General features: G+C 51.7%; 41 protein-coding genes, 13 long non-coding RNA genes, 26 other non-coding genes and 6 pseudogenes across 349 annotated transcripts, besides 173 other annotated features; 46 read left to right on the top strand and 40 right to left on the bottom strand.

Annotated features, from left to right (window-relative positions):
* The first annotated feature begins 3,966 nt into the window (after positions 1–3,966).
* Positions 3,967–14,700, top strand: IZUMO2 (IZUMO family member 2). 5 transcript variants are annotated; one of them, NM_001321449.1, is made up of 8 exons: positions 3,967–4,285; positions 4,435–4,509; positions 7,668–7,754; positions 7,998–8,018; positions 8,900–8,980; positions 12,522–12,648; positions 13,442–13,571; positions 14,597–14,700. In NM_001321449.1, the coding sequence occupies exons 1-7, from the start codon at positions 4,054–4,056 to the stop codon at positions 13,557–13,559; spliced, it is 741 nt and encodes a 246-aa protein (NP_001308378.1). In that variant the 5' UTR covers positions 3,967–4,053; the 3' UTR covers positions 13,560–13,571; positions 14,597–14,700. The 5 variants fall into 5 exon arrangements, 4 of the variants coding, with proteins under 4 accessions (NP_001308378.1, XP_011524738.1, NP_689571.2 ...); XM_011526436.3 differs by lacking the exon at positions 13,442–13,571 and having other exon boundaries at positions 12,551–12,648; NM_152358.3 differs by lacking the exon at positions 13,442–13,571.
* A 4,310-nt stretch (positions 14,701–19,010) lies between these two features.
* LOC105372436 (uncharacterized) lies at positions 19,011–30,251 on the top strand. Its single transcript, XR_936021.4, has 3 exons — positions 19,011–19,115; positions 23,133–23,221; positions 29,660–30,251. It is a non-coding gene; the product is annotated as an uncharacterized LOC105372436 (long non-coding RNA).
* Positions 19,565–19,664: a silencer, noted in NCBI's record as "silent region_10950". NCBI's record gives its function as "represses an Ori minimal core promoter by ATAC-STARR-seq in GM12878 lymphoblastoid cells {active_cell/tissue: GM12878}" and the evidence as "EXISTENCE:reporter gene assay evidence [ECO:0000049][PMID:35858748]".
* SNAR-D (small NF90 (ILF3) associated RNA D) lies at positions 26,928–27,046 on the top strand. The gene has a single exon (NR_024243.1). It is a non-coding gene; the product is annotated as a small NF90 (ILF3) associated RNA D (small nuclear RNA).
* Positions 28,011–28,130, top strand: SNAR-B2 (small NF90 (ILF3) associated RNA B2). Its single transcript, NR_024230.1, has one exon. It is a non-coding gene; the product is annotated as a small NF90 (ILF3) associated RNA B2 (small nuclear RNA).
* Positions 30,252–33,383: 3,132 nt separating the features above from the next.
* On the top strand, positions 33,384–33,503 carry SNAR-B1 (small NF90 (ILF3) associated RNA B1). Its single transcript, NR_024231.1, has one exon. It is a non-coding gene; the product is annotated as a small NF90 (ILF3) associated RNA B1 (small nuclear RNA).
* Positions 33,504–38,725: 5,222 nt separating this feature from the next.
* On the top strand, positions 38,726–38,846 carry SNAR-A11 (small NF90 (ILF3) associated RNA A11). The gene has a single exon (NR_024225.1). It is a non-coding gene; the product is annotated as a small NF90 (ILF3) associated RNA A11 (small nuclear RNA).
* A 5,207-nt stretch (positions 38,847–44,053) lies between these two features.
* On the top strand, positions 44,054–44,174 carry SNAR-A10 (small NF90 (ILF3) associated RNA A10). Its single transcript, NR_024229.1, has one exon. It is a non-coding gene; the product is annotated as a small NF90 (ILF3) associated RNA A10 (small nuclear RNA).
* A 5,233-nt stretch (positions 44,175–49,407) lies between these two features.
* SNAR-A9 (small NF90 (ILF3) associated RNA A9) lies at positions 49,408–49,528 on the top strand. The gene has a single exon (NR_024226.1). It is a non-coding gene; the product is annotated as a small NF90 (ILF3) associated RNA A9 (small nuclear RNA).
* A 5,231-nt stretch (positions 49,529–54,759) lies between these two features.
* On the top strand, positions 54,760–54,880 carry SNAR-A8 (small NF90 (ILF3) associated RNA A8). Its single transcript, NR_024228.1, has one exon. It is a non-coding gene; the product is annotated as a small NF90 (ILF3) associated RNA A8 (small nuclear RNA).
* A 5,233-nt stretch (positions 54,881–60,113) lies between these two features.
* Positions 60,114–60,234, top strand: SNAR-A7 (small NF90 (ILF3) associated RNA A7). Its single transcript, NR_024224.1, has one exon. It is a non-coding gene; the product is annotated as a small NF90 (ILF3) associated RNA A7 (small nuclear RNA).
* A 2,938-nt stretch (positions 60,235–63,172) lies between these two features.
* On the top strand, positions 63,173–63,293 carry SNAR-A6 (small NF90 (ILF3) associated RNA A6). Its single transcript, NR_024227.1, has one exon. It is a non-coding gene; the product is annotated as a small NF90 (ILF3) associated RNA A6 (small nuclear RNA).
* A 2,943-nt stretch (positions 63,294–66,236) lies between these two features.
* On the top strand, positions 66,237–66,357 carry SNAR-A5 (small NF90 (ILF3) associated RNA A5). Its single transcript, NR_024223.1, has one exon. It is a non-coding gene; the product is annotated as a small NF90 (ILF3) associated RNA A5 (small nuclear RNA).
* A 2,944-nt stretch (positions 66,358–69,301) lies between these two features.
* Positions 69,302–69,422, top strand: SNAR-A14 (small NF90 (ILF3) associated RNA A14). Its single transcript, NR_024242.1, has one exon. It is a non-coding gene; the product is annotated as a small NF90 (ILF3) associated RNA A14 (small nuclear RNA).
* A 5,216-nt stretch (positions 69,423–74,638) lies between these two features.
* On the top strand, positions 74,639–74,759 carry SNAR-A4 (small NF90 (ILF3) associated RNA A4). Its single transcript, NR_024215.1, has one exon. It is a non-coding gene; the product is annotated as a small NF90 (ILF3) associated RNA A4 (small nuclear RNA).
* A 16,905-nt stretch (positions 74,760–91,664) lies between these two features.
* ZNF473CR (ZNF473 cis regulating lncRNA) lies at positions 91,665–116,659 on the bottom strand. 2 transcript variants are annotated; one of them, NR_138096.1, is made up of 5 exons: positions 116,054–116,659; positions 105,249–105,390; positions 99,448–99,557; positions 92,055–92,123; positions 91,665–91,849 (listed from the first exon to the last, which is right to left on the bottom strand). It is a non-coding gene; the product is annotated as a ZNF473 cis regulating lncRNA (long non-coding RNA). The 2 variants fall into 2 exon arrangements; NR_027257.2 differs by lacking the exons at positions 91,665–91,849; positions 92,055–92,123; positions 99,448–99,557 and adding an exon at positions 100,453–101,173 and having other exon boundaries at positions 105,249–105,448.
* Positions 107,792–108,308, top strand: LOC100287477 (zinc finger protein 420-like; annotated as a pseudogene).
* Positions 115,692–116,372: an enhancer, noted in NCBI's record as "H3K27ac-H3K4me1 hESC enhancer chr19:50554133-50554813 (GRCh37/hg19 assembly coordinates)". NCBI's record gives its function as "activates a minimal SCP1, AML or CMV promoter by ChIP-STARR-seq in primed H9 embryonic stem cells {active_cell/tissue: H9 hESC(primed)}" and the evidence as "EXISTENCE:reporter gene assay evidence [ECO:0000049][PMID:30033119]".
* Positions 116,404–116,613: an enhancer, noted in NCBI's record as "active region_14974". NCBI's record gives its function as "activates an Ori minimal core promoter by ATAC-STARR-seq in GM12878 lymphoblastoid cells {active_cell/tissue: GM12878}" and the evidence as "EXISTENCE:reporter gene assay evidence [ECO:0000049][PMID:35858748]".
* ZNF473 (zinc finger protein 473) lies at positions 118,472–141,243 on the bottom strand. 3 transcript variants are annotated; one of them, NM_015428.4, is made up of 5 exons: positions 141,126–141,243; positions 136,157–136,356; positions 127,961–128,087; positions 125,429–125,518; positions 118,472–122,578 (listed from the first exon to the last, which is right to left on the bottom strand). In NM_015428.4, the coding sequence occupies exons 2-5, from the start codon at positions 136,163–136,165 to the stop codon at positions 120,189–120,191; spliced, it is 2,616 nt and encodes an 871-aa protein (NP_056243.1). In that variant the 5' UTR covers positions 136,166–136,356; positions 141,126–141,243; the 3' UTR covers positions 118,472–120,188. The 3 variants fall into 3 exon arrangements, with proteins under 3 accessions (NP_056243.1, NP_001006657.1, NP_001295353.1); NM_001006656.4 differs by having other exon boundaries at positions 136,157–136,234; NM_001308424.3 differs by lacking the exon at positions 136,157–136,356.
* Positions 122,559–126,226, top strand: ZNF473-AS1 (ZNF473 antisense RNA 1). 2 transcript variants are annotated; one of them, XR_007067295.1, is made up of 2 exons: positions 122,559–122,616; positions 124,374–126,226. It is a non-coding gene; the product is annotated as a ZNF473 antisense RNA 1 (long non-coding RNA). The 2 variants fall into 2 exon arrangements; XR_007067294.1 differs by lacking the exon at positions 122,559–122,616 and adding an exon at positions 124,035–124,073.
* Positions 141,090–141,139: an enhancer, noted in NCBI's record as "active region_14973". NCBI's record gives its function as "activates an Ori minimal core promoter by ATAC-STARR-seq in GM12878 lymphoblastoid cells {active_cell/tissue: GM12878}" and the evidence as "EXISTENCE:reporter gene assay evidence [ECO:0000049][PMID:35858748]".
* Positions 141,550–141,599: an enhancer, noted in NCBI's record as "active region_14972". NCBI's record gives its function as "activates an Ori minimal core promoter by ATAC-STARR-seq in GM12878 lymphoblastoid cells {active_cell/tissue: GM12878}" and the evidence as "EXISTENCE:reporter gene assay evidence [ECO:0000049][PMID:35858748]".
* VRK3 (VRK serine/threonine kinase 3) lies at positions 141,876–190,780 on the top strand. Of its 18 annotated transcripts, none has more exons than XM_005258971.4 (15): positions 141,876–141,902; positions 146,601–146,663; positions 151,085–151,224; positions 157,863–158,012; positions 159,422–159,679; positions 166,394–166,458; positions 169,678–169,744; positions 171,973–172,057; positions 172,329–172,434; positions 174,296–174,388; positions 177,477–177,609; positions 178,756–178,876; positions 186,235–186,293; positions 188,006–188,165; positions 190,464–190,780. In XM_005258971.4, exons 3-14 carry the CDS (start codon positions 151,086–151,088, stop codon positions 188,152–188,154), a joined length of 1,425 nt encoding a protein of 474 aa, XP_005259028.1. In that variant the 5' UTR covers positions 141,876–141,902; positions 146,601–146,663; position 151,085; the 3' UTR covers positions 188,155–188,165; positions 190,464–190,780. The 18 variants fall into 18 exon arrangements, 13 of the variants coding, with proteins under 13 accessions (XP_005259028.1, NP_057524.3, XP_006723300.1 ...); NM_016440.4 differs by having other exon boundaries at positions 141,876–141,981; XM_006723237.4 differs by having other exon boundaries at positions 141,876–142,333.
* Positions 141,940–142,019: an enhancer, noted in NCBI's record as "active region_14971". NCBI's record gives its function as "activates an Ori minimal core promoter by ATAC-STARR-seq in GM12878 lymphoblastoid cells {active_cell/tissue: GM12878}" and the evidence as "EXISTENCE:reporter gene assay evidence [ECO:0000049][PMID:35858748]".
* Positions 142,069–142,570: an enhancer, noted in NCBI's record as "H3K27ac hESC enhancer chr19:50527935-50528436 (GRCh37/hg19 assembly coordinates)". NCBI's record gives its function as "activates a minimal SCP1, AML or CMV promoter by ChIP-STARR-seq in naive H9 embryonic stem cells {active_cell/tissue: H9 hESC(naive)}" and the evidence as "EXISTENCE:reporter gene assay evidence [ECO:0000049][PMID:30033119]".
* Positions 163,039–163,098: a silencer, noted in NCBI's record as "silent region_10949". NCBI's record gives its function as "represses an Ori minimal core promoter by ATAC-STARR-seq in GM12878 lymphoblastoid cells {active_cell/tissue: GM12878}" and the evidence as "EXISTENCE:reporter gene assay evidence [ECO:0000049][PMID:35858748]".
* Positions 171,983–172,482: an enhancer, noted in NCBI's record as "H3K4me1 hESC enhancer chr19:50498023-50498522 (GRCh37/hg19 assembly coordinates)". NCBI's record gives its function as "activates a minimal SCP1, AML or CMV promoter by ChIP-STARR-seq in primed H9 embryonic stem cells {active_cell/tissue: H9 hESC(primed)}" and the evidence as "EXISTENCE:reporter gene assay evidence [ECO:0000049][PMID:30033119]".
* Positions 172,483–172,984: an enhancer, noted in NCBI's record as "H3K4me1 hESC enhancer chr19:50497521-50498022 (GRCh37/hg19 assembly coordinates)". NCBI's record gives its function as "activates a minimal SCP1, AML or CMV promoter by ChIP-STARR-seq in primed H9 embryonic stem cells {active_cell/tissue: H9 hESC(primed)}" and the evidence as "EXISTENCE:reporter gene assay evidence [ECO:0000049][PMID:30033119]".
* Positions 179,859–180,026: a silencer, noted in NCBI's record as "fragment chr19:50490479-50490646 (GRCh37/hg19 assembly coordinates)". NCBI's record gives its function as "represses an EF-1alpha promoter that drives an FKBP-Casp9 reporter gene in an ReSE screen in HepG2 liver carcinoma cells {active_cell/tissue: HepG2}" and the evidence as "EXISTENCE:reporter gene assay evidence [ECO:0000049][PMID:32094911]".
* Positions 183,487–183,716: an enhancer, noted in NCBI's record as "active region_14970". NCBI's record gives its function as "activates an Ori minimal core promoter by ATAC-STARR-seq in GM12878 lymphoblastoid cells {active_cell/tissue: GM12878}" and the evidence as "EXISTENCE:reporter gene assay evidence [ECO:0000049][PMID:35858748]".
* A 653-nt stretch (positions 190,781–191,433) lies between the features above and the next one.
* Positions 191,434–197,584, bottom strand: SIGLEC16 (sialic acid binding Ig like lectin 16 (gene/pseudogene)). Of its 2 annotated transcripts, NM_001348364.2 has the most exon segments (10): positions 191,434–193,753; positions 194,126–194,205; positions 194,554–194,647; positions 195,147–195,404; positions 195,534–195,581; positions 195,864–196,127; positions 196,641–196,925; positions 197,057–197,067; positions 197,070–197,436; positions 197,507–197,584. In NM_001348364.2, coding segments are annotated over 9 exon segments (1,440 nt in total). In that variant the 5' UTR covers positions 197,547–197,584; the 3' UTR covers positions 191,434–193,753; positions 194,126–194,132.
* Positions 195,087–195,587: an enhancer, noted in NCBI's record as "H3K4me1 hESC enhancer chr19:50474918-50475418 (GRCh37/hg19 assembly coordinates)". NCBI's record gives its function as "activates a minimal SCP1, AML or CMV promoter by ChIP-STARR-seq in naive H9 embryonic stem cells {active_cell/tissue: H9 hESC(naive)}" and the evidence as "EXISTENCE:reporter gene assay evidence [ECO:0000049][PMID:30033119]".
* An 87-nt stretch (positions 197,585–197,671) lies between the features above and the next one.
* LOC124904745 (uncharacterized) lies at positions 197,672–202,578 on the top strand. Its single transcript, XR_007067297.1, has 2 exons — positions 197,672–197,830; positions 202,413–202,578. It is a non-coding gene; the product is annotated as an uncharacterized LOC124904745 (long non-coding RNA).
* On the top strand, positions 206,076–218,263 carry SIGLEC11 (sialic acid binding Ig like lectin 11). Of its 5 annotated transcripts, NM_052884.3 has the most exons (11): positions 206,076–206,242; positions 206,313–206,696; positions 206,827–207,111; positions 207,428–207,475; positions 207,625–207,888; positions 208,171–208,218; positions 208,348–208,605; positions 208,678–208,965; positions 214,854–214,950; positions 215,276–215,357; positions 217,012–218,263. In NM_052884.3, the coding sequence occupies exons 1-11, from the start codon at positions 206,167–206,169 to the stop codon at positions 217,276–217,278; spliced, it is 2,097 nt and encodes a 698-aa protein (NP_443116.2). In that variant the 5' UTR covers positions 206,076–206,166; the 3' UTR covers positions 217,279–218,263. The 5 variants fall into 5 exon arrangements, with proteins under 5 accessions (NP_443116.2, XP_005258533.3, NP_001128635.1 ...); XM_005258476.4 differs by lacking the exon at positions 207,428–207,475; NM_001135163.1 differs by lacking the exon at positions 208,678–208,965 and having other exon boundaries at positions 217,012–218,255.
* LOC124904802 (small nucleolar RNA U3) lies at positions 217,721–217,932 on the top strand. The gene has a single exon (XR_007067383.1). It is a non-coding gene; the product is annotated as a small nucleolar RNA U3 (small nucleolar RNA).
* Positions 233,313–238,342, bottom strand: ATF5 (activating transcription factor 5). Of its 4 annotated transcripts, NM_012068.6 has the most exons (4): positions 238,242–238,342; positions 237,848–238,005; positions 236,220–236,516; positions 233,313–234,826 (listed from the first exon to the last, which is right to left on the bottom strand). In NM_012068.6, the coding sequence occupies exons 3-4, from the start codon at positions 236,395–236,397 to the stop codon at positions 234,156–234,158; spliced, it is 849 nt and encodes a 282-aa protein (NP_036200.2). In that variant the 5' UTR covers positions 236,398–236,516; positions 237,848–238,005; positions 238,242–238,342; the 3' UTR covers positions 233,313–234,155. The 4 variants fall into 4 exon arrangements, with proteins under 4 accessions (NP_036200.2, XP_011524931.1, NP_001180575.1 ...); XM_011526629.4 differs by lacking the exon at positions 238,242–238,342 and having other exon boundaries at positions 237,383–238,043; NM_001193646.2 differs by lacking the exon at positions 238,242–238,342 and having other exon boundaries at positions 237,848–238,043.
* Positions 234,111–234,184, bottom strand: MIR4751 (microRNA 4751). The gene has a single exon (NR_039906.1). It is a non-coding gene; the product is annotated as a microRNA 4751 (primary transcript).
* Positions 237,254–237,303: a silencer, noted in NCBI's record as "silent region_10948". NCBI's record gives its function as "represses an Ori minimal core promoter by ATAC-STARR-seq in GM12878 lymphoblastoid cells {active_cell/tissue: GM12878}" and the evidence as "EXISTENCE:reporter gene assay evidence [ECO:0000049][PMID:35858748]".
* NUP62 (nucleoporin 62) lies at positions 237,744–260,423 on the top strand. Of its 5 annotated transcripts, none has more exons than NM_016553.5 (3): positions 237,744–237,922; positions 239,433–239,554; positions 257,364–260,423. In NM_016553.5, the coding sequence occupies exon 3, from the start codon at positions 257,441–257,443 to the stop codon at positions 259,007–259,009; it is 1,569 nt and encodes a 522-aa protein (NP_057637.2). In that variant the 5' UTR covers positions 237,744–237,922; positions 239,433–239,554; positions 257,364–257,440; the 3' UTR covers positions 259,010–260,423. The 5 variants fall into 5 exon arrangements, with proteins under 5 accessions (NP_057637.2, NP_714941.1, NP_001180286.1 ...); NM_153719.4 differs by having other exon boundaries at positions 239,400–239,554; NM_001193357.2 differs by lacking the exon at positions 239,433–239,554 and having other exon boundaries at positions 237,744–237,831.
* Positions 237,744–277,594, top strand: IL4I1 (interleukin 4 induced 1). 6 transcript variants are annotated; one of them, NR_047577.2, is made up of 11 exons: positions 237,744–237,922; positions 239,433–239,554; positions 262,927–263,049; positions 265,427–265,609; positions 271,066–271,100; positions 271,195–271,433; positions 272,068–272,180; positions 272,779–272,980; positions 275,775–275,843; positions 276,141–276,277; positions 276,648–277,594. NR_047577.2 is itself a non-coding variant. In NM_001258017.2 (10 exons), the coding sequence occupies exons 4-10, from the start codon at positions 265,531–265,533 to the stop codon at positions 277,576–277,578; spliced, it is 1,770 nt and encodes a 589-aa protein (NP_001244946.1). In that variant the 5' UTR covers positions 237,744–237,898; positions 239,433–239,554; positions 262,927–263,049; positions 265,427–265,530; the 3' UTR covers positions 277,579–277,594. The 6 variants fall into 6 exon arrangements, 5 of the variants coding, with proteins under 5 accessions (NP_001244946.1, NP_758962.1, NP_001244947.1 ...); NM_001258017.2 differs by lacking the exon at positions 271,066–271,100 and having other exon boundaries at positions 237,744–237,898; NM_172374.3 differs by lacking the exon at positions 271,066–271,100.
* Positions 238,154–238,213: a silencer, noted in NCBI's record as "silent region_10947". NCBI's record gives its function as "represses an Ori minimal core promoter by ATAC-STARR-seq in GM12878 lymphoblastoid cells {active_cell/tissue: GM12878}" and the evidence as "EXISTENCE:reporter gene assay evidence [ECO:0000049][PMID:35858748]".
* Positions 244,017–244,770: an enhancer, noted in NCBI's record as "H3K4me1 hESC enhancer chr19:50425735-50426488 (GRCh37/hg19 assembly coordinates)". NCBI's record gives its function as "activates a minimal SCP1, AML or CMV promoter by ChIP-STARR-seq in primed H9 embryonic stem cells {active_cell/tissue: H9 hESC(primed)}" and the evidence as "EXISTENCE:reporter gene assay evidence [ECO:0000049][PMID:30033119]".
* Positions 244,855–245,522: an enhancer, noted in NCBI's record as "H3K27ac-H3K4me1 hESC enhancer chr19:50424983-50425650 (GRCh37/hg19 assembly coordinates)". NCBI's record gives its function as "activates a minimal SCP1, AML or CMV promoter by ChIP-STARR-seq in primed H9 embryonic stem cells {active_cell/tissue: H9 hESC(primed)}" and the evidence as "EXISTENCE:reporter gene assay evidence [ECO:0000049][PMID:30033119]".
* Positions 253,977–254,828: an enhancer, noted in NCBI's record as "H3K4me1 hESC enhancer chr19:50415677-50416528 (GRCh37/hg19 assembly coordinates)". NCBI's record gives its function as "activates a minimal SCP1, AML or CMV promoter by ChIP-STARR-seq in primed H9 embryonic stem cells {active_cell/tissue: H9 hESC(primed)}" and the evidence as "EXISTENCE:reporter gene assay evidence [ECO:0000049][PMID:30033119]".
* Positions 255,477–255,786: an enhancer, noted in NCBI's record as "active region_14969". NCBI's record gives its function as "activates an Ori minimal core promoter by ATAC-STARR-seq in GM12878 lymphoblastoid cells {active_cell/tissue: GM12878}" and the evidence as "EXISTENCE:reporter gene assay evidence [ECO:0000049][PMID:35858748]".
* Positions 256,794–256,873: a silencer, noted in NCBI's record as "silent region_10946". NCBI's record gives its function as "represses an Ori minimal core promoter by ATAC-STARR-seq in GM12878 lymphoblastoid cells {active_cell/tissue: GM12878}" and the evidence as "EXISTENCE:reporter gene assay evidence [ECO:0000049][PMID:35858748]".
* Positions 258,611–259,332: an enhancer, noted in NCBI's record as "H3K4me1 hESC enhancer chr19:50411173-50411894 (GRCh37/hg19 assembly coordinates)". NCBI's record gives its function as "activates a minimal SCP1, AML or CMV promoter by ChIP-STARR-seq in naive H9 embryonic stem cells {active_cell/tissue: H9 hESC(naive)}" and the evidence as "EXISTENCE:reporter gene assay evidence [ECO:0000049][PMID:30033119]".
* Positions 259,974–260,093: an enhancer, noted in NCBI's record as "active region_14968". NCBI's record gives its function as "activates an Ori minimal core promoter by ATAC-STARR-seq in GM12878 lymphoblastoid cells {active_cell/tissue: GM12878}" and the evidence as "EXISTENCE:reporter gene assay evidence [ECO:0000049][PMID:35858748]".
* Positions 269,252–269,431: an enhancer, noted in NCBI's record as "active region_14967". NCBI's record gives its function as "activates an Ori minimal core promoter by ATAC-STARR-seq in GM12878 lymphoblastoid cells {active_cell/tissue: GM12878}" and the evidence as "EXISTENCE:reporter gene assay evidence [ECO:0000049][PMID:35858748]".
* Positions 271,826–271,875: an enhancer, noted in NCBI's record as "active region_14966". NCBI's record gives its function as "activates an Ori minimal core promoter by ATAC-STARR-seq in GM12878 lymphoblastoid cells {active_cell/tissue: GM12878}" and the evidence as "EXISTENCE:reporter gene assay evidence [ECO:0000049][PMID:35858748]".
* Positions 275,166–275,832: an enhancer, noted in NCBI's record as "H3K4me1 hESC enhancer chr19:50394673-50395339 (GRCh37/hg19 assembly coordinates)". NCBI's record gives its function as "activates a minimal SCP1, AML or CMV promoter by ChIP-STARR-seq in naive and primed H9 embryonic stem cells {active_cell/tissue: H9 hESC(naive and primed)}" and the evidence as "EXISTENCE:reporter gene assay evidence [ECO:0000049][PMID:30033119]".
* Positions 275,833–276,501: an enhancer, noted in NCBI's record as "H3K4me1 hESC enhancer chr19:50394004-50394672 (GRCh37/hg19 assembly coordinates)". NCBI's record gives its function as "activates a minimal SCP1, AML or CMV promoter by ChIP-STARR-seq in primed H9 embryonic stem cells {active_cell/tissue: H9 hESC(primed)}" and the evidence as "EXISTENCE:reporter gene assay evidence [ECO:0000049][PMID:30033119]".
* Positions 276,502–277,169: an enhancer, noted in NCBI's record as "H3K27ac-H3K4me1 hESC enhancer chr19:50393336-50394003 (GRCh37/hg19 assembly coordinates)". NCBI's record gives its function as "activates a minimal SCP1, AML or CMV promoter by ChIP-STARR-seq in naive H9 embryonic stem cells {active_cell/tissue: H9 hESC(naive)}" and the evidence as "EXISTENCE:reporter gene assay evidence [ECO:0000049][PMID:30033119]".
* Positions 276,537–276,726: a silencer, noted in NCBI's record as "silent region_10945". NCBI's record gives its function as "represses an Ori minimal core promoter by ATAC-STARR-seq in GM12878 lymphoblastoid cells {active_cell/tissue: GM12878}" and the evidence as "EXISTENCE:reporter gene assay evidence [ECO:0000049][PMID:35858748]".
* Positions 276,957–277,126: a silencer, noted in NCBI's record as "silent region_10944". NCBI's record gives its function as "represses an Ori minimal core promoter by ATAC-STARR-seq in GM12878 lymphoblastoid cells {active_cell/tissue: GM12878}" and the evidence as "EXISTENCE:reporter gene assay evidence [ECO:0000049][PMID:35858748]".
* Positions 278,498–289,546, bottom strand: TBC1D17 (TBC1 domain family member 17). 4 transcript variants are annotated; one of them, NM_024682.3, is made up of 17 exons: positions 289,504–289,546; positions 289,007–289,105; positions 288,676–288,750; positions 286,846–286,969; positions 285,773–285,980; positions 285,096–285,207; positions 284,848–285,006; positions 284,356–284,484; positions 284,172–284,275; positions 283,503–283,597; positions 282,879–282,995; positions 282,689–282,789; positions 282,490–282,589; positions 279,675–279,772; positions 279,414–279,530; positions 278,931–279,017; positions 278,498–278,824 (listed from the first exon to the last, which is right to left on the bottom strand). In NM_024682.3, exons 1-17 carry the CDS (start codon positions 289,522–289,524, stop codon positions 278,624–278,626), a joined length of 1,947 nt encoding a protein of 648 aa, NP_078958.2. In that variant the 5' UTR covers positions 289,525–289,546; the 3' UTR covers positions 278,498–278,623. The 4 variants fall into 4 exon arrangements, with proteins under 4 accessions (NP_078958.2, NP_001161694.1, XP_047295400.1 ...); NM_001168222.2 differs by lacking the exon at positions 289,007–289,105; XM_047439444.1 differs by lacking the exon at positions 278,498–278,824 and having other exon boundaries at positions 278,999–279,091.
* LOC124904743 (uncharacterized) lies at positions 278,805–285,158 on the top strand. Of its 3 annotated transcripts, XR_007067293.1 has the most exons (4): positions 279,772–280,054; positions 280,485–280,802; positions 282,362–283,679; positions 285,074–285,158. It is a non-coding gene; the product is annotated as an uncharacterized LOC124904743 (long non-coding RNA). The 3 variants fall into 3 exon arrangements; XR_007067292.1 differs by lacking the exons at positions 282,362–283,679; positions 285,074–285,158 and adding an exon at positions 278,805–278,866 and having other exon boundaries at positions 279,625–280,054; positions 280,485–281,042; XR_007067291.1 differs by lacking the exon at positions 285,074–285,158 and having other exon boundaries at positions 282,362–283,986.
* Positions 279,018–279,073, bottom strand: MIR4750 (microRNA 4750). The gene has a single exon (NR_039905.2). It is a non-coding gene; the product is annotated as a microRNA 4750 (primary transcript).
* Positions 288,393–289,352: an enhancer, noted in NCBI's record as "H3K27ac hESC enhancer chr19:50381153-50382112 (GRCh37/hg19 assembly coordinates)". NCBI's record gives its function as "activates a minimal SCP1, AML or CMV promoter by ChIP-STARR-seq in primed H9 embryonic stem cells {active_cell/tissue: H9 hESC(primed)}" and the evidence as "EXISTENCE:reporter gene assay evidence [ECO:0000049][PMID:30033119]".
* AKT1S1 (AKT1 substrate 1) lies at positions 288,892–298,215 on the top strand. Of its 5 annotated transcripts, none has more exons than NM_001278160.2 (5): positions 288,892–289,078; positions 293,946–294,331; positions 295,359–295,436; positions 295,532–295,701; positions 297,188–298,209. In NM_001278160.2, the coding sequence occupies exons 2-5, from the start codon at positions 293,953–293,955 to the stop codon at positions 297,329–297,331; spliced, it is 771 nt and encodes a 256-aa protein (NP_001265089.1). In that variant the 5' UTR covers positions 288,892–289,078; positions 293,946–293,952; the 3' UTR covers positions 297,332–298,209. The 5 variants fall into 5 exon arrangements, with proteins under 5 accessions (NP_001265089.1, NP_001092102.1, NP_115751.3 ...); NM_001098632.2 differs by lacking the exon at positions 288,892–289,078 and adding an exon at positions 289,861–290,223 and having other exon boundaries at positions 297,188–298,215; NM_032375.5 differs by lacking the exon at positions 288,892–289,078 and adding an exon at positions 289,861–290,645 and having other exon boundaries at positions 297,188–298,215.
* Positions 289,060–289,349: a silencer, noted in NCBI's record as "silent region_10943". NCBI's record gives its function as "represses an Ori minimal core promoter by ATAC-STARR-seq in GM12878 lymphoblastoid cells {active_cell/tissue: GM12878}" and the evidence as "EXISTENCE:reporter gene assay evidence [ECO:0000049][PMID:35858748]".
* Positions 289,570–289,909: an enhancer, noted in NCBI's record as "active region_14965". NCBI's record gives its function as "activates an Ori minimal core promoter by ATAC-STARR-seq in GM12878 lymphoblastoid cells {active_cell/tissue: GM12878}" and the evidence as "EXISTENCE:reporter gene assay evidence [ECO:0000049][PMID:35858748]".
* Positions 290,090–290,729: an enhancer, noted in NCBI's record as "active region_14964". NCBI's record gives its function as "activates an Ori minimal core promoter by ATAC-STARR-seq in GM12878 lymphoblastoid cells {active_cell/tissue: GM12878}" and the evidence as "EXISTENCE:reporter gene assay evidence [ECO:0000049][PMID:35858748]".
* Positions 290,090–291,272: a biological region, named in NCBI's record as "NANOG-H3K27ac-H3K4me1 hESC enhancer GRCh37_chr19:50379233-50380192".
* Positions 290,313–291,272: an enhancer, noted in NCBI's record as "NANOG-H3K27ac-H3K4me1 hESC enhancer chr19:50379233-50380192 (GRCh37/hg19 assembly coordinates)". NCBI's record gives its function as "activates a minimal SCP1, AML or CMV promoter by ChIP-STARR-seq in naive and primed H9 embryonic stem cells {active_cell/tissue: H9 hESC(naive and primed)}" and the evidence as "EXISTENCE:reporter gene assay evidence [ECO:0000049][PMID:30033119]".
* Positions 296,589–297,236: an enhancer, noted in NCBI's record as "NANOG-H3K27ac-H3K4me1 hESC enhancer chr19:50373269-50373916 (GRCh37/hg19 assembly coordinates)". NCBI's record gives its function as "activates a minimal SCP1, AML or CMV promoter by ChIP-STARR-seq in primed H9 embryonic stem cells {active_cell/tissue: H9 hESC(primed)}" and the evidence as "EXISTENCE:reporter gene assay evidence [ECO:0000049][PMID:30033119]".
* Positions 296,589–297,461: a biological region, named in NCBI's record as "NANOG-H3K27ac-H3K4me1 hESC enhancer GRCh37_chr19:50373269-50373916".
* Positions 297,152–297,461: a silencer, noted in NCBI's record as "silent region_10942". NCBI's record gives its function as "represses an Ori minimal core promoter by ATAC-STARR-seq in GM12878 lymphoblastoid cells {active_cell/tissue: GM12878}" and the evidence as "EXISTENCE:reporter gene assay evidence [ECO:0000049][PMID:35858748]".
* Positions 299,435–300,216: an enhancer, noted in NCBI's record as "NANOG-H3K27ac-H3K4me1 hESC enhancer chr19:50370289-50371070 (GRCh37/hg19 assembly coordinates)". NCBI's record gives its function as "activates a minimal SCP1, AML or CMV promoter by ChIP-STARR-seq in naive and primed H9 embryonic stem cells {active_cell/tissue: H9 hESC(naive and primed)}" and the evidence as "EXISTENCE:reporter gene assay evidence [ECO:0000049][PMID:30033119]".
* Positions 299,435–300,275: a biological region, named in NCBI's record as "NANOG-H3K27ac-H3K4me1 hESC enhancer GRCh37_chr19:50370289-50371070".
* Positions 299,536–299,835: a silencer, noted in NCBI's record as "silent region_10941". NCBI's record gives its function as "represses an Ori minimal core promoter by ATAC-STARR-seq in GM12878 lymphoblastoid cells {active_cell/tissue: GM12878}" and the evidence as "EXISTENCE:reporter gene assay evidence [ECO:0000049][PMID:35858748]".
* PNKP (polynucleotide kinase 3'-phosphatase) lies at positions 299,672–306,044 on the top strand. The gene is made up of 17 exons (NM_007254.4): positions 299,672–299,779; positions 300,031–300,194; positions 300,803–300,849; positions 301,822–302,121; positions 302,845–302,924; positions 303,012–303,069; positions 303,177–303,284; positions 303,488–303,559; positions 304,510–304,558; positions 304,640–304,710; positions 304,785–304,877; positions 304,967–305,063; positions 305,143–305,204; positions 305,367–305,476; positions 305,553–305,640; positions 305,738–305,799; positions 305,883–306,044. Exons 2-17 carry the CDS (start codon positions 300,044–300,046, stop codon positions 305,998–306,000), a joined length of 1,566 nt encoding a protein of 521 aa, NP_009185.2. The 5' UTR covers positions 299,672–299,779; positions 300,031–300,043; the 3' UTR covers positions 306,001–306,044.
* Positions 299,906–300,275: a silencer, noted in NCBI's record as "silent region_10940". NCBI's record gives its function as "represses an Ori minimal core promoter by ATAC-STARR-seq in GM12878 lymphoblastoid cells {active_cell/tissue: GM12878}" and the evidence as "EXISTENCE:reporter gene assay evidence [ECO:0000049][PMID:35858748]".
* Positions 300,217–300,999: an enhancer, noted in NCBI's record as "NANOG-H3K27ac-H3K4me1 hESC enhancer chr19:50369506-50370288 (GRCh37/hg19 assembly coordinates)". NCBI's record gives its function as "activates a minimal SCP1, AML or CMV promoter by ChIP-STARR-seq in naive H9 embryonic stem cells {active_cell/tissue: H9 hESC(naive)}" and the evidence as "EXISTENCE:reporter gene assay evidence [ECO:0000049][PMID:30033119]".
* Positions 301,000–301,782: an enhancer, noted in NCBI's record as "H3K4me1 hESC enhancer chr19:50368723-50369505 (GRCh37/hg19 assembly coordinates)". NCBI's record gives its function as "activates a minimal SCP1, AML or CMV promoter by ChIP-STARR-seq in naive H9 embryonic stem cells {active_cell/tissue: H9 hESC(naive)}" and the evidence as "EXISTENCE:reporter gene assay evidence [ECO:0000049][PMID:30033119]".
* Positions 306,506–316,543, bottom strand: PTOV1 (PTOV1 extended AT-hook containing adaptor protein). 11 transcript variants are annotated; one of them, NR_130963.2, is made up of 13 exons: positions 316,293–316,543; positions 312,705–312,842; positions 312,514–312,596; positions 312,360–312,417; positions 312,171–312,278; positions 310,118–310,273; positions 309,466–309,555; positions 309,271–309,339; positions 309,134–309,191; positions 308,595–308,699; positions 307,065–307,262; positions 306,912–306,980; positions 306,506–306,634 (listed from the first exon to the last, which is right to left on the bottom strand). NR_130963.2 is itself a non-coding variant. In NM_001364749.2 (13 exons), the coding sequence occupies exons 1-12, from the start codon at positions 316,365–316,367 to the stop codon at positions 306,969–306,971; spliced, it is 1,296 nt and encodes a 431-aa protein (NP_001351678.1). In that variant the 5' UTR covers positions 316,368–316,543; the 3' UTR covers positions 306,506–306,682; positions 306,912–306,968. The 11 variants fall into 11 exon arrangements, 10 of the variants coding, with proteins under 10 accessions (NP_001351678.1, NP_001351676.1, NP_001351674.1 ...); NM_001364749.2 differs by having other exon boundaries at positions 306,506–306,682; positions 309,271–309,344; positions 316,152–316,543; NM_001364747.2 differs by having other exon boundaries at positions 309,271–309,344; positions 316,152–316,543.
* PTOV1-AS2 (PTOV1 antisense RNA 2) lies at positions 307,959–310,783 on the top strand. Its single transcript, NR_110730.1, has 5 exons — positions 307,959–308,042; positions 308,151–308,405; positions 308,622–308,694; positions 308,821–308,901; positions 310,176–310,783. It is a non-coding gene; the product is annotated as a PTOV1 antisense RNA 2 (long non-coding RNA).
* Positions 310,926–310,975: an enhancer, noted in NCBI's record as "active region_14963". NCBI's record gives its function as "activates an Ori minimal core promoter by ATAC-STARR-seq in GM12878 lymphoblastoid cells {active_cell/tissue: GM12878}" and the evidence as "EXISTENCE:reporter gene assay evidence [ECO:0000049][PMID:35858748]".
* Positions 311,006–311,065: an enhancer, noted in NCBI's record as "active region_14962". NCBI's record gives its function as "activates an Ori minimal core promoter by ATAC-STARR-seq in GM12878 lymphoblastoid cells {active_cell/tissue: GM12878}" and the evidence as "EXISTENCE:reporter gene assay evidence [ECO:0000049][PMID:35858748]".
* Positions 312,597–312,657, bottom strand: MIR4749 (microRNA 4749). The gene has a single exon (NR_039904.2). It is a non-coding gene; the product is annotated as a microRNA 4749 (primary transcript).
* Positions 313,250–313,309: an enhancer, noted in NCBI's record as "active region_14961". NCBI's record gives its function as "activates an Ori minimal core promoter by ATAC-STARR-seq in GM12878 lymphoblastoid cells {active_cell/tissue: GM12878}" and the evidence as "EXISTENCE:reporter gene assay evidence [ECO:0000049][PMID:35858748]".
* PTOV1-AS1 (PTOV1 antisense RNA 1) lies at positions 315,572–328,603 on the top strand. The gene is made up of 4 exons (NR_040037.1): positions 315,572–315,680; positions 320,495–320,525; positions 322,356–322,932; positions 327,172–328,603. It is a non-coding gene; the product is annotated as a PTOV1 antisense RNA 1 (long non-coding RNA).
* Positions 315,891–316,180: a silencer, noted in NCBI's record as "silent region_10939". NCBI's record gives its function as "represses an Ori minimal core promoter by ATAC-STARR-seq in GM12878 lymphoblastoid cells {active_cell/tissue: GM12878}" and the evidence as "EXISTENCE:reporter gene assay evidence [ECO:0000049][PMID:35858748]".
* Positions 316,281–316,390: an enhancer, noted in NCBI's record as "active region_14960". NCBI's record gives its function as "activates an Ori minimal core promoter by ATAC-STARR-seq in GM12878 lymphoblastoid cells {active_cell/tissue: GM12878}" and the evidence as "EXISTENCE:reporter gene assay evidence [ECO:0000049][PMID:35858748]".
* Positions 316,621–316,700: a silencer, noted in NCBI's record as "silent region_10938". NCBI's record gives its function as "represses an Ori minimal core promoter by ATAC-STARR-seq in GM12878 lymphoblastoid cells {active_cell/tissue: GM12878}" and the evidence as "EXISTENCE:reporter gene assay evidence [ECO:0000049][PMID:35858748]".
* Positions 318,192–318,271: an enhancer, noted in NCBI's record as "active region_14959". NCBI's record gives its function as "activates an Ori minimal core promoter by ATAC-STARR-seq in GM12878 lymphoblastoid cells {active_cell/tissue: GM12878}" and the evidence as "EXISTENCE:reporter gene assay evidence [ECO:0000049][PMID:35858748]".
* On the bottom strand, positions 326,864–348,959 carry MED25 (mediator complex subunit 25). 2 transcript variants are annotated; one of them, NM_001378355.1, is made up of 18 exons: positions 348,773–348,959; positions 348,632–348,677; positions 347,952–348,076; positions 338,701–338,799; positions 338,158–338,278; positions 337,300–337,462; positions 337,030–337,160; positions 336,650–336,737; positions 336,361–336,554; positions 335,787–335,915; positions 335,227–335,312; positions 335,091–335,148; positions 334,833–334,940; positions 332,071–332,262; positions 331,643–331,714; positions 331,303–331,521; positions 330,842–331,022; positions 326,864–328,668 (listed from the first exon to the last, which is right to left on the bottom strand). In NM_001378355.1, exons 1-18 carry the CDS (start codon positions 348,904–348,906, stop codon positions 328,424–328,426), a joined length of 2,391 nt encoding a protein of 796 aa, NP_001365284.1. In that variant the 5' UTR covers positions 348,907–348,959; the 3' UTR covers positions 326,864–328,423. The 2 variants fall into 2 exon arrangements, with proteins under 2 accessions (NP_001365284.1, NP_112235.2); NM_030973.4 differs by lacking the exon at positions 326,864–328,668 and adding an exon at positions 330,269–330,401.
* Positions 331,688–332,188: an enhancer, noted in NCBI's record as "H3K4me1 hESC enhancer chr19:50338317-50338817 (GRCh37/hg19 assembly coordinates)". NCBI's record gives its function as "activates a minimal SCP1, AML or CMV promoter by ChIP-STARR-seq in primed H9 embryonic stem cells {active_cell/tissue: H9 hESC(primed)}" and the evidence as "EXISTENCE:reporter gene assay evidence [ECO:0000049][PMID:30033119]".
* Positions 332,189–332,689: an enhancer, noted in NCBI's record as "H3K4me1 hESC enhancer chr19:50337816-50338316 (GRCh37/hg19 assembly coordinates)". NCBI's record gives its function as "activates a minimal SCP1, AML or CMV promoter by ChIP-STARR-seq in primed H9 embryonic stem cells {active_cell/tissue: H9 hESC(primed)}" and the evidence as "EXISTENCE:reporter gene assay evidence [ECO:0000049][PMID:30033119]".
* Positions 335,149–335,230, bottom strand: MIR6800 (microRNA 6800). Its single transcript, NR_106858.1, has one exon. It is a non-coding gene; the product is annotated as a microRNA 6800 (primary transcript).
* Positions 348,751–348,910: a silencer, noted in NCBI's record as "silent region_10937". NCBI's record gives its function as "represses an Ori minimal core promoter by ATAC-STARR-seq in GM12878 lymphoblastoid cells {active_cell/tissue: GM12878}" and the evidence as "EXISTENCE:reporter gene assay evidence [ECO:0000049][PMID:35858748]".
* Positions 348,751–349,003: a biological region, named in NCBI's record as "ReSE screen-validated silencer GRCh37_chr19:50321502-50321668".
* Positions 348,837–349,003: a silencer, noted in NCBI's record as "fragment chr19:50321502-50321668 (GRCh37/hg19 assembly coordinates)". NCBI's record gives its function as "represses an EF-1alpha promoter that drives an FKBP-Casp9 reporter gene in an ReSE screen in K562 erythroleukemia cells {active_cell/tissue: K562}" and the evidence as "EXISTENCE:reporter gene assay evidence [ECO:0000049][PMID:32094911]".
* Positions 349,041–349,400: an enhancer, noted in NCBI's record as "active region_14958". NCBI's record gives its function as "activates an Ori minimal core promoter by ATAC-STARR-seq in GM12878 lymphoblastoid cells {active_cell/tissue: GM12878}" and the evidence as "EXISTENCE:reporter gene assay evidence [ECO:0000049][PMID:35858748]".
* Positions 353,279–354,085: an enhancer, noted in NCBI's record as "OCT4-NANOG-H3K27ac-H3K4me1 hESC enhancer chr19:50316420-50317226 (GRCh37/hg19 assembly coordinates)". NCBI's record gives its function as "activates a minimal SCP1, AML or CMV promoter by ChIP-STARR-seq in naive and primed H9 embryonic stem cells {active_cell/tissue: H9 hESC(naive and primed)}" and the evidence as "EXISTENCE:reporter gene assay evidence [ECO:0000049][PMID:30033119]".
* Positions 353,393–353,442: an enhancer, noted in NCBI's record as "active region_14957". NCBI's record gives its function as "activates an Ori minimal core promoter by ATAC-STARR-seq in GM12878 lymphoblastoid cells {active_cell/tissue: GM12878}" and the evidence as "EXISTENCE:reporter gene assay evidence [ECO:0000049][PMID:35858748]".
* Positions 353,653–353,892: an enhancer, noted in NCBI's record as "active region_14956". NCBI's record gives its function as "activates an Ori minimal core promoter by ATAC-STARR-seq in GM12878 lymphoblastoid cells {active_cell/tissue: GM12878}" and the evidence as "EXISTENCE:reporter gene assay evidence [ECO:0000049][PMID:35858748]".
* On the top strand, positions 353,695–360,382 carry FUZ (fuzzy planar cell polarity protein). 17 transcript variants are annotated; one of them, XR_007067015.1, is made up of 13 exons: positions 353,956–354,252; positions 354,512–354,633; positions 354,913–354,997; positions 355,549–355,617; positions 355,781–355,885; positions 357,673–357,870; positions 357,990–358,085; positions 358,425–358,531; positions 358,610–358,674; positions 358,757–358,834; positions 359,089–359,133; positions 359,538–359,678; positions 359,874–360,382. XR_007067015.1 is itself a non-coding variant. In XM_047439462.1 (12 exons), the coding sequence occupies exons 1-11, from the start codon at positions 354,142–354,144 to the stop codon at positions 359,112–359,114; spliced, it is 1,059 nt and encodes a 352-aa protein (XP_047295418.1). In that variant the 5' UTR covers positions 353,956–354,141; the 3' UTR covers positions 359,115–359,133; positions 359,853–360,382. The 17 variants fall into 17 exon arrangements, 13 of the variants coding, with proteins under 13 accessions (XP_011525643.1, XP_047295418.1, XP_011525645.1 ...); XM_047439462.1 differs by lacking the exon at positions 359,538–359,678 and having other exon boundaries at positions 358,760–358,834; positions 359,853–360,382; XM_011527343.2 differs by lacking the exon at positions 359,538–359,678.
* Positions 357,422–358,328, bottom strand: LOC105372435 (uncharacterized). The gene is made up of 2 exons (NR_187900.1): positions 358,222–358,328; positions 357,422–357,935 (listed from the first exon to the last, which is right to left on the bottom strand). It is a non-coding gene; the product is annotated as an uncharacterized LOC105372435 (long non-coding RNA).
* Positions 357,752–357,921: a silencer, noted in NCBI's record as "silent region_10936". NCBI's record gives its function as "represses an Ori minimal core promoter by ATAC-STARR-seq in GM12878 lymphoblastoid cells {active_cell/tissue: GM12878}" and the evidence as "EXISTENCE:reporter gene assay evidence [ECO:0000049][PMID:35858748]".
* Positions 358,102–358,201: an enhancer, noted in NCBI's record as "active region_14955". NCBI's record gives its function as "activates an Ori minimal core promoter by ATAC-STARR-seq in GM12878 lymphoblastoid cells {active_cell/tissue: GM12878}" and the evidence as "EXISTENCE:reporter gene assay evidence [ECO:0000049][PMID:35858748]".
* Positions 360,134–400,247, bottom strand: AP2A1 (adaptor related protein complex 2 subunit alpha 1). 4 transcript variants are annotated; one of them, NM_014203.3, is made up of 24 exons: positions 400,048–400,247; positions 385,423–385,491; positions 385,159–385,301; positions 384,524–384,717; positions 375,184–375,313; positions 374,156–374,257; positions 371,510–371,618; positions 368,296–368,446; positions 367,753–367,921; positions 367,482–367,619; positions 367,098–367,280; positions 366,190–366,287; positions 365,627–365,858; positions 365,359–365,526; positions 365,107–365,267; positions 364,649–364,714; positions 364,243–364,299; positions 364,059–364,141; positions 363,872–363,961; positions 361,672–361,795; positions 361,471–361,587; positions 361,307–361,376; positions 360,995–361,129; positions 360,134–360,567 (listed from the first exon to the last, which is right to left on the bottom strand). In NM_014203.3, exons 1-24 carry the CDS (start codon positions 400,112–400,114, stop codon positions 360,490–360,492), a joined length of 2,934 nt encoding a protein of 977 aa, NP_055018.2. In that variant the 5' UTR covers positions 400,115–400,247; the 3' UTR covers positions 360,134–360,489. The 4 variants fall into 4 exon arrangements, with proteins under 4 accessions (NP_055018.2, XP_011524858.1, NP_570603.2 ...); XM_011526556.3 differs by lacking the exon at positions 400,048–400,247 and adding an exon at positions 386,538–386,843; NM_130787.3 differs by lacking the exon at positions 364,649–364,714.
* Positions 363,661–364,174: an enhancer, noted in NCBI's record as "H3K4me1 hESC enhancer chr19:50306331-50306844 (GRCh37/hg19 assembly coordinates)". NCBI's record gives its function as "activates a minimal SCP1, AML or CMV promoter by ChIP-STARR-seq in naive and primed H9 embryonic stem cells {active_cell/tissue: H9 hESC(naive and primed)}" and the evidence as "EXISTENCE:reporter gene assay evidence [ECO:0000049][PMID:30033119]".
* Positions 364,175–364,690: an enhancer, noted in NCBI's record as "H3K4me1 hESC enhancer chr19:50305815-50306330 (GRCh37/hg19 assembly coordinates)". NCBI's record gives its function as "activates a minimal SCP1, AML or CMV promoter by ChIP-STARR-seq in naive and primed H9 embryonic stem cells {active_cell/tissue: H9 hESC(naive and primed)}" and the evidence as "EXISTENCE:reporter gene assay evidence [ECO:0000049][PMID:30033119]".
* Positions 366,524–367,024: an enhancer, noted in NCBI's record as "H3K4me1 hESC enhancer chr19:50303481-50303981 (GRCh37/hg19 assembly coordinates)". NCBI's record gives its function as "activates a minimal SCP1, AML or CMV promoter by ChIP-STARR-seq in naive H9 embryonic stem cells {active_cell/tissue: H9 hESC(naive)}" and the evidence as "EXISTENCE:reporter gene assay evidence [ECO:0000049][PMID:30033119]".
* On the top strand, positions 367,098–369,902 carry LOC124904742 (uncharacterized). Its single transcript, XR_007067290.1, has 2 exons — positions 367,098–367,643; positions 369,691–369,902. It is a non-coding gene; the product is annotated as an uncharacterized LOC124904742 (long non-coding RNA).
* Positions 375,314–375,382, bottom strand: MIR6799 (microRNA 6799). The gene has a single exon (NR_106857.1). It is a non-coding gene; the product is annotated as a microRNA 6799 (primary transcript).
* Positions 394,919–395,843: an enhancer, noted in NCBI's record as "H3K27ac-H3K4me1 hESC enhancer chr19:50274662-50275586 (GRCh37/hg19 assembly coordinates)". NCBI's record gives its function as "activates a minimal SCP1, AML or CMV promoter by ChIP-STARR-seq in naive H9 embryonic stem cells {active_cell/tissue: H9 hESC(naive)}" and the evidence as "EXISTENCE:reporter gene assay evidence [ECO:0000049][PMID:30033119]".
* Positions 399,783–400,551: an enhancer, noted in NCBI's record as "H3K27ac hESC enhancer chr19:50269954-50270722 (GRCh37/hg19 assembly coordinates)". NCBI's record gives its function as "activates a minimal SCP1, AML or CMV promoter by ChIP-STARR-seq in primed H9 embryonic stem cells {active_cell/tissue: H9 hESC(primed)}" and the evidence as "EXISTENCE:reporter gene assay evidence [ECO:0000049][PMID:30033119]".
* Positions 399,783–401,582: a biological region, named in NCBI's record as "hESC enhancers GRCh37_chr19:50268923-50269900 and GRCh37_chr19:50269954-50270722".
* Positions 400,113–400,692: a silencer, noted in NCBI's record as "silent region_10935". NCBI's record gives its function as "represses an Ori minimal core promoter by ATAC-STARR-seq in GM12878 lymphoblastoid cells {active_cell/tissue: GM12878}" and the evidence as "EXISTENCE:reporter gene assay evidence [ECO:0000049][PMID:35858748]".
* Positions 400,605–401,582: an enhancer, noted in NCBI's record as "H3K27ac-H3K4me1 hESC enhancer chr19:50268923-50269900 (GRCh37/hg19 assembly coordinates)". NCBI's record gives its function as "activates a minimal SCP1, AML or CMV promoter by ChIP-STARR-seq in primed H9 embryonic stem cells {active_cell/tissue: H9 hESC(primed)}" and the evidence as "EXISTENCE:reporter gene assay evidence [ECO:0000049][PMID:30033119]".
* On the top strand, positions 402,618–402,723 carry RNU6-841P (RNA, U6 small nuclear 841, pseudogene; annotated as a pseudogene).
* TSKS (testis specific serine kinase substrate) lies at positions 403,942–427,488 on the top strand. The gene is made up of 11 exons (NM_021733.2): positions 403,942–404,170; positions 405,016–405,244; positions 418,779–418,874; positions 419,080–419,163; positions 419,776–419,859; positions 420,450–420,778; positions 421,852–422,046; positions 422,844–423,017; positions 425,228–425,363; positions 427,065–427,189; positions 427,316–427,488. Exons 1-11 carry the CDS (start codon positions 404,001–404,003, stop codon positions 427,470–427,472), a joined length of 1,779 nt encoding a protein of 592 aa, NP_068379.1. The 5' UTR covers positions 403,942–404,000; the 3' UTR covers positions 427,473–427,488.
* Positions 405,189–405,781: an enhancer, noted in NCBI's record as "H3K27ac-H3K4me1 hESC enhancer chr19:50264724-50265316 (GRCh37/hg19 assembly coordinates)". NCBI's record gives its function as "activates a minimal SCP1, AML or CMV promoter by ChIP-STARR-seq in naive H9 embryonic stem cells {active_cell/tissue: H9 hESC(naive)}" and the evidence as "EXISTENCE:reporter gene assay evidence [ECO:0000049][PMID:30033119]".
* Positions 406,550–406,767: a silencer, noted in NCBI's record as "fragment chr19:50263738-50263955 (GRCh37/hg19 assembly coordinates)". NCBI's record gives its function as "represses an EF-1alpha promoter that drives an FKBP-Casp9 reporter gene in an ReSE screen in K562 erythroleukemia cells {active_cell/tissue: K562}" and the evidence as "EXISTENCE:reporter gene assay evidence [ECO:0000049][PMID:32094911]".
* LOC105372434 (uncharacterized) lies at positions 409,369–419,106 on the bottom strand. Its single transcript, XR_936019.3, has 3 exons — positions 418,758–419,106; positions 417,081–417,186; positions 409,369–410,093 (listed from the first exon to the last, which is right to left on the bottom strand). It is a non-coding gene; the product is annotated as an uncharacterized LOC105372434 (long non-coding RNA).
* Positions 420,041–420,560: an enhancer, noted in NCBI's record as "H3K27ac-H3K4me1 hESC enhancer chr19:50249945-50250464 (GRCh37/hg19 assembly coordinates)". NCBI's record gives its function as "activates a minimal SCP1, AML or CMV promoter by ChIP-STARR-seq in naive H9 embryonic stem cells {active_cell/tissue: H9 hESC(naive)}" and the evidence as "EXISTENCE:reporter gene assay evidence [ECO:0000049][PMID:30033119]".
* Positions 420,561–421,080: an enhancer, noted in NCBI's record as "H3K27ac-H3K4me1 hESC enhancer chr19:50249425-50249944 (GRCh37/hg19 assembly coordinates)". NCBI's record gives its function as "activates a minimal SCP1, AML or CMV promoter by ChIP-STARR-seq in naive H9 embryonic stem cells {active_cell/tissue: H9 hESC(naive)}" and the evidence as "EXISTENCE:reporter gene assay evidence [ECO:0000049][PMID:30033119]".
* Positions 425,682–425,976: an enhancer, noted in NCBI's record as "tiled region #2111; HepG2 Activating DNase matched - State 3:PromF". NCBI's record gives its function as "activates a minimal TATA promoter and a strong SV40 promoter by Sharpr-MPRA in HepG2 cells {active_cell/tissue: HepG2}" and the evidence as "EXISTENCE:reporter gene assay evidence [ECO:0000049][PMID:27701403]".
* Positions 433,294–433,469: a silencer, noted in NCBI's record as "fragment chr19:50237036-50237211 (GRCh37/hg19 assembly coordinates)". NCBI's record gives its function as "represses an EF-1alpha promoter that drives an FKBP-Casp9 reporter gene in an ReSE screen in phorbol 12-myristate 13-acetate-treated (for megakaryocytic differentiation) K562 erythroleukemia cells {active_cell/tissue: K562(+PMA)}" and the evidence as "EXISTENCE:reporter gene assay evidence [ECO:0000049][PMID:32094911]".
* Positions 439,182–439,682: an enhancer, noted in NCBI's record as "H3K4me1 hESC enhancer chr19:50230823-50231323 (GRCh37/hg19 assembly coordinates)". NCBI's record gives its function as "activates a minimal SCP1, AML or CMV promoter by ChIP-STARR-seq in primed H9 embryonic stem cells {active_cell/tissue: H9 hESC(primed)}" and the evidence as "EXISTENCE:reporter gene assay evidence [ECO:0000049][PMID:30033119]".
* Positions 439,683–440,183: an enhancer, noted in NCBI's record as "H3K4me1 hESC enhancer chr19:50230322-50230822 (GRCh37/hg19 assembly coordinates)". NCBI's record gives its function as "activates a minimal SCP1, AML or CMV promoter by ChIP-STARR-seq in primed H9 embryonic stem cells {active_cell/tissue: H9 hESC(primed)}" and the evidence as "EXISTENCE:reporter gene assay evidence [ECO:0000049][PMID:30033119]".
* Positions 445,388–445,888: an enhancer, noted in NCBI's record as "H3K4me1 hESC enhancer chr19:50224617-50225117 (GRCh37/hg19 assembly coordinates)". NCBI's record gives its function as "activates a minimal SCP1, AML or CMV promoter by ChIP-STARR-seq in primed H9 embryonic stem cells {active_cell/tissue: H9 hESC(primed)}" and the evidence as "EXISTENCE:reporter gene assay evidence [ECO:0000049][PMID:30033119]".
* On the top strand, positions 447,111–447,822 carry RPS9P4 (ribosomal protein S9 pseudogene 4; annotated as a pseudogene).
* Positions 449,295–449,830: a transcriptional cis regulatory region, noted in NCBI's record as "candidate enhancer chr19.5489 targeted for multiplex CRISPR interference". NCBI's record gives its function as "positively regulates TBC1D17 gene expression with high confidence in K562 cells {active_cell/tissue: K562}" and the evidence as "EXISTENCE:mutant phenotype evidence [ECO:0000015][PMID:30612741]".
* CPT1C (carnitine palmitoyltransferase 1C) lies at positions 453,517–476,586 on the bottom strand. 24 transcript variants are annotated; one of them, NR_108072.2, is made up of 21 exons: positions 475,908–476,132; positions 475,478–475,587; positions 474,855–475,009; positions 470,646–470,766; positions 469,783–469,922; positions 466,393–466,564; positions 465,830–465,931; positions 465,614–465,751; positions 462,461–462,538; positions 462,134–462,241; positions 461,950–462,034; positions 461,144–461,339; positions 460,835–461,017; positions 459,625–459,730; positions 458,409–458,525; positions 456,764–456,928; positions 456,391–456,525; positions 455,287–455,439; positions 454,399–454,512; positions 454,184–454,276; positions 453,517–453,828 (listed from the first exon to the last, which is right to left on the bottom strand). NR_108072.2 is itself a non-coding variant. In XM_047438159.1 (20 exons), exons 3-20 carry the CDS (start codon positions 474,993–474,995, stop codon positions 453,643–453,645), a joined length of 2,379 nt encoding a protein of 792 aa, XP_047294115.1. In that variant the 5' UTR covers positions 474,996–475,009; positions 475,359–475,427; positions 476,251–476,407; the 3' UTR covers positions 453,517–453,642. The 24 variants fall into 24 exon arrangements, 23 of the variants coding, with proteins under 23 accessions (XP_047294115.1, XP_047294113.1, XP_047294112.1 ...); XM_047438159.1 differs by lacking the exons at positions 470,646–470,766; positions 475,478–475,587; positions 475,908–476,132 and adding exons at positions 475,359–475,427; positions 476,251–476,407 and having other exon boundaries at positions 462,134–462,208; XM_047438157.1 differs by lacking the exons at positions 470,646–470,766; positions 475,478–475,587; positions 475,908–476,132 and adding exons at positions 475,359–475,427; positions 476,251–476,392.
* On the bottom strand, positions 476,673–477,654 carry ADM5 (adrenomedullin 5 (putative)). The gene is made up of 2 exons (NM_001101340.2): positions 477,337–477,654; positions 476,673–477,142 (listed from the first exon to the last, which is right to left on the bottom strand). Exons 1-2 carry the CDS (start codon positions 477,408–477,410, stop codon positions 476,755–476,757), a joined length of 462 nt encoding a protein of 153 aa, NP_001094810.1. The 5' UTR covers positions 477,411–477,654; the 3' UTR covers positions 476,673–476,754.
* Positions 477,195–477,264: a silencer, noted in NCBI's record as "silent region_10934". NCBI's record gives its function as "represses an Ori minimal core promoter by ATAC-STARR-seq in GM12878 lymphoblastoid cells {active_cell/tissue: GM12878}" and the evidence as "EXISTENCE:reporter gene assay evidence [ECO:0000049][PMID:35858748]".
* Positions 478,573–479,313: an enhancer, noted in NCBI's record as "H3K4me1 hESC enhancer chr19:50191192-50191932 (GRCh37/hg19 assembly coordinates)". NCBI's record gives its function as "activates a minimal SCP1, AML or CMV promoter by ChIP-STARR-seq in primed H9 embryonic stem cells {active_cell/tissue: H9 hESC(primed)}" and the evidence as "EXISTENCE:reporter gene assay evidence [ECO:0000049][PMID:30033119]".
* On the bottom strand, positions 478,801–491,095 carry PRMT1 (protein arginine methyltransferase 1). 8 transcript variants are annotated; one of them, NR_033397.5, is made up of 12 exons: positions 489,932–489,977; positions 487,319–487,376; positions 486,995–487,108; positions 486,660–486,761; positions 485,183–485,338; positions 484,989–485,052; positions 483,179–483,321; positions 482,407–482,494; positions 482,211–482,326; positions 481,005–481,155; positions 480,522–480,643; positions 478,801–479,086 (listed from the first exon to the last, which is right to left on the bottom strand). NR_033397.5 is itself a non-coding variant. In XM_047438743.1 (12 exons), the coding sequence occupies exons 3-12, from the start codon at positions 487,347–487,349 to the stop codon at positions 479,003–479,005; spliced, it is 1,053 nt and encodes a 350-aa protein (XP_047294699.1). In that variant the 5' UTR covers positions 487,350–487,376; positions 490,809–490,902; positions 490,988–491,095; the 3' UTR covers positions 478,801–479,002. The 8 variants fall into 8 exon arrangements, 7 of the variants coding, with proteins under 7 accessions (XP_047294699.1, XP_047294698.1, NP_001527.3 ...); XM_047438743.1 differs by lacking the exons at positions 486,995–487,108; positions 489,932–489,977 and adding exons at positions 490,809–490,902; positions 490,988–491,095 and having other exon boundaries at positions 487,323–487,376; XM_047438742.1 differs by lacking the exons at positions 486,995–487,108; positions 489,932–489,977 and adding an exon at positions 490,809–491,095 and having other exon boundaries at positions 487,323–487,376.
* Positions 479,314–480,055: an enhancer, noted in NCBI's record as "H3K4me1 hESC enhancer chr19:50190450-50191191 (GRCh37/hg19 assembly coordinates)". NCBI's record gives its function as "activates a minimal SCP1, AML or CMV promoter by ChIP-STARR-seq in primed H9 embryonic stem cells {active_cell/tissue: H9 hESC(primed)}" and the evidence as "EXISTENCE:reporter gene assay evidence [ECO:0000049][PMID:30033119]".
* Positions 482,468–482,547: a silencer, noted in NCBI's record as "silent region_10933". NCBI's record gives its function as "represses an Ori minimal core promoter by ATAC-STARR-seq in GM12878 lymphoblastoid cells {active_cell/tissue: GM12878}" and the evidence as "EXISTENCE:reporter gene assay evidence [ECO:0000049][PMID:35858748]".
* Positions 482,578–482,637: a silencer, noted in NCBI's record as "silent region_10932". NCBI's record gives its function as "represses an Ori minimal core promoter by ATAC-STARR-seq in GM12878 lymphoblastoid cells {active_cell/tissue: GM12878}" and the evidence as "EXISTENCE:reporter gene assay evidence [ECO:0000049][PMID:35858748]".
* On the bottom strand, positions 485,053–485,131 carry MIR5088 (microRNA 5088). The gene has a single exon (NR_049811.2). It is a non-coding gene; the product is annotated as a microRNA 5088 (primary transcript).
* Positions 486,322–486,486: a silencer, noted in NCBI's record as "fragment chr19:50184019-50184183 (GRCh37/hg19 assembly coordinates)". NCBI's record gives its function as "represses an EF-1alpha promoter that drives an FKBP-Casp9 reporter gene in an ReSE screen in K562 erythroleukemia cells {active_cell/tissue: K562}" and the evidence as "EXISTENCE:reporter gene assay evidence [ECO:0000049][PMID:32094911]".
* Positions 486,322–486,702: a biological region, named in NCBI's record as "ReSE screen-validated silencer GRCh37_chr19:50184019-50184183".
* Positions 486,333–486,702: a silencer, noted in NCBI's record as "silent region_10931". NCBI's record gives its function as "represses an Ori minimal core promoter by ATAC-STARR-seq in GM12878 lymphoblastoid cells {active_cell/tissue: GM12878}" and the evidence as "EXISTENCE:reporter gene assay evidence [ECO:0000049][PMID:35858748]".
* Positions 489,483–489,762: a silencer, noted in NCBI's record as "silent region_10930". NCBI's record gives its function as "represses an Ori minimal core promoter by ATAC-STARR-seq in GM12878 lymphoblastoid cells {active_cell/tissue: GM12878}" and the evidence as "EXISTENCE:reporter gene assay evidence [ECO:0000049][PMID:35858748]".
* Positions 489,483–490,338: a biological region, named in NCBI's record as "H3K27ac hESC enhancer GRCh37_chr19:50180167-50180898".
* Positions 489,607–490,338: an enhancer, noted in NCBI's record as "H3K27ac hESC enhancer chr19:50180167-50180898 (GRCh37/hg19 assembly coordinates)". NCBI's record gives its function as "activates a minimal SCP1, AML or CMV promoter by ChIP-STARR-seq in naive and primed H9 embryonic stem cells {active_cell/tissue: H9 hESC(naive and primed)}" and the evidence as "EXISTENCE:reporter gene assay evidence [ECO:0000049][PMID:30033119]".
* Positions 490,343–490,492: an enhancer, noted in NCBI's record as "active region_14954". NCBI's record gives its function as "activates an Ori minimal core promoter by ATAC-STARR-seq in GM12878 lymphoblastoid cells {active_cell/tissue: GM12878}" and the evidence as "EXISTENCE:reporter gene assay evidence [ECO:0000049][PMID:35858748]".
* Positions 493,332–502,106, bottom strand: BCL2L12 (BCL2 like 12). Of its 14 annotated transcripts, none has more exons than NR_104201.1 (7): positions 501,181–502,106; positions 500,449–500,563; positions 500,087–500,229; positions 498,311–498,397; positions 498,084–498,224; positions 496,760–497,032; positions 493,332–493,550 (listed from the first exon to the last, which is right to left on the bottom strand). NR_104201.1 is itself a non-coding variant. In NM_138639.2 (7 exons), exons 2-7 carry the CDS (start codon positions 500,553–500,555, stop codon positions 493,500–493,502), a joined length of 753 nt encoding a protein of 250 aa, NP_619580.2. In that variant the 5' UTR covers positions 500,556–500,563; positions 501,181–501,315; the 3' UTR covers positions 493,332–493,499. The 14 variants fall into 14 exon arrangements, 8 of the variants coding, with proteins under 8 accessions (NP_619580.2, NP_001035758.2, NP_001269448.2 ...); NM_138639.2 differs by having other exon boundaries at positions 498,133–498,224; positions 501,181–501,315; NM_001040668.2 differs by having other exon boundaries at positions 498,133–498,224; positions 500,087–500,226; positions 501,181–501,315.
* Positions 494,586–495,144: an enhancer, noted in NCBI's record as "H3K27ac-H3K4me1 hESC enhancer chr19:50175361-50175919 (GRCh37/hg19 assembly coordinates)". NCBI's record gives its function as "activates a minimal SCP1, AML or CMV promoter by ChIP-STARR-seq in naive H9 embryonic stem cells {active_cell/tissue: H9 hESC(naive)}" and the evidence as "EXISTENCE:reporter gene assay evidence [ECO:0000049][PMID:30033119]".
* Positions 494,903–495,092: an enhancer, noted in NCBI's record as "active region_14953". NCBI's record gives its function as "activates an Ori minimal core promoter by ATAC-STARR-seq in GM12878 lymphoblastoid cells {active_cell/tissue: GM12878}" and the evidence as "EXISTENCE:reporter gene assay evidence [ECO:0000049][PMID:35858748]".
* Positions 501,143–501,222: a silencer, noted in NCBI's record as "silent region_10929". NCBI's record gives its function as "represses an Ori minimal core promoter by ATAC-STARR-seq in GM12878 lymphoblastoid cells {active_cell/tissue: GM12878}" and the evidence as "EXISTENCE:reporter gene assay evidence [ECO:0000049][PMID:35858748]".
* Positions 501,263–501,412: a silencer, noted in NCBI's record as "silent region_10928". NCBI's record gives its function as "represses an Ori minimal core promoter by ATAC-STARR-seq in GM12878 lymphoblastoid cells {active_cell/tissue: GM12878}" and the evidence as "EXISTENCE:reporter gene assay evidence [ECO:0000049][PMID:35858748]".
* Positions 501,391–507,676, top strand: IRF3 (interferon regulatory factor 3). Of its 23 annotated transcripts, none has more exons than NR_045568.2 (8): positions 501,391–501,764; positions 502,402–502,574; positions 503,734–503,905; positions 503,990–504,060; positions 504,631–504,823; positions 504,920–505,300; positions 506,420–506,535; positions 507,415–507,676. NR_045568.2 is itself a non-coding variant. In XM_047438784.1 (8 exons), the coding sequence occupies exons 5-8, from the start codon at positions 504,661–504,663 to the stop codon at positions 507,657–507,659; spliced, it is 921 nt and encodes a 306-aa protein (XP_047294740.1). In that variant the 5' UTR covers positions 501,391–501,576; positions 502,575–502,695; positions 503,734–503,905; positions 503,990–504,060; positions 504,631–504,660; the 3' UTR covers positions 507,660–507,676. The 23 variants fall into 23 exon arrangements, 20 of the variants coding, with proteins under 20 accessions (XP_047294740.1, XP_016882256.1, XP_006723261.1 ...); XM_047438784.1 differs by lacking the exon at positions 502,402–502,574 and adding an exon at positions 502,575–502,695 and having other exon boundaries at positions 501,391–501,576; positions 506,404–506,535; XM_017026767.2 differs by having other exon boundaries at positions 501,391–501,576.
* Positions 508,461–509,164: an enhancer, noted in NCBI's record as "H3K4me1 hESC enhancer chr19:50161341-50162044 (GRCh37/hg19 assembly coordinates)". NCBI's record gives its function as "activates a minimal SCP1, AML or CMV promoter by ChIP-STARR-seq in naive H9 embryonic stem cells {active_cell/tissue: H9 hESC(naive)}" and the evidence as "EXISTENCE:reporter gene assay evidence [ECO:0000049][PMID:30033119]".
* SCAF1 (SR-related CTD associated factor 1) lies at positions 508,606–526,783 on the bottom strand. 4 transcript variants are annotated; one of them, XM_011527194.4, is made up of 11 exons: positions 526,723–526,783; positions 522,114–522,227; positions 521,837–521,894; positions 521,046–521,140; positions 520,622–520,722; positions 520,418–520,533; positions 513,543–516,380; positions 512,817–512,899; positions 512,378–512,596; positions 509,359–509,487; positions 508,606–509,040 (listed from the first exon to the last, which is right to left on the bottom strand). In XM_011527194.4, exons 1-11 carry the CDS (start codon positions 526,723–526,725, stop codon positions 508,849–508,851), a joined length of 3,948 nt encoding a protein of 1,315 aa, XP_011525496.1. In that variant the 5' UTR covers positions 526,726–526,783; the 3' UTR covers positions 508,606–508,848. The 4 variants fall into 4 exon arrangements, with proteins under 4 accessions (XP_011525496.1, XP_005259179.1, NP_067051.2 ...); XM_005259122.6 differs by lacking the exon at positions 526,723–526,783 and adding an exon at positions 524,542–525,039; NM_021228.3 differs by lacking the exon at positions 526,723–526,783 and adding an exon at positions 525,006–525,039.
* Positions 510,785–511,560: an enhancer, noted in NCBI's record as "H3K4me1 hESC enhancer chr19:50158945-50159720 (GRCh37/hg19 assembly coordinates)". NCBI's record gives its function as "activates a minimal SCP1, AML or CMV promoter by ChIP-STARR-seq in naive H9 embryonic stem cells {active_cell/tissue: H9 hESC(naive)}" and the evidence as "EXISTENCE:reporter gene assay evidence [ECO:0000049][PMID:30033119]".
* Positions 524,829–525,118: a silencer, noted in NCBI's record as "silent region_10927". NCBI's record gives its function as "represses an Ori minimal core promoter by ATAC-STARR-seq in GM12878 lymphoblastoid cells {active_cell/tissue: GM12878}" and the evidence as "EXISTENCE:reporter gene assay evidence [ECO:0000049][PMID:35858748]".
* Positions 525,149–525,498: an enhancer, noted in NCBI's record as "active region_14952". NCBI's record gives its function as "activates an Ori minimal core promoter by ATAC-STARR-seq in GM12878 lymphoblastoid cells {active_cell/tissue: GM12878}" and the evidence as "EXISTENCE:reporter gene assay evidence [ECO:0000049][PMID:35858748]".
* Positions 525,149–525,918: a biological region, named in NCBI's record as "NANOG-H3K27ac-H3K4me1 hESC enhancer GRCh37_chr19:50144587-50145256".
* Positions 525,249–525,918: an enhancer, noted in NCBI's record as "NANOG-H3K27ac-H3K4me1 hESC enhancer chr19:50144587-50145256 (GRCh37/hg19 assembly coordinates)". NCBI's record gives its function as "activates a minimal SCP1, AML or CMV promoter by ChIP-STARR-seq in naive H9 embryonic stem cells {active_cell/tissue: H9 hESC(naive)}" and the evidence as "EXISTENCE:reporter gene assay evidence [ECO:0000049][PMID:30033119]".
* Positions 525,609–525,708: an enhancer, noted in NCBI's record as "active region_14951". NCBI's record gives its function as "activates an Ori minimal core promoter by ATAC-STARR-seq in GM12878 lymphoblastoid cells {active_cell/tissue: GM12878}" and the evidence as "EXISTENCE:reporter gene assay evidence [ECO:0000049][PMID:35858748]".
* Positions 525,919–526,588: an enhancer, noted in NCBI's record as "NANOG-H3K27ac-H3K4me1 hESC enhancer chr19:50143917-50144586 (GRCh37/hg19 assembly coordinates)". NCBI's record gives its function as "activates a minimal SCP1, AML or CMV promoter by ChIP-STARR-seq in naive H9 embryonic stem cells {active_cell/tissue: H9 hESC(naive)}" and the evidence as "EXISTENCE:reporter gene assay evidence [ECO:0000049][PMID:30033119]".
* Positions 526,589–527,258: an enhancer, noted in NCBI's record as "OCT4-NANOG-H3K27ac-H3K4me1 hESC enhancer chr19:50143247-50143916 (GRCh37/hg19 assembly coordinates)". NCBI's record gives its function as "activates a minimal SCP1, AML or CMV promoter by ChIP-STARR-seq in naive H9 embryonic stem cells {active_cell/tissue: H9 hESC(naive)}" and the evidence as "EXISTENCE:reporter gene assay evidence [ECO:0000049][PMID:30033119]".
* Positions 526,589–527,368: a biological region, named in NCBI's record as "OCT4-NANOG-H3K27ac-H3K4me1 hESC enhancer GRCh37_chr19:50143247-50143916".
* Positions 526,979–527,368: a silencer, noted in NCBI's record as "silent region_10926". NCBI's record gives its function as "represses an Ori minimal core promoter by ATAC-STARR-seq in GM12878 lymphoblastoid cells {active_cell/tissue: GM12878}" and the evidence as "EXISTENCE:reporter gene assay evidence [ECO:0000049][PMID:35858748]".
* RRAS (RAS related) lies at positions 527,105–531,956 on the top strand. Its single transcript, NM_006270.5, has 6 exons — positions 527,105–527,302; positions 530,118–530,205; positions 530,322–530,424; positions 530,521–530,629; positions 531,396–531,514; positions 531,588–531,956. The coding sequence occupies exons 1-6, from the start codon at positions 527,150–527,152 to the stop codon at positions 531,670–531,672; spliced, it is 657 nt and encodes a 218-aa protein (NP_006261.1). The 5' UTR covers positions 527,105–527,149; the 3' UTR covers positions 531,673–531,956.
* Positions 530,487–531,053: an enhancer, noted in NCBI's record as "H3K4me1 hESC enhancer chr19:50139452-50140018 (GRCh37/hg19 assembly coordinates)". NCBI's record gives its function as "activates a minimal SCP1, AML or CMV promoter by ChIP-STARR-seq in primed H9 embryonic stem cells {active_cell/tissue: H9 hESC(primed)}" and the evidence as "EXISTENCE:reporter gene assay evidence [ECO:0000049][PMID:30033119]".
* Positions 534,173–534,672: an enhancer, noted in NCBI's record as "H3K4me1 hESC enhancer chr19:50135833-50136332 (GRCh37/hg19 assembly coordinates)". NCBI's record gives its function as "activates a minimal SCP1, AML or CMV promoter by ChIP-STARR-seq in naive H9 embryonic stem cells {active_cell/tissue: H9 hESC(naive)}" and the evidence as "EXISTENCE:reporter gene assay evidence [ECO:0000049][PMID:30033119]".
* On the bottom strand, positions 540,809–576,066 carry PRR12 (proline rich 12). Its single transcript, NM_020719.3, has 14 exons — positions 575,508–576,066; positions 573,809–573,921; positions 572,633–572,794; positions 569,235–572,551; positions 567,310–567,976; positions 565,330–565,757; positions 552,599–552,715; positions 552,239–552,372; positions 551,029–551,501; positions 546,771–546,896; positions 545,626–545,723; positions 542,258–542,404; positions 542,048–542,143; positions 540,809–541,787 (listed from the first exon to the last, which is right to left on the bottom strand). The coding sequence occupies exons 1-14, from the start codon at positions 575,591–575,593 to the stop codon at positions 541,641–541,643; spliced, it is 6,111 nt and encodes a 2,036-aa protein (NP_065770.1). The 5' UTR covers positions 575,594–576,066; the 3' UTR covers positions 540,809–541,640.
* Positions 573,718–573,817: a silencer, noted in NCBI's record as "silent region_10925". NCBI's record gives its function as "represses an Ori minimal core promoter by ATAC-STARR-seq in GM12878 lymphoblastoid cells {active_cell/tissue: GM12878}" and the evidence as "EXISTENCE:reporter gene assay evidence [ECO:0000049][PMID:35858748]".
* Positions 574,328–574,407: an enhancer, noted in NCBI's record as "active region_14950". NCBI's record gives its function as "activates an Ori minimal core promoter by ATAC-STARR-seq in GM12878 lymphoblastoid cells {active_cell/tissue: GM12878}" and the evidence as "EXISTENCE:reporter gene assay evidence [ECO:0000049][PMID:35858748]".
* Positions 574,895–575,394: an enhancer, noted in NCBI's record as "H3K27ac hESC enhancer chr19:50095111-50095610 (GRCh37/hg19 assembly coordinates)". NCBI's record gives its function as "activates a minimal SCP1, AML or CMV promoter by ChIP-STARR-seq in naive H9 embryonic stem cells {active_cell/tissue: H9 hESC(naive)}" and the evidence as "EXISTENCE:reporter gene assay evidence [ECO:0000049][PMID:30033119]".
* Positions 575,378–575,627: a silencer, noted in NCBI's record as "silent region_10924". NCBI's record gives its function as "represses an Ori minimal core promoter by ATAC-STARR-seq in GM12878 lymphoblastoid cells {active_cell/tissue: GM12878}" and the evidence as "EXISTENCE:reporter gene assay evidence [ECO:0000049][PMID:35858748]".
* Positions 575,788–576,117: a silencer, noted in NCBI's record as "silent region_10923". NCBI's record gives its function as "represses an Ori minimal core promoter by ATAC-STARR-seq in GM12878 lymphoblastoid cells {active_cell/tissue: GM12878}" and the evidence as "EXISTENCE:reporter gene assay evidence [ECO:0000049][PMID:35858748]".
* PRRG2 (proline rich and Gla domain 2) lies at positions 576,244–586,631 on the bottom strand. Of its 4 annotated transcripts, XM_006723286.2 has the most exons (8): positions 586,543–586,631; positions 585,767–585,832; positions 583,944–584,041; positions 583,531–583,706; positions 583,296–583,335; positions 578,616–578,751; positions 577,196–577,348; positions 576,244–576,877 (listed from the first exon to the last, which is right to left on the bottom strand). In XM_006723286.2, the coding sequence occupies exons 3-8, from the start codon at positions 584,026–584,028 to the stop codon at positions 576,859–576,861; spliced, it is 609 nt and encodes a 202-aa protein (XP_006723349.1). In that variant the 5' UTR covers positions 584,029–584,041; positions 585,767–585,832; positions 586,543–586,631; the 3' UTR covers positions 576,244–576,858. The 4 variants fall into 4 exon arrangements, with proteins under 4 accessions (XP_006723349.1, NP_001303264.1, NP_000942.1 ...); NM_001316335.2 differs by lacking the exon at positions 586,543–586,631 and having other exon boundaries at positions 583,531–583,873; positions 585,767–585,932; NM_000951.3 differs by lacking the exon at positions 586,543–586,631 and having other exon boundaries at positions 585,767–585,932.
* Positions 576,978–577,137: a silencer, noted in NCBI's record as "silent region_10922". NCBI's record gives its function as "represses an Ori minimal core promoter by ATAC-STARR-seq in GM12878 lymphoblastoid cells {active_cell/tissue: GM12878}" and the evidence as "EXISTENCE:reporter gene assay evidence [ECO:0000049][PMID:35858748]".
* Positions 577,148–577,247: a silencer, noted in NCBI's record as "silent region_10921". NCBI's record gives its function as "represses an Ori minimal core promoter by ATAC-STARR-seq in GM12878 lymphoblastoid cells {active_cell/tissue: GM12878}" and the evidence as "EXISTENCE:reporter gene assay evidence [ECO:0000049][PMID:35858748]".
* Positions 578,462–578,521: an enhancer, noted in NCBI's record as "active region_14949". NCBI's record gives its function as "activates an Ori minimal core promoter by ATAC-STARR-seq in GM12878 lymphoblastoid cells {active_cell/tissue: GM12878}" and the evidence as "EXISTENCE:reporter gene assay evidence [ECO:0000049][PMID:35858748]".
* Positions 582,015–582,640: an enhancer, noted in NCBI's record as "H3K4me1 hESC enhancer chr19:50087865-50088490 (GRCh37/hg19 assembly coordinates)". NCBI's record gives its function as "activates a minimal SCP1, AML or CMV promoter by ChIP-STARR-seq in naive H9 embryonic stem cells {active_cell/tissue: H9 hESC(naive)}" and the evidence as "EXISTENCE:reporter gene assay evidence [ECO:0000049][PMID:30033119]".
* Positions 586,632–586,691: 60 nt separating the features above from the next.
* On the top strand, positions 586,692–611,780 carry NOSIP (nitric oxide synthase interacting protein). Of its 10 annotated transcripts, none has more exons than NM_015953.6 (10): positions 586,692–586,733; positions 590,371–590,489; positions 606,556–606,626; positions 607,209–607,314; positions 608,270–608,351; positions 609,999–610,158; positions 610,255–610,373; positions 610,512–610,699; positions 610,823–610,931; positions 611,426–611,537. In NM_015953.6, exons 3-10 carry the CDS (start codon positions 606,557–606,559, stop codon positions 611,495–611,497), a joined length of 906 nt encoding a protein of 301 aa, NP_057037.1. In that variant the 5' UTR covers positions 586,692–586,733; positions 590,371–590,489; position 606,556; the 3' UTR covers positions 611,498–611,537. The 10 variants fall into 10 exon arrangements, with proteins under 10 accessions (NP_057037.1, NP_001350578.1, NP_001257889.1 ...); NM_001363649.3 differs by having other exon boundaries at positions 609,999–610,167; NM_001270960.2 differs by lacking the exon at positions 590,371–590,489 and having other exon boundaries at positions 611,426–611,780.
* Positions 599,831–600,009: a silencer, noted in NCBI's record as "fragment chr19:50070496-50070674 (GRCh37/hg19 assembly coordinates)". NCBI's record gives its function as "represses an EF-1alpha promoter that drives an FKBP-Casp9 reporter gene in an ReSE screen in K562 erythroleukemia cells {active_cell/tissue: K562}" and the evidence as "EXISTENCE:reporter gene assay evidence [ECO:0000049][PMID:32094911]".
* Positions 606,600–606,649: an enhancer, noted in NCBI's record as "active region_14948". NCBI's record gives its function as "activates an Ori minimal core promoter by ATAC-STARR-seq in GM12878 lymphoblastoid cells {active_cell/tissue: GM12878}" and the evidence as "EXISTENCE:reporter gene assay evidence [ECO:0000049][PMID:35858748]".
* Positions 610,415–611,196: an enhancer, noted in NCBI's record as "H3K27ac-H3K4me1 hESC enhancer chr19:50059309-50060090 (GRCh37/hg19 assembly coordinates)". NCBI's record gives its function as "activates a minimal SCP1, AML or CMV promoter by ChIP-STARR-seq in naive H9 embryonic stem cells {active_cell/tissue: H9 hESC(naive)}" and the evidence as "EXISTENCE:reporter gene assay evidence [ECO:0000049][PMID:30033119]".
* An 11,834-nt stretch (positions 611,781–623,614) lies between the features above and the next one.
* RCN3 (reticulocalbin 3) lies at positions 623,615–639,245 on the bottom strand. 6 transcript variants are annotated; one of them, XM_047439115.1, is made up of 8 exons: positions 639,190–639,245; positions 638,867–639,016; positions 638,534–638,781; positions 632,853–633,055; positions 630,043–630,215; positions 628,069–628,240; positions 624,496–624,695; positions 623,615–624,142 (listed from the first exon to the last, which is right to left on the bottom strand). In XM_047439115.1, exons 3-8 carry the CDS (start codon positions 638,773–638,775, stop codon positions 624,035–624,037), a joined length of 1,098 nt encoding a protein of 365 aa, XP_047295071.1. In that variant the 5' UTR covers positions 638,776–638,781; positions 638,867–639,016; positions 639,190–639,245; the 3' UTR covers positions 623,615–624,034. The 6 variants fall into 6 exon arrangements, with proteins under 6 accessions (XP_047295071.1, XP_047295073.1, XP_047295072.1 ...); XM_047439117.1 differs by having other exon boundaries at positions 628,069–628,129; XM_047439116.1 differs by having other exon boundaries at positions 638,867–639,245.
* Positions 633,019–633,308: a silencer, noted in NCBI's record as "silent region_10920". NCBI's record gives its function as "represses an Ori minimal core promoter by ATAC-STARR-seq in GM12878 lymphoblastoid cells {active_cell/tissue: GM12878}" and the evidence as "EXISTENCE:reporter gene assay evidence [ECO:0000049][PMID:35858748]".
* Positions 638,751–639,329: an enhancer, noted in NCBI's record as "H3K4me1 hESC enhancer chr19:50031176-50031754 (GRCh37/hg19 assembly coordinates)". NCBI's record gives its function as "activates a minimal SCP1, AML or CMV promoter by ChIP-STARR-seq in primed H9 embryonic stem cells {active_cell/tissue: H9 hESC(primed)}" and the evidence as "EXISTENCE:reporter gene assay evidence [ECO:0000049][PMID:30033119]".
* Positions 639,168–639,287: a silencer, noted in NCBI's record as "silent region_10919". NCBI's record gives its function as "represses an Ori minimal core promoter by ATAC-STARR-seq in GM12878 lymphoblastoid cells {active_cell/tissue: GM12878}" and the evidence as "EXISTENCE:reporter gene assay evidence [ECO:0000049][PMID:35858748]".
* On the bottom strand, positions 640,820–654,587 carry FCGRT (Fc gamma receptor and transporter). Of its 7 annotated transcripts, none has more exons than NM_001136019.3 (7): positions 654,498–654,587; positions 653,775–653,861; positions 653,115–653,366; positions 652,762–653,037; positions 642,472–642,741; positions 641,675–641,791; positions 640,820–641,238 (listed from the first exon to the last, which is right to left on the bottom strand). In NM_001136019.3, exons 2-7 carry the CDS (start codon positions 653,845–653,847, stop codon positions 641,129–641,131), a joined length of 1,098 nt encoding a protein of 365 aa, NP_001129491.1. In that variant the 5' UTR covers positions 653,848–653,861; positions 654,498–654,587; the 3' UTR covers positions 640,820–641,128. The 7 variants fall into 7 exon arrangements, with proteins under 7 accessions (NP_001129491.1, XP_047294367.1, NP_004098.1 ...); XM_047438408.1 differs by lacking the exons at positions 640,820–641,238; positions 641,675–641,791 and adding exons at positions 645,435–645,553; positions 651,049–651,134; XM_047438411.1 differs by lacking the exon at positions 653,775–653,861.
* Positions 652,364–653,077: an enhancer, noted in NCBI's record as "H3K27ac-H3K4me1 hESC enhancer chr19:50017428-50018141 (GRCh37/hg19 assembly coordinates)". NCBI's record gives its function as "activates a minimal SCP1, AML or CMV promoter by ChIP-STARR-seq in naive H9 embryonic stem cells {active_cell/tissue: H9 hESC(naive)}" and the evidence as "EXISTENCE:reporter gene assay evidence [ECO:0000049][PMID:30033119]".
* Positions 655,005–655,567: an enhancer, noted in NCBI's record as "H3K27ac-H3K4me1 hESC enhancer chr19:50014938-50015500 (GRCh37/hg19 assembly coordinates)". NCBI's record gives its function as "activates a minimal SCP1, AML or CMV promoter by ChIP-STARR-seq in primed H9 embryonic stem cells {active_cell/tissue: H9 hESC(primed)}" and the evidence as "EXISTENCE:reporter gene assay evidence [ECO:0000049][PMID:30033119]".
* Positions 663,782–664,076: a silencer, noted in NCBI's record as "tiled region #15417; K562 Repressive DNase unmatched - State 8:EnhW". NCBI's record gives its function as "represses a minimal TATA promoter and a strong SV40 promoter by Sharpr-MPRA in K562 cells {active_cell/tissue: K562}" and the evidence as "EXISTENCE:reporter gene assay evidence [ECO:0000049][PMID:27701403]".
* Positions 664,609–664,816, top strand: COX6CP7 (cytochrome c oxidase subunit 6C pseudogene 7; annotated as a pseudogene).
* Positions 665,888–666,659: an enhancer, noted in NCBI's record as "H3K27ac-H3K4me1 hESC enhancer chr19:50003846-50004617 (GRCh37/hg19 assembly coordinates)". NCBI's record gives its function as "activates a minimal SCP1, AML or CMV promoter by ChIP-STARR-seq in naive H9 embryonic stem cells {active_cell/tissue: H9 hESC(naive)}" and the evidence as "EXISTENCE:reporter gene assay evidence [ECO:0000049][PMID:30033119]".
* Positions 666,242–666,536: a silencer, noted in NCBI's record as "tiled region #3785; HepG2 Repressive DNase matched - State 18:Pol2, and K562 Repressive non-DNase unmatched - State 14:Gen5'". NCBI's record gives its function as "represses a minimal TATA promoter and a strong SV40 promoter by Sharpr-MPRA in HepG2 and K562 cells {active_cell/tissue: HepG2 | K562}" and the evidence as "EXISTENCE:reporter gene assay evidence [ECO:0000049][PMID:27701403]".
* Positions 666,363–666,612: a silencer, noted in NCBI's record as "silent region_10918". NCBI's record gives its function as "represses an Ori minimal core promoter by ATAC-STARR-seq in GM12878 lymphoblastoid cells {active_cell/tissue: GM12878}" and the evidence as "EXISTENCE:reporter gene assay evidence [ECO:0000049][PMID:35858748]".
* Positions 666,380–666,463, top strand: MIR150 (microRNA 150). The gene has a single exon (NR_029703.1). It is a non-coding gene; the product is annotated as a microRNA 150 (primary transcript).
* Positions 666,660–667,432: an enhancer, noted in NCBI's record as "H3K27ac-H3K4me1 hESC enhancer chr19:50003073-50003845 (GRCh37/hg19 assembly coordinates)". NCBI's record gives its function as "activates a minimal SCP1, AML or CMV promoter by ChIP-STARR-seq in naive H9 embryonic stem cells {active_cell/tissue: H9 hESC(naive)}" and the evidence as "EXISTENCE:reporter gene assay evidence [ECO:0000049][PMID:30033119]".
* Positions 667,433–668,204: an enhancer, noted in NCBI's record as "H3K27ac-H3K4me1 hESC enhancer chr19:50002301-50003072 (GRCh37/hg19 assembly coordinates)". NCBI's record gives its function as "activates a minimal SCP1, AML or CMV promoter by ChIP-STARR-seq in naive H9 embryonic stem cells {active_cell/tissue: H9 hESC(naive)}" and the evidence as "EXISTENCE:reporter gene assay evidence [ECO:0000049][PMID:30033119]".
* On the bottom strand, positions 667,540–670,814 carry RPS11 (ribosomal protein S11). Its single transcript, NM_001015.5, has 5 exons — positions 670,777–670,814; positions 669,923–670,054; positions 669,653–669,728; positions 669,202–669,331; positions 667,540–667,736 (listed from the first exon to the last, which is right to left on the bottom strand). Exons 1-5 carry the CDS (start codon positions 670,789–670,791, stop codon positions 667,613–667,615), a joined length of 477 nt encoding a protein of 158 aa, NP_001006.1. The 5' UTR covers positions 670,792–670,814; the 3' UTR covers positions 667,540–667,612.
* SNORD35B (small nucleolar RNA, C/D box 35B) lies at positions 669,442–669,529 on the bottom strand. The gene has a single exon (NR_001285.1). It is a non-coding gene; the product is annotated as a small nucleolar RNA, C/D box 35B (small nucleolar RNA).
* Positions 669,859–670,078: an enhancer, noted in NCBI's record as "active region_14947". NCBI's record gives its function as "activates an Ori minimal core promoter by ATAC-STARR-seq in GM12878 lymphoblastoid cells {active_cell/tissue: GM12878}" and the evidence as "EXISTENCE:reporter gene assay evidence [ECO:0000049][PMID:35858748]".
* Positions 670,925–671,334: an enhancer, noted in NCBI's record as "active region_14946". NCBI's record gives its function as "activates an Ori minimal core promoter by ATAC-STARR-seq in GM12878 lymphoblastoid cells {active_cell/tissue: GM12878}" and the evidence as "EXISTENCE:reporter gene assay evidence [ECO:0000049][PMID:35858748]".
* Positions 671,297–672,069: an enhancer, noted in NCBI's record as "NANOG-H3K27ac-H3K4me1 hESC enhancer chr19:49998436-49999208 (GRCh37/hg19 assembly coordinates)". NCBI's record gives its function as "activates a minimal SCP1, AML or CMV promoter by ChIP-STARR-seq in naive and primed H9 embryonic stem cells {active_cell/tissue: H9 hESC(naive and primed)}" and the evidence as "EXISTENCE:reporter gene assay evidence [ECO:0000049][PMID:30033119]".
* Positions 674,633–674,872: an enhancer, noted in NCBI's record as "active region_14945". NCBI's record gives its function as "activates an Ori minimal core promoter by ATAC-STARR-seq in GM12878 lymphoblastoid cells {active_cell/tissue: GM12878}" and the evidence as "EXISTENCE:reporter gene assay evidence [ECO:0000049][PMID:35858748]".
* On the bottom strand, positions 674,940–679,640 carry RPL13A (ribosomal protein L13a). Of its 3 annotated transcripts, none has more exons than NR_073024.2 (8): positions 679,604–679,640; positions 677,336–677,398; positions 676,951–677,016; positions 676,672–676,773; positions 676,384–676,469; positions 676,149–676,208; positions 675,701–675,823; positions 674,940–675,519 (listed from the first exon to the last, which is right to left on the bottom strand). NR_073024.2 is itself a non-coding variant. In NM_012423.4 (8 exons), exons 1-8 carry the CDS (start codon positions 679,616–679,618, stop codon positions 675,433–675,435), a joined length of 612 nt encoding a protein of 203 aa, NP_036555.1. In that variant the 5' UTR covers positions 679,619–679,640; the 3' UTR covers positions 674,940–675,432. The 3 variants fall into 3 exon arrangements, 2 of the variants coding, with proteins under 2 accessions (NP_036555.1, NP_001257420.1); NM_012423.4 differs by having other exon boundaries at positions 677,326–677,398; NM_001270491.2 differs by lacking the exon at positions 676,951–677,016.
* Positions 675,988–676,073, bottom strand: SNORD35A (small nucleolar RNA, C/D box 35A). Its single transcript, NR_000018.1, has one exon. It is a non-coding gene; the product is annotated as a small nucleolar RNA, C/D box 35A (small nucleolar RNA).
* Positions 676,038–676,641: an enhancer, noted in NCBI's record as "H3K27ac-H3K4me1 hESC enhancer chr19:49993864-49994467 (GRCh37/hg19 assembly coordinates)". NCBI's record gives its function as "activates a minimal SCP1, AML or CMV promoter by ChIP-STARR-seq in naive and primed H9 embryonic stem cells {active_cell/tissue: H9 hESC(naive and primed)}" and the evidence as "EXISTENCE:reporter gene assay evidence [ECO:0000049][PMID:30033119]".
* Positions 676,276–676,341, bottom strand: SNORD34 (small nucleolar RNA, C/D box 34). The gene has a single exon (NR_000019.1). It is a non-coding gene; the product is annotated as a small nucleolar RNA, C/D box 34 (small nucleolar RNA).
* SNORD33 (small nucleolar RNA, C/D box 33) lies at positions 676,549–676,631 on the bottom strand. Its single transcript, NR_000020.1, has one exon. It is a non-coding gene; the product is annotated as a small nucleolar RNA, C/D box 33 (small nucleolar RNA).
* On the bottom strand, positions 677,201–677,282 carry SNORD32A (small nucleolar RNA, C/D box 32A). The gene has a single exon (NR_000021.1). It is a non-coding gene; the product is annotated as a small nucleolar RNA, C/D box 32A (small nucleolar RNA).
* Positions 679,060–679,664: an enhancer, noted in NCBI's record as "NANOG-H3K27ac-H3K4me1 hESC enhancer chr19:49990841-49991445 (GRCh37/hg19 assembly coordinates)". NCBI's record gives its function as "activates a minimal SCP1, AML or CMV promoter by ChIP-STARR-seq in naive and primed H9 embryonic stem cells {active_cell/tissue: H9 hESC(naive and primed)}" and the evidence as "EXISTENCE:reporter gene assay evidence [ECO:0000049][PMID:30033119]".
* Positions 679,060–679,692: a biological region, named in NCBI's record as "NANOG-H3K27ac-H3K4me1 hESC enhancer GRCh37_chr19:49990841-49991445".
* Positions 679,573–679,692: an enhancer, noted in NCBI's record as "active region_14944". NCBI's record gives its function as "activates an Ori minimal core promoter by ATAC-STARR-seq in GM12878 lymphoblastoid cells {active_cell/tissue: GM12878}" and the evidence as "EXISTENCE:reporter gene assay evidence [ECO:0000049][PMID:35858748]".
* Positions 679,753–680,252: an enhancer, noted in NCBI's record as "active region_14943". NCBI's record gives its function as "activates an Ori minimal core promoter by ATAC-STARR-seq in GM12878 lymphoblastoid cells {active_cell/tissue: GM12878}" and the evidence as "EXISTENCE:reporter gene assay evidence [ECO:0000049][PMID:35858748]".
* Positions 681,017–693,033, bottom strand: FLT3LG (fms related receptor tyrosine kinase 3 ligand). 16 transcript variants are annotated; one of them, NM_001278638.2, is made up of 9 exons: positions 692,967–693,033; positions 692,576–692,645; positions 691,447–691,574; positions 691,050–691,103; positions 690,682–690,825; positions 688,201–688,339; positions 686,772–686,950; positions 686,628–686,696; positions 681,017–681,233 (listed from the first exon to the last, which is right to left on the bottom strand). In NM_001278638.2, the coding sequence occupies exons 5-8, from the start codon at positions 690,775–690,777 to the stop codon at positions 686,649–686,651; spliced, it is 462 nt and encodes a 153-aa protein (NP_001265567.1). In that variant the 5' UTR covers positions 690,778–690,825; positions 691,050–691,103; positions 691,447–691,574; positions 692,576–692,645; positions 692,967–693,033; the 3' UTR covers positions 681,017–681,233; positions 686,628–686,648. The 16 variants fall into 16 exon arrangements, with proteins under 16 accessions (NP_001265567.1, NP_001265566.1, NP_001191431.1 ...); NM_001278637.2 differs by having other exon boundaries at positions 691,050–691,131; positions 691,447–691,557; NM_001204502.2 differs by having other exon boundaries at positions 681,017–681,284; positions 691,447–691,557.
* Positions 691,077–691,256: an enhancer, noted in NCBI's record as "active region_14942". NCBI's record gives its function as "activates an Ori minimal core promoter by ATAC-STARR-seq in GM12878 lymphoblastoid cells {active_cell/tissue: GM12878}" and the evidence as "EXISTENCE:reporter gene assay evidence [ECO:0000049][PMID:35858748]".
* Positions 692,575–692,654: a silencer, noted in NCBI's record as "silent region_10917". NCBI's record gives its function as "represses an Ori minimal core promoter by ATAC-STARR-seq in GM12878 lymphoblastoid cells {active_cell/tissue: GM12878}" and the evidence as "EXISTENCE:reporter gene assay evidence [ECO:0000049][PMID:35858748]".
* ALDH16A1 (aldehyde dehydrogenase 16 family member A1) lies at positions 696,198–714,023 on the bottom strand. Of its 4 annotated transcripts, XM_047438163.1 has the most exons (18): positions 713,827–714,023; positions 710,322–710,432; positions 708,660–708,762; positions 708,162–708,288; positions 707,400–707,578; positions 706,349–706,426; positions 705,448–705,629; positions 705,212–705,364; positions 704,493–704,678; positions 703,299–703,394; positions 702,985–703,121; positions 702,726–702,831; positions 702,486–702,616; positions 701,343–701,510; positions 700,965–701,166; positions 698,682–698,867; positions 698,262–698,384; positions 696,198–696,942 (listed from the first exon to the last, which is right to left on the bottom strand). In XM_047438163.1, exons 2-18 carry the CDS (start codon positions 710,322–710,324, stop codon positions 696,781–696,783), a joined length of 2,322 nt encoding a protein of 773 aa, XP_047294119.1. In that variant the 5' UTR covers positions 710,325–710,432; positions 713,827–714,023; the 3' UTR covers positions 696,198–696,780. The 4 variants fall into 4 exon arrangements, with proteins under 4 accessions (XP_047294119.1, NP_699160.2, XP_011524743.1 ...); NM_153329.4 differs by lacking the exon at positions 710,322–710,432; XM_011526441.1 differs by lacking the exons at positions 710,322–710,432; positions 713,827–714,023 and adding an exon at positions 712,311–712,334.
* Positions 697,745–697,794: a silencer, noted in NCBI's record as "silent region_10916". NCBI's record gives its function as "represses an Ori minimal core promoter by ATAC-STARR-seq in GM12878 lymphoblastoid cells {active_cell/tissue: GM12878}" and the evidence as "EXISTENCE:reporter gene assay evidence [ECO:0000049][PMID:35858748]".
* Positions 698,215–698,414: an enhancer, noted in NCBI's record as "active region_14941". NCBI's record gives its function as "activates an Ori minimal core promoter by ATAC-STARR-seq in GM12878 lymphoblastoid cells {active_cell/tissue: GM12878}" and the evidence as "EXISTENCE:reporter gene assay evidence [ECO:0000049][PMID:35858748]".
* Positions 712,471–713,430: an enhancer, noted in NCBI's record as "H3K27ac hESC enhancer chr19:49957075-49958034 (GRCh37/hg19 assembly coordinates)". NCBI's record gives its function as "activates a minimal SCP1, AML or CMV promoter by ChIP-STARR-seq in primed H9 embryonic stem cells {active_cell/tissue: H9 hESC(primed)}" and the evidence as "EXISTENCE:reporter gene assay evidence [ECO:0000049][PMID:30033119]".
* Positions 715,128–715,806: an enhancer, noted in NCBI's record as "H3K27ac-H3K4me1 hESC enhancer chr19:49954699-49955377 (GRCh37/hg19 assembly coordinates)". NCBI's record gives its function as "activates a minimal SCP1, AML or CMV promoter by ChIP-STARR-seq in naive H9 embryonic stem cells {active_cell/tissue: H9 hESC(naive)}" and the evidence as "EXISTENCE:reporter gene assay evidence [ECO:0000049][PMID:30033119]".
* Positions 715,164–715,213: an enhancer, noted in NCBI's record as "active region_14940". NCBI's record gives its function as "activates an Ori minimal core promoter by ATAC-STARR-seq in GM12878 lymphoblastoid cells {active_cell/tissue: GM12878}" and the evidence as "EXISTENCE:reporter gene assay evidence [ECO:0000049][PMID:35858748]".
* Positions 715,224–715,503: an enhancer, noted in NCBI's record as "active region_14939". NCBI's record gives its function as "activates an Ori minimal core promoter by ATAC-STARR-seq in GM12878 lymphoblastoid cells {active_cell/tissue: GM12878}" and the evidence as "EXISTENCE:reporter gene assay evidence [ECO:0000049][PMID:35858748]".
* PIH1D1 (PIH1 domain containing 1) lies at positions 715,434–720,950 on the top strand. 4 transcript variants are annotated; one of them, NM_017916.3, is made up of 9 exons: positions 715,434–715,763; positions 716,400–716,466; positions 717,594–717,773; positions 719,186–719,247; positions 719,340–719,421; positions 719,781–719,910; positions 720,149–720,224; positions 720,554–720,697; positions 720,825–720,950. In NM_017916.3, exons 1-9 carry the CDS (start codon positions 715,674–715,676, stop codon positions 720,864–720,866), a joined length of 873 nt encoding a protein of 290 aa, NP_060386.1. In that variant the 5' UTR covers positions 715,434–715,673; the 3' UTR covers positions 720,867–720,950. The 4 variants fall into 4 exon arrangements, with proteins under 4 accessions (NP_060386.1, XP_047294980.1, XP_047294981.1 ...); XM_047439024.1 differs by lacking the exon at positions 720,825–720,950 and having other exon boundaries at positions 720,454–720,592; XM_047439025.1 differs by lacking the exons at positions 720,149–720,224; positions 720,554–720,697; positions 720,825–720,950 and having other exon boundaries at positions 716,309–716,466; positions 719,781–719,818.
* Positions 719,541–719,630: a silencer, noted in NCBI's record as "silent region_10915". NCBI's record gives its function as "represses an Ori minimal core promoter by ATAC-STARR-seq in GM12878 lymphoblastoid cells {active_cell/tissue: GM12878}" and the evidence as "EXISTENCE:reporter gene assay evidence [ECO:0000049][PMID:35858748]".
* Positions 723,318–723,427: an enhancer, noted in NCBI's record as "active region_14938". NCBI's record gives its function as "activates an Ori minimal core promoter by ATAC-STARR-seq in GM12878 lymphoblastoid cells {active_cell/tissue: GM12878}" and the evidence as "EXISTENCE:reporter gene assay evidence [ECO:0000049][PMID:35858748]".
* Positions 725,721–737,847, top strand: SLC17A7 (solute carrier family 17 member 7). The gene is made up of 12 exons (NM_020309.4): positions 725,721–725,930; positions 730,447–730,699; positions 731,962–732,080; positions 732,366–732,480; positions 732,559–732,646; positions 733,202–733,288; positions 733,380–733,522; positions 734,288–734,437; positions 734,597–734,729; positions 735,800–735,910; positions 736,106–736,233; positions 736,436–737,847. The coding sequence occupies exons 1-12, from the start codon at positions 725,869–725,871 to the stop codon at positions 736,727–736,729; spliced, it is 1,683 nt and encodes a 560-aa protein (NP_064705.1). The 5' UTR covers positions 725,721–725,868; the 3' UTR covers positions 736,730–737,847.
* Positions 734,072–734,643: an enhancer, noted in NCBI's record as "H3K27ac-H3K4me1 hESC enhancer chr19:49935862-49936433 (GRCh37/hg19 assembly coordinates)". NCBI's record gives its function as "activates a minimal SCP1, AML or CMV promoter by ChIP-STARR-seq in naive H9 embryonic stem cells {active_cell/tissue: H9 hESC(naive)}" and the evidence as "EXISTENCE:reporter gene assay evidence [ECO:0000049][PMID:30033119]".
* Positions 734,644–735,216: an enhancer, noted in NCBI's record as "H3K27ac-H3K4me1 hESC enhancer chr19:49935289-49935861 (GRCh37/hg19 assembly coordinates)". NCBI's record gives its function as "activates a minimal SCP1, AML or CMV promoter by ChIP-STARR-seq in naive H9 embryonic stem cells {active_cell/tissue: H9 hESC(naive)}" and the evidence as "EXISTENCE:reporter gene assay evidence [ECO:0000049][PMID:30033119]".
* Positions 735,742–736,036: a silencer, noted in NCBI's record as "tiled region #4016; K562 Repressive DNase matched - State 1:Tss". NCBI's record gives its function as "represses a minimal TATA promoter and a strong SV40 promoter by Sharpr-MPRA in K562 cells {active_cell/tissue: K562}" and the evidence as "EXISTENCE:reporter gene assay evidence [ECO:0000049][PMID:27701403]".
* Positions 737,848–738,260: 413 nt separating the features above from the next.
* GFY (golgi associated olfactory signaling regulator) lies at positions 738,261–743,501 on the bottom strand. 2 transcript variants are annotated; one of them, NM_001385187.1, is made up of 5 exons: positions 743,234–743,501; positions 741,759–741,831; positions 739,635–740,838; positions 739,129–739,302; positions 738,261–738,629 (listed from the first exon to the last, which is right to left on the bottom strand). In NM_001385187.1, the coding sequence occupies exons 3-5, from the start codon at positions 740,815–740,817 to the stop codon at positions 738,430–738,432; spliced, it is 1,557 nt and encodes a 518-aa protein (NP_001372116.1). In that variant the 5' UTR covers positions 740,818–740,838; positions 741,759–741,831; positions 743,234–743,501; the 3' UTR covers positions 738,261–738,429. The 2 variants fall into 2 exon arrangements, with proteins under 2 accessions (NP_001372116.1, NP_001182185.1); NM_001195256.2 differs by lacking the exon at positions 743,234–743,501 and having other exon boundaries at positions 741,759–741,860.
* Positions 743,488–743,691: a silencer, noted in NCBI's record as "fragment chr19:49926814-49927017 (GRCh37/hg19 assembly coordinates)". NCBI's record gives its function as "represses an EF-1alpha promoter that drives an FKBP-Casp9 reporter gene in an ReSE screen in HepG2 liver carcinoma cells {active_cell/tissue: HepG2}" and the evidence as "EXISTENCE:reporter gene assay evidence [ECO:0000049][PMID:32094911]".
* PTH2 (parathyroid hormone 2) lies at positions 743,807–744,829 on the top strand. The gene is made up of 2 exons (NM_178449.4): positions 743,807–744,036; positions 744,606–744,829. The coding sequence occupies exons 1-2, from the start codon at positions 743,909–743,911 to the stop codon at positions 744,778–744,780; spliced, it is 303 nt and encodes a 100-aa protein (NP_848544.1). The 5' UTR covers positions 743,807–743,908; the 3' UTR covers positions 744,781–744,829.
* Positions 744,830–749,257: 4,428 nt separating this feature from the next.
* KASH5 (KASH domain containing 5) lies at positions 749,258–778,999 on the bottom strand. Of its 9 annotated transcripts, none has more exons than XM_011526495.3 (21): positions 778,921–778,999; positions 776,322–776,459; positions 773,829–773,902; positions 772,668–772,772; positions 771,956–772,142; positions 771,415–771,479; positions 769,531–769,597; positions 769,105–769,266; positions 768,106–768,223; positions 767,741–767,791; positions 760,285–760,362; positions 759,952–760,008; positions 759,577–759,636; positions 758,217–758,281; positions 757,965–758,052; positions 757,373–757,495; positions 754,222–754,280; positions 752,252–752,297; positions 750,169–750,233; positions 749,982–750,092; positions 749,258–749,879 (listed from the first exon to the last, which is right to left on the bottom strand). In XM_011526495.3, exons 4-21 carry the CDS (start codon positions 772,732–772,734, stop codon positions 749,738–749,740), a joined length of 1,611 nt encoding a protein of 536 aa, XP_011524797.1. In that variant the 5' UTR covers positions 772,735–772,772; positions 773,829–773,902; positions 776,322–776,459; positions 778,921–778,999; the 3' UTR covers positions 749,258–749,737. The 9 variants fall into 9 exon arrangements, with proteins under 9 accessions (XP_011524797.1, XP_011524796.1, XP_011524791.1 ...); XM_011526494.3 differs by having other exon boundaries at positions 773,848–773,902; XM_011526489.4 differs by lacking the exon at positions 773,829–773,902 and having other exon boundaries at positions 776,910–778,999.
* On the top strand, positions 751,090–754,296 carry LOC124904740 (uncharacterized). The gene is made up of 2 exons (XR_007067289.1): positions 751,090–751,574; positions 754,144–754,296. It is a non-coding gene; the product is annotated as an uncharacterized LOC124904740 (long non-coding RNA).
* Positions 751,314–751,867: an enhancer, noted in NCBI's record as "H3K27ac-H3K4me1 hESC enhancer chr19:49918638-49919191 (GRCh37/hg19 assembly coordinates)". NCBI's record gives its function as "activates a minimal SCP1, AML or CMV promoter by ChIP-STARR-seq in naive H9 embryonic stem cells {active_cell/tissue: H9 hESC(naive)}" and the evidence as "EXISTENCE:reporter gene assay evidence [ECO:0000049][PMID:30033119]".
* Positions 751,868–752,422: an enhancer, noted in NCBI's record as "H3K27ac-H3K4me1 hESC enhancer chr19:49918083-49918637 (GRCh37/hg19 assembly coordinates)". NCBI's record gives its function as "activates a minimal SCP1, AML or CMV promoter by ChIP-STARR-seq in naive H9 embryonic stem cells {active_cell/tissue: H9 hESC(naive)}" and the evidence as "EXISTENCE:reporter gene assay evidence [ECO:0000049][PMID:30033119]".
* Positions 758,227–758,276: an enhancer, noted in NCBI's record as "active region_14937". NCBI's record gives its function as "activates an Ori minimal core promoter by ATAC-STARR-seq in GM12878 lymphoblastoid cells {active_cell/tissue: GM12878}" and the evidence as "EXISTENCE:reporter gene assay evidence [ECO:0000049][PMID:35858748]".
* Positions 779,000–779,166: 167 nt separating the features above from the next.
* LOC101928295 (uncharacterized) lies at positions 779,167–798,543 on the top strand. Its single transcript, NR_110729.1, has 3 exons — positions 779,167–779,892; positions 784,300–784,397; positions 796,105–798,543. It is a non-coding gene; the product is annotated as an uncharacterized LOC101928295 (long non-coding RNA).
* DKKL1 (dickkopf like acrosomal protein 1) lies at positions 792,132–806,733 on the bottom strand. 11 transcript variants are annotated; one of them, XM_017026593.2, is made up of 5 exons: positions 806,647–806,733; positions 802,494–802,666; positions 801,599–801,739; positions 801,363–801,455; positions 792,132–792,531 (listed from the first exon to the last, which is right to left on the bottom strand). In XM_017026593.2, the coding sequence occupies exons 3-5, from the start codon at positions 801,695–801,697 to the stop codon at positions 792,220–792,222; spliced, it is 504 nt and encodes a 167-aa protein (XP_016882082.1). In that variant the 5' UTR covers positions 801,698–801,739; positions 802,494–802,666; positions 806,647–806,733; the 3' UTR covers positions 792,132–792,219. The 11 variants fall into 11 exon arrangements, with proteins under 11 accessions (XP_016882082.1, XP_011525027.1, XP_011525028.1 ...); XM_011526725.2 differs by having other exon boundaries at positions 806,685–806,733; XM_011526726.3 differs by lacking the exon at positions 806,647–806,733 and adding an exon at positions 805,342–805,458.
* Positions 804,832–826,653, top strand: TEAD2 (TEA domain transcription factor 2). Of its 42 annotated transcripts, none has more exons than XM_047439535.1 (13): positions 804,832–804,875; positions 807,167–807,404; positions 807,749–807,813; positions 809,934–809,996; positions 811,278–811,289; positions 811,829–811,936; positions 812,042–812,100; positions 815,883–815,947; positions 818,403–818,545; positions 819,885–820,058; positions 823,850–823,978; positions 824,658–824,810; positions 825,811–826,653. In XM_047439535.1, exons 2-13 carry the CDS (start codon positions 807,173–807,175, stop codon positions 825,922–825,924), a joined length of 1,317 nt encoding a protein of 438 aa, XP_047295491.1. In that variant the 5' UTR covers positions 804,832–804,875; positions 807,167–807,172; the 3' UTR covers positions 825,925–826,653. The 42 variants fall into 42 exon arrangements, with proteins under 42 accessions (XP_047295491.1, XP_047295479.1, XP_011525706.1 ...); XM_047439523.1 differs by having other exon boundaries at positions 823,850–824,017; XM_011527404.3 differs by having other exon boundaries at positions 811,829–811,945.
* Positions 805,039–805,747: an enhancer, noted in NCBI's record as "NANOG-H3K27ac-H3K4me1 hESC enhancer chr19:49864758-49865466 (GRCh37/hg19 assembly coordinates)". NCBI's record gives its function as "activates a minimal SCP1, AML or CMV promoter by ChIP-STARR-seq in primed H9 embryonic stem cells {active_cell/tissue: H9 hESC(primed)}" and the evidence as "EXISTENCE:reporter gene assay evidence [ECO:0000049][PMID:30033119]".
* Positions 805,748–806,457: an enhancer, noted in NCBI's record as "H3K27ac hESC enhancer chr19:49864048-49864757 (GRCh37/hg19 assembly coordinates)". NCBI's record gives its function as "activates a minimal SCP1, AML or CMV promoter by ChIP-STARR-seq in naive H9 embryonic stem cells {active_cell/tissue: H9 hESC(naive)}" and the evidence as "EXISTENCE:reporter gene assay evidence [ECO:0000049][PMID:30033119]".
* Positions 807,003–807,503: an enhancer, noted in NCBI's record as "H3K4me1 hESC enhancer chr19:49863002-49863502 (GRCh37/hg19 assembly coordinates)". NCBI's record gives its function as "activates a minimal SCP1, AML or CMV promoter by ChIP-STARR-seq in naive H9 embryonic stem cells {active_cell/tissue: H9 hESC(naive)}" and the evidence as "EXISTENCE:reporter gene assay evidence [ECO:0000049][PMID:30033119]".
* Positions 824,060–824,159: an enhancer, noted in NCBI's record as "active region_14936". NCBI's record gives its function as "activates an Ori minimal core promoter by ATAC-STARR-seq in GM12878 lymphoblastoid cells {active_cell/tissue: GM12878}" and the evidence as "EXISTENCE:reporter gene assay evidence [ECO:0000049][PMID:35858748]".
* On the bottom strand, positions 826,642–831,842 carry CD37 (CD37 molecule). 5 transcript variants are annotated; one of them, XM_005259435.4, is made up of 8 exons: positions 831,639–831,842; positions 831,462–831,534; positions 830,215–830,339; positions 830,027–830,101; positions 829,219–829,323; positions 828,312–828,548; positions 827,835–827,918; positions 826,642–827,590 (listed from the first exon to the last, which is right to left on the bottom strand). In XM_005259435.4, exons 1-8 carry the CDS (start codon positions 831,705–831,707, stop codon positions 827,261–827,263), a joined length of 1,098 nt encoding a protein of 365 aa, XP_005259492.1. In that variant the 5' UTR covers positions 831,708–831,842; the 3' UTR covers positions 826,642–827,260. The 5 variants fall into 5 exon arrangements, with proteins under 5 accessions (XP_005259492.1, NP_001765.1, XP_011525844.1 ...); NM_001774.3 differs by having other exon boundaries at positions 826,642–826,997; XM_011527542.4 differs by having other exon boundaries at positions 831,673–831,842.
* Positions 826,809–827,784: an enhancer, noted in NCBI's record as "H3K27ac-H3K4me1 hESC enhancer chr19:49842721-49843696 (GRCh37/hg19 assembly coordinates)". NCBI's record gives its function as "activates a minimal SCP1, AML or CMV promoter by ChIP-STARR-seq in naive H9 embryonic stem cells {active_cell/tissue: H9 hESC(naive)}" and the evidence as "EXISTENCE:reporter gene assay evidence [ECO:0000049][PMID:30033119]".
* SLC6A16 (solute carrier family 6 member 16) lies at positions 826,918–877,610 on the top strand. Of its 11 annotated transcripts, none has more exons than XM_047438702.1 (14): positions 826,918–827,017; positions 834,952–835,194; positions 835,416–835,631; positions 855,820–856,315; positions 856,738–856,895; positions 857,082–857,208; positions 857,422–857,597; positions 857,837–857,947; positions 858,131–858,372; positions 872,695–872,881; positions 873,220–873,421; positions 873,866–874,025; positions 876,481–876,643; positions 876,856–877,610. In XM_047438702.1, the coding sequence occupies exons 3-14, from the start codon at positions 835,536–835,538 to the stop codon at positions 877,123–877,125; spliced, it is 2,388 nt and encodes a 795-aa protein (XP_047294658.1). In that variant the 5' UTR covers positions 826,918–827,017; positions 834,952–835,194; positions 835,416–835,535; the 3' UTR covers positions 877,126–877,610. The 11 variants fall into 11 exon arrangements, with proteins under 11 accessions (XP_047294658.1, XP_011525162.1, XP_047294657.1 ...); XM_011526860.3 differs by having other exon boundaries at positions 834,928–835,194; positions 855,837–856,315; XM_047438701.1 differs by having other exon boundaries at positions 834,928–835,194.
* Positions 831,612–831,731: an enhancer, noted in NCBI's record as "active region_14935". NCBI's record gives its function as "activates an Ori minimal core promoter by ATAC-STARR-seq in GM12878 lymphoblastoid cells {active_cell/tissue: GM12878}" and the evidence as "EXISTENCE:reporter gene assay evidence [ECO:0000049][PMID:35858748]".
* Positions 832,222–832,291: an enhancer, noted in NCBI's record as "active region_14934". NCBI's record gives its function as "activates an Ori minimal core promoter by ATAC-STARR-seq in GM12878 lymphoblastoid cells {active_cell/tissue: GM12878}" and the evidence as "EXISTENCE:reporter gene assay evidence [ECO:0000049][PMID:35858748]".
* Positions 833,148–833,417: an enhancer, noted in NCBI's record as "active region_14933". NCBI's record gives its function as "activates an Ori minimal core promoter by ATAC-STARR-seq in GM12878 lymphoblastoid cells {active_cell/tissue: GM12878}" and the evidence as "EXISTENCE:reporter gene assay evidence [ECO:0000049][PMID:35858748]".
* Positions 833,688–833,767: an enhancer, noted in NCBI's record as "active region_14932". NCBI's record gives its function as "activates an Ori minimal core promoter by ATAC-STARR-seq in GM12878 lymphoblastoid cells {active_cell/tissue: GM12878}" and the evidence as "EXISTENCE:reporter gene assay evidence [ECO:0000049][PMID:35858748]".
* Positions 839,799–839,950: a silencer, noted in NCBI's record as "fragment chr19:49830555-49830706 (GRCh37/hg19 assembly coordinates)". NCBI's record gives its function as "represses an EF-1alpha promoter that drives an FKBP-Casp9 reporter gene in an ReSE screen in HepG2 liver carcinoma cells and K562 erythroleukemia cells {active_cell/tissue: HepG2 | K562}" and the evidence as "EXISTENCE:reporter gene assay evidence [ECO:0000049][PMID:32094911]".
* Positions 840,744–840,893: an enhancer, noted in NCBI's record as "active region_14931". NCBI's record gives its function as "activates an Ori minimal core promoter by ATAC-STARR-seq in GM12878 lymphoblastoid cells {active_cell/tissue: GM12878}" and the evidence as "EXISTENCE:reporter gene assay evidence [ECO:0000049][PMID:35858748]".
* Positions 853,435–853,657: a silencer, noted in NCBI's record as "fragment chr19:49816848-49817070 (GRCh37/hg19 assembly coordinates)". NCBI's record gives its function as "represses an EF-1alpha promoter that drives an FKBP-Casp9 reporter gene in an ReSE screen in K562 erythroleukemia cells {active_cell/tissue: K562}" and the evidence as "EXISTENCE:reporter gene assay evidence [ECO:0000049][PMID:32094911]".
* Positions 858,380–858,451, top strand: MIR4324 (microRNA 4324). The gene has a single exon (NR_036209.1). It is a non-coding gene; the product is annotated as a microRNA 4324 (primary transcript).
* Positions 865,615–865,694: an enhancer, noted in NCBI's record as "active region_14930". NCBI's record gives its function as "activates an Ori minimal core promoter by ATAC-STARR-seq in GM12878 lymphoblastoid cells {active_cell/tissue: GM12878}" and the evidence as "EXISTENCE:reporter gene assay evidence [ECO:0000049][PMID:35858748]".
* SUMO1P4 (SUMO1 pseudogene 4) lies at positions 890,749–892,222 on the bottom strand (annotated as a pseudogene).
* On the bottom strand, positions 897,752–945,404 carry LOC107985340 (uncharacterized). Its single transcript, XR_001753971.2, has 3 exons — positions 944,993–945,404; positions 930,608–930,661; positions 897,752–897,845 (listed from the first exon to the last, which is right to left on the bottom strand). It is a non-coding gene; the product is annotated as an uncharacterized LOC107985340 (long non-coding RNA).
* SLC6A21P (solute carrier family 6 member 21, pseudogene) lies at positions 910,908–914,915 on the top strand (annotated as a pseudogene).
* Positions 935,155–935,234: an enhancer, noted in NCBI's record as "active region_14929". NCBI's record gives its function as "activates an Ori minimal core promoter by ATAC-STARR-seq in GM12878 lymphoblastoid cells {active_cell/tissue: GM12878}" and the evidence as "EXISTENCE:reporter gene assay evidence [ECO:0000049][PMID:35858748]".
* Positions 941,120–941,169: an enhancer, noted in NCBI's record as "active region_14928". NCBI's record gives its function as "activates an Ori minimal core promoter by ATAC-STARR-seq in GM12878 lymphoblastoid cells {active_cell/tissue: GM12878}" and the evidence as "EXISTENCE:reporter gene assay evidence [ECO:0000049][PMID:35858748]".
* Positions 945,405–953,290: the final 7,886 nt, after the last annotated feature.

Genomic DNA, 953,290 nt, shown 5'->3' with positions numbered 1-953,290 from the left:
AGTCACAAACTCAGATGAGCATAAAACATATAGTCCTTTTCAGCTGGGCGTGGTGGCTCACGACTGTAATCCCAGCACTTTGGGAGGCAAGGTGGCAGATCACTTGAAGCCAGGAGTTTGAGAACAGCCTGGCCAACATGGTGAAACCCCGCCTCTACTAAAAATACAAGAATTGGCCTGGCGCAGTGGCTCACGCCTGTAATCCCAGCACTTTGGGAGGCCGGGGTGGGTGGATCACGAGGTCAGGAGTTCAAGAACAGCCTGGCCAACACAGTTAAACCCCATCTCCACTAAAAATACAAAAATTAGCTGTGTGTGGTGGCGCGCGCTTGTAGTCCCAGCTACTCAGGACGCTGAGGCAAGAGAATCGCTTGAACCCGGGAGGCAGAGGTTGCAGTGAGCTGAGACCATGTCGTTGCACTGCAGCCTGGGTGACAGAGTGAGACTCGGTCTCAAAAAAAAAAAAAATACAAAAGTTAGCCGGTGTGGTTGTGCACACCTGTAGTGCCAGCTACTCGGGAGGCTGAAGCAGGAGAATCGCTTGAACCCAGGAGGCAGAGATTACAGTGAGTCGAGATCGTGCCACTGCACTCCAGCCTGGGCGACAGAGAAAAACTCTGTCTCAAAATAAACAAACGAACAAACATATCATCCTTTTCTTTTCCTTTTTATTTCTTGAAACAGGGTCTTGCTCTCTGCCCCAGGCTGGAGTGCAGTCGCGAGATCATGGCTCGCTTCAGCCTCGATTTCCCAGGTTTAGGCGATCCTCCCACTTAAGTCTCCCAAGTAGCTAGGACTACAGGCGCATGCCACCATACCCGGGTATTTTTTTTCTATTCTGTGTGGGAGCCTGAGGCAGGACGATCACTTGAGCCCAGGAGGTTGAGGCTGCAATGAGCCGAGATCGTGCCACTGCACTCCAGCTTGAGCGACAGAGGGAGAACCTTGACTCCAGAAAAAAAAAAAAAAAAAAAAATTATGTCAATGGTATTGAGTTGTAGGTTTCACTGTGGGTTTTTTGTTTGTTTGCTTGCTTTGTTTTGCTCTTTGCTGTTTTCACTTGGATCCATTCATGGCATGGTGTGGACAGGCTCATCTGTTCTTCTAGCTGCTTGCAGGGTCCTGTACCACAGGCGACCCACCTCCCCAGTGAGGACACCCAGCTTGCCTTTGCCTCCCAGTGCCGTCAACAACACAGTGATGGACGTCTGTGCGCCTGGAGAGCGAGTGTGGGAACTTCCTCAGCCACTTTTGCTGGGGTGTGAAATCTGATGATAGTTCATCTAACTTATGTTTTACCAAATTAGCATGGCTGAACCCGATAAACAAAACCGGTTCTGCATCCCAAGCCTTCCTGCCTCACACCCAGGCCTGAGGGTTTGGGGCTTGAAGCTGAGGAATGAGTGGCCTTCCCATCCCATTCTGGCCACCCCTTCTTCAGTCAAACAACAGCCCCTTGACTCCCTGCCTGAAAGGCAGATGGTAATAGGGGATGAGGAAAAGGACGCACACGTTAATATCTCAGGTTGATTTCTCAAATTATGGCCAGCACGGCATTAGGTAGACAACTGGGTGATCCTAAGAAAGGTAGGCGTGGGTGGCAAGGCCTGACTCTCAGTCCGGGAGCAGAGAGAATTTCACTTGGGTGTGAGCACCTCCTTGTGGCCTGATCTCACACTTTGTAATCCCAGCACTTTTTGAGGCCGAGGGGGGTTGCGGATCACTTGAGGTCGGGAGTTTGAGACCAGCCTGGCCAACATGGCAAAACCCCATCTCTACTAAAAATTCAGAAATTAGCCGGGCGTGGTGGCACACGCCTGTAGTCCCAGCTACTCAGGAGGCTGAAGCAGGAGAATCGCTTGAACCTGGGAAGTGGAGGTTGCAGTGAGCTGAGATCGTGCCACTGCACTCCAGCCTGGGTGACAAGAGCAAGACCCCATCTCAAAAATTAAAAAATAAAAAAGGGAACCCAAAGAGTCCTCTCACCCTCTTTTTGCCATGTGAGGATACAAGAAGAGAGCTCCACCAGAACCTGACCTTGCTGGTGCTCTGCTCTTGGATTTCCAGCCTCCAGAGCTGGAAGAAATAAATTCTGTTGTTTATAAGCCACCCAGTCTATGGAGTTTTGTTGTAGAACCTAAACTATTAATAAGACAACTGCCCTCTCCTACTCTGCCTCTCTCTCCTCCTCTCTCCCTCAACGTAGTAATATTTAGTCTTAATTAATTTAATCTCTCTGAATTAATATTTAACTATATATTAATATATCATATTATTTTGACATTTGCTATATCTCTGTGTATACTATTATAATGTCTTTTAGTTGAATTTCTATGATTTAATTGATATTAAATTCATCTACATATATAGAGAGATACAGCGAATGCAAAATGTGAAGTCATATCTGAGTGTTTATTGGGTCATCCTTGCAACTGTTCTCCAGATTTTAAAACTTTCAAGATGAAAATTGCAGGGAAAAACAAAGTGCCCTTCCCTCAGTATACCCTCCCTTGTGGATTCATTGATTTGCTAAATATCTGTTGAACAACTAGTACACGCTAGGCGCTGGACAACAGCAGGGAACCAGACCCTACCTCCTGGCCTCAGGGAACTCTCTTAACTGTATCACACTGTGTATTTGCTTCCCAGCAGGTAATGCAGTTTGTCAGTATTTCAGTTACTCATCTGTGTACCAGGTTTTACGTTTCTCTTCCTGCCACTCCCTCCCATCCCTGCTAGCCTGAACTCTATGAGCAGAGATTGTGTTCGTCTTATGTCAGTCTATCTCTGGAGCCTGGCACATAGTAGGTGCTCAATAAATATTTGTTGAGTTAATTAATTTAAGTACTGCAAGCACAAGAACCTCTTGTTTTTCTCAGCTCTAGCTCTGGGGGCCTTGAACAGCACCTGGCACATAGTAGGTGTTCAATAAATAAATATGTGTTGCATGTAAGGTTGAACGCAGTGGCCTGTAATCCCAGCACTTTGGGAGGCTGAGGCGGGTGAATTACTTGAGGTCAGGAGTTCCAGACCAGCCTGAACAACAGGGTGAAAACCCGTTTCTACTAAAAATACACAAATCAGCTGGGTGTGGTGGTGCGTGCCTGTAATCCCAGCTACACAGGAGGCTGAGGTAGGAGAATCTCTTGAACCTGGGAGGCAAAGATTGCAGTGAGCTGAGATCGCACCACTGAGCTCCAGCCTGTGACACAGAGTGAGACTCCATCTCTCTCTCTCTCTCTCTCTCTCTCTCTCTCTCTCTCTCTCTCTCTCTCTATATATATATATATATATATATATATATATATATATATATAAATTATCTGGGTGTGGTGGCATGGTAACCCCAGCTACTCGGTTGGCTGAGGCACAAAAATAGGTTGAACCTGGGAGGTAGAGCTTGCCGTGACCCGGGATCGCCTCACTGCACTCCAGCCTGGGTGACAGAGCAAGACTCTGTCTCAAAAAAAAAAAAAAAAAAAAAAAAAAAAAACAATATGTGGGCCGGGCGTGGTGACTCACACCTATAATCCCAGCACTTTGGGAGGCCGAGGCGGGCAGATCACCTGAGGTCAGGAGTTTGAGACCAGCCTGGCCAACATGATGAAACCCCGTCTCTACTAAAAATAAAAAATTAGCCGGACGTGGTGGCGCACGCCTGTAGTCCCAGCTACTTGGGAGGCTGAGGCAGGAGAATCACTTGAACCCGGGAGGCGGAGGTTGCAGTTAACCGAGATCACACCACTGCACGCCAGCCTGGGTGACAGAGTTGAGACTCCATCTCGGGAAAAAATAAATAAATAAATAAAATAAAACAATATGTGTTGAATGAATAAATTTAAGAGGAATTAGTAAGTTCCAAGAGGGGTTGAGCAGAGGCTTTCTGTTTTTCTTGACTTTCTCTCTAGGTTCTAGAACCATGCCTGGCACATAGCAGGTGCTCAGCGAACACGTGCCTGTAACACCGTGATGCTCCCTGGGCCTCCTGACCGCGCCCTCGCCTGGGAGGCGGGGCGGGCCGGGTTCTCTCTGTGACGTCACAAAGGCCCCGCCATGCCTCTGGCTTTGACCCTTCTGCTGCTCTCGGGCTTGGGCGCCCCCGGAGGCTGGGGCTGCCTGCAGTGCGACCCCTTGGTGCTGGAGGCCCTGGGTCACCTGCGCTCCGCCCTCATCCCCAGTCGCTTCCAGTTGGAGCAGCTGCAGGCGCGCGCCGGGGCCGTGCTGATGGGCATGGAGGGGCCTTTCTTCCGGGACTACGCGCTGAACGTGTTTGTGGGGAAAGTGGGTGCGTGTTGGGAGAAATTGGGCAGCGGGGCTGGGCGAGGGATGCCGGAGACCACGCCCCCAAGAGGGGTCGGGGCCAGGCCTGGAGGGGGTGAGGTCACTTGGCTCTCTGGGGGGCTCACTGGAGTGTCCTCTCCCTTCTCCCCCCAGAGACAAATCAACTGGACCTTGTGGCGTCCTTTGTCAAGAACCAAACGCAGCACTTAATGGGTAACTCTCTGAAAGGTAGGAGAGACGAGGGAACGCCTTCTCCAGCACCCCTCTTCTTTCCGCCGGTCTGCCCCACCTCCCTTGAATATAAAAATAAGAGCAAACACGCATGCAATGTAGCCTTTTTTTTTTCTTTTTTAAGAGACAGAGCCTCACTGTCGCTCCGGCTGGAGTGCAGTAGCGCCATCACAGCTCACTGCAGCCTCGACCTCCAGGGCTCCAGCGATCCTGCCGCCTCAGCCTCCCAAGTAGCTGGGACCACAGGCATGTGCCACCACACCTGGCTAATTTTCTACTTTTTAATTTTTTGTAGAGACTGGGTCTCATTATATTGCCCAGGCTGGTCTCAAACTTCTGGCCTCAATAAATCCTTGTGTCTCAGCCTCCCAAAGTGCTGGGATTACAGGTGTGAGCCACTGCACCTGGTCATAAACCAAGATACTCTTTTATTTATTTATTTATTTTTATTTTTTGAGACGGTCTCGCCCTGTCACCCAGGCTCGAGTGCAGTGCCACAATCTCTGCTCACTGGAGCTTCCGCCTGCCGGGTTCAAGCGATTTTCCTGCCTCAGCCTCCCGAGTAGCTGGGATTACAGGCACCCACCACCATGCCCGGCTAATTTTTGTATTTTTAGTAGAGACGAGGTTTCACCATGTTGGCCAGGCTGTTCTCAAACTTCTGACCTCAAGTGATCTGCCCGCCTAGGCCTCCCAAAGTGCTGGGATTATAGGCGTAAGCCACCATGCCTGGCCAAACCAAGATACTCTTAACAGGCAGGATATTCCAAGGAAATAGAGGTTACCTTCTGTGAGCCAGGCAAGAGCCAAATTTTTTTGGGGGGGAGCGGGGGATGTGCAGGATTGGGACAACCCAGGCCTGCTCAGTTAATCCTTTATTGCCCGATAAAATATGTCAAATGGAGGGAGATGCTAAGGAGGAAAAAAATAAAGCAGGGACCACGGAATAGCAAGTGCTGTGAGTAGGGGTGGGGATTGCAGCTTAAAGTAGGGCATCCAAAAAAGATGTCCCTTAAAAAGGAGCATGTGAGAAAAGACCTGAAGGGGAGAGGGAAGCAGCCATGAGGGGGTCTAGGGGTAGAAGGGTGCAGGCAGAAAGAACAGCTGGTGGAATCCCTGAGATGGGACTATGTTTGGCATAGTCACAGAACATCCAAGAAGGCCAGAGTGGAGTGAGACGGCGACATTGTCTCTATGGAAGATGAGATCTTAGAGTTAAGGGGAGGGAATGGGTATTTTGAATATTGAACAAACAGGATTTGTTGCCAGTCATGCTGACGAATTGCACAGGGATATAAAAAAAAGAAAGGCGTCAGCCGGGCACAGTGGCTCACGCCTGTAATCCCAGCACTTTGGGAGGCTGAGGACGGTGGGTCACCTGAGGTTGGGAGTTCAAGACCAGCCTGACCAACATGGAGAAACCCTGTCTCTACTAAAAATACAAAATTAGCCAGCTATGGTGGCACTCCTGTAATCCCAGCTACTCAGGAGGCTGAGGCAGGAGAATTGCTTGAACCCAGGAGGCGGAGGTTGCGGTGAGCTGAGATTGCGCCATTGCACTCCAGCCTGGGCAACAAGAGCAAAACTACGTCTCAAAAAAAAAAAAAAAGAAAAAGGAAAAGAAAAAGGCGTCAAAGCACCAAGGATTTTGAATTGAGCAATTAGAATCATGACACATCTATTTACTAAGATGGAGTAGACTGGGAGGTTGGGAGTAGGTCTGGAGGAGAATAACGAGGGTTCAGTTTTGGACTTAGTGGGTTTGAGATGCCTCTTAGACATCCAATTGGATATCTTGACCAGATAGTTGGGTATATAAATCCCACCTTCAGTGAGCCCTCTGGGCTAGTAATATAAACGTGGGGGGCATCTGTGTATAGAACAGCACCATCCAATAGAAATAGAATGTCAGCCACAAATAGGAGTCACATATGCAATTTTAAATTTTCTAGTAGCAGCCGGGCACGGTGGCTCATGCCTGTAATCCCAGCACTTTGGGATGCCGAGACAGGTGGATCGCCTGAGGTCAGGAATTCAAGACTAGCCTGGCCAACATGGTAAAACCCCGTCTCTACTAAAAATACAAAAATTAGCCAGGTGTGGTGGCGGGCACCTGTAATCCCAGCTACTCAGGCTGAGGCAGGAGAATCACTTGAACCTAGGAGGCAGAGGTTGCAGTGAGCAAAGATCACGCCATTGCACTCCAGCCTGGGCGACAAGAGCAAAACTCCGTTTGAAAAAAAAAAAAAAAATTCTAGTAGTCACATTTTTAAAAAGGTAAATAGAAACAGGTGAAATTAATTTTAATAATATATTTTAGTTAACCCAATATATAAAATATCACCATTTCAGCATGCAATCCACATAGGAATTATCAATATATTTTACAGGTTTTTTGCACAATGTCTTTAAAATCCAGTGTACATTTTATACCTACAGCACATCTCAATTCAGACTAGCCTATTTCAAGTGTTCAGTAGCCATGTGTGGCTAGTGGCTACCACACTGGACAGTGCACGTCTAGGTAATATATAAAGCCATATGGATTGAAATCATGAAGGAGTGAGTGTAGACACAAAAAAGAAGAGGTCGGGTGCGGTGGCTCACGTCTGTAATCCCAGCACTTTGGGAGGCCGAGGTGGGAGGATCACCTGAGGTCAGGAGTTTGAAACCAGCCTGGCCAACATGGCGAAACCCTGTCTCTACTAAAAATACAAAAAATTAGCCAGGTGTGATGGCACGTGCCCGTAATCCCAGCTATTTGGGAGGCTGAGGCAGGAGAATCGCTTGAACTTGGGAGGCCGAGGTTGCAGTGAGCCGAGATCACACCACTGCACTCCAGCCTGGGCAACAGAGTGAGACTCCGTCTCAAAAAGAAAAAAAAAAGAAGAGGAGAAGAGAGATCAAATCCACTTGCCAGATGAGGAAAGTGAGGCCAAGGAAGGGTGGCTTTGCCTAGGCCCCACGGTGAATCAGAATATAGATGCAGGATCTCCCTGGCCATAGATTTGCCTGGGGGACCCTTAGTAATCCTGGTCTTGGTTACCCTTTATAAATGAAGAGGAGCTTCCTCATCTCTTCTCCTGGAAGCTTCAGGTAGTGGGGTGGGCTTTCTGGGTGCCTCCCACCCCACAGAGATCTCTTTCTCTCCTCAGATGAGCCTCTGCTGGAAGAGCTGGTGACCCTCAGGGCGAATGTGATCAAGGAATTCAAGAAAGTTTTAATTTCATATGAATTAAAAGGTGCAGCATATCTCTCCACCAATCCCCTCTCCTCTTCTCCCTTGACCTCTTGATCCCCTTTTACCACTTTTTCTCCCAAACTCCTTCTTCACCTCCCCTATAGCTCAGCCTTCTTCATCTCTCCCCAATCTTCCCTTCTCTCCTTTCCCAGCCTCACCCCTTACCTGCTCTCCTGATCCCTTTCCAATTAAATTATCAAGTTGCCATCCCAATTTAACTCACCTCAGCAATTTTCTCTTGCAGCCTGCAACCCCAAACTTTGCCGTGAGTTCTGGATCGTCTATCTCTCCCTTCTCTACCCTCCTAACCCCCTTCACCCTGTCTCCCCAAATCAAGCCTGGCTACCACTCCTTACTCCATTTGGCAGTTCCCTTACCCCAAAGCCATGGTACCTAGGGAGATTTGCTTTTTAAAGGTTTATGAAAATAATGACTATCTGCAAAACAACATTTTGAAGGTACGTAAGTCACAATAAAATAGGCTATGTTGTATTAACAAATAAACCCTCACATCTTGGTGGTTTAACACAACAAAGGTTTATTTTTCTTTCACCCAAATTTCATTGACAGTTGAGTGGCAGTCCAGGTGGTGACTCAGGGATCCAGGCTATACACACATGGCAGCTTCTAAGCATGCTTCAAAAGGAAAAGCAATAGCAATCACACTGAGTTGTATAGCCAAGCCTGGAAGGGACACACATGATCCTGCTCACTTTCCATTGGCCAGGACTAGGTCACATGGTCACAGTTTACTGAAAGGCACCCTGGGAAATGTAGCCCTCCTGTATGCACCAGTAGAGGAGGAGGCAGTGTGCCCAAAGAGGAGACATCTCACCAGTGTCTGCAAAAGAGGCTCCAAATTAGAAAAAGAAAAGTGCAAACTCAGAATTAACAAATGTTTAATTAAATGTCCACAAGCAGAATGCTGAATCTACTGGATGAATTTAGTTCTTCAATGATTATATAACAATTATTTTTTATGTGAATTGTCAGTGCATTTTGCTTAGTTCCTCTGCTGGGCAGTGGGACCTATGAAATTTAGGAGAAGCCAAGGGACCCCATCTCCTCTTTCTCCTTCTTCCTTTCCACCCTTGCCGGTCCTCTGATATCTGCCCTTGTCTTACTTCTCCCTTTCCCCTTGCCTAGGCTTGCTAAAAGAAGAGGTGTTGGACTGTTTACATTGCCAGAGGATCACTCCCAAGTGTATCCACAAAAAGTACTGCTTTGGTAAGCTTCTGGGGGTGGGGGAAGACATGGGACAGGCGTGCAAGAGATGAAGACAGCCATGACCCACTAGATATGGGTTTCGAGGCTCCCACATGCAGCCTCGAATCCTGCCCTAACCATTTGCTTAGAGTGTGGCCCAGAAGTTGCTCCTGTATTCTGAAATTCACTTTCCTCCATCTGTTAAATGGAAAGACTCCCTGGAACTTTAGAATGCCCCTAGCTCCAGAATGGCAGGTGCTAGAAAAAGATTTTATTCTTAGCCATTGCTATACCTGGGGAATTTGGAAGGATGTGCTGAATTCACTCATTCATTCATTCATAAATCTAAAAAACATACATTCTTTTTTTTTTTTTTTTATATGGATTCTCGCCCAGGCTGGAGTACAATGGCAGGATCTTGGCTCACTGCAACCTCTGCCTCCCAGGTTCAAGTGATTCTCCTGCCTCAGCCTCCCAAGTAGCTGGGACTACAAGTGTGCACCACCATACCCTGATAAGTTTTGTATTTTTAGTAGAGATGGGGTTTGACCATGTTGGCCAGGCTGGTCTCAAACTCTTGACCTCAGGTGATCCACTCGGCTCCCAAAGTGCTGGGATTACAGGCGTGAGCCACCATGCCCAGCCTAAAAAACGTATTCTCATAGCAGAAAGAATAGTACAACGAGACCGAACATGCAGTGGCTCACGCCTGTAATCCCAGCACTTTGGGAGTCCGAGGCAGGCAGATCACAAGGTCAGGAGTTTGAGACCAGCCTGGCCAACATAGTGAAACCCCGTCTCTACTAAAAATACAAAAAACTACCCTAGCGTGGTGGCAGGCACCTGTAATCCCAGCTACTCAGGAGGCTGGGGCAGGAGAATCGCTTGAATATAGGAGGTGGAGGCTGCAGTGAGCCAAGATCGCACCATTGCACTCCAGCTTGGGTGACAATGCGAGACTCCATCTCAAAAAAAAAAAAAAAAAAGTATAATGAATCCACATCTATCTATCCGGGTTGAATAGTCATGCTGGATCTTTTCACATGCTGTTCCCTCTCTCTGTCACACTGTTCCAATCACTCCTTCACTTCATTTGGGTCTCAAAGGTCACTTCCTCAGACAGGCCTCTCTGATCATAATCTCAAAAGTAGCACTTACTATCAAATTATGTTAACAATTAACATTCTTCCATATTTATTTCACCTACTTTATTCTTTGCCATAGTATCTTAAAAGAAACCACAGACACCATGCCCCATACATAGCATGTACCTCTAAAAATAATGACATTTTCCTAAGTAGCCACAATGTCGTTCCCACACCCTCCAAACCTAGCAATGATTCCTCAATGTCAAATAATTCCAGGTCCCACTGTCAACTTCCTTAATTGTCCCCAGAATATTTTTCACAGTTGATTTGTTCAAACCAGTGTTCAATGAAAGGACTTCTTATATCATTCAATTGTTAGGTTTTTCTCTTCTTTTTAAAATCTAGAACAGTTTTTGTTTTGTTTTGTTTTGTTTTGTTTTTTTAGACTGATTCTTGCCATGTTGGCCAGGCTGGTCTCGAACTCCTGGGCTCAAATGATTCGCCCACCTCAGCCTCCCAAAGTGCTGGGATTACAGGCATGAGTCACTGCACCCGGCCTAGAACAGTTTCTCTTATCAGTTTTTGGGTTTTTTTTTTTCCCTCCATGACATTGGCATTGAAAAAGAAGGGAGTGTGTCCTATAGAGTGTCCCACTTTTGGATTTGCCTGTTTGCTTCCTTTGGCTGGTATTTGGTGACAACAAATATTTTGAGCACCCTACGATGTCCCAAACTGAGGAACAGTGGAATGGGAGACAGATGTAGTTCCTGCCCTCATGGAGCCCACATTTTAATGGGGCCAGAGGTTAGACTAGGGTTTCTCAACCTCAGCACTGTTGAGATTTGGAGCTGGATCATTCTTTGTTAGGGAGGCTGTCCTGGTCATTGTAGGATGTTTAGCAACATCCCTAGCTTCGATCCACCAGATGCCAGTAGCATCTCCCTCCCCATTATGACAATCAGAAATGTCCCCAGACATTTCCAAATGTCCCTTGAGTGACAAAATTATCCCAGATTGAGAACCACTGGGTTAGATGGTAATTGCATGAACAAATAAACAGGCTTGATCCAGATGGCAATGGTGTTCTAATGAAAATAGAATGGTTTGGTAGATAGTGCCTGGGGGAGGCTGCTACTTTAGAAAATACGGATGTAGGGCACCTCTAAAGAGGTGACTTTTGAAAGCTGAAGGAAGTAAGTGAGTGATGGGAACAGTGTCAATGACAGAGGGAACAGCACATGCAAAGATCCAACATGATTAAGCAACAAGGAGGAGAAGGCCAGTGTGGCCAGAGCCGAGTGAATGAAAGAGAATAGTAGGGTGGCTAGAACAATGGCCGGGTCACGTGGGAACCAGATGGTGCAGGGCTTGCAAGAGCATGGTGAGAACTTGAGCTTTTATTCTGAGATGGGGGGCCATGGAGTAGCAGGAAGACACTGAGCAGAGGGAGCCGACTTAGGTTTTAACAGCGCCTCCCGGAGGCCATGTGAGGAACTGTGGGAGGAGGGGTCAAGGGAGCCTCCTAAGAGAAGCAGTGGGCTGGGGTTGGACCTGCTTGGTAGCCATGGAAGTGGATTGGATTCTGCCTACAGTTTGAAGGTCAAGCCAAGAGGCTTTGCTGATGGAAGGAAAGAGTTGGTGGTGGGAGGCAAGTGGAAGACGCAGAAAGCAACTCCCAAGGCCACCTTCAGGGCCAATAGCTAAGATGCAGCAACTAAGACTTTCATCTTGTGAAACTGTTCGCATTTTGCACCTCCCTCTCATGTGCATGGTGTCTCTGGTTTTTGTTTTGTTTTGTTTTCTGAGACAGGGTCTTGCTCCGTCCCCCAGGCTGGGGTGCAGTGGCACAGTCACGGCTCACGGCAGCCTCAACCTCCTGTGCTCAAGCAATCCTCCCACCTCAGCCTCCTGAGTTGCTAGGACTACAGGCTCGTGCCACCATACCTAGCTAATTTTTTCTTTTTTGTAGAGATAGGATCTCACAGCCCATGCTGACTTGAACTCCTGGGCTGAAGTGATCCCCCTGCCTCAGCTTCCCAAAGTACTGGGATTATAGGCGCAAGCTCACCATGCCTGACCATTGTATCGTATCTTTTGGTTTTGAGTCAAACTTCCCAAGTCCTCCTCACCCCACCCCATCCCATCAAATGAAATGCTTTTAGAACTAGCTCCTCACTGTAACTGTGATAACTGTGATATGCGGGGTGGACTGTCAACTCCATGAGTCCAGTTTGCCAGTTTGGTTCCCGGCTATATCCCAAATGCCTACAATGGCGCCTGAGACAGAGCACTAGAGGAATGGATAAATGGAGACTCAGACCCCAGGAGAGGGCAGGGAACAAGCAGGAAGAGAAGAAGAGAGAGCGCCCCACCCCCACCCCTGCCCCAGGCTGCTGAATGAACAGGTGGGGTGGGTATGGGGCTAAGGAGGGGTGGTGACGTGGAGGTCGGGGCTGTTTCCCCACCCGCCCCAGTCGACCGGCAACCCCGCGTGGCCCTGCAGTACCAGATGGACAGCAAATACCCGAGGAACCAGGCGCTGTTGGGCATCCTCATTTCTGTGTCTCTGGCTGTCTTTGTCTTCGTGGTCATCGTGGTCTCGTGAGTCATCCTTGCCCCCTCCTCAGTCCCCCGTGGAACCCACTGGGCCCCTCAAAAATGGCGACTCCCCTGGATGGGTCACTGTGTACTTTGGGAGTCTCCTCTTCAGTCACTTTAGTCTCTGTCTCTCTTTTTCTCTCTGTCTCTCTCCTCCCTCTTCTCCCTCCCGCCCCCTGCCCCGTACCTTTCTCTCATCTTATTTCTGTCTTTCTTCCTCATTTTCCTTTTTCTCCACCTCTGGGCCACATTACAACTTTCCCGGGTCCTCAGCACTTTTGCCTTTGTGGGCCTCTTCTTACATTAAAAAAAAAAAAAAAAAAAAAAAAAAAAAAAAACGCTAAAAGTTATATTTGGTGGATGCATTGGTAGAAAGACAAATATCATCCAAGTTGGCTTCATTATGTTCTATGCATCATCATAATTACTGTTGTTATATTCATTTATCTTCTTCTGGCTTTTAAAGATACTACAGTGAAAACATTTCCATGGACCCCAGGCCCTGTGCCTAGGGAGGAAGTGGCCCTCACCTTCCTCTCCCCCTCTAAGCTTATCTCGCTGCCTCTTTATGCTTGTGCCCTCCCCCTCCCCCCCAGCCCCTTCTCCGGCCCCTCTCTTCCCCTCTCCGTCTCAATTTCTCTCTCTCTCTCTCTGCCTCCTCCAAGTACCCAATTAATCTCCTTTCCCTAACGCCTCAGTTTCTTCATATGCAAAAAGGGAGTAATGCCATCACCTCCCACTGGCGGGGGTGGTGATAACTGAATCAGTGAACGCTCTTTTTTTTTTTTTTCTTGAGATGGAGTCTCGCTCTGTGGCCCAAGCTGGAGTGCAATGGCGCGATCTTGCGACCTTGGCTCACTGCAACCGCTGCCTCTCAGGTTCAAGCGATTCTTCTGCCTCAGCCTCCTGAGTAGCTGGGACTACAGGTGCCCACCACCAAGCCTGGCTAATTGTTATATTTTCATTAGAGACGGGGTTTCGCCATGTTGGCCAGGCTGGTCTCAAACTCCTGACTTCAGGTGATCCACCTGCCTCATCCTCCCAAAGTGCTGGGATTACAGTCATGAGTCACCGCGCCTGGCCAGTGAACGCTGTTAATAACACTTAGCGCATGGGGAGTGCTCCGTGCAGGCTACCTCTCACTGTGAACTTGCTCAGCCTCTCTTCCAACTCTCTCTCCTCATTTCTCTGTCTCCCTGTGTATTCATTTCCTATTGCTGCTGTAACATCACCACAAATTGGGTGACTTAAAGCAAAAGAAATGTATTCTCTGGGTTCTGAAAGCAGAAGTCTGAAATCAAGAGGTTGGCAAAGTTGGTTCCTTCCAGAGCCTCTGAGAGTGAATCCACCCCATGCCTGTGTCCTAGCTGCTGGTGGCTGCTGGCATTCCTTAGCTCCCTTCTAATCCCTTCCTCTGTCTTCACATGGTTTTGTTTTCTGTGTGTCCATCTCAAATCTCCCTCTCCTTTCTCTTCTAAGGACACCTGTCTTTAGATGTAGGGCCCATCCTAAATCTCATGTCACCTTAACTTAATTACATCTGCAAAGACCGTGTTTCCAATTAAGGTCACATTCCCAGGTCCTAGGAGTTGGGACTTGGATATATCTTTGGGGTGGGGGACACGCTGTAACCCACTATACCTGCTTCCACTATACCCTGTCTCTACCTTATCTCTCTCCATTTCTGCCTGTGTCTCCTCTTGTCTTTTTGGACTCTTTCTGTTCCCACATTTGACCATCACCCCTGGTCCCAGCTCTTCTCTCCTCTCTCCTCACCAACTCCGGTTGGCAGAGAACCCTGAAAATCTGCCCAGATGCCCATGACGTCACTGGATGAGCCAAATCAGGCCAAAGATTGTAGGAAAGTTATGGGGAGGGAAGTTATGGGTCTCTTGATCTGGAAAAGCTTGAAATTCTCATTCTAATCTACAGGCTTTTTCTCTCTGACCAGGGCTTGTACATACAGACAAAACCGAAAACTCCTGCTGCAGTAGGACGGTGGTTTGGGGGTAAGGAGAAAGGAAAATAAATTTAATAAAATTGGTGACAAATCCATCAATGTCTCTGTCCATTTCCTGGGGACCCTCCCCCTAGTTGGTGTCCAACTCTGTTTCTCTACCTGACTGGGTGCTCCTCAAAGGCTGGGACCAGATCCCACTCATCTGTAGACACCCATTATCCTAATTCAAGGTAGAAGTGACTTGGACCTTCAAAAAGGATGGACAGCATATTGTAAGGGTTTGAAGTGACAACCACTTATCCTCTGGGAAGGAAATGCATCCGAAAGGACATGACTCAGTGCAACCCTCGAGGATGGTTAAATAGAGGAAGAGCAGTGGTCAATGTGGAAGGTACAGGTTTTCTTCTCTATCTGAACTACAATTCTTCACCCTCTGTGCACCTGAATACTAGATTCGAATACATTTTCTTTCTTTTTCTTTTCTTTTTTTTTTTTTTTTTTGAGACAGAGTCCTGCTCTGCCACCCAGGTTGGAGTGCAGTGCCATGATCTCAGCTCACTGCTGCCTCCCGGTTTCAAGCGATTCTCCTGCCTCAGCCTCCTAAGTAGCTGGGATTACAGGTGTGCGCCACCATGCCCAGCTAATTTTTTTTTTTTTTTTTTTTTTTTTTGAGACGGAGTCTTGCTCTTTTGCCCAGGCCGGACTTGCAGTGACGCTATCTGGTCTCACTGCAAGCTCCGCCTCCCAGGTTCACGCCATTCTCCTGCCTCAGCCTCCCGAGTAGCTGGGACTACAGGTGCCCACCACCGCGCCCAGCTAATTTTTTGTACTTTTAGTAGAGACGGGTTTTCACTGTATTAGCCAGGATGGTCTTGATCTCCTGACCTTGTGATGCGTCTGCCTCGGCCTCCCAAAGTGCTGGGATTACGGGCGTAAGCCACCGCGCCCGGCTTAATTTTTGAATTTTTAGTAGAGACGGGGTTTCACTATGTTGGCCAGGCTGGTTTCGAACTCCTGACCTCAAGTGATCCGCCAGCCTCAGCCTCGCAAAGTGCTGGGATTACAGGCGTGAGCCACCGCGCCTGGCCAGGGTTTGTTTGTTTTAACGTCTTAATGCTGCAGGTCCAGACACTTCCTCAACTTCATGGAAATTTCCTGGGAGAAGTGCAGAATAAACAGATAATTAAGTCGTACATAAATTATAGTGTGATGAGACTGGAGCGAGAGAGACAGACAGTTACAAAGAATTACAACACAGCGGTTAGCACATAACCCTATAAGATACTGGGATGTTCCTGTGGGAACCCCACAGAGCGAATTGCCAGCTCCGGCTCAGCTCGGTGGAAATCGGAGAACGTTTACTGCAGGAGAGGCTGTAAGAACTTGTTCTTGCAAGAAAAGTAGGTGTTTTCTGAAAGCAGTAGTGGGGAAAAGGTAGAAGGAAGAGCAAATAGCAAGTCACAGTTGGGGCCAGGTGCAGTGGCTCACGCCTGTAATCCCAGCACTTTGGGAGGCCGAGGCGGGCGGATCACGAGGTCAAGAGATCGAGACCATCCTGGCCAACACAGTGAAACCCCGTCTCTACTAAAAATACAAAAATTAGCTGGGTGTGGTGGCGGGCGCCTGTAGTCTCAGCTACTTGGGAGGCTGAGGCAGGAAAATCGCTTGAACCCGGGAGGCAGAGGTTGCAGTGAGTCGAGATCATGCCACTGCACTCCAGCCTGGCAACAGAGTGAGACTCCGTCTCAAAAAATAAATAAATAAGGAAAAAATATAAGTCACCGGCGGGAACTATTAACACGTTTTTTATTTTTTGAGACAGAGTCTCACAGGCTGGAGTGCAGTGGTGCTATCTTGGCTCACCACAACCTCTGCCTCCCGGGTCAAGTGATTCTCCTGCCTCAGCCTCCCGAGTAGCTGAGATTACAAGCCCCAGCCACCACGTCCGGCTAATTTTTTTGTATTTTTAGTAGACACAGGGTTTCACCATATTGGCCAGGCTGGTTTTGAACTCCTGACCTCAAGTGATCCACCTGCCTTGGCCTCCCAAAGTGCTGGGATTATAGGCATGAGCCACCGCGCCTGGCCTAACGCGTTTTTTAATAATAGCAAACACTTATATGGTGTTTTCTATCTGTCACATACTGTTCTAATGGCTTTACTTCTATCTACCTATTCAAATCTCATAACCTGATAAAAAGGGTACTTATTATTGCCCCATGTACTTATTATCGCCCCATGTACAATGAGGAAACTGAGGCACAGAGAGGTTAATGACTTGCAAAGCTCTGATAATAACTTGTATTTAATATCAAATTTCAGCTTCCTCAAAACCTTTGAAGACAGTTGTATCAGCCAGGATAAGTAGTTATGCTTCAGTAACAAACACCCCCCCAACCTCCTTCATGGCTTGTAGCAATGAAGACTTACTCCTTGTTCACGTGTGTTCCATATAAGGACTTTATGCAAAATAACCCCCAAGTGTGGAAGGAGACAATAAACCAAAAAAGAGGGAGACAAACCCAGTTCATTGGTAAGGGGTGATTTATTTGGGGAACTTACAAAGGGAAGCATGGTCTTGGGTGGCAGCAAGACAGGTCTATCTCCACACAGTTACTCCCTAATCCTAAGGCTTATCTCACATAGGGAAGGGCAATACTTGCTTTAGCAAGACAATTAAGGGTTAAGACAATTAAGCCTACAGAACAGGCAATGTTCTGTATGCTGTGTCGTAGCCTATAATTTGTGTGATAACATCAAGGTTGACATGTTCTTACACTAGGGACAGTAAGTAAAGTAGAAATCAGAAGGAATTCCCAGGACTGGGATTAATCAGAAGTCAACATGGCGGATAACCATCCAAGATGGAGTCACCTTTGTCTCCAGTGTGACATGCCTATTATAGATTAGCTGAGGTTCTGCTCCATGCCACCCTGACTCTAGAGCCTCAGCTGACAGTACAACCTGTGCTTGGAGCATTTGGTTATCGGAACACAAGGAAAAAGGAGCAAACTTGGCAGCAGTAAAATTAAGTGGTTGCAAATATGGGCTGAACCTGGATTCAAGTCCTGCCTCTGTCCTCGACTAGCTCTGGGAGCTTGGGGGGATGACATAAATCCTCTATCTCAGTGTCCTTGTCTGTAAAATAGGGAGAGCAATGCCTTCTTCATAGGGTGGTGGTGTCAGCTCAGTCAACTAGTAAAGCTCACAACGTGTTGTCAATAAGTAACACCTATTATTATTTCATTCTGGCAATGAGCCATCTAGCTTTTTCTCATGAGGACATATACGGTTTACACTTTTTTTTTTTTTTGAGACAGAGTCTTGCTCTCTTGCCCAGGCTGGCACCATCACAGCTCACTGCAGCCTTGCCCTCCTGGGCTCAACTGATCCTCCTGCCTTAGCCTGCCGAGTAGCTGGGTCTACAGGTGCTCACCACTATGCTTGGCTAACTTTTATATTTTCTGTAGAGATGGGGGTCTAGCTATGTTGCCCAGGCTGGTCTCAAACTTCTGAGTGCAAGTGATCCTCCCTCTTTAGCTTCCCTCTTTGAAATCCCAAAGTGCTGGGATTTCAGGTGTGAACCACTGCACCCAGCCTGGCAATTCTTTTAGTGTTTTACGATTAAGCTTGATATGAGGTTTTGATTATATGGACATACATAAACACAATAAGAAGCCAGTAATTCTTTAACATTGTCGCTATTGTTGTTCAATATGAATATATGCTTAATTTATTAAGCTTATCTAGAAATGACTGGTTACAGAATTTTTTTGTAAGCTTTCTCAGCATCTAGGGTTACTGGATGTTATTAAAAGTCTTTTTAGTGTATCTATAGATATGCTTGCATATTGATATATTCAGAAAGGTCAAAAGATAAATTGCATAATGTCCTAATATCAAACCATCCTTACACTCCTGAACACACATCTCCCAGCTCCCAGAACAGGCTCCATTGCCTGTATCACACTGCCCTTTAAGAAGTGGTGGGTGAAACTGAGGCAAATAGGAAGGCAGATGCCTAGGGAAATTGAGTAACAGTGGTTCAATTCATTCACCATCAGTTTACACAGGGCCAAATTTTATCTGTCCTGAAGACTTCAGCCATGGTATGAGAAATTTGGATTAAATGGACAATGGCATCGCCTCTGCCTAAAACAGGGATATTCGCGTGCCAGTACAGTCAGGCATGTCCCAAATACCAGTTTTCCTCCAAAAGCTGTTGTGTATGTATCTAAATACAGTCTTACTCCTGCCCCGTATCCTGCTCCCAGACTCCATTTCCCAGCATTCCCTCGCAGTCAGAGCCCTTAGGCCGGGAGGAGCAAGAGCCTCAATGGTTTCTGGGAAATGTAGTCCAGCTGCGATGCCGCGTTTAAGGTACCGGGACTTACAGTTCCGAGACAGGGACTGCTCAGGCGCGTTCCGGGACCCGGCGGAGGAAGGGAAGGCCTGGCTGTCCAGCGGAATCCGCCTGGACGCACGGAACTCGCGGACCCGACCGGAGCAGGTGGGTGCAGGCCGGGCCAGACAGGCTAGCAGAAGCTCCGGGGGCGGGCCCAAGTTGGGTCTGGTTGGGAGTGGGGAGGGCGCTGTGGGTGACGCCCCGCCCCCTCTTGTCATTCCCTGAGTCCCACCTAGTATCAGTGCGGCTCAGACGACTCGGCGCGCAGGAATTGGGCGTCTGCTGTTTGCCAGGAGTCCGGCGGAGCGTGGGACTGCTGCGATCCCTAGGAAGGGGAACCTACCTTTCCTCACTTTGCAGTTGAAGAAACTGAGAGTCGGGGAGACTCCGCGATTTCTCTCAGGCTGGCAGAGCTGCAACCCAGATTCTGACCCCAGAACCCGAAAGCAGCACTGCACAGGCACAGACTCGGTCTCGGCTCCCCTTATCCTGAGCATCTGTTCTTCCCTCTCTGGGTCTCCCAGCTCTCTCTGATCTTCCCCTCACCCTCGCCGCCCCAGGTCCTGTCCCCCTCTCGCTGGGTCTCTGTACCCCCTCTCTCTGCGTCTCTCTCCCCCTCTCTGTGGGTCTCTGTCGCCCTCTCTCGGTCTCTGCGCCCTCCCACTCCCCAGTCCTTCTAGCGAATCTCTGTGTTTTCCAAAGACAAGGTCATTTTCTTACATAACCATAGCACCACGATCACAATGAGGAAATTAATATTGATGTAATACTAATAGCTAATCTATAGACTTTATTCAAATTTTTGATGATTCTTCCAATAATGTCTTTTTGTCTTTCTTTTTCTTTTTCTTTTTTTGGAGACAGAGTCTTGCTCTGTCACCCAGGCTGGAGTGCAGTGGCACAATCATAGCTCATGCAGCCTCGACCTCCTGGGCTCAAGAGATCCTCCCACTTCAGTCTTCTGAGTAGTCGGGATTACAAGCACACACCACCATGCCCGGCTAATTTTTTTAATTTTTTTTTGTAGAAACGGGGTCTCACTGTGTTGCCCGGGCTGGTCTCAAACTCTTGGGCTCAAGCGATCCTCCCACCTCAGCCTCCCAAAGTGCTGGGATTACAGCTGGCTCCAATAATGTCCTTAATGGCCAAAGGAAATCCTAGGTCACACATTGCTCGCTTTGTTGGGTCTCCTTCAGTCTGGAACCGGTTTTCAGTCTTCTTTTGGAAGTTCCGAAGATTACAGACCATGTACTTGCATGTCCCTCAGTTTGGGTTTGTCTGGTGCTTCTTCATAGTTAGATTTAGGTCACACGCTTTTGGCAGGGATGCCCTAGGAGTGATGCTGTCTCCTCATCAGACTGGGGACCCTGGGCTCGGCTTGTCCCACCACACACCACATCAGCCTCACTCACATGGGTAAGGTGGCATCTGCCAAGTTTCTCCTCTCTAGTTTCCCTGGTCTGGGCGCGGTGGCTCACACCTGTAATCCCAGCACTTTGGGAGGCCGAGGGGGGCGGATAACCCCAGGTCAGGAGTTCGAGACCAGCCTGGCCAACATGGTGAAACCCCATCTCTACTAAAAATACAAAAAAATTAGCCTGGTGTGGTGGCACACACCTGTAATCCCAGCTACTTGGGAGGCTGAGGCAGGAGAATCGCTTGAAGCTGGGAGGTGGAGGTTGCAGTGAGCCGAGATCACGCCACTGCACTCCAGCCTAGGTGGCAGAGCGAGACTCCATCTCAAATAATAATAATAATAATAATAATACAAAAATCAGCTGGGCGTGGTGGCGGGCTCCTGTAACCCCAGCTACTCAGGAAGCTGAGGCCTGAGAATCACTTGAAACCCGGGAGGTGGAAGTTTCAGTGAACCAAGATCGCCTCACTGCACTCCAGCCTGGGTGACAGAGCAAGACTCTGTCTCAAAAATAAAATAAGGCCAGGTGTGGTGGCTCACGCCTGTAATCCCAGCACTTTGGGAGGCTGAGGCGGGTGGATCACCTGAGGTCAGGAGTTCGAGACCAGTCTGGCCAACATGGTGAAACCCCATCTCTACTAAAAATACAAAAAATTAGCCAGGTGTCATGGTGGATACCTGTAATCCCAGCTATTCGGGAGGCTGAGGCAGGAGAATTGTGTGAACCCAGGAAGTGGAGGTTGCAGTGAGCTGAGATTGAGTCACTGCACTCCAGCCTGGGCAACAAGAGCGAAACCCTGTCTCCAAATTAATAAATTAATTATTTAAATAAGATAAAAAAGTTACCCTGTTCTTTTTGTAATTAACAAGTGATTCATGGGGATAAAGTTAAGACTCTCTTCCTCATTTTCTCATCAAAACCTCGTGCACTAGGCCAGGTGTGGTGGCTCACACCTGTAATCCCAGCAATTTGGGAGGCTGAAGCAGGTGAATCATGAGGTCAGGAGATTGAGACCATCCTGGCTAACATGGTGAAACCCTGTCTCTCCTAAAAAAAAAAAAAATTAGCCAGGAGTGATGGCAGGTTCCTGTAGTCCCAGCTACTCAGGAGGCTGAGGCAGGAGAATGGTGTGAACCTGGGAGGTGGAGCTTGCAGTAAGCCGAGATCACGCCATTGCACTCCAGCCTGGGCAACAGATAGAGACTCTGTCTCAAAAAAAAAAAACACCTCATGCACTAGTTTCAGCATTCAGGTGTGTGTGTTCTGTGTAGCCGGGGATGTGTATGGCTTCTCGCCTGGGAAATGTGTGTGAGGTGCTGCATCTTTTCATTCTGTGGACTGTATTAGTTTCCCATGGTGCTGTAACAAATTGCCACACACTTAAAATGACACAATTTTATTATATTACAATCCTGGAGGCCAGAAGTTGGAAGCGGGATTCAAAGGGATCAAGGGGTCAGCACGGCCATGCTCCCTCCAGAGGCTCCAGGGATGGATCTGTTTCGCTGCCTCGTTGCCAGTTTCCAGGGGCCTGCTTTCCTTGGCTTGTAGCCCTTTCCTCTGTCATCAAAGCCAGCAGTGTAGCGTCCTCTCTCTCAGCCTCTGCTGCTCTCTGCTTCTGGTGCATGGCCTTCTTCTGCCCTGTGTCAGACTCTCCTCTGCCCCCTCTTATAAGGACACTTGTGAAGGCATTTAGTGCCCGCCCAGATAATCCAGGATAATTCCCCCCATCTAAAGATCCTTCACTTAATCCCTTCCGCAAAGTCTCTTTTCCATATAAGATAAGATCTGTAGGTTCCAGGGATATCTCTGGGGGCTGTTATACAGCCTGTCTACCCCACCAGGCAGGAAGTCCCAGTTTATGGAATAAAGTTTTAAGAATCTTTGCCAAGGCTGGGTGTGGTGGCTCATGCCTGTAATCCCAGCACTTTGGGAGGCCGAGGTGGGAGGATTGCTTGAGCCCAGGAGTACGCGACCAGCCTGGGCAACATAGAGAGACCCTGTCTGTATTATTAAAAAATAATAAATTATATAAATAAATAAGAACCCCTGGCCCAGGCACAGTGGCTCAGGCCTAAAATCCCAGCAATTTTGGAGCCCGAGGTGGGTAGATCACCTGAGGTCAGGAGTTCGAGACCAGCCTTGCCAACATGGTGAAACCCCATCTCTACTAAAAATGTAAATATTAGCCAGGCATGGTGGCAGGTGCTTGTAATCCCAGCTATTCAGGAAGCTGAGGCAAGAGAATTGCTTGATCCTGGGAGGCGGAGGTTGCAGTGAGCCGAGATGGCGCCACTGCACTCCAGCCAGCCTGGGACACTGAGTGAGAATCCATCTAAAAAAAAAAAAAACAATATATATATATATATATATAAAAGATAGGGGTGGCCCTGTGGCTAGACTTCTCTGAAACTTTTTGTCTCCATGAACTTGAGCAAGTCTTGACCTCTTGTGCCTCAATGTCCTCATCTAGGGGTAACCATCGTTCCCACGTCCGAGAGCTGTTGTGTCGGGGAGGTGAGACAGCCTCATGGTTGCTGGCTGTTGTCACTGGTATGGAATGGGGGCCTCAGGTGGCCTGTCCTGGGACTTTGCTTTGACTCTTAGGGGACCATGGCCCCTTCCGTGACCAGGAGTCTTGGGGAAAGCATCTGTCTGTCAGGGTCACAAATGACCCTTTTTCTGCTGTGGTCTCCTCCTCCAGCTCTTCGGGCCCTGGCGTGAACCCTTCTCCCAGAGGCACATGCCCAGAACCCAGCAATGGCCAATGGGACCTTGATGGCCGAGGGCCAGGTGAGTCTGGGCTTCCTCTTCCCCAGGATAACTTTGTGGACTCCAGTGGGCCCTCTTCATCCCTGTGCATGATCTCAAGGTCTCCTGACTCTTCCAATACTGGGAAAGGGGGTATGAGGAGAGGGGAGCCGGGCAGTGCCCAGGGGCAGGAGGCAGAGGCAGAATGCTCTGAGCTGGGACCATGTCGCGCAGTCTAAACATTTTTCATCGAACACTGCAGCCTTTCAGTTACCAGGCAAAGTGGGCAATGGATGGTTTTGCTTCATCCCTGAGCCTCATCTCTGGAGTCAGGAATGGGGGTGAGGATCAGGGATGGGGTCTGGGATAGAATGGGACTTGCGAATATCTCCTGCACAAAACGGCTTGACGGATTTTTCTTTAAGTGTTTCTTAGGCTGAGCGCGGTGGCTCATGCCTGTAATCCCAGCACTTTGGGAGGCTGAGGCAGGCGGATCACGAGGTCAGATCGAGACCATCCTGGCTAATACGTTGAAACCCCGTCTCTACTAAAAATACAAAAAATTAGCCGGGCGTGGTGGCGGGCGCCTGTGGTCCCAGCTACTCGGGAGGCTGAGGCAGGAGAATGGCGTGAACCCGGGAGGTGGAGCTTGCAGTGAGCCGAGATTGCGCCACTGCACTCCAGCCTGGGGGATAGAGCGAGACTCCATCTCAAAAAAAAAGCATTTTTTAGGGCTGTCACTTAGAGCTGTGCAGGTTATGCACTGCACAAGTGTGCCTCATCCCAGGCAGGACTCCCACCTTATACCTCATACATTGGTGGCAGTTTGCAGGCAGTTTGATAAACTGTCATATACTAAATTAATTGGTATATTACAATGACTTCCCAACAGATGGCAGTAAAGAGTCATGTGAAAGGGCTCCTTGTTCTACTTTCTACCAAGGTGCCTATGGGCGAGTTTCTGCCTTAGATAGGTTCCCATAGGCCAGTTGGATTCAGGCATCCCAATTCTGCACAATCAGAATGTTCCAGCCCAGGGGGCTGTTGTGGGCTCTTGACCCCTGACACTTCTGCCCCCAAGTTCCAGAAGGACGTGCCACTCCACAGAATGAAACTGGCCCTTGCAGGAATCAGTGACCTTCAAGGATGTGGCGGTGGACTTCACCCTGGAGGAGTGGGGCTGGCTGGAGCCTGGCCAGAGGGAGCTGTATTCACCCAGTACCAAATGTAAATGTGTGCCCCAAATGCAGCAATCAAGATAAAAGAATATTTAATGCAATATTGGCCAGGCGCGGTGGTTCACGCCTGTAATCCCAGCACTTTGGGAGCCCAAGGTGGGTGGATCACTTGAGGTCGGAAGTTTGAGACCAGCCTGGCCAACATGGCGAAACCCTGTCTCTACAAAAAAAATAAAAATAAAAAATAAAATTAGGGTGAGGTGGCACACGCCTGTAGTTCCAGCTACTTGGGAGGCTGAAGCAGGAGAATCACTTGAACTCAGGGAGACTCTGCACTCCAGCCTGGGTGACAGAGTGACAATAATAACAATAACAATAATAATGCAACATTTTTTAAAAATCAAAATCAATGCAAAAAAAATCAATGATGAACAAAATATCAAATTTTTTAAAAAGGCCAGTCTCATGCCACATCAGACTGCTATTTCAAAGGAAATGTATGTGCCCCCATATACTTGCTTTTTTTTTTTTTAAGGAGAGGGGTTCTTGCTCCATTGCCCAGGCTGGAGTGTGGTGGTGAGATCATAGCTCACTGCAGTAACAAACTCCTGGGCTCAAGGGATCCTCCTGCCTCAGCCTCCTGAGTAGCTGGGACTACAAGCACACACTACCATGCCTAGCTAATTCCTAAATTATTTTTGTAGAGACAGGCTCTCCCCATGTTGCTCAGGCTAGTCTTAAACTCCCAGGCTCAAGTGATCCACCCACCTTGGCCTCCCAAAGGCCTGTGCTGGGATTACAGGCATGAGCCACTGTGCCCTGCGCAAGTTTTTATATATTTTTTCTAAATTTATTTTTCCTGGAATGCTAAACTAGTTGAAAAATACTGAAAAATGAAGTAAATGTGTTGAAATTCACAACATTATTTTACATTTAAATCTTTCATATATACCCTAGACAGAATTTGAATAATTTGACTTTCTTGGCTTTTAATGGAGGCAAATCTGTCATTAACACTTTCTTTTTTTTTTTTAATCATTCTTGGGTGTTTCTCGCAGAGGGGGATTTGGCAGGGTCATAGGACAATAGTGGAGGGAAGGTCAGCAGATAAACAAGTGAACAAAGGTCTCTGGTTTTCCTAGGCAGAGGACCCTGTGGCCTTCCGCAGTGTTTGTGTCCCTGGGAACTTGCGATTAGGGAGTGGTGATGACTCTTAAGGAGCATGCTGCCTTCAAGCATCTGTTTAACAAAGCACATCTTGCTCCGCCCTTAATCCATTTAACCCTGAGTGGACACAGCACATGTTTGAGAGAGCACACGGTTGGGGGTAAGGTCACAGATCAACAGGATCCCAAGGCAGAAGAATTTTTCTTAGTACAGAACAAAATGAAAAGTCTCCCATGTCTACTTCTTTCTACACAGACACGGCAACCATGCGATTTCTTAATCTTTTCCCCACCTTTCCCCCCTTTCTATTCCACAAAACCGCCATTGTCATCATGGCCCGTTCTCAATGAGCTGTTGGGTACACCTCCCAGACGGGGTGGTGGCCGGGCAGAGGGGCCCCTCACTTCCCAGTAGGGGCGGCCAGGCAGAGGCGCCCCTCACCTCCCGGACGGGGCGGCTGGACGGGCAGGGGGCTGACCCCCCCACCTCCCTCCCGGACGGGGCGGCTGGCCGGGCGGGGGGCTGACCACCCCCCCCCCACCTCCCTCCCGGACGGGGTGGCTGCCGGGCGGAGACGCTCCTCACTTCCCAGATGGGGTGGCTGCCGGGCGGAGGGGCTCCTCACTTCTCAGACGGGGCGGCTGCCGGGCAGAGGGGCTCCTCACTTCTCAGACGGGGCGGCTGGGCAGAGACGCTCCTCACCTCCCAGACAGGGTCGCGGCCGGGCAGAGGCGCTCCTCACTTCCTAGATGGGATGGCGGCCGGGCAGAGACGCTCCTCACTTTCCAGACTGGGCAGCCAGGCAGAGGGATTCCTCACATCCCAGACGATGGGCGGCCAGGCAGAGACGCTCCTCACTTCCCAGACGGGGTGGCGGCCGGGCAGAGGCTGCAATCTCGGCACTTTGGGAGGCCAAGGCAGGCGGCTGGGAGGTGGAGGTTGTAGCGAGCCGAGATCACGCCACTGCACTCCAGCCTGGGCACCATTGAGCACTGAGTGAACGAGACTCCATCTGCAATCCCCGCACCTGGGGAGGCCGAGGCTGGCGGATCACTCGCAGTTAGGAGCTGGAGACCAGCCCGGCCAACACAGCGAAACCCCGTCTCCACCAAAAAAATACGAAAACCAGTCAGGTGTGGCGGCGTGTGCCTGCAATGGCAGGCACTCGGCAGGCTGAGGCACGAGAATCAGGCAGGGAGGATGCAGTGAGATGGCAGCAGTACAGTGCAGCTTCGGCTGGGCATCAGACGGAGACCGTGGAAAGAGAGGGAGAGGGAGACCATGTGGAGAGGGAGACGGGAGACGGGAGACAGGAGAGGGAGAGGGAGAGGGAGACCGTGGGGAGAGGGAGACGGGAGACAGGAGACGAGAGGGAGAAAGGGAAGAAAGGACAGCCCCGACACCCGGAGCCACTGTGGCTCCGGCTGGATGCGCCTGCCCTCGGGCCCTCAGGGAGGCAGGGGTTCGAGGGTACGAGTTCAAGGCCAACCTGGTCCACATGGGTTGAAAAAAAAATTTTTTTATCGTTCCCAATATAACAACAAAACATAAAGGGAGGACGCCTTGATAGGAAGAAATGACATCTTCCTATGTGTTTTTAAATTACTTCAATGTATCTTTTTTTTTTTTTTGGGAGACCGAGGCTTGCTCTGTTTCTTGATTTCCAAGACGTCGTATGGTAAAAAATAACATAAAATCTTGCAAAAATGTTTATATTATGTTAAAATTATGATGTTTTAGGTATATTAGGTTAAATCAGCTATTTTATCAAAATGAATCTCACCTGTTTGTTTTTGCTTTTTTTTTTTTTTTTTTTTGAGATGGAGTCTCGCTCTGTCGCCCAGGCTAGAGTACAATGGTGTGGTCTCAGCTCACTGCATCACTGCAACCTCTACCTCCCAGGTTCAAGCCATTCTCCTACCTCACCCTCCCAAGTGGCTGGGATTACAGGAGTGTGCCACCACACCCAGCTAATTTTTGTATTTTTAGTAGAGACAGGGTTTCACCATGTTGGCCAGGCTGGTCTCGAACTGCTGACCTCGTGATCTGCCTGCCTCGGCCTCCCAAAGTGCTGGGATTACAGGTGTGGGCCACTGTGCCGGCCATGTTTCTCGACTTCTGCTGGCAAGCATGTTCCAGTATTTGCATGGCTCCTAGCCCTCATCTCCATTTCTCTGCACAGATGTTACCTTCCCCATGAGGTCTGCCTTATACATGAGGCCTGTATTATAAAGTGCAACTGCCAATTCGCCAACCCCGTTGTTTCTTCTCTCCAGAACACTAGGCACCATCTGATCTACTATGCCTTTTCCTTATTGTCAGATACTGAACTCTCAGCTACAGTTCCCCTTCCTCCCTCCAGGGGGCGCCATGGAACGCAGGGCCCTCACTGGCCCTGGGGACTGGGTGACGACAGGGGGGAGCCTCTGGTGATTGGCTCCCTCACCCTGCGTAAGATCAAAGGGCCTACAGGACAGCCCCGACACCCGGAGCCATTGTGGCTCCGGCCGGTTGCGCGGGCCCTCGGACCCTCAGGGTAGGCGAGGGTTCGAGGGCACGAGTTCGAGGCCAACCTGGTCCACATGGGTTGAAAAAAAAATTTTTTTATCGTTCCCAATATAACAACAAAACAGAAAGGGAGGACGCCTTGATAGGAAGAAATGACATCTTCCTAAGTGTTTTTAAATTACTTCAATGTATCTTTCTTTTTTTTTTTTTTTTGGGAGACCGAGGCTTGCTCTGTTGCCCAGGCTGGAGTGCAGTGGTGTGATCTTGGCTCACTGCAACCTCTGCCTCGTCGGTTCAAGGGAGTCTCCTATCTCAGCCTCCTGAGTAGCTGGGATTACAGTCGCCTGCCAAGAGATGGGGTTTCGCCATGTTGACCAGGCTGGTCTTGAACACCTGGCCTCAAATGATCCACTCGCCTTGGTCTCCCAAAGTGGTAGGATGACAGGCGTGAGCCACCGCGCCCAGCCTCTTCTATTCTTTTAGAGACAGGGTCTCACTCTGTTGCCCAGGCTGGAGTGCATTGATGTGATGTGTGATCATAGCTCATTGCAGCCCTGACCATCCGAGCTCAAGCAATCCTTCTGCCTCAGCCTCCTGAGTAGCTGGGGCCGCAGATGTGCACCACTGCACCTGGCTAATTTTTAACCTTTTTGTGGAGCCAGAGTCTGTATAAAATAAAGTGTAAATAGTACCATAAATAAAGAATACATAGTACCATTTTATAGTAGTATAAAACGGACATTAGAAACTCTGGACTTAAAGGTTAAAAAAATACACAAAAGTAGTTCTCAAGTTCTAGAGACTTGGAGAATCCAGGAATCAACAATGTCGTGGAACTCCTACAGCCTTTCATAAAGAATGGCCCTCGAGGAAAGTGGAATTGTCAGTGGGCATTGTGTTCGTGCCTCAGCTAAACACGGCAGGAATTTATTTATAACCTAGTGTAACATCCTCGAGGCACTGTTCAATTATTCAAGCAATTGTAAAATTCTCCCAGTCTTAGAAAAGATACAGGTGTGTGTCCCTCTGCTGTGGCTGTGCACTGACGCTTCAGTAAAAGTTGCCGTCTAAAACCACCGGCCTGCCCTTGAATTGTTTTTTTTTTTTTTTTTTCTTCTTTTGATTCTCAGCCTCACTCTATCACCCAGGCTGGAGTGCAGTGACACGATCTCTGCTCACTGCAACCTCCGCCTCCCGGGTTCAAGCGGTTCCCCTGCCTCAGCCTCCTGAATAGCTGGGATTACAGGCACCCGTCCCCATGCCCGGGTAATTTTTGTATATTTAGTAGAGATGGGGTTTCACCATGTTGGCCAGGCTGGTCTCGAACTCCTTACCTCAAGTGATCCATCCGCCTCAGCCTCCCAAAGTGCTGGGATTACAGGCGTGAGCCACTGCGCCCGGCTTCTTGAATTAGTTTCTAGGAGAAGCCAAGAACCCCCCCGGGCTAAGCCTCAATTTTGGGGCTCGCCTGTGCTGCATCAGCTTCACACGCAGAGAAGAGAGTGAAAGAGAAGGGAGAGCCGTCCTTTTGGGCTGCCTTGAAATAAAGGTTGACCCATGGGTTCATGTATTGTCATTCATTCTCATTTTCTCTTCCTCTCTTTCTCTCTCTCCCCTGCCCCTGAAGTTAGCTTTTCTAAACCCTACCTGGATAAGGATAAGAAATAGAAGGAGGGGACACTTTAGGATGCTACAAAATAAAATACAACAACAACAACAGCAACAAAAGGGGAAGAAACAAATCTGGCCACTGCACATTCCTCCTTGCCAACAAAAAGCCGTGGATGCAAAAAGCTGCCCTTCACTGCATAGACAGAACAGGGCGCGCTCGAGCTATGAATCTCGGAAATTACTCAAACCATCAGCCTCTGCAAGAAGCAAAGTGGACGGCCGGGCGCGGTGGCTCACTCCTGGAATCCCAGCACTTTGGGAGCCCGAGGTGGGCGGATCACGAGGTCAGGAGATCGAGACTGTTCTGGCTAAACCAGTGAAACCCCCTCTCTACTAAAAAAATAACAAAAGCGAAGTGGATCTCCCATAAACGAGGTACTGCAGGAAGAAAGCAGAAAATGAGACCCGAGTACACACATGCACGCGGGCGTGCGCACACACACACCAGAAGAAATGAACCAAGAGGAAAGGAAATATTTTCAAGTAAGCATTTGGAGATGGGAAAAACACCTTGAAACAGAAATTCATAAAGTACAGACATGTTTTTTTTTTTAAGTTAAAAGAGGAACAATAATAAACAGGCAGAAAATGAATAAAAAATAAAATGTCATATCAGAAGTGAAGATAAATTAAAAGTGATCAAAGGAGAAGAGATCTAAATGCAAACTTAAGAAGGGGCAATTTTTTTTTTTTTTTTTTTTTTTTGAGACGCAGCCTCACTCTGCCGCCCGGGCTCGCAGCCTCACTCTGTTGCCCGGGCTGGAGTGCAGTGGCGTGATCTTGGCTCACTGACACCTCTGCCTCCTGGAGTCAAGCGATTCTCCTGCCTCAGCCTCCCAAGTGGCTGGGATTACAGGCATGAGCCACCATGCCCGGCCTAGAGTCAACATGGAAATTAAACAACCTGCTTCCAAATGACTTTTGGGTAAAGACTGAAATTAAGGCAGAAATAAAAAAATTATTTGAAACTAATGAAAACAAACATACAACATCCCAGAATCTCTGGGACACAGCTAGAACAGTGCTCAAAGGAAGTTTATAGTGCTAAGTGGCTACATCAAGAAGCTAGAAAGATCTCAAATGAACAGCCTAACATCACACCTAGAGGAATTAGAAAAACAAGAGCAAATCAACCCCAAAGCTAGCAGAAGAAAAAAAAACACCAAAATCAGAGCTGAGCTGAATGAAATTGAGATGTAAAAAATCATAGAAAAGATCAATGAAACCCAAAGTTGATTTTTTAAAAAAATTATTTATTTATTATTTCTTCCATAAATTATGGGGTACAGGTGGTATTTGGTAACATAAGCTCTTTAGTGGTGATTTGTGATTTTGGTGCACCCATCACCTGAGCAGTATACACTACACCCTATTTGTTGTCTGTTATCCCTCGCCCCCGCCAACTCGTCCCCCTACGTCCCCAAAGTCCATTGTATCATTGTTACGCCTTTGCGTCCTCATAGCTTAGCTCCCACATATCAGTGAGAACATACGATGTTTGGCTTTCCATTCCTGAGTTACTTCACTTAGAATAATAGTCTCCGGTCTCATCCAGGTCACGGCAAATGCTGTTAATTCATACAAAGTTGATATTTTCGAAAGCACAAATAACATGGAAAGACCACTAGCTAGATTAATAAAGGAAAAAAGACAAGATCCAAATAAACACAATCAGAAATGACAGAGGTGACATTACCACTGACCCACAGACATACAAGAAACCCTGAGACTATTCCACATGCCTCTATGCACACAAACTAGAAAACTAGAAGAAATAGATAAATTCCTGGAAACATAAAACCTCTCAAGATTGAACCAGGAAGAAATGGAAACCCTGAACAAACCAACGATGAGTTCCAAAATTGAGTTAGTCATACAAGACCTACCAACCAGCACAAAAAACCTTAGACTAGACGGATTCACAGTCGAATTCTACCAGATGTGTAAAGAAAAGCCGGCACCAATCCTACTGAAATTATTCCACACAATTGAGGAGGAGCAACTGCTCTCTAACTCATTCTATGAAGTCAGAGTCATTCTGATACCGAAACCTGGCAGAGACACAACGAAAAAAGGAAAATAGGTAAAGTAATACATATGTTAATGATCTTGATTTAGCCATTCTACGGTATATACATATTTCAAAACAATATGTACATGATAAATATGTACAATTTGTCAATTAAAAATATATAAAAGGAAGAGGAAAAAATTCAACTGGCGCAGAATTTGAAAGGAGAAGATACAGAACAAACTCCAGTCTCTTCTTTATTCAACTATATATACACACATTCAATGGACCAGGAGCAGTGGCTCAAGCCTGTAATCACAGCACTTTGGGAGGTCAAGGCGGGCAGATCACCTGAGGTCGGGAGTTCGAGACCAGCCTGACCAACAGAGAGAAACCCCAGCTCTACTAAAAATACAAAATTAGCCGGGCATGGTGACGCATGCCTGTAATCCCAGCTACTCGGGAGGGTGAGGCAGGAGAATCGCTTGAACTCAAGAGGTGGAGGTTGTGGTGAGCCGAGATGGCACCATTGCACTCCAGCCTGGGAAACAAGAACGAAACTCAGTCTCAAAAAAAAAAAAAAAAAAAAAAAAGGATTTAATGAATGAATGATGAGACCGTTGGTGACATCTCCCACCTTCTCCCTCTCACTCCACTGCAGCCACACGGGGCTCCTCACTGTTCCCGTAGCAGCAGGCATGTGCCCCCACAGGGCCTCTGTACTGGCTGTTCCCACTGCCCGAACACCCTCATGCACCATCTGCACTGTCCAATACGGCCGCCTCTGGCCACACATGGCTACTGAGCAGTTGAACATGGCTGGTCCAAACCAAGATTTCCAAGACGTCGTATGGTAAAAAAATAACATAAAATCTTGCAAAAATGTTTCTATTGATTATGTTAAAATTATGATGTTTTAGGTATATTAGGTTAAATCAGCTATTTTATCAAAATGAATGTCACCTGTTTGTTTTTGCTTTTTTTTTTTTTTTTTTTTTTTTGAGATGGAGTCTCGCTCTGTCGCCCAGGCTAGAGTACAATGGCGTGGTCTCAGCTCACTGCATCACTGCAACCTCTACCTCCCAGGTTCAAGCGATTCTCCTACCTCACCCTCCCAAGTGACTGGGATTATAGGCGTGTGCCACCACACCCAGCTAATTTTTGTATTTTTGTAGAGACAGTGTTTCACCATGTTGGCCAGGCTGGTCTCGAACTGCTGACCTCGTGATCTACCTGCCTCGGCCTCCCAAAGTCCTGGGATTACAGGTGTGGGCCACTGTGCCGGCCATGTTTCTCGACTTCTGCTGGCAAGCATGTTCCAGTATTTGCATGGCTCCTAGCCCTCATCTCCATTTCTCTGCACAGATGTTACCTTCCCCATGAGGTCTGCCTTATACATGAGGCCTGTATTATAAAGTGCAACTGCCAATTCGCCAACCCCGTTGTTTCTTCTCTCCAGAACACTAGGCACCATCTGATCTACTATGCCTTTTCCTTATTGTCAGATACTGAACTCTCAGCTACAGTTCCCCTTCCTCCCTCCAGGGGGCGCCATGGAACGCAGGGCCCTCACTGGCCCTGGGGACTGGGTGACGTCAGGGGTGAGCCTCTGGTGATTGGCTCCCTCACCCTGCGTAAGATCAAAGGGCCTACAGGACAGCCCCGACACCCGGAGCCATTGTGGCTCCGGCCGGTTGCGCGGGCCCTCGGACCCTCAGGGTAGGCGAGGGTTCGAGGGCACGAGTTCGAGGCCAACCTGGTCCACATGGGTTGAAAAAAAAATTTTTTTATCGTTCCCAATATAACAACAAAACAGAAAGGGAGGACGCCTTGATAGGAAGAAATGACATCTTCCTAAGTGTTTTTAAATTACTTCAATGTATCTTTCTTTTTTTTTTTTGTTGGGAGACCGAGGCTTGCTCTGTTGCCCAGGCTGGAGTGCAGTGGTGTGATCTTGGCTCACTGCAACCTCCGCCTCGTCGGTTCAAGGGAGTCTCCTATCTCAGCCTCCTGAGTAGCTGGGATTACAGTCGCCTGCCAAGAGATGGGGTTTCGCCATGTTGACCAGGCTGGTCTTGAACACCTGGCCTCAAATGATCCACTCGCCTTGGTCTCCCAAAGTGGTAGGATGACAGGCGTGAGCCACCGCGCCCAGCCTCTTCTATTCTTTTAGAGACAGGGTCTCACTCTGTTGCCCAGGCTGGAGTGCATTGATGTGATGTGTGATCATAGCTCATTGCAGCCCTGACCATCCGAGCTCAAGCAATCCTTCTGCCTCAGCCTCCTGAGTAGCTGGGGCCGCAGATGTGCACCACTGCACCTGGCTAATTTTTAACCTTTTTGTGGAGCCAGAGTCTGTATAAAATAAAGTGTAAATAGTACCATAAATAAAGAATACATAGTACCATTTTATAGTAGTATAAAACGGACATTAGAAACTCTGGACTTAAAGGTTAAAAAAATACACAAAAGTAGTTCTCAAGTTCTAGAGACTTGGAGAATCCAGGAATCAACAATGTCGTGGAACTCCTACAGCCTTTCATAAAGAATGGCCCTCGAGGAAAGTGGAATTGTCAGTGGGCATTGTGTTCGTGCCTCAGCTAAACACGGCAGGAATTTATTTATAACCTAGTGTAACATCCTCGAGGCACTGTTCAATTATTCAAGCAATTGTAAAATTCTCCCAGTCTTAGAAAAGATACAGGTGTGTGTCCCTCTGCTGTGGCTGTGCACTGACGCTTCAGTAAAAGTTGCCGTCTAAAACCACCGGCCTGCCCTTGAATTGTTTTTTTTTTTTTTTTTTTCTTCTTTTGATTCTCAGCCTCACTCTATCACCCAGGCTGGAGTGCAGTGACACGATCTCTGCTCACTGCAACCTCCGCCTCCCGGGTTCAAGCGGTTCCCCTGCCTCAGCCTCCTGAATAGCTGGGATTACAGGCACCCGTCCCCATGCCCGGGTAATTTTTGTATATTTAGTAGAGATGGGGTTTCACCATGTTGGCCAGGCTGGTCTCGAACTCCTTACCTCAAGTGATCCATCCGCCTCAGCCTCCCAAAGTGCTGGGATTACAGGCGTGAGCCACTGCGCCCGGCTTCTTGAATTAGTTTCTAGGAGAAGCCAAGAACCCCCCCGGGCTAAGCCTCAATTTTGGGGCTCGCCTGTGCTGCATCAGCTTCACACGCAGAGAAGAGAGTGAAAGAGAAGGGAGAGCCGTCCTTTTGGGCTGCCTTGAAATAAAGGTTGACCCATGGGTTCATGTATTGTCATTCATTCTCATTTTCTCTTCCTCTCTTTCTCTCTCTCCCCTGCCCCTGAAGTTAGCTTTTCTAAACCCTACCTGGATAAGGATAAGAAATAGAAGGAGGGGACACTTTAGGATGCTACAAAATAAAATACAACAACAACAACAGCAACAAAAGGGGAAGAAACAAATCTGGCCACTGCACATTCCTCCTTGCCAACAAAAAGCCGTGGATGCAAAAAGCTGCCCTTCACTGCATAGACAGAACAGGGCGCGCTCGAGCTATGAATCTCGGAAATTACTCAAACCATCAGCCTCTGCAAGAAGCAAAGTGGACGGCCGGGCGCGGTGGCTCACTCCTGGAATCCCAGCACTTTGGGAGCCCGAGGTGGGCGGATCACGAGGTCAGGAGATCGAGACTGTTCTGGCTAAACCAGTGAAACCCCCTCTCTACTAAAAAAATAACAAAAGCGAAGTGCATCTCCCATAAACGAGGTACTGCAGGAAGAAAGCAGAAAATGAGACCCGAGTACACACATGCACGCGGGCGCGCGCACACACACACCAGAAGAAATGAACCAAGAGGAAAGGAAACATTTTCAAATAAGCATTTGGAGATGGGAAAAACACCTTGAAACAGAAATTCATAAAGTACAGAATTTTTTTTTAAGTTAAAAAAGGAACAATAATAGACAGAAAATGAATGAAAAATTAAATGTCATATCAGAAGTGAAGATAAATTAAAAGTGGTCAAAGGAGAAGAGATCTAAATGCAAACTTAAGAAGGGGCAATTTTTTTTTTTTTTTTTTTTTTTTTTGAGACGCAGCCTCACTCTGTCGCCCGGGCTGGAGTGCAGTGGCGTGATCTTGGCTCACTGAAACCTCTGCCTCCTGGATTCAAGCGATTCTCCTGCCTCAGCCTCCCAAGTGGCTGGGATTACAGGCATGAGCCACCATGCCCGGCCTAGAGTCATCATGGAAATTAAACAACCTGCTTCCAAATGACTTTTGGGTAAAGACTGAAATTAAGGCAGAAATAAAAAAATTATCTGAAACTAATGAAAACAAACATACAACATCCCAGAATCTCTGGGACACAGCTAGAACAGTGCTCAAAGGAAGTTTCTAGTGCTAAAGGGCTACACTAAGAAGCTAGAAAGATCTCAAATGAACCGCCTAACATCACACCTAGAGGAATTAGAAAAACAAGAGCAAATCAACCCCAAAGCTAGCAGAAGAAAAAAAAAAAACCAACATCGGAGCTGACCTGAATGAAATGGAGACGTAAAAAACCATACAAAAGATCAATGAAACCCAAAGTTGATTTTTTAAAAAAATTATTTATTTATTATTTATTCCATAAATTATTGGGGTACAGGTGGTGTGTGGTTACATAAGCTCTTTAGTGGTGATTTGTGATTTTGGTGCACCCATCACCTGAGCAGTATACACTACACCCTACTTGTTGTATTTTATCCCTCGCCCCCGCCAACTCGTCCCCCTAAGTCCCCAAAGTCCATTGTATCATTCTTACGCCTTTGCGTCCTCATAGCTTAGCTCCCACATATCAGTGAGAACATACGATGTTTGGTTTTCCATTCCTGAGTTACTTCACTTAGAATAACAGTCTCCGGTCTCATCCAGGTCACGGCAAATGCTGTTAATTCATACAAAGTTGATATTTTTGAAAGCATAAATAACATGGGAAGACCACTAGCTAGATTAATAAAGAAAAAAAGACAAGATCCAAATAAACACAATCAGAAATGACAAAGGTGACATTTCCACTGACCCAGAGATATACAAGAAACCCTGAGACTATTCCACATGCCTCTATGCACACAAACTAGAAAACTAGAAGAAATAGAGAAATTCCTGGAAACATAAAACCTCTCAAGATTGAACCAGGAAGAAATGGAAACCCTGAACAAACCAACGATGAGTTCCAAAATTGAGTTAGTCATACAAAACCTACCAACCAGCACAAAAAACCTTAGACTAGACGGATTCACAGTCGAATCCTACCAGATGTGTAAAGAAAAGGCGGCACCAATCCTACTGAAATTATTCCACACAATTGAGGAGGAGCAACTGCTCTCTAACTCATTCTATGAGGTCAGAGTCATTCTGATACCGAAACCTGGCAGAGACACAACGAAAAAAGGAAAATAGGTAAAGTAATACATATGTTAATGATCTTGATTTAGCCATTCTACGGTATATACATATTTCAAAACAATATGTACATGATAAATATGTACAATTTGTCAATTAAAAATATATAAAAGGAATAGGAAAAAATTCAAATGGCACAGAATTTGAAAGGAGAAGATACAGAACAAACTCCGGTGTCTTCTTTATTCAACTATATATACACACATTCAATGGACTGGGAGCAGTGGCTCAAGCCTGTAATCACAGCACTTTGGGAGGTCAAGGCGGGCAGATCACCTGAGGTCGGGAGTTCGAGACCAGCCTGACCAACAGGGAGAAACCCCAGCTCTACTAAAAATACAAAATTAGCCGGGCATGGTGGCGCATGCCTGTAATCCCAGCTACTCGGAAGGCTGAGGCAGGAGAATCGCTTGAACTCAAGAGGTGGAGGTTGTGGTGAGCCGAGATGGCACCATTGCACTCCAGCCTGGGCAACAAGAGCGAAACTCAGTCTCAAAAAAAGAAAAAAAAGGATTTAATGAATGAATGATGAGACTGTTGGTTACATCTCCCACCTTCTCCCTCTCACTCCACTGCAGCCACACGGGGCTCCTCACTGTTCCCGTAGCAGCAGGCATGTGCCCCCACAGGGCCTCTGTACTGGCTGTTCCCACTGCCCGAACACCCTCATGCACCATCTGCACTGTCCAATACGGCCGCCTCTGGCCACACATGGCTACTGAGCAGTTGAACATGGCTGGTCCAAACCAAGATTTCCAAGACGTCGTACGGTAAAAAATAACATAAAATCTTGCAAAAACGTTTCTATTGATTATGTTAAAATTATGATGTTTTAGGTATATTAGGTTAAATCAGCTATTTTATCAAAATGAATCTCACCTGTTTGTTTTTGCTTTTTTTTTTTTTTTTTTTTTTTTTTTTTTTTGAGATGGAGTCTCGCTCTGTCGCCCAGGCGAGAGTACAATGGCGTGGTCTCGGCTCACTGCATCACTGCAACCTCTACCTCCCAGGTTCAAGCGATTCTCCTACCTCACCCTCCCAAGTGGCTGGGATTACAGGCGTGTGCCACCACACCCAGCTAATTTTTGTATTTTTAGTAGAGACAGGGTTTCACCATGTTGGCCGGGCTGGTCTCGAACTGCTGACCTCGTGATCTACCTGCCTCGGCCTCCCAAAGTCCTGGGATTACAGGTGTGGGCCACTGCGCCGGCCATGTTTCTCGACTTCTGCTGGCAAGCATGTTCCAGTATTTGCATGGCTCCTAGCCCTCATCTCCATTTCTCTGCACAGATGTTACCTTCCCCATGAGGTCTGCCTTATACATGAGGCCTGTATTATAAACTGCAACTCCGCATTCCCCAACCCCGTTGTTTCTTCTCCCCAGAACACTAGGCACCATCTGATCTACTATGCCTTTTCCTTATTGTCAGATACTGAACTCTCAGATACAGTTCCCCTTCCTCCCTCCAGGGGGCGCCATGGAACGCAGGGCCCTCACTGGCCCTGGGGACTGGGTGACGACAGGGGGGAGCCTCTGGTGATTGGCTCCCTCACCCTGCGTAAGATCAAAGGGACTAAAGGACAGCCCCGACACCCGGAGCCATTGTGGCTCAGGCCGGTTGCGCCTGCCCTCGGGCCCTCACGGAGGCGGGGGTTCCAGGGCACGAGTTCGAGGCCAGCCTGGTCCACATGGGTCGGAAAAAAGGATTTTTTTTATCGTTCCCAATATAACGACAAAACATAAAGGGAGGACGCCTTGATAGGAAGAAATGACATCTTCCTAAGTGTTTTTAAATTACTTCCATGTGTCTTTTTTTTTTTTTTTTTTTTTTGGGGAGACCGAGCCTTGCTCTGTTGCCCAGGCTGGAGTGCAGTGGTGTGATCTTCGCTCACTGCAACCTCCGCCTCGTCGGTTCAAGGGAGTCTCCTATCTCAGCCTCCTGAGTAGCTGGGATTACAGTCGCCTGCCAAGAGATGGGGTTTCGCCATGTTGACCAGGCTGGTCTTGAACACCTGGCCTCAAATGATCCACTCGCCTTGGTCTCCCAAAGTGGTAGGATGACAGGCGTGAGCCACCGCGCCCAGCCTCTTCTATTCTTTTAGAGACAGGGTCTCACTCTGTTGCCCAGGCTGGAGTGCATTGATGTGATGTGTGATCATAGCTCATTGCAGCCCTGACCATCCGAGCTCAAGCAATCCTTCTGCCTCAGCCTCCTGAGTAGCTGGGGCCGCAGATGTGCACCACTGCACCTGGCTAATTTTTAACCTTTTTGTGGAGCCAGAGTCTGTATAAAATAAAGTGTAAATAGTACCATAAATAAAGAATACATAGTACCATTTTATAGTAGTATAAAACGGACATTAGAAACTCTGGACTTAAAGGTTAAAAAAATACACAAAAGTAGTTCTCAAGTTCTAGAGACTTGGAGAATCCAGGAATCAACAATGTCGTGGAACTCCTACAGCCTTTCATAAAGAATGGCCCTCGAGGAAAGTGGAATTGTCAGTGGGCATTGTGTTCGTGCCTCAGCTAAACACGGCAGGAATTTATTTATAACCTAGTGTAACATCCTCGAGGCACTGTTCAATTAGTCAAGCAATTGTAAAATTCTCCCAGTCTTAGAAAAGATACAGGTGTGTGTCCCTCTGCTGTGGCTGTGCACTGAGGCTTCGGTAAAGGTTGCCGTCTAAAACCACCGGCCGGCCCTTGAATTCTTTTTTTTTTTTTTTCAGACGGAGTCGCACTCTATCACCCAGGCTGGAGTGCAGTGACACGATCTCTGTTCACTGCAACCTCCGCCTCCCGGGTTCAAGCGATTCCCCTGCCTCAGCCTCCTGAACAGCTGGGATTACAGGCACCCGTCCCCATGCCCGGGTAATTTTTGTATATTTAGTAGAGATGGGGTTTCACCATGTTGGCCAGGCTGGTCTCGAACTCCTTACCTCAAGTGATCCATCCGCCTCAGCCTCCCAAAGTGCTGGGATTACAGGCGTGAGCCACTGCGCCCGGCTTCTTGAATTAGTTTCTAGGAGAAGCCAAGAACCCCCCCGGGCTAAGCCTCAATTTTGGGGCTCGCCTGTGCTGCATCAGCTTCACACGCAGAGAAGAGAGTGAAAGAGAAGGGAGAGCCGTCCTTTTGGGCTGCCTTGAAATAAAGGTTGACCCATGGGTTCATGTATTGTCATTCATTCTCATTTTCTCTTCCTCTCTTTCTCTCTCTCCCCTGCCCCTGAAGTTAGCTTTTCTAAACCCTACCTGGATAAGGATAAGAAATAGAAGGAGGGGACACTTTAGGATGCTACAAAATAAAATACAACAACAACAACAGCAACAAAAGGGGAAGAAACAAATCTGGCCACTGCACATTCCTCCTTGCCAACAAAAAGCCGTGGATGCAAAAAGCTGCCCTTCACTGCATAGACAGAACAGGGCGCGCTCGAGCTATGAATCTCGGAAATTACTCAAACCATCAGCCTCTGCAAGAAGCAAAGTGGACGGCCGGGCGCGGTGGCTCACTCCTGGAATCCCAGCACTTTGGGAGCCCGAGGTGGGCGGATCACGAGGTCAGGAGATCGAGACTGTTCTGGCTAAACCAGTGAAACCCCCTCTCTACTAAAAAAATAACAAAAGCGAAGTGCATCTCCCATAAACGAGGTACTGCAGGAAGAAAGCAGAAAATGAGACCCGAGTACACACATGCACGCGGGCGCGCGCACACACACACCAGAAGAAATGAACCAAGAGGAAAGGAAACATTTTCAAATAAGCATTTGGAGATGGGAAAAACACCTTGAAACAGAAATTCATAAAGTACAGAATTTTTTTTTAAGTTAAAAAAGGAACAATAATAGACAGAAAATGAATGAAAAATTAAATGTCATATCAGAAGTGAAGATAAATTAAAAGTGGTCAAAGGAGAAGAGATCTAAATGCAAACTTAAGAAGGGGCAATTTTTTTTTTTTTTTTTTTTTTTTTTGAGACGCAGCCTCACTCTGTCGCCCGGGCTGGAGTGCAGTGGCGTGATCTTGGCTCACTGAAACCTCTGCCTCCTGGATTCAAGCGATTCTCCTGCCTCAGCCTCCCAAGTGGCTGGGATTACAGGCATGAGCCACCATGCCCGGCCTAGAGTCATCATGGAAATTAAACAACCTGCTTCCAAATGACTTTTGGGTAAAGACTGAAATTAAGGCAGAAATAAAAAAATTATCTGAAACTAATGAAAACAAACATACAACATCCCAGAATCTCTGGGACACAGCTAGAACAGTGCTCAAAGGAAGTTTCTAGTGCTAAAGGGCTACACTAAGAAGCTAGAAAGATCTCAAATGAACCGCCTAACATCACACCTAGAGGAATTAGAAAAACAAGAGCAAATCAACCCCAAAGCTAGCAGAAGAAAAAAAAAAAACCAACATCGGAGCTGACCTGAATGAAATGGAGACGTAAAAAACCATACAAAAGATCAATGAAACCCAAAGTTGATTTTTTAAAAAAATTATTTATTTATTATTTATTCCATAAATTATTGGGGTACAGGTGGTGTGTGGTTACATAAGCTCTTTAGTGGTGATTTGTGATTTTGGTGCACCCATCACCTGAGCAGTATACACTACACCCTACTTGTTGTATTTTATCCCTCGCCCCCGCCAACTCGTCCCCCTAAGTCCCCAAAGTCCATTGTATCATTCTTACGCCTTTGCGTCCTCATAGCTTAGCTCCCACATATCAGTGAGAACATACGATGTTTGGTTTTCCATTCCTGAGTTACTTCACTTAGAATAACAGTCTCCGGTCTCATCCAGGTCACGGCAAATGCTGTTAATTCATACAAAGTTGATATTTTTGAAAGCATAAATAACATGGGAAGACCACTAGCTAGATTAATAAAGAAAAAAAGACAAGATCCAAATAAACACAATCAGAAATGACAAAGGTGACATTTCCACTGACCCAGAGATATACAAGAAACCCTGAGACTATTCCACATGCCTCTATGCACACAAACTAGAAAACTAGAAGAAATAGAGAAATTCCTGGAAACATAAAACCTCTCAAGATTGAACCAGGAAGAAATGGAAACCCTGAACAAACCAACGATGAGTTCCAAAATTGAGTTAGTCATACAAAACCTACCAACCAGCACAAAAAACCTTAGACTAGACGGATTCACAGTCGAATCCTACCAGATGTGTAAAGAAAAGGCGGCACCAATCCTACTGAAATTATTCCACACAATTGAGGAGGAGCAACTGCTCTCTAACTCATTCTATGAGGTCAGAGTCATTCTGATACCGAAACCTGGCAGAGACACAACGAAAAAAGGAAAATAGGTAAAGTAATACATATGTTAATGATCTTGATTTAGCCATTCTACGGTATATACATATTTCAAAACAATATGTACATGATAAATATGTACAATTTGTCAATTAAAAATATATAAAAGGAATAGGAAAAAATTCAAATGGCACAGAATTTGAAAGGAGAAGATACAGAACAAACTCCGGTGTCTTCTTTATTCAACTATATATACACACATTCAATGGACTGGGAGCAGTGGCTCAAGCCTGTAATCACAGCACTTTGGGAGGTCAAGGCGGGCAGATCACCTGAGGTCGGGAGTTCGAGACCAGCCTGACCAACAGGGAGAAACCCCAGCTCTACTAAAAATACAAAATTAGCCGGGCATGGTGGCGCATGCCTGTAATCCCAGCTACTCGGAAGGCTGAGGCAGGAGAATCGCTTGAACTCAAGAGGTGGAGGTTGTGGTGAGCCGAGATGGCACCATTGCACTCCAGCCTGGGCAACAAGAGCGAAACTCAGTCTCAAAAAAAGAAAAAAAAGGATTTAATGAATGAATGATGAGACTGTTGGTTACATCTCCCACCTTCTCCCTCTCACTCCACTGCAGCCACACGGGGCTCCTCACTGTTCCCGTAGCAGCAGGCATGTGCCCCCACAGGGCCTCTGTACTGGCTGTTCCCACTGCCCGAACACCCTCATGCACCATCTGCACTGTCCAATACGGCCGCCTCTGGCCACACATGGCTACTGAGCAGTTGAACATGGCTGGTCCAAACCAAGATTTCCAAGACGTCGTACGGTAAAAAATAACATAAAATCTTGCAAAAACGTTTCTATTGATTATGTTAAAATTATGATGTTTTAGGTATATTAGGTTAAATCAGCTATTTTATCAAAATGAATCTCACCTGTTTGTTTTTGCTTTTTTTTTTTGTTTGTTTGTTTTTGAGATGGAGTCTCGCTCTGTCGCCCAGGCGAGAGTACAATGGCGTGGTCTCGGCTCACTGCATCACTGCAACCTCTACCTCCCAGGTTCAAGCGATTCTCCTACCTCACCCTCCCAAGTGGCTGGGATTACAGGCGTGTGCCACCACACCCAGCTAATTTTTGTATTTTTAGTAGAGACAGGGTTTCACCATGTTGGCCGGGCTGGTCTCGAACTGCTGACCTCGTGATCTACCTGCCTCGGCCTCCCAAAGTCCTGGGATTACAGGTGTGGGCCACTGCGCCGGCCATGTTTCTCGACTTCTGCTGGCAAGCATGTTCCAGTATTTGCATGGCTCCTAGCCCTCATCTCCATTTCTCTGCACAGATGTTACCTTCCCCATGAGGTCTGCCTTATACATGAGGCCTGTATTATAAACTGCAACTCCGCATTCCCCAACCCCGTTGTTTCTTCTCCCCAGAACACTAGGCACCATCTGATCTACTATGCCTTTTCCTTATTGTCAGATACTGAACTCTCAGATACAGTTCCCCTTCCTCCCTCCAGGGGGCGCCATGGAACGCAGGGCCCTCACTGGCCCTGGGGACTGGGTGACGACAGGGGGGAGCCTCTGGTGATTGGCTCCCTCACCCTGCGTAAGATCAAAGGGACTAAAGGACAGCCCCGACACCCGGAGCCATTGTGGCTCAGGCCGGTTGCGCCTGCCCTCGGGCCCTCACGGAGGCGGGGGTTCCAGGGCACGAGTTCGAGGCCAGCCTGGTCCACATGGGTCGGAAAAAAGGATTTTTTTTATCGTTCCCAATATAACGACAAAACATAAAGGGAGGACGCCTTGATAGGAAGAAATGACATCTTCCTAAGTGTTTTTAAATTACTTCCATGTGTCTTTTTTTTTTTTTTTTTTTTTTGGGGAGACCGAGCCTTGCTCTGTTGCCCAGGCTGGAGTGCAGTGGTGTGATCTTCGCTCACTGCAACCTCCGCCTCGTCGGTTCAAGGGAGTCTCCTATCTCAGCCTCCTGAGTAGCTGGGATTACAGTCGCCTGCCAAGAGATGGGGTTTCGCCATGTTGACCAGGCTGGTCTTGAACACCTGGCCTCAAATGATCCACTCGCCTTGGTCTCCCAAAGTGGTAGGATGACAGGCGTGAGCCACCGCGCCCAGCCTCTTCTATTCTTTTAGAGACAGGGTCTCACTCTGTTGCCCAGGCTGGAGTGCATTGATGTGATGTGTGATCATAGCTCATTGCAGCCCTGACCATCCGAGCTCAAGCAATCCTTCTGCCTCAGCCTCCTGAGTAGCTGGGGCCGCAGATGTGCACCACTGCACCTGGCTAATTTTTAACCTTTTTGTGGAGCCAGAGTCTGTATAAAATAAAGTGTAAATAGTACCATAAATAAAGAATACATAGTACCATTTTATAGTAGTATAAAACGGACATTAGAAACTCTGGACTTAAAGGTTAAAAAAATACACAAAAGTAGTTCTCAAGTTCTAGAGACTTGGAGAATCCAGGAATCAACAATGTCGTGGAACTCCTACAGCCTTTCATAAAGAATGGCCCTCGAGGAAAGTGGAATTGTCAGTGGGCATTGTGTTCGTGCCTCAGCTAAACACGGCAGGAATTTATTTATAACCTAGTGTAACATCCTCGAGGCACTGTTCAATTATTCAAGCAATTGTAAAATTCTCCCAGTCTTAGAAAAGATACAGGTGTGTGTCCCTCTGCTGTGGCTGTGCACTGAGGCTTCGGTAAAGGTTGCCGTCTAAAACCACCGGCCGGCCCTTGAATTCTTTTTTTTTTTTTTCAGACGGAGTCGCACTCTATCACCCAGGCTGGAGTGCAGTGACACGATCTCTGTTCACTGCAACCTCCGCCTCCCGGGTTCAAGCGATTCCCCTGCCTCAGCCTCCTGAACAGCTGGGATTACAGGCACCCGTCCCCATGCCCGGGTAATTTTTGTATATTTAGTAGAGATGGGGTTTTCAGCATGTTGGCCAGGCTGGTCTCGAACTCCTTACCTCAAGTGATCCATCCGCCTCAGCCTCCCAAAGTGCTGGGATTACAGGCGTGAGCCACTGCGCCCGGCTTCTTGAATTAGTTTCTAGGAGAAGCCAAGAACCCCCCCGGGCTAAGCCTCAATTTTGGGGCTCGCCTGTGCTGCATCAGCTTCACACCTAGAGAAGAGAGTGAAAGAGAAGGGAGAGCCGTCCTTTTGGGCTGCCTTGAAATAAAGGTTGACCCATGGGTTCATGTATTGTCATTCATTCTCATTTTCTCTTCCTCTCTTTCTCTCTCTCCCCTGCCCCTGAAGTTAGCTTTTCTAAACCCTACCTGGATAAGGATAAGAAATAGAAGGAGGGGACACTTTAGGATGCTACAAAATAAAATACAACAACAACAACAATAACAGCAGCAGCAACAACAACAACAGCAACAAAAGGGGAAGAAACAAATCTGGCCACTGCACATTCCTCCTTGCCAACAAAAAGCCGTGGATGCAAAAAGCTGCCCTTCACTGCATAGACAGAACAGGGCGCGCTCGAGCTATGAATCTCGGAAATTACTCAAACCATCAGCCTCTGCAAGAAGCAAAGTGGACGGCCGGGCGCGGTGGCTCACTCCTGGAATCCCAGCACTTTGGGAGCCCGAGGTGGGCGGATCACGAGGTCAGGAGATCGAGACTGTTCTGGCTAAACCAGTGAAACCCCCTCTCTACTAAAAAAATAACAAAAGCGAAGTGCATCTCCCATAAACGAGGTACTGCAGGAAGAAAGCAGAAAATGAGACCCGAGTACACACATGCACGCGGGCGCGCGCACACACACACCAGAAGAAATGAACCAAGAGGAAAGGAAACATTTTCAAATAAGCATTTGGAGATGGGAAAAACACCTTGAAACAGAAATTCATAAAGTACATAATTTTTTTTTAAGTTAAAAAAGGAACAATAATAGACAGAAAATGAATGAAAAATTAAATGTCATATCAGAAGTGAAGATAAATTAAAAGTGGTCAAAGGAGAAGAGATCTAAATGCAAACTTAAGAAGGGGCAATTTTTTTTTTTTTTTTTTTTTTTTGAGACGCAGCCTCACTCTGTCGCCCGGGCTGGAGTGCAGTGGCGTGATCTTGGCTCACTGAAACCTCTGCCTCCTGGATTCAAGCGATTCTCCTGCCTCAGCCTCCCAAGTGGCTGGGATTACAGGCATGAGCCACCATGCCCGGCCTAGAGTCATCATGGAAATTAAACAACCTGCTTCCAAATGACTTTTGGGTAAAGACTGAAATTAAGGCAGAAATAAAAAAATTATCTGAAACTAATGAAAACAAACATACAACATCCCAGAATCTCTGGGACACAGCTAGAACAGTGCTCAAAGGAAGTTTCTAGTGCTAAAGGGCTACACTAAGAAGCTAGAAAGATCTCAAATGAACCGCCTAACATCACACCTAGAGGAATTAGAAAAACAAGAGCAAATCAACCCCAAAGCTAGCAGAAGAAAAAAAAAAACCAACATCGGAGCTGACCTGAATGAAATGGAGACGTAAAAAACCATACAAAAGATCAATGAAACCCAAAGTTGATTTTTTAAAAAAATTATTTATTTATTATTTATTCCATAAATTATTGGGGTACAGGTGGTGTGTGGTTACATAAGCTCTTTAGTGGTGATTTGTGATTTTGGTGCACCCATCACCTGAGCAGTATACACTACACCCTACTTGTTGTATTTTATCCCTCGCCCCCGCCAACTCGTCCCCCTAAGTCCCCAAAGTCCATTGTATCGTTCTTACGCCTTTGCGTCCTCATAGCTTAGCTCCCACATATCAGTGAGAACATACGATGTTTGGTTTTCCATTCCTGACTTACTTCACTTAGAATAACAGTCTCCGGTCTCATCCAGGTCACGGCAAATGCTGTTAATTCATACAAAGTTGATATTTTTGAAAGCATAAATAACATGGGAAGACCACTAGCTAGATTAATAAAGAAAAAAAGACAAGATCCAAATAAACACAATCAGAAATGACAAAGGTGACATTACCACTGACCCACAGATATACAAGAAACCCTGAGACTATTCCACATGCCTCTATGCACACAAACTAGAAAACTAGAAGAAATAGAGAAATTCCTGGAAACATAAAACCTCTCAAGATTGAACCAGGAAGAAATGGAAACCCTGAACAAACCAACGATGAGTTCCAAAATTGAGTTAGTCATACAAAACCTACCAACCAGCACAAAAAACCTTAGACTAGACGGATTCACAGTCGAATCCTACCAGACGTGTAAAGAAAAGGCGGCACCAATCCTACTGAAATTATTCCACACAATTGAGGAGGAGCAACTGCTCTCTAACTCATTCTATGAGGTCAGAGTCATTCTGATACCGAAACCTGGCAGAGACACAACGAAAAAAGGAAAATAGGTAAAGTAATACATATGTTAATGATCTTGATTTAGCCATTCTACGGTATATACATATTTCAAAACAATATGTACATGATAAATATGTACAATTTGTCAATTAAAAATATATAAAAGGAATAGGAAAAAATTCAAATGGCACAGAATTTGAAAGGAGAAGATACAGAACAAACTCCGGTGTCTTCTTTATTCAACTATATATACACACATTCAATGGACTGGGAGCAGTGGCTCAAGCCTGTAATCACAGCACTTTGGGAGGTCAAGGCGGGCAGATCACCTGAGGTCGGGAGTTCGAGACCAGCCTGACCAACAGGGAGAAACCCCAGCTCTACTAAAAATACAAAATTAGCCGGGCATGGTGGCGCATGCCTGTAATCCCAGCTACTCGGAAGGCTGAGGCAGGAGAATCGCTTGAACTCAAGAGGTGGAGGTTGTGGTGAGCCGAGATGGCACCATTGCACTCCAGCCTGGGCAACAAGAGCGAAACTCAGTCTCAAAAAAAGAAAAAAAAGGATTTAATGAATGAATGATGAGACTGTTGGTTACATCTCCCACCTTCTCCCTCTCACTCCACTGCAGCCACACGGGGCTCCTCACTGTTCCCGTAGCAGCAGGCATGTGCCCCCACAGGGCCTCTGTACTGGCTGTTCCCACTGCCCGAACACCCTCATGCACCATCTGCACTGTCCAATACGGCCGCCTCTGGCCACACATGGCTACTGAGCAGTTGAACATGGCTGGTCCAAACCAAGATTTCCAAGACGTCGTATGGTAAAAAATAACATAAAATCTTGCAAAAATGTTTCTATTGATTATGTTAAAATTATGATGTTTTAGGTATATTAGGTTAAATCAGCTATTTTATCAAAATGAATCTCACCTGTTTGTTTTTGCTTTTTTTTTTTTTTTTTTTTTTTTTTTGAGATGGAGTCTCGCTCTGTCGCCCAGGCGAGAGTACAATGGCGTGGTCTCGGCTCACTGCATCACTGCAACCTCTACCTCCCAGGTTCAAGCGATTCTCCTACCTCACCCTCCCAAGTGGCTGGGATTACAGGCGTGTGCCACCACACCCAGCTAATTTTTGTATTTTTAGTAGAGACAGGGTTTCACCATGTTGGCCGGGCTGGTCTCGAACTGCTGACCTCGTGATCTACCTGCCTCGGCCTCCCAAAGTCCTGGGATTACAGGTGTGGGCCACTGCGCCGGCCATGTTTCTCGACTTCTGCTGGCAAGCATGTTCCAGTATTTGCATGGCTCCTAGCCCTCATCTCCATTTCTCTGCACAGATGTTACCTTCCCCATGAGGTCTGCCTTATACATGAGGCCTGTATTATAAACTGCAACTCCGCATTCCCCAACCCCGTTGTTTCTTCTCCCCAGAACACTAGGCACCATCTGATCTACTATGCCTTTTCCTTATTGTCAGATACTGAACTCTCAGATACAGTTCCCCTTCCTCCCTCCAGGGGGCGCCATGGAACGCAGGGCCCTCACTGGCCCTGGGGACTGGGTGACGACAGGGGGGAGCCTCTGGTGATTGGCTCCCTCACCCTGCGTAAGATCAAAGGGACTAAAGGACAGCCCCGACACCCGGAGCCATTGTGGCTCAGGCCGGTTGCGCCTGCCCTCGGGCCCTCACGGAGGCGGGGGTTCCAGGGCACGAGTTCGAGGCCAGCCTGGTCCACATGGGTCGGAAAAAAGGATTTTTTTTATCGTTCCCAATATAACGACAAAACATAAAGGGAGGACGCCTTGATAGGAAGAAATGACATCTTCCTAAGTGTTTTTAAATTACTTCCATGTGTCTTTTTTTTTTTTTTTTTTTTGGGAGACCGAGCCTTGCTCTGTTGCCCAGGCTGGAGTGCAGTGGTGTGATCTTCGCTCACTGCAACCTCCGCCTCGTCGGTTCAAGGGAGTCTCCTATCTCAGCCTCCTGAGTAGCTGGGATTACAGTCGCCTGCCAAGAGATGGGGTTTCGCCATGTTGACCAGGCTGGTCTTGAACACCTGGCCTCAAATGATCCACTCGCCTTGGTCTCCCAAAGTGGTAGGATGACAGGCGTGAGCCACCGCGCCCAGCCTCTTCTATTCTTTTAGAGACAGGGTCTCACTCTGTTGCCCAGGCTGGAGTGCATTGATGTGATGTGTGATCATAGCTCATTGCAGCCCTGACCATCCGAGCTCAAGCAATCCTTCTGCCTCAGCCTCCTGAGTAGCTGGGGCCGCAGATGTGCACCACTGCACCTGGCTAATTTTTAACCTTTTTGTGGAGCCAGAGTCTGTATAAAATAAAGTGTAAATAGTACCATCAATAAAGAATACATAGTACCATTTTATAGTAGTATAAAACGGACATTAGAAACTCTGAACTTAAAGGTTAAAAAAATACACAAAAGTAGTTCTCAAGTTCTAGAGACTTGGAGAATCCAGGAATCAACAATGTCGTGGAACTCCTACAGCCTTTCATAAAGAATGGCCCTCGAGGAAAGTGGAATTGTCAGTGGGCATTGTGTTCGTGCCTCAGCTAAACACGGCAGGAATTTATTTATAACCTAGTGTAACATCCTCGAGGCACTGTTCAATTAGTCAAGCAATTGTAAAATTCTCCCAGTCTTAGAAAAGATACAGGTGTGTGTCCCTCTGCTGTGGCTGTGCACTGAGGCTTCGGTAAAGGTTGCCGTCTAAAACCACCGGCCGGCCCTTGAATTCTTTTTTTTTTTTTTTCAGACGGAGTCGCACTCTATCACCCAGGCTGGAGTGCAGTGACACGATCTCTGTTCACTGCAACCTCCGCCTCCCGGGTTCAAGCGATTCCCCTGCCTCAGCCTCCTGAACAGCTGGGATTACAGGCACCCGTCCCCATGCCCGGGTAATTTTTGTATATTTAGTAGAGATGGGGTTTTCAGCATGTTGGCCAGGCTGGTCTCGAACTCCTTACCTCAAGTGATCCATCCGCCTCAGCCTCCCAAAGTGCTGGGATTACAGGCGTGAGCCACTGCGCCCGGCTTCTTGAATTAGTTTCTAGGAGAAGCCAAGAACCCCCCCGGGCTAAGCCTCAATTTTGGGGCTCGCCTGTGCTGCATCAGCTTCACACCTAGAGAAGAGAGTGAAAGAGAAGGGAGAGCCGTCCTTTTGGGCTGCCTTGAAATAAAGGTTGACCCATGGGTTCATGTATTGTCATTCATTCTCATTTTCTCTTCCTCTCTTTCTCTCTCTCCCCTGCCCCTGAAGTTAGCTTTTCTAAACCCTACCTGGATAAGGATAAGAAATAGAAGGAGGGGACACTTTAGGATGCTACAAAATAAAATACAACAACAACAACAATAACAGCAGCAGCAACAACAACAACAGCAACAAAAGGGGAAGAAACAAATCTGGCCACTGCACATTCCTCCTTGCCAACAAAAAGCCGTGGATGCAAAAAGCTGCCCTTCACTGCATAGACAGAACAGGGCGCGCTCGAGCTATGAATCTCGGAAATTACTCAAACCATCAGCCTCTGCAAGAAGCAAAGTGGACGGCCGGGCGCGGTGGCTCACTCCTGGAATCCCAGCACTTTGGGAGCCCGAGGTGGGCGGATCACGAGGTCAGGAGATCGAGACTGTTCTGGCTAAACCAGTGAAACCCCCTCTCTACTAAAAAAATAACAAAAGCGAAGTGCATCTCCCATAAACGAGGTACTGCAGGAAGAAAGCAGAAAATGAGACCCGAGTACACACATGCACGCGGGCGCGTGCACACACACACCAGAAGAAATGAACCAAGAGGAAAGGAAACATTTTCAAATAAGCATTTGGAGATGGGAAAAACACCTTGAAACAGAAATTCATAAAGTACAGAATTTTTTTTAAGTTAAAAAAGGAACAATAATAGACAGAAAATGAATGAAAAATTAAATGTCATATCAGAAGTGAAGATAAATTAAAAGTGGTCAAAGGAGAAGAGATCTAAATGCAAACTTAAGAAGGGGCAATTTTTTTTTTTTTTTTTTTTTTTGAGACGCAGCCTCACTCTGTCGCCCGGGCTGGAGTGCAGTGGCGTGATCTTGGCTCACTGAAACCTCTGCCTCCTGGATTCAAGCGATTCTCCTGCCTCAGCCTCCCAAGTGGCTGGGATTACAGGCATGAGCCACCATGCCCGGCCTAGAGTCATCATGGAAATTAAACAACCTGCTTCCAAATGACTTTTGGGTAAAGACTGAAATTAAGGCAGAAATAAAAAAATTATCTGAAACTAATGAAAACAAACATACAACATCCCAGAATCTCTGGGACACAGCTAGAACAGTGCTCAAAGGAAGTTTCTAGTGCTAAAGGGCTACACTAAGAAGCTAGAAAGATCTCAAATGAACCGCCTAACATCACACCTAGAGGAATTAGAAAAACAAGAGCAAATCAACCCCAAAGCTAGCAGAAGAAAAAAAAAAACCAACATCGGAGCTGACCTGAATGAAATGGAGACGTAAAAAACCATACAAAAGATCAATGAAACCCAAAGTTGATTTTTTAAAAAAATTATTTATTTATTATTTATTCCATAAATTATTGGGGTACAGGTGGTGTGTGGTTACATAAGCTCTTTAGTGGTGATTTGTGATTTTGGTGCACCCATCACCTGAGCAGTATACACTACACCCTACTTGTTGTATTTTATCCCTCGCCCCCGCCAACTCGTCCCCCTAAGTCCCCAAAGTCCATTGTATCATTCTTACGCCTTTGCGTCCTCATAGCTTAGCTCCCACATATCAGTGAGAACATACGATGTTTGGTTTTCCATTCCTGACTTACTTCACTTAGAATAACAGTCTCCGGTCTCATCCAGGTCACGGCAAATGCTGTTAATTCATACAAAGTTGATATTTTTGAAAGCATAAATAACATGGGAAGACCACTAGCTAGATTAATAAAGAAAAAAAGACAAGATCCAAATAAACACAATCAGAAATGACAAAGGTGACATTACCACTGACCCACAGATATACAAGAAACCCTGAGACTATTCCACATGCCTCTATGCACACAAACTAGAAAACTAGAAGAAATAGAGAAATTCCTGGAAACATAAAACCTCTCAAGATTGAACCAGGAAGAAATGGAAACCCTGAACAAACCAACGATGAGTTCCAAAATTGAGTTAGTCATACAAAACCTACCAACCAGCACAAAAAACCTTAGACTAGACGGATTCACAGTCGAATCCTACCAGACGTGTAAAGAAAAGGCGGCACCAATCCTACTGAAATTATTCCACACAATTGAGGAGGAGCAACTGCTCTCTAACTCATTCTATGAGGTCAGAGTCATTCTGATACCGAAACCTGGCAGAGACACAACGAAAAAAGGAAAATAGGTAAAGTAATACATATGTTAATGATCTTGATTTAGCCATTCTACGGTATATACATATTTCAAAACAATATGTACATGATAAATATGTACAATTTGTCAATTAAAAATATATAAAAGGAATAGGAAAAAATTCAAATGGCACAGAATTTGAAAGGAGAAGATACAGAACAAACTCCGGTGTCTTCTTTATTCAACTATATATACACACATTCAATGGACTGGGAGCAGTGGCTCAAGCCTGTAATCACAGCACTTTGGGAGGTCAAGGCGGGCAGATCACCTGAGGTCGGGAGTTCGAGACCAGCCTGACCAACAGGGAGAAACCCCAGCTCTACTAAAAATACAAAATTAGCCGGGCATGGTGGCGCATGCCTGTAATCCCAGCTACTCGGAAGGCTGAGGCAGGAGAATCGCTTGAACTCAAGAGGTGGAGGTTGTGGTGAGCCGAGATGGCACCATTGCACTCCAGCCTGGGCAACAAGAGCGAAACTCAGTCTCAAAAAAAGAAAAAAAAGGATTTAATGAATGAATGATGAGACTGTTGGTTACATCTCCCACCTTCTCCCTCTCACTCCACTGCAGCCACACGGGGCTCCTCACTGTTCCCGTAGCAGCAGGCATGTGCCCCCACAGGGCCTCTGTACTGGCTGTTCCCACTGCCCGAACACCCTCATGCACCATCTGCACTGTCCAATACGGCCGCCTCTGGCCACACATGGCTACTGAGCAGTTGAACATGGCTGGTCCAAACCAAGATTTCCAAGACGTCGTATGGTAAAAAATAACATAAAATCTTGCAAAAATGTTTCTATTGATTATGTTAAAATTATGATGTTTTAGGTATATTAGGTTAAATCAGCTATTTTATCAAAATGAATCTCACCTGTTTGTTTTTGCTTTTTTTTTTTTTTTTTTTTTTTTTTTTTGAGATGGAGTCTCGCTCTGTCGCCCAGGCGAGAGTACAATGGCGTGGTCTCGGCTCACTGCATCACTGCAACCTCTACCTCCCAGGTTCAAGCGATTCTCCTACCTCACCCTCCCAAGTGGCTGGGATTACAGGCGTGTGCCACCACACCCAGCTAATTTTTGTATTTTTAGTAGAGACAGGGTTTCACCATGTTGGCCGGGCTGGTCTCGAACTGCTGACCTCGTGATCTACCTGCCTCGGCCTCCCAAAGTCCTGGGATTACAGGTGTGGGCCACTGCGCCGGCCATGTTTCTCGACTTCTGCTGGCAAGCATGTTCCAGTATTTGCATGGCTCCTAGCCCTCATCTCCATTTCTCTGCACAGATGTTACCTTCCCCATGAGGTCTGCCTTATACATGAGGCCTGTATTATAAACTGCAACTCCGCATTCCCCAACCCCGTTGTTTCTTCTCCCCAGAACACTAGGCACCATCTGATCTACTATGCCTTTTCCTTATTGTCAGATACTGAACTCTCAGATACAGTTCCCCTTCCTCCCTCCAGGGGGCGCCATGGAACGCAGGGCCCTCACTGGCCCTGGGGACTGGGTGACGACAGGGGGGAGCCTCTGGTGATTGGCTCCCTCACCCTGCGTAAGATCAAAGGGACTAAAGGACAGCCCCGACACCCGGAGCCATTGTGGCTCAGGCCGGTTGCGCCTGCCCTCGGGCCCTCACGGAGGCGGGGGTTCCAGGGCACGAGTTCGAGGCCAGCCTGGTCCACATGGGTCGGAAAAAAGGATTTTTTTTATCGTTCCCAATATAACGACAAAACATAAAGGGAGGACGCCTTGATAGGAAGAAATGACATCTTCCTAAGTGTTTTTAAATTACTTCCATGTGTCTTTTTTTTTTTTTTTTTTTTTGGGAGACCGAGCCTTGCTCTGTTGCCCAGGCTGGAGTGCAGTGGTGTGATCTTCGCTCACTGCAACCTCCGCCTCGTCGGTTCAAGGGAGTCTCCTATCTCAGCCTCCTGAGTAGCTGGGATTACAGTCGCCTGCCAAGAGATGGGGTTTCGCCATGTTGACCAGGCTGGTCTTGAACACCTGGCCTCAAATGATCCACTCGCCTTGGTCTCCCAAAGTGGTAGGATGACAGGCGTGAGCCACCGCGCCCAGCCTCTTCTATTCTTTTAGAGACAGGGTCTCACTCTGTTGCCCAGGCTGGAGTGCATTGATGTGATGTGTGATCATAGCTCATTGCAGCCCTGACCATCCGAGCTCAAGCAATCCTTCTGCCTCAGCCTCCTGAGTAGCTGGGGCCGCAGATGTGCACCACTGCACCTGGCTAATTTTTAACCTTTTTGTGGAGCCAGAGTCTGTATAAAATAAAGTGTAAATAGTACCATCAATAAAGAATACATAGTACCATTTTATAGTAGTATAAAACGGACATTAGAAACTCTGAACTTAAAGGTTAAAAAAATACACAAAAGTAGTTCTCAAGTTCTAGAGACTTGGAGAATCCAGGAATCAACAATGTCGTGGAACTCCTACAGCCTTTCATAAAGAATGGCCCTCGAGGAAAGTGGAATTGTCAGTGGGCATTGTGTTCGTGCCTCAGCTAAACACGGCAGGAATTTATTTATAACCTAGTGTAACATCCTCGAGGCACTGTTCAATTAGTCAAGCAATTGTAAAATTCTCCCAGTCTTAGAAAAGATACAGGTGTGTGTCCCTCTGCTGTGGCTGTGCACTGAGGCTTCGGTAAAGGTTGCCGTCTAAAACCACCGGCCGGCCCTTGAATTCTTTTTTTTTTTTTTTCAGACGGAGTCGCACTCTATCACCCAGGCTGGAGTGCAGTGACACGATCTCTGTTCACTGCAACCTCCGCCTCCCGGGTTCAAGCGATTCCCCTGCCTCAGCCTCCTGAACAGCTGGGATTACAGGCACCCGTCCCCATGCCCGGGTAATTTTTGTATATTTAGTAGAGATGGGGTTTTCAGCATGTTGGCCAGGCTGGTCTCGAACTCCTTACCTCAAGTGATCCATCCGCCTCAGCCTCCCAAAGTGCTGGGATTACAGGCGTGAGCCACTGCGCCCGGCTTCTTGAATTAGTTTCTAGGAGAAGCCAAGAACCCCCCCGGGCTAAGCCTCAATTTTGGGGCTCGCCTGTGCTGCATCAGCTTCACACCTAGAGAAGAGAGTGAAAGAGAAGGGAGAGCCGTCCTTTTGGGCTGCCTTGAAATAAAGGTTGACCCATGGGTTCATGTATTGTCATTCATTCTCATTTTCTCTTCCTCTCTTTCTCTCTCTCCCCTGCCCCTGAAGTTAGCTTTTCTAAACCCTACCTGGATAAGGATAAGAAATAGAAGGAGGGGACACTTTAGGATGCTACAAAATAAAATACAACAACAACAACAATAACAGCAGCAGCAACAACAACAACAGCAACAAAAGGGGAAGAAACAAATCTGGCCACTGCACATTCCTCCTTGCCAACAAAAAGCCGTGGATGCAAAAAGCTGCCCTTCACTGCATAGACAGAACAGGGCGCGCTCGAGCTATGAATCTCGGAAATTACTCAAACCATCAGCCTCTGCAAGAAGCAAAGTGGACGGCCGGGCGCGGTGGCTCACTCCTGGAATCCCAGCACTTTGGGAGCCCGAGGTGGGCGGATCACGAGGTCAGGAGATCGAGACTGTTCTGGCTAAACCAGTGAAACCCCCTCTCTACTAAAAAAATAACAAAAGCGAAGTGCATCTCCCATAAACGAGGTACTGCAGGAAGAAAGCAGAAAATGAGACCCGAGTACACACATGCACGCGGGCGCGCGCACACACACACCAGAAGAAATGAACCAAGAGGAAAGGAAACATTTTCAAATAAGCATTTGGAGATGGGAAAAACACCTTGAAACAGAAATTCATAAAGTACAGAATTTTTTTTAAGTTAAAAAAGGAACAATAATAGACAGAAAATGAATGAAAAATTAAATGTCATATCAGAAGTGAAGATAAATTAAAAGTGGTCAAAGGAGAAGAGATCTAAATGCAAACTTAAGAAGGGGCAATTTTTTTTTTTTTTTTTTTTTTTTGAGACGCAGCCTCACTCTGTCGCCCGGGCTGGAGTGCAGTGGCGTGATCTTGGCTCACTGAAACCTCTGCCTCCTGGATTCAAGCGATTCTCCTGCCTCAGCCTCCCAAGTGGCTGGGATTACAGGCATGAGCCACCATGCCCGGCCTAGAGTCATCATGGAAATTAAACAACCTGCTTCCAAATGACTTTTGGGTAAAGACTGAAATTAAGGCAGAAATAAAAAAATTATCTGAAACTAATGAAAACAAACATACAACATCCCAGAATCTCTGGGACACAGCTAGAACAGTGCTCAAAGGAAGTTTCTAGTGCTAAAGGGCTACACTAAGAAGCTAGAAAGATCTCAAATGAACCGCCTAACATCACACCTAGAGGAATTAGAAAAACAAGAGCAAATCAACCCCAAAGCTAGCAGAAGAAAAAAAAAAACCAACATCGGAGCTGACCTGAATGAAATGGAGACGTAAAAAACCATACAAAAGATCAATGAAACCCAAAGTTGATTTTTTAAAAAAATTATTTATTTATTATTTATTCCATAAATTATTGGGGTACAGGTGGTGTGTGGTTACATAAGCTCTTTAGTGGTGATTTGTGATTTTGGTGCACCCATCACCTGAGCAGTATACACTACACCCTACTTGTTGTATTTTATCCCTCGCCCCCGCCAACTCGTCCCCCTAAGTCCCCAAAGTCCATTGTATCATTCTTACGCCTTTGCGTCCTCATAGCTTAGCTCCCACATATCAGTGAGAACATACGATGTTTGGTTTTCCATTCCTGACTTACTTCACTTAGAATAACAGTCTCCGGTCTCATCCAGGTCACGGCAAATGCTGTTAATTCATACAAAGTTGATATTTTTGAAAGCATAAATAACATGGGAAGACCACTAGCTAGATTAATAAAGAAAAAAAGACAAGATCCAAATAAACACAATCAGAAATGACAAAGGTGACATTACCACTGACCCACAGATATACAAGAAACCCTGAGACTATTCCACATGCCTCTATGCACACAAACTAGAAAACTAGAAGAAATAGAGAAATTCCTGGAAACATAAAACCTCTCAAGATTGAACCAGGAAGAAATGGAAACCCTGAACAAACCAACGATGAGTTCCAAAATTGAGTTAGTCATACAAAACCTACCAACCAGCACAAAAAACCTTAGACTAGACGGATTCACAGTCGAATCCTACCAGACGTGTAAAGAAAAGGCGGCACTAATCCTACTGAAATTATTCCACACAATTGAGGAGGAGCAACTGCTCTCTAACTCATTCTATGAGGTCAGAGTCATTCTGATACCGAAACCTGGCAGAGACACAACGAAAAAAGGAAAATAGGTAAAGTAATACATATGTTAATGATCTTGATTTAGCCATTCTACGGTATATACATATTTCAAAACAATATGTACATGATAAATATGTACAATTTGTCAATTAAAAATATATAAAAGGAATAGGAAAAAATTCAAATGGCACAGAATTTGAAAGGAGAAGATACAGAACAAACTCCGGTGTCTTCTTTATTCAACTATATATACACACATTCAATGGACTGGGAGCAGTGGCTCAAGCCTGTAATCACAGCACTTTGGGAGGTCAAGGCGGGCAGATCACCTGAGGTCGGGAGTTCGAGACCAGCCTGACCAACAGGGAGAAACCCCAGCTCTACTAAAAATACAAAATTAGCCGGGCATGGTGGCGCATGCCTGTAATCCCAGCTACTCGGAAGGCTGAGGCAGGAGAATCGCTTGAACTCAAGAGGTGGAGGTTGTGGTGAGCCGAGATGGCACCATTGCACTCCAGCCTGGGCAACAAGAGCGAAACTCAGTCTCAAAAAAAGAAAAAAAAGGATTTAATGAATGAATGATGAGACTGTTGGTTACATCTCCCACCTTCTCCCTCTCACTCCACTGCAGCCACACGGGGCTCCTCACTGTTCCCGTAGCAGCAGGCATGTGCCCCCACAGGGCCTCTGTACTGGCTGTTCCCACTGCCCGAACACCCTCATGCACCATCTGCACTGTCCAATACGGCCGCCTCTGGCCACACATGGCTACTGAGCAGTTGAACATGGCTGGTCCAAACCAAGATTTCCAAGACGTCGTATGGTAAAAAATAACATAAAATCTTGCAAAAATGTTTCTATTGATTATGTTAAAATTATGATGTTTTAGGTATATTAGGTTAAATCAGCTATTTTATCAAAATGAATCTCACCTGTTTGTTTTTGCTTTTTTTTTTTTTTTTTTTTTTTTTTTTTGAGATGGAGTCTCGCTCTGTCGCCCAGGCGAGAGTACAATGGCGTGGTCTCGGCTCACTGCATCACTGCAACCTCTACCTCCCAGGTTCAAGCGATTCTCCTACCTCACCCTCCCAAGTGGCTGGGATTACAGGCGTGTGCCACCACACCCAGCTAATTTTTGTATTTTTAGTAGAGACAGGGTTTCACCATGTTGGCCGGGCTGGTCTCGAACTGCTGACCTCGTGATCTACCTGCCTCGGCCTCCCAAAGTCCTGGGATTACAGGTGTGGGCCACTGCGCCGGCCATGTTTCTCGACTTCTGCTGGCAAGCATGTTCCAGTATTTGCATGGCTCCTAGCCCTCATCTCCATTTCTCTGCACAGATGTTACCTTCCCCATGAGGTCTGCCTTATACATGAGGCCTGTATTATAAACTGCAACTCCGCATTCCCCAACCCCGTTGTTTCTTCTCCCCAGAACACTAGGCACCATCTGATCTACTATGCCTTTTCCTTATTGTCAGATACTGAACTCTCAGATACAGTTCCCCTTCCTCCCTCCAGGGGGCGCCATGGAACGCAGGGCCCTCACTGGCCCTGGGGACTGGGTGACGACAGGGGGGAGCCTCTGGTGATTGGCTCCCTCACCCTGCGTAAGATCAAAGGGACTAAAGGACAGCCCCGACACCCGGAGCCATTGTGGCTCAGGCCGGTTGCGCCTGCCCTCGGGCCCTCACGGAGGCGGGGGTTCCAGGGCACGAGTTCGAGGCCAGCCTGGTCCACATGGGTCGGAAAAAAGGATTTTTTTTATCGTTCCCAATATAACGACAAAACATAAAGGGAGGACGCCTTGATAGGAAGAAATGACATCTTCCTAAGTGTTTTTAAATTACTTCCATGTGTCTTTTTTTTTTTTTTTTTTTTTGGGAGACCGAGCCTTGCTCTGTTGCCCAGGCTGGAGTGCAGTGGTGTGATCTTCGCTCACTGCAACCTCCGCCTCGTCGGTTCAAGGGAGTCTCCTATCTCAGCCTCCTGAGTAGCTGGGATTACAGTCGCCTGCCAAGAGATGGGGTTTCGCCATGTTGACCAGGCTGGTCTTGAACACCTGGCCTCAAATGATCCACTCGCCTTGGTCTCCCAAAGTGGTAGGATGACAGGCGTGAGCCACCGCGCCCAGCCTCTTCTATTCTTTTAGAGACAGGGTCTCACTCTGTTGCCCAGGCTGGAGTGCATTGATGTGATGTGTGATCATAGCTCATTGCAGCCCTGACCATCCGAGCTCAAGCAATCCTTCTGCCTCAGCCTCCTGAGTAGCTGGGGCCGCAGATGTGCACCACTGCACCTGGCTAATTTTTAACCTTTTTGTGGAGCCAGAGTCTGTATAAAATAAAGTGTAAATAGTACCATCAATAAAGAATACATAGTACCATTTTATAGTAGTATAAAACGGACATTAGAAACTCTGAACTTAAAAAAATACACAAAAGTAGTTCTCAAGTTCTAGAGACTTGGAGAATCCAGGAATCAACAATGTCGTGGAACTCCTACAGCCTTTCATAAAGAATGGCCCTCGAGGAAAGTGGAATTGTCAGTGGGCATTGTGTTCGTGCCTCAGCTAAACACGGCAGGAATTTATTTATAACCTAGTGTAACATCCTCGAGGCACTGTTCAATTAGTCAAGCAATTGTAAAATTCTCCCAGTCTTAGAAAAGATACAGGTGTGTGTCCCTCTGCTGTGGCTGTGCACTGAGGCTTCGGTAAAGGTTGCCGTCTAAAACCACCGGCCTGCCCTTGAATTCTTTTTTTTTTTTTCAGACGGAGTCGCACTCTATCACCCAGGCTGGAGTGCAGTGACACGATCTCTGTTCACTGCAACCTCCGCCTCCCGGGTTCAAGCGATTCCCCTGCCTCAGCCTCCTGAACAGCTGGGATTACAGGCACCCGTCCCCATGCCCGGGTAATTTTTGTATATTTAGTAGAGATGGGGTTTCACCATGTTGGCCAGGCTGGTCTCGAACTCCTTACCTCAAGTGATCCATCCGCCTCAGCCTCCCAAAGTGCTGGGATTACAGGCGTGAGCCACTGCGCCCGGCTTCTTGAATTAGTTTCTAGGAGAAGCCAAGAACCCCCCCGGGCTAAGCCTCAATTTTGGGGCTCGCCTGTGCTGCATCAGCTTCACACCTAGAGAAGAGAGTGAAAGAGAAGGGAGAGCCGTCCTTTTGGGCTGCCTTGAAATAAAGGTTGACCCATGGGTTCATGTATTGTCATTCATTCTCATTTTCTCTTCCTCTCTTTCTCTCTCTCCCCTGCCCCTGAAGTTAGCTTTTCTAAACCCTACCTGGATAAGGATAAGAAATAGAAGGAGGGGACACTTTAGGATGCTACAAAATAAAATACAACAACAACAACAATAACAGCAGCAGCAACAACAACAACAGCAACAAAAGGGGAAGAAACAAATCTGGCCACTGCACATTCCTCCTTGCCAACAAAAAGCCGTGGATGCAAAAAGCTGCCCTTCACTGCATAGACAGAACAGGGCGCGCTCGAGCTATGAATCTCGGAAATTACTCAAACCATCAGCCTCTGCAAGAAGCAAAGTGGACGGCCGGGCGCGGTGGCTCACTCCTGGAATCCCAGCACTTTGGGAGCCCGAGGTGGGCGGATCACGAGGTCAGGAGATCGAGACTGTTCTGGCTAAACCAGTGAAACCCCCTCTCTACTAAAAAAATAAGAAAAGCGAAGTGCATCTCCCATAAACGAGGTACTGCAGGAAGAAAGCAGAAAATGAGACCCGAGTACACACATGCACGCGGGCGCGCGCACACACACACCAGAAGAAATGAACCAAGAGGAAAGGAAACATTTCCAAATAAGCATTTGGAGATGGGAAAAACACCTTGAAACAGAAATTCATAAAGTACAGAATTTTTTTTTAAGTTAAAAAACGAACAATAATAGACAGAAAATGAATGAAAAATTAAATGTCATATCAGAAGTGAAGATAAATTAAAAGTGGTCAAAGGAGAAGAGATCTAAATGCAAACTTAAGAAGGGGCAATTTTTTTTTTTTTTTTTTTTTTTTGAGACGCAGCCTCACTGTGTCGCCCGGGCTGGAGTGCAGTGGCGTGATCTTGGCTCACTGAAACCTCTGCCTCCTGGATTCAAGCGATTCTCCTGCCTCAGCCTCCCAAGTGGCTGGGATTACAGGCGTGTGCCACCACACCCAGCTAATTTTTGTATTTTTAGTAGAGACAGGGTTTCACCATGTTGGCCAGGCTGGTCTCGAACTGCTGACCTCGTGATCTACCTGCCTCGGCCTCCCAAAGTCCTGGGATTACAGGTGTGGGCCACTGCGCCAGCCTTGTTTCTCGACTTCTGCTGGCAAGCATGTTCCAGTATTTGCATGGCTCCTAGCCCTCATCTCCATTTCTCTGCACAGATGTTACCTTCCCCATGAGGTCTGCCTTATACATGAGGCCTGTATTATAAACTGCAACTCCGCATTCCCCAACCCCGTTGTTTCTTCTCCCCAGAACACTAGGCACCATCTGATCTACCATGCCTTTTCCTTATTGTCAGATACTGAACTCTCAGATACAGTTCCCCTTCCTCCCTCCAGGGGGCGCCATGGAACGCAGGGCCCTCACTGGCCCTGGGGACTGGGTGACGACAGGGGGGAGCCTCTGGTGATTGGCTCCCTCACCCTGCGTAAGATCAAAGGGACTAAAGGACAGCCCCGACACCCGGAGCCATTGTGGCTCAGGCCGGTTGCGCCTGCCCTCGGGCCCTCACGGAGGCGGGGGTTCCAGGGCACGAGTTCGAGGCCAGCCTGGTCCACATGGGTCGGAAAAAAGGATTTTTTTTATCGTTCCCAATATAACGACAAAACATAAAGGGAGGACGCCTTGATAGGAAGAAATGACATCTTCCTAAGTGTTTTTAAATTACTTCCATGTGTCTTTTTTTTTTTTTTTTTTGGGAGACCGAGCCTTGCTCTGTTGCCCAGGCTGGAGTGCAGTGGTGTGATCTTCGCTCACTGCAACCTCCGCCTCGTCGGTTCAAGGGAGTCTCCTATCTCAGCCTCCTGAGTAGCTGGGATTACAGTCGCCTGCCAAGAGATGGGGTTTCGCCATGTTGACCAGGCTGGTCTTGAACACCTGGCCTCAAATGATCCACTCGCCTTGGTCTCCCAAAGTGGTAGGATGACAGGCGTGAGCCACCGCGGCCAGCCTCTTCTATTCTTTTAGAGACAGGGTCTCACTCCGTTGCCCAGGCTGGAGTGCATTGATGTGATGTGTGATCATAGCTCATTGCAGCCCTGACCATCCGAGCTCAAGCAATCCTTCTGCCTCAGCCTCCTGAGTAGCTGGGGCCGCAGATGTGCACCACTGCACCTGGCTAATTTTTAACCTTTTTGTGGAGCCAGAGTCTGTATAAAATAAAGTGTAAATAGTACCATCAATAAAGAATACATAGTACCATTTTATAGTAGTATAAAACGGACATTAGAAACTCTGAACTTAAAGGTTAAAAAAATACACAAAAGTAGTTCTCAAGTTCTAGAGACTTGGAGAATCCAGGAATCAACAATGTCGTGGAACTCCTACAGCCTTTCATAAAGAATGGCCCTCGAGGAAAGTGGAATTGTCAGTGGGCATTGTGTTCGTGCCTCAGCTAAACACGGCAGGAATTTATTTATAACCTAGTGTAACATCCTCGAGGCACTGTTCAATTAGTCAAGCAATTGTAAAATTCTCCCAGTCTTAGAAAAGATACAGGTGTGTGTCCCTCTGCTGTGGCTGTGCACTGAGGCTTCGGTAAAGGTTGCCGTCTAAAACCACCGGCCTGCCCTTGAATTCTTTTTTTTTTTTTCAGACGGAGTCGCACTCTATCACCCAGGCTGGAGTGCAGTGACACGATCTCTGTTCACTGCAACCTCCGCCTCCCGGGTTCAAGCGATTCCCCTGCCTCAGCCTCCTGAACAGCTGGGATTACAGGCACCCGTCCCCATGCCCGGGTAATTTTTGTATATTTAGTAGAGATGGGGTTTCACCATGTTGGCCAGGCTGGTCTCGAACTCCTTACCTCAAGTGATCCATCCGCCTCAGCCTCCCAAAGTGCTGGGATTACAGGCGTGAGCCACTGCGCCCGGCTTCTTGAATTAGTTTCTAGGAGAAGCCAAGAACCCCCCCGGGCTAAGCCTCAATTTTGGGGCTCGCCTGTGCTGCATCAGCTTCACACCTAGAGAAGAGAGTGAAAGAGAAGGGAGAGCCGTCCTTTTGGGCTGCCTTGAAATAAAGGTTGACCCATGGGTTCATGTATTGTCATTCATTCTCATTTTCTCTTCCTCTCTTTCTCTCTCTCCCCTGCCCCTGAAGTTAGCTTTTCTAAACCCTACCTGGATAAGGATAAGAAATAGAAGGAGGGGACACTTTAGGATGCTACAAAATAAAATACAACAACAACAACAATAACAGCAGCAGCAACAACAACAACAGCAACAAAAGGGGAAGAAACAAATCTGGCCACTGCACATTCCTCCTTGCCAACAAAAAGCCGTGGATGCAAAAAGCTGCCCTTCACTGCATAGACAGAACAGGGCGCGCTCGAGCTATGAATCTCGGAAATTACTCAAACCATCAGCCTCTGCAAGAAGCAAAGTGGACGGCCGGGCGCGGTGGCTCACTCCTGGAATCCCAGCACTTTGGGAGCCCGAGGTGGGCGGATCACGAGGTCAGGAGATCGAGACTGTTCTGGCTAAACCAGTGAAACCCCCTCTCTACTAAAAAAATAAGAAAAGCGAAGTGCATCTCCCATAAACGAGGTACTGCAGGAAGAAAGCAGAAAATGAGACCCGAGTACACACATGCACGCGGGCGCGCGCACACACACACCAGAAGAAATGAACCAAGAGGAAAGGAAACATTTCCAAATAAGCATTTGGAGATGGGAAAAACACCTTGAAACAGAAATTCATAAAGTACAGAATTTTTTTTTAAGTTAAAAAACGAACAATAATAGACAGAAAATGAATGAAAAATTAAATGTCATATCAGAAGTGAAGATAAATTAAAAGTGGTCAAAGGAGAAGAGATCTAAATGCAAACTTAAGAAGGGGCAATTTTTTTTTTTTTTTTTTTTTTTTTGAGACGCAGCCTCACTGTGTCGCCCGGGCTGGAGTGCAGTGGCGTGATCTTGGCTCACTGAAACCTCTGCCTCCTGGATTCAAGCGATTCTCCTGCCTCAGCCTCCCAAGTGGCTGGGATTACAGGCGTGTGCCACCACACCCAGCTAATTTTTGTATTTTTAGTAGAGACAGGGTTTCACCATGTTGGCCAGGCTGGTCTCGAACTGCTGACCTCGTGATCTACCTGCCTCGGCCTCCCAAAGTCCTGGGATTACAGGTGTGGGCCACTGCGCCAGCCTTGTTTCTCGACTTCTGCTGGCAAGCATGTTCCAGTATTTGCATGGCTCCTAGCCCTCATCTCCATTTCTCTGCACAGATGTTACCTTCCCCATGAGGTCTGCCTTATACATGAGGCCTGTATTATAAACTGCAACTCCGCATTCCCCAACCCCGTTGTTTCTTCTCCCCAGAACACTAGGCACCATCTGATCTACCATGCCTTTTCCTTATTGTCAGATACTGAACTCTCAGATACAGTTCCCCTTCCTCCCTCCAGGGGGCGCCATGGAACGCAGGGCCCTCACTGGCCCTGGGGACTGGGTGACGACAGGGGGGAGCCTCTGGTGATTGGCTCCCTCACCCTGCGTAAGATCAAAGGGACTAAAGGACAGCCCCGACACCCGGAGCCATTGTGGCTCAGGCCGGTTGCGCCTGCCCTCGGGCCCTCACGGAGGCGGGGGTTCCAGGGCACGAGTTCGAGGCCAGCCTGGTCCACATGGGTCGGAAAAAAGGATTTTTTTTATCGTTCCCAATATAACGACAAAACATAAAGGGAGGACGCCTTGATAGGAAGAAATGACATCTTCCTAAGTGTTTTTAAATTACTTCCATGTGTCTTTTTTTTTTTTTTTTTTTGGGAGACCGAGCCTTGCTCTGTTGCCCAGGCTGGAGTGCAGTGGTGTGATCTTCGCTCACTGCAACCTCCGCCTCGTCGGTTCAAGGGAGTCTCCTATCTCAGCCTCCTGAGTAGCTGGGATTACAGTCGCCTGCCAAGAGATGGGGTTTCGCCATGTTGACCAGGCTGGTCTTGAACACCTGGCCTCAAATGATCCACTCGCCTTGGTCTCCCAAAGTGGTAGGATGACAGGCGTGAGCCACCGCGCCCAGCCTCTTCTATTCTTTTAGAGACAGGGTCTCACTCCGTTGCCCAGGCTGGAGTGCATTGATGTGATGTGTGATCATAGCTCATTGCAGCCCTGACCATCCGAGCTCAAGCAATCCTTCTGCCTCAGCCTCCTGAGTAGCTGGGGCCGCAGATGTGCACCACTGCACCTGGCTAATTTTTAACCTTTTTGTGGAGCCAGAGTCTGTATAAAATAAAGTGTAAATAGTACCATCAATAAAGAATACATAGTACCATTTTATAGTAGTATAAAACGGACATTAGAAACTCTGAACTTAAAGGTTAAAAAAATACACAAAAGTAGTTCTCAAGTTCTAGAGACTTGGAGAATCCAGGAATCAACAATGTCGTGGAACTCCTACAGCCTTTCATAAAGAATGGCCCTCGAGGAAAGTGGAATTGTCAGTGGGCATTGTGTTCGTGCCTCAGCTAAACACGGCAGGAATTTATTTATAACCTAGTGTAACATCCTCGAGGCACTGTTCAATTAGTCAAGCAATTGTAAAATTCTCCCAGTCTTAGAAAAGATACAGGTGTGTGTCCCTCTGCTGTGGCTGTGCACTGAGGCTTCGGTAAAGGTTGCCGTCTAAAACCACCGGCCTGCCCTTGAATTCTTTTTTTCTTTTTCAGACGGAGTCGCACTCTATCACCCAGGCTGGAGTGCAGTGACACGATCTCTGTTCACTGCAACCTCCGCCTCCCGGGTTCAAGCGATTCCCCTGCCTCAGCCTCCTGAACAGCTGGGATTACAGGCACCCGTCCCCATGCCCGGGTAATTTTTGTATATTTAGTAGAGATGGGGTTTCACCATGTTGGCCAGGCTGGTCTCGAACTCCTTACCTCAAGTGATCCATCCGCCTCAGCCTCCCAAAGTGCTGGGATTACAGGCGTGAGCCACTGCGCCCGGCTTCTTGAATTAGTTTCTAGGAGAAGCCAAGAACCCCCCCGGGCTAAGCCTCAATTTTGGGGCTCGCCTGTGCTGCATCAGCTTCACACCTAGAGAAGAGAGTGAAAGAGAAGGGAGAGCCGTCCTTTTGGGCTGCCTTGAAATAAAGGTTGACCCATGGGTTCATGTATTGTCATTCATTCTCATTTTCTCCTCCTCTCTTTCTCTCTCTCCCCTGCCCCTGAAGTTAGCTTTTCTAAACCCTACCTGGATAAGGATAAGAAATAGAAGGAGGGGACACTTTAGGATGCTACAAAATAAAATACAACAACAACAACAATAACAGCAGCAGCAACAACAACAACAGCAACAAAAGGGGAAGAAACAAATCTGGCCACTGCACATTCCTCCTTGCCAACAAAAAGCCGTGGATGCAAAAAGCTGCCCTTCACTGCATAGACAGAACAGGGCGCGCTCGAGCTATGAATCTCGGAAATTACTCAAACCATCAGCCTCTGCAAGAAGCAAAGTGGACGGCCGGGCACGGTGGCTCACTCCTGGAATCCCAGCACTTTGGGAGCCCGAGGTGGGCGGATCACAAGGTCAGGAGATCGAGACTGTTCTGGCTAAACCAGTGAAACCCCCTCTCTACTAAAAAAATAAGAAAAGCGAAGTGCATCTCCCATAAACGAGGTACTGCAGGAAGAAAGCAGAAAATGAGACCCGAGTACACACATGCACGCGGGCGCGCGCACACACACACCAGAAGAAATGAACCAAGAGGAAAGGAAACATTTCCAAATAAGCATTTGGAGATGGGAAAAACACCTTGAAACAGAAATTCATAAAGTACAGAATTTTTTTTTAAGTTAAAAAACGAACAATAATAGACAGAAAATGAATGAAAAATTAAATGTCATATCAGAAGTGAAGATAAATTAAAAGTGGTCAAAGGAGAAGAGATCTAAATGCAAACTTAAGAAGGGGCAATTTTTTTTTTTTTTTTTTTTTTTTTGAGACGCAGCCTCACTGTGTCGCCCGGGCTGGAGTGCAGTGGCGTGATCTTGGCTCACTGAAACCTCTGCCTCCTGGATTCAAGCGATTCTCCTGCCTCAGCCTCCCAAGTGGCTGGGATTACAGGCGTGTGCCACCACACCCAGCTAATTTTTGTATTTTTAGTAGAGACAGGGTTTCACCATGTTGGCCAGGCTGGTCTCGAACTGCTGACCTCGTGATCTACCTGCCTCGGCCTCCCAAAGTCCTGGGATTACAGGTGTGGGCCACTGCGCCAGCCTTGTTTCTCGACTTCTGCTGGCAAGCATGTTCCAGTATTTGCATGGCTCCTAGCCCTCATCTCCATTTCTCTGCACAGATGTTACCTTCCCCATGAGGTCTGCCTTATACATGAGGCCTGTATTATAAACTGCAACTCCGCATTCCCCAACCCCGTTGTTTCTTCTCCCCAGAACACTAGGCACCATCTGATCTACCATGCCTTTTCCTTATTGTCAGATACTGAACTCTCAGATACAGTTCCCCTTCCTCCCTCCAGGGGGCGCCATGGAACGCAGGGCCCTCACTGGCCCTGGGGACTGGGTGACGACAGGGGGGAGCCTCTGGTGATTGGCTCCCTCACCCTGCGTAAGATCAAAGGGACTAAAGGACAGCCCCGACACCCGGAGCCATTGTGGCTCAGGCCGGTTGCGCCTGCCCTCGGGCCCTCACGGAGGCGGGGGTTCCAGGGCACGAGTTCGAGGCCAGCCTGGTCCACATGGGTCGGAAAAAAGGATTTTTTTTATCGTTCCCAATATAACGACAAAACATAAAGGGAGGACGCCTTGATAGGAAGAAATGACATCTTCCTAAGTGTTTTTAAATTACTTCCATGTGTCTTTTTTTTTTTTTTTTTTTGGGAGACCGAGCCTTGCTCTGTTGCCCAGGCTGGAGTGCAGTGGTGTGATCTTCGCTCACTGCAACCTCCGCCTCGTCGGTTCAAGGGAGTCTCCTATCTCAGCCTCCTGAGTAGCTGGGATTACAGTCGCCTGCCAAGAGATGGGGTTTCGCCATGTTGACCAGGCTGGTCTTGAACACCTGGCCTCAAATGATCCACTCGCCTTGGTCTCCCAAAGTGGTAGGATGACAGGCGTGAGCCACCGCGCCCAGCCTCTTCTATTCTTTTAGAGACAGGGTCTCACTCTGTTGCCCAGGCTGGAGTGCATTGATGTGATGTGTGATCATAGCTCATTGCAGCCCTGACCATCCGAGCTCAAGCAATCCTTCTGCCTCAGCCTCCTGAGTAGCTGGGGCCGCAGATGTGCACCACTGCACCTGGCTAATTTTTAACCTTTTTGTGGAGCCAGAGTCTGTATAAAATAAAGTGTAAATAGTACCATCAATAAAGAATACATAGTACCATTTTATAGTAGTATAAAACGGACATTAGAAACTCTGAACTTAAAGGTTAAAAAAATACACAAAAGTAGTTCTCAAGTTCTAGAGACTTGGAGAATCCAGGAATCAACAATGTCGTGGAACTCCTACAGCCTTTCATAAAGAATGGCCCTCGAGGAAAGTGGAATTGTCAGTGGGCATTGTGTTCGTGCCTCAGCTAAACACGGCAGGAATTTATTTATAACCTAGTGTAACATCCTCGAGGCACTGTTCAATTAGTCAAGCAATTGTAAAATTCTCCCAGTCTTAGAAAAGATACAGGTGTGTGTCCCTCTGCTGTGGCTGTGCACTGAGGCTTCGGTAAAGGTTGCCGTCTAAAACCACCGGCCTGCCCTTGAATTATTTTTTTCTTTTTCAGACGGAGTCGCACTCTATCACCCAGGCTGGAGTGCAGTGACACGATCTCTGTTCACTGCAACCTCCGCCTCCCGGGTTCAAGCGATTCCCCTGCCTCAGCCTCCTGAACAGCTGGGATTACAGGCACCCGTCCCCATGCCCGGGTAATTTTTGTATATTTAGTAGAGATGGGGTTTCACCATGTTGGCCAGGCTGGTCTCGAACTCCTTACCTCAAGTGATCCATCCGCCTCAGCCTCCCAAAGTGCTGGGATTACAGGCGTGAGCCACTGCGCCCGGCTTCTTGAATTAGTTTCTAGGAGAAGCCAAGAACCCCCCCGGGCTAAGCCTCAATTTTGGGGCTCGCCTGTGCTGCATCAGCTTCACACCTAGAGAAGAGAGTGAAAGAGAAGGGAGAGCCGTCCTTTTGGGCTGCCTTGAAATAAAGGTTGACCCATGGGTTCATGTATTGTCATTCATTCTCATTTTCTCTTCCTCTCTTTCTCTCTCTCCCCTGCCCCTGAAGTTAGCTTTTCTAAACCCTACCTGGATAAGGATAAGAAATAGAAGGAGGGGACACTTTAGGATGCTACAAAATAAAATACAACAACAACAACAATAACAGCAGCAGCAACAACAACAACAGCAACAAAAGGGGAAGAAACAAATCTGGCCACTGCACATTCCTCCTTGCCAACAAAAAGCCGTGGATGCAAAAAGCTGCCCTTCACTGCATAGACAGAACAGGGCGCGCTCGAGCTATGAATCTCGGAAATTACTCAAACCATCAGCCTCTGCAAGAAGCAAAGTGGACGGCCGGGCGCGGTGGCTCACTCCTGGAATCCCAGCACTTTGGGAGCCCGAGGTGGGCGGATCACGAGGTCAGGAGATCGAGACTGTTCTGGCTAAACCAGTGAAACCCCCTCTCTACTAAAAAAATAAGAAAAGCGAAGTGCATCTCCCATAAACGAAGTACTGCAGGAAGAAAGCAGAAAATGAGACCCGAGTACACACATGCACGCGGGCGCGCGCACACACACACCAGAAGAAATGAACCAAGAGGAAAGGAAACATTTTCAAATAAGCATTTGGAGATGGGAAAAACACCTTGAAACAGAAATTCATAAAGTACAGAATTTTTTTTAAGTTAAAAAAGGAACAATAATAGACAGAAAATGAATGAAAAATTAAATGTCATATCAGAAGTGAAGATAAATTAAAAGTGGTCAAAGGAGAAGAGATCTAAATGCAAACTTAAGAAGGGGCAATTTTTTTTTTTTTTTTTTTTTTGAGACGCAGCCTCACTCTGTCGCCCGGGCTGGAGTGCAGTGGCGTGATCTTGGCTCACTGAAACCTCTGCCTCCTGGATTCAAGCGATTCTCCTGCCTCAGCCTCCCAAGTGGCTGGGATTACAGGCATGAGCCACCATGCCTGGCCTAGAGTCGGCATGGAAATTAAACAACCTGCTTCCAAATGACTTTTGGGTAAAGACTGAAATTAAGGCAGAAATAAAAAAATTATCTGAAACTAATGAAAACAAACATACAACATCCCAGAATCTCTGGGACACAGCTAGAACAGTGCTCAAAGGAAGTTTCTAGTGCTAAAGGGCTACACTAAGAAGCTAGAAAGATCTCAAATGAACCGCCTAACATCACACCTAGAGGAATTAGAAAAACAAGAGCAAATCAACCCCAAAGCTAGCAGAAGAAAAAAAAAAACCAACATCGGAGCTGACCTGAATGAAATGGAGACGTAAAAAACCATACAAAAGATCAATGAAACCCAAAGTTGATTTTTTAAAAAAATTATTTATTTATTATTTATTCCATAAATTATTGGGGTACAGGTGGTGTGTGGTTACATAAGCTCTTTAGTGGTGATTTGTGATTTTGGTGCACCCATCACCTGAGCAGTATACACTACACCCTACTTGTTGTATTTTATCCCTCGCCCCCGCCAACTCGTCCCCCTAAGTCCCCAAAGTCCATTGTATCATTCTTACGCCTTTGCGTCCTCATAGCTTAGCTCCCACATATCAGTGAGAACATACGATGTTTGGTTTTCCATTCCTGACTTACTTCACTTAGAATAACAGTCTCCGGTCTCATCCAGGTCACGGCAAATGCTGTTAATTCATACAAAGTTGATATTTTTGAAAGCATAAATAACATGGGAAGACCACTAGCTAGATTAATAAAGAAAAAAAGACAAGATCCAAATAAACACAATCAGAAATGACAAAGGTGACATTTCCACTGACCCAGAGATATACAAGAAACCCTGAGACTATTCCACATGCGTCTATGCACACAAACTAGAAAACTAGAAGAAATAGAGAAATTCCTGGAAACATAAAACCTCTCAAGATTGAACCAGGAAGAAATGGAAACCCTGAACAAACCAACGATGAGTTCCAAAATTGAGTTAGTCATACAAAACCTACCAACCAGCACAAAAAACCTTAGACTAGACGGATTCACAGTCGAATCCTACCAGATGTGTAAAGAAAAGCCGGCACCAATCCTACTGAAATTATTCCACACAATTGAGGAGGAGCAACTGCTCTCTAACTCATTCTATGAGGTCAGAGTCATTCTGATACCGAAACCTGGCAGAGACACAACGAAAAAAGGAAAATAGGTAAAGTAATACATATGTTAATGATCTTGATTTAGCCATTCTACGGTATATACATATTTCAAAACAATATGTACATGATAAATATGTACAATTTGTCAATTAAAAATATATAAAAGGAATAGGAAAAAATTCAAATGGCACAGAATTTGAAAGGAGAAGATACAGAACAAACTCCGGTGTCTTCTTTATTCAACTATATATACACACATTCAATGGACTGGGAGCAGTGGCTCAAGCCTGTAATCACAGCACTTTGGGAGGTCAAGGCGGGCAGATCACCTGAGGTCGGGAGTTCGAGACCAGCCTGACCAACAGGGAGAAACCCCAGCTCTACTAAAAATACAAAATTAGCCGGGCATGGTGGCGCATGCCTGTAATCCCAGCTACTCGGAAGGCTGAGGCAGGAGAATCGCTTGAACTCAAGAGGTGGAGGTTGTGGTGAGCCGAGATGGCACCATTGCACTCCAGCCTGGGCAACAAGAGCGAAACTCAGTCTCAAAAAAAGAAAAAAAAGGATTTAATGAATGAATGATGAGACTGTTGGTTACATCTCCCACCTTCTCCCTCTCACTCCACTGCAGCCACACGGGGCTCCTCACTGTTCCCGTAGCAGCAGGCATGTGCCCCCACAGGGCCTCTGTACTGGCTGTTCCCACTGCCCGAACACCCTCATGCACCATCTGCACTGTCCAATACGGCCGCCTCTGGCCACACATGGCTACTGAGCAGTTGAACATGGCTGGTCCAAACCAAGATTTCCAAGACGTCGTATGGTAAAAAATAACATAAAATCTTGCAAAAATGTTTCTATTGATTATGTTAAAATTATGATGTTTTAGGTATATTAGGTTAAATCAGCTATTTTATCAAAATGAATCTCACCTGTTTGTTTTTGCTTTTTTTTTTTTTTTTTTTGAGATGGAGTCTCGCTCTGTCGCCCAGGCGAGAGTACAATGGCGTGGTCTCGGCTCACTGCATCACTGCAACCTCTACCTCCCAGGTTCAAGCGATTCTCCTACCTCACCCTCCCAAGTGGCTGGGATTACAGGCGTGTGCCACCACACCCAGCTAATTTTTGTATTTTTAGTAGAGACAGGGTTTCACCATGTTGGCCGGGCTGGTCTCGAACTGCTGACCTCGTGATCTACCTGCCTCGGCCTCCCAAAGTCCTGGGATTACAGGTGTGGGCCACTGCGCCGGCCATGTTTCTCGACTTCTGCTGGCAAGCATGTTCCAGTATTTGCATGGCTCCTAGCCCTCATCTCCATTTCTCTGCACAGATGTTACCTTCCCCATGAGGTCTGCCTTATACATGAGGCCTGTATTATAAACTGCAACTCCGCATTCCCCAACCCCGTTGTTTCTTCTCCCCAGAACACTAGGCACCATCTGATCTACTATGCCTTTTCCTTATTGTCAGATACTGAACTCTCAGATACAGTTCCCCTTCCTCCCTCCAGGGGGCGCCATGGAACGCAGGGCCCTCACTGGCCCTGGGGACTGGGTGACGACAGGGGGGAGCCTCTGGTGATTGGCTCCCTCACCCTGCGTAAGATCAAAGGGACTAAAGGACAGCCCCGACACCCGGAGCCATTGTGGCTCAGGCCGGTTGCGCCTGCCCTCGGGCCCTCACGGAGGCGGGGGTTCCAGGGCACGAGTTCGAGGCCAGCCTGGTCCACATGGGTCGGAAAAAAGGATTTTTTTTATCGTTCCCAATATAACGACAAAACATAAAGGGAGGACGCCTTGATAGGAAGAAATGACATCTTCCTAAGTGTTTTTAAATTACTTCCATGTGTCTTTTTTTTTTTTTTTTTTTGGGAGACCGAGCCTTGCTCTGTTGCCCAGGCTGGAGTGCAGTGGTGTGATCTTCGCTCACTGCAACCTCCGCCTCGTCGGTTCAAGGGAGTCTCCTATCTCAGCCTCCTGAGTAGCTGGGATTACAGTCGCCTGCCAAGAGATGGGGTTTCGCCATGTTGACCAGGCTGGTCTTGAACACCTGGCCTCAAATGATCCACTCGCCTTGGTCTCCCAAAGTGGTAGGATGACAGGCGTGAGCCACCGCGCCCAGCCTCTTCTATTCTTTTAGAGACAGGGTCTCACTCCGTTGCCCAGGCTGGAGTGCATTGATGTGATGTGTGATCATAGCTCATTGCAGCCCTGACCATCCGAGCTCAAGCAATCCTTCTGCCTCAGCCTCCTGAGTAGCTGCGGCCGCAGATGTGCACCACTGCACCTGGCTAATTTTTAACCTTTTTGTGGAGCCAGAGTCTGTATAAAATAAAGTGTAAATAGTACCATCAATAAAGAATACATAGTACCATTTTATAGTAGTATAAAACGGACATTAGAAACTCTGAACTTAAAGGTTAAAAAAATACACAAAAGTAGTTCTCAAGTTCTAGAGACTTGGAGAATCCAGGAATCAACAATGTCGTGGAACTCCTACAGCCTTTCATAAAGAATGGCCCTCGAGGAAAGTGGAATTGTCAGTGGGCATTGTGTTCGTGCCTCAGCTAAACACGGCAGGAATTTATTTATAACCTAGTGTAACATCCTCGAGGCACTGTTCAATTAGTCAAGCAATTGTAAAATTCTCCCAGTCTTAGAAAAGATACAGGTGTGTGTCCCTCTGCTGTGGCTGTGCACTGAGGCTTCGGTAAAGGTTGCCGTCTAAAACCACCGGCCTGCCCTTGAATTCTTTTTTTTTTTTTTTCTTTTTCAGACGGAGTCGCACTCTATCACCCAGGCTGGAGTGCAGTGACACGATCTCTGTTCACTGCAACCTCCGCCTCCCGGGTTCAAGCGATTCCCCTGCCTCAGCCTCCTGAACAGCTGGGATTACAGGCACCCGTCCCCATGCCCGGGTAATTTTTGTATATTTAGTAGAGACAGGGTTTCACCATGTTGGCCAGGCTGGTCTCGAACTGCTGACCTCGTGATCTACCTGCCTCGGCCTCCCAAAGTCCTGGGATTACAGGTGTGGGCCACTGCGCCGGCCATGTTTCTCGACTTCTGCTGGCAAGCATGTTCCAGTATTTGCATGGCTCCTAGCCCTCATCTCCATTTCTCTGCACAGATGTTACCTTCCCCATGAGGTCTGCCTTATACATGAGGCCTGTATTATAAACTGCAACTCCGCATTCCCCAACCCCGTTGTTTCTTCTCTCCAGAACAGTAGGCACCATCTGATCTACTATGCCTTTTCCTTATTGTCAGATACTGAACTCTCAGATACAGTTCCCCTTCCTCCCTCCAGGGGGCGCCATGGAACGCAGGGCCCTCTCTGTCCCTGGGGACTGGGTGATGTCAGGGGTGAGCCTCTCGTGATTGGCTACATCGCTCCCCAGAAGGTCAAATGGAAAAATTGAGAGCACTTTTCCACCAGCTTCGGTGGCTCCGTCAGGTTGTCCTGGCGCACAAGCTGGCGATGCTATGTGTTTGAAGCTAACCTGGACAAAATTGAAAAAAATTGTTTTTTCATTGTTCCGTCATAAAGGGAGGTCTCGACAGGAAGAAATTGCGTTTCCAATAGAATTGTTTTTAAATTACTGCAATATATCTTTTGAGATGGAGTCTTGCTCTGTTGCCTAGGGTGGAGTGCAGTCTTATGATCTCGACCTCTGCCTTCTGGGTTGAAGAGAGTCTCCTCTCTCACCCTGAGGTTACAGGCGCACACTACCACACTTGGCTAATTTTTGTATTTTTGGCTTCTTTTTGAGATGGAGTCTTGCTCCGTCGCTGAGGCTCAAGGGCAGTGGTGCGATCTTGGCTGACTGCAACCTCTGCCTTCCGGGTTCAAGTGATTCATCTGCCTCAGCCTCCCGAGTAGCTGGGACTACAGGCACGTGCCACCACGCCTAGCTAATTCTTTGTATTTTTAGTAGAGAAAGGGTTTCACTGTGTTAGGATGGTCTCTATCTCCTGACCTTGTGATCTGCCCGCCTCAGCCTCCCAAAGTGGTGGGATTACAGGTGTGAGCCACCGCTACCTGGCCTTTTTTTAAATTTAATTATTTATTTATTTATTTATTTTTATTTTGAGGTGGAGTCTTACTCTGTTGCCCAGGCTGGAGTGCAGTGGCGCAATTTTGGCTCACTGCAACCCCCGCCTCCCAGGTTCAAGCAATTCCTTTGCCTCAGCGACCCAGTAGCTGGGATTACAGGCGCGTGCCACCATGTCTGGCAATTTTGTGTATTTTTAATAGAGACGAGGTTTCCCCATTTTGGCCAGGCTGGTCTTCAACTCCTGACCTCAGGTGATCCGCCCGCCTCCGCTTTCCAGACTGCTGGGCTTACAGGCGTGAACCACTGCGCCAGCCTCTTTATCCCTTCTATACTGCATACCCCAAGTTGCAAACTGTTATTAGAGTGAATACCTAGGGGCAACTTGGATCCTTATAATGGACACCTGATATTTTTGCCTGAGTGACATCTGTTATCTCTGATTTTCTTCTTCATTAATAATTTTTTTTGGAGCAGTCTTAGGTTTACAGGAAAAAATCGAATGAAAAGTACCGAGAGTTTCTACATCCCCTTTCATCCCTTCATTGCCCCTCATCTTCCCTGTTAACATCTTGTGTTACTGTGCTACGTTTGTTACAATTAATAAGCCAATATTGATACATTATTATTAGCTGAAATCTGCAGTTTACATTAAGGTCCACTCCTTGTGTGATACCTTGTACATTCTATTTTTTTTTTTAATAAAGCATTTTTTTGGTGTTGTTTTTTTTTTTTTTTTTTTGAGATGGAGTCTTCCTGTGTCACCCAGGCTGGAGTGCAGTGGCGTGATCTCAGCTCACCGCAAGCTCCACCTCCTGGGTTCACACCATTCTCCTGCCTCAGCCTCCTGAGTAGCTGGGACTACAGGTGCCCGCAATCACGCCCGGCTAATTGTTTGTATTTTTAGTAGAGACGGGGTTTCACCGTGTTATCCAAGATGGTCTCGATCTCCTGACCTCATGATCTGCCCACCTTGGCCTCCCAAAGTGCTGGAATTACAGGCATGAGCCACCGCGCCAGGCCTTTTTTTTTTTTTTTTTTTTTTTTTTTCAGTTTTAAAATCACAGCAAAATTGAGAGGAAAGTCCATAGTTTACATTCAGTTTCTCTCTTAGTGTTTTATTGTCTATGGGTTTGAACAAATTTATAATGACATGTGTCCACCATTATAGTATTATGCAGAGTAGTTTCACTGTCCTAAAACTCCTCTGGGCTCTGCTGATTCATCCTTCCCTCCTCCCAAACCCCTAAAAACCAATGATTTTTTTTAACTGTCTCTATAGTGTTTCCTTTTCCAGAATGTGGTATAGTTGGAATCATACCATATGTAGCGATTTCGTATTGGCTTCTTTCACTTAACAATATGCATTTTAGGTTCCTCCATATCTTTTCATGGCTTATTATAACTGAGTAATATTCCATTGTATGCATGTACTGCAGTTTGTTCATCTACTGAAGGACATCTTGGTTGCTTCCAAGTTTTGGCAATTATGTACAGAGCCGCTATGAATATTTGTCTTCAGGTTTTTGTGGGGATATAAGTTTTGAGCTCATTTGAGTAAATACCAAGGAACATGAGTGCTGCAATATATGGTAAGAGTGTTTAGTTTTGTAAGGAAGTGCCAAATTGTCTTCTAAAGTGGCTGCACCATTTTGCATTACTGCCAGAGATGAATAAGAGTTCCTGACGTTCCTCATCCTCATCAGCACTTGGTGTTATTCATGTTTTGGATTTTCACCATTCTAATAGGTGGTTGTCGTATGTCATCATTGCTTTAATTTGCAATTTCCTAATGACATTTGATGTTGAGCCCCCTTTTTTTTTGGAGACAGAGTCTTGCTCTGTCGCCGAGGCTGAAGTGCAATGGCATGATCTCGGCTCACTGCAACATCTGCCTCCCAGGTTCAAGTGATTCTCCTGTCTCAGCCTCCCAAGTAGCTGGGATTACAGGCATGCACCACCACGCCTGGCTAATTTTGTATTTTTAGTAGACATGGGGTTTCTCCATGTTGATCAGGCTGGTCTCGAATGCCTGACCTCAGGTGATCTGCCCACCTTGGCCTCCCAAAGTGCTGGGATTACAGGTGTGAGCCACCACGCCCGGCCCAAGTACCTTTTATTTATTTGTTTGTTTGTTTATTTATTTATTTTAAGAAACAGGGTCTCTGTTGCCCAGGCTGGAGTACAGCAGTGCAATCATAGCTCACTGCCGCCTCCAACTCTTAGATCCTCCTTCTCGGCCTCCCCAGTAGCTGGGACTACAGTTGTGTGCTGTCACACCTGGCTATTTTTTTATTTCTATTTTTATTATTTTATTTATTTATTTATTTAGAAACAGGGTCTCGCTCTGTCATCCAGGCTGGAATGCAGTGGCACGATCTCTGCTGACTGCAACCTCTGCCTCCTAGACTCAAGTGATCCTCCGACCTCACCCTTCCAAGTAGCTGAGACCACAGGTGTGCACCACCACATCTGGCTAATTTTTTGTATTTTTCGTAGAGATGGGGTTTCACCACGTTGCCTGGGCTGGTCTTGACCTCCTGAGCTCAAGGGAATTACCAGCTGTGGCCTCCCAAAGTGCTGGGATTGCAGGTGTGAGCCACAACATCTGACCTTTTTCTTTTTATTTTTTATAGAGATGGCGTCTCAATGTGTTGCCTAGGTTGGTCTGAAACTCTTGGCCTCAAATGATCCTCCTGCCCCAGCCTCCCAAAGTGTTGGGATTACAGGCAGGAGCCACCCCACCACACCTTTTTATTTACTTATTTGCCATCTGCATATCTTCTTTGTTGAAGTGTCTGTTCAGATCTGTTGCCTATTTTTAAATTGGGTTGTTTGTTTTCTTTTTTCTTTTTTTTTTTAATTGATCATTCTTGGGTGTTTCTCGCAGAGGGGGATTTGGCAGGGTCATAGGACAATAGTGGAGGGAAGGTCAGCAGATAAACAAGTGCACAAAGGTCTCTGGTTTTCTTAGGCAGAGGACCCTGCGGCCTTCCGCAGTGTTTGTGTCCCTGGGTACTTGAGATTAGGGAGTGGTGATGACTCTTAACGAGCATGCTGCCTTCAAGCATCTGTTTAACAAAGCACATCTTGCACTGCCCTTAATCCATTTAACCCTGAGTGGACACAGCACATGTTTCAGGGAGCACAGGGTTGGGGGTAAGGTCACAGATCAACAGGATCCCAAGGCAGAAGAATTTTTCTTAGTACAGAACAAAATGAAAAGTCTCCCATGTCTACTTCTTTCTACACAGACACGGCAACCATCCGATTTCTCAATCTTTTCCCCACTTTTCCCCCCTTTCTATTCCACAAAACCGCCATTGTCATCATGGCCTGTTCTCAATGAGCTGTTGGGTACAACTCCCAGACGGGGTGGTGGCCGGGCAGAGGGGCTCCTCACTTCCCAGTAGGGGCGGCCGGGCAGAGGGGCTCCTCACTTCCCAGTAAGGGCGGTCGGGCAGAGGTGCCCCTCACCTCCCAGACGGGGCGGCTGGCCGGGAGGGGGGCTGACCCCCCCACCTCCCTCCCGGACGGGGCTGCTGGCCTGGCGGGGGCTGACCCCCACCTCCCTCCCGGATGGGGTGGCTGCCGGGCGGAGACTCTCCTCACTTCCCAGACGGGGTGGCTACCGGGCGGAGGGGCTCCTCACTTCTCAGACGGGGCGGTTGCCAGGCGGAGGGTCTCCTCACTTCTCAGACGGGGCGGCCGGGCAGAGACGCTCCTCACCTCCCAGACGGGGTCGCGGCCGGGTAGAGGCGCTCCTCACATACCAGACGGGGCGGCGGGGCAGAGGCGCTCCCCACATCTCAGACGGTGGGCGGCCAGGCAGAGACGCTCCTCACTTCCTAGATGGGATGGCGGCCGGGAAGAGGTGCTCCTCACTTCCTAGATGGGATGGCAGCCGGGAAGAGGCGCTCCTCACTTTCCAGACTGGGCAGCCAGGCAGAGGGGCTCCTCACGTCCCAGACGATGGGCGGCCAGGCAGAGATGCTCCTCACTTCCCCGACGGGGTGGTGGCCGGGCAGAGGCTGCAATCTTGGCACTTTGGGAAGCCAAGGCAGGCGGCTGGGAGATGGAGGTTGTAGCGAGCCGAGATCACGCCACTGCACTCCAGCCTGGGCGCCATTGAGCACTGAGTGAACCAGACTCCGTCTGCAATCCCGGCACCTCGGGAGGCCGAGGCTGGCGGATCACTCGCGGTTAGGAGCTGGAGACCGGCCTGGCCAACACAGCGAAATCCCGTCTCCACCAAAAAAATACGAAAACCAGTCAGGCGTGGCGGCGTGTGCCTGCAATGGCAGGCACTTGGCAGGCTGAGGCAGGAGAATCAGGCAGGGAGGTTGCGTGAGCCGAGATGGCAGCAGTACAGTCCAGCTTCGGCTCGGCATCAGAGGGAGACCGTGGAAAGAGAGGGAGAGGGAGACTGTGGAAAGAGAGGGAGAGGGAGACCGTGGGGAGATGGGAGAGGGAGAGGGAGAGGGAGAGGGAGATGGAGAGGGAGCGGGTTGTTTGTTTTCTTATTGTTAAGTTTTAGTTCTTTGTATACCAGCTTTCTTTTCTCTTTTTCTTTTTCTTTCTTTCTTTTCTTTTTTTTCAGACAAGGTCTTGCTCTGTTGCCCAGGCTGGAGTGCAATGGCGCAATCTTAGCTCACTGCCACCTCCGCCTCCCAGGTTCAAGTGATTCTCTTGCTTCAGCCTCCCGAGTAGCTGGGATTACAGGCACCCACCACCATGCCAGGCTAATTTTTGTATTTTTAGTAGAGACAGGGTTTTGCCACGTTGGCCAGGCTGCTCTCAAACTCCTGACCTCAGGTGATCCGCCCACCTCAGCCTCTCAAAATGCTGGGATTACAGATGTGAGCCACCACACCTGGCCTGGATACCAGCTTTTTGTCTGATAGGTGTTTTGAAAAGATTTTCTCACAATCTATAGCTTCTCTTTTTATTCTCTTAAACATCTGATTTTCCTATCACTCCTCTCCATGCAAAATATACATTTTTTGACTGGATCTTGCCAGGGATCTCAGAGTGAGAACAAGAGTCAGACCTGGCCAACCTGAGTACTTCATGACCTTGGTTATGATGTGCAGTAGTTTGGATGTATGTCCCATCCAATTTTTTTTTTTTTTTTTTGAGACAGAGTTTTGCTTTGTCACCCAGGCTGGAGTGCAGTTGCACAATCTTGGCTCAGTGCAACCTCCACCTCCTGGGTTCAAGTGACCCTTCTGCCTCCGCCTCCTGAGTAGCTGGGATTATAGGCACATGCCACGCCCGGCTAATTTTTGTATTTTTAGGAGAGACGGGGTTTCCCCGTGTTGGCCAGGCTGCCTTCTAAATTTCGTTCTTGAAATTGGATCCCCAATGTTGGAGATGGGGTCCTAATGAGAGGTGTTTGGGTCACAGGGGTGGACCCCTCACAAATAGATTAATGCCCTCCCTGGGAGTGTGGGTGAGTGAGTTCTTCCTCCATTAGTTCCCATTAGAGTTGGTTGTTAAAGAGAGGCTGACACTTGCCTCTCTTGCTTCCTCTATTGTCACATGATCCCTGCTTTCTTTCTCCTTCCACCAAGAGTGGAAGTAGCTCTAGACTTTCTCTGTATGCCCAATCTTCCAGCCAGCAGAATCATAAGCCAAATACACCTTTTTCTCTTTATAAATTACCCAGCCTCGTGGATCACTTTAGGTCAGGAGTTCGAGACCAGCCTGGCTAACATGGTGAAACCCTGTCTCTACTAAAAATACAAAAAATTAGCCAGGTGTGGTGGCGGGCACCTGTCATACCAGCTACACTGGAGGCAGGAGAATCACTTGTACCTGGGAGGCGGACATTGTAGTGAGCCAAGATTGCGCCACTGCACTCCAGCCTAGGTGACAGAGCAAGATCCTGTCTCAAAAAAAAAATAATAAAATAAAATAAAAATTACCCAGCGTCAGGTTTTCCTTTATAGCAAGACAACATGGACTAAGACACATGGTTACTATAGAAATGGACATGTGACCCAAGTTGGGCCAATGAGAGCTAACCTTGAGACTTTGGTATCACCATTCAGGAAGGCAGTACCCCTTTTCTGCTAGGTTGTTAAAATGATAAGCTAGGTTGTTAAAATGATAGTATGGAAGCTTCGAGCTGCTGTGGGCCCTGTTTGTCACCGTGAGGGAAGAGATTCTGCCTGAGAGGGAAGTCAAGATACAGAAAAGTAAAGCCCAGATGGGAAATGAGCGGTATTGCTAAAGATTCATTTTAGTGCCTGGATCCAGTTATGCCTGAAGCTAGTTATATAGCTCGGTTCTATAAGTCAACAAATTCCCTTTGTCAAAAACAAAAAAAGCCAGAGTACTTTCCAGAGAGCAAGGCTTATTATAATAATAATTAAAGCAGCATACTCTTGCAAGGAAAAACAAATAGACCAAAAGAACAAGACGGAAAAATCAGGAAAAGTTCACACATATACGGTAACTTGGTTTATGACAAAAGCAACATTTCAGTGCAGTGAGAAGCAAAAGATGATCTTTTTGGATAAATAGGGCTGAGCCAGTTGATAACCATATGACCTCTACCTCACACCATACACAAAAATTGATTCCAGATGTGTTGTAGATCTAAATGTTAAAGCTTAAACAATAAAACTTCTAGAAGAAAATATCATAGAGTATCTTCAGAACCTTCAGGGTAAGAAAATATTTCTTTTATTTACTTGTTTGTGTTAATAGAGATAGGGTCTCGCTATGTTGCCCAGGCTGGTCTCGAACTCCTAGGCTCATATGATCCTCCCTCCTCAGCCTCCCAAAGTGCTGAGATTACAGGCATGAGCCAGTGTGCCTGGCCAGAAAATATTTCTTAAACCAGAAACAAAGGAGCCTTAACTATAAAGGAAAATGTTGATAAATTGGACTATATTAAAATAGAAACTGATCCTCATCAAAAAATACCATTAAGAGAATGAAAAGACAAGCCAGAGAGTGGGAGAAGAATATGTATTCTAACAAAAGACTCATAAGAAAAATAAAGAAATAACTCCTACTAACCTGTTTTTTAAAAAAGGCAGAAAAACCAGTCGAAAAATGGACGAATGGCGTGAATTGACATTTCACAAAGTAGCATGTTCATATGCCCAATAAATATTTGAAACAGTGTTAAATTTCTTTCTTATTTTTTTTTTGAGACGGAGTCTCGCTCTGTCTCCCAGGCTGGAGTGCAGTGGCGTGATCTTGGCTCACTGCAAGCTCCGCCTTCTGGGTTCACGCCATTCTCCTGCCTCAGCCTCCTGAGTAGCTGGGACTACAGGCACCCGCCACTGCGCCCAGCTAATTTTTTGTATTTTTAGTAGAGACGGGGTTTCACCGTGGTCTCGATCTCCTGACCTCGTGATCCACCCGCCTCGGCCTCCCAAAGTGCTGGGATTATAGGCATGAGCCACTGCGCCTGGCCCAAAACGGTGTTAAATTTCTTTAGGCATTGGGCTAAAGGTAAATTAAAACCATAATAAAACACGGCTACAGCCCCACCAGAATTGCTAAAATTGAAAGGACTAACAATACCAAATGTTGGCGAGCAGCTGAAATTCTCAGAGACTGCTGGCGGGTGTATAAATGGAGAAAATTAGTTTGAAAACCTGGTTGGCAGTGTCTATTAAGGATGAACATGAAGCTGGGAATGGTGACTCATGCCTGTAATTCCAACACTTTGGGAGGCGGCGGATCACTTGAGGTCACGACCAGCCTGGCCACTCCCATCTCAAAAAAAAAAAAAAAAAGAGGAACATGCCCACACCATGCATACACCCTGGGACCCAGCAATTACACTTCTAGGTATATACCCAACAGAAATACAGAAATGCCTACATATGTTCACCAAAATTCAATGTATATAGCAGTACTGTAAGTGATCATGCCAAATCAGAAGGCACCTAAATGTCAATCAACAGTAGAATGGATACATAGATTATTATGTATTCCCATAACACACTTTTTTTTTTGAGACAAGATTGTCCTCTGTCACCCAGGCTGTAGTGCAGTGGTGTGATCTCAGCTCACTGCAATTTCTGCCTCCCAAGCTCAAGCCATCCTCCCACCTCAGCTTCCCAAGTAGCTGAGATGATAGGCACGCACCACCACACCCCACTAATTTTTGTATTTTTTTTGTAGAGACGGGGTCTTGCTATGTTGCTCAGGCTGGTCTTGAACTCCTGTGCTCAAGATATCTGCTTGCCTCACCCTCCTAAAGTGCTAGGATTATAGGCATGAGCCACCGTGCCTGGCTCATAACACACTCTTATACAGCAATGATAATGAACAACCTCCAACAATCAGCAACTACATGGACAAATCTCATAGACGTATGATGAATAAAACAATTCAGGCCAGGTGCAATGGCTCACGCCTGTAATTCCAACACTTTGGGAGGCCGAGATGGGCAGATCACGAGGTCAAGAAATAGAAACCATCCTGGCCAACATGGTGAAACCCTGTCTCTACTAAAAATACAAAAAATTAGCTGGGTGTGGTAGTGCGCACCTGTAATCCCAGCTACTCAGGAGGCTGAGGCAGGAGAATCGTTTGAACCTGGGAGGCGAAGGTTGCAGTGAGCTGAGATCATGCCACTGCACTCCAGCCTGGTGACAGAGCGACTCTCCGTCTCAAAAAAAAAAAAAAAAAAAAAAAAGAATTCCAACACACAAGTCTCTATGCTTGTAGGATTCCAAGCAGATTAAGATCAAAAACAAGGCAAACTGACTTATGGTGTCAGAAATCAGGGTAGTAGTTACCTTTGAGGTGAAGAAGTGACTGACAAGGGGCCGGGCGCGGTGGCTCACGCCTGTAATCCCAGCACTTTGGGAGGCCGAGGTGGGCAGATCATGAGGTCAGGAGATCGAGACCATCCTGGCTAACACGGTGAAACCCCGTCTCTACTAAAAATACAAAAAAATTAGCCAGGCATAGTGGCAGGCGCCTGTAGTCCCGGCTACTCGGGAGGCCGAGGCAGGAGAATGGCGTGAACCCAGGAGGCGGAGCTTGCAGTGAGCCGAGATAGCGCCACTGCACTCCAGGCGAGACTCTGTCTCAAAAAAAAAAAAAAAACACAAAAAAGTGACTGACAAGGAGCATGAGGGGTTTGGAGAGCTGGTAATGTTCTAGTTCCTGACCCAGGGCTGGTTACCCATGGTTACATGGTGTGCTCAGTCTGTCATCTGATCCATACTTACTGGGTATTTGTGAGTTTCTTTGTGAGTATGTTGTACTTCAATAATTTTTTTTTTGAAACTGGGTCTCTGTCGTCCAGACTGGACTGCAGTGGCTCAACCATGGCTCACTGCAGCCTTGACCTCCTGGGCTCAAGCGATCCTCCCACCTTAGCCTCTTGAGTAGCTGGGACTACAGGTGCACACCATGGCACTTGGCTATATATATATATATATATATATATATTTTTTTTTTTTTTTTTTTAAAGAGATGGAGTCTTGCTATGTTGCCAAGGCTGGGTCTCGAACTCCTGGGCTCTAGTGATCCTCCAATCTTAGCCTCTCAAAGTGCTGGAATTACAGGCATGAGCCACCGAGCTTGGCAATAATTTTTTAAAAGGCCGGTTTTTTGTCTCTTGAAAGTGCAGGAGTCTTGGCAAGTCTAGCAAATGGCATATACTATTTTGTTTCTCTTCCCTCCCCTTTCAAGTGAGAATTGTGATTGTTTTCTTGTTTTTCCTCCACTGTTATACACAGGGGTGGGTTGCTGAGGGGGCTACAATTTCATTTAACATTAATTTTTTTTTTAGATGGAGTCTTGCTCTGTCACCAGGCTGGAGTGCAGTGGCACAATCTCCACTGACTGCAACCTCCGCCTCCCAGGTTCAAGTGATTCTTCTGCCTCGGCCTCCCGAGTAGCTGGGATTATAGGTGTGTGCCACCATGCCGGGCTAATTTTTGTACTTTTAGTAGAGACAGGGTTTCACCATGCTGGCCAGGCTGGTCTTGAACTCCTGACCTCAGGTGATCCACTTGCCTTGGCCTCCCAAAGTGCTGGGATTACAGGTGTGAGCTACCGTGCCCAGCCTTAACATTAATTTTCAGGATCAAGAGAGACTCCATGTGCCCTTGATGAAAGGAATAGCCAATATCCAGAAATCTTGGTCTGAGGATTGGATGTGGCTTTGGGATCCCTCCCTTTGCAGAAGGGGTGAAAGCTTCTGCAGTTGCACTAGAGATAGTTATGTTAGGTGGGAGTATTAGTTTTAGCCAACTTTATCAAAATATAATTTGTGTACAAGAAAATGGATCAATATTTCAAAAAGATATTTGCAACCCACTTTCATAGCAGCATTATTTACAATACCCAAAAGGTAAAGGAGGCAACCCAGCTGTTCATCAACAAATAAATGGTTCGACAAAATGTGGTATATACACATAATGGATTTTTTTTTTGAGATGGAGTCTCGCTCTGTCGCCCAGGCTAGAGTGCAGTGGTGCGATCTTGGCTCACTGCAACCTCCGCCTCCCAGGTTTAAGTGATTCCCCTGCCTCAGCCTCCCAAGTAGCTGGGACTACAGGCGCCTGCCACCACGCCCGGCTAATTTTTTGTAGTTTAGTAGAGATGGGGTTTCACCATGTTGACCAGGATGGTCTCGATTTCCTGACCTCGTGATCCGCCTGCCTCTTCCTCCCAAAGTGCTGGGATTACAGGTGTGAGCCACTGCACCAGGCCCATAATGGAAAATTATTTAACCTTAAAAAGGAAGGAAATGCTAACACATGCTACAACATGGGTGAAGCCTGAGGACATTCATGCTAAGTGAAACAATCCCATCACAAAAAGACAGATGCTGTATGATTCCACTTACATGAGGTACCTAGAGTAGTCAAATTCATAGGGAATTTCCCAGAGAGTAGAACGTGCTTCCCAGGGGCTGGGAAGGGAAGGCAGTGGGAGTTGCTTGATGGGAACAGTTTCAATTCTACAAGAGGAAAGAGTGGAGATGAGTAGGGGTGATGATTGCACAACAATGCAACTGTACACTTAAAATTGGCTAAGTCCTGGGAAAGTGGCTCATGCCTGTAATCTCAGCTACTCTGGAAGCTGAGGCAGGAGAATCGCTTGAACCGGGGAAGCAGAGGTTGCAGTGAGCCAAGACCATGCCATTGCACTCCAGCCTGGGCATTGCAGCGAGACTCCGTCTCAAAAAAAAAAAAAATTGGCTAAGATGGTAAAGTTTGTGTTATGTGTATTTTGCAACAATGTACAAGAATTTAAATGAACCAATTTTAAACGCAATGAATTTTGACAAATGTATTCGGTTGTGTGATCACTTCCATCATCCGGAAAGTTTTCCTGTGTCCACTAGTAATCAGTCTCTCCATAACCACTGCCACTGCCCCCAGTCAACCACTAATCCATTTTCTGCCCCTGCGTATTAGCCTTTTCTTTTCTCTTTTCTTCTCTTCTCTTCTTTTCTTTTCTTTTACTCTGTCACCCAGGCTGGAGTTCAGTGGTGTGATCTCAGCTCACTACAACCTCCGCCTCCCAGGTTCAAGCCATTCTCCTGCCTCAGCCTTCCAAGTAGCTGGGATTACAGGCACTCGCTACCACACCCGGTTAATTTTTGTATTTTTAGTAGAGATGGGGTTTTACCATGTTGGCCAGGCTGGTCTTGAACTCCTGACCTCGTGATCCACCTGCCTCGGCCTCCCAAAGTGCTGGGATTACAGGGTGAGCCACCGTGCCTGGCCTCTGGCCCCTTTCTTTCTTTCTTTCTTTCTTTCTTTCTTTCTTTCTTTCTTTCTTTCTTTCTTTCTTTCTTTGTGTCTCTCTCTCCTTCCTTCCTTCTCTCTCTCTCTCTCTCTTTCTTTCTTTCTCTCTTTCTTTTTTGAGTTGGAGTCTCACTCTGTTGCCCAGGCTGGAGTGCAGTGGCATGATCGGCCCACTGCAACCTCCGCCTCCCGATTCTCCTACTCAGCCTCCCAGGTAGCTGGGATTACAGGTGCCAGGCTGCTTTTGAACTCCTGATCTCAAGTAATCCGCCTGCCTCAGCCTCCCAAAGTGCTAGGATTACAGGCGTGAGCCACCATGCCCCGCCCATATTAGTGTTTTCTTTCTACAATTTCACAAAAGTGGAATCCTACAGCATATACCCTTGTATCTGGCTGTATCACACGGCATCATGTTTTTGAGATGCAGGGCAGCAGTGCCATCACAGCTCACTGCAGCCTCAAACTCCTGGGCTCAAGTGATCCTCCTGCCTCAGCCACCAGAGTAGCTGGGACTACAGGTGAGCACCATCATGCCTGGATAATTTTACTATTATTATTATTACTACTATTAGTTGTAGAGACAGGGTCTTGCTATGCTGCCCAGGCTGGTCTCGAACTCCTGAGCTCGAGCAATACTCCCACCTCGACCTCCAAAGTAGCTGGAACTACAAGTGAACATCACCATGCCCGGCCAATTTTTTTTTTTTTTTTTTAAGAGAATCTCACCATATTACCTGGTCTCAAACTCCTGGGCTTGAGCAATCCTCCTGCCTCAGCCTCCCAAAGTGCTGGGATTTACAGGCATGAGCCACTGTGCCTGGTGGTTACTACCACATTGACTTCAGACTTCTGGCCTCCAGAGCTGTGAGAGAATAAATTTCTGTTGTTTTCAGCTAGGTTATTGTAACCTGTTACATCAGTCCTAGCAAACTGACACAGTGATTGGACCAATTTTTGCAGTGGGAGTTTTTGAAATGTTGTGTCCCGGAATGTAGATGTGAATTAGTGTGAAGTAGCTGAGGGTAGAATGTAGTGGACACCTACTGCTTTGAGGGACTGTCCCTTGCCCATTGCCGTGTGATTCATTTGGAACTGTCAGTCAAGGGACCCCTACATATATGGCTTCCAGGAGATGAATTCATCCTTCCAGCAAAAAGGGATGAGGTCCAGAGGGGCTTTGGACCAATCCTGGGCAAGATGGGCAGGGGAGGAGGAGGAGGAGTCAGCAAAGGCAGGAGGCGGGCCCAAGAGTAGGCTCCAAACTGGACCCAATGATTGGCCCGGGGTGTCTCCAAGGTCTGCGCTGGACCAATCAGAATCCTGTTCCTGAATGACGCAGCAGCTGGGAGCCAGCTGATTCTCACATTGTTTCCTCTGAAGTTATCTGCTCTGAAGGCAATTACAAGTCCTGTTAATTTCTTGCAATGGCAGCAGATCCTGTTAATTTCCTACCCAACAATAGTTCCCCTCCCCGTGCTTCCTCTAGGCAAAGCTGCACCCCACCATGGGAACTGGAAATGACAGATGTTCACTACCCAGACCGCTTTGCAACTCGGGGTAGCCACACAGCCGGGTTCTGGCAAGAGAGAAATAAGGAGAATTATTCTGAGGAGGAAAAAAGGGGAACACAGAAGGGGAGGCCCCGGTCTACACTGCCTGATTTAGATGCCAGTGTGTGAGAACATGATGCTGCTATAGACAGTTTGTACTCAGGAGGGGAACGAACACCAGTCTCAGAGATGCCAACCAGAGCCTAATGTTGTTGAGCAGCTGAACCAACCCTGGGACTGTCTTTGAAAAATTTGATATGCAAACATGCAAAAAAATCTTTCTCTTTCAGTTGGGAAGGTTTTTTTTTTTTTTCAGCCGAAGGTATCATAACAGATACAGCATTATACACCTGGAGCTCCAAGTGACCATCTCATTGCCACTGCAAACACCTACCTGAGAGAGAAGCCAATAGCTAGGCGCGGTGGCTCATGCCTGTAAACCCAGCGCTTTGGGAGGCCAAGGCGGGCAGATCACAGGAGGTCAGGAGCTCGAGACCAGCCTGCCAACATGGTGAAACCCCGTCTCTACTAATACAAAAAGTTAGCCAGGTGTGGTGGCGAGCGGCTGTAATCCCAGCTACTCAGGAGGCTGAGGCAGGAGAATCGCTTGAAACCGGGAGGTTGCAGTGAGCTGAGATCACACCACTGCACTCCAGCCTGGGCAACAAGAGTGAAACTCCATTAAAAAAAAAAAAAAAGAGGAAAGCAGAAGTGAGAGTCCCTTGAACAGCTGGATCTAACCATGCCTGAAGTCCCTCTGTGTTCAATGTGTTCATAGGCTTTCCATGGACAGAGGTCTTTCAATTCTGTTTATGGCTTTGGGTTGAATTTTGTGTTCTGTACTCACAATGATCCTGACTAACACCATTTTTATAAACTGAGGCTCAGAGAGATCATTAAGTTGCCCAGTCATTGAAAGAAACACAAATTTGTCTGCTTGCAGAGCCAGCATGTTCCAATCCGGTTTCCCAGTCTCAGAGAGGACAGGAGGCCCAGTTGGAGTGAGACCCACGGAGTGTGTTTATTCTGGCGTTGATAGCAGCAGCAGTGGGGGGACCGGCCAGACGCAGGGTGTGGCGAACAGAAGGGGTGGACACAGGTGTGTGTGTGTCTGAAAGGACAGAGAGGATTGGCCCATTGACATTCACGGCGAGAACAAGGGTCGGGACACTGAGTCTTGGACAAACAGCAAAGAGACAGAGACAGACAGAGGGTTTTGGGGGGCAGGGGTCCCCCAGACATGCATGGCCCCTCGCCTCGAGGGGGAGCCCCAGGGAAGAAAAGACAGACACAGTGGAGGCTGAATGCCCCCCACCCTGAAAGAAGGAGCTGGGCCGGCCTCCTCTCATCCTCTCGCTTCCAGGGGTAGGAAGCCTAGGGCCAGGGCTGCCCCGCACCAGCAGCTCGGACGTTATGGCTTCAAGGAGATGAATTCACGGTCCGGGCAGGAAAGGATGGGGTCCTGAGGGAGCCTGGTCCGATCCCGGGCCTAGGCCAGACCTGCACGATGGAGCAGGAAAGGAGGGGTCAGCAATGGCAGAGAACTGCACCACGACCTCCTGTAGCTCCATCACCACCCAGAGACCCAGGAGTCCCAGGCCCAGCCCCTCCTCCCTCAGACCCAGGAGTCCAGGCCCCCAGCCCCTCCTCCCTCAGATGCAGGCATCTCCACCCCCAGCCCCTTCCCTGTGGCCAGGCTGCTTACCCCTCACTCGGAGTTCTCTTTCTCTGATAGTCCTTTGCTGCCTTTTGTGAAGCTGGTCACAGTCTTTTCCTAAAGGAGAAAGTGCAGAAGGTTCGGGAGTGAGAGACAGAGAGTTGAAACAGATGCTAATCATCAACAGGAGAAGACGTCAATCCTGTTTCATTATTTAGGATGCGCTTTCTCACTTGGCCCTGAAGTGACGGACAGATGGTATTACAATTCCATTCTACAGATGGGGAAATGGAGGCACAAAAAAGAGGAGTCTCTGCAAATGCGAGGAGAGATGAGGCTGTAGGGATGAGTGGGGCAAGTCCTGCATGGTATCAGAGGGGCTGAGACTCTGTCCTGGGGCCACTGGGGAGCCACGGGAGGGCTGTGAGCAAGGAAGGGGAGGGGAAGCTCTGGGTGTAGAAGGATCTTCTGGGGCCACAGGGAGCATGAGGGGCTGAAATTCATGGGCAGTGTCAGGACTCGGCCTAGACTCTGTGCCGCCAGCGTTGCCCAACATGGGCAGTGGCTCACCAGAAACTCCTGGGAAGGTTGGTGGGATGAATTAATGAATGGATAAATGAGTGAATGACAGGAGGAGGGAGTAGCCTCCATCCTATCCACCTTAGTAGAGTCCCCGTCTTTTCCAATCTCAAATCTGAGTTCTGTGCCCAGCTGTTGGGTCCCTCATGATCACTGGAAAAAAGCCCACAGCAGGGCCAGACTAAATCTGGTGATGTGGTGAAAGTTTGCTGGAGACGTGATGCTGGAGAACTACTGGAACCTTCTCTCCCTGGGTGAGGCCCCTCCCTCTGCCCTCCCCCGGGGGAGGCCTGATGCCCCCGGCACCCTCTCTGATGCCCCCAGCCCTCTCTCTGATGCCTCCTGGCACCCTCTTCTCATTCATGTCCATCCCCTGCCATCTGGGGGCCTCTGTGCTCCTCTCACTGGTCCCTCACGCCTGGCCTCTCCCTTCCTCTCTTTCTGGGGGCCTCTCCCTTCCTCTCTTTCTGCCTGGAGTCCCAGCAGCCAGGAGGGCCCAAGTCCCTTGGCCTGTCCTGTAAAATGTGAGTCCCGCAAACTCTTCAGCCTGTGTCCCCAGCTTCTTCTTCTTCTTCTTTTTTTTTTTTTTTTTTTTTTTTTGAGATGGAGTCTCACTCTGTCACCAGGCTGGAGGGCAGTGGCGTGATCTCAGCTGACTGCAATCTCCACCTCCTGGGTTCAAGCAATTCCTCTGTCTCAGCCTCCCGAGTTGCTGGAATTACAGGCACACACCACCATGCTGGCTAATTTTTGTATTTTTAGTAGAGACGGGTTCACTGTGTTGGCCAGGCTGGTCTGGAACTCCTGACCTCAGGTGATGTGCCCACCTTGGACTCCCAAAGTGCTGGGATTATAGGCGTCAGCCACCGTGCCTGGTCATCCAGCTTCTTCTAACGCTTTCCCTTCCACACATGGTGACCTCCCTGTCCCCGGACTTCAGGCTCCACACTGGAACGCCCAGTCCAGAATCTCAGGCTCCAAGCGCCTCCCGGACATGTTCCCAATCAACAGGTCCCAATCTGACCTCGGCATCTTCTCCCCAGAGCATATAAACGCTGTCCCCTAGTGTGTCTCCGAGATCCTGCACTTGCCCACCTTCCTGCCTCCAGGCATAGCCCTCCCCACCTCCCACCCCTCACATCCACCCCACGCCGAGCTCAGTTCACCCACCGTCCTGCTTCTCTTCCTCCAGGTCCCCACCTCTGGTTGGCCCCACATCCCCCCAGGTCTCCAGACCAGACCCCCGGGCACCATCCTCGGCCCTGACTTGCTTAGTTTGAGCTGCTCTAACAAAATGCTGTAAACTGGGTAGCTTCTAACAGCAGAAATGTATGTCAGAGTTGGCCGGGCACGGTGGCTCATGCCTGTAATCCCAGCACTTTGGGAGGCCAAGGCGGGCAGATCACGAGGTCAGGAGATCGAGACCATCCTGGCTAACACGGTGAAACCCCATCTCTACTAAAAATAAAAAAAATTAGCCGGGCATTGTGGTGGGTGCCTGTAGTCCCAGCTACTCGGGAGCTGAGGCAGAAGAATGGTGTGAACCCGGGAGGCGGAGCTTGCAGTGAGCCGAGATCGCGCCACTGCACTCCAGCCTGGGTGACAGAGTGAGACTCCGTTTCAAAAAAAAAAAAGAAAGAAAGAAAGAAAGAAATTTATGTCAGAGTTTTGGAGGCTGGGAAGTCGAAGATGAAGGCGACAGCAGACTTGGTGTCTGGTGAGGGCGCTTCCTGGTTCATAGACGGCGCCTTCTCTCTTTTTTTTTTTCTTTCTTTTTTTTAATTGAGTCAGAGTCTTACTCTGTCACCCAGGCTGGAGTGCAGTGGCGCAATCTTGGCTCACTGCAACTTCCACCTCCCGGGTTCAAGTGATTCTCCTGCCTCAGCCTCCCCAAATAGCTGGGATTACTGGTGCCCGCCACCACACCCAGCTAATTTTTTTGGTATTTTTAGTAGAGAGGGGGTTTCACCATGTTGGCCAGGCTGGTCTTGAACTCCTGACCTCAGTGATCCACCCACTTTGGCCTCCCAAAGGGCTGGGATTTACGGGCATGAGCCACCACATCCGGCCGACAGAGGCTGCTCTCTATAGCCTTACAGAGTGGAGGAGCAAGAGAGCTCTCTGGGGTGTCTTTTGTAAGGGCACTAACCCCTGCCACGAGAGCTCTACCCCCATGACCTAATCGCTTCCAAAAGGCCTCAGCTCCTAACACCATCACCTGGGGACTAGGTTTCAACTTATGCATTTTAGGGGGATGCCAGCAATTCTGCTCACAACATCCCCTACTTCCCCTTGTCCACAGGACCCCTCAGGCCACAGCCCTGCCCTCCTACACCCTCCTTACCATCCCCACGGCCCCAGCCCTGCCCAGGCCTCGTCTTGCCCCTGCACCTCAGCACAGCCCCCTTGCTGGTTTCACTTCCCACCTTCCTGGACCTGTCGTTCTCCGTCTTTATGTTCCCCTGTAAGTAGCTGTGGTGATGTGACGTCTCCATCCTCAGCCCTCCTCACTCACGCACTTTCTCTGGACAAACTCATCAAAAATGTGGCTTAGGCTGGACGCAGTAGCTCACATCTGTAATCCCAGCACTTTGAGAGGCCGAGGCGGCCAGATCATTTGAGGTCAGGAGTTTGAGACTAGCCTGGACAACACAGTGAAACCCCATCTCTACTAAAAATACAAACATTAGCTGGGCATGGTGGTGGGCACCTGTAATCCCAGCTACTCAGGAGGCTGAGGTGGGAGAATCACTTGAACTTGGGAGGCGGAGGTTGCAGTGAGCTGAGATCTCGCCATTGCACTCCAGCCTGGGCAACAGAGTGACTCTGTCTCAAAAAAAAAAAAATGTGGTCTCATTAAAAACGTGGCCCAAACTTCTCCATCAGGGTCGGTCCCCAAGACCACCACAGGTGACTGATTTGTTAGCGGGTGCCAGGGACTCAGCCCTTAGTTAAACGCTCAGTGATGGTTTATTACAGAGAAAGGAGACAGCACAGCTGGCAAAGGGGAAGGGCACCCGGGGCGCCATCCAGGAGAAACCAGGCCAAGCTTCCAGAACCTTCTCCCAGTGGAGCCACATAGGATGGTTTAATTCTCCCAGCAGCAAGAGGTGACAACACATGGGAAATGTTATCACCAGAGAAGCTCACCAGAGACTCAGGGCTCAGCATTTTTTTTTTTTAACAGGATCTCTCTATATTGCCCAGGCAAGTCTTGAACTCCTGGGCTCAAGCTATCCTCCAGCCTCTGTCTCCCTACGAGCTGGGATTACAAGCGTGAGCCATCGTGCCCGGCTGTGCTCAGGGTTTTTCCTGGGGGTTGCTCACACAGCCCCCTCTACTAAAATGTACCCAAATTTTAGACTCCTGGGAAAAAAGCAGGTGTTCAGCATAAACCATGGTGTTTGCACAAACAGTTTAGGGCTGGGCACAGTGGCTCACGCCTGTAATCCCAGCACTTTCGGAGGCCAAGAGAGGAGGATCACTTGAGCCCAGGATTACGAGTCCAGCCTGGGCAACATAGTGAGACCCCTATCTCTAAAAAAAATTAAAATTAAAATTAAAACCACAAGCAACTGAGGCTCTAGTGAGCCCCACATCAGTTAGGAAATTCTGGGAACCCTCCTAAAGTCCAGGTTGCTGGACCTCAGCCTAGGGTCTACCTGGCCATCAGGACTTTCCAAAGGGAGCATCTCAGGCCGGCTGTGTTCACCCTTTTCCACACATCCACAATGGTGTCCCTTCAATGTGTCCCATGAGTTTCAACCTTGTATAGCTTGTGGCCTCCACAATACCACCATGGGGAAGGCTCAGGACCCCACACTCCCTGTCTCCCCTGAGCGGGTCATGTCACCCCCAAACTCATTCCTCCTTCAGGTCTCCCATCTCAGAGACAGACCCCTGCCCACCCAGAGACCAGGCCAGGCCAGTCCAGGGCACTGACTTTTTTTGTTTTTTTGTTTTTGAGACGGAGTCTCGCTCTGTCTCCCAGGCTGGAGTATAGTAGCACGAGCTCTGCTCACTGCAACCTCCGCCTCCCAGGTTCAAGCGATTCTCCTGCCTCAGCCTTCTGAGTAGCTGGGATTACAGGCATGCACCACCACACCCAGCTAATTTTTGTATTTTTAGTAGAGATGGGGTTTCACCATGTTGGCCAGGCAGGTCTCGAACTCCTGACCTCAAGTGATCTGCCCACCTCAGCCTCCCAAAGTGCTGGCATTCCAGGTATGAGCCACCACACCCAGCCCAGGGCACTGTCTTTACCATCTCTTTCATACCCGTATGTGTCCTGGCCCTGACACTCTCCCCAGTGTCACCACTTTCTGTTCCCCCACTGCCTCACTCTGTGGTGATCACAGGAAGGTTGTCTTTTTTTTTTTTTTTTTTTTTTGAGATGAAGTTTTGCTCTTGTTGCCCAGGCTGGAATGCAATGGCGCGATCTCGGCTCACCACAACCTCCGCCTCCTGGGTTCAAGCGATTCTCCTGCCTCAGCCTCCCGAGTAGCTGGGATTACAGGCATGCACCACCACATCCGACTAATTTTGTATTTTTAGTAGAGACAGGGTTTCTCCATGTTGGTCAGGCTGGTCTCGAACTCCTAATCTCAGAGATCTGCCCACCTTGGCCTCCCAAAGTGCTGGGATTACAGGCATGAGCCACTGCGCCTGGCCTTGTCTTTTTTTCCTTTTTTTTTTTTTTTTTTTTTTTGAGACAGTCTCACTGTTGCCCAGGCTGGAGTGCAGTGGTGCGATCTCAGCTCACTGCAGCCTCCACTTCCCGGGTTCAAGTGACTCTCCTGCCTCAGCCTCCCGAGTAGCTGGGATTACAGGCGCATGCCACCACGCCTGGGTAATTTTTGTAATTTTTAGTAGAGACAGGGTTTCACCGTGTTGGTCAGGCTGGTCTCGAACTCCTGATCTCAAGTGATCCGCTGGCTTCGGCCTTGAAAAGCGCTGGGCTTACAGGTGTGAGCCACGGCACCTGGCCAGAAGGTTGTCTTTAAGATGGCATCTGTGACAGCACATGCGTCTGCTCACGGGCACGAGCAGTAGGGGCATGGGGGAGTGTATCCTGCTGCTGCCACAATGCACAACCACAAACGTGGTGGCTTATGACAACAGCCATCAGTTCTCTCATGATTCTGGACCAGAGTCTAAAACCAAGGTGACAGCTCGGCCACGCTGCCTCCAAAGGCTCCAGGGGAGGGTCCTTCCTCACCTCTTCCAACACCTGGTGCCTCCTGGCATTTCTTGGCTGGTACCCGCCTCCCTTCTTTCTCTGCGTCTGTGCCATGTGGCCTCTTCCCTCCGTGTCTGTGTATCCTCTTCTTCTTCTTCTTTTTTTTTTTGGAGATAGAGTCTTGCTCTGTTGCCCAGGCTGGAGTGCAGTGGCACGATCTTGTCTAGGGAGGCGGAGGTTGCAGTGAGCTGAGATCGTGCCACTGCACTCCAGCATGGGAACAGAGAGAGACTGTCTCCAAAAAAAAAAAAAAAAAAGACCTTAGTGGCAATGCCTTCTTGGGCACCAGCACCCAGGTCAGAGGCTGTTTGGCTCTAACCACAGCAGGGCTGTTACCTGGTGAGCTCAGTGCAGGCCAAGAGGGACAGGGCAGGTAGGGGTGCAGGCAGGGGAGTGGTTACAGGGATGGGTGGTAAATGCCAGGCTGGAGAGTGGAAGGTGAAATCATGGGAGGCAATACATGGTGAGGGGGCTGCAGTATCAGAAGATTAGCTGTCCTGGGTCCCTGCTCCTCTGTCCCCTGACTGTGGCAGTTAGAGGCAGACCTCATGGTTCACCCAGCCACCAAGCCAGGCTCTAGGGCACCCTCCTTGTCCATGGAAGGATAGCTGGAGTCAAGAACTGGAGAAAGGTCAGGCACGGTGGTTCATGCCTGTAATCCCAGCACATGGGGAGGCTGAGGTGGGAGGATTGCTTGAGGTCAGGAGTTCGAGACCAGCCTGGGCAACATAGCAAGACCTTGTCTCTACAAAAAACGTAAAAATTAGCGGGATGTGGTGGCATGCACCTGTAGTCCCAGCCACTCGGGAGGCTGAGGTGGGAAGATGGCTTGAGCCCAGGGAGATCAAGTCTGCAGTGGGTTGTGATTGTGCAACTTCACTCCAGCCTGGGCAACAGAGCAAGATCCTGTCTCAAAAAATAAAATTAAAATAATAAGATAAAGTATAGTGGAGAAAGTCCCCGGGAGGCTGGGAGGTGGGAGGGGGTGTCTGACACCAAGATGTGGAGATTTGTGTCATTATCAGAGATGAAGGCTGTGACCATAGGCCTGGGCACCTAAGACAGAGGGAGGACAGGATCCTTGTAGGAAAGGAGTCCCGGAGTCACCCTGGATTGTAACTGTGTCCAGGTCTGCCTCCCCCTTCAGCCTGAGACGCCCTCAAGCACAGGGGAGTGTCCAGATCATTTCTGTATCTCCAGCAGTGCCAGGGAGTGGCACAGGGAGACCGGGAGGCCTTTGGGCATGTTTTTTTGTTTGTTTGTTTGTTTGTTTGTTTTTTAGACAGAGTCTTGCTCTGTCACCCAGGCCAGAGTGCAGTGGCGCGATCTCGGCTCATTGCAACCTCCACCTCCCAGGTTCAAGCAATTCTCTGCCTCAGCTTCCTGAGTAGCTGGGATTACAGGTGCCCACCACCACGCCCGGGTAATTTTTGTATTTTTAGTAGAGACAGGGTTTCACCATTTTGGCCAGGCTGGTCTTGAACTCCTGGCCTCGTGATCCACCCGCCTTGGCCTCCTAAAGTGCTGGGATTACAGGCATGAGCCACCGTGCCTGGCCAGGCATGTTTGTTGAACCAAAATTCATCTCCTCCTCACCCCTAGTCTAGTCACCTCTTGGCTCACCTCCTCCAGGAAGTTTCCTTTGATTTCTGCACCCTCTGTGACTTCCTGCAGTGTTGCGTGTTTCTTCCATTCCTGCTCACACAACACTAGACTGTGCCTCGGTTTCCTGCCTGAAGGGTGAAAATGAGGTACTACATTTAACCAGCTTAGAAACATGCCTGGCATGTAATCTGCGCTTAATAGACATTCACTTTTTAGTATCACCCTAACTATTGTAATTACTTCATGTTTTAATCAGGGATGGTATGTTTGTCTACAGTGATTCAAGACAGTTTCATCAAAACGAAAATGTCTGGACTGGGTGCAGTGGCTCATGCCTGCAATCCCAGCACTTTGGGAGGCCAAGGCGGGCAGATCACCTGAGGTCAGGAGTTCGAGACCAGCCTGGCCAACATGGTGAAACCCGTTTCTACTAAAAATACAAAAAATTAGCCAAGCATGGTGGCAGGCACCTGTAATCCCAGCTACTTGGGAGGCTGAGGCAGGAGAATTGCTTCAACCCAGGAGACGGAGGTTGCAGTGAGCCGAGACCACACCATTGCACTCCAGCCTGGGCAACAAGAGTGAAACTCCATCTAAAAAAGAAAAAAGGAAATGTTCAGGGTGGGTGGATCACTTAAGCCCAGGAATTTGAGATCAGCCTGGGCAACATAGTGAGACCCCATCTCTATAAAAAATTTGAAAATTAGCCAGGTATGGTGGTGCATGCCTGTAGTCCCAGCTATTCAGGAGGCTGAGGTGGGAGGATCACTTGAGCCCAGGAGGTCGAGGCTGCAGTGAGCCATGATTGTGCCACTGCACTTCGGCCTGGGCAACAGAGCAAGAACCTGTCTCAAAAAAAAAAAGTGAATGTTTTAACTTATGTATTTAGAAGTCTTGAGATGGAAGCTTTGGACATCAATGAATCTAAACAGAGTTGTCCATCAGAAATAAGATGCAACCCACTTAGGTAATTTTACATTTTTTGGCGGTCACGTTAAAAAAAATAAGAAGAAACAAATGAAATTAATTTTAATAATACATTTTATTCACCTCAAGCTATCTAAAATCTTATCATCTTGACACACTGAAATAATAATCAATTAACAAATGATTGAGAGATTTTACTGTTTTTTTCTTTAGTAAGTCTTCGAAACACAGAAGACGATGTTTCTTATACTGTCACAGTGCAGTTAACTCGAACAGCACAGACGCGGAGCCTTAAACAGCTTTGTCAGAGCTCAGCCTCTCTGCAGTGTCCTAAGCACTCAACAAATAAGTTGGCTCAGCCTCTCTGCAGTGTGCTAAGCACACAACAAATAAGTCTTGGCGTTGGCCATTTGTACGTCCAATCATTAGGCGCTCAGTGCGTGCACCTTCCCTGTAGACCTCCCTGTGATTCTGGCACCCACAGCCAACTCTTGTATCTTTCCCCAGGGGCAGGGCTGCCTGGGTCCAAATCCGACGTGATCTCCCGTGTGGATCGAGGGGAAGAGCTGAGGCAGGAGAGAGAGGCCCGGCGAGTTACCTGCCCAGGTGGGTGAGGATATCCAGCAGGTGTGAGCCCTCTTCCTACCCCATCTCTCATGGTCAGTGAGGTTCACTCAGGGGTGAGGCAGTGGAACACACGGGTGATCATCGTGGGCTCGGGAGTCGGGTTGTGTGGGTTCAAATCCCAGCTGATTGCTTCCTGGCTGTGTGGCCTTGGGCAAGTCACTTAGCCTCTCTGTGCTTTGATTTTTTTCATCTGTGAAAAGGAGGTGACATGAGTGTCTAGGATTGGGAGGAATAAATGAATTAACAGATACAGAGCAGAGCCCAGAGCTTGGCACAGAGTCGGTAGTGGCTTCAATGGCTGTCATCGTTATAATTCTCACCCGACCCTCCCCTTGTCCCGTCACAGCCCATCAGTCCCCAGCCTTGTCCCTCCTGCCCCTGGCCAGGCCTCAGCTTCTCTCCCCTGGACCCTCACCCCAGCCTCCTGGCCCCCAGACTTACCCCTCCAGTTGACACCGCCCCAGGGGATCCTTCCATACTGAGAGCTAACCCCCTCCCTCCCCTGCTCACACCCTCCCCTGCTTCCCCAGTACCCCCAAGATGAAGTCCCAGCCCCTCAGCCTGGCACTCGGTGCCCTGTGTCACTCAGCCTGTGCTTTCTCTGGCCTCATCTTCACCATCCACCCCTGATTGTACACCATGCCCTGACCTCACTGAAGCACCTGTCCGTACCTCAACCTGAATGTGTGTTGCCACCTTTGGGCCTTCACACATGCTGTTCCCTCTGTCTGGAATACCCTTCCCTGCTTTTTCTGCCTGGCAAGCACCTTCATGTGTTTCACGATGAAGCTTACAGGTCACCTCCTCCAAGTGGCCTTCCGTGATAACTAGGCCACCGCTTCTCAGCGTTTTCACAGCTCCTAGCTCAAGGTGCTATTACTGCACTTGTGCATGTTGTACTTAAGAGTGTAGACTCTGAGTTCAAATCCCCTTTCTCCCACTGCGTGATTGTGGGCAAGTGACTTAATCTATTGGTGCCTCCATTTCCTTACCTTTTTTTTTTTTTTGAGATGGAGTCTTGCTCTGTCGCCCAGGCTAGAGTACAGTGGTGAACCTGGACTCACTGCAACCTCCGCCTCTCGAGTTCAAGTGATTCTCCTGTCTCAGCCTCCAGAGTAGCTGGGATTATAGGTGCCCCCCACCGTGCCTGGCTAATTTTTTGTATTTTTAGTAGAGACAGGGTTTCATCATGTTGGCCAGGCTGGTCTCGAACTCCTGACCTCATGATCCACCCGCCCCAGCCTCCCAAAGTGCTGGGATTACAGGCGTGAGCCACTGCGCCCGGCCGTCCTTACCTATTAAATAGGGAGAATAATAGTACCCACCTCAATGAAATGTTTGGATGATGAAATTACTTAATACACGGAACAAGCTCAGAACAGTATCTGGCAGGTAGTCAGCATTTAATGAATGTTCTCTATTGCAATAATAATAATTGTTATTATCTGATATATCAGGACTCCCACATGTAAAGAATCAAAATAGCTTAAGAAAAATTAGATTTTTTTTGACCCATATAACTAGGAAGTATTGCAGTGCAAGACTTTCGGCATACATGAATCTAAGGCCTTAAATGGTATTGTCAGGGCTTACTTGTTCTCTCTCTCTCTCTCTCTCCCCACAACCCCCACCTTCCCCCTCCTTCGCTTTCCACATGTGTTGATTCTGTCTGTTTCTAGCTTCGTTTTGTCTACAGACCTTTCCAAGTAGCAATCAACGTGGCTACCCACAGTCTCAAACTTATATTCTGCCTAATAACCCCATATACTCATCTCGGGGAAGACTCTGACTGGGTCCCTTTGGATGATGAACCAATTATTATGGCCCGAGGAACGGGGTATTATGATTGGCCAGTCGGAAGTCTGATGCCCATTGCTGAGGTGGGGGTTGGGGAGATATGTGACAGCCCCACCAAGACTATAGGAAAAGGGGAGCAGTGGTTGTTCAAAGACAGGGATGCTAAAGAGATAAGTAGGATATGTCCAAAATGTCTGAATATAAGCCTGCCTCTCCCCCCTCTCTGAGGACAAGAACCAGATATCTTGTTTAGCAAAAGGTCACCTACTCACAGCACCGTGGTTGGCACATATGTAATTAATGGACATTCCATGAACAAACCCACTAGCTCCAAAAAAAAATCCATTCCCTCCACAAATTCCAGATGGTTTTGCTTTCTGCTCATCATTTCTTTTTATTCATTTATTTTTATTTATTTTTTATTTTTTTATTTATTTTTTGAGACGGAGTCTCGCTCTGTCACCCAAGCTGGAGTGCAGTGGCACGATCTTGGCTCACTGCAGGCTCCGCCTCTCGGGTTCAAGTGATTCTCCTGCCTCAGCCTCCCAAGTAGCTGGGTATGGGCACCTGCCACCACACCTGGCTAATTTTTGTATTTTTAGTAGAGGCAGAATTTCACCATGGTGGCCAGGCTGGTCTCGAACTCCAGACCTCGTGATCCACCCCCCCACCCCCGCCCAGCCTCCCAAAGTGCTGGGATTACAGGCGTGAGCCACCACGCCCAGCCTAGCATAATATTTTTAAGAGTCATTCACATTGCAGTATGTATGAGAGCTTCATTCCTGTTTATGGCTGAATACTATTTTGTTGTATGAATGTACCACAGTTGGTTTATTCATCAGTTGGTGAACATTGAGTTATGTCTTCTTTTTGGCTATTATGAATCATACTGCTATGAACATTCATGCACAAGTTTTTGTGTGAATGTATGTTTTCATTTATTTCGGGTAGATACCTAGGAATGGAATTGTTGAATCATAGGGTAATTCTATGTTTAACCTTTTGAGAAACTGCCAGACTATTTTCCAAAGTGGCTGTACCATGTTACATTCCCACCAGCAGTGTGTGAGGGCTCTGATTTCTCCGCATCCTCACCAACGCTTGTTACTATCTGTCTTTTTTATTATATAACTAGTGAGTGTGAAGTGGAATCTCATGATTTTCATTTCATTTTCCTTGATGTCTAATGATGTTGAGTATCTTTTCATGTACTTATTGGCCATTTGTATATCTTTAAAGAAATGACTATTGAGAACTTTGCCCTTTTTTAATTGAGTTTTTAAAAATATTGAGTTGTGGCCAGGTGTGGTAGCTCACACCTGTAATCCCAGCACTTTGGGAGACTGAGGTGGGTGGATCATGAGGTCAAGAGATCGAGACCATCCTGGCCAACACGGTGAAACCCTGTCTCTACTAAATATAGAAAAATTAGCTGGGCCTGGTGGTGCGTGCCTGCAGTCCCAGCTACTTGGGAGGTTGAGGCAGGAGAATCACTTGAACCTGGGAGGCGGAGGTTGCAGTGACCCGGGATCGTGCCACTGCACTCCAGCCTGGGTGACAGAGCGAGACTCCGTCTCAAAAACCAAAATACTGAGTTGTAAGTATGCTTTATGTATTCTAGAAACAAGTTCTTTATCAGACATATGATTGGAAAAAATTTTCTCCCATTCTATTAGTTGTCTTTTTGCTTCTTACTAGTGTCTTTGAAGCACAAAGGTTTAAATTTTTAATTATTATTATTTTTGAGACAGGGTCTCACCCAGGCTGGAGTGCAGTGGCGCAATCATGGCTCACTGCAGCCTCAACTTCCGGGGCTTTGTTGATCCTCCCACCTCAGCCTTCCAAGTAGCTGGGACCACAGGCGTGTACCATCGCTACCTAATTCTTGTATGTTTGGTAGAGACAGGGTTCAGCCATGTTACCCAGGCTGTTCATGAACTCCTGAGCTCAAGTGATCCACCCACCTTGGCCTCCCAAAGTGCTGGGATTACAGGTGTGAGCCAATGTGCCTGGCCTAGGTTTTAATTTTGACAGTGTCCAATGTATCTATTTTGCTTGTGTTGCTTTGTGATTTTTGACATCATGTCTAAGATACCATTGCCTAATCCAATGACAAAAGGATAATTTCAGGAATCTCACATAGCATTTAGTTGTCATGTCTCTGTTTTGGGGGTCCCACAACCACCCACTGGTTTGGCGATTTTCCGGAAGGAGTCACATGACTTGGCGAGTTGTATTGACGGTTTACAGCAAAGTTTGTAACTCAGGAACAGTAGGAACTAACAAAGGCAAGAGAGGTCATACACAGGTTTCCAGCCCTCCCTTTCCCTGTGTGGGTCACATGGACGTGCATTTTTCCACTAATGCAAAACCACAGACACATGTATGAGGTGTCTCCACCCCAGGAAGCCCACTTGGAGTCTTATAGTCCAGAGTTCTTGAAGAGAGCTGGTCACGTATGCACATACCTGCTACATGAACAGAGTGAGAACTCCAATCCAGGTACCAGGTGCCCATCATGCATCTTCATATTTACAGTCAACAATGCTGACAGCCTAGTACATCTTGACCCGTGGTCTTGAGCATATGGAAGAACATCTTACCCAGCACCTGTGTAAACATCCCAGGAGTTTAGTTCCCAGAGACTGGCCAAGGGTCATTGCCATATCTGCAGAGATAAACAAAGACTGAGTGAGATGGGCTGGGCGCAGTGGCTCAAGTCTATAATCCCAGCACTTTGGGAGGCCAAGGCAGGCGGATGACTTGAGGTCAGGAGTTCGAGACCAGCCTGGCCAGCATGGTGAAACCCCAGCTCTACTAAAAATACAAAAAAAAAAAAAAATTAGCCAGGTGTGGTGGCGCATGCCTGTACTCCCAGCTACCTGGGAGGCTGAGGCAGGAGAATGGCTTGAACCCAGGAGATGGAGGTTGCAGTGAGCTGAGATCGTGCCATTGCACTCCAGCCTGGGCAACACAGCGAGACTCTATCTCAAAAACAAAAAACAAACAAACAAAAAAAACTGAGATGGACCTTCTGTTCACTCTTTCCTTGCACATTCCCACAAACATAGTGTGAGAAGGTCTGTGCCATGCTCCCTTGGCAACACTGGATATCTTTAATATTTTCCAATCTAAAATGGGTAAAATAGCATCCTAATGATTTGATTTTTTTAACTATTGCTGATGTTCAGCATCTATACATGTATTTATCAGCCTCTTATTTTTCTTCCGTGAATTGTCTACTCATATTCTCGCCTCTCTATTTTCTTAGATTTTTTTCTATCATTTTTCTTATTGATTTGTAAAAAAAATGTACTCTATAGCATAGCTACTCAACTCTGTGTACATAAACTGTTTAGAACTTGGTTGTCTTCATTTTTAGAGTGTATTGAGACTATCCTTCCATGTCAGAACATGAATCTATCTACGTACACCATGCCTTTCAAAATAGCAACATCGGCCAAGCACGGTGGCTCATGCCTGTAATCCCAGCACTTTGGGAGGCCGAGGTGGGTGGATCACGAGGTCAGGAGTTTGAGACCAGCTTGACCAATATGGTGAAACCCCATCTCTTCTAAAAATACAAAAAAATTAGCCAGGTGTGGTGGTGGGCGCCTGTGGTCCCAGCAACTCAGGGGGCTGAGGCAGGAGAATTGCTTGAATCCGGGAGGTGGAGATGGTGCCACTGCACTCCAGCCTAGGCAACAGAACAAGACTTTGTCTCAAAAAAAAAGAAAAAAGAAGAAAGAAACAAACAAAGTAGCAACATCGAGTTTGAAATTTTTTTTTTTTTTTTAGGTTTACACTGCCACTTCCAAGTAATCAGCTTGCTTTGTCCTGGGACAGGTGGTATTGGTATTTTCCATTTCTTTCAGACTCGGAGACAAGCTCTGTGACTATTCGAGAGACACCTCGAAAAAAGAGCATTTCTGAAGATTCAGCTTCCCCAGTAGAGGGACCTTTAAGGGCCATGCTTGGAGATGCCCAGGTGGGGAAACCCTTGGCATGTCACTATCGGTCGGAGGATGCAAGAAAGCAGGAGAGGCATTTGAGGTGTTTATTTGCTACTCCCAAGGGAGACACCTCGGGGGAGAGAGGCCTTGGGTGTAACGAGCTTGGGAGAAGCCTCCGGCAGGCCTCTGCCCTCATCAGGAAGCAACGAGTGCCCTTTGGAGACAGGCCCCGGAAGTGGGGCAGGCCCTGGAAGAGCTTGAAACGCCAAAGGACGTTCGTGGAGAAGAAACCATTTAACTGCACGGAATGTGGGAAAGCCTTCATTTACCATTCGGACTATATTCTCCATCAGCGAATTCACACCAGGGAGAAGCCCCACAGGTGCTGTGACTGCGGGAAGGCGTTCAGCAACAGCTCATATTTCATTCAGCACCACATCATCCAAACAGGCGAGAAGCCCTATGCCTGCCATGCATGTGGCAAGACCTTCACTCAGAGCTCTTCGCTTACCTAGCATCAGAGGATTCACACTGGAGAGAAGCCCTACAAAGGCAAGGACTGCGGGAAGGCCTTCACACAGAGCTCATCCCTCATCAAACACCAGCGGTGCCACACCGGGGAGAAGCCCTATAAATGCGGCCAGTGTGGGAAGTTCTACTCGCAGGTCTCCCACCTCACCCGCCACCAGAAAATCCACACGGGGGAGAAGCCCTACCAATGTGGAGAGTGCGGCAAGGCCTTCTGTCACACCTCCTCCCTGACCCAACACCAGACCACCCACACGGGGGAGAAACCCTACAAATGTAACAAGTGTGGGAAAACGTTCAGCCACAGCTCATCCCTGACTGAGCACCAGCGAGTCCACACTGGAGAAAAACCCTATGAGTGCACTGATTGTGGCAAAGCCTTCAGCCACAGCTCGTCCCTGACCCAGCATCAGCGAATTCACACTGGCGAGAAGCCCTACGCGTGTCACGAGTGCGGGAAGGCTTACACGCAGATTTCCCACCTCATGAGGCACCAGAGCACTCACGTGGGGGAAAAGCCCTATGTATGCAACGAATGTGGGAAGGCTTTCAGCCACACCTCATCCTTTACTCAGCACCAGACCATCCACACCGGTGAGAAGCCCTACAAATGTACAGAGTGTGGGAAAACCTTCAGCCAGAACTCCTCCCTCACACACCACCAGAGGATTCACACAGGGGAGAAACCCTATGAATGTAAAGTGTGTGGGAAAGCCTATACCCAGATCTCCCACCTCATTCAACACCAGAGGATTCACACTGGAGAGAGGCCCTACGAGGGCAGAGAGTGTGGGAAAGCCTTCAGCCAGAGCACGCACCTCATTGAGCACCAGAAGATCCACACTGGCGAGAAGCCCTATAAGTGTAAGGAATGTGGGAAAACCTTCAGTCACAACTCATCCCTCACTCAACATCAGAAGATTCACACCGGCGAGAAGCCCTACGCCTGCAAGGAATGTGGGAAGGCCTTCAACCAGAGCATCCACTTAATCCAACACCAAAGGATTCACACTGGAGAGAAGCCTTACAAGTGTAGTGACTGTGGGAGAACCTATACCCAGATCTCACACCTTCTCCAACATCAGAAGGTCCACACTGGCAGCAAACGCTACACATGTGAGGAGTGTGGAGAGGGTTTCAGCTGGAGTTCACACCTGACTGAACACCAGAGGCTTCATACTGGCCAGAATGCCTACATCTGTGATGATTTTGAGAAAGCCTTTGCTTGGGGCACACAGCTTGCTGATCATCAGAGAACCCATGCTGATTAGACAACCTGAGTGTGTGATGAGCTGGCTGTCCTGCTGTTAGGTTCCATCCCACCTTCATCAACACTAGGAACCCTAGGAAAAATTTTGCCTTCAGGAACAGATGGATCCAGGTGCATAAATGGCCTTTCAGCAATCTGCTCTTCATCAACACTAGGAACTCCCCAGAGAAGGATGCTGGCGCCATATGTTGAGATGGTTTGTTCCTTTGTTCCCTAGAGGGAAGGTGGCACAGTTTTTCACTAACTGCGACAGGTTCTGATCATTCTGGGGGCTTCCCTTGCATATTTCCTCCACCCTGCCATGTCCCTAGATCGTGGTATAGTTAGAGAGTGGTCCAAAAGGGATGCCATTTCATCTGGGACCTTCACCAAGAACAGCTCTCTCCAAGCTTCTTAAACTGATTCATCCTTCCTTATACTGGAGCCTGAGCTGGGCGCGGTGGCTCACACCTGTAATCCCAGCACTTTGGGAGGCCGAGGTGGGTGGATCACAAGGTCAGGAGATCGAGACCATCCTGGCTAACAAGGTGAAACCCCTTCTCTACTAAAAATACAAAAATTAGCCAGGCGTGGTGGTGGGCGCCTGTAGTCCCAGCTACTCAGGAGGCTGAGGCAGGAGAATGGCATGAACCCGGGAGGTGGAGCTTGCAGTGAACCGAGATTGCGCCACTGCACTCCAGCCTGGGCAACAGAGCGAGACTCCGTCTCAAAAAAAAAAGAAACTTAAACTGGAGCCTGAATATTCAATGGGGGAAGACAGCTATAAAGATTAACCCTTTAAAGTAACATTTTTAGTTTCCTTTGAAACTTTAAGCTACAAATATCAGAATCTGCAGTTGGCTTAAACAATAAATATGTTTCATATAAATATGGATATAAATATAAATGTTTCACATATTTATAGACATTTTTAATGTCCTATTGTTTCTGTTTATTATGTTTCCAGGATCTATGCTTTACAAAGCTATTGTTCTGTTCTTTTATTTATTTATTTATTTTTTTTTTTTTTTTTTTTTTTTTTTTTGAGACAGAATATTGCTGTGTTACCAGGCTGGAGTACAGTGGCATGATCTCAGCTCACTGCAGCCTCCACCTCCTGGGTTCAAGCGATTCTCCTACATTAGCCTCCCAAGAAGCTGGGATTACAGGCACCTGCCACCACTCCCAGCTAATTTTTGTTATTTTTAGTAGACGTGGGGTTACACCATGTTGGCCAGGCTGGTCTCAAACACCTGGCCTCATGTGATCCTCCTCCGTCAGCCTCCCAAAGTGTTGAGATTACAGGCGTGAGCTCCCGTGCCCGGCCTACAAAGTGATTGTTCTATTAAGCGTCATGTTGTTAAGCATCACTGTTTATTCACGCCCAAGGGGAGATTTTTTATTTTGTTATTATTTTTTTGAGACAGAGTCTCAATCTGTTGCCCAGGCTGGAGTGCAGTGGCGTGACCTTGGCTCACTGTAAGCCCCACCTCCCAAGGGGAGACTTTTAGTCATATTTTTAAAACATAGTATTATTTTTCATTTAATAATTATATATATATATTTTTTTTTTTTTGAGACAGAGTCTTGCTCTGTCACCCAGGCTGGAGTGCAATGGCAAGATCTCGGCTCACTGCAACCTCCGCCTCCCAGATTCAAGCAATTCTTCTGCCTCAGCCCCCCAAGTAGATGGGACTACAGGTGTGCACCACCATGCCCAGCTAATTTTTCTATTTTTAGTAGAGATGGGGTTTCACCATATTGGCCAAGCTGGTCTCGAACTCCTGACCTCGTGATCCACCCACCTCAGTCTCCCAAAGTGCTGGGATTTACAGGCATGAGCCACCGTGCCCGGCCATATATTTTTATAACAGAAAAAAATTTAGTGAAATACCATATGCTTATCATAAAGGATAATTTGGAAAGTGTAAAGAAGTATGAAATAAAAGACAAATTCCCTGTAATTCTGCAGCTCAGAGAGACTCACCAGTCATTCTTGGGTGTGTTTCTTTATGTTTTTTGAGACAAAGTCTCACTCTGTCGCCCAGGCTGAAGTGCAGTGGTGTGATCTCGGCTCACTGCAACCTCTGCCACCCAGGTTCAAGTGATTCTCCTGCCTCAGCCTCCCAAGTAGCTGGGATTATAGGCACCTGCCATCACACCTGGCTAATTTTTGTAGGTTTAGTAGAGATGGGGTTTCACCATCCTGGCCAGGCTGGTCTTGAACTCCTGTGTGATCCACCCGCCTTGGCCTCCCAAAATGTTGGGATTACAGGCGTGAGCCACCGCACCTGGCCTCTTTATGGTTTTTTAAATCTATATCCCATATCCATAGGTTTAGTTGTCAGAAATTTTGGGTTGAAAACATAAAAGCCATCGCTGACAATTTGGCCATCCTTAGAAGTCATATTGTTTTTATTTTTTATATTTCCTTTCAAATCTTTTAAACAAATATAAGTTTATTTCATTGTAATCACAATGCAGAGACCGTTTTTGCCGTCATTATGCCATGAGCATTGTCATTGTCCCCATACACTTTTATCATTATTAAGGATAATGATATGCCACTGAGAAGGTGTAATTTACAAATCCATTCTCCATTTAGATTCTTCTTTAAGCTTTTGACTGACATGGGTTTTTCACCAGTTATCCCAATTACAAATAATGTTATAATGAACATGTCCGTGCTCACTTCCTCTCTCCCTTTGGGGTGATTATTCCTCAAAGTAAAATTCCCACAGTGGCAATGATGGGAACCAAGGTTCCAGCCATTTTCCTGATTACTCACACAAGTTGCCATATTGCTTTCCAAAGGGCTGAACTTAACCTACCTGCCATGGCTGGGCATGCGGACCATGGATGCACTACATTTTTATAGCAATGAGTGTCAGCTATTTAACATATCATTAAGTCACCTTTAACAACCTGATATTTTGCAGTTTCACGTAGCTTATATATATTCAGCCAGCATATTATCCAGTCCCTTGTTGGACATTTTGGTTGTTTCTAGCTTTTGACTTTTTTTTTTTTTTTTTTTTTTTTTGAGAAGGAGTTTCACTGTCACCCAGGCTGGAGTGCAGTGGTGCAATCTCGGCTCACTGTAACCTCCGCCTCCCAGGTTCACGCCATTCTCCTGCCTCAGCCTCCTGAGTAGCTGGGACAACAGGCACCCACCACCACGCCCGGCTAATTTTTGTATTTTTAGTAGAGACGGGGTTTCACTGTGTTAACCAGGATAGTCTCGATCTCCTGACCTCGTGATCCACCCACCTCAGCCTCCCAAAGTGCTGGGATTACAGGCGTGAGCCACCACACCTGGCCGCTTTTGACTTTTATATATATATAGTATGGAACATCCCTTTTATGAAAGGGATGAGTGTCTAACTATTTCCCAGGTGAAATCCTGGCAGTGAGGTCATGGGGTCATAGGGAGAGGATTTCTGTGACCTCGAGTATGTTGCCAATGGGTTGCCAGAAGTTCTGTATCAGCTGGAACGTCTGTCAATATATGGGGCTATGTCTCACTAGCCTTCTTCTGTGCTATTATATTTTAAAGTTATCGCCCAGGTATTTCTCCTAATCTTTTGTGGCTTCTTTCATGATTGAAGTAATATTCATTGTGAATAACTCAGATGATACAAAAATGAAGAAATCTTTAGTGCCCTGTAAATCTTTGTTCCAGGCCGAGTGTGGTGGCTCATGCCTGTAATCCCAGCACTTTGGGAGGCCGAGGCATGTGGATCACCTGAGGTCAGGAGTTCGAGACCAGCCTGATTAACATGGTAAAACTCTGTCTCTACTAAAAATAAAAATAAAAAATTAGCTGGGTGTGGTGGCACATACCTGTAATCTCAGCTACTTGGGAGGCTGAGGTAGGAGAATCGCTTGAAGCTGGGAGACAGAGGTTGCAGTGAGCTGAGATTGTGCCATTGCACTCCAGCCTGGGCAACGAGAGCAAAATCCATCTCAAAAAAAAAACTTCATTCCAAAGATTTCATACTTTTTCTATAAATAAGAAATCTCCCTTTCTGTTTTTATGAAACTGACTTTATATGTATATATATTCACATATGTATGGTATATATGGCATAACCACATGCAAACATAATTTTAAGAAGTTACTTTTCTCACTTGATATAATGTGGATACTTTCCCATGATAATGCAAAATATATACATATTGTACATATTACACAAAAATATATACATGCATAGGTATCTTCATTTTTCACAGCTGTGTAATATTTCATGCTAGGGTTTCTTTAATTTGTTTAACCAATCCCTGTTAATGGATATTTAAGTTGCTTTCATTTTCTTTTCCATCATTGGATATTTATTATTTGACATATGTACAAAATGAATTCCTACAAGTATACTTGTGGGATCACAGAACACCTACATTTAAATTTTTCATAGTTATTTCTAAATAGTCCTCCAAAAGGGGTGAAACAATTTGCACAACTCCTGGAAGTGTATATGAGTGCCTATTTCTCTGTTCTTTACTTCCTTCCCAAATACTTGGTGTTAGTCATTTTTTAAAGCAATTTTAATCTGATAGGTAAAAATGTCCTCTTGGTTGTGAGATTATCTTTTTATGTATTTATTGATGTTTTCTATTCTGTGAATTGCCTATTTATGTATTTTGCCCATTTTTAATTGAGAAGCCTTTTTGTATTGATTTATAACGGCAAGTCCTTATATATTACGCATATTAACACTTTGGTATATAAGTGACTAATATTTTCTCCCAGTTTCTCTTCAATTTTGTTTATGTTTGTTATACAGAGTTTTTAAATTTTTAGGTATTTTAATCTATCTGTATTTTCCTTTATAGTTTTTGGATCTACTATCATGCTAACAAAGGCCTTCTTCACCCCGAAGATTATGAAAAAAAAGTTCTGCTATATTTTATTCTAGTACTTTTACGATTTTTTTCACAATTAAAACTTTGATCCATCAGGATTTTTTTTTTTTTTTGAGACGGAGTCTCGCTCTGTCACCCAGGCTGGAGTGCAGTGGCGCAATCTCGGCTCACTGCAAGCTCCACCTCCTGGGTTCACGCCATTCTCCTGCCTCAGCCCCCCAAGTAGCTGGGACTACAGGTGCCTGCCACCACGCCCGGCTAATTTTTTGTATTTTTAGTAGAGATGGGGTTTCACCGTGTTAGCCAGGATGGTCTCAATCTCCTGACCTCGTGATCTGCCTGCCTCGACCTCCCAAAGTGCTGGGATTACAGGCGTGAGCCACCGTGCCCGGCTGTTGATCCATCTGGATTTTTAAATAATTTCTGGTATAAGATAGAGATTCATTTCCAGCCAAGAGTATTCTGTTTGTTTAAGGAAGAAAGGGAATTTATTAGCCTATGTAATTGAACAGTTTTGCCTTCAGGAACAGATGGATCCAGGTGTTTAAGAGACATGTCAGTAATCTGGTCACTCCTCTTAGCTCAGCTTCCTTTTTGGTTAGTTTCATTTTCTGGCAGGTTCTCCCCCCATGGTGGCAAGGTGACCACGAGCAGCTCCAGGCTTATCTCCTATCACCTTAGAAACCTAAACAGAAAGAAGGCATGTTTTTCCTATCCCTCTCTCCCACTCAGTATCTCTCAACTCTCCCTTCAAATGTTGAACTTGACCACCTCTCACACAGTTCAAACAAGAATGATAATTTACTGGCTTGAGTAGCTAAAAGCATCAAAAGCAAGACACTCATCTTGTTTATGCTAGCACATCAGGATGCCTTCAGCTGTGACTAAAAGAAAACCCCAACTCAAATTGTCACAAACACCAGGAAGAAGAAATGTACATTTAGGGCAGATTCCAGCTGCAATTCATAGTATTCCTCTACATTTCTCTTGAGGTTGATATTATTTATATTATTTCACATTATGTTCTCAAAGAATTATGTTTCTTGATCCCACAGTCCCTCCTTCATTCCCATCTCAGCCCCTGCCTGTTTACTTCACAGCACTTTTTTTTTTTTTTTTTTTTTGAGACAGAGTCTCATTCTGTGGCCCAGGCTGGAGTGCGGTGGTGTGATCTCGGCTCACTACAACCTCTGCCTTCCAGGTTCAAGTGATTCCCCTGCCTCAGCCTCCTGAGTAACTGGGATTACAGGCGCCCGCCACCACGCCTGGCTAATTTTGTCTTTTTAGTAGAGACGGGGTTTCACCATGTTTCCCAGGCTGGTCTCGAACTCCTGGCCTTAAGTGATCCACTCGCCTTGGCCTCCCAAAGTGCTGGGATTGCAGGTGTGAGCCACCACACCCAGCCTACTTCACAGCACTTATAATTTCCAATCATGTCTCATGGTTACTGCCTGCCCTCTGTCTTTCCCCGCTGTATCCCTAGCGTCTGCCCAGTATACAGTAAGGTTCTCAGCAAACATCACCAACTGACTGACTGATTTACTTCCTCAAAGGCTGAAGACATTCCTCTCCCTACCAGCAGGGTAGGAGAACGGCAGTTTCCTCACACCCTCGTTGAGACTTTTAATTTTGGCCAGATCTATAGATATAGTATATTTTCCCTTCTCTTCCTGGCGACCTCCTGCTCATCCCTCAAAGCCTTTTTCAAAGGCCGCCTCATGGGACAGGAGCAGTGGCTCATGCCTATAATCCCAGCACTTGAGGGGGAGGCAGGTGGATCACCTGAGGTCAGGAGTTGGCGACCAGCCTTGGGCAGCATGGTGAAACCCCTACTGTTGGGAACGAGGTTTTTGGTGTCGCAAAAAAAAAAAAAAAAAAAAAAGAATTAATGCGGGAACAAATGATCTCTCAGCAAGGTGAGCTTTACTTCCTGCAGAAAGGGTGCTACTCAATAGCTGTCCAGCCACGAGACCCCGCCAAACTAAGGAGACAGAGTTATTATAACCTGATGTGTCTACCCTACTGCTGTGTCCAGTTTCCATTGGCTGGAATAGGACCTCACATTTTACACTTTACCCGATTGGCTATTAGTTTAAAACTTTTTTAACTGGGTAAGGGGAACAGAACAAAGAAAAGGAAGTTGCCCAGGGGATAGTTAAGGATGCTTCCTTAACTATGCACTATGTCCTGGGGCTTGTCTAGTTCTGTCCAGGCATGCCGGAGCAAGCTAGGACAGCTGATTTGGAATATATAATAGTGGATAGCAATCTTATACTAAGAAATTGTGACTTTTTATAATCTTTGAAGAATAACTTTCCCATTTTTCACACTACTAAAAATACAAAAGATTATCCAGGCATGGTGGCGGGCGCCTGTAATCCCAGCCACTCGGGAGGCTGAGGCAGGAGAATCGCTTGAACCCGGAAGGCGGAGGTTGCAGTGAGCCGAGATCGTGCCACTGTGCTCCAGCCTGGGCAACAGAGCGAGACCCCGTCTTGAAAAAATAAAAGTAAAAAACAAACAAACAATAAAAAAATAGTCTCCCTTTGAGAAATCTTCCCTCACATCAACTATTTCAGTCCCACCCAGCCCGGTTTTTCCTTCCTTGTGCTCTAATATTCGTTTTCCACCAAGTTTTACGACCCGATCACGCTGTTTGTCCAGCACCCATACTGCTTACGGGCTCCGGTAATGGGCAGCTCCAGCCTGCGGCGTAGACAGTTGCCATGGAGAAAGACAGGCGTTTCCAGAGTTGACGGTTGCCGTGGAGACAAAAGCCGCCCGCACGCAGTGGGGGCGGGGCTTACAGAACGTATTTTGCGATTGATCCACAGGAAATAGACGCAGCTGCGTGGATCGCCTTCTCCACCCCACATACTGAAGCCAGAATAAGCCACGACTTCGTGTGCTCCACGCGAGGGCCGCCTGACGCCAGAGTTTCTCCCGCATCTGCCATCAGAGGACCGTCGCCCTCAGGAGCCCGAGCTCCCGCGGTACTCTGGGAAGGGTAGTTCATCAGGGAGTCTGACAGGCGCGGAAGTATCCGTGGGGCCGGGGCAGCGTCGCCACCAACGTGGGGATGCTGGTGGGGAGCAAGCTTCGCGTGGGAGGCCGATCCGAGGTCCAAGCCCCCATTTGCCAGGTCCTTGAGGGCCCCACTGTCTAGTGACATTCATCACTTGCCCTCCCCATTTTGGGCCCATTTTGGCCTGAAAAGTGGCCCCGAGCAGTTGGGGATTTAGGCCACCGAGAGGAATAGGGGCTTGAGAATCTGACGGCAGCCTGTGAGGCTGCAGGGGTGGGGACGGGTTTAGAGGCAGCGGGGGTGGGGTTAGGGCGTGGCCAGGAGCCGAGTCAGCACAAGGATTGGCTGGAGTAGGCGGGGAAGGGAGGTGGTTATTAGAGAACTGAACCCAGGAGGCCGGCGTGGGCGGAACCTGCTGATGCTCGTTTTGAGAATCCTTACACTGAGTATCATTCTTGAGTCCACTGAAGAAACTGAGGCTCAGAGAGGGCAGTGGACCCTTAAGTTCAGTAATTCATTAGAAGGGCTCACAAAACTCAGCAAAGCTGTTATACTTGATTGCATTTACTACAGCTAAAGAATAGAGATTAAAACCAGCAATGGGAAAAGGTGCATAGGATGGAGTCTAGGAGAGACCAAGCGTGAGCTTCCAGGTGTCCTCTGCCAGTAAAGTCATATGGAAAGCATTTAACGCACTCAGCAATGATGTGTGACCGCACACAAAGTGTTGCCAGAGAAGCTCACCCACGCCGTGGTACCCAGGGTTATGGGGTTGGTTATGTTGACAGGGCTGATCACCCTGACTGACCTTAGTCTCCAGCCCTTCCAGAAGTCAAGCTGGAATTTAGCTGGGGTATCAGTTCCGACAAGGGGTCCCCATCTCTGAAATGTTGGGGGAGACCTTGGCCCTAGAGAAGACTTTGCTGCTGCTTTATACCTTGACCTCGTTTGAGCTTGTCTTTGCATCAGCCTCAGAGGTGTTGGGTTTTGCCATCTTAGCCTTGCTTGGTTTAGGCTCCTGTAGCTCATTTCTTTTTCCAATCACATCTTTTTCCTTTATTCAGAGACAGGGTCTTGTTCTGTCGCCCAAGCTGGAGTGCAGTGGCATGATCACAGCCTACTGTAGCCTCAACCTCCCAGGCTCACGATTCTCCCACTTCAGCCTCCCTAGTAGCTTGACTGCAGGCGTGTACCACCACACCCGGCTGTTTGTATTCTTTGTAGACACAGGATTTCACCATGCTGCCCAGGCTGGTCTCAAACTCCTGAGCTCAAGCAATCCACCCACCTCAGCCTCCCAAAGTGCTGGGATTACAGGCATGAGCCACCACACCCAGCCTACCACACAAACTTTAAAATGTTTTAAATTTATCTAAACTTAAACTTTTATCTAAATTTAAACTTTAAATGTTTTTAAATTGTAAAAATATACATAAAATTTGCCATTTTAATCATTTTTAAGTGATCAGTGGCCACTACCCAGCTAATTTGCATATTTCTTTCGTAGAGACAGGGTTTCATCACGTTGTTGAGGCTGGTCTCGAACTCCTGGGCTCAAGTCATCTTCCCACCTAGGCCTCCCAAAGTGCTGGGATTACAGGCATGAACCACCACACTCGGCCCTATCAGCTCAGTTTATAAAAAAAAAAAACTTTCTATTACTACCATGAGCAGGAACTAGTATCTCTTGTCACTTGTCACTAAAGGAAAAAGGTGGGGACAAAAATTAAAGTATAAACAAAGTTATATGTATTACTGGATGCTAATTAGAAACACTCCCCAAGCCTGGGGCCTGACATGTCTGTGAAGAGTGAACTGCAGGCTGCCTGTGCTCTCTCCTTGGTTACTTAGGCCCACACACAGACTGAAAAGTGTTGTTTGATGATGCATCTGAGGACCAGCTGAACTTGTGTGCCTCCTCAGTGGCGCATGCCCCGCCCAGACAGTGGGAAAACTGAGCTGCTCCCTCTTACTGATCGCCACCAGAAGCCCTCCCCAGCAAAGACGTGAGGCCTGGCAGGCAGGGACTGATGCGTGGCTGCATGGCAGCAGGCTGAGAGAAGGAACCAATGCTTTTAGACTCAAAACTTTAATCAGAGAACCAACAAATATGCACACACGGAGGGCGTTTCTACCTTGGCCTGCAGCAACACAGGTGACTGATTTACAGACTGCCCCCACACCCAATGGCTGCCAGTTTTCCATAGAGTCCCTATTGTGTCACAGCCCTGCAACACTTTGTACACTCTTTTGGTATACAACATGCCCATCTCCCCGACAAGACAGAGCTCCAGAGGACGGGAACCATGTGCGAGAAGTTAAATGTTGCAACCATTTGAAAAACAGTGTAAGGCCCCAATGGTTAGCCAACAGGTTCCCAGTTTCAACTAAGTTTAACAAACTTAACCAGCAGAACTCCAGGTGCAAGAGTTGAAAAGCCCAAGGGTGCAGAGCACTCACTCCCTCACCATTTTCAGCACCTAAAATATGAAAGGTATTCAAAGTATGTGTCCAGTGCTTTTCATAAGACTACTGTGTTTCAGCAAAGGTGTGACTGAGCCACTTAGTGGCAGGGAACAAACACCCAGAGCTGACAAGACACTGGTAGGGAACTGGTTGTGTGGTTCCATCTCACTGGACTCTCCAACAATCCTTGGTGATCCCAGAACTTCCTGTGACATGAGGGAATGTGGCATTTTCAAGATGTCACTTGTCAACTAACAGCAATCGTCGATGAAAATGGGTTCATTTCTGATTCCAGAAGCTTCAGAGCAGTAGTGCATAGTGTATGGATACTACCCGCCCCCGAGCCTAGCAAATTGCCTGGTGAGCGGCCATCCTGGATAAATGGTGAATGATGACATCCCAGTGGTCACTTCCACACACCACAGGTTTGACCCCTAAGTATGTCTTCCATATGGGTTGTTTCATATGCGGTTAACACCCTGATCAATGCAGCTTTCCTGATGGAATCCAGCTGTGTTTTGGTGTCAACTCCCATGAAAAATTGGGTGTCTTATTGCATAACCAACACTGTTAAATGGAGGAAGGTCATAGGAAGAGGGAGCATGTGTTTGTGGGATAGGGAGTCCTCTTTAAGTGAGAAGCTTGGGAGGTTAGGAGTGGAAGGTTGTAGCTAGTTGAGGTGAAGAGTTTACATGTTCTTTTTGGCTTTCTGGGGCTTAAGAAAAAAACCAGGAGAGATAAAGGGACAAAAAAGGCCAGGCACTTAAGAAGAGTAAAGTGCTGGAGAAAAACTGTAAAAAAGGAAAACTTAAATTAAAAGCGATACATTGTAAGAACATTAACTACAGTAAACACAGATTACTAATTCCTTTCTTGTAACACAAGTATATTTGTGCTATAGCTGATGTGTATTTGTGGCTTACACTTGGTGAGCCCTCATGTGCTGGCCATCAGTTCTAAGTGCTTCACATTTATTTATTTAATCCTCAGAAAAGCCCTCTGAGGTAGGTGATGCCCATTTTACAGATAAGGACACCGAGGCCCTGAGAGATTTTTCTGACCTTCCCAAGGTCACTTAGGTAGTAGATGGCAGAGGTGGGATTTAACTCAAGGTAGACTGGCTCCAGAGCCTACCTCTGAATCCTGACGTTGTACAGCTTCTCCACTTTTGTGTTTTCATTGTTATAATGAAAAACATGCGCACAAACTTTCTAATCAATCTTTAGATGCATTTATTTGGAGAGAAACTTGCAATGGGATAGTTTCCAACTTTCAACATCCGAGTAACGGTCTCATATTCTGGGACTCTGCTGCCACCCAATGGCTACAGGCAGTATTGCTGCTTGTTGTGTACACGCTGATGGCGGCTGAGGCTCGAGTGGCACCGAAAGGCTTTCTGGCAACGTTGACACTGATAAAGTGTCTCCTGGGTGTGAACTCTCAGGTGCTGGTTGAGATGGGCACTGAGGACAAAAGCTTTGCCACACACATTACAGGAGTAAGGCTTCTCCCCTGTGTGAATTCTCTGGTGCTGTGTTAGATTTGCTTTCTGGGCAAAGGCTTTCCCACATTCACCACATCTGTAGGGCTTCTCCCCAGTGTGAACTCTCCGGTGAATAGAAAGGCATGAGCTCTGGGTGAAGGCTTTCCCGCATTCCTGACAAACATAAGGCTTTTCTCCAGTGTGAATTCTCTGGTGGCGGACAAGCTCAGCACTCAGGCCGAAGGCCTTCCCGCAGTAATCACATACATAGGGCTTCTCACCTGAGTGAATTCTCTGATGCTTAGAAAGGCATGAGCTCTGACGGAACGTTTTCCCGCATTCGTTACACACCAACGGCTTCTTTCTGGCATGAGTTCGCTCATGCTGAACAAGGTAGTTTCTCTGGGTGAAGACTCTGTCACACTTACTACATTTAAAGGGATTCTCTCCAGCGTGAATTAACTGATGTTTTGAGAGGTGTGCACTGTGGCTGAAGGTCTTTCCGCATTCGTTACATTTAAAAGGGTGCTCCTTTGTGTGGAAGGACTGAAGTTTGATAAGGGAGGCACTGCTGATGGCTTTCCCTTGCTCACCCCATTTATACAGCCTCACTCTAGAGTGGATTCTTTGATGGTGAATGAGCCGAGTACTTTGGCCAAAGGCTTTCCCACACTGGTCACATTCAAAGGGCTTCACTCCCCTGGTGTGAATCCTCTCGTGCTGAGTTAGGTATTTGCTGCAGCTAAAGGTTTTCTCACATTTGTTACACTTAAAGCACTTCTCTTTCTGTTCTGGGTTCTGATCCAAGATCTTCCCACTCACAAAAAATCCTTGTTTTTCTCTGGCGTGAACACTCTCGTGGCACTTCAGGGTTGAGCCGCAAATGAAGCGTTCTCCGCACTCCTGACATTCATATGGGGTTTTGACAGTGTGCATTTTCTGGTGTTGCACAAGGCGATTGTTATCGCTGAAAGTCTCCTTGCATTCAGCACAGCTATAGGGCTTTTCTGCGGTGTGAATGGCCTGATGTCGCATCAGATGTGAGGGCCGGCTGAAACTCCTGACGCATTCCTGACATTTGTGGGGTCTGTAGCCTGTATGAATTCGCCGATGTTCATTAAGGTGAGTGTGCCGGTGGAAGGCCTTCCCACACTCACTGCATTTGTAAGGCTTCTCTCCACTGTGAACCCTCTGATGGATCTTTAGGGTAGAGTTATGCCTGAAGGATTTCCCACGTTCGTTACACTTATAAGGCTCCTCTCCAGCATGAAGAGCCTGGTGTTCAATGAGCAGCGAACTGTGCCTAAAAATCTTCCCACACTCCTGACACTCAGAGGTAGTTTTTGCAGCGTGAGTTTTCTGATGTTGGATGAGGTGTTTTCTCAAGTTGAAGGTCGCCTGGCACTTGGAACACTCATAGCGTTTCCGAGTGTGGATCTTCTGGTGCCGAGTAAGGTGGAAGATCCGGGTAAAAGCCTTGCCGCATTCGTTACAGTTGTAGGACTTACTATCTGTGTGAGTTTTCTGATGCTCACCAGGCTGTGTGTCATGACTGGGTGGGTGGTCACTATCTTGACTCTTACATGGTTTTTCTCCAGTGTGAGTTTTCTGATGCCACAGGTATGTACTCTGACTAAAAGTTGTCCCATATTCATTACACACATAGAATTTGTAGCCCGTGTGAGTTTTCGGATACACAGAAAGGGAAGCATTCCGGTCAAAACCTTGCTCACACTCTTGATGGACAGTGGGTTTCTCCCTAGTATGAGTGATCCAGTGCTGGGTAAGACGGTAACTCCCACTGAAGCTTTTCCCACATTCACTACATTGATATGGTTTCTCCCCTTCCTGAACAGAATCCTGCTGGCTGTGGTCGGAGTAGGAGAAAAACTCACCCCTATATTCCTTAGACTTAGCTGGTGTGAGGGTCTTTTCAGAAACATTATGCACCATGGAATCTTCTCCCGTGGAAACGGTGGACACAGGACTGAGTCCTCTCTTTAATTCATGACTCTTGCATTCCGTGGGACTTTCCCCGTTGGTGGCAATATCAGACCTCAGAAGACTTTCTGGATCGCCTAGCAAACTATCTAACCAGGTGTCCTCTATACAGGCTTCTCCGAAATTGGAGTTCCAGAAGCCATCCTTGGATAACATCTCTATAATCTCCTGGGAGAATCCTTCTTCGAAGAAATCCTCCATCAGAGGAGAGTTCTTGGTCTCAGTCACATCTGAAAGAGCAAGTGCAAATGTCTCCTGTTCACTAAGGGTGAGAACACAGACAAGAGCAAGTAGGGGTGATAGATCTTGAGTCCAGCCTATCCATCAAGGGACCCAAAGGGGTGACCCATGTGGAACTGGCATCACAGAAAACAGACAGAGCCCATTCCCAGGAGGGTCAAGAAGGGAGTTGGGAAACCATAGGGTTCAACGAGGAGGGAGATTCTACCATTACCTTCACACCTAAGTGACTGACCAAGTTCCCTAAAAAATCGCCTGGACTCACCTGCTTCTACTCTCCACTCTATCCTGTACTGTCACCAAAATCTTCCTCCTCATATCCTGCATCCTCTATCCCAGACAACACCCCGCTCTCCCCACACCACCATCCATCCAGTTCTCCATGCTAGAATCCTGGGAGTCAACCTCCTCCCTACCTCCCTCAACTTGGCACTATTTTCATTTGGTCTCTATCGAAATGTCTCAACTCCCTTCCTCTCCTCTCTTTATCACTGACTCAGCATCTGACCCCAGGCTGCTCATTGGTCTCCTGTTTGTCTGTCTCTCTCTCTCTCTAGTCTTCCACACTAGCCCTAAAGGGCTTTGTAGTTAATGGATCTGACTATATCACTCCTCTGATTAAACCCTTCCATGGCTTCCTGCCTGGAGAAAAGAAATGAGTGTATTAGCCCAGTGTTCTTTGTGCTGACCTCATAGAACTCTTGCGGTTCCCTAAATCCACCAGACTTTCTCCTCTGTGCCTTTAATGGTCCCTCATGCTGGATGGCACTTCCTGGACTAACTCCTCTAAGTCTTTTAATACCCAGCTTATCACCCTTCTCTGAAAGGCTTCCCTGACAACCCCATCCCCATTCTGCTTTAAGTCCCCTGCCCTGTATTCTCTGAAAACCAGCTGAGCACTGACCATCCTCTACCATAACAGGTTATGAAAGGGTCTGACCCCTGACCCTTACCAGAAGGTAAGTTCTTTAATGGGGACCTTCCACTGCTCATCCATCCACTGCCACAGAGGCGGCCACGAGAAAGATTCACAGGACAGAGTAATTCCCATTCATGGTATGCTTGTTCACAGGCAGGAGTGCCTCAGGCACTCTGTTACACTCGACAACCTCCTGTAAGGTAGGCACGTTTCTGCTTTCTTACAGGTAAGTGAGCAGAAGACTGAGGATTTGAACCCCTCTGACTATATATATATATATATATATATATATTTTTTTTTTTTTTTTTGGAGACTGAGTCTTGCCCTGTTGCCCAGGCTGAAGTGCTGCACGATCTCAGCTCAACGCAACCTCTGCCTCCTGGGTTCAAGTGATTCTCCTGCCTCAGCCTCCCGAGTAGCTGGGACTGCAGGTGCCCTCCACCACGCCCAGCTAATTTTTGTATTTTTAGTAGAGACAGAGTTTCAGCATGTTGGCCAGGCTGGTCTCGAACTCCTGACCTCAAGTGACCGGCCTGCCTCGCCCTCCCAAAGTGCTGGGATTACAGGTATGAGCCACCACGCCTGGCCCCCATATTCTTAACTACCAAGCTGTATGCTCTCTGGGATCCTTCACAAAACATGAATGTCACTGCTCTGCTGTATGCCTCCAGTCTCCCCATCTCTCCTCTCCTCCATCATCATACCTTTTCCAGCCTGTCCCTTGTGCAGTTCTTGGCTCACCATCTGAGTATCTATGAGACTGCTTAAAGTCTCTCTGCCTGGAATTAAAACTTGCAAATGAAAGCCTTCTGAAACCACATCTTGTTCTGAATTGTCACCTTTGCCTCTGCTCATCTCTCCCACAGATATCCAGCTCACTCTCCTCACCACACTTGTGCTCATGTTGTTCCCTCGGCCTCAAATGCACCAACAGACATGTAATAGGCACCCCTTATATGCCAAGCATGATGTCAGGAGCTGGGAATACAGGGTGAATCAGCTAAGCCCTGCTTCCAAGAGCGGCATGCTGTTAAAGGGGAAAGACGCTTATGTGGTAACTATGCAACTCAAGTGTCACTACTAGAGGATATGGAGGTATATTTGTTAGTAAAGGCATGGCTACCTATGTTTGGAAACAGCCAATATGCTGAGGTGACAGAAACAGAAAGCAGAAGTTGTGAGAGCCTGTGCATGAGTTAGTCACCTATGAGGAACACTGATGTGCTGAAGAGGAGGCTGCAGAGGCCTCATGTACACGAGCCTGAGCGTGGTGAGCCAAGAAGGGAGCTGCAGACTGACTGGATGGGGTACAGCCTGAGATTCCTGTGGTCTCTGGTTCAGGGCCCTGCTTCTCATGCTGGGGACGTCTCTACCATGGGTAATACCCCAGGAATCCTCACCACCTAACCTGATCCACCTGGAGGAACCCCGGCTTGGGAGATGGCAGGGCAGATGCTCTTGGCAGCATTCAGGCCTGGGCTTAAGTTACTCCCTGATGTGGCCATCTGCTATGCCCCAGGGATAGGAAGGAAAAATGGGCCTGAAGGAAAGGAGGTAAAAGAAGTAGAATGAGGGTCAACACACTCAGGGAGCACAAGGCAGGAAAGTAGAGAGACCAACTGAGAGAGTGGAGGGCGTACCCTTGTTGAGTCTGGAAGGAAAGAGGAGGAGCTGTGGAGAGGCACCAGGATAACCCTGTGCTGAAGGGCAAGGTAGAGAGACCCCAGAGTGAGGGTCTATAAAAATGTCCTGATCCCCCCAGCTCCCAGGACAAGGGGATGGAAGCCAGCGAGAAGCAGAGTGAAGTCCTGAAGCTGAGCGTTGTAATGTCTCGGTAGACCTGTGGGAAAGCTGGCTGCAGCCTCAGGATGGAGGTCTGGAAGACAGAAGGTACACAAGGGGCCCCTCTCCATCCACTCACCAGGGCTTGTTGCTTCTGGGCTTCCTCCTGCCAGAGGCTCCAGATCTTCACTGCCATCTGGGTGGGAGGTCAGGTTGGGTCTTGGGGGGTCTGCAGGGAGAGAAAAGCATTGTCACCCAACCAGGACATGGAGGACCATCCAGACACTCAGTGAGAACCTCCTGGCTCTCCTGACTTTTCTATGCTTTATCCTGCACGTGGCTCCTGTGTGTGGACGAGGTGCTGCACTGGGCGACTCTGGGGATGCCTGTCCTGTAGGGTTCCCAGTCCAGTGATGGAGAGGGAGCCAAACAATCACAATCCAGGGTGATCAAAGCTGTGACAGCTGGGGCTGGGGATACAAAGGACTTGTGACAGCTCTTTAATGGGCAGGATCTGCCAGGTGGAGAGGCACGTACTTCCTTAGCCATTCATGATTTATTCACTGACCCATGGGCCACACATTGCCTGAGGCCTCCATGGGCCAGGGACAGAAAATGTCAGGGTCCCAGAGCCCAAGCAGTCCTGAGCCATACCCTCCACAAGCTTCCCCAAGGAAGGGAACAGAGTCACCATCCAGGAGGGATACAGGCCACAGCGGAGAAAACGCCACTGCTGTCTTTGAAGACTGAGAAGCCATGAGTCAAGCAATACAGGTGACCTCCAGAAGCTGGCAACGGGCCAGGAAGGACTATCTACGTGCTGGAGCCTCCAGAAGGAACATGGTGGCCCTGCCAACACCTCGCCTCCAGCCCAGCCACATGCATTTGGAACTCCTGGCCTCCAGGACTGTAACATAATAAAAGTGTGCTGGTGGAAGCCACTGTGTTTGTGGTATGTGTAACAGCAGCAATAGGAAACGGATACACTACTCATACATTCACACAAATGGGTGAAGGGGCAGTCGAGGTAAACACACTTCTTACTGTGGGCTGTAGTTTAAAAATTCAAAAAGACACTGAGGTAGGACCTCCCACGAGATGCTTCTTAGCACACACTGGCCAGTCTGGAGAAAGTCTGCCCCAATGTGATGAGATTCTATCAAATGATAGTTTCCACCGTGTGTTATCTTTTACTTCTTTCATCTTTTGGAGTAAATTATTTTTCTGGTTCTTCAAAAAGAAAGAACTGAGGCAACAGAGAGGGAAAATGAGTTAATCAGGTGACACTGATGGGGAGCTGGGGTGATATGGCCTTGGAGCTGCACAGACCTTAGCTGGAGTCTGGGCCCTGCTGCTGTCTCACTGTGTGACACTGGTGTGCAGAAGAGGGCGACACAGCAGGCTGGCTGCTCTCCTGGGAAAAGCCTGCTGGCAAGGCTGGATTTCAGGGGGGTACCCCGTGTCTCCAGAACTGAAGAGACACGCTCCCTGGACCTAAACTGTGCAAACACGGTGGCTTACACCTGCTTTCCTTCTGGGGGGCTGGAATTTTGGAATGTGCCAGGCAGAGGAGCCCACATGACCAGCCCCCAGTAAAAACCCTGGCACTGAGTCTCTGATGAGCTTCCCTGGTGGACAGCATTTCACACGCGATATCACATTCTACAGTATTGCTGGGGGAATTAAGCATGTCCCATGTGACTCCCCTGAGAGAATTCTGGAAGCTTGTGCCTGGCTTCCTTGGACTTTGCCCCATGTACCTCCTCCCTTTGCTGACTGTGCTCTGAATCTTTTCACTGTAGTAAGTCATAGCCATGAGTCTGACTACAGGATGAGTCCTGGGAATCCTAGCCAATCACTGAATCTGTGGGTGCTCCTGGGGACACTGACACAGCTGGGAAGGTGACTGCCACTCTTTTAACCTCAGTTTCAGACCAATCGGCAAAAGAGGGACAACCCAGCTTCTTCATGGGGTGACTGGAGGATTGAACAAGCAAGTCCTAAGAGCTGCTACTCAATCATTCATTAGTTTAGAGCTGTCTGCTGGGCCCTAGAGCAGGTACTGTTCGTTCCAAACACTGGGGACACGCCCTGTCCTCACACAGCTCCCGCTCTGAATGATACAATGGTAGTTAGAACGTGAGGGAGCGACAGACAAGATGAGTAGGAGAGGAGGTATGGAGTTCTAACAGGGTCCCAGGTTAAACTTTAAAAATGTAAGCCCTGAGAGCCGCTTAGGCAGAGGGGAGGGCAACTGGAAGACTTTGAAGTATCAGCTTGAAGAATGACTGACTACAAGTAGGAAAGTGGTGAAGACAAGGCTGGGGAGGCAGATAGGGGCCAGAGCAGGGTTTCCCAGGCTTAGCACTACTGACACTGGCGTGGGCCAATCCTTGGTTGTGGGGCTGTGCTGTGCACTGTAGGATGTGTGGCAGCCTCCCTTGGTTCCACCAGCTAGATGCTAGCGGCACGCTGCGCTGGCCCAAGGAGTAACAATCAAAAATGTCTCCACACATTGCCAATGTCTCCTCGGCCAGCTGAGAACTGCTGGGCTAGGTCATGCTGATTCTGAGGAGCCCAGGAGCCAGGACTTCACCCTGTGGGTGGTAGAGAGCATGGGTGATCACCAAGCAGGGCAGTGAGTAGGCCCCTGGGGACAGGCAACACTCACCCAGCAGGAAGAGGTCCTGGCAATTGTCCAACGCTGTGTCCCAGAACGTGTCCCCCTGTTCCAGCCCGAGCTGCTCCCAGTCTCCCAAGGTGAAGTCCATGCCGACATCCTTGAGGGTCACAAATTCCTGAAACACAGTACACTATTGGTCACTCAGAGGCTGGGGTCAGGGAGGAGCCCAACAGCTCACTCAGGGCACTCCCAGCCCTCAATCTGCCAGGGCTTTGGCAAAAACCATCCCATCCTCAGCCTCACAAGAATCTTGAGATGTAAGAGACTGGAAACCCCTGTATTTTGTAGGCAAAGAAAAGGACCTTGACTTTGACCAGGGGACAGGATGTCAACCGAAGTTAACACAGGTGGGACTGAACCCAGGTCTGCCTGATCCTAAAAATCTATTTTACGCTTTTGCTTTAAGTGTTCATTCAAGACTTATTTTGTAAACTTTCAAACATACATACAAGTAGAGATGTATATAATTAACACCCATGAACTCATCACCCAGGGGTCATCTGATTTCACCTGTGAATACTTCAGTATGAACAGTAACTCCTTAATCACTGAACACCTAGACCACATTCAAAATCTGTATACAGATTAGTCTGACATCTCAGTGGTGTGTCTTTATAGCTAGCTCGTCTCAATCAGAATCCAGGGGGCCCATACCCTGTAACTGATGTGGTTCTGAGGTTTTGAAATCTACAGCTGTACCGCTGTGCCTTCTACATCCTCCATGCTCCTGATTTGAGGTCCCATGTTCTGAGTGTGGCAAGCTGCTTCCATGCAGTGTCACCTGGCTGCTCCCTGGCCACGCATTTCCTGTGAGCTGGTCAGGAGAGCAGAGGCCTGACTGGAGTCAATACAGCTTCTGGGGGAAAGACCCACTCACAGGTGGTACCAGGTCCGCTTTAGGTACCAGGTCCGCTTGGGTAACACATGGTTACCCAAGGCTCCTATCTGGTTGTCCAACTTTTAGTGATGCCATCTTTCATTTTAAGACTTTCCTAGTTAATAAGTGTTTATTATTATTTATGTGTGTGTGCATGTATATATTAAATTTTATTTTATATATAATTATATATATAATTTATAAATTTATAAATTTATAAAATTATAATTTATAATTTATATATGCACCTGTAGTCCCAGCTACTCAGGAGGCTGAGGTGAGAGTATCACAGGAGCCCAAGGAGGTCGAGGCTACAGTGAGCTGTGATCGCACCACTGCACTCCACCCTGGGGGACAGTGAGACCCTGTCTCAAAAAAAAAAAAAAAAATTTTCTACTATTTGGCTAGTCAGCGGTAGAGTTCGTATAGGACAGGTAGGGTAAATGCTTGACTCTCCTTTTATTTGCCAGTTTTCACTATAAGGAATTGGTTTCCTTCTGTCGTTTGTAAGTTATGGTAATTTATAAATCTGGTAATCCATAAATTATATATATTATATATACAGAGAGAGAGAGCGAGCGAGAGAGAGAGAGAGTGTCTCACTCTGTTGCCCAGGCTGGAGTGCAGTGCCACGATCATAGCCTCCACCTCCTGGGCTCAAGCAATCCTCCTGCCTCAGCTTCCAAGTAGCTAGGACTACAGGCTTGTGCCACCAGACCCAGCTAATTTTTTTTTTTTTTGGTAGAGTAGGAGTCTTGCCATGTTGCCCAGGCTGGTCTCGAACTCTTGGCCTCAAGTGATTCTCCTGCCCCTGCCTCCTGAAGTGTTGGGATTACAGGCATGAGCCACTGTACCTGGACAGTTAATGGATGTTTAGGATAAAAATTCAAATACTTGAGAAGTACCAACATTAAAACGTGAAAGCCTGCCCCCACACACCCCATCTCTAGGTGAAACCATGACTGATGTGTCTCTTCCAAATCTCCATCAGTGTGGGCACAGGCACATTTTAAGAAAGAATGAAAACCACCTCTCTTTAGTTTGGGTCTGAGGTATGGCCCTATTACCTTCCCTTTATGAGTGACTATTGGCAAGTAAGCTGCATGTCTCTTGTGACCCCAATTCCTGCTCCCCTAGTGAAATGGGACCAACGAGTCCCATCTCATCAGGGCTGCTACAAGAAGCAACTGAAATACTGCTGGGAGGTGACTGCATAGTACTTAGCACACAGGAAGAGCTCGACAAAGGGGCAATTCCACTCTGGCTTACACTGCCCATCCCAACCCTCCAGGCATCTGACTGCAAAAGCCCTTCTTTGGCCAACAGCTTTCTGCATGCCGGCAATGGTTCAATGCTTTAGGTGCAGTGAGTCACTGAACTGCCTGACTCCTCTTTGAGGCAGGATTATCCCCAACTTATAGAAAACAAAATCAAGGCCCAAATAGTCACTTTCTCCAAGTTACACAGTGTATTAGTCCATCTTCTGTTGCTATAACTGGGTAATTTATAAAGAAAAGAAATTTGTTTCCTATAGTTCTCGAGGCTGGGAAGTCCAAGGCCAACAGACTGCCTCTGGTGAGGGTCGTCCTGCTGGTGGAGACTCTACAGAGCCCTAAAATGGCACAACGCATAACATGGTGAGGGAACTGAAGCAATGTCAAGCTGGCTTTTACAACAGACCCACTCTCATGATAACCCATTATTCCATGAATAAATGAATTCACTCACACAGGCAGAGCCTTCATGACCTAATCATCTCTTAAAGGCCCCACCTTGGCCGGGCGCAGTGGCTCAAACCTGTAATCCCAGCACTTTGGGAGGCCAAGGCAGGCGGATCATGAGGTCAGGAGATCGACACCATCCTGGCTAACACAGTGAAACCCCGCCTCTACTAAAAATGCAAAAAAAAAAAAAAAAATTAGCTGGGCATGGTGGCGGGCACCTGTAGTCCCAGCTACTCGGGAGGCTGAGGCAGGAGAATGGCATGAACCTGGGAAGCAGAGCTTGCAGTGAGCCAGGATTGCGCCACTGCACTCCAGCCTGGGTGACAGAGTGAGACTCCATCTCAAAAAAAAAAAAAAAAAGGCCCCACCTCTTAATACAGCTACATTAGGGATTAAATTTCAAGGAGTTTCGATTGGTGGGGCATGGTGGCTCATGCCTGTAATTCCAGCACTTTGAGAGGCTGAGGCGGGCAGACTGCTTGAGCTCAGGAGTTTGAGATGAGCCTGGGCAACATGGTAAAACCCCCATCTCTACCAAAAACACAAAAAGATTAGCTGGGCGTGGTAGTGCACACCTGTAGTCCCAGCTACTCGGGAGGCTGAGGTAGGAGGATCACTTGAGCCCAGGAGATGGAGGTTCCACAAGCCAAGATCACACCACTGCACTCCAGCCTAGAAAACAGAGTCTCCCTCTCAAAAAAAAAAGAGTTTCAAAGGGGACAAACATTCCAACCACAGCACACGGTGAGTAGGTGGTGGGGTGGCACGAGCTCCCATCTGCTACACAATCCCCAGGAGGCTGACCTGTTAGAGGCTCAGCTTTAGAGTCAGACAGGTCCCAGTTCAAATTCTAGTTCTACTATCTATTAACTGTGGGACCTTGTTAGTCCACCTCTCTAATGCTCAGCCTGCCTCTTCTCTAAAATAAGGCTGCTATAGGATGAAGTGAGCTGATGCCTACACAGGGCTCAGCAGAGACCCAACTCACTAAGAAGCTGCTAAATAAGTGGTGCTTGTTGTCTACTTATCTGTCCAATGATGACCAAGCACCTACTACGAGCCAGCCCCTGTGCTAGGTACAGGAAAAAAGGGGGCAGCCAGTTCCTGTCCTTATGAGATTTAACCTGGGTGTGTTACATTGAATTACAATGAAAATGCTTTGTAAAACTCTTAAGAACAGCCAAACACACACACACACACACACACACACACACACACACACGTATGAAAGAACTGGTCACCTCTGAAGGATGACATGACAGAAGGAAACCAATTCCTTATAGTGAAAACTAGCAAATAAAAGGAGAGTCAAGCATTTACCCTACCTGTCCTATATGAACTCTACCGTCGACTAGACAAATAGTAGATAAATTTTTTTTTTTTTGAGATAGGGTCTCACTGTCACCCAGGCTGGAGTGCAGTGGTGCTATCACAGCTCACTGTAGCCTCAACCTTCTTGGGCTCCTGTGATACTCTCACCTCAGCCTCCTGAGTAGCTGGGACTACAGGTGCACACCACCACACCTGGCTAATTTTTAAATTTTTTGTAGAGATGGGGTTTCACCACGTTGCCCAGGCTGATCTTGAACTCCTGAGCTCAAGCAATTTGCCCACCTCAGCCTTCCAAAGTTCTGGGATTACAGGCATGAGCCACCATGCCCAGCCAAAGGATGTCTTGTAAAGTGTTCCAACTAATACATGAAAAGAAATGATAGCGCCATTTTGCAAGCCCTGATGAATGAACAGGTGATAAGGCAGAAAGCATCACTATCTGCCAGGACCACAAACAGGGGGCACAAGAGATTCTTGGTAAAAGGATTGACCATGAGTCTAATCAAGCCTCTGGACCTAGCTGCCAACTGGGAATAAACTCAACTGCACCACAAGGATGGAACCAGAGAAAACAGACTGAGGAATTCTACAGGTCGAACCATGCCAGTTCCTCAAAGGACCGAATAACTGTTCTCTAACTAACAGCTGAGAACAGAAGGGGATGGAGGAGGAACCCAAAGATTAAGAGACACAGAAGACATTAAAAAACAAGAAGGGGCAAGGGATTGTGCATTTGAGTAATAAAGCAAGTGGTAATCATAAAAATCAGGTTACTTATTGGGGATGCGAGAGGGCTATGACAGAGCCCACGAAGGACTTCTGGGGTGGATGGCAAAAAAAATTCTCACTCTTGATCTAGGTGGCGTTCGCCTTCATTAGGTCATGCATTTGATGTGTGTGCATTTCTGCACCTGTGATTTTACAATAAAAAAACTTTTTTAAATTAGGCATATACTAAACAGCATCCTCCTCTTGCTGCTTCGTGGGAAAAGACAGAAGGTGAGAAGGGCAGAAGCAGGGAGTCAAAGGAAAAAGGCCAGTTTGATAATCCAGGTGAGAAATGGTGGCAGCAATGGAGGGGGTGAGAAGTGGTGAGATTCCAGATATTCAGATAACGGTGCTGACAAGGTTTCCTGACGAATAACATGGAGGGTGTGAAAGACAGAAGACCCTGGGATGGCTCTACGTTTTTAGCCTGAACAGCTGGAAGGACAAAGTTGCCACTTACTGAGACATAGGAGAAGCAGCTTTCAGGACAGAGTCTGAGTTTGGTTTGGGACATGTAAAGTTTGAGATATCCTGTAGATTGTCATGGCCGAATAATGCCGCCACCCCACACAAAGATGTCCCTGTCTTAATTCCCAGAACCCATGAATATTATCTTACATGGCGAAAGGGACTTTGCAGCTGTGATTAAGAATCTGGAAATGGGGAGATTATCCTAGATTATCTGGGTTGGTCCTAAATGTCATCACAAGGATCCTAATAAGAGGGAGACAAGGAATCACAGGAGAAAAGAGGTGATGCCATGACAGAAGCAGAGATTAGAGTGATGCGGCCAGGAGCCAATGAATATAGGCAGCCTCCAGAAGCTGGGAGAGGCAAGGACTGAATTCTTCCCTAGGGCCTCCAGAAGGAACGCACCCTGCTGACACCTTGGTTTGAGCCCCGTGAGATCATTTTGGGATTCAGACCTGAAGAACTGTAAAAGAATAAATTTGTGTTGTTTTTAAGCCCACAAGTTTGTATTATTTGTTACAGCAGCAGTAAGACCCTGAAACAGTCGTCCCAGTGGTGATGCTAAGCAGGAATTGGGTGGACGAGCAAGGGGGATCCTGTTTCCGCTTACAACAAATCCTGTCCCTCCTCTGCTCCAAACCCTCCAACGGCCTCCGGATTCACCATATTTAAAGACAGAGACCATACAATGATCTCCAGGGCCCTAAAGATCTGGCCCCAGCTGCCACTCAGGGCTCACCTTCTCCCCCTTTCCTGCTCATCCACTCTGCTCCAGCCACACCAGCTTCCTTGCAGCTCCCTGAACACACCTGCCAGACCCCATCTTAGAGCCAAGATTGTGTCCCTCAGTTCTCTGCTGAAATGCCTCTTCTCCATGAAGCCTTCTCCCACCCCTCTGTATAAAACAGCAAATCTACCCTGGGCCTCCCTATCCCTTTCCTCCATAATCCTTAATACTGCCTGCATTCTATGGGATTTACTTAATGCATTTTACTGTGTGGTATGGGTTGAACTGTAACCCTCTAAAAAGATACAATGAAGTTCTAACCCCCAGTACCTCAGAATTTGCCCTTATTTGGAAATGGGGTCTTTACAGAGGTGATCAAGCTGAGATGAGGTCATCAGGGTGGGTCCTAATCCAAAACGACTGAAGTTGTTATAAAAAGGAGAAATGGGGACACAAAGACAAACACAGGCTGAGGGAAGACAATGTGAAGATACAGGGAGGACATCCTGTGAAGATGAAGGCAGAGATTGAGGTGATGCCTCTCCAGGCCGAGGAACACCAAAGCTGGCCACCATCTGCCAGAACACAGGGGAGAGGCCTGGCTCACAGCCTCAGAAGGATCCAGCCCTGCCAACACCCTGATCTTAGACTTCTGGCCTCCAAGACTGGGAGACCACCAATTTCTGTTGTTTTCAGCCACCCAGTGTGTGGTACTTTGTTACAGCAGCCCTAGCAAGCTCATACACTGTCACCCGCAATAAAGTAAGCTTCATGAGGGCAGGAACCACCTAAACCGTTTCCCTAGTCCAGACTTACAACAAAGCCCACTCATGACAGGCACAGAGTAAATACTTGTTGAATGAGGCAAAGCAGCACATGGTCCTGATAGCTGTTTTGGGACAAGGGAAGGAGCTCATGAAGGATGGAACCCATACTAAGTGAGGTTCAAGATGGGGACAATAAACTGAGTCCCAGTCACACCTGCAGATCATGACAGCCCTACCTCTGGACTTTTGGTTATATAATTAATAGTCTCCTGACTGCGTAAGTCAATTTCTGGTACTTATAACAGAAACTGTTGCTGTCTATATCCTGTCAAGAGTAGCAGCCAAGCAGGAGCCAGATCAAAGAGGACCTTTGAGGGGCTTCCTTTCCTCACACTCCCAGACTGCGCTGGACAAGGCCCCTGTCACAGTGATGAAGGAGGTGGGAAGACGGGGCAGACTAGATCCTTGAGGCACTGGGGAGCCACAGGAAAGTGACAAGGTCAGAGCACATATTTGGCAATCATTTACCCTGTGTGCTAGACCACATTGTGGGCACTGGGGACATGGACGTGTGTCAGACCTGTTTCCTGGCCTCATGGAGCTCATGGTCTGACGGAGAGACACGAGGGAGGTAGGACTGTGGCAAAGGGAGGTATCGGGGACTGTGTGGGCCAAGGGGGAGAGGGAGGCCATTGCCTTGAGGTCAGGGAAAGCTTCCTGGAGGGAAGGTCATTCAAGTTGGATCACTAAGGATGAACAGATATTTACCAGATAGAGAGATGGTTTCATGCATCATTCATTGATTCATTCATTCATTCAACTAACACCTCATGAGGCTTCCTGTGTTCCTGGCCTGTGCTGGGCCCTGGGGACCCAGAGATGAATCCCCATCAGTTCCTGTCCCCAAGGAGCATCTAGTCTGGTGGGGCTGACAGATATGGGCAGGAACATCCATATCTAGGTGGATCTGTGCTACAGTGGAGGCAGCAGGGGGTACTATGGAAGGCTAGAGCAGGAAAGTGCTGACTGCCTAGGGAAGGGTGGGGGAACTGAGCCGGGTCTTAAAGGCTGTGTGAGACACTACCACATGGAAAAGGGGCAGGGAATTCCAGCAGAGGGCCCAACCTGAGCAAAGGAAGCTGCTGGAAAGTACAGAATCAACTTTTACTACTAGGCCAAAGGGAGTATTTGTTATCTAGAGAAATGACAGAAGATGGTGCAAAGAGGGTAGAAGCCAGAACACACAGGAAGGCTGAAAAACCTGGAATTTATTCTATAAGCAATAGGGGTTCCCAGAAGAGTACAAACAGGAAAGAACAGCATGCGAGCTTTCCTTTAAAAAAGATCGCCTGGGAGCCACCATGGGACAGGGAGGCCAAAACAAAGGAAGGCCAGCTTTCCTGCCATGGGGGTGACCAATCAACACAGAGCGACCTTCAACTCGCCTCGGCCACAAAGGAAGGCCAATTTTTCTGCCTTTGGGTGTGACCGATTAGGACAGAGCGACCTTCAACTCACCTCAGCCATGGCCAACTGGGGTTCAGTAGCCTCTTTTAAGCTCCTCCTCCTTCCCCTCCGTGTTCCCGGCTGGCAGGGCTGTGGGAAGCACAAGGGAGCTGTGAGAAAGCCTCCCTTCCACCCATGGCTGACTCGCTGTCCATGCTGACGAGCCCCCAAAATGTCCAGGAGGAGGAGGACAAGTCCCAATGTGAGTCTCCCTGCAGGGGACAACAACAACTATATTTACTGAAGCCACCTCAGCCCCACATTTGCACTGTGCTTCAGAACCTACAGAACAGCTTCGCCACCAACAATGGTGGGTTAGCACCTAACAGTCAGTCAGCACATGTTTAGGAGATTTGGTGATGAAAGTCTATGGCCACAGTGGGAGCTTCTGTCTTGCTCACTGCTGTGTCTTAGCACCAGCATGGTGCCTAGTACGCAGTAGGTGCTTTAACAGTAGGTGTAAAAGTACCTACAGTTGTTGACAGAACGAAGGTGTCTAAAGAACCAATGGAACAATGCTTCTGGGATTTCTGATTATCATCTCTGGAATTTGAGTTCAGGTAAATTGGCCTCCGAAACTGTTACTCTTTTTTGGAGACACGGTCTTGCTCTGTTGCCAGGCTGGAGTACTACAGTGGCACAATCATGGGCCACTGCAGCTGTAATTTCCTGGGCTTAAGCAATCCTCCAACCTCAGCCTCTCAAGCAGCTGGGACTACAAGCATGTGCCACCACATCCAGCTAATCTTTTTCACTTTTTGTAGGGACAGGATCTCACTTGTTGCCCAAGTTGTTCTCAAACTCCTGACCTCAAGTAAGCCGCCCTCGTGGGCCACCCAAAGTGCTGGGATTACAGTTGTGAGCCACCGCACCTGGCCACTATCTCTACAACAGAAATATTTCAACTTTTGTTTTAACCGTGACCCACAGTAACACCACCAATATGTAGAATAGGCCAGGCACAGTAGCTCACGCCTGTAATCTCAGTACTTTGGGAGGCCGAGGTGGGCAGATTACTTGAGGTCAGGAGTTCAAGACCAGCCTGGCCAATATGCTGAAACCCCGTCTGTACTAAGAATACAAAAATTAGCTGGGCTTGGTGGGACGTGCCTGTGATCCCAGCTACTCGGAAGGCTGAGGCAAAGAATCACTTGAACCCGGGAGGCAGAGGCTGCAGTGAACCGAGATGGTGCCACCGCACTCCAGCCTGGGCAACACAGTGAGACTCCATCTCAAAAAAGAAAAAAAAAAAGTATCATGACTACTCAAACACACAGTGTAACTAAACAAAAGCTTCATGAAGCAATACTTACCCTGCAATGTAAGATGCACTGGGATGTTTTCTATTCTAGTCTCTTTTATTCTACTTCATTAAAAAATCATAGTCACTGCCCACCTAGTTATTTTCATGACCCATAATACGCAAAACTGTACCACAGACATTTTTACCCATTTGTATCCACTGCGTGGACCAAGTAGCACATATCTGCGGAGTGCTGAAAGCATTTCATATCACAAAGCAGCACGGATCACTTAACAATGACACAGGTCCACAAATTCTTCAAACTCCAAGGCCAGATGTGCTTTGAAATTCAACTTTTATTTTCAAAAGGTGATATGGCATATACATGGCATATTTCATTAAAATCCCAGTGCAGGGCTGGCCGCAGTGGCTCATGCCTGTAATCCCAGCACTTTGGGAGGCCAAGGCAGGCGGATCACGAGGTCAGGAGATCCAGACCATCCTGGCTAACGCGGTGAAACCCCGTCTCTACTAAAAATACAATAACAAAATTAGCCAGGCATGGTGGTGGGCGCCTGTAGTCCCAGTTACTCAGGAGGCTGAGGCGAGAGAATGGTGTGAACCCGGGAGGTGGAGCTTGCAGTGAGCCGAGATGGCGCCATGCACTCCAGCCTGGGCGACAGAGCGAGACTCCGTCTCAAAAACAAAAACAAAAACAAAACAAAACAAAGTCCCAGCGCAGTGTGGATCAGGCTGCATTTCATAATTGAACACTTTACCCTAGAGAAAAGTATCATCGTTCATTCTAGGTAGAATAATTTAAAGTTATATTTAAAAAATACCCTGTAGTAGTTCAGGTAAGGCACGGACACTAAATTTATGAAAAAAAATTTGTTGTTCTGAGTTGTCCAGATTTTTGAGACTACAAATATGGGAATATGGTAGACCTACAATAAATGCTAATTCTACTGAACAATGAGTTTTTCTACATGTCAGAGGTTAAGCCTCAACCTACGAGTATAACTCAGTTGACAGATATTTGGCCCATAATGTTTGTTGGCAGACAGAATGTTTTGAAAGAAAATTCAAGCATGGCTCACTAGTCTCAAACTTGAAAATTGGGAAATTTCACCTAAAAATTATGTTTCCAACTTCTGAAACATCCTAGGATTTGGCAACATTGGGTCTACATCCCACGAAGTTAGTTCACTGGTGCCCATTTAAAGCTCCCCCACCAGTGCTAGGCAAGTGGGGGATGCTTATAATCCCAGCACTTTGGGAGGCTGAAAGGTGTTCGAGACCAGCCTGGGCAACGTAACAAGACCTTGTTTCTAAAAAAAAAAAATTAAAAATGAGCAAGTTGTGGTGGCACGTGCCTGTAGTCCCAACTACTTGGGAGACTGAGGTAGGAGGATCGCTTGGGAGGCTGAGGTAGGAGGATCACTTGAGCCCAGGAGTTCAAGGCTGCAGTGAGCTATGATTGTGTCACTGTACTCCAGCCTGAATGACAGAGAAAGATCCTGCCTCCAAAAAAAAATTAAATTTGTTTTTTTTTTTTTTTTTGAGACGGAGTCTCGTTCTGTCGCCCAGGCTGGAGTGCAGTGGCGCGATCTCAGCTCGCTGCAAGCTCTGCCTCCCGGGCTCATGCCATTCTCCTGCCTCAGCCTCCTGAGTAGCTGGGACTACAAGCGCCTGCCACCACGCCCGGAGAATTTTTTGTATTTTTAGTAGAGACGGAGTTTCACCGTGTTAGCCAGGATGGTCTCGATCTCCTGACCTCGTGATCCACCCACCTCGGCCTTCCAAAGTGCTGGGATTACAGGCATGAGCCACCACACCCGGCCAAAAAAATTAAATTTAAGTTTAAAAAGCGGCTGGGTGCAGTGGCTCATGCCTGCCATCCCAGCACTTTGGGAGGCCAAGGCAGGCGGATCACCTGAAGTTTGGAGTCCAAGACCAGCCTGATCAACATGGTGAAACCCCCGTATCTACCAAAAATACAGAAATTAGCCAGGCATGGTGGTGCACGCCTGTAATTCCAGCTGCTTGGGAGGCTGAGGCAGGAGAATCGCTTCAACCGGGGAGGTGGAGGTTCCAGTGAGACCGAACTCCAGCCTGGGTGACAGAGCGAGACTCTGTCATCAAAAAAAAAACACAATTCTCCCCTTCAGATGAGGCAAGTGCTCCCCAAGGCCCCGCAGCCTCACCTGGACCAGTTCTCTTCTTTCCTGTATGTCATCTGCCTGGCCCTCACAGACAGCTGAGCTTGAGATCCCTGTCTGCAGTTACCAAATCACATTCTGCCCACATCTCATATACTCTCAGCTCTGGGAGGAAAGAAACGAGGGCCCAGAGGTGGAGCCCAAGGTCATCCAGCCCAGAGTGACTTAAGCCAAACAATTATCAGGCTGAGAGACCTTGGGCCCAAGAGTCTTGCCCTTCCTTCCAGACCATTTACCTTCTCTAAGCCTTAGTTTCCACATGTACCAAATGGAACAAATACAACAGATCTATGGTCCTTTAAATGCTCCAAAAACCAGAACTTGATTTATAAACTGACCGCAAAACTTCACCTGGATTGCCACAGGCCATGTAGGGTCTTAATGTTCTCATAAGTGTGAATATTCACACCTTGCCCCACAGAAACATTTTATGACCAAAAACTGGCCCAGATTCCTCGGGGTGTGGGGGGGTGCTGCCTAATTATAAAATATGCACCCTATTAGCTTTCTAAAATCTGAAAAATTCTGATTCCCGAGATTGCCTTGGTGCCAAGGGGACCTGCACTTATGTCTCAGTGCTGCTGCGGGGATCAGAAGAGGAAATGCAACTCCAGCAGGGCGCCTGGCACACAGAAAGCACTCAAATACTGTAAATGTTAAGTACTTCAACTTCCCGAAGAACTCCCATCCATCGTCCAGCAAGATTCTGCCTAAATTTGCCAACTTCAGGTAACTCATTCCCCTCCTTCCCCAACCAAAACCAAAATAAAACAGAACCACTCCTCTCAGGGCCATCAGGGAGGCCTGGAAACCCCTTTAGCAGTTTTCTTTTCTTTTCTTTTCTTTCTCAGCTCACTGCAACCTCTGCCTCCTGGGTTCAAGCAATCCTCCCACCTCGGCCTCCCAATTAGCTAGGAATACAGGGGCGCACCACCACGCCCGGCTAATTTTTCTATTTTTTTCTTCTTTTGTGGAGACAGGGCTTCACCATCTGGCCCAGGCTAGCCTCGAAATCCTGGGCTCAAGCGATCCGCCCACCTCAGCCTCCCAAGGTGGTTTTCTTCCTTTCTTTTTTTTTTTTTTTTTTTAAGATGTAGTCTCGCTCTGTCACCCAGGCTGGAGTGCAATGGCGCGATCTCGGCTCACTGCAACCTCCAGCTCCTGGGTTCAAGCGATTCTCCTGCCTCAGCCTCCTGAGTAGCTGGGATTACAGGCCCCCGCCACCACGCTCAACTAATTTTTGTATTTTTAGTAGAGACTGGGGGTTCGAGGAACTCCTGGCTGTAAGTGATCCCCCCCGCCAAGGCTTCCCAAAGTGCTGGGATTACAGGCGTGATCTACCGTGCCCAGACCTTGAGCGGTTTTCATAACAGACTGTGAAAGACGGTTCACACCTTCACCCTGACAACCGCCGCCCAAGGCGACGCACCCTTTGCCGAAGTCGCCCCCACTTGCATTCCGTCACCTCTCAGGAAGGACCGAGCCCGCAAGTCCCTCAGCCCCAGCGTCTCCGTACCTCGGGATTGTAGTCGGCCGCGTCAACAGACGCAACCCCAGCCTCAAGGGAGCGGGAGATTCAACTCCCCGCACACGCGCCTCCTCGCAGCGACTTCCTGTGCGCGAGAAGCTTCTCTGAGCGGCTGCACCCAGGATCCTCCGCGGCAGCGCCAGGACTCTATTTCCCAGAGGGCTGTGCGGGCGACTTCTTTCGCCTTCCCATCTCCTCCTGCTTCTTCAGCCTTAGCACTGTGGGAGTAGAGTAGAAAGAGAATCAGGACCAGGCGGCATCAGTTTGTAGTCCAGATTTTTACCTTGTTAAAGAATCATCTAATTAGCTTCTTGCCTTTACTAGAAGTCAGGGAGTGTTAACCTTTTCCGAAGAGCAAGCGGTAGGTTGCCATGGAAACGCGTTGTGACGGGTTTCTGAGAAAACAAGCGGAAGTAAGGGGCGGAGTTGAGGCAGAAGTTTAGGTAATGTGACCTCTGATTGGTGGAGAGGTACCTCACGGTGCATTCCGATTGGTCTGACACTGACACATGCGCAGTAGAACCAGAAGGCGTTCCAAAGCGGCTAGAACGGAGGGGAGGGGGATGAGCAATGAGGGAATAATCCCCATTCCGTCTGGAATCAGAGGGCGGGCCTGCCGCGGAGGCATCTGGGAAACGGAGTTCCCAGGCAGGCGAAGCCCAGGGGCCGTCAGGAAGTCAGCGGCGCCTGCGCGGGCGCCTCAGATTCAGGATGCGCGCGCAGCGCTCTCCGCCCAGCGGAAGTTTTCGCTGGGCAACTGAGAAGGTGAGTCCGGGTAACTGCGGAGGATCCGAGGGTCAGGCTGCAGAAGCCCAGAATCCCACCCCAGTCCCCAAGTACAGAGGTGAGGGGAAGCGAGGCGAACGAGGGGACGTCCCCCGACCCCCTAGCCGCAGCTCGGCCGGGGCGTCCGTGACGTCAGCACGACCGTTTGTGGGAGGCGGAGGCCCCTGCTGTCGGGGTTCGGAATGAGAGCGGCTCCGGGTCGCGGGGTTCACTGGCCTCCTCTTGAGCTTCCCAAGCCACCTTGGGCTCCGTGTTGGGCATGGCTAAGGCGGAGATGGGCGGAACTTGTGGGAAGTTCGACAGCTCCTCCGCTGTGAAACTTGGCGTCTAAGTCATCCCGTGGTTTCTATGGAGGTGCGGCCGAAGGGAGGCTCTGTCGTCGCCTAGGCAATCGCCCCACCTGCGCTGAGGTGGGGTCTGACTTTTAGCCTTTTTGCTGTGCTGTTTCCTGAACTTTCTAGGAGGAACACTATACAGTAGTTGACGCATAGCAGCTGTTCCCTAAACATTTGTTGAATAAGTCAAATAAATTAAGATAAAGACTGGCCTGAGGGTTGGAGTCTTAGGGTTTCAAGTCCTGACCTGGCCATTGCATAGGTGACTTCAGCACATCCAATTTTATTGAGCGTTTACTATATGGAAGGCTCCGTGCAACCGATATTACACTACTATAACCTGGGTTTGAACGGTGCTAGTCTAATAGGCACTGTTCAAGCCCAGGTTATTATAGCAGTGTCTAAAACAAAAATCCTGCCCAGCTAATTCACATTCTCAGGGTGGTTGGGGATGCCAGACACTAAAAAAGAAATGTTAAAGAATATTTACAGGTCTGCAGTCCCTTATCTATAACTTTAAAATCCAAAACGTTCTGAAAACTGAAAGGTCTTTTTCTCTGTTTTGCAACTTACTTGGCAGGCCAACCTCACCTGGCTTTGAACTTGTTTGCTGGCAATACCCACTCTGAACTGATGTGTGACTATTTAGAATTTTTAAAGATTTTGTTGTGCAAATCATATACTTATGGAGAGTTGCCCCTGGATCTCGCCGGTGTTGTAATATGTAATAGGTTCTAAAATCCAAAAAATTTGGCTGGGCACGGTGGCTCCCGCCTGTAGTCCCAGCACTTTAGGAGACCGAGGTGGGCGGATCACCTGGGTTCAGGAGTTCGAGACCAGCCTGGCCAACATGGTGAAACCCCATCTCTACTAAAAATAAAAAAATTAGCCGGGCATGGTGGCATGCGCCTGTAATCCCAGCTACTCGGGAGGTTGAGGCAGGGAGAATCGCTTGAACCCAGGAAGCGGAGGTTGCAAGTGAGCTGAGGTCGTGCCACTGCTCTCCAACCTGGGTGACATAGCAAAACTCTGTCCATCATGCAATACATGGCAGAAGCAAGATCCAAACCCAGGCAGATTATTTCCCAAGTTTATCCTCTTAACCCCTGTACTGATCTGCTTCTAAGTGGCACGTCTTTTTTAGGGACCATCCAGCTAGATAATTCCGGCCCTGAGCTTTGAGTCTCTGGCTGGATGTCTAGATTTGCCTGAGAGATGAATGTGTACTGACACAGCTGGGGACCCCCCCCACCCACCTTCTTGGCACATTTTCTTTTGCAAAGGAGACAATGATTTATTCACTCAGCAGACGTAGACCCAGCATTTGCTCTGTGCCAGGCCTGTTTGAGGCTCTGGGCACACTGTGGCAAACAAGGCAGGGAAAAGTCCCCGCCATCATGAAGCTTACATTCTAGTAAGTCAGAGTATGTCAGGTAGTGACAAGCACTGTGAAGAAAAATAAAGCAAGGTAAGGAGGATAAAACATGCTATTAGTAAAATGGTGTCCAGGGCCAGGCACGGTGGCTCGAGCCTGTAATCCCAGGACTTTGGGAGGCTGAGGGGGATCACCTGAGGTCAGGAGTTTAAGACCAGCCTGGCCAACATGGTGAAACCCCATCTCTACTAAAAATATAAAATTAGCCAGGCGTGGTGACACGCATCTGTAATCCCAACTACATGGGAGGCTGAGGCAGGAGAATCACTTGAACTCGGGAGGCAGAGTTTGCAGTAAGCCGAGATCGTGCCATTGCACTCCAGCCTGGGCGAAAAGAGCCAAACTCCATCTCAAAAAAAAGAAAAGAAAAAACACAGTAAAATCGTGTCCAAGAAGGTCTCTGAGAAGGTGACATTTGAACAGAGAGCTAAAGAATGTGATGAGGAAGTTAACTGTGTGCACTCTTAGGGGGACAGCGTTCCAGGCAGATGGGAGAGCAGGTGCAAAGGTCTTGGGGAAGAAACGTTCTTGTCACGATTGGGGAAAAGCACCGAAGCTGTTGTGGCTGACTCAGCGTGAGCAAGGGGAGAGGTGGGAGAGGTCAGAGAGGGAACAGGGAAGTGGCAGATCATACAGGGGGCTCCTGGGCCATGGTAGGAATTTCAGCATTTATTCTGTCTAAAATGAAATCCACCATACGGTTTTGAGTAGAGGAGGGACAGGGTCTGACTTACATTTTATTTATTTATTTGTTTATTTATGAGACTGAGTCTTGCTCTGTTGCCCAGGCTGGAGTGCAGCGGTGCAATCTTGGCTCATTGCAACCTCTGCCTCCCAGGTTCAAGCGACTCTTGCGCCTCAGCCTCCCAAGTAGCTGGGATTACGGGTGCCCACCACCACGCCCGGCTGATTTTTTTTTTTGTACTTTTTTAGTAGAGACGGGGTTTCACCATGTTGTCCAGGCTGGTCTGGAACTCCTAACCTCACGTGATCCGCCCACCTCGGCCTCCCAAAGTGCTGGGATCACAGGCGTGAGCCACCGTGTCCGACCCACCATATGGGCCAGGGCAGGGACACAGACAGGGTCTGACTTAGATTTTAAGTGGATCCGTCAAGCTACTGGGTTGAAAATAGATTGTAGGGACAAGCGTAGAAGCCGAAAGTCTAGTTAGGAGGCTGCTGCAGTAGCACAAGGGAGAGATGGTGGCCTAGACCAGGCTGGTGACGGTGTCAGAACCGGGGGTGGCACATGGTTAAAAGACTCTCTTGCCGTGGTTCCACACCCAACATCAGCTTCCAGATTTAAATCTACAAGAATGTTCTGACCTGCTGCCCCAAGAACCCAGTCCGGTTTTGCGTTTTCGTTGTATAAATTGGCACCAGGTGAAGAACATGGGCTTTTGGGTTCTGGATTTCAGCTGCGTCCCCACTGTTTTCTAGGTGAGTGGAGTCAGGTCTGGGGGAAGGAGAATTGTCACCCTTTGAGCATCATTTTGTAGGTTTCAAAGATGGGATAATCATCCCTACCTCATAGAGTGGAGGGAAAGATTAAACAAAATCATGTGTCTGGCTCGCCGCTTAAGAGGTTTGTGGCCCTGGGCAAGTCATTTGCTCTCTGAGCCTCTGCTTCTCATCTCCCCAAAGGGGAAATCATTCTTACCTTGAAAAGGGTGATTGGGAAGGTTCTGTAGATAATACCTGCCGAGAACTTAGCACAGTGGTCTGCACATACTGAACTGTCATGAAATGAGAACCGTCTTAAGTGAGTGACTTGACCTCTCTGTGCAGCAGGGACTCCCTGTCCCGGTTACTATGTCTAGAGAACAAATCGTCCCACAATTCACTGGTGTAGAACCACCATTTCTTGTGCCCATGGATCCTATGGGCCAGGAATTCAGAGTGAGCACAGTGAGGTGGCCTGTTTCTGCTCCCCAGTGCCTGTGCCTTAGCAGGAAGACTTGAAGGCTGGGGTTTAAGTGGTCTGAGGACTTGCCCACTCACCCAGCAGCTGATGGTGGCTGTTGGCCAGGGGCCTCAGTTCCTCTCCACCTGAGCCTCTCCATGTGGTTTCTCTGCCTGGGCTACTTTAGGCTGCCTCATGCCGTGGAAACTGGCTTCCATGGGTGAGCATCCTGAGCGAGCCAGCCAGGTGCAAGTTGTTTTTTATGACCCAGCCTGGGAAGTCTCATGGCCTTACTGCTGCCGGTCCTCTATTGGTAGGAGCAGTCACAGCTCTGCCGAGATCCAAAGGGGGAGGAACAGAGACCCTGACTCCTGGGAGGAGGGGTTACAAGGTTCCAAAGAGCACACAGGACCAGAAATAGTCATGTGACCTGCTTTGGAAAATACAAATGCCACACTCTCCTATGAAGTGGTGATAATTCTGGAACCTGCGTCCTGGGCTGTTGTATAGACTAAACAGGATAATGCATAGAAAGTTGTCTGCCTGAGGACTCCTTCCCAGATATTGACAGCTCGCTCCCTGGTTTCCTTTGGGTCTCTGCTCAGATGCCTCCCTCTGGGCGAGGCCCTCCTTGGCCACCCTGTGTGAATAGTGACCCACCAACCTCTGTGGCATCCTGTTTTCTTCTATGGTACTTTATTGTCCTCCATAGCCCTTTCTCCATCTGACCTGTTCAGCGGTTCCTTGCTCATTTGTTTGTTAGTGTCTCTTCCCCCACCAGAACGTGCGCATCCTGAAGACAGGGGCTGTGTTGTTTCCTTTGCTGCTGTTTCCCTAGTGGCTGGCATAAACAGGAAACTCGGTGAATAGTTATAGAGTAAATGAATAAACGAATGGATTTGGCACATGCTGGTGACATGGCCAGTGCTCAGTAAACATTAGCCATTATCTTTCATTTCTATGTGAAAGCATGAGTCAGCCTCTCCACTTTTGTTCACTTACAGGTCGCTGTCAAGATGGAGTTTCCAACCCAGTAAATCCAAGGGCCAGACCGTGACCTCATAAAGGTATTATCCCTTGGGCACAGCCTCTCAAGACCTTTTTCCTTTTTCCCACCAGCAGCTGGCTCCTGCTTGTCTCCTCTGGGTTGCTGCTGGCCAGCTTTACTCCCAGAAGGAACGTTGTCATAGGTATGGCAGGGCTCACCTGGTTAGGCACTTGCTGCATCCTGGAGGCATCTTTATTGGAGGGCAGTCAGCATCTGGGGAAATTCTATTTAACACGAAGCCGTGTAAAACCATCACAGATTTCTGCCAGGTGTGGAGGCTCACGCCTATAATTCCAGCACTTTGGGAGGCTGAGGCGGGTGGATCACTTGAGGTCAGGAGTTCGAGACCAGCCTGGCCAACATGGTGAAACCCCATCTCTACTAAAAATATAAAAATTAGCTAGGTATGGTGGCGCCTACCTGTAGTCCCAGCTACTCAGGATGCTGAGGCAGGAGAATTGCTTGAACCTGGGAGGCAGAGGTTGCAGTGAGCTGAGATTGCACCACTACACTCCAGCCTGGGCAACAAGAGCAAAAGTCCATCTCAAAAAAAAAAAAAATTAGCTGGGTGTGGTAGCGCATACCTGTAGTCCCAGCTACATGGGACACTGACAGGAAAATCGCTTGAACCTAGGAGACGGAGGTTGCAGTGAGCCAAGATCGTGCCACTGCACTGCAGCCTGGGTGACAGAGTGAAACTCTGTCTCAAAATAAATAAAACCATCACAGATTTCTAAACAAACGCTTTGTTCACATAAGAAGTCTAGACCAGGCATGGTGGCCCACACCTGTAATCCCAGCACTTTGGGAAGCCAAGGCAGGAAGATTGAGCTTGAGCTCAGCAGTTCGAGACCAGGGCAACATAGCAAGACCCCATCTCTACAAAAAGTAAAAAAAAAAAAAAAAAAAAAAAAAAAAAAAAAAAAAAAGGCCAGGCATGGTGGCACATGCCTGTAGTCCCAGATACTTGGGAGACTGAGGTGAGAGGATGGCTTGAGCCCAAGAGCTCGAGGCCGCAGTGAGCCATGATCATGCCATTGCACTCCAGCCTGAGTGACAGGGTGGGACCCTGTTGCTAAAAAATAAAAAAGAAGTGTACAGTCTGGCTAGGCTAGGCTTCAGCAACAAGCAACTTCTAAATCTTAGTAGTTTATCACAATCACACATTATTTCTCGCTAATACAACTTTCCAGGCACCAGCCTCTATACAGTTTAAAAATACATATATTTTTAATTAGCCAGGCATGGTGGCCCACGCCTGTAATCCTAGCTACTCGGGAGACTGAGGCAGGAGAATCGCTTGAACCCGAGAGGTGGAGGTTGCAGTGAGCCGAGATCGCGCGACTGCACTCCAGCCTGGGTGACAGAGCGAGACTCCGTCTCAGAAAAGAAAAAATTTTTGTTTAATTTTTTTTCTTTTTTTTTTTTTTTTTTTTTTAGAGACGGAGTCTCGCTCTTTCTCCCCGGCCGGACTGCAGTGGTGCTATCTCGGCTCACTGCAAGCTCCGCCTCCCGGGTTCATGCCATTCTCCTGCCTAAGCCTCCCGAGTAGCTGGGATTACAGGCGCCTGCCACCGCGCCCAGCTAATTTTTTGTATTTTTAGTAAAGATGGGGTTTCACCGTGTTAGCCAAGATGGTCTCGATCTCCTGACCTCGTGATCCGCCCGCCTCGGCCTCCCAAAGTGCTGGGATTACAGGCATGAGCCACCGCGCCCGGCCTTTTTTTTAATTTTTAATTTACCTGGGTACATAGTAGGTGTATATATTTATTGGGTACATCTAGGCAATTTGGTCTTGTGACACCAGTGTCAACACCCAGGTTTGCCTGGCAGAGAGGGAAGAGGCAGTGAGACCTCTAGCTTCACAAAAATGCTCACCAGTATTTGTGCCTTTGAGAAAGAGATGTTATTTTACATATTATTAGCAGGACAACAAATCACTAAGTTAGTCTGGCTAACTTAAGTTAGAATGACTGGCTTTCTAGAGAGTAAAAGATACTTGACCAACAGCCTTTGCAGTCCAGATGTCTTACATGACTCCTTTGTTTGAAAAAACAGAAGGGCAGATTTATGCCACAGAGTGTTTCTGCTCTTCTGCAGCCTGAGGAAAAGGAATCCAGGACCCCTTCTCTCCTCATGTGGCTGAGATTTCTTTCACCAGCTGATGGGGATGGCCTGTGGTTTTTAAGGACAAGCTCTATAATTTCAAAAGTCAGTACCTAGAGGAAATAGACAGGCCTGAGGAGCTCAGAACTTCCTATCAAAGAAGAAAGGGAAGAATAGAAATATTAATGACTGGAATATAGTAACTTGGGTACAAGGCATGATATGGTCACAGCAAGCACTAACATAAAAGGCTTTCTATGGGCCAGGCCCTGTTCTCAGCACCTCATATAAATGTATTCATTTAGACCTCATCGACCATTCTATCAGATAGGAGCTGGGAGAAGCCCCATTTTACAGTGGGGTAGACTGTGACACAGAGAGGTTAAGTAGCTTGCCCAGCATGTAGCAGATCTGGGATTGAAATCTGGCAGCCTGGGGCCAAACCTGTGATTTTAAGGACTCCACTGTTTGCATTTGCAACAGAAGCCAGCCTTTACAGTGAATAAAGGAAAAGGGTTTGATCAGAATGGTCTCTTGCAGCCAGGGTGGTAGCTCATGCCTACAATCCCAGCAGTTTGGGAGGCTGAGGCCGGAGGATTGCTGGAGGCCAGGAGTTCCAGACCAGCCTGGGCAACATAGTGAGACCCCGTCTCTAAAAAAAAAACTTAAAAAATTAGTCAGTTGTGGTGGCACATACCTATAGTTCCAGCTACCTGGGAAGATTGCTTGAGCCCAGGAGTTTGAGGCTGCAGTGAGCCATGATTATGCCACTGCATTCCTCCCTGGTGACAGAGTGAGACCCTATCTCTAAAAAAATTTAAAAATGAATATTCTCTTTCAAGGTGAAATTAAATCACAAGCCCATGTTTATATTAACTTCTATTTCAATAGTTTCACTTTTTTTTTTTTTTTTTTTTTTTTTTGAGGCAGAGTTTCACTCTTGTTACCCAGGCTGGAGTGTGATGGTGAGATCTCGGCTCACCACAACCTCTGCCTCCCGGGTTCAAGTGATTCTCCTGCCTCAGCCTCCCGAGTAGCTGGGATTACAGGCGTGCACCACCACGCCTGGCTAATTTTATATTTTTAGTAGAGACGGGGTTTCTCCATGTTGGTCAGGTTGGTCTTGGACTCCTGACCTCAGGTGATCCGCCCACCTCGACCTTCCAAAGTGCTGGGATTACAGGCACGAGCCACCGTGCCCGGCCAATAGTTTCACTTTTAATTGCTAATGTACAGTAAGCCTGAGACTATAAGAACAAATAAATGGCCTTTTTTTGTTGCTGCTGTTTGTTTTGTTTGTTTGAGACAGAGTTTTCACTCTTCTTGTCCAGGCTGGAGTGCAATGGCATGATCTTGGTTCACTGCAACCTCCACCTCCCGGGTTCAAGCAACTTTCCTGCCTCAGCCTCCTGAGTAGCTGGGATTACAGGTGCATGCCACCACACCTAGCTAATTTTTTTTTGTATTTTTAGTATAGACAGGGTTTCACCATGTTGGACAGACTGGTCTCAAACTCCTAACCTCAGGTGATCTGCCTGTGATGGCCTCCCAAAGCGCTGGGATTACAGGCTTGAGCCACCGCACCCGGCGTATTGCTCTTTGTTAGATGCTCGTTACAAATAGCACTGCCATAATGAAGGGCAATACAAACTGCCTGTTGTACTTCATCCTTGTTAATTTCCCTTCTTCACTTAACTGGCTTAAAACTCTTCTATATCCTCATTTGTCATAGTCTCAGTATGTAATTTGGACTTTTAAAAAGTATCAGGAATTAGCTCAGAGAGATGCAAAGCATAGAGAGTAATTTAGTGAACACTCATCATTCTACTAAATTAGTCAGGATAGAATAGGCTGTGCTGCCATGACAAATAAACCCTGAAATCTTGGTGGCTCAATACAGCAGAAGTGTATTTGTTGATCATGAGGTTCCAGTGTGGACCAGGCAGCCCTCCTTCATCTTGCTATGTCAGTTGGGAGCCATGGCCTCCAGGGCCATCCCTGCAGGTGGAGGGGGAGGCAGAGGAGGTATTCTGACTCCTAACTGCCTCGGCCATGAGATGACTCTACTCACACCCCATTGGCCAGAATTAGTCATGTGGCCTCTACCTTGCTGCAAGGGAACCTGGGAAGTATAGGGGAGCATATTGATATTTGGGGAACATTGACTGTCACTCCCATTCCCATTGCATGTTTTAAGAAGTGAACATCACAAACAGTTGAAGACCCTGGTTGTGCCTCCTGCCACTCACCCTGTGATTAAGAGCAGTTCAACAATACTTCCACTGACCTTCAGCTGGCCCGTTTCACTTTGTGTTTGTTCATTCTGTTTTGTAGCATGATCTCCTTCTGTCCAGACTGTGGCAAAAGTATCCAAGCGGCATTCAAATTCTGCCCCTACTGTGGAAATTCTTTGCCTGTAGAGGAGCATGTAGGGTCCCAGACCTTTGTCAATCCACATGTGTCATCCTTCCAAGGTAAGAACCAGAGCATTGAGCCTGTTTCTGCGGTGGGAATAAGGTGCATACACGTGTGTGTCTGCGGAGGGAGGATGCCTTTGCAGCCTGTCTGACCCTGTCCTGACACTGGAGAAGCCCAGGCCTCAGGACTGGACCCCTCTGTCTACCATCAGTCTCTTGGCCTCTTATTGGCCTCATGGCTTTGAACACTGTCTCCATGTTAACATCTCCTTCATTTCTATCTCCAGCCAGCCTGGACTCCCCTGCTTGGAGGAGATATATGTGCAGCCTGCCAGCTTGGCACCTGCAGGTTGAGTATCCCTTATCCGAAATGATGAGGACTGGAAGTATTCTGATTTTGGATTTTTTCAGATTTTGGGATATTTGCATTATACTTACTGGTTGAGCATCCTGATTCAAAAATCTGAAATCTGGCTGGGCACAGTGGCTCATGCCTGTAATCCTAGCACTTTGGGAGGCTGAGGCAGGCAGAGCACTTGAGGTCAGGAGTTCAAGACCAGCCTGGCCAACATCCTGAAATCTCATCTCTACTAAAAATACAAAAATTAGCTGGGCATAGTGGCGCATGCCTGTAATCCCACCTACTTGGGAGTCTGAGGCAGGAGAATTGCTTGAACCCAGGAGGCGGAGGTCGCAGTGAGCCGAGATTGCACCATTGCACTGCAGCTTGGGCAACAGAGTGAGACTCGATGTCAAAAAAAAAAAATCTGAAATCCACAGTAGTCCAGTGAAATTTCCCTTGAGCATCCTGTTGACACTCAAAGTTTCAGATTTTGGAGCATTTTGCATTTCAGATTTCCGGATTTGGGATGCTCAGCCTGTGTTGGATGTCCTGGTCACATCTTAGTCTGAACATGCCTTCACCTGAGCTCCTGGTGTTCCTGCCGCCTGCCCTAGACTTCCCCATTGCCATGAATAGCACTCCATTCATCCAGTTTCCCAGGCCGGACCCTGGGGATCATCCTTGAGTTCTCTTTGTCTCGCACCCCGTGACACACCCACCCCTTCAGCAAATCTTGTTGGCTCCCTCTTTACAATCAGTGCAGTATCAGCCCACTTCCTTCTCCGCACCTCCCACATCCCTGGTCCTCACCTCTCTTATGCAGAAGCCTTCTTGCCCTCTGCTCCCCTCTCTTGTCCCTGTAGTCGTCTTCACGCAGCCACCAGAGAGATCCTGTGAATACAGTCAGAGCCCATCATTCCTCTGCTCATACTTCCCCAAGTGAGGTGAAGGGACCAGGTCCCCATTTCCCCTCAGACCCCACCTCCCGACCCTCCTGCTATTCCAGCCACACTGGCCTCCTGGCTGCCCCTCCACACCTCAGCACGCCTGGGCCTCAGCCTGTGCGCTTGCCGCTCCCTCCTGGACGCCTCTTCCCTTATGGGCCTGCATGCCCCACTCTTTCACTGCCTTCAGGTTTTGTTTTTAGTTGTTTTTGTTTTTGAGACTGAGTCTTGCTCTTTCGCCCAGGCTGGGGTGCAGTGGCGCAATCTTGGCTCACTGCAACATCTCGGCTCACTGCAACCTCCGTCTCCCAGGTTCAAGCAATTCTCCTGCCTCAGCCTCCCAAATAGCTGGGATTACAGGCGCCTGCCACCAAGCCCAGTTGATTTTTTGTATTTTTAGTAGAGACAGGGTTTCACCATGTTGGCCGGCTGGTCTCAAATTCCTGACCTCAAATGATCCACCCGCCTCGGCCTCCCAAAGTACTGGCATTACAGACGTGAGCCACCATGCCCAGCTTTGTTTTTTTTTAAACAGTCTCGCTCTGTCACCCAGGCTGGAGTGCAGTGGCCCCAATCTCAGCTCACTGCAATCTCCGCCTCCCGAGTTCAAGTGATTCTTGTGCCTCAGTCTCCCGAGTAGTTGGGATTACAGGTATGTACCACCATGCCCGGCTGATTTTTATATTTTCAGTAGAGATGGGGTTTCACCACGTTGGCCAGGCTGGTCTTGAACTCCTGGCCTCAAGTGATCTACCTGCCTCAGCCCCCCAAAGTGTTGGGATTACAGTCATGAGCCACTGCGCCCAGCCATGCCTTCAGATATTTATTCAATTGTTACTTTCTCAGAGACACTTTCCCTACCACTACTAATTAAAGTTGCATCTTCCCTCTATGCAATGATCCTGTCCCCCTTCCTTGCTGTGTATTTCTTTTTGGTACTTGTCTCAACCCTATTAAATACATTATTTTGCTTGGATTGCTTCTTCTGTAAGCTCCATAAGGACAGAAACTTTTTGTGTTTCTGTAACCTGTGTTGATTGTGGTTTTGTAACCTGCTGTTTGCACAGCACCTGGGTCTGTGCCTGGCATGGTATTGGGTGCTGAGAAATCTTACTGACTGGTTGAATGAATTAATTAAATATCAGTAGTAGGTCTTGCTCACTGGAAGGCCCAAGCCCAGATACTATATTGGTAAATCAAAGAAGGTTTATCCATCGGACAGTTGTGCAGAAGGCAGTCAGCATACATGGCGGGGAGTCAAGTGACATTCATTTTATCATTTGGGAGTGTGTTTAGCTGCAGATAACAGAAAATGCTATGACAAGGGTTTAAACAAATGATTAGGTTTATTTCTTCTTTTCTTTCACTGGCAAGTATGTAGAGCAATATTTTTCTTACTAAAAGGGGACAGTGCGTATTGGGATGGTGTCCCCATGATGCCCTAAGGGACCCAGGCTCCTCTGTCTTTGCACTGAGCCATCCTTAGCATATGGCTTTTGTTCCCATGCTTACTGCCTTGAGGTCTCAAGTTGACTTCTTCATCTCCACAGTTCCAGGCAAATGTGAACAGCGTTTGCCTTGGCCCAACTTGAGAGTCAGAGTGTTTTTTTTGTTTTGTTTTGTTTTTGAGACGGAGTCTCGCTCTGTCGCCCAGGCTGGAGTGCAGTGACGCGATCTTGGCTCACTGCAAGCTCCACCTCCCGGGTTCTCTCCATCCTCCTGCCTTAGCCTCCCGAGTAGCTGGGACTACAGGCGCCCACCACCACGCCCAGCTATTTTTTTGTATTTTTAGTAGAGGCGGGGTTTCACCGTGTTAGCCAGGATGGTCTCGATCTCCTGACCTCATGATCCACCCGCCTCGGCCTCCCAAAGTGCTGGGATTATAGGTGTGAGCCACTGCGCCCGGCCTTTGTTTTTTTAAGACAGAGTCTTGCTCTGTCGCCCAGGCTAGAGTGCAGTGGCACGATCTCGGCTCACTGCAACCTCTGCCTCCCAGGTTCAAGCGATTTTCCTGCCTCAGCCTCCGTAGTAGCTGGTATTACAGCCGCGCACCACCACACCTGGCTAATTTTTGTATTTTTAGTAGAGACCGGCTTTCCCCATGTTGGCCAGGCTGGTCTTAAACTCCTGGCCTCCCAAAGTGTTGGGATTACAGGCATGAGCCACTGCACCCGGCCAGAGTCAGTTCTTAACCCAACCCCTGCCTTTCCTAATGCTAACCTAGAGCCCAGTTCATTATTCACTCCATCAGTCATCAGATGGCAAATATGTATGGGTAACCTGCCATGTGCTGAGGTGCTGTATTTGTCCCGAGGATTATAGTAAGAAATGAGACAGCCCTGGTTTCTGGTCTCTCAGTAAGACAACAGACATTGAATAAATGATTATCAGCAGGTTGCATGATAACAGAGGGGAACTGAATGGACCCTGGAACATATATAAGGGAACATGCTTTTCAGGGAATCAGGGAAGATCTCCCTAAGTGGGTAAAGTTTGAGCTGAGCTAGGGATGAAGAAGAATGGGCCAGGCACAGTGGCTCACGCATGTAATCCCAGCACTTTGGGAGGCTGAGGCAGCCTGATCACCTGAGGTCGGGAGTTTTGAGACCAGCCTAAACAACATGGAGAAACCCTGTCTCTGCTAAAAATACAAAATTAGCTGGGCGTGGTGGTGCATGCCTGTAATCCCAGCTACTCGGGAGGCTGAGGCAGGAGAATCGCTTGAACCCGGAAGGGAGAGGTTGCGGTGAGCCAAGATTGCGCCATTGCACTCCAGCCTGGGCAACAAGAGCAAAACTCCGTCTCAAAAAAAAAAAAAAAAAGAATGAGCAAGGTGGGAGTTGGCACATGTGTTCCAGCCACTGGGACATGGTATGGGGAGCAGAGGTGAGGCGAGGGGAGCCAGACACACTGGAGGAGTGAGGAACATTTCCACCTGGGGGAAGACAGGCAGGACCACGGGAGGGAGTTTGGTTTTAACTACACACTGGAGGAGTGAGGAACATTTCCGCCTGGGGGAAGACAGGCAGGACCACGGGAGGGAGTTTGGTTTTAACTACACACTGGAGGAGTGAGGAACATTTCCGCCTGGGGGAAGACAGGCAGGACCACGGGAGGGAGTTTGGTTTTAACTACACGCTGGAGGAGTGAGGAACATTTCTGCCTGGGGGAAGACAGGCAGGACCATGGGAGGGAGTTTGGTTTTAACTGTGGTGACGTGGAGAGCTGCGGAAGAGCTTCTACCAAGTAGGCAACACAATAGGCTTTGCATTTTGGAAAGATTTCTGTGGCTTCTCTGTGTGGAAAATGGATTCGAGGCATGGAAACCAGTTAGGAGGCCATTCCAGTAGCCCAGGGACCAACCATGCTGGCTGAGTTAGTCAGTGTCAACTAAAAAGAAAGGACATTTGTTTTTAGCAATATGGCAGACCAGATGATAATAAAAACTCCTTATTGTTCAGTGTGCCCAAATATGTGGAATAAAACATTAAAATGTCCTTTTAAAATATAGAGCTAAGTGGTAGGAAAGTAAGGGGAGTCCATGGAGATGAGAAACAACAGGAAAACAGAGACCACAGGGCTAAGCAAGTGTTACATAGGTGTTATTTGTCCTGGGGCTGTTTGCTGATGGCCTTGAGCCTGTGTTTTATTGGGGTGCAGGAGACAAAGCTTAGGGCCTTAGCAGTACAGGAGTTGCAATTGGAAATTTCCTCTCAAATCTGGGGCTCCTCAGTGGGTGAACTACAACAAAAGCAATTGTTCCACAGAAAATTGGTGGAGACATTTGTCGCCTTGGTGGTGGGTAAATAAAGGAGGAATGTCTTCTTTGAGAATTCCCTTTTTTGTTTTTGTTTTTTGTTTTTTGTTTTTGTTTTTGTTTTGAGACACAGTCTCACTCTGTCATCCAGGCTAGAGTGCAGTGGTGTAATCTTGGCTCACTGCAACCTCCACCTCCCGTGTTCAAGCGATTCTCCTGCCTCAGCTTCTCAAGTAGCTGGGTTTACAGGCACCTGCCACCACACCCAGCTAATTCTTATATTTTTAGTAGGGACGGGGTTTCACCATGTTGGACAGGCTGGCCTCAAACTCCTGACCTCAGGCGATCCACCCGCCCTGGCCTCCCAAAGTGCTGGGATTACAGGCATGAGCCACCACGCCCAGCCTTCTTGGAGAGTTCCTAACCAAGAATTCACGTTCTCACCAGTTTGGGGCCAGAATTCACACTGATCTGTGTGGTCCCCCAAAATGCAAGCTGAACATTTAACTTAAAGTGGTGAGATGTGGGTACCACTCCCTGCCTGATATAAACAAATCTTCTCTTGGAAAACATCCTTTAAAGACAAACATCAGGGAATTACCACAGGTCAACATCCAAGGATCATGAGTACCAGTCTCTGTTGATTTACAAAGACACCAGGAAATAAGCTAGCTGGAGAGTCAGCAGAAACAACAAACTGCAGAATCGGACCTGCCAAGACCACAGACTTTAGAATTAATAGATGAGAATGTTTACAAAGCATGCTTAATACATTTAAATAAATAAAATAACAAATTGAAAGTATAATGAAGGAATAGGTTAAAGTTGCACAGGCAAATAAGAGAAGGAACCAAATAAAAACTCTAATGATTGTATGTGTGTATATGTATATGTGTGTGTCTATATATGTATATATGTGTATGTGTGTATATATATACACACAATCATTGTATGTGTGTATATGTGTGTGTGTGTGTATATATATATAAAATAATTATTGTAATCAGAAACTCGGTGGGTGGTTTAAACAGCAGACTAGACATAGCTGGGAGAATTAGTTAACTGGAAGATAGATTTTAAGAAATTACATGGAAGAGGCCAGGCATGGTGGCTCATGCCTGTAATCCCAGCACTTTGGAAGGCTGAGGCTGGCCGATCACTTGAGGTCAGGAGTTCAAAACCAGTCTGGCCAACATGGTGAAACCCCATCTCTACTAAAACTATAAAAATTAGCAACATTACAGGCATGTTGGTGCATGCCTGTAATCCTAGCTACTTGGGAGGCTGAGGCAGGAGAATTGCTTGAACCCAGGAGGCAGAGGTTGCAGTGAGCCAAGATTGCACCACTGCACTCCAGCCTGGGCAACAGAGTGAGACTCCATCTCAAATATACATACATATAAAGACATTATGTGGAAAGGACACAGAGTGGCAAAGTGCTGGAAGATACAAGAGAGGCAAAGACCTAAGAAGGAGAGAACAACTAAAAGGAACAGTTTGCTCATATATTTACATAATAGAAGAAGCAAGAATTGGTGTTGAGGGCCAAAGAGAACAGCATAGCTGAGTATAACCTCAGGGCTCCCAGTCCAATGGTGCCTGCAGAGGGGCCTTTGTAACTCCAGTCTGCATTTTGTCTGCCTTTCTTTAGGCTCAAAGAGAGGGCTGAACTCCAGTTTTGAAACCTCTCCTAAGAAAGTGAAATGGTCCAGCACCGTCACCTCTCCCCGATTATCCCTCTTCTCAGATGGTGACAGTTCTGAGTCTGAAGATACTCTGAGTTCCTCTGAGAGATCCAAAGGTAAGAGTTAAGGTCTATCTGGCCTGACTCTTAAGTGGAGCAAAGTTAGGTCATCTGATGATCTTTGGGACAAAACTGCCACAGCCCCGGCTCAAACATCATCCATCCCTGCCTGGACTCTGACTCCAGCAGCTTCCCCAGCCTCCCATCTCCCCCTCCAGTCTGCCTCTATATGGCCCCAGATGGGTCTTTCAGCACCTAGAGCTGCCCCGGCCCCTCCCTGCACACAGACCCCTACTGTTCCTGGTGCCCTCAGACCAAGCTCTTCAGTCTGGTATCTGTGTGGCCTGGTTCCTGCTTTAGCCCTCAACACAGTCTTTGCCCAGAAAACACTTTTGGGGATTAACCTTGGTCTTTGCTAAGCCTGTTCCCTCAGCCCAGGGCACTCTCACCTTCGTTCTTGGCCTTGTGTACTGCCACTCAGCCGATACTGGTCTCTAGGAAGCTTCTCTTGAGTGCCATAGGCTCGCATCCAGACCTCCTCATCGTCCGCCAGAGCCTCTTTCCAGCCTCTTTGGCGCCCCCCCGTGCCTGCTGCAGCCTTCATTGGAGCGCATGTCAGTCTAGGCTCCACATCCCTTTCGGCCTCACTTTCTGGGCTGGGGGCCCTTTGCAGGTAGGGACCCAGCACAATTAGTGTATATACCCTCTGCCCAGCCAGTGCCCAGGACACGGGAGGCCTGAGGACTATGTTCCTTCTCCTGTTCACTGAGCCCCTGGATCTGAAGCCACAGCCACAGTGGCAGTGTGAGGCGTCCCCTTTGCTCCTCATTATCCTCTGGGCCCAGAGGCCTCTTGCCATTACTTGCCTTTAGGGGATGGTGGGTGGGAGGAACAGAGTAAGCGATGTCTTTTCCTGTGTCCAAGTCTGTCTCCCACCACACCCACCCCATTCTCTTGCCAGGCTAGGAGCCCTTCTAGGGCAGGGCTTTGGTCTAACAAATTTTTTGGCCCTTTTCTATCTCAGGACTGAGTCCTTTTTCAGGATGTTTTTGGGTAAATGTCTAGAATGTCCTTTATTCCCTGGCAAACTTCTCCTCATCCAACAAGATCCAACTCTAACATCCCTTCCTCCAGGAAGCCTACCCTGACTTCTCCAGGCAGGATCTCTTTCTCTTTTGGGCCCTAATATCTGTCTGTACTGCCCTGTCTCAGACCCGCATCTGACTAGCTGTGTCTAGAGCAGACTTGCCCACCAAACTGGGCACTCCTGAGGGAAGGATGCAGGTCCGACTCCTATCTGGTGCCCCAACATCATCACACAAAGGCCTGACTCATAGAAGGTCCCAGGAAATGTTTGTTGAATGAACGAATTTGTAAAGGAACAGTATTTTGCGTGCTGTTTCACTCCCCATCTAACTTTTCTCTCCTGGATGGTGCTTTTACTTTATTCTTACATCCTCCTGCAGGCTCCGGGAGCAGACCCCCAACCCCCAAAAGCAGCCCTCAGAAGACCAGGAAGAGCCCTCAGGTGACCAGGGGTAGCCCTCAGAAGACCAGCTGTAGCCCTCAGAAGACCAGGCAGAGCCCTCAGACGCTGAAGCGGAGCCGAGTGACCACCTCACTTGAAGCTTTGCCCACAGGGACAGTGCTGACAGACAAGAGTGGGCGACAGTGGAAGCTGAAGTCCTTCCAGACCAGGGACAACCAGGGCATTCTCTATGAAGGTACACTCTGTCCATGGGCGGCCAGGGACTGGGTCGTCTCAGCACCAGGACAGTGGGAGGGGACCCCGTTCTGAGAATGGGAATGGAAGCCACATCCCTAGCTGCAGACCTGTCGCTAGGCAACTTTCTCTTAGACCTTGGACTCTATACCTACCCACCTGCAGGGCCGGGCAATAGTGGGAATGAGTGCAGCAGGCTGGAGTAAGGCAGTTGGGAGTGGCGGGGACTGCGGCCAGTTGGCATGTGCCCTGTGTGAAGTGTGCCCCTCCTCACCCCACCTGCTACCTGCTATTGTCACGTGGGAGTGCAGGCCCAGGGGCTGCATGTTAAGGATGGTTGTTCTGGCCAGTGTGCAGAGAGAGGATGGATCCCCACGTAAAATTTGGTTCAAACATCGAGACTGATGATGTCACACACACACCAAGAGGATGTGAGAGGTTTATTGCTTACATAATAGGGGTCTCTGTGGAGAGCAGGCAGGCCTCCCACACAGATCTGAGATGCCTTGAGAGTGAGGAAAGGAGACTGGTCAGGTGTTTCATCGTGCTTGGGGGTGGGGCTGGGCTCAGGGTTTCTGCACAGGGGCCAACACCATGCATGGTTTGAGTCTCGTGGATGCACACCCCAAAGGAGGGAGCACCCAAGCTTGCTCATCCGCTCACCCAGGTGTGGGATGGAAGGGGAGGAGGGAGGCACAAGGCTGAAAAGCTCAGACTCTGTTACAATGAGGAAAATAATTATGGCAGTAGTATTAGTATTAACTGTAATAAATATTGAGTGCTTCTGCAAGGCCAGGCCTGTTCTAAGCACTTTACATGGGTTTTTCTTTTCCTTTCTTTTCTTTTTGGAACTTTTTAATTGAGATAAAACTCACATAAAAGTTATTCTTTTATTGGCCAGGCGCGGTGGCTCACGCCTGTAATCCCAGCACTTTGGGAGGCCGAGACAGGCGGATCACGAGGTCAGGAGATCGAGACCATCCTGGCTAACGCGGTGAAACCCTGTCTCTACTAAAAATACAAAAAATTAGCCGGGTGTGGTGGCTGGCACCTGTAGTCCCAGCTACTTGGGAGGCTGAGGCAGGAGAATGGCGTGAACCCGGGAGGCAGAGCTTGCAGTGAGCCGAGGTTGCACCACTGCACTCCATCCTGGGTGACAGAGCGAGACTCCGTCTCAAAAAAAAAAATTATTCAGTGAGACTCCATGTCAAACAAAAAGTTATTCTTTTATTATTATTATTTATTATTTTTTATTTTTTTGAGAGAGAGTCTTGCTCTGTCACCCAGGCTGGAGTGCAGTGGCACGATCTCGGCTTTTAACAACCTCCACCTCCTAGGTTCAAGCGATTCTCCTGCCTCAGCCTCTCAAGTAGCTGAGATTACAAGCGCATGCCACCACACCGGGCTAAATTTTTTTATTTTTTTATTTTTATTTTTTGTATTTTTAGTAGAGACAGGGTGTTACCATGTTGGCCAGGCTGGTCTCGAACAGCTGACCTCAAGTGATCCACCTACCTCAGCCTCCCAAAGTGCTGGGATTACAGGCATGAGCCACCACGAAAATTCATTCTTTTAAAGGGTGCAACTGAGTGGCCTTCAGGATATTCAGAGTGTTATGCAACCATCGTCACTATCTAATTCCAGGACGTTTCTGTCACCCCAAAAAGAAACCCAGTAGTTCTGAGCCATCACTCTGATTCTTCCCCCAGTCCACTGGCAGCCACTAACCGCCTTTCTCCCTCCGTGGATTTGCCCCTTCTGGGTGTTCACAGAAGTGGAGTCCTGCGCTGTGTGGCCTCTTGTGTCTGGCATCCCTCACCCAGCGGCGTGTGCTCAAGGTGCATCCATGCTGTGGCGCGTCACTGCCGCACTCCTTTTATGGCTGCGTGATATTCTGCTGTATGGGAACACCCCATGTGGCTTAGCCACTTAGCAGCTGATGGGCGTTTGGGTAGTTTCCGCTTTGGGCTGTTATGAGTAACGCTGCCATGAATATTTGCTTACAAGTTATTTGATGGGCAGAGGTTTGCTAAATTCTCACCGCAGCCTTAGGATGTCAGTACTATCCCTATCCCCATTTTATACATGAGGAACATGGATCCCAGAGATGTGAATTATTAGGCTCTGGGCTCCAGAATCTTCCAAGTTTTCCAGGAAAAGCTTGAAACCTAGATTTCAATAGGAAATCTTTGAATTGGAAGTGCCTGCTGGCCAGACAGGCACGTAGACAATTTTGAGCCTTCCGTTGGCCATCCCTGCCTTGAAGTCTGGGCAGGTGGGCAGGACAGCTGGTGTTTCAGACAGCCCCGAATCTGAGTCCTGACTTGGCTCCGACACACTGAGGGAGCCCCAGCAAACAGCCCAGGCACTCTGTGCCTTGATGTCCTCCACTGGAAAAGTGAGATGACGCCTTGTCCCCTGTCTCCTGGGGCTGTTGGCTCAAATGATGATAGGAGATGGAGGCCAAGCACTTGGAAAACTGTACAGGGTCCTTCCCAGGCAGAGGTAGGCAGTGTTAATAACAGAGGGACAGATAGGCAGGGCCAGGAAAGGTGAGGGAGAGGGGAAAGAGTGTGACCAAGACCAAGCAGGAGCAAGAGAAAGAGGGCCGTGGCTAACACCTAGGGAGCACTCACCTGTGCCAGCACTTTTATTTTTAAGAGATGGAGTCTCGCTCCATCACCCAGGCTGGAGTGCGGTTGTGCAATCACGGCTCACTGCAGCCTCAACCTCCCAGGCTCAAGTGATTCTCCCCCCTCAGCCTCCCGAGTAGCTTGGACTACAGGCAGGCGCCACCACGCCAGGCTAATTTTTTAATTTTTTTTAAATAGAGACAGTCTCACTGTGTTGCCCAGGCTGGTCCCAAACTCCTGGGCTCAAGCGATCCTCCCGCCTCAGCCTCCTAAAGTGCTGGGATTACAGGCAGGATCCCATGCCAGACACTTTGGGAACTCTCTGTGTCTTACCCATGTAATGCTGCCAGCCACACTGTGAGATAGGCACCCATATTACCCCATCCTGCAACTGGGGTACAGAGAGAGGAAGCTACTTGCCCAAGGGCACACAGCCTGGAAGTAGTAGAGCTGGGATTTGAACGCAGGCACTCTGGCTTCTCCCAAGAAAGGGAGAGAAAGGAGAAGGAGAGGGCAGGGAGAAAGAGCGAGAAGGGATCATGATGAGAAGGAATGAGGGGCCGAGGAGCACAGAGGGAGGAGAAAGGGAGAAGGATGAAAACCAACAGTAAGAAAGAGATTGAGGTGAGAGAGCAGGGTGGGGAGAGGGCAGGAGGGCGGGGAAGGAAGAGGGAGAAGGAGAGGAAAACACACAGAGCCAGGAGCTCCTGAGAGAAGAAACCACGCTTGACCTCCCCCAGAAACCCACAGTGGAAGCACAGGAGGAGCTACTCTGGGCCAATGTGGTTTTGGTTTTCCCTTATATGACTCAGGTTGTTTGATAAAAATAGCAAACCCCAGTGCCCAGCCTGTGTGAGTCATCCATTCCTTCAGCAGTCCCTTTATTTATTTATTTTTTAAAGTAGAGACGATCTCACTATGTTGGCCAGGCTGGTCTCAAACTCTTGGCCTCAAGCCATCCTCCTGCCTCTGCCTCCCAAAGTGTTGGGATTATAGGCGTGAGCACTGTGCCCGGTTGCTCAGTGGATCCTTAAGCAGCACCTACCATTTCATGTGTCTGGCCGCGGTGCCAGCACAGACAGTGCAGGGAGAGCGGGGCTGGTGAAGGCCCTGCTGATGCGGAGCTTGCATTTGGGGACACACCACCATTGGGTGACATCGCCCCAGAGCAAATCGCCCTTTTCTTCTGCCAGTTTGCACCAGTCAAGAAGAGATGGTGGAGTTGTATGTCCCGTAATTTAAAGCAATAACAGTAAAACAACAAGAACAAGCTGAATCGTTATGGTTATTCGAGCAGTGGACACTTTACCCCACTCTCTGCGCCATGCTCTAAGCATTTTATTAACTCTTGTGTCTCTGTCCAGTACTGAACTATAATGTCATATATCCCGGGCCTCGCTGAGCTATAGGGGAGAACCACCATCCGTCATCAGTCACATGAATCCGTGCGGCTGCTCACTGCGGTGCACTTGGGAGAGCTGCCCGTGAGCAGCAGCTCAGGGTCGGGCCCACGCTGCCCTCTGCAGCTTCTGCCTTTGCAGATGAAAGGTGGGGCTTGTGTTAGTTTCCTGTGGCCGCTGTAACAAGTTACCACAGTGAGTGGTTTAACACAGCACATGCTTATTCTCCTACAGCTCTGGAGGCCAGAAGTCCAAAATCACTGGGTACGAAGTTTAGGTGTTGGCTCTGCTGATTCCTTCTGGAGGCCGGAGGGGAGAAGTCAGTCAGGGTCCCCAGCAGGGCCTGGGGAGGTGGAAGGCATGGGGCACCCTGGAGCTCAGTGGTGGGCTGGGCTGCCTCTGCTTGCCGCTTGTCGCTTGACCTTTCGAATGACAGCATGACCCTGTGCCTCAGTTTCTTCATCTGCAGAGGGGAGATGGTAATGCTACTGCCCTCACAGGGCTGCAGTCAGGAGAGTGAAATGAGTAGAGTGATGCCGGGAAAACGGCCACTGCCGTATATGTGCTTTCTGGTGTTAGGGTCAGGATGGGTCCCAGAACAGTGCTCCTGCTCCAAGTTCAGGACCAGCTGACCTTTGGGAAGGGGAGGTGCTCACCTGCCTGCATGCCACGCCCTGGTCTTCATTTGGCACATGTAGAGACTTTCCATTTGTCAGGTTTCCGGCAAGCAGAAACCTGGATCTGCCACCCTAGATCACAGAGTCTAGAGCCCTGGGCTTGTGGCCTGTCTCTGCTGGGGCCCTTGGCCAAGCCCCTTTTCCCTTCTGGCCTCCCTTGGCTCCCTCTACAATGAAAATTGCCCAGCTAGCTTTCCAGGCTGTTGGCTGCAGGGCCAGTTAGAAAAGTGAAAGAGAAAAGCTTTTTATAATCTGCAAAGCAGATTATAAAATTGTATCAAATTGCCAGCTTTTCCTGCTTGCCTCTGAGTACCGGGCACGTACGCATTGTCATTAACCTCATGGTGCCTCTGAGAGACAGGCACTGTTACTATGCCTGGGTTCCAGAGCTGGGCGGATGCTTGGTCATGATGTCACAGCCTGCTCCAGCATGATCCCCCCAGTGCTCTCCCCACAGCTGGAAAGGATTTTTCTTTCCCCGAGATGCGGGTCCTGCATACGTCTCCCTCTCTTCCCCTGGGCTCAGAGCACCCTTGGCCTTGAACGTGTAGAGCTGGCTCCCAACCCTGTTCCAGCTGGAGCTTCTTGAGGGCAAGGATGGCTTCTGGGTGACTTTGTCACCCCCCATCCCTCAGCTCAGTGTCTTAGACGATACCAGCCTCGATGATGAAGGGAGAGTGGGAACGATGAGAACAGAGGAAGGAGGGACACCAGCGTGAGTCAGGTGTGCGGGCGACAAGAGCTCAACTCATGGGCTTTGGGATTAGCTAGACCCAGGTTGAGCCAGCTCTGCCACTCCCCGGCTGGGGAGCCCTGGTGTTATGGGGATATTTTAAGGCCACCACCTGTGGAGCAATCCTGATGTGCCAGGGTCCGTGCTGGGCTCTGGGCTGAGTGGGTTCACTGAGCAGTGTGCGTGAAGGGGGATGCAGACTCTTGCTGCACACATCGCTGGTGCTGCTCTTACTCCTGCCAGCCTGTTGAGTCCTTGCAGCCAGTCTCGGGGTAGGCCTTACTGCTCCCATCTTACAGACATGCAAATGGAGGCCCAAAGTCATACAGAGAGCAGATGGAGGAGCTGGGATTTGAACCCTGGGTCAGCCTGGCGTTTCTTGGCCTCTCTCCTCTTCTCATCTGTCAGATGGGACCATGCATGTGAAGCCCACACTTAGCACAGGGCCAGAGACGTGGTGAGGTCTGTAAATGAACAGTAAGGGCTACTGGAGCAGGCTCTGTCGGGGGACAAGCATGCAGGGTGCTTATGGGGAGCTGCCTCAGGGATCAGAACCCAAGGAGGGGGTAAGGAGCAGGAGGTGGGCTGCGATGCAGCCCAGTGATGGCCTCAGCCGACCCTGCAGGGCTCTGGAGCAAAAGTGGTCCTTCAGCGTGCGTCCGTGTTGGGCCAGGAGAGGCTGGGCCTTTATGTCCACCTCAATCAGTCACTGGACCTGGGTCACCCTGGGATGTGGCCTTGGATGAAGTCACTCTGCCTAGGACGCACCTAATTGCCCAGCCACAGGCTGTGACAGTACATGGGAACTGTCCACCAGGAAGTTCCTCAGAGGCTCAGTGCTCGGGGCTGTTATTGGGGAGTAGTCATGTGGCCCCCTCTGTCTGACATGTATCCGCATCCCAGGTTCCCCAGAGGAAAGCAGGTGTTGCACAGAAACCACAGTGATTGCACAAGCAGTTTAGGCTCAGCGAGCCCCACTCACTTAGGGGATTCTGGGAGCCCTCCCGGAATCCAGGGTCCCAGACCTTGCCAGGAGAGCCGTCTCAGGCCTGCTGCATTAGCCCTTCCTGCATGGCTGGATAGTGACAGAGAGAAAGAGGAAGAAGAAGCTTATTTAAAACTAGGAAGCAGCAAGTCGTGAGAGCCAAGAGTGCGCTTGACCTTGTTGGAACCAGGGCACCAGAGCCGCTTCTCATTGCTGGGAAGTTTGGGGATGATGACCCTGACCTTCCGCGTGGTTATAACCTCACTCCCTTGTTTGTTCCCCCACAGCTGCACCCACCTCCACCCTCACCTGTGACTCAGGACCACAGAAGCAAAAGTTCTCACTCAAACTGGTAAGTGACCCTGCAGGTGGGGGGCAGCTTGGAGGGGAGGGACTTTCACAAACACATCCTTGACTTCTGAGCCCGTCTGTCAGCTGGGAGAGCTCGGCCGGGGGCCAGGGTCCCCACCTGCAAGGAGTATTAAGACCGTGGGCGGGGCAGGCGCCCAGTTCTCCATCATCCCAGGGTGTTGGAAACCCACAGTTGGATCCACCCAAGTCTGGCTCTGATGCTTCCCTGCTGTGTGACCTGGGCAAGCCCATCCCCCTCAGAGCTCAGTTTCCTCATCTGTGAAATGGAGCCACTAATACCCACAGGGTGTGGCCCATCTGCCCCCTACCACCGGCCTCGCAGCGTGCTCGTATCGAGCACCTACTGTGTATCACCGTGCTGGGTGTGGGGTCCAAAAGAGAACCCAGCAGATGGGGTCCCTGTGCTGAGGATTCAGTGAAATCACACATCGGGTGCCGAGCATGAGTCTCAGCAGACAGGACATGTGCACTCGAGGTTGGGGCTAAAAGGAAACAAATAGAGAAAGGGAGAGTGGCCACGAGGGTGAATCACGCCTTCCACACAGAGGAGGTGCCTAACAGAAGGGCATCGTGGTGGTTCATAGCCCCGCCATCATCCCTGGGTGCTGGGATTACAGGTGACTCTTATTTTCTTTTTGTTTATCAGAATTGTCTCACACCCCAGAAAACCAGGGACAGCTGGGTCAGTTGCCCTCCCTCCGCCCTAGGTGGAGGCCATGAGAGTGGGTCAGAGCGTGGGCTGTGGAGCCGGGCTCACTAGTGGTGGGTAGCACCTGCTTTGAGAGCCTGGCATTGCCTGAGCCGGGCTGTGTTTCATAAGCACTGCTTCATTGAATCCTCCCAGTAGGGCAGCTACCGTGTCCCATTTAACACTTCTCTGCATGGTTCAGGTGTGTCTGGCACAGTAGGCACCCCATCAACCTGAGCTGTTCCTGTTATTACTACTGTAATTATGCTCATCATCCTAGAAATACAGCCTTGCTCTCTGTTCGTGCATCTGACCTCATCAACATTTCCTGAGGCTCAAAACTTGGTGATGATGAGTTGGCCCCAGGCCCAGCCCTGGAGAGGCTCCCAGTCTGGCGGGAGCCATGTCATGTCCCAGTCCCATCGGGAAGAGGGGTGGGCTGGGAGGGGAGCACAGGGCACTGGGCCAACCAGAAGACATTCACCCTCCCCATCCACTGGGAAGGCAGCTCTGTTCTGAAGCATTCGAAAGGTCAGGGGCTGAATGCCCAGTGGTGTTCATCCATCCATTTATTCATTTATTCACCAAGCCTTTCCTGCAACCTCCTGTGAACTGAGTGCTGGGGACATCTGCAGAGATGGGTCAGACCCAATTCCTGCCCTGAAGGAGCTGCCCCCTTGGGGGAGTGGGGCAGGCATGAATACCCCACATGAGATTGCTCAGGGCCTGCATGGCTGTGCCCACGTCGCTCGCGTCAGTCACTATGGGCTTCGCCAGCATCGTGGGGAGGACTCCAGGACGCAAAAAGAGAAAAGGACAAGAAGAGGAGAAGATGGGGCAGGGAGCCAGGCTCACTAATGACCAGTAGCAGCACCTGCTTATTGAGAACCTATTATGTGACAGTCCCTGGGCTGAGTGTCACAAGCATTATGTCATTTAATTCTTTTGGATTTTTGTTTGAGACAGGATCTCTCTCTGTCACCCAGGCTGGAGTGCAGCGGTGCAATCAAGGCTCACTGCAGCCACAGCCTCCTAGGTTCAAGTGATCCTTCCACTTTAGCCTCCCAAGTAGCTGGGACCACAGGCATGCACCACCACGTCCAGCTTTTTTTTTTTTTTTTTTTTTTTTTTTTCTGGTAGAGATGGGGTCTTCCTGTGTTGCCCAGGTTGGTCTGGAACTCCTGGGCTCCCACCTTCACCTCCTAAAGTGCTGGGATTATAGGCATGAGCCATCACACCCAGCCTTTTGGTTTTCTTTGGGGTTTTGTGTGTGCGTGTGTGTGTGTGTATGTGTGTTTACTATGTCATTGAATTATTTCAGCAAGCCTATGGGATGGCTTCCATGTTCCTATTTAACAGATGAGGAAATGGAGACTCAGTCACTTGCCCAGGTGCACCCAGCACGCAGGTTGCTTTGTTCACAGCTATATCCCCAATGCCCAGAATAATACTCAGCATATAATGGAGGCTTTGTAGGAAGAATGAATGAATGAATGGCAGAGCTGGGGTTTGAACCTAGATCTGTTTGACTCTATACTCTTAAGAACTCAGCTGCATGAGTTGTGTTTAATTAAAATATTTGGTGCTTTTTTTTTTTTTTTTGCTACAAAATCTCACTCTGTCACCCAGGCTGGAGGTGCAGTCTTGGCTCACTGCAACCTCCGCCTCCCAGGTTCAAGCAATTCTCCTGCCTCAGCCTCCCGAGTAGCTGGGATTACAGGCACGCACCACCATGCCTGGCTAATTTTCGTATTTTTAGTAGAGGCAGGGTTTCACCATGTTGGCGAGGCTAGTCTAGAACTCCTAACCTCAAGTGATCCACCTGCCTCAGCCTCCCAAAGTGCTGGGATTACAGGCCTAAGCCACCACACCTGGCCATTTAGTGTTATTTTAACAAATACCTAATATTAATGGTGGCTTAAGCAAGATGATGTTTTATTGCTTTTTCATTTAAAAGTCAGGGGCAGTTTTCCAGAGCTGATAGGATGGTTTTATAAACAAGGGGCCCTGTTTCCTTCTTTTTGCACCAACATTTTCAACGCATAACCTGCATCTCCTGGGCCGTAGTGGCTGCTTCAGCTTCCACCATCACATCTGCGTTGCAGCCAGCTGGAACAGAAGAGGAAAGGTAGAGCCTGTCCCAGCCCACTAAGGGCATAACCTGGAAGTTGCCCACATTTCTTCTGCTCACATCCTCATTGGCCAGAACTTGGTCATGTGGTCAGTCCTCACTGCAAAGGAAGCTGGGAAACGTAGTTTTTATGCTGAAGGCTACATTCTAGGGAACACTGTGGCTCTTACCATAAGAGAAAGAAAAGGAACCTGGGTACAGCAAGGTAGCTCGCAGTCTCTGATGTGTGTTTGTGTGCAGTACCTGAGGAATTTGGCTCCGATGTGGGGACTTGATGAGGAGCCTGGTCATTGAGGGAGTAACAAATTGCCAGTGGGGACTGGGGGCCCTTATCTGAGACTTCAGTGTGACAGCCTTCTGCCCCTCCTGTCCCCCACCAGGATGCCAAGGATGGGCGCTTGTTCAATGAGCAGAACTTCTTCCAGCGGGCCGCCAAGCCTCTGCAAGGTACCTGACAGGGAACTGGGCAAGGAGGGGAGAGTGAGGGGGGCGCCAACTTGGTCACAGCACTTGACTTCTACCTGCAGGCATGAGAAGGGTGGGCTTAGATTAAAGGCCCAGGTTTGCTCCCATCTGTGTCCATAACCTGACTCCTGTGACCCCTCAGGCCTCAGTGTGTGTTGTGACTGGCTCACACCAGCTCTTGGAAGCCAAGTATTAAATTTTCAGGCTGGGCGTGGGTTGACGCCTATACTCCCAGCACTTTGGGAGGCTGAGGTGGGCAGATCACTTGAGGCCAGGAGTTTGAGACCATCCTGGGCAATGTGGCAAAACCTTATCTCTACTGAAAATACAAAAATTAGCCGGGTGTAATGGCATGCACCTGTGATCCCAGCTACTCAAGAGGCTGAGCTGAGAGAATTGCTTGAGCCCGGGAGACAGAGATTGCAGTGAGCTGTGATTGTGCCACTGCACTCCAGCCTGAGCAACAGAGCCAGACCCTGTCTCCAAAAAAAATAAAAATAAAAATAAATTTTTAGGAAGATGGCAAGCTGGTTGTTACAGACAGCCAGTACTAGCAATTAAATTATATAGGCCAGGCGTGGTGGCTCATGCCTGTAGTCTTAGCACTTTGGCAGGCTGAGGTGGGTAGATCACCTGAGGTCAGGAGTTCAAGAGTAGCCTGGCCAACATGGTGAAACCCCATCTCTACTAAAAATACAAAAATTAGCCAGGCGTGGTGGCGTGTGCCTGTAATCTCAGCTACATGGGAGGCTGAGGTGGGAGAATCACTCGAACCTGGAAGGTGGAGGTTGCAGTGAGCCGAGATCATGCCACTGCACTCCAGTCTGGGCGATAGAGTGAGACTTAGTCTCAAAAAATATATAAAATAAGTTACATAATTTTACAAATAAATTATATTCAAAACAAAGGTAATGAACCCTCAGAAATTCATCACTTCCTAATTATTTCCTACATGTCCTGTGATCTCTGCCAGTGAGGTTGTGTGCACTATTGTCTCTGTGTGGTGAGAATGCTGCATGATGGCCTCCCCTGTATATCTCTCCCACCCCACCTCCAGTCATGTCATGTTGGTAGCTTGGAGTTGGCCATAGCAGGAGTATTTATTTACACTGCAGAAATTAGCAAATGCAGTCGGGCGCGGTGGCTCATGCCTGTAATTCCCACACTTTTGGAGGCGGAGGCCGGTGGATCACCTGAGGTCAGGAGTTCGAGACCAGCCTGGCCAACATGGCAAAACCCATCTCTATTGAAAATACAAAAAAAAAAGGCCGGGCGTGGTGGCTGATGCCTGTAATCTCAGCACTTTGGGAGGCCGAGGCGGGCGGATCATGAGGTCAGGAGATTGAGACCATCCTGGCCAACATGGTGAAACTCCATCTCTACTAAAAATACAAAAATTAGTTGGATGTGGTGGCACGTGCCTGTGATCCCAGCTACTCGGGAGGCTGAGGCAGGAGAATCACTTGAACCTGGGAGGTGGAGGTTGCAGTGAGCCGAGATCACGCCACTGCTCTCCAGCCTGGTGACAGACGAAGACTCCATCTCAAAAAAAATAAAAAATAAAAAAAAATTAGCTGGGCCTGGTGGCAGAAGCCTGCAATCCCAGCTACATGGAAGGCTGAGGCAGGAGAATTGCTTAAAATCAGGAAGCGGAGGTTGCAGTGAGCCAAGATCGCGCCATTGTATTCCATCCAGGGCGACAGAGCAAAACTTCGTCTCAAAAAAAAAGAAAAAAGAAATTAGCAAATGCTACCCATCAGGACTGCCTTCCCTGGATAGCCAGCTGTTAAACTAGCATCAGCTCGCCATTGGTTCTGGTCCACCCCACTGAGATCTGGAAGACAGGCAGAGGCACATTCCGGTGATGCCATGGCTAGGTTAGACACGTGTTGATCTTGTTAGCTCTATGTGTGAATTCGGAAGTAACCCTGTCATTATCCCATCTCTGCACTCCAGACTTGTATATGCTTCCTCCAGAGCCACCATGATCACCCCATCACCTGCAGACCTGGATCACAGACATTCATGGTCACCCATGCCTGCCCTGTCACCAGCCCCTTCCCACCATCACCCACCCACAATGTTGTCACCTCCAACAAGGAGACTTGGAGGCGGTCTGGGCACTCTGTGCTTCTTCTCTGAGAACTAGCTCTTACTGCCATGGGCTTGGGACTGGGTGGGTTCTAACCTCAAGCCCCTGCTTTCCGCAGTCAACAAGTGGAAGAAGCTGTACTCGACCCCACTGCTGGCCATCCCTACCTGCATGGGTTTCGGTGTTCACCAGGACAAATACAGGTGAGCTGCTCTGCTCACTGCTTGCCTCACCGGCCTCTTTCCTCTTCTTCCTGTTGTGACTCCAGGCATGGCTGGGACCCCGAAGCCGTGGGCCAGGTCTTTGCTTCCTGCCTTCTCGTAGTTTTGACCTAGTTTGCTGCCCAGCCAGTCAGAACCTTTGATCTCACCTGGGACCAGGACCTTGCAGCCCACGCAACAGTCCATCCTTGGCGGCCGGTACTCCTCTCTCCCCTGTTCATCTCCCACCTCCTGGGGTGCTTGTGTCTTCCAGGTTCTTGGTGTTACCCAGCCTGGGGAGGAGCCTTCAGTCGGCCCTGGATGTCAGCCCAAAGCATGTGCTGTCAGAGAGGTCTGTGCTGCAGGTGGCCTGCCGGCTGGTGCGTACCCAGAAGTTGCTCAGCTGCCGCGTCAGGGAGGGCACATCACATCCTAGTTTAGCAGGCACTTTAGTCATTGACACTTCCGGCCCCCACCCCCCTCCGCTGCACACTGGGGGCTGGCTCACTGACTGCCATGGCAGGCGGTTAGAGCCGAGATGATGGGTGGTCAGTCCTGTGGAGGGCCCTTGGGGGGCCATGAGCATTGGAGGAAGGAGCCCCGGCCTCAAACTGAAGGCTTAGATTAGGCTTCCTGGTGGAGGGTGTTTCTAAGCCAAGACTCTCAGGATGAGTGGAAATAGCAAAGTGCTGGGTGGAAGAGGAAGAGGATAGATGAGGAGAGGATGGTCCGGCCAAGGATACAGCTGGGGCAAGGCTTGTGTGGAAGGGAGAGCATATGGCATTTGTTCATTAGTTCATTCATTCATCCCCATTAAATATTCATCAGGCACTTGCTGGGTGCCAGACGCTGTCCCCGGGGCTGGGTGCAGAGCAGGGAGCAGCATAAACATGGTTTCTGTGTCTTAGAGCTCACAGTCTAGTGGGAGGGGCCAATAGTGAATCAAACAGTTGCACAAACTATGACAAGTGCTCTGAATAGAAGCGGCCCCTGCTGTGATTGAGAGTAAGAGGGCCCAGTTTGCATCGCTGGAGGGATGGACGTACCAAGGGAGCGACATGCTGAGTCCTAAGGTCTTTATGTTCAGTATCTGCAGTATGGCACTGCAGTGCGGAAGAGATGGAGTTGGTCTGGAGAGGTCAGCGGTGACCACATCACACGGGGCCTCGCACAGCAGGCTGAGGGGCTGGGATCTGTCTTGAGGGCACTGGAGAGCCACAAGAGTGCTGGGATTAGGGGAGGGCGGGGTCAGCTCTGGGTACAGAAAGGCCCTCAGGGGCCATATGGGGAGGGACTGGAATGGGGAGAAGAATCTGAGTGAGGGTCCATGTGGGAGAGGACAAGGCTGAGGAGGGTCCCGGGCCCCGGGGGTGGAGAGTCTATAGGAGGAGAACGAGCAGAATTTGGTGGACAGTAGAGCCCTGGGGTCAAAGAGGGTTGGGGATATGATCAGAATGTAGCTGACACTCAGGCAGCAGACACAATCAAAGAATTGGCCGGGCGCAGCAGCTCATGCCAGTAATCCCAGCACTTTGGGAGGACGAGGCAGGTGGATCACTTGAGCTCAGGAGTTCAAGACCAGCCTGGGCAACATGGCAAAATGCCCTCTCTAATAAAAATACAAAAAATTAGCCGGGTGTGGTGGCACCCACCTGTAGTCCCAGCTACTTGTGAGGCTGAGGTGGGAGGATCACCTGAGCTTGGGAAATCAAGGCTACAGTGAGCAGTGATTGTACCACTGCACTCCAGCCTGGGCAACAGGAGTAAGACCCTGTCTCAAAAATATATATATACACACAGCAAAAAAAGAGTCTGGAGCTCATAGGGACAGCTGGAGCTGGAGATCAAGATATAAATTGCTTAACAAGATTTATTTCTGCTCTCTAGGACAGGTGAGAAGAGCTCTTTGATATCCACAGGTGCTGAGTCATTTTTGCAGAGAGACATTAACCCCTTTTCCCTCTGCTGAGTTTGTCATCAGCTAAGAGAGAAATACAGGAGTAGATAGGAAGCCACGCTTTAGCTCAATTGATGAGCTTCCTGAGAGCCTGATTAGAGGCGTGCTCAATGTGCTGTCACAGCGGGCTCCTCATGCTACCCCGGATTTAGTCAGGTTTAACCCCCAGTCACAGTGTCGGACAACCCCAGGCCTTAATAGTGGGGCTCCCTCCTGGTCTGCACCATAGCCTCTCTGTGTTAGTCGTACTGCTCATGCAGACACTGACTTGCTTCTTCCCCCAGCTGGATGCCCTGGAGTTCCTCCATGAGAATGAGTATGTTCATGGAAATGTGACAGCTGAAAATATCTTTGTGGATCCAGAGGACCAGAGTCAGGTAAGAGCCAGCTCCTGCCCACTCTGGAAGATCTCTGGGCTCAGGTTCCCATCTGTCTCCAAATCTCTATTTATTTCATAGTGCTTATTACAGACAAAGGATTGCTGTCCATCATATATAAAGAGCTCCTTCAAATAAATAAGATAAGCAACTTAGTAGGAAAATGGACAAAGGATAAGAAAAGCAATTCTTAAAAAAAGAAATCCACAGGCTAGCTAAATAATATGAAAAGATATTCAACCTCCTTAGTAACTATAGAGATGTAACTTAAAACAAGATACTATTTTCACCCTTTGAACAAAATTAAGCATGATAATAATATTCATTGCTGATAAGGATATAAGGAAGTAGGAATTCTTCATATACTGTTGGAAGCATGAATTGGGAAACCCTTTTGGAAGGCAATAACAGTCACAGTTTTAAATGCACCTGTTTTTTGTCTTTGATTTTGTTTTGAGATGGAGTTTCACTCTTGTTGCCCAGGCTGGAGTGCAATGGCACGATCTCGGCTCATCACAACCTCCACCTCCTGGGTTCAAGCGATTCTCTGTCAGCCTCCTGAGTAGCTGGGATTACAGGCATGCGCCACTACGCCTAGCTAATTTTGTATTTTTAGTAGAGATGGGGTTTCTCCATGTTGGTCAGGCTGGCCTCGAACTCCTGACCTCAGGTGATCCGCCCGCCTTTGCCTCCCAAGGTGCTGGGATTACAGGCCTGAGCCACCGTGCCCGGCCAAAATGCACCTGTTTTTTGATCCACAAGTTCCTGTCTTAGGAAGGTGTCCTACCTATATATTCATAGGATTGTTCAAAGATAAGTGTACAAGATGTTCCTGGCAACACTGATTGTAATAGTGAAATGGGAAACACCTTAAGCGGGATACTGATTAAATAGTATTTTAAAGTAACTTCTAATTGCTCTTACAATTACAAATGACAGAAACCCAACTTTACATGCCTTAAGCCAAAAACCAAAAGGGACTGTGTGCAATGTATTAGTCCACAGAATGGAGCAATCCAGGACTGCACTGTCTCGGGCACGGCAGGATCCAGGAGCTCAAACCCTGTCATTGGGAAGCCGGCTCTCCCATCTCTGGACTCCTCATGCTTCTGCACTGCTCGTTGTCAGGCAGACTTATTCCTCATGGTGACAAAATTGCCACCAGCAAATTAGGCTTAAATCCCCAAAGCTTAGCAGCCCTGGCAGAAACAGACCTGAACTGCGTGGACTGAGAACTGGGGAAAAGCAATCCCAGATGAAAATCCTGGAACTAAGCATTAGGAATCTTCAGAGAAACAGAACTGGCAGGGTGTGTGTGTGTGTGCGTGTGTGTGTGTGTGTAGAGATTTATTATAAGGAATTGGCTTATTGATAATGGAAGCTAAGCAGTCCTGAGATTCTTCAGTTTGCAATCTGGAGACCTAGGAGAGCCAATGATGTAAGTTCCAATCCAAAGGCCAGCAGGCCTGAGACCCAAGAAGAGGGGTTGTTTCAGTTCAAGTCCAAAGGCAGGAAAAGACCAATGTTCTAGCTCAAGCAGTCAGGGAGGAGGAGCTTCTGGTTACTTAGCTTTTTATTCTATTCACATCTTGAGTTGATTGAATGAGACCCACCCACATTAAGGAGAATAATCTGCCTTGCTCAGTCTACAAACCCCAATGTTCATCTCATCCAGAACACCCTCATAGACACTCCCAGAATAGGGTTTGGCCAAATGTCTGGGCACCCCATGGCCCAGTCAAGTTGCCACATAAAAATGACCATCATGGCCAGGCCCAGTGGCTCACACCTGTAATTCCAGCAGTTTAGGAGGCCAAAGTGGAAGGATCGGATCGCTTGAGCCCAGGAGTTCGAGACCAGCCTGGGAAACATAGGGAACCTCATCTGTACAAAATAAAAAATAATAACCTATCCAGGTGTAGTGGCATACACATGTGGTTCCAGCTACTCAGGAGGCTGAGGTAGAAGGATCACCTGAGCCCAGGAGATGGAGACTGCAGTGAGCCATGATCATACCACTGCACTCCAACCTGCGTGACCCAGTGAGACCCTGTCTCAAAACTTAAAAAAAAAAAATTATTTTTTTAATGAACACCACAAACTGTAAACAGAAAAACAGGGAGCCGGGGAAGTGTATATAGGTCTTACATAGACAAAACCAACAGTTGTCCACTATCCATATGGTGGAATAAGATGCAGCCATTGAAAAGAAGACATGGACTGGGCACAGTGGCCAAGGCAGGAGGATCACTTGAACCCAGGGGTTCAAGACCAGCCTGGGCAACAGGGCAAAACCCCATCTTTACAAAAAATCGGCTGGGCATGGTGGTGCATGCCTGTAGTCCCAGCTACTCGGGAGGCTGAGGTGGGAGGATCACTGGAGCCTAGGAGGCTGCAGTGAGCCGTGATCGCGCCACTGCACTCCAGCCTGGGTGACAGAGTGAAACCCCATCTCAAAATAAATAAGTAGATATTTTTGAAAGAAGATTTGGTTAACTTTATGTATCAGGCAGAAAGCATTTAACTTTTGTTTTAAACTCAGTTAAGCCTTATAAGAACCCTTTGAGGTGGGGACTATTATTATCATCATTTTACAAATGGAGAAATCATAGCAGAGAGAACTGGTATAGCTTGCCCAAGGTTGTACCGCCACCAGCGGGCTGAGTTGGCATTTGAACCCAGGCCATCTGGCCCCAGAGTTAATGCCCAGAACCACTATTAAAGTGTAAAGTGCCGGTGCCCAACAGGAGGTCTGGTGTGAGGCCTCTGTGGAAAACAAGAGCCCCCTCCCCATCCACATATGTTTACCTGGTTATTTAAAAAAAAAAAAAAATTTTGGAATGATGCATACGAAACTGTTACTAGTGGTTATTTCTGGGCGATGGGTTTTAGGGGCTGGGAGGAAATATGGATGGCTGGTTTGGGTTCTTTTTACTTCACATCATTTTTACTATGAGCATGCCTTAGTTTTGTAAGTGAAAAATGCCATCTTTGGTAGAATGTTTGTTGTCACTTGCACCCACGATGGAAATCTCTGACTTCTACGCTCCTAACCTCCAATCTGTATGGCTTTTCCCTGTGTCCACAGGTGACTTTGGCAGGCTATGGCTTCGCCTTCCGCTATTGCCCAAGTGGCAAACACGTGGCCTACGTGGAAGGCAGCAGGAGCCCTCACGAGGGGGACCTTGAGTTCATTAGCATGGACCTGCACAAGGGATGCGGTACGAGGCCAGGGATGGGTTTGGGACCGCAGAGAGATGCTTCTTATACAAGGGCAGCTCTAGGAGTTCACAGCCAGAGACAGCAGGTGGCCAGACAGGAGAGGCACTAAGGGCGCCAGGACAGGGATTGGAACCACAGACAGCGTCCCGACCGCAAGGGAGGTGGGTGGGGTAGCGGTTCAGCACTAAGCATAGTGGGAGGCTGGGCACTGGGGAGCCTGAGTTCCAGAGGTTGGGGTTCAGGATCTGTTGTAGACTTGGAAGATGGGAGTTGCCTAGGAGTCATCCAGGAGGGGCTGTTGAGGAGGTGGTTGGCCACCACATCTGGAGTGTGGGAGGGAGATCTGGGCAGAGGCTCTGCAGTATCTCAGAAGTTATCAGCCGAAGCCCTGGGAGAGGATGGGATCATCCAGGGAAAGTGTACAGACTAGGAAGAGGGCCCAGGGCAGATTTCTTGAGCCCCTCTTTCTCACATCCCTTTATATCATGGCCGTCCACATGCCTGCCACATCCTCCCATCAGACTGAGCTCCCCCAGTACAGGGATGGCACCCCTGCCTCCAGCATCGGGTGGTGGAAGGCCAGCACGGACAAGTAGTGCTTGTCGAGTGCTTACACAAAGCGTTGTCTAAATTAAGCGTTGTCTTATGCTCAGGAAGCATAAGAAAAATAAACTGTCAGAGTCTCCCCCGCCCTCCCCCACTGAGGCTGGGTTTGGTACCCATCCTTCTGGGCTCCCGTGTGTTCTGTGTCCTTTGTCACTCAGGTAGTCGCACGCTATAGCTGTCTCCCCACTAGGCTGTCACGGGCTGGGACCCGACGAGATCCTGGTCTGGGTTTTCAGAAGTGAGCTGGGCCTGGCACACGGGTGCTGAGGCTTGATTGAATGAGTGCATGAATGAAAGAGGAGTGGATGAGGGTGACCTGGTAAAAGGGGCTGAGAGAATGGTTGAGTGAGAGAGAGAATGAGTCAGCTTCTGCCTACTCATGAAAGTGAATGAGCGGAGGAGACAGCCCATATGGCTGGAAGGCTGGGTGTATGAGTGTGTGGTTGAGTCAGTGAGAGAGAGGGGAAGGAAGGGGGGTGGACCCACCAGTGAGTGGAGCGTCCAGACTTGAGCTGCCACCTTTACTCCTCCTTCCCCAGGGCCCTCCCGCCGCAGCGACCTCCAGAGCCTGGGCTACTGCATGCTGAAGTGGCTCTACGGGTTTCTGCCATGGACAAATTGCCTTCCCAACACTGAGGACATCATGAAGCAAAAACAGAAGTGAGTCTAGGGGTCAGCAGAACCCCTGCAGGTGGTCAGCAGAACCCCTGCAGGTGGACAGAAGCCCAGAGCCCAACTGGGAGCAGGAGGGAAGGGGAGGTGGCATCCAGCAGAGCCCAAGTCCTCTGAGCCGCACAGGCATGTGCTGCAGTGTCCACACAGCAGGCGAGGCAGGTGTTCCGGAGCCACACTGCCTGGGCTCAGACTCTGGCACCACCACTGTGGGGTGTTAACGTCTGCGAGCCTCAGTGTCCTGCTCCATGAGATGGTCTCCTACTAGCTACTACCTTATGGGACTGCAAAGAGTTCAGGGAAGTCAGGTGCACACAGCACTTAGCACAGGGGCTGGCTCAGAGAAAATGCTCATTGTGGCCGGGCGCGGTGGCTCACGCCTGTAATCCCAGCACTTTGGGAGGCAGAGGCGGGCGGATCACGAGGTCAGGAGATCGAGACCATCCTGACTAACACAGTGAAACCCCGTCTCTACTAAAAATACAAAAAATTAGCCAGGCATGGTGGCGGGCGCCTGTAGTCCCAGCTACTTGGGAGGCTGAGGCAGGAGAATGGCGTGAACCTGGGAGTGGGAGCTTGCAGTGAGCCAAGATTGCACCACTGCACTCCAGCCTGGGCGACAGAGCGAGACTCCGTCTCAAAAAAAAAAAAAAAAAAAAGCTCATTGTGTGTGGGAAACTATGACTCATTCATCACAAACATGCAGGCAATCTGAGCAGGATAGGCCCAGGCCCTGCCTCAGCACTGGTAGCACCACCTATGCAGTGTCCACACTGCCAGATCAGTGCCTTCACCTCTGTGTAAACCACCAGGTCTTACCAGTGCTGGTTTAAACATTCAGCACCAAAGCCGGTGGACAGCGGAACATATGAGGAAGTTCTGGGGTGAGATTGAACACTAAGGGCATTGAGCAGCTGGACACAGAGGGAGCACTAGGGGTATGGGTTCAGCACTAGGGACAGCAGGCAGCTGGGCACAAAAGGGAGGCACTAAGGTGTGTGTTCAGCACCAAGAACAGCAGGCAGCGGGACACAAAAGGGAAGTGCTAGGGATGTGGGTTCAGCACCAGGGACAGCGGAGCACAAAAGGGAAGCGCTGTGGGTATGAGTTCAGCACCAAGGACAGTGGGCAGCTGATCCTAGCGGGCGTGCTAGGCATGCACTTCAGACATGAATATCAGTTGCCCAGGCCGGGCACGGTGGTTCACGCCTTAATCCCAGCACTTTGGGAGGCCAAGGCAGATGGATCTCGAGGTCAGCAGTTCGAGACCAGCCTGGCCAACATAGTGAAACTCTGTCTCTACTGAAAATAACAAAAATTAGCCGAAGCAGTGGTGGGCACCTGTAATCCCTGCTGAGGCAGGAAAATTGCTTGAACCCGGGAGGTGGAGGTTGCAGTGAGCCGAGCTCTCGCCACTGCATTCCAGCCTGGGTGACAAAGCAAGACTCCGTCTTGGACTTGTTGCCCAAGTCATCTGGGAGGCAGCTGGCCATCTACGTCTGAAGTGCAGGAGTGAAGTCTAAAGGGAGACTCAGACCCCGGGAATATCTCCGGAGCCATCAGCTGAAGCCCCAGGAGAGGATGAGATTATCTGGGAAGGCATATAGAGTGGGAAGAGGGTGAACCCTCCAGTAAATGGCGTTGAGTCCCTCATGTTTCCCTGTCCTTAGTGTGCCGTGAAGTCCTTCCCAGTCCTTCCCTCACATGAAGCCTTTCTCGTTTTATTTTACTCCCTTCGTGTCTCCCAACTTCCTTCTCTCAACCATGGACAGCTGCTCAAGCACACTTAACATGTGTTCTGATGTGTTCACTTAGATGTATTTGTACCCTCAAAATCGCATGCTGGCCGTGGTGCTGTGTGTGATTTGCGTAAGTGATGTTCCACTCTGCGTCTCATCTGTCTCTGGCTCTCTTCAGCTTTAACCCTATCCCTACATGTGGACCGAGTTCACTGCTTCTGACTCCGGCTTCTAAATCAATTTTCTATAGACATGTCTGTGTCCTTAAACTATATATGGTGGTACTGTGTGTTAATTTGTATAAATGGCACTATGCTCTAAACCTCATGCTGTTTCTTGCCTTCTTTCACTCAATGTTATGTTTTTAACTTTAACTATACACCTAGTTCACTACTTCTGAATACTCCTAAATGTGTTAGTTTAGATGCATCTGTGTCCTTAAAAACTCTATGATGTTCTTGGGTATGTGTTTAATTGGCATAAGTGGCACCATGCCCAGAATTTCATCCTCCTTCAGAGAAGGGGATGTGTGTCGTCATTTTGACTTCCTTCTACTGACTGTTCAAAGCTAACATTTATTATACACTTGTCTGTGCCAGGCACTGCCCCTGGTGCTTCCCCTGCATCCTCACAACTGCTCTGAGCTGCGTGCTCTCGTGATCTGTGGCACAGAGAGCTTAGGTAATCAGTCCAGGCCACACAGCTACTAAGCAGGGGCTCCTGGGCTCAAACCTGGGCCATTCAACTCCAGAGACAGCCCATGTCACCTACGTGCTGCTTCCCAAGTGGAGGAGGCTTATGAGGTGAACTGGTGGTTCCTGGACCCAGCCTACCTTCACTCAACAAATACTGAACCCTTGCCATGTGCTAGACTCTGTTCTAGGCCCTGGGGATACAGGAATGAGTAAGACAAAAATCCCTGCCCTCAGGGAGCTCACATCCTATTGCGGGAGACAGGAGCTAAAGGGTGAAACACATGGTGTGTCAGAGGTCAGACTGATGAGGGTCATGAGGCCAGGTCCTGGGTGTCCACTGGTGGGACTGTTGGTGGGGGTGTGCAGCACACTTGTAGGTCTAATGTCAGGGGCAGGTCTCGCAGCGATGGTAACAGGTAAAATGCCCCCTGAAGGACCATGAAGCTTTAAACAGTGGCAAGAAGGATGACACAGTTTGATGCTAATTTGCCCCAACATCCCTGCGGAAAGAGGAAGAGACAGGCCTTCAGCCCCCAGACTTCCGCAGGCAACCTCTGCATGGGAAGCCAGCCTCAGGACCTGCTAGAACACAAGTCCATTGCCCCATTTTCTTGGAGCTTATTTTTACACTTACTCTCTAGCTTTAACAGATGGTGCTGGGGTTTTCTGCTCACAGTGGTGAGACAGGTTTCTTTTGAAATGAAGCCAGGTGAAAACGAGTCACAGAATGAGTGGCCCGCTGGAGTCCCTGTGTAAGTGAAGGTAGTGAAATGCTCCCTCACACACTCTAATGGGTTAGTTCAGGACAAGACTGAGCTGTTCTCACAAGGAGACCCCAAAACACTGCAGCTTCCATGAGGGAGGGTTCACTCCTCTCACTAACAGTCCCAAGGCAGGAGACTGAGGGCAGTAGGGGGGCCTCAATTCCCTGTGACACACACACACATCCTTCTCTGGATACAACAGAGAGCACACATTGTGGGTGCCCAAGGAATAGCAGCAGATCTGGTGCGGTGGCTCACGCCTGTAATCTCAGCAGTTTGGAAGCTTAGGTGGGCAGATTGCTTGAGCCCAGGAGTTTGAGACCCGCCTGGGCAACGTGGTGAGACCCCATCTCTACAAAAAAAGTAGCCGGGTGTGGTGGCACGCGACTGTAGTCCCAGCTACTCAGGAGGCTGAGGTGGAAGGATCACTTGAGTCCAAGGAGGTGGAGGCTGCAGTGAGCTGTGATTGTCACTGCACTCCAGCCTGGGCAACATAGTGAGACCCTGTCTCAAAAAAAGAAAAAGGAAAGAAAAATCGTAGTGGAATGAAGAACAACTAAGGAGTGAATGCTGAGCCCGCCCAGGCTTCAGTGTGGACACAGAGGTCGGGCAGACGCAGCCCCAATGTCGGGAGTTCAGGGCTGGGAGGAGACACGGACAGGAAGCAGGAGCTGCAGGTGAGGGTGGAGGTAGCCCGGCACTGTGGGAGCAGAGGGGAGGCACAGGACCCCGCCACCGGCTCCTGGAAACCCTCACCTGGGAGATGCCTGACCTGGTCTCTAGAGAACACAAGAGCCTCCCAGGTGGGCAAGGGGGAGGCAAGATTCCTAGGCAGACAGGACAGCACAGCTCTGAACCCTCTCCACTTACGCATTCAGTGCCAGGTTCCTGAGGCCAGTGGCTGTGCTGGACACCCAGGTTAGAATCAGCCCATGGTGCCTCTGAACTCCAGTCTTGTCAGGGAAACTGGTCTCCAAGGCTCCCCTCGGTTGAGTCTTCTCCCCACTTCACTTCCTAACTCCTAAGAGCGGTCTTATCATGCTTTTCACATCCCCCCATCTAAAGAGACTTGTTGAATGTGACTGGTTCACAGAGAGGGTCTGCACTCGCCAACATGGTGCAGGGTGAGTTAAGACAGGTCATGGTAATCATCTCATATCAATGATAGCAGCATGGATAACAGTAATTCCACAGCCCCAGCTCCAGACCACAACCATAGAGGGCCAGGCGCACAAAAATGCTCTCTGGAGAGTAGCTGGCAATGTTGACACTGTCCCCCAGATGCACCTCCTCACCCCCAGCCCATAGTCTGTTAGCCCAGACAATAACCAAGGGGACCACAAGGGGGCGATGTTGCTACATGCTCGTTTCCTGGCACCCTAAGGTGCCCTGCGCTAGGACGGTTTACTGGTATACATGGCCTTTTTCCATTCATTCAACAGATACTCATTTTTTGCACATTGTAGTTCACGACAGACAAAATGAGTAAAAGAAGGAGGAGAGGCCGTTGAAGTCCCCGAGGCTTTCTGGCATTCAAGGCCCCTTGCTGGGCAAAGCACAAATGAGAGCCAGCTTTGGACCCGCTGTTAGGGCTGCCCACCTGGCCAGGGAGAGCCCATGGCAGGTGGTGGCAGTGGTGTTGCTGTGCAGTGTATAATGTCCTGTTGATGGCACAACCGGGCCTTCCTGCGCATGTATGTCAATGGCCGCCATGGGACATCTGTGGACCTACGCACAGGCCCAGGAGGGACAGAGTTCCTCCGCCTGGAGGGGTCTGGGGAAGACTTCTTGGGAGGCCAAGCCCTCGAGCTGTATCTCAAAGGGAGAACAGCCACCTGCCAGAGCTCAGGGTGGGGAAGACCACCCAGGCAGCGAGAGCGATATGTGCAGAGGCATACGTGCGTGGATGTGTGGCCTCGTGGGCCTAGGAGTCCTTTGGTGTGGCTGGGACATGCAATGGGAGGAAGGAGTGGGGAGATGGAGTCAGAGGGTGGCCAGTGTGTGCTGGGGAGCCATGGGAGGGAGGGTGGGCTGTGAGCAGGGAGGGTCAGGGACAGGTGTAAAGAGACCCTCTGGGTCCACATGGGGATACACAGGAGGCCAGCAAGGAGTTGAGGTCCAGGGAGAAAGGTTGAGGGCTGAGCTGGCCCCAGATCCATGGGGCAGAGGAGGACATGGGGCAGAGAGAGTTGAGAAACTGGAGGGTGGGGCTGGGGGATGGCGAAGGCAGGGTCAGAGACCAGTGACTGGGCAGGTGGTGGGAGCTGGCCCGATGGGCCAGGCAGAGAAGTGGAGGGGCTGGGCCTGGAGGATGGAGCAAAGGCAGTGGGCAAATCAGGATTTTTCCTGAACAAACGGTTGCACGTGCATGCATGTGTTTGTGTTATACATATATGTGTATGTGTGTGTATGTACATATACAGTCAGTCCTGATTATTCAGAGTCCATATGTGTGAATTCTCTTACTCACTAAAAGTAGTTGTAACCCCAAATCAATTCTTGCTGTTCTTTCATGGCCACTTACAGACACAGTGTGGAGAAAAATTTTAATCATCTGACACACATGTTCCCAGCCTAGGGTGGAACCAGACAGCATTCTGCCTCCCTATTTCAGCCTCCACACTATATACGCTGGTGTCCTTTTCACTGTTTAGTTAATGATACATTTTTTCCTGTTTTTATGCTTTTTGTCAGTGATTATGCCATTTAAAATGGCCTCAGCCAGGCGTGGTGGCTCACATCTGTAATCCCAGCACTTTGGGAGGCCGAGACAGGAGGATCAGACCAGCATGGGCAACATAGTGAGACCCCATCTCCACAAAAAATCAAACAGCCACCTAGCATAATGCTGAAGGGCTGTCTGATGTCCCAAAGCCTGAGATGGTTAATAATTCGTGTGTTTTATCAGCTTTGTTCAGGCATGAGCTACGGTGCTGTTGGTCATGAGTCTGTGGGGAATTCTTATCATTTCAGGTTGCCTTGGGATTCATTTTAATGTAAGCTGGACTTTGTCATGCCAGAAACAAGGCTCGGTCACCGTCAGCAGTTTGCAGTTTTCCACCTCCTCCCAGTTCCTCCGTGTGGTTGACCCAGATATCTCCGTTATGCAGCCGCCTCCGGGGGACCACCTCCCTCCCTTTGAGTCAGCCACAGACAGCCTACTTGACGGCCCCGCTGGCCCCCACATTCCACTGAACTGTGCGGATGCCACAGTGACCCCCTCTCAGGCACAGCATGACCTCCTGAAGTCGAGCCTGCTTGCTTTGAACCTACCAGTTAAAATCTCCTCAAAATGTTTGGATACCGCCCATTGGCCCCTCACAGCCACGAGCTCCCTGACCAGTGTGCGTGTGTGTGTGTGTGTGTGTCTGTGTGTGTGCTTGGGACGGGTGGGGAGGTCACCTTTGGGTGTGCGGTGTGCCCCCAGGACCTGTAAGTAATAAAATCTTTATTTCCATCTTGGATCTTTCCTCATCATCAAAGGGATCCTCTCCGTCTTAAGGATCACAGATTAAAAGAGTTCAATGCTAATGAATCAACAATACTTATTACATAAGATGTATTTCAACAGAAACATACATAAAACAAGGTGTATTGTTTTGTTTTGTTTTGTTTTTGAGACGGAGTCTCTCTCTGTCGCCCAGGCTGGAGTGCAGTGGCTCAATCTAGGCTCACTGCAAGCTCTGCCTCCCAGATTCATGCCATTCTCCTGCCTCAGCCTCCCGAGTAGCTGGGACCACAGGCACCCGCCACCACACCCGGCTAGTTTTTTATATTTTTAGTAGGGACAGTTTCACCGTGTTAGCCAGGATGATCTCGGATCTCCTGACCTCGTGATCCACCCCCCTCGGCCTCCCAAAGTGTTGGGATTACAGGCGTGAGCCACTGTGCCCGGCCAAAACAAGGTGTATTGATCGGGGAAAATCGTGTGGCCAGAGGCTTGCAGGAAGCAGTGCTGTTTCCCTTGGGAGCAATGGTAGTGGATTGGTTGATTCAGTGTTCACAGTGACTTTAAGAACATAACTTCCCTGGATGGCAGAGGGGACTGTGTATATATCTTAGGCTGTGTATATATCTTAGGCATTCTGTTTTAAAAGGTTGCTCTCCTTTCCCTAAGAGACCTTTCACATGTGTTTCTGTCCCTTCAGGTTTGTTGATAAGCCGGGGCCCTTCGTGGGACCCTGCGGTCACTGGATCAGGCCCTCAGGTACGTCCTGAAGGGAGCGGGAACAGGCGGGGACTCGGGCAGGACCTGGTGGCTCAGATCCATCTTGGGGTGGCTTCTCCTTACACCTCTTCATTTTTTTTAGTTTTCCAAATTGCATTTGTAATACGTACCCATTGTAGAAAGACAAAATCGTCAAAAGATTCACTAGTGCCTCTGAAAAACAAAACAAAAACACAACTTTTTTTTGAAGACAGGGTAATTTTTTTTTTTTATTTTTAAGACAGGGTCTAGCTCTGACATCCAGGCTAGAGTGCAATGGTACGATCTCAGCTTACTGCAGTCTCCGCCTCCCAGGTTCAAGCAATTCTCGTGCCTCAGCCTCCCAAGTAGCTGGGGTTATAGGCGTGCGTCACCATACCTGGCTAGTTTTTTGTATTTTTAGTAGAGACGGGGTTTCATCATGTTGCCCAGGCTGGTCTCGAACCCCTGGCCTCAACTGATCTACCTACCTCGGCCTCCCAAAGTGCTGGGATTACAGGCAAGAGCCACCATGCCCGGCCATTTTTATGAACAAAAAATAAGCTCACCCTACATACATCTCATTCTACCTCTTGCTTTTTTCACTTAACCCTGGGGCCATCCTTCATGCCCTTCCTTATAGATGCACCACAGCTTTTATCAACAGCTGCACAATGGTCATGGTTTGTCCGCACCGTAACTTATAAAGCCAATCCCTGTTACTGGGTATTTGCACTGTCTTGTTGGGGTGTCGGGGGTGTTTGTTTTTCCTGTTGTCTTTGTGCCCCTCCTGAAGAGCTTTGATGCTTTTCTCCAAGCTGGAGGCAGAAATGGACAGACAGAAACAGATAGCTTGTTCCCTCTGGCTCTCTAAGGCTCATTTTTTAATTATTTATTTTTTTAAAATTTATTTTATTATTTTTTTTGAGACGGAGTCTTGCTCTGTCGCCCAGGCTGGAGTGCGGTGGCGTGATCTTGGCTCACTGCAAGCTCTGCCTCCCGGGTTCAAGCCATTCTCCTGCCTCTGCCTCCCAAATAGCTGGGACTACAGGCACCCGCCACCATGTGTGGCTAATTTTTTGTATTTTTTTTTTTTAGTAGAGATGGGGTTTCACTGTGTTAGCCAGGATGGTCTCGATCTCCTGACTTCATGATCCACCCGCCTCTGCCTCCCAAAGTGCTGGGATTACAGGCGTGAGCCACCGCGCCCGGCTGAATTACTTTAAATCCCTGGGTTCAGATTATGGCTCAGCTGCCCAAGTGACACTCCCCTCCAGTTCTACCTCTGTGAACCTTGGGCCTCGAGGATTTTAAGCTGGTCAGCCAGAGGTTGGAGGTGGAGGTGAAGCAGGGCCCGCCCTCTTTAAAGATACATGCTAAATATTTATATGCAGGTAGACTGCATTGCTAGCTGGGATTTGCTTTAAAACACTGCAGGCCAGGGGAGGGGTCTTGATGAAACAAGATTGGCTGTGAGGTGATCCTTGTTGAAACTGAGTGATGGGTACTTGGGTGTTCATGCCCTTCTACTGGTGCCTGCGTATGACATTTTCCAAAACTGAAAAACAATTGAAGTCCTCTGGCAATGCCAGGCAACAAGAAAATGGGCACTTTTGCTGAGACCCTCATGCCCCTCAGTCCCCCACCCCTCCATCCTTGGGTGGAGACCCCCAGGATCGGGGTTGGGGGATGCCTCTCAGGCTCTCCCTTGCTGGGGGTTGTCTTGACCACAGAGACCCTGCAGAAGTACCTGAAGGTGGTGATGGCCCTCACGTATGAGGAGAAGCCGCCCTACGCCATGCTGAGGAACAACCTAGAAGCTTTGCTGCAGGATCTGCGTGTGTCTCCATATGACCCCATTGGCCTCCCGATGGTGCCCTAGGTGGAATCCAGGTGGGAAGAGCTTGTGAGGCTTAAGCCTCTCACCCCTTGCCCTCACCCGAGCCCTGCCCCAGGCTCCAGGAGACACTTCCCAGAGGCTGTTCCACGTTCATACCAGGGCCCAGCTTCCCAGGGAGACACTGGGTTTTTCCGCACGGTCCTTGAACTTCCCAGCCTCAAGGAATGGCAAGTAGCAGAAACCCGGCTCAACTTGGCTTTAAGAAAAGTGGGGATTGATTGGCTGTTGTAGCTAGAAAATTACAAGGGGGAGCTTCAGGCACAACGGGATTCAGGGCCTCAAAAATAGCATCAAGACGTTGTTTGTCTCTCGCCATCTTCTGTCCCTTCTTGCATCCATGCCTCCCTCTGTCCTTCCACCCGGCCACCTGTAGTCTCTACTTTCCTTTGGCCTGGCCCCCTTGGCGCCCCCATACACAAAAGGTAGCTGCTCCATGCCTTCGGGTCTCGTTCATAGTGCGCACTACCCCTTCCTGTGGATGACGGACACTCCTCACAGCCAGCAGCTGGGCGTTTGCTTAGTTTCCCAGATTTTTATTTTACCAACAGTGCTGCCTGTGTGCACAGCCCGGCTGCTGGCGCACGCTGTCTGTGGATGGAGGTATCAACTTGACAGTGCTGACTAGATGGCTTTACTTCCATCAGCACTTTGTGTAAACGTGCAGGAATTTTTACAAGGTCAAAGACAGACTACACAGTAAATTTTGGCAAGGGTGCAGAGATGTGTGCTGAAGAGGAGCTTCTCCAGGCTCCTTTTCTCTCCCCGGAGTAGTCATTTCTCTCATCGGAGTTGGCTGGAACCAAAGCTCAGTGCTTTGTCTGATTTGGCACCACCCTGGGGGCATTTGGCAGTGTCTGGAGACACTTGGTTGTCAGGATGCGGGACAGTGGAGGCCGGGATGCTGCCTGACATCCTGTGACATGCAGCACGGTGCCCACCTGTACCACCCCACAAAGAATCCCCCGGCCCCGTGGTCAGCAGCACCACGATTGTGAGATCCTAGTCGCAGGGCATCTTGAACAGCATCTCCTTTTGACGGCCTGTCTCCCGGCGCAGCGACGTTCTTCTTGGCGCTTGGATTACAAGTGCTTCTGCATTCCCACAACGTTTCCTTACATCTGAGGCTGAAACCTGAGCTGACACGTGTGTGTCAAGCGATTCGTGGAGCACCTGCGCACAGAGTGGGCCAGTGGTGAGGGGTGGGGACTCTTTTCTCCGTGGTGGAGTAGCAGGCTCTCTGCCTCAACCAGTGGTGCCGAGAGTAAAGTCATGACCTGTGCCAATCTCCCTCTTTCCCCCACCTCTCCAGCTCGATACACAGCTCCTCCGTGTACCCAGTTATCCAGGCCAGACAGCTCGGGGTCCTCCCCAACACCCTTGCTCCCCCAGCAGCCTCCTCCAAACCTTCGGTCCCGGGTGAGACTGACCACGGGGTCACTTGTCACAGTCTTCTGCTGGCAGCCAGCTCCTCCAGGGCAGGGTCGCGTCTGACTCTGTCATCTCTGCTTTTCTGGCATGGCACAGGGCAGAGGCTTCATCCTGTTTATCGATGGAGCGAGCCCAGGCTTCCCGTCGTCAGTGCCACTGTGTCTCACAGTGCCTTCCTCACCCAGGGCAAAGGGCATTTAGAACCTGACACCTGACAACCTCCCAGGGTCTCCACCGTCTCACACCCACGCGCTCCCTGGAGGCCACTCACTCAGCCCCTTGGTTGGGAACATAACGAGGAGATGGCATTTAAGGAGCCCAGTGATCTTCGAGCACCTTGAAGGTCATCTTGCCTGTGCTCCACAGCAGCTCCTTGCCTTGGCCCGAGGCCGAGCTCCCTTCCTCCCCCGTGCACGATGCACCAGCCACACCCCCGCCCCTCTGATTCTAGACCAGGCCAAGCTGGACCCCACCCCGGAACCTTTGCACCTGCCATCCCGAGTTCTGGAAAGCTCCCCTCATCCTGGCTTTATGTACCTGCTGCTTCTCAAGACCCGAGGCCTTCCCCATCCTCCATGAGGCATCCTCACTGCCTCCCCACCCACTTGCTCATCATGTCACCTGTTTTCCACACAGCCCTTGTTCCCATCTGGAGGGAAGCGTGTGTTTAGTGTGTAGTCTCCACCCGCCTCCTCCTCATCCTAAGCCCAGCAGGGGCTCCTCATCCCGTATGGTCATGATGACATCCCCAGTACCTAGAAGATGACATCCCCAGAACCTAGAAGGTGCTTGGCATGAAGTGAAGGCATAGAGGGTGTTCCTTGAATGAATGAGACACTAACAGCATTTTTATTGTCTTCCAGAACTTTCCATTTGCAGTGTGCAACAGAAAAAAAAAAATGAAGTAATGTGACTCAAGGCCTGCTGTTTAATCACAGATAAGCTTCTAGAACAAGCCCTGGAATGTGCATTCCTGCCACTGGTTTCAGGATACTCATCAGTCCTGATTAGCCTCCCGGAGGGCCCCAGTTTCCCTCCCGTGAATGTGAAGTTCCCCATCTTGGTGGCCTGCCCTTCAGCCAGTGTCCTAGCAAAGCTGGATGGGGTTGGGCCGGCCCACAGGGGGGACCCCTCCTACCCTTGACACCTCTGTGCTTTGGTAATAAATTGTTTTACCAGAGCTTGAGGAGTCAGTTATCTGTAAAAGTTCTTTTGGGGCCCAGGTGCTGTGGCTCATGCCTGTAACCCAGCACTTTGGGAGGCCAAAACTGGAGGATCACTTAAGCCCATGAGTTTGAGACCAGCCTGGGCAACAGGGTGAAACCCATCTCTACAAAAAATACAAAAATCAGCTAGGCCTGGTGGTGGACGCCTGTAGTCCCAGCTACTTGGGAGGCTGAAGCAGGAGGATTACTTGAGCCCAGCAGGTCGAGGCTGCAGCAAGCCATGATTGCACCACTGCACTCTAGCCTGGGCGACAGAGTAAGACCCTGTCTAAAGAAAAAAAAGGAAGAGAGAAGCTAAACCTGCCTCCCTGAATTTTGTCTTGAGTAACTCAGATCATGCATCATACTTTGGAGTGTGGAGAATCTGAGGCCAGGTAAGGAAGGAAGTGCTCTCAGATACCCTGACTCTCCTGTACTGATAAACCCTGCTCAGGAGAAGCAGGTGGGATCAGGGAACCGCTTACCATCTCCTGGCTGAAAGTGGGTGTTTGCACCCCTTTCCAGAAGGGGACATCTGCTAACAATAGGAAACCCCCCCGAACCTGTCCTGCTTAGACCCCTTGTTGCACATGAGTCTGTGAACCCCGAAAATTTGAGACGGGTCCAGTTAATTTAGAAAGTTTATTTTGCCAAGGTTGAGGACACAGGCCGTGACACAGCCTCAGGAGGTCCTGATGACATGGTCAGCGTGGTTGGGGCACAGCTTAGTTTTATACGTTTTAGGGAGACTTGAGACATGAGTCACTATATGTAAGAAGTACTTTGGTTCCATTTGGAAAGGCGGGAAAACTTGAAGCAAAGGCAGGAAGACTCGAAGTGGGGAGGGGGCTTCCAGGTCACAGATGGGTGAGAGATGAACAGATGCATTCTTTGGAGTTTCTGATTAGCCTTTCCCAACTGAGGTGATCAGACATGCATCTATCTCAGTGAGCAGAGGGGTGGCTTTGAATAGAATGGGAGGCAGGTTTGCCCTAAGCTGTTCCCAGCTTGACTTTTATTTATTTTCGTTTCACAAGTCTATAAAAGATTAGGGGGGTCAGCTGCCCTTCAGCACCCAAATCAGGTGAGCAGACGGGTCAGCATCACAATATCAACACCGGGTTCCATCCTCTGCCCCTTGGGGCAGTGCCCAGTCCAGTGCCTCAGGGTCCTGGCAACCGCTGTGTCCTCCTCCCTCATCTCTTGAACCAGCACAGCCAGCCCAGGCTGACCCTGCTCAGACAGTGGAAGGAGCCCAGGTCCAGGCCCAGGGAAAGCCTGGACAGTGGCCCCATGTCTCTGAGCCCAGTGTCTTCTGTCTCCAGAGCCCGGGTTTTGAACCTCCATGGGTTTTGGCAGCTCATCCCCCGAGCTCTGAGAGGAGGGCGTCATCATCAGGATTAGATGATGATCTCCCAGCACAGGAGACTGGGAATGGCTCAGGTGCTACCAGGACGTGCAGCTGATGGTGGCTGGAGCCCGTTCTCTGTCCACCACACCCACACCCTGCCCCTTGCCCCAAAATGGAACCGTGGCTTAGATTTAATCAGACATTGGTGGTGGTGGTGGTGTTTTTTTGTTTTAGTTTTTGAGACAGTCTTGCTCTGTCGCCCAGGCTGGAGTGCAGTGATGCGATCTCGGCTCACTGCAACCTCCACCTCCTGGTTCAAATGATTCTTCTGCCTCAGCCTCCCGAGTAGCTGGGACTACAGGCGCCCGCCACCACACCCGGCTAATTTTTGTATTTTTAGTAGAGACTGGGTTTCACCATATTGGCCAGGCTGGTCTCAAACTCCTGACCTTGTGATCTGCCTGCCTTGGCCTCCCAAAGTGCTGGGATTACAGGCATGAGCCACCACGCCTGGCCTATTATGCCATATTTTTACTAAAACTCTGTCTTTAACCTATCCATTGCGTTATAATTGCCTACAGCTTTCACTACAGGAACATGCCGTGCAGGTGTATAGTCTAGGAGCAATGGGCTATACCGTATAGCCTCGGCGTGTGGTAGGCTGTACCATTTATGACTGTGTAAGCACATTCAAGGATGCTCACACGACAGAATCACCTAACCGTGCATTTCTCAGGACATATCCCCACACATGTGGAGATGTGAGGCATGGAAAGCAAGTTCTGCATGAAAGATGCAGTAATGCGCCTCAGCAGATGAGACGTGCAGAGCCCAGAGCAGCGCGGTTAACGCCGTGGCCGGCCGTTCAGGGAACTGGCTCATCTTGCACGTGGTGCGTGTGGTTCCTCCCTAATGCACGTTCCATGGATGGAGGAGGAAGGAAGTTGGATGTGACCACCGCAAACACCATATTAGGATGTGGGTGGAACGCAGACTGCAGCTGCAAGGAATTTTGTAAGTAAATCCTGCAAAAAGAAGACACAGCTGGCTGGGCACGGTGGCTCACACATGTAACCCCACCACTTTGGGAGGCCGAGGCTGGCGGATCACCTGAAGTCGGGAGTTCAAGACCAGCCTGGCCGACATGGTGAAACCCTGTCTCTACCAAAAATACAAAAATGAGCCAGGCGTGGTGGCGGGCGCCTATAATCCCAGCTACTCAGGAGGCTGAGACATGAGAATCGCTTGAACCTGGGAGACAGAGGTTGCAGTGAGCCGAGATCGCGCCACTGCACTCCAGCCTGGGTGACAAAGTGAGACTGTGTCTCAAAAAAAAAAAAAAAAAGTGAACCTGAAGGAGGGTCCAGACGTGGTTTGGCAGGAGGGAAGGGTGTTTCAGGAGAAGAAACTACACGTGCAAAGTGTCAAGAGCCGCAGAGTCCTTGGCCCGGAGGGTTTGGGGAGATGTTGGGTGACAGGGAAAGGAGGGATCAGGAGAGTCCAGCAGGGGACAGACCATGCAAAGCCTGCAGAGGAAACACGGCCGCTCAGACTGTGGAGGAACTGGATGAGGAGGCATCTGGAAGCAGTCTGGAGTCTGTTGGGAGAGATGGAGGCAAGAGGTGAGGTGGGTTCAGCGACCAGGGAAGAGGTGAGGCCCAGGCATGACCGGGGCCAGGATGGAGAAAAGGGCTCCAAGGTGACCTGTACTTAGGAGGAGGGACAAGTGCTAGTGATTTTTGGGATCTGGAGGAGGGAGGGAGGTCAAGGTGGACACCCACACCCGGGTTCTGACGTTAGAGATGGGGCTACCATGTCATCAGAGGGATGGGGCTCTCAACAAGAGAAGTGGGCTTGGAAAGGGAGGTGATGAGTCAGTTATGGCCAAGTTGAGTGGAGCAGTCCTTGGGGCCATCGAGGGGGAGGTGTCCAGCGGGATGTTGGAGGGTAAGAGGCCCACGACACTCACCTGGAGATTAGTCCGTGACAGCGTCTGCAGCCTCCATGCCCAATGCTGCCCTTGCTGCCTTCCTCCTGCAAGACCTCACTCTGGGTGAAGAGACCAGGGCCTGTGAGTGTGGCTGGATGGGGGTGAAGAGGGCAGCAGACTCACCTCCCTGTGCCCTGCTAAGGGGTTGGAGGGGACTGAGGCAGAGAGAGCAGGCCTAGCCCCCAGGACCTCCCTGATACAAGCAGGAACCTCCCCAGCCTGGACATTGGTCCAGAGTTGGGGACTGACAACACTGGCCCGTGTGGAATCATCACGATCAACTCAGCCTCTGCCTGGCCACAGGCCTCTTTAACTGTCCAAGTACCCCCAGGATTGAGATTCTGGGATTCAGCGGTGTATCCTTTGCCCTCTCCGCCCCTCCCCTTGGTCCCTGGGGCAGGGCTCACCTGAGGAGGATGAGGCAGAGGCAGAGAAGCAGGATCTTCATAGCCACCTCCCCAACAGCCACCAGAACCACCCCCGTCATGGGCCCTGATTTGCCTGGAAAAGTGGGATAAGGCCCATTCACCTTCTAAACCACACTTCCGAATCCTTCCTCTCTTATTGCAACTTGGTTCTCCAGGCCCTTCCTACATCCCTGGATGCAGGACCTGGTGAGCCCAGGCCTCCCCACCCTATACCCTGACTGTCCGCCAGGAATCAGAGAGCTCTGGGCCCCATGGACGTTCTGGGCCTCAAAGGTGAGCCTGAGGTTGGAGCCAAGCCCCCCCTTGGAGGATCAGGGAGCTGTTGGCCCAGGGCCCGGCTGAGCTGGGGGTGACCTTGAAGTAGTCCTGGCTGCTGTTTCCCTCCGCAGCTCCCCACCAATCCACCAGGGCAGAGACGGGGCCGGGCTGCCTTGGGAGGAGCAGCTGCAGTGCAGACCCTCAGCCTCCCAGGAGCAGGAGGGTCCCAGCAGCTGGGGGGGCTCTGTGGGAGGGAGGACAGGACTCAGCAGGGGCCCCTTCCTGGGACCCAGGTGTCCCCTTTCCCCACTCACAGTGCACGGAGAAGCTGAGAGAGACGCGCTGGGAGCCCAGCGGGTGCCGAGCGTGGCAGGTGAACTCTCCTTCGTGCTCCATTTGAACCCGAGGCAGCTCCAGGACCCCAGGGTCTGAGGGCTGGGAGGGGCCCACGGTCTGTCCCCACCGGGTCCAGCTCAGCCTGGCTGGGGGGCTGCTGTGTGTGACACAGACCAGACGCAGGCTTTGGCCCTCCAGGACCCGGAGGGATGTGCCGTTCCTCAGGTTTTCCAGGACTAGGGAAGGAAGAGGCAGAATCGACGTGCAGCTCAGGGCTCAGGGACCCGCCTGCATGGGGACCCTCCAGACACCTGGGCCCCCAATTTGGCACTGAGAGGCCCTGGCTCCTCTGTCTCCTTTCCTACCTGTCCTGTTTGCTTGGGAAACCATCACTCTCAGGTTCTCTGGAGGATCTGAAATGGAGACAGGGGACCGGCTCTAGACGGACCAGGGACTTCCCTCTGGGCAAAGGGAAGCGTCCTGGAGACTGAGGTGGGGGAAGTGGGTGGGATAGAAGGGCAGGGCAGAATCACCCACTGAGTCCCAGACACAAACTGCATGAGGGTCTACACAGGTAAGAAGGTCAGTCCCCGAGGCCTGGGGTTCAAGACCCCCTCAGCTCTGGGACACTGAGCCCAGCCCCTGTATCCCTCTGCCCTCCCAATGGACTCCAGGCCCCTGCTAGGCACACTCACACTGCACAGAGAGGTCCAGGGCTCGCTGCTGGGAGCCAAGCCTGTTCTCCGCTCGGCAGGTGTAGCGCCCTGAATCCCCGGCCCTTACCCCACGCAGCTCCAGCCCCAGGGTTCTGGGGCCCCAGGGGTGGGACGAGGAGAGGACTCTGTCCTGCAGGACCCAGCTCAGCGTGGCAGGGGGCTGGCTGTCAGCAGCACAGAGGAGCCGCAGGAACTGGCCTTTCTGAACTTCCAGATATATGACGTTTCCCTGGAGTTCCAGGGCTGAAGACAGGGAAAGAGAGAGGGTGGGGGTGGAGAGAGAGAATGGGTGGGAGGGGGGGCTGCAAAGAGGACCACATCCCCTCACCCCCCTGAAGCCTTTTCATCCCTAAAGAGGACTGGCCCAGCCCCAGCCCGAAGGCCCTCAGTACCTGACGTGTTGTCATGTGAAATGCTGATAATAAGGTCTTTGGGGGCATCTGCAACAAGATTGTGAGCTGGCTTCAGGGAGGGACAATTTGTTCCTCACACCTGGAAAAAACTCCCTCAGGGAAAAGAAAGTGGGAACATCCCAGGATGGACAAGTGACAACCAGCTCCAGGGCTCACACATGTGGACAGAGGATCAGACGCCATTCCCATCCCCCTCCCAGGGCTGAGCCGGCATCCTGGGACCCCACAGCTTCCTCTCCCTGGATGCTCCTGAGCTGGGAGCCACTCACTGTCCTGCTGGGCTCCTCCACCTCCCCACCCACCGGGGCTGTCTGCACGCCCCACCCTCCCAGGCCACACTCACAGGCCACACGGAGTCGGACGGTCCTCTGTGCGCTCACACCCTTTCTGGAGAAGTCCACATGGCAGGTGAGGTCGGTGTCGTGGTCCTGGGGGCTGGGCGTGAAGCTGAGCACTGAGAAGTGGGAGGTGCTTGGTCTGGTTCTTCTAGGGGAGAGGGCAGCCCCCGTCCAGGAGAAAGAAGGGGCTGGACATTTCTTGAAAGCCCAGTTAAACACACAGATGACCGTCACCGGCTGCCCGGGCTCCAGGGTCTCGGGGATGTAGACATCAGGCTTCTGAGTCAGGGCTGGGGCAGAGACCGGGGTGGGGAATTCTTGTGCTGCAGGGGTCCCTGAAAGCCCTCTCTGCTCAGCCCATAGCCTGTCCCCAGGGTCCCTCCCCAGTGTGACAGGCAGGGGTTCCCACCCCATTCCATACCTGTTACTTTTAGAACAAATTGTTCACGAAACTATGTCTCACACGGCTTCCTCTCTCCACCCGAAAGAAGTACCATGCCTCATCCTCCCTCTGCGCGTCTCTGATCACCAAGGAGCAGCTCCCTTTGCCGGGATCCCCAGTGAGCTGGAATCGGTCCCGGGTGCTCATTTCCACCTCTCGACTCTGGTTGTTAGTGGCCACAGGAGCACCCGTCTTTGGGCTGGTCCATCCTTTGAACCAGTAGCCATAAGCAGCAGTAGACTCGTCCCAGCCATCCCGGGGGTAGGAGAGGTTGCAAGACACGATGACACACAGGCCCTCCGGCACCGGCACCTGCCTCTGCACTTGAAGACTGTAACTGGGATCCTTGTTCAGGGACCCTGGGGAGATGCAGAGGCTCAGCGGCAGCCCCAGCCCCTGCCTGGGACCCCCAGCCACCGACCCACTCACCCGCCCCCAGCACGGGCAGCAGCAGGGGCAGCAGCAGCATCTCTGGGCTCTGGGGCTGGGCCTGTCCCGGGACCATCTGGCTTCTGGGCCGGCCTGGCTGGGAAGGAAACTCCTCCAGCAGGAAGCCTGGTGGAGGGGCAGTGACCATCCACAGAGGAGGAGCCTCGGGAACCGCAATGTCCTGAAAGCTCGCCTCCCAACTTCTCCTTTCACAGGGGAAGCAGCAGGGCAGAGGGCATGAGGACCAGCCCCAAACCAGGAAGGAGCCACCCTGGCCAGCCTCGGAGGTGGGCAGTGCTAGGAGGGGACTGTCAGGGGACACAGGTGAGTCATGGCTGCAGGTGAAGTGATGGATGCAGAGTCCCATTCATTCATTCATTCATTCTCCAGGCAAAATCTACTCCATGCAGTGGGGGGAGGCAAAGAAGACATGACCATCCAATCCCTGCCCACAGGATCCTCACCTCCACTTATGTCAACTCAGGGTCCCCGGGCTCCCCAAAGGCACTGAGCTCCCCTGCCTGTTGCGGGGCCGTCTCTGCAGCTTACACCAGGCTCCCAGCTCCACAGGGAGAAGGGGGCAATTACATAAGACCCCAGTGAGCTCAGGGGGCCTCATGCTTGGGGTTTAGTGCTCTGAGGTTGCCCCCTGGACATTCTTAATAATTTATCTTTTGATCTGTGTTTTGTAAATGAGGTCTAATTGGTTCATGGAGCCCCCACTGGGGAACTTGGACCTTACATCACAGGGTCCCAGCTCTGTCACCTCCCCACCCTGATGCCCAGACTAGTTTGTGGCTCAGCCCAGCCCCAATTACCACCTGGGCATAGAGGGGGGTCTGGGTTGTGCAGACTCAAGGGCAGGGGCCCCAGCACCTCCCGATTCCCCAAGGCTGAGGATTTGGACATTAACTAGCAAATTTAAAACTCCATGAACAAAATGTGGTTTATTCATTTAATGGAGTATTATTCACCCCTAAAAAAGAATTACATTGTGACACCTGCCACAGCATAGATGGTCCTGACAACATTATACTAAGTGAAAGAAACCAGACAATATTGCATGATTCTGTTCATCTGATATGACCAGAAGAGGCAAATGTAGTGACAGGAAGTAGATTTGTCATTTTGGGGGCCTGGGGGGAGGGAAGAATGGGAAGTGACTGTTTAATGGGTACTTGGTTTCTTTTTTCAATGATGGAAAAGTTCTGCAACTAGATGGAGCTGATGGTTGCACAAGAATGTGAATGTACTTAGTGCCAATGAAATGTACACTTTTTTTTTTTTTTGAGTCTCACTTTGTCACCCAGGCTGAGTGCAGTGGCGCAATCTCGGCTCACTGCAACCTCTGCCTCCCAGTTTCAAGCAGTTCTCGTGCCTCAGCCTCCCGAGTAGCAGGGATTACAGGCATGCACCACCATGCCCAGCTAATTGTGCACTTTAAAATGATGAAAGTAGGCCAGATGCAGTGGCTCATGCCTGTAATCCCAGCACTTTGGGAGGCTGAGGCGGGTGGATCACCTGAGGTCAGGAGTTCGAGACCAGCCTAGCCAACATGGCGAAACCCCGTCTCTACTAAAAATACAAAAATTAGCAGGGCATGGTGGCGCTCACTTGTAGTCCCAGCCACTCAGGAGACTGAGACATGAGAATTGCTTAAATCCGGGAGGCAGAGGTTGCAGTGAGCCGAGATCCGTCACTGCACTCCAGCCTGAGCAAGAGAGTGAGACTCCATCTCAAAAAAAATAAATAAATAAAAAATAAAGTGGTTAAAGTAGTAGGTTTGTGTTATGGGTATTTTACTACAATTTATATTATTTTTAATTAGCAAATAATAATAATTATATATGTTTATGGATACAATTTGATGTTTTGCTAAATGGATTTACAAAAACATAACCCAACTTTATGCTACATATAAGAAAGTCACTCACTTGGAAAGACATATACACTGAAAACAAAGAGATTGAAAAAAATATTCCATGCAAACAGAAACCAAAAAAGACAAGCAGGAGTAGTTATACTTACTCCAGATAAAACAGACTTAAAAGGCCAGGTGCGGTGGCTCACGTCTATAATCCCAGCACTTTGGGAGGCCGAGGCGGGTGGATCACGAGGTCAGGAGATCAAGACCATCCTGGCTAACACGGTGAGATCCCATCTCTACTAAAAATACAAAAAATTAGCTGGGCGTGGTGGCAGGCACCTGTAGTCCCAGCTACTCAGGAGGCTGAGGCAGGAGGATGGCGTGAACCTGGGAGGCAGAACTTGCAGTGAGCCGAGATCGCGCCACTGCACTCCAGCCTGGGCAACAGAGCAAGACTCCGTCTCAAAAAAAAAAAAAAAAAGAGACTTAAAAAAAAAAAAACAGACTTTAAGTCATTGCGTAATGATAAAAGGGTCAATTCAGCAAGAAGATATAACTTTACGTAACTAAATTTATATGCACCTCACACTGGAGCACACATAAGGGGAGAGACAGACTCCAATACAATAGTAGTTGGAGACTTGAACACCACATTGAACACTCTCAGCATTAGACAGATCATCTGGACAGAAAATTAGCAAAGAAACTTTGGATTTAAACTGCATTTTAGACCCAAGGGACCTAAGAGATGTTTGCAGAACATCTTATCCCACAGCTGAAGAACGCAGTCTTCTCTTTGGCACATGAAACATTCTCCAGGATACACCATATGTGAGGCTATGAAAGAAATCTAACATATTTATAGAAATTGAAATCATATTAAACATCTTCTCAGACCACAATGGAAGTGAAACTAGAAATGATTAATAAGAGGAACTTTGGAAGATGTACAAATATATGGAAATTAAACAGCATGCTCCTGAATGACCACTGGGTCAAGGAAGAAATTAAAAAGAACATCAAGACGCTTCTTGCGGCCGGGAGCGGTGGCTCATGCCTGTAATCCCAGCACTTTGGGAGGCCAAGGTGGATCACCTGAGGTCAGGCATTGGAGACTAGCCTGACCAACATGGTGAAACCCTGTCTCTACTAAAAATACAAAAAAAAAAAAAAATTTGCCGGGCATGGTGGCATGTACCTGTAATCCCAGCTACTCAGGAGGCTGAGGCAGGAGAATCACTTTAACCTGGGAGGCGGAGGTTGCAGTGAGCTGAGATGGTGCCATTGCAATCTAGCCTGGATGACAAGAGTGAGACTCTGTCTTAAAAAAAAAAAAATTATTGAAATGAAGATGGAAATACAGCCTACCAAAACCTATGAGATACTGCAAAAGCTGTGCCAGGAGTGAAGTTTATAACAACAAATGCCTCTTTCAAAAAAAAAGATAGAAGAATTCAAATACACAACATAACAGTGGACCCCTGGCCGGGCGCAGTGGCTCACGCCTGTAATCCTGGCACTTTGGGAGGCCAAGGTGGGTGGATCACCTGAGGTCAGGGGTTCAAGACCAGCCTGGACAACATGGTGAAACCCCATCTCTACTAAACATACAAAAATTAGCTGGGTATGGTGGCACACCTGTAATCCCAGCTACTCAGGAGGCTGAAGCAGGAGAATCGCTTGAACCCAGGAGGTGGAGGTTGCAGTTAGCTGAAACTGTGCCACTGCACTCCAGCCTGGGCAACAGAGTGAAACTGCATCTCAGAAAAAAAAAAAAAAAAATGGACCCCAAGGAACCAGAAAAGCAAGAATAAACCAAAATTAGTACAAGGAAGGAAATGGCCAGGCATGGTGGCTTGCGGCTGTCATCTCAGCATTTTGAGAGGCCGAGGTTGGAGAATCGCTTGAGACCAGGAGTTAGAGACTAGCCTGGGCAACATAGGGAAACCCCAACTCTACAAAAATTAACAATGACCAGGCACGGTGTCATGTGCCTGTGGTCCCAGGTACCTGGGAGACTGAGGCAAGAGGAGCACTTGAGCCAGGGAGGTCAAGGCTGCAGCGATCTGTGATCACACCACTGTACTCCACCCTGGGTGATAGACTGAAATCCTGTCAAAAACAAAAAAGCAAAAGCAAACCTCAGCGCATGTTGCTAAGAGCTCCCCCAGCCACCTCTGTCAAGGCGGGGGCCTTGGCTCACCATTGGGTACTGCATTTACCCAGTGCTTTAGCCACAACTCTTTTCTTTTCTTTTGTTTTTTTTTTTTTTTTTTGAGACAGAGTCTCGCTCTGTCTCCCAGGCTGGAGTGCAGTGGCGTGATCTTGGCTCACTCCAAGTTCCGCCTCCCGGGTTCATGCCATTCTCCTGCCTCAGCCTCCCAAGTAGCTGGAACTACAGGCGCCCGCCACCACGCCTGGCTAGTTTTTTGTATTTTTAGTAGAGACAGGGTTTCACCGTGTTGGCCAGGATGGTCTTGACCTCCTGACTTCACGATCCACCCGCCTTGGCCTCCCAAAGTGCTGGAATTACAGGCGTGAGCCACCACACCCGGCCTCTTTTTTTTCTTTGTCTTTTTTTTGTTTTTTTTTTGAGACGGAGTCTTGCTCTGTCACTCAGGCTGGAGTGCAGTGGCACGATCTCGGCTCACTGCAAGCTCCGCCTCCTGGGTTCACGCCATTCTCCTGCCTCAGCCTCCCGAGTAGCTGGGATTACAGGTGCCCGCCGCCACGCCTGGCTAATTTTTTTGTATTTTTAGTAGAGACAGGGTTTCACTGTGTTAGCCAGGATGGTCTCGATCTCCTGACCTCGTGATCCACCCGCCTCAGCCTCCCAAAGTGCTGGGATTACAGGCGTGAGCCACCGCACCGGCCAGCCACAACTGTTTTCTACCCAGAGACACGTCCCCACTAACCTGAAGCCTTAATGATTCAACCCAGTGAATAAAATACTGGGGAAAAAAATAAATTAATTTAAAAGTGCACACCACAGTGGAACAAGGTAAGCTTCAAAAGACCTCTGCCATTCCAACCCCACAGGAGATGATGAACTTGATCACCATCTTACTGAGCACATTGCCACTGCAGCCAGCAACTGAGAAGCCAGCGCACAAGGACTCTCTACAACCAAGGAACTCATACAGAACCTTCATCCCTGAAAGCACCAAGACCTGAATTAAGCGCCAATAAACTATAAACATTAAAATCAGGCTGGATGTGGTGGCTCATGCCTGTAATCCCAGCACTTTGGGAGGTTGAGGTGGGCAGATTACTTGAGGTCAGGAGTCCGAGACCAGCCTGGCCAACATGGTAAAACCTCGTCTCTACTAAAAATACAAAAATTAGCCAGGCCTGGTGGCACACATCTGTCATCCCAGCTACCTGGGAGGCAGAGGTTGCAGTGAGCCAAGATCGTGCCACTGCACTCCAGCCTGGATGAAAGAGCGAGATGCAAGACTCTGTCTCAAAAAAAAAAAACATCAAAAATCAATCCTTGGCCAGGCGCAGTGGCTCATGCCTGTAATCCCAGCACCTTGGGAGGCCAGGGTAGGTGGATCACTTGAGGTAAGGAGTTCGAGACCAGCCTGGCCAACATGGTGAAAATCCATCTCTATTAAAAATACAAAAATTAGGCCAGGCGCAGTGGGTCACGACTGTAATCCCAACACTTTGGGAGGCCGGGGCGGGAGGATCACGAGGTCAGGAGTTCAAGACCAGCCTGACCAGCATGGTGAAACGTCATCTCTACTAAAAATACAAAAAACAAGCCAGGCATGGTGGCGGGCACCTGTAGTCCCAGCTACTCGGGAGGCTGAGGCAGGAGAATTGCTTGAACCTGGCAGGTGGAGGTTGCAGTGAGCCGAGGTCATGCTACTGCACTCCAGCCTGGGCGACAGAGTGAGACTCTGTCTCAAAAAAAAAAAAAAAAATTCAACTCAATATGGATCAAAGACTTAAATCTAAGTCCTGAAACCAAAAAATTCTAGAAGATAACCTAGGAAAAACTCTTCAGGACATTGGTCTAGGCAGCGGTATGTATACCATTGTCATGGAATATTACTCAGCCATAAAAAAAGAATGAAATAATATCTTTTGCAGCAACTCGGACAGAGCTGGAGGCCATATTTCTAAGTGAAATAACTCAGGAATGAAAAATCAAATGCCATTATGTTCTCACTTTTAAGTGGGAGCTAAGCTATGGATACATAAAGGCATACAGAGATCATGGACTATGATCTCATGGAGGCAGAGAGTAGAATAATAGTTATCGGAACCCTAGAAGGATGCATGGGTGAGTAGGTGGGGAATGAAGAGGTCTGTCTAACAAATATACGGTTATATAGAAGGAATAGTTCTTATGTTTAATAGCAGAGTAGGGTGACTATAGTTAACAGTAACATATTGTAGTGGTGGCTCATGCCTGTAATCCCAACAATTTGGGAGGCTGAGACAGGCAGATCGCTTGAGCCTAGGAGTTTGAGACCAGCCTGATCAACATGGTAAAACTCCATCTCTATCAAAAACAAAGTATAAAAATTAAGTGGTAGTGCACACCTGTAGTCCCAGCTGCTCGGGAGGCTGAAGTGGGAGGATTGCTTGAGCTTGGGGAGGTCAAAGCTGCAGTGAGCCGTGATCTCACCACTGCACTCCAGCCTGGGTGACAGACAGACCCTGTCTTTTTTTTCTTTTTTTTCTTTTTTTTTGAGATGGAGTCTCTCTCTGTTGCCCAGGCTGGAGTGCAGTGGTGCAATCTCAGCTCACTGCAAGCTCCACCTCCCGGGTTCACGCCATTCTCCCACCTCAGCCTCCTGAGTAGCTGGGACTGTAGGCACGTGCCACCATGCCCAGCTAATTTTTTGTATTTTTAATAGAGATGGGGTTTCACCGTGTTAGCCAGGATGGTCTTGATCTCCTGACCTTGTGATCCACCCGCCTTGGCCTCCCAAAGTGCTGGGATTACAGGCGTGAGCCACAGTGCCCAGCCTGAGTGACCCTGTCTTAAAAAATAATAATAACGTATTGTATTTTTCAAAATAACTAGAAAAGATGATTTGAAATGTTCCCAACAATAGAAATAATAAATGTTTGAGGTGACAGATATTCAAATACCCTGACTTGATTATACCATATTCTATGCATGGCACAAAATATCACATATACCCCATAAATATGTACAAATATCACATATTAATAAAAATACTTTTTAAAAATCAACAAGGCAGGGCTGGGCGCAGTGGCTCACGCCTGTAATCCCAGGATGTTGGGACTCCGAGGCAGGTGGATCACCTGAGGTCAGAAGTTCAAGATCAGCCTAGTCAACATGGTGAAACCCCATCTCTACTAAATATACAAAAAATTAGCTGGGCATGGTGGTGGGCACCAGTAATCCCAGCTACTCAGGGGGCTGAGGCAGGAGAATCGCTTGAACCTGAGAGGTGGAGGTTTTAGTGAGCCGAGATCATGCCATTGTGCTCCAGCCTGGGCAACAAGAGCAAAACTTCATCTAAAAAAAAAAAAATCAACAAGCCAGACACAGTGGCTCACGCCTACAATGCCAGCATTTTGGGAGGCTGAGGCAGGCAGATCACCTGAGGTCAGGAGTTCGAGACTAGGCTGCTCAACATGATGAAACCCCATCTCTACTAAAAATACAAAAAATTATCCGGGCATGGTGGTGGGTGGGTGCCTGTAGTCCCAGCTACTCGGGAGGCTGAGGCAGCAGAATCACTTGACCTTGGGAGGCGGAGGTTGCAGTGAGCCAAGATTGCACCACTGCCCTCCAGCCTGGGTGACAGAGTGAGACTGTCTCAAAAATAAAAATAAAATGGCCAGGCGCAGTGGCTTATGCCTGTAATCCCAGCACTTTGGGAGGCCAAGGTGGGCGGATCACAAGGTCAGGAGATCGAGACCATCCTGGCTAACACGCTAAAACCCTGTCTCTACTAAAAATACAAGAAAAAAATTAGCCGGGCGTTGGGGTGGACGCCTGTAGTCCCAGCTACTCAGGAGGCTGAGGCAGGAGAATGGTGTGAACCCGGGAGGTGGAGCTTGCAGTGAGCTGAGATCCCACCACTGCACTGTAGCCTGGGGAACAGAGCGAGACTCCATCTCAAAAAAATAATAATAATAAAATAAAAATAAATAAATAAAAATCAACAAAGGAGAAAGGTTCATAGGACAGGATCCAGAAGAGACCATATGTGGGATTCCAGTTGTCCTTTCCCAGTGAAGTCATACAGAAAGCGCTTAATGCTTGAAGCAAAGATGAGTGACAACATACAGCAAGTATTGCCACCCAGGGAAGCTCACCTGAGCCTCGGCATTCAGAGTTTTTACTGGGGGTTGGTCACGTAGATGCAGCTGACTGCCTGTGTGGCTGACCTAGTTTTTACCCTCTGTGGAGATACAGCAATAATACGTGGTGCAAAGCCCCCACCATAAATCACTGTGTTCTTGTAGACTCTTCCAGTGTCTCATGGCCCCCTGGAGAATGAATGAATGAATGAGACTCTGCATCCATCACCTCACCTGCAGCCGTGACTCACCTGTGTCCCCTGACAGTCCCCTCCTAGCACTGCCCACCTCCGAGGCTGGCCAGGGTGGCTCCTTCCTGGTTTGGGGCTGGTCCTCATGCCCTCTGCCCTGCTGCTTCCCCTGTGAAAGGAGAAGTTGGGAAGCGAGCTTTCAGGACATAGCGGTTCCCGAGGCTCCTCCTCTGTGGATGGTCACTGCCCCTCCACCAGGCTTCCTGCTGGAGGAGTTTCCTTCCCAGCCAGGCCGGCCCAGAAGCCAGATGGTCCCGGGACAGGCCCAGCCCCAGAGCCCAGAGATGCTGCTGCTGCCCCTGCTGCTGCCCGTGCTGGGGGCGGGTGAGTGGGTCGGTGGCTGGGGGTCCCAGGCAGGGGCTGGGGCTGCCGCTGAGCCTCTGCATCTCCCCAGGGTCCCTGAACAAGGATCCCAGTTACAGTCTTCAAGTGCAGAGGCAGGTGCCGGTGCCGGAGGGCCTGTGTGTCATCGTGTCTTGCAACCTCTCCTACCCCCGGGATGGCTGGGACGAGTCTACTGCTGCTTATGGCTACTGGTTCAAAGGACGGACCAGCCCAAAGACGGGTGCTCCTGTGGCCACTAACAACCAGAGTCGAGAGGTGGAAATGAGCACCCGGGACCGATTCCAGCTCACTGGGGATCCCGGCAAAGGGAGCTGCTCCTTGGTGATCAGAGACGCGCAGAGGGAGGATGAGGCATGGTACTTCTTTCGGGTGGAGAGAGGAAGCCGTGTGAGACATAGTTTCCTGAGCAATGCGTTCTTTCTAAAAGTAACAGGTATGGAATGGGGTGGGAACCCCTGCCTGTCACACTGGGGAGGGACCCTGGGGACAGGCTATGGGCTGAGCAGAGAGGGCTCTCAGGGACCCCTGCAGCACAAGAATCTCCCACCCGGTCTCTGTCCCAGCCCTGACTAAGAAGCCTGATGTCTACATCCCCGAGACCCTGGAGCCCGGGCAGCCGGTGACGGTCATCTGTGTGTTTAACTGGGCTTTCAAGAAATGTCCAGCCCCTTCTTTCTCCTGGACGGGGGCTGCCCTCTCCCCTAGAAGAACCAGACCAAGCACCTCCCACTTCTCAGTGCTCAGCTTCACGCCCAGCCCCCAGGACCACGACACCGACCTCACCTGCCATGTGGACTTCTCCAGAAAGGGTGTGAGCGCACAGAGGACCGTCCGACTCCGTGTGGCCTGTGAGTGTGGCCTGGGAGGGTGGGGCGTGCAGACAGCCCCGGTGGGTGGGGAGGTGGAGGAGCCCAGCGGGACAGTGAGTGGCTCCCAGCTCAGGAGCATCCAGGGAGAGGAAGCTGTGGGGTCCCAGGATGCCGGCTCAGCCCTGGGAGGGGGATGGGAATGGCGTCTGATCCTCTGTCCACATGTGTGAGCCCTGGAGCTGGTTGTCACTTGTCCATCCTGGGATGTTCCCACTTTCTTTTCCCTGAGGGAGTTTTTTCCAGGTGTGAGGAACAAATTGTCCCTCCCTGAAGCCAGCTCACAATCTTGTTGCAGATGCCCCCAAAGACCTTATTATCAGCATTTCACATGACAACACGTCAGGTACTGAGGGCCTTCGGGCTGGGGCTGGGCCAGTCCTCTTTAGGGATGAAAAGGCTTCAGGGGGGTGAGGGGATGTGGTCCTCTTTGCAGCCCCCCCTCCCACCCATTCTCTCTCTCCACCCCCACCCTCTCTCTTTCCCTGTCTTCAGCCCTGGAACTCCAGGGAAACGTCATATATCTGGAAGTTCAGAAAGGCCAGTTCCTGCGGCTCCTCTGTGCTGCTGACAGCCAGCCCCCTGCCACGCTGAGCTGGGTCCTGCAGGACAGAGTCCTCTCCTCGTCCCACCCCTGGGGCCCCAGAACCCTGGGGCTGGAGCTGCGTGGGGTAAGGGCCGGGGATTCAGGGCGCTACACCTGCCGAGCGGAGAACAGGCTTGGCTCCCAGCAGCAAGCCCTGGACCTCTCTGTGCAGTGTGAGTGTGCCTAGCAGGGGCCTGGAGTCCATTGGGAGGGCAGAGGGATACAGGGGCTGGGCTCAGGGTCCCAGAGCTGAGGGGGTCTTGAACCCCAGGCCTCGGGGACTGACCTTCTTACCTGTGTAGACCCTCATGCAGTTTGTGTCTGGGACTCAGTGGGTGATTCTGCCCTGCCCTTCTATCCCACCCACTTCCCCCACCTCAGTGTCCAGGATAGTTCCCTTTACCCAGAGGGAAGCCCCTGGTCTGTCTAGAGCCGGTCCCCTGTCTCCATTTCAGATCCTCCAGAGAACCTGAGAGTGATGGTTTCCCAAGCAAACAGGACAGGTAGGAAAGGAGACAGAGGAGCCAGGGCCTCTCAGTGCCAAACTGGGGGCCCAGGAGTCTGGAGGGTCCCCACACAGGAGGGTCCCTGAGCCCTGAGCTGCACGTCGATTCTGCCTCTTCCTTCCCTAGTCCTGGAAAACCTCGGGAACGGCACATCCCTCCCGGTCCTGGAGGGCCAAAGCCTGCGCCTGGTCTGTGTCACCCACAGCAGCCCCCCAGCCAGGCTGAGCTGGACCCGGTGGGGACAGACCGTGGGCCCCTCCCAGCCCTCAGACCCCGGGGTCCTGGAGCTGCCACCCATTCAAATGGAGCACGAAGGAGAGTTCACCTGCCACGCTCAGCACCCTCTGGGCTCCCAGCACGTCTCTCTCAGCCTCTCCGTGCACTGTGAGTGGGGGAAAGGGGACACCTGGGTCCCAGGAAGGGGCCCCTGCTGAGTCCTGTCCTCCCTCCCCACAGACCCTCCACAGCTGCTGGGCCCCTCCTGCTCCTGGGAGGCTGAGGGTCTGCACTGCAGCTGCTCCTCCCAGGCCAGCCCGGCCCCCTCTCTGCGCTGGTGGCTTGGGGAGGAGCTGCTGGAGGGGAACAGCAGTCAGGGCTCCTTCGAGGTCACCCCCAGCTCAGCCGGGCCCTGGGCCAACAGCTCCCTGAGCCTCCATGGAGGGCTCAGCTCCGGCCTCAGGCTCCGCTGTAAGGCCTGGAACGTCCACGGGGCCCAGAGTGGCTCTGTCTTCCAGCTGCTACCAGGTGAGGGGACTGTGGGGGGCTGAGGTTCAGGGAGAAAGGAGACAGGATCCTAGAAAGATGAAGGTTCAAGGTTGTGGGGAGAGGGTGTGGGCGTGGTGGGAAGGGATGGGGACAAAGTCCCTGCTCTGTGGCTGGTAGTTGTTGCGGGAAACTGAGGAACGGAGAGAGCAATATGGAGAACAGGAGGATTGTTTATTTAAGGTAAGTTCCAGCTTAGTGGATTTACATTTCAAAAGCTGAGCATTAAATAAAGACAAAGAAGGGGTTTTTTTTGTTTTTTGGTTTTTTTTTTGAGATGGAGTCTCGCTCTGTCAGCAAGGCTGGAGTGCAGTGGCTCGATCTCGGCTCACTGCAACCTCTGCCTCCCGGATTCAAGCAATTCTCCTGCCTCAGCCACCTGAGTAGCTGGGATTACAGGCATGCGCCACCACGCCCAGCTAATTTTTTTGTATTTTTAGTTTCACTATGTTGGCCAGGCTGGTCTCGAACTCCTGACCTTGTGATTCACGCACCTGGACCTCCCAAAGTGCTGGGATTACAGGCGTGTGCCACCGCGCCCGGCTAAAGCAGTGTGTTTATAAGCGGACTTACAAAAGTAAAACAAAAGCGGTTAATTATATAGTGCATAACTTGTGGCCTTGTAGCTGTGTCAAAAGAAAAACAAGAACTGGTTAAATACAGACATTTGTGAAACATAATTGTGCTTAAGAAGCCAGGGAAAGGAGTAACAGTAAAAGAATTTGTCTTTTTTTTTTTTTCTTTAACCTTGCTCTGGAAGGGGTGTGTCTGGAGCCCATTCCTTTGGCCTTGGCTTTTTAAACAGTGTTATTTTATACCTGTCCTTGAAGTGAGCTTGCTAGGCATAGAAAGACTTGGGTTTTTTTTGTTTTTTTTTTAACCCTTGCCTTGCCTGTTACTTTTTTGGGAGTGAATGAATGCATATTTATTTTTAAATTTTTGCCTCAGTTTCCCCCTTTTGATGTTTTTTATAAAAGAAGTTTAATAGAAGGCATTACTATTACTTAATTCTGCATGAAGAGACACTTTTTTTCTTTAGACAAAGGTTGATATTTATGCAGAGCCGTTAGCTGAGTGGTAGTTTGCCTAGCTGCTATTGCCTTTATAGTTGATTGAATGCTTCCAACAAGGAGAGCTAAGAGACAAGGGAGTATTCGGCAACTTCCTAGTATGGCCAGAACCACTTTTATTAAAGTCTTGAACCCTCTGCAAAATGAAAACCAGTCCTTAAAGAGAGAATCTGGAGACCACCCTTTCCAAGTTTGAACTGGAACATGGGCTAATTTTTTTATTTTTGCAGTTATTTTTATAATTGCCTTTTCATTGTCAGCGATTTTTAGGCAGCAGTTAGTTAGATTGAACTTTTTACATTTTTTTTTTTCTGGGCTAGGAGTAGTCCAAAGCTAACCTGTTCTGATAGATAACATTCTTCATTTTTGTGGGTTGCTGGGCCAGTAAATCTAATGCATTTGCTGTTTTATTAGTGATGATTTCAAGTACTGCCTGCAACCTTATGATGCGGTTAAGCATGTAAATAGGAGTGTGGTATCCCCATGACCCATTTTGTGCCCAGGTAGCTGGCCTATACTATTGAATTATTTTTTCAGGGGGTTAATTTGTGTCTTTTCAATTTTTTTAATTTTTATTTTTGTGTGTGTGTTTGCATTTTTTTTAACTTTATTATAGACAGGATACCTTAAAGTTTCTCCCTGTTGCAGTGGGAATAGGAAGAAAGACGGTCTAATTGTTTCAAGCACACAGGCCCCTGTCCATTTAGCTGGCAACTGTTGATATGCCCATGGCCTACAGATCCAACAAAGACTAGGAGGTGCTTGCCAAGTATTTGGAGCTTTCGGCTGATAGTAGGTGTGATTTAAAGAAGAGAAACAGGGAACGGATTTGGATGAGGTCATTTGCATTCATCTTTGCCCCGCCACAAAGTGTTTCTTAGTGTTTTATCGTCATATTGCTGTCCTAAGCAGTTTAGTTCTTTTACTGGGTTTGTAAAAACTTTTCCCCAGCGAGCAACACAGTATTTCCTGATAATAGAAGTTTTTAAGAGCCAGACGCTTGAACTTGTGGGCGTCGGTTCGGGAGAAGAGTCAGTTAAATTATTTTGTGGCATTAACTTTTTTGCTTTCCAAGGCCATTGGTCTTCCGTGTTAGTCCCTCCGCAAACATAGTATGAGGAAATGCCTAGGCTGCCGACAATGTTTTTAGGCAGCCGAGCAAACAGGTTTTCTGCTAAAGGAGTGGGCTCTGGTAACAGGATTACAGGTGTGAGCCACTGCGCCCGGCCATAAGTACAAGTTCTTTTTTTTTTTTTTTTTGAGACGGAGTCTCGCTCTGTTGCCCTGGCTGGAGTGCAGTGGCGCCATCTCTGCTCACTGCAAGCTCCAACTCCCAGGTTCACGCCATTCTCCTGCCTCAGCCTCCCGAGTAGCTGGGACTACAGGCGCCCGCCACCAAGCCCGGCTAATTTTTTTGTATTTTTACTAGAGACAGGGTTTCACAGTGTTAGCCAGGATGGTCTCAATCTCCTGACCCTGTGATCTGTCCACCTCGGCCTCCCAAAGTGCTGGGATTACAGGTGTGAGCCGCCATGCCCGGCCTGCTAATTTTTCTTTTTATGAGGGCTGCTGCCAACAGATTGGCCTTTTTTTTTAAGCCTATGTTCTGCTTCCTTTTTCCTTCCTGAGTTATCCTGCTCCTACAGCTGGCCAGTGGGACTGGGCTACGGCGTGGGCCCCGCCCCTGTGCACGCACGCACTGCCATCTATCTTTACTGTTTCTTTCTGATTTTTCTTTTTTCCTTTTTCACACTTACTTTTTTGGGCTAGGTAGGATCTGCACAGCCGTAGTCCACCCCTGGGCCGTTATAGGCCCAGAGGCTTGGTAGATGCCTGCCGCAAGTTGTAAGAATTATGCCTTTCTTTTTTTTTTTTTTTTTGGCTTTTTTTCTGGGGCCAGTCCCCGCCCCGCTCTTTTTCCAGATAGAGCCAGGCTGAGGAGAGGGACTAAACCCTTGGTGTGCCTAGCTGCTTGGTGCCTCGCTTGTTGCTTTCGCTCTTTCCCGTTTTGTTCTCTGGTCATGGTTCATGTACATCTTGGTGGTCACTTTTATAAGCTGGGTGGCATTCATGCCTGCAGCTGCCGCTTGACGTCACCCTGGGCTTGCCCTACAAATGCTGTGTTTACCATGCGCTGATTTTCAGCAGCCTCAGGGTCAAATAGGGTGTAAGGCCGGAATGCTTCACAAAGTTTTTTATAAAACTGACTTGGGCTCTCGTCAGCTCTCTGAAGCACTTTTGAAATTTTTCGTATATTAATTGCTTTCTTTCCACCAGCTTTTATCCCTTGCAGAAGTGTCTCTTGGTACCTTTGCAAATGCTGAAGCTGAGTTGCATCCTCTGGGTTCCAGTTGGGATCTTGGTATGAGAACTGACCTTGAGTGTATGCCTGAGCATTCACTGCATCTGCTGGTGCATGGGGTTTTAGCCAGGGGAGAGCTGCCTATGTTACTCTCCTGCGCTTTTTAGTGTTAAATAACGTTAGGAAAAGCTGCCTGCAATCTGGCCAGGTTGGACTGTGTGTCAGAAAGACGGATTGCGTCAGATCTATAAGAGCTTGAGGCTTCTCCATGTAGGAGGGAGTATGGTGTTTCCAGTTCAGTAGATCAGTAGCTCAGTAGTCAGAAAGGGCTGATAGATGAAGGTGCGTTGCCCCCCACCTCCGAACCTGGCCTTGGTTATTACAATAAGTGGGTCCTCACATCTCCCTGACAGGCATTTGCATAGCTCGAGCAGGCATTTGCATAGCTCAAGCACGGCCAGATCTGAGACAGCCTGCTTGACTATTTTGACTTCCTTCCCTGGCCTTTTGAGGCTCCAGTCCTTCCCTTCGGGGTCAGACTCAGGGCATGCTAGCTCCTGAATTTGGTTCCTGGAGGGCTGTTGGCCTCAGTAAAGGGGGGTAGGCTGGGACATATGGAGGAGGAATTTCTGTTTCCTCTGGCAGCTGTTGCAAAACTGGCTTCTCTTGCTCTTTCTGGGGTTTTTCTTTTAACTTCGTGTCAGTCGGTGAAGCTGCTCTTACTTTTATTTTTGGCTCGGGCTACAAGTGTTTTGCAATAAGCTGCTAAACAGGGCTTGATCCAGGTTAGTCTTGTCTGTGCTGTATTTAACCATGAATCAATATAAGGAAATTGATCGGGATACTCAGGCTGTCCTCAGACCCCTATCACCATCTTTAATACATGCCCAATTGTTTCCTAGTCTACAGTTTCTTCGGTCAGCCATCCAACATCAAAAGAAAGTCATTCTAATTCAAAGAGAGTTCTCAACCTTTGGGGGGTTAGCTTAACTTTATAATCCCCTGCAAAACCTTTCTTAAAGTTTTGTAACATGCACTTCAATGGAGTAAGTTTTGATGGACTTTCCTTCTATTCCTTCCTTTACGGCCCAGCACACTCACTCTTCCTCTAGTTTCGGCCAACTATACCATCTCCTATTACGGGAGTTTTCAGAAGCTACTTGGCTTTGGAGAGTTCCTTATTCCTGCTACAACTCTGAGCTGTAGGGCAGCTCCTATTAGCCATACGCAGATCACCACTAGTCTTAGTTGGCCCCACACTTTGCTCGGAGCACCCAGTCCACACTAAGAGAATTGTGACTTCCCATTTTGTGGCTGATCAGCCTAATAAGGCTTCTTCATTTACACACTGTTACACACTTCCCCACTCCCAGTTCCTAAGTTCCTAATTAGGGTGGTAAGCCACTCTCGCCACCTCCAGTTTCCTTTTCCTAATCGACTTAGCAAACCATTCTCACATCCTGTGATGGTTGGGGTGTGAGTTTCATCCAAATCGACGAGCCACTCTCGCTGCCCCCAACCCCTCTGGGTCGGACTGTTAGGCACCCCGCAAGAAGTGATCAGCCTCCCCTTCCATCCCTATGGGATGGGTCCTGCCTTGGTCCCCAAAAGGTTACTGTGGTTCCTGACGTACACTGTTTCTGAAATCATTCTGTAGCTCCTTTCAGGTTTTGTTGTGCTGCTGGGTAGGGGCGCCGGCTCAGGGGAGAGCTGATTTCTCCTCCAGGCTGAAGTTCACCCAGTGGCACCTGGGGTCACAGGTCTCCTGAGGCCCGGGGCTCCAGCCCCCAGAGGCAAAGGAGGCAGTAAACCTACCGTCTCTGGTCCCTTCGTGGTCGCCAAAAATGCTGCGGGAAACTGAGGACTGGTGAGACCGATACGGAGAACAGGAGGATTGTTTATTTTAGGTGCAAACCGGCTCAGTGGACTCGCATCTAAAAAGCTGAGCATGAAACAAAGACAGAGCGAGGTTTTTATGAGCAGACTTACAAAAGTAAAACAGAGGCAGTTAATTTTAGGATAGGTGACATAATTTATAGTATAGCATAACTTGTGGCCTTGCATAGCTGGTGGCCTTGTAGCTGTATCAAAAGGAAAAAAAAAGAACTGGCTAAATACAGACATTTGTAAAACATAGTTATGCTTAAGAAGCCAGGGAAAGGAGTAACAGTAAAGGAATTTGTTTTTCTTTCTTGTTTTCCTTCAACCTTGCTCTGGAAGGGGGTGTGTCTGGAGCCTATTCCTTTGGCCTTGGCTTTTTAAACAGTATTATCTTATAACTGTCCTTGAAGTGAGCCTTGCTAAGCAGAGGAAAAGTTGTTCTTTTTTTAACCCTTTCCTTGCCTGTTACTTTTCTTGGAGTGAATGAATGCATATTTATTTTTAAATTTCTGCCTCAGTTGGGGATGAAGAATCCGAGAGCTCTAGGTCTGTGGGAGGAAGGGGCAGGAGGGTCTCAGGGCCAGGAGGGCACCACCCCAAACCCTGCTCCCATGCAGGGAAGCTGGAGCATGGGGGAGGACTTGGCCTGGGGGCTGCCCTGGGAGCTGGCGTCGCTGCCCTGCTCGCTTTCTGTTCCTGCCTTGTCGTCTTCAGGTAAGCATCGGAGGGCAGGCAATGCAGGGTGTGGGAAGGGTGAGGGTTCTAGAATCCCAGACAGTCCCAGCTGCAGGAATCTAGATGGGGCAGTGGGTGTGAGAACTAGGCCTTGGGCAAGAGGATCAGAGCAGGGGTCTGCTCCAGAGCCCTGATCTGGGCCATCTATGAGGGTCCCCAGTTCTCACTATGGAAGTCACCCCGTGGATATGTCCCCACCCCACTGGGCTCTGCAGCCTTCCAGCCTCTGCTAAGCCATGTGGGTAGCAGTTTCCCCAGGCTCTGGACCAGCCTGGAGGCTGAAGGGCACTGCCTCCTCCCTCAGGGTGAAGATCTGCAGGAAGGAAGCTCGCAAGAGGGCAGCAGCTGAGCAGGACGTGCCCTCCACCCTGGGACCCATCTCCCAGGTGAGAGCCCAGCCTCTGTCTGCTGGGGCCCTGCCTGTTCCCCTTTCCTTGATGGCCATGGGTAGTCCTCTTGGTGACTTGCAGAATCATTGTGCCCCAAATAGGGTTTTGCTCCTGGGTCCCCATCAATGCAGTCCCAAGTCCCATGATCTGGGAGGCACCCTCCCCACTGCTCCCTACATCCCCTCCCAGAACCAAGGGCCCCCCAGGCCTGTCCATACTCTGCCTGTGCTCAGATCCAGTGGACCCTCCACCTCCCACTCCTCATTTCCTCCTGCATCCCCGACTCCTTTGCCCTCCCTCCTATCTCTCCTCCTCAACACAGGATGCCAGAGAGTCCTTTCCTCAGATGACTATTGTCTACTACAAAGCTAAGGGTCCCCATCCTCACTTCTGACACCAACCACAGTTGTGGGGTCCCCACGACCACTCTGAGGTTGGATAACCCCCTAGGACTCGCAGGACTCACTGAGAGCTGTGATCCTCGTGGTGATGGTTTATAGTGACCGATACAGATGAAAATCATGGACAGGAAGAGGTGCTCAGGGCAGGTCCAGGAGATACCAAACCCACAGCTTCCGGTGGCCTTTCCCAGGGGAGCCATGGGGACAGCACCCAATTCTCCCAGCAAGGAAGTGTGACAGATGCACGGAGCATCAGGGCACCGCTCACCTGGGAAGCTCCACCAAACCTGGGTCCAGGGTTCACTGGGGGTGGGTCACGCAGGCATGGGGGACTTGCCACTGACTTCAGTTCCTCAGCCCCTGCAGAGCCAAACTGATGCTACGTAGGCCCCGCCGTAAGTCCCAGTGCTGGCGTAAACTATGTGGCCTGGCTTGTGGTCCCAGGTCAACAGGGATGCTCCTACCAGCAGGATATTCCAAGGCCCTACATTAGAGGTTCCTTCCCAGCACCTGGGCACAAACGGTTGAAGCTTTCTCTGGGCAAGGGGAATCCTTTACTTCCAGTAACCTTTCTTTCTTGAGCTCCTAGCTCAGTTTCACAATTGTGTCCGAGTAGATCTTCCAAGGTCTTTGAGGTCAGTCCAGGTCCGAGCAAATCCCTGTCTTTCTCACACCTCCTCCTTCCTGGGCATCCACTTATAATTTGCAATTAGATAGTAACTTCATTGACTATAGCTTTAATGTGTCTACTTCTTCTTCCATACTGCAAGCTGCCTGAGATCAGGGGTGGTGTCTCCCTAGTTCCCCCGGGAATATCCAGGGGCTGGCACAGGGGAGCTGTTCCATAAGGCAGCGGGCACTGGAGTCAGAGAAACCTGGACGTGAATCCTGGCCTGACCGCTACTTAGATGTGCGGGTTTGGGGTATTTACTCAGCCTTCATTTCTCCATCTGATCATGGAGACAATAGTGTCTCCCCAGTGGATTGTGGTGAGGATTTTATGAGTCTGGATTGTGGTGAGGATTTTATGAGTCTGGCAGTGAATTACCAAGAGCTAGATGTTATTGTTCTCAAATATTTGCTGAATGAGTGAATGAATGAATGAGTGAATGAATGAGGGCCCAGCTGACCTTTGTGGAATGAGTAGGTGAAACAGGAAATACTCAATTTCCAGATCCTCTTGTGCATCCTCCTTGCTCTCGCTTAGCCCCCATGACCCTAATTTGACCCCCTTTCTCCCCTGCATTCAGGGTCACCAGCATGAATGCTCGGCAGGCAGCTCCCAAGACCACCCGCCCCCAGGTGCAGCCACCTACACCCCGGGGAAGGGGGAAGAGCAGGAGCTCCACTATGCCTCCCTCAGCTTCCAGGGCCTGAGGCTCTGGGAGCCTGCGGACCAGGAGGCCCCCAGCACCACCGAGTACTCGGAGATCAAGATCCACACAGGACAGCCCCTGAGGGGCCCAGGCTTTGGGCTTCAATTGGAGAGGGAGATGTCAGGGATGGTTCCAAAGTGAAGAGGTCTCCATGGCAACAGGACACCAGCAAGTGTGTGGGAGTCGCACTGGTGTGACGGCCAGAACTGGACTCAGATTTCAGCCCCATCCCCAATGAAGAGCTTGAGTTTGAAGATTATACTTTTTTTGAGACAGGGTCTGACTCTGTCCTCCAGGCCAGAGTCCAGTGGTGCAATCTCAGCTCACTGTAGCCTCAACCTGCCAGGTTGAAGTGAGCCTCCCATTTCAGCCTCCCAAGTAGCTGGGACTACAATTGTGAGCCACCATGCCAGGCTCATTGTTATATTTTTAGTAGAGACAGGGTTTTGCCATGTTTCCCTGGCTGGTCTCAGACTCCTGGGCTCAAGCAATCTGCCCGCCTCTGCCTCCCAAAGTGCTGGGATTACAGACGTGAGCCACCACAGCTGGCTGAAGATTATACTTTCAATTCAGAGCGAGTTTGAAGATGACACTTTGAGGCATCGTGTCTATGGTTCATTACTACAGAAGCTTCTCTGGATGTGTAAAGCACAGGAAACCAGGCAGAGGAGGCACAGGGTGCTCTCCAGAACGAGAAGCCAGCTCCTGGAGTTGTTTGCTGCAACTGCCATTCCCCGTTGATGACCATGCTCTTCCTTCAGAAGAGGGAGAGTGAGAGGACCAAGTCCAAGTGGTTCCCATTTGAACATTTAAAAAAAAAAAAAAGGCTGGGCATGGTGGCTCACGCCTGTAATCTCAACACTTTGGGAGGCTGAAGTGGGTGGATCACAAGTCAGGAGTTCAAGACCAGCCTGGGCAAGATGGTGAAACCCCATCTCTACTAAAAATACAAAAATTAGCCGGGCATGGTGGCGGGCGCCTAAAATCCCAGCTACTCGGGAGACTAGGCAGAGAATTGGTTGAACCCGGGAGGTGGAGGTTGCAGTGAGCCGAGATCGTCCCACTGCACTCCAGCCTGGGCAACAGAGTGAGACTCTGTTTCTAAATAAATAAATGAATAAATAAAGCCTGAGTTTGAGTAAGTCATCTTACTCCTCAGTAAAATAGACACAATAAGCCTAAATCACAGGGCTGTAGTGGGACAGAAAGGAAATCATTAAAATAAAGCATCCAGGCTGGGTGCAGTGGCTCACACCTGTAATCCCAGCACTTTGGGAGGCCAAGGCAGGCAGATCACATGAGGTCAGGAGTTCAAGACCAGCCTGGCCAACATGGTGAAACCCCATCTCTACCAAAAATACAAAAATTAGCCAGATGTAGTGGTGCACACCTGTAGACCCAGCTACTCAGGAGGCTGAGGCACGAGAATCACTTGAACTCAGGAGGCAGAGGTTGCAGCGAGCTGAGATTGCACCACTGCACCCCAGCCTGGGCAACAGAGTGAGGCTCTGTCTCAAAAATAAATAAATAAGGCCGGGCACAGTAGCTCACACCTGTAATCCCAGCACTTTGGGAGGCCAAGGCAGGTGGATCACGAGATCAGGAGATTGAGGCCATCTTGGCCAACATGGTGAAACCCCATCTCTACTAAAAATACAAGAAAATTAGCTGGGCATGGTGGTGCGCACCTGTAATCTGAGCTACTCAGGAGGCTGAGGCAGGAGAATCGCTTGAACCCAAGAGGCAGAGGTTGCAGTGAGCCGAGATTGCACCACTGCACTCCAGCCTGGGCAACAGAGTGAGGCTCTATCTCAAAAATAAATAAATAAAGTATCCCACAGAGGCGTGTGTGCAGCGAGTCCCTCGCCTGAGTCACACTTTTTCTTAGGGGAGCCCACTAGGTATAAAGTTCTGACCATCCTGACCCTGATGGTGGCCTCTGCAGGGCAGTTCCAGCCTCAGAAGTCTCTGAAGTCTCAGCTGACGCTGGGGTTGGTCTGTGTCTCAGCTCGTTTCTCCCTGTGCCCCACTTGCTTCCTTCTCCTCCACTCTAAAGGGTTTTTTTTTTCTTTTTCCAGATTTTTGAGGCATAACTGAAAGATAAAAATTGAGTATATTTACCATGAACATCATGATGTTTTGATATTTGTATACATTCTGAAATGAGCACTACCTGTTCCATCACCTTCATAGGTCTCTCTCCTTTTTTTTTTTTTTTTTTAAGACCAAGTCTCGCTCCGTCACCCAGGCTGGAGTGCAATGGCACGATCTCAGCTCACTGCAACCTCCACCTCCCGGGTTTCAAGCGATTCTCCTGCCTCAGCCTCTCGAGTAGCTGGGATTACAGTCGCGTGCCAGCATGCCTGGCTAATTTTTGTATTTCTAGTAGAGTCAGGATTTCACCATGTTGGCCAGGCTAATCTCGAACTCCTGACCTCAGGTGATCTGCCCCTTTCGGCCTCTCAAAGTGCTGGGATTACAGGCATGAGCCACCATGCCCAGCCACCTCCACAGTTCTCTTTGGGTGTGTGTGTGGCAGAAACACTTAAGATGTACTCTGTTAACAAATTTCAAGTATGCGATACAGTATTGTTAACTGTAGTCACCATGCTGTACAGTAGACTCCCAGAACTGATTGTTGGTTGGTTGGTTGTTGAGACAGGGTCTTGCTCTGCTACCCAGGCTGGAGTGCAGTGGCACTGCAGCTCACTGCAGCTCACTGCAGCCTCAATCTCCTGGGCTCAAGTGATCCTCCCACTAAAGCCTCCTAAGTAGCTAGAACCACAGGCACATGCCATCACACCCAGGTAATTATTTATTTATTTATTTATTTTGTAGAAACGGGATCTCACGGCAGGGTGCGGTGCCTCACGCCTGTAATCATGCCATCACTACTAAAAATACAAAAATTAGCAGGGCCTGGTAGTGGGTGCCTATAATCCCAGCTACTAGGGAGGCTGAGGCAGGAGAAATACTTAAACCCGGGGGGCCGAGGCTGCAGTGAGCTGAGATCGCGCCATTGCACTCCAGCCTGGACGCCAAAAGCAAAACTCTGTCTCAAAAAAAGAAAAGAAAAGAAAGAAACGAGATCTCACTATGTTGCCCAGGCTGGTCTCAAAGTCCTGGCCTCAAGCAGTCCTCCCGCCTCAGCCTCCAAAAGTGCTAAGATTACAGGTGTGAGCCACCATGCCGGGCTGACCCCATCTTGTAAATGCAAGTTTCTACCCTTTGACCGACATCTGTCTGTTTTTCTCCCCTCCTAGCCCCCAGCAACCACGGTTCTAATTCTACTTTGTTTCCATGAGTTTTGTGGCAGGAGAATAGGGGATTAGAGGAACAGGGGTTCAGCAGGTGCAGCCAGTTCCTACAGGCAGGAGAGCAGCAGGTGTGGCTTACAGGTCACGTCTTCCCTGGTGATAACAAGCCACATCAGCCTCTGATTGACTGCGGGCCGGGTCTCCACTACGGCCACTGATTGGTCCTGAGCCAATCCTTCATAGCATCTAACCAATTGGAAGCCTCTGAAGGGCGTCTAGGGGTGTTGCCGGGTTCCTTCTAGCTTATTACAAACCTTAATTGGGGAGGCTCTTGAGCTGCTGGCTCGATCCCGCTCCCACTCTGAATTGTCTTCAATAAATCTGTGCTTTTCTATTCACAATAGCAAAGACCTGGAATCAACCCAAATGCCCATCAATGATAGACTGGATAAAGAAAATGTGGTGGGCTGGGTGCAGTGGCTCACGCCTGTAATCCCAGAACTTTGGGAGGCCGAGGCAGGTGGATCACGAGGTCAAGAGATGGAGATTATCCTGGCCAACATGGTGAGACCCCGTCTCTACTAAAAATACAAAAAAGCAGGGTGTGGTGGCGGGTGCCTGTAGTCCCAGCTACTCGGGAGGCTGAGGCAGGAGAATCACTTGAACCCGGAAGGCAGACGTTGCAGTGGGCCAAGATTACGCCACTGCACTCCAGCCTGGGCAACAGAGTAAGACTCTGTCTCAAAAAAAAAAAAAAAAAAAAGAAAAAGAAAAAGAAAATGGTGCATATACACCATGGAATACTATGCAGCCAGAAAAAAGGATGATCATGTCCTTTGCAGGGACATGGATGGAGCCGGAAGCCATTATCCTCAGCAAACTAACACAGGAACAGAAAGCCAAACACCACATGTTCTCACTTATAAGTAGGAGCTGAACAATGAGAACACATGGACACAGGAAGGGGAAAAACCCACACTGGGGCCTGTCAAGGGGCCGGGGGAGGGACGGGATTAGGAAAAACAGCTAATGCATGCTGGGCTTAATACCTAGGTGATGGGTTGATAGGTGCAGCAAACCACCATGGCACACGTTTACCTATGTAACAAAGCTGCACGTCCTGCACATGTACCCCAGAACTTAAAAAAAATCTGTGCTTTTGTTACTCCATTCTTCTGCTGGTTTTTCCCTCCTTGCATTTTCTTTTGTTACTTGATTTGTGCATTTTGTTCAATTCTTTGTTCAACACGCCAAGAACCTGGACAACTCTCTAGTGACAGTTTGACTTCTGTGGATTCCACGCATCCGTGAGATAGCACGGTATTTGTCTACGTCTGATTTAGAGTTAACTCTGTTGTTGCAAATGGCAGGATTTCTTTATCTTATGGCTGAGTAGTATTCAACTGTATTATGCATGTTTTGTGTGTCTATGTGTGTGTACAGCTGACCTTTGAACAGCACAAGTTTACACTGGGTTATACACAGATTTTCTTCCTCTTCTGCCACCCCTGAGACAGCAAAATGAGTCTCTCCTCTTCCTCTTCCTCCTCAGCCTACTCAATGTGGAAACAATGAGGATAAAGATTTTTTTTTTTTTTTTTTGAGACAGAGTCTCGCTCTGTCGCCCAGGCTGGAGTGCAGTGGTGCGATCTCGGCTCACTGCAAGCTCCGCCTCCCGGGTTCACGCCATTCTCCTGCCTCAGCCTCCCTAGTAGCTGGGACTACAGGCGCCCGCCACCACGCCCGGCTAATTTTTTATATCTTTAGTAGAGACGGGGTTTCACCATGTTAGCCAGGATGGTCTCAATCTCCTGACCTCGTGATCCACCCGCCTGGGCCTCCCAAAGTGCTGGGATTACAGGCATGAGCCACCGCACCCAGCCTGAGAGGATTTTCTTATAAAAGAAATAGATAAATTGATAGACATTTAGGTTGATTCCGTATCTTTACTGTTATGAATAGTGGTGTAATCTACATGGAGGTGCAGGTATCCTTTTGATATATTGACTTCCTTTCTTTTGGATACATACCCAGTAGTGGGATTGCTGACTCATATGGTAGTTCTAGGTTTAGTTTTTGAAGAAATCGCCATACTCTTCTCATAATGACTACACTAATTTGCATTTCCACCAACAGTGTAGAAGAGTTCCCTTTTCTGGCTGGTCGCGGTGGCTCACGCCTGTAATCCCAGCCCTTTGGGAGGCTGAGGCAGGCAGATCACCTGAGGTCAGGAGTTTGAGACCAGCCTGACCAATATGGAGAAACCCTGTCTCTACTGAAAATACAAAATTAGCCGGGCGTGGTGGCGCATGCCTGTAATCCCAGCTACTCAGGAGGCTGAGGCAGGAGAAGCGCTTGAACCCGGGAGGCGAAGGTTGCGGTGAGCCAAGATGGTGCCATTGCACTCCAGCCTGGGCAACAAGAGTGAACTCTGTCTCAAAAAAAAAAAAAAAAAAGAAGAGTTCACTTTTCTGGGATGGAATCTTTCCAGGCATGTTATTTTTTGTCTTTTTTATAATAGCCATTCTAACCAGGGTAGGATGATATCTCACTGTGGTTTTTATTTGCATTTCTCCGATGATTAGGGATTAGAATATTTTTTCATATTCCTGTTGGCCATTTGTATGTCTTCTTTTTTTGTTTGTTTAAGATGGAGTCTCACTCTGTCACCCAGGCTGGAGTGCAATGGTGTGATCTCGGCACACTGCAACCTCCACCTCCCAGGTTCAAGCGAGTCTCCTGCCTTGACCCCCTGGGTAGCTAGGACTACAGGCATGCACCACCATGCCCAGCTAATTTTTTAATATATATTTTTAGTAGAGACAGGGTTTCACCATGTTGGCCAGGCTGGTCTCGAACTCCTGACCTCAGGTGATCCGCCTGCCTCGGCCTCCCAAAGTGCTGGGATTACAGGCATGAACCACCATGCCCGACCATTATGTTTTATTTTTAGAAATATCTATTCATGTCCTTTGCCTGCTTTTTAATGTGGTTGTTCTTTTGCTGTTGAGTTGTTTGCATTCCTTGTATATTCTGGATATTAGTCCTTGGTCAGATGAATAATTTGCAAGTATTGTCTCCCATTCAACATACTGTCTGTTCATTCCATTGGCTGTTTCCTTTTCTGCGAAGAAGCTTTTGGTTTAATGTAGTCCCATCTGTCTATTTTTGTTTTTGTTGCCTGTTCTTTTGAAGTCTTAACCATAAAATCTTTGCCTAGACCAATGTCTTGGATAATTTTTCCTATGTTTCATTTTAGTAGTTTTATACTTTCAGGTCTCACGCTTAAGTTTCTATTCCATTTTGAGTCGGTTTTTGTATATGGTGAGAGATGGGGGTCTAATTTCATTCTTCTGCATATGGATACCCAGTTTTCTCAGCACCATCTATTGAAGAGGATGTCTTTTTCCCAATGTAAGTTCTTGGCACCTTCGTTGAAAATCAGTTGGCTGTAAATATGTGGGTTTATTTCTGGGTTCTCTGTTCTGTTCCCCTGGTCTATGTGTCTGTTTTTATAGCAACACCATGCTGTTGTGGTTATTATAGCTTTATAATACATTCTGAAGTCAAGTAGTGTGGTGCCTCCAGCTTTGTTCTTTTTGCCCAGGATTGCTCTGGTTATTCAAGCTTTTTTGGTTCCATACGAATTTTAGGATTGCTTTTCCTAAATTGTCATTGGTTTCTTGCTAGGGATTGCATTCAATCCATAGGTTGCTCTGGGTAGTAATGTTATCTTAACAATATTCTTCCAATCCATGAGTACAAGATGCCTTTCCATTCGTTTGCATCTTCAGCTTCTTTCATCAGTGTTTTGTAGTTTTTCTTGTCAAAGTCTTTCATTTCCTTAGTTAAATTTATTCCTAAGTTTCTTCTTCTTTTTCTTTTTTTTTTTTTTGTAGCTATTGTAAATGGGATTGCTTTCTTGATTTCTTTTTCAGCCAGTTCATTATTGGTGTATAGGTTTGCTACTGATTTTTGTATGTTGATTTTGTATCCTGCCACAATTGGTTTATCAGACCTAAAAGTTTTCTGATGAAGTTTTTCTAAGTATAAGATCATGCAATCTGCAAATAAGGACTATTTGACTTCCTGTTTTCCAATTTGGATACCTTTTGTTTCATTATCTTGTCTGATTGTTCTGGCTAGGGCTTCTGGTACTATGTTTAATAGGAGTGGTAGAGGTAGACTTCCTTGTCTTATTCTAGTTCTTTGAGAAAAGGTTTTCAGCTTTTCCCCATTCAGTATAACGTTCGTTGTGAGTTTGTCATAGATGGCCTTTATTGTGTTGAGATATGTTCCTTCTATGCCTAGAGACTTGAAAGTTTTTCGGTTTTGGGTTTTTTTTTGTTTTGTTTTGTTTTTTGAGACAGTCTTGCTCCATCACCCAGGCTGGAGTGCAGTGGCACGATCTTGGCTCACTGCAAGCTCCGCCTCCCGGGTTCATGCCATTCTCCTGCCTCAGCCTCCTGAGTAGCTGGGACTACAGGTGCCCGCCAGCACGCCCAGCTAATTTTTTTGTATTTTTAGCCAGGATGGTCTCGACCTCCTGACCTCGTGATCCGCCCACCTCGGCCTCCCAAAGTGCTGGGATTACAGGCATGAGTCGCCACGCCCAGGCTGTTTGTTTGTTTTTTGAGACAGAGTCTCACTCTGTTACTCAGGCTGGAGAGCAGTGGCACAATCTCGGCTTACTGCAACCTCCGCCTCCTGGGTTCAAGTGATTCCCCTGCCTCAGCTTCCTAAGTAGCTGGGATTACTGGCGCCCACCACTATGCCCGGCTAAGTTTTGTATTTTTAGTAGAGACAGGGTTTCGCTATGTTAACCAGGCTGGTGTTGAACTCCTGACTTTAGATGATCCACCCGCCTCGGCCTCCCAAAGTGCTGGGATTACAGGCATGAGCCACCATGCCCAGACCTCACTGAAATTCTTTAATAGCAATATTTTGAATCCTTTTTCTGGCTGTAGGGACTAGCCCCACAGGGTCAGTGGGTTTTTCTCCCCGTGTGCGGAGACAAGAGATTGTAGAAATAAAGACACAAGACAAAGATTAAAAAAAAGACAGCTGGGCCCGGGGGACCACTACCACCAAGACGTGGAGACCCGTAGTGGCCCCGAATGTCTGGCTGTGCTGTTATTTATTGGATACAAAGCAAAAGGGGCAGGGTAAAGAGTGTGAGTCATCTCCAGTGATAGGTAAGGTCACATGGGTCACGTGTCCACTGGACAGGGGGCCCTTCCCTGCCTGGCAGCCAAGGCAGAGAGAGAGAGGAGAAAGAGAGAGAGACAGCTTATGCCATTATTTCTGCATATCAGACTTTTAGTACTTTCACTAATTTTGCTATTGCTATCTAGAAGGCAGAGCCAGGTGTACAGGATGGAACATGAAGGTGGACTAGGAGCTGAAGCACAGCATCACAGGGAGATGGTTAGGCCTCCGGATAACTGCAGGCGAGCCTGACTGATGTCAGGCCCTCCACAAGAGGTGGAGGAGTAGAGTCTTCTCTAAACTCCCCCGGGGAAAGAGAGACTCCCTTTCCTGGTCCGCTAAGTAGCGGGTGGTTTTCCTTGACACTGAGGCTACCACTAGACCACTGTCCGCTTAGCAACAGGCGTGTTCCCAGACGCTGGCGTTACCGCTAGACCAAGGAGGCCTCTAATGGCCCTGTCCGGGCATAACAGAAGGCTCGCACTCTTGTCTTCTGGTCACTTCACACTATGTCCCCTCAGCTCCTATCTCTGTATGGCCTGGTTTTTCCTAGGTTATGATTGTAGAGCGAGGATTATTATAATATTGGAATAAGGAGTAATTGCTACAAACTAATGATTAATGATATTCATATGTAATCATGTCTGTGATCTAGATCTAGTATAACTCTTGTTGTTTTATATATTTTACTATACTGGAACAGCTCGTGCCCTCGGTCTCTTGCCTCGGCACCTGGGTGGCTTGCCGCCCACACTGGCACTTTATAAATTTCTTTTCATTGGAATTTGTTGTGTGAGCATTATCACACTCCTTTGGAGGTTTCATATTTTCTTGCTTTTTCAAGTCTCTTATGTCCCTACATTGATTTTTGCGCGTCTGGTGTAACAGTCACTTCTTCCCATTTTTTGGATTGGCTTTCATAACGGAAGACTTTTTCATGAAGACATCGTATCTGTGGTGTTCACTGGGTAATGCTCTTCAGCTTTGATTCTAGCGTGCAGTCATGTAGTCTCTATGATTTTTTCAGCTACAAACAGCATTAGTAGTGTCTGACTTCCTCAGTGGCTTAGGATGTGGTTGTCACTGGAGGCTGTATTGAGACTTTGCTGGGGATGGGATGCCAGGTGGGTCAATCCTTGGCCTCCAGTGGTGACAGAGGCAGGCTGAGCATACCTATCCTTTGGCCTTTGGGGGTATACACAAGTACTGGTGTTAACAGGTCCAGATGGGCCAATTCATGAACCTCCACGTGGCTCACTTTGGTGCCAGCAGGGGCAGCAGTCAGCAAGGATGATGAGTGGGTCCTTGGGTCCCTGGGCTGCATGCATGGCATGATGGTGGCAGTGGCAATGGTGGGACAATCCTTAACTTCCCAGGCAGCAAACACTGGTGTTACCAGTGGCTGAGATGGGCTAGGTGGGTGATGCATGTCAGTGTGTGCCAGTGGTGATGGTGGCAGCAGGCTGGGTAGACCCATCCTCAGACCCCCAGGAGGAGTATATAGATACCAGTGGTGGCAGATGGGCAGGGCAATGCCAGGGCCCTAGGCAGCATGCTTGGGCATTGTGGGGAGCAGTGCCTGACTGGGTGGGCCCGTCCTCAGGCCCTGTGGTGGTGCACGTGGGTGCAGGTGGTGAACAGGCTGAGGCAATCCCTTGGCTGCTATGTGGCATGCTTGGGTGTTAGTGGTAGTGGCAGTTGTCGGCAAGGAGATCCTGTCCTCAGGGCATGTACAAATGTGCATGGCACTGCTGCTGGTGCAGGGGCAGGACTGCTGTCAATGGCAGCAGCCCCAGGCATGCAGCTCTCAGGCTCTGGGAAATACATGCTTTGGCCCCTGGTGAGGTGTCGGTAGTGGCCGTGGCCGTGGTGGCAGTCCTTTGTTTATTTTAGCCTATATTTTTTTTTTTTTTTTTTTGAGACAGAGTCTCACTCTGGCCCAGGCTGGAGTGCAGTGGTGCAATCTCGGCCCACTGCAAGCTCCGCCTCCCAGGTTCACACCATTCTCCTGCCTCCGCCTCTCGAGTAGCTAGGAGTACAGGCGCCTGCCCCCACACCCAGCTAACTTTTTTTTTTTTTTAATTTTAGTAGAGACACAGTTTCACCATGTTAGCAAGGATGGTCTCAATCTCCTGACCTCGTGATCCGCCCACCTCAGCCTCCCAAAGTGCTGGGATTACAGGCGTGAGCCACTGCGCCCAGCCTTAATTTTTTTTTTATTTTTTATTTTTGTTAAGACAGAGTCTTGCTCTGTCACCCAGGCTAGCATGCAATGGCACAATCTTGGTTCACTGCAACCTCTGCCCCCTGGGTTCAAGTGATTCTCCTACTTCAGCCTCCCAAGTAGCTGGGATTACAGGCATACACCACCACACCCAGCTAATTTTTGTATTGTTTGTAGAGACAGGGTTTCGCCATGTTGCCCAAGATGGTCTCGAAATCCTGGACTCAAGTGATCCTCCCACCTTGGCCTCCCAAAGTGCTGGGATTACAGGCGTGAGCCACCGCGCCCGGCCTCCTTCACTTGCTTTCACTTTACTCTGCTGGCTCACTCTTGAATTCTTTTCTGCACGAAGCCAACAACTCATGTGGCCTCCCAGGCTGAATCCCAATTTGGGGGTTCACCCTGTGACATTACAGTGACTTATTTATTTAATCTAGCTATTCTCCTGACCCAGGCAGAAACAGAGTTTCATTCGAGTCCCAGCACTGATGCCAACAGGGGGCCAATGTCCTCTGCGGGAGGATTTCACTCGGGGCTTGAGCAGCTATCCCAAGGGAGCTGGCTCCACTTCCACCCCAAGCAAGCAAGCACAAGGCCGAGGGAAGGCCATCTGGGCTGGGAGTCAGACCACTGGACTCAACTTGGAGATCTTCCTGCAGAAAAAAAAAAAAAAAATGTGGGCTTGGTGATTCACTACCCTGTTCTTGTCCTTGGTTTTCTCTTCTGTAAAATAAGAAATTTTTTTTGAGACAGGGTCTCACTCTGTCACCCAGGCTGGAGTGCAGTGGTGTGATCTCATCTCACTGCAACCTCCGCCTCCCGGGTTCAAGCGATTCTCCTGCCTCAGCCTCCTGAATAGCTGGGATTACAGGCGCATGCCACCACGCCTGGCTAATTTTTGTATTTTTAGTAGAGACGGGGTTTCACCATGTTGGCCAGGCTGGTCTCGAACTCCTGACCTTAGGTGATCCGCCCGCCTCGGCCTCCCGAAGTGCTGGGATTACAGGTGTGAGTGACTGCGCCCAGCCTAAAATGGGAATTTTTAACAACGGGTTCGACAAACATGCACCATCCCTTCTGAGCGCTTTGCATGTATTAACTTACGCAATGCCCGGAACCCTATGAAGTGGCTGCTGTTATCACTGCCATTTTATAGTGGAGGGAACCAAGGCACAGCGAGGCCAAGCACTATTCCCAAGGTCACACAGCCAGCAGGTGGCCGGGCGGGGCTCTATCCCGTGCTGTCAGGCACCAGAGAGACTCGGCTCTTCGGCCCCAGGCCGGAGCCTCCCTGCACTGACGGGATCGCGAATGGGGTTTGTGTGTGTCCTCCCCACTGGGATGCGAGCTCCGGGGGCGGGGACCCCTTCTGGCGCGGGAGGCATTTAATGAGCTCTCTGGAGAAAGAGAGTCTTAGGAGAGCCAATTCCCTTCTTAGCCGCCTAAAACCCCCTGCAGGGGTCTGCTTTGTGAACTGTATTCGAAGTCAGGGCTTCTAGTCCCCGTAAACCGACCAGAAGGAAATCACCGGCTTGGACGGTCTGAGTCTGGGATGGAGCAAAACCCACTCCCGGCGGGGTACGCGCGCCACCTGGCGGCAGACTCCTGCTAAGACAAACTCCGCCCAGAGGCCAGAAATGATTGGTTTTGGAAGCGTGGGGTCTGCAAACCGGCTATTGTCTGAAAATCAGTATGTCAAGCTGGGGGGAGCCTACCAGTGGCTTTCAAACTTTTCTGACCATGACTCACAGTAAGAAATCATTTCGCGCCCGGCGCGGTGGGTCACACCTATAGTCCCAGCAGTTTGGAAGGCTGAGGTGGGCGGATCACGTGAGGTCAGGAGTCGAGACCAGCCTGGCCAACATGGTGAAACCCCGTCTCTACTAAAAATACAAAAATTATCTGGACTTGGTGGTGTGCACCTGTGGTCCCAGCTACTCAGGAGGCTGAGGCCGGAGAATCGCTTGAACTCGGGAGACAGAGGTTGCAGTGAGCCAAGATCGCGCCACTACACTCCAGCCTGGGCCACAGAGTAAGACTCTGTCTGAAAAAAAAAAAAACAGACTTATACTCATTTCCCCACTTCATGGAATTGCAAGCATTCAATGAATACAAATACAAAACACATCAGAAGGCAGAAGTGGGAAGTAACTGCTTAACGGGGATGAGGTTTTCTTTTGGAGTGATAGAAGTGATTAGGAAAGAGAGGCAGTAGTTGCACAGAACCGCGAATGTACTAAATGCCACTGTTCTATGAAATGTTCCCTGTAAAATGGTTTTCTATTATATGAATTTCACCTCAATTAAAAAAATCATACTTGGTGAGGAGACTTTATTTAGAGACTCAGTCTGGCTATGTCACCCAGACGCAATCATGGCTCACTGCAGCCTTGAGGAAAGAAACTTTATTTGAAAGGATTTTTTTAAGGTGGGAAAGGGACTATTGCTATAAAGGTGAGGACATTGCAATAGGGAGAAGCAAAAGATTTGCAAGTGAGACAAGAATTGGGCAGGTTTTTTTCCTTTTTTTTTTTTTTTGAGACAGAATCTCACTCTGTCGCCAGGCTGCAGTGCAGTGGTGCAATCTCAGCTCACTGTCGTGCCATCATGCACGGCTAATTTGTAATTTTTTTGTAGAGATGGGGTCTTGCTATGTTGCCCAGGCTGCTCTGGAATTCCAGAACTCAAGGGATCCTCCTCAGCCTCCCAAAGTGCTGGCACCACAGGCGCAGGCCATGTGCACAGCCAAAGACTTTTTCTTTTATGGGGAGGAGTAAACAAGGTTAGAAAGAACCAGCTGTGGGAAAATAAGATGCAAGGGCTATTGTACAGGACAATCGACCAGGGAATGTTTTATTCTTCTCAGGAGAGGTGCTTAAGGAGGGGCTGTATTCTGGCTGAGGCTGTGGATGGACTGAAATTCAGAGGCCTGGCAGTGAGGAGAGTAAGTTAGGTTAAACAAGCATTTTGTTTCAATTGATCACTGGGGACAAAACAGTTCAGTTAATCATGTACGAGACAACGAAATGGGAATTTGGAGGGTCTATGTCTGCCCTTGTCTTAGACAAGGGGTTCATCCTCAAGTCTTATCTAAGTCATATACGGAAGGGTGGTTCTTCTCAGTAAGCCATCTCCTGGAATGCAAAAAAGCGGGAGGATTTCTTTTTTGTTGTTAGTTTTTTTTAACTTTTTGTAGAGACAGGGTCGTGCTATGTTGCCCAGGTTGTTCTCAAGCTCCTGGGCTCAAACGATCCTCCCACTTTGGCCTCCCAAAGTGTAGGGATTACAGGGGTCAGCCACTACACCTGGGCCGGAAAAGTGGGGGGATTTCTTCACTGTCGCTGTTGTCCACACACGCAAGGCTCCGGTAAAATTCCGCACTGTTGCAAAGAAAGATGCTTTGCTGCTGGGTGGAGAACTTTTTTTTTCTTTTTTCTTTTATTTATGTATTTATTTATTATTATTTTTTGAGACAGTCTTGCTCTGTTGCCCAGGCTGGAGTGCAGTGGCACGATCTCGGCTCAATGCAACCTCTGCCTCCTGAGTTCAAGCAATTCTCCTGCCTCAGCCTCCTGAGTAGCTGGGACCACAAGTGTGCACCACCATGCCCAGCTAATTTTTGTATTTTTCATAGAGACGGGGTTTCACCATGTTGGCCAGGATGGTCTCCATTGCTTGACCTCGTGATCCACCCACCTCAGCCTCCCAAAGTGCTGGGATTACAGGCATGAGCCACTGTGCCCAGTCTTTTTTTTTTTTTTTTTAACAGGTTCTTGCTTTGTCACCCAGGCTGGAGTGCAATGGCACAAACATGGCTCACTGCAGCCTCAACCTTTGGGTTCAAGCAATCCCCCCGCCTCAGCCTCCTGAGTACCTGGAACTACAGACTACAGGTTCATGCCACCACGCCCAGCTAATTTTCTTTCTTTTCTTTTTCTTTTCTTTTTTTTTTTTTTTTGAGACAGAGCCTTGCTCTGTTGCCCAGGCTGGAGTGTAATGGTGTGATCTCAGCTCACTGCAACCTCTGCCTCCTGGGTTCAAGCCATTCTCCTGCCTCAGCCTCCCAGGTAGCTGGGACTACAGGCATGCGCCACCATGCCTGGCTAATTTTTTTTGTATTTTTAGTAGATGAGGTTTCACCATGCTGGCCAGGCTGGTCTTGAACTCCTGACCTCAAATGATTCGCCCGCCTCGGCCTCCCAAAGTGCTGGGATTACAGACGTTGAGCCAAGGCGCCCGGCCCCACCTAATTTTTTTTTTGTAGAGACAGCATCTTGCTATGTTGCCAAGGCTGGTCCCCAACTTCTGGCCTCAAGCGATCCTCCTGCCTCAGCCTCCCAAGTATGTAGGACTACAGGTGCACACCACCTCACCCACTAATTTTTTTTCTTTTTTTTTTTTTGAGATGGAGTTCCACTCTTGTTGCTGAGGCTGGAATGCAATGGTGCGATCTCAGCTCACTGCAACCTCCGCCTCCCAGGTTTAGGGGATTCTCCTGCCTGAGCCTCCCAAGTAGCTGGGATTACAGGCGCCCACCACCATGCCTGGCTAATTTTGTATTTTTAGTAGAAACAGGGTTTCACCATGTTAGTCAGGCTGGTCTCGAACTCCTGACCTCAGGTGATCCACCCACCTTGGCCTCCCAAAGTGCTGGGATTACAAGCGTAAGCCACAGCACCCAGCCATTTTCTTAAAAATTATTTTTTGTAGAGATGAGGTCTCATTATGTTATCCAGGCTGATTTCCACCTTCTGGGCTCAAGCAATTCACCTGGCAAAGCCTCCCAAAGTGCTGGGATTGCAGGCGTGAGCCACTGCACCCACCCTGTTATCTTTATTACTGTCTTTTTCTTTTTTTTTTGAGATGGAGTATTGCTCTGTCGCCCAGGCTGGAGTGCAGTGGCGCAATCTAGGCTCACTGCAAGCTCTGCCTCCTAGGTTGAAGTGATTCTCCTGCCTCAGCCTCCCGAGTAGCTGGGACCACAGGCGCCCGCCACCACACCCGGCTAATTTTTCATATTTTTAGTAAAGACAGGGTTTCACCGTGTTAGCCAGGATGGTCTCAATCTCCTGACCTCGTGATCTGCCCACCTCAGCCTCCCAAAGTGCTGGGATTACAGGCGTGAGTCACCACGCCCGGCCCTCCCCACCTCCCCCCCCCTTTTTTTTTTTTTTTTTTTTTGAGATAGCGTTTCAATCTTGTTTCCCAGACTGGAGTGCAATAGAACAATCTTGGCTCACTGCAACCTCCGTCTCCTTGGCTCAAGCGAGTCTCCTGCCTCAGCCTCCCAAGTTGCCGGGATTACAGGCACACGCCACCACACCCAGCTAATTTTGTATTTTCAGTAGAGATGGGGTTTCACCTTGTTGGTCAGGCTGGTCCTGAACTCCTGACCTCAGGTGATCTGCCCGCCTCAGCCTCTCAAAGTGCTGAGATTACAAGGCCGCCTCTCCCCAGCTGCTTCTCTCAAAGACAAGATGCACAAGCCAGAGGAAATGTTTCGTTTTATTTTTGCTCATAACCTCCCAAAAAAATCAGTACCCCGCCATCCCTCACCCAGACACAGCCCCTCTCCAACACCTTCACGAAACACTGATTTTTTTTCTTAGAGCTAAAATGAACACCCAGTCACCAACTACAGCCCTGCCCTGCCCCTCCTCCCACTGGCCTGCTCATCTTCCCGCACTGCAAACCTGGCCGCCTTTAGCCTCCCTCCCTTAGCGTAGTGTCCCAAGGTCACCTAGCCTGCTTTTTGCCTGTAGGATATGGGTCCCCTTCTCAAAGCCCGCCCTGACTTACTTCCTCATTTGCATAGTCCTTCAGCTCTATCCTGTCGCCACTCCACCCACCCCAGACAACCACCTGTAAGAAACCAGGTTTGAAATTCAAGAGACCAGGTTTCCAAGCTCCCAGCTGCTTCCCTGTGGGCCTCGGTGCCTCGGCTGTTATGTGACGGGCATAGACATTGACTAAGGCCAAACATTTCATGATTTGGACGAGAAAGGAGGGAAGGAGATCCAGAAATACGCAAGAGAGGTGATAAGCAGAGACAGAGGATAAAAGGATAAGAGTAGAGAGGAGTTGGGTGGTTTGGTGGGGAAGAAGGGTTGATTTTTTTTTTTTAATAGAGACAGGGTCTTACTATGTTGCCCAGGCTGGTATTGACCTCCTGGCCTCAAACGATCCTCCTGCCTTGGCCTCCCAAAGTGCTGGGATTACAAGCATAAGCCACTGCACCCGGCCGAGAGGGGTTTGGAATGAAGGTAGAGGCAGGGGGATGAAGGCGCCAGAGCTGAAGACCAGCCCCCAGAAGCCACACCCCTGCCCTTCTAGCAGCTACGGGTCCTCTGGCTCCGGGCCTTGTAAACCTCGATGAGCAGGTCCTTGACGTACTGGATCTCGCGCTCCACGGACTCTGCCCGTTCCTTCAGCTCGCGATTCCGTGCCTCCAGCCCCTGGCACTCGCCCTCCAGGGCCTCACCCTCTGCCCGCTTCCGCTGGCGGTACCTCAGAGCCGCCGACTTGTTCTGGTCTCTCTTCTTTTGCTTGCGGTCCCCTCGGGTGGTGGCAGGATGTGGGTAGGGGGCCAGGCGAGAAGGTTGAGGTGGAGAAGGAGGAGGGGGCTGCTGTGGCGGGGGCAGAGGCGGCATCCCCACTTCCTCCTGCCCGGCCTCGTTGCGGCAGTAGATGGCCAGCAAGTCCAGAGTATCCAAGACAGGGGGCTGGGGGAGGTCAAAGGAGGGGAGGGACAGGGGGAGGGAGGGGGCTGGTGGTAGTGGTGGTGGTGGTAGTGGCGGCGGGGAGGGTGGTGGGAGGGGCGGGGCATCTAGGAAGAAGTCTTCCATCTGTTCCAGCTCCTTCTTGAGGAGGGAGGCCATAGCTTCCAGGTCAGGTGGGGTTGGGGAAGGTTGGGGGAGGGTGCCGGGGGGTAAGGGAGGCTCCAGAGGGAGGAGAGCTGTGAAATCAACTCGCTCAGTCATCCAGTCAGAGAAGCCATCACCTGGGATTAAAGTGGGGAGGGACACAAAATTCCCTGAGTTGCTGGTCTTCTGCGTAGTTGGGTGCTGACTCACGTCTCATTCAGGTGCATCTGTCCCATTCATTCAGTAAAACAACTAACCACTGAATCATCAAACCAGTCAATAAACCAACAAACCAGTGAAGAAACCAATAAACCAGTCAACGAACCAACCAACAATCAACCATCTAACCACCCAGTCAACCAACCAACCAACCAACCAACCAATGAACTAGTCGACCAATCAATCAGGGAATCGGTCAACCAACCAAATAAATCAGTCAACCAACCAATCAACCCATTAATCAACCAATGAACCAGTTAACCAAAACCCAACAAATTAGCCAATGAAAGAATCAGTCTTAACCCATAAGAGGGTCCAGGAGAAAAAAAAAATTAAAAAAGAAAAAAAGAACCAGCCAACCAACCAATGACTCAAGCAACAGTCAACCAAGCATTTCTTCAACCATTCCAACATCTCCTTTACCGAGTACTCTGTATCTGTGGTGTCTCTATTCTCTCTTTTTAAAAGGCAAACTAGATCACATTACACACACAGATACACACGCACATATGCCTTGTTTCATCTTTACTCATTAATTATTGAAAACCCACTATGTGCCAAGCATTTGGGATACAGTAATGAATGAAATGATTCCTGCCTCCTGAGGGCTTCTGCATATACAGTTCCCTCCAACTAAAATGCTCTTCCCTTGGGTGTTTTCCTCATTCCTTCCCTACTTTTTTTTTATTTTAAGGGATAGGGTTTCACTCTGTTGCCCAGGCTGCAGTGCAGTGGCATCATCTTGGCTCACTGCAGCCTAGACCTCCCAGGCTCAAGCGATCCTCCCACCTCAGCCTCCCAAGTAGCTGTGACTACAAGCGTGAGCCACCATGCCTGGCTAATTTTTTTTTTCCTATAGATATGAGGTCTCGCTATGTTGCCCACGTCCTGAACTCCTGGACTAAAGCAATTCTCCCCGCTTGGCCTCCCAAAGTGCTGGGATTACAGGCCATCATGCCTGGCTTCCTTCCCATCATTTATGCCTCAGTCAACATGTTACCTACTTGGAGAAGGTTTTCTGGCTACCCATTCTATATTAGGTCCCCTTTGTCATTTTGTAGCTCAGCTGCTAGGTGTTTTTGACTTATTCCAATACACTCTCATTTAATTTATCTCTGGTCTACTCCCCACAGTGTGAGCTGCTGGAAGGCACAGACCATGTTCTTCTTGTTCCCAGCCGTATCCTCAGCACCTAAAACAGTGCCTGGCACATTGTAGGCACTCAATATTTATTGAATACATGGATGAGTTCTTCCTCCCCCATCTTCCCCTGCCCTCCACTCCCCAGCTCCACCTTCCACCTGCCCTTACCTGCCAGGGGCTCTCCCCCCACTGGAAGCCCGCCCTCCAGGGCTCCCCCAAGGACCTCATAGGGAGCCAGGGGGGCAGGGGCCGGGGGGAGTTTCCCATAGTCTACGAGCCATCCCAGCCCACTAGCTGGGAGCAGGGCCCTGTCCAGCTCCAGCCCCAGGGTCGCCAGGAGTGACATGGCTGTAGCACAGGTGCTGGGCACTGATGGCAACAGGAGAGGCTGCACCAGCAGCTGGCACGAGGCTCTGGAGGATGCTCAGGTGGGCGAAGACAGGCACCAAGGCGAAAGTGGAAGACCTACACGCGTGAGACAAGAGTGGGTGTGGTCAGGACAGCGTCATCCACCGGCCAAAATCAAGGGGAAGCCAAGCCACACCCCCAGGCACGTCCATGAGGCTCCTCCCTCCCCCTTCCAACCACCGTTTAGAACACTAAGCCTCAGCCTCTCCGAATTCTAAATTTGCCCTTTCTTTACCCAAATCTCTGAGCCCCACCCACTCCCAAGGGAATTTCTTTAGGTCCTAAAGTAGGACCGATGCCCCACCCCTTCCCCCAATACAGAAAAAAAAAACCTAAAGGTCTCCCAGGGGAATTACCTTAGGCCCCTCCCATCCACCTCAGAATATTTCGCCTCAAGGAAAAACTCAATCCCAGGGACATTTTCTTCCAGCCACGCCCCTTCCTCTAAAATATTTCCTTTTGGCCCCACTGCCTTCCTAGCTTCCATCCCAAACCAGTTCCCAGGGGAACTGCCCCAGGCCGCAGCCCTTCAGCAATGTTATCCACTCAAATCCCACTCCTCGCTCTGCCGCTGCCCCTCCAAGCCCCGCCCCTCATTGTTTATTTAGCTCCGCCCCTCCCCCGATTCCCCAGAGGCCCCGCCTCTTTGTCACATCGAAACCCCACCCCTCAACTAACGGTTGGTTTAGCCCCGCCCCTTCTCACAATGTGCTTCCGAAATCCCACCCATCGTGACGACAGTGGTTCTATCCCCACCCACTTAGAGGGTTGCCTCTGGGTCCCGCCTTCTGCCCTGTCAATCTAAGCCAGTCCCCGCCTCAGCAGGTGCCTGGTTTAAAAGGAAGGAAGCTGGGCTGTGAGCCAGAGCAACGTGGGGCAGGGAGGGTGGAGGAGGGTAGAGGGGGCACGCGGAGAACGGCTACCCGAACGCCACCCGTCCACACGCGGCTCTGCGCCGAGGGCCAAGGCGCATGCTACGTCGCCCGAGCGGTCCAATTGCCTTTACACCTCCGCCCTCTTGGGGATCAATGCGCATGTGCGGCCATTCAGGGTCCGCAGCTCTTTCACTACGGGGCACTGGTGGGCTACTGCGCAGGAACAACCAAGCACGAAGAATCGTTTAGAAAAAAAAAAAACACACCCTCCCCTGGAGTGCTCAGGCCCAGCTGCACGCGGGCTGACAAACATCGAGTCTAGAACTCTCCCACCCGGCCCCGGGCCCAGTGCGCATGCGCAGCCGCGCGCCTTCGGCCCACCGTACTACTTCTGCGCCTGCGCGACCGTGATTCCCCGCTCGCGACTCCCCACCCCCCAGGGCTCCCTAAAGAGGGCCACGAGCTGCGAAAGGGCGGGAAAGGCAGTTGGAGAAGAGGTAAGCGGTTACTCACTCCATGGCTGCAGCAAGGAGAGGCGGCGGCGGCCTCGGCTGAAGAAAGAAGGTGGGAGCGGAGAGCGCAGGCGTGGTGAGCGCGGAGACGGGCCGGGGGCACAAAGGGGTCGAGGCTACAGAGCCATGGCCGGGGCTACGCAGGCAGAGGCGGCGACACTGTAGTGAGAAGAGACTGTGATCCGAGGACAGGGAATGAGGCGGCCCCGGGGACTGGGGACAGATATATACTGGGTGGCGGAGCACGGCCCTCCCGGATCCTTCCGCGCCCCGCCCTCGCGCGGCCCCAACCGGGAGGCAGCCGGGTCCCCTCCTCCTGGGGATCAGGGGATCCGAGCCTTTCCTTCCCACTCCTAGGGTCCGGGACCCTCCTCCCTCTCAGCTGGGGATCCGACCTCTTCCCTCTGAGCCGGGGATCCAGCCCTCTCCTTGTGGCTCCGGGGTCTGGTTTCCTCCTCCTGACTCTAAGCTCTGGTTTCTTTCTCTTTCTGCCTCTGAGGTCTGGGCCTGCTTCCTCCTGTGATTTTGAGGATCCAGCCTCATTCTCTTCCCGCAGACCTGCACCAGTTCATTTCTCTTTCCCTTTCCTTGCTTGCAGAATTTCCTGCCAGTCACTTTTCACTTCTTCATCCCCCAGCTGCTGACTCTGAGAAACCCTCGTGGGTTAGAGTCCAGCATGAGTCACAGCACTCTCCCAAATACAGACCTGCCAGGATGGCCTCGGGCAAATAACTTAAGTTCTCTTACTTCATTTCCCTATCTGTAAAATAAGAAAAATCAACTCGCCTGGTGGGTTTATGAGACTCAAATAAGACGATGTCTGGCAAGCCTTATGCACAGAGCTCAACTCATACATTCCTGTTCAACTGTTTTTTTTTTTTGAGACGGAGTCTCTCCGTCTCTGTCGCCCAGGCTGGAGTGCAGTGGCGCGATCTCGGCTCACTGCAAACTCCGCCTCCCAGGTTCACGCCATTCTCCTGCCTCAGCCTCCCGAGTAGCTGGGACTACAGGCGCCCGCCACCACGCCCGGCTAATTTTTTGTATTTTTAGTAGAGACGGGGTTTCACTGTGTTAGCCAGGATGGTCTCAATTTCCTGGCCTCGTGATCCGCCCGCCTCGGCCTCCCAAAGTGCTGGGATTACAGGCGTGAGCCATCGCTCCCGGCCTCAGCATATTTTATTAATAGGAACTCTGGGGCCCAGTCTCATTTCTTCCTTACCACTTGTAAGAGCCGCAGACGTTGGACTGTCCAACACCTGCTGTCATTCTTCTGTCTCCCTCATCCCTCTAAAGTGTCTGTTTCCAGCTATCCTCATCTTCCATTCCAAATGATGGGTGCCCAGGCCCCATCCCCTGGCAGGGATTCAGACATCGAGGCCCCAGCTGCGTCCTTTTCTCCATCCCTTGCCCTTGGCTTCCTTTCAAACCGTCCTTCAGCTTCCACTGGATAGGAACTATCTCCCAACCCTGCCAAAAATGGAAGATCTCCGTTTTCGTTTAGTCACAGGGTAGCCATCTTGCCCCTTCTCATGCACTGGGCCCTCCTCCACCAGCCGAGGTGGATGTCCGTCTTTTCTCTGTTGCAGAAACCCACCTTGTCCCATCCACATCAGGACATCCCAGCTGGAGTTCAACCTTCATCCCTTCTGTGGCAGTTAGGAGACTGAATCAAGGTCCAGAGAAGGTGGAGGAATCCTGATACTGAGCGGTACACACAAGCTTCTTTCTCCTTCCTTACCTGTTGCGGGCAGGAAGTCCTTCTTGGGATCTGACCACCTTCCCTTAGAGCACTTACTGTCCACTCTGCCAGTTTTTGAGCACTTGCCCTATATTTTCTTGGGCCTATAGGGGCTGTGTTATCACTGAGGCAGTATACAGAGTAGCAGCTAAGAGCATAGACTGAGCTTGTCCCACCCGTGGGCCTGCATGCGGCCTAGAACAGCTTTGAATGCAGCCTAACACAAATTTGTAAACCTTACCAAAACATGCGAATTTTTTGCGATTTTTTTTTAAGTTCATCAGCTATCAATAGTGTATGTTATGTGTGGCCTAAGACAATTCTTCAATGTGGCCCCAGGAAGCCAAATTTTATACATACCTGGCATAGACTCTGGAGCCAGATTATATGAGTTCAAAACTTGACTGCACCCCTCTTACTAGCTGTGTGACCCTGGCCATTTCCCTTCCCTGTGCCTCAGTTTCCCCTGTGGTACGAAGTGGCATTAAGAATACCTACCTCTGGACCAGGCACGGTGGCTCATGCCTGTAGTCCCACCACCCTGGGAGGCTGAGGTGGGCAGATTGCTTGATCTCAGGAATTCGAGACCAGCCTGGGCAACATGGTGAAACCCTGTCTCTACCAAAAATACAAAAAAATAGTCGGGTGTGGTGGTTTGCACCTGTGGTCCCAGCTACTCATGAGGCTAAGGCAGGAGGATCACTTGAACCCTGGGGTGGGGCGGAGGTTGCAGTAAGCCGAGATTGTGCCACCACACTGCAGCCTGGGTGACAGAGTGAGACCTCGTCTCAAAAAAAAAAAAAAAAAAGTACCTACTTCTTAGGGCTGTTACAAGGATTAAATGAGTTAATCCGTGTCGAGCAGTTAGACTAACGCCTGGGACACAGTAGGTGCTGCATAAAAGTGGTTATTGTTATTGCTGTAATTAAGGTGGATGTGTTCTCATTCCATTGCTGTATAGATTTTTGAACAAAAGCAGATGGAATTAAGGGTAGACTGTTGGGCAGACTGCCAGTGGTAAGGACGCACAGACGTGCCCTATCTCCCCCGCCCCGCCGGTAGAATCTTTTCCTACGAAGATCTTCTAGATTGTACATGGGGACTGGGTTTGGTTTGGTTTGGTTTGGTTTTTTTGAGACAGAGTCTTGCTGTGTCGCCCAGGCTGGAGTGCAGTGGCATGATCTTGGCTCACTTCAACCTCCACTTCCCAGATTCAAGCAATTCTCCTGCCTCAGCCTTCCAAGTAGCTGGGATTACAGGCGCCCACCACCACGCCTGGCTAATTTTTGTATTTTTAGTAGAGACGGGGTTTTGCCATGTTGGCCAGGCTGGTCTTGAACTCCTGACTTCAGGTGATCCACCCACCTCGGCCTCCCAAAATGCTGGGATTTACAGGCATGAGCCACCACACCCAGTCTTAAGCAAGACCTAGCTTTTTTTTTTTTTTTTTTTTTTGAGACAGAGTCTCGCTCTGTTGCCCAGGCTGGAGTGCAGTGGCACCGTCACAGCTCACTGCAACCACCGCCTCCCAGGTTCAAGCCATTCTCCTGCTTCAGGCTCCAGAGTAGCTGGGATTACAGACATGCACCATCATGCCTGGCTAATTTTTATATTTTTAGTAGATACAGGGTTTCACCATGTTGGTCAGGCTGGTCTCGAACTCATGACCTCGTGATCTGCCTGCCTCAGCCTCCCAAAGTGCTGGGATTACAGGTGTGAGCCACCGTACCCAAGGGGGTTATTTTTTAAATAAAATTTTTTATTTTGGAATAATTGTAGATTGACTCAACAGAAAAGTTGCAAAGATAATACGGAGAATTTCTGTATGCCCCTCACTTGGTTTTTTCCATTAACATTTTACATTACTTTGCCACATTTGTCACAACCAAGGCAACATCAGTATGTTACCATTGACCAAATGCCATTCTTGATTCTGACCACACTTGATGCTGATTTTGGTAGTTGTTACTTAATGCCCTTTCTGCTCCTTCCGGATGCCTTCAGGATGCCACGTTATATTTAGGCATCATGGCTCCGCAGCCTCCTCTGGCCTGTGACTGGTTTTAGACTTTCCTTGTCCTTCATGACCTTGACAGTTTGGAAAAATGCTGGTTGGGTATTTTATGGAATGTGCTTCCATTTGGTTTTGTCTCAGACTGGGATTGCGGGATATTGAGAGGATGGCCAGGTAGGATGCTATTTTTTTTTTTTTTTGGCTTTTTTTAGTAGAGATGGGGGGGAGGGTCTTACTATGTTGCCCAGGCTGGTCTTGAATTCCTGATTCCTGGGCTCAAACGATCCTCCTGCCTCACCCTCCCAAAGTGTTAGGATTACAAGCCTGAGCCACTGTGCCCGGCCTGGGTTTTTTGTTTTGTTTTGTTTTTTAATTTTTTTGGTTTTTTGAGACGGAGTTTCACTCTTGTTGCCCAGGCTGGAGTGCAATGGTGCCATCTCGGCTCACCGCAACCTCTGCCTCCTGGGTTCAAGAGATTCTCCTGCCTCAGCCTCCCGAGTAGCTAGGATTACAGGCATGTGTCACCACACATGGCTAATTTTGTATTTTTAGTAGAGACGGGGTTTCTCCATGTTGGTCAGGCTGGTCTCGAACTCCCGAACTCAGGCGATCCACCCGCCTCAGCCTCCCAAAGTGCTGGTATTACAGGCGTGAACCACCGCGCCTGGCCCGGTGTGGGTAATTTTTAATAGCTTGGTCAGTAGGAGAATTGCATTGCTGGCTATGTGCGGTTTATGCTGGCTGCAGAGGTGTCTGGGCAGGGACTCTGCTTCCCCTCCCCACCGTTTTGCCGCCTTTTCTCTCTAGCTATTGGGTCCCACCCACTTCAGCCCAGCCAGACTTAGCAGCTGGACTCAGGGTGAGTGGGTGCCAGTTGGCACCCTTAGCTCTCCAGCCCCTCCCAGCCTGTTCTAGTTCATAGCCGGTCATCAGTGGTTGCCTGCGACCCTTCTCCCCAGATCTTCGAACCCTGAGTCCCCTCGTGTGCACATTCCTGACCCAGGCCTGTGGCCCCTTCAGGACTCATGTCCTGGCCTCCCCCAGCCTCGAGCTCCCCTTCAACTCCTGAGCTGGGGCTTGAAGCAAGGGTGGGGCTACTGGGGACTCTTTTTCGGTGCGGAGGGGCCTGGCTTGGGGAGTGAGGCGGTGGTTGCAGGCAGGTTGCATCAGCCCTGGCTGTTTGACGGGGACGGGGAGTTCGGGGATTCTCTGGGGACCCCAGCACACCTGGCAACCGCTCCCGGTTAGCAGAGCCTTGGATAAGGGAGAACCCCCGCACAGCAAGAGTAGGGGTGGTGTGGAGAGGGAGGGAGATCAGCCACCCGTGCAGGACCCTGAGAATCTGAGGCTCGGTGCCAAGAAGGGGCCTCAGATCACAGAGGCTTGTTAGCAGGAGTCAAGACTGAGGTCCCGAGAGGTAAGGGGGGTTGTGAAAATCACAGTGCCAGTTAGATGGGACCTCAGCCTCCACCATGCTGCACAGCTTCCAGGGCCCCGAGGCCCATGGTGTAGTCTCTGGGAGGTCTCCAAGCCCTGACCCTCACCTCAGGCCTGCTGCTGCTCACAGTTGCCAGACGCTATCGATTCCTGCCTGCACCTGCACCGTGCCATCGCCCTGCTATTGCCGCAACTCCTCACTGCTTTCCCAATCACGGTGGCCTCCTGGCATGATGGAAAAGGCTCCGAGTTTTGCATCAGACAGACCGGGGTTCTGGTCCTGAGCCCAGCACTCAGTTGTAGACTGGAGTGCAGGCAGGGCCCTCATCTGCCGAGCCTCGGCTGCCTTCCGCAGCGTGGGTCAGAGCATGGGCCCTAGAGCCAGCCTGCTGGGTTCACACCCCAACTCCACCACTTCTGTGACCCTCAGCAAGTGGCATCCTCTTTCTATGACTCAGTTTCCCCTCCGTAAAATGGGGATGAGATGGTCCATTGCAGACGGTGGTTTTGAGGATTAAATGTGTAAATGTGCGTGAAATACCTAGAGTGGGGCCTGGCATAGGGAAATGCCCTGTGAGCAGTAGTTCCTGCTCTGGGGCCTGGTGTGGGAGCGCTGTGGAGATGGCATCAGTGAAGCCGGCGGCTGCCAGAGCCCGGGTCTGTGTGTGATTCTCTCTGTTCTCGCCACGCCTGCTTCTGCTTTCAGATCCGCCGTGTGCAGATGTCTGCCTACGTGACTGCTCCCCCGAACGCTTCGAGGGCAAAGTCAGGGCCCTCCTCATTCCCAGAAACGTTCCCCACAACCCCCCGCCCTGTGCTGCTATTTCCGTAGGCATCAATACATTTTCTAATGAGTTGCTCAGCACAGAGGCCAGCGAATGTGATACTGAGGTCCCTGAGAGGAGCCAGGGAGGGTAACTGGGTCACGCAGGCCAGGGGTGCCGGGGTTGAAGGTGGGAGTCCTGGCAAACAAGGGCAGGTAGGCCAAGGCCAGCTCAGTTGGGGAGAGGATGACGCGGGGGCTGGGAGACAGCACAGGCTGCCACGTGGCCCACAGTCCTCCAGAGCCCCTTCCCTCCCTTGTGCCTGCCCTTGTCCCTTCAGTAGAAGCAGTCACAGCTCTTATGCAAAAAAAAAGGGACACAGCAAACTGATAACAACTGACACCAGTGTCCTAGAGCCCAGGATGCCATCACTCACCGCTTAGTGGTCTGGGACAAGATACTGTACCCCCCGACCTGTGGTCACCTCATCAGTAAAATGGGCACAATCATAGAACTACCTTGGGGCAGTGTGGAGGGGCAGGGGGTTGACATGGGAAGAGGCCTGGACCGGTGAACTGCTGACCACCTTGGGCCCTGTGTCAGGCCCAGAGGGAGGGGTGGCTCCCAGAAGCACCTGGGCCCCTGAAAGGCACCGGGGCCGCAGCAACACTGGCAGCGCTGGTGGTGCAAAGCTGCTGGTTTCACGGGAGAAGCTGGAAATCCAGTTTTTTTTTTTTCTGTGAGATCCAAGTTTTAAAGGTAGGCAAGTAATTCAGAAAAACCTGGAAAACCCCAGCAAACCACCAGTGTGGACAGGACTCAGGCTGCTGGCCCTCTGTGACTTCCCCTCCCCACAGCTGTCATCCTCTCTGTCCACAGCAGAGAGCAAAAGGAACCCAGCCCTCATTCCAAGAGTCTCCGAGGATTGAGGCTGGTCCCCTCTGTGCTGGACTTTACAAGCAGTGAGACGGAGTAGGGCTTCATTCCGACACAGCCCGGTCCCATGTGAAGGAGGGGAGGACAGTGTTTCTGGGGAGCAGAGGAGGAGGCCTAAAGAATCCTTCCTGAGGTTCAGGATGCCTGCTGGAAGTGGGGCTGGTGTCTTATTACTCTCTTCCTAATCCCCATGCCCCCAGCCAGAGGCCACCAGGAGCACATTGCTCATTGCGGCAGGAAGACTGTCCCCCACAGGGACTCGCAGGGCACCTCAATAAGGAGGCGTTTGGGCTAACTTGAGGAGTTGGGCTGTGTCAGGGGCAAGCCCATGACTCGCATCTATTTGACCTAGAGCCTGAGAAGCAAAGGGAGCTAGTGCCGCCGGGGTTAGTTGAGAAACAGCCAGCAGCTCTGAGTCAGGAGGGGTGTTTGGTCGTTTCTGTGGTTTGGACATCATGTTGTCTGTGTTGAGGCGTGATTCAGGAGTGGGCTTGTTGTCTTGGTCCCTCGTGGTCGTGGTGGCCTGGCCTGGGGCCCTAGGGCCCTGCCGTCGGGGCTGCTTTCTCGCAGCAAATGCACTCATCCTGCCAAGATGGAAGGGAGGTGAGAGCCACCGCTGTGTCCAGAGGAGGCAGCTCCTGCATTCGTCTGGCCCAGGATATGTGGTTCCTACAGGGTTGCTTGGGCACGGAGGAAAGTACCCGGGCTTGAGCCCAGCCAGCACTCATAGGATGGATGGTCATGGTCGGAGCTGCGGGGAGAGGCAGAGGCGGGGAACCATGGTGGGAGGGCCTCACGGGACCCCTAGGCTCCCTAGGTGCCCCCTCAATGGGCAGAGGGGTACCCCCCATGGAGAGTTTTGAGGTCAGCGGCCATCAGAGCGCCAGGCCTTAGCCCAGTTTGATGCAGACTCCTTTGCCCTCTTCTTCCTGACCTACCACAGAGCAGGAACGTATGGGGGTTGGCGAGCAGCGGACGCCCCTCTCTTCCCTGCAGGCGTCTCAGGCCATCGTCTGCAGCTGGGGCGGGCGGATCATCCTGAATTGGATTTGAGAGTGAAGCCCAGGCTGGTCTGGAAGGTCATGGAGATGGCCCAGGAAGTCTCTGGAGAATGGGAAGGGGGACTGGATGAGGCAGGGGACGGTGATGGTGGTGGCAGTGGGGAGCAAAAAAAGACCATGTTTTGGAGAGGCTCGGTGCGGTTAGGAGCTCAGCTGTGGGGCCAGACACCTGGGCCAGCCCTTACTGGTTGTGGGACTTTACGCAGGTGACTGAAGTCCTCTCCCCTTTCTCAGTTTGCTCATTTATAAATGGGAGCCATGATAGTTTCGCTTCGTCACATTGCTGGGGGAAAGTTAAGTGAGTGAGAACAGGTGAAGCCCTGGAAACAGCCCAGCGCGTGAGAAATGCCATGAAATGTGGGTGTGGAGATGTCCGCCGAGGCAGGAAGGGGCTGTGTTTGCTTCCAGTTCTCATAATGAAAGCCACCCTGCCCCCATCTTCTGGCTGCCTTCACCTGGTTCCCAGAGAAACCTCCATAGCAACCGTCTCCACCACAGCCCGGCCTGGGCCCTTCCCTCCTTCCCCCACCAACATCACTGCCTCTCCCCGGGGAAGCTGATGTTGACAAGAAGAGGGGCTGCGGATGGGGCACAGGTGTGCGCCGTTCCTCCCCCGCCACACACGCCTGTCCGCTGCTCTCAGAGTCCCTCAGCCCTGATGCCTCAGTCCCTCTCCAGGCCTTGATGTCCTGTGCCTGCACCGCCAACCAGAGCGTTTCAGCTCTAGGCTCTTCCCCAGCCTGTTCTCAACCAGCATTACCGGCCACCCCAAGGAAGGCATGGGCCTGCCCTTAGAAACTCTGCCCGAGCCGTTGCCCTCGGGGTAAAGTCAGCTCTGAGCCTGACGCCTATCCGCCTCCACAGCCTCATGGAGGCCTCTCAACCCCTTCCCAGCACCCCCTGGTTGGTTGGTTGGTCGGTTGGTTGGTTGAGTGGCTTTATTGAGATACTGTATAATCCATATCCATTTATCAGTGTCCAACTTAGTGGCTTTAGTACGTTGACAGAGTTGTGCAGCCATCACCACAGTCAATTTTAGAACATTTTCATCACGCTAAAAAGAAACTCCTAGGCCGGGCATGGTGGCTCACGCCTGTAATCCCAGCACCTTGGGAGACCGAGGTGGGCGGATCTCAAGGTCGAGAGATTCATACCATCCTGGCCAACATGGCGAAACCCCGTCTCTACTAAAAATACAAAAGTTAGCTGGGTGTGGTGGCACGCGCCTGTAGTCCCAGCTACTTGGGAGGCTGAGGCAGGAGAATAGCTTGAACCCGGGAGGCAGAGGTTGCGATGAGCTGAGATCACGCCACTGCACTCCAGCCTGATGACAGAGTGAGACTCCGTCTCAAAAAAAAAAAATTAGCTGGTGTGGTGGCACACATGTGTAATCCCAGCTATTAGGGAGGCTGAGGTGGGAGGCCCACTGGAGCCCGGGAGGTTGAGGCTATGAGCGTGATTGCACCACTGCACTCCAGCCTGGGAGACAGAGTGAGACCTTGTCTTAGAAAAAAAAAAATTTTTTTTTAATGCAGTAGGTAGAGGGGAAAAAACTTTCAATACAAGAGTAAGAAATAAAAGTTATTGGCCAAAAAGGAAGAAGCCTTGGCACCAGAGTATTCCTCAAATCTCTTCCAGTCCTTTTATATTAAGAGCAAGCGGTGGTTCTAGAATCTTCCTTAAAATCTCTCTCTGGCTGTTTCCTAACTTTTCCATGGTTGTCTTAGCTGATTCGTTTTTCCTGTGGGGAAAATTGCTGTTGGTCCTGCGACCAGAGCTCCTTTGGTAGCTTCTGGGCCTGGGGAGTGGGAAGGAGAAAGTAGCTGCTAATTAGCCGTCAGGTGACTTCAGGGGAAAGCAGGAGAGAAGGTTGAAAATCAGTGAATCCACAAATCATTTAGCTACTGCCTTGAGGCCATCCTGTGTAGCAAGTGGCAGAGGCAGGATTTTGGTACCCTGGGCAAGTCGCCCCCTCTGAGGGCCTCGGTTTCCTCATCTACCCGGGTGAGGAGAATAAGCCTGCTTAAAACGATTTCTAAGATACATAAAGAACAGTAGAGAACAGTGCATGTAGCAGGCGGCCTTTTGTGTGCAGGTGGGGATAGTGCCAACCACGCTTTTGTTTAAACGCACAGCAAGTCTCTGCAAAGATGTGCAACAGCAGCCTGTCTCCAGGGAGCAGGGCTGGGAGGCTGTGGGACTCAGGGAAGACAGGCCACACTATTCCCTTTTGTACCTTTTGAGCTACAACAATGTGAACATACTACCTATTCACAAAATGAGTTAGTTTGTTTTTTTGAGACCGAGTTTCACTCTTGTTGCCCAGGCTGGAGTGCAGTGGTGTGATCTCGGCTCACTGCAACCTCCGCCTCCCAGGTTCAAGCAATTCTCCTGCCTCAGCCTCCCGAGTAGCTGGGATTACAGGCATGCACCACCATACCTGGCTAATTTTGTAATTTTTTTTTGTAGAGATGGGGTTTCTCCATGTTGGTCAGGCTGGTCTCAAACTCCCGACCTCAGGTGATCCGCCCCCCCACACCCCGCCCCCCCCCCCCCAGCCTCCCAAAGTGCTGGGATTGCAGGCGTGAGCCACTGCGCCCGGCCTAGCTTTTATGTCTTTAAATGCCCACCAATGTCACTGGGTTGTGGCAGGGTGGTGCGGCCTCCTGGGTAGTGAGCACACGGGAACATTTAGGCATTGAAACATCTGAACATGCAGTAAAAGTTCCAGTGACAGCCTGGGGAAGACAGCTTGATCCATCACAGCTTCTCCCCCGAGGAGCTGACAGACACACAGCCACACACACCCTGTTCCTTTGTCTCCACACAGGTCCTTAATGCAAGTCGGTTATGCCTGTAGGTTGAAAGGCATCAGGGAGGAAAATGGGACCAGAATGCCAGGTGACCTAAGGAGGAGAGAGAGAGGACAGTTGAAAACCCACAGGTATCCCTGTCCCTTCCTCCCTCCCTACTATTGGGGATACCTGGTTCTGTGGAGGAGAGGTGGCCTTTTGGTGGAGGTGAACATATAGGGGTGGGAGAGGGGAGCTCTTCCATGTCACAGATTTGGCTTAGAAAAGCAACCCTCGCTGGACGTGGTGGCTCGTGCCTGTAATCTTGGCACTTTGGGAGGCAGAGGTGGGAGGATGGCTTCAGCCCAGGAGTTGGAGACCAGCCTGGGCAACATAGTGAGACCCCATCTCTACAAAAAATCGAATATTAGCTGGGCATGGCGGCGTATGCCTGTAGTCCCAGCTAACGGGAGGCTAGGGCAGGAGAATCATTTGAGCCCAGAAAGTCGAGGCTGCAGTGAGCTGTGATTATACCACTGCACTGGATGACAGAGTGAGACTCTGTCTCAAAAAAAAAAAAAGAAAAAGGAAAGCAGACCCTCTCCATGGCTTTGGGTTTTTGTTTGTTTGTTTGTTTTGTGTGTCTGTTTGTTTTAGACAGAGTCTCGCTCTGTCACCCAGGCTGGAGTGCAGTAGTGCGATCTCGGCTCACTGCAACCTCCGCCTCAGCCTCTCGAGTAGCTGGGATTACAGGCACACACCACCACACCTGGCTAATTTTTATATTTTTAGTAGAGACGGGGGTTTCACCATGTTGGTCAGCTTGGTCTCGAACTCCTGACCTCAGGTAATCCACCCACCTCGGCCTGCCAGAGTACTGGGATTACAGGCGCGAGCCACCATCCCTGGCCCACTCTGTTTTCTACCAATGGGGTTGGCCATACCCCAGGCAGGGTAGTTATGTAAGAGAGCAGGACAGGAAAGCCCAGGCCACCGCCAGCTCCCGCCAGGCGACTGCAACAGTCTCCTCACTCCTCCCACACAGAGTCTCGGTGAGTCTTTCCCAACATAACCCAGACCCTGACCCACTCATGGTCTCATGCTCCCAAGGCACTCTGGTCTGGCCATTTGGCCTGGACCGCTTGAGCATCTGCCTTGGCTAAGGTCCACTTAGGAAGGTGTTGGTCAGTTGACTTCAGTTCTTGAAGGGCAGACTTGGAGCTGATCTGTTATTCAAGGTTTAGGGGGATTTTCTTTGACGCAAAGGAAAGAGGAACTGATTCAGGAGACGGTTAAGAAGCAGAGTAGTTAGACTTGTGGAGTTTGCAGACGGAGAATCCCAGCACTAGCACTCATGGAGATGGTCCTGGCCAGAGGTTCCCACGGGAGGGCAAGTGAGGGAAGGCAGTGTTGGAGGACGGCGTCTGAGCCTCAGCAGGAATCAAATTTCCCTGGGCTGAGCCCAGCCCATCTCTGATCTCCCCTTGTTTCTCTCCTCTCCACTCCCTCACTCTCTGCTCTTTTCTGCCCTGTTCTGGTCTCTCTGGTTCCACCGGTCATACTTCCCCCAAATCTGAAATAACGAATTCCATGGGGAAAGGGGAGGTCCCACGGAGACAGCTCCGCACCCTGTCCGTCTTGCATCTGGGCTCTGCGTTGTCAGCAGTGCCACCAGGTGGCTGTCAGCCGAATGCCATGGGCCTTTGTTCAAGTGCCTCCCAGAACTTTTTTATTTGTTTGAGACGGGGTCTCGCTCAGCCGCCCAGGCTGAAGTATGGTGGCATGATCACAGCTCACTGCAGCCTCAAACTCCTGGGCTCAAGTCATCCTCCCACCTCTATCTGGGATCACAGGCACACGCCACCATGCCAGGCTAATTTTTGTTTTTTTGTTTTTGAGACGGAGTCTCGCTCTGTCTCCCAGGCTGGAGTGCAGTGGTGTGATCTCGGCTTACTGCAAGCTCCGCCTCCCGGGTTGATGCCATTCTCCTGCCTCAGCCTCCCGAGTAGCTGGGACTACGGGCACCCACCACCACGCCTGGCTAATTTTTTTTTGTATTTTTAGTGCAGACGGGGTTTCACCATGGTCTGGATCTCCTGACCTAGTGATCCGCCCGCCTCGGCCTTCCAAAGTGCTGGGATTACAGGCGTGAGCCACCGCGCCTGGCCTAATTTTTGTATTTTTAGTAGAGATACAAAAATACAAAAGATACCGGGAGGCGGAGCTTGCAGTGAGCCAAGATCCCGCCACTGCACTCCAGCCTGGGCGACAGAGCGAGACTCCGTCTCAAAAAAAAAAAAAAAAATACAAAAGATACACCATGTTGGCCAGGCTAGTCTCGAACTCCTGACCTCAGGTGATCCACCCACCTCAGCCTCCCAAAGTGCTGAGATTACAGATGTGAGCCACCACACTTGGCCAACACTTAATTCTAACATCTTTTCCTCAATGAAACTCTCCCGTCCCAGGCAGAATGTCAAGACTTGGCCCTGGAAAGCTCTGGTTTCCCATCATGGGTCTGCTGTTTGCTGGGTGGCCTTGGGGAGTCTGCACTTGTTTCCCACCCAGGAAGGGCTCGGTGTGCTGCAGTGCAGTGCTCTGGCACGGTGCCGGTTACACAGTAGGTCCCTAGTAAATGGTTGTTACTGAGTCCCTACTGTGTACCAGGCACTGCTGCAGGTGCTGCGAATACAGCAGGGAACAAACGGAAATCTGGCCCAGTGGAGCCGACACCATCCCCACCGTTAGCCTTCCTCTGTGTTCGGAGGCAACCTTGTCCTTCCCTCCCATCATAGATGGCCTATCGTGGCTGGGTGTCAGTGGCAATCCACCCACACACATCCACAGTCCTGGCAGGGTTGCCCCAGCACCAGGGGATGTCTGGATTTTCAGAATCACACCTCACTTTCCTTTCTGTACCAGCCGCCTTGGTCTCCATGCACAAGGGCAGACCTGCCCCTGACCCCAGCCCCTTTCTCAACCCCAGCTCTGCTCTGTGTATTCCCATCCACCTATCTAGATTTCATTCTGTTCTTTCTCCATCGTCCCTCAACCTACCGCCATTGGTTTCTAGTGGCTGCTGTAACAAGTCATCACAAATGTAGTGGTTTAAAGCAACACGAATGTATTTTCACAGTGCTGGGGGTCCAGAGTCTAAATGGGTGCATGGTGTGTAGTTCCTCTGGGAAACTCTAGGGGAGAGGCTATGTCCTTCTTTAGCTCTAGAGGCCGAAGCCGCCTGTGTTCCTTGGCTTGTGGCCCCCTCATCTTCAAAGCCAGCAGCACAGTGTCTCTCAGTCCATTCTTCCATAGGCACATCTCCCTCTGACTCCTGCCTCCCTGAAGAACCCCTGTGGTCACCTGGGGCTCACGTGGATAAGCCAGGGTAACCTCTTTATCTTCATCACATCTGCAAAGTCCCTTTGCCATGTAAGGTCACATTGACAGGGTCCTGGATCAGAGTGTGGGCATGTTTGGGGGCCGTTTTTCTGTCTACCCCCCCACACACATAGCACACATCCTTCCTAATTCTTCCTTTCCTTTTGGTCCAAAGCTGAGGTCTCCTGTATTCTTTCCCAGGCACAGACTCCTGTCCCAGGCATCTAAGGAAAGGGGTTGGGGGCCGGGCACAGTGGCTCACTCCTGTAATCACAGCACTTTAGGAGGCCAAGGTGGGCAGATCACCTGAGGTCAGGAGTTCAAGACCAGCCCGGCTAACATGGTGAAACCCCGTCTCTACTAAAAATACAAAAATTAGCTGGGCATGGTGGTGCACGCCTGTAATCCCAGCTACTCGGGAGGCTGAGGTGGGAGAATTGCTTGAACCCGGGAGGCGGAGGTTGTAGTGAGCCAAGATCGCACCACCACACTCCAGCCTGGGTGGCAGAGCAAGACTCCATCTCAAAAAAAAAAAAAAAAAAAAAAAAAAAAAAACTGGGACTTGGAGTGGCACAAGAATCACAGATGGAGGTAAGGTAGTAGAGCTGACCGAAGGCTGGGGTGACAGCAAAGAACCCTGGTTCTCACAGATGGGGGTGGGATATGCCCACCTGAATTCAGATGATTCCGCATCTGAATCCCAAGCGGGTCTTCCTCCGGGTTCCCAGGGCTGTGAAGGCGGCCGTGTTGTTTGAAACTCAAGGGTAAATGTTGGGGCAGGCAGGCAGGAAGGGAAGGGACTGGCGGCTCTGCCAGCACTTTCCTTGGTGACCTCAAGGCAGCGCTTCTCTGGAGCTGTGTCCTGCCTGGGTGAACTACAGATGGTCACAGCCACCCAGCCCTGAGCACAGGCCCAGGCATACCCTCCTCCTTTCCCTGGAAATGCAACACTCCCTCAGTTTGGGTTCCTCCCTGCTTCCTCCACCGCCACCAGCACCATCAGCTTCTTTGGTAAGGAAACTCTCCCCTTTGGCAAATGTGGTAATTCCGGGATCAGAGCTCGTAATAGTTTGCATTTGTGAGAAACTTCCCAAGTTCTAGTATTTGTGGCTTTTTGTTTTTTGTTTTTTGCCTCAAACTCCTGGGCTTAAGCAATCCTCCTGCCTTGGCCTCCGAAAGTACTGGGATTACAGGTGTGAGCCATCATGCCTGGCCTGTCACTGTTAACCTGGACAGACCCTGTGGTTTTGGTGCAAATTTAACACTTTGCTCAAATTGTGATGCTGTCCTCTCTGAGTTCCAGTTCGGGCCTCAGGCTCTTGGCCTGGACCTTCTCCCAGTCTTCTCTAAGCCACCTGGCCTCCAGCCTCTACCCCTACGGTTCATCCCCCACACCCATAAAGTCCGCCTGTGGCTCCCTCAATATAACGCCCGAACCGTTAGCATGGTATGTATGGGTCTGCCAGATTCTCCCGCCTGTCACGTGGCCCACAGTCCCCAAGACCACCCTGCGGCTCAGTGATGAGCTAAGACTCACAGAGCTCAGCAAAGCTTTCTACTCACAGTCACGGTCACGGTTTATTATGGAGAAATGATACAGACTGAAAACAGCAAAGGGGAGAGATGCAAAAGCCCCAAGGGAGACCAGGCACGAGCTTCCAGCTCTCCTCTGCAGGTAGAGAGAGTCCCGCGGACAGTGCTCAGTTCTCCCTGCAACAGCGTGTGGTAACGCTTACGGAGCAGTGGCGGCCCGGGTTGTGGGGAGGACATGGCGCACCCGTGTGGCTGAACTGAGGTCTGCTGACTCCAGCCCCTCCAGAGGTCGTGCTGATACTGTATGACCCAAAGCCCCCACTCTAGGTCACAGCGTCAACATGGACTCTCTAGAGTGGCCTGGGGCCCCAGGTAAACAAAGGCGCTCTTATCTGGCAGCACATTTCAAGAACATAGAGATTCTCCTGGAGCTGGTCAAGGGCCATTTTCTCTCTTTGGAATGTGCAGATTTGAACAGCCCAGGCTTGCCAAGTCACTCCTTCACACATAAACATCTCCCTTCAGAAGCACCAGATCACTTAGCACCCAGAGGCATGTCTGCTGTGTGGGCCTCCCTGTCTTCACACAGGCCTTTCCTCCCGCGTGGACGGCGCCTCTCCCCCGCCATCCTTTCCCTGGCTGATGCTGCATCTGCAACGCTCAGCTTCTCCCTGGAACCTGCTCCCACAGCATGTGGCCCGGCCCTGTGCCTGCCCTGAGCCCTGGTTGTAGAGCTGACATTTGACTCTGGCTGCCTTGAGGGCAGGGACCGTGGCTTAACCAGCCACTCTGGGCTTCACTTTCCTCATTTGTCAAGTGGATCTGCCCCAAAGTTTGCTTTGAGGAAACGGTGAGTAATGGTAGGTCTCCTTTCTTTCTTTTTTAGATGGGGTCTCACTCTGTTGCCCAGGCTGGAGTGAGTGGCACAATCACAGCTCACTGCAGCCTCCACCTCCCTGGGCTCCAGTGATCCTCCCATCTCAGCCTCCCAGGTAGCTGCGACTACAGGCGCCTGCCACCACGGCCAACTCATTTTTGTGTTTTTTGTGTAGAGACAGCATCTCGCTATGTTGGCCAGGCTGTTCTCGAGTTCCTGGGCTCAAGCGATCCCCCCACCTCAGCCTCCCAAAGTGCTGGGATTACAGGCGTGAGCCACCTCACCTGGCCATATCTAAACTGCGTGGATCAGGGCTGGATCAGTATGGGTTCACCATTGTGAATAGATCCCTGGCACCTGAGTATTGGAAACCAATGTGGCACTTAATAAATGGTGAACTGTTGGCCGGGCGCAGTGGCTCATGCCTGTAATCCCAACACTTTGGGAGGCCGAGGCAAGCGGATCACCTGAGGTCAGGAGTTCAAGACCAGCCTGGCCAACATGGAGAAACCCCATCTCTACTAAAAATACAAAAATTAGCCGGGCGTGGTGGCATGCGCCTGTAATCCCAGCTACTTGGAAGCTGAGGCGAGAGAATCGCTTGAACCCGGGAAGCGGAGGTTGCAGTGAGCCGAGATCATGCCATTCCACTCCAGCCTGGGCAACAGAGCGAGACTCCCGTCTCAAAAAAAAAAAAAAAAAAAAGGTGAACTGTTAAGCCAGACAAGTCCCCATAGAAGATTGTTTTCCTTGTAGTTTTTTCATAGTTGCAAAGAGCTTTTTATAAATGCTCTTCTTGGAAATTTTAGCTACAACTTATTAATAGCAAAAGCTTTTTTAAGCTGAGTTCTTGAGAACTGAGATGTGTAGGTGTAGCTGCTCAGATGCCTTTAGCTGCCAGTAACAACACACCGGCTTGAGGTGGCTCAGCAGTGAGGACTTTTGTTCTGTCCCACAACGGGAGGAATGGATGTAGGCCGGGCCAGGCCCCAGCAGTCCTGGGGGCTCAGGCACTTGCCGTGGCCTCTTGAAGAGACCTTTCTCAGAATCCCCCAGGAAAGCTTTATGAAAATGCCAGGGCCACAGCATCCCAGCCCCGGAGAGACTGGCTTAGTGGAGCTAACAGCCTTGTGTATTTTGAATGCTCCCAGTCAGTAGTGATGGACGCCCATTGAGATCTACTGGCTTAGACAAGGCAGAGCGTGTGCAGCTGGCCCTGGGGTCATCTCCCCAGGCTTGCTTGGCTGTGTGGAGAAGGAGGAGCAGACGAAACAAAACTTAGGGGCCTGTGAGGAAGCAGAAGGGTGCAGTGGAAGGGGTGGGGGTAGTGAGATAGGTTGCCTCTTACTCAAGCTGGAAGGGGATTTCCTGAGGACAGACACCAAGCAATTTAAAAACTGGCCTGGAGAGAGGGAAGAGGAAACAGACCTCGTGGGTGTTTCTCTGGGTCAGGCACTTGGCTTCTCAGTCTTGACTTTGATTATTCTTTTGTTTTTTTGAGACAGGGCCTCCCTCTTTCCATTTCCAGCTTTTAGAGCTGCTTCTGCCTTCCTTGGCTCCTGGCTTTCTCACATCTTCAGATTCCAAAGCGCATCACTCCAGTCTGCTCGTGTCACCACAAGCTTTCTTCCCTTCTCCAGTCAGTCAAATCCGTCTTCTAAGGATACTGCTGATCATCTTTAGGGCTCACGCCTGTAGTCCTGGCACTTTGAGAGGACAAAGAGGGAGGATCGCTTGAGCCCAGGAGTTGAAGACCAGGGCAACAGAGTGAGATCCCATTTCCACAAAAAATAAAAAAGATTATCCACGCATGGTGGCATGCACCTGTAGTCCTAGCTACTCTGGGAGGCTGAGGTGGGAGGATCACTTGGGTCCAGGAGGTTGAGGCTGCAGTGAGTTGTGATCATGTCACTGCATTCCAGCTAGTATGACAGAAAAAAACCCTTTCCCAAAAGAAAAAGAAACCACCCCTATTCAGCACTCCCTCTCACCCTTTCCTCACCAGGTAACCTTTGACCTTCCTGCTGATAGATGGCACCACTGGGAGATTTTTCAGTTAGACATTACCAAAATCAAGTCAGTTTGAACTGAATGGAAATACTGTGGCCCATGGGTCTTCTGGGGTGCTCTTTATCCCTCCCCCACCCCCACCCCCACCCATCTCTGGTGGGGCTCATGGTCTCCCGTGATGTCCCAGTGTCTGCAGATGGTTGAGAAGGTGTCCAAGGGAGGCCCAGGTGCAATCCTCCACACCACACCTACAGGTGAAGGAGGCAGCTGCCTTCCAAGCCTGGAGAAAACCCCAGGGGAGGCTCCGATTGCCTGGCTCAGGTCTCAGTTTATCCTTGAGCCAATCACTGCAGCCAGGGGCATCTGTGCTCTGAGCACATGGGTTTCAGACCCTCCCCTGAGTTAGGAGGAGGAGTTCCAGTGTCCTCTCCTGCTCTTAGAGAGTGCAGGTGTGGGCCTGGGGGGCCTTCAGCAACCCAGACCCTGCCATCCAGCCTGGGTTCCCGGCCCCATCTCTCTCTCTGAGGTCCAGAGAGGCCCTCAGGGTGGCAAGAGCTGATCCGCTCACACCCTGCTAGAGTCAGCCAGGGAACCTCACTGGGTCCCACGCTGGGAGCAGGTCCTACAGCTGTTCTTGTGTGTCCTAGTCCCGCTTGTGGCAGTGCCTCAAATCTGATCTCCTCAGGCTGAGGTGGGTCCAAGGTCCTGTTCTCCCGCCTCGTCCTCCACAGAGTGGGAGCTTTCCACTGGGCTGAACATGGCCACGCACGTCCCTAGCACCCCGGCTCCTCGTACCTGACCCCTGGGGCGTGCTTTTGTGCTTCTGGATCCTTCTCGATGTAGCAGAGCCTAGTTTAGGTTACACAGCATGCATCATTATCCCATCCCACCACCCTCCAAACCGACTGTGCCCAGTCATGCCACTGAGCTTGCCTTTCCAAAACTGCCATCTGACAATGTCACTTCCTCTGCTTTAGAAATCTTCCCAAGGCTGCAGACACCGACGGATTTGCTTTGGGAGCCAGAGTAGCTGCCGCCACCAGAGTCCGGAGCCATGAGCGGGTTTAATTTTGGAGGCACTGGGGCCCCTACAGGCGGGTTCACGTTTGGCACTGCAAAGACGGCAACAACCACACCTGCTACAGGGTTTTCTTTCTCCACCTCTGGCACTGGAGGGTTTAATTTTGGGGCTCCCTTCCAACCAGCCACAAGTACCCCTTCCACCGGCCTGTTCTCACTTGCCACCCAGACTCCGGCCACACAGACGACAGGCTTCACTTTTGGAACAGCGACTCTTGCTTCGGGGGGAACTGGATTTTCTTTGGGGATCGGTGCTTCAAAGCTCAACTTGAGCAACACAGCTGCCACCCCAGCCATGGCAAACCCCAGCGGCTTTGGGCTGGGCAGCAGCAACCTCACTAATGCCATATCGAGCACCGTCACCTCCAGCCAGGGCACAGCACCCACCGGCTTTGTGTTTGGCCCCTCCACCACCTCTGTGGCTCCAGCTACCACATCTGGAGGCTTCTCATTCACTGGTGGAAGCACGGCCCAACCCTCCGGTTTCAACATTGGCTCAGCAGGGAATTCAGCCCAGCCCACGGCACCTGCCACGTTGCCCTTCACTCCGGCCACGCCAGCAGCCACCACAGCAGGTGCCACACAGCCAGCTGCTCCCACACCCACAGCCACCATCACCAGCACTGGGCCCAGCCTCTTTGCGTCAATAGCAACTGCTCCAACCTCATCTGCCACCACTGGACTCTCCCTCTGTACCCCTGTGACCACAGCGGGCGCCCCCACTGCTGGGACACAGGGCTTCAGCTTAAAGGCACCTGGAGCAGCTTCCGGCACCTCCACAACAACATCCACCGCTGCCACCGCCACCGCCACCACCACCAGCAGCAGCAGCACCACCGGCTTTGCCTTGAATTTAAAACCACTGGCGCCAGCCGGGATCCCCAGCAATACAGCAGCTGCCGTGACCGCTCCACCTGGCCCTGGCGCAGCTGCAGGGGCGGCTGCCAGCTCCGCCATGACCTACGCGCAGCTGGAGAGCCTGATCAACAAATGGAGCCTGGAGCTAGAGGACCAGGAGCGGCACTTCCTCCAGCAGGCCACCCAGGTCAACGCCTGGGACCGCACGCTGATCGAGAATGGAGAAAAGATCACCAGCCTGCACCGCGAGGTGGAGAAGGTGAAGCTGGACCAGAAGAGGCTGGACCAGGAGCTCGACTTCATCCTGTCCCAGCAGAAGGAGCTGGAAGACCTGCTGAGCCCACTGGAGGAGTTGGTCAAGGAGCAGAGCGGGACCATCTACCTGCAGCACGCGGATGAGGAGCGTGAGAAAACCTACAAGCTGGCTGAGAACATCGATGCACAGCTCAAGCGCATGGCCCAGGATCTCAAGGACATCATCGAGCACCTGAACACGTCCGGGGCCCCCGCCGACACCAGTGACCCACTGCAGCAGATCTGCAAGATCCTCAATGCGCACATGGACTCACTGCAGTGGATCGACCAGAACTCGGCCCTGCTGCAGAGGAAGGTGGAGGAGGTGACCAAGGTGTGCGAGGGCCGGCGCAAGGAGCAGGAGCGCAGCTTCCGGATCACCTTTGACTGAGCGACAGCAGCCCTGGGGCCCGCAGGTCCCTAGGGAGTTCATGAGGGGAATGCGCCCTGTTGTCTGTAGTTTGGGGTTGTGGCAAGATACTTGTTTGTTTGTTTCTTTCTTTCACATGACTGCCCTTGACATGATCGCTGTGTGCTTTGCGTTTTTCCATTTAGGAGGGTATTCTGGGCCTTCTGCCCAGGCAGCAGCCTCATGGGTGTGGCTTCTGTGGCTTTCATTTGAGTATCTTTGGCCCCTTTTCACCTACTGCGACCACCCACCTCATCCTGGCTCAGCCTGGTGATGGAGAAGTGCTGATGGTCTTGGTCCCAGCCAGGGTCGTGGGGGCAGCCACTCTCTCCAAAGCATAGTCATAGGTGTCATGAAAAAATACCAAATGTAAGAGAACCTCCAAGTCAGGGCGCAGTGGCTCACCCCTGTAATCTCAGCACTTTGGGTGGCCAAGGCGGGCAGATGACTTGAGGTCAGGAGTTCGAGACCAGCCTGGCCAACATGGTGAAACCCCGTCTCTACTAAAAATACAAAAATTAGTCAGGTGTGGTGGACGCCTGTGATCTCAATCTCAGCTACTCGGGAGGCTGAGGCAGGAGAATCACTTGAACCCAGGAGGTGTTGCAGTGAACCAAGATCACACCACTGCACTCCAGCCTAGGCAACAGAGACTCTGTCTCAAAAAAAAAAAAAAAAAAAAAGAAACTCCCAGGAGACAGCAGCCTAGTTTTCGAGTGTGAGCTTGTGCTTGTGAAAGCTAACCATGCTAACCACCAAGGCAAAGCAGCACAGTGTGAATAGAACAGAGCGGGATCAAGAATTTCACAGAAGACAGGTCAGCTGAGGGGCCTGCACACACAGGGTGTTGAGGAACCACAGATGGGCGCCGAGAGGCCTGCCTTTTGCCTGGCCCAGGCTCACCCCCACCTTGGGCCTCACCTCCTCCAGGAAGCCTTCCCAGCTACCCGAAGCTCAGGTGGCCTTCTTGCAGGTCCCCGTAGCACCCTGAGCCTGTACCTTGGGTGGCACTTGTTATGCTATCCTGTGCTAGCCGTTTGTGCCTCGTCTCGCTGTTAGATTGTGAGTTCCCATGGGCAGAGACCCACTGTCGTTCCCCGTGTGTCCCCAGCCCGGTCCCTGTCACATTTGTTAAATGAAAGAACAATGAAGCCCAGTGTAACGTCAGTCCACAGAAATAGCCACAGCTTCCAGTGGTGGCCGTAGACTTGGCTCGGAACTTAGTGGCACCAGAGTAACTCTAGTCAGTTACAGTAAAATCCACTGTGTGTGGAAGGCAGAAGCTAGCGGTTGTATCCCAAGCATCTTTTGTATTTGTCTTTATACTTTGCTGAATTCTCTGAAATACCTATTACTGTATGTTGCTTTTCTAAATAAATGTATTGTGAAACCAAAACAGCTGCTGTTAATATGGATAAATGTTAGGAGGAGAAAGCTGAGTAAAAAGAGCAGGTTCCAGGAGACTCTGCAGGGGTGCCATTCACATGAAACGCACAGGCAAGCAAATGAAGTAGTGCTTGCATAGACATAGGGGTATGCGATGAAGCAGCTTTTGTTTGATGAGACAGAGTAATAGACAAATGCAAATCGTGGTTTGCTCCAGGAAGGGGTGGTGCTAGTGGTAGAAGAGGAACACACGAGTGAAGCCGCCACGGGGAGTGGGCTCCAGGTGTTTTGTGACAGTTATGTCGTAGAATATACACAAATATGGCTGGGCGAGGTGGCTCACACCTGTAATCCCAGCACTTTGGGAGGCCAAGATGGGCAGATCACTTGAGGTCAGGGATTCAAGACCAGCCTGGGCAACATGGTGAAACCCCGTCTCTATAAAAACTACAAAAAAGTTTGGTTGTGCGTGGTGGCACGCAACTGTGGTCCCAGCTACCTGGGAGGCTGAGATGGAAGGATCATTTAAGCCCAGGCCTTTGAGGCTGCAGTGAGCCATGATCACACCACTGCACTCCAGCCTGGGCGACAGAGCAAGACTCTGTCTCAAAAAATATACACACATGTTAAGTCATCTAGTACCATCCCTAAGGCGCTATTCCAGTGGTTACAGATGTCATGGGCAGCATTCCTTCCTGTCACCTGGGGCTAAAGACACGGGCCCAATGCTCTTCCTCCACCCTCCAGCCTCGCTCTATGGACTGGAATGGTCCTAAGCACTCAGATCTCCTGGGCTGTGGGGAGTGGAGTGTACCCCTTTGGCCTCCTGCTGCCTGTTCCATCTCAGTCTGTGGGCAACACTTGGGAGATTCATGGCCCAGGTTCCAAAAGTCTCCCGAAGTCATGATCATGAGTCATTATTTCCTTGGACCGGCCAGGTGCGGTGGCTCACACCTGTAATCCCAGCACTTTGGGAGGCCAAGGCTGGCAGAACACCTGAGGTCAGGAGTTCGAGACCAGCATGGCCAACATGGAGAAATCCCATCTCTACCAAAAATACAAACATGAGCTGGTGGCTAGTTAAGTGGCGGGCGCCTGTAATCCCAGCTACTCGGGAGGCTGTGGCAGGAGAATCGCTTGAACCCGAGAGGTGGAGGTTGCAGTGAGCCGAGATCATGCCATTGCACTCCAGCCTAGGCAACAAAAGCGAAACTTCGTCTCAAATAAATAAATAAAATTTCCTTGCACCATCTTGGGCTCTGGAGGACAAGAGTTGTGTCTAAGTAGAAACCATGGGTGTGTGTGGTGGGAGCAGTAAACCAGAGGAAGACCCCACAACCCAGCTACTTCTCTCTGAAAGCTGTCACCTACAGCAGGGACCTTTTCCTGCAGTTCATAGGCCTTGACTCATATTGTCCCCTCTGCCGGAAGGGAGGCCTTGAGTCCCCTTAGGAGGTAGGAAGCAGTTTGCATTTTACCTACATTTGTGCGTTCAGCATCCATTTTTAGAGCTGATCCTGATCTGGTGCTGGAGGTACCAAAAAATGCCCACAAGGTCGTTGGCAGGGGCCACACAATCATGATGAGAAAATTTGAGCATGTATTTCCAAAGTGTACATGTATATTTTTCCTATTATTTTGCATATTATTTCCTATTTTGTATATTAACCATTAGCAAAGCTTAATTGCTTTCTTATAGTTATATTTTTAAAATAAATTCCAGCTTTGGGAGGCCGAGGCGGGTGGATCACCTGAGGTCAGGAGTTTGAGACCAGCCTGGCCAACATGGTGAAACCCCGTATCTTCTAAAAATACAAAAATTAGGGGCTGGGCACGGTGGCTCATGCCTGTAATCCCAGCCCTTTGGGAGGCCAAGGTGGGCGGATCACGAGGTTAGGAGATCGAGACCATCCTGGCTAACACGGTGAAACCCTGTCTCTACTAAAAATATAAAAAAATTAGCCGGGTGTGGTGGCAGGCGCCTATAGTCCCAGCTACTCGGGAGACTGAGGCAGGAGAATGGCATGAACCCGGGAGGCGGAGCTTACAGTGAGCAGAGATCAAGCCACTGCACTCCAGCCTGGGCAAAAGAGTGACTCCGTCTCAAATAAGTAAATAAATAATACAAAAATTAGCCCGGCGTGGTGGTGGGTGCCTGTAACTCCCAGGTACTCAGGAGAATCACTTGAACCTGGGAGGCGGAGGTTGCAGTGAGCCAAGATCGCGCCACTGCACTCCAGCCTGGGCAACAAAGTTAGACTTCATCTCAAAAAAAAAATTTTAAGTTCTGCATTTTCTTCCCATACCCCAAAGGATCTTGAGCACCCCACTCTGAATAACACAAGTGATTCCATTAAATCAGGAGGCTCTGTGCCCCAAAGCCATGTGAGAAATGGTCCCAACAGGCCTCCTGGGGGAGTCTAGGAGGGATCCCGAGATCGCAGCAGCATCAGCAACCGACTGGGTGCCACCGCGGGTGATGGCTCCATCGTAATTTCAGTTTCCCTTTCCAGGAAGAAAATACACAGATGTGCTTCCTTCCCAGTCCTGACAAATGGCCTTTCCTTAAGTTCCTCATTAATTCATATGAAGACAACACATTTGGTGACTAAATTTGGAATCAGAGGCTTTTAAAGGTGAATCTCAGCTCTTACTGCTTTGCTTTCCCCTGTTTAGGGATAAGAGTGGCAAATGGGGGCTGGGTGTGGTGGCTCATGCCTGTAATCCCGACATTTTGGGGAGGCCAAGGGGAGTAGATTACTTGGGGTCTGGAGTTTGAGACCAGCCTGGGCAACATGGCGAAACCTCGTCTCTACAAAAATACAAAAATTAGCCTGGCGTAGTGGCTCCTGCCTGTAGTTTCAGATACTTGGAGGCTGAGGTGGGAGGATCACATGAACCTGGGAGGCAGACATTGCAGTGAGCCGAGATCGTACCACTGCACTCCAGCCTGGGTAACAAAAGTGAGACCCTGTCTCAAAAAAAAAAAAAAAAAAAAAAAAAACCCAGCACATATAACAGTATAATATGTAGTCAAACCATGAGGGAATGATGACTTTTTATTCTTTTTTAGTAAAAACTAATCATCAATACAATTTATTTTTTAGTAATGAGTGGCTTGCAAAGCAAAAACTCCTGAAAATGTAAATCAGCTCTTATGACCTGGTATGACTCAGCTTCAGCACACCACTGCTCCCAAGTTTTCAGTAAACCCCAAAAATGTCAGGGTGCTTTAAAAATCTGCCCCTCAGACTCAGGGCAGCGGCTCTCCACAGAACCTCCCAGGGAGCAAAGCCCTCACGCTCGGAAGCGAGGTCTGCTTCTTGCACAGCAGCCAGCCCCCCAGCCAGGTTTCAGTGACCCCGGCTGTTCCCCTGCCTGTCCCACAGGACCACACCCTTGGCTTCTGCACACCAGGGCCCTGGTGACTTCAAACACAGTGACCCACATGGGCGCCCTTGTCCCGTCTCCCCTCCAGACACCATCAGGTTGAACCCTCTCAGACGCCAAAGGTTTCCCGAGGCAAGAAGCAGACCGGGTGCGCTGCCGTGATGGGGACTAGCCTGGTGCCCTGGGGTCACCTCAGATACCCTAGTTCCCTTGAATCCACAGAACTGATAGTGACACTTACTGACCAAGACAATGTCACTCAAATGCAATATGGACTGTGATTTGCATCTTGACAAACCAACCGTTTTTTGTTTTGTTGTTGTTTTTTTTTTCAGAGAGTCCTGCTCTGTTGCTCAGGCTGGCGTGCAGTGGTGTGATCTCGGCTCACTGCAATCTCTGCCTCCCGGGTTCAAGCGATTCTCCTGCCTCAGCCTCCTGAGTAGCTGGGACTACAGGCGTGCACTACCACACCCAGCTAATTTTCGTATTTTTAGTAGAGACAGGGTTTTACCATGTTGGCCAGGATGGTCTTGATCTCCTGACCTTGTGATCCACCTGTCTCGGCCTCCCAGAGTGCTGGGATTACAGGCATGAGCCACCACACCTGGCCTTTTTTTTTTGAGATGCAGTCCCGCTCTGTCGCCTAGGCTGGAGTGGCATGATCTCAACTCATAGCGACCTCTGCCTCCCAGGTTCAAGTGATTCTCCTGCCTCAGCCTCCTGAGTAGCTGGGATTACAGAGGTGCCCGCCACCACGCCTGGCTAATTTTTGTATTTTTAGTAGAGATGGGGTTTCACCATGTTGCCCAGGCTGGTCTTGAGCTCCTGACCTCAGGTGATCCGCTCACCTCGGCCTCCCAAAGTACTGTGATTGCAGGTGTCAGCCACCATGCCCGGCCTAAACTGTTTTTTTGTTTTGTTTTGTTTTGTTTTTCAGTGATGAGCTATTCCAGGAAACGTGAACATTGATTTAATGATATTAAGAAATGGCTGCCATCCGGAGCTTGCAGTGAGCCGAGATCGTGCCACTGCACTCCAGCCTGGGCAACTGAGCGAGACTCCATCTCAAAAAAAAAAAAAAAAAAGAAATGGCTGCCATCTTAAAATATGATAATGATATTGTAGTTTTTAAAAAGCAAAACATGGTCAGGTGCAGTGGCTCAGCCTTGTAATCCCAGCACTTTGGGAGGCCAAGATGGGAGGGATCACCCGAAGTCAGGAGTTCGAGACCAGCCCAGCCAACATGGTGAAACCCTGTCTCTACTAAAAATACGAAAATTAGCTGGGCATGGTGGCCTGTACCTGTAATCGCAGCTCCTCGGGAGGCTGAGGCAGGAGAACCACTTGAACCCAGGAGGTGGAGGTTGCAGTGAGCTGAGATTGTGCCACTGCACTCCGGCCTGGGTGACAGAACGAGACTCAGTCCCAAAAAATCAGAAGACAATATGGTGCCTGGGACTTGCTCTAAAATAAATCCAGTGAGAGGGCGGGGAGGGTGAGTGAGACAAGGGCTGTGTGAAGCCATGAATTCACCTGGGTTTATCCCCTGCTCACTCTGGTTTTAGATGTTTGAAAGTTTCCATAATAAAACACTTCTGAGAAAGGGGGACCTGCCTTTCACAGCCTCCCAGCTGCTCTGACCCCAATATCAGGAACTTGGCATCTCTGATCTAACAAGGGCACCACTAACAAGGACAAAGCCACCATCATTCACCTTGATTCCGCACATGCCCAACGATGACTTCTGTCCTGGGCTAACCATAAAGGCCATGGGTGCTGAGAGAGCCCCCCAGAGGCAGCCATGCAGTGAGTGCCCCCACCCGGGGCCCTGGGATGTTCTGGAAACAGGAAGGAGGGTTCCATGGGAAGGGGGACCCTGTCCTGGGGTCAGGCCAAAGATTGGGGGACTCACTAATTCTGTCCTCCGATCCCTGAGTCCCTTCCCCAATCTGGGCCTGGACCCCCTGACTCCCACCCAGGTCCCAGGTCATCCCCTGGGCAGGCCCTGCCCACCCAAGCCTTGGTGAAAGTTTTGTGTTTGTTTTGTTTTGTTTTGTTTTTGAGACAGAGTCTCGCTCTGTAGCCCAGGCTGGAGTGGAATGGCGCGGTCTCGGCTCACCGCAACCTCTGCCTCCCAGGCTCGAGCGATTCTCCCGCCTCAGGATCCTGAGTAGCTGGGATTACAGATGCCCGCCACCACGCCCGGCTAATTTTTTTGTATTTTTAGTAGAGACAGGGTTTCACCATGTTGGCCAGGCTGGTCTCGAACTCCTGATCTCGTGATCTGCCCGCCCACCTCGGCCTCCCAAAGTGCTGTGATGACAGGAGTGAGCCACCGCGTCTGGCCAATGAAACTTTTAATACTGACCACTTAGGGTCTTTGGACAGACTCAGAGAAGAGAATGCGTATATACGTAAGGCAGGGGCCCGGTCCCCAGCACATCTGTGCAGCCCTCATCAGCATCAGCTGCCCTGATGGGCCACGAGGCCCCCAGTGGGGCCAGGGCCAGGTGTCTGGCTGCTGTATAGACATGACCTAAACCTCATCGAAACCATCATTGTGGTTCTAGAAGTCAACCAAATAAGGTAGGATTTGCCCCACCAAAGACCATTATCTGGGAGGATTAACCTTATTTTCCAGAAACTCCATCAAAAAACCAGAATACCCCCAAACCAGCTGAAGTCAACAGATACTTGACTGGGCCTTTCCTCCCCTCCGCTCCCTCCACCTGCCCCTCCCCTCCCTCCTGTCTCCCACTCACCTATCCAAACTGCTTTTCCCTAATTCCACCCTCATCCCTAAACCTAATTTAACCTGAACACCAATCTCCTTAGTATTATCAGAAATGATTCTGGAGGCTGGGCATGGTGGCTCACACTTGTAATCCCAGCACTTTGGGAGGCCCAGGTGGGTGGATCACCTGAGGTCAGGACTTCAAGACCAGCCTGTCCAACATGGAGAAACCCCGTCTCTACTAAAAATATAAAAATTAGCTGAGCGTGGTGGTGCGCGCACCTGTAATCCCAGCTACTGGGGAGGCTGAGGCAGGAGAATCACTTGAACCCAGGAGGCAGAGGCCACAGTGAACTGAGATCACACCACTGTACTCCAGCCTGGGCGACAGAGCATTCTGGAAAGGCATCAATCCTGAACCAGCTGACTTGCGCCCTCTGCTCTTCACTGGGGGCACCTGGCCTGTCTGATGTATTGCTTCAAACTAACATTAATTGGGATTTTTTTTTCTTTAATTACAAAAGTAATACATGCTGAATGAAGATGATGTGAAATGCACAAAAAAGCTCAAAGGGGCCGGGCATAGTGGCTCATGCTTGTAATCCCAGCACTCTGGGAGGCCAAGGCAGGTAGATCACCTGAGCCCAGGAGTTTGAGACCAGGCTGGGCAACATAGCAAGGCCCCGTCGCTATGAAAAAGTACAAAAATTTAGCTGTGCATGGTGGTGTGCACCTGTGGTCCCAGCTACTCGAGAGACTGAGGCTGGAGGATCGCTTAAGCCCAGGAGTTCAAGACCAGCCTGGGCAGCATAACAAAATCCCATCTCTACAAACAGCACAGAAATTAGCCAGGTGTGGCCGGGCGAGGTGGCTCACGCCTGTAATCCCAGGACTTTGGGAGGCCGAGGCGGGCAGATCACAAAGTCAGGAGATTGAGACCATCCTGGCTAACACGGTGAAATCTCATCTCTACTAAAAATACAAAAATTAGCCGGACGTGGTGGCAGGTGCCTGTAGTCCCAGCTACTCTGGAGGCTGAGGCAGGAGAATGGCGTGAACCCAGGAGGTGGAGCTTGCAGTGAGCCAAGATAGCGCCACTACACTCCAGCCTGGGTGACAGAGTGAGACTCCGTCTCAATTAAAAAAAACAAAAAAAACAAAAAACAGGTGTGGTAGTGCACTCCTGTAGTCCCAGCTACTAGGGAGGCTGAGGTGGGAGGATTGCTTGAGCCCGGGAGGTTGAGGCTGCAGTGAGCCGAGATTGTGCCACTGTGCTCTAGCCTGAGTGACACAGCAAGACCCCATCTCTCAAAACAACAACAACAACCACCCAGAAGTCCCCCAAGGTGAGCTGCACATATGCCTGGGGCCAGAGGAGTTTTGTGCAACAACCCTCTGTGATAAGGACAAGGGGATTGGTGCAGGGCCCCACCCACTCTGGGGACCCAAAAACTCCTGGGACATGCCCTGGGAGCCAGTTGGCTGTGGGCCTCCACACCTTTCCATGGTTGTTTCCACTGTTATGCGGCTGTAGGACTGAACAAGCTATTGGGCAGGGGCCGGGGACCTGGGGCCCACCCGACCTGGTGAGGAATGCCAGCACTGCCATTCCCCACTGTGGGACCCAGGTCGAGGCACAGGCGAATAAGGCCCCAATCCCGCCGCGTTCATACTTGACATGTCGCTGTGAATGAAACTCTGAGACCTAGGCCAAGCCTTTTCCCCTCTCTGTGCCCCAGGGTCCTCCTGTCCCACCCTCTCGCCATCTCCAAGCCTCAGTTTCCTCAACTATCAAATGCAGGCATTGTTGTTGGTTTTTTGTTTGTTTGTTTGTTTGTTTTTGAGACGGAGTCTCACTCTGTCCCCCAGGCTGGAGTGCAGCGGTGCAATCTCGGCTCACTGCAACCTCTGCCTCCCGGGTTCAAGCGATTCTCCTGCCTCAGTGTCCCGAGTAGTTGGGATTACAGGTGTGCACCACCACGCCTGGCTAATTTTTTATATTTTTGGTAGAGACAGGGTTTCATCATTTTGGCCAGGTTGGTCTTGAACTCCTGACCTCAAGTGATCCGCCCACCTCAGCCTCCCAAAGTGCTGGGATTACAGGCGTAAGCCACTGTGCCTGGCCTCAAATGCAGGCATTGTGAGGCTTACGATGGGTGCAAAGCCCTGAGCACCAGGCGGCCTCCAAGGCAGGTGATCGCCATGGGAACATTTTTGTCACTATTTTTTTCTTTTTTAGAGAAAGGGTTTCGCCATCTTGGCCAGGCTGGTCTCGAGCCCCTGGGCTCAAGCAATCCTCCCACCTCGGCCTCCCAAAGTGCTAGGATTACAGCAGTGAGCCTCCGCACCCGGCCCTCATTACTATTTTTTATTTTTATTTTTTATTTTTTGAGATGGAGTCTGGCTCTGTCACCCAGGCTAGAGTGCAGTGGCACGATCTCAGCTCACTGCAACCTCCACCTCTTGGGTTCAAGCAATTCTCCTGTCCCAGCCTCCTGAGTAGTTGGGACTACAGGCGTATGCCACCATGCCCGGCTAATTTTTATATTTTTAGTAGAGACGAGGTTTTGCCATGTTGGCCAGGCTGGTCTTGAACTCCTGACATCAGGTGATCCGCCTGCCTCGACCTCCCAAAGTGCTGGGATTATAGGCGTGAGCCACCCCTGGCCCTCGTCACTATTTTTGCTGACCCAAGCTCTTTCGGTCCCTGAACTCTCCAGCTCTTTGATCATTTCCCTTTGCCACGGCCTCCCGCCCCTGCGTCACATGCCTTGTTACTCACATTCACCCCCCAGCCCCTCCCGGCCATAACCGCATCCCTCTTTGATTTACTGCGGGAGTTTCCCATCTTCCTTCTTGTTAATGCCCTCCAACCCCCACCCAACCCTTGCTGCAGAGAATCTGCCTCCCTCTGGTTTTCCTCCTCACGGAGCCCCTGGCTCCCTCTCCCCCACCCCAAGGAAAGTCCCTGCTATTGTTTCTCCACCCCCACCCACTCCAAGGTGCCGCCCCACTCCCTGCCCTGAGCACTGAGGTGGTTCTTAAAGCAGGGATGGGTGAAGCCTGGGCGCTTCCCTCTGCCGGGTGGTCACTCATAGAACCCCTGAGTGCCCCTGCGGCCACAGCAGCTGGCATTTCCAAAGGAGCAGCTTCCAGTACTACCCCAGGTTCCGGCCACAGAACTTAACCTGGATTCACTCACTTGATCCTAAAACACTGTGACGTCTGTAGACGTCATTTGACAGCTGTAGACGAGAGCCACAGAGGGGAGGGCGGGCTCAGAGCCCACGTCCTGACCCCGGGACCACGGCTGCCAGCCCCACTGCTACACCCATGTAACGGAGGGGGAGACTGAGGCTCTGGGTGGCAAGTGGAGAGGGAAGTGGAACCATGGGGGGCCCTGCAGGACATGGCGACACCTGACGGAGAGGGACTTGGAGGGGAAAGTTGGCCTGGCCCAGGGACCTGTAGCCCCTCTGTCCCCGTGGGAATCAAGGAGGCAGAGAGAGTGCAGGGGAGGATAGAAACAAGTGGCCTGGTGATCAGGGACGGGGGCAAACCGAAGGGGATTCCCCGTTGTTGGCACGGTTACCTGAGCATCTATTTCTGGCCTCCAAACCACCCCAGAACTATCTGGGGCAAAAGGAAGTGAATAGACTGATTAACTTCCTCCAACCCCCTTTCTCCAACCTCAACTAGACTCTGAGCATTGGACCAGAGCAGCTCCAGGAAACCAGTTTCATTTCCCTCGGCCAGTTTCCCAAAAGGAGGGGTGGGCGGGGCTCTGCCAGTTTAAGGGGAGAGAAAGGGCCACAGCAGAGACAGTGGAGGGCAGTGGAGAGGACCGCGCTGTCCTGCTGTCACCAAGAGCTGGAGGTAGTGACACGGCCAGTGGTGGGGGGACAGAGAGACAGGACCCACAGAAATAGGGACTGAGAAGCAGTCAGGAGCTGGGGAGATGAGGAAGAGGGAAAAGAGGCCGGGCGCGGGGGCTCATGCCTGGAATCCCAGCACTTTGGGAGGCCGAGGTGGGTGGATCACCTAAGGTCAGGAGTTCGAGACCAGCCTGGCCAACATGGCGAAACCCCGTCTCTACTAAAAATACAAAAATTAGCCAGGTTTGGTTATGGGTGTCTGTAATCCCAGTTACTTGGGAGGCTGAAGTGGGAGGATTCTTGAACCTGGGAGGCGGAGGTTGCAGTGAGCCAAGATCTTACCACTGCACTCCAGCCTGGATGGCAGAGAAAGACTGTTAAAAAAAAAAGAAAGAAAGGAAAGAAAGAGGGAAAAGAAGAGAAAGAGACAGGAACCCGAGAGAGCTGTGGCAGAGGTGGAGACCGGTGAGGAGGGAGGCAGGGACGGTCCAGGGGACTCTGAAGGAATGGGGTTAGGGGACACAGGTCCAGAGAGCAGGACAGTGACTGGGGGAGGGCCGGCTCTAGCAGCTGGGCAGCCCATGGGAGACAGAGTCAGGCTACAGTGGTCACAGGCCTCAGTCACAACAGCCCTCCCTTCTCCTCCACCCCAGACACCATCTCCCACCGAGAGTCATGGCCCCATTGGGTGAGTAAGCAGGGGAGGGGCTCTGGAACAAGTGAGTAGAACCCCTCTCCCCCGACCTGCCACAACCCCGTTGACCCTGTCCTCCTCCTCCCAGCCCTGCACCTCCTCGTCCTCGTCCCCATCCTCCTCAGCCTGGTGGCCTCCCAGGACTGGAAGGCTGAACGCAGCCAAGACCCCTTCGAGAAATGCATGCAGGATCCTGACTATGAGCAGCTGCTCAAGGTGGTGACCTGGGGGCTCAATCGGACCCTGAAGCCCCAGAGGGTGATTGTGGTTGGCGCTGGTGTGGCCGGGCTGGTGGCCGCCAAGGTGCTCAGCGATGCTGGACACAAGGTGGGAAGCACTGCTTGCAGTCTACCTGGAGTCCCTCCTGCTGCAGGCTGGAGTCCCTGGGCACAGGGACACGGCCGCGTTCCTCCTTGAGGGGGTGGAGGTGGGGATGTGGGGGGAGAGGCTATCTTTCCCTGTAGTCTGGGGGTGAGGCCCAAGCCCCCTGCTGTCACATGTCTCCACTGAGAGGCCCCAGACTTTCCTGTCCCACGTTTTTCATCCCAGAGGGAAGTCTCACTGGCTCAAAGCTCCTCTGTCCTGGGGTGGGGCGCCTGTTGGTGGAGAGGGAAACTCTACCAAGGGGATGTGTGCCCTGAGGTCTAACCACTGACCTACTCACTGCAATCCGAGAATGAGAATGGGCCAGCCCAGGGGCTTCTACGCATATGGGTCATCTCCGAACTCCCCGAGCTGGGAAGTCCCTTTGCAGTCTAGCTGGCAGCCTTCCTCCTGCAGTCTGGAACTGCTCACTCAGTTCTGTTCCCCCACCTCCATACAGAAGGGGACCCTCTCCTAGTCTGGGTCTGGGCCACTGTGGGGATGGAAGAAGGCAGGGGGCTGGCACGGGGTGGTAGAGGGCAGGGGATGGTCAGTGGGTGGAGCTGAAGGGCCCTCCTCGCCCCACGGACTCCCTCAGGTCACCATCCTGGAGGCAGATAACAGGATCGGGGGCCGCATCTTCACCTACCGGGACCAGAACACGGGCTGGATTGGGGAGCTGGGAGCCATGCGCATGCCCAGCTCTCACAGGTGACCTAGCAACCCACCCACCTGTGTGCCTAGACTCAACTAGCCCCCCAGCTCCATGCCCACACCAGAGTGGGCCCGAACTTCCACTCTGACTCCCAAACCCAGCCTCCAACCCCATCCTTCGCCTAATCCTCACCTCAGTCTTGCCTCCAGCGCCAGCCCTGGGCCTCTGGCAACACTCGGGCCACCTGGTCCAACCAGACCTCCAGCTGGCCCTGCCTGGTGCAAAAGCCAGCTCCTGTGCTGGCCCCTCCAGGCCTGCAGCTCCACCATCCCCACACCCTCAGGCACCCCAGCCCCAGGCCCCTTCTTCATCTCAAACCCCCGTCCAACCCAAACTCTGTCCCCCTTCCCAATTCTAATCTGGGCTCTATCCCACTCTTAACCCAATCCTAATCCTGGTACTGCCCTGAGGCCTCCAGCCTTGTCCCCATTTCATTCCCATCCCCCAGCATTGATTACCCCAAATCTAGCCCCACCCCCAGCCTCATGCTGGTCCCCAGCTACTCTCCCCTCCCACCCCTCTTCTCCAAGTCCCACTAGGGACCAGGCCACCCCCACTGGAGCCCGGCCCTCACTCACCCACTCCCCTGATCAGGATCCTCCACAAGCTCTGCCAGGGCCTGGGGCTCAACCTGACCAAGTTCACCCAGTACGACAAGAACACGTGGACGGAGGTGCACGAAGTGAAGCTGCGCAACTATGTGGTGGAGAAGGTGCCCGAGAAGCTGGGCTACGCCTTGCGTCCCCAGGAAAAGGGCCACTCGCCCGAAGACATCTACCAGATGGCTCTCAACCAGGTGGGTACCGCCTGCACCCTCCTCCCGCCCTGACTTCTCTGTCCTCCTCCTAAGCTCGCCCCGGCCCGGCTTTTCTTCTCTCTGGCATCCCTTCAGTCCCCTCCATGGGGTGGGGCGCCTGTTGGTGGAGATGGAAATTCTACCAAGGGGATGTGTGCCATGAGGTCTAACCACTGACCTACTCACTGAAATCCGAGAATGAGAATGGGCCAGCCCAGGGGCTTCTACACATATGGGTCATCTCTCAACTCCCTTCTTTTTTTTTTTTTTTTTTTTTTTTTTGAGATGGAGTCTTACTCTGTCACCCAGGCTGGAGTGCAATGGCGCCATTTCAGCTCACTGCAACCTCCGCCTCCCAGGTTCAAGCAATTCTCTGCCTCAGCCTCCCGAGTAGCTGGGATTACAGGCGCCCGCCACCACGCCCAGCTAATTTTTGTATTTTTAATAGAGACGGGGTTTCACCATCTTGGCCAGGCTGATCTTGAACTCCTGACCTCGTGATCCACCTGCCTCAGCCTCCCAAAGTGCTGGGATTACAGGCGTGAGCCACTGCCCCCGGCCCCAACTCCCTTCTTTAGCTTCCCCGTAAACACTGCTGACCCCAAAGCTGCATCAGCTTTTGGCCTCTTCCCCTTTCACCCACACACTGTCCTGGATAACCTCCCCAGTCTCCACCTCTGGCTTAAACATAGATCCATGGGCTGATGGAGACATCTGCCTCCCGAGACCCTGATCTGTGTCCCTCCCCAGGACACTGGGCTCAGAAGCTTCCCCTAAACCTGTTCCTCCTCCCGGTGCCCCCATCTCACGATGGCCCCACCATCCCGCAGTCACGGGCAGACCCCTAGGAGCCATCCTCCTCCTGACCTCCTCCTCGCCCACCTCCCCCACCATCAGTGCCCACCCCTGCCGCCTGACGCTTGTGCCCTGCTCCCCTCTGCCTGCCCCAGCTCAGGCCTCCTCCTCTGCCCTGGACCCTCCCCCAGCCTCCTCTCAAGCTGCCCAGGCTCTAGTCTCCCCAGCCTGGTACCAGAAACGTCTTCCCACACACCCAGAGTGATGCTGCTCACAGCCCCCAGTGGCTCCCCGCTGCCTCCAGGACAAAGTCTGATCTTTTCAGGCTCAGCTTTGAGCCCTGACTGGCCTTCCCTTCTGCACCCCTCCAGCCTCATGCTCTTTTCTCCTCTAAGAAATTTTTGTCCTCATGGTGGTCCACATGCCCCCAGCTCTGTGTTCCTCACACCCACTATACCTGTGTATCACCCTCCCTTTCCAGAATGCCTTTCCCTTCCCCACACAGGAACTCCTGCTCAGCCCTCAAGAACTAGCTCCAATGTCCCCTCCTCCAGGAAGCCTTCCCTGATACCTTTAGGGAGGAACTGGCCACACCCAACATCCCCTCCCCACCCAGGTCAGAGCCCACTTGCCCATCTCCCCTTCTAGACCAGGATGGGGGCCATGTCCAGGTCATTTCTATGCCTTGACACTGACTGGTTTGGGAGTCTGAGAGATGCGAGATGCATGAGTGAGTGAAGGGGCACTGCCTTCCCTCTGAGGTCCTGGCCAGAAGGGGGAAGCCAGGTGGACCAAGAAGAAGGCTGAAATTAGATGGGGGCAGCAAGGCTTCTGGGAGGGGGTGAGATTCGAACAAAGTGCTGAAGAACACGCACTCATGTGCCACGCAAAGACAGGCAGGGAAACAATAGGTGCCAGATGTGTAGGTGGGAGAGCCCTGAGGGCAGGTGGTCTGGGCACTGTACACTGTTCACAGAACCAGAGCTGCCATAAAAGACATGGACTGAGGTAAGTGGGGATCTTGGTTCTGCTGAGATTCAGGGCAAAGAGAGTGACCATGAGGCCTTCCCCAGAGAGTCAGAAGGCGGGTACCTGGCACGCAGTGGCTCACGCCTGTAATCCCAGCACTTTGGGAGGCCGAGGCAGGCAGATCACTTGAGGTCAGGAGTTCGAGACCAGCCTGACCAACATGATGAAACCCTGTCTCTACTAAAAATGCAAAAATGAGCCAGGTGTGGTGGCAGGCGCCTGTAATCCCAGCTACTTGGGAGGGTGAGGTGGGAGAATCACTTGAACCTGGGAGGCAGAGGTTTCAGTGAGCTGAGATGGCGCCACTGCACTCCAGCCTGGGCAACAGAGCGACACTCCATCTCAAAAAAAAAAAAAAAAAAAAAAGACATTGAGGGGCTAGCAGGGGCCTTGAACATGAGGCTGAGGGGCAAGAATTCTGTGGCTCCAGGCACTGGGGAGCTACAGGAGGGCTGTGGGCAGGGGACGGACGGTAGATAAACTTCTCAGCCATCATGCCCTGTCAGCACTGACCAGTGGCACAGGGGACCAGCTTCTGTCCGTGGCCACAGTGATTCAGGCAACAAATAATCACTGAGCCCCCGGGAGGACACAGCACGCCTGGGACCCTCTCCCAGTCTCCTCTCCAGCTGCCCACATCCCTGCCTCCATGGAGCTCACAGTCTGGCTGGCTGGCTGAAAAATAGGCAAAATAACACGCAACCGGGATGAGCTGTGACCAGCCGGGCCAGCCGAATGAGGGGGGATGGGCGGCGTTAACAGTTCGGTAATATCGGAGGAGCAGTGGCATCTGAGTTGCCGTGGAGGGCAAGGCGGAGGGCATGGTGTGGGCAAAAGCCCAGGGGCTTGAGAGTGGTGAATGGCCAGCCGTGGGCAGAACCACGAGGAGAAGCCGAGTGTGGGCTCCAGGCCCGGCCTCCACCCTGGCTGCCCGGGCAGCTCAGCACCATGTCTGCTTCTTCCACAACAGGCCCTCAAAGACCTCAAGGCACTGGGCTGCAGAAAGGCGATGAAGAAGTTTGAAAGGCACACGCTCTTGGTAAGTGGGGATCTTGGTTCTGCTGAGATGCAGGGCAAAGAGAGTGACCATGAGGCCTTCCCCAGAGAGTCAGAAGGCGGGTACCTGGCACCCTAGTCCTGCCACCGCCTTCCTGCCTGACCCGGGGGCTGGACACGCCCCCTGTCTGGACCTCCGTTTCCCTCATCTGTCAGAGAGTGGGGACAGGATCCTACGGTCCAAGGACATGTCATGGGACCAGGAGGCCCAGCTGCGGAGGGGCTCTCTCAGGGGTGCAGCCTGCCTGGGCCCTAACCTCGGCCTGTGCCCAACCTGCAGGAATATCTTCTCGGGGAGGGGAACCTGAGCCGGCCGGCCGTGCAGCTTCTGGGAGACGTGATGTCCGAGGATGGCTTCTTCTATCTCAGCTTCGCCGAGGCCCTCCGGGCCCACAGCTGCCTCAGCGACAGACTCCAGTAAGGGGCGGGGCTGGCGGGCAGGGGGGGGGGGCGGGGGGCAATCAGGGAAAGTAGCAGGGAGTGGGAGGAGCCTCTGGGTCTGGGGGCGGGGCTGTTGTGAAGGGCGTGGCCTAATTGATGGTCGCGGGGCTAAGGGTTCCCAGATAAAGGACACGGCCTAGGGGAGAAGTGGTGGGGTCCCTGGTGACACAATCCACTACTCCTGCGGCCTTTGGGATGTCAGGGACGGGCGGGGTCGGGAGAGGTGGATGACGGGGGAGCGGGCCGGTGCCCATAAGGGCCAGCTGCCGGGGTGGGTGGGGCAAGGCAGAGGGGCAGGGCCGCAGAGCCCAGGTCACGCCCCCACCCCGCCCCGCCCCGCCTGCAGGTACAGCCGCATCGTGGGTGGCTGGGACCTGCTGCCGCGCGCGCTGCTGAGCTCGCTGTCCGGGCTTGTGCTGTTGAACGCGCCCGTGGTGGCGATGACCCAGGGACCGCACGATGTGCACGTGCAGATCGAGACCTCTCCCCCGGCGCGGAATCTGAAGGTGCTGAAGGCCGACGTGGTGCTGCTGACGGCGAGCGGACCGGCGGTGAAGCGCATCACCTTCTCGCCGCCGCTGCCCCGCCACATGCAGGAGGCGCTGCGGAGGCTGCACTACGTGCCGGCCACCAAGGTGTTCCTAAGCTTCCGCAGGCCCTTCTGGCGCGAGGAGCACATTGAAGGCGGCCACTCAAACACCGATCGCCCGTCGCGCATGATTTTCTACCCGCCGCCGCGCGAGGGCGCGCTGCTGCTGGCCTCGTACACGTGGTCGGACGCGGCGGCAGCGTTCGCCGGCTTGAGCCGGGAAGAGGCGTTGCGCTTGGCGCTCGACGACGTGGCGGCATTGCACGGGCCTGTCGTGCGCCAGCTCTGGGACGGCACCGGCGTCGTCAAGCGTTGGGCGGAGGACCAGCACAGCCAGGGTGGCTTTGTGGTACAGCCGCCGGCGCTCTGGCAAACCGAAAAGGATGACTGGACGGTCCCTTATGGCCGCATCTACTTTGCCGGCGAGCACACCGCCTACCCGCACGGCTGGGTGGAGACGGCGGTCAAGTCGGCGCTGCGCGCCGCCATCAAGATCAACAGCCGGAAGGGGCCTGCATCGGACACGGCCAGCCCCGAGGGGCACGCATCTGACATGGAGGGGCAGGGGCATGTGCATGGGGTGGCCAGCAGCCCCTCGCATGACCTGGCAAAGGAAGAAGGCAGCCACCCTCCAGTCCAAGGCCAGTTATCTCTCCAAAACACGACCCACACGAGGACCTCGCATTAAAGTATTTTCGGAAAAAGCCGTGTGGTCCAGCCTCCCCCGTGGCTCAGTTACTTCCCCAGTTTGCCTGCATCGGAACCACTAGCCCTGCAGTTAGCAGGCGCCACGCCCATCCTGGAGCCCCCCCAAAAATCTGCCCCTCACTTCTTCCTGGACAGTGGGGCTCCAGAGGAGGGTGGGGGGTGGTGCGCACAGAGGGAACCGGAAGGACGCCCTGCACCACCGGGAAATGGCAATCACAGCGACCACCTCTGTCACGAGGCTGAAGTCCAGATGGGCCCTAATGCAAGTAACAGAAAGCCCAGCTGACAGTGGCTGAACAGGAGGTGATTTTTCTCACAAGCAGCAGCTGGGAGGGCAGGCTCCCCAGAGTGCATCTCTGCAGGCCCTTCCACCTTGGTTATGTCCGGGAAGTGTTCCCACACAGCTACCAGGTCGCCGCCACAGCCCAGAGCACCCTATCCTCTTCCAAAAACCCCAAATCAGGCCGGGCGCGGTGGCTCACGCCTGTAATACCAGCACTTTGGGAGGCCAAGGCAGGCAGATCACCTGAGGTCGGGAGTTCAAGACCAGCCTGGGCAACATGGTGGAACCCCATCTCTACCAAAATTACAAAAATCAGCCGGGTGTGGTGGCACACGCCTGTAGTCCCAGCTACTCAGGAGGCTGAGGCAGGGTAATTGCTTGAACCCGGGAGGCGGAGGCTGCAGTTAGCCGAGATCTGCCACTGCACTCCAGCCTGGGCGACAGAGCAAGACTCCATCTCATAAAACAAACAAACAAAAAAACAAATCAGGCAACTCAGGAAGCCCTGCCTCCACAAACCCCAATCATTCACCCTAGGCTCTGCCCAGCCACCATCCCCTCCTCAACCAGGTCAGAGCCCACTTGGCAGCCTTCCCCCCACCAACAAGAAGCCAACTGCACATGAGAAGTGTCAGTTTAATGAAGCCAGCTTATCAGCAGGGCGGCGGAGCACACCTGCCCCCTCGCAGGTGTGCCTGGCTCGGGCTAAAGTGCCTGTGCAGAACGAGGCTGCCTGGCGGGGTTAGGAGTCGGCGCCCTCGTCCTCCTCCTCGGGCAGGATCTCCAGGCTGCTGTCGGGCTGCGGGGCTGTGTCCGTGGAGGGCGGCGGGGTGGGCGGGGCCCGGGTGGGCGACAGAGGCAGCGGGGAGGCGGTGGGCGAGGGGCTGTGGGGCTCTGCGGGCGGGGCCAGCCCCAGGATCTCCTGCACGTTGTGGGGCAGCTCCTGGAGGCACGGGATGAGAGAAGCGAAAAGCGGAAGGTGAAGGTGAGAAGGGGGCGGGGGTCGGTCGGGGTTCGGGCGGGGCGCTGCGGGGCGGACGGGGACTCACGGGGCAGGCGGTTAGCTGGCGGTGCAGGGCCTCGGCGCGGGTCAGCACGTCCTCCACGCTCAGCTTCATAGTCAGCTCGTTGATGTGCTGCGGGAGGGGGTGGGTCAGGCGCCAGTCGGCACTCAACCACCTCCGCCCGAGCGCCCACTCTGTGCTTCGTGCTGGGAAACAATGAAGACACACCGGGCTGGCCCTCTGGGGGCTCAGAAGTGCGCTGGGCGAGACATGCTTCTCAGGCCTCCGGGAGCATTCTGAGCACGTACTCGGGGAGGGAAGGTCCCCACCCACCTGCCCGGAGGACCTTGCTGGGAGCAGGCATGGCATGGGGCAGAAGGGAAACCTACGCGGCCCCACCCCCACTGCGCTCCCAACTAACCAGGCTTTCAATAATCCCACACTAAACACCTGCTCCCCGGAGGTACTGCGGCCCTGGGCAGCGCCCAGCTCAGGGGGGACAGGGCGGGGGCGGGGCCGGAGCCTCACCTTGAGGATCTCATTGGAGCCGAAGCCGGACAGCATGAGGGTGTCCCTCTCCATGTCCAGGATGGCGCAGGCCACCAGCAGGTGCAGATTGGGGCCAGGGAGCCCTGTCCACAGCACCTGAGGGTGCGGGACAGAGGGAGGGAGGGAGGTCATAGCCCAGCCTGGGCCTGAGGTCCCACCAGGGTCTGTCCCTCTCCGCCCAACCTCCCAGGGCAGGTGAGCCCACCCCTTCAGGCCTCTCGCCCAAACTGGCTGGCCCACCTCCCACAGCCGAAGGACATCCGGGAAGGGGAATTCCCTCTTGAACCAGATGAGCAGCCACCGGAAACAGAAGCAGAGAGAGCCGGAGTCCTGGGAATCTGGGGGATGACATGGAGCCCACTCAGCCTTGCCCAGCGCTGGGACTGAGAGTTTGAGAAGTCATCCTGACTGGAAGACCTTCCCCAAGTCTAGGCAAGTGACTTATGCCTGGCTGGGGAACCTCGGAGGTGAGGCAGGAGCAGCCCTGAACGCGGGCCCTGCCCCTCCTTCCTCCCACTCTCCAGAGGAAGTGTGCTATTATACTTCCACATCTGCCATGGACATGGAAGGGAGGCAGGACGCCCAGCACGCCCGACGAAACAGACCTCTGCCCGCTGCTGGTGAGCGCTAAGGGAACTGACACTCCTAGATACGCTGTAGCAAAAATTTAAGCTGAAGGCCGGGTGCGATGGCGCACGCCTGTAACCCCAGCACTTTGGGAGGGTGAGGCGGGTGGATCACCTGAGGTCAGGAGTTCGAGACCAGCCAGGCCAACATGGTAAAACCCCATCTCTACTAAAAATACAGCCTGGCCAACGTGGTGAAACCCCATCTCTACTAAAAATACAAAAATTAGCTGGGATGGTGCCACACCCCTGTAATTCCAGCTCCTTGGGAGGCTGAGGCAGGAGAATCGCTTGAACCCGGGAGGTGGAGGTTGTAGTGAGCCGAGATCACACCACTGCACTCCAGCCTGGGTAACAGAGCGAGACTCCATCTCAAAAAGAAAAAAAAAATTAAGCTGGTGTTGAACCTTTTTTTCCCCCCAAGTTAACTCAAATGAAAGTGAGAGTCTGAGCATTCTAACCTTTGAGGAAAGTAACAACGGAGGACAAACTCTCCAAAGCTGTGTGAAAACAAGCACTGTCCTGAACAAAATTCCACTTCTTGGAAGTGAACCTAAAGAAGAAATTACCCAGACTATGCACCGTGATGAAAAACTGCAAAGGACCCGAATCTCCAGCAGGTCAAGTTACATCAAATCTACCACATCTTGCAGGTGGACACAATGCCGCGCAGTCAAGAAAAGTGATGTTTCAGAAGACTTTGAATGACCCAGAGGCAGCCTCTGTCCTTGTGCCCTAGGAGGTGATGCTTTTCTATGGCTTAGTTTCCTCATCAGTAAGGTGAGGACAGAGTATCTCAGCTCCCTCCCCCGGGGGTCCTAAAGCATCGAGGAAATGTTCATGAATAAGTTTAACTTATTATCATCACCATCTGCACTCAAGAAAAACAATGATATCAAACAGCAACTTTAACTTTCTTTTTTCTTTTTTTTTGAGACAAAGTCTCGCTCTGTCGCCCAGGCTGGAATGCAGTGGTGCAACCTTGGCTCAAGTGATTCTCCTGTCTCAGCCTCCTGAGTAGCTGGGATTACAGGTGCTCGCCACCACCCCCGGCTAATTTTTGTATTTTTAGTAGAGACGGGGTTTCACCATGTTGGCCAGGCTGGTCTCGAACTCCTGACCTCAGGTGATCTGCCTATCTTGGCCTCCCAAAGTGCTGGATTACAGGCGTGAGCCACCACACCCGACCTTTTTTTTTTTTTTTTTTTTTTTTGAGGCAAGGTCTCACTCTGTTGCCCAGGCTGGAGTGCAATGGCACAATCTCTGCTCACTGCTACCTCCCCCACTCCAGTTCGAGTGATTCTTGTGCCTCAGCCGATCCCAACAGCTGGGATTACAGGTGGGCGCCACCACGGCTGGCTAATTTTTTTGTATTTTTAGTAGAAACAGAGTTTTGCTATGTTGCCCAGCCTGGTCTGGAACTCCTGGCCTCAAGTGATCCACCTGCCTGGCCTCCCAAAGTGCTGGGATTACAGGCGTGATCCCAGGATGACATTGCGCCCAGGCTAATTTTTAAATCTTTTTGTAGTCTCCCAATTTTTTTTGGTCTCCCAGTGTTGCCCAGGCTGGTCTCAAACTCCTTGGCTCACGTGATCCTCCCACCTTGGCCTCCCAAAGCACTGGGATTACAACCATGAACCACCACACCCAGCCTTACTTTTTCTTCTTCATCTTAATTTCCTGCAGTTTTTACATTGACCAAGTAATAAAGAATATATTTTTTTTTTTTTTTTTTTTTGAGATGGAGTTTCTTTCGCTCTTGTTGCCCAGGCTGAAGTGCCATGGTGTGATCTTGGCTCACTGCAGCCTCCACCTCCCAGGTTCAAGCGATTCTCCTGCCTCAGCCTCCTGAGTAGCTGGGATCACAGGCGTGTGCCACCAGGCCCAGCTAATTTTGTATTTTTAGTAGAGACAGTTTCTCCATGTTGGTCAGGCTGGTCTTGAACTCCTGACCTCAAGTGATCCGCCCGCCTTGGCCTCCCAAAGTGCTGGGATTACAGGTGTGAGCCACTGTGCCTGGTCGAAGAATAAAAATGTTAAAGCTGGGATGCAGCACCCCCAGCCCCAGGGCCCAGAGAACCAGTCTCTGATTCCTGGTTCAAGGTGAGCCACAGCCAGGTGGGGATAAGAAGTGGCAGGAATGCCTAGGTCCTTATTTCTGAAAAATACCCTGCAGGTTAAGCCAAAGGCAAAGCCCAAACAGGATCTAGGTGAGCATGAGGACGGGGTGAGTCAGCATTCCTGCGTGTCTGCATTTGGTGAAGTTTTGCTTCAAACAGCAATTCTGCCTCTACATTCTAGGTTGTGTGGGGATGTTTCTCTTGTTTGGATCAGGACCCAATGTCCAGGATGCCACTGTGGCTGCTACCAGAGAATCTGGCAAGGTCTATGGCCCCATTGTCTCCTGCCCACCCTCCCGAGAGACATACCCAGGAAGTCGCAGAGCAGGGGGTCCAGCACCCTCAGGAGCAGCAGCAGTCGCCCGAGTTGCCGCTTCATGGTCTCCTGGCTCTCTTCAAAGTTCCCTTGCTGTGGGACGGAAGGAGGGGGGAAAGAGCAGACCCCGTGAGGTACCAGGACACCTGATCGCTCGATAGGCCTGTGTCCCACCCCTGACCCAAGCCTCACCACGAGCTCCATGAAGCCACAGAAACACCAGAAAGCATCCACCTCGTTCTGAATGACGTAGAGGATCGGGGAGAGAAGATCACTCATGCCCTGGACGTAGCCTGGGGGGACATGGGGTCAGGCTGCAGCCAAGCCCGCAGCGCTCCCCTGGACAGCCCCGGCCACGCCCGTCCCCAGGCCTGGCACCCACCGAGGTCGAAGTGATACATGCAGTAGGTGAGGAGGATATCGTTCAGCAGGCCCAGCCCCGGGTTCTCGGGACCCTCGTAGAACTTGTTGGTCCTGTCAGTGCGGCTCACATCCCTTTCTGCGGGGACCGGGCACAGGGTGCAAAGGTGAGAAAGGTAGGGGGGCCCATCCCTGCTGGCCACCAGTGCCAGCCCCCACTGCTCCTCCTGCTGGCAGCCCCCAGCCTCGGGGTTTGCTCTGGGGGAGAAGCAGAGCTGGTTCTAGAAACTATCACTGATGCTCCTGCTGTGAGGCGCCAGGCCTCCCACTCACCAGCTGGCTATATCCTCCCACAGTAGGGGAAACTGAGGCCCAGGGAGGCAAAATCACTTGCCAAGATCACCAGGCATTGACAGAACTGAGACTGGGCCTGAAGGGAGCTGGGCTCCCCTTCTTTCCCATCCTGTCCCTGGCCTTGCTCCCCCAGGGCCATTCCCCAACAGCCCATGCAGCTTTCCCCCAAGATGCCCTCTCACTGGTCTTGGGGAGGCAGGGGGCTCCCTCTATCTCCCACTCGCACTTATGCCTGAGGCCCTCCTGTGGTTCCCTGCTCCCATCCACCCTAAGTGCCACCCCTGACACTGACCGATGAGGCTGCGGTATCCATGCAGAAGTGAGTTTCTCCGCTCCTGCTCAGGGCTCACAGATTTCCACTGCAGCTTCATGCGGAAATACTCATCCCTGAGTGACAGAGGGAAACAAGATGTGAGGCCGCCACTGTCTGCAACACCCAGAGACCTCCAAGCCTGGCGCCACCTCCCAGGTCAGCCCTGCAGAGCCCCTCCCTGACCACACAGACCCAAGCAGGTCACCTCGTCATTCTTGCCACTATCCCTTACACTTCACCTTCCTGGCATCTCTCACTACATAGCCTTGTGGCCTTTTGATGAAAATTTGTCACCCCCCACTGGACAGGGCACCAGGGACAGGGAATCGTCCAGCACTGCTGCATCCTCAGTGCCTGGCAGGTATATAACCTACACCAGGAATGAGGAGAGACGGGCCCTCCTAGGTTATAAAACATGCTGCAAAACTGTGATCATTAAAACAGTATGGCACAGGAATGAAAACTGCAATGGAGACAGACCATACAGGGGTGAGGATGGGTCTGGCTTGATCATTGCCGTATTCCACAGGCGCAGGATGGTGCCCAGATACAGCAGGTTCACAACCAGCGTCCACAGAACTTGCCCATTGGTGCCCTAGGAGGTACCAGGTGTCATGCCTGGCAGGGCAGGGCCTCCTGAGAACTCACGTTTTCTTGCGTATGTGGGCCTTGTGCTCCTCAGCTGTGCCTTCCCAGCTGAGGTACCCTAGGAGGAACTTCCAGGCCTCGCGCCGCAGGCTGGGGCTCAGACCCTGGGGGTGCAGGAGGGCAGGCAGCTCAGTGGGGCCTTGTTCTGGCCCTGCCCCATTCTTCCACCTGTCCTGGCACTCACCCCCGAGAAGATCCGGTTCTTCAGCTCAGGGACCTGCTGCAGGCGACCTTCAGGGCCCACGTGGCGTGCCCACTCCTCCTCTGTAACTGGAGGGCCCCGCTCCACGGTTGGCCGAGGCCCCAGCTCCACCTGCAGGCAAAGAGCAAATGAGCCTGGGGCTCGGCGGGGTGGTGGGGGGACCCAACCCAGCCTCAGTCCACAAGCTCAGAGAGCTTATTAGCTTGACGGATGACTAACATTCAGGGGCAGGCAGCAGCCTCTTCCGGGGCTCAGCAGCCAAGTCATCCCCCAGTTAGGAGGGGTCCCCCAATAAGGGTGAGCAGGTGCTCACAGTGTCTGGCAGAGCCATGAGCGCTTTCCTCATGCACCCCCTGAGGGTGTCCCATTACCATCCCCGTTTTACCAAAGAGGAAACTGAGGCCCAGGGAAATGAAATCATGCGCCCAGGGAGACACGGCCAGAAATAACAGGGAGGGTCCACTCACTACTCACACAGGAAATGACCTCGAATCCAGGCTCGGGCTCATCGTCGGGTGGCGGGGGAAGGTCGGAGGCGGCTCCCTCAGGCTGTGGCTGCAGGGCACCCCGGAAGAAGTTGGTCACTCGGGAGAAGCTGCTGAAGGTGGTGGAGTAGGGATCCTGGAGGAAGCGCTGGGGACGAGGCCAAAGGGAGGTCACGGCCCGCCCCTTCTCGTCCCTCCCTGCCCACACCCGCCAGGCCTCCTGCTGGGGACACTCACTGACACCACATTGGAGCTGTCCTGGTCAAAGAGCTGCAGGTGGTGGAAGGAGTTGGAGAGAGCAGAGGAGTCGTGGGGGAAGACAAGGTAGAGGCGGGAGTCCTGCGGGGAGCTGGGAGGCGGGAGGTGACGCACAGGTGATGCACAGGTAGGGGCCCAGTGTCCCAGGCTGTCTGTGCTCGGCCGACATCGGTTCCAGCTGCAGCGTCCCAACCACCCCTGGGCAACCCCTCATTTCAGGGAATGCTGTTAAAGGAGGCCCACAGCTGGATCCCAGGGGTGGGCACATGACTCGGGGCTGGCCAATGAGGGCCTTTCACCTTCCGGTCCAGTGTGACTGACTCAGGGACGAGCCAATGAGAAGCAGCTCTGGGATCTTGTTGGAACGTGGGGAAAGAGGTGCCTTCTATCCAGCCGGGTTGTTAAGCCACGGATACTGGGGCCCCAGAGAATAACGAACTCAGAGGGAAAAAGGATAACTGTTTCTAACATTTTGGGACCTGGGTCCTGCCTGAAATCAATACTCCTTTTTGACTTTTTAGTTATATGTGCTGGTCAACTCTTTGCCTGCCTTTAAATCAGTGTGAGTTGTGTTTCTTTCACAGCCCCGAGGGGTCACGCTGCAGCCATGGTGGGACTGGGCCCGGTTTAAGGCCCAGCACTGGGAGAGAGCTCACCTGGCCAACAGCAGGTAGCGGCTGAGGACGCGGAGCAGGGCGCGGGTGCCCCCGCGGTGGAAGTGCAGTGCGGGCAGGGAACCTCCAGCCTGGGTCACCAGAACCAGGTAGGCCCAGCTGAGGCCTGGCTTGGAGCGGCGGATGGACTTTAGCTCCCCCAGACTCACTGAGAAGGCCCAGGAGCCCTGGGGGCAGCTGGGCTCTGCACCTAGGGAGACGGCACTGTGTTGGGGGAAGCGCGTGGGAAGCCAGAGTCAGCCTTATCAACCACAACCCAGGATGTTCCTTCGGCACAGGCATCTCCTGAGGGCCCCGCCACAAGCCACCCCTCTGCCCCTGGCCTCACATTCCTTGGAAGCACAAATGAGTAAGATGGGAAGGGGGCCCAGTGGACATGTACCTTTCCAGAACCTTCCTAGGCACCCCTCGACCTGCAGGGTAAGGGCCCTATTCCTCAACCTGGCACTCGAGGCCCCTCGGGTCTGTCCTTCGCCCCTGCCTATCTTACCTCCAACCTTTCTTCACTCAAAATCCCACACTTGAGCTACAATGAAAGGCCAGCGGCTCCCTAAACACACGGGGGCCGCCTGCCTCTGGCTTGCACGGGCTGCTCTCTCTGCCAGAAGAGAAAACTCCCAAGAGTCCCTCAGTGCCAAGCTCCAGCATCACCTCTTCCTGGAAGGAATCTCCATTCCCCAGAGGGGTCACGTGCCTTCTCTGGATGTCCCCTGCACCCTGTGTGACCCCAGGATGGTGCAAATCACCCTAACTGGCTGCATCTGTCACCCCACCAGCCTCGAACCTCAGGGGCAGGCCTGGTGTGGGAGCACCCACAGCCAATCCGGGAGCCCAGTAGGATGAGCAAGGCTGCAGTCTCAGAGACACTGGCCATGTTGACCTGGGCTGGGACAGTCCTGTCTTCCCATTCACTTCCATGCTCCTGGGACTGGAAGGTGGTGACTGGTGGCCTTCTTGATTGTGGGCAGCAAAGCCCTTGGGACCGTGACCACTGAGGGCAAGATGTGTCCTACCTGGCCCACACGTGCTTCTCAAGGGCCGCCACCTCAGCCTACCTCTCGTGGGCTCTGAGTGGCAGAGCTGTGGCCGCACAGTGCTGATGACAGCCCAGTCAGGTTCATAGCCGGGGTCAAAGGTTGGTTCCTCCTCAGAAGCACATGAGTCACCCCCACTGGAGTCCTTAGGAGAGGAAAGGAGCAGACAGTAAGGGGCCATGGATTCAGATCTTAGCCTCGAGGCTACCCTGGAAGATAGCCCCATTGAATAAAGAGGGAAACTGAGGCACAAAGAAGGTACAGCAGGCCGGGTGCGGTGGCTCACGCCTGTAATCCCAGCACTTTGGGAGGCTGAGGCGGGCGGATCACCTGAGGTCGGGAGTTCGAGACCAGCCTGACCAATATGGAGAAACCTCGTTTCTACTAAAAAAATACAAAAAAATTAGCCAGGCATGGTGGCGCATGCCTGTAATCCCAGCTACTCGGGAGGGTGAGAAAGGAAAATCGCTTGAACCTGGGAGGCGGAGGTTGCAGTGAGCTGAGATGGCGCCATTGCACTCCAGCCTGGGCAACAAGAGCAAATTCTGTCTCATTAAAAAAAAAAAAAAAAAAAGAAAAAAGAAAGTACAGCACTTGCTCAGGGTCACCCAATGCAGCCAGAGAGCGAGCCAGGACTTGACCCCATGTCTCCCACTGCATGGGGAGGTCCATGCTACACAGCAGGTGGCTCTGCAGTCAGGCTGCGGAGTGCTCAATGGACACTGTTGTACTCACCAGGTAAATACAAACCAAAACCACAATAAGATACCACTTTGCACTCTTTTGAGACAGTGAGACTGTCAAAAAAAAAAAAAAAAAACAATAACAACAACAAAAAAAACACACTACATTTCCCAGGTTTCTTTGCAGCTGGAATCCAGGACACAGGACAAATTCTACCAACCAGATGCAGGCCAACCTGGAAAGCGGAAGTGATGTAACGCAACTTCCTGGTGCCTTGGCTGTGTTTGGCTGTGGAGCAAGGTGGAGAGTCATCTTCATCTTCATCTTCATCCTCCTGCCCTGGGGCAGCGCAGGTGGTCAGCTCAGCCTTCCAGTGTCTCGTCACTAGCTCTGTGGGTGCCGACTGACTTCCGGCCCCTGGGTGGAACTCATCAGCTCCAATGGAGGTCTCATTCCCCACTAAAGAACCCCCCTACAGAGGCATCCAACTTCTCCGTGTGCCTTGAAGGTTGTTCTGCTGTCCCTGAAATACCTTCTTGTCCTTTCATATCCTGGGAGTCCCAGCTCAAATGTCTGCTCTCCCAGGAAGCGTTGGGGATCTGGAATCAGACTGTCTGGGTGCAAAAAGTTCCAACACTTCCTAGCGTTTTCGACCTCATCTATCAGTTTCTCAAAAAGTGAGTAAGGGTCAGGGCTTAGGTGGGTCTGGATCTGACTTATCTCTGGGTCTCAGAATTGCCCAGGACGGGGTCCAGCCATGGGAAGTCCCAGGAGACATAACGAAGGGAAAGCCGGGAGCAGTGACGAAGTGGGTGAGTAGGCTGTCAGGCCCTGTCCTCTGGCACCAGAGGAAATGCCATTTCCCTTCAAGCAACTCGAATCCACATCTTGCACCCTGGCAGGGATCTCCCAAGAAGCAAAGGGAGAGAGGGGTCAGCCGTCCCCACGACCGTGCGTCTTATGCTCCCTGCTCTTTTTCCTTGAATGGGCATCCTCTGCCCATTTCACAGAGAGGAGCAAAAGGAGAGGCAGAGTACCCAAGCCTAAACAGGGTCACACATGCCCCACGAGTAGGTCTGGGATTGTACGCAGGTCCCTCAAATGACTTACAACAGCACGGACCTAGAAAAAAAGCGAGTGGAGAAGGGCAAAGCGGGTGGAGCCTACCTTCTTGGAGAAGAGGATTTGGGTGGAATCTCCAGCCTCCTCTACAGGAGCCCAGTGCAGGAGGACGTCATTGTCCTAGGGTAAGGAGGGAGGCGGGGTTAGAGGCGCTCCCCAAACCACATTCCCAAAACTTTCCGTTGCAAATTTCCAAACTTTCCCAGTTTCTACCCTCAGCCTTTCAAAGTCCCGCCCCTCATTCCAGTTCCCACACCCAGCCTTCTTCAGGTCCCACTGCTGACCGCCAGACCAAACTCCTACAGCTGCCGCCTGCATCCCAGACCGCCTGCATCCCGCTCGGAGCGGGTCCGAGCCCTGCTCCCTCCCAGCGCACCTTTTCCACGACACGGATGACACCAGCGATGAGAGAGTCTCGGTCCTGATACTTCTTAGCGCTGGTGTGCAGGTACACTCCGCCCTTCTCAAACACCACCTGAGTTGGGGGGAACCAGCGAGGGCTGGGGCCCAAGCGAGGGGACCAGCCTGGGGAGCCAATAGGGACGGGCCCAGGGAGGAGCCACCCTCAGGGGGCGGGGCCGGGAGGGCCATTGCCCCGGGACCAAGGCGGGGAGAATGGTCCAGCCCGCGTTCGGATGCTGACGTGCGTTCCACAGGGGGCAGGGCTCAAGGAGTCGCCTGAGCCGGGGGGGCGGGGCCATGGGAGGTTCTTCCCTGGGGCGGTGGACGGGAGGGTGACGGCGCGTTTATAAGAGATCGGTGTTTGCCAAGGCCGTGCCGGATTCTCGAGAGCCAAGGCCTGAGAGAAGAGCTGATCACTAGACGGGGCGTTTCGCATACACTGAAGCGAGGGAATGCGTCCTCAGTGCTTACCCTGTAGCCGGCTCCTTCCATAGTCGCCGCCGAAGGCCCCACTGCCCCGCCTCCTCCTTTTCCTAGTCAGCGTGTTGTCACTTCCGGAGAAAACAGTTCCCCTCCGGGCCGGACAGTGGTAGCGGCCCGACCCGTTCTAGAGAAGGAGCGGGTGAAACCATTTTTCAGAAGGGGGTTATTCCACTGGAACCTCGAGGGTGGATCGGAGTCACGTGGCGCAGACGCTGAAGGTGGATCCGGCTACGGAGAGTGCGCAGGCGCAGTGTTCGCCCTCTCGCCACGAAGTAAACAAGTGGGAGGGTCTGAGAGCTGCACCACCTGGGGCAAGCACGCCTTGAAACGCCCACTTCCTTCTCCATATTGTATACTGGAATTGAAGCCAAGGAGGTACCATTTTGCTCGAGGGCATGGCCTAAGCCGGTCAGCTAAGGCCATGTTAATACGGGGCTGTCCCATCTCTCTGCGGGGCGCGACAGCTGGAAGAGCCGAACGGATAAGAGAAGAGGAGGTGAGAGGAGCTGTACACCACAAGAGGCACTGAGGGACTCAGGATAACGGGATGAAGCCGTCAGTGCCCCCAGAAACGAAGCGGCCCCGGACGAATTTCTGAGTCACCGTCGCGAGAAAGCGGGCTGAGCCGCCATTTTGAAGCCTGGCAAACCGAAGCAAGAAATGCTGCCGTGTTGGATCTTTGCCAGCCTTCGTGCCGAATGGGAGCAGGTTGGAGGGAGGGAGAGCCAATATACACTATGGGCTGATTAAGCCCGGTTGGCTGCCATGTTGTTAACGAGCACCGATTTCCTCTACTTTTGTCGAAGAAGTTTATTGTGGGTCAGGGACGTCAGGTCGCTTGCCTTCGTTTACTGTGGTCATGATTGAGCATATGAGGACGGCCATTATTGTTGGGGGCAAATGGAAATGCTCTAGGCGGGGCCATTTTTCTTAGGGGCAAGCTGTCGTCACCCTTGTCAACTGGTTCGGATGAAGCCCCTGTGGCCGCCATCTTGATCTCGGGCGGCCCCGATAAGGGAGGCGGAGTGTGCGGAGAGGAGGCGGGGCAACTGCGCGGACGTGACGCAAGGCGCCGCCATGTCTTTTGAGGGCGGTGACGGCGCCGGGCCGGCCATGCTGGCTACGGGCACGTGAGTGGAGGCGGCGTTGTTAACCGCGGTGTGGGGAGGATTTGGCCGTCCTGAGGCAGCGGGGCGCTGGGAGGGCGAGCGGCTCACGGGAGGGGTATGGCCTGCACAGATCAGAGGGCAGAGGTCTGCCAGCGATCCTTTGCTGAGCGCTGGAAGGGGGTCGCCCGTGGGAATCGTCCTGTCAGACCTGAGGCAAATCGTAGACAGTCTCACCTTGCGGTTCCAGAGCGCCTGGGATCTCTACCTGGGCCGTGGACCACGTCCACGGGGTCGGGGGATGGTTTGGGGGGCCTCGGGGCGCCCCTCACCCGTCCAAAGGCGGGACTTCCGGTCCTGGCCTCCGTCTGGGCGGGATTTCCTGTTTTCTTCCTAGACCAGTGGGTCCTCCCTGGACCCCGGGCGAGGTTGGGAGGTCTCGGGGCAGCTGAGCGTGGCCCCAGGCGCTCACCCCATGGCTACCGCGTTCATGCTCAGGTTCCTCACATCTTGGGGTGTGGGGTACTAAAATTTCGACAGGAGGGGTGGTTCCACCCCTCTCCTCCTTAGCTCTTTTCCCTCCTCCCTGCATCCAAAGAGGACAGCCACATCGTGCTCCCCCTCCTGTGGGGAACACGTCTCACTTTCCTCTAATCTCTCCCTGATCTTACACGAAACTCGTCTATCGGGGCGGGTTCTTCCTCCATCTCTCAGCTCCTTGGAGGAAACAGGACCTCCTCTAGAAGCTGAAGGGTAAGGAGGACCCCCAGGTCTTGGCTACTCTCCTGTTGGGTAGCATTACAGGGTGCCCCTGGACCTTGGCAAAGAGGTCTGTGGAAGTCGCCCTGTCCTTTTTGCTCATGTCTCCTGAGTTGGGGGAGCCCTCACAACTCACTCACCCTATTTCACTCTTTAATCCCGTGGCTACTCCAAGATTGAGTACACGGAGAGTTCATCCTGACGTTCTCTTCCGGGACCTCCTCTCCCCCTCTTCTCCGCATGTCATTAGGGGCTGGAGGCCCGTGGAAGTGAGAGCCCCAGGCCTAGCACGGCGAGGCAGTTGACTTTGGACCAGCCATTTCTTGCTTAGAGCCTCAGTTTCCTCCCTCATCAGCTGGGAAGGACATGGGTGTGTTTGAGACACCGGGTACCCCCCAGTTCAGTGGGGTTTTGGGGCTGGGCAGTCAGCAGTTTCAGCCCCACTTGTGCCCTGTGTAGCTGTGTGCTTTTTTGCCAGTGTCCTAAGCTCTCTGAGCCTCACAGTTTCAGCCCCACTTGTGCCCTGTGTAGCTGTGTGCTTTTTTGCCAGTGTCCTAAGCTCTCTGAGCCTCACTTTTCCATCTGGATTAGAATATCTGCCCTCCTAAAGGCAGGCAGGATGGCGGTCAGGATTTAGAACAGGCCCCGGATCTAGACTTTCTGAGTCCAGGTCCCAGCCCTGCCTCTTCCAGTTGTGGCCCTTCAAGATGCTGACTGCCCCTGGGCCTGAGTTTGCAACTGTAAAATGGGGTGAACTGTAACTAAAGCTCCTGTCTCATAGTGTAGGTGAAAGGGTGGGATGAGAAGGTTGATCCCATCTTGGGTCCTTGCGTGGCTTCTGGGAGGTGGTGGATAAACCTCTTCCTTCCCTTGGGGCTTTGAACTCCCTGAGTGAGTCAGATAGGTGAGATGCCAGGTGTGGAATCCCAGCACTGAATAGGTGCTCAGCAAACACCAACATCAATGATCGTGAGTCATAAAAGGCCTGCAAATTTCATTCAGACTCCAGACTCCCTGCTCCCTTCACCCTGGTGGGCTGGACCACAGCTGTGCCTGAATCCGTGCAGTGGCGGTGTGCTTACTGCCTCCCGGAAGAGCGTCTTCCGCAGCCCAGCAGCTCTGGCTCAACCACGCTGGTTAATGGGGAAGAAAATGAGGCACAGAGAGGGCCAGTGAGCCATCTAAGGTCACACAGCAGGTTTGAGACAGAGTCAGGGCAAGGACCCAGCCCCCCTGCCCTCGCTCTTCTCACCCAGTAAGGAGACGCACCCTGCATTGTCTGCTTAGGGCCGACCTGTCCTGCAAACACAAATCCCTGACCTTGGGGGAATTCACAGTCTGATGCAGGAGGCAGCCAGGTTACAGCTGTCACAAGCTCAGGTGACATGAATGCTCATGGAGGAAGCCCAGGGCATCGGATGGGCTCCTGAAGTCATCTGATGCACCCTGGGGGATCAGGGACAACAGAGGACCTGCCAGAACAGTCTTGTAGGAAAAGCCGTGTGGATTTCCCAGCACAGAGAGCAGCGCCAGCACCATTTCAGCCCCGACTCTCTGAGGCCTCAGTCATAGAACCAGCCAGTTCCCTCTGGAAGGAAGTGTGCTGGGAAGGTGGCCACTCAGACAGTGTGGGACCCCCTATGGAGCAGACTGGCTGGATCTATGGGCGAGGGAAAGTTTCTTCCACCCTAGGATGAGTGAAAGGTTGGTGGGGAATGGAGCACAAGTCATCAAGGTCAGGGACCACGTTTTCTGAAGGCCTCGGGCCTCAGAGGCTCTGGAAGGCCGTGGAGGCAGGATGGCCCAGGAGCTGGGGATGGCCAGAACACCTAGAGCCTCCAGGGCCTGCCCTGAGGACTATGGCGAGGAGTAGCATCAGCTCCGGGTGCTGAAGGAACCCCCTGGGCCTTGTGCAGGACACTCTTGACGGGATGGCTGGGCGACGGAGCAGGGTGGCATCATCCATCAAATTCAACACAAGCCCCACGTGGAATTCTAAATTTTCTAGACACCATGTTAAAAGAGTAAAAAAAGCAGATGAAATTCCTTTTTTTTTTTTTTTTTGCCCAGGCTGGCTTCGAACTCTTGGGCTCGGTGATCCGCCTGCCTCGGCCTCCCAAAGTGCTGGGGTTGCAGGCCTGAGCCACCACGCCCGGCTCGTTCGGCTTTATTGTACTCAGTCTTCAGAACCCAGTGCAGGTTTTATTGTTAGAGGCCTCTCTGCTAGGACTCTCTGCTAGGACTCCCTGCCTTTCCAGTACTCCCTGTTCACATGTGGCTGGCGGCTCCCACAGAGGCCAGGGCAGGGCCAAAGGGGAAGGAGTACAGTGACTTGGGGCAGGAGGAATGGGTTGGGGCAGAGGACGTCGCCAGGGTCTGGGCCTGCGAGGACTGGATGGTGAGAATCCTGGGGAGTAGCAGGTTTGGGGAGGACACACAGCACCGCTGGGACAAGGTGGGTGGAGGGTGGTGAGTGCCATCCAGGGGACGGGCGGGCACTCTGAGTGGGTGGCGATGATGTAGGCCGCCAAGCCTCAGCCCCCTCTGTCCTGCTCTGGCCCGCAGGGCGCGGATGGCGTCGGGGCGCCCCGAGGAGCTGTGGGAGGCCGTGGTGGGGGCCGCTGAGCGCTTCCGGGCCCGGACTGGCACGGAGCTGGTGCTGCTGACCGCGGCCCCGCCGCCACCACCCCGCCCGGGCCCCTGTGCCTATGCTGCCCATGGTCGAGGAGCCCTGGCGGAGGCAGCGCGCCGTTGCCTCCACGACATCGCACTGGCCCACAGGGCTGCCACTGCTGCTCGGCCTCCTGCGCCCCCACCAGCACCACAGCCACCCAGTCCCACACCCAGCCCACCCCGGCCTACCCTGGCCAGAGAGGACAACGAGGAGGACGAGGATGAGCCCACAGAGACAGAGACCTCCGGGGAGCAGCTGGGCATTAGTGATAATGGAGGTGAGAGGGTGGGGGCAGGGGCGGGTGCGGCCCAGCGCTTGAGGTGCCCGCAGGAGGCTTTGTCGGGGTGGGGGCCTGCTTAGCCCAGAGTACTTCTACAGAAGTGCAGTCTCAGGACCCCAGAGCCAGACAGGCTTGCCTGGGGCTTGCTGTGTGATCTAAAGCCAGTCCCTTCCCTGCTCTGAGCCTTACTGGTCCTGGGGCCAGCTCTGTGCTGGGAGTGGTGGGCACAAGGACACAGAGCAGGCTCGGGCTTTTTTCTCAAGGGGCTCCCGGTCTAGCCAAGGAACTGGAGTCCCGGTGGGGGTTGGGAGGCTCTGGGGCAGGTCATGGGTAGAACCAGAGTCGTTTCCACAACGCCTGGGAGGCCAAGCAGGAGTTAAAGAGTTGTCTGGGATGCAGCCAACATCTGAGGAAGCCAGGGAGGGAGCAGCCAGCTGTTTTGGGGGGAATTTGGGGGTCGGGCACTTCCCGGAGGCTGGACTGTAACGCTAGGGCTTTGCGGAGTTAGTAGGAGTTTGATCAGTCACTAGGAGGTCCTTGTTTGTTGTTATTACCAATGGCAGGCCTCCTCACCATTGCTGGAGAAAACCCGTGTAGGGTGAAGGGCAGGCATCCTGAGTTCAAATCCTGGTGGTGTCCCTTAGTAGCCATGGGACCTCGGGCAAGTGACTTAACTTCTCTGGGCCTCCAGGTCTCCATTTGTGAAACAGAGGTCATAGTCATTGCATGTTTCTCTAAGGCTGTGTTTTGAGTCACATTGTCCCGAACAGATCGTAGAGGTTTCATGTTAGCAGCCCGTTGTGTGCAGCTGAGAGGGTGGCAGATCCATAGAAACTGGGTTGGTTTTTGCCGATGACCAGGCAGGCTGCTAGAGGAAGTTGTTTTTGAGGTGAAGGAAATGGGTCTCAGAAGCTTCAGGGAGGTGGAGGTGGTGGCTGTGGCAGTGGCCGTGGCTGAGGAGGAGGACACATGGAGCATGGCTAGGTGCTGCCTGGCCTGGGCCTCTAACTCAGGTCATCCACAGGGCTCTTTGTGATGGATGAGGACGCCACCCTCCAGGACCTTCCCCCCTTCTGTGAGTCAGACCCCGAGAGTACAGATGGTGAGTGTCCCAGGCTGTTCCCCTCCCGACCTGAGGGCAGGCACACGGCCGACACAAAGGCAGGGACAGAAGCTGAAGTCCACCCTCTCTTTCAGATGGCAGCCTGAGCGAGGAGACCCCCGCCGGCCCCCCCACCTGCTCAGTGCCCCCAGCCTCAGCCCTACCCACACAGCAGTACGCCAAGTCCCTGCCTGTGTCTGTGCCCGTCTGGGGCTTCAAGGAGAAGAGGACAGAGGCGCGGTCATCAGATGAGGAGAATGGGCCGGTGAGGGGCAAATGTGGGGAGGTAGGGAGGGCAGCTGGAAGGGCTCTGAGCCGCCTCCTCCAGGAAGCCCTCCAGCATGGATGCTGCTTTCCACCCATAAGCTAACTGAATCCTCCCCTCAACCTCAAGAGGCGAGTTCTTGGACACGAGCCTTGCAGTTTTAACAATTGCAGCCTTACCATGTGTCCTAGTGCCTTATAGAGAAGGCCTCTCCTTTCCAGGAGCGTCTCTATTTATAGAACACCTGCTCTGGGCAAGGCACAGGTGTTTTGGCATGCCCTCCAGTGGAGAAACTGAGGCTTGGAGGGTTCAGATCACCTCCCATCCCCACCCTGCACATTCCTAGCCCTTTGCAGAATTTGTCCCACCCCCTGGTCCCCTGTTCACCCCTTGTAGCAACCCCTGTTTGAAGCTCCTGGGCTGGGCTCTGCTGGCCTAGGTGGGTCCTCCTCACCCTTCACTGAGCCTCCCTGAAGCAGAGGGGAAACTGAGGCACTGAGGGGACATGTGACTTCCCTGAGAGGCAGAGCTGGGACTGGAACCCAGGTGTGTTTCAGGAAGGAGCTGTGGGCTTTGAGGGAGGAGGCCTGGGTCCCCACAGTCCCCCCCTCAAGCCTCAGTGTCCTTATATGCAAACCAGCAGTCACAGTGGTGACCTTTTCTGTGCATCCTCCCTCAATGAAGCAGTGAGCACTGAAGACCAGGAACAGGGCCTGGTGCGGGCGGGGTCCACCTGCTGCTGCTCTCTGTGCTTGCGACTCATGGCAACACAGTTAATTGAATGCTCTGGCCTCTTGCGTGCTGTGCCCGGGGGCTGGTCTCCCACTGGGCTCAGGTCCAGTTCCTGATCTGGGTCTCCGGGTCCCATCCTGCGAGGGGACAGGCCCAGCTCCGGGTGACGGGGGCTGTAGTGGAGGCAGTACTAGGTGCCAGAACTGCAGGCTCCTTGGCGGGGGCTGACACAGCGAGGGATCTTTTCTGTAGCGCAGTGGCCACATGATAAGGCAGTAACAGCTGATTATCTCAGCCCTCACAGAGACCCTGTTATCCGCCCCATTTTTCAGAAGGGGAGACTGAGGCCTAGGGAAGCAAAACCTCTTGCTCATAGTTTGTCAGCGGCAGAGGTCTGATTGGAACATGACTGAAACCCCAGCCCAGATCCTCAGACATGAGACGGTGCACTCAGCCTTAATGGCTAGCAGGCAACAGCACTTCCACTGTGTAGGAAGCAATGTCCTAGGCCAAGAAGGGGAGAGGGAGAGGGGCAGGTAGGCTTCGTGGAGGAGGTGTCTGAACCGGGTAGAAGGGTTCCTACGTGGAGCAAGACGGGGAGGGGCACTGCTGGCAGTGGGCATCGCAGGGCACAGGTGGCAGGGCAGGGACGTGCTAGAAGTGGGCTTGGAGCCCGGGTGCACCCCTGGACCGCGTGTGGGTGCAGGGGGATTGCCCTGCCGGCGCTGACCTCGCCCCGTCGCCGTCCCCGCAGCCCTCTTCGCCCGACCTGGACCGCATCGCGGCGAGCATGCGCGCGCTGGTGCTGCGAGAGGCCGAGGACACCCAGGTCTTCGGGGACCTGCCACGGCCGCGGCTTAACACCAGCGACTTCCAGAAGCTGAAGCGGAAATATTGAAGTCCAGGGAGGGAGCGCCCCGGGCCGCGTCCGCCCCGTCCCACACTACGCCCCCGCCCCACTCCCGGGGCCTGCTAATCTGAGGCCGATCCGGGACCGGCCTCCTTGCGTCTCCCATTCCCAAGATTGTCCCGCCTCTGCCAATCCCCGCCGTCCTTCCAGCCCACGACCTGCCGCGCCGAGGAGCGGCATCTGTCCCGTTTCCCGATTGGGTCTGTCGTCTCTCTCCGCCTAGCGACAGATTCCTTCTATTAAGGGATTGGCTCGCTGAGTTCTAAGCTCTAAATGGGTCAACTCCTTTGTTTTCCGCCTAGCGACAAGGGATTTGCTCGCACGGCATTGGCTCCATCCCCTAGTCGCTGGACAGCTCTTTTTTTGATTGGCTCAAATCCTGTAAAGGGCTTGACCAGTCTCTACATAGTCACCGTCCGCTTTTCCTGAGTTCTCCCTCCCAATTGGCTCCAGCTTCCTGGGGGCGTGGCCAAGCCCTCCTCTTCCCAGAATTGGCCCGGGGCCTTCAATTTACGTTCTTTACACTACGGGGACTGGGGTCGTCTTTGCCCACGTCCCGACAACTTGTTCCCTGACCCCCTCAGGGATGGCCCCAAACTGTCCCTGCCTCTGGCACCCCCTTTCATTGGTTCCATCCATCCCCACAACAGCCTGCCAATCGAAGCCCGTCCCTGCATCCAGGATGGTACCAGCTCCCGCCCCTCGCCCCCCACCTCCACAGGTGCCTTAAAGGGCCCTCGTCCACCCAAGGTGGGGGGCAGGGGCCCTCACTCTCCGGCCCTGGTGTGGGGGAGAGAGTGAGGGGTTGGGGGATCGGCAGTTGGGAGGGGCGCTCTGAGATTAAAGAGTTTTACCTCTGAGATAAATGTGAAGTGTGTTGTGAGTGTTCATTCAACATTTTCTGAAACCGAATGGCAGCGTCTGATTATCAGTGAATAGCTGGGGGTTGGAATTACTGTGCCCATTTTATTTACTTTTTTGAGACAGGGTCCCACTCTCGCCCAGGTTCAAGCGATTCTCCTGCCTCAACCTCCCGAGTAGCTGGGATTACGCGCCACTGCCGCCCGGGTAATTTTTGTATTTTCAGTAGAAACAGGGTTTCATCATGTTGGTCAGGATGGTCTTGAACTCCTGACCTCAAATGATCCACCCGCCTTGGCCTCCCAAAGTGCTGGGATTACAGGCGTGAGCCACGGCGCCTGGCTTTGTGCCCATTTTATAGATATGAAGACACAGGTTCATGGGGTGGAGGAGAGCATCCCAGTCTTATGTGACCATGGAACCCAATCTTGAGGAGGTGAGTGTTGGAGACAGAGCCCACATATTCACCAGCAAAGCCAGGAACTCCAGCCGGGAGTCTTCTATTATAAAAGGACTGGAGCAACTGGGCTTGGTGCCTCACGCCTATAAGCCCAACACGCTGGGAGGCCAAGGCGGGAGGATCACATGACACCAGGAGGTCGAGATCAGCCTGGGCAGCACAGTGAGACCCCTTCTCCAAAGGGAAAAAAAAATGGCTGGAGGTTAGAAAGCAGGTGGAACCTCGTCCGAAATTAGGACTAGGTAAACGTAGTCCCACCAGACCACTACCGAAAGAATGCTAACACTAAATAAGACTTAAACGGATCTGAGCACTTTGGGAGGCCGAGGTGGGCGGATCACGAGATCAGGAGATCGAGACCGTCCTGGCTAACACGGTGAAACCCCGTCTCTACTCAAAATACAAAAAATTAGCTGGGCGTGGTGGCGGGCGCCTGTAGTCCCAGCTACTCGGGAGGCTGAGACAGGAGAATGGCGTCAACCCGGGAGGCGGAGCTTGCAGGTGAGCCGAGATCGCGCCACTGCACTCCAGCCTGGGCGACAGAGTGAGACTCCGTCTCAAAAAAAAAAAAAAAAAAAGACTTAAACAGGGCTCACTACCACCCATTTTTTAAAGCTTTTGTCACGTGTTAGCTCCTTTAATCGTCATGGTAACCCCACGAAGCGGAAACGATTATCCTTTTTATAGATGAGGAAACTAGAACATCGAGGGTGAAGCCAAAGAAGGACTTAGGGGCGCTGTCGGGGGCGGAGGTTTCCTCGACTGACAATGACCATCAGATGGGAAAAAAATCTTCCTCCCTGGGATGAAAATTAGAAGTCAAGGTGGAAAGAGGCAAATCTGCTAACGGAGGATCCAGTCCCCGCTACCGGCCTGAGCCTCGCGTTGCAGCAAGAGAGATGAAGGTCAGGGCTGCCGAGAGACCCTGGGGGCCGGGAGTCGGGGAAGGGGCGTGGCTGCTGTGGGAGGAGGCCAGGCCCCGCCCCCCACCCACGAGGGGACGAGTCATTTCCGTCCGCCGAGGAACCGACCGCCGCCGGCCGGGTTGCAGGCGGGGCACCTCGGGCAGGACCTCCCTGGTCGGAAGTGGCCGTGAGCCCAAGCCGCGGTCCCGGGTGAGTACGGGGCGGGGCGGAGGCATGTGCGAGGCTCTCTGCCTGTACGCTGGAAAGTGGGGATTGCAACTCGGGGAGGGATGGAGCACGCGTCGTCGCCTGGGAAACGGGTCGACCCGCGGAAGGCGAGCGGGTGGGACTTCCGGAGCAGTTAATGGTGGGGAAACTTTCTAGTGGATGTGGGAGGAGGCGGGACTTCCTGCAGCAAATTGGGGCTGTGCGCCGCTCAAGCCCGTTTACCTGCTCCCCAGGCCGGCACCCAGGATGGGCGAGGTGGAGGCCCCGGGCCGCTTGTGGCTCGAGAGCCCCCCTGGGGGAGCGCCCCCCATCTTCCTGCCCTCGGACGGGCAAGCCCTGGTCCTGGGCAGGGGACCCCTGACCCAGGTTACGGACCGGAAGTGCTCCAGAACTCAAGGTGAGCGGGGCCTGAGCTGGAGGGGGTGTGGCCTGCTGCAAAAGCGGGAACAATCCAGAGGGACGCTTGGCTGCTACGCGGGATTGCAGTGGTGCAGCCAGCCCCGAAGTCGGAAGGTGCTCTCTAGGGAGTACAGGAAGATAAAGTTTGTGCTTGATTTAGAATTAGCTAGATCCTTTGGGGGAGAGGGGATCGAGCCGATTTAGGGAGGATGTTCACTGCGCGGATGATGCTCAGGCCATCGGGAAATCCAGAAACAGGCGACGACCTTCGTCAAGAGAAAAATGATCCTGTGGAGAAAAGTAAATGTCGCTAGGTTGGGATGGATGGTAACAGGCCAAGCCCCGGACCTATATCTAGCCACATTTTTTGTCAAGGAGGAAACCAATTCTGTAGAGAAAAGTACCTCCCTGTCCCTTGCAAGGACCAGTGTCAGGCAATCCTAGTGCCACTATCTGGCTACTGCATGTCAAGGAGCCAATCCCATGTAGAAATAAACTGCCTCTTACTCCCTGGATGCTATAGCCTGAAGCAGGCCACACTCCCCAGAAATGAGGGACCCAATCACACAAGGATGCAAATCCTGACTCCACCCCTCCAATCCTCAGTGGAGCTGGTCGCAGATCCTGAGACCCGGACAGTGGCAGTGAAACAGGTATCAGTGCCTCTGCAAGGGCCAGCAAGGCCTGGGGATGGGATTTGGGGAGGAATTGCAAGCCGTCAGTGAAGGGGTACATTAGGAAAATCTGATTGGGGCCGGGCGTGGTGGCTCAAGCCTGTAATCCCAGCACTTTGGGAGGCCGAGGCGGGCGGATCGCTTGAACCCAGGAGTTCGAGACCAGCCTGAGCGACATGGTGAAACCTGTCTCTCTAAAAAATTAGCGGGAATGGTGGCGCGTCCTTGTAGTTCCTAATCGGGAGGCTGAAGCGGGAGGATCCCTTGAGCCCAGTAGGTCAAGGGTGTAGTGAGCAGTGATCACCACACTGTACTTCAGCCTGGGTGACAGAGCGAGAACCTGTCTCAAAAAAAGAAAAGAAAAAATATGGCTGGGAGAGAAGGGGATGTGTCCAGTAAAGAAAGAAGTGTTGCCTGTTTCAGTGGGGTGGGTACCTGTCCAAGACCTTAGAAATTGGACAAGGCGGCCAGGCGCGGTGGCTCACGCCTGTAATCCCAGCACTTTGGGAGGCTAGGCGGGCGGATCACCCGAGATCAGGAGTTTGTGACCAGCCTGGCCAACATGGCGAAACCCCATCTCTACTAAAAATACAAAAATTAGCGGGGCATGGTGGCGGGTGCCTGTAATCCCAGCTACTCGGGTAGCTGAGGCAGGAGAATCGTTTGAACCCAGGAGGCACAGGTTTCAATGAGCCAAGATTGCACCACTGCACTCCAGCCTGGGCGACAAAACAAGCCTATATCTCCAGGGGAAAAAAAAAAAAAAAAAAAAAAAAGATTCGGACAAGGCTGAAAACCTGTAACCGTTCCAAAGCCCGTTCCAAAGTGAAGAGGTGGGGCCTAAGGGTCTGATAGTGGTGGAGAAGGGCTGATTTTTCCGCTGGGTATTTGATTGGAGGAAGCTCCCGGTGGGGGCGGAGCCAGTCCCAGCTCCTCCCTCTCTTTCTGCAGCTGGGAGTTAACCCCTCAACTACCGGGACCCAGGAGTTGAAGCCGGGGTTGGAGGGCTCTCTGGGGGTGGGGGACACACTGTATTTGGTCAATGGCCTCCACCCACTGACCCTGCGCTGGGAAGAGACCCGCACACCAGAATCCCAGCCAGATACTCCGCCTGGCACCCCTCTGGTGTCCCAAGATGAGAAGAGAGATGCTGAGCTGCCGAAGAAGCGTATGCGGAAGTCAAACCCCGGCTGGGAGAACTTGGAGAAGTTGCTAGTGTTCACCGCAGCTGGGGTGAAACCCCAGGGCAAGGTGAGGGCCACGCCGAGGGCTGAGGGAGCCGCCACAGACTGGGACCCAATCCCACGTTTGTTGCGTGCTCTCAACTTTTTAGCCTCTACTTACTTTTCTGAGAAATGGGCCTAATGATAAATGCAGGGATCGTTGTAAGCAGTTAAGCAGTGGGGAGAATGATATATGTCAGCTCCTGCGTTACCCACAGTGACCACCCAGTAATCAGCAATGACCATGACTGTCTCAGTAGGAGCTATTACGATGAGGATTTTTTATGTCCAGAGAGACTTGAGTTCAAATGCTGTTACCACCACATTCTGAGTCCCATGTGTCTCATCTCTACGATGCTGAATCCATAAAAAAAGCACGTGGCATAGTTCCTGACATGCAGTTAGCACCCAAAGCTTTGCTCCTGCTTTTATTTTCACGGTTATTAGCCCACCGAGGTGGTGAAGGCCAGGGGAAGAAGGAGGCTGGGTAAGACATTAACCCCCATTTTAAAGACTGTAATCCTGGGGCTGGCGTCATAAGGAGTAACAGGAGACAGTAAGGTTAAGATGTCGGGCCCCACTCAGAGGCATCACGGATGCTTGAGATGGAGGTGCTCTGTGACTCGGTTTCCCCATCTGTGAGATGGCAGTGATAACACCCTGCCTGGCAGGGTTGGTGTGAGTCAGCCTGTGAGTGAGGAGGGTCAGAGGTATCACAGTGCTGCTGTTTGTCTTTCCTTGGTGACACCAGGTGGCTGGCTTTGATCTGGACGGGACGCTCATCACCACACGCTCTGGGAAGGTCTTTCCCACTGGCCCCAGTGACTGGAGGTGATAAGAGGCAAAACAAGGGAGTGAGTGAGGCCTGGAGTCCACCTCTGGCCCCGGGTCACCCCTGCCGCTTCATACCTGCCGTAGGATCTTGTACCCAGAGATTCCCCGTAAGCTCCGAGAGCTGGAAGCCGAGGGCTACAAGGTATGTGCAGCCGCCTGTCTGCATGGGCACGTGCACGTGGCGGTCCGACCGCAGTCAGACCAAGGCCCTGGTGAGCAGAGCGTCTGGTGACACCCTTTGCTCCCCAGCTGGTGATCTTCACCAACCAGATGAGCATCGGGCGCGGGAAGCTGCCAGCCGAGGAGTTCAAGGCCAAGGTGGAGGCTGTGGTGGAGAAGCTGGGGGTCCCCTTCCAGGTATGGCTGGAAGGGAGGCTGGGAGCTATGTGGGGGCACAGAGATCCAGAGCGAGGGCTTTAGACTCCAGGGTAAGCGGGGCGGAGGCCTCAGGCAGTGTGATGCTGATAGGAACCCATCATCAGCTACAAATTCTGGGCTGGGGTGGCATCCAGTAGGTGCTTGAGGGGGAGCTAAAGCTGGTGGCCCCCTCCCATCCACAGGTGCTGGTGGCCACGCACGCAGGCTTGTACCGGAAGCCGGTGACGGGCATGTGGGACCATCTGCAGGAGCAGGTGAGTCTTGCAGCCTGCCCGGCCCCCCTCCTTTTCCTCACTCCAGCCCCTCACTCCTGGGCTCCCCGGCCTCCGGTTGGGGCCTCCTTACTCCTCTGTCCTCTCTCGCTCCCTCCTTCTGTTTTTTGCTGTGACATCTTAGATGTTGGTTTACGAGACCAGTGCTTTCAGACTTTCTACATCAGAGTAGTAGGGAAGCTGTTCATTCCTTCGTTCATTCGTTTGTGTGTGCATTTGTTCTGAAGTTTAGCGCATTCTTGAGCTGAAGGTATCAGTGAGCGGGACGGCCTGCTCCAGCAGGGCCCTCACGGCGAGGGCGGTGACTCTAGGCGGATGGGCAGACTGGCGTGTAAAACAGCAGGAGGGAGGGAGCTGGAGAAAGCAGGCATCACCCGTGGTGGGCAGGGATGGCCTCTGAGGAGGTGACATCAGAGGAAAAGGCCTAAGGCAGGGAAAGGAGGGAGCCAGGTGGACACCTGGGGAAAGCGGTCCCCCCCCTTGTGGGAGTGACAGCAAGTGCAAAGGCCCTGAGGCAGTCCCTAGCCTGGGCTAGTTAGGGACAGCGAGGCCCATGCGGCTGGCTCTAAGCGAGGGAGGGGAGAGGGCAGGGCCACAGGGAGGGCCCCGCTTTTGCCCTGAGGGAGGGGGAACCTGGGAGGCGCCGGCACGCCGGAGGCTGGAGCTGTAGCAGGGTGGGTGCCCTCCGGTGGCCGCGTGGGGAACGGGAGGAGGTGAAGTCGGGAGACCTGGAGGGAGGGGGCTGTGTGGAGAGACCACGGAGGGGGGAGGGGGCCAGGAGCACGGTGCAAAGTGGCTGGAGAGTGAGGACATGAAAGGTCGGGGGATGATTCCTGATGTGGGGCACAGACCAGGCGAAGCAGCCCCAGGGACCCGCTACCGCTGCGGGGGGACATTTGTGGGAAGGGCCTCCTCACTACCGTCTCCCGTAGGCCAACGACGGCACGCCCATATCCATCGGGGACAGCATCTTTGTGGGAGGTAAGGGCCTGGAGGCTGCTGAGGGTGGGCTGGGACGCCTCCCTCCGAGCTGGTGGGAACGGGGTGTCCCGTGTGTTCCAGACGCAGCCGGACGCCCGGCCAACTGGGCCCCGGGGCGGAAGAAGAAAGACTTCTCCTGCGCCGATCGCCTGGTGAGGCCCCTGCCCCCTGCCCCGCGCCCGAGCCCGACCCTGGCCTGTGTCTGATGTTCGTCCTCAACCCCTAGTTTGCCCTCAACCTTGGCCTGCCCTTCGCCACGCCTGAGGAGTTCTTTCTCAAGTGGCCAGCAGCCGGCTTCGAGCTCCCAGCCTTTGATCCGGTGAGGCCCTGGGGCGGGGGTGGGGGTGGGGATGGGAGGGCTCCCGGGGATGGGGACGGCATCTCACGCGTGTCCCCCGCCCCTCGCAGAGGACTGTCTCCCGCTCAGGGCCTCTCTGCCTCCCCGAGTCCAGGGCCCTCCTGAGCGCCAGCCCGGAGGTGGTTGTCGCAGTGGGATTCCCTGGGGGTAAGTGTCCTGTTCCTGTGCGCGTGCCCTGAGCCCCGCCTGGGTCCTAGGCCACCCACCGACACTGCCCCCCACACAGCCGGGAAGTCCACCTTTCTCAAGAAGCACCTCGTGTCGGCCGGATATGTCCACGTGAACAGGGTATGACCAGGCTTTTGCCGCCCCAAATCTATTATAAAGTTCCCATCTCCACCTCTCAACTGGTTTGGGGCGGCTTTCCTCCATCATTGCCTCCCCGTCCCCGCTCGGGGTCTTCTCTCCCCCTGGGTCTGCCGATCTGTTTGTGACCTCTCGTGTCCCCAGGACACGCTAGGCTCCTGGCAGCGCTGTGTGACCACGTGTGAGACAGCCCTGAAGCAAGGGAAACGGGTCGCCATCGACAACACAAACCCAGACGCCGCGAGCCGCGCCAGGTAGCGTGACCGCGGGGCCGTAGGTGGCCTGCGGCGGGGTGGGCGGGGCCTGCACATCCAGCTCCTTCCCCCACAGGTACGTCCAGTGTGCCCGAGCCGCGGGCGTCCCCTGCCGCTGCTTCCTCTTCACCGCCACTCTGGAGCAGGCGCGCCACAACAACCGGGTGAGCCCGCTCAGCCCGGACACCCCCCGGGCTGCACCCCCTGACCCCCCTCCTCCCCTGACCCCTGGGCCTGCCGCCCCTCTGATGTTCCCCACAGTTTCGAGAGATGACGGACTCCTCTCATATCCCCGTGTCAGACATGGTCATGTATGGCTACAGGTACTGTTGGGGATAGCAGGGGGCAGGGGCACTGGCTGGGCCACATGATCCAGGCTGTCCCTCACTGTTCCCACCACTGCCAGGAAGCAGTTCGAGGCCCCAACGCTGGCTGAAGGCTTCTCTGCCATCCTGGAGATCCCGTTCCGGCTATGGGTGGAGCCGAGGCTGGGGCGGCTGTACTGCCAGTTCTCCGAGGGCTGAGCCCCGCCCAGCTCCCCTCCACAATAAACGCTGTTTCTCCTTGAGCTTGGCCGGCATTTTGCTGGAAGGAGGGTGGTCCCCACGGGGGAGGGGCTCCAGGCCTGCCAGTTTCTTACATGGAGGAGGCTTTAAGGACATTTTCAGGTAACAAAAGGTGGGGCCCTACCGAGGGGAGTCCAGCTGGGACCTGGCATGAGCACTTTAGACATTAGCCGGGGAACACACAGGGAGGGCGCTGTGTGGCCCCCCGAGAGCCAGCTGGTGAGCCCACGAGCCTCAACCGAGGGGCTGGCTCAAGGCCAGGTGTGACCCCTGAGGACAAAATCCAGCTCAGGTTCTGTGACACTGAACTTGAACCCAAGGCCTGCGGGTCTGGAGATTCGGGGGGGAAGAGGGTGTGGACAGCCGAGAGCCAGACCCAGTGAGTTCCCGGGCTGTCCAGCCTGCTGGGCCACCTTAGAGCTAGGGGGCTGCAAGGCATCGGGCAGTGAGCAGAGAAGGCAGGCAGGTTTTTAAAAGGCTTTATTGGGGAAACGTAGAGGGGTGGGGACCGTCCTTGGAGGCCTCAGGACACCATCCTCCATGTTGCTGGGCAGTTGAAGTCCCCAGGGGCCCCTGCTCAGAAGCGTGTCACCTGGGGGCAGGGGTGCAGTGGGGGCTGCTGGCCACAGGCTCCCAAGCACTGACCCCACATCCCTGTGAGCAGAGGCCTGGCCCCACCCAGGCCTGGATACCACCTCCCATGGCCCTGAGGCTGGGCTGCAGTTTCCCGACAGCCTAGGACCGCTGGGACTGCTGCCTCTCCCTCTGCTCTGCTCTCCCCAAGGCCAAGGTCGCCCTGCTTCTTTCCCAACCCCACCCCCCCCACATGCCCCAGGGTCCCTCCTGTACATGACAGGGTCACCACTCACCAGTCTCTGCGGGGGCCTCATCTGTGACTCCTGGAGGGGCCCAGCCCGGGGTAACCACTACCCCCCCATCTACGGCGAGAAATCAGAGGCCAGTGGTGAGCAGGCAGCGGGGGTGGAGGGAGACTGAGCAGCCCTGGAGGCCGGCCACCTCACCCCTCGTTGCTGTTGCTCCTGCTCCAGGTTCCGCTGCAGGACCTGCTGCTGGTTGGCAATGACACGCCGGATGCCGTTGACAAAGTTGCCCTGGTCATGGGGGATGAGGCCAATGAAGATTTTCTTCTCTGAAGAGTACAGGAGCATAAGCACGCGGATCTCACACGATGCTTTGTAGGAAAAGTGCACGCAGCCGGCCTGGCAGGCACAGGGCGTGGTGTCACCAGACAGCACCACAGGGACCAGCATCCCTCCAACCACGGCATCATGCCGTGGGCTCCATGAGCCAGGCACAGCCTAACTGCTCTGTCCTCACACCCCCCACCCACCCTGGAGGTGGGCCCCCTTATTGGGATGACACGGTGGCCAAGAGCAATGGGTGGGCCAAAGGCCAACAGGCTCTGTCGGGAAGGGCCCAAGAACCTGCATTTCAGAGCTCCTGGGCAGGCCAGGCTGTGTCTGGGGCCACCTCACCACAGCCACCTGAGCCAACCGGCCATGGCTTCAACTCAGGAGCCCGAGGGATCTGCAGCGGCCGGCCCAGCACAAGCAAGGGCTGAGGTACATGGAGCCTTTCTGGGTTTCCTTGAGGAAACTTTTTTTTTTTTTTTGAGACTGAGTTTCGCTCTTGTCGCCCAGGCTGGAGTACAATGGCATGATCTCAGCTCACTGCAACCTCTGCCTCCCGGGTTCAAGCCATTCTTGTGACTCAGCCTCCTGAGTGGCCATCATGCCTGGCTAATTTTTGTATTTTTAGTAGAGACGGGGTTTCACCATGTTGGCCAGGCTGGTCTCAAACTCCTGACCTCAGGTGATCCACCCGCCTCGGCCTCCCAAAGTGCTGGGATTGCAGGCGTGAGCCACCGCACCCGGCCCCTGAGGGAATGCTTGAAATTGCTTTCATGTAAAAGCACCTACACCCAGGCCCCCCCCACCCACGAACAGCTTCGTGGACAGTTTACTCAGACTGAGTCGAAGGTAATTTTAAGGTAGTTTCGGGATATTACCCAAGTATGGCCCAGCTGGAAGGTGGACATCGGGGGGAGGGCTCAGAAACACCAAAGTCCAACCTTCTCCACCTCACAGATGGAGAAACTGAGCCCGAGAGAGAGAAGAGGAGTCAGCTGAGCCTCCCCCAGATAAGACAATCGCCAAATATTCTGGGACCTTGCTGGGGGCAGACAGCCCTCCCTGCCCAGCAATGGGCCTTTGGGATGTGGCACAAGCTCCCGGGAAACCAGGAGTGACAAGGGCGCCTGTCCCTGAGGAGTGGAGAGCGCGGAGTTGGTGCTGAGTCAGCCCTGATGTGGCAGAGGAGGAGCAGGCCCCCGCAGAACCAGGGTCAGTGCCCCATCCAGTGCCGTGGGGACAGCACAGAGCCCCCAGAAGTCACGCCCACACTAGCCACCCTCTCTCCCCAGCTGGTCTGGGACATGGTGCTCTGTTCCTCTCCCATGTCCGCCCCCGTGAGCGGTCCGGGCTCGCTCTGCCCTGGCCGGCCCCTCCCCTGCGTCTGCTGGCACCACTCACGAAGCCATTGTCCATGATCCGGCACAGGCTCTTCAGTGTCTCCAGGTCCTTGGTGAAGTGGAACTGGACCAGGCGCGAGTTCCGGAACAGCGGCACTAGGGTGGTCTGCGGGGAAGCGAGGGGACCCCCAGCTCTGGCTTCTCCCACCACGGCCTCCCGGCTCCCAGCCCGCTGAGTCCCCCGGGCCCAGGACCAAACTGAGACTCCCCTGTCCTCCCTACCTCAGGAAACGTCATCTCCACCGCTCAACCAGCCCAACCCTGGAGTGCTGTGGAAGCCGCTCTCAGATCCCTTGGCAGCCCCCCAGGTGCAGGTCGTGGCTGCCCCTGCCCCGCTCAGTCCCTGCACAGCCACCAGCTGGCTGCCTGGGACCCCTTGAAGCCAAGCCTGAGGAGCTACCCACCACACCTGCTTCAGCACCCTCAGCTCCGCTCCCTCACAGCCAGCTCAGGCCACCTGGGGAGGCGCTCTTGCCCCCAGCCCCGCCCTCTGGAAGAGCTACTGCGTGCAGGCTCCAGCACCCGGCCCCAGCCCCTCACCAGCAGCTGCTGCGGGATGAGCTGCATGTACAGCTTCCTTGGCCACTGCTCGGTCCTCCTGTGGGGCACAAAGGGACGAGGGTCAGGAAGCCCCAGCTCCCCTGGATGCTGCCTCCACCCCCCAGCCCAGCACTCACAGGATCTCCCCCTGGTTCACGTAGACGTGGGATGGCAGCCACCTCTTGGACCGACTGTTGGGCTCAGGCCTGGGCTTTTGGGGGAGAGGCAAAGAGGAGCCCTCAGGGCTGGAGACCCCCAATGCCAGTGTCCCCTCCCAGCCACAGTCCGTGAGGATCTGGGGGTCCCAAGTCCCTGGGCTGCCGAGTGCTCACCTCCTGCCACTCCATGACACCACTCCATGCCAGAAACTTGTTGTTGACGATCTGGACTGGGCCTGAGTTGACACCACCAGGTCCCACTGCCTGTTGGAAGGGAACGGGGTGGGAAGAGGGGCCCAGGCTCCTGGGAAACCTGTCTGTCTGTCCTGGGGCCTGCCATCCCTCCCTCCGAGCCTTGGCCTGTTAGCCCCAGCTGGGTCCATTCTCTAGTCCCAGGGGAACAGGCCCTGCCCCTCATCTGCTCACAGCCCCCCATGGCTCCCCAGTGGCCTGAGACAGGTCCCGGCCCTCACCTGGTGCACAGGACCTGCAGAGTCTGCCTCAACTGGCAAGGCATGACCAGGACACGTGGTTACCAGGCAGGGCCTTCCAGCCGCAGGACGATCCCAACCCCTGCCCAGCTCCCCGCTCCGCTGGCTTCCCTGCCGCCGCGCCAAGACCCACCCTCCAGCCCTGCAGAGCCGCCCAGTGGCCGCTTTTCCATGGAGCCCTGGTGGGAACCCGCCCGGCATCCTCCGGGCTCCCCTGCAGCTCCTTGCTCCAGCCATCGCATCACACTCCGCCCACACCAAGTCTGGCTGCCCAACCAGGGCAGTGGGGTCTAATCCCCCTCTGTCCCCAGAGGGGCTGTGCTTGGCTGGCACACCTGCTTGCGGGTGGTGATGACCTGCCGGATGGCACTGACGAAGCCGCTCTGGTCGTAGGGGATGAGGCCCATGAAGATCTTCTTCTTGGACGAGTACAGGAGCATGAGCACGCGCACCTCACAGGGGGAGATGTGGGGGAACAGCATGCAGCCCGCCTGCGGGGGCCGCGGGTCAGGACCCTGTGGTCACTGCCCGGGGCCACTGTGCCCCCACCACCCTGGACCGCCCCACCTGTAGGGGATGAAGGGAGATCATCGGTGGACAGAGGCCCCCACAGTCAAGGCCATGGCCATAGGTGAGGGGCCTCTGAGAGCCCGTGCAGCGCCCATCGGCATCCCCCGACCCTGCCATGGCTGAGGTCAGAGTGGCACCCGGCACCCAGGCTGCGGTGAGAATGCCAAGAAGGCACTACCTCCCACCCACATCACCCCCTGCCGCCAGCCCTCCTGACTGCCTGATGGGGTGACTTGGCCTGGGGGTTAAGAGCACAGGCAGCGCCCCACCGTTCTGCTGCCTCCTAGCTGTGTGACCTAACACCAGCCACCTCCTGCTTCTGGGCCTCCATCATCTGTAAAACCGGGTAATAGTGCACACAGTTGGTGCCACATAAAGGCTCAACAGATAAAGTGCTGGTGCCTCTTGAGGATGGCGCATGGGAGAACTAAGCCTGACAGATGTGCCTGGCTGTGGTGTCTAGATGAAGTGGTGTGACCGTCCCAAAACCCCATGTCCCCTCCCCACACCGGGCCACCCCCACAGTGCTGTCCCCTCCACGCTGCCGGCCTAACTTCTCAACCTTGGTGTCCAGCCCAGGGATCACCCGCTCAGGGCCCTGTCCCTGGCCTCCCTGGAGCCATGCACAGTCAGCCTCCCAGGGCCATGCCTGGGGGGTGAGTATGGATGTCCACTTTCCCTACAGACTGGGTACTCGGGGCCCAGATATGGCAGGCCCTCAACAAACGGTGCTGGGTGAAGGGGGAACGGGTCACTTAAGAGACCTCATGCCAGGCACAAGCCCTGGTCTGCCCCTGGTCTCCTGAGGGAGAAGGGAGGCCCTAGCGGAACCCAGGGCGCTCAACGGCAGCTGGGACGGGTAGAGGCAGACTGTCCCAACAGGGAACAGGGACTGGGAATGTCCCAGAGCCAGGTCCTCTGGGCAGACAACTCGCTCCCACCCCACCCCTGCCTCCTCTCCAGCACCTGCCATCTTTCACAGCCCAAGCCCCCTTTCTGACCTGCCCTGCGCCAGAATCTCAGTCACCTGAACAGCCTCACCAGCTGGGTTCACCCAGCACTCACTAGGTACTAAAGTCACCATCTCAAGCGCTTTACACAAATTCCCTCCCTCCAGCCTCCCGGTGGCCCTAGGAAGCACGGCTCCCCTGTCCTCCCTACCTCAGAAAATGTCATCTCTACCCCTCAACCAGCCCAACCCTGGAGTGCTGCGGAAGCCGCTCTCAGATCCCTTGGCAGCCCCCCGGGTCCAGGTCATGGCCGCGCCTGCCCCACTCAGTCCCTGCACAGCCACTGGCTGGATACCTGGGTCCCCTTGGAGCCAGGCCTGAGGACCTACTCACCGCGCCTGCTTCAGCACCCTCAGCTCTGCTCCCTCACGGCCAGCTCAGGCCACTCGGGGAGGTTAGCCCATTTTACAGACCAGAATACCAAGCCCCAACGTGCCACTCCCTCCTGGCTGGCTCTTGTGCCTAGCACACCCATTTACCAGGTCCCTGCCATACGCTATGTGTCCCCGACAGGCTCCTGGGCCCCAACAGGGCTGGCCCCAGTCCCTCCCTGCACTCACGCCCCCAGGGCCACCTCGAAGCTGGGCACAGATGCAGAAACTGGAGGCCTCTCAGGCTGAGTTCCTTCACCCTGTGCTCTACGGAGGGTGCCTGGAGTCAGTCATTTCCAGATGGGGTCCGAGAGGCCACGAGGGCTACCCTCGGCCCCAGGGGAGACCCCCCGACCCCCGCCTGGACTGTGTGAGCAGAGCGCTGCCTCCAGCTGTACTTGTCACCACAGTGCTACAAGGGAGCCCGCCCCACTCACGAAGCCGTTGCCCATGATGCGGCAGAGCCCCTTGAGCGAGTCGCAGTCTCTGTTGGTGAAGTGGAACTGTGCCAACTGGGAGTTCCGGAACAGGGGGCCCAGGGTGGTCTGGGGGCGACAGGACAGACAGCTGGGTCAGCCAGGCATGGGGGTGCTCAGAGTGGATGGGGTGGGAGGGGCGGGTCTCACCAGCAGCTGCTGAGGGATCAGCTGCATGATCAGCTTCTGCGGCCACTGGTCGGTCTCCCTATGGGAAGGAGCTGGTCAGAAAGGGCTGCCCTGATCCCCACGGCCACAGCCACTGCCCCTGCCACCGCCCTGGCTGCCACGCCCCGGCACTCACAGGTTCTCGCCTTGGTTCACGTAGGCTTGGCAGGGCAGGGTCCGCTTCAGCTTTGCAGTGGAGTCAGAGTAGGGTCTGCGCTTCTGTGGGGGCAGGAGGGGCGTCACTGTGCACAGCCTAGATGCCCTGGCCTGTCCCCGCAGGGACAAGACAAGACCCTGGAGGCCAGCCGCAGCCCCACAGAGACTCACCTCCTGCCACTCGAGGACGCCGCTCCAAGCCAGCAGCTTGTTGCTGAGCCGGTGCTCGCTCACGGCCAGACCCCCGAGGGTGAGCCCAGGTGAGGAGGGACCGATGGGACCCAGTGCCCCGAAGACCCGAGCACCTTCCTGCAATGGAGTGGGGGATAGGTGGGAAAACTGAGGCCGGGGCCTGCAAGGACAGGCAGTCCCCACACACCCCAGAGGGGACGTCCCAATATTCAGCCCCAAATCCCCTGCTGGAAGCCCACGGGGCCATGTCCAAACCCTCTGCTCACCCCTCAGGACCCCCACACGCTGGTCCTCATGTCCTTTCCCGCTGCCCACCCTCAGGACCCTTCCTTCCCAGAGCCTGCTGTCACCTTGACACTGGCCCAGCAGAGTCCTGAAGCCTTCAGCCAGCCCCACCTCCAGCCTTTGCCCCAGCTGTGCGCCTGATCGATTCTTGAGACCCAAGTTAGAAGCCAGCTGTAGGGGGCTTTCCCCGTGCCCCAGGCTGGGCCCAGGGCTTCCTTGCAGCCTCCACAGGCACAAGCCGGCTTGCGCTGTGTCTGTCCCACACACCAGCTTGCCCTGTCTTTCCCAGGCTGAAACTCTCCTAAAGCTCCCTGTCATCCCAAAGTTCAATTCCTTCCTCTGGCTCAGGCCAGTGCCCACCTCTCTGGCCTTATAAGTCTGACCCCGGGGGGAGGCAGGAAGGAGATGACAAGAAACACAGAGGGGACTAAACCATCCAGGAGAAAGACAGCGAGGAAAAGGGGGAAACATTTGGAAGACAGCTGGGACACCACCCCCAGAGGGGTCTCACAGACCAAAACATGTAGAACACCAAGAGAAAGTTCTAGCAATAAAGCCAAGCAACGCCACAAATGCTACTCACAGGCACTCTCCCCACTATTTTTATTACTATTTTTTTTTTGAGACAGAGTTTCACTCATTTCCCAGACTGGAGTGCAGTGGTGCGATCTCAGCTCACTGCAACCTCGCTCACTGCAAGCCGCGCCATCATGCCCGGCTAATTTTTTTTTTTTTTTTTTTTTTAGTAGAGATGGGGTTTCACCATGTTGGCCAGACTGGTCTCGAACTCCTGACCTCAAGTGATCCGCCCGCCTCGGCCTCCCAAAGTGCTGGGATTACAGACGAGGGCCACCAAGCCTGACCTCACTTATTGTTTTTTAAAACCAAAAACATCTCAAAGCAAACAAGGGAAAGCTCCGCAAACAGCCTGGCAGCAGGAAACCCACGAGAGTTTCCCCGTAATAGGCGCCTCCAGGCGGGGGAAAACAAATTATAAGGGTGATTTATTTTTATCTTATTACAAACAGGTATTTTCCAAATTTTCTATGAAGCACAAGGAGATCTTTCCTTCCAGAATACTAGCAAACACAAAAAATTTTATTTTGTGAGTGCTTAAAAAGAGAAAAACCTGAACAAACTTGCTCTCCACCCACGCAGGTGATTCTCCACCCACGCAGGTGATTCTTCACCCACGCAGGTGATTCTGACTTTTGGGCAGTCGTCAGAAGATCAGATAGAAAACCTGAGTATCTTGGCGTTAGAATGAGTTGGACAGAGAGTGGATGTTGCCCCGGGGGCTTCAGGCACCATACCGGACATCCAGCATCTGAGATGAGTTAAAACGCACAGCTGGAGGTGACTTTCGAGATGAGGGTACACTTACAACATACAAGTTGTTTATGGCGCTGGGACCTGAGGTATCTAGTCCGCATATACAGTGACACGTATGCATTTACTGCCACAAAGATGGGTAAAAGTCAGGAGAACGCACTTAAGAGCCCAAGCGACATACTTAATGTCTGCTTGTCTAGGAGAGCAGGTTGACTCAGGACTTCAAATATGCTGGGATCTGGAGCCATAGTAAAGAACACATATGCTTGCCTAAAACCCAGGGATACCTTCCACAGCAGGAGCAGCACATCAAGATGGGACGATCATATTTAAAAACGACGGTTAAGGTGCAACCTAAAGTAAATCTCACATCTTGGCAATCGTGTGCAAAACTGCGCGCCTGACATCCCTATTGCACAGGGAAGCCCATCTAGTACTTGCACTGAGGTTTAAAACCTTGGGGTGCATGTCTGAGGACCCGGAAAGCACTTTTGAACAACTAGATGCGAATGCTGCAGGAAGGGGCGAAGGCAGTGGAGTGAAGGGGTACGTTTAAGTTGTGGGAGGTGATCTAAGTCTCGGTATCCATGTTTATGACCCCAGGAAGCCTGTTTAAGGTTTCAGTAGGGCTGCCACAGCTCTGTGCCATCCACACCGCTGAGGCAGTGTATTTAAGAAGCGGACCCGAGCGCGAACCCAGGGGAAATCTCACATCGGGGCAAGCGTGTGCACGGTGCAAAGTCGCGATGTGCGGTTTTACAGCCCCAGGTAAACCTTACGGTTTCTGAAAAGCATGTGCATCTTTTGGGTCCGGAGAAGCGTGTGCAGCCCAAAGTACCTGCGAAGCTGAATGTTTACGTTTAAGGTCTGGGCTCACGGCAGTCCATCAAAGCATCCCACATGTGGGCGCGGGCGCGTATTCTAGGTGCGCACTCCACGGGCACGGAGCGGCCGCCAGGGGAGAACGCCCACGGGTGCGACATCTGGGGGCGCTGGTACAAAGCGCGGGCCCCTCCCTCGCCGCTGTCCCCCAAAACCGCCCCCATTTCCAGGTTTCCTGCCCGGAGAGCGAGCAACTCTCCAATAGGAAAAACAAGCGAGCGTGCCGGCTGCCTGTCTGCCGCCCCCAGCCCGCGTTTAAATCGGGCCGCGGAGTCAGCAGTAATATGAGCCCGCCCCGCCCCCGTCCCCCAACCCCCCACCCCGGCCCGAACGCGCAACAAAGGGGAGAGCGCGGCGCGAACCACCGGGTGCTCCACGGGGGAACCCGGCCCCGGGCGGGACCACCCTTCGGGCCACAGGGGACACCCCGGAGCGGCGGGGGCTGCGGACAAAGGCGTGAGCCCGGGATAGGGGCTGGGGGGGCGGGGCCGTGGAAGGCTCTGGAAAAAGGGCGGGGGGCTCACCATGGGAGGGGCCGAGCGGGCCCGGATCCGCGGAGGCTGCGGGCCTCGGGGGCTGGCAGGCCAGGAGCGCGAGCGGACGGCGCGCACCACGAGGGGCCGCGGAGGGCGGCCGCGACCCCCGAGGGGGCCCCCGGCGCCGGAGCGGTACGGGGCACGGCGCGGACGGACCATGGCGGGCGCGGGCCGAGCGGGCGGGGAGCTGCCGCGGGCCACAAGGGGGGCTGCGGGCTCCACCGACTGAGGGGCGCGGGCGCGGGCGCGCGGCTTCGGGGGAGACGGGCTGAGCCGTACCAAGCTCGGGGGACGCGCCGCCGGAGTGGGGTCGCCGCGGCCGAACCACTGAGGCGAGCGGGGGAGCCCGGCGCGTACCAAGCGCGTCCGAGGGGGCGTGGCCGGAGCGTACCAAGGCGGCGCGGGGGAGCGGGGCCCGGGCGGGAGCGGAGTGTGGGCTCGGCGGTCCTGCGGGCCTCTCCGGCGCGGGGGAGTCCTGGGAAGACGCGCGAGCCACAACTTCAGGGGGCGTGGCGGGAACGGGAGCCCCTACCGAATGGGGTGGCAGAAGAACGAAGGCGACACCAAGCTGGCCCCTTGCGGGGGTCGGGACGGCGGGAGACCTCATCCGGAGCCCTGGGCCCGCAGAGCCAGGAGACCGCGCCAAAATACATCAGGGAAGAGGGGAGGACGGAATAATGGGCCTGGGGACAAAGGAACCCACTGAAAGGGAACCCACTGAGGGTACGGATTGCACCCGAGCCTGAGACAGCTGAAGGTTTGCAGTCGGTGACGTGGCGAGGTGGGCAAGGGACTCCAACTCCCAGCGGGCCCCGCGCGGCCTGGGCGGGGCCAGCTGTCCCTGGAGGCTCCGCCCATTAGCCCCGGCGCCCAGGCTCCGCCCGCCGTCCCTGGCGACTCCAAGCTTCTCGCCACTCACGTCGCTCCCCGGCCTTCCGTGGATTCGCTCATTCGCTCTGCTAAAATGGAATGACTACTTACTAGTAGTTGTATAAGATTTTTCCCTCGATTTTTGTTCCTTAAACGTGGGTAATACCTAACCCTAGAGTGGTTATGGGGATCGAGCCCGAGGGGCTGTGCTTGACTGCTTGGCGCAGTCACTACTCAAATGTTAGCTTTTCTTTAAAAACAACAACAAAAATCTGTTATGAGTACCCTGTCCAGTTCTGTGCTCGGCGACGACCGAATCAGACCACGTCCCTCACAGGCCCCACGGTCCACTGGGGAGAGACATAATCACAGGCTGTGCTAAGTGTTAACTAGCGCACATCCACAGGGCGATGGGATATGACCATAGCGAGGTAAAGTTAGCAAGCAAGGGAAGTCAAGAAAACGACCTGTGAGCAACCTGCCATTCCAGATGGCTGGAAAAGTGTGCAAAGAGGACAGAACAGCAAAGACAAATCCTGAAAGTAGAAGGAATAAAAGGGAGCCAGTGTGGGCGGAGTCGAGTGAAGGTAGAGAGGAGAAATAGACACAGCTGTAGGAGGTTAGAGACGGAGTCCCTACTTCTGTTTCGGATGTTGACTAAACAATGTAGATAGATATTGATGTCATAGCCTGGAGAGAGAAATTCGGGAGTCATCAGTGTTTGAATGGAGACTGGATGAGCTCACAAAGAGACTGGGACACTCATCCCTTTAGCAGTCACGACAATGAGAAGCAACCAGCAAAGGACACGGAGGAGTGGCCAGTGAAATGGCAGAAGAACCCGTAGGCCTGTCCATGTTTTCCTGCCCAGGGGCTCCCGAGGGCTGACTGGAGCCCAGCCTTAAACCCCAAATCCAACCTGCATTGTGGCCAAACGGAGTCAGTGCTCCCTGAACACAAACTGCAAGTTAGTTATCAACAGGTACCTCCAATGCCCTGTCAATCACCCATGTGAGGACAACCTGGCAGCAGGAAGGAGAAAAAACAGGAGCTGCTTTAATCTCCCGGAATCCTCACTTCTCCCCATTCTTGTTGGTCCAAACCATCAAGATCTCTTGCCTGGGTGACGTCTCCTAACTCTTGCTGCCTTCTCTGTCACTACAATAATCAAAACCATCCAATGGCTTCCCAGTGCCTTTAGAATTAAATCCAAACTTGGTACTGTGGCCCCTGCTGCCGCCCCCCAAAAAATCTCTCTCCCATCCTTCCTGTTCTCTACCTGTTAATGCCTTCCCATCCCTCAGAACCCATCAGGACACACGTGAGTTTGAATGCCCTGAATTGTATAAGCATGGAGAGCGGTATACCAGGGTGTACTCCAGAGTGAGCAAAATGGGAACTCATGTCAGAAAGTGAAATGAAAATGTAGGCTGAAATTCTATCAGTAATACTGCAACAAAACTCTCTGAAACCATCTCACTTAACTCGGTCCACCAACTTGAAAGACACTTTCCTTTTCATCTGTGAAGCCCACTGCTGGGGCTAGCAGGCTACTATTATGACTAAGCAATTCCACTTCCATCTCTCAAGCTGTTTACTTCCTGAAAGGTAGCTGTTTGATCCAAACCTGTTTATGCCAGAAGTTCTTGTTTAATTTACTATCAAACTAATGAAATTAATGCAAGACAGTTGTTTATACACAAACCAGATTGCTTGCTTTGGAAAGACTAAAAGGGAGTTGTTAAAAGAAAAACATGCCAGGCGTGGTGGCTCACACCTGTAATTCTGCACTTTGGGAAGCCGAGGTGGGCAGATCACTTCAGGTCAGGAGTTCAAGACCAGTCTGGCCAACATGGTGAAACACCGTCTCCACTAAAAATACAAAAGTTAACCGGGCATGGTGGTGTATGCCTGTAGTCCCAGCTACTCTGGAGGCTAAGGCAGGAGAATCGATTGAACCCAGGGGGTGGAGGTTGCAGTGAGCTGAGATCTCACCACTGCAACTCCAGCCTGAGCAACAAAGCAAGACTCCATCTCTTAAAAAAAAAAAAATGCTGCCAAGTTAGGTACAAGTAAAGCAACTGTAAATTATTTAATGAAAAAGCTTATAAAAACCTAGGAAGACTCAGCCCCCAGTTTGTTTCATAAATGTCTTTAGGTTCTCAAGCCACTTAAAAAAATGACTCATTGTGGTTTGTGGGTGGAGCTTATACAAGAATGTGATGTTCTACTGGGCGCAGTGGCTCATGCCCGTAATCCCAACACATTGGGAGGCTGAGGTGGGAAGATTGCTTGAGCCCAGGAGCTCGAGACCAGCCTGGGCAACACAGTGAGACTCCCACCTCTACAAAAACAACAATAATTTTCTAGGCATGGTGGCATGCACCTGTGGTCCCAGCTACTCAGGAGGCTGAGGTGGGAGGATCTCTTGAGTCCAGGAGATTGAGGCTGTAGTGAGCCGTGTTCACACCACTGCACTTCAGTCCAAGTGACAAAGTGAGACCCTGTCTCAAAAACAAGAATGTAATGTCGTGTGCTAACTAGGAGACCAATACTGAAAGAAAGGGTCTTGGTCCTACGTACAAGAGATGTCTGTTTAAATGTTCTTGGTTAAAATAAGATGTTTAAAGTGTTAAGATGGCCGTTAGTGCTATTTGCCATATATTTCTAGCTCCACACTTGGCCAGCATTTGACCCCATTTAGCTTGAGTGCGGCCATGTGATTAATTTTGGCCAGTAAGGTGTGAGGCCATGTGATTACATCTGGCCAATGAGATATGAGCAGAAGTGACACATGTGAATTCAGCAAGAGCACATAATTGCTAATGGAAGACCAGACCCCTCTGCCTTTACTATGTCCATTGGCAACCTTCATGATCTGTCCGCACGGGCTCCAAGCTGACACTCAATACAGCACGAGTGACAAAATCCACCTTGGCTGTTTCAAGCCACTGCAATCTGGGGGTAATCTGGCCTTTCCTGATATACACAATTTTTTTTTCCCAAATAATCCCAGTTTAACCAACATTTGTTAAACCAATCAACTACCAAGTCTGAGTTTCCTAGAAGAACAAACTGGCAGTACATATAGGTTGGATGACATAGGCTAGGACACAATGACAACATGGACAAAGTGTTTTATACTGGCCGGGCACGGTGGCTCATGCCTGTAATCCTAGCACTTTGGGAGGCTGAGGCAGGTGGATCACCTGTTGTCAGGAGACCAGCCTGGCCAACCTGGTGAAACCCCATCTCTACTAAAAATACAAAAATTAGCCAGACGTGGTGGCAGGCGCCTGCAATCCCAGCTACTCAGGAATACAAATACAGTCTCCTGATTGATCCTCCAATTCAAGCAGGAGAATTGCTTAAACCCGGGGAGGCGGAGGTTGCAGTGAGCTGCACTCCAATCTGGGCGACAGAGCGACATTCTGTCTCAAAAAATGCTAATAGGCTGGGTGCGGTGGCTCACACCTGTAATCCCAGCACTTTGGGAGGCTGAGGCGGGCAAATCATGAGGTCAGGAGTTCAAGACCAGCCTGGCCAACATGGTGAAACCATGTCTGTACTAAAAATACAAAAAATTAGCTGGGCATGGTAGTGGGTGCCTGTAATCCCAGCTACTTGGGAAGCTGAGGCAGGAGAATCACTTGAACCCAGGAGGCGGAGGTTGCATTGAGCTGAGATTGTGCCACTGCACTCCAGCCCAGGTAACAGTGTGAGACTCCGTCTCAAAACAAACAAATAAAAAAGATAATAAAATGCTTTATGCTAAGAAATGGGAGTAAGATCATCTCTGGCTTGGATTTTTCTTTTCTTTCTTTGCAATTACAAAATAGTTTATGGCTGATTTTTTTTTTAAAGGTCTGCCTGATACATGCTTTGCAAACTCTAGGTATTTCAACTTTGTCATCATCGTGTGTGTCCAGACGCAGAGGCTCACACCTGTAGTTTCAACACTTTGGGAGGCTGAGGTTGGAGCATTGCTTGAGCCCAGGAGTTTGAGACCAGCCTGGGCAACATAGCAAGACCCCATCTCTACAACTATAAAACTAGCCAGGCGTGGTGTTACATGTCTCTAGTCCCAGCTACTCTGGAGGCTGAGGTAGGAGAATTACTTGAGGCCAGGAGTTCGAGACCAGCCTGAGCAACAGAGTAAAACTCTGTCTCTACAAAAAATACAAAAATTAGCTGGGCATGGTGGTGCGTGTCTGTAGTCCCAGCTACTCGACAAGTGGAGGTGGGAAGACTGCTTGACCCCTCTAGGCAGAGGCTGCAGTGAACCAAGGTCATGCCACTGCACTCCAGGGTTGACAGAGTGAGACCCCTGGCAATAATAGTAGTTAATATTTCTCAAGAACTTCATGTCTGAACTCACTGAATTCTCACACAGCAGGCCATGAGTTCAACAATCTTTTAATCCCCACTCCACAGATGGGGAAACCAAGGATCTGGAAGCAAAAGCCTGACGTCACAGGCTGCGGAGACACGGGACAGGGACAGGGCCCAGGTTCTTAATCTCAGTAGGTGTTGGCCTCCACTTTGTGGAATAAACAAGGGGCCAAGCCCCTCGGGCTTGGGACCGTCTTACCCTCGTCACTGCCGCGCTTCTCAGCCTCTCTGCCACCATCTGCCCTCCAGCACAGACCATGCTGAGTGTTCCCAGATTGTAAAAGACATACATCTGCCCTATCCCCAAACCCAGCGTCCTGGGTTTGAGATTACAGGCAGGAGCCACTGTGCCCAGCCCCCTGGGCTATTTTTAAAAATAAATAAAATGAAGGCTTTTTGTCCAAACTTCAAGATATGTTGTTAGATTGAAAAACAAACAAAAAAATGATAGAATAAAGGAGATTGCCACTGGATAGAAAAGCCAGAAAATCAATCAGTTTCTCTATTTGCTTGTACCTGCTTATACGTCTCTCTGAAAAGACACTTAAGCAATTGGTAACTGATCTCTAGAGGGAGCTGAGAGAGACTGCATTGGTTGGTTTCTGGAGCCCCTCCAAGTGTGAACCATAGGAAGGTTTCTCGTATATGCGAAACATGAATACAACATTTTTTGGGTCATGTAAATAAAGTTGGCATACTTAGTTTTGAAATTCTGCTGCTGGGAATGCATCCCATAGGAATGCCTGCACAAGTGGGTTAAAAAAATACACATTCATCCTCTCCAGCATGTCTGATAATAGTGAAAAACTGGCCGGGCGTGGTGGCTCACGCCTGTAATCCCAGCACTTTGGGAGCCCGAGGTGGGTGGATCACTTGAGGTCAGGAGTTCGAGACCAACCTGGGCAACATGGCAAAATCCCATCTCTACTAAAAATACAAATATTAGCTGGGTGTGGTGGTATGTGCCTGTAATCCCAGCTACTCGGGAGGCGGAGGCTGCAGTGAGCTGAGATCACACCAGTGCACTCCAGCCTGGGCAATAGAGCGAGACTCCATCTCAAAAAAAAAAAGAAGAAATAAAAGAAAAACTGGACAGGCCCTCAACTGGCAGGGTGCAGTGTGGTGGGCACCCTGAAAGACAGCCCCCATGACCCTCACCTCCTGTCTGCACTGTCCTCTCAGCTTGAGTGTGGGCAGAACCTAGCAACTTGTTGTAATGTACAGAATATAGCAAGAGTGACAAGATATCACTTCCAAGATTGGGTTACAAAAGACTGCAGCTTCCACCTTGGGCGTCCTCTCTCATTTCTGTTTTTCTTTTTTTTTGAGACAGTTTCACTCTTGCAGCCCAGACTGGTGTGCAATGGTGTGTTCTTGGCTCACTGCAACCTCCACCTCCTGGGTTCAAGCGATTCTCCTGCCTCAGCATTCCGAGTAGCTGGGATTTCCCAGATGCCTGCCACCACGCCCAGCTAATATTTTGTATTTTTAGTAGAGACAGGGTTTCACCATGTTGGCCAGGCTGGTCTCAAACTCCTGACCTCAGGTGATCCACCCGCCTTGACCTCCCAAAAGTGCTGGGATTACAGGCATGAGCCACCGCACCCAGCCCTTCTCATATTTCTAGAGAAGCTGGATGCCACATTGCAACTGCAAGGTGCCCTGTGAAGAGGCCTGCAACGGCGAGAAAACAAGGGAGACCTCCAGCCAACAGCTAGGAACTGAGGCTCTCGGCCCCATCACCTGTGAGGAACTGAATCCTGCCAACAGGCATGTGAGTGGGCTGGAAGTGGGCCCTCCTCACGGAGCCTTCCGATGACTGCACAGCCCCAGCCACCAGCTCGACCGCAACCCCGAGAGCCTGGGAGCCAGCAGCTCAGCCAAGCCTGGATTCTTGACCCCCAGCAACGGTGAGGCAATAAATGCTTCTTGTTTTAAGCCACTCGGTGGTGGGGTTTGTTACACAACAGATAACTTATAGGCAGGATGGCTCGTGGAACTGAAATGCGTCCATTTAGTGCACTACCTGAGGCCACCATGAGAAGTGGGGACATAGAGGAACAGGTAATTAACAGTGCAGGCAGGCCAGGTCGGTGGCTCACACCTGTAATCCCAGCATTTTGGGAGGCTGAGGTGGGCAGATCACCTGAGGTCAGGAGTTTGAAACCAGCCTGGCCAACATGGTGAAACCCCATCTCTACTAAAAATACAAAAATCAGCTGGGCATGGTGGTGGGCGCCTGTAATCCCAGCTACTCGGAAGGGTGACGCAGGAGAATCGCTTGAACCTGGGAAGTGGAGGTTGCAGTGAGTCGAGACTGCGCCACTGCATTCCAGCCTGGGCAACAGAGTGAGACTCCGTCTCAAAAAAAAAAAAAAAAAAAAAACCCGAAAAATTAGCCAGGCATGGTGGCTCCTGCCTGTAATCCCAGCTACTTGGGAGGCTGAGAATAGCTTGAACCTGGGAGGCAGAGGTTGCAGCGAGCTGAGATCACGCCACTGCACTCCAGCCTGGGCAACGGAGTGAGACTCTGTCTATAAATAAATAAATAAATAATGGCCATTACTTTGGTTGGAAGAAAAAAAAAAGCAAGCTAAAGAACAAAGAAATTGACTCACTTATACAAAAAAATTAAACTATAAATATATCCACAACCGCATGCATGTAAACCCAAATGCAGAACTGGTACATCAGCCTCTAGGGAGGTAAGTGGTTTGCTCAGGGTGTGTGTTTGGGCAGGAGAGGCGAGAGTGAGGTGTGATAGGGTAGTTCCACTTTTTGTTGTTGTTTTTGAGACAGAGTCTTGGTCTGTCTCCCAGGCTGGAGTCAGTGGCACAATCTCTGCTCACTGCAGCCTCTGCCTCCTGGGTTCTAGTGATTCTCGTGCCTCAGCCTTCTGGGTAGCTGGGATCACAGGCACATGCCACCATGCTGGCTAATTTTTGTATTTTTAGTAGAGATGGGGTTTCACCCTGTTGGCCAGGCTGGTCTCGAACTCCTGACCTCAGGTGATCTGCCCGCCTTGGCCTTCCAAAGTGCTGGGATTACAGGCGTGAGCCACCATGCCTGGTGGTACTTCCACTTTTTATTCCACACATTTCAGCGCCCTTTCATTTTGGGAAACTGTTGTAGTGTGTGTAACTCAATATATTTTAAAAGTTAATTTTTTTTAAATGCCAAGATGGTAAGAAAATACATGTTAGTGTTTTGTGTACCTTGAAACAAATATATTCTTAACACCCCTTTTGAGAAGGTGTCCTTTTTCTCATAATCCTTTGGAGGTGGGTGGGCATTTTCTTTCACCCCGAACAGGTTTCCAACTATTAATATGTTGGTGTTTTAGCATTTTTGCCTCAACAATCACTTTTTTCCAATTACGTCCTACCACCTGCTCCTTTGCAAGAATTTTCATGAATCCCCAGTCTTGCCTCCAGTCATGATGCATGATTCAAAAGCAAACTGGTCAAAAAGAAAATGTTTCCAACAAGTCACTCACTCAATTATAACCTTTCTGGACACAAGTGATTTTTGTAAGTTAGGATGCTTTTTTTTTTTGAGACAGAGTCTTGCTCTGTCACCCAGACTAGAGTGCGGTGGCACGATCTTGGCTCACTGCAACTTCCACCTCCGGGGTTCAAGCGATTCTTATGCCTCAGCCTCCCAAGTAACTGGGATTACAGGTGTGCGTAACCACAACTAAGTTTTGTATTTTTACTAGAGACAGGCTTTCACCGTGTTGGCCAGGCTAATCTCAAACTCCCAGCCTCAAGTGATCTGCCCGCCTCGGCCTCGCAAAGTGCTGGGATTACAGGCGTGAGCCACCACGCCCAGTCAGGATGCATTTTTTAAATAGAGATGGGGTCTCACCTTATTGGCCAGGCTGGTCCTGAAACCCTGGCCTCAAAGCGATTCTCCTACCTCGGCTTCCCAAAGTGCTGGGATCACAGGCGTGAGGTCCAGCTTGGCATGCATTTCTAGAAGCAGTTTTGCCCACCTTTTACCTTCTTAGAGTGCATTTCAGCCAAAAGATGACAACAGTGGCTACCAGCAGCTCTCCTGTGTCCAGGACTGAGCTGGGCCAGATCTTGTATTCCTTATGAGAATCCTCTGGGGTAGTCACTATTTGACATATGGAGAAAGTGAGGCTCAGAGACATGCAGGGACCTGCCCGAGGTCACAGAGCTAATCAGCGCAGAATCTTGGGATTAAACCCTGCTGTTCTAGGGTTTTCACTATTTCTTGCCTTAGGAGAACCTTGTATTCAGGGAAAAACTTTCCCAAAAGATTTGCTCTGTTGGTGTTGGCTGGTTCTAAGGGGCATGTGAAGTTCTTAGGCCTTATCGTCACCTGACCTATGAAATGGGGAGGTGAGTCCCATGTGCCTAGATCTGGCCTCATTCCTTGGGCCTCCTTTTTGGTTTTTTTTTTGTGGGTTTTTTTTTTTTTGAGATGGAGGTTTGCTCTTATTGCCCAGGATGGAGTGTAATGGCGCAATCTCGGCTCACTGCAACCTTTGCCTCCCGAGTTCAAGTGATTCTCCTGCCTCAGCCTCCCAAGTAGCTGGGATTACAGGCATGTGCCACCATGGCCAGCTAATTTTGTATTTTTAGTAAAGACAGAGTTTCACCATATTGGTCAGGCTAGTCTCCAACTCCCAACCTCAGGTGATCCGCCCGCCTCAGCCTCCCAAAGTGCTGGGATTACAGGCGTGAGCCACCGCGCCCAGCCTGGGCCTCCTTTTTATTCCACACATTTCAGTGGCCTTTCATTTTAGGAAACTGTTCTAGTGTGTGTAACTTAATACATTTTAAAAGTTAATTTTTTTTTAAATGCCAAGATGGTGAGAAAATATGTTAGTGTTTTGCGTACCTTGAAACAAATACATTCTTAACACCCCTTTTGAGGTGTCCTTTTTCTCCTAATTCCTCTTTGGAGCTGGTGGGTGGGCATTTTCTTTCACCCCTAACAGGTCTGCTACTATTAATAAGCAAGCCCCGGTTCACTCCTGTAAACCGTGTGATTAGGCCACGACAGTCCCTCTGGTTCCTCTAATTTGAGTGTTAAGGTCAAGAGGGCGCCACTGGCATGAGATGGCCAAACTGGCGACTGGAAACCTTTCCTTTTAACCAATTTGTTTCTGATCCAAACCTGCGTTTCCCTTGCCGGGGGACATGGCCACCCTGGTGGAAACACTGAAGGCTGCTTCCTGCTCCTCTCAGCGGCTTCTGACAGAGTCGATTGCTCCCTCCTCAAACACTCAGCTTCCAGAACGCCACACTTGCCTGGTTCTCCTGTCTTCTGGCTCCCTGCCCAACCCTTACGCGTGGCTCTTTCTCAGGGTTCTGTCCTTGTTCTCGAGTCTTCTCCTTCTTCCAGTCGCAAAATGGCGGCCTGGCGGCCTCATTAGACCCACAGGCAGATTTTGTTTGGTCCTCACAGTGTTTTTGTTTTCAATTTGAATGCCATTAGGCGGGGCAAGCACTCTCCAAGTTCGCCACAGTCCCCATCATTCCCTGTTGTCTTACACCCGTCCGCTTCACACATTTTCATCACCTGCCTGGTCCCTGAAGCCATCTGAGTTTTCAAAAACCCCTGCTACACAGGCTGCCTGGGAAATCACCCACTTGCACTTCTTCGCTGTCACCAGTGCCTCCTGCTCCACACTCACATTCCTGAGGATCGCCTAGAGAGCTTGCTCACACGACTCCCAGACCCCCGCCCTCCCCCCACTGGATCCAACAGTTCCAGGGCAGGGATCGGAAACTCACATGCCTACAGGGGCCAGGCGGGTCACATAAATGAGTGAACTAGCCAGGTATAAGAAAAGTCGACGGCCAGAAATATCATCAAATCGGATCTTTACTCAACTATGGTGAATGCATGGAACATAATACAAACATGGATGTTACTGGAGTTTATATTTTTAAATTCAAAATTGAAAAAATACAAATTGAAAAATAGAAATATTTAATTATTAAAATTTTCTCTTTCATAATTCTTTTTGCGCCTTTGAGTTGAAGCCAAAAGGCTGGCGTCTTCCCTTCCACACCGAGATGTCAGTGTCAGGCCTCGGGTGGCACGGTGGGGACGGGCAGTTTAGAATTCAGCCTTGAATCCTTCAACTGGGAACGATGTTTAATTTGATTCAGGTTCGTAACGGAAAACAGCTGTTCACAAGCGTGGGTACTCCCAAACACAGATATTCAGGACAACTACTGGAGATAGTTGTAGAATCTCACCATCTTCACACAGACTTGTATTTAGGAACCAGCGCCGTATTGCACTGTAGTTCAATTACTATTTATGGTCTGCATTCACACAAGAAACATCTGCCAACAAAGGCAAACTGGACAATGTCTGTTCCTTCTCATGAGTCTGGATTCCGAGAGCCTTTGGGGGAATTTGGTCTTCAACCCCAGGACGTAGGTGAATACAGTCCGGGCCACCTCTTTCATTTCTGAAAGCCGACTGCAGCACAGGAAAGAGTAAAGGTTTTTTTTCCTTGCCGGTGGATTCCCCAGGACCAAGCATACACCATCATACATTCAAGTAGCTGTTTGTGGACATCCTTGCGGAGAAATATTCAGTGTTCAGAACGGTCATAACCTTGACCAGAAGTCTTTGACTAACCTTCTCAGGGGAACCCACTGTGGCTTTTGCCTGATTTAAAATGAACCAAGTTGGTTAACTTGAACAGTTCAGATTTCTTCCACAACCAAGTCACAGAGCTTCTGTGAAATCTCTCAGGTCAAGTCACCATCAACTCACTCGTGACTGAAGTCCAGGAGCGGAAGTGTCGAGAGCATCGCGGTGTGTTCTGTTCAGTTGCTCAGAACAAGTCAACTCCTGATGATGGATGCAACGACCCAACTTCCGTGTCCTTGCCAAATGCTGTCGCCTTGGATCAAGGTGTCCTGCCAAGTCCCCCTGTCATGACGCTGTCTGTAGTTGTGCTTCGGAACTCTGGCCAGTCTATGTGAAACTTTTCTCTCAATATACAAAAAAAATTAGTCCTTTCCCAGTGTTGGGCCTGCCTTGGCACCATGCCACAGACTTCTTCGGTCACATCAAGATTCTTAACACCACAAATAAATAAAGCTAACTGGGTGGTAATAGTTTATGAGCAGCGAAAGAAAAGGCCACAATCAATTTGACTCTTTCAAGCAACTGGACTTGTAAATCCCCCGAGTTATCTCCAACTCACTGTGCAACGCAAATGCCCGTTAGACTTAAATAACGGTCTCAACAGTCATGTGTTTCTGTGCAGGACACGTCACTCTGCTCCTTTATAAACTTGCCATCTGCTGTAGCTCTGAATGCCCAGGTCATTCTTCTCACGTGATTCCGGAACGGCGTACCACTGCCGCGCCACTTCTGTTAATTCGCTTTTCAAAACAAACCCTATTGACATTTGAGTCCCTTTTTCAGTTCGTTGAGGATGGCATCTCGAGTCTGTTCTGTGTACTGGTCGTAGCTCTTACTATGCTTTGATTCATAGTGGCGTTTCAGGTTGTATTCTTTCAACACAGACACGATTTGTTTGCATATTAAACACATAGGCATGCTCTTCACTTCCACAAAGAAATAGGCTCGCTCCCATTTTTCTCGAAACACACGGCCCTCTCCTTCTCTCTTTCGTTTTGCCGCTTGTGATAGAGACATGGGTACAAGAAAGATTTCACTTTCCTCTGAATGCTACCACAGAACAACCACAGTGCAAACCCCGTGACAAAGGCAGTGACTCTCTGCCTCACAGGGAAGCCAAGAGGGAGTGGTGGGGACTGTGGCGAACCAGAAAGCACACGCCCCATGGAGAGGGGCAGCTCCAGCCCATTGTTGCCAGGCAGAAGGGCGGGCCCAGGGGTGCCAATTCTTCTGACTTGTCAAAAGAAGCCAAGACTGCAGATTTTGTGTGTGTGCGTGTGTGTGTGTGAATTAACCTGATTTTTACAACTAACTCGTAAGAAAAAAATGCCACATATGCTAACACAGGGAAGGCCAAACAAAACTCATCCGCACGATGGCCCATAGGCCACCAGATTGCAATCTCTCTCCTGGGGTGGGGCCCGTGAATCTGTACGTTAACCAGCATGCAAAATGATGTGGATGCTGGTGGTCCAGGCATGGACCGCGCTCTCAGCAACACTGGTCCAGAGTCCAACAACAGACAACTCACTCACCACCTCCAGGAGAGACCACCCTGCGCTCCAAGCCTGTCTGGATCCCCCTGCCCTCGGGACGTCTCTGAGGACATCCTTCAGGTCCCTCACCTTGCCACGTCCCAAACCTGTTCCCTGCTGGGTATTCTATCCTGGGGACAGACCCACCGTCTTCCCCATCCACAGCCCTGGAAGGTCAGTCTCTGACATGGACCCAGGGACTGCCCTCTCTCCATGTGCGATCTTGTCTGCTTCTGTGGCTTGAACTGCCAAACATACACTGTCCCCTAAGGACACGTCCTGAGCTCCCAACATGGCACCTGTCACCTGGATGTCCCTTGGACCACCTGCACTTACTACCAGCTCCTTCTCCCAGGAGCCCCACCACCTACCATCACGTAGGCCTGGCCCCCGGGAGCGAACCTCTACCCCAGCCCCCGACACCGCCACCACCCAGCCTCACCTTTCCTGGCCTCCTGTCTGGCCTCATCACGCTCTACAGCTGAGAGGGGTCTTTCTGACATCCAGAGCTGGCCTAGGCCCGCCCCACTGCTCAAAGCCTCCTGGTTCTCCTGTGTCCCCAGGACAAACCATGGGCTGCTCAGTTTGGAATCCGAGCTCCTCAAACTCTGCACCTGCCCATCTCTCTAGCTCCCTACATGCTCATGCTCCAAAAGCATCCATCAACTTGCTCCTCTCAATGTCTCAGGCTTCCTCCTGCCTTTGAGTATTCAAAGTTTCTGTTGTCCTCTGCACCCAGATCACCCCTCACCTCCTTCCCTCCCAGCCTGACGGCTGATTCTCTTTCAAGACTCTGAGGAGCTGGGGCTGGGTCAGATGCCTCTTCCAGGCTCCCATGGTGCCCCTGCCACCTCCATGAGAGCTTGAGTCCTGAGCGCTGCCTGCCTGTCCCTGCATCTCCCACGAATCAGGTTGCACCAGACTGCCTGTGACTCACCACGGAGGCCCCAGCGTCATTCACCCAGGGCCCCAGGGATGTCTGCTGAAGTGAGAACAAGGACAGAGATGCCCCCTGGGGTTTCCTCCTGCCCAGTCCTGAGGGATGTCAGTGACGGGAGCCGGGGCGTGTGTTAAAAAGGAACTTTATTGGGTGTTGGGGATTCAGATGAGATCCATGAGGATGTCGTCCTCCATGACGCTGGGCTGCAGGCCCGGCTGGGGGACCGGGCCCCGGGGACCCCCGCTCAGCAGCATCTGACCTGAGGGGCAGTGGGGAAGGGACTGCATCTCCCAGTAGGCCCTTGGGCCCAGGAGGGCCCAGAGGCACTAAGTTTTCTAGGCAGCCCTTGGGGGACCCAACAGAAGCACCTTCTGGCCCCATCTAGTTACAAATATGCTGTTTCCCATGAGCCTTTGGGGGCCCTTCTCCAAAACTACTTCTCTGGCCCTAAGACCACATTTCCCAGCAATCCCAGGAGCACACACAGGAGGATCATGGGAAACGCTCTTAACCCACTAGGTCCTTGGACCCATGGGCTGTACTTTCCCGGAGCCCTCAGAGCTCCGCAAAGGCCATGGGGGAACCCTCATTCTTGGATCCTATGTCTTTACTTCCCAGGAGCACTCGGTCTTGGTGCTCTAGCCCAGGAGCTGCTGGGACACTCAGTCCAGACCTCTGCCCTCCCCCGGGTCCCCTTACCTGGCAGTGGAGCCCGAGGGGGAAGTTGTGCGGGCCAGGACTGGGCAGGTGGTGGATGCAGGAGTGGGGGCCCCAACTGGGGCTGCCCCAGGCCCTGGTGCGGCGGAGGCAGCAGCGCAGGAGCCCCTGGTGGCTGGAGGTGGTGGAGGGAGGCCTGGGGTGGGGGCACCCCAGTCTGCGGCTGGGAGAACACAGAGAGTGGCTCAGAGGCTCCTGGTAGAGACTCCCCACCTCTCAACACAGACACTGCTCAGAGATGGAATCAGCTAGTGGTGAGGGGAAGTTTTTCTTCAAAGGTGGGGGATGGACGGAGAGGAGGCGGTCTGCCTTCTGCCTAAAGCCCTGGGCGGGTCCCCATTCACACCCACTGACCACAGTCAACCTCCCTCCTCCCAGACAACAGGACCAGAACCACCAGGGCCAGGATCTGGAACTCTCGCTACCCCACCCCAACATCTCACCGGTGGTGGGTTGAGGAGGAGGCTTCGCAGCTGAGGGTTGGCCCCAGGGTTCTGGGGCCGAAGGATGGGTCCAGGAGGGGGTGGGCCAGAAGCTGCTCCAGGAGGGCCTTGAGGGGCACCTGGCGGGGGCTGGGCAGTACCTTGGGGCTGGGGCTGCCCCGTGGCCCCAGAGGCCCCTACGGTACCCTGAGGCTGGGGCTGCGGTGGGCGGAGCTGGAGCTGGTGGGAAGAGACACAGGGGTGAGGGAGATGGGCAGGGCCTCACGCCCCTTCTGCAGGCACAGAGCGCAGCCTTGGGGCCTCCCCAACCCAGCCCCGACCCCGCCAGCCCTGTCCTCACCAGATTCTGTGAGGGCCTGGCTTGGTCCTCCAGAATGGGCCCCAGCCCTGGGGGTGCCTGCTGTCCCCCCATCTGCACGGGGAGAGAGGGGCAGGTCAGTAACTGAGGGTGGTGGCATCCTGAATCTGAGGCGGGAGGGCCTGTGCCCTGAGGGGAACTAGTAAGGAGATGGGGACATTCTCTTTGGGGGTGAGTGGTCTGGGAGGGATGCCGTACACTCCAAGGTCTCCAGGAGGAAGCTGTGTCAGGGCTTTGATGTGGATGCTGAAAAAGGAGAGAGACTGCAAGAAAATCTGAGTGGGACTTAGCTTGGAGGCACCACATATTGGGAGAAGGGTGGGCATCTTGGTCCTGGAGACCCCAGGGGGCCATGTGGGGCCCGGGCAGGAGGGGGTCGGAGTGCTGGTTTGGGGACTGTCAACACTCACTCCTCGCTGCTGCTGCTCCAGCTTCTGCTGCTGGACCTGCTTGTGGTTGGTGATGACCTGCCGGATGCCGTTGACGAAGCCGCTCTGGTCGTAGGGGATGAGGCCCATGAAGATCTTCTTCTTGGACGAGTACAGGAGCATGAGCACGCGCACCTCACAGGGCGCCGTGTGGGGGAAGTGCACGCAGCCCGCCTGGGTGGACAACAGCTCTTCAGAACCATTCAGGCCCTGAAAGAGGCAGCCCTGACCCCCTCCCCATTCCAGAAGGCTCTAGAGGCCCCACAGGCAAGGTGAGGTGAGGTTTCTGCTATAGAAGGTTAAGGAGAACAGGTGTGCTATGGGTTGCTCTGGAGACAGAAACTGAGGCGCTCAGGGCAAGCTAGGGTTCCAGCTGCCCACTGAGAGGGAAAGCGGAGAGAAAGTGCTGGAGCCCAGCTCTTCAACCTTCAGCCACCACCTGCTCCTCATGGACCCAGTTTCTTGGGCATAAAATGCCACGGCGGCCTCCTCAGAGGGCGGCTGAGGGTCACGGCCGGGAGAGCGGCCTAGATGCACAGCGTGGTACCCACAGGCCTGTGATCAACGGTGGGTCGGACCCCGGGTATCCAAGAGATCCTCCAGCCCTCAGCACCGGCCAGTGTACACCACGGGGAGTGCTCCCACATCACAGGGTCGCTGTGACTATGCGATGTCTGATCCACAGCAAGAGCCCTGCCTGAGGCTCAGCCCACAGGAAGCACCCAGGAAACATCACTGGTCATCAGGGGGGTAACACATGGAGCATTCAGGGCAGGGGCTCCTGAGGGAGGCGAGGCTGACCTTGGCCAAGTGAATTGACTTCTCTGAGCCTCGGTTTCCTGCCTGAGACAGACCCTGCTAGCTGCCTATTCCATATCCAAGTGTCCTCCTCCCCTGCATTCCCAATGCTGTCTGGGGCTGTAACATGTCCCAGCCCCAGACAGTCACGGATACCTGCTCCCAGCAGCCTCCCATCAACTAGGGGCTGCCCAGTGGCCTAGGTCCGGGATAGGAGGTGAAAGGAATGCCTGCTCTGGAATCTGAGAAAGTTTCTGCTGTCTTGAAGAAAGGGAAACACACAGCCCCCTTCCCCTCCTTCATGAAAGCACACAGGATGCGTGGAGCCATGAGAGCTACCTTGTGACTATAAAGGAGAGGCCAAGAGAACCACAGGGCCCTGTCCCTGATGTCACAGACCTATGAAACCAATCCCAATAGCTGGCCCCCTCTAGATGTCCTGTCCTGTGCAAAATATAAATGCCTGCTCCTACAACGCCTGCCCTCTCAGAACCCAGCTGCCACAGTGTGGCCACGTGGACAGGCCATGTGCAGACACTGGGATGGCCGGTCCTAGCCAAGCCCCAGCCAACAGCCAGGGCTGTGTGAGGAGCTGTTTTGAACATCCAGCCCAGTAAAGGTTTCAGATGACCAGAGTCTCAGCTGCCATCTGATGGCAACCCCGTGAGAGTCGCCAAGCGAGATGGCCCACTGAGCCCAGGTGACCCACAGAATCATAAGAGAACATTTTTTCCGAGTGCCCCCAATTATCTATGTGTTTGGGAAACTACGTGATTTGCAGCCGGAAGTACTAACTCTCAGGAATGCCTTCTTCACAAGGTTCTGTGAGGGTCTCGTGAGGTGATCCCCCTAAGGTTCTCTTTCCTGCAGGAGTGCCTGGTGCACGGAAGTAACTGATCTGCTCCTTCCCCGAGTTACAAAGTGTGAACTGTGACTCCCAGAAAGCTATGCTGAGGCTGGGCGCGGTGGCTCACACCGGTAATCCTAGCACTTTGGGAGGCCGAGGCAGGCAGATCACTTGAGGTCAGAAGTTCGAGACCAACCTGGCCAACATGGTGAAACCCTGTCTCTACTAAAAAATACAGAAATTAGCTGGGCATAGTGGCACATGCCTGTAATCCCAGCTACTTGGGAGGCTGAGGCAGGAGAATCGCTTGAACCCAGGAGACGGAAGTTGCTGTGAGCCAAGATTGCACCACTGCACTCCAGCCTGGCTGACAACAGTGAAACTCTGTCTCAAAAAACAAAACCAGAAAGCTAAGCTGAGGTTCCAGTCCCCAGCACCTGTGAAGGTGACTCTATCTGGAAAGAGGGTCTTTGCAATTGTAGTAAGATGAGGTCAGGAAAATGGGGCCTAATCCAAAATTACTGATGTCCTTATAAGCACAGACACAAAGATACAGAGAGAATGCCATGTGGAGACACACACAGAGGGAAGACAGCTGCGGGATGGAGGAAGACCCTGGAGCGATGCCACCTGAAGCCTGGGGTTACCGGCCGGAAGAGGCAACGAAGAGGCCTTCCCTCCAGCCTCTAGAGAGAGCGTGGCCCTGCTGACACCCTGACCTTGGGCTTCTGGCCTCCAGAACTGGGATAGAACACGTTTCTGTTGTTTTAAGCCCCTCTGCTTGTGGTAATGTGTTACCACAGCCACAGGAAATGAACACATCCCATAAAGCCATGCCAGAATCAACAGCTTCCTCCTAACTGATCCTGTCACATCCAGCTCACATTTTTAATGTGGAATATCCCTCAAATCTGGTGCATACGATGATTATAATAAAAGTCACGGCTCTAGAAGAAAGGCGAGGAACCTAAGGGCATGAAGTGCACCCAACCATCAAAAACGGCTTCCGTGGGCCCAGGCACTCTGGGATTCCCGTCAAAGGTCAGCAGAAAGCAGGACAAGAGTCAACACCCCTCGGCCCCCCATGCCCTGGACTCACGAAGCCGTTGCCCATGATGCGGTAGAGGCCTTTGAGAGACTCCAGGTCCTTGTTGGTGAAATGGAACTGGACCATCCTTGAGTTCCGGAACAAAGGGCCCAGGGTGGTCTGCGGGAGACACAGAAGTCGGCTGGCATGCTGGTGTGGGCAAGTGAGGCGGGGACATGAGGCAGGGAGTGGGGGTGGGGCAGGGAACAGGAAAGAGACAGCAGGGTGAGGACTGCCCGGCAGCAGGGCTGGCCCTCCACCGCCACTCACCAGCAGCTGCTGGGGGATGAGCTGCATGATCAGCTTCTGGGGCCACTGCTCCGTCTTCCTGGGGGCGATGCCAGGAGAGGTGTGAGGAGGGGGCCAGCCCCAGCCCCACCACACCCCGCCCCTGACTGTCACCTACAGGTTCTCGCCATGATTCACGTAGACCTGGCAGGGCAGTGACCGCGTCAGCTTGGTGTTGGCATCCACTGAGGCAGGTTTGGGTTTCTGAGGGGGAAAAAAGAGCATGTCAGTAAAAAGGGCCATAAGCCTCAGTCCCCTTGAGCCCTCATGTCCTACCCTGGTAGCCCCAAAGCTCAGGATGTTCCCCAGTTTAAGTCCCATGAGCCCCAGGCCCCTCCTCCAGACCAGCAAGCCTTCAGTTCCTCAAATGTTACAGCTACGTGCCCGGCCCCTAAATCCCACCATCCACTGTGCCCCAGATGATACATCGCCTGGGCTCTTCTCTGGGCCCCAAATCCTGGGCTTTTCTGGGTTCTTTGCATGGGGACTCTCCTCTGTACCGCAAGTCCCACCACTCCATGGGGCTCCTGGCCTCGCCCCGCATCCCACAGGTCCAGCGCAACGAATGCCTCCAAACCCAGCACTGCAGACCCCACGCATCTGGCCCCATGAGTCCTACATGCCCAGCCCCACGGCCCCAGGAGTCCCAAGTGCCCAATGGACCCTCAGGCCCCTCACCTCTTGCCACTCCAGGACCCCGCTCCAGGCCAGAAGCTTATTGGAGACTGACTGCTGCCCACCGAGGGCTGGGGCTCCCAGCTGGGCTGGGGAAGGGCCGCTCACCCCTCCTGGGGCCACAGTGCCTGCCTGCCAGAGGGGAGGAAGGAGGGCCATGAGAATGGGGAAGGCCGGGAGCCTCCGGGGGCCATCCTGTGAGGGCAAACCAGGAAGGAGGAAAGATCCCTTCTTCTGCCCCTCCATCCCCAGAACAGCACTTGGCCAGCCGCAGGACCCCAAATGCTTGGACCTTGCAGGATTCGAGGACTCGTAAGCTGTGCGATGCCCTGGACTCCCAGACCCAGGGATTCCTTGGGTTTCTCGGAACAGCCCTGACCCTCCTGGAGCCATGAGCCTCCCCACTCTGTCCCCAGACCCTCATCTCAGGCATCTGCAGCACACACACCACGAGCCCCCAAAGCCCCAGAACCACGAGAGCCACATCCCCCTGGAAGGCAAATGACTCATCCTCTAACTGTCCTAGCTGTGGACAGCAGGAGGAAGGAGCAGGGGCAGGAGGCGTGCAGGCACCTACCATGGACGGTGCCCCGGGCTGTGCCGTGGGAGCCAGGCCGGAGCCAGGGGCCACAGTGGAGACCAGACTGGGCTGGGAAGCAGGTGGTGGCTTGGGGGCGCCAGGGGGTCCTGGGGGTAGTTGGGGAGCTGGGGCCTGGCTGAAGGGGGGACCCACTCCGGGAGCAGCTTGTTGGAGAGGGGTGATGGGCGAGACTGTGGGAGAGACCAAGGGAAGAAGTGGGGAACAAGTGTGTGGAGAGAGGCCTGCCTGGCCCCTGCCCGCCCTTCATCCTCACTCCAGGACTCACAGCGAGGGCCCAGCCCAGCCTTCTGGTTCTTGGCAGCCTCCACTGCATTCTGCGCGGCCACCTGAGCTGCACTCAGGTTCCCGGGAACCTGTGGGTAGAAGGGAAGAAGGGAAGGGACTGGTGAGGACCATGGCCCCCCAGTCCTGGTATCCCACGAGGTCACACCACCCATGGCCCCATGAGGCACCAGCTGGGATAGCTTAGCTCACAACACCCATCACACAGCACATGAGCTTCCATGGCCCCAAGAGTCCCACCTTCCCAATGTCCCATGGGACTCCCATCATCCCACAAGCTCCAACATGCAACTAGATTTCTCCCCAGGGGCCAGGGCTCCAGCAAGTCCCCAGAAGCATGTCCCTTCCCGGAAATATCCATACCTGGTACTGCGGGGGGACGGGGGGCAGAGGCTGCTGGGGGGCTGCTGAGAGAGTGGCACCTGAGGGTGCGGCGGGAGGCAGGGGGACTGGCTGCTTTGACTGGAGGGGGCCTGGGGCTGAGCCACCCCCAACTGAGAGCAGGAGGGATGGCCAACCCCAGAGAGAAGGGATTCAAGATGCAGAGAAAGGAGAGAAATCCAAAATCCAAGTCAGAGGGAGCTGGGGAAACACGTCGAGCCCCCATCCCCGCGCACGGTGCCCAGGCCTCACCAGGCAGCACGAGTCCCCGAACCAGCACCATGTGCCTCGGGTCCTGGCTCACATCTGTCGGAGGCTGCAGCGGCTCCAGCAAGGCCGGGGGGGCTGCCTTCTCAAACAGAAGCCGAAGCGCAGGCAGCTTCCGGGGAGACACAATGGAGAAGTGGATCCCCCGCTGTAGGAGAGGGGCCGAGCAGTCATGACGGGCCCCCTCCATAAGGGTGTTGGGGCCGGCCCCCAACCTACCACAACTGCTGTGTGGCTGGACGGCACCAGCCCTACAACCACAATTCCCATTGGGCTTTGAGGCAGGAGACCCTGAAACCAGGTATCACCTGCCCCGGGAGACTCTGGGTTCTAGTTTTGTCAGTAAGACTAAGTGGGCCAGGTGTGGAGGCTCACGTCTGTAATCCCAGGATTTTGTGAGACCGAGTCAGGCAGATCACATGAGGCCAGGAGTTTGAGAGCAGTCTGGCCAACATGGTGAAACCTCATCTCTACTAAAGATACAAAAATCAGCTGGGCGTGGTGGCGGGCGTCTATAATCCCAGCTACTCGGGAGGCTGAAACATGAGAATTGCTTGAACCCTGGAGGCAGAGGCTGCAGTGGGCCAAGATCACACCACTGCACTCCAGCCTGGGTAACAGAGCCAGACTGTTTCGAAAAGAGAGTAAGCAAAGCTGGTCACCAGTCTGTGACTATTCTGTGTCTGAGTCCAGGCCCCCAGTGCCTCCCCGCTTAGACCCAAGAGTCCAGGCCCCCAGTGCCTCCTCCCTCAGACCCAGGAGTCCAGGCCCTCAGTGCCTCCTGCCTCAGACCCAAGACTCCGGGCCCCCAGACCCTCGTCCCTCAGACCCTGGAGTCCTCACCTCCCCAATCTGCTGCACAAGATTCTCAGTTGTGCATCCAGAGTACGTGGTGCTCTCAACAGCAGGCAACAAGTATGGGGGTGAGTTGCAGATGAGGAGGCAGACCCGGTGCGTCTGGCCACTACCAGGAAAGAGAGAAGACATGGAGCCAGCAGCAACAGAGGCCCTGAGAAGGAACCCAGACCCAGCACCAGCGGAGATGCACATATTCCGCCTCACATGGAATCAGAAGCAACGCCCCTACTTTACAGCTGAGAACACTGAGGCTCCAAGAGGTTCTGGGATGTGCTCTACGTCACCCAGCAGGCAGGGCAGGCAGGAGTGACACCCAGAGTTGGCACTGCTTCCTGATGGGGATGCTGAGACCGGGCACTGGCCAGGCGTCCCCCAAGGACACACCTGCAGCCTCCTGGCTCAGCGTGCTTGGGGACACAGAGCCCATGCCCTACAGGGTGAGGCTGGAGGTAGAACCACTCGACAGGCAAAGTGGTTCCAGGCCAGGCAGAGAGAGACCGGCCCGGCCTGGGTGGAGGGGGCACTCACATCTGCTCGCGCATCTTCTTGAAGTCATCAAACAGCTGCAAGGCTGTGCTGAGTCCTTCCGCGATGAGGCTGCAGCTCTCACCACCCCCGCCCATGAACCTGCAGGGGCAGAGCGGTCAGCCCCCAGGGTTGCCATCATCCCCATCCCCAGGCTATGCTTGAAGAGCCTGCTCCCATGCTGTCCCCCACTCTATCCTGGGCTATGCACCTTGGGATGACGGGGACCCTGCTGAGTTCCCTACCCAATCCCTGGTGCTAGCACAGCACCAGTCCCAGACAGGACAGGGGACATTTGCTGTCTGTGTTTTTTTTTTTTTTTGAGATGGAGTCTCGCTCTGTCGCCCAGGCTGGAATGCAGTGGCATGATCTCAGTTCACTGCAAGCTCCGCTTCCTGGGTTCATGCCATTCTCCTGCCTCAGTCTCCCGAGTAGCTGGGACTACAGGTGCCTGCCACCACACCTGGCTAATTTTTTGTATTTTTAGTAGAGACGGGATTTCACCATGTTAGCCAGGATGGTCTCCATCTCCTGACCTCATGATCCACTTGCCTCAGCCTCCCAAAGTGCTGGGATTGCAGGAGTGAGCCACCACACCCGGCCGACATTTGTTGTCTTTAATCATGAGGACTGGGAGGGAATGGGAAAGGGCTGGGGACCCCAAGCCTAGGATCCTGTGCTGACTCCAACCCTGGAGTGACTGACTCCATGCCCAGCCTCCTGCTGTCCCCTCCCCTCTCTGGGCTGTCTGCTCCAAATCAGTCCTGGCCCCACTTCACCTTCCCAGCCAGAGACGGGGGCCTCCTCTGTCCTCCTAGTCTTATGGGTTCAAGTGTGCCCCCTTCAAAAAGACAGGTTGAGGTCCTAAGCCCCAGTACCTCAGAAGGTGACCTAATTTGGAAAGATCTTTACACAGGTAATCGAGTTAAATTGCGGGCCCTAATCCACTATGGCTGGTGTCTGTGAAAAGGAGAAACGTGGACACGGACACACACACAGAGGGAAGACACAAGGACACAGAGAGACACAGGGAGAGGCCATGTGAGGACGGGTGATGCAGCCTCAGCAGGCACCAGGAAAGGCAGAAGGGCCCTTCCCCTGTAAGATTTCAGAGACAGCCTGGCCCTACCACCTGGATTTTGGACTTCCAGCCTCCAGAACCCTGAGACATCAATTTCCATTCTTCTGGCCAGTTTCTCATACTTTGCTACGGCAGCCTGGGAAACTAACACACACAGACTCTCGTTTCTCCTCCGCCTGATCTGCAGTCGCGTCGCAGCATCCGTCCCACATGGGTTGTGGCCCGGGGATGGCCTCTCCTCAAGGGCAGCTGTGGTTGCCACCATTATTCCGGTCACGTGGTCGTGAGAGGCTGACCTTTGCTGCAGGGGACGTGTGTGGAGACCGAGCACCCCTCTGAGGGTCTTGAGGGCCCTGTCCCCCTGAAGTGTGGTCTCTGATCCTACCTCTCCCACAGGCGGGGATGGGGTCTGAGTCCTCTCTTACCCCCAGGCTTGCCCACCACAGCGGGGCACATGTGAGGCCTCAGGAAATGTAGGCTAAGTGAATGAACGTCTACAGGCCCAACCGTGTCCATCAAGACTGGAACCAACCCAGGCCCTCGGCCCGGCATCGGCCCAGCATCCGAGGCCTCCGAGTCCTGCACCCCGTCCATCTCTCCTGCTCCATGCCCGCACCTATAGGTCCTCTCAACTGACAAAGCCCAGACATCCAGGTCTCTGCATGTGCTGGAACACACCCATTCCGGCCCGGATGGAATCCAGCTAAACTACGACACCCATCCTGGTGTGCCCTCCTATAGGAAGCCTTCCCTACATGCCACCTAATTTTACGGCCTGCCCTTAGTCACATCATAGATCACCCGATACTGCAGCTGTCAAGCTTCTCTCCGCACCCTGTGCAGCCCTCCAAGAGAGACACCAAGGCGTCTGACCCTAGGTCACACAAGGCCTAGGAACCATCTGCTGAGTACTCAGTGCACTGGTGGCCTGGCAGGGCCATGCAGCGGGGCTCTCCGCTTCCTGCCTGAGTTCTCGCACTGATTTCCTTCCAGTCCCACTCGGCCCGGCCAGTGAGCACACTGAGCCCCTGAGCCTTCTTCCTGCTCTCAGGGCACTCGGGCGCTGCTCCCAACCCACCACACACTTCCCAGCCCTCCTCTTCCTAGCCATCAAAACAGCTTTTGTTTTTGAGACGGAGTCTCGCTCTGTCTCCCAGGCTGGAGGGCAGAGGCACATCTCCGCTCACTGCAAGCTCCGCCTCCCGGATTCACGCCATTCTCCTGCCTCAGCCTCCCTCGTAGCTGGGACCACAGGTGCCCGCCACCACGCCCGGCTAATTTTTTTAATTTTTAAGTAGAGACGGGGTTTCACGGTGTTATCCGGGATGGTCTCGAACTCCTGACCTTATGATCCACCCGCCTCGGCCTCCCAAAGTGCTGGGATTACAGGCGTGAGCCACTGTGCCCGGCATCAAGACAGCTTTGCACGCAGAAACTTCAACTGTGTGCAAAGAGTTGGGGTGAACCAACTCTGGACCCAGCTGTTCTGCTACAGGTGAAATTAAGCCAATATTTTCCTGGGCCTTTCTGGGACTCGAGCCAAAACCACCCTGGCTGGGGATGGGGGGATGGGGGAATGGGGAGCTAGTGCTTCATGCATATGGGGTGTCCTCTTTGGGGTGATAAATTTTTTTTTTTGAGATGGAGTTTCGCTCTTGTTGCCCAGGCTGGAGTGCAATGGCACGATCTCAGCTCACCACTACCTTCGACTTCTGGGTTCAAGTGATTCTCCTGCCTCAGCCTCCCGAGTAGCTGGGATTACAGGCATGCGGCACCACGCCCAGCTAATTTTGTATTTTTAGTAGAGACAGGGTTTCTCCATGTTGGTCGGGCTGGTCTCGAACTCCCGACCTCAGGTGATCCGCCTCCTCACCCTCCCAAAGTGCTGGAATTACAGGCATGACCCTGTAAAACAGTTGGAAGTGACTGGGTGCAATGGCTTATGCCTGTAATCCCAGCACTTTGGGAGGCCGAGGTGGGCGGATCACTTGAGGTCAGGAGTTCAAGACCAACCTGGCCAAAGTGAAACCCTATCTCTACTAAAAATACAAAAACCAGCCAGACATGGTGGTGGGTACGTGTAATCCCAGCTACTCGGGAGGCTGAGGCAGGAGAATCACTTGAACCTCGGGGGCAGAGGTTGTAGTGAGCTGAGATCATGCCACTGCACTCCAGCCTGGGAGAGAGAGAGAGACTCCATCTCAAACAAAACAAAACAAAACAAAACCCTTATGAGGAAAAGTGTGATAAACTAACCAGTTTGAGATGCTAAAACTTGCGTTTCTCTTATTGAACACTAAGTACAAGTCATGTGCTACAAGCTCAAAGGGCGACATGTAATAAACATTTTGTCAAAGAAATGTGGAAAACTTGAACAGAAGAAGCACTATGGCTGGCTGCAAAATATGGCTAAAATATCAAGTTTATGATAAATTCCAAATAAACCCCTTGATATGGCAGACACAAAATAAAAATAAAAGCCCCCTAGGTGACACAAGTGGGCTCTGACTTGGTGTTCCCAAGTCCTCTAACTTACTCCCATTTGTTCTACCCAGTATCATTCCCCGGGGTCTCTGCTGCCCGCTTTCATCGGCTAACAGGTGCCTGGAGCCCCAGGAGGTCAAAATGAGTGAATGTTAACAGCATCCGGCCATGACCAAGGGCTCCCTACACACGGCCTGTCACCCAGGCAAACTAGTTCCATGAGGGCCAGGACCTTGCCTATCTCATGCCCACTAACTCCTTGGTGCCCAGGACGATTTGTTCCACAAACATTTGTTGAATTAATGAGTGAACATATGAATGAACAACTGAGTTGTCATAATGTTATGGGAAACACACTGGGTCTATTTTCCTTCCACCTCTTTTTTTTTTTTTTTTTTCCCGAGACAGGGTCTCGCTCTTTCACCCAGGCTGGAGTGCGGTGGCACAATCTCGGCTCACTGCAACCTCTGCCTCCCAGTCTCAGTTGATCCTCCTACCTCAGCCTCCTGAGTAGCTGGGACTACAGGTGTGCACCACCATGCCTGGTTAATTTTTTCTATTTATTTGTTGTTTTTGTATTACATACTAATTCATTTATTCAGCCAGTCTCCTGAAGCCCCGTGGGTGCCAAGCCCCAGCTGGAAGCAAATGGCAGAAGCACCCAGGGACCTGGACATTCACAGTCCAGAGGTGTGGGGCTGTGACAGGTCATGGAGGCAGAGGAGGAAGCATCTGGCTGCAAGAATCGGGAAGGTTTCCCAGGGTATAAGACACCTGAGCTGGGTCTGGAAGGCTATGCAGTGTCTTCCAGGGTGGTTAGTATTAAATGCATTCTGGACATTCATTCTACAGAATTTACCCGAGGCCTCCTGTGTACCAGGCCCTGTGCTGGCTGCCAGGCACTTGAGGAGCATCAGACTTGGACCTGGGCCTCAAGAAGTCTCCATTTAACATCACTCAAGACTGTCTTACCGGTCTCTCCCAGTGGTCTCAAATGGAATACATTTTGCGCCCCCTTCCCAGAGGATATTTTATAATGCCTGGAGACATTTTTGGTTGTCACACCTTTGGGAGGGGGCTACCGGCATCTAGTGAGTAGAGGCCAAGGATGATGTTAAACATCCTACAATACCCAGGACGGCCCCCACTACAAGGAATGACTGTGTCCACAGTGTCACTAGGGCCAAGGATGAGAAACCCTGCTCTGTGTTACCTACGAATTCCAGCTACCGCGAAGGGGAAGCTTCTGTGTCACCTTTTCACTATATGTCCTGCACCCAGCACTTGCACGCACATACTGGAACAAAGCAGATACTCAACAAACACCTGCTGCAGAAGCATACAGAGGTAACGGCCGCTACGAACAGGTGTTGTTTAATGAACCTTGACTGCAGACCAGGCCCTAAGCGACACACAGCAAGCAACTTAGCTCCTGTGATCTTCTAACAACACGGAGATACACGCGACCATTATCCATTTGCAAACCAGGAGAGTGAGGCACAAAATCCTAGGAAACACTTACACGGCACTTAATACATGCCAGGCACTGTATTAAACATCATCAACTAACTTAATTCTCCAAACATCGCTGTGAGGTTGCGGTACCCAGCCCCCAATACAGCACCCAGCAATCCAGCCTCTTGCTATTTACACACTGGGTAGTCTCCTCCTACACTGAACGGGATAGGCTTATACTGCACACCAAATGCAGTATGGCAGAAGTGGACTTGGCACCGCAGCTCAGGCCTGTGATCTCAGCACTCCAGCACTTAGGGAGGTCAAGGCAGGAGGATCGCTTGAGGCCAGGAGTTCAAGACCAGTCTGAGCAACACAGCAAGACCTCATCTCTACAAGAATTAAAATAAAGAAATCAGCCATGCATGGTGGTGCCCACCTGCAGTCCTAGGTACTCAGGAGGCTGAGGTGGGAGGATCACTTGAGCCCGAGAGGTCGAGGCTGCAGCAAGCTATGATCCCACCACTGCACTCCAATCTGGGCAACAGAGCAAGACCCTGTCTCAGGTTAAAAAACAGAATGTAGGCCAGGCGCGGTGGCTCACGCCTGTAATCCCAGCACTTTGGGAGGCCGAGGCGGGTGGATCACAAGGTCAGGAGACCGAGACCATCCCGGCTAACACAGTGAAACCCTGTCTCTACTAAAAATACAAAAAATTAGCTGGGTGTGGTGGCGGGCACCTGTAGTCCCAGCTACTCAGGAGGCTGAGGCAGGAGAATGGCGTGAACTCGGGAGGCGGAGCTTGCAGTGAGCTGAGATCGCACCACTGCACTTCAGCCTGGACAACAGAGCGAGACTCTGTCTCAAAAAAAAAAAAAAAAAAAAAAAAAGAATGTAACAGAAATAATGACATGACGTGTAACTTCCAAGACTTGATTACAAAGAGCCTAGTGGGGCCTCTGGGTGCAGCATCTCATGCCTCTAATCCCAGCACTTAGGGACACTGAAGTGGAGGATCACTTGAGACCAGGAGTTCAAAACCAGCCTGGGCAACATTGCAGGACCTTGTCTCCACAAAAAAAACAATTTTTTTTTGAGACAGGGTCTCAGTCAGTCAGTCACCCAAGCTGGAGCGCAGTGGTGCGATCTCTCCACCTCCTGGCTTGAAGTGATTCTCCTGCCTCAGCCTCCTGAGTAGCTAGGATTACAAGGCACATGCCACCACACCTGATTAATTTTTGTATGGTTTTTTTTTTTTTTTTTTTTTTGAGACAGAGTCTTGCTCTGTTGCCCAGGCTGGAGTGCAGTGGTGCAATCTTGGCTCACTGCAAACTCCGCCTCCTGGGTTCACGCCATTCTCCTGCCTCAGCCTCCCGAGTAGCTGGGACTGCAGGTGCCTGCCACCGCGCCCGGTTAAATTTTTGTATTTTTAGTAGAGACGGGGTTTCACCGTGTTAGCCAGGATGGTCTCCATCTCCTGACCTCATCATCCACCCGCCTCAGCCTCCCAAAGTGCTGGGATTACAGGCGTGAGCCACCACGCCTGCCCAATTTTTGTATTTTTTGTAGAGACGGGGTTTCACCATGTTGGCCAGGCTGGTCTCGAACTCCTGACCTCAGGTGATTCGCCCGCCTTGGCCTCCCAAAGTGCTGGGATTACAGGGATGAGCCACCGTGCCCCGCCACTACAAAATTTTTTTTTTTTTTTTTTTTTGAGACAGAATTTCACTCTTGTTGCCCAGGCTGGAGTGCAATGGTGTGATCTCGGCTCACTGCAACCTCCACCTCCCAGGTTCAAGCAATTCTCCTGCCTCAGCCTCCCAAGAGCTGGGATTACAGGCATGCGCCACCATGCCCAGCTAAGGCCTGTAATTTCAGCACTCCAGCACTTAGGGAGGTCAAGGCAGGATGATTGCTTGTATTTTTAGTAGAGGCAGGGTTTCACCATGTTGGACAGGCTGGTCTCGAACTCCTGACCTCAGGTGATCCACCTGCCCCAGCCTCCCAAAGTGCTGGGATTACAGGCGTGAGCCACCACGCCCGACCTACAAAAATATTTTTAAGAAATCAGCCAGGTGTGCTGGCATTTGGCTACCGTCCCTGCTACTCCAGCTACTCGGGAAGCTGAGATGGGAGGATCGCTTGAGCTTGAGCCCAGGAGGTCGAGGCTGCAGTGAGCCGTGACTGAGCCACTGCACTCCAGCCTGCGTGACAGAGTGAGACCCTTCCTCAAAAACAAGAGAGGCCTGGGGCTTCCTCTTTGCTCTCTCTATTGGGTCCCTCAATCTGAGGAATGCCAGTTGCCATGTTAGACAGTCAACCAGCCCTGTGGAGAGGTCTTGTGGCCAACAGCCACAGACTCGCCACCTTGGGAACGGATTCCCCACCACCAGTCAAACCCCTGGATGGCTGCAATCCTGCCGACCTCCTGACTATTGCCTTGTGAGACCCTCAGCCCAACCATCCAGCCAAGCCACTCTTGTGTCCTTGACTCACAGAAACTGCGTTAGATAATAAATGTTTGCAGTATGCAGCCATTATTTGGTGGTAATCTATTATACAGCTAAGAATAAGTAATACAATGAAATACTAATACAAGTACTATCCACATCCCCACTTCACAAGTGAGATACTAGGCACAGAGGGGACAGACTCCTGGGTCTGAGAGTTAGTTCTGTGCTGGAAGAGCCAGGATTTAACCCGTCTGCCTGACTCCAGACTCTACAATGTCAACTATCAAAATCCGATCCAGCGCCAGGCGTGGTGGTGAGGCAGGAAATTAAAGAAAAAAAATTAAAAAGAGAAATAAGTTCTATGTATTAGGCTGACTTGTCTGAGAGGCAGCAATGGGCACAGCCCAGACCCAGGAAAAGTCTTGATAATACTATCTAAAGTGCTCTTGGAGACTCTCCCAGCACTCCCTCAACATAGAGAGAAGAAAAAACAAATTTTCCTTTGTTTTATGGAATGAGTTTATAGATTCCTGTTCTCTGTAACTCATGACTTCAAGTATTCTGTTTTATCTAAGAAGTACAGCGAAGGTCATGAGAAGCCTGAGCTGCCTGGGCACCACAGTGAAGGTTATGGGATAAGCCCGTGCCTAGGCTAACCTAGATAAGGGACATCTGGGTTGCATAGCAACGGTTATGTGCAATCCTGAGTTATAAACCTGTTACAACAATTTGATTAACTGTTTTTGTTCTGCCTCTGTATCCCTGCTGTCACGCCACTGTAAGCTTGCTTCAAGCTAGCCCACCCCCTTTTGTGAAGTGTGTATAAAAGTCAAGTGCTACCTTTGTTCTGGGCCGTCTTTGGACGTGAGTCGGCTTGGGCCTGAGTGCACTCAATGAAAGATTCTCCTGCTTTAACCCGAGGGCTCTCTCCTGTCGTCCTGAATCCCGCAACAGTGGCTCACCCCTATAATCCCAGCACTTTGGGAGGCTGAGGCAGGCAGATCACATGAGGTCAGGAGTTTGAGACCAGCCTGGCCAACACAGTGAAACTGTCTCTACTAAAAATACAAAAAAAAAAAAAAAAATTAGCTGGGCATAGTGGCGTGTGCCTGTAATCCCAGCTACTTGGGAGGCTGAGGCAGAAGAATCGCTTCAACCCAGGAGGTACAGGTTGCAGTGAGCCACGACTGTGCCACTGCACTACAAGCCTGGGAGACAGAGCAAGACACTGTTTCAAAAAAAAAAAAAAAAATTCTGACCCAAGCCACAGAGGGATCTATCCTGGCTCTGACCCATCCCCCTGCACTGAGGCTACAATGTACCCATCTGGAAAAGGAGGACAGGGGTAGACGGAAAAAGAGAGGACAGAAAGGGGACAATCACACAGGGAGTACAAGGTGGCTGCTGGAGCTCAGCCAGGCCTCCCTGAATGGGAAGGTTTTTCCTACTTCTAAACTGATGGCAACATTGCTGAGCACACAGAAGCCACCACAAAAGTGACTTCTGACAAAAACACAATCACCCTCAAAGTCCTTTCAATCCCTTAATGTATGAGATGTTTCCTGCAGCTCAAACCCAAGCCATCGCTCATTCACGGCCCCTCGCAGGGACCCCAACCACCCCAAGCCATTACTTATTCACAGCCCCTCACGGGGACACCAACCACCCCAAGCCATCACTTATTCACAGCCTCTCACGGGGACACCAACCACCCCAAGCCATCACTCATTCACGGCCCCTCACAGGGACCAGCAACCCACCCCAAGTGGGGGAAAGCTCACTTAATGCCATCGAGCCAGGTGACAAACTCATAGGCGCTGCTGGTGGGAGCGTGACATTGTACGTAGGACTCGGGAGCGCAGTCCACTGTGTTGAACACCACGAGGCTGTACTGGGTCCCCCCATACTGGGAGGGGAGGACAGAAAACTTTTAATCTGGGACCTCAATTCCCTTTTCCCTTAGAGAAGGAATCAGGGCTCCCAGCTTCCCGTTCCTCCAGAACCAGGAACTCCTCAGCTTCCTCCTTCCTCAGACCCAGCAATCTCGGCCCCAGCCCCTTCTCCCTCAGACCCAGGAATCCAGGCCCCCGGCCCCTCCTCCCTCAGACCCAGGAGCCCAGGCCCCAGCACCTCCTCCCTCAGACCCAGGAATCCAGGCCTCAGCTCCTCCTTTCTCAGACCCAGCAGTCCAGACGCCCAGCCCTTCCTCCCTCAGACCCAGGGATCTGGGCCCCTAGCTCCCTCCTCCCTCGGACCCAGGAATCCGGGCCCCAGCGCCTCCACCCTCAGACCCAGGAGTCCAGGCCCCCAGGCCCTCCTCCCTCAGAACAAGGAGTCCAGACCCCCAGCCCCTCCTCCCTCAAACTCAGGAGTCCAGGCCCAGCCCTTTCTCCCTCCCTCAGACCCAGGAGTCCAGGCCCCCGGCCCCTCCTCCCTCAGGCCCAGGAGTCCCTAGACTCACGTCTCCCCCGAAGTCCGTCTCAGCAGGAGGACCACCATTAAAATACCTGTGAGGGTAGGAAGTGAAAGGTCGGAGTCAGGCAAGAAACTGTGCGAAACTGAAGTGGGAGGGCGGGGTTAGAGTCGCGGAAACAGCACTCACTCGATGGCCGGGAGCAGGTAGTGCTTGCGGAGCCCCTCGAAGTAGGGTCCCAGGTTGGCCGTACCCTCAATCACAAACACCACGTCGGCCACCACGCTCCCGGCGCGGGCCGGGCCCTCGGACCCGGGGACCATACCCCGTGCGGTACCCGCCACCACCACTGCAGCCGCAGCCGACGCCGCGGAATGAGCAGAAATGCGCCTGCGCCGCGCGCGCGCTCGCGTCGGGCGGTTTAGGGCTGCTGGGAATGCTGCCATGTTTGTGCGGGGCACGCGCTGAGGCTTCGTTCTAGCTCCATCCTCCTTCGCCCCCACCGCGTGGAAGACTCAGAAAGGGCATAGTTAGCCCTTCTAGGGGCCTGATGGGTTAGACGGAATTATTGTCAAAAGCTAAATAAATTGAAAGCGGCTCAGTCAGCCGCCATCTTTGAGCGGGGCGTCCAGGTCCGCCTCTTGTCTCAAAGGGAGGGGCAGGAGACCTGGTTGCTATGCAACGCGTACGCTGCCCTTGTTTTCGTTTTTGTGTTTTGTTTTTTGTTTGTTTGTTTTTTCGAAACGGGAGTCTCGCCCTGTCGCCCAGGCTGGAGTGCAGTGGCGCGATCTCGGCTCACTACAACCTCCGCTTCCCGGGTTCAAGCGATTCTCCTGCCTCAGCCTCCCGAGTAGCTGGGATTACAGGTGCCCGCAACCACGCCCCGCTAATTTTTGTATTTTTAGTAGAGAAAGAGTTTCACCCTGTGGGCCAGGCTGTTCTCGAACTCCTGACCTCAAGTGATTCGCCCGCCTTGGCTTCCCAAAGTGCTGAGATTACAGGCGTGAGCCACCGCGCCGGGCCCGCTGCCCTTGTTTTGTAACCGTTAGATTAAGTTTCTGGTTCTGTTCTTTCGGGCGTGGGGACTAGGGGAGGGACGCGAGAAGGATCCAATCACATCGGCGGAAACGAGGTTACTAGGCGACGCTTTAAGGTCGTCCTCAACTTGGAAGGGAGGGCAGTTGTTTTCCCCCCCGAAAAGAAGCCGAACACCAAACCAAGTGCGGGTTGCTAAGCAACACCTGAGCGTTGTTTTCTGGGAGAGGAGCCAGAAACTGGCTTAGAACGTAAATACATTCCAGGTGGATTAAAAATGTAAGTGCAACAAATGAAACCCGAAAACTATCTGAAGGGAAAAAATCTTAATGACTGCCATGGAGTTTCTTAGCACTACAGCAAAGTTAGAAAACGTAGTCTTCATTAATTTTTCCCAAAAGACTGTATAAACCAAGTTGAAAAATATACGGCCAACTGGGAAAATCTTTCTAGCGTGTTTGTTGACAGAAATGTACTACGCAAATAAATCTTACTGATGAATAACAATATAGAAAAATAGAAACACTTCATTACTATTATCTTTTAATTTTAATTTTTATTTTTTGAGGCAGGGTCTCTTTCTGTTGTGCAGGTTGAAGTGCAGTGGCCCAATCTTGGCTCACGGCAGCCTCTACTCGCACTGGAGCCACTCTTCAGCCTGTGGAGCAGCTGGGACCACAGCCGCGCACTACCACTTCCAGCTAATTTTTAAATTTTTTGTAGAGATGGGGTCTCACTGTGTTGCTCTGGCGTGTCTCAAACTCCTCGGCTAAAGCGATCCCAGGTGTTAGCCATCGTGCCCTGCCACTTTATATTTGTTTTAATAGAAAGAAACCTGACCAGGGCCGGACGCCGTGGCTCACGCTTGTAATCCCAGCACTTTGGGAGGCCAAGGCGGGCAGATCACCCGAGGTAAGGGGTTCAAGACCAGCCTGGCCAACATGGTGAAACTCCTTCTAACTACTAAAAATAAAAAAATTAGCCGTCCTGGTGGGCGTCTGTAATCCCAGCTACTTGGGAGGCTGAGTCAGGAGATTCTCCTGAACCCGGGAGGCGGAGGTTGCAGTCAACTGAGATTGTGCCACTGCATTCCAGCCTGGGCGGCAGAGTTAGACTCCGTCTCAAAAAAAATAAAAATAAATAAATAAAAAGAAACCTGACTAGTTTCACACAAACACACACACAAAATTTTGAATGGCCAGTAAATATTTTAAAACATAATCTTCGGCCGGGCGAGATGGCTCATGCCTGTAATTCCAGCACTTTGGGAGGTAGAGGCGGGCGCATCACGAGGTCAGTATCACTGGGCGTCGTGGTGCCCACCTGTAATCCCAGCAACTCGAGAGGCTGAGGCAAGGAGAATCGCTTGAACCCGGGAGGCAGAGGTTGCAGTGAGCCGAGATCACGCCACTGCACTCCAGCCTGGGCGACAGAGCGAGACTGTCTCAAAAAAAAAACAAAAAAAACAAAAAAAACAGGCCGGGCGCAGTGGCTCATGCTTGCAATCCCAGCACTTTGGGAGGCCAAGGCGGGCAGATCACGAGGTCAGGAGATCGAGACCATCCTTGCTAACACGGTGAAACCCCGTCTCTACTGAAAATCCAAAAAAAAAAAAAAAAAAATTAGCGGGGCGTGGTGGCGGGCGCCTGTAGTCCCAGCTACTCCGGAGGCTGAGGCAGGAGAATGGCGTGAACCCGGAAGGCGGAGCTTGCAGTGAACAGAGATCGCGCCACTGCACTCCAGCCTGGGGGACGGAGCGAGGCGCTGTCTCAAAAAAAAAAAAGTAATAATAATAATAATAATCACCAATTGAAAAGTACTTACAGAAAGCCTAATGATAAAGGTTTTTACCTTTATCATTTAAAATTATTTTTTATTGGGTTTCTATTTTTCTTTTATCTTTTATTTTTATTTTTATTTTTTTTTATTTTATTATTTTTTTTTTGACAAAATCTCGCTCTGTCGCCCAGACTGGAGTGCAGTGGCGCAGTGTCGGCTCGCTGCAGCCTCTGCCTCCCTGGTTCCACCGATTCTCCTGCCTCTGCCTCCCCAGTAGCTGGGACTACAGGTGTGTGCCACCTCGCAGGCAAATTTTTGTATTTTTGTTAGAGACAGGGTTTTACCATGTTGGCCAGGCTGGTCTCAAACTCCTGACCTCAGGTGATCCACCCGTTTTGGCCTCCTAGAGTGCCCGGATTATAGGCAGTGAGCCTGCGGAAGCCCTTTTTTTTTTGAGACAGTCTCATTTGCTGAAGCTTTTTTTTTTTTTTTTTTTTTGAGATGGAGTTTTGTTCTTGTTGCCCAGGCTGCAGTGCAATGGCACAGTCTCGGCTCACGGCAGCCTCCACCTCCTGGGTTCAAGCGATTATCCTGCCTCAGCCTCCCGAGTAGCTGAGTTTACAGGCATGCGCCACCACGCCCAGCTAATTTTGTATTTTTAGTAGAGCCGGGGTTTCTCCATGTTGGTCAGGCTGGTCTCGAACTCCAGACCTCAGGTGACCCGCCCACCTTGGCCTCCCAAAGTGCTGGGATTACAGGCGTAAGCCGCCGCGCCTGGCCTGCTGAAGCCTTCAAATCCATACAATCATATGATTTTACTCCTGTGTGCTTGGCAGGCATCTTTCCAATTTTATGAACACTTTCTTACATTACTAGTATGCCATTGTTACCTGTAACAAAATTAACTTCTTAGTATCATCCAACAGTAAGTGTGTAATCAAACGTTCCAATTGTCTCAAAATGTGTTTTTACAGTTGGTTTATTTGTATCAGGATCCAAACAAAGACCACACACATATTTAGACATTATGTCTCAAGTTTCTTTTCATCTAGAGCAGCCCCCTCTTTTATGCCTGTGTAACTAACATTTTAATAAAGTTGTAAGGAAGATAAAAGTAATCCAGAGAAAGGAAAAAAAATATCAATAGGCAAGAAGGAAGATTAAAATGGTACCTAGGCCAGGCATGGTGGCTCCTGCCTGTAGTCCCAGCACTTTGAGAGGCTGAGGTGGGTGGATCATTTGAGCCAAAGAGTTTGAGACCAGCTTGGGCAACATGGCGACACCCTGTCTCCACAAAAACTACAAAAATTAGCTGGACGTGGTGGGGGCACACCTGTAATCCCAGCTACTCAGGAGGCTGAGGCAGGAGAATCGCTTGAATCCTGGAGGCGGAGGTTGCAGTTAGCCGAGATGGTTCCACTGCACTCCACCTTGGGCGACAGAACGAGACCCTGTCCCCTCTCCCAAAAAAAAAAAAAAGAGAAAAAGATGTACTTTAGGAAGTAGGAAAATTAAAAATTATGCTAGAAAGATGGGCTGATCTGCAAGAAGGAAGAGGAAGGGAAAAATGAATCATAAATACTTTTGTCATTACAAGTAAATGCTGCCTGTGTAAAATAATAAAAATATTCATAAGGGCATTTTAAAAAGTCAGTAAAATGCTGTCCCAGCACTAGTTGGCTAGTCTGGAGGAGTTCAACAACCTAATGTACATCAATACAGAATTGGTCAAATCAATTTGTCACATCCATAAAATAGATTATAAAAATACATTATTAAGATGAAATAGACATACTTTTTCATGGCAAAAAAGAAAGTGTGGAAATGTTAGTATATTGATCATCTTTGTGAAAACGTATGAATAGTCTACGTTAAACTGTATTTTAGGAAAAAAATTGGGGAAGGGATTTTTCACATTTTACATGGTATGCTATCATGTATAAATTCATTACAGAAATGATATTATTTTTATTATTCTGGAAAATAAAGGATTTCCTTGTTTTCTTTTTTCTAATAACAAAAACAACCTTTTTTTTAGTGGTTACTAGGCAACGATCGCTGGACTCAACCACCCTCGAAGGTTGTAGGGGAGATGGTGTTTTTCTCGATTTCGCCCCAAGGAGGGTGCTCGGACTTCGACGTGCCGCCATCTTTGAGCAGGGCACAGCTGTTTACAGCCTTGGAATGGATATCAGGCTGAATGGTGGTTGCTTGGCAACGCCCCGCCACGGTCGCCATCTTTGAGTAGGGCACATTGTTTACTACTATATACTGGAAACCTACAGGGAATGTGGTTGCTAGGCAATGCTTTGGGACCATCGCAATCTTTGATCCGGGCACAGCTGTTTTTTCCGTTTAGAATGTAAATCATCAAAGCCTACAGGATGGTGGCTAGGCAACGCCTTGGCGCAGTCATCATCTTCAATCCGGCTTCTTGGTTCTCTTTACCTCCTCGGAGAAACTAGAAAGCTTTGCAAATTCAATTTGCCGCCATCTTTGTTAGGGGTACCGTGACTTCCGGCTAGGGCGGAAGAGAACCTAATGGGTTTGGGGGAGGTGCCTGAATAGGGTTTGAGGGTCTGTTTGAGTTGGGTGAAGAAGGCGGGAAGTTAATCCTCTTCCAATCAGCTCCCCATCTCGCCCTCTGGCGGCTCCGGACCACAGGCCGAGTTACTCTGATTACCGCCATGCTCCAAGACCCGCACTGACAGTCCCCACGTGAGGGACCGCGGTGGGAGTCCTAAATGGGGGAGGAGGGGACGGGCGGCACTGTGCATCTGCTGTGCCTCGCGGCCTCCAGCGGGGTCCCCCTATTCTGCAGGAGCAGTCGCGGCGGCGCCCCCGCCCGTCAGCAGGTGGGGCCTTGGACGCCTGTATCTAAACCGAAGGGGGTTCGGTGTTTTGACTCTGGGTCTTCAAGGCAGTAGGGGCTGGGGAAGTTTCAGTGTTGAATTTGTAGGACCGAGGAGGCAATGGACCAATAAGCCTGGTTCCCCAAAGAGGCACTGCCAGGTCATATGGAAAGAGGATGGGGCTGGGAGCTGGCACACTTGGGTCCTAAGGGGGAAGGGGATGGGGGGGTGCTCTTGTCTGATGTCCCTAACCCCTCCTTAGCTCCCGTTCTCTGTCATCGGTTCCCTCAATGGAGTCCACATGTTTGGGCAGAATCTGGAGGTGCAGCTGAGCTCTGCGAGGACCGAGAACACGACTGTGGTGTGGAAAAGCTTCCATGACAGGTCCCCAGGAGGGAACGTGGGACAGGGACAGGGCCTGGGTGATAGTCCCTGTTGAAGATGACCCCGGAGGCCTTCCAGCTCTCTAAAAGCAGCTGTTAATTTGGCTATGGGATCTTTAGCAAGCCAGTTACCCTCTTTGATCCCTGATGTTCTCTATAAGAAAGGCAGGTTGGTCTGAGAGAGGATGTATCTGGTGTTCTAGGATCAATGGGCGGACTCCAACATACCCCTTCCTGATTCCCCAGGCCTTGACTCATTCTTCTCACTTCCATTCCACAGCATCACCCTCATTGTTCTGTCATCTGAGGTGGGCATCTCTGAGCTGAGGCTGGAGAGACTACTCCAAATGGTGTTTGGAGCCATGGTGAGACTCACCAGTCCTCTTTTCTCCCCAGACCAGGAATCTGAGATCTCAGCATCCTTTTCCCTCAGACCTAGGAGTGCAGACCACCAACACTTCCTTCCTCAGAACCCAGGAATCTTTTGTTTGTTTGTTTGTTTTGTTTTGAGACGGAGTCTCGCTCTGTTGCCCAGGCTGGAGTGCAGTGGCTTGATCTCGGCTCACTGCAACCTCTGCCTCCCAGGTTCAAGCGATTCTCGTGCCTCAGCTTCCCAAGTAGCTGGGATTACAGGCACGTGCCACCATGCCCAGCTAATTTTTGTATTTTTTGTAGAGACGGGGTTTCACCATATTGGCCAGGCTGGTCTCAAACTCCTGACCTCAAGTGATCCACCCACCTTGGCCTCCCAAAGTGCTGGAATTACAGGCATGAGCCTCCGCGCCCGGCCAGAACCCAGGAATCTTGACTCCCCAGTCCCCAGACCCAGAAGTGGGAGTCCCAGCCCCCTCTTCCTTCAGACCCAGGAGTTCAAGTCCCAGCCCCTCGCCCATCCTCTCCTATATGATTCTTCTAGGTCCTTCTTGTGGGACTTGAAGAACTGACCAATATCCGCAACGTGGAGAGACTGAAGAAGGACTTGAGGGTGAGGTTGCAGGACATGAGGGTGGGAAGTTAGGATACCTGGGCACTGCCATTTGGGAACTACAGTTCCCAGCAGCCCCTGGGGCAGCCTGGTCCCACAGGTTCTTGGTTGTCTGACCCTGGGCCCACTTGAATCCTAGGCTGGTCCCTTCTTCCTCTCCTAGGCCAGTTATTGCCTCATCGACAGCTTCCTGGGGGACTCGGAGCTCATCGGGGACCTGACCCAGTGTGTGGACTGCGTGATTCCTCCAGAGGGGTCCCTCTTGCAGGTACTGGGGATGCTATGGAAACTCTTACACCTGTTCTGCTGGCCCTGGCTCAGTCCTCATCCTCTTTCTTCTGGACCATTGTCCCAACCTCCTCCTATCCTCTCAGCTTCCAGTCCTATCCCCACCTGGTCCCAGAAGAATCTTTTTTCTTTTTTTTTTTTCTTTTCTTTCTCTTTCTTTTCTTTTTTCTTTTCTTTCTCTCTTTTTATTTGAGACGTAGTTTCACTCTTGTTGCCCAGGCTGGAGTACAATGGCACCATCTCGGCTCACTGCAGCCTGCGCCTCCCGGGTTCAAGTAATTCTCCTGCCTCAGCTTCCCGAGCAGCTGGGATTACAGGCGCCCACCACTACGCCCGGCTAATTTTTTGTATTTTTAGTAGAGACAGGGTTTCACCATGTTGGCCAAGCTGGTCTCGAACTTCTTACCTCAGGTGATCCACCTGCCTTGGCCTCCCACAGTGCTGGGATGACAGGCGTGAGCCACTGCGCCTGGGCCATCTTTCTTTCTTTTCTGAGACAGGGTCTTGCTCTGTCATCCAGGCTAGAGCACAGTGGCTCAGTCATAGCTCACTGCAGCCTTGAACTCCTGGATTCAAGTGATCCTCTCATCTCAGCCTCCCCAGTAGCTGACACTATAGGCACTGTGCCACCACATTCAGCTATTTTTTTTTTTTTTTTTTTTTTGAGACAGAGTCTTACACTGTCACAGGGGCTGGAGTGCAATGGCGCAATCTTGGCTCACTGCAACCTCTGCCTCCTGGGTTCAAACGATTCCCCTGCCTCAACCTCCCGAGTAGCTAGGATTATAAGCGCTGGTCACCACGCCTGGCCCAGCTAATTTTTTGTATTTTTAGTAGAGACAGGGTTTCACTATGTTGGCCAGGCTGGTCTTGAACGCCTGACCTCGTGATCCACCCGCCTCAGCCTCCCAAAGTGCTGGGATTACAGGCATGAGCCACCGCGCCCGGCTGACATTCAGCTATTTTTTTTTTTAAGAGATGGACTAGGGTTGGGGATGGGTTTCCATTAAGTTGCCCGGGCTGGTCTCGAACTCCTGGGCTCAAGCAGTCCTCCCGCCTCAGCCTCCCATAGTGCTGGGATGACAGGTGTGAGCCATCACACCCGGCCACCAGAAGAACCCTACTATATCCAGAGCTGGCTCTGCCCCTTTCCTGCTCACAGCCCTCCGGCAGCCTCCACCTCCCCCAGGACAAGGTCCCAGCTCCTCAGCCTGGTGTTTGAAGGCCTGTGGCACCTGGCACCCCCTAACCTGTTGCTAAATCCACAGTCTACTTCCACCCAGCTACCTCACAGTCCTGAGATCCCAACAAGTTTCCAACCTCAGTGCATGTTCTTCCTCCTGCCTCTCAGATCTCTAGCTACCTCTACTTAAATACTGCTCTTGTGGACTTGCCTGGTGTGGCGGCCTCCCAGGCATGTGACTCTCAGCAGGTGACTTGGCTTCTCTACGTTGCTAATGGTGCCTACTCGGCATGTAACAGGCCTGGATGAACGGTAGCTGCTGCGGTTACATTATTAGCTTCAGTTTGCCCGCCCAGGCTAGATGTTTAATCAGATTTCACAGACTTCACAGTGTGAGTTGGGGATGTGACTTCGTATGAAAGTGAAGGAACTCAGGCTCAGAGAGGGTGAGACGTAGGAGCATGGCCACTGCGCGAGCTCGGGGCTGGCTGTGGGTTTCTCCCCATTCCCTGCCCATCTGGGAAGTCGCTGCCACCCCCTACGCTTGTCTGCTGACTCCCAGTCCTCCTGCCTCCCGTACCCAGGAAGCCCTCTCCGGGTTCGCTGAGGCCGCGGGCACGACCTTCGTCAGTCTGGTGGTGTCCGGCCGGGTGGTGGCAGCAACAGAGGGTTGGTGGCGGCTGGGGACGCCCGAGGCCGTGCTGCTCCCCTGGCTGGTGGGGTCCCTGCCGCCGCAGACCGCTCGCGACTACCCGGTGTACCTGCCGCACGGGAGCCCCACGGTGAGTGGGTGGCGGGCACCGACGGAGGGATGTGACCTGGGGGCCGAGTCGCGAGGAGGCGGGATCTGCGATGGAAAGGGGCCGGGCCGCGATGAGCCCCAGCCTGTGCCCTGCTTCAGGTCCCACACCGGCTCCTGACCCTGACTCTGCTGCCGAGCCTGGAGCTGTGTCTACTCTGCGGGCCGAGCCCACCCCTCAGCCAGTTGTATCCACAGGTGAACCCGCGCCACGTCCCGCTTTCGCTCTTAGGACACCCGCTACCAGGAGGGCCCTTCCCCACCACCCTGCCCTGCCAGCGGCATCTTTCCCCAGCCCCGCCTCTTCTGGACTGCGCTCCAGTCATTCACCTACCCGCCAAGATCGGCCGCTCCCGCCTCTGCCTCTATTCTTCCAGGCCTCGCCCCTTCCCCAGTCCCTTCTGCCCTCCGCCCTCCACTCTTCTTGCAGGCCCCGCCCCTCCCGATTGACCACGCCCCTATCCTTGTACACCCCCCGACCTCCCCCGCCGGCCCCGCCTTCCCATGACGACCTCACAATGACCACGCCCCCTGCAGCTTCTGGAGCGCTGGTGGCAGCCACTGCTGGACCCGTTGCGGGCCTGTCTGCCGTTGGGACCCCGGGCGCTGCCCAGTGGCTTCCCCCTTCACACAGACATCCTCGGGTAGGGCTCGGATGGAGGGAGTGGGTCGGGGGTCATGTCCTCTTCCCCAGCCATGACATTCCCTTCCCTTTCCCACAGGCTGCTGCTCCTCCACCTGGAACTGAAGCGCTGCCTCTTCACCGTGGAGCCCTTGGGGGATAAAGGTGACTGAGGACAGGGGCAGGGGCAGGGGTAGGAGGGGCGTGGGCCGGGGAGGCGCTCTGCATCACCGCCTTTTCCTCCCAGCAGAGCCTTCACCAGAACAGCGCCGGCGCCTCCTCCGAAACTTCTATACCCTGGTCACCTCCACGCACTTCCCACCAGGTCAGCGGAAGGCACAGTGCTCCCACTGCGCAGGCGGGGACACTGAGTCCCAGGTCGCACAAAATGGGAGTAGGAGGTGGGGTTGGAGGATCCGGAGGAACCCAGTATGCACTGGGCCATAGGGCAGTGGTTTTCCTTGAGATCTGAGCATTGATGCAGATGGGAAGGGAGGGGAAGGGAGGTCCCCGCCTGGCTTCAGAATCTCCTGGATCATAGTCAACAATAGTTAACACTGAGACCTCACCTCTTCCCAGTGCCTTTACACGTAATGAAAGAATGAAATCACTTCATCCTCACAGGTGAGGACTATCCCATTACCTCATCATTCCCATATTACAGATGAGGAAACTGAGGCTCAGCTCATGAGTGGCAGAGCCATATTTGAACACAGGGGATCTTGCTCCCATATCCACACAGTCCAGCGCTCTGCACAACTGCCAAAAGCACAGGCTTTGCTGATAGGCTGAGGGTATGGAGGAGGATTTCACAAGATTCTGGGTTAGAACGGAAAAATTGTCGTAGAACCCTTAAGGGCCCAGAAAGACAAAGAAAGGGACCTGGGATGGCGCTGTGACCCCAGTGAAGCCCGGATGAATGCAGCACAGTGGTCAAGAGCTCCAACTCGGGGGCTGCACCCCTTCTTAGCTGTGCGACTCCACCTCCCACTGGCCCCTGCCTGTTTCCCTCCACCCGCCTTGTACAGTGGGGCGGGTGGGCTCCTGGAAAAGGCTACAGGAGCTCCTGTGTTGCTGCCGTGTTCGCCATGTGTATTGCTAAGAGGATCACCTGCAGCTGCACAGTTTCTCCAGGAAAATGGGGGCCAAGGCTGAGAAAGAGGAAGAGGGTGAGCTGAGTGACATCATTGTGGTCTTCAAGTTGCTGACAGCCAGCTAGAGCCCCGAGGCCCTCCCCTGGCAGGAGGCTCCCAAAACCTGTGTTCAGAGACCCCACGCGTTCAGAACTTGGGATCAGGATGTGGTGTGGCTTGCAAAGGTTAGCATGCTACTTGTCATGTCAGTGCCCCCTGTTCTTTCTCCAGAGCCAGGGCCACCAGAGAAGACAGAAGATGAGGTCTACCAGGCCCAGCTGCCCAGAGCTTGCTACCTGGTGTTGGGGACTGAGGAACCAGGCACAGGAGTGCGTCTGGTGGCCTTGCAGCTGGGGCTTCGGCGGCTGCTGCTGCTGCTGTCTCCCCAGAGTCCCACCCATGGGCTGCGAAGCCTGGCCACCCACACTCTGCATGCCCTCACCCCACTTCTTTGACTACCTAGCAGTGGGTGATGGACACAGACATGGGGCTGTTAGCGTCTCTCTGTTTATTCGCTCACAATAATACACAGCCCCTGGATGGGGAGGGGGTAGGAGGGGCTACAACAGGGTGGGGTGGGAGGGGAGGAGACATCCACTTCCCTGGCCCCTCTCCCCTCTGTGCTTGGGGGGGAAAGGGAGGGAGGGGGACTCCCCCTAACCCCCCAGAATGTAAACAGCAGCAGATGAACAAAAATAAAAATACAAAAGGCCGGAGGAAAGTCCCAGGCATCCCCCAAACCCTGGTGTCTTCTCTGTCACCAGTGGAGGTCCCCCATCCACCAAAACTGCCTCAGTCCAAGGGGCTGCCCAGTGCCGGCCACATCCCCCGGGGCAGAGTCCAGGGCTCAGAACTGCTGTGCCAGCAGCTCACACAGGTGACGGGAGACGGGCTCCTTGCTGGTGCGCAGGGTCAGCCGGTACATCTGGGTGGGGGCATTGGGGGCAGAACTCAGAGGAGATGGGGAGCCCAGGGAAGTCGGGACCCAAGGGAGATAGAAGGAAGGAAGGATAAAGGGGCCAGAAAGGTGATACAAGACACAGGAGAGAAAAATGTAAGACTGAAATCAACAGAGGCGCCAGAGAGGAAGAAAATTATAAAAGATGAGAGAAAGGTGGAAAGGATATGGAAAGGTAGAAATCAGGGAGGGACAGGAAGAGGAGAGGAACACCAGAGGTTGGAGACAGGAGATTAAACTGATAGATAAAGAGGAGTAAAAGTGGACAAAGAAATGTGAGAGGAGGAGGGTCAAAGTGGGGACGTGAATTAAAGAACAGTGAGGCAGGAAGGGTGGACGCAGAGATGACAGGCGGCCTTCCTGCCGGCCTCAGGCCTCCCACAGCAGCACTCACCTGGGCCTGGGCATTGGGCTCCAGCCGAAGCAGACAGCCCACCTGCAGGGCTTTAGTCTGGATGATCCCCGCCCCCACGAAGTTCTCAGGGTTGGGGTCCACATTGTCCAGGAGAGCAGAGCCAAACCCCAGAAGCTGGGAGGAGGGGGGGCGCCGTCAGAGTGTGCCAGAGCTGTTAGTTACCACACAGTGGCATCCCAGATCCCAAAAAACCCTTGGGGATGGGAATTGGCCCCACTTTACAGATGGGAAAACAGAGGCTCAGAGAAGCAAAGCAGCCATAGGCCGGCAAACACGCCCGCGGTCTCTCACCTTGGCCTTAGTAACTTCTGCGTCCATGGGGTGGTTGGCTTTGAAGATTTTCTGCGCCTCCTGTTGAGGGCTGGGGACCGGGAAGGTTCAAGTCAGGGACCTGGACGGCCCGACCCGCCCACCCAGAGGCGCGGCTTTGGCTCCGCCCCCTCCCCACCCCTCACAGGCTCAGCTGCTTCCAGCGCTGGAAGAAATCCTGGGCCGCCATCTCGGTGGGCTGGAAGAACTTGTTGATGGTCACTGGGAGCTTCAGGGTGAGGGCCTGGGGGGCGCCACCGTACCTGATGAGGTGAAAGGGAGGCTCCATTAGGCCCCGCCCCTCACCCCGGAGGCTCCGCCCACCGGCCGCGCCGTACCTGACTCACCGGAAGCGCACGGACAGCAGCGGGGGCGTCAGGAAGTCCCGCAGGCACTCGATATTGAGCACCTGCTGCACCTGCGCGCCGCCGTCCACCTGCGCCGCCACGCGCTTGGTCTGCACAGCCAGCTGTGCCCGCCAGGAGTCAAGGAAGCCAGACAGAGGAGGTGGGCCCCCGGGAGGTCTGGGTCAGGAACCCCAGAGCTCCCGGCAGCTCCCGCCTGCAGGTCTTTGAGGGACCCCATGGTGCAATCCTGGACTCAATCCTACAAGGTTCAACTACAAAGTTCATACTATGGAAACCTCTGAGGCGCCCCCTAGGTGCCTCCTTTGGCCTTCCACAATGTCACACCGCACTGAGACATAATAGTATTAGCTCTGGAGGCTGACTTGGGTTTGAATCCCAGCTCTTAACCACCTGAGTGGCTGTGGGCAACCACTTAACCTCTCTTAGCCTCTGGACATGTGTAAGCCTGGGCAACATGGCAAGACCCCATCTCTACAAAAAAATTAGCCAGGCATGGTGATGTGCACCTGTAGTCCCAGCTACTTGGGAGGCTGAGGCAGGAGGATGCCTTGAGCCCAGAAGTTCGAGGCTGCAGTGAGCAGTGTTCATGCCACTGCATTCCAGCTTGGGTGAGTGAGGCCCTGTCTCAACACAAGGACATGTGTAAAATGTCCTCAGGAGTTGATGAAATAATCCAGCCGGGTGTGGCGGCTCACGCCTGTAATCCAGCACTTTGGGAGGCCAAGGTGGGGAGGATCACTGAGCCCAGGAGTTTGAGACCAGCCTGGGCAACATAGCGAGGCCTCAACTCTATTTAAAAAAAGAAAAGAAAAGAATCCATCACAAGTACTTGTCTGTGTGCCCGGCACATGGTAAGTACACAAAGATGGTAGCAATTAGTGTTATCATCATCTGCATCCGTGTCAGTAGCCCACTGGGAAGGCCTGGGTCTCATGTTCTTTTGTCACTGCCTCCACTGAGCTGCCTGCACGAGCCTCTGGAAATTATGAAAGAAGGAATTTTTTTTTTTTTTTTTCCTGAGACGGAGTCTCGCTGTCGCCCAGGCTGGAGTGCAGCGGCGCAATCTCGGCTTACTGCAACTTCGCCTCCTGGGTTCACGCCACTCTCCTGCCTCAGCCTCCCGAGTAGCTGGGACTACAGGCGCCCACCACCACGCCCGGCTAATTTTTTGTATTTTTAGTAGAGAAGGGGTTTCACCATGTTAGCCAGAATGGTCTCGATCTCCTGACCTCGTGATCCAACCACCTTGGCCACTCAAAGTGCTAGGATTACAGGCGTGAGCCACCGTGCCCGACCGAAGAAGGAATTTTTTCTTTTCTTTTTCTTTTTTTTGAGACTGTCGCCCAGACTGGAGTGTAGTGGTACAATCTCGGCTCACCACAACCACCACCTCCCAGGCTCAAGCGATTCTCCTGTCTCAGCCTCCTGAGTAGCTGGGATTACAGTCGCGTGCCACTACCACCCAGCTGATTTTTGTATTTTTAGTGGAGATGGGGTTTCACCATGTTGGCCAGGCTGGTCTTGAACTCCTGACCTCAAATGATCCACTGGCCTCAGCCTGCCAGTGCTGGGATTACAGGTGTGAGCCCCCATGCCCGGCCAGAAGGAGTTTTCAGGTCGAGCTTTTCTAATTTCATGAATGTGGCAATGGAGGCCCAGAGAACGGGCAGGGGGGACTGATACCTCCAGCCGCCCTTCCAGGGTTTTCCAGACACTCTGATCTTCACAATAACCCTATGAGGAAGAGGAGGGTCTACATACACTTCACAGCGGGGACAGGAGAGCCCAGAGAGGCAAAGTGACTCAGCCCAGATCAGGCCTGATCAGCGTCTGGACCCGCAGGCCTGGCTCCTGAGTGCAGGCGGTGCTGGCATCATGACATGGAGCCCAGTGGAGGACGATGGCAGGACACGGAAGGTGCCAGACAGGGACAAAATGAGGCCTGGAGCAGGTGGAGTTCTGGAAGTAAAGCCTCCCACACACCACTTCACTGTCATCCCCTGTCCTGGGGGAAGGAATCCCACCCCCATCTTAACAGATGCAGACACTCAATCTCAGAGAACTAATTGCGTGCCCAAGAGAGGCTGAAGAGAAGTGTGGACCTGGGTCAGCCGGCTTCCCCACGGTGAGGAAGGCCGACGTGGAGAGGCAGGAGGCTGGGCCGGGCCTGAGAGGATATGAGTCTGGAGGTCTCCCGGGTGAACCACAGTGGGTGAGAAATTCTGGAACTGCACCGAGGTCTTGTTGCCATAGAAGAGATACATGCGGCCTGCAGTAGGTGGGGGAGGCAGAGCTCCATCTGAGTCCCTCTGACCCCTTCCCCAAGGTCTCCCTCCGACCCATTCCCACAGTCCCCCGGGACACACCCAGGTTCTGTCGGAACTCTGACTTGACTCCGATCTGCAGCAGCTGGTTCTCGAACAGGACCCCGTTGTTCTTACACACAAACCTGAGGGGGCAGGGGGCGCAAGATGACGGGGGTGCCTGTCTGCACCTGGCCTGGGCTCCGCACCTGTCCCGTTCCCCTCCCCCACCACTCCCAGGACTCACTTATTCAGCAACTCATCGGCTTCCGGAATGGGAGGGCCGATGTCCTCAGGACCTGGGCTGGAGGCATGGAGCAGAGTGAGATGGGAAGGAACTTGGTGGGGAGGGGCAAAGGCCCAGAGCGATTGAGTGCGAGAACAAGCCCTAAGGACAGAACCCCAGAACCACATATCCAGACCCCTCACAGAGCCTCGAGGAACCTCGCATCCATCCAGCAGTGGCCTCCAATGGGAATAGAACCCTGGCCCGTGCCCCCGCATCGGCAGACACCAAGTTTCCCTTTCCTCCAAGTCCCTGCCTCTGCTGCTCATCAGGAACCCGTTGACGAGGGCTCCCAGTCCCCTAACTCTCCCTGGGGACACCCGAGTCCGCCCCCCCGACCGACCTCCCACCCCAGGCCACCCCTTACTCAGCAGCTGGAGCTGGGTCAGCCAGCAAAGCCATGGGGCTCTCGGGGGCAGGCGGCTCCAGCTCGCTGAGCCATCCAATCCCAGAGCAGACAAGAGAAGACAGGCGTGGCAGGCAGCCAATTCCACATAGGCAGCGAGAGGGCAGAAGAGAGACAGAGAGGGAGGGACGGAAGAGGGAAGGAGAGAAGGAGAAAAGGAAGAGCAGGCTGAGAAACGGTGACAGGAAAGGAGACAACGAAGGGTGGCCAGGGTCGGCGGAGTCCAGAGTGGCAGAGGGAGGGCGTGAGCAGGGAGGCTGGGGCAGGGGAGGCAGCAGCCAGGGCTGGCGAAGGCATCAGGATGGAGAGAGGAGCGAGTCGGGGGCGGGGGAGGGGCTCAGGGAAAACGGGGACAGAGGCCGAGAAGGGACAGCCCTGGGGGTGGCCGCGAGAAGGGGCCCGGGCCCAGGGGGTGCTACCTGAGGAAGGCCTCCTCGGGGGTGGGCCCCAGGCTGGGCTGGGCGGCCGGGCCATCGAAGACGTCCACCAGAAGGTTCCCTGCTCCTGCAGAAGCCGGGGGTGCTGCCGGGGGAGGGGCTGCCCGCAGCCCCAGGAGGTCGGCGGAGGGCGAGGGCGTCGACTGTAGGAAGCGCAGGTCACGGTGAGGACAGGCGGCGCCCGGCAGGACCCAGCCCCAGGCACCCTGGCAGGGCCCACCCCAGGGGACTCACCACAGTGCTGGGGGTGGGCTCCATGCCCCCGTTGATGTCGTTGCTGCTGGGGTCCCTCCGGCCATCGTCCAGGGCGCTGCCGGCCCCTGGCCCCTTCTTGCGTTTCAGCTTGGCCAGGATGGACGACTCGCGCTCGGGGAAGGGCGGCATCTCCTCCAGCACCGTGGCCTGGCGCGGTCGGGGTGGGGAAGGTCAGTTCGGGTCAGGAGGAGGGGAGGGCGGGAAGGGGGTGTGCAAGAGGGGTGGGGTGGGGGGACAGGGCTCTGACCAGGACGTCGGTGCTGGCCACTGAGCTGAGGGTGAGGTACTCCACGGCTCGCTGCTGCAGCTCCACGTCAGCATTGCGCAGCTGGGAGCCGGCCCGCAGGACGCCCTGGATGGTGGCCTTGGTCTCGGGGAAGAGGTTGATGAACTTGATGTAGGTGGACAGCAGCAGCGCCCGCGTGGCCACGCTGCACAGATGGAACTTGGAGTGGAGCAGGGAGAACTGCACTGGGGGGCTGTGTGCAGGAGTGGGTGTCAGCGGGGCCAGGTTCCACTGCCCTCTCCCAGAAACCCCCTCGAGAGGTGCCCCTCCCTAGGATGGACCCGTCCCAGGACCCCAAGCTGCTGGAGGGGAGTGGCCCTCCCCAGGCACCAGACAGGGGCCGCAGTCACACTCTGTCCACGATCCTGGGACTAAGCTCCTTTCTTACCCTGCTAGGTGGATTGGGGTGGAGGCCGAGAGGATGGGAGCCCATCACTGCCTGCCCTGAGACCCCTGGGGATCCCCCAAGCCCTGGACCCCTCAGAAGCATGTGTGTTCTCCCCTGCAGGCTGAGGCTCCCTCACCTGGAGCGGGGGTCCCCAGCAATCAGGTTCCCAAACTCCCCAAGGATGTAGCCGCCAACCTTCACCATGTTCTCGTGACAGGCAGGGGCCTGGAGCGCCTGAGTGGGGTGGGGAAGGGCGTGGAGAGGACAACAATGAGCGCCCTCTCCGGGATCGGTGGGTGCAGCCACCTACTGACTGGTGGAACACTGAAAGCTCTGCTGCAGGTGGGGTTATAGGTGGGAAACTGAGTCACAGAAAGGTTGAGTGACGGGCCCAAGCTCACACAGGAAGTAAAACAGGGCTGTGGGCCGGAAGCAGTGGCTCATGCCTGTAATCCTGGTACTTTGGGAGGCCGAGGCGGGCAGATTGCCTGAGCTCAGGAGTTTCAAACCAGCCTGGGTAACATGGTGAAACCCCGTCTCTACTAAAAATACAAACAAATTAGCTGGGTGTGGTGGCGCGTGCCTGTAGTACCAGCTACTGGGGAGGCTGAGGCAGGAGAATGGCTTGACGCTGGGAGGCCGAGGTTGCAGTGAGCCGAGATCGCACCACGGCACTCACTCCCCACTCCAGCCTGGGCAACAGAGTGAGACTCCGTCTCCAGAAACAAACAAACAAACAAACAAAAAACAGGACTGTGTGGGGCCCCTTTCCTGGGGCAGAGGGAAACTACCGAGATCCGGGGGCCAGGACTGCACACTGGGTGCCCCATGCCCATGCCCTGGGGACTCCTCACATCAGGCCCATGAGACCATAGCCCTGGGTCCCCTGGGTTGGCCCAGAGAGGCAGAGGCCCCATTTTGAGGTCACGGCAGTGCAGGAGAAGGAGGGTGGCTGCGGGCTGGCAGGCGCCACGGCCCCGGCCATCCTTGCTCTGCCTCTAGGTCCTGTCGTGGGGTCATAGGGTCAGGGTCAGGGATGCTGACCTCAAAGACGGTCTTGGCGGCATAGCCCTGGACGTCATCACGGTTGGTGACGATCTGTAGCACACGGTACCACACCTCCTCACTCACGTAGTCGCCCGCAATGCGGATGAGGTTGAGGATGGTGTCCACGTACCAGCTGTAGTCCACGGCGTACTTCTCGGCCAGGATGGCCACCTTCAGGACCTGCCGCCGGGGCGTGTGAGAGAGAGTGTGCCGCAGGCCATGTCGGGCTTTCACTCACCTGGATCTGGGCTCACCACTGCCCCCATCTGGAGACCCAGGAGTCCAGGCCCCAGCCCCTCCTCCCTTAGACTTAGGAATCCAGGCCCCCAGCCACCTCCTGCCTCAGACCCAAGAGTCCAGCCCGCACCCCACAGCACTCACGATCTCCTCGCGGATGGCGTAGTCTGCCGTCTCCAGGTACCGCAGCATCTCCGACACGATCTGCTTGGCATTGCTCCGGTCACACATGGCGTAGAGGAGGTCAGCCGCCCGCTGCCGCACGCTGACGTCCCGCTCCGTCTGAGGGCGGAGAGCAGAGCCCAGGTGTGTTTTAGACTCCCTGTTGGCACAGGGTTGGCCACCCAAGGGCCTCTGAGCCTCTGGTCTTTCTGAGGGGGGTGGCAGGCCCGGGGTGGGCTCCAAGGGCTCACACCTTGAGGGCATTGATGACGGTGTCAATGTGCGTCTTGACGGCTTCATGGGAGAACTCGGAGCTGGCCAGCGTGCACATGCTCTCCAGGGCCAGGTAGCGCAGGTTGGTCTCCCGGTGCTGCAGGAACTGGCCCAGCTGGTTGCAGGCCCGAACCAGGAGGTTGGGCTCACTGCCAGCAGGGGCCACAAGAGAGGGATGGTGAGAGAAACTGACAGGAGAAGGTGGAGGACTCGGGCCCCAGCTGACCCATCTCACAGCCCCCAAGGATCCAGGTCTTAACCTTGCCGGCCTTGCATCGCAGTACTGCACCTCCAGTGACCCAGACAACTGGGCCTTTGAGCCCAGAGAAAGATACCTAGCAATTCTGCCCCCAGGAAGGGCCCCAGCACCAACCTCACAGGTGACACTTCACAGCCCCATCCTCCTCCTACCCTACCTAAAAGTCAAGATTCCCTGCCCTCTGCCTAGGACTCAGGAGTCCGGGCCTCCATGCCCCTCTTTCCTGGCCCCAGGCATCAGGCCCTGATAGGCCCAGGCGGGCACCTGTCATAGTGGATGATGAGGCTGATGGTCTCGAAGAGGATGGCGTTCTTGGCGTTGGAATGCTGCACCTTCTTGGATTTGGGGGGCTCCTGGGCCTTGTTGAGCACAGTCTCCAGACATTCCACCAGCCGCCCCTTCACAGCCGCATCCTCTGGGGAAACGAAGGGGACGCCCCCGGCTGAGTGTCCTGCCCACCTGGCACACCTGCTGGGGTGGTGGCCATGCCCCAGCTCCTGTCTTCCAAAGGAGGAGCTCGGGGTGCCTCTGACACTCGAGAATTCTGCAGCTCAGGGCCAGGGTCTCTGCTCCCTCAACCTCTTCCCAGCCCAGCAGAGATGGTGAGACAAGGCACCTCTGGAGACACAAGATCTATCCCCAGACCTGGGCTCTCCTCCTGCTCTGACCCTCTCGGGCAAGAGGTGGCACCATGTGAGCCTCAGTTTCCTCATCTGCAGCTCTGAGGCTCCTTAGGTTTCTCACAGAGCAAAGGAAGCTCCAGGAACCTTCCCCAGAGGTGCCCCCAAACCCAGGCCTTCCCAAGGACTGGTGTGAGTGCTGAGCAGCCCCTGACAAAAATGCACAAGCCACCCACCCAAGTGTCCATTCAGCAAGAGGCCACTGCAGGCACACTCGGTGCCATCCTCCTGGCCTAGAGGCTGGGAGGCCAAAGGAGACAAGGCTCAACCAGGTGCCCCCTCACCCCCCAGAGCTCTCCACCACTGACAGATGCCAGCCAGCAGCTCACAGGAGCACCAATCACCACGTTTCCTAGAATGTGACGTGTTTTCAAGTGTATGCAAGAGCTGTCAAGCGTTCCAGCAAAAAATGGTTCCGCAGATTTTTCTGCAGAATTTTCCGCAGGAAAATTCACCAGATAGAGGAACAAGCTAAAATACACCACAAGGCAGCAATGAGCCCAGTCGCCACCATGGGACACACAGCAATGGCATCTCCTGGTTTCTCCATAAACAGGTGTAGGGGGGCTAGTCCAGACTACGAGAAATAACAAAGACAGAATCCAATTTAAATCCTATTTTTTGGAAACAGGGCAACTATGTTGTCCAGTCTGATCTCAAACTCCTGGGCTCAAGCGATCCTTCTGCCTCAGCCTCCCAAAGTGCTGGGATGACAGTGTTAGCCACTGAGCCTGGCAGAATCCGATTGAATATGTGATCCTAGATTGTACTGTGATATATATTCTGTTTTTTTATTTTTTTATTTTTTTTTGAGACAGAGTCTCACTCTGTCACCCAAGCTGGAGTGCAGTGGCACAATCTTGGCTCACTGCAACCTCCACCTCCCGGGTTCAAGCGATCTTCCCATCTCAGCCTCCTGAGTAGCTGGGACTACAGGCATGCACCACCACACCTGGCTAATTTTTTGTATTTTTTGTAGAGATGGGGTTTTGCCATGTTGGCCAGACTGGTCTCGAATTCCTGAGCTCAAGTGATCCTTCTACCTCGGCCTCCCAGATTGCTGGGATTACAGGCGTGAGCCACTGTGCCTGGCCCAGAACAACATATTTAAAGGCAAAACATCATGATGTCTGTAATTTACTTTTAAATATTTCAGAAGAAAATAAACAAGAGCATGCATACATGGCAAAATGTGAAGTCCAAGTAATGAAATCTCTGTACTTATCTGGATGCTGGGAAACTTTTCATAATGCATATGACAAAAAAATGACTTGCAAACAAATTGGCAATAGCCCACCACCATTTGCTGAAAAGGAGGTGACACAGGGTTGGTGTGTCCTCAGGCCCAGCCTCAGGACAAGGCTGTGTCTCCAGTTCCTACACCACCGAGGGTTGGAGTGGGTGAGGTGCCTGCAATGGGTGTACCCCAGAATTACCAGCTGGGCCTTCTGGGGTGGTCATGGGCTTAGAGCATGACTTAAGCCCTTCTTGACAGGACGAAAAAGAGGCCCAGAGAAGGAAGACATGTCCCCAGGGCCACACAACAGAATTCATCACTGGCTTCACACACGATGGGCCTCTGGTGTCACCTCCATATCGTATACTCAGAGTGTGTACACACACACCATGTGCAGAGGGACATGCATGGACACACGTAGATGCTGGCAAGCATTGAGACACGCACACACAGGCATGCACACAGGTATCTACACTCATGTACACATCCACTTGCATGCACAGGTACACATGTAGATGCACACACTGATATATACACATGTACACACATAGAGGGACACAGAGATACCATGAACACTGCCACATATAGACACAGACACGCATACATACAGATGCACACACAATGACACATCCACACACAGGGGATGCACGCAGACATGCATGCACACGGGCAGGTATCGACACACACAGGCGAACGCATGCACGCATGCAGGCATGCACACAGACAGGCATGCACACCCAGAGATTTGGTGGTGTACATCAGCCCTGGCCCCTGGCAGGTGCTGGACATGCTGGCTGAATGGAGGGAACTGGTGCATTAGCACCTACTGTGTGCCAAGCCCCTCAGCACAGGGTCCGAAGAAACTGCTCCATGAGGTCAGTCAGCCAAGGCGACAGAAGCTCGGGGGAGCTCAGTGGCAGAGGGAGGGGTTTAGAGCAGAGAGTCTGGGGGCCAACTGCCACTTACTGCCTAGAATGGTGATGTCTCACCTCCAAGCCTCAGTTTCCCTGTGTGCATATCACACTGGCTGTTCCTCCTTGCCAGCTCTGTTCGGCAGGTGCAGGTGCCCCCTGCCCAGTGCCTGGCTCACTACAGGAGTTTCATACACACTGGCTATTGTGACTGTGAGCAGTAGGGGAAGGTTCCCAACAGATGTGAAAACCCCTGACAGGGCTATGGTAATTCAGGTAGCACGGCCTGGAATCACCCACTGACCGGGTGAGTGACGCTGGGCCAGGAGCTCCCTCTCCAAGCCTCAGATTCCTCATCTATAAAACAGGCACAGTTAACAGTCCCTCGCAACAGGGCTGGAGTGAGAGCCCGGGTAGCAGGGACCTCAGCTATGAGGCTGATCCACGATGCTGCACAGGGTAGGCGCTGGGCCTCGGGCTGCCTGCTTGCCTCCCCGAGTGCAGCCACGTAAGGGGACAGAGGAACCGCCCCAGCTTCAGAGAAATCCTGACCCAGACCCTCCAGTCCCACCTGGTGCGCCGTGGAGCAGGAGGCCCCCAGATGCCAGCAGCAGGCCACCCCGGGTTGGGGAGTGCACGGCGTTCATTACCTGGAGGCGGGTAGCACTGCAGCAGCCGCAGGAGCTTCACCGAGAGCCAGGGTGCTGGGACGAAGTAGTAGGTGTAGTCCTGGAGGTCGGTGGAGGCAGAGGAGACGATCTGGCGGGGAAGAGCAAGAAATAAGTTGGGGGCTGGGGTGGGAGGGGCACGTGGGTCCACATGCCAGGGTGGAGCAAATGGTGCCTTCCAAGGGCAGTGCTGTCAGTGTTAATGGTTTTGTTAGTGGGTTTTTTTTGTAGAGACAGGGTCTCACTATGTTGCCCAGGCTGGTCTCGAACTCATGGCCTCAAGCAATTCTCCCACCTCAGTCCCGCAATGTCCTGGGGTTACAGGCATGAGCCACCATGCCCGACCAATGCAATGGTTTTATGAAGCAGGAATCTGAGGCTCTGGGAAGGGAGCGAGGAAGCGTCAGGCACACTGAATGGGGGCAAAACTAGGACTAAGCCCGGCTGGTTGATCTTTCCAAGTAATGCTGGTGTGTGGTGGGCAGGAAAGGTCTCTGCTGGTTCCCTTCTGTGTGACAGTTTCCCAGGGCCCCCTCCTCACTCGGCTCTGAGCCTCCCATGCCCCAGGCTTCCTCCGTCAGAGCACACAGCGCACCGGCTCCTGGAGGCTGTTTCCTGTAGTCCCCCTACAAGGCTTGAAGCCACTCAGGGGCAGGGATTGGGTCTGACCCTTTTTTGGGTCCCTAGGCCTAATACAAGGTCAGATAGGAAGAGGTTCGGGGAAGAGGCAGGGAATTAGTGAAAGATTGAAAGATCATGGCCAGGTGCAGTGGCTCACGCCTGTAATCCCAGCACTTTGGGAGGCCAAGGTGGGTGGATCACCTGAGATCAGGAGTTCAAGACAAGCCTGACCAACATGGTGAAACCCCATCTCTACTAAAAATACAAAAATTAGCTGGGCGTGGTGGCACATGCCTGTGATCCATGCTACTTGGGAGGCTGAGGCAGGAGAATTGCTTGAACCCGGGAGGCAGAGGTTGCAGTGAGCCAAGATCACGCCATTGCACTCCAGCCTGGGCAATAAGAGCGAAACTCCATCTCAAAAAAAAAGAAAGATCATGTGACTTTTTTTCCTCATTGCAAACTCCTATTCAACCTTGAAAAGCCCTTCTCCAGGAAGCTCTGTCCCACCTCCGTGCTGGTCTGTGTTCCTACCTCACTGTCATCCTGGCACACTGCAGTACTCAGATGTGTGATGAATGAATGAAACAATGACTGAGGCTGAGTGCAGTGGCTCACACCTGTAATCCCAGCACTTTCGGAGGCTGAGGCGGGAGGATCACTTGAAGCCAGGAGTTTGAGACCAGTGTGGGCGACAAAGCAAGACCGATCTCTACAAAAAATACAAAAATTAGCCAGGCACCTGCAGTCCCAGCTACTCGGGAGGCTGAGGCGAGAGATCGCTTGAGCCTAGGAGCCAGAGGCTGCAGTGAACCATGGCTGCACTACTGCACTCCAGCCTGGGCGACAGCAAGACCCTGTCTCAAAAAAAAAAAAAACCTGAGAAAGAAACAATGAGTGGGCCAGGCGCAGTGGCTCACGCCGGTAATCCCAGCACTTTAGGAGGCCGAGGCGGGTGGATCACGAGGTCAGGAGATCGAGATCATCCTGGCTAACACGGTGAAACCCTGTCTCTACTAAAAATACAAAAAATTAGCCGGGCATAGTGGCAGGCGCCTGTAGTCCCAGCTACTCGGGAGGCTAAGGCTGGAGAATGGCGTGAACCTGGGAGCTTGCAGTGAGCCGAGATCGCGCCACTGCACTCCAGCCTGGGGACAGAACGAGACTCCGTCTCAAAAAAAAAAAAAAAAAAAAAAAAAAAGAAACAATGAGTGGATGCACGAGCTGGTGTGTTCTTCTCTTTGCCTGCGAATCCAGGCCTCTTCCTGACTGCCCAGGAGATGCGCATGTGTATTCTAAGTCTCAATTCTGGGATCGCCGCCCCCAGGAAGCCTTCGTGGACTCACAGGCTGTGTTAAGTGCCTCCTATGGGTGACCTATCCTACCTCCATTATAGCACGAGTCACCCCTTTTCTGACAATCTGTGACTGAGTCACCTCCCTGCCAGAAGGACAGGGAGCTCCTTAAGAGCAGAGCTTGGTTCTGACTCATCTGTGTCCCTGGTGTCACCCGACATGGAGCCTGGCATGCACAAGGCCTCAGGGGATGTTCCTGGGCAGGACAGGAGCAAAGGTGGGAGAGGGACGCCAGGCAGGAGTGAGAGGCTGCACAGGAAAGAGAGAGGCGGGAGGCAAAGCCAGAAGAGGGAAAGTGGGAGACAGAGAGAGAAGTGGGAGAGGGAGGAGGTCATGAGGGCGGCTGGCTCCCGGGGTGCTCGGCCCGCGAGGCCCTGTTCTGAGCACTCTATCCACAGCGCTCTGTGCCTCCAGGTGGGCACCGGTATTATCCCCACTGAACACAGGGGGCAGCTGAGGCCAGGGAGGTGAAGCCACTTGTCCAGGGCCACCCAGCCAGGAAGAGGCCGAGCCAGGATGAATCCAGCTCAGAGCCTGAGTTTGTAAACCTTGGGCTGGGCTGCCTCTCAGGGAGAGTGGGGGCCTGAGGGGTGTCAGAGGGCATAGGGATGCCAGGGCCACCTCCAGCAGCCAATATCTAGGCCACACCCACCCGGCTCAGGCGCGACACAGCCAGAGAGACGCACGTCTTGAAGTCATCTGGGTTCTTCTTGCAGAGACAGGTGATGAGGCTGACGGCGGCCGTGACCACACCCTGCAGGGGCAGAGGAGAGACAAGTCAGGCCCCTGGGGGAGGTGGTACCTGAGAGCAGAGGCTCAGGAGCGGGACAGGGTCGGGATGTGTGTGCAGTCGGGAAGATGGGGTTTAGGGGTGTGCACATGTGTCACTGTGCGTGCTTTAGGGGTGGGGTGAGGAGGCCACGGGGCCTCGGGCGCCATGGCCAGCACTGACCTGGGTGTGTGGGGTGTCCCTGGCAGGACCCCAGGCAGCTGGGTAAGGAGCAGTGAAGGGGCGAGACTCTAGAGGGTTGGGACTGTGGGGGTGGGACAGTCAAGGTTTCTGCGCTGGTGCGCAGGTGATGGGCGCTGTTGGGGGAATCTCCAGGTATTAGAAACAGAGTGGGATTTTCTAAGGGACTGGGTGGTTGGTGAGGGGTGTGGGGGTCACTGGACAGGATCCCTGGCCAGCCAGGGGAGTGTCAGAGATGGGGATGGGAGGGTTTCTGGACACTTGGGCAGGTAATGAGTACCGGGGACACTGGATCATGGTTTCTGGTGTCTGGTGAACGTCAGCGCCGAGGGGGAAGCTCCAGGAATCCAGGGGGATCAGGGCTGAGGTGGGAGCCCCAGGCATCCAGGGGGCGTGAGGGCTGAGGTGGGAGCCCTGGGTATCCGGGGGCGTGAGGGCTGAGGTGGGAGCCCTGGGTATCCGGGGGCGTGAGGGCTGAGGTGGGAGCCCTGGGCATCCAGGGGGCGTGAGGGCTGAGGTGGGAGCCCTGGGTATCCGGGGGCGTGAGGGCTGAGGTGGGAGCCCCGGGCATCCAGGGGGTGCGTGGGCTGAGGTGGGAGCCCTGGGTATCCGGGGGTGTGAGGGCTGAGGTGGGAGCCCCGGGCATCCAGGGGGGTCAGGGCTGAGGTGGGAGCCCTGGGTATCCGGGGGTGTGAGGGCTGGGGGCTCACCATGTGCTGGTCATTGAGCAGGTGTACCACACGCGCCGTCCACTCGCCCATGGGCACCAGGTCAGGCGAGGCCTTGTACAGTCGAAGGAGGCACAGGGCCGCACTCTGCTTGACACTGTCCATGCTGTCCCTGTGGGGACACCATGCAGGGCAGGGGAAGCAGAGTCAGTGACCCCAGCCCTGCACACCTCCCCTCCTCTCCTGTTCCTCCCAGGAAGGGTGTGCGAGGCCAGCGAGAGGGACAGACAGCCAGGCGGCCGCAGGATCCAGTCTGGCGCTGACCTCACGGCCCACCAGGACTCAGTGTCTTCATCTGCAAAATGATTGCATCTCAGTAACCTCACAGGGCTCAGGAACATGTCAAGCCTGGCTCTGCACCTTCATTCATTCACCAAGCACCTACTGGGTGCCCATGGGGTACCAGGCACTGCTGTTCACTCCATGGATAGAGTGGTGAATAAAGTGGTCCAAACACTTGTCCTCACAGGGCTTACATTTCAGACAGCACCACGAAAACACATACATCAAATACTGTCAGGGCTGGGCATGGTGGCTCACGCCTATAATCCCAGCACTTTGGGAGGTCGAGGTGGGAGGATCACTTGAGGCCATGAATTCAAGACCAGCCTGGGCGACAGTGAGACCCAGTCTCTTCAAAAATACAAAAATTAGCTGGGTGTGGTGGCGCAGGCTTGTAATCCCAGCTACTCGGGAGGGTGAGGTGGGAGGATTGCTCGAGACTGGGAGGTCGAGGCGGCAGTGCACCATGACTGTGCCACTGCACTCCCTCTAGCTTGGGCAACAGAGTTAGAGCTGTCTCTAAATAAATAAAAAAATTTAAAAATAAACAAAACAGAGTAACTTAAGGAGGAAAGACTGAAAATCCTCTGCAACAGAACATCCCAGGCAGAGGGAACAGCCTGTGCCAAGGCCATCAGGAAGGCGGAGCCCGTGTGTAGGAGGAGCAGCAAGGAGGCCTGCAGGCTGCGGCCTGAGCCATGGGGCAGGAGGGCTGCAGATAGGACAGGGAGGGAACAGAGAGCCAGACCCTGCAGGGCCTTGTTGGCTGAAGTGAGGACTTGGCTTTTTACCGATTGGGAGATGAAAGCCGCTGTGGGTGGTGAGCAGAGAATCAGCGTGATGTTAACACGACAGCAGGAACAGCTGCCCCCGGACCCCTTCGGCCTGTCCAGCACTCCCACAGGTCTCTGGGTGGATTCACACGTTTATCTTCTCTCCACAACAAACTGAGAAAATGGGTGTATTTTTGATCTGGCTTAGGTTTTTAAAGGGTCCCTCTGCCTGTTGTGAGGGAACAGACTTTGCAAGGCTCTTTTGAATCCAAGGGAATATATTCACAGGTTCTGGGGGTTAGGGTGGCTCACGCCTGTAATCCCAGCACTTTAGGAGGCTGAGGTGGGAGAATCACTTGAGCCCAAGAGTTGGAGACCAGCCTGGGCAACATGGTGAGACCCCCATCTCTACTAGAAATATGAGAATTAGCCAAGCGTGGTGGCGCATGCCTGTAGACCCACCTACTTGGCAGGCTGAGGTGGGAGGATCGCTTTAGCCTGGGAGGTGAAGGCTGCAGCCTGGGTGGCAGAGCAAGACCCTGTCTCCAAACAAAAAAAAGGGTGGGGGTACTTTGCAGATATGATAAAGTTAAGGATCATGAGATGGAGAGAGGATCCTGGGTGATCCAGGTGGACCCAATGTCATCACAGGGTCCTTATAAGGGAAAGATACAGTTCAGAGTCAGAGATGATGTGAGGATGGAACAGAGGTCAGGCAGGAGAGAAGATGCCACACTGCTGCCTTTGGGGATGGGGGAAGGGGCCACGAGCCAAGGAAAGCAGGTGGCCTCTAGGAGCTGGAGAAGGCAAGGACGCGGCCTCTCCTCTAGGGCCCCCGGAAGGGACGAGCCCTGCCCACGCCTTGATTTTAGCCCCGTGAGATGGATGTTGGACTTCCGACATCCAGAACCGGTGTTTGACACCGCTGTGCTGGTGGTAATTCATCACAGCAGTCACAGGAAACCAGGGTCAGCACTTGCCTGGCACAGAACCTGGCAGCCAGCGGGCAGCCCATCTCAGAGGGCTGACTCCAGGCCCCAACCATAACCCAGCTCCTAGCACAGCAAAGAGCATGGAGCATGATGTTGTTCTAGAAGAGGATCCCAGGGGAGCACCTTCTGGGGTCAGACACGCCTGCATGAGGTTGTGACTGTGGGGCACAGATGGGGGTAAGCCACTGACCCTCTCTGATGGGCTGTTTCCCCTTCAGGAAAATGAGGAGCCTTGTCGGCTTTGGGGAGAAAGAAATAAGATGGTGGGCCAGGCATGGTGGCTTACACCTGTAATCCCAACACTTTGGGAGGCTGAGGCAGGCGGATCACTTGAGGCCAGGTGTTTGAGACCGGCCTGGCCAGGCCAACGTGGTAAAACCCTGTCTCTACAAAAAAAAAAAAAAAAAAAGGCCAGGCGCAGTGGCTCACACCTATAATCCCAGCACTTTGGGATGCTGAGGCAGGTGGATCACCTGAGGTCAGGAGTTTGAGACCAGCCTGGCCAACATGGTGAAACCCCATCTCTACTAAAAATACAAAAATTAGCTGGGCATGGTGGCACGTGCCTGAAATCCTAGCTACTCGGGAGGCTGGGGCAGGAGAATCGCTTGAACCTGGGAGGCAGAGGTTGCAGTGAGCTGAGATCTCACCATTGCACTTCAACCTGGGAGACAGAGTGAGACTCCGTCTCAAAAAAAAACAGAAATGAGATTGTGTGGTGCATGGCCATAGCCTTGAGTAAGAGGAGGTGCTGGGAGCTGTCAAGACTGGCCCAGCCATGGCCTATCAGTAAAGGGTTTCCCAGAAAGCACCCAACAGACAGCAAAAGACACAGGGGAGAAGTCCTCAGAGGGGAGACCTGCACGAGTCAAAGGCCTGTGGCAGCATGTCTCACTGGATGTGCAGCCACCCAGCAGGTGGCTCCTGCCGTCATCCAGGCAGATACTCGCCCGACTGACGCCTGTTGCTACGGCCTCCTAAAGTGCTGGGAACCCTCGTGTGCTGCAGCTGGAGGCGGACACAGGGACAGGCCCTCTGGAGAGGCTCTGGGCTTCCTCTGTCTAGAAAGGCCACTGCTGTGTGTGCAGCAGACCAAGACCAGCAGTGCTGCCCCCAGACGCTCACCCTACAGAAACGTTCACTGCCCAGTGGTCATCAAGTTAGAACCAGAAACCAGCAAGAAGCCTGGCCACAGACGATGCTCCATTTGTGACGGCACTTTCCCACCTCCGTCACAGCGCACATCTCCCGAGCCCTGACTCCAGGCCACTTTCCCATCTCCGTCACGGCGCGCATCTCCCGAGCCCTGACTCTGGGCCACCTTCCCATCTCTGTCATGGCGCTCATCTCCCGAGCCACAGTGCATCTCCCGAGCCCTGACTCTGGGCCACTTTCCCATCGCTGCCACGGCGCACATCTCCTGAGCCACAGCGCATCTCCCGAGCCCTGACTCTGGGCCACTTTCCCATCGCTGCCACGGCACACATCTCCTGAGCCACAGCGCATCTCCCGAGTCCTGACTCTGGGCCAAACTCTGCTCTAAGTGTTCCCGCACAGCTCGCTCGCTCCCCACCACAGCCCTCTAAGGACGCGGATTCTATCATCTCCATTTACAGATAAGGATACCACACAAAGGAATAAGAGCTATTTATCAACTTGGTTAAGTGGAATAAGGGCTATGGCGCTACTTAGGAAAATGTTAAACTACACAATATCAAGCTGCATATTCAAGTATAAAAAATAAAACCACAAGTCAGGCGCGGTGGCTCACGCCTGTAATCTCAGCACTTTGGGAAGCTGAGGCCACGGAGGATCACTTGAGCTCAGGAGTTCAAGACTAGCCTGGGTAATATAGTGAGACCCTGTCTCTATAAAAAATTCAAATATTAGCCAGGCCTGGTGGCTTGTGCCTGTAGTCCCGGCTGCTGGAGTGGCTGACGTGGGAGGATCACCTGAGCCTGGGAGGTCAGGGCTGCAGTTAGCTATGATCATGCCACTGCACTCCAGCCTGGGCAGCAGAGTGAGACTCTATCTCGAGCAAATCACGGATATGCACCACAATGTGGATGAACCTGAAAAACATCTTGTTGAGTGGAAGAAGCCAGACACAGAAGGCCACCTACTGTGCGGTTCCATTTCTATGAAATGTCCACATTAGGCAAATCTGTGACAGAAAGCAGATTGGTGGCAGCCAGGGGCTGGGGGGAAGAGGGAATGGGGAGGGACTGCTAATGGGTACAGAGTCTTTTTTTGGAGCAATGAGTGTTCTGCAATTAGGTGGTAGTGGTTGTTGCACAGCATCATCAATATACTAGAAACCACTGAACTGAACACCTTCAAATGGTTAAAATGACCGGGCGCAGAGGCTCACGCCTGTAATCCTAGCACTTTGGGAGGCTGAGGCAGATGGATCAATAGAGGTCAAGAGTTTGAGACCAGTCTGGCCAACATGGCAAACCTCGTCTCTACTAAAAAAAAAAAAAAAATAGCCAGGTGTGGTGGCACACACCTGTAATCCCAGCTACTCAGGAGGCTGAGACAAGAGAATTGCTTGAACTTGGGAGGCAGAGGTTGCAGTGAGCCAAGATTGCACCACTGCACTCCAGCCTGGGTGACAGAGAGAGACTGCCTCAAAAAAAAAAAAACAAAAAACAAAAAAAACAAACAAAAAAAGCCTAGATGGGAGTGGTGGCTCACACCTGTAATCCCAACACTTTGGGAGGCTGAGGCAGGAGGATTGCTTGAGCTCTGGAGTTCAAGACCAGCCTGGAGCCTGGGCAACATAGCAAAACCCCATCTCTACAAAAAAAAAAAGAAATACAAAAATTAGCCAGGCATGGTGGTGCACGCCTATAATCACAGCTACTCAGGGGGCTGAGGTGGGAAGATCGCTTCAGCCCAGGAGTCGGAGGTTGCAGTGAGCCAAGACTGTGCCACTGCACTCCAGCCTGGGCAACAGGGCAAGACCCTGTCTCCAAAAAATAAAAAGTTAAATAAAAGTCTACCTACAAAATAAAGTTCCTTCGTGCCCCAGTCACTGCTGAGGCCAAGTTTCCAGTGTGGAGGGGGCAGCCTAGAGCCAGACAGCCCCACCCTGGCCCCTTGACCCTGGCAGAGCACCACCCCTCGGCATCCACTCCAGGGACAATGTCATCTGCACCCACACATGTTGGCCACGGTGGCCTCCCTCTCAGTCCTCAAAGTGCCCGGTTCTTCCCTCTTCAGGGTGGCTTGTAACCTCTGTCTCCCCCAAGCTGATGCTGACTGCCTGTCCTTGTCCTAAAGAAACTGCTGGCAGCATTTGCGACTGGCCACTCCCTCCTCCATCAAAGTTCTTAGCATTCTGAGTCATGGCCTGATCCTGATTTTCCTCCCACACCCCTGATCATGACTCCCACCCCCCCTGCCAGAGCGTAACACGCTGGGCTGCACCAGGGCCACTCAAGGGCCCAGCTTTTGGGAATTCCCAGTTAACACCTGCCCTCAGGGGCTTCACCAGGCCCGAGCTTAACTGCCATCAATCCCCATGCTGTCAGATACAACAGCCCCCAGAGCACTGGAACTGCAGCGAGTCCAAACTGAGAGACACCCGCAACGCCGCATTCCAAAGACTTAGCACCAAACACAGATGTCAAATAAAATAGCTCGTGAATAATTTTTACGCTGATTCAGTGTCAAAGTGATAATATTTTGTGTGGATCAGGTTAAACTGAAATATTAAATACTAGAAAACAGAAAAACACCTATGTGGCTTGCATTATATTTTTTTTAGACAGGGTGTCACTGTCACCTAGGCATGATCACAGCTCACTGCAGCCTGGGCCTCTTGAGCTCAAGCAATCCTCCCATCTCAGTCACTCGAGTAGCTGGGATTACAGGCACACATTTGTATTTTGCTTTTTGTTTGTTTGTTTTTTGTTAAGATGGAGTCTCACTCTGTCACTCGGGCTGGAGTGCAGTGGTGCAATCTCGGCTCACTGCAACCTCTGCCCCCCGGGTTTATGCGATTCTCCTGCCTCAGCCTCCTGAGTAGCTGGGACTACAGGTGTGCACCACTGCACCCCACTAATGTTTTTTTTTTTTGAGATGGAGTCTCGCTCTGTCACCCAGGCTGGAGTGCAGTGGCACAATCTCCACTCACTGCAACCTCCACCTCCTGGGTTCAAGCAATTCTCCTGCCTAAGCCTCCCAAGTAGCTGGGATTACAGGTGCCCGCCACCACACCTGACTAATTTTTGTATTTTTAGTAGAGACGGGGCTTCACCACGTTGGCCAAGCTGTTCTTGAACTCCTGACCTCAAGTGATCTGCCCACCTTGGCCTCCCAAGGTGCTGGGATTACGGGTGTGAGCTGCTGTGCCTGGCCTGTATTTTGCATTATATTTTTATTGGACGGTGCCGATCTCTCTCAGATCTCTCTCCCTCCCGCCCTGACTCCCTGCAATCCAACTTCCTCCCCAGAGTCCTACTCAGATGTCTAATACACATCTCAAATTCAGCATGACCAAACCACACTCAGGTTCTGCCCTCTCTGACCCATTTTCCTATGGCCTTTGTCACATTGCTGAAAGGTCTGCCATCATTCACTCACCTGTTCAATGTCCCCACCTCATCCTAGCACAGCACATATAATCCATCGACTCTACTCCCGAAACATGCCCTTCTCATAACCACATGACCGCCACAGCCCTGGTCCAAGCCACCGCGAGCTCTGACCTGGACCTGGTGACAGATGCCTGGCTGGTCTTGCTGCCCCACAGTCACCCCCTACAGTCTGTACTTTTGCTTATGATTTCCTGGCCTATTTGAATCTGGGGATCAGCCTCTTTCATCCATTCTGGAATATTTTCAACCATTATCTCTCTTCGAACACTGCCTATGTCACGATCTCTCCCTACAACTCTAAATGGCAATTCTGTTAGATGTTCTCTGTCTTCCATGAGTCTTTGTCTCTTTCCTAAAATCCCCATCGCTTTGTCTTCTTTGGGCTGCATTTTGATGTCTTTCTTCAGTTCTACTGCCAGGCCACTAATTCTGGCTTTGGCTGTGCCTACTCTGCTAACTAAATTCAGACACCTAATTTTTAATGTTTTAAACATTTATTTGTTTTTTGGTTTTTTTTGTTTGTTTGTTTAGACAGGGTCTTACTCTGTCACCCAGGTTAGAGTGCAGTGATGAGATCATAGCTCACTGCAGCCTCATCCTCCCAGGCTCAAGCAATCCTCCTGCCTCAGCCTCCTGGATGGACTACCCAGGCACACAGCACCCCACCCGGCTAATATTTTAGTTTTTGTGGCAATAGGGTCTCACTATGTTGCTGATCTTGAACTTCCGGCCTCAAGTGATCCTCCCACCTCAGCCTCCCAAAGTGCCTGGATTATAGGTGTAAGCCACTACTGTGCCTGGCAATTTTTGACTATTTCAATTATATTTTCAAATCTGCTTAAACTTTACTCATATTTTAAAATGCTTCTCTTATTTATTGAAACATATGAAATATACTTCTTTTACATTCTGTATAATTCCAATTCCAAAGTTATTTTCTGTTTTCTTTTTCTTTTTTTTTTTTGAGACAGAGTCTTGCTCTGTCACCCAGGCTAGAGTGCAGTGGCATGATCTCGGCTCACTGCAACCTCTGCCTCCCGGGTTCAAGTGATTCTCCTGTCCTGCCTCAGCCTCCAGAGGAGCTGGGATTACAGGCATGTGCCACCACACCTGGCTAATTTTTGTATTTTTAGTAGACATATGGTTTCGCCATGTTGGCCAGGCTGGTCTCGAACTCCTGACCTCAGGTGATCTGCCTGCCTCAGCCTCCCAAAGTGCTGGGATTACAGGCGTGAGCACCACGCCCGGCCTTCTGTTTTATTTCTGCTGGTTCTCCCTCATGGTGTCTTGTGTCATGTGTTTAGAGATTTTTGGCTGTGAGCTACTCATATCATTTGGAGCTTTATCTGTGGATATCACTGAAGCTTGTGGTGAAAATGGGCTTCCTCAGAAAAGGCTCGTGTTTGCTTCTGTGAAGCACTAGGGAACCTCCAGTTTCCATCACTTTAAACTAAAGGTTGACTTAGGGGCTTTTGGACTACCCAGATAGGGTAAAGTCAGGCTGAAAACCAGTCTGAGGGCTGCTCCGTGCCAACGTTTCAGACAGGTAATTTTCCTCATAGTCCCCAAGGGGGTTTATTTCTAGGTCACTCTCACTTTGAAGTACAGCCTTCGAGAACTTCTCGGACAAGCTTTGTCTTCTGTTCCCAGAGGCTGCAGGGCCCCAAAACCGATACTCGGGTTCACCCAGTTCAGCAAATGCCTTCTAAGCAAATGCTGGCTCCAGCACGCGGCTCATCTGCTTGGGTGCCCGGCTTCTCTTAGCTTGTGGCCTGTGTGCTCCTCATTTTCTGGCTACCTCATGAATCCATTAAATAATATTGTCTTTCCTCTTTTATCCAATATTGACAGTTAGGTTTCAGGGAGAACATGAGTCGGGTATCTAGCTGACCACACTGCCAGAAATAGAAGTCTCACCTGTGTGCACACCAAGCTGGAGTACACTGGCGCAACCACAACTCATTGCAGCCTAGGCCTCCCCAGCTCAGGAGATCCTCCCACCTCAGCTTCCCGAGTAGCTGGGACTATAGGTGCACGCCACCATGCCCTGGCAATTTTTGGTATTTTTAGTAGAGATTGGGATTTTGCCATGTTGCCCAGGCTGGTCTCAAACTCCTAGACTCAAGCAATCTACCTGCCTCAGCCTCCCCAAATGCAGCGATTACATGAGCCATCGCACCTGGCAAATTCTACACTTCATCCTGCAATTCTTCCATCACCATTTGTCTCCTGCTCCAGACCATGAACACAGGAGGGCAATGACCGTGTCCATCTCTGGACAATACAACATCCCCAGCAATCAGCACAGTGCCTGGCACATAGTATGTGCTCAGTAAATGTTTGGTGAATGAATGGAGAAGATGAGGAAGTTCTGGAGGGCCGTCACCCACATAGCACAGTTACGCCTCTTATCGTAGGTGTTAGAATTCTGCAGTTCAGAAACACCCCACTGGCTTTGCCGGGAGCAGCCTCACACCATCAAGTCAGCTTCGTATCACGGGAAGAGACAAGTATGGGGCTGCCACCGGAACCACTGGGTCCCCAGCCCAGCGTTAGCCCACATCTCGGCTGGGAGACCTTGGGCAGGCAACAGAGCCTCTCTGAGCCTCACACTTGGCTGGGACTCATCACCCCCAGGCCCCCCACTGCCAACGGGTCCCCAGTGCCTTACCCGGCCACCAGGATGCGGGGGATGTCAGCGGCAAAGGCCTCGCCCATCTCCCGGCTGCCCACGTTGGCGATGCAGTGCAGGGCCAGGCACATGAAGGTGGGGTTGCGGCTGGCCAGGTCATTCTTGATGGCGTTGTTGATGAGGCGGATCAGCTCCGAGTTCGAGTTCACCAGCACAGAAATGAACAGGTAACCCTGTGGGGAGGGAGGTCGTGGATGGCTAGGAGCCTTGTGACTGAGTGGCCCCAGATCCAACCCTCAGACCCAGGAGTCCAGGCCCCAGATTCAACCTCAGACCCAGGAGTCCAGGCCCCCAGGCCCCTCCTCCCTCAGACCCACAAGTCCAGGCCCCCAGGCCCCTCCTCCCTCAGACCCACGAGTCCAGGCCCCAGATTCAACCCTCAGACCCAGGAGTCTGGGCTTCCAGCCCTCCTCCCTCAGAATGGGGAGTCCAGACCCCCAGCCCCCTCCTCCCTCAGACCCAGCAGTCCAGAGCCCCAGACCCCCTCCTCCCTCATACCCAGGAGTCCAGACCCCTAGACCCCCTCCTCCCCCAGATCCAGGAGTCCAGACCTCCAGCCCCCTCCCCCGCAGACCCAGGAGTCCAGGCCCTGGCACCCCCCTCTCCAGACTCACTATTTGCTTCTCTGTGTATTTATTGGAACTCAACAGATTCACAGCCTCCATGTGCCCAAAGTCAATGTCATGGCCAAGCAGGAAGATGAAAAGCAGTTTACACACATATTTTTTCTTACTGTAGCCATCCAAGGCTTTGTCTCCTAGGGCAGAGGAAGGAGGAAAGGGGAGCCAGAAATAAGGAAGGGTCACAGGATAGGTCACAGGAGCCCCAGCTCCCAGCCCCCTCCTCCCTCAGAACCAGAAGTTGGGCCCCCAGCCTACCTTTGAACTTGGAGCGGATGTTGGCCAGTTCCTTGTTGATTCTCTTAATTTCCGCCTCTTTGCTCTTACCTGGGAGAGGAGGAGGAGGGTAGGCAGTGAGGGGTCTGGGGAGTCAGCCACCTGCCCTCTCTTTCCTAGGCGCGGCCCCACCCAGCAGGAAGGGCAGATCTTCTCCGCCCCCAAGCCCTGGGGCTCAGGACAGGCCAGGACCCCTTCTCTGGCTGGGAGTTTCAAAGAGGGAAGAACCACCGCTGGCTGAGCCCCACAGCACAGAGCACACACCCTTGGGCTGTCCCTGACTTCCTCTCTCCTTCCTCCTACCACTGTGGCCCCTGATTTGTGGGGCTCCTCAGGGCCCCAGACACGCTCCCTGAGAGCTCCTGTCCCCACTCCCCACATGCGATGAACATGTGATGAATGAATGAATGAATAAAGAGCTTGGCTGGCCGCAGGGTGCTCACCCCTACCACTGAGCTCACTGCCTCTTCCAGTTCTCAATCCCATGAAGGTCCCACTGTCCACCCAGTCACCAGGTCAGACCCTTGGGTGCTGTCCTCACCCCCTTTGTCCCCACAGCCATGGCTTTGTCCTCTCCCGCGTGGCCTGTCCCCACTGCCTCCTGTTCTCTGGCTGCCAACCTCTCCCCAATTTGTCTGGGACATTCCTACACCTCTGACAGGACCTGCTTGTGGAATAAGCACAGAAAGCCTCCCCTGATCCTGCAGGCCAGGTCTCTGCTTCCTCCATGCTCCTCAATGCCCTACAGCACCCCCTTCAGAGCACAATCCGACTGGATGCTCTCGGCTGCCCTCTCTGCTTCTCCTGTCCCTGTTCCACTCACCCCAGACTTCATCCCTCCCTTGACAGGTTCTACCGTTCCCTCTTCTCCTCCAAACAGAACCTGGACATCCTCACGCCAATCGGGCTACTGCCTCGTCCTTTTAATTTTTGAGACAGGGTCTTAGACTGTCGCCCAGGCTGCAGTGCAGTGGTGCAATCATAGCTCACTGTGACCTTAAACTCCTGGGATCCAGCGATCCTCCCACCTCAGCCTCCCAAAATGCTGGGATTACAGGTATGAGCCACTGTGCCCAGCCACCTCCTCCTAACTTGACCTTCAGAACATGTCTTGAGCACCTCCACGATGACCACTTCATCCAGATCCCATGCTCGCTCGCTCAGGTCAGTGAAGCAGCCTCCCCTCCAGCCTTCTTGCCTCCCTCGTGTTTCCATATCCTGGGCTCTGTGATGCCAGCTGGGGGTGCTCCACTCCACGGCCCATCAAGTCCTCTGCCCCTGTCACAGCAACCCTGCCGGTGTCACCCCTCAGACCCCTACTGTCCATCCAGGCCCCCTGGCCTCCATTTTGCTCCGGGAACACGCACATCCTCTTGCCTCAAGGGCCTTCACACAAGCTGTGCCCTCTTCCTGGGGCCACCCCTCCCCTGTCATCTTCCCATCATTTGGGTCTCGGCTCCTGCCACCCCTGAAAGGCCGTTCCGTTTCACTTCCTTAAAGTCAATTCTTTATTATTCTGCTTAAAGAGTTATTTTTCAAGAAGTCCTCTCTGGTACATTTCACCATGTCACAATTTTATTTCTCTCCACTGTCGAACTTCCTCCCACTTCAGACTGTAAGCATCAGGAGGGAGCTCCTAGAGCAGTGCCCTGCATACAGCAGGTGCTCTATAAATGTCTAGTTATGGAAGGGGCAGAGATCTGCTCTGACCCACATCCTTCAGGGCGTAGTCCCCAGCAGGGTGGGGTGTGCATTCAACAAATGAGTCAATGACTGAGAAAGCAAGTATATGTGCCATCCTTCTCTCTAGAAATCCTGTCTTGTCCCTGCTCCCAACTTCTATGGAAGCTCCCATAAGCCTCACTTCAGGTATCACCTCCTCCAGGAAGCCCCTCTGATTAGCACCTCCTGATCAGTGCTAAGAGGACCCTAGCGCTGCACCATCCAATATAGCAGTTGCCAGCCAGTGGCTCCTGAGATCCTGAAATGTGGCCATTCCAAACTGAGAGGGGCTGTCAACAGCAAACATACACGGGATTTAGAAGACAGTGTGGAGAAAAAATGTAAAATATTTCAGTAAAAATTATAGGGGCTAGGCGTGGTGGCTCACGCATGTGAGGCAGGAGGATGGCTTGAGCCCAGGAGTTGGAGACCAGCCTGGACAACACAGTGAGAACTTGTGTGTCAACTAAATAAAACAATACAAATTATAAAGTATTGATCACATGCTGAAATAATAATTTGGGTGTACTGGGTTATAGAGACATATTATTAAAATTAATTTTGCCTGTTTCTGTTTTTTTTTTTTTTTTTTTTTTTTGTAGCCCAGGCTGGAGTGCAGTGGTGCAATCTCGGCTCACTGCAACCTCTGCCTCCTGGGTTCAGTGATTCTTGTGCCTCAGCCTCCAAAGTCGCTGGGACTACAGGTGCATAACACCACATTCAACTAATTTTTTTTTTTTTTTTTTTTTGAGACGGAGTCTCACTGTGTCACCCAGGCTGGAGTGCAGTGGCGCAATTTCAGCTCACTGCAACCTCTGCCTCCCAGGTTCAAGCAATTGTCCTGCCTCAGCCTCCCAAGTAGCTGGGACTACAGGCGCCTGCCACCCACCCCTAGCTAATTTTTTGTATTTTTAGTAGAGATGGGGTTTCAGCATGTTAGCCAGCATGGTCTCAATCTCCTGACCTCGTGATCTGCCCACATTGGCCTCTCAAAGTGTTGGGATTACAGGAGTGAGCCACTTCGCCCAGCCCTAATTTTTTTTTTTTTTTTTGGTAGCAATGAGGTCTTACTATGTTGCCCAGGCTGATCTCGAACTCCTGACTTCAAGTGATCCACCTGCCTCAGCCACCCAAAGTGCTGGGATTACAGGTATGAGCCACCATGCCTGGCCTATATATATATGGTTTTGTCATAAATACGTATATATACATATGCATACCATAAATATAGTATATATAAAGAGTATACACATATTTAAAGAATATGTGTTATTTAAATATATGTATTACTTAATTTAAATAATATGTATTATTTCAATACAGTCCTGCCCCGCATATCAACATTTCAGTCAGCAACAAACCGCACACACTGCAGTGGTTCCATACGATTCTAATGCCTTATTTCGACTGCTCCTTTTCTATGTTTAGATGCACAAATACTTACTGAGTCACGGTTGCCTACAGGACAGTCCCATGCTGTGCAGGTTTTTTTGTTTTATCTTGAGACGCAGTTTCACTCTTGTCGCCCAGGCTGGAGAGCAATGGCGTGATCTCAGCTCACTGCAACCTCCGCCTCCTGGGTTCAAGTGATTCTCCTACCTCAGCCTCCTGAGTAGCTGGGATGACAGGCATGCGTCACCACACCCAGCTAATTAGTGTATTTTTAGTAGAGACGAGGTTTCACCACGTTGGCCAGGCTGGTCTCAAACTCCTGACCTCAAGTGATCTGCCTGCCTCAGCCTCCCAAAGTGCTGGGATTACAGGTGTAAGCCACCACGCCTGGCCACTGTGCAGGTTTACAGCCCAGCAGCAACAAGCTGCGCCACAGAGCCTCAGTGAGTGGTGGGCTATACCATCTCAATTTGTGTAAGCACACTCCAGGATGTTCACACCACAACAAAACCACCTAACGATGCATTTCTCAGAACATATCCCCATCGTTAATACACGAGTGTATTCACTCAATTGTACTTGAAATGATTTAAATATATACACAAATATGTGCATGTATATGTATTCTTTAAATATTCTTTAAATTTAAAGAAATATATATCATATGTACTTATATATTTATATTTACGTATTTCTTTAACTAGTATTCATTTAAAGAAATACATATTATTATATCTATAATATATAGATTTCCTCTCTTTTTCTTGAGACGGGGTCTCACTCTTTCACTGAGGTTGGAATGCAATGGTTTGATCTCAGCTCACTGCAGTCTTGGCCCCTTGGGCTCAAATGACCCTCCCATCTCAGCCTCCCAGGTAGCTGGGACTGTGAGGTGCGCCACCACACTCAGCTAATTTTTTTTCTATTTTTTGTAGAGATAGGGTTTTGCCATGTTGCCCAGGGTGGTCTCAACTCCTCCGCCCACCTCAGCCTCCCGAAGTGCTGGGATTATAGGCATGGGCCACCGCTTACTGCCAGGAAATCTTTTTTTTTTTTTTTGTGATGGAGTCTCGCTTTGTCGCCCAGGATGGAGTGCAGTGGCACCATCTCTGCTCACTTCAAGCTCTGCCTCCCAGGTTCACGCCATTCTCCTGCCTCAGCCTCCCAAGTAGCTGGGGCTACAGGCGCCCGCCACCATGCCTGGCTAATTTTTTGTATATTTAGTAGAGATGGGGTTTCACCATGTTAGCTAGGATGGTCTCAATCTCCTGACCTGGTGATCCGCCCGCCTCAGCCTCCCAAAGTGCTATGATTACAGGCATGAGCCACCGCGCCCGGCTGGAAATCTCTTTTTAAAGTATTACTTAAATTGTATTTAAAATGTATTTACATATATATACAAATATGCATATATATGTATATTTTTCTTTAAATAGGCTTTATTTTTACTTTTTTTCTTGAGACAGAGTCTCGCTCTGTCACCCAGGCTACAGTGCAATGGCACCATCTTGGCTCACTGCAACCTCCACCTCCCAGGTTCAAGCGATTCTCCTACCTCAGCCTCCCGAGCAGTTGGGATTACAGGCACCCACCACCACACCTGGCTTTTTTTTTTTTCCGCATTTTTAGTAGAGACAGGGTTTCACCATGTTGACCAGACTGGTTTTGAACTTCTGACCTCAAGTGATCCACCCGCCTCAGCCTCCCAAAGTAAAGTGCTAGGATTACAGGCATGAGCCACTGCACCTGGCCTTTAAATAGGCTTTAAATGGTCCACATCTATTTGATGCTATCTTCTGCATAACTGGTATAATTTGCTATAAAAAAAGGAATTCAGAGAGAGAAGAAAAGCTCTCGGTCTTCAAAACAGGAGCAGTTGTGGCCCCAAAGGGAGGGCTCTGGCAGAGGCCCAGCTCTGCAAAGATCTAAAGGCCCGTGATGGCCAGGGAGCCCAGGGATACTGTATGGGTGCTACTGGGGTGGTGCCTGGGGAAAGGGCTGAGGCAGCTCTGACAGACCAGGATCATGGGAAGAATGACCCGGCATTCAGGGCCAGCAACAGGGGGAATGAGCTCACTGTCACAGGAGGCAAGCAAGCCTGTGAGAGAGTTTTAAAGGGATTCTCTCATTCACAATGGGATTTCTGGGGCCAGGCTTAAGGATGAGTCACATCTACCCTGCTCTCGAGGCATCCCTGGATTGGAGTGGTGGCAGACAGGGACAGTGGCAAGTATTCTGAAAGAGGTATACACATTTCGGGGCTGAGAGGCTAAAATGAGAATGGCGCAGGGGACGGGGAAGGCTTCTCTGCACACAGCTGCTGGGATCTGAGGATCAAAAGATGAGGCTGAAATGGACCAGGCAGAAACAAGGGGAGGCGCGCTCCAGGCAGGAGGACCAGCAGGTGCAATGGCCTGGAGGTAGGACAGCATGAGGCAAGGCAGGCGGACGGTGATGAAAGAGGCACAGAGTCTGAGGATGCGGGCGGCGGCGGGGGCGGGTGGAGAAGAGCACAGCAGGTGGGGCCAGACCACGCAGCCTCTCCAGAGTTTTCTGAGGTGCTGGGGGGGGCCATGGGAGGGGCAGGCCGTGCTCCGTCCAGTGGCTGTTGCCGTGAGGGGTGTTCGGGTGCGAAGGCGGCCAACATCTTGCTCCAGGCAGAGTAAGGCAGAGTCAAGGGAAGTGCTGACGGGGCCAGGGAGCTGCCTTACCTTGGAGCTTCTGGTTAGGGGAGATAACGCCTTCCCTAAACATGTAAGCCCCAGATCAGGGTGGGTCTGTTACTACCAGCAAAGGCATCCTGTCAAACCTGGGCCCTGCCCTGGAGGGACTAATGTGCATTTATGAAGGTAACACAGGCATCACCCAGCATCTCACCGCAAAGGCCTTCAGAGCCTTCTAGACCAAGGACATTTCCTCTACAGAGACCGAGACCTGATGTGCTTCCTGTACAAGCCCCAGCAGCCCTGAATCCTCAGAAAGCCTTCTGAAGGCTGGGTGCAATGCCTCCCGCCTCTAATCCCAGCACTTTGGGAGGCTGAGACAGGCAGATCACTTGAGCCCAGGAATCTGAGACCAGCCTGGGTAACACAGGCTCATACCTGTAATCCCAGCACTTTGGGAGGCCGAGGCAGGTGGATCACTTGAGGTCAGGAGTTTGGGACCAGCCTGGCCAACATGGCAAAATCCCATATCTACTAAAAATACAAAAATTAGCCGGGCATGGTGGTGCACACCTGTAGTCCCAGCTACTAGGGAGGCTGAGGCAGGAGAATCGCTTGAACCTGGGAGGTAGAGGTTGCAGTGAGCTGAGATCCTGACACTGCACTCAGCCTGGGCCATACAGCAAGACTCCATCTCAAAAAACACTGGTTACACACTGAAATAATAGTTTGGATATACTAGGGTAAAGAAAATATATTAAAATGAATTTCACTGATTATTTTGCTTTTTTAAAAAATATATGGAGACAGGGTCTTGCTGTATTGTCCAGGCTGGAGTGTGGTGGTGCGATCTTGACTCATTGCAACCTCGACCTCCTGGGCTCAAGCGATCGTCCCATCTCAGCCTCCGAAGAAGCTAGGACTACAGGTGCATGCCACCATGCGTGGCTAATTTTAAAAGTTTTTTTGTGGTGGGGAGAGACAGGATCTTGTTGCCTAGGCTGTTCTCAAACTCCTGGGCTCAACCAAACTGCCCGCCTCGGCCCCACAAAGTGCTGGGATTACAGGCGTGAGCTGCCATGCTCAGCCTGTTTTGCTTTTTTTTTTTTTTTGAGACAAAGTCTCTCTCTGTCACCCAGGCTGGAGCGCAGTGGCACAATCTCGGCTCACTGCAACCTCCACCTCCTGGGTTCAAGCGATTCTCCTGCCTCAGCCTCCCGAGTGGCTAGGACTACAGGTGTGCCACGAGGCCCAGCTAATTTGTGTATTTTTAGTAGAGACGGAGTTTCACTATGTTGGCCAGGTTGGTCTCAAACTCCTGACCTCGTGATCCGCCTGCCTCGGCCTCCCAAAGTGCTGGGATTACAGGCGTGAGCCACCATACCTGGCCCCTGTTTTGCTTTTGCAATGTGGCAAGAAAATTTCAACATATGCCGGGCGTGGACAGAGCAAGACTCCGTCTCAAAAAAAGAAAAAAAAAAGAAAATTTCAACATATATATGGCTTGCATTTTGGTGCTGGGTTACACCACTCATATTCTCAAGGTCATCACTATTCCTGGGTGATGAAAATATATTCTTCGTAAATAACAAAATCAAACCCTCTCATTCTCCTGGTCAGCCCCCCTGCTCAGCAGGGCGAACTATTTGGGCCACCAAGACCCTGCCTGAGTTGCCTCCTTACATATTAAGGGTTTGCATGTTCATTTCCTCCTGGATCGGAACACCAGTGCCATGAGGCCAGGGATGTACGGCTGCTTCAGTCCCCACAGTGTTCCCAGGGCCCAGGGCAGCCTGGCACAGGGGAGGTGTTGAATGCGGATTTGTGGACCAAAGCCATCACACAATAACCAGCTGGAAACGGGTGGGGCTGGGGCTCAGGCCTGCATCTGTCCCGTTCTTAAGGGATACCAAATTGAAATCTGTTTGACTTCCTGTGCTCTTCACAGAGGCCAGAGGGATCATGTGAAAACTTGAGTCAGACCCCAGCACTCCTCCAAACCCCTTCCATGGCTCCCAGCAAGTTCGAAGTAAAAGTAAAGTTCTCACTGCAGCCCACAAGGGCCTGCACCATCTACCCTGTTCCCTCTCTGGCCGGTTCTCCTGTCCTCTCTCTCCAAGGCAGGAGCTGCCCTCTCCTCCTCCTAAGTCCCTGCTCCACTACAAGCACAATCCTGCCTCAGGGCCTTTGCACAGGCAGCTCCCTCTTCCAGAGTCATGCATGCACCATTCCCCCACTTAGTTAGATTCTCTGCTCCAATGCCACCTTTTCAGCGACACTCTCTGACCAGCCTATATAAGAGCATCATCCTTAACTCCATCCCCAAGCCCTTTCCTTGCCTCATTTTCCATCAACACCTACTCCCACCTGTCCGGCCCCCAAAATATTCACCTGTGTAGTGGACCATCTCCTCTCTAGAACGTGAGCACCCTAGGGCAGGAACTTCTGCTCACTGCTGTAGCCCCATCACCTAGAACAGTGCCTGGCACCCAGCTGGAACTCAAGAAAGACTGGTTCCATCATTCATTCATTCATTCAACTGGCAATCATCTCCTGAGGCCTCCCATGGGCTAGAACCTACAGAGGACAAAGCTGGAGTGAGACCCAGGGCCTGGGCTCGATGTCACCACTGCAGTGGATCACCATTTGGAGTGGGATGTGCTCTGATGGAAGAGCTCAGGGCAGTGTGCAGCCAGCACCCCGCTCCCATTGGCTCACTCGTCCAACTCTCCTAAGGCCCACTCCAGCCAGACTCTGCCTAGATAGGAGGCAGCCCCAGCCCTTGCTCCCTGTGAGATAATACTTCTGCTGTATTCCTGCTGCAGACAGGACAGAACACGCCCTCGGGCTGGGCCCAGCCTCAACCTCTCCCCCTCCTTATCTGCAGAATTTGCCCTCCCTGCCCTCCTTAGAGCCTGCCTTTCACCTTCTAGACCCTTCCCCATAGCCCCACTGTGCCCTTCAGATCCTCCTGCTGGCTGGCTCCACACTCTTCCCTCTGCTGCTCTCTGAGCCCTGCCTCTCCCCACCTCCTCCTCCGCATCCCTCCGCCCTTCTCTTCCCTCGCTCCTGCTTGAAACCTTCTCCAGAGCTCTCAGGACAAACACGGACCTAGCCTCTGCCCACTCCCCAGCGTCAGATCCCATCCCTCTCTGCACCAGCCACACAGCCCTTTTCTCAGGGTCTCACTGGGGCATCAGGGCCTTTTTTTGTTTCCAGAAAGAATTCTTGGGCCGGGCGCGGTGGCTCACGCCTGTAATCCCAGCACTTTGGGAGGCCGAGACGGGCGGATCACGAGGTCAGGAGATTGAGGCCATCCTGGCTAACACAGTGAAACCCCATCTCTACTAAAAAAAAAATACAAAAAATTAGCCGGGCGTGTTGGCGGGCGCCTGTAGTCCCAGCTACTCGGGAGGCTGAGGCAGGAGAATGGCATGAACCCGGGAGGCAGAACTTGCAGTGAGCCGAGATCGCACCACCGCACTCCAGCCTGGGGGACAGAGCGAGACTCCGTTTCCAAAAAAAAAAAAGAATTCTTGAAAATAGAGAAGGGGGCCAGGCACTGAGCCTCACTCCTGTAATCCCAGCACTTCGGGAGGCCGAGGTAGGCAGATCACTTGAGCCCAGGAATTTGAGACCAGCCCGGGCAACATAATAAAAACCCATCTCCGTGAACCCGGGAGGTGGAGCTTGCAGTGAGCGGAGATCGCGCCACTGCACTCCAGCCTGGGCGACAGAGCAAGACTCCATCTCAAAAAAAAAAAAAAAAAAAAAAAAAAAAAAACTCTATGAAAAATACAAAAAAATTTGCTGGGCATGATGGCATGTGCCTATAGTCCCAGCTACTTAGGAGGCTGAGGCGGGAGGATAGCTTGATCCCAGGAGGAGGAGGTTGCAGCGAGCTGAGATCGCACCACTGTACTCCAGCCGGGATGACAGAGCCAGACTCTGTCAAAAAAAAGAAAGAGAGACAGGGTCTTGCTATGTTGCCAAGGCTGGTCTCAAATTCCTGGCCTCAAGCAATCCTTCTGCCTCCACCTCCTGAGTAGCTGGGACTAGATAGAGATGCCCGCCATGGCGTCCGGAAGTCAGGACCTTTGCACTTGCCCCGCCTCTGCCTTCACAGCTCTTCTCACTGCCCTCAGCCTAGGTAACTCCCCTACTTCCTGCCCACACAGCTCCAAAGGTCTCTTGTGAAGCAAAGCCAGGCCGCAGCTCGCTGACCACACAGAATCCCCATTCTCTCAACACCATGGCCCTCTTCCTCACTGGGCTTAGGACAGCTGCAAATTCTTTCCCCATTTAAAAAAAAATCGAGATACGGCCAGGCGCGGTGGCTCACACCTGTAATCTCAGCATTTTGTGAGGCTGAAGCAGGCAGATCACTCGAGATCAGGAGTTCGAGACCAGCCTGGCCAACATGGTGAAACCCTGTCTCTACTAAAAATACAAAAATCAGCGGGGCATAGTGGCGGGCGCCTATAATCCCAGCTACTCGGGAGGCTGAGGCAGGAGAATCGCTTGAACCTGGGAAATGGAGGGTGCAGTGAGCCAAGATCGCGCCATTTTTGTGACTGTCACAAAAAAAAAGAGATACAATTCACATACCATAAAATTGACCCTTTTACAGTGAACAATTCAGCGTTCTTTAGTACATTCATGATGTTGTGCAACCATTACTACTATCGAATTCCAGGACCTTTCTTTTTTTTTTTTTTTTTTTTTTTAAGAGATGAGGTTTCACTATGTGGCCCGGGCTGGATTCGAACTCCTGGGTTCAAATGATCCTCCTACCTCAGTCTCCCAAGTAGCTGGGACTACAAGCATGTGCCGTGTCCAGCTGTAGGCTTTTTCATGAACCCAAAAGAAGCTCTGAATGCTGCCGGGCATGGTAGCTCACACCTGTAATCCTAGCACTTTGGAAGGCTGGGGTAGTGGATCACCTGAGGCCAGGAGTTCGAGACCATCCTGACCAACATGTAAAAACCCCGTCTCTACTAAAAGTACAAAAATTAGCCAGGTGTGGTGGCACACGCCTGTAATCCCAGCTACTCAGGAAGCTGAGGCAGGAGAATCGCCTGAACTTGGGAGGCAGAGGTTGCAGTAAGCCGAGATCACCCCATTGCACTCCAGCCTGGGCGACAGAGTGAGACTCCATCTCAAAAAATAAAAAAAGAACCTATGCATTCATGAGCAGTCACTCCCCATCCCACCAGCCCCTACTCTAGGCAACCACTAATCTTTCTGTCTCCATGGATCTGCCTATTCAAGATACTCTATCAACATGGAATCATACAACACGTGGCCTCCTGTGTCTGGCTTCTTTCACTTGGTGTCATGTTTTCAAGGTCCATCCCTGTGGCAGCATGTAGCAGGACGTCATTATTTTTTAAGGCCCGGTAATATTCCACTACATAGACCACACTTTATTTCTCAGTTGATGGGCATTTGGCCCGTTTCTGTTTTCCGGCTATCATGAATAATGTTGCAGTGAACATCCGTGTCCAGGTATTAGTGTGAAGGACTACTGCAATTTGTATGTTGCACCTTCTCCCCCACAGGGCTGGGAGCTTCATGGAGGGGGTGGACAAGTCTGTCCTGTTCACCAGTGTCCCCAGCATTCAGCACAATTCTTGAGACATACCAGCCGTTCAACATACGCTTGCTAAGAAAAGGCTCCTGATTCTCCAGCCCTAATTCCTGTGGCTAAATTACTACCAGTGCCCCAAGCCTGCATCTCCCCTCTGTCCTCTGGCTCGTCTCTGGGGTCCTGCAGTGACGGGACGATCTCTTTCCTTCCCCAACCCCCATCATCAAATCCCTTTGCAAATCCTGACAGTTTTTCCTTCAAGTTGTATCCCAGGCTGGGTGCAGTGGCTCACGCTTATAATGCCAGCACTTTGGGAGGCCAAGGCGGGCAGATCACTTGAGGTTGGGAGTTCGAGACCAGCCTGGCCAACATGGGGAAACCCTGCGTCTACTAAAAATACAAAAATTAGCCAAGCGTGGTGGCGGGTGCCTGTAATCCCAGCTACCGGGGAGGCTGAGGCACGAGAATTGCTTGAACCTGGGAGGCGGAGGTTGCAGTGAGGTATGATCGTGCCACTGCACTCCAACCTGGGCAACAGAGACTGTCTCGGAAAAAAAAATGTATCACCAACCCATTTCTCACCAGTCCCTTCTCACCCTGTTAAGCCAGCACCATCTCTCACCCAGAGGCCTGCAACACCCTCCTAATTTGGTTCCCTGCTTCCATGGCTACCTCTAGAATCTGTTCTCACAGCAGCCAGAGGAATTATCTTAAAACATCAATCGGTCACATCCCTCCCCTGCTCAAAATATTCTCATGCAGACAAAGGCCAAAGTGCTCACCATGGCCCAGAAAGCCTTTCCCGATCCTGTTCCCACTCCCCTCCACACCCGCCCTCTCTCCCCTTCACTCCCACAGCTTCAGCCACACTGACCTTCTCCCTCTCGCTCGAACACATGTCAAGCATGCCGCAACCTCAGGACCTCTGAATGCACCTCCCTGTGCCAGGACCCCTTTCCTCCAAAATCCACAGGGCTTGCTCCACTCAGATATGACTTCCTCCACGAGGCCTACTGAGTACCCTCTCCATCCTAGTCCCTCTCCCGACCATTTCCTCCTTATTTTTCTTCACAGAACCAGTCAGGTCCTGAGGTTGTATATCAGGGTGTTCCCTGTGCATATGTTCTGTCTTCCTCGGGGAAGGGAGCTCCCAAGGACAGGAGTTTCTTTTTCTTTTTTTTTATTTTTGGAGACGGAGTTTCACTCTTGTTGCCCAGCCTGGAGTGCAATGGTGTGAATCTCGGCTCATTGCAACCTCTGCCTCCCGGGTTCAAGCGATTCTCCTGCCTCAGCCTCCTGAGTAGCTGGGATTACAGGCACCCACCACCACACCTGGCTAATTTTTGTATTTTTAGTAGAGATGGAGTTTCACCATGTTGGCCAGGTTGGTCTTGAACTCCTGACCTCAGGTGATCCGCCTACCTCGGCCCCCCAAAGTGCTGGGATGACAGGCATGAGCCACCATGACCAGCAAGAACAGGAATTTCTGTTCACTATTGTCACCCCAGTACCTAGAACAGGGCCTGGACAACACTAGAGCAATCAAAAAGTATTTGTCAAGTGAATGAATGAATAAATGAGCCTTCAGAGGCAAGACACTGTTATGAATGAAGTTTGCAGACAAGAAAACGTCCTGAAAGAGGTTAAACAACTCGTGGAGGGTCACATCCCTGGTGGGTAACAGAGGCAGCCCCCGTCTGCTAACAGTGGCTCCCAGCTCCTCCACAACCCCCATAGCCCCGCCCCTTATCATAACAAGTGATCATTTCTCCTCCAACTGATACTCAACTGTTTCCACCCTCCTGTTCCCTGAGCACCTATTACATGCCAGATCCTTCCATAACAGTTAAATTCTAAAACAACAACCATCACTGGGTACTTTACAGGGCTGCTGTTCAGAGCCAACGGAGTAAAAACAATAGCCAAGTTCCATCTGGGGCCTGGAACGAGTGAAAGGCCTGAGGGGCATTGTCACAAGCCCCTCAGGAAGATACTATCAGCAGTCTCTCTTGACAGATGAGGAAACCGAGAGGTGAAGTCCCTCATTCAAGGTCACACAGCCAGGGAGTGGCAGTGCTCAAACGCAAACCCAAGTCTGGCTGACCCCAGAGCCCATGCGGATGCAGCCTCTGAAGACTCCTGGCAGCTCCAATCACCCACAGCCATTCCCAGGAGTTGAGAGCTGACTTGCCGCCAGGATTCCCATCGTCACGACAACTCTTCCTGGCAGGGACCACCGTCCCCATATTACTGTGGTCAAATAGAAAAGGGCTCAGATCCCTGCCTGTCCTGCTGCCTGACCCCTGACCTCTCTCTGGGATTAGACTTCCCCTATTCCCAGCTTTCCAGATATCTACCCCTCAAGCACTTCAGAACCCAACGCCTTCCTTGAGGTCTGGGCGCTCCTTCTTCTACCCTTTCCCCAATCCCCTACTCTAATGTCCTCTTCTTTCCTGGCCCCCCGTTCCCTGTCACAGGTTCTCCCAAGACCTTACACCGACAGCTCTTTTCCTCTGTGTTCCTTGGGTCCCTCCTTTCCCCTCAGCTGCCCCTCTAGCCCCCTCCACACTGCCTTCCATGTCTTCTAGGCAATCTCCCACCCTGAAGCCCCTCTATCCTTCACCAGGGTGTCCTTATAGTCTCCCCGTCCCATCATCTCCCTGCCCCAAACTCATGGACTTTCAACCACTCTCAGGCCTCCTCTATACCACTGGCCAGGAGCCTCGGTGACCTATCTAACCCCTTTCCCCTGTATGACACCCCCTATCCCAGGTCCTCAAGCCCTGCTTCATTAGGCTTCCGGCATTCCACTTCCTCCAGGTCCCCTCTGGCCTCTTCCCATTCCATCGCTCCACAGGGCACCCCCGCCATACACTTCTTTCACTTCTTCTCTACATTGGGAATCCCTCTAACCCCATCGTTTGTAAGATCCCCCAGCTTTTCAGTCTTTCCCAGGGGACACCTCTATGCTCCCATCCCCGGGACCTCACTGGCTTCCTCCCCTTTCAAGCCCTCCCGGACCCCTCTAGCTACTCCGTGTCGTCACCTCAAGAGGCACTCTATGACACCCCAAGCCCCTACGTGCCCCCCACTCTAAAGTTCTTCCTGGGGCCCATCTATGCTGTCCCTATACGGCCGCAGAGGCTTTTGATCCCCCGGGTCCCTCTGTGATCCCCAAACCCCTCAATTTCACGCTCCCCCCTCCCCCGCGTCTCCAGTGTCCCCCGGCCGCGCGCTCACAGTTCCGGATGTCGGAGATGAACACCGCGAGCCCCCGCATCCCATCGCCCTTGGACACGGCCGGCATGATGGCGGTGGTGTCGGCTCCAGGCCTGGCCGGACAGGGCACAGAGCAGCGGGGGCTGGCAAGCGGGGACCGGGCGGAAAGGACCCCAGGCAGCGCCAAGGAGCCGAGCCGGCCGCGGGGAGGGCTGGCTGGCGGGCGGGCGGGCGGGCTGGCAGGCCGTGGCACCGCCCCCTGCCCCTCCCCTCCGCCCGCGGTCCGGAGCTCTGAGCCGCCCACTGGCTTGAGCTCCTGCCGCTCACAGGCGGGTTTCTCCCCCACTTCCTCTCTCATTGGCCGCCAAGCAAAGGCACGACGCTACGATTGGCCCAGTGTTCCGCTATTTCCGTTTGGGAGCTGGGGAGGGGGGGGAGGAGGCGTTGCCCGAGAGACGGGCGGGGTTCGATTGCGTATCATGGGCCCGCCCCCTCCGCGCGGCCAGGTCAAACACTGATTGGATCTAGCGGCTCTCCAAGGAGGAAGGGAGGGACGTGAAGGAAGGCGGGGAACGGTCCTAGGAGGCGGGACTTAGGTTGACTGGGACCAATGAACGGGTAGACCTGCCCCGCAGGCGTCGCGGATTGGCGAGATCTGTCCTACTTCAGCCCTCCATTGGGCGGCTGTGGGGCGGGCGGAAGGCGAAGATCAGTAGAGAAGGAAAGAGGGGAGGGTGTCACTCCGCTCGGCTGGGATAGGTGGAGCGACGCCTGCAATTCCCTGCTGCAGAGAAGGGGTTGGGCGAGGCAAGAGAGCGTGCGGTGTTTACTGCGCAAGCGTCTCCGTGTTCCCTTTCTCCCTCCACTGTCACCCCCGACTGCTGAAATCCTCTTCTAGGAAGCCTTCCTCCCCTCCCCCCTTCTCTGCAGCCAACGTGTCGGGACTTGAGTTGTCAGGAGACCTAGAATCTCAGAGTGAAAAACAGTAATTCAAGGCTAGTCCCATTAAGCAGAAGTTAAAACTTAGGTCGAGAGGGCGAATGACTTGCCCAGGGCCACACAGCTTGGAAGTGAAAAAGCAGAAATAAACGTAAACCGTATCTTGGCTTACTTTTCAATATATGTTGCCTTTTTTTTTTTGTCCAACCGCAGTGTCTCTCGGGCAGCCTCCATTGTAGCAGATATCAAACCAAAATTGATTGTCTCCTCCAGACTGGGAACTCCTTCTGGGCAAGAATGGGACCTGGCCTTGAACAGTTTCAACAACATTTGTTAAAAGAAGAAATAGGTGAATCTGCTTTGGCCCAGCCCCAGCCTCCATCCCCAACCCCCAGCTCCCCAGAGACTCTTTGGTAAACTGGCTTTGGGGAAGGCAAAACGGCCAGAACTCCCAACGCCCCAGGAGATTGAGAAATTTGGGACAAAGGGAACTGGAAGAGTCCATTTCTGTCACCTGTAGGAACAAAACTCCACCCCATCAGCCTTTTCTAATCTCAGAAGCCAAGAATTCCTGGAATGAGCCTTGGGGGTGTGTTCTGGACCTTTGGAATGGCCATTCTGAATCCTGGGAGATGGAAAGGAGGTTGAGAAGAGCCCACCTTCCAGGCTCAATGGATGCGTCCATTTGGGTTTCCAGGAATGGGGCCTGGGAAAGTCCATTTTGGATTCCAGGAGGACAGAAATTGCTCAGCTGTTTTAGTCACAGGGAGAGTCCATTTCTAATATGGGAGGGGGGTGCTGTTTGCCCCTGAAGAACATAAAGCAGCCCCATTAAACACAAGAAAAATTATTAATCCCAGGACTTGAAGTTCTTTTTTTTTTTTTTTGAGATGGAGTCTCGCTCTGTCGCCCAGGCTGGGGTGCAGTGGCGCGATCTCAGCTCACTGCAACCTCCGCCTCCCGGGTTCACGCCATTCTCCTGCCTCAGCCTCCCAAGTAGCTGGGACTACAGGCGCACGCCACCATGCCTGGCTAATTTTTTGTGTTTTTAGTAGAGACGGGGTTTCACCGTGTTAGCCAGGATGGTCTCGATCTCCTGACCTTGTGATCCGCCCACCTCGGCCTCCCAAAGTGCTGGAATTACAGGCGTGAGCCACTGCGCCCGGCCTTTTTTTTTTTTCTTTTTTTTGAGACAGAGTCTCTCTCTGTCCCCCAGGCTGGAGTTCAGTGACTCAATCTCGGCTCACTGTAACCTCTTCCTCCCGAGTTAAAGCGATTTTCCTGCCTCAGCCTCCTAAGTAGCTGGGATTACAGGCACCCGTCATCATGCTCGCCTAATTTTTGTATTTTTGTAGAGACAGTGTTTCACTATGTTGGCCAGGCTGGTCTTGAACTCCTAACCTCAGGTGATCCGCCCGCCTCGGCCTCCCAAAGTGCTGGGATTACAGGTGTGAGACACCGCGCCCAGCCAGGAGTTCTTTATTATAGAAAGATTAAGTGTTCCAAGAACTGGAGTCCATTCATGACCAGGAAGAAGTACTTTCTCCCTGGGGATAACAGCATTTAAAATGTCTATTAGCAGTGATGTTTGAACTAGTCTTTTTGAGAAGTGTGAAGAGAACAGGAAAAGTCTGTCCCTAAATAGCAGGGCAGTGCTCGCTTCGACAGCACATGTATTAACATTGGAACGATACAGAGAAGATTAGCATGGGCCCTGCGCAAAGACCACATGCAAATTTGTGACATGTTCCATATATTTTTTAAATACTTTGGGCGGGCGGGGCGCAGTGGCTCACACCTGTAATTCCAATGCTTTGGGAGGCTGAAGTGGGCAGATCACGAGGTCAGGAGTTGGAGACTAGCCTAGCCAACACAGTGAAACCCTGTCTCTACTAAAAATACAAAAAAAAAATTAGATGGGTGTGGTGGCAGGTACCTGTAGTCCCAGCTACTCAGGAGGCTGAGGCAGGAGAATCGCTTGAAACTGGGAGGTAGAGGTTGCAATGAGCCAAGATCACGCCACTGCACTCCAGCCTGGGTGTCAGAGCGAGACTCCATCTAAAAAAAAAAAAAAAAAATTATAGCGGAGCATGGTGGCTCATGTCTGTAATCCCACACTTTGGGAGGCTAAGGCGGGTGGACCATTTGAGGTCGGGAGTTTGAGACCAACTTGGCCAACATGGTGAAACCCGTCTCTACTAAAAATACAAAAATTAGCCGGACATTGTGGCCAGCGCCTGTAGTCCCAGCTACTGGGGAGGCTGAGGCAGGAGAATCGGTTGAACCCCGGGAGGTGGAGGTTGCAATGAGCTGAGATCGCGCCACTGAACTCCAGCCTCCATGACAGAGAGAGACTCTGTCTCAAAAAAAATAAAAAGTATTAAAGAAAATAATAAATAAATAAACGGGGGAGGGGGATACCACCCTCTGTCCTGCCCCAACTCTCTACCTTCCTCTCCTCCCTCACCTTCTACCCTGACCCCGAGGCCCACCGCACCTAGCTTTCTTTTGTTGATCTACCTGTATATTGCCTTTCCCCCGACCCCGACGCCCCATAGAATATGAGACCCTCCAGGTCAGGGTCTGGATCTCAGCCCTCTTCGACCACAGTCTCTCAAACCCCAGCCAATTGTCAAATCCAGGAAGCTACATGAAGAATCAAGAACAAGTGCACAGGGCTGTGTGACCCCACGCTTAGTCTCAGGGAGAGGGAAGTTGGACCTCTCCCAAGAATCCGTGGGCCGACCCATTGTTAAGTTACAGGCTAGCATGAATCCATCCACTGGAGCTCTGAAGACGGGGGGCACATTGGGCATGTAACTAGAATCCTGAACAGGAGGAGTCCACTGAGAACCCTAGGGGAATGACCTGGGCCAGCATCTCTCCCTACCCTGTGCCCCCCACTCACTGGGGCCCAGTGGTTGGGTCCTTTGTGAGGCAGGCTGAGGGGACAGTGGATCCTGAGGGTCTGTGGTCACAGTAGGTAGGAAGTCTCAGAGGAAGGAGCCCCTCCCTGGGAGCCAGACCCCCACACCATGGCGAGCGTGGTGGTGAAGACGATCTGGCAGTCCAAAGAGATCCATGAGGCCGGGGACACCCCCACGGGGGTGGAGAGCTGCTCCCAGCTAGTCCCAGAGGCTCCCCGGAGGGTGACCAGCCGGGCCAAGGGGATCCCGAAGAAAAAGAAGGCCGTGTCGTTCCACGGGTGGGTTTGTTGCACACTGTCAGGGATGGTTCTAATGCCCAGCACTACCTCCAACAGAGCAGGAGTCCGACTGTGGGTGCTAGAGGAAGGGGAGGGGGAAAAGCCAGCAGGTCGGGGGCAGGAAAGAGGGCAGCAGTGAAGAGACATCAAGTCACAGGGAGGTAGAGAGGAAGAAGGTAATGGGGATGGATGGAGGGAGGAAGAAGGTAATGGGGATGGATGGAGAGAGGAAAAAGCCAGTGGGGAGGGAAGAAGGAGAAGGGAGGCTAGTGAATGAAGAAGAAAGTAGGTGGCAGAGAAGGGAGGAGAAAGTAGGCAGCGGGGAAGGAGAAGAAGAAAGTAGACAGTGGTGGTCGGGCACGGTGGCTCACGCCTGTAATCCCAGCACTTTGGGAGGCCGAGGCAGGTGGATCATGAGGTCAGGAGTTCAAAACCAGCTTGGCCAACATGGTGAAAAGCCATCTCTACTAAAAATACTAAAATTAGCTGGGCGTGATGGCACATGCCTATAACCCCAGCTACTCAGGAGGCTGAGGCAGGAGAATTGCTTGAACTGGGACCCGCAGTCGGAGGTTGCAGTGAGCTGAGATCGCGCCACTGCACTCCAGCCTGGGCAACAGAGTGAGACTCTGTCTCAAAAAAAAAAAAAAAAGAAAGAAAGAAAAAAGAAAGAAAGTAGGCAGCACAGGGAAGGAGAATAAAGTAGGCAGCGGGGACAGAGAAGGGAGAAACTTATATACAGTGAGGGTGGAGTCACAGGGGGTGAGGTATGGAGAAAGGAAGGCAGGAGGGCCCAGACACCCTGGGGCTGCTTCTCCACTTTTCTGCCTGTTTCTTCTCTGCAGGGTGGAGCCCCAGATGTCCCATCAGCCCATGCACTGGTGCCTGAACCTCAAACGGTCCTCGGCCTGCACCAACGTGTCACTGCTCAACCTGGCCGCCATGGAGCCCACTGACTCCACGGGGACAGACTCCACAGTGGAAGACCTCAGCGGCCAACTCACACTGGCTGGGCCCCCTGCCTCCCCTACCCTACCCTGGGATCCGGATGACGCAGACATCACGGAAATCCTGGTGAGGGCCCTCCACACCACCCGCTGGGGAGGACCGAGGTCCTCCACAAGGTGGTAGCAAATACTTAGGACGGGGGTGGGGTGTTTTTGACTTGGAGTTAGAATGTTCTGGTCATTCGAGACCCAGAGGAACTAACTGGGAACTGCCTCCTCCTTCTCTGACAGCCAGCCATGAATCTGGGAGTTGGTCTTTTTTTTTTCTTCCTTTAGAGACAGTCTCACTGTGTTGCCCAAGATGGTCTCAAACTCCTGGGCTCAAGTGATCCTCCCACCTCGGCCTCCCACAGTGCTGGGATTACAGGCGAGAGCCCCCGTGCCTGGCCTGGGTGGTCTTCAGTTCACACAGTCACTCCCAAATGTCCCCAGTGAGGCTGGGCTCAGGAAACAGGCCAGATCCCTGTGCTTGGGGAGCTCCCAGTCTGGTGGGGGCAAAAGACACAGACTAGGGTGAGAAATTCCCTAACGGAGGAGATCCCAGAGAAAGGCCCCTCAAGCCAGGCTGGGGGGTACCAGGGAAAGCTTCCTGGAGGAGGATGTCTTGCAACTGGACCTTAGTGAGTGAGTAGGAGTTCTCTGAGGGGAGTCAGCTAAGAATCTGGGGCAAAACTGAGAGATGAGCAAGATTTAGGGGGACTTAGGGAATTTCTGGCAAAAGTATAGAGGGTTACAAATGGGTCCTTTAACTCACTGCACCTCTGATCCTCACCCCCCACCTGGCTTCCCCTGGGCCAGGCCTAAAACAGGCTCTACCAGATACTGAGAACCACATTAACAATAGCCATGATCTTAATGATGCTGATAAGATTCACTAGCACTTTCTATGTTCAGGGAGCCCTGGTTTCCTCATCTGTAAAACGGAGATGCATACATTCGTTCCTTTATTTTTAAATTTTATTTATTTATTTATTTATTGAGACAGAGTTTCGCTCTTGTTGCCCAGGCTGGAGTGCAATGGCGTGATCTTGGCTCACAGCAACCTCTGCTTCCCGGCCGGGTTCAAGCCATTCTCCTGCCTCAGCCTCCCGAGTAGCTGGGACTACAGGCATGTGCCACCACACCCAGCTAATTTTGTATTTTTAGTAGAAACAGGGTTTCTCCATGTTGGTCAGGCTGGTCTCGAACTCCGGACCTCAGGTGATCTGCCCACCTCGGCCTCCCAAAGTGCTGAGATTACAGGCGTGAGCCACCACGCCCAGCTTTTGTTTATTTATTTTTAAGGCAGGGTCTTGCTCTGTCTCCCAGGCTGGAGTGCAGTGGCACAATCACAACTCACTGCAGCCTCGAACTCCTGGGTTCAAAGGATCCTCCCATCTCAGCCTTCTGAGTAGCTGGGACCACAGGCACACACCTGGCTGATTAAAAAAAAATTTTTTGTAGGCCAGGCGCAGTGACCTATAATCTCAGCACTTTGGGAGGCCGAGGCGGGTGGATCATGAGGTCAGGAGTTCGAGACCAGTCTGGCCAATATGGTGAAACCCCGTCTCTACTAAAAATACAAAAATTAGCTGGGCCTGATGGTGTGTGCCTGTGGTGGTGGGCGCCTGTAGTCCCAGCTACTGTGGAGGCTGAGGCAGGAGAATTGCTTGAACCCGGGAGGCGGAGGTTGCAGTGAGCCGAGATCACGCCACTGCACTCCAGCCTGGGCGACACAGCGAGAGTCTGTCAAAAAAAAAATAATAACAATAATAATAATTTTTGTAGAGACAGGGTCTCACAATGTTGTGCAATCTGGTCTTAAACTCAAGCAATTTTTGGGCCTCAGCCTCCCAAAGTGCTGGGATTACAGGAGTGCAACACCATGCCCAGCCACATTTATTCTTTTTAACAAATATCTCTTTTCCTTTCTTTATTTTTTGAGATGGAGTCTCACTCTGTAGCCAGGCTGGAGTACAGTGGTGCGATCTTGGCTCACTGCAAACTCCACCTCTTGGGTTCAAGTGATTCTCCCACCTCAGCCTTCCAAGTAGCTGGGATTACAAGAGCGCCACCACACCTGACTAATTTTTGTATTTTTAGTAGAGATGGGGTTTCACCATGTTGGCCAGGCTGGTCTCGAACTCCTGACCTCAGATGACCGCCCACCTCAGCCTCCCAAAGTGCTAGGATTACGGGCATGAACCACCGCACCTGGCCTCTCTTTTTCTTTCTTTTTATTTTATTTTATTTTTTTGAGACAGGGTCTCACTCTATTGCCCAGGCTGGAGTGCACTGGCATGATAATAGCTCACTGCAACCTCAAACCCTTGGGCTTAAGCGATCTTTCCACCTTGACCTCCCAAGTAGCTGGGACTGCAGGTGTACACCACCGTGCCCAGCTAAACAAATTTTTTTCTTTCTTTCGGTTTTTTTTTTTTTTTGAGACTGGGTCTTGTTCTGTTGCCCAGGCTGGAGTGACAGCATGACAGTCCAGGCACAATCTTGGCTCACTGTAGCCTTGGCCTCCCCAGGCCCAGGTGATCCTCCCACCTCAGCCTCCCGAGTAGCTGTAACTACAGGCACATGCCACACACCCAGGTAATTTTTTTTTTTTTTTTTTGGAAATGGAGTCTCGCTCTGTTGCCAGGCTGCAGTGCAGTGGTGTGATCTCAGCTCACTGCAACCTCCACCTCCCAGGTTCAAGCCATTCTTCTGCCTCAGCCTCCCGAGTAGCTGGGACTACAGGTGTGTGCCACCACGCCCGGCTAATTTTTGTATTTTTAGTAGAGACGGGGTTTCACCATGTTGGCCAGGATGGTCTTGATCTCTTGACCTTGTCATCTGCCTGCCTCAGCCTCCCAAACTGCTGGGATTACAGGCATGAGCCACCGCTCCCGGCTTCACCCAGCTAATTTTTTAAAAAAATATTTGAGGCCGGGCTTCGTGGCTCATGCCTGTAATCCCAGCACTTTGGGAGGCTGAGGCAGGCAGATCACCTGAGGTCGGTAATTCCAGACCAGGCTGATCAACATGGAGAAACCCCATCTCTACTAAAAATATACAATTAGCCGGACGTGGTGGCACATGCCTGTAATCCCAGCTATGTGGGAGGCTGAGGCAGAAGAATCGCTTGAACCTGGGAGGCAGAGGTTGCAGTGAACCGAAATCGTGCCATTGCACTCCAGCCTGGGCAACAAGAGCAAAACTCCGTCTCAAAAAAAAAAAAGAAACAACTAAGGTAGACAGTGGTGTAGTAACCTCCACAAGGTCAAGGTTGGAGGGGTTGTAAGAAGCAGGACCAAGACAAGAAGGCTGCTGCTTTTGTCACTAATGCAAAAGGGCTTTCTCTCCCCAAGACTCCCTTGGGCTGAGTGGGGGATGTTTGGAGGGGAGAGACTGAGGCAGGGAGGCCAGAGGGGAGCCTGGGCGAGGGTCCAGGGAAGGAGGAGGAGCTGCAGAGAACAGGGCAAAGAGTCTGGGCTGGGAAGGATGTCTGGGAGACATCTCCTCCCTCAGACAGAAGAGCTCTCCGCCCTGTCTTGGGGAGTGTCCCTCAGGCAGCACTTGCAGCCGTTTGCCTCCCACCAGAGCTATTTCTGAGTCACATCCCCCACTGGATCGTGAAGCCTGAGAAAGTACCCCAGGCAGCCAGGATCAAGGTCTGACACAGCTGCCAGCTCGCTGTGGGGCTGCAGGGGAGTGTCGGCCTCTAACGGGCTTCAAGTTCCTTCTCTGTGAAATGGAAAAAGTAATGACCTTGGGGTGCCTGCTGGAGAGGTGAGGGGGGCAGCAGGAGCTGGAACCAGCACCCAGCACCTGAGCTGCATCCAGAGAGAAGGCGGGGACAGGCAGAGAGAAGGACACAGAGACCCAGAGAGAGAGGGAGACAGAGACCCAGAGAGAGAGAGGGGAACAGAGACCCAGAGAGAGGGGAAGGGAGACCAGGGAGAGGGGGACAGAGACCCAGAGAGTGGGGGACAGAGACCAAGAGAGAGGAGGACAGAGACCCAGAGAGAGAGGAGGACAGAGACCCAGAGACAGAGGGGGGCACATGCCTGTAATCCCAGCTACTCGGGAGGCTGAGGCAGGAGAATCGCTTGAACTCGGGAGGTGGAGGTTGCAGAGAGCCGAGATCGTGCCACTGCACTCCAGCCTGGTGACAGAGTGAGACTCTATCTCAAAAAAAAAAAAAAAAAAAGAAGACAGAGACCTAAAGAGTAGAAAGGCAGAGACTCAGGAAAAATAAGTCAGAGACTCTGAGATTTGGGGGACAGAGCTGAATCAGGGTGAGACAGAAGACCAGAAATAGAGGAGGGGGATAGAGACCCAGAGAGAGAAGGAACAGACACAGGGGCTGGGTGGGGACAGAGAACTGGAAAGAGGGGGACAGAGAACCAGGCGGTGATGGAGACCCTGGTTGAGAGAGTGTCAGTTTCCAGGTAGGAGGAAGGACAATGGGAACCCTGTGAAGGTAGTTGTTAGTTATATCTCCATTTCACAGGTAGGGAAGCAGAGGCACAGAGAGGTGAAGTCCTCTCCATGAGGTCATACGGCTAGTAACTGGGAGAAATTAGTTGGCCCTAGGTCCTGTTGCCTTGGTTTCCAGAACAATTACCCACAGGAAACCCAAGACCTTCTGAGTCTTCAGGTTAGAAAGACACTTTGTGTAATGCTTTCTATTGCTGTGAAACCAATTACACCAAAACTTCAAACAACAAACTTGGAGGGGCTCAGCTGGGTGGGCCTGGCTCAGGGCGTCTCACGAGGTTGCAAACAAGATTTTGGCTGGGGCTGCAGTCACCTGAAGGTTGGACTGGGGCCAGAGGTTGTGCTACCAAAATGGGGCACTCACCTGCCCTTGGCTGGAGGCCTCAATTCCTTGCTACATGGGCCTCTTCATAGGTGGCTGCTTATGACATTGAGGCTATCGTTCCCTAGATGAAGAGAGAGCAAATAAGAAACAGTTCCTCTTATGAAGTAGTCTCTTACCTCACATATCATCAATTCTACTTTATTCTATTTTTTTATTTTTTGAGACAGAGTCTCTGTCACCTAGGCTGGAGTGCAGTGGCGCAATCTCGGCTTACTGCAGCCTGTGCCTCTCAGGTTCAAGCAATTGTCTTGCCTTAGCCTCCTGAGTAGCTGGCATTACAGGTGTGCACCACCATGCCCAGCTAATTTTTGTATTTTTTGTAGAAACAGGGTTTCACCATGTTGGCCAGGCTGGTCCTGAACTCCTGACCTCAGGTGATCCACCTGCCTCGGCCTCCCAAAGTGCTGGGATTACAAGCATGAGCCACCACAACTAGCCTGCCTTATTCTATTTCCTGGGTGTGAGTCACCAAGTCCAGCTCATACTCAAGTGAGGCAAATAAGGCTCCACGTTTTAAAGGAATGTGAAAGAATTTATGGACATATTTTAAACTATCACATTTTGTGGGATTTTTGTAGCTGCCCTTTATTGGGATGAGGAAGTTCCTTTCTTCCTTTCTATTTCTAGTTTGTGGAGTGTTTTTTTTTTTTTAATCATGAGTGGTATTTTGTCAAAAGCTTTTTCTCAACTGACATGATCATGTGTTTTTTTTCCCTTTTATTCTATTAATATGGTATGTAACATTTATTTGTTTTTAGAGACAGAGTCTTGCTCCATTGCCCAGGTTGGAGTGCAATGGTGCCATCATAGCTCACTGCAGCCTCAACCTCCTGGGCTCAAACAGTCCTCCCACCTCAGCATCCCAAGGAGCTGAGACCACAAGCACATGCCACTGTACCCAGATAATTTTTAAATTTTTTGGTAGAGATGGAGTCTCACTATGTTGACCTGGCTGGTCTAGAATTTCTGGCCTCAGGTGATCCTCCTGTCTCAGCTTCTCAAATTGCTGGGATGAGCCACCATGCCCAGTCATTGGTTGATTTTAGTATGTTGAACCAACCTTGCATTCCTGGGATAATTCCCAGTTGGTCACCATGTATAATCCTTTTTACATGCTGTTGGATTTGGTTTGCTAGTATTTCGTTGATGATTTTTGTGACCATATTCATAAAGGATATTGGTCTGTGGTTTTCTTTCTTTCTTTTCTTTTTTTTTGAGATGGAGTCTCGCTCTGTCGCCCACACTAGAATGCAATGGCACGATCTCGGCTCACTGCAACCTCCGCCTCCCAGGTTCAAGCGATTCTCCTGCCTCAGCCTCCCAAGTAGCTGGGACTACAGGTGCCTACCACCGCGCCAGGCTAATTTTTGCATTTTTAGTAGAGACAGGGTTTCACCATCTTGGCCAGGCTGGTTTCAAACTCCTAACCTCATAATCCACCCACTTTGGCCTCCCAAAGTGCTGGGATTACAGGCATCAGCCACCAAGCCCAGCCACCTGGCCCATTTTATCCTATTTTAAAAGTGTTTTTATTTTCATTTTTATTTTTAGAGACGCAGGTGTTACTTTGTTGCCCAGGCTGGTCTCAAACTCCTGGGCTCAAGCGATCCTCCCATCTTGGCCTCCCAAAGTGCTGGAAATACAGGTGTGAGCCACCATGTCCAGCCTTCTTATTGTTGTTTTTTATGAGACAGGGTTTTGCTATGTTGGCCAGGCTGGTCTTGAGCTCTTGGTCTCAAGTAATACACCCTCCTCAGCCTCCCAAAGTCCTGGGATGACAGCAGTGAGTCACTTGGCCCGGCCCCTGGAGCCTATTTGGAGTTCATTTGGCTTCTTGGATGTGTGGATTTATGTTCAAATCATCAAGTTTTGGAAGTTTTCAACCATTATTTCTTCAAATATTCTTTCTGCCCCTTTCTTTCCTTCTGGGACTCCCAGATCCATAGGTCTCTGAGGCTGTATTCATTCTTCTTCATTCTTTTTGTTTTCATGTTTCTCAGGCTGGATAATCAAAGTTGAGCTATGTTCAAGTTCACTGAATCATTATTCTGCTACAGAGCCCCCTCTAGTACATTTTTCACTTTGGTTATTGTACTTTTCAACCCTAGAATTTCTTTTTTGAGACGGAGTCTCTCTCTGTTGCCAGGCTGGAGTGCAGTAGTGTGATCTCAGCTCATTGCAACCTCTGCCTCCTGGGTTCAAGCGATTCTGCTGCCTCAGCCTCCCGAGTAGCTGGCTCTACAGGTGCACACCCCATCCCCGGCTAATTTTTGTATTTTTAGTAGAGACGGGGTTTCACCTTGTTGGCCAGGATGTTCTTGATCTCTTGACCTCGTGATCCGCCTGCCTTGGCCTCCCAAAGTGCTGGGATTACAGGTGTGAGCCATTGCGCCTGGCCCTTCAACCCTATAATTTCTATTTGGTTTCTTTTAATAATGTTTGTCTCTTTAGTGATATGCCCTATTTGGTGAGACATTATTCTCTCAATTTCCTTTAGTTATTTAGGAATGGTTTCCTTTAGCACTTCGAACATATTTAAAGTAGCTGATTTAAAGTGTTTGCCTAGTAAGTCCAAATCTGCCCCCGCCATCCTACCCCTGAACAGTTTCTCTTGACTGCTTGTTTGTCCTCCATTGTATAGGCCATAGTTTTTTTTCTTTGCATGCCTTATAACTTTTTTGTTGAAAACTGGCCATTTTTTATTTTTTATTTTTTTTGAGATGGAGTCTCACTCTATCACCCGGGCTTGAGTGCAGCGGCATGATCTTGGCTCACTGCAACCTCTGACTCCCAGGTTCAAGCGATTTTCCTGACTCAGCCTCCCCAGTAGCTGGGATTACAGGTGTGCACCACCATGCCTGTCTAATTTTTGGATTTTTAGCAGAGACGGGGTTTAACCATGTTGGCTGGGCTGGTCTCAAACTCCTGACCTCAGGTGATCCACCTGCCTTGGCCTCCCAAAGTGCTGAGATTACAGGTGTGAGCCACCGTGCCTGGCCTGAAAACTGGCCATTTAAAGTATCATAATGTAGCAGGGAACGGTGGCTCACGCCTGTAATCTCAGCACTTTGGGAGGCCAAGTCAGGCAGATCACCTGAGGTCAGGAGTTCGAGACCAGCCTGACCAATATGGTGAAACCCCCATCTCTACTAAAAATACAAAAATTAGCCAGGCGTGGTGGCGGGTGCCTGTAGTCCCAGCTACTGGGGAGGCTGAGGCAGGGGAATCGCTTGAACCCAGGAGGCAGAGGTTGCAGTGAGCCGAGATCATGCCACTGCACTCCAGCCTGGGGGACAGAGGGAGACTCTGTCTCAAAAAAAAAAAATACAATAAAAAATAAAGTATCATAATGTAGCAACCCTAGAAACAGATTCTCCCCACTCATAAGGATTTGTTGTTATTATTGCTTGTTATAGTTGCTTTTTATTTTATTATTTTTATTTATTTATTTTTATTATTATTTGAGACATGATCTTGCTCTGTTGCCCAGGCCACTGTACAGTGGCATGATTGTGGCCCACTGCAGCCTCTAACTCCCAGGCTTAAGGGATCCTCCTGCCTCAGCCTTCTGAGTAGCTGGGACTACAGGTGTGCACTACCAAGCTCAGCTAATTTTATTTTATTATTATTATTATTATTATTATTATTATTATTGAGATGGAGTCTTGCTTTGTTGCCCAGGCTGGAGTGCAATGGCGCGATCTCGGCTCACTGCAAGCTCCGCCTCCCGGGTTCACACCATTCTCCTGCCTCAGCTTCCCGAGTAGCTGGGACTACAGGCGCCCGCCACCACGTCCAGCTAATTTTTTGTATTTTTTAGTAGAGACGGGGTTCACCATGTTAGCCAGGATGGTCTCGATCTCCTGACCTCGTGATCCACCCGCCTCGGCCTCCCAAAGTGCTGGGATTACAGGCATGAGCCAACACGCCCGGCCTATTTTATTACTATTTTTTAAGGGATTAGGTTTTACTATGTTGCTCAGGCTGGTCTTGAACTTCTGGGCTCAAGCAGTCCTCCCACCTCATCCTCCCAAATTGTTGGAATTACAGGTGTGAGCTACTGCACCTGGCCTGTAGTTGCTTTTTAAAAAACAGACTTTTCTGAACTATTTCTGTAATATCTGTGTTCTTTGTCATGTTTGGCCACTGAAGTCTCTGTTCTCTAATTTTAGTGGTTAGCTAATGATTGGAGAGACATTTCCTTAAACTGGAACAACAACAAAATCTTCTAGTCTTTGCCAAATGGCACTCTGTGTGCCTGATGAGGCACACCTTTAACACTCAGACAATTTACAACTCTACCTTAGCCTTCCCTTCCTGCTTGTGCAGCGTTTCAAGGTTTCAAGGTCAGCCAGAGGTGAAAAGCTTGGGGCCTTCTCAGAACTTTCCCAAGCATGTACACAACCCTACACAGGCCAATGGCTTTCTACATTCCCAGGAATTTGTTGGAACATTTCAAGGCTTCTACAGATATGTCCATCAGATTTTCCTTTTAAGATTTTTTGCTTTTTATTGTTTACCCCAACTGTTATCCATTGCCTTCGGCAGTAGCAACATTAAAACAAGCGTAAAATTTTTTTTTCTTTACAAATGTTCCCTCTCCCACTCCATGTTAGTCCATTCTTGCATTGCTATAAAGGAATACTCAAGGCTGGGTATAAATAAAAGAGGTTTAACTGGCTTATGGTTCACAGGCTATCTGATAAACATGGTGCCAACATCTGCTCAGCTTTTGGTGAGGGCCTCATAGCAAAAGGTGATGGAGCCAGCATATCACCTGGCAAGAGCAGGAGCAAGGAGATGCCACACAAGTTTTTTTTTTTTTTTTTTTTGAGATGGAGTTTTGCTCTGTTGCCCAGGCTGGAGAGCAGTGGCATGATCTCGGTTCACTGCGACCTCCACCTCCCGGGTTCAAGCGATTCTCCTGCCTCAGCCTCCCAAGTAGCTGGGACTACAGGCATGCATCACTATTCCTGGCGAATTTTTGTATTTTCAGTAGAGTCGGGCTTTCGCCATGTTGGCCAGGCTAGTCTTGAATTCCTGACCTCAGGTGATCTGCCCACCTTGGCCTCCCAGAGTGCTGGGATTACAGGTGTGAACCACCACGCTCAGCCTGGGAGTTACATTTTTTTGTTGTTGTTTTTGAGACAGGATCTCAGTGTCATCCAGACTGGAGTGCAGTGGCGCAATCTCGGCTCACTGCAACATCCACCTCCCAGGTTCAAGCGATTCTTCAACCTCAGCCTCCTGAGGAGCTGGGACTACAGGTGCACACCACCACACCTGGCTACTTTTTTTTTTTTTTTTTTTTTTTTTGTAGAGTTGGGGTCTCACCATGTTGTCCAGGCTGCTCTCAAACTCCTGAGCTCAAGTGAACCTCCTGCCTCAGCCTCCCAAAGTGCTGGGATTACAGGTGTGAGCCACTGTGCCTGGCAAGGGATGACATTTTAACATGAGATTTGGAGAGGACAAACATCCAAATCTTTCCTTCAACTATCAGAGATGCTTTCACGGCTTTGCCAGTTCTGAAAAGGAAAGACAAATATTCTGTGTGGGGTCTTCCCAGGCATCACTTAACAATCATAGAATGACTCTTCTTTGGGTTATGAGGCTTTGAATGAGTTCTAGCTTCATTCTGCTTCCTCCCTGTGGGAAATGTGGGCTGTTATTTTCCAGGGTTCCTGCTGAGCTAGGGAGTGGGAGATAGGACTAGGATAAGTTAAAATTCCTCAAGTCTTGCCGTTTTTTATCGAGAGTCACTTTTCTTGAATAAATGCTCTTTGAGTTGCTGCAAGCCTTTGGTTAATTTCCAGAATTGTGAACAAACTGCTTCTTATGGTTTTTGTTAGTTTTTTCATTGTTTTTATGGAGGGGTGGAATTTTTGAATTCCTTTTTTTTTTTTTTTTTTTTTTTGAGATGGAATCTCGTTGTCGCCCAGGCTGGAGTGCAATGGCGCCATCTAGGCTCTCTGCAACCTCCGCCTCCTGGATTCAAGCGATTCTCCTGTGTCAGCCTCCCAAGTAGCTGGGATTACAACTGCCTGCCACCACGCCTGGCTAATTTTTGTATTTTTAGTAGAGACGGGGCTCCACCACGTTGGTCAGGCTGGTCTCGAACTCCTGACCTCAAGTGATCCACCCACCTCGGCCTCCCAAAGTGCTGGGATTACAGGTGTGAGCCACTGTGCCCGGCCTGAATTATTTAATCCACCATTTTGCTGTTGTTAACTGGATACAATATTTCTTATTCCACTTCTTCCCCAGAGCAATCATGCAAGAAATGTGTTGCTGCCTCCATCTCACAAGGGAGGAAACTTATTCTGTCTATCTTTTGTGTATTAGTTCAGCAACCATGAGAGAAACCAAGAGAACTGCTTTTTTGCACATAAAATGCTTGATAAGCTTAGTAGCTCTGCTCTTCAAATGCAGCAGGTTACAGGTGTCTACGTTCTGGTTGCTCAGCCATTTCTAGACAGTTGCTCTCGCCACTGCCTTCCAGCCATTAAGCAGGGGGAACAGGGGAAGAGATCATGCCTGTCTTTTCCACACATCGACCAGTGCCCACTTCCCTTCCATCGGCTGGAACTGGTCATAAACAGCTGGCAGAGGGCTCTCTGGGTCTCTTTTCCTTCAGGTGTGAAATAAGAATGTCAATGATAGGCCGGGCACGGTGGCTTACGCCTGTAATCCCAGCACTTTGGGAGGCCGAGGTGGGTGAATCACGAGGTCAGGAGATCAAGACCATCCTGGCCAACATGGTGAAACCCTGTCTCTACTAAAATACAAAAAATTAGCCTGGTGTGGTGGTGCACGCCCGTAGTCCCAGCTATTCGGGAGGCTGAAGCAGGAGAATGGCTTGAACCTGGGAGTGAGAGGTTGCAGTGAGCCGAGATCATGCCACTGCACTCCAGCCTGACAAAAGAGCAAGACTCTGTCAAAAAAAAAAAAAAAAAGAATGTCAATGATATTGAAGTTATACATTTGACTACTGTAACAAAAAAACACAAAATAACACAGCTTGAATAACACAGAAGATGTAATGTCTCACCCTGAAAGTCTTCACAGGTGGTTGGAATGGAGTATGGTGGCTCCATGTCAAGGATTCAGGCTTCTTCTGTTTCATTGTGTCCTCTATCTGCTGGTCCAAGACAGCCCTCAATTGTGCATTCCAGTGAAATGAGAGAAAAAGGGAAAGTTCTCACTCTTTTCCTATAAGGGATGACTCAGAAATTGACTATAATTCTGCACAGTCTAAGTAATGATGTAGGCTAAAAAAAAAAATAAATAAAAGAGAGAGAAAAAAGGAGGCTGGGCACAGTGGCTCATGCTTGTAAGACCAACACTTACAGGCAGACACAAAAGGATCACTTGAGCCCAGGAGTTTGAGGCCAGCTTGGGTAACGTAGTGAGAACCCATCTATACCAAACATCTTAAAATTTTGCTGGGCATGGTAGCAAGCACCTATACTCTTAGCAACTTGGGAGGCTGAGGCAAGAGGATCATTTCAGCCCAGGAGCTGGTGAGCTATGATAGTACCGCTCCACACCAGCCAGGGTAATAATGAGAGACCCCCCACACACACACACCTCCCCCAAAAATAAATTGACTACATTATTTCCACTCACATTCCATTGGCCAGAACTTAGTCACATGGCCACACCTAGCTGCAAGGAAACCTGGGAAATGTAGTCTCTGGTTGGGCAGTCATGTGCCAGGCTAAGGCTTCTGTAACTGTCCAAGCTGGGAGAATGGATCCTACCACATGCATCCCTCCTGAACCACGGATTGGCAGGAGTCGCACAACACTTTATGTGATATAAAGTAATGATGACCAGAGGCCACATGGTGTCATGGTTTAAAACAAGCGTTCTGAATCTAGATTCTGATGAGATCACCTAATGTGCTGAGTGCTTGGGAAGACAAGGGATATCCCATTTCTGAGACCCATTTGTCTCACTTGTAAAATAGGCCAAATAACCTCAAGAGGCGGAGTTGTGAAGAATAAAAGACAAGACAAGTGCTTGGTGCATAGCAAGTGTTCATATCTGAAAAGTGGCTTCCTTTGTAATTCACCAGTTCCTGGAGAGAAAGGGCATGTGTTTTCAAAGTTTCTCTTTTTAAGCTGTGGACCCCAAGGACTTTTTTTTTTCTTTAGACGGAGACTCGCTCTGTCGCCCAGATTGGAGTACGGTGGTGCAATCTCAGCTCACTGCAGCCCCTGCTTCCCAGGTTCAAGCAATTCTCCTGCCTCAGCCTCCCAAGTAGCTGGGATTAAAGGCACCACCACGCCTAGCTAATTTTTGTATTTTTAGTAGAGTTGGGGTTTCACCATGTTGGCCAAGTTGGTCTTGAACTCCTGACCTCAAGTGATCCACCCACCTCGGCCTCCCAAAGTGCTGGGATTACCAGAGTGAGCCACGGCACCTGGCCCCCAAGGACATTTAGCTCAGTGTTTGGTTGAGTCCATCCTTCTTCCTCCACATGTCTGAGCACCCCACCTCCATCCCCCTTTCCCTCCTGGATCCTATTTTTCTCCCAGCCCACCATGAAGAAAGGTCGTTTATGCCCTGGGTTTGCCGCGCAGGAATGCTAAGAATCAGAGGTATAGCCCTTGGCTCCAAGTCACATAGCCATTCCAGGGCAAAATCAAGGTGTAAACACAGCCTCCCAGTTCTGGAATTCTTCCTGGGCTTGGGGCTTGCCCCCACATACCCACTAACTCACCTGTCTCCCATTCTTCCCCAGAGTGGGGTCAACAGTGGATTGGTCCGCGCCAAAGACTCCATCACCAGCTTGAAGGAAAAGACCAACCGGGTTAACCAGCACGTGCAGTCTCTGCAGGTGTGAGGACCCCCTATATCCAACACCTGCCCTTCCTCCAGGGCCAAGTTCCCTTCTTGGAGCCTGCCTCCAGCAGAATGCACCCATAGCTCAGTTGGGGAGCTTGAGGCTCAGAAAGAAAAGGAACCTTCCCAGGCCCAGATCTTCTTTTCCACAGGCTGTCCCCTCGTGTCCTTGGCTAACCTCTCCTCCTTCCATGCTCCAGAGCGAGTGTTCTGTGCTGAGCGAGAATCTGGAGAGAAGGCGGCAAGAGGCAGAAGAGTTGGAGGGGTACTGCATTCAACTCAAGGTGAGCCAGTGGGACGCAGGAATGGATGGGGAGAGGGGAATGGGAGTAAGAAGAGGGTGGGAGAAAGAGGGGAGGAGGCTGGGTGCAGTGGCTCACATCTGTAATCCCAGCACTTTGGGAGGCCGAGGCAGGCAGATCACCTGAGGTCAGGAGTTTGAGACCAGCCTGGCCAACATGGTGAAACCCCATCTCTACTAAAAATACAAAAATTAGCCAGGTGTGGTGGCGGGCGCCTGTAATCTCAGCTACTTGGGAGGCTGAGGCAGAAGAATTGCTTGAATCCACGAGGTGGAAGTTGCAGTGAGCCAAGATTGCGCCACTGCACTCCAGCCTGGCCGACAGAGCGAGACTCAGTCTCAAAAGAAAAAAAGAAAAGAAAGAGGAGAAATGGAATGGGTGGACCGAAGAGAGGTGGGAGGAAGTGGAGGGGTGCCACTCTGGCACATCTGGCTAAGGAGGAAGCCATCCCCTTAGCCAAGGAAATGAGCTGGTGAGTGTGTCTTGTACTGGGGGGCTAGGAGGCCTGGAGCCTGGATGGAAACAGACAGGCTAAGGGTTGGGAGGCAGAACTGGAATGGGAAGGCAGGGCCCTCGCCCTGGTGTCTGACCCAGGAGAACTGCTGGAAGGTGACCCGGTCTGTGGAAGATGCTGAAATCAAAACCAACGTCTTGAAGCAGAATTCTGCCCTGCTGGAGGTAAGGGCTAGGGGGCAGTCCCAGGATTTGTGGGAGGAGGTCAGATGCACGAGGGACTCAAGATACACTTTTAGGTGGAACTCCCTGCCCCGACACCACCACCACACTGCACCTTCGTGCACATAGTCATCCTTAGAACTCGCTGATAAGAGGGATTCAAATGAGGCTCCAACACCCAGATGGGGGACTCTTGCCCTGCAGTCACATTCAGGTCCCAGAAAGAGAATCGAGCTGGACTTCAGGTGAGAAGGCCCGTCCTGTCCACATGCCCACTCATTTTCCAACAAAATGCTGAGAAAGCTTCAGTTGTTCTTGCCAAGTGGCCGGGACTGGTATTTGACGCCTGGAGGGCTTGGAGGGCCGGGTGGATACCTGGAGGCAGGCTGTGGGAGGTTAGCGGGAATTGGAGTCCAACTGGGCCTCAAATGGTGCCTCCCCTCCCTAATGACAGCCAGTGAGACTTCCAACATACTGTCCCCACAGGCGTTCTACTTCCAATCTCGGGGAGTACTGGAGCGGATTTTGGGGTGGAGGTGGTTGCGGGAGGAAAGCGGCTGGACGCTGTGACCCCGTCCTCCCTTACCACCCAGGAGAAGCTGCGCTACCTCCAGCAGCAGCTGCAGGATGAGACGCCGCGACGGCAGGAGGCCGAGCTGCAGGAGCCGGAGGAGAAGCAGGAGCCGGAGGAGAAGCAGGAGCCGGAGGAGAAGCAGAAGCCGGAGGCTGGCCTCTCCTGGAACAGCCTGGGCCCCGCCGCCACGTCCCAGGGCTGCCCCGGCCCGCCAGGGAGTCCCGACAAACCCTCGCGGCCACACGGCCTGGTCCCCGCAGGCTGGGGAATGGGGCCTCGGGCTGGCGAGGGCCCCTACGTGAGCGAGCAGGAATTGCAGAAGCTGTTCACCGGCATCGAAGAGCTGAGGTGGGCGGGACCTAGGGGCGGAGCCTCGAAAACGAGATCGGCGGGGACTCAGGGGTGGAGCCTCGAGGAGATGCGGTGGGCGGGACCCAAGGGACGGGGGTTCTCAAGTAGCTGAGGTGGGCGGTGACATGGGTGGAGCCTCGGGGACCTGAGGTGGGCGGGAACATGGGAGGAGCCTCGAGGAACGAAGGTGGGTAGAGACACGGGAGGAGTCTCCAGGAGCTGCGGTGGGCGGGGACACAGGGGAGGTTCCTCAAAGATCGTTTTTTGTTTTGTTTTGTTTTTTTTGAGGCGGAGTCTCGCTTGTCGCCCAGGCTGGAGTGCAGTGGCGCCGTCTTGGCTCACTGCAAGCTCCGCCTCCCGGGTTCACGCCATTCTCCTGCTTCAGCCTCCCCAATAGCTGGGACTACAGGCGCCCGCCACCACGCCTGGCTATTTTTTTGTATTTTTAGTAGAGACGGGGTTTCACCGTGTTAGCCAGGATGGCCTCGATCTCCTGGCCTCGTGATCCGCCCGCCTCGGCCTCCCAAAGTGCTAGGATTACAGGCGTGAGCCACCGCGCCCGGCCTAGATCTTAACCGGAAGGCGACAAGGCTGGGGTCTCCAAGAGCAGAGGAGGGAGTGCCCCGAAGGCAGTGACCTGAGCAAGGGAGGGACAGAATAAGGAACTTTTTAGTTCTGGGCTGCTGGGAGGCAGGTCCAGGCCTGGTGAAACTGAGGTGGGCGGGGCTTAGGAGAGGAGTGGTCCTGGAGGCACCACGTGGGGCAGAGTAGGGTGGGCAGTGCCTTGGGGGGCCAGTGTCTGGAGGAGCCCAGGTAGAGGTTGGGGACCTGACCAGGAAAGGGCCAAGATAGCCAATAAAGGAAGGGGATAAAGGCGGGGCTCTGGAGGACACGACCAAATTTCACCAAATGGAGGGTGCAATAAAATTTGGTGACCTGGGTGGGTCTGGAGCCACGGGCATGGTCTCAGTGGGGCGAGATAGGTGAGTCCTGTCCCACCTATCTCGTGGGGGTAGGTGGGGACCTGTTGAAGCCTAGCCCCTACCCATTCCCCTCCTCTGCCCCTCCAGGAGAGAGGTGTCCTCACTGACCGCCCGGTGGCATCAGGAGGAGGGGGCGGTGCAGGAAGCCCTGCGGCTGCTCGGGGGCCTGGGCGGCAGGGTCGACGGCTTCCTAGGCCAGTGGGAGCGGGCACAGCGCGAACAGGCACAGACGGCGCGGGACTTGCAGGAGCTGCGAGGTCGGGCGGATGAGCTGTGCACCATGTGAGGATTGGGGCCAGTGCATGGGAAGACCGGAAGGGGCAGGGCAATCCCAACCTGAGGGCGGGGTCTTGAGGGAAATGGGTAGGCCAATCAGCTATGGCCAGGCATTCCGGAACATATACCGACATCGGGAAACACCAATTAGAGAGCAGGAAGGGTTGCATCAGCCCTAATAAGGCCTGAGGGGTGGAATCAATTAGAGAAGGGGTGTGGTCTATACCTTAAAAGGGCAAAGGGTGGGGTCAAGTGGGATCCGAGAAAATCAATTAAGAGAACTAGGAGGGGCATTCCAAACAGTAATCTACAAAAGGTGGCCCAGTGAGGTGGCTCACATCTATAATCCCAGCACATTGGGAGGCCGACGTGGGCGGATTACTTGAGGCCAGGAGTGCAAGACAAGCCTGGGCCACATAGCGGAGACCCCATCTCTACAAACAATTTAAAAATTAGCTGGGAGTGGTGTGGTGTCGCACCCTGGTAGTCCTAGCCACTCGGGAGGCTGAGGCAGGAGTGATCGCTTGAGCCCAGGAGTTCAAAGCTTCAGAGAGCTATGATGGTGCTGCTGCACTCCAGCCTGGGCCACAGAGCCAGACCCTGGCTCAAAATAGTCAACAGATAAATAACATAACATAAAGTAAAATACAAAAAGTGAGGCCAGTCAGAGCAGAGAGGGGAGGGCAGGGTGGAGAATTGCTGACCAGATGGAGACGCAAGTGGTGGGCTAATAATGGGTGGAGTCTTGCCAGGGTTATACCGCTGAAGAGACGACCCAGCAGCACTGGTTACTCATGCCTCAGGGTGGAGCGGTCAGCAGTGTCTGTGGCTTCACTGAGGAGCGAACTGGAGGGGCTGGGCCCACTGAAACCCATTCTGGAGGAGTTCGGGCGGCAATTTCAGAACTCTCGAAGAGGGCCTGACCTCTCCATGAACCTGGATCGGTCCCACCAAGGCAACTGTGCCCGCTGTGCCAGGTAACGGGGCTGGGCTTGCCTCTGGGAGCCTTGTGGATAGGACATTAAAGGAGATGCGGAAGGAGATGGGACATTAGTGAAGGGTGGGGCGCTGTTCATTTTGGGAGACAAGGTATCCCAGTGCATTGTAGAAACAGCCGGTCCTGCTGCACTAGAAGCCTCATTTGTTCCCACTCTACAAGGTAGAATCAGTGTCTTGTGGAACTCAAGAGAAACTTGGTACAGGCCGGGCGCGGTGGCTCTCGCCTGTAATCCCAGCACTTCGGGAGACCAAGGTGGGCGGATCACTTGGTGTCAGGAGTTCGAGACTAGCCTGGCCAACGTGGTGAAACCCCGTATCTACTAAAAATACAAAAATTAGCTGGGCGTGGTGGCGCGTGCCTGTAATCCCAGCTACTCAGGAAGTTGGGGCATGAAATTCACTTGGACCAGGCTGGGCGCGGTGGCTCATGCCTGTAATCCCAGCACTTTGGGAGGCCAAGGCAGGCAGATCACAAGGTCAGGAGATCAAGAGCATCCTGGCTAACATGGTGAAACACCGTCTCTACTAAAAATACAAAAAAAAATTAGCTGGGCGTGGTGGCGGGTGCCTGTAGTCCCAGCTACTAGGAAGGCTGAGGCAGGAGAATGGCGTAAATCCGGGAGGTGGAGCTTGCAGTGAGCTGAGATCATGCCACTGCACTCCAGCCTGGGAGACAGAGTGAGACTCCATCTCAAAAAAAAAAAAAAAAAAAAAAGAAATTCACTTGGACCCGGGAGGCGGAGGTTGCAGTGAGCCGAGATCACGCTACTGCACTCCAGCCTAGTAGGTAGAGTGAAACTGTGTCTCAATAAAATAAAAATAAAATAAAAAGGGTGGACGCAGTGGCTCACACCTGTTATCCCAGCACTTTGGGAGGCCAAGACGGGCAGATCACTGAGGTCGGGAGTTTGAGACCAGCCTGGCCAACATGGTGAGACCCCATCTCTACTAAAAATACAAAAATTAGCTGGGTGTGGTGGTGAGCACCTGTAATCCCAGCTACTTGGGAGGCTGAGGCCAAAGAATCTCTTGAACCTGGGAAGTGGAGGGTGCAGTGAGCCAAGATCGTGCCATTTCACTCCAGCCTGGGCGACAGCAAGACTCCATCTCAAAAAAAAAAAAACACTTAGTACATTTTAAGCATCATATTTCCAGTGCATTGTGGGAAGGCTGGGATGTGAACATGAGGAGAGGCAGGGTTTCAGTGCACTGAGGGGGAAGTGAGACCTTGGTGTATTGTGAGAGCCGAGGGATACACCATTTTTGGCCCATTGTGGGAAGGTCCATTGTAGGAAAGGGGGACTCACAGTACAACATGAAATCGAGTTTCACTAGTGTATTATGGGAAATGTTAGTTCTTGACGGCCTTTGCAAACTGAGGGCTGTCTGGTGCCCTTAGGAATAGTGACTCTGGCTGGGCGTGGTGGCTTACGCCTGTAATCCCAGCACTTTGGGAGGCCAAGTGGGAGGATCACCGGAGGTCAGGAGTTTAAGACCGGCCTGGCCAACATGGTGAAACCCCATATCTACTAAAAACACAAAAATTAGCTAGGCGTGCTGGCGGGTGCCTGTAATACCTGCTACTCAGGAGGCTGAGGCAGGAGAATCGCTGAACTCAGGAGGCAGAGGTTGCAGTGAGCCAAGATGGTGCCACTGCACTCCAGCCTGGGTGACAGAGCGAGACTCCATCTCAAAAAAAAAAAAAAAAAAAAGGGCCGGGCCCGGTGGCTCATGCCTGTAATCCCAGCACTTTGGGAGGCCGAGGTGGGCAGATCACGAGGTCAGGAGATCAAGACCATCCTGGCCAACATGGTGAAACCCCGTCTCTACTAAAAATACAAAAATTAGCCGGATGTGGCGGCACATGCCTGTAGTCCCAACTACTTGGGAGGCTGACGCAGGAGAATTGTTTGAACCCGGTAGGTGAAGGTTGCAGTGAGCCAAGATTGCGCCACTGCACTCCAGCCTGGGTAACAGAGCCAGACTCCGTCTCAAAAAAAAAAGGAGTAGTGATCCCCAGAGCACCATGGAAACCAAGGGACAGCTGGTGCACAGTGCATGCTGGGAAGGTTGCATAGGGTGCATACTGGAAACGAGGCCAAATGGAGGCTCCACAGGTGAGCATGGGGCATGGGGCGTCCTGGAGTTGGTACTGGGCCTCTTTATCTGGTGACCGCCCCTCCCCCAGCCAGGGGTCGCAGTTGTCTACGGAGTCCCTGCAGCAGCTGCTGGACCGAGCACTGACCTCACTAGTGGACGAGGTGAAGCAGAGGGGCCTGACTCCTGCCTGTCCCAGCTGTCAGAGGCTACACAAGAAGATTCTGGTACCAGGGAATATGGGCCACCATGTCCCACTTTACTTTTCTGTTGGGGCAAGGGGAGGGGAACCCCGGACTCAAGGGTACTGCTGGTGTGTGGCAGAAGGGGAAGGGCTGAGCTGGGAGCAGCAGGCACTGGGGGAGGACTTGGCCCTAATGCATGGGGAGATGGACAAGCAGTTTGGTGGTGAGTGAGTCACAGGCCAATCATTACGCTACCTCGGAAGATGGACTTGGGCCTAAAGCATGATAGGACGTTGGATCTAGTGCATTGTGGGACACGAGACAGACACCAGTCTAAAGCTTCATGGAACATAGGCCTGATTTTCTCTAAACTTTTAGAGAGGCGGTGCATTGTACAAGATCATTGGGGTCAGCTATATTGAGGTAAAATAGGAGACCCAGTGACTGTAGGCCCCAGTTAGCTGATGCGTTATGGGAAATGGAACCACAGCTCTTCCTGGGGCATTGCACAACACACTCAGCCCAATAGTTGGTGGAACTTGAGCCCTAGTGCACTGTATTATGGGATATTGACCTAATGTACTATAGGATTATGTTGTAGTGGGTGAGACAGACAAGTGAGGCACTGTGGGACATTGATGTGGCCGAGCTATAGGACTAATACATGAGAGGAAATGGGGCTTGGTGCAGTTGTACGTAGAGAACCAGGGCACTAAGGACTGTTTTTTGTTTGTTTGTTTGTTTGTTTTGAGATGGAGTCTCGCTCTGTCGCCCAGGCTGGAGTGCAGTGGCGCAATCTCGGCTCACTGCAAGCTCTGCCTCCTGGGTTCACGCTATTCTCCTGCCTCAGCCTCCCAAGTAGCTGGGACTACAGGCGCCTGCCACCATACCTGGCTAATTTTTTGTGTTTTCAGTGGAGACAGGGTTTCACCGTGTTAGTCAGGATGATCTCGATCTCCTGATCTCGTGATCCGCCTGCCTCAGCCTCCCAAAGTACTGGGATTACAGGCGTGAGCCACTGCGCCCGGCCTTTTTTTTTTTGGAGACAGAGTCTCGCTCTGTTGCTCCAGGCTGGAGTGCAGTGGCGCCATCTTGGCTCGTTGCAACCTCCACCTCCCAGGTTCAAACGATTCTCGTGTCTCAGCCTCCTGAGCAGCCAGGATTACAGGCATACACCACCACGCCCAGCTAATATTTGTAGTTTTAGTAGAGATGGGGTTTCACCCTGTTGGCCAGGCTGGTCTCGAACTCTTGACCTTAAGTGATCCACCCGTGTCGACCTCCCAAAGTGCTGGGATTACAGGCGTGAGCCACTGCGCCCGGCCAGGACTTTTGTGTGAGAGGTGCTGGTCTAATGGATAAGGAGATGTGGGGTCTTCCAAATTATGGAATGTAGGAGGTCACCATGTGGTAGAATACTGGGGTGCACACACATATCAAATGTAGGATAGTTCATGAGCTTAGGAGACAGACGATAGGCACTGATTTAGTGCTTGCTGGGACATAGGTCAGTGCATCATGGGACAGACAATAGGACAGACACAGATTTAGTCCACAGCGGAATCTGGAGACCAGTGCATTGTGGGATGCTGGGGTCAGTCTCAAGCTCAAGGCATGATGGGAAACTCTGAGGGAGAAATGTGGGCCCCATGGGACCCTACCCTTTGCCCTCCGCAATCCAGTTCCCCCTCCACCCCCAGCCCAGTCCAGCAAGCCCAGCTACGCCTACGCTCCTCTCCCCAGGAGCTGGAGCGCCAGGCCTTAGCCAAACACGTCAGGGCAGAGGCCCTGAGCTCCACCCTTCGGCTGGCCCAAGACGAGGCCCTGCGGGCCAAGAACCTACTGCTGACAGACAAGATGAAGCCAGAGTGAGGAAGGAGGCTGAGGGCATGGGAGGAGGGTGAGATCTTGGGGAAAGGGCCTGATCTCCCCTTCCACTCCAACACCCCAGCACCTAGCCATGCCGCCATCAACTCCCCGCTGCCTCATGACAGGGAGAAGATGGCCACTCTGGACCATCTACACTTGAAGATGTGCTCCCTCCACGATCATCTCAGCAACCTGCCACTTGAGGGGTCCACGGGAACAATGGGGGGAGGCAGCAGTGCAGGAACCCCCCCAAAACAGGGGGGCTCAGCCCCTGAACAATAAATGGCCTCTCATGCTAGCATGAATTCTGTCTGCTTTTTGGGACCAGAGTCCTAGTGAATTGCACACACACCATGCACTCCCTCTATGCCCAATGTGATTTATTTATTTTAATTAATTAATTAACTTTATTATTCTTTTTGAGACAGATTCTCACTCTGTCGTCCAGGCTGAAGTGCGTGTGATCTCGGCTCACTGCAACCTCCACATCCTGGGTTCAAGCAATTCTCCTGTCTCAGCCTCCCGAGTAGCTGGGATTACATTCGCACACCATCATGCCTGGCTAAGTTTTTGTATTTTCAGTAGAAACAAGGTTTCCCCATGTTGCCCAGGCTGGTCTCAAACTCCTGAGCTCAGGCAATCTGTCTGCCTTGGCCTCCCAAAGTGCTAGGATTACAGGTGTGAACCACCACACCCAGCCCACTGTGATTTATTTAATTTTCAGCAAACAGGATGTCGTGGTCCCCACAGAGGTGCTGGTGGTGGTACAGTTCTTTGAGATGGCAATGGTGGTAGAAACAAGGTTCTGTGGTATAGTATAGGTCTGTCAAGTCAACATTTTTTAGGCTGATTATTACTAGATAACTATATTAGTTGTCTATTGTTGTGTAAAAATACCCCATAAGTTAGTTGCTTAAGATAACAAATGTATCTCAACTTCTGAAGGTCAGAAATACAATCAGTTAACCTCACTCCTGGGGTTAGGTCCTGGCTGAGATCCTCATGAAGTTAGAGTCAAGATGTCAGCCAGGACCAGAGGCGGTGGCTCACACCCATAATCCCAGCACTTTGGGAGGCTGAGGCGAGTGGATCACTTGAGACCAGCAGTTTGAGGCCAGCCTGGCCAACATGGTGAAACCCTGTCTCTATTAAAAATACAAAAATTAGCCAGGCACACACCTGTAGTCCCAGCTACTCGGGAGGCTGAGGCACAAGAATCGCTTGAACCCGGGAGGCAGAGGTTGCAGTGAGCTGAGATCGCGCCATTGTACTCCAGACTGGGTGACAGTGAGACTCCGTCTCAAAAAAAAAAAACAAAAAACACAAACAACAAAAAAAAAACATTGAAAAATTGAGACAGTGTCTCACTATGTTGCCCAGGCTTGTTTGGAACTCCTAGACTCAAGGGATCCTCCTGCCTTGGCCTCCCAAAGTGCTGGATTACAGGCATGAGCCACTGTGCCCAGCCGGACAATGTTTTTTTTTATACCCAGGGCTTTTCACCCATAGATTTAATACCCCTCCCCCGCCAGTACACCTCTGAGCTCAGAGGGAAAGCACAGAGTTATGATATTTCCCTCCATAAAAGACAGAATAGGGAATTGGCAGTTCCTCAAAGTAAAAATACCCTCTCTAACAGACAGAATATACCTGGAAATACCCTCTGTGTCTGGCAGAATAGCCAATTTCTTCAGGTGAAAATGAGGCAATAGGCCGGGCACAGTGGCTCATGCCTGTAATCCCGACACTTTGGGAGGCCAAGGCAGGCAGATCACTGGAGGTTAGGAGTTTGAGACCAGCCTAGCCAACATGGTGAAACCCTGTCTCCACTAAAAATACAAAACTTACCTGGGCATGTTGGAGTATGCCTGTAATCCCAGCTACTAGGGAGGCTGAGGTAGGAAAATCGCTTGAACCTGGGAGGTGGAGGTTGCCGTTAGCCAAGATCACGCCACTGCACTCCAGCCTGGGCAACAGAGTGAATGAGGCTCTGTCTCAAAAAATAAAATAAAATAATAAAGAGAAAAAAATGCAAATCCAGAAGATATTGCAAGAAACATATGAAGTAAAGTGGTTAGAATAATTTGATAAAGTTTTCTGTTGTCTTAAAATGAAACTTCAGTGTAAGAAACAGAAAAATAGGCCGGGCGCAGTGGCTCACGCCTGTAATCCCAGCACTTTGGGAGGCCGAGGCGGGCGGATCACGAGGTCAGGAGATCGAGATCATCCTGGCTAACACGGGGAAACCCCGTCTCTACTAAAAATACAAAAAAATTAGCCGGGCAAGGTGGGGGGCGCCTGTAGTCCCAGCTACTCGGGAGGCTGAGGCAGCAGAATGGCGTGAACCCCAGGGGGCGGAGCCTGCAGTGAGCCGAGATCGCGCCACTGCACTCCAGCCTGGGCGACAGTGAGATTCTGTCTCAAAAAAAAAAAAATAAACAAAAAAAGAAACAGAAAAATATATCCTCAATAGTTAAGAATTTAAAGTCTAGATTATATTCACATTTTGGGGTTTGAGGAGGGAGAGATAAACTGAAGTAATATAATACATGAAGATGATAAACAATGTCAATTATATTAATCATTAAATGTAAATTAACAAGACTTCACCAGTTAAAAGACAAAGTTTGACAACATGGATTAAAACATATACACACTAAATCCAGATCAATGCTGTTTTATAACAAACACACTGGCCGGGGGCGGTGGCTCATGCCTGTAATCCCAGCAATTTGGGAGGCTGAGGCAGGCGGTTCACCTGATGTCAGAAGTTCAAGACCAACCTGGCCAACATGGTAAAACCCAGTCTCTACTAAAAATACAAAAATTAGCTGGGAGTGGTGGCGCATGCCTGTAATCTCAGCTACTTGGGAGGCTGAGGCAGGAGAATTGCTTGAACCCATGAGGCAGAGGTTGCCGTGAGCCGAGGTTGCGCCGTTGCACTCCAACCTGGGTGACACAGTGGGACTCTGTCTCAAACACAAAACAAAACAAAAAAAAACAAAGAAAGACAGAAAGAAACACACTTAAAACAACAAAAGAATTCAAAGTTAAAAGACTGTAAACAAGTCCCCTGGAATGCAGGGAAAGCCGGGTGTGGTGGCTCACACCTTATCCCAGCACTTTGGGAGGCCGAGGCGGGAGGATTGCTTGAGCCCGGGAGTTCAAGACCAGCCTGTGCATCATAGTGACCCCTGTCTCTGCTAAAAATAATAAAAAAAAAATTAGCTTACCGTGGTAGCACGTGCCTATAGTCCCAGATACTAGGGAGGCTGAGGTGTGAGGATGGCTTGAGTCTGGGTGGTCAAGGCTGCAGTGAGCTGTGATCGCGCCCCTGCACTCCAGCCTGGGTGACAGAGCAAGACCCCGTCTCAAAAGCAAAAATTAAAACAATTTAAATTTCCACATATATGAGGATTTTAAATTCCTCTTTTTGACATTAACTAGAGATCTAATTGCATAGTGATCAGAAACATTGATCTGTATGATACCTGTTCATTGAATTTATCGGGGCTTTCTTTTGGTTTAGTACAGATCAATTTTTATAAGTGTGCTTGAGAAAAAAATGTGTGTGCTTCAATTGTTGAATGGAGAGCACTCTATGGATCTATTGATTGATCCATCCATCCATCCATCCATCCACTTATTTATACTCCTCCCTAGTTCATTTCTCAATGAAAAGAATGTTCCTGTGTACTCCCGGGGGTATATACAGGAGGAGAGACAAATGATTGCACATAACAAGTCTATTCCAGAGTTGCTACCTCCCAAATCCTTTAGATTATTTTATTTATTATTTATTTATTTATTTATTATTTTTGAGACAGTCTCACTCTGTCACCCAGGCTGGAGTGCAGTGGCATGATCTCAGCTCACTGCAACCTGCAACCTCCACCTTCCAGGTTCAGGAGATTCTCCTGCCTCAGCCTCCTGAGTAGCTAGGATTACAGATGCGCACCACCATGCCCGGCTAATTTTTATATTTTTAGTAGAGACAGGGTTTCGCCATGTTGGCCAGGCTGGTCTCAAACTCCTGAGCTCAGCTGATCCGCCTGCCTCAGCCTCCCAAAGTGGTGGGATTACAGGCCTGAGCCACCCCCCCGGCCACTTTATCTTCTCTTCTTGACATTCTACCAGGGAGGTTCTGGGATATTAACCTACTTAAATGTAGGCCATCACTGAACCCAAGTTTTGGTCCATTATTATTAGAGCTACTTACAGCTGCTCAAGCTAGCACATTAAATTCAGAATTAATACATTAATTCATTCCCATCAAACTTGACATTCCATCCTCCCTGGTCCAACACTGTTAGAATCTGTTGCTACACATACACCCAGGTTTTCGAGCTCTTTGGAAATACACAGCATCTCCATCTCCTTCTGGAGCTGAGATTAAAGTCCTGAGCTCATCATTTTCTTTATGTCATCTTCCCAGTGTGACAGAAATAGCTGTTCTGTTCCACAGCCCTCATCGCTCCCACTATATTGGTCAAGGTCAGCAGTTAGTTGATTTTCTAAAGTCTTTAAAAACAGGGTTTTTTTTGGCCGGGCACGGTGGCTCACGCCTGTAATCCCAGCACTTTGGGAGGCTGAGGCGGGCAGATCACGAGGTCAGATCAACACCATCCTGGCCAACATGGTGAAACCCCATCTCTACTGAAATACAAAAAATTAGCCAGGCGTGGTGGCACGTGCCTATAGTCCCAGCTACTAGAGAGGCTGCGGCAGGGGAATCGTTTGAACCCGGAAGGCGGAGGTTGCAGTGAGCCTAGATTACGCCATTGCACTCTAGGCTGGCAACAGATCGAGACCCCCTCTCAAAAACAAACAAACAACAACAACAACAACAGAAGGTTTTTTTTTTAGAGACAGAATTTCATTCTGTCACACAGGCTGGAGGGCAATGCCACAGCTCCCTGCAGCCTTGAACTCCAGGGCTCAAGTAATCCCCTAGCTTCAGACTCCCAATGGCTGGGACTACAGGTGTGCCCTCTATGCCTGGCTAAAGCCTTTTGTTTTTGTTTGTTTGTTGGTTTGTTTTTTTGAGACGGAATTTCTCTCTTGTTGCCCAGGCTGGAGTGCAATGGCGCCATCTTGGCTCACCACAACCCTGCCTCCCTGGTTCAAGTGCTTCTCCTGCCTCAGCCTCCTGAGTAGCTGGGATTACAGGCATGTGCCACCACGCCTGGCTAATTTCGTATTTTTAGTAGAGACAGGGTTTCTCCATGTTGGTCAGGCTGGCCTCGAACTCCCAACCTCAGGTGATCCGCCCACCTTGGCCTCCCAAAGTGCTTGGATTACAGGCGTGAGCCACCGCACCCAGCCAAGGCTTTTGATTTGTTTACTGGAACCTCATTGCAAACAACCAAAGATAATAAATAATGAATGATGGCACTACATGCAATAACTGTCATCCCGTTTTCCACCTCCCAGGATATCATCACATCATTAAACAGCTCATCAAAGAGCAAAGAGGTGAATAACCTAATCCCAGAATCCCGTCTTCAGCATCTTTTTTTTTTTTTTTTTAGACGGAGTTTTACTCTGTCACCCAGGCTGGAGTGCAGTGGCGCGATCTCAGCTCACTGCAACCTCTGCTTCCCAGGTCTGAGCAATTCTCCTGCCTCAGCCTCCCGAGTAGCTGGGACTACAGGCGCCCGCCACCATGCCTAGCTGATTTCTGTATTTTTAATAGAGACAGCGTTTCGCCATGTTGGCCAAGCTGGTCTCAAACTCCTGACCTCAGGTGCAGTTGGCCTCCCAAAGTGCTGGGATTACAGGTGTGAGCCACCGCGCTCAGTCTAGCATCTGTTTTCTGAGACCACTGGTAGAGGGAAAAGCAACTTCATCTTGGATGCTCATCTGCCATGTTGGCATCTGACTCACCCCAGCTCTGGGAAGGGCCCTAAGATTTCCAGTTTAGGCTGGGCATGGTGGCTCACACCTGTAATCCCAGCACTTTGGGAGGCCAAGGCGGGTGGATCACGAGTTCAGGAGATCGAGACCATCTTGGCTAACACAGTGAAACCCCGTCCCTACTAAAAATACAAAACATTAGCCAGGTATGGTGACAGGCGCCTGTAATCCCAGCTACTCGGGAGACTGAGGCAGGAGAACGGCATGAACCCAGGAGGTGGAACTTGCAATGAGCTGAGATCGCGCGCGCCACTGCACTCCAGCCTGACAGGTGTGAGCCACCGCTCCCGGCCAATCACCTTTTCTTTATGGTCTATAAGCTTTAGGTCTGGGGGGGTAACAGTGCAGGGATCTGCTGTCTTTTTTTTTTTTTTTTTTTTTTATAGAGTCTCATTCTGTCGCCCAGGCTGGAGTGCAATGGCACGATCTTGTCTCACTGCAACCTCCACCTCCCAGGCTCAAGCGATTCTTCTGCCTCAGCCTTCTGAGTAACTAGGACTACAGGAGCGCACCACCACGCCCGGCTAATTTTTTGTATTTTTAGTAGAGACGGGGTTTCGCCATGTTGGTCAGGCTGGTCTCAAACTCCTGACTCAGTGATCCATCCGCCTTGGCCTCCCAAAGTGCTGGGATTACAGGCGTGAGCCACTGTGTCCAGCCTTCTGTGTTTGTTTGTTTGAGACAAGGTCTGGTTCTCTTGCCCAGGCTGGAGTGTAGTGGCACAAAGATGACTCACTGCAGCCTCAACCTCCTGGGCTCAACTGATTCGTCCACCTCAGCCTCCCGAGTAGTTGGGACCACAGGTGCATGCCACCATGCCTGGCTAATTTTTTTATCTTTTGTAGAGACAAGGTCTCACCATGTTGCCCAGGCTGTTTTCAAACTCCTAGGCTCAAGTGATCCACTGGCCTTAGCCTCCCAAAGTGCTAGGATTATAGGCATGAGCCATTGTCCCTGGTCCAGCTTCTGTTCTTAAGTCCCTATTAAATGTTTATTTCTAAGAAACTAGGTTGGGCGTGGTGGTTCACACCTGCAATCCCAGCACTTTGGGAGGCTGAGGCAGGTGGATCACCTGAGGTCAAGAGCTGGAGACCAGCCTGACCAACATGGCAAAACCCCGTCTCTACTAAAAATGCAAAAATTAGCTAGGCGTGGTGGTGCATGCCTATAGTCCCAGTACTTTGGGAGGCCGAGGTGGGCAGATCACTTGAGGCTAGGAGTTCAAGACTAGCCTGGACAACATGGAGAAACACCGTCTCTACTAAAAAAACAAAAATTAGCTGGGAGTGGTGGTGCACACCTGTAACCCAGCTACTCTGGAGGCTGAGGCAGGAGAATCGCTTGAACCTGGGAGGCAGAAGTTGCAGTGAGCCAAGATCACACCACTGCACTCCAGCCTGGGTGACAGAGTAAGACTCTGTCTCAAAAAACTAAAACTAAAAATTAATTACTTCAGGCCAGGCGCGGTGGCTCATGCCTGTAATCCCAGCACTTTGGGAGGCCGAGGTGGGCGGATCACCTAAGGTCAGGAGTTTGAGACTAGCCTGGCCAATGTGGTGAAACCCCATCCCTACTAAAAATGCAAAAAATTAGCTGGGCGTGGTGGCGGGCGCCTGTAATCCCAGCTACTCGGGAGGCTGAGGCAGGAGAATCACTTGAACCGAGGAGGTGGAGATTGCAGTGAGCTGAGATCCCACCACTGCACTCCAGCCTGGGCGACAGAGCAAGACTCTGTCTCAAAAAAAAAAAAAAAAAAATTAATTACTTCAGTCCGATCAAACCTTACATTCCATCCTCCCTGGTCCAAAACCCTTAGAATCCATTGCTACACATACCCACAGGTTTGCGAGCTCTTTGGAATAACTCCTTCTGGAGCTGAGAGTTTAAAGTCCTGAGCTCATCTTAGAGCGACAGCGAGTGAGAGAACAACCTAGGTTTCAGAGCACTCCAAAATTCAGAAGCCTAAAATCAAATAAGTGATGGAACTCACGGTGGAAAACGAAAAGGAATAACCAGTGAGTAGGAGGAGAATCAAAATAAGATGATGTGGCCGGGCACGGTGGCTCACGCCTGTAATCCCAGCACTGTGGGAGGCCGAGGCGGGCGGATCACCTGAGGTCGGGAGTTGGAGACCAGCCTGGCCAGCATGGTGAAACCCCGTCTCTACTAAAAATACAAAAATTAGCCAGGCGTGGTGGGTGGCACCACTACTACCCCGCTACTCGGGAGGCTGAGGCAGGATAATTGCTTGAACCTGGGAGCAGAGATTACAGTGGGCCAAGATTGCACAATCGCACTCCAGCCTGGGTGACAAGAGTGAAACTCCATCTCAAAAATAAAATAAAATAAAATAAGACGATGTCCTTGAAGGCAGTGAAAAAATGTACCGATGAGAAGGGAGCAATCAATTCCAAATGCTTCTGTTGGTCAGCTACGATGAGAACCGGGAAACTGATTATAGCATTGAGCAACAAAAGTATTTTCACTGGAGTGATGGTTGAAGGAGACTGAAGGAATGACTTTTTTGAGATGGGGTCTTGCTCTGTCAACCAGGTTGGAGTGAAGTGGCTTGAACATAGCTCATCGCAGTCTCGACCCCCTGGGTTCAAGCAATCCTCCCACCTCAGCCTCCTGAGGTCCTGGGACAACAGGCACATGCCACCATGCCTGGGTGATTTTTTTTTTTTTTTTTTTTTTGAGACGGAGTCTTGCTCTGTCACCCAGGCTGGAGTGCAGTGGTGCAATCTCGGCCCACTGCAAGCTCTGCCTCCCAGGTTCACGCCATTCTCCTGCCTCAGCCTCTGGAGTAGCTGGGACTACAGGCGCCTGCCACCACGCCCGGCTAATTTTTTTTTTTTTTTTTTTGTATTTTTAGTAGAGACAGGGTTTCACCATGTTCGCCAGGATGGTCTCGATCTCCTGACCTCGTGATCCTCCCACCTCAGCCTCCAAAAGTGCTGGGATTACAGGTGCGAGCCACTGCACCCAGCCTCAAGTTTCAAAGTCCCACTCATTTTCAACTGATGCCCAAACCTTCATATTAGAAACTTGTGCTGGGTGCGGTGGCTCACGCCTGTAATCCCAGCACTTTGGGAGGCCGAGGCGGGTGGATCACGAGGTCAGGAAATTGAGACCATCCTGACTAACACAATGAAACCCCATCTGTACTAAAAATACAAAAAATTAGCTGGGCTTGGCGGCAGGCACCTGTAGTCCCAGCTACTCGGGAGGCTGAAACAGGAGAATGGCGTGAACCCAGGAGGCAGAGCTTGTAGTGAGCCGAGATGGCTCCACTGCACTCTAGCATGGGCGACAGAGTGAGACTCTGTCTCAAAAATAAATAAATAAAATAAAATAAAATAAAAATTAGCTGGGCATGGTGGTGCATGCCTGTGGTCCCACCTACTCAGGAGGCTGAGGTGGGAGGATTGCTTGAGCCCAGGAGCTCGAGGCTGCAATGAGCTATGATCACACCACTCTCCTTCAGCCTGGGCGCCAGAGTAAGACCCTGTCTCAAAAAATAATAATAGATAAATAAATGAATAAACAATTTTCCAAAACCTACCTTTGGAAAGCTCCTTCCTATTACAAATATCTGTGTCAGTCAGGGTATATTCAGGAGACAGAAATCACACTGGTTATTTTAACAGAGATGATCGAATATAAATAAATTTAGGTATTAAAGGATTGGTAACTAGGAAACTGAAAAGGCAAAAAGAGGACCCTGTGGTATTGTGGTGGCAGTAACTACAGGAAACAGCATTATATTGGTCCTGCTGTCACAGGACGCACCCCAAAATTGGGGTTCAGTCTGGGAGGCCAAGTGGGTTCTTGGCTTCACAGAGGAAAGAATTCAAGAGCAACATGAGTTGAAGACCAGCCCGTGCAACATAGTGAGGCTCTGTCTATACTAAAAATAATTTTAGCTCAGGCGCGGTAGCTTACCCTGTAATCTCAACACTTTGGGAGGCCAAGGCTGGCGGATCACTTGAGGTCAGGAGTTCGAGACCAGCCTGACCAACATAGTGAAATCTTGTCTCTACTAACAATACAAAAATTAGCTGGGCATGGAGGCACGCACCTGTAATCCCAGCTACTTGGGAGACTGAGGCTGGAGAATCGCTTGAGCCCAGGAGGCAGAGGTTGCAGTGAACCAAGATCGTGCCATTGCACTCCAGCCTGGGCAACTCTGTCTCAAAAAAATAAATAAATGAAAATAAAAATAATTTTAAAAATTGGCCAAGTGGACATGGTGGTGCCTACTTGTAGTCCCAGCTACTTGGGAGGCTGAGGCCGGAGGGTTGTTTGAGTCTGGGAGGTTGAGGCTATCGTGAGCCATGATGGTACCACTGCAGTCTAGTCTGGGTAACAGAGTGAGACCCTGTCTAGAAAAAAAATAATACATTGAAGAGCAAGTGGATTCAGTAAAGTGAAAGCAAGATTATTAAGGAAGTAAAGGAATAGCCAGGCGTGGTGGCTCATGCCTGTAATCCCAGCACTTTGGGAGGTGTAGGCGGGCGGATCACCTGAGGTCAGGAGTTCGAGACCAGCCTGACCAAAATGATTAAACCCTATCTCTACTAAAAATACAAAAATTAGCCAGGCGTGGTGGCATGTGCCTGTAATCCCAGCTACTTGGGAGGCTGAGAGAGGAGGCTCTCTTGAAACCGGGAGGCAGAAGTTGCAGTGAGCGGAGATCACGCCATTGCACTCCAGCCTGGGCAACAAAAGTGAAACTCCGTCTCAAAAAAAAAAAAGAAAGTAAAGGAAAAAAGGGGCTGGGTGCAGTGTCTCACCCCTGTAATCCCAGCACTTTGGAGGCCAAGGCAGGTGGATCACTTGAGGCCAGGAGTTCAAGACCAGCCTGGCCAACATGGTGAAACCCCATTTCTACTAAAAAATACAAAAATTGGCCGGGCGCTGTGGCTCACGCCTGTAATCCCCATCTCTACTAAAAATACAAAATTAGCTGGGCGTGGTGGCGCATGCCTGTAATCCCAGCTACTTGGGAGGCTGAGGCAGGAGAATCTCTTGAACCCGGTAGGCGGAGGTTGCGGTGAGCCAAGATGGTGCCACTGCACTCCAGCCTGGGCAACAAGAGTGGAACTCCGTCTCAAAACAACAACAACAACAAAAAACAAAACAAATACAAAAATTAGCCGGGTGTGGTAGCGTGTGCCTGTAGTCCCAGCTACTCAGGAGGCTAAGGCACAAGAAATGCTTGAACCTGGGAGGTGGAGTTTCCAATGAGCCGAGAATATGTCTCTACTCCAGCAGCCTGGGCGACAGAGGGAGACCCTGTCTCCAGAAAAAAAAAAAAAAAAACGGAGTGAATCAAAGAGTGGCTACCCCACAGGTAGAGTAGTCCTAAGGGCTATTGGTTGGCTGTTTTGATATATTTTTATGGTTATAGTTATTTTTTGATTATATGCTAAATAAGGGGTGGATTATACATGAGTTTTCTGGGTAAGGAACAGGGAGCTCCCAGAACCCGAATTTTCTCCCCCATCCAGATGATACTGAGTAACTTCTCAGCATGGCCGTGGCATTTGCAAACTGTCATGGCGCGGGTGGAAGTGTTTTTGGCATGCAAATGCATTCTAATTAGTGTATAATGAGCAGTGAGGGTAGCCAGAGGTCGCTTTCATCCTGTCTTGGTTCCAGCTGGTTTTGGCCAGTTTCTTTTACTGTCTCCTGTGTTATCAGCAGGGTCGTGTCACATGTTGTCTTGGAAGTTAGTCCTGCCAAATTCCTACTTTATTCCCTGCTCAAACATTATATAGGCCTCCTTAATCTTTTTTTCTTTTTTCTTTTCTTTTTTTTTTGAGACAGAGTTTCGCTCTTGTTGCCCAGGCTGGGGTGCAATGGCACGATCTCGGCTCACCGCAACCTCCGCCTCCCGAGTAGCTGGGATTACAGGTACCCGCCATCATGCCCAGCTAATTTTTGTATTTTTAGTAGAGATGGGGTTTCACCATTTTGGCCAGGCTGGTCTTGAACTCCTGACCTCAGGTTATCCACCCGCCTTGGCCTCCCAAAGTGCTGGGATTACAGGCGTGAGCCACCGAGCCAAGCCCTCCCCACCCTAATCTTATTATGTAAATGAACTCTCCCCATGGCCAGAGCCCTCTTGTCTGCTCGTTAACTGTACACGTGGCTGGCAGAGAAGGGAAGATGGAGCCACCATATTGAACATGTCTAGTCCCTAGTTCCTTGTTCCCGCCAGGCCGGCGTTCACCCAGGCAAGCTCCCAGCTTGCATGCCTATCTCTGCAGCTCAACTTTACAAGCCGCTCTTCATTAGAAAATGATTCGGGGCTGCTTTTCATTAAAAAGGAAAGCCTTACCAAGGACTCCCTTGCCCTATCAGTCTAAGTGATTTCGTCTTAACTCCTACATCACCTTGACCTTGATCCTCTTCATGGGCGGGAACTGGAGTGGCTTTTTTGGCTCAGCCTGCTGCTGGTGACTCCTCATGAGAGGGAGCGTGGGAGCAAGCGAGTGCAGGAACTGAAGGGAACAAACGCTGGAGCCGGCCAGTCACTCCTCTCTGGTGGGAGCAGGCTCTGTGCGGGAGCGTCCAAGCCCCTGCCCTCTCAGCATCCGGGTTCTTGACTGGTGTCCAGGAAGAATTAGGTCACACGAACAGATTGTAGGGTAGTGTATGGGGAGGATTTTATTGGGTGATGGAAGTGGCTCTCAGTGGAATGGAGGCCAGGGGAGGGTGTGGGAAGAAGGTGATCTTTCCCTGAAGCTGCGCCATCTGAAGTTAGCCGTGTCTATCCGTAGTCTTTGATGCTCAGCCATCAGCCGCTTGTGTTGCTCTGCCAGCGGCAGTCTTTTTGTGGGCACAGGATAGAGGTGTGGCAGGCCAAAAAGGCAACATTTGGATGGAAAAATGGGGTCAGCTGTTTTCACTTAGGGCGGCGGTTCCAGGCTTAAGGATAGGGTTTAGCCGGGACCCCAGCTGTTCTGTACCAGTCTGAGTATGATGAAGGTAGCCAGGTAGTTGTTTGTATATCTTGTTGATATTTTTCTCCATTTGATCTGAGGTGTTTATATAGGTACAGCAGGTTTTATTAATTACAGTTGTTCCACTGACCATACTAATTACTAATGTTCCATTAGACCATGGATAGACTAATGCTAATCTGTTACCCATTACTACATCTGTTACAGAATCAAGGGACAGTCTCAATTTATCTAAACTGTCCTGTAGTCTATGAGACAGCAGTGTACAGAGTAAAGAAGTACAGTTTTTTTTTTTTTGTTTTTTTTTTTTTTTGAAACAGAGTCTCGCTCTGTCGCCCAGGCTGGAGTGCAGTGGTGTGACCTCGGCTCACTGCAAGCTCCGCCTCCCGGGTTCACACTGTTCTCCTGCCTCAGCCTCCCGAGTAGCTGGGACTACAGACGCCCACCACCACACCTGGCTAATTTTTTATATTTTTAGTAGAGACGGGGTTTCACCATGTTAGTCAGGACGGTCTCGATCTCCTGATTTCATGATCCACCTGCCTTGGCCTCCCAAAGTGCTGGGAATACAGGTGTGAACCACCGTGCCTGGCTAAGTGAAGAAGTAAAGTTTTGAAGAGTTGCCTCATGATGGGCAAATCCTCCCCATGGGGCCAACAAGTTGATGGCAGCCCCAACTTCAGCCAAGATAAGGCCAACTGCCTGCTTAGCACTTGGGTGAGTGATGTCATGTAACTGTATATTAGAGGGCTTTGCCTGTCCTGTTATACATTGACCCCTGAAACAAATGTTATCAATACACTGTTAACCATGGGTTTTATGATTTCAAATGAAAGAAAAGTTATTTGGAGGCTGACTGAATGGGTATCTGATATGGTTTGGCTCTGTGTCCCCACCCAAATCTCATCTCAAATTGTAATGCCCGTAATCCGCACACGTCGAGGTAGGATCCAGGCGGGAGGTGATTGGATCATGGTGGTGGTTTTCCCCACACTGTTCTCGTGGTAGTGAGTGAGTTCTCATGAGATCTGATGGTTTTATGAGGCAGTTGTTCCTGCGCTTGCCCCTCTGTCTCTCTTGCCACCACGTGAGACGTGCCTGCTTTCCCTTCCTCCATGATTGTAAGTTTCCTGAGGCCTTCCCAGCCATGCAGAATTGTGAGTCAATTAAAACTCTTTTCTTTATAAATTACCCAGTCTCAGCTATGTCTTTATAGCAGTGTGACAACGGACTACTACAGCGTCCATATAGCCAAAGGTATCCATTGGGAGCACAAACCCATGTGGGAGGGGAGTTAAGAAGGTTGAGCATCTCTGTTATCTAAGTGACGCTTTGGTTTAAGCATGAATGGGATAAGAATTTGGGGGGAGGCCAGGGACAGTGGCTCACGCCTATAATCCCAACACTTTGGGAGGCTGAGGTGGGCAGATCACTTGAGGTCAGGAGTTTGAGACCAGCCTGGCCAACATGGCGAAACCTCATTTCTACTAAATATACAAAAATTAGCTGGGTGTGGTGGCGGGTGCCTGTAATCCCAGCTACTCAGGAGGCTGAGGCAGGAGAATTATTTAAACCCAGGAGGTGGAGGTTGCAGTGAGCCAAGATCTCTCCACTGCACTCCAGCCTGGGCAACAGAGTGATACTCCATCTCAAAAAAAAAAGAGAAAAAAAGAATTTGACTGGAAAGTGGTAATTTAAAATAATACCATTATTATGAGAGGCAGCTATGGGAGTAGAGAAGGGCATAATTGTCTACAGAGGGACTAAGACCCTCCAGGGAGACAAGAAGAAATGTATTTGATGGTACCATCAGGGCAAAAATGTGTGGCATTTACTTGACAGGTAGTGTTAAAAGATCCTGCCCTGGCCAGGCGCGGTGGCTCACGCCTGTAATCCCAGCACTTTGGGAGGCCGAGGCGGGCGGATCACCTGAGATCAAGAGTTCAAGACCAGCCTGGCCAGCATGGTGAAACCCCCATCTCTACTGAAAATACAAAAAAATTAGCCAGGCATGGTGGCAGGTGCCTGTAATCCCAGCTACTTGGGAGGCTGAGGCAGGAGAATCGCTTGAACCTGGGAGGCAGAGGTTGCAGTGAGCCGAGATCACGCATTGCACTCCAGCCTGGGCAACAAGAGCGATACTTTGTTAAAAAAAAAACAACAACAACAAAAAAAAACTTGCCCTATAAATGGCATTGAATAAGTGGTACAAAGTAGATACCATTGCCTGTAGGAGAGATGGCATGGGTATTATTATAGTACTGAGGCCAGGCCAGGTGGGTAACATTGCAGGAAAACAGTTTTAAAGGGACAGCCGTCTAGTTGGGAAGTTTCCTATGGGAGCAGGCGAGGTCTAATAAATAATTCGAATAGAGAGTGTTTCCTAAAGCAATGTCTAAGACGGCGAGGAAAAGAAACATCATTGTTGGCCGGGCATGGTGGCCCACCCCCATAATCCCAGCACTCTGGGAGGCTGAGGCAGGCGGATCACCTGAGGTCAGGAGCTTGAGACCAGCCTGGGCAACCTGTTGAAACCCCGTGTTTACTAAAAATACAAGAAATTAGATGGTCATGGTGGCAGGCACCTGTAATCCCAGCTACTCTGGAGGCTGAGGCAAGAGAATCACTTGAATCTGGGAGGTGGAGGTTGCAGTGAGCTGAGACCGTCCCACTGCACTCCAGCCTGGGCGACAGAGCAACACTCTGTCTCAAAAAAAAAAAAAAAAGGTGATACCAGTGGGCTGTGAGAGGTCCCCAAATGCCAGGCTCTTGACATCATCACGAGAAGTAAGGAATTCAAGGATGAGTCAGAAGATAGTGAAAGTAAGGAGACTTATTGCAAAGCAAAAAGTACACAAGAAAAAGGCATGTGGGCAGGCTCAAGAGAGAGTGACACAATGGGGTTAGGGCTACTACCTTTTCCTCTTTTTTTATTTTTTATTTATTTATTTATTTATTTTTTTTTTTGAGACAGAGTCTCGCTCTGTCCCCCAGGCTGGTGTGCAGTGGAGCGATCTCTGCTCACTGCAAACTCCGCCTCCCGGGTTCATGCCATTCTCCTGCCTCAGCCTCCCGATTAGCTGGGACTACAGGTGCCCTCCACCACGCCCGGCTAATTATTTTTTATTTTTTTTTTTTTGTATTTTTAGTAGAGACGGGTTTTCACCTTGTTAGTCAAGATGGTCTCAATCTCCTGACCCTGTGATCCACCTGCCTTGGCCTCTCAAAGTGCTGGGATTACAGGTGTGAGCCATTGCGCCCAGCCTATTTAGTTTTTTTGAGATGAAGTCTTGCTCTGTCACCCAGGCTGGAGTGCAGTGGCGCCATCTCTGCCCACTGCAACCTCTTCCTCCCAGGTTCCAGCGATTCTCCTACCTCATCCTCCCAAGTAGATGGGACTACAGGCATTCACCACCACACCCAGCTAATTTTTGTATTTTTAGTAGAGACGGGCTTTCACCATGTTGACCAGGCTTGTTGGGGTGATCAGACCCAACACCAGGTCGTGGGGGCTACGAAGTCCGGCGGAATCAAAGGAATGAGACAAAACAAGTTAAGAGTACATAGGATGGGTCCAGGGGGCCAACGCTGGTGTATGGAGGCTGCAAAGGCCCCGAGCTCTGGGAGCCCACACTATTTATTGGTAATCAAACAAAGAAGCAGGTGGTGAGGACGTGCGGACATGGGGGTAGAAAGGTAGTGGTGCACCAAGCGTAGCTATGACGGTTTAGCGTATGCTCTGCTAGTTGAGATAAAGGAGAACAGGTTCTTTTCACTCAAGACACAACCAGTTTATGATCTTGGGAGAGCAAGGAGCAAGGGGCCAGCGAGTCTGGACACATTCCAGAGGCTATGAGGGGTTTTATGCCCAGAGCCCTGGATTCTTTACAAGCCACGAGGGGTTTTATGTCCTGGGCTTAGATTGCAGTGTGGCAGGGCAGCCTTCCACCCTTAGGCACAGAGCTTGGTGTTCCATAGGCCACGAGGGGTTTGAGACCCTGGACCCAGGACATGTTCCAGACTCTTTTACATTATGTCAGACAAGCAAGCCCTGCCTCAGCTCTTCTTCCAAGTCCTGACCTGAGGTGATCCACCCACTTCAGCCTCCCAAAATGCTCCAAGTCCTGACCTGAGGTGATCCACCCACTTCAGCCTCCCAAAATGCTAGGATTATAGGCGTGAGCCACCACACCTGGCCCTAACACTCTGTACTTCTAAAACTTTGTTACTGGCCAGGGACAGTGGCTCATGCCCGTAATCCCAGCACTTTGGGAGGCCAAGGCAGGCGGATCACTAGAGTTCAGCAGTTTGAGACCAGCCTGGTCAACATGGTGAAACCCCATCTCTACTAAAAATTTAAAAGTTAGCCGGGAGTGGTGTCAGGCACCTGTAATCTCAGCTACTTGGGAGGCTGAGGCAGGAGAACTGCTTAAACCCAGGAGGTGGAGGATGCAGTGAGCCGAGATTGTGCCACTGCACTCCAGCCTGGGCGACAGAGCAAGACTGTCTCAAAAAAAAAAAAAAAAAAAAAAGGATGAAAAAGAGGTTTAATAGACTTACAGTTCCACATAGCTGGGGAGGCCTCACAATCATGGCAGAATGCAAAAGGCACGTCTTACATGGTGGCAGGCAAGAGAGAATGAGAGCCAAGCACAAGCGGAAACTCCTTATAAAACCATCTGATCTCATGAGACTTATTCACTACCGGAACAGTATGGGGGAAACTTCCCCCATGATTCAAGTATCTCCCACTGGGTTCCTCCCACGACATGGGGGAATTATGGGAGCTACAATTCAATATGAGATTTGGGCAGGGACACAGCCAAAACCAGATCAGGGGCCAATCTGGGGTTGCATTCCCTCCTCCCAATAAATGGCATGGCTTTGATTGCAAGTGGCCATTCCATTTGTGGTTTCATGGGGAGTGCCTAGAATCCTCTGTTTTTCCTCTACTGTAGAGCAGGTAGACAATAATATCCATTAGTCATGCCAAGTCAGGTCACAGGACATGGCCAACTTAACAAACTCTTCAATAAATTACTGGATTCTCCAAAAACTGGCCAAACTTATCCTTACATAAAGCCAAATCAGACTCAGAAAGAGGCGCACGTCCTCTATTTTATCGATTGATTGATATTTTTTGAGACAGTCTCTATCACCCAGCTGGAGTGCAGTAACATGATCTCAGCTCACTGCAACCTCTGCCTCCTGGGCTCAAGCAATTCTCCTGCCTCAGCCTCCCAAGTAGCTGGGACTAAAGGCATGACACCATACTAAGCTAATTTTTTGTATTTTTAGTAGAGACGGGGTTTTACTATGCTGTCCAGGCTGGTCTCAAACTCCTAACTTTGTGATCCACCCACCTCGGCCTCCCAAACTGCTGGAATTACAGGTATGACCGCCACACCTGGCCGCAAAGAACTATTTTTAGGCTAAAATTTCTGGTTTTCCAGTTTGTAATGACCTAGGCAGTATTCCAACCAAAAATAAATTTCTGGCCAGGTGCAGTGGCTCACGCCTGTAATCCCAGCTACTCGGGAGACTGAGGCACAAGAATCATTTGGGCTTGGGAAGAGGAGGTTGCAGTGAGCCGAGATTGCACCACTGCACTCCAGCCTGGGCGACAGAGTGAAACTCGGTCTCAAACAGGCTGGGCACGGTGGCTCACACCTGTAATCCCAGCACTTTGGGAGGCCAAGGCAGGTAGATCACGAGGTCAGGAGTTCAAGACCAGCCTGGCCAATATGGTGAAACCCCGTCTCTACTAAAAATATAAAAAATTAGGCCGGGCGCGGTGGCTCACGCCTGTAATCCCAGCACTTTGGGAGGCCGAGGCGGGCGGATCACGAGGTCAGGAGATCGAGACCATCCCGGCTAAAACGGTGAAACCCCGTCTCTACTAAAAATACAAAAAATTAGCCGGGCATAGTGGCGGGCGCCTGTAGTCCCAGCTACTTGGGAGGCTGAGGCAGGAGAATGGCGTGAACCCGGGAGGCGGAGCTTGCAGTGAGCCGAGATCCCGCCACTGCACTCCAGCCTGGGTGACAGAGCAAGACTCCGTCTCAAAAAAAAAAAAAAATAAAAATAAAAATAAAAAAAAAATTAGCTGGGTGTGGTGGTGCAGGCCTGTAGTCCCAACTACTTGGGAGACTGAGGCAGGAGAATCGCTTGAAATTGGGAGGCGGAAGTTTCAGTGAGCCATTGCACCACTGCACTCCAGCCTGGGCGACAGAGTGAGACTCCGTACAACAAAAAAAACAAATTTGAGTCTGGCTACCAGTACAACCACGCAACCTGAATCCAGGGCACCAAATACCAAAAGACCTGGGGCCTCCAGATATCAGTCACCAAGGGTCCCCACACCAAATGCCGAAAACCCTGGAGCATCCTGAGGGTGGCCAACAGTGAACCCCAAAGGCACAACTGAGGCTATGGAACAATGTGACTCCGGCATCCCAGAGTCAGAACAAAGGGGTTCCTCTCCAAAATAAAGAATTCAAAACAAGGAAAGTGCCCTACCTGATACAGAATAGCAAAAATTGCTCAAATAGCCAGAAGAAATGCTACCAGTCCAACAGTGAAATAAGCGTCATAAGCATGCATTTTGGCACTAAGAGCAGAAAAGTAAAATACGAGAAAAGGCCTGAGACAGGTGACAAGGCAGGTTATAAAGGGTGTGGCTGGGCTGGGTGTGGTGGCTCACACCTGTAATCCCAGCACTTTGGGAGGCCGAGGCGGGCGGATCACGAGGTCAGGAGATCGAGACCATCCTGGCTAACACGGTGAAACCCTATCTCTATTAAAAATACAAAAAATTAGCCGGGCATGATGGTGGGCGCCTGTAGTCCCAGCTACTTGGGAGGCTGAGACAGGAGAATCGCTTGAACCCGGGAGGCGGAGGTTGCAGTGAGCCGAGATCGCGCCAGTGCATTCCAGCCTGGGCGACAGAGCGAGACTGTCTCAAAAAAAAAAAAAAAGAAAAAAGAAAAAAAAAAAAAAAAGAAAAGGAAAAAAGAAAAGAAAAAGAAAGGAGCTCTTTCTCAGTGAACGGGTCCTGCACTCAGGCGCAGACGGGGAAGCGGAGCCAACATGCCAGTGGCCCGGAGCTGGGTTTGTCACAAAACTTATGTGACCCCGCGGAGACCCTTCGAGAAATCTCGTCTCGACCAAGAGCTGAAGCTGATCGGCGAGTATGGGTTCCGGAACAAACGTGAGGTCTAGAGGGTCAAATTTACCTTGGCCAACATCCGCAAGGCCGCCCGGGAACTGCTGACGCTTGATGAGAAGGACCCACGGCGTCTGTTTGAAGGCAACGTCCTGCTGCGGCGGCTGCTCCGCATTGGGGTGCTGGATGAGGGCAAGACGAAGCTGGATTACATCCTGGGCCTGAAGATAGAGGATTTCTTAGAGAGACGCCTACAGACCCAGGTCTTCAAGCTGGGCTTGGCCAAGTCCATCCACCACGCTGGCGTACTGATCCGCCAGCGCCGTGTCAGGGTCCGCAATCAGGTGGCGAACATCCCGTCCTTCATTGTCCGCCTGGATTCCCAGAAGCGCATCGACTTGTCTCTGCGCTCTCCCTATGGGGTGGCCGCCCCGGCCGCGTGAAGAGGAAGAACGCCAAGAAGGGCCAGGGTGAGGGTGGGGCTGGAGACGACGAGGAGGAGGATTAAGTCCACCTGTCCCTCCTGGGCTGCTGGATTGTCTCGTTTTCCTGCCAAATAAACAGGATCAGCACTTTACAATTGGAAAAAAAAAGAAAGAAAGGAAAGTAAGAGTAGCAACCTCATAGGCAGAGTAGCTCTGAGGATCGTTGGTTGGTTATTTTAATGGTTAGTTGTTGAATATATGCTAAATAAAAGGTGAATTACACATGGGTTTTCTAGATAAGAGGCAGGGAGTTCCCAGAACCTGGGCTTTCACCCCGTCCAGACCACACAGGGTAACTTTTCAGCATGGCCATGGCATTTGTAAACTGTCATGGTGCTGGTGGCAGTGTTTTTAGCATGTTAATGCATTACAATTAGCATATAATGAGCAGTGAAAGTAACCAGACGTCACTTCCTTTTTAGTTGTTGTTGTTTTTTGAGATGGAGTTTGGCTCTTGTTGCCCAGGCTGGAGTGCAATGGCGCGATCTTGGCTCACCACAACCTCTGCCTCCCGGGTTCAAGAAATTCTCCTGCCTCAGCCTCCCAGGTAGCTGGGATTACAGGCAGGCACCACCACGCCGGGCTAATTTTGTATTTTGAGTAGAGACAGGGTTTCTCCGTGTTGGTCAGGCTGGTCTCGAACTCCTGACCTCAGGTAATTCACCCGCCTCGGCCTCCCTAGGTGCAGGGATTACAGGCATGAGGCACCGGGCCCGGCCCCAGAGGTCCCTTTCATTGTCCTCTTGGTTCTAGCTGGTTTTAGCCAGTTTCTTTTGCTGTTTTCTGTCTTATGAGTGAGGTCTTGTGTCCTGTTGTCTTGGAAACCAGTCTTGCCAAATTCCTATCTCACTAGGGTATGAAAAACAAAGACAAAGGTTAGAGTTATTAAAAACTATACATTTGGATCAGGAGCCAGTGGACATAAAACTGAGCCTCTGGGCTGGGCCCAGTGGCTCACGCCTGTAATTCCAGCACTTTGGGAGGCCAAGGCGGGTGGATCACCTGAGGTTGGGAGTTCAAGACCAGCATGGCCAACACGGGGAAAACCTGTCTCTACTAAAAATACAAAAATTAGCTGGGCGTGGTTACGCACGTCTGCAATCCATTACTCGGGAGGCTGAGGCAAGAGAATCACTTGAACCCGCGAGATGGAGTTTGCAGTGAGCCAAGATCACGCCATTGCACTCCAGCCTGGGCTACAGAGTGAGACTCTGTCTCAAAAAAAAAAAAAAACTGAGGCTCTGAAGAGGAGGCACTGCTCAGATGGTGCTGGTGTTTCTGAGCTCAGAGGAGGATCACTAGAGACTGGAATTTTCTTTCTTTTTTTTTTTTTTTTGAGACGGAGTCTCGCTCTGTCACCCAGTCTAGAGTGCAGTGGCGTGATCTTGGCTCATTACAAGCTCAGCCTCCCGGGTTCATGCCATTGCCCTGCCTCAGCCTCCCGAGTAGCTGGGACTACAGGTGCCCGCCACTATGCCCGGCTTATTTTTTGTATTTTTAGTAGGGACAGGATTTCACCGTGTTAGCCAGGATGGCCTCGATCTTCTGACCTCGTGATTGACCCGCCTCAGCCTCCCAAAGAGCTGGAATTACAGGCGTGAGCTACCGCACCCGGCCCGAGACTGGAATTTTCTCAGGCAGGGGTGCTGGTCTGGCATCCCCAAATGGTCTGGCATCTCTGAGGATGTGCAAGTTTGGAAAAACTGCAAATTGGATTTAGCTGCTGCTACAGGAAAGAACTGCCTTGGACAGGGTGAAGAAGCTTTGCTGACGCAGATGAGAACAGGAAACCAACGGGAAGTAAGCAGAGAGCAAACAGGAAGGAGCAAGAACCCTTTTCCTCCTTCAGGCTCTACGGTCAGTCTGGCACCCCCTATTGGCAGAGGCTAACACACCACTTGGCAAAGTGAAAGTGGGGTTTTCAGAGTCCCATTCCCAGTTACCCAAAGCCCAGTGCTGGGAAATAGATTTGAAGCCAAGAGATAATAGCTTAAGAAGTGGTACACATAATAATAGTATGTGCCAAGGACCAGCAATTATGATTAATCCAATTCTGTACCCCTGAGGACCAAATATATTTTTGAAAGACTACTTGCAAAAAAAAAAAGTCGTGGCCGGGCGCGGTGGCTCACGCCTGTAATCCCAGCACTTTAGGAGGCTGAGGCGGGTGGATCACGAGGTCAGGAGATCGAGACCATCCTGGCTAACATGGTGAAACCCCGTCTCTACTAAAAATACAAAAAAATTAGCCGGGTGTAGTGGCGGGCGCCTGTAGTCCCAGCTACTCGGGAGGCTGAGGCAGGAGAATGGCGTGAACCCGGGAGGCGGAGCTTGCAGTGAGCCGAGATTGCGCCAGGCAGTATTCCAACCAAAAATAAATTTCTTGGTCAGGTGCAGTGGCTCACGCCTGTAATCCCAGCTACTCGGGAGACTGAGGCACAAGAATCATTTGGGCCTGGGAAGAGGAGGTTGCAGTGAGCCGAGATTGCACCACTGCACTCCAGCCTGGGTGACAGAGTGAAACTCGGTCTCAAACAGGCGGGGCACGGTGGCTCAAGCCTGTAATCCCAGCACTTTGGGAGGCCGAGGCGGGCAGATCACATGAGGTCAGGAGTTCTAGACCAGCCCGACCAACATGGAGAAACCCCGTCTCTACTAAAAATACAAAATTAACCGGGCATGGTGGTGCCTGCCTGTAATCCTAGCTAACTTGAGAGGCTGAGGCAGGAAAATCTCTTGAACCGGGGTAGGTGGAGCTTGTGGTGAGCCGAGACTGTGCAATTGCACTCCAGCCTGGGCAACGAGAACAAAACTCCGTCTCAAAAAAATAAATAAAAATAAAAGCAAATTTCAAAAAAGAATATGAGGGTTGAGGCTGAGGTGTTTGCAGTTTGTATTCTTTATTCCTGTGTAAAAAAAAAAGTTACCCCAAAGTATAGCAACTTGAATTAACAAACATTTATTATCTCACATAGTTGTTAAAAGTCAGGAAATCAAAAGTAGCTTAGCTAAGGTGGTTCTGGCTCCGTGTCCCTCATGAAGTTGTGGTTAAGCTGTCAGCCGGGTGACAGTCATCTGAAGGCTTGACTGGGACTGGAGGATCTGCTTCCAAGATGGCTCACTCATGTGTGCCTCACTGGCTGTTGGCAGGAGGTCTCAGTTCTTTACCACGTGGGCCTCTTCATGGGCAGCTTGAGTGTCCTCATGACATGGTGGCTGGCTTCCCCCAGAGCAAGTGATTGAGAAACAGAGCAAGAAGGAAGCCACAATGTCTTGTGTTGTTTTGTTTTGTTTTTTGTTTTGTTTTGAGACACAGCCTTGTTCTGTTGCCAGGCTGGAATGCACTGGTGCAATCTCAGCTCACTGCAACCTCCGCATCCCGGGTTCAAGCGATTCTCCTGCCTCAGCCTCCTGAGTAGCTGGGACTACAGGCACATGCCACCACACCCAGCTAATTTTTGCATTTTTAGTAGATACAGGGTTTCACCATGTTGGTCAGGATGGTCTCGATCTCTTGACTTCGTGATCAGCTCGCCTCAGCCTCCTAAAGTGCTGGGATTACAGGTGTGAGCCACCATGCCCGGCCAAAAGAAAGCCACAATGTCTTTTGTGACCTAATCACTATTTTTTTTTTTTTTTTGAGACGGGGTTTCACTCTTGTTGCCCAGGCTGGAGTGCAATGGCGCGATCCCGGCTCACCACAACCTCTGCCTCCCGGGTTCAAGCAGTTCTCCTGCCTCAGCCTCCTGAGTAGCTGGGATTACAGGCATGCACCACCATGCCCAGCTAATTTTGTATTTTTAGTAGAGATGTGGTTTCTCCATGTTGGTCAGACTGATCTCAAACTCCTGACCTCAGGTGATCCACCCGCCTCCGCCTCCCAAAGTGCTGGAATTACAGGCATGAGCCACCGTGCCCAGCCCCCACTTGTGGACATTTTTTAAACCATCACAGAGTTGGCAGTCTGGCTGGGGTGGTTGGGCTGGTAGAGGTTGAGCCATTTAGAATTTTGATTTTGTTGTTGGGTTGTATTATTGTTTGACTCAGAAGCAGTGAGGGTTAGATTGATGGCGCGTTGGAACCGTGGTATTGGTGGGGTGGGTGATTGGGTTTGGTGTTGATGGCTGTAGTTGGGCTGGTGGAGATTGTAATGGTGGGGGTGGTGGAGCACAGTGAAGGTGTGCTCGGGGATGATGGTGTTTAAAGTCATCACTGGCCGGGCGCGGTGGCTCACGCCTGTAATCCCAGCACTTTGGGAGGCCGAGGCAGGCGGATCACGAGGTCAGGAGATCGAGACCATCCTGACTAACACAGTGAAACCCCGTCTCTACTGAAAATACAAAAAAATTAGCTGGGCGTGGTGGCGGGCACCTGTAGTCCCAGCTACTCGGGAGGCTGAGGTAGGAGAATGGCATGAACCCGGAAGGCAGAGCTTGCAGTGAGCTGAGATCACGCCGCTGCACTCCAGCCTGGGCGACGGAGCAAGACTCCGTCTTAAAATATAAATAAATAAATAAATAAAAATAAAGTCATCACTATGGGTCAAGGTAAAGTGTGGGTTATGGTGGAAATGAGAAGGGATATTTGGTGGGGATGGTGGAGCTTGGAGTTGGACGTTGTGTTGGTTGTGTGGTTCGAACTGTAGTTGAGTTGTTGTGTATAGTGGGGTGTGGCATCATGGAGTTGCTGATTGCTGGAATGATGGCAGCGTTAGGGTGGTGTGCACTGGGCAGTGCATTTCCTAGTTATGGGAGCTGAATCCGTCATTGAGGAAGAGGTTGAAATGGCTGGAGTAGGCCAGGCACAGTGGCTCATGCCCATAATCCCAGCACTTTGGGAGGCCAAGGTGGGTGGATCATTTGAGGTCAGGAGTTCGAGACCAGCCTGACCAACATGATGAAACCCCAAAACCCGTCTCCACTAAAAATACAAAAAAAAATTAGCCGGTCATGGTGGCGGATGCCTGTAGTCCCAGCTACTCGGGAGGCTGAGGCAGGAGAATTGCTTGAACCCAGGAGGCAGAGATTGCAGTGAGCCAAGATTGCACCACTGCACTCCAGCCTGGGTGACAGAACAAGACTCTCTCTCAAAAAAAGAAAAAGAAAAAGAAATGGCTGGAGTTGGGGTTGGGTAATAAAAATTTTCGTGGGTTCGTTTGGGGATTGTCAATTGGGGTGGCTGGATCTTTAGGTTTGGAGATGGATTTTTTTTTTTTTTTTGAGACAGAGTCTTGCTGTGTCCCCCAGGCTGGGGTGCAATGGCACGATTTCTTCTCACTGCAAGCTCCGCCTCCCGGGTTCATGCCATTCTCCTGCCTCAGCCTCCCGAGTAGCTGGGACTACAGGTGCTCGCCACCATGCCCGGCTAATTTTTTTGTATTTTTAATAGAGACGGGGTTTCACAGTGTTCGCCAGGAAGGTCTTGATCTCCTGACCTCATGATCCGCCCACCTTGGCCTCCCAAAGTTCTGGGATTACAGACATGAGCCACCGCGCCCGGCCTGGAGATGGATTTGAGGTGGACAGTGGTGTTGGGGCAGCAGGAATTAGGCTCAGGAGAACTTGTGAGGTTGTGTTTGATTGGCACTGGCCTTGGAGGGTTGGGTTTGGTATGAGTGAAGCTGGAAATGAAGTACACTGGGCAGGTGTTGCGGGCTGTGGTTGAAGCTGTGACTGCAACTGGGAATCCCTGGCTGGGCCTGGGAATGGATGGGAGCTTCTGTCCTCCTCCACCCTGGTCCTTACCTCTTCTACCCCTGCCCTGCCCAAGAGCATAGCAGACACCACACACCCAGCTCACACATCTTTATTGGCCTGGATGTGGGGTTGCCAAACCAGTTGCCCCTGTCCTGTGTCAGCCAGCTGTGGCAATTTCACCCTTATTCCTTGGAGAGGCCAGCTGCCTGCTGGAAGGAGTCAGAAGTCGGTGGATGTCATTGAGGCCTTGGAGGCCCCAGTCTGGCGGGAGAGAAATCCACACCTGTGCCTGGAGTTCTCCTTCCCTGACCCTCTGAACCGGCGCTTAAAATGCTGTCCCGCCTGGAACAGGGAGGCCACATCCAGCAGTGCGTCCTCAATGTGCTGCCCCAGCCTGTGGGAATCCTGGAAGGAGAACAGGTCAGAGCCAGGGGAAGCTGGGAGATGGGATCCTGGAGGCTGAGAAACAAGAGGGCTAAGGGCCTGGATTCCTGAGTCTGAGGGAGGAGGAGCTGGGGCCTGGACTCCCGAGTCTGAGGGAGGAGGGGCTGGGGGCCTGGACTCCCGGGTCTGAGGGAGGAGGGGCTGGGGGCCTGGACTCCCGGGTCTGAGGGAGGAGGGGCTGGGGGCCTGGACTCCTGGGTCTGAGGGAGGAGGGGCTGGGGCCTGGAATCCTGGGTCTGAGGGAGGAGGGGCTGGGGGCCCAGACTCCTGGTTCCTGAGGAAAGAGGGAGTTGGTGGGTATACACGTTTGTCTCACCGTTTTTGTGCTTGATTTTTTGCTGGAGATGTGGAAGGTGATCATGCCATCCCCCATGAAGATATAAGAAACACCATAACCATGGTCATCAGCCTGGAGACGGAAAGAGTGAAGGGAAGAAAATAGCTCCGGTCCCCTCCACCCCCACTATGCAGGAGTGCAGGCCCCCCAGCCCCCTCTTTCCTCTGGGGGCCAGCGCGCCCAGCTCCACTCACAGGCCCGAATCCACCGCCTGAGGAAACATAGTCCGGGTAATTGTGGACGTCAAACAGATGCATTTGCTGAACAGGGATCTGGCTGGTGGACAGCTGCCACTGCTCCGAATGGACCTGAGGACAGGAGCCCATCACATGTGCAGGACAGAGATCTGCAGTTCCGGCCCTTGGCTCCACTTCACTCCCTGCATCCCTGGCTTTTTTTTTACCCGTAAATCCGGGCCTCCTTCTCCCTAACCACGCCCTTCTCCTGACCACGCCCTATCTGGCCACGCCCCTCACTCGTCTCACCACCCACACCCACGTCCCTCTCCTCTTCTCCCTCGGACCACGCCCCTCCTCTGACCACGCCCTTTCCTCTTATCCCCACCCCACTGACCCTCTCCCCTTTTGTCTGCTCCCGTTGTCCCGTTGCCTCTCCGCCTTCTGCCTTGCCGCCCCCCCACAACTGACTTCTCTGCTGACGCATCCTTTCTCAACATCACCCTCCTTTTTTTTTTTTTTTTGAGACAGAGTCTTGCTCTGTCGTCCAGGCTGGAGTGCAGTGGTGCGATCTCAGCTCACTACAGCCTCCGCCTCCCGGGTTCAAGGGATTCTATTGCCTCAGCCCTCCCAAGTAGCTGGGATTACAGGTGCCTGTCACCATACCCAGCTAATTTTTGTATTTTTAGTAGAGACAGGGTTTCGCCAAGTTGGCCAGGCTGGTCTCGAACTCTTGACCTCAAGTGATCCGCCTGCCTCGGCTTCCCAAACTGCTGGGATTACAGGCGTGAGCCACCGTGCCCGGCCTTGATGGGTCCTTTTTCAACATCACCCTCCTTCCCTGAAACCTCTCCCTTCTTCCATGGTCTCCCACTTCCCTCTCTAACCCTTTCCCTGTGCCCCAACCTGGGTCAGGAAGGGCGACTGCAGGTGGAGGAATCGGGACACGATGTACAGCGCAAACAGGTGGCGGTCAACTCCCTGCCCGCTCATGGCTGCCTTCAGCAGAGCCTGGTGCTTGTCCACTGCCACGCGGAACAGGGCGAGGCACTGTGGGTCCTGCAGTCCCCAGGGAGGTCACAGGTCATGGAAAGACAGGAAGTCGACTTAGGGCTGGGCCTGCGGCACATCTGGCCTCAACTGAGTTTGCCACATCCCTGCAAGGTGGGAATATCAACCCCATTTTACAGATGGGGAACTGAGGCTTAGAGAGGGGAAATCATTTGGCCAGGTTCACACAGCCAGGGAGAGCCAGGCGGGTTCCTAGGTGTGTCTGGCCCCAGAGTCCAAACTCCTTCCATGGAACCACAATACCTTGTAGGTGCGGGGCTAGGTGTAGGGCAAGGGAGAAGAGGTGCAGGGCAGGTGGGATCTGGGCAGAGAGGGTACAGGGGTGCAAAGGAAGGTCACAAGTCACAAAGAGGTTAAATGGGCAGAGTTACGTTGTAAAAATGGAGTTCCAGCCAGGTGCATTGGCTCACGCCTGTAATCCCAGCACTTTGGGAGGCCGAGGCAGGGAGATCACCTGAGGTCAGGAGTTCGAGACCAGCCTGGCCAACATGGTGAAACCCCGTCTCTACTAAAAATACAAAAAAAAAAAAAAAAAATTAGCTGGGCATGGTGGCGGGTGCCTATAATTCCAGCTACTCAGGAGGCTGAGGCATGAGAATCGCTTGAACCTGAGAGGCAGAGGTTGCAGTAAGCCGAGATTGTGCCACTGCACTCCAGCCTGGGCAACAGAGCAAGACTCCATCTCAAAAAAAAAGAAATGGGGTTCCTTCTTGGGTGCACCCCCAGTGCCCTGTGAGACCACCATGAAAGCAGATATCACACTATGCTGGGCTGTCTCCCCCCATCAGTGAGCTCTTTGAAGTCAGAGGCCAGGTCCGATTCATCCCTTGTCCCTTGTGCTCCTCGTGGAGGCTGGCTTCAGTAGGTCCCATCAACGTTTGCAAGTGGATGAGTGAGTACACAGAAATAACTGAAGCCTCAAGCGAGGGCTGCACCCACCGTCTTCTCTTTGTCCTCCATGGCCCTGACAAAGTTGCAGGCCTCCCTCGTGCAAGACCGCACCGTCTCCGTCCGGCCTTCCAGGAATAAGCGAGTCATGGCCGACTCATAAGTCAGGCAGAATTGACCCCTGTCCTGGGGGACAGGGAGGAGAAGAGGAGTCTGTCAGCTGGGCTCAGGAGATCTTACAGACTTGACCTATCTCTGTCCAGACCTCCAGCCTCCTCCAGCCAGCCCAAGAATGGTTGGAAGAGAGAATTCAAGATGGCCGACCCACAATGGCAGCGACCACAAGGAACCGTGGAGGGGCAGGTCTTGGGGGCTCAGGTGGACTGAGACCCTGCGGGGGCTGTGGATGGGGAACCCAACTGACCCGGAAGTGGGCCAGTTGCAAGGCGATCTGGATGAAGCTGTCTGAAGAGAGGTGGCAGCGTCGGATGAAGCTCTTGCCAAATAGGGAGAATGGAACGACATGGCAGTCGACATTTTCAGACAAGATCTTGGCTCCCCTCAGGGCTAGAGAGATGGAGGAGTGGATCTGCCAGAGGAGGAGGGAAGAGGAGTAGTTGGGGTTACAGATGGGGGTAGGGTGAAAGCCAGGAATAAGGCTGGAAGCGGAGGTGGATGTGGAGTTAAGGTTGCGGCAGAATATGGAAATGGGGACAAAGAAGAGAAGAGAATTGAAGGATGAGACTAAAGATGGGGATAGGGGCTGGGCGTGGTGGCGCACGCCTGTAATCCCAGCACTTTGGGAGGCCGAGGCGGGCGGATCACCTGAGGTCGGGAGTTTGAGACCAGCCTGACCAACATGATGAAACCTCGTCTCTACTAAAAATACAAAAAACTAGCTGGCCGTGGTGGCACGTGCCTGTAGTCCCAGCTACTTGGGAGGCTGAGGCAGGAGAATCGCTTGAACCCAGGAGGCAGAGGTTGCAGTGAGCTGAGATCGCACCACTGCACTCCAGCCTGGGTACAGAGCAAGACTCCGTCTCAAAAAAAAAATGCCGGGCGCGGTGGCTCACGCCTGTAATCCCAACACTTTGGGAGACTGAGGTGGCTGGATCACCTGAGGTCAGGAGTTTGAGACCAGCCTGGCCAACATGGAAAAACCTCATCTCTATTAAAAATAAAAAAATTTAGCCGGGTGTGGTAGTGGGCACCTGTAATCCCAGCTCCTCAGGAGGCTGAGGCAAGAGAATCGCTTGAACCTGGGAGATGGAGGTTGCAGTGAACTGAGATCGTGTCATTGCACTCCAGCCTGGGTGACAGAGCGGGACTCCATCTCAAAAAAAAAAAAAAAAATGGGGATAGGGATGGCATGTGTAGACTGGAACAAGATTGGGGTTGGGCCACAGTTGAAGCTGGGGTTGGGGATGGGGATGGAGGAGGGACTGAGAGTGGTTTGGGAATAGAACGGGGAAGGGGTTGGGTATGGGAAGTGAATTCGAGTTGGGCATGGGTTGTGGTTGGAGGTGGGGTTGTGGCTGAGTACGGGATGGGGTTGGTGTGGGGTATGGGGTTGAGGTTGGGTATGGGATGAGTTGGGCATGGGTTGTCATTGGAAGTGGGGTCGTGGCTGAGTACAGGATGGGGTTGGGGTTGGGTATGGGGTTAGGGTTTGGTATGGGGTGGAGTTAGGATGAACATGGGAATGAATTCAGGTGGTGTTGGGATGGGATTGGGTATGGAGATGGATTTGGAAGGAAAATGGAGTAGGGGTTGGTGCTGGGGTTGGACAGTGGTGGTTTTTGAGTCTGAAACAGGTAGAGATGGGGTTGGGGTTGAGGATGGGATTGGCAGTGGGAGGACGGTTGGAGTTGGGGCTGGAGATGAGGTTCGTGTTGGGGTTTGAGGTTGTGGATGCATATGGCCTGATTTGGGGGTGGGGGAAGCATGGGTTTCGGGTTGGGGGTAGGAATGGGGTTGATTTTCACGTTCAGATTAGGGGTGGGGATGAGTTTGAAGTCAAGGCTAGGAATCTTGGGACTTGGAGGAGAGGCCCAGAAACCCAGCCTCACCTGGTCTGGAAGGTCCCATTGCAGCCGCTGGGGCTGGGGTAGTGTGGGGTCCGGGTGCCCCTTGCAGTGGCCGTCTGTTGAGTAGCCCAGCTGAAAGCATTCTGTAGCCAGAGTGAACTGTGGGCAAACAGAGGCTGTTAGAGTCCCTTCCTCCCTGTGGACTGAGGCCATCTAACCCGGGACCTCTTTTCATGCAGCCCTTTTTCGGGTAGGGGGCAGTCCCTGAGAAACAGAAACCTCTGATATTCACAGATGCGGTCTCAGGTTCATGTTCATCAAGAACAGGACTAACACCAATACTCAACTGGTGTTTACTGTCCTTATTTTCTTTTCCTTTTTTGACAGGGTCTTGCTCTGTCATCCAGGCTGGTGTGCAGTGGTGAAATTATAACTCACTGCAGCCTCAAACTCCTGGGCTCAAGCCATCCTCCTGCCTTAGCCTCCGGAGTAGCTGGGGCCACAGGCATGTACCACCATGACTGGCTGGTTTTGTTTTTTTTGTTTTTTTTTAACGTTTTTTGTAGACAGGTTCTCATTATGTTGCCCAGGCTAGTCTCAAACTCCTGGGCTCAATTGATCTTCCTGCCTTGACCTCCCAAAGTGCTGGGATTACAGGCATGAGCCACTGCACCCAGCCTGGAGTCATCTTCTTGCTCTGTAACTCCTCGCTGTGTGACTCTGGGAAAATCACTTCCCTTCTTTGAGCCCCAGTTACCAACTCATCAAAGGAAGGTCCTCATCCCAGTCCCCTTTCTTTGCCAGGTGACCCTGGGCCAGCCTCTGCCTCTCCCTGAGCCTCAGTTTTTCTTTTCTTTTTTTTTTTTTTTTTTTTTTTTTGAGATGTATTCTTGCTCTGTCGCCCAGGCTGAAGTACAGTGGCACAATGTCAGCTCACTGCAACCTCCACCTCCCGGGTTCATGCGATTCTCATGCCTCAGCCTCCCGAGTAGCAGGGATTACAGGCACACACCACCATGCCTGGCTAATTTTTTTGTATTTTTAGTAGAGGCAGGGTTTCACTATGTTGGCCAGGCTGGTCTCGAACTCCTGACCTCATGATCCGCCCACCTCGGCCTCCCAAAATGCTGGGATTACAGGCATGAACCACCGTGCCCGGCCAAGCCTCAGTTTTTCTTCTGACACTAAGGCGCTGGAGAGGACGGTCTTTGGAGATGGGGCAGGGGTCCCCAGAACCAGGGAGGGCTGGCCGCCCTACCTCCCACATGTGTCCTGAGATGGGGCAGTCGGCCCAGGAGTGCTCCACGCTGAGGCCCAGCTTCCCGTTAGAGAAGACGATTAGGGTGAAGGATTTGTCAAACCAGCTGTCAGGGAGAGTTCAGATGGGTCACCAAGAGCGAGGGGCACGGGGACCTCAGAGTGCTTTCTGTGGGACTTGAGGGGGTTTTCTAGATGGGAAGATGTGGGAATCCATTGGGGTGCTGGTATGGGGATCTCTAGGACCATTGGGGGTCCCCAGTAGTGGCCCTGGAGGTCTCCAAGACATGTCTGGGATTTAGAGTTTGGAGATTGTTTTTTTGTTTGTTTGTTTGTTTTGAGATGGAGTTTCACTCTTGTCGCCCAGGCTGGAGTGCAGTGGCGCGATCTCGGCTCACTGCAACCTCCGCCTCCCAAGTAGCTGAGGGTTCAAGTGATTCTCCCGCCTCAGCCTCCCAAGTAGCTGGGATCACAAGCATGCACCACCATGCCCAGCTAATTTTTGCATTTTTAGTGGAGATGAGGTTTCACCATATTGGCCAGGCTGGTCTCAAACTCCTGATCTCAGGTGATCCGCCCCTCTCAGCCTCCCAAAGTGCTGAGACTACAGGCATGAGCCACCATGCCCAGTCTGGAGTTTGGAGATTTTTAGGAAACTTGCCGAGGAAGGTTCAAGGCTTTTGGGGGTGCTGGGAGGTCAGCGGGACCCCCCTGGGGCCTAGGAATTCAGTGATGCCTGCCAGGCCTGAGAATCTCTAGGTCTGGAAGTCTGGGTCTAGGGCCATGGATTTGGGGTGCCTGCATTAAGGCCTGAGGATTGAATGGTTCAAGTTCTGAGGCTGAGGTTGCCAAGTCTGGGGTCCCTGGGCCTAGGGGTCCTGGGTTTGGTGGTCCTCAGATCTGGGGTCTCTGGGTCTGTGATGCTGAGTTCTCTGGGTCGGAGGGTCCAGCTCAGGGGTTTGGGAGTCTCAGATTTGGGGGTCACTGGGTCTGGTTTATAGGTCTTGGGTCCCAGGTTGAGGGGTTCCCCAGGTCAGAGGTCTCCAGGTCCCAAAGCACTGGGTCTGGGGTCCTCAGCTCTATGCAGCCCCTGGTCTACAGACTCTGCAGGTGTGGGCTCCAGGGTCTGGCTGTCTACTGTCAGGGGTCCTAGGTCTGATACTGGATTCTCGGGTGCCACATCTGGGGGCCCCATCCCAAGACTCACTCACCGATCATGGCCCCGGCCGGCCAGCAGAGCATGGGCGTAGGCATCCAACGACGCTGCCGGGTCCTCCCTGGTGAGCCCCGCGGGCTCAGCATCCAGTGACACAAAGAAAGCGGCCCCTTCCACCGCCTCCAGGGCCTCCGCTGCCTGGGTCTTCAGGGATGTCCGCACCTGGGCCCACGTGCCCCTGGAGGGCCCGGGATGTGCCTGAGTCCATCCTGCCCAGCCGCCACCTGGCCCCACCCTGCCCTTCCACAGTCTCAGGACACTGGCGGCCTCTGAGAGCCCCTGACCCCTGACCCCTGACCCTTACCTGGGAGCAGCTGTCAGAGCTGCCAGATGTTCCTCGTGGGGGCAGGCCGGTGAGGGATCATCCAGGATTCTCTGAAACTGCTGCTCCAGGGCTCTCGGGGAAAGCAGGCTGTTTCGGGAGTGGGTCCCCATGCGGAAGAATCGGCCCCGGTGGAAGACAGCCACGTGTTGGCTGTCATGGAGGTGGCGGATGTAGTCTAGGGGTGGCGTTGGCAGAAGCATGGGGGCAGGAAGGCCAGACACATAAAAATAGTGACCATTTATTATATACTTCTTAGGTGTCGTCAGTTGTTCAAAGTACCCTAGTAATCATCAGCACCCTAGGACTTTTATTTACTTAGTATTTGGAGACAAGGTCTCGCTCTGTCGCCAGGCTGGAGTGCAGTGGTGAGATCTCAGCTCACTGCAGCCTCAACCTCCGGGGCTCAGGTGATCCTTCCACTTCAGGCTCCCGATTAACTGGGGCCACAGGTGCATATCACCATGCCTGGCTAATTTTTAAATTTTGTATATAGACCGGATCTCACTACGTTGCCCTAGGCTGGTCTCGAACTCCTGGCCTAAGCAATTGTCCACCTCGGCCCCACAAAGTGCTGGGATTACAGGCATCAGTCACTGCGCCCAGCCCCTAGGTACAATTATTATCCCACTTTAGTGGAAGCTGAGGCTCAGAGAGGGTAATAACGTGCAGAAGGTCACACAGCAAGGAAGCAATGGTTCCCAGCTCAGTCAGGCGGACTCCAGAAAACATGCTCTTAGCCACTATATTGTTCTGCCTCCATCAGTGGGGACAGGAGAGGGTCTCACCTTTTTGGACCCCTGGAATCCGCGTGGTGTTGAAGATCTTCTCGTACTGGGCAGAGCATAAGGGGCGCATTCCCATCAGCAAAGTCTGCAGGAAACCGTGGGCTGTGAGCTGCCTTCCAGGACCCACGTGGCCCAAAGGCCACAGGACCACACCTCCATCCCTAACCCACTGGGGCCCTCTCACCGGGGGTATCTCCTGGCGGTTCAGGCGGTGGCGGTACAGGAGGAGGGCATGGACGGCATTCCCAGCGCGAGCTGCCTGCAGAGGCGTGGGTGTGACATACAGGAAGTCCTGGGGACCAGGAGAGGGGATGGCAAAACACCCAGGGTCAGGTTTGCCCCCGATGGAGCCACTGACCCAAATACAGGTCCTGACCCCAAAAGAGGGTGGAATGATGAATCCCAGATGGCGCGTCTAGATCCAGGTCACTGAGCATGACCGTCACATTCCGCCCAGGTACCCCCCAACCCTAGACCTGGGGCCTATGAACCTCACCCCTCCCCTTCTCACCATCATGTAATAGTTGCTGTTCACCATCAGCGGATTTCGGGAGCGCAGGTACACAAATTCCTCCCACCAGTCACTGACCTGGGAGCGGGGTGGGGAGACACACAGTGAGGGGCTGGGGCCTGTTGGGGGAGGGACAGTAGGACAGGGAAGGCCCCAGATGCTCCTGCGTCAGGCAGGGAGGATAGAGCCAAAGAAGTCAGCCATCGTAGTCAGTAACTAGCGATCACCTAGAAATCCATCCATGGGGGATCAGTTAGCTAAACCCTGTTATACTCCGGCAGTGGAATATTACATAGCTGGTGGAAATAACAAGGTACAGCTGGGCACGGTGGCTCCCGCCTGTAATCCCAGCACTTTGGGAGGCTAAGCGGGTGGATCACCTGAGGTCAGGTGTTCAAGACCAGCCTGGCCAACATGATGAAACCCTGTCTCTACTAAAAATACAAACATTAGCCACACGTGGTGGTGCACGCCTGTAATCCCGGCTACTCGGTAGCCTGAGGCAGGAGAATCGCTTGAGTCGGGGAGGCAGAGGTTGCAAGGAGCTGAGATCGCACCATTGCACTCCAGCCTGGGCAACAAGAGTGAAACTCCGTCCCCCCCAAAAAAGAAAAACAGAACATAAATGTAAAATTTATAAAACAATAAATATGTGAAATAATATACATATGTGTAAATACATGAAAATTGTGGCCTTGCCAATACCATGATAAAATTCAAACAATGAAAAACACAAAAGAAAGCACTGTGTCACGGTTTAGCTGCTCTTGTAGGGTTTTTTGTTGTTGTTGTTGTACATAAAAAAATGGTGCGTGTGTCACTGGCAGTTGGCTTGGAGGTACAATAAAATATACAGGCTGGGCGCAGTGGCTCACACCTCTTATCTCAGCATTTTGGGAGGCTGAGGTGGGAGGATAGCTTGAGCCTCGGAGTTTGAGACCAGTCTGTGCAACATAGCAAGACCCCATGTCTACAAAAAATTTAAAAATTAGCCAGGCTTAGGGGCACATGCCTGTAGTCCCAGCTACTCAGGAGGCTGAGATGGGAGGATGGCTTGAGTCTGGGAGGTCAAGGCTGCAGTGAGCTTTGATCACGCCACTGCACTACAGCCTGGGTGACAGAGTGAGACCCCTTCCAAGAAAGAAAAAGGAAAGAGAGAGAAAGAGAGAAGGAAGGAAGGAAGGAAGGAAGGGAGGGAGGGAGGGAGGGAGGGAGGGAGGGAGGAGAGAGAGACAGAAAGGGAGGGAGGGGGAGAGAGAGAAAGATAGAGAAAGAAAGAAAGAAAGAGGCCGGGCATGGTGGCTCACGCCTGTAAATCCCAACACTTTGGGAGGCCGAGGCAGGCGGATCACGAGGTCAGGAGGTCGAGACCATCCTGGCTAACACGGTGAAACCCCATCTCTACTAAAAATACAAAAATACAAAAAAAAAAAAAAAGAAATTAGCCAGGTATGGGAGGCTGAGGCAGGAGAATGGCGTGAACCTGGGAGGTAGAGCTTGCAGTGAGCTGAGACGGTGCCAGTGCACTACAGCCTGGGCGACAGAGTGAGACTCCATCTCAAAGAAAAAAAGGAAGGAAGGAGACAGAAAAAAAGGAAGGAAAGAGAGAGAGAAGGCAGGCAGGCAGGCAGGAAAGAAGGTAGGAAAGGAGGGAGGGAGGGAGGGAAGGAAGGGAAGAAAGAAATGAGTGTGTGTGTGTGTGTGTGTGTGTGTGTGTAAACAGAATCTTGTCCAAAAGTGTGAAGAAAAAAATATTTAACCAGAAAAGCAAGGCCTGCATTCCCTTTTACTTCTCCAGATATTTCGTCCCCTTCGCTGGGTTTGACCAACTGAGGCTTCCACATAGCTGCCTCGTGGGGCTCTGCCGGGGACCCTCTTCCCTTCCCCTCTCACTCTTGCTGCAGCTTTTCTCATCCCAGCCCAGTGTCTCAATGACCTACAATGGTAGGTCTCACGGTAGCTTCCTCTGCAGCCTCCCGCCCTCCAGTCTTTCCCCCACACCAAAGCTGACCCTGCCCCTTCCCTGCTCCAAACCCTCCCATGGCTCCCTAGTACCCCCAGGAAAGAGTCCAGGATCCTCAGTCTGGAGTTCAGGCCTCTCCCACCACTCCTCACCATTCAACTCCTTTGGTTTTGTCTTTTTTTTTTTCTTTTCTTTTTTTTTTTTTGAGACAGAGTCTTGCTCTGTGGCCCAGGCCGAAGTGCAGTGGCGCGATCTCAGTTCAGTGCCACCTCTGCCTCCTGGGTTCAAGCAATCCTCCCGCCTCAGCCTCCCGAGTAGCTGGGATTATAGGCGTGTGCGCCACCAGACCTGTTTAATTTTTGTATTTTTAGTAGAGACGGGGTTTCACCATGTTGGCCAGGCTGGTCTTGAACTCTTGACCTCACGTGATCCGCCTGCCTTGGCCTCGCAACCTGCTGGCATTACAGGCGTGAGACATTGCACCAGGGCTAAGTCCTGGAATTCTGGTTCAAACTTTGGAAGATCAAGGGTGAAGCTCAGAATACTGGAGCATCTATACCCCAAACTTCAACATTAAATATATAGAGAGAGCATATATATGTTATGAGCATATATATATAAATAAATATATAAGCCTATATATAAATAAATATATATTTATTTATAATTTATAAATAAATATATATTTATTTATAATTTATAAATAAATAAATATATATTTATAATTTATAAATAAATATATATTTATAATTTATAAATAAATATATATTTATAATTTATAAATAAATATATATTTATAATTTATAAATAAATATATTTAATATATTTATAATATTTATATATTTATTTATAAATTTATATATAAATATATTTATATATAAATTTATAAATATTAATATTTGTATATAAATATAAATATATATATTTATAAATAAATATATATATTTATATATACACTATATATTTATATATAAATAAATATATATACATATATATTTTTATATATATATAAATGTGGAGGTTAGGATATAGATGTATGTGAGCGGGGCTCAGGGTATTGACCCTTGGGGGCTGGGGGCGTGTGGGTTGTGGGCGTGTCGTGGGGCAGGGCGTATAACTCGCAAGTTTAGCAGGCGAGCTCACAACCTTAGCCCTTCAGGTGGGGCGTTGGTGGCGGTGGCGGGACTCACATAATTGGACGCCCACCAGGACTTGAGCCGCAGGTACCACTGCAGCAGCGACGCCTGCAGCCTCAGGAATTCCTGCGCCAGGACCGCGGTCCAGTCGAAGTCCTCGTCGGAGAGGATGGGCCGGACCGACTCCAGGTACTAAAGGGGAGAAGAGGGCAGGTCACGCCCCCGGCCCGCCCCGGCCGCCCCAGCCCGTCTGCGCGCTCCCAGGCCCACCTTGCGCACGGTGTCCTGCACAGAGGGCACGGGCTGGCGTGGCAGGGAGCGCTGGTAACTGAACAGCATCGGGTGGCGGCCAGAGAAGATGCGGACCAGGGCCTGGGGAGGAGGAGTTACCGGGTCATTAACCCCTCACCGGAGCCAGGGAGTTGACGGGGCAGGGGTCGACAGTGGGACAGAAACCCAAAGAGAAGGACACAGAGACTTAAGAGCATCGGAGACCCCAAGAGAGAAAGGAACAGAGACCCAGAGACAGGGGACAGAGACCCAGAGAGAGGGGGACAGAGACCCAGAGAGAGAGGGGGGCAGAGACCCAGAGAGAGTCGGGGGTAGAGACCCAGAGGGGGGGACGGAGACACAGAGAGAGAGGGGGACAGAGACCCAGAGAGAGGGGGACAGAGACCCAGGGACAGAGGAGGACAGAGACCCAGAAAGAGAGGGGGAAGAGACCCAGAGAGAGAGGGACAGAGACCCAGAGAGAGGGGGACAGAGACCCAGAGAGAGGGGAATAGATAAGCGGGTCCCAGGAGAGCCTGAGCAGGGCTATGCCCCTCCCATACCAGCCAGGTCTTGGTGGGGGAGGACATGGCTCCGTGGGGCTCAAGAAGCCAGCCGTGGTAGGACAGAAGCAGCCTCAGGGCCACGTGCAGTGTGAAGATCAGGGCTCCCCACAAACACGAGGCAAACAGCGCGGCTGCCAGGACCCCCCGGAGCCCGTGGTGTTGTCCACCCCTGCGGGGAGAGAAACAGAGGCTGGGCCTGGGTCTCCTGGCCTCAGAACCTCCCTCCCTTCCAGCCCCCTCCAGCCCCTGCGCTGATCTTTTGGCTGTCAGACAGAGAAACCCATTTTTGTCATTTTAGTAGGTGTGAGCTCTGTCACCCCCTCCAGCCCCCTCCCATTGTGGCAGCACCAAGCTTCCAAAGTCACTTTCCATGGAAGTTGGTAGGTGTTTAATAAATGACAGCCATTATTTCTATTGAGGGGACACTTTTTCCTTCCAGCTATCACTACTCTAAGGCAATAGTTCTGAAACTGTGGCTCCTGGGAGCACTGCCTGGGAGCTTGTTCGAAATGCATATTCCTGGGCGCCTTTAAGACCTAACAAGCCAGAATCTCTCAGGGTGGGGTCCAGCAATCAGCGTTTTTTTTTTTGTTTTGTTTTGTTTTTGGGATGGAGTCTCGCTCTGTCGCCCAGGCTGGAGTGCTGTGGTGCTATCTCGGCTCACTGCAAGCTCCGCCTCCTGGGTTCACGCCATTCTCCTGCCTCAGCCTCCGGAGTAGCTGGGAATACAGGTGCCCACCACCACGCCCGGCTATTTGTTGTTATTTTTAGTAGAGATGAGGTTTCACCGTGTTAGCCATGATGGTCTTGATCTCCTGACCTCGTGATCCGCCTGCCTTGGCATCCCAAAGTGCTGGGATTACAGGCGTGAGCCACCACGCCCGGCATGTTTTGTTTTTGAGATGGAGTTTCACTCTGTCGCCCAGGCTGGAGTGCAGTGGCACTATCTCGGCTCACTGCAACCTCCATCTCCTGGGTTCAAGCAATTCTCCTACCTCAGCCTCCCGAGTAGCTGGGACTGCAGGCGCCCGCCACCACGCCCAGCTAATTTTTTGCATTTTTAGTAGAGAGGGTTTCACCACATTGGCCAGGCGGCTCTCGAACTCCTGACCTTAGGTGATCCACCCACTTGGGCCTCCCAAAGTGCTGGGATAACAGGTGTGAGCCACAGCACCTGGCCATAGTCAGCGGTTTAACAACCCATCCAGGTGATTCCAATACAAGCTTAAATTTAGGAAAAGCTGGTCTAAAGCTACATTAAATCAACATGTTTGTTTGCAAAGTTTGCAAATGTCACCTGGAGGACTTGGGTCAAATCACTTTCCCTCTGTAGACTGGGGGTAAATCTAGCGTTCCAGGAATTTTTTTTTTTTTTTTTTTTTTTTTTTTTTTTTTAGAGACAGGGGTCTCTATGTTGCCCAGGCTGGTCTCCAACTCCTGAGCTCAAGCCTCCTGCCTCAGCCCTCCGAAGTGCTGGGATTACAAGTGTGAGCCACTGTGCCCGGCCTCCGTCTTGGAATTGTCTACATCTGATCCTGGGTCTGTTCTTTGGGGCCATCTGCACAAAATGTGGACCTTCCTCCCCGGGAGGACTCATCCGAGAACTAGACCTGACATCTCACCTGCACCCAGTTTTCAGACCCTTCCTGAAGATCACAATAACTCAATAAAAATAATGCAGCCACTCCCATGAGGACCTCCTGGCACTCTACTGACTATATGACAGGCATGATTTTTTTTTCTTTTAATTGAGACGGAGTCTCTCTCTGTCGCCCAGGCTGGAGTGCAGTGGCGTGATCTCGCCTCACTGCAAGCTCCGCCTCCCAGGTTCAAACAATTCTCCTGCCTCAGCCTCCCAAGTAGCTGGGATTACAAGCACCTGCCACCACACTCGGCTAATTTTTGTATTTTTAGTAGAGACAGAGTTTCACCATGTTGGCCAGACTGGTCTCAAGCTCCTGACCTCAGGTGATCCACCCGCCTCAGCCTCCCAAAGTGCTGGGATTACAGGTGTGAGTCACCACATCCCGCCGACAGGCAGGATTTTGATTAATTCTTCCAAGCACACTAAGAAGCAATTATTCATACCTCATTTTACAGATGAAGGCCTTGACAATCAACAACGATGAGATCCTTGCCTAAGACTACATGACTAGAGACGGGCAAAGCTCATACTTTTTTTTTTTTTTTGAGACAGAGTCTCGCTCTGTCACCAAGGCTGAAGTGCAGTGGCACAATTTCGACTCACCGCAACCTCCGCCTCCCGGGTTCAAGTGATTATCCTGCCTTAGCCTCCTGAGTAGCTGGGACTACAGGCGCGCACCACCACACCCGGCTAATTTTTGTATTTTTAGTAGAGACGGGGTTTCACTATGTTGTCCAGGCTGGTCTCAAACTCCTGACCTCAGGTGATCTGGCCACCTCGGCCTCCCAAAGTGCTGGGATTACAGGTGTAAACCACCATGCTTGGCTATTTTTCTTTTTTCTTGAGACAGGGTGTCACTCTGTTGCCCAGGCTGCAATGCAGTGGCATGATCTCAGCTCACTGCAGCCTCGACCTCCTGAGCTCAGGTGATCTCCACCTCAGCCTCCTGGGTAGCTGGGACCACAGGTAAGTGACACCACACTTGGCTAATTTTTTGTTATTTTTAGTAGAGACGGGGTTTCACCATGTTGCTTAGGTTGGTCTCAAACTCCTGGGCTCAAGTGATCCTCCTGCCTTGGCCTCCAAAAGTGCTGGGATTACAGGCATGAGCCACTGTGCCCAGCAAAGCTCACACCTTTTTTTTTTTTTTTTTTTTTTGAGATGGAGTTTCGCTCTTGTCACCCAAGCTGGAGTGCAATGGCGCAATCTCGGCTCACTGCAACCTCCACCTCCCGGGTTCAAGCGATTCTCCTGCCTCAGCCTCCCTAGTAGCTGGAATTACAGGCTCCTGCCACCACGCCCAGCTAATTTTTTGTATTTTTAGTAGAGACAGGGTTTCACCCTGTTGGCCAGGCTGGTCTTGAACTCCTGATCTCAGTTGATCCACGTGCCTCAGCCTTCCAAAGTGCTGGGATTACAGGCATGAGCCACCATGCCTGGCCTAATTTTTGTATTTTTAGTAGAGACAAGGTTTCACCATGTTGGCCAGGCTGGTCTCGAACTCCTGACCTCAAGCGATACACCCACCTCAGCCTCCCAATGCCCAATGTGCTGGGATTACAGGGGTGAGCCACTGTGCCCGGCCTCACCTCCTTTTTCTTCATGCCATGCCTTTATTAATCTGACCCAATGTAAGTCTCAGAGGTTACTTTTCTTTAGCAGGTACACCACAATGACAGAGGAACTTACTGGGTGAAGGGAGAGTGATTGGGGGTTACTGGGCTGGAGTGGGGGGACCTCACCAGTCAGGCAGCAACTCTTTGATCTTCTCCATCAGTCCTAAGGAAGGATCCAGCTGGAGGAACCAGGCAAGCTGGATGGCACTGAAGAGGAAAAGCCAACTGAGGGGGCTGGCAGGAAACACACCGGTGAGAAAGTCATTCTGTGGGGAGGAAAGGGCATCCATTGAATCATCTGCCCTCTCCTCTGAGCCCCTGTTCTGTGCCATCCCCAGACATTACTGAGCACCCAGTGCGGAGCCCTGAGCTGGAGGCTCAAGATCTAGTAGGGAACAGAGAGATCCAGGTCCTGCCCTCAGCGAGGTCAGACCAGAATGAAGTAAGTATTAATTGCTATAGGGCAAGAAATAGGAGGAGCCCTGTGCTGCCAAGTTACAGTTCGAGGGCATCAGGGAGGGCTCCCTGGAGGAGGATATTCTGAGGCAGGACCTGGAAGGGGAGGCTGTCAAAGGCAGAACAGTCCGGATGTGGTGGCTCACTCCTGTAAACTCAGCACTTTGGGAGGTCAAGGAGGAGAATCCCTTGAGCCCAGGAGTTCAAGACCAGCGGTGGCTCACGCCTGTAATCCCAACACTTTGGGAGGCTGAGGCAGGCGGATCACTTGAGGCCAGGAGTTCAAGACTGGCCTGGCCAACATGGTGAAATCCGTCTCTAGTAAAAATACAAAAATTAGCCGGGCATGGTGGCAGGCACCTGTAATCCCAACTACTTGGGAGACTGAGGCACGAGAATCGCTGGAGCCCGGGAGGCTGAGGTTGCAGTGATCCAAGATCACGCTACTGCACTCCAGCCTGGGTGACAGAGCAAGACAAGGTCTCCAAAAAAAAAAAAAGAAAGAAAAAAAAATTAGGCGCAGTGGCACACACCTTAGTCCCAGCTACTTGGAAGGCTGAAGCAGGAGGATCGCTTGAGCCCAGGAGTTCAGGGATGAAGTGAGCTGTGATGGTGACACTGCACTCCAGCCTGGGTAACAAAGTAAGTAAGACCCTGTCTCAAAAAAAAAAAAAAAAAAGAAAAGAAAAGAAAAAGAAAAATGATCCCTATTCAGAGCAGGGTCTGGAGCTCAGTAAGGCCTTCTAGAAGTACCAGGGCATGGAATGAATGAGGAACGACCAACAGCACTGCGTTACTAACTAAACTCCTTTGGAAGCCTCAGAGAGATAACTAACGTTTAATGAGCACTTACTACATTCCAGGTGCCATTTACAAGGATTAACAATTTAAATCCTCCCCAAACCATGTGAAATAAGTACTAAGATGATCTCATTTTACAAATGAAAACACTGGGGTTTGGCCGGGCGCAGTAGCTCATGCCTGTAATCCCAGCACTTTGGGAGGCCTAGGCGGGTGGATCACCTGAGGTCAGGCATTCCAGACCAGCCTGGCCAACATGGCAAAACCCCATCTCTACTAAAAATACAAAAATTAGCCAGGCGTGGTGGTGGGAACCTATAATCCCAGCTACTCAGGAGGCTAAGGCAGAAAAATTGCTTAAACCCAGGAGATGGAGGTTGCAGTGAGCCAAGATCCTGCTATTGCACTCCAGCCTGGGCAACAGCAACAGAGTGAGACGCTGTCTCAAAAAAAAGGCCAGGGGCAATGGCTTATGCGTGTAATCCCAGTGCTTTGGGAGGCCAAGGTGGGCGGATCACGAGGTCAAGAGATCGAGACCATCCTGGCCAACATGGTGAAACCCCGTCTCTACTAAAAATACAAAATTAGCTTGGCGTGGTGGCACACGCCTGTAGTCCTAGCTACTTGGAGGCTGAGGCAGGAGAATCACTTGAACCCAGGAGGCAGAGGTTGCAGTAAGTCGAGATCACGCCACTGCACTCCAGCCTGGCAACAGACTGACTCCATGTCAAAAAAAAAAAAAAAAAAAAAGGCCAGGTGCAGTGGATCATGCCTGTAGTCCCAGCACTCTGAGAGGCCAAGGCGGGTGGATCACCTGAGATCAGGAGTTCGAGATCATCCTGGCCAACATGGTGAAACCCTGTCTATACTAAAAATACAAAAAATTAGCCGGGCCTGGTGGCAGGCACCTGTAATCTCAGCTACTTGGGAAGCTGAGGAAGGAGAATAGCTTGAACCCATGAGGCGGAAATTGGAGTGAGCCAAGATCATGCCATTGCAATCCAGCCTGGGCAACAAGAACAAAACTCCGTCTCAAAAAAAAAAAAAAAAAAAAAATTGTGCATTTTTCTCCATGTAATGTTATCATATATATGTGTGTGCATGTATATATTTATAGGTCTATAAATATGTATGTATCTATGTATGTATGTATTTAAACACACGAAAAGGATGGCCACATGTTTGTTTTTTTTTGAGACGGAGTCTCGCTTTGTTGCCCAGGCTGGAGTGCAGTGGCACGATCTCGGCTCACTGCAAGCTCCGCCTCCTGGGTTCACGCCATTCTCCTGCCTCAGCCTCCCAAGTAGCTGGGACTACAGGTGACTGCCACCACGCCCAGCTAATTTTTTTGTATGTTTAGTAGAGACGGAGTTTCACTGTGTTAGCTAGGATGGTCTTGATCTCCTGACCTCGTGATCTGCCCGCCTCGGCCTCCCAAAGTGCTGGGATTAGAGGCGTGAGCCACCATGCCTGGCCAAGGATGGTCACATGTTAACACTTTAGTTGGTAGACTGGCCTGAGGCCCAAGGAGTCCCAGGGTAAGGGCGGGAGAGGGATTCGGAGTTCAAGGCAGTGGCTGTTTGCCAACTGGAACAGATTATACAACCAACAAGACCACAGAGGTTCAGTTTAGCCTGCTGAAGCATCCCAGCTTCAGGAGATCCTCCTGGCCGCCGGCTCCCACCCCCTTTTTTTTTTTTTTTTTTGAAACGGAGTCTTGCTCTGTCACCCAGGCTGGAGTGCAGTGGCGCAATCTTGGCTCACTGCAATCTCTGCCTCCTGGATTCAAGTGATTCTTCTGCCTCAGCCTCCCAGGTAGCTGTGATTACAGGTGCCTGCCACCACACCCGGCTAATTTTTGTATTTTTAGTAGAGATGGGGTTTCACTATATTGGCCAGGCTGGTCTTGAACTCCTGACTTCGTGATCTGTCTGCCTTGGCTTCCCAAAGTGCTGGGATTACAGGCGTGAGCCACCGCACCTGGCCTGCCACCCCCTTATTTAACTGCAACACCCCCACATCACTCTTCTCTACCCGATTTATCATTCACCATAGCATGTGTCACCATCAATATCAGATGACACTATAGAATGTCACCATACCCTATATTTTGCTCATCTGTTTTATTGCCTTCTGTTTTGCTCATCTGTTTTATTGCCTTCTCCCCCAACTCGAATGAGAACTCTATAAAAGCAGGATTCTGTCTTTATTATTTATTTATTTATTTATTTATTTATTTATTTATTTTTTATTTTATTTTATTTTTTTTTGAGACGGAGTCTCGCTCTGTCGCCCAGGCTGGAGTGCAGTGGCGCCATCTTGGCTCACTGCAAGCTCCGCCTCCCGGATTCACGCCATTCTCCTGCCTCAGCCTCCTGAGTAATTGGAACTACAGGCACCCACTACCACACCAGGCTAATTTGTGTGTGTGTGTATTTTTAGTAGAAACGGGGTTTCACCGTGTTAGCCAGAAGGGTCTCGATCTCCTGACCTCATGATCCGTCCGTCTCAGCCTCCCAAAGTGTTGGGATTACAGGCATGAGCCACCGTGCCCGACCTGTCTTTATTTTTTTAATAGAGATGGGGTCTCCCTATGTTGTCCAGGCTGGTGTCCAAGTCCTGGGCTCAAGTGATCCTCCTGCCTCAGCCTCCCAAAGTGCTGGGATTAAAGCCGTGAGCCCGCAGTGCCCAGGCGTGATTCTGTCTGTTGATATCTGCTGTGTTCTCCATGCTAAAGAGGGCCAGGCCCTTACCGGATGCCCCATAAATATATGGTGAATGAATGAAGAACAATATCAGAAGCTAACACTCAGACCTCGCCATGGGCCAGGACATAGAAGAATTAATTTAGTCTTCAAGGCTATCCTGTGAGGGAGGTGCTGTCAACACCCATGTTTTCCACGAGGGGAAACTGCGACTCCAAGAGAGGTGCTTGCCCAAGATGACACAGCTACTAAGCGGTGGAGTCAGGATTCAAACTCAATCATGACCCCACAGGTGTTCCAGACCCCAGTTCACACACAGAGGATGTGACAAGCAGGGAGTCCCTGTATGGAGACAGTGCAAGAGTTCTAGAACCAGAAACCCTGGGACAGACATGGGTGCTGGTTACACATTGGGCATGCGCATTCCAGAACAGGGACAGAGCAGGAGTTTGGGCCGGGCGCGGTGGCTCATTCCTGTAACCCAAGCGCTTTGGGAGGCAGATCACTTGAGGTCAGGAGATCGAGATTAGCCTGGCCAACATGTTGAAACCCCGTCTCTACTAAAAATACAAAAATTAGCTGGGCGTATAATCCATGCCTGTAATCCCAGCTACTCGGGAGGCTGAGGCAGGAGAATCGCTTGAACCTGGGAGGTGGTTGCAGTGAGCCAAGATCACCCCACTGCATTCCAGTCTGGGCAACAGAGTGAGACTCTGTCTCATAAATAAATAAATAAATAAGCCAGGCATGGTGGCGTGCGCCAATAATCCCGGCTACCTGGGAGGCTGAGGCAGGGAATTGCTTGAACCCAGGAGGCGGAGGTTGCAGTGAGCTGAGATCCCGCCACTGCACTCCAGCCTGGGCGACAGAGTGAGACTGTGTCTCAGAAACAACAACTACAAAAGAAGCTGGAGATGAAAGGAAGAAATGATAATTTCACCATAAGGGAAGGATATGGAGTTCTAGAAACTGGAAGTGGGTAGTTTTTGGGGGGCCCAGTTCCCCTCTTGGGTGAAAGAAGTGAGCAGAGGTTCTCAGCAGGTGGGGCTGTGGATCCCAGAAGTGAGCCACGGAGAAATTGCTAAAGGGGTCCTGGGAGCAGACATCAAAATTCTAAGAAAAAGGGGTGATAGTCTCCCAGAAATGAACCAGCTGAAATGCCGGAAGTGAGCCTCAGACATCCCGGAAGCAGAAACCTGGATCCCCGGAAGGAAACCGACCAGCACCGCTCCTCACCCAGAAACGTGAGAGATGCCTTTTCCAGGAGCGCAGGCCAGAGAGGTAGATCTCCTGCAGCACAGGGGCACTGAGTTCCACTTCAGCCCCGTCCGAGGTCAGCGAGGGTCGGAAGCCCACGGCCTGGTGCGCTTCAGCCATGTCACGCTGGAGCCCTGAGTCGGGCAGAGTCATACTTCAGGACCCCAGCCCCTCCGCCCTCAGACTCAGGAGTCCAGGCCCCCAGCCCCTCCTCCTCCTTCATACCCAGGAGTCCAGGCCCCAGTCCCTCCTCTCTCAGATCCAGGAGTCCAGGCCCCCAGCCCCTCCTCCCTCAGACCCAGAAGCCCAGGCCCCAGCCCCTCCTCTCTCAGATCCAGGAGTCCAGGCCCCCAGCCCCTCCTCCCTCAGACCCAGAAGCCCAGGCCCCAGCCCCTCCTCCCTCAGACCCGGGATCTCACGCTTTCAGCTGCCTTTTTGCGCCGACCCAGGACTACATAACCTAGCTCATCCTTCTCTAAGCACCTGAAGGGTCTTGAGGGTCCTGGTTTGTAGACCCGGAGGTTTTGAGGGAAGGACGTCAATTCGGGACCTCTGGGAACGCATAGAGAGGCCAGAGGGATAGCTCGCGTTAACCCCTTTACCTGCTCTCCCAAGAACATGGTGCGGGGGCAGTGCCCTCCCCCCAGTACAGGATTCTCAAGATTCGGGGGTGGGTGGAGGAGGGAAACTGGTCCAGGCTGAGTTGCGGGGTCTTGAGAAAAGCATTAGTTTTAGACCCATATGAAACAAACACCTGTTAGACATTGACGCTGTCCACCCCATTGCCGCTTTTCATGCCAAGGCGAGGGGGATGGTGTCTATAAATTCATCCGCTCAGCGTCCCCTCCCCCCGCCCGTGCTGGAGGGAATGGGGAAGGAAGCACCCACTGCGCATGCCTCGCAGCCTGGGATGCTGAGGCTGTGAGCGGAGGCGAGCGTCGAGGACAAGTGATGGAGAGGCTTGCACGCCCAACCCTAGACACAGGACTCCAGGCCCCGCCGGAGCCCGAGCCCCTGGGGTCCAGTACTTACCACGTTGAATCAAGGGTCCGCTGATCGGATCCTGGGGTCCAAACCCGAGTCCACCCCCGCCCCCCGATTTTGAGCGCCGGCCCCAAATCTCCCGCTTGCATATGTCCAATCCCAGTGCAAGGAGTCCACCACCGGGTCGACGGGCCTTTGGAGTCCTGCCCACCCCGAGATCACCGTCACCCAGAAACCCCGATTCCTCTCTCTCGTGTCCCTAGCCGGGTATTCAGGTCCCGGGTTTTATCCCCGCCTCCTTCCAATCCCCGCGTTCTATCCCCGCCCCCTTCGAGCCACGGCGTCCAATCCCCTACATCCGTTCGATCCCCAGTCCTCCGTCTCCTTTTACCCGGCCAGATTCTCCACCATTTGGCCGCTCGCATTCTACGCAGCTGTTCGGAACCCGGGTTCCTGGGCTCCTCACTCAGCTCATTGTCTCTTAGTCTCCTGTCTCTTCGAGGAACAAGGCTCAGCTGGGAGGTCGCAGCCCACCCCAGGTGCATTATAACGTCAGGCGCGTAGGGTGCCGGAGCAAATCTCAGCCCTTTCACGCCAGGGAGGGAGGAGGGATGTTTGGGGGTCAGGACGGCCCGCCAAAACCACCCACGGAAGGTGCATGGATTGAGTTGGCAAGAAAGGCGCCACAGCGGGTTGGATTCAAGGTAGACAGTGGGACTTCCGTGAGGGAGAAGCAGCATGGCTAATAGAGAAAGGTATATTAGAGACCCAGCCTCGACTGAGAGGTCGAAATAGGTACAGAGAAGCAGAGACTGAAACACGGAACTCTTGTTTATTCGGCTCTGGGCGTCAGTGTTCTTCGCCCAGCCTGGTCCCGTGTGCTTCTAGGTCCAACCTAGTCGCAGCCCGGGGAGGGACTGGGGAAGACGGTTTCAGGGGCTGGAGTTAGGGGAGAAGAAATGTGGAGTAGAAGCTCCAACATACAGATAGGCAAACTGAAGCCGAGGAGGGGACGAGCCGTGCCCGAGGTCACCCAGCGAGCTGGGCACTGCGCTAGCCCCCTCGCTGCAGGCCGGAATCCTGGGAACCGAGCCGGGCTTCCGCCTCGCGCCACCGGCGGCGCCCATAGCTGTAGGGGTCCTGGGGCTCGTGGCTGGCCTTCCCCGAGGGCTCCTTGGTGGAGACAGCGAATCCAGTATATGATCTCCGCCAGGCGGTGGGTCCGGCATACGCCCAGGTAGCAGACGTGCCCGCGGTGCTGGGGGACCTGGTGCTGGCCTCGCCTGGAGAGGGAGCGTGGGAGAAAACCGGGTTCAAACCGAATTGAGAGATGGAGCGTGATGGAGGTGGGCACCCAAGCACTCCAAGACCAGCGGGGAGGCTTACAGATCACCTGCCCGTTCCGCGGCCGGGAGAGGGCGCTCGCCCTTTACGGTCTCCCTCCCGCCCTGTCCCTGCTGCCACCCGGGTTTCTCACCTGGCTGCAGTGTCCAGGTCCCCTTGGGCGGAGAAGGCGAGGAGCAACAGCAGGATGAGGATGTGGATAGTCATCGTGGGCAGGGCGGGTCAGGATCCGTGGCCCGTAGTTGCGGCCACCCCGCCCCGTTCCCGCACCGGGCTGATCGCCTCTGGGTGCAGCTCTGGAGCCAGGTACCAGGGCCAGTCCCCACTTCCCAGGCGGGGAACACTGAGGCCAAAAGTCTGTGGGAAGAGGCCGCACCACACCAGAGGGGCAGGATTCAAACCCGGGTCCCCGCTTCCCGCACCGCGGCTCCAGAGACCTCACTGGGTGTGTGGGGTCACACCAGCTGCTGTCTATCCCCCTAGGAGGTCTGTGGAGACTCGCCCCCTTCAAAGCGTGGGGAAATGGGGCGGGGCCAATGACACCCGCAGGTAGCTAAGCAGCGGGATTCCAAGAAAAGGGGTGGCGGCGGGGAAGCGCTGGCTCTGGTTGTAGATGCGACCTCACCCTCACCCTGTCGGGAAGCCGGTTAGTAGACAGTTGGGACCCTGGAACCTCGGGGGCCAGGCAATGCAGGGCAAGTGCACATGCGGCCCCCTGGAGGGCGTGGAGCGAGGGAGACCCCAAACACACTGAGGAGCGCCCCTCCGGAAGAGAAAAGGCCGAGGTGTCAGGCACTCGCCGGTGAGGGCTCCAGTTGCACTGAAGCAGGTGTAGCCAGGGCTGTTCAACGAGGAGGGTGTCCTGGGTCAACCAGGTCGAGTGCACAGTATTGTGGGGGACCCAGGACCCCGTGGCCAGGCCCTGAGGGTGGAAGGGTGGGTGCAGACGCCATGTCTGCAGCAGAGGCAGAGGGACCTCGTCTTCACCTCTGTAAGATGGGTAGGCCCTGCCACCTTACAGCTGCAACTCCCACTGACCTCCATGGAGGGCAAGTCCCCAGCCCTAAGCCCCAAGCCATTCTAGGGGAGGAAGCAGGGCCACTCCCCCATGAGAAATTCTATCCTTGCAAACATACACCCCCAACCCACTCAGTGTCCCCAGCTGCAGAGGGCTGGGCACAGTTGGGCCTTGAAGGGACCCGAACAGGAAAAAACAGCCAGAGAGGAACAATGTCGAGTGTTGGGGGGAGGTGGGGAGACTGTTCTGGGAAACTTGAGGGCTGGCTGTGCTGGAAAGCCACCCCCATCCCCTACTAGGCAGGACACGGGTACCGCAGAGGGGAGGGGCGCAGACCCAGGAGAGGGATGAAAAGAGTTGGACAAAGACCCTGAGAGACAGCTGTGGAGGACAGGGACCCCGAGAAGGAACCAAGGAAGGGGAGCAAGAGGCCTAGAGACGGGGGACGGGAGACGCAGATCCACAGAATGGCAGCCACCAGCAGGTGCCAAGGCCGGTCCCCCCACTGCTGAGGCTGGCACTGCAGTACCTGCGAAAGGAACCCCAAACCTCCTTTGCCCCCAGGAAACAAAGCCAGACCCCAGCTGAGGATTTATTGGCGTAAATGCAACCATATAAAAACATAAGTTATGAAAAACACAGTCACGATGTGCCCTCCCCATCCCCCCAGCCCAGGCCCCTAAAACCCCCTTCTGCGGGAGGGAGGGAGAGGAAGGGGGAGCCCCGAAACCGCCTAGGAACGCTCAGCCCCTGGGCTCGTGCAGGGCGGGAGAGCCGGGCCTCAGCGCATCCGGTAGTCGGTGGAGCAGGACAGCTCGCACAGCTGGCCCTTGAAGTCCAGGTCGATGGTGAAGTCCAGGTCCCGCTGCAGGGAGAGGTGGGGCATGAGGGCGGAACCCACCAGGAGGTGGTGGCGGGGGGCGGGTGCAGGCAGGCTATGCGACGATGAGCCGGGCTCCAGCTTCCTGCCCATCTCCACGCTGCAGACCCCAACTGCTGGTCCCACCCTAGCAGCTGCCCTGACCCTGCCAAGGGACAGCACCACATGGACACCCCCAAGCCCACTAGACTCACTCAGGAGTAGAGCCCAGCTGCTGTCCCTTGCCCTTGGATTTCTCCATCAGGATGATTCCCATCAGCAATGCAGTGATTGCTTCTTTCATAAAAAAGAAAACCTCTCCCAAGCCCACTTCCTCCTCAGGCAAACGTTCCAGTGAAACACAATGGTCCAGCCTGCTGTCTCCACTTCCTCTCCTCCCCCCATACCCTCCAGCACATGAAGATGAGACAAAGTCACCAACGCCCGAGGACTCCTCCTCCCTCTCCAGTATCCGTTTCCCAGCTAGTGCCGTGGTCCCGGGGGCTGCATGAGTCTTTGTAGGGGGTGGTCCTGTGGCTGCAGGACATTTACCAGCCCCCTGGCCCCTACCTACCAGATGCCAGGACCACCCCTTCTCCGGAGTGACAACCACAAATGTTTCCACAGACGGTGGCAAACGTCCTGGGGGGGGGCGGGGAGCGGAGGGGGCAGTAAAACTGCCCAGTTGACAACTGCTGCTGTCACAGGCTCGTGGGTGTCCCAGGGTCCACATTCCATGACTACCCTGAGTGCCACCCACCCTCGCACCCATCGGCCGGGACCCACTTTTCCAACCCAGACCACTCCCGGCGACTCCAGGCTCCAAGCCTTCCATCCTCCTGCCTGCTCAGACCCACCACACTGGATCTCTGCCCAGACCCTGTCTCCGAGAAGCCCCCCCAGCTCCCCCGGAAGCCCCCTGATCTCAGGTGATGGCAGCTCCTGCCAAGTGCTCAGGAGGAAAAAGAAAGGGGAGCAGAAAACAAAAAGCTGCCTTTCTCCTCTCATGCCTCCCAGCTGGGCTAGAAAACCCCGTGCACTCTACTGGGGGCTGCCTCTTGCCCTGGAGCCCACCTACACCAACACCTGTCTGCCCTGCTCCCAGCCTGACAGAGGTCACCTCCAACTGGCATCACCATGTCACTGACCCCCTTGTCTAGAGTGGAAGCACCAGGAGGGCAGGGTTTCAGCCTGGGTCCCCAGGCCCATAACTTCCGGTGAATGCTCAAGCAATCCTGCTGTGTAGACAGGCATGGGGCTGAGGGGCTTGGGGACCCGGGAATAGGCAGAGGTGCTCGCCCCCGCCAGCTGCCCCCATCCCCCACCCCGGCTGCCCCCATCCCCTACCCCCGCTGCCACCATTCCTCCCCCACCACTCCCCCCCCAATCTACACTCCCCGCCCTAGCTGCCACCCTCCCACCCAGCTGCCCGGAGCCTCACGTTGTTCTTGGCGTTGGGCCGCATGCCGATGGTGCCGAAGATCTCCTCGCCCGTCTTCACGGTCAGGTAGTCCTCCATGTAGAACACCGTCTGCTTCCAGTGCGTGTACGGGGACTCGGGGCCTGGGGGCGCGGGCGGGTCAGCCGGCCTCGGCCTGCTGCCCCCCCCAACCCCACCCTTGCGTTCCCTCTGTCGGAATGCCCACCCCCATGACAGCTGATGGGACTGCTATCCGCGAGTCACCTCCCTGTCATTGAGCTTTGGAGACAGGGACCGTGTCAGCCTTTTGTGGATGAGGAAACTGAGGCACTGCACACTCAGGTCACTTGCCCAAGGCCACGTGACTGCTACATGGCAGAGCTCACACTGGAACACGCGTGTCCCCATGGTTCCTTCTGCCCGTTTCTGTCACCCCCTCCACTACGTGGGTGCGCCTCCGCCCTGGCTCGGGAACGGCCCCCAGCCCTGTGGGCCCCGCCTCACTGGTGGAGAAGCCGGTCCTCTTGTGGCAGCGTGTGAACTCGATGTTGAAGTAGGCCACCAGGGCGTGCACGTAGTCATTCCGCTTCACTTGCAGGCAGAACGGGGAGGTGAAGGTCAGGTCTTCCACCTTGACGGTATAGATGTCCACCTCCTGCAGGACATGAGAGGGCGAGCTCCGGGATGCGTCCCCACCTCGCTTCATCCCCTCCTCCCTCCCTTAAGCTCCCAGAGGGCCTGTGACCTCGCTGTCCCCTTCCTGCTAGCCCTCCCTCACTGGCACCCAGCCTCGGCTCCTCCTTCACTCTGCATCCTGCCTATCCGGCTCCCAATAAACCATGTGGGTTCGAGCCCAGATTCCTTGCTCCCTCCTCTCCAACACCCAAACCTGGCAGTGCCACCCTAACTCTGTCCAGACCTCCTAGAATGCAGGCGCCCCACTCCACTGTCTCCCCAACCCCTTGACAAGTCCAACAACATGATGGCTTCAAACGGCAACACAAATGCCAACCTAAACCCTGCGCCAGTTCCCCTGGCTCTCAGGAGGGTGGCCCGAGTGGGGTCCCTGCCCCTGTAGTCTCCTCTCCTCCCCCACTCAACAACTTACTCCTCCCCGACAGGATCCCCCGGTCAGCCACCCAGCTTCACCCGGCTCACACATCCCAGCTCAACAAATACTCATCGCCGTATTTTTTTTTTTTAAACAGGGTCTCAGAAGTAAAAAAAAACAAAAGGAAAAAACAAAACAAAACATTGTCACCAAAGCTGGAGTGCAGTGATGTGATCACAGCTCACTGCAGCCTTGAACTCCCAGGCCCAAGTGATCCTCCCGAGTAGCTGGGACCTCAGGCACATCTCGGAGCCCAGCCTGGCCCCGTGCTCTTCTGCAGTGGCCCGCGTGCATGTGCATCCGCTCATCGCCCTGGGGTCCTGCCTTTCCGTGCATGGGCTGTGGGCTTTAGCTGCCAGCTTTGGGTGTTTCCTCCGCCAGAAGCCAAGTGCCAAGCATGGTTCTCACACAGCAGCGCTCACAAAGATATTTAAAGGACGAAGTGTCTTTCCTGGGCCTCTAGCACCACCTCTGGCTGGCAGATCAGGCTCTGAGACCTCAGGCCAACATTCTGGGCCCCAAAGTCCCATGCCAGGGCCAGGTGATGGCCTCTCTTTGGTTTCAACCCAGGGGGCACCTGGCCATGCCCACCCCCTCACCTTTATGAGGCAGGCGTTGGTGACCAGCTGTTTGGGGTCCACGACATCCACTAGGGGCTCCTTAATGGCCACATCTTTGATGCAAGACATGTCGAAGCCATACACGTTCTCCCACCCTGGGGAGGCAGGCAGGGAGGGGGTGAGCCCGCAGCAGCCCACCCGAGGCCCCGCCCGCCAGCTCCCGGGCCGCGCTCACAGTGGATCTTGTAGTCTTTGTACTGCCGGTCCTCGATGGCCGTCACATACAGCGTGGCCCGGTCTGGGAAGATGAGGCCATCGGGCGCCTACAGAGGGGCAGGGCGAGGCATGAAGGGTGGGGCCTGGCAACACTACCCTGAGTCTTGCCTCCAAGATGTGGCCTCCTGCCCTGGTCTGGGCCACCCTCATGTCGCAGCGGCACTCACCCCTCGCCCCCTGGTCTATTTCCCACACGGCCGCCAGAGGGCACCCAGGGGCACCCCAGTCAGCTCCCGGCCCTTGGAGGTTCTGGGGATCCTCAGACCCTCCCTAGCTGCTCTGAGAGGAAAAGCACGGGGTCCCATAAGCCTCCACAAAATCTGCACACGCCCTGTCACCCCTCACCTCCACTCCTCCTCCTGCTGCCGTTCTAGACCCTCCTTCCACACGGGCCTCCCTGCTGTTCCACACGCAGCAAGGGCACACCTGCCCTGGCTGCCCCTCCGTATGCTTCATCCACCTCTCCGTCACCTCACCTCTCCCGGGGAGGCCTGCTGGGGCCTAAGGACCTGGGCTATTGCGCCGCTACGGATTTCCTGTTCCTACGACCTCCCCCACATCGCACCATCTCCCTCCAGGGTCTGTCACACCTGGCTTGGGCTGTGGCTTTCTAACACCTTGCAGCTAAGCCCCCACAGTAAGTCCCGTCTGTGGGAAAAATTGAGCGTGGTTTTCGTCTTCTACCTGGACCCCAGCCCACGCGAGCTGCACCCGTCCCGCTGGGGCCTCACCAGCCACTTGTCCCGGGCATAGAGCACGGTGTTGAGCATGGACTCGTAGAAGAGGCAGTAGCCCATCCACTCGCTGATGATGATGTCCACCTTCTCCACTGGGAGCTCCACCTCCTCCACCTTCCCCTTGATGATGGTCACCACTGCGGGCGGACAAGGGTGGCCACGTCAGCCCCCGGGAGGCCTGCCCCTCACCTCACCTCCCCCGGGGGCTAGAGCCTGGGGACCCCACTTCAGTTCAGAGAACTGCGTGAGCAGAAGCCATGAACCCTTCTAACAGTTTTAAAATTCATACATCGTTCTGGACATTTTTGAGGCAGGAGCAGAAATTTTATGTGGACTGGGTATCAGGTGATGTTACTTTTTTTTTTTTTTTTTTTTTGAGACGGAGTCTTGCTCTGTCACCCAGGCTGGAGTGCAGTGGCGTGATCTCAGCTCACTGCAACCTCCGCCTCCCGGGTTCACGCCATTCTCCTGCTTCAGCCTCCCGAGTAGCTGGGACTACAGGTGCCAGCCACCAAGTCCGGCTAATTTTTTGTATTTTTAGTAGAGACAGGGTGTCACCGTGTTGGCCAGGATGGTCTTGATCTCCTGACCTCACGATCCGCCCGCCTCGGCCTCCCAAAATGTTGGGATTACAGGCGTGAGCCACTGTGCCCGGCCGCGATTTTGTTTTTAACTGGGTGGTTTTGATATAATAAGTAACAGCATGATCACATTCTCAAAACAGCCTTTATCTATTAGATAAGACACAAGCAGACGCATTTACCGGGAAAATTACATCACAGTGGGAATTTGCTTCAAATGGACTCGTGCGTTCATTATAATAATCTCTTTTTAAAAATCACTTCAGGATGGCACGGTGGCTCACGCCTGTAATCTCAGCACTTTGGGAGGCCAAAGTGGATGGATCACCTGAGGTCAGGAGTTCAAGACCAGCCTGGCCAACATGGTGAAACCATGTCTCAACTAAAAAAATACAAAAAAAAAAAAAGTTCACACCTGTAATCCCAGCACTTTGGGAGGCCAAGGCAAGCAGGCAGATCACGAGGTCAGGAGATCGAGACCATCCTGGCTAACACGGTGAAACCCCGTCTCTACTAAAAAAACAAAAAAATTAGCCGGGCGTGGTGGCTGGCGCCTGTAATCCCAGCTAATTGGGAGGCTGAGGCAGGAGAATCACTTGAACCCAGGAGGCGGAGCTTGCAGTGAGCTGAGATCGTGCCACTGCCCTCCAGCCTGGCAAAAGAGTGAGACTCCATCTCAAAAAAAAAAAAAAAAAAAAAAAAATGCTGGGGATGTACCTATGATGGTGGTCATGCAAAAGAGCGGATGCCGCAACATCCTGGAAAGTGTTAAACGACATGACAAGCAGGTGTAAGAAGCCAAGGGCAAGAGGCTGGTATGAAATGCTACTGGCGTGAAAATTATGCACGAGAATGTAAATGCATTTACGTATGTATGTGTTTGTAGGTCCAGACTTCTCTGGAAGTTAGTGTTGGTTAAACTCAGAGGAGGGCAGCTGGGAAACAGGGAAGGCTTCTCACTGTGGGCCTTCCGTGGCCAACCACGTGACTCTATTACTCATTCAAGAAACTAGAGAGTGCTTCTTGCCCTAATTTTAAGACTGCGGTGCTAAGCCTGTGATTTTGACACTCAGATTCTCAGGCGGCCGGCAGCCCAAAAGACCATGGGTTGGGAGCTGCTGAATCTGTGGTCATCTGTAGACCCCACTGCTCTTCAGAGGGCCCTGGGGAAGCAGGGCATCACCCCCTCCACTCCCACAAACCCATCCTCTTTCTGGGCTCACCGTGGTCTAACTTGTTGGCTTTGACGATCTTCACCGCATAATCAGAGATACTGGAACACTCGATCTGAGGGCCCAGGAAGAAGGGAGGGTGAGACCCATCCCCTGCCCCCATCACCTCCATCCAATCCCTGAGCCCTGATGGGCTCCCCTCCATCCCTCAGGCCCGGCCCCGCCTGGCCACCCTGGAGACTCACCCCGATGACCTTGCGGGCCCCGGCCTTGGCAGCAAACATGCAGAGGATGCCGGTGCCCGAGCCGACGTCCAGCACCACCTTGTCCTTGAAGAGGTGCCGGTTATGAAACATGGAGTTGCGGTAAGTGAGGGTGCGCACCTCGTCCTTCAGCATCTCCTAGGGCAAGAATGGCACAGAGACGCCGTGAGGGGCCCCATATCCCCAGCTGGAGAACAGCGTGTCCTGAGAGCTCGGAGGGCCAGAGCTCGGCCCTCTCGCTTTCTTCCATGCACCTCAGTTTCCCTTTTATATTTATTCATTTATTTATTTTTATTTTATTTTATTTTTTGAGATGGAATCTCACTCTGTTGCCCAGGCTGGAGTGCAATGGTGCAATCTCAGCTCACTGCAACCTCCGCCTCCTGGGTTCAAGTGATTCTCCTGCCTCAGCCTCCCAAGTAGCTGAGATTATAGGTGCACACCACCATGCCCGGCTAATTTTTGTATTTTTCATACAGATGGGGTTTCACCATATTGCCCAGGTTGGTCTTCAACTCCTGACCTCAGGTGATCCACCCACCTCAGCCCCCTAAAGTGCTGGGATTACAGGCGTGAACCACTGCGCCCAGCCAGTTTCCCTTTTTAAAAAATCAGATTAGATGGTCTAAACTCCAATCTTGGCCGGACTTCACCACTGCTACCTAAGAACCAGTGAACCCTGGCTTTTAAAAGTCCTCAGGCTGGGAGCGGTGGCTCACGCCTGTAATCCCAGCACCTCAGGAGGCCAAAGCCGGAGGATCACTTGATCCCAAGAGTTTGAGACCAGCCTGGGCAACAAGGCAAGATTATCTCTACAGAAAAATAAGAACATCAGCTGGGCGTGGTGGCGCGCGCCTGTGGTCCCAGCTACTCCGAAAGTGGAAGTGGGGGGATCACCTGAGCCGGGGAGGTCGAGGCTGCAGTGAGCCATGATTGCACCAATGCACTCTAGCCTGGGCGACAGAGCGAGACCGTCTCTAAAAATAAAAAATGGCAATTTTATGCATATTTTGCCACAATTTTATGAAAAAGGCCTCAGGGGGAAAAGAAAATTCCTTAGAATGCCACCCCAGCTTCGTTCTGGGATTTCAGTGTCTTCAGTCAGATCTGAAGTGTGCAGAAGCTGTTAGGGCGGGAGCAGCCGGGGCGCAGTCCCACCGCCGGTCACTAGAGGGCGGCAGAGACCAGTGGGCCCTGCCCGACCTCTGGCTAAGGCCCCAGGCACGCATGCGCTCTCCCACCCCAGCCTTCGGCGCGAGGCCCCTGCAGAGATTCAGGCTAACCTCGGTCTCCAAGGCAACGGCTTGGCGAGGCGACCCTAGGAAGTGCGCAGCAGAGGGGCAGGGGGGCGGCCTGCGGCCAGGGGAAGCAGTGCGCATGCGTGGGAAAACAGGTTCCACCCCTTCCCCAACATTTAAGCCCCCCTAAGATTGGGGCCTTGGGGACTGTCCCCACTGACCTCGTGGATGCCAAAGTGTGCGTAGGAGTCAAAGTAGTAATCTTTGGATGTCATGTCCTCAGCGTTGGGCTTCTCACTGCTTTCCGCCTGGCCACAGGACACCTGGGAGGGGGCCGATGGGATCATGGGTCAGATCTGGGGGCTCCCCACAGCCTCTTAAACCTCCAGCGCCCTACTTTTCCCTGAAGAGTAGTATAGAACCCCCAAAATCATACCATGACAACCCTACAGCCCCCGCCTGCCATCTTGCCCCCCCAGGAACCCCAAAACCTAACAACCCCATTTTCCACTTCCAGGACCCCCCCAGAGCACCATCCAGGGGAGCACCCCGATACCTCAGCCACGCCTACCATCTCTCCAGTCTCTCTGACCCCGTCTCTAGCTCAGCCCACAGCTGGGGAGGGGAGGGGAAGGAAAATGGGGGCAGACACAGGGAAGGGCAAAGGGGGGTTGGAGGTGGAGTTAAGGAAGTAGCGGCGATACTGGGGGAGGCCAGCGGGGGCTGTGAACCTGGAGGGGTTGCTACTAAGTGTCTGGGGGCCTGGGGTAAACTGGTTTGAAGCAAGAGGGGTATGGTTAGACCTCAAGAAAGGGCCAGATGTGTGGCAAGATATATTGATGTGGAGGTCAGGGTGGGGAGGGGTCTCACAAAAGGATATTTACTTCTTCAAGAGGCGGCTGGAGGCTCATCCCATTAGCCAAGGTGGCTACAAAATTCTAGGAGAGAGTAACAGGGAAAAAGGATTAGCTACTGGGAGTGGCTGTGGGAGGGCTGGGTGGCGGAACCTGGGCTCTGGCCGGGGGGTGGGTTTCCAGCAATTCTCCTTCTTGGTGGGGAGTGGTGGCGAAGGGGGCAAGTAATGAGGTGGGGTGTTTAAGAAAGGGTGGGAAAAGTGAGGGGAGAAGAAAGGGGGGTCTCCTATCCCAGCTGTGGCTGGAGAGATGGTGGCCCACCCCCACGCTGCCCCTCTCTGGCCAGGCAGCTGACCACACACCTCCCCCATCCAGGCCAGGGGAATTGGCACCCACCACCGCCAGCTGTCGCTCCCTCTCATCACCTAATCTCCTCCAGATTAGGTGACACTTCCTGACACACACACCCCTATCCTAGGGTGCCATGAATAGCAGAAGGGAGCGGGGCTGGCAGGATATGCCCACAGGGCATCTGCCACCTCTGCAAACCAGTCTCATGTCTGAGAGGATTCCAGAATAGAGGTGTGGCACACGGGTACTTCCCCAGAGCTAGTACCCCAGACCCCAGCTCCTGCCTTGGACTCAGGAGCCCCAAACAAAACCAGCTGGAACCAACCCCCTCCCTTATGACCCTCTGCCCACGAAGGTAGGGTCCCAGGGAAGATGGGCAGCTCCTGGACCCTCTAAGAATGAGAGGACTCCAGAAAGTGGCTTGGGGGCACGGTGGCTCACACCTGCAATCCCGGCACTTTGGGAGGCCGAGGCAGGTGGGTCACCTGAGGTCAGGAGTTTGAGACCAGCCTGACCAACATGGTGAAACCCTATCTCTACTAAAAATACAAAAATTAGCTGGGCCTGGTGGCGGGTGCCTGTAATCCCAGCTACTCAGGAGGCTGAAGCAGGAGAATCGCTTGAACCCGGGAGGCGGAGGTTGCAATGAGCCGAGATCAAGCCATTGCACTCCAGCCTGGGTGACAGAGTAAGACTCCGTCTCAAAAAAAAAAAAAAAAAAAGTGGCTTGGGGAGTCAGGCCATCGCCCCCATTCAGACACCCATCCCAGGCCCTGAAGACTTCCAGGTGCGGCCAAGCCTGAGGCCACCTCTGGGAAAGTTATTTCCTCCATCCATAGAGCCCCAGGTGCAGGAGACAGCCAAGAGGGTGGGAAGTCATTACAGTGACCCCTGGGAGCTGCATCCTGACAGCTGAGAGCTGACCTGCCCCTCCAGCCAATGCCATAGGTAAGGGGTGGAAGGACAGAGGCCCCATCAGATTACATCTCTTCCAGATGTGACCACTATCCAAGTCTCCAAGAAGGGCCACGTCACAGGCCATGACCTACTAGGCTCCAAGCACCCTCCCTCCAGCTCTCCCAAGCTAGCGGGGATGCCTATAAGAAGAAAGGTGCTGAGGGGGTTTCCCACTCGGGCCTATTTCTCAATACCACTGAAAACTACCGCCAGACAACCCCAGCCCCAGAGGGCTTGAAACGCAAGACTGAAACCTCCCCCACATGGCTGCACGAGAACCAAACCTCACTCGAAACCATTTCAGGCACCCACTCTCAGGACCCCAGGGCTCAGGACCCTGCACAGGGCTTCAGGAAGAAGGAGGTCATCTCGCACCCTCACAAAGACCCGGGGGAGATAAACGGCTCCAGTAGGGTAAAGCTCTCAGCCTACATATTTCCCACAACTCCTTCCCAGCGGACATACCCTCCTCCCTCCGCCCGCCAGGAAGAAATCCGAGGGGAGGTGGGCTTCAGGACACGCCCCATGAAAAAGATGTCCCTCCCACACACCCAGAAATGGCCACAAGGGGGTGCACGGCGCCTATTAATGGGAAAATCTCTATCTAGATGCCCCACCACCACCCAGAGGGAGGTCACAGGGGCATGCCCCATCCCCCAACTCCTAAAGCCCTGGGCGAGGGGGAGAATTCTGGGAGGGGAAACGGGGTCGGCGGGGGACCCCATTCTTGGTTTTCCTCCAGTCCCTAACCCAGAACGCACAAAACCGGGTCCGATATCCCAACAGATGCCCCCGGAGCTCGGAAGGAGGTTGGTAAAGGGCTGAGAAGCACTGCTCCTCCCAAGAGACTCCCCACATCGTGGAGGGCCCCAGGTCGATCACACCCCACGGCGTGTGCCCAGGTCCCCGGGGAGGAGGGCTGGGGGCGTCAGGAGGGTCGGACCCCCTCCCCGCCCCCCTGGGCGCCCCTCCCCGGCCGGGGGCGGGGCCTTTGTCCCGCACGTGGAGCCCGCCGGGCCACTGGACTCGGCACACCCCCTCCCCACCCACCGCGCAGCGGCCACGTGGGGGCCTGGCCGGAAGCGCCCCCAGCCCTCCTCCACGTGGGAGGGGGGATAAGACCCTCCGCTAGGCCGGATGCCGAAGGCCCTTGGAAGCTAGGGAGCCGTCACCTCAAACGATATCCCCGGATGTGGAACGTGCGGCGCCCCCGTGTGCGGCGGGGGACCTCCAACCCCATATCGCCAACTTAGAGCCCTTTCCCCACCACAGAGGCGTGAAACACCGACCCAAAGCCGCCTCCCGCCCACGGCGGCGCTCCAAGCGCTCACCTCCATGATGCAGTTCGCGGCCTCGGCTGCCGCCATCTTCACCCGCACCTACTCCTCCTCCGGCCGCCAAGACCCCCCCTTTCTCCTCACTCCCCCGGGACCGCCTTATACCAGAGGGTCCACGGCCCGCCTACCGCGACCCCGCTGGAAGATTTCATTGGCAATGGAGGCGGCCCGTCTGAGAATACCGTCTAGTAATTGGCTAGAGAATACGTCCATCATAGGTCAGGGGTTTGCCAACTCTGGCGTCCAGAATCCCGCCCCCTCAAGTCGACCCGGGATGGGGAAAACTGCCCGTCTATTGCAAGAAGCGCGACTGGTGATTGGGCAAAATCCACCAGGAATGCCCTCCCCTTTACACCCAGCACCGCCTCAAAGCTTCCCGGGGAGCCCCGCGCTAAAGGGGCGTCTTGAAACACCTGTCCATCACCAAAACGACCCGCCTCCTAATCGCTGCCATTGGTTTATCCGGAAGCGACGTCACGCAGCCTTTGGCCCACCCTCGCCAAGCGGCCGGCCTCAAGGAGAACACGGCAATTGGCCCACGGGTAGGGAAGAAGGCGGGGCTTCAGGCACCAACGATTGGCTCAAAGGAATTATCACTCCTCGTCCACTCGGTGGATCCTCCCAACCCGGGGGGAGTCTGGAGGAAAAAGGGAGCTTGTGCTCATTACCTGGGGGAAAAACGGAATCGGTGAGAGGCCCAGAGAGAGGAAGGGCATAGCTGGGGTCCCGAAGCAAGTGAGGAATAGGAGTCCGTCGTCAACACATTAAATCCCTAGCCCTTGACATAATCATTCCAAGTTTTTTAAAACCATCAACCCCTCTCAAGCCACTTGGTTTTTGCCAAGTCCCTCCCCCTGCCAGGAACGCCCACCTCTCTTTGTCTGGTCAGCTTCTAAACGTGAATCAGAGCACAGCTTAGGCACCACTTCCTCCGGGAAGCTTTCCTTGATTTGCAGAAAAAGTTCCTAGTTGAATGAAGCTGAATGCAAAGGGCCGAATGCGTGGGTCCTGCCCCTCCTCTCCCCGATCCCTCTACTTCCCTCTGCTCACACTTCTCTCCAATCCCGGAATGAGCTCGCTCTTTGGTTTCTGGGCCTCCGCGCAGGCTATACTCTCTGGCGTGCCGCTGGCAAACGCCTGAGACTTAAAATTTACAATAGGGTTCGGGCGCGATGGCTCACGGGTGTAATTCCAGCACTTTAGGAGGCGGAGGCAGGCGGATCACTTGACATCAGGAGTTCGAGACCAGTCTGGGCAACATGGTGAAACCCCCATTTCTATTAAAAATACAAAAATTACGCCAGGCGGCCGGGCGCGGTGGCTCACGCCTGTAATCCCAGCATTTTGGGAGACCGAGGCGGGCGGATCACAAGGTCAGGAGGTCGAGACCATCCTGGCTAACATGGTGAAACCCCCGTCTCTACTAAAAATACAAAAAATTAGCCGGGCGTGGAGGCTTAGGCAGGAGGATGGCGTGAACCCGGGAGGCGGAGCTTGCAGTGAGCTGAGATCGCGCCACTGCACTCCAGCCTGGGTGACAGAGCGAGACTCTTGTCTCAAAAAAAAAAAAAAAAAAAATTTGGCCGGGCGCGGTGACTCACGCCTGTAATCCCAGCATTTTGGAAGGCTGAGGTGGGCGGATCACAAGCTCAGGAGTTCGAGACCAGCCTAGCCAATATGGTGAAACCCCCGTCTCTACTAAAAAAACAAAAATTAGCCGGGTGTGGTGGTGGGCGCCTGTAGTCCCAGCTGCTCCAGAGGCTGAGGCAGGAGAATCACGTGAACCCGGGAGGCAGAGGTTGCAGTGAGCTGAGATGGTGCCACTGCACTCCAGCCTAGGCGACACAGCGAGACTCCATCTCAAAAAATAATAAAATAAATAAAAATAAAAATAAAAAAATTAGCCAGGACTGGTGGCACACGCCTGTAATCCCAGCTACTTGGGAGGCTGAGGCAGGAGAATCGCTTGAGCTCAGGAGGTGGAGGTTGCAGTGAGCCAGGATGAAGCCATTGCACTCCAGCTCGAGCGACAGACCGAGACTCTAACTTTAAAAAAAAAAAAAAAAATTGAAAAGCATGGCACTAAACAAACCAAGAAAAGGACATTTGTTTCCAGTGTTTGAGCTGAAGCAAGAGGAGCCCAGCTGCAAATATGCACATCAGGTCTTTAGCTTGTTGCAGCTCTGTGCATAAGCATTGCCCTCCAAAACACCACAAAAGCACTGCCTTAATTTTTGGGGTATGAATACATTGTAGCAAGGATGCAAATTTGCAAATAATCTACAAATACTGAGGATCAACTGTAATTGGTTCGGTTTGTAATCCTGTACATTTCACTTATTAATTTACAAACATTACTCTGTGAAGGGGGATATGGCCCTATAAAGGAGACAAACCGCCCAGGCACAGTGACTCATGCCTGTGATCCCAGGACTTTGGGATGCCAAGGTAGGAGGATCACTTGAGCCCAGGAGGTGGAGACCAGCCTGGGCAACATAAGGGAGACCCCATTTCTACAATTTTTTTTTTTTTGAGACGGAGTCTCGCTCTGTTGCCCAGGCTGGAGTGCAGTGGCGTGATCTCAACTCACTGCAACCTCTTGCCTCCCGGGTTCAAGCGAGTCTCGTGCCTCAGCCACCCAAGTAGCTGGGATTACAGGCACCCACCACCATGCCCGGCTAATTTTTGTATTTTTAGTAGAGATGGGGTTTCACCATGTTGGCCTGGCTGGTCTTGAACTCCTGACCTCAAGTGATCCACCTGCCTTGGCCTCCCATAAAAATTCTTTTTTAAAAATTAGCTAGGCGTCGTGTCGCATGCCTTTAGTTCCAGCTACTAGAGAGGCTGAAGTGGGAGGATCACTTGAGCCCAGGAGGTTGAGGCTGCAGTGAGCCATGATAGTGCCACTGTATCTATATAACAGTGCAAGTATAGGCAACAGAGCAAGACCCTATCTCCAAAAAAAAAGGGAGAGTGGGGGGTGTGTGTGAGACAAACCACTGGTCTGTAGGTAGATGAGAAACCAGCAAGAGAGACTTGAAAGGAGCAATGGGAGGAGAAAAACAAGAAGAGGGTGGTGTCCTAGACACAGGTGAAGTTAGACTGTACCTTTCTGTGGAATTCACTGGAAAGACTCCATGACCATCATACAGCATTAGCTAGAATAACCAGATCGTGCAATAGGAAAAAAAAATGCAAGTTGCTGGAATATTTACAGGTATTCTCTCAAATATGTTACATGTCCAGGAGACAGGCTCTTGTAGGTGCTGCAAATAAATATTTCTAGAATGAATGAACTGGTTCTTTCCTCAATTTGCGTAAGCCACAGAAATCTCTGAACCAAATCTCCTCTCCTTAAAACTTTAGTTCCCAAGTGTAAGAACAGACAATTGAATACTTTGTAACGTTTTTAATAAGAAAAGTTTTAAACAATTTATTTTTGGCAAAAACAGGTAGGGCAACCACCACCCCACAGCCCTGAGTGGAATAGGAAGACTTGGAAAAGCACACGAAGAGGGCAGGGACATGAGGTGTCATCTTGTAGCAGCTTCTGAGAAAGAGCTCAGTCCAATGGCAAGTTCAAGTCCACGGGTGAAACAGCCAGGATGCCCTCCTGGAAGGGAAAAGTGGCAGAGCCCTGTGAGCAGGGCAGGTGTTCCCCCCATACAGCAGCGTCCACATCAGCCCTGTGAGATTAGAGACGGGAAGGCGAGGAACCAGAGAGCGGAGGGTGACAGACACCCAGACAAGGGGACAGAGACCCAGACAGAAGGGCACAGGGATGAGGGGGCAGGGTCCTAGCAGGAGGAGGAAAGGTTGAGCTCGAGGAGGGTCAGGACACTGGAGTGGGATTAGACAGAGATCCAGAGAGAGTGAAGAGTTGGGGGACAGAGTCAGAGATGGGGAAGAGAGTCTTGGGATTTGAACAATTCAGAGTCGTGGCTTTGTGTACAAATCCAGATTCCAACACTCTGCATGCTGGGGACTTTTCCTCTCTGCCCCCACAAGACGAGGACAATAAGAGCCCCATGAGGTTGTAGTGGGTTTAAATGGGATCATTCCATTGAAATCCCTAGCAGAGGACCTGGCCCACCGAGAAAACTCATCTGCTATCAATCCTACTTTAAAAAAATTTTTTAAGAAATTGTCCAGGCGTGGTAGCTCAGCCTGTAATTCCAGCACTTTGGGAGGCCGAGGTGGGTGGATCACTTGAGGCCAAGAGTTCGAGACCAGCCTGGCCAACAGGGCAAAACCCCGTCTCTGCTAAAACTACAAAATTAGCCGGACATGGTGGTGTGCGCCTGTAACCCCAGCTACTCAGGAGGCTGAGGCAGGGAATCGCTTGAACCCAGGAGGTGGAGGTTGCAGTGAGCCAAGGTCGTGCCACTGCACTCCAGTCTGGGCAATAGAGTGAGACTCCATCTGAAAAATTAAAATAAAATAAAATAAACGAGCTTCTTTGCTGAGCCCAACACTTATATCCATTCCCCTCAACATGTGCTATGAGTTCTGATCTTACTGTAGACCGGACCACCTCCAGTCCTGCTCCCCACCCCCATCGCCCCCATCCCCACACCTTCCCCATCTCGGGGAACTTAAGATGTCGCCCTGCAGCTGCTCGGGCCAGCATCCTTTAGTCTGTCCCCACATCTGGCCCATTAGCCAAATCTGTCAGCTTCACCGCTAAGTTAAATCCAGCATTCTCCACCGCCCCCGACTTGGGTGAGATCCACTCACCTCCTCCCTGTGCCCCTACTTCTGCCCTCGCCCCCAGCAGTCTGTCCCCAGGCAGCCGCCAGAGGGCGCCCATTAGCGCCTAAATCAGCGCCTGTCCCTCCGCTGCTCAGAGACCTTGGCTTACCCAGAGTCAAAGTCCGAGTTGTCACTCACCGTGACCACAGGGTCCTGGCTGGCCCGGCGCCTCTCCTCCTCTCATCTGTCGCCCGCTCACCCTACTGTAGCCCTACTGGCCTCCTCCTCCCTGCTCCTCAAACACACTTGACCAGCTCCTGCCAGGGAAACCGGTTCCATCCAGAGCCTGGCTTGTGTCCCTCTCTCAGTGAATACCCACAGCGACCCCCCAAGGCAGGTAAATGAGACGGTGCTCACTGGACCAGTGGGGAGAGTGCCGCTCAGGGAGACTGCGACAGTCGCCAAGCCACAGGGCCAGCACGCTGGAGCCCAATCCAACTCTGAAACCGGCACTGGAGATAAAGTAAGAAAAGGAGAGGGGAAGACTTCTGGGTCTCCTGAAGCTGATGTGTTAGAGGTGGGAGACACCAACAAAGAAAAATAAACCAGAAGACAAGTAAAACAAGTCAATTCCACCATCTGTTGGAAGGCCCAAAGTGCTATGGAAGGAAAAGTAAAGCAGGAAGGGGGAAGGAGGGCGGTGGGAGGGTGTGCAGGTGGCTGTGATTGTCAATGGGGACCTGGGAAGGCCTCGTTGGGGGTGAAACCAGAGCCCACCAGAAGGAGCAGGACGGAGGCAGGGGGTTCCCCGGGAGGGCATCCTGGCAGGCACTGTTGGAAAGGCAGCAGGTAGCCATATAACCTCACCAACAAAATGCCTGCATGCCAGGCAGTGCACAGAGGGCTTACCACATTGACCCCATTTTAACCCTCAGAGCGACCCTTTGAGGTAGCACTACTACTCTCACTATTTTATTTTTTGAGACAGGGTCCCACTCTGTCACCCACACTGGAGTACAGTGGCGCAATCATAGCTCACCACAGCCTTGAACTCCTGGGCTCAAGTGATCCTCCCGGCTCCTCTGCCTCCTGAGTAGCTGGGAGTAAACGTGTGAGCTACCATGCTTTGCTAATTATTATTAATTTTAAAAATTTTTATTTATTTATTTTTTGAGACAGAGCCCCGCTCTTGTTGCCCAGGCTGGAGTGCAGTGGTGCAATCTCGGCTCACTACAACCTCTGCCTCCCAGGTTCAAGCAATTCTCTTGCCTCAGCCTCCCTAGCTGGGATTACAGGCATGCCGGGCTAATTTTGTATTTTTAGTAGAGACTGAATGTCACCATGGTCAGGCTGGTCTCAAACTCCTGACCTCAAGTGATCCACCCACCTCAGTCTCCCAAAGTGCTGGGATTACAGGTGTGAGCCACCGCACCAGGTTTTTATTATATTATTTTGTTGAGACACAGTCTCACTCTGTCGCCCAGGCTGGAGTGCAGTGGCATGATCTCAGCTCACTGCAATCTCTGCCTCCCAGGTTCAAGCGATTCTCATGCCTCAGTCTCCTCGGTAGCTGGGATTACAGGCACCTGCCACCGCGCCCGGCTAATTTATGTATTTTTTTTAGTAGACACAGGGTTTCACCACGTTGGCCAGCTGGTCTCAAACTCCTGACCTCAGGTGATCCACCTGCCTCGGCCTCCCAAAGTGCTGGGATTACAGGTGTGAGCCACCGCACCCGACCCTGGCTAGTTATTTTCAATTTTTGTAGAGATGGGGTCTTACTATGTTGTCCAGGCTGGTCTTGAACTCCTGGCCTCAAATAATTCTCCTGCCTTGGCCTCCAAAAGTGCTGGGATTACAGGCATGAGCTACCCCGTCCGGCCTCTCCCTGAGTAACCTCAGTCACTGGTTTCACGCTCACAGTATTAGCGTACCCAGTCGTTGACGCCAGGCATAGTGTCTGCACTCATCGCTGCAGTCCTGGCATACAGCAAGGGCTCAACAGAACGAACGCAGTGGAGCTGGGAGAATACCTGAGGTCTGAGAGGAACCTAAGAAGTCCCCGCCCCTCCTCTATCACATGACAGTTAGGTAAAGTGAGGCCCGGAGAGAGAGGCTTCAGCGGCTCACCCAGCCCCCGTGGGCCTGGATCCAGGGCGTGAAGCTGTGCACGTGCTCCACGCTGAGTCCGGCCAGGGTGCCCCCCAGCCCGGCCACGCGCCGGCTCAGCTCCATGGCTAGGGCCAGGCGGGCCAGGGGCTCCGGGGAAGGAGGCGGGGGCCCGGGGCATGCTCGGCTTGGGCGAGAGCTGTCATCCCGGCTACAGAACAGCTCCACCAGGCGGGCGAAAGAGTCGGAGGACAGGCGGACCAGCTTGCTGCGCAGGGCGGGGTCCGAGGCCAGCTGTAGGGTGGAAGAGGCAGGGTCCGCGTCAGCAGCGCCCCCGGGGCCAGCCAATAGAGGGCCGGGAGGCGTGGCTTCCCGGTTCAGGATCGTTCTAGATGCTAAGGTTCTAGGCCACCCCTCATCCATATTAGCCAATCAAGCCAGACTCCAGGGTCTCTGCCAAACTACCCCCGGGATAGTGGCCTGGAACGTGAGTCCCTAAGCCATGCCAGGCCCTTGCCTCAACAGCCAATCAGGGCCAATCTCTACTGTAACTGAGTTAATCTAGCCATGCCCCTGGTGACCTTTCCCAGGGGCCAACCTAGTGTCTACAACAATCTTGCCCTCTACCATTCAATTAATATTAAAGGACGATGTACCTTGTCCAAGCTCCGAAGCCAATCAGATTCCAGGACACAGCCACAAGCCACACCTCCTCTGGTAGTACATTTTCCCCTACATTCTAAGCCAGGTCCCTTCTATGCTCAGTAAGATTTTAGCCACTCCCCCCACCCCCACATTCATTCACTTACTTCCCCAGCTTGGCCAGTCTCTTGTGGATAATGTTTCTGATGGCCACACCCTCTGCATTTAGGCCATGCCCCTCTAAACAATCAATTAAAACAACTAATTTACGGTACAGTACTACCCTAACCATACCCCTGTCATTCAACTATTCTTTTTTTTTTTTTTTTTTAAAGACAGAGTCTCACTCTGTCACCCAGGCTGGAGTGCAGTGGCGCAATCTTGGCTCACTGCAACCTCCACCTCCTGGGCTCAAGCGATTCTCCTGCCTCAGCCTTCTGAGTAGCTGGGATTACAGAAGCGCACCACCACACCTGTCCGATTTTTGTATTTTTAGTAGAGATGGGGTTTCACCATGTTGGCCAGGCTGGTCTCGAACTCCTGACCTCAAGTCATCCACCCAACTCGGCCTCCCAAAGTGCTGGGATTACAGGCGTGAGCCACCACACCCGGCCTCAACCCTTCATTGAAACCTTGTCCCAGCCTCTTTCCACCTGACCATCCAAAGAAAATACAGATCCAGCTTCTGATCCCAGTGCCCCACCATTCCGCAACTCCTGTCCTTGCCAAGGAGTGGGACAGATGCCCATCACCTTCTGGTTAATGACTTCTGCCTCCTCCTCCAGCAGGGCCACCAGCCTCCGCAGTATGGCTTCCTTCTCTGTCGATGGGGGACCCTGTAATTCTGGAGGCAGAAGAGAATTTGGCTGGGGGCAGAACCCTGACTATCCTCCCACCGCCATCCTTCTCTGGGGCTCCTCTGTGCCTCACCTGGGCTGGGCGGAGATTTCAGCTGCTCTTGGACCAGCTGTTCCAGCCGCTGGGCCACCAAAGCATAGAAGTCTGGAGTAGCTGGGCCTGGGGTGAAAAGAGTTAATGACAGGTTTCCAGGACATTGGAAACTTACGGATTCTCTCCTTCCCCCAACTACCTTGGCAGGTGGCAATGATTCCCATTTTATTTATTATTTATTTATGTATTGATTTTGGGAAACGGAGTCTCGCAATTCTCCTGCCTCAGCCTCATGAGTAGCTGGGACTACAGGCGCACGCCGCCATACCTGGCTAATTTTTTGTATTTTAGTAGAAATGGGGTTTCACCGTGTTGCCCAGGCTGACCTCAGGCAATCCACCCACCTCAGCCTCCCAAAGTGCTAGGATTACAGGCGTGAGCAACCAAGCCTGGCCATGATTCCCATTTTATAATGGGGTAAACTGAGGCCCAGTGAGAAAACTTGGTTAAAAATGCCAAAACCCTTGTACTTTTCACTTTATGAGATCCTCAGACTGGACTTAGAATGTCAGAGCTGGGGCCAGGCGCAGTGGCTCACGCCTGTAATCCCATCACTTTGGGAGGCTGAGGCAGGCAGATCACCTGAGGTTGGGAGTTCGAGAGCAGCCTGACCAACATGGAGAAACCCCATCTCTACTAAAAATACAAAAAAAATTAGCCGGGCATGGTGGCGCATGCCTATAATCCCAGCTACTTGGGAGGCTGAGGCAGGAGAATTACTTGAACCCGGGAGGTAGAGGTTGTGGTGAGCCGAGATCGGGCCATTGCACTCCAGCCTGGGCAACAAGGGCGAAACTCCGTCTCAAAAAAAAAAAAAAAAAAAAGAATGTCAGAGCTGACAGGGTGCGGTGGCTCACGTCTGCAATCTCAACATTTTGGGAGGCCGACGTGGGAGGGTCACTTGAGGCCAGGAGTTTGAGGCCAGCCTGGCCAACGTGGCGAAACCCCGTGTCTACTAAAAGTATAAAAATCAGCTAGTATGCTGGCGTGCACCTGTAATCCCAGTCACTCGGGAGGCTGAGGCACGAGAATCGCTTGAACCCAGGAGGTGGGGATTGCAGTGAGTCGAGATTGCACCCCTGCACTCCAGCCTGGGTGACAGAGCAACAATCTGTCTCCAAAAGACTGTCAGAGCTCAACTAGACCTTGAAGATGATCTCATCCAAGGAAGGCAAACACAAGACATTACTGTTAGTATCCCCTTCCCTCACTCACTACAGACATCACCAATTGATCACAGCACTTCCTCTCCCAAGCTGTGAACCCCTTTTCAAGCTAGCACTCCCAGCAGCCATTACTAGTCTGTCCAGGTTCACACCTATGAGGAAACTTGTGGGTCACCTTGATCAAGTCCAGTGACCTCCTCCCCAATTCCTACTCTGCTATTGGAAAAACAGGGGAGCAGGGAAGAGAAAGCATTTTCCCCAGAGTCACGCAACTAAAACAGCCAGGGAGATGTGATTGAAAACCAGCCCTTCTGCCCCTCTATCAGGGGTATTCCTGGCTACAAAAGTCCTAGGGGCAGGGAAGTAGTTATGGAAGGAAAGAGACAACAACCAGATTGACCAAATGCTCTCTGAAAGCCAACCCACAGAATTGACAGAAATCTAACTGGGGAGGGGAGAGGACAGGACGGTTCTGTCCTGAAGGCTGGTGCTAGAGACTCCACACAGCCACCCCCTAGCTGAGTGATCTTAAACTAGCACCTTATCCCGTGTTCTGCCGGCTTCATAGATGATCATGGAAATCTCTTACCAGGCTCTAAACCATAGCAGGGGCGGATGGGCAGAGAGCAAGGCCGAGGGGACTCAGAGGGGGCTGCTCCTCGCCCCAGGGAGCAGGGAAGACATCTTCGAAGGCGGCTCAGGAAGTCTGTTGGCTCTTCTTGGGCAGGGCTTCTGGAGAGGAGGACTTCAGAGACTGACCCCACCAGAGATCCCCTGCAAGCAGTCTCTTTCCCCAACTCCCTCCCTCCCCCGCTGAGGACCTCTCTCCAAAACCCCAAAGACAGAGAATAGAGCCAGATATAAAGAGAGGAGACAGACTGAGACCAGGAGCAAGAGTTAGGAGGGAGCCTCAAATGCTGGCCCCTGGGGGAGAAGGGCCACTCCTCTTACCTAGGTGGAGTTGGAACAGGAGACCCGGCAGCCTCACCACGCCTAAGGAAGGCAGCTAGGACCCTCAGCGTGTCTTCCCGGAGCCCCAGCTCTTCAGAGCCTGCCATGGAGGCACCTGTGAGAGAGAGGGTTAGGGACTGGACTCCAAGGGTTTAGCAAGAAGTGGAGGCTTGGGGACCAGGACTTGTGAGTCCCAAGGAAGGTGCTGAGGGCCTGGACTCCTGGGTCCTTTGGAGAGTGTGGGTCTGGGGGCCTAGACTCTTGAGTCCTCAGACGAAAAAGCGATCAGGAAAAAGACTCTTCGATCCAAGGAAAGGTGGTGGGGCTGGGTGCCCAGATTCGTGGGTCTAAAGGAGGAGGGAGCTGGGGTCCTGGACTTCTGAGTCTTAGAGAAAAAGGAACTGGAGCCCCAGACCCTTAGGTCTCCCAGGAAGAAGAGGCTTAGCGCCCCAACTCCTGGATTCTATAAGAGGCATATGCCAAACTCCTGAAACCCTTAAAGCATCGGGAACTACCAATCCCAAGAGGTTTCAGGGCAAATCTTCCCCTAGGTCCGCGCTTCTTCGCCGCGCAGCCTGCTGTGAGGTGTAGTTCCAAATCTCCGACCCCTGCTGGAATCTAGAGGACCCTGGACCCTTGGATATCAGAGAAGCGGGACTGGGGTGCCCACCACTGGATCCCGGCCCCCTCCTCTTCCCTCCTCACCCCACCCCTCGTCAACACCCCGCTGACCTGGTCCGGGGCCCCACCGCCGCCTCCTCCACTCAACTTGCGGTCTCCTCCACTGAACTCGTACAAACTTTATTAGTTCAACTTTCCCGCGCCTGCGCACTGGGCCGGGTCGATAACCGGCCCAGCGTAGAAAGGGCGGAACGCTGGGTGCACGCTCAATTTGCATGTGACGCTCCCAGCATGCCTCTGGCCGGAAACCCAAAAAAGGGCATAGGGGCGGGAACAGCCCAGCGGGCCGTCCCATCGGCTTTTGGGTCTGTTACCCAAAGAATGATAAAGTTGGTTTTATTTCAAGAAGTCGATCAAAAAGAAAGCCCCAGCGCTCTAGAGCTCAGCTGACGGGAAAGGGGGTGCGCAGCCTCGAGTTTGAGAGCTACCCGGAGCTCCAAGACAGGGGTGGGTTCCAGCTGCCCGCACGCCCCGACCTTCCATCGTAGGTAACGCGGAAGAGCCCGGGAGAGCGTTGGTGGCGTCCGAGAGCGAGGAGCGGGAAAGAGGATGGGTCTGCACGGAGAGTGGAAAGGCAGGCTGTGTACTCTGGGGAAAGTGGAGCAAGGAAGGAGCTACAGTGGCCGACGCTGGAGGTCGGCTGCAGAAAAACTAGAAAAAGTAGGGAGGAAAGAGGAAAAGAGGAGGCGTCTACACTGAGGGGGTTCTAGAGAGGGAGGGGTGGACTCCGTAGATGGGGGTAGTTCAGTCTCGAAACCTGGGGCGTGCTCTGTCCTGGAGGAGGGAGGCGGGCAGTCGGAGGGGAATTGAATGGAAGTTCTGTGTTGGAAATGTTTTGGGAGATCTTCTGTAGGGGGACTGTGGAAGGGGGTCTACATTGGGGTAAGTGCAGGAGGTAGAGGCTTACACGTGAATCGATTCTGCACTGAAATAACTAGGGAAAGAGGATGCTACCCTGAAAGTGGGGATACTTACTTTCGATGATGTGGGGGAGGGAGGAGGTCTATACTGGCGGAATTGAGGGAGTGGAGGGTCTGCACTGAAGACGCTGGGGAAGGATGTGCCATGGATATGGGAAGGAACCCTAGCTGATTAGAGAGCCTCTCGGGAGGATGGGAGGATGGGAAGAGGAGGTTTCCTGTTTGTACCCCCGAAAATATGGGTGAAGGACCTGTGCCGTGGCCCGTGAGAAGGAGGTCTGGGTGCGGAAACTCCAGGCCAGGTGGGTCCGGGGGAGGCCGGTCGCGCCCAGGAAATGCCCTATACGCGCAGGCCGGACCATGGGAACCCCAAAGCCACGGATCCTGCCCTGGCTGGTGTCGCAGCTGGACCTGGGGCAACTGGAGGGCGTGGCCTGGGTGAACAAGAGCCGCACGCGCTTCCGCATCCCTTGGAAGCACGGCCTACGGCAGGATGCACAGCAGGAGGATTTCGGAATCTTCCAGGTGCGTGCGACGACCTGGGACGCTGGAAACCCGGAGCTGCGCGCTGGGCGGAAAGGACTCCTAGTGGGCCCGGCTGAGAAGGCGGAGGTGGCGCGCGAGGGGCGGGCTCGTGCCAACGCTGGTGGGTGGGGCTAGAACGGGAGGGGCGGGGCTAGCCGGATCCGCTGACTGATGGTGGGGCGCAAGCAGGGTTGGAGCTGCAGGGTTACGGGAATAAAACCGGGAAAGCCGGTTAGTACGCAAAGGAAATGCATCCTGGGGGTTTGGGGCTTTCTAGAGGCCGGGGCTCTTGGTTGTAGGATAGATACTGGGGGATGGTTCTTGAAACATCAGAGGTGAGGCCTGGAGCCCCAAATCTGAGGTTCCTAACTACCGAATTAGTATATGCCAGAGGTGGTAAACAGTGTGAGGGGCGGGGTTATCACAGAGGGTGTCGCGGGGCAGGTGGTGCACGGGATTAGACACCAAGTTGGACTTGGAAGCCTGGCTTAGAAAGAAAAGGTTTTTGGGCCGGGGGCGGTGGTTCACACCTGTAATCCTAGCACTTTGCAAGGCCAAGGCGGGAGGATCGCTTGAGCCCAGGAGTTTGAGGCCAGCTTGGGCAACATAGGCTCCATCTCTTTAAAAACAAAAGCGAAACAAAACAAAAACCAAAGAGGTTTCAAAGGCTTTTGAAGAGGCCGAGCACAGTAGCTCATGCCTGTAATCCCAGCACTTTGGGAGGCCGAGGAGGACGGATCACCTGAGGTCAGGAGTTCAAGACCAGCCTGGCCAACATGGTGAAACCCCATCTCTACTAAAAATACAAAAATTAGCCAGGTGTAGTGGTGCCCACCTGTAATCCCAGCTACTCAGGAGGCTGAGACAGGAGAATCGCTTGAACCGGGGAGGCGGAAGTTGCAGTGAGCTGAGATTGCACCATTGCATTCCAGCCTGGGTGACAGGAGTGAAACTCCATCTCAAAAAGAAAAAAAGCCTTTTGAAAACTAGAGGTGGGGGATGGAGGTAGGTGGGACGGGGGGATTTGGGGATGGACCTTGCAGAGTTAGAACTTGCCAGGGAAAGAGGGTGGTGTTAGGACTCGGGAGACAGGGTTAGGGCCCCAGGAGCAGGATCTAAGTCGTCCTCCCCCACCATCCTGACACCACTGTTGCCCCAGGCCTGGGCCGAGGCCACTGGTGCATATGTTCCCGGGAGGGATAAGCCAGACCTGCCAACCTGGAAGAGGAATTTCCGCTCTGCCCTCAACCGCAAAGAAGGGTTGCGTTTAGCAGAGGACCGGAGCAAGGACCCTCACGACCCACATAAAATCTACGAGTTTGTGAACTCAGGTCTGCCAGCTTGGGGTTCGTGTGGGAGGCTGGGGCCCCAAGGGTTCCTGGCACTCCTACTCCCCTCACCACTTTTCTCAACAGGAGTTGGGGACTTTTCCCAGCCAGACACCTCTCCGGACACCAATGGTGGAGGCAGTACTTCTGATACCCAGGTGAGAATGTGCCCAACTTTCATGCCCCTCAGTCTCCGACCTGTCTCCATGGGCCTTGTCCTCTCCCTCTAGACGATCCCCCCACTCCCCTGCCTCCAGCCTGCCCCTCACCTGAGCCAGTGCTGACCCTGTCTGTCCCTGCCCCGGTCTCCTCAGGAGAAAATTCCAAGTCTTCACCCAGCATTCAAGGCCCGAGCACACCTTCCCGGGATTTCATGGATTTCGATTCGCAGGGGGCTGTCAGCCTCTTGGGAACTGAAAAACTCCCTCACCTTGATCCTGCTGAGGCCCAAGCTGGGGGAGCATCCCCTCTGAAATTCTACCCAGCCTGCTTTGCCCAGGTCTTACCTGCATAGAGCCAGATCCTTGGGTTGGAATGGTAGCACCTGGCGTTCATTAGTGTTTGTTTGGCTGTTGATGCCATGGCTGGCTCTGTCCCCAGGCTGGAAGCCCCTTGAAGGCAGAGCTCAAGCCTGACCTCCCTGCGTTGCTGAGAACAGACCTGGTCCATATGAAGTCTCCAGAAAAGGATATGGAAATGCCTGATTCTCTTTTTTTGTTTCCCTCCAGGAAGACATTCTGGATGAGTTACTGGGTAACATGGTGTTGGCCCCACTCCCAGATCCGGGACCCCCAAGCCTGGCTGTAGCCCCTGAGCCCTGCCCTCAGCCCCTGCGGAGCCCCAGCTTGGACAATCCCACTCCCTTCCCAAACCTGGGGCCCTCTGAGAACCCACTGAAGCGGCTGTTGGTGCCGGGGGAAGGTGAGTGTCAGCTGCAGGCTGGGAGGGCTGAGGTCTGGGCGGCAGCCCCTGATTCTCAACCCCTCTCCCCTTCATGCCGCTGCTGCCGCTGCTCAGAGTGGGAGTTCGAGGTGACAGCCTTCTACCGGGGCCGCCAAGTCTTCCAGCAGACCATCTCCTGCCCGGAGGGCCTGCGGCTGGTGGGGTCCGAAGTGGGAGACAGGACGCTGCCTGGATGGCCAGTCACACTGCCAGACCCTGGCATGTCCCTGACAGACAGGGGAGTGATGAGCTACGTGAGGCATGTGCTGAGCTGCCTGGGTGGGGGACTGGCTCTCTGGCGGGCCGGGCAGTGGCTCTGGGCCCAGCGGCTGGGGCACTGCCACACATACTGGGCAGTGAGCGAGGAGCTGCTCCCCAACAGCGGGCATGGGCCTGATGGCGAGGTCCCCAAGGACAAGGAAGGAGGCGTGTTTGACCTGGGGCCCTTCATTGTAGGTGAGTGAGACAGGGGCTTCGACCTGGCCAGTACAAAGCAGCCTGCACAGTGGTTAACAACTCAGGATTGGCCGGGCACGGTGGCTCACGCCTGTAGTCCCAGCACTTTGGGAGGCTGAGGTGGGCAGATGACAAGTTCAGGAGTTCGAGACCAGCCTGGTCAACATAGTGAAACCCCATCTCTACTAAAGATACAAAAAAATAGTCGGGCGTGGTGGCACGTGCCTGTAATCCCAGCTACTCGGGAGGCTGAGGCAGGAGAATTGCTTGAACCCAGGAGGCGGAGATTGCAGTGAGCTGAGATCGCACCACTGCACTCTAGCCTGGTGACAGAGTAAGACTCCATCTCGAACAACAAAAAAAAAAGAACTCATGATTAGGACTGAATTCAGACGCTGGCTGCCCTTGGCCCGCTGTATAACCGAGGCAAAGGACTTTGCCCTGAGCCCGTGGAATCCAAGGATGGTCTCCTCTCTCTACCTGCCTGCCAGCGCTGGGGTGAGACACAGGCCCAGTACACAGAGCCTGCTCAGGGAATTAGCTGCCACTGTCATCATCATCGTAACTAATGATGGTGAACAGACCAATAGCAGGAAAGCTACATCCCTTAGGGTTTCGCTGTGCAGTGGCACTTTCTGCCATGATGGAAATGACAGTCACCTGCACTGTCCGGTGCAGCAGCCACTAGCCACAGGGGCCAAGCACTCAGGTGAGGCGAGTGCAACCAGGACGTGATTCGTTTTAATTGGTTACAATTTAAACTGAAATAACCTTACATGACTAATGGCTGCAATTGGACAATGCAGCCTCAGACAGGACTGAATGCCAACCAGCTTCTCCAGATTCACTGAGCATCCTTGGGAGCATGGGCCCCCTACTCTGGGCCTGTTATGAATGCTGAGGCTTGGGGGCTTGGGGGTGTGGCCTTCCAACAACCCCACCCTGATGGGAGGGAGGGAGGGAGGGAAGGAGGGGACTTTCCCCAAACAAGCAGTCCCCTGGTCGAGGCAGCAGAGGGCCTTAGGTCAGGGGAGGTGGTGGGGGTTATCATTCAAGTTTACGGGGAAGGGTGGGTAGAGGGTCCTCTTCTCATCCCTGACTAGGCTCCTGGGCCCCCAGATCTGATTACCTTCACGGAAGGAAGCGGACGCTCACCACGCTATGCCCTCTGGTTCTGTGTGGGGGAGTCATGGCCCCAGGACCAGCCGTGGACCAAGAGGCTCGTGATGGTCAAGGTGCCTGCAGACCTGAGTCCCTGGGGCTGAAAGGGGTGGCCTTACAGAGGGAAGAGGTTGCTCCCAGGAACTCCAACTCCCAGAGGGCCCTCTAAAAAACTGCAACTTCCAAGATCTCTGCAATAACCAGTTTTTCATCCCCGGGAGCTCCTTCCCATGGCCTCACCTGCAGAACCTGTTTTGAACTCTCTAAACCAGTGGCCCCCAAACTATTTGGCACCAGGGACCAGTCTCATGGAAGATAATATTTCCACGGACAGGGAGGTGTGGTTTCGGGATGAAACTGCTCCACTGCAGATCATCAGGCATTAGATTCTCTTAAGGAGCAGCCGATCCCTCACGTGCGCAGTTCGATAGAGTTTGTGCTCCTCTGAGAATCTAATGCTGCCGCTGATCTCACAGAAGGCAGAGCTCAGGCAGTAATATTCCCCCACCCGCTGCTCACATCCTGCTGTGCAACCTGGTCCCTAACAAGCCGTAGGGGGGTTGGGGACCCCTGCTCTAAACCATGTAGAAGCTGGTGGACTCAAGTTTTAGCTGCCATTGTGAGGCCATGGCTGTGGCTCCCAGGAGTCAAGATCACAGACTGCTCAGCCCTGACGTGTGTGTGTGTGTGTGTTTGTGTGTGTGTGTAAAACTACAACTCCCAGCAGCCCTAGGCCTATGGTTCAGTTACAGCAGGGGGTGTGTGTGTGTGTGTGTGTGTGTGTGTGTGTGTGTGTGTGTGTAAAACTACAACTCCCAGCAGCCCTAGGCCTATGGTTCATCCTAGGTTACAGCAGGGGCTGCAGGGAGTTGTAGTCCTCCAAGCCCTGACTCCTACCTTGGTGGACAGTGGCTGGGTGTTTTCCCTGACTCCTGTCCCCACTTCCCCTGCAGGTTGTGCCCACGTGCCTCAGGGCCTTGGTAGAAATGGCCCGGGTAGGGGGTGCCTCCTCCCTGGAGAATACTGTGGACCTGCACATTTCCAACAGCCACCCACTCTCCCTCACCTCCGACCAGTACAAGGCCTACCTGCAGGACTTGGTGGAGGGCATGGATTTCCAGGGCCCTGGGGAGAGCTGAGCCCTCGCTCCTCATGGTGTGCCTCCAACCCCCCTGTTCCCCACCACCTCAACCAATAAACTGGTTCCTGCTATGATCACTTGTGCGTGTCTGGTGTTGGGTGCCCTCTGACCCAATATGGTTGTTATTCCCGCTCAGGGTCTCAGTTTACCCATCTGTGCAGCTATATACAACTCAGGTGCTCAATGCATGAAGACCAAGCACTGCAGGGGGCAGCTGACACCTCCTCACTTCTGCCCAGGGACCTGGTGGGTGATGGCTGTCCCCGTGTTGTAGACCAAGACACAGGCTGGGAGAGGCGCAAAGGTCACAGAGTAGGAAACACAAAGACTAGCCAGAACCCAGGCCCCCTGCCTTGCCTATGAACAGTTTGGGCAAGTGGTCCTTCTCCTTCCAGGCCTCAGGCTCCCCTCCACGTGGGGCTGGAGGGGTCTTGGTAAAGGGGCTCTGCGGCCACCCTGGAGCCTGCAAAGCCTGCCTGCCTGGTGACCCTGGGCACTGTCACCTCTCCTGGTTGGGCCGCAGTTCTGGGTGATGAAACTGGCAGAAGCCAGCGCAGCCCTGACTCACCCTTCGGCCCTTGCTGCTCTGTGCCTCAGTTTCCCTCTCAGGACAGTTGATGAGATCACCCCAGCTTCACGGGGCTGCTGAAAAGAGAAGCCAACTCAATGGGGAACACAGATCCTGCTCTGGGAGCAATTCCAAGGCAGGCACATGGCACCCAGGAGCCGAGCTGGGAAGATGCTGATCAGGTGGGGTCCGGCCCCTGCCTCCCTGTGAGCAGCTCGCTCCCAGCCAGAGACTGTGCTAAGTGCTCCACCTGTGTCTTGTTCAATCATCACAACACCCACTACACAGATAAGAAAACTGAGGCCCAGGGGAGGCAGCTGCCCCAAGTCACAGTCTGGTCTCTGTCTCCCATCCTCAGCCTCCTGGGGGTCCCTCCCCAACCCTCTGGCAAATTTGTCTCCGAAAACAAAGGGTTAGAACCATGGGGCTCAGGGGTAATGTTTCATGAAATCTTTAATGAAATTGGGGAGAGGGGCACAAACAGAAGGGAGGGGCACTGGGGACAGGCTTGGGGGCAAGGGAGGTGGACACGGGGCAGGGCAGGGCAGGGGGCTCTCCTCTTCCCTGCAGCAACCCTCCCCCAGTCATCCCACTGACGGGGGAGGGAGGTGGGGAGGTGGAGCCATAAATACGTCCAGAGTTTCAAAGAGGTGAGGGGCGAAGAGCTGGCCAGGGCTCTCAGAGAGGGGGCAGGGGCAGGCCCGGGCCACCCTTGTCTGGGGGCCCTGGCTCCTTGGGCGGCCGTGGGGGCCCTGGGGGGTCCCCTGGCTTGCGACCGTGCTTGCGGAAGTAGCGGTAGCGCTGGACGTAGGCCCGCACCAGGTTGCTCACCTTCACTGGGTTGATTTCCCCACTTTTGCTGTGGCAGATCTGGGGGGCCGGGGACAGTTGGAGTCACCACCAGGCTCCCGGGGCCCCATCCACCCAGGACTGTTGGGCGCAGCTTGGAACTGCGGTAGGAGGAGCTTCCCCAATAACCAGGCCAAAGTCCCTCTGTCCCCCTAGACGATGGGTGCCCCAGGGCCAGCGGAACAGGCCCAGGTGGCCTTGAGAAAATCCTGTCACCCTCCTCACCTCCCAGACTGACCTCCTCCCCGTCTCCCATCCGCGTCCATCTGTCTGCACACATCTGTCCCTCCAGCTCGTTCTCTCCCCGGCCTGTGTCTGCCCCTCTCTCCGGGTGCCCACCTTGTGGACGGCCTTCCTCAGGATGTCCTTGTACTCCTCCTTGGTGATGTCCTTCTTCTGATAGTATGGCTTGATGGCCAGCTTCACCTCCTCCACCGCCCGCTCCTGCGTGTGCAGCTTCTTCAGATACTGGTGGGGTGGCGACAGCGGGGGAAGACACAGCAAGGGCCAGTGAGTACCTGCGGAACCTCCACCTCCACTCGCCTCTGCTGCCAGCCTAACCTCTCTGGCCGTCCAGCTGCTCTCAGGCTGGAAGTCCTGCTGAGGGTCTGTCCCATGCGCCCTCTGCTGCAGGTGCCCGGGACCAAAGGCCAGGCCTGGGCCTCTGCATGTCACTGAACATCTCCTCCAGGCCGAACCCTGGGCTGCTCCAGGCCTGGCCGGGACCAGGACATGTGTGTCGCCTGCCCTCACAAAGTTCAGTCTGATGAGAAGACAGGCATTGGCCAAGAAATTGCAGCTGGTTTTGAATCAGACTCTAGAGGCGGGGCTGTAGAAAACTGCACAGGGCTTTTCACCGCGGGAGCGGGGAGGACTCAGTTTAGGTTTTTACAGTACTGCTCTGGTCACCCAGGGGATGGAGGGGGTGGCTAGGGGTGAGGGGCACTGGGGAGTGGGGGTGGGGACTGACCTTGAGCCCATTTGTATCAGAAGCCTGGTCTGCCACTCCCTGTCTCTGACCCCTGGGATGCTCAGCCAAACCTTTTTGTGGCTCCTTTTTTGTTTCTTTGTTTTTGAGACAGGGTCTCTCATTGTCATGCAGGCTGGAGTGCAGTGGCACAATCACTGCTCACTGTACCCCTGGTCTCCTGGGCTAAAGCGATCTTCCCACCTCAGCCTCCTGAATAGCTGGGACTAGATGTGCCACCCCCACGCCTGGCTAATTCTTGTACTTTTTGTGGCGACTAGGTCTCACTATGTTGCCCAAGCTGATCTTGAACTCCTGGGCTCAAGCGATTCACCCGCCTCGGCCTTGCGAAGTGTTGGAATTACAGGCATGAGCCACCGTGCCTGGCCACCTTTGTGGCTCATTTGTAAAACGGGGACAGCACCTATGGGCAGTACTACAGCGACACACATGGAGGACATGGCACAGGCTGGGTACAGAGCAAAGACTCAATCCAGGGGAGCTGTGCCTGTTCCAAGGGGGATGGCCATGGGATGAAAAGGGGAGGACGCAACAGGGACAGGGCAGAGAGCCTCCGAGGCAAGGCTCTTCCCGCCTGTGGCCAGCAAGCTAGGAGATCCCGCAGCCGCAGGCTCGGGGCAGCAGCTGCAGCCCTGGCCTCAGGCAGAATCCTTGCAAAAGCAGACAGGAAACCTCTAGCCAGAGAGCCACGTGGGACCAGAGAAGAACAGGCCTTCTGCAGGCACAAGGGACAGTCCCTTGGCACCACCCTTGGAGAAGCTGCCCTCCCAAGCCAGGTGACTATCAAAGTAGGGGCAGGTAAACTGAGTCCTGGGAAGGGCAGGGCACAATGGCTAGCCGACTCCAGGAGCAACATCAGTGACACTGTCTGACGAGCTACTGAGCTGTTAGGGAACTCTGTGGCCAGAAGAGACACAGGCTGCCCTGGAGGGACTTCTCAGGCTTGCCTGGCCCCACAGGATGTGGGTCTCTAGAGAGACGCTGCTCCCCAACACCCATCTCGGATGGGCAAAGCGGGGCAAAGGGCAGAGCACAGACCAGGGCAGAGCAAGGGCCACTGTAGACCAGGGGGTCCTCACCGTCCGAGTCCTGCAGCGCAAGGCACAAGCTACGGACAAGTGACCGACTAAACTGCAGCCCCGCCTCTGCGGCTCACACAGGATGTTTAATGGGGTTTATACAGCTTTATCTGGCACGGTACACAGCTGTGTAAGGGTGGCCAACGTCACCGTCTGGCTATGGGCTACTAGACTGTAAGAAAACACATCTAGGCTGGGTGCAGTGGCTCATGCCTATAATCCCAGCACTTTGGGAGGCTGAGGTGGGAGAATCACTTGAGCTCAGGAATTTGAGACCAGCCTGGGCAACATAGTGAGACCCCAACTCTACAAAAAATTAAGAAATGAGCTGGGCATGGTGGCGCGTGCCTGTAGTCCTAGCTACACAGGATGCTGACGTAGGAGGATCCCTTGAGCCCGAGAGATCAAGGCTGAGGCTACAGTGAGCTGTGACTGTGCCACTGCATGCCAGCTTGGGTGACAAAGCGAGACCCTGTCTCAAAAACCAACCAACCAAGGCCGGGCACGGTGGCTCACACCTGTAATCCCTGCACTTTGGGAGGCCGAGGCTGGCAGATCACCTGAGGTCAGGAGTCAAGACCAGCCTGGCCAACGTGGTGAAATGCCGTCTCTACTAAAAATACAAAAATTAGCTGGGTGTGGTGGCGGGTGCCTGTCATCCCAGCTACTCGGGAGGCTGAGGTAGGAGAATCACTTGAACCCTGGAGGCGGAGGCTGCAGTGAGCCGAGATGGCACCATTGCACTCCAGACCAGGTGACAGAGCAAGACTCCATCTCAAAGAAAAACAAAAACAAAAACCCACATCTAGACCTGACCAAGAGAGAAACAGCTCCAGAGCCCAGGAGTAGGAGCCGGCCAGAGCAGCTGAGTAAGAACCTACATTACTGTCTGCCTGGCACCCATTCTCCCCTGCTTCATCTACAAACAGGTTCTTGAGTTTTCATTCGGAAACCACCCTCCCCCACTCACAGAGACGGAGACAGCGCGAGCAACAGATAATCAAGGGGTGGGCTGCAGCGCGGGGCATCTCTTCCAGGGTGTGTATATGTGGTGTGTACGCACACAGCCCCACACACGCACAGACGCGATTTTCCTTTGGACACGCCTAACGCATTTCCTGCTCACCCATTCCAGCAAAGTGGAGTTCCTTATGGTTCCATGACTTTGGTCTCTACGGCCCTGTCTCCCTGCCTCAGTCTCCCTTTCTCCTTGGGCCCCCGCGTCTCAGTTCCTGTCCATATTCTCTACAGAACTGTCAGCACCGCCCCACCTCTCCCCAGGCCAGCTCACCTTATCTGTGTCCCCACGGCCCTCAGAGCTGCTGCTGCCCTCTCTCTTGTCAGACGTGGCAGCCAGCCCGGTGGGGGTGGGGGGGGTCGAACCGCAGCCCCCCAGAGGGAGGCTGCCAGGAAGCAGGTAGCTGGAGGGGCCAGGGGGCAGACCCAAAGAGGTGGGCACAGGAGCTGGGGTCATCCCCAGACTTGAGGGTGGCTTTCTGTGGCTGAGGATCTGTGGGACGAGGACAGAGGGGTGATGAGTAAAGGGAGGTGGAGGGGAAGAGGGGACGTGCACCCCACTGTTCCCACGCTGACTTCCCCACAGCTGAGGCAACAGGCTCCTCTTCAGGCCGATACCTTGCCCCAGAGCTGCCAGGCCCGCGGTTCCTCTCCTAACCCGAGGCAATGGACAAAAGAAGGGGCGGCAGGGACTCTCCCCCAGGGGAGCCCACCTGGTTGGTGGCCTGGATCAGCTCCTGGGCCTTCGCTCGGCTCGCCAGGTTGGCTTCTTCCATCTTGAAGAGAAGTGCAGTCACTGCAGGAGGCAGAGAGGTGACAACATGAAGATGGGAGAGGTGACAGGACAGGAGCTGGTGAACCTCACCTGGACACCTGCTGTCATCTCCTGCCCTTGGCCCCAGAACAGCCACAAAGCCTCACGCTCAGAACTGGGAAAAGGGGGCCTTGGCCAATGAGAGAACAGCCCATACCACGAATGTTCTTGGGACTCCAGGTGTGTGGGTGCGGGGTTGGCCAGGGTCATGCAGTGATGAGACAGTGGCAGGAGTGAGATTCTGCCTCCTGACCCGCTGTGGCCAGTCCCAACCTCTCTCCCCACCTCTGCAGTCTGGTAGAGGCAACCGCCATCCGTAAGGAATACGATGCCCTGCTCAAGCCATTCTTTCTGGTCCCTCTCTCCTACTCCCCGTCTAGGGGAATCCCAGAACCCAGCCCACCACTCCAGTCTGTGCTGGCCACCACCTGCTCTCACCGGCCCCTCTCTCCCAGTACACCCAGGCACCTAGAGCCTGGCTGGCCTTTACTCACCCCCACCCTCCCAGTCTATGTCCCTATAAACCTCTCCCTGCCAGGGCACCCCACTGCCTCTAAGTCTGTACCCTCCAGTCCCCATCCTGTCTCACCTGCCCCAGCACCACCCTCCCCCAGGGGACACTCACAGGCCAGGACGCCGCTGGTGGTGCAGTCCACACCAGCTGGCAGATTCCAGGGCATGGGCGGGGGCAACGTGGGCAGCTGGGAGACACGGGAAGCTGGCCCGTCCTCCGCCCCCGAGTCACCGGCTGTGGACCCCGCGCTGGGGGCAGTGCTTGGGGCGGCTGCAGCAGTGCTGGTGGCCGTGGTGGTAGCAGGCTGCTGCTCCTCCTCCTCTTCCTCTTCCTCCTCCTCTTCTTCTTCCTCCTCCTCCTCCTCCGCCCCACCTCGGACCCCAGCCTCCTCAGTGGCCTCCTCGGGCAGGAAGGAGACCTCAGGTGTCTTGCAGCTGCTGTCCACGGTCTGCGAGTCCGGAGTGAGGGCAGGGGGTGGTGGGGCTGCCTTGGGGGGCGGGGTGCTAGGAACCTTGGCTGCCCGCTCCTCCCCGGACCAGGAAGTCTCCTCCGCCCCCTTGGTGCCTGCCGCCTGGCTGCAGCTATCCGCCTTGGACTTCTTCAGCGACACCTGGCCACCACTGCCCCCGCTGCCACCTCCACTGCGGACCTTTTTCCTGGTCTTGGATGGCTTGGTCTTTCCCTTGGTCCCCTTGGTTTTCTTGGCCCCTGCCTTGGCCTTGACCTTGGTCTTTTTGGGCTTGGTGCTGCCCGGAGCTGCTTTGGCCATCTCAGTGGGGGCCCGCTCGTCAGGTTTGAGGAAGGGGGAGCGACTCTCGCGGTCACGGCTGAATTTGACGCCAATGGAGCCCAGGCCGGCTGACGCGGCATCCTTGGCCGGGGTGGTGCTGCTGACACCCTCGCGGATCAGCACCGCCACCTTGGACTGCAGCTTCACCTTCCGGGAAGAACAGGAGGACGACGAGGATGAAGAGCCTGAGCCGCTGCTGACTGGTGGCTTTGGCGGGGGCCCTGAGGAAGGCGCCGACTCCTTGGGGGGCCGGGCCTTCTTGGATGACCTGTCCCTGTCCCTATCTCTGTCCCTGTCCCGATCCCGGTCACCCCCGTCCAGCGCCTTCCGACGAGACCCCTTCTCCCGGGAAGAGGAGGAGGAGGAGGCGGCCCCCGAGCGGCGCCGATCCTTCTGGCTGCTCTTGCCGCCCCGCTCCTCGCCGCTCAGTCCCTCGGAGTCGTACAGGACCTCCCGCTTAGGTGAGGAGGCCGGAGCAGGAGAGGGTCCTCGGGGGTCGGACTTGTCAAGCCGGCCCACCGTGATGGTCCGCTTGATGGCGAAGAGGTCGTGGTCCGTGAGGTCCTGGATGGAGGGTGGCACGGCCCCCCGGCGGCGGCTGTCGCGGTCACCACACGAGGTGGAGCCAGAGGGCGGCGGGGCGGGCGCCGGGGCCTTCTCGCTGCCATCCCCAGACCGCTTCTCACCCCGGGACCGCGACCGCTTCTTCTTCTTCTTGCTGCCGCCACCGTCCCGGTGTTTCCCGCGGTGCCGCTCGCGCCTCGAGGACGACGATGAGGAAGTGGCCGGGGGCGGGGAGGCGGAGCGCCGCCGCCGTCGCCGCTTCTCCCGGGACCGCGACCTGCGGCTGCCCCCGCGGCGGCGGTCGGTGCTGCGCGAGCGGCGGCGGGTGGAGCGGGAGCGGGAGCGGGAGCGGGAGCGGCGGCGGGCGGACGACGAGGCGTGGGAGCCGGGCTTGCGGTCCCGCGAGCGGTGCTTCTTGGAGTCCCAGGGCGAGGCCGGGGCGGGCGGCGCTGGCTGGGTGCCCGACGAGGACGAGGCGGCCTCCTTGGCCTCGCCGCTGCGCTTGCGTTCCCGCCTGGACTTCTTGCGCGTGGGCGGACCAGCAGCGGCGGCCGGGGCGGGCGCGGGCGCCGGGGAGGGCGAGCGCTGGCGGTAGCGCTCCCGCCGTTGGGTCAGGATCTTGCGGCGCAGGTCCAGGCCGCCCCAGCGCGAGTCGGCGGCGGGCGGCGCGGGAGCCGGCTCCCCTAGGTCCACCTGCAGGGCGCCCTCGCCGTCCGACTCCGCATGCAGGGACAAGAAGTCGTCCCCCTCGGGGGCCCGCGGAGCGGGAGGCTGAGGAAGGGGCTGGGCCGTGGGGGTGGCCGAGGCGGCCGGTGTAGGCCGGGCGGCCCGGCCGCCGGGGCGGAAGAGGGACAGCGCCAGCCTGGGCTCCTCCTCCGGCTGGACGATCTCCCCTTCCTCGATCTCCGAGTCGCCGGGCGGCAGCAGGGGCGGCGGGAGGGCGGCTCCACCAGCGGTCACCACCTCCACCGAGACCTTGCCTTCCCGACAAGCCTCTGCCTCGGTCCCCACCACGAAGACCCGCCGGCGCATGGCTCCATCAGCCCGGGTGGAGTCCACCTGGGGCGGCGTTCCAGGGGCGGGAGTCGGCTGTGTGGGCTGCGCGTCCGGGCGGGGGCTCTCGTCACCTGGGAAGTCCTGGCTCAGGCTGTTGTCATCGTAGATGCCCGCCAGGGTCTCCGAGATGCGGCTGATGCTCTGGGACAGGCCTTCCTCCTCCTCCTCGTCTTCCTCTTCCTCTTCTTCTTCCTCTTCCTCCTCCTCTTCCTCCTCAGGTGAGGGGGTCCCCGCTGATGAGCTGGGGTTGGAGCCGGTGGGCTCAAAAGGGTCGTACTTTTGCTCCGGAGCAGGCGGTGGAGAGTAGGCCTCGTCGGTGGGGTGGAAGGGGTCATAGATATCGAATCGGGGGGCAGGTGGGGCTGGGGGTGCAGGGGGCGGTGGGGGTGGGGGAGGGGAAGGGGAGGAAGATGAGGGAGAAGGGGAAGGGGAGGAGGATGCAGAGGAGGGGGCAGGGGGTGGGGCAGGGCCCCCGTCTCCCGTGCCCAAGGTGAGGTGACGGGCACAGGTGGGCCTAGAGGAGTTCGACTGTGGAGAAACTGCAAAGGAACAGGGAGAGAGAGGCGGTCAGGGCCTTTGCCTCCCTCCTGGTGCCTGCTTGCTGGCCCAGCCGTGGACACTCCCTGGGCCACCAGGTCCTGCCCAGGAAGCCCCAAGTGCTTCACAGGAGCCAGCCGTAGGATGCTCCCAACAACTGCACACCATGGTTCTTAACCCAAAGGTCACAGGAGGAAACTGAGGCAGAGGGCTGCAGTATCCTCCCCAAGGGCACACAGAGAGAAGGCAGCAGTCAGGGTGTAAACTCAGTCAGTGCGGCCCCGAACCTGCACTCCCATATCCTGAGACAGCACTGGCCTGACCCTGGGCAATGTACCCTGGCCTTGAAACTAGGAACTATCTTGACCAGTGCCGGCGACCCATCCCAGGAGGAGGTGGAGGCTGCAGTGAGCTATGACCACAACACCACACTCCATCCTGGGGGGAGAAGAAACAGGAAAACAGGCTGCAGGGGGAGAGCTGGGATTCAAACCTAAGTCCCCCTCCAAGACAAAAACAAGCTCTGGCCTGCTGCGCCAGCTGCCTCTCGTGGGAGTTTCTCCCGTTTGGTAGAGGGTGAGATTCCAGTGCAGAGCCAGGAAATGGCAGAGCTGGGGAGCCCAGGAAGGCTGGTCTTCACCCCAAGCTCTTCACTCTGTGCTGAGTCCCCACCCAAGGAATTACATCTGCTCAGGACTCAAAGACACCACTGACCAGTGACAGTGGCAATGACAAAGGTTTGCCTCTTCCTCCAAACCAGGCATGGTGCTTCGTATGTCACCTCATTCGCCCCCAAAGAGCCCGCTGCACTGTGCTAAGTACTACAGTCATGATGCCACAGTCACACGATGGAGATGGCTGACAGAGGCCACACCACAGGCAAGGATGCCAGCAGAGTGGTGTGAGGACAGTGCCAGGGAAGGAGAGGGGTCAAGAGGGCAGCACCAGAGCCACCCCTTGATCCAGGGGCTGGCCCTCACCAGCCACATGACCACAGGCAAGTGGATCAATGTGTCTTACTTCAGTTTCCTCATCTATAAAATGGGGGTATGTTCATTCATCCAACACCCTTTATGGCCGGGTGGGGTGGCTCATGCCTGTAATCCCAGAACTTTGGGAGGCCGAGGTGGATGGATCACCTGAGGTTGGGAGTTCGAGACCAGCCTGACCAACATGGAGAAAGCCCATCTCTACTAAAAATACCAAATTAGCCGGGTGTGGTGGCACATGCCTGTAATCCCAACTACTCGGGAGGCTGAGGCAGAAGAATCACTCGAAACCAGGAGGCAGAGGTTGCAGTGAGCCGAGATCGTACCACTGCACTCCAACCTGGGCAACAAGACCAAAACTTCATCTCAAAAACAAACAAAAAAAATATCAATGAGTGGAGTGTACGGTCCCTCAGCTGCCAAGGGCTTAGGGGAAGATGAAACAGGGGTGATGATGACAGCATTTACTTCCCAGGATAAGCGGAGGAATAGATGAGTGCGCAGAAAGAGCCAGGCTGCACCTGCTGCTGGGTGAGGACAGTCTGAGCCTCAGCTTTTCCTAGCCTCATTGCTATTCCCAGCACCTTAAGCACAAAATACTCTCCACAGACTAGAGCGCTCTGCAAACACGCGAGATCCACAGCTTTATATAAATTTCTGTATGGGACAGGATTATGGGTGAACTTTCTTTTCTTTTTAAAGCTACCTGGAATAAGCAAAGAAAACATAACCTCAGAGTCCCCCTGAAAACAACTACTATTAGCTTCCGGATACACCCTTATCACTCTTAAGGCCCAGGGGTCAAATCCAGCATACCACCTGTTTTCCTAAATCAAGTTTTAGAGGAACGTTGCCTGACCCATTTGTTTACTTATCCTCTGCAGCTTCTGATTTTTTTTTTTTTTTTTTTTGAGAGGGAGTCTCACTCTGTTACCCAGGCTGGAGTGCAGTGGCACGATCTCAGCTCACTGCAACCTCCATCTCCTGGTTCAAGCAATTCTCCTGCCTCAGCCTCCCGAGTAGCTGGGACTAGAGGCGTGTGCCACCATGCCCAGCTAATTTTTGTATTTTTAATGGAGACAGGGTTTCACCATGTTGGCCAGGATGGTCTCAATCTCTTGACCTCATGATCCGCTCACATTGGCCTCCCAAAGTGCTGGGATTACAGGCGTGAGCCACCGTGCCCAGCCCTACAGCTTCTGATTTTAAAGAAATTGAAACACTTTTGTGGGCCCCTAAGAATGTCATAAGTCCTAGGCACCATATCACTGTACTTAATGGATAAATCATTTCCAGCTGTTAAAAAAAAAGGGGGGGGGGTGTGGCAGGCATGGTGGCTCATGCCTGTGATCTCAGCAGTTTGAGAGGCCAAGGCAGGAGGATTGCTTGAGCTCTGGAGTTTAAGACCAGCCTGCGCAACATATCAAGACCTCATCTCTATTAAAAATTTTAAAAAAATAAAAAATAAAGGCTGGGCGTGGTGGCTCACGCCCATAATCCCAGCAGTTTGGGAGGTTGAGGCAGGCGGATCACTTCAGGTCAGGAGTTTGAGACCAGCCTGGCCAACACAGTGAAACCCTACCTCTACTAAAAATACAAAAATTAGCTCAATGTGGTGGCATGCGCACCTATAATCCCTGCTACTCAGGAGGCTGAGGCAGGAGAGAATCACTTGAACCCGGGAGACGGAGGTTGCAGAGAGACTAGACCCCACTACTGCACTCCGGCCTAGGTGACACAGTAAGACTCCATCTCAAAAAAAGAAAAAAGAAAAAAAAAAACTAGCCAGGCATGGTGGCATGCACCTGTAGTCCCAGCTACTCCAGAGACTGAGACAACAGGATAACTTGAACCGGGGAATTTGAGGCTGCAGTGAGCTGTGACTGTGCCACTGCACTCTAGCCTGGGGGACGCAGTGAGACCCTGTCTCAAAAAAAACAAACAAGGTAGCAGGGCACAGTGGCTCACGCCTGTAATCCCAGCACTGTGGGAGGCTGAGGCGGGCGGATCACTTGAGGTCAAGAGATCAAGGCCATCCTGGCCAGCATGGTGAAACCCCATCTCTACTAAAACTACGAAAATTAGCTGGGTGTGGTGGCATGCACCTTGTAGTCCCAGCTACTCAGGAGGCTGAGGCAGGAGAATCGCTTGTACTCGGGAAGTGGAGGTTGCAGTGAGCTGAGATTATGCCACTGCACTCCAGCCTGGGCGACACAGCGAAACAAGGTAAACAAGGTAAACATGACCTGGCACAGAGTGGTGTGCCTGCTCTACCACAGAACTGGTGCTCACGGCTCACAGCTGGTGCCCATAGCTGACTGCACCTTCTTCTCCTCTCCCTCCAACCCCTCCTCCAAATACAGATGTTCACGTAGAAGGAAGGCCTAAACCCAGGGTTCTCAACAGAGTCCAGGGCTCAGCAGCATGTATTGTTTAAAATGAAAATTCCCAGGTCCCACCCCAGACCTGCAGAATCAGAACTCTTGGGAGTGGGCCCAGTGATGTGCATAGTAACAAGTCCTCCTTGCAACTGAGATGTGCGTTCGCGTTTGGTCTAAAGGGCTCACAGGGTTACCGTTGTGTGTGGGGTTGGAGGAAGAGATTCCTCCTTGGGCAGCGCACATCTCAGACATCAAAAACTTGGGCTTCAGACTCAGACACACCAGGGCTCAAGGCCCAGGCACCCCACGGAGCATCTGGCTGTGCGCCCTTGGGCAAGTGCCTGCCCTTTTTCAGGCTGTCTGCTTCTCTGAAGATAGAGATTCGAAGAGTCCCCCTCCTGGGGAGATGAACGCCCAGTGCAGTGACACTAATACTTAGCGTGCCGAAACCAGTTGTCACACACGCTGACCACTCCCACATAGCCCCAGCACATCAGTTTTTACTTTATGTACATCTGTATGCGCCTACAGCCTTAATCACGTCTAATACGAAGAGAAGGGAAAGGTTTTGTCTAAATAACATGATCACCGCTACCATCACTACCAAAAACAGCCGATCCCCACACAACTCCACGACCACCTGCCCAGCTCCGCCCTGGCCCCACATACCCGTTTTGCCCGTCCTCCAGGCCCTGAGACGGGGCAGCAGGCTGGGCACAGGCAGAGGGATGGGATCTCTGTCCCCGATTCGGACCTCAGCCACCAGCTCCAGCATGTCCTCACTTCTGCAAGGCGGAAGGGGTGGGTGAGCCTCAGGGGTGCTTCTGGCTCTCACGCTGAGGCCTCTCCCACTCCAGCTGCCCAGCTACTCACTCGCCAGGCCGCAGGTCCAGGCGGCTGGGAACCCAGGTATCCGGGGGATCCAGGACACTCACCAGCCCTGCGAGGAAGCTGTCCGTGGCCATGTCCAACACCTGGAAGAGGCCAGAGAGGCTCTACGCCGTCCCTGGTCACATGAAGACTGGCAAATCCTGCTTCCCCACTCCCTAACCTCTCAGGAACCCAGACATCTAAGATCCCCAAGAAAACTGAGGATCTAATTCCTATAGCCTGACTGCCATCAACACTCAAAGCTCAGGCCCACAGATCAGGCCCCCAGACTCTCCAACATTGCCCCTGGTCAGCATCGCAGAGCCAGGAGTCCAGGTCCCCAAACCCCATTCCCCCAGACTCAGGCCCCCATCCCTTCCTCCCTGATACCCGTGAGCCAGGCCCCCAGCCCCCTCTTCTTACTCACAGTAGCCGTGTCAGTGCCCCCTGATTCCTGGGAACGGGGCTCTGACCGTGGACTCCGGCAGCGCCGCCATCGAAGGCCATGACACCGAGAGCCATCTGGTGAGAGATTTGCATGGGGGATTGGACACAGGGGACTTGCTGCAGAGACTTGCGGGGTAGAGGAAAGAGGAGCTTGATCTAGTTCCTGACAGCGGAACCAGCCTCCCGCATGCTCTCCAGGCCTCCATGCGCCACCTCCCAGGAGGACTTCCCAGCACCCACTTCAGAGGCTGCGACGCTCAGCCATTCGTCCTCCTGTCTGCCCTCAGACACCTCAACCTGGCATTCAGGCCTTGCTGGGATCCAGTCCCCACAGACCTCTCCTGCCTCCCCCAACCCCACTCACACCCTCCTGCATGCCAGCCCCAAGGAAGCCCAGCGCAGCCCCTCGCCGCTGCACCCGTGCTGTAGGCCTGCTGCAGCTGATCAGGCTTCCCTCTAATCCTAGGTCCTTAGACTCTTCTAGGTCCTTAGAGAGCCGTTCACTGTCCCTGCTCGGGGAAGGTGCCCTGACCCGTCTCCCACCATGCTAGCTCAAGTGGGCCTCCTGCCCTCTCCCAGCACTGTGCCTGTCTCCCTTCCACTGCACACTAGGCCCTTCCAAGGCAGCTACAGGGTGTCTGCCCATTTTTGGCTCCCCATGCCAGCACAAGGGTGGCACCCAGGAGGCTTCAGAAAAGCTTGTATGAATGACATTAGGATAAAGAATGCAGAGAGGGGGCAGGGGCTAAAAGGAACCGGAAGCCGCCATACCTTTATCATTGGGCAGGTCCCCCTGCAGGGAGCTTCCCACAGCCTGCTGGATGGCTCGCTGGGGAAGGGGGGAAGAACCAAGCGTCAGAGGACCCAGGCAGATGCTTTGCAACCTCTGCCCCTTGGGAGACAGACATCCCAGACACTGACAGCTAGACTCAAGTGCTTCAAGGGAGCCAAGAGTCCAGCGCCCCTGCCTCAGGCCCTGGAGTCAGGCCCCTGGAGTGTGGATGCCCAGCTCCTCCATCCCTCAGTGCCAGGAGCCCAGCAGCCTCACCAGGATAAAGGCAGAAGGAGAAAGCGTGGGGTCTCTGTCTGGCGGACCATCGCCCCGATCCTCCCCCGACTCCTCTGTCTTCCCTCGAGACTCATCTTCTTCCTCCATGGTCACCTGGGGGTCCAGGGGGGAGAGTTTGGAGTGGAGGTCCCGGGAGAAAGGATGGAAGTAGAGGATAGACATGAAGACCTCAAGGGCCCCACACTATCTCCCTCAGCATCCCCTCTGGCACCCCTCCTCTCCTCCACCTCCTCCCACTCCACCCTGTGCTTGGGTGGGCGCTGGACCCAGCACAGACACCCCAGGGACTAGGAGCAATTCTCTTCCTTTTTTCTGGGTCTCAGGTGCCTCTTATGTCAAAGGGAGGCCTCCCTGGCCTCCGCTTTTAACATCTCACTCCTCAATTCCCGCAGCTTCCCCAACAACCTATCCAAACTTCAAGACCTCATTCCCTGGCCTCCTAAGAGGCAAAGCCAACACCAAGGTTTTTTGTGTGTGCTGCACTGTGATTTCAAAGGGTGTGTTCCACAGTCCTATAAACCCACCTTTCCCAAGGCCAATGTGCTGGGCAATATTCAACACCATGCCTTAAACACCACACGGCTTCCTAGAGCATCAACTGTCCTCGATGGTGAGGACCACCCCCAAATTGTATTTATACACCTAAGTTGGAAACTTCATTGAGTGATCTGCAAAACCAGTATGCCATTTTTAAAATGAAAACGCTAAACTTCAGAAAGACATGCCGAAGGAAAACTTCACAGGAGGCATTTACCTATCGCCATCTGCACAAAGCCTTTGCAATGTCATGGAAATTCTTTGATATGATTCCCCAGTCAGGCAGTTGAAAGATCATCCATCAAACAGGTGGATGTCTTGATTAGGGCTTCAGAAAAATATGAATATTTCAGCTGTAAGCTTCCCCATGACTGTCAAATCTGCTACTCATAAGACAATATCCAATCTCAAAATTCCTAGAAAGCTTCAAAATCCCTAACCCACAACTCAGTATGCTTAATTGTAAATGCACGAAATAGGAGCATCTATCTCAGAGAATGGCTGTGAATACTCAAAGCCTGACTTCTGCCACACATTTAGAGCACCTCAAGTGCTCAATACGGATGAAGAGGAATGACACTATTAGCCCTTAACGCCCAGGTTTCCCCTACATCTGTCTCCTCGCTTCCCCCACAGCATGCCTGCAAAGACAAGGCCCTGGTCCTGTTCTAGATCCCATATAGATTTTCAAACCATGCCAAGCCTCCATATTCAGCCTCCCAGCTCCACCTAATTCCTAACTTCCTAAGACACACCCAACCCTGATAGTCTATTACATCCCAGCCTCTTTCACCAATACTCAATAAGCTCAGCCCCAGTTCCTGGCCCTGGAACTGCTCTCCAGCACCTCCCGGGGAAGCACATGCTACCTACAACAGTGACTGTCACATATCAGAAGCTTAATCAACATCTGCTGACTACAGGCTGAGGGATCCCCAAACCCTCTGCAGTATACAAAGATGCTTGCTTGCTCATTTAGAAAGCACCAGGCTTCGCAGACACACCCTCAGCTACTGAGATCTTCTGAACAGAAGAATGCTCTGCAGATACTGCTAGGTCCTATCTGGATCAGTGGTTTCCCCAACAACAGGGTCATATACCAGTTTAGTGCTTCACAAATAGCTTGTTTTAAAAAGTAAATAGAACAAAATAGTTCTTCACAGCACAGCACAAGTAGTAAGTGGAAATGTCAATTCGTGGAAGGTGAGTTAATGTTAATACATTATGTTATATAATGTTAAATACATTATGACTGTCTGTACCAGGTCTCAATGAAAAAATGTATCTTAATGCAGATCACGGTCAACATGGCCCAGGTTTCCCCTTGAAAAGCACTGTAATAGTGGGTCTAGATGACCCTCCAGACTCTTCCAGACTAATGTAGATTAATTCTAACTCTCTCAATAACCCCCAGGGTAATGCAGAATCTTAAAACATTTTTCATTTGAATTACTGTCTGAAGGGCAAGTATATCTAAGCTGGGCAAAATTTCCTCATTCTCTTTCCGTATTATTATTCGCCACAAGCTGCTCTGACCCCAAAGGCATTCGAATTTGCTCCAGGCATCAAAACTGCATTCCTGCAGTCACATTAAAGCCATCTAGATGGTTCCAGGTCCTTCTAACTGCCCCCAGCCTCCTGTCACCCATTATTAGACACTACCCATACCTTGGAGACCCCAGACCCTCAGTACATCTCAATATTTGGCGCCCTTCCCTGGTGGGCATAACCCAACCCCCTAGGGGGCCCTAAATGACTTCTTAGCCCTTGAACACTCCTTCTAGGCCTGATAAATGGCCCCAGACTTATGCAGACCAGTTGCATCCTCAGGCCAGCCCATGCAGACACTTTCCAGCCCTAAAAGACATACCCCAGGCCTCTAGATGGCTCTGAAGATACTCTTCAGGTCTTGCAGACCCTCCTTCACCCCTGGGACATATCTCAAGATCTCAAGATGGCCCCAGAACCCTCTAACCAGACCCTAGCCTCCGGTCAGCCCAAAAAGACAATCTACAGTGTCTACAGACACGATCCAGGCCAGCTGTGTGATGGAGGGCAGGCCTTAGGCTCGGTCTAGGCCCAGAGACGCCCCAAGTCCTCTCGGAGACGCCCCATAGACGCCCCCAGGAACCCACGGATGCGTCCCGGGGCCCTGAGAAGGCCCCCCTCTCGGCGCCAGGTTTCGCCGCAGCTGCCGGGCCCGAGACCGCCCCGAGAAGCCCTCTAGGACCCGTGGCTTGTGGGGAGGACCCCGGGACAACTAGCGACCCAACTCCGCCCCGCCCACCCCAATAGGCCCGAGCCCCGCGGCCCGGACTGCCGCCGCCATCTTACCCCGCCGCTCGGGCTGCGGCTCCGGCCCCGGCGCGGGGCGGGGCGGGCTGGGGCGGGGTTCGTGAGCAAAGGAGGAGAGAGGCGGAGCTAAAGCGCCGCCGAGCTTGCCGGGATTTCAAGTACCGAGCACGGCGACGTGAAGGCCGGCGGGAAGGCAACCGCACTCGGTTTCCCAGAAGCCAATGGGACACATGGGGCGGGGTCCGCGCGATGCACGCCGGGAGGCGTAGTCCGCGCACCGCCTCTGTCGCGCGGGGACAGCTAATGGGGTGAGAGGTGAAGTGGGCGGGGCCGCGGTAGCCCGCGATGACGCCCCACAGTGCCCTGCGCGCGCGCGGAAAGGGTGGCGGAACAGGAGGTGACGTAAGAGGCGCCAGGCAGAACAGACGCAAGGGAATTGTAGTCCGGCGGAGTGAGCACGACTTGCTGGATGTTGTGCTGCCCACATTCTGGGGCTCTCAGAATCCAGATCCTCTAGGCCCCCCTAAATTTAGAACCAGACGGGATGCAGTGGCGCACACCGTAGTCCCACTCGGGAGACTGAGGCGGAAGGATGGCTTGAGCCTAGAAGTTAGAAGCCAGCCTAGGCAATATAGGGAGACCCCGCCTCTAAAAAAATAAAAATAGGCCAGGCGCGGTGGCTCACGTCTGTAATCCCAGCACTTTGGGAGGCCGAAGCAGGCGGATCATCTGATATCAGGAGTTCAAGACCAGCCTGACCAACATGGTGAAACCCAGTCTCTACTAAAAATACAAAAATTAGCCTGGCGTGGTGGCTAACGCCTGTAATCCCAGCTACTCGGGAGGCTGAGGTAGGAGAATCGCTTGAACCCGGGAAGCGGAGGTTGCAGTGGGCCAAGATCGCGCCATTGCACTCCAGCATGGGCTACAAGACGGAAACTCCGTCTCAAAAATAAACAAATAAAAATAAACTTAGAACCTAGAAGCCCGACCCCATAGCCGCCTCGTTCAGTACAGAGAAGTCTGAATTCCGAATCCTCTCACTCAGAGCAGTGTCCAGACTCCTATTTCCCTCCTCCCTCCGACTCAGGAGTCTGATTCTTCCTTCCTCGGATCCAAGAGTCGGTCTCCCAGACTAGTCCTGGTCTCAAGCTCTCACATACGAATTCGGGTCCCCCCAAGCCAGTGCCCTCGCTCGGATCCAGAATCCTGGGTCCCCAGCCTCTCCAATTCCTGGACCTAAGAGTCCAGGCCCCCGGCTCCCTCCTTTACCGAACCTAGTACGAAGGAACCTGTCTACCTTCCTCCCTGACACCCTCCTCCCCAGGACCCAGGAGTCCACATCTCCAGCCCCATTTTCTCCTAAGGACCCAGGAGTCTGGGCCCTCTGCTTCCTTCTCCTTCAAGACCCAGAAATCCTGGCCCCAGGCTCTTCATGACCCAGGCATCCCTACTTGGGCGAGCTGGCTCATGGATTAGGAATGCAGTGATCTCACGGCCCCTCCCTGCCCCGTTACCCTGCTGTCCCCCTCTAGGGCCCCACTCTCCTCCCAGTCTGTCTTCCGCTTGGCTGGGACAGCGGGAACCGGAAGCCTGGGTCCCTTAGCGGGCGGAGACTCTAGCTTCTAACCCAGACGCCGGGGTCGAAAGCTTGGCTAGGATCCCAGGAGGGAGGTGGAGCTACTCCTCAAAACCTGCTGCTTCCTCGGAGCGCCCTATATACGGCCGCGCGCGCGAGTCGACGAGCTCCGCCTACCATACTAAGGCCTCGGAGACGATGCCCCAAGCAGCAGTGTCACAGGGGTCCTTATTTGCATAGCCCCTCCCCTGAGGAACTTTCCGCCCCGTCTGCTGAAAGAATAAATTCTTATTAGCATAGCCACGCCCACAGACCGCCCTCCCGCTGAGAGCGCGTGGCGCCGCTCAGGGCAAAGCACAGGTCTCTCATTAGCATAGCCCCGCCTCATTCGGAATTCCCCTTCGCAGCGAACGCCGTTCCCTTTCCCTTATTAACATAGCTCCTCCCTTTCTTTGGCCCGTCCCCCTCCTTAAGTGTCCGGAGACGCGAGCCCTCCTTGCCAGAGCTCATGATTATGCAGTAGCCTCATTAGCGTAGCCCGCCCCCCCGGGTCCCGCCCGGCTCCCCCGCAGGCGGTAGCGAAGGCAGCAGCAGCGGTGGCGACATGAGCAGCGGGGCGGCGTCCGGGACAGGGCGGGGGCGGCCCCGGGGCGGGGGACCTGGGCCCGGGGACCCCCCGCCCAGCGAGACACACAAGCTGGTGGTCGTGGGCGGCGGCGGCGTGGGCAAGAGCGCGCTGACCATCCAGTTCATCCAGGTAGTGGGCCCTCACCCGGGAGGGTGTCCCCCGGGACCCAGAACTGAGCCCTTGGGGGGATCCCCGAGACCCCTTTTCCCCCTTGACCCATCACTGAGACCCTCCTATAAGGCCCTCTAATCTTAAAAGATCCCCACAGATTGTAACCTAAACTCTTGGAGAGCCTCCATCCCCTGCACGGGGGACCCTTCCTTCTGCACTCGCATCCCGAGACCCACTATTCCCTCTCCCAGTGCCTAAGACCCCGCTTACCTGCTGACCTGGCTTTGAGCACCTCCTGGGAGCATGCTAAATACAAAATACTCACCCCATTCGGACCCTAAGCACTCCCAGGACCCCCACCACGCCCTTGGTGCCACCTTCCACCACCCTGAGCCCTATCTCCCCCAAATCCCAGTCCCCAACTTCCCCTCTAAGCCATTGAGAGCCTTCCTGGGAGAATGCCAGTGCCCAGCACCTTTGAGATTCCACCACGTTCGATTCTTTTTTTTCTTTTTTTTTTTTTTTGAGACAGAGTCTCACTCACTCTGTCACCCAGGCTGGAGTGCGGTGGAGTGCAGTGGTGCGATGTTGGCTCACTGCAACCTCTGCCTCCTGGATTCAAGCAATTCTCCTGCCTCAGCCTCCCAAGTAGCTGAGACTACAGGCGAGTGCCACCATGCCTGGCTAATTTTTGTATTTTTTAGTAGAGACGGGGTTTCACCATATTGGACTGGTCTCGAACTCCTGACCTCGTGATCGGCCTGCCTTGGACTCCCAAAGTGCTGGGATTACAGGCATGAGCCACCGTGCCCGGCCCCACGTTTGATTCTTAGCCCCTTCCATGACTGCCCCCAGAATCTAGAAATTCTACCCAGACCCTGGCCCTGAGACTCTTCTGGGACTACCCAGTCCTAAGAGAGTCCTGCTCTCCGACCCGAGATTTAAAAAGACATCCTGCCCCTTGGCCATTCCAGAAATCTCCAAGACCCCAAGTCCTGACAATCCCCCATTCCCGGAGGCCCAAACCTCCACTCTCCCACCCCACCCCCAAGGAAAACCAGCCCCTCCTCCATCCCATGCTTTCTCCGCTGCAACTCCCTGAGCCCCTCTCAGAAACCCTGAATAGCTCTCAAATCATCTCCATGGAAGAAGCCCCCAGATTCTTGGCACCCCCAGAAAGATCTATTCCTTGGGAGTTTCTCTGACCCCATAAATGAACTCAATGTTTCTAAGACTGTATATACTATAACCTCCCAAAACCCCTGAGCCACCTCCGGGCTGGCTCCCAGTTCTCAGCCCTGAGCTTCTCACGCTGTGCTCTGAGGTCACGCCCCTAACTACCCCCAGAGCCACAATCCCTCCCAGGGCTTGATCCTTACAGCCTCCCTCCAGGACAAGCCCCTCACCAAGCACCCCTCTAACCGACAGATGCAGCCTTCAGACCCCTAGCCTCCACATCACCCCCTTTCCTGAAATTCCACCCCAGCCCAGGAAACCTCCTCCCCATTCCTGAGGGAGGTCCTCCCAGCTTCAAAGAAATCCTAGAAAAGTGTCTTGGCCTGACATGCTACCGCAGAGGCCCCGGGGCCCCAGGACACCCCCCTCACCCCCACCAAGAGACCCCTTCAAGGGCCTGGGAGGAAGCCCTGCTTGTGTAGAGAAAGGCCCCAGCCCTGGGCCCCTTGCACCCAGAGGCAGTCCCAGAGCTGGCCAAAGGCTTGGCTGGCAGCGGGCAGGACCCAGGCAGGAAGGGAGGGGCTGGGGCCCGAGGGTGGGGCAGCCTCTCCGCAGCCGGATTGGAACCGGGACCTTCCCCTGGGAGGAGACGCTGGAGGCCGCCTGAGCAGGAGAAGGAGACGGGGGAGGAGGAGACGGGGGAGGAGGAAGAGAGGGAGGAAGCAGAAGAGGAGGGAGAGATATAAACAGGCAGTCTGGACAACAACGCCTCCGATAACTGATACATTCAATATTTAATGGGGTTTTGCTCCGAATCTTGCCAGTGCTGGATGGAGTGTAGTGCTGTTCTTAGCCTCCTTTTTCAAATGAGGAAACTGAGGCTCAGAGAGGGGAAGTGATTTGTTCAGTGTCACACAGCTAGGATGTAATCACGATGTGGGACATGTACCTTATACCAGAAAGAGAGGACCAGGAGTGACTCAGAGAGAAGAAGACTGGTAGGAGGGGTGGGGGGCAGGGAAAGGGGGGCAGGGGAGCAGCTACCCAAAGAGAAGGGGACAGAGACCCAGAGAGAGAGAGTAATAGAGACTCAGAGAGACAGAGGGGACAGAGACCCAGAGAAAAGGGGGCAGAGACCCAGCAACAAGGACAGACATCTGGAGAGAGAGAGAAGGACAGGGCAGGGCGCAGTGGCTCACATCTGTAATCCCAGCACTTTGGGAGACCCAGGCGGGCGGATCACCTGAGGTCAGGAGTTCGAGACCAGCCTGACCAACACAGCCTGACCAACACATCTCTACTAAAAATACAAAATTAGCCAGGTGTGGTGGCGCATGCCTGTAATCCCAGCTACTTGGGAGGCTGAGGCAGGAGAATCTCTTGAACCCAGGAGGCGGAGGTTGCAGTGAGCCGAGATCTCGCCATTGCACTCCAGCCTGTGCAACAAGAGCGAAACTCCGTCTCAAAAAAAAAAAAAAAAAAAAAAGACTCAGAGAGACAGACGGGACAGAGACCCAGAGAAAAGGGGGCAGAGACCCAGCAACAGGGACAGACATTTAGAGAGAGAGGGACAGAGACTGAGAGAGGCATCCCAAGGGCAGGGCTTCGTCCTGTCTGCCGGGGCACTGCAGTAACTATCCTCTCCCCACCCCGCCAGTCCTACTTCGTGTCTGACTACGACCCCACTATTGAGGACTCCTACACGAAGATCTGCAGTGTGGATGGCATCCCAGCCCGGCTGGACAGTGAGGGCGGCAAGGATGGATGATGGATGGGGGTGGTGTCAGTGGGGGCTGAGGGCTCTTGGGGGTGACTGCGGGGAGCCTGGTCCCCACGATGGCCCCTCTCCCTGTCTCTGCAGTCCTGGACACCGCGGGCCAGGAAGAGTTCGGGGCCATGAGAGAGCAGTACATGCGTGCTGGCCACGGCTTCCTGCTGGTGTTCGCCATTAACGACCGGCAGAGGTGACAGGGGTTGCTGGTGGCGGAGCAGTGGGTGGGTGTGGGGAGGACCTGGGCTCTGCAGCTGGCTGGACCTCATGCCTCCGGCTTCACTCGCAGTTTCAACGAGGTGGGCAAGCTCTTCACGCAGATTCTGCGGGTCAAGGACCGCGACGACTTCCCCGTTGTGTTGGTCGGGAACAAGGCAGATCTGGAGTCACAGCGCCAGGTTCGGGACACCCCTCTTTCTGGGGACCCCATCTCAGTCTGGGAGGCTCCTTCCAGCACACCTGTCCCCCATCAGCATCCTCCTCTGTTCCTGCAGTGCTGCGACTGCCACTGTCACACAGCTCACCTAGATGGGTTACCCCCAAACTGGACCTTCAGGGTCCCCGGCATCACCGAGCAGAGGGCCTAGCATGCAAGTGTCCTCAGGAGAGGCTGCTGGACGGAACAAAGGACATTCACCCCCCGTCCGCCAGCTCTCTTTGCCCCTTCCTCGCATTCCTCCCTTCCAGCCAACCTCCCACCAGCCCCAGCACCTCCCCTGCTCATGGCCGGCCCCCTCCATGGCTCCCCAGTTCCTCCCCAGGTGCCAGATGCCCCGCACAGTTGCGCCCCTCCTTTCCCTGCTCCCATCACTTCCCCCACAACGATTTCCACACAGAACTCATCCATCTGGCAAAGGCTCTGGGGATTTCCAGGCTTTGGGGTTCCGCCTGCCTCTGCCGGGAACACCCTGACTTCCCTGCCTGCCCACTCCTGGTTATCTAAGGCATAGCAGGGCAAGTGCCCACGAAGCCTGCCCCCATCCCTTACTTAGAAGACACCAAGCCCCTGCGGCATCTCCCTCCATAATCTCTCAGGAGCTCTTCCTCTTTGAGTTCTCACAGTGGGTCACCTCTCCTAGAGTATCCAGCCTGCCTGTCTGTCTCTCTGGCTGCGGTCACCCTGAGTGCAGGGACCTGACTCCCCCGTGTCCCCCCTACCCCCAGGTCCCCCGATCAGAAGCCTCTGCCTTCGGCGCCTCCCACCACGTGGCCTACTTTGAGGCCTCGGCCAAACTGCGTCTCAACGTGGACGAGGCTTTTGAGCAGCTGGTGCGGGCTGTCCGGTGAGCCAAGTCCCCTTCCTGTCGTCCTTGTCCCCAGCCCTTCCACTCCAAACTCACTGGCGTTTTCCCACAGGAAATACCAGGAACAAGAGCTCCCACCGAGCCCTCCCAGTGCCCCCAGGAAGAAGGGCGGGGGCTGCCCCTGCGTCCTCCTGTAGCCCAGGCAAGAGAGAAGCAACCACCACAAGCTCTCGGGACTAGCTGCCTTCGCACCTTGCTGTGTGACCTGAGGCCCTCACTGAGCCTCAATTTCCTCATCTGGGTCTCCCAGGACACATCACATACCCACCCTTACTTCCTGGCCTCTTCTGGGCTACTGCCACTGTGTGCCTTCTGCCAACGCCTCCTGTCCCCACCTAAGCCTGGTGGGGGTGAGGGGCTCCGGGTCACTGCTGTATATAACTCCCCTCCCCCAGAAAAATAAATGTCACTGCCAACGTCAGGAGGTGCTTTCTAAAAAGGTAATGAGGGTCGGGCACTGTGGCTCACTCCTGTAATCGCAGCATTTTGGGAGGCCAATGCGGGAGGACCGCTTGAGTCCAGGAGTTTTTGACCAGCCTGGGCAGCATAGCGAGACCCCCATCTCTTAAAAAAAAAGGGTGGGGGAATGAACTCTGGGAAGGTGAACGAATTCAGGGCACACATGTTCTAAGGCCTCCCTCCACCTAGAACCCTCGCATCTAGAACCTATTGCTTGGGGAGGAGCAGAAGAAGTTTATAAAGCATAACCAAGTGCCTAGACCCCCCACTTTCCCTTCAACAGGGCGATTCTACCCTTTTCTGTTTGTGTGTGTGTGTGTGTGTGTGTTTTTCTGAGATGGAGTCTCACTCTGTAGCCAGGCTAGAGTGCAGTGGTGTGATCTCAGCTCACTGCAACCTCCGCCTCTTGGGTTCATGCCATTCTCCTGCCTCAGCCTCCCGAGTAGCTGGGACTACAGGCGCATGCCACCACGCCCCCAGCTAATTTATTTTTTGTATTTTTAGTAGAGGCGGGGTTTTACCATGTTAGCCAGGATGGTCTCAATCTCTTGACCTTATGGGTATTTTCTTGGGATAAACTTTGAACATCTGATGAAGGAATTTTTTTTCCTAGAAAGTTATAGAATGCGCTCTTCAATATGGTAGGCAGAAGCTACATGTGGCTATTTAAATTAAAATTAAATAAAATTTGGCTGGATGCAGTGGGTTATGCCTGTAATCCCAGCATTTTGGGAGGCTGAGGTGGGCAGATCGCTTAATCTCAGGAGTTCGAGACCAGCCTGGGCAATAAAGTGAGACCCCCCCCCGCCCCCATCTCTACCAAAAATACAAAAATTAGCTGGGTGTGGTGGCACATGCCTGTAGTCCCAGCTACTCAGGAGGCTGAGGTAGGAGGATCGCTTGAGCCTGGGAGACAGAAATTGCAGTGAGCCAAGGTGATGCCACTGTACTCCAGCCTGGGCGACAGCAAGACTGTCTCAAAAAATAAATAAATAAAAAATAAAAAAAATAAAAATAAAGGCCAGGCGCGATGGCTCACGCCTGTAATCCCAGCACTTTGGGAGGCCCACGCGGATGGATCACCTGAGGTCGGGAGTTCAAGACCAACCTGACCAACATGGTGAAACCCTGTCTCTATTAAAAATACGAAAATTAGCCGGGCGCATTGGTGGGCGCCTGTAATCCCAGCTTCTCAGGAGGCTGAGACATGAGAATAGCTTGAACCCGGGAGGTGGAGTTTGCAGAGAGCCGAGATTGTGCCATTGCACTCTAGCCTGTGCAACAGAGCGAGACTCCGTCTCAAATACAACAACAACAACAAAATAAAAAATATTTTAATAAAACTTAGTTCCTCAGTCAAATCAACATTTCAAGACCTCAGTTGTCACATGTGGCTAGTGACTTTTTTTTTTTTTAGACAAGAGTCTCGCTCTGTCACCCAGGCTGGAGTGCAGTGGCAGGATCTCCAGTTGCTGCAACCTCTGTTTCCTGGGCTCAAGTGATTCTCCTGCCTCAACCTCCTGAGTACCTGGGACTACAGGCGCATGCCACCATGCCCGGCTAATTTTTGTATTTTTGGTAGAGACGGGGTTTCGCCACGTTGGCCAGACTGGTCTGGAACTCCTGGCCTCAAGTGATCTGCCCACCTCGGCCTCCCAAAGGGCTGGGATTACAGGCGTGAGCCACCGCACCCAGCCTCTAGTGGCTATCTTAATAGATAGGGCAGATAGACAACATTCCTATCATTGCTGAGTGGGCTATTGGATAGTGCTTTCTAGAACATTCCAATAGAACGTTCTAGGACATTGGAGACAGGCAGCAACTCAGCTGGGTGTGGTAGCTCACGCTTGTAAGCCCAGTACTTTGGGAGACCGAAATGGGTGGATCACTTGAGGCCAGGAGTTTGAGACCAGCCTGGGCAAGAGCTAGACTCTGTCTACAAAAATAGAGACAGGGAGCAACTGCTACAAACCCTGCCTGTCCCACTCTCACCTTCAATGTATATCGAGAAGGGACAGGTGGGTGGAATGGTGTCCAAGCAGCCGTCTGGCAAGTCCTCATTTTCAGAAAGTTCCCAGTAGCACTGAAATCTGAATCTAAACACTTAATCCAATTTGGGGTCAGTGTGGACATCCCCCATCCAACCCCCTATTCTGTCCTGGGAGAAGCAGAAGTGTTGGGTGTCTTAAGGCCACAGTGGGTAAATGGATGACACACTTCAGTCTGGATACCCAAAGCCCATCTGTGTCCTAGGAACACTTCGTTTTTTACATTTTATTTATTTATTTGAGACAGGGTGTCACTGTGTTGCCCAGGCTGGAGTGCAGTCGCGTGATCACAACTCTGTAGCCTCAACCTCCTGGGCTCAAGCAATCCTCCTGCCTCAGCCTCCCAAGTAGCTGGGACTACGAGTGCACACTTGGCTAATTTTTCATTTTGTTGTAGAGATGGGGTCTCGCTATGTGGCCCAGGCTGGTCTTGAACTCCTCCCTTTAAGCAATCCTCCTGCCTCGGCCTCCCAAAGCTCTGGGATTTACAGGCATGATCCACCATGCCCAGCCTGGGGACACTTAGGACTCTCCCACATCCAACCTAAGCTCTGGTTGGGGGAGGAGCAGTCCTGCCCACTATTTGCTACCCTGGAAGGCTGAAGCCAACTGGAGACCACTGTCCACCCACCTCCCAAGCCTGTGTGACCGGCCATCTTTAAAGCCCCAAATCTACCCAACACACCAGGCTAAAAACCTCAACCGGCCGGGCGCGGTGGCTCATGCTTGTAATCCCAGCACTTTGGGAGGCTGAGGCGGGTGGATCACAAGGTCAGGAGATCGAGACCATCCTGGCTAACACAGTGAAACCCCGTCTCTACTAAAAATACAAAAAATTAGCTGGGCATGGTGGCAGGCGCCTATAGTCCCAGCTACTCAGGAGACTGAGGCAGAAGAATGGTGTGAACCCAGGAGGTGGAGTTGCAGTGAGCCGAGATTGCGCCACTGCACTCTAGCCTGGACGACAGAGCGAGAGTCCATCTCAAAAAAAACAAAAACAAAACAAAACACCTCAACCGAGATGTCCCGATGCCCTGAACTTGAGGCTCCACCTGAAACCTATCAGCAGTCAAACATCTGCTCCCTATACCCAGGCCCCTGATCCCTGAATGCTCTACTCGCACCCACCCTGGAACCTGCTTCCTAGTCCTAGGGTGGAGCATGGCCTTTGCGTGACCGGGATGCCTGAATTCAAATCCAGCTCTGCCACCTCAGTCTCATCTGTAAAATGGGGGTAAGTACAAAGCTACTTCACAGGGTGAGCACGAGACTAAAGGAGACGATTGCAGAGGAGGAATGAGCCCGGCGCATACTAAGTGCTCACCATCAATGACTGTGGCTGACATGTCTCCATTCTGCCCCAGAACCATGAATGTCCCTCTGTATCCCGGATTAGAACACGGATTAGCAGGCTGGGCGCAGTGGCTCACGCCTGTAATCCCAGCACTTTGGTAGGGCAAGGCGGGCGAATCACCTAAGGTCAGGAATTCGAGAGCAGCCTTGCCAACATGGTGAAACCCCCCTCTCTACTAAAACTACAAAAATTAGCCGGGTGTGGTGGCGGGCGCCTGTAATCCCAGCTACTTGGGAGGGTGAGGCATGAGAATCGCTTGAACTCGGGAGGCAGAGGTTGCAGTGAGCTGAGATCGTGCCGTTGCACTCCAGCCTGGGCAACAAGAGCGACACTCTGTCTCAAAAAAAAAAAAAAAAAAAAAAAAACTGATTAGCTAAATATCCCTTTCCGGGTTCTATTATCACAGAATCTTTGGCCTGTTCTCAACCTTCTGCCCTGGGAAAAAGTACAGCTCGGATGTACTGTCACATGTTGGCTCTCTTCCCTGCTAGGAACTCTGCACACCAGGGGTCCACCCCTGCTGGATGGGGAGTGGTGGGGCAAGAGGGTGGGCAATGTTTTGATCAGTTTCCAAACAAGCTCTGACACTTCCACCTAAGCCCCAGCTGCGGGTACTGAGCCCCCAACAGGAAGGAGTCCTGTGCCAACATCTCTCTTCCCAGATCTCACCATCCACATGCCCCCTGCAGAGGATCAGAGTCTTTCCTGCACTGCCCGATGGGGCCAACTTCTTGGCTGGGGCACCCTGCTTCTAGTAGGACCAAGATGCACTTTGAGAAGGTGATTAAAGTTACCGCTTGCCCCCCAAATGCTCAAGACAACTGGCAGACCATTTTTGGAAGGTTTACAGCCACCAGTGTCCCAAAGATCAACACACAACAGCAAAAAGGCTGGCATCTCCCTAGGTACTGTTAGTGCCAGAAATTATGTATTCGGTTCCTCCCCTCCCCTGAGCTCTGGCAGGCCCTAGCAACGATTCTAAAGCTTTCCAGGTTTTGATGTCCCCATCTTTTTTTTTTTTTTTCAAGACGGAGTCTCACTCTGCCGCTCAGGCTGGAGTGCAGTGGCGTGATCTTGGCTCACTGCAACTTCCATCTCCCAGACTCAAGCAATTCTTCTGCCTCAGCCTCCCAAGTAGCTGGGATGACAGGCACCGGCAAGCATGCCCGACTAAATTTTTTTTTTTTTTTTTTTTTGAGACAGTGTTTCACTCTTGTTGCCCAGGCTGCAGTGCAATGGCGCGATCTCGGCTCACCGCAACCTCCGCCTCCCGGGTTCAAGCGATTCTCCTGCCTCAGCCTCCTGAGTAGCTGGGATTACAGGCATGCGCACCACCCCGGCTGATTTTGTATTTTCAGTAGAGACGGGGTTTCTCCATGTTGGTCAGGCTGGTCTTGAACTTCCGACCTCAGATGATCGTCCCACCTTGGCCTCCCAATTTGCTGGGATTACAGGCATAAGCCACTGTGCCCGGCCATACCCGACAAATTTTTGTATTTTTAGTAGAGGCAGGGTTTCACCATGCTGGCCAGGCTGGTCTCGAAATCCTGACCTCAGGTGATCCATCCACGTTGGCCTCCCAAAGTGCTGGGATTACAGGTGTGAGCCACCACGCCCGGCCAATGTCCCCATCTTTATCTTTCTCTGTGTCTCTTTGTTTTCTGTCATGTTGTGGACCTCTGTTAAGCTTCTCTAGATCTCCTGCTACAGGTCACAGGAGCTGCAGGCCAGGTGCTCCAAACCGGTTGTCTTCCTTCATTTTGACAAAAGCCCATTTAATGGATGGCAAAGGTGAAGATGGGGTCTGTTACCCAATCTGCCTGGTTAGTGCTGCAGCTGGGATTCTAATCTGGGCAGCTGGATGCCAAAGGCCAACCACAAGGTGATTCTGTCCCTAAAGGGATGATTCCTGACCTCACTGTCCACGCTCACAACACTCCACTCCCGGCCGAGCGCGGTGGCTCATACCTCTAATCAATCCCAGCACTTTGGGAGGCCAGGGCGGGTGGAGTACCTGAGATCAGGAGTTAGAGACCATCCTGGCCAACATGGTGAAATCCCGTCACTACTAAAAACACAAAAATTAATTGGACCTGGTGGCACGTGCCTGTAGTCCCAGTTACTCAGGAAGCTTGAGGCAGAAGAATGGCTTGAACCCAGGAGGCGGAGGTTGCAGTGAGCCAAGATCATGCCACTGCACCCAAGCTTGGGTAACAAAGCGAGACTCTGTCTCAAAAAGAAAAAAGAAAAAGAATACTCCACCCGTTTTCCATCCTGGAACTCTGACCTGGGACAATGCCAATCCTTTGGCCTCAATTTTAGCTTTTTTTTTTTTCTGGAGACATGAGGATCTCGCCATGTTGCCCAGGCTGGACTCAAGCAATCCTCCTGCCTTGGCCTCCCAGAGTGCTGGGATTATAGGCATGAGCCACTGTCACCTGGCATTTGGCCTCAGTTTGACAGTCTAGTCCAGGACCTTGAATGTATGGCTTTCCATCAAAGGCTGCACCCCCACATGCTATAGGCCACAGTTCAAGCACAATAATGGTTTGTACTCAGCCCTCTTAACTCAATGATTCTAGAAAGTTCATGATCCTTTTTAAAATTTTTTGAGATGGAGTCTCACTCTGTTGCCCAGGCTGGAGTGCAGTGGCGCGATCTGGGCTCACTGCAACCTCAGCCTCCCGGGTTCAAGCGAGTCTCCTGCCTCAGCCTCCTGAGTAGCAGGCACAAGCCACTATGCCTGGCTAATTTCTGTAATTTTAAGAGAGATAGGGTTGGCTGGGCACAGTGGCTCATGCCTGTAATCCCAGCACTTTGGGAGGCCAAGAAGGGCAGATCATGAGGTCAGGAGTTCGAGACCAGCCTGATCAACATGGTGAAACCCTGTCTCTACTAAAAATACAAAAATTAGCCGGGAGTGGTGGCATGCACCTGTTATCCCAGCTACTCACAAGGCAGAGGCAGGACAATCGCTTGAACTTGGGAGGCGGAGGTTGCAGTGAGTCAAGATAGTGCCACTGCACTCCAGCCTGGGAAACAGAGGGAGACTCCGTCTCAAAAAAAAAAAAAAGAAGGTTTTTACCATGCTGGCCAGGCCGGTCTCAAACTCCTGACCTCAGGTGATCCGCTCATCTCCACCTCCCAAAGTGCTGGGATTACAACCGTGAGCCACCACGCCTGGCTTCATGGTCTATTGTTGACTCACCCATTATGGTTCTCAAATGCTACTATCCATCCTCTAGTCTGAAACCAGGATCTAAAATCTGTAACATGTGGCCAGGCACGATGGCTCTTGCCTGTAATCCCAGCACTTTGGGAGGCCGAGGCAGGCGGATCACGAGGTCAGGAGATTGAGACCATCCTGGCTAACACAGTGAAACCCCATCTCTACTAAAAATACAAAAAAAAAAAAATTAGTCGGGCATGGTGGTGGGCGCCTGTAGTCCCAGCTACTTGGGAGGCTGAGGCAGGAGAATGGCAGGAACCCTGGACGCGGAGCTTGCAGTGAGCCGAGATTGCGCCACTGCACTCCAGCCTGGGCAACAGATCGAGATTCCGTCAAAAAAAAAAAAAAAAAAAAAAAAATCTGTAACATGTGATGGTCTAGAGTCCAGATTTGTCCAACCCACCTTATTTTGTTGTTGTTCTGTTTTGTTTTAGGCTTTTAGCAGCCTGAAGCCATGGTTTTTAGTTTCTGTCTCTAGTAATAAACAAAAAAGAGGGATGAGGAAGGGGCTTTACTGGTACAACAGAAACTAAGAACCCATGACTGTATTCTCTCCTTGGACACCCCTGGAACAATACTCAAGGTTCTAGAACGATGAGGGTTCTCCCTGAATCTCACCTAAAAGGGCATCTGGAATGCTGATGTTCCACCCTCAAATCTCACACTGGGTCCCTACCCACGGACTAAGCCAGGGTTCTGGAACACCAGTGGTCCATCCATCCAGGCTCTAGAATGACAACAGCCTGTTCACTGCTTCATAGACTGGGTTCTAAAATATTGCCAGTTGACCTCCACATTTTTTATTTTTTGAGATGGAGTCTCGCTCTGTCAGCCAGGCTGGAGTGGTGCAATGGCACGATCTCAACTCACTGCAACCTCCGCCCCCTGGATTCAAGCGATTCTCCTGCCTCAGCCTCAGCCTCCCATGTAGCTGGGATTATAGACGCACGCCACCACGCCTGGCTGATTTTTGTATTTTTAGTAGAGACGGGGTTTCACCATGTTGGTCAGGCCGGTCTCGAACTCCTGACCTCAAGTGATCCCCCCGCCCCGGCCTCCCACAGTGCTGGGATTATAGCCGTGAGCCACCGTGCCCAGCCAACCTGCACATTTTTAACATTCTTGTTCTAGAACACGGTTCTTCAAACTTGAATGTGCTTGAGAATCCTCTCGGCATTTTACTAAAAAGTGGGTTCTGATCAAGTAGACCAGAGCAACAGCCTGAGATTCTACATCTTTTCCTTTAAGGGTGGGAGGAGGAGAAACAGCCCTATTCAACCTGCCCTCTCCTCGTCTGCTGCCTGTGCCGATTCTACATTTATACAAGTGCTTGGGGAACTCCAAGAGTGCTGTACCATGGACCACTCACTTGGATTCAAGAATACAGGACTTGAGGCCGGGCGCAGTGGCTCACACCTGTAATCTCTTTGGAAGGCTGAGGCTGGCGGATCACTTGAGGTCAGGAGTTCGAGACCAGCCTGGCCGACATGGTGAAACCTGGTTTCTACTAAAAATACAAAAATTTGCTGGATGTAGTGGTAGGCCCCTGTAATCCCAGCTACTTGGGAGGCTGAGGCAGGAGAATCGCTTGAACCGGGGAGGCTGAGGTTGCATGAGCCAAGATCGAACCACTGCACTCCAGGCTGGGTGACAGAGCGAGACTCTGTCTCAAAAAAAAAAACCAAAACAAAACACTACAGGATTTGAACTGGGTGTAGTGGCATGCACCCGTAATGCCAACTACTTGAGACTGGGGCAGGAGGATCTTTTAAGCCCAGAAGTTCAAGGCCAGCCTGGGTAACATAAAGAACACAGGGCCAGGCACAGTGGCACTTGCCTGTAATCCCGTCACTTTGGGAGGCTGAGGCAGGAGGATCGCTTGAGCCAGGGAGTTGGAGGCTGCAGTGAGCTATGATCATGCCACTGCACTCCAGCCTAGGTGACAGAGCGAGACCCTGTCTTTAGCTAAAAAACAAAAGAAACCCCCCAGTGATAAATATTTGTTGTCTGAAGTCATTAAATTTCAGGGTGGGATACTCTGCTGTGCGGGGACACAGAACATATGCCAGCCTCAGGCCCCCCACTGCCCAGGGCTCTGGGAAAGTCCCGTTCCAGAACCTCTGCCCCTGCTACCACTGCCACCCACTCCAGCGCCGCAGGACAGAGGCACTCCAGCCTGCCGGTAAAGTGTTTGCCGTTGGGTTTTCGTTTGGCTGGTTGTGTGTACACAGTGTATACAAGTTGAGTTGTACAGAAGCCCAAGAAAGAGCAAGAGACAAAGGGTAGTGGGAGCAGGGGGTGGGGCGGGGGCGAGAACGGGGAGGAGGGGAAAGGAGACCGATAAAAAATAGAACCACATCCAGACAACAATGGGGGATGGGCAGTGGGTGGGGGCCAGACACAGACAAATCGCCGTAGAAAAGGAGTGGGAGGGGCAGAGAGAGGGGACCCTTCTCCCCCCTCCACCTCCCCAAGCCCCTGCCCCAGGTATGTACAATAAATAAGATTAAAAATAATTAACAAGATGCGTTTTCCCCTCCCACCCGACGCCAAATGCCCTGCGGAGGGAATGGCCTTTAGCAAAGATCTTGGCCTGCAGGGGGGACTTGGGGGGAAGGGGTCCCCCAGCTCTCTGAAGCCACCCCACCCCCCCCAGCCATACATAGACTTTTCCTATACATTATGTACAAGGTGGAGGGGGCGGGGGCTGTGGCTGTGGAGGGGGGGTCGGGGCAAGGGGAGAGGGAAACCGTTACTAAATAGACATTTATACATATATATAAATAATTTCTCTGTACACCGAACAGTGGGAGGAATGGGGAGGGAGTGGAGGGGGCTTGGGAGAGGGGGGGAGTCGGACTTTGAACCCTGCCCTGGAGGGGGCAGCACAGACACACCCTGACCCATGACCCCCTTTCCCCGGCGATGGAGCCCAGGTGTTAGCTCCTGAGGACACGGTTCTGTCCCAATTCTCGGTTCATGGAGGAGGCGCCCCCCTCACAAGCTGGGGCGGGGTCACCCGCAGCGGCTGTGGGCCTGTGCTTGGGCCAGCAGGTCACTGAAGGAGTCAAAGAGCTGTTCCAGCCACGGCTGGTTCCGCATGCACTGCTGGACCACCTCCTCCTGGCCCAGGTCCTCGGCGCCGCCCTCGATGGCCAGGGTCTGCAGGGGTCAAACATGGCACTGGGGAGGGTGGCACACCGGCCTCTGGGGAGGGAAGGGGCTGGGGCATGGGGCCTGGGGTGTCAGATGTCAGTGTCCCAGGGAGACCAGGGCTGGGGGCTGCATTCTTAAGTCCAAGACAGAAGGACCTGAACTCTTGGGTCTGAGGCAGGATGGGGCTGGGCTTGGACCCTCAGATCCCAAGAGGAAGTCAGAAAGGTTGGAATCCCAGGGCGATGGGTGCTGTGGGTGGGGCTCACCTGGTCCCGGCAGCGCAGGAAGGTGTGGTATTTATAGTGGTGGAGCGAATGGTAGAGTGTATAGTATCCCGACTTTTCCAGCTCAACCTTGAACTCCTGGGTAGGAGTGGAGATGCCTCAGCCCCTCCAGCCCGGCACTTGGCAGCCCCTCTCCTCCCTTCCCACATACCGCCAGCACTCCCCACTCCCAGCCCCAGCCCCAGTGCCCACCTGGGCTCTGACCACGCTCCTCTTGAGCTTGCTGAGCGTCTTGCGGTTGTAGGGTTCCCCAGCAGGCCGCAGCCGCACAGCCCCCTCTTCCGGAGAGCCCTCCCCACTCTGCTCCACTTGCAGCTGTGGGAACGTGTGCAGAGCATCCTGCGGGAAGCCAATGGGTCAGCTGGATGCTGCCCTGGATCCATAAACCCCAAACCCAACAGCCAGGTCTCAGATCTGTGCCTCAGTTTCCCCCAGGCTGCAGATCAGGAGAGACAACTAGAGTCTCCTCAAAGGACAGAGGAGGCTGGGCCTGACCAGTGATGCTTCCACTGTGCCTTCTGGCCTGGCTCAGATTCTCAATGTCACCCAAAATTCTACCCCAGAATTCCCAGCCCCATCCTAACCATCTACCCCAGAATTCCCAGCCCCATCCTAACCATCTATCCCAGAATTCCCAGCCCCATCCTAACCATCTATCCCAGAATTCTCAGCCCCATCCTAACCACCTACCCCAGAATTCCCAGCCCCATCCTAACCACCTACCCCAAAATTTTCAGCACCATCCTAACCACCTACCCCAGAATTCTCAGCCCCATCCTAACTATCTATCCCAGAATTCTCAGCCCCATCCTAACCACCTATCCCAGAATTCTCAGCACCATCCTAACCACCTACCCCAGAATTCTCAGCACCATCCTAACCACCTACCCCAGAATTCTCAGCCCCATCCTAACCACCTATCCCTGAATGCTCGGCCCCATCCTAACCACCTACCCCAGAATTCTCAGTCTCATCCTAACCACCTATCCTATCCCAGAATTCTCAGCCCCATCGTAACCACCTACCCCAGAATTCTCGGTCCCATCCTAACCACCTACCCCAGAATTCTCGGTCCCATCCTAACCACCTACCCCAGAATTCTTGGCCCCATCCTAACCACCTACCTCAGAATTCTCAGTCCCATCCTAACCACCTACCCCAGAATTCTCGGTCTCATCCTAACCACCCACCCCAGAATTCCTGGCCCCATCCTAACCACCCACCCCAGAATTCCCAGCCCCATCCTAACCACCTACCCCAGAATTCCCAGCCCCATCCTAACCAGCTATCCCAGAATTCCCAGCCCCATCCTAACCACCTACCCCAGAATTCCCAGCCCCATCCTAACCAGCTATCCCAGAATTCCCAGCCCCATCCTAACCATCTACCCCAGAATTCTCGGCCCCATCCTAACCACCTACCCCAGAATTCTCGGCCCCATCCTAACCATCTATCCCAGAATTATTGGCCCCATCCTAACCATCTATCCCAGAATTCTCAGCCCTATCCTAACCATCCCATCTACCCCAGAATTCTTTTTTTTTTTTTTTTAAGACAAAGTCTCGCTCTGTCGCCCAGGCTGGAGTGCAGTGGCGCGACCTTGGCTCACTGCAAGCTCCGCCTCCCGGGTTCACACCATTATTCTGCCTCAGCCTCGCGAGTAGCTGGGACTACAGGCACCCACCACCACACCCGGCTAATTTTTTGTGTATTTTTAGTAGAGACGGGGTTTCACCATGTTAGCCAGGATGGGTTGTTATTGGTCTCCTGACCTCGTGATCCACCTCCCTTAGCCTCCTAGAGTGCTGGGATTACCAACATGAGCCTCCGCGCCCAGCCATCTATCCCAGAATTCTAACTCCCGACTAATAACACATACTTCTCAGACCTACTCTAATATCCTACACTGGGATTATCTACCCTAGTGTAACATCTCACCCACAATCCTCAGTGCCAGCCTAACAATCCATCTCAGAATTTGTAGACTAGATTCATATCCTCCAGAGTTTTTATAACCTAATGCTACCCAGAATTTTCCAACCCACCCAGCACTCTACCCACGAATTTTCAGAGTCAGCATAACATTCCAGCTTAGATTTCTCCACACCAGTCTAAGAATCCATTCCAGAATTCTCGGTCATCCCAACGTCCCACCCATCATTCTGAGAAAACTACTATCTCACTCAAAATTCTCAGTCATATTAATATCTCTCTCTCTCTCTCTTTCTCTCTCTCTCTCTCTCTCTCTCTCTCTATATATATATATATATATATGTTTTTGTTTTTTTTTTGAGACAGAGTCTCGCTCTGTCGCCCAGGCTGGAGTGCAGTGGCACGATCTCGCCTCACTGCAAGCTCCGCCTCCCGGGTTCACGCCTTTCTCCTGCCTCAGCCTCCTGAGTAGCTGGGACTACAGGCGCCCGCCACCACGCCCAGCTAATTTTTTTGTATTTTCAGTAGAGACGGGGTTTCACTGTGTTAGTCAGGATGGTCTCGATCTCCTGACCTCGTGATCCATCCGTCTTGGCCTCCCAAACTGCTGGGATTACAGGCGTGAGCCACCGCGCCTGGCCTGTTTTTTTTTTCTTTTTTGGAGACAGTCTTGCTCTGTCGCCCAGGCTGGAGTGCAGTGGTACCATCTTGGCTCACTGCAAGCTCCACCTCCTGGGTTCAACTGATTCTCCTGCCTCAGCCTCCAGGGAAGCTAAGACTACAGGTGCCCACCACCACGCCCAGCTAATTTTTTATTTTGAGTAGAGACGGGGTTTCACTTTTTTTTATTTTGAGAGAGCCAGGGTGGTCTCGAACTCTTGACCTCAGGCCATCTACCGGCCTTGGCTTCCCAAAGTGCTAGGATCACAGGCGTGAGCCACTGTGCCCGGCCTTCCTGCGTATTTTCTAAGACTAACTTCCCACCAGCCATCTCAGCACCAGCCTAATAGCCTATCCCAGAATTCTTAGTACCAGCCTAGAATCCATCCCAGAATTCTCAGAATCACTGCAAGTCTTCCAGAATTCTCAAAGCCAGAATAACATTCGATTCCAGAAGTCTCAGTTACCCTAACATTCTATCCCGGAATTCTCAGTGCCACACTAACATCCCAACCAGAATCCTCAGAGCCAGTTTAACACTGGATTTCAGAGCCCTGATATTCCATCCCAGAATATCCCAGAAGGGAAATCATACAGATGACTTAACACTGAAGCCTGGGATCCTAATAGCCTGCATTGGACTCACAAAGAAGCCATCGGTCCAGTGCCCGCTTTGGGTGCAGGCCTAGTCTATGTTTGGCTGCACACTTGTTCTCCGAAACAACAGCCCAGCCTTTCACAACCACCCCTCTGCTGCCCCAAGGCCCACAGCTCCTCCCCACATGGGCTTCATGGCTGTTGAGAACCCAGAGATCTCCTGACAGTCCTGCCCTCAACTTTTCTCCCATCTGAGCCCAGAAGGACGATCTCCTTCCAAGGATCACCCCCGCCAACAGCGGCCGACACGTACATGTCTTCTCCATGTGGACCCTGGGCCCCAGACACCCCCTGCCCAGACCCCCAGGCACCTGCAGGGCTGGGCTTAGCGACAGCCGCTTCAGGACTTTCTTCTTGTGCTCATTCAGCAGGCCGTCTATCTTCCGCATGGGGGGCAGGTACAGCTCGTCTGATGGACGAGGACATGGTATCAGGAAGGCCACAGCCTCACAAAGCACTGGGGCCAAGGTGGGGTCATGGAGTCTGGGTCCCCAAATCCCCTTCCCACTCAGAGACAAAAGTACAGGCCCCAGCCCCCTCCTCCTTCGGACCCAGGAGTCCAGGCCCCAGCTCCCTCCTCCCTCAGACCCAGGAGTCCAGACCCCCAGCCGCTCCTCCCTCAGACCCAGGAGTCCAGACCCCCAGCCGCTCCTCCCTCAGACCCAGGAGTCCAGACCCCCAGCCCCTCCTCTCTCTGACCCAAGAGTCCAGACCCCCAGCCCCTCCTCCCTCAGACCCAGGAGTCCAGGCCCCAGCCCCTCCTCCCTCAGACCCAGGAGTCCAGACCCCCAGGCCCTCGACCCCCAGCCCCTCCTCCCTCAGACCCAGGAGTCCAGGCCCCAGTCCCTCCTCCCTCAGACCCAGGAGTCCAGGCCCCAGCCCCTCCTCCCTCAGACCCAGGAGTCCAGACCCCAGCCCCTCCTCCCTCAGACCCAGGAGTCCAGGCCCCAGTCCCTCCTCCCTCAGACCCAGGAGTCCAGGCCCCAGTCCCTCCTTCCTCAGACCCGGGAGTCCAGTCCCTCCTTCCTCAGACCTGGGAGTCCAGGTCCAGCCTCTCCTCCCTCAGAACCAGGAGTCTAGGCCCCCAGCGCCTCCTCCCTCAAACCCAGGAGTCCAGGCCCCCAGCCCCTCCTCCCTCAGACCCAGGAGTCCAGGCCCCCAGCCCTTCCTCCCTCAGACCCAGGAGTCCAGGCCCCCAGCCTCTTCTCCCTCAGACCCAGGAGTCCAGGCCCCCAGCCTCTTCTCCCTAGGACCCAGGGACCTCCTCCCTCAGACCCAGGACTCCAGGCCCCAGCCCCTCCTCTCTCAGACCCAGGTCCAGGCCTCAGCTCCTCTTCCCTCAGACTCAGGAGTCCCGACCCCAAACCTCTCCTCTCTCACATCACGTCCAAGCCCTCAGCACCTGCTCCCTCAGACCGAGTCAGCCCCCCCCCCTCCTCCCCAGGCCTCAGCTCACCATGCGTGTCCTCCAGGGCCTGGATCATGTCTGGGTCAAGTGCTGTGCTCACCAACATCTCCACGTAGCTCCGGTACATCTCCCGCATCGCCCTGGTTTTGAGCAGACGCCCAGGTACTGCCCGCTCTGCAGAAAAGACAGGACGCAGGCTCGTTATCCCAATTTCCTCTGAGACCACCTGTGTGGCAGACACTGTTCTCAACACTGGGGACCGGAAGAGAAATCCCTGCTTTTGGGAGGTCCAAGTCCGCTAGGGAAGATTGACAGGCAAGCGCCAGTGCCACGTGCTCTTGTGGCAGAATCACAGGGACTGCAAGAAGCTCAGAGAAGGCCAGGCACAGTGGCTCACGCCTGTCATCCCAGCACTTTGGGAGGCCGAGGCAGATCACCTAAGGTCAGGAGTTTGATACCAGCCTGGCCAGCGTGGCAAAACCCTGTCTCTACTAAAAATACAAAAATTATCCAGGCGTGGTGGCACACGCCTGTAATCCCAGCTACTCGGAAGGCTGAGGTAGGACGGCTTGAACCCAGGAGGCGGAGGTTGCAGTGAGCCAAGATTGTGCCATTGCACAGCCTGGGTGACAGAGTGAAACTCGTCTCCAAAAAAAAAAAAAAAAAAAAAAAAAGCCAGGCATTGTAGCCCATAAAGTGCTGTGGCCTGCAATCCCAGCACTTTGGGAGGCCGAGGCAGGCAGATCACCTGAGGTCGGGAATTGGAGACCAGCCTGACCAACATGGAGAAACCCCGTCTCTACTAAGAAATACAAAATTAGCCGGGCATGGTGGTGCATGCCTGTAATCCCAGCCACTCGGGAGGCTGAGGCAGGAGAATCCCTTGAACCTGGGAGGCGGAGGTTGCGGTGAGCCGAGATCGCACAATTGTACCCCAGCCTGGACAACAAGAGCGAAACTCCGTCTCAAAAAAAAAAAAAAAAAAAAAAAGGGCTGGGCATGGTGGCTCACACCTGTAATCCCACCACTTTGGGAGGCCAAGGCAAGTGGATCACCTGAGGTCGGGAGTTCGAGACCAGCCTGACCAACATGGAGAAACCCTGTCTCTACTAAAAATACAAAATTAGCCGGGTGTGGTGGTGCGTGCCTGTAATCACAGCGACTCGGGAGGCTGAGGCAGGAGAATCGCTTGAACCCGGGAGGCAGAGGTTGCGGTGAGCTGAGATCGCACAACTGCACTGGCAATAAGCCTGGGCAACGAGAGCAAGACTGTCTCAAAAAAAAAAAAAAAAAAAAAAAAACTCACAGGAGGCATCAGACTCACCCTTGTTCAAGATCAAACAAAGGCTGAGCCTTGAGTGATAGCTCAGAGCACTTAATTGTGGCTTCACGTAAGTCTAAAGCAGCAGCATTGTTGGTTTCCAAAAGAGGGTATCCAGGGAGGTCAGATCATAAAGGGGCAAGGCTGAGGGACGAGATGGGAGCTGGCATTGCACAGGTCAGTGCAGGCCAGACCACACTGGGCCTCCAACACCAGGCAGAAAGGGCAAGGGCTTTTTCTGGTGGGTACTAGGGAGCCATGAGAGAGCTGAGAGCAGGGAAGGGGTGAGTGTAAGCGTAGAAAGATCCCTCCTAAGCCAAGCAGGGGACAGACTGGAGGAGTGAGGCTGAAGTCCAGGCTGATGGACCAGGTAGGAACGAATGAAGGTGGGGCAGGGCTGGAAGCAGAGGACGAGGCTGAGCTGGGCAGGCCTGGGAAAGGGTGGAGGGGATGGGGGCGGACAGGGCTGGGAGCTGCCCAGCTGTGGGGGCGACAGGTAGAAAAAGAAAAGAGGAAGGCCGGGTGCAGTGGCTCATGCCTGTGATCCCAGCACTTTGTGAGACTGAGGCGAGAGGATCGCCTGAGGTCAGGAGTTCGAGACCATCCTGGGCCAACATGGTGAAACCTCATCTCTACTAAAAATACACAAATTAGCCGGGCATGGTGGCACACATCTATAGTCCCAGCTACTTGGGAGGCTGAAGAAGGAGGATCACTTGAACCCAGGAGGTGGAGGTTTCAGTGAACTGAAATTACACCACTTTGCACTTCAACCTGGGTGACAGAGTGAGGCTCTGTCTCAAAAAAAAAAGAAAAGAAAAGGAAAAGAGGTGAGGATGGCTCCTGGGAAGTCTGGTCAGGTGACTGTGTAGCCAGAGGTCCGGTCCCTAAGATGGGGAAGCCAGGACACAGAGCTTGATGGGATTTGGGGGTGTTGGGGAAGGTCTGTGGGGTGGCCAGGGGCAGAAACAGGGCTTGGGCTCACTGGAAAGGGGTCATGACCCCAGCAACAAGGCAAACAGCCGGTCAACAAGAGAGAAGGAAACTGGGACCCTGGACAACCCTGAAAAAGAGCCATTCATTCATTCGTTCGTTCATTCATTTATTGAGACCGAGTTTCCCTCTGTTGCCCAGGCTGGAATGCAATGGCGCAATCTCAGCTCACTGCAACCTCTGCCTCCCAGGTTCAAGTGATTCTCCTGGCTCCGCCTCCCGAGTCGCTGTGATTATAGGCATGCACCACCACACCCGGCTAATTTTTTTATTTTTAGTAGAGACGGGGTTTCTCCATGTTGACCAGGCTGGTCTCGAGCTCCTGACCTAAGGTGATTTGCCCGCTTCGGCCTCTCAAAGTGCTGGGCATCAGCCACTGTGCCCGGCCGCTTTTATTTTCTATACATCTCCCTGCTATATCAGGGCTTTGATGGAAAGACAATTCCGCCTTCCTCATTTGACTCGCTAATTCTAATCTCTGTTAAAACAGCTACCCCTGTACTGTGTGGCCCTGACCAGGTACCATCACCTCTTGGTGCCTCAGTTTCTTCATCTTTTATTTATTTAAGAAGTTATCCTTAGAGACAGGGTCTAATTCTGTCACCCTGGCTGGAAAGCAGTGGTGTAATCATACCTCACCATAGCCTTGAACTCATGGGCTCAAGTGATCCTTCTGCCTCAGCCTCCTGAGTAGCTGGGACTACAGGCATTCACCACCAAGCCCAGCTAATTTTTAAAAATTTGTTCGTAGAGACGGGGTCTCACTATGTTGCCCAGGCTCATCTCGAACTCTTGAGCTCAAGTGAGTCTACCACCTCAGCCTCCCAAAGTGAAGGGATTACCGGTGCGAGCCACCACACCCAGCCCCCATCTTTAAAATGAGGATAATTCTACCAAGCTATCTCACGGGGTTTATTAGGTAAAGGTCAAGTAAGCCTGTGTGCAAATGTTTAAAATGATTTCTGGTACATAGTAAACACTCAACAAAAATCAGCTGTTACCCTTACTGTACATATGTGAATATATATTTATTTTTGTTGTTGTTATTGTCATCACTAACCAGACTTTTTTTTTTTTTTTTGAGACGGAGTCTTGTTCTGTCATCTAGGCTGGAGTGCAGTGGCCTGATCTCAGCTCACCGTAACCTCTGCCTCCCGGGTTCAAGTGATTCTCCTGCCTCAGCCTCGTTGAGTAGCTGGGATTACAGGCACACGCCACCATGCTGGGCTAATTTTTGTATTTTTTAGTAAAGCCGGGATTTCACCATGTTGGTCAGGCTGGTCTTGAACTCCTGACCTCAGCTGATCCGCCCACCTTGGCCTCCCAAAGTGTTGGGATTACAGGCGCGAGCCACTGTGCCCGGCCTAACCAGACATCATCATAAGCACTGAGGATGTGGCAGTGTGCTGGGCAGACATGGAGTAGACAGGTAGTGTCTACTAAAGATTGGCACTCTCCTATGAGCTTCGTCTATTATGAACCCATTTTACAGGTGAGGTCACTAAGGCACAAGAGGTTATGCCTCTTTCTCAGGGTCACCCAGGGCCTCACAGGAAACCCCACCATCACAGAGCCTCCAGGACAGCTGCCTAGTCCCACATCTTCCTCAGCCCTCAAATCTTGCCTATTATGAGGCAGAACGCAGCACTGAAGAACAGAGTCCGAGGCACCCTGGGCTCAGTTGCAACTCTGCTGGGCACCCAACACAGACTGTGCTGCCCTCTCTTGGAGCCTCAGCTTCCTCATCTGTAGATGAGGATAACAGTATCTACCTACTAGGATGGGTGAAAATTACACAAGTTAACATCCATCAGCTTCTCAGGAGGCAGCCTGTCGTGTAGTGAGATGCCCCGTGACTGTGAGCTACTGCCATTATCTGTAACATACTGGTTCTTACTGTCCTGCCAAGGCTACCTGGAGCCCTCTGGACAGCCCTCACCTGTGTCCCTTCCCCACCCACCCCTGCAGCCCTGAGGCTGCCTAGGGCCTCACCGTCCTCGCTGGGGGCTCCAGGGGAGGACTCCGAGTCCGAGGAGCTGCCTGGTGGGCCCCCGCCTGCTGTAGCGTTGCCGCCTGCCTCCTTCAGCCATTTCTTCCTCTTCTTAGGGGGCGGTTCAGCCTTCACCTTGGTAGGCCGGGCTTTGGGCAGCCGGGATGTGGCAGGTTGTCCCGTGGCGAGACTCCGCTCTGGCCGTGTCTGCCGTCCGCTGGTGGCCCGCTCACCCCGCAATGGCCGCTCTCCACGTGTCACCTTCTCCTTCTCCTTTTCCTTCTCAACAGGCCGCAGGAGGGAGGGCTTCTCGGGGGCAGGGGGCTCAGGCATGGCCGTCTCAGGAGTCTGCTCTGGGGGCTTCTCAGATGTCGTCTTTTCAGGGGTCTCAGGCTTGGGAGGTGGTGCTGGGGCCTTAGGGGGAGGTGCAGAGCTACCCCCAGCAGATACGGGGTTCTTGGCCTGCCCAGAGCGTCTAGAAGGGAACAGAGAAGGGACTGTAGTCAGCAGCCCCCAATAATCCAAATTCTCCTCAGGGTCCCTGCTCAGTGCCCTAGGCACAGGAATAGCTTCTCTCATACTGTCCCCTCCTCTCTCTGGTCTCTGTTCCCCTCCCTCTCTGGGACTCTGACCCCCTCCCTCTCTGGGACTCTGACCCCCTCCCTCTCTGGGACTCTGACCCCCTCCCTCTCTGGGTCTCTGACCCCCTCCCTCTCTGGGTCTCTGACCCCCTCCCTCTCTGGGTCTCTATTCCCCTCCCTCTCTGGGTCTCTATCCCCCTCTTTCTGGGTCTCTGTCCACCCCAGGTCTCTGTAGCCTTCTGTGAGTCTCTGTCCCCTCCCGTCTCTGGGTCTCTGTCTCCCTGTCTCTGGATCTTTGTCCTCCCCCATCTCTGTCCCTCTTTTTCTCTGGGTCTCTGTCTCCTTCTGAGTCTCCGTCTCCCTCATGCGTCTGGTTCTCTGTTCTCCCATCTCTGGGTCTCTGTCCCCCCACCTCTGGGTCTCTGTTCCCCTCCTGTCTCTGGGTCTCTATCCCCCCTTCTCTGGGTCTCTGTCCCTATTTCTCTCCGGGTCTCTGTCCCCCTCTCTCTCTGGGCTCTGTCTCCTCTCTCTGTCCCCACCCCCCACTCTCCAGCCTTCTCTCTTGCATGCCGCATCCCCATGCCTGTCGGCGCTACATACTACCTGCCCCTGTGTCCCCCATGGTTGGTACCTGACTGGCACTGGGGGCCGATGCCAGGGTTTCCGAGCACAGACCCTCACGTAGTCCTTCTTATTGACATTTTCCAGGAACTTTACATAGAGGCGCTGGTACCGATTTTTTGCATCCCCAAAATACCCCAAATACTATGGGGAGAAAGAGGCACATGAGGAAATTCTTCACACTGCCCAGCCAGATGGCCAACACCCCCGTGCCCTGGGCCACCATGGCAGCTGCTTGGAGCCTGCCGGCAGCAGGGGGCCCCCTTCCAGATACACTGTGGAGTGAGTCACAGCCACACTAAGGGGAACCCCAGCTCCTAGATACCACGCCCCGGGGCCCCCAAGTCCTTGGTCCCCTTTGCAGGCTTACATTACTGGTGGCACAAAACTGCCTCTGGCCGTCCTTGATCTCCGGAGTGAATTTCTGCAGAAGGGCCTTCTGGACTCGCCAGATGGGTGGGGGTTCACGCCCCGTCTGCAACGCCAGCTGAGGAGGAGGGGTGTGGTGAGGCCAGCAGGGTCAGCCCTCATTCCTAGACCTACTGCCCCTACGCCCTGGCCCACTGGCTTCCCTCACCATCCCCTTAGAGAAAAGGCAGACACGTCAACAACAAATATCTTCTACCCCCATGATGTGTTCAGCTCTGTGTACAGCTTGAACTTGACCCTGTCGCCTCCTGCCCACCCAGTACCCTGGATTGGGCTGCTCGTTCTCAGGCTGTAGAGTTTGAGTCACTATTGCTTTACGGGGTGAAAGCCCAAAACTTCCTGTGTGACTCAGAGTAATGACAATCTTTGAACACCGCCTGCTATTTACTGTGCTGGACAGGAGAGTACGGTTGTGAGCAAGACGTCCTGTTGTGGTCTGACTGTCCCCCCACATAATTCTCTTTTTACTTTTTCTTTTTTTGAGACGGAGTTTTGCTCTTGTTGCCCAGGTTGGAGTGCAGTGGCGCAATCTCAGCTCACTGCGACCTCCGCCTCCCGGGTTCAAGCCGATTCTTCTGCCTCAGCCTCCTGAGACACTGGAATTACAGGCATGCGCCACCACACCCGACTAATTTTGTATTTTTAGTAGAGACGGGGTTTCTCCATGTTGGTCGGGCTGGTCTTGAACTCCCGACCTCAGGTGATCCACCCGGCTCGGCCTCCCAAAGTGCTAGGATTAGAGGCGTGATCCACCAAGCCCAGCCAAATCTCTGTTGCTTATAAGCCACCCAGTCTATGGTATTCTGGTATAGCAACCTGAGGAGTCTAAGACACTGAAAAAGCCTTCTCAGGTAATAACAGAGGTAATGAGACAGACAAGCAAATAAACAAAACAGGGTGAGTTTGTGGCCTGTGCCAAGAACAGGCAGGTGAGGTTACCTGAGACCATTTCACCAGCATGTCCACAGCAGGGAAGACAGAGCAACAGGAAGGCTCCCTATCTCTGCTCCCCCTGCCCCACAAACACCTGAACACCAACCACCACCACCCTGCAGTTTGTGTGTGCCCCAGCTGGGCGATGGCAACTGATGGACGTGAGTCACACTGAGCATGTGACCTTGAGGACTAAAAGGGCAGCAGAGGCGCGAAATATGGACACAAGAAATAATAGTACAAGTCATAAATGTCCTAATGCCAATTCCCTGGACACTACAGAAGCCTAGAGGAGGGGCCTCAGATTTTTTTTTTTTTTTTTTTTTTGAGATGGAGCCTCAGTCAGCCAGGCTAGAGTGCAGGGGCGCAATCTCGGCTCACTGCAACCTGCGCCTCCTGGGTTCAAATGACTCTCCTGCCTCAGCCTCCTTAGTAGCTGGGATTATAGGCACCTACGATACCAGGCTAATTTTTGTATTTTTAGTAGAGAAGGGGTTTTTGCCATGTTGGCCGGGCTGGTCTTGAACTCCTGACCTCAGGTGATCCACCTGCCTCGGCCTCCCAAAGTGCTGGGATTATAGGCATGAGCCACCGCGCTTGTCCTCAAATTTAAACTGAATCCAAGAATGCTTCCTGGAATAGGTGACGGATGCCAAAAAGAGTCCCTGGAAGGAACATGTCTTTAAAAGGGGGGCCAGGCTGAGTGCAGTGGCTCACACCTTTAATCCCAACATTTTGGGAGGCCGAGGTGGGATCACTTGAGGTCGGGAGTTTGAGACCAGCCCAGCCTACATGGTGAAACCCCACCTCTACTAAAATACAAAAATTAGCCAGGTGTGGTAGTGCGTGCCTGTACTCCCAGCTACTTGGGAGGCTAAGGAAGGAGAATCACTTGAACCCGGGAGGTGGAGGTTGCAGTGAGCTGAGATCACAGCACTGCACTCTGGCCTGGGCAACAGAGCAAGACCCTGTCTCAAAAAGAAAAAGCAGCAGCTTGAGGAAGCCATTGGAGCATCTTGTCAGCCCAAGGAGACCACCCCTACCTCTGCCCCCTCCCACTCCCGGTGTTGGTGACCTCTCAGGAAGCTGTTGACACTGTAGCTGGGATCAGACCCTCTGGCTAGCACATTCTCACTGGGCTTGGTACCTTCCATCAAACCACTTTTCCTCCCAGCATCCCCACCCCACACCCAGTCATCAGGCCTCACCCTGACTTCAGCCTTGCCCGTTCCCCAAACAGGGCCAGTCAATCCCCAAGCCCCACCCATCCTGCCTCTCATCATGTCACTCATATCACTGACCATGCCAACTGCCGATTACTAGAAAAGTGGCCTGGCCCACAGCCTCCTACTCAATGGTTCCATACCCACAGCTGATTGGAGACTTGACCTGGGGAGCTCACTAGCAAGCTTTTTTTTTTTTTTTTTTTGAGACAGAGTCTTGCTCTGTCGCCAGGCTGGAGTGCAGTGGCGCAATCTCGGCTCACTGCAACCTCCATCTCCTGAGTTCAAGTGATTTCCTGCCTCAGCCTCCCGAATAGCTGGGACTAGAGGCACATGCCACCACGCTCAGCTAATTTTTGTATTTTTAGTGGAGACGGGGTTTCACCATGTTGGCCAGGATGGTCTCGATCTCTTGACCTCATGATCCGCCCGCCTGGGCCTCCCAAAGTGCTGGGATTACAGGGGTGAGCCACTGTGCCCGGCCTGTTTTTTTTTTTTTTTTTTTTTTTTTTGAGACGGAGTCTCGCTCTGTCGCCCAGGCTGGAGTGCAGTGGCGCGACCTCGGCTCACTGCAAGCTCCGCCTCCCGGGTTCACGCCATTCTCCTGCCTCAGCCTCCCGAGTAGCCGGGACCACAGGCGCCCGCCACCACGCCCGGCTATTTTTTTGTATTTTTAGTAGAGGCGGGGTTTCACCGCGTTAGCCAGGATGGTCTCGATCTCCTGACCTCATGATCCGCCCGCCTCTGCCTCCCAAAGTGCTGGGATTACAGGCGTGAGCCACCGCGCCCGGCCTTTTTTTTTTTTTAGATAGAGTTTCGCCTAGGGTGGAGTACAGTGACGTGATTTCAGCTCACTGAAATCTCTGCCTCCTGGGTTCAAGTGATTGTCCTGCCTCAGCCTCCCAAGTAGCTGGGATTACAGGCACCTGCCACTAGGGCCAGCTAATCTTTTGTAGTTTTAGTAGAGGCAGGGTTTTACCAGGTTGGCAAGGCTGGTCTCAAACCGCTGACCTCAGGTGATCCACCTGCCTCGGCCTCCCAAAGTGCTGAGATTACAAGCGTGAGCCACTGTGCCTGGCCTTTTTTGTTTTGTTCTTTGTTTTTGTGAGACCCTCTCAGTCCGTTACCCAGGCTGGAGTGCAGTGGCACAACCATGACCATAGCTTACCTATGGCCTCCTAGGCTCAAGTGATCCTCCTGCCTCAGCCACCTACCCACCAAGTAGCTGGGACTACAGGTATGCGCCACCACTCCTGGATAATTTTTGTATTTTTTGTGGCAATGGGGTTTCATGGCCAGGCGCAGTGGCTCATGCCTGTAATCCCAACGCTTTGGAAGGCCGAGGCAGATGGATCACCTGAGGTCAGTAGTTCAAGACCAGCTTGGCCAACATGGTGAAACCCCGTCTCTACAAAAATACAAAAATTAGCCGGGCATGATGGTGCATGCCTGTAGTCCCAGCTACTCGGGAGGCTGAGGGGACAATCACTTGAACCTGGGAGGCAGAGGTTGCAGCGAGCCAAGATTGTGCCACTGCACTCCAGCCTGGGAGACAGAGTGAAACTCCGTCTCAAAAAACAAAACAAAAAAAAGGCCGGGCGCAGTGGCTCACATCTGTAATCCCAGCACTTTGGGAGGCCAAGGCGGGCGGATCACGAGGTCAGGAGATCGAGATCATCCTGGCTAACATGGTGAAACCCCGTCTCTACTAAAAATACACAAAAAATTAGACGGACGTGGTGGCGGGCGCCTGTGGTCCTAGCTACTTGAGAGGCTGAGGCAGGAGAATGGCGTGAACCCAGAGGCGGAGCTTGTAGTGAGCTGAGATCGCGCCACAGCACTCCAGCTTGGGCAACAGAGCGAGACTCCATCTCAAAAAAAAAAAAAATAGGAACAGGGTTTTACCATGGCATGCCCAACTCCCAGGTTCGTGCAAACCTCCCACCTCAGGCCGCAATGTGTTGGGATTACAGGCGTGGGCCACTGCACTCAGCCACTGACCTCATCTTGGCCCTATAGGCTGAGCAGAACCAATCAGATTTTCTTCTGAGAAACTGAACTGCGACAAGCTAAGACATGTGGTGTAAGCAGTGCGGATGTAAGCCACTGAGCTACAGACACTCAGACTCGATATTAATGAGAAAACTGCAGGGTCCCAGGCTGGGTGCGGGGTGGCTCGCATCTGTAATCCCAGCACTTTGGGAGGCCGAGGCAGGCGGATCACCTGAGGTCGGGAGTTCGAGACCAGCCTGGCCGACATGGTGAAACCTTGTCTCTACTAAAAATACAAAAATTAGCCAGGTGTGGTGGCAGGCGCCTGTAATCCCAGCTACTCGGGAGGCTGAGGCAGGAGAATCGCTTGAACCTGGGAGGCAGAAGTTGCAGTGAGCCGAGATCGCGCCATCGCACTCCAGTCTGGGGGACAAGAGCGAGACTTCGTCTCAAAAAAAAAAAAGAAAGAAAAAGAAAACTGCAGGGTCCCATTGACAGGGGAGTCCGTCCCAGGACAGAGGCTGTGGACAGAGTACTATCCAGGCTTGAACAACTCCCCAGTCACTTCCCTACTGGCCAGGGGCTCTAAACGGCACAGAGCCTAATGTCTTCATCAGCACCCATGGAACTCACCCCTGCACCCAAGTCCAACATGGCTGGGCCCAGCCCACCAGCCCAGCCTCAGCATTCACTGTCCAGCCATTCAACACCTTGCATCCCTGTACACCTCAAACACAGCGTGCTTTCCCTCACCACAGGGCCTTTGCACAGCTGTTTCCTCTGCCTGGACAACCCCAACACCATACTCTTCTCCATCCAACAAATTTTTTTTTTTTTTTTTTTTGAGACAGTCTCACTCTGTGGCCCAGGCTGGAGTGCAGCAGCATGATCTCGGCTCACTGAAACCTCCGCCTCCTGAATTCAAGTGATTCTCCTACCTCAGCCTCCTGAGTAGCTGGGATTACAGGGACCCGCCACCATGTCCGGCTAATTTTTGTATTCTTAGTAGAGACGGGATTGCACCATGTTGTCCAGGCTGATCTTAACCTCCTGACTTCAAGTGATCCACCCACCTTGACCTCCGAAAGTGCTGGGATTACAGATGCGAACCACCATGCCCAGACAACTTTTTCTTTTTTGAGACGGTCTCACTCCGGTTGCCCAGGTGGGAGTGCAATCGAGCAATCTTGGCTCACTGCAGCCTTGACCTCTCAAACTCCGGTGATCAGCCTCTAGGGTAGCTGGGAATATAGGCATGTGCCACCACACCTGGCTAATTTTTTGTATTTTTAGTACAGACAGGATTTCGCCATGTTGACTAGGCTGGTGTTGAACTCCTGAGCGCAAGCGATTCACCCACCTCAGCCTCCCAAAGTGCTGGGATTCCAGGCAGGAGCCACTGTGCCCAGTCTCCACCCAGTGAACTCTTACATGCTTGGAGTATACACGCTGCCCAGCCCTTATGACAACCCCAACAACAGTCCCAGTTGACAGACGGGGGAAGGAGAATGGGCTAGCCTGGCCCTGTCAATTCAGCAGCTCGTTCCCACAAGTGGTTCTTGAGCTTTTGAGATTGATTTGTTTTTTTTGTTTTTTTTTTTGAGACAGGGTCACATTCACTGTCACCCAGGCTGGAGTGCAGTGGTGTAATCATGGCTCACTACAACATCAACTTCCTGGGCTCAGGTGATTCTCCCACGTCAGCCTCTCCAGTAGCCGGGACTACAGGTGGGCACCACCATGTCTGGTTAAGTTTTTTTGAATTTTGTGTAGAGGCCGGGCGCGGTGGCTCACACCTGTAATCCCAGTACTTTGGGAGGCTAAGTCGGGCGGATCACGAGGTCAAGAGATCGAGACCACCCTGGCCAACATGGTGAAACCCCGTCTCTACTAAAAATACAGAAATTAGCTGGGTGTGGTGGCACTTGCCTGTAGTCTGCGCTACTCGGGAGGCTGAGGCAGGAGTCCCAGCTACTCGGGAGGCTAAGGAGAAGAATCGCTTGAACCCGGGAGGTGGAGGTGCAGTGAGCAGAGATCGCGTCATTGCACTCCAGCCTGGTGACAGAGCGAGACTCCATCTCAAAAAATAAAAAATTTTAAAAAAAAAGAATTTTGTGTAGAGACAGGGTCTCACTATGTTGCCCAGGCTGGTCTCAAACTCCTGGGCTCAAGTGATCTGCCGGCCTCAGCCTCCCGAAGTGCTGGGATTGCAGGTTTGAGCCACCATGACTGGGGTGACATGTCGGCTAGAGCACTTCAAATGTGGCTGGTCCAATGGATGTGTTCAACGAGTACAAAGTATTCACAGGATTTTGAAGTCTTGGTATGCAAAAAAGAATGTAAAACCTCTTAACTTTTCATTTTAGTAATACCCCATTTAATAATATTAAAACATCATTAACAGTTTTTCTTTTACTTTTTTTGAGCCTCAGTTTCACGCTTGTTGCCCAGGCTTGAGTGCAATGGCGTCATTTCGGCTCACTGCAACCTCCGCCTCCAAGGTTCAAGTGATTCTCCTGTCTCAGCCTCCTGAGTAGCTGGGATTACAGGTGCCCACCCCCACGCCCGGCTAATTTTTATATTTCTAGTAGAGATGGTGTTTCACTATGTTGACCAGGCTGGTCTTGAACTCCGGACCTCAGGTGACTCACCTGCTTTAGCCTCCCAAAGTGCTGCGATTACAGGCGTGAGCCACCACGCTTGGCCAACAGCTTTTCTTTTTTTTTTTTCTTTTTGAGACAGGGTCTCGCTCTGTCACCCAGATTGGAGTGCAGTGCTACGATCTCGGCTCACTGCAACCTCCACCTCCCAGGCTGAAGCGATTCTCCCACCTGAGCCTCTCAGGTAGCTGGGACAACAAGCACATGCCACTATATCCGGCTAATTTTTCTTATTTTTTTGTAGGGGGGGCGTTTTGCCATGTTGCCCAAGCTGGTCTTGAACTCCTGACCTCAAGCAATCCACCCACCTTGGACTCCCAAAGTGCTGAGATTACAGGCATGATCCACCACGCCTGGCAAAAACATCATTAATAGTTTTTATTAATTACAAGCTGAAACTCTGTGTGTGTGTGTGTGTGTGCACACGTACATGACAGAGGCTCACTCTGCTGCCCAGGCTGGAGTGCAGTGGTGCAATCATAGCTCACTGTAGCCTCGACATCCGGGCTCAAGTGATCCTCCCACCTCAACATCCCAAACTGCTGGGATTACAGGTGTGAGCCACCGCATGTAGCCGAAATAATACTTTCAATATGTTAGGTTAAATAAAATGCATTCCTATGGCTAATTTCTTTCTTTCTTTTTTTTTTCCTTAAAGGCGGGGGCTCACAATGTTGCCCAGCCTGGTCTGCAACTCCTGGGCTCAAACAATCCTGCCTCGTCCTCCCAAAGTGCTGAGATTACAGCACTTTGGCCACCTATGGCTAATTTCACCTATCTTTTTTATCTTTATAAACCAGGAATGAAAACATTTAAAATCACATATATGGCTCAGGTGATATTTATATTGGATTGCTGTTTTTCTGGAATAAACAATGGTCTATGGCTTGTTTTTGTAGGGGCTTTAAGAGTGGTTTCTACCAGCCTGACCAACATGGTGAAACCCCATCTCTACTAAAAATACAAAAATTAGCCAGGCATGGTGGCAGGTGCCTGTAATCCCAGCTACTCAGGAGGGTGAGGCAGGAGAATCACTTGAACCCAGGAGGTGGAGGTTGCAGTGAGCTGAGATTGTGCCACCGCACTCCAGCCTGGGAGACAAAGCGAGACTCCATCTCAAAAAAAAAAAAAAAAAAAGAGAGATGGTATAAAAGAAAAAAATGGGCTGGGCACAGTGGCTCATGCCTGTAATCCCAGCACTTTGGGAGGCCAAGGTTGGGGGGCGGGGGAGGCGGCGCAAATCACGAGGTCAGGAGTTCGAGACCAGCCTGACCAACACAGTGAAACTCCTAAAAATACAAAAATTAGCCTGACGTGGTGGCACGCGCCTGTAATCCCAGCTACTCAGGAGGCTGAGGCAGAAGAATCGCTTGAATGTGGGAGGCGAGGGTTGCAGTGAGCCAAGATTGCGCCACTGCACTCCACCCTGGGAGACAGACTGAGACTCTGTCTCAAAAAAAAAAAAAAGAAGAAAAAAAAGTCCAGACACAGTGGCTCACACCGGCAATCTCAGCACTTTGGGAGGCTGAGACGGGAGGACTGCTTGAGCCCAAGAGTTCAAGACCAGCCAGGACAACAGAGTGAGACCCCAGTCTCTACTTAAGGAATAAAAAAATTTGCCAGGCATGGTGTTGTATGCTTGTAGTCCTAGTTACTTGGGAGGCTGAGGTGGGAGGATCGCTTGAGCCCAGGAGTTTGAGGCCTCAGTGAGCCATGATCATGCCACTGTACACCAGCCTGGGTGATAAGAGTGAGGCCCTGTCTCAAAAACACACACAAAAAAAATAATAATAAGTGGCAGAGATTTGAGTCAGTCAGGTTAAACCAAAGCTGGGCTCTTAACTATGCCAGCAGCCTGCCCCATCTCTAGGCCCACAAATGAGTCCCCAAGGTCTGTACATTTGGCAAAGGCGTGGGGCTTTGCCCCCATTATAATGCACACTCAAGTTGTATTTTAAGCATCTGAGTCCTCGCCTGGCCCCCTCCCCTGCCCCGTGCCAGCTGGGAGGTGGTGTCAGGTGGCCCTGGCTCCAATCCCAGGTTGGCACTGGCCAGGCGACTGACTCCCTTTCTCTGAACGTGAACTTCCCCATCTGTAAAATGGGGATGGTCAAAGTCCCTGCCCCAGGGCCCTGTTCATTTGACCCAATGCTGGCTCAGCTGCGTTTGACTAGAACGTACACGGTGCATGGCTGAGTCGGGGATAAGAATATGGGTTCCTGGCTGGGCGCAGTGGCTCATGCCTATAATCCCAGCACTTTGGGAGGCTGAGGCAGGCAGATCACCTGAGGTCAGGAGTTCGAGAGCAGCCTGGCCAACATGGAGAAATCCCATCTCTACTAAAAATACAAAATTAGCCAGGCATGGTGGCACATGCCTGTAATCCCAGCTACTCGGGAGGCTGAGGCAGGAGAATCGCTTGAACCCGGGAGGTGGAGGTTGCGGTGAGCCGAGATCGCACCATTGTACTCCAGCCTGGGCAACAAGAGCGAAACACTATCTCAAACAAACAAAAAAAAGAATACGGATTCCTAGGGCCAGCAGGGCTGGGTGTGGATCCCAAGCTACAAAAGCCTGGGAAGGCTACTTTATCTCTCTGTGCCTTGGTTTCTTTCTCTATGAAATGAGAATAGGCCAGGCACAGTGGCTCATTCCTGTAATCCCAGCACTTTGGGAGGCCGAGGCGGGTGGATCACCCGAGGTCAGGAGTTTGAGACCAGCCTGGCCAACATGGTGAAACCCCATCTCTACTAAAAATACAAAATTTAGCCAACCATGGTGGGATCCTCTGTAGTCCCAGCTACTCGAGAGGCTGAGTTATGAGAATTGCTTGAACCAGGGAGGTAGAAGTTGCAGTGAGCTGAGATCACGTCACTGCATTCCAGCCTGGACAACAAGGGAGACCCTGTCTCAGAAAAAACGGGCATAGAAATCCCCAATCAGAAGGACTTTTTAACCTGTGTGAGCCTCAGTTTCCATCCCTGTAAAACGCTACTAGTAGTCTCTATAATCAAGTTTATTTTATATAAAAAGATAAAACTTGGAGATGGATGGTGGTGACGGTCATTTAACAATGTCAATATTCTTTTTTTCTTTATTTTTTTGAGACAGAGTTTTGTTCTTTTGGCCCAGGCTGGAGTGCAGTGGCGTGATGTTGGCTCTCTGCAACTTCCGCCTCCCAGGTTCAAGCAATTCTCCTGCCTCAACCTCCTGAGTAGCTGGGACTACAGGCGCCTGCCACCATGCCCGGCTAATTGTTGTATTTTTAGTAGAGATGGGCTTTCATCATGTTGGCCAGGCTGGTCTTGAACTCTTGACCTCAGGTGATCTGCCCGTCTTGGCCTCCCAAAGTGCTGCAATTACAGGTGTGAGCTACCGCACCTGGCCTACGATGTCAATATCCTTTTTTTTTTTTTTTTGAGACAGTCTCGCTCCCTTGTTTTTGGTAGATGTGAGGTCTTGCTATTTGCCTAGCTGGTCTCAAACTCCTGGCCTCAAGTGAGCCTCTCACCTCAGTCTCTCAAAGTTCTGGGATCACAGGTGTGAGCCACCACTCCCGGCCTGCTCTATTATTTACTTTTCCCACAATGAAATAGATTGAAATAACACAGGAAAAAATACATTTGAGTTTGCCTCAAAAAACACACTTAAGAAGAAAGTGTAAGGCCGGGCGCGGTGGTTCATGCCTGTAATCCCAGCACTTTGGGAGGCCGAGATGGGTGGATCACAAGGTAAGGAGTTCAAGAGCAGCCTGGCCAAGATGCTGAAACCCCTTCTCTACTAAAAATACAAAAATTAGCCAGGTGTGGTGGCACTTGCTGGTAATCCCAGCTACTCAGGAGGCTGAGGCAGGAGAATCGCTTGAACCCGGGCAGCAGAGGTTGCAGTAAGCCGAGATTGCGTCACTGCACTCCAGCCTGGGCGACTCCGTCTCAAAAAAAGAAAAGAAAAGAAAAGAAAAAAGTGTAATGATAGTTATTATCCTTATAATTAATAATTAATTCTTCCCATAATTTCTCCATGTCACATCGAAGATTAAATTAAAACAACATCCAGGACTAAATTATTATTATTATTATTTTTTCGAGATGGAGTCTTGCTCTGGTGCCCAGGTTGGAGTGCAGTGGCACAATCTCAGCTCACTGCAACCTCCCCCCTCCACCCCAGAGTTCAAGTGATCCTCCTTCCTCAGCCTCCCGAGTAGATGGGATCACAGGTGCGCCCTACCACGCCCAGTTAATTTTTTGTATTTTTAGTAAAGACGGGGTTTCACCATGTTGGCCAGGCTGGTCTCAAGCTCCTGACCTCAAGTGATCCACCTGCCTTGGCCTCCCGAAGTGCTGGGATTACAGGCGTGAACCGCCATGCCCCGCCAAGATTAAATGTCACACTGTACACGAAGGGCCAAACAATAATCCTGTATCATAATCAGTACAATCAATGACAATGATTGACATGGAGAATGGCCTTGGCGTCCATGCCACCATCAGGGTGAGAATGGGCTGACCTCCTGAGCACCTGCTCAGCCGCATGCCCTGTGCAGAGCACTCCATGGGCACCTGGTAACACCTACCCCTGTCAAGTGCCTTGCACATTAATCCTCTGATCCAACTCTATTTGTCCAGTGAACCCAGTACAGTAGAGGCCAGCAAACTTTATTCATGATGAGCCAGAGATATTTTTTGCCATTGAGGGCCAGCTAACTACCCAGCTCTCTGCCATATGGGAAAAACAGCCATAGACAACATGTAAATGAATGGGCATGGTTGTGTGCCAATAAAACTTTATTTGCAAAAACAAGCAGTGGGCTGGATTTGGCCTAGGGGCCATAGTTTTCAAGCTCCTGCGGTAGACAAACTGGAAGCAGTGAACAGGCTGTTGGTCTGCATTTACGTATTTAAGTATTTAAGGTAAATATTGAAGCTATGGCCAGCCAGGCACAGTGGCTCACACCTGTAATCCCAGCACTTTGGGAGGCCAAGGCAGGTGGGTCATCTGAGGTCAGGAGTTCGAGACCAGCCTGGCCAACACAGTGAAACCCCATTTCTACTAAAAACACAAAAATCAGCCGGGTGTGGTGGCCTGCGCCTGTAGTCCCAGATAGTTGGGAGGCCAAGTCAAGAGAATCGCTTGAACCTGGGAGGCAGAGGCTGCAGTGAGCCGAGATTGAGCCATCGCACTCCAGCCTGGACAAGAGCGAAACTCCATCTCAAAAAAACAAAAAGATATGGCCTGACACACAATAACCATTCCTAAATGATTCACTTTTTTTGTTTGTTTGAGAGAAAAGGTTTCATTATGTTGCCTAGGCTGGTCTCAAACTCCCAAAGTGCTGAGATTACAGGTGTAAGCTGCCGCGTCCGGCCCAATTCATGATTATATTTACAGGTTACATAAGTGTGTATCTGCAGGTAGTCTATGTCAATGACACATTTCCACCATTGTGCCATAAATGGCAAAGCAGCCCGCCTCTCTGGCTGGTTCCATTAAACTAGAAGCTCCCTAGGGCCAGAGCCTCATCTGCTTGTACAGTACTGGTCCTCTACCACCCACAGCAGGGTATCTGCATAAACATTAACAAGCGGTTCACCTTATATACAGGTAACGCACATATAGACACATACGCGTTAACAATCGCTTTACCTTATATACAGGTAATGCATGTACAGACACAAACGCAAATAACACCTCTGAGGCCCGCAGGTCCTCGACACCTCTATCAGCCCCATAGGACTGCAAATTCCAGGGCGGCCCGGCCACGACTGGATCTGCAGGTCTCAGCACAAGCCTGTCATCCAGCGGGCACTCAACAAACAGGTGACCAAACCCATCAGGCCCAGTTTCTGGAGAAGGCTGGGACTCACCTTGAGGGAAGGGATGTCCTCAGCACGGATGACGAACTCGTCCCGTTCCCGGAAGATGCCCTCTCCGCCACTCTCGCCGGCCTCCTCGTCCGTCTCCCCACACACTGCCGCCGTCTCCTGCTTTTTGGCCAGATGCAGGGGCCGGGTGTCCGGCAGCTCGGGGTCTTCGGGAGACGGGGCGGCGGGCTCCTCAGGAGGAGCAGCCAGTGGGGCAGCGGCTGGTGGGGGTGGTGGTGGAGGCGAGGGCATGGCTGGTGGAGGTGGCGGCGGCAGCGGCGGTGGCGGTGGTGAGCTGGGCGTGGGGGCCACCAGCGGGGGTGGCGAGGGCAGGGCTGGCTGTGGCGGCGGAGGGGGTGGCGGAGGCTGAGGCTGAGGAGTCGGGGCAGGAGGTGGAGTGGGTGGGGGTTTCTCCTCCAGCAGCGGGGGCTCTGGGGGAGACAGGGACATCAGGCCTGGATGTTATTCATCATTCCTGGCACCTTTCCTCTTGTCCTTTAAACACTGCTTTCTATACCAAAAGCCCCTCTGTAACTACCACTCAGCTCCCAGTGTCCCTTCTACCCTATCAGAGTCTCTCCAGAGACCTACTCTGGCTCCTGCGGCTGCAAAGGAGACCTGTCTCCTATCCCTAATCCCCTTCTCAGTCCTGGAATGTCTCTTTGTGGTCTTAAAGCCCTTGTCTGGTTCTTAACTCCTCTTCCTGAATGACCCTCCCAACTCCTAAATCATCACCTCCCTAACTCTACTTCCTCACCTCCTCTTCCTCCAAGGCCTCATCCTCCTCCCTCCAGGACCATCTTTGTCCTTTCCTTGGCCTGCTCACCAGTATGCAGACTGCTAACCTCTCCCCTGTCTGCCAGCTCCCTTCTTCAGGCTTTTTAAGAACCTCACAGAGGGCAGGCATGGTGGCTCATGCCTGTAATCCCAGCACTTTGGGAGGCTGAGGTGGGTGGATCACTTGAGGTCAGGAGTTCGAGACCAGTCTGGCCAACATGGTGAAACCCCGTCTCTACTAAAAATACAAAAATTAGCTGGGCATGGTGGTGCGCGCCTGTAGTCCCAGCTACTCGGGAGGCTGAGGCAGGAGAATCACTTGAACCTGGAAGGCAGAGGTTGCGGTGAGCGGAAGGCAGAGGTTGCAGTGAGCCAAGATCGCACCACTGCACTCCACACTCCAGCCTGGGTGACATAGAGAGACCCTGTCTCAAGAAAAAAAAAAAAGAACGTTATAGGGTCTTTTTGTTTTGTTTTTGGGGTTTTTTGTTTAAGACAGGGTCTTGCTCTGTCACCCAGGCTGGAGTACAGTGGCTCAATCATGGCTCACTGCAGCCTCAACCTCCTGGGCTCAAGCGATCCTCCTGTCTCAGCCTCCCAAAGTGTGCTAGGATTACAGGTGTGGTCCACCATGCCCGGCCTGTCATGGTTTTTTTTTTTTTTTGAACACTCCCCTCTGTGCCCTCCTGTAAGCTCCCACCTCTCATTTCCCAATGCCTCTGTTTCTGACATTACACTCCTTAAACTGTGTCCAAAACCAGAGCACAACCTAAACCCTTCCTATGCCCCTAGCCTTCCCTTCCACCGCCCACCCCCATCCCCAAGTCTTTCTCTGCCCCCAGACATCTTTCTGTACCTTCACACACAGTTGACTCAGAGCCCTCCTCAGTTCCCACACCTCCCACCATTCAGAACCTGAGTAGCCCCTGTCCTGTCCCTGTAACTTATCACCTGCCCTGTCTCCCTGCATTCTCCAGTGTCTGCCTTGGGGCCCCTCCTAGTCCACTTAGCACCTCTGAGTGAATTAGAAAAAGATAGACCTTCCTCAAAATGCTTGTGTAATCAGGAAAGTCCCTTCATAAACACGCAAGCTTACACCATGTATGTGAATGGTGTCTCTTAAACAGTGCGTAACCTGCACAACTGTTACCTAGTGATCATAATAACCTTTAAGCTCTACTCCCAGACCACCTGCCCAGAGCTCACCGGGAGTGCCATTGCTGTTGGCACTGGGGAGCCCCGGAAGAGGGGGTGGCCCTGGAACTGCAGCCGCGGGGGCCAAGGGCGGCCCATCTGGGGTGGAAGTGTCTTTTGGCCCAGCAAGGGGTGGGTCATCGAGGGCAGAGATGGCGGAGGAGATGCTCTCCTGCAGGTCTCGGTTCTTGGCGACAGAGTCTTCCTCATCCGAGGAGAAGGAGGGCAGCGTCTCGAGGTTCCGCTTCAGCTCCTCATCAAGCCGCTTGCAGGGTGAAGGGCAGCCAAGCCCCAGACCCTCACTCTCTGCAGCCTCCAGGGCGCCCCCAAGCCCAAAGGCTCCGGAAGGTGGGGGATGTGGCACAGCAGGGGTGGCAGGGGGCTGGGGCTGCAGGCCTCGGGCTGGCACAGAGGGTGGCACACTCTTGGGAGGGCTGAGCGGAGGCGTCAGGCCCGCCTGGTAGAGTGGTGGGTGGCGCTTGCCTGACTTGAGGAAGTCCAAGAAGGAGGCCATGAAACCCGACTTCATCTCCGGCTGCTTCTCCTCCACCTCCTTAATCTTGGCCTCGATCTTCTCCCGAGTCAGGCTCGAGTCCAGGCTGTTGTGGTCAGTGCCTGATATGGCATCACCCGATGAGGTTCCCAGACCCTCGCCAGCCTTGGGCACAGACAGCTTGATCTAGACATGGGAGTGGCGGGCCGTGAGGGCCCAGTAGCCTGGGCCCCCAGTCCCATCCTCCCTCAGCCCCCAAAAATCCAAATTTACAGGTGCTCAGCCTGTGAATTTATAGAATTCAAACCTGCAGACCCCTTGTCTTAGATTCTAGGAGGACAAGACTGGAGTTCCTCCCTCAGAAGACCAGGAACTTGGACTCACTGAGCCTCTTCACTTACAGCCCAGTTCAGGTCCCTAGACCCGCTTCCCATGAGACCCAGGAATGTAGGATCCCTGAATGCCCATCCTTTGGGATATAGAAACTAAAAGCAAGCAGACCGGGTGAGGTGGCTCGTGCCTGTAATCCCAGCACCTTGGGAGACTGAGGCAGGCAAATCACTTGAGGTCAGGAGTTTCAAACCAGCGTAAGCTCCAACCTCCTGCCTCTCTCCCTAAACCCAGAATTTCCTTTATCTCTTGAGACAGGGTCTCACTCTGTGGCCCAGGCCACAGTGATGCAATCATAGCTCCCTGCAGCCTTGAACTCCTGGGCTCAAGAGATCCTCCCACCTCAACCTCTTGAGTAGCTGGGACTGTAGGTACACGCAGCCACACCTGGCTAAATTTTTGTGTTTTTAATAGAGACCAGGGTCTCACTACGCTGACCAGGCTGGTCTCGAACATCTGGGTTCAAGAGATCCTCCCGCCTCAGTCTCCCAAAGCGCTGGGATTACAGGCATGAACCACACTGCCCAGCCTAGATTCAGAATTTCAATTCTTAGGTCTTTCTGTCAGTGAGACCCTGAAATTCCTCACGCTAACTTCCTCACAGATTTTAGAAATGTAAACCTTATTATCCCCCTGCCCCAAAAATGCCAAGGTGCGGCCATAAACCTGTCCTTTAAGACTCAAAACATCGGGAGGCCGGGCGCGGTGGCTCAGGTCTGTAATCCCAGCACTTTGGGAGGCCGAGGCGGGTGGATCACGAGGCCAGGAGATCGAGACCATCCTGACTAATACGGTGAAACCCCGTCTCTACTAAAAATACAAAAAAACTAGCCGGGCGTGGTGGCGGGCAACTGTAGTCCCAGCTACTCGGGAGGCTGAGGCAGGAGAATGGCGTGAACCCGGGAGGCGGAGCTTGCAGTGAACCGAGATCGTGCCACTGCACTCCAGCCTGGACGACAGAGCGAGACTCTGTCTCAAAAAAAAAAAAAAAAGACTCAAACATCGGACACAGCTCCTCCTCCCCTATCCCCTACAAGACCCCATTTCCCCTCACCTTAAGTGGCTTCAGGGGCTCCAACCGGGTGCCCCCTGCCTCCTCAGCCTTTCGACCCCGGCCTCGGCCCCGGCCCCGGGGTTTCTTGGCGCCATCGGTGGGCGTGGAGGCCGAGGCGGGCCCCGCAGTGGTCGGGACCTCCAGGGGGCGGATCCGGGGCCTCCCCCGTGGCCGGGGTGGCCCATCACGTTTCGCCTTCGTGGGCTTGCGGCCACGGCGCCGGGGGCCATCGGGTCCTGGGTTGGGTGGGCAGAAGTCGATGTCCCCCAGTGGCGAGAGGGCCGGACGGGAGCGGCAGCTGGAGACCAGGTCAGGCAAGCGCCGGGGGTTGAGGCGGATGTCGGCGGGAACATCGGCCTTGTCCTCGTCCGCCTCGAACTCGTACTCCTGGGCGTACAGCTTCTTGGGGGTCTGGAAGGGTGGGTCGCGGCGCCGCAGCAGGTGGAAGGAGGATGTCTTGAGCAGCTTCTTTGGCTTGGTAGAGCAGAAGATGGGCGAGGTGAGGCCACCCTTGGGTTCGGAGGCCGGCGCGGGAGGCGGCGGTGGCGGAGGCGGGGGTGGTGGCGCCGCCTGGTGGGGGCCACTCTGGATCAGGCCCAGCGGCTCGGCGTTGACCGTGGAGGGCAGTTCAGGCGGTTTGTTGGGGTCCAGGCCCAGGCCCGGTGTCTCGGGCCCGGCTCCCGACGCCCGGCCAGGACAGTAGGGCCCATAGGGATCATAAGCAGGGGGGCCGGGGGGTGGCCCAGCGCCAGCCTTGGGGTCCCCCTCGTCCTCAGGTGGCCCGGCCTTGCCGTAGTCGTCCGCGGCCCCTCCACCGAACATCTCCTCCATGGTGGGGAAGAAGCTGCGCTCCTCGTCTTGGAGCAAGGAGTCAGGGAAGCAGATGGAGGTGAGCGGCACGAAACGCGGCGCCTTGGTGCCTTGCGGGCTGGGGCTGCGGTAGGCGCCTGCGGGATCCTTGCCCTCCGAGTTTGGTGGGCCTACGCCAGTATCCCCAGGCGCCGGGGGCAGCGGCTCCAGAGCCCCGAGCAATTCCTGCATGGCGCCTGGCGGATCCAGGCTCTCCTCGGGTCGCAGGCGGGGGCTGGGGGCCGCGGGCTCCAGGCCATGGCTGCGGAGGTGGGCCTCGAGCTGCAGGGGCATGGGTGGTGGAGGCGGGGGTGGCGGTGGAGGTGGCTGGGGTGCCCCATCGCGGGTGGCTGGCTCAAGGAGGTGGACGCCGACTTTGGAGGCGCTGGGAGAGGGACTGGGGGCATGGCTGAGGACCGAGGGGAGCAGCTGGGGGGGAGGCGGAGGCAGCACCAGTGGGAGGTCAGGGCCCCCGGCCTCCAGAAGGAGGCCATGGGGAGTGGGCTGGGTAGACTGGGCCGTGGGAGGTGGGGGCGGAGGGCTCTTTTGCAAGAAGGCCCCCAGCTCCTTGGCGCCTGCCCCGTAGTGGACAACAGAGGTGGCCAGCCCCTCGGGGGTCTCGCCACCCCGCTCTGGCCCTTTCTTCTTCTCCTTCAGCCTCCCCAGGCCCAGCTCCAGTGCCGCAGTGGCACCCTCATCCAGGCTGGCACTGGTGCGGATGACACTCTGCAGGTGGTACCTCTGGGGGTCTTCCTTGGCCAACTCGTAGGGTGTACCCGGTGGTCCCCCGGCCCCGCCACTCCCCCCAAGTCCCTTAGAGGCATCTGCTGCCCCGTCCTCGCCCACCAAGCCGTCCGCCCCTGAGGTCCGAGGAGGGCTGGGCGCCTGCAAGAGGTGCTGGATAAGGAACTCCTCATCCTCTGTGCGCTCCGCAGGAGGCCCACCTGGGCCCGCCAGCAGCTCCGAGCCATCCCCCTTGCCCTTGTAGCCACCTGCTCCGGCTGCATAGCTGCCAGCTCCCGGAGGTGCCAGGAAAGGCGCTGAGGCCAAGACTGAGCTCAGGTATTTGCCAGGGGCTCCTGGAGAGCCGACTCCAGGTGGACGGCCGGTGGCAGGCGGTGACTGGAGCGGACGAATGATGTGAGATGGGCTGGCCTCACCGCCGCCTCCCAGGGAGCTGGGTCCCCAGCCACCCCCATGGCCCGAGAGCGCTGGGGAATGGCCGGTACTGTAGCTGAGCGAGGGGCTGGCTGTGGGCAGCCCCTGGGAGTGGGCGGCTGGCCCTGGGTATGGCTCGCCCTGCACCCCATACAGCTGCCCCTGCAGCTGGTCCGGGGAGTAGCTCTGACATGTGGCCAGGCCAGGAGGAGGGGGGCCGCTGGGGGGCTGTGGGGGGCCCCCTGAGTAGCTGGGGGCTTTGCTCAAGTCCTGTGCCTGCCCCCCTCCAAACCCTTGCCCGTAGGCCTGGGGTCCCAGAAGCCCTTGAGGCTGACCGGGGGAATAAGCCTGGCCCCCTGCCCCTCCAGCCCCAGAGGCCTTCCCAGTGGCATAGGCGGCTGCTGGCCCACCCAGGCTCTGACATTTGGGGGTGGCGGTCGAACGGGGTGGGGGGGGCCTGGTGGCACCCCCGGCAGCTGCTCCATAACCACCTTTGCCCGTCTTGTACCCAGGCGACTGAATGATGGGGCGGTAACCTCCACCACCACCCCCAGCCCCACCGCCCCCTGCTGCCTCAGGGCCCGTGGCCCGGCCAGATGCCCCAGCCGTGGCTCCGCTGGGACCAGCCTTGCTAGGCTCCCCAGCACCCGGGGAGGGCTCCCCACCACCCAGGGGGCTGCAGGCCAGGTTGGCCCGGTGGCCCATGGAGGGGTAGCTGCCTCCACAGCTCAGATAGTGCTGGAGCGCATGGGCTGGTGGCGGGGGTGGTGGGGGCTGGGCACTGGCTGGCCGCTGGTAGTGCTTGATGACCGTGTCCTGGCGTGGCAGGGCCCGCTCAGGCGGCGGTGGGCCCGGGGCAGCACCCGAGAAGTTATAGAGCTGTGGGGAGGACTGCTCGGCAGCGGCGGCGGCAGCGGAAGAGGAAGCCAGCAGGTTGAACTGAGTTGGGAGGTGGCGAGGAGGTGGTGGTGGGTCTGGGGGGCCAGGGCGGTAAGGGGGGGTCTGGGCTGGACCGAGACCAGCTGGCCCCAAGACACCGCCCCCTGCCAGGCGCTCGAAGCCCAGTGAAGAGGGCACCGTGGGTGCCTGCGAGGGCTTCAGGTGCAGCACGTCATGAGGGGACAGGAGCCCGTTAGCTGGAGGGCTGAATGGGGGGTCCTGGAGGCTGAGGGACGAGGGCACTGGGAAGGGGCGGCTGCCGAAGGAAGCCGGGTGTTGGTAAGCCGACAGGGCAGATGAGGACGGAAAGGTGCTGGAACCCGGCAGGGCACCCGAGATGAAGAGCTCCGTGGGGCCTGGCGTGTGCATGGCTGGAGATGAGGAAGACCGCGCGTCAGAGAGAACAGCGAGCCAGTCCCACCCTGGCCCTGCAGGGCCGGCGCTGGGCTTACCTGTTTGCCAGGAAGGACTGCGGAACTGGGAGAGGAGAGAGGAGGCGGAGGGGCCAGGCTGGGGGCCCCGGGATTCCAGGGCCGAGATAAGGTTCATGACGGAGGCGTCGGGCCCTGCTGAGCCCGCGTGGTGGAGGCCAGTGTCGAAGAGTCCAGAGAGGCCTGGCCGGGGACAGGGGTTATAGTCAGCCAGGTGGGGGTGGGTAGGATACAGTCAAGAGAGAAAGGGAAGAGGCCAAAAGCAAGTTGGATCAGGAAAAGGAGGGGATGGGAGAGAAAAGGGCAAATTCAAAAACAAGATGGATAGAACCAAGCTAATGAGACATGAATGAGGGGAGGGAAGGGGGAAAGGTGAGACAGTAAAGCAAGACAAGGGGCAATCCAGTCATAAGGACAGGGGGCCCAGGTAGGAAATGGTAGACAAAAGTGTAGAAAAATCTAGAAGCGAAAGAGCCAGGAGCAAAAGAACAGAGTCCTCAGTAAGGCTGGGAGGGAGACCAAATTTGGATATTTCCAGCAAGGAAGAGGAAAGGATGGGACAATGAAGTCTAAGAAAGACCAGAGAACGTGTCAGAAAGGATTGAGCTAAGTGGGAGGGTTCAGAAAAAAAGATGGGGAGGGAAAAAGGGAAGGAGCCAATCAGGAGGGTCAAGGGTCAAACTGGACAGCATCATGTCATTACCAGTACCCCTAGGAAGAGGGAACCAATCAGAAACCTTGGAGGCAAAGGCAAGGTGGGTAGAATAAGGCAATGGGGCAAAATAAGATAAAACAGGGCGGGCCAGAGAATTAGAGCCAATCAGGAAGAAAGGGAATCAGGAAGAAAGAATTCAGAGTTCCAAAGAGCCAAAAGAATAGGGCAAACCCAGAGGGAAAGAATTGGGGTGGGTTGGGGAGAGGCGGAAAAGCCTGGAAGAGAAGGTGGGATTTGGGGGCTGATGGTAACAGGGCCAATTGGAGCGAAAGGGGAGGGGCGAGGCAGGGGCGGACGAATCCGGCGAGAAATGAAGCAGCGACCAGCAGCCTCAAAGGCAACCAATCAGAGGAGACACAGCAAGGGGCGGGCCACGGCACGGGCCACGGCCAATTAGGAGGGGCGGAACTTTCAACAGCCAATCAGCTGCCTCGGGGGGAGGGGGAGGGCCAGCCCAAAGCGGGGCGGGATGGGGGCCGTACCTGCCGGGTGGTGGTTGGTGGCATAGCTTTGCAGTGGGTGGGGGGCCGCATAGGCCTGGCGGTGTAAGATGTCCGTCTCGGGGTGCGAGGTCCTGGAGCTGCCATAAACCAAGCTGGGGGGAAAGGGGAGACGTCAGGGGGTTCTTCCAAGCTGCCTTCTGAGAAGGAAGCTCAGAAAACCCCCCGGGGAGTTGGGGGGACCCTTCCAGCTGACCGGGGTGGGGGGTGTTAAGCTAAGGAACCGTAGGCCCTAAAGGGGAGAACACAAGGGAATCGGGGTGCTCAACTAAAGAGCCACAGAAATGGCCCCCACTCCAGAGCCCGAATAAAGAGAGCCCGGATAGTCTCACGTTTACAAACAGGCATGCTCAGAGACGAGACTAACACACAGAAGAGGGTCCAAGGCAGAGCAAGCGTCTTGATTTGCAAATGAGAGCCCTCCCCCGTCGACCCCACAAACCCCCCCCAGCCCCCGTTCCGGCGACACAGGCTATGGGGCCAACGCCAGAGGTCCACATGGACGCCTCCTCTTCCGTAGACACACGGGAACACATAGGCCCTGAACTTCATGGGGTGGTGCAGAACAAGTTGGGAGCAGGAGGAAGATCGGTTCCCAAGCGGCAACGGTTTGGGGGGTGGAGAGAAGAGGGAATAAGACCTGGGGAAAGTACCAGGTACAAGTGTGAACAAGAACACCGACCATCCCCGGGGGTTGAGGTTCAAATGCATGGGCCCATGCAATGCCAGGTATGTGTGCAAACGGGTATCCAACTCACCCGTGGGGAAGAAAAGATATAGACGGAGGAATCCCACACGGAAAATCCTGACACACTTGGGGTTATGCCCTGCTGGGAAATCCAGGTGTGTTGGGGGGGAGGTGCTGGGGATAGGTGAAGTGTGAGGGCGCCACACCAATAAGCAACAGGAAAGGGGCAGATTCACAGGTGAACACGCTGCCAGCCACGCACGCACAGGGCCCACGCTCAGACACACAAACACACACCCGGGAAACATCCGACTCTTCCCATGCAACGGCACCAGTCCGTGGCCAGACTCAAGAGGGCAAACGCTCCACTCCTTGCGATCAACTAGGATTCTCTGCCTTTGGGGGTGGGGGCATTAAAGGGGGCGTGTCCCAGACGCCTGACCCCCTCCCTTACACACACACAACCCCAGCTTAGGAAGGGGGCGGGGCCCCGTGCCCACTCTGCGCGCGGAATTCTTGGGGGGGCGCCTAGTGGCGCGGCCTCGCACAGTCCCGGAACAATAGGACCTGAGAGGGGGTTCGCGCCCCCCAGATCTGCGTTCTAATTCTTCTCTTCTTCCCACCTTTGCAAGAGCAGTGCCTGGGGCGCGGGGGGGAGGGGTCACCAAGCCGGGAATCCAAGGATGGGGGGAAGTCCAGGCCTTGCTTCGCCAGTCCCTCCCACCTTCCCAAGGCCTTCCCGTCCGAAATTGTTTTGCACCCCCATTTTCCCGCTGCAATTCTCCCTTTGCATGCCGGAGCTGGCTTTGGCGGAGTTTGCAATTTGCAAACTGGGGCGGCGGCGTTGTTACAAACCGAGGAAGGCCGCTCCCTTGCAAGCCGGAGGGGAGTTTGCGATGCACGCGTCGCCGGGCGGGCCCGGCCCGGCCCGGCCCGGCCCGGCTGGGCTCCCACCCCTTGGCCCCCTTCTCTAGGCCACCCTCAGCTCCTTACCTAGCTTTCGCTGACCTCTCGTAACTCCATCCCGCCCCGGCGCCGAGCGGGTCCCCGAAGCCGGCGCTGGGGTAGTTCCTGTCCATGAATTGGCCGCGGTGGAAATTGGGGGGAGGGGGAGGGAGGGAGGGAGGGAGGGGGCGCGCGCGCGCTCTCCTCCGCCGCCGCTCCCTCCGCTGCTGCTTTTTTTTCCCCCCTTTTCTCTCTCTCTTTTTTTCTTTGCAGCCGCCGAAGGCCCGGGAAGGCCCCGGGCGGGGGAGGGAGGGGGCAGGGGCGGAGGGGCGGGCAAGGGAGGGGGTGCAGTCGCTGAGCCAAGGAAGGGGGAAGGGGGGTTCCCCCTAGAGGAGGGAAGGGGGGAGGAGGGACCCCGCTGTCTCCGCCTTTGCCCCGGCGCTTGCGAGAGAAAAGGGGGGGCGCGCGCTCGGGAGGGGGCGTCCCGGGCGGCCCCGGGGTGGGTGCAGGCGCTGGGTGCTCGCTCTCTCGCCGCCGCCGCCGCCGCCTCCTCCTCCTCTGCGCTCACGGTGCAGCCATCTTTGCACAAGGCGGCTGGGGGAGGGGGGAGGGGAAGGGGGGGCGGGCGGCGGGGTGTCTGGCTGCGCTCCGCTTCCTCCCACAATCCCGTGCAAATGCAAAAAAAAAAAAAAAAAAAGGGAGAGTGAGAGAGAGACTGAGCGCGAGCAGGGCCTGGGGGTGTAGGGCGCGTTTGCACAGAAAACCAGTTCCGATGCGCCCGGGATCGCAGTTCATTTCATTATTATTTTTTGCATTATTTCTGCTTTTTTTGGTCTCCTTTCCGAAGGGTTTTTATTTAGGGGAACAGCTCAACTCCAGCTCCCTGGGTGCAATGCGAGCCTGCCCGCACCGAGCGCGCTTGCAAATATGCCCCCCGCCCTTTCCCTGGGTTACGAAGTGCCCCTGTACCGCACGGGGAGTGCACGAAGACACGCGTGTGCACAGGCGGGGCTCTGCGTGTGCGTACCCTGTGGCACTGGAGGGGGCTGTCAGGTCATATCTGCCCATACACAAGATGGCACAGCCGGGGCTGGGCTCCTGGGTCCGAATTTCCCCGCGCGTCTGCCTACCACGGGGGCGGAACTGACCAGTGCCCTCACGGTCAGGAGAGTGTGGGGGCCCGTGAGGGGCCAGGACACGGGAACACGTTGCCGAAAACATGTGTATATCCATACGCGGCGGAAACGCGTGTGCCAGGGCAGGCCTCGGGCCGGATGACCCCTACTCCCACCATTCCCCACTCCAAGTCCAGCTTCGGCGTCTATGAGGCCTAGCGGCTTCCGGAATCCGGTATGAATCAGGGGCACGGTTCGGAGAGCCGGGTCTCGAAAGCAGCTCTTCAGTGAGGCCTCCTGAGGCTGCAAGAGGAAAGGCACACTAGGGAGTCAAAGATCTGGCTGTTTTTCTCCCCCCTTCAACCAGGACCACTCCGACCGCCCTTGGCGTCTCAGCCAATCCAGGACCCTCTGGGCACAGGCCCCACCCTCCTATACGGCTCCACACATACAACGCTGGGCCACGCCCCTAGACCATTGCATGGGGCCCCGCCCCCGCACTCCAAGCCCCGCCCCAGGTAAGAAGGCCCAAATTCCAAGTCCCGCCCCTGAGCCCAGGTTCCTCCTCCAACGTGCCCACCCCTCTGCGCCCCGCCCCCGGGCAGAAGCCACGCCCCATACCTGGTGTAGGGGGGTGGAGGTGCGTCGTGTACCCCAGAGGCTGCCAGCGCCTGCTCATAGGTGGGGAGGCCTGGGGGTGGGGGTGGGGGTGGAGGCAGGGGCGTCGGTGGGCCCAGAGGGTTCAAAGGACTCAGAGGGCTAATGAGCCCGGCCCTGGGGACAGCAAAGGTACAGTTAGCAGAGGCAACTTACAGGATACCTAGACTAGGGAGGAAGAGAGGGGATCTAGGAGACGGAGACTCAGGGTGACACTGGGACAGAGCTGGAAGGGAGGTGGACTTCAGAAAAGGAGGGTCACCTTCAGCCTAGCCTTACACACAGAAAAGCGCCTCAAATGACAGGCAGCTGCACACAGACAGGTAGACACAGAAATCAGCAACCACAGAGACACACTCTTATTCAGACACACTCATGTGCACCAGATACAGGCAGAGCAATAGAGAAAAAGACAGCCCTGCCGGGTGCATGGCGCACACCTGTAGCTCTAGTTCCTCAGGAGGCTGAGGTGGGAGGATTTCTTGAGCCCAGGAAATTGAGGCTGCAGTGAACTGTGAACCGGCCACTGCACTCCAACATGGGCAACAGAGTGAGACTTTGTCTTTTTTTAAAAAAAAAAAAAAAAAAAAGGGCCAGGCGTGGTGGCTCACACCTGTAATCCCAGCACTTTGGGAGGCCAAGGCGGGCAGATCACCTGAGGTCAGGAGTTCGAAACCAGCCTGACCAACATAGAGAAACCCATCTCTACTAAAAATACAAAATTAGCTGGGCGTAGTGGAGTGCGCCTATAATCCCAGCTACACTGGAGGCTGAGGCAGGAGAATCACTTGAACCCGGGAGGCAGAGGTTGCAGTGAGCCAAGATCATGCCATTGCACTCCAGCCTGGGCAATGAGAGTGAAACTCCATCTCAAAAAAAAAAAAAAAAAAAAAGACAGCCCTGTAGAGAGGCAGGCCAACACACACCAAACAGACAGAACTCAGCCCATCCATATAGACAGGAACACAACACAGACGCACTCCTCACCAATTTCCCACACCCACTCAGGTGCTGCACCTGTTACCACTGAAACTGACATACCACAGACACCAAGACACCACAGGCTGCACCGTCGCAGCCTCACCAGATACAATATCCAGAGTCGTAATTCCACGGATACTGGTAATCTCAGTACCGCAAAGACAGGCTGGCAGCAAAAGTGGTCAGAGCTCCTACTGCGGGCCAGGTACTGAGGATCCAGACAGAGCGACAGTCGCCAAAACCAGACACAAGCCAGCTCACAGACTCACTCTCCAAATGACTGTGTCCTTAGGTCTTTCATCAGTGCCTGCCTGCCCCCAATCCTTAGCACATCCCTTTAGGTCAATGCTTCCTCCCTCCCCTGCTCTCCACCACCACCCCCTCCTCGCTGAAGCCCCCTTACTCTTGGGGACAGGGCTGCTGGCCTCGGTGCTGTCGCCAGCGCAGATACCAAAAGGCTCCCAGGCCGGCCAGGACAATGAGCAGGATGCCACCTGTCAGCCCCACAGCCAGGCTGGCCACATCCACTCGTCCACGCCCTGCAGGAAAGTAGGGAAGGGGAGACACTGTCTCGGGGACTGCCACCCACCCCAACATCAAAATTCCTTCCCACTGAGGGAAGAGAATGGACCCGGAAGCAGGCAGAGCTGGGGTCCCTTCCTAGCCCTGTGACCTCAGGAAATTCACCTCATTCCTTTCTCTGACCCTCCACTGCCAGTTCTGTAAAATGGGAACCATAACCCCTACCCCACTGTAAAAACCTAATGAGATTAGGCTGGATGTAGTGGCTCATGCCTGTAATCCCAGCACTTGGGAGGCCTAGGCAGGTGGATCGTTTGAGGTCAGGAGCTCAAGACCAGCCTGGCCAACATGGTGAAACCCTGTCTCTACTAAAAATACAAAAAAATTAGCCAGGCATGGTGGTATATGCCTGTAATCCCAGTTATCTGGGAGGCTGACACAGGAGAATCGCTTGAACTCAGGAGGTGGATGTTTTAGTGAGCCGAGATTGAGCCATTGCTCTCCAGCCAGGGCAACAAGAGTGAGACTTCATCTCAAAATAAAAAAAAACAAAACAAACAAACAAACAAAAACCAAAAAAACAAAACTATGTCCTGGCCAGGTGTGGTAGCTCATGCCTATAATCCCAGAACATTGGGAGGCTGAGGCAGGCAGATCACTTGAGGTCAGGAGTTTGAGACCAGCCCGGCCAATGTGGTGAAACCCCATCTCTACAAAAATTACAAAATTAGCCAGGCGCGGTGGCTCACGCCTGTAATCCCAGCACTTTGGGAGGCCGAGGTGGGTGGGTCACCTGAGGTCAGGAGTTCGAGACCAGCCTGGCCAACATGGAGAAACCCTGTCTCTACTAAAAATACAAAATTATCCAGGCACGGTGGCGCATGCCTATAATTCCAGCTACTTGGGAGGCTGAGGCAGGCGAATGACTTGAACCCAGGAGGCAGATGTTTTAGTGAGCCGAGATTGCGCTATTGCACTCCAGCCTGGGCAACAAGAGTGAAACTCTGTCTCAAAAAAAAAAAAAAAAAAAAAAATTAACCAGGCTTGGTGGTTCTTGCCTGTAGTCCCAGCTACTCGGAAGGATGAGGCAGGAGGATCGCTTGAGCCGGGGAGATTGTGCCACTCACTGCCCTCCAGGCTGGATGACAGAGAGAGACTCTGTCGCCCTCAAAAAAAAAAAAAAAAAAAAGGATGTCACATGTACTACTTGGAATACGCTTTTAAAATTATTCATTGTAGCTAGGCACAGTGGCTCACAGCTGTAATTTCAGAACTTTGGGAGGCTAAGGCAGGAAGATCACTTGAGCCCAGCCTGGGCAACATAGGGAGGCTCTACCAAAAAAAAAAAGAAAATTTTTTTTTTTTTGAGACAGGGTCTGACTCTGTATGGAGTGCAGTGGCACAATCGCGGCTTACTGCCACTTGGTCTCCAGGGTTCAGGCGATCCTCCCACCTCTGCCTCCTGAGTAGCTGGGACCACAGGTGTGTGCCACCATGCCTGGCTAATTTTTGTGTTTTTGTAATTTTTTGTATTTTTTGCCCAGGTTGGCCTCAAACTCCTAGGCTCAAGCAATCCACCAATCTCTACCTCCCAAAGTTCTGGGATTACAGGCATGAGCCATCACTGAGCCTGGGGAAAAAATGTTGGTTTTTTGTTTTGTTTTGAGACGGAGTCTTGCTCTGTCACCAGGCTGGCGTGCAGTGGCGCAATCTCGGCTCACCGCAACCTCCGCCTCCCAGGTTCAAGCAATTCTCCTGCCTCAGCCTCCCAAGTAGCTGGGACTACAGGTGTGCACCACCACATCCAGCTAATTTTTATATTTTTAGTAGAGACGGGGTTTCACTATGTTGGCCAGGATGATCTCGATCTCTTGACCTCGTGATCCACCCGCCTTGGCCTCCCAAAGTGCTGGGATTACAGGCGTGAGCCACCTCACCCAGCTGGAAAAAAATGTTTTTAATAGCTGGGTGTGGTGCTACAGGTACCTGTAGTCCCAGCTACTTGGGAGGCTGAGGAAGAAGAGTCACTTGACCCAAGGAGGTCAAGGCTACAGTGAGCCAGGATCACTCCACTATACTCCAGCCTGGGTGACTGGACCCTGTCTCTAAAAAAAAAAAAAAAAAAATGGCCGGGCTTGGTGGCTCACACTTGTAATTCCAGCACTTTGGAGGCCAAGGCAGGAGGATCACTGGAGCCTAGGAGGTCGAGAGCAGCGTAGACAACACAGCACAGTGAGACCCCCATCTCTACAAAAAAAATTTTAAGTATCTGGGCGTGGTGGTGCATGCCTGTAATCCCAGCTACTCAGGAGGCTTAGGTGGGAGGATCACTTGAGCCTAGGAGGTCGAGGCTGCAGTGAGTCGTCATCGTGCCACTGCACTCCAGCTTGGGTGACAAAATGACCCCATTTCCTTGTTTTTTTTTTTTTTTTTTTTTTTTTGGAGACACTCTGTTGCCCAGGCTGGAGAGCAGTGGTGTGATCTTGGCTCACTGCAACCTCCAGCTCCTGGGTTCAAACGATTCTCCTGCCTCAGCCTCCCCAATAGCTGGGATTACAGCCACGTGCCACCATGCCCAGCTAATTTCTGTATCTTTAGTAGAGATGGGGTTTCACCATGTTGACCAGACTGGTCTCAAACTCCTGAACTCAGGTGATCTGCTTGCCTCGGCCTCCCAAAGTGCTTGGATTACAGGTGTGAGCCACCGCGCCCAGCCATTTGTTTGTTTTTGAGACATCTCCCAGGCTGGAGTGCAATGGTGCGATCTCTGCTCACTGCAAACTCTGCCTCCCAGCTGCAGCGATTCTTGTGCCTCAGCCGCCTGAGTAGCTGGAATTATAGGCACACATCACCACACCTGGCTAATTTTTGTATTTTTAGTAGAGATGGGTTTCACCATGTTGGCCAGGCTGATCTCGAACTCCTGAACCTCAGGTGATCCGCCTGCCTTGGCCTCCCAAAGTGCTGAGATTACAGGCATGAGCCACCACATCTGACCACAGTAAACCCCCAGACTTTTGAGCCCCTTTAGCAAAAGGCGCAAGTGCAGCTTCAGAAGGCAGGTCCTCCTGAATTGGGCACCTTCAGGTAGATTCGAGGAGCCACTACGCCTCGCTAGGCCTGTCAGGAAAGAGTTACCTCCCCTAGCAACCAGGCTCCAATGTGAGACTCCAGCCCAGACCTAGGCCTGTTGCTAAGGTGCAGCTACCCCTAGCAACCGGGCCACAAGGGGGTGGGGCATCGGAGGCCCGGAGGGTGGTCCTCCAGTGGGCAGAAGGCCTTGGGTCCTGGAGCCTGGCTAGGTGTGGTTGCTAGGGAGAAGGCCTCCTTAGCAACCAGGCAGCTGCTGGGATGGGGCTGTGGGGGAGGGGAAATCAGCCAGGTACTGCTTCAGGCTTCTTCGTCTGGTCTGGCCTGGCCAGGCCCCGTTGCTAAGGAGCAGCCCCCCTTAGCAACAAGGCTGGCAACAAGATGGGAACAAGATGGCAACCCCTCAGAGAAGGGGTTCTTGGGGGCAAAATGGGCAGGTGAGGATGGGCAGGCTTCCTCCCTTGGTCGTGTTGCTAGAGGGCTGTGTCCCCAGCAATCAAGCTGCCGGAGGGGCTGGTCTTTCCACTTACTCTGGACACCAGGGAAGGGTTCAGGTGGGCCTGCCCCTCTGAGCCTAAGGCCTGACGGGCCCCACAGCTCTAACCTTTCCCTCCACTGACACTTTTCCCTTCCTAGGGACACAGGACTTGCGTCCAATAAGATGTGGTGGGGGGCCTGGCACCTATAATCTCAGCAGTCTGGGACACTGAAGCAGAAGGATTGCTTGAGGCCAGGCATTCAAGACCAGCCTGGGCCACATAGTGAGACCCCGTCTGTACAAAAACTACAAAAATTACCATGGTAATGTGTGCCTGGAGTCCCAATTACTCAGGAGGCTGAGGTGGGAAGATCGCTTGAGCCCGGGAGGTTGAGGCTGCAGTGAGCCAAGATTGTACCACAGCACTCCAGCCTGGGTGACACAGCGAGACCCTGTCTCAAAAATAAATAATTAAAGGCCTGGCGCGGTGGCTCACGCCTGTAATCCCAGCACTTTGGGAGGCCGAGGCGGGCAGATCACGATGCCAGGAGATCAACACCATCCTGGCTAACACGGTGAAACCCCGTCTCTACTAAAAATACAAAAAATTAGCCGGGTGTGGTGGTGGGTGCCTGTAGTCCCAGCTACTCGGGAGGCTGAGGCAGGAGAATGGCGTGAACCCGGGAGGCGGAGCTTGCAGTGAGCCGAGATCGCACCATTGCACTCCGGCCTGGGCAACAGAGCGAGACTCTGTCTCAAAAAAAAAAAAAAAGCAAAAATAAATATTTAAAAATAAAATAAGGTGTGGGGGGCTCCTCAGGCAAGCTGGGGTCTTAAGGGAGGGAACTCCTTTAGCAGCCAGCTTCAGAGAGCACAGAATTGGGGGGCAGACGATTCTTGTACCTAATTTGGGGTGGAGGACGTTGGTTTGGCCTCGCTGGGAAGGGACTACCTTAGCTGCACAGAACAAGATGGCTTCAGCCCCTCACTCACCTCCTTTGCCATTGTAGATGTAGCTCTCCCAAAAGCGCTCCTTGAGGGGGAAGGAGTGGAAAAGAAGGGGAAAAAGCAGGAATTCAGCTGGGAGGTTCACACCCCCAAACTAGCCCATCCTGATTTCTGAGACACCAAGGAGGAGGGAGCTGAAGGCCAGAACCTACCCCTGCAACCTCCCCACAGGTATAGAGAAGAGAGAGGGCCCGAAACTCCAGGGTCTCGAGGCCCTCACCGTGAGAGTGTTGTCCTCAAAATACTCCCTGGCCTCTTCCCAGGAACACCTCTCTTCCAGACACTCCCGTTCCAGGTTCCCTGGTGTGAGCAGCTCCAGGTCCCAGTGGTTGGCTCTTGGAATCCGGGTATGGCTACTCAGGAAGCTCTGGGCCTCTGGGGGACCCAGGAAGACTTCTGGACCCAAAGACATGAGGGACAGAAAAATGGAGGGTCCCTAGGGCTGGAGTCATAGGGGGATGGAAAGCAGTGGGGTCCTGGAGGAAGGAGCAGGGGCTGGGAATCCAGATTCCTGGGTCTGAAGGAGGAAGGGGCTGGGTCCTGGACTCCTGGAAGAGGAAGGACTAGAAACATTCCTGAGTCAGGGGGAGGCCAACGCCAAGTGTCTGGATGCCACTTCCCCCAAACACTCACCTTGGTCTGTCTCCTCACTGGGTGAAGTATCCAGGCAGGTGGTTAATGCCATATATAGCAGCAGCAGAGAGGGGTGGCCCCTCATATTTTCCAGACACCTAGAACCAGGTTTGTTACAGCTGACAAGGGCCTTAGTCCCTGGGTAATGAGGCAGTGCCTCTCTGACTGGCCTCTGTGGTCCACGAATGGCAATAATAGCAGCCACTTACACAGCCTGTATTCTGTGCCAGATACTGTTTACCTATATAAACTCATTTTACTTTTTTTTTTTTTTGACATGGAGTCTCGCTCTGTCAGCCAGGCTGGAGTGCAGTGGCACAGTCTCAGCTCACTGCAACCTCTGTGTCCTGGGTTCAAGCGATTCTCGTGCCTCAGCCTACCAAGTAGCTGGGATTACAGGCATGCGCCACCACACCCGCTAATTTTCTTTTTTTTTTGAGACAGAGTCTCGCTCTGTCACCCAGGCTAGAGTGCATTGGTGTGATCTCCGCTCACTGCACACTCCACCCCCCAGGTTCATGCCATTCTCCTGCCTCAGCCTCCCGAGTAGCTGGGACTACAGGTGCCGGCCACCATGCCCGGCTAATTTTTTTGTATTTTTAGTAGAGATGGGGTTTCACTGTGTTAGTCAGGATGGTCTCGATCTCCTGACCTCGTGATCTGCCCGCCTCAGCCTCCCAAAGTGAATTTTCATATTTTTAGTAGAGATGGGGTTTCACCATGTTGGCCAGGCTGGTCTTGAATTCCTGACCTCAAGTGATCTGCCTGCCTCAGCCTCCCAAAGTGCTGGTGCTGGGATTACAGGCGTGAGCCACTGTGCCCGGCCTCAACTCATTTTACTTTTCACAGGAGTCATACAAAAATTAGCCAGGCGTGGTTGTGGGCGCCTGTAATCCCAACTACTTGGGAGGCTGAGCCAGAATAATCACTTGAAAGGGGAGACAGAGGTTGCAGTGAGCCGAGACTGTGCCACTGCACTCCAGCCTGGGTGACAGAGCGAGATTCCATGTCAAAAACAAAACAAAACAAAACTTTTCACAGGAGTTTTTTTTTTTTTTTTTTTTTAGACAGAGTCTCGCTCTGTCACCCAGGCTGGAGTGCAGTGGCGCTATCTCAGCTCACTGTGACCTCTGCCTCCTGGGTTCAAGCGATTCTCCTGACTCAGCCTCCCGGGTAGTTGAGATTACAGGTGCGCACCACCACGCCTGGCTAATTTTTTGTATTTTTAGTAGAGATGGGGTTTCACCATGTTGGCCAGGCTGGTCTCAAACTCCTGACCTCAAGTGATCCACCCGCCTCGGCCTCCCAAAGTGCTGGGATTACAGGTGTGAGCCACTGCGCCCGACCAGGAGTCCTATTATTATCCCCAGTATAGAGAACAGGAAACTGAGGCACAGAGAGGTAATATAGCTTGCCGAAGGTCACACAGTGTGCAAGTGTGAGAGCCAGGATTTCAGTGAAGGCAGTGTCCGCCAGAGAAGAAAGCAAGGAGCAGGCAGCTTATCTTTCTTTCCCCACTGTGTCTACAGCACCTGACACAGATGCTTATAAACATGTCCACTGGTGATCTGGAGTCTTCCCTTCCTGGTAATTTCCACTTGTGCCTCTTTCTGTGCTCATTGTCACATCCACCCACAGACAACAAAGATTACGAGAGAGGCAGAGGCAGGGGATTAGTTATATTATTGGGTCTAGGGACCTAAGTGGGCAGGGGCCCTGGACTCCTGGGCCTAGGAGCCCCAAACTTCTGGGTCTCGGAGGGGCGGGGAGCCAGGATGCCTGGGTCCCCAAGCCAGGCTCTTCCTCCAGGGACATTCACTTACCTGCCCAGAAATGTGAGCACTGCCCCTTCCTCTTTAATCGAGAACTCCTTGGCCAGCTACAGCCAGCTGTGAAAGGGGACAGGGAAGAGGGGAGGGGATAAGGAGGAGGGGCGCCCCACTCCCGGTAACCAGGCCTGATCCCCGTTTCTGGCAGGTGGGCGGAACTTGCCATTACCTGCCCTGGGCGGGACTCAGGTAAGGGACAAAGTATTTAAAGGGACCTTGGGATAAAGGACTTAAAGGCCAGAGCTCCATGAGGAAGCCAAGGTGTCGAATACCATGGGATACCTGGGGGATTAGATTCGACCCTCCTCCTCCCTCCCGACCCCTACCCGCTCTGGCTCTCCCCTGGGAGTTCGTCTGTCCGAGCTAGAAAAATTAATATCTAGGTCTCTAGGTATCTAGAAACTAGCGGGAACGATATGCCTTAGTCCCTGGGACAGCTGGGCAGTGCCGCAGTAAATCCCTGTTTCCTGAGAGCGACTTGAACGGCTTTGATTTTCAATTTCCCAATGGCTCTGTCTGTAAAATGGGAGCGTAGTTGTCTCTTCTCAATTGTTTTAAGATGCAGCAAGAAAAGTGGATGATATATTTGGGAAAGTGGGCTTCCCGATCTCTAGGGGAAGTGATTAGTCCTTAAATTTGGGCTTGGAGAGACTCAAAACCTGGGAACCAAGCAGGAAAAAACGATCTCCCTGGGAAATGCCTCGTACATAGTAAGCGTTCCCCATATTCCCACCAGTTTCAATATCCGGAACTTTCGATTAGCTACTCACGTTTCCGGAGAGAGAAAGAGAAGAGAGGACTTGAGCAAGCCAGGCGAGGCACTTCCGCAACTAGGGGCAGCTCTACTTCCGGTGCCTTCTGCTGGGCGGAAGTGGGCGGAGCGGAGGGGGAAAATAGTGCTCCTTTCCGGTGTCGGGGCACAGTTGAAGAAGCGACCGAGGGACTGGGAGTCGTTAGTGAGGTGAGTTCGAGGCGGTGCAGGAAGAGTGTTGCTGGGATCGCTTTCCTGCGGGCTAGAGGCCTGGGGTCTTGAGGGAGACTGGGGCAAGATTTTGGATTCCCGATTCCCTGTCAATCATTATTAATACAGCTGTCCGGGCGCCCCAAGTTTGAAGCTGAACTACACTCTGCTGGAGGTGGCCAACCGTCCATCGGGCAGTTCTCTCTCTCTTTGTCTCTCTCTCTCACTATAAACTCAGTCAAGTGGTAGCTAGCATCGGCCAGTTCTCCTGAGAGTTACAGTTCTGCTGTAGATGATGGCTATTTGCTGGTGGTCCCAAGGGAAGGAGTGGACTGGGATTGCTGGGGGTCTAAGGAGTGGGAGTTGAGGAGGGAGAACTCCTTTCCTGGCCTCAGTTTCTCAGACTGTGGTGGGACGGCGGGCGATACTAGATTGTGCAGTCATCCATCGCCACCTTCTCTTCACCTTTTTGACAGCCCCTTCCCTTTCGGGGTTGGTGCAGGGATTCACGTTTTCTTGTGTGGAGCTTCGGGGTCAGGCAGTCATGGATTCCCATTCTGATTGTGCTGCTAATTCTGTGAACTTGGGGCTTGAACGGTCCTTGAGGCAGTTTGATGTTAATGTTTTCTTACGAAAATGTTCAAACTTATATAAAAGTGAGAGAAGAATACAGGAATTCCTGTCACCCAAATCACCAATGATTATTTTTGCCATACTTGCTGTATTTTTTTAAACTTAAAGAGATTAAAACAAATCGTAGGCATCATGACACTTAAGGATTGTCAAAAGACAAAATTGCAACACATTTAGTGAGAAGATCTTAATTGGCATTTATTCGTGAATCTACAATCAAACAACATCTAATTATGGAAAATAGCGTGAGTGTTCCGATGAGCTGAGCAGAGGTTGTTTTCAGAGACAAAGGGCTGAGAAAATCAGAAACGGAAAACAAAAAGCTAGTTGATTAAATTGATTAACTTGATTAAATTTCTAAGTTAAAGGTTAAAGTAGAGGGGACTTCCTTTATCAGGTGGGCTAAAACTGGGTTGTTTGGGGATTTGGCTATTATCTCTCTCCTGATATCTCAGAAGATCAGATATCAACTTAGTTTTGGCTTGGAAGCATGGAACTTTAGCATGAGTGTCTCCATTTTGGTTTGGTCTGTTGAACCTAGTGCAGGAGCTCAATCCAAACCAATGACCTTCTATAAATTTTATCTAACAGGGTGCGTGTGTAAAAACCAGAAACATTGCTGATATGACCACAATACCATCATCACACTTTAAAAGAACAACCGTAATTCTAGACTACTATCCATTACGTGGTGCAGAGTCAAGTCCAGTGTAACTGTGGGTTTGTTGGAATCAGGATATAGTTAAGTAATTGCTATCGTCTTTTACATCTCTCTTAATTTAGAACTGTTCCCCCTTCCACTCCACTTTGGTTATTTCTTGGTGTAATCGATTCATTGAAGAAACTAATTCTAGTTCAGTTGATCATCCCACCATCTGAATTTGTCCCGTTTGCTTTTTTGTGGTCTCATTTTACCTGCTTCTGTTTTCTTTCTTTTTTTTTTTAAGTATTTAAAAATAGGCCAGACACAGTGGCTCATGCCTGTAATCCCAGCACTTTGGGAGGCCAAGGCGGGCGGATCATGAGATCAGGAGATCAAGACCATCCTGGCTAACACGGTGAAACCCCTTAGCCGGGCATGATGGCAGGCACCTGTAGTCCCAGCTACTCAGGAGGCTGAGGCAGGAGAATTGCGTGAACCCGGGAGGCAGAGCTTGCAGTGAGCCGAGATCACGCCACTGCACTCTAGCCTGGGCGACAGAGTGAGACTCTGTCTCAAAAAAAAAAAAGAAAAAATAGATAGAGACAAGGTGTCACTATGTTGCCCAGGCTGGTCTCAAACTCCTGGGCTTAAGCGATCCTCCTGCCTTGGCCTCCCAAAGTGCTGTGCTTAGATTACAGGTGTGAGCCATTGAGCCCGGCCTCATTTTACTTGTTTCCTCATGCCAGGGATCAGCTAATTATGTTCTACAGACCAAACTCAAATCCTGCCAGCTACCTGTTTTAAAAATCCCCATTGGGCAGGCACAGTGGCTCATGCCTGTAATCCTTGCACTTTGGGAGGTGAAGGCAGGTGGATCATCTGAGGTCAGGAGTTCGAAACCAGCCTGGCCAACATGGTAAAACCTCATCTCTACTAAAAATACAAAAATTGGCTGGTCATGGTGGCTGGCACCTATAATCCCAGCTACTCAGGAGGCTGAGGCAGGAGAATTGCTTGAACCCTAGGGACAGAGGTTGCAGTGAGCTGAGATCATGCCACTTCACTCCAGCCTGGGCAAAAGAGCATAACTCCCTCTCAAAAAAAAAAAGCATTAGTGGGATATGATTTACCTAACATATAGTTCACCCATTGAAAATATACAATTCAGTGGTGTTTAGTACGTTGACAGAGTTGTGCAACCATCAACACTATCATTTTAAGAATATTTTCATCACCCAAAAAGAAACCCTGGTACTCATTAGCAGTCATTCCCTATTTCCTCCCAATCCTTCCCACCCCAGTCTTTGGCAGCCACTACTCTGCTATATCTGTGGATTTGCCTAATCTGGGTATTTTGCACAAATGAAACCATAAAATATTATTGTGACTGCCTTCCTTCTTTCATTTAGCATGTTTTCAAGGTTCACCTATGTTGTGGCATGTATCAATACTTCTTTTTTTTTTTTTTTTTCCCGAGACACGGCCTTGCTCTGTTACCCAGGCTGGAGTGCAGTGGTTCGATCATGGCTCACTGCAGCCTCAACCTCCTGGGTTCAAGTGATCCTCCTGCCTTGGCCTCCCAAAGTACTGGGATTACAGGTGTGAGCCATCGGCGCCCAGCCAGCTACTTTATTCTTTTTATGGCTGGATAATATTCCTTTACCCAAGATATACTTCTTTTCTTTTTTTTTCTTTTTTTGAGACAGAGTCTTGCTCTGTCACCCAGGCTGGAGTGCAGTGGCGTGATCTCGGCTCCCAGGTTTGAGCGACTCTCCTGCCTCAGCCTCCCGACTAGCTGGGGCTACAGGCATGCGCTACCACGCCTAGCTAATTTTTGTATTTTTAGTAGAGATGGGGTTTCGCCATGTTGGCCAGGATGGTCTCGATTTCTTGACCTCATGATCCGCCCGCTTTGGCCTCCCAAAGTGCTGGGATTACAGGCATGAGCCACCGCGCCCCGCCTGCATGGATGTATGTTTTTATTTCTATTGGCAGTGGAATTGCTGGGTCAAAAGGTGACTATTTAACCTTTTGAGAAACTGTGACTTTTCCAGAATGGCTGTACCATTTTACATTTCTACCACCAATGTATAAGGGTTCCAGTTTCTCCATATCCACACCAGCACTTATTATTTATCTTTTTGATTATAGTCATTCTAGGGGGTGTGAACTGGTGTCTTTTAACATGCTTATTGGCCATTTGTAGATCTTTGAAGAACTGTCTATTCCAATCCTTTACCCATTTTCAAATTGTGTTAGGTGTCCTTTCATTATTGAGTTGTAAGTTTTTAATATATTCTCACTGCAATTCCCTTATCAGATATCCTGATTTTTTTTTTTTTTTTTTTTTTTTTGAGACAGAGTTTCACTCTTGTTGCCTAGGCTGGAGTGCAATGGTGCGATCTTGGCTCATCACGACCTTCGCCTCCCAGGTTCAAGTGATTGTCCCATTTCAGCCTCCCGAGTAGCTGGGATTACAGGTATGCACCACCACGCCCAGCTAATTTTGTATTTTTAGTAGAGATGGGGTTTCTCCATGTTGGTCAGGCTGGTCTCGAATTCCCAACCTCAGGTGATCCGCCCACCTCGGCCTCCCAAAGTGCTGGGATTACAGGTGTGAGCCACCTCACCTGGCATTTTTTTTTTTTTCCCCAGAGACAAGGTCTCACTCTGTCACTCAGTCTGGAGTGCAGTGGTGCAGTGGCACGATCATAACTCACTGCAGCCTCAACCTCCTGGGATCAAGTGATCCTCCTGCCTCAGCCTCCCAAGTAGCTGGGACCACAGGCGCATGCCACTATGCCCGGCTAATTTTTTAAATTTTGTTTTGTGGAGATGGAGTCTTGCTATGTTGCCCATAGCAAGTTCAAGTCTGGTCTCAAAAACCATGCTGCTGCTGCTTTTTTTTGGTAGAGACAGGGTTTTGGCATGTTGCTCAGGCTGGTCTTGAACTCGTGAGTTCAAGTGATCCTCCTGCCTTTGCCTCCCAAAGCACCCTATCCAGGTATGAGCCACAACAGCCAGGAGATATCTGACTTTTGTAACTGCTACCTGTTTTTGTTCAGCCTGCAAACTAAAAATGGTTTTTAACATTTTTTTTTTATAAGATGGAGTCTCGCTCTGTCGCTCAGGCTGGAGTGCAGTGGCGTGATCTCCGCTCACTGCAAGCTCCACCTCCCGGGTTCATGCCATTCTCCTGCCTCAGCTTCCGGAGTAGCTGGGACTACAGGCGCCCGCCACCACGCCCGGCTAATTTTGTTTTTGTATTATTAGTAGAGACGGGGTTTCACCGTGTTAGTCAGGATGGTCTCAATCTCCTGACCTCACGATCTGCCCGCCTTGGCCTCCCAAAGTGCTGGGATTACAGGCGTGAGCCACTGCGCCTGGCCTGGTTTTTAACGTTTTTACATAACTGGAAAAAACCAAAAGAATGAATTTGGTGACCTATGACAATTATATGTGATTCCGTGTCAGAGTCTAAAAGTAAAGTTTTATTGGAACACAGCCATGCCCGTTTGTGTGTCTGTGGCTGCTTTTATGCTACAGGGGCTGAGTGGAGTACTTACAGGGGCTGTTTGGCCTGCAAAGTTCAAAACATTTACTCTCTGGCCCTTTTTTGTTATTCCCTGCTATATCCTCTGACTTCCTAGAATCAGGAAATTGAATGTAAAGACTTGATTAAATTTCCATTCAGCTGTCAGGTGATTACTTCAGAGCTGGTCGCTTCATGTTGCATACTGCCTGGGTGCCCCATTTTCAGGGGTAGTGAAATTCATTCAGGCTCAGGCAGCATTATAGACTGAATGTCCCCCCCAGATTCGTATATTGAAGCCCTAATTCCCCAAGGTGATTATATTTGGAGGTAGGGCCTTTGTGGAGATAATTAAGGTGAAAGAGTGGGGCCCTAATCTGATGGATTGGTGTCCTTATAATAGGAGGAGGCTGCGCATGGTGGCTCATGCCTATAATCCCAGCACTGTGGGAGGCCAAGGCAGGTGGATCACATGAGATCAGGAGTTCAAGACCAGCCTGGCCAACATGGTGAAACTCTGTCTCTACTAAAAATACAAAAATGAGGCCGGGCGCAGTGGCTCACGCCTGTAATCCCAGCACTTTGGGAGGCCGAGGTGGGCAGATCACGAAGTCAGGAGATAGAGACCATCCTGGCTAACGTGGTGAAACCCCCTCTCTACTAAAAATACAAAAAAATTAGCCGGGCATGGTGGCGGGCGCCTGTAGTCCCAGCTACTCGGGAGGCTGAGGCAGGAGAATGGCATGAACCCTGGAGGCAGAGCTTGCAGTGAGCCGAGATCACGCCACTGCACTCCAGCCTGGGTGACAGAGCGAAACTCCGTCTCAAAAAAAAAAAAAAAAAATTAGCCAGGCATGGTGGTGGACGCCTGTAATCCCAGCTACTTAGGAGGCTGAAGCAGGAGATTCACTTGGGCCTGGGAGGCGAGATCCGCCGCTGCACTCCAACCTAGGTGACAAAGTGAGACTCCTCCCAAAAAACAGAAGGAGACACCAGAGAGCTTTCTCTCTGCCACTGAAGATAGCCATCTGCAAACCAGGAAGAGGGTGTCACCAGAACCCCACAATGCTGGTAGCCTGAACTTAGACTTCCAGCCTCAGGAACTGGAGAAAATAGGTCTGTTGTTTAAGCCACCCAGAGTGGTGTTTTGTTATGGCAGCTGGAGCAGACTGAGACAGGTGGCAGCCATCGAAAACCGCATTGTAAAGCTACAACTGTGTATTTTCCAGTAGCAAGAATTAGCATCCTGTGACTATCCAGGCCCCATCAGCCTCTCCTTTAATGCCATCCATCAACAATCATTGCCTGAGTCAGCTATTTCACCAGAGGTTGCAAAATGGCAGTTTTCCTATTCTCCCATTTCTCTTACACTTAGTCTGAATAATTTGGTTTTTGTCTTGAGTCATGTCCAAGAAGCAGTTGAAGAGAGTGACTTAATCAAACTTCCATTCTGAAAAGCCCCCCTGAGGCTGGTTTGTCAAGGAATAGACTGAGGAAGAGGCCAATTTCTCCAAGCTTCAATTTTCCTACCTATTAAATGAGCAAGACTGGGCGCGGTAGCTCATGCCTGTAATCCCAGCACTTTGGGAGGCCGAGGTAGTAGATCACCTGAGGTCAGGAGTTCAAGACCCAGCCTGGCCAACATGGTGAAACCCCGTCTCTACTAAAAATACAAAAAAAGTATCTAGGCATGGTGGTGTGTGCTTGTAATCCCAGCTACTTGGGAGGCTGAGGCAGGAGAATCACTTGAACCTGGGAGGTGGAGGTTGCAGTGAGTCAAGATCGTGCCACTGCACTCCAGTCCGGGTGACAGAGTGAGACTCCGTCTCCAAAAAAAAAAAAAAAAAAATACTTCAGTCCTGGTGACAGTGAGACTGTCTCCAAAATAAATACATACATACATACATACATACATAAAATAAAATAAATGGGCAGAACGTGGGGAGGTTGTCATGAGGACCGAATGTGTTCACATGTGGAAAGTGCTTCCCACAAGGTCTGATTCTTAAGGGGTTGAAGGATGTGATGATTACTTCTGTTCTTCCAGTGCTTCTGTGATTCACATGTTACTAATGAATTATTAGTGTATTAATGGCATGATGTCATGGCTGCATGGTTAGTTCATTGCTAACCCACCTCCCCTGGCCCTAGGATTGGAGGTGGTTCATTGATTCTATCATGACATCTCTGAGACCTCCCAGGTGCCAGGCAATGCTGGGACCCAGGCTGAAGTTCAACCCAGGCCCCACCAACCAGGGCCCCTACTCTGGAGCCGAAATACCGAGGGACGGGCTGTAACGGAGGTAGCTCAGGGCACGGTCAAGTGCAAGGAGAACCTAACTGATCCCGGAGAGGCAGGCTTCTTGGAGGAGGCAAACCTTGGCAGTGCTCTGGAGGAGAAAGGAGACAGGATTTCAGGGGAGGACAAGACACACACTAGCTGTCTGATCCACTCCCAGAGTTCAGCACAGTGCCTGAGGCCGCCTGCAGCCAGCTGGCACAGTGGATGGTCAAAGCCACAGGTGCTTGGATCAAACACAGCTGTAGGACTCACTAGCTGCATAACCTAGGGCACCGCCTCTGTGCCTCTCTTCATTTATAGCAACTATTTGAGGTGCTGTGATATTCAGTGGAGTGTTGTGATATTCGACCGTTTGAGGTGTTATGATATTCAGTAAAATGCTTAGAGCCAGGGTCTGCTTCAGAGCCGGGCTTTTTTTTTTTTTTTTTTTTTGAGACACAGTCTTGATCTGTTGGCCAGGCTGGAGTGCAGTGGCCCGATCTTGGCTCACTGCAACCTCTGCCCCCAGGTTCAAGCGATTCTCCTGCCTCAGCCTCCCGAGTAGCTGGGACTACAGGCACCTGCCACCACACCCAGCCAATTTTTGCATTTTTAGTAGAGACAGGGTTTCGCCACATTGGCCAGGCTGGTCTTGAACTCCTGACCTCAGGTGATCTGCCCGCCTTGGGCTCCCAAAGTGCTGGGATTACAGGCGTGAGCCACTGCTCCCAGCCATATATATATATATATTTTAAAGTATCTCCAATGAAAATTTAGCATCTGATGGCCAGGCCAATGTGGTGAAACCCCATCTGTGCTAAAAATACAAATATAAAAATACAAAAATGAGCTGGGCATGGTGGCACACGCCTGGAATTCCAGTTACTTGGGAGGCTGAGGCAGGAGAATGGCTTGAGCCCTGGAGGTGGAGGTTGCAGTGAGCCAAGATTGCACTATTTTGCACTCCAGACTGGGCAACAGAGCGAGACTCTGTCTCAAAAAAAAAAAAAAAAAAAAAAGGCTGGGTGCAGTGACTCATGCTTGTAATCCTAGCACTTTGGGAGGCTGAGGCGGGTGGATCACCTGAGGTCAGGAGTTCGAGACCAGCCTGCCCAACATGGCGAAACCCCATCTCTACTAAAAATACAAAAAATTAGCCAGGCATGGTGGCGGGTGCCTGTAATCCCAGCTACCTGGAAGGCTGAGGCAGGAGAATCACTTGAATCGGGGAGGTGAAGGTTGCAGTGAGCCGAGATCACACCACTGCACTCCACCCTAGGTGATAAAAGCGAAACTCCATCTCAAAAAAAAAAGAAAAAAAAAAGAAAATTTAGCATCTGAATTACTGAAATTACTGAGATGTGCTGAAAGAGTAAAATACATTCTGGATTTCAAAGGCTACAAATAAAGGAATGGATTGGCTTTTTTTTTTTTTTTTTTTTGAGACAGAGTCTCACTCTGTCGCCAGGCTGAAGTGCAGTGGTGCGATCTGGGCTCACTGCAACCTCCACCTCCTGGGTTCAAGCGATTCTTCTGCCTCAGCCTCCCGAGCAGCTGGGACCACAGGCGCGCACCAACACACCCAGCTAATTTTTGTATTTTTAGTAGAGATGGGGTTTCACCATGTTGGCCTGGATGGTCTCAACATCTTGACCTTGTGATCCACCCGTCTCAGCCTCCCAGAGTGCTGGCATTACAGGTTTAAGCCACCGTGGCCAGCCTGATTGGCCTTTTTTCTGAGATTGTGACTTTCCTAGGAAAACTGACAGTTGTCACCTAGTTAAAAGGAATGGCTCCAGAGCCTGGCTGCCTGGGTCTGAGTCCCAGCTCTGCCATTTCCCAGCTGGGACATGCTGTGAGCCTGTTTCCTGTGCTGTGAGGTAGGGATTATGCTGACATCGGTCGCTCCTGCTCTTTGCCTGTTTCCTCTCTGAAATGCTGGTGACAGCAGATGGCAGCAGTCTGCTTTGTAGTTTGAAATTGGACCTACCAAAGAGACAATATAGTGTGGGGCAGGAGAGCTCAGCTTTCAGAGTTTGTAAATCCTGAAACTGGCTATTCTTCCACCCTTGGTTGGAGGCGCTCACGCTTTCTGGTCTCAGGATCTTAAAAATCACTGAGTTTTAAAAATCAAAGAGTTTGCCGGGTGCAGTGGTTCATGCCCGTAATCCTTGCACTTTGGGAGGCTGAGGTGGGCGGATCACTTGAGATCAGGAGTTCAGAACTAGCCTGGCCAACATGGTGAAACCCTGTCTCTACTAAAAAATACAAAAAAAAAAAAAAAAAAATTAGCTGGGCGTGGGCGCCTGTTATCTCAGCTACTTGGGAGTCTGAGGCAGGAGAATTGCTTGAACCCAGGAGGTGGAGGTTGCAGTGAGCCGAGATCACACCACTGCACTCCAGCTTCGGCAACAGAGCAAGACTCCATCTCAAAAAAAACAAATTAAATTAAAAAAAGTTTAAATGCTCCCTCTATAGGTGTTCCTCCTATTTTTGGAGGGAAAATGTCCCCATCTATGTAGAAACCTCAGTTCTTGGCCACAAAACAGCAAGCAAGCTCATCTCTGGGAAAGCCGAGGTGCCCAGAGCCAAATACTGCAGAGGGTCAAGGGAGTTGACAACTAAGAATAGAGTGGGGAATGTGTCCATGAAAAGGTCACCGTGACCTTCATGAGTGGCAGTTGTGGGGGCTGGGGAGCGGATGGCAGGTGAGGGGAGGCAACAGGTGTTGGACGTTCACTGAGAAGCTTGGGGGTCAGGGGGAAGTCGGAGGAGGAGCCTGGCATGTGGAGGGGACCCTGGGTCAAGTTGGGGTGTTTGATCAAGGTCGCCCTTCTGCAAGCAGCCCTGGCTGCCTCAGGGGGCACATTGATCGGGAAGGGGCGTGAGGGGGTATTTAGCGTGATAGGAAGGTTCTGTATCTCCATAGGGTCGTGGTCACAAGGGTGTATACATTTGTCAGATCGCATCCAACTGTAAAGGTCTTTGCTTTGATTCTGTGTAAATATACCTAAAACCCAAAGAGTGGCTTCTGAGAAGACGCCAGTAGGGGGAGAGAGAGCTCCATAGCTCCCAGAGGTTTGTGTTTCAAGTTTTGAATGGGAAAGGCAAGTTTTTCAAAGCAACCAGAAGGGGGCGATAGAGATGAAGTTGCTTTTTACATCGGTGGGACCCTTGGTTGTGCTCCCCACCCCAACTTCTGGATCCTACTTGCAGGCTACTTGAGAGCAGGAGACAATCTTTCCTGAATGCAACTAATATGTGTCATGTGGAGCCTTTTGTCTGCAAGAGTTCTTTATATTTTATTCTTTCTTTATTTTTTGAGATGAGTGTCTGTCACCCAGGCTGGAGTGCATTGGCACAGTCTCGGCTCACTGCAACCTCCGCCTCCTGGGTTCAAGCGATTCTTGTGCCTCAGCCTCCCAAGTAGCTGGGATTACAGGTGGCCACCACGACTGGCTCATTTTTGTATTTTTGGTAGAGACAGGGTTTTACCATGTTGACCAGGCTGGTCTTGAACTCCTGACCTCAGGTGATCTGCTCACCTCAGGCATGAGCCACCTCGCCCCACCTGCAAGTGTTCTTTTTTGTTGTTGTTGTTGTTGTTTTTGTTTTTTGAGACAAAGTCTCACTCTTGTCCCCCAGGCTGGAGTGCGATGGCGCGATCTTGGCTCACTGCAACCTCCACCTCCCGGGTTCAAGCAATTCTCTTGCCTCAGCCTCCTGAGTAGCTGAGATTACAGGCGCCTGCCACCTCGCCCGGCTAATTTTTGTATTTTTAGTAGAGACGTGGTTTCACCATGTTGGCCAGGCTGGTCTCAAAACTCCTGACCTCAAGTGATCCGCCCACCTCGGCCTCCTAAAGTGCTGGGATTACAGGTGTGAGCCACCGTGCCCGGCCAAATGTTCTTTAAAATGTATCATTGTAGGCCAGGCACGGTGGCTCACACCTGTAATCCCAGCACTTTGGAAGGCCGAGGCGGGCAGATCACGAGGTCAGGAGATCAAGACCATCCTGGCTAACATGGTGAAACCCCATCTCTACTAAAAAAAAAATAAAAAAAATTAGCTGGGTGTGGTGGCAGGTGCCTGTAGTCCCAGCTACTCAGGAGGCTGAGGCAGGAGAATGGTGTGAACCTGGGAGGTGGAGCTTGCAGTGAGATTGTGCCACTGCGCTCCAGCCTGGGTGAAAGAGCGAGATAACGTCTCAAAAAAAAAAAAAAAAAGTATCATTGTATGCACAGTAGATTTCCTGTGCCTACATGGTATTGAGCTCTTGTTTTACTCTTTTCTCACTAAGCATTATGATTTAAAGATCCTCCCAGGCCGGGCGCAGTGGGCTCACACCTGTAATCCCAGCACTCTGGGAGGCCAAGGCGGGCAGATCACGAGGTCAGGAGTTCGAGACCATCGTGACCAACGTGGTGAAAGCCCATCTCTGCTAAAAATACAAAAATTAGCCAGGCGTGGTGGTGCAGGCCTGTAGTCCCAGCTACTCAGGAGGCTGAGGCAGGAGAATCGCTTGAACCTGGGAGGCGGAGGTTGCAGTGAGCCGAGATTGCGCCACTGCACTCCAGCCTGGTGACAGAGCAAGACTCTGTCTCAAAAAAAAAAACAAACAAACAAACTATTTTTTTTTTTTTTTTAGAGATGGGGTCTAGCTATATTGCCCAGGCTGGTCTTGAACTCCTGGCCTTAAGCAATCTTCCTGCCTTGGTTTCCCAAAGTGTTGGGATTACAGGCATGAGCCACGGCACCCAGCCTCTTTTACTCATCTTTCTATTGGAGTGGCTGTAATTTTCTTCTTGATTTGCTGGAGTTTCATGTACCATCAGTTCTGCTATAATGCTTATTTTGAAAATGTGAATTTATTCCAATGCAGTTGATATATCAGGGAACAATTTGAGCATAACACCAATTTCACATTTGCTTATGTGCATCCAAGGTGAATCCAGGAAACTGCACTCTGCTATAAGTGTGTGTGTGGGAATACACAAAGCACACATACACGGCACTTCAAACAAATACCACCACCGCAGTTCCCCGGGTGTTAGGAGCCACACCCATCCACATCTGGTACTAGGACTTTCCATCAGATCTCAAATAACCCTCTTTCCACCACATCACAGTAATTCACAAGGCGCTCCCTCCACCCCACACCCATTGCCACAACAAACTTCAAGTCTTTGTCAAGGTCAACTGCCATATTTTTGGAGTATGTTGGTATGTCTTAACCACCTAGCCCGTGTGAAACTGTTCTCTCCTTTTGTATTCTGTTCTTATCTTTTTCTTTAAGCATCACCGACAAAGTTTACGAGGATTGTGACACAATCCTGTTTTCTCTGTAAGCCTTGTGGTTTTTGACTGCAGGATTTTGCATATTGCTGTGATTTCTATGAATGCATGCCTTATAGTAGAACTGACTATTCTACATATTAGTCCCTTGTTGGTTGGGTGTGGTGGCTCATGCCTGTAATCCCAGCACTTTGAGAAGCCAAGGTGGCCAGATTACCTGAGGTCAGGAGTTCGAGATCAGCCTGGCCAACGTGGTGAACCCTGTCTCTACTAAAAAAAAAATGCAAAAAAATTAGCCGGGCCTGGTGGCAGACACCTATCATCTCAGCTGCTGGGGAGGCTGAGGCAGGAGAATCGCTTGAACACAGGAGGCAGAGAGGTTGCAGTGAGCCGAGATCATGCTACTACACTCCAACCTGGGCGACAGAGCAAGATTCTGTCTCAAAATAAATAAAATAAAAATGAAAATGATATTAGTCCCTTGTTGATTGTAGGCATTACAAGTATCTTCTCCCAGTCTCTCACTGATGGCACATTTTCCACAGCATGGTGCAGGAGGTTCCTTGCTGACCCAGGCACAGCTCAGAGCCAGTCCCAGGAAGCCCTGGGGCAAAGTTGTGAGGAGTGGCTCTCTCATGTTGTTGGAGGTATATAGACCTGTGCAGTCTGTATGGAGAGCAACTAGTAAATTCTAACAAAAAAATTTTTGGGGCCGGGCACGGTGGCTCACGCCTGTAATCCCAGCACTTTGGGAGGCCGAGGCGGGCGGATCACGAGGTCAGGAGATCGAGACCATCCTGGCTAACACAGTGAAAACCCGTTTCCACTAAAAATACAAAAAATTATACGGTGTGGTGGCGGGTGCCTGTAGTCCCAGCTACTCGGGAGGCTGAGGCAGGAGAATGGCGTGAACCCGGGAGGTGGAGCTTGCAGTGAGCCGAGATCGCGCCACTGCACTCCAGCCTGGGAGACAGAGCGAGACTCCGTCTCAAAAAAAAAAAAAAAAAAGTTTTTTGGCTGGGCACGGTGGCTCATGCCTATAATCCCAGCACTTTGGGAGGCCGAGGCAGGTGGACCACCTGAGGTCAGGAGTTCAAGACCAGCCTGGCCAACATGGCGAAACCCCATCTCTACTAAAAATACAACAATTAGCTGGGCATGGTGGTGCGCGCCTGTAATCCCAGCTACTCAGGAGGCTGAGGCAGGAGAATTTGCTTGAACCTGGGAGGCAGAGGTTGCAGTGAGCCAAGATCATGCCGCTGCACTCCAGCCTGGGCGACAGCGAGACTCTGTCTCAAAAAAAAAAAAAAAATAGTATGTGTGTATATATATATATGTATGTATATGTATTTATATTTTTAAGGCTGGTCAAGTGAAGGAGTGGAAGTGGAAAGGAACAAAGAAATCTGTAGCTGGTTGTGATCAATTAGTTGTAAACATTGCTGCACTCAGCCCAGCCTCTAACCACATTTTAAATGCACACACCCTTTGAATCAGTTATTCCACTTTTAAAATTTATCTTAAAAGCAGGGTTGGGTGCAGTAGCTCATACCCTTCATCCTAGCACTTTGGGAGGCCAAAGCAGGAGGACCACTTGAGCCCAGGAGTTCAAGACCAACCTGGACAACATAGCAAGACCCTGCCTGGATAAAAAATTAGCTGGGCATGGTGGTGCATGCCTGTATTCCCAGCTACTTGGGAAGCTATGGTGGGAGGATCACTTGAGCCCAGGAGTTTGAGGCTGCAGCGAGCTATGATTGTACCACTGTATTCAGCCTAGATGACAGAGTGAGACCCTGTCTTAAAGAAAAGGCCGGGCGCAGTGGCTCACGCCTGTAATCCCAGCACTTTGGGAAGCCGAGGTGGGCGGATCACGAGGTCAGGAGATCGAGACCATCCTGGCTAACACGGTGAAACCCCGTTTTCACTAAAAAATACAAAAAATTAGCCAGGCGTGGTGGCGAGCGCCTGTAGTGCCAGCTACTCGGGAGGCTGAGGCAGGAGAATGGCGTGAACCCGGGTGGCAGAGGTTGCACTGAGCCGAGATTGCGCCACTGCACTCCAGCCTGGACGACAGAGCGAGACTGTCTCAAAAAAAAAAAAGAAGAAGAAAAGAAAGAAAGAAAAAAAGAATTTATCTGAAAAACATCCTTGGACACGTGCTAGACATTGGGTACCAAACTGCTTTGTCATAGTGGACAAGGATGTCTGTCCACAGGTGTCAAATCCAAGAGTTGTGTTCATTCAGGGATGAATCTGTAGCCACATAAAGACCAAGGACGTGCCTGGTGGGCTGATGGGGAATGATGTCCAAGATGGAGTGGGGGTTCCCCCGCCATTAATTTCTTTCTTTCTTTCTTTTTTTTTTCTTTTGAGACAGGTTCTCACTCTATTGCCCAGGCTGGAGAGCAGTGGCTCCATCTTGGCTCACTGCAGCCTTCACCTCCCAGGCTCAAGCAGTCCTCCTGCTTCAGCCTCCTGAGTAGCTGGGATTACAGGCGTGTGCCACCACACCCAGCAAATTTTTATATATATATATTTTTTTGTAGAGATGGGGTCTCAATATGTTGCCCAGACTAGTCTCAAACTCCTGAGCTCAAGTGATCTTCCAGCTTCAGCCTCCCGAAGTGCTGAGATTACAGGCGTGCACCATGGCACCCAGCCAATTTCTTTTTATAACATGTACAGAGAAGTACAGAAAGCATAACTGTCTAACCCAGCGACTTTCAGAGCAAACACACCCATGTAACCAGCACCCAGATCAAGAAACAACATTCCCAGCCTCCCAGATGCTACCTGTGCCCCTCCTAGTCACCCCCACCTTCTGCCTCCCAAAGGCACCTGACTTTTTTTTTTTTGAGACAGGGTCTCACTCTGACTCCCAGGCTGGAGTGCAGTGGCCCAATCATGGCTCACTGCAGCCTTGACCTCCCTGGGCTCAGGTGATCCATCTCAGACTCCCAAGTAGCTGCGACTACAGGCATGCACCACCATGCCCAGCTAATTTTTCTATGTTTTGTAGTGACAAGGTTTTGCTATGTTGCTCAGGCTGGTCTCAAACTCCTGGGCTCAAACAATCCTCCTGCCTTGGCCTCCCCAAGTGTTCATATTACAGGTGTGAGCCACCACACCCACCCACACATAACTTCTGGTGTAGTAATTACTTTGTGAGTTTTTGAACGTCACATGAATGGGATCATACAGTAAGTTTTCTTTTGCGTGTCTGGTGTCTCGCCTGCGTGGTGTCTGTGAGATTCAGCTATACTATGGGTATGACAGTAGGCTGTTGTGTCTCATTGCTGGGTGTTTCCATTATGTGATATGGCCCAGTTTCTTTATCTACTCTGTGCTGACAGGCATGGGGTAGTTTCCAGTTTATGAGCCATTGTGAATAGGGCAGTGTATGTGTCTTGTAAACAGGTGTACCCTTCTGTTAGGTGTATACGTGGGAGACGAATTGCTGGCTCATAGGACTGGCATATGCCTGGCTTCAGTAGATACTGACAGTTGCTTTCCAAAGTGGTTGTGCTGGTCTGCACTCCCCTGAGCAGTGCACGAGGGTTCTAGTAGCTCCATGTCCTCGCCTGCACCCCTCTGTCTAATTGCAACCCTTGTGGTGCGTGTGGGGAGGTATCTCAATGAAGTTTTATTTTGTTTTTTTTTTTTTTTTTTTTTTTGAGATGGAGTCTCGCTCTGTCCCCTAGGCTAGAGTGCCGTGGCGTGATCTTGGCTCACTGCAACCTCCGCCTCCCAGGTTCAAGCGATTCTCATGCCTCAGCCTCCCCAGTAGCTGGGATTACAGGCGCACACCACCACGACCAGCTAACTTTTTGTATTTTTAGTACAGATGGGGTTTTGCCATGTTGGCCAGGCTGGACTTGAACTCCTGACCTCAAGTGATCTGCCCGCTTCAGCCTCCAAAGTGCTGGGATTACAGGTGTAAGCCACGGTGCTCGGCCTTCAGTGAAGTTTTAATGTGCGTTTCCCTGGTGACTATATTAGTTTCCTATCATTGTTGTAACAAATTACTACTAATTTAGTGTTGCAGTGTCACACCTCATGGAGCCTCTGGTGTACTTGTGAGAGAATGAGAATCAGAAAGGCAAATAATGTCTTAGTATTATTAAGACAACAGTTTTGACCTTGCAGACTGTCTAGAAATGTGTTGGGGGACCACAGGGTCCTAGGACCCACACTTTGAGAACCACTGATCTAGAAGAGTATTGGACTCTTATAGCCTAGGAACAATGGGAAATGTTTAAAAGGATTTCCTATCCATATTTTTTATTTCTTGCAGAGACATATAACAGGGTGATCACTAAAGCAAGTATTTTCAGGCTGGGCACAGTGGCTCACACCTGTAATCCCAGCACTTTGGGAGGCCGAGGCGGGTGGATCACCTGAGGTCAGGAGTTCAAGGCCAGCCTAGCCAATATGGTAAAACCCTGTTTCTACTAAAAATACAAAAAATTAGCTGGGTATGGTGGCATGCACCTGTAATCCCAGCTACTTAGGAGGCTGAGGCAGGAGAATTGCTTGAACCCAAGAGGCGGAGGTTGTAGTGAGCTGAGATCGTGCCATTGCACTCCAGCTTGGGCAACAAGAGCAAAACTCGATCTCAAAAAAAAAAAAAAGAATTTTCAAGCACAAAAGATATGATGTGCCAGGTGCAGTGGCTCACACCTGTAATCCCAACACTTTGGGAGGCCAGGAGTTCACTTGAGTCCAGGAGTTCAAGGCCAACCTGGGCAACATGGCAAAACCCCATCTCTACTAAAAATATAAAAATTAGCTGGGCGTGGTGGCACATGCCTGTAGTCCCAGCTACTCGAGAGGCTGAGGCAGGAGAATCACTTGAGCCCAGGAGGTCAAGGCTGCAGTGAGCTGTGATTGTACCACTGCACTCCAGCCTGGACAACAGAGTGAGTCCCTGTCTCAAAAAAAAAAACAAAAAGAAAAAACGATGTTAGATTAAAAATGGGTGGCAGAGAGGGAAGTGGAACGGAAATACAAGTTCAAAGAGAAAAACAGGACATGTATAATTTTCTGCTGTTGAAACAGCTTTTTCTTGCATTTTTCAAATGGTCTCAAATTATTACAGTATTTAGATTCCATCAGCTACACATTTACGTTGCTGGAAATTGTATCCTTTGCAACTGTTTAAGCTTGGGAGAATTTTTAGGTGGCAACTTAGAGATGAGTGAGACAAGTATATAATGTTACTAGATCTTCTCTCTTCTCTTCTTTTTCTTTTGACAGAGTCTCTGTCTGTCACCAGGCTGGAGTGTAGTGGTGCAATCTCCACTCCCTGCAACCTGCACCTCCCAGGTTCAATGAGTCTCCTGTTTCAGCCTCCCGAGTAGCTGGGACTACAGGCATGTGCCATCACACCCAGCTAATTTTTGTATTTTTAGTAGAGACAGGGTTTCACCATGTTGGCCAGGATGGTCTCGATCTCTTGATCTCGTGATCCGCCCCCGCCTCGGCTTCCCAAAGTGCTGGGATTACAGGCATCAGCCACTGCACCTGGCCATCAACTTCTTTGTTTTTAAATTTAATAGAGATGGATCTTGCTGTGTTGCCTAGGCTCATCTCCATCTCCTGGGCTCAACAGTCCTCTTGCTTCAGCCTCCCAAAGTTTTGGGATTACAGGCGTGAGCCCTGAGCCTGGCTCTAAATCATTTTAAGGGATAAAAAAGCCTGCAGGGGCCAGGCACAGTGACTCACGCCTGTAATCCCAGCACTTTGGGAGGCTGAGGCAGGTGGATCACCTGAGGTCAGGAGCTCAAGACCAGCCTGGCCAACACGGTGAAACCCCGTCTCTACTAAAAATACAAAAAAATTAGCCAGGCGTGGTGGCAGGCACCTGTAATCCCTGCTATTTGGGAAGCTGAGGCAGGAGAATCGCTTTAACTTGGGAGGCAGAGGTTTCAGTGAGCCAAGATCATGCTATTGCATTCCAGTCTGGGCAACAAGAGTGAAACTCCGTCTCAAAAAACAAACAAACAAACAGGCATGCAGGCTGTTTACTGGCCAAGCAGTCTTGGTGAAAGCTGCCCAGCCTCTGTGGGTTCAGGGCTTCTCCTTTTACAAATGAACTCCAGAAAAGTAGGGGGCTCCCTTCCTCACACCATACACAAAAATTAACTCAAAAAGTAAAAGTTAAAATGATCAAACCCCTAGAAGAAAACATAGGAATAAATGTGCATTATCTTGGCTTAGGCAATGTCTTTTTTTTTTTTTTTTTAATTGTGACAGAGCCTTGCTCTGTCTAGGTTGGAGTGCAGTGGCATGATGTCGGCTCACTGCAACCCCTGCCTCCTGGGCTCAAGTGATTCTCAGTGCCTCAGCCTCCCGAGTAGTTGGGATTACTGGCGTGTGCCACCACGCCCAGCTAATTTTTGTATTTTTAGTAGAGACGGGGTTTCACCATGTTGGCCAGGCTGATCTTGAACTCCTGAACTCAAGTGATCCACCTGACTCAGCCTCCCAAAGTGCTGAGATTACAGGCGTGAGCCACTACACCTGGTCTGAAACCACTTTAAAAGGGTTAATTTTATGGTATGTGAATTGTGTCTCAATAAAGTCATTTAAAAGGGTGGGGGTTGCCCTTAAGTATGGGGAATGATCAAAGGTATCAAAGTAAGGTGGCAAAATGTTGACAGCTGCTGGACCGCAGGACATGGGTACATCATGGGGGTTCCTTATACTATTCTGGTTTTGTATGTGTTTGAAAACTTACAGAATAAAAAAAGCTTTGCTTTTTGAATTGAGCTCCAGGGTTCTGGGGTCTTCTCTTCCTCCTTTACCTGCAGTGGGAGTGGAGGTAGCTCTTCCCCTAGACACAGAGCCCTACTCTGACCTGCCCTCTGATCGGTCGATCTGAGACATAATCACAGCTGCTAGATCCAGTCGCTAGTGGACTGGCAGGCAGCGATTGGGTCAAGCCTTAGCTAAGTGTCAAGCCTTAGCTAAGTGCCCAGCCTTGAGCCAATCACTGGGCTGGTCCACGCCTTGGCCTCAGTCAGAGCTTACAGATATGAGAGGGGAAGGGAAGGTGGAGTGGATTCATCAACAATAGTGGCCCCCTTGGTGTCTTTTTTTTTCCCCTCCATTAAATGGCACAGCCACCACCCTAGCTAATCTGAAGTAGTGGCTAGAATTTGAACTCTGGTCTCTCACCCTCTTACCTCCAAACAAAGAGTTTTGTTGTTAAAGGTGCTATTTTCACATATAAATGAGTCTAGGTGAGTCTGGAAGGAGGACTTCCTGGAGGAGGCCTGGCGACCACATGCCCTCCCTCTCTTCCACCTCACCCCCCTTCTCCGCCTCCGCTTTCCCATCAAGGGGGGCAGATCAGCTCTGAGGGCTGCAGAGGTCTTCCCTGTGCTGCCTGCCTCCGGTAACCACAGTCCTGCCACTGTCCCTTCCTCCCTAGGATGACGCGGCATGGCAAGAACTGCACCGCAGGGGCCGTCTACACCTACCACGAGAAGAAGAAGGACACAGGTGCAGGGCTGGGGTGGGAAGAGGCGGGACATGGCTGTGTCTTGGAGTCACCCTCTCCCCTCGTGCCCCAGGTTTTGCTTCCTCTGTCCCTGTCTCTCTCCCGCCCCCGATATACACTGATGGCCATGACCATGTAAACAACAGCTGGGTGATCCCATGACCCCATGTGGCCCGGCACTGTGTTCTCTGCCTTCTGCGCATGAACTCACTCCTCCCAACAGAGTGTCAGGGAGGGTGCTCTTGTTACCCCATGTTCCAGAGGAAGAAACTGAGGCCCAAAGAGGGACAGGCACTTGAGCTTGGTCACAGTCAGAAGGGTGGAGGGGAGTCAGCCGTCAGCCCCTCCACCAAGCTGCCACTCAGTGACCAGGCCTGTCTGCCTCTCACCCTCCAGGGTTGACAACTCCCTGTGGGTTCAGCCCGTGGCCCCAGCACACAGGCAGCGGCTCCCAACTGCCTGTTTCTCTCTGAGTCCCCCACCCCCACCACCGCGTTGTCTCTGTGCCTCTCTCTGGGGCTTTGGAGACGGACATGTCTCCTGTTGCTCCGCCCCTCCATCACTCTGCCCATCTCTGTCCCCAGCGGCCTCGGGCTATGGGACCCAGAACATTCGACTGAGCCGGGATGCCGTGAAGGACTTCGACTGCTGTTGTCTCTCCCTGCAGCCTTGCCACGATCCTGTTGTCACGTGAGCTGGGAACAGGGATGGGTAGGTCTGGGTGGGGAGAGCAAGGGAACCGCCAGGAGGAGGCTGTGTGCGTGGGTCTGGCCACCTGCACAGCCAGGGAACCCTGGATGAGCAGTTTATCCTCAGAGCCTCTGTATTCTCACATGGGACATGGGCATGATCCTAGCATCTGTTTCATAGTGTGGAACATATGGAAAGGAACATACTTCTAATGGGGTGTAGGGCTCTCAGAGCATTGCCGAGGCCATCGGAGCAGCTCACCTTTGGACACTTCCCATGACCTACCTCTGATGGTAGGGCAAAGGCTTAACAGGTGCTGAGTCCAGGCACTAAATACGTGCTCAATTAGTGGTATATTTTGTAGAAGACAGTAATTAATGATCAGGGCCCCCAAGGCCACCTTCAGGTTTCTTTTTTTTTTTTGAGACAGAGTCTTCACTTTGTTGCCCAGGCTGGAGTGCAATGGGGACATCTTGGCTCACTGATATCCCAGGCTCAGGTGATCCTCCTGCCTCAGCCCCCACGAGTAGCTGGAACCACGGGTGTGCACTACCACACCTGGCGTTTTTGTTTGTTTTTTGTAGAGAGGGGAGCTCACTTTGTTGCCCAGGCTGGTCTCGAACTCGTGGCTGCAACAATATGTGGCACACATTGTTGCTGAGAGAATGAAGCACTTTCCCTGCAGCTCTATTGGGAGAGGACAGCTGGAAGCTCAAATCTAGTCTCTACTAGATTCTGCCCCATGTGCCTTTTTCCTTTGCTGATTTTAATCTGCATCCTTTCACTGCAGTAAACTATCACCATGAGTATAACAGCTTTGCTGAGTTCTGTGAATTCTAGCAAATAATTGAACTTGGGACTGATCATGATGACTTCTGCCTATAATCCCAGCACTTCGGGAGGCCGAGGCGGGAGGATCACTTTCTTTCTTTCTCATTGCACCCTGTCTTTGCAGCCCAGATGGCTACCTGTATGAGCGTGAGGCCATCCTGGAGTACATTCTGCACCAGAAGAAGGAGATTGCCCGGCAGATGAAGGTGATGGGGATGGGGAGGAGGCGGCACACGGAGGCAGGAGCTTTTGAGTCTGAGCTCACAGGCAGAGCCACTCAGAGCCCTCTGATCTCAGTTCCCTCTGCCTGGTACACCATTCCCCTCCCCTGCTTCCGGCCAAATCCTTCTCACCGATTTCAGCCCAGATGCTGCCTCCTCTGAGCTCCTGCCAGTCCCCAGGATCTGCCCCAGTCACCTCTTCTCTTAGCACTTAGCATAGTTGTAGCTGTACATGTGGCTGTCTGACACATGCCCACTTTCCCTTATGGACTTCGAGTTTTCCCACCCTGTAGCTTAGGTCCTTAGTAAAGATATGCTAAATGGGTCGGGGGTGGTGGCTCACACCTGTAATCCCAGGACTTTGGGAGGCCGAGGCAGGCGGATCACTTGAGGTCAACAGTTAGAGGCCAGCCTGGCCAACATGGTGAAACCCTGTCTGTACTAAAAATAAAAAAATAAAAAAAAAAATTGAGCCGGGCATGGCGGGCGCCTGTAATCCCAGCTACTCAGGAAGCTGAGGCAGGAGAATCGCTTGAACCCATGAGGTAGAGGTCGCAGTGAGCTGAGATGGCACCGCTGCACTTCAGCCTGGGTAACCGAGCGAGATTCTGTTTCAAAAAAAAAAAAAAAAAAAAAGATGTGCTACGTGAATTGACATCACCTCATTTTTTCTGGGCCTCAGTTTCATCGTCTGTAAAACGGGCTGACGGCCAAATCAGAGGACACAGCAGGGCACCTGGGAGGTACACGCAGATGAGCATTCTCAAGGCGTGTTACTGGGAACCCGGCCTGGCCTTCCATGGACAAAGCCATTTGATGGGTAGGAGGGGCCCTGTTTGAGGCACAGTGGGTCTGTCCCCCTCTTCCCCTGCCTGGTTGCTGGCGCTCAGGAAACACTACAGGTCACATGCTTATTGGGCTTTTTGTCCCAAGCAGGTGGCTCCCCCTGTGCCCATGTCCTCCACACAGCCTGGTGGTCATGTCGGAGGCCCTCATGAGCATCCATCACTGTCACTGTTACCTCCTCACTCAGCTGGGTGGCCCAGGGTGGTCTGGAACTGCAGCACCGCCCAGGCAACTGCTGTGCGCCAGGCAGGGCTGAGCTCAGGTCATGGCTTCACTTCTCCCGTCCTCACTCACTGTCCGTCCATAGACATGGGCTCCTCAGCATTCCCTTAGATCTGAAGTCTACATCCCCCGTCCCAAACACGGGCTGGGGCATGCACTGTATAGAAAACTTAATTGGCCAGCAGGTGACATTAATTAAATGCTTAGCTGAGTGCCAGGTGAGGCTCTCCATGCTGTAAACACTCACCTTATGTAACCCTTCAGTGAGCCGCTGAGGTGGGTAACCACTGTTAGGCTGTTTTACAGATGAAGAAACTGAGGCCAGGAGAGGTCATAGTGCTCACTTAGGCCACAGAGTGACAGAGATGGGCTTTGAGCCCTGGCAGTCTGGCTATACAACGCAGTAAGGTTCACACCCACCCAGGGTGGCAGTTACCACCCTCTGCCACATAGTGCCTCCATCAGAGGGTCCCCTTTGTGGGCCTCAGTTTACCTACCTGTGAAATGGGAGGAAGATACCCCCAGCCCCACGGGCAGATGCTCAGCCCACTTTCCCCGACGCAGGCCTACGAGAAGCAGCGGGGCACCCGGCGCGAGGAGCAGAAGGAGCTTCAGCGGGCGGCCTCGCAGGACCATGTGCGGGGCTTCCTGGAGAAGGAGTCGGCTATCGTGAGCCGGCCCCTCAACCCTTTCACAGCCAAGGCCCTCTCGGGCACCAGCCCAGGTGACTCAGGTTGGGCTTCTTGTGGGTTGGGGGGCGGGGCGCCGCGGGCTGGGCGGGCCCAGGGGGCGGCATCTGAGTCCCTTCCTTCCCCCACAGATGATGTCCAACCTGGGCCCAGTGTGGGTCCTCCAAGTAAGGACAAGGACAAAGTGCTGCCCAGCTTCTGGATCCCGTCGCTGACGCCCGAAGCCAAGGCCACCAAGCTGGAGAAGCCGGTGAGCCCCCACAGCGCCCCGGCACGCACGGTGCCAGGGCGCCAGGGTTCCCCACCGTCCTCCTCACGCACAGGGACCACGCGCTCTCCACCTGCGCCAGCCCTGCCTACTGAGCCCGCCTCTCTCTGCCCCTTGCAGTCCCGCACGGTGACCTGCCCCATGTCAGGGAAGCCCCTGCGCATGTCGGACCTGACGCCCGTGCACTTCACACCGCTAGACAGCTCCGTGGACCGCGTGGGGCTCATCACCCGCAGCGAGCGCTACGTGTGTGCCGTGACCCGCGACAGCCTGAGCAACGCCACCCCCTGCGCTGTGCTGCGGCCCTCGTGAGTCACCTGGGAGGGGAGGGAAGGGACCACTCGGGAACCTGCGGGGCGGTCCGGCTTTGGGGCCAGTAGGTCCCCAGGAAGGCCCCTGATCAGAGTCTCCCGCCTTCGGCCTCACCGTAGTGGGGCTGTGGTCACCCTCGAATGCGTGGAGAAGCTGATTCGGAAGGACATGGTGGACCCTGTGACTGGAGACAAACTCACAGACCGCGACATCATCGTGCTGCAGCGGGTAAGAGTCCCACCCCTCCCCTTCCCCCAGCACTCCAAGGCCCCGCCCCTCCCCTTCACCCCCTCCAAGGCTTCGTCCCCTCCCCTTCCCCCAACTCTCCAAGGCCCCGCCTTCTTCTCTGCTCTGTAAGGCCGCCCCCCCCCCCCGCTTTCTCCTGCAAGGCCCCGCCCTTCCCCCCCTCCGCTCTCCTAGGCCCCGCCTCCTCCTTCCTTTTCAAGGCCCCGCCCCTTCCCTGCCTCCAGCCCTCCACGGCTCCACCCCCTCCACACGCTCCCTCCCAAGGCTCCTCCCCTGCCACTCTCTACCCTCTTCTCTGCGCCCTGCGCCCTGTCCATCCGTACCCACTGCGGTCGCCTCGCCCCCTCCCCAACTCCTACTCCTTAGCCAGCAACCCGCTTCACCTTGACCCGCTTAGGAATCCCCACTACCACCTGGAGCCCCACTGGTCACCCCCGGGCCGGCCTCTACCTCGTCCTTCTCTCTACCTCCCCCAGGGCGGTACCGGCTTCGCGGGCTCCGGAGTGAAGCTGCAAGCGGAGAAATCACGGCCGGTGATGCAGGCCTGAGTGTGTGCGGGAGACCAAATAAACCGGCTTGGGTGCGCAACGACGTGGCGCCTTCATTCGCGGCGTGGGCGCCCCGGGGACAGGGCAGGCGAGGATGCAGGGCCGTGCAAACAGTGCTCCTACAGCGCACGCTGGAGTTTGAAAGAGCGGGCTAAGCATATTGAATGTGGTCTCACATTAAGAACAAAATCTGGCCAGGCACGGTGGCTCACGCCTGTAATCCCAGCACTTTCGGAGGCCGAGGCTAGCGTATCACTTGAGGTCAGGAGTTCGAGACCAGCCTGGCCAACATGGTGAAACCTTGTCTCTACTAAAAATACAAAAATTAGCCGGGCATGGTGGTGCGCACTTGTATTCCCAGCTACTCCAGAGGCTGAGGCAGGAGAATCGCTTGAACCCAGGAGGCGGAGGTTGCAGTGAGCCAAGATCGCACCATTGCACTTCAGCCTGGGCAACAGAGCGAGACTCCATCTCAAAGAAGAAAAAAAAAAAAAAACCTGAATAGAACGCAAATGCACAGCATTAAAATTGGTTGAGTGGCCGGAAGTCCAAGTCTAAGCCAAGACCGTGTGAGTGCGCCACTTTAATGAGCTACATAGAAATTTCTCGAGTTCTTTGTTAGGGTTCCCGGATTTTTGCCAGGTTTGAAGAACAGGAAATGCCCAGGAACGTGTCTTCCGGGCTGCAGTGTGATTAGACCCACAAAGGAAGTGCAGTTCTGTGAAAAAGTGCGCAGCACCCGGACTAGGAAAGGCGGTCAGGAGCATCACGCCCCCACCTGTGGCAGCCTGAGGGGGAAAGGAAGAGGAAACCGCGAGTGCAAAGGCCCAGAGGCAGCAACGCACTTTGCAGATTTAAGGAGCAGAGGGCGTACAGGGGAGAGTGAGGGAGCCAGGGCAGAGCGGGGACCAGGAACCAGCCCGGTGGCGTCAGACTTGACTGGGAATGTAGGGGCTGTCCTTAAGGCCTTGTGTTTAATAACCATTGAGTCACAAAAGCAGCTGCTGGGCAGTGTGAAAAACAGCACGGAGACAAGCAAAGATTAAAACAAGACAGGCCGGGTGCGGTGGCTCACGCCTGTAATCCCAGCACTTTGGGAATCTGAGGCGGGTGGATCACTTGAGGTCAGGAGTTCAAGACCAGCCTAGATAGCCGGGTGCGGTGGCTCACGCCTGTAATCCCAGCACTTTGGGAGGCCGAGGCGGGTGGATCACGAGGTCAGGAGTTCAAGACCAGCCTGGCCAACATGGTGAAACCCCCATCTCTACTAAAAATACAAAAATGAGCCGGGTGTGGTGGCCGGCGCCTGTAATCCTAGCTACTCGGGAGGCTGAGGCGGGAGAATTGCTTGAACCCGGGAGGCGGAGGTTGCAGTGAGCTGAGATCGTGCCACTGCACTCCAGCCTGGGCGACAAAGTGAGACTCTGTCTCAAAAAACAACAATAACAACACCAACAACAAAAAACACAGCATTCCTGCCTCGCAGAGCAATGCCACCTAGGTTCTGTCCTTCCTGTTCTTTATGTGAGTACACATGAGGTTTCAACCAAAGTGAATCACAGTGCATGCACCATCCTGTTCAGTGAGTAATACTTTTCCACTCCCCAGGCTGGAGTGCAATGGCATGATCGAGAAGGCACAACTTGAGCAAAGTCACACGTGCTCGAGGGAGTGACGGAAGCCAGGTTCCCCCAGGAGCCAGTTTCCTCTGAGACGCCCCCAGACTTTGTCCTGGACTTCCCCCATCCTTCATGTCCTCCCTCCCCTAGAGACCCACTGGCCTCTCCACCTCCACAAGCTCCCACCCCATCCCTCCATACCCAGAGTTCCATGTCATACCCTTTCCTTCCACATCCCTAATCCTTGTCCTCTTTCTCAAGACCTCTCAACCACCCGAGTCCTTCCAGCTTTCTCAGCCATCTAAGAACCCCAGTCTTGTTCATATGTTGAACAGATCACCGGTGCCCCCAGTAATAACCTGAAGGGTTTCTAATCTTGCACCTGTGTTTTCCCAAAGGAACTCAAACACCACTCTGTTCACAGACTCTTTGTGCAGTGCAGGGTGGGGAGGTCAAAGTCCTGGCTCCAATCTGTTCTGTCATTTTTTTTTTTGTTTTGAGATGGAGCCTTGCTCTATTGCCCAGGCTGGAGTGCACTTGCGTGATCCTGGCTCCTGCCTCAGCCTCCTGGGTAGCTGGGACTACAGGTGCTGCCAGCACAGCCAGCTGGTTTTTGTTTGTTTGTTTTGTATTTTTAGTATTTTAGTAGAGATGTAGTTTCGCCATGTTGGCCAGGCTGGGTTTTTTTTTTTTTTTTTTTTTTTTTTTGAGACGGAGTCTCGCTCTTTTGCCCAGGCTGGAGTGCAGTGGCGCTATCTCGGCTCACTGCAAGCTCTGCCTCCCGGGTTTACGCCATTCTCCTGCCTCAGCCTCCCGAGTAGTTGGGACTACAGGCGACCACCACCATGCCTGGCTAATTCTTTTTTGTATTTTTAGTGGAGACAGGGTTTCACCGTGTTAGCCAGGATGGTCTCGATCTCCCGACCTCGTGATCCGCCCGCCTCGGCCTCCCAAAGTGCTGGGATTACAGGCGTGAGCCACCGCACCCGGCTATCTAGGCTGGTCTTCAACTCCTGACCTCAAGTGATCCACCCGCCTCAGATTCCCAAAGTGCTGGGATTACACATTTGAGTCACCTCACCCTGTTCTGTCATTTAAGGTTCTAAAGTACTTGGAGAGGAAGCAAGAGCAGAACCACAGCTTCAGCCGTAGCAGAAGAAAGAGACGGGAAGTGAGACAAATCTTGTCTTTTTTGAGCAGAGTTTCCTTAGACACTGGTCTAAAGTTTAGAGCAAGACCTGGGCTTGGTGGCGCTGATGGCAGGCGTGCCTGCCGAGGGCTCCAGTTTCAAGAAGCTCACAGGCAGCGCGTCCAGAAAATTACAGTTACTTGTAAAGATTTAAAAACGGGCCAGGCGTGGTGGCTCACACCTATAATCCCAACACTTTGGGAGGCTGAGGCGGGCAGATCATGAGGTCAGGAGATTGAGACCATCCTGGCTAACAGGGTAAAACCCTGTCTTTACTGAAAATATAAAAAATTAGCCGGGCGTCGTGGCATGCGTCCGTAGTCCCAGCTACTCAGGAGGCTGAGGCAGGAGAATTGCTTGAACCTGAGGCAGACGTTGCAGTGAGCCAAGATCGCGCCACTGCACTCCAGCCTGGGCGACAGAGTGAGACTCTGTCCCAAAATAAAAATAAAAATAAAAATAAAAATAAAAAAATAAAAACGGGCCAGGCGCAGTGGCTCACACTTGTAATCCCAGCATTTTGGGAGGCCAAGGTGGGTGGATCACTTGAGGTCAGGTATTTGGGACCAGCCTGGCCAACACGGTGAAACCTCATCTCTACTAAAAAAAAATACAAACTTAATCGGGTGTGGTGGCACAGGCCTGTAATCCCAGCTACTTGGGAGGCTGAAGCAGGAGAATTGCTTGAACCCGGGAGATGGAGGTTGCAGTGAGCCGAGATCGCACCACTGCACTCCAGCCTGGGCAGCATGAGCAAAACTCCATCTCAAAAAAAAAATTAAAAACAGGAAGATGGCTGGGCCTGGTAGCTCACACCTGTAATCCCAGCACTTTGGGAGGCCAAAGCAGGTGGATTGCCTCAGGTCAGGAGTTGGAGACCAGCCTGGTCCACATGGTGAATCCCTGTCTCTACTAAAAATACAAAAATTAGCTGGGTGTGGTGGAGCACCCCTGTAATCCCAGCTACTCAGGAGGCTGAGGCAGGAGAATCGCTTGAACCCAGGAGGTGGAGGCTGCAGTGAGCTGCGATAGCACCACTGCACTCCAGTCTGAGCTACAGAGCGAGACCCCATATCAAAACAATAGAAAATAAAAACAGGAAGATTTATTCTGACACTGCAAAGGCAAAACTATACGAACCAGGAACAAAGCTTTCGTTGCCAGAGTAGGGGAAGGAGTTGACCCCAAAGTGGGGAGTAGCAAGAGAGATTCTGGGGGGGTGTGAAGGAACAGTTCCGGATTTTGACTGTGGTGGTTACATGACTCTGGTTTATCAGAATTCAGAACTGTTCACCAAAAGGAGTGGATTTTACTGTATGAAGTTTTCAAATGCAAAAAAGGAGCTGGGAGATTTCATGTGAAAAACTAGATTTCCATTTCTCTTTTTTTGTTTTTGAGACGGAGTCTCGCCCTGTCGCCCAGGCTGGAGTGCAGTGGCCTGATTTCGGCTCACTGCAACCTCTGCCTCCTGGGTTCAAGCAATTCTCCTGCCTCAGCCTCCCACGGAACTGAGACTACAGGCGCCCACCACCACGCCCGGCTAAATTTTTTTGTATTTTTAGTAGAGACGGGGTTTCACTTATGTTGGCCAGGCTGATCTTGAACTCTTGACCTCGTGATCCGCCCGCCTCGGCCTCCCAAAGTGCTGAGATTACAGGCGTGAGCCACTGTGCCTGGATAATTTTTGTATTTTTTAAGTAGGGAAGGGATCTCACCACATTGGCCAGGCTGGTCTTGAACTCCTGACCTCAAGTGATCCACCTGCCTCGGCCTCCCAAAGTGCTGGGATTACAGGCCCCATTTCTCTTTTTAAAGAGAAATGCATGGCCAGGTGCGGTGGCTCACGCCTGTAATCCCAGCACTTTGGGGGGCTGAGGCGGGAGCGGATCACTAGGTCAAGAGATAGAGACCATCCTGGCCAACATGGTGAAACCCCGTCTCTACTAAAAATACAAAAATTAACTGGACGTGGTGGCACAGCCTGTAGTCCCAGCTACTCGGGAGGCTGAGGCAGGAGAATCGCTTGAACCTGGGAGGTGGAGGTTGCAGTGAGCTGAGATCGTGCCACTGCATTGCAGCCTGGAGACAGAGCGAGACTCCATCTAAAAAAAAAAAATCAGCCCAAGCAAGGTGGTTCACGCCTGTAATCCCAACACTTTGGGAGGCCGAGTCAGGAGGATTGCTTGAACCCAGGAGTTGGCGACCAGCCTGGCCATTGTAGCAAGACCCCATCTCTACAAAAAAGAATACATTAGCTGGGCATGGTGGTGCCCACCTGTAGTCCCAGCTGCATGGGAGACCGAAGCCAGAAGATGGTGTGAGCCCAGGAGGTCCAGCTGTGATCCCACCTCTGTATTCCAGCCTGGGTGACAGAGTGAGACATGTATAAAAGGAAAAATCAGCTTCACAATTCCCCTCCTAGTTATCTACCCAAGAAACTGAAAACAGGTCCACACAAAAATATGTACGTGATCTGGGAGGCCGAGGTGGGCGGATCACGAGGTCATGAGTTCGAGACCAGCCTGGCCAGCATGGTGAAACCCTATCTCTACCAAAAATACAAAAATTAGCCAGGCGTGGTGGCAGACACCTTTAATCCCAGCTACTTGGGAGGCTGAGGCAAAACAAATGCACATGAATGACCCTAACAGCACCATTCACCATAGCCCAGAAGTGGAAACAACCCAAAAGCCCGTCAGCTGATGAGTGGAGACAAAATGTGGTCTAGCCCGTGCCATGGAATATTACTCAGCCCTAAAAAGGAATGACGTTGGGCCGGGCGCAGTGGCTCATGCCTGTAATCCCAGCACTTCGGGAGGCCGAGACGGGCAGATCATGAGGTCAGGAGATCGAGACCATCTTGGCTAACACGGTGAAACCCCATCTCTACTAAAAATACAAAAAATTAGCCGGGTGTGATGGTGGGCACCTGTAGTCCCAGCTACTCGGCAGGCTGAGGCAGGAGAATGGCATGAACCCGGGAAGTGGAGCTTGCAGTGAGCCGAGATCGCGCCACTGCACTCCAGCCTGGGCAACAGAGTGAGACTCCATCTCAAAAAAAAAAAAAAAAAAAAAAGCAATGACGTCCTGACACGGGCTACAGTGTGGATGGATCTGGAAAACATGCTGAAAGAAGCCCAGCACGAAAGGTCACACGTACGATTGCATTTATAATGAGATGCCCAGAATAGGCAAATCCATAGCAAAAGAAAGTAGTTAGTGGCTGTCCGGGGCTGGGAGTGCAGAGAGAGAGGGGATAGTGACTGCTGATGGGGTGTGGGTTTTTTTTTTTTTTTTTTTTTTTTTTGAGACAAAGTCTGGTTCTGTCACCCAGGCTGGAGTGCAGTGGCACGATCTTGGCTCACTGCAACCTCCGCCTCCCGGGTTCAATCGATTCTCTTGTCCCAGCCTCCTGAGTAGCTGGGATTACAGGCATGTGCCACCACGCCCGGCTAATTTTTGTATTTTTAATAGAGATAGAGTTTCGTCATGTTGTCCAGGCTGGTCTTGAACTCCTGGCCTCAAGTGATCTGCCCACCTTGGCCTCCTGAAGTGCTAGGATTACAGGCGTAGCCACCACGCCCGACCAAGGGTTAATTTTATGGCCTGTGAATTTTATCTCAGCTTTTAAAATATCAGAAGATCTGACTTCGTTAGAAGCTCCACCTGGCTCTTTGCTCCCAGCGTGTTGTCAACAGCATGGGGATTTGATCTGCTGATCTGCAAGTGGGGAGGTCACCAACGGAAGAACTAAAAGCAAAAACAGTTCAAAAGTTTATTCTAATAAGCGTTGGTCAGGATGTGGAGAAACTGGAACTTGTCTACAACGCTGGTGGGCACGTAAACTGGGGAAATGAATTGGCAATATCGATTAACGCTAAAAATGCGCCTAGCCGGTGCTCCACTACCTCACTCCTGTGTGTGTACCCCAAAGACATGCGACGATGCTCAGCAAAACACGAGCTAGAATGGCTGGGCGCAGTGGCTCCTGCCCATGATTTCAGCACTTTGTGGGACTGGGGTAGGAAGATTGCTTGAGCTTAGGAGTTTGAGACCAGCCTGGACAACATGGTGAAACTCCATCTCTATTAAAAATACAAAAATTAGCTGGGCGTGGTGTTACACGCCTGTAATCCCAGCTACTAGGGAGGCTGAAGCACGAGAATCGCTTGCAGCTGGCTGAGATCAGTGAGCTGAGATCAGTGGAGTGCAATGGCACAATGTTGGCTCTCTGCAACTGGAGTGCCACAGTACTCTGGCCTAGGTGGCAGAGCAAGATTATGTCTTAAAAAACGCAGGCCAGGGCCAGGCGTGGTGGCTCATACTTGTAATCCCAGCACTTTGGGAGGCTGAGGTGGGTGGATCACCTGAGGTCAGGAGTTCGAGACCAGCCTGGCGAACATGGTGAAACCCTGTCTCTACTAAAAACGCAAAAAGTAGCCAGCCACGGTGGCCGGCACCAGTAATCTCAACTACTAGGAAGACTGAGGCAGGAGAATCTCTTGAACCCAGGAGGCGGAAGTTGCAGTGAGCTGAGATTGAGCCGCTGCTCTCCAGCCTGGGCGACACAGCAAGACTCCATCTCAAAAAACAAAACAAAACAAAACAAAAAACACACACACAAAACAAACAAACCAAAAAACGCGGCCGGAAGCGGTGGGTGACACCTGTAATCCCAGCACTTTGGGGGGCTGAGGAGGGCAGATCTCGAGGTCAGGAGTTCAAGACCAGCCTGACCAACATGGTGAAACCCCCTCTCTGCTAAAAATACAAAAATTAGCAAGACATGGTGGTTCACGCCTGTAATCTCAGCACTTGGGAGGCCGAGGCAGCCGGATCACCTGAGATCAGGAGTTCGAGACCAGCCTGGCCAACATGGCGAAACTCCGTCTCTATTAAGAATACAAAAAATGGCTGGGCGCGGTGGCTCACCCCTCTAATCCCAGCACTTTGGGAGGCCGAGGTGGGGCGGATCACGAGGTCAGGAGATCGAGACCATCCTGGCTAACACAGTGAAACTCGTCTCTACTAAAAAACAAAAAAATTAGCCGGGCAGTGGTGGCGGGCGCTTGTAGTCCCAGCTACTTGGGAGGTTGAGGCAGGAGAATGGCGTGAACCCGGGAGGCGGAGCTTGCAGTGAGCCGATATCGCGCCACTGCACTCCAGCCTGGGCGACAGAGCGAGACTCCGTCTCAAAAAAAACAAAAAAACAAAAAAACACACAAAAAATTAGCTGGCATGGTGGCCCGTGCCCGTTATCCCAGTTACTCGGGAGGCTGAGGCAGGAGTATCGCTTGAACCTGGGAGGCGGAGGTTGCAGTGAGACAAGATTGCACCACTGCACTCCAGCCTGGGAGACAAATCGAGATTCGTCTTCCAAAAAAAAATAAAGACTATTTGTACATATTTGCTTAAATCTGTGTAGATTCTCCATGGTAGGAAACACTGGCTGTCTGTGAAGAGTTGAACTTAGTGGAAGGCGTTGTTTTTAGCTTGTAGCATCCTGTATATTTCGGGTTTTGTATCCTGTGAGAGTATGGCCATTATTTTAAAATAAAATATGCAAGAATATTTTAAAACTAAAAAAATTCTGGAGAGAAGCAGTAAGTGTGACAAGATGCTAGGCAGTTTTTCACCATAAACTGTTCTGTGCAAGTAATTTGTTGCTATGTGTGGGTATTGTTTTCGATAAACAATGTTTCCAAACATGCAGCCCTCAGAGATTTACCAATATGCCCTTCCTCCCACATAAACCAGTTCTCCACATCCAGCCACTAGAGGGCAGTATGTTATCATACGAAAACGCTTGGAGTCAGACGCGCTTGGATTCAAATTCCAGCCCTCCCACACAGACAACAGCTATAAACCCTGGAAAAAACGTGGAAAACAATTACCCAAAGGCAAGGCACTGGAAGGTAAACAAAAGCAGACAGAGCAACTGGAGGGAACTTGACACTCAGAAAAAAGAAAGGCGAGTTTCTTATTTGTACAGCTTTTACTTGGGGGTGAGTTCTAGTTCATACCATGACTGGCAGCTAAAACACCAGAGGGAAATCCAGTCTTCCTAGCTTGAAGAACTACAGCAAAAGGAAGGTGAGGAGATAAATCCTGGAAAAGAAAAGCTGGAGAGAGGGTACCTGGAATGGTTTCTATAAACTCTACTCAAGTATCTTTTTTTTTTTTTTTTTTTTTTTTTTTTTTGAGACGGAGTCTCCCTCTGTCGCCCAGGTTGGAGGGCAGTGGTGCAAACTCCGCCTACCGGGTTCACGCCATTCTCCTGCCTCAGCCTCCCGAGTAGCTGGGACTACAGGCCCCCAACACCACGCCCAGGCTAATTTTTTAAATATTTTTAGTAGAGACGGGGTTTCACCGTGTTAGCCAGGATGCTCTCGATCTCCTGACCTCATGATCCGCCTGCCTCGGCCTCCCAAAGTGTTGGGATTACAGGCGTGAGTCACCGCACACGGCCCAACTCTACTCAAATATCTAGCTGACCCTGAACCACACCTGGCTGCATGGGTACACTCCAAAAAGCCCAGGTAAACCTAAAAAAAAAAACCGAACTGGCCAGGCACGGTGGCTCATGCCTGTGATCCCAGAAATTTGGGAGGTCGGGGAGGGCGGATCACCTGAGGTCGGGAGTTCGAGACCAGCCTGGCCAACATGGTGAAACCCCGTCTCTAATAAAAATACAAAAATTAGCCGGGCGTGGTGGTCCATGCCAGTAATCCCAGCTACTCGGGAGGCTGAGACAGGAGAATCACTTCAGCCCGGGAGGTGGAGGTTGCAGTGAGTCAAGATCATGCCATTGCACTCCAGCCAGGATGACAAGAGCAAGACTCCATCTCAAAAAAAAAAAAAAAAAAAAAAAAAAAAAATAGCTATCGGCCAGGCACAATGGCTCAAGCCTGTAATCCCAGCACTTTGGGAGGCTGAGGCAGGTGGATCACCTGAGGTCAGGAGTTCGATACCAGCCTGACCAACATGGAGAAACCCTGTCTCTACTAAAAATACAAAATTAGCCAGGCGTGGTGGTGCATGCCTGTAATCCCAGCTACTCAGGAGGCTGAGGCAGGAGAATCGCTTGAACCTGGGAGGTGGAGGTTGCAGTGAGCCGAGATTGTGCCATTGCACTCCAGCCTGGGCAACAAGAGCAAAACTCTGTCTCAAAAAAAAAAAAAAAAAAAAAGTAAATTTTGAATTGAATTCTATCATGCATAAAAGGGCATACATCACATGTGGAGAACTGAATGAATTTTCATAATCTGACCACCCCTGGGAAGCAGTACCTAGATCAAGAATAGGCTATTTTCCAGCCTCCCTCTCCCGATAAGAAGCCCATGAGGTCCATTCTGGTCCCTCCCCCGCAAGGGTGAACAACATCCTGAGTTCTAACCCCCAGATTAGTTTTGCCTGTTCTTGAATTTCCTTTTTAAAAATTAATTAGTAAATTAATTTTTTTAGTAAGTTAATTTTTTTTTTTGAGACAGAGTCTCGCTCTGTCTCCCAGGCTGGAGTGCAGTGGCGCGATCTCGGCTCACTACAAGCTCCGCCTCCCGGGTTCAGGCCATTCTCCTGCCTCAGCCTCCCGAGTAGCTGGGACTACAGGCGCCCGCCACCATGCCTGGCTAATTTTTTGTATTTTTTAGTAGAGGCGGGGTTTCACCGTGTTAGCCAGGATGGTCTCGATCTACTGACCTCGTGATCTGCCTGCCTCGGCCTCTGAAAGAGCTGGGATTACAGGCGTGAACCACCGTGCCCGGCCATAAACTAATTTTTAAATAGAGATATGGTCTCTATAAATGGCGTGAGCCCGGGAGGTGGAGCTTGCAGTGAGGTGAGAGTGCGCCACTGCACTCCAGCCTGGGCGACAGAGCGAGACTCCGTCTCAAAAAAAAAGAAAGAAAAAAAAAAAGAGATGCCATCTTTATAAAAGATCATCCCAGACTGGTCTTGAACTCCTGGCCTCAAGCAATCCTTGATTAATCCTTGGGATTACAGGCGTGAACCACTGCGCCCAACCCGACTCTTAAATAACTCAAAGCAGTTTATAATCCCTCCTCTGCTCATGACACTCCAGCGACTCTCATGTCACTCAGAATAAATTCTGTGTCTCTCTGGGTCTCTATCCCCATTCTCTTTGGATCTCTGTCCCCCACTCTCTGGGTCTCTGTTTCCCTCTCTCTGAGTTTCTGTCTCCCTCTCTCTGGGTCTCTGTTCCCCTCTCTCTCTCTGGGTCTCTGTTCCCCTCTCTCTCTGGGTCTCTGTTCCCCTCTCTCTCTGGGTCTCTGTCCCTCTCTCTCTGGGTCTCTGTTCCCCTCTCTCTCTGGGTCTCTGTCCCTCTCTCTCTGACTCCCCACCCCTTCTCTCTGGGTCTCTGTCCATCCCTGTCTTGTGCCACCAAACAGGGACCACCATGACCTGCCTGCAGGGGCCTGCACAGTCTGGCCACTTGCCCCATCTGCTCTCAGCTCTGACCCTCTTCCACTGGCTCATTCCCTTCCAGCCACTCTAGCCTCCTTGCTGATGCTGCCACACCAGGCCCACTCCTGCCTCAGGGCCATTTTACTTGCTCTTCTCTCTCCCTGGAATGCTCTCCCTCCAGATCTCTCCGTGGCTCCCTCCTTCACTCCATTTACCATTGAGACCTTTCCCAGCCTCTCAGTCATCAGAACATTGCCACACTGCTACACGCTTCCCCTGCTTCACAGCATCTGTTGCGCCGTGCCATATTTTAGGTCGCTGTGTCTCTTCCTTACAGAACTGGAGCTCTGAGAGGGCAGGGCTTCCTGTCTGGTTTGTGCGCTGCAGAGTCCAGGCTTTTTTTCCCTTTTTTTTTTGAGACAGAGTCTCCCTCTGTCACCCAGGCTGGAGTGCAGTGGCGCCATTTCGGCTCACGACAACCTCCACCTCCCGGGTTCAAGCGATTCTGCTTCAGCCTCCAGAGTAGCTGGGATTATAGGTGCCCATCACCAGGCCTGGTTAATTTTTGTATTTCTAGTAGAGACGGGGTTTCACCATGTTGGCCAGGCTGGTCTAGGACCCCCGACCTCGTGATCTACCCGCCTCAGCCTCCCAAATTGCTGGGCTTACAGGCGTGAGCCACCGGGCCTGGCCCAATTTTTTTTGTTTGTTTGTTTTATACTGAGGAACGCCCTCCAATCCCTCCAACACCCAGCACCCCTCCTTCAAATGCCTGGTCCCCTATTGCATGTCTCAGCCCCCAACTCCCAGTCACAGCCCCCAAACCATCTCCAGGGCCCCCTTACCCTTCATAGAGACAGGCAGACAACAGACAGACACACAAGGTCCCGGCGCTGGCTTTTATTGCCTCCTGGCAGAGAGGAGGTGTCCCAGGCCAGGCCAGGCAGGAGAGGGCTGGGGCCAGGGGAGTTTCAGTCTATGTGGTGGAGGCTCAGATTTGGAGCTGGAGGGGTTGGGGCGGTTCTTAGAGCTGAGCTTGGGGCCAAGGGTCCCTGGGTCTGGGCTGGGAGACTCAGTCAGAAATAGGTATTGCTTATCCTCTGGGACTATGACAGCCCCTCCCTGGGGTTGGGGGTGTGACAGGGACAGAAGCCGACCCAGGGGGTCCCTGAGAGCCCAGGGGCAGGAGGATGCCTGGGACTGCATCTGCCTCCTGCGGGGCCTGGACAGGGAGGGGGCCAGACCACAGCGGCCCCTCCTCCGGTCATTGTGCGGGCCTCTGAGGCTGTGGCAGGTGCGCGGTGCTCACAGCTCATCGTGGTGCCGGGTCAGGTCCTCGCCATAGTTGGTGGCCTGACTGCCCACAAACATGTTCCAATTACCCAGGATTTCCGCTTTGCTCAGCCGCCCATCCTGGAGGGAGGGTCAGGGTTCAGAGGGGACAACACGGCCCTGCTTTCAAAAGCCCTCCCTGCATCCAAGCGTGTCCCGAAGTCTCTGGGACCCTTGTTCTCTGGGCCTCTGTCCCTTTCTCTCTGAATCTGTCCCCGTCTTGGTCCCTGTCCTTCTCTCTTTGGGTCTCTGGGTCTCTGTCCCCCTCTCTTTCTGGGGCTCCGTGCCCTCTCTTTTCCTCCCTCTCTCTGTCCCTCTTTTTTTATCCCACCTAAAAGGGACCCTGAGCTCCAGGCCCAGGTCTTGCTCCTTTCTGGAGTCTGGCCCGCAATGCCCACCCGCTCCTCGCTCCTGCCGAGGCCCCGTCACTGCACCTTGTCCGTGTCGCTCTCGTGCAGCAGGTGGTTGGCTTCCACCAGGGGCTGGTCCTGGGCAGGGGGCAGCACCCAGTGGCCCACCTCACTCCCATCCAGGTGCCCATCCTTGTTCAGATCCCGGAAGTCCCGGAACTGCTGCCTCTCCGTCTGCACCCACGCCGGCTCCTCCTCCCCAGGCTCGGCTGAGTACAGATCCGCTGGGGGCCGGGACAGAGGGGACAAGGTCAGGGGCAGCTCTGGGGGTCTAGTGGAGCTGGGGGCTGATCCTGGCTCTGATACTTCCTGAACCAGGCCCTTGAGCAACTCACTACCCTCTCTCTCGCCTCAGCGTCCTCTTCTGTTTCGATGGAATTAGTAACAAAACCTGACTTATAAGCAATCATTTGTGTTACAGGTGAAATTCATTTGATTGGTTGATTGCATGATTGATTGATTTCATTGACACACACGTGAAGTAGTGTGTGCAATGGGCAAGGCAGTGCCTGGCACATAGTAAGCAATGTCTATGCAGGAGGAACGTGCGAGGATGTTTCTGGCCAGTTAGCAGGTGACAGAGATGCCAGGTGCAGTGATGACTGTAATCCAACACTTTGGGAGACCCAGGCAGGAGGGTCATTTGAGGCCAAGATTCAAGACCAACCTGGGCAACATAGCAAGACCCTGTTTCTACAAATTTTTTTTTTTTTTTTTGAGATGGAGTCTCGCTGTGATTACCCCACTGCACTCCAGCCTGGGCAACAGGGCAAGACCCCACCCCCTTTTTTTTTTTAAGATGGAGTTTCGCTCTTGTTGCCCAGGCTGTAGTGCAATGGCGCAATCTCAGCTCACTGCAACCTCTGCCTCCCAGGTTCAAGCGATTCTCCTGCCTCAGCCTCCCAAGTAGCTGGGATTACAGGTGCGTGCCACCACACCCAGCTAATTTTTATATTTTTAGTAGAGGCGGGGTTTCACCATCTTGGCCAGGCTGCTCTCAAACTCCTGACCCCATGATCCACCTGCCTCAGTCTCCCAAAGTGCTGGGATTACAGGCTGGAGTGCAGTGACACAATCTCAGCTCACTGCAACCTGCACCTTCTGGGTTCAAGTGATTCTCCTGCCTCAGCCTCCCAAGTAGCTGGGATTACAGGTACCCGCCACCACGCCCAGCTAATTTTTCTAGTTTTAGTAGAGACAGGGTTTCATCATGTTGGCCAGGCTGGTCTTGAACTCTTGACCTCAAGTGATCCACCCACCTTGGCCTCCTAAAGTGCTGGGAATACAGGCGTGAGCCATGGCACCCACCCCAATTTTATACATTTTGATATGTTACTGGTTGGGGAGGAGTTAAGAAATAGGTGCCAGAGCCCAAACACCAAGGTTCAAATCCTAGCCCTGCCTCTTCCCATTGTCTTCAGCAGATCCCTTCAACCCCCCTGGGCCTCAGGTGTCATCTATATAATGGAGGATAGTGACAGTGTCTGCCTGGTAGAGCTGAGGAATGGAAGATGAAGTCTTAATGGGATGAAGTAATTGAGAAGATAGGCTGGGTGCGGTGGTTCGCGCCTGTAATCCCAGCACTTTGGGAGGCCGAGGCAGGTGGATAACCTGAGGTCAAGAGTTCAAGACCAGCCTGACCAAAATGGTGAAACCCCGTCTCTACTAAAAATACAAAATTAGCCAGGCGTGGTAGTGCACGCCCATAATCCCACCTACTCAGGAGGCTGAAACAAGAGAATTGCTTGAACCTGGGAGGCGGAGGTTGCAGTGAGCCGAGATCATGCCACTGCACTCCAGCCTGGGCGACAATAGCGAGACTCTGTCTCAAAAAAAAAAAAAAAGAGATGGGGACAGCTGCTGGCATCTGGGGCCTGTGACCTCCTTGTTGTCAGGGCCTGTCCTGTGCACCGGAGAATGCTAAGGAGCATCTCTGGGCTCTATCCAGGAGACGTCAGTAGCATCCTCACCCCTCTAGAAGTGACAACCAGAAGTATCTCCAGAGGCCGCACTGTGCCTGGAGTCTCAGCTACTTGGGAGGCTGAGGTGGGAGGATCCCTTGAGCCCAGGAGGTCAAGGCTGCAGTGAGCCAAGATCACCCCACTGCACTCCAGCCTGGGCGACAGGGCAAGACCCCATCTTTTTTTTTTTTTTTTAAGATGGAGTTTCGCTCTTGTTGCCCAGACTGAAGTGCAATGGCGCGATTACAGCTCACTGCAACCTTTGCCTCCCGGGTTCCAGAGATTCTCTTGCCTCAGTCCCCAGAGTAACTGGGATTACAGGCTCCTGCCAACAGGCCCGGCTAATTTTTGTATTTTTAGTACACCATCTTGGCCAGGCTGGTCTCGAACTCCTGACTTCATGATCCATCCATCTCAGCCTCCCAAAGTGCTGGGATTACAGGTATGAGCCACTGCGCCTGGCCCAACCCCATCTCTTAAGAAAAAAATATAAAAATGTTCTCTCAGCCAGGTGTGGTGATTCATGCCTGTAATCTCAGCTCTTTGGGAGGCCAAGGTGGGAAGATTGCTTGAGCCCAGGAGTTCTAGACCAGCCTGGACAATATAGTGAGAACCCATCTCTATTTAATAAAGAGAGAGACACACACACACACAGACAGACAGATAGAAAGAAAGAGTGACAGAAAGAAAGAAAGTGAGAGAAGGAAAGAAAGAAAAATGTTTTCTCATGTAGGATGTGGTCAGAAAAAAATAAAAGAATAAACAATGTTTTCAAACTTAAAAAAAAATTCCTGGCCGGGCGTGGTTGCTCACGCCTGTAATCCCACCACTTTGGGAGGCCAAGATGAGCAGATCACCTGAGGTTGGGAGTTCTAGACCAGCCTGGCCAACATGGTGAAATCCCATCTCCACTAAAAATACAAAAATTAGCCAGGCGTGGTGGCAGGCACCAGTAATCCCAGCTACTCAGGAGGCTGAGGCAGAAGAATCTCTTGAGCCCGGGAGGCGGAGGTTGCAGAGAGCCGATACCACGCCACCGCGCTCCAGCCTGAGCAACAGAAAAAAACTGTCTCAAAAAAAAAAAAAAAAAAAAAAAATTCCTTGTTAGCGTTCTCCTTGACTAAATTTTTTGCCCGCTAGGGGCAGGGACAGTGGCAGGGGCCCAGGGAGAACTCAGAACTCAGGGGGTATTGTGAGGATCCCCCAACATCCCATGTAACAGGAAACAGTGTTTGCTGTGCAGGCGCAGGTTCAAGACCAGCTTCCTGACCCCCATTCTCAACTAAACATAGCCCCTGAGCCTTGATTTTGTAGAAACTCCAGACCCCCAAGAAGGGATTTGTCTGTGTTATTGTCTGCTGTAGGCGCAACCACCCATATGCAGTAGGTGCTCAGTAAGTGTATCCTGGGCGTGACACACAGCAGGTGCTCAATAGATGCTTTTTGTGTCTGGTATAGAGTAGGTGCTCAATAAATGTTGGGTGGCTAAATGAACTCAAGCAGTGAGTGCCCCTGCCCCCATGTCTGAGGGCCACTGTTCTCTGATGATGGGTGATGTACCTCCGGCTACCCCCACCAACCCTGCCCATGCCTGAGAGAGGACAGGCATCCCAAGAAGAAATTGGGGCCCACTCACCGATGTACTCCTCCACCTGGACATAGCCATCTTTGTTTCTGTCCAGGTCCTCCAGGGTTTCCTGGAGGAGAAAGGGGCATTGAGGCTGGGGGCCGATGACCCTGGCTCCTGGGGGAGGCTGGACCCCTGGGGTAAGAGTGAGAGGTTCTCTTGGAAATTTAGCTCCGGGCAGCTGTGGGAGGCAGGCAGTAGAGCAGTCTCAACAGGTGGCATGTGGGAAATTTGCGGGCTTTCTGGGATGTTATCATCAAACAGGCACCACCTGCATTTACGGGGCCAGAGCCCAGAGGCCCTAATGTCCAGCAGTGCACAGGTTTGTTGCTCACAAGGGGAGCTGTCCTGGGTCCCTAATAACTTGCTCAAGCCCCAGCAAACACCCTCCAAGGGGAGAAGCTCCTTTATGTTTAGCAGAGCCTAGAACCTACCTCTGCTTTATGTGTGAACATGGTGCACTTTGGGGCTTCTTCTGACACACTGGACACCTCCGCTCCTTGTTTTTGTGCCCTTCTGGAGCAAAACGACTTTTGTTCCCCAATTTATATCCAAACTCATTCACTATAAGACTGTGGGCTGGGCACGGTGGCTCACACCTGTAATCCCAGCACTTTGGGAGGCCGAGGCGGGAGGATCGATTGAGCCCAGGATTTTGAGACTAGCCTGGGCAACATGGCGAGACCCTGTCTCTACACAAAATTTAAAAATTAGCCAGGCATGGCCGGGCGTGGTGGCTCACAACTGTAATCCCAGCACTTTGGAAGGCCGAGGTGGGTGGATCACGAGGTCAGGAGATCGAGACCATCCTGGCTAACACAGTGAAACCCCGTCTCTACTAAAAAAAAAAAAAAAAAAATTAGCCGGGCATGGCGGCATGCGCCTGTAGTCCCAGCCACTCGGGAGGCTGAGGCAGAAGAATGGAGTGAACCCGGGAGGCAGAGCTTGCAGTGAGCCGAGATCGCATCACTGCACTCCAGCATGGGCGACAGAGCGAGACTCCGTCTGAAAAAAAAAAAAAAAAAAACATTAGCCAGACATGGTGGCTTGTGCCTGGTGGCCTCAGCTTCTCAGAAGGCGGAGGTGGGAGGATTACTTGAGCCCAAGAGTTTGAGGTTGCAGTGAGCTGAGATTGAGCCACTGCCCTCCGGTCTGGGTAACAGAGTTAGGCCCTGTCTCAAAAACTAAAAAAAAAAAAGAGGAAGGAAAGAAAAAAAAAGCCTTCTTCTATAGAACAAAGCACATTTTGGGGCCAGGCACGGTGGCTCATGCCTGTAATCCCAGCACTTTGGGAGGCCAAGGTGGGCAGATCACCTGAGGTCCGGAGTTCAAGACCAGCCTGGCCAACATGGTGAAATCCCATCTCTACTAGAAAAAAAAATTAAAAATTGGCCGGGCACGGTGGCTCATGCCTATAATCCTAGCACTTTGGGAGGCTGAGGCGGGCGGATCACCTGAGGTCAAAAGTTTGAGACCAGCCTAACCAACATGAAGAAACCCTGTCTCTACTAAAAATTAGCCAGGTGTGGTGGTGCGCCCCTGTAATCCCAGCTACTCGGGACGCTGAGGCAGGAGAATTGCTTGAACCCGGGAGGCGGAGGTTGCAGTGAGCTGAGATCGCACCACTGCTTTCCAGCCTGGGCAACCGAGGGAGACTATGTCTCAAAAAAAAAAAAGAAAGAAAAGAAATTGTATAAGGTGGGGCACAGTGGCTGTCTGAGGGAAGGCTGGGGGCCTGGACCCCAAATGCGAGCACAGGGAGGGGAAGGCCAGACGAGGAGAGATCAGACCCCAGGGGACTGAGAGTGGAGGTGGGAAAGGTCACCGTCCTCTGACCTGTGTTTGCGGCCTGGCTTCCCCGGCAAGATGCTGGAGAACCAGGTGACTGCCTGCCCCCAGGTCGGTGCTGGGAAGCAGGACCTGAACCGGAAGCCTGGGTCCCCGGAAGGGTGTGGGGGACAGGGTTCCCCAGCCGCCACTCACAGCAATCACGATGTCCCGCATGTGAGGGAACTCCTCGGGGTGCAGGAAGGCTGTCAGCTCCTCTCGAGTGGCCATCGAGTCCCCATCCTGGTCGGCCACCCGGAAACGCCGCTCGTCCCGAGCCAGCATCTTTTTGTAGGTCTCTGCATCCTCCACGTCATGAAATTCTTCACCTGGGGAAGGACAGGTCTCAGTGAGATGAGCTTTAATGGAGGAAACGCCAAGCAGGTTAAAACAAAGACAAAGTAAATCCTACTGGGGTACAAAGATTTCTGTGGAGTTAATAAGTATATATCAGTAGGCTGGATGCAGTGGCTCACGCCTGTAATAGCAGCACTTTGGGAGGCTGAAGCTGGCAGATCACTTGAGGTCAGGAGTTTGAGACCAGCCTGGCCAACATGGCGAAACCCCATCTCTACCAAAAAAATACTTAGCCGGGCATGGTGGGGCACGCCTGTAATCCCAGCTACTCGGGAGTCTGAGGCACAAGAGTCGATTGAACCCAGGAAGCGGAGGTTGCCGTGAGCTGAGACTGCACCACTGCTTTCCAGCCTGGGCGACAGAGGGAGGCTATGTCTCAAAAAAAAAAAAAAAAAAATTTTAGAAGCCTGGCACAGTGGCTCACACCTGTAATCCCAGCACTTTGGGAGGCCGAGGTGGGTGGATCGCCTGAGGTCAGGAGTTCGAGACCAGCCTGGTCAACATGGTGAAACTCCTTCTCTACTAAAAATACAAAAATTTGCCTGGCATGGTGGTGGGCGCCTGTAGTCCTAGCTACTCGTGAGGCTGAGGCAGGAGAATTGCTTGAACCCAGGAGGATGAGGTTGTAGTAAGCCGAGACCTTGCCATTGCACTGCAGCCTGGCCAACAAGAGTGAAACTCCATTCCATCTCAAAAAAAAAAAAAAAAAAAAAAAAGTAGGCCGGGTGCGGTGGCTCAAACCTGTAATCACAGCACTTTGGGAGGCCGAGGTGGGCAGATCACCTGAGGTTGGGAGTTCGAGACCAGCCTGACCAACATGGAGAAACCCCATCTCTACTAAAAATACAAAATTAGCCAGGCGTGGTGGCGCATGCCTGTAATCCCAGCTACTTGGGAGGCTGAGGCAGGAAAATCGCTTGAACCCGGGAGGCGGAGGTTGCAGTGAGCCGAGACCACGCCACTGCACTCCAGCCTGGGCAACAAGAGCAAAACTCCCTCACAAAAAAAAAAAAGCATATATTGATACTTTATATATAATTTGTATATATATTTAAGTATATAATATGTTATATAACATATTATTAGTATGTGTGTGTATATCTATATCTATCTATCTATCTATCTATCTATATATATATATATTTTTTTTTTTTTGAGACAGAGTCTCACTCTGTCGCCAAGGCCAGAGTGCAGTGATGTGATCTCGGCTCACTGCAACTTCTGCCTCCTGGGTTCAAGTGATTCTCTTGCCTCACCCTCCAGAGTAGCTGTGATCACAGGTGCACACCATCACGCCCAGCTAAGTATTTTTTTGTGGTAAGACGGGGTTTTGCCACATTGGCCAGGCTGGTCTCTAACTTCTGATCTCACGTGATCCACCCACCTCGGCCTCCCAAAGTGCTGGGATTACAGGCGTGAGCCATGGCACCCAGGCTATGTAACATATTATATCCACCCAATAAATTAGCTAACTTGTGAGAGATTATATGCTAAGCTCTTTATGCACAATATTGCATTTAATCATCACAAAAAAGCACATACAGTGGGTTTTTCCATGTATTCTACTTTCTGAATGCAAAAATTGATTCTCAGAGAGAAGAAATAACTGATCCAAGCGTGTGGAGACAGGAATGGCCCACTATGAGTTGACAGTGGGCCTTTTGGCCCCAGACTAAGGCTGTGATGGGGTAGCTTACAGGGACTGAGATGGCTTGACTGAGAGGAGGGGACGGGCATTGTAACTGGAGGGAACAATATGGGCAGAAGGTAGAGGTTTGAAGAGTGTGGTGAGTTCAGGAAAACCACAGAAAATCCATTTGGTGCAGAAAATGCAGAAAAACAAAGCCACAGGAGGAAACGTCCCGGCTGGGGAGTGGGACCGTCTCCTGGGGGCCCAGGAGGGGGAGGGAGGGGCAGAGTCAGTGCTGGGCATGAAGAACCCCGCCCCCGGAGCCCTGTGGAGGACAGACTGGACGGGGAGGCTGGGGCCAGGGACAGAGAGGAGAGGAGGGAGAGAATGAGGGCTGTGTGTGTGGCAGGGTGTGGGGCACTGAGGCTGGGACTTGGGACAGAAAGGAGGGATCTGAGAGTCAGGGGCTGAGTAACTGGCTTTGGGGTTCTCAGGATGAGAGGTCACAGAAGTTAGGGGTCAGGATGACAAGGCATGGAAAGTAGGTGTCCTTGGCCAGGGATCTCAAGTACCCTAGTCATATTGTCACAGAGGTGGTGAGTCCCAGAATGAAAGCCCTGAAGGGAACCTGGGTAGCTTAGTTGGTAGAGCATTGGACTTTTAATTTGAGGGCCCAGGTTTCAAGTCCCTGTTTGGGTGCGTTCAGTGGCTTTTAGCACCTAATTGTGACTTCATGTTTGAAAAAAAGATCGTTTTTAGCATGCAGCTAAATACCAGAAAAATAAGCAGACGAAAAACAAAAAAGAGAAGCCAGAGGTGAGAAACTGAAGATCTCACAGTTATGGGCTCCTAAAAGTGGGTAGAGCCTGGTTAGGGGCCAGGGACTCCGGGTAAATGGGTTCAGGGTTCTCAGAATGAGGCGGTCCAGAAGGTCAGGGTCACGGTGTATGGGGAGCAGGGTCGGGGGCTCGCCGCGTACCGGGCGCGTAGTGGCCATAGGTGGCGTTGCGCAGCTCCTCCCAACCCACACGCCCGTCGCGGTCCGTGTCGTACGTGTCCCAGGCCGCGCTCACCGAGTCCCGTATGTGCCGCTGCTGCGTGTGCGCGATCCACGCGCGAAGCTCGGCCAGCGACACCCAGCCGTCGCCGTCCCCCGCGCGGTCCATGCGGTCCACGATCCGCCTAGAAGCCGGGGCGGGCACACGTCAGGCTCTGGTCCCGCCCCCAGGCCCCGCCCCTCGCACGGGCCACGCCCCCTGGGACACTTCGGATCCGGGGCTGAAAATACAGTCCACGGTCCGCGGGCTAACTGGGGAGGGGCGCGGGTCAATTTCGGGACCAAGCCCACCGGAGGACCCTACCCCTCAGCCTAGGGTCCACCCCCAGGTCGAGTCACGCCCTTCTCCAGAACGAGCGGGCCTGCTGGGAGCACTGCGGGGGAGGGACCTACTACGATGCAGGGCCACCCTCTCCGCGCCGGCCCCGCCCTCGGCCTGCACGTGCTGCACCTCTCGCTGGGCCGAGCTGGGGTGGTGAAGGGGAGCGCGGCGTCGCACTGTGACCCTTGCCAAGGGGGCCCTGTTGCAAGATTGACTCTGAACCCAGACAGCCACGGCCACACCCCCGATCCCCCGCTGTCTCAGGCCCCGACCCGCCCCATGCCCCTCCCCCTTACCAGGCTGCGCGTGTCAATTTCAGGCTCCTCTCCCTCCAGCCCTGCCCTGTGCTGAGCCCCGTGGCTTTCCCCTGCCTGCTCCCGGCTGAATCAGGCACTGCCTGAGGACCATCACCCGCAACCCCGGGGGCTCAGTCTCCCTCTGCCCCTCCCCATGCTCCTCCGGGCTCCTGTGCCCCTCCCTGTCGCATGTCAAGCCACTTTAGGTTCCATCTCTCCCCTTCTCTTGGGCCACGCCTATCAGCTCTCGGGCCCCTCTCCTCTCCCTTGGTGACGCCTTGCCAGGCCGGTCCTCTCCCAATCTCTAATTAACAGAGACTACCTGGAGCCCTCCTCCCTGTCACCGTCCCTAGGCCCCCGCGGCCCCCTCCCTAAAGTCGAAAATCCGAGACAGCAGAGCCCTCTCCAGGCCTGCCTGAGTCACCGCCCCACCTCCCGCACCAGGCGGTCTCTGCTCCAGTCTGTCTAGGGCCCCACTCTGTCCCCGGAATCACACCCTTCTCTGAGGTTCCTGGTGTTGTTAAGCGCTTGGGCTCCACAGCCAGACATTTTAGGTCCAAATCCAGCCACTTCCTCTTACTGGCTGTGTGACTGTGGGCAAGTGACTTAACCTCTCTGTGTCTCAGTTACCCCTCTGTAAAACGGAGGAAGAAAAAACGGTACCTACCCCAAAAGGGCGGTTGTGGGGAATAAATGAGTTAGGCCATGTAAAGCACTTAGGACAGGACAGGCGCGGTGGCTCACGCCTGTAATCCCAGCACTTTGGGAAGCCAAGACAGGCGAATCACTTGAGATCAGACGTTCCAGACCAGCCTGGTCCACATGGTGAAACCTTGTCTCTACTAAAAATACAAAAATTAGCAGGGCATGGTGGCACGCACCTGAAATCCCAGCTACTCTGGAGGCTGACGCGGGAGAATTGGTTGAATCTGGGAGGTGGAGGTTGCAGTGAGCCGAGATAGTACCACTGCACTCCAGCCTGGGCAACAGAGCGAGACTCCGTCTCAAATAATAATAACAATAATAGGCCGGGCACGGTGGCTCACGCCTGTAATCCCAGCACTTTGGGAGGCCGAAGTGGGCAGATCACCTGAGGTGAGGAGTTCCAGACCAGCCTGGCCAACATGGTGAAACCGTCTCTACTAAAAATACAAAAAGTAGCCGGGCACAGTGGTGGATGCCTGTAATATCCACTACTCGGGAGGCTGAGGCAGGAGAATTGCTTGAACCCAGGAGGCGTAGGTTGCAGTGAGCCGAGATCGTGCCACTGCACTCCAGCCTGGGCAACAGAGTAAGACCTTGTCTCAAAAACAAACAAACAAACAAAAAACACTTTGGAGGCCGAGGAGGGCGGATCACAAGGTCAGGAGATCGAGACCATCCTGGCTAACATGGTGAAACCCCGTCTCTACTAAAAATACAAAAAATTAGCCGGGCGTGGTGGCAGGTGCCTGTAGTCCCAGCTACTCGGGAGGCTGAGGCAGGAGAATGGCGTGAACCTGGGAGGCGCAGCTTGCAGTGAGCCGAGATCGCGCCGTTGCACTCCAGCCTGGATGACAGAGTGAGACTCTGTCTCAAAAAAAAAAAAAAAAAAAAAAAGGCCAGGCGCCATGGCTCACGCCTGTAATCCCAGTGCTTTGGGAGGCCGAGGTGGGTGGATCACGAGGTCAGCAGATCTAGACCATCCTGGCTAACACGGCGAAACCCCGTCTCTACTAAAAATACAAAAAAATTAGCTGGGCGTGGTGGTGGGCGCCTGTAGTCCCAGCTACTCGGGAGGCTGAGGCAGGAGAATGGCATGAACCCGGGAGGTGGAGCTTGCAGTGAGCCGAGATCACGCCACTGCACTCCAGACTGGGAGACAGAGCGAGACTGCGTCTCAAAATAATAATAATAATAACAATAATAAAGCACTTAGGACAATGCCTGGCATTGCCATTAGTGCTAAGCTAAATGTGCTAACCTGTCACTGCCCTTCTTCCTCCATTTCTCCTTCATGCATGCCCATCCAAGCACAATCTCCCAGCCAGCAGTCCTGGGGACCACTGCCACTGTCTCCACCCTGATCTGACCACCATCTTGTCTTGTCTTCCACCTGGACTATCGCAGTCGCTTCCTCACTGGGCTCCCTGCTTCTTGCTCCCTACAGTCTGTTCCCCACCTCGCAGCCAGCAGGATTCTCTCAAAACCTAAGTCAGCTCATGCCCTCCCTCAGTTCTACTCTCAATTGGAGAAAAGCCTAAATCTTCATCGTGGCCTAAAAGGCTTTGCATTGCATGATCTGACCCCCTTTGCATGGTCTCAGGCAATCCGCCCGCTTTGGACTCCCAAAGTGCTGGGATTGCAGGCGTGAGCCACTGCACCTGGCCCTCTCTCTTTTTGAGACAAAGTCTTGCTCTGTTGCTTAGGCTGGAGTGCAGCGGCATGATTTTGGCTCACTGCAGCCTTGACCTCCCAGGCCCAAGTGATCCTCCCTCCTCAGCCTCCCTAGTATCTGGGACTACAGGAGCACGCCACCATGCTGGGCTAATTTTTGTATTTGTTTTGTAGAGGCGGGGTATCACTATGTTGCCCAGGCTGGTCTTGAACTCCTGGGCTCAAGTGATCCCCCAGCCTTGGCCTCCCAAAGTGCTGGGATCACACACATGAACCACCATGCTGAACCCCTTTGCTCCTTCTCTGCCCTCACCTCCCACTCTCTCCCCTTTCTCACTGAGTTCCAGCCACACGGGCCTCAGAACTGTTGCTCTGACACTCCAAGCCCACTCCTGCCTCAGGGCCTTTGCACTTAACTGTTCTGTCTGCCTGGAATGCTATTCACTCCGATACCCACATGGCTCAAATACCACATACCACCTTCTCATGGAGGCCTTGTCCAAGTTCCCTGTTTAAAATTGCAGCTCCAGCCGGGTGCGGTGGCTCATGCCTATAATCCCAGCACTTCGGGAGGCCGAGGTGGGCAGATCACCTGAGGTCAGGAGGTCGATACCAGCCTGACCAACATGGAGAAACCCCATCTCTACTAAAAATACAAAATTAGCCGGGCATGGTGGTGCATGCCTGTAATCCCAGCTACTCGGAAGGCTGAGGCAGGAGAATCACTTGAACCCAGGAGGCGGAGGTTGTGGTGAGCCGAGATTGCGCCACTGCACTCCAGCCTGGGCAACAAGAGCAAAACTCCGTCTCAAAAAAAAAAAAAAAAGAAAAAAAAGAAAAATTACCTGGGCCTGGGCTGGGTGCTGTGGCTCACGCATTAATTCCAGCACTTTGGGAGGCCAAGGCGGGCGGATTGCCTGAGCTCAGGAGCTCGAGACCAGCCTGGGCAACACAGTGAAACCCCATCTCTACTAAAATACAAAAAAAAAAAAAAAAATTAGCTGGGCGTGTGGGCGTGCACCCATAGTCCCAGCTACTCGGAAGGCTGAGGCAGGAGAATTGCTTGAACCTGGGAGGCAGAGGTTGCATGAGCTGAGATCACGCCACTGCACTCTAGCCCGGGAGACAGAGTCTCACTCTGTCTCCAAAAAAAAAAAAGGAAAGAAAAAAAACTTTGCTGGATGTGGAGGCGTTCACTTGTAGCTAGGACTTGTAGCGTTCACTTGTAGCTAGGACTCTAGCTACTAGGGAGTACGAGGCAGAACAACTGGTTGAACCCGGGAGGCGGAGGTTCCACTGAGCCGAGATCACGTCACTGCACTCCAGCCTGGGTGACAGAGCGAGACTCCATCTCAAAAACAACAACAACAAAAATAAAAATAAAAAATAAAAATACAAAATTAGCTGGGCGTGGTGGCTAGCGCCTGTAATCCCAGCTACTTGGGAGGCTGAGACAGGACAATTGCTTGAGCCCAGGAGGTGGAGGTTGCAGTGAGCCGAGATCGCACCACTGCACTCCAGCCTGGGTGACAGAGCGAGACTCCATCTCAATAAGTAAATAAATAAATAAATAAATAAATAAAAATTGCAACTCCCCCCCACCAACAACCTCTCCCCTCCACACTTTCTGACTCTCTTGCTTTATCTTTCTTGGATGCATTTATCTCTATTTGATCCACTTTCTACTTATTGACTTCTTGCTGTTTCCCTCACCACAGTGTAAACTTCAGGAGGACAGATGTGTTAGCTGTTGTGACTTCAGCACCTAGAGCAGTGCCTGGCACATAGCAGGTGCTCGATAAACCTTTGCAGGCTCAATCAGTGTCAGGAGGATGCACAGAAGAAGGCGGCTGCTCCCATCGCGCCCCCCTGCGCTCAGGCCTGGACGGAGAGGGTGGACAGGGCTCCATTCCACCCAGCTCACCCTGAAACTCAGGGCTCTGCCACTCTCCTGCACTGGCCGGGCTCCTTAAAGGCCAAACCTCATTTTCCACACCAGTCCCTGCCATTTACAGAGCAGGAAACTGAGGCTTGGGGAGGGGAGATGTCTGGGACAAAAGAATAAGGAGCGCTTAGGGGGCAGAATCTAACCCAGATTTTGCTGCCCTCAAAGGTCCTCTTTTTTATTGTTGTTGTTGTTTTTTAGACGGAGTCTCACTTTGTCGCCCTGACTGGAGGGCAGTGGTGCAATTTTGGCTCACTGCAACCTCCACCTCCCAGGTTCAAGCGATTCTCCTGCCTCAGCCTCCCGAGTAGCTGGGATTACAGGTGCCCACCACCACGCCTGCCTAATTTTGTATTTTTAGTAGAGACGGGATTTCACCATGTTGGCCAGGCTGTTCTCGAACTCCTGACCTCAAGTGATCGGCCTGCCTTGGCCTCCCAAAGTGCTGGGATTACAGGCATGAGCCACCACGCCCGGTCTCAAAGGTCCTCTTTAGGCCTCAATTTTAACTTAATTTCTTTTTCCCAAGGATAGAAGGTAGAATTTCATTTCTCACAAAGAAATGAAGTTCAGTCCACGCCATTTCTCTGACCCCTGTCGATACCCCCGCGTCTCTCTCCTAAGCCCCACCTCTGGACACGCCCCAACCGAATGTCTCTCTTACCCCAGACGGGCCTGGCTTTCCTCTGGGGTGAGTTGGTCGAATTCCTTGGCCACTTCCCGTCCCAGGAAAGCCTCATGGTCGTACTGGAAGTTCCCGTGGGCGTCATCATGGGGAGCGTCGCTCAGGGGGGCCGCCTGGTGCACCCTCCCCTGGCCATGAGGGCCTGCGTCTGGGGATGGCTTCCCCTGGGCCCCGTGCCTCAGTAGCAACAGAAGCAGCAGAACTGATGGTCGCCACATCATCGGTCCCTGGGGAGTGGCAAAGGCCAGGGGTCAGGGGTCACAGGGATGGGGACAGACACGGGATAGGAGAATGGCGGGGTGGAGGGGTTACCTAGGACAGGACAGGGAGTTGGAAGTTGGCTGCAAGCTTTCGGGCTCAAAAAGGGCGGGCGATGGGGGAAAAGAGGGCGGGATGCTTAGAGGTAAAGCCACCTATGGGGAGGACCGAATCTTCTGACGGAGTCTCAGGGGGGTCCCAGACCTGCCAGGGGGAATTACAGAGACAGACGTGGCGCACATCCCACGCAAGGTGCAGGGCATAGTTGTGGCCAGCGAGAGGTCAGGCAGGCTCCCCGTCATTGCTCCCAGTCCGGACCCTGGTCCTCGACCCGAGCCGCCCTCCCTGGACAGAGGCCCCCCACCCACTCCCTTTACCCTGTTATCCAGCTTCGCTCCGCTCTCCACGCTCCGCTCTGCGTTCCCGCAAATGTGCCCAATTCGGCCGCTCTCCAGTCAGGCCCCGCCTCTGGCAGCGCAGAGCCCCGCCCCCCGCCCAATGAGCTCGCACGAGCGTCTCACGGGGCGGGGCCAATGAGTGCACGGGGTGCCGCGGGCACTCCTCGCCACGTCCACAAAGGAAACCGCGGCCTGCCCGGGGAAGAAGGGTGGGCGACACCGCAGTGACGCGGCCGGGGAGAACTACAACTCCTGGCAGTCGTCGCGGCACTCTGCCGTCCACCTCCAGCTGTTCTAGTCACAACGCCTCACGGGAAATGTATTTTTCCCTTTCCCTTTGTCAGGATGGTTTAAGAAAGAGGTGTACGTTCCAACACTTCTATACCAAACAAAACAAAACAAAACAAAAATAAACAAAAAGAACGAAAGAAAAGAAAAAAGGCCGGGCGCGGTGGCTCACGCCTGTAATCCCAGAACTTTGGGAGGCCGAGGCGGGCGGATCGCCTGAGGTCGGGAGTTCGAGACCAGCCTGATCAACACGGAGAAACCCCATCTCTACTAAACATACAAAATTAGCCGGGTGTGGTGGCGCATGTCTTTAATCCCAGCTACTTTGGGAGGCTGAGGCAGGAGAATTGCTTGAACCTGGGAGGCGGAGGTTGTGGTGAGCCGAGATCGCACCATTGCATTCCAGCCTGGGCAACAAGAGCGAAACTCCGTCTCAAAAAAAAAAAGAAAGAAAAGAAAAGAAAAGAAAAGGGAGAGCAGAATCAAGGGGCCGGAGGAAATATCCCATTTCCTCCAAGAGTGAACACTGCTCCTCGCTCCTCTTCGGCTCCAAGGATTCAGGTGGTCAGACAGTAGCCAAGAATTCCTCAAAATGCCTGGCATGGCAGTCATCCAGTAAATATTTGTAAAAGTTATGAATTAAAAATACATGACCTCAGGTTGAGCACAGTAGCTCAATGCCTGTAATCCCAGAACTTTGGGAAGCTGAGGCAGGTGGATCACCTGAGGTCAGGAGTTCCAGACCAGCCTGACCAACATGGTGAAACCCCGTCTCTACTAAATACAAAAAATTAGCCGGGTGTGGTGGTGCATGCCTGTAATCCCAGCTACTTGGGAGGCAGGAGAATTGCTTGAACCTGGGAGGCGGAGGTTGCAGTGAGCTGAGATCACGCAATTGTACTCCAGTCTGAGCAACAAGAGCAAAACTCTGTCTTAAAAAAAAAAAAAAAAAGTGACCTTAGGCCGGGCGCGGTGGCTCACACTTGTAATCCCACCCCTTTGGGAGGCAGAGGCGGGTGGATCATGAGGTCAGGAGATCGAGACCATCCTGGCTAACATGGTGAAACCCCGTCTGTACTAAAAATACAAAAAATTAGCCAGGCATGGTGGCAGGCGCCTGTAGTCCCAGCTACTCGGGAGCCTGAGGCAGGAGAATGGCGTGAACCCAGGGAGGCGGAGCTTACAGTGAGCCGAGATCGCGCCACAGGACTCCGGACTGAGCAACAGAGCAAGACTCCGTCTAAAAAAAAAGAAAAAAGAAAAAGAAAAAGAAAATACATGACCTGATGTATAAAACTGGCAGGTTCCCCTGTGGCAGCATGTTACCTGTAGGAGAGATCCGAGGCCCAGCCGCCATTCAGTCCCCCGACTTATTCCCTTACCTCCCCTGCCTGAAAAATGATGAGAACACACTGATTCGGGCCCAAACTCGTGTTATATTATCGAGGTGGAAAACAGCCATATGTATTAGGAGGGGAAACTGAGGCAGACCACAGGACGGGGCTCCAGAGGGAGGACAACTAGGCCCAGAACCCCTTCTGGAGGCTCAGAGATGCCAGTGTTCCAGGAGGTCTCACAGCATGAAAGGGGCCTGACTACATTCGCTTTTAGCAGTCGGAATGGCGGATGGTCAGGCGGTGGCTGGAATCACATTTACATCCTTCAAATCAGCATCCTGGGCCTCCCCTGGGGTGGGCAGGAGGACCCCGGTGTCGTCTCCACGAAGGGAGATCCAAGGGGCTGAGGAGAGAGAGAGAGGGAGAGGTCATCAGAATCTCTGAGGCGCTCTGGGTCTGACTGGCGTCCCCCATTTGTGTGTGTGTCTCACACACTCTTCCTCAGTCTCTATCCCCTTCCTTCTGGGCCTTTGTCTCCCCTTCTCCCAATTTTCCGTCCCCCCTCTTTCTACATCTTTGCCTCCCTCCTCTGGGTCTGTCTCCCCCTCCCTCTGTCCGCACCTCTCTCTGTCCCCTCTGGGTCTCTGTTCCCCCGTCTCTGGGTCTCTGTCTCCGTCCCCCTCTCTCTGCACCTCTGTTCTCCCATCTCTGGGTTTCTGTCTCCACCTCTCTCTGATCTCTGTCCCCCCTCTCTGGGTCTCTGTCCTCCCAGGTCTGTGTGCCCCTCTCTTGGGGTCTCTGTCCCTCTCTCAGAGGCTCTTCCTCCCGCTGCCCCCCACCTGGCAGCCCACTCCTCATCCTTCTCCACAACAGAGCTCCTCCTACAGCCGCTGCCGTGAGTAGCAAGACACCGATGACGATTCCCACCACGAGCACGGAGGACTTGGCTGGAGATTCTGCAGCCAGAGAACGCTGTGAGATGTGGAGCAGCCCCTCCACCCCACCCAGTCAGGACACAGAACTGGGGCGCTCCCAGTCCCTCCCAGCCTCGGAGATTCCAGCACCAAGTGTCTGATGGGCAGAGGCGAGGCCAGGCAGGCGATCTGGGCAGACTGCCCCCAGGTTGGACGTAAGAACCAGCTACAGCACGAGCGGCCGCGGTCACACCGGCAATGGATCAGCAGCGGCAAGGCGGGGCTGTGCCAGTGCAGTGGGGAGAGGCAGGCAGAGCAGTGGGAAGTCAGTCTCATGGGCCCGGGCAGTAGCAAAGCAGCAGGCAGTCAGTCTTGGTGAGGACGGGCATAGCAGACAACGAATGGTCAGATTCCAGGAAGACCCGCAGCAGCAGCAGCAGCAGCAGCAGGATGGAAGATGGTCAGACTCAGGGAGGACTGGCCATGGTAGTTAACAGCTCTTCAGACTCAGTGAGGCCAGAAGCAGCAGGAGACGGAAGGCAGTTGGCCTTGGGAAGGACAAGCCATCAGGTTTTGGGGGCACTGACAGGCGTGAGGTTCAAGGCAGTCAGATTCAAGGAGGTGGCAGCAGTGGGGAGGAAGGTCAGACTCAGGAAGGACCGGCGCAGCAGTGAGACAAGGCAACGGGAAACCAGGAGCATCACCACCTGGCGGGACCTCACCCAGCTCCACCCTGAGGGGCTGCGCCAGCCCCGCGTGCTGCACAATGCAGCAGTAGTGGTGCTCATCGCCACTTTTGACTGTTAGTGACGACGAGGCGTGGAAGGATCCGTCACTGTTGGGGCCGAAGTCACCCTGGCCGGTGCCAGCGGCCAGCCCATTCCGCAGGAACCGAAGTTGCAGCTCCGGAGGGTAGAAGGAGAAGGCGCTGCAGGTAAGCACGGAAAAGCCAGGGCTGCTGGGTCGGGCCTTCAGGCGCATGGAGGGGGGCTCTGCAGGAAATCAGGCAGACAGGCCTAAGTCGCGAGCCCACCACTCCCAGAGCCAGGGCTGGATAGGGACAGAAAGAGGCCTCCATGTTTGCACTGTGCTAACCGCAGATAATACAGTGGTAAAAGGGGAGGCACTTCCTAGGTGACAGAGACTCAACCTGTCCACCCCGAAGGTGTCCCCTCAAGATGTCACCTCCTTGGGCTGGGCATGTTGGCTCACGCCTGTAATCGCAACACTTTGGGAGGCCAAAGTGGGTGGATCACCTGAGGTCAGGAGTTCGAGACCACACTGGCCAACATGGTGAAACCCCATCTCTACTAAAAATACAAAAATTAGCCGGGCACCTGTAGTCCCAGCTACTCAGGAGGCTGAGGCAGGAGAATTGCTTGAACCTGGGAGGCAGATGTTGCAGTGAGCCAGGATCGTGCCACTGCACTCCAGCCTGGGCGACAGAGTGAGACCCCGTCTCAGAAAAAAAGAAAAAAAAAAAAAGATAGAGGATAATTATGAAAAATTCCACAGCAACACATTTGAAAATTTAGATGAACTGAACACATTCCTGATAAATACAACCTTCTAAACTGACACAAGAGGAAATTTAAAACGTCTGTAGTCCTATAACTATTTAAATTTTTTTTTTTTTTTTGAGATGGAATCTTGCTCTGTCTCCCAGGCTGGAGTGCAGTGGCGCGATCTCGGCTCACTGCAAGCTCCGCCTCCTGGGTTCACGCCATTCTCCTGCCTCAGCCTCCTGAGTAGCTGGGACTATAGGTGCCCACCACCACACTTGGCTAATTTTTTGTATTTTTAGTAGAGACGGGGTTTCACCGTCTTAGCCAGGATGGTCTCAATCTCCTGACCTCATGATCCATCCGCCTGGGCCTCCCAAAGTGTTGGGATTACAGGTGTGAGCCACCACGCCTAGCCTTTTGTTTTTGAGATAAGAGTCTCGCTCTGTCACCCAGGCTGGAGTGCAGTGGCACGATCTCGACTCACTGCAACCCCCACTTCCTGGGTTCAAGAGTTTCTTCTTCCACAGCCTCCCGAGTGGCTGGGACTACAGGTGCATGCACCACCATGCCGGGTAATTTTTTTATTTTTAGTAGAGACGGTGTTTCACCATATTGGCCAGGCTGGTCTCAAATTCCTGACATTGTGATCTACCTGCCTCAGCCTCCCAAAGTGCTGGGATTACAGGCATGATGCACCACACCCGGCCTATTTAAAATTTTTAATCCATAGTTTAAAACTTTCCAAAAACTAAAATTCCAGGTCCAGAAGACATCAATTAGTGAATTCTTCCAATGTAGAAATGATTCTATTCCTACACTAACTCTTCAGGCCATAAAACAGAGGAAACACTCTCCCAGCATATTTTATGAGGTCAGCATCATCTTGACAACAAAGCACATTATAAGAAAGAGAACTTGGCCAGGCGCGGTGGCTCACGCCTGTAATCCCAGCACTTTGGGAGGCCGAGGCAGGCGGATCACGAGGTCAGGAGATTGAGACTATCCCGGCTAACACGGTGAAACCCCATCTCTACTAAAAATACAAAAAATTAGCCGGGCGTGGTGGCCGGCGCCTGTAGTCCCAGCCACTTGGGAGGCTGAGGCAGGAGAATGGCGTGAACCCGGGAGGCGGAGCTTGCAGTGAGCCGAGATTGCGCCACTGCACTCCAGCCTGGGTGACAGAGCGAGACTCCATCTCAAAAAAAAAAAAAAAAAAAAAAAAAGAGAGCTTAAGGCCAATGTCTCTCATAAATATAGATTCAGGACAGGTGTGGTGGCTCACACCTAGAATCCTGGCGCTTTGGGGGGTGGAGGCAGGAGGATCACGAGGTCAGGAGGTCGAGACCAGCCTGACCAACATGGTGAAATCCCATCTCTACTAAAAATACAAAAAAATTAGCCAGGCATGGTGGCGTGTACCTGTAATCCCAGCTACTCAGGAGGCTAAGGCAGGAGAATCGCTTGAACCCAGAAGGCGGAGGTTGCATTGAGCCAAGATTGCACCATTGCACTCCAGCCTGGGCGACAGAGCAAGACTGTCTCAAAAAAAATAAAAAATTAAAAATTTTAAAAAATTTAAAAAAAGATTCAGAACTCTTAAACATAATATTAGCAGACAGGCTGGGTGCAGTGGCTCACTCCTACAATCCCAGCGCTTTGGGAGAATGAGGTGGATCACTTGAACCCAGGAGTTGGAGACCAGCCTGGGCAAACAGTAAGACGTAGTCTCCACTACAAATAAAAAAAATTAGCCAGTGTGGTGGATGTGCCTGTGGTCCCACCTACTCTGGAGACTGAGGCAGGAGGAATCCTTGAGCCCAGGAGTTTGAGGCTGGAGTGAGTTATGATCACACCTGGGTATAGCCACTGCACTCCAGCCTGGGCGACAGAGCAAGACTCCGTCTAAAAAAAAAAAAAAAAATTCATAAACTTTATAAAATGTATAAATTGAAGTCGATAAACTGAACTTCACTGAAATTAAGAATTTTTGTTCATCCAAAGGTTTCGTTAAGGGAATGAAAAAAGGTTGGGTGCAGTGGTTCATGCCTGTAATCCCAGCACTTTGGGAAGCTGAGGCAGGAGGATCACTGGAAGCCGGGAGTTCAAGACCAGCCTGGGCAACATGGAGAAACCCCGTCTCTGAAAAAGTTTAAAAATTAACTACGTGTGATGGTACACACCTGTGGCCCCATCCATTCAGGAAGGGTAAGGTGGGAGGATCGCTTGAGCTTGGGAGGTTGAGGCTGCAGTGAACTCTAATCCCGCTACTGCACTCCAGTCTAGGCAACAGTGCAAGTGCCTGTCTCAAAGAAAAAAAAAAAAAAAAGCCGGGTGCAATGGCTCATGCCTGCAATTCCAGCACTTGGGAGGTCAAGGCAGAAGGATCCTTACGCCCAGGCTTTCTTTTCCTTTTTTTTTTTTTTTTTTTGAGACGGAGTCTCTGTCGCCCAGGCTGGAGTACAGTGGCACAATCTTGGGTCACTGCAACCTCCGCCTCCTGGGGTCAAGCGATTCTCCTGCCTCAGCCTCCAGAGTAGCTGGGATTACAGGCGCACACCACCACGCCCAGCTAATTTTTCTATTTTTAGTAGAAACAGGGTTTCACCATATTGGCCAGGCTGGTCTTGAACTCCTGACCTCGTGATCCGCCTGCCTCAGCCTCCCAAAGTGCTGGGATTACAGGCGTGAGTCACTGTGCCCGGCCAAGCCCAGGACTTCTAGACCAGCCTTGGCAACAAATACCCCATCTCTACAAAAAATAGAAAATGTTAGCCAGGCATGGTGACGTGTACCTATAGTCCCAGCTACTTGTAAGGCTGAGGCGGGAGGATCTCTTGAGCTTGGGAGTCCAAGGCTACATGGCGCTATGACTGTGCCACTGCACTCCACTCCAGTCTGGGCGACAGAGCAAGATCCCAGCTCAAAAAAGAAAATAAAAGGCAAAGATTTCAGCAACTGCCTAGGACTGGGCATTACTGCCCAAGTTCCTTTCAGGGAGGGTGGATCTGGGCAATCGTGGGTCTTGGCTGGGATCTTGGTTTTGGTTGCTCAGCAGAAAACACATTTGCTGCTTCAGGAAAGCACAGCAGCTTCTCCCTCCTGGAGCTGCCTCTCTGGCAAGTCGGCAGAATTTGCTGCACCGTCAGGTGGAATGGAGGGACCGGGCTGACGGCCATCAGCAGTTCTGGCTTCTGCTTTATGTTCACTATTCTTTTCAGCAAATCTGTATCTTCCTGTGTCGTGCTCACAGCCACGTGCCTTCAGCCTCAAGGTACTTCCAATATAGACTAAATCCAAGCACAGAAAATCTGTCTGGCCTTTGGTTCTGTTTAACAAAATACCAAACCAGGTCAGGCATGGTGGCTCACGTCTGTAACCCCAGCACTTTGGGAGGCTGAGGCAGGCAGATCACCTGATGTCAGGAGTTCAAGACCAGCTTCGCCAACATGGTGAAACTCCATCTCTACTAAACATATAAAAATTAGCTAGGCATGGCAGCGCATGCCTGTAGTCCCAGCTACCCTGGAGGCTGAGGCAGGAGGATCACTTGAATCCAGGAGGCGGAGGTTGCAGTGAGCTGAGATCATGCCATTGTACTCCAGCCTGCGCAATAAGAGTGAAACTCCATCTCAAAAAAAAAAAAAAAATCCATCCTGGCCAACATGGTGAAACCCTGTCTGTACTAAAAATACAAAAATTAGCTGGGTGTGGTGGTGTGTGCCTGTAATTCCAGCTACTAAGGAGGCTGAGGCAGGAGGATCACTTGAACCTGGGAGGTGGAGGTTGCAGTGAGCCGAGATCGTGCTACTGCACTCCAGCCTGGTGACAGAGGGAGACGCCCTCTCAAAAAAAAAAAAAAAAAAGCCCGGGCGCGGTGGCTCACGCCTGTAATCCCAGCACTTTGGGAGGCCGAGGCAAGTGGATCACAAGGTCAGGAGTTCAAGACCAGCCTGCCCAACATAGTGAAACCCCATCTCTCCAAAAAAAATACAAAAATTAGCCAGGCATGGTGGCACGCACCTGTAATCCCAGCTACTCAGGAGGCTGAGGCAGCAGAATCGCTTGAACCTGGGAGGCGGAGGTTGCAGTGAGCCAAGATCGCAACACTGCACTCCAGCCTGGGCGACAGAGCAAGACTCCATCTCAAAAAAAAAAAAAAAAAAAAAAGATTAAGGCAATGGCCATTGCTATCCGCTAAAACCATCAGGAGAAAACCTGACAAAGAACTTCATAACAACACCCGAATCCAGTGGTCCACAGAACAGCACAGAAGCAAGCAGATGTTTGCAGCCTATGCACACAGACATACGCACCAACTACCCAGAAAGTTTTCTTGCCATAAAAATTGAACCAGAATCTGACCAAGCTTCTAGATGGAGCTGCTCCTTTAAAGAAGAGAAGGAGGACTATTTCCAGCAACATCACAGGATGCAAAGGGCAAAATCCAGTCTAGGAGAAACTCAATAGGACATAAACTGACTTTCTTCAAACCACAATTACAGGGGGAAAAAAAACAAAAAGAAAATGGGAAACCTGTAAATCAAAAGACACTCAAGATCACAAGTAACTCAAATTACCTGAAAATGAATCACAGACCTAACTGTAAAATGCAAAACTTTAAAACTCTTAAAATACACAGGAGAAGATCTAGCTGACTTTGGGTTTGGTGATTACTTCTGAGATTAAACACCAAAAGCATAATCCACGATAGAAAAAAAAAAAAGAATAAACTGGATTTCATCAAAGTTAAAAACTTTTGCTTTGTGAAAGGCACAGTTAAAACAATGAAAAGACAACCTAGAGAGTGGAAGAAATATTTGCAAAACACCTATCTGGTAAAAAATTGGAATCCGGCCGGGCGCGGTGGCTCAAGCCTGTAATCCCAGTACTTTGGGAGGCTGAGGCAGGCGGATCAGGAGGTCAGGAGATCGAGACCATCCTGCCTAACACAGTGAAACTCTGTCTCTACTAAAAATACAAAAAATTAGCCGGGCGTGGTGGTGGGCGCCTGTAGTCCCAGCCACTCGGGAGGCTGAGGCAGGAGAATTGGTGCAACTTGGGAGGTGGAGGTTGCAATGAGCTGAGATCGCGCCACTGCACCCCAGCCTGGGTGACAGAGCGAGACTCCGTCTCCAAAAAAAAGAAAAAAACAAAAATACGGCCGAGCGCGGTGGCTCACGCCTGTAATCCCAGCACTTTGGGAGGCCGAGGTGGGTGGATCACCTGGGGTCGGGAGTTCGAAACCAGCCTGGCCAACATGGTGAAACTCTGTCTCTACTAAAGATACAAAAAATTAGCAGGGCGTGGTGGCTTGCGCCTGTAATCCCAGCTACTTGGGACGCTGAGGCAGGAGAATTGCTTGAACCCGGGAGGCAGAAGTTGCAGTGAGCCGAGTTCGTGCCTCTGCACTCCAGTCTGGGCGACAGAGTAAGACTTTGTCTCAAAAAACAAACAAACAAAAATAGCTAGGCCTGATGGCGTGCACCTGTGGTCCTACCTACTGGGGAGGCTGAAGTGGGAGAATTACTTGAGCCCAGGAAGTTCAGACTGCAGTGAGCTATGATTGCACCACTGGACTCCAGTCTGGTGACAGAGCAAGACCCTGTCTCAAAAAGGAAAAAAAAAAAAAAAAAGAAAGAAAGAAAAATTCAACAATCAGAAAAAGACACTGAAAAGACAACAAAATGTGTGGACCTTGCTGGATGCTGATTCAAACTTTAAAAAACATTTACAGTCAGGAATATGGGAACAAAAACTGGACATCTGATGCCATTAAAGAGTTAATTGGTTGTAGGTGTGATGATGGTTTTGGTATTAATTTTTTTTAAATGCCCTTACCTAGTAGAGTTACATACTAAAGGACTTATCAACAAAACAGTCTGGCTGGGCACGGTGACTCCCGCACTTTGGGAGGCTGAGGAGGGCAGATCACTTGAGGTGGAGGGTTCGAGACCAGCCTGGCCAACATAGTGAAATCCCGTCTCTACTAAAAATACAAAAATTGGCCAGGCGCGGTGGCTTATGCCTGTAATCCCAGCACTTTGGGAGGCCAAGGTGGGTGGATCACGAGGTCAGGAGTTCAAGACCAGCCTGGCCAATATGGTGAAACCTCATCTCTACTAAAAATACAAAAATTGGCTGGGCGAGGTGGCGGGCACCTGTAATCCCAGCTACTCAGGAGGCTGAGGCAGGAGAATTGTTTGAACCTGGGAGGCGAAGCTTGCAGTGAGCCGAGACTGAGCCACTACACTCCCGCATGACAGAGTGAGACTCCATCTCAAAATACAAACAAACAAAGAAAAAAACACTGTGATGTCTGAGATTTACCAAAGCTTGATGTGAAGTGGGGTGGGGAAGTGAGTGAGGATGTGCGTGAAATTCAAAAAACCATGGGTTGATAATTATTAAGTCTCAGTGATGGGATGCTCGCTTCCTTCCTTCCTTCCTTCCTTTCCTTCCTCTTTCTCTCTCCCTCTCCTCTCTCTTTCTTTCCTTCTTTCTTTGAGACAGAGTCTTGCTTTGTTGCCCAGGCTGGAGTGCAGTGGCTTGATCTCGGCTCACTGCAACCTCTGCTTCCCGGGATCAAGTGATTCTCCTGCCTCAGCCTCCCGAATAGCTGGAATTACAAGCACCCACCACCGCACCCGGCTAATTTTTGTATGTTTAGTAGAGATGGGGTTTCACTCTGTTGGCCAGGCTTATCTCAAACTCCTGACCTTAAGTGATCTGCCCACCTCGGCCTCCCAAAGTGTTGGAATTACAGGCGTGAGCCACTGCACCTGGCCACCATATTTTTTTTCTTTTTGAGACAGGGTCTGGCTCTGTCATCTGGGCTGGAGTGCAGAGTTGCAATCAGTTCACTACAGCCTCAAACTCCTGAGCTCAAGCGATCCTCCTGCCATAGCCTCCCCAGTGGCTGGGACTAGAGGCACATACCACCATGCCAGGCTAATTTTTTGAGTTTTTAGTAGAGATGCGGTCTTACTATGTTGCCCAGGCTGGTCTTGAACTCCTGGGATCAAGCAATCCACCTGCCTCGGCCTCCCAAAGTTCTGGGATTATAGGCGTGAGCCACCGTGTCTGGTCCGTTTTATACTATTGTTTCTACTTAAGTGTGGTTTGAAACTTTCCCTCCTTAAGCCAGGAGTGGTGGCTCATGCCTGTAATCCCAGCACTTTGGGAGGCCAAGGTAGGCAGATCACGAGATCAGGAGTTCGAGACCAGCCTGGCCAGCATGGTGAAGCCCCCGTCTCTACTAAAAATACAAAAATTAGCCAGGCATGGTGGTGTGTGCCTGTAATCCCAGCTACTCGGGAGGCTGAGGTAGGAGAATTGCTTGAACCTGGGAGGCGGAGGTTGCAGTGAGCCAAGATTGCGCCACAGTACTGCAGTCTGGGCGACAGTGCAAGAGTCTGTCTCAAAAACAACAACAACAACAACAAAGGCCAGGAGCAGTGGCTCACGTCTGTAATTCCAGCACTTTGGGAGGCCGAGGCAGGCAGATCACGAGGTCAAAAGATCGAGACCATCCCGGCCAACATGGTAAAACCCTGTCTTTACTAAAAAAAAAAAAACAAACAAAAATTAGCCAGGCGTGGTGGTGCACGCCTGTAGTCCCAGCTACTCGGGAGGCTGAGGCAGGAGAATCACTTGAACCTGGGAGGCGGAGGTTGCAGTGAGCCGAGATCGCGCCATTGCACTCCAGCCTGGGCGACAAGAGCGAAACTCTGTCTCAAAAAAAGAAAGAAATTTTCCCTACTTAGGAAAGAAAGAAGACAATTAAAGAAAAACTACCTGGTTGAGTCTCAACTTCTCCTTTGTGGCACTTGGAATGAATATCTGTGCACATCCCCAGCTGGTATCTATCTTTGTCCAGCAGCCTGGGAGCCACAGAGGGTGAATGTGTGTCACTTCCCTCTTTGCTCAAGGCCCAGAGCAGCGCCTGGCAGTGCAAATGCTCTTGGCCAACAGTTGAATGAGTGGGGATCTGGGGGCCTCCGGGGAGGAAACAGTGAACTCTGCCCTACAGAGCTGAGGAAAGGCTTCTCAGAGGAAGTGATATCCAGCCCTGACCTTGAAGAATAAGGAGGGCTGGAGTATATGCAGAGAGGGGGAAGGGTGGAACAGAGAGGTGCCAGGGGAAACTGGATGAGCAAATGCCCAGAGGGAGGAGATTGCTTATGTTGGGTGGCTGGAGCGTAGACTCTGATGGCTGCGTAGAGACAAGTGCTGCTGCGTGGGTCTGATGAGGACATTAAGGCAAGGAAGGCCAAGCACAGTGGCTCACACCTGTCATCCCAGCACCCTGGGAGGCCAAAGTGAGAGAATCACTTGAGGCCAGGAGTTTGAGTCTGGCCTGGGCAGCATAGTGAGATGCCACCTCTACAACAAATTTTAAAAATTAGCCAGGTATGGCCAGACGCGGTAGCTCACTCCTGTAATCCCAGCACTTTGGGAGGCGGAGGTGGGTGGATCACTTGAGGTCAAGAGTTTGAGACCAGCCTAGCTACCATGACGAAACCCCATCTCTACTAAAAGTATAAAAATTAGCCAGACATGGTGGATGTGCCTATAGTGCCAGCTACTCATGAGGCTGAAGCAGCGGAATCCCTTAAACCCAGGAGGCGGAGGTTGCAGCGAGCTGAGATCACCCTGCTTCACACTAGCCTGGGCAACAGAGATTGTGCGGAAAAAAAAAAATTAGCCAGTTATGGTGGTATGCACCTGTAATCTCAGCTACTCAGGAGACCAAAGCAGGAGAATCGCTGGAGCCTAGGAGTTCAAGACCAGCCTGGGCAACATAGTGAGACACCGTGTCTACAAAATATAAAGTTAGCCAGGTGTGATGATGCTGGGCTGTGGTCCCAGCTACTTGGTTGGCTGAGGTGGGAGGACTGCTTGAGCCTGGGAGGTTCAGGCTGCAGTGAGCCGAGATGGTGCCACCACATTCCAGCCTGGGGTGACAGAGCGAGAATCTGTCTCAAAAAAAAAAAAAAGGGGGGAGCCAGGAGCAGTAGCTCATGCCTGTAATCCCAGCACTTTGGGAGGCTGAGGTGGGCGGATCACCTGAGGTCAGGGGTTTGAGACCAGCCTGACCAACATGAAGAAACCCCGTCTCTACTAAAAATACAAAATTAGCCGGGCATGGTGGTGCATGCCTGTAATCCCAGCCACTCGGGAGGCTGAGGCAGGAGATCACTTGAACCCGGGAGGCGGAGGTTGTGGTGAGCCGAGATCGCGCCATTACACTCCAGCCTGGGCAACAAGAGCGAAACTCCGTCTCACAAAAAAAAAAAAAAAAAGAAGGCAAGGAAGGAAGCCAGGAGTTTGTCCTGGGGGGCGCTGGGGAGCCATGGGAGGGCTGAGTGTAGAAGGACCCCTGAGGAATGGGGGGGCAGAGCGTGGGCTGCAGTGGGAGGCTGATGGAGGGTCCTGGCAGGGGAACTGAGGCAGGTGGGCATGACGGGAGAGAGGACAGAACAGCCTGCGGCTGCAGATCCGGCTCACCCTTCCACTCCAGGTTTCCGCGGCCCCTCTCCAGGTGCTCCCGCAGGCGGTGCGGGCAGGAGAATAGCAGGAAGGTGAGCTCCTTGTTGGCCGCCTTGTCCTGCTGCTGCCACCGCTGACTGATAGCCAGGGCCTCGGGCCAGTCCCCACCCCAGGTGCCCTGCTTGAGGTCGAAATTCATGAACTCCTCGCCGTTCAGGGCGAACTTGGCGGTGGGCACCGAGGTGTTGTCAGGGCCCAGTTCACAGCCCAGCAGGCCCTGCAGAGTGTAGGGACCTGGGGCGCCCAAACACAGGTAAGCGGGGCCCCGGAGCATGGACCCGGCCCCTTGCCCCTCCAGACCGGAATCTCACCTTTTCCCCCCAAAGCTTTGAAAGCTTCCAGAAAGAGCTTCTCCTTGATCCTCAGATCTGTGGTCTCTTTCTCCCAATACCAGGACACCTGGTTTTCCCAGACCCAAGCTCCACAGGGCTCCGCCTCGCCCCGCAGGCTATTGTAGCTCAGGTACTGCTGCGGGCCCAGCCAGCCGGACACCCAGAAGGCAGGAGTCCCCGGGGCAGGCGAGGACACCGCGGTAAGGTGGTACAGGAGGGAGAGGTGGCTTTCTGCAGACAGAAACAGAGCTGAAGGGAGCACACGGGCGGGGAACTAGACTGCAGTGGGACAGATACCCAGGGAGGGAGAAGAATCTATTATGGAGGGAGGGGGACAGATTCAGAGAGAGGGGACAGAAACCCGGGGGGGGGGGGACAGAGACCCAGAGAGAGAGAGACAAGAGACCCAGAAAGAGAGGGGGACAGAGACCCAGAGAGAGAGAGGGAAACAGACACAAGAGGCGACAGGTGGTTCCCAGCCTCAGGCCCAGCAGGAGACGTTGAGAAAGTTAATTGAGCGGAGAAGGCAGCGCCAGGGGCTCGCGGGGAACTCGGGTCCCGCTGGCTTCGCCCCTGCCTGCCTGGGGCCGCCTCCCGCCGCCCGCCTGCAGCAGGGCCCTGGCCCGGAGCGGCCCTCACCTGCGCCCAGGCTCCCAGGAAGGAGAAAGAGCAGGAGCCCCAGCGCCCAGGGCTGAGGCCGCGGGACCCCCATGCTGAGAGGACGACCTGGGGCGGGAGGGGGCACGTGACTCCTCCCGACCCCCGGCCCGCCCCTTCCTCCCGGGACACCGCGGGCACGGCCGGGACCAGGACGCCGAGGAGGGGCTCTGCGGGCTCGGTCCAGACTGACAACAATGCCCTCCTCGTACCTGAAGAACTTTCACCCCTGAACTGGATCTCAGTTGGTTAATTAATTACAGACACTTGATAGGCTGAGAGTCCCGGCCCCGAGCTCCGCCACGCCCCTTCCGCCCCCCTCAGGCCCCAGCCCCTCCTCCCTCAGACCCCGGAGTCCAGGCCCCCAACCGCTCTTCCCTCGGACCCAGGAGTCCGGGCCCCCAACCGCTCTACCCTCGGACCCAGGAGTCCGGGCCCCCAACCGCTCTACCCTCGGACCCAGGAGTCCGGGCCCCCAACCCCTCCTCCCTCGGACCCAGGAGTCCAGGCCCCCCCGGCCCCTCCTCCCTCCTCCCTCAGACCCAGCGTCCAGACCCCCAGTCCCTCCTCTCTCAGACCCAGGAATCCAGGCCCCCACCCCTCCTCCCTCAGACCCAGTGTCGAGACCCCCAGCCACTCCTCCCTCAGACCCAGGGTTCCAGGCCCCCAGCCCCTCCTCCCTCAGTCGGGCCCTGGTCGGCTCACGTTCCCTTCAGCCTCGCTCCCTTCCTGCCTGCGGCCCTGGCCGGCTCCTGGCTCCCGTGACTGGAGACCCCAGTTCCTCTCTCACATCCTGTGGGAGGCTGCTGCTCCCTGACTCCAAGAACATCCAGCCCCACCCCCCAGTTGCAGGGCACACCCCAGGCCCTAGGCCCAGCCTGTTTGTTTCTCAAAACGCTTGTGGTTCTTCTTTTTCCTTCTCTGTGGTTCCCGTTTTTTACTTTGAGGGTGTCTGCCGCTCAGGGAATTCTTGACAAAACTGGGAAAGGAACTCGATGCCTCCGGAGTCCACAACTTGGAGGTCTCTGGATCCTCCTCCTACCCCTCTGTATCCCCGTGGCCTTCCCTAGCGCTCGCTGTTAATCAAAATCTTCTGGAAGCCTCCTTAGTTCCTCCTTCAAGCCCTTCCCCCGGCATCCCCTTAAAAAATTCCTGCAGGTGCTCTTTAATATCCTTCTGCGGGCCGGGCGCAGTGACTCACGCCTGTAATCCCAGCACTTTGGGAGGCCAAGGCGGGCGGATCACGAGGTCAGGAGTTCGAGACCAGCCTGGCCAATATGGTGACACCCCCGTCTCTACTAATAATACAAAAATTAGCTGAGCGTGGTGGTGGGCCTGTGGTCCCAGCTACTCGGGAGGCTGAGACAGGAGAATTGCTTGAACCCGGGAGGTGGAGGTCGCAGTGAGCCGAGATTGCACCACTGCACTCCAGACTGGCAACAGAGCGAGACTCCGTCTCAAAAAAAAAAAAAAACCACATCCTTCTGCTAGGACTTCAGTGACCACATGGTCCCCATACAATGCTGCCTCACTCGAAGGCCCCTCCAGGCACCAGCCCCCGCCCACACTCCTGCTACAAAGCTTCCCATACACTTATTTCATTGTGGTAAAATATTCAAAATATTTACCCTTACTGTCATTTAACACATTTACAGTGCTGTGCAACTGTCACCTCTATCCGAGTTCCAGAGCTTTTTTATCACCCCAAACAGAAGGTCTGTCCCCGTTAAACAGCCGCTGCTCCCAGACCCCTGGCAACCATTCATCTGCTTTCTGTCTTGATAGATTTGCCTATTCTGCACATTTCAAAGAAATTGAATCATATAATATGAAGTCTTTCCTTCCTTCCTTCCTTGCCTCCTTCCTTCCTTCCTTCCTTGCCTCCTTCCTTCCTTGCCTCCTTCCTTCCTTCCTTCCTTCCTTCCTTCCTTCCTTCCTTCCTTCCTTCCTTTCCTTTTTTTTGACAGGGTCTGGCTCTGTCACTCAAGCTAGAATGCCGTGGAGCGATCATGGCTCACTGCAGCCTCAACCTCCCAAGCTCAAGCACTCCACCTGCCTTAGCCTCTCAAGGAGCTGGAATTACACACACTTGCCACCAGGCCCAGCTAATTTTTGTATTTTTGCAGAGATAGTGTCTTGCTATGTTTCCCAGGCTGGTCTCAAACTGCTGGGCTCAAGACAGCCTCCCACCTTGGCCTCCCAAAGCACTGGGATGACAGGTGCAAGACACCCATGCCTGGCCTGTTTTCAGCTCTATTGAGCATACATCTGGGAGTGGAACTGCTGGTCAGGTAGTTCAGGTTCTCTAGAGAAACAGAATCCACAGAATGTGTATATGCATACACAGAAAGAGATTCATTTGAGGAATTGGCTTCCAGGATTAGTGGACGTTCAGCTGGTTCAGAGTCTGATGCGGGGGCCAGGTGTGGTGGTGCATGCCTGTCATCCCAGCACTTTGGGAGGCCAAGTTGGGAGGATCGCTTGAGTCCAGGAGTTTGAGACCAACCTGGCCAACATAGGGAGACCCTGTCTCTATTTTTAAAAAAAATTTCAAAAATGTTGGACGCGGTGGCTCAAGCCTGTAATCCCAGCACTTTGGGAGGCCAAGGCGGGCAGATCACGAGGTCATGGTGAAACCCCATCCCTACTAAAAATATAAAAAAATTAGCGAGGCATGGTGGCAGGCGCCTGTAGTCCCAGTTACTCAGGAGGCTGAGGCAAGAGAATGGCGTGAACCCGGGAGGCGGAGCTTGCAGTGAGCTGAGATCCCGCCACTGCCCTCCAGCCTGGGCGACAGAGCAAGACTCCATCTCAAAAAAAAGAAAGAAAGAAAGAAAGAAACCCCAAAGTCTAATGGGGGAGCCAGCAGGTGGGAGACACAATTGCCTAGCAGGACTCCCTCTCCCTCTGGGCAGACTTTTCTTCTTTTTTTTTTTTTTGAGACGCAGTCTCGCTCTGCCATCAGGCTGGAGCGCAATGGCCCGATCTTGGCTCACTGCAACCTCCGCCTCCCGGGTTCAAGCGATTCTCCTGCCTCAGCCTCCCAAGTAGCTGGGATTACAGGCACCTGCCACCACACCCGGTTAATTTTTGTATTTTTAGTAGAGACGGGGATTTCACCATGTTGGCCAGGATGGCCTCGATCTCTTGACCTCGTGATCTGCCCGCCTCAGCCTTCCAAAGTGCTGGGATTATAGGCGTGAGCCACCGCACCCAGCCGAGACTTTTCTTCTATTCAGGGTTTCAAGTGGTTGGATGAGCCTCCCTCAATTCAGGAAGGGGAACCTCCTTTACTCAAAGCCTAACAATCTAAACATAAATCTCAGCTGGGCACAGTGGCTCATGCCTGTAATCCCAGCACTTTGGTAGGCCAAGGCAGGAGGATCGCTTGAGTTCAAGGACCAGCCTGAGTAACAGAGAGAGCTTATCTCTACAAAAAATTAAAATATTAGCCGGGTGTGGTGGTGCGCACTTGTGGTCCCAGCTACTCAAGAGGCTGAAGCTGGGGGACCCCTTGAGCCCAAGAGTTGGAGGCTGCAGTGAGCCGTGATGGCGCCACTGCACTCCAGCCTGGGCAGCAGCAAGACCCTGTCTCACAAATATATATGTAAATCTCATCCTAAAACACCCTCATAGAGACATCCAGAATAATGTTGACCGAATATCTCTTCACTCACTGTGGCTCAGCCAAATTGACACATAAAATTAACCAGGTAAATCTCTGTTCTCCTTGTCCAGAATGTCTTCATTTTTCTCATTCTGCCTGTGTCCTACTGTGTCCTACCTGATTCTCCCTGTGTCCTACTAGAAGGGAGATCCAGTGACACCCATCCCAAGGTCCACTCCTAAGAGACAGAAAGAACCTGCTTTAACTTCTTCTTTTCTTCTTTTCTTTTCTTTTTTTTATTTTTTGAGACAGAGTCTTGCTCTGTCGCCCAGGCTGGAGGGCAGTGGTGCAGTCTCGGCTCACTGCAAGCTGCGCCTCCCAGGTTCACGCCATTCTCCTGCCTCAGCCTCCCGAGTAACTGGGACTACGTGAGCCTGCCACCACGCCTGGCTAATTTTTATATTTTTAGTAGAGACAGGGTTTCACCGTGTTAGCCAGGATGGTCTCGATCTCCTGACCTCGTGATCCGCCCGACTCGGCCTCCCAAAGTGCTGGGAATTACAGGTGTGAGCCACTGCGCCTGGCCACCTGCTTTAATTTCTTAAGAATCCTAATTACAGCACCCTCAGCTCTTCCCCAAAATACCCTGAGGCAACTGCCCTGTCCTTAGCTGTCCCCTCTAGTTTCCTTGGGATCATGTAATGTCTTCAGGACACTATTCCAGCAGCCCCTGGGCCCCATTTTAAGGTTCCTTGGACCCTGACAGAATCCTCAATGCCCTGTTACAGTGTCCCTCAGGAGCCTGCTATGCTTTTCCTGGAAGTCTGACTACCATCACTGTGGGGTCCTCTATAACCCAGCCTTAGCTCTCACGTCCCCACCCCCAGGGCCCTGCTGTAACATTACCAGGACATTCGTAAAGCTCCTTGGACCACCTATGATACTCACAGGTTTTGTGTTCCTTTTTTTTTTTTTTTTTAGATGGAGTCTGGCTCTGTTGCCCAGCTTGGAGTGCACTGGTGCGAACTCGGCTCACTGCAACCTCCGCCTCCCGGGTTCAAGAGATTCTCCTGCCTCAGCCTCCTGAGTAGCTGGGATTACAGGCACCCGCCACCACACCCGGCTAATTTTTGTATTTTTAGTAGAGACGGCGTTTCACCATATTGGCCAGGCTGGTCTCGAACTCCTGACCTCGTGATCCACCCGCCTCGGCCTCCCAAAGTGTTGGGATTACAGGCGTGAACCACCGCACCCAACAATTTTGTGTTCTTTCTGGAGGCTCCAGGGAAGAATCGGTGTTTTTGCCTTTCCCAGCTTCTAGAAGCTACCAGCATTCCTTGGCTCATGGCCCAGTCCTCCATCTTCAAGGCCAGCAGCACGGCATCCTCTCCCCTCTCTGACCCATATGTCGGTCCTCACGTCTTCTCTCTCCGACACCAACCCGCCTGCCTCCCTCTCCAAAGGAGTCCTGTGATTATGTTTAGGGCTACTTGGATAATCCGAGATCGTCTCCCCATCTGAACCTAACCTAATCACATCACAAAGTCCCTTTTCCCATATAAGGCCACAGCCAGAGGTTTTGGGGGATTAGGGCATGGACGTCTCTGAGGCCATGATTCAGCTGGCCGTGGTCATCTGGAGTGTCTTTCCTTGCCCCATTCTGATCTCCTCTCCTTGCTGTTGTAATGGCCTGGGGCTTTAACCAGGAGGCCTCCCAGGGGTCTGCCTAGACATTCCCCATCATAGCCCTCCTTCCTGTCACGGAAGAAAAAGGTCTCAGTCAACGTTGCAGTGAGCCATGATTGCATCACAGCACTCCAACCTGGATGACTGAGCGAGACCCTAAAGAAAAAGAAAAAGAAAAAGAAAAAGGCCTCAAGGTCCCTTAGTGCCACCTGGGAAACCCTTGCAGATGCCCTGGGTTCCTGCAATGTCTCTGGAGCCCATTTATAGCATCAGCTGGTTGACTTGCATCAGATCCTCAGGGCTCTGTTCTAATGAGCCCTGACTACACCCTCTCTCCCCCTGGGATCCTGCTGTCATGTCCCCAGGGCTCTATTAGAACCCCCTTAGACTGTCACCTGGGCTCCCCCAGGACAGCTACAATGTCCTGAAGTCCACACTATAGTGCAGTAGAAAGCCCCTGGCAAGGCCGGGCGCGGTGGCTCATGCCTGTAATCCCAGCACTTTGGGAGGCCAAGGCGAGCAGATCATCTGAGGTCAGGAGTTCGAGACCAGCCTGGCCAACATGACGAAACACCATCTCTATGGTGCAAAAATTCGCTGGGCCTGGTGGCCTGTGCCTGTAATCCTAGATACTCAGGAGGCTGAGGCAGGAGAATCGCTTGAACCTGGGAGGCAGAGGTTTCAGTGAGCCGAGATCGCGCCACTGTGCTCCAGCCTGGGCGACAGAGTGTGACCCTGTCTCAAAAAAAAAAAAAAAAGAAAGAAAGAAAAGGAAAAAGAAAAGAAGAGCCGGAAGAGCCGGGCGCCGGTGGCTCACGCCTGTAATCCCAGCACTTTGGGAGGCTGAGGTGGGCGGATCACGAGGTCAGGAGTTCGAGACCAGCCTGACCAACGTGGTGAAACCCCGTCTCTACTAGAAATACAAAAATTAGCCGGACGTGGTAGTGCGCACCTGTAATCCCAGCTACTCGGGAGGCTGAGGCAGGAGAATCACTCGAACCCAGGAGGCGGAGGTTGCAGTAAGCCGAGATTGCGCTATTGAACTCCAGCCTGGGCGACAGAGCAAGACTCCGTCTCCAAAAAACGGAAGAGAAGAGAAGAGGAGAGGGGAAGGGGAAGGGGGAGGGGAAGGAGAAGGGGAAGGGAAAGGAAAAGCCCATGGCAGGACACACTCAGCATAAAACAAAAATGTGGTCCCCTTGGTTCCAGTTTCAAGATGGTTCAAGTAGAGCACTCACCAGGTGCTGGTCCCTTCTGATCCACTCCTCAGACTGCACGAGGAGCTGGCCTTAAAGCCGGCCCTGGCCCCTGCCTCTGTGCCTAGAATGGCCCCAGGCAGCTTTGAGCTGTGCACCCTGAACCACCTAACCGCTGCCCCTCCTCTCCACCCTTACACAATAGTGCCCCCTACTGACCTGGGGGGCAATCACACCTGAGTTCAAAACCAAAACACGACTCTTCCAGGTACACCTCTCCCAGCCAAAGGTTCTTTATCTGGAAAATGGGGATAATAATTGTGTCTTTATATTAGGGTGGTGCAAAAGTAATTGCGGTTTCTGCCATTAAAACCCCAATTGCAGGCCGGGCACGGTGGCTCACGCCTATAATCCCAGCACTTTGGAAGGCCGAGGCAGACGGATCACGAGGTCAGGAGTTCCAGACCAGCCTGGCCAACATGGTGAAACCCTGTCTCTACTAAAAATACAAAAATTAGCCAGGCATGGTGGCACTCGCTGAATAGTCCCAGCTACTTGGGAGGCTGAGGCAGGAGAATCGCTTGAACCTGGGAGGCGGAAGTTACAATGAGCCGAGATTGTGCCACTGCACTTCAGTCTGGGTGACAGAGCAAGACTCCATCTGAAAAAAACCAACAAACAAAAAACCCGCAATTGCTGGCTAGACACGGTGGCTCACGCCTGTAATCCCAGCACTTTGGGAGGCTGAGGTCGGGAGTTTGAGACCAGCCTGGCCAACATGGCAAAACCCCATCTCTATTACAAATACAAAAATTAGCCAGACATGGTAGTGGGCACCTGTAATCTCAGCTACTTGGGAGGGTGAGGCAGGAGAATCGCTTGAACCTGGGAGGCAGAGGTTGCAGTGAGATGAGATTGTGCCACTGCACTCCAGCCTGGGCAACAGAGTGAGACTCAAAAACAAACAAACAACAAACAAAAAACCACAATTGCTTTTGCACCAACCTATTTCTTTTTTTTTTTTTTTTTTGAGACGGAGTCTCTGTCTGTCACCCAGGCTGGAGTGCAGTGGTGCGATCTCGGCTCACTGCAAGCTCCGCCTCCCGGGTTAACGCCATTCTCCTGCTTCAGCCTCCTGAGTAGCTGGGACTACAGGCACCTGCCATCACTCCTGGCTAATTTTTTTTTTTTAGTAGAGACGGAGCTTCATCATGTTAGCCAGGATGGTCTCGATCTCCTGACCTTGTGATCCACCCGCCTCGGCCTCCCAAAGTGCTGGGATTACAGGCATGAGCCACCATGCCCGGCCCAACCTACTATTTCATTAGAGGCTTCAGCAGGCCAAAGGCTCCACGTGGCACACAGGGCGTCCATAGTAGCCCCCGGTTCCTGTTAACGCCCCCACTCCGCAGCCAGGCTGGGCCCCCAGGGATCCCACTGGATTGCAGGCTCTGACACCAGGCTCTGGCTGGAGCTGTCTTGCTCACTCTTGCAGCCATCCCTGGGGAACAGCGCAATAAACATTTGTAGAATGAATGTCCCTGGGAAGGCTTGATGTGTTCCTCAAACTCATCTAGAACATCGTTGGTGTTCTGCTAGAATGTTCTAGCTAAATCTATACTGACCTCTGAAACATCCATCGGTCTTTTATTTTTACTTTTTTTCTTGAGACAGGGTCTCACTCTGTCACCCAGGCTGGAATGCAGTGGCATGATAATAGCTCACTGCAGCCTCGACCTCCCAGGCTGAAGCGATCCTCCCACCTCAGCCTCCCGAGTCGCTGGTACTACAGGTACGTACCACCACACCTGGCTAATTTTTAAGTTTTTTTTGTAGAGATGGGGTCTTCCTATGTTGCCTAGGCTGGTCTCAAACTGCTGGGCTCAAGAGAGCCTCCCATCTTGGCCTCCCAAAGTGCTGGGATTGCAGTCTGAGCCACTGTGCCTGGCCTGTCTTGCTATAATACGTAATAGAGCCAGGACCTACTACAGTGTTAGACCCAGGAATTCCTGTTGGGCTCAGGGTAGTGCTGACACTCGGCAGTGGGTCTGCTTAACTACTCCTGGAACACACTCCAATTCAATTTCCAGACTCCACTCACACACCTTGGGACTAGTTCAATGAGCTCAGGTGCCTCCTATATAAATAACTTTTTTTTTTTTTTTTTTTTTTTTAGACAGAGTCTCGCTCTGTCACCAGGCTGGAGCACAGTGGTGCAATCTCGGCTCACTGCAACCTTCGCCTCCCGGGTTCAAGCGATTCTCCTGCCTCAGCCTCCCGAGTAGCTGGGACTACAGGCGCCCACCACCACGCCCAGCTAAATTTTGTATTTTTAGTAAAGACGGGGTTTCACCATGTTGGCCAGGATGGTCTTGATCTCCTGACCTCGTGATCCACCTGCCTCCCAAAGTGCTGGGATTACAGGCGTGAGCCACCGCGTCCGGCCGATCACATATTTTATATTATATAATTATAAATGTAGCCATGGGCTGGCCTATAATTTAACCTGAGTATTGCAACCATGTAATATCAGCAGGGCCTGTCACAGGAGCCCAAGGCCTTACTTAGTATTATAATAGCCCACAGGAGGCTGCAGCAATGATGGCCATCCGGCTCTAATATCACAGACCCATGACCTGCTGCAGGAGGTGCAGGGCCGCAATACAAGATAATCAAGACCTGCCCTGTTTTCACACGGTAGGTTTGATGCCTGTCTTTTTTTTTTCTTTGAGACAGGGTCTGACTCTGTCACCCAGGCTGGAGTGCAGTGGTGTCATCCTAGCCTGCTATAGACTCGGACCTCTGGGCTCAAGTGATCCTCCTGCTTCAGCCTCCCGAGTAGCTGGGACTACAGACCCAGCAAAATTTTTTTTTTTTTTGAGATGGGGTCTCACTCTGTCGCCCAGGCTGGAATGCAGTGGTGTGATCTTGGCTCACTGCATCCTCTGCCTCCCAGGTTCAAGCGATTCTCCTGCCTCAGCCTCCCGAGTAGCTGGGACTACAGGCACCGCTACACATCTGGCTAATGTTTGTATTTTTAGTAGAGATGGGGTTTCACCATATTGACCAGGCTGGCTTCGAACTCCTGACTCGTGATCCACCTGCCTTGGCCTCCCAAAGTGATGGGATTACAGGCATGAGCCACCGCACCTGGCCTAATATATTTTAAATAGAGACAGGAGTCTCCCTTTGTTGCTCGGGCTGGTCTCTAACTCCTGGCTCAAGCGATCCTCCTGCCCTGGCTTCCCTAAGTAGTGGGATTACAGGTGTGAGCCCCGGCACCTGGCCTGACCGCTATCATTATAAACCCAGAACCCCACTATAAAAGCTAACTTTCCTGTGAAAAGGCAAGGCCATTGGGGCCCCCTATAATAGGTATTCGACAGAATATTCCAGAGGCATGCTAAAACAGACTCAACATCCCGTGACAAACTACCAGGGCTTGCTGTAATGGAGCCAGGATTCCGCAACCATACAACAAATATTAAAATAAAAACCGTGGGTCCATTACAGCAAGGGCTGCCTGCCAGAGGCCCTGGTCCTTAAGCCTGCCCAAGGGGCCCCACAGGATGCTGTAACATGACACTATGGGCCTTTCTCCAACACCAAGCTGAGGGCCCCCGGCATTGTTACTTTCCAGTGTACACTTAATCAGGACTGGTTCTGTCCCATTATCACACACGAGCATTGTTTTTTTTTGAGACTGAGTCGCCCTCTGCTGCTTAGGTGGAGTGCTGTCTCGGCTCACTGCAACCTCTGCCTCCCAGGTTCAAGCGATTCTCCTGCCTTAGCCTCCTGAGTAGCTGGGACTACAGGTGCGCGCTATCACACTGGCTAATTTTTGTATTTTTAGTAGAGACATGGTTTCGCCACATTGGCCAGGATGGTCTTGAACTCCTGACCTCAAGTGATCCGCCTGCCTCAACCTCCCAAAGTGCTGGGATTACAGCCGTGAGCCACGGGACCTGGCTCACATGAGCATATTGATCCTCCCAATAGGGCAGGGAGGCAAGAAGCCATTTTACAGATTAGGAAACTGAGGCTCTGTGGTGGAGGAGTGGGTCTCTTGTCCAAGGTCACACACAGCTAGGGAGCTACAGGGCCAGAAGTTGGAAAAGAGCCTCGGCGGGTCTCTGCTACCTCTGGGGCCTCTGGCTCAGCTTTACTGCTTCCAGTTATTGAGCCCCTGAAGCCTAGGGGTCAAGGTCCCCCCAGCCAGAATGTGGCAACTTCACATAATTCATTCCTTCACCATCCATTTTTCCATCAGTCAGGAAGGACGTTGGTATTGAGGCTGACATACGTTATCAAGGACAGTAACTACCATGGCTTCCAAAGTTTTGCCAAAGCCTCAGATGTGTGGCCTTCTGGCCAAGCGTCTGTGATTTCATATTGTTGAAGCATCCATGGTATCCCTGGGGGCTGCAGCTTTCTATATGTTTGCTGTGGCTGAACCAAGAAAGAAGGCATATGCAGATTTCTACAGAAATTACGATTCCATGAAAGATTTTGAGATGAGGAAGGCTGGTATCTTTTTTTTTTTTTTTTTGAGATGGAGTCTCACTCTGTCACCCAGACTGGAGTGCAGTGGCGCGATCTCAGCTCACTGCAACCTCTACTGCCCGGGTTCAAGCGATTCTCCTGCCTCAACCTTCGGAGTAGCTGGGATTACAGGTGCCTGCCACTGTGCCTGGCTAATTTTTGTATTTTTAGTAGAGACGGGGTTTCACATCTTGGTCAGGCTAGTCTCGAACTCCTGACCTCGTGATCCACCCACCTTGGCCTCCCAAAGTGCTGGGATTACAGGCATGAGCCACTGCACCTGGCTGGAAGGCTGGTATCTTTCAGAGTGCAATGATCTTGGAATATAAAGAATTTCTTCAGGTTGAATTACCTAGAAGTTTGTCACTGACTTGTTCCTGAACGATGACACATGAATATATGGGCTAAGAAATAGTTTCTCTTCATAAACAATTAACAAATAAAAAAATTAATTCATTCACTTAATTAAAGACAAAGAGAGTGAGGGAGGGAGCCAGGTGGAAACTCCAGGTCAGAGTATTCCACATAGAGGGAACAGATGGTGAGGAGGCTCAGAGGAACAGCAGGTCTGGTGGGTGCTGGGGGTGTGGGGCTGAGTGAGAGGGAGAGCAGGTGGGAGGGGAGACAGGGGAACCCGCTGACCTAGGAACTGTATCTCCTTGGGTTATCAAATAACCTGTGGGCAGGGTGCAGTGGCTCACGCCTGTAAAATCCCAGCACTTTGGGAGGCCAATATGGGTGGATCATGAGGTCAGGAGTTCGTGACCAGCCTGGCCAACATGGTGAAACCCCGTCTCTACTAAAAATTAAAAAATTAGCTGGGTGTGGTGGTGCATGCCTGTAATCCCAACTACTTAGGAGACAGAGGCAGGAGATTCGCTTTAACTTGGGAGGCGAAGGTTGCGGTGAACCAAGATCGCGCCATTGCACTCCAGCCTGGGCGACAGAGCAAGAATCTGCCTCAAAAATAAAATAAAATAAAATAAAAATAAAAAAATAAAAAGAACCTATGGTCCTTATCCCCACTCTTCAGGTGGAAGGCCTGTCAAGAGGTCCGAGGGGGTCTTTTAAACTTGCTCTTTGCAATCCAGCAGGCCCAGCAGAGGTCCTTCCCCAGCACACACTCTGACCTCAGCACACCACCTGACGTGATGGGGTGCCAAGGAGACGCCCCAACAATCAGGGAGGAAACCGGGGAGCCGGGCTGTTGTTGTAAACACAGCAGCCCCACCCGAACGGAAACACCTGCGGCTGAGGGGAGGGGGCCGCAACCTCCTATTCCCCTCTGGGTCTCCGTCCCCTCCCTCTGGAGTCCACACTCCCTCTTTGCCCCTTGCTGGTTCTCTACTGCCCCCAGCATAGGGTGGAGTGGGTGTGCAGTTTCTGCGACTCAGGGTGGCGTCCCCCCAACCTGTCCCTGCCCCTTCCTGCCCTCTTTGATGCGGCCCCACTTCCTCTGGCAGGAACCCCCGCCCTCCCTGGACCTGGGTATAAGGCAGGGACTGGGCCCACGGGGAGGCAGCGTCCCCGAGGCAGCAGCGGCAGCGGCGGCTCCTCTCCCCATGGCCCTGTCTCCCAACCCTTGTACCAGTGCTGGGCTCAGACCCTGGTACAGGCCTGGGGGACAGGGACCTGGGGACCCCGGCACCGGCAGGCCCCAAGGGGTGAGGTGAGCGGGCATTGGGACCTCCCCTCCCTGTACTCCCATCTCTGCTGCGGCTTTTATGCGTCTCTCCCCTTCGGGTCCCACATATCCTCTGGTGCGCTCCTGCCTCACCGCCCCCACCCCATGCCTGTCGTCCCCACCTCTGTGTGATGCGCAAAGTACACCTGTTTCTATTGTACCTGCCTCTCGCGGTGGTCTGTGCTCTCCCCAGCTCTGCAAAACCCCTCCTCCCCATGTGCCACAACCCTGGGCCACCGTGTGTCCTGTCCTGTTCCTCTCAAGGCCCCCATCTCTGCGGCCTGTGTGTGTTGGGCCGTCTCCGGACGCTTCCTGCCCACTTCCTTCCCAGCAGCCTGGGCCCCGGTACCACTGAACAGGCTCCAGGGGAGCCTCATGATGCCACTTGCCCACACCACCAATTTCCTTACTGCGATTTTGAGGCAGCTGGCGCAGAGGAAGTTTCTAGAATCTGAGACCTGTAACTCAGCTACTCACTGGGACTTCAGGTGGAGGGCTTGGCCTCTCCCAGATGAGTTTCCTCATCTGCAGATAGGCCTGGTGCCCAACTAGGCGTGTGTGGTGCGTGCATGGGGCCCCCATCCTTGGCTGTAAGGAGGGATAGGAGGCCCAGGCTAAAGCCAAGACCTTTACACTTCACAGCCAGACAACAGGGCCTCAGCACATCCCACTCTACCTGGGTGAGCCCATGCCCACAGCAGGGGGGGGCTGCAGCTTCTTCCCCTCCCCACCCGAGGTGGTCAGGAAAGAGACAGACCAGGGCCTGGAGGACCCAGGGGCCTCCGCCGTCACTCACTTCCTCCCCAGAGACCGGAGGGGGCGGGGGGACAGCGCAACGCCAGGTAATCAGCCTTATTCAGACACCGAAAAGGTGACAAGGACCAAAGAAGGAGACCCAGGGGAAGGCAGGCATCTCAGTTCAGGCTCCACTGTCCTCACCCACAGACATGGGCAGGCAGCCTCTCTGACAGCAGCTCTGCCCAATTCCCCGAGGCACACCCCCACCCCCACCAATGCTCTGGTAAAGGCGCGGAAGATCCCAAGTCTGGCCTGGGAATGAGAAAATAACTTTATTTCATTGTGGGGAGCGGGCCGATGTCCAGCCTCAGAACTTCTGGAACTGCTTCTTGGTGCCGGCAGCCTTGGTGACCTTGAGCACGTTGAAGCGCACTGTCTTGCTCAGAGGCCGGCACTCGCCCACTGTGACGATGTCACCGATCTGGACGTCCCTGTGGAGGCAGGTAGGGCCATGTCCTCAGGAGGGGCCACCCCAGCAGACCCCAGGAGGCCCTCCCTCCCCTTCACCAGGCTAAAGGCTCTCTGCTTCGGCTCCACCAAACCCCAACCAAGCTCTACTCGCCAATTCAACCTGTCCCCTCCTTTCGTACAAGTTTTGTGCCAAGCACCAAGCTCAACGCTGTACACAGAGCAGGCCACCACCCCTCCGAGGACCGCTGGGGTGGACGAGCTCCATTTCACAAGCAAACTGGAGGCCCCCAAGTTGTCAGCAGCCTCACCACCCTTCCCCAGCAGAGCAGCAGGGGGATCCTGCAGCACTGACAACCACAGGTCCCTTATCGCTCAGCATCAGTTTGGGCCACCCTCCTCTCCACCCACAGGACTCCTCACCTTGCTCCCAAGATCCTCCCCGCCCAGAGGGCCACCAATATCAGCTGCCCACATCCCCATTCTGGTTATACTTGGCTGTCATCTGGCACCCACACTGCTTGAAGGTGCCCTCTGAGGGAGCAGGACTTTGTTCCTGGCTCACCACTGAACCCCAAACATCTCACACCACACCTGGTACGTGATAAGCTCTAACTAAAACATGCTGAGGGAATGAACAAACGTTTAATTCCAACATTTCTGAGGTTCCCATCTGGTATGACATCCTAACCTTTTGGTTCAAACGCACCTGCCTATTACAGGTTCAGCACCCTAATCCAAAAATTCTGAAACGCTGCAAAATCTGAATTTGTGTGTGTGTGGGAGAGACAGGGTCTTACTCTGTCGCCCAGGCCGGAGAGCAGTGCTGCCATCTCGGCTCACTGCAGCCTCCACTTTCTGGGCTCAAGCAATCCTCCCACCCCAGCCGCCTGAAGACCTGAGACTACAGGCACATGCTACCACACCTGGCAAACTTGTATTTTTTGTAGAGAGAGGGTTTTGCCATGTTGCCCAGGCTGGTCTCAAACTCCTGGGCTCAAGGGATCCTCCTGCCTCAGCCTCCTACAGTGCTGGGATTACTGGCTTGAGCCACGGTGCCTGGCTAGAATCTGAAACTTCTTCAATACCAGCGTGACACCTTTGCTTTCCAATGGTTCAATGTACGCAAACTTTGTTTCACACAGAATTATAAAACGCACTGCGTAAGACTACTTTCAGGCTATGTGAATAAGGTGTATATGAAACAAATGAGCTTCTTGTTTAGACCTATGTCACATCCCCAAAACATCTCACTATGTATGCGAGAACATTCCAAAATCTGGTTCCAAGCATTTCAGGTAGAGATATTCACCCTGTAGAACGCTTTGATTCTGAAGAACATATGATATACAAATCCTGAGATTCTGGGGCTTCCCAGAGATGCCACCTCAGTCTTTCCCTCCCTCAGTTGGCCTTAAATTGGTCCGATCTGGAATCTGAAGGCTGAGAGAGCGTGGCCTGAGCAACCTGATGGGCCACTGCGCTCACCTGAAGCAGGGGGACAGGTGTACAGACATGTTCTTGTGGCGCTTCTCGAAGCGGTTGTACTTGCGGATGTAGTGCAGATAGTCTCGGCGGATGACAATGGTCCTCTGCATCTTCATCTTGGTCACCACGCCTAGGAGCGGGGGCCGATCATAGGTCAGGTCCCATGGGAAAGAGGGCCATAGGTAACCCAGGGCATGCTGGGACTCAGAAGCAGCTGAGCAGGGATCCCAAAAAGCCCCATTTCCGGCATCAGTTTTACCAAGTGGCTTTCTCAGCAGTGCCCACGTGGGCATCTGAAGACCATCGTGAAAACAAACATCATCTGCCAATGTACCTGGACCTACAAGTTTGCATTCCTAACCACCCCTCTCACCCAGGACCCAGGAGTCTGGGCCCCAAGACCCTTCTTTCAGTATTTCAGGCCCCAGACACCAGTAACTCCCGCACTTACCAGAGAGGATCCGCCCTCGAATGGACACATTACCAGTGAAGGGGCATTTCTTGTCAATGTAGGTGCCCTCAATAGCCTGAAAGGATAGGAAAGATAAAGGAGTGAGCCTTGGGCGGGCGGTTCCTTAAAAGAGCCAGGGGCGTGGCCTCAGGGAAGCAACTACAATTCCCAGCAGCCCCAGAAGCCACTTAGATGCAGGCAGGGCAACTCGTCGTGGGCACACGTGCAGGAACGCCAGGTTCCCCTTCTTTCTTCTGAGGTTCCCCGCACCTCCTTGGGTGTCTTGAAGCCCAGACCGATGTTCTTGTAGTACCGCGGGAGCTTCTCCTTGCCAGTTTCTCCCAGCAGGACCCTCTTCTTGTTTTGAAAGATGGTCGGCTGCTTTTGGTAGGCACGCTCAGTCTACAGATTATGAGGAGAAAACTGATGAGCTGCTAAGTTTGAAGCCGGCAGCCAACCAGCCCTAGAGACCTTCCCAGAACCTCCCAGACCCCATGCTCTACATTTACTTGCAAAGCGCCGGCGTCCAAGGCCTGGTGCCCCAGAATCACCCTCTAAGACATGACCACCCTGACCTTACCTGTAATTCATACTCAGATCTAAGCCCGAGGTTATTTCAATTTATATACTCCAGAAGGCCTCTCAGGGATTGCAAAATTCATCCTCTAAACCAGGATCAACCCTCTCACACCCTGGACACCTTTCAGCGAGGATCATTCTCCAAGACCCAAGATCGCCCACCCAGGATTCACTCCTTATGTAGTACATAAGGATTCAGAATTAAATACCAGACGGCAGGCTCCCTGGATTAGCCCTTAGGAGTCCGTTTCCACAGAATTACCCCTGAAGACCGGAGAACTCCAAAAAAACCTTCTTAAACTTGGTTTTTAAGAAGGTAAGTCCTAAAACGCTTGAGCCTCCATTAACGCCAGGAGCCCCCAGGAATTAGGAAGCACTCATCTAGAAACAAAAGCAAGCGCCCTCCACTCCAGTTAATCTCTAGAAAATAATCACGGACGCCCGGAATTAACCCCCGAACTTGGCCGCCGGGCTCTGCCCTCCCGGACGCGCCCCTGAAGGCCAAGGCGGACCCCGCACCCTGGCATCCAACCCCGAGTCCGCACCTGAATGTCCGCCATCTTCCCGGCCGCCTGAAAAAAAGAAAGGGGCAGCAGCGTCCGGGTTTCCTTATCGATTACGCAGGGGCTGGAGAGGAAGTGACGTAAGGAGAAACGCAGCACGGCCTTGGGCGGGGCCTCGAGAGCTGCTCTGATTGACAGGCTGCACTTAAACCAGCGGGCGATTCGGGCACTGTGAAGGACTGACGGGCGGGAAGTGCTAGACGGTGTCTCGCGAGAGTCTTAGGCCCCACAACGCCGGGCGCGATTATTTAGGCAGGGAAGATGTGACCAGCCTTCAGCCCGCCCGTATTATCGCGAGAGTCGTACGGAGTCCATCCTGTTTCGGCGTGGCGTAGGCTCCCGTGGGATTTGGATACCGCGTGGCTCTGTTCGTTCAGCCTTCAAACCGGATGAGGCGGCTGCCATCTTTTTGAAGGGTGGGCGGCCGGGGAGTGCTAGGAGCATGTGTGGCGGCGTCGCCATCTTTGTTAGGGGCAGGAGCTGCCCACGAACTTTCAGAGGTGCAGTGAAAGTTACTCTCGGCCTAGCGCGGTGGCTCACGCCTGTAATCCCAACACTTTGGGAGGCTAAGGCAGGCGGATCACCTGAGGTCAGGGGTTCAACACCAGCCTGGCCAACATGGTGAAACCCCGTCTCTACTAAAAATACAAAAATTAGCCGGGCGTGGTGGCGGGCCCCTGTAATCCCAGCTACTTGGAAGGCTGAGGCAGGAGAATCGCTTGAACCTGGGAGGCGAAGGTTGCAGTGAGCTGAGATCGCGCCATGGCACTCCAGCCTGGCCGACAGACAGCCTGGGCGACAGAGCAAGACTCCGTATCAAACAAAACAAACAAACAAACAAAAAACGGGCTCGGTGGCTCACGCCTGTAATCCCAGCACTTTGGGAGGCCGAGGTGGGCGGATCACCTGAGGACAGGAGTTCGAGACCAGCCTGACCAACATGGAGAAACGCCGTCTCTACTAAAAATACAAAATTAGTCGGGCATGGTGGCGCATGCCTGTAATCCCAGCTACTCAGGAGGCTGAGGCAGGAGAATCTCTTGAACCTGGGAGGCGGAGGTTGCAGTGAGCCGAGATCGCGCCATTGCACTCCAGGCTGGGCAACAACAGCAAAACCGTCTCAAAAAAAAAAAAAAGAAAGAAAGAAAGTTACTCTCGCCGAGTGCAGTGCGCCTCGCCTGTAATCCCAACACTTTGTGAGGTCGAGGGAGGAGGATCGCTTGAGCTGGGGAGGTCGTGGCTACAGTGAGCTATCATTGCGCCACTGCATTCCAGCCTGGGCGACGGAGCGAGACCGTCTCAAAAAAAAAAAAAAAGAGAAAGAAAGCTACTCTCTCCTCATTTCATCCGCAGACGATGATTTAATTGGTGCCAGGGGTTGGCGTGGAGCGATCCTTCTGCCGTTTTTCTGAAGATAACAGGATCGTCTAGTAGAACTTTATGTGATGGAAATTTTCTATATCTGCGCTGGTGGACACGGTAGTCACTGGCACTCTAAATGTGGCTTTTATGACTGAGGACATAAATGTTTAACTTTGATTGTGTTATATCTAAATAGCCACATGTGGCTAAAGGCTACTGTGTTGAACAGCACAAGTCTATAGCTGAATATTACGGTTTTTTTTTTTTTTTTTTTTTGGACGGAGTCTCGCTCTGTCACCCAGGCTGGAGGGCAGTGGTGCGATCTCGGTTCACTACAAGCTCCGCCTCCCGGGTTCACGCCATTCTCCTGCCTCAGCCTCTCCGAGTAGCTGGGACTACAAGGCGCCTGCCACCACGCCCGGCTAATTTTTTGTATTTTTAGTAGAGACGGGGTTTCACCGTGGTCTCGATCTCCTGACCTCGTGATCCGCCCGCCTCGGCCTCCCAAAGTGCTGGGATTACAAGCGTGAGCCACCACGCCCGGCCGGTATTTTATTTATTTTTAGAGACTCCCTAGGGTATCTCTCTGTCGCCCAGGCTAGAGTACAGTGGCTCAATCATAGCTCACTGCAGCCTCGACCTCCCCAGCCTCAGGTAGTCCTCCCACCTCAGCCTTGCAAGTAGCTGGGACTACAGGCATGTGTCACCATGCCCAGCTAATTTATTTTATTTTTAGTAGGGACAAGGTCTCGCTATATTACCCAGACTGGTCTCGAAATCCTGGGCTCAAGTGATTCTCCAGCCTCGGCCTCCCAAAGTTCCGGGAACAGGTGAGACTGCACCCAGCCTCACTCTATTCATATTTAAGTGCTCAGGAGCCACAAGTGGGGTTAGTGGCTTGTGTATTGTGTATCAGTTAGTGCAGCTATAGAACATCTTAATAAAAAAAAAAAAAAAATTGGCCGGGCGCGATGGCTCACGCCTGTAATCCCAGCACTTTGGGAGGTGGAGGCGGGTGGATCACGAGGTCAGGAGAGCGAGACCGTCCTGGCTAACACGGTGAAACCCCGTCTGTACTAAAAATAAAAAAAATTAGCCAGGCACGGTGGCGGGCACCTGTAGTCCCAGCTACTCGGGAGGCTGAGGCAGGAGAATGGCGTGAACCCGGGGGGCGGAGCTTGCAGTGAGCCGAGATCGCGCTACTGCACTCCAGCCTGGGCGACAGAGCCAGACTCTGTCTCAAAAAAAAAAAAAAAATTCTTGTTAACTCAGAGTCTCCCTATGTTGCCCTGTCTGGACTCCAACTCCTGGACTCAAGCCAGTCCTCTCACTTCAAATGGTTGGGGTTACAGGTGTGAGCCACCACATCCTGTAAGAGTTTTTTTTGTTTTTTGTTTTTGTTTTTTTTTGAGACGGAGTCTTGCTCTGTCGCCCAGGCTGGAGTGCAGTGGTGCAATCTCGGCTCACTGCAACCTCTGCCTCCCGGGTTCAAGTGATTCTCCTACCTCAGCCTCCCGACTAGCTGGGATTACAGGCGCCCTGCGCCACGTCCAGCTAATTTTCGTATTTTTAGTAGAGGTGGGGTTTCACCATGTTGGCCAGTCTAGTCTCTAACTCCTGACCTCAGTTGATCCACCCGCCTTGGCCTCCCAAAATGCTGGGATTACAGGCGTGAGCCACTGCACTTGGCCAAGAGTTCTTTATGGCAGGATACAAGACCTTCAAAAAGAGATGACTTGTAAATGTTTTCTCCTAGTCTGTGGCTCGTCTTTCCTGATGGTGTCTTCTCAGTCTTAAAAATTTTTATAAAGCCCACATTCCCATTTGCTAATGGATCATGCTTTTGGAGGATAATTGTGCCGTTTCACATGGAATTGGTGAAATTGAAGATTATGCTCTAAGTCTGGTTATTTCTGGAGTCGGCTTCTCTGGTGGATGAGAATCCATGTGGGGACTCTGGCAGGGGTAGGCACCACCCATGTTCACTGATTCTCAGGGAAAACACAAGCCACTGCGGTCTCTTCAGACTCTTCTGGAAAGGTTAATAAGCCCCTGATGGAATGGTGTGGCAAGTTATAATCTGCTATCAACACAATGCACATCACTGTCCACTCATCTTTCTCTGGGGTAAGGTTGTACATGTAAGTATACAGGTAACAAACAGTTACTCCTGAATCTTGGCATCCAACCGCAAGGACAGCATGAATCTAGCTTCCTTTACTTCACAGCATGTTTACTTTTAGTGTTTAGGCTGTTTAGCGTGGAGACCTGGGTATGACGTATTACTGAACACGACTGCTAGACATCAGTAAAATGGGAACGGGGCCTGCTCCAGCAAGCTTTGACCAGGGACATTTTATGAAATTGCTACCTAGTACTAAATGCTCTGTATCAGTGCCCTTTCTGGGATTCAGACTGGCAGATCTAATGGGTTCTCTTAGTGCATAAAGCCTAGCGTTATCTGTTATTCTAGTGCTTATCATTTGCAAAATGCTAGTCTCTACAGACCGCCGGGACTACAGCAGCCTGGCAGCAGGGCATGGGTCCATACTTTGCAGCTGAATTAGAATGAGACAGCTTTACATTAACTAGGAAGCACCAGGCACTGCTGGCCACATTTTATGTCTTTGGTTTGTAAACGGTGTCTATAAAGGATCATTCAATTTATAGCAAGTTACATATATTCTGTATATTAGCACAGCCCATTCTACCCTCTTCAAGCTCCTCACCCCCCATTTGCCAGGGGCCTGCCTCCACAGCAGACACAGTGCAAAGACGCCAGATTTCTTTAAAAGCAATTTATTTCTGATTACAAAATACAGGTGAGGAGCATGGGCGATGCCTGTAACCCCTTGGTTGTGCATCTTCCCAGTCTATTTCTGCTTCTAGAAATACCCTGTGTACAACAGCAAGCTCATGCTGTCCCCAAGTGCTTGCACATTCTAACAGCTGCAGAGTATATGACCAGGTGGAAAGTCCAACAGATGCCCCACTCACAAGATAGGGCCCTCCAATCAGTCTTCTGGCTCCCTTTCACTCATAGTAACTGGTTGCTCTTCCTATTGGTCATAGATAAATGACACCTGCACAATTCTCCGAGTGCTTTCAAGCAACTTCGGGAGGCAGTGACTAAGACCCTTTCCTTGCTCCCAGCTTCCTATGTCCCAGGGCTGCCTGTGGCACCTGGACTGCTGCTGCCCCTGGGTCCCGTACATTCCAGGGCAACAATGGAGGAAGGGCAGGCAACGCATGAGGAATTAACAGTCTTTATTGGGCTCAGACCAGGAGTCCGTGGGTCTTGAGGACCTCTGTGTATTTGTCAATTTTCTTCTCCACGTTCTTCTCGGCCTGTTTCCGTAGCCTCTGCCAAGAATAAGTGCAGGTGGTGGTGGTCAGGAGGGGTTGCATTGCCCTCATTACATGGACTGCATCCCACCCCAACCCCGGCTGGTCCTTTGCCAGTTAAGAGTACTCTGTGAGCAAGGCACCTGCCAGGCCTGTCCAGGAGTGAGATGCCCCCCTCAGCACCAGCCCCTGGCCTCACCATGAGCTGTTTCTTCTTCCGGTAGTGGATCTTGGCTTTCTCTTTCCTCTTCTCCTCCAGGGTGGCTGTCACTGCCTGGTACTTCCAGCCAACCTCGTGAGCCAGGCGCCCCAGATAGGCAAACTGCGGGGGGGGGGGGGGGGGGTGAACAAATGAAGTTGTAAGGATATCTAAGCCCCCACACCCTGAAGAGCCGGAGCTGTTGAGAGCTGGGAGGTGACTGACAGCTGGGCATATCATAATGCAACTGTTCTCTGCAGGCCTGTTAGAAAAGCACCCACCCAAGCCTCCTGGCATCAGCTAAGCCATTGGCATTGTCGCCATTCCCACAGGGACATCCGCAGACCATCGTGAGATAAGGACATCATCTGCCAGGCTCCAGGTCCCCAGGTCCCTCAGCAGGCCTGAAATCTCCCAAGTAGATGGTGCAGCGTAAGCTGGGACTCACCTTTCTTGTAGGCTTCAGACGCACGACCTTGAGGGCAGCAGGAACCACCATCCGCTTTTTCTGTTAGAGAAAGAGAGGGGCTTAAGAGCCCGGGAGGGACAGACAGGGAAGGAGGTCGGCTGGACTGGCGTCTCAGCCAGTGCTGCTTTCATGAGGATCAAACAATGTAGGTAGTTGCGGAACATCATGGACGCCACAGGTAAGGCCGCTGCCTGTGGGGTTTGGCATAGCTCACCTTGTCGTAGGGCGGTGGGATGCCGTCAAACACCTTGAGACGGTCCAGAGCGGCCTGGCCTCGCTTGGTTTTGTGGGGCAGCATACCTGTTGGGTGACAGATAGCAGGCCCAGTCAGAGGGCCTCATAAGGATGCCCACCCACCCCACTGAGGTGGGCCCATGGGGTGGCCTCAGATGGTAGTGCATGTGGAGTCATCTCATGGTCGGGAAACTCGAATGTGAGTGGGAGAAGTTCTCATCACCGGCCGCCTGCCCGTCACCACCTGCAGTCCCCACGCTCTGCTCACCTCGCACGGTCCGCCAGAAGATGCGGCTGGGGGCCCGGAAGTGGTAGGGGCCTCGGGAAGGGTTGGTGTTCATCCGCTTGCGGAGGAAAGCCAGGTACTTCACTAGGGAGAGGGGAGAGTGTGAGGCCTGCCCAGTCTACCAGCACCCCCAAAACCCCACTTCCAAGGGCCTTCTCAGAAACCCCAAGTAGCCTCTCCCAACACGGCTGCAATTGCTTTCAGAGCCTCAACACCCCACAGGGAGACCCTCTCCAGTGCTCCTCCCAGGTCCTAACTTACACTTGTTTCTGTAGAAATTGCCAGAAATGTTGATGCCTTCACAGCGTACGACCACCACCTTCCGGCCTAGAGGGAGGGAAAGGCTTAGCAGGGCCGAGCCGCCTGAGGGTCCCACCACTGCCTATGCAGTCACCCTCCAGACACAGCGCAGTACTTGCCAGAGCTAAGTTCCTGTTTAAATGAAAAACTAGCCTAATACATAATTACTTCTTGAGCCTGGAGTCCCCAACCCTGGGGAAGAGTGGCTGGCAGGTCTCAGAGCGGTGCATGGGGTTGATCTCATGGCCGTGAGACTCAAACGAAAGATGGTGAATGTTGCTCATCACTGACCTCCAGCGGGGGCCCATGACAGAGGGGCCACGAGCAGCGACTTACCCAGCAGTACCTGTTTAGCCACGATGGCCGCCAGGCGGCCCAGGAGATGGCCTCGACCATCAAGCACCAGGACCTGTGGGAGACAAGGGCAAAAGGACTCAGAGACAAGGACAGCCTTTGATTGTCCTCACAAGCAAGCATTCCCTTCTTTTGTCCTACCGTGCCAACAGCGTGCCTTGCACCCAGCCATCAGAGCTGGGAACTATGCACGGAGCCCCGTTCTACAGATGAGGAACAGGGACTGAGAAAGCAAGGCTGCCTCAGGATCAGTGAGTGAGCAGTTTAAGAGGCCCAAACTCCCCTCATATCTGAGTTCTTCTATGAGTATTTTATGCTCAGATTGTATTTTGCAAAGCAATTGGATTTGAACGAAGACCAGCAAGGCTCTGCCCACTGACTACCCAGTTACAAGACCTTGTAACTAATAAACTGTAGGATTTGGTTTTGAGACAGGGTCTCGCTGTTGCACAGGCTGTCCTGTGATCCTGTGACCTCCCAGGATCAAGCTATCCTCCCACCTCAGCCTCATGAGTAGCTGGGACTACAGGCGCGCACCACCACACGCAGCTAATTTTTGTACTTTTTTTTTTGTTGAGTCAGGGTTTTGCCATGTTGCCTAGGCTGCTCTTGTACTCCTCGCTTCAAGTGAACCGTGTGCCTCGGCCTTCCAAAATGCTCGGATTACAGGCTTGAGCCACTGTGGCCAATCAATTGTAGGATGTTAACACAATCTAATTCTCTTCTAATGTATAGGATGTTTCTACCACAAATTTAATTTGGAAGAAAACCGAATTTCAGGTGGGATGAGATTAGGCAGAGTAGTCAAAAGCCCATGCTAGCTCTGCTATAGAGCACTCTGCTTTCCCCGGTAAACTGCTCAGGCACCGAACCTCAGCTTCCTCCGGAGTAGAAATCCTGGCCGGGCACAGGGGCTCACGCCTGTAATCCCAGCACTTTGAGAGGCCTAGGTGGGCAGATCAGTTGAGGTCAGGAGTTCGAGACCATCCTGGCCAATATGGTGAAACCCTGTCTCTACTAAAAACACAAAAATTAGCCAAGCGTCGTGGCAGGCACCTGCAGTCCCAGGTACTCGGGAAGCTGAGGCAGGAGAATCACTTGAACTTGGGAAGCAGAGGTTGCAATGAGCCAAGATCGCACCATTGCACTCCAGCCTGGGTGTCACAGCGAGACTCCGTCTCAGAAAAAACACTAAAAGTAGAAATCCTCATTGTTTTAATGCAAAAGCATGAAGCACACACTGGTTGTTACACATGCTTTGTAAGCGTTGGTACAAAGACTCTAAAATCCAGACAGACTTCCTGAAGTCGTGACCTTGGCCCAAAATCACCAATTCCAATTTAATTTCCTCCTCTGTAAAACAAGGATACCAGTAACTGCCTCAGGAATATGGTTAACTGAACTACGCAAAACATTGCGAACTGTGCTAGGCACAAAGACACATGCTTGGTGAACACAACTTGCCTAGATCGGCCTGGCTCTGAAATGTCACCCGCCCCAACAACAGACTACTCACAAAGAAACCTTTCCAGGGCCAATCCCTCCTTTATACTTAAGTAGCTACACCAGGAGCCAGGGAAAGGGCCCCCAGGTGTCAGGCCCAAAAGATGTCCCATCCTTGTGGAACCATTCATCACAGCTCTCGACTTCCAGTAACACGCCTCAGGACAATCGCCAATCCCCAAAACGACGGAAAACGAGTTCATTCCAGAGTGCCCCGCAGCCAACAGCTCTCGACCCCCCGCAGAAAGGCATTGAGAATTAAAAGAACCGGAGCTGCAGGGGACCCCGATTAACACCTCCACGTGAAATCAAAGTAGCCCGCGCACTGAGCGGGATAAAAATACCTTCCATTTTGGCCAAAACTCAGTTTCTCATTGCCCCGAGACCGCCCGGCCACACTTCCGCGTGTTCCTCATCGCTGAGGACACACAAGGGTCCAATTCGGCCAAGACTCTACCCCAGGGCCCCCACCCACTACCCGAGTTCAAGGTAAGCAAAATCTAGTTGCAAAATACCTGTCCTGTGCTGGAAGCTCTATCACCCTCGCCTCGAGAAGGAAATGCCACATTGTAGCCAACCCTAGGCCTAAAGAGAGCCGCGGCATTTCCTACAGATTCCCCTTATCCCAAAAGACTTCCATTTTGCTTCATTATGGATGTTAAGCTCCGCAAAACATGCAAGACAGAGAGGGTGCGACCCCATTCCGGCCTGGATCCCACCCGGCCCCTTGCCGCCCCGGCCCGCGCGGAGCCCATACCTGCACCTCCGCCATCTTCGGCAGCCGCTTGGAAAAGGAGGAGGTTTTGTCGCAGGGTTTCTTATCCCTTGAAACAGGGGCGGCAGAAGTGACGCAACGCGGTTGCGCGGACGGCTTCCTGTGTTTTCATTGGTCGAAGCGTTCTGCGCGTGCGCAGAGATTCCCCAGGGAAGGCGGGCCCTCTTCCGAATGTCCAATCCGGACATTCTTCCGGTTGGACCTCCGCGGTCAGCGCTGTGCCCGGCGAGAGATCACGTGGGGCGCGGAGGCGGTGCTGCTGGGGCACGGCCGTCCAGCCTCGGCGGCCATATTTTTGAGGGGCTGTTCATCTCGTTCACACGCTCTGTCCGCCATGTTTGTGAGTGGAAGCGCCATTACCCCTTCAAGCGACTGAAGGCTGCAGGGCCTCTGGTGGCCCGCATGGGGAGACCAGACCCGCCAGGCCCGCCTTTCCGCACTCAGTCCGGGCTTACTTTATTTTGTGAGACAGGGTCTCGCTGTGTTGTCCACACCAGAGTGCTGTGGGGCGATCATGGCTCACCGCAGCCTCCACTTCCTGGGCTCAAGGGATCCTCCTGCCTCAGCCTCTCGAGTAACTTGGACTACAGGGGCGCGCCACCATGCCTGGCTAATATATATATATATATATATTTTGTTGTGGCCCGGGAACGGGGGGAGTCTGACATGTTGGCCAGGCTGATCTCGAACTCCTGGGCTCAAGCGATCCTCCCGTTTCGGCCTCCCAAAGTGCTGGGATTACCGGCGTGAGCCCCGGAGCCTTGCCCATTCTAGGCTTAGAGATTTGGATTCCTGTGTCTGGTCGACTTCACTGTGACCTGGAGAAACCCTTGGCCTTATCTGGGCCTCAGTTTATCCATCTGTAAAACAGATGGAGGTGGTCTTCCCCAGGGGCTCTAAGAGTGGATCAAGGAATGGCTTCTAGTTGCCTGGCTGCACCAATCCACTGAGCGTTCCTCAGAGGAACTTCTCACTTTCTGGACTGTCGGCCTTTGCTTCAGCTGGGTCCCTTGCCCAGGATGCCCTCCCCACCCCCTCCAAATCTGGCTTGTCACCATCGCAATGCCATTTGGCTCTGGAAAGCCTCTCTGCTCTCCCTGCCTGGGTGAGTTGCCCCTCACACTGCCTCTGTTTTATCTCCATAGTAGCCTATGGCATCCTGCACCCAGGCTCGCTGAATCCCTTGTCTTCTCGTCCATAGCCAAGGAGACCTGGGGCACCTGGGCTGGTTCTGACTCAAATCCAGGCTCTGACATTGCCCAGCGCCGGCCCGGGGCTCCAGGGGACCTCAGAAAACACGTATTGAATGAAACATTGCATTGCAATTCAAAAACCAAGATTCTGAAATCAAAACTACCCCATTCACACCCATCCATAGACAGACCTGGCCAGAGCTGGTAGAAAAGGATGATTTATATACAATTTCATGGGGACAAGGGCTTTGTACAGAGTTGGGTAAATGGGGCCGGTGCTGGATTCTGGCGTTGCCTCCATTCTGGGGAGGGAATGAGAGGGGCCCAAGGAAGGGACCGGCCTCTAGCCAACTTCCTCTGTGTCCAGGCTATGCATCCTCTGGCTGGTGACTCCCCTCTGTGTGCCTCAGTATCCTCCCCTGTAAAATGGGATGATAGATGTCTGTCTCACTGCGTTGTTTAAGGCTCCGCTGAGAGAGGAGAGGGAAAGTAGCTTAGCTTGGGGCGGGCCACAGATTTATGCCCAAAACAACTCCATTCCCAGCAAGCGCTTACTATGTGCTAGGGCATTGCTGTCCAAGAGAACGTGGCCATGATAGAAATGTTCCCTATATTTCCCCGGGCGCGGTGGCTCATGCCTATAATCCCAGCAGTTTGGGAGGCTGAGGCTGGTGGATCACCTTAGGTTGGGAGTTTGAGACCAGCCTGACCAACAGGGAGAAACCCCATCTCTACTAAAAATACAAAATTAGGGCCAGGCACAGTGGCTCACGCCTGTAATTCCAGCACTTTAGGAGGTCGAGGCGGGCGGATCACCTGAGGTTGGGAGTTTGAGACCAGCCTAGCTAACATGGAGAAACCGTTTCTACTAAAACTACAAAATTAGCTGAGGCAGGAGAATTGCTTGAACCCGGGAGGCGGAGGTTGCAGTGAGTCGAGATTGCACCATTGCACTCCAGCCTTGGCAATAAAAGCAAAAGTCTGTCTCAAAAGAAAAAAACAAAAACAAAAACAAAATTTGCTAGGCATGGTGGTGCATGTCTGTAATCCCAGCTACTTGGGAGGCTGAGGCAGGAGAATCGCTTGAACCTGGGAGGCAGAGGTTGCGGTGAGCCAAGATCGTGCCATTGCACTCCAGCCTGGGCGACAAGAGCGAAACTCCCATCTCAAAAAAAAAAAAAAAAAGAAAAAAAAGAAAAAGAAACGTTCTCTATTTTTGCTCTTTAATACGGGAGTAACAAGCCACATGTGAATACTGAACACTTGAGATGGGGCCGGTGCACTACTCAGGAGGCTGAGGCAGGAGGATCACTTGAGTCCAGGAGTTTGAGGCTGGACTTAAACTTCTTTTGAGACAGTCTTGCTCTGTTTCAGGCTGGAATGCAGTGGCATGATCTCAGCTCACTGCAGCCTCTGCCTCCCGGGTTCAAGCCATTCTTCCTGCCTCAGCCTCCTGAGTTAGCTGGGATTACGGGTGCACGCCACCATGCCCAGCTCATTTTTATATTTTTAGTAGAGACGGGGTTTCACCATGTTGCCCAAGCTGGTCTTGAACTCTTAGGCTCAAGCGATCTGCCAAGGAGTTACAGGTGTGAGCCACCATGCTGGGTGAGATACAATAAAATTAATATCAGGTATTAGTTGGGCAGGGCGGCTCATGGCTGTAATCCTATCACTTTGGGAGGTCAAGGCGGGCAGATCACGAGGTCAGGAGTTCGAGATCAGCCTGGCCAATATGGTGAAACCCCATCTCTACTAAAAATACAAAAATTAGCCAGGTGTGGTGGTGTGTGCCTGTAATCCCAGCTACTCAGGAGGCTGAGGCAGTAGAATCGCTTGAACCCGGGAGGCAGATGTTGCAGTGAGCCGAGATCGTGCCGTTGCACTCCAGCCTGGGCAATAGAGTGAGACTCCGTCTCAAAAACAACAACAACAACAAAAGAAACCCCGTCTCTACTAAAAATACACTAAATTAGTTGGGCGTGGTGGCAGGCGCTTGTAATCCAAGCTACTCCAGAGGCTGAGGCAGGAGAATCGCTTGAACCTGGGAGGTGGAGGTTGCCGTGAGTCAAGATAGCACCACTGCACTCCAGCCTGGCTAACAAGAGCAAAAGTCTGTCTCACAAAAAAAAAAAAAAAAAAAAATTATAATAAAAAATAAATTTAAGACAGGAAACAGATTGGACAGGGACTAGGTTGGGAGGAAAACTGCTCAATGTATTACCTTTTCTTAAAAAAAAAAAAAAAGATAGGCTGGGCGTGGTGGCTCACGCCTATAATCCCAGCACTTTGGGAGGCTGAGGCGGGCAGATCACGAGGTCAAGAGATCGAGACAATCCTGGCAAACATAGTGAAACCCTACCTCTACTAAAAATACAAAAATTAGCTGGGTGTGGTGGCACGCGCCTGTAGTCCAAGCTACTGGGGAGGCTGAGGCAGGAGAATCACTTGAACCCGGGAGGCGGAGGTTGCAGTGAGCCGAGATCGTGCCACTGCACTCCACCCTGGGCGACAGAGCAATTTAGATACTGGTCTTTGATCTTTTTTTTTTTTTTTTTTTTTTTTTTGAGACAGAGTCTCCCTCTATTGCCCAGGCTGGAGTGCACTAATTATTTTTGTTGTTGTTGGATAGATACCGGTCTTAGCAATCATGATGATTCCCAGAGATAGCAACTGGGATTCTAAACTCTTCTGTGTGGTTTTTTTGTTTTTGAGACAGGGTCTTGCTCTCTCACCCAGGCTGGAGTGCAGTGGCACAATCAGGGCTCACTGCAGCCTCGACCTCCTGGGCTCAAGCAATCCTCCTACTTTGCCTCCTAAGTAGCTGGGACTGCAGGCATGTGCCACCACACCCAGCTACTTTTTAAAATTTTTTGTAGAGATGGGGTTTCACCATGTGGCCCAGGCTGGTTTAATGTATGTTTTGAACAACTTGACTATGTGAGTCTACTTTTGGCAACTGTAAATTTCATGAAATTTAAATATAGATGAAGCATTTCTGATAAAAATTTATTGTCTGGGCTGGGCGCGGTGGCTTACACTTGTAATCCAGCACTTTGGGAGGCTGAGGCGGGCGGATCACGAGGTCAGGGGATGGAGATCATCCTGGCCAACATGGTGAAACCCGGTCTCTACTAAAAGTACAAAAATTAGCTGGGTGTGGTGGCGTAATCCCAGGTACTCGGGAGGCTGAGGCAGGAGAATCGCCTGAACCAGGGAGTCCGAGGTTGCAGTGAGCTGAGATCGCGCCACTGCACTCCAGCCTGGGTGACAGAGCGAGAATCCATCTCAAAAGGAAAAATAAATAAATAAATAAACTATACGTTGGATGCTGAAGGCTTAGTATGACAAAAGAATGTAAAATATCCCAAAATGATGAATGATTCCAACTGATTAATGTCTCATTAATCATTGAGAAATACTGATTACATGTTGAAATAACAACATTTTGGATATACTGCATAAAATAAAGTTACCTGCTTCTTTTTCCTTTTTTAAAAACTGTGACCCCGGGCGCGGTGGCTCACGCCTGTAATCCCAGCACTTTGGGAGGCTGAGGCGGGTGGATCATGAGGTCAGGAGTTCGAGACCAGCCTGACCAACATGGTGAAACCTTGTCTCTACTAAAAACACAAAAAATTAGCCGGGCGTGATGGCGCGTGCCTGTAATCCCAGCTACTCGGTAGACTGAAGCAGGAGAATCGCTTGAACCCGGGAGGTGGAGGTTGCAGTGAGCTGAGATCACACCACTGCACTTCAACCTGGCGACAGAGTGAGACTCCATCTCAGGAAAAAAAAAAAAAAAATGTGGCTACCAGGAAAGTGAAAATCGCACAGGTGGCTCACATGCCGTTTCCACTGCGTTGCTCTAAGAGCCTTGCCTGTGTCACTTCACTTCACCCCATAACAACCCTATGGTGGAAGGACTATTATTAGAGCCTTTTGTACAGATCAGGAAACTGAGGCAGCAGAGTGAAGGGCACAGATGCTGGATCAAGACAAACTCGAGGCCGGGCGTGGTGGCTCATGCCTGTAATCCCAGCACTTTGGGAGGCTGAGGCGGGCGGATCAGCTAAGGTCAGGAGTTCGAGACCAGCCTGGCCAACATGGTGAAACCCCGTCTCTACTACAAATACAAAAATTAGCCGAGTGTGGTGGTGGGTACCTGTAATCCCAGCTACTCCAGAGGCTGAGGCAGGAGAATCACTTGAACCTGGGAGGCGGGGGCTGCAGTGAGCCGAGATCATGCCACTGCACTACAGCCTGGGCGACAGAGCAAGACTCCATCTCAAAAAAAAAAAAAAGACAACCTGAAGTCAAATCTTGGTTGTCACCCTTGAGCTGTGTGACTTTTGGCAAATTATTTACCTCTCTATGCCTTGGGATCATAATGGCACGAACTTCTCAAGGAAGTGAGTTCATTTGTGGAAAGCCCAGCATGGGCCAGGAACAGTGGCTCACACCTGTCATCCCAGCACTTTGGGAGGCTGAGGCGGGCGGATCAGCTGAGATCAGGAGTTTGAGACCAGCCTGGCCAACATGGCGAAACCCCATCTCTACTAAAAATACAAAAAATTAGCCAGGCATGGTGGCGGGCGCCTGTAATCCCAGCTACTTGGGAGGCTGAGGCAGGAGAATTGCTTGAACCTGGGAGGTGGAGGTTGCAGTGAGCCAAGATCCCGCCACTGCACTCCAGCCTGGGTGACAGAGTGAGAGTCCATCTCAAAAAAAAATAAAGCAAGCAAGCCAGCCCCACATGAGGCCTGCATTACCAAGGCACTATATGTGCGAGCAATTACTACAAAATGTTAGATTTGAAATGTTAGGGGACCCGCTGGGGCCTCCCCTCCTTCTTCCCTCCTGGCCCACCTGCCTACCTGCCTGCACCCTCCACACCTGTTCCCAGCTCCTTTCCTCCCTCTCACACCTCCCATGGCTCCTTGCTGCCCCACGCTGGCCCAAGTTACTGGAACACCCTGAGCTTTCTCATACCAAAGGGCTTCCAAAGGCAGTTCCCTCTTTCTGGAATGCCATTTCCTTCCTGTCCCAGGAGGCTTGCAAACTCCCACATCCACAGATCTCCCCAGGGCCCCTTGCTCCTTCAGGTCCCCAGTGAGCTCCATGTCTTTCCCTAATCTGACTCCTCCCCCAGGTTCCCCCCTGTCCACCCCATCACTGGACCAGGGCTATCTGTGCCAACTCAAGCCTGTCAGGCCCCAGGCCGGTCCCTCCTGATCTCTGACCCCTGACTCTCTGCCCATCCACTCCACTCCATCCCATGGTCCCAGCCCTGGCTCAGTCATGGTCCTCACCCTGGGCCTTCCCACAGCCTCCGGCTTGGTCTCCAGTCTGTCTCCGTGGCCCCAGAGGGGTCTTTCCTTTTCTTTTTTTTTTTTTTTTTTGAGACGGAGTCTAGCTCTGTCACTCAGGCTGGAGTCCAGTGGCGCAATCTCGGCTCACTGCAACCTCCGCCTCCTGGGTTCAAGCAATTCTCCTTCCTCAGCCTCCTGAGTAGCTGGGATTACAGGCACACACCACTATGCCCAGTTAATTTTTGTATTTTTAGTAGAGACTGGGGTTTGCCATGTTGGCCAGGCTGGTCTTGAACTCCTGACCTCAAGTGATCCACCCGCCTCGGCCTCCCAAAGTGCTGGGATTACAGGCGTGAGCCACCGCGCCTGGCCCCAGAGGGGTCTTTCTGCACCTAGAGCTGCCCCTGCCCCTCCACTGCTCACCACCCTTCCATGGCCTCCTAGTGACCCTCCCAACCTGCAGACACAAAGTCCAGGCCCCATAGCCCAGGAAGGACTCACCAGGATGAGGCCTTGGCCAGGTCAGTGCTCCACAAGCAGCAGGTCCTGGGGACTGGGGACGGGGGGCACCTGTGGGCCCCAAAGTGTCAGCCACAAGTGGGCCACCCTCTCGGCCCCCTCACCCCCTCTTCCCAGCCTGCTCACCTGCTCCCCAGGGCGGGGTGTCCTCCGCCGCGTCCTCTGCCAGTGCAGGCACCAGGCAGCGGCCAGCAGCAGGAGGCCCACGGGCAGCAGCAGTAGGAGGAGCAGAGGGGGCTGCGGGGCTGTCGGGGCTGTGGCCTCCAGGGGCCGGGGACTCCATGGGGGTGGCAGGGTTGAGGAGTCTGGGGAGAAAGAGGAGGCTGGGTGACCAAGGAGAAGGGCTGGGGTAAGGAAGGAAAGAGAGGCCTGGCTGCCACTGGCTGTGTGACCTTGGATGGGCTGCTTGGCCTCTCTGTGCCTCAGTTTGCTCATCTGTAAAACTAGGATAATCATTGTACCTACCTCATCAGACTGTCACAAATTAAATGAGTGAATAGGCTGAGCGCGGTGGCTCACGCCTATAATCCCAGCACTTTGGGAGGCCAAGGTGGGTGGATCACTTGAGGTCAGGAGTTCAAGACCAGCCTGGCCAACATGGTGAAAACCCATCTCTACTAAAAACACAAAAACTAGCCAGGCATGGTATGCGCATCTGTAATCCCAGGTACTCGGAAGGCTGAGGCAGAAGATTCGCTTGAACCCTGGAGATGGAGGTTGCAGTGAGCCAAGATTGCGCCACTGCACTCCAGCCTGGGCGACAGAGCAAGACTCCGACTTAGAAAAAAAAAACAATAGGCTGGGCGCGGTGGCTCACATCTGTAATCCTAGCACTTTGGGAGGCCGAGGCGGGCAGATCACGAGGTCAGGAGATCGAGACCATCCTGGCTGACACGGTGAAACACCGTCTCTACTAAAAATACAAAAAAAAAAATTAGCCGCGTGAGGTGGCAGGCGCCTGTAGTCCCAGCTGCTGGGGAGGCTGAGGCAAGAGAATGGCGTGAACCCAGGAGGCAGAGCTTGCAGTGAGCCGAGATAGCACCCCTGCACTCCAGCCTGGGGGACAGAGCAAGACTCCATCTCAAAAAAAAAAAAAAAAAAAAAGGTAGGCTGGGCACTGTGGCTCACGCCTGTAATCCCAGCACTTTGGGAGGCCAAGGCAGGTGGATCACAAGGTCAGGAGATCGAGACCATCCTGGTTTAACTCGGTAAAACCCCGTCTCTACTAAAAATACAAAAAATTAGCCGGGTGTGGTGGCGGGCGCCTGTGGTCCCAGCTACTTGGGAGGCTGAGGCAGGAGAATGGCATGAACCCGAGAGGCGGAGCTTGCAGTGAGCCAAGATCACGCCACTGCACTCCAGCCTGGGCGACAGTGCGAGACTCCGTCTCAAAAAAAAAAAAAAAAAATTGGTAAACTGAGCTCCAGAAAGAGGAATAAGCTTGCCCTTGTCACAACCAATATGAGAAAGATGGGGTCTGGGATGCACTGTGCAGAGAGGAGGAGCGGCCGTGAGGACAGGAGGGGAAGGAGTGGGGGTGCCTGGAAGCCTTTACCGGGCTGACACTGCAGCTCCAGGCACCGGGAGAAGTTCTGGCGAGTGATCCAGGGCTTCAGCGCCACCAGCTGCTCGGAGGTCTCCTGCAGGAGGCGGGAGATGTTGGTCTGGACGAAGCGAAGACAGCTGGGGGGGGGCTGGGAGCAGGGGAGGGAGACGTCACCACCACGTCATCCCCCCACCGCCCCTCCGCAGGCCAAAGGCCCTTCCCTGCTGGCGATGCCCAGCAACAGGGCCCAGTGAGCTCTGGCTCTCAGAGTTTATTTATTTAATTAATTAATTTTTTTTTGAGATAGAGTCTCACTCTGTTGCCCAGGCTGGAGTGGTGAAATGCAACCTCTGCCTCCCAGGTTCAAGTGATTCTCCTGCCTCAGCCTCCTCAGTGGTTGGGACTATAGGTGCCCACCACCATGCCCAGCTATTTTTTGTATTTGTAGTAGAGACGGGGTTTCTCCATGTTGGCCAGGCTGGTCTCGAACTCCTGACCTCAGGTGATCTGCCCACCTTGGCCTCCCAAAGTGCTGGGATTGTAGGCATGAGCCACCGTGCTTGGCCATATTTATTTATTTATTTATTTTTAAGACAGAGTCTCGCTCTGTTGCCCAGGCTGGAGTACAGTGGCGCAATCTCGGCTCACTGCAAGCTCCGCCTCCTGGTTTCACGCCATTCACCTGCCTCAGCCTCCCAGGTAGTTGGGACTACAGGCGCCTGCCACCACGCCCGGCTAATTGTTTGTATTTTTAGTAGAGATGGGGTTTCATTGTGTTAGCCAGGATGGTCTTGATCTCCTGACCTTGTGATCCGCCCGCCTCGGCCTCCCAAAGTGTGGGATTACAGGCGTGAGCCACCGTGCCCAGCCTATTTATTTATTTATTTATTTATTTATATTTTTTAGTAGAAACGGGGTTTCTCTATGTTGGCCAGGCTGGTCTCGAACTCCTGACCTCAGGTGACTCGCCCGCCTCGGCCTCCCAAAGTTACTTTATTATTTATTTATTTTTTGGGGACAGAGTCTTGCTCTGTCACCCTGGCTGGAGTACAGTGGCACGATCTCGGCTTACTGCAACTTCTACCTCCCGGGTTCAAGGAATTCTGCCTCAGCCTCCTGAGTAGCTGGGACTACAGGCGCGCGCCACCATGCCCAGCTAATTTTTGTATTTTTAGTAGAGACGGGGTTTCACCACATTGGCCAGGGTGGTCTCAAACTCCTGACCTCGTGATCTGCCCGCCTCGGGCTCCCAAAGTGCTGGGATTACAGGCGTGAGCCACTGTACCCAGGCTTTTATTTTATTTTTATTTTTTTGGAGATGGAGTCTTGCTCTGTCGCCCAGGCTGGAGGGCAGTGGTGTGATCTCGGCTCACTGCAACCTCTGCCTCCTGGGTTCAAGCAATTCTCCTGCCTCAGTCTCCCAAGTAGCTGGGACTACAGGTGCCCACCACCATGCCTGGCTAATTTTGTTTTTGTATTTTAGTAGAGATGGTTTTCATCACGTTGCCGAGGCTGGTCTCGAACTCCTGAGCTCAGGCAATCCACCCGCCTCAGCCTCCCAAAGTGCTGGGATTACAGTCGTGAGCCACCATACACGGCCTATTCTATGTTTTGAGACAGGGTCTTGCTCTGTCGCTCAAGCTGGAGTGCAGTGGCCCAATCATAGCTCATCGCAGCCTCGACCTCCAGGGCTCAAGTGATCCTCCCACCTCAGCCTTCTGAGTAGCTGGGACCACAGGTGGGCACCACCATGCCTGGCTAATTTATTTTTATTTTTGTGCAGAGATGAGGTTTCACTGTGTTACCCGGGCTGGTCTTGAACTCCTGGGCTCAAATAATCCTCCCACCTTGGCCTCCGAAAGTGCTGGGATTACAGGTGTGAGCCACTGCACCCAGCCCTCAGAGAGAGGTTTTTGTTTGTTTGTTTTGTTTTTGAGACAGTTTCACTCTGTCTCCCAGGCTGGAGTGCAGTGGCATGATCTCGGCTCACTGCAGCCTCTGGCTCCCGGGTTCAAGCGATTCCTGTGCCTCAGCCTCCTGAGCCACCATGCCCGGCTAATTTTTGTATTTTTAGTACAGCCGGGATTTCATCATGTTGGCCAGGCTGGTCTCAAACTCCTGACCTCAAGTGATCCGCCCACCTCAGCCTCCCAAAGTGCTAGGATTACAGGAGTGAGCCACCACGCCCGGCCTCCTCAGTTTAGAGACCCCTTCTCTCCCTGTTTTTTTTTGGGGGAAGAACCCCTCAGTGGCACCCTTCATCATGGCCTAGGAAACCGGGGCCCCAGAATGGGACCAGACTGCTCCCCATCACCGGTGCCTGGGGACGTGTTGTTCTGTAGGAACAGGGCTCTGCAGGGTGGCGCTTCTCGCTCTACCTTCGTTGGGTGGCTATGGTCCAAATCGCCAATAAGGCCTAGTGGAGCTTTACTTCTAATTCGTAGGAAGGCATCTCCCTCCCCTCACTTGTCCCCTAAGTTGAGGGCTGACCTGAAAGGCACATTTGGTGACAAAGTGTATCTCCGTGTTCACGCGCTCCAGCAAGCCTTGCATCTTGGACCCAGCGACAGTCTTGAGCCGCTCCATCCAGCGCTGTGCCAGGACCAGCCGCCAGAGGCCCCCGCAGAGCTCCTCCTAGAGGGGAGAACCCACGGGTCTGAGGGAGGAGCTGGGCACGGGGCTGCTGGGTCTGAGGGAGGAGGGGCTGGGCCGGGGCTCCTGGGTCTGAGGGAGGAGGGGCTGAGGACTCTGATTCCTGGGTTTGGGGAGGGGAGGGCCTGGTTATCCACTCGCCTCGGTGGAGCATCTTGAGTCTGTGGTCCCCACCTCCATCCCAGGTCCCTCCCAACATGACTTACGTCCTGCAGGTTGGAGGCCACGGTGACTGGGTAATCTTGAAGCAGGTAGTCAGACTGCGGGAGAAAACAGGATCAGGCCTGGCTGAAAACAGCGAGAAACAGAACTGTGGGGACCCAGAGGTGGCAGCAGAGATCCAGAGAGAGAGGGACAAGACCAAGAGAGGGGGAGCCCAGAAGAAGCCACAGAACCTTGCCCTTAAAAAGGGATGACACCCCTAAGCACAGTGGCTCACGCCTGTAATTCCAGCACTTTGGGAGGCCAAGGTGGGAGGATCGCTTGAGCCCAGGAGTTCAAGACCACCCTGGGAAACACAGGGAGAGAGACCCCATCTCTACTTAAAAAAAAAAGTGGGGGGAAGGGGGATCACATGAGGGGGTCCGGGGCAGCGCCGCTCACCAGCTCACGGATTTTGACAGCGAAGTCGGAGGAGATGGGGCTGTGTTGGAAGGAGCAGTCCTGGGTCCCACTGAGTCCCGAGCTCAGCAGCAGCAGCAGGAGGAGATAGGTCTGCAGGGGAGCGGGTGCTGGGGGAGCCCTCTGCTGTTCCACACACAGCCCCCTCCTCCGGGCTTCCCACCTGTACTGTTCTGTCTTCCCCGCTCCTCCTTCCCTGGGTGTCCTTCTGCCTCTTCCACACTTTCTGGAGACATGGCCCCATCTCTGCCTGTCTTTCCCGGTTTCTCTCTGCCTCTGGTCCAATGCTGTCCAGTTTGCATCCCCCTCTGCCCCACCCCTCTCTCTCCCCATCTCCCCCACTCTGCTGGTCTCTCTCCAACCACCTCATCTTCACGTCTGGTTTCCTCGCCCGGGTTCCTCCAGCTCTGTCCCTCCCTCTGCCTTCTACACCACTGTTGCCTGCTTCTCTCTTGATCTTGGTCCACGTCCTCTTCATTTGTTCTTGGCTCTGTCCACCTTCCCTCTCCTCTGTCCATCTCCCCCCTTTTCTGTCCATCTCCCCCTCCTCTGTCCATCTCCCCCCTCCTCTGTCTCTCTTCCTCTCCTCTGTCCGTCTCCCTCCTCCTGTCCACCTCCCCCTCCTCTTCATCTCCCTCTCCTCTGTCCATCTCCCCCTCCTGTCCATCTCCCCTCTCCTCTGTCCATACCCCCTCCTCTCCATCTTCCCTCCTGTCCATCTCCCCCACCTCTGTCCATCTCCCCCTTCTCTGTCCATCTCCCTCCTCCTGTCCACCTCCCTCCTCTTTATCTCCCTCTCCTCTGTTCATCTGCCCTCTCCTCTGTCCATCTCCCCCTCCTCTGTCCATCTCCCCGCTCCTGTCCATCTCCCACTCCTCTCTATCTCCCTCTCCTCTATCTCCCCCTCCTCTGTCCATCTCCCCATCCTCTGTCCATCTCCCCCTCCTCTGTCCGTCTCCTCTCCTATCCATCTCCCCTCACATCTGTCCATCTCCCCTCCTATTTCCTCGTCATCTGTCCATCTGTTCTCCCGTCCATCTCCCCTCATCTCTGCCCCATCCTGACATTGTGCCTCCCCTCTCCCCTGATCTTGTCCCTGGGGTTTACGCACTGTTGGGCTCCAGGCTGGCGCCAGCACTGTCATTTCGGCCGGGGGCCCCTCATGCCTCCTGTCGCCGGGTCTTGGAAGGGACAGAAGAACAAGTCTCGGACCCTCATGCCCCAGCCCCTGCCCTGCCCGCCCCTTTGCCTCCCCGCCCCTCCCGCGTCCCATTGATGTGGCTGAGTTTCCGCCCCTTCCTCCCCCAGGCTTCCTGCGTCTGCCCCAGTTACGGTGAAAACTCTTCATCTCCACTTCTAAGAACCTCGACGTCTGGTCCCCAGAACCCTCCCCAGGTTAGGGACCCGGGAACCCAGCCCCCCACCCTCTGCTCCCCCTGCCCCAGGAGTGGGGACCCTGGCTCCGCCCCTTGGGGACCTAGAGTCCAAGTCTCCTCACGCACCAGGCTTGCCCCAGTTGGGTGTGGAAGGGGCCAAGCCGGGTGACAGCCAGAGACCGAAAGTGAAAGGAAATTTTTGGGGGGAGACAGTCAAGGGGTGGAATCTGGGCCCAGGCGGAGCGCGCCCCCTGGTGGTGAGAGGCGGCCGCTCACGCCGCAGATGGCGCGTTCTCCGGACGCCCCGCAGCGGGGGCTGCAGTGGGGCTGACTCCCTGGGTGGCACGCCCAGTGCATGGTGAGCTGGGGCTGGAACCCGGATCTGTCTCTGGGAACTCGCAGTTGCTGTGTCTTACCGTCCTCCGGGCCCCAACTTTGCCCCGCCAAGGCTTGGCACACAGGACTCAGGATGCATCTTGTCACATTGGGCCTGGCAGGTGTCGCCCTAGCACTAGCTTTATCACTGTGGGAGCTTGGCCAGCCCCTTGACCTCTCTAAGCCTCGGCTTCTCCAACTCCAAACTGAGGGGTGAGGTGGTACATGAGACAAAATAGAAGCTCTCTTCCACATCTGTGGATCTCTGAATCTCTGAAGCATTTTTTTTTTTTAGATGGGGTCTCACTCTGTTGCCCAGGCTGGAGTGCAGTGGCACAGTCTCGGCTCACGGCAACCTCCGCCTCCTGGGCTTAAGCAATTCTTGTGCCTCAGGCTCCCAAGTAGCTGGAATTGCAGGTGCGTGCCACCATGCCCGGCTAATTTTTGTATTTTTAGTAGAGACGAGGTTTCACTATGTTGGCCAGGCTGATCTCGAACTCCTGACCTCAGGTGATCAGCCTGCCTCGGCCTCCCAAAATGCTGGGATTACAGGTGTGACCCATCACGCCCATCCTGAATCTCTTGCTCACCCATCTGATCCGTGGCAGACTGTCCTGAAACATCTGCTGCCCCCACCCCCCCAGCAGGAGGATTCGAGGTCCCATCCTGGGGAACTCGGACATGGCCACACTCACTTTGGCCAGTCACATGAGGGTGGAGGTGACAGGTGTCACTTCTGAATGGAAGTCTAAGGGACCGGGGAGTGGATGGTGGAGGATGCATGGAGAGAGCGCCTCTATCAGCCAAGTTTCCTGTGCCACTCGGAGGAGCACAGGGATCCTGCCAGCCCCGGATGAGCACAGGGAGTGTAAGCAACAAACTAATGTTGTGGTTGTGGCCCACGCAGATTCGGGGGTTATGTGTTACTGCAGCAAAGCCTCGCCCGTCCTGGCCTTCATCATCCATTTCCCTTCCCTGATCCCTCTGCCTGCCTCACTTCCTGTTCAGCCTGGGTTAGCTGCCTTGTCGCACCCAATGGTCAGACCTTCCATCTGGCTAGAAAGATTTAAATGAAGCAGAGAGGCAGAGATACAAGCCCCAATAGCTCATGTGGCCCATGGACAAAGGACCTGCTCTAGCTCCTTCCTGACCAAGTCCTGGGGCCCCTCAATGTGTGTCCTGCCCTATCGCCCTATTGCCTCTAGGGAATCTCTGTAGCCTTCCAGAAGACTCCTCTCTCTCTCTCTTTTTTTTTTGAGACCGAGTCTCGCTGTGTTGCCCAGGCTGGAGTGCAGTGGCACGATCTTGGCTCACTGCAAGCTCCCCCTCTGCCTCCCAGGTTCAAGCAATTCTCCTGCCTCCCAGATAGCTGGGATTTCAGGTGCCGCCACCACGCCTGGCTAATTTTTATAATTTTAGTAGAGACGGGATTTCACCATGGTGCCCAGGCTGGTCTCAAACTTCTGACAAGTGATCCACCCACCTCGGCCTCCCAAAGTGCTGGGATTACAGGTGTGAACTGCCACACCTAGTCCGGAAAACTCTCATTTTTTTTTTCTTTGAGATGGAGCCTTGCTCTGTTGCCCAGACTAGAGTGAAGTGTGTGCTCTCAGCTCACTGCAACCTCTGCCTCCTGGGTTCGAGTGATTCTTCTGCCTCAGCCTCCTGAGTAATTGGGATTACAGGTGCCCGCCACCACACCCAGCTAATTTTTGTATTTTTAGTACAGACAGGGTTTCACTGTGTTGGCCAGGCTGCTCTCAAACTCCTGACCTCAGGTGATCCGCCTACTTCGGCCTCCCAAAGTGTTGGGATTACAGGCCTGAGTCACCGAGCCTGGCCTCTGAAAACTCCCTTTTATCCTAAACTAGTAAGAGTGGGTTTCTTACATCAAAAAGAATTCTACTTCAGGTGTGGTGGCTGATGCCTGCAGTCCCACACTTTGAAAGGCTGAGGCGAGAGGATCGCTTGAGGCCAGGAGTTCAAGACCAGCCTGAGCAACGTAGGTAGACTCTGCCTATTAAAAAAAAAAAAATTAGCCAGGCATGGTGGTGCGTGCCTGTGGTCCCAGCTGCTCAGGAGGCTGAGGTGGGAGGATTTTTTTTTTTTTTTTTTGAGACGGAGTCTCACTCTTTCGCCCAGGCTGGAGTGCAGTGGCTCGATCTCGGCTCACTGCAAGCTCCACCTCCCGGGTTCACGCCATTCTTCTGCCTCAGCCTCCCAAGTAGCTGGGACTACAGGCGCCCGCCACCATGCCCAGCTAATTTTTTTGTATTTTTAGTAGAGACGGGGTTTCACCGTGTTAGCCAGGATGGTCTTGATCTCCTGACCTCATGATCCACCTGCCTCGGCCTCCCAAAGTGCTGGGATTATAGGCGTGAGCCACCACGCCCGGCCGAGGTGGGAGGATTGAGCCCAGGTCGAGGGTGGGTTCAGTAAGCTGTGACTGCGCCACTGTATTACAGCCTAAAAAACAGAGCAAGATCCTTTATTTAAAAATCAACAGTCGTGCGCAGTGGCTTAAGTCTGTAATCTTAGCACTTTGGGGAGACCAAGACAGGCGGACCGCTTGAGGTCAGGAGTTTGAAACCAGCCAGGCCAAGATGGTGAAACCCCGTCTGTACTAAAAATACAAAAAATTATCTGGGTGTGGTGGCGCGAGCCTGTAATTCTAGCTACTCTGGAGGCCGAGGCAGGAGAATCGCTCGAACCTGGGAGGCGGAGGTTGCAGTGAGCCGAGATCACCCCGCTGCACTCCAGCCTGGCCGACAGAGAGACTCTGTCTCGAAAAAACAAAAAACAAACCAAAAAAACCCACCCACAACCAGAATCCTAAGGCAGTGGTGTGCTGAAGCGGCTCGTATTGGCTCATGGGAGCTGACCTGTTAACAATTCAGGATCTCGCAGGCAGTTGTTTAATCACCTGTACCTTGAAATCCGGCACGGTGGGAGCATTTACATCATGGAAATTGACAAAAGTCATATAGGAGGACTTTAATTTTATTCCAGAGAGTTCCTTTACTGCATATGGATTCTGGGGCCATGAAAAGGTAGAGAAAACCAGAGAGCAAGAGCCACCAGATGGAGAAGACAAGAAGATATGAGAGTCCTAAGGCCCTGTCTGGGGTCCTCGGGGGTCCCCTTTCTCTGTTTCACAAACACAGCACCGTGCTGGAGCCGGCTCCTGAGCTGCTCAACCTCAGAACTAAAATGGCCTCGAGCCAGGTGTGGTGGTGCATGTCTGTGGCCCCAGCTACATATGAGGCTGAGGCATGAGGATCCCTTGAGCCCCAGAGGTCGAGGCTGCAGTGGGCCGAGATTGTGCCACTGCGCTCCAGCCTGGGTGACAGAGCCAGACGTTGTCTCAAAAAAAAAAAAAAAAAAGAAAAAAGCCTCATATCTGCCAGAAGTTGCTACACCCTTTCTTCTCGCAGAAGCACAGCTAGGGTTGGTCAGAGAGTTTATTGGGAGACACAGGAACCAGAAGGGGAAAGTCCCAGGTGTCTGTGGGGTGCATCTCCCCTTGGTGTGAGGTGTCCAAAATGCAGTAGGTGGCGCTCAGGCATCAGTCCCCCATAGGCAGCCACAGGGCCTTGGTCCGCGCCACTCGCAGCCCCAGCTCTGGGCCTGCCCCCTCGGCCTCCTGGTCCCAGGCCCGCGGGCAGCCCCTGCTCGCCCACACCGGTTTGAGGTTTCCTGCCGAGGCCCACTCGACAAACTGGGAACCCTGAGGGGAGGAAGAGACGGGGGTAAGCACTTCTGCAGGCTTGTTGCTGAGCACCTGCTTCCTCCGCGATGAAGACTGTTACTGACGAGGGGCTTCAGGCTGGACCCAGGCTCTGCAGCTACAATGCCCAGCTCCTCCCAAGCAGAACTTCCAGATGGTAGGGAAAAGCACTGGACCCAGTGGTTAGGGAATTTCCTCTCCCTTAACAGCCCATGTTGAAAGGAATGGGCCCCAAGGCTCTTGTCAACAAGTTCACATCTGTTACCAACAGGAGGTTTAAGAGAGTGGACGGTGGGGCGCGGTGACTCGCTCCTGTAATCCCAGCACTTGGGGTGGCTGAGGCGGGAGGATCGCTTGAGTTCAGGAGTTTGAGACCAGCCTGGACAATATGGCGAGACCCCGTCTCCATTTAAAAAGTAAAAATTGGTTGGGCACAGTGGCTCACGCCTGTAATCTCAGCATTTTGGGAGGCTGAGGCAGGCAGATCACGCGAGGTCAGGAGTTCGAGACCAGCCTGGCCAATATGGCGAAACCCCATCTCTACTAAAAAAAAACCCCCAACAATTAGCTGGGCATGGCGGTGAGTGCCTGTAGTCTCAGCTACTTGGGAGGCAGGAGAATCACTTGAACCCGGGAGGCAGAGGTTGCAGTGAGCCAAGATCGTGCCACTGTATTCCAGCCTGGGCGACAGAGTGAGACTCTGTCTCAAAAAAAATAAAATAAAATAAAATAAAATAAAAAAAAAAACAGTAGACTCAACCAGTTGTGCTGGCTCACACCTGTAATCCCAGCACTTTGAGAGGCCGAGGCGGGCAGATCACTTGAGCCCAGGAGTTCAAGATCAGCCTGGCCAACATAGAGAAACCCCAGTCTCTGCAAAAGAAAAAAATTAGCTGGGCATGGTGGTGCACGCCTGTGGTCCCAGCTACTCAGGAAGCTGAGGTGGGACGGTGGCTTGAGCCTGGGAGGTTGCGGCTGCAGTGAGGTATGATTGCATCTGGGTGACAGGGTGAGGTTCTGTCTCAAAATAGAAAAACAAAGCGTAGACTGTGGGCCTCCAAATCTAGGGTGTGGTCCTTAGCAACGGGCTGTCCCCTGAGACGAGGTCTTTGGGCTAGGCAGCTCTCAGGCCCCTGTTGCTAAGGACAGCCTCTTCCTTAGTAACTTGAGTCCTAAGGGCGGGGCCTCAAAACCTTCTTGTCAAGGAGTTTCTCCCCTTACCAACAGGAGTTCTAAGAGGGCGGGGCTGTGTTTCCAGAAAAGGAGGAGCCTGTTTGAAGTTTGAGATGCTGAAGATGGCAAAACAGAACAAAGAGCACCTGGGCTGATCCGAAATACCACATGGCCTGGACGTCTTGGTGCAAGGCCAGGCAGCGGGTCAGATGGTCCCGGTCTCCTGTCACCACGTTGGCCAGGCCTGCTGGGAACACGGTGGCCATGTCCTAGGGGATAGAGAGAGTGAAAGGTTGGGGAGGCCGTGGGGGCAGGGCAAGGAGTGGGCATTCAGGGGGTGCCCATGGGAGGGAAGGGGATGGGGGGTCATGGAGGAGAAAGCCCCAGGCCTAGGGTGAAGAATGGGCACTGGGTCCCCAAGGAGTGAAGGTTTGGGTGCTGGGGCTGGGGGCAGCATGGGTACCACGGAGGGTGGGGTAAGAGACAAGCTCCTGCCGACTTTGGGGCGCCTTTTTCTGCTGCCCTGAGGCTACGGGGAGGAGAGGCAGGAAGGCAGGGGGCTATACCTGGCAGACCTCCAGGGCCAGCAGAGGACAGGCCGCACTGGGCACCATGACCACAGTGTTGCCGTAGGCCAGGGCGGGAGCCAGCAGGGACACGAAGGCAAGCAGGGGCCACTCGTCCGGACACACCACAGCCAGCACACCCAGCGGCTCCCGCAGGCGCAGCACAGGGCCTCTCAGCCCGGCTACCTGCAGGGACAGGTGGGTCACGTGTGGGGCAGGGGAGCCCCGCCCGCAGTAAATGAGAGATCCAGTTCCTCTACATTCTCCCCAACACTTGGTGTTGGCCCAAACCGCACCATTGTGGAAGCCCCTGCCATTTCGCAGACGCTGGTCAAAGTGAATCATTCCACGGGGGTTCGGGCGGTGAGAAACATCCTGCATAACCGCCTTTCTTTTTTTTTTTTTTTGAGACGGACTCTCACTCTGTCGCCCTGGCTAGAGTGCAGTGGTGCGATCTTGGCTCACTGCAACCTCCGCCTCCCGGGTTCACGCCATTCTCCTGCCTCAGTCTCCTGAGTAGCTGAGACTACAGGCACCTGCCACCATGCCCGGCTAATTTTTTTTTTTTGTATATTTAGTAGAGACGGGGTTTCACTGTGTTAGCCAGGATGGTCTCGATCTCTTGACCTTGTGATCTGCCCACCTTGGCCTCGCAAAGTGCTGAGATTACAGGCGTGAGCCACTGCGCCTGGTCTATTTTCTTTTGTTAAAAATAAATATGGTGTTGGGGGGTGGGAGGCAAGGGGAGGGAACTTAGAGGGCAGGTCAATAGGTGCAGCAAACCACCATGGCACGTGTATCCCTATGTAACAAGCCTGCGCGTTCTGCACATGTATCCCAGAACTAAAGTAAAATAAAATTTAAAAAAAAGAAGGCCGGGTGTAGTGGCTCACACCTGTAATCCCAGCACTTTGGGAGGCCAAGGTGGGCGGATCACGAGGTCAGGAGATCGAGACCATCCTAACATGGTGAAACCCTGTCTCTACTAAATATACAAAAAAAAAATTAGCCGGGTGTGGTGGTGGGCACCTGTAGTCCCAGCCACTCGGAAGGCTGGGGCAGGAGAATGGCGTGAACCTGGGATGCAGAGGTTGCAGTGAGCCGAGATTGCGCCACTGCACTCCAGCCTGGGCGACAGAGCGAGACTCTGTCTCAAAAAAAAAAAAAAAAGAAAGAAAGAAATATGGTTTGGCCCATGATATAGTTCAGATGTCCCACCCAAATCTCATGTTGAAATGTAATCCCTGGCCAGGCGCAGTGGCTCACGCCTATAATCCCAGCACTTTGGGAGGTCAAGACAGGCGGATCACTTGAAGCTAGGAGTTCAAGATCAGCCTGGGCAACATGGCGAGTCTCTTGTCTCTGCAAAAATACAAAAACACCCAGTCATGTGTGCTGGTGTGTGCCTGTGATCCCAGATACTCAGGAGGCTGAGGTGGGGGGCTCACTTGGACCTCGGAGGTTGAGGCTGCAGTGAGCCATGATTGTGGCACTGCACTCCAGCCGGGTGCCAGAGGGAGACTGGTGCCAACATGCCCAGCTAATTTATCTATTTTTTGTGGAGACAGGGTTTCACTGTGTTGCCCAGGCTGGTTTCAAACTCCTGGCCTCAAGCGATCCACCCACTTTTGCCTCCCAAAGTGCTAGGATTACAGGCGTGAGCCACCATGTCTGGCCAGGTATTTTTTGTTTTTTGTTTTTTTTTGTGACACAAGGTCTCACTCTGTCACTCAGGCTGGAGTGCAGTGGCACGATCTCGGCTCACTGCAACCACTGCCTCCTGGGTTCAAGCAATTTTCCTGCCTCAGCCTCCTAAGTAGCTGGGACTATAGGTGCCCACCACCGTACCCAGCTAATTTTTTGTATTTTTAGTAGAGACCAGGTTTCACCGTGTTGCCCAGGCTGGTCTCGATCTCCTGACCTCGTGATCCGCCTGCCTCAGCCTCGCGAAGTACTGGGATTACAGGCGTGAGCCACTGCGCCCCCAGGTGTTTCTTTACAGCAATGTGAGAACCGCCTAACAGCCCACTAAATTGATTTTAGGGTCCAGGAATGGGTCGCTATCCATCATCTGGCGAACGCTACTCTACGAGGCGGGTTGTGTGCCCACTCACTGTACAGATGAGGGAACTGAGGTAGGGAGAGGTGAAGCCACTTGCTGATGATCCTGCCGTGGAAGGCGGTGGGGCTGGGCCCGAATTCCAAGCCTGGGTTATCTCACAGCCTCTGGTCTGAGCCCCACCCCGCCTGCCCAGCTGGCCCAGGTGCCCACAGACCCTTCACCTGCAGGGTGTGGCCTTGGGCCTGCACCCGGGCCCCCCACGCCCGAAGTCGTCTTGCGCTCAGCTCCACCTCCGCCTCCGCAGCCTTGAGCTCCGCTCCCTGCCTCTCCAGCCTCGAGGCCAGGGTAGACTTCCGGCGCTCCAGTGCAGCCGCCAGGGCCCACAGCAGGGCTGCCCGGGCTCCTGGGGACTGGCCCGCCCAGCTGTGGGCAGACAGCGCACAGTGGGGGTTGGCATCCTGGTCTTGGCTCTCCTGACACCCCACCTCTGTCCACAGCCCCTACCCTGGGGGCCCAGCCTCCCAGTCCACCAATTGCTGTGGGCAGGCTCCCCTCTCTGCCACACCATGACCCTTGGGCTTTCCCGTGTGACCCCTTACCCAGGGAAAGCCTGGTGAGCGGCCTCCACAGCACCTCGGATGTCCTTGGCTCCACCCTCAGCCACGTAGCCATGGAGGTTGCCAGACGAATCCCGGATGGGCCTGGAGCTTCGGGCCCCAGGAGCCTGGAAACGGCCCCCAACGAAGAGCCCATAGGGGGGTGCTGGGCTGGAGTAGGGTGGGACATGAGGAGGAGTCCTGGGGCCTCAATCTGCTCAGACCCTATGCTCTACCGCACTGGGAAGACTGCCTTGGCTCCCGTGAGCCTCTGGGGCACCCCAAACCCCTGTTCCCATGAGCCTCTGGGGGACCCTAAAACTCCTGCTCCCATGATTCACTGGGGGACCCTAAACTCCAGCTCCCATGAGCCTCTGGGGGACCTTAAACTGCTCCCATGAGCCTCTGGGGAACCCCAAATTCCTGCTCCCATGAGCCTCTGGATGACTCAAGTTTCTGCTCCCATGAGCCTCTGGGGGACCCCAAACCCCTGTTCCCACTAGCCTCTGGGTACCCTAAACTCCTGCTCCCATGAGCCTCTGGGGGACCCTAAACTCCTACTCCCATGAGCCTCTGGCAGACCCTAAACTGCTCTCATAAGCCTGTGGGGCACCCCAAATTCCTGTTCCCATGAGCCCCGGAGGACCCAAAGCTTCTGCTCCCATGAGCCTCTGGAGGACCCTAAGTTCCTGCTCCATGAGCCTCTGGGGGACCCTAAGCTCCTGCTCCCATGAGCCTCTGGTAGACCCTAAACTGCTCCCTTGAGTCTCTGGGGGGACCTCAAACTCCTGCTCCCATGAGCCTCTGGAGGACCCCAAGTTTCTGCTCCCATGAGCCTCTGGGGGACCCCAAGCTCCTGCTCCCATGAGCCTCTGAGGGACCCCAAGCTTCTGCTCCAGTGAACCTCTGGGGGACCCCAAGCTCCTAGACCCATGAGTTTCTGGGAGAGTACAGACATTCATGGGGCAGAGCTGAGAGTCTCGGCAGGCCTGGGGTAGGGAAAGTGTGAGGCCACAACGTGGTACTCAGCAGGACTAAGAGATGGTTTGGATGGACCTCGCGCCAGCCCTCCAGTCCACGGGGAAACAGGCATCAATTCCCCTCTCCCCGTTCACACTCCCAGACCACTGGCCCCCAACGACTCACCTGGGCCCTATTTCAGGCCCAGCCGGCAGGGTTGAGGGAACAGCGAGGCCAAAGGTGTCATAGTTCAGGTTCTTGGAGAGGCAGGACAGCCGGGCAGGGGTCCCTGAGGGCCGCAGATACTCATACAGCCCCTGTGAGAGGGACGGTGTCAAGAGGATGCAAGGGGCACGCGAGGCCGGATGCGAGTGTCAAGGGCATGGGGCGGCGGGGGGGCTGGTGACGGGGAGGGGATGTACTCACGTCTGGGCCCCCGTGCCAGGAACACCCACTCTCCTTGCAGCCGCCTGTGGGCACCGAAGGGTCTCTGAGGCCGTGGGCGTTGATCCAGACAGTGCCCACCTGGAGCCTGTGGGGAAGATGAAGGTGTCCAACAGAGGAAAACAGACGGTGGCAGGCCGGGAGAGGGGTGAGTTAAAGGCGCGGGGAGCGACCCAGGGAGAAGGGAGATGAAGATGGAAGAATGAGGAGAGGAGTGAGCGCCCGGGCCACGCAGACTGACCCATAGCCCAGCTCCAGCGCCTGCCCCAGCCTCTCGCTCCACACACTGGCGCTGCCCCCGCGGGGCGTCCCGTTGGCCACCAACAGTGCCTCCTTGGCTGTGCGGAAGGGGGAGGCCACGACCACAGGCCACGGCACCTGCAAGGGGTGACCGGGAGGCTCAGCCCTCCAGGGCCCACCCACCAGGGAAGGAGCCTAGAGCAGGCAGCAGCCCCCACGCCCAGGTCACATGGTTACCCCAAGGGCTTCCCCAGGCACAGAGCTGCTGCCCTTGGCTGGCGGTGGGTAGGAGCTCTGCAGCCTTAAGGGTCTCACCTCCACCTGGGCACATGGGGAGGCTGGGGGCAGGTTGGAGACCAAGGTTGGGGGATAGAATGGGCGTTCCGAAGGCACATCACCAGCCTGGAACACCTAGGGAGAGAAATGATCTAGAAGTCGACTTCTGGTCCCTTCCTGCTGAGACCGAGGACTGCAGGACCCCAGCCCCTCCTCCCTCAGACCCAGGAGTCCAGGCCCCCAGCCCCTCCTCCCTCAGACCCAGGAGTCTGGACCCCCAGCCTCTCCTCCCTCAGACCCAGGAGTCCAGGCCCCCAGCCCCTCCTCCCTCAGACCCAGGAGTCTGGACCCCCAGCCCCTCCTCCCTCAGACCCAGGAGTCCAGGCCCCAGCCCCTCCTCCCTCAGACCCAGGAATCCAGGCCCCAGCACCTCCTCCCTCAGACCCAGGAGTCCAGGCCCAGCCCCTCCTCCCTCAGACCCAGGAGTCCAGGCCCCCAGCCCCTCCTCCCTCAGACCCAGGAGTCTGGACCCCCAGCCTCTCCTCCCTCAGACCCAGGAGTCCAGGCCCCCAGCCCCTCCTCCCTCAGACCCAGGAATCTGGACCCCCAGCCCCTCCTCCCTCAGACCCAGGAGTCCAGGCCCCAGCCCCTCCTCCCTCAGACCCAGGAATCCAGGCCCCAGCACCTCCTCCCTCAGACCCAGGAGTCCAGGCCCAGCCCCTCCTCCCTCAGACCCAGGAGTCCAGGCCCCCAGCCCCTCCTCCCTCAGACCCAGGAGTCTGGACCCCCAGCCTCTCCTCCCTCAGACCCAGGAGTCCAGGCCGCCAGCCCCTCCTCCCTCAGACCCAGGAGTCTGGACCCCCAGCCCCTCCTCCCTCAGACCCAGGAATCCGGGCCCCAGCCCCTCCTCCCTCAGACCCAGGAATCCGGGCCCCAGCACCTCCTCCCTCAGACCCAGGAGTCCAGGCCCAGCCCCTCCTCCCTCAGACCCAGGAGTCCAGGCCCCAGCCCCTCCTCCCTCAGACCCAGGAATCCAGGCCCCAGCACCTCCTCCCTCAGACCCAGGAGTCCAGGCCCAGCCCCTCCTCCTTCAGACCCAGGAGTCCAGGCTCCCAGCCCCTCCTTCCTCGGACCCAGTTGTCCACGCCCAGCTCCCTCCTCCCTTGGACCCAGGAGCTGGGTCTCCAGGCCCCTCCTCCCCTGACACCCTCAAGTCTCTACCCCCTGCCTCACCTGTGCACCCTGGCTCTGGGCCTCACGCACAAAGCGCTGGACCAGGTCACATGCGGCAGCCCCCCGGGCCCCCATGTCCACGGCCCCATCCAGCCCTCGGCCACTCCGAAGCCGCCCCATCCGCTCCTGCAGCCGTCTCATGGCTTCATCCCACACAGACTCCTGGATGAGGAGCCTGAGGCCACCCTGTGAGGAAAAGGGGCATCAGGAGATCACACCATTGCACTCTAGCAAGTTGGTGATCTGAAGAGTGAAGACAGAGGCTGGAAAACTAGGGACATGGACACTCAGATAAATCAACAGAGTCCTAAAGAACAGAGAGGCCGGATGCGGTGGCTCACACCTGCAGTCCCAGCACTTTGGGAGGCCGAGGTGGGCGGATCACCTGAGGTCAGGAGTTCGAGACCAGCCTGGCCAACATGGTGAAACCCCGTCTCTACTAAAAATACATAAATTAGCCAGGCATGGTGGTGCCCGCCTGTAATCCCAGCTACTCGGGAGGCTGAGGCAGCTACTCCCAGGCTGAACCTGGGAGGCAGAGGTTGCGGTGAGCCAAAATCGCGCCGCTGCACCCCAGCCTGGGCGACAAGAGTGAAACTCCGTCTCAAAATAAATAAAATAAAATAAAATAAAATGAACAGAGACTCGGGACCCCGAAGACTGGAGACAGACACCAACGGCCTCCAGGGTATGAGGAGACGGGAGCGCACGGGTCTCACCGGGCCGCGGTCGGACCAGGCGGCGTCCACGACACCCTCCACGGCCGAGTCTACGTCCGCCGTGTCCGTCAGCAGCAGCAGCGACTCCGTCCCCAGCGCCAGGCCCAGCTCCGCACACTCTCCCGCCAGGCTCCGTCGAAGGGCACGCCCTTCCTAGGGACCCCCCCCAGTTCAGCCGCAGGAGGAGCCTTGCGGCCCCCAGCCGCGTTCCGCCACGACCCCTGTCCCGAAGGTACCTCCGGGGCTCCGCAGAAGGCCACCTTCCGGATTCCAGGCTGGGAGGCCAGGATGGGCACCAGGGACGCAGGGCCACTGAGGACATTCAGGATTCCCGGGAAGGGGCCCAGCTCCCCCGCCAGCTGGGCCAGGAGGAGGGGCGCCGGGGAGGCCGGGGGCACGAGGGCCACCACGGTGCAGCCTGGGGAAGTGGGGCAGCTCAAAGGCCCAGGAGTCCAGGCCCAGCCCCTCCTCCCTCAGACCCAGGAATCTGGACCCCCAGCCCCTCCTCCCTCAGACCCAGGAGTCCAGACTCCAGCCCCTCCTCCCTCAGACTCAGGAGTCCAGGCCCCCAGCCCCTCCTCCCTCAGACCCCGGAGTCCAGGCCCAGCCCCTCCTCCCTCAGACCCAGGAGTCCAGACTCCAGCCCCTCCTCCCTCAGACCCAGGAGTCCAGACTCCAGCCCCTCCTCCCTCAGACCCAGGAGTCCAGGTCCCAGCCCCTCCTCCCTCAGACCCAGGAGTCCAGGTCCCAGCCCCTCCTCCCTCAGACCCAGGAGTCCAGACCCCAGCCCCTCCTCCCTCACACCCAGGAGTCCAGACCCCAGCCCCTCCTCCCTCAGACCCAGGAATCCAGACCCCAGCCCCTCCTCCCTCAGACCCAGGAGTCCAGACTCCAGCCCCTCCTCCCTCAGACTCAGGAGTCCAGACTCCAGCTCCTCCTCCCTCAGACTCAGGAGTCCAGACTCCAGCTCCTCCTCCCTCAGACCTAGGAGTTCAGACCCGCAGCCCCTCCTCCCACAGACTCCTTCCACAGAGTCCAGGCCTCCAGCCCCCTTGTCTCTCAGACTCTGGAGTTTGGGCCCCACGATCCCCTCCTTTCTCAGACCCAAGAGTCAGGACCCCCCAGGCCATCATTTACCCACAGCCAGGGCAGGGCAAATCCTCCACATCATCTCAAGGAAGGAGAATGTGGGTGGCAGGATGAGGCCAATTACTCCTGCAAGAAAAAAATGAGGCAAGAGGATCCCTTGAGGCTAGGTGTTTAAGTCCAGCCTGGGCCACATGGCAAGACCCCATGGCTACATTAGGAAAAAAAAAAAAAAATGGCCGGGTGTGGTGGCTCACGCCTGTAATCTCAGCACTTTGGGAGGTCGAGGTGGGCGGATCACCTGAGGTGGGAAGTTCGAGACCAGCCTGACCAACATGGAAAAACCCCATCTCCACTAAAAACACAAAATTAGCCAGGCGTGGTGGTGCATGCCTGTAGTCCCAGCTACTCGGGAGGCTGAGGCAGGAGAATCACTTGAACACGGGAGGCGGAGGTTCCAGTGAGCCGAGATCGCACCACTGCACTCCAGCCTGGGCAACAAAGAGCGAAACTCCATCTCAAAAAAAAAAAAAACAAAAACAAAAACTAGTCAGGTGTGGTGGTGCATGGTCGTAGTCCCAGTTACTTGGGAGGCTGAGGTGGGAGGATTTTGAGCCCAGGAGGTCGAGGTATCAGTGAGCTATAATTGCACCACTGTACTCCAGCCAGGGTGACAGAGAAAGACCCTGTCTGAAAAAGAAAAAAACAAAAACAAAAACAAAAGAAAAAGAATGAGGGGACCGGGCACGGTGGCTCATGCCTGTAATCCCAGCACTTTGGGATGCCAAGGCAGGTGAATCATCTGAGGTTAGGAGTTTGAGACCAGCCTGACCAACATGATGAGACCCCTCTTCTCTAATAAAAATATAACAATTAGCCAGGTGTGGTGGTGGGTGCCTGTAATTCCAGCTACTCAGGAGGCTGAGGCAGGAGAATCACTTGAACCCGGGAGGCGGAGGTTATAGTGAGCCAAGATTGCGCCACTGCACTCCGGCCTGGGCGACAAGAGCGAAACTCTGTCTAAAAGAAAAAGAATGAGGGGACTGGAGCTAGCACTGCTGAGTCATGTGGGAGGATAGGGCTAGGGACTCCAGGGTCTCACCCATGGGCTCCCAGCCTGCCAGTGCCTCCTCCTGGGTGGATGCCTGGATTGCATGGTAGTGGAGCAGCTGCTGGGCCAGCTGGACGTCCCCGTCTCGAACCTCTCGAACAGCCCGCCCAGTCACCAGGGATTCCAGGGTCCACAGCAGCCGCTGGTGCTTCTGGATCACCTCGGCCAGCCTGTCGAGAAAGCAAGAGGGTGCTCATTTTCCAACGGCCCTCAGCCTTGCAGAGTCCTGGGCTGCTCCTATATACCTGGACTACAATCCCCATGAGCCCCTGAGGCATCCCCACCATTTACCTGGGGCAGAGGGCAGTGAAGATTTATGAGAATTATAGTCATGGAAACACAAACCCTGAGGATGCTGTGTAAAGGTCTTGGCCGCCGGAAATCCCTGAAGCTTTTGGGAAATTGAGTCTTAGCTTCTAACCTCAATTGCGTTTTGGGAAATGGAATTTTTGTCTCTAGCTTCCCCGCAAGCGGCTAGGAAATGGATTTAGGGGCTTCACCAGCCCCAGTGAACTGAGCCCCAATGCACTCCAAGAATGTCCTGGGAAATAGAGGCTTTGTGGCTTCTAGTCCCAGTGAATAGTGGACAACGGATGCATGTTTCAGCCACGACTGCCTCCAGCACATACTGGGAATCTGAGCCTTAGCTGCAAATTAATTCAGTGGGATCTTGGGAAATAGCCTTTGTTCCCATGGTCTCGAGTGGATGCTGGGGTTCCCCGCCTCCCGGGGTCCACACCTCAGCTGCATCACCTGGTCAGGTGCTGGGCCCGGACGACGCCGGGGTGCGCACTCCAGCCCTTAAATGCCATCCTGGCTGCCTCCACGGCTGCAGCCACATCCTCGGCCTGTGCCTGCAGGCAACTGGCCAAGTTCTCTCCTGGGGAGAAAAGTGGGGGGACTCAGATGGGAGGAGTAGCCCATGTCATATCTGGAGGGGGCTGAGATTTTCGGAGCCTGGATCAGCCCAAGAGTGTAAAGCTGGTCCCCATTCTCTGCTGGGTCACGGCTATGATCACCTCCAGGGCAAGGAAGCTATTTTAACAGACAGCAGTCTCACAAAGCCTCCACAGAGACCCGGAACCATAATTAGGGTGACTGGTTTCAGAAGGAACCAGACATCGCAGCCCATCTCCCACCACCAGCTGTTTCCTGCCCTCAGGGCCCTAGGCAAGGGGAATGGGTGTTGGTGGGTAGGGCTAGAGGGCACAGATACCTCCCTTCCACTAATGACTGGGGGACATCTCGTACCTGTGATGGGATCCTGGCAAGGCACTGAATTTCTGTGTTCAGGCTTTAACCACTTCCCATTCACATAGTGGCCCAAGCACCGGTCCTGGGTGTCCAGCCAGGCCTGGGGGAGGTAGAGACAGTTTGGAAAGGGGTTCGGGAGGAGCTGGGGCAGTTCAACCCCTACCCAGAATCCTCTAGGAGGGGACGTCTGTCTCCCTCTGCCCCATCAGCTAATTCTTTTCCTCCTATTGCTTTAAAAAAAAAGTTTGTGGTAAAATAGAGCATTTCAAAGTGTATAGTTCAGCAGTTTAGTGGCATTCTGTGCATTTACAGTGTTGTGTAACCATCACCACTCTAGTTCTAGAACATTTTTTCATTTTTTTTTTTTGAGACTGAGTCTTGCTCTGTCACCCAGGCTGGAGTGCAGTGGCATGATCTCAGCTCACTGCAAGCTCCGCCTCCTGGGTTCACGCTATTCTCCCGCCTCAATCTCCTGAGTAGCTGGGACTACAGGCGCCCGCCACCACATGCGGCTAGTTTTGTTTTTGTATTTTTAGTAGAGACGGGGTTTCACCATGTTGGTCAGGCTGGTCTTGAACTCCTGACCTCAAGTGATCTGCACGCCTTGGCCTCCCAAAGTGCTGGGATTATGGATGTGTCAACATCTTTAATTCATTCAATTAGGGTCTCAACTGAGTCCTTGGGCTGGTGCCACAACAGTGGCACCTATTTGGAGTCCACTTTGGGAGGCCGAGGTGGTCTGAGCCTAGGCATTCAAGACCAGCCTGGGCAACATGGTGAAAGCTCATCTCTACAAAAAATACAAAAAGTTAGCCGGGTGTGGTGGTGAGTGCCTGTAGTCCCAGCTACCTGGGAGTCTGAGGTGGGAGGATCACTTGAGCCCAGGAGGTAGAGGCTGTAGTAAGCCAAGATCACGCCACTGCACTCCAGCCTGAGTAACAGAGCAAGGCTCTGTCTCAAAGAAAAAAAATTTTTTTACCACATCTCACTCACCACATCTCCTCCATATTTCTTTCTTTCTTTTTTTTTTTTTTGTTTGAGACAGAGTCTTGCTCTGTCACCCAGGCTGGAGTGCAGTGGCGCGATCTCTGCTCACTGCAAGGTCCGCCTCCTGGATTCACGCCATTCTCCTGCCTCAGGCTCCCGAGTAGCTGGGACTACATGCGCCTGCCACCACGCCTGGCTAATTTTTTTGTATTTTTAGTAGAGATGGGGTTTCACTGTGTTAGCCAGGATGGTCTTGATCTCCTGACCTCGTGATCCGCCCGCCTCGGCCTCCCAAAGTGCTGAGATTACAGGCGTGAGCCACTGCGCCCGGACTTCTCCTCCATATTTCTTTCTCATCCTGGTCACGTCTTCCCTGATGCTAAATCCAAAGCACACTGCTCACTTGCTCCTTCTACAGACTCCCCTAGCATCTCTGATGTCACATATTCCTGATTTTTCTCTTACTGGCCCTTCTTTCTTTTTTTTTTTTGAGATGGAGTCTTGCTCTTGTCTCCCAGGCTGGAGTGCAATGGTGCGATCTCAGCTCACTGCAACCTCCGCCTCCTGGGTTCACGTGATTCTCCTACCTCAGCCTCCCAAGTAGCTGGGATTACAGGCGGCCGCCACCATGCCCAGCTAATTTATATATTTCTAGTAGAGATGGGTTTTTACCATGTTGGCCAGGCTGGTCTCGAACTCCTGGCCTCAGGTGATCCACTCGCCTCGGCCTCCCAAAGTGCTGGGATTACAAGCATGAGCCACTGTGCCTGGCTTCTCCTTTCTCTTTAAAGCAAAAAAGTTACTTAGAAGTTCCAAACTCAAACGCCCACAGGGAGAGAGACATCTGTGAGAAAGTCAGGGATATTTGAACATGAACTGGGCATCAGATGACATTAAAGAATGATTGTTGGCCGGGCATGGTAGCTCACATCTGTAATCCCTGCACTTTCCCACGCTGAGACGGGAGGATTGCTTGAGCTGAGGAGTTTGAGACTAGTCTGGACCTACACAGCAAGACCCCATCTCTACAAAAATAAAAGTAAAAAATTTGCCAGTCATGATGATGCACACTTGTAGTCTCAGCTAGTCAGGAGGCTGGGGTGGGAGGATTGCTTGGGTCCAGGAGTTTCAGGCTGCAGTGAGCTATGAACGCTACTGAATGCTAGCCTGGGCGACAGAGTAAGATCCTGTCTCAAACAAACAAACAAAAAACAAAAAGAATGACTTAATGTTAAGTGTGGTAACAGACCATGGTAGTTTTGTAACAAAATGAGCCCTTATCTGTTAGAAGAAAGGATTCAAATATTTATAGGAAAATACTGTGACATCCAGGATTTGTTTAAATTACTCCAAAGAAAATACAGAAGGAAACAGCGCTGGGATAAATGTTGATGATGGTTGAGGCACAGTGATGGGTAAACAGGAGTTCAAAATAAATGCTAATTATTCTGTGCAAGTTGGAAAGCTTCCCCCCAAAAGAAAAACAAAATTCCAAAAGAATGTCCAGAGGGTTCCAGGAGGCCTGAGAAGAGGGCCTGGATGAGAAGAGGAGCTTAACGATTCATGGAAAAGACAGGAGCTATTGGTCCCAGATGACTTTTGTCAGGGAAGTTGAGCCAAATGTTGACACATTTTGGAATTTTATTTTCAAGAGGACCTCCCGGATGTTTACATGGAATCAATTGTCCAGCATTTCACATAAAAAAAAAATAAAGTTCACGCCAAAGAAAACATGTTTGTTGGTTGAGTCTGGCCCAGAGACTGTACGGTTGAGAACTTTGCTGGTGTAGGCAAGACCACGGGTCTGAAATGCAAGGACTCAAGTCCAAGTCTCAACTTCACTTTTTATGTTTTATTTTTATATTAATAGAGATAGGGCCTCACCATGTTGCCCAGGCTGGTCTCAAACTCCTAGGTGCGAGTGATCCTCCTGCCTCGGTCTCCCAAACTGCTGGGATTACAGGTGTGAGCCACTTGCCTGGCCTCAACTTCTTTTTTTTTCAGGGGGGACAGGGTCTTATTCTGTCACCCAGGCTGGAGTTCAGTGGTATGATCACTGCACCTCCCAGGCTCAGGTGATCCTCCCACCTCAGCCTCCCGGGTAGCTGGGACTACAGGTGTGTGCTGCCATCCTCGGCTAATCTTTTGTTTTCTGTTTCCTTTTTTTTTTTTTTTTTTTTTTGAGATGGAGTTTTGCTCTTGTTGCCCAGGCTGGAGTGCAGTGGCGTGGTCTCGGCTCACTGCAATCTCCACCTCCTGGGTTCAAGCGATTCTCCTGCCCCAGCCTCCCAAGTAGCTGGGATTACAGGTGCCTGCCACCACGCCCAGCTAATTTTTTGTATTTTTAGTAGAGATGGGTTTCACCATCTTGGCCAGGCTGGTCTCGATCTCCTGACCTCATGATCCGCCCGCCTCGGCCTCCCAAAGCGCTGGGATTACAGGTGTGAACCACTGCGCCCAGCCATTTTTGTATTTTTTTTGGAGACAGCGTCTTGCTCCGTTGCCCAGGCTGGAGTGCAGTGGTGCAATCTCAGCTTACTGCAACCTCTGCCTCCTGGATTCAAGCAATTCTCCCACCTCAGCCTCCCAAGTAGCTAGGATTACAGGCAAACACCACCACGCTCAGGTAATTTTTGTATTTTAGTAGAGATGGGGTTTCACCATGTTGGCCAGGCTGGTCTCGAACTCCTGACCTCAGGTGATCCGCCCACCTAGGACTCCCAAAGTGCTGGGATTACAAGTCTGAGCCACCACGCCTGGCCCAATGTTTTGTATTTTAGTAGAGACGAGGTTTCACTATGTTGCCCAGGCTGGTCTCGAATTCCTGAGCTCAGGCGATCTGCCCGTCTTGGCCTCCCCAAGTTCTAGGCTGTGCCAGGGTTCTGATCCAGTTCCTTCCACTTGGATCATTGCTCTGGCCTCCTGCCCTCCCCCTCAAAGAAGCCTAAGCTCCTTTCGCCTGGGTGCTGGGGGACCCTGGGGGATCATGAGAGCCCCGTGAAGGAATTCTGAGAGTGCCTGGGGAAACGACAGAAAGTTTGAGGTGCCCTACTCATTTGCAGGAACCCCACGAGGGTTCTGGGGGCCTCTGAGGGGTCATGGGAGTCCTAGGGAGGTTCTGAGGACCCCCAGGGGATCATGGGACCCTCACGAGGACTTCAGGGGTTCCTGAACAATCATGGGAACCCTATGGGACATTCTGAGAGCTAGAGAGATCATAGGAGCCCCGTGAGGGTATTGTGAGGGGCCATAAGTAATTACAGGAAGTCCTGATGTGGCTGGGTGCAGTAGCTCACGCCTGTAATCCCAGCACTTTGGGAAGTCGAGGTGGGTGGATCACTTGAGGCCAGGAGTTCGAGACCAGCCTGGCCAACATGCTGAAACCTTGTCTCTAGAAAAAGTACAAATATTAGCTGAGAGTGGTGGCGCGCGTCTCTGGTCCCAGTTACTTGGGGGGCTGAGGTGAGAGGATGGCTTGAGCCCAGGAGGTTGAGGCTGCAGTGGTGTGATAGCGCCAGTGCACTTCAGTTTGGGCGACAGAGTGAGACCCTGGCTCAAAAAAAAAAACAAAAAAAAAACCCAACCCAAACCGGAAGTCCTGATGTATTCTAGGCTCCTGAGAGTTCCGATGAGGTCACATGAACCCCACGAGTATTGAGGGGTCCTATGGGATCACGGGGGCTCCATGGAAGTTCTGAAGGTCTCTGGGTAATCAAAGGGATGAAGGGAGTCCCTCAGGAGGTCTGGGGTGCTCTGGAGGCCCATGGAAGCCATAGGATGTTTTGAAGAGTCGTGGAAAGACAATGGGGGTTGTGGGTCACTGGAGCCTCACAGGAATCCTAAGGGGTCTGGTGGGTGGCGTCAGGTTCTGAGGGGACCCTGAGGAATCACGAGAGCGTCTAGAGGAGTTCAGGAAAACCGCGGAAACACTACGAGGAGTTCAGGATCAAGGGGCAAGAGAACCAGTGGGGAAGACCGGAACAGACTAAAAGGCTGCCACCGCCAAGGCTCAAGGGAGCGTCCTACAGGGCGCGATCCTATTGGGCGGCGGGAATCACGGGGACTAAGAGAGGCGGAGCGGCTGAGCTACCGCAGTGGATGACGGGACTCCCCGCGAAAAACCGGGCGCCCAGGCCTGGGGAACGCAGCGAGCAGCGCCGGCCGGGCAGACTCTCACCAGTGCGCATGCGTGGCTCTCCGGCACCGGTCCGTACTCCAGCGAGGTGAAGATCTCGCGGGCGCGGGGCCCTGCACGCGTCGCAGCCATCGCCTACCCCGAACGCTTTCCGCGAAGACTGCGGGGCGCTCTGTGTTAAGGGGAACCTTGAGGTCCGAAGAGCGACACCTCCGGTTCCAGCCCAAAGGGGCGGGGCTAATGGGAATGGGGTGGGGCTACAAGATACAGAGAGCAGCCACGCCCACACTTTTTCCTTAGGACCCGATGGCCCCGCCTACGTCCCCCACGGGGAAGCGTATTTAGGAGCATGCGCACTGCTTAAAACGGGGAGGAAGGGGAGACGGCGATGTGGGTACTTTGCGAATAGTTAGGAGGGCTCCGGATTTATGAGGATCGGCGTGGCCGGGCACGATGGCTCTTGGCTGTAATCCCAGCACTTCGGGAGGCCGAGGCGGGCGGATCACCTAAGGTCGGGAGTTCGAGACCAGCCTGACCAATTTGGTGAAACCCCGTCTCTACTAAAAATACAAGCATTAGCCGAGCTGTGGTGGTGCGCGCCTGTAATCTCAGCTACTCAAGAGGCTGAGGCGGGAGAATCACTTGAACCCAGAAGGTGTACGTTTCAGTGAGCCGAGATCGCGCCACTGCACTCCAGCCTGGGTGGCAAAGGGAGACTGTGTCTAAAAAAAAAATAGTAATAAAAAAAAAGGGTCGTCCTATTGATGCGTCTTCCCAGTGCCTTGTTTTATAGTAGCAGGAAGTGCAGGTTTTGTTTTACCTTTTATTTTCTTGAGACAGGGTCTCCCTCTGTCGCCCAGGGCTGGAGTGCAGTGGTCCGATCACGGCTTACTGTCGCCTCGACTTTTCAGGTTTAAACATTACTCCTGCGTCAGCCTGCACAGTAGCTGGGACTACAGGCAGGTGCCATCAAGCCTGGCTAATTTTTTTTTTTTTTTTTTTTTTGGTAGAGACAGGATCTTGCTATGTTGCTCAGGCTGGTCTCGAACTCCTGGGCTCAAGCGATCCTCCTACCTCGGCCTCCCAGCCTCAAAGTGCAGCTTTTCTAATTATATTGACTAGAGGTCTAGATCTAGATCTAGACCTGGCGGGTCTAGATCTGGACGTATTAGGATCTAGAGCTGGCAGGAAGTGATAATTCAAAGATAAAAAGGGTACCTTTTAGGATGGACATTGAGATTAAGGTTTGGAAAATGCAACCTTCACTGCAAAGTAAGGGGGCCAGTTTTGGTTGTGGAAAGAGTGGAAGTCTGGCGCTTTTTTTTTTTTTTTAAGAGATGGGGTGTGGGACGTTATCTCATTGTATTGCCCAAGCTGGTTTCGAACTCCTGGCCTCAAGCGATCCTCTTGCCCTGGCCTTCCAAAGTGCTGGGACTACCGGTAGGAGCCACAGCGCCCAGCCGGAAGTGTGGCTTTCATAGATACAGGAAGTGTGGCACTCAGGGATCCGCCTTGGGGTTTATTTTTGATTGATGCGAGGGGCGTGGCTTGTCGATAACGCGATACCAGCTTGTGAATGAACACTGGGGTACTCGGAAGTGTGGCATACTCCAGTCCTGTGTTTACCGATAGACCGGAAGTGTGGCTTCGTTTACAGTTCGGCACGTAGGACGGAGGGTAGTGCGTCTAGAGACACATATTCCCCACGGATTTGACGATGGTGTTCGGTCTTGAATGGAAATGTAGTCTTAGGCCAGTCTTAGGTTTTTGAACAGGATAGTAGGTATCCGGAGTCGATTGAGGGCCAGAGCAGGCACTGGGGTTCGGATCCTGGGCAAAGTTTCCCACGTTGAGGGTCTCGAGGACGCCTAGATCTCTTTCCCAGGGCCATGGCGAACCCGAAGCTGCTGGGAATGGGGCTAAGCGAGGCGGAGGCGATCGGTGCTGATTCGGCGCGATTTGAGGAGCTGCTGCTGCAGGTGCAGTGACCGGACCCCTGGATCCTTGAGTATTCGGGGATTTTGGCGGGGTGCTCAAAGATGGGACTGCAGTTCCCAGAATGCACTAAGGCGGGAACCAGGCCTCGGGGAATTGAGGTTAATGGGCTTCAAGTTTGCTAAGAAATGGGAGTGGGGGGCCGGGCGCGGTGGCTCACACCTGTAATCCCACCACTTTGGGAGGCCGAGGCGGGCGGATCACGAGGTCAGGAGATCGAGACCATCCTGGCTAACACGGTGAAACCCCGTCTCTACTAAAAATACAAAAAATTAGCCGGGCGTGGTGGCGGGCACCTGTAGTCCTAGCTACTGGAGAGGCTGAGGCAGGAGAATGGCGTGAACCCGGGAGGCGAAGCTTGCAATGAGCCGAGACCTCGGCACTGCACTCCAGCCTGGGCGACAGAGTGAGACTCCGTCTCCAAAAAAAAAAAAAAAAAAAAAGAAATGGGAATGGGGTTGGGGTTGTTCTTCTAGTTCTCAAAGGAGAAAGGGGACCTAAACCGTCTAATTTCTCGCGTTATCCACAGCTCTCATGCATAAGAATTGCTCCATTTGAGGAACAAATGAGGGGTCTGATGGCACAGACTCCGAGCCTGGAGGTAGTTTTCCTTTATACAGGCCTCGAAGGAGCTCCAGCAAGCCCAGACAACCAGACCAGAATCGACACAAATCCAGCCTCAGCCTGGTGAGAAAGGACACCGGAGAGAGAGGGACAGGAGACCCAGGGAGAGGACAGAGAGAGGAGGAAGGAAAGAGACACGAAAATAAAGGCCTAGGGTGGGGGTGGGGTGAGCAGACACCCACAGAGATCATCCTAGGACAGAAAGGAGTTGGAGGACAGAGTAGGAGTAGGTAGGGGGCCAGAGAATCAGAGATAGGAAGAGGCCAGGTGCGGTGGCACGTGCCTGTAGTCCCAGCTACTGGGGAGGCTGAGACAGGAGAATTGCTGGAACCCAAGAGGCAGAAGTTGCAGTGGGTGGAGATCGCACCACTGTACTGCAGCCTGGGTGACAGAGCGAGACTCTGTCTCAAAAACAAAACGAAACAAACAACAACAACAAAGATAGGAAGAGAGGCTGGGCACAGTGGCTCACATCTGTAATTCCATCACTTTGGGAGGCCGAGGTGGAAGGATTGCTTGAGGCCAGGCATTCAAGACCAGCCTGTGCAACATAGTGAGACCTCATCTCTACTAAAAATAAACAAAATTAGCTGGACTTGGTGGGTGCGTGCCTGTAGTCATAGCTACTCACGAGGCTGAGGTGGGAGGCTCACTTGAGCCAGGTGGAAGAGACTGCGGTGAGCCAAGATCGTACCACTGCACTCCAACCTGGGTGACACAGTGAGACCCTGTCTCAAAAAACAAACAAGGAGAAAACAAAGAAGAGAGGGGGCCGGGAGCCCAGCACTTTGGGAGGCCAAGGCGGGAGGATCACCTGAGGGCAGGAGTTTGAGATCAGCCTGGCCAACATGGTGAAACTCCATCTCTACTAAAAATACGAAAATTAGCCGGGCGTGGTGGTGGGCGCCTATAATCCCAGCTACTTGGGAGGCTGAGGCATGAGAATTGCTTGAACCTGGGAGGTGGAGGTTGCAGTGAGCCGAGATCACGCCACTGCACTCCAGCCTGGGTGACAGAGTGAGAGTCTGTCTCAAAAAAAAAAAAAAAAAAGAGAAGTGAGGGATCTCGGGTGGGGAGTGGAACAAAAAAGGGGGACAGGGCAAAAGGAAAAGAGACAGAGCCTGGAGACAATGGATGGGGACTGGGACTTGTGCAGAAAAGGATTGTCATGACTAACCCACTCCCACCAGGTTTCTGCATAAAGACCAACTCCTCGGAAGGGAAGGTTTTCATCAACATCTGCCACTCCCCCTCTATCCCTCCTCCCGCCGACGTGACCGAGGAGGAGCTGCTTCAGATGCTAGAGGAGGACCAAGCTGGGTTTCGCATCCCCATGAGTCTGGGAGAGCCTCATGCAGAACTGGATGCAAGTCAGTGCCCTCAGAGGACCCAGGAGTCTGGCCCGCTAGGCCCCTTCTTCCCTAGAACCCAAGAATCCTGGGCCCAGGACCCTCCTCCCTCAGCTCCTGGAGATCTGGCCCCTCGATCTGATTCTTTTCCCTATGGTAGATCTCTAGTGCCCTGGACATCCCACACCCGGGCAGTCCTGGTTCTGCCACCTGGCCAGGCTGGCACTTTTCCATGCCCCACTCCAGGGCCGGGAGGCCTGGGCAGAGTGCTCTTCGTGCATTAGCGGATCTCCTGGCTTTAGTCCTGAGCCTGCTGTCTCCTTCTTTTTTCTTTCTTTCTTTTTTTTTTTCTTGTGATGGAGTTTCGCTCTTGTTGCCCAGGTTCAGACGATTCTCCTGTCTCAGGCTCCCAAGCAGCTGGGATTACAGGTGTGCTCCACCACACCCAGCTAATTTTTGTATTTTTAATAGAGACGGGGTTTCGCCACGTTGGCCTGGCTGGTCTCAGACTCCTGACCTCAGGTGATCCACCGCCTCAGCCTCCGAAAGTGCTGGGATTACAGGTGTGAGCCACTGCACCCAGCCTGCGGCTCTCTCTTTCATCCTGTTTTCTCCTCTGCCCTTCTCCCTTTCTCCATCTCTGTCTTGCCTCACCTCTGTCCCTGTTTCTGCCTCTATATCCTTTTTTCAATATGTCTCTTGAAGCTTTCTGGGACCAAGCTCTAGGCAGTGCCCCGGGGAATAAGGACCTATGAAATGCACATTCCACGTTCCAGAAACTCGCTGTCATGGGTGGGGCTCAAGGAGATGGATGCAGTATCAATAGGGTGTGATTCACGCTGCTTTGGAGGGGGGCACCCAGCACAGCCTTGAGAGGGCTCGTCACCCACATGAAGGGGTCAGGGAAGGCTTCCTGGAGGAGGGGGTGTGGGATAAGATTTGAAGGAACAGGAGGAGTTCAGCAGGCAGACAGAAGAAGGTTCTAGGTAGAGCGGCCCAGAGCTGGGAGAGAATGATTGGATTGGATCAGCCAGTAATGGAGAGTGACTGAAAGAAATTCAGTGGGCCGAGGTTGCTAGAAGAATGAGGTCTTCTCCAGAGGTGGGAGGGGCAGACCACATAGGGTCTCCAACGCCAGGCTTGTGGGGCTCAGACCTTCACTTGGGAGCACTGGGGAGCCAGAGAAGAGCTGTGAGCAGGGAAGGGATAGGGTCAACTCTAGTGACATCACACTGATGGACAGGAGATAAGAGGCCAGGGAGGAGGCTGGGCGGAGAGTCCAGAGCGGAAAGTGAGTGCCCAGCTCTCACTTCCTTATGTCTCTCTCTGCTTCTTACGGCCGCTGTCCCTGAATGTTTCTTCCCTGTCTGGGTCTGGGCTGTGGGCTTCCTGCAGAGGGCTGGGGGGTCCTCACCCCCTTTTTCTCCCCGCAGAAGGCCAGGGATGTACCGCCTACGACGTAGCTGTCAACAGCGACTTCTACCGGAGGATGCAGGTTGGGGGCGGGGCTGCGGTTGAGGCCTGGGCAGGGGTCTCTACCCCTACCCTCCCCGCCACCGCCTGTCTTTTCCCTCTCTGTCACCCCAGAACAGCGATTTCTTGCGGGAGCTCGTGATCACCATCGCCAGGGAGGGCCTTGAGGACAAATACAACTTGCAGCTGAATCCGGGTGAGGGGCAGGTCCTGGGCCCTCGGGAAAGAGTGGAGCCAGGAGCGGTTTGGGGAACACCCCTAGGAGAGGAGGGGCTGGCTTGGGCAGGGTGCCCTGGAGTCTGTGCTACTAGGAGGGGGTGGAGTCTGGACGCCCTGAGGGGGCGGGGCCAGGAACATCTCCAGGGGTGGGTTTTATTGGGGCATATCATGGGAGGGGCGTGACTAAGGTGGGCGGGCTTCCTGGAGCCAAGCCTGCGGGGTGTGGTCAGACCCCAAGAGTCCTGGTGAGCCGGTGGAGCCTATCCCGGGAGGCTCTTGGCCCCCACAAAGGGAACCCTGACCTGTACGATGTTTGACGGCGCTCCTGACCCTCAGAATGGCGCATGATGAAGAACCGGCCATTCATGGGCTCCATCTCGCAGCAGAACATCCGCTCGGAGCAGCGTCCTCGGATCCAGGAGCTGGGGGACCTGTACACGCCCGCCCCCGGGAGAGCTGAGTCAGGGTGGGCCTTCGGTAGATCCCCGGTCTGATGTTTCCTCAACGCTCTTGGGAATCCCTCCCTCCATCCTCCCACACTGGGTGATGTCCTGGGGCCCTGGGCACTGAGAGAGGGAGGAGAGAGAACTCCTGACTGGGAAGGCGTCCTGAGGCCAATAGGGCTGGTTGGAGGGAGAAAAGGGACAGCACGCCAGGCAAAGACCTGGCAGCTGTGCTCAGCCCTGGACCTTGTTCCTCCTCAGGCCTGAAAAGCCTCACCTGAACCTGTGGCTGGAAGCCCCCGACCTCCTCTTGGCCGAAGTTGACCTCCCCAAACTGGTGAGTTTTGCGCGCTGGACCAGAGCAGGGGAATGAGGTCTGGAAAGGTCAGGGACTGTCTCTGAGTGTGAGTGACAAGGGGTTGTTGCTGGACTTGTCAGTTGCGTCCTCTCTGCCAGGAGGCCCACAGGCCACCTTCTGGTGCTGTCCTGAGGGCGCCCAAGGGATTGTAAGTGCTCGGTCGTTGAGACTTGTAATTGCTGTCTTCTGTCTCTTCCTGGGAGATTAGACCCTTCAAATATAGTTTCCCAGCGTGTGAGGCTACCATGCCTGGTCCAGGTGATCATCCTGTTGCTGGGGAGGGTGACCTGATTCCGCCACCTCTCCAGGATGGAGCCCTGGGGCTGTCGCTGGAGATCGGGGAGAACCGCCTGGTGATGGGGGGCCCCCAGCAGCTGTATCATCTAGACGCTTATATCCCGCTGCAGATCAACTCTCATGAGAGCAAGGCAGCCTTCCACCGGAAGAGAAAGGTGCCTGGGGGAGGGGCTTGGGGAAGCTGGGACATTGGCGGGGCCTGGACTCTGTCTCCCAGGGAGGGGGGCTGGGAGCTGGACTTCTGGGTCCTGGATCCTCATTCTCTTTGCTCTGTCTCCTCAGCAATTAATGGTGGCCATGCCGCTTCTGCCGGTGCCTTCTTGATCAGGGTGTCTCCTTGTGCTTCTGAGATGTGGAGAAGAGGCTGCTGGCTTCCCTAAAAGTTGAAATAAAAGATTTTTGCCTTTGTTCTGTCTCTGACTGGGGATATGTGGGTGTTGGGAGGGAAGAGGGACATTGGGCTGTGCCCCTCCAGTCCTATAGAGGTCACTGCCCCAGCTCAGGCCTCATCCTTCCCCCTGGATCCTCCCTGAAGCCTCCTGGCCTCCAGTCTCCCTTGTTAATCCTCCCCAGGCCCCAGAGCTGGCCCTGCACTTTCCTTCTTCACAGCCCTCCTGTGGCTCCCCAGCCGCCCTGGGAGAAGGTCCAAGCCCCTCAGCCAAGCACTCAAGGCTCTGTGTGATCTGAGCCCCGGGTCATGGCTCACTTTTATGTTTAAGAGACAGGGTTGTCAGGCACGGTGGTTCACACCTGTAATCCCAGCACTTTGGGAGGCCGAGCTGGGTGGATCACCTGAGGTCAGGAGTTCAAGACTAGCCTGGCCGACATGGTGAAACCCGGTCTCTACTAAAAATACAAAAATTAGCTGGGCATGGTGGCGCAAACCTGTAATCCCAGCTACTCGGGAGGCTGAGGCGGAGGTTGCAGTGAGCCGAGATCGTGCCATTGCACTCCAGTCTGGGCTACAAGAGCGAAACTCCGTCTCAAAAAAAAAAAAAAAAAAAGGATCTCACTCTGTCACTGGAGTGCAGTGGTGCAATCATGTAGCTCACTGCAGCCTGGAACTCCTGGGTTCGAGTGATCCTCCCACATCAGCCTCTGAGTAGCTAGGATGACAGGCATGCACCATTGTGCCCAGCTAATTTTATTTTTTGCATTTTTTTAGAGATGAGGTCTTGCTATGTTGCCCAGGTTGGTCTTGAGTTCTTGGCCTCAAGTGATCCTCCCACCATGGCCTCCCCAAATACTGGGATTACAGGCGTGAGCCACTGTGCCCAGCCTAGTTTTGACCTCTTCCTCTAACTGGAGCCCAGTCATACTGAACAGTGTCCTGACCACACCCATTTTCCCTCATCTCTTAGTTTCTGCTGTTCCTGCTACTTTGTATCCTCTTCCCAGTACATCTGCAGAAGTTTCTTTCTTTATTCTTTCTTTCTTTTCCTTCCTTCCTTCCTTCCTTTCTCTCTCTCTTTCTTTCTTTCTTTTTTTTTTTGACAGAGTCTGGCTCTTAGGCCCACGCTGGAGTGCAGTGGTGCAATCCTGACTCACTCTGCAACCTCCCGAGTTCAAGTGATGGTTGCACCTCAGCCTCCCAAGTAGCTGTGACTACAGGTGCCACCATGCCCAGCTAATTTTTAAATATTTTTTATAGAGACGGGGTCTCCATCTGTTGCCCAGGCTGGTCTCGAACTCCTGAGCTCAAGTGATCAGCCCTCCTCAGCCTCTCAAAGTGCTGGGATTACAGGAGCGCCCTGCCTTGATAAATATTTCTTGAGTTAATAAGTGATTGTTGAGGCCGGGCACAGTGGCTCACACCTGTAGTCCCAGAACTTTGGGAGGCCAAGGCGGGCGGATCACCCAAGGTCGGGAGTTTGAGACCAGCCTGACCAACATGGAGAAACCCCGTCTCTTACTAAAAATACAAAATTAGCCTGGCGTGGTGGCAAGCGCCTATAATCCCAGCTACTAGGGAGGCTGAGGCAGGAGAATTGCTTGAACCCAGGAGGCGGAGGTTGCTGTGAGCCCAGATGGCGCCATTGCACTCCAGCCTGGGCAACAAGAACGAAACTCCATCTCAAAAAAAAAAAAAAAAAAAAAAAAGTGATGGTCTATACCCTCCTCTTCTTTAGTGAATCCTAGGATCATCAGTAGATGGAGGAACTTCAGTGGTAAATGCTCAAAGCACAATGTGAGTTAGTGGGGCATGGTGGTGCACACCTGTTGTCCTCAGCTACTCGGGAGGCTGAGGTGGGAGCCCAGGGAGGTTAAGACTGCAGTGAGCTGCCCCTGGGCGACAGAGTGAGACCCTGTCTCAAAAAGGAAGGAAGGGAGGAAGGAAAGGAGGAAGGAAGGAAAGAAGGAAGAAAGAAGGAAAAAGAAGAGAAAGAAAAAGGAAGGAGGAAGGGGAAAGGAAGGAAGACAGAGAAAGAAGGAATGAAGGAAGGAAAGAAAAAAGAAGAGAAAGAAAAAGGAAGGAGGAAGGGGAAAGGAAGGAAGACAGAGAAAGAAGGAATGAAGGAAGGAAAGAAAAAAAGAAAAAGGAAGGAGGAAGGGGAAAGGAAGGAAGACAGAGAAAGAAGGAATGAAGGAAGGAAAGAAAAAAGAAGAGAAAGAAGAGGAAGGAAGGAAAGAAAAGGCAGGCAGGCAAGCACAATGTGTCTGCAATGGGGTGAATTGTGAGGGAGGGGGAGAAAAGACGGGGAAGAGGTCAGGGTGGGAGTGACTTCAGGTAGGGTCTTTCCGGCCGCGGAACGGATGAGCGAACGTGGGCGCCGTGTCCACCAGAGGGCGCAACCTTTCCCTGCCCATCGTCTCAGAGAACTACATCTCCCAGCGGCCCTCGGAGTGCGCGGCCCTTCTCAAACGAGCGCTGAGGCTCAGAGGCCGCTGGGACTTGTGGTTGGGACGGTGAGCCGCTGGAGGGGGCCGAGTAACTCATTCCCAGGTCCTGAAAAAGTGTGCGGCTGAGTCCTTTCCTCCTTCCTCGGTTTCCATGGCGATGGTTTCGGCAAAGGCCCAAGTTTTGGCAGCGGCGGGGCCCGCTTCCCACTCCCTCCTCTTCACCATCTGCTCCACCCTCACACCTGGCCCCAAGCCGCAACCACCGCCTCCGCACCCGGGCCGGGGACTCTGCAGCCACTGGGTGGCGCGTGTGAGCGGCTCCCGCGCTGCTACTTCAGCCCCACGAGTCCCAGTTCCTACCTCCCTCCTGCCTCAGACCCGCAGCGTCCTCCGTTCTGGGGTCCCAGGGGTTTCTCAAAGCTGTGAGACCCAGAGACACAGCCAGTCAAGGCTGGAAGCGAGAGGCTGCGGCGGTCAGTGGCTTCCCGGCCACCCCGTCCTTGGCGCCCGCCCGACGCGCCGTCTGCTCCTCCCACCCCACCGCGGGCCGCATCATGAAAATTTAATACCAAATGCATTTGCGGCCCGACGCGGGGAGGTAGTGGGGAAAGGATCACCCTCCTGGGGCCTGGATCTGGAGGTGGACTCAGCGCCGGGAGATGGGCTGGTCTGAGGACAGGAGCGGGGCGGGACCCTGTCTGCGGGCCCAGGACAGGGAAGGGCCGGGCTCTACCCAACGGGGCGGCGCTGGAATTCCGGCGTGGAGACAGAGTTCGGTGGGCGGGGACAGATTCCGGGGGTGGGAGCAGGACTGGGAGGGCAGGGACAGATCCCAGAGGCGGAGGCGGTGGGCGGGGGACAGATCCCATGGGGCAGGGGCAAGACTGGGAGGGCGGGGACAGATCTCAGGGGCGGAGGCCAGAGCTCGGTGGGCGGGGTCAGATTCCGGGGGCGGAGGCAGGACTGGGAGGTCGAGGACAGATCCCAGTGGCGAGGGTCAGAAGTCGGAGGGCGGGGACAGATCCCATGGGGCCGGGGCAAGACTGGGAGGGTAGGGAGAGATCCAGGGGGCGGGGAGAACTGGGTGGGCGGGGACAGATCCCATGGGGCAGGGGTAGAACACAGAGGGCGGGGACAGATCCCAGGGACGGAGGCCAGAACTCGGTGGGTGGGGACAGATTCCAGGGGGCAGAGATAGATCCTGTGGGGAAGGGGTAGAACTCAGATGGCAGGAACAGATTCCAGGGGGCAAGGACAGAACTGAGAGGGCGGGAACAGAGCCAGGGACAGATCCTAGGAGAAGGGGACACAACTCCAACGGTGGGGAGAGAACTCAGAGGGCGGGGGCAGAACTCAGGTCAGCGACAGATCCTAGGGGAGGAGACAAATTCAGAGGGCGGGTGAGGATGCCAGGGGGTGCGGATCACAATTTAGGGGGCGGGACAGATCTCAGGGGGTGGAGACAGAACTCAAATAGAGGAATGGATCCCCCGGAGCTAGGGAAGAACTCAGAGCGCGGACAGATCCCAGAGGAGCAGAGAAATAACACAATGGGGAGACTATGGGGTCGCAGCTGGCACTGGCGGGGTGTGTGAAATATAACTGTGGGGGGCGGAAGCCAGAGGGAAGAAAATCGGGGTTAGGGAATGAAACTCAGGGAGAGAAGCAACAGGGAGGAGAGAGACGCCGGAGGGAGAATAGAGCTGGAGGAGTATGGGATTCAAAGGGGAAAGATGGAAACTAAGGAGGAGATGGAGCTCAAGGGTGAAGAACCCGGGTGGCGAAAGGGACTAGAGGGGGACGACAGGTGGATCGAAGTAGGCGTTGGACTTGAGGGGAAAGAATTTCCCTTGAATGAGAAAACAAAGAACTCCCTGGATGAGACTATTGGAACTGGGGACGAGGTGGGATGGGGATGGAATTGCGGGGTGGGGGCGGGGAGGAGTGAAGGAACTGGAGGATGAACGCAGAGGGAAAGTCAGAGAAGACAGGATTGTAAGGGACGCAATTAGGGGGAACAGAAGTCGGGGAGAGAAATGATGGGGATGAGAACTCAGGAGAGGAGAGAAAATCTGGGTAGGAGCCAGGGGTGATGGAACAGGGATAGGGGGAGTAGCCTGGGGAAGGAACAGAATTGGGGGGCGTGAACTCGGAGGCGTGAGTTCAGAACCCACAGGCGTGGTCTTGGAAGGCTCAGGAGGGGACAGGACGAGGATGAAAGGGCTGCGAGAGGGGGCGGGTCTGACAGACGAGGGGAGGGGCCTGGTGGGGCCGGGGCGGGGCCTCCCGCGCCCCGCCCCCGGCGCTGAGTCCTGTGACAGCCCCCGGGCCGCCTGCACTTGCAGCCTCCTTCCCCCCGAGCGGAGCTGCGGGGCCGGCCGGGCCGGGGCTGGACCCCGGGAACCCGGACGCGGCCGCCCGGGCCCGCGGGCGGGGGGATCGGCGGGGGGGACCCGCGGGGTGACCGGCGGCAGGAGCCGCCACCATGGAGTTCCGCCAGGAGGAGTTTCGGAAGCTAGCGGGTCGTGCTCTCGGGAAGCTGCACCGGTGAGCCTGGCGGGGGTCCCGGGAGAAGAGTGGGAGGATCTGAGGAGGATGCTAATTCCCACCTGGGCGCAGACTGACAGATGAACGGGCGATACCCCGGCATGGGGGTCCACCCATCTGTCCAGTTTTCTGCCGTGGGCTCCGACGGCGCTGTTCTCCCTGGTCGAGCCTTGTCCATTATCCTGTTCCTTTTTCTGCACCCCACCCCACCCGGCTCCACTCTCTCTGGTGCTGTAAATGCCTCTCTCCCGGGTCTCTGGCTCCTCCCCCACCACTTCTGGGTCTCTGTCCCCGTCTCTTTCTGGATGTCTCTGCCCCTTTTCTCTCTGGGTCTCCGTCTCCCTCTTTTTCCAGATCTCGGCTCCCTTCTCTCTGGGCCCCTCCTTCTCCCTAGATCTCTGCCTCCGCTTCTTTGCGTCTCTGTGCCCCTCTCTCTGGTTCTCTGGCCATTGCTCTCACTGGATCTCTATCAACTCCTGACTCAGAGTCTCTGTCCCCCTCTTTCTGGGTCTCTCCTCTTCCCTGGATCTCTGGTCCCCACTTCTCTGGGTCCCTGTCCCCGTCTCTGTGTTTTAATTCTCCCACCATGGGTCTCTCCGTCTCTCTGTGTCTTTTTCCGTTTCTGTCTGGCATGGAGTTTAATCTGCAGCTAAAGCGGATTGGGGCTCATAGCCCGTTGTCCTTGAGGGGGTGAGGCTGGGTGGAAGAAGTCACAGCACCCTGGGTCCCTGGGAGAGAAAGGAGTTAGAGGCCAAAAATTTCGGCTCCTGGGGTAGGACAGCCTTCCCAAAGGATACAGGCTGGGGCTGACAGGGACTCCCTCCCAACCAGGTTGATGACCCCAGTGAACCGAGTGTCCCTCAGGATAATCTGGACACCTCCCCACAGGCTCTCACCCCCAACCCCAGCTTTGGCTCTAAGTCAGATAAATTACTCAGCTGCGGAAAAGCCTAAAAATATATCTGGCCACAGTGCACGAAGGAGATGGCCTCATCAGCACCATGCCCCTGCCGCCGTGCCCTCAGGCCCTGTCCCCTTGGCCCACAGCCCTGACCCTGTGTTTCGCTGAGCTTCAGTCCACCTCGCTAGGCCATGGGGGTCCTTTGCTAAGTCTAACATCAGTCTTGCTTGCTGCAGATCACCTCTTAGCTCCAAAGTTACCCCACCCTCTAGTAACATGAGAGACAAGAATAAGGCTGGACAGAAGTGGGGGGAGGTGGGCAGGAGGATGGTGCAGTGACGGAGGTTGGTGGTGGAGGGGAAGCTGAGATAACCTCACCCCTTCTTTTTCCAATTTTCCAGCCCCTCCCCACCCTTTTTCTCGCCTCCTTTCACGAGTTTCTCAAAATACATCAGTGTGAAGTCAGGAGAATGAGAGAGAGAGAAAGAGACGTGCTGGTGGAGGGGGCTGGGGGGTGGCAGCGGGAGGGATGTATTCCTCAGGCCCCTCCCTCAGTCTCTGCCTCTGTTTCTCATCTGTGCTAGGGTTTCTCACAGTCAATCTCTCTGGCTCTCACTCTCTGAGTTACCTCTTGGGTCCCCAGAGACCCCCGGGCTCTGGCCAGGACCATCAGCAGGGAGTTTGTGCAGAGAAAAGCATTTGCTTCCAATGCCTGGGGTTTGCTCTGATGGTTGGAGGGAGAGGGGAATACCCCATATTAGAGACAACAGGTTGATCTCATTTAATCCTCTAGACAAAGATGGGGAAACTGAGGCTCCATTCTGGGGTTGGGGAGATCAGTGGATGAGTATGAGCCCCATGATTTGAACCCAGGTCAGTCTCCCTCCCAAGCCTAGAACAGAGCTCTTCCTTGAGAAGAGTGATGCCACAGCTGGTGGGGAGCTTCCTTGCACCCAGGGTGACTTGGAACAAGGACATGGGGGAATGGGATGCCAGAGAGATGAGAACCCAAGGTGCCTCCTTTCTGAGAGCCAGGTCTTGGGCAGGGGGATGCCGAGGGCCAGTAAGGGATCAGGTCCCATTGCTGTTCTTGTCTGTGACCTTGGAGTGCCACTTCAGCTCCCCGAGCCTCAGTTTCCTTAGTTGTACAATGGGAAGAGAAGAGAGAGCAGAGGGACATAAGGAGACAAAGACGTGGGGGAGTGGACAGAGATCCTGAGAGAAGCAGAGAGAGAGAGAGGGAGAGACAGAGAAGTTGAGACATCTCAATTTGGGGTAATGGCCTCCTAAGTGTTGTTTTTCCTCATCGCCAAGTCCCCAGGCCTGAGTTTGGGGTATCCAGGGAGGGGAGGGGGATTTACATCTAGGGTCTCCCTTCTCTGTCCTTGTCCCCTGCAAAGCATCAGGGCCACCTTCATCTCTGTGTCCTTGGTCCTCTTGCTCTAAAATGATTGATATCACCTTGAAGTTCCCTCTTTATTCTCTTGCATTTTTGCCCTTGTCCCATTTTATAGATGTGGGATACTGAGACCCCCTGTTTAGACAGCCTTGATTAGAGATCTGACATCTCCTCATATTAACAAGGAATCTCACATCAGGGGCTGCAATCACATCTTGAGTTTCAGGGTCAAATATCATCCGATGTCAACCTGGGTCAGTCTAATCTCTTTGGGTGATGGGTTCTGATGGGTGGGGGGAGTTACTGCCATCCTGTACTATTCGTCCTAGTGGCTTCAATCCCCCCTATCTCTGGCTCTCTGTCTTCTTCCTCTTGGGGTCTCATTCCTACTCCTTCTGGGTTCTGTCCACTCCCTGGCTTCTCCCACCCCTGTTTCTTAACTGCCCCTCCCCACCTCCTTAAGTTCTAGGATGGGGAGGGGTTGCTGTGTTCTCACAGCTCTTCCACCTCCCTCCCCCTGGACCGTCTGGCTGTTCCTTCCTCCCCCGTCCCAGTCTCCCTCGCCTCCATCTGTTCCAGCCCCTTCCTGGGATCCAGCCCGATCCCCTGGCTGCCTACCCACCTCAGAGAGGGGCTGCACCTCACAAATCACGTCCCCAGCCTGTCTATCCTCCGTCTCCCAGGCTCTCCATCTTTCTCTTGCATTCTGGATCTCTGTTCTCATCTCTCTGCATCTATGTTCTATCTCCTGGGTTTCTGTCCCCGCCTCTCTTTGGGACTCTGTCTGCTTCCTTCTCTAGGTTTCCATCTCTTCCCTCTCTGGGTCTCTGTCCCCCTATTTCTAGGTCTCTCTCCCCCTCTCTCTGGGTCTCTGTCTCCCTCTCTCTGGGTCTCTGTCATCCTCTGTGTCTCTGACCCCTCCATCTCTGGGTCTCTGTCCCCCTCTCTATCTGGGTCTCTGTTCCTCTCTCTCTGGGTCTCTGTCTCCCTTTCTCTCTGGGTCTCTGTCCCCCTCTTTCTGGGTCTCTGGCCCGCTATGTCTCTGGGTCTCTGTCCCGCTGTATCTCTGGGTCTCTGTCCCCCTCTCTCTCTGGGTCTCTGCTCCCCTGTTATTCTCTCTCCCTCTCTCTGGGTCTCTGTCCCCCTCTCTATCTGGGTCTCTGTTCCTCTCTCTCTGGGTCTCTGTCTCCCTTTCTCTCTGGGTCTCTGTCCCCCTCTTTCTGGGTCTCTGTCCCACTATGTCTCTGGGTCTCTGTCCCCCTGTATCTCTGGGTCTCTGTCCCCTTCTCTCTCTGGGTCTCTGCTCCCTTGTTATTCTCTCTCCCTCTCTCTGGGTCTCTGTCTCTTCCTCTCTAGATCTCTGTCCCCCTTTCACTGGATCTCTCTCCCTTCTTCTGTCTGTGACCCCCTCTCTCTGGGCCTCTGTACAACTCCCCCCATCTCTGTCACCCTCTTTTTGGGTCTTTCTCCACCTGTCTGAAGGCACCTCTCTCTCTCTGCAGCCTCTCTCTGGGTTTGAGGCAGCCCTCCAAATACCCTCTTCGTCATCACAGACTTGATTCTGGATCCAGAACGGGCGGGGGCGAGAGTCACGCTGGGGAATGAGCCAATCCCCCTACCAGGGCCATCTGTCCCCTGCCAGGACACCACCCGCCACTCCCCCTCCCTACCCCCTAGGCTGGCAGCCTGGACTCAAGGTTCCCTAGGGATGCCTGGGACGGGCTGCTGGATTCCCAGGGTCCTGGACATCTCCCCACCCCCTAGCAAACGTGGCTGAGAAGCATCTGTTCTTTTGACACCTTTGCTGAAGCATCTCCTTAGCACCTTTTGCTTCCTCGAATAGACTCTTATCCGGGAGAGGCGGCTGGAGAGTCTTTGGGCCTCGGAGTGGGGGCACAGGCTCTTGAATCCCAAAGGGTTGTCTGGGGTCTAAGTCTCCTGAGTTGAAGGATTTGACAGAGCTGGGAGAGGGGGACTGAAGACCGTCAATGTGAAGAAGGAGGGGGCTGGGGGCCTGAATTCCCGGTCTGAGGGAGATGGAGGATTTCTGGATCAGGGGGGCGAAGGGAGCCAGGGACCTGGACTCTTGGTGAAGGAGGAGGTGCGGGCTTAGAATTCTGGATGTTGAAAAGCAGGTTTTGCCCTGGATCCTGGTCTTGGGGGTGAGGGGGCTGGGGGCCTGGACTTCCGAGTCTCTGGCTCTTGCTGTCCCGCAGCCTTCTGGAGAAGCGGCAGGAAGGCGCGGAGACGCTGGAGCTGAGTGCGGATGGGCGCCCGGTGACCACGCAGACCCGGGACCCGCCGGTGGTGGACTGCACCTGCTTCGGCCTCCCTCGCCGCTACATTATCGCCATCATGAGTGGTCTGGGCTTCTGCATCAGCTTTGGCATCCGCTGCAACCTGGGCGTGGCCATCGTCTCCATGGTCAATAACAGCACGACCCACCGCGGGGGCCACGTGGTGGTGCAGGTAGCTCAAGGCCTGAGCCCTTGCAGAGCCCCGCCCCGCTCACCGAGCTCCGCCTACGCCCCCATGACGTCACACTCACCCACCAGACGTCCAGGCCACGCCCCTTCCGAAACGCTGTCGGAATAGCTCCGCCCAATCCGTGCGCCCCTTAGTTCTGACCTCGCCTTAGGGGCCGCCTCCGTTTCCTAAGCCCCGTCCTGATCTAAATGAAGTCCCGCCCTTATTTCCAGGGGCTTGATTGAAAAATGTAGAGTCCGCCCCAACATCAGGTTCCCTAGGGGTTGCCCCTGCCCCATTTTGGACCTACTAGCAATTTTGCTCACGCCTGTACCCCAAGCTCATGTCCCCGGGTCACATCTATTTAATCTCAGTCCCATCTCAGGTTCCTCCCTGAATGTGATCCTTTTTTGAAACCCTGCCACTGCCTACGTCCCACTGCATGTGTTGTGTCCCTTATCTAAAGACCCACAGGGTCTCCCAGGCTACGGTGCAGTGGGGCCATTGCTCTGTCGCCCAAGCTGGAGTGCAGTGGCACCATCACTGCAGCCTCGAACTCCTGGGCTCAAGTGACTCTCCTGCCTCAGCCTTCTGAGCAGCTGGGACTACAGGCGTGCGCCGGCATACCCAGCTAACATTTTTATTTTTATCTTTGTAGAGACAAGGTCTCACTATGTTGCCCAGGCTGGTCTCGGACTCCTGGGCTCAAGCGATCCTCCTGCCTTGGCCTCCCAGTCCTGGGAGTACAGGCGTGAGCCACCGTGCCCTGTCCTTTCTCCTATTTTAATTTCAGCATAGGCCTTGCCCCTGCATCAGAAAAGAGTCCTGATTTGTGCCTTTGTCCTACCTGAAGTTCCTCCCCTTGCTCCCTTCCAATCTGGTCCGCCCCCTTGGCTGCTTCGTGTCCCCGCCTGGACCCTGTGCAGGTCACTCCGCAAACGCTCATAAGCTGGATATAAGTGGAGAGAGTCATCATCATACATGGGCCCCTAGGCTTTCATGGAGGCAAGGAAGCAGGCAAAGCAAGGCGTCTAGGTGGTGATGGACTCTGTTGTTAAGGCAGCATAGGCCCTAGCAACGTGGAAGAGCGGAGTTTGTAGACTTTAATTGACAGAAAGATAGTGTGAGCTTTGATTGGCAGGCTTTTGGAGGTGGGAGGGGTTCCTCGTTGCTGATAGGTCGAGACGCTAAGTCTGTGGGTGCTGATTGGTGGAGCGGCAGAGCCTGGACAGGGCGGCTGATTTAATGTACATTTTGGCCCGCAGAAAGCCCAGTTCAGCTGGGATCCAGAGACTGTCGGCCTCATACACGGCTCCTTTTTCTGGGGCTACATTGTCACTCAGATTCCAGGAGGATTTATCTGTCAAAAATTTGCAGCCAACAGGTACAGTGGTGGGGTCTCAAAGTGGGCGGTAACTACAGTTGTGTGGGTGGAGTTAGAGGGCGTGGTCTTGAATTTGCGGGCTGGCTCTGGTAAATGGGAGAAGCCTGGATTTGGGGGTGGGTCTTAGAGAAAGGTGGGGCTTGCGATTGAGGAAGGTGTAAGTCAGAGAGGTGGTGGGACCTGGGGTCCCGGGGACCACTGGGCCTAGCTTGCTGTGGGCGGGAAAGGCAGAATCCCGGGCATGGCTGGATAGCTTGGATTCTTTTCTCTGACCCTTCCCATCAGAGTTTTCGGCTTTGCTATTGTGGCAACATCCACTCTAAACATGCTGATCCCCTCAGCTGCCCGCGTCCACTATGGCTGTGTCATCTTCGTGAGGATCCTGCAGGGGTTGGTAGAGGTAAATCCCCGCCTGATATGACCCTGCCCTCGCTCGGACCCTGCCTCTTCTCAGTGACCTTGGTTTTCTCCTCTTTAGGGGGTCACATACCCCGCCTGCCATGGGATCTGGAGCAAATGGGCCCCACCCTTAGAACGGAGTCGCCTGGCGACGACAGCCTTTTGTGGTGAGAGGAAGAGGGATCCTCACTCCTGAATCTGAGGGAGGAGGGGTTGGGGCCTGGACTGTTGGGTCTGAGCGGGGAGGGGCTGGGGGGGCTGAACTCCTGTGTCTGAGGGAGGAGGAGGAGACTCTGGACCTGGACTCCCAGGTCTGAGGGAAGAGGGGCTGGGGCTGGACTCCTGGGTCTGAGAGAGGAGGGGCTGGGGGCCTGGACTCTTGGGTCTGAGGGAGGAGGGACTGGAGGCCCGCACTCCTGGGTCTGAGAGGAGGAGCTGGGGGCCTGCACTCCTGTGTCTGAGAGAGGAGGGGTTGGGCCTGGACTCCTGGGTCTGAGGGAGGAGGAGCTGGGGGCCTGGACTCCTGGGTCTGGGGGAGGAGGAGCTGGGGGCCTGGATTCCTGGGTCCGAGCGAGGAGGGGCTAGGCCTGGATTCCTGGGTCTAAGGGAGGAGGGGCTGTGGCCTGTAATTCAGTGTCTGGAAAGGGGGAAGCGGTGGGGGTCCGCACTCCTTGATCTGAGGGAAGATGGGCCTGTTCTCTCCCCCGCATCCTCCCCCTTAGGTTCCTATGCTGGGGCGGTGGTCGCGATGCCCCTCGCCGGGGTCCTTGTGCAGTACTCAGGATGGAGCTCTGTTTTCTACGTCTACGGTGAGGGACCCGGATGCCTGGTTCCGGGTGGCGCTGGGGCGGAGCGGGGCCGGTCCTCACCTCGCTCCCATCCCCCTCCTGACCCCCCCAGGCAGCTTCGGGATCTTCTGGTACCTGTTCTGGCTGCTCGTCTCCTACGAGTCCCCCGCGCTGCACCCCAGCATCTCGGAGGAGGAGCGCAAGTACATCGAGGACGCCATCGGAGAGAGCGCGAAACTCATGAACCCCCTCACGGTCCGGGACCAAATCTTCGGGGAAGGGGCGGGGAGAGATAGCAAGCCACGAACCTGCACAGCGTGTAGATCAGGGACGGTTCCTGCAGACTCTAGAGGAGACGGGACTGGAACGCAAAGAGAGGGGCTAGAACCTAGGAGGCGGGTTGCAACCCGCGGAGGACGAGATTCTCAGGTGCTGGGGGCAGGGTTAGGTCGGGAGTTGAGCAGGATTAGAACCACTGACAGGGCATAGTTAAAGCCAGCAGAGAAGGGATTAGAATGTGGGGGTTTTGCTTAGACCTTGAGTTGAGGCTGTATTTTGGGAGCATTTTTGATAAAAAGAGACTCCTAGGGCAGGCTCAGTGGCTTCCGCCTGCAATCCCAACACTTTGGGGGTGGAGGCTGCAGGATCGCTTGAGCCCAGGAGTTCCAGACCAGCTTGGGCAACATGGCGAAACCCCCGTCTCTACTCAAAATACAAAATACAAAAAGTAAAAATAAAAAGAAAAAAAGAAAAAGACAGGTCCCTGAGGGGCCCGGACACCTGCGGACCTGAGAGGCTACCATAGGGCCAGGACCCCTTCATCACTCAAGTGTCACCTTGAGGCTAGGATCCCTGGGTCCCCACGGCAACATGGTGTAGCCCGCGCCTTTGGGTCCATAGAAGTTTCAGTGCGGTCGGGATCCTTTGGTTTCTGCAGAACTACACTGTGGTCCCTGAAGGGACGCGGAGAAGCCCTCAGCCCCGCTCCCCGTCTTAGCGGCCCTCCCCTCGCCCCCACAGAAGTTTAGCACTCCCTGGCGGCGCTTCTTCACGTCTATGCCAGTCTATGCCATCATCGTGGCCAACTTCTGCCGCAGCTGGACGTTCTACCTGCTGCTCATCTCCCAGCCCGCCTACTTCGAAGAAGTGTTCGGCTTCGAGATCAGCAAGGTAGAGCCCAGGAGGAGAGGGCAGGGGGGCGCGGAGGGGTCGGCGGGAGGGAACTGGCGGCGATCCCGAGGCAGGGAGGAGCCGGTGGTGCACGGACCGGGCAGAGACGCCGAGCCGGCGGCCCCGAACCCTAGTGTCCCTGTACACCTGTTCCCGCAGGTAGGCCTGGTGTCCGCGCTGCCCCACCTGGTCATGACCATCATCGTGCCCATCGGCGGCCAGATCGCGGACTTCCTGCGGAGCCGCCGCATCATGTCCACCACCAACGTGCGCAAGTTGATGAACTGCGGAGGTGAGTGGGGCGGGGCCTGGGCCGGCTCTAGGACAGCCTGGGTGGAGCAGAGCCGGATTGAGAGGTGATGGGGAGTGGTTACAGGCGGAAACCATCCAGCCTGCCCCAGGAGTCCCTTTCTATGCAAAGGGCCGTGGCCAACAGGGTGGAGCCGGGGCAGGGCAGGCCTGGATGAAAGGGACTGTCACGCGGCCGTCCAAGGGGCCACCGCGCGGAAGGGCAGGGTGGGCGAGACTTCCCGGGTGGAGCAGAGAGAAGACCGAGTTGGGCCTGGAGGGACAAGACCTGCACAAAGTTGGGTGTGGTAGGACATGAACTAGGTGATGAAGAGGCGCTAAGAGCAAGGCACCTGGAGAGACAGGGTCCTAGGGGGCCTGCTGTCTAACAAGTGAGATTTGCTAGGCGTGGTGGCGCGCGCCTGTGGTCCCATCTACTTGGGAGGCTGAGAAGGGAGGATCGCTGGAGCCCAGAACTGCGAGGCCGCAGTGAGCTATGATCGCGCCGCAGCACTCCAGCCTGGGCGACAGAGCGAGACTTTGTTTCTAGAAAAATTAAAATTACAATTAAAAATTAAAAAACAGGCAGGGCATGGTGGCTAACCCCTGTTATCCCAGCACTTTCGGAGGCGAAGGCCGGTGGATCACTTGAGCTCAGGAGTTTGAGACCAGCCTGGGCAACGTCGTGAGACTTTGTCTCTTAAAAAAAATAAAAAATCAAAAATTAAAAAAAAAAAAAACCAAAAACTCATGAGTGGGGATTGAGGGGAAGGTGTGAGCGTGCACAGCAGGGATCCTGCGTGTTCGGGGAGTGGCCTAGTCAAGGGGTGGAGCTACGGGAGGGGCGATGGAGCTGGTGGGCGTGGTCAGGGCTGGGTCTTGGAGAAGTAGGGGCCTGGTTAGGGTGGGTGCGGGTGGCGTGGAGGGCGCGAAGAGGCCTGGGCGTGGAGGTGGCCAGACTGGGGTGGATAGACGCGGTTTGGGGCTGGAGCAGGTCTGGAAGGGCGGTGTGGGGCAGCCTGCGCCTTGCTCCGGCCGACACTCAGGAGACGCGGGCCCCCCCCGCCCCCGTAGGCTTCGGCATGGAAGCCACGCTGCTGTTGGTGGTCGGCTACTCGCACTCCAAGGGCGTGGCCATCTCCTTCCTGGTCCTAGCCGTGGGCTTCAGCGGCTTCGCCATCTCTGGTGAGAACCGCGGATCCGCAGCTTGGGGGACTCTGGTCAGCTCTGTAGGGAACTTCCTGGCTCAGGAACGGGGCCTCTCAGCCTCACAAAAGGTGGAACATGAGTGGCGGGGAGGGGAGAGGGTTGAGAACGTCCCAGTGGGAATCACTCGAGTGAGATTCCGGTGTGACGCCTTCCGACTTGTCTCTCCGCCAGGGTTCAACGTGAACCACCTGGACATAGCCCCGCGCTACGCCAGCATCCTCATGGGCATCTCCAACGGCGTGGGCACACTGTCGGGCATGGTGTGCCCCATCATCGTGGGGGCCATGACTAAGCACAAGGTGGGTGCCGCAGTCCTGACTCAGTCTGCCTCCAAGTGTGTGCTTCGTACCTAACTGACCACGTGGTGGCACTGTCTCTGGGGTGCCATCCCTGCCTTTTCAGCCTCCCTGGGTCTCTGCCTCCCTTCCTCTAGGCCTCCCCCTCTCTCCGCCTCTGTTTCTCTGTCCTCCCATTTGACCTCAGCCCTATTGTCCCCTGCAGACTCGGGAGGAGTGGCAGTACGTGTTCCTAATTGCCTCCCTGGTGCACTATGGAGGTGTCATCTTCTACGGGGTCTTTGCTTCTGGAGAGAAGCAGCCGTGGGCAGAGCCTGAGGAGATGAGCGAGGAGAAGTGTGGCTTCGTTGGCCATGACCAGCTGGCTGGCAGTGACGACAGCGAAATGGAGGATGAGGCTGAGCCCCCGGGGGCACCCCCTGCACCCCCGCCCTCCTATGGGGCCACACACAGCACATTTCAGCCCCCCAGGCCCCCACCCCCTGTCCGGGACTACTGACCATGTGCCTCCCACTGAATGGCAGTTTCCAGGACCTCCATTCCACTCATCTCTGGCCTGAGTGACAGTGTCAAGGAACCCTGCTCCTCTCTGTCCTGCCTCAGGCCTAAGAAGCACTCTCCCTTGTTCCCAGTGCTGTCAAATCCTCTTTCCTTCCCAATTGCCTCTCAGGGGTAGTGAAGCTGCAGACTGACAGTTTCAAGGATACCCAAATTCCCCTAAAGGTTCCCTCTCCACCCGTTCTGCCTCAGTGGTTTCAAATCTCTCCTTTCAGGGCTTTATTTGAATGGACAGTTCGACCTCTTACTCTCTCTTGTGGTTTTGAGGCACCCACACCCCCCGCTTTCCTTTATCTCCAGGGACTCTCAGGCTAACCTTTGAGATCACTCAGCTCCCATCTCCTTTCAGAAAAATTCAAGGTCCTCCTCTAGAAGTTTCAAATCTCTCCCAACTCTGTTCTGCATCTTCCAGATTGGTTTAACCAATTACTCGTCCCCGCCATTCCAGGGATTGATTCTCACCAGCGTTTCTGATGGAAAATGGCGGTTTCAAGTCCCCGATTCCGTGCCCACTTCACATCTCCCCTACCAGCAGATTCTGCGAAAGCACCAAATTTCTCAAGACCCTCTTCTCCCTAGCTTAGCATAATGTCTGGGGAAACAACCAAAATCGCAATTTTAACAATATGCCTCTCTACCCCCGTGCACTTTTTCTGACATGGTTTTCAGGTCTAAATAGTGGCTGCTCCAGTCCATGAACTCAAAGGTTTGAAGCTACCACCATTGAACTCCCCCATGGTGGTTTCATGATGCCCCCTCCCCAATTCCTCGCACTTTATTCTCCTGGGTGGTTTCGAACTACCCTGTTTCTCAGTGGCCATTTGTTGTGTCCCTCAGGGGCTTAATGACTCAAAATCTGGGATCCTTCCCCTCTCAGACACCCCTCTTTCAGCTTAGAATTTGGGGAACCTATAGAGAAGTCACAGAATCCCATGAAAGGGAATGGGGCAGGAGCCAGGGGTGTTTTTTCCCAGTGCAGGGTTGTGTCTTTGTGTCTCTGTCTCTGTGACTGTAAATCCTGCCCTGCCCCACTCCCAATAAAAGCTTTGGTGTATAGGCTCAGTTGTTCTTGGCTGTGGAGGTCACAGGCATCCTGGTCCCCAGCCCCGTCCTCCCTCAGACCGAGGAGTTCAGGCCCCTAGCTCCTCCTTCCTCAGTTCCAGGGATCCAGGCCCCAGCCCCTCCTCCCTCAGACCCAGGGTTTCAGGCCCCCAGCCCCTCCTCTCCCGGACCCAGGAGTCCAGGCCCCAGCCCCTCCTCTCCCGGACCCAGGAGTCCAGGCCCCAGCCCCTCCTCCCTCAGACCCAGGAGTCCAGACCCCCGTCCCTCCTCCCTCAGACCAGGAGTCCAGGCCCCAGCCCCTCCTCCCTCAGACCCAGGGGTCCAGACCCCAGCCTCTCCTCCCCAAGTTTCAGCGGTCTCAGACTCCAGCCCCTCCCACCCCAGGGCTCAGGCCAGAGGAGGGGTCTAGCCATGGGAACATGATATTTATTCGGTCTCAGACCTTGTTCTCTGATCACAGCGCAAGCATCTCTGTATATTAGACCCTTTATCCGGGGCACTACTCTAGCTAAGCATACCAGAAGCGCAGGGTTTTCCTTCACTGTGGGGATGTGCAGGTCCGGCAGAACTCGGTGGGGCTCACACGAAGTTGTTGGGGAGCGTGGCGGGGGACAGGGCCTCCAGACGCTGCGGGCGACCCCCGCGGGGCGGCGGGGGCAGCTTTGGTGGCAGAGGAGGTGTGGGCGGGGGCTGCTTGGTGGCGATGTGGGAAGGGACCCAGGTATCCGGAGCATAAAAGTAGAGGTCGTAGGGGTCTTTCGGGGCGTCCAAATGCAGAACTGTGGGTGCAAAGGGGCGTGGTCATCTCTGGGCTGACCCTCCAGGCCCCCTTCCAGATCATCTCCAGGGCCGCTTTTGTGCGGCCGACCGATCAGGAGGCCGGAGAGAGGATTCCGATTCTGCATTTGAACTGAGTTTTCAATAAAAAGGGTGGGGGCCGCTGCAGAAACCAGGAGGCGTGGCGTCCGATCAGCAGCGGCGGGGCCTGCAGTGGAGGGCGGGAAGTACAGGGCTCCGGGCCGCGTACCTGGAGGGGCAGGGGCGGGGCTGGCGGGGACGGCCGGCTCTGGGCCTGAAGCCGTTTCCAACCGCATTGGGAGCGGCACTGGACTCTTGGGTGAAATTGCAGACATTTAGGGGGCTGGACGTTGCCATGGAAGAGCCAGGGCTTTCATTGACCTTGGGTGGGGGACCTGTGCTTTTTTGGCTGGCGCCCTGTAGTGCCGGGAGAGACCAGGTTATGGAAAAGTGCAGGCATTCAAGGGGCAGGGCGCTCACCCGGTTCATCTCCGTCGTCCGGAAGCCGGTGATGTGCGAAGGGCCGCTGTCTAGCTGCCCGGCGGTAAAGACACCACAGCAGCACAAAGATGCCGATCAGCAGCGCGGTCCCCGCGAAGAACAGGCAGAGGGCCCCGCCTGCTGCGCCACGTGGTCGCCCCACCAGAGTCACGCCTGAAGGGGGATACCAGCAATCTAAGCTCCTAACCCCCTCCTCTCTCAGACCCAGGGGTCCAAGCTCCTAGCCCCTCCTCCCTCAGATCCAGGAATTCCTGTTCCCAAACCCTTCTCCCTCAGACCCAGGAGTCCAGACCCCAGCCGGTCCTCCCTCGCACCCAGGAGTCCAGGCCCCCAGCCCCTCCTCCCTCGGACCCAGGAGTCCAGGCCCCCAGCCCCTCCTCCCTCGCACCCAGGAGTCCAGGCCCCCAGCCCCTCCTCCCTCGGACCCAGGAGTCCAGGCCCCCAGCCCCTCCCTCAGACTCAGGAGTCCGGCTCCTGCCCCTCACCGGTCTCCTTCACTCGCTCCACCACGATGATGGTGTTGACTCCCTCACCTCGGCTGTGCCTCTGGGGTGCCCGCAGAGTGGCAGGGGCCAACTGACTGGGGCGCCCTGGAAGAGCAGGGGGACCTGCAATCCGGGCTGAGGGAGGAGGGACGTTGGACTCCTTAGGGCCAGAGTTCTGGGGGGCCTTCAGCTCAACCATTCCTGGAGAATCTGAAGTGGGCAATTTTGGGGAGTCGGGCTGGATGGCTGCAGGTGTTCCTGGTTTGGGATTCAGGGACAGCTCATTTAGAGCAGTGGCGTCATCCTTGAAGGGCACAGGTGTTTCTGGGTAGAGACTAGTGGAGATTTGAGGGTCGGAGGTCCTGGGTACATCTGTTGCATTTTGGTAGTAGGTTGTGGGGAATTCTGTTTGGGAAATTTCGGTGGGGCTGGGATTGTGGGTCACATGGGATTCTGGGTGGGGGGTTTTAGAAGGGTCAGGATGGAGAGCTTGGAGAAATTCAGAGTTTGGGGTCTCAGTGGAGTTGAGGTCATGCTTTTCTGGGGATTTGGGGTCAGGGGTCTTGGTAGGGTTAGTGTTTGAGGTCTCGGGGAGTTCTGCCTGTGAGACTTCAGTGGCATTAAGCTGCAGAATCTCTGGGGATTCTTGGGGTGTAGTTTGCATAAGGTCAGTGTTTGGGGTCTCAGGAAATTCTGGGCGTGAAGTTTTGGAGAAGTTAGGTTTGGGGGTCTCAGGGGATCCTGGGTGTGGCATTTCAGTTGGGCCAGGTGTGGGGGTCTCAGAAGACTCTGGGTGTGCCATTTTGGAGAGGTTAGTTTTGGGCATGTCCAGGGATTCTGATATTGAGGTTGTGAGTGAGTCAGCTTTGGGGGTCTCAGGAGACTCTGGGTGCGGGGTTTCTCGGAGGTCAGGGTTGAGGGGCTCAGTGAAGTCAAGTGGGAAGGTTTCCAGGGAAACCGTATGAGGTAGCTTGGAAGGCTCAGGGTAAGGAGTCCCAGGAAATTCTGGGTTAAGGCGATCTCGTTTGGAATTTTCAGAAGCACCCTTCAGAGGGGAAGTCTCAGAGGGGTGGGCCATGTCCGGAAAGCCACAGCCCAAAGGCAGAGGGGCTGAGGGAGCGGCCTTGGACCTCAGGCCGGCGAGGAGGAAGACGAGGAAGAGGATCCGGCTGAATGATTTCATAGCTCTGGCAGATACCTATAGCTGCGGGGGAGAGCGGGAAGGAAGGGGTTAAGGCCGAAGGCTCCCAGGAGCCCCGCCCACTCCCGGAGGCCACGCCCACTGGAACACAGGTGGACCACGTCTGTCCGGGGCCCAGCTTGGCGCCAGGGATGGGAAGAGAACCCAATCGCAAGTCCCTTGGAGGCTTGTGGGGCGATGGCCCAGGTAGCCAAGAGAGACTGAGGCGCGGGGCTACTTGGGAGTCGTAGTTAATTTCCTTATCTGTTTCAGCGAGGGGTCCTAGAAAAATTGGGAAAGAACGACACTTCTCCAGGCCTCAGATCTCCTCGACTTCGACTTTAGGGAGTGTCAGGGCTTCGAGGGGACGTGGGATCTCCTTCCTCTCCGAGGTCCCCCGGGACACCTTGACTCAACAGTTGTTTACACTACAGGAGGCTCCTAACGGCTGAGGGCTGGACTCATGGATTTGAGGGAGGAGGGAGACATTTGGGCTCTGGGTTAAGAAGGTTGCTGGGGGTTCAGACTCCTGCGTCTTGCAGGGTGAGGGGGCTGAGGTTCCTGGCTCCTGGTTCTTTAGAGAGGAGAAGGCTGGAAGTTCAGGTGCCTAGAATTTTGAGGGAGCAAGGTTTGGGGGCTGGATTGCAGGGGTGAAAGGAGATAAGAGGCCTTGAGCTCTTGGTTCCTGAGTTAGAAAGGAATTGGGAGCTCTGAGTCCTCCAGAAATAGGGTCTGGGGTCTGGGCTCTGCAGAGTAGAGGGGTAGGGACTTGAAGAAGAGAGCTTTGGGGCAGGACTCTCAAGTCTGTTATTGAAGATGGAGCTAGGATTTCGGCATCTCCGGGGCCAGTCTGGGCAGAGAAGCATAGGTCTGTGTTCAGGTGGAGGTGGAGGCGGCCGACACATCGATGGGACAGGCTTACTTGAGGTCCTGGGGTCTCTTACCTGCTCTGGTGTCCAAGGTAACAGCAGATAAGCAGAGCTGGATGCAGAGAACGGTGAATGTTGCAGAACAGATCTGGGCAGGGCGGTGGGAGGTAGGGTCTCAGGGGCACACAGGTGACGCACCTCACCCCCTCCCAGGGGATCCTGGGAGCCTAGCGACAGACTTAGACTCTTAAAGGGACAGAAGTAAAGGACATTTTCTCTGGGGTGGGGAAGGGAGTTAGAAACTGGATTGATCTAGTGGAGATGTGGCCCAAATTATTTTTTTGAAACCAGTGGTCCTGGCCCTCTACCCTCTCCTACCTGAAAACCCAGGGGTCTAGTTCCCTGGTACCTTCCTATTTCAAGTCCCCTAAGTTGTATCCCCCAGCTCCCTCCCCCCAGACTCAGAACTCCAGTCCTCTAGCTCCTTCCTTCCTCAGATTCAGGAATCCAAGTCCCCAGCCTCCTCCTTCCCCAGAACATAGGAATCTGGGTCCCTGTCCCATCCACTCTTAGACTCAGGAGTCCAAGCTTCTGCCACCACCTTCCTAGGAAACTAGGAGCCCAAGTTCCCACATCCCAAGTTTCTACTGCTCTGTAGGACTTCCAAGTTTTGCCCATCTTCTCCTCACTGTGTATAAAGGCCCCTCTTTTTAAATTTTTTTTTTTTTTTGAGACAGAGTCTCACTCTGTTGCCCAGGCTGGAGTGCAGTGGTGCGATCTCAGCTCACTGCAACCTCCCTCTCCCAGGTTCAAGCGATTTTCCTGCCTCAGCCTCCCAAGTAGCTGGGATTACACCACACCTAATTTATGTATTTTTGTAGAGAAGGAGTTTCGCCATGTTGGCCAGTCTGGTCTCGAACTCCTGACCTCAAGTGATCCACCCACCACGGCCTTCCAAAGTGCTGGGATTACAGGCATGAGCCACAGCACCCGGCTGAGGCCCCTCTTAAGAGTCAGTGTGGACTGGGTGTGCTGGCTCACGCCTGTAATCCCAACACTCTGGGAGGCCAAGGAGGGCAGATCACAAGGTCAGGAGTTCAAGACCAGCCTGGCCAACAGTTTGGCGAAACCCTATCTCTACTAAAAATACAAAAATTAGCTGGGCGTGATGGTGGGCACCTGTAATCCCAGCTACTCGGGAGGCTGAGGCAGGACAATGGCTTGAACCTGGGAGGTGGAGGTTGCAGTGAGCCGAGATAGTGCCATTGCACTCCAGCCTGGGCAACAAGAGCAAGACTCCATCTCAAACAGACAAACACACACACACAAAAAGAGTCAGTGTGAGGAGGACTGGGCTTTAATCTTCACAGCACCCCCAAACTCCTCCCAGATAAGGGCTTAGACACATCCTTAGGGCAGCTCAGGAGCCCTGTCTGTTTTCCCCTCTTCTCACTCTCTGAGGTTTTTCTGATGTGGTCTGTCACTTTTCCTGTCCTCACACCCCTGCCACACGTACCCTTTGCCATTTCTTGCCTTTCCCCCCTCCCTACCTCACCCTCGATCTTTCTGGGCCTCTCGCTGCTGTATTTATCTCTGGGCAGCTCCTTCCAGACCAGGACGTCCTTCCATTTCCGTCTGTCTTTCTGAGAGCCTTTTCTTTCCCTCCTCCATCTCCATCTGACTGTTCGTTTCCATCTCCTTCGCTCTCTTTTCTTGTTTTCTTCCTTTTCCTTTCTTTTTCTGTCGTTCCCATTCTTTCTCTCTATTTCTTCCTCGGCCACTCTGTCTTTGTCCTTCTCTTTGTGTCTCTGTTCCTCTGACGGTCCTTCCGCCAGTCTCTATTTTTAGCCCTCTGACACACCCCCTGTGTCCACCTCTCTGTCTGTCTGTCTCTCCCCCTCCCTCGTCTCAGGTCCAGCTTCTGGTCCCAATTAGTTGGTGGCGGCCAAGGCAGCGGCAGGTCCCCCACCCCCGGCTCCTCATTACCGCTGGCGGCTCCTAATGAGCCTGGGGAGGGGGTGACCCCGCGTCCCCGGCCCCCCGGCCTGCGTCACTGCCCGGTGCGGGGGCTGCGGAGGCGATATAAGGGGGCTGCCACCATCGCTGCCCCAGCCCACTGCACGGTAGGGGACTGTGCGGGAAGCTGGGGGTGGATGCATGGTGGGGCCCGGGGTTCTGGGCCGGGATGCAGCCCTACTGAGCCCCTTTCTGGTTCTCCACAGGTGATGGAGACCCGCCAGGTGTCCAGGAGCCCTCGGGTTCGGCTGCTGCTGCTGCTGCTGCTGCTGCTGGTGGTGCCCTGGGGCGTCCGCACTGCCTCGGGAGTCGCCCTGCCCCCGGTCGGGGTCCTCAGGTAGGTGCCAGTCCCAGAACTCCCAGGGAGGGGTGGGAACTTGGAGAAGTGGGAAGAGAACCAAAGAGAAAGGGGACGGAAGATCCAGAAAGCGGAACAGAAGCCCAAAGAGAGGGCGACCGAGACCCAGCGAGAAGACAGAGACTAGGGGTGGGGGAAGGCGGGAGGAGGGTTTGGTGGTAGTGGTGGTGCGGGAAATGGACAGAAAATCAGCAAGGGAAAGAGACACAGAAAGATAGATCCCGAGAAAGGCGTGGAGAGGCTCGAAAGGAGTCGTTGCAGAAACGGATTCATTCTTTGAGCAACGTTTATTGGGTTCTTGGTGTGCGCCTGGCCATGCGCTGAGCGCTGTGGGCGGACAAGTGCATCAGACTCGGTCTCAGTACCTGGGGAGTTTCGAACCTGGTGAGCAGAGAGACAGAGACCCACACAGAGAACGAGAGAGACAGGGGGAGCCGGACCGAGCCACTCCACGGACTGGGCAGTAACGGGGCTTCGAGTTAGACCGCGGGGAGGACAGGCGGCGGCAAGAGCGAGTCTGGACGCGCGGTCACCGCGTCTCTCCACAGCCTCCGCCCCCCAGGACGGGCCTGGGCGGATCCCGCCACCCCCAGGCCGCGGAGGAGCCTGGCGCTGGCGGACGACGCGGCCTTCCGGGAGCGCGCGCGGTTGCTGGCCGCCCTCGAGCGCCGCCACTGGCTGAACTCGTACATGCACAAGCTGCTGGTGTTGGATGCGCCCTGAGCGCGCTGCCCGTCCCCATCTTAATAAAGACCATGCCCTGCGCTCCGGACTGCGCCTAGTTCCTGCGCGACCTGCGTGTGCGTTGGGTTGGGGGCGCGGGGCTTGAAATGGGGGGTAGAAAAGAGACAGGACTCTGTGTCGGCCACTCTGGCATCTCTCTCCTCAGTCCCCACTCTATTTTCTTTCCTCAATTCCGTTTCTCTCTGCCTGTCTTTGTCCAGGAAGCTGGCTTCTTTCCTATTTCTGGATCTCTGCTTCCCTATCGCCCCCACCCCCCCGCCCCCTCCTTTCATTCTGGGCCCCTGTCCCTCCCTACCCCCATCTCTGTCCCCTTCTCTCTGGTTCTCTGTAATCTCCAAGGTCTCTGTCCTCCTCCGTCTCTGTCCCTTTCTCTGGGTCTCTTTCCTCTCTGGGTATGTGTCCCCGTCTCCCTGGGTCCTTGTGGTTATCTCCCCTTTCACCCTTTTGGCTTTCTGGTCTTCTGGGAATCTCTGCCTCCTCTCTCTATTCTCCTTCTGCCTCTGAAACTCTTCCTTCCCTTCTCCATCACTTTCTTTTTTCCTTTTTCCTCTGCCTGACTCCTTCATATCTTCCTTTTCTTTCCTCCGTTAGGTTTCTATCTGTCTCTCCATCAGCTCTCATCTTTGAATTTCGCTGTTCCTCCCTCCCATCACTTCCAGACTTCTCCCCAGGCACAGTGGAAAGATCGCGGGCTCTGGTGTGAGGCAGCCCTAGCATCCAAACCCAGGGTCCTCCAAATCTAGCTGCGTAGTACTGAGAAAGCCTTCTTGACGTCAGTCTCTGTGTCTCCTTTTCTTCATCTGTTACGAGGATCCAATAAGATATACTTCATAAGACTTCAGTACAGCGCCCGTTACGTAGCAAAACGCTTTTATTTGAAAAGGGTTTCCTCTTCTCACAGCAGCGTCCAGCAATTTTTTTCAGGGTTTTCTGACTTCGGGTCTCCTTCTCTAGAGACCTTCGGGGCGCCAGGCTGGGGCAGGAGAAGAGAAAGGAGCAGGCGTCAGGCTCCAAAAAGGACAGGGAAAGGGCGGGAAGATACCTGGGCTGCAGGTGAAGCGAGAAAAGAGCCAATCGAAATCTGTCTCTCTCCCCGGAGGTCCAGCCTGCCCTTCAGCTCCGCCCCTCGTGGTAACCATGGCAACCCGGTGGTCCGCAGAGGGCTAGATCAGCGCGCCTGGGGCGCCGTTCGTGCGGACCGCGCTCTCATTGGTTTAAAGAAGAGAGTGGAGCCGGCCGCGTCTGCTGCGCGGGAAGCGGGGCCGCCGCGCGTGTTTGGCAAGGCGTCCCAAAATTTGCATTTTCGGGAGGCGGACCGAGCCCTAATTGGCCCTTGGACTGTGGGGGCGGGACTGTTTCCTCTGTCCTTCCGAATAACAAAGGAAAGACTGCATTCCTCAAAACTATCTGGAGTTGGCCTAATTTTACAAATAAGACTGAAAGTCAGGAGGAATTTTCCTAAGTTGTTAGAGCTACTAAGCGACAAAAGAATAACTGGAATCCGGGTATGTGCAATTTCAAAAGTCTAGACTTTTCCGCCACTCTCATGGAGAAATGGAATGAAAATGTGAATGAGCAGTTGCTATATAGCAGGCACTCTTCTAAGTGCTGTGCTTGCATTAACTCTTTTAACCTCACAAAGACCCTATGAAGAGCCTCCTCCTGTTTCCCCGCGGGCCTGGTAGCTGGGTACTGGCCTGGTCTCTTCCCACACTCTATTTTCTTCCCGATCCGTATCAGAACATTTGAGGTTTTGCTCAAAATGGTGTCTGGAGCCTCCTCCCTCCCCACTCTACTCTCAAGCAAATTCAGCAGTCCCCACAGCTTCTGCCACCACCCACAGCTGACAACACCCAGACCCCCTTCTCCAGCCTGGGAGCTCAGGGCTCAGGACTCCAGCCCCTAAATGAACTGAGTCTTTCTCTGAACTCACTCCTTATCATGGGTTCCCTATCTTGGGAATGGCTCCACTGTCTACTAGTCACTGGGCCAGGTCCCAGGGGTTGTCCTTGTCCTGCCCCTTTCGCCATCCTTCACAGCTTGTCAGTCTCCAGCCCGGTCCCTCCCACCCTGCCCTGGCTCTGCTCTTCCCTCCTCTCCACCCACATGCCCTGCCTCAGGCCTCATTCTCTCCAACCTGGACCACAGCCCCAGACTCCTCCCCACCTGCTGGCCTCCATTCTCATCCCCTTCATTCATTCATCTCCTCCACAGGCCCTGAATGCTCTTCTTCCTACCCAGAGTTCTGCCTTCCCTTGCTCACAACCCTTTTACCGGCACTAGGGAATAAAGTTCAAGCTGGTGTTCAAATCCCTTCATGGGCTCTTGCCTACCTCTCTTATTTCCCACCACTCTGTAGCCTTCAATCCCTCCCAGGCTCCAAATCTTTAAAAAAAAATTTTTTTTTTAAATCCAGCAACAGGATGCCGCCTATGGCTCTCCAGACACACTGGTCTCTTTCCCACCTCTATGACACCCTCCCTGGGCCCCTGCTGACTGTAACCCAAACCTTACCCATCTTTCAAGACTAAACACAAATGTCACTTGTCTGGAAAGAATCCTGTAACCTCCAAGCCGAATCAGTTGCCTTTTCTGGACTCTCACAGGACCTGCAGCTACCTCCATCTGTCTTTAAATAGGTCCGATTCTGTCCCTCCCTTGCTCAAAACTCTCCAAGGAAGCATCTGGGGTGCTGAAACTGTCTACTCTCTTGACCTGGGCTGTGATTTTCATGGGTATATACGTACACAAAAGTTTATCCAGCTGATACTTAAGATTTGTCTGCCTATCTGTATGTAAGCTGCGCCTCAATTAAAATGTAAAAAACCAAAGACAAACAAGCAATAAAACCTCCCAAAGCCCCATCATTCTCAGGAGAAAATCTAAGCTCCTCAGCTTGATGTTGGAGGTCCTGCTTTCCTCTACAGCTTCATCTTCTAAGGTCTAGCTGTTGCAAAGAGATGATGAACACATATTTGTTGAATGAATAAATGGCACCCTGGTGCTTTTCCTGTTTACCATTTGCACTCTAGAGGACAACTCTGGTGTGTGCCTGGTCCTCATCCCTGTCCTCCTTTTTCTGTAGAGTTGCTGCTGCCTTCGACAGCTGTGACTGGAGGGTCTGGTGGGGCTGCCAATCTCGTGATCCTTCTCCTTGGCCACAGGGATGGGCATGGGCCCCACACACTGCCTGTCATAGCAGCCCAACCCCCTGGGAGCTGGGGAAGGGGACCCTCCTTTGACTCTCCTGGTTGAAGGTGGGGCCCTGTCTCCTTCCTATCTTGGGATTTTCCCAGGCAAGGAAGGATGTTCAACTCATAGGCTGCTACAAACAGCAGACAGCCACCGTGTGAGTTCATTTGCTGAACTGGACTCAGACTGAGTTTGGATCCCAACTCTCATAATTTTTAGCTGTGACATCTAGGTCAAGTCATTTAACTTCTCTGTGCTTCAGTGTCTTCATGTGTAAAGCAATAATAGCACCATCTACTTCCTAGTGTTGAGGTGAAGATTAAATACATATCTCAAAGTGCCTAGCTCAGCGCCCTCCCACCCTGGGGCCAGCCATCCTGGGTGTCCACTCTTGTTGTTTACAGGGAGCGTTGGAGCCATGGTGTAAGGATCTTGCTGGCGGTGCTATGAGGCAGGCAAAGCTTGGGGCATTCCCTGCATAATACCATGGGCCACATGCCACACAGAGTGGGTGCCCAATCATGTATTCTTTTCGGGAGTAGGGTAGGCTTCTCAGACTCCATCTGCTTCCCTTTGGTGTCCTCAGCTTTACTCCAGCTGGGAAGGGGCTTACAGCATAATGATGCCTCAGAGCTGCACCATGCAGATGGTCCATGTGAATAAGAGGGAGGGGTTGGGGTCTCGCATGTGTTTTTTTAATTTTTTTTTTGTTTTTTGTTTTTTTTTTTAAGACACAGTCTCACTCTGTCTCCCAGGCTGGAGTGCAGTGGCACAATCTCCACTCACTGCAACCTCCGCCTCCCGGGTTCAAGTGATTCTGTGCCCGGCCCAAGAAGATTGTTCTTTATTGACTTAGGATGCAGTTGGGACTGGGTCAACCTAGGCTGCTACCCGTGGAGGGGTGGCAGGACAGAGTCAGGATCCTATCGGGGGAGGGCAAGGCAGAGCTGTAGAGAAGGTAGGAAGGAGAAAGAAATCAAGGAGAAGAGGTATCCTGGAGCCCTTCGAAGCAGCTTGGCCATGCATGCCAAGGCCACTCAGCAGCTGCACACTGGTGGTGGTGTGTAGGTGACTCCCAGAGTGTTTGTTAGGTCCATGGCCTGCAGTGTTTTTCAGTGTGAATGAGGTGTGTGGCAAGGCACTTTCAAGGTACCCAGTCCCCGCAGAGGTACTTGACCTCCCAGGTCTCCCAGCCTCCCTTACAGTTAAGGGTGGTCACACCAAACAGTCTGGCTAGTGAAACAAACACAAGTCTGCTGGTGGCTCTGGGCAGGCAACTGCTTCTCTTTTATTATGAATATGATTTGAATCTACCCACTGCACACTGAGGCTACTGCCTCTCTTTATAAAAAGGAAGGAAGAAATTTCCGTTTCCCGCAGATGTGATGTAGGAAGCTACAACTGCCAACTCCTGAGCATGAGGGAGGGGACAGGAGAATCACTGAGGCCCTGACCCCAAGGCAACCGAGACTTAGCTGTGTGCCCACAGCTGCCCTCGCCAGGCTTGTTTTGTGAGGGAATAATCCTTAGTGCTTAATCCATTACTGGGGGAGTTTTGCTATTGTTAAGAAATGTCAGCATTAAAAAACTAGGAGACTTCACATAAAAATACAGGGATGTGGATCCCCTGTACTCTATCTAGGGTAAGCCTGCGCAACAGTGGACTAACAATGGGGATCCCAGTGGAGAGAGGGCCAGGGGATTTATTGAGCTAGACACTGCTCTGAGGGGCAAGTAGAGCCTCTCACACTGGAGGGGGCTGGAGGTAGCAGAGCTGGAGGTGGGGCCAGGTGGGAGGTGGGGACGGGCCAAGCAGCAGGACAGAGAGCAGCAGCAGCAGCAGCAGGCCCAGGACAGGAGCTGGGATCAGTGGATGTCGAGTGACTCTGGTGGGGAGGTGGGAGAGCATTTAGGGCAGGGTCTGGGCAGCCCCTGCTCTTCCCAATGTCAGACCACCTCCTTCCTTCTGGAGACGCCTGGGGGCACACCTGAGCCGCTGTGGGGGCAGGCAGAGCTGGCCCCAGGCCCTCCTCCTGACTGGGACCAGCTTTTTCATCACAGGCACCAGGGCTTGCTGGAGTTCCCGCCGCGCAGGTCTGCTGGGGTGAAGGAGGGAATCACCACTGGGTTTTTCCTTGCCCCAGTGTCCCTCCTGGACCCTGTGGGTCCTATTACCTCTCTGGAGGGTTTTCTGGGATGTCTCCAGGGCGAGGGGCTCCTAGAGGGACAGGGAGATCAGCCTGCAAGGACAGAAGAGATGCGTTGGAGGCACCGGGTTCTGGACTGAGAGGTGCTCAGGTCAGCCCACTGGACACAAGTGGCCACATAGAAAGTGGTGGAGCTCAGGAGATAAGTGAGTGCACTTCTGCTGCCAGGTCGGGTTCCCATTTCTGCCAGCTTCTGGCTGAGGGTCCTTGGCATGTCACCACACCTCTCCGTGCCGCTCTTTCCCCATCTGCTGGCCAGGGATGTCCCCACCTCATAGGGTTAACATGGAGACTAAATGAGTGAATGTAGGAAAAAAAAGGCGGGGGCAATAGCTTGGACAGCGCCTGGTACATAGTGAGTGCTCAATGTCTGTGTGAGCTATTCAATATCATCACCTCCGTTTTCCATTGGATTCTGGAAGTATCTAAGCTCTCTGAGGGCAGAGACCACATCTTCTACAGGTGCCCACCCCTGTGCTGGGCCTCATGAAGAATCCTGTCTTCCTGCCTATGCCAGAATCGGCAGGCGCTTTACTAATTAAAAACATGCCATTACAGGCCAGGTGCAGTGGCTCATGCCTGTAATCCCGGCACTTTGGGAGGCTGAAGCGGGCGGATCACAAGGTCAGGACATGGAGACCAACCTGGCCAACATGGCGAAACTCCGTCTCTACTAAAAATACAAAAATTAGCCGGGCATGGTAGCACGTGCCTGTAATCCCAGCTACTTGGGAGGCTGAGGCAGGAGAATGGTGTGAACCTGGGAGGTGGAGCTTGCAGTGAGCCGAGATCGCACCACTGCACTCCAGCCTGGCGACAGAGCAAGACTCCATCTCAAAACAAAAACCAAAAACAAAACACCATGCCATTATAAATGGTATAATTACAAATTTATTTTTCTAATTGCTCATGGTTGCTATACTGAAATATGATTTTTTATTTTGATCTTTCACCCAGCAACCACACTAAATTCACTGATTAATTCCAACACTTCATCTGAGGATTCAAAGATCAAAGCCCCAGCTGTTCCTCCAGGGCCAGGCCCCACCCACTGCACCGCCTCATCCCCCATGTCTCCCCGGAAGGGCCTCCCCTCTATGGGTCTTTGGCTTTCCTACCCCCATACCTTTTTAACACAGATGAGGATGATGAATGACAATGATAATGGCAGTAAATAAAAACAGAACACCAATCACAATCAATATCTTCACCTCTACCACCTGCTGTGCCAGGCAGGGACCCAGGCCCTTTATGACATAGTCCTTAACCCTCCTCCCCACCCTGGGAGCAAGGAAGAGATTATGCCCATGTGAGCTGTGAGGAAGCTGAGGTGGAGCCCCAGTCTCTGCAAGGGAGTGTAGTATGTTGAAGGAGGTGGGCTTCGGGGCCAGGGTGCTGGGAGCTGAGTGTCCTGGAGGCAGCCATCTTGGCCGGTTTGGACCCTGAAGAGCCCCAGGGGCCCTGACAGTGCCTGACCCACAACAGGCAGACTCCAGCCCAGCTCCTGCATTCCTCAGCTCACAACTGAGGGCTCCTCACCTCTCCTTACCAAGTTTCTTTCCCCGTCCTTGCCTGAGAATGGAAATCTTAACCCCCACCGGGCACTGGGCTCTGAGGAGCAGAGGAACTGGCCTGTGTGGCTGCAGGCAGGGGGGCTGCGGGCACTACGCCCCCAGGGAGTTCTGAGGCTGGCTGGGGAGGGCCGGCCCAACCTCTCCCGAGTGTGGGCGCATGTGCGTGTGCATTTATGCAATCCGGGGGTGTAGCCACGTCTATGAGGCCTGCGGTGTGGTGGCTGCAGCCCTGTGTGTGTGGCTGGGAGGGTCCCCTGGGAGCAGCCTGGCCGCCCACTAGCCTCCAGGCCTCCCCCCACCTCACCATCGCTCTCATTAGCTACAGCAAAGGCCTTGTTATCTCTTGGCCAAATGATTTTTCTCTCTGCTCCTGAGGAGTTGGAGTGTGAGGCTGGGGCTTGGGAAGAGTTGAAACGACTCAGCCTCTGTGGGTGTGGAGTGGATGGGGACTGGGGAGGGGTGCTGGGGACTGCCTACCGTGACCTGGCTCTCTGCATCCTCCTCTTCCTCTCTTCTGGTCAACCTGAGGGCCAACAAAGTCACTGCTGGCTTCGTCCTCTTCTCCCTGGTTCCCTTTGCCTACTATGGGCTGGGAGAGAAGCCTTGGAGCAGGGGGTCTTAGCACAGGCCAGGCAGCACGGACGGGCCTGGGGGAGGCCAGGCAGCACGGACGGGCCTGGGGGAGGCCAGGCAGCACGGACGGGCCTGGGGGAGGCCAGGCAGCACGGACGGGCCTGGGGGAGGCCAGGCAGCACGGACGGGCCTGGGGGAGGCCAGGCAGCACGGACGGGCCTGGGGGGTGTCCTGCATATGTATTTTTCACAGGAATTTTCACCAAATTACCCAAAGGGTCTGTGAACCACTAAAAGAATAAGGGGGCCTCTTCATCTCAGATTGGTTTTCTCAGCCACTACTTCCCCAGCAGATCCCCCAGCTGGGAACTGAGGCTTCTGGCTCTCTCACCCTCCAAAATACCAGAGATTCAGGCCTCTGTAAGACCCCAGAGCACGTGTCGAAACCCCCTTCCTGTCTAGTGGGTTGAGCCATTTTTCAATGACTGTCACTGGGTGCTCTCTGAGGACTGGGACTCCAACTCAGACCTCCCAGCCCACAGAACTCAACTGTTGGAGCTCTTCCCCATGCCGAATCCTCTTAGGTGCAAGACCCTCTTCCAGGAGGACTGGAAGAGCCCTGAGGGGTTAGCATGCCCCTCATTCATTCCCATCTTCCGGGAGTAGACCCTGGGCCTGTAGGCCAGGAGATGAGACCTGACCCTTCCCTCAGCGAGTCTCGGTCTAGGAGGAGATCTGGCTCCTGACCCTGCCTCGGCGGGAGGCTCCTAGGGAGGCCCCTCCTAGGGTCACAGCCATCTGAGTCCCTGAAATGCTGCTTTGGGGACTCAGGCCTCAAGCTGCCCAGCCTGAATGCCCCTTAGAGACCCAGCCATCCATACCACCAGCCACTGCCTTCACTGGGGACCAGAGATCCAGCCCTGCAGTTGCCACCACCACCAGCTTCAGACCCAAAACCCTCAGAGATACCCTCAGGAATACAGCTGTGCTCCCACGCGATAAAGGATCCAGGCTCTTAGGCCCCAGTCAGACATACACTATCTGATCCCCTGAAACTTCTACTTGGGACCCAACCCCTCTCAAGGTCCAAGCCCTCACAGCTGGCTACATTTAGGAGCCGTTGTATTCACCACCTTCCTCACTCCCAGCTTTCCAACCTGCGGATCAAACTGCCCCTGACCTCTGGAAACTCGCATGGCACCTGCCTCCCCCACTTCCACTACTGCTCAGCCCCTTCTCCCCTCCTTTCTCTGGTGACGCAGAGGGAGGTCATAGCTCCAGAGCTCCCATCCCGCCCAATCTCAGCTCTTCCCAGACAAGTCCAATTAGAGGCCTTGGCAGGCAGCCTCATTAGTAGCCGCAGCTGGGAGCCTGAAAGAGGGGAGGGGGAGAGGGAAGCAACACAGGAAACCAGAGGCCCGAAGGCCAGGGCCCCGGAGGAGGGTGGGCCCAGTCATCTAGTGCGTTCTCCATCCTCAGAGGCCTGGACACAGCCTCCTAACAATCACATCCCAATCACAGGGCTGGGACTTCACGGCATACAACCAAATGCTTACACCAGCCTGACTGCAAAGTACCTGAGCTGGAATCTGAATCCACGCTGATTCCAGAGGCCCCCCCTCACCCCATTCAGGCATGGCAGCCTCGCTGGGAGCCCTCCCCCAAGGCAGGGTCAGGAACCAGATCTCCTCCTAGACCTGAGGGCAGGGCCAGGCCTCATCTCCTGGCCTACAGGCCCAGGTTCTGCTCCCGGAAGACATGAAGAAGGAGTGAATGAATGAATGCCGATCCCCTCAGGGCACATCCAGTCCTCCTACTGTAAACAGCTGTGAATAAGGTGTCACCCTGAGGCAGACGGATGGCTCAGCTCCTTACCACATGGATGGCTCCTTCCTTCCTTCTTCAGGGTGCGCTGGCTCTCCCTGGAAGTTTCTCTGTGGAAACAAAAAGGTTAGTTCTTCTCTGATTCTTCTCACTCAAAGCTCCAACCCTAACAGTGCCCACTGTCTCCCCCGCCGGTCCCAGACCCCATATACAAAAGGTCTTCCAGGCTGCAACCTACACATGAATTCACCACCTTCTACAACCTGCCCTCCTCTCGTGCTGCCCTACATGAGGATGGCCCTATTAGCCCCCTAAGGGCAGAAGCCAAAAACCAAAGGGTTGTTCTCGATGCCACCAAGCCCCCTTCCCTGACAGGACCCAGGAGTCCCGGTTGCCTAAACTTCCTGGATGTTCCACAGATCTCGTACACTTATCTGGGTCCCAGAGGAGATCAGCATTTCCCTGTCCAACCGCCTTCTCATCCCAGGTTCCCAGACTTGGGCTGGATCTATCTGCTCTCCCTCAGGACCCAAGTACCTCTCGGTTTCTCCAGAGACATATTGGCATTGCCCTTGACCTCAGCAACCAACTTGCCATTGTTTTCTAAACGCAATCCTCGAGCTCCAGGATGGTGCACCCAACTCTTCCAGGCAGCCCCCAGACATCCCTCAAGATTTCACCTCACAAGGTCACAAGTTCCAAGTCTTGCCTCCTTTCCTCCCTCCCCATCACCCACATCCCGTCTGACCCCTGCTCTGTCCCTCCACCCCAATTATGTCTGTCTGTCCCTTTTCCTCCATCCCTAGGGCCCTGGCCTGGCTCAGGCTTCATCACCATTGCTCCAGCCTCCTCCCTGCCTCCAGTAGGTCCCTCACATGGTTCCAGAGGGATCTTTTTAAGCCCGGAGCTGACCCCACCCTTCTTGTGGCTTTATGAAGAAAAGTACAATCTGTTAGCTTGTCAGAGATTTCCTTTCATGATCTGGCCCTGGCCTCATCTCTCACTAGTCACCCCTAGTTACCCTCTACTCCTCAAGCATATCGTGATTTTATGCCAAGGCCTTGCACAGGCTGTGCTAGTGCCTCAAAGGCTGGCTTCCTTCTTTCCTTCCTTCCTTCCTTCCTTCCTTCCTTCCTTCCTTCCTTCCTTCCTTCCTTCCCTCCTTCCCTCCCTCCCTCCTTCCATCCTTCCTTCCTTCCTTCCTTCCACTCAAGTATCAGTTTTCCTTCAATATCTTCCCCAATCTCTGACCTGACACAGATACCCCTTCTCTGGGCTCCCACAGGCCCATCCCCCACCTCTAGCACAATGATCATTCTGCACTGGGGCAACCCATTTGCAGGGTCTCTCCTATCAGGCCTTGAGCACTGAGAGGCCCGGCCCCAAGGGACTCAGCTCTGTATCCCTGGGCCCATCGCAGGTTGCACTCTGAGGCCTGGCTCAGTCTTCCCCTTGACAAGCCTGTCTCTCAGGGGCATCTGACAGCTCAAAGCAGAAGCCCAATCTAACCTACACTTCTGAGGGATGAGGCTCTGTCCCCAACAAGCTGTGTGACCATTGGCATGTGATTTCTCCCTGAGCCTCAGTTTCCCATGAGTAACAAGATGAGGATGCCTGCCTTACAGAGATACTGGGAGAGTTAAATGAGAACCCAAACAAGCTCTGGTGTCAAAGAGAAACAAAAGCTTTTCTCAAACCAGGGAAAAAGTGATCAGAGAAATGAGTCTCTCCTTAAGGATGGCAAAGAGCTTTGAAGTGGTGCAGTTCTCAAGACAATACAGCTTGTTTATAGAGCTGTTTACAACATTTTCTTTAAAAGAAAAAAAAAAAATAGAGAGAGAGCCCAGAGCAGTGGCTCATGCCTGTAATCCCAGCACTCTAGGAGACTGAGGTAGGCGGATCACTTGACCCCAGGAGTTCAGCCAGACTGGGCAACACAGGGAGACCTCATTTCTACAAAAAATAGAAAATTTAGCTACACATGGTGGCACATGCCTGTGGTTGCAGCTACTTGGGAGGCTGAGATGGGAGGATCACCTGAGTCCAGGGAGATTGAGGCTGCAGTGAGCTGTGATAATGCCACTGCACCCCAGCCGGGGCAACAGAGAAGCGAGTGAGACCGTCTCAAAATAAATTAATTAATTAAAAAAAAAAAAGCCAGGTGCAGTGGCTCATGCTTGTAATCCCAGCACTTTGGGAGGCTGAGGTAGGAGGACAGTTTGAGCCCAGGAGTTTGAGACCAGTCTGGACAACACAGTGAGATCTCAACTCTATAAAAAAATTTTAAAAAGGCTGGGCATGGTGGCTCATGCCTGTAATCCCAGCACTTTCGGAGGCCGAGGCGGGCAGATCACCTAAGATCAGGAGTTCAAGACCAGCCTGGCCAACATGGCGAAACCCCGTCTCTACTAAAAAAAATACAAAAATTAGCCAGGTGTGGCAGCAGGTTCCTGTAATCCCAGCTGCTTGGGAGGCTGAGGCAGGGAGAACTGCTTGAACCTGGGAGGTGGAGGTTGCAGTGAGCTGAGATCGTGCCACTGCACTCCAGCCTGGGTGACAGAGTGAGACTCCATCTCAAAAAAAAAAAAAAAGCCAGTCATGGTGGTGTGTTCCTGTAATCCCAGCTACTTGGGAGGCTGAGGTGGGAGGATTGCTTATCCAGGAGATTGAGGCTGCAGTGAGTCAAGTTCACTCCAGCCTTGGCAACAGAATAAGACAAGATCCTGTCTCTAAAAACAAAAAACAAAAAAAACCCCAATGGTTATTGCTGAGTTAAAGATGTCATAGTGAGCTTGCTGGCTTTTCTTAAAGGTGCTAACATTTGAAACATAAATGCTTAATATATCCTTAAAATGCTGGAATAAACAACTTACTTATTCCCTTCCTACAGTAGTACGATTTTAAATAATGTAATTCCCAAGAGTGTTTTCTAAAAAACAAACCAACAATAAAAGCCACAGTGCAACTTGTGTGTTTGCTTGGTTCACCTTTGTCTACAACGCTGGCAGGTCAGTCCCTGGGGTAGGGGTGGTGTCTGGTCTGGCTTGTGGCTGGGTGTCCAGCACACACTGGGCCCTCAATTAACATTTTCTCATCAAATGGGGAACAAGCAAAAGTGTGAGTGAATGGGCTGGCCAGGGCGGCACCTGGAGCTCCTGGCCCCTTTCCAGCTCCTGGACTTCAGAGCTTTTCCTGTGCTCACCTGTCCCCCAGCTGGGGCTTCAGATGGAAACTCAGTTTCCTCACTGGTCTCATGGATGACTTCCTCCCACTGCCACACCCCACACAGAGGGTTGGAGAGATCAGCAGTTGCCACTTCCTGTTTCTGGGACAGAAGTTGTTTCCGAGGTCAGGGAGAGCCATATTAAGGTAGAAAACAAGGTCAGAGATAGAAATAGGTTTAGGTGTGCGGCTGAAAATAGGATGAGAGATAGAAAAGGGCTGGTGTGGGGCTGGGGTTGGGGAGTGGGCAGAAGCAGGAACAGGGGAGGATTTGGTGCCAGGACCAAGGTCTAGGTTCGAGATGAAGTTAAGGAGTGAGATGGTCATGGAGGGAGACGAGATAGGGGTGAGTCAAAGCTGGATCAGACTGGGGTCTGGCACAGGCCTGGGTCTGGCAGTGGGTTTGGGGTTAGGATCCGAGGTAGAGAGAGTTAGAGAAAAGCTAAGGTTGCGATAGGAGCCTCTGGCAGCAATGTGGGTTAGGGCTAGGCTGGTGTGAGGATCAGAGTAGGGAGATGTTTGGAGATTCTGCCTTGGTGGCCTGCAGCTTATTCCAGGGGTGTTAGGCCCACCTGTCGAATGGCCTCGATCTCCAAGCCCAGCGATGGGGGTAGCAGCTCGGTCCAGCCCACTCTTCTCAGCTGGGCCCCTTCAGGTAGCCTGGCCACACAGGAAGGAGGGAGGAAGATGGCCTCTGTGCCTGGTGGCCACTCAGTCAGCTCATGCTGGCCTCCCTTCCCTGCCCACCTTGGGGCTGGAGGCCAGGGTGTCCCTGCCCTTAGGCTCCCCTCCTGCCTCCTCCTACCCCTTGAAATTCCACTCACTCATCGGGCCCCTCATAGGTCTGACTCAGCTGCTCCTCCAGGCGTGAAATCTCCAGCCTCAGTTCCTGCAAAGGAGGAAGTGGGGAGCACATTTGGCTCTGCATTTTTCCCACCCTCCCATCCACCTCTGGGCTCCTCTTCCAGGGTTCTTTCCCCTTTCCTGACTACTTTGGGCTCCCCAGACACATACTGCCTAGGGACAAGGGGAAGAAAGCCATGACAGAATGTTAGGAAGCCAAAGAGAGAGAGCAACAGGAATCCAGAAGCTAAAGCACAGGCCAAGAGGCCAGGCGCAGTGGCTCATGCCTGTAATCCCAGCACTTCAGGAGGCCCAGGCGGGCAGATCACAAGGTCAGGAGATCGAGACCATCCTGGCTGACAGGGTGAAACCATGTCTCTACTAAAAATACAAAAAATTAGCCGGGCATGGTGGCACACGCTTGTAGTCCCAGCTACTTGGGAGGCTGAGGCAGGAGAATCGCTTGAACCCAGGAGGTGGAGGTTGCAGTGAGCCGAGATTGCACCACTGCACTCCAGCCTGGGTGACACAGCCAGACTCCATCTCAAAAAAGAAAGAAAAAAAAAAAGCACAGCCAAGACAATTAAAAGAAGGAAGGCAGAGGCAGAGATGCATGAAAAAATGAGACATAGATGGAAACAGACTCACAGACAGGCAAGAGAAACATGAGGGCTAAGAGACTGGTAAAGACCAGAGCCAAACAGAGAAGACTTGCCTAGGGAGACAGACAGCCTAGACCTAGAGGCAGAGACAGGAACCCACACGAGCCTCGCAGAGACACATAAAGATAAGGAGGGGAGGCTGGGTGTGGTGGCTCACGTCTGTAATCCCAGCACTTTGGGAGGCCAAGAGGGGTGGATTACGAGGTCAAGAGATCAAGACCATCCTGGCCAACATGGTGAAACCCCGTCTCTACTAAAAACACAAAAATTAGCTGGGCATGCTGGCATGCACCTGTAGTCCCAGCTATTTGGGAAGCTGAGGCAGGACAATCGCTTGAACCTGGGAGGCAGAGGTTGCAGTGAGCCGAGATTGTGCCACTGCACTCCAGCCTAGCGACAGAGCAAGACTCCGTCTCAAAAAAAAAATAAGATAAGGAGAGGAGGTGTGTGAGAAGACACCCACAGAGAATGAAAGTGAATGGAAGGAACAGAGAAAAAGTGAAAAGGCAGATACAGAAACAGAGGGGGAGACATGCAGTCATACAGTCATACATCAAGGATGGAAGAAGCAAGATGTGGCCACTGACAAAGAGGCACGAGGAGGAGAGGCAGCAAGTCCCAGAGATGGCAAAAGAGAAGTGGCGAGGGCCGCGGTGGGTGGCGAGGGCCGCTGAGTTACCTGCGTCGTCACTCTGTATTCTTCCAGGGTCTGGGCCAGGCTCTCCACATCGCGAGTGCGCTAGGAAAGCCGAAAGCCAAATGAGACTGGGACCAGTTCCCCAAAGACACTGGGGGTGGTGGTGGCGGGGGGACTGGCTGGGGGGTTAAGGGACAGGGTGAGCTTGAGGGAAGAGCTGGGGCACAAGGGAGAGCACCGGGCAGAAGGGCTTCTAGATCCCTGAGGGGTCACACTTGGGACCTGGGGAAACCCTCCAGTCTCTCCAGCTGCACATCCAAGGATCAGACCCAAGTAGGACTTCCCTTTCTAGACCAGGGGCAGGAAGTGGCTGGTGCACATGGAAAGCGAATCTCTTTCCCTCCCGGGGCCCCTTACCTCAGAGAGGATGGTGTCTCTTTGGCAAATGAGGTGTTCACACTCAAAGAGCTGCCGCTGCCAAGAAAGGAGCCGGTCCATCCATCCAGCCTCCCAGGACTCCCCTTGGTCCTGCCCTCCACCTGGCCCCACCTGTTCTCTCGCACCCCCACGTATTCAGCCTCCTGAGATGTTCCAGGACTTCAGGGATTTTAGGGATGCCTGGGTGGTCCTGGGAGCCTGACAGCTTGATGGAAGACCCTGCCCTTATCAGGCTGCAGTCACTAAAACCGGAAATGGGAAAAATGGCCCCGGGGTGGTGGAAAGTTGTCAGGCACTAGGAAGGAGTGGCACCTTCAAAGTGTCCTTCTCCATGGCCAGCTCCTGACTTCTCTTTTTCACTCCATCCCGCTCGGCAAGCAGCTTCCCGTTCTAGAAGAAGGAATGGCTGGTCACGTTCATTCCAGCAAGTGGTAATGTCAAAATTAACAGCAGATATTTGCTAAACACTTGATTGATATACATCAGGCCTCATGCTAAGCACTTCATATGTTTTAACCCATTTAATTCCTCCAACCATTCCAGTGGGACCACAGCTTTAATTTCTTTGAGTGTGGCTCCCCCATCTATAAAAATGGAGCTAGGCCACGCGCAGTGGCTCACGCCTGTAATCCCAGCACTTTGGGAGGCTGAGGCGGGCGGATCACAAGGTCAGGAGTTCAAGACCAGCCTGGCCAACATGGTGAAACCCCGTCTCTACTAAAAATAAAAAAATTAGCTGGGCATGGTAGTGCGTGCCTGTAATCCCAGCTACTCAGGAGGCTGAGGCAGGAGAAATACTTGAACTGGGAAGACGGAGGTTGCAGTGAGCCAAGATCGCCCCACTGCACTCCAGCCTGGGCGACAGAGCGAGACTGTCTCAGGAAAAAACAACAACAAAAAAACGGAGCTTAACTAGGACCTACTTTATGGGATTGCTGTAAAGATTAGATAGGTTAATAATCGCTAACACTTACTGAGCATTTTGCATGTGTTGACTCATTTCTTATCCCCAATTTTAAAATCAAAAGAACAATATAAGCAGCCTGTTATCCACATTATCTATCACCCAGCTTCAATAATTATATGCATTTTCTCGGTTTTGTTTAAACTGAGATGTTTCTCCTCCAGATTTTTTTTTTTTTTTTTTGAGCCAGAGTTTTGCTTTTGTTGCCCAGGCTGGCATGCAATGGTGCGATCTTGGTTCACTGCAATCTTTGCCTTCTGGGTTCAAGTGATTCTCTTGCCTCAGCCTCCCTAGTAGCTGGGATTACAGCCACCTGCCACAACACCCAGCTAATTTTTTTTTTTTTTTTTTTTTTGAGACGGAGTTTCCCTCATGTTGCCCAGGCTGGAATGCAATGGCATGATCTTGGTTCACTGCAACCTCTGCCTCCCGGGTTCAAGTTATTCTCCTGCCTCACCCTCCCAAGTAGCTGGGATTACAGGCATGTGCCACCACGCTCAGCTAATTTTGTATTTTTAGTAGAGACGGGGTTTCACTATGTTGGCCAGGCTGGTCTTGAACTCCTGACCTCAGGCGATCCACCTGCCTCCACCTCCCAAAGTGCTGGGACTACAGGTGTGAGCCACCGCACCCGGCTCTCCTCCAGATGTTTTAAGTAGATTACTTTAAAGCAAATTGCAGGCATCATATTAGTTCACCTGTAGTTACTCCAGCATTTATCTCCTACTTGAGGACTTATTTCCTTTAGCAAAACCACAATACCACTATCATACTTAACAAAATTAACAATAACTCAGTATCATCTCATACTAGAAAGTTTGTGCTCCTTTTTCTTTCTTTTTTTTTTTTTTTTTTGAGAGGAGTTTCACTCTTGTTGCCCAGGCTGGAGTGCAATGGCGTGATCTCGGCTCACTGCAACCTCCGCCTTCCAGGTTCAAGCGATTCTCCTGCCTCAGTCTCCAGAGTAGCTGGGATTACGGGCACACGCCATCACACCTGGCTAATTTTTGTATTTTTAGTAGAGACGGGGTTTCACCACGCTGGCCAGGGTGGTCTTGACCTTCTGACCTCAGGTAATCCACCCTTCTTGGTCTCCCAAAGTGCTGGGATTACAGGGGTGAGCCACTGCACCGGGCCTGTGCTCCTTTTTCATTTTGGTTGTCTCAGAGATTTCTTTACATTTACTTTGATTGAGGGTCCAAACAAGGTCCATCATTGCTTTTGGTTGAAATGTCTTACTTCTTTTAATCTGACAGTAATTTCTGCCCCCTCCACCCCGACCCTGGTACTCTTCAGGCCCTCATTCTGTGGAAGAAAGCAGGTCCCTTGTCCTGTAGGATTGGTGCGTTCAGATTAGGCTGATTGCGCTCTTGTTCCCTGTGGTTATGTTCACCACTTTCCTCTATCATTATTTCTTATAAACTGGTAGGTAGATCCAGGGCCTTGTCCAGACTGTTGTTCAATTTCTTGGCAAGATTGGGTGGTGCTATACATATCAAATTGTGCCATTCAGGAGTAATGCCAAGTCTGGTTGCCCTATTAATAGTATAATCATTTCCAATTTTATAAAGGAGTAGAGAGGCTAAGAGACTTGGCAAGGTCACATGGTAAATGGACTCAAACCTAAATCTGTGTGATTCCAAATTCTGTTTATAATCCTCAGACTCTCATGTGAGCCAGACACAGCCCTGGGTGAGAATGGGACACAAAGGGAATTAGGCTCTAGAGGTGGCGATGGATGCAGAAGCGGGTAACAATGCACGAGGTGGGCTCTGGTGAGGCCTACAGCCTGGGTACCATGGGAGCACTAACAGGCTTCCTGAGGAGGCGTTGCTGAGTCTTCAAGGCTGAGGGCAGTTAGCTGGGAAAACAATAGGCCGGAGAGGGCAGCCCATGCCAGCCATGAAATGGGACCTGAACATAAAATGGCCCAGATTCCAGTCTAAAGTTTAGGGGCACCAAAAACCTATCAAGTTGCACAGGGTTTCAAAGCGAGGTGGTCACTGGGGAAATGCACTTTGGGGCATGGAGGCAGTCCAGAGTTCCCTTTCACCACGCCCCTCCTCTTGGCACTCCAGGGGATACACCAAGGCCAGCCTCTCCCTCCCTCCAGCCAGCTCCAAGTCCTCCATCAGCTGCTCTCCCTCTGTCTCAGTGGGCCTGGGCTGCCAGGTGAAGGGCAGAGGAAGGACGGGAAAGGAGTGCTGTCTCAACATCTGTCCACCTGGTAGGGATTTGCAGGCCAGATCCTGGGCCACTCGGCAGGGAACCTGGTTACTCAGCTGCTCCTGCCTCCTTCTGCAGTAACCTGAGACAGCTCTGTAGGTTCTCCACAGGAAGGCTGCCTGGATCTTCAGTGTCTGAGTGTCTTGTTACTCCAGCATTATTCTACTGTAACTTGAGAACTCAATCTATAGATGCTCTGTAGGCAGCTGTGTGGAGGGGGAAGGTAGAGGGGAGGGAACCAAGAATAGCTCCAGTTTATCGAGGGCCGAGGGTGTCCCAGATGCTGCTCAAGGCACTCAACCTGGCAGCAGGCCTTCCTGGTGGGGAGGAGGTAGAGATGAGACTGCTGGTTGCTATTTACCCTGCTTACTCCTTCTGCTTTTGTCGAGGGATCTACTCTCTCTGTCTGAGGGCAGATGGGTCCCAGCCCCAGCCATGGGAGTGAGTCAAGGTGGAAATCTTGGCAGATGCAGGAAGCTCAGCTGGTTAGCTAAGCCAGCAGCCATTCTCACCCCTTCTCACTTGTTCACCTGCCACTCTAGAGGCTGAAAAAGGTCACATATTCTCCTGGGCTCCTTTGCAGCTGGGGGCGTTATGTCAGCCAGTTCTGGCCAGTGAGATGTAAGAGCTGCTGGGGGTGGGGTGAGAGGCTTCTGATGAAAGGAGCCACGAGAGGGGCATTTCCTGGCTGCCCCCCCCCTTTTTTTTTATTTTGAGACAGAGTCTTGCTCTGTCGCCCAAGCTGAGTGCAGTGGCACAATCTCGGCTCACTGCAAGCTCCGCCTCCTGGGTTCACGACATTCTCCTGCCTCAGCCTCCAGAGTAGCTGGGACTATAGCGGCCCGCCGCCATGCCCAACTAATTATTTATTTATTTATTTTTTGTATTTTTAGTAGAGACGGGGGTTTCACCATGTTAGCCAGGATAGTCTCGATCTCCTGACCTTGTGATCTGCCCGCCTCGGCCTCCCACAGTGCTGGGATTACAGGTGTGAGCCACCGCGCCCAGCCTCATGGCTCCCCTTTGCCCCACGTTTTCCTACTTTGAATGAGAACATGAGATTGAAGCTGTTGCAGTCATCTGCAATAATGAGGCCACAGGCAGCCAGGGAGCCACCAAACCTCCCAGAGACCACCTTCTTCCCAGAGACCACCTTCTTCCCAGAGACCACCTTCTTCTAAACCTCTGGTTAAGGAAATGAATGTCGTGTAGATTGAAGTCATCATTTCTTTGTTCTCTTCCCTGGAGCGTTCTGGACCCATTAGTGGCCATATTATCCATGTAGTCTGGTTATAATGGCTGAATGGCAATGAACTGTAAGGCAGGAAGTTCTGCCAGGGGGCTTCAGGGAAAGTTTTTCATTTTTAAAAATTTTTTTTGAGACAGAGTCTCGCTCTGTCACCCAGGCTAGAATGCGGTGGCACAATCTCAGCTCGCTGCAACCTCTGCCTCCTGGGTTCAAGTGATTCTCCTGCCTCAGCCTCTCAAGTAGCTGGGATTACAGACGCCTGCCACCACGCCTGGCTAATTTTTATATTTTTAGTAGAGGTGGGGTTTCACCATGTTGGTCAGGCTGGTTTCGAACTCCTGACCTCAAATGATCCACCCATCTCGGCCTCCCAAGATGCTGGGATTACAAGCGTGAGCCACTGTGCCTGGCCTTTCATTCTTTTATTTACTTTTTTTGTTTTTTTTTGTTTTATAGAGACGGGCTCTCACTATGTTGCCTAGGTTGGTCTCGAACTCCTGGCCTAGGCAATCTTGCTTTGGCCTCCCAAAGTGTTGGGATTACAGGTGTGAGCCACCATGCCCAGCCGGAAAGTTTTTCTTTTCCTTTTTTTTTTGAGACTGAGTCTTGCTCTGTCGCCCAGACTGGAGTACACTGGTACCATCTTGGCTCACTGCAACCTCTGCCTCCTGGGTTCAAGCGATTCTCCTGCCTCAGCCTCCCGAGTAGCTGGGATTACAGGTGTGTGCCACCACACCCGGCTGATTTTTTTATTTTTAGTAGAGATGGGGCTTCACCGTGTTGGCCAGGCTGGTCTCGAACTCCTGATCTCAGGTGATCCACCCACCTCGGCCTCCCAAAGTGCTGGGATTACAGGCGTGAGCCACTGCGCCTGGCAACTTTTTCATTCTTAAAAAGGGATGTTCTGAAAGAAACTGTCACATCCTGCTGCATTCCATGTCTCACATGGTACAGCCATCCTGCTGTGAGATTCCCATTGCCCCAAGGGGGTGAGTTTTCATGGAAGAGCCAGAAAATAGCAGAAAGATTTTGGATTTCAGTGTAAAAAACACTGCACATGTAGGACAAAGATATTTTTTGGGAATACATGATCTGTCTGGACTAGGCAGAGATCCTTAGAGCTGGGGGAGGAATGCAGGACAGACAGAGAAGAGAATAGGCTGAAAATGAGCCCAGAGTTTTCCCCTAACCCAGGGCTAGCTATGAGGGGTGGAGGGTATGGATGGAGAACCGCAGAGCCCTGGAAGTCTTGTGATCTGAGAGGCCTTGCGTGTACTTCCCAGAGCACTCTCAGAATCATCACGGTGTGAGAATAATAGAGATGCTACTTTCTTGTGAAAGCAAAGAGGCCTCACTGGTGGGTCCTCTCCAGACCTCTGCCCACCCCAGCCCTGTGTCCTCCAGTCTGTCAAGGCCTGGGTGGGGTTTGGGATCCTTCAGGGAAATGAGTGACGGACAGGGACTTTGCTAACAGCTCAGGGAGAACAGAGGAATCTCTCTCCTGTTTCTCTTTCCCCAGAGAAGCCACATCTCCCCACCATGAGCACCCACCCTGGCCTGGGGAAATGAGGCAGGGGCTTTGGGCAGTGACCCCAGCCTCTTCCCTTTCACAGGAAAGTAGCCAAATCACCTCCCTGGCTCTGGAAGGGTGTGGAAGTGGTGGAGTAAGAGTCCCAGCCCAGATAAGGGATCACCACCAGAAGATGAAGAAGATGGTATGTCCAGAGATCCAAAGGCAATGCGGGCCTCACAGTAGATGCCAGCACACAGTGGTGACAAACGCTTGGACAAAACCCATCAATCTCATGAACAGCAGAGAGGAGAAACATTGAGTGAGGATCAGCAGCCTCCTAGAGCACTAGGCTCCTGCATCAGTCTCCTGCAACTTAGATACCACCTTGAGGTCGGGGGTGGTGACAGGTTTCATTGTCAATTGATGAGTTTGTTTCAATCTAAAAAAAATTAGGTGGGCCCAGAATGAACTAAGATGATGTTTTTCTGTCTTGGATGGAACGGGGCTTGAATTAAATGTGAAGCTGAACTCAGTCTCTTCATATTGTTTGCTAGTCCCTCAGTGAAATGCTGTCAATCCTCAAAACAAGCCTACTGAACAGATACCCTTCTTCCAGTTCTTTGAAAATAAAAGTAGGTCAGGTGTGGTGGCTCATGTCTGTAATCCCAGCATTTTGGGAGGCTGAGGTGGGCAGATCACCTGAGGTCGGGAGTTTGAGACCAGCCTGACCAACATGGAAAAACCCCGTCTCTACTAAAACAAACAAACCAACCAACCAACAAAAAAACAAAATTAGCCAGGTGTGGTGGCACATGCCTGTAATCCCAGCTACTTGGGAGGCTGAGGCAGAAGAATCACTTGAACCGGGAGACGGTGGTTGCCATGAGGTAAGATCGCGCCATTCCACTCCAGCCTGGGCAACAAGAATGAAACTCTGTCTCAAAAAAAAAAAAAAGAAAAAAAAAAAAAAGAAACTAAAAGTAAAGGCTTGAGAAGGAGAAGTCACATGCTTAAAGGTTGCCTATTGTGTAAGTGGCGGAGATGGGATTTGAACTCAAGGTTGACTTCAAATCCAATTTTTTTTTTTTTTTTTTTTTTGAGAGGCTCTCGCTCTGTCATCCAGGCTGGAATGCCATGATGCAATCTTGGCTCACTGCAACCTCTGTCTCCCGGGCTCGTGCAGTCTTTCCACCTCAGCCTCCTGAGTGGCTGGACTACAGGTGCACACTACCATGCCTGGCTTATTTTTCTATTTTTTGTAGAGGCAAGGTTTTGCCATGTTGCCCGGGATGGTCTCGAACTCCTAGGCTAAAGGGGTCCACCCAGCTAGGCCTCCCGAAGTGCTGGGATTCCAGGCATGAGCCACTGTGCCTGGCTGTTTTATTCACTGTAAAAAATACTAATATAGAAACAATGCTAGATAACTTTTAGTGAGCACATCCTATGTGTCCTACCTTGTGCCCAAGACTTTGCAAGTATCCTTCGGTTGAAGTCTCACACAAACCACTGAGGCAGATGCCATTGTTTTGTTCATCTTTATAGGTGAGGCAACTGAGGCACAGAGAAGGGAGGCACTGGTCCACTCTTATGTAGGTGGCCTCAGCCTGAAGCCATGTAGGCTGACCCCATGCCTCACACTCTTGTAAACCACGGCTGTTCTCACAGTGTGATATAACCTCAGGGACATTCCCACACTACTGACATTCTGAGGTCTCCCCAAGACAGGCTGCTGGGGTGTTGGGGGCAGAAGGGAGTGGTGTCAAGAAGACCTTAAGGACTGGGGAAGGGGTGGGGGTGGTGCTGGGCCTCCGCTCACCTCCTCCTGCAGAGTCTCCATCTCAGCCACCAGATGCTGCTGCTCCTTTTCCTGACCAACCCCAGAGAGAGGACAAAGGTTTCATTTCTAGCCTCCTTGCCCCCATGTTGCCCTTCTCCCACCCCTGAAAACACAACCAGGGCCTGGGGGAATGGGTCTGGGAAGCCCTGATGGCTCCTGCTGTCTCCTTTGTCATGAGAAGGATGGCAGGTAAGCTTGAAAAAGTCTAGGGTGAGCAGGGCCTGGAGAGAGGGAGAAAGCCAGGTGACCTCTGCCCCTTCCTACTCCATAGTCACACTCTGCCGCCCTGACTCCAGGAAACAAAGAAGAGAGAGGGCACCTTCCTTCCCCTGGGCCAGACCCACCGCCTGCCGGGCTTGGGCCAGAAGGCTGCGATTCTGTTCCTCCAGGCTCCTGGCCAGAGTCTTCAGGTCCTCCAGCTCCTCATCCATGGCCTTGGCAAACTGCAGGGCCTGCTGGGTGCTGAATGCGGGTGGGGGCAGATGAGCCATACGAGAGGGAGGAAGGCAGAGAAGCACAGAGACAGATCCATTCTGAGAGACACTAGCAACAGAGAGATCCCAGGTGGTAGGCAGGGACAGAGACCCAGAGAGAGGGGAGGACAGAGACCCAGAGAGAAAAGAGGAGAAGGAGACCTGGTGTGGGCACAGAGACCCAGTTTTAACCTAAAAGACTGAGGAAGTGGGAAAGAGACCTAGAGAGAGTGGGGGACTAGAACAGGGAGACCACGATAAACATGAAGAATGACAAAGCACAGAGAGATGAAAGGGCGAGTGACATGAAGAATCAGAGAGTTAAAGAATAAAGAGAGAAATCTAGGCTGGGTGCAGTGGCTCAGGCCTGTACTCCCAGCACTTTGGGAGGATAAGGCGGGAGGATGGCTTGAGCCCAGGAGTTTGAGACCAGCATGGGCAACACAGTGAGAACTCATTTCTATAAAAAATAAAACAAAATTAGCCAAGCAGGGTGGTGGGCCTGTGGTCCCAGCTACTTGGGAAGCTGAGGTGGGAGGCTCGCTAGAGCCCAGAGGCGGAGGGTACAGTGAGCTGTGATCACCCCCACTGCACTCCAGCCTGGGTGACAGAGTGAGAACCTGTCTCAAAAAAAAAAAAAAGAGAGAGAGAGAAGTCTGAACCCTCAAGGGAAAGATAAAAAGACCAAAACAGAGGCTGAGAGATAAGAATCAGAGAGACACAAAAGATAAAAACAGAAAAGGGAAAAGAAAGGACAGGTACAGAGTCAAAGAGCAGGATGCAGACACGAGCATGGGAGATAGAGGCCGGCTGCTGCAGGGAGGACGGAGGCAGGGGCGCTGGGGAGGGTGGGTGTGGCATCCAGCCCACCTGTGAAGCTGCTTACGCAGAGCCAAGATCTCCTCCCCAAGGCGTGCTGACCCCTCCTCAGCTGTCTCCATGCTCCGCTGCAATTTGGCATTCTCCCCAACCAGACGTCGGTTGCTGAGCTCCAGGTCCTCCAGGCTGCTCAGCAGGTCAGCTGTGGCTTGTCTAGGGGCAAGGAAGGGGTTCAGGTCACTGTCCACAGCCCCTGACTCATTTCCCCGGGTCGAGGTAGGTGCTGGTGGTGGGGAGATGTGGCTCTTTTGGGGAAAGATAAACAGGAGAGAGACTCCTCTGCTCTCCCTGAACTTTCAGCAAAGCCCCGTCCCTCATTCATTTCCCTGAAGGATCCCAAGCCCTACCCGGGCCTCGGCAGGCTGGAGGGGACAGGGTGTGGGCAGGAGGGTCAGGGAGGGGTGTGAGGATAGGTACAGCTCGGGTCTGGGGTCTTCGCCTCCGAAGCTCTCCAGGTTGGCTGGCTCCTCAGCTTCTGGGCATCCTGGAGGGAGAGAGCCAAGAGAATGTTGGCTTCCCTGGAACCCTTAAACGTAAAGTGCCCCAGGGCTCTGAGGTTGGACTCCATCTGCCTCCACCCTCACCTGTGCTCTGGAGAATCTCATGGGCTTTTGGGGCTGCAGTTATACCCACTGTAAAGCCCTCTTGCTTGTCTTCTACCTTGAGCTCAGGCTGGATCTCCCAGATAACCCTAACTCCCCACATTCTTTACACCCAACACTGGGCAGCACTTCACCTTCCCCTTCCCAGATCCCCCACCGACCACTCAGCCACTGGGCGGACCTGGCTCCCTTGCTCCCTGTCACCCCCAGTCCAGCAGAGCCCAGACTTCTCCCTCCTGCCCCTGACTCTCTGCTCCACCCCTCCTCTCTGTCTCCATGCCCCGGCCCTTGCTTTCTCCTCTTGGATCCTCACCAGAGCCTCTTCTCTGGCCTTCTGGCCTCTAGTCCCTCCTCTGCTTGCAGCCCTCCCTGGGCCCCCAAGCCTGATGAAGGAGGTTGAAGAGAACTTCCTTCCCCACCGTTTTTTGTATGGCTAGAGAAATGGAACATGACCACCATTTTTTTTTTTTTTTTTTAAAAGACAGGATCCTGCTCTATTGCCCAGGCTGGAGTGCAGTGGTGCAATGCATGGCTCACTGCAGCTTTGACCTTTCAGGCTCAAGCGATCCTCCTGACTCAGTGTCCCGGCTAGGACCACAGGTACATGCCACCGCACTCAGCTAATTTTTTATTTTTAGTAGAGATGGTGTCTCACTATGTTGCCCAGGCTGGTCTCAAACTACTGGGCTCAAATGTTCTTTCCACTTTGGCCTTCTAAAATGCTGGGATTACAGGCTCACGCCTGTAATCATGACCACTTTTTTTATGGAGCACCTCCTATGTGTGAGGTCCTGGGGATACAATGGTGAGCAAACCAGCCAACTAAACCCAGGTGCCAGTGGCTAACTAGATAATCAGATTTCCTCTGCAGGTGGATGTTCCAATGGAAAGGCCTACAAGTCTAGGAGTGAGCATGGGGAGCAAGGAACTCTAGCCAGGGGCATACCAGGGCTTCCCCTTTGCCAGAGGAGTGGATGACGGCTTGGCGCAGTGGCTCACGCCTGTAATCCCAGCACTTTGGGAGGCCAAGGCAGTTGGATCACCTGAGGTCGGGAGTTCGAGACCAGCCTGACCAACATGGAGAAACCTCGTCTCTATGAAAAATACAAAATTAGCTGGGCGTGGTGGTGCATGCCTGTAATCCCAGCTATGCGGAAGGCTGAGGCAGAAGAACTGCTTGAACCCAGGAGGCGGGGGTGGCGGTGAGCTGAGATTGCGCCATTGCACAACAGCCTGGGCAACAGGAGTGAAACTCTTATCTCAAAAAAAAAAAAAAAAAAAAAAAAAAAGTCCAGCAGGGTGGGGAGCAAGGAGTGGAGGGGAACAGCCTGAGCAAGGACCTGTGCTGGGCAGAAGTGGGGCACATTCGAGGAAGGGCAGCAAGACCAGTGGGCCTGTGAATTCCTGGACTAGAGTGAGGAGAGGTGATGTTAATGATGGAGCAGAGGTAGGCGGGGCCTCGTAGGCCTCTCTAATAGGGCTGGTGTGAGGAGAACGAGTTGGAAACCACCCTCTGAAGAAAAGAAACCCAAAGCTCACGGAAGGAAGGGACGGAGGACCTAGAAAGCCACACTCACAGCTCTAGTCTACAGTAAAGGTCCCTGGTTCCTACCCTATCCCTTGCTCTGCCCTGGGTGGTAAGTCCCCACACTGTCTGACCCAGGGCCTGCCTGCTTCATTCTATATATAGCAATCTCACCAGATGGCAGTTGCCGGGAGGTCAGGGCTCCCTGGAAGGCGGTCTCCTCTTCCAGCTCTAATCCCCTGTATCAAAGGGATGAGGCTTAGCGCCCCACTGTAGCTGCCCCTCAGTCCTCACCAGCCACAGGCAGGGGGATTGCAGGTGGGAGGAGGGGACCGGGTCAGGTGAGAGCTGGCACCACAGGGTAGGAGGGTGAGGCCAGATGGCAAGTGCCCGTGGCCAGATGGAAAAGCAGGAGGGGCAAGGAGTGGGTTTGGTGAAGGGTTGGGGAGGGACCTCTGTCAGCCCCAAACTCCTCCCTTCTCCAGCCCCATTTTATTTCTGTCTCCCAGACCCCCTCTGCTTCCTCATCCAAATTATTTTGTCCTCAGACTCCCTATCTACCCCCTCTGAATCCCGTCTCTTCATTTTTCTCTCCACAGCCTCATTCCAAACACAGTAGGTCCTTGGGCCTAAAGGATGCTGGCTCCAGTAAGCAGGTATGAGGTTAGATCTTAGGAAGGACTTCCCAGAGGAGGATGAAGATGTGGGGACTCACCCATGTAGTTGACAGGCAGCAATCCAGTCACGCATGACAACCAGGAAAGTGTCCAAGTCCACAGTGGCCTTAGGGCCCTCCCCATTGGGGTCCAGGCTGTTGGCCAATGTTTGGAGGCGTGCATCCTGGGGGCCCTGGCCTGTCACAGCCTCCAGGTAGGCCAGCACCTGGGCCACAGCCACAGTGCCTGTGACAGAGCATGCAGTGAGGGGGTCTGGGGCAGGTGGGGAGTGATGGGTATGGACTGGCAGCAGCTTGGGACCAGGATGTCACTGGCTAGGCTGGTGGCACTCCTGCTCCATGGCCCAGTGGAGACACACTGGGCAAGCCCTTTCCCCTCCTCTGAGTCCACTTTTTCACCTGGAAATGGGGCCCAGTCATCCCCCCATCACAGGGTAAACCAAAGGGGATGGACATAGGGACAGCATCAGCCATGCCCCACGCCACCATGGTGGCTGCCTCCCTCCCCTATCCCACGACCCCAAAACTCTGCCCTCTTCCATCAACGTCCCCCAAGTTTTCCTCATTCTAAAAGGCCTTCACCCCATTATCCACGTTCTTCTTCCTGAAGCTTCCCATAATCACCCACTTTGTTCTTACAATACCCCCAAGAGGGGGCCTTAGCCCAGTCTTCTCTCTGAGGCTCCCCAGTTCCCAGCCTCCACCCCATCCTGCCCGCACTGGTCCCCAGCACCCCTCATGCCCCCACCACCTGTCCTCTGAGGGTCACAAGCTTCGAACGTGGAGTTGAGTATTTGCTCCTCCAAGCTGACCGGCATTCCCAGCCTTGCCTCCTCAGGCCGCTCCCGGAGGTACACTGGGGAGACAAGAGGGCTCAGCTCACCAGTGGGAAGAATAAGGAAGGAAGAGGGGTGACCCCAGGTCCTCAGCCTCCTGGGCTCTGTAGCGGGGAGGGAATTCACTCAGAGCACTGAGAGTTCGGGCGGGTGGGGAACAGCAGGAAGCTTCAGGAGGGGGCAACAATGTGAGGGTCTCTGAGTTACTTCCCCCCATCTTTCAAACCAGGAAGTCCCCCCTGCTGTCTTTTTGTGTCCAATTGGCTTAGGAGCCCAGAGAAGAACGCTCTGAGATCACCCTTTCCTCCTCTCCTCTCCAGCCTCCCAGGCTGGACTCAGAGAGGGACAGGGTCGGGGAGGGCAAAGAAGAGAGGATTCTGGGAGGAGCTGAGAGTGAAGGGGGGGCCCAGGAGCCAGGAACAATCCAATAATGCATGGGCAGCCCAGATCGATCCCGCCTGCTGCATCTCCGGTCTCCCAGCCCACCCTGGGGACCAGGTCTCTCTCCTCCCTGCATCCCTAAGGCAAGGGTGGCATCATTGGAGCCCATGGCCAGGGGCTGAGACATGAAGGGATAGGGTAAACCAGACAGGGTGGGCAGTGAGGGAATGGTTATGAGCTGGATCAGTGTGTCAGACCTGGGTGCAGAGTCCAGCTGCACATCTGTGGGCAAGTCTCTTCTGTTAGAGCCTCGGTTTCCCTACTGGGGGGGTGGGTAGAGTGATCCTCCTCACCAGGGCTGAGTTAGCTCTGTGTATGTGAAGCACACGCATGTACACACACACACACACACACACACACACACACACACACGTCCTGGGGTCTATTTGTCTACTGTTGTAGCCACAACACCTGCAGATGGCAGGTGCTCAACAAATGCTCCATGACATAGGAAGAGATCCTCAACTGCAGGAGCCACTGGGCTGGCCCAGCCTCTCTCCCAGGGCTGGAAGTGAACTTCTAGGCTCCCTGCCCTGGCCTTGAACAGCTGGGTGCAGCAGCTCACTGAGCACAGGCTGCAGGACGGGGTAGATCCAGGGGGCAACCGAGGCTTGGCCTCAGACAAGTGGTGGCACCTGGGGCAATGGACTCAACTTCTCTTGGGCCTCAGTTTCTTCCTCTGGAAAATGGGGTTGGTGTTACCTCTTTCCTAGAGAGAAAATGAGATACAATCTAGAAAGGCTTTGGCAGAAGGCCTGGCACGTGGTGGGGACTCAAGAATAGAATTGAACACTTATTGAGCATTTAGTAGGTGCCAGGCCTTTTCTGAGCACTTTACATGAACTGTCTACTAGCATAATAATAATCGATGCTATTATAATCCCTACTTTACAAATGAGGGGACTAAGGCATAGAGAAACTAAGAACTCGCCAAAGGTCACCCTGTTTAACATATGAGTCAACTTTCTCATCCCTCTAACTCTTCCAGGATTCTCTGCAGTGAGTGAAATTTGCACCCCCTCTGTCTTGAACCTATGCTCCTAGGTTTGGCCCTTGGGAAGGGGCGTGTGGACTCACAGTTAGGGGGAGACCAGGGCTTTAGCCCCAGTCTGTTTTCCTCCTCTCACTGTTTTTTTTTTTTTTGAGATGGAGTCTCGCTGTGTCACCCAGGCTGGAGTGCAGTAGCGTGATCTCCGCTCACTGCAACTTCTGCCTCCAAGGTTCAAGCAATTCTCCTGCGTCAGCCTCCCGAGTAGCTGGGATTACAGGTGCCTGCTACCAGGCCCAGCTAATTTTTGTATTTTTAGTAGAGATGGGGTTTCACCCTGTTGGCAAGGCTGGTCTCGAACTCCTGACCTCAAGTGATCCGCCCACCTTGGCCTCGCAAAGTGCTGGGATTACAGGTGTGAGCCACCATACCCAGCCCTCTCAGTGTCTTTCTCATGTTACATGAACGAGGACCCTGAGGCCCAATGAGATGGTTCACCCAGGGCTGCTTGCCAGAGAGAGCTAAGCTGGGAATAGAACTCAGGACTGGCATCAGGTCGTGCTGGCTCTGAGGATCAGCATGTGTCTGAAGTCGCATCCCAGGATTCCCCCAGGGAGATGTCATTTCTGTTCCTCAGGAAGATCTCCTTCCTCAGTGTCTCTATCTCCTCTATGTCTCTGTCCTTGCCTCTTCGTTACATTTCTCTTTGGCTCTTTCTCTCTATCTTTCTCCCAGTCTCTCTTCCCCACGTCCTGTCTCTCTGCCTCCATGTCGCTTGTCCCCGTTTTCTTCCCTGTATCTCAGTCTCTGTGCTTCCCTTCCCATATCTCAGAGACTCTCCATTCCCTAAGTCTTCTCTTTCCTTCCTCTGCTGTTTCTTTTTCCCTTTGCCTTCCTCTGTCTCCATCTCTCCTTCTGGGTGTGTTCCTACCTTTCCTTCCAGAGCCTCTCGAAGCTGTCTCAGCCCTTGCCACCCGGATCCTGGTGGCTGCACGCCCTCTGCTGGTGCAGGTGAAGTTTAGATGGCTGTCACTAGACAGCCTGTCCTCTGGTTCCCACACCCTGGTGTCTACCTCTGACCCTCCTATCTGGAAAGCCTCCTGAGGTCTGGGGCTTTGTAGAAAAAGACGCAGGCTGTGCCGTGGATGCCTGGGAGCCTCTAAGAAAGGGGCCCTACCATCCCCATCAGACTGGGCTCTCTCACTTGGCAGATGAGTTTCAGAGAGGCAACCCCAGTGCCTCCTCCCCACCCTCTGAAGCCAGCTTTCACACCCGTTCAACCTACATCCGTCCGTTCACTCAACAGTAAGTGAGCTCCCACAGTGAGTCAGGAGTTGCTCTGGGGTCCCAGCCAACAGGGCAGTCTCTCCTTCTGGAGCACCTGAACTGAGGCGAGTGTAGACTGAAATGCTCTGTTAGTGTAAAGTACACGCTAGATCTTTAGGGCTTAGTATGAAAAAAACAGATTATCTGGATACATTTTTTATATTGGCTATATATTGGCTATATACATATATATATCTCTATGTATGTATATCCTGTATACATATATAATATACAGGGTATTAGTCTGGCTATATAAGGAAAATCCATTATCAACATTCATTTCACCTGTTCCTTTTTTCTTTTAAAAAATAATAAATTACCTATGTGGCTCATATTATACTTCCACAGGACAGCGCTGCTCTAGGGACTGGGAATACCAGAGTGAATAAAACAGACGCTGCCTTGTGGAGCTCATGCTCTAGCAGGGGAGACAGAGACAAAACATGACATACAGATGTGAGCACTGTGAAGAGAAATGAAGCGGGGCAGGGGAGAGAGTGTCACAGGGCAGCTGCTTTACATAAAGTAAGAAGTGCCATCTGGGCCGCGATCTGAATGGAGTAAGGGGTGCGGCTGCTTGCGCTCTCACACAGTCCAGCCTCCCCACAGGAGATAAGGGGTAGTGACAGGTGGGCGGGCATAGAGTAGGCACTTAATCTACCAGAGTCCCTTCCCTCCCTTCCACTCTGCACCCATGCAAAGGCTCAGCCACCCCCAGCCACCTCTCCCAAGTCCCCGAGTCACAGCCTGGCACCCATTCACCCATGGCTCCCTCCTCACCCTCCCCGGGGCAAATAGGGTTCCAGCCACTTACTTTCCGCAGTGGGGCCACCCACCGGGCCCTCGGGCAGGTCCATGGGCCACCCCTGCCGCGGCGCAGCTGCTGGCAAAGCTACCAGCCTCCCTCCTTCATGGGGAGGGATGGGAAAAGGACCAGCTGGCCCGAGCACTCCTGGAAGGAGAAGCAGGAAATGGTGTCCTCAGAGCAGCCACCAAGGGTCGGGGCCTGCCTAGCCCCACCTGTGCCCCAGGACCTCTGGGTCCTCACAACCTGTTTGTCACCCCCGCTGTGACCTGAGCAGCTCCGCTCTGACCTGTTTTATGGATTGGAGGTGTGGGCTGGAGAACGAGGTGGCTGACATCAAAGGGGCTAGTGGGTGGGTGGGGGAGGTCACTGCCTCCCTTTCTTCACATGGCTTGCCGCCGGTCCAGGCTGCCTGGTCCTCTTCCCTGGCCTTTGTCCCAGCCTCCTATCCCCAGGCTTGTCCTCCAGTCTGTCCCCACAGGGCCCCAGAGCTGACCTGCCCCTCCCCTGCTAAGTACCCTTCCATGGCTCCCTGAATCCTGGGTACGGGTGAGACCCTGGCCCTGACGCCAAGGCCCTGCATGGCTGACCGCCCACCTCAGCACCCCAAATCGCACATGATGCTCCAGCCACTCTGAGCTGCGGACCGCTCCCATGCCCAGGTCTCTGCCTGGGACGCCCTCCTGCATCCTGCTTCGGCTTCACGTGGCCTCTTCCGGGAAGCGAGGGGCCGTGTCTGGCTCCCACACAGCCCTGGGCAGCTGCCATTCTTGCCACATCAGCCTGGATTTGGCCGGCTGGCTTCTCATGGGAGTTTGATCCTGACTTGCCCCTGCTCCTGATCCTCCCATGGCTCCCTAATGCCCCCGGACTAAGTTCCAGTCCCTCAGGCTAGAGTGGCATTGAGTAGTCTCTGAAGCTCCTGCCTCTTCCTGTCCCTTTTCTCTCCGTCGGGCAACCCCTAGGTCTCTCCTCATCATGGCCCCAAACCTGCTGCTCCCCTGGGTTCCAACTCAGGATGTACATGGTCCCCCAAGCCCAGGCCACCTCCTCCTCATCCCTGCCAGCCCCACTTGCAGCTGCTCTGGGCAGTCCCTGCAGCAGTGACAGGAGTTTGGGGGGCCCCATCCTGCCTCCATTCCACCCAGGCCGACCCAAAACCTTAGTGGCCGCACTCTGGGGGCTAGAGAGAGACCTGGGCGCTGCTATCATCACAGCGGGCACGGGCGCCCCTTGGGGCCACCAGTCGAGCCTGGGCTCGCCTGTCCTCACCCAGCTCCCCCAGTGCCTGCTCTCCCCAAGCCACGTGAGCCCGCTGCCACCGTTCTGGAAACACGGGTCTTTGAAGAGAGGCCCTTCCAGGGTCTGGAACACCCTGCAGGGTGCAAAGGGGGGCGATGGCCTTGGCTGGGCCCTGGCGCACGGAGTGGGTTCGGGATGGAGTCCTGAGGGACCCCGGGGGTGTTGGTTGATCTCGGGGGTCTGACGGGACTGAGACGGGGACACTGAAGCAGGATGGGGCCCTGGCAGGAGCTCTGGGTGGTGTGGGCCTTGGCGGGCTTTCAAGGGCTCTGACAGGATTTTGGGGGGGTCTCTGACTGGATTTCTGGGGAGTGTCTGGCTGGATTTTGGAGATTTTGATTTCTGTGGGGGTCTCTGACTGGATTTCAGGGGTCTCTGGCTGGATTTCGGGGGTCTTGATTTCTGCGGGGGTCTGATTGGATTTCTGGGGGTTCTCTGACTGGATTTTGGGGGTCTTGATTTATTCGGGGTCTCTGGATTTTGGGGGTCTTGATTTATGCGGGGGTCTCTGGATTTCTGGGGGTCTCTGGCTGGATTTTGGGGGTCTTGATTTCTGCAGGGGTCTGACTGGATTTCTGGGGGTCTCTGGCTGGATTTGGAGGGTCTTGATTTCTGCGGGGGTCTCTGAGTGCATTTCGGGGTCTCCGTTTCTGGGGTGTCTTTGATGGACTTCTGTGCTCTCTGACGGAATCTGAGGTCCGACTGGGTTTGGGAGGGGACCTGCCAGGATTTCTGGGGATCTCTGACACGAGTCTAGGTGGCTCTGCTGATCTGGGGAGAGTAATAGGATTTTGGGGAAAGTTTCTGGCAGGCTCTGAGGGAGAAGTCTGACAATTTCTAGACGATTCTGACAGGATTTCGGGGGTCAACTATAAGATTTCCTGGTGGACTCCTTTCAGTATATCTGAGGGGATGTGGTCAGGATTTTTTTTTTTTTTTTTGAGACGGAGTCTCACTCTTGTCACCCAGGCTGGAGTGCAGTGGCGCGATCTCAGCTCACTGCAACCTCTGCCTTCCAGGTTCAAGCAGTTCTCCTGCCCCAGCCTCCTGAGTAGCTGGGATTATAGGCGCGTGCCACTACGCCTGGCTAATTTTTTGTATTTTTAGTAGAGACGGGGTTTCACTTCCCCGGGATGGTCTCTATCTTCTGACCTCGTGATCCGCCCGCCTCGGCCTCCCAAGTGGTCAGGATCTGGGGGGCCCTGACGCAGGGGTATCTCTCCCACAATATGGGGGGGCTTCGCTAGGATTTCGGTAGGGGCTGGGAAGGGCCATTCTGGGAACCTCGCCGCGGGGCAGGGCGCACCTGGAGCCACGTCCTAGTCTCGGGACACAACGGACATCCACGAACGACGAACGGCAGTTGAGTTGGGGGAGGTGCGCGTGAGCTTTTCCCGCCAGAAAAAGCAAAAGGAGGCGAGGGGTCGCGAGTGCGCGTGCGCAGCGTCTGAGCCCCGCCCCTCCCCGCCCGGACTCCTCTTAAGACGCAGGTGCAAACCGGCGGCCGACGCGTGTCACGCATGCGCGCTGGCGGTGTGGGCTGTGGCCACGGAGTTTGTCTGGTGGTGGAAGGAGGGGGTGGCTGCGCCCGCCATGCTGGGGCTCGTGTTTTTCTCTTCCGCTTCAGGCTTTGGTGAAATGGGCTGAGGAAGGGGGAATTGAACTGAGAGACTCCTTGTCCGTCCCCCATTTCTTTCTTTTTTTTTTTTTTTTGAGATGGAGTCTCGCTCTGTCGCCCAGGCTGGAGTGCAGTGGGACAATTTTAGCTCACTGCAACCTCCGCCTCCCGGGTTCAAGCAATTCTCCTGCCTCAGCCTCCCGAGTAGCTGGGATTACATGCGCCCGCCACCACACCTGGCTAATTTTTGTATTTTTAGTAGAGACGGGGTTTCACCACGTTGGCCAGGCCGGTACCGAACTCCCAACCTCAGGCGATCCACCCGCCTCGGCCTCCCAAAGTGCTGGGATTACAGGCGTGAGACACAGCGCCTGGCCTGTCCTTTTTATGTATTGCCATATTTTCTTTTCTTTTCTTTTCTGTGAGATCCCTGTTGAGTTTTGTTAACAAGGCTATGCTGATATAATGTGTGGAGAAGTGTTCTCTCTTTTTCTATTCTTTGAAAGTGCTAGTGTAGGATTGATGTTATTTATTTTTTATGTGTTTGGAAGAAGTCACCAGCCATCTGGACCTAGAGTTTTCTTTGTGGAAAGACTTTAAATTACAAATTCTATTTCTTTTATAAAAATACAACTATTCAGATGTTCTATTTTATTTCTGGTAAGTTGTGGTTTTGGTAAGTTGTGGTTTTCAAGGAATTTTTCCATTTTATCTAAAATTTCAAATAATTTGCATAAAGTTCATAATATTGTCTTTTTTTGGAGGGGGAGAAACACGGTCTTATGTTAGGCTGGTCTCGAACTCCTGCCCTCAAATGATCCTCCTACCTTGGCCTCCCAAAGTGCTGGGGTTACTGGCATGAGCCACCATGCCCAATCTTTTTAATATCTGTAAGATCTGTGGTGACGGATATTAATAATTTGTGCCATCTCTCTTTTCCCCCCTCCCTTCCCCTCTGCTCCTCTCCTCCCCTTCCCCCACTCCCCTCCCCTCATCTCCCCTCCCCCGTACCTTCCCCTCCCCTCCCGCCTCCCTTCCCTTCTGCTCCTGTCCTCCCCTTCCCCCACTCCCCTCCCCTCATCTCCCCTCCCCCGTACCTTCCCCTCCCCTCCCCCTCTCTTCCCCTCTGCTCCTCTCCTCCCCCCACTTTCCTCCCCTCATCTCCCCTCCCACCTCCCTTCCCCTCCCCCTCCCTTTATCTCCCCTCCCTTCCCCTCCCTTCCCCCTCCCTTCCCCTCCCTTCCCCTCCCTTCCCCTCCCTTCCCCTCCGCGTCCACTGCCTCCCCTCCTCCCTCCCCTTCCTCCCCTCCCCTCCCCCCTCCTCTCTTTCTGAGACAGGTTCTCACCCAGGATAGAGTGCAGTAATGTGACCCTAGCTCACTGCAGCCTCCACCTCCTGGGCTCAAGTAATCCTCCCACCTCAGCCTCCTGAGTAGGTGGGACTACAGCCATGTGCCCTCAAGCCCCTGATCTTGCTGTTTTTTTTTTTGTTTTTTTGTTTTTTTTTTTTGAGACGGAGTCTCGCTCTGTCGCCCAGGCTGGAGTGCAGTGGGGCGATCTCGGCTCACTGCAAGCTCCGCCTCCCGGGTTCACGCCATTCTCCTGCCTCAGCCTCCCGAGTAGCTGGGACTACAGGCACCCGCTACCACGCCCGGCTAATTTTTTGTATTTTTAGTAGAGACGGGGTTTCACCGTGTTAGCCAGGATGGTCTCGATCTCCTGACCTCGTGATCCGCCCGCCTCGGCCTCCCAAAGTGCTGGGATTACAGGCGTGAGCCACCGCGCCCGGCATGATCTGCTGTTCTTTTTCCAGCTTTTTCCCCCCAACTTCTTGAGGTGAATGCTTAGGTCACTGATATTTTTAGGTTATTAAGCCATTGATTTTTTTTTTGAGACGGAGTTTCACTGTCACCCAGGCTGGAGTGCAGTGGTGCGGTCTTGGCTCACTGCAACCTGTGCCTCCCGAGTTCAAGCGATTCTCCTGCCTCAACCTACTGAGTAGCTGGGATTACAGGCGTGCCCCACCATGCCTGGCTAATTTTTTGTATTTTTAGTAGAGTCGGGGTTTCACCATGTTGGCCAGACTGGTCTTGAACTCCTGACCTCGGGTGAGCCGCCTGCCTTGGCCTCCTAAAGTGCTGGGATTAGAGGCGTGAGCCACCGTGCTGATGCCAGGTCATGTGCCCAGCCAGGTCATTTGATTTTTAAAGATCTCTTCTAATACATGCGTTTAGAGCCATCATTTGCCTTCTAAAAACTTCTGTAGCTACACTTGACACATTTGTTATGCCACATTTCTATTATTATTATTATTTTTTGAGACAGAGTCTCGATCTGTCACCCAGGCTGGAGTGCAATGGCACAATCTTGGCTCGCTGCAATCTCTGCCTCCTGGGTTCAAATGATTCTCCTGCCTCAGCCTCCCGAGTAGCTGGGATTACAGGCATGCACCACCACACCTGGCTAATTTTTGTATCTTTAGTAGAGATGGGGGTTTCTCCATGTTGGCTAGGCTGGTCTCGAACTCCCGACCTCAAGTGATCTGCCTGCCTCAGCCTCCCAGAGTGCTGGGATTATTGGCATGAGCCACCATGCCTGGCCACGTTTCCATTATTATCAATTCAAAATATTTTCTAATTTGACCTGAGTGATAATTTTTAGAGATATATTGCTTACTTTCCAAATATTTTATGACTTCCCTGCTATCTTTTTATTATTTATTTATTTTTGAGACGGAGTCTCGCTTTGTCGCCAGGTTGGGTGCAGTGGCGTGATCTGGGCTCACTACAACCTCTGCCTCCTGGATTCAAGTGATTCTCCTGCCTCAGCCTCCTGAGTAGATGGGACTACAGGCACGCACCACCACAGCCAACTTTTTTTTTTTTTTTGTATTTTTAGTAGAGACGGGGTTTCACCATGTTGGCCAGGATGATCTCGATCTCTTGACCTTGTGATTCCTCTGCCTCAGCCTCCCAAAGTGCTGAGATTACAGGCGTGAGCCACTGCGCCCGGCCCCCTGCTATCTTTTTATTATTGCTTCCTACTTAATTCACTGTAGTCAGAAAACATACAAACATACTCTATATGATTTCATTTCTTTGACATTTGTTGAGATTTGCTTTATAGTCCACGATTTCATCTATTTTAGCAAATGCTTCATGTGTATTTGAAAAGAGTAGCTTGGCGTGGTGGCTCATACCTGTAATCCCAGCACTTTGGAAGGCCAAGTTGGGTGGATCACCTGAGGTCAGGAGTTCAAGACCAGCCTGGCCAACATGGTGAAAGCCCGTTTATACTAAAAATACAAAATTAGCCAGATGTGGTGGCATGTGCCTGTAATCCCAGCTACTCAGGAGGCTGAGGCAGGAGAATTGCTTGAACCCAGGAGGTGGAGGGTACAGTGAGCTGAGATCGCGCCACTGCACTACAGCCTGGGCCAGACAGAGCGAGACTTCATCTCAAAAAAAAAAAAAGAAAAAAAAAAGGCCAGGTGTGGTGGCTCACGCCTGTAATCCCAGCACTTTGGGAGGCTGAGGCAGGCGGATCACCTGAGGTTGGGAGTTTGAGACCATCCTGGCCAACATGGTGAAACCCCATCTCTACTAAAAATAAAAAAAAATTAGTCAGGCATGGTGGTACACGCCTGTCTTCCCAGCTACTCAGGAGGCTGAGGCAGGAGAATTGCTTGAACCTGGGAGGCAGAGGTTGCAATGAGCCGAGATTGTGCCACTGGACTCCAGCATGGGCAACAAGAGTGAAACTCTGTTTCAAAAAAAAAAAAAAAAGAAAAAAAAAAGAAAAGAACAGAGTGTGTATCCTGCAGGTCAGCTATGTCAGGTCAAGTTTGTCAATCATGCTGTTCAAATCTTTAATATCTTCACTGTTTGCTTCTTGTACTGAATGACTGTGGATTTTTCCATCTCTCAGTTCTGTCATTTTTGCTTTATATATGTTGAAGCTGTATTATTAAATGCATACAGATTTAGAATGGTTATATCCTCCTGGTGACTTGACCCCTTTATTACCTTGAAATGTCATTTTTTACTTCTAGCAATGCTTTTTGCCTTAATGGCTACTTTGATGTAGAGATTTCTCCAGCTTTCTTTGGTTAGTGTTTATATAGGGTATCTTTTTCATCCTGTAACTTTCCATCTTTTTGTGTGCTTATATTTAAGGCATGTCTCTTGTAACAGCATATAGTTGGGTTTTGTTTTATGCTGACTGCTGATTTTTGACTTTACCAAAACTCTTAGTGAAGTGTAATATTTATATAGAACAGTCCATAGATCATAAGTGATAAGCTTTATGAATTTTCAGAAATTGAACACATCTGTGTTATCTAAACCGAGATCAAGATACAACATACTACCTGCCTCCAAGATTCTTCCTCATGGCTCCTTCCAGTCCCTACTCTCCTAGGGGTAACTTTTACCCTAATTTCTTTTCTTTTTCTTTCTTTTTTTTTTTTTTTTTTTGAGACAAAGTCTCCTTCTGTGGCCCAGGCTGGAGTGCAGTGGCGCAATCTTGTCTTACTGCAAACTCCGCCTCCTGGGTTCAAGTGATTCTCGTGCCTCAGCCTCTGAGTAGCTGGGATTACAGCCATGTGCCACCGTATCTGGCTAATTTTTGTATTTTTAGTAGAGATGAGGTTTCACCATGTTGGCCAGGCTGCTCTCGAACTCCTGACCTCAGGTGATCTGCCCACCTCAGCCTCCCAAAAAGTGCTGGGATTACACGCATGAGCCACTGTGCCCGGCCTACCCCAATTTCTAATGGCATAGATAAGCTTTATTTGTTTTTTTATTCAGAATAAATAAAACCATACAGAAACATTTTTGTTTCTGGTTCTTTTGTTAAATGTCATATAAGATTCAACCATGTTGCATGTAGTTGTAGATCAGAAAATCTGTGCCTTTTATTTGGAGTATTTAGTGTCAGTTACTTAAAAATATCTTTATACAGTATTAAAAAAATCTCAAACATACATAAAGTAAACATAACGAACCCGTATATACCTAACACATAGCTTTAGCAATTATCAACGTTCTGCCTTATTTTTGGAAACAGGGTCTCACTCTGTTACGCAGGCTGGAGTACAGTGGCACATTCTTGACTGACTGCAACCTCCACCTCCCAGGCTCAAGCGATCCTCCCACCTTGGATCTGTGAGTTGATGTCTTTCATCAGTTTTTTAAAATTCTTGCCCAGGAGTTCTTTAGTATTGCTTCCTCCTCATTGTCTTTTTCCTCTCTTCTAGGACTCCAGTATGTATGTATTAGACCTTTTAACCATGACCTATATGTCTCATATGTTTTTAATGTATTTTCTACCCTATTTCTGTGTAATTTAATCTAGATATTTTCTATTGATCTGTTTTCCAGTGTGTCTAACCTGATGTGGGACTAATCTACTGAATTTTTATTTCAATTAATTTATTTTTCAGCTCTAGAATTTATATTGGATTCTCCCTCCTCCTTAGATTCCAGTTCTCTGATGAAATTATCCATCTTTTCATCTATTTTTGGGGAACATATTAATTATAGTTATTTGAAAGCCTGTATCTGAGAACTGTAATACCTGGATCACCTTTGGGTACATACTTCTAGTGTATGTTTTTTCTCTTGGTTTTCTGTCATTTGGTCTTGTTTCCTGGCAAGACTGGTAATTTTTAAATTAAAATATAAAAACTGGATGGTATTATCTTCCCTCGGAAAGAATTTAATTTCCTTGGCTGGGCGCGATGGCTCATGCCTGTAATCCCAGCACTTTGGGAGGCCAAGACGGGTGGATTACAAGGTCAGGAGTTCAAGATCAGCCTTGCTAATATGGTGAAACCCCATCTCCCGTGTTCAAATGACTCTTATGCCTCAGTCTCCCGAGTAGCTGGGATTACAGGTGCCTGCCACCATGCCCAACTAATTTTTGTATTTTTAGTAGAGACAAGGTTTCACCATATTGGCCAGACTGGTCTTGAACTCCTGACCTCAGGTGATCCACCTGCCTCAGCCTTCCAAAGTGTTGGGATTACAGGTGTGAACCATCATGCCTAGCTTGTATTCAGCTTTTATAGTTTTTGGTGGGGAGTTAGTCAGCTACTAGCTACTCCATCATAGTGACAAGCAAAAGTCCGGATAATCTTTTTGATCAGTAAATACATATATGTTACTTCTTTAATTGTAACACTTAGCTCACTTCCCATTTTAAATAGAATAACATAAAAACTCCTCACTACGCTCCAAAGACCCTGCATGGTCTGCTCTCCTGTACCCTACGTCTACTTTTGTGATCTTATCCCCTATTTATCTCCATCAATAACTGCTCTGTCCACCTTGGCCTCCTTGTTTTTGATCAAGCCAAGCCATTTCCAACCTCAGGACCTTTGCACTTGCTATTCCCTCAGCCTGAAAGTCTCTTTCTCCAGATTTACCATGGACCGGATTTGCTCCATTACCCCAGTTCAGTCTCTGTGTATATATCAGAGTGCCTCCCTCTGTGTATATATCAGAGAGACTACCCTATCTAAGATGAGCTCGGTCCCCTCAGAGTTTCCTTTCTGCCTCATGTTGCTTTATTCTTCACAGCATTTGCCATTGCTTGATACATATTTATTGTTTCTCTCCCCCACCAAATCCCATGATGCTGGGGCATTGTTTATTCACTGCTTAATCCCCACTGCTTAGAATAGTGTTGGGGGTCTGGGCACATTGGTTCATGCCTGTAATCCCAGGACTTTGGGAAGCTGAGGCAGGCAGATCGCTTGAGCCCAGGAGCTCAAGACCAGCCTGGGTAACATGGAGAAACCACCTTTCTACAAAAAAAATTTATAAAAATTAACCGGGCATGGTGGCATATGCTTGTGGTCCCAGCTACTCAGGAGGCTGAGGTGGGAGGATCACCTGAGCCCAGGAGGCAGAGGTTGCAGTGAGCTGAGATCACACCACTACACTCCAGCCTGGGTGACAAAGTGAGACTCCATCGCCTGCCCCTGCCCCCCCAAAAAAACCCAAAGTCTTATGAATTAACACTTTTTTTCCAGTCAAAAAATCAGGATGATATCAGGGAATACCAGACCTGGTAACTGAGTAGATGTTGGGGGTCTCACCCAGGTGTGTGAAGCCACTGGGAGGAAGATGCTGAAATAGTCTGAGATGTAGTGGTTGTGGGTGGGTCCATGGATTTTCTTGGGGGAAGCGAGGCCCAGGAGATAGTGGTCCATCCCCATCCTCTACTGCTTTCTTCCTCTCTAATTGAGCTAATGCCCAGTTAAGTCTTCAAAGATCTTGAGCACTGAGAGGCTTTCAGGCCCCTCCTCCTCTATAACATAATAATGTAAAGTGGAGACCAGCTGCTAGTAAAGCACTAAATGCAAAAGGTAAAACTATAAAGTTAATAAAAGAAAATGTAGGAAAGTATTAATGACTTCTTTTAGGGATCTCAAAAGGATGAATCATAAGTCAAAAAAATTAATTTGATTACATCAGTATTAAGGGTTTCTATTCATCAAGGATCCCAAGGGCCAAGATCATGAGAGATGAGATGATGGACGAGCGGAAGATATTTGCATTGTCTAAAATTGACCAGGGGCTGGGCGTGGTGGCTCATGCCTGTAATCCCAGCACTTTGGGAGGCCAAGGCAGGCAGATCACCTGAGGTCAGGAGTTTGAGACCGGCCTGGCCAAGAGATTTTGTATTTTTGTACTAAAAATACAAAAATTAGCCAGATGTGATGGAGCATGCCTATAATCCCAACTACTTGGGATGCTGAGGCAGGAGAATAGCTTGAATCTGGGAGGTGGAGGTTGTGGTGAGCTGAGATCGCACCACTACACTCCAGCCTGGGCGACAGAGTGAGACTCCGTCTCAAAAAAAATTAATAAATAAAATAAAAAAATAAAATTGACAAGGGATTAAAAGGTAGGTGATTGAAGGAACTCCTACAAATCAAAAAGAAAAAGATAACAACCCAACAGAAAAAAATGACCAAGAATTTACAGAAAAGCAGGCAATTTACAGAAGGGGAAATCCAAAAAACTAACAAATATGTGATAAGGAGCTCAAAAGATCAGTAACCAGAAACATTCCAATTAAAGCAACAGGAAACTACCCTTTTTAGATTGGCAGACTGCAACAAGCTGAATAATGCTTTATCCTTTAGGGTTTGCTCAGAGAAGCAGATCCATTGTGACTTATACAGTTCATCCTTGAACAATCCCACGTAGCTGGGATTACAGGCATGCACCACCATGCCCAGCTAACTTTTGTATTTTTAGTGGAGATGGGGTTTCACTATGTTGGTCAGGCTGGTCTCAAAGTCCTGACCTCAGGTGGTCCTCCCGCCTCAGCCTCTAAAAGTGCTGGGGTTACAGGCATGAGCCACCGTGCCCGGCGATTTTATTTTTTTTAACCCTCTCCTAACTTCCTCTGATTTCCTTAATAACATTTTCTTTTCTCTAGCTCACTTTATTGTTTGAATATAGTATATAATACATATAACACAGCCAGGCATGGTGGCTCACGCCTGTAAACCCAGAACTTTGGGAGGCCAAGGTGGGCTGATCGCTTGAGCCTAGGAATTGGAGACACCCCTGGGTAACATGGTGAAACCCTCATCTCTACTAAAAATACAAAAATTAGCCAGGTGTGGTTGTGAGAGCCTTATCTGTGGTCCTGCCTACCTGGGAGGCTGAGGAGGGGGGATCGCTTGAACCAGGGGGGTCGAGCCTGGAGTGAGCTATGATTGTGCCACTGCACTCCACCCTGGGTGACAGGGCAAGATCCTGTATCAAAAAAAAAAAAAATCCCCAAAAACATATATCATAAAATATATGTGTTCATCTACTGTTTATGTAAAGCTTCTGGTCAATAGCATGCTATTAGTCATTAAGTTTTTGGGGAGTCAAAATTGATCTTCAGATTTTTTACCTCACAGGGGGTTAGTCCCCTAAGCCCTGAGTTGTTCAGGGTAAACTGTTTAATAGAATTATTAATTAACTAATTGTTTTAACAGCTTTATTGAGTTATCATCCACACACCACATAATTTACCCATTTAAAGTGTATAATTCAGTGGTTTTCAGTGTACTCACAGAGTTCTACAATCATCACAATTAATTTTAGAACATTTTCATCACTCCAAAACAAAGCCCTACATCTCTTAGCCATTATTCCTAACTCAACCTTCCTTTCCGTGAAGCCCCACATAACCATGAATCTGCTTTCTGTCTCTGTAGATTTGCCTTGTTAAATAAATTTTACAGGAAGCCATTGGTTTGGACCGAGCTCCTGCACTAGGCCCAAGAGACCAGTGGAGTCACTCATGTTACAGTTCCATGTCAGCAAGCTGAAACTAAGTTATATGACCTCTGAGAATTTAGGGGAGACAGGAGAGAGAGATAATAGCCACATCTTCTAGCTAGCATGATGAGGAAGTCCCCTCTGTTTTAACCTTTACAAGTAAAGTAACTTTGTTTGTTTTTTTGTTTGTTTTTAGAGACGGAGTCTTGCTCTGTCGCCCAGGCTGGAGTGCAGTGGTGTGATCTCGGCTCACTGCAACCTTCGCCTCCTGGGTTCAAGCAATTCTTCTGCCTCAGCCTCCCGAGTAGCTGGGATTACAGGCACCCACCGCCATGCCCGGCTAATTTTTTATATTTTTAGTAGAGACGTGGTTTCACTGTGTTGGCCAGGCTAGTCTTGAACACCTGACCTCAGGTGATCCACCTGCGTCAGCCTTCTAAAGTGCTGGGGTACAGGCGTGAGCCACCACACCTGGCCACAAGTAAAGTAACTTTGAAATGACCAATTGAGGCCGGGCACAGTGGTTCATGCCTGTAATCCCAGCACTTTGGGAGGCCGAGGTGGGCGGATCACGAGATCAGGAGATGGAGACCATCCTGGCTAACATGGTGAAACCTTGTCTCTACTAAAAATACAAAAAATTAGCCGGGCATGGTGGCAGGCACCTGTAGTCCCAGTGAGTCAGGAGGCTGAGGCAGGAGAATCACTTGAACCCGGGAGGCAAAGATTGCAGTGAGCCGAGGTGGCGCCACTGCACTCCAACCTGGGCGACGGAGCGAGACTCCCATCTCAAAGAAAAATAAAAAAGAAAGGAGGTATTCAAAATGAATCTGAAAGGATAGTTTGATGACAGATAATAATTGTTCTGTAATAAAAAATTAAAAAAAAAAAAAAAGAAATGTAATCCCTGGCCGGGCACAGTAGCTCACGCCTGTAATCCCAGCACTTTGGGAGGCTGAGGTGGGTGCATCACTTGAGGTCAGGAGTTTGAGACCAGCCTGCCCAACATGATGAAACCCTGTCACTACTAAAAATACAAAAATTAGCTGGGTGCGGTGGCTCACGCCTGTAATCCCAGAACTTTGGGAGGCTGAGGTAGGCGGATCACTTGAGGTCAGTAGTTCAAGACCACCTGGCCAACATGGTGAAACCCCGTCTCTACAAAAAATACAAAAATTAGCTGGGTGTGGCAGCAGGAGCCTTTAATCCCAGCTACTCGGGAGGCTGAGGCAGGAGAATCGCTTGAACCCGGGAGGTAGAGATTGCAGTGAGCCGAGATCGTAAACAACCCTTCTCTGCTCGGCTCATGGGAACACTCATTTTACTTTATAGAATGAGGTACTGCCCTATTCTAGAATTGCAAATAAAAGCCAATGTGGGCCGGGTGCAGTGGCTCACGCCTGTCATCCCAGCACTTTGGGAGGCCGAGGTGGGTGGATCACGAGGTTAGGAGTTCAAGACCAGCCTGGCCAATATGGTGAAACCCTGTCGCTACTAAAAAATACAAAAATTAGCCAGGCATGACAGCGCGTGCATGTAGTCCCAGCTACTTGGGAGGCTGAGACAGAAGAATCTCTTGAACTTGGAAGGTGGAGATCACGCCACTGCACTCCATCCAGCCTGGGCGACAGAGTGTGAGACTCTGTCTCAAAAACAAAAAAAACAAAAAGACACAATGTGAGGATACAGTGAGAAAGCAGCCATCCTCAAGCCAAGGAGAGAGGCCTTAGAAGCAGCCAAACTTGGCCGGGCGTGGTGGCTCATGCCTGTAATCCCAGCACTTTGAGAGGCTGAGGCGGGCAGATCACCCGAGGTTGGGAGTTTGAAACTAGCCTGGCCAAAATGGTAAAACCCCATCTCTATTAAAAATACAAAAATTAGCTGGGCGTGGTGGTGAGCACCTGTAGTCCCAGCTACTTGGGAGGCTGAGGCATGAGAATCACTTGAACTTGGGTGGTGGCAGAGACTGCAGTGAGCTGAGATCATGCCACTGCACTCCAGCCTGGACGACAGAGCGAGACGGTCTCAAAAAAAAAAAAAAAAGTTGACTTGTATTCATTGTACTCACTGTTGGGTTCCTGAGTGTGTGAGTCTATGGGGTGATCCAGCGCTCAGCTTGGGCTTCAAGGGAGAGAGTACATGCCGTGTCCGGGTCCTAGATGGGACTCAGCACTGGGGAGGATCAGATCAGCTTTCTCCTTGATGGGTCATGACGGAGGATTCTCAGAGGGGACAGGAAATGCTCTGAGGAAGGACAAAGTGGACAGACCACCACAGGCAAGCTCTGTGAGCTTCCAAGTTTGGACGTGGCATCAGGCCTGGAAGTGAGGGAGTTTGAGGTGGTGAGCAGGGAGGGTCAGATAGAGGGACAAAGAGAGAGAAATAGCAAGTTGGAGATGGAGTCTCTCCGTCAGGGGGTAGTGAGAGAATGAGAAGATGAAGACAAGGATAGGTGGGTGTGGACACCACAGAGTCGAGGCTGGAGATGACATGGGAAGGACCTGAGTGGGGCTGGATAGTGGTCCCCCAAAGATGATCACCCCATAATTCCTGAAAACTGTAAATATGTTGTCCCGGTAGGTCCAGTCCAATCACATGAGCCCTTCAAAGCAGAGGACTGTCTCTGCCAGAAGAGGAAGGCATACCAGAGATGGGACACAAGGGGAAGTCAGAGTCCCGCCATGATACTGGGCTGTGGCTCTGGGATGTCAGGTCCACCTGCAGTAACTGGAGAGAGGCCTCTTGGAGCTAAGCGTGGAAGCATGGGTGGCCCCCAGCTGACAGCCAGCAAGAACGTGGGGACCTCAGTCCCACAAGCCCAGGAACTCGATTCTGCTTAAAATCTGAATGAGCTTGAAAGCAGCTTCTTCCCAGAGCCTCCCAATGAGAGCTCGGGTGGCTGACACCCTGTGAAACCCAGAGCTGAGGGCCAGCGGAGCCATCCTGGATTTCTGACCAGGATGATATGTGAAATAATGCATTTGTGTTGTTTTAAGTTGCCAAGTTTGTGCCCATTTTTATGGCAGTAACAGTACGGGGGCCAAGTAGAGAGGACTGGAGTGAAAGAGTTGGGGGCCGGGCACAGTGGCTCAAGCCTGTAATCCCAGCACTTTGAGAGGCTGAGGTGGGAGGATCGCTTGAGCCCAGGAGTTCAAGACCACCCTGAGCAACACAGGGAGATCCCTATGTTAAATAATACAACAATTAGCTGGGCGTGGTGGCGCACACCTGTGGTCCCAGCTACTGGGGAGGCTGAGGTGAGAGGATCACCTGAGCCTGGGAGGTCAAGGCTGCAGTGAGCTGTGATTGTGCCACTGCACTCCAGCCTGGGTAACAGAGTGGGACCCTGTTCTCAAAAAAAAAAAAAAAGCAAAAAAAAATAGCTGAGAGTTGGGAGTGCAGACAGGGCTGGAGGTGACAGGGTTGGGTGCTGAGTGGACAGATGGGGCTACAGCACAGACAATGCCTGAATGAGAAAACCAAGCCTGGGAGACTTAGGCAAGAGCTAGCACAGCCAGCTCTCATGCTCAGAGCTGGGACTGGGGGCCTTTGCCATGGCCTGGTTGGCAGGCGGTTGGGGATAAATAGTGAAAGGAGATGGTGTTGTTAGATGTAAGAAAGAACTTTATTTCCATATGGTGCTTGGGGCAGGGTCTGATGGGGGCTACAGGCAGGTGCTCCCCGGTCCCCACCCCTACAGCTGCCGAGAGGGCCTGAGGATGTACAGTAAGTGGGTCTTTCGGGGGGACAGCCTGGAGTGGGAGGAGCTCTCGGTCCCCTCTTCTAGGACGTCCTTGTGGGTCCCCTTGCGGAGTCCATCCCGGATGGCCTGCAGGCGGTGTCGCTTCTCGCTGAGCCAGTGGCCGCCCTCCAGGGCATCCTGGTGGGACCTCCGCCGTGGCAGCTTAATGATCCAGAAGGCCACCCGGGGATGGAGTTCTGTGTGGAAGCTGTCCGTGGCCTTCTGGATGGGTACCAGGGCCTCCTTCTCCTCCATCCTGGGTACCTGGGGAGGAAGAACAAGGAGACCCTCTCATACTCCAAACAGCACCCCAGGATGGTCAGTCCCCACTGACCTATTCAGCCCACTTTGCAGATGACAGGATGCTTTGTGGGTTCAAAAGCCCTGTTTGAGGTTTACAAAGCACTTGGGTTTACACTTAAGGATTAAAAATACTCTGAGGTTTACAGAATGCTTTGGGATTGGAAAATTTGTTTGGGGGCTTTCAAAAGGGAGGTAATAGAGCACTTCAGGGATTATAATGCCTGTTGGGATTCTAGAGCACTTTAGGATTAAATCCTCTCTGAGGTTTAGAGGATAGCAGTTTGAAATGTACAAAGCACTTTAGGACTAAAAGCTCTTGGGTTTACCGAAGACTCATGACCATAAATGCAATGTGTGATCCTTCATTGATCCTGAATCAAAAGCTTTCAAGGGGCCAGGTGCAGTGGCTCATGCCTGTAATCCCAGCACTGTGGGAGGCCGAGGCTGGCGGATCACGAGGTCAGGAGATCGAGACCATCCTGGCTAACACGGTGAAACCCTGTCTCTACTAAAAATACAAAAAAATTTAGCCGGGCATGGTTGCGGGCGCCTGTAGTCCCAGCTACTCGGGAGGCTGAGGCAGGAGATTGGCATGAACCCAGGAGGCGGAGCTTGCAGTGAGCCGAGATCGCACCACTGCACTCCAGCCTGGGTGACAGAGCGAGACTCCATCTCAAGGGAAAAAAAAAAAATAAAGCTTTCAAGGACAGCTTTGAGTTGAGGGAGAAAGTTTGAATATGGACTGAGTGTCTGTTTGGTCCTTGCAATTCAAAGGGTGGGCTGCTGTTGTTAGGTATGCAAATTAATAGGTCCCACCCCACTCAGACCTGCTGAATCAGTCTGCCTTTTAGTAAGATGAGGTCTGAGAAGCCGCGCAGGAGATTGTTATGTGTTAAATTGTTTCCTCCTGGCTGGACGCGGTGGCTCATGTGTGTAATCCAGCACTTTGCGAGGCTGAGGTGGGCAGATCACTTGAGGTCAGGAGTTTGAGACCATCCTGGACAGCATGACAAAATCCTGTCTCTACTAAAAATATGAAAATTAGCTGGGCGTGCTGGCGCGCTCATGTAATCCCAGCTACTTGGGAGGCTAAGGCAGGAGAATCACTTGAACCTGGGAGGCAGAGGCTGCAGTGAGTCAAGATTGTGCCATTGCACTCTAGCCTGGGCAACAGAGCAAGACCCAGGCTTAAAAAACAAACGAACAAACAACCATATTGTTTCCTCCCCAAATTCATATTTTGAAATTCTAACCTGTAATACCTCAGAATGTGGCCTTATTTGGAACTAGGGTCATTGAAGATATAATTGGTGAAGATGAGGTCATTAGGTTGGGCCCTAATCCAACATGACTGTGTTCTTTTTTTTTTTTTTTTGAGATGGAGTCTCACTCTGTAGCCCAGGCTGGAGTGCAGTGGCACAATCTCGGCTCACTGCAGCCTCTGCCTCCTGGGTTCAAGCGATTCTCCCACCACAGCCTCCAGAGTAGCTGGGATTACAGGGGCATGGCACCATGCCAGCTAATTTTTGCATTTTTAGTAGAGACGGGGTTTCACCATGTTGGCCAGGTTGGTCTCAACCTCCTGACCTCAGGTGATCCACCTGCCTTGGCCTCCCAAAGTGCTGGGATTACAGGCGTGAGCCACCATGCCCAGCCTATTTATTTATTTATTTTTTGAGATGGAGTTTCGCTCTTGTTGCCCAGGCTGTAGTGCAATGGTGCTATCTTCGCTCACCGCGACCTCCACCTTCTGGGTTCAAACGATTTTCCTGCTTCAGCCTCCTGAGTAGCTGGGATTACAGACATGTGCCACCATGCCCGGCTAATTTTGTATTTTTAGTAGAGACGGGGTTTCTCCATGTTGGTCAGGGTGGTCTCGAACTCCTGACCTCAGGTGATCTGCCCGCCTCGGCCTCCCAAAGTGCTGGGATTATAGGTGTAAGCCACCACTCCTGGCCATACTTTGTATTTTTTTTTTTTTTTTGAGACGGAGTCTCGCTCTGTCGCCCAGGCTGGAGTGCAGTGGCACGATCTCGGCTCACTGCAAGCTCCACCTCCCGGGTTCACGCCATTCTCCTGCCTCAGCCTTCTGAGTAGCTGGGACTACAGGCGCCTGCCACCATGCCTGGCTAATTTTTTTGTATTTTTACTAGAGACGGGATTTCACCGCATTAGCCAGGATGGTCTTGATATCCTGATCTCATGATCTGCCTGCCTCGGTCTCCCAAAGTGCTGGGATTACAGGTGTGAGCCACTGTGCCTGGCCCCATATTTTGTATTTTTAGTAGACGGGGTTTCGCTACGTTAGCCAGGCTGGTCTCGAACTCCTGACCTCATGATCCGCCCGTCTCTGCCTCCCAAAGTGCTGGGACTACGGGTATGAGCCACTGTGCCTGGCAGGAGGCAACTTCTCTCTAGTGGATAGAGCCCAGGGATGTTATCAAATATCCTACAGTGCACAGGGCAGCTCCCACAATAAAGATTATCCAGCCCCACATGCCAATGATGCCAACCTTAAGAAATTTTGGTTTATGGAAAAGAGACTATAGGGATATTTATTATACTATTTTTTTTTACCATAAAGACACAGGCACATGCATGTTTATTATGGCACTATTCACAATAGCAAAGAATTGGAACCAACCCAATTGTCCATCAGTGATAGACTAGATAAAGAAAACATGGCACATATACACCATGGAATACTATTCGGCCACAGAAAAGGATGAGTTAATGTCCTTTGCAGGGACATGGATGAAGCTGGAAACCATCATTCTCAGCAAACCAACACAAGAGTAGAAAACAAAATACTGCATGTTATCACTCAAGTGGGAGCTGAACAATGAGAACACATGGACACAGGAAGGGAAACATCACACACCAGGACCTGTCGGTGGGGGGTGGGGGGTCAGGGGAGGGATAGCATCAGGAGAAACACCCAATGCAGGTGACGGGCTGATGGGTACAGCAAACCACCATGGTACATGCACCTATGCAACAAAACTGCATGTCTGCACATGTACCCCAGAACCCAAAGTATAATTTAAAAAAACATAAAAATACTATGTCTTAATATAACTTACTGTACCATGGATTTGTTAAAAACTAAGGTAAGTCATTAAGAAAATGATACAAAGCATAAAAGATCATTTATCAAAATTACAAAAACTCTAAAACCAGTGGACAAAGATCCAAAAAAAACTAGTAAAACAATTGAAAAATTATTTGAGTAATAAAATGTAACTATGATGACGCAATGACAGCTTGCATCTTAAAACAGGTTAAAGAAAGAATATTTTTTAAAAAATTAAGAGAATGTAAAAGTCCAGAGAGAGTAGCAAAATCCCCAAAACTCTCACGGTCCAGATGGTTGCTGGGCCAGGGTGAGGTCTTGTGACCCGGCCCTTCCAGGTGTTCAAAAAATCTGTAGGGACTTCTAGCATAAAAAACAAAGGTCACAACAGGTCAGGTCAGGCTCTTCAGCATCCTCATCCTCCTTGAACTCACTGGGTTACATTTCTTCTGCCTTTTCAGGCTTTGTCTCTATTGTTTTTTCTGCAGGTGCTGGGAGAGTACTTGTTGGCATATGCTGATGGTCATCTGCATGATTGGACTCTTCCATATCTGCTCCAGAAGCTTGAGTGTCTCCACTACAGGAAGAGTCTTTGTCATTACTGGTTTTAGAAAAGCTGTCCTCAGAGCCACCATTTTTCTTGATGCCTTTCACGGTGACAACGGCCAGCACTTGCCCTGAGGACATCTCTTCAGGAAGCTCTGCTACAAGAATGGCGAAGCAATCTTTTTTCTTGGCATCTCATTTTGCCCTGTGAAGAGATAGGGCTGCTTCTGGGGACTTTTCACTGATCACCATCCCCGCCAGGTCATCCTTGAAATCATTTACCTGGACTCCCTAGGGTGCCTTCACATTACATGGGGCCTCCTTTTCCTTGATGTTGTTGGCAAATTCTTTCACTGGATTATCTATGGGAACTTTTTCCTTGGCACATTTGTCGGCATTCAGATCCAGTGGAGCATCCTCATGTGAGCTTTCGTTGGTGAGGTCTTCCACCAGGGTATCCTCCATGGGAACTTTTTCCTTGGCTCATTTGTCAGCCTTTAAATTTAGCAAAACATCCCCATCTGAGCTTTTGTTGGCAAGGTCTTCCACCAGGGTATCCTCCGTGGGAACTTTTCCTTGGTGAATTCATCAGCCTTCAATCCAGTAGAGCGTCCTCATCTGAGCTTTCATTGGCAAGGTCTTTCACCAGGGTATCCTCTGTGGGAACTTTTTCTTTCATGCGTTTGTCAACCTTCAAGTCCAGTGAGGCATCCTTATCTGAGCTTTCGTTTCCAAGGTCTTCCACCAGGGTATCCTCCATGGGAACTTTTTCCTTGGCACGTTCTTTGGCCTTCAAATCCAGTGGGGTGTCCTAATCTGAAATTTCATTGGCGAGGTCTTCCAGAGGATCCTCCATGGCACCTTTTTCCTTGGCACATTCATTGGCCTTCCAAAGCCATGGGGCATTTTCATCTGAGCTTTCACTGGCTTGGTATCCTTCCAGGATATCTTCCATGTGAACACTTGCCTGAGTTGCTGAGTCTGTCAAGTGAACAGCAAGAACCTGTTCAGAGGAAGTGTCGCTGGTCTGCTCCCCTGCCAGGTTGTCCTTGAAATCTTCAGATGGCTACCTGCCAGGGTGCACATGAGGATGACACCTGCGGTGGCACATTCTCTCTCTAAAACTGCGCTGGCAGACCATGGATTCGCCATGGACAGTGGAGTCTCCTGAAACCTGAGTATCCACTGCTGCATCTTGGAGGCAATACTCTAGCCTTCACGAGCACCCTTCTACTCCAGTCAGGCTGAAGTCTCCCTCGCTGTCACCGCCACAACTGTAGGAGGTGAGCCACAGAGCCGTGCCATCTGCAAGCTCCAAACTCCACCTCACCACAGGTGACTCCTCCTTCACTTTCTCCTCCAGCCTTTCTCAGAGTGGCTGGGCGGGCAAAGCCAGAAAAGCCACTCTGGCCACACTGCAGCCTCTGTTGCCACCACCAACTGCAGTGAGGCAAGCCATGGTGCCACAGGCTCCAACCTCCAGCATGTGGCAGGTGATTCCCCTTCCCCTTCTCCTGGTTCTCTAAGCCAGGAACAGAGTAGCTCGGTGGGCAGATACAGAAGAGCCTAAAATCTGTTGTACTATTTTAAGAAAAACTTCTCTTGCCTGTAATCCCAGCACTTTGGGAGGCCGAGGTGGGTGGATCACCCAAAGTCAGGAATTCAAGACCAGCCTGGCCAACATAGCAAAACCTCATCGCTACTAAAAATACAAAAAACAAAAAACAAACAAAAAAAAATTAGCTGGATATTGTAGTGCGTGCCTGTTATCCCTGCTCTTTGGGAGGCTGAGGCAGGAGAATCACTTGAACCTGTGTTAGAATCAAAATGCTTGTTTCTTGGTGTCGCAAGGAAAAATTAGCATTCAGACAAAAAGTTTTCTCAGCAAGGCAATTTTACTTTCTGTAGAAAGGGTGCTGCCCATCAGCAATCCTGCCAGGAGAGCACAATGAACAAAGAAAGGCAGGAATATTTATCCCTTATGCATTGGGTCCTTACTGCTGTGTCCTGTCTCCATTGGTTGGAGCTGGACCTCACAGTCTAAGCTAAACCCAATTGGCTAACAACTTAAAAAACTTTCTTAAATAGGTAAAGGCAATGGAGAACAAAGGAAAAGAGGAAGTTGCTTGCCAAAAGACTTGGAGAAGTAATAACATTTCCAAATAAGGAAAGGGCATAAGCTGTGAGCTGGGACATGCTTGAGCACGTCGAGACCAAATATCTTGGTTAACGTACAAGGACACAGAAGGTACTTATTTCCTTATATCTAACAACTACATAAGATATGGTTTAAAAAAGAGTTACTAACACAAAGCAAAGAGGCTTAAAAAAAGTTAATTAAAAATATTATTTCTAACACTTGTGATTTATTATTTAATAAAAACTTTAAAGAGAAACTTTTTTACTTTCCACAACCTAGAAGGTGGAGGTTGCTGTGAGCCAAGATGGCACCACTACACTCCAGTCTGGGTGACAGAGGGAGACTCCATTTCCAAAATAATAAAGTATGTTTTTTAAAAAAAACTTTTCTGTAGTCTTGAAATTTTATTTATTTATTTATTTATTTATTTTTTGAGACAGAGTCTCACTCTGTTGCCCAGGCTAGAGTGCAGTGGCATGATCTGGGCCCACTTTAGACTCAACCTCCTCGTCTCAAACAATCCTCCCACCTCAGGCTTCTGGGTAGCTGGAACCACAGCACACACCACCACACCTGGCTACTTTTTTGATTTTTTTTTTTTTTTTGGAGACAGAGTCTCACTCTGTCCCCCAGGCTGGAGTGCAGTGACATGATCTTGGCTCACTGCAACCTCTGCCTCCCGGGTTCAAACAATTCTTTTACCTCAGCCTCCAGAGTAGCTGGGACTACAGGTGCAGGCTGCCATGCCCGGCTAATTTTTCGTATTTTAGTAGAGACAGGGTTTCACCGTGTTGCCCAGGCTGGTCTCGAACTCCTGAGCTCAGGCAATCTGCCTGCCTTGGCCTCCCAAATTGCTAGGATTACAGGCGTAAGCCAGCATGCCTGGCCTACTTTTTAAATTTTTTTGTAGAGATGAAGACTCCCTCTATTGCCCAGGGTGATCTCAAACTCGTGGGCTCAAGTCATCCTCCTGCCTCAGCCTCCCAAATTGCTAGGATTATAGGTGTAAGCCACTGTGCCTGTCCTGAAATTTTTAAAATAAAATTTTAAATAAACATTTTTAAAATGAAGATATTGCATGGGTGTACGTGGGTATCATATGGATGTATCAAGCTCTTTGGGTTTCTTAAAACTTTTCAGGATTAAAAATACCCTGATTTTGCAAAGCACTTCATAATTAGAATCACTTGTAGAAGTTTACCAAAGGTGGCCTGGCCAGGCATGGTGGCTCACGCCTATAATCCCAGCACCTTGGGAGGCCAAGGCAGTTGGATCACCTGAGGTCAGGAGTTCAAGAGCAGTCTGGCCAACATGATGAAACCTTGTCTCTCTAAAAATAGAAAAATTAGTCAGGTGTGGTGGCAGTCACCTGTAATCCCAGCTACACAGGAGGCTGAGGCAGGAGAATCACTTGAACCTGGGAGATGGAGGTTGCAGTGAGCTGAGATCGCACCATTGCACTCCAGCCTGGGGGACGAGCGAGACTTCGTCTCCAAAAAAAAAAAAAAAAAAGTTTACCAAAGGTGAAATACACAACGCATTTAGCATTCATACAGCTCTTTGGTATTAAAAATCACATTTTGGGCCAGGCGCAGTAGCTCATGCCTATAATCCCAGCACTTTGGGAGGCCGAGGCAGGTGGATCAGCTGAGGTCAGGAGTTCGAGACCAGCCTGGCCAACATGGCCAACATGGCGAAACCCTGTCTACACTAAAAATTCAAAAATTAGCTGGACGTGGTGGCACGTACTTGTAGTCCCATCTACTTGGGAGGCTAGGGCTGGAGAATCACTTGAACCTCAGTGGCGGAGGTTGCAGTGAGCTGAGATTGTGCCATTGCACTCTAGCCTGGGCAACAGAGCGAAACTCCATCTCAAAAAAAACAAAAAAAGAAGAAGAAAATCACATTTTGGGCCAGGTGTGGTGGCTCATGTCTATAATCCTAGTACTTTGGGAGGCAGAGGCGGGCGGATTGCCTGAGCTCAGGAGTTCGAGACCAGCCTGGGAAACATGGCGAAACCCCGTCTCTACTAAAAATAGAAAAATTAGCTGGGTGTGGTGGTCCGCGCCTGTAGTTCCAGCTATTCCGGAGGCTGAGGTGGGAGGATCATTTGAGTCTGGGAGTTGGAGGTTGCAGTGAGCTGAGATTGTGCCACTGTACTCCAGCCTGGATAACAGAGCAAGACTCCATTCTCAAAAAAAAAAACCAAAAAAACAAACAAAAAAAACCCCAAAAATCAAAACCACAATAACAACAAAAACATTTTGGAGTTTATAATGGAGAGGTTTACCAACCACTTTGGGATAGATTGAAAAATACTCTGAAGTTTGCAGAGCACTTACTTTGAGACAAAAACACAATTTGGGGTTTATGAGGGTGAAGCTTTCCAAGCACTTAGAATTAAAAACCCTTCTTGGTTTATAAAACATTTTGGTGCTCATAGAAACACTTTGATTGACTATTATGTAGTTAAAAAAAAAAAAGAAAACCACTTTGATACAAAACCCTCTAGGGTCTACTAAACCCTTGCAGATGTATTCTGAGGTCAAAAATCTCATTTCTGACAGTTGGATTGCCCCACTTGAGAGATGGCAAAACTGAGGCTCAGAAGGAGGAAGTTCCACACAGAGGAGTAAGAGGGTCAGTTCCTCTTCTTGTCCTCCTAAACTACAGAAAATGTTAGGGCCTCACCAGGCATGGTGGCTCATGCCTGTAATCCCAGCACTTTGGAAGGCCAAGATGGGCAGATCACTTGAGGTCAGGAGTTCAAGACCAGCCTGACCAACATGGAGAAACCCTGTCTCTACTAAAAAAATACAAAAAATTAGCCGGGCGTGGTGGCAGGTGCCTGTAATCCCAGCTACCAAGGAGCTTGAGGCAGGAGAATTGCCTGAACTTCGGAGGCGGAGGTTGCAGTGAGCCAAGATCGTGCCACTGCACTCCAGCCTGGGTGACAGAGTGAGACTCTTCTTTAAAAAAGAAAAAAAGAAAATGTTTGGGCCTGGACACTTTGACGGCGGGGCACGTCCTAACCTTCAAATCACCCTCGAAGCTCCCCTCCGCTGGTTGAATGGATGCCACCACATTCTCGGAGATCAGCACCTCTCCTGTCTTGTTGTCGGTCATCTGTGAGGATCCGATGAGAGAGTGAGAGCAAACCTGCTTTCCTCCTCCGCCCTCCTTCCCTCCCAACAGATACTGCAGCACGAGGGATGGCGGGATGGAGGGATCCCAAGGGGACTTCAGGAAGGGCTTCCCTGCATAGGCACCTTGTCGATCTGGAGGTGGCTGGAGAGGGTGTTGTTCCCCAGCTGGTGCTCCTGGTTCTCCTCTTTGTGGTAGTTCCCAGGGAGGCCCCGGAAGTCCATGGGGGCAGAGAATAAGCTGTCTATGCCCCGAAGCAGGTTACCCTGGGGCCGGAGGAGGGACTGGTGAGCTGCTGGACCTCACATCTCCTCAGTACAGCCCCTTCTGCAGCCCTGCTAGGATGCTCCCGAGGCCTTGCCCCAAGTCCCTCCCATCCCCTTTACTTTCTGCCCTCTGATACTTAGGGCCTAACCTCCGGCCTCCATCCCCCATGAATTCTCTCTCTATTCTCAGTCCCATTGCCTTACTATCCCTGTTCCTCTTCTGTCCCCATCCCCCTCTCCTCCTGTCTCTTTCCCCAGTCTCTTGTCTCTGTCCCATCTCCTCTCTCTTTGCCTGTTACCTTTCCTCTCTTATTTATGCACGTATATATTTATTTGTTTAGAGACAGGGTCTCCTTGTTCTGTCATCCAGGCTGGAGTGCAGTGGTGCTATCATGGCTTACTGCAGCCTCGACCTCCTGGGCTCAAGGGATCCTTCTGCCTCAGCCTCCCAAGCAGCTGGGATTATAGGCGCATGTACCTGCAACTATTTTTTATATTTTTTTGTACAGATGAGGGTCTCACTATGTTACCCAGGCTGGTCTCCAAGTACTGGGCTCCAATGATCCTTCTGCCTCAGCCTCCCAAAGTGCTGTGATTATAGCCTGGGCCCAGTCCCTTCCCTCTTCCTATCTCTTGGTCTCCCTGTTGCCCTCTCATCCTGTCTGTCCCCCTGCCTGGCCCTGAACCATCTCCCACTCTGTGTCCCTGAACCTCTTCTCAGTACTTCTTCCCCCATCCCCCCGCCATCGCTTACTTTCAGGAAAAGTCGGCTGAAGCCTTGGAGTAGGCTCTGGAGGCCTGTGAGACCCAAGGAGCTCTCTTGGGCGTCAGCATCATGGATAGGAGCTGCAGCGGAGGGGATCACCAGGGTAGAGAGGAGCAGCAGCAGGACCAGCAGATGCCGCCTTGCGGGGGCAGGTGGGGAGGCTGTGGCAAGGGTCGGGGTCAGAGCCCCGCACAGTGGCCACGCCCCCACCCAAGACGCCCCTCTCCAGCACCTTGCCCAGGTCGCCTCCCCAGTTCAGGCAACTCCCACACCGCGCTCATTTCCCCCACTGCTTCTTTCTTCTACTCCCACACCCTCCACCTTGCCAGGCCCCGTCTTCTCCCAGGTCTGGCTCTTCTGGGTTCTGTCTCATATGCTTTTTTTTTTTTTTTTTTGAGACCGAGACTCTGTAGTCCAGGCTGGAGTACAGTGGCACAATCACGGCTCACTGCAGCCTCGACCTCCCCGGGCTCAGGTGATTCTCCCACCTCAGCCCCCCGAAGTAGCTGGGACCACAGGCGCGCGCCTCCACGCCCGGCTAATTTTTGTATTTTTTGTAGAGACAGGGTTTCGACATATTGCCCAGGCTGGTCTCGAACTCCTGATCTCAAGCGATCCGCCCACCTGGGCCTCCCAAAGTGTTGGGATTGCAGGCGTAAGCCACAGCACCCGGCCTCATCCAATGGTCTTTTCCTCACTTTCGCCCACGTTCACCACCAGATCTCAATCCTCACCTTCTCCCATACCCCGCCCCTTCTTCTGGGCTCCGCCTTTATGCTAGACCACAGCCCGGGTCACCGGACTCCCGGATTCCGGCCGCCCACGTACTGTTAAAGCCAAACAGTTATGGTCTCGAGCCCAGGTCTGGTCTAGAGCGTTGGTTGCGCTCCGCGAGCCGTAGCCACGCCCCTATTGTCTGACCACGCTCCAAACTTGCCGGCCTCACCCAGGAGCCCGGGCCTCTACTCCATGACCACGCCCTTGGTGACACAGCCACGCCCCATCCTTCGTTCACCACACCCCTTAAGCCAGAGCCGTGAGTTCATTCCCTGGCCACGCCCACACAGTCAGACCACGCCCACGTCAGTTGACCTCAGTCCTGGAGACCAAGTCCTGGAAGTCCTGGCGGTGTTCTCTGATTGCGGCCCTCGTTTCGGAGTCCCGCCCAATCGCAATGGCCACGCCCCTTGGCTGAAAGCCACGCCCCTGCACTGGGCCACGCCCCTGCACTGGACCACGCCCCTGCGTCCCAGATCTTGCCCTCATCACCCCAAGTTCCAGTCCTAGGCTCCTCCTACTGGAGACACCGGAGTACAAGCATCCCTTTTAGCTCTCACTCTAATTGTGTATCTGTTTCGGAACCTTTTCTCCGTGTCCCTTCTGGTTTTCCCGCTCCCGCTCCACTAAAAAGTCCCGTTGTCTCCGGAAACCCTAAATCCAGTCTTATATTTCATCTTCCAAGGAACCCAGAATCAGACTTCCTTTTCCCTGAGGACCTCAGGTCCGGACTCCCGCCCCCTCTAGTCCCGTAATTTTGAACACGCAGCCTTTCACCCTTAAGGGACCGGGCCCTAAGCCATCTTCCCTCAGGCACCAAAGCTCTCTTCCCCGTCCCGGGACAGCCGCCAGCCGTCTCCAGTCCACTAGCGCCTGTAGATGAGGAATCTGCACCTACGTGGGCCTCCAATAAACTCCCGGTGGTCCTGCCCACGACTCTTAACTGTGGTGAGGTCACAAGGAAACCAGGTCGTCATAGGAATCAGTCAAAACCCATCCCCAGACCCCAATCCTCAAAAAAAAAAAAAAACAAAAAAAACAAAAAACAAAAAAACCAAAAACCAAACAGAAAAAAAGAAAAAAAACCTCAGGGCTTAACAGTAAAGACTCTTTGTATTCGTATCACTTCCGCACCCCCAATACACAAACACGAGGGTAGCCGGGATTCCAGGCGCCTAGCCCCGTCCCCTCTCAGACCTAGGAGCCCATATCTCTCTCCAGCCGCTTCCTCTCCCAGACCCAGGAGTCCCAGCCCCCAGACCCAGGAGTCCCAGCCCCCAGCCTCTCCTCCCTCAGATCAGGGGTTTCTGGCTCCTATCAGCCTTTTCCCTCCGACTTGGAGTCCGAACCCCCAATCCCCCTCCTTTCCCAAGCACCCAAATCCTGAGTTCCTACCAGCCCCGAGATAGACTAATCTCTCCCAAAGCAAAAATCCTTCCCCAAACTGTCACCGTCGGATCCCCCTTCCCGCTGTCCGCCGGCCGGGCCCGCCCCCCCCTCCGGTCCCTCCCACTTTTCCCAAACAAAGCTCCCGGCAACTTTCTCCCTCGCAGCGCCCCGCCCGCCCGCGGCTCCCCAGCCCCAGGCCGGGAGGTAGGAAGGCGCCGGCGGGAGTCGGGGATCCTGCTTTGGGGTGTGTGAGTTGGGGTGGGGAGTTGCTTCTTAGGAGGTGAGGCGTGCGTTTGCGGGACCGTCTCTGAATGGTTCGCAGCCCTCTTTTTGCCCGGGGGCCCGAATTTGCTCCCGTGACCGAGCCTCAGTGAGGAGTGGGAACTCTGGCCGGAGTTAGGGTGCCTGCGGCTGGGTCTGAGTTTGGGCGTGCGCGCAGGAGCGGGTGCGGGCCAAGGGCGCTGGCGGGGTGTGGGGCGTGCGTCTGCGGCGGTGTCACTTTGGAGTGAGAAGGACCCCTTGTGTAATCTGGGGGGCATTTGGTCCTTCTTACGGAGAAGGGAGGGCCTCTGGGGTGGCCGAGGGGAGGTTACGGGGCTTTCTGGATCTTAAGTCTTGCCTCTTTGGAGGTTTAGGGTCTGGGGCGGGAAATTAGGGGGACCTTTCTTACCCGGCTCCACCGTCCCTTTGTCTGGCCACATGGGGAAGGGCTGGGCTGGGATTTTGGCCTACGGGGGTCCTGAACGCCGCAGCGCCACTGGGCTTGGCTGGGGTCTTTGTCTGCTATGGTCGGCGGGAGGAGGGGAATAGGGGCCTGGACTCTGGGGTCCTGGGAAAGCTGTGGAGGACATGGAGCCTCCGGGGAGGCGGGATCTGACTGTATTGGAAAAAGTTTTCCCTGTTCCCGGCCTCCGGAAAGTCACTGGGAACTTGAGTTGGATCAGAGCCCACGGCGCACGGGGGAGGGGAGGGGCGGGGCCCGGTGCCGGAGGGGAGTCGCCCTGGCCGGCAAGCCCCTCCCCTGATGGGGGTTGTGGGAAGCTGGGGGAGGGGACGCCTGGGCCCTTTGTTCTGGCTCTTCTGATGGCAGGGCGCCCCTGTCCCCCAGCTTGTGGTTCTGTGGGTCTCTCCTGGTCTCGGCCTCAGCTGCTGCCCTGAGTCTCTGTCCCTGCCCTTTCTAGGTCTCCGTCTCCCTTTCTCTGGGTCTCTGTTGCCCTCTCTCTGAGCCTCTGTCCCCCTCTCTCTGAGTCTGTGTCCCCCTCTCTCTGGGTCTCTGGTCCCCTCTCTCTCTGGGTCTCTGTCCCTCTCTCTCTGGGTCTCTGTCCCCCTCTCTCTGGGTCTCTGTCACCCTCTCTCTCTGGGTCTCTGTCTCCCTCTCTGGGCCTCTGGACCCCTCTCTCTGGTCCCTGTCCCCCCCCCCCGGTCTCTGTCCCCCTCTTTCTGGTCTCTGTCTCCCCCTCTCCCTGGGTCTCTGTCTCCCTCTCTTTTTGGGTCTCTGTCCCTCTCTCTGGGTCTCTGTCCCCCTCTCTGGTCTCTGTCCCCCCCTCCCTCTGGTCTCTGTCCCCCCCTCCCTCTGGTCTCTGTCCCCCTCTCTCTCTGGGTCTCTGTCCCCTCCGTCACTGGTCTCTGTCCCCCCCTTCACTGGGTCTCTGTCCCCTTCTCTCTCTGGTCTCTGTCCCCCTCTGTCTCTGGGTCTCTATCCCCACCTCACTGGTCTCTGTCCCCCTCTCTCTCTGGTCTCTGTCCCCTTCTCTCTCTGGGTCTCTGTCCCCCCCCCTTGCTGGTCTCTGTCCCCATCCCCTCTCTGGGTCTCTGTCCCCCTCCCTCTCTGGGTCTCTGTCCCCCTCTCTCTAGACCTCCCCTCAGTCTTGCTTGGCCCCTCTTCTTTTCTGGCAGCTGCTGCTCACATCTTACCACCTGTTCTTGGGGTGGGACAGGGGAAGTTTCACCCACACCTTCCTTCCCCACCACTAACTTTTGCCTCCTGTCTTCTTTAAAACCCGTAATTCATACCCGAACCTTTAGCCTTCATGGCCCTCGGCATTACTCTAGGGTAATCATTGTGACTTCATCACAATTGAGTTCCTCTGGAAACTCTGAGAACACTCCCATCCTCAGCTTTCCAAGAAATCCAGCTCCTTCTCCTCCCTCAGACTCAGGAGTCCAGACCCCAGCCCCTTCTCCCTCACACCCAGGAGTCCAGGCCTCCAGCCCCCGCTCCCTCAGACCCAGGAGTCCAGGCCCCAGATCCTCCTCCCTCAGTCCTAGGAGTCCGGGCCCCAGCCCCTCCTCCCTCAGACTCAGGAGTTCAGGCCCCAGATCCTCCTCCCTCAGACCCAGGAATACCCCCCAGCTCCTCTTCCCTCAGACCCAGGAGTCCAGGTCCCCAGCCCCTCCTCCCTCAGACCCAGTGGTCCAGAGTCCCAGCCCTCTCAGCTTCAAGTCCCTTGAGGGTGGGGTTTGGGGGAAGCTTGCTGAGTTCTGTGTTCCTCCAGGCCCAGATGGGGGAACCCCGGGCTGGGGCCGCCCTGGACGATGGCAGCGGCTGGACGGGCAGTGAGGAAGGCAGTGAGGAGGGTACCGGCGGCAGTGAGGGGGCTGGGGGTGACGGGGGCCCGGATGCAGAGGGGGTGTGGAGCCCAGACATTGAGCAGAGCTTCCAGGAGGCCCTGGCCATCTATCCACCCTGCGGCCGCCGGAAAATAATTTTGTCTGATGAAGGCAAGATGTATGGTGAGTCTACTTCTGTCTTTTGCCCTGGCCCCCACTGATGAATAATGACAGTAACCAAGGTTTATGGAGCACTCTGAAGTAGGAGCTAGCATCACCATTTGCACAGATGAGGAAACTGAGGCACAGCTAGGTTAAGTGATTTGCTTATGGTCGCACAGAGCCAGTGCGTGATGGAGCTGGGATTTGAACCCAAGCAGTCTGGCTTCCACGTAGCTGAGGGGACCGGCAGCCCACTTGCTGCAGACCTTTGGGGACCCATGCTGCTTTCTTCTTCCCTGGTGTCCATGCTGTGGGGAAGTTCTGTTGAAAGTCTAACTAACTCTGTTCCGTCTTTGAATCTTCAGGTCGGAATGAACTGATCGCCCGCTACATCAAGCTGAGAACGGGGAAGACCCGAACTCGAAAACAGGTCTCGGAATGGACTTGTGGGCTTCTGTCTGGGATGGGCCGGTCTTCTTAGGGTCATCCTCGCATGGGCAGGTTCAGGTTCAAGGAAGAAGCTGCTTCCTGTGCGTTCATCTGTCTTCTCGGCATGTGTGTTAGTCCGTTTGTATTGCTATAAAGAATTACCCGAGGCTGGGTTATTTATGTATTTGTTTATTTTTTGAAATGGAGTCTAGCTCTGTTGCCCAGGCCGGAGTGCAGTGGCGCGATCTTGGCTCACTGCAACCTCTGCCTCCCGGGTTCAAGCAATTCTCCTGTCTCAGCCTCCCGAGTAGCAGGGATTACAGACATGCACTACCATGCCTGGGTAATTTTGTATTTTTAGTAGAGATGGGGTTTCACCATGTTGTCCAGGCTGGTCTCGAACTCCTGACCTCAGGTGATCCACTCACCTCAGCCCCCCAAAGTGCTGGGATTGCTGGGATTACAGGCGTGAGCTACTGTGCCTGGCAAGGCTGGATAATTGATAAAGAGCTTTAGGCTGGGCCAGTGGCTCATGCCTGTTATCCCAGCACTTTAGGTGAGCGGATCAGGAGGTCAGGAGATCGAGACCATCCTGACCAACATGGTGAAACCCCGTCTCTACTAAAAATACAAAAATTAGCTGGGAGTGGCAGTGTGTGCCCATAATCCCAGCTACTCGGGAGGCTGAGGCACGAAAATCGCTTGAACCCGGGAGGCGGAGGTTGCAGTGAGCCAAGATCGTGCTACTGCACTCCAGCCTGGTGACAGAGCCAGACTCCACCTCAAAAAAAAAAAAAAAGAAAGAAAGAAAGAAAAGAGCTTTATTTTGGCTCACAGTTCTGCAGGCTGTCCAGGAAGCATGGAGCTGGCATCTGCTCCTGGTGAGGCCTCAGGAAGCCTCCAATCATGGCGGAGGGGGTAGTGGGAGCAGGCCTGGCACATGGAAAGTGGGAGCAACAGAAGAAAGACAGAGGTCCCAGACTCTTTTTAAACACCCAGATCTTTTTGTTGTTGTTGTTTTTGAGAGAAAAGTCACTGTGTCTCCCAAGCTGGAGTGCAGTGCCGTGATCTCAGCTCACTGCAGCCTCCGCCTTCCGGGTTCAAGCGATTCTGCTGCCTCAGCCTTCCAAGTATCTGGGATTACAAGCATGCGCCTCCACATCTGGCAAATTTTTATTTTTTCATTTTTTAAATATTTTTTTGAGACGGAGTCTCGCTCTGTTGCCCAGGCTGGAGTGCAGTGGCGTGATCTTGGCTCACTGGAAGCCCCGCCTCCCGGGTTCAAGCGATTCTCTTGCTTCAGCCTCCTGAGTAGCTGGGACTACAGGCGCGCACCACCACACCTGGCTAATTTTTTGTATGTTTAGTAGAAGTAGGGTATCGCCATGCTGGGCAGGCTGGTCTCGAACTCCTGACCTCAGGTGATCCACCCGCCTCGGCCTCCCAAAGTGCTGGGATTACAGCTGAGCCACTGAGCCCAGCCCTAATTTTTGTGTTTTTAGTAGAGACAGGGTTTCACCATGTTGGCCAGGCTGGTCTTGAACTCCTGACCTCCAGTGATCTGCCCATCTAGGCCTCCCAAAGTGTTGGGATTACAGGCGTGAGCCACCACACCTGGCCTAAACAACCAGATCTTGTGTGAACTGAGTGAGAAGTCACTCATCATCAAGGAGATGGTGCAAAGCCATTCATGAGGGGTTCACCTCCATGATCCAATACCTCCCACCAGGCCTCACCTCCAACACTGGAGATGGCATTTCAATATGAAATTTGGAAGGGACGAATGTCCGAACTGTATCAGCATGTCTGTTCGTGTGCTCTCACTGTGCCTGTTTGGGGATAGTTTTTCTAGTGGTTGTGTTAGACCCAGAGTAGCCACAGAGAGAGCATGGTGGAGGGGAAGGAGGCCTGGATGGGATGGGTCCCGGGAGGGTCCGTGGTGTTCACGAGCTCCTTTATGGACATCTGTGTTCGGGTGCTCCCGAGATGGCTCTCATCTTCAGTGTGTTTTTCACCTTTCATGGTCCAGCAGCTCAGTGAGGCACCTGGAGGGAGAGAAGGGGTAGTGAACACAGGGGCGGTGGCTGTGGCCTGAATCTGCTTCTCCGTTGATCCTTCCAGGTTTCTAGTCACATCCAGGTTTTGGCCCGAAGGAAATCAAGGGAAATCCAGTCCAAGTTGAAGGTAGGGACCAATGCAGACATCCTGAGAGGGGGACAGAGACTGGGGGTGGGGGACCGAGACCCAGAAAGAGAGGGACAGAGACCCAGGGAGAGGGGGACAGAGACTTAGAGCGGGGAGGACTGAGACCCAGAGAGAAAGGGACAGAGACCCAGGGAGAGGGGGACAGAGACTTGGGGGAGGGGACCAAGACCCAGAGAGAGAGGGACAGAGACCCAGAAAGAGAGGAGGACAGAGACCCAGAGAGAGAGGGACAGAGACCCATAGACAGAGGGGGACAGAGACCCAGAGACAGAGGGAGACAGAGACCCAGAGACAGAGGGGGACAGAGACCTCAGGTGAGGGACCTCTGTGGTCAGGGCGGGGGGTGCAGTCATCCAGGGTGGGGAGTCAGTGGCCCACAAAGGGAGATGCATAGGGATGGTGGTGCGGTTGCTGAGACCCTGGGCAGGGAGCGATGGCATGGAGGAGGCTGAAGGTTTTGCTCAGGACAGCAGGAAGGATGGGCCGTCGGTCCCCTCCCTTGACCACTGTTCCTGTCCCCCTCCCTTCCCTCTGCTCCTGTCCCTCCTTTCCCTCTTCCTGGCGGTCTCATATCTTCCCCCTCTTGTGCTGTGAAGGCCTCCTCTTCATCTCCGCTGGTTTGTTTTCCCATTTCCTGACCTTTGCATGACCTGCCTACTCTTTGTGCCCAGAAATCTTCATTTCCTGGTGGAGATTCCTCATTCATTTCCTTCTCCTCATCCTTTGGATTTCCTGGTTCCTGTTGGCCGGAGACCCTCATTTTCTCCCCCTTCTGGGTGTGTGGGGGTTTTTCTGTCTCTTTTTCTGGACTTGGGGACGGTCGCTTCTGGTTTTTTTTTTTTTTTTTTTTTTGTATCCAGCAGCTTTCCCTTTCTTTCTCTCTAGGTCTGAAACCCTTCCCTTCCGGTCTGTTCTCGACCTTCTGTGTTCCCTGTCTGTTCTGTCTGGATTAGGAAACATTTACCTTGTCTTCCCGCTGGCTCTGAAATTCTCATTTCCTGTCTCCTGGACATCTGGGAACCTTCTGGGTTTCCTTGTTCTAGAAACCCCCATCACTGTCTTTCTGGGCAGGGAGCCCCTTTTCCCCTCCAGGGCTGGCCACCTCCACTTCCTGTTGCGCATCCATCCCTTGGCACTGCTCAGCTCAGGGTGGCGGGGCTGTGCGGGCGGGTAGGGCAGGGAGGTGGGGGAGTCCGGGCCGTACTTCCTAAGTCATGTTTTCTTTCCTCCTTTGGCACCCTCCCCCACCCCCACGGGCAGGCTCTGAACGTGGTAAGTTCCTCTGCCCATCCTCCCACCCACGCTCACTCCAAACTAGTGCCCTGTCCCTGAGGAGGGGCAGAGGGCTGTGGGGAGAGGTTCAACCCTCCCCCAACCCAAGCCTTTGCCTTTTTTTTTCTTTTTGGAGACAGGGTCTTGCTCTGTCGCCTAAGCTGGATGCAGGGGCACGATCTCCACTCACTGCAACCTCTGCCTCCTGGGTTCCAGTGATTGTTGTGCCCTAGCTTCCCTAGTAGCTGGGATTATGCGTGTGCACCACCACACCTGGCTAGTTTTTGTATTTTTAGTAGAGACAGGGTTTCACCATATTGGCCAGGCTGATACTGAACTCCTGACCTCAAGTGATCTGCCCGCCTCCGGCTCCCAGAGTGCTGGGATTACAGGCGTGAGCCACCATGCCCGGCCACTAACCCTTTGCCTTGACTCCCCACCTCTGCACCTCCCCGTCTTCACCCCACCCTGGCACCATCCCCCTCTTGCCATGTTGACTGAGATGCCCCTCTCACATGAACTTCCGCCTCCTCCTCCAGGACCAGGTTTCCAAGGACAAGGCTTTCCAGACAATGGCAACCATGTCCTCTGCCCAGCTCATCTCCGCGCCTTCTCTGCAGGCCAAACTGGGTCCCACTGGTCCTCAGGTGGTCCAGGTTGGGGATTGTGGGACGTGGGGGCAAAGGGGGATGGATGGGGCTGCAGCTGTCCACAGGGGACTGACCAACCATTTTTCTTTGTGTCCTATCCAGGCCTCTGAGCTTTTCCAGTTTTGGTCTGGAGGATCTGGGCCCCCCTGGAATGTTCCAGAGTGAGTACTATGTGTCCTGGCTCAGCACCTGCCCCCCACCCTCACACTCCCACAGAGACCTTTCTCACTCCACCTTCTAGCTCCTGTGTCCCCCCATTTATGTATGTATGTATGTATGTATGTATGCATGTATGTATGTATTTATTGACATGGAGTCTTGCTCCGTTGCCCAGGCTGGATGGAGTACAGTGGTGCGATCTCGGCTCACTGCAACCTCCGCTTCCTGAGTTCAAGCAGTTCTCCTGCCTCAGCCTCCCGAGTAGCTGGGACTATAGGCGCCTGCCTCTATGCACGGCTAATTTTTGTATTTTTAGTAGAGATGGGTTTTCACCACGTTGGCCAGGCTGGTCTTGAACTCCTGACCTCGTGATCCACCCGCCTCAGCCTCCCCAAATGCTAGGATTACAGGCGTGAGCCACCGTGCCCAGCCTCTATTAGGTGGTTCTTGGACCTGAGGGTAGAACAGAGGTTATAATTAATCTTCTCTTAGGTTCAGAAGGAAGAAAATGTTTCCCAGAGGTAAGTGGGAGTGTCCTTTTCAGTTCTGAGAGAGCCTTGAGGTGACGGGATATGTTTGTAGCCTACAAGAATAGAAATGGGCCCCAGAAGATGATGGGAAGTGCTTTTTTTTTTTTTTCTTTTTTTATACAGGATATTCTTCTGTTGCCTAAGCTGGGGTGCGGTGGCACAATCATGGCTCACTGCAGCCTCAGCCTCCTGGGTTCAAGCAATCTTCTTGCCTCAGCCTCCTGAGTAGCTGAGACTACAGGCATGTGCCACCACACCTGGCTAATTTTTTGATTTTTGTAGAGACGGGGGTCTTGCTATGTTGCCCAGGTTGGTCTTGAACTCCTGGGCTCAAGTGATCCCCCTGCCTGGACCTCCCAAAGTGCTGGGATTACAGGCGTGAGCCACCGTGGCGGGCTAGGGGTGTATTTCTCAGCCCAGAGAGGAACTGATGGATCCAGGCTAGGCATTGGTTGGGTAGTGTGGCTGCAGGACGGTGAGGCAGGAGTGTTGACGGTATTGTCAGAGAAAGAGTGTAGTGAGGGCCGAGTGTGGTGGCTCACGCCTGTAATCCCAGCACTTTGGGAGGCTGAGGCGGGTGGATCACGAGGTCAGGAGATCGAGACCATTCTGGCCAACATGGTGAAACCCCGTCTCTACTAAAAACACCAAAAAAAAAAAAACAAAAAACAATTAGCTGGGCGTGGTGGCAGGCACCTGTAGTCCCAGCTACTCAGGAGGGTGAGGCAGGAGAATCACTTGAACCCAGGAGGCAGAGGTTGCATTGAGCCAAGATTGTGCCACTGTACTCCAGCCTGGGCAATAGAGCGAGACTCCAGCTCAAAAAAAAAAAAAAGAGTGCAGTGACAGGCTGTGTGGGATCTAGACTGGAAGAGAAGGAAGGTCACTGGGGAGCTGCTGCTGAATGGGGATACGGGAAGCATCAGATCAAGTACCTGGGGGCTGAGGGTTTTGCAGGGGGGTTGCTTAGCTGGAAGGTAGGGGGCTGGGCAGGCACTGCCCTGACGCTGGGGTTTCCGCTTTCATGGAGCTGTTAGTCAAATGGGGGAAATGAGCGTTCATCAAATCATCACCTGCATAAACAGAAAATCGAAGAATGTGTGAGGTGCTGTGAAGAACCACAGCAGGTTCTGGGGTGGAGGAGAAAGTTCTAGGGGTTTCTCTGAGAAGATAACATTGAAGGCCGGGTAGGACTTAGCCAGGTGAAGAATGGGAGTGGGAGGCCCGGCATGGTGGCCCGCATCTGTAATCCCAGCACTTTGGGAGGCCAAGGAGGGCAGATCACTTGAGGTCAGGAGTTCGAGACCAGCCTGTCCAGCATAGTAAAACCCCATCTCTACCTAAAATGCAAAAAATAGCCAGGCATGGTGATGTGCGCCTGTAATCCCAGCTACTCCGGAGCCTGAGGCAGGAGAATCGCTTGAACCTGGGAAGCAGAGGTTGCAGGGAGCTGAGATTGTGCCACTGCACTCCAGCCTGGGCAACAGAGCGAGACTCTATCTCAAAGGAAAAAAAAAAAGAATGGGAGTGGGAATATATTAGGCAGACACAATAGCACACGACAAAGTCCTCAGGTAGGAGATCTTTCTGGGTTCCAGGAATCTAGAGGAGGCCAGTCCAGTATTTGTTGAGTGCCTACTAAGTGCCTGATACTGTGCTTGGTTTGGGGGCACAGCAGTAAGACAGGTGAAATTCCTGCCTTCACGGAGCTTCATATATTTGGTGGGCGGGGGAGGAGACAGACAATAAACATATAAACAAAGAATTAATAAGAAAAGGAGGCCAGGCATAGTGGCTCATGCCTGTAATCCCAGCACTTTGGGAGACCGAGGTGGGTGGATCATTTGAGGTCAGGAGTTCGAGACCAGCCTGACCAACACAGTGAAACCCCGTCTCTACTAAAAAAATACAAAATTAGCTGGGTGTGGTGGCACAGCCTGTAATAATCCTAGCTACTTGGAAGGCTGAGGCAGGAGAATCGCTTGAATGCAGGAGGCGGAGGTTGCGGTGAGCCAAGATCACGCCATTGCAGTCCGGCCTGGGCAACAAGAGCAAAACTCTGTCTCAAAAAAAAATAGAGCTGGGGTCTTGCTGTGTTGCCCAGGCTGGTCTCAAACTCCTGGGCTCAAGCGATCTTCCTGCCTTGGCCTCCCAAAGTGGTGGGAATACAGGCGTGAGCGACTGCGCCTGGTCTGACCTCTGACATCTAAGTCTCTTCACCACTATCTCTTGGGCTACTAGGGCTGTGACTGATACTGTAGCCACTAGCCTCATGCAGCTATTTAAATTAAAATTAAATAAAATTAAAGATTCTGTTTCTCAGGTCCATGAGCCACACTTGTGCTCAGTGGCCACGTGGTCTGTGGTCAGTAGCCACATGTGGGCACTGGGTACCGTATTGGATGGCACAGATTTCCATCCAATAGAACATTTCCATCCCTGGAAAGTTCTATTGGCCAGTGCTGCCTCCCCACCCCGACTTTGGCCTCCTGTCCCATCTCCTGAGTGTTGGTCATTTTCTTCCCACCCTCCCAACCCCTCAGCCTCTTCTTCCTCCAAATTCCTTGTCTTCTGCGTCTTCTCCCTGCCTTCCAAGACTTGGTTTCTCTTCTCTCCTCTTTCTTTTTATTTTTTTTTTGAAATGGAGTCTTGCTCTGTCACCCAGGAGTATAATGGCGTAATCTCGGCTCACTGCAACATCTGCCTCCCGGGTTCAAGCAGTTCTCCTGGCCCAGCCCCCTGAATAGCTCGGATTACAGGCGCGCACCACCACACTCTGCTAATTTTTGTATTTTTAGTAGAGATGGGATTTCACCATGTTGGCCAGGCTGGTCTCGAACTCCTGACCTCAAGTGATCTGCCCGCCTCAACCTCCTGAAGTGCTGGGATTACAGGTGTGAGCCACCACGCCAGGCTGGTTTCTCTTCTCTTTCTGACATTTTGTGAGAGATACCAAAATGTCATCATCAAGAGCCTGAGATACCGGGCTGAGACTGACCTGGGTTCAAGTCCCAGCTCTGCTGCATCTCAACTGTGTGACTTTGGGCAGGTCAGTTGACCCCTCTATACCTCAGTTGTCCTCATTTGTGCAATGAAAAGAGCAGTCATTCTACCTACCTCACGCACTGTGAGGCTTCAGTGAGATTGTGCACAAAATGCACAGGGTCTTGCTTGTTGTGGCCTCTCAGTAAACATTTGCTGGTGACATTAGCATCTTTCTACCTGGCTAACCCCTGGCTTCCTTTTTCCCTCAGTGTGAAGCCATTCTCACAGACACCGTTCACCTTGTCACTGACTCCCCCATCTACTGACCTCCCAGGTAAGAGCCTGCGCTCCACCCTCCCTTGTCTCCCCTCTCTCTCTTCGACCCCTACTGCCTTTCCTTCAACCTTCCATCAATTGAGGGATACATTGTTTTTTTTGTTTTATTTTGTTTTGTTTTGAGATGGAGTCTCCCTCTGTCGCCAGGCTGGAGTGCAGTGGCGTGATCTCGGCTCACTGCAACCTCCGCCTCCTGGGTTCAAGTGATTCTCCTGCCTCAGCCTCCCGAGTGGCTGGGATTACAGGTGCCCGCCACCATGCCGGGCTAATTTTTGTATTTTTAGTAGAGATCGGGTTTCACCATGTTGACCAGGATGGTCTCGATCTTTTGATATTGTGATCCGCCTGCCTCGGCTTTCCAAAGTGCTGGGATTACAGGTGTGAGCCACCGCACCCGGCCAATTAGGGGATACATTCTTACTGAAGCCCAGCTTTGAGGCAGGGTGTGTGTGTTGGGGGCGGGGGAGCCGGGAGGGGCTGGAGAGCTGAGTGGTGGAACTGGTGATGGTTAGGAGATTTTGGTCTTTGCAGCCACACACTGGGTTTGTGTTCTGCCACTTGCTAGCTTATGAGACATGGGGGAGGTATGTTAGTCAAGATTCTTTCAGCTGCAAGTGATAGAAATCCAAATCAAGCCAGCTGAAGCAACATTTTAAAAAAGAAGAGGCAGGTGCGGTGGCTCACAGCTGTAATCCCAGCACTTTGGGAGGCCTAGGCGGGTGGATCACCTGAGGTCAGGAGTTCGAGACCAACCTGGCCAACATGGCGAAACCACCCCCCCCAACCTCTACTAAAAAATACAAAAATTAGCCAGGCGTGGTAGCAGTAGCACTTGCCTGTAATCCCAGCTACTCGGGAGGCTGAGGCAGGAGAATCACTTGAACCTGGGAGGCAGAGGTTGCAGTGAGCCGAGGTGGCACCGTTGCACTCCAGACTGGGCGACAGAGCAAGACTCTGTCTCAAAATAAATAAATAAATAAAATAAAAAATAATAAGAAAAATGTATTGATTTATTGGTTCCAGTAACTGACAGTTCAGAATTATGGCCTCAGGCGTGGCTGGATCCAGCGGCTCAAGTGATGGCATCAGTCATTACTTTGATCTGCTTTCCACTGTGGTGGCTTCATTCCCAGGCAGACTCAGCTACTTGGCAGCAAAGATGGCTTCTGGAAGTCCATGCTGATATGGCCCTGAGAACTCACATCAGTGAAAGAGGGAGTCCCTTAGTTTCCATAGATTTATCAATTAGGAATACTTTTGGCTGCAAGTAACAGAAGACCCACATTAAAAGTGCCTTAAATAGTAAAAGCATTCATGTTATGAATCCATGCAACAAAAAGCCTGGAGGTGGGCTGTTCCCGTGTGGGCTTAGCAATATCAGGACTGGAATCTCTGTAGTTCCTCTCATGTCTGTCTTATTGTCCCAAGATGGCTGTTGCAACTCCAGGGATCATGTCTGTGTTGGTCCATTTGCATTGCTGTAAAGGAATGCCTGAAACTGGGTGATTTATAAAGAAAAGAGGTTTATTTGGTTCACAGTTCTGCAGGCTGTACAGGAAGCATGTTGCCAGCCTATGCTTCTGGTGAGGGCCTCAGGAAGCTTAGGACCATGGTGGAAGGGGAAGGGGAGCCACTATGTCACATGGTGAGAGGGAGCAAGAGAGCGAAGCCAGGCTCCTTTAAACAGCCAGCTCACATCAACTCAAAGAGTGAGAATTCACTTGTTACTATGGGGAAGGCACCAAGACATTCATGAGGGATCCACCCCCATGACCCAAGCACTTCCCATCAGGCCCCACCTCCAACCTTGGGGATCACACTTTTTTTTTTTTTTTTGAGACAGAGTCTCGCTCTGTCCCCCAGTCTGGAGTGCAGTGGCGCAATCTCGGCTCACTGCAACCCCCGCCTCCTGGGTTCAAGCCATTCTCCTGCCTCAGCCTCCTAAGTAGCTGGGATTACAGGCACGTGCCACCATGCCCAGCTAATATTTTGTATTTTTAGTAGAGACAGGGTTTCACCATGTTAGCCAGGACGGTCTCAATCTCCTGACCTTGTGATCCACCTGCGTTGGCCTCCCAAAGTGCTGGGATTACAGGTGTGAGCCACCGTGCCCAGCTGGGGATCACATTTCAACATGAGATTTGGAGGGGACAAATATCCAAACCATATCAATCTCCCAAGCAGGACTTGGCCAGGGCCAAAAGCTTTCTCCTCCCAAAGTTCTGTCTTTTTCATTCAGGAAGAAACTCCTTCCCAGAAGCCCCCCAGCAGATTTCCCCTAACGTCTCATTGGCTAGGACTGTGTCACATGGCCACTTCTAACTGCAAGGGAGGCTGGGAAAGTGAGTATTTAGCTTTTTCAGCTTCTAAGTGGAGGCAGGCAAGAGACAACAGTACCTGATATATTCCATAAATGTTAGCAATTTGTATTGTTCTTTCTTCTCTCTCTCTAGGGTACGAGCCCCCCCAAGCCCTCTCACCCCTGCCCCCACCTACCCCATCGCCCCCAGCCTGGCAGGCTCGGGGCCTGGGCACCGCCCGGTTGCAGCTGGTAGAGTTCTCAGCCTTCGTGGAACCGCCAGATGCAGTTGATTCTGTGAGTGAAATTTTGGTACAGTCGCTGAGGGATTTTGAAATATAGAGGGTGACAGGAAGGGAATGTATAAAGTCATGGTTTTAAAACTTTAGCATGTATCAGAATCATCTGAAGGGCTTCTTAAAACAGAGATTGCTTTCTGATTTGCTAGATGTGATGTGGGGCTTGAGAATTTGCATTTCTAATAAGCTACCAGGTGCGTTGATGCAGCTGGTCTGGGGACCGTACTTTGAGAACTACTAGCATAAAGGAACTGGAAGGTCATAGGGTGACAAGTTGGGAAGGTCAGAAAAGCTCCCCAGGACATCATTCATTCATTTATCAAACGTGTTTGAGTTTCTACTGTTCACTAGGCTTTGTGATGCATACTAGGAACTTGGAAAAGATTTTATTTCTGTGCTTGAGCTTCTCCTGGGCTAGGATGGAGTGGGCCGACTGTTAGAAGAAACAGCTCCTAACTCTTAGGGACTGAATGCCAGATAAGTTGCATGTAACATTTCAATGTAGGTTCAGCAGGAGCCTTGGACTCAAGTGATTTGGGGATCCAGGCTCCTTCCATTTTGTGGCTCTGCCATTTTCTAAGGCTTCAGAATCTGCTGATGGAGTCTCTGCATCTGGCCAGCAGATGGAGGAAGGGAGAGAGTCAAGATTGTGCAGGAGGTTTTAGGAATCTGACTTGGATGTGTCGACTCTCAGGCCTGGTCACATCCCATTGGCCAGAACTTAGTCATGTGGTCACACCTAACTGCAAAGCGGCCTGGGAAATGTAGTTTCACACTGTGTAAAGGAACCAGGATTTGTGAACACGTAGCAGTCTCTGCCACACCATATAAACATCAATCAAAACATCAACCACAAGACCTCTGTGGATTCCCATTCATTCACTCTTCCATCCATTGACCATTTATGAGCACCTGTTCTATATAGGACCAGGCCTAGGGGGTGTGAGCTTTGCCCTGGGGCTGCTGGGGAGCTATGGGAGGGCCATGACCAGGGGAGGGTCAGGGGCAGGTCTGGAGCCACATGAGGGATGAACTGGAGAGGCGAGGTTGGAGGCTGGGGTGAGGGTGGGAGGCCTGAGGTGAGGCTGAGGCAGTGAGGATGGAGTTGGGGGAGTTGTGGCAGGGAGTTGGGGACTGTAGGACTGCAGGGCTGCAGGGGACTGGGTGCAGAAGCAGGAGTGGGGACGATGGGTGGCAGTCAGGCCCAGTGCTGGGTGGACTGTGTGGAACAGCTGGCCAGAGCTGTGGGGATGGTGACGGCATTTGGTGGGCTCAGGCAGCACAGGCTGGAGATCCAGCTCACCTCCGACTTCTCACCCACGGCCAACCCTCCTCAGTACCAGAGGCACCTGTTCGTGCACATCAGCCAGCACTGCCCCAGCCCCGGAGCGCCGCCGCTCGAGAGTGTGGACGTCCGGCAGATCTACGACAAATTCCCTGAGAAAAAGGGTGGCCTCCGAGAGCTATATGATCGTGGCCCCCCCCATGCCTTCTTCCTGGTCAAGTTCTGGGTGAGTTCTCACAGCAAAATCAAAAGTGCTCACAAATCCTGTGGTGTCCCAGCAAAGGCCTCTGGCCCTGAGAGAATCTGTCGCGGGCCCTACCAGGTCAGCCTGGGACTTACCAGTCAGTCCTCATGGCTTGGAGTGTCAGCCCCCTTTGCAACAAGGAACACCGAGGAGGCCAGCCCCCAGGGTGGGTTGGAGGTGTCTGGGCCTCCCTGGATCCCACTAGACATTGCCACATGTAACTAATACGGTGAGTTACCTGGCCATGTAGCTAATAGGGTCCTGGGCATGGGCTTGCCATGTTCCAGGCTTCCCTGTGCCCCACCTGACTGCACCAAGCCGTGCTGCTAAGGAAAGACCCCTCCCCGTAGCCAGTGGACTTGTGGAGACTGGTTTCTAAAGAGGGGACTGATGCTTTGCATCAGTTTCACCAGACCTTGTTGCTAGAGAATGTCTGGCTTTGAGGAAGTGATGAAAAGAGCCATGGAGTGGCTTTGCCAAGTCCTGTATTCATTTATTTGTTTATTTATTTATTTTTGAGACATAGTCTCACTGTCACCCAGGCTGGAGTGCAGTGGCTGTATCTTGGCTCACGGCAACCTCCGCCTCCTGGATTCAAGCGATTCTCCTGCCTCAGCCTCCCCAGTAGATTGGACTACAGGCACCCGCCACCACATCTGGCTAATTTTTGTATATTTAGTACAGACGGGGTTTCACCATGTTGGCCAGGCTGGTCTTGAACTCCTGGCCTCAAATGATCTGCCCACCTTGGCCTCCCAAAGTGCTGGGATTACAGGTGTGAGCCACCGCACCCGTCCAAGTCCTGTATTTATGTAGCAATCATTTATTGAGCACTTCCTATATAGACGCCTGGTGTCAGCTGCTATTTATATGATTGGGACTAAGAGGGCCCATCTTGCGTGTTTCTTAGGGCTACTTGGTTTGGTGTCCAGTATGATGACTAACACTACAGGGGTTCAATAAATGTGTTTTATTTTCTTTTATTGTTTTTTTTTTTTTTTTTTTTGAGATGGAATTTTGCTCTTGTTGCCCAGGCTGGAGTGCAATGGTGCGATCTCGGCTCACTGCAACCTCTGCCTCCTGGGTTCAAGCGATTCTCCAGCCTCAGCCTCCCAAGTAGCTGGGATTACAGGCATGCACGACCATGCCCAGCTAATTTTTGTATTTTTAGTAGAGACGGAGTTTCGTCATGTTGGCCAGGCTGATCTTGAACTCCTGACCTCATGTGATCCGCTCACCTTGGCCTCTCCAAGTGCTGGGATTACAGGCATGAGCCACTGCACCTGGCCTAATTTTTGTATTTTTAGTAGAGACAGGGTTTTACCATGTTGGCCAGTCTGGTCTCGAACTCCTGACCTCAAGTGATCCACCCACCTTGGCCTCCCAAAGTGCTGGGATTACAAGTGTGAGCCACAGTGCCTGGCCTGGGCTCAATAAATGTTGCCTGGATGTTTAGGGGGTGCTAGTTCTTATAGTAACAAAGGTGGTGGAGGGATCTAGTCTCTGAGAAGAAAGCCTGGCTAGGTGTGGTGGTTCACTCCTATCTTCCCAGCACTTTGGGAAGCTGAGGCGAGAGTTTCGCTTGTGTTCAAGAGTTTGACACCAGCCTGGGCAACACAGTGAGACCTCAACTCTACAAAAAATGAAAAAAATTAGCTGGGTGTGGTGGTGCGCACCTGTGGTCCTAGCTTCTGTGGAGGCTGAGGCAGGAGGATCACTTAAGCCTGGGAGGTGGAGGCTGCAGTGAGCCAAGATTGTGCCACTGCCCTCCAGCCTGGGTGACAGAATGAGACCCTGCCGAAAGAAAGAAAGGAAGAAAGGAAGAAGGAAAGAAAGGAAAGAAAAGAAAGAAGGAAAGAAAGAAGGAAGGAAGGAAGGAAAGGAAGGAAAGGCCTGCTGAGGGCCTGAACTTTACTGTTCTTGCTGGGAGTGTTGTTGTTCTGGAGCTTGCTGTTCACGGTTCTGGAGCTTTCTGCCATGTGAAGCAGAAGCCTGAAACTGCTCTGGGGATGTGCAGCTGAGGGCTTAGACATTGTTGGGGCTTAAGACAGGCCTTATCAGGTCCCAGGACTGGAGAGCCACCCCCTTAGGAAGCCCAGCTGCTGAAGGGGTTCAGAGGAGCAGCTGGTAAGGTCTTTGGTTTTGCCACGGTGAGAGATGGAGTCGGGCCCCTGAGAAGACGGACCTGGCACAGTGTTAGCAACTAAAGTTAGGAAGAGGAAGAGGTGCGCCTCGCAAGGAGGTGACTCAGACCAAAGGTGTGATGAGCTCTTAGGCTTCCTTAGGCCCCACTTGGCCTAGTGACACTTGGCCAGCTGTCTACACACACTTGGCCACTGGGGTCATGGAGGGAGTCTGACCTCTCAGATTTGGCCGAGGGGGAAGTGCTCTGAGGAGGAGTCAGGCCTCCTCAGGCTCCGTGAGGTCCCGTTGCTAGGGAGTAGCCACTTGCCTTAGCAACCAGAGTGAGAGGGGCTTAGAGGGAGGTATTCATCTTGAACTGGTTGCTAAGAAGTAACTGCCATAGTAACCAGGCCCTTGGAAGGGGCTGAACTCTTGAGTTGCGGGCTTCAAGGGAAAAAGGTTGAATTGGCTGGACACAGTGGCTCATGCCTGTAATCTCAGCACTTTGGGAGGCCTAGGTGGGTGGATCACCTGAGTTCAGGAGTTTGAGACCAACCTGGCCAACATGACAAAACCCTGTCTCTACTAAAAATACAAAAATTAGCCAGACATGGTGGCGTGCGCCTGTAATCCCAGCCACTTGGGAGGCTGAGGCAGGAGAATCGCTTGAACCCGGGAGGCAGAGGTTGCAGTGAGTCAAGATCGCGGCATTGCACTGGGCAACAAGAGCGAGACTTCATCTCAGAAAAAAAAAAAAGAAAAGAAAAAAGGTTGAAATTGAATTCCAGGGCTCCTTTGGTTACTGGGGAGACAGGGCCAAGACTGTTTTGGGGACCCAGACTTCTTCAACGCTGATGGACGGTGGATCTTCTCCAGAAACCAGCCCTTGGAGAACTTTGAAAGCCTGACGCGGTGGCTCATGCCTGTAATCCCAGCACTTTCGGAGGCCAAGGTGGGAGGATCGCTTGAGCCCAGGAGTTGGAGACCAGCCTGGGCAACATGGTGAAACCCTGTTTCTACAAAAAATACAAAATATTAGCTGGATGTGGTGGCATGCACCTGTGGTCCTAGCTACTCAGGAGGCTGAGATGGGAGGATCACTTGAGCTCAGGAGGTCGAGGCTGCAGTGAGCTGTGATTGTACCACCACACATTGCCTGGGTGACGGAGCAAGACCCTGTTCCCCCCCCCCCAAAAAAAAAGACAAACAAACAACAAAAAAACAAAACAACACTGAAGAATCAAGCCGGGAACTGCAGGGGTAATGGTAGGCTATGGGGCAGAGTCCCCACTGTGTTTTTTTTTTTTTTAAGATGGAGTTTCGCTCTCGTTGCTCAGGCTGGAGTGCAATGGTATGATCTCGGCTCACCGCAACCTCTGCCTCCCGGGTTCAAGTGATTCTCCTGCGTCAGTGTCCCAGTAGCTGGGATTACAAGCATGCACCACCACGCCCGGCTAATTTTGTATTTTTAGTAGAGATGGGGTTTCTCCATGTTGGTCAGGCTGGTCTTGAACTCCCAACCTCAGGTGATCCGCCCGCCTCGGCCTCCCAAAGTACTGGGATTACAGGTGTGAACCACTGCGCCTGGTAGTCCCCACTGTTTATAAGGGATGTCCCCTCTGACTCATCTGTGCCTTCCCATCTCCCAGGCGGACCTGAACTGGGGCCCAAGTGGTGAGGAGGCAGGGGCCGGTGGCAGCATCAGCAGTGGTGGCTTCTACGGAGTGAGCAGCCAGTATGAGAGCCTGGAACACATGACCCTCACCTGTTCCTCCAAGGTCTGCTCTTTTGGCAAGCAGGTGGTGGAGAAGGTGGAGGTGAGGCTGGAGGGGTGGAGCTCTGGGTCAGCACTTGGGGGTGCAGAATGGACCAGAAGCCATCATGACTCAGGCATTTGGGAGTATGCATGGAGGGAGTGGGTCCCAGCCTCTTTGAGGGTTTAATGCATGCGTTGGGAGCTAATGGGCAGTTCAGAAGTCACAGGCAGGGATCATTCTGCGGGCTGACAGGTAATGTGTAGTATAGAGACTTAGAGTCACTGAGATTGAGAAGGGTCTTATGGATATGGAGAGGTTCTTAGGGCAAGAAGGTTCAGAAGTCACACTTACAGTTGCTGGAGACTTGGGGAAGTCTCAAGTTTAGAAGTCAGAGTTTGAAGACGTCATGGAGGGGTCTTTGGAGGGTATCTGAGGGCTGGGAGGTTAGAGGAGTCCAGAGGTCTTTGGGGGTTCAGAGAATCACTTTGAGGGGCTTGTGATTTGCAGGCTCAGAGATCCTGATTCGGATCTCCGAGGGTTCAGGCCCAGTCTCCAGTCACTGTGGGTGGGGTGATGAAAGGAAGGTGGCAGTGAGAGTGAGTGTGGTGGCATCTTAGAGGCACAGGGTGGAGCTCAATTCCTGGGGTGACCCGTGGGTCTCTCAGCCACCATTTTCCCAACTCCCTTCCCCTTGGTTCAGACGGAACGGGCCCAGCTGGAGGACGGCAGATTTGTGTACCGCCTGCTGCGCTCGCCCATGTGCGAGTACCTGGTGAATTTCTTGCACAAGTTGCGGCAGCTGCCTGAGCGATACATGATGAACAGCGTCCTGGAAAACTTCACCATCCTCCAGGTGATGCCTGGGGCTGGGCTGGAGTGGGGCCCCCCAGTGTGGAGGGACAGTACCTATAACAGACCCTCAGTCTAGGGGATCTCCTCACCCAGGAACTGACACAGCAGGGACTCCAAAGTGAGCCCTCAGCCTGAGGCTCTTTTAACTAGGAAACTGATGCAGCGGGGACCCCACCATTGACCCTTAGTTTAGGGGACCCTTCACCCAGGGTGGGGATGTCACAGCACTCTCTCTCTTTTTTTTTTTGAGATGGAGTCTCGCTCTGTCGCCCAGGCTGGAGTGCAGTGGCAAGATCTCGGCTCACTGCAACCTCTGCCTCCCGGGTTCAAGTGATTCTCCTGCCTCAGCCTCCCGAGTAGCTGGGATTACAGGCACGCCCCACCACGCCTGGCTAATTTTTGTATTTTTAGTAGAGATGGGGTTTCACCATGTTGGCCAGGTTGGTCTTGATCTCCGACCTCAAGTGATCCACCTGCCTAGGCCTCCCAAAGTGCTGGGATTACAGGTGTGAGCCACCACGCCCAGCCCCACAGCACTCGCACATAAGGTGGGTCCCTCCTTCCCTGGTGAAGCTGACTGGAGGGCACTCGAAGGCAGATCCTCAGCTTGTCAAGGAACATGATATGGTGGGAGCCCCTTTAACTTTTTGGACTGCTGAGGCAGAGACCCCTTGACCGCGGAACCTGCAGGGAGGGTTCTCCCTTTACTTGTGACATGATGGGGACCCCTTTTACCCAGGGAATGTGATGTGATGGGAACCCGATTAACCCTGAGATGTGATACACCATAACTGCCAACGCTCAGCTGAGGGGTAACCCCCATTGCCCAGGGAACTGACTTTTGGGCATCCCTTTCTCCTGGGGAACATGATATGGTGGCGGCCTGTTTCCTGGAGATGGAAAAGAGCCTGCTGGGTATTCCATGATAGCTTGGCAGGGGGGCACAGGGGTCCCTGCCCTCCCTTCTAAGCATAAGTCCCTTGTCCTGGCCTTCCTGGCAGGTGGTGACAAACAGAGACACCCAGGAACTGCTGCTCTGCACCGCCTATGTCTTCGAGGTCTCCACCAGCGAGCGTGGGGCCCAGCATCACATTTACCGCCTGGTCAGGGACTGAAGGGGGACCCCAAAACTGGCTCACCCCCCAGAACACCCTCCTCCCAGGGAGGGTCCTCCAGCTCACCTCATGCTTCTTATTTGGGGAGAGGGCTGTGATGTAAAGGGGTTGACCTCAGAGGCCTAAGCAACTGGGGCCATCCCCCCCATTAGAGGGGCCCCCAAAACTTGGTTGGAGAGCTGAACAGGCTGGGACTGAGGAAAGGATAAACCCCGATATTGGGACCTCACAGTGGGTGTCTGAAAGGACAGATCACTCCGGAGTATCAGGGATTGTGGGGACAGGAGTGAGACAACCCCCCAGGTACAGCACTGGCTTTTCTTTTCAGCCCCTGACAGGCCACCCCCACTCCTCTGCATGTCTTGGAGAGCGCTAGTTACACATTGGCTTGTCCCCTTTACTTTTTCCCAGCCACCCCTCCCCCTGAAATTTCTGCCCCTCTCTACCACCCTCACTCCATGACCTGTGAGATCACAAAGTGAAGATGAACCCTTTCTGTGCAGGAGCAGAGCCAGGTGGGCCCTGGACATTTTTTTTTTTTTTAATATAACGAGATATTTATAAGTGGGTGCTAGGGTCTTGACTTTATCTCCGCTGCACAAGCAGTGTGTTGAACTTTCTAATCTCATCCCTCTCCTAAGTGAGCCCTGAGCTAGACGGTTTCCTTCCTCCCCTCTCAAAGTTTGTTTGTTTGTGTTCTGACAGAGGATAAAGCTATTTTACCAAAAACGCAGGGGATTTATTTGAGGTTTGGGTGAAAAATAATCTTGTGGGTGGTGGTAGGCCGACAGATGGGGACAGGAAGCTGTGGACGAAAGCCCCAGGTCCCGTGGGAGAGGTGACAGCAGCAGGGGCACGCAGCCACGTGGGTCCCCAGGGGAATGTGAAGGCGGAGGGCTCCAGGCGAACTGGGGATTAAACAAATATTTACAGGCAGCAGGGAAGTGCCCAGCGCACGTGACGGGGGCGGGGCGGGACTTTGGGGAGGGCGGGGCCTAACGGTATCGAGCGAGCCGGTTGTAGACGTGGTCCAGGTTTCTGCACAGGAATATCGAGAGCGTCATGAACCCGAGCTATAGAGAAAGGAGATGAGGTCAGAGAAGTCGAAGGGGTGCTGGCGAGACGGGGGTGATGCCCACCCGGGCGAGAAAGGTCAGGGGTGGGGCCGTGAATTGGGCGGGAAGGGGCTGGAGAAGGGGATAGGTAGAAAAGGGCGGGGCTCGACGGGAACTGCCGCAGGGCTGGCTGATGAGGCGGGAATAGCTGCTACAAGTGGGGGTAGAGGCTGAGAAGGAGTAAGGTCGGAAGCAAGCCCAGGGTCCTTTATTTTGGAGGCTCATCTGTCTTCCCCCTCTGCCTCAGCCTCTAATTGTGCCTCCTCTAATTCTGCGCCCGCACTTCCAGTGTCAGGCTGGTCCTCGTCTTGAACCCACAGCGGCCAGAGCCCCAGGGCCATGGGCAGCTTGCCCTGCGGTGCCTTGTCTCCCCAGTTGGGGCAGGCACCCGCCATGCCCCAGCCACCCCACAGACTGCCGCTGTGCCCGCCGCCGCCGTCAGCGATCAGGCTGGGCCCGGGGCTCGAATCCCCAGCGCCCGGCACGTGCGGCTCGCATTTCCGGCGGAGTGCCCTGCGCTGTAGCTGTACGCTCAGCACCATGACAGTCATCTGCGGAGAAAGGGGAGGGAGATCGCAGCCAATAGCAGGAGGCTTTCCCTGCGTACACCCAATCAGGGCTCCCTGAAGCTGGGCCGCCCCCACCCTCCGGTGCTGGGTGGAGCGGCGGGAGGGCCGGGGTGGGCTGCGCTCCGCCCTGAGCTCGTCCTTCCCAGGCAACCGAAGGACGCGAAATGAAGGGCAGGGCCATCTAGGGATTTAGGGCCGATCGCGGGTGGGGGCGGGGCCAGATCACCTCGAGTAGGCCGACGCCCAGGCAAATGCCCACTATGGAAATAAGGTTGTTGTGCAGCCACTTCTGGAGGCCCTGCGCGCAGCCCTGGGGGGTGTAGGGAAAAGTTAAAGGGATTCTTTCTGGGACTCTCAAGCCCAGGCCCAGCGTTCTTTTCAGGCCAACCCTCACCGTCTTCAGGCATCTACCCGCTCCCCTAGTCACCAGGGCACTCTAGTCTCCTTACTAGTGCACCCTCGCTTCACCTTTTCCAAGCCTGGCCCCTCCCTAGACATCTGTATTCCAGAGCCAGCCCAGCCTTTTCTTTAGGCCCTGCCCTTCCTGCAGACCCCGCCCCCTTCAGAGGGCCCCGCCCCTCCTGCCGTACCTTTCCTTTTCTCGTAGACCCCGCCCTTTCTCAGGCCGCTACTCACTGACAGCCCTCCCCCTCCCGCAGGCCCCGCCCCATTCGACAGGTTTATGCTCCGAACCCCTGCCCACCTCGCGGTAGATGTGGCTCTCTGCAGGGACAGCGCAGATGTCTGCACTGTGTCTGGACCGCGCCAGGTGTCCAAGCCTGCTGAGCTGGGGCAAGATCACCTTATCTAGGATTGTGGAGTCGTTGGTCGCCGACAAGTTGTAGCAGGAGCAGGGCACGCGGTGCGCCTCCGACCCGTTACCTCTCAGGATGAGGACTTGGAACCAGTCCTGCGGGTAGTGCCAGCCGCAGCAGCGCAGCTGGGAGAGGGATACGAGTCAGAGGGACCGGGACTGGAGACATATGATGTTGGGGATCAGGGGACAAGGTGATGGGTATGAGGTCAGGTCGGGGAGCAGGGGACTAAGTGGTGGGTGTGGAGTGGGGGACAGTGGGCTGGGGTCACGATGGGGCCGGAGCCAGGGGACATTACGGGAACATGGGGCTGGGAAAGACGAGTCACGGGGTGACCTGGGGCTGGGGAAGGAGCTGCAGGGTCGCGCTGTGGACTAGAGATTGGGTGGGTGGTGCAATTGAGCCTCTGATACCCGACAGGTGAATAGGAGTGCGAGACCATGTGAGTCTCATCGGGGGCGGGGTCCGGTGGAAGCCAGAGTCACTACGGGGTAGGAAGCCGTGTCTCGCTAGGGTCTTGGGACTAGGGGCCTGACAACCTCTGGTCGGGGCGGGGGCGGGGGCGGAGTCTCTCGAGGTAGATGGCGAAGCCACGCCAGGGTCTGGGTACTGGGAGACCAGGCGACGCCGGGGACAGTTGTGTCATCTGGGGAGTGGGGAGCGTCGGGCCTGGGAGGGATTGGGGTGTGTTAGGATCGTAGAGCTGGGGGTCGGGCCCACGTTGGGGTGGAGTCTCCTCCAAGCACAGGGCTGAGGCGGGTCAGTCCGGGAGGGAACTGGAGGAGGGGGGCTTACCTGGAACTGCACATAGTCCCAGCTCTCCTCGGCCGCGGTCTCCTCGGGGTTGGTGCCGTACTTTTGGATGGTTTTCTCTACGACGTCCCGCAAGCTTCGCTCCAGCTGAGAGGCCACCAGTGAGGCTGGGCCTTATCTTCCCCGCCCCACCCCTCCCCCTCTCAGGCTGTGCCAGCCTCAGGCGGGCCCTGTGCATCTCTGGGCCAGTCTCAAATCCTTACTGAATGGCTAGCTCTGTGTACTTCAGGTCTGTCTTTCTGTTTCTTCCACTATTTCTACGGCTCATAAGTCTCTGTCTCTTCTTTCAGGGCGTCTATTTCTTTCTCTTGTTCTCTCTTTTTCCCGTGTGTTTCCCTTTGGAGCTGTTTATGCCTGTCTCCCTTGGTCCAGGTCGGTGTGTCTTTCTATTAATTTATTTTTTGAGACAGGGTCTCACTCTGTCACCCAGGCTGAGTGCATGGCTCACTGTAGCCTCAAACTCCCTGGCTCAAGTGATCCTCCCACCTCGACCTCCCAAGTAGCTGGGACCCCAGGTGCACACCATCACACCCGGATTTTTTTTTTAAATATAGATGGGGTCTCACTATGTTGCCCAGGCTGGTCTCAAACTCCTGGACTCCCACCTCAGCCTCCCAAAGTGCTGGGATTATGGGATTACAGGCGTGAGCCACCAGGCCCAGCCTCTTATTTCTCTTTATCTAGGTTAGCCCCTGTCTGCCCTTGTTTCGGTCTCTCTCCACCCTCTCCCACCACTCCCTTCCCTCTCCTCCCTGCTGGGGGTGGGTGGTGGCCACTGCAGGAAGCTCACCTGGGCCCGCTGAGTGGAGATGAGGATTCCCAGGGTGATCTGTGTGGCAAACAGGAGCAGCAGCATCCCAAAATACTGGGGAGCAGAGTGGAGAGATCAGGCTGACCACCCCTGCAACCCCGGCCCAGGCCATTTTTGAGGGTGGGGATAGGAGTGTTCCTAGGGACGGAGAGGGATGGTGCACTCACCAGGCCCAGGAGGCAGCGGAGCTCCTTGAGGGCCCCCACACAACCCAGGAGGGCGATGCCCATGGTGAAGATTCCTGAGATGGCCAGGACTTTGGACCAGATCTGCAGAGGCACGAAGGCCAAGCCTGGGAGAGGTGAGGGGAGTGATGATGAGCTGTGTGGCACAGCTCCAGGCAGCCCCATTTCCCACCTAGGCAGCCACCCAAGTGGGGAGCAGTATCTTGGTGCCCCTCTCTCTGGGACTCTGTCCCTGCCCCACCCTGAGTCCCTGTTTCCTTCTGAAACTTTCTCTTCTTTCTGGGCCTGTTTCCCGTCCCTGGATCTCTGTCTCTCTTCCTCTTACCCTCTCCTTCCTCCTTCAGCTCCTCCTCGTCCCCAGTAGTTTCAGCCCTATCACTTGTTCTGTGACATTGGCTTGGCTCCTTAAACCTCCCTGAGGCATAGGAGATGATATCTATTTCTTAGGGTTTTTTTTTGAGTTGGAGCCTCGCTCTGTCCCCCAGGCTGGAGTGCAGTGATGTGATCTCGGCTCACTGCAACCTCTGCCTCCCAGGTTCAAGTGATTCTCCTGCCTCAGCCTCCCTAGTAGCTGCGACTACAGGCATGTGCCACCATGCCTGGCTAACGTTTTGTATTTTTGAGTAGAGACAGGGTTTCACCATGTTGGCCAGGCTATTCTCGAACTCCTGACCTCAAGTGATCCACCTGCCTCGGCTTCCCAAAGTGCTGGAATTACAGGTGTGAGCCACCGCGCCCGGCCCCTAGGGTCATTTTGAGAGACACATGAGGACATGTGTTCAACCCAGTCCTCAACACAGGGCAAAGACTTCTTAAATATGAGCGTTTAGGGTTATATTTCATTATTATTTAGGGTCATACTTCATTATTATTTTCCTATTATTAATGTTATTTTGGCTCTTTTACGTCCTTGCTGTATGACATCCATCAAGGGGCTTCCCCTCTCTGAACCTCAAGCGAGGGGAAGGTTTGTGGGGGCATCTGACCAGCCACAAGTCCCGACAGATAGGAAGTGCTTGAGAAATGGCTCTCATGATCATTGTTGTTTGTATGCACAACCCCATTTGCCGGAAGAAGACTCAGGCTCCAAGAAGCCTCCGGTGAGCAGTGGATGGGAGCCTGTAGCCTGCCTGCAGAGTAGGGCACCGTAGGTCTCCCTGAGACAAGGGAGACCCCAGGAAGTTGCTTGGGTTGGGGGAGGCCCTCCCACCTGCCCCAGCCCCCCTCACCCACAAAGGACACGAAGCTGGTCTTGTCAATGAGGATCCAGATGCCGAAGCAGAAGATCAGGCTGCCGAGGACCTGGGGAGAGGAGATGCGGATACGGGGGTGGGCCACAGGGGAAGATGAGGGCTGGGTTAGCGGCAGGGGCTGGGCCCCGGCTGGGTAGCCATGAGGCAACTCACGAAGAAGAAGAGGTTGAAAACGAAGAGGAAGTACTTGATGAGGCTGAGGCAGCTCTCCTGGGCTGACATCTTCACCTAGTGGGGTAAGCGGTCCACTCACCACACAGAAGAGGTGCTGACAGTGGGGGAGACAGGGAGAAAGAAAGAGGCTGAGAGAGAAAGAGAGACGGAGAGCTGAGAGAGAAAGGAAGAACCCCAAAAGAGGAAGTTCCAGGGGTGGGGCTCCACCCACTCCCGCTTCATGTAAGGTGGCTTTCTGTCTCTCTCTCTGTCCCTGTCTCCCTCACCTGCTCCACTGGGACACATGCTCTGGTACCTGAGGGGCCTTGGAATTTGTGGGCACCAAGGACTCATGGGGCAGTCCCTCCCAGGTCTCCATGTCTCAGGCGCTGGGGGATCTAAAGGGACCCCTGATCTACTGGAACCCACCTCTGGGCATGGGGACCTCAGGGCTGACCCTGGACAGCAGCTGACCTCACAGACACTCTGACCTCATGGCCTGCTAAGCTCTCCCATCTCTGCATCCAGCTGTGTCTCCCATTTCCTGCCCTGGGTCTCTTGTTCCTCCTCTCTGGGTCTTTGTCCCCACCTTCCTGCTACTCCCCATCTCTGTCCCCTTATCTCAGCAGAGTCTCTCCCTCCTCTGGGTCTCTGTCCTCCTGCCTCCTGGGGTCTCTATCCTCCCTCTCTCTGTGTTTCTTTATTTTATTTATATATTTGTTTCTTTTTGAGACAGGGTCTCACTTTTCACCCAGGCTGGAGTACGGTGGGGAAAACAGCTCACTGTAGCCTGGGCTCAAGCTATCCTCCCACCTCTGCCTTCTGAGTAGCTGGGATTACAGGTGCACACTACCATGCCTGGCTAATTTTTGTATTTTTTGTAGAAATGGGGTCTTGCTATGGAGTGGGAGTGTTGTATTTTTTATATTTAATTAAAAAAAAACAGAGATAGGGTCTCACTAGGTTGCCCAGGCTGGTCTGGAACTCCTGGACTCAAGCGACCCTCCTGCCTTGGCCTCCCAAAGTGTTGGGATTACAGGCGTGAGCCACTGTGCCTGGCCTCTCTCTGCTTCTGGCCCCTTCTTTGGGTCCTTCCTCCTTTCTCTCTTCATCTCTCTTTTGTTTTTGTTTTTGAGACAGGGTCGCCCAGGCTGGAATGCAGTAGTGCGATCATAGCTCACTGCAGCCCCAACCTTCCCAGGCTCGAGCAATCCTTGCACCTCAGCCTCCCAAGTAGCTGGGACTACAGGTGCACACCACCATGCCTGGCTAATTTTCTTCATTTTTTGTAGAGATGGGAGTCTCACTGTGTTGCCTAGGCTGGTCTCAAATTTCTGGGCTCAAGTGATCCTCCTGCCTTGGCCTCCTAAAGTGCTGGGATTATGGGCGTGAGCCACTGTGCCCAGCCTGTCTTCTTTTCTCTGTCTCCCCCTTCCCCACTTGTTTTTGTGCCTCTCAGAGTCTGCAGCCTGTTCTGGACCAGGGAGCACCCAGGTGCTGGGGGCAGGGGCTGGGTACCTGGGGAAGTGAAAGTGCTACAGGCTCGAGGTGGGAAGGTCCCTGGGAGTGGGGAGGGCGCTGGGCCGTGCCAACACCCCCAGCGGAAGCTGAGCATCAGGCGGTACTTCCTGCCTCTGCAGTGGGGCCCGAGGAGCGGAGGCCCCAGAGGAGGAGGCACTGAGCCTGGGATCCTGACAGTCAGATCTGGGTCTGCAGTGCCTGGTTGCAGGTGCACACCCAGTGGCCTCTGCAGTTTCCTCTGATGTCCCCAAATTCTCTCACCTGGTTTCCTCATCTGAGGCAGCCCCACCATCTATCTAGTCATGAGGTCAAAGCTCCATCTTGTCCCCTCTTCCCCAACAGCGCATCAGTCTCTTAGCCAGATCCCTCCTGCCTGCTGAGTCTCCACTCCACCCCTCTTCTCTGTCCTGAGGGCTCAGGCAGGCTCTGGGCTCCTGCTCTCCTACCTGGACCCTGACTTTAGGCTTCTCCCTGGCTTCTAGTTTCTCCCTCCAGTCTGTCCCCCACATAGCCCCAGAGGGGTCTTTTTGAAACCCAGTCCTGAGCCACACAGTTCTGTATCCAAACGCTGAGTCACCACCTGCCTCATCCCTCAGCTTTTATTTTTTTGGTGGTTGTTGAGACAGAGTCTCACTCTTCGCCCAGGCTGGAGTACAGTGGTGCAATCAGCTGACTGCAACCTCCGCCTCCTGGGTTCAAGCGATTCTCCTGCCTCATTCTCCCAAGTAGCTGGGATTACAGGCATGACCCACTACGCCCGGCTAATTTTTGTATTTTTGGTAGAGACGGGGTTTCACCATGTTGGCCAGGCTGACCTCGAACTCCTGACCTCAAGTGATCCGCTCACCTCGGCCTCCCCAAGTGCTGGGATTACAGGCATGAGCCACCACACCCAGGTTTTTGTTGTTGTTGTTGTTTGTTTGTTTTGAGATGGAGTCTCACTCTGTTGACCAGGCTGGAGTGCAGTGGCACGATTATGGCTCACTGCAACCTCTGCCTCCTGCGTTCAAGCAATTCTCCTGTCTCAGCCTCCAGAGTAGCTGGGATTACAGGCATGCACCACCATACCTGACTAATTTTTGTATTTTTAGTACAGACAGGGTTTCACCATGTTGGCCAGGCTGGTGTTGAACTCCTGACCTCAAGTGATCCAACTGCCTTGGCCTCCCAAAGTGCTGACATTACAGGTGTAAGCCACTGCGCCCAGCCCCTCAGCTTCTGTTTCTAACCACCACCAACGCCTCTCTGCTCTACCATTAAAGTACATTGCAAACCCAGCCACTTCTTTCCAAGGCCACCATCCTAAGTCAGGTTCCCATCATTTTCTACAAAAATAATTATAGCTGATTATAGTGGGTTGCATGGCGTTCTCCAAAAAGATATGTCTATGTCCTAATCCCCAGAACTTGTGGTGACCTTATTTGGAAAAAAGGGTTTTGCGGGTATAATTACATTCAGGATCTCAAGATACTGCATTATCTGTGTGACCCCTAAATCTGATGACAAGTGTCTGTTTTTTGTTTTTGTTTTTGAGACAGAGCCTCGCTCTGTCACCCAGGCTGGAGTGCTGTGGTGTGATCTCGGCTCACTGCAACCTCCGCCTCCCAGGTTCAAGCAATTCTCTGCCTCAGCCTCCCGAGTAAATGTGATTACAGGCAGGCGCCTGCCAGCACACCCAGCTGATTTTAGTATTTTTAGTAGAGATGGGGTTTCACCATCTTGGCCAGGCTGGTCTTGAATTCCTGACCTCGTGATCCACCCACTTCAGCTTCCCAAAGTTCTGGGATTACAGGCGTGAGCCACCGCACCCGGCTGACAAGTGTCCTTCTAAGAAACACACAGAGGAGAAGACACAGAAGAGGAGAGCACCATGTGATGGTAGACACAGAAATTGGAGTTCTACAGCCACAAGCCAAGGAACTCCTGGAGCCACCAGGAGATGGAAGATGCAAAGAACTGATTTTCTCTCAGAGCCTCTGGAGGGAGTGTGGCCCTGGTGACACCTTGATTTTGGACTTCTGGCCTACAGAACCATGTGAGAATACATTTCTGTTGTTCTAAGTAGTAAGTCTGTGGTAATTTGCTATTTCAGCCATAGGAGACTAATACACCAATCCCTCCTTCCCACCCACTGATCCCTCCTCAGAGATGAGTACATGATTAACCAGAAGTCGAAGGGTAGGTGGCAGAGTGCAGTGGTGCAATCACGGCTCACTGCAGCTTTGATGCTCACCAACTTGGTTTCTTCTTTCCTAGGCACACAGGAGGACTTCATTTCCCAGGTCTCCTTGCAGTGAAGTTGAGGCCATGTGACTGGTCTTGGGCCAATGGAATGGGTGCAGAAGGGACACAGCCCATTTCTAGACTCAGCCTGAAATGTCCTCCATAATCCTTACTCTTTCTCCCTTCACTCACTGGCTGCAGGAAGCTGAGAATTATCCTTGGACTTACATAAAGCATTTTGGACTTTATGTAAGTAACAACCTGTTGTATTAAGCTACTAAGATTTTACGGTTGTTTGTTAAATCAGCTAACCTTAAACATCCTAACAACTACAAATAGAATACCTGTTACTGCATACACTATATATATCAAAACATTATTATGGGCCAGGTGAGGTGGCTCATGCCTGTAATTCCAGCACTTTGGGAGGCTGAGGCAGGAGGATCACATGAGCCCAGGAGTTCGAGACCAGCCTGGGCAACATAGTGAGACCCTGTCTACAAAAATTAACAAAAAAATTAGCTGGGCTTTGTGGTATGTACCTACAGTCCCAGCTACTCAGGAGGCTGAGGTGGGAGGACTGCTTGAGCCTGGGAGATCGAAGTTGCAGTGAGCCGTGATTGCACCACTGCACTCCAGCCTGGATGACAGAGCAAGACCCTACAGGGGAAAAAAAAGTGGAACACCAGGAGCTACCAGAAACTGAAGAGTCAAGGAAGGATTGTCCTCTGAGCCTTTGAAGGAAGTGGCGTGCTGACACCTTAATTTCGGACTTTTGGCATCCAGAACTGTGAGATAATATATTTTTGTTGCTTTAAGCCACCAAGTTTGTAGTAATTTATACAGCAGTCTCGGGAAGCGAATATACCTGCTCAATCAGAAACTCTGGGGGCGGGCCTGGCAATCTGTTTTTTTTTTTGTGTTTTTTTTTTGTCTCACTCTATTGCCCAGGCTGGAGTGCAATGGCACAACCTCGGCTCACTGCAACCTCTGCTTCCCGGGTTCAAGCGATTCTCCCGCCTCAGCCTCCTGAGTAGCTGGGATTACAGACACCCACCATCATGCCCAGCTAATTTTTGTATTTTTAGTAGAGACAGGGTTTCACCATGTTGGCCAGGCTGGTCTTGAACTCCTGACCTCAGGTGATCTGCCCACCTTGGCCTCCCAAAGTCCTGGGATTACAGGCAAGCCACTGCACCTGGCCTGGCAGTCTGTGTTTTAACAAGCCTTCCTGGTGACTGATGTGCACTAACGTTTGAGAACAGCAATTCTACCCATTGAATTCACCTGATCCCCTCCTCCTTTACTGGCAAATTCCCTCTTGCTTTTCCTCCTTCCTTCTTCACTGGCTGGTTCTCCTCAATCTTCATTGGATCGTCCTTTTTCTAGCTTCTAAAATTTGGGGAGTCCTAGCCCTTTCTAGCTACACTCACTCACGAGATGATATCATGCAGTGCCATAGTGTTCATCGCAATCTACAATACTGTTGACTTACCAATTTATATGCCTAGCCTCAAACTTTCCCCTGAACTGCGGACTCAGGAAGATTCATTTCCCAGGTCTCCTTGCAGTGAAGGACAACTTAACCTCTGCCTTTGGCTGTATAATTGACATCTCAAACTTAACACGCCCAAAACGAAACTATTGATTCCCTCCCACCTCCTGCACACTCCAGTACTTTCCTTTTCAGTAAATTGTCACTCCATCTTCCAATTCTTCAGGCCCAAAGTTTTGGAGTCTTTTTTTTTTTTTTGAGGTCTTGCTCTGTCACACAAGTGGGAGGGCACTGGCACGATCATGACTCATTGCAGCCTCAATCTCCTGGGCTCAAGTGATCTTCCCACTCAGCCTCCTGAGTAGCTGGGACAACAGATGCGTGCCACCACACCTGGCTATTAAAAAACACTTTTCTTTCCTTTAAGAGACAAGGCCGGGCTGGGCACGGTGGCTCACGCCTGTAATCCCAGCACTTTGGGAGGCCGAGGCGGGCGGATCACGAGTTCAGGAGATCGAGACCATCCTGGCTAACACAGTGAAACCCCCGTCTCTACTAAAAATACAAAAAATTAGCCAGGCGTAGTGGCGGGCGCCTGTAGTCCCAGCTATTCGGGAGGCTGAGGCAGGAGAATGGTGTGAACCTGGGAGGCAGAGCTTGCAGTGAGTGGAGATCGCACCACTGCACTCCAGCCTGGGCGACAGAGCGAGACTAGACTGTCTCAAAAAAAAAAAAAAAAAAAAAAAAAGACAAGGCCTTGCTATGTTGCCCAGGCTAGTATCCTACTATCAAACTCCTAGCCTCAAGCAATCCTCCCACCTCGCCCTTGCAAAGTGCTGGGACTACAGGTGCAAGCCACCGCTCCCGGCTGAGTCATTCTTGATTCCTCTCTTTCTCTCAGACCCCAAACCTAATCACCATTAGTTTTCTAATGCTCTGTAACAAATTACCCCAAATTTAGCAGTTTAAAACAATAAACATTTCTTAGGCCAGGAGCGGTGGCTCACTGTAATCCCAGCACTTTGGGAGGCTGAGGCAGGCAGATTACGAGGTCAGGAGTTCGAGACCAGCCTGACCAACATAGTGAAACCCCGTCTCTACTAAAAATACAAAAATTAGCTGGATGTGGTCCCACCTGTAGTCCCAGCTACTCGGGAGGCTGAGGCAGGAGAATTGCTTGAACCTGGGAGGCGGAGGTTGTGGTGAGCTGAGATCGCACCACTGCACTGCAGCCTGGGCAACAGAGCAGGACTCTATCTCAAAAAAAAAACACAATAAACATTTCTTACCTACTGTAGTTTTTGTGGGTCAGGAATCTGGGAGCAGCTTAGTTGGATGATTTCTGCTCACAGTGTTTTATGAGGTTGCAGTCAAGATGTTGGCTGGGGCTGTAGTCATCTGGAGATTTAACTACGGCTGGAGGATCCACTTCACCATGGTTCACTCACCTGGTGCTGGTTGCTGGCAGGAAATTTCAGCTCTTCTCTTATATGGATCTCTTCACAGATTGCTTGAGTGTCCTCACCGTATGGTGACTGGCTTCCTTTACAGAAATCAGTTGAAGGGAATGGGCAAGTAAGAAACAGCAATGCTTTTTATGACCTAGTCCTGAAGTTCCCCACCATTACTTATGTTCATTGGAAGCCAGTTGCTAAGGAGAGCCTGCACTCAAAGATTGGGGAAATAGACTTTATCTTTCAAAGTGTTGAAGAATTTGCAGACGTATTTTAAAACCACCACACAATCCATCAACACATCATGTCGGCTCTATTCTTGAAATAGATCCAGAATTTGACCACTTTTCACCATCTCCATTGCTATTACCCAGATCTAATCAACACCATCACTTGCCTGGACTAGAGATTTCCTCCTCACTGGGCTCTCTGCTTCTATCTTTAGCCCATTGCTATGATTTGGCTGTGTCCCCACCCAAAATCTCATCTTGAATTATAATCTTCATAATCCCCATGTGTCAAAGGAGAGACCAGGTGGAGGTAACTGAATCATGGGGGTGGTTTCCCCAGGCTGTTTTTGTGATAGTGAGTGAGTTCTCATGAGATCTGATGGTTTTATAAGGGGCTCTTCCCTCCTTTGCTTGTGAAGAAGGTGCCTTTTTTCCCCTTTGCCTTCTGCCATGATTGTAAGTTTCCTGAGGCCTCCCCAGCCAAGCTGAACTGTGAGTCAATTAAACCTCTTTTCTTCGTAAATTACCCAGTCTTGAGCAGTTCTTTACAGCAGTGTGAAAACAGAGGAATACACCCATACATGCTATTCTCTGCCCAGAAGCCAGGGGGAGCCTGCCATTAAAATGAAAGTCACTCCTTGACTCAGAACCCTCAAATAGCTTTCATCTCACCCAGAAAAAAAAGAAAAAAATTCCGACCATGACCTATAAGGGCCTCCAAATAATACTCTGGCCCCTGCCACTGCTCTGATCTGATCTGTTGCTACCCTTTCCTCAATCACTGGGATCCATTCATATCAGACTCTTTGCCATTTCCAGAACCCATCAAGTGTACTTCTTGCCTCAAGGCTTTTGCTGTTGCCATTTTCTTTGCCTGGAATGTTCTTCCCTATGCTGTTCACAAGGCTCCCTTCCTTCAGCTCTCTGCTGAAATATCACTTTCCCCAAGAGTCCTTCTTGACTACCCTGTCTAAAGTAACTCCCTATCAGCACTCTTACTCTCTGAAATTCTTTCTATTTAGGCATTTACTTTCTTTGTGCAACTGGAACGTAAAATCTTTTTCATAACTATATCCCAGGGGTCTAGGACAGTGTGGGGCACATCATTCAATAAATATTTATTGACCGACTGAGACTTTTCCTGGTGCCTTGAACACACAGTTTGCCCTGCCTCAGGGCCTTTGCACAGCCTCAAGGCTTGAGATGTTCACACACATTTTTCACCTAGCAAATAATCCTTTAAGCCTCAACTCCAGTGTTATTTCCTTAGAGAAATCCTCCTTCTAAATTAGGTCTATGGGCCGGGCGCAGTGGCTCACGCCTGTAATCCCAGCACTTTGGGAGGCTGAGGCGGGCGGATCACCTGAGGTCAGGAGTTCAAGACCAGCCTGGCCAACATGGCAGGCTGACTCTACTAAACCCTGACTCTACTAAAAATATGAAAATTAACCAGGCGTAATGGCAGGCACCTGCAACCCCAGCTACTCGGAAGGCTGAGGCAGGGAGAATTGCTTGAACCCGGGAGGCAGAGGTTGCAGTGAGCCGAGATTATGCCACTGCACTTCAGCCTGGGTGACAAAGTGAGATTGTCTCAAAAAAAAAAAAAATTCGATAGAAATAAATAGGTCTGTGGCCCTTTTCTGTCGCAGCACTTTTTTTTTTTTCCTTGAGACAGGGTCTTACCCCATCACCCAGGCTGGAGTGTAGTAGTGTGATCTTGGCTTACTGCAACTTCTGCCTCATGGTTTTAAGTGATTCTTGTGCCTCAGCCACCCGAGTAGCTGGGATTACAGGCGTGCACCACCACACCTGGCTCGTTTTTGTATTTTTAGTAGAGATGGGGTTTCACCATGTTGGCCAGGCTGGTCTTGAACTCCTGGCCTCATGTGATCCGCCCACCTTGGCCTCCCAAAGTGCTGGGATTACAGGCGTGAGCCACCATGCCCGGCCTGTCATAGCACTTAATACAATTTATAATCATGTAATTATTTGAGATTCATCATATATCTGTTTTCTTGTTGTGTGAAGCAAAACGAGGGCAGGAATGGGGTCTGTTTTGTTCTCTACACTATTCCCAGTTCCTAGCATTTAGTAGACTCTCGATAAATACGTGTTGAAAGATTGAATGATTCCCAAAGATTGTGATGAATTCTTACAGCACCCCCAAAATTTCCTCTTCATCTCTTTGTTCAATCATAACAATTTAAGCCTTTCATTCTCAAAGTGTGGCTCAGGGACTCCTGGGGGCTCTTGAAACACTTTTGGGGGTCCATGAGGTGAACATTATTTTCATAATACTACTAAGATATTATTTGCCTTTCACTTTCATTTCCTCTTTGAATATAGTGATGTTTGCCAGAAGCTACAAGACATGAGCTATTTTGACACACTCAGTGCAGAAGCAGATATGAGAATCCAGCTGTCTTCTATGAAGCCAGACATTAGAGAGATTTGCAAAAATGTAAAATGATGCCATTCTTCTCCCCAAATTTTTTCTTTTTTTTCCTTTTTTTTTTTGAGACGGAGTCTTGCTCTGTTGTCTAGGCTGGAGTGCAGTGGCAAAATCTCGGCTCATTGCAACCTCTGCCTCCTGGGTTCCAACGATTCTCCTGCCTCAGGCTCCCGAGTAGCTGGGATTACAGGTGTGTGCCACCACGCCCGGCTAATTTTTTTTTTTTTTGACTTTTAGTAGAGACGGGGTTTCATCATGTTGGCCAAGCTAGTCTCGAACTCCTGACCTCGTGATCCACCCGCCTTGGCCTCCCAAAGTGCTGGGATTACAGGCGTCAGCCACCGCGCCCAGCGCCAAAATTTCTTTTGGAGTAGAAATTATAGTTATTTTAAATAAAAATGTTATTTTGACACATAATGAATTTTTAAACAATGACTATTTTAGAAATTTATTTTAATATTGATAGATACAACTCACATAAACATACAACCCATATAAATGTAACTCATAAATTATTGGAGTCCTTAATAATTCTTAAGAGACCGGAAAGTATGAGAACGGATGACCTAAGTAAATCTTTGAGTTTTTAATTCTTGTCTGCAGCCCTAGTAGGCTTCTGAGCTCTCTTAAGGCAACGTCCCTGTCTGCCTTGTTGGACGCATATTTAAGGTTTGGTTTCTAGTAGGCGATCTTTAAGTAAATGCGAAAGGTTTGAAGGCTAGAAGGAATGAATGAGACGATTCTCCCACTTCCTACCCTCTTCTTCCTTACATGAAGTGGAAGCAAAGTGCATGTGCCAGAGAAAGGCCTTGTCTTAGAGCCCCGCCTGAAGCGTGGCATCGTGGGTGTCGGGGTGGGGTGCGGTGGGGAAGGGAGTGGCGCGTGAGCAGTCAGAGGATGTGCACACGTGCGTGCGTGTGGGGAGAGAGCAGGGAGTTGGGGAGGGCGAAGTGGTTACAGTGTTTGCTACAGCTGTAGGGAAAGAGTGAGGGGGCGCGGCGGCGCATGCGCAGAGAATCGGCGGGAAAGGCCGCGCGCCAGGCAGATCGAGGGGTGTCGCCCAAACCGATCTGTCGACGCCTGAAGGGGCCTGAGGAGATTGCTAGGCTTCTCAGCTGGGGCTTCTTCACCCTCATTTTTGTCCGACTGGCTGGACTGAAGAACCTGGCAGAAGCCTTGGGGCTAGGGTGAGGGTCACGGCCCAGGGAGCCCTAAAATGTTCCCACATCTGGGGTGTGTGGGGCTGGGCGCCATTTTCGAGGCCCGGGCCCACTGGGCTCCACTGACGGGTGACAGGTGACTGGCTGGGAGCCTCCTGGTTGCCCTGGGCTCTGTGGAGCTGAGGGATCAAAGGGGTCCCTCCTTTACCCCCCACGTAGGACAGAGGAAACTGTCTTCGGCTCTCCTCACTCATCCAGTCCGAGTTTGAGCCAATTCCTTGACAGGATTCGGCCATCAGTCCCTGCCTTTGGGGAAAGCCATCAGTGTCAAGTGCCCGAGTGGCAGAAACCCGGGTCTAGCCCCATCACTGGTCTGTTAGGGCAGTTATTTTCTGCTTTTTGCAGAAATGGGACACCAGCTCCTTATTTTCCTTTTCTGGAGGTTATAGTTCCAGGGAAGGAGGTAATGTGAGGGGAATGGGCATTTCTGGGGGATCCTGAGCACTCCCCACAGGGCATGAGCCTAGGAGTTGCTTGGGATGACGGTGTAGGGGCACCATGGAGGGTTGCACCCATATGGGAAGAGGAGTCCGCCTGGGGCTCAAGGGGCTTTATGGATGTTGGAAGTGGCCAGCTGGCCAAAACTCAGTTCTCTCCCTTCCGTAAAGCTTGCTTTTAAGGACAACTGTTCTAGAATGTGTTTAAGAAACATGAATCTATTATTTTTTATTTATTTATTTATTTGAGATGGAGTCCCACTCTGTCACCCAGGCTGGAGTGCAGTGGCACGATCTCAGCTCACTGCAACCTCTGCTTCCCAGGTTCAAGCGATTCTCCTGCCTCAGCCTCCCAAGTAGCTGGGACTATAGGCGTGCGCCACCACCCCCAGCTAATTTTTTGTATTTTTAGTAGAAACGGGGTTTCACTGTGTTGGCCTGGCTGGTCTCGAGCTCCTGACCTCAGCCGATCCACCCGCCTCAGCTTCCTAAAGTGCTGAGATTACAGGTGTGAACCCCCGTGCCCAGCCTATTATTATTATTTTTAAGAGACAGGGTCTCTCTCTGTCTCCCAGGCTGGAGTCCAGTGGCATGATCACCTCTCACTACAGCCTCGAACTTCTGGGCTCAAGCAATCCTTCCACCTCAGCCTTTCAAAGAGCTGGGATTACAGGCTGAGCCACTGGAGGCTTGGTTTTCACTTATTTTGGGTGTATACCCAGAAGTGGAATTGCTGGATCATATGGTAATTCTATTTTTAAGTTTTTGAGGAACCACCATAGTGTTTTCCATGGTGGTTGCACCATTTTACATTCTGACCAGCAAGGCACAAGGATTCCAATTTCTCCACATCCTCACCAACACTTCTTATTTTCTGCCTTTTTATATTAGCCATCCTAATGGATGCGAGGTATTATCTCATTGTAGTTTTCATTTGCATTTCCTTAATGATTAGTGACGTTGAACATCTTTTCATGTACTTCTTGGAGATTGGTATATCTTCCTTGGAGAAATGTCTATTTAAGTCTTTTGCCCATTTTTGAATTGTGTTGTTTGTTTCTTTGTTGTTGAGTTTTACGAGTTCTCTATATATTCTGAATATTAATCTCTTATTATACATATGATTTTCAGATATTTCCTCCCATTCTGTGGGTTATCTTTTCACCCCTTTGATAGTGTCTCTTGATGCACAAATTTAAAACATTTTAATGAAATCCTGTTTGTTTCTTCTTTTGTTGCTTTTGCCTTTGGTATCATATCCAAGAATTCATTGCAGATCCACTATCATGAAGCTTTTGTCGTATGTTTTATTCTAAGAATTTTATAATTTTAAGTGTTACATTTAGGTCTTTGATTTATTTTGTGTATTTGTATGTGGTGTTAGGTAAGAGTCCATCTTTACTCTTTTGCCTGTACATAATCCAGTTTTCCCAGCACCATTTGTTGAAAAGACTGTCCTTTACTCATTGAGTAGTCTTGGCACCCTTGTAAAAAATCATTTTTCCATACATTGTTTCTGGGCCCTCTATTCTGTTCCCTTGGTCTGTATCTTTATGTGAGTAACACACTATTTTGATTACTATAGCTTTGTAATATGTTTTGAAATCAGGAAATGTGAGTACACCAGCGTTTTTCTTCTTTTTCAAGATTATTTTGGCTGTTCAGGGTCCCTTGAGATTTCATGTTAGTTTTAGGACGTGTTTTTCTATTTCTGCAAAAAAAAAAAAAAAAAAAAAAAAAAAAAAAAAAAAAAAAAAAAAGCTACTAATTCTGTAGATTGCTTTGGGTAATACTGACATCTTAACAGTGTTGTCTTCCAACCCATGAACATGGGATATTTTTCCATTTATTTATGTCTCCTTTAATTTTTTTCAGCAATGTTTTGTAGTTTTCTTTGTACATGTCTTTCACCTTCTTGGTTAATTCTTTTTTTTTTTTTTTTTGAGATGGAGTTTCACTCTTGTTGCCCAGGTTGGAGTGCAATGGTGCAATCTCGGCTCACTGCAACCTCTGCCTCCCAGGTTCAAGTGATTCTCCTGCCTCAGCCTCCTGAGTAGCTGGGATTACAGGCATGTGCCACCATGCCTGGGTAACTTGGTAATGGAAACGGGTTTTCTCCATGTTCGTCAGGCTGGTCTCGAACTCCTGACCTCAGGTGATCTGCCCACTTTGGCCTCCCAAAGTGCTGGGATTACAGGCTTGAGCCACCGTGCCCAGCCAAGTTAATTCTTAAGTATTTTATTCTTTCTGATGCTATTACAAATGGAATTGTTTTCATAATTTTCTTTTCAGATTGTTCATTGTTAGTGTATAAAAATGCAACTGAGTTTTGATTGTTGACTTTGTATCCTGCTACTTTGCTGAATTCATTTATTAGCTCAAAAATTTTTTTGGTGAAAATTTTAGGATTTTCTACGTATAAGATCATATAATCTTTCTAGTTTGGTTTCCTTTTATTTATTTATATTTTTGCCTAATTTCTCTGGCTAGGACTTCCAGTACTATGTTGAATAAAAGTGGCAAAATTAGACATTCTACGCTTGTTTCTAATCTTAGAGGAAAAGCTTACAGTCTTTTATCATTAAGTATGACATTTGCTGTGAGTTTTTCGTATATGGCTATTATGTTGGGATATTTTCCTTTTTTTTTTTTTGCTGAGACATGGTGTCACTTTGTGACCCAGGCTGGAGTGTAGTGGTGTCATCATGGCTCACTGTAGCGTTGACCTCCTGGGCTGAAGTGATTCTCCCATCTCAGCCTCATGAGTAGCTAGGACTACAGAAGTACATCAACACACCCAGGTAATTAAAAATTTTGTTTGTTTGTTTGTTTGTTTGTTTTTGAGATGGAGTCTTGCTCTGTCACCCAGGCTGGAGTGCAGTGGTATGATCTTGGCTCACTGCAACCTCTGCCTCCCAGGTTCAAGCGATTCTCCAGCCTTAGCCTCCCAAGTAGCTGGGACTACAGGTGCACACCACCACATCTGACTAATTTTTGTATTTTTAGTAGAGATCAGGTTTCACCATGTTAGCCAGGCTGGTCTTGAACTCCTGACCTCAGGTGATCCACCCGCCTTGGCCTCCCAAAGTGCTGGGATTACAGATGTGAGCCACTGCACCTGGCCCCAGGCTGGTCTTGAACTCCTGGGTTCAAGTGGTCATCAGGCCTCCCAAAGTGTTGGGATTACAGGCATGAGTCACCATGCCCAGCCGTATTTTCCTTTAACTCCTAGATTGTTGAGTTTTTTTTTTTTTTTTTATCATGAAAGGGTATTGAGTTTTGTCAAATGTTTTTTCTGCATCAGTTGAGAGAATCATTATTTTTCTTTCATTTTGTTAATGTGGTATATTATATTGATTGATTTTTGTATGCAGAACCATCCTTGCATTCCAGGAATAAATCCCACTTGGTCATGGTATATAATCCTTTTAATATGCTGCTGAATTAGGTTTGGTAGTATTTTTTTTGAGGATTTTTGCATCAAAGTTCATAATGAATATAGGTCTGTAGTGTTCTTTTCTTATAATGTCTTTGTATGGCTCTGGTATTAGGGCAATGTTGGCCTTATAGGATGAATGAGGAAGTGTTCCCTCCTCTCCAATTTTTTGGAAAAGTTTGAGAAGGATTGATATTAATTCATTAAAGGTTTAGTAGAATTCACCCATGAAGCCATCAGGTCCAGAGCTTTTCTTTGTTGAGAGATTTTTGATTACCAATTCAATCTCCTTACTAGTTATAGATCTATTCAGATTTTCTGTTTGTGATTTAGTCTTAGTAGATTTGTATTTCTAGGAATTTGTCCATTTAATCTAGGTTATCCAGTTTATTGGTGTACAGTTGTTCATAAGTTCATAGTACTCTCTTATAATCCTTCTATTTCTGTAGAATTGGTAATAATGTCCCCATTTTCATTTCTGGTTTTAATCATTTGAGTCTTCTCTTTTTTTCTTAGTACATCTAGTTAAAGGTTTGTCAATTTTGTTGATATTTTTAAAGAAACAACTTTTGGCTTCTCTATTGTTTTTCTATTCTCTATTCATTTCTGCTTTAATTTTTATTATTTTCTTCTGCTAGCTTTGGGTTTAGTTTGCTTTTCTAGTTTCTTAAGTTTTAGAGTTAGGTTATTGATTCAAGATCTGGTTTTTTTTTGTTTGTTTGTTTGTTTGTTTTTAGAGGGAGTCTTGCTCTGTTGCCCAGGCTGGAGTGCAGTGGTGTGATCTCGGCTCACTGCAACCTCCGCCTCCTAGGTTCAAGCGATTCTCCTGCCTCAGCCTCCTGAGTAGCTGGGATTACAGGCGCCCACCACCATGCCTAGCTAATTTTTGTATTTTAATAGAGATGGGGTTTCACTATGTAGGTCAAGCTGGTCTTGAACTCCTGACCTCAAATGATCCACCCACCTCAGCCTCCCAAAGTGCTGGGATTACAGGCGTGAGCCACTGCATCCGGCCTCTTTTTTGTTTTTTAATGTAACCATTGATAGTTATAAATTTCCCCCTTGGCATTGCTTTTGTTGCCTCCCATAAATTTTAGTATGTGTGTTTTCGTTTTCATTTATCTGTAAGTATTTTCTAACTCCCCTTGTAGTTTATTCTTTGATCCATTGGTTGTTTAAGAGTGTGTTGTTTAATTTCTACAAATTTGTAAAATTTTCAATTTTACTTTTGTGATTCATTTCTAACTTCATCCTATTGTGGCTGGAGAAGATATTTTGTATGATATTTATCATTCTAATTCTATTGAGAAAAAAAGGAAATTTGTGGCCTACAAATTTGTGGTCTCTCCTGGAAAATGTCCCATGTGCACTTGAGAAGAATGTGTATTCTGCTGCTGTTGGCTAGAGTGTTCTGAATACATCTGTTAGATCTGGTTGGTTTATTGTGTTAAGTCCTCTATTTCCTTGCTTATCTTCTGTCTGCTGCTTCTGTCCATTGTTCGTAGTGGGGTATTAAAGTCTCCAGTTATTATTGTAGAACTGTCCTTTTATCCTTTCAATTATGTGAGTCTTTTCTTGATATATATATGTATATGTATATATCGTATAGGTATATGTATATACATATACACATATACACATATATGTATAAGTATATGTATATACATATACACATATACACATATGTATATGTATATGTATTTATATGTATATACAAATATATATATATACACACACACATATATGAAGGAATTAGGGAGGAGTAAAGAAGAGTACTTGGTCAACATACAGCAGGTTCATCTCATTGTACAAATGTAAGTTTCTCAAGCTTCAGTTCTATGGGCATCTGGCTTGTTGGAAAATTGGCCTGGTTTCATTTTCCCATCCTCCCTTTATTTTGGACCTCCAGTTACACATTTTAGGCCATTTGATATTGTCTCACAGTCACTAATGCTCTGGTAATTGTTTTCAGTCTTTTTTTTTTCTTTGTGCTTCATTTTGGATTGTTTCTATTGCTATATCTTTAAGTTCACTGATTTATTAAAATCTGCCAGTAATCTTCAGTGAAATTTTCATTTCAGGTGTTGTATCATCTCTAGAAGTTCTATTTGATGTTTAAAATATATCATGGCTAGGCATGGAGGCTCATGCCTGTAATCCCAGCACTTTGGGAGGCCATGGTAGCTGGATCACATGAGATCAGGAGTTCGAGACCAGCCTGGCCAACATGGCAAAACCCTGTCTCTACTAAAAAAAAAAAAAAAAAAAAAAAATAGCCAGTTGTGGTGGTGCACACCTGTAATTCCAGCTACTTGGGAGGCTGAGGAAGGAGAATTGCTTGAAACTTGGAGGCAGAGGCTGCAGTGAGCTGAGATCAGTGTGGGCAACAGAGTGAGACTCTGTCTCAAAAGAGAAAATATCTATCTGTCTGTCTAGCTAGCTAGCTATCTAGCTATCTTATATTCCTCATTCTGTTCATGTTTTCCTTTTAAGTCCTTGACCATATTAAGCATATTTGTAACAGCTATTTTAGTGTTATGGTGTGTTAATTCCATTAGTCTATCATTTCTGTTTTTGTTGTCTGATTATGGGTCACTTTTCCTGCTTTTTTGCATGTCTAGTAATTTTTGACTAGATGGTTGACATTATGAATTTTTTGTTGTTCAGTGCTAGGTTTGTCTGTATTATCTTAAGGAATGTTGGCCTTTGTTGTGACAGGCAGTTAAGTTACTTGAAGATCAGTTTTGGCTGTTTAAGGGTTGCTTTTAAGAATTTTTTTTTTTCAGGTCTAAAGTAGTCCTACTACTAGAACTAGAGCTAGTTTATGCCACTTTAAATGTTCCAAGTATTCAGTAAAGTCTCTCCACACTGGCTGATGGAAACTTGAGTAATTCTTGTTCTTCTCCAAGTTCTAGGAATTGTTTTACCTGTAGTTCCCCAGTACTTTTCTTTCCTTGGAATTTATTCTTTGCCTGTTCTTATGAGGTTTCATACTATACATGTGCAGGTTGATATTTAGCTAATGGCTCGAAGGTACTTTATCCAGATTCCTAGAGCTCTTTCTCTGTGGCTCCCTTCTGTTGAGTACTTAGCCCAGCTAATTCTAGTCACCTAAGCCTTCCTGAACTGACTTTTGCCTCCTCAAGTGCTGAGACTGCCAGGCTCTGTTTGTATTCTTCCTCCTGTGCCAAAGTTTGGAAATTAGCAGAAAAATGGGGCAATCGTGCAATTAGTTACCTTGTTTTCTGGCCTTTTTTTAGAGATTGCAATGCTGTACTGCCTTTGTTTAATATGTGAAAATAGTTGTTTTAATTATTTGTACAGTTTTTTTTTTTTGAGACGGAGTCTCGCTGTGTTGCCCTGGCTGGAGTGCAGTGGTGCGATCTCTGCTCACTGCAAGCCCCACCTCCTGGGTTCACGCCATTCTCCTGCCACAGCCTCCCGAGTAGCTGGGACTACAGGCGCCCGCCACCATGCCCGGCTAATTTTTTGTATTTTTAGTAGAGATGGGGTTTCACCATGTTAGCCAGGATGGTCTTGATCTCCTGACCTCGTGGTCCGCCCGCCTCGGCCTCCTAAAGTGCTAGGATTACAGGCGTGAGCCACGGCGCCTGGCCTATTTGTACAGTTTTGTAGTGTTTTTGTGGAGGTAACTCCAGACACTGTTTTGCTTTCATGGTCAAAAGTGGAAATTTCTTCTCCCCATTTTTATCTGGATCCTGTATATCCTTCATTTCTATGTTTTCTTAAAATTATCTTTTAATTAATTAATTTTATTTTATTATTATTGTTATTATTTTTGAGATAGGGTCTTACTCTGTTGCCCAAGCTGGAGTGCAGTGGTGCAATCTTGGCTCACTGCAACCTCCCCCTCCTGGATTCAAGTAATTATCTCACCTCAGCCTTCCGAGTAGCTGGGGCTACAGGTGTGTCCCACCATGCCTGGCTAATTTTTGTATTTTTTGGTAGAGATGGGGTTTCACCATATTGGCCAGGCTTGTCTTAAACTCCTGACTTCAAGTGATCCTCCTGCCTTGGCTTCTCAAAGTGCTGGGATTACGGGCATGAACCACTGCACCTGGCCTATTTTATTTTATTTTTTTAGAGAATGAGGTCCCACTCTGTTGCTCAGGCTGGAGTTCAGTGGTGTGATCATAGCCCACTGCAACCTTGAACTCCTGGGCTCAAGCGATCCTCTCCACTTAGCCTCCCAAATAGCTGGGACCACTGGCGTGTCCCACTATGCCTGGCTAATTTTAATTTTAATTTTTTTTTTTTTTTTTTGGTAGAGATGGGTTTTCACTGCATTGTCAAGGCTTATCTTGAATTCCTGGCCTCAAGTGATCCTCCTGCCTTGGCCTCCCAAAGTACTAGGATTACAGGCATGAGCCACTGTGTCTGGCCTATCCTTCATCATTCTTGTTCTTGTATTGCTCAATTTGGCTTTACTCACAGGAATTTCTCCTCATTGTGGCCTCTGGGTTGGAAAAGATCCCTGGTTGGTTAATTTTAAGAGTTCATAGAATCTAGTCTGCCCTGGTCCCTTCAGTTTCTATTGTTGACTCCATGCACTCAACTGTTATTGGATTAGGCAAGACATCTTCTAGTTTTAGCTGCTGTTCTCTAATAGCCTTCCCATGATTTCTGGTGAGTACCTGTTGATTATTTTGAGAGACTGGTTTCCCTGTCCCCCATCCCCAGGTCTGTCAGATGCTCTCTTGCTTCCTTTGTTTCCTCCCACACAGATGCTGATTCTATACAGGTCTGTGGCTCTTGTGGTTTGTTCTCATAGACTTGTCTTTTGGGGTTTATCTTGATATTGTAAATATTATCCATGGATTTTGGGCTTGCAATCTAGTAGAACTACTTGTTTTCATGTGAGTATTTGGGAAGATTTTAAAACAATGTTGCTGTTATTGCCATTACCTTCCCAGGATTTTACTCTATATTTAAAAAATTATTTTATAAGTGGCATTATTATTTTAAAATTTTATTTTCTAATTATGTATTGCAAGCATAGACATATAAATAATTTTCATTTATTGCTGTTTGCATCCAACAATCTTGCTAAATTATCTTATTAATTTAAATAATTTATCTGTAGTATTCTGGATCTTCCACATAGATATATCATCTGTGAATAGTGAGTTTTGTTTAATCTTTGTCTTTTATTCCCCTTGCTTTCCTGTGTTGTCTAAAATATTTAATGCAATGGGAAGGAAGTGCTGATAGCTGGTTTCATTGATTGTTCTTGATTTCAAAAGGCAAGCTTTCTTCACTTCATTATTAAATATGTGCCTATGTTTAAGCATATGTTCACTATTAAGTATAATCTTTTTTTTTTGAGAGACACCATTTATCAGGTTAGGGAAATTATTCCTGGTTTGCTAAAAGTTTTTCTCCGTAAATCATCATTGTATTGTATGTTTTTCCTATATCTCTTGAGATGATAATATTTTTCTTCTTTATTATATCAATGTGACTAATTATATTGATTTTCTCTAGTGGTATGCTTTGAATCATCTCTACTGAGTTTTTTGCTTTGTAGTTACCACGAAGCTTACATAAAACATCTCCTGCCTCAGCCTCCCAAAGGGCTGGGATTACAGGCATGAGCCACCATGACCAGCCCCAAAGGCTGGATTTTTGTACCTAATTTTTTCTTCAGCCTTTTCTTCCCTGCATGATTTTCTGCTTCTCTCTTAATGTTATGGAAGCATCATTTGTCTCAGGGAGACGCCCATCAACCCACCAATAACTCCAATAAATCCAATAACAGAGGAGTGGCCCACCTGCTGTTGCATTCTCTGGCATACAGCTTCTGGAAGCTGTTGGTTCACTGGAGCAGAAGGTCTTTGGCAAGTGATTGTTTTTATTTCCCACAAGTTGCTGGGAAAGTATTTACTTACTTCCTGAAACACTGAACCACTTCATCAGGAAAAAGAGATGTGAACTGACTCCTCAGTGATTACAGTTTGGTCCTGTTTCTTGTTTATGTAGCAGAAGTTTCTCTGTTTTTGACATGAGGATGGAACCTATTTTTCAGAAATGATGCAGATATCCCCATATTTGTAATATTTTAAAATCATTGGTTTTTTTTTTTGTTGGGTAGGGGGAGATTGTGGGTAAGTTTGGAGATTGGTGTTCATGTGGCTATCTTAGAAGAAACTTCCTTTTGTTTTGATGGTGAATTGTAGGAGTGGCAGGTGCTTGGAAGTTTAAAAAATTTAACAAAATTTTGACATAATTTCAGACTTACAACACTTCCATCTTTCCTTGTCTTTATTGACTGTGACATTTTTACTGAGCACAGGCCAGCTATTTTACAGAATGTACTTCAATTTAGATTTGTTTTCTGGTGTTTCCTCACGATTGGAGTTTTGTTACATGTTTTTGGCAGGAATCCCACAGAAATGATGTTGTGCTCTTAATGCATTGTATCAGGAGTTATATGATATCAGGTGACTATTATTGGTTTAGGTAGTGTGTAATACTCTAAAGATACTAGTTTCTTGGGTTTTTTTGGGGGGAATATCTTGTGGGGAGATACAGTAATACTATGCAATTATCCTGTCCCCATCAAATTTTCATCATCTTGTTTTAGCAACCATTGATGATTCTTGCTTGTGTCAGTTATTACTCTGGTAATTTCCAAACAATGATTTGTTAAAAAGACATATTTATTGAGGGATGATTGACAAGTAAAAAACTGTACATATTTCATGTGTACAACTTGATTAGTTTATGATAAGCAGTGACCTTCTAATTCATCGTTCCTTGTACATTTATTAGTTTGTATTCTACTATAAGGAAGAGGTTTTCCTTTTCCTGAGTTGTATCCCTGTGGATTCATGGATTCTTGTTTTAGTCTGTTGGTTCTCATCTGTTACTATTCTTTATTTTGATGTTCTGATTTGTCCAGATTTCGCTGATGAGAGCTTCTTCAATTGGATTTCTTTGTCCATTATGATCTTTTTATTTTCACTTATCAATACATATTTTTTCTTGATTATGATTATGATTATGATTATGATTTTTTTTTTTTTGAGACGGAGTCTCACTCTGTTGCCCAGGCTGGAGTGTAGTGGCGTGATCTCAGCTCACTGCAAACTCCGCTTCCCAGGTTCACGCCATTCTCCTGCTTCAGCCTCCTGAGTAGCTGGGACTACAGGCGCCCGCCACTGTGCCTGGCTAATTTTTTGTACTTTTAGTAGAGATGGGGTTTCACCGTGTTAGCCAGGATGGTCTCGATCTCCTGACCTCAGGTGATCCACCCACCTCGGCCTCCCAAAGTGTTGGGATTACAGGCGTGAGCCACTGTGCCCGGCTGATTATTATTATTTTTTTGAGACAGAGTCTTACTCTGTCACCTAGGCTGGAGTACAGTGGTATGATCTTGGCTTACTGTAACCTCTGCCTCCCGATTCAAGTGATTCTCCTAAGTCAGCCTCCCTAGTAACTAGGATTACAGGTGCCTGCCACCATGTCCGGCTATTTTTTTTTTTTTTTTTTTTTTGCATTTTTAGTAGAGATAGGGTTTTGCCATGTTGGCCAGGCTGGTCTCAAACTCCTGACCTCAAGTGATCCGCCTGCCTTGGCCTCCCAAAGTACTGGGATTACAGGCATGAATCACCATGCCTGGCCGTATTTTTATTGATTATTAAAGTAATACAGGTGAGTGGGGAATGGTGGCTTGTGCCTGTAATGCCACCTACTCTGGAGGCTGAGACCGGAGACTCACTTGAGCACAGGAGTTCGAGGCCAGCCTGAGCATCATAGTGAGACTCCCATCTTGAAAAAAACTTTTAAAAATTAGCTGAGTATGGTGGCACATGCCTATAGTCCTAGGTACTTTGGAGGATAAGGTGAGAGGATCCTTTGAACCCAGGAGTTCAAGGCTGCAGTGAACTGTGGATCATGCCACTGCATTCCAGCCTGGGTGACAGAGTGAGAACCTGTGTCTGAAAAAAAAGTAATACAAGATTTTAAAAAATTTAATGTAAAAGCAGGGATAAGGATATAAACATATTTGTAGCCATCATCGTCTTTTTTTTTTTTTTTTTTTTTTTGAGACAGGGTTGCCCAGGCTGGAGTGCAGTCGTGCGATCTCGGCTCATTGCAACCTCCGCCTCCTGTGTTCAAACGATCCTCCTGCCTCAGCCTCCTGAGTAGCTCAGATTACAGGCGTGAGCCACTGCGCCTGGCCTGATCATCTTCTGTATATTGATGTATTTCCTTTCAGCCTTTCATTGCATTTTTAAATGTAGTAGAGATAGAACTAAAGATAGAAATTTGTATCTTAGTCTTATGTTTTTAACCTGTAATTGAATTATAAGCATTTTCTTGTGTAACAAAGAGCTCTTTGGAAGCTGTGTCTCACAAGCAGTTATCCATGTCACCCAAATGTGCCAGTGCTGCCTTGAAGCCCATCTACTGCCTCTGCTTTTGGAAAGCATGCTCCTTCCCCCACTGAAAGAAAACTCCAGTTTCCCCTCTCTCTTCCTCTCTTTCATGTAACTTTTTTTTTTTCAGCACACTCCTTGCCTTTTCTCTTGTATTTGAAGAGCCAACAGAAGTTCAGAGTGGCGGGAACTTGGAGAATAAGGAGGAGAATAGCCCTAGATGTGAGGTAGAACACCATCCTTTTGCTGGAGATAGAGCAGTAGGCAGAGATGGACAATGAATAAATTAACAATCAATAGATAATAAAGTCAGGAGATGAGAAATGCCATGAAGTAAAGAGAGTTGTGGGTAGGTAGCTGCTATTTTAGATAGGTGGACAGGGAAGGCATCTCTGGTGAGGCTATATTTGAGCAGAGATCTGAGTGTTTTACAGATTAGAAAGCTCAGAAAGGTAAAGTAACTTTTCTAAGGTTACAAGGCAGATTTAGTATTAAATTAGTTTAGTTTAGTTTAGTTTTGTTTTTAAATTCAGAAGCCCTCTGTAAATAGTACTTCAGTGTTCTTAGAAATCCTTTTATTTCAGGCTGGGTGCAGTGGCTCACACCTGTAATTCCAGCACTTTGGGAGGCTGAGGTGGGCGGATCACTTGAGGTCAGGAGTTCAAGACCAACCTGGCTCTACTAAAAATACAAAAATTAGTCAGGTGTGGTAGTGGGCGCCTGTAATCCCAGCTACTTGGGAGGCTGAGTCAGGAGAATCGCTTGAACCCAGTAGCTGGAAAAAAAAAAAAGAAATCCTTTGATTTCAGGGATTCCTGACTCTTGGGTATGTCTGTCTCTATCCCTATCCTGTACAAGAAAACATTTCTTTTTTTTTTTTCTTTTTTTTTTGAGATGGAGCCTTACTCTGTCTCCCAAGCTGGAGTGCAGTGGCCTGATCTCGGCTCACTGCAACCTACGCCTCCTGGGTTCAAGCGATTCTCCTGCCTCAGCCTCCCGAGTAGCTGGGATTACAGGTGCCTGCCACTATACACAGCTAATTTTTGTATTTTTAGTAGAGACGGGGTTTCACCATGTTGGCCGGGCTGGTCTCGAACTCCTGACCTCAGGTGATCCATCTTCCTCGGCCTCCCAAAGTGCTGGGATTACAGCGTGAGCCACCACGTGAAAACATTTCTAAGAAGTGAAACTTATGCAAGAGATTTTTTTGTGCTTTAAATGTCAGTGGTGGTATAAAATTTGCTTTAAGGAGATGTTGAGGATTGTTTTGTAACTCAGTAGTTACTTGACTCTAAAATCTAAAATCTACAGATTTTGGTGTCCTTCAGGTCTCCTCAGGAAGATGAACCCTCCCTTGCAGAAGCGGGAGCTGCCCCAGAGAGTCTGTGTGAGATGAAGACAGAGGCCCAGCCTTCGACATCCTTGCTGGCAAACACCTCATGGACTGGCACAGTGATTTCTGACAGTGTCCCAGGAAGTCAAACGTGGGAAGACAAGGGTTCATTGACCCGGTCTGCAACATCTTGGACCTCAGAGGCCCAAGTTTCAGCAGCCCGGGTTGCAGAGGCTCAGGCCAGGACCAGTCAGCCCAAGCAAATTTCTGTATTGGAGGCGTTAACTGCCTCAGCCCTGAACCAGAAACCCACGCATGAGAAGGTGCAGATGACAGAGAAGAAAGAGAGTGAGGTCCTCCTTGCCCGTCCGTTCTGGTCCAGCAAAACTGAGTATATTCTGGCTCAGGTGGGCTTCTCTATGAAGCCATCTTGTCTCTGGCGCTTTGCCTACCTGTGGCTTAACAGTGGAGGCTGTAAGTCTGGGGACCAGGAAACCTGGGTCCACAAGGGGCAATCAGGACAGAGTCCTGTCCAGGCTTTAACCATGAATGTTTCTGAGATATGTAGAGACTAAAGACCTGGTGCTCTGAGCAGGATAGGAGCCAGGTCCCTGGACACTTAGGATCATGAGAGGTTCAGGGTATCTGAACATGGGGATGGCAAAGCTGGAGGCCTGGGCCCAAGATGGGCTGGAAACTAGGTACTTGGGTCTTCCAGGATTTGGGGGCCAGAGGACTGGACACTTGGGACCGTGAGGGATGTAGACATGGGTGAGCCCTGATGCCTGTGGCCCTGGAAGAGGTCGCTGGTAGGGAGAATGTTTTCCTGGGCTCCTGGAGTCCAGGCACTGAAAGGCCACATGGTTCTCAGAGTCCCTTCTGAATCTTCTTCACAGGCAGTTTCGCTGCCATCTACATCTTCATGCTGTTCCTGGTCGGGGTTCCTCTTCTCTTCCTGGAGATGGCAGCTGGTCAGAGCATGCGTCAGGGTGGCATGGGTGTATGGAAGATCATTGCCCCCTGGATTGGTGGTGTGGGGTATTCTAGCTTCATGGTGAGGAGCCCATGGCTGCCCAGGCCTGACTTTTACACCCCACCGCCATCCCAACCCTCCTCCTGAAATGCGCCCTGTGAATACCTCCATGGGTCAGATCCCTTTGGTTCCCCAATCCTCTGTCAAATCCCCTCCCTTTTCCTGTCCCTGCTCTTCCTCCCCAGCCATATCCTCCTTGGCCCCCAGGTGTGCTTCATCCTCGGCCTGTACTTCAATGTGGTCAATTCCTGGATCATCTTCTACATGAGCCAGTCCTTCCAGTTTCCCGTTCCATGGGAGAAATGTCCCTTAACGATGAACTCTAGTGGCTTTGGTGAGGAGGAAGTGAAAGAAGAGGAGAAGGGAAAAATGGAGAAGTAGAAGTAGAAGGGAATTTGGAATAGGAGAGAGTGGGGAGGGACAAGGAAGAGGAAGAAGAAGGAAAAAGAAATGGGAGAGGGAAAGAGAAAAGGGAGGTGGGGGAGGGGATAAGGAAGAAGAGGGGGTACCTTGTCTAGCAGGCATGTCTAAAGCCAGGTCCCCCCAGATCCTGAATGTGAACGGACAACACCCTCCATATACTTCTGGTACCAGCAGGCCTTGAAGGCCTCAGACAGAATCGAGGATGGCGGGTCACCAGTCTACAGTCTGGTCCTGCCCTTCTTTCTTTGCTGGTGTCTTGTTGGTGCTTTCATGATCAATGGGCTCAAGTCCACTGGGAAGGTGAGCCACCAGTATTGGATTCCTTGAAATTCTCAGATGCTTTAGCCCTTACCTCAATTTGTTACTTGTTGATCTCCTAATCTCTTACTCCTTTGGCTTTTACTCCCCTAGCCCCTGACTCTTGCTGAAGGCTTTCTTCTAACTCCTACTCATTTCTGACTCAGAACTTTTGATCCCTCCTAACTGTTGGTTGACCCCTACTGGTACACGGTTGCTGATATGTCCCACTCTCGATTCAGGTAATCTATGTCTTGGTACTGCTCCCCTGTTTCATCATTGTCGGTTTCTTCATCCGGACTCTACTCCTGGAAGGGGCAAAATTTGGCCTTCAACAGTTGGTGGTTGCCAAGGTGAAATCTATCTCCTCACTCCCCCGTCAGGCCTTGTAGGGCACCACAGCTGCCTATTCTTAGAGCTTCCTTTCCCCATTCTTTACTTTTGTATCTCCCTCTCTCCTCCCTGCAACATTTCTATTATAGTTGTCCTCTGCTTCTTCTTTTACAACCCCCTTATGCTTGTCTTCTCTCTTTTAGATATCGGATGTGTACAATATGAGTGTGTGGTCTCTAGCAGGGGGTCAAGTTTTGTCTAACACAGGCATAGGCCTTGGCTCCGTTGCCTCCTTAGCCTCCTACATGCCCCAGTCCAACAACTGTCTCAGTGATGCCTTTCTCGTGTCTGTGATAAACCTGCTCACTTTGTTGGTTTTCACATCTTTCAACTTCTGTGTCCTGGGCTTCTGGGCGACAGTCATCACACATCGCTGCTGTGAGAGGTAAGGCCGGCCCCTTTGTTAAGGGTCTCAGCTCCAGGGAACTTTAAAACCCTGAGACCCTAACCTTAAAGGTGCTGCAAAGACCCATGTTCACACATTTCAACCTTGGGTGCACTTGCAAGCCCTCTACCTTCCCCATAGCTAAAAATGGAGACAATAGAATCTCCTATCATATATTATCCTTCTCAGAGCCTTTTGTCACCCTAGAAATAAATCTTCAAACTCAGAGATTGCCAGCTATCCACCTCAGAGTGGATATGCTAACAGGGATGTACTAAAAATTGCAAACATTGAAGGCTTCTCTAATCCCAGATACACAACAAAATACCATCCAAGACCATACCACACAGAGACTTCCAAGGCCATCCTTGGAAAAATGGAGAAGTAGAAGGCCCCCATTATTTTATTTTATTTTTATTTTTTGAGATGGAGTCTCGCTCTTTCACCCAGGCTGGAGTGCAGTGGCGCGAACTTGGCTCACTGCAAGCTCTGCCTCCTGGGTTCAAGCCATTCTCCTGCCTCAGCCTCCTGAGTAGCTGGGACTACAGGTGCCCATCACCAGGCCCGGCTAATTTTTTTGTATTTTTAGTAAAGACAGGGTTTCACCATGTTAGCCAGGATGGTCTCGATCTCCCGACCTCATAATCCGCCCGCCTCAGCCTCCCAAAGTGCTGCGATTACAGGCGTGAGCCACCGCGCCCTAAGGCCCCCATTCTTAACTGTTAACTCCTGAATTGGGGATTTCTGTCAATCTAGCAGAAACTCCAAAAGGATTCTCTGTACTAGAACCTTGATTGTCTGATCACCCCTGTTTCTTATTTTTCTTATTTTTAGGCATTAATTCCAAAAACATCCATCAGACAGACATTTAGGAAGTGTTCTTTCTATACAACAGAGACTTGGACAGGTGAATCAGACCACAGTCCTTGTTTCATTAAGTTTTCAATTTTGGAGGGGGAAGGAAAGGAGAATGAGACAGCCAAAAACTTGTGCTAACTGGTAACTGAAGTGATGGGTGAGGACAGGAGACAGAGCCATTAATTCTGTCTGGACTAGTCAGATGGGGCCTTCCAGAGGAGGCAACCCTGAGTTGAATTTCTCCCAGTAATCTTTTTTTTTTCTTTTTCTTTTTTTTCTTTTTCTTTTTTTTTGCTTCCTCCTCCTCTTCCTCTCTCTCCCAGCAGATTTTTTTTTTTTAATTTAAATTTTTGAGAACAGGGTCCCACTATATTGCTCAGGCAGGTCTTGAACTCCTGGGCTCAAGCCATCCTCCTGCCTCTGCCTCCCAAAGAGCTGGGATTACAGGCGTGAGCCACCGCGCCCGACCTCTCCTAGTAACCCTAACCCTCACAAATAACCACCATTTTCTTCTAGAAGATGCCTGGGAATATACATGTGTGCGTGTGCAAGAGTTCTTGACAGCATATAGTTAGGAAAGGAATTGCTGAGTAGGGTGTGCTCCCCTTCAATTTTATCATATATTGTCTGGTTTTCAAAGTGGCGTAATGCATTGCCCTCCCATCAGGGATGTGTGAGACTTCCATTTGTTCTACTTTTTGCACAACACTTGATTAAACTTGGTTGGACTTTTAAATTGTTTCCAGTCTGGTGGGAGTGTAATGGTAGTTTTTTTGTGTATTTTCAAAAAAACCTTTTATTATGAGCTATTACCTACATATGGAAAAATGCATAAAACAAGGCCGGGAGCAGTGGCTCACGCCTGTAATGCCAGCTCTTAGGGAGGCTGAGGTGGGAGGATTGCTTGAACCCAGGAGTTTGAAATCAGCTGGGCGAGACCCTTCCTCTAACAAAAAAAAAAAAAAAGTGTATAAAACAATGCACTGTGTAACGAACCGTGAAGTAAACATCACCTGTATTAAGAACTAGAATAACCCTAGATGCTCTCTGTGTATCTTTTTCTAATCATAATCTCTTTACTGCCTCCCAGAGGTAACCATCATAAAAGTCAGGATAGTGGTTACTATATTGCTTAGTAGATACGCATACATAGATGATCAAATGTAAAGAAAAACAAGCCGGGTGCGGTGGCTCATGCCTATAATCCCAGCACTTTGGGAGGCTGAGGCAGATGGATCACGAGGTCAGGAGTTTGAGACCAGCCTGGCCAATATGGTGAAACCCCATCTCTACTAACAAATACAAAAATTAGCCGGGCGTGGTGGCACACACCTGTAGTCCCAGCTACTCAGGAGGCCAAAGCAGGAGAATTGCTTGAACCTGGGAGGTGGAGGCTGCAGTGAGCTGAGATTGTGCCACTGCATTCCACCTGGGCAACAGAGTGAGACTCTCTCTCAAAAAAAAAAAAAAGAAAAAAAAAAAACAAAGAACTAAGGATAGTGATTAATGTTTTTCTTTATATTCTATCATCTATGTATGCATAGCTAAGCAATATAATTTGTCCACTTATATAAAGCAATATGTTTAGTTATTTGTTCCCTCATATATACATTCTCTTTGCTTACTTTTGTGCTTTCTTTTTCTCATCCAACATGTTTGCAATATTTATCCATATTGTGTATAACTTTAATCTGTGCTCTTTCTTTTTCTTTTTTTTTTTGAGACAGACTCTCGCTCTGTTGCCCAGGCTGGAGTGCAGTGGTGTGATCTCGGCTCACTGCAACCTCTGCCTCCTGGGTTCACACCATTCTCTTGCCTCAGCCTCCCAAGTAGCTGGGATTACAGGTGCCCACGACCATGCCTGGCTAATTTTTTGTATTTTTAGCAGAGACAGGGTTTCACCGTGTTAGCCAGGACGGTCTCGATCTTCTGACCTCGTGATCCGCCCGCCTCGGCCTCCCAAAGTGCTGGGATTACAGACGTGAGCCACCACGCCAGGCCTAATCTGTGCTTTTAAAATGCTGTATAATGTTTCAGTATATGAATATACCACAGTTTTTAAAAATCCATTCAACTATTGATAACATTTGGAGTCTTTCCAGTTTTATGCTATTAAAACAATGTTGCTGCAAACATTCTTATGCATGTTCCTGATGTACTACATATGTGCACATTTTTCTGGGATATGAGTTAGATTGTTGGGGCATAGTTGTCTATTCTTGGGTAACAAATCACTCTGGAAGTAAATGGATTAAAACAACAATGATTTATCTCATGATTCTGCGGGTTGGCTGGAAAGCTCTTCTGCTGGGCTTGTATGGGTTCACTGACATGGCTGCATTTAGCTGGAGGGTTGGCTGGGGGCTGAGCCCAGCAGGGACGGCGCTGCTCACTGCTCTTCTTCTTCTTTTTTTTTTTTTTTTTTGAGACAGATCTTTGCTTTTGTCACCCAGGCTGGAGCGTAATGGTGCAATCTCGGCTCACTGCAACCTCCGCCTCCCGGGTTCAAGCGATTCTCCCGCCTCACCTTCCCGAGTAGCTGGGATTACAGGCACCCACCACCACACCCAGCTGATTTTTGTATTTTTAGTAGAGACGGGGTTTCACCATGTTCACCAGGATGGTTTCAAACTCCTGACCTCAAGTGATCCACCCACCTTGGCCTCCCAAAGTGCTGGGATTACAGGCGTGAGCCACCACACCCAGCCGGCACTGCTCTTCTTTAAGTGGTGGTGGCTGGGTTCACTCCTGTTTGTAGTCAGTTGGCTGGCCAGCAAGGGCTGCTCTCTTCCATGAGGCCTCTCCATGGGGCTAGTTTGGTCTTCTTCACATGGTAGCTCACAGAGCACAAAGGCAGACTCAGCAAAGTGTCTTGAAGCGAAGTATAGGACTGCTTCCATTGCTGCTACATTTCTTGGTTGAAGGAAGTAAAAAAGCTACCCCAGATTCCAAAGGTGAAAAATAGACTTTACCTCTTAATTGGAGGAGCTCCAAAATATTGTGGCTGTATTTATTCAATCTACCACATATATCTACAACTTCACAGATGATGCCAAATTACTTTCCATAGTATCTGTGCCAATTTATAATTGTATGTATATGAAATGTGTGTATGGAAGTTCTCATTACCTCACTCGTGCAAATACTTGTATTGTCATAGTTTAAAGCAAAATGTGTGGTCAAGTTCATTTTTGCCCATTTTAAAAAAAATATTGGATGATCTATCTTTTTCTATGGAGTTCTTTATATGTTCTGGATATGTAGTCATTTTCCAGTTGTATATATTAAAATTCTTTTCTCTCACCTGGTGGAGTGCATTGAACATCCCAGGTTCAAGCGATTCTCCTGCCTTAGCCTCCCGAGTAGCTGGGATTACAGGCATGTGCCACCACGCCTGGCTAATTTTGTATTTTTAGTAGAGACGGGGTTTCTCCATGTTGGTCAGGCTGGTCTCGAACTTTCGACCTCAGGTGATCCGCCCACCTCAGCCTCCCGAAGTGCTGAGATTACAGGCTTGAGCCACCACGCCCAGCCAACAAAGGTTTTTAAAGGAAAAAAATGAGGAGGATAACATAATTGTTTTGAAATAATTTTCCTTGACTACAGAGATCGATAACAAGGGTGACACCAGTCCAAGATTGGATAGGCGTTTGTTGGGCAGATGTTTCTGCAGGAATATTTTGTGTGTGTAAGGTTGCAGTGGCCTTTATGCGTGGTTATAGTTTTTGTAGTTGTTTTTCTAATCAGACATACAAGTGTGAGAACCCTCTCTTTATGGCCTTCCTTGACTCAATTTGCTAGGGCTTTCTTAACATTAGTGACTCCATTTTATTCTGATAACGTTCACATTTCCTCTTTTAATCAAGATCTTTCTCCAAAAGCATCACTGATCAATCATTCATATTTGGGTTTTCCTGTCCCTCAATGTCATGATGGGCCTGTCCCAGTTGCTGGTCTCATGTCACATTGAGGGGAATGATGGGTGACTTGGAGTCAGTGTCAAACTCTTGTAGCCACATTTGAGCAACAAGGGACATTTGAAGGGGGTATCTCTTAGGCTAAGTCTATCTGAGGTCCATTATGAAGTTCAATTTTGTCTGTTCCATAGTCTTTTGTTATCATCTCAAAGTGTTTGGCTGGGCCAGCATTATTTTGTTAGGAGTTGTACTTCTGTAAAAATTTAACAAGTGACAGATACAAAGTTTTAAAAAGGGCAAATATAAAGTAAAATTAATAGTAATATGATAATAGTTTTGTGCCCCAAACCTTATCACTTGTATAAATCAAATGACTGAAGGGCGTTAGATGAGACCAGTTCTAATGGTGTGGCTTTTTTTCTTTTTTCTTTTTTCTTTTTTTTTTTTTGAGACAGTCTCACACTGTCACTCAGGCTGGAGTGCAGTGGCGTGATCTCAGCTCACTGCAACCTCTGCCTCCCGGGTTCAAACAATCCTCCTGCCTCAGCCTCCCAAGTAGCTGGGACTACAGGTGGGCGCCACCATGCCCAGCCAATTTTTGTATTCTTAGTAGAGACAGGGTTTCTACTAAACCCTATACTGGCCAGGCTGGTCTTGAACTCCTGGCCTCATGATCCGCCTGCCTTGGCTTCCCAAAGTGCTGGTATTACAGGCATGAGCCACCCTGCCCGGCCTACATACTTTTTAAAGTATTCTTGGTTGTCAGATTTTTTTTCAGCACTTTGAATATATCATCTTACTCTCTCCTGGACTGCAAGATTTCTGTTGAGAAATGTGTCGATACTTGTACTGGGGCTCCCTTATATGTGATATGCTTTTCTCTTTCTGCTTTCAGAATTCTTTGTCTTCAGTTTTAAATAATTTGTTTATAATATGTCTCAATGAACTCTTCTTTGGGTTGAATTTTATTAGAGACCTCTGAACTTCTTGTACCTGGATGTTTGTATCTTTCTCCAGATTAGGGAAGTATTCAGCTATTTTTAAAGATAAACTTTGTCCTTTTCTCTTCTCCTCTGTAAATCTTGTTATGTAAGTGTTCTCTTGATGGCCTCCCATAGATATTGTAGACTTTCTTTGGTTATCTTCATTTCTTTTTCTTTTTCTCCTCTGACTGGATGATTTAAAATGATGTCTTTGAATTTGCTTATTCTTTCTTCTGCTTTTCTAGTCAGCTGTTGAAGCCATCTATTGTATTTTTTGTTTATTGTTATTCTTCAGCTCAAAAATGTTTGTTTGGTTCTTTTTCATATTTTCAGTGCCTTTGTTTAGCCTCTTCTTTCGTTGTTCTATTGTTTTCCTGATTTTGTTAAATTGTTTTCTCTGTTCTTTTATAATTGACTGAGATTCTTTAGAACCATTATTGTGAATTCTTTGTCAGGCAATTAGTGGATCTGCTATTCTTTGGAGTCAGCTAATGGAAGTTTATTGTTTTCCTTTGGTGTTATCATGATTCTCCAATTCTTCATGATTTTTATAGTCTTGAGAAAAGCATTTGAAGAAGCATTAACTTCAAATGCTTTTTTTGGGGAGAAGAGTGGTGCTCTCTGGCACTGGGTCCAGTGGCACAGAGTGCCAACTGTGGGTGGGGGTGCGTGTGGTGGGTCCAGGTTGGAGGGACACAGAGTCTTGTTAGCACAGGCAGCTGGGGGCTGTGATGTTGATACCTGCATGGTCCTTGGTGGCAACAGCTGTGGGAGGTCCACAGTGGCTGTGAACCTCCCACAGAGTTTTCTGGGACCTCAGCTGTGCCTCTTGCCTAGCATCTAGGGGCCAGGACTCGCAGCAGTGGAGGCTGGGGTCAGTGGTGTGCACACACTCTGCTGCAGAGGCTGGCTGTAGGCACAAGCATGGCAGCAGAGGCTAGTTGCAGGCTCATTAATGGTGGCAAGGGGTGGAGTCAGAGGCAGGGGCTGGGGTTGACTAAGGGCATGCATGTGGCAGTGGGGCCTGACAGCTTGTGCCTAACTGCAGGGGCCTGCTGCAGTCTGGCCACAGAGGTCAGTCCATCTGCATGTACGTGGGCAGTTGCAGGGCTGAGCTGGAGGCGTGTGTGCACATGCAGCCGCGGGGCCTAGCTGAGGGTGCAAACGTGATGCTGGAGTTAGAACCTGGGGATGGGGAGGCATGGCTGTGTGCAGGCACATGCATGGTAGCTGTGCTGGGTCCTTGGCTCAGAGCACTTGTAGAGGCAGCAGCTGGGGTGACTCCATAGAGGAGGGGTATTGGCTTAGGCACCCAGAGAATGCGATGGCCACTGGGGTGAGTCCCTGGGTCTGGTCTGGGTGACCATGGTATTGAACAGCTTAGGTGGTTTCAGGGACAGAGGAAGGAGAAATTAGAGGGCCAGGCACCTGGAGACTGTGAAGGTGGAAAAAACTACAGGGCTTTTGCTGCTGCAGTGCTGGCAGTTGGTTTCCTCAGCTGTGAAAGCTGCTTGGTTCCTCTGCAGAAAATGGTGCTGGCATCAGCCATTGGTAACACCAAGGTGTCCTTGGTGGTGAAAACTGTGGGGAGCTGCACAGTGGCCAGGAGTGCTGTTGAGGTCCTCAGTACAGAAGTGTGCTAGAGACCCGTGTTGAGCAGGCCACTAGGGGGCGCTGTGGCTCCCACCAGCATGGCTGATACTGACAGCCTGTCCCACTTCTTGGTTCCCCATTATCTCCGTAAGTCTCGGCAATGCCAGTCCCCACGGAAATGTGAATGGAGTGAAACTGAAGCTGGTTGGGCAGTGTCCCAAAACACTAGGGAAGCTGGTGGTATAGCCTGCTCTCATTATCCCTGAAAGAGGGTTATGCGAGCCAGGGAATTCCCTCTCCATGCTGAGCAGTGCTGGCTCGGGGGATGGGGTGATGTGGGCAAAATGGAATTGTTCTTTCCACCCTTTCTGTATGGGTTTTTCTAGGGTTCTTTCTCCCACTAAAAGTCAGCTGAAGCCGACTTCTCAATTCTTCCAGAGTAATTTTTATTTTATTTTATTTATTTATTTATTTTTGAGATGGAGTCTCGCTGACTTCCAGGCTGGAGTGCAGTGGCCTGATCTCGGCTCACGCAACTTCCGCCTCCCGGAATCAAGCAATTCTCCTGTCTCAGCCTCCCAAGTAGATGGGATTACAGGAACGTGCCACCATGCCCAGCTAATTTTTGTATTTTTTGTAGAGACGGGGTTTCCCCACGTTGGCCAGGCTGGTCTCGAACTCCTGACCTCAAGTGATCCTCCCGCCTCAACCTCCCAAAGTGCTGGGATTACAGGCATGAGCCACCGCGCCCGGCCCAGAGTAATTGTTGTTCAAGGATAGTTGCCAAATTGTTGCTCTTTATAGAGAAAGGGAGGCTGGATCCCTTTCTCTGCCATCATGATAGGAAATAATTGGCTCTGTCTCCCATCTTACTTTGCTATTTGTTTCTCCTGGTCTGTATTTTGTTTTTTCTCTTTTCTTGCCTTCTTTTGGATTGACTTAGTAGTTATTTATCATTCCATTTTTTTTTTCCTCCACTAGTCTGGAAGTTATCCACTCTGTTTTCTGTTCTTTCAGTGATTTAGTGATTTCCCCAGAATTCACAATATGCATTCTTAATTTATCGATGTCTAAAGGTAATCAGTACTTCACTGTCTTTCAAGATAAGGGCTCCAAAACTCTTTATATCCATTTACATGCATTCCTAACTTACATTTGAATGTTATATCATGTTTTTGTTTTGTTTTGAGACGGAGTCTTACTTTGTCACCCAGGCTGGAGAGCAGTGGTGCAATCTCAGCTCACTGCATCCTTTGCCTCCTGGGTTCAAGTGATTCTCCTGCCTCAGCCTCTCGAGTAGCTGGGATTACAAGCATGCACCTCATGTATTTTTATTTCATATTATTTTGCTAAAATGCAAAGATATTATTGTTTTATTATATAGTTAATGTTCAATTAGATGTACTACTTCCTATTTATTGCTTTCTTTGATCTTTATTCTATCTTGCATCCTGGCCCTTCCATGAGGGATTTCCTTCTACTTGAATATCCTTTAAATTACTCTCTTTTTTTTTTTTTTTTTTTTTTGAGACAGAGTCTCACTCTGTCGCTGAGGCTAGAGTGCAGCAGCACTGTGTCAGCTCACTGCAGTTTCCTGCCTCAGACTCCCAAGTAGCTGGGATTACAGGTGCCCACCACCACGCCCGGCTAGTTTTTATATTTTTAGTAGAGACAGGGTTTCACCATGTTGGCCAGGCTGGTCTTGAACTCCTGACCTCAGGTGATCCACCTGCCTTGGCCTCCCAAAGTGCTGGGATTACAGGCGTGAGCCACCATGCCCAGCCTAAATTATTCTTTAGTGATAGTCTGCTAGTGGCCAATTCCCTACTTTTCTTTTCTGAAAATATCTTTCACTGTGTTTTGAAATCTATTGTATCTGGATATAGATTGCTAGCTTGGCAGTGCCTTTTTTTTTTTTTTTTCCTAGCACATTGAAGATAGCCTACTATCTTTCAGCTTTCTCTTTCTTTCTTTCTTTTTTTTTTTTTTTACACCAAGCCTCCCTCTGTCACCCAGGCTTTCGGCTCACTGCAACCTCTGCCTCCCAGGTTCAAGCAATTCTTGTGCCTCAGCCTCCTGAGTAGCTGGGACTACAGGCACATGCCACCACACCAGGCTAATTTTTATATTTTTAGTAGAGACAGAGTTTCCTCATGTTGCTCAGGCTGGTCTCGAATTCCTGACATCAAGTGATCGGTTTGCCTCATCCTCCCAAAATGCTGGGATTACAGGCATGAGCCCGCTTCTGGCATCTTTCAGCTTTCTTTTTTTTTTTTTTTGAGACGGAGTCTCGCTCTGTTGCCCAGGCTGGACTGCAGAGGTGCGATCTCGGCTCACTGTAACCTCTGCCTCCCGGGTTCACGCCATTCTCCTGCCTCAGCCTCCCGAGTAGCTGGGACTACAGGCGCCCACCACCATGCCCGGCTAATTTTTTAGTATTTTTAGTAGAGACGGGGTTTCACCGTGTTAGCCAGGATGGTCTTGATCTCCTGACCTCGTGATCTGCCTGCCTCTGCCTCCCAAATGCTGGGATTACAGGTGTGAGCCACCACACCCGGCAGGTTTTCTATTCCTATGTTAATTCACTTAGGATAATAGCCTCCAGCTGCATCCATATTGCTGCAAAGGACATGATTTTGTTCTTTTTCATGGCAGTATAGTATTCCACAGTATATATGTATCACATTTTCTTTATCCAGTCTACCATTGTTGGGCATCTAGCTTGATTTCATGTCTTTGCTATTGTGAATAGTACTGTGATAAACATATGAGTACATGTATCTTTTTGGTAGAACGATTTATTTTCCTTTGGGTATATAGACCCTGTAATGGGATTGCTGGGTTGAATGGTAGTTCCCTTTTAAGTTATTTGAGAAATCTCCAAACTGCTTCCCACAGTGGCTGAACTAATTTACATTCCCAGCAACAGTGTATAAGCATTCCCTTTCCTCTGCAGCCTCACCAACATCTGTTGCTTTTTGTCTTTTTAATAGCCATTCTGATTGGTGTGGTGAGAAACACACCAGTGAGCATTTTTTCATATATTTGTTGGCTGCATGTATATCTTCTTTTGAGAAGTATCTGTTCATGTCCTTTGCCCATTTTTTAAATGGGGTTATTTATTTTTTGCTTATCAAATTACTTAAGTTTGTCATAGATTCTGGATATTAGACTATTGTTGGATGCATAGTTTGCAAATATTTTCTCTCCTTCATGTTGAGTTTCTTTTGCTGTGCAGAAGCTCTTCAGTTTAATTGGATCCCACTTATCTGTCAATTTTTGTTGTTGCAAGTGCTTTTAAGGACTTTTAATTCATAAATTATTTGCCAATGCACAGGTACCTTTTAACATTGTTTCTCTACACCTTCACTGTAATATATCTAATGGGGAATTCCTTTTATTTTGCTTGGGATTCTTTTGGCTTCTTGCATCTATGGATTACTTTTTTCATTAGTTCCAAAAATTCTCAGCCATTGTTTGTTCACATATTGTCTCTGACTCACTGGCCATGTCATCTCATTTGTTAGACCTTTTTACTATATCATCTAGGTCTTAGAAACTCTCATATTTTCTACCTATGTTCCTCTCACTCCTGGCCCCAATTAATCACCAATCTGTTTTCTATCATCATAGATTAGATTTGTCTTTTTTTTTCTTCAGAGTAAGTAGAATCATACTATATGCATTCTTATATCTGACTTCTTTCACTTAGCATGTTTTTAGTATTCATCTATGATACTGGATGTATTGGAGGTTCGTTCCTTTTTATTCCTAAGTATTATTCCATTTTATGATTATACCACAATTTCTTCATCCATTCTCCTACTCAGAGGCATCTGAGTTGTTTCCAGTTTAGGGCTGTCTCAAGTAGAGCTGCTTTGAGAGTTCATGTACAAGTCCTTGTATGGACATATGTTTTCATTTCTCTTGGATAAACACCTAAGAGAAGGATCATTGGGTCACTGGGTTACGTGGTAACGGTATGTTTAATTTCATAAGAATTTGTGGAACTGTTTCCAAAGTGGTTTTAAATCAGTTTTCCATTCTTACTAGTATGGTATGAGAGTTCTGGTTGTCCCACATCCTTGTCAATACTTGATGACATCAGGCTTTTTAATTTTAACCATTCTGGCAGATGTGTGGTGTGGTATGCCATTGTGATTTTAATTTGCCTGTTTCTCAGGACTACTAATGTTGGCTACCTTGGAAAGTGCTTATTGGCCTTTTACAGAGCTTGTCTTGTAAAGTATCTTTTCAAGTCTACTGTCCATTTTAAAAATCAGGGTTTTTTTTGGGCGGTGAAATTATTGAGTTGTAAGCATTCTTTATATATCCTAAATGCAAGTTCTTTGTCAGTTGTACATATTGTGGATATTATATCTCATTCTGGGGTTTGTCTTTCGTTAATGAAGCCTTTTGATGAAAAGACATAATTTTGATGATGCCCAATTTATCAATTTTCTTTCATGTTTTGAGCTTTTTACATCCTCAGACAGTTCTGTTTACCTCAAAGTTGCAAATATATATATATTTTTTGAGATAGGGTCTCACTCTGTTGCCCAGGCTGGAGTGCAGTGGCACGATCTTGGCTCACTGCAGCCTCTGCCTCCCAGGCTCAAGTGATTCTCCCGTCTCAGTCTCCCAAGTAGCTGGGACTACAGGCGCCCGCCATCACGCTTGGCTAATTTTTGTATTTTTAGTAGAGATGGGGTTTCACCATGTTGGCCAGGCTGGTCTCGAACTCCTGACCTCAAGTGATCTGCCCGCCTCAGCCTCCAAAAGTGCTGGGATTACAGGCATGAGCCACCGCGCCTGGCCAAGATTGCAAAGATTTTTCTCCTGTGTTTTAAAGTTTTTGCTTTTTCTGTTTAGATATCTATTTCACATAAATTTCTGTATAAGGTATGAGGCAAGGATCAAAATTAAATTTTTTTCTATTTAGATATTCAGTTGTTCTAGCACTATTTGTTAATAAGACTATCCTTTTCTTATTAAGCTGCCTTGGTATCTTCGTTGACAATTAGTTGTCCACAATATGTTTCTGGGCTCTACTCAGTATCATTAGTTAACATGTCTATTTTTTTTACACCAATACCTCCCTGCTTTGATTACTAAGGTATTACAGTAAACCTTAAAATCAGATTGTATGAGTTCTCCAACTGTGCTATTTTTTTTCCAAAATCGTTTTGACTATTGTAGATCTTTGTTCTCCAAGTAAATTTTAGAATTACCTTCCCAGACTGAGTGTGGTGGTTCATGCCTGTAATCCCAGCACTTTGGGAGGCTGAGGCGGGCAGATCACCTGAAGTCCGGAGTTTGAGACCAGCCTGGCCAACACGATGAAACCCTGTCTCTACTAAAAATACAAAAATTAGCTGGGCATGGTGGCGCACGCCTGTCCCAGCTACTTGGGAGGCTGAGGCAGGAGAATCGCTCGAACCTGGGAGGCGGAGGTTGCAGTGAGCGGAGATCGCACCAATGCACTCCAGCCTGGGCGACAGAGCGAGGCTCCATCTCAAAAAAAAAGAAAAAGAAAATAAAAAGCCTGCTATGGTGTTAATTGGGATTGCATCAAATCTGTAGATCATTTCTGAAACAGCTTTCCTTGCATTCCCAGTTGTGTAGAAGGGCCAGGAGCAAGCTTCTGCTTCATTTTTATTGTGAAGGTGTAGCCCTTTGAAGTGTCAGATTTAAGAGGGGAACTTCTATTCTGATCCTTATTTTGGGCAGGCTCTGGTGTTTTATATCTGGCCTCCATGGCCCCCTTTTGTATCTGAAAAGTCATAAAATTGGAAACTGCAGGTCCAGTTTGTTGTATTTGGCATACATCTTTGGGACAAAGTATCTTTGGAAGTCCCCTTTCTCCACTGCTTTGCCTGTACTTCAATGTTTGCCTGATAATTCCTTATTATCTTGTCAACATTTTTATTTTGTTAGAAGATTTAAAAATATCTTCCAGCCTTTTAAATTATTTCCGATGAGAAAATTGGTTCAAATCTCTAGCTTATTACTGGAATAGCATATAGTATTTTATTTTCTAAAATGTGATCAAACTCTACTTGCTTGCCTTTTGCTTTTATCAGTGAACCTTGGCAAGCTGTCCATTGCAGTTCTTACAGAGCAATGAGCTGAATTTTTTTTTTTTTTGAAATGGAGTCTCGCTGTCGCCCAGGCTGGAGGGCAGTGGTGCGATCTCGGCTCACTGCAACCTCTGCCTCCCAGGTTCAAGCAATTCTCCTGCCTCAGCCTCCCGAATAGCTGGGACTACAGGCACGTGCCACCATGCCCAGCTGATTTTTGTATTTTTAGTAGAGACGGGGTTTCACCATGTTGGCCAGGATGGTCTCGATCAATGAGCTGAATTTTTAAGGGTTTGTAGGAGTTAGCCAAGTGAAGAATGGTGGTGGGGGTGGAGTTGGTATTGTGTGTGATGGGGTATGATGGGCCCTGACACGGTAAGTAGTTAAATCTGGCCAGAACATGGAATGTGAAGAGGGCCGTAGGGACATATGAGGCCAAAATGGTCAGCAGGGCTCACATCAAAAAGTCGAACAAGCAGTTGCTGCCACACAGCACGACTCCATGGGACATTATGATCATAGTCTGTGTGCTCCCGGACATGCTGTAATAGGAACTTTAGAAAGTTGGCTCTTACCCGTTAGTCTCAGTGGAGAGGGAAGGTAGACAGCGTATAAGAAATCCCATCACTAGAGCAGAGACCACAGAGTCCCCAAGAAGACTGTAGAAAATGCTTCTCCTAGGCTCTCCCATGGTCATAAATTCTCCAGGATTACACAAACGAATTCACGTCCCTGAAGGCGGGTGCCTTCTAGGATTCATCCCAGGCTCTATCTTACCCAGATCAGTAATGCTAAGCCAGTGATAGCCTTTTTTATCTTGAAGATAAGGGAAAAGGAGACTATCTCCTACTGGGCCAAATGGTTCGATTTGATTCAACCCTCTATCCCCAGGAATGCTGAAATACTTTTAAAGCTGATAAACCTAGGGAAACTGCCTCCTGATGCCAAGCCCCCTGTCAACCTGCTTTACAACCCAACCTCCATCTACAATGCCTGGCTCAGTGGCCTTCCCCAGCACATCAAAAGCATGGTTCTCCGCGAGGTGACTGAGTGCAACATAGAGACTCAGTTTCTTAAGGTCAGTAAACATAGCTGAGGGGGGAGCCTAGAGTTCCTGAAAGCCTTTAGCACAACAGAAATTTTAGCTTTTATTAGCACCAGCAAAAATCCCGGAAGCACCAGAATCATCTGTGGCTCTCAGTAATACAAAGTACTATACTTTGCGGAATGGCCTTCCATGGATAATGCTAGGTGGATTGATTTTCCATGTCAGGGGGTTAGCTTGGACATCTGATTTTCTCAGTGATCCAGGGATTTTCAGGAGTTTTCCAGGGAAGATAGAATGTATACTTGTCTATATTTTTTTGTTATTGTTTAGTTCAATGACACTTTAACACCTCTTTGTTCTCTTTGCAGGCTAGCGAGGGCCCAAAGTTTGCATTCCTGTCCTTTGTTGAAGCCATGTCCTTCCTTCCTCCGTCTGTCTTCTGGTCTTTTATCTTCTTCCTGATGTTGCTGGCCATGGGGCTGAGCAGCGCAATAGGGATTATGCAGGGCATCATTACTCCACTCCAGGACACCTTCTCTTTCTTCAGGAAACATACAAAGCTGCTCATAGGTACTCTGACCTAGGCCCTACTCCTAACAATGACCCTGACCCCTGACACCACTGGGACTCTTTTTTTGGGACAGGGTCCCTGTAGCCCAGGCTGGAGTGCAGTGGTGTGATCTCGGCTTACTGCAACTTCTGCCTCCTGGGTTCAAGTGATCCTCCCACCTCAGCCTCCCCAGTAGTTGGGACCATAGGCGTGCATCACCACGCCCGGCTAAGTTTTGTAGCTTTTGTAGAGACGGGCTTTCACCATGTTGCCTGGCTGGTCTCAGACTCCTGGGCTTAAGGAATCTGCCCACTTAGGCTCCCCAAAATGCTTGGATTACACATGTAAGCCCCCTCGCCCGGCTACCACTGGGTCTGCCACCAGCCCTGGTCTATGGCCTCTACTTAGCCCTTGTCACCCAGCCGTGACTTCTAACCTTGATCCAGATCTCATGTTTTCTCCAGTGGGAGTCTTTTTGCTCATGTTCGTGTGCGGCCTCTTCTTCACTCGACCTTCAGGCAGCTACTTCATCAGACTGCTGAGTGACTACTGGATAGTCTTCCCCATCATCGTCGTTGTCGTATTTGAAACCATGGCTGTATCCTGGGCCTATGGGGCCAGGAGGTGATGTCCTAAGCCCAGGTTCTCACAAAGCATGGGACTATAGGGAAGGGTGACCCCTTTTTTGTTGCCTCTACTGTCAACCCACCTAGTGTGACATAGGGACCCTTAAGTTCAGAGTCTTCTGGGAAATCTTTTTATTCATTCATCCATTTTCACATATATTTTGGGTGCTGAATATGTGCCAGGCACTATTTTAGTCATCAGGGATAGGGGCATTGAATAAAAGAAGTATTCCTATTCTCAGAAAGCTTACATTTTAGTGGTCTAGAGAGACAATAACCAGATTAGCAAATAAAGAATAAAAACGTTGAGAATAAATACAGGCGATAGGAAGAATCAAAGGATGAGGTCAGATGGCACATAGTGGGAGTGTGTGTGGGCACCAAGTCACATACGACTTCAGGGAGGGCCCTTCCGATAAGGTGACATGTGAGCAGACTCCTGAATGATAGGAGGGAGGGAGTCATGACAAGATTTTGAGTAAAGTGCTCCCTGCAGGGAAACAGAAATTACCAAGGCCAGAGGAAGCATAATGCCTAGAGTTTTTGAGAAACAAGGAAGTCAGAGAGGCTGGAATAGAAGATATTAGGAGATGGGGCTAGAGAAGTGATGGTGGCCAAGTCATGTAGGGTTTTGTAAGCCACGATAGGACTCAGCTTTGTATGCAGAATGGCAGATGAAGCATTGGAGGGTTTTGAGTAGGAGAATGACATTTTCAGGTGGGAGTGCCATTATTAGATTTGTTTTTTAAAAAGGTATTTATGGCTGCTGTCTGGAGAACAGACCAGGAAGAGTCAAGAGTGAAGCCAGGATAAGAGTTGGAAGCTATGTAATATTTCTTTTTTTCTTTCTTTTTGAGATGGAGTCTTGCTCTGTTGCCCAGGCTGGAGTGCAGTGGTGCGATCTCAGCTCACTGCAACCTCCGCCTCCCGGGTTCAAGCAATTCTCCTCCCTCAGCCTTCTGAGTAGCTGGGATTACAGGCATTCACCACCACGCCCGGCTAATTTTTGTATTCTTAGTAGAGACGGGGTTTCACCATGTTGGCCAGGCTGGTCTCGAACTCTTGACCTCGTGATCACCTGCCTCAGCCTCCCAAAGTGCTAGGATTACATGCGTGAGCCACCCCGCCTGGTGAAAGCTATGTAATATTTCAAGTGAGAGCTAAGAATGGCTTGGTCAAAAGTAGAAGAGTTGTGGATTAAGAGAAGTGGTCTGATTCTGGAAGGTAGAGCTACCTGGGAAAGAGAACAAGATAATCTGGGAGTGAGACCTGGAAGATATAGCTGTGGAATGTAAGTCTATAGTAGAGGTAGCCAGGGCAACTCCGGGGGCACAGATGGTTAGTTAAGGAAGACTGGAGAGTTGGGGAAGGTGGCCTAGAGGAGAGGATGCTTGAGCAGAGCCTGGACAGATGAATAGGTGGAGATAGGGTGATGGGCACCCTAGACCAAGAGACCCCACTTGTATATTTATTGAGATTGAGAATATGTACTAAAGGAGACTGGATAGTTGGCTGAAATAAACTAGATAAGTTTCCCAAGGGCCAAATGCCACTTTCTTTTATCTGTGTTCAGTGCTGGATATCCAGCACTTAGAAGAGTTCCTGGTATAATTCAGGGGTGAAAGCCTCAGCATTTTCATCTGATAGTGGTTCTTGGAGTCAGTTTGCTCACTTATGGACTCATTTATTAACTCACCCAACAAACATTTTCTTGAGACTTTGTGTCAGGAAAGCCTTGTGGTACTGGGATATGAATGACTTACATTGAGATACTCTTCTCAAAGAGCTCAGAGTCCAAAGAGAAAGACGTATATAAGCAGAAAATCCCAGTACCCGGTGGTAAGTCTATAGTAGAGGTAGCCAGGGAAACTCCGGGGGCATAGATGGTTAGTTAAGGAAGACTGGAGAGTTAGGGAAGGTGGCCTAGAGAAGAGGATGCTTGAGCAGAGCCTGGACAGATGAATAGGTGGAGATAGGGTGATGGGCACCCTAGACCAAAAGACCCCACTTGTATATTTATTGAGATTGAGAATATGTACTAAAGGAGACTGGATAGGTGGCTGAAATAAACTAGATAAGTTCACCAAGGGCCAAATGCCACTTTATTTTATCTGTGTTGTTCACTGCTGGATATCCAGCACTTAGAAGAGTTCCTGGCACATCATAGACATTCTCATATTTATGGGATGAATGAAAGAGACTTGGCCTTTCTCCTGAGGCCATTGGATACCCATGGAAAGTTCTTGAGCAGGAGAGGGGTGTTTGGAAAAGTTTCTTGGGTTAGGATAGAAGACAGACTGACTAGGGGGAAGATGAGAGAGGACAAGACTTGAGATGAAACAGGAGATTAGAGATACAATAGAATGTTTGAAAGATGCCAAGGTTGGGCTGGCCCTGCCTCCAAGGTGGTGAGGCCTAACTGGGCATCCCACACTCTGGTGGCCCTTCTCCAGGTTCCTTGCAGACCTGACGATCCTGTTGGGCCACCCCATCTCTCCCATCTTTGGTTGGCTGTGGCCCCATCTGTGTCCAGTTGTGCTGCTAATCATCTTTGTGACCATGATGGTTCATCTTTGTATGAAGCCGATCACCTACATGTCCTGGGACTCAAGCACCGTGAGCCTCCCCCAGGACCCAGAACCCCTTTGGGAGTAGGGGCCAGACCTTTCAATTCACTCTGGGTGAAAGAACCCAGTCATCTCATTCTCTTACTGCCCGAAGACTCATGGGTTTTCTGCTTTGGTTCCCCACCCATCCTTCCCCTCCACAACTCTTCCTTTTCTCTTGGGGATTTTGATATTCTGAACCCTTTTCCCATCTCTCCACAGTCAAAAGAGGTGCTTCGACCATACCCACCGTGGGCACTGCTCTTGATGATCACCCTTTTTGCCATTGTCATCCTCCCCATCCCTGCATACTTTGTATACTGCCGCATACATAGGATTCCCTTCAGGCCCAAGAGCGGAGACGGGCCTATGACAGCCTCCACATCCCTACCCCTAAGTCACCAGCTAACACCCAGTAAAGAGGTTCAAAAGGAAGAAATTCTACAAGTTGATGAAACAAAGTACCCATCAACTTGTAATGTGACTTCCTAACTTCATTAATTTGGCTTCACATAACATATCCCTTAGAACAGATCCAATAGACAACTCTTAATATCAGCTTGCAACTGTTGATCTCCCTGGATCCAGAACCACTTTTATTTCCAAGAGGAGGGGCATTCTTTGGGGGTGTTCATGGGGCCTGGACTTGCAATCCCTTCCTGGGTCCCATCTTACCTGGTGACCACCATCATTGTTTTCCCCATCCTCTTCCTCAACACACATACATGCACAACACATATACAATACTAGTGATGTCTACCAGTCCTGCTACTTCTGGGGTGCCTGTCTCCTGGAATGGAGCTGGAGGAGCAATGCTGTTGGTGAATAAATCAGTCTACTGGAACTCCAAGGACTGGATGTAAGCAGATCTTTTTTTCCTATAGATGTCTCAGATGTTCAGTTTTCCTGTCACAAGGCTTCCAGTCTGTATTAGTTCATTTTCACACTGCTAATAAAGACATACCTGAAACTGGGAACAAAAAGAGGTTTAACTGGACTTACAGTTCCACATGGTTGGGGAGGCCTCAATCATGGTGGGAGGTGAAAGGCATTTCTTACATGATGGCAGCAAGAGAAAAAAATGAGGAAGAAGCAAAAGTGGAAACCCCTGATAAACCCATTAGATCTCATGAGACTTATTCACTATCACGAGATTAGGATGGAAAAGACCAGCCCCCATGATTCAATTACCTCCCCTGGTTCCCTCCCATAACACGTGGGAATTCTGGGAGATATAATTGAAGTTTATATTTAAATGGAGACACAGTGAAACCATATCATTCTGCCCCTGGCCCCTCCAAATCTCATGTCCTCACATTTCAAAAGCAATCATGCCTTCCCAACAGTCCCCCAATGTCTCAACTCATTTCAGCATTAATCCAAAAGTCCAGAGTGTCATCTGAGACAAGGCAAGTCCCTTCCACCTATGAGCCTGTAAAATCAAAAACAAGCTAGTTACTTCCTAGATACAATGGGGGTACTGGTATCAGGTAAATACAGCCATTCCAAATGAGAGAAATTGGCCAAAACAAAGGGGTTACAGGGCCCATGCAAGTCCAAAATCTAGCAGGGGAGTCAAATTTTAAAGCTCCATAATGATCTCCTTTGACTCCAGATCTCACATCCAGGTCATGCTGATGCAAAAGGTGGGTTCCCATGGTCTTAGGCAGCTCCACCTCGTGGCTTTGCAGGGTACAGTCCCCCTTCCAGCTGCTTTCACGGGCTGGTGTTGAGTGTGGCTTTTCCAAGCTCAGGGTGCAAGCTGTCAGTGGTTCTACCATTCTGGGGTCTGGAGGACAGTGGCCCTCTTCTCACAGCTCCACTAGGCAGTGCCCCAGTAGGGACTCTGACTCTGTGTGAGGGCTCTGACCCCACGTTTCCCTTCTGCATTTCCCTCCCTGGCAGAGGTTCTGCATGAGGGCTCTGCCCCTACAGAAAACTTTTGCCTGGACATCCATGCATTTCCATATATCTTCTGAGATCTAGGCGGAGGTTCCCAAACCTCAATTCTTGACTTCTGTGCACCCGCAGGCTCAACATCACGTGGAAGCTGCCAAGGCTTGGGGCTTCTACTCTCTGAAGCCACAGCCCGAGCTGTACGTTGGCCCCTTTCAGCCATGGCTGGAGTGGCTGGGACACAGGGCACCAAGTCCCTAGGCTGCACACTGCATGGGGACCCTGGGCCTGGCCCACAAAACCACTTTTTCCTCCTGGGCCTCTGGGCCTGTGATGGGAGGGGCTGCCATGAATGTCTCTGATATGGCCTGGAGACATTTTCCCCATGGTCTAAGGGATTAACATTAGGCTCCTTGCTACTCATGCAAATTTCTGCAGCTGGCTTGAATTTCTCCTCAAAAATGGATTTTTCTTTTCCACTGCATCATCAGGCTGCAAATTTTCTGAACTTTTATGCTGTTTCCCTTTTAAAACGGAATGCTTTTAACAGCACGCAAGTCACCTTCTGAATACTTTGCTGCTTAGAAATTTCTTCTGCCAGATACACTAAATCATCTCTCTCAAGTTCAAAGTTCCACAAATCTCTAGGGCAGGGGCAAGATGCCACTAGTCACTTTGCTAAAACATAATAAAGAGTCATCTTTGCTCCAGTACCCAACAAGTTCCTCATCTCCATCTGAGACCACCTCAGCCTGGACCTTATTGTTCATATCAGCATTTTTGTCAAAACCATTCAGTAGGTCTTCAGGAGGTTCCAAACTTTCCCACATTTTCCTGTCTTCTTCTGAGCCCTCCAAACTGTTCCAACCTCTGCCTGTTACCCAGTTCCAAAGTTGCTTCCATATTGTTGGGTATCTTTTCAGCAACACCCCACTCTACTGGTACCAGTTTACTGTATTAGTTTTCATGCTGCTGATAAATACATACCTGAAACTGGGAACAAAAAGGTTTAATTGGACTTACAGTTCCACATGGCTGGGGAGGCCTCAGAATCCTGGCGGGAGGTGAAAGGCACTTCTTACATGGTGGTGGCAAGAGAGAAAATGAAGCAAAAGTGGAAATCCCTGATAGACCCATCAGATCTCATGAGATTTATTCATTATCATGAGACAGCATGGAAAAGACCAGCCCCCATGATTCAATTACCTCCCCCTGGGTTCCTCCCACAACACATGGGAATTCTGGAAGATACAACTGAAGTTGAGATTTAAATGGGGACACAGCCAAACCATATCACAGTCTTTCTAAAGCTAAATGTCCAGCCCTGAGTTCCTGCCCTCCCCTTGCTCTGGCAAACTCAGATACTAGATTACCAGGCTTGCATTATCCACGGGCTGGCCTTTAGCCAAGGGAAACCTGGGAAATGGTGACTTCAACAAAGATGGGGAAGATATTAATGTGCTTGCTACTGATACATGATAATCCTATTATAGGTCTAAAATTATTTCTAAAAAGAGGTTGCACTCAAGGTTTGAACATTGTGTTGTGGACTGAGTACATCTGTAAATCAGTGCCACAACCAGTTACTAACAAGCTGTTTCACTGAGCTCACCAAGAGTCCCATTTCTGCTCAGTACTGGGCACCACTGGTTTTTATCCCAGGGTCAAATCAACTGAACTTGCCCAGTGGATGATCACTGAGTGGGTCTTTAAGAACTTGTGGGAGGGTAGTGCCATGAGGGTGCTGAAGTACTCCCCAAAAGGAGACTGGGGGGCCTGTCAGTTACCTGCTGGGGATGGGGGCTGTGGACAGAGGTGATTGGGATTCCCAAAGATCCAGGGAATGGGTTTCCCTTAAATGCTCAGAGATCTCAGGCTTTTAGATTGCTTAGAGCCCACGGGTAAGTTTCAGTGATAAAGGAAAAGAAGACACCCCCAACCATTGGCAGGCAGGACTCAAGAGGTGGATCTGCAGAAAGGAAAGAGCAGAGGCATCTGAAGTTTCCAGACCTCTGAAGTCTGGCTCTTCAAGCTTGAAGATAGGAGGGCTGGAGGGGCGTGCACCTCTGTGTCATCACCCATTGGCTCCTGTGCCCTATTAGGCCAGCCCATCCACCCCCCAAATTCCAAATGCTCTATCTGCTTGAAGACTTGCACTATTGAATCGGGTAATGTGGGGATGGGAGAGAGAAGGCGGTGGGCTCCTCCTTCTCATCAAATAGTCTGGGTCTTCAACCTCCTCCCTTTTGGGAACCAGGGCACTCATCCTCCCTTCTGCCTCAAGGCCCCTCCCACCTACCTCCCCACCATCCCCGGTCCAGTTTTGGAGGTGGAACTTGGGAGAGGGGGATTGAAAAGTAGGGGCTTACCATCTCAAAGAAAGAAAGAAAAAATATTTTATTTCTCTCTTAGTGTGTTTCCCTCTCTCTCTCTCTCTCTCTCTCTCTCTCTCTCTTTCTTTCTTTCTTTTTTGACAGAGCCTTGCTCTGTTGCCCAGGCTGGAGTACAGTGTCTCGGTCTTGGCTCACTGCAAACTCTGCCTCCTAGGTTCAAGCAATTCTCCTGCCTCAGCCTTCTGAGTAGCTGGGATTACAGGGGTGCACCACCACGCCCAGCTATTTTTGTATTTTTAGTAGAGACAGGGTTTCACCATGTTGCCCTGTCTCTAGACAGTCTCGAGACAGTCTCGAGAGTCACATGTAGCCCTGTCTCGAGAGTTGCTGGTCTCGAACTCCTGACCTCATGATCTGCCCATTTTGGCCTCCCAAAGTGCTAGGATTACAGGCGTGAGCCCCTGCACCCAGCCTTTTTTTTTTCTTTTTTTTGAGACAGTCTCGCTCTGTTGCCCAAGCTGGAGTGCAGTGGCACGATCTCGGCTTACTGCAACCTCTACCTCCTGGGCTCACGCGATTCTTATGTCTCAGCCTCCCAAGTAGCTGGGATTATAGGCGCACACCACTGTGCCCAGCTAATTTTTGTATTTCTAGTAGAGATAGGGGTTTTGCCATGTTGGCCAGGCTGGGCTCGAACTCCTGGCCTCAAGGGATCCGCCCGCCTCAGCCTCCCAAAGCGCGTGAGCCACTGCACCTGGCCTAATTCTGCTTTCTAATTTGCATCCCTGACATGCGGGACGCTTCAATAGGGATGGCGCCACGTTCAAGAGGCTGAAGAAGAGACCCAGGGCTAGCAAACGAGAAATAGGGTTTATTTGAGATAACTTACAGGGTGATCCAGTGGTGATGAGCTGGACAGGAGAACCACACCCACTTGCAAAATGCATGCAGTTTATATGGCACTTTCACTCAGCACCCTCCCCCAGCAACCTCCATGCGGCAGCCCTTATCCTCAGGGTGTGCTTAAGTTATTGCTGCCAGGTGCGTCTACCATATACCCTCACTCCAGCATACCCACCTTGCTGTGTTTTTTTTGTTTTTGTTTTTCATTTTTCTGAGACGGAGTCTCACTCTGTCGCCAAGGCTAGAGTGCAGTGGTGCGATCTTGGCTCACTGCAACCTCCGCCTCCCAGGTTCAAGTGATTCTCCTGCCTCAGCCTCCTGAGTAGCTGGGATTACAGGTATGTGCCACCACACCTGGCTAATTTTTGTATTTTTAGTAGAGATGGGGTTTCACCATGTTGGCCAGGCTTGTCTTGAACTCCTGACCTCAAGTGATCCACATGCCTCGGCCCTCCCAAAATGCTGGGTTTACAGGCGTGAGCCACTGCGACCTGGCCACTCTAGCATACCTTTGAATGGCCCTCACATTCTTGTACCGTTCTTCCACCATTTCCCTGGGGCCAGGTATGCGGAGGAGCATTGCAGCCAGACACCACAGCAGCAATACAAACTACAACAGAAAAAATAATGAATATAAAAGTGGCTTCAGGTACTCAGGTTAACTGCTGCGAGGCACCACGGCAGGCCCGCAGTGGAGGAGAGGGGCAGCTCTCTGCAGACCCAACAGTCTGTTTTGTTCTGGAGAGAGACCACCGTCTGTGCTCAGCTGGCAAGAGGTTTGCTGCATACCATCTATGGGTGAAAAGTGAGATGTTTAGTGAGTACAAGAAGGGGCAAGTCATGGTCATTTTTTTCTTTTTGAGACAGAGTTTCACTCTTGTTGCCCAGGCTGGAGTGCAGTAGCTGGATCTCGGCTCACTGCAACCTCCGCCTCCTGGGTTCAAGCGATTCTCCTGCCTCAGCCTCCCAAGTAGCTGGGATTATAGGCGCCCGCCATCATGCCCAGCTAATTTTTTGTTTTTAGTACAGGTGGCGTTTTGCCATATTGGCCAGGTTGGTCTCAAACTGCTGGCCTCAGGTGATCCACCCACCTCGGCCTTCCAAAGTGCTGGGATTACAGGCATGTACCACTGCACCCAGCCTCATGGTCATTTTACAAGAAACAGGAAGTTGTGTCCTTCTGAGACAGCATCACCCCGAGAGTGGCCTGGTGCTTGGTTTGCAATACCAAATAGGTTGGCCCCCTCTCTACAAAGTGTCACATGAGGCTGGAGTAAGACAATAGGGATATTATGCAGTGTGGGCATCCAGACGCTAGACTGTTACATGCATCCCCCAGGTGCAGTGGAGAATGTTCTTCTATATCAGCCCCCCAAAGGGGGCTGCCTGCTACCATCCAATCCTGTGTTTCTCCTTGTAGTAGGCACATGGTGGGCCCCTTAAAGATGGTGCCCAGATGTCAGTGCACAGGACTGTTGGGTCCGGCTCCTAGAAGAAACCATCCAGGCAGCTCAGCCCATTGGCTACATGTCCTTTGCCTGTATCGAGCCAGATACTCTCAGTGGACAGCTGGATACAGGTGGAAGGATTGCCTCGTGACAAGCCATCTGTGTACCAGGCCTGGTCAGGAATTGGGGCCTGTCCCTCTTATATAAAGGAGGGAATATGTGGAGGCTCAGTGCCTTGTCAAAGACTGTCCTTCAGCTGTCACATAGGTGACAGGGCCAAGCAGCAAACGGAACCCTGTGCTAGTTCGTGTACTCCTCTGTTGCAGGCATGCGTGCCATTTGGCCACAATCTGTTTCTGGGCATTCCCAGATTTTGGTTTCTGGAAGGTGTCCTACTTTCGACTAGGATAAAGGCTAAGGCCTCAGGATCCCGATAAGAGCAATGGTGGCTGAGTGTCTGGAGACTGGCGGCCACATATAGAGCTAGCTAACTATATATTGGTCACCTAAGAATGCACAGGCTGGCTGGGCGTGGCGGCTTACGCCTGTAATCCCAACATTTTGGGAGGCCAAGGTGGGCGGATCACCTGAGGTCAGGAGTTTGAGACCAGCCTGGCCAACATGGCAAAACCCTGTCTCTACTAAAAATACAAAAATTAGGTGGGCGTGGTGGCGGGCACCTGTAATCCCAGCTAACCTACTATGGGGTACTGGGTATGTACTAGCATGGGAACCCCTTTGGAACATCTTCCACTTGCTGTAAGGCATAACACGTAGTGCAGAATTATAGCTCCCTGACACTGTAACTTCAGTCCCCTTCCATAGCTGGAACCAGAATCCTAAAGGTACAAGTTTGTGTCCTTGCCTTTGCCACTGGTCCCAGTTGGCCCCCTTCTTGACTAAGTGGTACAGTGGCCTAAGGAGTTGAGCCAAATGGGAAATAAAAGGACACCACGGCCTTAGAAGAACTAAGAAGGTTTGCAGCCACTTTGGTGGTGTAGGATGTGGGTAGGCCTGCACCATATGTAGAATGGCAAATTGAACACCGTTAGTCTTACCCAACCAGATGACACCAAGTATTGGACTGATAAGCCTGGACCCTGCCTTTGTCTGCATTGACCGCCCATCCTCTGTTAACCAAGTGAGACAGCAAGGTGAGGGCTATAGAGACTCAGAAGTTAGCTGGCAAAAGACTCAGAATTTAACATCAATGTAAAGGAAAACATGTACCCTCTCCAGGGTAGTCCATCTACTGAGGTCTGTGGCCACTAGGCGTTGACAGATAGTGAGGCTATGGAAATATCCCCGCGGCAAGACAGTAAAGGTATATTGTTCTCCTTCCCAGGTGAAAAGGTTAGGCTTTTTTTTTGAGAGGGAGTCTCGTTCTGTTGCCCAGGCTGGAGTGCAATGGCGTGGTCTCGGCTCACTGCAACTTTCGCCTCCCAGGTTCACACCATTCTCCTGCCTCAGCCTCCTGAGCAGCTGGGATTACAGGCGCCCGCCACCACGCCCAGCTAGGGTTAGGCTTTGTGTCCCCATCCAAATCTCGTCTTGAGTTGAAATCTCTATAATCCCCACGTGTCAGAGACACCAGGTGGAGGTAATTGAATCATTGGGGCGGTTTCCCCCATGCTGTTCTCGTGGCAGGGAGTGAGATCTCGCGAGATCTGATGGTTTTATAAGGGGCTCTTCCCCCCTTCGCCCGGCCTCGTGAAGAGGGTGCCTTTCTTCCCCTTTGCCTTCTGCTGTGATCGTAAGCTTCCTGAGGCCTCCCCAGCTATGCTGAACTGTAAGTCAATTAAACCTCTTTCCCTTATGAATTACCTAGTTTTGGGCAGTTCTTTATAGCAGCTTGAAAACGGACTAATATACCAGGTGAATGCAATGACAAAATGAGGTGCGTGCAGTCCCTCTCTTATCCTCATAAGAAAGGAGGCGATATGAGAACAGCTGCATACATTAGGGGGACGGCTTTGTTGAACTCCCAGTAATATGTCATTCTCCGTGTCCCATCAGGCATCCACATGGGCCATGCAGGGCTATTGTATGGGCTGTTCACTGGTCTTATAATGTCTACCCAGACTTCTTTCCTTTTCAGTCCCTATGATCTCATCATGACCTCCTGGCAGGTGTTGTCGTTTCTTTTTTCTTTTCTTTTTTTTTTTTTTTTTTGAGACGGAGTCTTGCTCTGTCGCCCAGGCTGGAGTGCAGTGGCACGATCTCAGCTCACTGCAAGCTCCGCCTCCCGGGTTCGCGCCATTCTCCTGCCTCAGCCTCCGGAGTAGCTGGGACTACAGGCACCCGCCACCGCGCCCGGTTAATTTTTTGTATCTTTTAGTAGAGACAGGGTTTCACCGTGTTAGCCAGGACGGTCTGGATCCTCTGACCTCGTGATCCGCCTGCCTCGTCCTCCCAAAGTGCTGGGATTACAGGCGTGAGCCACCGCGCCCGGCCAGGTGTTGTCGTTTCAATGCTGCTATTCACAGAGGGGCTGGCAGCTGTGCTGGTGTCCATTTCGCATTCCCCTTGATCACGCGCCTCACCATCCTAACTCAGTCGCAATTCAGAGGGTCACAGTCCTGATGAGACAGCCCTTCCCAAGATGTAATCTGGGATAGGAGCTCTGTATACTAAATAGGGTTTGGGCAGCAGTCTCCTAACTTGTAATACTAGCTCAACCTGTCTGACTTTCACGACCCCCGCCCCCACCGACCATCTATTGTTATAGGCCACTGGAACCACGGATGTCACCACATACGAGAGTGCATTCAGCTCCAGTATCCGCTGGGAACAGCCTGTACATTCTTGTTTTTTTGTTTCGTTTTGTTTTTGAGATGGAGTCTCACTCTGTCACCAGGCTGGAGTGCAGTGGCACGATCTCGGCTCACTGCAACCTCTACCTCCCGGGTTCAAGCGATTCTCCTGCCTCAGCCTCCAGAGTAGCTGGGATTACAGGTGCCCAGCTAACTTTTGGTATTTTTGGTAGAGACAGGGTTTCACCATGTTGGTCAGGCTGGTCTCGAACTCCTCACCTCGTGATCTGCCCACCTCAGCCTCCCAAAGTGCTGGGATTACAGGCGTAAGCCACCTTGCCTCCTGGATGCATTCTTGGTTTTTTGCCTTTTTTTTTTTTTTCTGAGACGGAGTCTCACTCTGTGGTCCAGGCTGGAGTGCAGTGGCACGATCTTGGCTCACTGCAACCTCCGCCTCCCAGGTTCAAGTGATTCCTATGAAGGGACTCAAGATAGACGCCAGTGTGCCACACCATTGGTAGTGTGCCTACTGTAAGATGGCATTTCTCATGCCCGCAGTGAAAAGCTCCTTGTCAGGGCCTCGGTAATGCTCAGTGTAGATAGCAAGCATCACCCCTAATTCCCAGAGGATGTCCCTCAATTCCTCCATAATCTGTCATCACAAAGGAGATGTGGGGACATTCCTTTCTTTCTTTTTGAGATGGAGTCTCGCCCTGTTGTCCAGGCTGGAGTGCAATGGCTCCATCTCAGCTCACTGCAACCTCCGCCTCCCGGGTTCAAACGATTCTTCTGCCTCAGCCTCCCGAGTAGCTGGGATTACAGGCACCTGCCACGACACCCGACTAATTTTTGTATTTTTAGTAGAGACGGGGTTTCACCATATTGGCCAGGCTGGTCTCAAACTCCCTACCTCATGATCCTCCTGCCTCGGCCTCCCAAAGTGCTGGGATTACAGGCCTGAGCCACTGCACCCAGCTGGGACATTCCTTTCATTTGGCCAGGCTGCCTTGCAGCTTGCAACCACCCGGCTAAGGAGGGGGTGGCCCGATCGTCATTATTGGTGCCATCGAGGCACCGCCTCAGGGCTGGATGGTTGGTGATGGATGCCATTTCACTCATCTCTGTTCCATGTCCCATAGACAGAGAAGCCACCCTGTGACCGACTCTCTGCCCTTCTTCCTGAACCTAGTTCCCAGCTCCACCAACTCCACAGCCGTGGAATCCCGCACTATGGTGTCTTCCAGGCAGGGGCAAGTCTTGCAGGGTGACCCCCTATGTCTGTGGTTGGTCGGCTTTCATCTTGGTGTTGACCAGCAAACGTGCAGAGAGGATGGGCACCTCCATGAGCTCATCCCAGGCCTCACTCTCTTCCCCACTAGAGCTCTCCATGGGGTCCCAGAACTTAGGGTCCCAGGATGATTTAGTCATGAGGGCCCTAACTCATTGACATAGCAGCCAGCAGCTTTTCAAATGGACCATACCTGACAAGCCAGGGTCTCTCCATTTTGTCATCCCGTGCCTGCAGGCAGGACAGTCGGTCTCTGATGTTTCAGTCTGATCTAATTAGGCATCTCTTTGTCATCGCAGTTCATCTTGTAATGGATGCACCTTCACCTGCGCCATGAGCCCGGCCCCCGAGGCTGCTCAGAGCACAGTCAGGAGTGGCCAGCCAACCGCAGCTGCCACAGCTCAGGCATCTAACTTTTGCTTAGTTAGATCCACCTCCTGCAATAGCTCTTCCAGACCCTTCAGTGTTTTGGGGGCATCTCTGTACCCATGCCTTGGGCCTCATCCATCAAGGATAGTGGCTGTTGGGCCCCACACAGACGTGGACAGCCAGCCCGAGATGCCCCCCGATGATATTCTCCTCTCCAATCCCATCGACTCTGCGTGCACAGGATTTTCTCCAACCTCCTGCTGGGATCATCGGTTGTCGTGCCAAATGCCTGTTAACTTCAGTAGCCATGGCACCAAGTTCAAGAGGCTGAAGAAGAGACCCAGAGCCAGCACACAAAACACAGGGCTTATTTGGGGGAACTTGCAGCATGGGCCAGTGGTGGTGGACTGGACAGGAGAACTACAACCATTTGCAAAAAGCATGCAGTTCAGGCCAGACTCGGTGGCTCGTGCCTGTAATCCCAGTACTTTGGGAGGCTGAGGCAGGTGGACCACTTGAGGTCAGGAGTTCGAGACCAGCCTGGCCAACATGGTGAAACCGTCTCTACTAATAATATAAAAATTAGCTGGGCATGGTGGCGGGCGCCTGTAGTCCCAGCTACTTGGGAGGCTGAGGCAGGAGAATCGCTTGAACTTGGGAGGCAAGGTTGCAGTGAGCTCAGATGGTACCACTGCACTCCAGCCTGGGTGACAGAGCGAGACTCTGTCTCAAAAAAAAGAAAAAAAAATGCAGTTCATAGGGCACTTTCACTTAGCATCCTCCCCTAGCAACCTCTACGTGGCAACCCTCATTCTCAGAGGCAGCTTAAGTTATTGCTGTCAGGTGTATCTGCCATAAGGGTAGGGTTAAGGAAAGTTATTGCTATCAGAGATGTCTACCAGACACTCCCAAGCTCCCTTTTGTCCAGAGGCCTAAGATAGTCTTCTGTGACAGCTTTATTGAAATGTGATTCATATACCACACAATCAACCTATTTAAAATTTACAATTCGGCCAGGCATGGCGGCTCATTCCTGTAATCACAGCACTTCGGGAGGCCGAGGTGGGTGGATCACTTGAGGTCAGGAATTCTAGTCCACCCTGGTCAATATGTCAAAACCCCACCTCTACTAAAAACACAAAAATTAGGCGGGCATGGTGTTGGGTGCCTGTAATCCCAGCTACCTGGGAGGCTGAGGCAGGAGAATCTCTTGAACCTGGGAAGCAGAGGTTGCAGTGAGCTGAGATCATGCCATTGCACTCCAGCCTGGGGGACAAGAGCAAAACTCCGTCTCAAAAAAAAAAGTTTACAATTCAATGATATTTAGTATATTCATAGAACTGCCGCATTTTGCCAAATGGCTTTTTAGCATTTAGTGGACTTGTTGATAGAATTTTAAATATTGAACTCTCCTTGTGGGATCAATTCTACTTAGGTGTAATGTATTATCCTTTTGATATATTCTAGATTCTACTTGCTAATATTTAGCTTGTTCATCTCGTCTTTGTAAATGAGGGGTTTTTTTCTACTTTTTATAAATTTTGGCATTAAAGTTATGCTAGCTTCAGAAAGTAAATTGAGGCGCTCTTTATTTTTTCTGTGATCCTAAGCCAGTGCTGCTCAAACTTTAGTATGCTGAAAGTCACCTGGAAAGCTGGTTAAACAGATCGTTGGGCCCCATCTTCTAGTGATTTTTTTTTTTTTTTCTTGAAACAGAGTCTTGCTCTTGTCACCCAGGCTGGAGTGCAATGGTGCGATCTCGGCTCACTGCAACCTCCGCCTCCCAGGTTCAAGCGATTCTCCTGCCTCAGCCGTCTCGAATAGCTGGGATTACAGGCGTGCACCACCACTCCTGTCTAATTTTTGTAGTTTTAGTAAAGACAGGGTTTCGCCATGTTGGCCAGGCTGTTCTCGAACTCCTGACCTCGTGATCTGCCCGCCTTGGCCTCCCAAAGTTCTGGGATAACAGGCGTGAGCCACTGCACCCGGCCGCCCGCTAGTGATTTTTATGTGGTGAATCTGGATTCAGGTTCATTAATTTGCATTTATCACACTCCCAGGTGATGCTTAGGATTCGTGGGCCACACTTTGAGCAGCCTGGTGTAATTGACATTAGAACCATCTGCTTTTTAAAGGTTAAATCGAACTCATCTCTGAACCCATCTGGTCCCAGAGCCCATTTGTGCAGTAAATCTCTACTCATCTTTCCAACCCTTTCCATTAATTTTCCCCAAAATTCTTGGATTATTTTTAGTAATTTACATTTGCCAGACACTTTCAGTTTCCTCTAAGGTTTCAGATTTGTTGACCTAGGATTTCATATAGCATATGTCCTTAAAATTCTAAATTTGATGGCTGTGTCTCTTTTCTCATTTTTTACATTTTGTTATTTTTATTTATCTTTTTCTCAATCAGATTCACAAGTGGCATTTGGATTTACTTAGCATTTTTACTTTATTTTCTATCTTATTAATGTCAACTTTATAATTACAATTTCTAGTTTGTTTTGTCTTTATTCTTCTGATTTCTCAAACTCCTGACCTCAAGTGATCCACCTGTCTCAGCCTCCCGAAGTGCTAGGATTACAGGCGTGAGCCACTGCGCCCAGCCTATTCTGATTTCTTAAGGGGAGTATTAAGTTCCTTTATTCATCATCTTTAGTCTTCAGTAAAGTGTAATTTTTGCTGTATGTCAAAGGTTTTGATATGAAATCTCCTTTTTATGCTACCTAGAAACTTTGTAATTTTCTACTTCTTTTTAATCCAAGGATTATCTGGAAGTGTGTGTGTGGGGTTGTGTGTGTGTGTGTGTGTGTATAGGATTATCTGGAAATATATATACACACACACTTTTATGCTACCTGGAAACTTTGTAATTTTCTACTTAGCTTCTTTTTAATCCAAGGATTATCTGGAAGTGTGTGTGTATGTATGTGTGTGTGTGTGTGTATATATATATATATATATATATATAGATAGATATATAGATATGAGATGGGTGTCTTGCTGTGTTGCCTAGGCTGGTCTTGAACGCCTGAGCTCAAATGACCCTCTCACCACAGAAGCATATTTCTTAATTTCCAAGTCATTAAGGTTATTTTCTCTTTTAAAATTGTTCATTTCTTTTTTTTACGATTTTTACAAATATTGTTTATTTTAATGAAGCTGGTACAATGTCCATTTAAAACCCATATCCCAGGCCAAAAAGAACAAATAAAAAAGAGCAGTGTTCTGCCTTATTCATTTCTACGTGTATTGCTTTATTAATTGCTAATGAAAATCAGAACTTTTCTGGGATCTTCTGACAAGATTTAAAAAAAATCTTAAAATGCCTTTTCTTCAGTGAAGCCATCTTTGGAGTTAGGCATCACTCTTACCTGATCTGTCGTCTTGACTTCAACCTGATATTCCTCTTCTTTTGGTCCAGACCCTCAAATTTTAAAAGTACCTTCAAGTTAAGGAAAGGTCGTTTTTCCACTGTTCAGTTCTCTGAAAAAACTCCCATCTCCCACTGAAAGTCACAGTCCAGGAGTGAAGCAATCACATGCTAGAACATCAGGGCCAGTTGGAAAGTCATTATGAACACCTGCATTGGCCGATCTTACTTATCACCACCACAAGCCTGAAAATGCAATGTCCTGAAAAAGGTGGCCTCTCTGTGCACACGTAATTTTTAAAAAGGAGAGGGTAGGCTGGGCGCGGTGGCTCACGCCTGTAATCCCAGCACTTTAGGAGGCCGAGGCTGGCAGATCACAAGATCAGGAGATCGAGACCATCCTGGCTAACACGGTGAAAGCCCGTCTCTACTGAAAATACAAAAAATTAGCCAGGCGTGGTGGCGGGTGCCTGTAATCCCAGCTACTCGGGAGGCTGAGGCAGGAGAATGGAGTGAACCCGGGAGGTGGAGGTTGCAGTGAGCCGAGATCGCGCCACAGCACTCCATCCTGGGCGATAGAGCGAGACTCCGTCTCAAAAAAAAAAAAAAGGAGGGTAATATGAAGGGGACTGAGGCTTGATCACCAAAAATCAGCACAATGAAAACAAATGATAATGAATAATGAACACCAGAATTCAAATTACCAGATGTTTCAAAGAGATGGGGTACCAGTTTTCAATTGCGTTTTGAACACCACATTACAAAGGAACTATTTTTAAAAATAAAGGATTAAAGGATCGAGGGAAAATAAAAAAAGAATAAGCCGTTGAATGACCGCCCCCCACTACGTTTGTTCCTGATAAACTTCAATCACATCTTCTTCCTCCATTCCCAGTTCTTTTGGAGTATGATTATCAGCAATTCTCTGACCCTCAAAGAGAAACCGAGTGGATTCATTGGAATACCCTGTCTTTGACAGTATGATTCTTTGAGTTTCTTGAGATGTGTTGTCATTTTCACTTTGAAGTGAATCTCACTGCTATCCTGTCCAGTGACTTTGAGTTTAATATATTCACCTTCCTTCTTATCCCCCAAGTCCTCAGTTGAAGGTTTTGCCTCCTGGTCAGACATGATGACAGTGGCTTCACCCAGGGGTCTCCACACAGCAGCGGCCTCGAGTAGGCAGAACCGCACTCCAGGGTTCACAAATCCATCTCCCTTCCCTAAAATTGTTCATTTCTAATATGACTAAGTATCTATTAAATCGTATTTGTTTGCATTATTCAATTTCTCTATGTCCTTTTTTTTCTCTATTAGATCTGTGAGTTCTGAAAAAGTTGTATGATAATTGCCATCGTAGTTATATTTTGATCAATTTCTTTTTGGTTTTATACGTGTTTTGCCTTAAATATTTAGCTCTCCAGTTGTTTGGTACATATAGGCTTGTGGCTGTTATTTTTTTCTTTGCGTGTTGAGCATGTACCATACGTCTCTAATGTGCTCGGTACTTTTAATCTTAAATATTGTTTCCTGATACTCAGATTTCAATCTTGGCTAGGATGGTTGGGGCATTTGCTTTACAATAAATCATTCAGGTGAACATTTCAGTTTTGTACACTTTTTGGAATATGTGTATTTTATAATAAAAAGGAGATAGGTTAGTATGCAAGAAGAAAGCAAAACTCGCCCAAAAAAGGAAATCTGGCCGGGCGCAGTGGCTCACGCCTGTAATCCCAGCACTTTGGGAGGCCAAGGCAGGCGGATCACGAGGTCAGGAGTTCAAGACCAGCCTGACGAACATGATGAAACCCCGTCTCTACTAAAAATACAAAAATTAGCTGGGCATGGTGGTGCACGCCTGAAATCCCAGCTACTTGGGAGGCTGAGGCAGGAGAATCGCTTGAACCTGGGAGATGGAGATTGCAGTGAGCCGAGATCGGGCCTCTGCACTCCAGCCTGGGTGACAGAGCAAGACTCTGTCTCAAAAAAAAAAAAAAAAAAAAAAAATCTATAAATACAGTACTAAGATTAATGAGTGAGTTTATCAAGGTTGCTGGATACAGGGTTAATAGAACAATATTAGTAGCGTTTCTACATACCAGCAAGAAATAAATAGGTAATGAAAAATATAAAGATAACATTTATAATAACATGAAGCTATTTTAAGTGCCTAGGAATAGATCTAATAAAAAAAATACAAAACTTCTATGCCAAAACCTATAACCATTATTATTATTATAGACAGGGTCTCTCTGTTGCCCAGGCTGGAGTGCAGTGGCATGATCTTGGCTCACTGCAACCTCTGCCTCCCAGCTTCAAGAGATTCTTGCGCCTCAGGCTCCTGAATAGCTGGGACTAAAGGCATGCACCACCATGCCCAGCTAATTTTTTGTATTTTTGGCAGAGATGAGGTTTCACCATCGTGCCCAGGCTGCTCTTGAACTCCTGACCTCAGGTGATCTGCCCGCCTTGGCCTTTCAAAGTGCTGGGATTACAGGGGTCAGCCACCATGCCCAGCCTATAATCATTATTATTATCAAGAACAGTGTTAATCCATGAGGATTAACAGATTTAAGCATGAAAGGCAAATTTATAAAGTGTTTAGAAGTTATGTGGAAGAATAACTTCATGATCTGGGGGTTAAGAAAGACGTATTAGGGCCGGGCGCGGTGGCTCATGCCTGTAATCCCAGCACTTTGGGAGGCCGAGGCGGGCAGATCACCTGAGGTTGGGAGTTTGAGACCAGCCTGACCAACATGAAGAAACCCCATCTCTACTAAAAATACAAAATTAGCCAGGTGTGGTGGTGCATGCCTATAATCTCAGCTACTCGGGAGGCTGAGGCAGGAGAATGGCTTGAACCTGGGAGGTGGAGGTTGCGGTGAGCCAAGATCGCGCCATTGCACTCCAGTCTGGGCAACAAGAGCGAAACTCTGTCTCAAAAAAAAAAAAAAAAAAGAAAGAAAGATGTATTAAATAGCTTTTAGAAAATATTAACCATGAGGGAACTGATAAATTTGAGTTCATTAAAATTTAGAACATTTTTTCATCAAAAGACACCAATATAATAATAACAATAATAATAATTTATAGGTTTTGGTATAGAAGTTTTGTACTTTTGTGTTAGATCTATTCCTAGGCACAGAAAATATCTTGTTATTATAAATGTTATCTTTATTTTTTTATTACCTATTTATTTCTTGCTGGTATGTAGAAACGCTATTAATATTGTTTTCTATTAACCCTGTATCCAGCAACCTTGCTAAACTCACTCATTAATCCTAGTAATGTATTTATAGATTTTTTTTTTTTTGAGACAGAGTTTTGCTCTTGTTGCCCAGGCTGGAGTGCAATGGCATGATCTCGCAGACTGCAACCTCCACCTTCTGGGTTCAGTGATTCTTCTGCCTCAGCCTCTCGAGTAGCTGGGACTAAAGGCATACGCCACCATGCCTGGCTAGTTTTGTATTTTTAGTAGAGATGGGGTTTCACCATGTTGGCCAGGCTGGTCTCGAACTCCTGACCTCAGGTGATCTGCCCACCTAGGCCTCCCAAAATGCTGGGATTACAGGCATGAGCCATTGCGCCCGGTGATTTTTTTCCTTTTTATATACAGAATCATATCCATAAATAATAGTTTTATTTCTTCTTTTCTAAACCATTTTTTTCATTTTATTGTACCTTGTGTCAATGACTCATTGCCACCATAATGCTGCATAACAAACCACCTCAAACTTCAATGACTTAAAACAAGAATTTTTTATTACAGCTTATGAGTCATTATTTTGGGCTCAGCTAATATAAAAGGGAATGGGCTGCCTCTTGGCTAATCTAGACTAGCTTGAGCTAGTACCACTGGAGTGATTCAGCTCTAATATATATTTCAGTTTCCAGCAGATTAGCCCAGACATGTCCTCATAGCGATGGCGGAAGAGTTAGAGAATAAGCAGTAACAAGTAAGGTCTCTTGCAGCACAGGCGCTGAATCGGCATACAAGCCCAGGTTCAAGGAGCAGGAGAGTAGATATGATCTTAGACAAACTGTAGAATCACATTGCAGAGGGGGTGGATATAGGAAAAATTGAAGACTTGGTACCATGAAGGCCATCAGTCTACACAAACTTTAAATTCAATTTGACTAGAAGGGATGGTGGCAGACATCCTTGTCTTATTCCTGACTTTGAAGGAAAACCCTTCAATGTTTTATCAAGTATAATGTTTACTTTATGCTTTTTTTATAAATACCTCCTATGAAATTAAAGATGTTCTTTTCTACTCTAATTTGCTAAGAGGTTGGCTTTTATCTTATTTTTTATTTTGTAGAGAAGGGATCTCGCTGTGTTGCAAGGGCTTATCTCAAACTCTTGGCCTCAGGCAGTCCTCCTGCCTCATCCTCCCAAAGTCCTGTCCTGGGATCACAGCACGAGCCACCATGCCCAGCTACTTTTGTTAATAAATGAATGGTTATTGGGTTTCATCAAATATTCTACAAATTGAGATGGTCATATGATCTGTATCCTTATTATGTTATCACTGATTTTCTTTTAAGCAAAATCATTTGTGATATATAGTTTTCATGTATTGATGGATTTCATTTGCTGGTTATTTTTTGGGACCTTTGCATCAAGGTTTATGAATGACATTGGTGTGTGATTTTATCATAATTCCCTTGCTAGACTAGGTACTCAAGTTATACTCGTCTTGCCACTTTTTCTATTCTGGAAGATTTTACACCAAACTGACAGCATTTACTTCTTAAATGTCTGACACGATTCAGTGAAGTCATCTTCACCAGAAGTTTGCTTTGGAGCAAAGTTACTAATTACAGAAGCAATTTATTCAGTGGTCCCCAATCTTTTTGGCACTAGTGTGGGGGGTGGTTTCAGGATGAAACTGTTCCACCTCAGATCATCACACATTCCATTCTCATAAGGAGCGTGCAACCTAAATCCCTCACATGCACAGTTCACAGCAGGGTTCTAGCTCCTGTGAGAACCTAATGCTGCCGTTGATCTCACAGGAGACAGAGTTCAGGCAATAATCCCTGCTTGCCTTCCACTCAACTCCTGCTGTTTGGCTGGTTCCTAACAGGCCACAGTCAGTCAGGTTTACTAATTGTTCAAATATTTTTTATATAGGCATTTATTGCTTTAAGTTTCCCTCTTAGTACTGCTTTTGCTGTATTTGTAGGTTTTATTATTTTTATTTATTCATTTAATCTTTGAGACAGAGTCTCACTCTGTTGCCCAGGCTGGAGTGCAATGGCACAATCTCGGCTCACTACAACCTCTGCCTCCCGGGTTCAAGTGATTCTCCTGCCTCAGCCCCCTGAGTAGCTGGGACTACAGGCACCCATTGCCATGCCTGGCTAATTTTTGTATTTTTTGTATTTTCACTATGTTGGCTAGGCTGGTCTCGAAATCCTGACCTCAAGTGATCCTCCCGCCTCGGCCTCCAAAAGTGCCGGGATTACAGGCATGAGCCACCATGCCCAGCCTCCACAGGTTTCAATATGCTGTATTCCCATTTTCCTTTGTGTCGAATTTCCTTTTTGATTTCTTTATCAACCCATTGGTGGTTTAGGAGCATGTTGCTTAATTTCCAAATATTTGTTTCCAATGTTCTGCCTATTAATTTCTAGATTTACTCTATTGTCAAAAAAGATAATATGATTTAGCTTTTTAAAATTTGTTAAGACTTGTATTATGGCCTAACATATCATCTATACTAGATAATGTTCCATGTGGTTTTGAGAAGAATGTGTATTCCATGGCTACTGGATGGAAGGTTCTGTAAGTGTCTTGTTAGGTCTGTTTGGTCTGGAGTGTAGTTTAACTCTGATATTTCTTTGTTGATTTTTGTCTGGATGATCTGTCCATTGCTGAAAGTGGAGTGTTGAAATCCTCTACTATTACTGTATTGCAGTCTATCTCTCCCTTTAGGTTTATTTAAGATTTGCTTTATAAATTTAGATGTTCCAATATTGGGTGCATATATATTTATTATTGTTATATCCTCTTGTTGAATTGACTATTTTACCATTCTATAATGGCCTCTTTGTCTCTTTTTACAGTTTTAGGCTTAAGATCTATTTTATCTGATATAACTACTTGTTCTTTTTTGCTTTGCATTTGCAGGAAATATCTTCCCATCCCTTCACTTTCAGTCTGTGTGTGTCCTTTCAGGTGAAGCGAGTCTTTTGTAGACAACATATTCAGTTGACCCTTGAATGATGTAGGGTTAGGGGCACCAACCCCCATGTAGTTGAAAATCTGCGAATAACTTTTGACTCCCCCAAAACTTAACTACTAATAGCCTAATGTTGACCCGAAGCCTTACCAACAATATAAAAAGTCGATTAACACATATTTTATATGTTGAATCTATTATACACTATATTTTCCAATAAAGCAACCTAGAGAAAAAATGTTATCAAGAAAATCATAAGGAAGATAAAATATATTTAATGTTTATCAAGTGGAAGTGATCATCACACAAAGGCCTTCATCCTCGTGGTCTTCACATCGAGGAGTCTGAGGGAGAGGAGGAGGAAGGGCTGGTCTTGCTGACTCGGAGTGGCAGAGGTGGAAGAAAATCTGCATGACATTGGACTCCTGCAGCTCAAACTCATATTGTTCAATGGCCAACTTTAGTTAGGTCATGTTTTTTAATCCGTTCAGCCAGTCTGTCTTTTAACTGGAGAATTTAATCCATTTACATTCATGGTAATTATTGATAGGTAAGGGCTTACTACTGCCATTTTGTTACTTTTTCCTAGTTGTTTTGTAGATCTTTTCTTCCTTTTTCTCTTAGTCTTCCTTTCTGATTAAGGGATTTTCTCTAAAAATCTGGAAAAATGAGAACAAATGAAACCCCAAGTTAGTAAAGGAAAAAAAAATAAAGATCAGAGCAGAAATAAACTAGAGAATTAAATACAAAAGATCAACGAAACAAAGAGTTGGTTTCTGAAAAGATAAACAAAATCAACAAACCTTTAGCTAGACTAAGTATGAAAGAGAGATGATTCAAATAGATCAAAGGCCGGGTGCAGTGGCTCACGCCTGTAATCTCAGCACTTCGGGAGGCTGAGGTGGGTGGATCACCTGAGGTCAGGAGTTCAAGACCAGCCTGGCCAATAGGGTGAAACCCTGTCTCTACTAATAATACAAATATTGGCTGGGCATGGTGGTGGGCACCTGTAATCCCAGCTACTAGGGAGGCTGAGACAGGAGAATCACTTGAACTGGGAGGCGGAGGTTGCAGTGAGCTGAGATCACGCCATTGTACTCCAGCCTGGGCAACAAGAGTGAGAGTGTCTCAAAAAAAAAAAAAAATGACAAAGGAGACATCACAATTGGTATCACAGAACTACAAAGGATCATTAGAGACTATTATGAACAACTATATGGAAAACTTAGAAGAAATGGATAAATTCCTGGACACATATAACCAGCCAATATTATGAAGAATTAGAAAACCTGAACAGACCAATAATGAGCAACAAGCTTGAATTAATAAAAAGTTTTCCATTGAAAAAAAGCTCTGGATCTAATGAATTCAGTTACAAATTCTACCAAACATTTAAAGAACTGTAGCTGGGCATGGTGACACGTGCCTGTACTCCCAGCTACTTGGGAGGCTGAGGTGGAAACATCAGTTGAGTCCAGGAGTTCAAGTCCAGCCTGGGCAACATAGACCCTATTTCTTTCCTTCTTTTTTTTTTTTTTTTTGAGACAGAGTCTCACTCTGTCACCCAGGCTGGAGTGCAGTGGCGTGATCTCAGCTTATTGCAACCTCCACCTGGTTGAAGTGATTCTCCTGCCTCAGTCTCCTGAGTGGCTGGGACTACAGGTGCACTCCACCATGCCCAGCTAACTTTTTGTATTTTAGTAGCGACAGGGTTTCACCATGTTGCCCAGGCTAGTCTCAAACTCCTGAGCTCAGGTAATCCTCCTGCCTCGGCTTCCCAAAAAGGTGGGATTACAGGTGTGAGCCACTGGGCCTGGCCGATGCTATTTCTTTAAAATAGCACATCAAGAAGGTCATTTGCCATGATTAAGTGGGATTCATCCCAGGGATGCAAGGATGGTTCAACATATGCAAATCAATAAACATGATACATCACATTAATAGAAGGACAAAAACCATATGATCTCAAATTCAACATGCCTTCATGATGAAAACCCTTAACAAATTAGATATAGCAGGAACATAGTTGGTTACAATAAAGGCCATATATAACAAACCCACAGCTAGCATCATACTCAATGGGGAAAAAGTTGAAAGCTTTGCCTCTAAAATACAGAAAAACACAAGGTTGTACCACTTCTATTCCACATAGTACTGGGAGTCCTAGCCAGAGCAATTAGGCCAGGGAAAGAAAGAAAGGGCATCCAGGGGTGGGGGCGCATGCCTGTAATCCCAGCTACTCGGGAAGCTGAGGCAAGAGAATCACTTGAACCCAGAAGGCAGAGGTTGTGGTGAGCCAAGATCATGTAATTGCACTCCAGCCTGGGCAACAAGAGCGAAACTCCATCTCAAGAGAAAAAAAAGCATCCAACTGAAAAGAAGGAAGTCAAATTGTCCTTGTTTGCAGAAGACATGATCTTATATATAGAAAACCCTACAGCCTCTCCAAAAACCTGTTAGATTAAACAAGTTCAGTGAAGTTGTAGGACACAAAATTAACATACAAAAATCACTAGTGTTTCTATATACCAACACCAAACTATCTGAAAAAGAAATCAAGAAAACAATCCTGTTTTCAATAATAACAAAAATAAAATACATAGGAACAAATTTAACCAAGGAGGTAAAAGATCTCTACAATGAAAACTATAAAAAATTGGTGGAAGAAATTGAAGAGATTACTAATAAATGGAAAGACATCCAATGCTCATGGATTGGGAGAATTAATATTGCTAAAGTGTCCATACTACTCAAAGTAATGTACAGATTCAATGCAATTCCTGCAAAAATACCAATGACATTTTTCACAAAAAAATCCTAAAATTTGTATGGTGTAGGGACTAGCCCCACAGGGTCAGTGGGTTTTTCTCCGTGTGTGTGGAGATGAGAGATTGTAGAAATAAAGACACAAAACAAAGAGATAAAAGACAGCTGGGCCCGGGGGACCACTATCACCAAGAGGCAGAGACTGGTAGTGGCCCCAAATATCTGGCTGTGCTGTTATTTATTGGATACAAGACAAAGGGGCAGGGTAAAGAGTGTGAGTCATCTCCAATGATAGGTAAGGTCCCCTGGGTCATGTGTCCACTGGACAGGGGGCCCTTCCCTGCCTGGCAGCCGAGGCAGAGAAAGGAGAGAGAGACAGCTTATGCCATTATTTCTGCATATCAGGGACTTTTAGTACTTTCACTGATTTTGCTACTGCTATCTAAATGGCAGAGCCAGGTGTACAGGATGGAACATGAAAGCGGACTAGGAGCGTGACCACTGAAGCACAGCATCACAGGGAGATGGTTAGGCCTCTGGATAACTGCGGGTGAGCCTGACTGATGTCAGGCCCTCCACAAGAGGTGGAGGAGTAGAGTCTTCTCTAAACTCCCCCGGGGAAAGGCAGACTCCCTTTCCCAGTCTGCTAAGTAGTGGGTGTTTTTCCTTGGCACTGACGCTACCGCTAGACCACAGTCTGCTTGGCAACGGTTGTCTTCCCAGACGCTGGCGTTACCGCTAGACCAAGGAGCCCTCTAGTGGCCCTGTCTGGGCATAACAGAAGGCTCGCACTCTTGTCTTCTGGTCACTTCTCACTATGTCCGCTCACCTCCTGTCTCTGTATGGCCTGGTTTTTCCTAGGTTATGATTGTAGAGCGAGGATTATTATAATATTGGGATAAAGAGTAATTGCTACAAACTAATGATTAATGATATTCATATGTAATCATGTCTATGATCTAGATCTAGTATAACTCTTGTTGTTTTTACATATTTTACTATAGTGGAACAGCTCATGCCCTCGGTCTCTTGCCTTGGCTCCTAGGTGGCTTGCCGCCCAGAGTATGGAATAACAAAAGACCCTGAATAGCCAGAGCATTTTTTTTTTTTTTGAGATGGAGTCTCACTCTGTTGCCCAGGAGGCTGGAGTGCAGTGGCATGATTTCAGCTCACTGCAACCTCCGCCTCCGGGGTTCAAGTGATTCTCCTGCCTCAGCTCCTGAGTAGCTGGGACTAAAGGCGTATGCCATCATGCCCAGCTAATTTTTTGTATTTTTAGTGGAGATGGGGTTTCACCATATTGGCCAGGCTGGTCTCCAACTCCTGACCTCAGGTGATCCACCTGCCTCAGCCTCCCAAAGTGCTGAGCCACTGAACCCGGCTGATGTTGAGCATTTATTTATATACTTGTTGGCCATTTGTATGTCTTCTTTGGAGAAATATCTACTCAGGTCCTTTGTCCACTTTTTAATTAGGTCGTTTGGTTTGTTTGCTATTAAGTTGTATGAGTTCCATTCATATTTCGGATGTACATTGCAAATATTTTCTGATTCCATAGATTGCCTTTTTTTTTTTTTTTTTTTTTTTTGAAATGGAGTCTCACTCTGTCACCCAGGCTGGAGTGCAGTGGCGCAATCTCCGCTCACTGCAAGCTCCGCCTCCCGGGTTCATGCCATCCTCCTGCTTCAGCCTCCCGAGTAGCTGGGACTACAGGCACCCGCCACCACACCCAGCTAATTTTTTGTATTTTTAGTAGAGACGGGGTTTCACCATGTTAGCCAGGATGGTCTCGATCTTCTGACCTCGTGATCTACCTGTCTCGGCCTCCCAAAGTGCTGGGATTACAGGCGTGAGCCACCGCGCCTAGCCTCTTTTTTTTTTTTTCCTGCTGTGCAGCTTTGGCAGATGCTAGGGCTTATGGGGAATGGGGAGATGTTGGTTAAAGGGTACAAACTTTGAGTTATAAGATTATTAAGTTCTGGGGATCTAATATATACATGGTGGCTACAGTTAATAATACTGTATTATTTACCTGAATTTGATAAGAGAACAGATTTTTTTTTTTTTATTTGAGACAGTCTCGCTCCATCGTGCAGGCTAGGGTACACTGGTGCAATCTCAGCTCACTACAACCTCTGCCTCCTGGGTTCAAGTGATTCTCCTGCCTCAGCCTCCCGAGTAGCTGGGATTACAGGCACCCACCACCACACCTGGCTAATTTTTGTATTTTTAGTAGTTTTGCCACGTTGGCCAGGCTAGTCTTGAACTCTTGACCTCAGGTGATCTGCCCACCTCGGCCTCCCAAAGTGCTGGGATTACAGGCGTGAGCCACCACGCCCGGCCAGAGAACAGATTTTAAGTGTCCTCATCACATACATACGCACGCGCACACACACGATAATTATGGTGGTTATGGATGTGTTAATTTGATTGTGGTAATCATTATACAGTGTATACATAAATCATATTATGCCTTGAATATATACAGTTTTTGTCAATTAAATATTTTTAAATTTAAAAAGAATATACTTTATTAACCATTAAAATTATTAATTAAATCTGAAAAGCTTTTGAGCTTCGTGTTTTGGGGGCATCAGTAACTGGATCTTTTTTATTGTGTATTACATTGTATGAATATGCCACTATTTGGAGGCTATTGTGAATAAAGTGGCAACAAATATTCTCGTACATATTTTTATGCACATAGACGTGACTTTATGGGTCATAGAACAGGTGTTTTTGTCTTTAGGGAGTCTGCCAAACACCCGTCCAAAATGGTGAAATCACTTTCCGCTCCCGCCAGCGATGGAAGGGCGCTGCGGTCACTGCACATTCTGGACAGTATCTGATGAGCTCAGTGTTTTCAGTTTTGGTCGTGCTGGTAGCTGTGCGGTAGTACCTGATTGTGGCTTTAATTTGCATTTTCATCATGAGTAATGATATCTAGCACTTTTATATGGCTATTGGTCATCTGAATAGCTGCTTTTGTGAAGTCCCTGTTCAAGTCTTTCACCTTTTCTTAGGCTTTTTTTTTTTATTGTTTTGTAGGCATTATTTATATTCTGAATACAAGTCATTTGTCACATGTGTGCATTACAAATGTGTTCCGTCTGTGGCTTACCTATTTACTTTCTTAAAGATGTCATTGAATTTTTAAAAACGTCTTAATTTTAATGAGGTTGAGTTCTAATTTTCTTAGTGCTTTCTTTGTGTATATTTAAGAAAATGTGCTACCCAAAGTCAAAGTGATATTTTCATATTTTTTTGGAATCTCTTTTGTTTTACCCTCCACATTTATATCTATGATTCATCTTGAATTAATGTTCGTGTGTCATGTGAGGTGGGCTCAAGCTTATTTTCTACATAGATATCATTATTCTGGCACTACTTATTGAAAAGACCATCCATCGCCACCCAATCACAGTGGCAATTCTATTATAAATTAAGTGACCACATAGGCTGGAGTATATTTATGGACTCTCTTTTCCATTGATCTATTTATTATCCTTTGCCAACACCACACTCCCACCCCTCTCTCCAGCCCCTCCCCCATCTCCCCCGCCCCTCCCCTCCTGTTTTAATTATGTAGCCTTAGAGTAAATCTTAAGATAATAAGATAAGTCCACGGTAAGTTAAGTCTTCCAACTTTGGTCTTCTTCAAGATAGCCTTAGCCATTCTAAGGTCTTTGGCTTTCCATATAATTTTAGAACGAGCTTGTCTGTTTCCAAAAAACCAACAATATGGGATTTTGTGTTTAAGATTGCCCTGAATCTGTAGATCAATTTGGGGATAATTGACATTGTAAAAATGTTCAACTTGCCAACTCATGAACATGGTAAAATTCTCTAAGTGTTTTGCATTGTTTTGTAGTTTTCAGCGAGGTCTTACACATTTTAACTACATTGATTACTAAGTATTAAATTTCTTTGATGTTTTAAAATAGTATTTTCCAATTATTTGTTGCTACTATACAAAAATATAATTTTTTGTACAATCGCCTTATATATAGGAACTTTGCTAAATTCGATTACAAACTTAATTTCATCCATTTGTAGATTCTTTTTACATATACAATATCTGGGTTTTTTTTTTCCTGAGACAGGGTCTTACTCTTTTGTCCAAGCTGGAATGCAGTGGCATATCAGCTCACTGCAGCCTCAAACTCCTGGGCTGAAGAGATCCTCTCTCCTCAGCCTCCTGTGTAGCTAGGACTACAGGCGTGTACCACCACATCTGGCCAATTTTTTATTTCAATTTTTGTAGAAATGGAGTTTTGCTATGTTGCCCAGGCTGGTCTTGAGCTCCTGGCCTCAACTGATCCTCCTGCCTCACAGTACTAGGATTATAAGCATGAGCCACTGTGCCCAGCTACATACATGATCTCTTGACAGTATACTTACATCACCTTTAAATAAGGAAAGTTTTATTTACTTTGATCTTTATACTTTTTTTTCTTGCCTTATTGCACAGGCTAGGACCTTTAATACAATGTGGAATGAACATCCTTACCTTGTCCCCAAACTCAAGAGAAAAGCATTCATATTTCATTGTTCAGTGTGATGTTAGTTATAGGCTTAAGGAAGCTGTAGATTAAGGAAGTTGCCTTCTATTTCTAGTTTTCCCACCATTTTTTTTTTCAATTGTTCTCCAATATTTTTCTTCTACATATTATGAACCCCACAATACATTGCTGCTATTGTTACTTTAAGCACTCATTAGTCTCAAATTTGCCTACACGGTCTTGCTCTGTTGCCCAAACTGGAGTGCAATGGCATGATCAGCTCACTGCAGCCTCAAAACTTCTGGGGCTCAAGTGATCCTCTCTCCTCAGCCTCCTGAGTAGCTAGGACTACTTTGACCTAGGTAGTAGCTGGGACACCCTTTCAGGTTTTCTTTATTCCTTTCTAAATTTTATGTTATTATTTTTTAACTGACAGATGAAATTGTATGTATTTGTGTTCAACATGATGTTTTGAAATATATATACATTGTGGAATGCTAAATGTAGCTAATTTACATATCTAATATTTTTGTGGTGAGAATATTTAAAATCAGCATTTTTCAAGATTACAGTGTAGTTATTAACTTTAGTCACCATGTTGAATGATAGTTATCTTAAACCTATTCTTTTCATCTAACTGAAATTTTGTATTATTTGACCAACAACTCCCCAGCACCCCACTCCCCCATCATCCCCACTCTGGTAACCACCATTTTAGTCTCTACTTCTAGATCAACTTTTTCAGATTCCACGTATGAGTGAAATCACGCAGTATGTGTTTCTGCGTCTCTTATTTTACTCTTACATCTCTTTCCAGCTCCAATAATATTCCTTCAGCCCAAAGATTTTTAATATTTTTTGCAGTGCTGATGTGCTAATGACAAATTCTCCCAACTTTTGTCTGTCTGGTAGCATTATTTCATCATCTTTTATTATTTTTATTGAGGTGAAATCCACATAACATAAAATTAGCCATTTTAAAGAAACACTTCAGTGGCATTTAGTACTTTCACAATGTTGTGCAACCACTATCTCTATCTAGTTCCAAAACATGTCAACACCCCAAATAGAAACTCTGCACCTGGGAAGCAGTAATTCCTCTCCCTCTGCCCAGCACCCCCCTAGTAACCTCTAATATGCTGTCTCTATGAATTTGCCTATTCTAGATATTTCATATAAATAGAATCATAATATTTGTCTTTTTGTATCTGGCTTATTTCATTTAACATGTTTTCAAGGCTCATCCATGTTATAGCATGTATCTGAATTTCATTTTTTATGGATGAATAATATTCCATTGTAGGGTATACCAGAGTTTATTCTTTTTTAAATCTTTTTTTTTTTTTTTTTTTTTTTTGAGGCGGAGTCTTGCCCTGTCGCCCAGGCTGGAGTGCAGTGGCGCGATCTTGGCTCACTGCAAGCTCTGCCTCCCGGGTTCACACCATTCTCCTGCCTCAGCCTCCCGAGTAGCTGGGACTACAGACGCCTGCCACCATGCCCGGCTAATTTTTTGTATTTTTAGTAGAGACAGGGTTTCACTGTGTTAGCCAGGATGGTCTCAATCTCCTGACCTCGTGATCCGCCCGCCTCGGCCTCCCAAAGTGCTGGGATTACAGGGGTGAGCCACTGCGCCCGGCCTGAGTTCTTCCTTTCAAGTCAGGTGTGTATGTACCCGGAAGTGGAATTGTTGGATCCAATGGTAATTGTTTTACTTTTTGAGGAACTGCCAAACTGGTTTTTACCATGGCTGCTCCAGTGGACATTCTTATCCTCAATGCATAATGATTCTAATTTCACCACATCCTCCCCAGCAGTTGTTATTTCCCACTGATTTTTTTTTTTCTTGTAGCCATCTTCATCAGTGTGAAATGGTAACTCTGGTCTTGATTTGCCTGCCTCTAGTGATTAGCAATGTTGAGCATCTTTTCATCTGCTTTTTGGCCATCTGTTTATCTTCTTGGAAGAAATGTCTATTGATGTCCTTTGCCCTTTTTAAAAAATTGATTTTTAAAGTAACAGATGCAAATTATATATATTTATCATGTACAACGTGATGTTTTGGAACATGTATATGTAGTGAAATGGCGCAATAGGGCTAATTAACATACTTTGCCCATTTTTTTTAACTGAGTTTAGTTTTTTTTCAGTTGTAGGAGTTATTTTTATATTCTGGATACTCGAATCTTACCAAATACTTGATTTGCAAATGTTTTCTCCCATTCGATGGGTTATCTTTTCACTCTCTGATAATGTCTTTTGATGCACAAAAGGACAAATTTTGGTGTCATATTTAAGAAACCATTGCCAAACCAAGGTCATAGAGATTTGCTCCCCAACATTTTCTTCTAAAAGGTTTATAGTTTTTGCTCTTACATGTAGGTCTTTTATCCATTTTGTTAATTATTGTGTAGAGTGTAAGGATCCAAGGTTATTTTTTTTGCATGTGTATATCCAATTTTCCCAATATCTGTTGGAGAAACTGTCTTTTTCTCATTGAGTACTCTTGGCACTCTTGTTGAAAATTGACTACATACATAAAGGTTTATTTCTGGGCTATTCTATCCTATGGTATCCTGTTGGTTTATATGCATTCTTGTACCAGTCCCATGCAGCTTTAATTACTGTAGCAGTATAATAAGTTTTGAAATCAGGAAGCATGAGTCCTCCGACATTGTTCTTTGTCAAGTTTGTTTTGGCTCTTCTGGGCCGCCTTTAATTTCCAGATGAATTATATCATCAGCTGGTCATTTTCTGCAAAGAAGCCAGCTAGGGATTTTGAGATGGACTGCATTAATTCTATAGATCAACTTGGGAAATATTGCCATCTTAATACTTAGTTTTCTGGTTCATAAACATGGGATTTCTTTTCATTAAATCTTCTTTCAACATGTTTTGTAATTTTCAGAGTATAAAATTTGTCCTTTTGTTAAATGTATTACTAAGTATTTTATTTTTTTTTTTGACACTGCATTAGGCCACTTTTGCATTGCTATAAAGGAATACCTGACTGGTATTCCTATTGGTCTATTGTGCATCCTTATACCAGTCCCATGCTGCTTTAATTTATAAAGAAAAGAGGTTTTATTTTGGCACACGGTTCTGCAGGATATACAGGAAGCATAGTGCTAGCATCTGCTTCTGCTGAAGGCCTCAGGACACTTAAAATCTTGGTGGAAGGTCATAAAGAGCCAGCATGTCACTTCTACTACACACGAGCAGAAGCAAGAGAGAGAGGAGGAAGAGCCACACACTCTTAACCAGATCTCACAAGAAGCCATTCACTATCAAGAGGTCAGCAACAAGCCATTCATCAGAGATCTGGCCCCATGACCCAAACACCTCTCACCAGGCCCCACCTCCAACAGTAGGGATTACATTTCAACATGAGATTTGGAGGGGACAAACATCCAAACTGTATCACATACTATCATATATGGAACAGTTTTCTTAAATTTTGGATTTTTTGCAAGTATATAGAAATACAATTTTTGTATATTGATCTTGTATTCTGCAACCTTACTGAACCTATTGGAGTTCTAATAGTTTAGTGGATTCCTTAGGATTTTCTTTATACAAGATCATGTTATATGGGAAGAGAGACAGTTTATTTCTTTTTCATTCTTGATGTCTTTTATTTTATTGTCTTGCCTAATTTCTCTGGCTAGAATCTCCAGTACAATATTGAACAGAAGTGGTGAGAAAAACACTCATGTCTTATTCCTGATCTTGGAAAGGATTCAGTTTTCACCATTAAGTATGATGTTAACCATAGATTTTTTTTTGTAGATTCCCTTTATCAAGTCAAGATTTCCTTCTATTTCTAGGTTTGTTGAGTGTTTATCATGAAAGGTGTTGGATTTTGTCAAGTGCTCTTTATATATCTACTGTGATGATCATATGGGTTTTGTTCTTTATTGGGTTTTGTTCTTTATTCTATTGATATAACATTGATTTTCAGATATTAAACCAACCTTGCATTCCTGGAATAAATCCTGCTGGTCATAATGTATATTCCTCAAAGGGCACAGCTTTAGACATGCATTGTCACCCTAGGATGACAGTGGTTTTAGGTGGGCTCTCCTGTCTCTTTCCCTCACCACACTCAGCTTTTAGGCTCCACTAATTGCCACCTGATTATTGTTTTTGACAATGCTCTGAGGCATAAATTGTTCTGCATCTGGTCCACTTAAATTTAGGCTCCCTTAAAGGAGTAGTTTTAGAGGTTGGTGTTTGAGAGTTGTTCTGAACCCAGGAGTGACCTTCTTAGCTGTTTCCCTGATTCTCTCTGGTATACTAGTTGGCCTGTGGTTTAGCTTGTGTCTCATGAAGCTACCAGCTTCCTCTTAATTACTTACCAACAGAACCTCCTCCACCATTTTCGAGCATGCCCTTAGGCTTGAGCTCTCCCACGCTGTTTCAAGTCAAGTCAGTTCTTTGGGGAGAGACTTTCAGAGCTCTTTGTTCTGAAGGCTTGGCTTTCTCCCTGAGTAAAATCTCCAGAGATGGGTAGGGACAGTGGCCTATTTCTCTCTGAGCGACACAGCTGCCTTAGCAGCAGGTTGCTGGATGGGGCATTAAACTTTCTTATCAACTTGCCTCTCCTGGAATGTAACCTTAGCCTTACACATGAGCTAGGGCCAGGGGAGATCAGGGCTCCAGCATTCTCAAATGGCTGGGGTGGAGCCTCTGCCCTAAAAGAGGGGAGGAGCAGTACTGGATAGAAGAAGGGAGCTCCTGACCTTTTTACCACACTTGCAACAGGTAGCTGGAGAGGAATGAGAAATGCTGGTGGCCTGTCCCTCCTGGGAAGATACTATAGCCTTCAACTGGAAGCAAGGCAGAGAAAGAGCCGTGTGTGTGTGTGTGTGTGTGTGTGTGTGTGTGTGTGTGTGTGTGTATATATATATATAAATTTTTTTTTTAATACGGAGCCTTGCTGTCACCCAGGCTGGAGTGCAGTGGCGTGATCTTGGCTCACTGCAACCTCCACCTCCCGGGTTCAAGCAATTCTCCTGCCTCATCCTCCCGAGTAGCTAGGATTACAAGCACGTGCCTGGCTAATTTTTGTATTTTTAGTAGAGATAGGGTTTTGCCGTGTTGGCCAGGCTGATCTCAAACTCCTGACCTCAAGTGACCTGCCTGCCTTGGCCTTCCAAAGTGCTGGGATTACAGGTGTGAGCCACTGTGCCTGCCCAGAATTTTAGTATATTTTCTTGAATAAATATTTTGTCACTTGCTATATGCCCTTAGGACAATTTCTAGAGACCGTAAATGTTTTTCTTTATATTTCTCACAAGTTGACTTGTTTTACTAGGGAGTGGGTCCATAGAGCTCCTCATGCTGCCTTTCCAAAGGTGGAATCCCAACGAAGCTTTTAAAGTCTACCCATCGTGGCTGGCCGCAGTGGCTCATACCTGTAATCCCAGTACTTTGGGAGGCCAAGGTGGGTGGATCATGAGGTCAGGAGATCAAGACCAGCCTGGCCAACATGGTGAAACCCTGTCTGTACTACAAATATAAAAATTAGCCGGGTATGGTGGTGCATGCCTGTAATCCCAGCTACTCGGGAGGCTGAGGCAGAAGAATCGCTAGAACCTGGGTGGCAGAGGGTGCAGTGAGCCAAGATCACGCCACTGCACTCCAGCCTGGGCGACAGAGTGAGACTGTGTCTCAAAAGAAAAAAAATTCTACCCATCTCTATCCCCACCTTAGACTTAATCTAGAGGAGTGAGGCTAGCAGAATGGAAGGCAGGAATCTGTATCATTTTAGAGCTCCCCCAGTGACTGTGATAAACAGCTGTGTTTGTAAAACCTGGCCTAGAAGTCTATGTGCATTAGTTGGGCCTAAAAGTTTCCAAGTACACCAGAAGTCAACGGGAAAGAAACCTGAGTGTATCCATTGTTTACTGTGCTCTTGGCACTCAATATTCCATTGTGTTATTTTAATCATTTCAGACAGGACTGGTGTTCAGCTGATACTCCAGTGTTTATGGCTGGCATTCATTCTGATTGGTGAGTGCTCACACCATAGCTTTTATTAAATATTTTGAAATTCACCGCTGCTTTTAAGATGAGAAAAACAGAACTGGGTGTGGCGGCTCACACCTGTAATCCCAGCACTTTGGGAGGCCGAGACAGGCAGATCACTTGAGGTCAGGAGTTCTGAGACCAGCCTGGACAACATGGCAAAACCCTGTCTCTACTAGAAATACAAAAATTATCTGATATAGTAGGACACACCTGTAATCCCAGCTACTCGTGAGGCAGGAGAATCCCTTGAACCTGGGAGGCGGAGGTTGCAGTGAGCTGAGATCATGCCACTCACTCCAGCCTGGGTGGCAGAGTAAGACCCCATCTCAAAAAATATATATGTATATTGCCCATAAGTTAGTAACTCATAAGGAGAAGGGCCAAGATTTAAACTCTGGCCCTCATTTCTCCAAAGCCCTGGTTATGAAATTTCACAGCCTGGCACCTGAGACGTGTCCTTTAAATTCTGCTGCTCTTGGTGACCCAAGATTTTCTCAGGATTTACCGGGCCTGAAAGAAGAGCCACGGAGTCCCTTGAGGAATTATCTGACAGAGAAAGAGTCTTCTAAGAAATTCCAGACCCCCAACTCCCTGTCCTGGAGGCTCAAGACCAAGGAGATCCAGGCCACCAAGACCCAAAACTACTTCGTTCAACCTAAAAACACTGAGAGCATCTTGATCCAGATTGCCTTCTCTGTCGGGCTGGGCAGCGTGTGGCGTTCTCCTTACCTGTGTCACCGGAACGGAGGAGGTAAGGCCAGGGGCCTGGGTCCTGAGCTTAAGGAAGGCGTTTCAAGGCTGGGAGCTTGGAGTCCTGGGCCCTGAAGGAGGAGAAAGCTGGGGTTGGGCACGTGGGCTCCTAGGGGAAAATGGGGACAGGGCCAGGACTCCTGGCTGCCTGAGCACAGCCCCTGGCTCCCTTCCCAGGCAGCTTCATCCTGATGTACTTCTTCATGCTTCTCTTATTCGGGATCCCGCTCTTATACATGGAGGTGATCATGGGGCAGTGGCTGCATGTGGACAACATCCGGGTCTGGAAGCAGCTTGTCCCCTGGCTGTGCAGCATGAGCTATGCTCACAGTCTGGTAAATGAGGGACCCAGCCCCAGGCCATCCCCGATCTCCCTCTGTGGTCTCCAGGTCTCTGCCCACCGTGTCCACCCCCAGGTGTGCGCCTCGGTGAGCTTGTACAACAGCACCATCATCTCCTGGAATTTCTTCTACTCCTTTGCTCACCCCCTGCCCTGGGACCACTGCCCACTGGTGAAGAACATCAGTGTCACTGGTGAGGAGAGGGGCCAGCAGGGCCAAGGGAGGCAGGGACACCAAGGGGAGGAAGTGAACAGAAGTAGGCACCGAGCAAGGTGGTACCTGAGTCCCCTCCCCGAGACGTCTCTTGCCTTCAGACTGGGCCCACCAGTACTTCTTGTACCACACTACCCTCCATGCCTCGGACCACAGTGAAGAAGCGGCTGAAGCCCTCGTCCCGAACCGCAGCCTGGGTTGTCTTCTCGGTCGTGATCACAGGGATTTGGATTTCAACGCCGGTAAGCTCCCCTGACGGCCAGCCCCGCTACCCTGTCACCTTTGCAAATCCGAAGACTTCCACACTCTCCACCCCAACACAGCCCAACTCTTCCCTGTTGACTGCTCTTCTGCAATCCCTGTGACCCTTCCACCTGCCCTGAGGACAAGCTCAGATATGCCTCAGCCTCCCAAATGGCTGGGATTACAGGCACCTGCCACCACACCCGGCTAATTTTTGTATTTTTAGTAGTTTTGCCATGTTGGCCAGGCTAGTCTTGAACTCTTGACCTCAGGCTGAGGCAGGAGAATCGCTTGAACCTGGGAGGTGGAGGTTGCAGTGAGCTGAGATCGCGCCACTGCACTCTAGCCTGCATGATGGAGCTAGACTCAGATGTGGCCACCCGGCGTCTCCCTCCAGGGGTCCGAGGAAGATTCTGTACTCTCCTCAGACAAGCTAAGTCGGCCAGGTCTCTCTACAGAGAACTGCTGTCCCATTGACAGCGTGAAGAAATGCCTCACTATCAACCAGATCCCCACATCGCTGCAGGCAGACACCTGTGGGCAACCTTTCAGATCAGACCACAGTCTCCCCAGCTGAGTCCTGCAACCTCCACCTCCCTGCATTTTGACAACATGTTAACCCCTAAAGGAGCTGAGTGGCACCAATTCCATTCCAGGTACCCATTTGGAGCTTTTTTTTTTTTTTTTTGAGACTGAGTTTTGCTCTTGTTGCCTAAGCTGGAGTGCAATGGCGCTATCTCAACTCACTGCAACCTCTGCCTCCCAGGCTCAAGTGATTCTCCTGCCTCAGCCTCCTGAGTAGCTGGGATTACAGGCACCCACCACCATGCCAGGTAATTTTTTGTATTTCTTTATTTTTTTGAGACGGAGTCTCACTGTGTTGCCAGGCTGGAGTGCAACAGTGTGCTCTCGGCTCACTGCAGCCTCCGCCTCCCGGATTCAAGCGATTCCCCTACCTCAGCCTCCTGAGTAGCTGGGACTACAGGCACATGCCACCATGCCCAACTAATTTTAGTAGAGACGGGGTTTCACCATGTTAGCCAGGATGGTCTTGATCTCTTGACCTCGTGATCACCCGCCTCGGCCTCCCAAAGTGCTGGGATTACAGCCATGAGTCACCACGTCCAGCGGTTTTTATTTTGTTTTTTTTTTTTTAAGATGGTGTCTTGCTCTGTTACCCAGGCTGGAGTGCAATGGCATGATCTCGGCTCACTGCAACCTCTGCCTCCCAGGTTCAAGCAATTCTCCTGCCTCAGCCTCCTGAGTAGCTGCGACTATAGGTGCCCATGACCACACCCAGCTAACTTTTATATTTTTTAGTAGGGATGGGGTTTCACCATGTCGGCCAGGCTGGTCTTGAACTCCTGACCTCAAGTGATCTACCCACCTCCCAAAGTGCCTGGATTATAGGTGTGAACCACCACACCCAGCCTGGGAGTATTTTCTTTCAATCCATCTCCTTGGCATCTGGATCATGCTCCCTTTACATAGAAAATGTATTTCAGGCCGGGTGCAGTGGCTCACACCTGTAATCCCAGTACACTGGGAGACCGAGGTGGGAGGATTGATTGAGCCCAGGAGTTCAAGACCAGCCTGGCCAATATGGTGAAACCCCATCTCTACTAAAAATACAAAAATTAGCCATGTGTGGTGGTGCATGCCTGTAGTCCCAGCTACTCGAGAGGCTGAGGCAGGAGAATCGCTTGAACCCTAGAGGCAGAGGTTGCAGTGAGCTGAGATCGCGCCACTGCACTCCAGCCTGGGCGACAGAGCAAGACCCCATCTTAAAAAAAAAAAAAAAAAAAAGAAAATGTATTTCAGTGTGTTTATCAGATTATTTTGGTAAACTCTACCTGTACCTCCTGGTCCCTGCATTCATGCAGGTGGTCACCTTTCACGTCATCCATCTCCACCCCTGGAGACTCAGCTCGCCATCTCTTCACAGCCTCCAAAAATAAACCACTCCTACAAAAGTAGACTTTACTAAAGGTTTGATAGGGATATGCAGAGAGAGGGGCCATAGCTCAACTACCTCCGGGGCAAATCACTAAAATTCCTCTTAGTTATGTTATTCTCTCTCAAAGTCTCTTCTCAGTTTCTTTTCCTCTCCTTAAACTCACACATAAGCCGTAAATCCAAGGCCGGGGAATTAAGTGTCCAACTACCCACCCTTTCAAAGCCATCTTTACTTGGAGTCTCGCCCCTGACTCCTGGGCAGCTTATTGTTTGCTCCAAACCACAAATATTGTCTCCTTAGAATCGTCCTCCCATAATTCCATCGTGTTACTTCTGGGCCACCTTGACACCGTTCATATTTCTACTCCTGACTGGGAGGCCCCTGCTGATGCTCACCTCTGTCTTCCTCTCCTCCCCTCCGTCATCCTCCTCTGCCTCTTCCTGGAAGGTGTGGTCACGAGCCTCAGACGTATGATCACCACAGAGGTGAGGCCCGGGACTCCAAACCTTCTCCCTCTCTCGACTCTCAAGACCTCAGAGTCTCCTTCCCCCACATCTCCTTTCTTTCTGCCCCCAGCCTCCCTTTTATCCTTTTGCTCTCTACCTTAGCCGACCCCTTAGCCTGCTTATTTACTGGTAGTCCTACCCTTCCAAGCCCACTCCTAAAAACTTCTCAGTCACCCACAGCTCTCTGCCTTATCCTCCCTGGACCTGTGGCATCAAGCAGGGGCCGTGTACCCTCTTCCCTGAGCCTGGGCATGGGGACCATCATCACCTTCACCTCCTACAAGGCCGGAGGTGACGATTATGTCAAGGTGGCTGCCATTGCAGCCCTGGTCAACCTGATAACCTCAACGCGGACAACATCCCTCGTCTTTCTAGTGCAGGGATTCTGGGCCACCACCAATGGCCACGCCTGTGTTGAGAAGTAAGTAATCAGAGCCTCACAGGTACAAGGAAAGGCCCCTCCCTTTACCTTAGCAATCCATCAGCTTCATGGCCCTTCAGACTTCAGACCTTTCCATTCATAATAACATCCTTTCTTCTCGCAGCCATTAAAAAAAGGAACGCGGCCAGACACAGTGGCTCACGCCTGTAACCCAGCACTTTGGGAGACCAAGGCAGATGAATCACCTGAGGTCAGGAGTTTGAGCCCAGCTTGGGCAACATGGTGAAACCCCATCCCCATTAAAAAATACAAAAATTAGCCAGACATGGTGGCACGCCCCTGTGGTCCCAGCTACTCTAGAGGCTGAGGCAGCAGAATCGCTTGAACCCAGGAGGCAGAGGTGGAGGCTGCAGAGAGTCGAGATCACGCCACTGCGCTCCAGCCCATGTGACAGAGCGAGACTCGGACTCAAACAAAAAAGGAATGCTCTAATATAATATCCACCACTTTATAGGTAAGAAAATAGTCTCAGAGATGCGACTGTTCTAAGCTTTCCATAAATCGCAAATAGAGGGAGGAAGATTCCAAAATCAATTCTATAACTCACAAAAGAAGGCTGTTACAGCTCATGGGGCCACAATCAGTGGTTATACACCCAGGCTGTATATTTGAATCATTTGGGGAACATGAGAAAACGCTCCTGAGTTCCTCCTCCAGAGATTCTGACTTACTTGGTCTTGGGTGCATCCAGGCATTGGGATTCACAAATGCTTCACAGCAGAATTTTTCTTCTAGTCAGAATGTTGAAGGATACAAACCTCCCAGCTTTGATGGTAGCGGGAGCTTTTGAAATGAATAAAATAAAAACCACACTTTCTTATAAAGTTACTGAAGACCAGTGGGCACAACGTCATGAATGTTTTGTGGGTTTTTTTTTTGTTTTTGTTTGAGATGGAGTCTCGCTCTGTCGCCCAGGCTGGAGTGCAGTGGCGTGATCTCGGCTCACTGCAAGCTCTGCCTCCCGGGTTCACGCCATTCTCTTGCCTCAGCCTCCCGAGTAACTGGGACTACAGCAGGCGCCCGCTACCACGCCCAGCTAATTTTTTTCGTGTGTGTGTGTGTGTGTGTGTGTGTGTGTGTGTGTGTGTGTATTTTCAGTAGAGACAGTGTTTCACCATGTTAGCCAGGATGGTCTCGATCTCCTGACCTCATGATCCACCCGCCTTGGCCTCGCAAAGTGCTGGGATTACAGGCGTGAACCACTGCACCCGGCCATGAATGTTTTTATATCTGTGGGTAAGTGCTTAATCTGGGTAAGGTGAGTGGAAGAGTTTTCATAGGTGGACAGACTTTTTGCACAGCTAAGAAGAAACCATCCAGGCATTTAATAACAGCATGGGCTGCCAATAGGTAGTGTAGTCTTGAAGAATCCCCAACACATAAGTCAACTGCTTGATCCAACAGTTATCCTCACAGTAGTCCCAGGAATTCTGCTGAGGAAGTGTGTATAAGTCTTATGATGCTCAGAGTCCTGGGCCCCACTGGAGTTGAATACAAAGAAAGACCATAAACATCTAAAGCCACAACCCAACTCACTCAAACTCAATGACAACATCAAAGGAACTAGTCTGATGGCAGGTGCAGAAGGTTGGGGCATCAAGGGCGAAGTGAGCTCTCTTAATTCCATGTGAAGGTGGAGAAAAATTTAATTAAGACTGTTCCCAGCCCCAGCTCAACTCAACTCTTAGAAAAATCTAAATAGCCCTCATCCTAGCCGACTTTTGGGATAAAAGGCATGAACTCATTGAAACTAAACAAAGTAAACAAATAACATGCGTTTTTTCTTCTACATACAATATCCAGCATAAAATTTAAAATAATAAAACCAAGAAAATGTAACCCATGACCAAGAGAAAAATGACTCACAGATCATCCAGACATTAGAATTAGCAGACAAGAGCTTTAAAACAACTTACAAATATGTTAAGGAATTTAATAGAAAGCGATGGTTTTCAATATTCAGAAAGATATTGAAACTCTAAAGAACCTCATGGGAATTCTAAAACAAAAAGATGAAAGTTTCACTGGATGGGTTTAATATGGACTGGAACCAGTGGAAGAGAGGATCAGCTTGAAGATAGCTACATAGAAATTAAAGTGAAGCAGAAAGAGAAAAAGAATTAAGAAAAGCTAAACATAGTATCAGCGACCTGTGAGACTAATATATGTATAATTGGAGTTTCAGAGGGAGAGGGGAGAGAAGCAGGGCAGCAATTATCAACCTAAATAATGTAGGACTCAACCACAGGCTGTTTTCAAGAGATGCCCTTCATAAAGACACAGGTTAAAGTAAGAATGGGGCCAGGCACGGTGGCTCATGCCTGTAATCCCAGCACTTTAGGAGGCCAAGGCAGATGGATCACCTGAGGTCAGGAGTTCGAGACCAGCCTGGCTAACATGGTGAAACCCTGTCTCTACTAAAAATACAAAAAATTAGCCAGGTGTGGTGGCACATGCCTGTAATCCCAGCCACTTGGGAGGCTGAGGCAGGAGAATTGCTTGAACCCGGGAGGCAGAGGTTGTAGTCAGCCAAGATCGTGCCACTGCACTCCAGCCTGGGCAACAAGAGCGAAACTCCGTCTCAAAAAAAAAAAAAAAAAGGAATGGAAAAACATACCATGCAAACCAATGAGAAAGCTAGTGTGGTAACATTAACATCGAAGTCAAGCAAGTAACACTACAGATTAGGAAGAGGATTTCATAATGATAAATGAGCCAATTCAGCAGGAAGCCAGAATTATATAAATGTTTATGCAGCTCATAACAGTTTCAAAATAGATAAAAATTTTCAGAACTCCAGCAAGAAACACATAAATTCATAATCATAGTTGGATAACACTTTCTTTTCAGTAGCTGGTGGAAAAGATAGAAAAAAAAAAAACATTTAAAATACAGGGAATTGGCCAGGCACAGTGGCGCACACCTGTAATCCCAGCACTTTGGGAGAATGAGGCAGGCGGATCACTTGAGGTCAGGAGTTTGAGACCCACCTGGCCAACATGGCAAAATCTCATCTCTACTAAAAATATAAAAATTAGCTAGGTGTGGTGGCATGTGCCTGTAATCCCAGCTACTCAGGAGGCTGAGGCAAGAGAATCGCTTGAAGCCAGGAGGTGGAGGCTGCGGTGACCCAGCCTGCACAACAGAGACTCTAAAACAAAAGGAGCACCATCATAGATCTTGATGACATCAAAATAATAATGGAATATTATGATCAAAATTATACCTATAAGTTCAACTTAAACACCTTGCAAGGTACAAATTACAAAGACTGATGCAAGTAGAAAATCTAAATAGCCCCATTTCTGAGTTTAAAAGTTAAATTTGGCCAGGCGCAGTGGCTTGTGCCTGTAATCACAGCACTTTGGGAGGTGGGTGGATCACTTCAGGTCAGGAGTTTGAGACCAGCCTGGCTAACATGATGAAACCCCATCTCTACTAAAAATATAAAAATTAGCCGGGCGTGGTGGCAGGCGCCTATAATCCCAGCTACTCGGGAGGCTGAGGCAGGAGAATAGCTTGAACCCAGGAGGCGGAGGTTGCAGTGAGCTAAGATCACGCCCTCCAGCCTGGGCGACAGAACGAGAGACTGTCTCAAAGTATATTAGCAAATTTAATCCACAAACAAAGTGGATACAGTATAAGCAAGTGGTTTTATCCCAGAAATTAATGTAACTTATTACATTAATAGATTAAAGGGAAGAACCATTTGACAAAATTCAACACCTATTATTGGAGGAAAAAAAACCTGCAACAAACTAGAAATACAACAGAACTTCCTCCATGTGCTGGGCAGAGATTCTCTACCTGAACATGATGGGGATTTTGCCCAGAAAATTCTTTGCTGGGGTGGGGAGAGGCTGTGCTGTGCATCCTAGAATGCTTGGCAGTGTTCCTAGCCTTCACCCTCAAGATGCCAGCATCAACGCTCCCCACTCAGCTGTTTGTGACAATGAAAAATGTCACATGACAGGCCAAGTGCAGTGGCTCACGCCTGTAATACCAGCACTTTGGGAGGCCGAGGTGGGCGGATCATGAGGTCAGGAGATCGAGACCATCCTGGCTAACATGGTGAAACCCTGTCTCTACTAAAAATACAAAAAATTAGCCAGGCGTGGTGGCGGGCGCCTGTAGTCCCAGCTACTCAGGAGGCTGAGGCAGGAGAATGGCGTGAACCCGGGAGGCGGAGTTTGCAGTGAGCCGAGATCACGCCACTGCACTCCAGCCTGAGTGATAGAGCGAGACTCAGTCTCAAAAAAAAAAAAAAAAAAAAAAAAAAAAAAGTCATATGACATTACCAAATGTCCCTGGAAGAGGTGGGAAATCACCCTCGGTTGAGAATCATTCATTGTGTTAAGGATATTAACAACAATGACAAAAGCTACAGCTAACATCATACTAAATGATGAAATACTGAATACTTTCCCCAATACTGAAAACAGGGAAGGGAAATCCCTTTACACCACTTCTGTTCAACACTATAGTGAAGTTCCTAGCCAGTGAAAGAAGGCAAGAAAAAGATATAAAAAGCATAGAAACTGGCTAGGAAGAAGTAAAACTGTCTTTATTCACAGATGTCATAAGCATGTAATTAGGAAATCCTAGGGAATCTACAAAAATAAAAAGCTACTAGAATAAGTGCACTTAGGAAAGTCACAAAAATAAAAGCCAATATACAAAAATAATCACATTTCTGCATACTAGCAACAAACCATAGTTAAGTGAAATTTTAAAAACAAAACCATTTACAATAGCCTCAAAAATCAAATGCTAAGACTATATTTAACAAAAGATATTCAAAAATCTCTATACTGAAAACTACAAGGTATTTTTGAGAGAAAAACCTAAATAAATGGAAATATTTGTTTATGAATTCAAAGAATTGGTGTAGGCCGGGCGTGGTGGCTCACGCCTGTAATCCCAGCACTTCGGGAGGCCGAGGTGGGTGGATTACTTGAGCTCAGCAGTTTGAGACCAGCCTGGCCAACATGGTGAAACCCTGTCTCTACTAAAAATACAAAAAAATTAGCTGGGCATGGTGGTACACACCTGTAATCCCAGCTACTCAGGAGGCTGAGGTAGGAGAATCGCTTGAGCCTGCGAGGCAGAGGCTGCAGTGAGCCGAGATCGCACCACTGCACTCCTGCATGGGTAACAGAGTAAGACTCTGTCTCAAAAAACAAGATATCAGTTCTCCCCAAATTGATCTACAGATTCAACACAATGGCAATTCAGATCTCAGCCAGGTTTGTTGAGGAATTGACAAGCTGATTCTAAAATGTACATGAAAATGCAAAGGACCGGCCGGGTGTAGTGGCTTATGCCGGTCATCCCAGCACTTTGGGAGGCCAAGGCAGGAGGATCACCTGAGGTCAGGAGTTTGAGACCAGCCTGGCCAACATGAGGAAACCCCATCTCTACTAAAAAATAATTAGCCAGGCGTGGTATCGGGTGCCTGTAATTTCACTTAGGAGGCTGAGGCAGGAGAATTGCTTGAACTCAGTAGGCAGGGAGGTTGCAATGACCTGAGATCACACCACTGCACTCCAGCCTGGGCAATGGAGCAAGACTCCATCTCAAAAAAAAAAAAAAAAAAAAAATGCAAAAGACCTAAAGTAGTCCAAACAATCTTGAGAAAGAACACGTTGGAGACTCATACTATCGAATTTCAAGATTTACTATAAAGCTACAGTAGTCAGGGCAGTGTTATATTAGCCTAAAGATAAACCAAAAGATCAATAGAACAGAACAGAAATCCACCTATACACATATGACCAATTGATGTTCAGTAAAGATATCACAGCAATTCAATGGGTAAGGGAAAGTCTTTTTAACAAACAGGGCTAGAACTACTGTATAGCCATATAGAAAAATATAAACATATTCCTGCCACATACCATACCCCCACCCCAAATTAACAGGAACCAAAGACCTAAATTCAAAAGCCAAAACTAGAAACTTCCGGAAGAAAACATAGAATATCTTTATGACCTCGGGCTTAGCAAAGATGTTCTATATTAAATGTAACAGGCCAGACACAAATGTCTATGTATTGTGTGAATCTATTATCTATGAAACCCAAGAACAGGTCAGACTTATATGTAGTGATGGAAATCAGTCATTGCTTCTGGGGTGAAGAGAAAGGAACCCAAAGTAACTCTCTGGAGTGACGGAAATTGGGGCATTGGTGACAGGGGTCATTTGTCAAAACTCATTAAAGTATACATTTAGTATCTGTGCTTGTTGTCTGTAAATTATAGCTCAATAAAAACTGAGTTTTGGCCAGGTGTGGTGGCTCACGCCTGTAATCCCAACACGTTGGGAGGCCAAGACAGGAAGATCGCTTGAGCTCAGGGGTTTGAGACTAGTCTGGGCAACATAAGGAGACCGTGTCTCTACAAAAAAAAAAAAAAAATTAGCTGGTCATGGTGGCACATGCCTGTGGTCCCAGCTACTCAAGATGCTGGGCGTGAGGATCGCTTGGGCCCGGGAGGCCAAGGCTGCAGTGAGCTGTCATCACGCCCCTGCACTCCAGCCTGGGTGACAGAGCAAGACTGTCTAAAGGAAAAAAAAAAATAGCCGGGGCCAGGCACGCTGGCTCATGTCTGTAATCCCAGCACTTTGGGAGGCCGAGGCAGGCGGATCACGGGGTCAGGAGATCGAGACCATCCTGGCTAACACAGTGAAACCCCGTCTCTACTAAAAATACAAAAAAATGAGCCGGGTGTGGTGGCGGGTGCCTGTAGTCCCAGCTACTCGGGAGGCTGAGGCAGGAGAATGGCGTGAACCCGGGACCTTGCAGTGAGCCGAGATCGTGCCACCGCACTCCAGGCTGGGTGACAGAGCAAGACTCTGTCTCCAAAAAAAAAAAAAAAAAGGAAAAATAGCCACGTGTGCCTAATAGCTATCATGCTGGACCATTGCAGCCCTAGAGGAGCAGCCTCCTGAGTGCTCTGCCCTTTATTATATAAAGCCTCTCAAACTGCAATGGGGGCCAGGTGCGGTGGCTCACACCTGTAATCCCAGCACTTTGGGAGGGCCGAGGCAGGCGGATCACCTGAGGTCAGGAGTTTAAGGCCAGCCTGACCTACATGGTGAAACCTCGTCTCTACTAAAAATGCAAAATGAGCCAGGGTATTTTTAAATTTTTAGTAGAGATGGGGTTTTGCCATGTTTTGACTGAGATGGCTTCCAACCAGAACAGAAGACAGCTGAAAGTCTGCAGCATTTAATTAAGCGAAGTAGGCCGGGCGCGGTGGCTCACACCTGCAATCCCAGCACTTTGGGAGGCTGAGGCAGGAGCATCATGAGGTCAGGAGTTCATGACCAGTCTGGCCCACATGGTGAAACCCTGTCTCTACTAAAAATACAAAAAATTAGCCGGGCGTGGTGGCAGACACCTGTCATCCCAGCTACTCAGGAGACTGGGGCAGGAGAATTGCTTGAACCCAGGAGACGGAGGTTGCAGTGAGCTGAGACCGTGCCATTGCACTGCAGCCTGGGCAAAGCGAGACTGAGAGCGAGACTTGGACTCAAAAAAAAAAAAAAAAAAATTAAGCACAGATTTACGGGCCAGTGACTCCATTCCCAAGCATAGGAAAGTTCTCACACAAACCCTAGAAACGGATGGTTCATCGTGATCATGTTTGGATCACGTTTGTGATTACAAGAAGCTGTCTCATTATTTAGGGAATCAAATATAAAATGTGGATCTTAAATGCATGCTATGGAGGACGGTGCAGCAGTCAAGGACAACAAACCAAGTCTACCTGAGTAACCGACGGCCACACTAAATCACCGTAACAACTCTCACCACTGTGGGGTGCTGAGCCCGGCGCAGTGCACCCATGGAGTCCTAGCTACTCAGGCTGAGGTTTGAGTCTGAGGCTGTAGCCCATGAGGACCATGCCTATGAATCGCCACTGCACTCCAGCCTGGGCAACAGAGTGAGACCTCATCTCTCTACAAATAAAACAAGGCCAGGCACAGTATCATCCCAGCACTTTGGGAGACCGAGCCAGGCGGATCACCTGAGGTCAGGAGTTCAAGACCAGTCTGGCCAACAGGGTGAAACCCCATCTCTACTAAAAAAAATTTAAAAATTTGCCAGATGTGGTGGTGCATGCCTGTAGTCCCAGCTACTTGGGAGGCTGAGGCAGGAGAATTGCTTGAACCTGGGAGGTGGAGGTTGTGGTGAACCAAGATCACCCCACTACACTCCAGCCTGGGCAACAGAGTGAGACTCTAAATAAATAAAAATAAGAAAATAGAGGGTAACGTGCCCAGAACCGAACCTGGCATGTAGGTCCTCTCTAGCTCACCGTCATGCTTGGTCCTTACTCGGGGTCGAGTTCCTTGCCCACTCGGCACTGGGAGGTGGGTCACCTGCTTTCCCTGGGCCACGGCCCAAGAAGCCTCAGAGAACTTGGACCTTACTGTGTTGTCAGTGGGAGGGGGTGACATCACCTGCGTCTTTGAACGTCAAACGGGGTTAAGGCAGCTCGGGGCAGGGGAGGCATCTTCTAGAAGCCATACTGCTCAGTGACTTCCTGGGCAAAGACCCCTTCATCCCCACAAAGTTCATGGCCTTGGAAAAAAAAAAAAAATCAATGCCAGCTTCCTGGTTCCCGACCAATTCCCAAATCTCCACCTGCCCCTCACACCTTTTTATTTACCTTAGAAGTCTCTAAACGTTTGTCACACTCCCCTATTAGATAACAACTTTCTGAAAAAACATCGCAAACAAACATCGAAAATTTACGTTGTGATCTACTGTCATTCTACACACGGTATCAGTGAAGCTTATTTTGCTTATTTTTGTTTAAAAAATAGAAGCAGAAGTCGTCAATTTTTCTTCCTGCATCCCCAACGTAACCAATTCTACAGCCCAATTTAGAGAGCCCTGAGAGCTCAGAGGCAAAGGCCCACCACCCCCTGGGCCCCTTCCTCCTCCTCCCTCGCTCTCCAGGGACTTTGGGTCTGGGATGTCCCAGCCTGGGGAACGGCTGTGTGGAATAGGGGTGGGGCTAAACTCTAGCAGGGAGAGAAGAGGCTGGGACCCCCTCCCCACCCTCACCCCCACCCCTTTTGTCTCCTCTCAGAGCCAGGACAGACCACCAGCCACCAGGAACTGCAAATCACCTGGGCTGTGGTGGAAGGAAGGTAAAATCCAACGTGGGAGATGCTTCCTAAGTCACTTGAGCTCCGGCTCCAGTGGAAAAAAAAAAAAGAAAACAAAAAAGAAAAACAGACTAGGCCAGGCGCAGTGCCTCACATCTGTAATCCCAGCACTTTGGGAGGCAGAGGCAGGCGGATCACCTGAGGTCTTTTTTGTGTGAGATTAGGGTGGTGACACGTATGGGCACTGAGAACACTGTTCCAAGTGCTACAGGAAGCCCCAGTGCCCTTCTTAATACTTCACAGGGGGCTGGGCACGGTGGCTCACGCCCGTAATCCCAGCACTTTGGGAGGCCGAGGTGGGGGGATCACCCGAGGTCAGGACTTTGAGACTAGCCTGGCCAATGTGGTGAAACCGCATCTCTGCTAAAAATACACAAATTAGCCGGGTGTGGTCGTGGGTGCCAGTAATCCCAGCTACTCAGGAGGCTGAGGCAGGAGAATTGCTTGAACTCAGGAGGCAGAGGTTGCAGTGAGCTGAGATCACACCATTGCACTCCAGCCTGGGTGACAAGAGCAAGAGACTGTCTCAAAAAAAAGAAAAAGAAAAAAGAAAAACAGACTAGGCCAGGCGCAGTGCCTCACATCTGTAATCCCAGCACTTTGGGAGGCAGAGGCAGGCGGATTACTTGAGGTCAGGAGTTCGAGACCAGCCTGGCCAACATGGCAAAATCTCATCTCTACAGAAAATACAATAATTAGACGGGCCTGGTGGCGCATGCCTGTCATCCCAGCTACTCAGGAGGCTGAGGCACGAGGGTCACTTGAACCCAGGAGGCAGATGTTCTGGTGAGCTGAGATCACGCCACTGCACTCCAGCCTGGGTGACAGAGCAAGACTCCAACTCAAAAAAAAAAAAAAAAGCATATTGGAATAATTGGGAAAAACGAATAAGGTCTGTAGATAATAGAAGTAGATCGATGTTACTTTCATGATTTCAATGGCACTGTGGTTACACAGGTGAATGTCCCCGTTCTGGAAATACGCACTGCAGTATTTAGGAGTAAAGGGGCATCATGTCTACAGCTTACTCTCAAATGGGTCTGCTACATAATAGGTATTGTTATAATAAATGTGAAAGGCGGTGATGATAAAGGAAACACGGTAAGATATCACAATCAAGGACTCGAGGTGAAGGGTGACTAAGCTCTTATAGGGCACTCTTCATTTTATTGCACTTAGCTTTATTGTGCTTCACAGATACTGCATTTTTTTTTTTTTAACAAATCAAAGGTTTGTGGCAACCCTGCATTGAGCAAGTCTATCAGCACCATTTTTTTCTAACGGCATGCGCTCACTGTGTGTCTCTGGGCTGCATTTTGGTAATTCTCACAATAAAATTTTAAATCTTTTCATTATTATTATTTTTTTTGAGACAGAGTCTCACCCTGTGCCCTGGCTGCAGGGCAATTTTGTGATCTTGGCTCACTGCAACCTCCGCCTCTGGGTTCAAACGATTCTCCTGTCTCAGCCTCCCGAGTAGCTGGGATTTCAGGTGCCCACCACCATGCTCTGCTAATTTTTGTATTTTTAGTACAGACGGGGTTTCACCATGTTGGCCAGGCTGGTCTCGAACTCCTGACATTGTGATCCACCTGCCTTGGCCTCCCAAAGTGCTGAGATTACAGGCGTGAACCACCGCACCGGCCTCATTATTATTCTTCCATCTGTGATGGTGATCTGTGATCAGTGGCCTTTGATGTTTCTATTGTCACTGGGGCCACCACAAACTATGCCCATATAAAATGGCAAACTTAATAAATGTTGCGTGTGTTCTGACTTCTCCACCCACCGGCCATTCCCCCATCTCTTTCTCTCCTTGGGCCTACCTATTCCCTGAGACACACAATATTGACATTAGGTCAGTTAATAACCCTACAATGGCCTCGCAGTGTTCAAGTGAAAGGAAGAGTCACACATCTCTCACTTTAAATCAAAAGCTAGAAATGATTATGAGGAAGGCTCATCAAAAGATAAGACAGGCCAAAAGCTAGGCTTCTTGCACCAGTTAGCTAAGTTGTGAATGCAAAGGAAAAGTTGAAAGATATCAAAAGTACTACTCCAGTGAACACAAAACTAAGGAGTGGCCGCATGCAGTGGCTCACACCTGTAATCTCAGTGCTTTGGGAGGCTGAGACGGGTGGATCACTTGAGGACAAGAGTTCAAGACCAGCCTGACCAACATGGTGAAACCCCATCTCTACGAAAAATACAAAAATTAGCTGGTGTGGTAGCGCACACTTGTAGTCCCAGCTACTCAGGAGGCTGAGGAAGGAGAATTGCTTGAACCTGGGAGGTGGAGGTTGCAGCGAGCTGAGATTGTGTGCTACTGCACTCCAGCCTGGGCAACAGAGCGAGACTCTGTCTCAATCAATCAATAAAAAATAAGAAGTCAAACAGCCTTATTACCGATATGGAGAAAGTGTTGTCTGGACAGAAGGTAAAACCCTTAAGCCAAAGCCTAATCCAGAGCAAAGCCTTAACACTTTTCAGTTCTATGAGGGCTGAGAGGAGGAAGCTGCAGAAGAAAAGCCTGAAGCCAGGAGAGGTTGGTTCATGAGGTTTAAGGAAAGTAGCCATCTCCGTAAAGAAAAGTGCAAGGTGGCTGGGCACGGTGGCTCATGCCTGTAATCCCAGCCCTTTGGGAGGCTGAGGCGAGAGGATCACCTGAGATCAGGAGTTCGAGGCCAGACTGGCCAACGTTGCAAAACCCTGTCTCTATTAAAATTACAAAAAGAAAAAAAATTAGGCATGGGTGGTGGCGGGAACCTGTAATCCCAGCTACTCAGGAGGCTGAGGCAGGAGAATCACTTGAACCCGGGAGGCAGAGGTTTCAGTGAGCCAAGATCGCACCATTGCACTCCAACCTGGGCAACAAAAGTGAGACTCCATCTCAAAAAAAAAAAAGGTGCAAGGTGAAGCACCAAGTCCTGATGGAGAAGCTGCAGCAAGTTATCCAGGAGATCTAGCTAAGATCATTGATGAAGGTGGTTGCACTAAACAACAGATTTTCAATGGAGACAAAAGGCCTTCTACTGGAAGAAGATGCCATGTAGGACTTTCATAGCTATAGAGAAATCAATGACTGGCTTCAAAGCTTCAAAGGACAGGTGGGCTTTCTTGTTAGAGGCGAATGCAGCTGGTGACTTTAAGTTAAAGGCAATGCTCGGCCGGACGCGATGGCTCATGCCTGTAATCCTAGCACTTTGGAAGGCCAAAGTGGGCAGATCACTTGAGGTCAGGAGTTTGAGACCAGCCTGGCCAACATGGTGAAACCCTGTGTCTACTAAAAATACAAAAATTAGCCGAGTGGTACACACCCGTAATCCCAGCTACTCAGGAGGCTGAGGCAAGAGGATTGCTTGAACTCAGGAGGCAGAGGTTGCAGTGAGCCAAGATTGAGCCACTGCACCCCAGCCTGGGTGACAGAGCAAGACTCTGTCTCAAATAAATAAATAAATAAATAAATAAATAAATAAATAAAGGCAATACTCATCTATAATTTCAAAAATGCTAGGGCAGCTGGGCACAGTAGCACACACCTGTATTCCCAGCACTTTGGGAGGCCAAGGTGAGCTGATCACTTGAGGTTAGGAGTTCGAGACCAGCCTGGTCAACATGGTGAAACCCGTTCTCTACTAAAAATACAAAAATTAGCCAGGCTTGGTGGTGGGCACCTGTAATCTGAGCTACTTGGGAGGCTGAGGCAGGAGAATCACTTGAACCCCGGAGGCGGAGGTTGCAGTGAACCAGGATCACACCACAGCACTCCAGCCTGGACAACAGAGTGAGACTCCATCTTAAAAAGAAAAAAGCTAGGGCCCTTAAGAATTATGGTATATCCATTTGACCCAGCAATTTCATTGCTGGGTATATGCCCAAAGGGTTATAAATCATTCTGCTATAAAGACACATGTACACGTGTGTTTCTTGCAGCAGTATTAACAATAGCAAAGACTTGGAACCAAGCAAAATGCCCACCGATGGTAGACTGGATAAAGAAAATGTAGCACATATATACCATGGAATACTATGCAACCATAAAAAAGGATGAGTTCATGTCCTTTGCAGGGACATGGATGAAGCTGGAAACCATCATTCTCAGCAAAGTAACACAGGAACGGAAAACCAAACACCACATGTTCTCACTCAAAAGTGGGAGTTGAACAATGAGAACACATGGACACAGGAGGAGAACACCACACACTGGGGCCTGTCAGGGGTGGGGGCAAGGGGAGGGATAGCATTAGGAGAAATACCTAACGTAGATGACAGATTGATGGGTACAGCAAACCACCATGGCAAATGTATACCTATGGAACAAACCTGGGCTGGGCGCGGTGGCTCACGCCTGTAATCCCAGCACTTTGGGAGGCTGAGGTGGGCGGATCACGAGGTCAGGAGATCAAGACCATCCTGGCTAACACAGTGGAACCCCGTCTCTACTAAAAATACAAAATATTAGTTGGGCGTGGTGGTGGACACCTGTAGTCCCAGCTACTTCGGAGGCTGAGGCAGGAGAATGGCATGAACCCGGGAGGTGGAGCTTGCAGTGAGCTGAGATCGCGCCACTGCACTCCAGCCTGGGCGACAGAGCGAGACTCCATGTCAAAAAAAAAAGAAGAAGAAGAAGAAGAAAAGAACAGAAAAGAAGGTCAAAGCAAAGCAAACAAAAACAAAGTGGGGAAAGGCCACACTATTCAACAAATGGTGCTGGGATCATTGGCAGCCACATGTAGAATGAAACTGGATCCTCCTCTCTCACCTTATACAAAAATCAACTAAGATGGATCAAGGACTTAAATCTAAGCCCTGAAACCATAAAAAATCTAAAAGATATCATTGGGGAAACCCTTTTAGACATTGACTTAGGCGAGGATTTCCTGACCAAGAGCCCAAAAGCAAATGCAATAAAAACAAAGATAAATAGCTGGGTCTTAATCAAACTAAAGAGCTTTTGCACGGTAGAAGGAACAGTCAGCAGGGTAAACCGATCAACCACAGAGTGGGAGAAAATCTTCACAATCTACACATCTGACAAAGGACTAATATCAATATCCAGAAACTACAACGAACTCAAATTAGCAAGAACAAAAACAATCCCATCAAAAAGTGGGCTAAGGACATGAATACACAATTCTCAGAAGAAGATATGGAAATGGCCAAGAAACATATGAAAAAATGCTCAACATCACTAATGGTCAGGGAAATGCAAATCAAAACCACCATGAGATACCACCTTAATCCTGCAAGAAAGGTCATAATCAAAAAATCAAGACATAATAGATGTTGCCATGGATGCGGTGTGACACTTCTGCACTGCTGGTGGGAATGTAAACTAGTACAGCCACTATGGAAAACAGTGTGGAGATTCCTTAAAGGACTAAAAGTAGAGCTACCATTTGATCCAGCAAAACCACTCCTGGATGCCGGCTGCGGTGGCTCACGCCTGTGATCCCAGCACTTTGGGAGTCTGAGGTGGGAGGATCACGAGGTCAAGAGATCAAGACCATCCTGGCCAACACGGTGAAACCCCGTCTCTACTAAAAATACAAAAATTAGCTAGGCGTGGTGGCGTGCACCTGTAATCCCAGCTACTCAGGAGGCTGAGGCAGGAGAATTGCCTGAACCCGGGAGGCAGAGGTTGCAGTGAACCGAGATCACATCACTGCACTCCAGCCTGGTGACAAAGCGAGACTTCATAAAAAACAAAAAAAAACAGAAAAAACAAAAAACAAAAAACAACACCCACTCCTGGGTATGTACCCAGAAGAAGAGAAGTTGTATGAAAAAGATACTTGCACACACGTTTATAGCAGCATAATTTGCAATTGCAAAAACGTGGAAGCAACACAAATGCCCACCATCAATCAACAAGTGGATAAGGAAACTGTGGTGTGTATATATATATATATATACACACACACACACACACACACACACACACACATATACACACATATATATACACGTATATATATACACACACATATATACACGTATATATATACACACACACATATATATACACGTGTATATATATACATATATATGTGTATATATACACATATATATACATATATATGTGTATATATAGATACATGATGGAATACTACCTAGCCATAAAAATGAATGAATTAATGGCATTTGCAGCAACCTAGATAGGATTAGAGACTATTATTCTAAGGGAAGTAACTCAGGAATGGAAAACCAAATATTGTATGTTCTTACTCATAAGTGGGAGCTAAGCTATGAGGATGCAAAGGTATAAGAATGACACGATGGACTTTTGGGACTCAGGGTGGGAAAGGAGCGAGGAATAAAAGACTACAAATTGGGCTCAGTGTATACTGCTCAGGAGATAATCGCACCAAAATCTCACAAATCACCACTAAAGACCTTACTCATGTAACCAAACACCACCTATTTCCCAATAACCAATGGAAATCAAATTAAAATAAATATATATATAAGGTCCAAGATTTATTACTTACAGATCCTGGGTAGGGTGAGTGCAATGAGTGAGGACACTGCTCCATCCCTGGGTCCTGCAAGGCAGGGAAGAAGAAGAGTCAGAGAGAGAGAGAGAGAGAATGCATCACAGCTAGCGGAATAGGTGTACAGAGGAGAAGGGTGTGGATCACTTTAAATTCACAGGCAAATGTCTGAATGGTCCATTTAAAGGAAGCAGCAGGAAAGTGGAGAGCCTAGTCTGCTGGGTGACAAAGATGCCTCTAGGTGCTCATCTCTGACCACCAGCTTGGACCACTCAGGAGAGGTGTTCTCATGGCTAGGCAGCAACCTTTGGTGTGGCATTCCTGTTACAATGGTATACTCCTACTTTTGCAAAAGTATCTGTGTAAAGTGTCTAGGAGGATATAGAACCAAACTTTAACATCAGTTGCATGAGAATTGCAATGATGAATGACATTTATGTTGTTTGAGATGGAGTTCTTGCCCTGTTGCCCAGGCTGGAGTGCGGTGGTACAATTATAGCTCACTGCAGCCTCCAACTCCGGGGTTCAAGCGATCGTCCTGCCTGAGCCCCTCCAGTAACTGGAACCTCAGGCACACATCACCATACCTGGCTAATTTTTTGTATTTTATTTTTTGTAGAGATGGGATTTTTCCCATGCTGCCCAGGCTGGTCTCAAACTCCTGGGCTCACGCAATCCTCCTGCCTCAGCCTCCCAAAGTACTGAGATTACAGGTATGAGCCACTGCACCTGACCCATTTATGTTGTTTTTTTTTTTTTTGTATTTTCAGCACAGTATCAATTCTTTAGAGAACATATGATACCATTACTGCAGCCAAAAAAAAATCATTTCCATTTTTAAGAAGCACCAGATGTACTATTAAACACTGTAGCAAAATATAACTAAGTGCGGATGGAGTCGTAAACAAAAGAGGAACGGCAAAAATGTTTCACACTGAAGCGGAATGAGCTGAATGATGAGTACGTGGGGTTTCGTTATATGATTTTCTCTACTTTTCTGTAGGTTATAACTGTTTCCATAATAAAATGTTTTGTTGTTGTTGTTTGGGGGTATTTTTTTGTTTTGTTTTGTTTTGAGACGAAGTCTTGTGCTGTCGCCCAGGCTGGAGTGCACTGACACAGATCCCGACTCACTGCAACCTCCGCCTCCCGGATTCAAGCAATTCTCCTGCCTCAGTCTCCCAAGTAGCTGGGATTACAGGCACCTGCCACCATGCCTGGCTGATTTTTGTATTTTTTAGTAGAGATGGGGTTTCTCCATGTTGCCCAGGCTGGTCTTGAACTCCCTACCCTCAAGTGATCCACCTGCCTCAGCCTCCCAAAGTGCTGGGATTACAGGCGTGAGCCATCACGCCTGGCCTCATCATAAAATGTTATGTGCAGAATTTTTTAATTAAGTTGAAATGCTTCTTGGCCCACCTCCTCTCCCCACAGTCTCTCACACTCAGCATCTGCCTCCCAGACCCCATTCTCCCAGATTCTGTACCTCTCAGGAGTGGAGCCACTGTCTACCCAGTCACCAGGCCACACCCCAGGCACCTTCCTCTCTCCTTTCCTCCCCTTCACCTCCCCACAGCCCATCAGCCCCCAGCCCCATCCCTGCTGCCCCCTGACTTTCTCTGCCCAATTCCACCTTCTTCGTCTCCACACCCGGACCCCAGCTTATTCATACCTCATCCTCTCCTGCCTAGACCATCAACCCAGCCTCCCTCCTGGCCTCCCAGCCTTCACTTGTTCCCTCCAGCCCACTCCCCAAATGGCCCCAGAGAGGAGTTTGCTGCTTCTTTGCTCACAGGACTCCCACAGCTCCCCAATGTACCAGGAAAAATCCCCAGCTTCTCTACTTTGATGACCTCATCAAGTCTGTCCAGCTTCATCCTGCATTACTTGCCAATCACTCTCTGCACTGAAGCCACAGGGACTTACGAGTCAGGCTCCACCTGCAGCTCCCTGCCTCGGTCCTCCACACATGCAGTTCCCTCTGCCTGGGATAATCTTCCCACCTTTCTCCATCTGCTCAATTCCCAACTCATCCTTAGCGGTAGATAAAAAGTAAAAGTCATCCCTTCTAGGGTCTGCCAGAAGGCAGTTAACCTCTTCCTTCCCAGAGCTGCCTTTTTTTTTTTTTTGGACAGAATCTCACTCTGTTGCCCAGGCTGGAGTGCAGTGGCACAATCTCGGCTCACCGCAAACTCTGCCTCCCAGGTTCAAGCGATTCTCCTGCCTCAGCCTCCTGAATAGCTGGGATTACAAGTGCCCGCCAATATGCCTGGCTAAGTTTTGTATTTTTAGTAGAGACAGGGTTTCACCATGTTGGGCAGGCTGGTCTCAAACTCCTGACCTCAAGTGATCCACCCAACTTGGCCTCCCAAAGTGCTGGGATTACAGGTATGAGTCACTGCACCTAGTCCCAAACACTTTTTCATTCATTCATTCATTGATCTAATTTTTAAGTATTTTTTATTTTTTTCTTTTAGAGACAGGGTCTAATTCTGTTGCCTAGCCTGAAGTACAGTGGTGCAATGATGTCTCACTGCAGCCTCCAACACCTGGGCTCAAACGATTCTCCCACCTCAGCCTCCCGAGTAGCTGGGATGACAGGGGTACACCACCATGCACAGCTATTTTGTTATTTTTTATTTTGTAGAGTCAGCATCTCCTATGTTGCCCAGGCAGGTCTTAAACTCCTGGGGTCAAGCAATCCTCCCTCCTTGGCCTCCCAAAGTGCTGGGACTACAGGCGTGAACCACCATGCTCGGCCTAAAAATATTTATGGAGTTCATACTCTGTGTCAAGAACTCTCATCTGTTCTAGGTGTCAGGGATACAACCAGAAACGGGACAGATAAAAATCCTGGCTCTCGTCGAACTTGCCTTTTTAGATGTGTGTGTCGGGGACTGGGAACAGAAAGCAATGGAGGCCGGGCGTGGTGGATCACGCTTGTAATCCCAGCACTTTGGGAGGCCGAGGCAGGCAGATCACCTGAGATCAGGAGTTTGAGACCAGCCTGGCCAACATGGCGAAATCCCTTTTCTACTAAAAATACAAAAATTAGCCGGGCATGGTGGCACGTGCCTGTAATCCCAGCTACTCAGGAGACTGAGGCAGGAGAATCACTTGAATCCATGAGGTGGAGGTTGCAGTGAGGTGAGATTGTACCATTGCACTTCAGCCTGGGCAACAAAAGTGGAATCTCCAAGAAAAAGAAAGAAAGAGAGAAAGAGAGAAGGAAGGAAGGAAAGAAAGGAGGAAAGGAAAGAAAGAAAGGAAAGAAAGAAAAAGAAAAAGAAAGAGAAAGAGAAAAAAGAAAGAGAAAGAAAAGAAAGAAAGAAGGAAAGAAAGAAAGAAAGAAAGAGGGAGACGCTGAAGGAGAAGGGGCAGAGGCCTGATTCCTGGATCCCTAACCTCTCCCCTTTCTCCTTTGCCAATAGCTTTGTTCTCACCCCAGTTCCTCCTGCTGTCAAAGGCAGAAAGGCCACACCAAAGCAGCCTCAGTGACGTTCAGCAACCCCCTGGTGAGTGAGTCCCAGGGAGTCTTCCCTCCCACAGACGGCCCAGAAACTTTCCAGCCTCTTCTTCCCTCTTAACCTGCCCACAGCCCACCATTCCTAGCCTCAGGTCCTTCCAGCGATGGGCTCAGCCCAATACCCCAAGCCATCCAAGTCCAGGTACATTGGTGTAGAAGAAGCAGAGGAGGTAGGGTTGTGCAGAGAAGCAGGAGGAAGGGAAACATTAATAAGAACTTCTGAATACCCAAATAGGGCTCTTGAGCAAAGAAAGGACTATTTGCTGCTATTCCACTTTGAAAACAATACCCAATCTCTTAAAATTGTTCATTGCAAACAAAATTTTCAGGGCCAGGTGTCGTGGCTCACATCTGTAATCCCAGCTCTTTGGGAGGCCAAGGTGGGAGGATTGCTTGAGCCCAGGAATTGGAGACCAGCCTGGGTAACATAGCAAGATCCTCCGTCTCTGGAAAAAAAATAATTAAAAATTAGCCCTGTGTGGTGGCATGTGCCTGTGGTCCCAGCTACTTGGGAGGCTGAGGTGGGAGTGTCGCCTGAGCCTGGGAGGTCAACGCTGCAGTGAGCTATGATCACACCACTGCACTCCAGCCTGGGCGACAGAGCAAGATTGTAAGACTAAAAAAAAATGTCCTAAGGCCCTAAGTTCAATGAATATATTATCATCTTTATAATAATAATAAGGGCCAGCCAGGCACCGTTGCTCACACCTGTAATCCCAGCACTTTGGGACGCCAAGGTTGGTGGACCACTTGAGGTCAGGAGTTTAAGACCAGCCTGGCCAACATGGTGAAACCCCGTCTCTACCAAAAAATACAAAAATTAGCCAGGCCTGGTGGTTGATGCCTTTCATCCCAGCTACTTGGGAAGCTGACGTGGGAGAATCACTTGAACCCAGGAGGCGGGGGTTGCAGTGAGCCGAGATCGCGCCACTGCACTCCAACCTGGGCGACAGAGTGAGACTCCATCTCGAATGAATGAATGAATGAATGAATGAATGAATGCCTTTTAATGATCAGAGGGTGGGGGAATCCCCTGTTTCCCCTTTTTCTGTTTCTTTCTCTGTTCTCTCCTCCCTGATCAAGGCTCTGTGGTCCCCCGGGGACAGCACCCATCCCCATTGCTTTCTTTCCCCCTGCATCCTCCTGCCCACTTCGCTGTAGATGCAGGTTCAATCACAGGAAGTGTGAGGCAAGTGGGGTAGCTGAGGCCCCAGCTTTCTGGCTGGAGGACCAACAAAGGGGAGAGAAACCAGAAAGTACCGCGGAGAGGGAGGAGATTGGGAAAGTGACCTAATGAAGTTGCTTTCATGAATTTCTCTGTTTGCCCCTAAGATGCATGTGGATCTGAGCCTAAACAACATTCCAAAGATGTTGAAGACACAATGAAGGGATTCAACACCATCTGGGTTCCAGTCTGGCCAGTGGGTGGTCCATGGGGAAGACAGATTAGAAAGTCATTGTAACGACTTTGAAGTCAGAACTCACCTGAAACCACAACCCACAGCAGGCTGCTCAGAAGCCCTGAGCTGAACCAAACTAGGTCAGTGACCTGTCAAAACAAAAGTATCGCCGGGTGTGGTGGCTCACGCCTGTAATCACAGCACTTTGGGAGGCCGAGGCAGGAGGACCACTTGCAGTCAGGCGTTCAAGACCAGCCTGGCCAATATGGTGAAACCCCATCTATACCAAAAAATACAAAAATTAGCCAGGCATGGTGGCACGTGCCTGTAATCCCAGATACTTGGGAGGCTGAGGTGAGAGGATCGCTTGAGCCTGGGAGGTGGAGGCTGCAGTGAGCCGAGGTCATGCCACTGCACTCCAGCCTGAGCAACAGAGCGAGACACTGTCTCAACAAAACTAAAACAGGCCGGGCGTGGTGGCTTATGCGTGTAATCCCAGTACTTTGGGAGGCCAAGGCGGGTGGATCACCTGAGGTCAGAAGTTCAAGACCAGCTTGAGCAATATGATGAAACCCCATCTCTAATAAAAATACAAAAATTAGCCGGGCTGTGGTGGCACATGCCTGTAATCTCAGCTACTCAAGAGGCTGAGGTGGGAGAATCTCTTGAACCTGGGAGACGGAGGTTGCAGTGGGCCAAGATCACGCCACTGCACTCCAGCCTGGGAGACAGGGGGAGACCTTGTGTCAAAAACGAAACAAAACAACCCCCCCGCACAAAACGTATCCACAATCTACATAGAATTTAAACAAGACCCAGCACCTTATCACATAATATTTAAGATGTCCAGAATACAACCCAAAATTGCTCAGCATACAAAGAATCAAAATTGCAACTCACCAAGAGAAAAAGACAAGCAGTAGACGCAGAGATGACATAAGTGCTGGAATTGAGTGCAAAGAGGTTAGGGCTGTGAGTAAAGCATTTAAAGCAGCAGAAAGCAACATGCCTCACTGACAATACCACAGGGGCCTGGGGAATATGTTTTGTAGGCTTCCTAGCCTGGCCATCGATAGAAAAGAGAAGAAAGAAGAATATGGAACTGAGAGGCAACAGTGTCCAACACAGGCCAACATTTTGGCTACTCAGTATCTGTTCACACAAATCTACCCTTATTTAAACTTTTATACAACAAGAAAACATCATTGTGCTTCCATCTAATAGAATGCAAGTATCCCTTGTACAAATGGAGGTGTGAGCAACCTCTTCCCAAAAAAGCACTTAATGGCGGCATCTGGCTGGGCGCGGTAGTGCATGCCTGTAATCCCAGCACTTTGAGAGGCCAAGGCGGGAAGATCACCTGAGGTCAGGAGTTCGAGACCAGCCTGGGCAATATGGTGAAACCCTGTCTGTACTAAAAATACAAAAATTAGGTGGGCATGTAATCCCAGCTGCTGTGGAGGCTGAGGCAGGAGAATCACCTGAACCCAGGAGGTGGAGGTTGCAGTGAGCCAAGAACAAGCCACTACCCTCCAGCTTCGGTGACAGAGCAAGACTCTGTCTCAATAAATAAATGAATCTATCTATCTATCTATCTATCTATCTATCTATCTATCTATCTATCTGTGTATCTATCTGTGTATCCATCTATATCTAATGTATCTATATCTAATGTATCTATCTATATCTAATGTATCTATCTATATCTAATGTATCTATCTACCTAATGTATCTGTCCATGTAATGTATCTTGGCAGAAGACATGAAACTCCTGGGTCAGAGACAAAGGACCATATTCCTCCCAGTACAGCCAGCAGCATAAACACAGCATGTTTTCATTGGTTCTCCTTTCTCTCCAAACTCTGTAAGGGCAATGCCAGGGCCCAGGTGGATGCCTGCACGTACAGAGGGTTGTATTACAGGAGAGGAGCACTGAGCTTAGGGAACCCCCTCTTCTTTATAGCAATCAACAAGCAAGCCTCTCTTTGTGAGAGGGGAGGGGTTGCCTCATTGCTCAAGTTTGCCAGCTGCGTAAACAACCCTGAAGAAACAGTGACCAGGGCCTTGCAGCCATGCACACCCCACACAACATGCAGGAAACACAAGACAACTGTGGAGGACAGTCTCCCAACACAGCAATACCCACCCCCAGACCCGCATCATCTTAGCTTCTGGCAAGTTTTCAAATGACTCTGACACCCATCAGCCACTCTGATTCATCTAACTAACAGGCTGGAATAAAATCACTTCAGGCCAGGCATGGTGGCTCACACCTGTAATCCCAGCACTTTGGGAGGCTGAAATCACTTGAGGTCAGGAGTTTGAAACTAGCCTGGCCAACATGGGGCAACTCTTTCTCTACTAAAAATACAAAAAAACAGCCAGGTGTCGTGGTAGGTGCCTGTAATCCCAGCTACTTGGGAGGCTGAGGCAGAAGAATCGCTTAAACCTGGGAGGCAGAGGTTGCAATGAGCCAAGATTGTGCCATTGCACTCCAGCCTGGGCCACAGAGACTCCATCTCAAAAAAAAAAAAAAAAATCACTTCAATTTGTCTCATTCGGCCTTTAATTAAGGCTACTTTTGATGGGACTCCCAACAGCAAGATCAGGCCAACCTTGAGTATTGACCTCAACTCTCAACTATGTCCCCCAGGGTCCTAGACTCAGCCAACTGTGAATAAGTCTCAAGGTGGCTCATGCCTGTAATCCCTGCAGTTTGGGAGGCTGAGACCGGCAGATCATTTAATCTTAGGAGTTCAAGATCAGCCTGGGCAACGTAGTGAAGGCCCATCTCTACAAAAAATACAAAAACAATATTAGCCAGAAGTGGTGGCACACCTGTAATCCTAGCTACTTGGGAGGCTGAGGCGGGAGGATCCCCTGAACCCAGAAGGTTGAGGTTGCAGTGAGCCAAGATCACGCCACTGTACTCCAGCCTAGGTGACAGAGCAAGACCCTGTCTCTAATACAATAAAATTAAAATAAAAAAAAAATAAAAGTCCAGGTGTGGTGGCTCACGTCTGTAATCCCAGTACTTTGGGAGGCCGAGGAGGGGGAATCACCTCAGGTCAGGAGTTCAAGACCAGCCTGATCAACATGGAGAAACCACGTCTCTACTAAAAATACAAAATTAGCCGGGCATGGTGCCACATGCCTGTAATCGCAGCTACTTGGGAGGCTGAGGCAGAAGAATCGCTTGAACCCGGGAGGCAGAGGTTGCAACGAGCTGAGATCATGCCATTACACTCCAGCCTGGGCAACAAGAGTGAAACTCCATCTCAGAAAAAAAAAAAGTAAAAACTGGTCCCAGAGGACCAGTACATCTTATTTTGGACAACCAGGATATAGTCTAAGGCGACTCTATTGTCCATTATAAGCAGAGCAGAGAACTTTAGGCTGATCTGCTAAAATACCAAAAAAAGAAATTTAAAAATAAAAAAACTGATCTGATCTTTGATGTCTTTACAAACAATTACAGGGTGACAACAGATGAGCCTAAAAGCAACCCCCATCCACAATGGGCATGCCACAGCTTACCTCCCCAACCTGAGAAGAGACAGTCATTGGATTTTGTTGTTAAGCTTGGCTGGAATTACCGTTACATTGTCTCAGTTAAGCCACATAAGTAATATCAGCAGGTTGTTTCAACTAACACAGGAGTGAGCCAACTTTTTCTGGAAAGAACCAGGTAATAGTATTTTGGGTTTTGTAGGGCATTTGTTTTCTGTGGCATAGTCATCTTTTTCTTTTTTCTTTTTGAAACAAGATCTTGCTCTGTCACTGAGGCTGGAGAGCTGTGGTACAATAATATCTCACTGCAGCTTCGACCTCCCAGGCTCAAGCGATCCTCCCACCTCAGCCTCCCGAGTAGCTGGGACTACAGGCGTGCACCAGCACACCCAGCTAATTTTTAATTTTTTGTAGAGACAGGCTTTCACCACATAGCCCAGGCTAGTCTTGATCTCCTGGGCTCAAGTGATCCTTCTGCTTCAGCCTCCCCAAGTGCTAGGATTACAGAGGTGAGCCACCACACCTGGCTTTTTTTTTTTTTTTTTTTTTTTAAACAATTCTTGGCTGAGCCGTGGCTCACGCCTGTAATTCCAGCACTTTGGGAGGCTGAAGCAGGTGGATCACTTGAGGTCAGGAGTTCAAGACCAGGACGGCCAACATGGAGAAACCCCGTCTCTACTAAAAATACAAAAATTAGCCGGGCATGGTGGCGGGCACCTTTAATCCCAGCTACTCGGGAAGCTGAGGCAGGAGAATGGCGTGAACCCAGGAGGCGGAGCTTGCAGTGAGCCAAGATCATACCACTGCTCTCCAGCCTGGGCGACAAAGCGAGATTCCATCTCAAAAACAACAACAACAACAACAACAACAACACATTCTTTAAAATATATGAAAAGCTTTGTTAGTTTATAGACCACACAGAAACAGGTCACAGGCCAGATGTATCCCACAGGCTATAGTGTGCCAACTCCTGATCTAGCACCATGTCGGTCCAACAAGGGGATTCTGGTGCCTAAACCAGCATTAGTTTGAATCCCCTACTTGGCCCCCTCAGGACTCAACTGCCATCTGGAGGGCATGACCACCAGGCTGTCCAGCGGAAAGAAAGATGCATCATTCCCAACAATGGTCAGCGGGCAAAATTGTACTTTTTTTTTGAGACGGAGTCTTGCTCTGTCACCCAGGCTGGAGTGCAGTGGTGTGATCTCGGCTCACTGCAAGCTCCGCCTCCCGGGTTCATGCCATTCTCCTGCCTCAGCCTCCTGAGTAGCTGGGACTACAGGCGCCCGCCACCAAGCCCGGCTAATTTTTTGTATTTTTAGTAGAGACGGGGTTTCACCATGTTAGCCAGGATGGTCTCGATCTCCTGACCTCGGGTCTCTGTAACTCCTCCAACACTTCTGTCTCAGGGACTATCCAAGATGCAGCCAAGAAGAGATGAAGCCTCTTCTGGGACTGCCACATTCAGTGACCAAACGGCCTGAGTAAAGTGTGTGCGGCCGGGTGTGGTGGCTCACGCCTGTGATCCCCCCACTTTGGGAGGCCAAGACGGGTGGATCACTTGAGGTCAGGGGTTCGAGACCAGCTGGCCAACATGGTGAAACCTATCTCTACTAAAAATACAAAAATCACCTAGGCATGGTGACGCCTATAATCCCAGCTACTTGGGAGGCTGAGGCAGGAGAATCGCTTGAACCCAGGAGGCAGAGGTTACAGTGAGCCGAGATGGCACCACTGCACTCCAGCCTGAGCAACAGAGCATCTGTCTCAAAAAATAAATAAATAAAGTGTGTGGATCAGGAAGAGGTAGGAAGGGGAAACCAGAAACCTTTTTGAGCTGATTCTTGAGGAAGATGATCCAACAATCAATAATACCAGACACCCGCAGATAGTGAGGAAGTTACAAAGTCCCATTGAATACCTTAAATATCAACCAAACTGCAATCAATGTCTTCCGGAGTTGGTGTTGGGGTTAGGTGGTTGCTGCCCCCTAGTGGACATCTTTAGGTTTAACATAGTGGAATGCGCCCAGCCGTTTAAGGGAACCCGTTTGAATTGAGGGCCCCATTGAGCCAGAGGAATTGCCTCAGGCAGGGGAGTGGAGGAGAGTTTTCTCCAAATGGGGTAGCTGCTGCGGGGTGCGGCGGCTCACACTTGTAATTCCAGCACTTTGGGAGGCCGTGGCAGGAGGATTGCTTGAGCCCAGGAGTTCAAGACCAGCATGGGCAACACAGCGAGACTCTGTCTCTGGAAAAAAAAAAAATTAAAAAATTAACCGGGTATGCTGGCGCATGCCTATAGTCCCAGCTACTCAGGAGGTTGAGGTGGGAGGATCGCTTGAGCCCAGGAGTTCCAGGCTGCAGTGAGCCACGATCATGCCACTGCACTCCAGCCTGGGCAACACAGCAAGACCGTCTCGAAACAGAAAACAGAAGAAACAGGGGTAGCTGTGACTTTTGTATGTAAAACTCAGAAGACCTGAGGACCAGACCAGCTGTGCTCTTAGACGTACCCTTTACCTTTGGCCATTTCCGGTATTGCTAGTGAAGCTGCAGTTAACCTACCCGAGAACAAGGGTGTGAGGCTGGGGAGTCAAAGGCCACCACAAGCCAGGCGTTTGCTTTCAAGGAGAGCTTAATAGTGATTCATAGCGGCCTTCTTTTCTTTTTTTATTATTTATTAGAAGAGAGACAGGGCCGGGCACGGTGGCTCACGCCTGTAATCCCAGCACTTTGTGAGGCAGAGGTGGGTAGATCCCAAGGTCAAGAGATCAAGACCATCCTGACCAACATGGTGAAACCCAGTCTCTACTAACAATACAAAAGTTATCTGGGCATGGTGGCAGGTGCCTGTAATCCCAGCTACTGGGGAGGCTGAGGCAGGAGAATCGCTTGAACCCCAGAGGTGGAGGTTGCAGTGAACCGAGATCGTACCACTGCACTCCAGCCTGGTCACAGAGCAAGACTCTGTCTCAAAATAAATAAATAAAATTTTAATTTAAAAAAAACAGAGATGGGTTTTCACTATGTCGCCCAGGCTGGTCTTGAACTCCTGGACTCAAGCAATCCACCCACCTCTTGGTGTGAGCCACCGCACCCAGCCCAGCTGCCCTTTCTTTTTAAAAGGAGTGTACTTGGTGGCCGTGTCAGGCAGGTGGCACTGTGGCACTGGGAAACGGCTTCCCGGAGCACTCCAGCAGCCATTTAGTCATTACAGTTGTGTTTCCTTTTCTACTGGGATCCCACATTGTTTCTGGTAGAGGTGAAGAGGGCGGCATATGCCACAGCCTCCGACTGGTAGAATCCTCTGATAACAAGGCATGTGTAGTTTTTTCGAGCATGTAAAGCATCAGTACCAATTACACCCGCTCAGTCGTGGAAACCACACAGCGGGACATTGAATTGGCTCTAGGTGCCACACCCAACGAGATCTCTTCAGCTTCCCTTCCCACTGGGAGCCTGACTGGTTGAATTCAGGTACTTGGACCAAGAAGTCTGTGGGTCAGGGACTACAGCCTCAGCCCTGGAGCAACTTGGGGCTGGGGGGCATCCCAGGGGGACAGCAAAGGCAGGGGAAAAAAACTCATTGTTGGTCGGGCGCGGTGGCTCACACCTGTAGTTCCAGCACTTTGGGAGGCCGAGGCGGGCGGATCACTTGAGGTCAGGAGTTCAAGACCTGACTGACCAACATGGAGAAACTCCGTCTCTACCAAAAATACAAAATTAGCCAGGTGTGGTGGTGCACACCTGTAGTCCCAGCTACTCAGGAGGCTGAGGCAGGAGAATTGCTTGAACCTGGGAGGCGGAGCTTGCAGTGAGCAGAGATCGCGTCATTGCACTCCAGTCTGGGCAACAAGAGTGAAACTCCATCTCAAAAAAAAAAAAAAAAAAAAAAAAAGGGCCGGGCATGGTGGCTCACACTTGTAATCCCAGCACTTTGGGAGGCAGAGGCGGGTGGATCATGAGATCAGGAGATCGAGACCATCCTGGCTAACACGGTGAAACCTCGTCTCTATAAAAAATACAAAAAATTAGCCAGGCATGGTGGCGGGCACCTGTAGTCCCAGTTACTGGGGAGGCTGAGGCAGGAGAATGGCATGAACCCAGGAAGCAGAGCTTGCCGTGAGCCAAGATCATGCCACTGCACTCCAGCTTGGGCGACAGAGCAAGACTCCATCTCAAAAAACAAACAACAAAAAAACTTCATTATTGACCTCTCTATCGGCTCACTTGGCTCCTCCCTCCAGGATCAGTGCCAGAGCTGCAACCCAGGTACCTCCCAGGACCCAGCAAGTTCTTAGGCACAGAGGCCCCTCTCTTTCTGCTCTTCCACAGATGGCCAGGCTCAGCCCTCCCAGTCCTCAGCATCTTTGACCAGCCCTGCACCCAGCTGTGGACTGGATCCAAATTGGACCGTGGTGGGGCCAGAAACACTCGCAGGGTGGGATCTTCACTAATGTTTTCAGCCCACTGAAGGCTCAATATCAAATAGCAAGGCAGGGCATAGCGGCTCATGCCTGTAATCTCAGGGCTTTCGGAGGCCGAGGTGATTGCATCACTTGTGCTCAGGAGCTCACGACCAGCCTGGGAAACATAGCGAGACCTCATCTCTACAAAAAAATTTTAAATTAGCTGGGTGTAGTGGTGCATACGTGTGGTCCCAGCTACTCGGGAGGCTGAGTGGGGAGGACCCCTTGGCCCTGGGAGTTTGAGGCTACAGTGAGCCATGTTTGCGCCACTGTACTTCAGCCTGGGTGACAGAGCAAGACCCTGTCTCAAAACAAAGAAACAAATAACAAGGTCCTTGTTGCTGATACCACTTCGGTTTCAGAGACCCTTTGACCCAGCGGCCACAGCCATGCTGCCTCTTGGTTGGGTCCCTGGGGCTTGTTGTCTCATTTTCATGATCCCATTTCTTCCTCCACCTGCCTGGAGAAGGGTAAGAACCCAGGTGCAGCCAGGCACCATTTGCCCACTGTTTTGCCCACTGATTTTGATCCTATCTGTAGCCACTGAGCCTCATTAACAAGTAGGACAGGCTGGGTGCGGTGGCTCATGCTTGCAATCCCAGCACTTTGGGAGGCCGAAGCAGGTGGATCACCTGAGGTCGGGAGTTCGAGACCAGCCTGACCAACATGGAGAAACCCCGTCTCTACTAAAAATACAAAATTAGCCGGGCGTGGCGGTGCCTGCCTGTAATCCCAGCTACTCGGGAGGCTGAGGCAGGAGAATTGCTTGAACCCAGGAGGCGGAGGTTGCAGTGAGCCGAGGTTGCACCACTGCACTCCAGCCTGGGCAACAACAGTGAAACTCCATCTAAAAAAAAAAAAAAAAAAAATACAAGTAGGACAGTGAAGACCTCTATTCCTGGCCATCCTCCTCTACTTGGATGAGAGAATTCCCTACTGGATCCCAGGGATTCTTCTCATATTTTTGAACCAGGCCCATGGAGGCCCTGTCCTTCCAATTCCAGAAAGCCACGCCTCTGTCAACATCCCATCCTTTTCCACACTACCAGGTCCGGACTTTCATTTTGTCCTACTTACAAGCCAGCCTGGGCTGGGTGCAGTGGCTCATGCCTGTAATCCCAGCACCTTGGGAGGCTGAAGCAGGAGGATCCCTTGAGCCCAGGAGATCGAGACCACTCTGGGCAATGTAGCCAGACCGTCTCTACAAAATGTAAAAAATTAGTTGGGCATAGTGGCATGCACCTGTAGTCCCAGCTACTCGGGAGGCTGAGGTGGGAGGATCACTTGAGCCCAGGTTGGAGTGCACCATTGCACTCCAGCCTGGGTGACAGAGTGAGACCCTGTCCCTAATTCAATGAATCAATCAATAAAATAAAAAATAAAAATAAAAATAAAACAAGCTAGCCCATTACTGTTTCACAAATGTTGCCAGAAGACACAAGACTCCTGGGCCAGAGACAAGGGACTTTATTACTCACCAGCCAGCAGGGAGCATGAGCATCAATGCCTTGGTATTCATTCTCCTGGACTCCAAGGTCCCACGGGGGCTGGTGCAGATGTCTGTAATCCCGTGGGTTCTGAAGAAGATAAAGAGCTCCTGGGTGGAGCTTGATTTTAAAAAGCTCTTGCTAAAGAGGCTCCCACTCAAATGCGGCCATCTGTCTGGTCACTTGCTGCAGCCACGTTAGTGAAATTTCCACACGTGAGATGTGGCGTCCTCAAGATCCCAAAAGGCTTATCAGTTGCAACACCTTTGTAGTTGGAGGTGGCAGGACCAACAGTTTGTCTTTTTTAAGCTATGAAATGTCCCTTTAAGCTGCGGCCCAGCTAGTCCTCATGATGATGATTGGGATAACAGGGTCTTTGTTCTTGCAGTCACAGCTAACTAAGGGCAGGTGGGCATTGTCCTCATTCAACACCCACCTGCCCTTAGTTAGCTTCGACTGGATGGCAGCTGATACAATACAACAGTGCAGGCCATTACCCAAAAGCCGTTTCTTCCAAAGAACGCATAAGGCTGGGCGCAGTGGCTCACACCTGTAATCCCAGCACTTTGGGAGGCCAAGGCAGGAGAATCGCTTGAACCCAGGAGTTCCAGACCAGCTTGAGCAACATAATGAAACCCATCTCTATTTAAAAAAAAAAAAATAAAAACTTAGCTGGGTATAGTGGTGTGCATCTGTAATCCCAGCTACTCAGGAGGCTGAGGCAGGAGGATCACTTGTGCTCAGGAGTTTGAGACCAGCCTGGGCAACATAGTAAGATCCCGTCTCTACTAAAATTTTTTTATAAATTACGTGGGCACGGTGGCATACAACTGTAGTCCCAGCTACTCAGGAGACTGAGGTGGGAGAATCTCCTGAGCCCAGGAGTTCAAGGATGCAGTGAGCTATGATCATGCCACTGCATTCCAGCCCTGTCTCAAAAAAAAAAAAAAGAATGTGAGAATGGTCAAAACACAGCATCACTAGTCCTTAGGGAAATGCAAACCAAAACCACAATGGGACACCACTCCACAGCCACTAGGATGGCTACGATCAAGAAAATAAACTGGGCCGGGCGCAGTGGTTCACGCCTGTAATCCCAGCACTTTGGGAGGTCAAGGCAGGTGGATCACCTGAGGTCAGGAGTTGGAGACCACCATGGCCAACATGGTGAAACCCCATCTCTACTAAAAATACAAAAATTAGCCGGGCATGGTGGCAGGCACCTATAATTCCAGCTACTCAGGATCCTGAGGCAGGAGAATCGCTTGAACCCGGGAGGCAGAGGTTGCGGTGAGCCAAGATTGTGCCACTGCACTCCAGCCCGGACAACAAGAGCTAAACTCCATCTCAAAAGAAAAATAAAAAGAAAAGAAAACAAACTGCGAATAACAAGTGTTTGGCATGGATGTGAAGAAATTGGAACCCCCGTACATTGCTGGTGAGAATGTACAATGGTCCAGCCACTGTGTAAAACAGTTTGGCAGTTCCTCAAAAAGTTAAGCACAGAATTAGCATATATATGACCCAGTCATTCCACCCCTAGGTACCTACCCAAAAGAACTGAAGACAGGTCTTCAAACAAAAACTTGTACACATTACCTGATCCTTTTTTTTGGGGGGGTGGGGCGGGGAGACCGAGTCTTGCTCTGTCACCTAGGCTGGAGTGCAATGGTGCAATCATAGTTCACTGTAGCCTCAAACTCGCAGGCTCAAATGATCCTCCCACCTCAGCCTCCCGTGTAGCTGGGATTACAGGTGCACACACCACCCCACCTAGCTAATTTTAAAAAATTTTTTGTAGGCATAAAGTCCCACTATGTTGCCCAAGCCTGGTCTCGAACTCCTGGCCTCAAGTGATCCTCCCACCTCAGCCTCCCAAAGTGCTGGGATTACAGGTGTAAGCCACCGTGCCCAGCCAATACTTTGTGCTAAAAACAAACAAACAAACAAACAAACAAACACAACTTGCTGGTCATGGTGGCTCACGCCTGTAATCCTAGCACTTTGGGAGGCCGAGGTGGGTTGATCATTTGGGGTCAGGAGTTCGAGACCAGCTTGACCAACATGGTGAAACCCCATCTCTACTAAAAATACAACAAATTAGCTGGGTGTGGTGGTGTACACCTGTAATATTGGCTACTCAGGATGCTGAGGCAGGAGAATTGCTTGAATCTGGGAGGTGAAGGTTGCAGTGAGCCGAGATCACACCACTAACTCCAGCCTGGGTGACAGAGAGAGACTCTGTCTCAAAAAAAACACAAAAAATCATAAGCACTGATAATAGCAGGTCCTGGTAAGGATCAGGGCCACTAGAACGCTCTCATGCATTGCTGGTGGAAATTCAAAATTCAAACGGTGCAACTACTTAGGAAAAGATTTTGGCAATTTCTTATAAAGTCATACATACACTTCCTATACCATCCAGCCATCCCAATCCTAGATATTCAAGAGAAGCAAAAGCGTGTGTCCAATGCCCACAGTTTTTCCAAACTTAATCTGGTTGTGTGTATCAGCCCCTTGGCTTGCCTACGTCTTTGTTCTAAAAAGGCAAATCCGGCCGGGTGCAGTGGCTCACACCTGTAATCCCAGCACTTTGTGAGGCCAAGGCAGGTGGATCATGAGGTCAGAAGATCGAGACCATCCTGGCTAACACAGTGAAACCCCGTCTCTACTAAAAATACAAACAAACAAACAAAAACAAACAAAAATTAGCCAGGAGTAGTGGCGCGTGCCTATAGTCCCAGCTACTTGGGGGGCTGAGGCAGGAGAATCGCTTGAACCCGGGAGGTGGAATTTGCTGTGAGCCGAGATTGCACCACTGCACTCCAGCCTGGGTGACAAAGTGAGACTCCGTCTCAAAAAAATACAATAAAAATAAAAAATAAATAAAAAGGCAAATCCATCCCAGTTTTGGCCGCAGCCCATTTGCTTGGTTGCAGCTTTGAGCCAACCTTACAGCTCCGTTCCCTCTAGTTACACTCGTCGTCCTTTTGATATTACCAGTTCCTTGGCCTCCGTCTTTTTCTTTTCTGAAACAGGGTCTCCCTCTGTCACCCAGGCTGGAGTACAGTGGCGTGATGACGGCTCACCATAGCCTCGACCTCCCAGGCTCAAGTGATCTTCCCACCTCAGCCTCCTGAGTAGCTGGGACCACAGGCGCCCACCACCACACTCGGTTAATTTTGTAATTTGCATCTGCACTCTTTAGCCCTCATCCCAGCCTCCTGCCTCCTTTCCTCTGAAAACCTGCAGCCCCGCTACCTAGAGATTTCTTTTTGTATACAATGAACCATGTTTTTCAAATGACTTGCTTGTCTGGGGGCCTCTGGTGTCTTACACATTCTGTTTACAGTCATCTGTCTTTCCCTGCACCTGAGACCTGGAACAGACAGCATCTTAGGGGGCCTCACCAGGTCCCGGGTGAGGGGACACCACAGCCATCCCCACCCCGTCAGCAGCCTCTCCAGAGTACACTGCACTAGCTGACCACAGCTCTGCTGCCCACCCTGGCTTCATGGACATCCAGTTTACTCACTGGCCTTACATGTGACCTGCCACCACCATTAGGAGGGAATGTCTTCCACCTCCATAGTGGGCCAAACTCCATGTTGCTTGCAAACACAGCACCAGGCTGGGTGTGGTGGCTCACAGGCTCACATCTGTAATCCCACCACTTTCGGAGGCTGAGGCAGGCGGATCACTTGAGGCCAGGAGTTCGAGACCAGCCTGGCCAACATGGTGAAACCCTGTGTCTACTAAAAATACAAAAATTAGCCAGGCGTGATGGCAGGCGCCTGTAGTCCCAGCTACTCGGGAGACTGAGGCTGGAGAATGGCTTGAACTGGGGAGGCAGAGGTTGCAGTGAGCCAAGATTGTGCCACTGCACCCCAGCCTGGGTGATAGACCAAGACTCAGTCTCAGAAAAAAAAAATACATATATATATATATACATACATACATACATACATATGTGTGTATATACATATGTATGTATGTATATACACATATACAAATATATATGTATATACACATATATACGAATATATGTGTATATACACATATATACGAATATATGTGTATATATACATATATATATGTATATACCTATACACACACACACACACACACACACATATATATGTACAAAAATTAGCCGGGCATGGTGGCGGGCACTTGTAATCCCAGCTACTCAGGAGGCTGAGGCAGGAGAATCCCTTGAACTGGGGAGGTGGAGGTTGCAGTGAGCCAAGATCGCGCCACTGCACTCCAGCCTGGGCAACAGAACAAGACTTCGTCTAAAAACAAACAAACAAAAAGAACACGGCAGCAGGACAGATGGAGAATTTTCCTCTGTGGTCACCAACTGTCACACACACCACTAGGCCTGTGTGATAGAGACAGGAATAGATTCACTGAGGGAAGACGCACAGGTAGAGGAGGGAGCATCCCTCCAGCCCGTGACTCCGGCTAAACATGAACGGTCTGCCTGCACCGTGGCCAGCAGCATCCCAGTAAAGAAGGACTGTGTTTTTGTATTTATAGAATCGGGGAAGAGGAGAAACAGCTATGTGGCGATGACAGCTTCCTGGTCAGAAAAAATGTTCTGGCTAGAAAAGGGCAGCCTCTGGGGCTCAGCAGCTGGTATCAGCCTGTTCTTCTGTATCTGTGGCGTCAGCGCAGGCTTGCTGAGCCAATCCTGCTATGTTACCAAAGAGAGGATCAGATGAACCTCAGGGCTCTTGAGATTGGTTGCTCAGGGTTGCTGCCCAGCTCAGAAGTGGGCATTGCTGAGCTGGGGCTCAGATTTCTGGGAAGGGAGACTGCCAGGCTAGTGCTGGTTCCTCTGAGGGCTGCAATGTGGCTGACTCTGAGAATCCTAGTATATCATGCTGAGCCATCTAAAAACCAGCCCAAAGTTGTGTCCTCCCCAGTTCAATTAATCACGAGGAGCTGCCTGGTGCGGTGGCTCACACCTGTAATCCCAGCATTTTGGGAAGCCGAGGAGGACAGATCACCTGAGGTCTGGAGTTTGAGACCAGCCTGGTCAACATGGGGAAACCCCGTCTCTACTAAAAGTACAAAAATTAACTGGGCGTGATGGTGCACACCTGTAGTCCCAGCTACTCGGGAGGCTGAGGCAGGAGAATCACTTGAACCTGGGAGGCAGAGGTGGTGAGCCAGGATCGCACCACTGCACTCCAGCCTGAGCAACAGAGCAAGACTCCATCTCAAAAAAAAAGAAAGAAAGAAAAGAAAAAAAGTCATGAGGAGCTGTCCATGAAGCCATGGGTATAAATGGAGAGAAGACAAAACAGTGGGTATAGATGGCAGAACGGTCTGTGCTGTCCACTCAAGCAATTTGCTTGTGTCATTGCTTATGCCAACACCTTAGTTCTTTTTTTTTTTTTTTTTTTTTTGAGATGGAGTTTCGCTCTTGTTGCCCAGGCTGGAGTGCAATGGTGCAATCTCAGCTCACCGCAACCTCTGCCTCCCAGGTTCAAGCAATTCTCCTGCCTCAGCCTCCGGAGTAGCTGAGATTACAGGCATGCGCCACCATGCCTGTCTAATTTTGTATTTTTAGTAGACATGGGGGTTTCTCCATGTTGGCCAGGCTGGTCTCGAACTCCTGACCTCAGGTGATCCACCTGTCTCGGCCTCCCAAAGTGCTGGGATTACAGGAGTGAGCCATGGCGCCCGGCCAACACTTTATTTCTTATTTCCACCTGATGCACTGCCATTGCCTGTGCTCAATCTTCTGGATTTGTGGGTCGGATTACACCGAGTTCCTGATGGTCAGCTCAGGTTTTATCATTGCTCGGTGCTCCATGGCCAGGTATCTATCTCTAACCGAGACAAGGAATTGTTTCTTCACAGAGATGAGTTGTGTGCAGAAGATGGCATGGCTTTGTGCCAAAACCCTACGAGTTTATGCCGGAAAATGCTCCTATTGGCACTTTCTGGAGGTCATACAGCATCTCGATTTGCCACATTCTTTTCTGAGTATCATGTGAGCTGCTGAGTCACAAGACTGAGCTTAAGCTCAGCATCAGCCGGATGCAGAGCCTTCTCACGCACTTGGACGACACTCCGAGTTGGCATTTTTGTAGGTTACTCACTAAATGGGTTGGAAAATACCTCAAATGTGGTGTATTTTTCTTTTTTCTTTTATTTTTTTATTTTAAAACTTTATTAGCCTGGCCAACATGGTGAAACCCTGTCTCTACTAAAAATACAAAAATTTGTCAGACGTGGTGGCGCACACCTGTTATCCCAGCTACTCAGGAGGCTGAGGCAGGAGAATCGCTTGAACTCGGGAGGTGGAGGTTGCATTAAGCTGAAATCGCGCCACTGCACTCCAGCCTGGGTGACAGAGCGAGATTCCGTCTCAAAAATAAAAAATTATTAAAGACCAATTTTTTGGTTTGTTTTGAGATGGAGTCTCGCTCTGTTGCGGAGGCTGGAGTGCAGCATGATCTCGGCTCACTGCAACCTCCGCCTCCCAGGTTCAAGTGATCCTCCTTCCTCAGCCCCCCTAGTAGCTGGGATTACAGGCACACACCACCATGCCCGGTTAATTTTTGCATTTTTAGTAGAGACAGGGTTTCGCCATGTTGGCCAGTCTGGTCTCGAACTCCTGACCTCAGGTGATCCACCTGCCTCGGCCTCCCAAAGTGCTGGGATTACAGGCATGAGCCACCGCACTGGCCTAAATTTTTTTAAAAAAAAATTTGATGGGCATGGTGGCGTGCACCTGTGATCCCAGCTACTCAGGAGGCCGAGGCAGGAGGATCACTTGAGCCAGGCCACAGTGAGCTGTGATCACACCACTGCACTCGAACTTGGGCAAGAGAGTGAGACTGCATCTCAAAAATGAATAAATAGGCCGGGCCAGTGTCTGCTAATCCCTAAAAGGTCTGAGTATTTTCCTTTCCCCAATACACAGTTACTGCATAAACGGAGACAAGTCCTATTTGAATGGAAGATGCAAAATATAAGCTTGCAGCAGTTATTTTAGGGTAATTCCTCAAGAGTACCAGCCTCCTCTTCAATTAAGGAATTTTTGGTCTCCAAATCGCTTTACATGTGGAATTCGTGCAAATTCTCCATCTTGATGACTCACGTCAGATTTCTACACACACGACCTGGAGTTTTCCTGTTATATAGATACTTCAACAGAGATGAATTAATACACGGGTCTCAGATAAATTAAACAGGTCTCAGGAAACCGTGAAAGGAATGAGAAGAAACAGCGCAGAAATAGTAACTGCACCGTATAAAAATAGTAACTGCAGGCTACACCTGTCACTCCAGGACTGAGAATACAGCTATCAGAACCTAAAATGTTGAGGCAGCAGCCCTGCAGAACTGAAACCCAGACTAGAGCCAGGGGCTACCAGGGTGGCGCTGGTGTGACAGAAGGCTGACAATGATGCTGGTTATGGCATCCGGCGTGGTGGCTCATGCCTGTAATCACAGCACTTTGGGAGGCCGAGGTTGGAGGATCCCTTGATCCCATGAGTTTGAGACCCACCTGGGCAACATGGCGAGACCCCCATCTCTACGAAACAATTTGAAAACAAAAAATTAGCTGGGTGTGGTGGCGTGCACCTGTGGTCCCAGCTATTCTGAAGGCTGAGGCGGGAGTATGGCTTGAGCCTGGGAGGTCAAGGCTACAGTGAGCCTCGACCACTGCACTCCAGCCTGGGCGACAGAAATAGAAAAAGAAACAGGTTAGGGAGGTGCCAAAAAAATAAAACTTGAAACCTGGAAGAGGGCCGGGCGTGGTGGCTCACACCTGTAATCCCAGCACTTTGAGAGGCCAAGGTGGCTGGATCACCTGAAGTCAGGAGTTCGAGACCAGTCTGACCAACATGGTGAAATCCTGTCTCCACTAAAAATACAAAAATTAGCTGGGCGTGGTGGCGGATGCCTGTAATCCCAGCTACTCAGGAGGCTGAGGCAGGAGAATTGCTTGAACCCAGGAGGCAGAGGTTGCAGTGAGCTGAGATCGCGCCATTGCACTCCAGCCTGGGCGACAGAGCAAGACTCCGTCTTAACAACAACAACAACAACAAAAAACAAACAAACAAACAAAAAACCTGGAAGCAACTGCTGCTGTCAGAGGGAGCGTTGTTCTGGGGCGACGCTTGCTCGGATGCCTGAAGCAAATAGGTGGAGCAAATCCCTGCTTCCTCCTCCAATGGCCGGTCTCCGTCTAGCGCCCTCTTTAGGCCGGGGCTTATAGCAACCCAGCTGGGAAAGCAAAAACGTGGCTTGCAGAGGCTCCGC

Source organism: Homo sapiens, chromosome 19, assembly GCF_000001405.40.
Source record: "Homo sapiens chromosome 19, GRCh38.p14 Primary Assembly".
Lineage (NCBI taxonomy): Eukaryota > Metazoa > Chordata > Mammalia > Primates > Hominidae > Homo > Homo sapiens.
The sequence above is the reverse complement of the archived record's forward strand: the minus strand, read 5'-3'. Positions and strand labels throughout refer to the sequence as shown.

Excerpts from the sequence above, each read along its gene's own strand:
- NOSIP (XM_011527015.3), top strand. Across the intron at positions 608,352-609,998 it reads AGATTGCCCGGCAGATGAAG|GCCTACGAGAAGCAGCGGGG; the intron begins GTGATGGGGATG and ends TCCCCGACGCAG. Across the intron at positions 610,700-610,822 it reads TGCGCTGTGCTGCGGCCCTC|TGGGGCTGTGGTCACCCTCG; the intron begins GTGAGTCACCTG and ends GCCTCACCGTAG.
- FUZ (NM_001352262.2), top strand. The coding sequence starts at position 354,142 with ATGGGGGAGGAGGGGACGGGCGGCACTGTGCATCTGCTGTGCCTCGCG. Across the intron at positions 354,998-355,548 it reads AAATGGTGTTTGGAGCCATG|GTCCTTCTTGTGGGACTTGA; the intron begins GTGAGACTCACC and ends TGATTCTTCTAG. Across the intron at positions 358,675-358,756 it reads GGAGCCCTTGGGGGATAAAG|CAGAGCCTTCACCAGAACAG; the intron begins GTGACTGAGGAC and ends TTTTCCTCCCAG.
- PRR12 (NM_020719.3), bottom strand. The coding sequence starts at position 575,593 with ATGGACAGGAACTACCCCAGCGCCGGCTTCGGGGACCCGCTCGGCGCC. Across the intron at positions 572,552-572,632 it reads CAGTCCTTCCTGGCAAACAG|CCATGCACACGCCAGGCCCC; the intron begins GTAAGCCCAGCG and ends CCTCATCTCCAG. Across the intron at positions 545,724-546,770 it reads GGCCCTGGAGGACACGCATG|ACGAGCTGTACCTGCCCCCC; the intron begins GTGAGCTGAGGC and ends CTCGTCCATCAG.
- AKT1S1 (NM_032375.5), top strand. The coding sequence starts at position 290,593 with ATGTCTTTTGAGGGCGGTGACGGCGCCGGGCCGGCCATGCTGGCTACG. Across the intron at positions 290,646-293,945 it reads GCCATGCTGGCTACGGGCAC|GGCGCGGATGGCGTCGGGGC; the intron begins GTGAGTGGAGGC and ends TCTGGCCCGCAG. Across the intron at positions 294,332-295,358 it reads GGGCATTAGTGATAATGGAG|GGCTCTTTGTGATGGATGAG; the intron begins GTGAGAGGGTGG and ends GGTCATCCACAG.
- ALDH16A1 (NM_153329.4), bottom strand. The coding sequence starts at position 713,916 with ATGGCTGCGACGCGTGCAGGGCCCCGCGCCCGCGAGATCTTCACCTCG. Across the intron at positions 705,365-705,447 it reads CCTTCTGCGGAGCCCCGGAG|GAAGGGCGTGCCCTTCGACG; the intron begins GTACCTTCGGGA and ends GGGGGTCCCTAG. Across the intron at positions 703,122-703,298 it reads CCCCATGTGCCCAGGTGGAG|GTGCCGTGGCCTGTGGTCGT; the intron begins GTGAGACCCTTA and ends CACCCCTTGCAG.
- PTOV1 (NM_001364749.2), bottom strand. The coding sequence starts at position 316,367 with ATGAGGTCTCCCGCCGTCCCGACCCCCGCAAGGGGCCAGCTTGGTGTC. Across the intron at positions 312,597-312,704 it reads GCGTCCTCGAGTGGCAGGAG|AAGCGCAGACCCTACTCTGA; the intron begins GTGAGTCTCTGT and ends CTGCCCCCACAG. Across the intron at positions 309,192-309,270 it reads GTGAACCAGGGGGAGATCCT|GAGGACCGAGCAGTGGCCAA; the intron begins GTGAGTGCTGGG and ends TGTGCCCCACAG.
- RPL13A (NM_012423.4), bottom strand. Across the intron at positions 676,470-676,671 it reads CTTCTGGCGGACCGTGCGAG|GTATGCTGCCCCACAAAACC; the intron begins GTGAGCAGAGCG and ends GTCACCCAACAG. Across the intron at positions 676,209-676,383 it reads TCCCACCGCCCTACGACAAG|AAAAAGCGGATGGTGGTTCC; the intron begins GTGAGCTATGCC and ends TTTCTCTAACAG.
- PRMT1 (NM_001536.6), bottom strand. The coding sequence starts at position 489,967 with ATGGCGGCAGCCGAGGCCGCGAACTGCATCATGGAG. Across the intron at positions 486,762-487,322 it reads TCCAGCCGCCTCTTGAAGAA|GTGTCCTGTGGCCAGGCGGA; the intron begins GTAAATATCCTT and ends GCCCCCTCCCAG. Across the intron at positions 479,087-480,521 it reads GGCCCAACGCCAAGAACAAC|CGGGACCTGGACTTCACCAT; the intron begins GTGAGGCTCCGG and ends CTCTCCCTGCAG.
- CPT1C (XM_047438151.1), bottom strand. The coding sequence starts at position 474,995 with ATGGCTGAAGCGCACCAGGCCGTGGGCTTCCGACCCTCGCTGACCTCG. Across the intron at positions 462,539-465,613 it reads CCTGGTGGGCGTCCAATTAT|GTCAGTGACTGGTGGGAGGA; the intron begins GTGAGTCCCGCC and ends CCCCGCTCCCAG. Across the intron at positions 459,731-460,834 it reads GCCGGCCGGGGCCATGATCG|CTGGTTTGACAAATCCTTCA; the intron begins GTGAGTGAGTCT and ends TCTCCCTGACAG.
- IL4I1 (NM_001258017.2), top strand. The coding sequence starts at position 265,531 with ATGCCCAACGATGACTTCTGTCCTGGGCTAACCATAAAGGCCATGGGT. Across the intron at positions 265,610-271,194 it reads CCCCCAGAGGCAGCCATGCA|CCCTGCACCTCCTCGTCCTC; the intron begins GTGAGTGCCCCC and ends TCCTCCTCCCAG. Across the intron at positions 272,981-275,774 it reads ACCAGATGGCTCTCAACCAG|GCCCTCAAAGACCTCAAGGC; the intron begins GTGGGTACCGCC and ends CTTCCACAACAG.
- ZNF473 (NM_015428.4), bottom strand. Across the intron at positions 125,519-127,960 it reads CCAGGACCTCTTCCTGCTGG|ACCCCCCAAGACCCAACCTG; the intron begins GTGAGTGTTGCC and ends CTCTCCCTGCAG. Across the intron at positions 122,579-125,428 it reads CCCAGAAGCAACAAGCCCTG|ATGTGACTGAGACCAAGAAC; the intron begins GTGAGTGGATGG and ends TTGCTCTTTCAG.
- FCGRT (NM_001136019.3), bottom strand. The coding sequence starts at position 653,847 with ATGGGGGTCCCGCGGCCTCAGCCCTGGGCGCTGGGGCTCCTGCTCTTT. Across the intron at positions 653,038-653,114 it reads CAAAGCTTTGGGGGGAAAAG|GTCCCTACACTCTGCAGGGC; the intron begins GTGAGATTCCGG and ends TGGGCGCCCCAG. Across the intron at positions 641,792-642,471 it reads GCCCCTCAGGGTGGAGCTGG|AATCTCCAGCCAAGTCCTCC; the intron begins GTGAGGTCCCGC and ends CTCTGGCTGCAG.
- RRAS (NM_006270.5), top strand. The coding sequence starts at position 527,150 with ATGAGCAGCGGGGCGGCGTCCGGGACAGGGCGGGGGCGGCCCCGGGGC. Across the intron at positions 530,425-530,520 it reads GCCATTAACGACCGGCAGAG|TTTCAACGAGGTGGGCAAGC; the intron begins GTGACAGGGGTT and ends CTTCACTCGCAG. Across the intron at positions 530,630-531,395 it reads ATCTGGAGTCACAGCGCCAG|GTCCCCCGATCAGAAGCCTC; the intron begins GTTCGGGACACC and ends CCCTACCCCCAG.
- SLC17A7 (NM_020309.4), top strand. The coding sequence starts at position 725,869 with ATGGAGTTCCGCCAGGAGGAGTTTCGGAAGCTAGCGGGTCGTGCTCTC. Across the intron at positions 730,700-731,961 it reads GGGGCCACGTGGTGGTGCAG|AAAGCCCAGTTCAGCTGGGA; the intron begins GTAGCTCAAGGC and ends TTTGGCCCGCAG. Across the intron at positions 736,234-736,435 it reads GGGCCATGACTAAGCACAAG|ACTCGGGAGGAGTGGCAGTA; the intron begins GTGGGTGCCGCA and ends TGTCCCCTGCAG.
- SLC6A16 (XM_047438702.1), top strand. The coding sequence starts at position 835,536 with ATGTCCTCCATAATCCTTACTCTTTCTCCCTTCACTCACTGGCTGCAG. Across the intron at positions 835,632-855,819 it reads TAAAGCATTTTGGACTTTAT|ATTTTGGTGTCCTTCAGGTC; the intron begins GTAAGTAACAAC and ends TAAAATCTACAG. Across the intron at positions 874,026-876,480 it reads TGGGCCTATGGGGCCAGGAG|GTTCCTTGCAGACCTGACGA; the intron begins GTGATGTCCTAA and ends GCCCTTCTCCAG.
- PRRG2 (XM_006723286.2), bottom strand. The coding sequence starts at position 584,028 with ATGAGGGGCCACCCCTCTCTGCTGCTGCTATATATGGCATTAACCACC. Across the intron at positions 583,707-583,943 it reads CAGTGAGGAGACAGACCAAG|AAGTCTTCCTGGGTCCCCCA; the intron begins GTGAGTGTTTGG and ends CTTTGGGTCCAG. Across the intron at positions 578,752-583,295 it reads CATCTACAATGGCAAAGGAG|GGCGTGGACGAGTGGATGTG; the intron begins GTGAGTGAGGGG and ends ACTTTCCTGCAG.
- MED25 (NM_001378355.1), bottom strand. The coding sequence starts at position 348,906 with ATGGTCCCCGGGTCCGAGGGCCCGGCCCGCGCCGGGAGCGTGGTGGCC. Across the intron at positions 337,161-337,299 it reads TCGGGGACTCGTGCTGCCTG|TTGGGGGTGGCTCAGCCCCA; the intron begins GTGAGGCCTGGG and ends TCCTGCTCTCAG. Across the intron at positions 328,669-330,841 it reads CCCTCGGGCTCCACTGCCAG|CGGCAAAACGAAAGAGAGAA; the intron begins GTAAGGGGACCC and ends CTCTATCACAAG.
- ATF5 (NM_012068.6), bottom strand. The coding sequence starts at position 236,397 with ATGTCACTCCTGGCGACCCTGGGGCTGGAGCTGGACAGGGCCCTGCTC. Across the intron at positions 234,827-236,219 it reads GGGGGGAGAGCCCCTGGCAG|GTGATGGCTTCTCTGACTGG; the intron begins GTAAGGGCAGGT and ends CTTTAATCCCAG.
- IZUMO2 (NM_001321449.1), top strand. The coding sequence starts at position 4,054 with ATGCCTCTGGCTTTGACCCTTCTGCTGCTCTCGGGCTTGGGCGCCCCC. Across the intron at positions 8,019-8,899 it reads CTGCAACCCCAAACTTTGCC|GCTTGCTAAAAGAAGAGGTG; the intron begins GTGAGTTCTGGA and ends CCCCTTGCCTAG. Across the intron at positions 12,649-13,441 it reads TTCGTGGTCATCGTGGTCTC|ATGGAGTCTCGCTCTGTGGC; the intron begins GTGAGTCATCCT and ends TTTTTTCTTGAG.
- TBC1D17 (NM_024682.3), bottom strand. The coding sequence starts at position 289,524 with ATGGAAGGAGCCGGCTACAGG. Across the intron at positions 288,751-289,006 it reads TCATCCGTGTCGTGGAAAAG|GACAATGACGTCCTCCTGCA; the intron begins GTGCGCTGGGAG and ends TCCTTACCCTAG. Across the intron at positions 279,018-279,413 it reads GCTCCAATGAGATCCTCAAG|CACATCAACGAGCTGACTAT; the intron begins GTGAGGCTCCGG and ends CCCCTCCCGCAG.
- PTH2 (NM_178449.4), top strand. The coding sequence starts at position 743,909 with ATGGAGACCCGCCAGGTGTCCAGGAGCCCTCGGGTTCGGCTGCTGCTG. Across the intron at positions 744,037-744,605 it reads CCCCCGGTCGGGGTCCTCAG|CCTCCGCCCCCCAGGACGGG; the intron begins GTAGGTGCCAGT and ends GTCTCTCCACAG.
- NUP62 (NM_001193357.2), top strand. The coding sequence starts at position 257,441 with ATGAGCGGGTTTAATTTTGGAGGCACTGGGGCCCCTACAGGCGGGTTC.
- TSKS (NM_021733.2), top strand. The coding sequence starts at position 404,001 with ATGGCGAGCGTGGTGGTGAAGACGATCTGGCAGTCCAAAGAGATCCAT. Across the intron at positions 420,779-421,851 it reads ACCGGCATCGAAGAGCTGAG|GAGAGAGGTGTCCTCACTGA; the intron begins GTGGGCGGGACC and ends CTGCCCCTCCAG. Across the intron at positions 425,364-427,064 it reads GGCTACACAAGAAGATTCTG|GAGCTGGAGCGCCAGGCCTT; the intron begins GTACCAGGGAAT and ends TCCTCTCCCCAG.
- SIGLEC11 (XM_005258476.4), top strand. The coding sequence starts at position 206,095 with ATGGTCACTGCCCCTCCACCAGGCTTCCTGCTGGAGGAGTTTCCTTCC. Across the intron at positions 207,889-208,170 it reads CCTGGACCTCTCTGTGCAGT|ATCCTCCAGAGAACCTGAGA; the intron begins GTGAGTGTGCCT and ends TCTCCATTTCAG. Across the intron at positions 215,358-217,011 it reads CCCTGGGACCCATCTCCCAG|GGTCACCAGCATGAATGCTC; the intron begins GTGAGAGCCCAG and ends CCCTGCATTCAG.
- ADM5 (NM_001101340.2), bottom strand. The coding sequence starts at position 477,410 with ATGACTATCCACATCCTCATCCTGCTGTTGCTCCTCGCCTTCTCCGCC. Across the intron at positions 477,143-477,336 it reads GACCTGGACACTGCAGCCAG|GCGAGGCCAGCACCAGGTCC; the intron begins GTGAGAAACCCG and ends CTCCCTCTCCAG.
- GFY (NM_001385187.1), bottom strand. The coding sequence starts at position 740,817 with ATGAAATCATTCAGCCGGATCCTCTTCCTCGTCTTCCTCCTCGCCGGC. Across the intron at positions 739,303-739,634 it reads GGAGCGAGTGAAGGAGACCG|GCGTGACTCTGGTGGGGCGA; the intron begins GTGAGGGGCAGG and ends ATCCCCCTTCAG. Across the intron at positions 738,630-739,128 it reads GGACGACGGAGATGAACCGG|TTCTGCATTTGGACGCCCCG; the intron begins GTGAGCGCCCTG and ends TTGCACCCACAG.
- AP2A1 (XM_011526556.3), bottom strand. The coding sequence starts at position 386,655 with ATGGAAACACGAGGGAGGCAAGAAGGCTGGAGGGGAGGCTGCTTCACT. Across the intron at positions 368,447-371,509 it reads GCAGTGCTACCCGCCTCCAG|AGGATGCGGCTGTGAAGGGG; the intron begins GTAATGAACGCC and ends TCGTTTCCCCAG. Across the intron at positions 364,715-365,106 it reads CCCGAGGAGGCCTTCCTCAG|CGAGCTGGAGCCGCCTGCCC; the intron begins GTAGCACCCCCT and ends TGGATGGCTCAG.
- TEAD2 (XM_011527399.3), top strand. The coding sequence starts at position 807,173 with ATGGGGGAACCCCGGGCTGGGGCCGCCCTGGACGATGGCAGCGGCTGG. Across the intron at positions 812,101-815,882 it reads CCCCCCTGGAATGTTCCAGA|TGTGAAGCCATTCTCACAGA; the intron begins GTGAGTACTATG and ends TTTTTCCCTCAG. Across the intron at positions 820,059-823,849 it reads TCTTCCTGGTCAAGTTCTGG|GCGGACCTGAACTGGGGCCC; the intron begins GTGAGTTCTCAC and ends CCCATCTCCCAG.
- PIH1D1 (NM_017916.3), top strand. The coding sequence starts at position 715,674 with ATGGCGAACCCGAAGCTGCTGGGAATGGGGCTAAGCGAGGCGGAGGCG. Across the intron at positions 717,774-719,185 it reads TCATGCAGAACTGGATGCAA|AAGGCCAGGGATGTACCGCC; the intron begins GTCAGTGCCCTC and ends TTCTCCCCGCAG. Across the intron at positions 719,911-720,148 it reads CCCGGGAGAGCTGAGTCAGG|GCCTGAAAAGCCTCACCTGA; the intron begins GTGGGCCTTCGG and ends GTTCCTCCTCAG.
- RCN3 (XM_047439116.1), bottom strand. The coding sequence starts at position 638,775 with ATGATGTGGCGACCATCAGTTCTGCTGCTTCTGTTGCTACTGAGGCAC. Across the intron at positions 630,216-632,852 it reads CTATGGCCACTACGCGCCCG|GTGAAGAATTTCATGACGTG; the intron begins GTACGCGGCGAG and ends GTCCTTCCCCAG. Across the intron at positions 624,696-628,068 it reads CCAGGTGGAGGAGTACATCG|CGGATCTGTACTCAGCCGAG; the intron begins GTGAGTGGGCCC and ends CCCGGCCCCCAG.
- IRF3 (XM_006723198.2), top strand. The coding sequence starts at position 502,410 with ATGGGAACCCCAAAGCCACGGATCCTGCCCTGGCTGGTGTCGCAGCTG. Across the intron at positions 504,061-504,630 it reads GCAGTACTTCTGATACCCAG|GAAGACATTCTGGATGAGTT; the intron begins GTGAGAATGTGC and ends GTTTCCCTCCAG. Across the intron at positions 505,301-506,403 it reads CCTGGGGCCCTTCATTGTAG|GCTCCTGGGCCCCCAGATCT; the intron begins GTGAGTGAGACA and ends ATCCCTGACTAG.
- RPS11 (NM_001015.5), bottom strand. Across the intron at positions 669,332-669,652 it reads TCGAGGGCGGATCCTCTCTG|GCGTGGTGACCAAGATGAAG; the intron begins GTAAGTGCGGGA and ends CCCCGCTCCTAG. Across the intron at positions 667,737-669,201 it reads CACCTGTCCCCCTGCTTCAG|GGACGTCCAGATCGGTGACA; the intron begins GTGAGCGCAGTG and ends CTGCCTCCACAG.
- PNKP (NM_007254.4), top strand. The coding sequence starts at position 300,044 with ATGGGCGAGGTGGAGGCCCCGGGCCGCTTGTGGCTCGAGAGCCCCCCT. Across the intron at positions 302,925-303,011 it reads ACTGGCCCCAGTGACTGGAG|GATCTTGTACCCAGAGATTC; the intron begins GTGATAAGAGGC and ends TACCTGCCGTAG. Across the intron at positions 305,641-305,737 it reads AGGCGCGCCACAACAACCGG|TTTCGAGAGATGACGGACTC; the intron begins GTGAGCCCGCTC and ends TGTTCCCCACAG.
- SCAF1 (XM_011527194.4), bottom strand. Across the intron at positions 512,900-513,542 it reads CACCAGCGGCGTCCTGGCCT|TGACTGCACTTCTCTTCAAG; the intron begins GTGAGTGTCCCC and ends TGCCTCCTGCAG. Across the intron at positions 509,488-512,377 it reads GCCGTGGGGACACAGATAAG|TATCTGAAGAAGCTGCACAC; the intron begins GTGAGCTGGCCT and ends CCACCCCACCAG.
- DKKL1 (XM_006723142.3), bottom strand. The coding sequence starts at position 803,184 with ATGAGGCCGGGTGCTGTGGCTTACGCCTGCAATCCCAACACTTTGGGA. Across the intron at positions 802,667-803,129 it reads CAACACTTTGGGAGGCCCAG|CCTCCCCACCTGCCCCCGCA; the intron begins GTGGGCGGATCG and ends CCCTTGCCACAG. Across the intron at positions 801,740-802,493 it reads TCAGCCGACTTTTCCTGAAA|GGTAACCTGCTTCGGGGCAT; the intron begins GTAAGCGATGGC and ends CTCCGGCCCCAG.
- CD37 (XM_005259435.4), bottom strand. The coding sequence starts at position 831,707 with ATGTCAGCCCAGGAGAGCTGCCTCAGCCTCATCAAGTACTTCCTCTTC. Across the intron at positions 831,535-831,638 it reads TTTTCAACCTCTTCTTCTTC|GTCCTCGGCAGCCTGATCTT; the intron begins GTGAGTTGCCTC and ends TCCTCTCCCCAG. Across the intron at positions 827,591-827,834 it reads TGGGCGTCGGCCTACTCGAG|ATGACTGTCATGGTGCTGAG; the intron begins GTGATCTGGCCC and ends CTTTCTCCGCAG.
- KASH5 (XM_011526489.4), bottom strand. The coding sequence starts at position 776,364 with ATGGACCTGCCCGAGGGCCCGGTGGGTGGCCCCACTGCGGAAA. Across the intron at positions 758,282-759,576 it reads AATACAGAGTGACGACGCAG|GAACTGAGGCTGGAGATTTC; the intron begins GTAACTCAGCGG and ends CCTCCTTTGCAG. Across the intron at positions 750,234-752,251 it reads ATGCAGAGAGCCAGGTCACG|GCTGATCTCCCTGTCCCTCT; the intron begins GTAGGCAGTCCC and ends CTGTCCTTGCAG.
- BCL2L12 (NM_138639.2), bottom strand. The coding sequence starts at position 500,555 with ATGGCAGGCTCTGAAGAGCTGGGGCTCCGGGAAGACACGCTGAGGGTC. Across the intron at positions 500,230-500,448 it reads CCTGTTCCAACTCCACCTAG|AAGCCCTGCCCAAGAAGAGC; the intron begins GTAAGAGGAGTG and ends CCTCCTCTCCAG. Across the intron at positions 498,225-498,310 it reads GAAATCTCCGCCCAGCCCAG|AATTACAGGGTCCCCCATCG; the intron begins GTGAGGCACAGA and ends TTCTGCCTCCAG.
- FLT3LG (XM_011526675.3), bottom strand. The coding sequence starts at position 692,608 with ATGACAGTGCTGGCGCCAGCCTGGAGCCCAACA. Across the intron at positions 691,558-692,575 it reads CGCCAGCCTGGAGCCCAACA|ACCTATCTCCTCCTGCTGCT; the intron begins GTGCGTAAACCC and ends GCTCCCCTGCAG. Across the intron at positions 686,697-688,200 it reads GGAGCTGCAGTGTCAGCCCG|GTGCCCCCCGTCCCCAGTCC; the intron begins GTAAAGGCTTCC and ends TGGGGCCCACAG.
- VRK3 (XM_005258971.4), top strand. The coding sequence starts at position 151,086 with ATGATCTCCTTCTGTCCAGACTGTGGCAAAAGTATCCAAGCGGCATTC. Across the intron at positions 151,225-157,862 it reads ACATGTGTCATCCTTCCAAG|GCTCAAAGAGAGGGCTGAAC; the intron begins GTAAGAACCAGA and ends GCCTTTCTTTAG. Across the intron at positions 169,745-171,972 it reads GGCCGCCAAGCCTCTGCAAG|TCAACAAGTGGAAGAAGCTG; the intron begins GTACCTGACAGG and ends TGCTTTCCGCAG.